General features: G+C 33.6%; 10 protein-coding genes and 6 long non-coding RNA genes across 56 annotated transcripts; 9 read left to right on the top strand and 7 right to left on the bottom strand.

The window, feature by feature from the left end:
• Nucleotides 1–68459: 68459 nt before the first annotated feature.
• On the bottom strand, nt 68460–77803 carry LOC143239125 (uncharacterized). The gene is made up of 3 exons (XR_013021024.1): nt 77245–77803; nt 75385–75623; nt 68460–69012 (listed from the first exon to the last, which is right to left on the bottom strand). It is a non-coding gene; the product is annotated as an uncharacterized LOC143239125 (long non-coding RNA).
• A 10456-nt stretch (nt 77804–88259) lies between these two features.
• LOC143239593 (uncharacterized) lies at nt 88260–100479 on the bottom strand. The gene is made up of 3 exons (XR_013021249.1): nt 100145–100479; nt 94172–94237; nt 88260–89030 (listed from the first exon to the last, which is right to left on the bottom strand). It is a non-coding gene; the product is annotated as an uncharacterized LOC143239593 (long non-coding RNA).
• Nucleotides 100480–157179: 56700 nt separating this feature from the next.
• On the bottom strand, nt 157180–177298 carry Alg7 (Alg7 dolichyl-phosphate N-acetylglucosaminephosphotransferase). 3 transcript variants are annotated; one of them, XR_013021795.1, is made up of 9 exons: nt 177060–177298; nt 174951–175071; nt 170811–171024; nt 169650–169796; nt 167774–167858; nt 166248–166436; nt 163618–163861; nt 163009–163130; nt 157180–158058 (listed from the first exon to the last, which is right to left on the bottom strand). XR_013021795.1 is itself a non-coding variant. In XM_076483043.1 (8 exons), exons 1-8 carry the CDS (start codon nt 177206–177208, stop codon nt 157990–157992), a joined length of 1218 nt encoding a protein of 405 aa, XP_076339158.1. In that variant the 5' UTR covers nt 177209–177297; the 3' UTR covers nt 157180–157989. The 3 variants fall into 3 exon arrangements, 2 of the variants coding, with proteins under 2 accessions (XP_076339158.1, XP_076339159.1); XM_076483043.1 differs by lacking the exon at nt 163009–163130 and having other exon boundaries at nt 177060–177297; XM_076483044.1 differs by lacking the exon at nt 163009–163130 and having other exon boundaries at nt 176575–177291.
• Nucleotides 177299–177418: 120 nt separating this feature from the next.
• LOC143240511 (histone H2A-like) lies at nt 177419–178265 on the top strand. The gene has a single exon (XM_076483045.1). It carries the CDS (start codon nt 177575–177577, stop codon nt 177989–177991), a length of 417 nt encoding a protein of 138 aa, XP_076339160.1. The 5' UTR covers nt 177419–177574; the 3' UTR covers nt 177992–178265.
• Nucleotides 178266–184416: 6151 nt separating this feature from the next.
• Nucleotides 184417–231886, bottom strand: LOC143240509 (serine/threonine-protein kinase Chk1-like). The gene is given in 15 exon segments (XM_076483042.1): nt 184417–186125; nt 195343–195441; nt 198878–198939; nt 198942–199005; nt 199703–199889; nt 200951–201038; nt 201585–201683; nt 203385–203489; nt 204750–204935; nt 206369–206438; nt 213894–213958; nt 229809–229932; nt 230327–230426; nt 231260–231362; nt 231801–231886. Coding segments are annotated over 14 exon segments (1425 nt in total). The 5' UTR covers nt 231325–231362; nt 231801–231886; the 3' UTR covers nt 184417–186014.
• Nucleotides 231887–249265: 17379 nt separating this feature from the next.
• On the bottom strand, nt 249266–532390 carry LOC143237485 (uncharacterized). Of its 28 annotated transcripts, XM_076476791.1 has the most exons (13): nt 532278–532390; nt 475030–475133; nt 380676–380765; nt 378829–379118; nt 366582–366758; nt 294745–294792; nt 264973–265085; nt 264260–264502; nt 262370–262441; nt 261408–261581; nt 260814–261029; nt 254386–254506; nt 249266–254168 (listed from the first exon to the last, which is right to left on the bottom strand). In XM_076476791.1, exons 5-13 carry the CDS (start codon nt 366586–366588, stop codon nt 253477–253479), a joined length of 1686 nt encoding a protein of 561 aa, XP_076332906.1. In that variant the 5' UTR covers nt 366589–366758; nt 378829–379118; nt 380676–380765; nt 475030–475133; nt 532278–532390; the 3' UTR covers nt 249266–253476. The 28 variants fall into 28 exon arrangements, with proteins under 28 accessions (XP_076332906.1, XP_076332917.1, XP_076332905.1 ...); XM_076476802.1 differs by lacking the exons at nt 378829–379118; nt 380676–380765 and adding an exon at nt 394594–394689; XM_076476790.1 differs by lacking the exon at nt 380676–380765.
• LOC143237487 (uncharacterized) lies at nt 398114–439740 on the top strand. Of its 2 annotated transcripts, none has more exons than XR_013020098.1 (2): nt 398114–398638; nt 439471–439740. It is a non-coding gene; the product is annotated as an uncharacterized LOC143237487 (long non-coding RNA). The 2 variants fall into 2 exon arrangements; XR_013020099.1 differs by lacking the exon at nt 398114–398638 and adding an exon at nt 438753–439331.
• Nucleotides 532391–532498: 108 nt separating the features above from the next.
• LOC143237488 (uncharacterized) lies at nt 532499–558801 on the top strand. 2 transcript variants are annotated; one of them, XR_013020101.1, is made up of 4 exons: nt 532499–533014; nt 538800–539683; nt 542365–542624; nt 549111–553000. It is a non-coding gene; the product is annotated as an uncharacterized LOC143237488 (long non-coding RNA). The 2 variants fall into 2 exon arrangements; XR_013020102.1 differs by lacking the exon at nt 549111–553000 and adding an exon at nt 558394–558801 and having other exon boundaries at nt 532503–533014.
• A 153-nt stretch (nt 558802–558954) lies between these two features.
• SdhD (succinate dehydrogenase, subunit D) lies at nt 558955–577543 on the bottom strand. The gene is made up of 4 exons (XM_076476817.1): nt 577385–577543; nt 568233–568391; nt 565342–565486; nt 558955–559932 (listed from the first exon to the last, which is right to left on the bottom strand). The coding sequence occupies exons 1-4, from the start codon at nt 577419–577421 to the stop codon at nt 559755–559757; spliced, it is 519 nt and encodes a 172-aa protein (XP_076332932.1). The 5' UTR covers nt 577422–577543; the 3' UTR covers nt 558955–559754.
• Nucleotides 577544–583392: 5849 nt separating this feature from the next.
• On the top strand, nt 583393–615487 carry LOC143238909 (uncharacterized). The gene is made up of 5 exons (XM_076479557.1): nt 583393–583549; nt 589590–590041; nt 592607–592730; nt 596081–596443; nt 615351–615487. Exons 2-5 carry the CDS (start codon nt 589731–589733, stop codon nt 615390–615392), a joined length of 840 nt encoding a protein of 279 aa, XP_076335672.1. The 5' UTR covers nt 583393–583549; nt 589590–589730; the 3' UTR covers nt 615393–615487.
• Nucleotides 612753–728419, bottom strand: LOC143238907 (interference hedgehog-like). Of its 7 annotated transcripts, none has more exons than XM_076479551.1 (18): nt 685703–689217; nt 677034–677174; nt 646599–646734; nt 638966–639301; nt 637814–637957; nt 636689–636835; nt 634784–634957; nt 632244–632354; nt 629257–629412; nt 627836–627985; nt 627000–627098; nt 625437–625640; nt 624621–624793; nt 622221–622440; nt 620773–620991; nt 619742–619887; nt 618630–618723; nt 612753–617468 (listed from the first exon to the last, which is right to left on the bottom strand). In XM_076479551.1, exons 3-18 carry the CDS (start codon nt 646699–646701, stop codon nt 617419–617421), a joined length of 2526 nt encoding a protein of 841 aa, XP_076335666.1. In that variant the 5' UTR covers nt 646702–646734; nt 677034–677174; nt 685703–689217; the 3' UTR covers nt 612753–617418. The 7 variants fall into 7 exon arrangements, with proteins under 7 accessions (XP_076335666.1, XP_076335670.1, XP_076335667.1 ...); XM_076479555.1 differs by having other exon boundaries at nt 636689–636832; XM_076479552.1 differs by lacking the exon at nt 677034–677174 and adding an exon at nt 649386–649477.
• On the top strand, nt 648963–663194 carry LOC143238911 (uncharacterized). Of its 4 annotated transcripts, none has more exons than XR_013020832.1 (4): nt 648963–649191; nt 650024–650683; nt 651762–651843; nt 662831–663194. It is a non-coding gene; the product is annotated as an uncharacterized LOC143238911 (long non-coding RNA). The 4 variants fall into 4 exon arrangements; XR_013020829.1 differs by lacking the exon at nt 662831–663194 and adding an exon at nt 662325–662812 and having other exon boundaries at nt 648964–649191; XR_013020830.1 differs by lacking the exon at nt 662831–663194 and adding an exon at nt 662325–662811 and having other exon boundaries at nt 648973–649191; nt 651808–651843.
• LOC143238912 (uncharacterized) lies at nt 675329–677402 on the top strand. The gene is made up of 2 exons (XR_013020833.1): nt 675329–675857; nt 677068–677402. It is a non-coding gene; the product is annotated as an uncharacterized LOC143238912 (long non-coding RNA).
• Nucleotides 728420–741749: 13330 nt separating the features above from the next.
• On the top strand, nt 741750–761050 carry Pfdn2 (prefoldin 2). The gene is made up of 3 exons (XM_076479558.1): nt 741750–742048; nt 759766–759889; nt 760101–761050. Exons 1-3 carry the CDS (start codon nt 741894–741896, stop codon nt 760281–760283), a joined length of 462 nt encoding a protein of 153 aa, XP_076335673.1. The 5' UTR covers nt 741750–741893; the 3' UTR covers nt 760284–761050.
• Nucleotides 761051–845595: 84545 nt separating this feature from the next.
• LOC143239438 (uncharacterized) lies at nt 845596–905057 on the top strand. The gene is made up of 6 exons (XM_076480495.1): nt 845596–845867; nt 854609–854974; nt 859250–859561; nt 861045–861065; nt 863327–863438; nt 901658–905057. The coding sequence occupies exons 1-5, from the start codon at nt 845789–845791 to the stop codon at nt 863407–863409; spliced, it is 861 nt and encodes a 286-aa protein (XP_076336610.1). The 5' UTR covers nt 845596–845788; the 3' UTR covers nt 863410–863438; nt 901658–905057.
• A 34654-nt stretch (nt 905058–939711) lies between these two features.
• Nucleotides 939712–1009014, top strand: LOC143238886 (adhesion G protein-coupled receptor L2-like). The gene is made up of 18 exons (XM_076479507.1): nt 939712–939963; nt 970372–970419; nt 974169–975025; nt 977007–977210; nt 983063–983134; nt 985802–985892; nt 987302–987430; nt 991075–991250; nt 993141–993196; nt 994256–994370; nt 996457–996560; nt 997677–997779; nt 998506–998723; nt 1000470–1000536; nt 1002703–1002788; nt 1003489–1003618; nt 1006943–1006984; nt 1008689–1009014. Exons 2-18 carry the CDS (start codon nt 970377–970379, stop codon nt 1008884–1008886), a joined length of 2691 nt encoding a protein of 896 aa, XP_076335622.1. The 5' UTR covers nt 939712–939963; nt 970372–970376; the 3' UTR covers nt 1008887–1009014.
• Nucleotides 1009015–1011212: the final 2198 nt, after the last annotated feature.

Genomic DNA, 1011212 nt, shown 5'->3' with positions numbered 1-1011212 from the left:
CAACTAAAGAATGTATTCTTGTCTGTATCAGGAAAATGCTCACACATCTTCGCCATAACCAAGGATATCGGAGCATTATTCAGGTACCCAGTGATCATGGGTTTTAGTGAACTATAGTGAGCTTTAAATATTTATAACAAGTATGATAAAAGAGGAAATAGGCAGAATTAGAGGGAACTCAACCTACATCCAAAGTGGACTCATACCAATGAATTCTAGTGGATATATCATACAGGAGGATAGTGACATAATAAACATCGATTCAGAAACAACCAATGGCAACATCTTCTTTAACTCAATGGTTTGAGTAGTGTTTCAACAGCAGCCAACAATCATATTGTAGATGGTCAAGGAAAGCTACTTACGCTAGCATCAGAAGCAAAATTGTTGATGCGTGTCCCATATCTGAAACCAAAAAATCAATCTGTGTCCATTCTACATCAAAACATCCTTGACGAGCTCAGACAAGGCATCTTTCCAATCAGCAATATCTGAGACATCACAGAAATACTTCTATAGTTTTTGCCTCGAAATAAATGTCCCTTACCAACCAATATAAACTATAACACATCTCAAGTTGTTCCATTCTTGACTGGTTTTACATTTTCAGACGGCCCATTTTTTCATGTAGTTTTTATTTTCTAATTTTCCTTTCGATCAAATCTCTTAGTTTTGTATAGTTCTCCAAATCTCCCGTCTATACAGCAAATGTATTATTCCTATATTTATAATGCTTTCCTTTAATTTTATTTTTTATGCCCTTTGCAGCCCAAGCTTTCATGTGTTGATTTTACTTGTGGCAGCCCTTTTGTATCTTTAAGTAACATGCTTATCTTGAATAGTCAAGAATTTATTTTTAAATTTTTTCCGGGTTTATCAATATTTTCAACTAATTGAGTTGCCCTATTCACAGTACACAGTTCTTGTCTCGTTTCTTTTTAGTAATTTTTTTTATTTGAAACTAAAATCTCCTTATTTAAACCTATCGTTTCCCAAACACTTAATGTGGTTTATATTAATACATCATTATTGATGTTATTTTTACGACGTATTTCAGCACGTCACTAGTACAGCGGTATGTCTACGGATTTACAATACTAAAATCAGGGCTTTGATTCCCCTCGCTGGGCTCAGCAAATAACCAGATGTGACTGTGCTATAAGAAAGCAATCACAACCACTAAATATTTCAGAATAACCTCTAATTTAAAAATATTCAGTCCCGGGCCAATTAACTGTCTGGTTTCTGATTTGTTGGTACTGTTATAATACATCGGCTCGGCATGGCCAAGCGTGTTAAGGCGTTCGACTCGTAATCTGAGGGTCGCGGGTTCGCATCCCCGTCGCGCCAAACATGCTCACCTTTTCAGCCGTGGGGCGTTATAATGTGAAGGTCAATCCCACTATGCGCTGGTAAAAGAGTAGCCGAAGAGTTGGCGGTGGGTGGTGATGACTAGCTGCCTTCCTCTAGTTTTACGCTGCTAAATTAGGGACGGCTTGCACAGATAGCCCTCGAGTATTTTTGTGCGAAATTCAAAAACAAACAAATAAACTTATAATACATGGAAACTTTCTGACTACTTAAATATAAGTCTGGCATTAAATTATATCATTTATACTAAATTTTTCTTTATATGAATTTCGTTACTTAAAATTACAACACTTTTATTTTGTCTGTTCCTAAATCTACAAAGTTGTATACTTCTTAACCATTCATAATATTTTATAGAAACATGATAAAATGTTGATCCTGCCATCTAGGGAGTTAATAGGTAAAGTATAATTACTTATCATAAAGAAATTATAATCCCGACTAGTCGTTGTTGTTTGTCACTTTGCCAGTAGTAAATTTTTGCTACGTTTAAAATAGTTACAGGTAACATTTAAGTTACTTATCATAAAGAATGTTTGAAAAGTAAATTTTCTTAGTCTAACATTTAAGTGGATGTTTGAAAAACTTTCTCCTCTAAAAATAAAAAAGTACGACAGTTCTTTACAGTGTTAAACGTTGAATTTAAAGATAAATACGCCAACGGTTCCCCAGTGGCACAGAGGCATGTCTGGTACTTACAACACTAAAAACCTGGTTTCAATAACCGTGGTAGGCAGAGCACAGATAGCCTAATGTGTTGCTTTGTGCTTAACTACAAACAAACAAATAAATCAGCATTAGAAACTTTTATGAATAGTATATCCGGTATTCGTTTCAATAGTTTTTATTTTTAACTTTAATATAATATCAAGTACCGAGCTATACAATGGGCTATCTGTGCTCTGCCTACTATGATTACCGAAACTGTGTTGCTAGCATTGTAACTTCACAGATATGCTGCTGTATCACTTGGAATACAATATATATAAACATTCCAAATGATGTATAAGAATATATTATTAATCACTCTTGAATGTGTGTATAGATGAAGAACTGACAATCCATCAGTTTCGTGTTCAGTATTTAACCATTCTTCTCTTGGTTTGAAGGCAGAGTCTTTAGAATGTAAACGCAAAACTGCAAAACCACCTTAAGAGCTAAGCCTCGGGCAAAACGGACATTGAAACTGCAACATCGACATAGATGGTCATATCTGTTGATATTACAGGTAATGTTTATACCTGTAAGCTTCCTTATATTTATAATACAAAATCTGTTATAAATTACTCAGTGTTTAATAAAATAATACTTATGGTCTAATGTTTTAACTTTACAGCATTACGTTTTTGAAAAGCTTCAACTTGTTTACTTCTTGTATTTTAATTTAAGCTTAAACTTGTCTGAGATTGTAGGGTGTTAATCGTAAATTTTGTAAATCTTGCTATCCAAACATGAGACATAGAAACACCTCCAAACCAAAAACGTTTTTTTTTAAACAATTAAAACAATTTGACTTATGGCTATCCAAGTACTTCTCAGTGTCACAGCGGTATGTCTGCGGATCTACACCGCTATAAACCGGGTTTCTATACCACTGGTAAGCAAAGTACAGGTGGCCCATTGTGTAGCTTTGTGCTTAATTCCAAACAAAACTATCCAAATAACCGAATTTTGTTTTATCCTTTGTGTTTTAGCCACTGAAAAATTATCGTTTGCTTTTCAGAATTGCAGGAGCTTTAGCAATAAACTGAATATGATCTCTGTATCCTCATAAGTAATATTTAGTATGTGTTTAGCAATAAACTGAATATGATCTCTGTCTCCTCATAAGTAATATTTAGTATGTGTTTAGCAATAAACTGAATATGATCTCTGTCTCCTCATAAGTAATATTTAGTATGTGTTTAGCAATAAACTGAATATGATCTCTGTCTCCTCATAAGTAATATTTAGTATGTGTTTAGCAATAAACTGAATACGATCTCTGTCTCCACATAAGTAATATTTATTATGCGTTTAGCAATAAACTGAATACCATCTCTGTCTCCACATAAGTAATATTTATTATGTATCCACCATTCTAATTTCTACTTTTTTTAGAAGCAAACATATAATAGAAATTCAATAGTAAATGTTTGTTTGTACTTGAAGTTAAGTACAAAGATACACAATGAGTTATCTGTGCTCTGCCCACCACGGGTATTGCAACTCGGTTTCTAGCGTTGTAAATCCTCAAACATTTCCCTCTGTCACTGAGGAATCAGCAGTAAATGTAATTTATACGAGATGAAGAAGAGCTGCCGAGTCATCTAATTATATAAAGATTTTAAATATATTAACATCGTCCAATGGTCTGGTTTGTATTTCGCGAAAAGCTACACGAGGGCTATTTCCTCTAGCCGTCCCTAATTTACCAAGGTAAATTTAGAGGAAAGGCAGCTAGTCATCACCACTCACCGCTAACTCTTGAACTACTCTTTTACCAAGGAGTAGTGGGATGATTGACCTAACATTATAACCCCCCACGGCTAAAAGGGCCAACGTATTTGGTGTGACAAAGATTCGAACCCGCGATCCTCAGATTACGAGTCGAATGTCTTAACCACCTGGTGATGCCGGGCCATCGTCCAATGAACGAGGTAGCTTGTCTACATAAGCTAATCACGAGCACTACATATATTGTGATTAAAACTCGTAAGAGGGAAACAAAATATATTTCAATATGTCATTAAGGAAACAGTAAATTATATAAGAAATCTTTACATTAAGGCTAGCAAAAAATATTCTTTGAAATAGCAACTTAGAATTTAAAGTTAATTTTCTTTTACTATTGCTTTCTATCCACAAAACTTGTTTATGTTTTCGATCTTATAATTTTCACGTGTATTTTGGTATATAAATTGTGAATGTGTATTCTTAGATAGAAAAATTACGTTTTCCTACACTATTCCTTCCTGTTTCAAGTGGTCTAGTGGTTAATTTGGTGAACTGTGGCCCTGAAGGTCCGTGGTTCACGAGATACTTTCCTGAAAAAGCATGGCGCTCCGCACTTTGGGACCGTGAGTGCGATACACGAATAACGGTTAAAACTTTTAAATCCCATTGCTCAGTTAGAGTAACCCACGAATCAATGATGGGTATGTTTGACTAGAAAGCTCTTTCCTAGTCTGTCAGTTCAAAATTGAATACGTTTACCCAAACACACCTATATACTGCAAGATTTTGTAAATATCTTAGGTTTTAATAAAGCTATTAAGCAACAATGTTGTGTTAATAAATAAACTCAGACAGAGGGTTTCGTTTGCTTTGAAATTTTGTGCTCTAACTGTTTTCACTTTAACACTGAAAGACTAGAGAGAAGGCAGCTGTCGAGATACTCTTTACAAATGAAAATATTATTCACCTTTGCATTATAGCGTCCTAATGCATGAAAGAGTGAAGGGATTCGAACATGATATTCGTAGATTACGAGTGGAGTATCATAACCACTGGACCATCCTACGCCTAGGCATGATATAAAATGACCTTCATGACTGACAACATATCTGAAAAAAAATGATACTGGTTTGTATACATTTCTTACAAGCATAAAACGGCAGTGGCGCTAGAAAAGTGAAGGCTACTATGAATTTTATATTCTCTGTCCGTTGATAAAGCGTATTTCACGATGTAAATGCTGAGTTAGCTGTTGATGAACAATTACCCTTGATGTGTTTAACTATCACTAAATACATAATTCAAAGCTATAAAGGATGTCATTCAGTTCGATAAGTTTTGTTCGTTGGAATAAGTATTCTACTCACATGAGCAGCAACACAACTAATTTTTGTCAAGCCTCTCGTTTGAAGCGCTGCAACTACAATGACGACACTTCTCGCGTTTCGTGATCCATCTTAAGTTTAACTTAAAATATAACTATACACTATTAATTGAATTTAACTGACAGCATAAGATTTGAAAATTCTGAATAACAAGAAGAATTATTTGAAATTAATCTTCATTGCTTGAACTAGCGCCACCTAGTGAATCATTTTGTAATAGGTAAAATATTTAATTTAATATAAAATTTATAGATTGCTAAAGAAGCATATTAATGAACTCAAACAAACTTGAACTACTTACTTACTCAAATGAATTTACTAATAAAAAATGTGTGCTTCAAATATATTATTCTCCACCTTCACATTTTAACACTAATTAAAAATGAATTTACAAAAAACTTTGAGCAATTTTACACTTGCTAAGGATATTCGTTTGTCAGATAATTATAACTTAGAATAAAACTAAAATAGCTGAATAACCCCATCAACCAAAATAAGCGGTTATTTCTAAAATTGCTCCAAAAATATTACATTAAGTGTGACGTTTTATATAATGAAAAAAATATTCTTATCTGTATTACATTACAATTTATTCAGCGATATTTCATTAAATCATATAAAAACTATAAAAACATGATGCGTAATATTTTGTATGTATATTATGAGCTAGGTTTGTTTTTCTCGTGCATTGATCAATTATCTTGCAGGGGCGTAGACTTCATTGGAGAGCTCTACCGCCCCTCCCCCCTTTTCCCATATCAGATATCACGAGCCAGTCTTTTAAAAACAAATTATGCACTGCGATTGTAGCTGATATGAAATAAATAAAATGTTTTAGACAGGTATGGTAATGATAATATTCAACTTGACCGATAAAACTATCTCCAGTTAGATGACAACTAGGAGTTGGTTTAATGTTATTTGAAACAACATCAAACTACTGCAAAGTTGTACGAATGGAGTCTGAGTTTTATTTCTTTTATATGAAAGAATAAGCTAAAATTTCTTAAGGTAAAATAAAAATCTGTTTAGTTTGTATTTTGTAGCAACAAATTCTAAATTAACTCTTGGGCCTTTTCTACTCCTTATATTCTCTCTTCCTCCAAACTAAGCCTAGGTTCGATGGATTTGTTTCCAAAGTCAATTTCCTTGTGTGTGTGTGTTTTTACATAACAAAGGCACATCAAGCTATTTGTTGCGTCCAGCAAAGGAAATAGAGCCCCTGATTTTAGGTTGTAAATCCCTAAACTTATTGCTTTCCTCCCTAGGAACCCCCTATTCTTTATAATCTTAGTTATCACACCATGCTCAGAAATGTCAAGCTTATGCTGTAAACAGTTCACTTAAACTTGTTTCTTTTTCTATCTTACGTTTTACACCTCTTAATATTTTTTGTGTATTTCTACGCAGATGTTATCCCTTAAGACTGAGTTCTTATTAAAGACTGTATATTAACATATGAAGATATATTTCTATAACTTGTGCTTTCTACATAGTCTTTTTTTCTGACATTTCAATAAATAAAAACTAAAATAAAAAAATTGTTAAATTAATGAAAAAGTTGTTTTCACCTCATATCATTGAATTAAAAAACGCTTTATTATGTATTATAGTTTGTTTGTTTGAAGTTAAGCACAAAACTCAACAATAGTTCATCTGCGCTCTATCCGCCACGTGTATCGAAACCCGGTTTCTAACATTGTAAATCCGAAGACATTCTGCTGTATTACTGGTGTCCGCCACTGGCACAGCGGCATGTCTGCAGAATCACAACGCTAGAAACCGGGTTTCGCTATCTGTGGTAGGCAGAGCGCAGATAGCTTGATGTGTTTGCAGCTTTTTGCTTAACTTCAAACAAACAAACAATGAAACAAATGTTACTGGGGGCACGAATTATGGAGATATACATAGCTAATTTCTATGTTTCTATTCTACAAGACTGCGTCTCTTCGTTATATACTCACGAGAAGAGACGATATTCAGCAATAAACTTATTAAGATGGGTTAGTTCATTTAGAAAAAGAGTTTTCCGTTTTTTTACATTTTCCATTTTCCCAAATTTCTGGTAGTGTGAAGGGGATTCCCCAGGACAGTTGTGTATCAAGGTGACACGTTCCATGGTATATGAACGCTAATGTGAAAGCCATTGTTATTATACGTCTTGGTATAAAAGATTGTTATCGCACATACACCAAAGTGCTCATGAGTAACTTCTTTGTTTTGAAGAAAACCTTTGCAGTAAATTATAGATACATTCGACAAGAAAGTGTGTAAAATTAATTTCTTGTGAAAACATTAGAAACATATTTAAAACTCACTTGTACATTTCGAGGCTGCACGTTCATGTTGTTTCTACTTGGTCTTACTGTATTAGATTAATTTATACATTAAATCTTGCCGCAAGTCATAAACTATTGTGTCTCATATGTCAGTTGATAAAAGTACAATTAATGTGTGTCACATAAGTATATGATGAGAGATACTGTTAATATGTTTGTTGTTGTTACTGTTGTTTTTTTACGCTTGCATGAAACTAGGACAAGGGAATAATTTGACCTCGGCAAAACGTATATATATATAGGTAGTGGATTAAAAACGTAATGTATAGGGGCTACGATGGAAAGATATCAAAAAATGTTTGATTTTATGCTAAGCTAGCACTTGGAAAGCCTGGTTCGATCCCCTTGGTAATATCTGAAGAATTTTAGTACTGCCAGGCTAGTTCGATTTCATCGCTAACACAGGCTTGCGATAGTTCTATTCTCTTTAAACGTTTACATGTTATACAGTAATTCCTGTACACTAAATCCGCTTGCAATAGTTCTATTCTCTTTAAACGTTTACATGTTATCCAGTAATTCCTGTACACTAAATTCGCTTTCGATAGTTCTATTTTCTTTAAACGTTTGCATGTTACACAGTAATTCCTCTACACTAAATCCGCTTGCGATAATTCTATTCTCTTTAAACGTTTGCATGTTATGCAGTAATTCCTGTACGCTAAATCCGAAAATGATATCCATTTTTTTCCAGCATGTATTGATTTTTCACAAAATTTCATATGTTCCTTTACATAAGTTAATCATTTTCACTGAAATTGGATCACATTTTGTTATGCTTAAAATGTTCACAACCACTAGCTATAGATTTCTCTAGACCAATCGCGACATGAGAATTTTATCGACCATTCGAGAATAACACACTGCTAGTGTATTATCGGTTAATAGGTCGCATAACGTGTTATTTATGGATAGTATTTGTTTGTCCGTGCACTTTGATATTATATTTCTCTTTTCAATATCATTTATTCGTCAATAAGGCAACAAGAGGTTTTATAAATGGTCCAAACTTATTTCTACTATATTTTTGGTAATTTTTTATACTTTTGACCAAAGTATTTTTTTTTAATTTATAAAAATCCCTTACTTGATAGAAAAAAAATGAATATTATTTTCGAAATCTACATAGCTAAAGTATGGCGTATCCATTATTAAAACAAAAACAACTTTTAAGGAGTTTACATTCGCAGGCCTAATCGTTTTGGGTAGTAACAATTTGTTGAAAGCTGTTTAGCTCGAATTCATTTTAATCGTTTACTTAACCTGTTTAATATAAGTAATCTGATAAACAGAGTATCGTCTGTTACTTTACGTAGTTCTGTGTAAATGTATTACTAAATGTGCTTTCACAGGCTTTCGTATAATGTTCTGTTTCAAAAATAAATAAAATCAAAATTCAAAATAGTTTTATTTTTTACATTTGAAATTCATATGTCATAATATGTTGTAGTCTATGGAGTGCATAATTCCTTTGGTTCCTGACATGCGTACGTTTTACTGACATCACGATAGTACAAATTGTAACGTTAAGAACCCCTTATGTGATGTCATTTTATTCTCTACTGACGGACTGACAGACAACACACTAATATTATAAAAATGCAAATGGTTAAAACACGTAACCCCTCCACACATCCTTCGGCCCTCTTTCGGGAAAATCATGGTTCTTGGAAAATATAGATGTTGTAAAGTTTATTATGCAATTACATGGATGCTCTTATCAAGGTAAGTAAATATGTACATATTAAATGGTTGTATACTGAACATAAAAAACACGTTTTTCTTAATAAGCTGTTTCAAAAAAAATTATACACACTAAGTTAATATTATCAATAAATATTTCCCCAGAAGATATCCAAGTTAAGAACTGTACCAAAAAATCTATTGTTAATGAAATAACTACTTATGTCTCTAGAATGCACCTTTACTTGATTTAATGTTTCGATAACATACAAGTTAGCTAATCCGATTGAAACTAAAATGGAACTCCGTGATCCGTTAATCGAACATTAATTCGAGTGTCTAAACACTTTAGATCAGATTAAAAATAATATCAAACTTTTCAAATAAACCGACCTAATAATGGCTGATAAATTATATACGTATATCAACAGACGAACAATTAAAATTATGCTTGTTTCTCAGAACGGCTGGTATGGGTATTAACACTTTCACTGATAAGGAGAGAATTACGTTTCGACCCTCCCAGGTCATCTTCAGGTTAAGAAAGAGAGAGTTTGAATTTGACCGTTGACGGACATAAGCCTTAGAGACGAGAGTATAAACGCTCTAGTCTACCTTTTGGCGTTATAGATGTAATATTATAATTATTATGCCACCTTATTGTGTTTTTCTTTCTTTGAAACAGCTACAGAACTAGTAAGAACATTGAGCATAGTCATGTAATGTAACAAATAAATTGCTTTCATAAATTAATTACATGAGCAGGCACACTGTTGCACTTATTTTTACCGCGCAATATAAAACTAAGAAGTAAATGCTAACACTATTTCTTCAATCAAATACAATTACCCATGTTGAACAGTTAAAGTAATGCTTCGAATTAGAAAGATAATATTAGTAACAGATTAACACTAAACTACCCTAACTCGAGTACAGCATAAAGCCATATCAGATAACTTGGTATATTAGAAAGCATTTTACAACGTAAGTTACATTTGCTTGTTTCAAGACTTCTAAATCACAAAATTTACTATACCATTTAACATGATTTACTTTCAAATATTCATGTAAAAACTGAAACCCAATGGAAAATAAATACAATTTAATTTTGGATCTGAATAGTATAATTGGATTCTGTGACCCTTGAACTTTATCCATTAGTTTAAATGTATGATTATATTATAAGTGCATTATTTCAACATCTTTGTTTATTTACTTTGTTTTCTTAATGACAAGTAGATGTTGTAAAACATGTATAACAACAATGAATTAGTTTCACATTATTCACTGTAAAAATTCTTGAAATGTTTATAGAAATAAGTCGTTCGAGCAAAACTACTCACAATCGAGGAAGTCCCGATGTGACAATGATCCTTAACAAAAGATCCAAAGGATGAATTCTTATTTCAACCAAAAATATAGTACTAACATCTATAAGACGAACAACTCGCTCATTGGCATTTATAATTGAATTGTTTTGGTTTTCCTTGTTTTTTTATTTTGGTTTTTATATCCAAGGTGTAATATATTTGCACCCAAACGTTCATACGAAATGTAATCTTCAACTGTAAATACACCTATTTGTCATCTTACTTAATTTTAATTATTAGTCTTTCAAATCCTCGAAATTACACTCTTAAAATAATCACTAATCTTACCAGTCACTACATATCGCAAAACAACCAATACGTATACGCTTATCATTCGAAAAACATAATTATGCTACTGAAACTTAGTTAACTATAATTAGTACACTAAATGTTAATAAACAATAATAATGAAAGTGTTAATATAATTTTATACTATGGAAAAACCTATACCAAAACCATAGTAATTTTATAATTCATATGCTTACTGCATCAAAACTAAAACTCAGGCTTGGCATGGCCATGTGGTTAGGTCGCTCGACTCGTAATATGAGGGTCAGAGGTTCAAATCCTGGTCACACCAAACATGCTCGCCCTTTCAACCGTGGGGACTTTATAATGTGCGATCAATCCCACTATTTTCTGGTAAAATAGTAGCCTGAGAGTTGGTGGTGTATGGTGATGACTAGAAACCTTTACTCTAGTCTTACAATGGTAAATTAAAGACGGCTAGCACGAAAATATTATTGTTTATATTGGTTACATGGTTACAGTATGTCATTTTATTCTCTCAAGATTTTAAATCCAATAACTTTTTATTTATATATTTTATAAAATATTTTTAAAAATCAAGCAAAAATTTCTACAAACTACAATGTGTATTACCGAGATTTCGTAAGACAGAAATTCTGAAGTTCCACGAATCTCTTCAAAAAGGTTAGGCTTAATAAGTCCTTTAACCATAAAAATAAATTTTAAAATAAATAATTGAAGAATAGAATTAAATAAGAAATAGAAGAACCTGCTTGAAAATGTAGGTGGGGATAAAATTAATAACATTTGCATGTTTGTATATACAATCAACCTATTATTAATCAACTTATTGGTACGATTCCAGAAGATGATTTGTAGAGGCATTCTGGAGCAGTGCAGATAGTGGTTGTTTGATTAAATTCACAACCAGCTAACTACACTGCCAAAGTACACCCTTTTAGTCCTAGATGGCAGCACATTTCCGGAAAAAATTGATTAACAATATTAAAAATTCCAACTTACCATATCCAAAGGATTATTGTTGTTGGTTTAGAATTAAGCACAAAGCTACACAGCTACACTACTTATTCAACATAGAAACTTTAATGAGATTTAAACTTAGGCTATGCAAAATAATGTGCACAAATAACAGTAACAAGTAAACTTTAAAAGTATATTATAGTCAAAAAGAAAACATGCATTAACAATAACACAAAAATTTTAAAAAGGTTTTTAATTAATCAATTTAAAGGTATACGTTTGTTTAACTAAACACACACCTACACAGTGGAGTATCTGTCCTCTTCTAATCACGGGTATTGAAACCCGATTTTTAGCATTGTAAATCCAGAGACATAACGTTATACCTATGGGAGGCACAACTAAAGAATACACAGAATAACATATAAATATATTTGTGTATATTTAAAAACAAAATTCATGAACCACACACATTAAATCAGCTTAGAATTAACCACACCAAAAAGTAGCCAAAACACAGAAATCCACACATCACACTTTTTCCTAATCACATCTAAAATAAATTAAGTTCGCGCATACCTTGATGCTTACGTTCACGGGAAAAATGTATGGAGAAAAATGGGCGCATGCTCCGTCAATAGCTGAATCACGGGCTCTGAAATATGACGTAAATATGCTGCATGTGCAATATATGTTTATCACATTACGCAATCTCAAAGTGGCTTAAGGCCCGCAAAAGAATACGCGACAGATCCTACTACATTAAACACACCTGCAGAGGGCCCGAGTAACTGAAATTCTCAAAATGAAAATGCGTAGTGCGATACCTATTGATCCACTGGGTGAAAATGTTTGCTACTAGACGCTAAAAAATTTGAAGGTTCCATAATTTAAGAAGTACAACACATGTTTTGCAGAATCATTACCATAAAATAAGTTTTGGATAAATAATTGAATAAATCCCACCTGAAAATCTTTGTTGAAGATTGTGTACATTATATAGATTAAAACAGAATTGATCAAGCAGTTGCATAAAATTAAGATTCAAAAACCTCCCTTTATAAAACTATTGTGCAAAAAAGATTATTATAAACAGACGTTGTGGAGTAACTTCATAAAATCTGGATCATAAAGCAATTATACGAAGGTATACTATTATAAATAGTCTGTGTTTTCTTATAACAAAGCCACGGCCAGACATGGCTTGGTGGTTAAGGCAATCGACTCGTAATCTGAGGGTCGCGGGTTTGAATCCCCGTCGCACCAAACATGCTCGTCCTTTCAGCCGTGGGAGCGTTATAATGGTACGGTCAATCCCACTTTTCGTTAGTAAAAGAGCATCCCAAGAGTTGGCGATGGGTGGTGATGACTAGCTGCCTTCCATCTAGTCGTACACTGCTAAATTAGGGACGGCTAACGCTGATAGCCCTCGAGTAGCTTTGCGCAAAATTCAAAATAAACCAAACCAAGCAACGCCACATCGGGACTATCTGCTGAGTCCACCGATGGGAATGGAGTATTACAAATAGCCTTGCTAAATCAGTTGCACAAAACTAGAACCAAAAATGTAGTCTTAGTAACGTAGCACAAATACAAAATCACAGAAAGATACTTAATGTGTATAAATGTAAAATCCAACAAGTAAGTAGCCTTGTGGAACGATGGAGCAAAATATGGATTCGAAAAACAGTTTTGGTGAAAAGATACACCAAACAAAGTACCTCTGTGAAACAATTACGCAAAACCAAAATGTAAATACATAATTATCATAGAAGTGTCAACAAACTGTCAAGTGAAAGAGAACTTACAAAAATTATTTTACTTAAGGTGTTTTAACTGTAAACGAAAGAATGGAACATTTTATTATTGTAGAGAAAAACACTTAAAGATAAATAGGATCTTGTAACATTGTACGTTGATAATAAATATTTACACAGTTATAAAATTATACAATATTAATAACCTTTACTTACATTACAAGTTAAAACCCGATGAAGTTAGAAGAGTATTAAATTATTGTATTTGTTTATTGTATAAAGCTACACAATAGGATACGCATGTCGAAACCCAGTTTCTAGCGTTGCATGCCCTTAGACTTTCCTTTGGGATTAAATTATCGTCTAGTAACAATATTATTAATAAGTATAAGCTAAGACACACTTCCTTTATTCACAATGAATACATACAATGACATACAGTGTGTTTGATGCACTGTTATAACTTTGCAATGAACAAAAATGTTACCATGTCTAAATCCACACATCTTGTTAGACATAGTTCGTAGCTTAAAAACACAAAAGTAGCTTTGGAAGTTTTTAGACATATTTTTGATAATGTAAAAGAACCTTAAAATATTTGAATATTCAATTGTGGGTTATATATGCACACATTATATATGTGTATGTATGTATAGTGGATAAGATGTCGCTTTATAGAATTGTATTAATAAGTGAGTTATAGTACAAGTTGTATAATTAAAGTTTCTTATGAGATAAAGAAAAACTACGCTAGCGTAAATCACTGTGTGTTAATTAAGCATTGCTCTATCGTGTTAATACTGTGTATCTTATTTCTTGAATAAAAAACCGTTTCAGTAAAATGGGGCTTATTTTTAAGCGTGTTATTTGTTTGTCACTTTCAAAGGTCCACGTTGGTGGAGGCCAAACTAAACTTTATCCAGTGGCACTAGATATTAAGTACTAAGACATGTATATGTGGCAGAGGAGTCTAAACGGATGGCAAACGAAACTAAAGAAGTAAACAGATAAACGGTCTCTTACACCACGTTAAAAAAAAAGGAACACCTTAATTCTGAAGGCTACAAGAAATCAAACTAAGCAATAGATTGAGAGACATCAATGAAACTATTCGTTTACTGGTAACAGCGAGCCCCTAACAACATTCCCTGCCTTACAGTATATTACGGAAAAGGCTTAGGTGTGAATGGATGGATAGAATTAAGAAAAAAAAAAGATTGGATAATCAGAATGTTTGGTAATGCACGAGAAGGATATCTGAAAATTACAACATATAATTTTTAAGCTAAGTTTTACTTTTCAAGTTTGTTTGTTTGTTTGTTTTTTAATTTCGCACAAAGCTACTCGAGGGCTATGTGTGCTAGCCGTCCCTAATTTAGCAGTGTAAGACTAGAGGGAAGGCAGCTAGTCATTACCACCCACCGCCAACTCTTGGAATGCTCTTTCACGAACGAATAGTAGGATTGAACGTCACATTATAACACCCCCACGGCTGAAAGGGCGAGCATGTTTGGTGCGACCTGGATTACGAGCCCGCGACCCTCGGATTACGAGTTGAACGCCTTAACCTACTTGGCCATGCCGGGCCGTAAAACATACACAAGCATAATTAAGATGAACGAGCTAAGCTAATAATGCGACTTGTTTCCGGTCTAGCTGAGTTTAGCTGACTATAGGGTTTTGTTTTCTTGATTTAGAATTTATATGTTTTATACATTGTGTTAGAGTGATAAATTAATAAGCTATTGATAGAAAATGCAATATAAGTTTATAAACAATGAGATAAACTTTATGCAAAGCAAGTTCAAAAGTTACAACTTGTCTCATTAAGAATGAAAATAATAACAATAAATTCTCAAGAAGCAATTTCCTCCGACTGCCACTACAGGGAGTTGCCGGAATAGAATTATAATCTACTGAGCGTCACGTGTAATTTTTATGTGTCGTCGTTTGATATGGAAAACTTTGGAATAACATGGAAAAGTTTACCTTTTAAACAGTTTATGTATGTGTCGAACCTTAGAAAATGTTTAGGGTTCCTTTGTATTAACATATATCCATGTACTTGATCAAACTGTTTTCCACGAAAACTCAGCCAGTACTATAAATCACGCTCAACTGTTCTTGTTGTTCTGATACAGGTGTTTGTGTAACTCTTCTACAGAAATTTCACACTGTTGCAGTGTTAACAATCACGACAATTCACAACTAATCCTAATTGGGATATATTAACACAAGAAGACCAACAAAGAATAATGCGATTCACACTCGAAATAAGCACGATGCTAAACTTTTTGAAATATAGAAATGAAATCTGATGCCAAAAGATTATTTTACCCTGAGTTTCATTCGCTAAATTCTAAAAATTATGGCTTCAATGATAAACGTAGCCACATAATACATTTTGAATCAAAAGAAGAAAAAAGAATTAACCTTAGACTTAATTGTGTGGACATTTTTCACTGCGATTCAACTGTTTTGTGCTTGTTGTAATTCTATGAAATTATTTTTCATGATAAGTATAGTTTTTATAAGTTTAAATAAATATTGTTTTAAAAACATCAGGAACATCAGATAAGGTTGCATAAAACACCCAGCCTTGCGATATTTATACTCATCTAATAAACCATTTAAATACTAAAGTTCCTCATCTGAGATAATTCTATGAATTCACCTGATAAACTCATATTAATTAGAAAAAAAAATGAAATACGGGAGTCTCAGTTTCCTTTAACTCTTCCTCCCAGTAACTCAGCGGTATGTCTGCGAACTTACAACGCTAAAAACCGGGTTTCAATACCCGTGGTGGGCAGAGCACAGATAGCCCAGTGTGTAGCTTTGTGCTTAATTCAAAACAACAACCTTTAGCTCAAAATTCACGTCTCCTCCCTTCTCACCAAAAAATAAATAAACACTTTGACATTTGGGATTGTACCTGATAGTTTACACTGTTATGTCTACTATCATAGGAAAACAATTTCAGATACTTATTAACTGTTTGGGATGTATTTTTGAATGGTAAAAGATAAGAGAGAGCGCGTGATCTCTTCATGATCGCCCATTATTTTATGATATTACTCAAGTTTGGAAGCCTCACTCTTCTTAATTAGTGTGTTCATTTAATTAAGATCAACCTAAAAAAGTCATCTCATAAATAAAACAGAACCATGATAAAGATAGTTCAATTTGTCTTACACTTACTATTATTTGCTTATGTTAACGAAAAAATACGTTATATTTTTCAAAGGATTATTATTATTATTATTAGTTAGTTATTTTCATCTGTAGAGTTTTACCAGTTTTACACATCTTACTGATGTGTGTGTAAAAATAAATATTTAGAAGATAAACAGTGACAAAAATAGGTCAGTTTCTTAAGCACAAAACTACACATTAGACTACCTGTGATATGGCCCAACATGGTTATCAAAACTTGGTTTTTGCGACATAAGCTTTCAGCCTTGTCACTGAGGCATTGAACGGCAGCAAAAATAGGAAAACTTATTTCTATATTTAACTTAAGCGTATCTCATTATGTCAACACTTAGGAACAAATTTTTTTGCCTCTGTTATACCTTTATGGTTTCTAGCTCATTAAAATTTGTTGCCTACTTTGTAACATTTTATATTGTAATATATTGTTCTGCACGGCACGTGAGTAGTCCTCATATTCTTAATACAAACTAATAAACTTAAAGTTTGTATATTTCAAGTTAAAAATCTATTGGTTTAAGCACAACATTCGTATCTGGCATATGGCAGATTCTAGCTTTAAATTGCATTGCAATTATTTCTAAGGCATTTGCTGACAAATATTATTATTGTAACTTTTACCAGGATCACCAAGACGTCTACAGGTCGAAAGCGGTGTGAAAGAGACAAAACTTAAAACACTATTAAACGGCTGTAACAATTCGTCGAATGTAAGGAACAAAGTGCTAAATACTACATGTATTTTCATACCTCATAATAGCTTCTTGTAACACATGTGCTGATATCTTAGTGTGTGTTTTTTTTAGTTGTCTTACTTTGATTACCCTGTATACGACCATGACAGGACACAAAAATGTTTCCAGTTAAGTGGTAAACCCCCAAATAGATTGTAATCTCCCAAACTACCCAAGTCTTGAATCCTTTCGTAATTCAAGAAATAAAATATGAATTTCAAGTTATGTGATGTTTTCCAAAGACGATGGAATAATTAACTTCTATTTCCCATTTCTTTGAATCACACGTTTTTACTAATTAAGTAAGAAATGCTGTAGTTACTAAGCAGTAGCTTACTTTTAATAATATACATGTTTTTTCTATATGCTGTGCAGAATCTTGTTGTATTTAATTTCAAGTTATGTGATGTTTTCCAAAGACGATGGAATAATTAACTTCTATTTCCCATTTCTTTGAATCACACGTTTTTACTAATTAAGTAAGAAATGCTGTAGTTACTAAGCAGTAGCTTACTATTAATAATATACATGTTTTTTCTATATGCTGTGCAGAATCTTGTTGTATTACTGTTGGTAAACGTAACTTAATATTCATTGATGTGATGTTTTCTACTTTTAGATAACATTTACTTCAATTTCTTGTTTGTTTATTGTGAAGTACCTGGCTACAAAATAGATTATTAATACTTTACTCATTAAGGGTAACAAAACCCAAGTTTTAGCGTTATAAGACTTCAGAATGGCTTAACCTTCATTTTGTTCTGACCAACTCCATGGATCACATTTGATTGTTTCTCTTAATTATTACAGTTTATTTTCAATATTTTTGTGGTATTTAATGTATAATGGTATTTATCAAAACTGTTATTTTTGTAATAAAACAAAAGTTACAGAATGAGGTATCTCTGCTCTGCTTACCACGGGTATCGAAACCCGGTTTATAGCGTTGTAAATCCGTTGTATTCTGTTGCTCCACTTGGGGAGTGTTTGCATCGAAAGTAGCGAGAAAATAAACATTAATTTATTTATTTTTTTATGTTTCACAACTACGCATACCGGCAACGAAGTAAGTGGATTCACACCTAGCCCAGTGTGACCTTACACAAGAACACTGACAAGTTCACACGAACTGAACTCGTCTTCCAGTGTTTGTACCCATGAGTACAAGTCTTTGATGATAGCTTTATAGGACAATTATCTCGTCAAACATCCAGAACTCTCACTGATTATCCAACTAGTTAAAAAAAAAACATTTGACATTCAAACAACCTCAAGTGCAACTTCGGTACTTCCGTACAATACCAAGACCGTTCCTTTTTTTTTCTCTTTTAATAATTTTAACTGCGTTAAGCATTATGAGTTATACACACTCGCCTAATCGTATTTCATTATTTTATGAGATAATGCAATCGTTTTAATAAAACACAGGAAATGCGTCCTCCCCACGGACGAGACAATTCCCACGATCCTGAGGATGTGAGTATTTTACGTATGTTTTTAACACTGTGTTATTGTTGTAAAACATAGAACTGGTTATTTGCCCTGTGGCCATCACTGGATTGAAGCTCCAGATTTTAGCGCTGTAATCCGAAAAACATTCCGCTGAGCCACTGTGGGACTCTTTACACAGGGTAACCGCGATTTGAAAGGTGCTCATTTGTATCTATAACGAGATTATGTTTATGTCACGTTTAATTAAACAAAATTCACAGTTGTCAAAGCTGCCGTGAAGTTCTTAGTATTAACACAAGGAATTTACTATTCTAAAAACTATTAGTTGTATGAAAACTACACACATATATATATATATTTTAGTTATCATCCAAGATGACAGTCTTTTCTTAATGTCCAAAACAATGTGTTAAACTTTACCTATACATAGCAAATAAGCATCTTTTGCAAAACGATCCAAACAATATACATGCTCCCAGGTAGCACAGTGATATTTCTGCGGACTCCCACTGCAAGAAAATAGGTTTTGATACTCATCGTGGGTAAAACGCAGATAACCCAATGTGTAGTTTTGTGCTCCGTCCCAAACAAAGAAACATATATAATATATACAAACATGTGTGTGTATATATATATATATATATATATACTGGAAGGAAGTTAATTCATTATTCATGAAAGGTTATCTCAGGACATAAAAAGTTGCATCCCTTGCATACAAACAAACGCAAATACGTCAGTAAAAACTACAAAAGCAAAGTGTAAAACCGCAAGTTGCGTGTTTCTCCACATGAATCTGACAAGCCCTCACATCAAATTTGTTGAATATCTATTAACAGAGAACAAATTAGTGGCAAGAAACGCCAAAACATCAGTAAAAACCGCAAAACTGAAAATTTGTATCCCAAAACCCATGAATGAAAAAAGAACCTCCCTATAAATTTTCAGTTCTTCATTTTGCGGTATTTATGGTGTGTTTTTACGATTTTTACCATTATTTTTCCCCCTGTAAGTGTATCTTTATTAAAGTTGATGTGGAGTTTCATTAGATCCATGGGGATATGTACACGAATTTTCATTGTTTACCTTTTCTTTTTGTAGTTTGTATAGACATTTTTGCCTTTTTACGTTTTTTACCACTACTTTGCCCTTATCGATGGATCTTCACCAAATTTGACATCAAGATTTGTTGGATCCATGCAAAGATACATACAAACTTCTAGTTTCACATTTGTGTTTTGCAGTTTTCACGGACATTCTTGCGGTTGTTTTCTTTGTTTTTACAATTACATATATCAGGGTTTTATTTGGTTTGAATTTCGCGCAAAGCTACACGAGGACTATCTGCGTTAGCTGTCCCTAATTTTGCAGTTTAATATTAGATGAAAGCCACCAAGTCATCACTATCCACCACCAACTCTTGGGTTACTCTTTTACCAATGAATAGTGGGATTGACCGTCACAATTATAACGCCCCCACTGCTGAAAGGGCGAGCACGTTCGGTGAGACAGGGATTCGAACCCCGCGACCCTCAGATTACGAGTCTTACGTCTTAACCACCTGATCATGCCGGGCCATATATAAGAGAAGCAACTTTTCATGTCCTAAAATAATCTTTGATTAATCATGAATTTACATAACTTCCGTCCAGGGGGTGGATACTCCAGCTAGTAGAACAATATACGAGAAAAATTTAACAATCCCGTCATTTTCGGTCACAGGCACACAGTTGTATGAACAAACATAAGGTGGTGCACAAAAATTGATTAATTATTTTTGGCATTTTTATCTTCATTGAATAGAAAGTTTAATATGTTTACAGTCAAATTTCCGATAATGTTTAAATTATAGTTACTGAAATATATCTAACTTCCAATTAAAACATTCATTTATTTATTATGTATTCCCCCCAAGTAGCAAAGCGGCTTGTCTCAGACTTATAACACTAGAAACTGGGTTTCAATATCCGTGGTGGGCAGAGCACACGTAGGCCATTCTGGAGATTTGTGCATAATTCCAAATAACAACAATTATTATGCATTATATTATACACATTTGATTTGCCTTTCTGCAAATTATTGTAATTATAGCATTTCTGTTCATTATAAAATACAGTAATATTGTCAAAATGGTATCTTCTCGCTGACAGGCTATTCTACACTACCTTAAATTTAAAGATAATGCACTTTGAAAGGAGAGAAAGAGATCTCATGTTTCATCAAGGAAAACTTTATTTCTGAGGCGATGACTCGAGACAACAACTAATATACTTCCTAAAAAAGGAATGCTATATTGTTTATTTTTGTTCCTATTATTAACAATATCGATTGCACTAGTTCATTTATTGTTCTTCATTGCTTTCTATGTTCATTTGTTGCTTATTATAATACTTTTATTACAAAGATTGATAGCTTACAGTGTGTATTCATGATTAACCTAAAATCTCCTAATTTGACTGAACCTCACAAGATATTATCTAGATCATAGTTTAAAATATCGTTAACAGCAAAGTACTCTACTGACGAAACAATGCATTTTAATTTTTAGGAACAAAAGCGTGAGAAAAGTGTATTTAATTAGTAATATTAGTGGACTTAATGATTTTGTAGTTCCCCTCAAGTAGGTAGGTATCTCTATCGCAAGTAATTTTTTATTTAATACAGAGATTTTTACATGTGGCATTAAGTACAGCTCGTGCTCTGCTACTACACTTGTCACCAACTGTTTGGTGTGTGGATGATCAAATGGACTGTTGTCACTCTGGCAAAGCAACATGCAGTCAGCTTCCAAGGTCCATTTTTTCAAAACTTCGCAGATTAAATTCAATTAGATTTAAAGTTCCCAGGTTACCAAACGAAGTTCCTGATGTTAGTCACCTAAAAGCTCTGTTGAGTAAACATGCCATATGACACGATGAATTTCCATTCTGCAAGAGTTATGGTGTTTACATCAATACAGATAGCGAAGGAATGTTCAGAATGATAATATATGACAAGATACTTAGTTTTCTTAACTATTCCCAGGATAACAATTCCAAACTAAATAAATCAGGCTTTACATAATGTTCTGAATTTGATCGATACATAAAAAACATTGAATTATTATAAAGTATAATCAATGTGTGTCAAGCCTCCTCGGTTGTGATGAGATTGTTTGTTTGTTTGTTTTGTAATTTCGCACAAAGCTACTCGAGGGCTATCTGTGCTAGCCGTCCCTAATTTAGCAGGGTAAGACTAGAGGGAAGGCAGCTAGTCATCACCACCCACCGCCAACTCTTGGGCTACTCTTTTACCAACGAATAGTGGGATTGACCGTCACATTATACGCCCCCACGGCTGGGAGGGCGAGCATCTTTAGCGCGACGCGGGCGCGAACCCGCGACCCTCGGATTACGAGTCACACGCCTTACGCGCTTGGCCTTGCCAGGCCCTTGTGATGAGATTGTCACAGCTATAATAAAGGTGTTTTTCAACCTGCTTTCAAACTCAGACTCTTTTCTCCCAAATCAACAATGATTATCAGAAATTAATCACATAATATATTTACGCTGTTCTTCTCTTCAATTCCATCGTTCAGGGAACCAATAAAGCGTTGCATTCGTAATTAAGCTAAGAGGCTTATTGTTTACAACTCCTTTTTGAAATTTAACAACGGAAAGGTATCTCACAAAAAAATAAAATATGTTTTGTGATTCTACAATATTTTCCACACATTATGAATATCTCGCCATAAATGAATGCGTATGTAGAAGCTGTAATGTTAATATACTTCACATTTAAGTTCAACAAAATCTAATTACAGTTAATTGATTTTTTTTAATTTCGCGCAAAGCTACACGAGGGCTATCTGCCGTCCCTAATTTAGCAGTGTAAGACTAGAGAAATAGCAGCTAGTCATCACCACCCTCCGCTAACTCATGAACTACTCTTTTACCAACAAATAGTGGGATTGACCGTCACATTATAACGCCGCCACGGCTGAAAAGGTGAGCATGTTTGGTGCGACGGGGATTCAAACCCGCAACCCTCAGATTAGGAGTCGCACGCCTTAATCCACCTGGCCATGCCGGGCCTTAATTGATATAAAGGAAGAGAGAGAAAAGGAGACAATATTTTGTTAACAATTAACATTACAAAAGTTAATTACTTCAGATACCTGAAAATTTTGATAGCTTAACTCCAACACACATTCTAATTAGATCACTTATTTTTTGCTCTCCGGTAATTTATAAACTAAACTCATTTATACATTAAAAGGTTTGTTTTAAATTTCGCGCAAAAATACACGAGAACAACCTGCGTTAGCCATCTCTAATTTAGCATTGAAAATGTAGATAGAAGGCAACTAGTTATCACCACCCACCGCAAAGTCGTGGGCTGCTCTTGTGTTAATGATTAGAAGGTTAATCGTCAAAGCGGTTGAAAGGGAGACCATGTTTGATGGGATGATGATTCAGAAACGCGTCTCTCAGATTACGAGTCAAACGCCCTAACAATCTGACCGCACTGAGCCACACTAAAGTGTGACTGAGTGAGATAATATCTAATAACAATAGATAGCATTTATAGTCGAGAGGTTATAAAATATATACAATGTAATAAACACATGTATGTGTTATGTAAATTTATAAAGACTCAATTAGAACACAAAATAATCCGAAATAATAAGTACCTGTACTTTGAAATATTTACATAGAAAACCGTTATTTCTTGTACTTTTATTATTTTAGAAAAAAAAAAAAAAGATTAGTTTGAATTAAAGTTTTTTTATAAATAATAAAACATTAACTATTATAAAATCGGTAGATGAGAGAAAATGGAATTGAAGAATAGTTTATGAATGGCGTTTATGCAAGTTTTTTTCGCTCACTTAAAGTATTATTTTTCATCATTCACTTCATTACTGTCCAAACAAAATAATCTATAAAAAATGTACTTATATTTACAAGTACATTCTGCACATGTGTAAGTAAATCAATACTAGCTTATCTTACGATCTATTTTACGTCAGAAGCTTGTCATCAAAGAACATAATTATATCCAAATTTTAGTTCACTCTCCACATAGCTCATGCTCGTATAATTCCTTTTTACTGACCGATCCATAAATTTCTGTGGTCAGGAGTGTGTCTTTTCTTATAGCAAAGCCATATCGGGCTACCTGCTGTGTCCACTGGTCAGGATCAGTTTTTGTTTGTATTTCCATTTCTTGACTTTCGTTGTTGATCAGTCTCGATCTTTCCCTCAACATTCTGCTTCCAATATTCAGTGTGCTTAACTTAATGCCATCCATCTGAATCCACTCAATACTGTTGCTGTTTTTTAGTAAGCATGTCTTTTCTACATCTATATAGACCAATTTTAATTTCTGTATTACTTATATTCGCATATCTCCATTCGCTAAACTTCAACTGAGAACACCTAAAATAATGCCTAGAATAGTCACTATCAATGGCCGATATCCTTGAGTTAAGGATTTCTTTAGTTTTGTCCCACCCAACTTATTGTGTAGACAAATCACTCTTCCCTCAGGTCTCATATGAGCCTTTTTGCTGCTTTCTTTTCCATATGTTTTACCGATAACTTTGACGTTAATCTAAATCCCTACGGTTTGTGATGGTATTTGAATAATTTGTGTTATAAAGCAGTCTCTGACATCCTTCTCTGTTTCATTCATTGACATATTATTTACTTACGCAAGTTCCATTCTCTCTTACATGGAGAAAGCTTTAATTTTGAAGTATCTCACACAGTCTGGTACAGAACCCCTTGCTGCTTCAAAAAACTATTCAATTCCTACAATGTCACTAACATGTTCTACTATGGATCAGACCTATGTCATTCACTTCTTGCAATATCCATCTCAGGGAAACAAGCTCTAGTTTCTTTTAACTGGCTCATAAGAAAGATATATTGTTCTTCATTAGTTTTAAGAAATTCACCATTGAACACTTCGATATTTTGTGACCTTGCCACACATTCGCTTTACACTGGTTCCATAATTTTAATAGTTTTCGAAATTCGTTTCATACACTAGAATAGACATTGACGGCTACAGTGTCCATTTTATCTCAAGGAATACATTAGGTATAATATTGGATAAAATTATGACTGACAATTCCTCTATTTTCTTTCTGCTATTATTGTAGGAACATCATTACTAGCAATATGATTTGCAGTACCTCCTCCAGTGACCTTTAGTCTAGTCCACATTTTATTATGTTTAGTCAAATAAAGGCTCTTGACGTTACTATTGCCTGTAATTGTGCATCTTATGTCCATATTCACGAGAAGATACACTAAACTAACCCGTCTCTCTCCCTCTGTCATAATCTAACTGAGATATACAAGTTGATGAGAATGTATTCTTTGTCAGCAATATTTGGGCTGACTACCAGGGTCTCTATTCCCAATGTATTTCTAGGAACAGGCACTTGGTAACATTCAATGTTGGCATCTACAAAGATGAGAAGTCCTCTTACAACACCTTTCGCCTGATGAGAATAAGGAAATTTAGTATCAGTGTGTCTTTTTCCTAATTTTTAGAGATTAAAGATCAAAATATTTTATAAAATTAGGATTTTAACCTTAAATATCTATATATTTCGACAAAACTAGAAATTTCACATACCTTTACTTTGCAATAACAAAAATCTAAACCAGACATATTTGAAATTTGTTCCTTTCTTTTGATTTTGCAAATGTGATTTTTTTAAAACTGCAATGTATATAATAATGAGCGCTGAGTCTAGATATATTGTCTACATACATGTCTCGTATGTGTGTTAAATGGGATTGTTACTAATAGTATTTCATTCACATTATGCACATCTGTGAATATACAATGTCTAAAATTAGTCATTTCTCTTTCCATACGCGCATGTCATGATATTTAAAATTTAATTAACCTATTTTTTTCACGGTACGCGAATCAGTTTAGTATCAAAATGTAAATAATAAGTCGATTGTTAATATTATACAACTTTTAAGCTCTTATTTCTATAAGGTAATCCTAAAAACAATCCTCTTGTCTAATTTATTTTTCCATCCTTCAAGAAGTACAGAATTTAAGTTAAATTATTTATTGTAATATTTTATTACTTAGCCAAAGCATAATTTTATAGTCTTCTATCTTGTCACAGCCCTTGTGGAAAATCAAACCCCTCTTTCCACACCCACCTGTTACATCCTATCTTTCATAAATTATCAGTAATTCTCTCTTATATTTAATATTATGGTATTTATAAAAAGCCAAAGTTTCAAAATATCAAGTGATGTACTACATTATTTTATTTTCTGTGTAAAGAATTGTCTATTTCACTTGCAGTTCGATTTTTATTCCCACGGGAAACACATACATGAGTTTATAATTACTAACAGATAATTTCAAGTTATATAAATTTCAAAATTAATATAATGTAATTGAATAAAATGTTATATAATCAAATTAGTTATTATAGTTTTCACAACGAAGATTGGTTTGTTTTGTTTTTGAATTTCGCACAAAGCTACTCGAGGGCTATCTGTGCTAGCCGTCCCTAATTTAGCAGTGTAAGACTAGAGGGAAGGCACCTTGTCATCACCATCCACCGCCAACTCTTGAGCTACTCTTTTACCAACAAATGGTGGAATTGACCGTAACATTATAAAGCCCCCACGGCTGAAAGGGAGAGCATGTTTGTCGCGACGGGGATGCGAACCCGCAACCCTCAGATTACTAGTTGCACGCCTTAACGCGCTTGGCCGTGCCGGGCCCACGAAGATTGGTATGTCTTTCACAATACTAGACCAAACACTGTAACGTTGTGTAATTTAAAATAAAATTGTTCCATTTTGCTGTTAACTTATCAGTTACAAATAGGCCTACTTCTTTACTATCTAAATTATGATCTCAACAATCGAGAAACTAGTCAAACAAAACTGAGCCCACTTTAGTATTACTTAATATTCTAATATATAACTGGTCCGCTGGTAGGACAGCCTTAAGTTTCAAGACTTATAACGCTAAAATTCCAGGTTCGGCTCTCTGCTGTATTTCGGTCATATAATATGCGATGTCAAGATATTAGCAAATCGATCCAAGTTAACTATTGCATCCTCAAAATAACTCGAAAGTAAATAGAATATTTTAAACACAAATTTAGATAACCTTGTCTCATTTTCATTTTTCAACTCTTCTCAGAATTTAAAAGAAATACATTTGACAAAATCAGAAACTTTTATATTACTGTAATACGATTATGAAAATTCATATACTAATAATTTGGTTATAAAGTACATTGTCTCATTCAATCCTCGAGTCTATTAGTTCAAAATTAGGGACGGCTCGCGTAGTTTCATATTCAATTGTGAATTCTATACTCAAATGGTTATTTCAAGTCCTTGTGTGGAAATATCGAAATAAAATGAGAACATAGTACCCACTAATTAGTGCAAACTAATAAATATACTGAAATTTTTGGTATTAAAGTAACAGTGGTTTCAACCAAATTCATACACTTATGGTTGTACTACATCTAAGAAATAATAGTATTCAATATTAGTTAAGAATAAAAAACTGCTCTCAAGTCAAAGCCTATTTCAGAATTAGAACTATAAGACTCACTCAGCCTCTTATCCCATAAACTTTCTTAGCTCAATTGACAGTGTTTGAATTATCCTCTCCTAAAGTTACATTATATTCTGGTAGTGGTTAACCAATACGACACAAATTCCAAGGTTTTACTCGAGTTATGTTCTTTTGCGAATATATACACACCTGGCCTTGATCCGGCATGATTCTACGATTTGTAAAGAAACAACCATTAGGACTTAGTAAGTATACTTTATTATTAAAATAACAAGTTAATATATAAACTCTCTCTCTACACAACGAATCTGTTTGCCAGAATTATCCATATGGGAGATTCTTATTCATCGCCAGACCATTAAAACGTGTTTCTTAGAAACCTTAACGTGCATAATTTTAGAGTATAATATGTTCAATGTTTCACATGTCACAGTATCAATAATACTGTTATTCGATCCATTAAGATTTTATTTTTGAGTGGATTTTAATTTTAATTGTGTTTTAACAAAGTAAAGTGCAACTATTTACAACACTACATAGTTTTTCGAGTTAATTTTAAACGTCATACAAAACTAGCAAGGCCAGGTGGGTTAAGGCGTTCGACTCGTACTTTGAGGGTCGCGGGTTTGAATCCCCGTCGCACCAAACATGCTCGCCTCTTCAGCCGTGGGGGCGTTATAATGTGACGATCAATCCCACTACTCGTTGGTAAAAGAGTAGCCCAAGAGTTGGCGGTGGGTGGTGATGACTAGCTGCCTTCCCTCTAGTCTTACACTGCTAAATTAGGGACGGCGAGCGCAGATAACCCTCGTGTAGCTTTGCGCGAAATTCAAAAGCAAACAAAACTACCAAAATTAGTATATAGGCAGGAATGTAATAGGAAAATATTGCTCGAAATTCGGTCACTTCACCTGATCACGTACTTGGATACACAAAAAAAAAACTTCAATTCATATTCAAGTGTGAATTTTATACTCAAATGGTCACTTCAAGTCCATAATAAAACAAACATTTTTTTTTACTATAAATTGACAAGCGTAATGTAAAACATACCTTAATAAAAATGTGTGAATTCGACGTAAACAATCAGTTACCAATACCAGGAAGAATTTTTAAAATCAGATTTCAACTAACACTCCTTATCAACCTGATCATAGAAAAATGAATTACCCATAACATAGCATGGGGCGTTTTTACTGTAAAACATAGCAACCTAGAAAACATGTGATGGATATTGTGTAAAGACAATGGAAATAGCGAAAGGAAATGAGAACATGGTGCACAAATCAAGTTTTTCTATATTGAAATATTAGTCAGATTCTACATCAAAACCATCTGTAAACAATTTATTATTAAAATGAAAATATGACAACTGGACAAAATTAAATCGGTCTTTAACTGTATTCATAAGACGGCTGGTGTGGCTATCAAAAACTTTAATTAAAATAAAGTACAGAACAGTGTTTCTACTTAGGTCCGCTACAGCTTAACAAAGAGAGTTTGTAGCTGACAGTTACTGGACACACGTCTTTAACTGTAAATTAATTACTCGTAACGCAATTGCTGTTGCTTTGAAATGTCACTAAAATCTCAACAAAGTAACGACATAAGGACCATATATGAATTTGTTTTTTTAGTTTACATGAGGCACTTTTGGAGGGGGATACTTGTACCCATGAGATAAATAATTTCGGCACATACATAGGAAACAACTGGTTTAACTCCTTTATACACAGTTTGCCAATTCTCAACTTTAACAAAGTGCGTATTTAAATTTGATTCTTATGTTAGTAACAAGTGACTGTACTTACGTAACATGCTAAACTGGAGGCCAGAAGAAGAGTGGTCCGTGGCAGCATCCGACACTTGAAGCCACTACTCTTAACTCTAATGGGATTGAAACGTTTGAATGAAGACCGTTTATTTTCGCTGTGTTTACGATGTGCTTCATCAGGTTAATACAATATCAAGGATGTTCAAACAATGTTAAGTTCATTATGCAAGAACTCCATAAAAACCAACTTTATGTGGTTGAATAAGGAATCAAAAAGTATAAAGTCAAGCTTATCAAAAAGTAAAGAAATATGCATTAATTTTTGTTTCTTATAGTCAGAATTACACATACACCTACACAGGAATGTTCAGCAAATATCCGTCCAGAATTTTGAACTAATGAACTAGGGGACACTCAGACAGTAACCACTACCAATTTTTAAATTACTGTCTTTTCGAATTACGAGATTTGACTGTAACTCTTGTGGCTCAAGCACGTTCCAAAAATGCGGAAATATTTTTTGACTCACATTTCAGGCACTCCAACCTAGTTTTGGTTTTTGTGGTATTAGTTGCATGAAAAAACTCTGACATCGCTGAAACACAATTTATTTGTGAGTATAGTGGTCCAGTTCTGATATGCATGATTTGTTTTTCTAAATCTCGAACAAAATGGCGCCATACAAAGTGTCAACACTCTACTGAAAACCTTTTTTTTTTCAGGAGCTCTTTACGAAACATTTCCGATTACCAAAGTCTTGGCAAAGCTATAAATGGTTGAGGAAACCGAATGTTGTTATTAGAAGAGAAAAATGATTTCATTAAAACCGCAATTATTATTACAAGTTCAACGCATAGACATGCGATAATATATATATAAATATATGTCATTTGTCTAGGATTTATATTTCAAGACCTCTTTGGCACCTTTACTCTAAATCCTGTAATAATTGTTATTGTTGTTTATTATTAATCACACGGCTACCAAAACCCGGTTTCTAGTAGTATAAGTCCTCAGAAATACCATTGTTCCACTGGAGGTCTGTGGCGTAAGTATTTAAAAACTTTTGTCTTACGTTCATTGTAAAACGTTTGTGTTATACGTATTTTGAAAACTATTCTATCACCTTTACTCTGAAACCTTTGTTATATACGTATTTAAAAAAACCTTTCTGTCATCTTGACTCTAAGAACCTCTGTGGTATTTATATTCTAAAAACTTTTCTGGCACCTTTACTATACAAACCTTTGTGATGTATGTAATTTAACACATTTCCACCATTTGCACTCTAAACATCTTTCTGCTATTTGCAGTCATAATATTTTTAGTAATTTTCACGGTATAGCCCTTTGGTTAGTTGTTTTTCTAAGTACTTTTCTGGTAGTACTGCTGTGATATAGCTTTTCTGTTAGTTGGAACATAAAGTTATTTGAAATGACTCTCCGGGTTATTCTGTCGAATGTCCAATGGTACCTCTGCAGAAATGCTTCTGTTAGTTGTGTGGAATGTCTACTCTGGTAGTAATCTCTTAAGACTGTGTTCTAATTTACGCCACAACGTTTCAGCTAGCACTACGTTAAAACTTCTTACTACTCAATGGTTAACTTGAGTGAATATTTTTTAAAGGCAGTAATGAATACAGACACGTATTATGTTGTTGTTCTTATATTGCACTAAATTATAATCTTACTTAAAAAGTAAATGTTTTGAATACTTCATATTCTATTAAAATATAAGATTACGATGGTATGTGTATATTTGTGATCTCCAAGGGTATCGAGTACTCGCAATATCTTTTCAAGAAACTCACATTTACTTTTAGATTCACACAATTATTATTTGGGCTCTTCTGATACTTCTGACACTGTGGAATGAGCCTTTTGACAAATGCAAGCTTGATTTCTGGCCCAACATGGCCAGAGGGTTGAGGCACTCGACTCGTAATCCGAGGGTCGCGGGTTCAAATACTCATCACATCAAACATATTCGCCCTTTTAACCGTGGGGGCATTATAATGTGACGGTCAATCCCACTATTCGTTGGTAAAAGAGTAGCCCAAGAGTTGGCGGTGGGTGGTGATAATTAGCTGCCTTCCCTCTAGTCTTAAACTGCTAAATTAGGGACGGCTAGTGCAGATAGCCCTCGAGAAGCTTTCCGCGAAGTTCAACACAAACAAACAAAAAGGCCCTTAATGTCAATTATTTTATTTTATTTTGTTTATTGAAGTTCGCATAAAACTAGTCATCCTTAATTCTAATGTCATCGACTAAAGGAAAGGCAACTATTCAACGTTCTTCACTACCAGACCTTAACAAATGCAAATGGGATTGGCCATTGCATAATATGCTCTCATGATTGGCGACGAGTTTCCATTCCGCAACTCGCAGATAGCAAATTGAATGCTACAACTATCAGAATATGCTAAGCCTATTCTCTCATTATAGTAAACGGTAAAAAAAAGAAGGCCGAAAGTACAAATATGCTGATCGTGAATTTTATGTGATTTTTTCCATCTAGTATTCTATTTGTATATATTTTTCTTTCCTGAAAAGGAATGTATGGGTCAGATGAAACGCCATATACGTTTCTCTATTTTTCTGTATCGAAACTGTGGCACAGCAGTATATCTGCGGACTTATACCGCTAGAAAGCGGGTTTTGATACACATTGTGAACAGAGCGCAAGTAGCTCGTTGTATAGCTTTGTGCTTAGTAACAAACAACAGCCGTCTCTAACATTTCGCGGAATACTACATAAGGGGTTATCTTCGGGCATAATTTTAAACTGAGAGACTAGAAGAAACACAGTTATTCAATTATTCATCGCCAACTTTTAAAAATAACCTATCAGTGCTAGTGTTCCCCGCTGGTATAGCAGTAAGTCTACAGATTTACAACGCTAAAGTCAGGGGTTTGATTCCCCTTGGTGGACACAGCAGATAGCCCAATGTGGCTTTGCTATAAGAAAACACACATTCACTGCCTAGTCCTAATGAAGTCGCAATAGAGAAACGTATGCGGAAATAAAAGTGTTGCTTTTTTTGTTATTGTCTGGAGAATAAAAGCCTTTTATTCTAGCTTTAGTGTCAAATTGTCTAAATCCTGTGGGCAGAGCACAGATAACCCGCTCTGTAGCTTTGAGCTCGATTACAAGAAAAAAAAAAGAGTCTAAGTCTTTTCACTATACACAATAAATACTAAAAATCAATAAGTTTAATCTTGTGTGTCCAAAAATTGGAAGTTGACTGTCATTCTTAGAATGCACTCACGACCGCGTTTATACGATAACAGGACGCGAACAAATAATCCTCCTATTCAAAGTTCAGCCACGTTACAAATTGGACCACTTCAAGATCTCATACGTGCTGTCCTTATAAACCTCTTTCCATAAATATAAGCGTTATTACTGGTTACGTTTGTATTTCAACTCTTTTTGTTTGTTTGTTTGTTTTTCAGTTCTGTACAAAAGTATCTTCTACAATAGAGTTTGTGTGTATTTACTCGAAAACTAACGAAACGATGTACAAGAAAATTTTTACCAAGATGGGAAGTCAGTATGGGACAATCCCATCCCTCCAAATTTGGTCCTGATTCAAATATGGATTCGGATTCGGGGCCACTTTGAAGCATTTTTTATAATGGGGAGATAGGTTATTTTCACAGTTTGGTGTTAATATCTTTGTAAAGTGTGATAGGATTTGTATCACATTTCATGAACACATTAGGGTTGAGACTCATCATCACACTACAAAAATGATCCGGATCGTTGATCATTCTGGATCTGAGAAGAATGTTTTGAGTTTTTGAAGGCAAAATTCGACGTTATCCAATGTAATATGTAATATTTCTGATTGCTCGTTTTTCTTCGTGTTCTTTGTTGTATCTTTGTACGAAACCCGAGTTTGAAAATGCGCATCCAATAATATAATTTCTAAATTTGAATTCTGATTGTTATAGCTTGATTATGAAAGTGAAGAAAAAAGCTTAACGAACCCTAAAGCTGAGGACATGAATGTTCGTATTGAGAATACAAATAGCTAAGTGACGTTGCAATATCATGTTAAATGGCTGTTTTTCCTCTTGTCTTCCAGTTCAACATTAAGAATGACTAGTGTGAAATGCCTCAAACAAACTTTACCAACTATTACTGTCTGCAGCTGATCAAAATAAAGTAGCTGTTCAAATAATATACAGAAGATAGTTAGCTACAGACTACTGAAAGGTAATAAAAACACTTCTCTATTGAAGCTGGTATCCCATTCACACAAATATTATTATTAATAGTCAAAAAAGTAAACGGTTCCAAAAGTTGTACTGATATGAAAAATATTTTAACCAAACTAATTCACCAATTTTAACACCTTAAGCTGCTAACTAAACTCAAGAGTATATTGCCTATAAGTCTGTTCACACACACACACACATATATATATATATATATATACTTACAGATCTATAATCGAATATGTATATTATTATCAAGTATCAGTTCAGTTTAAGATTATTGCAAATATGATGTAAATAGGGCACAATACGTAACTTTCGTAACCTTAGATAATGGATTAAATTAAGTACTATTAAAGACTTCAATTATTATTTCATTATTTGTGCTATTGTTGTTCAAACTTACATGAAATTACGTTTTAAGCTGAGTAATAAAATATTTACGTGAAGTAAAAAAACAAAATCGTAAAATGTTAACTTATGAAGCAATAGATTTTTGTCCCTAGTACCTTGTTTGTTTGCAGTTAAACGCAAAGCTACACAATGGGCCAACTCTGCTCTGCCCATCATGGGTATACAAACCCAGTTTGTAGCGTTGTATATCCACATACACTCCGCTTTGCCACTTCCCCAATCACACAGCCGTACGTCAGCAAACTTAGACGCTACAAACAGCGTTTCGATAACCCTGATGGGCTGAGCAGAGATAGCCCATTGTGTAGCTTTGTTCTTAAAACAAACAATTTTATTTTTAGATTCGAAATAAAAATATTACAGTAAAAAATGTGTAATACATATGAAAAAAAATTATTTTATCAAACATTTTACAAATAAACACGTTTGAAATTTTAAAACCTGAATCTAGATAGTAAACTTCAGAATAACGTATTCCTTAAAATTCATTTTTTATTTCAGGATTATTTGCATTAATCAAATTATCAATCAACATACATTTATAAGCTAGAACAAATAAATTATAATTTTATGCTCTGTCGAAAAACATTTTTAGGGAAATAAGGATATATACATTACTGTAAAACAATTTGTACGATTAAATGATCAACTATTTGTTTAAAAGCTTGAAAATAAAGAATTTTTTTTGTACATACAAAAACAGATTATTAAATCTTTAAATTACAAAGACTTTATATTATTAGTCGTATTTTTGTGTATTTTTTTACCTTTTCATTAATGTCTTACTGTTTACTTGTTATTGACTTACGTCGATTGGAATACTAAACCTTTCAGATCATCGCAGGCTTGAACTTAACCCTGGTTAAATCTAGCACAATGTGTTTCCGTGCTATTATATATATATATACATACATATGTGTGTGTGTTCTCCTTCTTCTGATACACACAAAAGTAATATAGTTCTTATGCTTTCCCAAGCTGTATTCTATATCTTTGTATTACTTATTTTGTCCTTGTTGGTGGACTTTCATTTTCACGGCTTGAGTTTTAAATTGATAAAATACTGTAAGAGGAACTAAGTCATATCTTTTATTTCAACCATAATAAAATACTTTGTTCTATATGCTCATCCACTAATTAAAATAGTTGTACAGCATGGTTAAAATATTAACGTGCTACCTTAATTTAGTTATTTATTAACAGGATTAATATAGTGTGTTTGATAGTGCAGTTTGAGAAACTTTAACTAAAAGAATTGAGTAAAGCAACTACACGTATCCCGTTGTTGATTACCAGTTAAAATCCCGGGTAGTTCTTAACTTCCGGTATTATACGTAAATTTTGAAATGCGTGAACTAATAGTAGGGTCAGTATACGAATGAAATTAATAATTTGTATAAAACATTGTAAGAATATTATCTTACAATGGCAATACTTTTATCTATGCCTAAGGAAAAAAATGTATTGTACATATATGTGTATACTCATGTTGAATAAAGCAGCATGTCTCTGAACTTATCTCTTATTGTAATTTTAGCTGTAGTTTACATATACCAACGTAATGATCACAGACAAACAGTCTCCAAATCTACTTATAAGAGCTCTGGATATAGACAAAAGTGAAACGCAAAAACAACCACAAATATAACAAGTAATAAGAGTCCATGTTACAAGCGCTCATGGGAGAAAGCCATTCTAAGACTTTAAAGCGTTATTACGTTTAAATGTATATATTTAAATCTGTATTCAAGAAAGAGAAAGGAAGTCAACATTTAGTTGTAGAAAAATGTTTTTCTTGAGAAGGTTTAGCTACTTATGCAGAGAGTTTTGTGTGGTTTGATTCTTTAATTTTTGTGGCCTTGCCATCTCTACATCATACGTTTTTTATTACGTATTTACTCTTTTTTTTTCTTACACAATTTCATTGAAGCATGTTAATAAGTGTACCTTTGTTTTATTCTTATAATTCAGTTGTAGCATAGATTTTTAATATCACATCAGTTTTGTCAATTTCCCACATACTGGAATACATTGGTGGCCAGTGAAGCTGAAATGGTTCCTCCAGAACAGTAGCCCCCGCTAGTACAGCGGTATATCTCCGGATTTACAACGCTAAAATCAGAGGTTCGATTCCCCTCGGTGGGCCGAACAGATAGCCCGATGTGACTTTGCTATAAGAAAAACAAACAAACAAACAAACAAACAGAACAGTACAAGTATTCCAGATAGCTGGACTAGTGCTAACCCTATCTGCATGGGCATCCTTTACTGGGAGTATCCACGAGCTTACATTCAAAATTTAACTAAACTACATTTTGTTTACGTTATACCAATTACTATGGCACACATTTATAAATAATAACCTATATTTTGAAAATATATAAGTTTTAAATTGTTAATTTTATATGTCAATATTTTTTTAAATCTATAATTTACTGTCGTGTGACATTTTTTTTCTCTAGGCATCCCTTCTTCTCTATTTCATTCACTACCCCCTCCAATAAGTACAAACTTTAATGTAAGTTACTCAGCATGATATCATAATTGATCATACAAACCAGAGTTTTTATTGCCTTCAAATTTGTTTAGTCACAGGCCCATCAAATAGAAAATCAGATTCATCTTGCCACACCCACCTGTCACATCCTCTCTTTCAGGGTTTGCTAATAATTCTCTCTTATGTTTAATGATAAATTATTAATAACCAATAGAAAGTTAAGGTTTCTATCTATTAAATGATTTATTATATTATGTTCTTTTCTGAACAGAAAATTGTCAGTTTCCATTTTAGTATAAGCTTCATTCCCGTGGGAAACATATCAAATAGCTTGGATGGATTTGTAATGGTTCTTGTTACATTGTTGGATATCCATAAATATTTGTGGTCGTTATAGGAAGTTATCTGTTTTTTGTATGTTATTATTCCGTGTTTTTTGTTGCATTATTCACTCAAATAAAAATTATTTAGCACAATACTGCCATTAGTATAGAAACAAGTAAGGTTAAGAGTTACTGACAGCAAAAAAAATTAAAGATCCTGACCCATCCCTACATACTAAGAACTACCGTGCATAATGATATTAAGAGCCGTGCATTTCACGGTTAAGTGAAGCGCAATAAACAGACACGAGTATGATATTGGGAATACATGACAACTTCCCCATCTGAAATACAATAACCATGTACTATTTGTGTGATTTCGGATATTCGAGTTAAGGTAATCAAGGGCTACAAGCGCTAGTTGATGTCTATAATTTTAAAATAATAAACTGGAAAAAAAGACACGTATCACCACCATCTCTTGGACAACTCTTGTCTGACTTGATAGTGTGATTTGGCTGTCAAACTTATAACGTACCCAGGATACATTTATTCTACAAACATTTAAAATAATAGAGATTATCATTATTAAAAGACTTCGCACACATACACTTCCCTTCTATAAACATGTAAAATAATAATGATTATCATCATCCAAAATTACTTTACACACACTTATATTCTATAAGTATTTAAAATAATAGATATTATCATTACTAAAAACTCCTTCATACAAACTTCCCTTCTATAAACATGTAAAATAATCAAACAGCTCTCCTAACATTACAGCTCTCTATGTTGTTATTGTTTTATCAACGTGTAAAACTTAATTTTATCCATCTGGATTTTATTCATTATTTAAAGCTTTCAGAAGAGGAGTAGTTTTTGATAACAAAAACTAAAGAGAACAACTTTCTATCTAACCAATTGTAGTTCTAATTATTAAGAACAGATTCTTAAAAAGTGTTCGTAATTCATTGTACGTGTCTCAACAGTAGGTATAAATCGCAAGTTAGGGTGTTTTTAGGTTTGTTTGTTTTTCTGGTTCTTTGTTGTATTCTGCTGTTGCAATGTCTCATATGTCATTGGTCGTGGACAATACACGCCATTCATGACTTGTTATAGACATTTTAAATGATATGCTCTTAATTTTAGTCTTTTCGTATTGGCCCGGCATGTCCAGGATCTCGACTCGTAATCGCAGCGTCGCGGGTTCGAATCCCTGTCACATCAAACATACTCACCCTTTCAGCCGTGGAGACGATATAATGTCACGGTCAATCCTACTATTCGTTGATAAAAGGGCAGCCCAAGAGTTGGCGGTGGGTGGTGATGACTAGCTGCCTTACCTCTAGTCTTACACTGCTAAAGTAGGGACGATTAGCGTAGATAGCCCTCGTGTAGCTTTGCGCGAATCTCAAACCAAAGTGTTCATATTATTTTCTCGAAGAATCCAGAAGGATTAGCACAATGTGAACTAAAGGAACTTGATAAATAATGTTTTTATCACGTCCTACTTCTGTATTTGGAATTTATGTATATATTTAGAAGTGTGTTTCAAGTAGATTTCTTTATTTCTTTATTTTATGCAAGTTCTATAGTTTGTGGGGGCTCATTTTCATGTGACCATATGACAGAAAATTATATTTGTCTTCCAACTAACCATAATTCCAACATGTACTATGTAAGTTTTAACTGTACAAGTATAATCCATCTGTGCACCAAAACCATACAAGCAAAATATTACTGGCCAAAGCCCTCAGTGGAAAAATCAACACGCTTGCATACACGGATAAGAAACATACGCTTTTAGTAAAATATTGCATAAGAATGATTTAATCAATTAACATTATAAGATATACCACCACGTTAAAATGTCTAAGTCTCTATCTTGGTGACTACTAAAAAAACTTACATGTATATTATACAAATGTGTACATTGTATAAACTTTATTCTATACAATACATTATATTAAATTATCATGGTTAAGGTGGAGAAACGCAGTATTTTACATGGTTGATTTAGCCATTAGGCATACATATATATTAGTGAAATATTTAGCTAGTAAAACTTCTTCAATAACTAGTACCTACTAATATAAAATGCATCTAAACTGGGACAAAATTTCTATATAAAGTTAAACCATTTTCCTGTATCATTATTATAGTGTGAAGGAATGTAGACATGCTAGCTTATAAGTAACAAGTTATGGCCCAGAGAATAATTTGAAAGGGAACGTTTTCAAGTATATATATATATATATGTGTTGAATGGATTCTGCCAACTATCTTAGTGTTTCCTTTTATACAAATTTTCTCGTTTATCATTACTTTAATAAAAGTTATCATATTGTATGTCAAAGTTAATAATAAATTTTTTCAGAGATCCTGAAACCTCGATATAAGGCTATCCTTACACAATATTTGTATTTGAATAATCAAATAAAAACCGTAAAATACCACAAAATACTGTGATACCAATTAAACAAGTAATTCATAATGAATAATTTATGTACATTCTTTCTCATAATCTGAACTTTGTGCATTTTATTTATTTTTTCTTAACATGACGCATATAAATTCTGTAATTTCTTTTCTATGACATAACTTATATTATTATTCTATAAAAAATAACTGATTGCAGTAAGTATAAAAGCTTGCAAAGTATTCAACATTTCCTAGACAATACAATTTGCACTCTACCTCAACGTACAATAAATTAGATTGTAGTGCATTGATATATATATTCGTATTTATTGGAAAGCTTCTAACGTTATCCGCTGGCGTCTCTACTTTTAAACTTGTCACCAAAGGAAAGACAACCAATCAGCAATATCCTACCGTACATAGTCCGTGCTAAGCTGTTGACTGCTACCCTTATAACACACCCACCGATTAAAGCATGGAAATATTTAGTGGTATTACACAGAGTCGAATCCGCCTCGTACTCCAAAATCCAACGCCCTAAAACAGGGGCCAGTTCTCGGCCTGGAGTGATATATCCACTGATGACTTTCTTACATTGAGGGCTATATATGCAGAACTTGCACGTTGCACCCAATACAAGAATAAAAAGTATGGCAGTAAATACATTTATAGTTCTACATAATTTACGCTTGCCATATGAAGTATTATCATAATCTTATAGTACTAAATTAATTACGTAAGAGGTATTGTCTCTAGTCGTATAAATTTATGCTAGTTAATAAGTACTACTATAGTTACGAATAATTATGAAATCCCCACATAATCCCCAAATAAAATGTTAATGAGGTTATAGATAAAAAATCAAATAAAATCTTCAGTAAACTGAGAGATAAATATGAGATAAAAACTTAATTAGATATTAAATAAACTGCCAGATATTACAGTTATGTCGCCCCATTACATTCCGACACAGAACTAGGAAATCTGTAACTCTAAACCTAAATTAAACATATGTAACAAAATAGCAATAATTACAGAAGCGTTTATGAGATGCATGCATTCTGTTTGTAAAATAAAACATGTAGAATTAACTTCAGTATATTTTCAGTACCACATACGTCAAAAGCCCTTCAACTGAAATAGGATAAATTAAAATGGGTCCATTTTATTATTTTACTTCTAACTGATTTTACAAATATCTGAATGAATTTAGTAGAGTGTAATATTTATCGTTTGCCTTTTTTTTTACACTTTCACTTTATTTTACGTTTTACATGTAAACAACTTTATTAATGCATTTTAGTTGCACAGTAAAATATACAAATGGTTGTTATTATAATTACATAAAATACATGTAAAAAACTAACATCACTCGTTACAGACACTTTAAAAACCGCATATTTCTATGCAAAAGTTCATTTTTAATTATACTTTCTCCACTTATATTTTTATCTCATTATTGCATTACCTTATCAAATGTTAGTTTTGTGCTTATCATAAAAATTATGCAAACCTTCATTATTCACGAACTACAAATTGAAACACTGATTTTGTTATGCGCAAATTGCTAATAACAAATGTGTTCTGCGTGAAAGTGCTTCAAATGAAATGCATTCTTAAAACGTAATCTCTAAACATAAAAATATTTGTTCATTTTAATTATTACGTCGTTGTCAAACATGAAAATAGACAAATTTTCACGATCCGTCGTTCTCACAAAATTACATGCTCTTGCACCTGAAAACATATATATATAAACTAACATATCACAATGACACAACCTTTACTCTCGGGTTTAGTTTCTTGAAAATTTCTTTCCGCGTGCTATTTCTCGATAACACGAACAACACGTTTCACCTTAACTCACACTCGCGGTTACATGTATTTACGTAACGCTGATATCATACCGCACACGCACGTTCAGGCTACTTGTAACGGACAACGAAGAGAATACCTACACGTACACTCATTCCAGGTGATGCATTTACAGACGGAGCTGGACGTGGAAACGCACCGCTGGAATGAGACTACGAAGGTCACGTAGTATTCGAGAGCTGAGGAAAAGCGTATAGAGGTAAAAGACAACATTTATACAAACTCCACCAAGTTAGTGAAGAAAATAACACAGATGTCTTTATCCTTCTCTCTACCCCACGAAGGGCAGGCGTGCATTCTAGGGGAGAAAAGACTATCTCTAGAGGTAGAAATCTGAAACTAATTTTGCATCCCATGCAGAGCCTAACTATTATATTAAAACGTGCTGTTTCATTATACCCGTGCCCCCCGCTAGTACAGCGGTATGTCTCCGGGTTTACAACGCTAAAATCAGAGGTTCGATTCCCCGCGGTGGGCTGCGCAGATAACCCTATGTGGCTTTGCTATAAGAAAAACACACATTATGCCCGCCTTTGCTGAAGCTATTCGAATATAACTCAGTGACTGTTCAAAAGTAGATAGAATTTTCTCAAGCTCCGAGTAAAAACGGCAGAATAATCATTCACTTTATTTGCAATGTTGAACAACTTGTCTTTTACAGTTTAATGTTTTAAGTCCATTATTTCATTTTTTATTGTTTGTCTATAAACCATATTTTGTAATAGAAACCATATTAGCAGTAGCCATGCAAATTAAAGCAGTACACATGTATTGTCAAGACGGTGGTATGGGTATTAAAAATTTAATTAAAATAAAATAATACCCATACTAACCTTCTAGAGAATACATTTTTACTTCAAGTGGGTTTCTCGTCATCACAAGAAGCAGTACAAACATAACAATTGCTCCGACAAAAAAGCTCCCCGCTAGTACAGCGTTACGTCTACGGAGTAACAATGCTCAAATCGGGGGTTCGATTTCCCTCGGTGGCCTCAGCATATAGTCCGATATGGCTTTGCTATAAGAAAACACATACACACACGGACAGAAAAGAAAATTGAAATTAGATGAACAAAGTTTAAATGTTTACTTATACAGGACGATATCTTATTTGTTGATGATTTTAATGGAAGTGGAAACGCTGTATGGTAATTACCAGTTATACATAAAATTTTCGGAAAGAAATCATATAGAAATGAAGCCTAAACACGGGTTTATATTTTATTATAATTGCACAAAATATTATATTGAAGATATTTACAAGACACACATATTAAACTAAGATATATCATGATAATTAGACATAAATTTACATTAAATTGTAATTTGACTGGTGAAAGAAATTTAACAAATTCTTTTGTATTAAAGTTGTTTTCTTAGTGCCAAACTACATAAAAAAACACTCTGTCTACCGTGGGAAATAAAACCCTGATTTTTTGCGTTTCTAAATCAACAGACTACTGCTGACCCACCAGGAGTGATTACGTGCCGAAAAAAGACTTTGCATTTACATTATTCTAGATTGAATAGCTTCTCACTTATGACGTAGCATTACTAAAACTAATAAGTCTCCCTTCATATGGAACATACACATTATCTATACAATTATGTGTTTAATGAATCATATGTGCAATGAACACAGATATCACTATGTTGCTTTCGGACTTAATTGTCGTCACTTCCTATAACTATTAAATACGATTTGAAGTTAGAAAAGAACATACCAAAACATTAAGCTGCGTATAGTTATAACATTCATAATTTACAAGAAACGAAATATGTCATGAAAAAGTACCTACAGACACTACACTGAGTACAATTTCTCTCTCGTCTGGTAACGGAAGCCCAGAGCTGAGAATCTTAGCTAGTGTTAGATTCATACATAAATATCTTCGTTTAATTTACAATTATTGATGGTTAACATATATACTGGTTTACTTAAGTCAAAAATACACCAGTATAAACATTATAGAGCATATTATACGCCAAATCAGATTTTTGTTGCTGTTTTTTATTGTTACTCGTTTACAATATGCATAATATGCAATAAAAATGGTTCAGACACTAAGTTGTTGTAGAATGATCCGGTTGATTTTGTATATGTATGTTTGTGCGAATAAAATCGTCGTTCCCGCTGCATAAAGTTTCCTAATAATCACCGGAAGTTAGTACTGGTATGTAAACATTTTATTCAAGTGATGTTGCAATGATAATACGCTCACGTGACAAGATTAGCATTTTAAAGGCCATTGGGCCCCTCCCATTACTGAAGATATGCTATGTTGGTTCATGTTTAGAAGTTATTCATGGGAGGCAGATCCCCTACTGGACTAACGACCAAACTTACGCACATATGTAATAAATGTACCTATACGAAACGGCAACCACACATGTACACACTTACATAGCAACACGTGCAACACAACACGTCCCATGCACGTGCATAAGTCATATTCTATAGAGCTTTAGCATGACACTCCTACTGAGAGTATGAGCGTCCACGTTGGAATTACAAAATATAAAGGTGGAAGCAAACATGAATACGAAAAATCTGAAACCTAAATAAAGAACACGGAAAGTAACATAAAATTGTGAATCATTCATCCTCTTCAATCCGAAAATCACCCTTACGTGACATACATGAAGTCAGTGTTTTACACTCTTCAATTAGCGGAAAGGTATCCGTTTCGCTCTCTTTACATTAAAATAATTTCCGAAAGCTATAACAGCCAAATCGACATCATATTTACCTGTTTTTAATCATTTTAAAGTAAAAAAAAAAGGTTGTAAGAGTTTAGTACATGAGAGTGATAAAAAACAACTTTAAGAGCAAACTGATGGTTTTCTTAGGTTATTGTCGTCTCCAACTGTTCTGTTTCTTCCGTTGTTATTTCTGGGCTTTTTTTCCAAAAGGCCGCCCTATTTCCCAGTGCAGGCACACACCTCAGAGGGGTGTGCTCCACAGCATGGAAATCACTGTATGAAGCCATTAGTCGAGAAAGTCTCACACCTCTAATATCCTCCTTCAAAGATAACTACCATATGTTGCAACGATCACCAACCCGAATGAAACTTCTACAGTAATATAAAACTACGATAACCGTGTCGGAAATTCAACTTGACTTAACTGAACACGAGTACACACAAGTACAAGATTTTCCCGTTCCGAATATTATAAATAAACTTGCTTGTTTTTTTTTTTTTAATTTCGCACAAAGCTACACGAGGGCTAGCTGCGGTAGCCGTCCCTAATTTAGCAGTGTAAGACTAGATGGAAGGCAGTTATTCATCACCACCAACCGTCAACTCTTGGGTTACTCTTTTACCAACGAATAGTGGGATTGACCGTCACATTATAACGCCCCCACGGCTGAAAAGGTGAGCACGTTTGGTGTGATGAGGATGTAAACCCACGACCTACGAGTCGCACGCTTTAACCCACCTCGCCATGCCGGGCCTGAAACAAATCTTACATTGTGTAAACTTAGCACACTTCACTGTGATTTCTATGACAACGTGGTTCAGTGAAATAAACCTTAGACCACATATTATATACATCAGAGGCAAATTTTGAGAAAGTCCGTAGAAACATCTTTACAGAGGACGAAATTTTAGCAGGCGTCTTCCAAGCCAGATAATAACTACGACACAAAATGAGCATGCTCAGTCTAGACGTTACTTTCTATGCCCTCTTATGAGCTAGGTTTGGAGAAATCAAAATGTAAGTTAAGAATTATGAATGTCAAATTTCATAAAATAAAATACATTTCCAAAACAATATGAGCTAAGCATCAAACATTTATCATAAATAAAGATTTTTACTGTGATCAGTAAACAGAAAAAAAAAATGTGTTTATAAACACAAAATTCATGATAATATAAGAATTGATTTCCAAGAATATTGTCCCGAGTGGCACAGCGGTATTACTGCGAACTTAGAACACTATAAACCGGGTTTCGATAACCGTGGTAGGCAGAGCACAGATAGTCCGTTGTATGTGTCGCTTTGTGCTAAACTACAAACAAATCCAACCACGATTTTGCAGGTAAATCCATGATACATCACACAATGAATGAAAAATCATCTTGTAAATTTTCTTTTATGAAGTTATATGAATTTTTTTTTTTTAAATTGAGACGTTTGTAATACATTCCATATATATATATATATATAAACATGTGCAGAGCCGGATTGGGAAGAAGAAGCATATTTATATAATTGTTCTGGGCCTCCCGCATTGAAAGGGCTCTTCAGAAAATGAAACATCAACAAAAAGTGAGTGACTCATACATGCTTGCAACTGTGTCAGTAAACGTCAACAACGGTTTCAGTCGTTTTATATAAATTTATTATTTTTAAAATTTTTCCTTAACATATTTTTACAGCCTGCTCTTTCAAACATATTTGCTCTTCCTTTAATACAAAAATTTCGTTGCCACTACTGTATATTCATTACAAAAATTAATTATATTTATTTAAAATATCTGAAAGAAAAAAATTTTGTTATTACGTTATATTTATCCTGAATGTTAGTATTAATATATTTTATACAATCTACATATTGTTTATATTTGTGTTATTGCTCAAAGCATAGTTAATAAAGAGTGTTAAATTTTATTTTGTTTACTTAATTTCTGTGAAATTCTTTCAAAAGTTGCCCCGGGCGTCTCTAGTCCGCCCTTGCATATGTCAAAAATTTAAACACGTACAGTGCTTTGCAGAAGTATTCACCCCCTACAAATAATGTCACATGTCGATGAGTGTGTGTGTGTGTTTTCTTATAGCAAAGTCTCATTGGGCTATCTACTGAGCCCACCCAGGAGGATCGAACCCCTGATTTTAGCGTTGTAAATCCGTCGACCTACCGCTGTATTAGCGGGGGTCACATGTCGATGAAAAACAAATAAAGTAAACAAATGTTAATAAACATGTTTTTATTCAAAACTCCAATGATCACATTTAACACTGTTAAGTGTGGAGGATGTTGAAAGTCAGGAGAACCTGCAAAGAAAGTATATAAACTGAATGTTGTTTATTGCATAGGTATTCAGACCCCTAAATCAGTACTTAAAGGATGTTTCTTTGGCAGAAATTACTGTTGAGAGTCTCTTTGGATATGTCTCTATCAACTTTGCACAACGGGATGAAATAATTATTGGTTTATTTCCTTCTGGCATCATTGCTCCAATTCTGATAATTTTGTTGAGAATCGTTGATGGACTGCAATCTCAATCTTTAAGTCTCACAATAATTTTTTCTATTGGATTCAGGTAAGAACTTTGACTGGACCACTCTAGGGCAGTCATTTTCTTCTTTTAAAACCACTCCAATGTGGCTTGTTTTTAAGGTTTGGGTCATTGTCCTGCCGAAATGAAAATTTTCGATCCAGTTTTAGATTATTGGCTAATTCAAACAGGTTTTATTCTATAATTCACCTGTACTTTGAACCATTTATATTCATTTGAATTCTGACAAGCTTCCTAGTGTTAGCTGATGAGAAACATCCCTATCACATGATGCTGCCACCTACCAGGCTTGACAACTGGGAAAATGTTGACTGGATGATTTGCTGTGTTGGGCTTACGCCAAACGTAACACTTTGAACTCAGAACAACACGCTCAACTGTTATCTAGCCTCACCACAAAAACCTTCTGCCACATGTCTCCAGTATCATTTAAATGTTTTATCGTAAACTCCATCCGAAATTTAACACGATTCTTTATCAGTAATGGCTTCTTTCTTGCTACTTGTCGAACTTTGCAAATCATTAAAAGTCGCTGTTTGCCTCAAAGTAGCATTCCTAATCATGTTTTATTGTTTGCCCGACCGTTTAGTTTGGAAGGGCGCCTGATGTAGGTAGTGAATAGATGGTATGAATCACATTCCACTTTATAATAATGGATATCACGTACGCAAAAGGATAATCAACAACTTTGAAACTTTCATGTAACCTTTTCTTGACCTGTGCTTTTCTACTACTTTATCCCTGACTTGCTTGGAATGTTACTTGGTCTTCTTGATTGTTTTATTGTATCACTGTGTTATTAGTGGTTTGAACAGATTCATTTACTCTGACGACAAGTTAAACCACTTTGATTACACAGAGACAGAGGACATTACACTAATATTGTAACTTTTAAACATAATATTTTGAACCTGAACTGATTTAGGGTTACCATAGCAAAGGAGTTGAATACTTATGTTATTGAGAATATTCTCATTTTTTGAAAATCTAACTTTCTTTACGACAGAAACTTTAAATATCTTTATGCTTTAGTTCTACAACGCCCACCGCTAGTACAGCGGTAAGTCTACGGGTTTACAATGCTGAAATCAGCGGTTCGATTCCACTCGGTGGGCTCAGCAAAAATGCCCCTCGCTAGTACAGCGGTAAGTCTACGATTTACAACGCTAAAATCAGGGGTTCGATTCCCCTCGGTGGGCACAGCAGATAGCCCGAGGTGGCTTTGCTATAAGAAAAACACACACAAATACAGTTCTAAAACAAAGCGTTCATTCAGTTTTATAAACATTCGAAAAATGAAATTGATAGAAATGGATACTTATATATCTGTTTGCATAGAAATACGTTGCAAAACTCAATTTTACTATTAGATTTATAACTATAAAATTTTGTCTTCATTTCCGATGACAAATTTTGGATGTTTACTTTAATGTTTTGTAGATATCACTTTTTATGAAGTTAGGCGCTTGTACCCCCTTACATCATTTTGAATTCGCTATAACTAGCTTATAAAGGCCAAAGAAGGATTCATTTAGGCTGAATATGTTTATATGTTTAGTATGAGCCATAGATTTTAGGTGGAATAGGTGACACCTACTGACATTCCATCCTCCTAAATAAAAACTTCTAGACTTTGCCATTGGCCTAATAGCCATAGCTTACCCACTGTATAATGAATATCGGTTTTTCAGGCCACATTTACATAAATCAAATTCACAGAAGTCCATAGGTACTCTGTCAGGTGGTTTTAATGGTATGTTAGAGAAATGAATAACATGAACACTAGTTTCACCTTCCACGGTTCTATTCATAGTGACGAGAGACTTAACACTTACTCTTTGTGTATTCAGACTTTCTTGGCACTGTGACCATACGGTATAGGATTTCATCTCGCATAGCCGTCGTCAGCACAAATTTTCCGATACTGAATAGAGTTTCCCTTGCTTTACTGTGTAGTTTGCGAAAGTTAATGGTCTTGTTATATAAGAAATCTGCAACAACAGTAAAATACGACAAAAACTTACATAATAAGATGTCCTCACCGCCTCGTACTTGATAACAAATCATTCTTCTTGTAAGATAATTGTTTAAGACATCACCTCGCCCAGTATTGCAACAAACAAACTTCCATCTCTTACGTGCAAGGTATTTTTCTTACAGTTTATATATATATTTTTAGCAATATGTAAGAACCAGCTTGAGTACAAACGATATAAGATTTTTTTTACAAGGGTAAAATGTTAATGTATTATCCTGTGCATTGATTGGCATTTGTGCAACTTCTTAACAATCATTGTCTGATTAGTAAGGAAATATAAATCTTGAGCAATTAATCTCATCATGACAATAAAAGCACTTCTCCATTTGGTGGAATGATAATTATTTTATTTTGCATCCTTGTATCGGTGTACTGAACTTCTCTGCTGGTTTTATCCATTTTAAAAAGTCTTGTTTGAAAACGGTGTGTTCTGAACTTTACATCTTTTTACTATGATGGATTTCTCTTCCGATTCCATTCACTGTTTCTAGAAAATAGGTGTGTCTTGAGTTTTGCATCTTTTTGCTATTTATGTGAATATACATTCTTTCTATGAATGAACTGTAACACACAGTACCTAGTCATAAGTCTATTTAAGACGACGTTACATGATGAACTAAACACACAAATGCTAAACATGTTAACCGTGGAAACAAGATTTGCATCTACATTAACATTTTATTACATTAGCCCACCAGTGACACAGCGGTATGTCTGCGGACACACAGCGGTACAAACATGGATTCAACACCCGTGGTAGGCAGAGCTTAGATAGCCCGTTGTGTAGCTTTGTGCTTAATTTCAAACAAACAAAATCCATTATATAATAAATAGTTCTTTAAAAGATGGATTAACCTTCCTACTTTTGTAATCAAAATAAGCTTTTACGCAAAACACAATTCCTTGTTATTCTTTTGACATATGAAATGTTCAAATAAACTTACTGGTGCTGTTCTTACAATAATTCTTGCACTTTAAAGTTGCTCTATTATTCTAATTCTACCTTCCCTTGGTAAACAAAGTATCCTCTTTAAAAAATCAAATCTCAAAACTTGTAGAAATCTCATTCTACCCCAAATTAACCTTAATTATCACTCTCTTTGTTTTTCAACTGAAATATTTTTTTCTGTTTTCAAAGACATTAGAATTATTTCAATTAGTTTTATAGATTGCTAACCATTAGACTTGTGGTAGTTGCCAAGTTTCTTATACTGGCAAAAAAAAAAAAGTTACTTGAATGTAAGGATCCACAAACACGAGAAAGTTTCACTGAGAACTGGAGAAAAACCTTTTTAAATACTAATAACTCCGCAGTCTCTTCTCACTTCGAGACACACATAACTTTAAGTCAGAAGGTAATTCAAAATGCTTGAAAACAGACCGTTCCGACTGTCCGACATAGAAATATTGGTTATAGACACTCAGATTACTAAATAAAGTATTCCGAACTAAACAACTCAGTAATATCGTTTCAACTCGTGCTTCTTTGAGCAATTACTTTATCTTGTGTTTAAGATGTAACAGTTTTGTCAGTAGAGCAGTAGAGTTTGTACTGTAATTCAGAAGCTGCTCATGGTAATATTGTAACACATTATCCGTGAAACACTTACCATTCCCGTTTAGTAAAACCAATGAAGAGCAGATGATATAACGAACCATAATCAGAAAGTGTTTTTTCTTGTAAAGATAGAAAAACGAAATCAAATTTAAAACGAGTCTGCGAATGTAAAAAATAAAATATTCGAAGTATCAGGTGTAGATGCGATCACGTTAACACACCAATTACTAAAAAAGTTTAGTCGTAAAAGAGGTAAAAAAAACCTTGTAAGTATAGATGCTGTGAATCAACCAAAGTGAACTACCTCTGCATAGAGTAGCGGTAAACTTATGGATGTTTCCAGTGGCCTTCATTCAATTGGAAAAGAGAAGGAAAACGACTGGGCGTGATACGGAAGAACATAAAGATTCAGAGCCAGGTAAATAACGGGGAATGTGAAGACATTTCTGAATATAATGCAGGAATATGACAAGGATAAGAGGAGAAAGCAGTACCAAAATAATAGTAACTTAACATGACCATAGCAGGAGGTTAGCCTTGGATCACATCTACTAACTTTGCTATGATACAATTGATATTATTCTTCAAATATAATATACAGCCTATCATAAACGTAATATACTTCCAATAAGTTTGGTCTATGTTGTTCCACAAGCATACTATACAGTTTTATGCAATTTTGGTACATATGTCTCCACTGTTTTATTAGATTATTTTTTTATATGTATCCGTAAACAGTAACCGAAAAGCTGGTGTTATTTACGTTTTGAGAAAGCTGAAACTTCCCCTGCTTTTAAATGAAAAATATCATGAAAAAGCAATTTTGTAGTGACTGTAAACTAAAAATGATAACCACAGCACTTACAGGATCAAAAACTTTTTGTACAACATTGGAGATAGACAAAAAATAAAGCTATTGTTCATAGATGGGTAAGGATAAAGAAACAGGGTAATGAAATAATATGACAAATATTACAGATGTCTGACGTCAGTTTTCCACAACAAAACAGAAGGAGTTTACTGTAAAAATACTTCTACATGTACACAGTATACGTTTCCGTAGTTTTACTATTATACTTAAATATGCTTGTCATCAAACATTAGTATTAAGCCTGTTATATGTTTAATAAGGTATTTTTTATTCAGTGTCCTATAGTTTTCAAGGATAATATAGAGTAGTATTTCAACCATACTGTGTTTTTCGAAACGCTTTCTTATGCAAAAGTCAGTGAACTGGTTTCTCATACGTTTTGAGAAAACCGAAACTTCCCTCTGACAACGATTTCAGTAAGATAAATTGTCTGTGTAAACATTCGCTAAATACGAGAATGTTAAAATTTATAATAAGCTGTTTGTTCGTTTATTTTGAATTTCGCGCAATGCTACACAAAGGTTATCTGCACTAGCCGTCCCTAACTTAGCAATGTAAAACTAGAGGGAAGATAGCTAGTCATCACTACCCACCGCCAATTTTTGGGCTACTCTTTTACCAAAGAATAGTAGGATTGATCATCACATTATAACGCGCTCACGGCTGAAAGAGTGGGCATATTTGGTGTGACTTGGATTCGAACCCGCGACCCTCAGATTACGTGTCGAGCGTCCTAACCACCTGGTCATGCCGGGCCATTGGATAAGCTGATTGAGAACGAACGTTTTCAGTGGTTTGTATCTTAGTTTTATCACTTAGTATTTTAAACGTAACGCTTACAGATGTGATCATGATTTATATAAATAGCAAAATTATGAAGAAATATGGATTACACACGCATGGACAACCTGCATTCACCGATTTCAAAAACGGTGTTTCACCGAGCTCCAACGTCTAACCTTTTGATCCAGAGCCAAAAATCGTCATCCAGTAGGTAACTTCCCTTTCACTAGACTAGAATAAGAAAATACGTCAAGAATGTAATATATACGAGACTGACTACAAAATGCTATCATACGGAACCACTGAAGTACAGAGACGTGAAGCTATCTGTAAAAGTGGTATTTATAGTAATACTCATTTTTAAATGTTTGGAGTAAACACCCAAATATTTTACCGCCCAAGGATTTCCTTGTTGAAGATGTATATATTCTAAAACCTAACCCAACTTTTATTGAATATAATACATACGTAGTACATAGTAGATAGACACTATATAGATGCAACGTTGTCAGTGTTGACAGTTGAGTTCTCAATTATCATAATTACTAGACCATAATATATAATAAAATAAAAATATGCTACTGCACAGATTTGAAAATCTAATTTAATAGACTTGAAATTAACACTGAGATTATGTACAGAAATTGATAAGAAAATCCACTGTCGCAATATCTAAAATAGAATATCCCTTTACCCTCTACAATATGAAATTAATTAATTATCAAAATTTTTAGTTCGTGCTATAAAATTACACACAAAAGACTATCTGTTGATTAAATCTGCATTACTACAAATTATGTTAATAATGTAAGTTTCATTAAACGAGATCTGTCAGATTCTCACGCTTTGTTTAACCTCCACTGGGACAGCGGTAAGTCTACACTAAAAGCAGTGGTTCGATTCCCCTCGGTGGACCGAGCAGATAGCTTTATGTGGCTTTGTTATCGTAAAACACACACACATGCACAATGCTTTGTTTATTGTTGTAATAATATTAAACCTCCTACAAATCATGGTTTAAGATTACTTGTTGTTGATAACATATTCGTATTATGTAATTTTATTATTCTTAAAATCCCGTGATCCTATGAAGTCAACATTCACTATCACACTAGAAAAAATCAGCTAGAATCTCCTGTACTTACTGGACATTTTGTTTGCACTCTATATTACCAGATAATAAAAGTTACACTATGTGTAGTAATTGTTCTTCTGGTGTTGATCGAAATCTACGGGTCGTGGGTTCGAATTCCTCTCACCAAAATTTTTCGTGTTTTAATTTTTAGGGCGTTACAATGTGAAGGTCAATCCTACTTGTCGTACTTAAAAGAGTAGCTCAAGAGTTGGCTATGAATGATATTGACTAGCTACATTCCCTCTAGTATTTCACTGATAAATTAAGCTTGGCTAGTGAAGACAGTCTTTGTGTAGCTTTGCGGGAAATGCAAAACAAACCAAACCGATTGATGAAGATTATGTTTTACAACTGCTTCATAGCTCATTCTAAAAGTATAGTGACTCTGGTGGCTAAAGAAGTCACTAGCTTGCTCTTTGATCCGATTTCTTAAAATTTAGGTAGACTGTTCATTAGAAACGTACTTGTTCATTCGGGTGAAAATGTAGCATTTCAGGGTGATGACCGGCAACGACCAAGTATTGTCTTAATCTTGTTTTTATTTTTTTCTTCTTTTTCTTCTTAAATCCAAGTCCATAACGACTGTTGAGACTCCTCAAAGACTGAGGCATCACTATTGATTCTCAGGCCAATGTTACCAGGTGGCGCCCATCCACTATTCAGGTGCCGTTCCTTAGTACTGAAAGACTGGAAGGAAGGCAGCTAGTCAAACCACCCACTGCCAAATCTTGGACTAGTCTTTTATCAACGAATTGTGGAATTGAACTTCACTTTATAACGCCCCTACGGCTGAAAAAACGAGTACGTTCGATTACAGTGATCCGTATCCTCGGCTCTAAGATTACGAATCAAGTGATCTAGCAAACAATCCATAGCATATGTATGTAAAAACGGCTGGCTTGGGTTGAAAAAATCTTTTTACGTAGAGGAGCGAACAACATTTCGACTTTCTTCGGTCATCGTCAAGTTCACAAAGAAAGGAAGAGGTAACTGACCGGAAGCTGGCCTCATGTTTGAAAGGGCCTGTGTAACTGAGTGTCGGAATGTAGAGGGCCTACTTAGATGTTAAATTATATTTATTAATATAGGTATAAAGGTGTTCCTTTGTATTGGTATATTTTGGGCTTGAGTTGTTGTATAAGTAAGGCTTCTTTAATTTTTCGTTTGTTTATGTTTCTCTTTATTTAATATTTGAGTGTTTTCTATGGTTATGTTGTGTTTATTTGATTTGCAGTGTTCGAAAACGTGTAAAGGTGACTTTTATGTTCTTTGAATCTGGTTTCCATTTTTCTACTTGTTTCTCCAATGTAGAAGTAGTGGCAGTTATCACATTGTGTTTTATAGATAATGTTGGTGTGATGTTTGTCAGTGTAGTTTTTACATAGTATAGACCTCAGTTTTGTGTCTGGTTTTTGAATAAATTTGGTATTAACTGGAATGTCAAATTTTGTTACTAGTTTTTGCCAAATGTTGGTTATTTTTCTGCTGATGTCGAAAATATATGGTATGCAGCAGTATATGGTTTCGTGATTTTTTGATTCATGGGGTATATTTACTTTTGTGAGTTTATTTTGCTTTTCGTCCAGATGTGTGCATATGTTTTCTACGGTTTGTGGAGGAAACTTATTGATGGTGATTAAGTATTGTTTTATTTTGTGTAATTTATCGTTAATTTTATCTGGTGAGCATAGTTTTATGGCTATGTTTATTTGGTTTCTTAGTATGTTGAGTTTTTGTTTTGTTTCATGTGCTGAGTCCCAAGGAATGTATAGTCCAGTATGGGTGATTTTTCGGAAGATTTCTGTTTTAAGTTGTGTATCGGTTCATGTAATTTTGAGGTTAAGAATCATCCACTGTCCACAAAAAATTGCACTTTTAGCCCCAGTGAAGCTATCCTTTGCTGCTTTTTTTTTTACATCGAAGATGGATAACTTCGAAACGAATGTTAACTCTCTAATGACAGTAACTATAATGCATGGTGTACACAATTAGAGCTAACGTAATTCTGACCACTGTTGAAGAGATTGGTCTATTAGAACATTTACATTTATTGCATGTTACAAGCCTCTTCTGCCTTTTTTTAACAGTGGTTTATGGGTCCAATTTTTTCACTTGTAGCTTGTTTCCTTTCAACTACCAATTCTGAACGACTTTAATGAAACATTCTTTATTAATTACCAGTTAAAGAAAACATTTTTGATAATGACTTTCATTTTGCTTTTATACATATTTGTTCTTAACTAAAACAAATTAAGCTTTGACTACACTTTCGCGTTTTTATAGCGTTCAAATTAATTCATTTTCACTCGTTCATGCGCTAAAATTAGTTTAATTGGATGAATGATATGGTTGCTCCTGAGGTTGTAAGCAGGATCAAGTGCCTCATGTGGTTTTCACACGTCTTTACTCTACTGACAGCTAATTTTTTGGTTTAAAGTGAGGCAATAGGAAAGTTTTTAATGTTTTGAAGGTGTAACACATATGCATAAGAGCAACACTAATGCTTGCTTTCTTACTCAGTAGAGCGTTCAGGTGAACACAGTTTCTGGTTGTCTTGGTTTGAAATCCATGAAACAAAGAGTTCCATTCAAGACACACTGAATGTTAATGGGCTCGATCATAACAGTATAAACTATTCAAACAATTAACTGCACCATATTATATTTTACAAAAAAAATTTCTTCAAATAACCGAACTGAAATATAGTTGTATTGTATTCGATCCAACACCTACCTAACAAGCTGTCTAGCGTCGTATGAAGCGATAAGGTATTTGATGTATACAATGTCCAAGAAGGTCCAAGAGATAGTCTGTGGTATTTAAACCAGTAATATTTTTATACTAATGCATGATTTCTACATTATTACGCATAAAGAAGTCTATCAAAGTCTTGGCTGTTGGACAATAATTATTATCTTGCATCTAAACAAAACTAGACCGAAATACAGCCGCTAAAAGTTCCACATCTGGCTCTATTACTACTGCAGCATATTTTTCATTAGTAAAATCAGGACCTTGAAAGAACAATAATATTTGTGTTTCAATTAAATTTGGGTTATTTCATACCATCACCGAAACAACCGTGTTCACTTAACACATATGTAATCGATATTAACCGTTTTTTCTAATTGTACATCTCATGTAGTGACGTCATAATTTAGCAACATTTAAGAGTAATCGATTCATGAATCAATAGAGGATTGCCTATTAGAATGTGGGGAAGATGTGATGAATAAAGGTTCGTTCATACATCTACGGGTAACTTGATACATCCAAATAACCTATTAAAGTAAGAAAATTGAAAATAAAAGCAGAGGTTAATAAAAATAAAAACAAATAAACATACATAAGAAAAACTGTTTAAATGCCAAAATCAAGTTGACCTGGATACCAGGGTCAGTCACAGACAGCTAGAAACAGGGAGATTTTTTTACTCTGAAATAAAGAAGAAGAAAAATTTTGACCAAAAATTATATATTCAGATGATATTTATTATGTTTTTAAGAACAAACCTACCCAATAAGTTCTCTGCCCACCGACGGTATTAAAATTCGAGTTTTGCCGTTATAAGTACTCAGAATTGTCGCTGAGCCATCTAGGGTTATATTCAACGGAGGTTTACGTTTGTTTCAAATTTTGCATAAAGCTGCACAAGGGTTATCTACGCTAGCTGTCTTTAATTTAGCAGTGTAAGACTAGAGGGAAGGCAGCTAGTTATCACCACCCACCGCCAACTCTTAAGCTATTACCAACGAATAATGGGATTGACCGGAACATTATTACGCCCCACGGCTGAAAGGGCGAGCATGTTTGATGCGATGGGAATTCGAACCTGCGATCCTAAGATCACGAGTCGATCGCCTTAACAACCTGGTCATGCCGGACCGTATGACAATCTGAGACAACACTGGAGGAACAATGCATCAAATTCTTATACATTGATTCTCGTTATTTGCGAAACGTTATTTTAACCAATAATCTTCAGGTTATAAATAAGTGACCAAAATAATCATTAATGGTACGTAGTTTCGCTCTTTGCCTAGTTCCTGGTGGGACAACGGTAATTTTACATTTGTTGTTGCTTGTTATTAAGCACAAAGCTATACAAAGGACTATCTGTGCTCCACCTATCACGGGTATCAAAACCCTGTTTTTAGTATTATATGTCTGCAGACATACCACTTTGCCACTGGGGGACGTAAATTTATGGACTTATAACGTTAAAATTCGGGATTCTATTCTCCGCAGCGGACACAGAAGATTGCCCAATGTGGCTTTAACCTAAAATAAGCACATTTCTTCCCTACAGTGTATTCGCATAATTATAATTTTAACACAAAATATGATTAAGATGCTAACCAAGGAAACACTCTACCTTAAACTAGAAAAACCGAGTAACGTTTACACTGAAATATTTCGGTAAAATATTACTGACATGAAATAATAGAATCAGCACAATATTTTATCAACTTTGCTCAGCTGGAGCCTTCTTCCCTTTCTCCCAGTAACACATTAGTACATCTACGGACTTGCAGTGCTAAAAATTGGATTTCGATATTCGTGGTGGGCAGAACCGTGGTAGGTTTGTGCTTAATAACTAGCAAGAACAGCTCAATTGGAATTTTTTTGCCAAGTAAACGAATATAATATACTTTCTGATATGCCTTACAGTAGCACAGCGGTATGTCTGCGGACTCACACTGCAAGAAACCAGGTTTCGATAACCATGGTGGGCAGAGCACAGATAGCCCAGTACGTAACTTTGTGCTTAATTCCAAACAAACAAAACTTCCTAATACGTCAACTAGAGGACTTACTGTCATGTGATACGTGTTCTCATAACCACACTTATTGTAATATTGTGCCGTTCAACAACGTAAAAATCGTTAAATGCTCGCAGAGTCGTTCCCGCTATCATTACAGTAATTACAGTAAAATTATGCTCGACAGCAGGCACCTATCCATTCTAGTCCTATACAAAAAAAAAGAACTAAACTTTCAAAAAGGAATATGTGAGATTATTAATTTCCTGAAACACTCCATTCCTCCCTTTTCCGCTTTAAAAGTATCCGGTGAACAAAAAATATTGTTGTATCGTTTCCATTTTGAATGAGGGAAGACTTGAGATAAATTTGTTACTCTCTCCTACATTCAACCCATCTGACTGTCTGACTGATTTTTCTTAACTTAATTAAGGCAGGAAGTGTCAAATTCACTACGTTGATATCCTGTTGATGTCCTCGGTCAACGTAAGAGGACTGCTTTGTTGATAAAAGGATAGTGTGATTCTAAATGTTTTGAAAGCCAATTAAAAATAATTTCTGCTCCTATAAATTGAATTTCAAGAACAAAAGTTTGTTAAAAAGAGTTTCAATAATAAAACTTTTTTCACAAAATACGTATAAAATAAGTTTGGAGGTTTATTGAATTTCTGTATAGATTTAGTTTAAATTACGCACAAAAATACACGAGAGCTATCTGCGCTAGCCCGTCCTTAATTTTAGAAGGAAAGTAGCTGATCGTCACTACCAACCGGCAACTCTTGAGCTACTCTTTTACCAACGAATAATTGGATTGACCGTAACGTTATAGCGTCCCCACAGCTGAAAGGGCGAGTATATTTGGTGGGACGGGGATTTGAACCCATGACCCTCAGATTACTAGTCAAACCTAAGATTTTCAGATTACTAATTGTGCGCCCTAACCACCTGGCCATGCCAAACCTGTTGCGTTAAAGATGTAAAACATTACATTTTGCATTAACTCGTGCATTTCTGTTTACACCACAATTCACTTACGACAAAATAAAAGTCCTAGAGTCTCAGGAAAACTTTTGTTGGGTGGGTTCAGGACTTCATAAGTAAACTAAAATTTAATATTATTTATTAACTGTTATTTTATCAATACACAAACACAGGCGAAGATTAAATAAATACCAAATCCAATATATGTAATAAGTAATAACATTTGTTTCTTTGGCAGATAGCCGGACTAATATTTGTGAAAGAACTAGCTGTAAAAATGTGTTAATGAGAATGCAAAATAAAATATTCTATTGTTGTTGTCATACTGATACAGTTTCAGACTTTTTTTTAACGAGATAGCTAGTTTTCGATTTTGTTTCTCTATATCTGAGGTCCAAGTTAATTGTACCCTTCATCTTGATAAATAGCTGCCCAAACATGTACTGCACCACCTCCTAAGGAAAAAACTCTCTTCCATTGTCTGTTCTCCAGAAAAATGATAAACAATAATCCTATTACCAGCTTCGATAAGCTGAACACAGGACTCATTTGAAAAGATAACATATTGCCACTGTCTTAAGTGTAAGTTTGGATGATGTCTTACTCAAGTAACATGTTGATGGTAGCAAATTTTGTTGTTAATGGTGAATTTTTCAGATACTTATTCTTTCAAACTGATCTTGTTTGGTCACTCACCTATTCACTGTCCTTCTGAATACTCTGGAATGGATGTGTTCATCCCATTCCTGTTCTAAGGTGTTTCAAGACTTCTTTTGCCATTGACGTGTTAACCTGATCAAAACACGGAAATAGTTTGTTGGGTTTTTTTTTCATTTATCAATAGACCCTCCTGGCACAACAGTTCCTGTAGTCTAGTGACGTTTCAAGTTTCTGTACACAGTACACTGTAGGTATTCCACTGTTTTGCCAATGTTTGTTTGCTCTATATCATTTCTGAACAGTCGAAAACTTTAACATTATAACTTCTGGCACGTGACGAGTCATGACTCCACACTAAATACAGAGAAACTGCTCGAACGAAGCGTTGACCTATTTCAAAGAAGATTGTAACAAAAGCTCGTCCTTTTACACCAAACAGGTGTATATATGTGTTTTGACGAACGAATGCTCAAAACAACTTATACAGATCATAATAATAACCGTAAATATTTGTCTGATTATACGCTATCTTTTCCGTTAACACTCAGGCAATAACTATTTAATGCATGTAGATAATAACATCAATATAGAACAGTATTCAAACACTGTGATTAAAATTGTATTACTTTGTTAACAATAAATACCTTTCTTCTGCGAAATCGAGAATCAACTTCATCCTAATCGCTTTAGAAACGTATCTTGCTTTGCATTTAAAATAATTTATGTCACTAAAAAAGAGCGATAATCGTGAATTTGCTAAGTATTTCTATCAATTCTCTTGCATATATTTCAACTGTGTTCCGCTTATTGTTTATTAGGTATCGAACTACATAATACAGTATCATAAAAACAATAATACTTATAATATGAATTGATCAGATGTGCAATAGAAATTAGAATCTCAAACACATTACAAACACAACGTAAGCAAAATTTTATAAGAACTTTACACACAATGTTGAATAGTAAACATACTAACTGCACAGTAACAAGCCGCCAAAGTCAGTAGAGTAAAAAACAAACATTTCACAAAACGAAAAATTCGCCAATCTGACTGACTAAAGTCATTGCAGACATAGCTATTTCTTGCCTTCACCTTATGCAAACTTAAATGCATGTCATTGAATTATGCTACCTTGGCTAAAAGCATTTTATATTTGTTTTGTTTATAACCTTGGTGATAACAAGTAATAACGATAATACTTTTGCAACACAAAACGAGCTAACTGTACACTATTAGCCATATTCTATTATTACGAGCGCGTTCTGTGAGTTGCCATGTAACAACCCGCCCTCATATCACTGATAAGCGTACGGCTGCTTTTGCACATGTGCTACGTGATCAGTCTGTAGCATTGTCAGCTAAATAAGACAACGTGGATTACATAGATTCTATAAATCTATGTTCTAGCTATAATCTAATCTATGAAAGCAAAATTATCAGTTTTATATATCTGAATCGAGGGTTCTATGTTGAACAAAGCAATTGTAACATAGTATTTGGTGTGTAAAACATGAGTCTCCTATATGAGAACGAACGTTACCGTTGTCAAACTCTGACGTGGCTTTACTTGAGCATAAGTTGTATAATGTGTCTCTGCATTGTTTTCAAAGTAAGTGTGATCTATTGACAACTAAGGTTATACTTTGAAACAGTGCGATTTTTAAAATAGTTTCAAGAAAACAAAATAAGAGAAACGAGAGAAAATCTTATCTTAACCTTGAAAAATTTTGTCCCAATGAAGAGAGCATTACTGCAGGAATAAAGATAAGGTTAAAAACAGTAATGCTAAACAGATGAAACGAGCTTTAGCTATTATTCCAGCCAAAGAAGAGACTGCCATCCTAATCAAAGGAAAAAAATGTAAAAAATATATCAGCAAAAACCATAAAGTGTCGAGAAATAGCTCTAAAGAAAAGCTATGAGAAGGAAAGCCCAGTACCCTCGAGACATAGTACCAAAAAAAAGATATGAAACAAGTGTAAAAATGTAAATAAAATATTAGAAAGAAGGAATGAAGCATAAAAATATAAGGAAACAAGGTTGGGATGGGCAAGGTAACATTACAACAATTGGTGGGTTTTGACAGGTATGACCTCAAAGTGGGTATGTCCATCGTTCCACACGTGTAAAAAACAATCAAATGTTATAATGCACCTCCCTAATTGTTTTATTTAAAAAGTGTTTACACTTGTTAATAATGGTATCTCAAACCGAAGAGGGCCTTATGCAACAGATTTACTTAGCCTAATGTCTATGAAAAGCCCTTGTAATTTAGAATTGTTGGCCAGTGAAATAACAGGTCAGCAGCACCCGACGCTCACAATTGTACTCTTAACTGAATTGCGTAGCAGGATTGACTGTCTTTGTTGTAAAAAACCATAAGGCTGAAAGTCTAGAACGTGTTGAGCAACATCATAGGATATCCACAAGGATGCGTCCCTAACTAGGAAAAATATCCGACAAAAAGTAGAAAATTCTGTTACTTTTGTTGCATCGGAATAATTTGTGTATTAAATAAGAACAAACTTTCAATCCATTAAAATTATTTTAAATGGCAATATTTATCCAACTTACTTAATTAGCAGTGAAGGTACACGCTAGATTAGTTTATTCCGATAAGAAAGTATCTTCTATACGACATACGGATTTACGAATTATTTCATTAATCTTTTACACAGACTCGTTAGGTAATCTTAATAATATTTTAAGCATTCCACTTATTTTTGTTATCTTAAATTATTTAGTATGCGTTTTAATTTGTTTTTGTTTGGATTTTAATGTATGCGTGTGTGTGTGGTGACACTTACCAGCATGATCAACCAATTATCAAGATATTCATCTTTGTTAGATGCTTGAGACGTGCAGAGTTACTATATAATAATAGCGAACAAAGTTTTGCTAAAAATTATCTAAAATTATAGAAGAAATACCTGTTTCACCATAAAACTACACAATTTTTACTTTTTGTACACCAACAATAATTTTCACATGAACTTATAAGATGCCGAATACATAAACTATTTGTATAATGTCTCAAAAGGTAGATAATGCACCCGTATTAGTACATTAAAACTAAACATATACACATTGTAAAAACAACAACAAAAAACACTGAGCTTACGATACCATATGTCTGTGGTGTTAATTATAAGCTAAGGATCCATGTTTAAAACCCTATTGTATAACGTTTAGACTTCTAAATTGCGAAATAAGCTACTTAAGTCAAACGTACAAGACGATAAATTTTATACTTTGAGAATTATTAATGATTTATTAACAAAACACAAATCTAAACATGTGTATTATATTTTAAAAATATAAAACGATATAAACCCTATTACCTGGGTGGTTTCGATGAATGGACCTTTCTTCTTCATGAGTTAACAGAGAATAGTGGTTTAAGTGAATGAGTGATACATAATGAGAGTATAGTGACATCATAAAGGTCACTTAAGCTTCCAAGAAGTATTTTTTGTATATTTTGAATGTACTGTTGTTAAGTTTGTTTCATTTCCTGCGCAATACGGCTGAAAATGAGAGCGTTATACAGAAAGATATTAGAGATGCTTTGCTTTAGAAATGACCAAGAAAAACTATACTTCAGTATTATTAAAATACAATAAAGGAGACACATGGAGATCAGCTGAAAATGAAATGTTCGACTTCTGAAGATATGCATGGAAAATTATCACAAATATATAGTAAATTAAGTATTCTAAGGATTAAGGGTGCATATTGAAAGTCCACACTACATGAAAAAATAAATAAATAAACATTATTTTTCTGACAGAAAACAAACCAATGTTTTGAGATAAGTGATTCCAGGATCTAGATTTACTCTACTAGGTTGTATTGTATTTACATTAATAATCCTATAAGTTTCTTTTATCTCTCTATCAGATTTAGTCAGTTTCATTGCCGATTAGAATAATATTGTTAATAGAATGACCTAGTTAGTTAAAGTGTTGAGCAACAGGGAGGACTTTTTCGGTGTTAACAGAATACTTTTAGTTGTCGAAACATACTCTTAAAGGCGTTGGGGTATGTTCTACATACAGTTGGCTACATTTCTTACATTGTGTAAGGTAAATGATACTCTATGTTGCATAAGTTATGTCTTTAGAAACTTTAAAGTTCTCTAGTTGTGCTTATCAGAAAAAAAAAAAAAGATCCGATTGCGTTTTTTTCTCAGGTTGGACAACGAATTATTTTGTTGAGAGTAATTTTCTTTTCCATGAACAAGGATATATTTAAAGCTTCTGCTTTTCCGGAAGGAAACAACAAGAATATCAGCAACTATCTGTTTAAGGTGATTATTCAGTTGTAGGACATTAAAATGTTTTTCTCAGAATACGTGAAACGTCTCTGAGTTTAAAATGATAGTTAATAACAAGAGGAATTATATTTAAAACTCTAGTATTACACTGACTTAAGATATTTTCCCGATGAATGCTGTCAGTTTTTTCGATCTGTCTGTCACTTTTGGTATCTTTATATCCTCTTTGTAACATGGTTTGTTTTAGATCCTCAGTGTGTTTACTGTAGTCTGTTTCATCTGAATATATTTTCTTTATTTTAAGGTAATGTATGTAATGTTTCGTTCAGTGTGACCGAGGTGACAGCTTTCATAATGAAAGTATTGAGGTCTATGTGTAGATTTTTGTACAAGTAGATGTGTAAAATTCCATCCTTCAAGAAGACAGTTACATCAAGTAAGTTAATTGCGGTAAAAAATTAACTAAAAGTGAAAGTTGTTTGCATACAAAATAAATTCTTTAAGTCATTTGAAACCGAAGGTTTTAACAAAAATATATCAACTATATAACATGTCCATGTAAGAGGTTTTACAGGACTTAGTTGTAAAAATTGGCTTTCAATATGACCCATAAAAAATATTAACATATTTGTGAGCCATTTTGGTACCTTCTGCAGTACCTTTAACCTGAAGGTAATGTTCGTTATTGAATTGGAAGTCTTTCAGAGTTAAAACCAGTCTGGCAAGATCAATTACTGTTTGGGATTCTGATGGTTTAGAAAGGGTTAATGCAGCCTTTAGAGTTTCTAGTCCTTCATCACGTGAAATGTGAATATAAATGGAAGAAACATCCAACATGCAAAGAGAACTATTAGGCGGTAAGTGTTCGTCAGTATTAATATCTTCTATGACATTAAGAAAGCTAGTAGTATCTTTTATGTAAGAAGGGGAAGCAAAGAAAATACATTTTATTTGTTGGTCAACAGATATGGACAGCTTTTCAGTTGCCATATTTGTGTTAGAAATCATGGGTCGGCCAGGATTATTTAATTTGTGAGTTTTCAGTAAGGCATCAAATCTCGCCGGACAAGCTTGTCTGGGGATCAAATACTATAAGGTTTATTGGTCAGGTTGATTGTTTTGGAGTTCTCTAAGTGTATCAGTTATGATCTTAATAAATTGAGTTATATGACCCTGTGAGAGTTTCCTGGCTTTATTATGATATTGTTCTTCGATTTCACTTTGTTTAGAGCAGTTCTTTCATTTTGGTTAAGATTATTATGACATTTCTCGTAAGATATTAAGGTCTGTATTATGTCATTTATTGCTGGTTTAATAATATTTCGTAAATATGGTTCTCTGTTTTGTTGAGGTGTCTATGAAAACTTTTCTTCCTGGTTTGGTGTACGTTGATTTTCAGTATAGTCGAGTTTGTTGCGAAAAAATTCGCAAAGTCTTAATTTACAAGAAAATTAATGCAGGTTAGAAAGTTTGTTTGTTTTTAATTTTGCGGAAAGCTACACGAGGGTTATCTGTGCTAACCGTCCTTAATCTAGCAGCGTAAGACTAAAAAGAAGGCAACTAGTCATCACCATTCACGGTCAGCTCTTAGATTATTATTTTACTAACAAATAATGGCACTGACCCTCACATTATAACGCCCCTACAGGGCGAGCATATTTGGTGTAACTGGGATTTGAACCCGCGACCCTCGGATTACGAGTCGAATTCCTTAACCACCTGGCCGTACCGGGCCAAAAAGTAGCGTAGGTTTATTTGGAGTTACGCAAAAAAAACTACACAATGGGCTAACTATGTTCTGCCCACCACAGGTATCGAAACCCGGTTTCTAATGTGGAAAGTCCACAGACATACCGCTCTGCTAGAGGGGGCATACAGGGCAAAAACAAATATAGGTTAATCAACGAAGTTATTGTTTGGGTAGAATTTGACACAATTATTTAAAAGACTGAGTTACATCTGAAAGTCTGATAAAGTTAGAGATATGTGAGGATTGTTCACCATCACCTGGGTCATTTTGGAGGTCAATATTATTTTTAACAGGTTTGATAGCTTAAGAGGAAAATGTGTATTAAAGAAAGTGTTTCTAAACACATTTTAAGATGCTCATTGTGCAATAAAGGAGTTTTGATAGTTTCTGGTAAAGTGCTTGCTGCTATAATAGTTTCTTTATGGTAAAGAGGAAAATTAGAAGGAATGTTGTTACAAGCGCTTTTTGAATTGGTATTGTTTTTAGGAGACAATGTTTTTTGCTATTCTTTTTTAAAAATAAAGTATTAGCCGTTTTTGTAAATTTTTGTAGAGTTTTAACTTTCAGCGAATGATGGTACGGGTGATAATAATGGGAAATTTCTTTATCTTGATTATTGAAAGAAAATTTTTGTGATATTAATTAATACTAAGGAGGTGTTTCTAAAACATGTTGCCACTTGTTGCAGGAATTCTGATCATGTGATTGATGCTTTTTATGCGAGAGACTAATGTATGTTTCGTTGTTTTATGTTATAGACTGGCGAGCTGGCATGTTGATAATGTATTGTGCATTTCTAAGTGAGTTACCTAAGTTTCTGAAATAGATTTTTTCTGCTGTGGTTGAGTAATTTGAATCTTGGCCTGGGTTGAGTACTAACAGATATTGGTGTGATGATTCGTTTTACCTTTAGAAAAGGGAAGGGAAAGGAAACAAGGGAGGTAGCTGTCTTCTTTAGAGAGTATGAGAGACAGATAGACAAAGCATAAAAAGTGCATTACTGGTCATTGTGGCGACCCGGCATGACCAGGTGGGTTAAGGCGTTCGACTCGTAATCTGAGGGTCATAGGTTCAAGTCCCCGTCGCACCAAACATACTCGTCCTTTCAGCCGTGGGGACGTTATAATGTTTTGATCAATCCCACTATTAATTTGTAAAAGAGTAGTCCAAGAGTTGGCGGTAGGTGGTGATTTCTAGCTGCCTTCTCTCTAGTCTTACACTGCTAAATTAGGGACGGCTAGGGCAGATAGCCCTCGTGTAGCTTTGCGCTAAAGTCAAAACAAACAAAGAGAGTTCACTGTGAGAGTTGATAGTAACATATGAAGGACTATGTTTATAATTTTCGATATAAGAGCGTGGATTGATTATTTGGAATTAAGCACAAAGCTACTCAATAGGCTATTTGTGTTCTGCCTACCACAGGTATCGAACCTGGTTCTTAGCAACATGAGTTCGCAGACAAACCGCTGTGCCACTTGGGGGGCAAGGGAATGGAAGAGTTGGTGAGTAAAGAGGAACAAACAACAAAAGTAAAAGAATATTACTATTAGTGGAATATGATGCCTTGGGAAAAGTGTGACTTGAGTAAAATATGAGCACAACTATGCATAAGAGATTAAAGATGAACATCAATCTTTACATATGGTAGTTAAAATATGAACATAATATTTACATATGGTAGTTAAAATATGAACATCAACTGCGTTAAATTTGAATGTCAAAGAACAAACAGTTAAAACCAACCATAATGACATGCTTTTCTCGCGTGTAGAGGTAGACGTCTTCATGCGTGAGATGACAATAAACACCAACTTGAATAACAAACATTGTCATTTGACGTCGATTAATACATACCGTGTGCATAAGTGGAACTGTCTATTTTTATACATGTATTAGTTAAACTAAACAAATCACCTAAAGAAATTATTCGTAGATTGATTTGATTAAATAACAATTTTTCAGTGGTTTTTCAGTGTCTTCAACTCCAAATTTGAAACATAATTGTACGTTGAAATGTAGCAAGCTAACAGTCCATCTACTAAATGTAAGACATGATGCAACATGATCCCAGATGGGATCTTTAAAATCCCAGATGGACTAATCAATACCTCCACCAGTTATTATCTCGATAATACTTCAATGGTAAATGTCATGATGAAATTTGCTGACGAAAAAATAATTATGTTCTTTATATAATAGATCCCATCTTAAGCAGTGAGTGTAAATCGTGCAACGGAGAATTATTTCGGAAGAGTTAAAGAAATAAGCTGACTATAAAACATTTGGAATGCAAAGCGGGGTGTTTCTCATACGACTATTAACATAGTTATATCTTGTTTTTATTTGATACTCTCCGGCGAAGGCATAATGGCATTTTTCTCCTCCACTGAAATCTGGTTAGCACTCAATTTGGTTTTAGCTGTTGTTTGGTTGTTGTTAAGTGCAAAGATGCGTCAGGGACGATCTCGAAGTGCTATTCGTGGACATCGAAACTACATTATTAGTCTGGCAAGCTAAAGAGCTGAAGTATCAGTAAGATTATATTTCAATATCTTAAGAGGTTTATTTTATACAAACTTTTCTTCTGTTTTAGCAGTAGAAGTTCAATAGGCTTCTGATAATTTTATTAGAGTTATCAAAATGTACGTGTAGCCTATCTTATGTAAATATGGACATTTAAGTGGCAGAAAGCCTAAAATCGCTGTTATTATCACGAGGTATTCTTCACAAATATTTTGAAGTTAATATTCACAGTTATATGAAGCTGTTTCATTTTAAACTATAGCTTAACCAATGAACTGTTCATTATTTCCATTTGATTAATTTAAAGTTACTGACTTGTTTTCTTGTAGTTGTATTGGTTTATTATAATGAGGTGTACAAGGTTGAAAAATCAAATATGTTTTAACTGATTTGACATTTTGACATTTTCGTTTACTGATTTTAATCTAGGTCTTTAATCAACGAACAAAATATGCTTTCTTTGAATATTACTAGTAACTGTTTTAAGATTAGCATACTTATTTATTTTGAAATTACTAGGAAACAGATTGGTCACAATTCCTTTTAAAATATCTAGCAATACTAAACTGTGATTTTATAGAAGATTTAAAAGGGGAAACACTTGGTGGTTGGAAACAGTTTCCAAAACATAACTGTACCTGTGTACCACAAAATTTCACAGACGAAATGACGTCTTTAAGTTTAAGTGAATTTTGTGGTCATGCCTTTAAACACAAAAGACAAAATTTAATCTGAATTAAACATGCTTAAACAGTTTAATTTTCAAGTTTCCGTTACATTTCTTTTTTAATGATTTATATTTTAAATCACTTTATTTATACAATAACATCGAAATGTACTCTTAGTGACAGATATCTTAATTTTTTGCTGTGAACTTCTTTGTTTCAGCAAAGTAATTACTTCTGATATGTATTTATTAAACATATTATTTGTCTGGGATCTTTAGAAAAATTCAAAGTCAATTCAACACGAACATTCAGAAGCCCGAGTCTAGAATTAACGTCTTTTTTATTTACGGATTATCTTCTTTAAAAATTTAATTTACATGAGGGGAAAAATCCATCACCAACAGTTTAGTTCAACCTCGGGAGGGCTGGCATGGCCAAGCCTGTTAAGAAGTGCGATTCGTAATCTGAGGGTCGCGGGTTCGCATCCCCGTCGCGCCAAACATGCTCGCCCTTTCAGCCGTGCGGGCGTTATAATTGTGACGGTCAATCCCACTATTAGGTGGTAAAAGAGTAGCCCAAGAGTTGGCGGTGGGTGGAGATGACTAGCTGCCTTCCCTCTAGTCTTACACTGCTAAATTAGGGACGGCTAGCGCAGATAGTCCTTGAGTAGCTTTGTGCGAATTTCTAAAACAAACAAAATTTATTTATATACTTTTTAAATAAAAATAAAGAAACAAGAAACTTGAGTTTATACCAAACTTAGTTAACAAAAAGCAAGAAATAGCAGTAGTTAATGACACAAAAATAAAAAATATTCGAATTATAAGCATTATAACATAATTGAATTGCCTTCTTCCATAATTTAGTCTTTGAAATTTCTCTAGCAAACATTGACAAAGATGCCTGTAAATAAATAAATCTTCTTTCTGCGAAAATGATTTATTGATCTAATTATTAATAATATTCACGTTACTTCAGGTAAAAGAAAAAGGAAGAAAGTTAATATATGATAAAAACTTAAAACTTCACTCAAATTCTATCATTATGCTGATAGTATAACATTATAACATTTCTCGAAGGGCTTCATACACTGTGCAGCGTATGTGTACAACATAAAACTAATAGCCAAGAGCTTATTCAAACCTGCATGTTTCTAACTAAAGTGTATTCTTTATCAACTGTTATTTTAAAATAAGGCAAACAACGTCCATTACGCAATCCTTTAGCAACAAATGTTTGTCGTTGAATCACTTTCTTCGATCCTAAATATAAGATATGACAGTTTAACTGTTGACCGGTATTACAAAAAAGTTAATGAACTCTTCGTTTATACATACCTACAATTTTTATTGGATTTTTTTCCCAACGGCTTAAAAAATTAGAATACAAATTCTCAATCTAAAAGCCAACCTATACGCACTTCGATTAAACTACCAAGTCAAAGATTACACTGGCTTTGTCCGATTTTTGTGAACTATAAGTGTAATTTTTATAGCTTTTAGAGTCACCACATCTCGACATCCGAGGATGACGGATAGATGGCGTGTGTGTTTGTGTGTTTTCTTATAGCGAAGCCACATTGGGCTATCTGCTGAGTTCACCGAGGGAAATCGAACCCCTTATTTTAGCGTTGTAAATTCGAAGACTTACCGCTTTACCAGCAGGGGACTAGTTGGCGTCAAAGAACCTAAACACTTAGTTAGAAAGAACTTTAAACATTAGTATGCTGAATTCAGAATTTTCTGCATACAATGATGTAAAAGTATTCCTGTACCACTAGAAGCGCAGCTTTCATCCGCTGTATATATTAAGATTTATAAATTCTGGCAGGGCGTGGTCTACTAATTGTCATGCCACTACTGTTAATTCGAGGGGTTAAGGTTCGCATCCCAATGTTGCAGAAACGCGTTTTGCATTTTGGGGTCATGGGTACGTTATAAGACTGTTTTTCAAATTCTATTATTCGGTCAGGCAGGAGTTGTTGGTGGATTTTGTTGATTAGTTGTCTTTCCTTGAGTCTGTCGCCTCCAAATTAGGACAAACTATTGCAGGTAATCATTGTTTAATTTTGGGCGAAAATTCTAAAAAACATATAAACAATATCTATTTTTCTAAAGTATTGAGTAAAACGACAGTTAGTTACCACTGTGTTTGGAAGAAAGACGTAGACCAGCATAAATAATCTGATGTATCAGGAATAATTTAAATCACATTACAGCATACTGTTAAAACCGACACCTCATCAGAAAGAATAAACCCTGGCGTTCTCACAAATATTTGTTTCTGTTTATTGTTTCTACTCAAACTGCACAATCGGCAATATGCTCTGTGCTCACTACTGATATCGATAGCTGATGGGTAATGTTATAATTCCACAAATAATATTTTTATAAACTAATGTTCACCATTTCCTATGAACGGACAACACATTATTTAAATCTCAATGTTCAAATAGTATTCTTTGTTTTTCTTTGGATTTATTTTACTGTACTAACAAAAGATGTTTTGTCAAAGTGTGAATTCGCACATCAAACAGTTCAACGGATCAGTGTTCTTAACATGATTCTAAAAGTTATCATGAAGGATCGAAACGTCTATGAATAACTGCGCAAATCGATAAAATTTGAAATTCGATTTTAATTTATGTTCGTAAATTAACTATGTCTCATTTAGTAAAGCCTAGTTAATCACGTATAAAATTCTTAATGTTATTATTATTTTGGTTGCCTTAAAATTACAGCATTGTTTATGATTTTTAAGTGTTGGAAGATCATATCAAAACTCAAAATGAAGAAAATTCAATCGCTGGCCTTCTGTCAAAAAAAATAGTTTATTACAAACGAATAATTTTGTTTATCTTCTAAGTTTTCATTGACCTGAAATACGTCGTGCTGTTTGTAGCTGTAATAACTACTAATTTCACCCTTCCCTAACTATCATATAATATATCTTTAGCCAAGTGTATTACATTTTTTCTTAATTTTTTGCACTAGCGTTCTCAATGTTCTTATGTCATCCTCACTGAACAAATGCTGCAAAGTCGTTAATGTTCACTTCAGCCTTCTGTTTTTTTCACTCCCTACCTAGAGATGGAGATGGGAACAACTCTATGCGCATATGCCTGTACATAATGTATGTTTGTTTGTTTTTGAATTTAGTGCAATGCTACGCGAGGGTTATCTGTGCTAGCCGCCCTAATTTAGCAGTGTAAGACTAGAAGGAAGGCAGGTAGCCACCACTACCCACCGCCAATTCCTGGGCTACTCTTTTACCAACGAATAGTGGGATTGACTGTAACATTATAACCCCCCACGGTTGAAAGGACAAACATGTTTGATGTGACGAGGATTTGAACCCGCGACCTTCAGATTACGAGTCGAGTGCCTTAATCGCCTGATCATGCCGGGCCCATAATGTATGAATTGGGGAATCGTCCACCCTCCTCTTTGTATGTTATTTGGAATAGTCAGTTACGCACGTGGCAATAACTTCCACAGATATTATCTGTTATGACTTTCAAGGTGACAACTAGGACTAACAATAAGAACTCTACCAAACTTTTTTTTATGTTTATATATATATATAATTACTTCAAATATTATACAACTACTTAGCCAAAATGATTTAAGTAAACTGCCAATACATATACCTCACAATTAAAAAGAACTTTCGAAGTTTTAAGAAACACTGTAAGTAAAAAAAAATATTATTTTAAATTGTAACCGAATAAAAAAATAACAACCACGATCAATATAATTCTAAACAGTACGTTCAATTCAGGCAGATGATGTTTAAAATATATTCCATAATTTGTTCCACTAAAAAAAAGATCAAAAGAATGTGATATATATCGCAACTTGCAGTATCTGTTTCATGTATTGGTGGTATGAGTCACTTTCATTTACACTTGTATTCAAAACCGTGCAATTCCACCTTTACATTTTTAAAACTCTAACACATAGAAAGGATAGCCGTTGTCGGAACTCGTCACAATAACTAGTATTTTTAACAGTCATGGTTATCGTTACATGTCAAACCACGGTCTATCCTCTACCAGTTATGGGTTTCGTTGCAGAACATTTGTCAGTGTGCAAATCTTAGCAGCATGGTGCCATCCTTAATTTTCAATCACTGACTGCAGAAAAGCAGCAAACTGCTGGTATTATTTTTATAATAGTTAATTATTTATCAAGAAATGCATACACGCTTTGTCTAATCATGTATTATAATGTATAATTTTTAAAGCACCAAGTTTCCAAAAATAAATAAGATTGCGCTTTTGATATTAAGTAGAGATCAAAATTTGTGATCGTTGTCCTGTATTATGTCAAAAGGGAAACAAGCATAAACCTAACCTACAACATTGCATATAATTGCACAAACTAAGCAAATTAATCTAAATTAATTATTGTATTCTAAAAATAAGTCGAAATTACTTATAGTATAAAAAATTAAGAATATTATACACATCTTAAACAAACGTCTGCTATTGGAAACAAGAGCAATAAGAGCTTAACTTACTGAATCAGATTCTTAATATTATTTTACTTTAATATAACGGGTTCATATACCAGTCACACCAAACATGCTCGCCCTTTCAGCCGTTGAAGCGTTATAATGTGGCAGTCAATCCCACTATTCATTGATACAAGAGTAGCCCAAGAGTTGGTAGTGAATGGTGATGACTGGCTGCCTTCTCTCTAGTCTTACACTGTAAAATTGGGGATGGCTAGCGCAGATAGCCCTCGTGTAGCTTTGCGCGAATTTCAAAACCAAGCAAACGAAACCTTAATATAATTTATTTAGCAGGCAATAAAGTTAGGAACTTTATTTAAACAATATTCTGGACTAACGCTGTTTTTAACGAGTCCTATGTTATTTTTGCTGTATTGTATAGATGAACAGCAGAACCCAGATACCTGTGGAAACGTATATTTGTATTTTAAATTTGGGAAAGATACTAGTTTTTGCTATCATATATAATTTTAAGCTACTGACCAAAGGGAAAGTAGCCAATCAGCAGAGCCCTCGTTAGAAGACCAACTGACGTTCTTAAAACAAACCCACAACTTAAATGTTGGAAATATTATGTAGTATGTGACAGATTGAACTCCGGTTCACCAGCTCCAAAGTCCACAGCTCTATCACCACACGGCCAATTTGTTTTCAGTGGTGGAAATATATATCACCCATAAGAGTAAACACACCTACATCATAGTATTAGTTGAATAAAAATGATATATTTTAAACAATGTTTTCTGTTCATAGAAATCTATTCATTAACTTTTTTGTTAGGGATAAATAAGTTTTAACATTTTCATGGACACAAACGAGGGATTTTAATACTCTGTTTTATATTTCTGATTTTGAGATTTTTAGCAATCGACATCAACACACTTGGAATGTTTTATGATACATGCAAAGTTTTACTGCAATCATTGGAGATTTAATTTCTACTCAAAAGACAAAGCGCATGAAGGATTGTTTGTAATTAAGCCATGGGTATCAAAACCAGGTTTCTAGAGTTGTAAGTCCACAGGCTTCCCTTTGTACCACTGGGGTCACGCGTACAAACGAATAACCAAATTTATGACAGATTTTTTTTTAAAGTAGTGATGTGCATGTGCAGGCAGATTAAAAGTTTGAAAGGATAAAAAATATCATATTCAAGATAACAGATTTTAGATGGATAAACCATCCATTTTTAGAGCACTTCACTAGTTTAGATACAAAACGTTAACTTAATGTATGAAAACTTACATACTGGATTAAATAACTTTACCGACGTAGTGAATTTCATAGTTATTTAGCCTTATAAAGTATAAATCATGTCTAAGGTAGAAAAAAAAAAGTTGAACCATAACATAGCTCGAGTAAGTAAATTTAACACCAAAATAAAGTTAACAGAGACCAATTCGAAAACCATTAACATGTTTTATGATATACAAACGCAAAGTAAAAACAGAATTAGAATGACAGAGTAACATCACTATAAGAATTCGTAGGTTGAATTTCACATACCATTGCTTTAAATATTAATAACAGTTTCTGAATTTCAAGAATGGAATATTTGTAAGTTTTATCGTACTCCTCACCCACTGACATATAATCTACCTAATTTATAATTGTTATTTTATCACAAGTTACAACTTATATACTACGGAAAGATATTTCTAAAACAGATACGACGTTCTGATCACTGGTGTGATCATTTTCAGTGATCGAAAAGTGGTACCTAATTTTAAAATATTCTTTCTTACTGTAATAGCTGTAACTTGTAATACAATAATACTTATAATTAGTGAGGAAACTCAAAATGAAACAAATTTACCTTTGGTTTTACAAACAATGAACTCACCTTCGTAAAAATATAGAAAAATTACTTGATTTACACACTGTCATTTCATATCTATTTAAAGTAAACTGATTAACTGTGTTATGCATACGGTTGTGAAATATTTTAAAGATGTGCTAAGGTACACATAACCTACAAAAACACACATTTTTCCAAGCTTACAATTTTTATGCCACCTGGTGCAAATAAACTAGTAAGCATAAATTTTGGTATACATAAATTTCATCCTCACACACAATGCTATGAGATAGACAAATAGTATTATTGCATGTTATTAATCCTAAGTATACACAAATTTCTACAGATAATCGTTGATACAGCTCAAAACTTTAGTTATAAACTAGTCTTACGATAATAAGAGTATAGTTTTCTTTGTTTACTCTGCAATTAACGTGTTCCTATTTACAAATAAAAACACATTGAAAAATCTTGCTCCTTTATGTTAATTACATTTCATATTTGTAGACTATAAACGATAATAAATACAGTCTGATCACTGAAACACTTCTTCAAATTATACATTTCTTAGTGGTTTAAAACTATAAGGGAGGTTAAATATACACAAACTCTAACATAATGTTAGTTCATGCCTGAAACAAACATAAAAAAGTGAACGTTAAGTTTTATTGTTCAGAATTAACCCTGAAAATCTAATACAATAATTTCCAAACATTTTTCACTAACGACACTAACCCACTTACCTTGATTTGTGCGACTTTATGTTCTTGTTTATTCTTCGTTTGGTGAAACTCTCGGGACGTTCCCTAGTAGCTTACTCGGAACAACTCAAAGTTGGGAAAGTTTGCATATTTGACTAGAACTGTACGTAGCTTTATCAACAAGCAAGTGATTGAAGTTTACATACACCCACACTCACATGAATAGATGCGTTGTAAGAACTTACGCGGAGTTATCAACTGGCGTGACACAACGATTGAAACTGAAATATATATGCGATACTTTATAGTTCTGACGTTGAATTATCAACTGGTGGAATATAACAGCTGAAATTTACAGATATAAATGTATACGTTATAAGTTCTTACGTGGAAATATCAACTGGTGGAACACAACAATTGAAATTTATACACAGAAATAGATACGCTGTTAATACTTACATGGAATTATCAACTGGTGGAATATAACAACTGAAATTTACACATAAGTGTATACATTATAAGATCTTACGTGGAATTATCAACTGGTGGAATATAACAACTGAAATTTATACACATGTGTATACATTATAAGTTCTTACGTGGAATTATCAACTGGTGGAATATAACAACTGAAATTTACACATATGTGTATACATTATAAGTTCTTACTTGGAATTATCAACTAGTTGAACACAACAATTGAAATTTACACACAGAAACGGATACGTTGTGAATACTTGCATGGAATTTTCAACTGGTGGAACGCACACACTAGGATGCATCTAATGCTTTTCTAGTACAATACAACTGATAAGTTTACACACAGACACACACTTTTGTAAATTTTGAATGCTATGTCGAACAATGAAATGGCTATATACCCACACATTCCACTTATTTTTAAGTTAATAATTATTTATCTTCCAGGTTAAAATAAAAACAAAAAAACTTGAAGTTTTCTAACAAACTAAAATCAAAACGTGCAACTGAAAACAAGAGATCAAGTATTGTTACGCTATTCATATTTAATAAATGATCGAATGCTACTTTATGTACAACGACAAGACACAGCTGCACTTGTTGCTAAAGCTACGTGCAAGGTTGATAGTTATTGATATATGTTTATTCCTTAACACCGACTTGGTTTTAAGATTATTGTTAATTTTTCACAACTACCAAAACAAACTCAGGCTGCCTACTCAGATCCGTGGACTAGATAGAGACCGCCATTTTGAAATATCTCTAATCAGTTACAACCTAACTGCAATTGTCAAAGTAATATGAATCATGCATAAATTCGAAAACACCCATAAAATCATCTTATATGTTGAAATTTACGTTTAATGAATAAGTAAATTGGTACTCAATTTTTGTTATCAAAATTATATTCAAATGTACACATGAATTACTTGTAAATACAGTACTAAAAGCACTGTCATTCAATATACCTATTGGTGGAGGTTAATATGCTTTTAATATACGCATAATAACAAACACATACAAGCATGTACAGTAACCACAAAATATTAGTCACCGAAATACGTTTGTATTAGCATAAATTAATCATTTATTCAATTGTGTTATATCTTTAGCAAATAAAAGGTTAAATTTTTTTGAAGAAAATAGTTTTCTTCAAAAGTTTTTTATGTAACTTAGAGTTGCGCAACTTACGTGGCATCTAAGTTTCTCTTTTCATACTTCACAGTGCACATAGTGAATCTAACACAATTCGAAACAGCAGTTTTATAAAAATGTTAAATATATTGCATATGATATAGTACTTCTAATGAAAAACAGATCAGTTACAAGTGCGTATTATGTAACTAGAAATAAAATGATTGTGGAACAGGAAACATTCTGAGCAGTCAAAATTAATCATAAACTTATAACAGTGCGACAAACCTGGATAGCTGGCTGGCCAGAGGTATTGGCATCTTTGGGCAATAGGCAATAATCACCAGAGGGCCCTAGTAGTTTACAACACCAGCGCATTGCAGCGCAGCCGACCTTCAGAGACGTCACACGAAAGCTTCAACTTCACGTGTGTGCCACGAGAATGTAAAAGTGCATGCTGAAAATTACAGCATAGAACTTGGGATATGGGAAGCGTATATCCACTGAATAGCAGGTTTTAGTACTTGACGACCCGGATGTGAGTACGGAAGGACGAAGTTTAAATTAGTTGCAAAATTTAAAATCAAGTTTAATTAGCCATACTAAGATTAATCAGAAAATCAAAGCTTCATTAAAAATATCAAAAGGATACTAGCTGGCAGTTTTAGCACGATTAAGGGGTCACGTGGAAAAATATAAATATCGCAAAGAACGTTACAATGTGAGATCTACCGACAACATTTTTACCGGAAATGTTTCAGTAGACTGCATAACCTTTACAAAGCCTAGAGTATATACGATTTAAAATTACACTTTAATAGCAAAATACAGCGTAATCTAATGTGCTTAAATTTGAAAGACCCCTCAGTGGCACAGCGGTGTCTACGGACTCACACGACTAAAAATCGGGATTCGATACGCGTGAGGGACAGATCACAGATAACCCATTGTGTAGCTTTATGCTTAATTCTAGAAAATCAAAACAAATTTGAAAAACCAAATCTGAAGCAATCCAGAAGTTAACATTAAATCTCACATATTACACGACGGTTGAACTTTATATTACATTTCTTTATTTTGTTATGCAAAAAGCTACATAAAGGGTTATCTGTGCTCTGCCCACCACTGGCATCGAAACATGATTTCTAGCACTATAAATACGCAGACATACCACTGTGCCATTGGGTTTTTTTATTACTAACGACGATTTGGTAGATCGTGGTTAATTGTTGTGGGGTTTTAAAGTAACCACAGCCACGTTCGATAAAAAACTAAAAAAACACAATGCAAATATTGTTCGTGGTTATATTTTTTTAAATATTCTTTCGTTGTGCCCATTAGGTCTTTCAGTGGCACAGTGTATGTCTGCAAGTTTTCACTACTAGAAACCAAGTTTAAATACCCGTGGTAAGAAGAACACATAGTCCATTGTGTAGCTTTGAGCTTAACTCTTAAACAACATGTCTTCATTTATATATTATTTTAGCATAGTTTAATGTTTATATTAATTAAAGAAATATTAATGTACAGCTTTCCTTTGTTAAATATAGTAATAATCAATTAATTCTATACCAGAAATATTCTTTATATTATGGAAATGGTAGTTTATTTTTTATTATTAAAGGAGAATCTAAAACAAATATTTGTCATTTTAAACTTATACACTAGGGAGTCATCAAGTTAAAAACCGAAAGCTAACAAATCAATGAAACCAACAGGCACAATATTCATGATAGAAATCATGTTAAGCTGCATGTTTTTGTTTCTTTCTTTGCTCAGTTTTTATTGCTGTTGATGATGATTGCTTTTTTTTTATATTTTCCTCTTAATTTGTTCAGATCCGACTCGGTTGTCTTTATTCATGACATGTGTGTCGTGGGTTACAAACCTTGGATTCTATCACTAAAGGCAAACGAGCGGACTTAGCCCTGAAAAGTGTAGGACCTAAGCTAACTGTCTCGTGTTGCTGATCTTACACTTTCGTAGGACGTTACATAGTGCTTCACAAACACTTTAGTGGCGTAATACTCAATTGTACTGAAACATACAGCCGGCTTTTAACTGCTAAAACCGTTTTTCAGCATCTTTTTCAGCATTTTGAGTAATCTGGAGGTCTTTTCAAAGCATGCATGTCTTCTGTTTTTGAATTTCTTTTTCCATAATTAAACTATATTGTTTCTTTGTTCCTATACATGTTAGATTTGTCTGATTTGGTGTTACAAAAGAATACAAAGTTTGAGCGGTTTTTAGTCCAATACGTATGTTACTGCGTGCTTTTGCGGTTCAGATAGCATGTTGATATTATAAGTTCTCTCGTAACATTGTCTTATCACTCCTGGAAATTCGTAATAAATCTTTAAACTGTTCAAAAAACGTAATTACTGAAAAATTGTCATGTACTCGAGAACAAAGTTATATTAGTTAATGTGTACAAAGTTTATCTTCAGATGCAATGTTTATTTGTTTTTGAAATTTGTGAAGTAAAGTCTAGTTTAATGGAAAGTTTGGTTTGAATTTGGCACAGAGATACACGAAGACTATCTGCGCTAGCCTTCTCTAATCTAACAGGGTAGGACTGGATTGAAGGCAGCTAATCATCACTACCCACCGCCATCCTTGGACTACTCTTTTACCTATTAATAGTGGGATTGACTGTAACATTATGGCACCCCCACGGCTGAAAGGGCAAGCATATTTGGTGTGATGGAGATTTGAATCCTCAACCCTCAGATTGTGGGTCGAGTTCTCTAATCAATTGGTTATGGCGGACCTCAAGCGCAATGTCATCAAACTCTTGAAAGCCGCTTCTAAAAATACATAAATGAAACGTTAAACAAAATAAAATCATTTTGTTCAAGAATTAGTGATAGCTTAATCAAATTAAGTATATCCAAAATGATATAATCTACATTTTCGAAAGTTAAATGCCACATTTTTACAATATACAGTCTTAAGAAATATGGAAAGAATCAATAAAACATGTTGAAAGTAAATGGAGTAATTTGATAATGAAAACTAAAGGTGTAGAAAAGTGATTAGAAAGAGGATAAAATGAAAGAATAAAGAAAAGACAAGTGAGGACGTATTTAAATAAATTTAGCAATACAATAGAATAGATAGATAGGGTGAATTACATAAAGGCTAGAAGACATTTAAATAAGTTATACATTATAAAAAAAAAACGTAAAAAGAAGACATAAATGAAAGCGCAAACAATAAAATAAAAAGACTAAAATATTTTATTAAGTTTTTAAAATAATTAGGTGAAAAAAACAAATAAAAGACGTGAAACTGGATGGGAAAATGGAAATTAAAAAATTTAATAAAGAAATGAAAAGACTGACTAACAGTCGTGCTGAATGATTAAGAAAAATAATTTTATTTAGCAGAATAAATAAAAATAATTTTTTTGATATAATAAATATAATGCGCGAAAATACAAATAACTGAAGAAAAAGGAAATTTGCCTAATATATAAATCAGAAGAATGAGATAACCCAAAAGACTATAATGGAATAACACTGTTGAACATACTATGTGTAAATCTTATCGGTCTAAAACCTTAAAGAATAAAACAAATACAAAAAAAATCAAGCAAGTTTTGGAAAGAATATTAAACTGGAAGCTATCTATTTATTTTGAATGCCTTATTATAAAATAAGTTGAATATAAAAATAAAATAGTTGTTTACTTTGGGTCTGGACTTAAAGTCATCATTTGATACTATAGATTTGAAACATAATAATGTTTTGGGTGATACACAAGACTGGAATTGAAAGAAGAATATTACAGTTGATACGAGAGATTTATAGGGAACCTAAAAGATAATAAAGTTGGTTTAGTTAGAAGACAGGCGGAAGGTTTCTGAAAAACAAGAAAAAGAGAGACAGGCGTGTTCATTAAGCTAATTATTATTCAGTATTATATATAGTATGTATATTGTCAGTATATTTTATAAAGTTGGTTGGGAGTAAAGCAATTAGCAGAAATAATGTTTCGTGTGAATGTTAAGAAACGAAAAGATCCTGCATAAGGAAAAGTTCCAACCATAGGGGCGTAAAACATGAATATTATCAAACGAAAAGATCCTTCATGAGGCATGACCAGCACACTGAAAGATAAAATTCATTTTGGTAGTTCGTTTGCACTTTCTTTTCCACAGCTACGTTCCTAAGCAGCTAGAAACACAAATATTAGGAATTGAACACACAGTGTACATTCTTTGCTCCTGGGAACATTCGATATGTTTGCGATATTCTAATATAACGAACTTATTTTCTTGTGGTCTACGTTAACGCTCGCAGTTTCTCATTCATGTTAATTAATACACAAAGAAGCTAAGGTTAACAACACGTAAGCGTGTCATCAGCACTATAATATAAACAAATAATACCATGTTGTTATTTCTAGAGCAAAGTATTAAGCAAATCCCGAAAAAAATTATTATTTCCACTATTTTATGAACATTTTATCATTCTCTTAATTACAATTCCATAAAACTCTAGTTATCATAATGTTAATTAATCTGGAAAAAAATTAAAGTAGATTCTACTGGACTAATATACCATATCGTGTTTTTACTTTTAATTGTTTTCCTTGCTATGTCGAATGAACTGATTTAATCACTTCGCTAACATTATGAAAATTTTCATTCAGTAACTTTAATGAAGATCTTTGCATGTTCCTATCAGGCTAACAGTGTATTTGATTGGAAGTACAAATTAGATCTAGTTTTGAGGTAAAAGACATATTGAAGGAGATACAATTCGTCGAACACACACAAACACAGTAAGCGGTGTGTTCGAAATCTTTGTTTTTTATCTAACTATCACTTATAACTGCATACCTCTGCAGTGTTAATATGCTTTAAGCAAAGGGTATAAAGTGTTGTTTAATAAAAAGGTTTTTCAATAACATTTCAACCTAGAAAGTGCTGTATCATACGTCCATAATTACATTGTATCTATATTTAGTTATCTACTAGAGCTCCTAATATCGTCTATAAAACTTTCATTTCCTGTGTTTTGAAGAACAATATTAACAAGAGCACGACATAAAATGATATATATATATCAGTTTCACTAATTACTGTTTGTTTCTTGGTAAGCATAACGTTATACAGTGGAATATTACTGTTATGCTCAGTACAGGTATTAAAAATCGGTTTTTAGCGCCATAAATCTTCAATTTGTTTGTTTGTTTTTGAATTTCGCGCAAAACTTCGCGAGGTTTATTTGCACTAGCCGACCTTATTTAGCAGTGTAAGTTTAGAAGGAAGACTGCTAGTCATCACACTCACCGCCAACTCTTAAGTTACTCTTTTACTTACCAACTAATAGTGGGATTGCACAATATAACGCCCCAAAGGCTGAAAGGACGAGCATGTTTGCTGCGACGGGGATTCGAATCCGCCACCCTCAGATTAGGAGTAGAGCGCCGTAACCATATGGCCATGTCAGACCTCCATAAATCTTCAGACTTACCACTGAGCCAATATGAGCGATGATTACTGTATTAAGTCTAAAACTTCTCACAATACTAATTCTTTTCCCTAGGTTATACAAAACCCTTTTTAGTATTGTAATTCCTATTCAGGAAGTGAAAAACCCTTTAAACAACCTTATCCTTAATTTCAATGTCCGAAATATTTACTAATTTAAGATTTCTTTTACAGAAACAATGTACTTTCAACTCATAAATTCCTGAAACATACGTAGATAACAAAATATATTTTAAACAGTTTCATATATAAATAGTTATCGAGACTTAACATTAAATATTTCTTCCAGAAAAGACATATAACATATTCGAAGCAAATATAAGCAAGACGACATAACTGTTTTTATGCTTTAATAATAAATGGCTATGCTGAATTACACTGGTGTTTAGTTTAAATTAAATACATAACTTATGTACTAAAGTTACATAGTATTTACATAAAATCAATCGTATTCATAGTAGTAAGTCATATCATGTATATACAGCTTTTTCCTTTTTTTATTTATCATTGGAACATCTTTCTAAATTGTATTTTAAACTTGAAATGAAAAGTATTTTTGTATAATTACACGGATGTTTTTAGTTCCTTACTAACATTTAATATTTCCTTTAAGATCACGAAGGTATCACGTTTTATTCAACATAAGTCACGTCTTCATTATCCAGCTTCCTTGATTTGTATCTCTTCCAAAGTGAACACATCCCCCAGAATGAGTGTTTCTTGTGTTGTTTAATTTCTGAAACACCTGATCATTTATCCATTTTTTTGTTTTGTAATGTTATGATCAGTGAAGAAGAAATCGATGGTTGAATGCCACCTACGAAGAGTAAAATGTTTGGGTTGAGACAAACCTCTGATGTAGTCTTGAATATCTACAGATAAGTAGCCTCGGGACAACACACTTTGGGTAAAATAGCTGATTGATTAATGTTGACTAGAGTAAAGTGAGCACAGTCATTTAATTCTCCATTATATGGTGTATTTTTTATTCTGTGTAAACTTGGAACATCTTTCTAAATTGTATTTTAAACTTGAAATGAAAAGTATTTTTGTATAATTACACGGATGTTTTTAGTTCCTTACTAACATTTAATATTTCCTTTAAGATCACGAAGATCACCAATCATTGAGATTGGTGGTGTAAAATGTCAAGACTAGAATTCCATTGTCGATGGGTGAGTAGACAATAAATTTTTCATTATCCTTAGGAAAACATTATCTTACGAAACTTCAAGTTAAATTTGGGAAGTTCTAATCGGAAAACTACACTCAGATTTCCCATAATTTTCGTCTTTAGGCAGGTTTTGTTCTAGTTTTACTCCCTATATGAAACACATTTGAAAACTACAATTATTTGTTATTTAAAAAAATAAATAGAGGGATTTGGTAGCTATATTACGCTTGTTAAAAATATTTTACGGTTGTCCCTGCTTTTCGAAACATCTAGGGCCAAGAATATTGACCTCCATTGTCTTTCAAAGTCCTTTTCATAGAGACCACCTTTCATAACACTTAAAACTCCTCAAATAGAGTAATAATCAAATATTTACAGTATCCCTGTAACAGAACTTCTTGTTGTATGACTAAGAGCTTTTGTAACTTTATCCAAATCTCTGTTAGAAAAAGAGAATTTATGGCCCAAACGGAATCCTTATTTTCATCTTTATTTCCTCTTTCTTCTACCAATGCATAGTTTATTTGAATTATCTACTGTAATCACATCTGTATTTTTAATCATCTTAAATGTTTCCAGTTCTAGCAATTCATTCACTTCAAGGTTTCCTCTCCTTCTGTGAGGAGAATATTCATGACAACAGTGACTTTCGTGTAGACCCCCTTGTGAAGAACAAATACCTTATGTTCTCAATATTGTTCTAGGTGGAAAGATGAGAGAAATACAGTGAATTAATAAACAACGTTTATTATGTAGAAGCATGGACATTAGCACATCTACTCTAAGCGAGGTTGTGCTGCTATGGTGTATTTTAATGTTTCAACTGTGGCACACGCGCTATTTAAGGTTTATCAATTGTGGCAAACGTCTCATCGTATATGGTCATCTCAACTCGCGTTTTCCTCTCAGGTTGTTGCACCACTGAGCTGGCCATCCAGACCCCTCCTAAGGAAGTAATATGCAATAGTATTATCATTCATTGCATTCGGATAGTGGACTAATCTTCAGCATCAAGGGAGAAGTCCTATGACAGTTAAAGAACAAGAGAATCTCTTGGACGTTCGTACAGAAGGATAAAGGTTGTAGTAACTAAGTAATTACGACAATTTTCACTTGATAGAATCATCGAAGTTTGTTTGTTTTTTGGGGTTTTTTCAATCTATAAGATGTGAATTCTTGATTACTAAGCCTTTTTTATTTCTCTATAGAAGGTTGCATGAAACCTACTAATACCCTTTCTGTTTGGCTTTTTGGTGGTGTAAAATGTCAAGACCTGTTTTAGGACAAATTAATATGATATGGTAATGCTACTATATCATTATTCTCCATTTATACCCATAACACTCCCTATATCAATGAAAGTCGTGTAATTGATGTTTCTACTATCTATAAATTAATATAGTATATTCTCCTTAACTGAAATTTGTTATAAAAATATATCGATTAGGTAGACTGCAGTAGCCTCAGATACAAATAAAAGGCTCACCTATTCTTTGAGTACAATCGTTCCCTCTTAACTTCTGTGCCTTGAAATACTCCGATATCCCGAATCAAGTGCTCTGTGTTATAGTGATCATTTTTAATCTGTCTTTGAGTAAGAAAGTTAGGACTCGGTGTAACCTCCTATGCATACATCTCATTGTGACATAGAGATAACTAACTGGCTTACCTTTTCTATCCTAGAATTTGAACTAACCATTATTGGAACAGTCTGGTAATATTTTTGCTGAGACTGTTGAGCTACCATAATGTGCATGCTTTAATTACTACCTCTAAAGTTCAACCATTGTGAACACGTGAGTGGTAGAAAGACAGTCGAGCCCGGAACACGACTCCGAGTGTCTTCCGAAGGTACCATACTCCTTGCATTTCAGAGAGTGAGAGTGAAGGCTTAGCATATAAGGAAAACGTTTAAAGATCTTCTTATAAAATTTCAATACTAAAACCTTATTTTTCACAATTCCTAAGACTGTCTGCTAACTTCCCTTGATAAGTGCTTTTCTCAGCGTTCTTGTTACTTCCATTGCTTTCGACTTCCTGACCAGTAAGACACAAAAATGTGTCGTTCATCTCTCTTTTTGATGTGGCGAGTAAAAGGAATATAACAGACAATTTACAAAAGTAAAATTCTACTCAGCATTACATAAGTTTGGAAGCATATCTATCAGAGTGGATAATACTCTATAGAATATGCCTTATCACCTCTCTTCTTTTTCACTTTCCGGGATCTGGTAAAAGGGAGTTTTTTGACGTTTATCGCCTACTTTTAAAGCTCGAGAATACGCCAGTGATTCTTTTCATTTTAACCCCATTTCCCTCACTGAATAACTTTATGAGGTGTTTCAAGGAATAGTTAATACTTATCATCTTTGGTTCCTTGAAAGTAATAATCGCCTTATTAACACTAACGATGATTTTTTTTGAAGGCAAATATATGTCATTAATAATACCTATTATTACTAATACTACCTTATTAGACTTGTAACATCTATTTAAGAGGAATCTATAAAATCAAAGCATCTGGCTTCTACACCGTTAGACCTGAAAAAGATTTATGTTACAACATAGAATTATAGAAGATTTTATTTTTATTGGTTAGGTGAGCATTTACATATACTCTTCAAAAAAAGAAACGCAAAAGGCAAAATATGAGACAAATTGTTAACAAGTTTATTCTGGGTAGTTCTGTATGACATGTGTGAAACTTTGCACATTCACTGCTGAACATCCAAAATCTGCAAAGGCGAAGTCCACGCTCACTAGGTGAAGTTTAACGTCACTCAACGTCAATAACGAGTATGCCCATGGAAGCGATGAGATGGCGAATCGCATCCTGTGGAATGGCTGTCCACTCAACCTGCAAAGCTGCTGCAAGCTGAGATAGAATCTGCGGTTGAGGTTGTCGACGTCGCAAACGTCGGTCCAACTCGTCCCAAAGATGTTCGATGGGGTTTAAATCTGGTGATCTGGAGGGCCAGGGAAGAACGTTGATGTTGTGGTGTCTCAAGAAGACAGTGGTGAGTCGGGCTGTGTGAGGACGGGCGTTGTCATGTTGAAAAAACGTCGTTGACGTTCACCATGATGGGTTGCACATGGGGCCTAAGAATCTCGTCGACGTATCGTTGAGCCGTAAGATTCCCTCGAATGTGCAAAAGGTCTGTTCTGGCATTGTAGGCGATAGCAGCCCACATCATGACGCTGCCACCACCAAATCTGTCAACATCCTGCACACAGTTTGCTGTAAAACTTTCACCTCGGCGACGGTAAACACGGGTCCTACCATCCTACCTACGAAGCATAAAACGTGATTCATCGCTGAACTAAACATGCCTCCATCGTCGATGAGGCCATACCCTATGTGCCTGAGTCCACTGCAGCCGTGCTTGACGATGTTGCTGGGTGAGGATGACGCCTCTGACTGTACGTCGAGGTCGATTCCTGCATCTCGTAGACGGTTGCATACGGTCTGATCGGAAATCCTACGCAGCCCTGGTATGGTTGAGGCAGTACACGTCGCAGTGGTGGTCCTATCCCGAAGGTGACGTAACCGGATGTTGCGATCTTGTGCGGGCGTGGTCACACGAGGTCTGCCAGATCGTGGACGGTCACGAGTTGATCCATGTTGTTGGTGACGATTCCATAGCCTTGTGATGGTGCTTGGGTGGACATTCACAGCTCTGACAACATCTGATTCGCCTGCTTCCAAGCGACCAATGGCGTTGTTGCGTTGTGCTTCAGTCAGTCTTGGCGTAACTGTATTGCGTGTCAGTCTTTATAGGGATTTTGCACATGTTGCACTTGCAGAACATGCAGATCTCTCAAACAAATTTATTGGACACGCATGCGTTTTGGCAAAAAATCCGATGTTTTCCTCCGTTTTCAAAGTGCACAACTTTTATTGTCATTTTGGTCTGACAATCAATGCCTTAACACGTGTAACATCACATACTCTGAGCTTGTAACGTTATTACATATATTTCTCTTTAAAATAATAAAAATATTCCTTTTGCGTTTCTTGTTTCGAAGAGTATATATTTGTTTAAAACGTTTTTAAGGCACGTATTTTAACTCCTATTCTTGTTCCACACCTTATTCATTTACACAGGTCCTTGGCAATTCCTCAGGGTTGTGTTCTGAGTATCACACTTTTCTACGAAAGTTAAAACAACCACAGAACACCTTATTTTCCATCTAATGGAAACTACTTTTATGTCGATAAATTTCAGATTTCAGTGATGTCGAGAAAACCCACTTGTAGAGAAATATATATGTAAAATCGGCTCGTTTGGGTTGAGAAAATATTTTACGTAGAAGAGCGAACAACGTTTTGACCTTCTTCGGTCATCGTCAGGTTCATTATGACCGAAGAAGGTCGAAACGTTGTTCGCTCTTCTACGTAAAATGTTTTTTCAACCCAAACGAGCCGATTTTACATATAAATTTCAGATTTCCTGTAAGTCATCGAACCTGAAATTTATCCAAATTACTCTTTATAAAATATGAGTGTGGACGAATGTAAAACCAGTATGGTTTTCCAAATCAAAGACTATTTCAATGCATGTTTATCACCAATCAGTTTTTTGCATCCAGACTGCCTAGCTGATATTCTGGCACATATGTTGGTAGAAACAATGTTTTAGAAATCGTTTCTGAGAGTAAATTGACTTTTACTCATCACATCAAGCAACTGCAGGCTATGGCTAAAGGGGCACTGAACCACATGGGGGTTATACCTACAAATATTTGGTAAGGATACAAATGTTTTTCGTTGACACCTGTTAAGGAAAGCTACACTTTTCGTTAATAAGACATTATATTCATAACCTCAGTTAGTGAAAGTCATAATTTTAAGTAATCTTCGTTTACACAAGCGTCTTCTATTCATACCTCACTAAACAGAAGGTAATCTTTTGTAGAAGAGTTCCATAACCATAAGTCTTGTGTTCATACCTTATTTATGAGAAATTCACTTTTTAATTCGTCTTATACTTTACAAAGCAAAATACGACCCTCAATAACAGAATTCCTCAACACGTAGGCCTTGCACTTAAACACAACAAATTCTTACTTTAGTCATCCAATCCATGCATAGATACATTTTTGAAACTCTACTTCATAAAATCCACACAAAACGTATCTAAATTATTTAGATACGTCACAAAAGCAATTCCTTTCGTCATGTAATCCAACATTCCAATGTTTTTTTAACACATGTTCACACTTTTATGTCCTAAAAAAACAACTACGTCGTATTTTTTCATTAGAGTGTATTGCAAGGTGAAGCCATTGTTAAGCATGACACGTAGCTTATTTCGAGATTGGCGAAGAAAGTGAAGTTTGAATCAGGAGTTTCAGTGTTTGGATGACTGGATGAGTGATGGATATGTAACCCTTGTTTAACTGAAAATAAAGTAGAGACCCTTGTTTGTAAGATAGCTGACAAAGGTGATACACTCATTTAGTAATATATTAATTGGTGAACTGATGTCGGAATTTTTGATAAAATAACACTTCTAGTGAGAGAAAGTATGAAGCTAACACCCTTCGTTTGGGTTGATTATAAAGGTGAAATACTTATTAAATGAAAGCGTGATGAAACTGTTCTACGAGTAAGAATTAGCTGAGACCTTATTCATGTCCAACAACATTCAAAATACGTAAAATAATAATGAAGATAAAAAATAACCAAGTCATATCTAATACAAGGGTTTGTTTGTTTCTTTGTTTTCAATTTCGTGCAAAGCTACACGAGGGCTATCTGTGCTAGTCGTCCCTAATTTAGCAGTGTAAGACTAAAGGGAAGGCAGCTAGTCATCACCACCCATTGCCAACTTTTGGACTATACTTTTACAAATAAATAGTGAGATTAACTGTTACATTATAACGCTCTCATGGTTGAAGTGGCGAGCATGTTTGGCAGGACAGATATTCGAACCTGCGATCCGTAGATTACGAAACGAAGGCTTCTAACCACTTGGCCATGCCAGGCCTTAATACATAAGAAATAGAGGAAAACCGTTTATAATAATACAGTATAGATTCGCAAAAGCACAATATAAGTATTCAAACAAAATTCATACACAAACATGGATTAAAAGTAATGGATTAGCCAAACAAACCTTGCACAAATGTACAGTACAATAATAAATTTATCTCACAAATTAACAATGAATGTTACTATACACTTCGATAAAACAGAGAGTGTTTTTGAATTTCGCGCAAAGCTACTCAAGGGCTATATACGCTAGCCGTCCCTAATTTAGCAGTGTAAGACTAGAGGGAAGGCAACTAGTCATCACCACCCACCGCCAACTCTTGGACTACTATTTTACCAACGAATAGTGGGATTGACCGTCACATTACAACGCCCCCACGAATGAAAGGGCGAGCATGTTTGGTGCGACCGGAATACGAATCCGCGACCTCAGATTACGAGTCGAACGCCTTAACCCACCTGACCATGCTGGGCCAGTTTTAACGTATAAGCTTATTTTATATTTTTCTTCAAATGAAACTCTATATGATGAGTATCGAGCTAACGTAAAGTACTGCGTTTAGTAACAGGCGAGAATACACAGACTCAAAAGTCAGTGACAAAAGCCATCAAAGTGCCCCAAGCAACTTTACGCAACATAATCCAAAAGTCGCTCTCACAATATATCTAGGAAAAGAAGACCAACTATAGAAAACTATATGAACGATACTCAGACAAAAGGAAAATATCCGTATGTGCTGATACTCGACGAAACATATATATATATGTTGAGAGCTTGGTAGTTTCTTGATATTTGTTACTGCTTGATGGGGGAAAAAATTCCAACACTGGTACAAGACATTCTTGAAAATTCGTTATAACTGCTGGGTACTGCACAAGAGACAAGTTATGAAAACATGGACTAAAGTGGTTTGGTTTTTGAATTTCTCGCAAAGCTACACGAAGGATATTAGCACTAGCCGTCCCTAATTTAGTAGTTTAAGACTAGAGGAAAGGCAGCTAGTCATAACCACCCACTGCCAACTTTAAAGTTACTCTTTTACTAACAAATACTTGGATTGACCATCACATATAACGCCCCCACGGCTAAAAGGGCGTGCACGTTTGGTGTCACGGGGATTCGAAACCGCGACCCTCGGATTAGGACTAAAGTGAACCCTACTTACTATCGGACCAATATTTGGGTTCATTTATACAACGTAAAAATTTCGCTTTTGTACAAAAACATAGCGAACAATTTGAATAGCTAGTTAAAGGTTATTTTTCTACAACCACGTGATTGCTATAATCCAAAAAAATGCTCCTCAGTGTCTGCGGACTTACAACGCTAAAAACCGGGTTTCGATACCCGTGGTGAGCAGAGCACAAATAGCTCATTGTGTAGCTTTGTGCTTAACTTCAAACAACAATAGCACTCAAAAATATTTGATTCATTTAGGAAGGTGTATTCGTGTTTGGGTTTTATAAAAACAACCACTTCAAATATAAGAACGAAAAATTAACAATATAAAGTAATGATATAAAGCGACTTTTCTCAAACAAGTATAAACATTAAACGGGGTTAACAAGAACAACAGCCTAAAAAATTAAAAATATGATGAAGTTTCATTGTGTTTTTGATACCAACAACGTTTTCCAACATTAAAGATAAACCAAGAGTTAAATTATATCAAAAATGGTTTATGTTACTTAGCTAAGGCACAAAAGAGAAACGTGGACAAATGAGACTTCAGTGTCGCAAAGCTCATGCCTTAGTGAGACATAGCTGTGAACAAAGACTAGCCTTGTATTTCAGAACGGCTGGTATTGGGTGTTAATACTTTAACTAATAAAGCTTATTAGTAAAAGTGTTAATACCCATACCAGTCGTTCTGAGATATATTTTTATTTCAAGTGGGTTTCTCATCATCAAGAAGAAAGACTGCCTTTTACACGTGCAAATAACATTAAAGATGATGGAAACAGAATATAAATCTTTCACTGAAGGCCAAAAAAAATCATTGGATTTACAGCATCTGATCCCTGCACACTTTGTAATAAACTCTTCATGCCACAGAAGTTCTGAATAAACACCTCTTGCAAAAGTTGTTATTTAATAATAAAACAAATAGTTTGATGGTATGTTTCACCGAAAGCGCATAAAATTCTCTGTAATTGTATTGATATACCAACTAGTCATGGAAGTTCTTTAAGGTTTGTATATATCTGGGAAGTGTATAGAGTAAAGTGGACTGCACAAGCTATCTATGTTATCTGGAGAAACACAGTTCGTTACAACAGACTAGTTGATGATATTACAGAGCGTGAGGATGCACATATAATACATATATCTTATAAAGTATTGCAGTTTTGAGTAAGTAGACTGTTGCATGCCCGACAGACAAACACCTATTTCCAAAACCAACACATTACAGGTCGTGGGTCTACATGCAAAGGTCTTCAGTTTCTTTGAACCATACTTTGGTAATGACAAGAACATTGAAGTGTTATCAATTGCAGGACGACATAAAGAAATATGTTTCTAAAATTATATTTGTTGCTTATTAGATTTTTACGTGGCATAAATGTGTTGTAGAATATAGTTTTAAGAGCTCAAATGTCATCAAATTTCCTTCTAAAAAGCCAACTCAGTATTCAATGCAACAAGAGAATTAATCCACAATTATTACAAAAGTCAGATGAGTTGTTCATTTTGTTAACTGAGAGGATTATAAATTGAAGATCTTTGGATAAAGTCGTGCCTAACTAAAAAACTATATTACGTGTGGAGGTTTATACGAACATGAACTCCCTGTTTCAGTCTCCTTAACTTCTAGATTGGCGTGTTTAAGACCCATCTTTTTTTGCACATTCTACGATTCATTTCAGCCACTAATGTCAAATACCAGGAAAAAGAGACAAGTCTTGCAGAAAGATTATGTCCCTCTCTCCCAGTTAAAGGTGCTGCGTGACAGATATGATCAAGAGAAGCCAGCTTTACAATGTTTTCTATACTTTCTGAGGACTATCCTGATGACTTAACCCTGTCAGGGGTCAAAGAAATAAAGTCGCATATTGAGGAACATTTCTCAGACACTGGCATGTACATCCAGCTGTATCACGACGTTGACAGTATCTGTTGCAATCAAATATCCAGTTATAGCTTATGGCTCATCAAAGTCACCAGTGCCTTTCAAGAACAAATTGGATTTTCTGCTCACATATTATGTATTATAGGGTATCTAGATTTCCAACAGCATTAAAACACATCTCTACTCCTTCCCACAATGCACAATTGTTAAGTACTTAATACACCTGATCGAGTCTGAAATTTTACCTTTCATATATCCTATATTTGAACAAATTTTCATCTAAATTTGATAGGGATCATTTTAATCCATTATTGATATCCCTCGTTAAAGTTCAGTGTGAATGAATAATCAAATACTACAAATATAAATTTCTGGTGTGTTCTGAAACTGAACATTTCTATAGGGGAATTATAATTTTTTTATTTTATCCTGCCCGCCAATGGCATCCTGCCCGCCAGGTTTACAACGCTAGAAACCAAGTTTCGATACCCATCGTGGGCTGATCACAGATACCCCTTCCTGTATTGTTGTACTTAATTCCTAAACAACGACTTTTTTCTGACTGTTTGCAAAAATACTTACCGAAGATATTGAGTTATTTCTGCCATAGTGCATTAGAAATATATTAAAATAATTGTTTGATGTGTCTTGTATAATCAAAGTATCAAAGCTTTAAGAAACAATACGTTTAACGAAACATTATACTACAATGAAGCAATGTTTCTAAATTATCGTTTGAAAAACAATTTTATATTTGAATTGTAAAATAGTAATTTATAAGTGTCTTGCTGATATAAGTAACCATTCATTGAAACATCTTTTTATGACGTATTGTAATAACATACATACTTGGCTGAAAACACATAAAATGCCTGGTTATGCAAAACGTACATTAATCCTTGCTTATTTAATTAACATTCTGGTTTAAGCACCATCTAGTGTGAATTAAATGGTATTATTATCTTTGGAGAAACTAAAATCTAACAGATTATGTTACGAAGCTAAAACCACAGACGTTCACAAATTCTAGTTTACATCTTCCGACAACGAAGCAAGCAGTTTTCATACATGTATGATATATCTAAATCTAGCACAAGCCTCGTATTGACTTTTATCGTGAACCGTACACTAAGTTACTTAGCCTAATATATATTAAATTGCTTTATGATAAGTGATAATAAGAATAATCCATTAATTTAAAAATAATTGAGTAGCACTATTAACAATTTTTTCAGTTATAGTTTTATACTACAATTCAAATTAAACTACTTACAAACTTTATAGGGTGAATTAACACCGACACTTTTAATCAATATCAATTATTATTCAAAGATATAATGAAAACAAGAAAATGAGAAAATTCTCAGGACCACAGCTTTGCCAAAATTTCACAGAAAAATACTTAAAAAAGGCAGATAAATCTAAAAAATAATGACAATTAAAAACCTATTAAAAGTAAACACATATACACTGACCTACAGCTGACTCGTAGTCTTCTTCGAATAGAAAATGTCCTGGATCTAAGCCGTTTAAAACGCCCTCTATATCACATAATATAAAAAAAAAAAAACACTGTTAAGTATTGACGCCGCAGTAAGTTTTGTCAAAATAAAACATATATGAAAATACTCCTGTAAACCGTATAGTGATAGCATGAATTACTGGCTAAGATGTAATTTTGTTTAGTATTCAAACTTTGATTAGCGATATTCATCGTTTTTAGTTGTTATTTTAATTTATTGTTTTTCAAAACTAATTTAATATGTCAGATAAAACATACTATTGTAATTACTCAAATAACAAAGTTCGATTTTCTTTATTTCGAGTATTCGTACGAATCTACAAGGAGGCAGCTATCTGCGTTAATCTTTCCTAACTTTAGATTGATAAAACAGAAGGAAAGCAGCTATTTAAAAGTACCCACCGATAACTCATGGGCTACACTTGTCGCTATTCGAAGACATTCTCATAACTCACCCACAACATTAAATAGAAGACCATGAACATTTTTCATTTAAAGCAATATGGACCCTCGAATCCCCAGTCCAGCATGCTAACCACTTAGCCACTCCCGGCTCAACCACATAACTTAGAAAATAGCATTTAATATTCTTTATGTATGAAACAAACCATCATTAATTAACTATTCACTGGTTTTGTTATTTTACGTAATGTTATGTTAATAATTTCTATTACTATAGTGATATGGTCTTATCATTAAATTTGGCCCAGCCTAGCCAGATTGTTAGGGCGCTCGACTCGCAGTATGAAACTGTAGGGTTTGATTACTCGTCCCACCCAATACACTCGCCCTTTCAGACTTGGGGCGTTATAATATGAAGGTCAATCCCATTATTCATTGGTAAAAGACTAGCTCAAAATTTGTTGATGGGTAGTGATAAGTAGCTGCTTTTTCTCTAATTTTACACTGATAAATTAGGAAGGGCTAGCGCAGACATCCTTCATATAGCTTTGCGTCGACTTCCAACCAAACTTATCAGTAAGTGAGACGTTACTAAACAAACGGAGTATAAGTGAGATATACTTAACAAGTCAAAAAAATAAAACTAGTGTGTGATAGTTCGGTTGTATAAGACACACATTTTGATTTTTTTTAACTCGATTCTCTGAACTTGTTTGTCTCATTTCTAAATTTAAAGTAGTAAGACTCAAATCTACGTTAATCCAATTTATTCTAGTAACAGAAATATCTTTGTCGCGTCATTATCAATACATTTGATAAAGAGGCGGAAGTTACAGAAACAATGAATAACACTCGTTTTGAACTGAACTGTGCAAGATGAGCTCCGGAAACTAACGTAACCCGATAATGGGAGGAGGGTATATCTCTAGTAGTCCATTTTCGTTTACATTTGATGTGTTATGGTTTCATGAACAAACACTATTTACAACTAAAATAACGTATTTAACTGGCTCAACTACATAGGCGCAGACTTAATTTGTTGATTTATGGCCATAGTGCTGAGATTAGTGTATTGGAAGAAAAGACGTAACAATCTGCTGACTGTAGTCGTTAGATGTTCTCATTGCCAACTTTCATACCAATAACTGATACTTCATCTAGTGTTCATAATTATTTTGGAGTTGCTATTTTTAGAAGTGAATAACAGTGAAATGCAGGATACTTTGAAAACCCATTTTACACCATATTTTTTACATTAACTGAATATTAGAATGAACCACTTTTTAAACTTCACACAAGTTTTTATCGGTTGTACAAATTAAATCTGTTTTCAGATGGCTGTACAAATTGTACATGTTGTTATATAGGTGAAACTAACGGACAACTTTCTACTAGTTTTGAAGGAAGATTTAAAATCCTCCTACCATGTGTTTTAACAGTCATTCTTCTCAGGTGAAAATCATTAGCAGAGAAGAAAACATTAATAAATGAAAATTAATAGAAGTCCTAGTCGAGCACCCTAACCATCCGGCTAGATTTTATAAATAAGCCTGCATAGTTGATTTTTTTTCAGGTCACGTTTTCTCACGCAAAAGCAGTTAATGGAGTTTGGAAATTTAGTAAAATCTTTACTGTTTAGTAGCGTTCTAATTCTAACTGTAATGTGAAATGATACAATTAGCAAAATTAGATTGGAACTTAAAAAATTATCCATTATAAAATTCCTTTATACTGAACACGTGACTTACACTTCTTCATAGGCTTACATACTTTAATCACTTATTTTAATTCAAATACTTATATTTATATTGTCTAAACTAATAAGTTTTTTTCTTACATATAGAAAGAGGATTTAATATTTATAGTGGTATTATTGTTTTGTTATAAGGAAGTTACTTTGGAATTAATAATAAATCTTAGCTAGCAATTTAAATTTTACATCATATGTGTTAGTTTGCTAGTTTTGAATAACCATAAAGGTTTTGATTTTCATTAACTTTCGGTTACATCATGTTAAATTTATCTCCCACTTTGTTTTCTTTTATGTCTCTTATTGACGATATTTTCAGCTTATGACATTTACGCCTAAAATATTCTTACTAAGTAACGAGTTTACTTAAAGTTTAAAAGCTAGGATTAAATTATTATTCACTGTGAATTTTGTCTTTTCAACGGTAATGATTTCCCCAGCTTTTCAATAACATATTGTGTTTTCAAAAGGTGATGCATTATGTTTTTAAAGACACAGTTCATTTCACCACGTAAATTTTCCACAGAAATATTTTTAATCAGTTACATGTAAATTGTTTACATGAATTGAAATACTTTGGAGATACATAGTGAATTTAATGTTTTCATTTCTTAGTTTTAACTTGTTACATAACATGAAACATGATTTATTTATTATATCGTTGAAACATTAAATGAATAAATTCCCTTTTTTTATAATAGAAAAACAGGTTCATTAATTTTCTCAGTCTATAAAATTGAGTCAACTTACAATGTCAAGACACCCTTTAAAAATCACTGAGAAATTACCAAACAGGCAATATATGTGCATATTAAGTAAATGCGTTGACTTCAAACTAGTTTAATTGTATTAAATAAACTAGAATAGTAACTTCTGGTTCGAGACATAAAACTCGGTGCACTAAGTAACTTAAAAATTCTACTTAGACTTTTAAGTAGCTTTTTATATCTATTAGATAACTTAATTTTCACAGCAGACAATGGAGAGCTATTTAAATATAACAAAATTAAGTAAAATGTAATAATACCCTTTTCATGAGCTACAGTTAAATATAAATATCCTTGAAAAGCAGGGTAGAGTAGATAGGTGTGCAAAAACATGACCTATAGCAAGCTTACCCAAAAATTGGCAACTTTTTTAGTTTTGAAGGCAGAACTGTAACATTAAAAATATCAAAAGGTACGAAACTTCACGCAACTTTGAATCAATCCCAACCCAAGATAGCTGAGCGTACATCTTCAAACATATGTTACTATACTAGTGGTTACAGACCGAAATGTTTTGGGACATTCTTTAGAGAATTGTGTTGAATCAGATTGTATCAGATTAAATATAATAATTAACGTAGCCTCTAGATAACAATCAGGGAATTAAGGCTAGAGTTTAACCAGATTATCGGAGTTTGTTTTTGTGTGTGAAATCAGTATAATTGGTGCATGATAGCGTATAGACAAAGGTAGTTTTACGTTAGTATGAAGAAAAATAAATTACATAATGGGTTTATTCTGTGAAACCACCGATAAACATGAAGATATGCTGAGGTAGGGTAAAACTGGTTGTTTGAAAGTGATTGGAGGGTCGCTTAGATATGGAAACGTTGGTGTGTGTTGTGGCGCAAATATAAGTTTAGGTACACGGTTGGGAGATAGAGCCGAGTGAATTTGAGCTGATGATGTACTTACGTTAATATGTGATTAAAACTGCGTGACTGAGAAGCAACGGAAAAACAGAGACTGATTAAATCAGGTTTTATGATATAATAAGTATATGATAATATAGGGATAAAAATAAGTAGAAAATATGGTGAAAATAACCGAAACCGAAGCAAGAATGAATATAAACAAATTATACACTATTAAAAACAATATGAATTAGGGTATATGTCTTTCTTTTTTTAATTTGAAACATCTATTAATAATATATTATTTAAACTGTATATATTACAATACTTATAATAACTTCTTCATTCAAATATTTCAGCATAAAAGCTATGATTTCTTTACTTCTATGTTAATATGTTCTTCATGTGTTTATTGATACACATTTTTGTAAAAAATAAATGATTCATAAAATAATATGATAATTTTCTTCCTCAATTCAATTAGATTATAAACATGCTCGTCCTTTCTGCTGTGTGAGCGTTATACAGTGACGATCAATCCCACTATTCGTTGGTAAATAAATAGTCTAAGAGTTGGCGGTGGGTGGTAATGACTAGCTCCCTTTTCTTTAGTCTTACACTGCTAAATTAGGGACGGCTAGCGCAGATAGCCCTCGTGTAGCTTTGTGCGAAATTCAAAACCAAAACCAAACCAATTAGATTATAGTTGCTCTTAAACAACTTTGATGAATAAAAAGGTTGAATTGGCTTGGACGATTCTCTAGTTTAATCCATATTGACGTCAGAGCTACATGTGTATTTTGTTTTGTTTTGCTTTTTTTCGCAAGTACTGGTGAGGTTTTAGGGAAGAGCAAGCTACAGTTCTTATATAAATAATCAAAGGAAACACAGTAATCTTTAACAGGTGTACAGATTTCACGACAAGAAACACATACCCGTTATGAGAGGTCTCACCACACAAAAGCTGGAGACTAGCACTACAACAAGGTGCGCAAATAACAATAGAAATATTGTTTATAACGACCACTGTCAGAGTATGAGGTGATCGATCGTTGGCACGCGCTGTTCCAAGTCTCCATTGTCTACGTCAGTGAGAACTTGAAAAGGTCAAGGTCGGTATGATAAGCTTAGGGAGGATTAAAGGAATATTTCTGTGTCATTCAACCTTAGCTTCTAGTTAACTCTGTTCTTGGAATGGTTATGTGGTACTGACGTTGCCAATGCTTAAAATTTGATTTAAGTGTCTATGTTGTTGTTGTTGTTTTAAGTTAAGCAAAAACTAAACATTCCTATCTGTGCTATGCCTACCACGGTATCAAAACTCAGTTTCTAGCTTTGTAAGTTTTTATACATACCTCTGTACCACTATGGGGCTAATTTTACTCTTCTTTATTTTTGTCGCGATTTGTTAAAGCTTTTTAATAGTTGGGTCTATATTAAGAATCATGTGTTACTAAGTATTTTACTAATAACTTGTTGTCATTTCAGAAAGATTTAGATTACTTTGATTAGACGAAAAGAAAACATTTAGCAATATTTTCGAAGTCTAGGCCATGAACCAAACCAATGATCTGACTCGAGACCTTGAGAACAAACATGTAGACGTTCACTTGTAAATGTAAAGTAAAAGGATGTAGCAATGAAACCTGCTTGAAATATTATAGATGTGAATGTGATGGTTTAAGTGTAGCGATTAATATTCTCTTGTTGCTTCGTTATCGCTCTAGTAATAAGAATATTTAATTAATATATCATGTTTAGTTACGTCAGAGGGAAGTTTAAAAACGTTGTAAGCGCTTTCTGATTTTTCTTGTGTCTCTAATGTAAAAATGGGGACTTGTGATAACCATAAAATCGATATGACTGCTTTTTTATCTAAAATATTTATTTAGATATTCACTTGAAGTAAGTATGTGCTCATTATACATATACTTCTAAATAAGTTTTAATACTCATCTTATAAATAATTTGGGATTTCTTTAAATTGTCTTGTATCTAGGTGACTGTAACCAGCACGTCTTCAAGGTTTTCATAACGCTTCTTTTCCATCATCATTACTCCAATAATAGAAATATTTGTATAATGTACCATTATCCTCATATTATAAACATTACTGAACACAATATGAAAAAAGTAAATACAATTTTACTCACTCGAACATTATTCATCTTCAAAAACAGCCACATCTTGGAATTATTCACGTGCCGTCAGCAAAGAAATTTACTGACGTCACATTGTTAACGTCATAATACGTAATGACGTCAAATCGTGTATACGAAGGCGAAATTGGCAATTCAAATATTAACTTCTTTTTGTTTAAAATAGAAACAAACGTAAGCACGACCATTACAATGCCATACCCAATATTACACATAAGACTGATCTATTCTTAAAATCATGGTAACCTTTTACATATTGTTAACTCAAACACACTGATTACAAGGTATTATTTTGTTTTCAGATACGACGCCAAGTACTAAAAGATGTACTCTAACTATTAATGCGGTTATTAGCTATTGGACCAGTAATCACCACGCCAGTGGTATGTTTTCTCAGAATAAATTACTGTTCCATATAGTAACGTATAAATGTAAAGAGAAAAAGCTGACGTAGCGTTTTACTTCTAAACGTTTTATCCATTATCATTTGTAGTTTTAACAATTCACCTATATGTTAAAGTACACTTATATAACTTGGTGCATCATAAGCTGCTTCAAATGTAGTTGTGATGAAGCAGGTCAAATGAAATCCATTTTTAATGAAATTGATTTTACATGTCCGTCGTCAGAAGGTGAAAACGTGCGAGGGCAAGAATATGTCACTGATAAAATTGAAAATGGCGCTGAGAAAACGTTTGTTTGTAATCAAGCACACTGTTACACCATATATCACTAATATAATTGAACATGACATCCATAGAAAGTTTGTTTGTAATTAAGCACACTGCTACACAAAATCTCACCTATAAAATTGAAAATGGCGCTCAGAGAAAGTTTGTTTGTAATTAAACACGCTGCTACACAATATATCAATGATAAAATTGAAAATGGCACTAAAGAAGGTTTTTTGTAATTAAGCATACTGCTACACAATATATCACTAATAAAATCGAAAATGGCGCTCAGAAAAAGTTTGTTTGTGATTAAGTACACTGCTACATAATATGTTACTGATAAAATTGAAAATGGCGCTCAGAGAATGTTTGTAATTAAGGATGCTGCTACGCTACGCAATATGTGACTGATAAAATTGAAAGTGGCACTCAGAGAAAGTTTCTTTGTAATGAAGCACACTGCTACACAATATACTTCTGTGCTGTGCCAACCACGAGTATCGAAACGCGGTTTTTAGAGTTATAAGTCCGCAGACGTTCCACTAGTGAAAGAGTAAACACTAATATTCATAACACAAAAAACGGCTTATTCGAAAATGTTCTTATTTTTCACACACGTCGTAAAATACGTTGTTGGTAAAGTACCTACTCCTGTTTGAAAGAAACTGTCTTAACGCAAAAATCGTGTTTTTTGAAGGTCAACATTTAACAGTGCAAATAATATTTACACCTATACTGTATTCGATCTTTACAATACATTCCTTTTTGTGGTAATAGCACAACTGTTCAGTCCACACAATGTACTTTTTGTGACAACACTATAGCTGTTTACTTCTCCACGGTGCATTATTCATTTTCAACAATATAAATGCTGGTCTTCATTGTTATCTGTTTTAACCCAACTGTTCATAATACATTTTATCTGCTTCAACAATGTGGCTCTTGTTTCTTCGACAATGCATTCTTCGCTGAGTCAAACTACAAGTGCTTACTTCCAAATCATCTTTTTTTCTTTACTCTTCGGTCCGAAACAATGTATATTTCTCTGTAATAAGAATCCCAACTACTCAACACAAGAGTTGTATCATTTGCATGATTTTTCACTTCTTCTCAATGCAATCTTACTTGTGTCAACATTACAACTGTTTAAGTTATAAAAAGAAGTTCCCAAACTAAATAACATTTTCAACAAGAACGACCAACTTATTTTTTTTTTTTTTTTACTTCTACTAAACCTTTCGGCTTGTACCCCGCTGGTACAGTGGCAAATCTACGGATTTACATCGCTAAAATCAGGAGTTCGATTTCCTTCGGTGGACACAGCAAATAGCCCGATGAGGCTTTGCAAGAACTAAACACACACACAATCTTTCGGCTTACGTCTTTTTTCAAAGACGCTTGAAAAAAAACGTAAGCCGAAACGCCAGGTAGAATTTAAAACCAGAAAACATTTGTTTAAATCGTTTATCGTCCCCAGTGAAAATTATTTCCATCCCTTAGCCCCCCCCCCCAGTGGCTCAGCGGTATGTCTGTGGACCTACAACGCTAAAATTGGGTTTGATACCCGTGGTGGGCAGAGCACAGATAACCCATTGTGTAGCTTTGTGCTTGATTCAAAACAACATTTTCCATCCCTTAACCGGCACTGAAAACTTAGAATAATAAATACAATTTTTTACGCTTTTAGAAACACTGCGTTTCACCAGGTTTATTTAGCTTTATCAGAGATAAGGTCAGAATAGAATCATGCAAAAATTCAAAACTGTCACTTGTCACAATGTCAATCATGATATTATGTCTTTCAGTATTAATGTAATAAAATTCAGCAATAAGTAGGTGATGAAAGACGTAATAAATACAAATACAACCTACCTGTAAATGTATCAAGGTTAAATTGTTGTGTTTGTTATTGTTATTTTTATAAAGATAGCTATTTTCTTTCTAATGCAATTTAATTTGTTGTTGTTTTTTGTCAATGATTTTAAAGTAAGAAAAATCTAAGAAGTAATTATGTCAAATCATGAGTGTAAATGAATGAAAGGGACATTTGACTTTTGTTGAAAAAGAAAACAAAGTATTTCTGTTGTAAAATATATCAGTTTTTCGTTTGACGTGATACACCGACTTTGATGCATAATTTTCAATAGAATGTTTTTACAGAAGCTTGCTGGAAAGAACATATTATAATAAAATTCATATCACATTCTTTAACACTTTTTCTTTTGTTTGCTTGTTTTTGAATTTCGTGCAAAGCAATCCGAGAGCTATCTGCGCTAGCCGTCCCTAATTTAGCAGTGAAAAACTAGAGAAAAGGTATCTAGTCATCACCACCCACCGCCAACTCTTGAGCTACTTTTTTACCAACGAATAGTGGGATTGACCGTCACATTATAATGCCCCCACGTCTGAAAGAGCGAACATGTTTAGTGTGACGGGGTTTCGAACCCGAGACACTCAGATTAGGAGTCGAGTACCTTAACTATCTGGCCATGCCGAGCCTAACAGTTTTTGATCAACAGTTTCTGGAAAACATGAGCCTTAAGGGATATACGGCATCGCACAATAAAAGGACAAGTTTTCTAAAGTCCTACTTTTTTGTCTCTTTGACTTGTAATTTATTTTCTAGGAACGATAAAAGTGTCATTCAAGTTGAGATCTTAACACATTTTTTTTTCAGTCAGGGCTGCCTGATGACAGGAACAAGTATTTTCCTCTGTATATTTTATTATTTTATTTTATTATTCATAATTTTGTTGAGGATCATGGAAGGAATTCCTACAAAAGTAAAGCATAAATTTAAGAGTATAAACTGTAGGTCGTAAAAAATTAAGCTATTAATTAGAAAGTTAACCAAACATTATTTTTAATGTATGTCCTCAAATAAAACTGAAATTAATATCTAATTTAATAAAGTGAAAATAATCATTTAAACACGAACCTTACTTTAATACATATACGGCATATCATGACTAACAGTTTAATACATGACGCCTCCCGCTAGTACTGCGGTAAATCTACGGGTTTACAACCCTAAAATGAGGAGTTCGATTCCCTCAGTGGGCTTAGCAGATAGTCCCCTGTGACTTTGCTATAAGAAAAACACACACACATTTAATATCTGACAGCTTCACCTCTTATGCAATTCTATTCAACGCATACTACCTGAAGATGATAAAAAAAACATCGCAAAGCGTAATATTTAAATAAAATGACTTTGCACATTTTTATTTGTTTATTCGTAATGAAAAAATAGCACAGTTGTTTATTATTCCACAGTTTATTCCTATTTGCCAATACTGCAAGTTTCCATTCCTTTACAATTTTATTTATATCAGTACTGCATTTATTTACTCCACTAAAGCGAAATTATACGTTTCATCACCAAAAATGCTCACTCCTATACAATGCATTAAAGTATCTTTCGTGAGCTATGTTCGTCAAACACATGCTATCAAACAAATAGTATGTACACTAAACAACCTGCCCATTGTCGTGAAAGGTCAGATGCACCATATATTCATAAGTAGCTGTGGTTCAAAGAGTTGAATTTACTACAAACCTTTATACTGATACAATATGAGCCTTAAACAATGCAACCTTCCTTTTGGGTCATTGGGCCAGTTCCTTCTTTGATAAAGAATATTTTATTTTGTCCTTCTTATGGGGTTATAATAATGCTATTTTCGGCAAGAAACCTCAAAGGTAAAGACTTGGCCAGCAACATTGCTTGTTCCAGGTCCCGCAGATCATCTATATTCCATGCGACATCAGAGTGTTTGGTATTATTCTGAGTAAAAACTTCAACAGGAATTTCCAATGCTATTGTCTTTCGAGTAGTCAGAAATGTGCGGAGACTTTATCAACAATAGGCGTTCCTTAAATATAGTTATTTCATCAATACAATAGATATATATATACACTGCTGGCCAAAATCTTAAGGCCAATGAACACAAAGAAAAAATATGCATTTTGCGTTGTTAGTCTCAACCACATATTTGAGTAGAGCTTCGAAAGATGAAAATAAGAAAAGGAAAAATAAAAATAAAACACCTTTTAGTATTTAATAGGAAAATGTGAACATTATGAAATTGGACTAAATACTAGCTGGTTAAAAGTTTAAGACCATACCAAAAGAAGTTCTAAACAGGGTAGAAGATGCTCTACAAGAGGTCTTAGTAGTGAGTTGCATGGCCGTCATTGCGAATAACTGCAAACATTCGCTTTGGCATGGTCGATTTAAGCGTTTGCAGAAGGCTGGCTGGAATGTTAATCCAAGTGGTGAAGAATGCTTCACGAAGATCATGCACTGTTTGGAATTGACGTCCATTTCTATAGACTTCCCTTGCCATCCACCCCCAAACATTTTCAATGTGATACAATGCGGGCGAACAAGCTGGATGGTCCAAAAGAACCACGTTATTCGCCATGAAAGTCCTTTGTCCTGCAAGCATTATGGATTGCAGTGTTGTCCCGCTGAAATATCCAGTCATTTCCACACAAGCGAGGGCCTTCAGTCAATAAGGATACTCTCTCCAACATGCCAATGTTACCAGTTGCTGTTTGACGCCCCTGTATCACCTGAAGCTCCATTGTTCCATGGAAGAAGAAAGCACCCCAGATCATGATGGAACCTCGCCACTGTGTCGTGTGGAAAATGTCTCCGGTGAGATATCCTTATCGTGCCAGTAACGTTGGAAGTCATCTGGACCATCCAGGTAAAAATTTTTCTCATCATAGAACAAAACCGTCGTCCACTTTTCTAAGTGTCCCATGTGTGGTGCTTCTCAGCCAAGTTTAACCGAGCTGTTTCATGGTGTGGAAGGATACGTGGCCTTTGAAGACGTTTACGGTTTTTAAAGCCTTCTCTCGTAGATGCTGTCTTATTGTTCTTGAGCTGCATTTTGCGTCCGTAAAAACCTTAATCTGGTTCGACGATGGGCTGGTGTTTTGCCGGACAACTCGTTGAATCCTTCTGCTCAACGCCGGCGAAATTTTCTTCGGCCGACACTTAAAATTCTGGTTCCGTATTCCTCAGGGTCTTTTAAGAAATTTGCAACAGCAGTTTTACTACGCCCAATCTCACCAGCGATGGCACGTTGAAAGAGACCTTGCTTTTGCAGCTCGGCAATTCTGCCACGTTTAAACTATGTCAACTTTTTTAGCCTTTGCCATGTTTTCACCCAATGTGACACAGAAGACGTCAGTGTGAGATGTTGGCAACGCTAATGCTTGAACACAAATGACGATTAACGCTTCGTTTCAGTATGGTCTTAAACTTTTGACCAGCTAGTATTTAGGCTAATCTCATAGTGTTCATATTTTCCCTATTAAATGATAAAAATATTTTTTATATATTTTCTCTTTTGTTATTTTCATCTTTCGAAGCTCTACTCAAATAAGTGGTTGAGTCTAACAACGCAAAATGCATATTTTTTCTTTATGTTCATTAGCCTTAAGATTTTGGCCAGCAGTGTATCTGTATGGTTAAAGAATAATCAGAGAGTAAAATTGTTTTGTTTTTTGTTTGTTTTTTTGAATTTCGCACAAAGCTACTCGAGGGCTATCTGTGCTAGCCGTCCCTAATTTAGCAGTGTAAGACTAAAGGGAAGGCAGATAGTCATCACCACCCATTGCCAACTTTTGGACTATTCTTTTACAAATAAATAGTGAGATTAACTGTTACATTATAACGCTCTCATGGTTGAAGTAGCGAGCATGTTTGGCAGGACAGATATTCGAACCTGCGATCCGTAGATTGCGAAACGAAGGCTCCTAACCACTTGGCCATGCCAGGCCTTAATACATAAGAAATAGAGGAAAACCGCTTATAATAATACGGTATAGCTTCGCAAAAACACAATATAAGTATTCAAACAAAATTCATACAAAAACATGGATTAAAAGTAATGGATTAGCTAAACAAACCCTGCACAAATGTACAGTACAATAATAAATCTATCTCACAAATTAACAATGAATGTTACTATACACTTCGATAAAACAGAGAGAGTTTGTTTTTGAATTTCGCGCAAAGCTACTCAAGGGCTATATACGCCAGCCGTCCCTAATTTAGCAGTGTAAGACTAGAGGGAAGGCAACTAGTCATCACCACCCACCGCCAACTCTTGGACTACTCTTTTAGCAACGAATAGTGGGATTGACCGTCACATTATAACGCCCCCACGAATGTAAGGGCGAGCATGTTTGGTGCGACCGAAATACGAATCCGCGACCCTCAGATTACGAGTCGAACGCCTTAACCCACCTGACCATGCTGGGCCAGTTTTAACGTATAAGCTTATTTTATACTTTTCTTCAAATGAAACTCTATATGATGAGTATCGAGCTCTTAAAACAGTTGTTCATGTTTAATCAATTCTTTTGAAATATTGTTTTTGCTTTTTTAATTTCGCGCAAAGCTATATAAGGGCTACCTGCGCTAGCAGTCCCTAATTTAGCAGTATAAGACTAGAGGGAAGGCAGCTAGTCATAAACACCCATCTCCAACTCTTAGGCTGCTCTTTTACCAATGAATAATAGAATTGACCGTCACATTATAAAACCCCATGGCTGAAATGGCGAGCATATTTGGTGCGACAGAAATTGAATTCGCAGCTCTCAGATCACGAGTCGATCACCTTAACCACCGAGTCACGTCGAACCATTTTTTGAAATAAAACACTTAAATCACTAGTTCTTTTTAAATCTATGTTTAGATGGTATATTCACGAACAGTTACGAAAAACGATTAACTAATAACTCAATATTTAAACAATAGTGACCCCCAGTGAATAGCAGTATGCCTTCACAATCACATCGCTAGAAATCTGGTTTCGATACTTGTGGTGGGCAGAGAACAGATAGCCCATTGTGTAGCTTTGTGCTTGATTCTAAACAAACAAACAATCAACAATAGTTTTGGGTCGCCATCTGCGGGCGAAGTTATTTATTTAATAAAAGTAGACAAATTAGTAGAAACGTGGATGGTACAGGATTCTATACTAATCTGGTCAGTTATATTTTACAACTTACTGGAGTATCCATCCGTTGGACGAGTGAAAGAAATAAACACGTTTATAACAAAGTGCAAAAAATTTGTGCATCTGCTGGGTTTTTTCTTAACATAATAAATATAATTTCGCACAAAGCTACTCGAGGGCTATCTGTGCTAGCCGTCCCTAATTTAGCAGTGTAAGACTAGAGGGAAGGCAGCTAGTCATCATCACCCACCGCCAACTCTTGGGCTACTCTTTTACCAACGAATAGTGGGATTGACCGTTACATTATAACGCTCCCACGGCTGAAAGGGCGAGCATGTTTGGCGCGACGGGGATGCGAACCCGCGACCCTCAGATTACGAGTCGCACGTCTTAACACGCTTGGCCATGCCGGGCAGAAAGAGTAAAATAGCGCTCTTGTAATAAAAAACACAATGGGTGAACATTCTTTCACAATTACCGTTTAATATATCAATGACCATTTCAAGCCAAATAAGTCATTAACTGTTCTTTCTCAAGTTGCTTGATGGACCATATTTTGTAGATATATATAATCTATGGACAATTTAAGGACCTGTTGGCACATCTAGAGCGTCTCATTCACCAAATTAATTTTAAAATTAAAATAAAACTCTCAAAGCCATCTCTTATTATTCAAATATTTATTGTATCCCCTATTTCTACTATTTTTAACACGAAATACTAAATTAAATTATGCATCAACATTATCAGTTTACTTTAATAATATTAAACACCACAATCAAATTCTTTCTGGCTTTACCTTTTACAAAAGAATACTGTTTTAAGAAATCTTAACCTTCCTTCTTATAACATAATTTCCCTTCCAGGTATCCTCCCAGTATCCCTAGTCTGAACCCCTTTCCAATAGTTCAATATCTTTCATAAGGAAGGAAACACAATACCGCTGATTCCATTAATATTAGCTTTGGTTAGCATGATAGACTGTGACAAATGTGGTTTAGTTTATGCTTCATTTCAATTTTCAATGGTTGCACAGATACAAACTGGACAGATGTGTGTAACCCAATTCAGAAATAAAGTAACCAAGAGTACTAGTATATCAGGTGGATTAGTGTTATGGACGTGTGTTAAATATATATATGTGTGTGCTTTTTATCGCTGAGAGGATGAAAAATATCCGTCTTTAAAATAGGAGGTAATATAGATAATCTAGTTTATTATTTGGTATGCTAATCTTGTGGAGTAAAATCAATTTTTCTTAATGTATAATTTGATGATTTTCATTAGGGTGCACATGTAAAAATTTAAATTTTATGCACAAATAAGTTTCAACTAAGCGAGCCTTGAATTTTTTTTATGAGATAGTAAAAAATGGTAGCACGTTAGGGTTTAACAATACTAAAACTAATTTTACAAATTTCATAAATTAAAGTGAAAATAAAGAAAGGAACGGTTCGAAACCTTATGTCGAAAATATAGCTACAATTATATCTCTTAACTTTACAGAATGGTGAAAAAACCAAGCGTAGCCTAGTGGTTAGTTAGTGTACTTGGACACTGTGAAGCTGATGATTTATGGTTCGCATTCCCCACTTTCAGTGCAAAGGTGCGCTATGAGCGTGACAGTCACATCATACTATTCAGTCAGACATTACTACCCCAAGATATAAGGTTTTGATGAATAATCATCTTTCTTCTTGTGTGTTAATTCAAAATTAGACATGACTATGCGCATATATCACTTTTTGTAACTTTATGCGAATGATAAACAAACAGAATTGTAGCTTCTTGTATAATCAGAATAGTGAGAGCAGATGAGGTATCATTTGAGGTATAACAGGTTGGTTCATAAGAAAAATCTGACACTACATGGCATCTTTGATCTTAACAATATTACAGTAAACCATTTAATCACTTTAGCTTAAAGTTCATGTAAAACATTGCTTACGACTAGAAATAGACAAATCTAAACTCAGGAACTTTTCGGACTTGAAATAGACGAACCATTTCCATCCAATATAATTTTATGATGACTCAAAAAGTACATTTGGAGACGTTTGCTGGACGATCTAAAAATAGCTAACCAGCTGGCTGAAGAGGATAAAATCGATCACATAAACAACTCAATATAGGAGATTTAAGGTCTTGTGAAATCTGGCAGTTGTTTCGGGAGACTTTCTAATAATATCGCTGTAGTTTATCTACAAACAATACATATATATATATCGCTTCTAAAAATCAAGCAAACTCAGAAAAAGTATTATTCTTAAATAACATCGAGAAATAGTAATTTCAATAAGTCAGAAACTTATACGTAATGAGATTGAAAAAGTAGTTTATTCTGTACTATAAAATAAATGTATAATTAACTAAAATTAAATGTCAATCAAATATTATATCTTCAAAGTTTTCTTTTTCAGTGAAAGCCGAAAAAAAGGATGCAAAAATATTTTTTTGTCAAGAACATTCATAGGTGGCGGAACCAAGGAGGCACTAGAAGTACGTACCTCCCAATTTTAACCTGATAATGAAGTGCGTCTTTGAGCGGAGAATAGAGATTTGTGTATAGATATGATGAAAATACCTGCTTCAGCTTTGAATTCAATGGTATCGATTGACATAGCATATAAGGTACTCTCGATCGTCGGTACCCGTCAATGAGGTACCGTTAATCGTAGGTACTCATCAGTGTCAAATGTTTTTCGCCGTCTCTGAGAAGATTGTATTTACCTTGCTTGTGCACAGAGATATTAATTGTTCTAATATGAAAATGTTTGTTTGTTTTGAATTTCGCACAAAGCTACACGAGGACTATCTGCGCTAGCCTTCCCTAATTTAGCAGTGTAAGACTAGAGGGAAGGCAGCTAGTCATCACCACCCACCGCCAACTCTTGGGCTAATCTTTTACCAACGAATAGTGGAACTGACCGTCACATTATAACGCCCCCACGGCGACCGGGATTCGAACCCGCGACCCTCAGATTACGAGTCGAACGCCTTAACCCACCTGGCCATACCAGGCCGGGACTGCGGTAAGTCTACGGATTCACAACGCTAAAATCAATGGCTCGATTCCCCTCGATAGTCACAGCAGATGGCCCGATGTGACTTTGTTGTAAGAAAACATGAGCTTGAAATGATTTTCAATTTCTATAGTTGCTTATTAGCATATTTAAGAAAATTACTTTGAATGTTTAAAAATAACAAAGGTGTCATCCATGTACTGCGATTTTGTTTGACCTTTTGTAAATATTGTTCATGACGTCAGTAACGGCTTTTCTCAAAATGCTTTTTCGTGTGAGTCTAGAATAAAAATCAAGTCCATATTAGCCTCATTAACGTTTCGTATAATGCTTTGTTAGTCCTACAGCAAAATTACACTGACGACCTTAAGCAAGGCAGAAGAACATCCTTCTGCCATTGTCCTTGCTCCAAACTGGAATCAACAAAACAATGCCCAGTAATGCCAAATAGCATATAAGAGATGTGTAAAAGACACAAAACAACAGGACAGTAATGTTTTATTATATCTTGGTTGCGTAAGGTAATGTGCCATTGATTATTTTATCTTAAGCACAACTTCTTTTATTACAAAATTTATTAATATAATTTTCCACAACACGCAGAAAATCTGTAACTTTCAACAAATAATATGATTTTTTATGAACGAAATAACTATTTAATTTATATTATATTGCATATTGTTATTTAACGCTATTATGCGTAAAATAGTAAGGTTTTGTGTAGCAAGCGTTATTATTGAGAATGTAACCTAGCATATAAGTAATTTCATTGATTTCCTGCTATACTGAATTCAGGGTCTTCTTTGTCAACTGGTTTTTTTGCTGAAAACTCCTATTTTTATAGGTCTATCAAGTCAGAATATAAACATTAGATATTATCCTACTTAATCACTAGTACAAAGTCGCTCATAGTGCTACAAGTAACATACCCTGGCCAGTATATTAAAACGTGTTCTCATTTCAAATAAGGAAGAAACCTTTGAAATTTTAACTTCCTCATGAAAAATAAATCTTGAGAAAGTTTCCTAAGTTTGCTGAGATAATTAGGTAAAATTTAAAAAGAGATTAATTTTGTTGAAAATAGCAATGCCATTTTTATCAGGTTTATGGTAATCAAATCTATATGCTCTTCTAACTTTTGTAGCAAGGCAAATTTAGCTGAGGAAGAACTTTAAAAGTGTCGTATTTTGGGTTACAACAATGAAGAGTATTATGTGAAAAGCTCCTAACGTTTTTTCAAAATTATGTCACTTTTGTATCACGTGGTTGCCCTTTAAAGTGGTTGAAGAGATGTTTCAAAAACTATTAAATTTCTTTTATGTAGATAACATTTGGTTCGCATCATCAAATCTTGCTGTTCTTTATTGAATTCGATATGCTTTGTGCTGTTCAAATATAAACTAATACGTTAATCTGAAACAGATTTTAAAAAATACTACACTGCAAAATGCTGTGGAAAAACTAAGCTTTAAGCCATCCTTTATTATAGTCTCTCCACATATACTCTACCCTCGTCCAACACTTTCTAGATTGAGAATATAAACGTGCTCATAAGTTTGTGAAATATTTCTAGCATCCTAAACTTAGCCCGTAAATATGACTACCTAAAACTGTAAAGGAAGTATATTGAATAATGAAGCCTTTTTCTTTGAGTTGAAAAATACAAAGAGAGATTCCCTTCCATAAAGTTGACGATCTTCCAATAAGAGCTGTAAGATAAAACAATGTTTCTGCAGTTATTCTTTTAAATCCGGAAAAAAAGTTGAAGGTTATTTATGATGCACACAAATATGAACACAATCTTCGCTAATATTTTTTTTAAATTATTCAAGAAAACCTCCAACAGAGATATACATGACAATCTGTAGAAAAGCTAACCATAAGTATCTTTCACAGTCACTATTATTTATTTCAGCTACTTGAAATAAGCGACTTTAACGTTCCTGAATATCTTTTGTTTAAATTATGATAATGCTTGGAGCTTAACTCGATTTGTTCTATCGGGTGTCTAGATAGCAGCTACTGCTATGTCTCTTTATCTTAGACCATAAAACATCTCTGTAACTAATTACTTACACATTTTAAGAAGCTATATCCCTAAGTTTGATCCAGCGAAAAACGAATTCAAGAGAATAAGCTTGGAGGTATGTTTTCCCACATTCACTCATTTATCGCTGACTGGGAGAGTCATTCACCAAATTCTAATATTAGAAATATGTATAATTATATGTTCTGAAGTATTGACAAATATCTATGCATGTTATTATGTATTTAGTTTTATCCAAAGTTAATACCTTCCTGATGCAGTATTCACACTAGTAGTACTTCTCTGTGTTTAAGTACAGAGCTACATAGTGGGGTATCTCCAATGTTCTTGCTACGAGTAGCAAACTTCAGTGTTGAGCATTATGAGCCCACTAACTTACTACTAAGTCACTAGAGGAAACTAACAGGACCTAATCATTTTAACCATATACATATTTATATCAGTCACTAAAATGGTTACAAATTATCGCATATACAAATATAAAAATTACACTTGAATAAAAAATTACATTTGAATTAGTTAAATTAAATATATTATGAATTATAAATATAAACCATATTTTTTTCAGAAGAATGAATACAAGGTGGGATAAAACTGAGTATAGATTTGTATCATATAGGAAAAGTTTTAAATTCAAGCGTTTTACTCTGAAATAAGCACTAATTAATTTGGCTTCCGTTGTCTTCGTAATATTTTCTTCTGGTACCAATCCTATAATACAAACCTTTTAAAATTAACTGTATAATAACTTTTACGCCCATTCTCTATAACAGGACCTGTCATAGCAATGCGGTTAAGTTGCTCGACTCTCAGTATGCAAGACACAGGTTCGAATCCCTGTCCCACTAAACATCTTCGCCCTTTCAGCTGGCAAGGGAGGTTACAATGTAATGTTAGTGCAAGAGTTGACGGTGGGTGCTAAATTATGTTCAGCTTGAGCAGATAACCTTCGTGTAACTTTGCGCTAACTTCAGACCAAACTCTTATTCAAAAACTGTAATTGTGAATAATAAAAATGAACCAGATTACTTGTATTAAATAACAACATCATGTTAAAACACGAACACCTAATCAGAAATAACAAGCACATAATTCATATGCCAGTATATATATTTACCTTGCTTTCATTTATCCCCGTTTATTCTAAATCCAAATAAAATTACACAAACAGTTTTTTTTAGAGATACTTAAAGTCAGAGTAAAATAAATATTAATAAGACTAGTACAGCTACAACCTAAAATCACATAACATGTCTTAAACACGAAGTTGTTAAATCATCACTTGCTGAGCAGGTTAGGCAAATATGCAAAACGAATCCAATGTCAATATAACACCCGTAACAGGCTGTAAGAAAGTAGAGAGCATAATAAAACAATCTCCACTGAGCGTCTGCTTATATTCTTCAACGAACAAATGTATAAACTTTCTATAAACGAGAGGAAGCTGATAAGCTGTAGAAATGTTTCATTTAAATATCTGCGTAAGGACAAATCAAAGAAATGAAATAGAAAGTTTAAATATTAAAGAACATTTATCATATTTTTTACGAATGTAAAACTCATGACAAGTTAAACTTGAAAGTAAACTGGCGGATTCGAATCTTCGACACACCAAACATGCTCGCCCTTTCAACAGTAGGGGCGCCAATCCCACTATTCGTTGGTAAAAGAGTAGCCCAAGAGTTGGCGGTGGATGGTGATGACTAACTGCCTTCCCTCTAGTCTTAGACTGCTAAACTAGGGACGGCTAGCGCAGATAGCCCTTGAGTAGCTTTGCGCGAAATTCCAAACAAACCAAATGAGTGAGTTCTAATATTTAATTACTCTAGTCTCCTACGTTAAAGTTAGTTGAGGAATTAAAACATCAAGCTTAATCTATGATTTCCGTATTGTGTTAAGTAAGGTGGACGTAGTATATTAAAGTAGGACCTGAATATATATAACTTACTTGACCTTGTGTGACATCCGTTTGCTACAGTCAAAATAAATTACGTTGATGAATTTCAATTGCTTAACAAGACCTGCTTAAACATTATGACCTCACAGTCTCGAGACATTACAGTATGTTCTGTTTTCTGACTGGTTTGGTTTTTGAATTTCGCCCAAAGATACACTAAAGCTATCTCTGCTAACTGTCCCTAATTTAGCAGTGTAAGACTAGAGGGAAGGCAGCTAGTCATCACCACCCACCATCAACTCTTCGGCTACTCTTTTACCAACGAATAGTGAGATTGATTGTCACATTGTAACGCTCACACGACTGAAAGGACGGCTATATTTGGTGTAACGGGGATTCGAGCCCGCGAACCTCAGATTACGGGTCGAGTATTTTAACCACCTGGCCATGCCGGGCCTTTTTCTAACTGCAAGAGGAGTAATATCGGATTTATATTTAAGTTTTTTTGTGTTCACAAGGTATATGAAAATAATCTTACAGGCTACGAACAGAGACGGCACAGACAGACAGCGAAGTGTGATCTGAAAAGTGTAACGAAAGACAAGAGTCATGTCGTTGCCACAAACGAGATGCGTCTTCTAACTAATGTTTTGTGCTATTGTTTTATTTGAATACGTAATATTCCTGGTCTAAAATTTATTCTATACAAACACTTAATGTTGACTACTAGTTCATAATAATGCTTATCATATGGCAAATATTTCGAGTAATATAAAAAATAACCGTACTTCCTCCCCAGTGGCACAGCGGTACGTCTGCGGACTCACACCGATAAAAACCGGGTTTCGATACCCGTGGTGAGCAAAGCACAAATAGCTCATTATGTAGCTTTGTCCTTAATTTTAAACAAACAAGCAACATGACGTTAGTTAAAGAAAAGATCGAAGTTGTGTTCCAGTTCATCATTATATTTTAAGCTCGGGAATGACCTTCCAGCACATAAACTGTTAAACTTACTTTCCCCGTCACATCAAACATGCTCGTCTATTCAGCCGTCGAAGCGTTATAATGTGACGGTCAATCCCACTACTCGTTGGTAAAAGAGTAGCCCAAATGTTGGCAGTGTGTGGTGATGACTAGCTGCCTTCCCTCTAATCTTACACTGCTAAATAAAAGACGCTGGCGTAGATAGCCCTTGTGTAGCTTTGCGCGTAATTAAAAAAAAAAAAAACACTTTTTAACTCGTAGGCTAAATTTCAAAAATTGAAACTTACTTAAGTACGTACGATTAAAATAAATTTGAATATGCAAATCAGTAAGCCACGCGATATCCATAGTTAGCATAAAATTGCGGTAGAACAGGATGTATCAAAACTACATTTTGACTTTGTTTCGTGGTACGTAGCAGTCCTTTCTGACGAAAAATATCCATACTCTTCTATCATAAAAACATGCTCAAATCGAGAATTTAGAACCCCCAACAAGAGATATCCCTTGTTCCTGATAGCATTAAAATATGCACATCAACTTGCAGTGTCAAAGCTATCCGGAAATATACCTGAAACAACACCATTTGTGATGAGCAAAGTGCAGCATTTTTAACAAGTGAGAACGCACGAACACAAAAATCAGTGCAAAAAGTCATCAGCGCGCATCAGGCAACAGTACACAACATAATAAAGAAGGAACCCATGTAGAAGTAAGGCCAACACGAACACAAAGTAAGGCCAACACCAACATATCTCAAGCAACTGGAGATTAAAATGAACATTTATATCATTCTGTACATAGAAAATGATAAGAAAAAACAAATAGCCCGAGCGCCTTCGAAAAGGGCACCTTTCTTCTTCAGGAGCAAACTAGAAATAATGGATAGATTCGGGAAAAGAAGTGGTTATATATATGTCATCGTTTAGTTTTGTTCCACTGATAAATTTTGAAAGCACCGGATGTCTATTGATAAAGGTTAAGAGTTTGTGTAAGTACGTAACTACTGAATCACCTAAAATGCCTGTGTTAGGAAATAAAAAGGTACACTTACCTGAATTGGGTTCACTTTCCTTACTTGATGGCCCGGCCTGGCCAAGCGTGTTAAAATGTGCGACTCGTAATCTGAGGATCGCGGGTTCGCATCCCCGTCGCGCCAAACATGCTCGCCCTTTCAGTCATGGAACGTTATAATGTGAGGGTCAATCCCACTATTCGTTGGTAAAAGAGTAGCCCAAGAGGTGGCGGTGGGTGGTGATGACTAGCTGCCTTCCTTCTAGTCTTACACTGCTAAATTAGGGACGGCTAGCAAAGATAGCTCTAGAGTAGCTTTGTGCGAAATTCAAAAAACAAACAAACAAACCTTACTTGATGGTACATTCATGATGTCAGAAAAACACGGGGGTTCAAGAAATATTGATACAAAGTGATAAAAACCCTATAATCCGAACACTTTTGAAAGGTGGACCTTGTTTCTTCATGCCTCCCCTCCAATGGCACAGAGATATGTCTGCGGACTTACAAAGTTAGAAACCATGTTTCGATACTTGTGGTGGGCAGAGATGTGTAGCTTTGTGCTTTATTACAAACGACAACACATTTTTTAGGGGCAAACTGGGAATCAACGAGAATTTCTGATATCATGAATTCCATACGTAAATATATCATCAAGTTGTATAAGAATTTTTGTATGACCGGACTGTTGAATCACATTTTGAAAAACAGTCTTCTCAAATAGTACATGAATTATGTAAAAGCCTTCAAAAAGTAAGTGTGTGTTGTGGGCATGACAGTCTTACGACTGGGTCCTTTCCAATGAAAATACGCTGCAAAGCTATTACCAAGGTATACATTTGTCAGATAAAGCATGAATAGACATGATGGCATAGAGTGTAAATACGTAGTGAGGATCGAAAATTGTTTTCTTGTAATCTTGTGTACAAATATGGTTTTTAAGGGTTTGTTATACGCTAAAAACTTGTTACCATTGTACAAAACAAGTAGCAACAGAATATTTGTGTCCTGCCTTAAATGACAAGGCCAATAAGGATGAGTGTTTGGACGTTAAAGTGCGTCTTCAAGTTTAATAATGTATCAAATCACAACTAAAACGTAATTTACAAATCATGCAGTTTTTATTTCTTCATATTTCGATCCGGCATTTGTTGCAGGTTCGAATCTCTGTTAGATCAAACATGCTGTCATTTCAGCCGTGGGGGCGTTATAAAGTGACAGTAATTCCTACTCTTTTTTGGTAAAAGACTAGCCGATGGGTGGTGATGACTAGTTGTCTTCCCTCTGATCTTATGCTGCTAAATTAGGGACGGATAGCGCAGATAGCTCACATGTAGTTTTGCGCGAAATTAAAAAAAAAAGACAAACAAACCTCTAATACACTAGTAGTCTTGCTAAGGTGGTTACCTTAATTTGGTTTTTCTATTATTATTTTCCTGCCATGCTTACAGATAATTATTCTATGAAGTCTAATTTGTTATTCTACAATTGTCTGTCATGATGGACTAATGATGTAGATATTGTCCTATTCTTCTAAAAGTCTTCGTAATAAAAGCCGCGAAGTATTATGACTTCCCTAAATCATTATATCTGACCATATGTCAAAAACCTTTGCCAGAGTTGTTAAAACAAGACAATTTACAAGCAAGTGACTGGTACAAACTTATGCATATACACATACATACATCAGTTAATCCTAGCTAATTCTTGAGCTTATATATATACTTAATTAAAATCATTACTAACGAAAGCAACAGAAAACGTCAAGAACCAATTTACCTCATAAACAATTGCTGAGAACAAATCACACAGGAAGTAGATGAACACCACTTCTAATTATCTGCATTGAACGTACAACAGCTTCTATACAAGAACTATACAAAACGATGGCAAAGTAACGAATTTGTAATCTTTTTTTTTTTTCATATTAACTCTACACCTCAACATTTTTGGTTTTTTTTAATATCAAAGATTGAAGGAACTGTTTTAGCAGTCTTGCTACCAGGCATCTTAATTTTTTATGGAAATCATAGTTTAATTAAATCTCATGAATTTTATTGTAATAAGAGTAAAAATAGAATACATATTCATTTATGTATGAGTGTTTGTGAATAATATAACAAAGGTTTAAATGTATGTAGCATAGTTTATCTTAAGAAGCAAAAATAAATTTGTCCATTCTAACTTTTAGAGTATAAACTATTTAAATGGATCTTTTAGGCCAAAGTTTGTTTTTTTCCCTATTTATTTTTTGTGTCCTTCTCTAAGCACCCCTAGTGGCTCATTGGTAAGTTACAAAATAAGACTTGACCTCCCTGGTGGGAACAGCACACATAGCCTATTGAGTAGCTTTGCGCTTAGCAACACACCAACCACTCGTGTGTAATACAAATGGTGTTATTACCCATAAGCATTATATTAAAAGTATAATCTATACGTCAAATTAATCCAAGGTGCCAGTTGAAACGCTAAGTTTGAAGTAATTGTTATAACATCTTTAGAAAATGTTGTGTGAGAGGACAACTTTGAAAATGAACACTAAGGAGCTCTTTAACATCTCACATCTCGGAAATGGTACAAACTATCAAAATAAAAATACAAAACCTACAAATGGACATCAAAATAATTTAATTCCACGTGAAAAATATTTGCTTCGTGGGTTGAAAATGACCTTCTGTAATCCTCTCTAAATCTCCTTTCACAAATTATTTTTATAATCCTGACTATAGGTTTCTGAAATCCCATGATGTATAAAGTTGGTACGTCTATTTTTTAACCTTATACGATTGCCACATTCATTAACTATCTTTGGGACACTATAAAAGGTAAAGTTTTTTTTCTAAAAGTTTCTAAAATTGCAAACTCACTTAACGATAATTGATGGTCACAATGTTTTTACAAATAAATGTAATCTGGCGTGTGTAAAATTAATGTAACGTTTTTGCATCCTGCCTGTTTAATGTCTTGAATTTAAAGGAAGAACTTCCTCTCACACAAAAAAAATTAACTGGCATCCATTCAATCATGTGAAGAGTTATCCTCACCATCAACGAATAGAATATAAATAAACGTTCTTTAATATTAATCTTAGCCTACCAAACAATCTTTGGTATACTTAACCGAAATACACACTTTCGATGTGATTGTTATAGCATAACAATTCCAGAAAGCTGCAATTTTAATTTGGAATTTAGATAATAATTATTCAACGATTTAGTATTGCGTGTGAGGTCTTGTCTTTCAGCTACAGTTCAAGGTTAAATGGTTTGTTATTTCCTCTGTAGCTAGCTATATTCTTGTAACTTGAACAACGTTTCTATAAGTTAATTTTCTTAGATTCTATAAAGCCTTTCTTACACATTTGTCAGTATTAGGAGAAAACACAAAAAATAAACTGCGTAATCTGACTAAACAAAAAGACCATATGAGTAGAAGTGGAATAATATAATAACAGTTCTTTCATCGAACTGGAAAAAACACGCAAAAGCTTATTTACAGTAGAATAAAGTACTGAAAATAATTAATCAAATTTTGATAACCAAGATGCGCTAGTAACTAAGAGAAAGTATAGTGTGAATTATGTGTAGGCGTGTATGTATGTTATGACGGACATTAAGAATCTTGAGACTATTATTTGATAGATTGTTTAAGCAGAGTATTCATGGTAAAACTTTGTAAAATGGACGGCAACTGCCTGTTGTGAAGACACAAGTGTAGAGGACGACGTTTCGAAAGTCTTCCGCCTTGAAGACGGTTGCCGTTTCATCAGTCTTTAAACTAATTAAGGTCGTTCGTTCAATGAAAAATTGCACATTTATAATAGGATAGTTGAAATAATGAAGCTATATTGTGAAGTTTCACATGCGTTAAAGTAAAATAAATCCAAAAACGTTCATCCAAAGTCAGCTTACAAAATTAAGTAAGTAGAAATTCCTTAATACGTAATATTCTCCAATCTCCAATACAGCAACCAAACAAAACCACAACTATCAGAGAAATAGCCTATCTGATTTCAAATAAATTCAAATCTGGTACCGCAAGTGAATCCACGACTATTATACAAGGAGCTCTTCTGATTTTAAATACATTCAGACCTGTTGCTCATTGTCCTAACGAAAACTACGATTACAAATTAATAAAAATTGGCTAAAATATGGCAAATATAGTGTGGTTGAAATAATATTATTACAATACACTTTTCTAATTCTTGAAATTCCCTATGGCACTAGATTAAGGGTGTGGATGTTTAAAAAGTAATAGGCCTAAATCTAATGTCTTATGAAAAATTTACAGTAGTGTGCAAAATTGTTAGTACAAAGTCAAATATTGATTTCAGGCTGCTTTCAAAGAACGGTGGAAAGTAAATCATAGATGAAACATAAACACTTTGTTAATCTTCATATTCAGCAAATAGTTATAGTTTTTACTTCCTCCTTTTGCTTTAATAACTGCAGCCTTTCAGGCATTGTTACAGCATATTTAATCAAAGTGTCTTTTTGGTTTTACTCCAAATGTCTTTAATATACTCCCTTAAAGATTATTTGAAAGTAACTTTTGATTTGTCTAGTATTTCATCTATCAAATCCCAGATCTGTTCAACTTGGTTGAGATTGATGCTCTGTGTGGGTCATTGGATCATTTGAATGACTTCATCAGCTTCTTTCTTAGCTAAGTAATTTCTGCATAGGCTAGAGGAGTGCTTAGGGTCATTATCTTCTTGGCAGTTGAATCCTTTACCAATAATACACAATCTACTTGGTATATAATGACCTATTTGTACCTAATGGTACCTGCGCTGGTCCATTATTCCACCTATTTTGAAAATAACTCCTGGATGGAAAGTGAACTTAAATAATGAAAAGTGTAAAGTTGTGCGAGAGGATATAAGAGTTGTAAAGAGTTGATTGATTGATCGATTGATTTAGTGTTTTATGGCACAAAGCAGCTAGGCTATCTGCGCCAAACGTCCGGTAAAAAGGTAAAAACAAATTAAATGTAGTAAAATACAGAAAAGGAAATGAAGGTAAAACAGAACATCATTGAAAACCAAAAAAAGCATAAAACCAATGTTGACACCTAGTCTACAATGTTAAGAGAGAAAGCAGAGTAAAAGAAGTTGTAAAGTACTTACTCTAGAAAATGTAATGATCATAACCCACCAGGAAGACTAACAGGTAAGTACAAGAACAACCGTCAGTCACCTGAAGTTGGTCTTCCAGTCCTGGTTCTGGGTTATGTGTCATAGCAGCCATTATCAAAATGTAAAATAATAGAAGTTTTACAAGACATATAGCAAAATCGTAATAATGAGTAGCCAAATGTCCAGTAAAAAGGTAAAAGTAAAGTAAATGTAGTAAAATTTGTAAAAGTAAACAAAGGTAAAACAAAACAGCAATTAAAACAGAAAATTGCATAAAACCAATGTTGACATCCAGTCTATAAAGTTGTAAAGAACTTCCTGTAGCAGAATGGTAACGATCGTAACCCGCCAGGAACACTAACAGGCAGTACCAGAACCACCGTCAGTCACCTGAAGTTGGCCTTTCCAGTCCTGGTTCCCGGTTATGTGTCATTATTGCCAATACCAAAGGGTAAAGTAATAAAAATTTAAAAGATATGCAGCAAATTGAATAACAACGCCAGGACGACTAACGGGTAGTTCAAACGGATAGTTCAAAGAGCAGCGTTAGTTATCTGAAGTTGGCCTTTCCAGTCCTGGTGTCGAGTTATTTAATGTTCTGGCCATTTTCCAATTTCAAATTGAACTAGAGAAATTGAAACTTTGAAAAGAGAACCACAATTAAAAAGGTGTAATGAATAAATATCCGACACTTAAATGAGATTAAAAAGATTAATGGCCATTAAAAAACTAAAAACTTATCAAGGTGGACAGTGTCACCATCATCAATAACACTGTCCAATGTGACAGATAAACCCTGGGAAAAACATGTATAAAATAGTGCCGTCGTTGAGACTCATAACGATGGCAAGAAAGTAAAATGTGGCTTGCAGTGATTTGAGTGTTACACAAACTACACACTGGTGCAACAGTTCCAGATAAAAGAAAACGATGAGTTAAAAAAAAACTGTGACCAAACCTTACGGAAGCTAGATACAAAGCCAAATAAAGGGTTTTATTTGGAAAAGCTTGTTGTCTCGTTGCTTACTCTAAGTGGACTGCCAGCTGGCACGGAGCCGGCCTTGAATACAGGATCATAGTCCATTTACGAAATAGGTACAGTGGTGATAGTGCCAGAGCAGATAGATTTAGCTGCCGTGTCTGCAAGATCGTTCCGCGAATACCAACATGGCCTGGTATCCAGAAAAGCTGGATAGAAGTAGCAGTTAATGAGAAATGGGCCAGTCGGTTTTGAATGTCAGCGAGAACAGGGTGTGAACCAACGTGAAGCGATTCCAGGGCCAGTATAGAACTAAGCGAGTATAAATAGTGCAGTTGAGTACTGCTCAGCTTCAATATGATCCAGGGCAAGAGATATGGCGTACAGTTCAGCAGTGAACACAGAAGCTGAAGAAGGGATTCTGCGCGCAACCACCGAACCGCAGCAAACCATGGTAGAGCCCACTGAATTACCTGATTTGGAACCATCTGTATAAAAACGGAATGATTGTTTGAAAGATGTTCATTAAATAAAAGACGGTACTTCAATCTAGAGCATCTGCCTTTTTCAGATGACTGAAAAAAAGGTCACATTTAGGGGCTGTAATAAGCCATGGTGGGATGGGCTGACCTATGGATTCTGCAATGTTATCCAAGGACAGACCCAATTCATTCAACTGCGTTTGGATACGAAGGCCAAAAGGAGCAATGGCAGATCGTCTGTTCTAAAAAAAGGTGCAGAGAAGGTTCATGAGATTCAACGTATAAGCTTTGAACTGGAGAGCTGCAGAAAGCCCCAGTGCAGAGTCGAAGTCCTTGGTGATGAATGTGGTCCAGCATCTTTAAGGCCGAGGGCCAGGCAGAGCCATGGACCATTGATCCATAGTCGAGTTTTGATCGAATAAGAGCACGATATACCTTTAACACAGAACATCGATCTGCTCCCCAACTGGCAGTAGAGAGGGCACGGAGAATGTTCAGTGCTCTTATGCATTTGACCCGTAGCTGTTTTAAGTGTGGTATAAAGGTCAGCTTACGGTCAAAGATAAGCCCCAAGAACTTGATCTCAGGGACCACTGGCAGCGAAACTTCACCGATAAAGGGATCAGGGTGAATACCTCGTTGGCAAAAGTGCATGCAAACGGTTTTAGAGAGAGGAAAATGAAAGCCGTTCGCCATAGTCCACTTCAGTACACGATTGAGAGCAGTTTGTAGTTGCCGCTCAATATATCCACGTCGACGACTGACACGATGTGAAAGTCGTCGACATACAGCCCATTCCCAACAGTGAGAGGGAGTTGTTCAGTGATGGCATTTATCTTTATACTGAAAAGTGTGACTCTCAAAACACAGCCCTGAGGGGCTCCAAGTTCCTGTACAAAAGAATGGGAAAGTCTCGAACCCACACGAACTTGGAATCTCCCTCCATTAAAATTTTTTAATAAACATGGGTAAATGGCCAGGTAAGCCATATCTATGGAGGTCTCGCAAAACGCCATATCACCATGTTGCGTCATAAGCTTCTCAATGTCAAAGAATATTGACACAAGATGTTAGCATTTGAGAAAGGCTTCTCTGATTGATGTTTCAAGTCGAATTAGGTGGTCCGTGTTGGAATGTTGTTGTCGGAACCCACACTGGGTTGGCGAGAGGAGGTTGTTTGATTCGAGAAACCAAACACGACGAGCACTAACCATCCTTAAGATCTTACAGAGACAGCTCGTCAAAGCGATTGGACGGTAGTTTGAAGTAATCTTGGGATCTTTCCTGGCTTAGAGAAAGGTAAAATAATAGCCTGGCGCCAGGCATCAGGAAAACATTCTCCTGCCAGATCCGGTTAAAACAATTAGAAGAGCATCAAGAAAAGCAGGAGATAGATGGCAGCATCATAGTGTACATCATCAGGTCCAACAAATGTACTGCCAGACCAATGAAGGGCCATTTTCAGTTCCACCAGTGTAAAGGGACAATTATAGTCAAAGAGACAGTCAGTTCGAAAGGAAAGAGGTGAGCGCTCTGCCCGAGTCTTGATGGCCAAGAAGGAGGAACAAGCAGAAGTGCTTAATACCCGGCAAAAGCTTTCACCTAGAGTATCAGCGATGCTTCGGACATCAGCCACCTCCTGACCATCAGAGCAAGATCAAGAGGGGACAGAATTGTAGTGCCCACTGACCTTTCAAATCCTGTCCCATATGACCTTGAAACTGGTGGTAGAAAATACGAAGTGGCTGGAGAACCCTTTTGTTTACGACCACGTCTTTTTTCCTTACTGTCCTTAATCAGAGGAGGTCTATCAACCTCCATGGATCCTGCCCTGGGTTGACTGGGCAGGTCTTTGTTGTTGGAAGGGGATTCCAGTGACTGAGAACGCAAACGAATGATTGTTTTGCCTCTTGTTGTGGAAGAAAAAGATGTATTAGAAGAAATGCCTGTATTTTAAACTGAAGGATGTGGATCTTAAGGTTTGTTGGAATGTATGGGAGGAACAAAGATGGGTGTGGAAGTCGATTCATCTACCTTTTTAACCATGGAAGTCACAAAGCTTTTCATTTGTTTAGAAAACGATTCTCTTGGAGGCATAGAGAGATCTGTCTGCACTCCCACTGTAGTTGTGGAACGAAGTGTAGCAGCATTTGTCCGAGATGGAGTGGCGGGCAGCAATTTCAGAGCCTCAGGATAATTAATGTTATGAGTCGTTTTCAAACGCTGCACCTCTTTCTCCTCCAACCATTTGGGCAAGAACGAAAGTAGGAAGGGTGAGAACCATTGCAGTTGACGCAATGTCGATCCATGTCACATTCATAGGCATCGTGGTCCTTGCCACCACAACGAGCACATGTCAGGGAACCACAACATGATGTCTTCGAGTGGCCGAACCTCTGACATTGGAAACATCGGAGAGGGTTTGGAATGTATGGCCGTACCCTGCAAATTAGATAATCTGCCTTGATGGTGGCAGGTGCACGTAATGATGTAAATGTCAAAACAAGGGTAATTGTTGGCAGTGTAACTCCATCTTTGCGAGTGGAGATGCGCCTCACTGCAGAAACTCCTTGAGTGGAGAGACCAGCAAGAATCTCTGACTCGGAAACGTTCTTCAAATCCCTCTCAACAATAACTCTTCGTGATGAATTCAAGGTAGCATGAGGGGTAACTTCAATAGGTACATCCCCAATTGCCGTTGAATTCAAGAGGAGTTCACTGTGTTGAGTTGTGGATGTTTCGACTAATATGTCTCCAGATCGAAGTTTCTTTACTGACTTTGGAGTGCCAACAAGACCCTCTAGTCCCTTTTGAATAAAAAAGGGGGACATTTGCCCCAAAGTTTTTTTTTTCTGAAAGAAAATGTAATATAAGAAAATGGGATAAGTGTGTTACAGATGTTGAAGATTGCTGCTCAGAGTCTTCTAGACGTGGTCGTTTACCTATTGACTGTTTTTTCACTATTTCATTTAAAATTTTTGGAGAATCCATAGGGAAAAAGAAAACTTTCGGTACCCACTGACCCCACCCACCATGGAGCCCTACGAGGGGATGCACTACAATGTCATGCAAGGGCAATGCAGCAACACCAGGGTTTCATGAGCACTATACCCAAACACCAGCATCAGGGACAATGCCCACAACACCCGTTGAGAACTTCCAACACTGGTACTTGATTGACTCTAGCCCAAGTGGACCAGCCGATTGACCCAAGGGGGCCATCCAAAGGCCGCCTGTCTACAGGAATTCAAGACCAAAGTGGTGTGTTAGGGTTGGACCCCTCAACCACCAGGATCCTCTCCTCCCCTTCACGGGTCGCCACGCACGGCAAACACGTGGGTGGATGTTTAGATCCCAGAAAAGATAACCAGACAAAACAGAACCTTCCTTGGGAGGTCCCATCACCACGTACAGGAATCCACACCGAGGGGAGTTGTAAAGAGAAAAATATCATGATGCAACTTTTGAATAATGTCTGAAATCTATGAGTAAGTATTTGACTGCATTGTAAATAATAAGTTAACTTACATAGTACTGAAAACTATTAATATAGCTTTCAGTAAAAATGTTGTTTTAGTCTTATACAATACGTATATAACACAGAGAATAAAAAGTAAATATATTAGCATGCTGAAAATGAAAGAAAAGAGCTATTGTAATATTGTAATATCTTGTTTTGAAAATTTAGTTAACAGGAAATAAAAAGCTCGTCTTTCTGATGATTAATTCATTCTTATCGCAATCTGTAGGTTTCAGGTTCAAACACCTTCACCAAAAACACTCGCTCTTTCAGATTTGGGGTCGCTATAATACATCGGTCAATCCCACTATTTGTTGGTAAATAGTAACCCAAGAGTTTACGAGTAGTGTTATCTAGCTGCTTTCCATCTACTCTGTTACTTTTAAATTAGGGACAACTTATTGATATAGCCTTTGAGTAGCTTTGCGCGAAATTTGACAAACAAAACAAACAGATCTTCATCCAAAGTATGGAAGAAGTAGATGTGTTTATTGAAGTATTTTAAGGTTTGGGATTTTGAAAAACTCTCAGTGGGAAACATGTTAAAAACCAGGAATAAGAGTCGTTCTTAGGTAGTACTGTAGTACGCTGTTATTTTAAATTCGTCTCAACTTTCATTGGCCATGTAAGAGGATGCCAAGATATAAATAAAGTTTGAACTGTTTTTTCGATACTCCCAAGAATATTCTTGCTAACTTATATTGATTCTGTGCTCTTCGCTAATGTTCATTTTCTTTCACTTTGTTAACAATGTATTTCTGATGTGTTTCACATCAGTTTAGCCTTCGAAGTCAGTATATCCTACAATGGTTCAATTTTCAGCTTTTTTACGCTTGTAAAAACTAACTGTGTATCTTTGTTAAGCTAATTTGTCCATGATTTTTGGAGCTAGCAGAATCAAATTTGGCAGGCGACCTCGGAGTGGCTCAGGAGTGTTCTTATCTGCATTGAACTTCTGAATTGCATAAGTGGCTACTTAATTATTTTAATAATTGCACGTCGTCTGTGACAAGACACCCATATTTTTCACAATCTTTCATGTTTAATTTGTTTGCATTTTCTGTACATTATTAAAAAACCAAGTGGCGTTTGTGTTTCCATTGGTAACAGTTTTGTATTTTAAAATTATATTTTTGAAAGCAAGTCATATTTTTGTGTAGTAAATGTATAGTAAATTTATATTTTAATATCATTATTTTATTTTATGTATATTTATATTATATAGAAATATAATAGAAAACACATTTTTCTTGTTAATATTACTTTCACAAAAGATTTACTTTTTCAGCGATCTGTAAAAAAACCAAAAAAAAACTTTAATCCACAAAATGTGTGTAGTGATCTTGGCTTTTATAAACATACGTTCCCCTTCTGAAACAGTGGTAAATCTACGGATTTGCATCACCAAAATAGGGGCTCGATTCCCGTCGGTGAACACAGCAGATAGCTCCATGTGGTCTTGCTATAAGAAAACCACACACAAACATACGATTAATAATATTATCCTAAAGCGATTTTTACTAAGATATACTTTTGTAAAATGTTAATTATCACTCTTCAAAACCTACACTTTCTTCACACAGCTCAATTTTTGTTTATAAAACATTCGATAATTTTCATTTTCTAAAGGGAAATTTGATGGTGCCTATAAAGCAATCATAAAATGAAACTATTTCTATACATTTTTCAAACTCTTGTATTCATTGTTGCTTTCCAAACATACATTGAATACAACTACAATTCTCTTTTTTTTTAAACTGTCAACAACTTATTAGTTACAAAATCAATGCCAACTTTTCAAATTGTTGGAAACCATGACTACTACAGGTAAAAAAATTGTTTACGAATGTGGTAGTGTCACCTAGTGCTGTAAATGATAATTATCAAACTTAGCAAATATAGCAAATGAGCACAAAGTGTGTCTTTAGTTTACACTCACAGAGCTGAAAAGTAGTTTAGAAATAATAAATTAAAATTATCTGATTCTGACAAAAAATATTACGTGATATCCTTAAACTACCATATCCGTAAGTCACGGATATATATACCAATAAACAACAAGATATTTACCTCCACTTCCTTTCCATGAAAAGCTCACTTATTTATCGTTCTTTCTTAATACTCTCCGCTATATGTATGCCTATTTAAGTTGCTTTTCTTTACACTTATGTGCATATTAACAATGAAGTTATTTTCTGTAATATTAAGTATAACAACAACTGAAATATTCAGTCAAATTCTCAAAATATCGTTGTGTAACACTATTATGGAAATCCAACAACATGACTCTAAGTTTCAAAAATAATGATAGTATAAGTTATATGAAGTTATAAACCTACTGCAATACTAATAACAGAAGTCAATAATACTACCCCAAGGTTTTGTATTATTCTAATTTAAATCATTTTCCTGAGAATTATGTTCCAAAATCCATGCTTTCCTTGGAACCAGTTCGTCCATCGTTGACCGCGATGATTACATGCTATTGTCATTATATCAATTTTCATTTCAACGACCTTTTACCAAGGACACTACTCATTTTTCCAACTTTTTTCTCGACCTTGCACTCTATGTGAGTCGCTACCAAGACCACGCTTAATGAGACCAAAGATATAAAACTGAATTGAGGGTTTATCAAAGGGCTTAATAGAAGTGTAATCAAATGCCATTACTGAGATTCCAGTTTCTATTCTCATCTTTCCCAATAAAACGACTGTTGATTTAATAATTATTACTTTAAGCTTCTGATTCTTCATCGGCTTCAAATCATTGTTTTTTATCTTGTGACAGTTCTTGGAGATAAGCGTAGCTTCATATCAATATTTTTTGTTGTTTTTCAGGTTTTAGGGTGATTGGGATTCTCTTTCGTAACGAGAGTCTTCATTTTACAGCTATAAAAAGTTATTGTTGTGAGTTTTTCCACTTTCTTTGAGAACTTCGAAGGCTCTCTTTTCTTCTAAACTCTCTGAATCTCAACTCTACATCTTTTAACAATCTTTCTGTACAAATATCCTTCTATGATCTATGCTTCAATCATAAATACCAACCGATGTATCACTGTCAAATGGTCAAAAAATGCATCGCGAACCGTATATAGACAGGGGGTAAACATACCACCCGTGATGTTATGGGTCACAATTACGGAGATATGCCATCACACAAGTACTTGAAAATTGGTCTTATATCTGTTTGTTTGTTTGTTTGTTTGTTTTTAATTTCACGAAAAGTTACATGAGTGCTAGCCGTCCCTAATTTAGCAGCGTAAGATTAAAGGGAAGGCAGCTAGTCACTACCACCTACCGCCAACTCTTGGGCTACTGTTTTACCAACGAATAGTGAGATTGATCGTCACATTATTATGTCCCAACTGCTGAAAGGAAGAGTATGTTTGGTGTGATGGAGATTTGAACCCGCGACCCTCAGATTACAAGTCGAGTGCCCTAACCACCTGGCCATACAAGGTCCTGGCCTTATATATTATACACTCTAATAATTGTATTATATAATAGTATACAATGTGATTAACCCTATATTCTATTGGTAAACCTATAATTACAGATTTTATACACAGTCAAATTAACAGTGATGCGAGGCTTATTTACGTTTCACCAAAAATAAACACTGTTTATTCAAAATATCACTCTGAATAAAACATGTCTCATTACTGTGGAATGTCCAGTTTTTCAATAGCACAAGCAACAAAGGTGGAGTGTCAGCTGATCCTGCAAAGAATTCGATTGTCATTATTTTCCAACAAAGGAAAACTTCACAGCAGTAATTCAATGGTTTTTTAGATTGTCATTATTTTCCAACAAATGAAAACTTCGCAGCAATAATTCAATGATCCTTAGATTGTCATTATTTTCCAACAAGGGAAATCTTCGCAGAATTCTTGGTTTTGCATCGTACTGTTAATGATTTCCAAAACAATCACACTACTGTGTACATTGACTAAGACTGGCATGCATTTTACATAGAGACCAGAATGTGAAGACGCGTTTCACTCATTTGTCAAAGTGTCACCGTTGGCTTATCCCCGTCAAGACTGTTTTTCCCCTCACATGTGATTGTAATTGACTTGCTTTTGTTATAATTACAGGATAGTATGTAGCACATGATTATTTATACGAATCGTATACTGAATGTCCTTTAGTGTTAACACTGTACAGCAAAGAAAGAACTGCTCACACGAATTATTGAAAATTGGATAACCTCCCAGCAAAAGAATAATTTCATTGCAAAACAACAACCAGATCAGTAGCACATAAATGTATAAGGATTATCTCACTAACCAGTTGGTTAAAAATCATTCATTAGTTAAAATATTACCACAGTCCATCAATGATGTGATGTTGGCAATAGATGTAATAATTTGAAAGACTAGGAGCAACCCATAAATATCAAGGAATTAATTTCAATAACAAGTTTTTACAGAGATGTGTCGAATATTTGATGTGGTTAACAAGTGTATTATCCTCAAGCTGTTGATTTGTCTGAATCAGTAGTAAAAATTGTCAAGAGAGAAAAAGCAGATCACTTCATTTACATACTTTCTGACTTTTTAATCCTTTTCAGTTTTAAACTAGTAATCACATGCCCATGGCTTTTGTACTTATACAGCACATAGCAACTGTTTTTCAAATTCCTGAAGATGACGTTAAACTACATTGAAACATGTAGAGTGACGTTTACAACCGTTGATTGGTTTTAAATAAAGTTTAATCGTTTAACATAAAACGTTGTTCGTTTGTGTATTTTAATATTTTATATATGTACACAAGTTTCTTGAATTTTACCTTTCTAACTTAGTTCTGGTTATACTAATCCTTCAATAACTGTTACTAAGTGGCAACATGGATCGTGGACATGTGTGAAAATAATCAAAAAGCTTATACCTTTACACAATTGACGAGTCTCTACAGAACTGATTATCCTAGAAATGAGGTTTGGTTTTTGGAATTTCGCATAAAGCTACTCGAGGGCTATCTGTGCTAGCCGTCCCTAATTTAGCAGTGTAAGACTAGAGGGAAGGCAGCTAGTCATCACCACCCACCGCCAACTCTTGTGCTACTCTTTTACCAACGAATAGTGGGATTGACCGTAACATTATAACGTCCCCAAAGCTGAAAGGGCGAGCATGTTTAGCACGACGCGGGCGCGAATTAACACAGACTATATAAATAAGAAAAAGAAAGTAGCATTTTATTAGATTTTTTTCGTCTTAGTTATTTTTCGTGGTTATCTTTTTATTTTATTTTATTGGGATTTTATTGCTTCCAGAATAAAAAATTGATTTCGACTGATTTCTTTGTTATGATTGCAACAATAATTTCGGCATTATTCCTTTTATGTGTGATATTTGATACTGTATTTGCGTGTATTTTTCAGTTGATGGCTTGAAATATAATCTGGATGGATTTTTATAGCAGGATATTCTATTTTTGATTATTTAAGCCTGTGATTACTTTGTTTTCATGATATCATTGTGTATAGAGATAAATATAATTCTGTTGGTAAAACTGAGGCCTAGTACGTATTTAATGGAAAGAACGACTGATGGTGAAGTCAGTTGCCATGGTAGCTAGATTAGCTAGAACTATGACGTCATGTAGTGCAAGTACAAGTTGGTCAATAAGTGATCTGTTATGGTGAATGCATATGTTCCACAGTAATGGCGTTTGTTTGTTAGTTTTTATACTTTTCAACTGCATGTGTATATTTAATTATGTACATGAATGTGATATAAACGAGAATACAGCTTTTCAGACTTATAAATAAATTTGGCCTGGAGTATTAAAATATGATATGTTTGGTTAAAATTGTAGCGATAAATTTAAACCTGAGAAGGATGAAAAACATAGTGCGTAAGGAATTTTCTTACCGTAGGCGAATAATATAAACAATTTGTTTCCAAACTGGAATATCTGTAAGTATTTGATTTCTCACCGGAAGAAAAGCATAGAATTACTGTACGATTTACACTCATTGTTTTCACTAATGCTTGGGTAGAATATTATTATTTATTTTGTTGAATATCGCGCAACCCGTTAGAGAGATTTCTGCGTTAGTCATTCCTAAATTAGCAGCGATATACGAGAGTGAACACTGCTGGTAAACTCTTGAGCTATTCTTTACCAACGAATAGTGATATTAACCGTCATATTTTTATGCCCCCACGGATGAAAGAAGCGAGCTTGTACATTAACGGCAGTTAAACCCGCGTCCTGCAGATTGCGAGTCGAGCACTCTCACTACCTATTGAAGGAATATCTTGAAAGTAAAGTAAACGTTTTTCATTAGATTTGCTTTGTAAATGAATTTAATCTATATTATCGAACACTTTTCAAACTTGTGTTGATATTACTAAATGTTTCATCTCGATATTATTTCCGAATAAGGTTTTCATTTCACACACGAATTTCATGTTAGCTGCATTTCGTTATAGCATTATATCTATGAGGGATACACCAATTTAATTCTAGACGTATCTCTGAAGTCAAATATGATTTCACTATTTGTGCATATTGCGTTTAACTTGTATATACAAGAAAGGCAGGTTGGAACTGTGAACAGACGGATTACATAACCTTTAACATTAGAAACCTTAGTCTCCGCTTATAAAGTAGTTAATTTAATTTCAGTTCTTGGTGTAAGGTACTGGTTTCATTGGACCTGGGGTTCTGTCTCCATGACAACCAAACAATAGTGGAAAGACGCGCGTATGTGAGAAACCTTAACTCGCTAACCATGAGCTATTCCGTACAAAGCTAAGGGGAAACTCTGCTACCAATAATTCCAAACTGTAGTATTTGGCAAAAAGTTTCACAACTTGGTTATTTTTTTTTGTACAAAAATGTTAAGTACATGCACTTTGATTACACATGTTTATACTCAATTGTATACTAAATATATGATTTAAAGTTTATGTGTTACACATTCATTTAATATTATTTTTACGCAATCCACAATTTGACAATTATCAAAAAATTAATAATTATGTTTGCCTCCATTTTTGAATGCGAACAAACGCGTTATTCAAGTTATATTGAAAGTTAAACGTTTTTGAGACTCAGGTGAAATCTGTTTCACTTGTCAAGAAAAGTTTAGTTACTAATTTTTACATATTTCATGCCTATTTATTATTCAAATATTCTAGTTGTTTTGTTTAAATTTGTGTATAACCAATATTAACTTTGTAAACTTCATACCAGTTTTGCGATAAACATAATATTGCAGGATTGAGATGCTTTTTATGTTATAATTTTATGAACATAATAACGCTGCATCTCATAATTTTTGTGTAAAACATTGTGTTTGTACTTAATATTATTATTCTTAAATCAGTTTTATCCCTCGGTTGTTCAAAGATAAGCTTAAAGACATATGGTGCTAATTTAAGGAGTTCGATTCTCACTGTTACAGACAGATCCTAGATATACCATTGAAAAACAATTCACTAAGGAAACAGCGACAACAATCTAAATCAGTTTTATGTTCATCATTTCAACAATATAATACTCTTTTACATTTGCCCAACAAATGTTGATTTGAATTTTGGTAATTTATTTGAAAGTGTTAGAGGTTTATTTGTTTGTATTGAAGTTGAGCAAAAATCTACAAAATGGGATCTTTGTGCTCTGCTCAGCTTGGGTATTGAAAGCCGATTTCTAGCGTTGTAAGTCCGCAGACACACAGCTGTGCTACTGGGGAGCGAAACGTTAGAGTCATACGATTATTCGCATTTTCAGTGTAGAACATTTTAGATAGCAAAATTTGATTCAAGAAAATGGAAAAAGTTTGACTCAGAACTTATTTTTGAGAGGTCAGGTCCTGGTATGTAAGGTCTGAACGTTCATGTGATTTATCTGTGTTTAGAGAGTAAGCCATCCTCTCATAATTTATTACCGCTGTGGAAGAAATAGCTTAATTTGAATTATTATGTATATTTTATATTTTTTTTTGTTTATATCTTATAATTTATGAATGTCTATATCTGTATTTAATATTCTGTGTAGAAGATGTGACCATTCTATGTATATGTAAAAACGGCTGGTATGGATAGAGAAAACTCTATGTAGAAGAGCGAACAACGTTTCGACCTTCTTCGGTCATCGTCAGGTACACAAAAAAAGAAAGAGATAAATGACCGATAGCTTACCACATGTTTGAAGGCGGTTGTGTAATTGAGGATAGGAATGTAGAGGGCGTGCTTAAATGTTTGATTATATTTATTAATATAGGTATAAAGGTGTTCCTTTGTATTGGTTTATTTGGGCTTGAGTTGTTGTATAAGTAAGGCTTCTTTAATTTTGCATTTGCTTATGTTTGTTTCTTTATTTAATATTTGGGTGTTTTCTATGGTTATGTTGTGTTTATTTGCTTTGCAGTGTTTCAAAAAGGTGTGAAGGTGACTTTTGTGTTCTTTGAGGGAGCATGAACCACAAAACGCGCGGTTCTTGTTCCTGAAGATATGGTGTAGTCTTTCTATAGATAAACTATTATGAAACACATGTACGCGAAATATTAAATCATTGAGGTCTGGTTGTTATTACGCCCAAAACTATACAATGGGCTATCTGTGCTTAGCTCACTACAATTATCGAAAGCCGGATTTTATCATCACAAAAATAATTTAACCTATAATATAAAGTCAGTACTACAAAATTATACTACGTTACCTTTAACATGTATAATTTGGATCATGTATAATTTGAGTATAAACTGAGGTAGAAAAGAAAAAAAAAGACACAAATACTGTTAGACAAGACCAGGACATATTCTAATTTATCGTGGAATAATCGTAGAGAATTAATGAAAACTGGAAGTTTTCTCTTAAAGTCATATATCAACAGATCTGGGAAGCGATATACTGTGTAAATATGAAAAAGTTAATCCTACAACGTAAGAAGTATTTGCACAAAATTTAGTTGAAATTAAAATTTTACAAGATCTAGTAGGTTTATTTTTAATTTCGCGCAAAGCTACTCGAGGGCTATCTGCGCTAGCCGTCCCTAATTTAGCAGTGTAAGACTAGAGGGAAGGCAGTTAGTCATCACCACCCACCGCCAACTATTGAATACTCTTTTACCAACGAATAGTGGGATTGACCGTCACAATATAACGTCCCCACGTCTGAAAGAACGAGCATGTTTGGTGTATACGGGGATTCGAACCCGTGACTCTCGGATTACGAATCGAGTGCCTTAACCGCCTGGTCATGCCGGGCCGGTCTAGTTGGTAATGAAGGTATATGTCAATATATAGAATACAGCGTGGAATTGAATTCAAAGAAATTTTTAGAATCTAGGAGATCAACAATGCGTGTTGTATCCAGATGAGATCGTGTTTAATACGTTATTATGAACACAGTATTGTTTATTCGCTGAGATACTGACGTCAGCATTGAACTCAACAATATCTTAAGAGGTAAGCAGGAATAGTAATGCACTTTGTGGTGATCGAATAAATAACATTGTAACGAATTGCACCGATCGTAAAAGTAACCCAAAACTTTCATGCATTCCAAGAAAAATTAACTTAGCTTTAGATCATACATACTATACCCTCTCAATTCCAAACCTGTGTATCCTGCAACGTATGGTGGAGTAAAATAACGCTACAGAAAAATTAAAAGTGCAAGTAAATCCTATACATTGAAACAAGTTTGTTTCACTGTTTATTTTCTTGAATTTTACGCGAACTTACCAGAGGGCGATTGGTATTTTTCATTTTTCATTTTCAAATGATAGGCTAGGGCAAAAGCAGCTAATTACCACCATCCATTGTCAAATATCTGGTTTCTCTTTTACAAACATGTAGTAGTATTCACCATAATATTATAACAAACTCATAAATGAAAGCGCGAGAATGTTTTGTAACGAGATTCAACAACTCGTGGCTCTCAGACTGAGAGTCGAGCGCCCTCGCCATCAGGTCATGCCGTTTCCAATAAGCTATCTGCACTCTGTTCGTGGCAGAGAATGGAGTCCGTATATTAGCGTTATAAATTCGTAAGTTTACCACTGACTAAACGGATATGCCCCCCAATGGTTCAGCGGTATGTCTACGGACTTACAAGGCTAAAAACCGGGTTTCGATACCCGTGGTGGGCAGAGCACAGATAACCCATTGTGTAGCTTTGTGCTTAATTCAAAAACAAACAAACAAAACAAACTCAACGGATAAATTAAACAAATGAAAGACTGCTTAAGTTGAGAGACATCTAAAACACAATTTTTCCAAAAATAGTGATTATGAGAGAAATAGATAAACACTGACAATCTGATCTAAATATAATGACCAGTGTAAATGTTTACTTATCTGTATCAATATCATATCTACATATGCCTGAGTTATCTCACTCAAAGGTAAAAAAAGAGATGTGACTCTTGTGCAAGCTTTCGAAAGTACTTTAAATTGGGGTCAAAAACTCTGTAAGCTTCAGACCGAAGCAGATACAAAGTTTGCTAAACGAAAATTTCAATAATAAAAGGAATAAGACATTCATTTCTTTGCAACACATAATAAAACAAAGCCTCACTTGATGGATGATTTAACAGTACTTAGCTTAAAACAAAAATGTATTGTTACTTCACATAACACGAAACAACCCCCGAATTAAAGTATCGACTTACTGGGCCCGAAGCCCAGGGCCTCAAGCTAAGATTAAACCCTTAATCCGACCTTGCGCCGGACGTATCTTTTTTTTTAAATTTATTAAATCGAGCTTTCCCTCCAAAAAAAGACTATGATCGTTGATGGACGTTGGGTACAATACGAACTACCTTTCAGCAAGTTAGTATAAAAATGAGATTTCTTGGTACTAACGCCACTAACCAAGCGAAAATGTGAAAGATCCTTTACAAACCGATAACGAAAATAAAACTTAAGTATAAAACAAAACAACAAGAGGTTGTTAGTAAAGTCAAGCGACAGTTTAAGAAAAGATACTTGTTTTGATGAATAGCTTAAGTCTTATTATACTTACAATCAAATCGTACAAAACACACCCGTGTATCAACTGAAAAATCATCTTGCGGAAATCTTAAGTGGGGTTTATCTTACTAATTACGATTACAGCGTTTGATCAAATGATCCAAACACGTCTGAAGCGTGGAAGAAATAATAAATGAAAAATACATTTGTGCATATAGACAGAAGTTATACAAACAAGTTAAAGTAGCTGTATTCGACAAAACGATTTTGATCGTCTACCCTTGCGTGATGAGAAGCAGGCACAAGTCACGTGGTATTTAGTAGATAAACCCAGCTGTACTTACCTTTTCATAATAGTCATTCAATGAACAAAACTGTTTTTCAAATAATAAACTAAGAAATTGTATTACACATCTTCCAGCATGTATCGAACTTCAGGGATTATGAAAAGTAGGTCTCGCTAAACTTCAGTAGACGCGTAGTTGATACAATGTACCAGATAATACGACATTATCTTCTGTAAATGTTTGATCATAATCATTTGTCATAATCAACTGCATTCAGCAGGGTCGTTACGACAAACTAAAGAATTAATCCATAGTGTAAATAAAATAGAAAAGTCTTCCTAAACAGGATAAAAATGTGATATTTAGTTTAGGTTCAGTCAATAGAGAAGAAATGTCAAAGGTGCAGCCACCACATCCAGTATTAGCATCTTTTAAGGGCTTATAAATCGTCGTCATCTTATTGAAACTGCTGTAGCTTAATACATTGTCGTGGGATTTTATTTACTTTATGTGAACAGTGATGTTATATAACCTAGCATGGTTGGTGATGTCAGTTTACTGTTCTTATGAAATATTCATGTTCATGTGAGGACATGGTTATCAAAATGGATATAAAACCATGTTATTGATCTGTTTCACGACAAAGCTATCTATATTATATAAATCATTATAAAACCATTTGAATAAAGAAATTTCATTTTCAACATAAAAACTTCTCGTTGATTCATGTGAGTTCCTTATTAACATCGACTTTACCATATATGAAAGTTATTACACACAGCAAACTGTATAAAGGAAGTAGAATTTGAGGTTTGCCTTTCTTATGAGGATGACAGGGCTACTAAGTTGAAACACACACAAAAATACTTTGTGTGAAATCATTTTATTTAATCAATTTTAAGTTTTATTAAACTGTTATAATAAATGATAGGTTTGTGCGGGACAGTCTTGGTGGTGTGATTATTTGTGCCAAATTTTCTAATGATGCAAGAAAACGAAGTTACATTACTAGTTTTGATCCGCTCATCAGCCGAGAAGTGTTTTTCTATACATTACTAAAGAGAGAAAAGAAAAATATATACTTACAATCAGGGAAGTGTTTTTGTCTATATTATTGAAGATAGAATAAATATAGACTCACTAGGCGGGAAACGTTTTAGTTTCGGTTAGTGGAGATAGAAACGAAGAATATATACTTACTAGTGTATTTTTCTTAGAGGAAAGTCTCATCAGGTCATCTGCGGAGTCCACCGAGGGCAATCGAACTCCTGTTTTTACTTTTGTAAATACGTAGAGTTACCGCTGTACCACGGGGCACTATACTCACTCCTCGGAAAATGTTTTTGTCTTCGTCACTTATTTTATATATATTTATTTATTTTGAATTTCAAGCTACTCGAGGGCTATCTGTCCCTAATTTAGCAGTGTAAGACTAGAGGGAAGGCAGCTAGTCATCACCACTCACCACCAACTCTTGGGCTACTCTTTTACCAGCGAATAGTGGGATTGACCGTCACATTATAACAACCCCACGGCTGAAAGGGCGAGCATGTTTGGTGCGACCGGGATTCGAACCCGCCACCCTCGGATTACAAGTTGAACGCCTAAACACACTTGGCTATGCCGGGTCTGTCTTCGTCACTGGAAACGTAGAAGAAGAATATAGACTCACCAACTGGGAAGTATTTTTGTCAACATTACTGGACATAGAAAAGAAGAATAACTTTATTAATTCTACTGATAATACTTTTCTTTACAAACTATTAAAGAGAAATGTATAATCTCTTGGTAGGACAGCGGTAAGTCTTCGGATTTCCAACACTATAACCAGGTGCTTCGATTTCTCTTGGTGGACACAGCAGATAGCCGTATGTGGCTTTACTACGAGAAAGCACGCACAGTGAACGTATGATAGACAATTATTACAAGAACATTGTTCTTCTGTGTGAATACAATACTGTTTGATTATGTCAGGTTCATCATGCATCAAAAAGAAAATTGTTGAAAAAAGTAAATTCGAATGAAAATAGAAATGATTTATTTCTTCATGATTTTGTTTAAACTCGTTGTTATACGCATTTTCCTGTCCCCCCGCTGGGACAGCGGTAAGTCTACAAACTTATAAAGCTAAAATCAGGGTTTCAATTCCCCTCGGTGGGCAGAGCAGATAGCCCGATGTGGTTTTGCTATAAGAAAAAACAACATACACACACACGCATATTCCTTTTATGATTCGTAATTAATTGTAAGCCAAACAGCCTAATCTTTACCAGTACTTGAAAAAAAAATCCAAATGTTTGACACATTCTATTGAAGTCAGAATAAATAATATACCCCAATAGTCATGTTGACAGAAGTAGAAAGCGTTTTTTTCTCCTTATAGCAAAGCCACATCGGGTTATCTGCTCAGCCAACGGTGGGGAATCGAACCCCTGATTTTAGCGTTGTAAATCCGGAGACATACCGCTGTACTAGCGGGGGTCAAGTAAAAGATACTTTTATTCTACATTTTAAACTGTCATACGTAGTAAACTTAAAGAAAACTTCTGATACTTCTCTACTGTATCCCAGAGGAAAATATCAAAACATCCAGTAAGTTTATCTAACTCTTTTGTGAGATATAAGTTGAACTAGGGCTTTATCCAGCTAACTCAGTGCTGTCCTCAAATATAACCAGAGACCTTCACCATGACATGACACATGTATGACGAATATGACTGATTGTATCTATTTCACATGCTTAAAAGTTCACTTTTCCCAGCTTTTGTATAAAGGATTAAATATATTCTGCATATACTTCGAATAACAAAGTCTCGGGTTTGCTTACTATTAACGGCAATATGGGCCTGATTAGATATCTATGAATACCAGAAAAATAAGACGATAAGTAAAGTGAACATTCATATTTTTATAATCAACACACGTCATAAATTACATGAAAACATTCATTCAGTAAATAATCCAAGCGTGATTTAATTTAAGCAACAATATTCATAGACTGGATCAATGTTTTACTTACTGCCATTCATAAGAAGAGAAAATATATATATATACCTCATTCATGGGATAAGATTTATCACTCCAGTAACTCTTGTATTGAAATGGGGGATTCAACTTATTACTATATGTTATGGGAGGCATAACCAAGACTACAGATCGGGGAGCGGGTACGAAATGATATGGACATTTTCCTCTCTACAAAAAATTAAGTGATTTAATTCAGTCTAAACGAAACTTGCAAATGAAAGAATTCGAAACTTAAGAGAGACAAGTGTATATTAAAAAAGAATTGAAGATAAAAATAATTTTAAAATCTTTACAATATAGAAGAGTGTCGTTCGATTCCTCAATCCCGCTCTGGCTACACCTCTGTATGCAACCAGGATTACAAAAGTAGTTTCCTAGCAGATGTGCAAAACTCTGAGCTGCGAGATCTTTACACGATATGTGAAAAAATGTCGTTTTTGCTTCTGCTTTAATGGTTTGACTTGCACCTTTGTAGCTTTTTCATTTTCTGAATCTCAACAACAGATCTTCTTTTGAGGAAAAATAGAATATATTCAAAACATTGAAAAGCAAAAACATTACTTATAAATTTTATAATAATAACAGGAAACAAATTGAGAATATATATATATATATATATATAAGAAGAAGCAGAAAGATAGAGAAGTTTGAAATAGAAGTAAACAATAGTAAGATACAGTTTCCTTTGTAGAATAGTTCTCCATTATATCTTTCGCATATTCGCCAATATTATACTGATGATTAGACTGAATAATGAGGAATAGGTCTTCATATTTATGGCTGAAAAGAGTTGCCACGTGGTACTTCTTTGTAGCCTCAGTGGATGTTATAAATTGTCCTAGAAAATACTTGTTATGAAATCAAATGAAGTCATTATGCTGAAGGACATGCTATCTTTATGTCTGGAATTTTGCATTCGAGATCACAATAAATGTCATTATCACCTCAACTTCTATAATCACATGCTATTACATATATATCGGTTGAACAAATAATTGAATGTCATTATACTACTAATCTTAAGCTAATACTTATATTTTCTATCAATTTGTATAATCACAGCCATAAAGTCAATCAATGTTATAATAAAATCCATAACTATCCATTATAATCAAGAAGTTATATAACCACATCCTTTGATACACTTACTATTAACTACCAAAAACCTGGTGGTACTCTGTAGAACACACGTCTATGGCCTTACAAGTCACGTGATCTCAAGCTCTCTATGGAATGTCTACTGGGCAGCATCCTCTGATCTACAATCCTCGAAGACTTCCCTTCAATTGGATGGCTTTTTTGAAGCTACGTGGACAGTCCTACTACTAACGCCTGATAGTGATGATTCTACATGTGCATGTGCCATTTGAGTTTTGTAAAAACGCTATGTTCTGTAATTGATTAACGTCACAATGTTATTGTGAAAATACAAAGTTGGGATAATAGAAAAAACGCTGGAATTCTTCAACAAGGAAAGTGATAAGAAAAAGATATAAGCGATCTAAGATCTTTCCAGCCAGTTTATGATAAAAAGAATTTCAGCAATTGGTTGAAGAGACAATTTCTCTAATTAATTTCACACATTTCTTCAAGAGAAAGTTTGCAAAAAATATTAGTCATACACACGTACTCTTTACAGCTACAATAACCCTTACCTCTTCACAAGACGTACATGAAAGTTTCCAATATCTAGTAAGCGATTAAACCATAGAAGTTTTCACACTCATAGAAAACTGTCGAACGTATATATAGGCCTGTACGTAAGGTTTTCTACATTGTCAAGTTTCTATAGGTTTTAGAGAAAACAACATTTCAAGTCTTACACGAAACAAGTCACAGGCAAAGAAACCGAACTTACCTAAAATAACTTACGTGAGTACTTAGAAATCAATGCATAATGTGCCATGGTCGATATAGTACACAAGGTGCATTAGTGATCACTTTCTTCATAAATTTGACGTCTTTTCTACTTCAAGCAAACAAAAAAAATTAATATTTTGACCTTAATTTATATGCACTTCATACGTTTTGTTTGTTGCTTTTGAACACGTCAATTTTTTCATCAAAGTATGATAGTTTTTGACTCTACGTTTAAAGTAAATCATATTCAATTCGCATTAATACTGGTCTAATGTTTAATATTACTCCAATAGAGGTTTCACCTTCTTATAATTTTTTATTAAGCTTCTGTTTCGTTTCACCCTTCAAGTAATTTAATGCCCACCCATATTTTAAAGCGTACATGAAGTAGAGTTCAACGTTGTTTACGTTTACTTACAACACATAAAAGTTTCTGAAAAATACTAGGAATAGCGTTTTTACCATTATCGGTGATTTTGAAGTATAAAGATCTAATATCAGTAGTCGAAAAAATAGAACCTGTTTCTAAAACAAAAAAAAATGCACTTTTCCTTTGTTAAAATTTTGAGCTAGCTACTAATAATCTCTAACCTACTAGTATATGACTGTTTTTGTATATAAAACATGTAAAAGTTGGATATATTGCGTTCAAGAAATTTGGGCAAAGCATGGCCGGGTAGTTAAGACATTCGACTCGTAATCCGAGGGTCGTGGGTTCGAATCCCCGTCACACTAAACATGCTCGCCCTTTCAGCTGTGGGGGCATTATAATGTGACAGTCAATTCCACTATTTGTTGATAAAAGAGTAGCCCAAGAGTTGGTGGTGGGTGGTGATGACTAGCTGCCTTACCTCTAGTCTTACACTGCTAAATTAGGGACGGCTAGCACAGATAGCCCTCGAGTAGCTTTGCACGAGATTCAAAACAAACTTTCAAGAAATGTTAAGTTACCTTTTTAATGTAGTAACATCACTAGATGTGACGAGCAGTCCTACTATTCGTTGGTAAAGAAAAACCAGCCTAAAAGTTGATGGTGGGTGGTGATTACCATCTACTTTCCCTCCTGTCTCATACTGCTATATTAGGGACGGCTAGCGCAGATGGCCCTAGTGTAGCTTTGCGCGAAATTAAAAAACAAACAAAAAATCTCCTCTCTGGAAAAAGTATCTCTGTTTTCTTAACAATTTCAATGGAAGAGCCCCATTAAGTGTAGTAAATTAGAGTACTTGAAACATATGTGCGTGCAATGCACTGTTTCTCTCCCTTTTTTTTGTGAAGATGGAGTGACACTTGGGGAAGGTGAGAGAGAACTTATTTCTTTAGGTAGATACAGTTTCAGATACAGTGCATTCTCCTCTGCTTTCATTATATTAAACAAAAACAGTACGTTTTACAGATAAAACTTTAAACGACAATAACTATAATTAAATTCACGACATATGCCTATGCTTTGGTATATAATAATCAAACTACCCTGAGAAAATGGTTTTCTTCATTTAAAGCAATGAAAAGCATTTCAAAAAGTGTTCCAAACTGAAATATATCAGACTTTATATATATATATATAGCTATATAAATGTTTAATTTTTAAAGCGAGTTTCCCGCTAGTACAGTGGTAAGTTTAAAAATTTACAACCCTAAGGTAAAGGATTCTTTTCTCTTCGGTGAACAAAGCAGATAGCCCGATGTCTTTGCTATATGAAAAACGCACACTCTATAAAGCGAAAGGTAGGTAATAAAATAGCCCTGAGGTTATTAGTTATTTTCATTTCACTTTAATCTGCATAAATAAAGTTTATTTATATAAAGACTGATTACATTATATTAAAACAATCCTAGAGCCTCACAACGTCGTTACAACCCATTTCGTCATGTCCAGTCATGCTCCATCTGAATACCGTAGATTTAACAATAGCCTTACAACGCAGTTTCCATAGCAAAGGCTCCATCACAAAGCTATCATGTCTGTAACACATCCTGATTGCTTTTCCTAATCAATACGATGTACGAGAACAACAGATTCTCAGAGCCGTTTTCACATTATGATTCCACTGAAGTTCAAAGGCACTGCGACATGTGACTTAACCTTTATTTCTTCAAATGGAATATCACGACTTCCTGTTCAGTTCTTCCGCTGCTTGCGGTGTTGAACGGATATATTGCGAAAGCAGCTTGTGTACTTACATTGGTTTTGCAGATAAAGATCCTTCTTAATTATGTTGATTACTCAACACCGCAAATGAACGCATTTGTACATATGTACATACGGCTTTTATCACTATTATTTGCGCTTATGGATTCTCACACGTTACATTACGCCAAATTTTGCTTACCACATTCGGCGTATGGGACATTGTAGAACTATTATGGATAATATTAGTGACCCAGTTTCACCCATCTTCCTTCGTTTTCTAATGCCTTCAAGTACAAAAGGCATTTCGAAGTACACCTTTAAAATCTGAGTATGTGAACATTTTATGTAAGGAAGAACTGTTACATACCCTTCTCAGAGGCAATAATTCTTCGACGACATCACAGTACTTATAAAGCGCCAAACATGTCAAAATATAGTTTTCATATATTTTGTTTTATCACGGCATTACATCGACTGTGGTTCTCGCGCGACGTGCTGATTTACGTATTCGAAATTATTTTAATATAATGTACTCAACCTTTTGAATTGATGAGCTGTTTGAACCCTTTTCGAAAAATTATTTGTCAACGTACTTCAAAAAGCCTAAAAACTTAGATCCATTATAAAGGAACTTATTTGCATTTTTTGTTATCTAATTGAAAACAAAGATGTAATGATTAACTTGTTTATGGTGCTATAGTGAGATATTTTTAGATTTTTGACTGAATACAGATCTAGATATATCTGACTATAAGATCTGCGATTTGAAAATCATCAATGGTGCTACATACTTACGAGAAGAATATGCATACTATTCGCAAAAAACTATTTAAAAATTGGATTTTTTAACTGCAGAATACCAGCAAATTGAGATGTTTCATCGCTTCCTCATATGTTTTTATACTTTCAATAAAAAATAACTGAACATATTCATAGACGTTATTTTTCATAGCAATATACTTAATACCTTTTTACTTCTCTTTAACTTAATCAAACGGCCAGGTGGTTAAGGCACTCGACTCATAATCAGAGAGTCGCTGCTTCGACTCCTTGTCACACCACACATGCTCGCCCTTTCAGCCGTGTGGTTCCTAGCGTTGTAAGTCCGCATACATATCGCTGTGCCGCCGGAGAGCAGTACTTTGAAATTTCAGAACGTTGAAGGTCCAAAAGTAATATACGTATATATCAAATTCATACATAATGCTTTATATTTCAATAGCCTAGCAATATGACTAATATTAACGTTCGGAAACTTTACAATATAAATAAAGTTAATTTCAGTAAGATTTGTTTGAACATAGGCGTTATCGTGTAATATTTTGTCGTATTAACCGGTCAGTTGAACATTTCTTGATTGGTCAAATACCCACCCTAAACAAATATACGTGTTCTATCAACTGTAAACATTAAAATTGCTTTGCTTTTGAATTTGTGTAACTTTAGTTCTAGTTTTTGTTTGTTTGTTTTCATTTAATCATATTTAGTGTCATTTAAGAGTTGTAATTTAAAGAATTAGTGCCCAAGTATGTTAATATGAAACAAACAGTTCCTATTAATTGTGACATGTAAGTTCCAAATATGTCTTGCAGAAAATAAAAGTGAAACAAAGATAAAATGAAACTAAAACAAATACAAGTGTATTTATTCAATTAACTAGCTGTCCTCTAAATTCATTGTAAAAATATTTTTACTCTCTTCTGACAGGAGAGCAAATAAAGACAAATGTGTTTGTGTATCTCTATCAGTGTTTAGGCCTTTTATAAACCTTGGAGAGTCAAGTGCATTTTAACTCTTTCTCCAGTGTAAGAATCATCTTTTTTTGTTGAATTGAGCACAAATTTACTCGAGGGTTAATTACGCTAATCGCCCCTAAATTTAAAATGATAAATTAGAGTGAAGACAGCATGTCAACATCGTAATCCCTAACTCTTTGCCTTCCTTTAGCGACGAAAGCTAGTTTGACCCTCTTATAACTAACACCCCTACAGCTTTAGAGAACGATGGGCAAAGATCATGATGATGCAAAAGTTATCAGATTTTTCGAAAAACAATGGCGGATTTAAAATTTAACTGCAATAATAAATAAAAAAATTCAAAAGCAGCTTTATAATTCTTGACAATAAATCTCCGCAGTGATAGTCTAGTCCTGATGGTTGAACATGCTGTAATAGATATTACCGGACACAGATCATCATACAGTGACCATAATCTCCTGTTGATGAATCTTTGGCTTTAGGAAGTGTTTTAGAGCCTCGTCAAGGTTGAGTTATTGTGTAGATCGCTTTCTGTTGTTGCAAGTAACAATTCATTGAGAAATTGGTCATTTTTGATCCGCAAACTTAGCATAAAGCACAGTTGAAAACTGATTTTTTTTCTGATTTTTACTGAGTTCGTGTGAAACCCACTTGTCAAGCTTTTTCACTTTTCCAATTTGCTCGAGATACCCCAGAATTGTGGAAATGCCAATACCCAATCCTTGTGCCATTTCTTGAACAGTTTGGTGCGGGTTTTCTTTCTACTAATGCTCTCAGTTGGTCGTTTTCAACCGCAGAAGGATGTCCTCTGCCCTCCTTATCTTCAAGACTTACATCTTCATTACAAAACGTTTGGAACCAACGCTGTACCTACGTTCGGAAGTGGTTCTTTCACCCCATGCTTGGTTGATATTGCGATCTGTTTGTGATGTATTATGACCAAGTTTGAACTTATGCAAAAAAATGATTCGCAACTTTCTTCCATCATAAATTATAAGGGTCTAATATACTGGAAATAAAGTTTTAGAAAAGAATAAAAGCATTAATGAATAGAAAAAAAAAAGCTTTAGTTTTTCAATGATATATATGAAGTCATAAAAACGACAGTTTTTTATCCCTATAAATGACTAAAACTACAGTATAAAAATCCGCCAATATTTTTCGAAAATTTTAATAGTTAGACCAAGATCCTTATCCAGTGTTTCACAGTCCACAAATTACCTACTTTAATGATCACTGACAACAAACATATACCAGTTAGTACTGTTTGTTATCAAGCAAGGCTATAATGGGCTATCTGCTATGCTCACCGCAAGGAATTGAAACCCTGATTTTATCGTTGTAAGTATAAAATTTCCACTGTCCTACCAGGGGACACCAGTTAGTACGAAGTATTAGTTTAAGTATTACCCAATCCAGGAAAGCATGATACAATATCAGCATAAACTAGCGTACCTACCTGTATAGGCAGAACCCCTACTTAAAAGATTACAAAAACAAATAACAAACTTAACTTAAAGATGCATTCCTTATCAGCTATGGAAAGGTGAAATATTAGAATACTTTCAATAATTACACTCACCCTTCCTTATTTCAGAGTCTTCATATGCCTTAACCTTTAAATTAAATATCAAAGGTAAACAAGTTAACAAGTTGTAAATTCCAGTAATCACTTCTTTAAGTCAAATACACACGTTGCCTAATTTTCACCACCAATCAAGAGAAATTTATTCAACACCAATAACCAATTTAAGGAAAATTTAAAATTAAATTAACATCATAAACTAACTGAATCAAGTTGAAATTACAATAACTAAATATAATGAAAATAAGGGCCCGGAATGGTCAGGTGGGTTAAGGCGTTCGACTTGCCATCTAAGATGCGAATCCTCGTGACACCAAACATGCTCGCTTTTTCAGCCTTGGGAGCGTTATAATGTGACGGTTAATCACACTATTCGTTGGCAAAAGAGTAACCCAAGAGTTGACTCAAAATTCAAAAACAAACAAACTTTTCCATCCTAGGTAACTCTTTTCTTAACACTTTCCAAGAATTCAATGTATTTTTCTAAGGTAAAAAGGCCAAGACTGAACACACTCTTCCAAATGTGGCCTAACCAGTAACGTGTGCAGTGAAATTTTAACCTATAGACTTGTATTCAGTATTTCTATAGATACAATTTAAAATCCTATATGTCCTACTACTTGCAACAGCACACTGCTTGGAAGGCCTTAAAACTATTATATTTAGATTTATTTAGTTTATGATACTGTTAAAGTTACTCCCATCCAAATTATACTTATAATTCAAATTGTGATAACGTACATACATTATTTTGTATCTATCGCAATTAAAACCCATCTGCCATTTATTTGACCAACTCAATGAATGATCTAAATTCTTTTGTAAATATCATCTGTAAATTTGAGTATTTTATTGACTATTCCCTTCATCAATGTCATTAAGGTAAAGAAAAAGGCCCATAGAATGAGTCCTGAGGTACCAAATTTGTGACATTAATCCAGTTTGCCTGAACTCCATTGTAACATCCTTTTGCTTTCTTCCATTCAGTCACTGTTCTATCCAATTTGCTAAATTATATCCCACACCTATAGAGACAATTTTTACAAGCCTTTTATTTGGCATCTTATCAAATGCTATCTGAAAATCCAGATACACCAAATCTATAATTTTATCCTTAGTTATATAACAAGTAACATTTCCAAAGAATGTCAAAAAATTTATGAGGCAAGATTTTCCCTTAGTGAAACCATACTAGCTATCTAATAAAATTATGAAAATTGCTAAATGACTTTGCCAAGCACCTTTTAACAGACTTTCCAAACTTTTCCGGCAACTGATGTAAGATTAATGAGTCTGTAATTGCAGGGAAAATTTTTATCACCTTCTTTGAAAAGAAAAGTTACCTCAACCTCTAATTCTCTGGTACCTGCCCGCTATTCGAGGGCTTATAAAAAAAGCAGTAATAAGTGGCTTATATATCCGATGTTTAAGCTCCTTCTAAACCCTTGAGGAAATAATATACAACCCACGAGATCATTTTTAAACTTCTAAATTGTTTTGTAACTAACGTAGAATTAATGCAGTCATCTTGTTCGATTTCATTTTCATTTATCAACTCTTCGAGATGTAGAATATTGCTTAACACTTCATTCGTAAATACGGAAGAAAAGGTAAAAGCTTTCGGCCATCTCATAATAGCCTTTCTTTATTATCGTTTAAGGGTCATACCCCCATTTTAACGTTTTGGTTACCATTAATGTATTTAAATAAATCCTTGACGCTAATTTTTACATTTTCAGCCAACTTTTTGATGTCATAATTTCCTAGTTCATCACCTTTCTTGATCTTCTGTAATCAACCTCTTGTCATATCAATCAGTTTCACTTTCTTAAATGTATGATGCTTTTCTTTAGTTTTATCTCTTAAAACTCTTTGTAAGCGAACCTAGGTTTTTCACTTGCATCTCCCCTTTTATTTCTACAAGGAATATGTTTATCTTAAATATTTAATAATTGATCTTCAAAACTTTTCGGGATCTGATCAGTGCACCTAAATAACTCAGATGGCCAATACACAACAGATAACTCTTGTTGCATTCTATCAAAATTTGTTTTCCACTTGCTTTATCTTGCATTATATTTTTTAAGTTTTCTGAGATACCCTTCATTATTATTTACATTTCTTAAATGCCTTATTTTATTTAATTTTCAGTGTGTTAAAAGTTTATCTTCTATATTTGATTTTATTCTGCATTTTCAATTCCCCCATGCAATGTGTTAAAACTGTGTTTTTATGTTTTTGAATTTCAGTAACTAAGTGGCATTTTATTTTAGTTTTATTGTTTTCGCTTATTTTATTATTTAAAAAATTGATTTGTGTGATATTCATGAAATTGTATTTAATGAACGGTTTAATTTATCATGTTATATTATGATCGTTTTTACAATAGGTTGTCTCAGCATTTTATTTTCATTGGTTATTTTTGAATTTTGCGCAAAGTTACACGAGGTTTATTTGAGCTTGTCATTCTTTATATAGCAGTGCAAGACTAGAGGGAAGGCAGTTAGTCATCACCACCCACCGCCTACTCTTGAGCTACTCTTTTACCAACGAATAGTGAAATTTACCGAACACTATAACGCCCCCACGGCTGAAAGAGCGAGCACGTTGGGTGTGACGGGAATTCGAACCCGTGACCCTCAGATTACGAGTCGAGTGCCTTAACCACCTGCCTATGCCGCGCCGGAGAAGTTTGTCATATGAGGTAAGGATGAAATCTCTCAAATTGTTTCTTGAAAAAAGAATTAGGATGATATAATTAAGATGTGTAAAATTGTAAAGGGAATTTATAGTGTTGCATCATCATTTTTCATATTTAACAGTGTGAATATGAGGACCAGGGATAATAAAACAAATTACGGCATTGTGGGTTTCGTCTTCAACTGAAACAGTTTTGTTTTTCTAAGAGTGGTAGGCCTTTATAATAGGCTAACTTCGGTTGTTGTAGCAATAGTAAATTTGATTTTAAGAAAAGAGTTTGATAAGTAAATATATATATATATATATGATATGAGCTGGTTTTATATTTGGCTCGGCATGGCCAAGCGTGTTAAGGCGCGCGACTCGTAATCCGAGGGTCGCGGGTTCGCGCCCGCGTCGCGCTAAACATGCTCGCCCTCCCAGCCGTGGGGACGTTATAATGTTACGGTCAATCCCACTTTTCGGTGGTAAAAGAGTAGCCCAAGAGTTGGCGGTGGGTGGTGATGACTAGCTGCCTTCCCTCTAGTCTTACACTGCTAAATTAGGAACGGCTAGCACAGATAGCCCTCGAGTAGCTTTGTGCGAAATTCCAAAAAAAAAAGTTTTATATTTTTTACTTATATACTTTTAATTATTTTAATTTAGTGTAAAAATGTAACAACGAAGATAGAACAATAGGTCCCATGTTGTTCTAAAACGTTGTTAAAATGATACAAAACTAAGAAAGCTGTATTTAAAATGAAAATAAGCTGAATCAAAATATTTAAAATTTAGTTAAATAATATCACGAAAAGAAAATTCAAATAATAAGGATAGAAATATAAAAACAAACTGTAGAATATACAGATGAAACTTAATCCATTGTCAACTTAATTATCTAGCTAATTTCATATTTAATAATACTTAAATAAGTACTACAAACTGGACTATAATTACAATGTTTTCTGGAGAGAATACTTTCAAAGTTGATAATGTGGAAGGCCTTTATAATCTTCTGCATACTTCTAGTGAAGTGTTACCTTCTCCTGAAAAAAAAAAAAATCTGAACTCTCTGTTTTCTCCAATGATGCACTGCTCCTCTATACTTGTTCAAACCATCTTTTCTAAAAATTCATGTCTTCACCTGTTCTACTACCTAAACCTAGAAACAGAGGCAATAACAATTAACATGGATCGTCTAGAAACAGAGGCAGTAACAGCTATTAACATGGATCGCCACCAATCTATAACTACCACAATTGTACAGTGATTGCTTACCATTCAGGAACATCACTGGTGTGCTTTCTTCTTTTAAGTATGCTAGGTCACTGATGTTCACAGAAGATTTTCTATCAGATTGAACATGTGCACATGGACTATGTTTTCTCTTAAAGACAAAATGATTGTTGCACTACATTATTTCTCTTTCCAATTTTGGAATTAATGCTTTGAAGAAAGTGGAAGAGTTTTTCAAGGACTGAAACCAGTACTTCTATGGCCATTTGCCACAGAAATGGAAACCAGTATGCACTGCTTTAATTCCTGGCACCAGTAGTTGGTGGAGCAAGCTTTCTAAATAATTCTATAGAAACTGAATGTCTTTTGTATTGAATTGGTGCATATTATCGGGTTCACTACATTGATTGGTTCAGAATCAGAAAAGAAATAATCAATAGTAACTTAAAAATCAAGATTGAAAACTACAAGTTGTCTAAGCTTGTTACAAGCCAGAAGGTCAGCAAGCAGTATAATATTATGATCAATCAGACCAGACGAGATGTACTGTGGATAATAGACTGAACCAACAGTCACCTTGCAATACATTTGTTTTGCATATGGTAGGATAAAATCAATAACGCGTTATCACATTCACCCAGCTAAATCCACACAAAACCATGGCATTTCTTTCTTTGGCAATGATCACTGGAAATAATCTGTAATCTCTGAATATTGTATCATACTACTCTTCAAACACAGAAAACATCCTAGTGCTCCAAGAAGACCTATCTGGAAATTGTTTTAAGAAACGTTCTTTGCTTGTATCCACGTGATGGTATACGATTATTATTCAATCCAATCTCAATTCCTTGGACAGTTCACTGAGTTCATGTGTTTCAAATTCATATTGCATATTATCTTTAACTAGATACTTCATTTACTCCAAAAGTTCTGCACTCATTTCTGAATATGGTGCAGTGAATGAATAGTGGTTATTTGGTTTGCTTGGGCCATTTCTGCTTCCACTACCATGTTGGCAATAGTAATCCTTCAGTACCGTTCCAACAACTACAGCCTAATATCCAGACAGAAAACAGTTTTGTACATCAGTTTTATCACTACAGCAGAAAGTAACGTGCTGGACTCCATTCACAGGATACATCACTTGCATATTCAGTAGTATTACTACCTCCTTCTCAATGTGTTTATATGAAAACCCACTGTTGTAAGGCCAAATCTGATTAGTATTGGATTGTTTTATGACAAACCTGAAGTTCACCAAAGTTAAATTGTCTGACAATTCTTGCAGTAGGTCCACACTTAAAATGTCCATGCCTAAACAAAAATTGATGTCGCATCACAAATAAAACTGCTCAAATGAAGTAGAAATGCATATCCACATTCACACATAGCTTGTGACTGGTAGCTGAAACAGTTTGTTGTAACTCATATTGGAGACTTTCCTTAGAATACTTAACATATGCAGCAAAGTTGAGTAAGGTTCTGGAAACTTCAACATCCATTAGCAAGTTAACCTCATTTCCATATTATATACACCATAATTCTCTAACCAGTTACCATGATATTCAATAAAAGGTAACAACTGCAACCTCCCAAGCTGGTAGTCAGGTACAACTGGAACAGCTGCAAATTGCCAATAAACCTTCTTGCATCTACAGTAGTGTTCAGTATGAACAGTAATTACTTCCAAACGTCTTGGTTTTCCACACTTCAAGCAGAAACTCTTCCCCCATTTCTTGGTTATCTTTAAGCATTTAACTGCTGCTATATTGGTGCTGCATCTATGGCAACAGATCCTGGGATGTCCTGTTGTCCAATCTGAAAAAATGCCAAAATTGTCATGATACTCTGAAATATTAGCAATGGTGGAGCTACTGATCAATACCTTTGTCAAACACTGGGTCCTCACAAACAATGGAAGTTATTTTGGAGAAGCAGTTCAAGCAACAGTTATCACTGCTGCTGATTTCTTTCTCTGCTTCAACATAAGATCTGATATAACCACATCAAACCATGTCACCATATAAAATTTATTTTGTCACAAATGAAATGTTCCTCATCAGTGGTTTAAACATTGTCAATATGCCTTGCTGGACAGGAAGAGTCTTGACTGCACTAAGAATCTACTATGTCTCAAGGCACTGGCTTCTCCATTTAATGGTATCACAGCATGTTGCAGCAGTGTCCATCAATGTATCTCACTAATCTCCTTGTCCATGAGTTAATCCAATGCTTAGCAATACTTAACCTAGTTAGTAATTATCACAGAGTCTCATAGAGATATATGAACTGCTTACCACTACCATGACCCATCTTTACATGTAAAGATAACCAGCTGAGGTTGTATTGTAGTAGCATGGTCTTCCACTACCCACCTATCAACCATTTCTTAAATTCCTATCAACATTGTTATTTCTCTCTGTTTAGAATTTTTAAACACAATGCTATATAACCTGTACTGGACAATGTTTTTTTTAAATCATCCCTTATATACCTGCATAAAAATCTCAGGTTTTGTCACTGCAGAGTGGTACAAAAACTGACGAAAAGTATGTGGGACAACTTTGCACTATATTATATTTAAATCAGACTCTTGAAAAACTTGTAAAAAAACCTTTTAACTTAATCATTTGTGGCCATGTGTTGCTCTTAACATTTTAAATTAATTAAATATGTACCTCATTATTCTATTACTTACTAATGTTCCTTTCATTAAATCTTTATTTATAACTTATCTTAATCAACTGCTTTAACCATTTTATTTTGAAAGAAAATTTTACATCAAATGTAAATGTAAATTATGCCTTACAATCTTTTTAGTTTTAACAAACAAATGTGTTATTTTGTTACTTTTTTTTAATTGTGGTGAAATATAAAGTCCATGGCAAAAAATTGTATTATTGATAATATTTTAGCAATTGTATCCAGGTGTAAACTGTTTATATCATACATTGTATTATCTAAAATTAACTTTTCATCACATTTTTCCTTGAATGCATATCTGCAATGTAAATTTTGACATAATGATTTAGGAACATTAAAATCTTTTCATAAAGAAAAATATCATTGCATCAAACTTTTATAACTTAGTTTTGGGTCTTAATAAAAACAGAAAACTAAACTAGTTCAGAAACAGTTTAAATCTAACAGTAATTAATATTTTAAAGTAAAGGGATAAAATGAGAAAATAAACAACCTGCCTATTTTAATGTTTTTTTCAAACATTTATAGGCAGGATAAATAAAAAAATGGAATGTTTTAATGTATAAGTTTTCACTCCCCCTCTGTATATTTCCACAATATGTAATACAAAAACAAAATTATATTTTCAAGAATAGTGAAAAGGTGTTGTTTTTTGTATGTAAGTACTTTTTGAAATACTTTAATCTTTTATACAAAGCTATTACATAAGTGTTCTTTCCTAGATGTTTATAACTTTTATGGATTTCACTGACCTTTATCAATACCCAACATCAGCTGTATTTGCTGAACAAATTTGTTTCTTAATCATGACACAGTAGAATACATTACAAACTACTGTGAATATCAATCTCTTTAACTGTTATAATGTTAACATAAAAAAGGGGTACAGCAAAGTAAATAATTAAGTAACATGTGTACAAAATATTACACCATCCTTATATATAAAATCTAGACCACAGATATAAATAGTCTATAATTAAAATCCAAAAAAAAGGTTTTATAAAAAAAGCAAAAGTTTCAAATAGGATATTTCTATTTACAAATATGCTACAGCCAAAGTAGCTTATTTCAAATGTTGTTCTCAAATAAGTTATAATATTCAGCTATTGCTGTTTTAATGTTACTCAGCTATTTGATTAAACTCCAACTTATTAGGACCATCTTTCTCAATGGAGCCTTTATTACTTACTGCAAACATAAACCTAAGATAAATGGTATTAGCAAAATATTAAAGTGAAAATATTTTTAAAAAATTATCATGCCTTAACCCTTTGAGTTATAAATAAATTAATGAATTTTTACTGAAAATACCAAGGCCAAATTCTGGAGTTTAATGAAATTCAGACATTCTCATACACTGTAAGAGTAATGACCTTTATATAAATTCAGTAACACAAGTTGTTGAAAGCACAGGTTTTAAAAGTTTGCAGAAACCAACATTTTAGAAGAAACAAAAAAATATTTTCAGACAATGAATATTTTGGCAATTAAAAACAGGGTCATAGATATTTTTTATGCAATACATAGCTCTAATTACAAAAATTAAGAATATTTACAAAAGTCAAATGAAAGCATTTATATCAACATCAACAAAGTTATTATATACATAAAAGTAATTCAAAGCTAAAAACAAGATCACAACCACAGTAACTGATCACCTAACCTAAACAACCTGCAGTCAATTTCAAGTTTCTGCTTGAATATAATAAACAACTTTCTAAACATCATGATTTTTCAACAGTTTTAAAACAAACAATCAGCAGAAAAAGTACCAGAAGTTTAACCATGAAGTGGAAAGATTTCTAATGAAGCTTTAATTGTTCAGTTGGTTGTCATAGTTATCTCTGGACTACTACTAGAAAAAATGTGTTTTTCAAATGTAACTGCTATTAATAAGTTTCCTCTTGTCTTGAAAAACAAAAGTATGTGTATGACATTGTACATTTTAAATTTCTTCAATGGAATGCTTATTTTTTATACTTCTGAGCACTTTTTTTAGGTCTAGCTTTAAATGATTTGAAAACATACTACGTCTTAAAATACTATTTGAAAAATGTCTTAGAAAAATAAAAATAATCACTGCTTGTCAAACAAACTTTAATAAAACTTTGCATACACCTTACATTTTCCTTATATGACTTCTTTAAAATAGTTTTGTTTTGCAGCACTCATATGTGTCCTAAAGAAGTTCAGACAAAATCATTACATATCTTCTAGTGGATTATTGATGTCTAGACTATACGAAAATACTTCAGGATTTTGCTCTCACATAACATGTAATACAGCAAAACACACAAAAGCATATTAAAGCACACAATTTCATCTTCTTGTTTTAATTTCTGTGTTGTGTTCACGACTTATAAAAATCATAAAATAGTTTTAAAAAAGGTTTGACTGGAAGAGTAATTCATTCAAAATGTTTTAATGAACTATATCCACCATAAAATATTAGCATGTTATTGACTTCAAGCTAAAAACTAGCTGCAGATAAATTATATTCTGCCAGTCACACTTGATATAGAAAATGTTTATTTTGCTCACACATGGAATAAATGTTTAAACATAGACTAGTAAGTTTAAAACAAGAACCAATTAAGCACTGGCTTTACAGCACAACTGATTTGAAATCTTTGGGATGACTTTCACATCCCACAGAACAAACACACAAGAATTGTCTCTATATCACACTGTCTGTGATTGTTGTAAGAACAAATAAATTTCAATTCTCTTGATTTATCATTTCTTTATATCCTTTCTTCATTCCCCTTACTTTAAACAGTACTATAGCAAATAAACTTTGAACCAATTTGCTTTTAATAAGAGCCATTCTTATTATGCCTTATTAATGGTTATAAGTCCCATTTAATGCCCTTTATTCTAGAATTTAAAACTAAACTACATCATAAAAAACTCTTGCCAGTCCATAACGAACTGAAAAGGCTAATCCACTGCAAAGAACCTGAAATAAAAAAAAAAGTGCTTAACCATGATTTTATTGTTTCAAGCAATTATACTTATTGTAATGCATTTACAATTTTACAAAGTAATTTAAGTAGCAGTCAAACAAAACAAACTGAAAACATATTTGCAAACTATGCCTAAAACTTAACAGCACTTACTAATAGATGCAAAATACTAGCAAGCCAAAAAAATCAATGAGATGGTAAAAAGTATGTTTATAAAATAGCTTAGAAGTAATAAGGAATCATTAATTTCTTCTTCAAACTAAAAACATAAAATCTAGTAAAAGGTAATTAAGACTCTCAGAAAGTTTTAACAGTATTGATATAAAATTATGAATGCAAGACAACAAACACAATGACATGACCTTTGAGCCCTGACCTTTTGCAAAAGGGTTAAACTAGAAATGAGAATCTTCACTAACAACCACAAAAATAACTTAAACAATTCAGTTAAACAATAAACTATTTCACAATCTTTAAAAATTAGACAAAAACCCTAACTTCATGTTTTCATCAATACTTATACTGAAAATATTGATGTACAAGAAGACCCATAAAACATTTGCAGTCAAATTGGTATCTTTATTGCAACAGTACTTCTTGAAGCACAAGATTTCTAGAAAAACAGAAATTAATTCTAATACAGACATCAAAACCTTTAAGTCCACTTGTCTTAAGTACAGCCTATATTCGAGAAAGAGATAAGTTAAATCTTGTGAGTTATGGACATTTTTGGTTTAGTCAGGGCTTTATACTTAGAATAATATTATGTTATTCTACAACCTAACCTTTTTAAAAACTTTTATACACTTTTAGTATATTGTGCAAAATGTTTTCTAAAATATATTTTTACATCCCCTTTTTGTACACATCCACATTTGGATAGTGAGGTGCCACATTTTCAGGACAGACAAAAGCCAAGTACAATTACTATACATAGTAATTCATCATCAAAACTAAAACAAATTATAATGTGATCAAACTTCTGTTCCTAAATGCTACCAGAAAATTTAAAATTAATTTTCAGAAACATTTATTATTAACGTAAGGATTAAAAAATAAACATCTAAACAAGATAATAACCTAAAATTATACATGACAATAACAGATAAAAGTATCAACAAAAAGTCTCAAGTCTCATGTGTTTTACAAAAACTATATGATATTTTGTGATTAACATACAAAATACATGCAAAAAATAAGGGAAAAAAGTGGGCTTACAAATCCTCATCAATGAAAAGTTAATATTTTCCTTACTTGAAAATGTATTTCTGATGGACACACACATCTTCACACAGTTATCTTCCCCTTGTGTCTGCCTGAAAGACTTGTAAACAACTAGTCTTGAGGCAACTCTTGTCTGATCTAAAATGAACTGTGTTTCTGCATGATGACAATCATTCAGCAAAGCTCTACACCAGTATGAAAGCACCATACTTCTATGTGCACTAACTTCCTCTATGTATTTGCATTCATAAATTCTCATTTTTTGACAAGGCAATTAAGAAAATGTTTACTGTAAAGGGGAGGATGAGTAGCAATATGTGTGTGTGTGTGTGTGTGTGTGTGTGTGAATTGGAAACAAATTTTCAAGTTAGGAAAATGTTAATAATACTACAACACTGCAAATAGTGTAGTTAGAATCCCAATCCCAAGATGGAGTAGTGGAGGGGTCAATGTCAAAATTTACTTAGATTAGTTCTCTTTACAAAACACCTGAAGGAAAGCCATGGAATTTATCACCTGATGATTCACAATCCTGGAAGACTGCATCTCATCTCTTCCAGGAATTAATTTAGCCCAGATAAAAAGAGAGTAAATGGAAAAAGAGCCCCATGTGTTGCAGGAATGAACAGAACAAGAACCTGGCCATTTGACTACTTGTACAAAAAAGGTCAGAGGAGCCAATATGTGTAGCATGATTGAGGTATATAACTTTAGATCATACATTGGGTGCTCAACACAACTCTATCATCAAAACTTATTGAACTGGCACAACTGTGGTAGGAAGGCATGATTTATACATGCATGCTTGTCTCAACTCAACTAAACAAGTACAACTGGAGGAGAAAGGTGCAAGCTAAAAGTGCATGCTAATAAACAGAGTCTGGCTGCAGGATGAGTGAATAATATTATAGTATGTGCTTACTTCAACACAACTGAACAAACTAAGGCACAGGTGCATCCTCCACACATTCAATTCAAAGGTGACCAGATATGGGTAAATTCCCTTTATGCTTTACTCATGATAGTCCATTAGTGGCTGTCTAGTAGTGCATACTGATATAGAACAATTGTTCACCATCTGAAAAATGACAAGGTAGTCTTAGGAAACACATCATTTCAACAGAGTTCATTGCTACCAAGAATTTAGTTATTAGTCTCCTAGTAGCTAACACAGATTTACAAAAACATACCTGACCAGGCAACACTAGCCACTGAGTGGGATCCAAATGAGAATGACAAGAAAGTTCCTAAACAGAATGAAGTTATTCATCTCTGTCACCAAGCCAGAGCATGTAGAATAGCCACAAAAGGTAGCAACAAACAGATGTGCCACACCTCCATCAAATAATCATAGCAAAATTTGAAACATATTGTACAGTGAAATGTGAAAGACTAAACCCATGTCTGAGAATCAATAACCATTTAATTTGATGCACTTCCAAAGAAGGAAGTCAAATAAAATGTGTTAATAAAGCCATCACTCAAGACAGCAATCCCTAAAATCATGCAATGACTCATAAAAGAAAGATGTGAATTTGAAAAATGCTGACTGCTGGATGAAAAATGTCTGTTCAAGGATGACTTAAGAAAGATGGCCACAGAGGAAGAGGCAACATGTGAAGATACTGCAGGAGTGGAAACAATGACCTGGAGTGAATTAGTGCTAGAACCTTGGAGAATAGATTAAGCAGAGGAAACAATCCTGGCTGAGAGCATCTATTCCTAATGCCACTGGGTAAGGTACTAGAAACCAGAAAAAAAAACAACTAACAAGTGTGTAAAAGAAGCATCGACTAGAGGTGTCCCTAGACAAGATCAGATCCAATGCAAAACTTGAGGATGAAGCATCCTTTCTGTACAAAGAGATCTATTTGGATGAGATAACTGGTCACCCACTAGATTCATTAGCCCTGGAACATGACAATCAAAGAAAATAATTTAATGTTTGTGTGCCCAAAAGGAGAATATCTGCTCTTTGAAAACAAAGCCATAGAGTAAGTACCCTCTTGCTTTGAAATGCAAAAGACTACTGTGGAATTGTCCCAATAAAGCACTACCACCTTCCCTCACAACAGTTTGATGTGGAGAGAATATTCCTCTACTGTCCAATGTGCCTGGAATTCCATATATTTTATACAAGCACCCCAGCCCAGAAAAGAAGCATCTGTAAACAGATGTATCTTTGGCCATGGATATGGTAGAGAGACACCTACAGATGAGTTGTTCTCGTTCATCCATTAGCTGAAAATCCAACAAACTGGATCAACGGTCCTACTGGACAACCAAACACATTTGTGAAAATGTTCAACTAAGCTCGTAACGACCACTGAAGAGCCTTTATGTGGGTATGACCTATAGGAATGAGTAAACATAATACATCATTATAAAAACATGCTACTCCTAGTTACAGACTTTCTACAAGCCACCTAGTTTATTAAGATCATTTTCTAATACTCATTTCAACATTCTGGTCACAAAAAATCAATAGTCACTCCATCCAATGACTTGGATTACATCTATATTTGAAATACCATGAATATCTATTTCATTCTCAAAGTGCTTGAGGGACAACAGTTGAATGGATATACCATAGAAGTAACTTGTGTACATGAGTTGTCCCTTCCCCTTGTTAATTATGTTGCATGAAATTGACTGAGACACATGAGCTGACCCTCCTGTTTATGGATTTACTTACAACACCTGGAATGTGACTTTTTGCAGATCTCTTTCTCGATGATCATAGTATCATAAGATGATCCATATTCCTTTATTTTTCAATGCTATTTAATGCAAGATATTCCATCTTGGAAATTCTAAGTCCTCAACCAGAACACGCATTTATGATCTGAGTGTATGAATGCTTTGCAATAAAAATGTTTTAACATGAATTATTCATTATAATGTTGTCATCACTCATGCAGGGCAAAATTTAGTTACAGAGCAATAAAATAGGAAATCATGCGCCTCTTGCCACTGCCATCTGTCACATCCTCTCCTTCAGAACTTGTCAATAGTTCTCTCTGACATTTAACACTATGTTATTTATAACTAATAGAAAGTAAAGGTTTTTCTCTGTCAAATGATGTATTACATTGTCGTCTGTTTTCCTTCCAGTTCAAACTTTACTCTCACAGGAAACATACCATCAAGATTAGCAGAATTTTTAACAGCTTTAGTTGCATAGTTAAGAGAAACAACAAATTGTGAGTTACGTAACAGTTTCTTTTTTTATATGTTATTACCATGTTCTTTAATACATTATTTAATTAAATAAAAGTTATTTAATACAGTAGTACTATTACTATTGGTATGAGTAAGAAAAAAGGCCAACTTTCAGTGACAGTCAACAGTAAATAAATAAAACAAAAAAACAAACCAAACAAATACTTTAATTCTTGTTTTCCATGTGTGTTTTTTATTTATTATCATAAAAACAACTAAAACGTAAATTTTAAAAACTTCAGGTCAAATAAAGTAAAATTGATAATAATATTAATAATAATTTGTTTATATTCAAGAGAGGTCTGTGGATTATTAATTCAATACCATATTGTGAGCTGCACATTTCCCACATGATTGCAACTTATGTGGCATAAATATTATTTAGACATGGTTCAATGGACAATAAAACAATAAAATTTAAGCTTATAATAAATAATTGTGATTTTCTGTTAAAATGTGCAGTTATTACAGAAAGAAAATAGAGGAGGGAAACTTACAATTATTTCCTGATTTTTTATGGTGATTATGAGGTTGATCAAATCAACTGACCTCATATACGCTATTATTACTTCTGTACTAAGCCACAAATCTTTTACTTCTTCTAAATATTTCCAGTTATCTACCAATTGTACATGTAAAAACCAATAAGTAAAATGTAGAAATATCTGTACAGTAATATGAAAATTCTTAATACATCTGATTTACATTAAGATACATTTACATCATACAAAATAATTACAATCAATATGATTTCATTATTCTTATTGGTAATGTTGATGATAATTTTATTCAGTAAAATACCACATGTGTTTTTACCACAAAAACTGATGTTTGTTAGTGTAATTAATTACCCATATTCCTAATTTTTCAAACTTTGTGGGCAATATTCTATGAAAATTAAAGTTCACATGTTAATTTATAAAATACGTAGATAAATAATATTTCATTGAAATGAACAAAGAAACAACTTAAAAATGCTTGTCTCCATGCACAGCCTATATTAAATTGTAATAAACACTGTTCCATACTTTTCTAGTTTAAGAACAATAAGTGGACATGGTCACTAATATAGCCTGTAGCATTACCAGATGCAAAGTAGTACATACCTGTAATGCTAGAAGTATAACAGTAACAGTTCTTTCGTGAAGAGGGCCCATGACTTTGAGAACAAAGTTGACTAGTGTAAAGTTTGTGCATTCTGAATACTTTCCATCTTCTCCCAAGCCTTGTCGATAGTGTACTAACCCTAACCAATGAAACATACACAGGAACATGGCTCCAACTGGATGAAGCTGGTTAGACTTGAACAAAACACAGCTCATTTCAACATGATCTGTATCCTTATTATACCTGGAAAATAAAATAATGACCCATGATTCTAAAATCACAATATGAAATAATAATTTTAAATGAACTAGAAGCAATTATTTTTATTTTGGTGATGTGTAAATTAAAACAATAGACAAAAATCACCAATACATCATCTTAACAAAACTGACAGTTAAAATCTATCTTATGCCCAGCATAACAGGGTGTGTTAAGGCGTTCGACTTGTAATCTGAAGGTCACGTGTTCGAATCCTCATTGCACCAAACATGCTCGCTCTTTCAGCCGTGGAGGCATTATAATGTGACGGTCAATTCCACTATTCATTGGTAAAAGAGTAGCCCAAGAGTAGGCGGTGGGTGGTGATGACTAGTTACCTTCCCTATAGTCTTACACTTTTAAATTATGGAAGGCTAGTGCAGGTAGCCCTCGAGTAGCTTTACGCAAAATTCAAAAACAAAATTTATTTTAAAGATTGTATTTTCACAATACTGTAAAGCCGAATAAATAAAATACAAAAACCTACCAAACTTGACTAATCTTGTGTCAGATTGAGTTCAAAGAAGCTAATATAAATGAAAATTTTATATTAAAATTTGTTTCTCAAGCTTACAATAATTCTATATTTTGTATATATTGTTATCAGTAGATGGTAGCACTGTCTTTGTAGGGATGGCTCTGATTATTCATCAAAATGGTATTTTAAGTATCTCCTCAATAGGTTATAGAACTATACAATATCAAAAGTGTTTTCTTTTATAATGATATCTATATCTTGACTGAGTCATAAGTTCTAGGAATGTTTGTAAATATCATAGCAAAAAGTTTGAATTTCTTGTTCTTCTCTCGTCTTTGTATTTTTTATTACGATAAAAACCAAAACAATAGAGTCAACCAACTTCACTGAGGTGACATAGTTTCAAAAAGAGTATTTGCCAGTTACACAAGTACTATTATCTAGTTGTAACTAAAACAAAAAATTCTAACTCTAGTGCTAACAACATTATCATTACCCCTTACAGTTAGCTTTCTTACAGAAATTTGGTGTTCCTTTATAAAGCTTAAGTACAGGGTTTAAATGTAAACTGAACATTATTATTACTATATATGTATTATTTATTTTATATACAGAACTCAACTTCAGTATGAGGTGCCATACCAGTGCTTCAGTAGCAATATACCCCTGTTAAAGACTATACACACTAGGAAAGGAACTGGTGTACTCTTTATGCAAGTGTAACATATTTTCCAAATCAATTAATACACTGCTTTCCAATGAATGCACCAGTAAGAGAGATCAAAGTTTGCAGTTAAAGGAAAAGTATTTACAATAGAGAAGAGGCTATGTATATTTAATACATTTTTACATTTTACACATACTTTTAAAAAGCATTATTAAAACTGGTTAAAGTTATTTGCACAAGAAATTACATCAAATTAATGTATTTTTTAGAAGCTTGCCATGCAAAGTTTTTAACAGGAAGTAATTTTGTTAGTTTGTTTACTTTCACATATTAATGAAACAGAAAAATCAACTTACATATGACATTGATATACAATTTAACAAAATTAACACCTGATCAGTTAAAAGGTTTTCAATGACACAACAACCTTGAGAAACAAACTAGGCTTAATGAACAAGGCTAATTATAATAATATGCTATTGATTTTAGAAATATTTCTCTAGGTTCAAGCCTGAGCTTTAGCCACGGTGGTTGAATGACTACCTCAGTATTCTAAAAAAAGTTTTAAAATTCCAGTATCTACAGTTGTTGTTTTTTTCTATTAACAACCAACTTTCATGGAAGTTATTTAAATTTTTTTGTACAAGAGAAAGAATCTACATTTTTGTGAAAAGGATCCACAGACACACTATTTAGTGCTTTGTCCCTGAATACCACAAGCTCTTCTGTAAGTTATCTTAATCATCTTGGAAATATTAAACATTTCATAACAAACAATACTGAAAATAAGAAAGTATACAATGTTTTTAAAGAGAATGCTTCAAGAACAACAAGAATATAAGAAGCTATATGCAAGACGTGATATGATTTCATGAGGATTTCTAAATTTTGAGTAGAAACATTTATCATTCCTCATTTATTACTTAGCAAATATATCATATGATATATAATTTTAAACATCCATTGGCATAATTACAGAAAATAATGCAGATTTGGCTCCTTTTAACCATCACTCTCACATGAAACTAATCTTGTAAAAGTTTGTTATACTGCATTGAGATGTAAATAACACTAATAAATTTTAAGACCACAGTTTTTAATAATTTAAGGAAAAAAAACACAAAAGTATCTCTTCTATCCTTTCATGTAGAATGAGAAAGCCAAATTTTAAGATAAATAAACTTTTAAATCACTGTTAATATAGCCAAACTTTCAATAAGACATACTTAGGTAACCTATGGCGAGGACAAGGTACTAAATGAAAAAGCTGCGGGACAGAGAAGATGAAGTTAGATATCTGGGGTATAAAGAACAGCAACATTGTCTTACTGAAGTGACCCAGAATTCCAACAACAGCAAATGTCATTCCAGCAAAGTAACAGAAAGTGTCCCCAACAAAGACACGTGATGGGTACCTAAAAAATATAAATCATATGGTGGTGAAATATTAACACATATGAGAAAAGAGTTCAATACTTAACTGATAAGTAATACTTTTATTACCATAAACAGCCATGCCTAACATTGCAGAAGCTGTAATGATGAACCACACATACACTCATGTTACTGAATCCAATAATATAAAACTGGCATTCACAAAGTAACCTGTCTTGATTGTGTTCTACTGCCTAGTATTTTCTAAAATATAGTCACAATTTCATAATAATACATTATATATGTACATAAAATACTGATATTTACAAGTTAATAAATTTAGTTATCTTAAGATACAGAACAGTTAAAGAAGTATGTAAAACAATTATCTCCTCTACTGGTAGTTATGGACTTTATACTCATTTGCTACTTGCCATAAGTTGCTAAGCCTTGTCAAGTTTCACATACAGAAGATGTAAAACAAAATAATTGTTTTTAGGTTTTATAATGCATTTCCAAATAACAAAAGAACTCACATTTCTATAGCAATACAAAAGAATTTCACTTTAATTTATCAAGCTTAGTAATTAGGATGTATTTGAGTAAAAAAAAAAAAATATGATTTTATGAGCTTACAAATGTCTTACTTTACAGTTTGGAATTTAACATGAAAAGAAAGTGTTTTCTATGCAAATAGTTCACAAAAGCTGAGAAAAACACAAGAGGGTTTTCTGAGCTTTCAACTGGTAATATATATGTTATTGTGCAAAGTAGGTGTACCTAAGCAAGTATTTTCAAAAATGGAAGAAGTGGGAGGATTTATTGAATCAACTTTTGGTTGGTTCAATAAATATATTAATATTTAATATTATATTCTATATTGTCAATAATTTGAGTATCTAATTCATAGGAAACTGTACACTTTGTATATGAACATCACAAACACCTAATTTCAGTCAATACTTCTTCAACATAACGGGTGACACAAAAATTGATACTAAAGATATTTTTTAATATTTACTTTTAAATCAAAATTAATGTAAAATACTAAAACATGAATTATAAAGTATAGCTTGATACTAAACTTATTAACACACATTCATAAAATAGAATTTCAATAAAATTGTAAATGTGAGTTGAATGGTAGGGTTGAACAAGCTTATGTTGTACTAGAATCAATAAACTTAATGTGCTTCCCTGTTTCTAAAGATTTCTTATTATTAATTATAACAAAAAATTATATATATTTGTCATATTTTTAATACATTCAGAAAATAATGACAGATCACACTACATTACTGAAAATATATTATATAATACAAAGTATTAGGCACAAGATATAATGAAATAGAAATCTCACTAAACATCACATATTTACCAATTATAATACAAAAGTCCTAATGAGGTGCCAAGAAAAGGTGGCATGAAGTACAAAGAGAAAACATGAGCCTTCCAACACTCTCCTATGATGAAAAGAGAAAGATTTCACTTGTTCAATTTTAACTACTACAAAAGCACACTACATCCAACATGTAAATAATTTGGTATTGAAAAAGGCTTATGGTTTTTAAACCAACAAGACATTACACTATATCAACATGAATCAAGTAACAAATGTCTACAAATGATTGAGCAATAACTAATTATGTGTGATACAGAACTTTAAAATTATTCTACACATAACTGGAATTTTTCATGCTGCTATTTTTCTTACATGACAATAGTACAAGAGAACATTTTATTTTGTGCTAATTTTGATCTGTGTAAGCACATTAGGTTAACTTGGTATTCTATGCTATCCTCTATTTTTTTTTAAATCATACCTATCTTGAATTATCATCCATTTATTGTTAAAGTTTTCTACATCTGTCCCACATCACCTTTTAACTCATTGTCCCAGTTCACTAATGATATATCTACTCCCATGGCATCTTAATTGGATTTCTGAAAACTAGGAATTTAGTTATTTTTATTTCTACATATAACAAATAATTATATCTGTTCCCCAACTATTTCCTATTTCAACTCTTGTAGAAATATTCTCATTAATGACTAATAACAAATATGAAATGGCATCACCCCAGTTGGCTCTCTGACAATTTGATATAAAAAAAACCTCCTTCAATCACTTTGAAAAATCTCTCTTCCTTACTATTTGACCTCTTACAATTCAATTAAAGTCTCCCATAATTACTGTATCTATATTCTTATTAAGCAATTCTGATGTCATCACACAATTTCTCATTAACATATTCTGTATGATCAGATTGCCTATAAAAGATGCAAACTGAAAACTTTCTCCCATGGAAACACCTGATAGTAATAACCCATATAAGTCCAACTTCTTCACTGTCTTTTTTTATTTCTTCAATCCTGACAGGCTGCAGTCCATCTTTTATATGAACAGCAATCACAACCCTCTTTCAAAAAGTCCATCATTATTAAATAAATTATAGCCTGGAATTTCAATATAATTTGAGTTGTGAATATTCTTCAAATCTAAACAAGTTTAAATAATTTCCATTACATCATACTACTGAACAATTCCAAACAAGCCCCAAACTCATCCATTTGTTCCTAATACTCCTAAAATCAGAATAGAAATACATAAATGTATTCTTTATCCTACTGTGTTTATCTTTGAAACTATTAAACTTGTTATGCCCTGAATCTCCTTCATCCAAACTCATCGTTGGTTTAATCATAATTACATGTACAACTATTTTGTTTATGCATTTCAAATCTGACACCTGTCCAACTAATTCTGCTAGAAAGCAGCAGAGTCCAATCTTCTTTATTATCTGATACACTAAACACCATAACCTTCATTGCTAATAAATGAAGAAAACTAAACAACAAATTCCAAGCATATAAGGAAATAAACATAAATTGAAATGGTGGTCACATCTTTGAAACTGTATAACTGTTAATTCATTAAAGTAAGGAACATTCAAGTACACGAAATCTGAAATAACAATAATGTGCCAAATATTCCCCACATTCTAAGAAACTTTGATATATACCAGTATATAAATGCTACATCAATGGATAAAAAGCATATTTGAGAAAATGTCCAACTTGAAAAAACTTTGATCAGTTTTGATAATTGTCCATTACACCAGTAAAAACTTAGAAAACAATTTATCAGCTTGTTTATATCGAGTATTTAAATAATTAATAAGCTAACTAAGCTGCTATATAAATATTTACTCTGCAATTCCACATGCTTGTGTGCACAAAATAATGTAACTTACCAAACAATTCAATAAAATTGAATAACATAATAGAAGCAGCAATGATTACTGATTGACCAACTTCTAGTCCATTGATCCCAGCTAGGATATTGATAGCATTGGTGCAGAAAACAGCTAACATTCCCATATAAACATAATACAGGGGACCTACAACGGCAATAACATGTAATTGAATTATAAAAAACAAATAATTTAGAAATTAACAAAAATAAACATTTAATGATGTATTGAAAACTAAAGTGCATATCTAAAAATGCTTTAATATTAACTTCTCAAAGTAAGCTACCTACATAGACAATAATTAATGGTTAATTAAATATACATTATCATCATCACTTCCTTTCTAATAATGTTTAAAACAAATTATTTGATCAGTTCAATGTTTCACTGTTAGTTGTGTTATTGTTTTACAGTAAATGTTTACTTCTCATTACAATGCAATTTTTAAAAATATATATATATTTGTATTAGAAAACAACCATTTAGTATGGAATATTAAGTTATATTCTTTCCCAAATCTTAAAATACCTATTAAAATATGCTTAGAATTTTTTAAAAATCAGTTTTAAAAGTGTGAAGTGCTAAATTACACATATACAGATAACAAAATCTCAGGAGAAGGTTACAATTCAGATGGTATGTGTGTTAAAGTTACCAAAAAGTCTCACAAATAACATTTCTTTCTAACACTTTTACAAAGTATTTGGTGAAAACAAAACTATCTACAGTGCATTCAAAAATCAGTTTATTTCAAGAGTGGGTAAAAGTTACTGTTCTTTATTGTTTGTTTAAAACTCATTACATTTCTTTTACAGTTGTCAATTTTAATACTAATACTATGAAAAAATACAAATTTTTTGGAACAAGTTTACAAAAGAGATCTACTTCATAACTATAACAACTTATAGTGTTGCAATCATAATTAAGACTGAATCTCTGATGCTTTTATTTCTAGACCGTTGTACAGAACATGTTAGTTACATTAGTAATACTAAATGTATTTACTGAACACAAATTTAAAATAAGTTTTAACACATTACAACACAAAATCTGTAGTAATATGTGATGACATTTATCTTCATCAGATTTTTAAAAGCTTTAAGACTACTAACTGAAATCATGTTGTATCATTAACATTTAAATTACCACATTAATTCATACCTAACCACAGGGCATGACCAAGGAATAATCGAAATGGCTTTGGAACAATAATGGTAGTTGTGTTGAAAGTTACATAGTAAACCATAAGAAGAGGAAGAGATGCCATTGTTGGAAGTAGCAACTTATGTCGCCACTTCAAATCAAGAACATCATCAGCAAATCCCAGAAACAGCATGCAACAAATTGACAGAAGAGCAGCAACAAGTTCCACAAACTAAAGGAAAATAATGACTATAATTTACACCAATGAATTTTGTGAAAAATAAAATTAATTTTAATACTTTAGTCCCATGATTCAATTATTAAATAAATGACTAAGTGAACCGTGCCCATTTTGTTTTTTTTCTCATAAGCTTCTAGCTCCAGTGAATACATTTATGGATACATTTCTATTTATAACTCCAACCTGTTTAGTTAACAAAACTTTCAAAAGCAAATGGCACTAAGCAAAAATATTAAGATTCATACCACTTAAGGAAAATAAAGAAAAAACCTACTTGAAAATTATTGGATAATTACTACAAACTAAAATTTTAGTTACAAAAAATCAGATCAACTCAGTAACTTGAAATAACTGAAAACCAAATTTCAGGTAGTTTTTGATGTTTATTAATTTACTTATGAGTCTTAGAACAAAAAAGTAAAAAAACTCTGTCAATGATGAAAAACTTCAGTGAAAAATAATTTGTTTATGTTTAGCTCAATCACATGTAAAATAAACTGCTTGATTTTCTCAACAAACAATAACCAGCAAGAATGTGAAAGGCAGCCATATGATTCTGATTATTTCCTATAAGAAATCATATCCTCAAGCCATTTTAACAACCAATTATTTTACTTTCCTCCCTTCTAATGTTACAGTATTTTCAGTAATTTTTATCTACTGAACATATGTAACAGGGTTGGGCATACAACCAGTCAAATAAATATCAGTAAACTGATTGGTCAAATACTGTCATATATTATTTTTTTATGCTGAATTTACCTTAGTCTCAATCAATTTTATTTTACATACCAGTTTGTCTTCACTGCACTGACATAACAACTCAGGTTTTGTATCAAAATATATCATATAAATATGGTGAGTACCACATAAGAAGTTATTGAAAAAGTAGCCCAAGTCCTCAAACTACTTTGGTGAAGCTTTAAAATAAAACAGATACTTATTTGGTATAAAGACTGGTAATATTTATTTGATATATACATCAAAATGATGGATATACAATGCTGGCTAAAATCTTAAGGCCAATGAACATAAAGAAAAAATATGCATTTTGAATTGTTAGACTCAACCACTTATTTGAGTAGAGCTTCGAAAGATGAGAATAAGAAAAGGGAAAATAAAAATAAAAACTTTTTTAGCATTTAATAGGGAAAATGTGAACACTATGAAATTAGCCTAAATGCAAGCTGGTCAAAAGTTTAAGACCAAAAAGAAGTCCTAAACAAGGTAGGAAATGCCCAACAAGACGTCTCAGTAGTGAGTTGCATGACCGTCACTGCGAATAGCTGCAAATATTCATTTTGGCATGGTCAATAAAAGCATTTGCAGAAGGTTGGCTGGAATGTTATTCAAAGTGGTGAAGATGACTTCAAGAAAATCTTGCACTGTTTAGAATTGACATCCATTTCTATAGACTTTTCTTGCCATCCACCCCAAACATTTTCAATGGGGTTCAATTTGGGCAAACATGCTGGATGGTCCAAAAGAATCACGTTATTCACCATGAAAAAGTCCTTTGTCCTGTGGGCATTGTGGATTGCAGCGTTGTCCTGCTGAAAGATACAGTCATTTACACACAAGCGAGGGCCTTCAGTTAATAAGGATGCTCTCTCCAACATGCCAATGTAGCCAGCTGCTATTTGACGCTCCTGTATAACCTGAAACTTCATTGTTCCATGGAAGGAGAAAGCAACCCAGATCATGATGGAACCTCCTACACTGTGTTGTGAAGAAAATGTCTCCTGTGGGATATCCTTATCGTGCCAGTAACATTGAAAGCCATCTGGACCATCCAGGTTAAATTTTTTTTCTCATCAGAGAACAAAACCTTCCACTTTCCTGCGTCCCATGTTTGGTGCTTCTCAGCAAAGTTTAACCAATCTGTTTCGTGGTGTGGAAGGAGCTATGGCCTTTGAAAATATTTACAGTTTTTAAAGCCTTTCTCTCATAGATGCTGTCTTATTGCTCTTGAGCTGCATTCTGCATCCATAAACACCTTAATCTGGTTTGACGATCGCCTGGTGTCTTGCCAGACAACCCATCGAATCTTCCTGCTCAACACCAATGAAATTTTCTTGGGCTGACCACTTGAAATTCTCATTCTGAATCCCTCAGGGTTTTTTAAGAAATTTGCAACAGCAGTTTTACTACGCCTAATCTCCCAAGCAATGGCACTTTGAGAGAGACCTTGCTTTTGCAGCTCAACAATTCTGCCATGTTCAAACTCTGTCCACTTTTATGCCTTTGCCACGTTTTTACCCAATGTAACACAGGAGATGTCAGTGGAAAATGTTGACAATACTAATGCTTGAACACAAATGACCAACTTTTGTTACGTGTTTACCAATTAATGCTTTATTTCAGTATGGTCTTAAACTTTTGACCAGCTAGCATTTAGGCTAATTTCAGTGTTCACATTTTCCCTATTAAATGCTAAAAAGAATTTTTATTTTCCCTTTTCTTATTTTCATCATTTGAAGCTCTACTCAAATAAGTGCTTAAGTCTAACAAAGCAAAATGCATATTTGTTCTTTATGTTCATTAACCTTAAGATTTTGGCTAGCAGTAGTACTAGTAGTACTAGTTTTCCTCCTTACTGGAAAGCTGGAAATGTAACATGAACTAGTTCTTTACTTTATGAAATTATAATTTTTATTAATGAGTTTCTAAGTTATTTCTGTTTTATATAGTATTTTTCTAAGAAAAAGCTGATTTTAAGACTTTTATTTCTTTATGTATTTTGATAGGTAATTAATCTATATTTCACTATAATTTTTCAACAATTGTAATTGTATTACTGTCTTTGGCAAAATCTATTTATTGTTTATTAAAAGTATTTTATGCCTTCATAAGGTTTGTTTTATCATAAATTCCACCAAAACAAGCTTGGCTACTTGAGATAGGTTTCAGGAAATGAAGAAGCAGGAACCCATTACATTTATACATTAACAACTAAAAAGTATGAAATATTAGGCTATGACACAACAAATACACATTTGTTTCATCTGAATTAAGCATTCAACTATTTTAAAATCTGTTCATAGGGGGTGTAATTCCAAAACTCACCTATTAGTAGAGGAGGGACTTGGAGACCTACAAGTTAACAACAACAACAAAAATATTACAAATATCCAGGCATTGATTTTAGTTAGTACAGGTTTTTAATTACTTGACAGTAAGCGACTAAGTTTTCCACCAGTCAAAAAATAAGTGGTCAAATGACCAGTCACTTGAAATGATTTAACCAGTCAACTGACTAACTTACCAACCATGGTTTACAGTTGTTCTCTGAAGGGTTTAATACCACTGCCAAAGTTTTTACAACACAATAAGTGATACCTCTGACATTCTTACAGCCTGATGTTGACAGAGCATTTGGTTCACCTCATACACTTTTTTTTACACTCACATGACACACTGTAAATTCATTGTTTGTTGAAACAACAAACATTCAAATTGTATAAACACAATAAAACTAAATAATTAAAAATGCTTAAAATGATGGTAATAATTACATAACAATGAGTTTACAATAAACAATCTAATGTTTAGCATTCATCCAAAAAACTTTGATTAAAGGATGTTTCTGTATTAATGCTTCGTTTAAAAATCTGCAATCTAAGATTATTTGTAACATAAATTTTTAGGTCTATCTATTATGCTTTAATTTTTCTTAAATTAAAGAATACGAGTTTTCTCTCGTAATGAACTTTTATTACTAATATTATTATAGTCTATCAAGTCTCTACATTACTTTTTGTTTCTGAAAAACAACAGTAAACCATAACAAAATTTTCAATATGAAGTGTAAATTGAAATTACATAAAACAATGGATTTCTGTTTGTGTTCACAGAAATCATTACACCTTTTTCATTATTGTGTGTTTAGAAATGTTTTAATATTACACCTGACACACCTCATGATGGGGAAAAGCTTCGGATGTATTTGTTGTCCAGTACTGAATAAATGGGACTGGTATGAACAGAAACATAATTATCAGGAAAACAGATCCTGAAATTACCCCAGCAGATTCAGGGCTGAAACATAAGCATAACAAAGAAAACAGTTATGGAAATTATACTAGCAATACGTAATTAATGTTAACAATAACTAACTTCAAAAATAAAATGAACTGTCTACAATACATAGGTTATTTGAAATACATAAATTTAGGTAAATTTTCTGTAACTAACATATTAGCTGTTAACTTTTATAATACATGAAAACAGATCCGATGTAGTTTTTGTCCAGTCATGTTATTCAGACTTCTGAATGTTTTTATTACAGCCTTTCTGATATGTTCTATTACAAACATAATGCCACTAATTTAAGTGAGCATTTACAATGATACCAATTGCCTGTCAACAGTACAATTAGTTGCAGGTGACTTCATTTATATTTTCGCAACCCTTAGGATTTGGAGAGGTTTTAAAATCAGTGATCTATGTGAATGGTTAATTATGAAAAAATTTACCAATAATATTCAAGTTCATGTACATATATTAAGAATTTCACTTAAGTTGTTAATACTTTAATAAATAAAAAACTGCTCTGGCAGTTAGAAGAATAAGCTAGACAGAACAATCAGACTTGTTACCTTCATCTTTTCTATTCTCTAGGAATAAACACATCCCTTGTAGTTTTAGAACACTAGCACATTTGGTTGAAAACTTATGTTTTTGCACAAATTACTTTTTATTAGTTAAAAAGTTTACAAATAATTTTCTAATAAGCATACATACATGCTAATTCTTAAAATTAAACCAGGAATGTTTCATTTAAAAAGGTATTCATTGCTTGTAACCATTAAGATCTTTATTTCAATATTTCTATAAAATAAGCCTCTGCATGTTACAGCCAGTGGTGCATAACCAGATATTTTTGCACCCAGGGCAAGTCTGATGAACTTCCAACTCCCCCCTCCTTCCCCAATATACACCTCATATAATCATACAGCAAAAACAATCCAGTAATTATAACTGTATTTGCTGAAAAAACTGTAGTATATGTAAATAATAATTAAAATGTATGGGACATATTCCTAAATAATACTAAATTTAGTTCTCAAATAACTGTTAAAACAGCTGGAATCCTGCACTCTCTTCCAAGTCTTATCTGGGACAGCTGTCTTTTGTGGCCCACCCAGTTACACATTTAATACACACTTTGAATATTTCACATCAATGAACATGAGTTAAGGTTGATGCTAGAAAAAAACAAACTACATCACCATTTCCTTGTTCAAACAGATTTCCACTTTGTTTTGCAATAAACACAACCAATAACCATCTTTTTCTTGCTAATATCAGCATTTCCCAAACTTTTGTCATCCATGTTCTTCTTTAATAAATATGCTTAATTGCACTCCTTTTTGATTTTAAATGAATGAGAGCATGGGTTAAATGATAAAATGTAATATACAAATATGGTTTCATATGCTATATGTGTTATAGCAATTACTTATTACTTTAAATAATAAAAATATTAAAATGCTCAATTTTAAATAACTACACTATTGATTATACTAATTTCTGACTTGCCTTCAGCTCATCTGTATCCACTTGGGAGGTCAGGCAAAATTTTGGGAAATACTGGTATATGCTCATACGTTCTTTTAACTGTTCTCACATATACATATGTTTCAATAAAAACTTAGTGTAAAATAAATATACTAAAAATGTACTTGTGTAAAGAGTTACTCTTTACTTTTCTATAACATTTCACTTTCGATTTTCCTATATCATTACTAATTACTACTGATAGCACTACTGTAATAATAACAACAGTATTAGAAGGCCTATGCTAGTCGTCTTCAACATGGACACCTATTTCAAATATTTTAATCTGAATTACTGTACTGTTTAGGACTAAAATCGATCATACTAATCAATTTAATAATCTTGAAGGTTACATTTAAACTTTTCAAAGCATGCTACTGTTACAATTAGATTAGGCTTATTTAAAAATATAACTTAGTAACGAGTTGCAACTTCGACTCGATCTAATTTCTATGTGACAAACTCACACTTCTTTATTCACTGGTTTACTCATATCTACTCCTTTCAAACCAGCTTTAATAAACATGTCTTTGAATTTTGGTATTACTCTCAAAACAACTAAAAACCCAGCAGTTGACATTGCAAAATTGATTAGTAACGTTACACCTATTAACATTATTAAAAGACTGTTCTAGTTCTTCTGCTGCTAGATTATGCTTGTAATTATACGGTCATTTTTCATTTCCGTATCTAGCTTGTTTGTACTATTTCCACCAGATGGCGACATATTAGAAAATTACGCGGGAAAACGTAACTTCAAAACTGATTTGCTAAAATATTGTAAATGTTTCCAAATCTTATTGGATGCTCTTTCAATCTCGTCACGTGACAAGAATGACAATAAATACCCCCTGGTGAAGCAACTTTGAATACTATATGTAGAGAAACGTTAAAAGTAGTAGTGTGACAAGAATAATTTTGGATTTCGTACAAGATAATAATATACATATTGTTCGTTTCACTTTTAAGTTCGTTGTCCAATATGTCTGGTCGTGGTAAAGGAGGGAAAGTTAAAGGCAAAAGCAAGAGTCGATCAAATAGGGCAGGACTGCAATTTCCAGTGGGGAGAATTCATCGTTTGTTAAGAAAAGGAAATTATGCAGAACGTGTTGGCGCTGGTGCACCGGTATATTTAGCAGCAGTTTTAGAATATCTTGCCGCTGAAGTGTTAGAATTAGCTGGAAACGCCGCGAGAGACAACAAGAAGACAAGGATTATTCCTCGCCATCTTCAGCTAGCGATTAGGAACGACGAAGAATTGAACAAGTTACTATCTGGTGTGACCATTGCTCAAGGTGGGGTTCTTCCCAACATTCAATCAGTTTTGCTTCCTAAGAAGACTGGTCAAACTACCACTGGTGGAAAGCCTAAGAAAGGTGTTGCAAGTCAAGAATTTTAAGCTGGAATTTGCATGTCCGAGATCACCACGAGGTTTTTGTATAGACTTCATTGTTCCTCCAAATTGCTTAAGACTGAATAAACAATTCTGTGCTTTCGCCTAAATTTTATTTTAATATATATTTTAAGCTTATTTCATCACATTTCATTTCTCAGCCAGTTAGCTTTCTTGAAACTGAAATTAATTTTTAAACTAGTTTGTTATCTTAAGCCTAAGGAAAATTTTCAACCCACTTGTAACAAAAATAATAAAAAGTTTCAGTTTCTAGTGTAAATATTTGATCACTGTTGTGCACTAATAGTTGTTTTCCTTGTAAGAGGTAACTGGAATTGGTTTTTTAATGACACTGCTAATCTTTCCCAGTTTGTCTAAAGTCCACTTTCGAATTAACGTAAATGATTGGTTGTGCGTTATCTGTTAACGATATATACTTCGTTGTGGACATTTATTCATTGCTAGTACTTCATGCTTTTTAAAGTTGTTTTTTAATGTAAATGTGTACTTCCCAAAAAATGTAATAGGAATAATTTACATTAGTATCAGCACAACTTCATATGTAAACAATAATTAGTGGGTTTTTTTAGCCTTGTGGGTTATAAGAAATGAAGTGATATCCACATTAATACCTAACTTTTACGTTTAGAAAGCACAAATGCATTAATAGATCATTCTTGGTGAATTTCTATAGTAGCTGACTTTATAGTAAAAGGAAGTCCACCAAAATGTTTTCTTTTTGTTTGTTTTTTTAAGAACTGTATAGTAAGGAGTTCTAATTCTTCTTGATGTGTATTTTCTGCAGTTTTTAAAATTGACAGGTCAACTTATGGCCTTACTGAATGGAATGCAATTGAAACTGAACATCATGGGTGTAAGAATAATTTAATTGACCTCTTTATTTTAATTCATTCTATTGGACTAACCTGGTGTTTAATGGTAACTTTAGTAAATTTATTAAAAACAACTGCAGCTAATATTTGTAGTAAATTTGGCCATGAACTGATATTACTACATAAAGAACCAAGATTGTAATAATAACATTACACAACAAAGTCTTTGCTTCTTCAACACTGTTGGGTGTTCCTTATAGATTTTTGGCTGCTGATCACAAAAATCACTTTCAACTTTGCCCATCATGTACTGTTTCATCCAAATCTTCAGTTTTGCAGCAATGGAAAAACAATATCAGGGCAACTGGAATCCGTCAATGCTTGCTGACTACTGTTGGACACTGCAACATGATGCACCAGACATTGAATACAAACTAAAATCAGGAACAAAACACTTAATTATGTTGAACTTAATAGCATATTAGAAACAAACTCAATTCAATGTGTTATTGCCGGTAAACAGTTAACTATCTATTTCTCAGAGTTCCTGCGTGATGAAGCAAAACCAAAACTAGATTTATGTATACCCACCACGTACCTGTCACAATCAGCAAAAACTTTTCAAATTGTTGTGGAGTGTAATACGATCAAACATGCTGAATGTGCTTGTACAGACCTTTAACTTGGGTAATACATGGTTCAGACACAGTGAAGAGTTGGAAAACATTTGACTTTCAGATGTCACCATCATAATACAAATTTTCATTTCTTTACTTCTCAATACCATCCTGTAATTGTAAGCCAAGTGGATGATAATATGGTGGGTTTTACCTGGTTTGTGCATATTTGAGAAACATATTGGTATGCAGTTGAGAAAGGCTTCAACTTGCACTACCAGTTTTTTTTCCAAACAGCTGTGTAACTGGTACGTTAAATAATCATCATGAAATTGTAATTTATTCTAGCTTTAATGCTGTAAATAATTTTGACTTGATCTCCAAAGTGTTATGTAAATAAAACCTCAAAATATTAGGTGAAAGAAGACCATTGGTTTATCAAGGCCATACCTGCTTAGTGATACAAAGGACCTTTATGAATTAAATTTTAACCTCTAGCATCTCTTTTCATAATACTAATCCAAGTTGGTTTCAGTCTGCCTCTTCTTTGGGTTTTATTAGGCTTCCAGTTAAATGCTTACTCGATTCTTTTTTCAATGTCCCTTGCAAATTCCTAATCCATTTTCATGTAGTCTTTATAATGTCATCATTTTAAAGTTGTGTTAATGTCTCATATGTTGTACACGGAATTGTAGATAATTTCTAACTTTTAAGAAATCGATGAAAATGCTGTCTTCAAATCTAACAATTCTGTCTTGAACACTATTGTACCAACTTTCAAATCCATTCCAAACAATACAGATAAATCTTGCTAGTCTATGAGACTTTCACACTCCTGAAAAGATGTGACCTGATTTGCTTTATTCTTTCAACAAGTTCTGTTTTGAATGACAAATTTCTTATTACTATTGTCAAAGATATTTGAAACTGTCATTTTGCATGACTTTGTTGTTAAGCATAATCTGTTCTGGCACAGTATTTTTAGTAATTTGTTTTTATCTTGATACCTGTCTTTGCAAATCTATGCAACTTGTTTAATAAACTTTGCAGTGTGTTCATATTTTCACTGGAGCGTACCATCTGCATGAAATTAGTCAAATACCGATCATCCATCTATGAAATACTTTGTTTATTTTTAACTGTTCTCTTCATTACTTAATCAAAGAACTTTTCATAAAATCTCCATGTTAACTTGCAAATATTTGGTTCCAATATGCAAAGATTAAAGTAGAGTAACATACTTCTTAGGAAGACCATTATATTTCAGTGTTTTCCATATCACTTCCCTGTTGATGCTGTTAAACTTTCTCAAAGTCAACAAAGGTCATGACCAGAGGTCTTCTAAACTAAACACTTTCCTGTAAGATATGCCTCAGCACAGATATATAGTCTCTACATCCATGTCCATATATGAAACCTGCCTCTTTATAATGCATTTTGTTACACAGTTTGTTTTATTCTATTTACAAAGAAAAGATAAAACTGTTTCAAGCATTAGATGCGAGGGCGATTCCTCTAGTTTTTACTTACCAACAAGTCCTCATTCTTTGATATCCTTATAATTTGATGTTATCAATCACTCCAATCTCCCTTATTAAACAATTTCATCAGCATTCTTTGTGTTTAGTTATTATCTACTTTAACAATTTCACTTGAAACTATCAATTTCAGGCACTCTCCACTTGTTCAATTTCCCTAATTTTCAATGCTAATTTCCTTCAAATCTGTATTCAGCTCATATGGAGGTGGAGGTAGGGCCATTTCCAACATCCCATTTAACCAATATACAATTTCTTTGAACTGCTTGGTCCATCTAAATATAATTCCTACCTCACCTATTATCCTTGTTCCATTATGATCTCCAACTGATAATTTCTTCATTGCCCTTTCATTCCTAGTGATCTCTTGAATAAATAAGCTTCCTTTGCCTCCATAAAATTCCCTGTAGTAATTTTCTGATTGCCTCCAGCAGTGACCTTGTCTTAACTTCACTTTACTTATCATGCTAGTCTTAACAACTGACCCATTCATATCTTAATAGTGGAGTTTTTACCTATTTTCTCCACATATTACTTTTATATCTTCCTCTTTTCCATAAATGCCCATGCTTCATGTGATATTTAGGTTTTTCTTTCATGGTTTACAAAATATGCAGTTTCCTTGTATGTTTGATAAAATTCATGCTTTAGTGTTTGAACTTCAGTTATGCTGTCAACATTACCATTATCTATAATTTCTAATACTGCAAACGTATTTCAATATTCCAAACACTTTTTTTCATTCTCGTTGTAATTACTAATATTAAATTTGACAACTTCTTTCTCTTCTTACTGTAAATTCAAAAACAGCACACACCAGTTAGTGATCCCTGTCAGTTTCTCATATTTAATAGAATATATCTTAACTTTATTTTTGACCTGGTCATCTGCTGATATCCAACCATATTTATGTACATCTTTGTACTTAAATATACTTCTACCAATGATTAGATTATTTTGTGCACAAAAACTAATAAAATAACTGCCATTACTTAGGTTTTCAAATAAGTAATATCCATAAAAAAAAAAACTAATAGAATAAAATACCAGTCTTTGAGTACCACCTGTATACTACACAATAACAAGATCTGAGGTCACAGTTTCAACATAAGAAAGGAGAGAATTTTATGCCAAAAAAGTTATACTTATTAGAAACAACATTAGACCTAGTGACTAGCAGCACATAGTAGAACCAAAACACTATAGCTTATCTTGAGGATTACAATTTGAAAGAACTCTTGTGAATATGTTGAAGGATGTTATTTAAAGAGCCTTGAACACAATAAATTATGAAATTCAAGTTAGTTCTGAATAGAACACTGTAAAATGTAAAGTTGTACAAGTAATATTTCTACACCAAAGAATACCAGCAGTAGTTACCTGAGGAGGTATGATACTAGGTTTTCATATGAAACATTTATATCATTTACAGGAGCTCTTAGGAAAAAAGGTTTGAATGTCTTGCAACTGATTAATACAATAAGTTACATGAATCACTTATAGAATACTAGGATACCTTTTCCAGCAAGCTTCTTAACTTTGGCTGTAAATTGCATGTGTTCACTAGTTACAAAATGGAATGAAGCTTTCATATTAACAGAAACCATGAAAGAACAAGGAAAAACAAAAAAATACTAGTCTTTAGGAATCATCTGTGATACTTTTGAAGAAAAAAAGAATGGATTTAAAAAACTTAACTCAAAATAGCAAAAGGTGAAGCAAGCAAGCAAAAAAAAAAGCATTCTCTGCACGTAATGGGTTTTAGCAATTTGTTGTATTATATGATGGATCAGAATGACTAAAGTACATGAGTTTGTCTCTGGATTGTATTTGAATACCATACTCACCTACTTAAATGACTATCACACAGGAAAAGATCTTCAGTGGTTGGCTAAAAAAAACTAAAAAGTGTGAAACCTTCTGTTAAAAGATGAGCATTTTCAGACATGGATAGGAAGTGTCAACAGACATAAAAGAGCAAATTTGGTCAGATTTGAACGTTACATAAAATTCTTTGACACAGCTCATCTATACAAACTACTACAAGTTTTGCAGGATTGCCTATTGTGAATAAACATTCAAAGTGCATAATACTTACATATGCAAGTAATTTTATAATGTTTATCACAAGTACTGCATGGGAAAGAATGTGAGATCTAATTTAGCAAAGCAATGAATTCTGTGACATAACCTCTAAGTTGTTCATGGCCTCAGTCACCTCTGTCACTATCTATATGGACCAAATATTACATTCAAACAGATAGCTTGATCACACAGCATAAAAGCAACTGATGAATTTATAGGATCCAGAAAGTCAAATAGCAAGATGACTCCAAAAACTTACCCAAGTACAATGTCAACATTTTGTAATCCATAGATGGAAATACTGTGGAAAGAGCAGAGCACAAGATAATAAAAAGAATCAATCATAATAATGCAAAGCAGAATTGAGGTTGAAACACCCACGGCCAATAGGAACTAATATGGTACAACAATCAACTGAAAGATATTCAGATAAAATTAAGGTAAGAGTTTTAAATTCATTATTTAATTGATCTAGAATAATGAAGGTACAGTGTGGTTTTAAGACAAAAAATGTAATGAATGCAGTGAAACACCTTACACACAAGGCTTGAGGTTAGTTACCAAAATGCGAGATAAACCATTTTAAAGTCGCACTGTTCATCTAAAAATGTGCAAAAATATTTTACGTTCTGCAACAACTATTTATATCTAACAAAAGTCAACTAAACATACTACTACAGCTTTACCCAAACAAACTTACACAATGTTTTTGATACATAAGGGCTTCTGAAAACATACCAATTTTGCAATACTTAAAACTTTAACAATCTTTCCTAACTAACAAATTCTCTGACATATTTATAAAGATAAGCAATACTTATGGTAATCTTATTAAAAGGCAGGTCAAAGACAACCATTTTATATTTGGATTAACCAAATTAAGTTAAATTATCATAAAAATTAAAATATATATATTGAGTGTCTTGTAGAGTATCACATTAACAGAAAAATTGCAAGCTATGTGAAAGTAATAGACTTTTTATATACTTATGAAAAAAAATTACAAGTATGGAATTAAACAAATTTGGTTTGAAAGGAAGATTTATAATCCCTTAAAACATTTTACAACAAAGGATCAAACAAGTTTTACAACAAAAACTGTTGTGTTAAATAGTGTGTCAAAACAGAGAAATGTTACGTTTTGTTCTCAAAGTCCTAGTATTAATGTTTAAATATTAAAACACGAAATTACATCACAGATGTCATTTTATTGGAGTTTTACTTTCAAATTGTTAAGACAAATATTTCCTGTTGTCATGATATGATTTCATATTCTTTATTTTTTAATATTTTAATTGCTTTTAATTACTATTCAATCATTGTATAAACACAATATTAATAATAAAAAATGTGGAAAATAGTACAAAATAACCACTTTATTCTTCTCTTAAAATACAAAAAAGTCACATTCTACAGAAAATGGCACCCTGTCCTGTAACTTTCACTTTTAGTTGTTGGAAATCACTTTATACTTTGTTCATCAGTACTAACAACAAAGAAGATTCAGAGATTATCTTTTTCTTAGCTTTATATTTATAAATATCTTCAGTTTTGCATCATAAAGGTGTTTTATATTTTAAGCAGGAAATATATTTGCATGCAAAAAATTAAAAATAGCTATCCATAGATTCACTATTCAAAGTTTCTCAAGCATGTTTTTTCTTACTATTTGTGAAGATATTTTTTATCAAAGTTAGACAATCTCAATCCACATTTGAAATGGCACACTTAAGTGTAATATGAATTTTGCCCAAAATTGAGATTCAAGTTACAAAATCTCAAACAAGTCTTTCTGAAAGTTAACATTGATTATGAAACTAAGCTATAATAAGGCATTTCATTGATAAGTATCTAACTTATAACAAGACACTAAGTAAAAAGTCAGTAAAGCAAACATTCACTTATGTTCACAGTAAAAACTTAAAATAAAACCAAGTAAAAAGTTATGAAAACAAAAGGTTAACAAAAAGTGACTAACATTTTATTAGTGTTATCTGTAAAATTTATTGATTCTATGAATATCACCTTAAAATTAATCTTCCAGAAGTTAACCACAAGTTGTTCAATTTTAGTACCACAAAATCATTACTTCATTATTTATCCTTGTTCAAACTACATTTTTTGTACATTGTTCTAATGAAAAAACAGCATACCTATTTTTAGTTAAAATATTCAAGATAATTACAGTGAAAAAGTAAGAAGAATCCTTTCAATATTTGTGTATACTTATAAAAATAATGGTACTTTATGGCACTGTAAGTTAACAAAAACATTTCTTCCTTAATTCCACTTATTTTTAGTAAGCTTTAGACTAATAAGTGCAATGTGTTATTTCAGAAAGCAAGCAAAATTAATACATTTACAAAAACTTAATAGAAAAGTTTCATCACAAAATATTTTAAATATATAAAATATACCTGTACTCTAACTTCTGCATACAGAGAAAGGCAACACCTCCATTCTCCAAGAAGTTCAACATGGTAAGTGTAAAAAAAGGCACTTCATATCACAAACTTGACTAACAAAATATATAAAAAGAGATGTGTCAGACTAAAAATTTGAATTAACAAAGTTTGTTCATTTATTACAATAGGAACCTTTGGCTGAATATTTAGAATTCACCTAAAGATGTTTTCTTTCAAATGAAAATGGAATACCAAAGATAACAGCTAAGACTTAATACAAGAATATGCTTAAAATAGGTGACAAAATCCTACAAAAGTAAAAATAACTATCTTATTATCTCTTTGAGCAAAATATACTTTACATAAATGATCTTGTTAAATATGAATTTACTGTGAATGTCATCAAAAGGAATTAATAACATTTTCTTAACATCGGAAACTTTCTTTTTCTTGGTAAACCATTGTAAGTAAAGCTTACAAATCAGAAGTTTTTGTCTTTGGTAGTCATGTCTTCTTACTGTAATTAGGACACATCAGTGCTCAGTAGTACATTACATTTCTGTTGTGATGGCTAAAGGCCACATAATTGGTCCTTTTACTATAATATCTTGTAGTAGGTTTCGGATAACTAAAAAGTGGCGTTTAAACTCTAGGCCATCACCCTGGCAAAAATATAAAAGTTTCACATTAATTAATTAATTGGAAAGAATACTCTAAAAACAATGTAAACAAACACTTGAATTTACACATGCAAATATACAAATATTTGCCTTTTTTCTTTATACATAAATACAAAATAAAGGAAAAAAGATTTACCATGAAAGAATTAAAAAAGGAAAAATCACACAATTATTTTTTCTTTTGTCAATTATAGATTTTATAAAATCAATCTATTGACATAATTAACATTCCTACAAATATTCTGTGGCATTAACAGGAACCATAGTTAAACTCAGTGATCTCAGTGCTGCCACAACTCAACTATATTAAAATTGTTGTAATGGAAATAATTATAAATGAAGTGAAATCAAAGCTATAATATCTAATTAACAGGTGAAAAAAACAAAACTGCTGTGTAGGAAATAACCTGTCATATGTTTTATGAGGATGAGGAATAAATCAAAATAAGTAGTGTGACAAAATTAAACCACGAAAGCATTTGTTCCTTAAAGAAATACATACTTTTGCATGAAGAAACTATGTGGCTCGTATATGGAAAGATCTATGCAGAAAAACAAATGTGACCCTTTTCAGAAAATTTACCCCACGAGAGAACTTGTTATTTTTCCAGGAAAATGTTAACTACATTGAATAAGTGAGATTATAGGATATAACGCAGTATCCCAACAAGTCTGGTGACTAGTTTGTATAAGGACATGAAACTTAAGGTCTAGCAACATTTCTCAGTGATATTCAATATTAAATGGGCAGAATAGTAGTGCCTCCCTTTCAATCTATCCCAGTAAAAAATGCATCAGAATATGGAAAGTTACTCCCAGCAAAAATAGGAAAACACAAAATTTAATATAAAGCCCAAGATCTTCCAGGGCCCTAAAGTGAGCAGTGTTTTCTATCCATATTGGATGCACCTGTGGCACACATTCTCTCATGTTGCTTGGTCAAATACACCTTGAGCTAACATTTTTAATTTGCCTCTTCCACATCAACAAAATACAACAGTTTACTTGGCTTTACATTCAATTCCCACCACAAGAACAGCATTCCACTTTTAAAATATTCCTGAATACATAAGACACATTAATTACTCAAAGTGATTAAATCCTTTTTCCACATGACATTTTTATGAAATATCATCATCAACCTCCATTTTTCTTGATGCAAAATTCTGTTCTCATTTAGCTACTATCTTTCTACTTTATCCTGTCTGTTGATCAAGAAACAATTTATTCTCAGTGTGTTAAATGTAGGTGACCATTGCTAGAACAACTCTTATCCAGGGAGAGAGAGAGAGTACATAGCTTATCACAGTACAATTTTACTTAAATAGGCTCAACTTGTATTTGATATATATCATCTCACAAACAAAAGACTATGTTACCACATTACCCTACAAGCTAGAATCTACCAAAAATCTCCACACATTTAAAAACTGTTTAGTCTTTTATGAAAGAACAAGAAAAAAACAGGCAGATACATGAAGAATATGAAGATGGTAAAATAGCCCAACTAGTTCCAAAGCAGTACAGTTCATAAGAATTGTTAATAGTAAGTTGTTTTTTTTAAATTAAATCTGGTTATCTAAAATATGCAATAGCAAACTAAACTTTCATGTGATAGCAAAGGTACTAAAAACAAAAAATGTATATAACTGGAACAATGTTTTTAGAAAATTTACATTTTTTTTAAATTGTATTTTCTATAGATACCACTTCTCACTAAAAGATTTCTCAACTTATGTTGCCCTTTATTTGCTCAGACTTTTACTCATCACTAATCACAATATTCCCACTCATATCTGCATACTAACATACAAATGGTGTTGCAGCAACATCCCACCAACAGAAGTGCAACACTAACCCCATCATAAAAGCACCCTCTCTAATCTTGTAGCTATTAACCACTTTAAAACTAATCAGGTTACACCAAACCACATTAGAAGTGGGAAGGACGGTAGGAAATGTGAAGGGAAGTTAAGTATATATCAGAAATGTGTTTTTAGTTTAAGAAAATGCTAACTTTTAATATGATATCTTACTTCCACTTACAAAAAAGTAGAATCTCACACTGAACAGATGGAGGGCTGATGAGGTGATGAGGTCCTTCAAAATGTGCCAAAGAAAAACCAGAGAGTATGAAAGGGAACTAAAACCAATACATCCATGGGAGGCCATACTACTTCCAATTCAGGTTACTAACAGGTGAAGCATATACACGTTGTTAAAAGTACAGAAGCAAAGGAAGAACTCCAAGAAAAGTTACAGAAATAATGGGACTGCCTTGATGTAGAGTGGCTAAGGTATAACACACTGTATAGGAGAGTTTAATCTCAACCAATACCTTTCAGCATAAATTATGCAGTAGGAAGAAGATTCTCTACCTTTCACCTTAAGAATGGTCTCAGCAGGAAAAAGAAGATTCCATACTAAGAACCCACCTCCACATACATGCATCTGCAACCAGCAGAACACTAAACAGAGTGGTTTAATGTATCGCAAAGATACATACAAGGAGACAGAGAAAGGAAAATATGCAAATATGTACCAACCAGACTGAACAACTACTGTTCCTACCAAAGGATGGAAAACAGAAGATCAAAGCTGGAGAAGTGGTATTATTGAGAACAGTAGCAAAAGCATCCAAATCTAGAACACCCAACAGAGCACACAAAATCTGAAAAATGAAGGATCATGTCAGGATGGGATAATCAATCCATGACCATATTCAGGGCACATAGATTAAAACATCCTAACAAAGGCATGATAGCAGTGGTCCCAATGTAAAAGATTCAGTGTGCAAATACAGAGGTCTATTGATTGAGTTTTTATTTTGCAATGATACAAAAAACTACCATAAAAATATAATCTAGTCATTTTCCACACAACTAGTGAGCTTTACATACTTTGATACACAAAAATACTACTAAAACTCACTAAACTTTTCACAATGGACTTAGTGTAATATACACAATTTCATGTTAAGTTTTTGTACTATAACTTTTAATACAGTAATTGTATCTTTACAAAATCAGAAAACCTTTTAATAAAGATTGCAAGTTTTTGTATATATAAAAAAATTGTTTTTAATTTAATATTTTGCATAAAGATTTGTTTGAGAAAATATCAACCTTGTGCAAGGTGATTTTCATGTTATGATTAAAAACCTATCCTTCATCCCTAAAATCTCAAATATTATTGGTGTAATCTCTAAAACCTCCTAAATACATTTCAAATGTTTGTTTTATGTCAGACTTTATGTTTTGTCTGTTATTTTTAGTACCCTAACTGTGTGGGTTTTGTAAATTTGATCAAACTTGTAAACACTACAAAAAAAAAAAAAAGAGGGAAATAAATATAAATTATGTTTATTTTTGTTCAAGAATGACTACAAGTTATAACACAAAAATACAAATGTTTAGTTTAAATAGCTTAAATCTTATATTATATATTTATTATATTGACCTTCCAGTCATGCCTGGCTAACATGACAGAATTTACATGGACTCAGCATACATGCACTTGTGTTACCATATGCAATAACATAAAACTGATCTTTAGTCTTTACAAAATGACCCTGTCCTGGCTGTGTTGTAGTGAACTAATATTTTGTAATATAGTCACATTTCGATTATTATACTTTATATATGTATATAGATTATTACTATTTAGAAATAAGTTATTAAACTTAGAACAGTAGGACAGTAAATGAAGAAGTGAAAAGAAAAAATTATCTTTTGTAGCTACGACCTTCGTACTTGATTGCTGGTTGACATAGACTACTAAGCCTTTCAAAATTTCACTTGTGAAGGATATAAAATGTTTTCTTTTGTTTTTGTTTGGGGAAATAAAATTGAATAATCAAAAAATTCACAAGTTACTATATCAATACCATAGAATTCCACTATAATTTATCAAGATTAGTAACCAAGCTGCATTTTGATAAGAAAAAAAAAAAGTGAAATTTAAAGCAGATTAAAGACACAACATACCTCCTTGAAATCTGTTTAAAAGTACAAGATACCTTCTACCACATTAAAATGGCTGAGAAAACCATGAGGGTAACATTCTAAACTATTGATTGGTTATTTACATTTTATAAATTGAAGTAAGAGTGTCTGAGGGACCATTTCCAAAAATGGAAGGAGGTAAATGAGGCTACTGTTTGATTCAGAACATGTGTCATATCTCAGCAAAATGAAAAAAAAAACATGAGATTGTTTTATGTTCAAGCTTGTCAATACTGGTAATTTGAGTTCCTACAAAAAATTACATACTTAGTATTTTGACATCACAAGTATGTAGTATGAACCAGTACTACATTCAGCATACCACATGATTCACAAAACTGATATTTAGATGTGTTCTTTTAATATTTACTTCTAAATTAAGAAATTAACTAATGTGTGATACTAAAACTTAAATTATATTTTACAATTTGATATTAAACTTAATGACACAAGTTTTTAAAATAGTCTTCTGAAAGATTTTGAATGCAAGTCAACAAACAATAATATGGCCTTTAGTCCATGAACCATCATGATAGGGTTAAATAGATTAAGGTATTTTAACAAGACATTATTAAATATTTTTCAACCACTGATTTGTAGATCAATTCACTTTTATAACTTATGGTCAAACAGTTAATCTCAGTCATAATTATTAAGAGGTGAACAGCAGTGTATCAAAATAAACTGATTCTGGGAATAACCAGTGTTTCAAGAGGATCTATCAGTGATGTAAAACTTAAGTTTGTCAAAATGCCATATGATTGCTCTAATGTATACTTCACCTTTGTGAGTTAAACAGACAGATTATGGAAGCAGCAATATCTATAGCAATTTGCTTATGATGATATAAACTTAAATCTGCCAGTTTTCCATGGTACTTTAGCATCTTGGAAATTAGTAGTGGTACTCAGGGTTAATTCTAACCACCTATAAATTCTGTCAGTCCCAGAACAGCTCAAGAATGTGGACAGAACTCCCATCATTGTCGGTGAAAGTTATTGGTCTAAAAGTAAGCCTATCCAAGTCATTGCTATATCCTTAGATCATATTCTCACTTCAACCACAACTTGTTCCTTTCCATTACAAATTCTATGTGGTCTCACACACTGCCATTTTATGATGATCATGTTTTGGTAACTTTAAAGTAAGAGAAAATCAAACAGAAAAAGAAGTACATTTAAAATAAAACCTACAAAAAAATCCTTTGGTCACATAACCAAAATTATTTTGATAGTTTAGTCTATGGCATTTATGTACAGTGATGTCAATCAAAAAAATAGCAAATATCCACAAAATAAGATATTCTAGAACTGTTTTGTAGCAAATAAAATAGATAAGAACACCAATTAATAATATTTCCATATACAACTAAGGTATGATTCCAAATAACCACATCTGCACAGAACAAGAACAAAAGCAAGAATAATTAAATAATAAGGTCCTTGTGTGGTATTCCAAAATTCTTAGATTACCTACTTCACTAATGATTCCCATTAAACATACAAGAGAGAGAAATTCTAATTTCTTACAAATTTGTACAAACTTCTCACCATTTATAATGTGCATGTTCTAGGCTTGAGCAACCGTAAACTTTTTAATCATCACAATAGTTTAACACTGGCTCTTCATGAATGTACTATAATTACAGTTGTTTTCAACTTAAAGTTACTTTGATTACTTCATATAATTTGTTACAAATATTTTTATAACAAATTTACAATAAAAGTATTCATGTGTATTGTGTACACTAGTAATAATATAATCATACAGCTTCATGGATACAAACAAAAAATCACGTGGCTTTTTGTACTGTAAAATGCTAGAAAGATAACTTGTTCATTTTCTCTGACAACAGACACAACCTTTTAGCATTAAAATGTTCTGCAGTGTTAAATGCTTATTCTGAAGGAACAGAGTTGTAGAAACAAAATGGTACTTCATGGTTAATTGTGCCAAACAAAGATTGCTGGATTTTGCCCACTATTCTAAAGGACTAAACTCCTCCTATGAGCCAATCACACCTTCATCACAAGTATACCTCACTATCTTTTTGTTTTATCATTTTCATTTCCTATAGCCTCACTAGCCTGTTCAGCAGTTGGTTAAACAATATCCTCCAAAAACTGAAATAGTTTACATTCACCACAAAACGTGCTTTTCATCAAACCAAACAGAAAAAGCTGCAGCTTTGTGTAACACTTACTGCTTCTATGAAACAGTGATAAAGGTGACTTGAAATGCAAGTCAGGAAAAACAGCTTTATTTAGTATATCAAGGATAGTCACATTGTAGTGATCATGTAAATTCTGATTCATCTTTAGTTTTATTGTTTTAACACCAAGTCACAATTCTTTTAAAAGATTAAGTCACTTGTGTAGCACTGCTCATATTACAGATAAACTACCATATTCCTGAGCTCCTAAAGCCTCAGTTATCTCAAACAAGTGACTTCATTATATTTGTACAAATGGCTCCATATTGGAGAATTCCATATTAGTAGCCATTAAATCAATGTCTAGTAGTGGTCACTACCACTGGATTATTCTTTCAACCATATATTAACTGCCATTCCACAATGTTACATCAGTAACAAGTGAAAGTTGTGGTTGAGAGCAATATATAACAGGTAACATGATTTTGGAGAGCAAATAAATAAGTTAAGTTTTTTTGCACATACCAATCATCTACAATATCTCTGACAACTTTAAAGCATGATCAACAGCAAGCTACAGTGTGCAACTGAAACATGAGTGATGAAGAATTTCAAGCATCTCAATTGCAGCAGTGATGTTTGCCCCATTATCTATAGTAGCAGCAGTTATCCTACAAAACAACTACTTTTCAGCTAGCATGTCGGTTAGCTATACTACAATTTTCACTCCTGTGAGTTTTACAGTAAATTCATGGGCTGCTATAAGATAGCTTTATAGCTTGAACTGCTGTGCAATGAAATGAGTTTTAATAGCATGATTGTTTCACTCATAACACACAAATCTGTGGTAATAGCATAACATTCTACTCCATCAAGCTACTGTTAGGCTAGAGTTTTCCCCATTAAAGTTTCTGCACATCATAACAAGCCACAGTCATACAATCTAGAGGTGAGTAGGATGGATAAAAAACCTTAATCATATACTGGAAGCCAGATCAAATAGCTGCATATCCTTTGCAAGAAAGTAATTACTAACTTTACTTCTTCTAGCATGTGTTGCAACTGATGAGTGGCAAGTGAGCCTCAAAAATTGCTAAAAGATGTTTTTGAAAAATCAGCACTTCATGTTTACTCCATGTTCTTACTTGCATTTGTAACTTATTTGTAAATTTAAAAACAAATTTCAGTTCATTTATCTTTTTTCTTTCGAACAATGCATCATCTTTTCCTCGAGAAAGAAAAACCTTCCAAAACTAGTTTGTAACACCTTCTAATGCAATATATTTTATTTTATTTGCACATGAGCTAACCTAAACACAACAATCATTGAACACATCATCCCTCATGTCAGCTGCCTTTTTTAATCTGAATGGTACCCAAAGTGCATGTGCAAGTAGCACGTGCACTATTTGAATGATATGCAGGTTAATAATCATATTCAAGAATAGTGCTAAACTATTGTAATAATGAATACTACCAATACTATTGCTCAGACTTAGCATATTCCAAGACCAAAAACATATTACACAGAAACAGCAGATATAATCCTATGGAACAAGCATTGTAGTATGGAACCTTTAACTAAAACAGAATTTCAATAAAAGTAATTTTTCTCATAACTATCTTAAAAGAATAATAGAAACTACAGGCACAACACATGCAGAAAAATTATGCAAATATACCTAAATAAAAAACACTTTTCACTAGTTATGGAAGGCTAAAATATGATATTTAAAATTTTCACAAAATTTCCTCACATTCCATACAAATCATATGAAGAGTACAAATAAACAAGACATTTATCATTAATGATATTATGTACGAGCCATTTAGCATCTATTACTTTTACAAGGCATTACAACAGAAAAAAAAAGAATGTTACTGCTCAACTCATCTTTTATATAATTCCCTTATTCTTAGATTGCATTATTTAACTTCAATAGTATAATCAGGTGTTATAAGAAGGGAAGCAAAAATGCTTCACTTAAAATTATTTTTTCAGAATAAGATATCCAAAATCCAGTCCTCTTATTTTTCTCTCTATTGAAAAATCAATGATTAAAGCAAATGAAGAAATACTGAAAATAGATTGTTCTTCATAAATAATATAAGATGAGAGTCCTGATTTGAAATATAATTCAGTAAAAGACTTCACTGCTAAACCTTTCACTCTGACTGGCATGGGTTTAGTAAGAAAGAAATACTTGAACAAGTCTTGGATCACACTGAGACATATACACATTTCAGAGTAGATTAGAAAGTAGCTATGTTTAATAGTTTGACTTGCAGCACGACAAGAAAAAAAGGTGAGAAACCATAAATATTCAAGCATAAAACAACTGAAACAATGATGTTGGTGAAGTGAGACAGAGCAATATACATGCATGTTTTCTTACAGCAAAGCCATATCATGCTATCTGCTGTATCTACTGACATAAATAGAACCCATGATTATAGTATTGGAAATACATACACTTACCACTTTTCTGTAAGAGGAGAAAAATGCAAACAAGAAAAACATTCCGTAAACTTTATGATCACATTTATTGTGAATATCAATGCAAATTTCGCAAAATAAAAATTAATTATGCACTTTAGTTAGGCACTTAATATACTCTAATGAAGGTAAAATGTAATGTAATATAAGCAGACCATGTCATATTTTAACCATGACCAATCAAGCATGTTACTGTCCTAACTGTCATGCAGATGTTTTTAAATAAATTATCAATATTTTATGTTTTCTACTGATTTCTAAAAACCATTTCTCTCATTCTCAGTTGATAAATTAATTTGTTGTAAACTTATTCTTAATTTGTTGAAAGTCCACAAATAATGCTGAGAAAACACAGTAGTTGAAAGCACACCAAAATAGATAATTTCTATACTGTTTGAAAACAAACAAACATTCTTGCATTTTTCAGTGATACTTTTGCAATTTGTAATAATTTAATATAGGAAGAAAATTTATTTTATGAGTACTAACAGTCATATAATTAAACAAGAAAACTTGATGCACTGTGCACTTAAGCTCTGAACTTACTCTTGATAACCTGAAGTCTACAAGTAAGTCAGTCATTTCTATAAGATTGGCCTTGAAAATAAGCTTCATCTTTCTTCGATCCTGAGTAGTTATTGTGATCTACATATGTAAAAAATGAGAAAGGATAAGATCAGTTCCATTGCCAGATTCTATCAACATTTTATCAATTACACTTGGTACTGGAGAAAATAATCAATGAAAAAAATTTTTTCTGTCTTACTGACTACAATATTTTATATTATCAAACAACTTCCAATAAAAAATTACATTAAAATAAAGAATTTATAATACACAAGCTTACTGATTAAAAGTAGGTGAGTTTGTTGCTAAATGATCACAACTTATATTTTACAAATATCAACCAATTCTACACTACTCAGTATTAAATGTTAATTATAGGAGTGTAATAATGACTCAGTTTCTACAGACAGGATGTGTCCACATTACATCCTTAAATTAGAAACTATTGGATAACCAGTACACTCGCATTACATTCTTAAAGAAATAATGAATAGAAAAACTGACATTAATATTACATTTTCAATGATATAATGACTACATAACAATCAGCATGTCTGATACTTTCATAGAGGACTGGTATCTATGGGATAATTTTTTTTTTACTATGGTTTGCTTGTTTTTAATTTCACACAAAACTATACAAGGGCCCTCTGCATTAGCTATTCCTAATTTAGCACTGAAAGACAAGATGGAAGGTAGGTAGTCATCACCACCCACTGCCAACTCCTCTTGGGCTACTCTTCTACCAATGAATAGTAGGACTAACTGTCACACTCTAATGCTCCCATGGCTGAAAGGGAAAATTTATTTGATGATAATGGAGATTCGAACCTGTGACCTTCAGATTGCGAGTCAAGCACTGTAACATCAGTCCATAATAAAATGGTCAGAAGAGCTACAAAACAATAAAACTGTGTGTTTGTATGGATAAAATTGTGTATTTATGTTGTGAACTATAAAAAAAGATGTTATAAATAATACAAATGTATAATGATAATGTACATTGGTGGCTATTTTTGACATTTATTAAGTATCTAATCACACTGATTAGAATATATAGTGAATTTAAACTTGCTGTCAAAACATTTATGACAGAGCTCACTCCAGCTCCAGTTTTGGTAAGGTCTTTCAACTGGAAAATATTCATCCGTTTCATAAAAATTATTTTAAGAAATTGTTAAATAATTATAGTTTCCAAAGAACAAAGTCAAGGCTATTTTTATATAAAATGAACACTTTTTTCCCCCATAGACTTTGATTCAAATTTAGAGCAGAAACAATTATAGAACAGGTCTTTACAGTTAGTTTTAGATTCTATAATTTAAAAATTCTTAAAATTTGATTACAAAACAATATTAGGATAAAGATTTAGCAAGCATCAAACTAACATAATGAGACAGCCTGTGGTCGTTTTTATGGATGAGTTAGCACACATTATCACATGCAAAAGTTGCAATGAATTTCATAAAAGACTAAAACCTCAAGCATTTTTTAATAGTCAACTAGTCCCTTTTTGGAGAATAAAGCATTTACAAAGCCAAATTGTACTTAAATCTCTTAATTTGGATCCATCAGTTACTACATAGGCAAATGAAAAGCTCTTTTGTTCACAATGGATGAAAATCATCCATTTCACCTCAGTTACACTTACAAAGCTTACACAAGACTTCTACCAATCCATAACAACTGATTTTATAAATTCTTAGAACACCACTTCTACCAGAGAACAAAAACTTAACATTTATGTTTAAATAAACAAAGTCTTTCAAACATCATGCAACACTCAAACATTATCTTTCCCATTCACATTAAGATAAAGGAACTTCCCACCAAAATCTTAATGTATGTTTAAAAAAAATAATTTAAACAAACTTGTATTGATAATACCTGTAATACATTTATTAGTAACTCTAAAAATACAGACTCATGCATTGAATTGTCTACTAAAATAAACTTGGCTCCCAATTCATCTAATTCAGTTATTTTCTTGTCTGAAAAAATAAGACCCAAGAAAGTACTTCCAATGTTATAAGTCTGTTCTCTAAAGCATTAACTGAAACTCAACATACCCTTATCAATATAGGTCTCAATTTTTTTTCTTTCCCTAAGAATAAATAGTTTTGAAGTTACTTCTGAACTACAAGAATCTGCACACAGATTAAAACTTCGTGAATTTTTTTCCCAATAAAACCACAAATTTATATAATCTCAATTCACAGTTTAAAGAAATTCTTTTTGTCACCTAAAGTCAACAAAGAACCACAGTTAGAAAGTTTTGTTACTGCAACTGAAAATGATGTAATTCAAGCCATTAGCTGTGACTTAAAAGTACAAAACAATCCTTTCTATAGTGAACTTGATGCTCTAATGTTTGAGAAACATAACCAGGTGATAAGCATGTAGGACAAATTTAACTTTCTTTATATTTAATTTTGTCAATATTCTATGACCTCCATATGTGACTGATGTTATTAAGACTCAAAATTTCAATCACTGTTACATAATACATATGAATATGTTGCTGAATGAAAAATAATGTGTGCATATAGATACAGTTTCTGTGATACAATCTAGTGCTGAGTAATTACAACTTTTACTATTTGCAAGTAACCTCAAGAATATTCTACATAAATTTTTTTTTTTTTTTATAAATTAAACAATACAAAACATCATAAAAAATATGAAAACTAGTCAGACACATATGGGTGTACATTTGTACACAGTATACAATCCAATGATCACTCACCAAAAGTTGTTTTGTACATATTCTGACTAAAATAGAATTCTCTTCAGTACCCGTGAAAGTATTGTTACATTATTCCCAATAAACTATAACACTTATCATTTGATATGAATTTTGGGAGCATTTTCTGAACATGGGTTACTTCCAGTCTCTCCTCATAAATATGGATACAAAAGTGGCTTGACATACATGAACTCACAGTTCTTACCCAAAGAAATGAATTAACTCAACCCATTGGTGATGTATGAAATAAAGGTAACTGAAAAAATAGTACCTCATGCGAGTGGTAGTGCATTGTATTTAACACTTGTTACTTTTTAGTGAACAGTTCAACATTGAGAAGATGCAAGATAATAACGACAGAAGCATCTCGGAGTGCTTCTCTCTAAGTGAACACACAATACTAACAGACCTAAAATGTGTTAATTATATGAAATTAACTTCTCTATTTTAACAATCAAAATTCCAATTAATCACTAAGCAGTTAACACCTAGAAAGCATTGTAGGATGTGCCATTCATACACAATTTGTGACAAAAACAAAAAACTTAATCCAAATAAATACACAATACACAATATTTTAGAAAAATAAGACAATTCAGAAAACAGAAGGTTGAAAAGTAAGATTCAAAATCCTAAAATAATCATCAGTTTCTTCATTAAAATTTGCTAGTAAACAGTTATTTCTCCTTAACACTAAAATATGTTTAAAATTAAAAAATACTCTTATTAACAAAATTTATAAAAACAAACTTATTAACTAAAGCTGACCTGTCCAGAGTTCTCTTTCCAACTGTATCCTAACTTTTCAAAAACAGCAGAGAGCTCTTTAGTGTTGTTTCCAGATCAGTGCTCACAAAAAATCTTGTCATCCTTTTGACAAGTCTTTGCATTGGAGACTAGAATATGATGAAATACAAGTAACTTGCTCTTAATTAAGAGTTTAAGAAATGAGAAACCTATTCATTAGCTTAACAATTTTAATATCATATCACAAATAAACATTGTTATACATACACAGAATATTTAAGTACCAGAAATAAAAATTAATAAATAATTTTATCATAGCTTAGATTACTTTTAAATTGTTTGTCTGAAATTACGCACAATGGGCTATCTCTGCTCTGCCCACCAAGAGTATCAAAACCTGGTTTCTATGGGGGGTCTACTTTTAAATTTTAAGAAGAAACAATACACAAATGAAGCTGTACATTAAATTTTAAGCTTCTGTCAGCATATTACAGATAAAGCTGTTAAACAAAGGAGTTAGGCTTTCTTAAATATCACCAATTCTTGACAAATTCAGCTATACAGTCTGATACTGATTTCTCCTGTACTAAAATAGTGTAAAATTTCAAAATAAAATGCATTTCAAAAAGTTGATATATTAGAACTCAGTTACAAAGAAAGAAGTTATTTCTTTTCATCGCTGAACTGGAAGTAAGATATAGCCCAATTACTTTTCATAACAGTAATAGCAAAAAAATACAAACAATATTTCAGCTTCTTTAGAGAATGACTTAACATCTAATATTCAAATACTATTTCTAAAAATGTTTAATCTACAAAGGTAATAATATAAGATAAAATACTGACTTGCGAGGATCCTGGGGTAGCCGACAACTGACTGCTTAGTAACATATGTTCTGGATGAACAGGTTGTGAGAAACTTGTGCAATATGGAACCACATTCCTAATGGAAAGTTCACTGCCTTCTACCTGAGAATCACTGCTAATAAATGGGTCAGGCTGTGAGCTAGATAAACGAGTAACCGCTTCATCCCTATAGTAAGAAAACATTTTCATGAAGGTAATAAACAAATAAAATTTAACAAACAACAATCATTTTATAATGAAGTTTTGTCATGAATACTTTGCCTAAACAATCCATCAAAGAATACAATCATTTTACATTATGCACATACACACATACATTACTAACAGCATAATTTCTAAAGTTATGCAAAACCAGCAATTTTAAGTTTTTTTCCACTACAATTTAATTGCATTACAAACTGATGGCAAAGTAGTACCTGATAAAAACATTTGTATTCAAAAATTCTAAATTCCTAGCAAGCAAAGCAACATTAACATCTTTATCAAGAAAAACAACATGATACTAACTGGTTTGTATGTTATTTTGGTTTTGTTTTTTTTTTTACAGAAATATTATGTACAAAATATCTATTGGTATTAAAAATACATAAGAAAAGAAAAACTAACAGTTAACATAAATATCTTTCAATGGCAATTATCTTTAAAACAAACCACTTATCCCTGACCTTCTTAAAAACATATTGGAAGAATTCCTTTACTTGTATATTTTTTCTTCTATTGTACTTTTCATTAAATGGCTAAATCTTTATAGTTCTTATGATAGCTTCACACATTAAAATTCTGGGGATACATATGCATTATACCCTGTGGTATCAATTAAGCAATAAATACTTTAACAATTATTTATTGTTTCTCTAAGATTCTTGAGTTAGCAGACAATATATATGATTTTTAAAAATGGATTTAATATTTAATTACTGTCCTATCAGCATTTTTATATGGAAGCAACAAATGTTAAAACAAAATCGCAAAACCAGTTTTATATTAATAACTTTAAACCACACATATATTCTCACAAAATTCCAATAAAAAATTACAATTACAGTCTGAAAAAGACATGAAACAAGATATCTGTTCCTATTTTCCACTTTTGTCGCATGACAAAATACAAATAAAACCAGTAATTTGATAATGAGCTAATTCAGAAAGGCATGTCATTGAATTCTGCAAAACTGAAAAACTGTTTGTGTAACATTAAGGTTTTTGTCAGTTCTTTTTAACACCTACCTTTCTAAAACTGCTGGATGATCATTTTCTGAGCAAGTTCGTTTCCGTGGAATACAGTCATTATTAAAAGTTGATAATTTAAACAGAGCTGATAGTAAAAACAGAATAATGTTTGAAAAAGAAATATTTTAATCTAAAGGTTTGTAAAACTATTAAAAAACTGAAATTATTATAACAAATAATTTTAGTAAATTAGTCATGTTATTTATGATATCATTACTTCCAAAAAACTAAACTAAACAAAGCACATAACTTAAAATCATAAGGATCATGAAAGTAGAAACTAAGGTCACAAATTAAAACTTAACAGTTTTATCCAAGTAACTGTACTAATCAAGGTTTTTATTTCAATAAACAAATATTTTATTTTGCTTCAAAAATGCACTTTTACTTAGTAAGCACCTACAAAATCAATATGCAATTTACCTTAACTTCACTCTAACCAGTTAGAATCAAACCTTCAAAACTTAGTATTTACATCTGATCTCAAAATATCCATTCGGAAGAAGATAAAACCAAGAACACTGTATTTGTGAGAATTCAAATCCTGAAAAATAGGGATTTTATTTTTTCATTTTTAACTAAAAAATGTACATTCATCAAAGCAATTACTAAAAACAATGTCATATTTTACCTTTAGATTTGAACTTTTTATTAATCCACTGATGATTTTTTATTTGGCTGATGTTGTAGCGTTTGGAAGGGCTATTCATCAAAATTTTTCTTAGAAGAGCTACAAGGAATTTGAAATAAATTAAATTTAATGAAATGAAAAAAAACTTAATTCCATCTTGAGTTGATAGCTTAGTTTAATAACATATTTTCTATTCAATCTGATCTCTATAAATATGTTATACCAGTTCTTTTACACGAAATATAACAATTGAATTATTTGTACGTTTCTACCAGTGCTCCCACTAGCCACGTACCCTATCAAATTCAACTATTCCAGTTATGTACATCCTTAGTAATGATAAGAAGTCTCAACACATTGACGGCCTTAGTGACTATGGTAAACAATAGGTCTAAAGCCAAAATAACTAACTGGTAGCATTACAAATTGTCCTAATGATCCAAGTGTTGAAGGTCTTAAAGATATTATGCCAACCCTAAAAAAAAAAAAAAAACTGGTAGTACATAGTTTATGTCTGCATATTGCCTTGATACTGATGCACACAAAAAATTCATTCTGCACGTGGGTTAAAAAAACAAGAAACTTCAATGATCACTATGAGAATTTCTAATTCTCTTTTAAACTTTTGACTGCTATAGGCACATATATCCCCCTCCTCCCCTACAGCATCACCATGAAAGTTTGGAATTTTTGACCACCATGAAGAAAGAGTATTCCCTTTCAATCTTTCCAAAGTTTACCATTTTTTAGTTGAAGCATGTTATTATTTTCTATATCATCTTCACAATAAATCTTTCACTGGGAAAGTTCTTTATCAATAAACATAAAAGGAGAAGAGCTAAAATATTCAGAAGTACAAACAACTTAAGTTACTTTTAACCAAGTTTAATCTTCTAAAAGATATAACTTCTGCCTAGTTATTTTACAACAATAGATATAGTTATTTAAACTTTTAAAATGTTTAAAATTTTACTTGTAAGATTTGTTACTTGTTTTTTAATTGGTTCACACAAACATTAAAAACCATTAATGAACCTTGATTGCACGTATGACTTGTTTGAAACCAGAACTGTTTACATTTTCATATCATAACTTAGATTTAAGTGAAAAAAAGTATTTCATGCATAAAACTTGCAAATAAACTTTACTATATTAAAATACTTTTTTAAACTGTTTGCTTGTTGTTCTTAAATATCTTACGAAAACAATCTCAAATAAATGTTGAACTCTTCTTACAATGGTAAGAATTAATAAAACTTTAAAACACTCTTCCACAACAGTAACAACTAACCCAGATGTGTAATGCAGCAACAGGAGAAAATATACTCAATATTTCACCCAGTTAAATTTGTTTAGTAAATGATATATTAGACTACATTTTATTTCTCATAAACTACATTTTATTTCTCAAAGGACTTTGCACAGGACCCAAACGTTGTCTTAAAAGCCATCAAAATGCAGAAATCCATAATAATACAGGGCACACACTCAATATGCTGAATAAATAATCTTGCTTTTGAAAGAATTACATCTACTTTCATCCTCAACTCTCTCTATTACAATAACTCTTTCATCTGAGGGAAGCTATAGCTTGTCTTGCCTGAATTATCTGACTATCAATGTGTGGTTTCTAACATGTTTAAAGATAATGAAATAACACTTCATTACACATATTTTTCAAGTAATTAAACGATTTATGATTATTCTATTTTTCAAGAAATAGTACTTCCTTCTCCACATGTAAAAAATAGTTCAAACTTATCTACAAGTAATAAATTGTACTATTATTTTGTTACTTACATAAAGCTAAGTTATCAATTTTATTCCATGGTGACTGTATGACTTTACACTCCTCCCATTCTCTGTATTCTTTGCAATCATACTGTGGTTTATCCCAAGGAAGCTCTAAAATCAAGTACTTTATATTGTAAGACATTTGAATATTGTATATAGAAACACATCAAAAATAAAATTGCAGAAAACAGTGACAATATGTAAATTTTATAGTTATGCTAAAATCTTCCATGTGTAGTTTATGTACAGCAAGTAAATAAATATAAAATGAGTACTATCTTTTAACATTTTCATAAAATATACAATATGCCAAGATAATTAAAAATGTTGTCAAGTTACCTAGAGTTTTACACATTTTTATGAGAATTCAGAGATAAAAGATGAAATACTCTATTTCCAATTATAATTGTTTTTCTTCTCTAAAAAACTTTACACTTTTTATATTACTTTCAGTGTAAATATATCACACAAATGAATTTATTAAATAAAAAAACACTGAATGAAAGAAAAATTTTAGTTAACACATAAGATTAAGTAGCATTTGTTTGTTTTTCCATATTCAATGTTACTTAATATTTTCACTGTAAAATAATATATTTAATTTTTTTTTTCGAATACTAATAAATCATTTAGAGCTACATTGTAGTTTTATATGCAACACTGCATTGTTTTTCTTTCACAACTCCTGGAACATTTGCATTTTTCTAATGAAAACTAATCAGTTATTGTTCATTTTGTCAATACTTTTATATAACTTCCTAATGAATATCTTCTCAAAGAAAAAACAAACAAACCTGATGGTGAATGTGTGGTTTATTAACTTTCAAAATGTACGCTCAAGTTCTGTTTAAATACTTATCTATCTCCTCAAAAGTTTGCCACACGGGTCATGCTTATAGGTTTGATGTTTTCAAAGGTCTATTTGACTAGTTCATGAATAAAGCAGCAGGTGATTAGTTCACTATGCTTCACATAAGGCTATACAAAAAATTTGCACCAGCAATCCATAATTTTGAACTGATAAGTTAAAGGGAAGCACAACAAGAGCCATCACTATCTCGAGGTATTTTAATCAAATAGTGCTTTTTTGTTTATGGTTATCAGTCTCATAACACAAACAAATTCCCACAGTTGTGTTTTTTTCTTTCTGAAATAAGACATGAACCACAGATGCTTGGATCTACAATTCAGCACATTATCAACTAGGCCAGACCTACTTGATAAGCAAGAGATAAAAAGAAAAGAGACTAGTTCATTAATTATTTCAATAGGCAGTATTCATGCTGATGTTATATTTGAAAGAATATCAATGGAGTGACTTATTTGTAAAGTATTTCAAGGAGAGGTGAAGGAAGGAAGGCTATTCCTTACCTCCTGCTAGCAATGCAACCAAGATTACACCACAACTCCACAAGTCTGCTGGTTCTGCATTATACTCTCGAACCAAAACTTCTGGTGCTATGTAAGGCAAGGTGCCACATCTTTTGGTTAGCAGGCGTTCTTTTCCTTGGTAGCGAAATACTGTTGCCATCCCAAAGTCTGAGATTTTTAGTATATCTACAATGAAAACATTATATACATCTTTACACAACTACACAATAGAACTTCATTAAAAATAGAACATTTTAAAAGTTTTTATACTGTGGAAATCTGTAGCAAAAGATTGGTAAGACCGCTCTACTAACAAACAAGGTTTATTTAAAACTTCAAATTGAAATTGCTTGGTAGATCAGTTTTAACTATTTCATGTATATAAATATGCACAAGTTAAATACATGTACTTTTTGTTTTTCAATAAATGAAATTATAAACAAGGACAAGTAAAATATATAAGTGCTTTAAATTTGCATGTGCACTATTAAAGAATGCATCTGCATATCAAACACCATGTAATATTTAAAAATTTTGACATTTCAAATCAAGTTGTCACATTTAATTCCTCGTAATATAAATAAATTGCTAATTTAGAACTAAGATTCAGTTCAGACTACAGATATATTCAAGTTGCAATTTATTTAAAAGGTAAGAACAGTTTTTATTTCTAAAAATATACTAAAAATAATTGGTTCAGTTTTAAGAATTTGAAGATCAAAATAAACAAAAAAAATTTTTTTTGTTATATTATGGTGTGCATTAAACAAATAACCAATAACAATTAGTTTAATCAATTATCAGTCCTTCACTTGACATTTGTAAAATGAACCACAACTGTAAACAGCCCTACCAAAGAGTCCATGGGGACTATTAGCAGGCAGATAGCATGTCTTGGTTTTTTGTTTAAAAGAGTTGACAATAAAAGTTACTTTGTACTGATTAAACAGTACTAGTTTCCTGTGAACAGTTTCTTTGACTAAATGGACACACGTTTTCAACATGCTACTGAGGTATGACAACTTCCAATTAATACAACAGCCCTTGTAACATTGTGTTAAGAATAAAGTAGTTCATCAAAACAGCTTCGGTCAAAAACTTGCAAAAATTCTTCTTGCTAGCCTGAATTTGCTAATAATTAGTATTCAGTTTTGCAATTTAAAATGAAATACTGAAAATTCTCAGTTTCAAATATTTGATATCTATGTACAACAGTAGAGTTCTAAAATGTCATATTCTATATGTGAAACATCACTAGCTTACACCAATTGAAGTATCAGAGACATAGCAGCCTACAGGGTTACATGAAGTCATCTGTGAGTTTGTTGGTGTATAGATGTAACAGCTACTCCACAGCCTGTGTCATGACAAATAATAAGAGTATCTGAATTTCAAACATTTATTTCTTAAATAGAATAAAAGGACCAAAACAAAATGTATTGCAAAAGGCTTGACAGGGGCTTTTAATAAACCCTTGTAAAACTCATTTGATATGGGCACTTAAGTTTCAGTGCTGGTACCTGTAAATTGTGAAGGAGTAATATATAAAAAGTTAAAATTTTCTTATTCTCAACATTCTTAACAACACCTAGATGTTGTTTTTCTAATTTCTTTCCTACTTTGAGCATCCAAAAGTAAGTTTTCTGGCTTCAAATCTCGATGAGTCACACCTTTGCTGTGAAGATATTCCTATAGTGAAAGACCAAATTTCCAGTATAAAAAGAAAGTAGATGTAATAACACACATACAGGAATATTACATCAGATGAAATAATGGATAATAGTTGTTAACGTTTATATTTAAAACTTGTTAAAGAGTGGCCACTAAAACAAAGCAGTTGCAGATGTCAAAATAAATCAAGATCTGAATTTTACGTTCTATAAAAATATATACAAATACACACATCAATTAATAACCTACAGACAAGTATTACCTTAATTTAGCTGTTTGTCTATTGTTGTCTAATAGGTGATATCTTCACTGCCTGCAGTGACGTTTTAGTATCTTATGTTGAACCTGGGTTAAATGCATTGTCACTGAAATATCCTTGGCTGGCCATTTAAAAAACTGAATGAAGATGACATAAGTCATAAAATGAAACACCATACACAGAAAAGAAAGTGAAGTAACGTTTTGTTGTATTTAAGCATGCTTTCTTTGTTCAATTTTCTATTAGTTCTTCCTTTTTGAATTCAGTTTTCATAATCAACCTGATAGTTCCTACAACATCACTGCTGCAAAATAAATTACCTACCAAAGGAGGGATTGTATACCTGTTATTTAGGCTCAAAGTATATCCTTGGTGCAGAAGCTTCTATAGCAGCTATCCAGGTATAATGTATACCCACAGTCCAGAAAATTTGTATACCAAGCATCAAAATATAATGTATACCACTGGTAAAGGAGCTTGTTATCAACTATCTAGGCATAATGACCTACTGTCCAGGAGTCCGTGCACTAAATGCCTAGGTATAATATATACTCATTGGTTAAGAGCATATTACCAGTTACTTGGGTATAACACATACCCATGATAAAAATCTTGTTAACCCTTTCACAGTGGGTAAAAAACCATGTCATCCAATTTGATGATCCATTTAAAATTTATCTAATTACTATTTTATGAATTTATAAGTTTGGTATCAAACTGTACATAAGTCAAACTTTTAATATTATATACGAGTTAATTTCTCAATTTAAAAGTAAATATTACAACACATTTAAATGTCAATTTTTGAGAGTCACGTGGTATACTGAATGCAATACTGGTTGAAATTAAATGTCCGTGGTGTCAAAATCTTTATACAGAAAAGTGTAACACTCAAAACACAGCCTTTATTTCCTGTAGAAAAGAATGGAAAAGTGTGGAACCTACACAAACTTGGAATTTCCTGTACATTAAGAAATTTTTAATAAAAATGGGCAAATGGCCACGTAACCCATATCAATGGAGGTCTCCCAAAACATCATACCTCCATGTTGTATCATAAGCCTTCTCAATGTCAAAGAACATTGATTCAAAATGTTGTCATTTGAGAAAGGCTTCTCTGATTGAAGTTTCAAGTCGAATCAGGTGGTCCAAGGTGGAGCACTGTCATGGGAACCCACACTAGGTGGACAAGAGTATGTTGTTTGATTCGAGGACCAAACAAGACGAGCAATAACCATCCTCTTTAAGGTCTTACAGAGACAGCTCAAAGCAACTGAACAGTAGTTTCAAGGAGTCTTGAGATCCTTCCCAGGCTTTGAGAATGGAAAGACAACAGCCTGGCACTATGCATCAGGAAAAACATTCTCCTGCCAGATCTGGTTAAAAACAATCAGAAGAATAGCAAGAGAAAGATGGCACAGCATTCAGTTGTGTACATCATCTGATCCAACCAATGTACTGCTAGACTGATGAAGGGCCAGTTTGAGTTCCACCAGAGTAAAGGAGGTGATTGCTCTGCCCAAGTCTTGGTGGCTAAGAAGGTGGATGATGAAGCTGAAGTGTTACATACCTGGCAAAAGTTTCACCTAGAGTATCAGTGATGCTCTGGATATCAGCTACTTCCTAACCATCAGAGATCAAGATCAAGAGAGGAACAGAATTATACTGCCCACTAACCATTTGAACCTTATTGCCTATGACTTTGGAACTAGTGGTAGAAGACATGCTGCTTGTAAACTTAATATCCAAGAGTCCTTCTGGCTTTGACATCTTACCCACTGAGCATGCTCATGGGCCTGCTGGAAAAAGATGCAGTGCAAAAGTGTGGGATACCTAAGAAAAGTATCCCAAGCCCGTTTTTGAGCCTTCCATGCCACGTGTCAGGCAGGATTCTATCACGGAGGAGGATATCATGGAAAGCGTGCCGAGGTTTTAGGAATACATTGAACAGCTGCCTGTATAATACAGTCGGTTACTGCTGCCATACAGTCATCTACTGATGGCTTATAAATGATGACAGGATCAAGTTCTGCAAGAACAGTAAAAGAGGGCTAGTTTGCTTTATCCAGCTTCCACAGTGGCATCAACAATGGCCAATATCTCTCAAAATTATATATTGGAAAATAATTACTGCCTCATGGGTCCTTGTCAACATTAAATGGAAAATGGGAGAATAGTGAAAGAGAGCAAACTGAGAGATCAATAGCAGTAAAAGACTGACTAGGTGCATGAAAATAAGTATAAGAACCACTACTGAGAAGAGAACGGTTGTGATCAGAGAGCATATGCTCAAAGGAGCAACACCTCCCATAAATATCAGCACTTCCCCAGAGGGAATGATGCCCATTAAAGTCCCCCAGGATTAAAAAGGGAGATAGCAACTGTTCAGTGAGAGCACTAAGGTCTGATTGATCATAGGTCTCTCCAGGCAACAAGTAGAGAGAACAGTGATGGTACAATCCATGGAAACCTGGATGGCTACAGCCTCTGAGGGTATGTCAAGTGGCAAAAAGAGAGTGGGCACATGTTGATCAGTCAACGGTGCCACCCCTCCATCACACAGCCTGTCATTTCTGTTCAAAGAGAACTACTGAAAGGTGACTGTACGGGCAGGTTTCAGAAATGTTTCCTATAATGTGGCCATTTTTATTTATGTGTAGGTGAAATGGGTGGAGATCTCTTCTGTTTACAGCCACATCTTTTTTTTTTTTTTATTGTCTTTATTCTAAGGAGGTCTGTTGACAATTCTTTTGGAGGCACAGAGAGATCTGTGTATTCTCACTGTAACAGTGGAATGAAGTGCAGCAGCATACATCCAAAATGAAATGGTGGTTAGCAACTTTTGAGCCTCAGGGTAAGTAATGTTTTGAATCATCTTCAAATGCTGCATCACTTTTTTTTCCAACCATTTAAGGCAATAATGAAAGTAGAACAGGTGAGAGCCATTGCAATTGCAAATTAGGAACTCAAATTACCAGTATTTACAAGTTAGAAAATAAAAGAGAAAACCATGTATCTATACTTTGCTAAGGGTGGCTTCTATACTGAATCAAACACAGTTGCTCTGTTCACCTCTTTCCATGTCAAAGAATATTGATAGAAGATGTTGTTTGAGAAAAGATTCTCTAGTTGACATTTCATGTTCAATCAGGTGGTCCATGATGAAGTGCTGTTGTCAGAACTTATACTGGGTGGGCAGGAGGAGATTGTTTGATAATCTTTTGATCTTTAAACAAAAAACCTAAACAGCCACAAGCATATTCCATTAGTCTCTTTATCAAAATATTTGACTATATTTTTTTTAGATGCTCAATACCATTTTCTTGTTGGACAATTAACTCTGTTCAATGACTCATATTCCTGAAGGAATGGCATGATGCACCAAAATTTGTATATGGTCATCAGGGAAGAGTGTCATCAGTTTTGTGTAGATTATTAACAGTTTTTTGACATGCAGCCCCAAACTTATACTGATCATCTACCATGTTTCACTGTAGAGATTATTCTGACTAGGATACCATTCTCCTTGCTACCATTTAAAAACCTCAACTGTTGTTAAACAATTTGGATTCCCCTGTAAAGAGCACAAGTATGCAGCTATGTTCATTCTATGGAGTGAGGTCTTAAGCTCATTTCAATCTCTTCTTTTTGGTTACCTCTTATCAGTGAATTTTGAACAGCTACATATCTAATCACATAAATTTATGTTAACCACATATTACATACCCAATGGACCAATCCCATATTGTAGAAAAATGTTCTCTATAATTCCAAATTTACTATGGGTAAATTCTGTACTGACAAAAAATGTATAATTCTAGTGTACACAAAGAATTGAATTTGTTTCAAAAGTATCTGCACTCAAGATACATCTGTGAATTGAAAATATCAGCCTGATACACACTATGACAAATCAGTATGCAAAGTAATGTTCATGTGAAGAATAAAAATAATATTGTCCATTGTACAATTTATATAACCTCTAGAACTTACAAAATGTGCATTACATTTTTCTCAGCATACCTCTATACTTTATAGGTATATATTCTTCTCTACCATAAAATGTCAATAAATCAACAAGAAAGAGTAAATTAATAGTTGATAACTGATACTAAAAACGTAATACCACATTGAATGATATTCTGCAAGAGGTAATGGCATTTGCACTTTGACTTCCACACACTCACATCTGGTTAACGTAAACTTTACGTTTTCTTTTACATATTTTCAATTTTGCATAAACCCAAATCTTTGATTTGTTCAGATTTGTAATGTAGGAATTCACCCATGAAAGTCATTCATACTACTAAATGCTGGGCTTAATATGATTTCCTGTACCTTTAGAAGCTTTATATTGGTGTGGAAGATTCTGATTGCTTAGATAACACCAATCACAATATAACCTATCAATCCCTAATCATGTCGCTGTTCATTTTATATTACAGAATTCCCATGGTATTTGATTCTTTTTTATTTTTAAATACCCATCTTTCACATAATTTCCATTACAACTTCCAAAATTGTACAGGGTAGAGCAAAAGTTACTTGTGATATTTTCCACAGAAAACAACCAACAGAAAGACGATAACTTCAACAATTCTTTTAACATCCAACAGCCAAACTTCCCAGTAAAAATTAAAAATTTATATTTGAGAAACACCTAAAACCAACATCTGAAATGATTTTTCTCACAAACTATCAACATAATTTCTCAAGCCAGAAAACTAACACAACAACCTCACAGAGATATTAATTCCATTAACAACCTAAAACATTAAAATTCTAAAAGCAGATAAAGGAAATGCTATAGTCATAATAAACACGAATGAATACATCCAAAAAATGAAAACCAGACACAAACATATTTAAACCAATACAAACAAATCCAATAAAAACACACTAAATGCAACTAAAGAAAATACTAATAAAAATGAAAAAAAACACAATTTCAAAACCTTTTTATTCCTACCAATGCAAGACCAACTCATGCACATCACAAATATATGGCATCCCCAAATTTCATAAACCAGATTGTCCACTATGACCAATAACGTCCACATATGAATTGTTTAATTACAATCTTGGTAAATACATAGCATGGGCATTCTCCAAATAGGTAACATCAGCCAGCTCGTTCATCAAAGACTCTTAATTTCAAATCTAACCTTAATAAACTTAGTCATAAAACCTTAATGGTCAGGTTCAATGTCATATCCCTCTTTACGGAAGTCCCAACCACTGAAGCCTGCAAGATAGCCTTAGAACTCTATATCCAAGTCCCTAACCCATCAACAGACATTCCCAGCAACCACTTAGCAACCCTCATAGAATTCACCACAATGAAGACAAACTTCAGGTTCAACAACCACAACTATAAACAAACAAATGGCCTAAGCATGGGCAATCCAGTATCACCAGTTCTAGCCAATATTTTTATTACACAAGTTGAAACACAAGCAATTAACACAGCATTACATCCACCACTATAGTGGTACAGATATGTAGATGACACAATTGTGAGATTCACATCTACAGAACACACACTTAATTTTTTCAATCACATTAACTCTATACATCCCAACATCAACTTCACATGTGAACAGGAAGAAAGCAATCAAATATCTTAACCTCAAAATTACAAGAACTAATACACAATTTAAAACAAGAATCCACTCAATAATCATCCATACTGGACTTTACATTCCTTGGGACTCAGCACATGAAAAATAATACAAAAAGTCAACATACTAAGAAACCGAATAAACACAGCCATAAAACTATGCTCACCAGATAAAATTAACGATGAATTAGACAAAATAAAACAATACTTCAAACTTATTGATCAACATCAATAAGTTTCCTCCACAAACCGTAGAAAACATTATACGCACACATCTAGAGAAAAAGCAAAATCAACCAACAAAAGTAAATATATCTCACAAATCAAAAAATATACTGCTGCATACCATATATTCCTGACATCAGCAGAAAAATAACCAACATTTGGCAAAAACTAGTAACAAAATATGACATTCCAGTTAAAACCAAATTTATTCAAAAACCAGGCAAAAAACTAAAGTCTATACTATGTAAAAACTACACTGACAAACACAACACCAACATTATTTGTAAAATACATTGTGATAACTGCCACGACTTCTATATTGGAGAAACAAGTAGAAAAGTGGAAACCAGATTCAAAGAACACAAAAGTCACCTTCACACGTTTTCAAACACTGCAAATCAAATAAACACAACATTACCATAGAAAATCCCCAAATACTAAATAAAGAAACAAACATAAACAAATGCAAAATTAAAGAAGCCTTACTTATACAACAACTCAAGCCCAAAATAAACCAATACAAAGAAACACCTTTATACGTATATTAATAAATATATCCAACATCTAAGCATGCCCTCTACATTCCTACACTTAATTACACAACTGCCTTCAAACATGTGGTCAGCTGCTGGTCAGTAACTTTTTCTTTCTTTATGAACCTGACAATGATCAAAGAAGGTCAAAACATTGTTTGCTCCTCTACTAGTACTTTCTCTACCCACACCAGCCATTTTTAAATATATAGAAGTTATTATATTCTCGGTACTAAAAAAATATTAGAAAATTAATTTAATTATCGTATATGCAAGATTCGTGACGTCTGAAATACATGTCGGTTTAACAAGTCTTGATACAAAATAATAAAAACCCTATAACTCCATGACAGTTTGCCCCTAAAGAAAAAAGGTCCATCTATCAAAAGAAGCACTCAGATAATAAAGATTTTACAATTTTGTATCAGAGTAGATGTTAGAAAATATGCTATAAATAAAACAACTCTATGTTTACTTTTGTCTCACTCTGTATATTTGTGTAAAGGGAAATGTTTTGTTTCATTTTCATAACCTACACACGAAAAAAAAAAACATGTTGAAATTAACATCTCATGTAAGCAATGCATAAACTAACAAGTTTGTGTTAATTTAATGCTAGCTTATAATTACACATGAAATTATTTGCATGATACTTTATGTCTAGGAACACATTTTCTAGTAATGAATGATAAGTGAAACAACTTTATCCACTTTCATTTACACCTTCTTCAATTAAATGAAAATGTGTCATTTTATAGTCTTGTAAATATTTATTGTACATCAAGTAATAACAAAACCAACTACCTAGCTTCAAAACATAGATAAACAAAACTCACCACTCCTGACAACAGATGTGCAAAATATTTTTGAGCTTCAGGTTGAGGCATTCCTACATCAGGCTCTATTTAAAAATATATTTACATGAAACTAGTTACAATAATCAGTAAATTTAAAGTTTTCATTATTAAAGTACGTTATGATTAAAGGTAAATGATTATCTTGCATTGGCCATCAACAACAGCCACAACTAACCGAGATTTAAGTATAAACAATGTAGAATATTACATAACTCTTTTTAACCTTAAAAAAAACAAAACAACTTATTGATAAAATATGAAAGTTTCCATCATTCATACTGAAGGTAAATTATATTAATTTTTACAACATAAAAACATGAAATTTCAAAACACAGAAGAACTGCATGGTTCAACACTTGAAACACCCATATGTGTATCTTACTTCCACATGACCATGTGTCAAATGTTTTGAACAAACCTGATCTCAAACAAAAGATCTAATACATTATTCAGACCCACTATTAACCAACAGATAAGTCCAAAGGTAATCAAAGGTAGTCACTAGCTGCATAGTTTTAAAATATTGCACATAGATCAAAAATACACATCAACAAAGGAAAGAAACACATCAGTGAAGAAAAAATTTTTATTCACAAAACATTGTGCAAGTCAAACTCACTTTGATTTTTACTGGCTTAGGTGTGAGAGGCTTTCCTACACTCATTCATGTATGACAACGTAATTTTTCTTATTTCTCAACCAAAATTAGACAAAAATATTTAAAATGCAGTAAATTTTCTTTAATGAAAACAAAATATGTATTAAGATTTATATCCCTGTTGATTGATTGATTGATTTAGTGTTTTATGGCACAAAACAGCAAGGCTATCTGCACCAGACATTCGGTAAAAATGTAATAAAAAAATAAATAAATGTAGTAATAGACATAAATGGAAATGAAGGTAAAACAAAAAAGTATAAAACCAATGTTGACACCTAGTCTACAATGTTAAGATAGAAGGCAGAGTATAAGAAGTTGTAAGGTATTTACTCTAGCAAAAAGGTAATGATCATAACCCGCCAGGAAGACTAACAGGTAAGTTCAAGAACCACCGTCAGTCACCTGAAGTTGGTCTTTCCAGTCCTGGTTCCTGGTTATGTGTCATAGCAACCAGTATCAAAATGTAAAAGAATAAAAGTTTTAAAAGATACATAGCAAAATTGTAACAATGAGTAGCCAAATGTCCAGTAAAAAGATAAAGTCAAGTAAATGGAGTAGAATTTGTAAAAGTAAATGAAGGTAAAAACAAAACAGCAATTAAAACAGAAAATGGTGTAAAAACCACAGGTGACATCCAGTCTTCAAAGTTGTAAAATATTTACTCTAGCAAAATGGCAATGATCATAACCCGCCAGGAAGACTAACAGGTAAGTTCAAGAACCACCGTCAATCACCTGAAGTTGGCCTTTCTAGTCCTGGTTCCGGGTTATGTGTCATAGCAGCTATTATCAAAATGTAAAAGAATAAAAGTTTTAAAAGACACTCTGCAAAATCGTAATAATGAGTAGCCAAATGTCCAGCAAAAAGATAAAAGTCAAGTAAATGGAATAAAATTTGTAAAAGTAATTGAAGATAAAAGCAAAACGGCAATTAAAACAGAAAATGGCGTAAAAACCAATGTTGACATCCAGTCAACAAAGTTGTAAAGGACTACCTGTAGCAGAATGGTAATGAGCATAACCCGCCAGGAAGACTAACAAGTATAAAAACCACCGTCAGTCACCTGAAGTTGGTCTTTCCAGTCCTGGTTCCAGGTTATGAGTCAATATGGCCAGTACTAAAAAGTAAAGTAGTAAAAGTGTGAAATGATATGCAGAAAAAGTATAATAACAACTCGCCAAAATGACTAACGAGTAGTTCAAACGGATAGTTCAAACAGTAGCATCAGTCACCTGAAGTTGGCCTTTCCAGTCCTGGTGTCGAGTTATTTAATGTTCTGGCCATTGTCCAATGTCAAATTGAATGAGAGAGATTAAAACTGTAAAAAAGGAACCACAATTAAAAAGGTGTAATGAATAAATATGCAACACTTAAATGAGATTAAAAAGATTAATGGCCATTAAAAAATTAAAAACATTATCAAGGTGGACAGAGTCACCATCACCAATAACTCTGTCCAATGTTACAGACTGACCCTGGGAAAAAATATGTTTAAAATATTGCCGTCGCTGAGAATTGTAACGATGGCAAGAAAGTAAAACGTGGCTGATAGTGATTTGAGTGTTACACAAACTACACATTGGTGCATCAGTTCCAGATAAAAGAAAATGATGAGTTAAAAAACTGTGACCAATGCGTAGCCTAGTGAGAACAACTTCCTCCTTCCGAACTTTACGGAAGCTAGATGGCCAAAGTCCAATTTTGGGTTTGATTTGAAAAAGTTTGTTGTCGCGTTGCTCACTCCAAGTGGACTGCCAGCTGGCACGGAGCCGAGCCTTGGAGACAACACCATAGTCCATGTACGGAATAGGTATAGGAGTGATGGTGCTGAAGCAGACATATTTAGCTGCCATGTCTGCAAGCTCATTCCCGCGAATACCAACATGGCCTGGTATCCAGAAAAACTGGATTGAAGTAGCTGCTAATGAGAAATGGGCCAGTCGGTTTGAATATCAGCGAGAATAAGATGTGAGCTGACGTGTAGCGATTCCAAGGAAAGTATAGAACTAAGCGAATCAGTATAAATAGTGCAGTTGGAGTACTGCTCAGCTGCAATATGATCCAGGGCAAGAGATATGGTATATAGTTCAGTAGTGAACACAGAAGCTGTAGAAGGGATTCTGCACGCAACTGATGACCCACAGCAAACCATAGCAGAGCCCGCTGAATTACCTGATTTGGAACCATCTGTATAAATGGGAACTGAATGATTGTTTCAAAGATATTCATTGAATAAAAGACGGTACTTCCAATCTGGAGTATCTGCCTTTTTTAGGTGACTGAAAGAAAGGTCACATTTGGGGGCTGTAATAAGCCATGGTGGGATGGGCTGACCTGTGAAATCTGCAATGTTATCCAAGGACAGACCCAATTCATCCAATTGCGCCCGGATGCGAAGGCCAAACAGAGGAATGACAAATCGTCTGTTCTGAAAAAGTACTGCCCACCGAGGAAGAAAAACACATTTCCAGGTGGGATGCTTTGGTAAGGAATGAAGTTTCGAAGTATATTGTAAAGATAGTTGCAAACGGCGAAGGTGTAGAGAAGGTTCATGAGATTCAATGTATATACTTTGAATTGGAGAGGTACAGAAAGTCCCAGTGCAGAGTCAAAGTCCTTGGTGATGAATGGGGTCCAGCATCTTTAAGGCCGAGGGTCTGGCAGACCCATAGACCATTGATCCATAATCGAGTTTCGATCTAATAAGAGCACGATATACCTTTAACATTGAACAGCGATCTGCCCCCCAACTGGTAGAAGAGAGAACACGGAGGATGTTCAGTGCTCTTGTGCATTTGACCCAAAGCTGCTTTAAGTGTGGTATAAAGGTCAGTTTACAATCAAAGATAAGCCCCAAGAACTTGGTCTCCAGGACCACTGGCAGCAAAACTTCACCGATATGAAGTTCAGGATCAGGGTGAATACCCCGTCGATGGCAAAAGTGCATGCATACAGTTTTGGAGAGAGAGAAATTAAAGCCGTTCGCCAGAGTCCACTTCCGTACACAATTGAGGGAGATTTGTAGTTGCCGCTCAATATATCTCATGTTCACGACTGACATGAGATGTGAAAGTCGTTGACATACAGCCCATTCGCAACAGTGAGAGGGAGTTCTTCAGTGATGGCATTCATCTTTATACTGAAGAGTGTAACACTCAATACACAGCCTTAAGGGACTCCAAGTTCCTGTACAAAAGAACGGGAAAGTGTCAAACCCACACAAACTTGGAATCTCCTGTCCATTAAAAAAATTTTAATAAACATGGGTAGATGGCCACGTAACCCATATGTATGGAGGTCTCGCAAAATGCCATACCTCCATGTTGTGTCATAAGCCTTCTCTATGTCAAAGAATATTGATGCAAGATGTTGGCGGTTGAGAAAGGCTTCTCTGATAGATGTTTCAAGATGAATTAGGTGGTCTGTGGTGGAGTGCTGTCGACGGAACCCACACTGGGTGGGCGAGAGGAAGTTGTTTGATTCAAGGAACCAAACAAGACGAGCATTAACCATCCTTTCTAATGTCTTACAGAGACAGCTCGTCAAAGCAATTGGACGGTAGTTTGAAGGAATCTTGGGATCTTTCCCTGGCTTAGAGAAAGGTAAAATAATAGCCTGGCACCAGGCATCAGGAAAAACATTCTCCTGCCAGATCTGGTTGAAAACAATCAGAAGGACATCAAGAGAAGCAGGAGATAGATGGTGCAGCATGTCATAATGAATATCATCAGGTCCAACAGACGTACTGGCAGACCGATGAAGGGCCATTTTTAGTTCCACCAGGGTAAAGGGACAATTATAATCAAAGAAACAGTCAGTTCGAAAGGAAAGAGATGATCGCTCTGCCCGAGTCTTGATGGCCAGGAAGGTGGAGAAACAAGCAGAAGTGCTTGATACCCGGCAAAAGCTTACACCTAGAGTGTTAGCGATGTTCCGAACATCAGTCACCTCCTGACCATCAGAGAGTAACATCAAGAGGGGGACAGAATTGTAGTGCCCATTAACCTTTCGAATCCTGTCCCATATGATCTTGGAACTGGTGGTAGAAGATATGCTGGTTGTGAACTTAATCCAAGATTCCTTCTGGCTTTGACGTCTTACCCACCTAGCATGTGCACGGGGCTGTTGGAAAGCAACCCGGTTTGAAAGTGTGGGATATCTACGAAAAGTATCCCAGACCCACTTTTGAGCCTTCCGTGCTAAGTGGCAAGCAGGATTCCACCACGGACGAGGATATCGTGGAAAAAGTGTCGAGGTTTTAGGAATACACTGAGCAGCTGCATGTGTAATACAGTCAGTTACCGCTGCTACACAGTCGTCTATTGATGGCTGATTTACAATGGCAGGATCAAGTTCTGCAAAAGCAGTGAAAGTGGACCAATCTGCCTGATCCAGCTTCCACCGGGGCACGCGGGTAGGGTGGCATCGACCACGGCCAGTCTCTCTCAAAAGGATCAGAAAATGGTCACTGCCTAGTGGATTACTGTCAACCCTCCATGAAAAATGGGAGAATAATGAAGGGGAGCAAACTGAGAGATCAATAGCGGTAAAGGACAGACTAGGTGCATGAAAATAAGTGGAAGAACCAGTATTGAAAAGATAAAGATGGTGATCAGAGAGCATACGCTCTACAGAGCGACCCCTTCCATCAATAACAGCACTTCCCCAGAGGGGATGATGTCCATTAAAGTCCCCCAGGAGTAGAAAGGGAAACGGCAACTGTTCAACGAGAGCATCAAGGTCTGATTGATCATATGTCTCTCCAGGTGACAGGTAGAGAGAACAAACAGTGATGGTATGACCCAAGAAAACACGGATGGCTACGGCCTCCAAGGTGGTGTTGAGTGACAAAGACATGCTGATCAACCAACAGTGTCACCCCTCCACGTACTCGTCCATCACACAACCTGTCATTTCTGTACAGAGAAAACTGCCGACTGGTGACTGTATCAGCAGGTTTCAGAAACGTTTCTTGTGAGGAAAGACATACAGGATGGTAGGAAGCAATCAGCGTTTTGATATCATTCAGATTAGAACGTAAACCTCGACAGTTCCATTGTATCAAGGTGGCCATTTTTAAGAACGGATAGGTGAAGTGGCTGGAGAACCCTTCGGTTTATGACCACGTCTTTTTTCTTTACTGTCTTTAGTCGGAGGAGGTCTATCAACCTCCATGGATCCTGCTCTGGGTCGGGTGGGCAGGTTTTTGTTATTGGAAGGGGAATCCAGTGACTGAGGACGCGAACGAATAATTGTTTTGTCTCTTGTGGTGGGAGAAAAAAGATGTATCAGAAGAAATGCCTGTATTTGAAACTGAAGGACGTGGATCATGAGGTTTGTTGGAAGGTATGGGAGGAACAGAGATGGGTGTGGAAGTCGATTCATCAACCTTTTTAACCACGAAGGTCAAAAGGCTTTTCATTTGTTTTGAAAACAATTCTCTTGGAGGCACAGAGAGATCTGTCTGCACTCCCACTGTAGTTGTGGAATGAAGTGCAGCAGCATATGTCCGAGATAGAGTTGTGGACAGCAATTTCCGAGCCTCAGGATAACTAATGTTATGTGTCGTTTTCAAACGTGTGTTACTGATGTTGAAGATTGCTGTTCTGAGTATTCAAGACGTGGTCGCTTACCCATTGACTGTTTTTTTACAATTTTATTTAAATTTTTTGGAGGATCCATAGGAAAAAGAAAAAATTTCGGTACCCACTGACCCCACCCCCCATGGAGCCCTACAAGGGAACGCACTACAAAGTCATGCAAGGACAATGCAGCAACGCCAGGGTTTCGTGAGCACTATACCCAAACACCAGCATCAGGCACAATGTCCACAACACCCGTTGAGAACTTCCAACACTGGTACTTGATTGACTCTAGCCCAAGTGGACCAGCCGACTGACCCAAGGGGGGCCACCCAAAGGCCACCCGTCTACAGGAATTCGAGGCCAAAGTGGTGTGTTAGGGTTGGACCCCTCAACCACCAAGATCCTCTCCTCCCCTTCACGGGTCGCCACGCACGGCAAACACGTGGGTGGATGTTTAGATCCCAGAGAAGGTAACCAGATAGAACAGAACCTTCCCTGGGAGGTCCCCTCACCACGTACAGGAATCCACACCAAGGGGTATATCCCTGTTAATATATGTTGTCCATCAGATATTGCATTTGTGTATTTCAATCATTACACTAACATTCTTAGAGAATCGTGTGCCTACATTATCAATTTAAGTCATTTAATAGTTATAAAAACTACATGTGTTAGGTATGTACTTATGTCATTAGCAGAATGATTTGCTCAAAAATATATTCACACTTGTGTATCACTATGTACTCTTAGATGAGAAAAGAATAACACAAGTTACGTTATATAATCTGTACATTAAGATTATTGGAAGATAAAATGTGGATGATTTTGAGTGTGAGAAAGAGTTCTAAAAGCGATTTGTGAAATCAACCCTACACTATAAAAACATCAGCCTCTTCTTGAACACTCAAAGTTTAACATAGAAGTGTAGCAGAGGCGAGTCTGTTGAGAAGTTGCCTTCTCAGTAGTGATTTGTGAATGCAAATAAGAGTATAGGTGATGACAACTATTACCTATTATAAAGCAGAATAGATAAATGATAAAATCAATTTCCTTCTATTATGGTAACTATAGCAAATACCATGTTTCAATATCAGTCATAATATGAGTTCTATATTAATAATAAATTCAACAATAAAACCATTTAATGCTATTATTGAAAGACATATGATAATAAATGATTAACATTAACTCCAAATTAATAACCATAAGAAACAGTTTTCAAACAGCAAGAGTCACGTAAACTAACTGATTAATCGTAATAACAATTAACTAACTGAGATTGGTTTTTCAATTCTTTATGTTTTCATTATTACAAGAAACTGATTAATTAAAATTAAATCACTAGTCCCATAAATAATCAACTGATCAAATTAAGGTTTCTGATCCACTTTATTTTCAATTATTCCATTATCTAAATAATCAAAGTATTGCCAAACTTGGTCACCCTGTCTTGACTATGACAAAACTACTGAGGCTATCTACTACTGTCACTCATTTTTAACACTGACTAGAGGGAAATCAATTGTATGGCAACACCTACCACAAGCCTTCTCCTTTCTTACAGAAATGCTGAACAAATGAAAGGCAACTACCTAAGACCCTATTGCCAACTTATATTTTGCTTGTAAATACCAAAGTTTGAGAAATATTTGTAATTCATTAATCAAATTCAATCAGTTAATTAGGCCATCACTTAATTAGCAAATACCACTACACAGCCAATCACTCAATACCAAAATTACAAACATTATGAATCAGAAACTATAAAGGACAGTAACATCAGACAATTCATCTATTAAACCTTCAGCCTGTTGTCAAAAAATACATGGGAAAATAACAAAGACTATAACTAAAGTACTTGACCTATACTAACAAAGAAGTTGTTAGCCACATTTGAGTTACTGAAAACTGTACCCAGTACAACAAGTTTTAGTATCAGCACTAAATCAGCAAGTACACACACTTCAACTATTTGTAATAAATATCTTGCAAAAGAAAAACACCCTGACAAACTCACTAAATGTACATTATTACTTTTTTGTTCTTTTAGTTATTGTGTAGTTAAATAAATAAAGATAAAATAAGCAAGACAAGATATATCATGTACTTGTGTTAACATAACTTCTTGTTCAATGCCATATCTTTTTTTCTAACTCATATTCAAATACCAAAATGTTTAGATAAATTAGGATTTATTTGCTATATATAATAGACATGCACAAACTATGTACTTATCACAAGCTGGTTGAGAAGATAGATGTTAACTACTTATTCTTATATTAGTAATATGTAGTTTTGTAAATGATATATGAAATATCTTGATCATACTACAAGAAACAACTGACACATTAAGGTGTGAAAATCGAACAAATGCATTACTTGTTTTTGCTAAAATGTTATGAAATAAATGTGTTTGGCTTCCTCATTTTGTCAAATGGATTCACTTAAAAGTTCATGATACACTATTGTGAGTAAATGTGCAAAAGCTACTTCAGATATTATACTGTTTATATATTATACTAAACTATTCTATGCAAGTTAAAATAAGTAGAAATTATACTGGACACTAACTTTAGCCAAATAGCCCACATTGAAATGCTGGCTCTAATTCTAGGTATGTTGGTGTTCTGACCAAGCAAAAAAGACTGGATCATAAGTTCATCTCACAGTCACTTGCAGTTCCTGAAAGTTGATTCAAGCAAAAAATATAGAAAAAAGGGATGAAATTTGCTAATAAAATATCAACAGAAACAGTGAAGAAATTTATTAAAATCATCCTTACAAGTAGTGGATGAATAAGGATAAGCTGACTAATTGTAATGCTAAAAATAAATGAGCATATTTCAACAAACACCTTAATTTCTTGCATTTAACATTAAACTAACTGTTCTTGCCAAGTCAGTATATGCATTTCAGCATCACAGCCCCTGATTCTATTACCATGTATATTGAATGGTGTAGTAATGAGGTCTATGATGCCAAAAAATGTTTATTTTTCATTACACAGTATCTAGAGGCAAGTACTTTCTTTATCATATTGTATTCCAACTTCTTTTGACAGCTGAGAGCACAAGCACTTGTATCCTAACAGCTCCAAACATCTTTGAACATACCACCTTCTTATATTTTCCTTCATTGGTTTTGATTTCCTATGGGTTCTTTATTTATGTAACCTTATTTGGAATGAAAAATCAAAATCTTAGTCAATAACTGGATTTACTGCATATTAAATATATAATATTTACATGTGTCATGTGCAGGGATGATAATCATTGATTGATAATCTTTGATACAAAGATTAGGGAGCTAATATTTTAAATAGACCATTCATTTGTTCAGCAATTGTTGTTAACCCTAGTGAATAATTCCTAGATTTAGAAACTGCTGTCAAGAATAAGTTTAATGTCTAAATTTTCATCATATGTATACATTACAACATTATAAAATTTGATGACTGACATGAGATGTGAAAGTCGTCGACATAGAGCCCGTTTGCAACAGTGAGAGGGAGTTGTTCAATAATGGCATTAATCTTTATACTGAAAAGTGTGACACTTTAAACACAGCCCTGAGGAACTCTAAGTACCTATAGAAAAGAACAAAAAAGTGTCAAACCCACACAAACTTGGAATCTCCTGTCCATCAAAACATTTTTAATAAAAATGGGCAAATGCTTACGTAACTCATATATATGGAGGTCTAACAAAATGCCGTACCTCCTTGTTGTATCATAAGCCTTCTCAATGTCAAAAATATTGATACATGATGTTGTAGTTTGAGAAATGATCCTCTAATTGACGTTTCAAGTCGAATTAGGTGGTCGACGGTGGAGCGCTGTCGTCAGAACTCCCAGTGGATGGGTAAGAGAAGGTTGTTTGATTTGAGGAACCAAACAAGACGAGCAATAACCAGGCTTAGAGAAAGGTAGGACAATAGCCTGGCACCAGGAATCAGGAAAAATCTTCTCCTGCTAGATCCAGAACAATCAGAAAAATAGCAAGAGAAGCAGGAGATAGATGGCACAGCATTTTATAGTGTATATCATCAGGTCCAACTGATGTACTGCCAGACCTATGAAGGGCCAGTTTGAGTTCCACTAGTGTAAAGGGACAATTAGTCAGAGACAATCAGCTCAAAAGGAAAGAGGTGATCGCTCTGCCCAAGTCTTGATGGCTAAGAAGGTGGAGAAAGAAGCAGAAATGCTAGATACCTGACAAAAGCTTTCACCTAGAGTATCAGCAATGCTCCGGGTTTCAGCTACTTATTGGCCATCAGAAAGCAAGATCGAGAGGAGTACAGAAATATATTGCCCACTGAACTTTCAAATCTTGTCTCACATGACTTTGGAACTGGTAGTAGAAGATATGCTGGTTGTGAACATAATCCAAGATTCCTTCTGGCTTTGACCTCTTGCCCACCGAGAATATGCACGGGCCCATTTTTGAGCCTTCTGTGCCATGTGTCAGGCAGGATTCCGCCAAGGACGTGGATGTCATTGAAAACATGTCAATGGTTTAGGAATACATTGAGCAGCTGCTTGTATAATACAGTCAGTTACTGCTGCTACACAGTCATTTATTGATGGCTTACAGACGATGGCAGGATCAAGTTCTGCAAGAGCAACAAAAGAGGGCCAATCTGCATGATCCAGCTTCCACCCGGGGTATACAGGTCAGGTGGCATTGACCATGGCCAGTCTCTCTCAATATTATAGGAAAATGATCACTGCCTCGTGGATTATTGTCAACCCTCCGTGAAAAATGAAAGAATAGCAAAGGGGAGCAAACTGAGAGATCAATACCAGTAAAGGACTGACTAGGTGCATGAAAATAAGTAGAAGAACCAGTATTGAAAAGAGAATGGTTGTGATCAGAAAGCGTACGCTTTACAGAGTGCCCCTCCTATCAATATCAGCACTTCCCCAGAGGGAATGATGTCCATTAAAGTCCCCTAGGATTAAAAAGAGAGACGGCAACTGTTCAATGAGTCAAGAAAACATGGATGGCTATGGCCTCCAAGGGTGTGTCTAGTGGCAAAGACAGGGTGGACACATGCTGATCAACCAACAGTGCCACCCCTCCATGCACTCATCCATCACACAGCCTGTCATTTCTGTACAAAGAAAACTGCCAAAAGGTGACTGTATGGGCAGGTTTCAGAAATGCTTCCTGTAAGGAAAGACGTATAGTGTGGTGAGAAGCAATCAGTGTTTTGATGTCATCCATATTAGAACGTAAACCTCAACAGTTCCATTGTATCAAGGTGGCCATTTTTTACTTTTCTGTAAGCAAATTGGGTGAAAACCTTTCTGTTTACAGCCACATATATGTTTTCTTTACTGTCTTTGTACGAAGGAGGTCTATCAACCTCCATGTATCCTGCCTTGGGTTGACTGGACAGGTCTTTGCTGTTGGAAGAGGATTCCAGTGACTGAGAACATGAATGAATAATCATTTTGCATCTTGGGGTGGGAGAAGAAGATGTATCTGAGGAAATACCTGTACACAAAACCAAACGAAGTGGACCTTTGGATTTGTTGGAATGTACGTAAGAGACAGAGATGGGTGTTGAAGTTGATTCATTAACTTTTTATCCATGAAGGTCAAAAGACTTTTCATTTGTTTTGAGAATGATTCTTTTGAAGGCACAGAGAGATCTGTCTGCACTCCCACTGTAGTAGTGGAATGAAGTACAGCAGCATACGTCCAAGATAAAGTGGTGGACTGCAACTTTCAAGCCTCAGGATAAGTAATGTTATGAATCATTTTCAAACACTACACCTCTTTTTCTTCCAACCATTTAGGGCAAGAACAAAAGTAGGACAGATGACAGCCATTGCAACTGATGCAATGAGGGTCTGTTTCACACTCATAAGCATCGTGGTCCTTGCCACAGCAACGAGCACTCGTCAAGGAACCATGACATAGCGTCTTTGAGTGACCAAACTGCTGACACTGGAAACATCAGAGAGAGTTTGGATTCTATGGCCTTTCCCTGCAATTAAGAAAACCTGCCTTGATAATGGCAGGTGGACGTGGTGATGTAAATGCCAGAATGAGGTTACAGGTCAACATCGTAATTCCATCTTTGCGAGTGGAGATACGCCTCACTGCAGAAACTCTGAGTGGAGAAACAAACAAGAATTTTTGATTCTGGGATGTTCTTCAAATCCCTCTCAACAAAAACTCCTCATGACAAATTCAAAGTAGCATGAGGTGTAACCTCAATAGGTATATCCCCAATTGCTTTTGAATGCAAGAGGAGTTCACTTTGTTGAGATGTAGATGTTTCAACAAATATGTCATCAGATCGAAGCTTCTTTACCAACTCTGGAGAACCAGCAAGCCCCTCTAGTCCCTTCTGAATGAAAAGAGAGACATTGGCCTCAAAGGTTTGTCTGAAAGAGAATGCAGTATAAGAAAATGAGGTACAACAAGTGTTACAGATGTTGAAGATTGCTGCTCAGAATCTTCAAGACATGGTCATTTACCTATGGAGTGTTTTTCATTATTTTTATTTGGAGGATCCCTAATAAAAAAAAGGAAATTTTGGTGTCCACTGACCCCACCCACCATGGAGCCCAACAAGGAGACGCACCACAACGTCAAATAAGGACACTGTAGCAACACCAGGATTTCATGAGCACTATACCCTAACGCCAGCATCAGATACAATGCCCACAATGCCTGCTGAGAACATCCAACACTGGTACTTGGTTGAACCTGGCTCAAGTGAACCAGCTGATTGACCCAAAGGGAGCCACCCCAAGGCTGCCCGTCTGCAGGAATTCAAGGCCAAAGTGGTGTGTTAGGGTTAGACCCCTCAACCACCAGGATCATCTCCTCCCCTTGATGGATTTCCAAACATGGCAAACATGTGGGTGGATGTTTAGATCTCAGAAGAAGTAAATTGAAATAACAGAACCTTCCCTGGGAGGTCCCCTCACCACATACAGGAATCCAAACCAAGGACCAAAAGTAACTGTACCAGTATGTGGACTTTGACAAAAATAGATTATTTAAAGCTCTGGATATAACTATGGTAATTATCTTTAACAATCACTTGTATACATGTCCGACTTATTTTAATATACTATTTTGAAACAAGTGGACTGCGTACTGTTTGTTTATTGTTGAAATTTATGACAAACAAATCACAGGCACCTACTAAAAATAATCCTGACAAGTTACAGTTATTTATGGTTGGTTTGTTTTTTGCAACTTTTTGTTTTATCTTCAAAAAAAGTGTAAAAACATACATGTGGAATATATATCAAAAGTATATTATCATAACATATTAGTGTTTTTTGCCAATGGAAAACTTCAGTTTGCTTTTCTTTCTCAGTAGTATAGCCTGACAACTCTTCATTTTTGTACCCAAAAAACTCTCTTGTTCCTTTAAGAACTCAAAGTTGTTTTGTCAATAGAAAAAACTTCTCAAATCATATATGCCACTGTAAATCCTTTTCACTGAGTAGCTTCAAGTAGTTTTTCACAAAGTAGCCTCACCAAACCATTGGAAATTTATATCTTGTCAATTAACTTTTTCCCTTCAATTTCCACTGTTTTTTTTATTATAAAAATTCATTCTTGCCAGCTCCTTTACTCAGGCTATGATATGAAGCAACTCGTCCCTGCACTGAAAAACACTATTAAATATTGCACTTGGAATAAGCTTTAACACATCTAAACTTTATCTTCATTAGAAAATTACTGATGTTTTGCAGAGCTTAAACTTTTGTTAAGCAAATGGCATCCTTTCCTATCTAACCACAGTTGTATTTACAATTAGTTACTTTAAACATTCACCGAACTGTAAGGCAAAGCCAAGCAAGTTTTGGCAAACAATCTAATGCAATTATGCTTCTTTCCTTTTCTTAAGGCTTCACAGCATTGTTTTAATAATTTACTAATTTCCAAAGAACATTATTTGCTTCATTTCTCTGAAAACCACTCTTCTCTTTATTACTCTCAAGAAAATATTGAGGCCATTCTAGTCCAGCAGCATCAACTTCTCTGCTACTAAAACAGATATGCCTCAATGAGACGATAGTGCCCACCAATAAACCTTGCCAACTGTTTGTCCTGAATGATGGGTAAAATGATGCAATTGTTTTTGGACAGGACTCCCATGATAGAAGTTAATTTTCTACTTAAGTTAATAGTAAAACAGTAAAATATAAAACATCAGAAATATTTATTTAAATCACCAGGTTTCATAACCAAGTTATAGGTTTTACTTCTTGTAACAACAATACTGACATTTAATGTAATTTATTATCCATGTTATATGTTTCTACTAAAGAAGAACCACATCAGCATAAACTACTTCTGACTCAGATAACTTAAGTTTCATTTAAACAGTGGGACTACAATAACAAATAACTAAATGTAACATCTGTATAAATAATTCTACTTATTTTAATAACTTTTCAAATATTGCTGCATTAAACTTTCTGGTAATCAAGTGTTTCCCTCTTAAGTCTGTTTCAGGAAGTTCTTCTTTATTAGTTGTTTTTTTTTTTTTCTTTGAGATTTTGTACAATGAAACATTGATATTTATTCCTGATAATATAATAAATGAAAAATGGGGACAATAGCAAGATCCTATCATGGCTTTTTTTATCTGCTTTTCAATCAACCTGTATACTCTCTATTATATTGTCACAAAGCAAACATCAAAACCATTAAATATTCTTCACAGAAAAGGAAAAAAAAAAAATTGACCTTATGACATTTCTTCTTGTTGGTAATATGATGATAGGAAGTTATTTAGCAGTTTTAACAGTAATCATTATTAAACCAGTAAAGTAGTCTTGTATGGCTGTGTGATATTGTAATTGGTTAATAATGATATCAAAATCACATTTTATTGGCTGATGTGATACAATTGGTACCTCATCAGGCAGCATTTGATTTAATGTTATAAGGCAGAAATAAAACAAAAGATAAAATACAATAGGAGTAATACATTTTCGGTTCTGACCAATGTAGTTAGCTTGCTTTATTCAGAAGTTAATTTTTCTACATGGACATAACAGATTAAAATGAATTCTATGAAAGTTTTATGTTCCTTTGACTTCACACACTTTAACAGTATGTCATCAATGCCAACTGAAAAGAAGTTTCGTGAAATATTCCAATAAAACAACTCTACCTAAAAAAATACTTAGGTTCACACAACTGTACGCTAATGAAAAACTTAGTTAATACGTCTGACCAATACTGTGAAGAAACAATGCTATCAAAGTGTTTATGAATATACAAGTGTTTATATTCATTTTTTTAAAGATTTCTTAATAGAATAATTAATTGCAAACTGTATAATTTTGGTATGATACTTTTACATGACTACTACTACTGAAGGAAAATACTTAAGAAGGTTAGTTTTTAGGTATTTGATAATTTTTCATCAAATGATCAATTTCCAGTCTGTTTACCTTTCATATTAATAATATCCTGTCAGGGGCATTTTTAAAAGATTACTTAAGCTAAATCATGAGTAATTTTTATTCTTCCCACACAAGTAATTCACATGGTTACAAATGAAACATATCTAATAATGAGAATAATTTTTACCTATTCTATCACATGTTCATTAGTGTTATCTATTCTACCAAATAGTTTACTACAACTTTCTGTGCCTTACCTATTCTATCAAAGAGTTCACCTCCTGCAGCATATTCTAGGAAGATATACTGACAAGATCTTTCACTTCGCTGCCCAAAGAATTTGATAATATTTTCATGACTTAACATGCGATGAATACAAATCTACAGACAGAGTGAAGCATATTTCAGTTTCTAAAAACATCAAAAATTAATGTTTAGCACTGAAAGGTGTGTCCAACATTAAAATAATTTTGTTTGACCCAATATATCTAAAAAAAGAAAAAAAAACTTATGGGTACAGATTCTGCATTTTAACAAATACAAAAAGAAATAAAGTTACATGTTCGTTTTGTTTTGGAATGCATAACCCAAATATATATACCTGCATTTATATGTATTGTTTCTGGTATACTAATCACTTTTAATTGCTTCTACTCAGTCTGAGTAGAAATGCTCCAGTAAAAAAAATATATATATAGAACAGAAAATCCTTGTCCAGTAGAATAAATATTTAGATAAAAAAAACAGTATAAGACTTCCTAATAAAAACCTTTACCTCTTTTCTGACACATTCTGCAGCATCCTTCTTATTCAAAAGATTCAAAACTTTAACAGCTACAGCTTCCCCTGTTGTTTGGTTTACTAGTAGCTTTACTCTAAATAAAAAGTGTAATGGCACCATATTAACACAAACTGTGACTTTTAATGACATATTTATGTTCTTTCTTCACTGCACTAAAATTATCTTGAATAATCACTATAATTAATGAGAACCATATACATTATATGAAGGTAACAAAATCACACATTTATCTGAATTTTAAACTTCAAACATTTTCTCCCTACTAAAAATACAATCAACAATAGAAATACCATACACTATCATTACACAGTGAATAAAAGTTTGGTAGGTGTGCTGAACCAACAGTTATAATTGTTCTTTTTAATAAAAAGAAATAAATCAAACATTTAAATAATTTTTAATATCTAATACTGCTACTATTAGTATTCATTTCTTTTTTATATGAACTGGACAAAATAAATTAGAGGACAAATTTTTGGTAAATATTCTTAAGAAGCTATAATACGCACTCTATTAAAGTAACCAATGCCTCCCTAAGGAAAATCATAACGTATCAACCTATCATACTTGTTTTATAATTGTTAACTCAAATTTGAGATCATGTTTATTTATTTAACCACATTTCATTTTCAACATAATGTTAAACACACCTGGTCATGTGTATAAAAATTATGTTATAAACTAAAATTTACAAAGCAAATAAGCCACATGAAATGAAAGTTATTTTTTTTCACTTAATAGCTTATAACTGTGCTGAATAGATGATAGGTTATATTTTTAAGGTTCTTATATATGCAACAACAGTTTGCATTGCTATAATACAGTTTCAGGATGATACCACATAGTATAACATGCAAATATTCAACTCCCAATTTTGAAACATGCAATTTCTATCATAAAACTTACTCTCCATAGGCACCTTCTCCTAGTGTATGTAGCAGATCCCAGCCTTCTACAAATTCTTTCACCATCTTTAACACTGGACCTCAAGTTGGTCCAATGGTCTTATCTGTTAAAAAATGAAAATAAATTGTGTAACAGTTTTGAAAAGTTTAACACTATTTAGTATGAAGATAAATAATAGTAAGTGAAGTACCACTGCTATTGACAGAAATATTCTCTACCAAATCAAACTTGCATTACTTTTCATAAACCAAATAATAATTAAACAGTTTTAATAAAATTAAAATTATTTATTTGCTCGACAATAAGTTAAATGTTAATAATATATTAATATGCAGTTAAGCCACATTATACTATAAATTTTCAATTCTATACTGCTAATAGTAATACTTCAAATTATACAATTATACGAAGACTTCTATTCGAGCCATGAGAGGCAGGTGGTTAAAAATGGTTATTTACATTTAAATTTAAATTCAAAACATTTATAGAGTTTATAATCAACAATAAAATTCACTGGCATTGTATTAGTAATAACGAGTACTTTAAGTAACTGTGATGTTGGACATGTAAAATAAGAAAGAATAATAAACAACTCATATTTCCATTCGAAATTGTCTTCAATTTTAATAAAGTTACATACCAAATTACGATAAATTATTACGTCACCAAACACTATCAGTAGAATTATGAAACACGTTGACTGAAACATGCGACTTTAATTCCCGCCAGAGAAATATCCAGTTGTTCTATAGAGGGCGATATACACGTAATTAGTATAAAAGATTTTTTTTTACAAAAGTAAAACTCAGGAAAACATCGTATACATTACATTCACTTTCACAAAACCACCTCACTGGTTAAACTTTATAAAGATAAAACACCCACAAATATTATATTTTCTTTCATGCAACTTTTACATGGTCATATATTTGTACCTATTCGTTGTTAAAACATGAAATAAAATAGTAATAAACAAGTTAACCTCATTTAAATAAAAACTAGCTTTCATTTAAAGAGTTAATTTACCCAAATTTCTTGCAAGCTTGAAAGGCTATGTCTATTTCATGCAACGTTTGACTTGTTTGGTCAGCGAATAAATTTACGGATTTACAAAACTAAAATTGGAATCTTGGCTTTCCGCAACAGACAGACAAATGTGGCTTTGCGCAAAACTATTAACATACAAAGAATCCTATTTTAAACCTACATAAATTGAATAAGGCATTTGCTATTTTTTTAAGTTTATCGTCACATTGAGTGACACATAGACTCAATAGCTAGGTAAAAGAGACTCCTATGTTCAAGTATAACTATTCATAACTTAAAACTGCTGATCAGATGTTGTGCGGTCAATTAGTTGCATCCACTGTTTAATAAAATTTAACTCATAAGAGACAATTGAATAAAATATACGGTCTTTTAAAGATAAAAATGAACAAAAAGGAAGCAATTACTATTACTTATCCAAATATTTCATGTATGTTACAGCGTATCTAAGTAAAAATAATTGTTATTGGAATTATTAATCTAGAAATGAGAATTCTAGGCTGATGTATTAACTTATGGGTTGCAAACCTATAGCTCACTAATACTAGAATGAACACACACAAAAATGTGTGAAACGAATCTCATACTTACACTAATGATATTTTTCTCAATCTTTCTCTTGTTTTCTTGAATAGCAAAAATGCTTTTATGTTCTTTAATTTGCATTTATAAGTAACTGCTCTTCACATGAAGGATATAATGGTGGAATAAAGATTATTCTTTGTCTGATGGATATCAACTTACTTTGACTAATTAAACTTATAAAGAAAGCGTATTTGCATATTAGTTGTTGGTGGTGTCCGTGTATAATGACTGAAATGGTTATAAATTTAGCCATTGCACGACCAGTTTATAGTATATCTTGTGTTAGGTGTTTTCAGGTACCTTTTGACCAAATTCATATAAGGTTAGAGAAAATAAAGTATAAAATAATTGTTGAGAAAATGTTCCATATTCATTCAGAAGGCTTTAGATGTTAAGGAAATGAAATTTATAATTTTTCAGATGAAACAATTTTTTTTTTTTAATTTTATCATGCAAATCACTTCACAATCAGAGTAGTCAACACTCGATTCCATGTATTTATGGAGAAATCTTTAGTAAAAGTATTTAGTTAAAAATGATTTTTGTATACAAAAGGCAATACTGATTCATAAAAATTTGCCAAATTTTGTTAAGATACAGCATTATAATAAAATATATACTATGGAAACTATGATGGCTACTTTGCGGTCACAAAGTGTGTTACATCTGAAAAGCCCGTATAGAAAACGTTATGCTATATTTCCAATGATATAATTTAGTAGGCTGGTAAATAATTTCTGCAATCCAGGTTTGTCTCTTTAACAGGTGTAAAAAGGGGCACTCATTTTTAACACTGTGATTCATAGTGGTGAGGTATCTTTCAGGATGGAAAGGATTCTTTTGATATTGATGAAAAATTGTGAAATCTGGAGTCGTGCAGAGTTGTACGAACATTTTACTGCTCTGTGACTCTGGACTAAGGAGAATCTATTTATTGGGAGATAAAAATTCCTTTGAATGACTTCCATCCAGATCTGAGAATATTGAGGTATCTCTCCCTGAAATGTATTGGGATAATGAGAGGAGAGCTTTGGCCAGGTACAAAGGGCCTTCTGAGTGAGGCCAAATTGATCACACCTCAATACTCATAGCGACAACAAGAGAGAATTTAAACCAGTTTCTAAAACATTTTAAGCAGGTCATAGCCTGGAATTGATGGACCCAGAAAGAAATTATGCAATGCCTGGTCCTGAACTTGGATGCTCGAGTCTTCAACACTGTTTAACCCCTGGATGAGCAGCAGCAGTAGCTCAAGAGACGCTAACCAGCAGTAAATGCTGTGATAAATACTCTAAAAACTAATACAGTTAAAAACAAGTTTAGCAGCCAACTTAGAGAAACACAACAGGCAGCTGCACCAAAGATTTTAGTAATCATTCAGCTCTTTCCAAGCTGAATGGAGCATGGTACGTGCCGGTAATGGTGTAAAAGGCATAATACACATAAATTATGAAAACTGTAAAGACTGTGATATTTCAAACTATCTAAATGCTAGTGATGAAAAATTAGACTTTAGAAAAACTGAATCTTCACTATAATAAAGACAGTTTTATCTGTGCGAAGGATGAGCTGATGTATTATGTAAAAACTATTTAATGTTACTCAGATCAAACCCAGAAACACTGGACTGTAGGAATGTATGTTGTGGAGGGAGTTCCTTTTATGCATGGTTTCCATAGCTGTGTTACGTGGTACTGATATATTAGTCCTTGTATGATTTAACCACAGAACACAGCTATGGAAACCATGCATAAAAGGAACTGTTTCCGTCCAAAAAAGCAGGCATCATTAGCTTCGGTAGTAATCTGCTCAAACAAAGGATGAAGACTGGGTGTTGATTGGTAATTTCTGGTGATGGGTTATCCAGATGGACATTGGAATGATCATGGATATAATGGGTGAAGATAACTGATGCTAGTGGTAATAATAGAGTAGTGGCTATCGGATCACAGTCGAAAGCAAATATAAAGCTACTGTATTTGATAACTTGTCGACGATTATGTTTATGATGTAAATCCATATCAGCAAAAAGTATCTCAGTGTTTTATTCGGTGAATATACGTAGGTGTTTGTAGGTGTATATGGTTGATTGGGTTGAATAACGATATTTCAACACCATATAAATACAGGCGACACACTCCCAGTAAAGCAACCACCATGTTGGTTTCCTTAGATTACTAAGGAGTACACAAGCTCTAAATTATTGTAGCTACTATAACACAGAGTCACCCAGCCTTAGGAAAGATTTCCGTCCTTTCCAATAATAATTGTTAAAAATAAAGATGATAAAATAATTCTGAGTGGATTTTAGATGGGTAAGCACAGCAGGTTGAATTGATATATTCCCTTTTTCATGGACAGATAGATGTTTGAAAATGTTGGAAAGTTCCACTTTGTTTGAAATTTTAAATTTGCTGCATTACAAAAAATAACTAAAACTATTTTTATCGTGAGAGGCAGTCTACATTAGTTATTGTAATGCAATACATTATGTGTAATGAAACAGCTATACTTTAGTAGGTGATGAAACGTAAACTCAAAGGACTGCAATAGAAGAGCTACCTTGTTTTGTCGACCATGTTTGGTTTTTTGGTTGCACTATTCAGTTTACAACTGAGAACCTGAACATTATATTTCGTCACTTAAAAATGACAGGCTTAAACTTGAAACCAGAAAGTATTTAATCGTACACATAGAAGTGTACTTGTCATATTGTGAAGAGAGAGAGATTTTAATGGCCCTGTCTAATATAGCCATGATGTGAGGTTGTCCTCGAACCGTGATGAAGCATAAAAATCAACAGTTACTTTGGACTTGCATAGTGCTACCAATGATTTATAATCATCTTCTCAAAGGTAGCATAACCTTTGTCAGCTTTTGAAAAATGTAAGCCTTCTTTGGTTACAGCAATAAATGCAATCAGACTATTCAGTAAAAGATAGACCTGGATATTACTAGTTCAATCCAAATTTTCCAATTTGCCCATGAAGAAGAAAGGTCCATCTTTCAAAAGCATTCGGGCTATATGGTTTTTATTCATATCTATCATTAAGTATTTGTTGTCCTTGACTGTTTCACAAAATTAGCTCAGTCTTTGGTCAATACTAGCACAAACCATTGTAAATATGATCGCAAAGTGCTGGATAGTACAATTTGTAGTACTAAAAGTTATATACATGGAACAAGAAGTTGACTTGAACAGCTTAGTTGTATAATGTAAGGTATTGTGAATACTCTTCTTTTATTGTATCATCCCCAGTCTAAAGGCTTGGTAGAACACTTACCAAGTTTATTAATTCAAACAAAACTGACTGGAGTAAACACTTGTTATATGTGATGATAGTAATGGAACACAGATCAACTGGTTCTTCGCTGAACCTGTTTAAGTTCTGAAAGGAAGTGTTGCTCCCTGTGGATCCTTCATCTTGAAGAAAAATTTTCCAGTCTCTTCAAAAGTTTGAAGTATAAACTTTTATAAATAATAAATAATGGTCAACGAAATGGATTTGCCTGACAGCAACTTGGGACAGCAATATGATGAGGAAAGAAGTTCAATGATAAGATCAAGATGGATGAAAGAACGGGCATTGTAATCTAACGAATGGGTGTGGCTGTGATATATTCCAGCTGCACAATAGCTACTGACTTAGATTCGGCTGAATTGGTTTGCATCTAATACTCAAACAAGTTTGTTTTCTAATATGTGAGGTACAGTGAACATGATGTATATGACAGTTCAGATAAAGAATGTGTCAATAAGCTGAATCTATAACTTGCAGATAAGCCTATGGTACACTGGCTTGACCAGAATTCTAGGAAAAAAACTGGTGAGTCAAGGAGAGGCCGAAGCTGCTGTTTTGAGTCATCTTGACTCGCCTTACGAAGAAGAAGCTGTAAATACTAATTTATTAATCTAGTATGAGGAGTCATTGACAATAGATGGGCCTAACTGTCAATCACCAAATCTAAGACAATATTTAGTTTAAACAATCAATGACTGAGAGAAAGTAGTGCTTCTTACTTTCTAAGCTATCATATAGTAAGGTCTGGTAGAATGTAAAGAAAATATTTATGCTAACTTAGCCGAATGGTGGGAACTATTCAGAGCATGTTAGACATTTCATTAATCATCAGATCTATGATTGCTGAGGGAATCTAGCTTTCCCTGAGTATGATTATGAGAACAGTAGTAATAGCACGAATTTTATTCATAGTAATTAGACTTTTAGTTGGAAAGTCTTGATTTCTTTGAAGTTTACCAGTTGTTATTTATTCCATGAAGTACAAAGTAAGAATGAGTTGAGTTTGACAACTCCTATATAACACTACTGTCGCTACTCACCTTAGCTTCTACAAGTAATTCAAATATTATTAAACTTGTTTATGCTAATGCGGGATTATTTTCTGAGATTCAGTAACAGTGCAAACATCCTATCAACTCCAGAGAGGAAAGAGGAGGAAGTCTGCGCTGAACAGGACCGTACCTGGTACAAAACATGGATCGAATCCTGATGAAGAAGAATAGCTTTGTTTTAGCTTTAGCTTGAGGCAAACTTATAAACTATTAACACTCCTACGAAAAGTGGGGCCTAATAGGCCCCAGAGCAACTTGAAAGGTTATTAATATTAGGCTAATAATTTTGTATTTAAATGAAATTGCCATTTAAATCCATTAATGAATGGATTAACGAGATCCCCACTGTCCCTATCTACTATCTAGCGAAACCACAGCCAGGGGAACGGGCTTGGAGAAATCAGGACTAGAAACGTCTTTTCGTAGGAGTGTTAACGTACTGGACAAAGTGTGATGTTGACATAAGTATACGGCGTTATACTTATGTAACAAAAACAAAAACATACGTGTGTGGCATTATGTTGAAAATATTACACAGATGCTTTCATAAATAATTCAAAGAAAGCGGCTACACAAAGAGAATGGTAAAACTAGGGTGTGTATCTCATTATACTAGTCGAAACGATACGTATCTAGACAATGAAGTTTTATTTACGTTTGTTACAAAGTTTAGCAGTTTTATGTGTATATACTGCTAACACTGTCTTATATAGATACTTCACACTTTACAGTACATTTCCAAATTCTCAGATTTGATCAACTACATGCAGGTGGCAAGAGAAATAAATAAAAAGTTTATTTCATGAAAGAGATAATAGTAACACAAAGACTAACAGTAACACTGTGGCAAGATAAATAAAACTTTTACCTGGGGTTTATATAACATAGATTTACCTGGTGTTTTCCAAAAGTATAGTTTAAAGATATTTTAATTTCGATGAATTGGAATATGATGAGGGTGTGAAACTATCATTATTACATTAAATTCTCAAATGATAGTTTTTGTGTCGTAGCAAATACACATGGTGTACACAGTATTTTATTTGGTTGTTACAGGAGTATTTTCAGTTACATAAATCAGGAATATTTTAATAATCAAACAATTTGACTGAATATTTTCAATGACGTTTCATAACAAAATGCAATTTTGAAGCATTCAAATATACCCTGAAAGTGTAATGGAGGAGTGGAAGGTGCCATTTCTTTTTACTGTAACCAAACTCTGTCTATGTGGTAATAGGCTAAGGATGAGACTGTGTTGAAGTGGTTAGCATATTTGAATTATACACTGATCAAGTCTATGGATGAGGATGTAATGCTTACTGCAAGGGCTTGCAACATATGTGGTCAAGTTAGTTCTGCAGTTATCACAGGATGCACTATTACTTTTGATGGTAGAGATAAAACCAGTTTGAAGGCAGGATTACCCATGTTATCAAGAATCAAGTAATGACAATGACTCTGGAAGACTTATCCTTCAAGCAACACATCAGCCTTCATTCATACTACTCCTGTTAGAGCTGAAACCTGAGGAACAACAAGGCTTTGTTCAGCTGAAAGATGATGATATAAAAGAAGAATCAAATACATTTAAAAGCCAAAAAGAGTTTCCTGATACTGTGTGTATTTTAATGGATGCCCAAGTCTTGAGAAAAAAAGGAATTGAAGCAGTTTACAGGACAAATGTTGACAATTCAAATGATTCTTGGACCAGATCCAACTGTCAATACTGAAACTCCTACGTCAATGTCCTAGTTATTGGCTCTTGGCCATTCAGCTATGATCTGTACAGTCATCTTGAGTGAAAGGCCACCCATAAAAAGACACTGAGACCCATTCTAGAGGGTGGCAGGGTAGAACTCTCAAACAAACCACCAAAGATGATATCACATACCATTGAATGCTCAAAATTCTAGCAATAGAAAGGACTATCAGAACATGACCACCAATTGAACAGAAACATGGTCTCTGTACAACTGAGAAGAAGATTGGCTGAGGTAAAGGTAACCCCTTTTATGTGAAGGAGGTGCAGTTCCTACAGATAAGGCTTACTCATACTGAGAAAACCTTAAGTAAACCAGAAATAATCAAAGGGAGGCTATGGTGGTTCTGAGAAACCTATTGGTCATATTGAGGTGAATGGCAGAAACACCTCAATCTCAGGTTGAGTGTGCATTTTGTAATAAAGATTTACAGCATTGTAACTCACTTTGTACCTTGATTTTAATTCAGAGCAACATCTTCTTTCTATAGTTGCACTATTCAGTTGCACACAGAAAATCACACATTTATCTTCCTGACAGTTAGTTTCTTTGTTCTTTTTACTATTTTGGTAAAAAGTTGATTTTTGTTTCACAATAAGGTTTTCTTTTGATATTTTGAAGCATCTCATTGGTGCCCTCATTTTTATTTTAATGGAGGTTCTTATTTTTTCATGTATTTTAATTTATCACTTTAAAAGTCTTCTTTCATTGGAGGTAGTGACTAAGTAATTTGTTAAAGGGTTGTTATTCTGCTTCCTTTCCATTTGTTTTAGTTTTTATTCAGGATTAAAGTGTACAGAATATCTCTTCATTTTATTTTGGTTTTAATTTGCATAACTATAAGAGTGTATTTTTACATTGCTTTTTTCTCTGTACTTATCTTTCTAAAAAACATTTTATATTTTTCGTTGTTAACAGGCGTTTTTATGTTCTTTAACATATTCCACATGGCTGAAATTAAAGTTAAAAAGCTTTTTCAGTATATATTATTATAGATGAAAAGAAAAGTTTAATATTTTTTCTGTAAAAGATTAAAATGATATTCGGTAAAACGGAAATGTTTTGGCTTGGTATGTTATCTTGTTTGACAACTCTTTTTTAAATGCAATCAGAGGATTTGTTTAATTTCTTTTACAATCCATGTGAAAGGGTTTTATTTTGTATTTATTTATAATTCCATGCTTGAAACACTTCATTATTCAATCTAGACTTTTTGTCACACCTTTGAATATTGGGGTAAAATATATTTCAGACAATACCTAACTGAGATGCCACTGAAATCATGGGTATGATGCTGTTGGCATATTCAAGGACTCCAACCTTCTGAAAAGTATTTAGTCCCTGGTCCATAATGACAAAACTCTGTAGTAATATTAATTGCAGAAGCCTTCTTTCCTGTTCTGTTGTATTTTTAAGATAATTAATTTTCTCGAAAAAAGTAGATTAGACCTAATATATACTGGAAGTTTAACAAAATATACAGAGCAGTAATACTTAGTTCCACTAAAACTAACTGAAACTGTGATAACAAATAAATTTTCTGGATGCAAGTATAATATACAGTAAAAAACAGTTTTTTTATAACACAACAAATCAACTGCATTTGTACTCCACTTTAAGGATGACAAATAAATGCCTTTATTAGAGCTGAGAATAAGTCAGGTTGGCTAAATTTCCTAAAAAAAAAATTTTTTCCAAACTGACCAACTAACTCAAGATAATGTTTCAAATTGTCTAAATCTCATATTAATTAGTTGAACCAGCAATGCAGAACTTACACAAAGTTAAGAGCTTTATTCATGTGATTAATCATTTTCATTCAAGTATAAGGGAAATTGCTGCCTTAAGATATCATTCAACCTTCCATAGAAAAATACTGCTGTTCAAGTTCATGCAGAAGGTGTAGTTTTATACTGATATCTTAAATGTGCAGACTGTGTTATCTCCAAAGAAATAACAAAATATAAGTGACTTTAATGAAATGAAGTTAATGACTTTATTAGTCAAATGTTATATGAAACTATATAGACCTAAAATTAAACAAACATTTTAAAAATTCTATGTTAAGAGGAGGTAGAAAATGCATGCAGTGCCAGCATACCACTCATATCTAGTTATGCACATGACTTGATTTAACTTAAAACCATAATTAATGTGAAGTAAGGAACAAACATGCCCAAAATATGGGAAAACTGCATTGTTGAAAATGAAATTTTCACATCATCACAAATGAAGTCAGTCCTGCAACCTCTCATACAGTAAGTGAATGCTTTACAAACTGAACTAGCACTTTCTATTAAGGTATTTTTAACAACTCAAGCTACCACATTCTTAATTTGATGAAAATAAATAGTTGTATGATGTTATTAAATATTTTCTAATTTTTTGCATGCTAACTTGCTTTACAAGAAACAAATTAATTAAAATGACTTAAATTGCTTGTAATTTAATTAGGCAGACTTATTAGGACACACTAAGTGATTGATTGCAATGTGATTTCATCTAGCAATACAAATTAGAAACCATTGCACTGTCATGGTTAAAATAGTTTTTACAGTTGATTACAGATTAATTAATGTTCATTTGGATTCTAGTGAAAAATGTTGAGTTCCAGCTGTCTTTGAGTACAGTTGAGACAAACTTCATGAGGTTTGTAAGATTAGCCAAAGAAATTTTTGAATCTCATTGTGCATAAGTTAAAAGTGGTAGCCTATACTATTTTGAAAAGAAAATAACTCTGAGCAGAAAAGAGGCAGTTCAACATATTTTATATTTAAATAAAATTAATATGGTTGGCACCAGTGATACAGCAGTATGTCTGTGGACTCACACCACTAGAAACTGGGCAGAACACAGATAGTCCATCATGTAGATTTACTATAAACAAACAAACCTAAAAGACTTTTATGACTGTTTCTATTACATTGTATGTTTTATGTTTGTAAAGAGTTTCTTTTCTGAGCATTCTCAAAGTTTAAGAATGGTTTTGTTTAGCATGTTTTTGTAATTCATTTTTCTTTGCAATAAGATTTGATGTAAAGGTTTCATTATTTTAGTTATTTCTTTTCATTATTGTGTACTTTTATGTCCGATTAAGCAAAAGTTACTTTTAACTTTTATTGTTTTTAGTGTAATTATAATGTGAAATAGTTCATTTAGTAAAGGATACTTTCTTTGTGTATAATATGCTTATTGTTTAAGTGTATTTGAAATATGCATGATTTCACTCATCAAGGTTATTTTTATTTGCTTTATTATGCATATTTAATTTTTTCCTTGTGTTTTTCCAAAAATTTATTAGATTAAGTGAAAAATGGTTCCTTATAATAAATGATATATAGTAATTTTGATTTGTTTTTTGAATTTTTTGCAAAGCTACACAAAGGCTATCTGTGCTAACCATTCCTAATTTAGTAGTGTGAGATTAGAGGGAAAGCAGCTAGTCATCACCATCCACTGCCAATTCTTGGGCTACTCTTTTACCAATGAATAGTGGGATTGACCATAACATTATAACACCCCCACATTTGAATGGGCGAGTATGTTTGGTGTGACGTGAATTTGAACCCACGACCCTCAGATTAGGCAGTAATTTTGATTCCATATTTACCTTTGTTGAAGTATATTCTCTTGAGAAAATGAAATGTGCATCCTCTTCCACATATTTGTTTTGCCTTTTGTAAGTTCTCTTATAGCTGTGGCTTCACTGTTTAATGAATAAAATTAATTATCATTGCTAATGGGTAATCTGATATTGCTAATTTTAAAACATTTTATTTTATTTGGTGTTAAATGGTATTTGCCTTGTATTGTGTATTTAGTATTATTACTTGATGTATTATTTTATTCTCTTCATTTATTAAAATAATTTCATTATAAAGAAGGTTGATTTGTATTCACTGTTAAAAGGTGTATTTTTTTAGTTATGGTGTGTGTTTTTTTCTGAAGGGTCATTTAACTATGTTTGTATTATTGTATTACTAATGTAACTATTACTGATGAGTTGTGTAAATTTGTTAAAGGATTGTGTTGTCTGAATTAGTATTCAAATATTTCTACAGAAGTGAGAGAAGGTTACACCTATTTTTTACCAGTAGGTAAATAAATGCAATTGGTTTTAAACTTTAAAATTAGGTATAGCTGGAACAGCCTAAAATAAAGTGTGTTATACCACATATTTGCTACCACCTTGTATTAATAACAAAATTTTCAACATTTTTCATTTATTCAGGTGTATGCCTGGTTGTAACATAATAAATTGGTCAAGAAAGTCATTCAGTTCCTTTTGCTTTAGCTACCTGTTGTTCTTTGTCATTCACTAGAGGGTAACACCTTATTTGCTTGTGAGAAAGATAGCTGTTCTTAGTGTAAAAAAATAGAAATTTGTTTCTCTGATAGACTAGATGATATTTAGAGGTTATAAGCCCCCCTTATTTTCTAATGAGAATGACCAATCATGTGGACAGGAACCCTCAGAATGTGTGAAGTTATAATTTAAACCTATAATGTGATCTTTCTCAAACTGTAAGATATAGTTTGATTGAGAATGACAAACAGATAGATAGGAATTTTGGAATGACTAAAATTTTCGCTACACTTAAGACCACAGACTAATATTCTAAAGTAAAGGCAAATGTCGTTTGAATTTTGACAATACACCCAGAGTTGTTCTGTGGTGGAACTAAGGCCTATTTTCATCGTTTGCTTACATTTGTGTCCATTGTCTTTTTTTTTTTTGGCACAAATTTGAATTTCCTGTTATATAGTGGACCTAAGTTAATCACTCATGGGAAAAAATCAGTTCAGTTTCAACTTTAGAACACAGGAAGAATGTCACATAATTCTATCCAATGTAAAATGAGACAAACTGTAGTTTATTCTTAAAAATGGCTTTAATATATCCTAAAGAATAAGTTGAAAACACAACTTTATTCTATTATGGCTGATGTGATTCTGACAGGCATACTACTATACAGACTGATGTGATTCTGACAAGAATACTACTAAGAATATGTTCAGCACACCAAATTTCATAACAAAGAAATCAATAACTTGTCTGATGTGTTGTCCACATACAAAAGTAGCCAAACTTGTACTAACTCTGATCATGTGTGACAGTTTAGCATGGAAATTAGCATTCTTTATGACTGGTCACAATCTGTAGAACATCAAAGCAAAGTCAACCACTATTGAACCTTTTACCCGAATGTGCTCGAATCAAAATACATATGACTTTCAATTTATGAAAGGGTTACATCCATAATATATTCATATCACAGCTTCTAACATTATCATTGTTAATAGAGTAAGTTTTCTTTAAAGATATGTTAGTGATTTTCATGTGAAAAAAACAAATGGTTTAACCTAACAAGATATAGTGTAAAATAAGTGTACAGCTTCTAATGGATTCTGGCCATTTGAGTTTCATGGTGCACTAGGGGTTCTTTTTATTAGCAGCACATTAATAATATATTCTAGTAAAGCTCCAAATCTGAACAGGAAATAAGGTTGTACGTTGAATAGTGTTTTTCAGTATAACAAATCCTCAACTCTCACAATCACAAGATTAATTTCCATTGAGTAACACTGAATTTATATAGTATAGATGCCTATTATATATTTTGATCTGTTGTGGACTTCCGTAGAGTGCTAAGTAAAGATTAGAATTAGAAATAGTGCAGCTTCAGTGAGAATCCTTCTTTTTTTGGATTGTCTACCTTCCATGGATTCTGTTTATTGTGACATGTATAATCTGAAGAACATATGATTGTCATGGTTTTTATAAAGCATAGAATGAGCTTTAGAGTTCTTTACTTTTGAATACAGAAGAGAACACTGGTAAAATAAGTCTTTCATGAAAGTTGAATTCTTAAGGATATCATTTATATATATCCATTTGTTAGAAATAACAAACTTGAGTCAAGTAGGTAAGCTATGGTAATTTGATGGCAAATGGGGTGCTTAACTTTGGTTTAATGTAGGTACCATATATATACAGTCAAGTGCTTAATTTGTATCTCAGAATGGCTGAAATGGGTATTAATACTTTTATTAATAAAGCAGAGAACAATGTTTCAACCTTCCTAGGTCATTTTCAGGTTAAGGAAGATGATCTAGGAAGGTCGAAACATTGTTCTCTGCTTTATTAATGAAGGTGTTAATACCCATATCAGCCATTCTGAGATACATTTTTATTTCAAGTGGGTTTCTTGTCATCAAGAAGTATTTAATTTACTCCAAATGGATGTGTTATGTTTGTCAGTTTCCTTTCTGACCAGGGGTAAAACCCAAAATAAATATAGCACATATAAAAGTTGAGTTCATTATATTAAAATAAATTATTTCAGGTCTGGTCATACTCTTTTTGATAACTGCACATCTTGAAAACAGATGTACAGAAGTTGAGTTCATTATGTTAAGATGATTTTGGAGCTTCTCCACATTATTACAGTCAAGTATGAATATGCTGTATCTGACAACTGCACATTGTGAAAACAACTGCAAAATAATTTACATTACAGTAGGCTCTGTTGTAACATTGTTGTATCAAAACAACATTACTCCACTCTGCATTCATTCCATATTTCATCTAGTGCGTAACAACAAATGTTTCCTTGTGCCAATTTCTGCAGTATAGCTTAATCACACAAAATCTATAGACAATTTAATTGATGTGTCTTCATACAGAATATCATGCAAACCCACTTCATTCATCAGTGGCTTGAATCATTGCAATGGTTTAAGAGCTATGTCATGTAAGCAATTTGTGTTGCTTTTCAGACTAAGATTGTTCATGATTATGCTGTGTACTGTTACCTAAGACACTTGGATAACTTTTGCCATGAAATTTTGTGTTTGTGGGTTCTTACCTGTTATGTGTATTTATTTTACAATTTGATTATATAGAAGTGATATCCAAGACATGAAAAATTTAAATTTCTGATTGGGACACATTATCATGTATGAACAGTTTTCATCAGAAAGGGCTGTTAGATACCCTTCCCCAAAACAATCAGTTTTCAGTGGCAACACTTACCTATGATCACAAAACAAAGTTAAAATATAACTGATATCTTTTCAACTGTGAATTTAAAACAGATTTGGTTGTCATATGATTTTCTAATCTGCATATTAAAAATCATTTAAGGATAACATATTTAACCTTCTATATAGATACACCAATGCAAGCACATGTGCTGTTATATTTTGGTTTTCTACATTTTTGCTTCCTAGTCTAATAAAAGGGTACTAATTAGATGGATCTACAAGAATAGCTCTAGCATTATAGAAAATTTTACCATGAATTAAATAACAGAATAATTTCATGATAATACAGAAAATCTTGTTTCAGAATAATTATAAAATTTTCTCACAGTCTTCTGGAGTAAATTTTTTCTTTCTGTTTAGTTGAACTCAAGCTATCAATACTTTGTACTGATATTTTAAAAATGTTTATTCAAAATACAATGCCTTGCCATTTAAAGTACTGTAAGTCGTTTCAGAGCTTTTAATAGACTTTAATATGTTTTACATGTTAAAATAAGAACATAAATAAAATTTCAGCATATTAACGTACAGTGCAATCATTACCACCCAGATATTTTCTAGAAGAGTGCCAATTTCCTGTAACAGTGAAACTAGGTTTTACTATATACAGATGAACATCCAGAATTTTTAATTTGGGGGTGGGCAGTTTTAAAATAGGTTGTTCCCATTATGTACATAATTTGAGCATTTTGCTTACAAAAACAATAACTTACAAACTAAGGTACATCACAGATATGAGAATTGTCTACTATGACTCACATTTGTTGCTACTCTTAAAATCAAAATCATAGGGATATGGAATAAAACATTTTGGTTAGTTACAATAATAATGCATATGCAGCAAGTGCTACACATCTCTTGATCACTCTCATGAAGGAAAGAAGTCTTAATTATAGGAATACATAGCTTGGCAACAAAAGGGAATTAGACAGACCTCTCTTTGAATCCACTTCTTGTATAGATGTTATACTTGTGATATTAACTGTGCTTGTTGTGTTCCTCACATATTATGTCCATACTTTATTTGTCACCATTGTTTCAGACACTCAACTCAGTTCAGTGTATCTTAGAGTGATGGTTTCTATGTATAGAAGCATTACACTTACTTAACATTGTTTATAACATTTTGTTTTACTTTCACTTTAAATAATGCCAACTGCACAACTTCTGTCTCAATAAAACATATATCTTTTTTGAGCACAATGAGAATTTAATATTTGAGGGAAATGTATCAACTACTTAAATCCACACTGGTTTTCTCTTTGTGTCTCATATACTTAGATATTATTACCATGTGTAAAACATAGCAATGCAAAATCTTTAAGGTATACAGTCATGTGAAAAAGTTAGGGCACCCTATGAAAGCCTGTGTATTTATGTAACATTTTTGGATAAATAGATATTTAATTTCAACAATACTGAGAGATTATAGGAATATAACTAAACAATTAAAACTGAACAAAAGACTTTTCAAGATCTTCTGTAAATGTAATTCTACAAAAATGCATATTGTAACTGAGGAAAAAGTTAGGACACCCTACCTCCCTCATAGCTAGAGTTACCCCCTTTTGCTGAAATAACTGCAGTTAGATGCTTCTTGTAGCCATCTACCAGTCTCTGACATTGGTCTGAAGAAAGTTTGCCCCACCCCTCAATGCAGAATTTTTTCAGTTGTGAGATGCTTGAGGGATTTCTTGCATGTACAGTCCCTTTCAAATCACCCCACAGCATCTGTACAGGATTAAGATCTGGGCTTTGACTCAGCCATTCCAGAACTCTCCATTTCTTAGTTTACAGCCAGTCCTTGGTGGATTTACTGGTATGTTTTGGGTCATTGTCGTATTGCAGGGTCCAGTTCTGCTTCAGCTTTAATTTTCGTACAGATTGTCTCACATGATCCTCAAGCATCCTCTGATACACAGTAGAATTCATGGTGGATTCTATGATTGTGAGCTGTCCAGGTCCTGCTGCAGCAAAGCAGCCCCAAAACATGACACTTCCACCTCCATGCTTCACAGTTGATATGAGGTTCTTTTCCTGGAATGCTGTACATGGTTTATGCCAAACATGTCCTCTGTTCTGGTGTCCAAATAATTTAATTTTGGACTCATCTGTCCAAAGAACATTATTCTAGAAGTCCTGGTCTTTGTCTACATTCTCTCTGGCAAACTTCAGTCTGGCCTTGATGTTTCTCTTAGAGAGCAAAAGTTTCCTCCTTGCACACCTTCCATGCATGTTAAACTTGTGCAGTCTCTTTCTGATTGTAGAGGCATGCACTTTCACATCAACAGTAGCCAGAGCCTGCTGTAGGTCCCATGATGACATGTTAGGGTGTTTGGAGACCTCTTTTAGCATCTTGCGGTCTGCTCTCTGGGTGAACTTGCTTGAATGACCAGACCTGGACATGTTGGCAGTTGTTTTGAAAGCCCTCCACTTGTTGACTATTTTCCAGACAGTGGAATGGCTGATTTCAAAATCTTTTGGGATCTTTTAAATCCCTCACCAGACTCATAAGCTGCTACAATTTTCTTTCTGAAGGCCTCAGACAGCTCTTTTGCTCTCACCATGGTGCTTACTCTCACTTCAACAGTCAGGAGCACACCAAACTAAATGTCTGAGGTTTAAATAACTCAAAATGCTGAGTAACGATTTTCTAATCATGTGCACCTGATGTGATACACATGTGTGTGAGTTGAGCCATTTTAAGTGGGAATAAATGTGCGAGTGTCCTAACTTTTCCCTCAGTTAGAATATGCATTTTTGTAGAATTATATTTACAGAAGATCTTCAAAAGTCTTTTCTTCAGTTTTAATTGTTTAGTTATATTCCTATAATCTCTCAGTATTGTTAAAATTGAGATTATATATCTATATATCCAAAAATGTTACAAAAATACACAGGCTTTCATAGGGTGTCCTAACTTTTTCACATGACTGTATCATTCAACTGAAAAACTGTGCCTAAATCAAATAGAATGTTTCAAATGCTTCATTATATTGCCAAATTTTACCTTGAACACATAAAGTGCTTCTATACATTTTACCAGTCAAATTATTTACTGTATATCAGTGTGAATATAATTAATAATTGTTTAAATTCAGTTGTTAATTAAGTGCAATGCATATGTTTAATAACTTATAACTTTTAGCAAACAAACTCAAATCATGAAAACAATCTGAAAAATATACAGTTCAATGTAAAATAAACTGAGTTTCAGATAGAAATCTGCCTTCAATTTATTGCCCTCAAGAAATACAAGTTTAACAAAATAAAAGCACAATAACAGCCTAACTACAGAATCATCCATTCTATCTTTCTGATATTCTTTTATTCAGGACATATGGGCTACACAATAATGACATGTATGCAAAGTAAACAAAAAATGATTTCTTCTAGAAAGCACAAATGGCATTTAAAATTCCCCTTCCCACAACATGTAACTATTTCTTTCACTATTACACTATATATGAGCAGAGGATTCTACTAACAGATGGAATGTTGTTAAACCTATAACAGTGCTACAGGTACCTTGTGTAATGCCCAGATTCCAGAATTACAGAGAAAATAAGAAAAGCATAAAGCAATGTTGTGTTTGTTTTTCTATTAAAATTTTAATTTTAAAAATTGTAGGTTTGACTAGGTAAAATACATTAATCTTTAGAAGTTTTTTCTTTGATTGATATATTTGATATACCTATATTTTTTATAATGGAGATTCAATACAATATGTTCTACCAATCCATTTTTTTTAAATCTGTTTGGTATGCATACCATTACTTATGATTTCGTTTTGACACATTACAAACAGCAACTTTTGGTGTTCTGCTGTTCTACTAAACTCCCAAATATATTGCTGTAAACAGCAGATAAAGAAATAATGTGAAACATGATTAAAAATAATAAAGAAATGAAAAATCCCTGAATTTGATGGCTGAGGTAGACCCAGCAGATGGAGGAGATAGCTATGATCCTATGCTCAGACAATATCGTATGTAATATAATATTGATCTGGGTCTTAAAATACAAGTTCAAGTTTTCTCTTCCATCATTAATATACATAGCATAAAGAATTTGTCAATACAATTTTTCATCTGCCTAAATTTATATTCTTTCTAAATTCCTGTACACAGCTTAAATACTAATTGTATGTATGATAAGAAAAATATACAAGTTTTGAGGCAACCTGTTGATGAAGAGAATTTGACAACAATAAACAATGTTCCTTCTAATATCTAGCTCTAACCTAAGAAAAGGCTGCACTAAGTCTCAAGGGTTACACATAGAGAACCTGGCACTTCGGAATATGGTGTAGTTTGGGATAGGCCTCTAAGTGTAGTCCCCAATGACCCCATAGTGCTGAATTTGCTTAAAATGGGAGGGAAAGAGAGAGGTAGAGAGAGTGACATTTTGTAAGAATCTAGAATGGATATGAAGATTGTGTCAGAAAAAACTATATCAAACAATTCAAAACCTTTCAACACTTGCATAAAACAGAAGGGAACCTGAACTGCAGGAAGATTTACGAAGGGCAGGCTAGCTTAGCTTTATATACGAAGTTTGTATATATAAGTATTATGTATCCTGTGTCAGAAGGATTATTTTCTAATGGGCAATTTCACAGTTTTGAATGCTTATTATACTATTTTTGAGTGAAAAAAGTTATTTTTAATAATACCACATAACCATAAGGTATGAGCCAGGCCCAAAGACGATCACAGGCAGCTTGTATAATATACATGCACACAAATGGAATCTATACTAACATAACGAAACTCCCTCATCATGTACCACATCACCAACTTATATGTATACATTATATCAAGTCTCAGTAAATTTCATGGTCATTAGAGAGAAAACAGAAAAAAAAATACACTAATTTTGATTTGTAGAAGCTTGAGGTAGACTCTAGAACCCATTTCTCAGTGACTTAGGCTGCATATTTAAAACAACCATCACCAATCATCTGTTCATAGGAAGATGCAACCAGGTATACTGCCATTGCAGTAAAGCACCTTTTCCAACAAATCATTAACTACTCATTCCTGGCATAGAATAATTACACACACACACACACACACACACATATATATATATATATATATGAGTGCTGTGTCTGATGGCATCTTGACTAGCCAGGTTTCAGACCCATATCAATGTGGGAAAAACAATGTTACGCCAAAATATAATATTTTTCCTTTCCCTCATTCTCTGGGATTTGATACCTGGCTCTTATAACCTGAGATACTGCATTCTCTTTAGGAACCATGACCAAGCACCACAAGGAAGGCTTTAAGACACTTCAAAACTCCTGATATTGTTGTCCCTCCTAGGTACAACTAAGATCCTATATAATGTTACCTGGCACACACAAACTTGTCAACAAAAAGTTAGGTATGCTTTTCATACTGCAGAGAAGCATTAAAAGATAATATCAAACTTTTTAAAAAACAAACCATTGCACTTTTATGTCAATAACAGTAGTTAAGTTTCTAGTTGCAAAGTGTTCTACAATATACTATATAATAATGTAATATTTTGATTTTGTTTCCTACTAATAAAAGGACAGTTTGAAATGTTTCTTATCTGCTCAAAATACCACAAGTTAAGATAATTGATACGTTTTTCATATAAATAAACTTTCTTCCCAGCACTAATGAGGTATGTGCAGAACATTTGCATGTTTATATTTAATGTGACAGAAGTTATGTTAAAATACTCACAGTACTATCTAGGTACAAAGACAGCTGTTAGGCAACATGTTTGATAATAAACATCACACATGGAATCATACAGTGCAAGAAAAAACAACAAACCTTCTTGCCATTCCAAGTCATAAGAAACTCTTTCTAGTTATCATAATTATTAACCACTTACCGGAGGTGTCTGGTGTATATACTAATGTATGTATTCTAAACATATTAATTTTTTTTTCCTTTTTTAAAATTGACTGGTATTGGTATCAGAATGATAATTAAAACACTGCAACATGTCTATCATTAACTAACTTCTATAATCTTAATATACACCAATATTAAAACCCTGAGATGTTATAACTAAAAAATAATGATATATCTTTGATCTTTGCTACTACAAATAGCTTTCAACTAATCACTGCCACAAAACTATGTAATGAGAAACAGATTTAAACAAATTAATTTAACTTCAGTTCCTCAAACTAAATAACAACACTCAGTAACATTCCTTTTCAACTAAATACACATCTCCTCTTCTGACTATACCCAACAACCTATCAGACAAGGACATATTTAAAAGTACATATAGACAAAAAATGGTGCACAAGACAAAAATTTGCTATGTTTATCTTACGTACTACATCTATGTGGGGATTTTTTTGACTGTATAAAAATCATTACTATCTAAACCTATAACCCCATTGAAAACATATGCCTCAGTAATGAATTATGTACAAACAATGACAAAAGCATCATGTTGAATAAACTGTAATAAAATAACAAGTGTCACAATATAACAATGTATTCTTTCCATGTCTATGCAGATCATGACAGAAAGTTCCATAATAATAGATATACTTCATTGTCAGTTTTACCCTTTAAAAATTAGCTTAAGCTTTTTTTTCCTAACAACTTATAACATTACAAAACAAAGAATTAAAAACATTACATCACAATCACGAAAAATTTTGTTGGGGTACATACAACAATTTTAAACATTAAGATACACTGATGCAGTTAAGAATTTATTTCATTTCATCCACTGATTAAAAACAGAAAAGAAAATTAAAAGAAAAATAAAAGATTAAAAAAAAACTACTAACTGTGAGGTACTAGTAGCAATTATTCCTTGACAATTTTAAATTCAAATTGTGATAGATACTTTAAAATATTCCAAGTTTGTGTATGTCAATGAGTTCCTACAGAAAAATACATACACATGTTTTGTATTGGAACCCAGATTTGAAGGGAGTCAGTCTTTATAGTTGTAGATTTGTGAGTTACAAAATGCAAACAAAGCCATCCTTTTAGCCTGAAACTGTTGGTGTAATAACATAAAGTGTTCCCTGAGTCATAGCAGAATTCAGGTGTTTCTCTAGCACAGTCTTATACTGAGGTATTTAGTTATAATGTATTTTCATGTACAAAATGATTCGAGGTATGTTGTTGTTGTTAGATGGTTTCCTTTACTGCTGGAGCCACTATTCACCTTCATGATGTATGTTTTATGTGTGTGTATGTGTGTGTGTTTATATATATATATTTATATATGTACCCGTTTAAAATTCATTAACATGGAAAAACCTTTCCCAGTGACGCTCTGTCATGATCACTTTCCTTTAGGAACTATAGTATGGCAAAAATTGAAGAAAACAACTGTCTGCTCTCAGATCACTTCATGCTATCAATAATCTGGAAGGTAGTTCTTCTATCTGACATACATTCTATCTATTCTGTTTTGATCGAAGGTGCCAGTGTAACAACAGGATTTGCTAGTATTATGTTTCGAGCACTCGGATGGGTCATGGCATTTGAGGTAGCAGGTTGAGCAGAGCTTATAGGTGTTAGGGCAGGAAGAACACCACTCACGACTGACGGTGTTGATGTGACACCATGGGAAGAGCCAGAAGGGGTTGACCCTGATGATACGCCAAGGGATGCAGCCGCAGCAGCAACAGCCATAGAAATACTCGTTGGGGTTAGAGTTGAGGTTGGAAATGGGCCAACCATTGAAGTTGGTGGATTTATCCTTTTTTCTTTTTGACGACGGTTGCAGAACCACACACGAACTACTTCTTTCTCCATAGCCAGTGACTCAGCAAGCATGGTTATTTCTTCTGATGTTGGCTTTGGCATTTGGTTAAAGGCTCTTTCTAACATTACCCGTACATTGGTTTCAATGCTGGTTCTTTTCTTACGTTTCTTTCCAATGACATCTGGTGTGGCATGAGTGTTGGTGAAAGAGGCTGGATTATTAAGAGTAGCATCAGCATCCTCCAGCCAACGCTGAAGAAGTGGTTTCAGTTTACACATATTTTTAAAACTGAGGTTAAGTGCTTCAAAACGGGATATGGTAGTTTGACTAAAATCATTTCCATATAGCTTTCCCATAGCCAGACCAACATCTCCTTGAGTAAAGCCTAGAAGAAAAGCACTAAATTTTCAAGTATCTTTTTATAAATATTTATATTAACTAAGTTTTGCAGTTATAAGGCAATTTTTTTATGGAAACATTATCTTGTTGAGGTAACACTATTATTAAACAAAACTTTATATAACTTTTCTGAATTTTTATCAGAGTAAATGTAAGAAAATATAATGATAAAATAGAAAAGATTATAAGCATTGTCTTCCTACCAAGTTTGATCCTCCTTTGTTTAAAAGTCTTGGCAAACTGTTCTAACTCCTCTAGATCTGAAATTTCCTCAGGACTGGGTTCAGCTGTTCGGGCTTTAACTTGTGGGACCACTGGTACATTCTAGAATACACAAGAAATGTGAGTATTTTATGTATTATATGTGTTAACTAAATTTTACAGATTCACAGTAAAAAGAAAGTTATTGACAGTTACTTATCTGTATCAAGTATTTTACTTAATATTCTTATATTTTAAGGTCCATGTTCACATTGATAAATAAAATATTTCATCATCCATAAAAAAGTATAAAACATTACAAATCTTAAACAATATTGATTTTACTAATATCTACTGATATTACACTCCTCCAGTGTGGTTGAGTGGTAAGTATTCAGGCTTAAAAAACTAAAAGTAAGGTTAAAATACCTGTGGTGGGCAGAACACAGATAGCCCATTATGTAGTTTGTGCTTAACAAACCATTCATTCCAGTGAGCATTGTTACTGTGTACAATGTCAACTGTGCAATAAAAGGCTAAATGTATAATTTGGCTTGCAGAGATGGCCAATTCCATTGCCTGTGTATTTACCAGACATCACCATACTATACTTCTTATGTTGGGATTATGTTAAGGTGATTATGTATTACACACCTACAACAAACATCATGAAGCTAAAAGCTACGATAATGGATGCTATTGGCACTGTAACTGTTACCATGTTGCAGTGAATGTGGACTGAAATCCAGTATTCATTACACGTACCAAGAGCCACTGATGGTACACACGTAGAGGTCTACTGACACATCAGTAAAAACTGTTAAGTTGCACTACAAGATGTTAAAAGCCATATGGTTGTAGTTATTTAGTTATTTAATTTTTAACTTTTTAAAATTAGAAAGATAATTCTGGACCATCCTGTATTTAATAGTATCTAAAATTAAGTTACAGTTTTCATACAACTGTATATACAGACAGTATCAACATTTACTCACATCTCTATCACAACAGTAAGTGAAATTTGCACACATTTGTATCTTAAACTCACACTAAGTGGATACTATAGAAACAAGGATGATACAAGCACGGAAGTATTTGAAGTTTGCTGCAGAATGAGTATGGTTGTAAGAAGAGATTACATTAGCTTTTATAAAAGTAAATTAGAAATGTACTGGATATTATGAAAATGAAGAAAAAAGATAAAAGATGAACTTTTATTCAAATCATATGCTAAGTGACATACATAAACCAAATTATAACATAGAAAATTAAAGCCATTCTTTAATGGCTTTTGGGATGTGTGTGGGGAGATATGAACACATCTAGTTGTTAACTCATAGGGGACCTCATTGATTGTTGTGCCAGTCTTGTTCATAGGTGTGTCTTTCATGATTGGGAATTACGAGTTGAATTTGCTGGTGCCTGAGTTTTAAAAACATTAACTTTGTGTATCTTACAAGCAGGCTTAGACAATGTTAGTAAACAGTTAAGTAGAGATCTACCTTGCTATCAAACAGAAAATCAAAAGATATAAAACATAAAATGTTTTATGTTTTAAAACTTAACAACAAATGATCTTAGGTATACAATAACTTACCAGTACATTCAAACTACATAATAACCAAGATCATTTGTTGTTAAGTTTTAAAACATAAAACATTTTATGTTTTATATCTTTTGATTATATCTTTTATATATATGTTTTATATCTTTATATTTTATAAATAAATACTTTAAAGCCCCAGAAAGATTGGGGCTAGTTTACTTCCTATCTTTTTTTTCTTTTCTGCCTTATTAACAACTTAAATTGAACTTAAAGAGCAATACTGGCCTAAAGCCTGTTACTTATGAAAAATAACTTTAGTTGTATAGTATTTCAGTTATGCATTGTCAGTGTCACTAACAGTTGTGTTTCATATTTTTTGTTCATTTGAATTAATTTTATATTTTACTGATCTGTTGTTGCAATTTATTGCAACAAAATATTACATTTTTTTCGTAGCTAGCTAGTGTATTGCAAATATGTGAAAAAAATGTATGAGTAGACATATCACATAGTTGACACTTCTGTTTTTAACATAAATGCTAGCATTGGCAATGAAATTATGTTTACTCATCATATTAATATGTGGTTGGGATTGAATATATCAACTTGGTCTATGGGGACAAAAACTATTAATTACTCACATCTCATAAACAGACATTTTATGAGATAGGGCTGATTTGCATTAGATGGATCTCTGAGGCAGTTAGCTACCTATATATGCTGCAGGTGCAGAATGGATGACAAAATAGATTCTCAGTCAAATCATTATGAGTATTTTGATAAAATGTCACATTAGCTGCTACAGAAATGGATAGTAAGTAGATGAAGTGTCAGTTACATATTCATTTGTGAACATACTATTAAGAAAACAATGAAATATTTTAAAAGTGTATTTAAACATGACAACAAGAAACTTAACCAAGCATCTCACAACAAGAACATTTACTTATATTTTCTCATGCACAATCAAACACATTTGTAACAAACACATATACACCACAATTATTGCTATTACAAACATTCTGTAAACAACAGGTAACAGTCTATAAAGAACAAGTTTCATTTACACATATGCAACATTCAAATCATTACAAAATAAACAGTTATTAAAACAAGGACTTGCCCCAAAAAGACTAAATATGTTTTGGTGTTCCATGATACTATCTTCAAGAGTAATGATTGAAATATGGTTGGGACTTGTATACCAACAAAATCATTTACATAGATATCATATTGAACAAGGAAGCTGGTCCAGGTCTAAAAATGATAAACTACTGGAGAGATGTTTTGTAACTTTGGATAATTTAAGCCTAGATGGCATTACAAAAATATAAATGATCATGTAGGTATATAAGTTCCAACCATATCTCAATTGTTACTCCTGAACATGGTGCTATGGAGCACTGAAATATATGTAGGATCTATTTAAGGCAAGTCCTTGTTTAACAACTATTTACTTTGTGATTATTTTAACACTATAAATTTTAATTGTATATACAGATATTTTACACAACTTTCATTTTAAATTATTTAACATGTTTAATTTTCACTTCCATTGTGAATGCTGTTATGTTAAAATAACATCACATATATAAAGTAGCAATTGACAGTTTGAAAATATAAAGCTTTCACTTTTACAACAAAGTATTTTGTATTAACTACAGCCTATAGTCTGTAAGTAGTTGAAAACTGTCAGAAATGGTTAATTTTTGTGTTTATACAATATCAACCTGAACATGTTTATTCACGTACAATGTACTTACTCATCAACACACACAGACAAACTGTAATATACTGTTAAGTTGCATAAAAATATAAACAACTATCACAATACACTGATATCATGTGCATGAAATAAGTTAGTGCACATTGTTCAATACCTGTACAATGAAAACATATAAAACAAAGAAATACAGAGGACTCACTTCAGATGCTAAAGCTGAAATTACTAAACTAGTGGACTTCATTGACAGAAATGTAGTGTAGCAGACAATTCAACATCACATAGTTGACTTTAAGTACAATTTTAAAAGATCAATAAGCAATTTTAAGGGATTATGAAAGTTACAGTAATGTAAAATGAAACAGAAATTGAACAGTGACTAAAAAGGTATTAGAGGACAGTATGTATTTTAGTGTAAATTTACTAACTAATTACTATTTGAGTACCAACTACATTCATAATGAAAATATCTGAACTGGAATTTTATACATTCTCAGAGGCATTGTGGCAGACAATTCAACATAACACAGTTTATTCTAACTACAACTTTAACATGTTCCCTGCCACCAGTAGTATTGATAATTCATACCCTACCACATTTTTCTTTTTCAACGTATCCCAGGTATCTAATACTTATATGGATAACTATAATTATGTTTCATTAGCTCATTTAAGTCACTTGTTATATGTGACCTACCAGTGTGGCACATGGTCCACAATTAAACTACTGCATTATCTACTGAAAATCTCTGAACTAAAATTTCATACATTTTCATGCAATTTATTGCACTTAACTAATAACTTTAATAAAAACAAGACACAAGCCATACTGCATTTATCATTTAGATTTCCATGTTCATAACAATTATGGCTACTCGCACTCATAGTGAAAAATACATAGTAGTTCCTGAAGCTTCCTTTTAACTGTACTCAACTATACAAAGATAACTATTTGTTAAGAGTTACATATTAAAATGAATATCACTGACAGAATGATTTGCATTATATTATTTTACTGCAATACAATAGCAAGAGCTTGGATAAATCTTTTCTCTTCAACTATTCTGTACACAGAATTATGATTATAACAAAGTTACCCAATCTCTTATACACATAATTGTTTCTTGTGCTCTTTCACTAAATATTAAGTTTTTGTTTTCATTACATATTTGAGTGAGACCAAAGTTTATTATTCTGAAATAAATACCATTGTTAATACCTGAAAGGTGTGAAACTGAAGCAAGTTTTCTGTTGAATTGTTTAATTTACAGTAAGTAGCTTTATAATTGTTTTATTTCTGTACTAAATCATCATATTCGATTTAAAAAATATGGTGTTGAAGTGTAATACAATTATGTGATAGAAATTTGGCCAATAGACATTCTTAGCATTTTTTTTATTGTCTCAGAATAGTTAAACTATGGTTATCTGAGGATATAAAACTAATGCTAGCTTAAGATAGGAACACTTCCTTTAGAAACTATACATATAAAAACAGACTAAACATAAAACTTGGCTGAATCAAGAAAAAATGCACAAAAATGTTAATATTATTATATAGCATTTTATATTAATTGATGTTTGCTGTTATCTTTAAAATAATGCTAATTTGTTGAATTTAAGTAGTTTTGATGTGAATCGGTAGCTGAGAAAGAAAGAACTTTAATTAATTGGAATTAGAAAATGTTATTAAATGAAATATTCCTATAAATACAGACCAAATCATGACCTATATCTCCAGAATGTAACATCTTCCTTTAATATCAAAATACTTAGCTAATAGTTACATTCTTGATTTTAATAATTTAGTGTCCAAGTGTTATAATCTCTAGGTTTAGATATGAGAAATTAAAATATTTTTATTTTAGATGATTGTTTGTTTGTAGTAAAGCATGAAGCTACACAATGTACTATATGCTCTCATCATAGATATTGAAGTCCAATTTCTAGCATTATGGCACAGGGAAGGTAAATTTTAAATGAAACTTAAACAGTATAACTCAGTTGCAAATGATAGATAGATTAGGTTTCATATTTATTTTCAATATCTTAAACAGACTGTCTATGAAAGACTAGAGGGAAGGCAGCTAGTTATAATCACCCACTGACAACACTTGGGTGATTCTTTTTACCAACTAATAGTTGGATTTATAGTCACATTATAATGCTCCCATGGCTGAAAGGATGAGCATTTTTGGTGGGAGAAGGATTTAAACTTGTGATGCTCAGATTGTGAGTCAAGTGCACTAACTACCTGGCCATGCTATACATTTTTCAAACTATATACATATATATAGGCTCACTGACACAAGTAACAGACAACTCACAACACCATGCATATGACAAATGGTGTGCTGAATTATAGAATGGGTTTGATATTTACCTTTAGTTTTTTACATTATATAGTTGGGTGAGATCAAAGTTGATTATTTTGAAATAAATCACCAGTTTTAACACCTAAAAGATGTTAAAGTGAAGCATATTTTGTAATGTTTTTAATTAATCCATATCAATTATGTAAGTCACTTGCTAATCTCAAAAGAACTATTGTAAGAAATCAGTAAACAACAGTAAGCCCATACAATTTTGGAAACTTATGTAAATTGTACACAAGAGCACAAAACTGTATCAATACAATATGAATATATGTATAAAAGTGTAATTTCTAATAATCCTTGCTTTAATAGTGTTGTTATTTCATGTATTTTTAAAAATACTGTAGATTTCTAGGATATTCTACTTTTTCACATTTTTGTCAATTGTTTGTTCAATTCATTTCTCAAAATGATTAAAAATGATATAATAACACATACATTGGTAGTAAACCTATCTCAAAATATCATATGTTATGATTCTTTATTTGCAACAAGTTTTTATAGTGAGGTAGAATTGAATTTAGGGTTATCTATATGATGAGGTGTTAAAACCTGTTTGTCCTTTTCTTCATAAAACTGAATTGATGAAATTTTCTCAATCAGATCTCTTTTCCTACGAACAAGGTCTTACAATGGCTCCATTTCTTCCTATAATAGTTTGATATATGGTAAATTGGTACAAATTTTATACTCTTTAGTGTTTCTTTCTTTTTATTAATGTACCCTGGTGATTATGAGATGATAGAACACGAACACTTTGTATCCATAAACTGAATAAACACAAACCTTAGGCTGGGATGGGGAATGAGATGAGGTGCTTTGAGGTTGCTGATGCTGCTGTGTTTGGGAAGAATGTGAATTATGTTGCAACTGTTGTAGGTGTTGTTGGGCAGCAGCAGCTGCTGCTGCTACCTGTGGAGATATCACCCCCTGAGGAAGAGAGACAGCAGCTTGGCTCGCCTGCAGTTGTAGATTCTGTAAAGACTGCTGCATCAAAAGTCCCTATACAATGAAATGTAGTGAATATTACAAGTTTCACACTGCCTGACTTTCCAAGCATTAATACAATCATTATCACTTCTTACCAAATAGATATACAGATATATGTATGTGTGTCTGTGTTTATCACTATTTTATAGCTTTATACAGCACAGATATATTTTCAAGTAACAACTGTGCAGAAAACAAATTCATATAGCTAAATATTTCAAAATAAAAACATCTCAGTTGTATGTGTTTGTTATTTATTTAACCACTGCTTGAGTGAAGAAGGTTTTATTAAGTTTTAATATATTAAGCCACTATTAATGTGAAATAAATTACAACACGTTTATCTAAATTAATCTTTAGAGTGAAATTATAAACTGACAACTTGCATACCTGATTTTGAAGAAAGAACTGAGCTTGTATAGTAGCAGAGAGCTGACCAGGTTGAAGGAATACAAATTGACCCATGTTCTGCAGACTCTGTTGATGTTGCTGAAGTTGCTGTTGAAGTTGTTGAAGATTCTGTGGATTAAGCTGTAGACCGGGCAAGCCAGATGTCACCGGGATCTGCATTAAGTAATAAAAACATCTGGCATCTTTTAATCTTGAAAATACCATCTTTCATGTCAAAGTTTGTTTTGATCTTTAAAATACTGTTTAATTCTAATGAAACATCATGTTTTAACCTTGGAAATGATATTTTCATGCTATAGCTTGTTTTGATCATTCTTCTGATGTTCTCATTAAACATTTATGATATTTAAATCTTACAAGTAATATTTATGTTAAAATTTGTTCATCTTTAAAGTGACGTTTTTATGGGGCATTTATAATGCTCTTTTTCCTTTAGTACTTTTTAATATTCAAAGTATGCTAAACTGCAATCTTTGAAACTGTATGATGTTAAAAAAATAATGAAAGCTCACTTTTAAAACTGTATAATAGATAAGGCTTTATAATCTACTTACAGTCTACTCTACCTTTGGGAAATTCATGATAGAAGTTAAGAAATGTACACTGTATGAACTAAAGTTACCTTCTTCTTTTGATGATTTTACCTCTGTATATTTTTCCCAATAATTTTTTTTGTCTGTATTATTATGCAGTAATAAACAAAAACAGACATTATCATATCTATTATTTCTATGAAAATATTCTACTTACTGCTGCTTTGATAAATGAAAATATAAAAACATTTAGTAATCAAAATTAGTATAAGATATAGAAAAATGATTTTAAATTTCAAAAACAAACATGAATTTCATGAAACTTATGTGGAATATAACATATATGGCTATGTAAAAAATTTTAAATATTGTGACTTGAACGGCCTTCACTTATTATACTTAACTGACCTTTCCCATCTGAAACTGTTGTGCCAGTCCTGCTTGCATTAACATTGACTGTTGAGTAGGAGCAACCATTAGCTGGACAACAAACAGAAAGTTTAACATTTACATATAGTTAAAATAACATAACCAGGATAATTGTGCAATTATTTCAACCAATTGTACAATAGTAAGACAGAAAAAAGTATTTATTTAGTGGCTTTCATGTTAGGTTCTTTGTTTTCATTATGAGATCACAAATATACTTGTAAGGTCAGAATTAGGAGAAGAACAAGGCTTAAATTCTTTACAGATAAAGTCAATAATACAGTGGTACCTCGGTTCTCAAACAACTCCCTTCTCGAACAATTCGATTTTCGAACATATTGTTTGAAAAAAAAATGTCTCGGTTGTCGAACATAAACTCGGTTCCCAAATTAAGCTGTCGTGGCCCGAACCCCCGAAATAACTCGACTGATGACACAAACGACCCTTCAATCTGCTGTGAACGTTCTCCTTTTTTTTTTTCTTTTTTTTTTAAATATTCTGATTAAATAAGCCACCATGGGATCAAAGAAGGATAATGAAAGCAGCAAAACAAAAAGAAAAGTTGTTAGAGCCACAATAGAGGTGAAAAAAGATCTCATAGAGAAGTATGAGAGTGGTGTTCGTGTGTCTGACCTTGCTACACAGTTTGGTATGGTGAAGTCTACAGTCTGCATCATACTGAAAAATAAAGAGGTCATCAAAGGAGCTGATGTTGAAAAAGGAGTGACAGTGCTTACGAACAAAGATCACAAACAATGGAAGAGATAGAAAAAGTGTTGTTGATTTGGGTAAACAAAACACATTTAGCTGGTGAAAGTATTTCTGAGATCATCATTTGTGAGAAAGCAAAGCGGTTGAATGCTGACCTCCTGAAAAATGCCCCTGGAACCAGTGCTGATACAAGTGATGTCTTTAAGGCTAGGGGGTGGTTTGAAAAATTTAGGAAGTGGCATACATAGTGTGGTGAGACATGGGGAGGGTGCCAGGCAGAAACAAACCTCATTAGACAAGTTTTTAGTGAGAAATAGGTCCAGTGAGTCTCAAGCAGGTTGTAGTGACGCAAAGAGACAAAAAAGAGAAAAAAACCCATAAGGAGAGTTACCTGATGTTTTCATGGAAGGTGACTCCCCTTCCAAACAGCAATAACCCTCCTACTCTCCACGTTCCTCACCACCTTTCACTTATGCCATCAGCTCTCCTCAGCACAGATAAAGTGCAGTTCAATTTTCATTTATTGTTTTTTATTGTGTTTATAGTTTTTGTGGTTGACTTTATGCATGTAAGTTTATTATACAGGTATAAATAAGCACTATTTTTACTTAAAATACTTCATAATGCATAATTTTTGGAGGTCTGTAACAGATTAATTTAATTTACAGTATTTCTTATGGGAAAAATTGATTCGGTTTTCGAACAACCTTTTGGAACGGATTAAGTTTGAAAACCGAGGTACCACTGTACTTAATTACATTAATTTCAATAAGCTATAAATTTGACTTTCACTAGATATCATAAACAAACTTAACATTTATGAATTTGCTTTGTTAATTAAGTCTTTCTTTGTCATCTTGAATGTTACACACATTAGGCAAACTATACTTATTTCTTTCATCACATTTTCTTGAATTACTAAAGAGCCTCTTCTGGTGGAAATCTCAAAATTCAATGTTATTAACTCCAAAATATATAATATTTTATGATGTATAAAGTCAATACAAATACTCGTTGCAAGGAATCTAATTATAACAAGCTATTTAAATTTATCAAGATAATACTTACAAAAAATAACTTTAAAACTTGTTAATTTGATCAAAGTTTCTTGTTTTAAAAATATGCATTTTGTAAAAACAAGTGTATATTGTTACTTACCTGGTTTAATGACAGCTGTCCAGCAGCTGCTGCAGCAGCTGCCAAAGCAGCTGCTGTAGTTGTGGTGACCACTGAAGCAGGAGAAAGTGTATTAGTGGAAACTACTGTGGGCAGTTGAGAAAATGTGTTAGTGTGAGAGGTAGATACTGCTGTTTTATATGTCTGACCATTGGACATGCGTTTACCTCTATTGACATGACTTGAATGGACTGTGGCATCAATTGGTTCATCATCATCCATGGCCTGGAATAACAAAGCAAACATAAATTTCTAGTATGACTTAGTTTATTGAATAGGACAGAATTATTTTATATATAGAAATTTCAGGTGTGTCAAACATGTAAGAGGTGAGCACATTTATACTCACCTATGATAACAATCTGTGATTAATACAAAATTATGAAGTGTTTAACTTGTTTGAAATCAAAGTTATACAAGTAAATAAGTGAGACAACTGATATTATATTTAAGTAATAACATAATGTGTATAAAGCTTTAAATTGTTCAATTTAATGCCATAATATATGAGAAAAATATGAGATTTGTAAAACTTTAATCAAGGTAAGATATAACAATATATATATAACAATTTTTTCATAAGTAACATTAATTTTGTATACTCAAATTTAGAATTTATCAGCCTCCGACAGGCATGTGCAATATATTTAGTTCCTACCTATAGGAAGAAATAGGTATATGCTGATCCAACTTACCAGATTGAGCGCTTTTTCTGAGTCACTGTCTCCATATTGAGCTAAATCACCAGAACCCTGGCTCGTGGTGCTGTCTTGAGTATCATTTGACAAGTCACCATTAATCCCTGGGTCTGAAGAAAGTTTAAGATTCAATCTTACAAAACAAAATATGATGATTTTCAGAGAAAAAGAATAAAAATGTTTACAGTAAAGTCTCTTCACATTCATCATCTATAATTTAAAACAATAACTGTTATTTTAGATTTGACTTTTAAATTACTGGAGTTAAATTAAATGAACAAAACTATAAATTTTATTATAACACCAGTACCAGAAAAATAGAATGTAATAAATATGATCTTGTATATAAATCCATGTACATTAATAAAGTAAAACATAATTAAAACAGATTTAGTCTTCTGATACAAATAATTCCATTGTCATGTACTGACAGAACAAAAAAAACTTTCTATCAAGAAACATTTTTATTGGATGTACATTCAGAAAACTTCAACATTTACCGAACTGAAATATTATAAGGAACTAGTAAGTTATTTCACATTATACATGTGTGTATACATATATTTTATATATACAGGGTGAGCCAAAAGTAGGTGGACAGTAAAAAAACCTTTATTTAGAGATCATGTAATAAGACAATTATATTAATGAAAATAAAATGTTATTTATTAACAAATTGTTGAGATTTCCAATACTTTAACACCCATATTCTTTTATCTGTATTTAAAGTATTTGACATTATGGGTTCTATTAACAATCTAAAAAAAAGAAAACAGATTAAATTAAAACAAATGTAATTATACAATTGTAATTATATAACACAAATAATATAGTTGCAACATATTTATAATATACAATTGCATTAATATAACCGATACATAAACCTATTCCAAATGCTGTCCACCTACTTTTGGCTCACCCTGTATATACACATGTATTTATATATAAAGTTTTTACATGGGAATAAAAAACCTTAAACATATTCTTTGAAAATGTAATTTTGTTAACACGTCTATCACTTAAAACAATTCACAGTTCCTCATACTGTATTATTTATATCAAACACTTTATCTTGCAAAACCGACAAAATCATTTTTTGTCTGTCGCAAGATACAAAATAAACAAAAGGGAATTCTCAGTAACCATAACACTTGAAATTCTTTTAGGCAGAATTATGGTAAATTAATCTGTCAATCCTTGAGTGTGATCAAATGTAACAATTAAAAGGATTTGACCTTCTGAGTCCAACATGCAATTAAATGTCAAATCGATCAGTAGATGAGAGTTATGAGCTGAAAGTTTAAACTTTCGAAAAACAAATTCAGAGCCGTTCTGTATGCCACTATGCCATGACTAAAAATACACGTCATGTTACACTACGCCTTAAAAAAAATGAGAGAAGTTGAAAAACGAAATCAAAATCCTTTTAGACGTAATATGGATAGCAAAAGGCTGCTCTTCAACTTCCTCAGCTTATTGTTTATAATCCTAACTTGTAATCTGAAACTGTAATTATATATATATATATAATTATTTACATGTACAAATCTCCGTACAGCACATATTGAGCATACCTATTGCCTGAGGCAAGAACACAGACACTTCATTTATTATACCTAGATCAAACGAAACAGCACCAAAACCACCTTCCGTAATTTCACCAATATTTTTTGTGTGCGAAACTTCAAAAATAGCTGGAAGTGACACTTAAAAATATAAAATACAGAAAAATCGAAACAGAAACGAGAACAATCGTTTATACAGTAAAACAAGTGTTAACCATTATTCATATAATTAGATATATGGATGACAGATATAGCGGCTTTATTCCATGAACGAAAAACAGTGTGTATATTTAAGCCCGTAAATAATCAATATTATCATTAGTGGTGACACACTAGACGGATAGGTCAGTTATTTACGCAACTCTTGCTGCATGGTCTTCCTTACCATCAACTGTTAAAGCACACAATTACAAGAAGCAGAAACAGGAAAGAGCTGACTAGATTCAGAAAACAATCTCAGATTCCTGGGCGCTCGTGTTAGCGAGAGGGCTGCTAGAACTGACCGAAGTTATTCCCGAGGAAAATGTCTATCACCGAAAAAAAAAAAAATCCCGCAGCACTCGTTCTACTAATGCGTGCTCAAATCCAGCTGCAAATTAAATTGTGGCACACACACACACCCTAGCCTTGTATTCTTTTTCTGTGTAGCCTTGTCAATAGCAGATCAATCACTCTAAATGAAAGTGCAAAACGCACTCTACTCAAAATTGATTTTTTTATTAGTTTTTGTATTCTACTATTGCAAGAAGGCTTGTGAACATAAGCTCTATGACCCCGGGGGCAAGCATCACGTGCAGTAGCAAGTTGGAGTTACTGGAGAAAATCATTTATATGTACCTAAAACACAAGAGGCTATGTTTGAATGCAATGAAGTGACAATGAGTTTAATACAGGTAGGCAAGCGTGGTTGTGCTTGCCACATCCTGAGGGGGGCCTCGGTTTCTCTCAATTTACCCAAGCGAAGAAAAGATCCATCGAAATTCTGATAAATGAACATATGCTGTAAGATTTTTTCGTTTATATGAAACCTGAACAACAAAATGCTTTCCAAGAAAGCGTTGCTTATAGCGTCTACAGAAACAGAAAGGTTTCCACGATTTTCACATGCCGATGACCTCCGTTATGTTTCACGTTAGAAAGTATTGGGTTGAGGAATAATTAATGAGCGTTTTTTCAAGTTAAACAAATATATTCATAAATGAAACGCTTTTGCAAAATATTTCATGTCATTTGGTAGATAATTTTTTGCTCTAATAGATGGTGTGTTTGATTTTCATATGTCTTTAATTTTTGCTTTCATTTTCAGCTCATTAAATGGACTGTCAAGTGGACAAAATCGAGCATTTTCGACACCATCTGCTTTTCACATTTAATTTCTTGCAATTTCGTTTAAAACAATGCATACTATATACCTAGGTATTACATGAAATAAAGTATCATAATAAATGTTTTGGGTGTAATGTGTTCATGCATTGAAGTATTGTATAGTCTTGCATGTAATGCTTGAATGAAATTATTTAAAAACGCTCACGAATTATTCCTCAACCTAATACTTGAGATTCTTTTTGTCTCCTCTTGTATACTTATGAGTTAAAAAAGGCTCAAAGCATATATTTCCACCAAACATCCTAAGTTATACTGTTTCTACATTTAAATGTTTGCAAGACAGGCAAATATTATAATAGTATTGTCATTTTATGAGGACTTTTGCCTGGTCCAAGAAATGAAACTTGCCTAAACATCACTGTTATTCTGGAGTGAAATTTAGATACATTTCTAATAATGTTATTACAATAATTGTTAGAAAATATTAAATATAATGTTTTAAATTTATAATTTTGATACGCTGTAAAAGAAAGCTTTTTCCTCCTTCCCGGAATTATAGAAGATCTGAATTTATTTATTTTACACAAAAGAAAACAACAAAAACAACCTCCCGTTAAATTGGACTTATGAACTCGAGAACAATGTAGTTGAATATAAACACAATACTAACGTTTTTTTCTATAAATTCTGTGATGATTTTTTCCATGATGCAGTTATTACACGTGAAATACGATTTTAACACAACTAACTCGCTCTCTTCGTGACTGATGTAATTTGACTTGATTTATTTTGAATTTCGCGCAAAGGTGCACGAAAGCTACCTGCGCTACCCGTTCCTGATTCAGTAAAAGACTAGAGGAAAAACAGCCAGTTATTCCACCCACTGCCAGCTTTTGGGCTACTCTTTCAGTAACGAACGGTGGGATTGATTGTCCCATAATAATGCTCCCACGGCTGAAAGGACGAGCATGTTTGGTGAGACGGGGATTCGAACCCACGACCCTCAGATTACGGTGTAATTAAGGAAATGATATTTTACAACACAGAAATTAATGGCTGAAATTTTATTTTTATATTTTTAATAACACTTCTAAGTTCACAACCGACTTGTAAATGTTTAACAAAAACTTCTAAAGTTTGCGACTCACGTTTCATCTTCAAGTATCATCATTTAGTAGTTTTGTTTCATTTGTTTTGAATATTCGCTCAGAGTTACACAACGATAATCTGTGATACTCGTCCTTAATTTTGAAGTGATAGACAAGAGAAAAGGCAGCTAGTCGCAGCACCAACCACCAACTCTTGGGCTACTCTAACGGATTATTAGAATTTTATTGTCACTCTTATGATGCACACATGGCCCTAAACTGTGGAGCGTATGTTTGCGGGCAATGGACGTGAACCATGATCCTTCGAGTTCAAAGCGAAATATGTAATTACTAGAAATGACTGACCCAGTTTTTATTAGCTTAATACTATGCAATATCACCGTCTCTGCCTCACAATTTGATGGTTTTAGTAATAAAGCTTTGTAGCTAAAAAAATTATTAATTTTACTATGACACGTGAAAATTCGCTGATTCATTATGTTTACAATAGTTACGAGGCTTTTTGATCACACGCTAGTCCACTATGTTTATAACAGTAGTTACATAGTTCAGTGACTACACGTTAGTTCCTTATATTTACACAGCTATGTAATCACAACTTAGCTCCATAAGATTGAAACAGGGATAATAACGTTCTGTGATTACAATCTAGTTACATGTGTCTACAACATTTATTACGAAATTTCGTGATTACAGGCTAGTTCCTTATGTCTACAACAGCAGTTACAGAATTTCATAATAATTATTGGTCCCTTATGTCTACGACAATTCTTACAGATTTCTCCACTACATGGTTAGTCCATTATTTCTACAGCAGTTGTCACGAAGTTCCGTGATCACGCGTTAGTTCCAATGTCTATATTACCTATTGCGAAATATCGTGATTACGCGCTAGTCCCCCTTGTTTAAGACAATTCTCACAGAATTATGTAACTGCATGGCTAGTCTCTCTTGTCTAAGACAATTCTCATAGAGTTCTGCAATTACATGGCTAGTCTCTCTTGTCTAAGACAATTCTCACAGAGTACCGTAACTATCAGGTCATTCCTTAAGTAATGTCCGATTTTAGGTTCAGAAAAAGAGAAAGGATTTTAAACACTTTTAATGTTATTTAATCAATAATGTATGTTCCGTTATTACTAATTACTTCCTCCCGATGGGTCAGAAGCTTCTGAATGTTACTTCTATAAAATACTTCGGGTTTGGAGGAAAAGAATGAAGAGAGGGCAGTTTTGATATCTTCATGTGTTCTAAGCTCTTCTTCATCAAGATAGTTCTGCAAACTTCGGAATAGATGATAATCAGACGGAGAAAGGTCTGGAGAATAAGAAGGATGTGGAAATTTTCCCAGTCTAGCTCTTCAATCTTTGTAGATATGATTCTTGCTGTGTGAGGCCGTGCATTATCCTGGTGTAACACAACACCTTCACGATCAAAGTAGGGCTCTTTTCTTTCAGTGCAACATTCAAGCGCTCTAACTATTGATAATAGAAGTCTGATGTAATCGTTACATTCAGTGGCAGCAACTCAAAGTGGATCACACCAACAATATCCCACCAAACGCTTAACAAGACTTTCCTAAGGTGGAGGTCCATTTTGGGCTGTGCTTTAGTCAGTTTACCTGCACTGAGCCATTGTCTGCGGTGCTTAATATTTTTTATAATATATTCATTTTTCATCTCTAGTCATTAATCTGTCCGAAAAACGTGAGTTACGTTCACGAAAGTGCAGAGAAGTGCAAATGTCCACTCGTGCTCTGAGGTTGGCTTTTGTCAAATCATGGGGGATCCATTTTCCAAGTTTTGACACCCTTCCAAACTGTTGAATTGGTTGAAATAAGCTTCTGTGCTAGTTCTTCAACTGTTACAGCACAATCTTCATCAATTGAATGTGGCGCATCATTTAAGTTGTAGTTACTTGATCTGAACTTCTGAAACCATCTTCGACATTTTCTTTCATTGAGAGACTCCGAACCATAAACACCTTGAATGTTTCGTGTAGTTTCTGCTGCACTATTGCCTTTTCTAAACTCATAAAGCATTATATGCCTAATGTGCTCCTCAGACACATCCATCTTCATTAGGGTTATTTGATTAATGATCTGAAAAAGTGAAGTTGGGTTAGTTTCTTTTATTTGTTAAAACATTTTTATACACGTCCTATTACATATTTTAGTCACTAAAGCCTTCTACAAAGACAGAAATGATGATGCACTTTCTGTACTAAATTTTCGGACATTACTTGTGGGATGACTTGATACATGGCTAGTCTCTCTTTGTCTTAGTCAATTTTCATATAGTTCTATAGCTACATAGTTAGTCTCTCTTGTCTAAGACAATTCTCACATTGTTCTGTAATTATATAAATAGTATCACTTGTCTATGACAATTCTCACAAAGTTCTGTAACTACATGGCTAGCTCCTTATGTCTACAACAGTTGTTACAAAGTTATGTGTCTGCACGTTAGCCCCAATATGTGCAACAGTTATAACAATTTTTTTGTGATGACACGTTAGTTTCATATGCCAACGACAACTGTTACGGAACTCCATGACTACATGTTGGTCCTTATATCTACGACACTTGTTACAGACTTCTGTAATTACACGTTATTCATATATCTCTATAACAATTGTTACGAAAATGTGTGACCGAATGTTAGTCCCTTATGTCTGTGACAGTTGTTACACTTTTGTTACAAATTAGCCCTACATGTTTGTAACAGTGCTTATGAAGTTCTCAGAGTACACATTAATTTCACATGCCTATAACACCTGTTAGGAAATTTTGTGACTACGCGCTGGTGCCGTGTGTTTACAACAGTTGTTACACATTTCTCTGACTACAAGGATAGTCCTTTATGTTTACATCAGTTCATCAGTTGTTACACTCTACGATTACACATTAGTCCTACGTGTCTACAACAGTTGATGTGGGATTACATAACTACACGCTATTCTTTTATCTTTAGGACAGTTATTAGAGTTTAAGTGACAGCTCATTGGTCCCTTATGTCTATGATAGTTGTCAATTTTGTACGTACATGGTTAAGCTCATATGTCTTACATCAGTTACCACGGAGTTCTCAAGTAATTACACGTAAATTTATTGTCTGCAACAATTGTTACGGGATTTCGTGATTAAGCAAATTATTAGTCTCTTAACATTCTTTGACAGTTTCTACAGAATTCTGTGGCACGCTAGCCCATTATGTTTTCTATTATATTAAACGAACAACTGATTATTGAAACGTTGTACATTTACAATAAAGTTTTCTTCATTGCCTATTCAAGTTGTCTCAAAATGTTTGCATTATAAAATGCAGGTTTCTCGTCATCAAATTTAAGTTTATTGTTACGATTGTTGGTATCACACAGCACGTGTTTGACAAAAAATATATTATTAGTTTATCCTTTAATATTTATTCTGAATGAAGAAACACAGTGTTCAATTGTAACTAAAGACAGTATTTTGTTTTCATTCAATATATATATACATATATTTTTTAACGAGCACAGACATTTTCGGTCAAGGGTGTGGAGGTCGCCAAAACAGTACATTCAAGCAGTCTTACGTGTCCACAATTTTTAGTATAAGTTTCAAGTGTAACGGTTTAATATTATATATTTATTTTAATATCTATGTTTGTTTTAGTTTAATATATATTTAGAAATGCATGCAACTTATATTGTTAAATGTGTATTGTGAAAGTCACGCACGTCCTCTAACTATGTAGAAGATTCTCGAGCGTAAGAATCAATATGATGTGTATTTGTAAAATATTAGTGATTGTCAGAATTATTGCCAGCTGAATTTTCAATAATTTAGTCTCATGAGTATAACAGGTGGATAATACGCGGGGAAACAGTTTATTAGTATTGTTAGTCTGCCACAGTCAGTAAACTGTAAACCTTGGAAGTAAAAATTGTGATAAAAGTTTATTAAAAACTTCAGATATCTGACCAGGAACGTTTATAGATTTCGAATCTTACAAACTATTCAAATTCAGAAAATTAACTTCGGACGTTAGTATTTCTACGAGAACATTATATAACTTCCTGGGTGAAAAGTGAACTTACAAACCACGTGAAACTAGCCAAGACTAGAGTTAGCTAGCTTTCCCGTAGAGAGAAGTGTACCTGCGTATCAACACATATTTATTTCGTTCTCCGTGAGCCGTCGATAAATTATTTCATTTCCAGGTTGTTTGTAAGTTTATAAAACTTTGTATATAAATCATTATTGATAATAACTATTTGTAATAATCGTATTAAAAATCGTATTGTTGGTGGTAAATTAAAATAATTTGTACTAAGAATTGTTTGTTTGTAGTAAAGCACAAAATTAAACAATGGGCTAGTTGTGCTCTTCTCACCACAAGTTTTGTTTTTCTGATAGCAAAGCCACATCGGACTATTTGCTGAGCCCACCGAGGGGACTCGAACCCCTGAGTGTAGTGTTGTAAATCCGTAGACGTACCGCTGTACTCGCGGGTGGCTCACGACAACTATTTGTTTGTTTTTGAATTTCGCACAAAGTTACTCGAGGGCTATCTGTGCTAGCCGTCCCTAATTTAGCAGTGTAAGACTAGAGGGAAGGCAACTAGTCATCACCACCCACCGCCAACTCTTGGGCTACTCTTTTACCAACGAATAGTGGGATTGACCGTCACATTATAACGCCCCTACGGCTGAAAGGGCGAGCATGTTTGATGCGACACGGATTCGAACCCGCGACCCTCGGATTACGAGTCGAACGCCTTAACACGCTTGGCCATGCCGGGCCTAGTTAAGGCATGTATAAATAAAAGTGCAAATTTTCTGGGTTCTGTATCTCAGTTGTTTTCCATTAGCCACATTTAAGAAAATTGTTCCGGTTGTCGATCAAATAGACACGGATATGTATTAACAGTGTTTGTTGTTATTTTATTTTATGTAAACAATAATATATCGTGAAGACTGTAATTTACTTGTTGCTGCTTTTTGTTTTTTTTACCTGGCTGTAAATTAGAATTTATTTTAAAAAATCTTAAAACAAGTAGGTGTTGGACAAGTTTTATATATTATGAAATTGCTTAGTTTGTCTCCGAAGAAAATACATGACAAGTCATAAATCATAGCTTTTATAAGGGCGTACCTGGACGAGTTGCAGAGAGTGTAATTGCTCTTCCCCTCCGAAACTATCAGGCCTATTTTCCATATTACCTGGATTTAGCGTAATTTTGATTTGATTATCGGTATGTCTAAATTTCCCTTTTATTTGTTATCTTTTTTTTTTTTTTTTTTCGTTTCGTTTTCCTCATGCCATAAGACTTAGTTTTCAAGTTAGGGCCTTGATACTGGATTACGAGTGCAAATATTGATAAATATTTTTGATAACACAACTGGTGAAAGCAGAGTGATCAGAGTGAACACAGTAATATATGTATATCTGTGATGAGAAAGAGATTGCAAATAGCAGGAGACAAAAAGGTTGCAGAACGGCTGGTATGGGTATTAACACTTTTATTGATAAGGAGAAAACAACGTTTCGACCTTCCTAGGTCATCTTCAGGTTAACAAAGGTTTTAATAATCTTCAGGTGACAAGTTGGTTTCTTGTCATCAAGTGTTAGTTTTCCTGTTGACTATAGTCTTACGGTAGTGATATGTTCTAAGTGTCAGAATATAAAATTGTCTTTGTATTGTTCATTGTTATGAAATATATAGTCTAACATGCAGTAAACTTTAATTACCATGAAATAATACGGTTTAGTTTTTTCCTGAAATTCTTGTGTTACGTATGATTTCTCTCGGACGAGTCTTCGATTTGCTGTGTTACGTATTACGATTACGATTTCGCCAGAAATTTTAATCCGAATTTAAAAGTTAATTAAATATCGATATATATCAGATTTATTATGTTTGCCGATAAGATTGATGCACATAATTTTCTTTCTTAATGCAAGCCCACCAGTGGCAGAGCGATGTGTCTCCGGACTTACAATGCTAGAAAATTGGGTTTCGTTAGTTGTGGTGGGCCTGGCATGGCCAAGCGTGTTAAGGCGTGCGACTCGTAATCCGAGGGTCGCAGGTTCGCATCCCCATCGCGCCAAACATGCTCGCCCTTTCAGCCATAGGGGCGTTATAATGTTACGGTCAATCCCAGACGTTGAATGGATTAACGAGATTCCCACTGTCCCTATCTATTATCTAGCGAAACCACAGCCAAGGGAACGCATGCTGTGTTTCAATCTTTTACGTTGGTAAAAGAGTAGCCCAAGAGTTGGCGGTGGGTGGTGATGACTAGTTGCCTTCCCTCTAGTCTTACACTGCTAAATTAGGGACGGCTAGCACAGATAGCCCTCGAGTAGCTTTGTGCGAAATTCAAAAACAAGCATGACTTAACTAGTTCGTGTGAAACATGATGCATAAAATCGAAACTGAGATTTAGAATAAACATGAACAGACATCAAAGTACAATGTCATAATCCTTGTCAATCTAAAAACATCTACAAAAATTTCACTACTTGATGTTCAGAAAAAAAACGTTTTACTCGTGTAATTTTATATAACCAGTTGATACAATTTTTTACCTGTAAATTTAATTTGAAATTAGAATTCACAAAAGTTCAGTCATCCATTTATGCAATAACTACACCGAAAGAACTGCTAAAAATGTACAATAATAATGTTATAACCTGATCCATCGTTGAGCGGGCTCTTTTGAATTATTTGGTGAAAATGAAGCCTGTCCCACTACATGAAAAGATAACAGTTTAAGTTATTTCTTTCTTAGCACTTGCTAGAGACTACTATCTTGTCAACAGTTATAGGCCTAAGTTCAGAAGTAACGTTTCCACTTTCAACATAATTTCTTTGCGAACGGAGTGCAATCAATGAATATATACGATTACGCACTAACTTCTCTTATTATCATTCACTAATCAAATAAATAACACTTCACTGAACTCTAAATAAATTACAGAACTAACTGGCACACAAACATTAATTTACTTACTTATTTATCTTATGACAATATTATTTTCTCGATATTTCGCAGTCTTTCGATTATTACACCATTATTAGCAGCTTCCTCTAGCTTACATCCAAATTAAAACATTTTAATTACAGTTTACAAAAAAATTACAATTTAATAGTAGATAATATTAATTAAGACTCGTACAAAAAGGCTTGAGCCTTAAGGGACTCAAATTTGGCTTTCTGTCAAAAAATGGCGTCCGGGTTGAATTGTCAATTATACAGGGTGTTCGGAAAGTCACTGTGCAGTTTTGTAATCATATTTTATTCAGTCTATTTCAAGCCAGCAACTGATAGCGGTGTTTAGAAACAAAATAAGAAAGATCCAGGCCTGTATTGATGTCAACGGGGGTCACTTTCAACATTGTTTATAATTGTCATTCATATTTACCTCCTGTATTCTATATTGAAGCCTGTCTGTTAATACATATATAAGTGCACAGTGACTTTCCGAACACCCTGTATATATATATATGTCATACTAAGTTTTTTGCATGGTCCAGATTTATCCAGAAATGCGATTGGTGCGAAAGAAAAAAAACATATTGAAGATAAAGGCTTTACAAGTTTGTAGACGCACATAAATGTATATTTTCTAGTTCGCGCTATTTGTAAAACAATATATAAAAGTTACATATTCATATCGACGCAGCGACGGTTCTAAGCTCTCACTGTTGCTGGAGAAGGTGGTTATATTGGAGCTCGTGGAGATGCAATGATATTTAAAATATTGCATGTTACTTGCCGGTTACTGAAATAACCCAGCACACAAAGGCGGAAACCTACATCCGCATTTCTCACTGCTTAATAATGGATAACCTTGTATATCTTTTATGTGATTTTGACTAAAGTTTGGGGTCTGTTGAGCTCCATACGGGGTAAATGTCCACCTTTGCTCCATCTTCCCCGCCAGCGCTACTCTGTTTTACGTTATATATGCTTTGGTGCAATATTCATAAAGAAGTTTACATAGTACAATAATTCATTTAATTTATACATTTAAGTGATGACAACAGCATTTTTATCTATACAGGATTTTAAATATGATTAATAATCAAGATATTCCTAAACAAATAGTCTTTACTACATCCTGTATTTGAGAATAAATCAAGACAACTACAAAAGGAAAAAAAAAACACTAAACAATAAAGAAACGAAAACAAACGATTTTGAACTTTTTTGGTTAATTTGGAATTAAGCACAAAGCTACACAATGGGCCATCTGTGCTCTGCCCGCCACGGGTATCGAAAAACCGTTTTTTTAGCGATGAGAGTCCAGAGCCATACCGCTGCGCCACTGGGGGTCTAAAACAAACGAGCGTAACTATTATACAAAGCAACAGATACCTACCGAAAAAAATAATTAAAATATAAACTAAAAACTCAGACAAGATGGTCAGAGAGGAGAAAAAAAAATCAAATACAAGACATTCTAAAATGAAACGAGTGGAGATGATGGCAGGTATTACAAAACAAAATTAAAATAAAGAAATTAATGTCGTATTATCTAAAGAAAGAGAGTCAAGGTCAAAGTTTATGTTAGTACGGGAAAACGAAAGACTGGAATTCATGTGTGCTGATGTACAATACGCATTGTACACATATTATACGATGATACTGTCTCGAAGAAAAGAAACTGCTTAACATCGATGGCCGATGGAACTGAAGGTATTGAGGTCAGGAACAAACTAGCTGCTCTTGAGAAAAATGATGGTTCTCGCTCCTGTGACAAGAGAGCGCGAGAGAAGCAAGACGCGTGCACTTATCAGTCAGTGGAAGGTCCCCCGGCCCGTTCCCTTGCCAACAGCTATGATTATGTGGAAGGGAACAAGGCATGTACTGCCTGCTACGACTAGTAATAGAGGGCATACAGGCGATGACGGATTATGATGTATAAGCAGCTTCTCAACAAAGACTACTATGCATGTTCCATGTCAAGTTTTTTATCGCTAAAACCGTGGCTATTAAGTTACGTGTCAACGAATTGTGTTGACACTGAAAAGTGACTGACGACTACAGGACCTGCACACAGATAAAGGTAGTTTGAAAAACTTTCAGATATATTCCACTTACATTTTATAGACTTCTTAGCTCCATAAGGCTTAAATAACGCTGTGGCCTTTATATTATTAGAGAATTTCAGTGGAATGAAATAATACGTTAGTACGCATACAAGTGAAAAAAAAAATTCTACATTATACCCGTCTCTGCTTTCAACAGCGAGAAAAAGATGAGTCAGTTTAATATACAATGGAAGATACCATATTGTTATGTACATATAAATAACAAGAAAAAATAAATAAATTCTGATCAGTCACGAGTAGCAACATTTCTGCTTCTCTGCACGCCTGCCGTTTACTTTACCACGTGGTCAGTCTCGTCTCCAGGATACTATAGTACAGTGACAGATGTACCCTGTTTGTGCACGCACTTCAAAGGTGTCCCGGTTATTAATCTTGTTTGTAACTCTACGAATATACAGTAAAAGGCTGGATATAGGCGACACTATGCCTGAGAGAAAGTAATGTTTTTTAAGTTGTAGGAACTCGACACATTCATCACTTCCGGTGCCGAGAAGAGTGACGAACTTGCTTGGTCCTTTCGACATTGACGGACGACTAATGCGTGTTTAGCGAGCTTGTCACGGATGGTCAGAACGACCAAACAACTAATGTGGAACTTCAATGATTAAAGTATACCAAACGCATAATTTCTGGAATATCTGTCTTTTTTTTTTTTTTTGTACTGTTGTTGGTCAAACTACGTGCTAAGGCTTAGGCATGTACAATATGTATACGTGCACGTAGTAAGTCTGTTGGAGATAAAAGTATAAATATGGCATGAAGAAATATAAATAACTTACACATATATTAATTTTATATTCTGTTATTTATAGAATAGGCCTGCAGTATATCGAGTTCGGTTCACTATGTAGGCTTATTTCATAAATTAATTATTTAATTTAATAATAATAATTATTATTTTATATATTATAACGACACTTTACCTAACTCTCTCGCAAAAGTATTTCATTTAGTTTTTCACGAACCAAAATCACAATTTTCTTCAAACTAACATTAATTTACCCCCCTTTTCCATATACCAACACCACAGTTAATCCAACCCCTCTATGTTGTTTATTTGGTGTTAAGCACATGCTACACAATGAGCTATCTGTGCTGTGCTCACCATGTGTATCGAAACCGGTTTTTGTCGTTATATGTCTTCATAATTACCGCTGTGCCACTGCTCTCTCTCAAAAACCGACACATTACCCTTAGTTTTTTCCACAAACGAAAAACTCCATTTTCCACCAAACAAAATTCAATGTTCTCTTCTCTTACATACCATTATCACACTTAAATTCCCTCTCTCAAAAACCAACACATTATTTTCTTTACTAAATTAAAACCATATTAAATTCTTGTATGTATCAATAAATGAATCTCAAGTAACTAATATTTGTCGTTATTAAGAAAGAATAAACTAGTTATACAACAACTGCTAATACACGAACTACATAATTAATTTAATTTAATATTTTTGTTATTCAATATTAAGTATATTAGATTATTATATATCCTCAAACAATTATACCAATACACATTCCTTCTGTTATTCTTGCACAGAATCTATACAGCAAACAACTTGTATCAAAATATTTCTATAAATGTACTTGAACAAAGATTAATTTTTTTGTGTGTGTAAAAGGCAAAAAAGAAGGTAATACGATAACAATATATATATATTTATATAAAGTTTTACGATGGTGTTTCAACTTGAAAACACGAAATACTTCTGTTGACTCACTTCTCTAATACCATTACCTTAGAACATAAGCATAGTTAGTAAGTCAACGCATCTCCTCTTAAATATAAGATGACATCTGGTCATGAGATAAAAGGCAGGTTCCACTCAACGATAAGAAAGATGAAGAACAAAAAAAGTTAAAGCTCCTTTCAAAAGAAGTGGAAGCTTAATCCAGTGGCGACTTTTGTTTCAAGCCAAGCGATGGTAAAAATGTCAAAGTATTAGAGAGAGAATCTGGCGGCCATTAGAGCCCAACTTTAAGCCTAATGCTTGCTGAGAGCTCGGATGACAGTTCTGGTAAGGTACCATTGTCACTTCTTGCCGTATAATCGAATTCATGATCTGCTTACAAAGAGTTTCAAGAAACGGTGTCAACATTTTTATATTGAGTTTGTCCTCGAGTATCTCCTCTATATCGTTTTATGATGAAGGTAAAGTGAACTACATGTTGCAAAGCTTGAGGTGAAGAGGGCCTAGGGGGTTCTATGAGCGGAAGATGTTGAGGCTTTAATCCGCCTTTTGTCCGTTGATGAAAATATAAGAGGATGCTTCTTAATAGCATGACCTAGGCTTTTAGATTGAATAAAAGCTCAGAAAAGGCAGAGGAGAGCAAAAAATGTGCTTTTTTTTCTTCTAAATGTTAAACCAGAAAAAAAATAATTACGCAGTTTCAACTGTCTAATAAACCTCCTAAAAGTTATGAAACGTGGGGAAAAACAAAAAGATGTAATAAACAACAACACAAGTTTCTACTACAAAAACACATAATCATATAATATGACTGATTTGATAAGCGTTTATTATTTACGCCGAATACTAAATTCTAACAATGTGAGTTTGAATAACTGTACTACAAAATGTAAAATGAAATTCAATGTGGAAACATTTAATACGCCGCGTAATGGTATTTACATGACCTGCAATACATAGGTAAAATCGACAAAAACGTCCATATCAAAACGAAAGCTTCAGACTTATTGTACCACTTGTCAGAGAGGTCGATTGGGTTCTGCTACGTTCTCCCCTTTCACGTACAGTACATCACAAATACTGAGTATTCACTAGATCGAAATTATATTTTTGCATTTATCTATCTCTGAACGCGCGCGCTAAGTGACTGCTTGACGCTATAGGCGAGGAGTAACGGAGACGATTACGTTATAGTTCCATGACATAGCACCAGGTGACGGGTCTTGTAGCTAGGTGAGAGGGTGACAGACGTCATAGTTTCATGAAGTTGTGTCAGAGGGCATGATGTAGCGTGATGGGCAAGCAGATAGATCAACAGATATCAGTTTGTCTCAAAATGTGATTATGTCATCAACTTTATATTTTACATTTAAGTAACAATCAAAGCCTTAAAATTAATATTTCATCTAATTTGTTGCGTACTGTACTTATCTACAATTATACTGATTCCTCTTGCATAGATATGAAAAGGACGGGGTAACTTATTGTGTCACCCAACAGAGAGTGTGCAGATAGTAGCTGGTGGTATTATTAAGGTAATATAGGCAGACCAAGGATAACGTTACTAAAGTTCCGTAGGATTATAATGTGATTAAGTGGTATCACGACTTGTGCTTACTATATCACTTCTATACTTTATATATATCACACGTACGATCTCACTTTTGTAATTAAAACCACAAGACAACTGTAATTTTTAAATATCGACTACAGTTTTAACATATGATTACACGATCAACACTGCTGTTCCACTTCTATATTTAATTATGTTTAAAAGTTATTTAATACTTTGAAAGTAAAGCATGTTTGAATGAAACAGTTAACACAGCTGATTGTGTTTTCATTTAATAGTTAACTTGCATGTGTCATAGAAGTTTTGAATACTTTACAAGTAAAACCATTATTGCAACAACACAACTGTGGTACCATAGCTGATAATTTGTATTACACGTCATGTTGTTGTTTGTTATTAAGCACAAAGCTTCACAAGGGGCTATCTGTGCTCTGCGCACCATGGGTATCGAAACCCGGTTTCTAGCGGTATAAGTCCACAGATATACCGGTGGGCTACTGGGGGCCACATGTCATGTAAAAAACTAAATCATACATGCTATCTTAATTTACAGGTAAATTTATTGAGTGGGGCAAATATTACAGCATAGTCAATAATTTACTTATTTATTAATTAGTTCTATAGTCTTCATGTCTCTAACTGATATGTTGTATAACAAACAATTAGTTATCCCGAAGAGTTTATAATATTTATCATATCAAGTGTTTCATTTTTTATAAAATTACTATTTGATAGAGACAGTAACATTATTATTCCATAGCGATTGCTGTGTGTTAGGCTTTGTTTTTTGAATTTTGTGAAAAGCTACAAGAGGGCTATCTGCGCTAGCCATCGATAATTTAGTAGTGAAAGATTAGAGGGAAGGCAGCTAGTCATCATTACCCACCGCCAACTCTTCTCTTGGGCTACTCTTTTACTAATGAACAGTGGGATTGACTGTAACATTATAACGCACCACCGGCTGAAAGGGCAAACATGTTTGGTGTGACGGGAATTCGAACCCGCGACCCTCGGAAGTTTTGATACATGCCGGACCTTGTTAATATTTAAATCTCACTAATGAATGTATTATCATAAAAAGCAAAACATGCTAAGCGTTACAACTGAGTTGTTTGTTTGTTTTCTTATAGCAAAGCCACATTAGACTATCTGCTGAGCCCACCGAGGGGAATCGAACCCATGATTTCAGCGTTGTAAATCCGCAGTTGTTCAACGTTTTCATAACATATTCTTTTATGCTATAGTGAATATTAAATCATATTAGATCTTTTTTTTAATAAAAGGTCAACATCACATCAGCTTTAATGAGTCAGAATATAATATATCCAATAGGGTTGATATATCTATACCTGGCCCGGCATGGCCAAGCGTGTTAAGGCGTGCGACTCGTAATCTGAAGGTCGCGGGTTCGCATCCCCATCGCATCAAACATACTCGCCCATTCAAGCGTGGGGGTGTTATAATATTACGGTCAATCCCACTATTCGTTGGTAAAAGAATAGCCCAAGAGTTGGCGGTGGGTGGTGATGACTAGCTGCCTTCCCTCTTGTCTTACACCTACTAAGTTAGAGACGGCTAGGACAGATAGCCCTCGAGTAGCTTTGTGCGAAATTAAAAAACAAACAAATATTCATACCATTTGGAGATCCATGTATTGACTTTTTAACGTTTACATTTAATGTTAAGGGCCCTCAGACACAAAAAGAAAGAACACCTGGATGCAATTAGTTGTGCTACAGATCTGTAAGCATACGTCTAGATATTTTTGAAAATATCTATCTTTGTTTTTGTACTTTTCGCTATTGCCATCATACTTAATTTTTTGTAAGCTAATTTTTCGTTACTTGTTCTAAACAAGTTCATTAAAGTAAGTTGATGAGTAAGCATATGTTTTATTTTTGTAATTCAATGGTAATACATATTGTTAATATCACACAAATCTTGTTAGTTATTTCACTGTATTTGTAGAATTACCTCAGGTAAAATACAACTGGCTACAATAATTAGCTGATCATAACTGGTCACAATCTTAACTTATGTGGACTTAATGTCGAAGAACCAACAATAAGGAAAGAAGATATGAAAAACGTATAAGATGTACAATCCTAATGTTCATTTTAGCATTCTTTTTCGGCACTGCCATCTCTACATCATTTTACATTTAGAAGATGTTTTTATTACTTGTTTTGTGATGCTTTTTCTCCTATCTGAGAGTTAGTGTGTTCTATGAATGTGTGTAATAAACTTTAATATTATGTGTATTTAATTTTTGTTTTACTCATTCACTTTATATATAACATGGAGATAGACTGCCTAAAGACACTAACTGTATAGTGTTAGTAAATGTTAGTTACCTAACGTTCATCTGTTATTAGCTGGTAACTCCTGTTTTACTTTGTACTTAAACGTTTCAAAAGAACATCAGATTTTTGTAAGAAAGCTAACGTAAAGGGGTAATGATGACATCGTTTAAACTAGAATTATGACTGTTTTTTATCTTATACTAAACAATAACGTGCTTGGCGATAGCTTATTCCCAAGTACGCTGAAAATGCTTTTGTTTATTAAACCATTGCTAAAACTTAATTGATATTTTTCTCTAGCAAGGGAAAAGAACAAGACAGATGAACATTTTGTAGCTATTTCACATTTCTCCACTTTAACAACATTGGGTATCTTACAATTGTTTTACATATAAATCGTCAGAAAGTTCAGAACGATATATGTCATGAAAATTAAATATAAAAGCGAAACTATAATCACATACTACAGTACATTAATTGTGTGCTAACTCGTTACTTAAATAATAAAAACAATTGACTATAGACGTAACTGTCTCGTCTAAGTAACGGTTCTATTTCTAAAAACAAAACGTTACGTGTGATAATATATTAAACATTTCGGGACAGTTAACTGCATGCTATAGATATATCAGTTAGAGAAGGGAAGACTATAGAACTAATGAATTAATATTAATAAATAAATAAATAAGGTAAATTATTGACTATGTTCAAATAATTTATTCACATATAAATTGAGATAGTATGTGTGATATGTGTATATATACATATATATTTGTTTTTTACATGACAGGTGTTATACAAACTACCAGATAAGGTACCACAGTTGTCTTGTTAAAATAATGGTTTTACTTGTAAAGTATTCAAAACTTCTATGACACATGCAAGTTAATTATTAAATGAAAACACAATCAGCTGCATTAACTGTCTCATTCAAATAAGTTTTACTTTCACAGCATTAAATAATATTTTAGAATATATAAATAAATATAGAAGTGAAAAAATAAAATGTTTATGATATAAGCTATAACTATAACTGATATTTAAAAAAAAAAACAATGGCATAGAAGTACGTCGGGGGTTTTGATACCCGTGTGAGCAGACCACAGAATCTCCTTTACGCAGCTTTGTGCTCAATAAAAATCAAACATATTTAAAAATGAAATTGTCTCACACTTCTACTTGTAAAAGCGCGATATCAGACGTGTTTATTTGTCTGTAGTTAAGCAAAAAGCTACAAAAAGGCTATCTGTGCTCCGCCACCACGGTAACGAAAATCGTTTTCTAGCGTTATAAGTGTGCAGATATATCACTATGCCACTGGAGTAGATGTTATAAATATTAAATATAGAAATGATAAATTAATCATAACTTAATACAACACTCGATGCCGTGATCAGCCTACGAAATTACAGTAACATTGTGCCTAAGACGCTTATAGTACCTTAGTAACACCACCCGCCTCTACGACACTCACTGTGGAGAGTGATACAATAACGTTATCCCGTTCTTTTTAGAATTATGCTCGGTAAACGAGTATAACGGTAAAAAAGTACAATATGCAAATTAGTTGAAATATTAACTCTGAGGCTTTGATTGCTTCTGAAGCGGCAACTATAAAGCTGATGACGTAATGAAACTGTTGAAATCTGTTGATCAACATCACCCTTAAGTGTTTCGCTCGTGAAGTACCTCCTTCTCAAGTATCATGCCTCTAGCAACAAGCCCTCTGGTGCCACGTCGTAGAACTATGACGTACATGCCACCCTCTCTAGGCCACGCCCTCTGATGATATTTCGTAAAAATATGACGTATCTGCCACCCCTTCCCTAGTAACGTTCTGATGCCACCCTCTATGGGACACGCCCTCTGGTGCCACTCGCAGAAATAAGACGTATCTGCCACCCTCCCCTAGTAACACTATGATTTTACCCTCTTTCGGTCTCGTCCTCTGGTGGTGCTACTCCGTAGAATTATGAAGTTACCTTCTCCATCACCCTACCCTATCGCCTGAGACAGTCAATCAGTTAGCACATCATAGACTGCACACCTCTATCCACTTGTCTATCTATGCTAACGTGTTTATTTTGTCAAATATCATACAAATAAGTATAAACATGTACAGAAATGTAAATCTGATAGCTCTAACTGGTTTATGATACTGCACAGTAACCTCACATCCTCATCACATGTTTTGCTTTGATCAACAACTAGCTGTACTATAGTTTTTCGTTCTATGCAACAGGAAAAATAATGGTTATTACTTTTGCGATAATGCCATATTTCAAAATTATATGTTTTAATTTGTATATATTTAATTTCACGAAAATAATTTTTATTCTATAAATCATACTTCTAAGAACATGTTTAGGAAATTTCGTGGACCCCAGTTTGAGAAACTGTGGGCTAGATAAAATTCAGCTAATATAAAACATCCAACAGCTAGGCTACAGTATTCGAATGGTACGACTTGACAATCGTTTTTACAACGTCTCGTCGGTCTCAACTTGAAGAACACGTCTGAACAGAATAAATCTCGAAATGTTGCTTTGCTATACAACTTTTAATCTGCGGAGTTTTAAAAATCAGTTGCATACTTTATTAAACAAGTTTTCACAAGTTTATTTATTTAAACCATTCTAATCTAATACACTAATATGTAACCACGTATATAACCAAATACTTTAACTGCTGTTTCTTTTCCTAGGAAAGATGACACACACGTTAAAATCTACACACATGGTTTTTGGTCGGACCAATGTCTCAACTCTGCTCTCCATAAATCAGGAGATTAAATATATTACACGAACCAAAACTAGTGTGATATAAAGTATAGAAACATTTGAATATCTCTAAATAAGTGTGTAAAAACGCTGGAAGCTCTTTATAAGCGATGTGATATTTTGCGTGAGTCATTCGTCGTTCAAATGTCTCTCTACCGCGTGCCAGGCTCCACACGGTGGGAGACAAAAGCACAATCAAACAGCTGGAAGGTGAAGAATGACCCTTCAGGCATGAAGCCAAGCCTACTCCAACTGGTCAAGGAGTTATAAGGACAAGGGAGGAACGTAAAGACTCGTCTTTTCATGAGTGAGAGATGAGGGAATCGTCTTTTGTCTTTCACATATTCCCGCCTCCACACCCCTCAAATTCGATTAAAGGTGTTACTAAGTTAAGGAACATAAAGTGAAATGAATGAGCAAAAAACAAGGAGGTATTACTTTAAGACAAGCAAGCAAATAGCAGGATTATGTTCTATAATTACAAAGAGTTTTGAAGAAAAACACCCCCCCCAACAAAAGTTGAGAACTAAGTGTTTAGTCATATTTCATAATTTGTAGTGCACACTGGAAATGTTTATACATTTTGTTGTTAAAGTTAGAAAAACAGCCTTCACACTTCAAGTAATTAATAGCTAACTTTTATTTCAACCGGAGTTCCGACTTTGCGACTTTTTCAGGGTTAATAGATAAAACTGTTTGATATTACAATATATATATATATATATACTTATATGCACTAGCCCTGAAGAAGCCGCATAGGCAAAATATCAGTTGAAATATAGATTCTGTTATAATTACGTGGTGTGTAAAGGTCGTTGTTTTCTAGCTTTATTATCGATTGTTGTCTTCTAGCTTTATTATCGATTGTTGTTTTCTGTGCATGTTTTCTTATAGCAAAGCCATATCGGGCTATCTGCTGTGTCCACCGAGAGGAATCTAGACCCTGATTTTACCGTTCTAAATCCGAAGACTTACCGGAGTACCAGTGGGGGACACTTGTCTAAGACAGTGTTAGTAATATATACATATATAAGACTGCTAAACTTTGCAACAAACATTAGTAAAACGTTTTTGTCTAGATACGTACCGTATCGCCTACTATGATGAGATACGCACCCTAGTTTTACTGTGACAGTTGTTTTTTGAATTAAGCACAAAGCTTCACAATTGGGGGAAGGACAGGCCTGACATGGCCAGGTGGCAGGTGGGTAAGGCACTCGACTCGTAATCTGAGGGTCGTAGGTTCGAATCCCCATCACACCAAACGTGCTCGCCCGTGGGGGCGTTATAAAGTGATGGTCAATCCCGCTATTCATTTGTAAAAGAGTAGCCCAAGAGTCGGCGGTGGGCGATGATAACTAGCTGTCTTCCCTCTAGTCTTACACTGCTACATTAGAGACGGCTAACGCAGATAGCCATCGTATAGCTCTGCGTGAAATTAAAAACAAATTCACAATGGCCTATCCGTGCTCTGCCCACCACGGATATCAAAACCCGGTTTTAAGCGTTATAAGACATTCCGCTGTGCTACTGGGCGGTTTTATTGTCGAAAAATTAAAAAGTAATTTAATTTTAACTCTTCATGTTTTTATTAATAAAAGCAGGCTAGAATAAGATCATACAACTTAAACTTTAATGTTTTAATGGAATAAAAAATTCCACTTTTATATGAACTGTGGTTTTATTTAAAACATTTAACGTTTATATATATATATAGATAGATATTTACCAAATAGTATTGGAACACACAAGGGGGTGCGGTAAGTCATACATAATGATCGCGTGGATTATTTTTCGTTTTCAATGGTTTGATTTGGCTTGTTTTGAATTTTGCGCAAAACTACACGAGAGCTATCTGCGCTAGCTGTCCCTAATTTAGCAGTGTAAGACTAGAGGGAAGGCAGTTACTCTTGGGTTACTCTTTTACCAACGAATAGTGGGATTGACCGTCACATTATAGCTTATCGTCTTCATTAAAGCTGGTGGACTGAAATCGATTCAAAACCTAATATGTTAGATTCATGGAATAATGTAGTTATGAAAAATTTGCTTTATTTAAACACGTTTGTCTGTTTACTCATATTCCTCCTCTCCCCAAGTGGCTCAGTGGTATGTCTATGAACTTACAATGCTGGAAACATGATTTCTATACCTACGGTGGGTAAAATATAGATAGCCCATTTTGTAGTTCTGTGTTTAACAATGTTACCCTTCGTTCATATATTCTTTCATCACTTACATAATTTCAGTTTAAAAGTTTCCATACGATCAATAGTATGAGTACGCAAGACTGCTTCATTTATTCGATATATATATATCTTGTAAAATTAAACATTCTATCTGGCGACTGGCGTTAAAATATTACTATGCTACACAATGGGCTGGCTACCTGTGCTTTACCCACCACGGCTGTAAAAAAAACAATTTTTAGCGTTATAAGTCTGCATATATACTGCTGTGCCACTAGAAGGCACCCTAGAGTTAACAACACTTTCTCAAAACGCTCACCAAACTAAAGCCCCTCAATGGCATGGTGGTATGTCTGCGGACTTATACTGCTAAAAATCAGGTTTCGATTCCCATGGTAGGCAGAGTACAGATAGCTCTTTGTGTAGATTTGTAATTAATAGCAAAACAAAACAAAAATCAAACTAAAATAATATTTACTATACACGTAATTATTAATAGGAGGGTATAGTAATTCTTTAGTGACCTTTTGACACCACTTTTCAACTGATATTTTATGATGCATAAACAGAAAAATGTTTTTCTTTCAGCTTGATATGCTAGTGGTAAAGTGAAGCATGATTCCATATGGACTCGTCAAGTGCAAGGATGTGTTTGGTAGAAATCGAACGGCCAACTCACACATTCCTAGGTTGAGTCAATTAAAGGGACCGTAGAATATGAGAAAAGGCGCTAGGCTCTCTCGAGATCAATGACTGTCGTCCGGATGTTAAATCCAGGATTTGCCAACTTTGCTGTTTGTCTGGACACGTGCACGTACTGAATCATCAATATTTTACGCCTTCTTGGCTAGTGGAGACGGGAGATTACAGTCGGGCCTAATCCCTCGTCCACTATTTTCTTACATCACCTACATATGGATGGCCGTGCTGGCAGGCTTCATAAAACATTGCTGGTCATAAACTGACCATCTTCCATCCTCTCAGCCCCCAGAGCCTTCGCTTTCTTAAGAACACAGCCAGCCTGGGCTGCGCCGATAGCGACGACTAGCCTTTCCGGACTACTTGGAAAGTTGAGATAATCCCGCCGTTCAAGGTGGCAAGGAGGAAATCAACATGGCTATTGATTCTTTTTGACACAGGCTCGTGCAGGGCATGCTCTATTACAGGAAATAGCCAGTATGTGTTAAATAGTTTCCTCCCGGAATTCGGCAATACATGTGTAATAATTACTAAAAAAAATCTATAGAACTCTGAAGATTCATTGAAAAATAAACAATATTTTATAACGTCATAGAATTAATAAAAGTGTTAAGTTCATCAGTAACAACGGACATAAAACGAGATTCGCTGCAGTAAAAGTAAAATAAACATAAACAGACACAAATAAACACATTAATCAGATATCAGCATTTCTGTTATTAATATCATACCCTCTTTGTATAGATAATGTTGTAGAGTAATTAGAAAACATAAACGAGAAATGGAAATAATTTTTATTGTTAAACACGTTTGACTCTATCGATCCAATATCAAGCATAATATTATTGTTATATACCGTTTATGTACGTTTATATATAATCTACACTGCATAAAACAATAAAAGTTTGGCTTGAATTTCGCGCAAAGCTACACGAGAAATATCTGCACTAGTTGTCCCTAGTTTAGCAGTGTAAGACAAGAGGGAAGAGAGCTAGTCATCACCACCTACCGCCAACTCTTGGGCTACTCTTTTACCAACGAATAGTGGGATTGAGCGTCACATTATAACGCCCCCACGGCTGAAAGGGCGAGCATGTTTGGTGTGGCAGGGATTCAAACCCGCGACCCTCAGATTGCGATTCCTTAACTATTTGACCATGCCAGGTCTAACAATGAAAGAGTAATCGGAGTTTGTGGCGTTATACCCATGAAAAACGAAACAACTGGCCCGGCATGGCAAGGTGGTTAAGGCTTTCGACTCGTAATTCGAGAGTCGAGGTTTGGAATCCCTGTCACACCAAACATGCTTGCCCTTTCAGCCGTGGGGGCGTTATGAGGTGATTGTCAATCCCACTATTCGTTGACAAAAGAGTAGCTCAAGAGTTGGCGGTAGGCAGTGATGACTAGCTGATCTCTCTTGTCTTACAGTACTAAATTAAGGACGGCTAGCGTAGGTAACCCTCGTGTAGCTTTGCGCGAACTTCAAAAACAAACAAACAAACAAAACAAATGTTATAAATAAGGCAAATTACTCTATTATTTCACAGCTATTTCTACACACTTTTTCAAAGTTTAATGTGAACAACAGTAGAATTAGAAAAACTGCTTTATTTACTTGACACATTGGAAATGTTGATAAGACTCACAAAGTTTTTGTGTATTACTTCAAACGTACTGACCATTCAGACTACGATATGTATATACTGTGTAGACAAGCTGATTATTTATTTACATATATATAACCACAGATTTTGAAGTGTTGTTTGAGAAACATAACTAGATTAAACGCATTAGGGACCTCAGAGCTAGTGTATTTTTAAAGACTGGTCATTGCAATTTTATGTATTTAAAAAAAAATTTAAAGATCAATTAGTTTCCCTGTCAATCCTTGTGTGAATCTGGCACTGGCTCAATCTCAATGAAGACATGTGGATGTTTCATTCATGTGGAGAGCTACTAGACATATGGTATCTAACTAATCACAGGATTTCTTGAAAACTGGCTACAAGTATCTACTAGAGACGTTATAAGGAATGTGGAACTGTTTTCAGATAAGTTGGACAGTTGCTCGGACACCTGAATGAGACAAACAATTATCAACAACTAAAGCAAATAACGCTATCATTGACTCTGTCATGTCAGAATCGGTGGGTATATATTTCAGGACTAAATCAGGTGTTCGCAGCCGTAAATACACCACCATATCAGTGAACAGACAGAAATAGAATTTACATGGCCGGCCTGATATTAGAAATCCAATGTAGTTTGTTTTCTTCACGGAAAGATACAAAATAGTTCGTCTGTGATGGCAGCAAGAACACGTCCACTGGACCAATAAAATATGAAGAAATAGCCTTTCCTACCTATTATTTGTGCTTCTTTCTGTTGTTAGATAACAGAGAACTGAATCCTACTTCATTTTCATAGAGGTACACGACGCGTATGACTGCAGTAGAGTTATAAGAATAAATACTGGTGGACATACTGATCTCTAAATCCTGTATAATGGTAGAGTTAGTGCATTATATAATAGAGATGACATTCAACAACCATTTGGTCTGCCACATGTTGGTGTAGCTGGCTCTGACTTCGACCTTAGGGAAAATAACTGCCTACATCGCTGTGTTGAAGTGTACACATTCTTTGAAGTGGATGAAACTGACCGAATAGAATGGTATACACGTTAAACAGACTACAACCCCATCAGGTATGAACTGAATGTTTCTGAAGATGCGTCGCATCCCATAAAGTGGCTTCGGACGAATATGTCCTGGGAATAGCCTTTTGACAAGAGTGGTCGAAGATACCCCATGATATTATCGACATTTTGATCTTAAGAATGAAAAATCAGTGTCAGTTGGTTCATGTTTTTTGTGGTTAACCTAATCCATGTGGAAATAAAGTATATAAACTATAAAGAAGTCAATTCACATCTACCAAATCTTCATTTACGGGTGTCAGTTGAACGACCAATCAAATACTTATAATTTAAATCACACGAAGAATAATAACATGCCGGTTCATATAGAGATGAGTTGAGAGAGTGATTGAAATAATGTTATGAAAACGTTTTTGTCTTGCCATAACTAGAATATCGTACATTCTATACATTCTTCGATATGAACAATGTTATTATTACTTTGAAGTAATCAAAAGTCCGAAAGTACAATCCAGTTTTGTTGTTATGAAGTTATATCCTTTATGATATCAATAAAAGTTTCAAATATTTTAGTGAATATCTATTTACCATGGAAGTTGAAGTGTCCTAAAATCGTAAAGAATACAATACTAGTATTTCGCAATGGTGTTGAATTTTTGTTGTTGTTGTTAAAACCCTCGTTGAACAAAAGCACACAAAACAAAAACAATAACAACCAGAACAGTAAGAAGTAATTCTGTGAGCTTAGCTGTATTATCAGTATAATTGCAGCTACAATACTGTTTTTTATTTGTTTGTTTTAGTTATGCACAAAATACGATGTTACTGTATAGTTTTTTTAATATTCCAGTTTACTTTACAACGTTGCAGGGCCCGACATGGCCAGGTAGTTAAGGTATTTGACTCATAATCTGAGGGTTGAAAGTTCGAATCCCCGTCACATCAAACATGCTCGAGTTGAAGCATGTTAATTTATAAATTAATTGATTATTATATTCATGTGTAAAAAATGCTGCGGAGAAATCAAATATTAAAAGCGACTTTATCCATGGTGTTTATAAGTGTTTTGAAGATTTTATGAATATACGTATATATGTGTGCATATTTATGTATACACTATATATCTCTCTCTTGTCATGCTATTGTGTAATGTTGTTTGTATGATGTTCCTGTATTATGGTTTGCAAAAAAAATCTTGTAACAGAAGTCCTTTTATTACTGGTCTCATGACGTTTTATAAAAATCCTAAACAATAAAAACATTTTAATTGTAAGTAAAAAAAAAAATTCTATCGGTGATATTAGTTTAAGTCGTTTCGACTTTGCATAAATAATAAATACAAACATTCGAAGTGGACAGGATACAACAATATGCTCATGGCAAAATGCCAGGATTTCACAAAAACACTAGCAAGTCCTGTGAGTTGCTGTGCGAAATTAAACTGTCTTGGAAAAGACAAAGTTTTGGGAGACAGTTATATGGTTTAATAATCCATGTCTTAAACTTCTGATCACTCAGAAGATTATGAAAATTATGTTGTGTTAACGTAAAGAGAATTTCTTATAAACTTACACGCAAAGTATATTTTTTATGCACTTACATTTTATTGCTGAGAAAGAGATGGTTCAAGTAAAAAAAACAAACATTATCATAACCAAAGTGCTTCTGTATGACAAGAAACATAATGAGCGTTCTTTTTATATGTAAGTTTGAATAAAATGTATGCAAACAAATAAAACTTAGTAACAATGTGTAATAAAAGTTCTACTAACAATGATAAACGTAGAAGAATAAAACCCAGTATCTTGTTAGCTCTTACAAAACTAGAACTTACACAGAGTAGTGGCCTGTCAGAAGAAAGCTACTGACCACTGTGTGACTAGACAACACAGGCAGTGCTGACTGTTTAAAAACAATGTGTTTTGAGAAAACGAGTGGAAGGTTTGGTTGCTGTTAAGCACAAAGCTAAACAATGGTCTATCTGTGCTTGGCCCACCACGGGTATCGAAACCCGGTTTCTAGTGGTGTAAGTCCGCAGACATACCGCTGTGGCACTGGGGGGCATGTATGGAAGGAAATTACCGATTATTTGATACACAGCTAACACGTATTGAATGTTTGTTTGTTTGTTTTGGAATTTCGCACAAAGCTACTCGAGGGCTATCTGTGCTAGCCGTCCCTAATTTTGCAGTGTAAGACTAGAGGGAAGGCAGCTAGTCATCACCACCCACCGCCAACTCTTGGGCTACTCTTTTACCAACGAATAGTGGGATTGACCGTCACATTATACGCCCCCACGGCTGGGAGGGCGAGCAAGTTTAGCGCGACGCGGGCGCGAACCCGCGACCCTCAGATTACGAGTCGCACGCCTTACGCGCTTGGCCATGCCAGGCCGTATTGAATGTATGGCACAAAACAACACTGTTGTATATATATATATACATATACGTGTGTGTGTGTAACAAGAAAATGCATGATAACACAATTATTCAGTGATTTTATATACAGAAACATGCGATTCAACGTATGACATATGGTAAGACCTAGTTATTTAAATTAGAAAGATATTACTGGACAATATAAAGACCTTATTACAAACCCAAAATCAACAGTGGTGGCTATTATAGCATATCTTAACACCAAACTATCGTTTTAATACTTGTTTCTCAATGATTCTTCACAGAACAGAAATGATATGTATATATACATCAACGGCTTTTAAAGAGAAAATCATTACTACTAAAAAACAAACAAACAGTATTTCTACCTTTATAAAACGAAGTGCAATGTGGTTCCTTCTTTATCATTCTGTCCACTGAAAAATACGAAAGAAACATGTCGTTATTAAGAATTCATTTCCAAATTTGATTTAACACATTTATAAAGTTATAGTTTTGCATCAACGCTTATACAAACTTTTCAATGTCGTAATGGAACGTAAATTATTGTAAAACCTTATTGTGTATATGCCACACACCATTTGAAAGATGAGAAACAAACACGTAATATAGAAATCAGGACCTTGTGATTAGCTAGATAAGCAACAGATGGCGCCAACACTAGCAGACCATACTCAATGATCTGATGAAAACTGTGATTTGTATATTTTTGTAATTTGGTTGAACAGTAACAGTTAGCTTTTGCACAAAACGTTGAATTTTGTGTAAATGACCACACTATCACTAAAATATTTAGCAATGGTAACTGGTTTAAACGAATCAAATACCGAAACAAATGTTACTCGGAACATCATGAACACAACGTGCAAATATTCATTTCCCCAATATACAAAGGGGATTTATTCAACCGTTCAGGGTTTTCTGCAAAGGACAGCTTCAAACGTTTAATATATATCTTACATGTTTACCTAACCAATCTGTTTATTTCTTATTCCATATACAGGGTGTCCGAATACTATGTTAGCAAATCATTTAGTTGTGGATCAAGGAAAAGGAACATCGAAGTTCTACAATGTCTTCTAAAATCCAAGTAAACCAACAAATACATTAGAACACAGCACAAGTCCAACAGTAGCTTAAAGATATTCAGGAATATTATTAATAAATCTGTTAACATTACTTCCCGACAATCTTTATTTTAAGTTTTGGCAATAGAAACATGTTTTCTACTAGTTGCAAACAGTTTGAAATAATCGAATCATGAATGATGAGACAGGAATATCTTGACGTAATCATCACAGTAGGAACGCTTATTTAAGACCTTTAAATATAACATAAATCATATAAGTAATGGTAAATTAAACATGCTTTTGCTATACATTTAGCAAGAAATGATCAAGAAATCACATGTATTTTGCTGATGTTTACCTCGCACGTCATTCCTTATTTTTAATAAACCTGGTAGGTTGGTAACCTGGCTCTACACATAGTAACTTGTATATGCTGTTGGGAGGCAAACCACGTGGCCGTGGGTTATTGATATAGAACTTCTATGTGCTCCCAAAGCACACGTGTTTCTGATGCTTGTGGAAGGAAAACAAGGCCATACGGACCCTCATGACTACGCGTACAACACCAGTAATGCCCTATGTATTTGACTGCTTCCCTTTGTGTTGGTGTTTCTCAAGCTTATTTATATTCTCCCGCCAGCAATAAGATAATAACTACCCGACACCACACGTAACTGTACGAATATACTGAATGCATATACACAACTACAGGGTCAATATTCTCCCATCTTTAAATATATCTCTAAATTAATCATTCACTAAATCTACCTGTCTTCTTAACAATATCAGCCGCTATCTAATATTTGGCTCACATATTCTTCCCATTTATATTTTACTCCACTATTCGTGTATTTCATAAGTAGGAAGAATGAAATCACTGGAACAAATGCTTATTTAATTATTCAATCACAAATTGTTGAAACAGACACTACACGTAACGGATTACTGAACACAATATGTTGATCAAATTACATTAGAAAAATGCTGCACCTTAAAAACTCACACATATATAATGGCGAGTTTTAAGCATACGCAGAATTGTACTATAAAATTTTATCAGATCTTATGGAATATGGTACCAGGATTACGATTGTTTGTTTCAATTATCGCAAAAAGCTATACAAGGAATAACTATGCGCAATCAGTCACATTTTAAACACTAATAGATTAAACGGAATGCAACAAGTTAACAGCATCCACCGCCAACTCTTCGGTTACTGTTGCCTACTCGAATAGTTGGATTTCACTGTTATCCTTATAGTGCGTGGCCCCAGAATGAGGAGTATATCTGGATGAAACATTTGTTTATGAACATGTCATAAGCAGAATTATATATTCATCACATAAGTGTACACAGCTGCCACGTTATAAAAACGCGTTCCATAATAGTGTACCTTTCACATGACTTAAACAGACTACAATACTGTATGCCGTACATATAATTCAATATTAGGTCCAGGAGCTGACACTAAAAGTGGAATATCGTATTTTAATTATACGCTCCAAGATAAGCCACCATAAGTGCGAAACCTCTTAATAAAGAACAACTATTATAAACATCATGTACCAACATAATAAGAAAACAATGTCACATATCGATTACACACACGTAGAAAACAGGTTACACGACAAAACTACATCATCGTATCTTAATTACATACATCCGGATCAGATGCCGTAAGTACAATATATACCGATCATCCACATGTCAGGATTAGAAAACATAAATTTATGCCTGGATTTTAACAAGAGGTATACAAAGAACAACAGATTAATCGGTCTTGACAGCATTAGCTATGATCAAAATTTAAAAGTTTAATAATGTATTTGGGTAAAATATCTCACACATCCCAAGTATTACTGTATGATGTTTCAACAAAATTAGGCTTAGTATACATGAACCAATACGTTTAATCATCATAGGCAATCAAACCTTTAAACCATACACTGAAGATATATAATACATATTATAGATAACAATTGTGGTACCAAATACATGGTATTAAAACACAGACATATGTAGAACAATTAGAACACACAAAAACATATTTCGATAATGCATATTAAAAAATTATATGACATATACGTTTCTCGGACAAACACTATTACAGGTAGATAACACTCAACAAACATAATATTTTTTTGCTACGTTATACGTTAAACAGAAGTATGATTAGATCACACGCTGAGTCTTACAATTTGTAATCTACAATATAACCAGCACAGGAATACCAAACTAAAATAATGTAGTTGGCTCATTAATACACGACAGAGAACGGTGGATATTGTAACACACTCTAGGGTTAAATGCTTCAATATTGTACATAATACATGCAAAACGATTAACAGTATATTTATATCATGTTTTGAGGAACATTCGTGTTACACAGAACATTAATGTTTAACAAGACGTTGGAGATTAAATACCCCAAGCTATACTACAAGTGGCACATAACAATAGAGCTAATACTATAGTTAGATCTTGTTTTGAGAATTGTAGGCGAAACATAGAACAGTACTATTTAACTGCTATCAACTATATTCATATCCAAGGGTGATATTTTTTCAAGCCACATTATACGTAGCACAGATAATAGTAAAGCTAGATGATATTTGCGGTTTATGCTCTTTCATACACCATGTAGTGAGATGTAACAAGTTACCGGTAATTATACATTTTATAATTACAGCACATAACACAAACAAGAGTATAGATGGATATGTATGAGACTTTAAGTATTATAAACAATGATGTATACAAATAAATCATTGTAACTGAATAAAGCACCACTGAATAAACAATATACACCAAGATGAGAGAGAAAATCGAACACGATATTTCGGTAATTTCAGAATATTTGCTATTGCTACCGGAAACCAAGTCCCTTTCCGTATAGGGAAAACCAGATACACATGTAAAACAGCCGGATATTCTTTGTTCGTTTTTGAATTTCGCACAAAGCTACTCGAGGGCCATCTGCACTAGCCGTCTCTAATTTAGCAGTGTAAGACTAGAGAGAAGGCAGCTAGTCATCAATACCCACTGCCAACTCTTGGACTACTCTTTTACCAACGAATAGTGGGATTGACCGTCACATTATAACGCCCCCACGGCTGAAAGGGCGAGCATGTTTGGCGCGACAAGGATGCGAACCCGCGACCCTCAGATTACGAGTCGCACGCCATAACACGCTTGGCCATGCCGGGCCTGGATATTCTTTGCAATACCTTTTTAATGTAAAGTGGTTGTAGGTACGTTCAAGAGGATATGGTTATAATTAAACCTGAATATTGATATTTTACGATATCAGAACTATTGAAACTGCAAAAAACATATAAGTGCTTCACTCATTTTAAAACCGGCTTCATAGTGACAACAGCATTTACAAAAGTGCTAAAACAGTATTTTAAAATATATGTATTATGGCATAAACAACAAACTTTGTAACATTTGACCACTTAACCTGCATGGACTAATACAGATGTTTCTGTGTGTGTGATAATACTGTAACACTTGAAAACTGCCGCAGTCATCAAAACATAATAGCTTCTTTACGACTAATGAGTCGTTCGTGAGGAAAATCAATTACTAATCAAATTACAATTTGTTGTTTTTTTTTAATTTCGCACAAAAGGTACTCGAGGGCTATCTGCGCTAGCCGTCCCTAATTTAGCAGTGTAAGACTAGAGGGAAGGCAACTAGTCATCACCACCCACCGCCAACTCTTGAGCTACTCTTTTACCAACGAATAGTGAGATTAACCGTCACATTATAACGCCCGCTGAAAGGGCAAGCATGTTTGGTGCGACCGGGATTACGAGTCGAACGCCTTAACACGCGTGGCCATGCCGGGCCCGTTACAATTTGTACAAGTAATTCCCATCAAGAAGCTTAGACTGGATTTAAGACTGTGGAGTTGATATTTGCATTTTTAATGATCTTAATTTCATCTGTGATTATGTACAATATTAAAAGGTACTAAGATGACTTGTATATTCTTCAATGAGTTGTTATTTCTATGTTACCTTAATATTTAGTATGATACGCTGTCTTGTAAGTCGAGGTTAATATTTTCTGGGCGTGAATGATTGAATGTCTGTTTATATCCAGACAGAACTATGCGTATATAACGTTCCAGCAGCATCCTGCGAATTCATTAATTTCTCTTTTTTTGAAACAACAACAGGTTTATCAGTTGCATATCTTTACAGCATGCTTTTAGAGTCCTAAGCACCAAATACCGAACCCTCAGATATAAAAAAATGTATTTTAGTACTTTTTAGCTCAGACTAGTGTATTTTATCTTAACGAATGACATTCTAATGTTTGATTCAGATAACTTAAGACGCTATATTTCTTCATTACACGATTTGTTGATTGTTTTCAGCGCCACATTTCATTTAAGGTATTCTTTTATACTAAATTTGTACGTTTTTAAAACTTTACTTTTTAAAATATAACAAGCACTGTGTTATTGATGAATGTCATAGGTAGGGATGCCAATTAAGAGAGCAAAAACTGTTTAAAGGACAATGGTAGATAATGTTTTCCTTCCTTCTTTTGTTATTAAGTCCCTAATGATTCATTAGATGCTAACTGCATACCCTGCTTTATGGAAAGTAATAACTAACTAATTTAACTGATTAAGTATTAACTTCTTTAAATACAATGCTAAACACCTACAATAGAGTGGCGATATTTGAAGGTGGTTCTTGCATCCCTTCTCTCGCAAAAATCTTAAAACAAAGTAGCCCAGATTTCAGGTCATCCCGCAAGTAATGTCCGAAAATGTAATGCAGAAAGTGCATCACCATTTCTGTCATTGTAGAAGGCTTTAATGGCTAAAATATGCATTAGGACGTGTATAAAAAATGTTCAGGAAATTAAAGAAACTGACCCAACTCCACTTTTTCAGATCATTAATCAAATAAACCCTTATGAAGACGGATGTGCCTGAGGAGCACATTAAGCATATAATGCTTTATGAGTTTAAAAAAGATAATAGTGCAGCAGAAATTACACGAAATATTCAAGGTGTTTATGGCGCAGATACTCTCAACGACAGAAAATGTCAAAGGTGGTTTCAGAAGTTCAGATCAGGTGATTACAGTTTAAGTGATGTGCCACGTTCAGGTCGTCCTGTTGAGTTTAATGATGACTTGATGCTGGCTGCACTTCATGAAGATTGTGCTGTAACAGTTAAAGAATTAGCACAGAAGCTTAATTCAACCCATTCAACAGTTCACCGTCATCTGCAACAGCTTGAAAAGGTGTCAAAACTTGGAAAATGGGTACCCCATAATTTGACAGAAGCCAACCTTAGAGCAAGAGTGGACATTTGTACTTCTCTGCAGTCTTGTGAACGTAAATCACGTTTTTTGGACAGCTTAGTAACTGGAGATAAAAAATAGATATATTATAAAAATGTTTAGCACCGCAGACAATGGCTCAGTGCAGTTAAACTGACTAAAGCACAGCCCAAAATGGACCTCCACCCCAGGAAAGTCCTGTTAAGCGTTTGACGGGATATTGTTGGTGTGATCCACTTTGAGTTCCTGCCACTAAATGTAACGATTACATCAGACTTCTACTGTCAACAGTTAGAGTGCTTGAATGTTGCACTGAAAGGTAAGAGGCCTGATTTGATCATGAAGGTGTTGAGTTACACCAGGATAATGCAGCAAGGTTCACATCTACAAAAATTGAAGACCTAGACTGAAAAAAAAATCCACATCCTCCTTGTTCTTCAGACCTTGCTCCATTTGATTATTATGTATTCCAAAGTTTGCAGAACTATCTTGATGGAAAAGAGCTTGGAACACATGAAGATGCCAAAACTACCTTCTCTGCATTCTTTTCCTCCAAAGCCCAAGAACTTTATAGAAGTGGTATTCAGAAGCTTGTGAATCGTTAGCAGGAAGTAATAGATAATAATGGAACATACATTATTAATTAAACAACATTAAAAGCGTTTGTAATGCTTTCCTTTTTTTTTTAACCTGAAATCGAACACTACTTTAGGGATGACCTAATACATACCTCGTCGGACCCAGTTATCATTCAAAACTTTAAGGTATTCGAGGTAGGTAATTCTGTGTAATGAACGCTAAAACACGCACAAAACAAATCATATTTATAGTAAGATGCCACTTTAAGTACATAAAAGACTGTGAAAAAATACTGCACATAAAATATTACAGTTGTTATTTTCCTAAGGCAAGAAATATTACATTTTACAAGCATTCTTAACAAAGAAAACCGCTTCAGAAATAAGGACGTTTTATCCAATCTTATGCAATCCAAGTACAAAATATTTAACTGACAGTTTATATGTACTTGATAAATCTAAAACTCGTTTTAAAATGCTGTTCAACTCACAATGATATAATGTTAGTATGAGAAAGGAAACTTTAAAGGAATACTTATAATTACTATATTGTTCAGTTTGAATTTTGTTAAACTAAGAACTATAATTTTTAGACAACTTTGATATGATTCTCACAAATGTATTTGTATTAGTTGTTTACAGAAACATAATTCTTAGCACAGGCCTATACAAAATTACCCTGCTACGACTTCCATTATAAAACAAAAAAAATTTTGTATGCGAACCACAAAAAAGTTACATAGTAAGAAATAACTCTTTCATAAATATTTTATTTAAAAGATGGAGTTAAACCTTAATTCATGTTGGAGCAATTTCATTAACTAATCGTCACGATTTCTCCACATTTATCTTACGTAGCAGCCGATTTTCTTTCTTTCTTCTATCTCCGTTTAGCTTACAACAAAAGATCTTAAGAGCAGACTTACAATATTAATTAAGTACTGTTTGTTTGTTTGTTTTTGAATTTCGCGCAAAGCTACACGAGGACTATCTGCACTAGTCGTCTCTAATTTCGCAGCGTGAGACTAGACGAAAGGCAGCTACTCATCGTCACCAACCGCCAACTCTTGAGCTACTCTTTTACCAACGAATAGTGGGATTGACCGTAACTTTATAACGCCATCCTCGGCTGAAAGTGCGAGCACCCTAACCTCCTAGCCATGCCGGGCCTACTAAGTGTTAAAATGCGCAATGTATCGTTATCAATACCTTTGTAGACATACGTATTGACTGTTTGGTATGTGGAAACAAAAGTTACATTGTTAACCTTGATTTAAACATTATTATTACTCCAAAGACACCAACCGAAAATATCCCCTGGTTATAACGCATGCTAGTGACCTATTTTCATATCAATTTGCGCGAATTATCCGATCATTGCACCAATACAAATGTGTTACGACTTTAAAGAAGGTGAATGATTGGCAGAAAAAATATTTTAGGTAATATATCCGTTAAAGATAAAGTATGCTTAACGTCACAGGGAGCTAGTAAATATGAAAGTGTGTAGTTACGAATTAAAGCAAGGGGTATATTAAGTTTGTGCTCCCACGAATTAATGCGCACGACAGCAGTATTAGTCGGTTTTTGAGAAGGGTTATGATTCTGAGACCTTATATTCTAATACAGTTGCGAACAAATAAACTAAACAAAACAAGATTTATTATATCTCAAACAAAATGGTCTTTAGGATAGACGAGCAAAATCTAAAGGTTGGCCTCATGCTGTTTTATTTTTAGAAAAATAAAACCTTCAGGGGTGAACAGAATCGAAACAAAGGGCAATTTTTGATAAAATATAATTTTATATGAAGTTGCACTCCGACACTTACTAAACAATCCATTGAAATAATTGACAGCGCCTGGAAACAGTTCACTTTATAAGTCTAAAGGTAACATTTTAAGGTAAGATATAATATGTTAAATGAAAATGTTCAGTGTGTCAACAAAAGCGTGAGAAATTTCACTATTTCTTTACTGTTAACAAATGAATATGTCATAATACACTTTAAAATAGAAACGAAACACTGAGTTTATGAAAACGAAATAAATTAAATTTCTAATACTTATTCACATACATTAGCTTAGTTATTTTCATAAAAATTTGGATATTAGATGGAATTTTATGCTGTTTCAAATATTATTATTTTCCTGTAAAATTTTTATAATGACAAAGGTAACTGTTTTTACGATTTACTCGAAACACGTATGACCTATCATCTGCGTGTATAGAAGATAAAATCTGAGATCGTTAATTTATTAAGCTAGTTCCGTCTCTTATATTTACGAATATGAATGGAAACAACACCATGCTACATAGGTATAAGGTATTGTATTGAACATACATTGTTCAATACAATTGAAAAATAAAAAGTATTAAAATGAAACAACAGAAACAAAATTACAATTAAACTTTGGTTCACGAAAAAAACAAAAGACGAGACTTCAAAACATTTTTGAAAAACCATACCAGGAAAACAGTTTAACATGGACACAAATGGTTTGTAGCAGGCGCAAAAATGACGTTTTAAGTTGTATTTTTTTAATTGTATACCATACAGTCATCACAGTTCAACACATGCTGCAGGATCTACTACAACTGTCCAGTCTCTACAAAATCTCCAACTGAGTGTTCTAACACTTTATAACAATTACTTTTGTGGAGGAGTTTTGGGTATTTCGACGCATTCCATTCTCACCCCTTACTCGTGCAAATCGTGTCTCTTATGCAGTCTTATTAAAAGATACAAACAAAACTTCTAATGTAAAGAGAACGTATTTATGTGAGACGGGAATCAACTGATCGAGCCTCCCTCTCAATACAATGTTTCATCTGTTACTTGTGTAGAGCGATTCCTATGTTCATTAAATCGCCTTACGTGTAGATGGATCTCGTTGACAACATCGTCTGGATTTCTTCTGCATCCGTGTAAGGGATTCGAGCATGGCTCACCACAACACACATTTTGCTTTCTCCTTCATGGCCCGGCATGATCACGTGGCTTATATACTTGACTCGTAATCTGAAGGTCGCGGGTTAGAATCCCGTCACACCAAACATACTCGTCATTTCAGCCGTGGGGGCGGTATAATGTCACAACCAATCCCACTATTCGTTGGTAAAACAGTTGGCGATGGATGGTGATTACTGGCTGCCTTCCCTCTAGTCATACACTACTAAATTAGGGACGGTTAGCGTAGATAACCCTCGTGTTGCTTTGTGCGAAATGTAAAAACAAATAAACTTTTTCCTTCATATTCGCTATTTTAATTCAGAACGAAATATTGCATTTCTTGGAGACCTAACGCTTGTTAGTTTTTATTTTATTTTACTGAATCTGTGAAGTAAACACTAATCATTATTTTTGCATGTTTAACAAACCGAGTATCTCTATGTTAAAAGTTTTAATGATATGAATTTTCAAAAGTGTTTCCAAAAACATTCTTGTACATCGCGTACTCTGTCACCCCTGTTACACATAAGTTTTACCTTTATCTACTACACTGGTTAACAAACTTTGAAATATTTAAATCAACCATGATTTGTGAATAAAATAATAACAGATCGTTGCGGTTAATTGGATGTTGTTTTAATTCTTTACTTAATTATACAAGTTGTTTATTTTTTTATTGTTTTTCCGATAATAACCACCAAATCTGCATCTTTGTCCAAAATATGGGAAATGGACATCAGTTGTCATCCAAATCACTGTTACTTTTGCGTATTTCCTTGGCCGTTATATGTTTTATCATACCAATTTGGTATATTGTAGATATACAGCTGCGTTAAGAGCAACAAATTATCTTACAAAGATAAAGAAAAAAAATGGTTTTGTTTGTTTGTTTTGAATTTCGCGCATAGCTACACCAGAGCTATCTACCCTAGCCGTCCCTCATTTAGCAGTGTAAGACTAGAGGTAAGGCAGCTAGTCATCAACATCCACCGCCAACTCTTGGGCTACTCTTTTATCAACGAATAGTGGGACTGACCGTCACATTATAGCGCCCCACGACTTAAATGGCGAGCATGTTTGGTGTGACGAGGATATTCGAACCCGCGACCCTCGGATTACAAGTCGAGTGCCTTAACCACTTGGCCATGCCGGGCCGAAAAAAGTCATAAGGTTACAGATCGTAATTACACGTGGGATGGGTGAGGAATGTCCTTTCGAATTTTTCAATTTCACCTGGTTACACAACAAGCAGTATGGAACCTGGCATCATTATATATATTGCATAAATACATTTCTTAGCAAAAGACGGATATTGTGTTATTAACACAATCTTTATTGTTCTCCATTTCACTCGTATCGAAAGCATAGGAAAAAAAACTGTTTCTTTCTTAGCATACACTTGTGTATTTATATTATAAAAATCAATTAATATTATGCAATTTTTCCAAGAGAGAAACAGGGGCGTGTTAAAAACAAACCACCAAAAATCAGACTGTGGGGCATAAAGCGACAAGAGTAATTGTATTATTTTGTCAGCAGATAAATTAGATCCCTTACTTCAAAACGATACAAAGTTCTCTTATTCGTAACTTAAAATGTTTTTTTTCTAAAACCACTGAACGTAGAATTACTCTCACACTTTTTTTCCTACTTTCTCGCAAAATCTACTTCGATACTGTTTGTTGCGTCAGTAAATCTTCGTCATGTCAATACGGTACTGTTAGATGCTCCAGTAATGTTGCATACAGTAATGATGAAACGGGGAAAAATAATTCATTACACTGCACAACAAAGTTTTTGCTTCTTGAACACTCTTAGGTGTTCCTTATAGATTTTTGGATGCTGATCACGAAAATCACATCCAAATTTGCCCATCACGTACTGTTTCATCGAAATCTTCAGTTTTGCTACAATGGAAAAACGATATCAAGGCAACTGGAATCCGTCAATGCTTGTTGACTGTTGTTGGACACTGCAACGTGATGCACTGGACATTGAATATAAACGAAAATCAGAGGCAAAACACTTTTAATTATGTTAAACTTAATAGCGTATTAGAAACATAAACGCAATTAAATACGTTATTGCCGGTAAACAGTTAACTGTCTATTTCTCAGAGTTCCTCAAGATGAAGCAAAACCAAAACTGTATTTGTGCATACCCACCAGGTACCTGTCACAATCAGCAAAAACTTTTCAGGAAGCAAAACTTTTCAAACAAATTGTTGTGCAGTGTTATCTAACAACCAGAATCAATTTTTAATGTATTCCGCAAGTTTCATTATTTCATGTGTGATTACATCCAGAAGCGCTTAAATAGTTTCCGACAGATTAGATATCTGGTAAGCATTTTCTATTAAAACACAATTTATTTAAAAAAAATCGAATACTTGCGTTAACAAACTATACATACGGACCATGAGACAAATAGCAATCTGTAGGAATTCCTGTGTCGTGATGTGGGTGAATAAGTAAAAAAATAGAGAGATCAAGAGATTGATCGGCTGGCAAACTAAAAGATGGAGGACAGTTAGCTGTATCTATTCAGAAGATGCAACTTGGAACCTCTGCGTGTAGAAGGCAGACATTAATATGTATATATACCAACAAAATCTCAAAAACGACGACATAGCTGCACGAAAAATGTAGGAAGATTCAACCAACAACCCCGTTAGTGACCAAAGCTTGTCTTAGATGCCTCAATAACAGTGATGAACACGAAACCCAAACCGCTAGCCTCATTTTCCAGTGACAGTGGAATCTACGTAATACATTGCAGATTTAAAGGCTGGAGAACTGGGACGACTGAATGGCAATGAGGCCCTCACTGCTTCCATTTCCCACACCAACGTGTATGAATTGCAAAATGCGATCATAAACCGGGAGATAAATGTGATGGTTTTGCATTTCTGCTGGTATGAGCAAAAATTGTTGAAAGAGAACTCCTTCCCCTATAGAAAAACGATCGTGTTTTTTTTTTAGGCGACAAGAACGGTGTCCCACATTAAACATGCATGTGACTAGACCGGCAGAGAGGAGAAAGAAAGGATGAGAAAAGGGACAAACAGAATCGTTTAGGAAAACAAAACAAAACTGAAAACACATATTTACACAGATATATACACGATATACACGGATTTGCGGAACGCGCCAACATTTTTGCTGTCTCATCGTCTGTAAGCTACTGAATATAAATATATACGAAAAATAAACCCAGAAAAATATATCCTTCTCCTGTAACGTCTATATCAATGTATGCTTATCTACGATACTATATACGTGCTTACTGCTTATATCTCCTGTTCGTATTTAGGATTCCGTGTTTAGTTTCCTTGACGACGAAACGTAGAAATAAATTATTACGTTTTTTAAAATTCTAAATAAGTTAAGATTTGTGCGTTACATTTGTACATACACGAAACGTAAGTCAATATAATTCAAACCATAATATATATATAAATATTTGCATACGTGTTTTTAAGCTCTAATATTCCACTAATTCATATATTTATCAGCTCCCCTCTCTATTATTGAAAATAAAGCTATTTTATTATCTCTTGACTGTTTACTGTGTGATTCATAAGTAAATTGTATCATCTCATTGTTGGCACTTTTTGAAAAATTATATACTATATTATATCTTTTGATTGTAGGATTCAAAACAGATACAAACATTTTGTTGAAAATACAGCAGAATGAAACTGACACGGAAAAATAAATGAAATTATAGCGATCTTGTTTCTGTATTGTCTTTTTGTGACCATTTGGAATTCTTTATTACCAATATGTATAGAAATATACGTGTATTATTTTTGTCTCTTCCAGTACAGGTCTACTCACTACAAATATACATACGCGTACTTCGTGTCTCAGTATCAGATTCGTTAACAAAGAGTACAAAGTATTTAGAGAATATGCGTTTGACGTAATTATTAGATCATTACTTAGATGTAATTAGTGAAAATAACGTTAAAATAGATAAAAAATATAATAAATAAAAATACTAGGTTAATCATAGGCCAATCAACTTTAAAACACAGTTCACACACACTTAAAAGTTAGAAAAATAAGTACACCAACAAACTTAAAACATATTTCATTATAGATAATTTAAAGTTAAAAAAATAAAAAATGTTAACCAATTTAACCACACGTTTTACGTTACCGACAAATGTAATCAGATTCAACTTGTATTACCGAAACGTTAAAGACAGAAAAGCAAATATTTCAAACATATTAAACATTCACTGCACCTTGTGCTTAAAATATAATTACAGTTACTTCAATCACAGTATATCCTATATTAGATTTCAAAAATTCACAAAGGATACAAAAGGTAATGGTAGTGTTACCGAGTGCCATTTTTAGGTTACAGTACAGAGTAAACAGTAACAGCATTTCCTTAAAAAAGTGCTAAAAAGTATTAGGTTACTAGAATGAATATAAAAGGTTTGTATTGTAATCTAATTAATTGGATGTTAAACACGTGTTTCAGATAACGGTACAGATACTAAAAATATTTACGCTTCTGGCCCATAGCTTATAACAACATTATTCACTGTATATGCCAATTCTTACATTTTATAATGTAACATTAGGTTTCATTTTTTCTATTAATCTATACAAGTGTTTTGAGTCTCAAAATAGAGAAAAAAAATTGACAACTTTATAATTCCATTTCACTATTCAGAAAACACTTTTGGTTTAACAATGCAATATATTTTATGGTTGACTGATTTCAACAATGCAAGTGGCTAATCGTACATATTAATTCAATTTTCTAACCGTCTAATATTTCAGCACAGAAAGCGTTTGAATAAAATAATCCTGTTTCATTCACGGTTCGGGACATCAAAGTAGCAAAGTCCTGTAAATGATGCATCTCATTTCATTGCAATAACACTATGAAATGAACCCGTGAATGAAACACTCATTCAAAATAAGTACAATGAAGTTTTCAAGAATTTTTAACTGCGTAATACCTGTTTCAATACAACTTCGTTTCACAAGCTTTGCACATCACGAGGTGGGAATGAAGTGCTTATATTTTAAATTATAACGACATTTGCGCATATATTTGATTACCATGTACAGAAATGGGTTTTCTGTATGCGTCCTTTCCCAAAATTTTCCTCTCTTTTAATTGCAGCCATAATTAATAATCACATCCATTTAAAGTTTCCACCGTCTTTGAATACTCTTATTTTTTCTCTCCGTCACTTTAGTTTAAATACTAGAAACTCGTGTTTCTTCAATACTCATTGGGCCAAGTCGGTTGGACAGTGGTTATCTTCCATTGTGTTTCTTCTAACAGCATTTGAAGACTAATCACAGCTATATCGATCCGTCTAAGTTTCCTATGAACATGCATCCCCAGAGGAAGGAATGAGGACACTCTTCAGCTAGTCATTAAATTGCTTCAGTGCATATAAATAAGAACTAATCGCAGATCTGCTGGAGTTACAATTAAAGAGGATATATATTAACAAAAGAAGTGATATTTTAAATATTTTGAATACAAATATGAACACATACATATGTGTTGTTTTAGTGGAAGGTAGAATAAATATTTATGTTAATTTTTTTAGTCTTAAAGTTTCTTGTCCCAAAGTACCTCAAAATGTATTTTGGCGTGTAGTTCTGAATGTTTACTACTGTTAGCAGTGACTTACTAAATTACCCAAGACAAAATTTACAATACAATACTACTACTACTACTAAACTAATTAGTGTTTACCTGGAGATATAGGGGGCGTCTTAGACAAATCTAGAGTGACAGGAGTCGGCCAAGGTAGACGAGGTCCAAATTTACTGGCCCATAGCAGCGGCATAAATGGGTGTACGTTGACACCATCCATTACTGACCAACGCACAGCCTAACTCCTCACTGGGGCGCCAAGTTGCATGCTATGGAGATCAGGGCCGTAGTGCTTTCATGAAAATGTAAAAGGTCACTGAGCAGACGTCGATGGCGATGTATCTCCTCGTGATTACTGGTTGACCGCTGTAAGACCTGGTCGTGCTAGCCTAGCAGAGTGGTTGCCTGCCTCCTGAATATGAAATGATGGAAATGAAGAGAGCGAACGGTGGTAGTGAATATGAACTGTCAGAGCGACTCCTTCGGCCGCTGTTGAGCTTTCTATTTTTCCTTCGACAGCAGCTAACTAGCACAAAGTCAGTGAAAGAGCTAGTTAAGCCTTGTACACTTGACAATCTTAGGCGTCAGCTAATGCCGTTGACGGCTTCGCGAGAAGTGCTGGACATTAACAGCATCCGCCGAACTGGACGACAGCGACAATCTTAACGGAAGAGTCCTGAAACTAAACAGTCTGAGAACCACAAGTTTTTGTTGTTTTTCAGACACGAAAACGTTGCTTCATTGTTGTTGTTTTTTAAACATGAAAATGTTGCCTTATTGTTATTGTTATTTTAACATGAAAACGTTGCTTCAGTCGCGTTTCATTCTTGATTATTTTGAGATCCTTCAAAAGTTCAGGTTAGAAAGCCGATTTTTTGAAGATACAGATGCCTAGCCGTGTGATATTTGTAATTAGTATTTAGGAACTTTAAATATAAGGCAGTTGAAAGTGAGGTAGTAATGGTCATCAGACACCTACTATGGCGTTACGCTGGAGAACTGACCGTTATGCTGCTTGCCGACATATCTTCATGTTGTACGAAGCCACGCGCGTCAGACAAGCATCCCTGCACACACCTAATCATCTATCTACGCGAACAGCATGCAAAGCAGAGTTCCCAGTGTCTGGCGCTCAGGGTGATGTTACTGGTTTTGATGCGCGCGTCGGGGAGCATTTGTACTTGCTAGCATTGATGCCGGTTCCCCTCCCTGTAAAACGAGTTTTACTGCATAGCTTTCGTAGCATACCATATAAAAATATGTGCAAGGGGTATGAATCGCGGGGAGAGGAGTCGTTTACAAAGCATGGGTGGCCTCACCTCTCTATGATTCAAGAACCTCTAATGCCCGCCTTCTTCTTCTGTATTTACGATTCTTTCTTTTGAATAACTGCCTTAAGATGCAATGTAGTTCTCAATCTGTCAAGCCACAATCTCTGAATACGGCCTAGCTAATGAACCATGTATACATTTCTGTATCGCCGAACTTTTCTTATTTTGTTAGGTATTCGTGAACGCAATAAAGAAAATCAAGAATGACGTTTTCGCACTACATGGCCTCGTAAATGTAAATATTAACAGTTAACATTACGACTAGGTTCGTCTATCAGTAATTATATTTTATTGAGAGCCGCTTTGTGTGTGGGGCAAATAAGACAGTGAAGAATATGAAACAAGTAAGGTAAAATAATGAATATAAATTTCAGAGGCCACACTCATTCCATTAAAAACAATGAAGAGAGAGACATCAAAGTACAGAATGAGTGTGAAAATAGTCATAGGTTTTCGCTTTCACGTATTTCTTGCAATTTGTTCCGGATAACAGCGCAAAGCTATAAAAAGGACTACTTTTGCTAGCCATCCTTAATTGTGAACTGATACACAAGAAAGAAAATAGGTAGTCAATAGTTCTCACCGCATAATTTTGGGATACTCCAACTTAATAGCGGTATTATAATGTCACTCTCAGAACACACACAAACAGCTACAATGTGTTACAAAAGCGCGAACCGCGGACATTCAAATTCACAGACTGTCACACTAACCACAACTACACAGCCAATCGACGTTGCAAATTATACCGCAGTTTTAAGTTTAACGAAGTTCTGAAAATGAAAAAGAAAGAAGTTATTGTATATGTTAATGTACTTTACTTCCTGAAGACTGGCTAGCTAGAACACTTAGCGCATAAAGTAAATATGCCATCTAATATAACGGTTAAAACAACGATATTTATCTAAATCATAATCCTTTGTAGGCTTATTTCATACTATAAAGTAACATATTTTGATAACACCAGCATGCAACACATAAAATAGCAATAAATGCAGTCAATAGAGAAATAGATGTTAAAAGATTTTACTACACACATCCACACACCTATATATAAATATTAAATTTTCTTATGAATTCATTGTTGATTATGTTACTCTAACTCCCTTTGTATAATGAATTCATTATTGATTACATTACTCTAGCTGCCTTTGTATTATGAATTCATTGTTGACCACGTTACTCTAACTCTCTTTGTATTATGAATTCATTGTTGACCACGTTACTCTAACTCCCTTTGTATTATGAATTCATTGTTGACTACATTACTCAAGCTGCCTTTGTATAATGAATTCATTGTTGATTACATTACTCTAGCTGCCTTTGTATTATGAATTCATTGTTGACTACGTTACTCTAACTCTCTTTGTATTATGAATTCATTGTTGACCACGTTACTCTAACTCACTTTGTATTATTAATTCATTGTTGACCACGTTACTCTAACTCCCTTTGTATTATGAATTCATTGTTGACTACATTACTCAAGCTGCCTTTGTATAATGAATTCATTGTTGAGTATGTTACTCTAACTCTTTTTTTTATTATGAATTCATTGTTGACTAAGTTACTCTAACTCTCTTTGTATTATGAATTCATTGTTGACCACGTTACTCTAACTCACTTTGTATTATGAATTCATTGTTGACCACGTTACTCTAACTGTCTTTGTCTTAAATCTTTATTTACTTCTTTTGTCACAACTTTGTCGAGATGGAATGGCTGTGAGAAATGTCTTTAAATAAATAAGTTGTTAAATCATTTTAATTTCCAATTTTTCACATTAATGTCGAAACAAAATATCCCTGGAATGTTAAGAAATATCTGTTTGAAGCCAACATTTATAGACTTCGTTTATTTTAACTTTATAATTAAATTAACTACACAAGGTTACTGTCATAGCAACAGTTACGATATATTTAGCAGTATTACGCCATGTTGTTTTTTAGCATAAGGATACACAATAGACTATCTGTGCTCTGTCCGCTATAATTGATCGAATCTCTGATTTTAGGGATGAAAATCCAAAACTTGCCGCTGACCCATTTAATTAATATTTAATGATAAGTAACCTTTGTAGCCTCGAGTAAGTTCATTTAAGTAAATCTACATTCGACGTGATTATGTAAGTAAAATTCACAGACAGCACCAAAGGTTACCATAGTTAACCGCAATGAAGTAAAGAACGGAATAATTTAAAAGTAATGTGGAACTAATCTAATCTGATTTCAGTGCGTATAAAATTACAAGGAAAATTACGCTGTAGAAGTAAATCTTGATTGCATTCTTTTTGTAAACCAGCAGGAAAATATTACATCAATATCTAAACTGGCAATACTATAATGTACAGTAACTATAAGCAAAAACTTCCTGCATTCTTCTTGTTAGCCAGAAGGAAAATGTTACATCGATTTCTTAATTTGTAACACTGTGATGTTTAGTCCCAAACGCACACAGCTCCTGTATTCTGTTAGCTATTCTACAGGTAAATGTTGCGAAGTTTGTCTATTTCATTATGAAACCGTAAATATTATTTTAAAAACTCGTAGATTTTGCTTGCTATATATCAGATGCTTCACATTTATTATTAAAACTATATGTACAGCCGAACGTCTCCTAAAATCTGCTCGTTAATCATCATAAAATGTTGCAAAGCTTACGAATTAATTACCAAAAGCGTATCTCAAAAGACTTCTATATCTGTTTACTGTACATAAGAATATGTTAAAGAGTTTATCTTTTGTCTTAAGTTGTCTTTCAAATAAATTAGATACATACAAATTAATAAAACAATCAGGTAGCAGAACTTTATCGACAAGAGATAAAAATAAAATTATTCCCAAACTTATGAGAATAACGTAATAAGATACTAAGTTAATCTATACTACGTAATGATAAATACAATTGTTATGTAACATTATCAACTTTAATATGGAGTAATATTTATTTTGTAAAAGGTTTGCTTCAACGCAAAACCACCCGACCTATTTGCTCTGTGACAACTACAGGGACTGAGCCCCGAATTCTACCACTGTAAGCCATCACATGTATCACAGAAACAGAGCGACACCCCCGTAAAGTACTTAAAAAACTAAATAATAATGATGTTTACCTACAGTTTTGATAGCTTCGGATGAGTTTAAAAAAAGATATCTTGTGCATATACGGAAAATACATTATTCTGTCACTTTAACACTTAATAAATTTTCACAGAGAGAGAGGTTATCACAGAGAACATAAAACTAGACAAGCAACTTAAAGTTTTGAACGTTTAGAATAATAAACATAATTATTTATATTACGTTTTAGTTTGAAACTTTAATGGTCATATGCTAGTTGAAAGCAAACTACCAAACAGTGTAATAAAACGCTTTGTTTGCACGTCACCAATTTTAACCAAAGTACTTACAACAAAGTCGTGAAGCTTATACTGAATATTTCCTGTCTTTCGGTTAATAACAGTTATCACAGTGAATTTAAATCTATTTGATTTCAGGTTTTCTTCAGTCTAGCTTCTCTCGATATCGTGCTTACGCCAAGTTACTCGTCTTGAGTAATTTCAGCTCGACATCACAGGTTAGTTTATTTTCTATCCTACACAGCTGAAAAAAACAACAACAACAAATAATAAAAAATAAACATTGTCACAACTAAGAAAACGTCTCGAAAACCTAATAATAAATGTTTCATAAGCAAAACCAAGCGAAAATCATGTCTTTCAATGTTTTTATAACGACGGGGCCAGATCTTATCTGTGGACTGATATCTTGAAGTATGGCTCTTTAAAATCATGAGCAGTAGAAATGAGAATTTCAGATTACACACCGGTGGTTGTTGTCCTGTAAACCCAGCTATAACAGCATTATAAAGAAACGTAATTTTACAATGGCCACTAGTTTATGCCGCTATTTTATCACAAGAAAATAATTTCTGATTTCCTTACAGAAAATTAAATTCAAGATATTTGTTCTAAAGCTAGTTAATAATACCTAGTTGAATTCTTACAGTAATAGAGTTACTACAGTTTCACTAAAGAAGTTTCTTCAGTTCACTGTTGTAAAATGCGATGTTCACATACAACAAGGTAAACGTTACTTTATCTCTGTAGTTGTTTTAGGTTAGTGAAATAATACACAACTAGCATTGATAAAGTTTTCATTAAAATGTTACTTCAGACAATTAAAATATGCAAAGTTTGACATTGAATGTTACTTTAAACCAATGGTAGGATAACAAAGAGTAAACACAATGTAATTCTTATTTTGAATGTCACTTTGGAACAATGACATAGCACAGTAAATTTACCGAGAGCTTTACTTCGAATGCTACTTAAAACCAATGGTATAACACACAGTATTCGTGTTTCTGGCAAATTTAATAAAGCTTCCTTCCACAGCCCATAATTTTGAACTACCGACCACAGAAAAGATAGCCAATCAGCAGTATCCTATCACCCACCATCAATGTGAAGGAACTGACTGTCACTCTTATAACACACCTGCAGCTTAAATTGCGGGGAATATGTTACAGTTTCGTACGGATTCGAACCCAGCTTGTAAGTTCCAAAATTCACAGATCTACCAAAGATCCAATCCGAGCAAATAACATAAAATAAACATAACCAAACCAGCAAAAATTTTACTTCGAATATTTTACTTTATTTATATGGTATGCACGTGAGAAATTTCGGAAAAGCTTAAAATCTACTTTCAATCATCGAAACAAAATGTGTGAACATTTTATTTGAAGCGTTACTTTACGCTGGTAGCATGATCCAACAGAAACAGAGTTGAGTGTTTATTTTAAATATTACTTTAGCTAGGTGTTACAATACAACGTAAATATATGTAATGTTTTATTTCAAATGCTACTTTAACTCACTCATGTATACATGTTGTTAACATATAATCTACATTTTAATCAACAGTCATTTCAAACCACTGTTACTGGTTTGTTTTGAATTTCGCGCAAAGCTACACGAGGGCTATCTACGCTAGCCGTCCATAATTTAATAGTGTAAGACTAGACGGAAGGCAGCTAGTCATCACCACCACCGCCAACTCTTGGGCTACTCTTTTACCAACGAATAGTGGAATTAACCGTCACATTATAATGTCTCCACGGTTGAAAGGGCGGGCACGTTTGGTGTGACGGGGATTTGAACCTGCGATCCTCAGATTAGGACTTGAGTGCCTTAACCACCTGGCCATGCCGGGCTATCACTGTAACAATTGAAATATATCATGTATATACATTTATATTCTTACTATGAAACAAACTCAGGACATTTTGACGACGCAGAGATCTTATATTAATGTAGCCTCAATCTAAACGTTGCTTCAATACTTTTGTTTATGAGAAACGTCTCTGTAATTTCCCTCTGAAAATAACATAAGACTTATTAAATCTGAAACTCTAAGATGTTCTTTGGTAACATTAATCGACGCGACTTTTTTACTGTTATAATAACGATAATTACGAGATAATTAGTCACATTTAACTTCGAAGAACAATGGAATTTCATAATAATGCATTATTGTGAAGTAAAGCTACGCTTGGACTCAAGTATGACCTCAGTGGTGTGAGTATGTAGTTACTTATGTGCAATACCAATATGGTTGGTTCAAAAAAGCATCGACTCTAACACCATTGTGATATTATGTCACACACACTTACAGAATAACAAATGAACTAATTCCTTCGCAGAATCATGAATTTTTGTACTTCTACTGATGATCCTGGCGAGTGAGATTGACGGATAACAGGTTACTCTGTATAATGTTACGAGAGTTTTACCATTTAGAAGAATATCCTAACTTTTTGTGGTGCTACTGCTACGCACATTACGCTGCCGAATGAAATTAAAAAATAGTACAGCTAGTTTATTAAATGTATGGAGTGTTTTACATCTATTCAAGTAAATCTATTGTTCTTTAATATTGCCATCAAGGTGTCTAGTGAAACTGACAGATAATAGTGTTTCTTTATAAATTGCAGAACTGTTGTAAAGTATTTCCGAGAAGAATACGACTGATGGATATTACCATATGCGAGTCCTTAACTTATTACTCGATATTAGTTTCTTAAAACTGTGTTTCGTTTACATAAATACATATATGCCATTCCGGGATACACAAACTGAATCTTGTTTTTATCTAGTAACACTTATGAAACCTTTAAATGAAAAACTGTTTATCACGTTCCATAATTAAAGGAACAGTCCCAGTTTAGGTCATCTAATATCATGGTACATTTACATATAAAAATTAGAATGTCAAAAAAAGGCATGAATTTTTATTTAGTGCATATTATTGTTCTTCATTCAAAAGTCACATATCTTTGTTCGTTTCATAATTTATGATCATATATATATATATATATATATAATGTTAAGAATAATATCTAAAAGATTCATTATAGAGTGAATATCTTTACAACGTTTCATTTAGGCTTCTCTCGATTTTTAGTGGGATTTGTTTACAATGTTTTGGACTCCAAGCTGAGTACATCGTCTAAATTCATAAAACTCTTTATCGACGAAGTCAAATACATTGTTTAAAATACAACTGGAAGAAAATCCCCACTGGAATCACTTCAAAGCTTTCCAAGGTCCACAGTTGTTGTTCGGCATATCTACGTCAGATAAACAAAAGATGAACACAGAGAGAGCAATTGGAAAGTGGATGATTAAAACAGAAAAATATGTCAATTTGTTGATTACCAGTGTAAGGACAGGATTTAAAAAAAAATTAAACTGTTTTATTATATTACAAATGGTTAGTTTGTAACATCGAATTGCCCCCCAGTGGCTCAGCCGGTATGTCTGAGGACTTACAACGCTAAAAACCGGGTTTCGATATCCGTGGTGGGCAGAGCACAAATAGCCCATTGTGTAGCTTTGTGCTTAATTCAAAACAATAGTAACATCAAATAATCTATATGTTTTAATTAAAACTATCCTAAAAAGCAATCAACTATATTGGTAAAAAACAATTAAAATGTAATTATAATATATTCAAATTGTCAATTATGTCACAGTAACATACTAATAAACGTTACTAGTTAATTATAAAGCATAACTACATCTTTAATAGCAGCGCCACACTGGATAATACGTCCAGAGATTTGTATGCAGTCTGAAGTTGCGACAAGAATATTAAATGAGTAGCCATTAATGCAATAGTACTTTTCCCACAAAGATTAAAACAATACATTGTTCTTTGCTACGTGGAAAAATTGTAAGTTTCACTCTACTAGTAAAGCATCGCCGAAGAGTCATTTTAGTTCCACACAATATCCGTTAATGAACAAATAACCCTTGCGGAATATAGGGTTAATCTGAGTTAATCATAATCTAATACATATTTTATAAGTTTATCTTCGTATTTTAAAATCATTTTCAAATGCTTTAACAATGGTGAGAAATTATGAGACACTTATTAGAGCCCGACTACATCTAATGAGATACACAAGATAGTCACATTAGAGTGACTTCGTATGAAAGGAAACAAAGAAATTGTTGCTGGAATTGAAGTGAAATATATAATCATATATAGACATACGAAACGAAATGATCTTCAAAATTACCTATCTTTAGAAAAAAATTCCCAGTTCCATGTCAAAACATTAATTAATATGGATACAAAACATATATATTTGGCGACTAAATCATTAATTTACTTCGTAAAGCACTAGAATATCATTTATCGAGATACATGTATTATTTATTACGAAACATATGTAACTTATTTCAAATAAACGGACAGATTCAAATTATCAAACAAACACGAATTATTTTGATAAAATATTTTATAATTATTGTGGGACACTTCTTTGTGTCTTCAATGCCTCCCTATTAATCAGTTGATTTCCAAATTGAGTATAAAACTTAGCAAATTACCACACATAAAAGCGAAATTTATTCATTAAGATTAAAGTGGAAGAATGTAGTCATTTTAAAAATTTGTGTGCCAAAAAAAAAAAAAGAATCAGTAGATATCGTTATAATCTACAGTCACATCAGTGCCCTCACACTGATAGTTCTACTAATATGCAGTGATGCTATAATTTCTAAATGTAAGAAACGTATAAGCCTACAGTTATATGATCAATTAATTGTTTATTTGTTAGTTGCTAATCACAAAACTACGGAGTGGGCTGGTTATATGTGATTTGCTTATCGTGGTATCGAAACTATAATTATAAGGTTTGTAAATCGTCACTCTTATTTTTAATCCACTGGGATATTAATTAATTGAATATATATGTGAAACTAATAAAACAATTTTTGTTGAACATTCTTTACTGAAGACATAATATTATGTTATATTATTATATATAACACGAATTATTTAACAATTTATTGTTAAATAATAAATGCAACTATTAAAGGCCATTATTATAAGCAATATCGAAAATGACCTTGAAGACTGATAAGCACGTTACACCTGTTTATTACAAGAGTATTTCAAGATGAGAACTTTACCAAATACAACAATAAAATGCAAAGATAAGAGGAGAAAGAGGGCAAATTTCTCTTGATCATGAATACCTGTGTGCCCTTTAACATTCACACTGTTAAAGGGAACACAAGTAAATATCATTATTATAAAGTTATTATGTACTATTTTTAAATATTCCATGTTGTATAAGTTGAAATAAAAATGGTTAAATGAATATAGAAAGAATCATCAGAATGTATAGGCATGGCCAGGTGGATTAAGGCGTTCGACTCGTAATCTGAGGGTCGCGGGTTCGAATCTCAGTCGCACCAAGCATGCTTGCCCTTTCAGCCGTGGGGGCATTATAATGTGACGGTCAATCCCACTATTTTTGGTAAAAGGGTAGCCTAAGAGTTGACGGTGGGTGGTGATGACTAGCTGCCTTCTCTCTAGTCTTAAACTGCTAAAGTAGGGACGGTTTGCGCAGATAGCCCTTGAGTAGCTTTGCGCGAAATTCAAAAAACAAACAAACAATCTGAAAATTATAAAGAACAAAAACAATTTTAATGCAACAGTCCTGTGTCACATTATCTGTTAGTTAAACCAATCTGTTTATTTTTGTACATTCTTATTACATATTTATGATATGTTTGTAGTTGAGCACAAAGCGAGGCAATGGGCTATCTGTGCTGTGCCCACCACGGGTATAGAAACATTATTTTTTACTACTGAGGGGTAATAGGACCAGCTTCATACCCTTATAATATACTTCAGTTAATTTACGGAGCCAATGGAATGTGTCGGAGAAGAGTCTTAGTTGAAACTGTGAATACTTTGAGATAAATTACTAACTCCTTTTTATATATGTCAAGCTCTTCTGTTAACTTGTAAAACCTGCTACAAGTTAATTGTAACAATTCCAGTTTCTCAAACAATGTATCTGTTTTATTATATAAAAGGCCTGTGAGATTCTGTCAGCACTGCAGTGTAACCGAAAACGCATTCAAGACAGTTTAAGGAAACAGATGCACAGCCTTAAAACAGCTATCCTTCAGTTCTTCAAACGTTACTGTAAACGCGTTGGTTAAATTATTTTAAGTGGCAAAACTTTTCTAGTTTTATAAAGATGTCAACTCATATCACAAATAAAATAATCATATTACCTGCTTGGAACTGGAAAATATGTACGAAGCGTTTAGAGGAAAGTCGAGATAATCAGCCCAATTTGAGAATGGTATTATACATTTATAACGTACGCAGACTGTGAATGGAGATCAGCCTCTGCAAGTATAAGTAGGGTTAAGTGGTGTTTCTGATCTTATGCAAGAAACAGAGGGGACACGCAGGTCATTTGTCAACTGTAGATTAGTGGACAGTTGCGCGTAGCCCGTTTGCCTGTCAACGTAATGAGAGTGGTTTGATGGATGATGAGTACGGCCGGGTCACGTGGACCAGGTAGGGACATTAGTTCTCGAGTCTGTAAGAACTTGCAGCAATATTATTGACCATTGCACGACAGTGTACATTTCCTCAATAATCAAGAAAGTTCGAAGGCAAAGGTAGCTATTTTATGTTACGATGTTTGCTTCGGATATATAGCTTTATATTACTAACCTTCTAGCCTTTAATTCCTTTTACTTTTGATGACAAACATCTCGTGGCTATTAAACACAAGAAAACTCTGAGTAGCAGATTCATTCTTCCCATTCAACACTTAATCGCTCCTTCAACCATGCAGAACTTCAGATTCTGAGTTCATAGACAAAAAAAACACCCACTACTTGTCTCTCTTTACAGTGAAACGTGTGTTTTGTGTACAAAGTAGTCCAAACAGTCAATAAAACCACCCACAGTTCCCATCTTTTATGAAATTTTACCGGTCAGAATAAACACACGAAACCATTGGACAGTTAACATGATTTACTCACATATGCAACAGGTTAAAGATTCAAACACTGGCCATTATACTGACATCGATAATTCATAATGGTACACTATATTGAAGAATATGAGTTATATTAATGATGAACTTCCCATGGAATAGAACTGCAGTATTTACTTGTACGACAGATATGATCTGCAGAAAATACAGCCATCGTTTTGAAACACGAGAAGATATGAAACTGCTTTTTAATGTATAAAAGCAAACTCAAATTGAAATCAATAGAAATAGAGCAATAACGTTTAACAACACAAATTCATACTATTCATTTCAACTGTTCCTAAAGTTCAAATAAAAAACACACAAAACTAAATGTCTAGGCTATTGATAATTTTTACCTTCTATTGGGTCTTACATTAGAAAGTAAATAGAGTCGTTTCATTGTAACAGTAAACATTAAAACTACTTGATGAAGTTTGACAACGAATAGTTTGTTTTTTTATCTCCAACCTTGGTAGAAGAGACCTAATGATTAACAGAGTCTGTAATTCAGGTAGTATTTTACAAAATAACGTTAATGGTATTATGAAAATGTCTCATAAAGCCAAAAGTCAGATCAAATAAAATTATCCACATTTTGAAAATAAATCAATTTGGGTATCTGATACCAAATTAGCAAAGTAGTTTGTAATGTTGAGCAATGTAATTTTATATTGTTTTTTTTTTAATTGTGTATTGTGAAAAATAATTTAAAAACTCTTACCTCAAAATCTTAATCTTTGTATCTGAATCTTTGTAATTATATGTTATAAGACTGAGTGACAAAATTTACTTAAAATGTAAACATTGGTTACCACAGGAGATTTATGACTTGCTTGTTTTAGTACAGAGCTACATAAGAGGCTATCTGCGTTCGTCTCATCATATAGAATTGAGCCTCAGATATTAGCACTGTAAGTTCGTTGACCCCCTGAGGGGGGTAAGAAAACAAGAATAATATTATCGTGTCACGGTTAAATCTAAATTTGTCGTAAATATTTATCTCACAAAATTTTGCTTTTTTTTTTCAATTTCGCGCAAAGCTACACAAGGGTTTAATTTGATTTGTTTTGAAATTCGCACAAAGCTACACGAGGGCTATCTGCGCTATCCGTCCCTAATTTAGCAGTGTAAGACTGGAGAGAAGGCAGCTAGCCATCACCATCCACTGCCAACTCTTGGGCTACTCTTTCACCATCGAATAGTAGGATTGATCATCACTTTATAACGTCTCCACGGCTGAGAGAGCGAGCGTGTTTGGTGTGATGGGGATTCGATCCACGACCCCAGATTGCGAGTTGACCATCTGGCCATGTAATACATGTAATAGTACAGTTTGTGACAGTTATCGGTGTCGTAAAATTACATAAAAAATAAAAGTTTTGTTCTGTTTGTAATTTTAGAAGACATATAGACGTTAAAGAGAAAATTACACATTTTTCTACAATTATTAACCATGGTTTTGTAGTGACCTGTTTCATAAAACATGTCATTTTCAACTGTTAAAAACAAGCGCTTGAAAAAACTTTATAAAATTGCAAAGATAAAGTTCTTCATTTATAAAGAAATGGTTGCATTGTTGAGTGGTTAATAAATTATTCGATAAAAAATATCGTTTACTCAGCAATTTTAATAAGTGATAAGTGATTAAAAAATACATGTTACGGTAAGTAAATTTTGTAAATCATTTCCGAAGAGTAACAAAAGAACTGCTAACTAGGTTTCGAAATCAATTCAGATTCAAATACAGGAGAAACCAATTCGTACTTGTGAGTGATTTATCTACACTGCGATTGAGACAAGTGTTATTATTTTATTCTGTTTTTGGCTCATCGTCTCAGAAATATACTCGAACTGGTGAACAATTCATATGTGTGTATATATATATATATATCTGCGAAATGCTTTATAAATGAAATGGAAATATTCAATGTTCTGAGAAGAATAATGTTAAAAGGCACAAATGAAGAACTCTGCGAGCCTAACAGTATGAAACAAAAATTGTTAGTAAGTTACATATTGACATTATACCTGCAAATAATCTTAACAAATAAGTATAACATTAATAATGACTCTTTACATGTGCTTGCTAAAAAACTAAACTTAAAGGAAAGGGGAAATTAGTATCAGTGCAAAGGCTAAATAACCATTAGCCTTATAAAGGCGCTGACTCGATAAAATGTAACGACAAATCACAGTCCGAACAAACGTGGACAGAAACACATTATGCTAATGCAAGTTTGGCCAAGAAAGACTTATAATCATAATGAAAAAAAATGTGTACATAATAGATTACGTTTCAACAGAATATTGGCCTGTCTTATTCAGGACACGTGAATATATAGGTATGTTGAAAGAGGTAGCATGTTCTCCACATTAAATTGCCATTATGCAACATAAACCGTTGTTGGGCGATTTACTACAGTTCATCTGATTATTTTTATTTTATTTTATTTTATTGCAAATCAAAGTGTCAGAAGTTTAAGTACGAGAAAGCATTAGTACAAATGAAAACCATCAAATGTTTGCAAGATGTAGTTTCTTCTGGATAATATAGAGCTGTCTAACACTAAATATAGTAATTCTTTGGCAGGTAGACAAACAGATGCGCCGCTCACAACGATTTTGACAACACTTCTTCTAAAATGCTCTGTTATTCACCACCAAAAATCCGTTAGTTAGCCAATCTCAGAGAGCCGTTTCCTTCGGACCAATATATGGTGTGCAATATTAGAGTTCTTCTGCCCATCTTACCATATAACAAGGAAGACTACCATTATTCTAGCGACTTTAACACGTGGATATCCGTCTTGGCGTTGCAGAATGACTACACCAATTGAGTTGGTCAAGACAGGAAATTCACGGCCTGTAGTAGCAATCAGACCTTCACAACCTAGTTGTTACTAAGGCGCGCGTGAAGAGTACGCTCGAGCGACTAGTGATTACAATCATCATCTTTGCAAGAATTCGAAATGTAAACGTTGAAAAGAACAAAGTATGGATCTTTGGATGACAAGCTGTGAATGATAGCCGTTCTGGTATCGTTCTATGATTCATTAGTGCCAAGGACAAGGGGTCATAATATCTTCATAATTGCGTGACGTACAAAGTTCAAAACTAAACGACAAGGGAAGAAGTAGCCATTTTGAGTGATCGTGATCGAATCTACTTATCCACACTCTTCTTACACGAGTACTATAGTACACAAACGTTTGAAAGGATAGAAAGTTGTATCTTTATCTAAACTGTACATTAATATGTCTGAACTTCCTTGTTCAATCAATTTTTGTTTCATGTAAATTTTCTTCTAGTACTTTTGCGTCCATGATGTGAAGTAAAATCACCTAGCTTTCCAAGCACATTGCGAAACTAACTACATAGTTTTGTGTGACAGAAGCGTGAAATCATTTGTGTGCGTTTTCTTATAGCAAAGTCACATTGGGCAATCTGCTGAGCCCACCGAAGGGAATCGAGCCTCTGATTTTAGCGTTGTAAATCCTTAGATTTACCGCTGTGCCAGCGGGGGGCAAAATCAGTTTTGCAACTGTGGTCTGGGAATTGTAATACTTTATATAGTTGTATAACATTTTTTATAATTAATTAATGTTTTACTCTTTACACCGCCTAAGAAGCTGAACGCATAGTCATATATGCGATATTAAACAGTCACAAAAATAACAGGTTAAATAACTACTTTTCATGTTTATATAAGAGGATTCATGTTGACAAGGGAAATTGACGTCTTTTTCTAGAGTATACGACATTCTTTCTAGGAAATCTTTTTATCATACACTAAGTATTGTTTCTATCATTGAAACGTAAAATATAAACGATACACTATTCTATTTATGTTTTAATTTAGATATGAAATCATCTAACTACATATAAATAAGAATACTCTGTAATATGTAAGCTCACACAATCCATTTAATTTAGATTTCAAGCTCAGGCTTACACATCTATTGATATTAATTCACTCAGCAGTTAATCCGGTACACCAAGTGCAAATATCACTTGAACAGAAATAGTAACACTCAGAAACTTTCACAACACCTAACACGTAGTAAGAATTTATCATAATAGACGACAGGATTATATTTTCTACACTGCTGCGGTCTTGAGACAGGTACCATTATAAACCTCCTCGAAACCTGGAAGTTCGGTTACGATACGATGTCACACCGTCGAGATGTAGGCCTAACATCCCTGTTCATCGCAGGAACATTTAACTTTCTGGAATATTTCATTTCAGTATGTAGTGGTAAAAACACTGCTTAAGCGACTTTAAGTCTTGTCTTGTAATTTTAGTCCATAAACATGATTTTGAAACTTAAAATAGCAGTCCCTTAATTGTATTTAAGTATCAATGATGGTTGATAATCTTGTACGTTTTAAACAATAAACCCAAGCTCTCCAGCTGGACTACAAAGTCAGTAAAGTTGGTAAAATGTTAACTCTTAACAGGTATATTGATGTAAGAATTAGACTAACTTGTTGGAGAAAGGCACTTTGGTCAAAACCTACAGCTACTTACACGGCCATTAACACCAGATTAACTTCGCTTTTTGTTTTCTGTTTCTCCTGGTAATACAGATCACGATGTTTCTATACGGCTGAAAGAACACAAGGCTTAACAGCTCATTAACAGTCTACAGAGGATCACTGACACAACTGCACGTTTTTCGTTTTGTTTTTCTAACCTTCCTGATCATTATTGAATCCGCTTGTTCTTTTATTTTTCCTTCTTATTTTACGATAACATACAAATATAAATATAACTTGTCCGAACTCTCTCTTATCAGGTTTCCGTAACACGATTAGAAGCCATGTTGTTTTTCGTGTTCCTTCAGTGTTAGTTATATCACTATCAATGGTATGAATTATGTGATCCTCTATTTTTTCGAATGGCGAAAACCATATATATTGACGTCAGTACAGTAGTGTTTTCTAACCGCAGAACCATAGCCAAGAATCGGGCTCCGATAATTATCGTACTTGGCCACTGGCAAATAGCAAATTAACATTATAATTCCAGTGAAATAAGCAACTATGACGCAATTTAACTCTTTCTCTCTTTATATATATATATATATATATATATATACACACACGTTGTATCATAACGTAACACAAAATTGGGGTACATTGTCACCGACCAGTTAAAGTAGTAATGCATTAACTACTTTTCGCTAAGTTAGGTAACAATAATCAAAAGTAAATTTCTCGCTAATTTTATTATAACACCTTGCTTATCATAGAAGCGTATTTAAAACATGTCCTTTATTTTACTTTCTAAGGGTCATTTGGGCGTATTATGATAAGTTTATCACACTATACGCGGTTTGTGGAGTCCTTCTTCAATAAAATATACAATAAATGAAATATAAAATGTTTGATGTTTTGTCAGTTCTCTCAATTTTACCCGGTTTGTGGAAATATAAAATACACTTGGTCGTGAAAGGGGCCACGCTGTAAATACTAGACTTTTCTTATTTCAAGCCTCTGCTAGTTTTATGATGCAGATTTTGGGTAAGTAACACAATTAAGTACTTGGCCTCTAAAGGAAGTTGGGAAAACTACATTAGTATTTATGGTTAAATGTTTTGGAAACCATATTTTTCACATTAACTGGTTACAAGTCTCAAATACACGAAAGGAAAATTTTTCAGTAAGTTTCAGAAGCAAAATGGTTATCAAGTGTGAAATGTGGCAGTGAGATTTCAAAGCAAGTTAATTATGGTGAGTAAAATACAACTAAAAATTCCATACACATGATATAGTAACTACCATTATAAGAAGCTTATTTGTTTTATTTTTGATTTACCCTTGTCTAGTGTTAATGGCAAAGGGTGTAATTCCCTGAAATCGATATAAATTCATGAAAAGTGGTGAATCGAATGACTGACTGGTTTTCAGAGTTACTTTTGTCTGTTGAATAGTTTAGTAGAATAAAACAGTAGCATTAGTGCTATATATTCAAGTTATATATAAATATGGGCTGTGATCATTAAAGACTACTGCAACTCTAGTAACTTGTTTTTCTGAAATCTTGTTTGTTGCTGGTATGTGCCTGAAAACGGTGTTATGTTATGAGTAGAACTGTTCATGTGCGCCCAAAACGTTCCGTTGTATTGTTAGTTTATTAATGATTACTAGGGAAATGAAGTATTTCTTGCCTGGAGTAAACAGTCAAGCCCTTGTTAGTGCGAGATTTTCTGCGACAGTTGTGAAGTAGTGCTAAATGACAGAACTATTGAGTTAAAATAACGGAATGAAACTCAAAGTAATCAGATACTGTGCTGGAAGTAAACTACCTATAGTACAAACACGTAAATGTTAACTCTACACTTTAACTTGCTGATACAATTCTTGTCATCATAATTTGTTTGCTTGAGATTTTTGCGTAAAGATACACAACGAGTATTTGCGTATAATTTCGACCTGATAGAAATAGAGAAAAATTAGCTTGTCAACATCACCCAATGCCAATTCTTGGGCTATTTCTGTTTGACCGAATAGTAAATTCTGACCGTCACTCTTATAGCACTCCTATGGCTCCAAGCAACAAGCGGGGTTTTCTAGTAATGTGGTGATGGGAACAAGGAATCTTTGGATTCATAGTCGGACGGATCCGGCATGGCCAGGTGGTTAGAGTACTCGACTCGTCATCTGAGGATCGAGGGTTCGAATCCTCGTCATACCAAACATACTCGCCTGTATAGACATTATAATTCTACCATCAATCCCACTATTCTTTGGTAAATGAGTACCCCAAAAGCTGGTGGTGGTTGGTGATGATCAGCTACCTTTCCTCTAGTATGCCTCCAGTGGCACAGTGGTATGTCTGCGGATTCACACCACTAGAAAGCGGGTTTCGATATCTGTGGTGGGCAAAACACAGATAGCCCATTGTGTAGCTTTGTTCTTAATTCTAAACAAACATATACAGTTGAACGTGTTAACCACTAACCTACACCGTACCCATGATCAAGATAATGGTATATAATATCCCAAAAAACAACCTGAATTGCGTAAAGATTCGCTCCAGGCCTATTTTCCAGGACCTCTGTGCAAAATGTTTGAATAGGGGTTTCTAATTCGTCCCCTTATCAGCAAACACATATTGTGCGAGGCAAAATCGGTATGTAAAGCATGCTAATGATACAGGGGTCTGGGGTAATACGACTATTTCAAGCCAAAAAATGCTAACGCTTCATAAGAAAAATGTAGACTTTGTAAAAATTGTTATAACTATATAAGCATATTTTTTTTTTACATCACAAAAACAGGGTTTTGACCAAACTCCCTTCTCGTGCATATAGATTTACTTCTGTTACACCAGTGAGAAAAACTGCCACAAAGTCAAGTTTCTTTTTAACTTGTCGTCAATAGATTAATTGTTTGCTACAATAATATATATAATAATATGTGTTTTATGCTAGTCCCCACAATGACATATATTATTCAGTGTTATTACGCGTAAAAGAAAGAATTACCTATGCTAATATCTATATAAATATGAAGGATGGAGCACACAAACACATATGAACATATCGGATGTTGCAGTAGTTTAAAATCACCACCACGAAAATAAATTCTGTCCGTGTACGCCCTTCTGTCGTATCGCTCGAAGCATCAAATTACACTTAGTTTCTATATGAAGCTTTTACAGTCCGGGACTGAAACCGTAAACTTTTATCACGTGTGGAAGTTGTCGTCTCACTAAGTCCAAAACAATAGGCTGTGAAGGAAAAGGCGATCGGACGTGTTCGTATATATATATATATATATATGGATAATACACATACAGAACAAGGACTGATACCTCGCCTCGGCTCTAATATCCTACCGATAGCAGAGTGAATGTAGTTCGTCGACGGATTTCTGCCCATATTCCTAGCTAAGACGTTTTCCATTATCGACAGACCAGTGGCCAGACTCTTATGGCGCCCGAGAGAGCTACGTTATAATGGAGGGCTTAGTCTGGACAGGCGAGAAGAGTTACAGCGGCCATCACCTCGGCCTAGTGACGGCCTTCGACACGCCAGGAAATCCGACACATCAATCTGAGCTATTAAACTCGACAACAGAGTCGTCTTAGATCGTCCCGCATGCAAGAACCAGCAAGAAGGTTATCAACAACCTCCTTCAATCTATCAGTCTGTCACCAACAAGGTAGGAAGATGAGCTAAAAAAACAACAGGTGATTGGAAGACGCTAACTAAGTAAATGGGCGTATTATTCGTAGGAAAACTCAAAAATAAAAATCATTTCATACGTGTCGGTGTCCAAGTACATACATCAGAGTGACCAGAAATCTTATAAAGTGTGTCGCTAGTGCATATATATACATTGCTGAATATTTATTTATTTGTAATACAAATACAAACCGCTACCACCACAATCCCAGGCAGTTAACTGTCAGTATACAGAATACAAATTTTATTCGTATACATACCGTATTTGTCCGAATACAATGTGTATTTTCCCCCCTTAAGTACCTCCAGAAAAATTGACTGCGCATTATATTCACGCACATTCAATTTTGTTTGGTATTTCACGTGAAGCTACCACCGAAAATCATTAACACAACATTAAAATTTTCACAAAATGTTGTATATCCAATGGGACGGATGTTGACAAGCTGCGTGAATCAGAAGAGAACGAAGCGAAATATTCAAGGAAGCAAATCTGATGGTAGCGGCAGTTCAAGCAATGGCGAACATTTACGTGAAGACGAATGATTAGCTCTGTGTATTATCACGTATAATGTTTTCAACACATTTTGTAAAATTGACACTTAAAAAAATTCAATGAAAGATTTCTAACAATATTTATTTTATCTATCAATGGTTGTTTACTGTACTTAGAAACTATTCAATACACTTTGTACAACTGATGTGTGTGTGTGTGTGTTTCTTATTGCAAAGCTACATTTGGCTATATGCTGAGTCCAACAAGGGGAATCGAACCCCGGATTTTAGCGTTGTAAATCCGTAGACTTACCGTTGTACCAGTGGGGAACCAACTGACATGTTAAAACAAAGTTCCTTCAATTTAACCTTTCAAATGTGGGTTCGTATTATATACGGCCAAATATGGTAAGGTACAGTAACAAGTTAAATATTATTTTCACTGAAATACGATTCCCTGTTTCCCTATCGTAAAGGTAAAGATATTTCACCTACTGAAATATATTTATTTAATTGTAACTAAATAGCAAGGCACTTTTTATCTGCTTAAGTTCAGCTAAAAAATCCGTCACAATTTAAGAATTTAGTGTAAAATTGCGCACAAGTCTCTCTAGTTTTGAACTGATAGATTAAAGGGAAGAAAACTAGTCAAAAGCACTCTCCAATAGTTGTTGTACTGCTCTTGGCTCATTGAAGAGGACTTGACCATACCTCTTCTATTGCACCAACGGTCCCAAAATACAAAGCGTGTTTTTGCGACGACGGATAGCGCGAATTATAAATTCTTGGCACGCAAACCACTCGTATATATATATATATATGCCTGGCCTAAAATGCCTCAATGAAAAATTATATATACGCTTGACTAAACTGGTAGCCTATGATAACGCACACACTTCATATGCCTTAAATAAAAATATAGACACTGTGCGTGTTTTATTTAATGAGTGTTGTGAACATATTGTACCACTTGATCATAGCTCTCTCTAACGGCAAAATTACATTAACCGAAGATGTTTGTAACTAAGCAAAAGGCTATACAATAAGCTAACTGTGCTCTGCCCAACACGGGTATCAAAACCTGGTTTCTAGCGTTATTAATTGATGTTCTAATTGTATAAATGACAGTATCACATGTAGTGTTGTCAAAAATTTAGACCATACTGATTGCAATGGTATTGTTATGCCCATATATATTCAGTTATTTAAGTTAGACTATTAAAAAAAACTTTCTGCCATTTTTATTTCAAACTTAGATTACTTTAAAGGTTCAAAGTTGTTGGGTTCTTTTTAGCTTGTTATTCACCCAAGTAAACAGCAGAACTAAAATTAAACTGTGTTTCGAAGTTCAATTTATTCACTAAATACAGTTAATGTATCACCTTCCTTGATAATAATTCGCAACATTTACAACCATTTAAACGTGAATACCTTCAAATTCAATGGTTAGAATTATATTATAGTTCAGTATGCTTGGGTGAAACATTGTTAAAGTTTTCACACATGGAAGACATGCTTCTGGGCACTTGGCGAACACTGTTACATGTGATACTACTAAATGTCGTTGTAGCGTCATTTCACGATATTTACATTTCTTGTTCAAAGCAGTCTACCAAACCCTGAATGACAGCAGGTAATATCTTACTTCACGACAAAGTCTGGATCGAGGCTTCTCTCTTAAGGTTGTACTATCTTCTTCAATATCAGACCATTGTTATTGTATACCAAGATATTCGCCACTCGTAAACGCATATATATTTTCATATTTAGCAGCGCATCTCCACGCCCTTACTGAACCGAAACTGACGCTACAGCTTTCCAACCACAAACCTGTTGATAAATAGTAGACACCCACTGATGCAGCTACTAGATCTGATCTCGACAAAAGTCCGAATGACCTCAGTGGTAACCTGCTACTTTTCAGCAGACTATATCCACCTTAAGTCGTATACTCAGTAAATGTGTTCTTTATTAAATTGATCACTCCAGTTGCAACCATGAAGTCCACACATTTGGTCTACAGATGCAGTGAACTTGCGATTATTGACCAGTATGTTAAGCAGTGAGCGGTAATTTTGTCATAACTGGCCCAACAAGAATTTTTCCTAGCTGTATACGCAGCATTCCAACTAAGAACTTGGATACACAAAAACGAGCTGTGGCTTGGTTTTATATCTGTTCAGTTTTCGACCACCCATTTTGTGAAAGTTCCTGTAAAGCGTGTTTCTCTGCAAATTTTGGTGGTTGTGTAGTTTATGACTAAAGATCGAAAGCCAAAGTTCCTTGATAAATACTTTAAGATGGCTTAGTTAAGCTCTTCATGGAAAATAAAATGGGGATTAAACAACAAATATATGAGAAACGTAACAGAAATTAAATAATTATGCAAAAGAGTTACATAAAAATATCTCCTAAAGATGAGCAATCACTCTGTGATGAATCGTATTGAGAGGGAAAGACCTCCTGGTTACCGATGTCTATATATAATCATATACCTCTTTGGCCTCTCATCTGTCTGACCACAAGGCTCGGAATGGTCATTTCCTGCAAGTTACGAAGATGTCGTGCTGATAGTTCATCACTCTACAAGCAAATTTCCCAGGACGAGACTTCTCATATAATCAGTAATGGAGAGTTAAGATAGCTCGGAGCAAAGAGCAGCTAGGTAGATTGCTCATGGCATCACGTATGCATTAGTGTCCATTACCTGGCGTGTCAGAGCACGTGCTTGTCGGCCATCTCTTGTTTATTGCCACTCTCTTTGCTATGTCCATTAATGGCAGTGAAGGACTGGGGGGATCTCCCACTGCGCGCGTGTGTGTGTGTGTGTGTTATTTTTTTCCTTCCTGACAACAAAAAGCAGTCAGAATAGAGACGTGCGGACACGTTTAACGTCATCTAGACAGAAACTGGACAGCTTCGTGAGAAAGGTTTAGGGTCGTCTTTTCTCACAAAATACACGTGAAATAAAATAAGTTATAGATCCTTTAAAAGAGAAAGAAAAGATGTGGTCAACATTTCGTCCTCATCTCATCCACGTGGAAAATTCACTCCAAAATCTGATAATTCACCATATAAGATTTATTTTTCCATGTGAGATCTTTGTTCAGACTTAAATCATATTTTCCAAAATATTTGAAGACGTGCAATCTTTCTAAAAACCATTTGTAAAAAAAACCTATACACATAAGAATATAAATCCACTACATTATGGACTTGCTCCGAGGTCTATGATTTGAAGTATTATAACACATACATACATACATATATATATATATATATATTTCATGAAATGAACATAAAAAGTAAATGGATCATAAAACAATTATTCTAAGTGGGAAACTATACAAGATTTTCAAGTTATCCAAAATCAAAGTACCAGCAATGAACCTAAATCATATTATAAATATAAGCGATTAATATTAAAAGAAAAACAAAGTACTTGAACTGAGTGATATTAAAATATCGATTCTAATTCAATATAATAGATTTGACATCAAAAATGCATATATTTATACCAATATAGCTTACATGTGAGAAGTTCCCTCTCAATGAGTCAGCAGTTACAACGTTACAATCCGGAGTTCGATTCCCTGCGGTGGACAGAAGAGACAGTCTATTTATGTAGTTTTGTGCTAAAACAAACAATCGAGACAAATTCCTACTTGCACCTACATATCTCACCAAGGACGAACACAATTTGTTTATTATTTCAGGATAACTGAGAAATTATAATTCCCAAATTACCCAAGTATTTAAGTCGTGTACTTAAGATATGGGATAAAACATATTCAGTATTTTTTGGTAAAAATTCTGAAATCACAATCGTTGAGTAACGTAATGAAGTAACTAAGCCAGTTAATGCGAAAATGTTTGTTTACTTGTTGAATTTTGTGAAAAGCCACTTGAAGGTTTCGTATGCTACTCCTTCATGATTTAAAAGTAAAAGGGAAGACAGGTAGGTAGTCAACATCACCAAACACCAACTCTTAAGCTACTCTTTACCAAATAAAAGTGTGATAAAACCTCACATACACAATGCTCTAAGACTGAAAGGGCGCACATATTCGGAGTGAAATTCAAACCTGCAGCCCAAAGATTGCAAGTTGGCTGTCCTAACCACCAAAACCAGATCAAACGCGAGAGAAAAAACACAACAAAAACAACAAAAGAAACGTAACAAAAGCAAAGGACGAAAATACGAGAAAAAAGTTTTAGAAATAAGAAGATAAATTGGCTACACTCTTGCGTCTGTTTACAAAGGGAATATCCGTTAGTTTAACAACAATGCATTCACTTTCGTTTCCAGATGAAAATCTGTTCTTTACACCCATGCTGAGGTCATGTCGTGAGTGCACTTCACCATTTAAATGTGCTCTTTAAACAGAAATACACTTAATACAGTTAAGAAAAAGGACAGAGAAAAATGTGTGACTAGTTTTAAGCAGTATACTTGGCTGGAATATTTTTTCTTAAATTCTTGTTTGATAAATAGAAATTACAACTGTATTATGTCATATTCTTAAATGATAAAAAAAATATTTGATATATATATATATATGCGCAACTATAATTGAATAAAAAGAAAGTAAGAAAAGCTAAAATAACCAGTGAATAAGAAAAAAAGGAAAATTAAAAAAAAATAGAAAATATTAAAGGAAAATAAGTGTGGAAGAGAAATAAAATAGAGAAGTATATTAGCTTAAATACAGCGGCATCTACTCTACATTGAATTTTAAGCACATAAACAGCAAAATGTAACGCCCACTTAAAATATATATTGGACTGTTTAACAAACTAGGTTTCAAAGTATGTGCACATTCTCATATTATAAATCCGAGGTAAAGTGTTCTCGTCACGTTATAGAAAAACTAATTTTTACACAGGATAGATAGTTTCATCAGTTAAATTTTTACTTGACATATCGTTATTTTGTATTCTGTTTTAAAGTCTTTATTTAACCTGTTATTGCATGACAGCACCACACGAATCCAGATCTTTGAAGGCAATTTATAGTAATCAACTATTAACTTCAAAATGGGGAAGTCAGTTCGTTTTATTCAATCATGCATGACGAGGTTAAACATTATAAATAAGGGTATGAATGTTATATCACTTGTTGGCTCAAGTAGGCAGTTTGGTATGCTATGTATGAAGATGAACAAATTTAAGTGTTTTATATTTGGCGATAGTGAATCTGTCTCGTATAAAATAATACCTGTTTCCGAGACATGTTGGTTTGTTTCGAATTTCGCGCAAAGCTACTCAAGGGCTATCTGTGCTAGCCGTCCCTAATTTAGCAGTGTAAGACCAGAGGGAAGGCAGCTAGTCAATACTACCCACCGCCAACTCTTCGGTTACTCTTTTACCAACCAATAGTGAAATTGACTGTCACATTATAATGCCCCCAAGGCTGAGAGGGCGAGCATCTTTGGTGTGATTAGGATTCGAACCCGTGACTCTCAGATTAGGAGTCAACTGCCTTATCCACCTTTCCATGCCGGGCCCCGAGACATGTTACAGCCATAACGTTTTCAGTAAAACAAAGCGAGGGAAAGGAATTACAAAATGAGACGATTTAAGAAGATATATTTGTAGATGAAATAGCTGACGAGAGACTCAAATAATGAAGCTGATTCAGACACTTCTAATAAATCATTACTTAAACAAACACTGTCTTCCCCTTCTTCTTGTCAGATATTATTTTATCAAGAGTCAGTTTTGAGAACTTTGAATTTTGAAATGTCATGCTAAGCGTATGGACAATTCATCGAGAACCCATGGATAGATGTGTAGCTCACTCAGCTGACCCGTGATTATACCATATTCCCAAGAATAAAGATTAGCGAGCGTGAACAGCCATTTACGTCTTTCCAAATTCAACAGAGCTACGAGCAGGAGGCTACATTAACACTGCTACAGCTGCTTGACTAGGGCGCACGATGAAATGAAATTCCACTAGCGAGACTTGAGCCACGTGCCGCGCGATATGAGAATGTGGTGGTTATGAGAAAGGCTGCTGTTACAATGGTTTTTCCACCAACTGTGTACGGACAATCACGTCCAGCCGGCACAGTGGGACAACAAAGAAATATAGCTTTCATATATGCCACCCTAACTGCCATAAATTCCCCGCGTCCGAAGGCCACAGTGGACTGTACATGCAGGTCCAGCCGGACCAATGGCAGCTGGTAACTGGACACAGGAGAAAAGTCAAGCTTCTGTAACACAGCTAGTGTAATCTTCTTAGTTGGTATAAATTCTCAAAGCTTTCGCTCCCTGTGGTTGCAGTTATCAGACCAGGAAAAAAGTGTGCGAGAAGCGGACCCCTCCACCCAGACGTGGTATATAAATAATGTGTTAAGGACATCAACATTGGTAAGGCTTGGCTAGCCACGGCTCATAACAAGACTTTCATGACAAGCCTGTCTTCGATGAAACTTTTATTGAAAATAAATTCCCAAAAATTAATGGGCTACGCTAACAACTTGACAGAGGGTGATAACTGATCCCTTAGAGATAAAGAAATAAGAGAGAAAGCAAGCGTGTGGCAGATGACGACCAAATCAAAATATTTCGATTAATTTTATAAATGTTATATAGACCTTATATACAAGATAATTGGTAAAAGAAAACAACCAACAACACCAGAAACAAGACACTGAAGATCAATAAAAAAAGAAACAATCCATGTTTTACTACGTCATGTATCCACGCACGTATAAGGACATTCAGACAGACTGATAATATAAGGTTTTACGGCAGTAAAGTAGCTTTTGATAAAGTTGAAATTTTGTATTAATCCATTTGAGCCTACAGTTAATATCTTCTGATGAAACAGTGTAGTTAAAAGTAGTTTTTATGTTCGATAACTTAATTAAAAAATTAAAATAAAATAAAAACCAGTGGTACCATTTTGATCATAAGACAAATAAATTTCAGGTAATTACTAGTTGAAGTATATGCCTGACGTCAATGCTAATACGGCAACCCTTCTCTGCGTATTTTGCATTAGAAAAGGGGTAACACTGATCGTCACATAACCTGCTGCTTTAGTTGTTCAGAGCTAGAAAATAGCATTCTAGAAAAAACGTACTTGCAAATTTGCTGCAGCTTAAAAAAATGGCTACTAAATTAATGTAGCTAATTAGCATGATAAGCAGTTTCAGAGATCAATTAAAAGTGTTAGGTAGTGAGAGAGATTAAAGCAACATATTAAACTGCAGTGTATTCATTCTATAATAAGTGAAAATTAATAATCATATAATCCAAGGGAGCCCCAGCATGGTCAGGTGGTTAAGGCGCTATAATGACAATCTGAGGGTCGCGAATTCGAATCCTCGTTCCGCAAACATGCTTACCCTTTCAACCGATGATGGCTAGCTGCCTTCACTCTAGTGTTTCATTTTACTAAAAGTAATCCATGATGTCAAATGTATTTATTAACTACCCATTTATAAATTGAAGATTATTTGTACAGCCTAAAAACTACGATTAAAATATTTCATTTCAGTTAATTATTACAATAAATTAGTTTATTTCGAAAATTCTTGCAAAGCTATACGAGGACTATCTGTGCCAGCAATACCTAATGTTGCAGTGAAGGTCTAGAGGGAAGATAGCTAATCTACAGTGCCCTCCATAAATACTTGGGTTACTCTATTAGGAAAGTAGGATTTCATTGTCACTTATAAGACAACCACGGACCCAAATGCAGTGCTTTATTTTGAGCAAAGCTATGCGAACCATATATCGTCGGATTATTAGTTTGGCATACTAATATTCTCAACCATATACAGGTACGACAGAAAGTGTTCGTACTCCTGCGTCGTGAGTAGTTTTTGCCTCATAACTTAAAAAGTATCACGATTAGGACAATGAAAGTATAGTATAGTATATTATTGATATCATACTAACACACATCTACATAAATTTTTATGTAAATTGAACGACAAATAAACTGTTTATTAACAAATAACCAAACATAGGAGGGGCAGAACGTGTTCGTGTGTCTTCTTTAATGGTCAGTTGTGTAGCCTTTCAGGTGACTTACTTGGCGCAATCTCTCCTCATAGCCCTCCATAATTGTTTAGCAGTACTCGACTGGCATTTTCTTCCATTCTTCTTTACAGAAGGCCTCCAACTCTTACAAGTTTTTCGGATGACGATGGTGAACCCTGGTCTTCAACACATGCCAAATGTTTTCAATTGGATTGAGATCGGATGACTGCGATGGCCACTCCAGAATGCTTATATGGTTCCTTTCCAACCAGGATTGCACATATTTCGATGTGTGCTTAATGTCATTGTCGTGCTGGAAGATCCAACGACGCCCAAGCCGCAAGTTCCGAGCATCAATCTTGATATAAGTGCCTAATATATCAACTTAATGTTCTTTTCTCATGATTCCATTGACGCGGTGAAGGTTGCCTACACCAGAAGAGCTGAAGAAACCCCATAGCATGATCGAGCCACCTCCGTGTTCAACTGTAGGGATGGTGTTCTTTGGAAGATTTCGTTCCCCCTTCTTACGGAAAATATTGCGAACATCACTATGGCCGAAAAGCTCGATTTTAGTATCGTCGGACCAAAGAATACTCTTCAAATAGGTAAAGGGTTTATCTATATGCTTTCTTGCGTGCCTCAATCGTGCTTTTAAATGAACAGGCTTTAAATATTGAGTTCTACGAGAACGGGATGCTTTTAACCCAGAAGAGCGTAACATGTTCGTAACTGTAAAGGTGCTTACTTCAACCCCAGTTTCCCTTACCAGTTTCTGTATGTCATTACGTGTTAAACGAAGGTTCCTACTAACTTCTCTGAGAACCTTCCTCTTGGTTCTCTCTGGAATTTTGGTGGTGCGTCCGGAACGAGGGAGGTTAGAAGTTGATCCTGTAAGCTTAAACTTGGCAATTATGCTTTGAACAGCAGATTTCGGCACATTAAGCTGTGTGGCAATAGTGGAAAGAGGCACACGAGGCTTGTATTTTATAATAATTCGTTGTTTTTTTAAATCACAGGGCAGTTGTGTCCTGTTCGTCATGATGACCAAGCAGACAATGACGGAGAGGGCGCTAAATTGCCGGAAGTACATTTTTTGCTGGCTAAATTCCAATAATTATGAACCAAGTGTATAGTTCTGGAATGGTATAATGTAGTTTAATCGCCAAACTGCACAAAATTTTTACGGGAATATCGGTTTTTTTTCACGCGTTCTGAACTGTATGAACACTTTCTGCTCCTCCTATTTTTGGTTCTTTGTCTATACACAGTTTATTTGTCGTTCAATTTCCATAAAAATAGATGTAGATGTGTGTTAGTATAATATTTATAATATATTATACTTCTATTAGCCTAATCGTGATACTTTTTAAGTTATAAGCAAAAAACCACTCGAGACAGAGGGGTACGAACACTTTCTGTCGTAACTGTATATGCAGTTTTAACAGTTCTGACACAGGGACAGCAGAAACAAATTACGATGAGTGAAAACACAACTACAGTACCCCATACTACAGATACTCTTCTTACCCCTTCCCTATCAGTAGCGGTAAAGTTGAGGGCTTATAATGCTAAAGTTCGGGATTTGTTCCCTGTGTTCTATAGGGTATATTCTTTGTACGATTAAGCTCGTCTTTGGCAATATCTTAATTGGTTTATCACATCAACACCTTAAAATACCGCTATAATTACATTTATGTATACTTTTTAATTGTTAGAGTTATGACATAGATACTAACTTAAGTACGAATACAGTTAAGACCTTGTAAAACTCTTATGCTACAAGCATTCTAAAAATCTTACCGTAAATATGGAACTGTTGACAATTTTGCTAAAACTTTAATCTGCAATTGAACTATTTTATTTCAGTTTTCATCAGAAGAACAAATTTTTTGCTGAAATAACACCTAAACGCACTACCAATGCGAAAAGAATCCGGACAGGAAAACATAACAAATGTTCTTAATACTACCGTCCTAATAAGAGGGAACTTTTTAATATTACTGTCCTAATAAGAGATTAGTTCTTAATATAACTGTTCTAATAAGAGATTAGTTCTTAATATAACTATCCTAATAAGAGAGTTCTTAATATGCCTGTCCTAATAAGAGGGTAGTTCTTAATATAACTGTCCTAATAAGAGATTAGTTCTTAATATATCTGTCCTAATAAGAGAGTTCGTAATATTACTGTGCTAATAAGAGGGTAGTTCTTAATATTACTGTCTTAATATGAGAGTAGTTCTTAATGTTACTGTCCTAATAAAAGAGTAGTTTTTAATATTTCTCTTCTAATAAGAAAGTAGTTCTTTATATTACTGTCTTAATATAAGAATAGTTCTTAATACAGGCCCGGCATGGCCAAGCGTGTTAAGGCGTGTGACTCGTAATCTGAGGATCGCGGGTTCGCATCCCCGTCGAGCCAAACATGCTCGCCCTTTCAGCCGTGGGGGCGTTATAATGTGACGGTCAATCCCACTATTCGTTGGTAAAAGAGCAGCCCAAGAGTTGGCGGTGGGTGGTGATGACTAGCTGCTTTCCCTTTAGTCTTACACTGCTAAATTAGGGACGGCTAGCACAGATAGCCCTCGAGTAGCTTTGTGCGAAATTCAAAAACAAACAAACAAACAAAGTTCTTAATATTACTTTCCTATTGGGGCCTGGCATGGCCTAGCGCGTTAAGGCGTGCGCTTCGTAATCTGAGGGTCGCGGGTTCGCGCCCGAGTTGCGCCAAACATGCTCGCCCTCCCAGCCGTGGGAGCGTTATAATGTGACGGTCAATCCCACTATTCGTTGGTAAAAGAGTAGCCCAAGAGTTGGCGGTGGGTGGTGATGACTAGCTGCCTTCCCTCCAGTCTTACACTGCTAAATTATGGACGGCTAGCACAGATAGCCCTCGAGTAGCTTTGTGCGAAATTCCAAAAACCAAACCAAACCTACTTTCCTATTAAGAGGGTAGTTCTTAATATTACTGTCCTAATAAGAGAGTGCGTAATATTACTGTCTTAATATGAGAGTAGTTTTTAATGTTACTGTCATAATAAAATAGTGGGTTTTAATATTTCTCTTATAATAAGAAAGTAGTTCCTTATATTACTGTCCTAATATAAGAATAGTTCTTAACATTACTGCCCTAATAATAAAGTTCTTAATATTACTATCCTAATAAGAGGGTAGTTCTTAATATTACTGTCATAATAAAAGAGTAGTTTTTAATATTTCTCTTCTAATAAGAGAGTAGTTCTTAATATTACTGTCCTAACAAGAGAGTAGTTCTTAAGATCACCGCCCCAATAAGAGGGTTGTTTTTAATATTTCTATTCTAATAAGAGAGTAGTTCTTAATATTACTGTCCTAACAAGAGAGTAGTTCTTAAGATCACCGCCCCAATAAGAGGATTGTTTTTAATATTTCTATTCTAATAAGAGAGTAGTTCTTAATATTACTGTCCTAACAAGAGAGTAGTTCTTAAGATCACCGCCCCAATAAGAGGGTTGTTTTTAATATTTCTCTTCTAATAAGAGAGTAGTTCTTAATATTACTGTCCTAACAAGAGAGTAGTTCTTAAGATCACCGCCCCAATAAGAGGGTTGTTTTTAATATTTCTATTCTAATAAGAGAGTAGTTTTCCTTGGTTTAAATGCTGAGCTTCTGCCAGGCTTGTTCCCAACTAGGTTTCGACAAGCGCTTTGTGCAACGTATGTCCATTATTGTTTCGAAAGGCCGGCCATATGTTGTTTAGAGAGCTGTACGTAGTGTAACCGTCTTTGTGAATCAATTCTTCGTGATGTTCCTAAAGATTATCTACAATATTAATATATAGGGTCATAAAGACCCATTTTATATCGTTGATTATGTTGCTTTGAAACAACACATGGGTCGTATGTGTTTTGTGGTAATAAGCACTATTCTGTTGAAAAAATATATCAGTTTGTTGGCTAAAAACGAAAATAATTCTTGGAAACGTGTTAATCTACAATCTCTTGATTTCTGTGTCTTGACGTGATTGTCCCACACTCAATAAGCTGACCCAATCTCAAACAGCAGTTCTTTGCAGATAACAAGGGCATTTTTCAAAGTTTACAGCACTCTACATATATCTAATATATATAAGTCACTCGTCTTTTGTTAACGCCCTGTTTATCTGTGTCGCTTAGCAACAAAACTATTATCTGATATTACTGTGTTAAGTGTATATACAGTAACTCCGAACGTTCACGAGTACTGGCTTGAATTCCACATTCGTAGGTCATATTACCTTTTTCTTTATGCATAGCTTTATCTCGACGGAGACATTTCGAAGTTCTTGGCGACTTTTAGAAACATCTAATCTAGAGGTTAGTGAGCATAATTCGCATATTTCAAGTTTTTCAACGTCATTATTTCTTTTGTGGACAAAATATTTTCTTTCTTTTTTCTTTTTCCCAAAAATATCATGGCTAGTTTTAACTAATTATGGTTATTGAAATTTATTTTTAGGTTAAAACTTTGTGATAAAATTTTTATTCTAAATCTTAAACATTTAAACAGTAATTCTCATGTCATTATAAGACGCAATGAGAAAAAAAAACAAACGTTCTGGTAAATTTGAAATATTGAAGAGTTTGTGAAATCTTCAATATATTGTAGAGCAACTTCAGGAAATACACAGGTCAGCATAATTTAACAGTTTTTGCTGGAAAGTTACGAGTCAATGTTTGAGTGATATTATGTTAGTAAGTGACACCTCGGGTTTCAACTGCCTAGAAGAAAAGAGCGGTGGCCTCCGTGGTTCATTTACAAAAATCCAACCAGTTATTTTTAACAGGTCAGGCAAAGCTAGAAAAAAACATAATTCGTGACGAATCACCACAATTCCAGGTATTCATATTTTCAATTTGAATAACAAATTATGAAATACAAATTAAACAATCAGGTTAAAAACTCCTATTTTAAAACTGCTGAATAGAGGAAGGGAGGCTTGTTTACAGCATCTGCCTCCTAATCGGCTACTCTTAATCGAATAGCAGAACTGATTGTAATAGTTATAATTCCAGTACAGACGAAAAAAGCGTATAAGTGTGGTCAGAGACATGTCGTTGGTAAAACCTTGTACCTAGCTATCTGCGTATGAGTCCAATGTTAATGGCCTTTACACAGTGCAAAAAAGCGAAAAGGTTCCTTGGAGTGTTATAATGTTTGTCAATCCAATGTGCTAACATGCATGGAAAGCATTCTGTATAGGTGTCGTGAATTGTAATATTACTATTTGATCACATTGGATACAATAAAGTCATTGCGATTTTTTAAAAATGACTTCAGACTCTTCCTGCAATTCTAAAACCAAAAAAAAAAGGTTTCTCGTTATTCGAAAGCAGTTTGGCTGACCTAAGCAATTCTTTTAACAAGTCTGGTTATCAAGTTCCCCCATAATGCAGGACAGTCTCATGAAAACGAAAACCACATGTAACCAGCTGTTGATAATATTTAACTAACACATTTTCCACACTTTCAGCATCTTATATTTTTTTTTTTTTACATTCCCCAAGTTTTGACATTCCTAACCCATATGAATATAACTAATTTACTCGTCTTGTGTGTGTTTACTGAATAATTTTGCGCAAAGCTACTCGAGGGGTATATATGCACTAACCGGCTCTAATTTCGAAGTGATAGCTTGGAGAAAAGGTAACTATTCAACACTGCTCACTGCAAACTCTTGAGCTACTCTTTTACCAATGAACTGTAGGACTGACCATCATATTATAATGTCCCAAAGGCTAAAAAAGTGAACATGTTCGGTGAATGGATAACTCGTGAGTTGCAAATTGCGAGTTGAATACTTTACCCACCAAGCCACGCTAGCACATCTTCTGTCTGTCTGCGCTAACAGTGACAGGATGGGTGAGCAATTTCACATTTGAGGCATGCCTGAATATTAAGACATTATAGTATAATTTATTACCAGAATTAAAATATTTCAAATGCTTTAAGGAAACTTTTATATTTTATACAACAAATGTTGATATATTTGTTTGGTTTGAACTTAAGCACAAAGCTACACAATGGGCTTCCTGTGCTCTGCCAACACAGGTATCGAAACCAGGTTTCTAGCAATGTAAGGTCGCAGACATACCACTGTGTCCCTGTTCGGTATATTGATACATAAATACATTTTAAATCTAACCTTAAAAAAATGCTCCAATATACATTTTTATTCTCTAGCACTAACATTGTGTGAAAGGTATAATTATTAATGACAAAGTCCTTCCGAAACCAAAAACCAGGTTATAAACTGCTACTTAACTATCAAGGAATTAACTTAGCAAGCGTCCTCTTTATGTCTGTATACGAAATATCTATTGGATAAATAGGTAATTACATGATTTATTGAACCACTTCTCCAAACTTACTCGTTTGTTTGAAGCTAAACATAGAGCTACATAATGGGCTACTTATGTTTTCCCAGTTTCTTCAGTTGTAAGTCCATGGACACACCGCTATGTTACCGGGGAAGGGGGAGGAATACAGTTACAGTAATTTGACTACATTTACATTTAGTGCATAATTGTGCAGATTATGAAAACATTTAAACATTTAATATTCCAAAAGACCAAAAATGTTCGACTGATTATAACGTTATCAAAAGACTAATCATTCTGAGATGGAAAAGATCTACATTAAGAGTAACGAATGTGACTTTATTATGTTTTTTTTAGTTGAGAATAAAAACACTCAAAAAAATAAAATATCAAAAATATCCATTACACAATTACGGCCGCGTCGGAGACATGGATTTAATTTGAACCATACGTGTCGCACAGTTTCACCAACGTTTTCGTGATAAGTTAGCACACTAATAAAATATTATTGATAAAACGTAATATTTATACCATACGCGCCCACTTCTCTTCATATAAAAGTATCATCAATACATTACAAAAGTTAACGCCATTTTTGTACTTCACGAAAAGGAGGAATACTTTGGTCTCCTATCTTTTATGTATTCACAGAAGAGTGAAAAATGTATGCAAGTCAGTGATTTGAAGGTGGAGTAAGTCATATATCTGACGTGTATTTATACAAAAGTGACAAACCTAAGTATGCTATTTGATTTGGGGGCGATAAGTCCAGTTAAATATCTGAAGTTCAGGCAACGGAGGATAAATTTGGTCTCGTATATCATATATACTTAGCGTAAGAATAAAAATTCTAACTCAGGGTGTGACTTGGGGAGAGAGATAAGCCCAACCAAGTAGCTGTAAGTAGTTATTTTAAAATGATAGATCTAAGTACGAATGTGATATATAGAAGGAGTTAACCCTGATCTGCTAAATCACATACGTATTTATCCATATAAGTAAATATTTAAGTGAGCCTTAGAGGAAGAAAAGTCTGGTCAAATATTGAATGTGATTTAAGGACGACAAACTTCGTTAAAGTAGTTCAAAATCTTGATGTATGACAGATAAATTAAACCCATATTTGATGTCTATGATCAATACGTTTCCTTTCGATTTTTGTTCTAATATTTATACAGCTATTAAATATGATATGATCATACATAAATATATATTACACAATTTAATAAATATATATTACGACAGGTATCATTAACTTGGAAACGAAACATTTCCTCTGGGGACAGCTATCCACTATGACTAACCGCCTTGTCATCTTCTTACATGTCGTTTCTTTCTATGGTCCCTTTTCAGTATATAATTGTTCTTTTAAAATATTTACATCAACTGGACACAAACAGCTTGATATATACAAAAAGTCGATAGACTGTCTTAAGTGGTCGAACAATTCATTCAAGTATTTATAGGCTATTACTTCGGTCGGACCAGTGGGCAATAGAAGTGGACCTACGCTTTTCTTTGAAGAATATGCTGTACTTTCAATAACCAAAAACAGAAAATACGATGAAGAACAAATTGGAAGTATTGTACTTTTTATTTCGTTATTGGAGCAACGTGGCTGATGAAACAGCAAAAGTATACGGTTTTGAAATTAATAAAGTAACGTATTTTTTTTAAAGGTTTTGGTTTAAACTATTAAACATACTGAGATGATTTTAAGGCTGAATAAAATACGATAAATAATTATTACACTAGCCTTGTATCAAATCACATTTTAAATTTAGTTTTTACTTTAAATTTACATATTATTTTAATATTTATACTAAGCCTAAGAAAGATTACTGTAATAGTCACAATTTGTTAACACTTTTAACTGAAAAGTAAAAAAGTACTTTTTAACAATGTTTCTTATTATTTACCCAAACTGATCAAAGAGCATATTTTAGAAAACTGATGTTTCTGTTGTGAATTTATGGACGTTAGATTTTTAAATGTAACCTGTGACTTTTCGAGATCATATTTGAAATACCTGGCTAAAAACTTCTTTTCATAAGTTTATCTTGGGGATCACCAACGGAACACTTCTGATGGGTGTTTAGTTAAATATAAAGACGTCACTTTTGTACAGTAGTTCGCAATCAGTACATTATTGTTATATGTGTCACAGATTTCTAACAAACATAGTAAACTTCAGTTTAATTTTTTCAAGTCAGATATAATCGAATTTTATAAACTTCTGCTAATAAAATATGGAAAAAAGTTAAGTATAAGATTTATTGTTTAAAATATTTACTGTACCTATTCAAAAATGTTAAAATTTCTAGCACAATAGTTACCATGTACACAATGTTGGTTAACTAACACCTAATAATGTTTTAATGTGTGAAGTCTAGAAACACAAAAGGCAATGTTGTATTCCAGCTGAGTAGTAGATACAGATGTACTCTACACACCCTTTTATTTATACAATGAGAAAAACAACAACAAACCTTCAGTACTTCTGGTTGCAGGGCCCGGCATGGCCAGGTGATTAAGGCGCTCGACTCCTAATATGAGGGTCGCGGGTTCGAATCCCCGTCTCACCAAACATGATTGCTCTTTCAGCTATTGGGGCGTTATAATGTTACAGTCAATCGCACTATTCGTTAGTAAATGAGTAGCCCAAGAGTTGGCGGTGAGTGGTGATGACTAGTTGCCTTCCCTCTAGTCTTACACTACTAAATTAGGGACGGCTAACACAGATAGCCCTCGTGTAGCTTTGCGCGAAATTCAAAAACAAAACTTCTAGTTGCGCCCTCAAGTGGCACAGTGGTATATCTGCGGACTTACAACGCCATAATCCGAGTTTCGATACCTGTGATTGGCAGAACCCATATAGCTCATTGTGTAGCTTTGTGCTTTACTTCAAAACAACAACTTCTAGTTGTCCCTCGGTGGTACAGCGACAAGTCTACGAACTTACATCGCTAAAATCAAGGATTCGATTACCCTCGGTGGACTCAGCAGATAGCCCGATATGGTTTTGCTATAAGAAAACACACACACACACTTCCAGTTGACTCTATGAAACAACGATACACGCAGTCAAGCCAACGATTCAACTACGTAGGAAATCTAGGTGTTTTGTACACGCATTTGTGTTTCAATTGTCAAACGACCGTAAATACCTCTAGAGACCAATCTGTGAATCAACGGTACATGAAGTAAAGATACACTTTACAGAGTTCCTCCTCTTTCCCTAACGACCTTAATCTCAACTAATTTGGGGTCGGCCGACAATTTTGGAAGCCAAGAATGTTTTACACCTGTGTTCAGACAGCAATCATATAGAACGATACTATTTATGTACAAACACTTCTATGCCATAAAAGTGCAGGAAGTCTACAAAATATAGCTGCATTTCGAGAATGCAGTAAGTATAATATGAGTACAAACAGCAAAATAAAACCCGGATTTAATAACTATTTCGTATATAGCCACTGTGTAACTAATCAGCTAAATACCTAAATTAGATTCTTTCAATGTACGTGATGTTTTGACTTAATACGTTGGGATTTGAGTGGTGTATGATACGTTGTGCAGCTTGGAATTTACTGGTACCTAAATTGACAAATCAGGCCACAATTTAAATGTTACACGCTAAACAATTAAGATATATTCAGCTGAAACTTTGTGTAATATAATGAATCATTACAAAATAATTTATTTGATATATTAAGTGACGTCGTTACTTATTAAATAAAGATACTGTTGTTGTAACATTAATTTGCTGATCCGATGAGACCAAAAAGATGTCTTAACTTACATACTGAAGCTGACCTTCTACTAAAAAAACCAACTAAATCAACTCACTCAAAAGAGTTCAAGAGTTTCCAGTGTTCCAAGCTTTTAACGCTATCGGTGAGGTTAGGGGTGAAAAAAAAGTTTATTCATATAGGGAGATTAACGCTCCATTACCCCTCATTCAAACACTCCTAGCAGTCATGGGTCTTCTAACACTCTCACATAAGCACGTTTAAGTACCATCAAAGTGTTAACTGCGTTTGAAAATCAGAAAAGAATGGGTTACATCTTAGGTGATGATTAACAAAACAGAGCTAGGGGTTAAGTGAGCTGAAGTGATTCGTATCCGCCGCAAACAGCTGTTTACATACATATACAGTGTTCCTCTCCTTCGGGACCCGAGACACTGCTTAATAATATGTGCATGAATGGTTTGAAAACGGGTTGTGAAATGCTTTATAATGCATGTATAATCGTCGTGTTTAAATATGAATTAAGAATGAGAGAGAAAATTAAAGTATTCCAACGCAACCTTTTCGTAATCCAGCTTTATATCCTTACAGAGAATAAAATGGGACTGCTATTTTAAATAAACTAAATAACGCAACCATTAGGCCAGTATGACGTTTGTTGTGAAAAATAACCTTTCGGTATTAATCATACATAACATGCACAAGGATATTAGTTACATGTTTATAATAATAACAATATTTGTATTATTTCTTGATAATTTAACACGCCAAAAAAGTCAGTCTGTTTCATTTAGTTATAAAACAATACATATACTGCATATTATATCTGTTGTGAGTAAACACATATACCGTATATATCTGTTGTGAGTAAACACATATACCGTATATATCTGTTGTTAGTAAACACATATACTGTATATACAAATTAAAATTAAAAGTTTCATATCAACAAGAAGAAGAAACACAATTTCAATTCCCACGGTTTCAAACAAAATTAATTAATCGAGTTTAAAGTAACGACCCAGTTTCGTTGTTTCACTGGCTATAGTTGTGTGGTAGAATTTACATAAATTAGCTTTTTTCAGGTTTGTTTCGTGTTTAAAGCTGCATAGGGTCTAACCGTCCCTTAGTTTCAAATGTTAGACAATGGGGAAGGCTGCCATCAGCCGCAACCAACTACTCGACTGTTCTTGTCTGTACAATAGACAGAATTTGACCGTTAGTCTTATAGGTAATCCATGGTCAGAAAGTATAGAGCATTTTTTTGTGACAACGAACTTGGAACCATGGATCCTTGGACTTACAGTCCCCACACGACAAAGACTATTCCAAGCCAGATGGGAAAGAAGGATTTATAACATTAATTAATGTAAGTTTACTCAGAGAGCTGTCAATAACGTAAACTCTTCCCACGTACCGAAAAGATATTAAAAAATATCGATTTATAGCACACATTACAAGAGCTTCAGACTGATAAAATGTCTGAAGTACTTGGTCAACTTTACGGGATTTAGAAAAAAATACTTTTGGTATATTACTTCTCAAACTCCGATCCACGTGATCATCTCTGAGAAGCCGTAGCTCATTACGGAATTACATGTATGAAAATAAGGTCATTGAAGATATTGGTTAGAATATTTGATCTAATTATTAGTTCAAAAAGTGACTCTTTAAAAATAGTTGACACCGAGATATAATTGCTGTAACTTTAATATTTCTGATTTTTATTATCGGAACATTCCTGTTTTGCTAGCAAAACTCAACCTACTAAGTGTTAAAATCATGAACTAGTATATCAAATTAGAATACGAATTTCATTTTAACAACCTATTAAACACAGTTTTGGAGCAAGCTACACCAAATCAAACTGGAATCACCCAACTATTAAGAGAATAAACACGAGTTTTATTCCATGATTTATTGTGGCGTCATGAGTGATATACATGTAAAAAAGAAAAAGAACTAAATTCTGTAGTTCAATCCATTAAAACAAATAACTAATTGTGCCCTATATTCTGATATTTAATGTGTTTGTTTATTATTATAATCTTGTATTCCTATGATTCTTTACATTGATCTGACTTCAAATATCAGGCAGGCGATAGCACTGTCTATGTCAGGATGGTTCGGATTGTTAATTGAAATAGTATTTTAAATATTTCTTCAACAGGTCCTTAAAGCTTTACAATACTATACAGTGTTTCCTCTTATAACAATACTTGTGTAATGACTGAGTCACAAGTTCTAGGAATGTCTGTAAATATCATAGTAAAAAATTTAATTTCTTGTACTTCTTTCTTCTGTTTCTTCTTTATTACATGATAATCTAAAAACCAAAACAATGATGTTAAACAATTTCTCTGAAGTGACGTAATTTCAAACAAAGTATCCGCTTTTATAAGTAGCAGTAATTTTAGAAAATCATAATTTTAGTATATTATTATTATATCTTGGAGTTAGCTGTTATACATAAATTTAATATTCCTTTAAAAAACTTAAATACAGGTTGAAACAGGAATTATCAGCCAATAACAGATACACAATAAATATTACAGTTGGATTTGTTTGTTTTAGAATTTCGCGTATAGCTACTCGAGGGCTATCTGCGCTAGCCGTCCCTAATATAGCAGTGTAAGACTAGAGGGAAAGCAGCTTGTCATCACCACCCACCGCCAACTCCTGGGCTACGCTTTTACCAACGAATAGTGGGATTGATCGTCAAATTATAACGCTCCAACGGCTGAAAGAGCAAGCATGTTTGGTGCGACCGGGATTACAGTTGAAACATAAGTTTTGCCAGTGCGCTTGGATTATGTTTTCTGCCAAACCATATTTACTTGTTGAAATTTGTATTTTACACGTAGTGTAAAGGAAGTAAATGTGGGGATGGCTAATATCAGTCCTTCGAAAACGAGGTAGTAGAGATGGCGTTTGCATCATGTCTACATAATAGCACAAGCAAGAATTAACAATCACAATTGTGTTTAATTTATCCTACTTTTGTTTGTTAATATTCTGCTACACTGTGTGCCTGTGCTATTATGTAAAAAAATTATATAAATGCCATTCCTACATTCTTGTTCGCACTGTTTATGAAGGACTGATACTAGCCATCCTTACATTTGCTTTACTTGTAACCTTTAAATCTGATGACCAAATCGCTACACTCGTTTCTGTAGTCAGACAAAAATTACCAGATTCTTTGTTTCTAGAAATAGTTTTACTCATAGTTTTACACAAAGACGAGAACAATGAACAGTCTGAAAAGAATGTCATATCCTACCGAAGTCAAAGGAATAGTCAGTGCAAACTGCAATGACATTTATGAAATGCTTAAGTTAATGAATAAAACTTTCATAGCAGTAAGAAAAGTCAACACTGTTGGCCACGGAGGAGTACCATGAATCCGTGGTTGATGTCTTGAAAAAAATCAGAAAAGAAAACCACGATCGACATCATACTGAAATAGCAAAAATTCCAGCACCTATGGGCTCGAGCCTCTAATCTTTTAAGCATCTAGCAACGCCAGTGGTTGTTCAAGTGGCACAGTGAGGGAACCACTTCTCATAAAGTCTTTCTTTGGAGTTTTTTTTTTAAATGGAAATTGTCTTAAATGTTTAAAATAGATATCTAAGAATTTTCAGTTATTCATTACCTTATTTCTCTTTCAAAAATGCAATGCTAAAATCAAGGGTTCGATTCCCCTCGGTGGGCTCAGCAGATAGCTCGATGTAGCTTTGCTATAAGAAAAACGCACAAAAGCACACTTTCGAAAATGCGTCACTTAGTGTACACAACCAATTAACACTTTCATTAGTTACCCAAATTGTTTGATCACATATAAACTAGTATACTATACTGTACAAACGGTTTTATTCACAAGAAAAACTATTAACGTATGCTCAAAACAAAATAATCCAAAAACATCACCAGCGTTTTAATACGTTTGAGCTTTGTATAATTTTAATGTTATATCACTTACATCTTGTTTAACTGCGAGACGAGAAATGAAATATGTGCCACAACAACGTTATTTTGTGGGATTAATCTGTTTGATTTTTGTTTTTATTACACAGAAGGGTAAGTGAAATTGAAAGAGTAAATACTAATGCATATGATTTTACTAAAGTTAAAAAAAACACTGTCTCATCAGCGCTTGGAGTTCATTTTTCTAACGTATGAAATCATTAACACTATCAGAGACCAGCAGAACATTTTTGATCAGATTTATATCTCTGTTGCAACAGAACTTCTTGAAATTTAGAATTTCTAGAATAATGCAAAAGATTTAATGCAGACACCAAAATCGGTAAGTCAATTTGTCTTAGGCCTAATATTAGTTAAGCCTTTATTAAATACGTCCTATATTCGATAAAAAAGTAAATTAAAACAGCTATAGATTACATACGGCTAACTAAACTTTACAGTACTTAATACTATCAAATAAATAAACACCTTTTCAAGACACACAAAACTGAGTATTATTATTATAATAAACATTTTCTGTACTAGCTTTTATTTACGGAAAACAGGAAGTAACACCACAATAATGTTTCCTTTATTTAATTAGAAGGACTAATGTAATTCAATGTAAACGATAATAAAGACCGACATATTTTCCTAAAATCCTAGAATTCGTGGTTCACATTTCGTTGCCACAGAAATATGCTTTGCACTTTGGGGTCGTAGGTGTGCTATAAGAATGCATTCACGTCCCAGAATTCGGTAAACTAAGTGCAACCCAAGATTTGGCAGTGGGGTTCGTGGACTAGTTGCCTTCCCTCTGATCTACCAGTTCAAAATTAGGAACAGCTAAATGTAGATACCATTTGTGTAAGTTCCCAATGACATTTTATAACAAAAACATTTCCTAACATTGCGATCCTTTTCGTTTAACAAATTTCTTTTCTTAATGATATGATGCGAAGTATGTCAAATTCAGGTTTTCAAGTGCAGAAGGTACTGATAAATAATGAAAAAAGTAACATTTTAAAGATATGAAACTAAAAACCACTATGTGTGAAGAACAACATTTTAAACTTTTACTTTATGTTGGTATAAAACATGATATACTGGTACATACGTACAATTAATTAACTTGAAGGTACATGGATAACGTTGACCACATCCTTCTGGAACGTGGATAAACACATGAGCAAAGATCTCATGAGTCATTGGTCAGCCTTAATGAGTTTTTGTTTTTTCTCATTGTTGAGAAATTCCATCAACTTACTCTAAAGCAAGCTAAAGTGGAGATCAGCTTAAGGTAGCAAAAAAATGGATACATAAGGACTGTAATTTGGCGGGATGTCTGTGTGTCGATTGCCTTTGAGCAAGCACTACCATATACTTCACTGCCACGTAATATACTGCTAGTGGTCACGGTGCACACTTTCATTAATGATCAGGTAATGAGTCCATTCGACCACATGAACTCTTATTTCTCTACGCACGTGGCACTAGGACTCGATCAGAACCACATAGCCAAGGTCAATAATTTAATGAGCACAGTTATCGATGTGGACAAAGGCCAGTTCGGCCGGATGAACCATAGGGTGGAACATACGTCACAAGCAGCTTCAGTGGACATGAACTTATAACTAATGACCATCAGTATCTGGTCCAAATAGAAAACAGCCTCATCAGCCGCCTTGTCTTCTGGAAACAGCAGCTCTCAGAAGCTTTAATAACTCGCCTATCAACCGACATATAGGGAAACAGACGCACAAAAAGGTTCTCTAGCAATTACTAACGCTTGCACAACGGGCCGCTGAGTTATATGTAAGAAGAAAAATACAACCGGACCACCCGGCATGTCTTGACCACTGACTATGAGTGACCATGTGCCTAATCAGCCAAAAAGTTGGCATCAGCCTTTGTACAGATGAAGGATGACCACTGATGAAAGGGTTGAGGCTGTCTTTCTTTAGACATTACAGTCTGTTAGTCATCGCTACATACTCTACAGTCCGACTTCACACATACGCGCACACACGGCATTTATTGAAGACACAACTTTGTTTTAAAAAAAATAACATACAGTAACCATGATCTCGTACTAACGGAACCAATACCTCGCTAGTTGTCTGTTTTTCTGTCGGAAACATTTATATACGTATCTATCTATATCGTATTTAGCTCATCATAATAACATTTGTACAGTACCTTATACAATAATTATTCTGTTGTTTCAGTTCATGTCATCCCATCCGAGCATGCTCTGCCTGACAACCATGCGATCTCACGATAGCCCTGCAACGTACTTTCCAGAGCAAAAGGCTCCATTATAAAGTTTTCATATACAAAGTACCCTCCCCTCTTTGCTGCCTTGTAATAAGCAGCTTAGAAGACTAGGACAATGGTTTTCTATTGCCTGATTCAATAGTTCAATCGCACAGAAATCTACAGTGGTTGTGTCCAGTGATTTAACCACTGTGTCTTCGTATCGAATAGCACGCATACCTGTTTCATTCTGTAGCTGCTTGAGGATATGTTGTGTCGCTTTTCCAGATGGAAATCCTTCTTGATTACATAACTTACTATTGTCTAAAATACGTGGACGGCTTCGTCACTAACATTTGTGTTTGTGAATTTTGACCTGTTACAAGATGTCGAACGGTTGAAACGACTTGTTGCCGGGCTCTTTCTAGATACTTCTTGCGTGCAACTTGATTTATACTCTTTTGTTTTTAGTGTTACTAAGCACAAGAAACATAACTGTCTTGAAGTTCCCAATCTGATACCTTTATGGCCTGAGTGTGTATATGTTTTGCGTCGAGAAGTTGATGAAAAACCTTCATAAAATTGGTCAAGTTCACTTTTTTTCTGGCACGTTTTCAAAAGACAGCTGTGAATTCACTTAAAGAAATATATAAAAGAAATACTTAAACATCCTTAAATATATTCAACAAAAGAACTCAAAGAAACCAATAAAAGTATTCTTAATAAATTACAATTAACATAATGTTTTTTTGTAAAATACACTTTGTATACGAAACTGTTTCTGTTTTTTACTACGTCACTATTTCTATAAATTTATTAATTTTCCCATCAAGCCAACTACCTATCCAAAACAGTTTCAGTTTCCCTTCAAGCCACTACCTATCCAAAACTGTTTCTGTTTCCCATTAAGTGACTATTTACCCAACACTTTATCAACAAGTCGCTGTTTATCCCAAACTGTTTCAAGTCACTATATATTTCAAACGGTTTTTATTCCCATCAAGTCACTATATATTCCAAAGTTTCTATTTCCCATCAAGTCATAGTCTATTCAATATTATTTATGATTCTCATCAAATCACTATCTTTCCAAAAACTGTTTCTGTTTCCAATCAAGACAATATATAACTGCTTTTGTTTTCCGTCAAGTCACTATTTATACAACGTTATTTACTATGAAATAAGATCGGTATTCATGAAAGACCGCTACCAGCGGTTTTCACACGAAATTAGAAGACACTCAAGACAGTTTCTGTTTTAAAATGAAGTTACAATACACGCAACTTTGTTTCCCTTTTCTAATGAAATCGCATGTGATATAAGATATCTTCTGTCTTCATTGGAAGACGGTATACCAGCAAAACCGTTTGATTTCAGTAGAAATAATTTCTGTTTTCACGTGAAATCACTATTATTTCAAAATAATTCTCGTTTATCACTAGTGTTACTGCTCACTCAAAGCTATTCGAACACTTAATCATAACTATAAAGAAAATCCCTTTAGAAATACTGTATTATATCGTATTTTCAACCTGAATGGTATTTTTTGTGTACAATGGCTAACTACCAGGCCAGACACTCTTTAGGTTCAGATATAACCATTATTAACTTTGTATTACATACCAGAATGGAGACAGACAGTCAACAGTACTCGCCATCATGAGAGCTTTATCCGGGATTGATTGTTACTCTTATAACGTATTCACAGCTGAAAATGCGGAGCAGATTAGGCTTCTTCACAACGCGAGCCTTAAGTCTTCCACTGAACCACAGCATGCTGACCATTCGGCCACGCCCAAACCCGTTTCGAAACAAAATCATATTTAACTATGTATGTTCATGTACTTCAGGTATACCAGTGTTTGGTAATTATATTGAAGAACATAACATTCACCATCTGTAATGTCACAAATAATATCATTTTTTATAGTAAACTATTTCTATGTGGTAATACGGTACTAATGATCGCTAACAGTACTTTGTTGTTGTTTACTATAATGTGGCTTAATTTCTAAATATATAAAGGTTGGTTTGGTTTGTTTTGAATTTCGCTCAAAGCTACTCGAGGGATATCTGCGCTATCCGTCTCTAATTTAGCAGTGTAAGACTAGAGGGAAGGCAGCTAGTCATCACCGCCAACTCTTGGGCTACTCTTTTACCAACGATTAGTATGATTAATCGTCACATTATAACGTCTCCACGAATGAAAGGGCGAGCATGTTTGGTGCGACGGGGATTCGAACTCGTGACCCTCAGATTACGAATCGAGCGCCTTAACCACCTGACCATGCCAGGTCTAATATATAAAGTGAGATTAATGGAGGTTTGAACAATGTTTATTTCTCATCCAGTTTTTGATTACTGAAGCTAAACACGTGAAAGCACACATTAAAATTTCAGTTTTCTGACAGTACCACATAACGTATTAATACGTGAATAAGAACATCTATTAGGATCCTATTAACCTTAATGACTAATATTTGTCAGAGTAGACTAAGTATGTCAGTGTATTCCTTTTAACGAATAAAAAGCGCACATTGGAAAAATGATTTTTCGTAAGTTAATATTTTCTTTCACGCTCACACACACATAGCCCCCCTTACACACTCATAATCAAGACGAGTATTCCTTATTTGTTTTATGTACTTACAGCCCCCAGTGGTTCAGCGGTAATTTTGAGAGCTTCTAACGGAAATAAACAGGCTTTGATACCTGTTGTGGGTACAGCACAGATAGCTCACTGCGTAGAATTTACGCTTAATAAAGAAATACGCATTTATAATAAAATGCAAATATACTGCAAGTTCATTATATTGGGTTCATATTGTGATAACGCGGTTATTTCAATATTACTATTTCTAGAGTTGTCTGTATGCAGTAAGTATCACAAAAGTCATAAAAGTGGACTGTAAAGGACTCCATATAAAATATATACACACATCGTAATTATAATCTCATGTTCTGAATACGTAATTCTTAAACAATTTATTATAGTATGTACTTTAATAGAAAATAATTTAATCAAACCAGTATGGTAAACTTCAATATACTTTAACTATAGTTAATAAGCAAGATTTCTTTTCGAGTCCTTATTCTGTTCTATTTCTTTCAGCTACTCTCCATCTTAATGCTTGTATACCTATCCTCATATACATCTATTTATTAACCTGCTTTATTCAAAGACAACAAAACCAATATTTGATAAATATCTTCTCTATTTCTCTCTCACCGATCCTATGTAATATCCTTAGAACAGTTGAAGAAAAAATTAATTTTTCCTTTCAAACTTCAGATCTGTTATGGTTCGACCACCTCGGTTCCATCCCTCATGGACCCTAATGTGATATCTCTGACACAACTCCTGTCCTGCTAATTCACTCCGATCTAGTACCCTATATGTTTGCTAACAGAAGATAAGACCAAACTAAATCGTCTCCCAAGAAGCATCTTTGCAATCCTTTACATAGCGCAAAAGCTACAACATTAAAGCGACTCTTCAGAAAGCCCATAACTCTTCCGCTCCAGTCAACCCAATCAGGCCAGTAAGCTTTCAGGCCTGCACGCTTTCTGAGCTTTAATAAGCTTCCTCCTGCGTCTGATAAATCAATCTATCAAGCAGTTTGGCTGCTTATCAGGCCATAATTCATCTTATTAGATGGCAGGTTTGAATATGTGATCTTTTCTGATCACACACACGCACATAAAATATATAACATCACTGACCAGTTACATCAAACATGAAAGTTAACGTTAACTGTAAGTTACTAAAGTTTAGCGTTTTAGGTCGTCCTATTATCATGGGTAATTAATATTCAAGGAGAAGCTGTTCGTAAACAGACAGACAAAAATCCGACCGGATGAATAACACTGTACCTCTTCAATAACAATCTTTACTACTGTAGCAACGTTGACTTCAGACTAAACAACCTAAATGCTCATCACTCTGTAGTTTTCATGCAAGAAAGAAAGCATGACCATTCCTCATGTTGCAACTAACTTCCCTATATTACAAGGAACTATTGATATGTTCTCGCGGGCGTGGAACGACGTTCCACGTGCACATTCCATTTCCAGCTGTCGCTGGACACAGGCAATCGCAACTTCAGCCTTGTTCTGACGGTCACAAGATATAGGGTGTGTGTAATGAAGCTATGTTCAATTGTGACGAACGATACATAGAACGGTAGGCGGCATCTATACGCTGATCACATACATCTCAACAATGCCAGGCTCAAACGAAGCACTTTTAATTCAAGCTTCGGTTTGCCAATAAGCTCCCAAAGCTCCAGGCCTTCATAAAGTTACCGCTGAGTAAGGTAGTAAATTCTAACTAACATTTTTACAAAGGTTCCACGTGAGTTTAACGTGCTCTACACGTTTCATTTTTTCGAATATAACTGCAAGATAGATAAATTATATCACAGAAGTTATGGCATCAAAGATTTCAGGATGTGTTTGAGAGAACGAAACTTCGTTCGATTCCAGATCATCCGATTACTATGTGAATAAAAATATGATCCACTTTTATTTCTCTACAACGTAAATATAACGGCATTGATTATTGAAACTTAATAACTTATTTTACAGTTAAAATAGGGGGAAAACGCGAAGTGACTTCTCATGATTGATTAAAAAACCTGAAATTTCACTGCTTTTATTGTCTACAAACATTTAAAAAATATTAAATTTATAAACATAAACATATACAGACATATATAGGATAAAACACTATTTGAAAAGTAACAAGTAAGTTATTGTTTTTACATCTTTAAATAAGATATATTCTTTTGCAGAAGTTCAGTATTGTAAGACATCTCAGTTTCCGTAAGATATCCCCTAAGTAATGTATATTCTTATCACTGATTTCTTTATAAAAGGTCAGAGCGCAGTTAACCCATTGCGCAGCTTTGCGCTGAAAACATAATATTTATAAATGAATTCTTCATTGAAACGATATACCCGTAAGACAGTGTGGGGTATTGTTTCATTGTTTGGATAAGTTAGTATACGAAAAATGCCGAAAACTTGCATAACTGAAATCGCATATCGAACACATAAACAAAAAGAAAGTAACATTGTTTTAAACTGTTTTCGGATATTGCATAAAGCTACCAAAGAGTTATCTGTGCTAGCAGTCTCTGATAATGAACTGAAAGGTTGGAGGTAAGCCAGGTAAACAATAGGGCCCACCGCCATCTTCTGGGTTACTCTTGTATTGCCAAATTTGGGAGTTGTACCATCAATCTCTCATTTTGTTTGTGTGTGTGTAAGAACAGAACAGGAACGTTGGATCGATATTTCGGCACGCTAACCACTAGGCCACGCTGAGCCTAGGAAGAAACATAACTATGGTAATTCTGTAAGGAATTACAAAGAAGACATTAAGTTGGGTGTTCAGACAGTAAACAAAGTCCATCTTATAAAGGAATAATAAGGAAAACAAATCGTTAGACCGTTGAACAACGAATGAAGAATATTAATTAATCATTTGGCAGTGCTCCAAATAACCACTTTTAGATATTTCATTGTACGTACTTAATGGGAAAAGAAAAAGGAAGGCAAACAACGTGAACTGATAATTTTAGTCGTATTCTTAATGCGGATAACGACGCAGTTTTAGTAATTGTTTCTTTTCCAAGAACATCACACACGACACTGTTACTCCGAATTTAGAACCAGCACAGAAAAGTGTGTTACTGGAACTGGCTTGTACGTTTGTTCTGATACCCCTAGTTTCTGGTTGATCCCCCTGAGACCACCTCTGATTACAAGCTGAACGGATTAACAAAATAATAGCGGTTTCCTAAATGAGGTTTGGCCAGTGGTCAGGGTTTACGTATGGCATTAGAGAATGGCCATGGGAAACATACCTCACAACTGACCACATGGATTTTATCGAATTTTCTCCAAGTACAAGGAGTAACTGAGTCTTTTTAACACTGAACTACTTAATTATTATTATGTCATACATTAAAATAAACATACGCAGATATTAAATATATGTACGCATACTAAAATATATACTTGCATACTCTTAAAAATCATCCGACGGAAAATAAACCACTAAATTTTAAAACTCGTATTACAAGTTTCAGATATATTGATATAGTCCTCGTTTTAAAATACACGCTTGATTATATATACAAAACAGCACAGACCACTAAGTCTTAAAGAAAAATTCAGTCAAACAGTGGAAAATATTAGTTATCTCTTTGCTTATTCACAACGTTTTAAACTTACTTATTGTTCAATGCCCCTTCTACCATTTAGGTGTAATCCGCAACATGAAATAGTAAGCGTTCTTCATGAATAGTGTTTCATTATTTGAAATACGTTGCAAACTTACTGCCAGCAAACCGAATTTCAAAAAGAATGCATATTCAAATTAATCGACGACACTGGGCGCATGGAGATTTAAATAATCTAATTGCTCAATAGAAGAACAAAAAGTAAGAAAATATTAAATTTAATCCATTAGTGGTAGTATACAAACGCACTTATAAAGCCACTAACTTTGTTTGACACTTATAAATGCTGAATAAAACATTAGAAAAACAAGTGCAAAAAATAAGAGAATTTCACAATATCATGGGTTAATCATAAGGGCTTAATTATAATAGAACAAAAAACTACAAATAATTTCTCTGTATATTTTTCTCATTTTTTTTAATCAATAATTTGTTGTTTTTATTATCATTATACTTGTTAAGTATTACGTTGATCGCATTAACAGAATACATAAATTGATGTAAAACAAATATATATTAAAAAATCCAACAATAAGCTGTTATGTAAAGTAATACAAATAGAGAAAGTTAAGTGTTATACGTTAAGTTTTTAAATGCACACTTTTAATTATAGCAGTGTATAAATGACAGCTTGCACTGGATAGAATCCTGACCAGCTGAATTTTACAGGAGTCCTTACACAGTTCTTTATCAATAAGGTGTGAAAAGATTGCTATTTCCAGTGGCTATGTTGCTAAATCCTCAAAATAAAATATTATTTCAAAATCATATTCTGAATACTTAAAGCTTTTAAGAACAGATTAATAAATGTTGTAATAAATTGGTCAAATCTGATCAAACTTGAAAAAAAAACGTTTTGTTTTGTGACAAACATTCAATTTTTAAAAATAACTTCTCCCAAAGAGGATGTCTTAAAATGGCACTTTGTTTTTAATGTAGTGTTTTCTGATGACAATGTTTCCATTCTTGGGACTTAGAAAACGACACTTAACAACTCGCAAAAAAAAGGAGTACTCCAAATATCGTTTGCCATAAAAACACTGATTTTCTAGTTTTCTAAATTTCAGTTTACATTTGTTTAAGATCTTCGTACAAAGCTACACACAATAAGAATAGCCCTTCCTAATTTTGTACTAACAGACAACGGGGAGAAGACAGCTAACTAACAGTACCTAACGCTAACTCTGATAAAATGGAGAGATAAAAACCAGCGTACAGCGTACCTCCAGCCCTAAAGCGCAATTTTTATATATTTGTTTTTTGTGGCAATGGTTCGTGAACCTTGGATTCATTGTTCAGGGATGGTAACAAGTTGCCCACACCCGGTCCTTTACTTCATGTTTATGTTTACGTGTAAAATCGATTGTATGTTTAATCTTTTAGTTAAAGAAAAAAAAAACATGCCCAGCATGGCCACGTAGTTAAAGCGCTTGACTCATAATTTGAGGTTCGCGGGATTGAATCTCCGTCACACCAAACATGCTCGCTATTTCAGACGTAGAGGACTCTATAATGTAACGTTCAGTCCCACTATTCGTTGGTAAAAATGTAGCCCAAGAGTAAGCGGTGATAACCACAGCTGCCTTCCTTCTAGTCTTACACTGCTAAATTAGGGACGGCGAGCGCATATAGCCCTGGTGTGGCTTTGCGCGAAATTGAAAAAACAACAAAACAATCATTTTCTTACAATCACTACTAAACTCTAATATATATTTAACGAGAACTTTCACAGTGAATTTCAAAAAGTTTGTAATGGATTTAGGAAAGACTAGTTTTGATCCCACTCTGTTGATGAAATGTTATTAACAATAATAAAAATAGAGAAAAATACGTCTATTTTTATAACCATTGATATAACATGCAAAGACAAATAAAATGTATGCCATACCGATAACACAATTTTTATACGAATATTTACGTTTAAATTTCAACTTCATTCATAATCCCTTTATGCGAACCCTAATAAACGCATCTTACTTAATGCATAATTTTAGTTATAATCCTAATTTAAGGCGTTCTTTTGTTGCTACACTAAAACTGCATTTTGTAAGAAAAAAAAACAACAGAATTAATCATTTCGCAATGGTCTATAAACAAAACCTTAAAACTTAAGGCTAAAATTACACGATTCAGAAAGTATATGAATACGTTGTCATTTTTTCAACCAATAGAGTGGCAAAGACTCGTGTTAATCGTGTTTTCACGCCTACAGTTGAGGAAAAGGCAACAAAAACACCACCGACGTGAATGGAATCCATCTTTTAATGTTAGGCTCGATTATATATATATATATATTTTTTAGCTTTGACTTAGTCTAGAATACTGACGTTATGAGCAGTGGTGTTCATTTAAGCCGATCTATCCTAAAAGAGCAGGAACGAAAAAAAAACGTTGTCCTTGTTTTTTTGAATATACACGTTGGCAAAGAAAGCATAATTAAACACAGAATTAAGCCAAGTATTGTTTGTTTCTTGTTGTTGTTCTTTTTTTTTATTTCGAGCAAAGCTACACGAAGGATATCTGCGCTAGCCGTCCTTAATTTAGCAGTATAAGACTAAAGGAAAGGCAGCTGGTCATCAAAATACACCGCCAACTCTTGGGCTACTCTTTTACCAACGAATAGTGGGACTGACCGACACTTTATAACGTTCCCACGAATAAAAGGGTGAGCATGTTTGGTGAGACAGGGATTGAAACCCTTGACCCTCAGTATTACGAGTCGATGGCCCTAACCACCTGACCAGCCAAGTATTAAATAATAACCGCAACATTTCTTGGATGCTTGAAGAACTAGATAATTTGCACCCACTGGGGTGCTATGGAGATGCAACCAATGTTATATATAACTAGTGTAACTTTTACTTTTTATAACTGAATACAACCATGATTAAAATCAATACTCCACAACAGTTCTATGCAATCAACTGGTTCAGTAGCAGAGCTACTGTACTTAGATTTAGTTATAAACTCTTCACATATTCACGTTCTTTAGAAACCAGCTGGTCTGACTAAAATTAACTTCACTAAGCTCCCTCTCTGAATTTACCACTCTTGTAGAATGCTTCCAGATCTAGTAATGCCATTACACTCCTTAGTTATTCTTGTATTCTCATGAAATTAGTTTCTGCTTTTCTTTTCTTTTTAGCGTAAAGCTACGTAATGGGTTATCTGCACTACGAGCAGGAACTCTGTATTTTAGCTTTATAAAGGACCTTAAGCTACCGTTGACCAACTGTGTTCAGAATTTCATGTATCTAGATTTTAGTGTATAAGCAATAACCTGCTATATTTCCGTTTAGTGTTCATCGATTCCGCTCATTGGAGTATTGGCACTATTAAACGTTTTTACTCAGCTATAGAAATAATAATTATTAAATAAACACACTCAACAAGAATAAAAAGATATATAGCAAACATCATGTAAAAATACTTTACATATATTTCTAAACAAACTAACTTTACACGTTATGAAAATTCAGCAACAGGTTTGAAAATTTTGTTAACCGGCTTTGGTTTGGTTTTAAAATTCGCGCAAAGCTACTCGAGGGCTATCTGCGCTAGCCGTCCCTAATTTACTAGTGTAAGTCTAGAGGGAAGGCAGCTAATCATCACCACCCACCGCCAACTCTTGGGTTACTCTTTTATCAACGAATAATGGGATTGACCATCACATTATAACACCCCACGGTGAGCATGTTTTGTGTGACGGGGATTCAAACCCGCGATCCTCAGACTACGAGTCGAGTGCCTTAACTACATGGCCATGCCGTGCCGGTTCACGATGATGTATATACAGACAGTAATTCCTCTATATATTCATACCTAGAACAATAGGAAAGGTACAACAGTACGTTGTAGTGTAATACACATATATAAAATATATGATGCTCTGATTGTAAAAAAATAGCCCATTAATAACGCAGTCAACAAGTTTCGGACATTCGCAAAAAGAATGGGAAGACATTGATAGGACTAACATAGGATCTTTAATCCTTTTCACAAGCGTTTGTTCTTCTGTACTTACCACAACAAGGCTAACTATACTCACAGCGCTAATAAATTACAGCGCGTACGTTTACGATGTTCGTTAAATGTTCCGCTGCAGGTATAACGCTATAAAGATAAAAAAAACAAAACACACACACACACACAAACACTAGAAACTGACTTTAATATGAACATACAGTTTACTAAAATAAGTTTCTTTTTTCTAATTAAACAAATTTTAATACCTCTAGAAAGATGTTCGGTGTATTCACGAAGGAGTTCTGATACAAATGAAATGGAAATTGAAAACGCGTGATCATCGCATTTGACAAATCATTAGCGATACCCATATACATACATACATACTCCATATAAATATTTATATCTGATAAAATAATCTCTCTATCTATTCTTGGGTGAATCTGACACTGTAAACAGTTCATTCTTTATGTGTAGTAATATCGTTTTCAGAGAGAAACCAAATGTTCCAGAGATTATAAACGTAAAATAAGTGCCAAGTGTTGCAAATTACGATGTTAATGAAATACCATTTCTTTATTTCCTCTGTTAAACTAAATTCACTCGAGTCTGGAGAAATAGACAACTCTGATGTTTCAGCAGAAGAGTGACAGAAGTCACACCGCTGTCGACCAAAAGTAAGTTAATGGCTGCCGCTAAAATAAACGGCGATATGGTCTCTAAGGGCCACTGAAAATGCTGCGACCAGAAGCCGTGTCAAACACTTTCCACTAACCGTTTCCACAGCCATTTGCTCTGAGAGCTTTGATGTTTAATAGCTAATTGTACTCTAATTCCTGCGTCCAGGAAGTGAGAGGTAAGGCGACGTTCTGTTATAACAGAGATGCTGAGTAGATAGTAGTAGAACGAGAGGTTCTTATTTTATTCTCTTTATCACTTGTTTCTCACGCGCTTTTGTCGTTTGCATCTTTGTAGCGCGGGAAACAACATTTTTTATTATTTTTTAATCATGCCGATTTGAACGAAGTCTGTATTTTATAACGATTTATTTAGACACAAACAACAGTATTTAGTTTCGTTAGAAAACGCTGGCCGCAAACACAATAACTATTAATTGCTGTCCACTCTTCAGGATCCCCCTGACAAAGGTGCCTTTTTGTAATACGTAAAAGCTACATGGATTTGAAGCGTATATGGGGTGGGAGTGATTCAATGAGCACACGACGAGTGACGTGACGGTACCCCTCATGCTGGATGAAAAACTTGTTTGTCTGCTTTATCAGTTTATAGCTAGTAGTGGTCATTAGTGAAATAACGAGGACCAGCTTTTCAAGACTGGTCTCCCTTATCATACATACAACATTCCAAACACCTTCGTTCTTTCTTATATTTTCTAAGACTGACCATCAAGTGTAACTTAACAGCATGTTCTTCAATTGAACCTTTCCTCAACAAGTCACCACTAGGTGTACAGTAAATATCCATTCTTTCTCTCTCTTATTTTAATTTCATTTTTATTCTCACTGCAATCAAATTACCAATTAGAAGACAATTGTAATACTTACATTTTTTGTTCTCACAAAGTTTGACTACAATAACATCATTAAATCCTATCACAAGAATGAAATCTACTTCACCATAAAACTGAAACAATAATATATTGTAAATAAAAATTAACTTTACGTATTATTGGTCTAAGCTTTCGTGATTAGCAATATATAAGTCCAGTTTCAACTTACGACACATACACAGCAAGCTTCAGAGCTATCGCAATGTCATCCTGAGGAAACTTTGAAAGGAGAACTTATTACAATGATATATAAGTAAAAGGAATGATATAGGAGAATGTAATTCAAAATCCTGTAATCCGCTTCGCTCTTCAATGGAACTGGACACTACTAGTTTCTTCGTCTAAACTAGAAAAAAAATATATATCCACAAATAAGTTTCATATTCGCTGATTACCTTTAACATTTCGTTGATTCATATAGACACTTCTTTACCTCTCCAAGGCTCAAGCCATTTCATATCACGTATCTCATAATATCGCGTATCAAATGTGTTTCCTTCACATATATAAACCACACATCAAAATTGTACAACTAGTTGGTGACAATATAATCCACATTGTTATATAATGAACATATCACAAAAACTTTATGCTGTGAAAGCACTACTGAGGGTGTAGAAGACAGCCTGAGACAATAGTTTTATCTAACCTTTATAATTTTCCCATACGAGATGAGGACTGCTTTGTTGTTGTTGTTCTGCTTGCTTTAGAAAAGTTACAAAAATAGGTTATCCGTGCTTTATCAACCATGGAGAATCTAACCCAATATGTATGCTTTGTTGGTGTTGGTGGTAGTGTTTTCTTTTAGCAAAGCCACATCGAGCTATTTGCTGAGCCCACCGAGAGGAATCGAGCCCCTAATTTCAGCGTTGTAAATACGTAGACTAACGCTGTACTAGCGGGAGACATATGCTTTGTAATTCCGCAAACTAATCGTTAATACATCAGGTGACTCACTTGTTTGTTTTTAGAATTTTCATGCAATACAAAGCTACTTAAGGTTTTTTCCTCACAGCCATCCCTCTAATTTTAGGTTGCTGAGCTAGAAAGACGGTGGCTAATTAACAGCACCAACTGCCAACTCTTGTCTGAAAGAATAGCGGAGTTTTAAAGTCGCTCTTCGAGTACAGAAACCACCTCAAATAGAGGAGTACCTTTCTGTGTATGTGGGATTTATAGTTCGGGCACGGTAAGAACATGGCCACGACCGGCTGCTAGCTTGTATTAAAATGTTTTATAACAAGTTCATTTTTGTGCAAAGTAGAATAATTTAAAAATATTTCACAATATAATGTTGTACTGACCATACCCTTTAGCAATGACTTGGCTTAAGAGCGGCTACTATACTATCCTATATTGTTAGGGTTAAAGAAATAATTGAGCAAAATATATGCAATAGATATGCTTGTGTTAATACGAAGAAGTGAGGCCTAGCAATTAGCGTGCTCGGCTATTTATCCGAGGGTCTGTGGTTCGCACAACAACACAAAATAAAAAAAAAGAAATCGTGACCGCACTTTGGAGACATGAGTGCATTATAAGAGTAACGGTCAATTCCAACTATTAGATAAGAGTAGATCAAAAGCTGAGGGTTGGTGGTGTTGTTTAGTTGTCTTCCCTCTATAAAAACTGCAGTGCTCTGGAATGGTAAAGTAATAACAGTAATCAGATTAAACACAGTCAATGGTACCAAGAAGAGGGTCAAAGGTCAGCAAGAACCTAGGAAATTGCTTTTAAAAAGCACAATAAACTTCAGTACACTGAGCAGTAGAAGTTGACATAAAAAATATTTTGCACGTGTATTATTGCCATTGCTTTAATTGGTACGTTGTTTCCTCCACATCTCTCAGGACGTAAGTTATTTTCACAAATCTCTTTGCATTACACAGTGTAAGATGGATTATTGGTCGACACAGATTAGATTCCAAGAAAACACAAACCATATACAAGTTTTCAGCCTATCTTATAAACAAACTTAAATAATATTTTGTTTTATGTCTTGCATTAACAAAGCTGTATGCAAACAAATTTCAAAATGTTCATTAAATTAAAGAATACAAAGCACACACAAAGAAACGTTTAATTGTTTATTTTGGAATTTCGCGCAAAGCTACACGAGGGCTATCTGCGCTAGCCGTCCCTAATATAGCAGTGTAAGACTAGTTATCACCACCCACCGCCAACTCTTGGGCTACTCTTTTACCAACAAATAGTGGGATTGGTCGTAAGTTTATAACGCCCCCACGGCTTAAAAGGCGAGCATGTTTGGTGCGACGGGGATGCGAACCCACGACCCTCAGATTACGAGTCGCATGCCTTAACCCATCTGGCCGTGCCGGGCCTACGGGTAATAGATTGGTTTGGTTTGTTTTGAATTTTGCGCAAAGCTACTCGAAGACTAGCTGCGCTAGCCGTCCCTAATTTAGCAGTGTAAAACTGCCAACCTCTGGGCTACCACTTTACCGACGAATACTGGGATTGACCTAACTTATAACGCCCCCACGCCTGTATTAGCAAGTATGTTTAGTATGACGGGGATTCGAATTCGTGACTCGCAGATTACAAGTCAAGTGCCTTAGCCATCAGACCACGGGTAATAAAATATAAAGGAATGGTGAAAAACTTAAAATAATGCTATTAATAAAACACGAGAACAGCGCTACTGGTTACCTGATGAAAAGCTGTTTCCTAGAACGTTGTTTTCGTGCTTTATTTACAACATAATTTTTGTTTGGAGAGATTTTCACCATTATTTTATATTATATTTTGCATTTTGCTATTTCCTCGTCTATGCAATTATTTTATTACAAGAAATAATTTAACAATTATCGGTAGCTTGTTTAGTAACCCTAAATGACGGAGATCTAAGATTTTGTTAATATTGAAAGTACGTGTATTACATTTTATTAAAGTAACACCTTTGTTTAACATAATATATATGAGGCTGTTCTGTTTAAAAGCCATTAACAACACTTACCAGAAAGTAGACTAACCGGATTCTTTAACAGTTTACAGATAAATGTTTTAAAATGACAGCAGCACTCTTTCAAAAATTGTCCACTGTGGCTAAGTGGTAACTCTGAGAGCGCACCAAGCAACAAATCGGGTTGAGATAACCAGCACAGCCCTGAAAGCCCATTGTGAAGTTTTGCGCTTATCAAACAAACTTTCAAAAAATAGAGAAATCGTGTTGTGTATCATGAATTGATAAACATATTTTAATTTTCTACCATTCTGTATATCTTTCCATCCATCCATTCACCTGCGTATCTGCACAACAACACACATTGTACATAAAAATATATATACGTACACACACACACATATATATATTATATTATGTACACACACACACACACATATATTAAATTATGTATACACACGCACATATATATATGAGTATGCTCTCCTACGTATGATATTTAAATAAATTATTTATTGCTCTGAATCATTCTTTAATTCTCACAACTTTGAACTAATAATAAAAGTAATTCCCAGCCAAAACAAATCACTACACATTGTAACCTTGTTATGAATTAATTGGTAATAGGGGCTAAAACGGAAGTGAGTACAATAGCTTGCAGAGTGGAAATAGTTCACCTTGGACTAGAATATCACTTTGATAACATATAGGCCTACTTGCAATGATACATGTAATTCCTTAATTGTAATTAATCAGTAGAGTAAATTAACAATCATTGGTTTAAAAATATTGTTAATAATAAGGGGTATACCATTACAATTTTAATTAACAGTATAAATTGATTATTGCTTATTTTAGAGCTTCAAACTACGTTACAATGTCTCTGTACAATACTTTTGTTTCTAACCCCCTCACCCATATTTACTTTTCTTTCACAAACTATTCAAATGTATCTGTTTCGAACGAGCACGCAACCTTTGATTACTAGAGATTACTACATGGAATATTTTGAGAACACTTTTAAACGTTCACAAGATGACTATGTCAGTAGTTAGAAAATATTATTATTATTTGTTAAATTATACTTCTGTGCATCTTCTAACACCCAGTATATTTATTTTGAAAACGTAAGCACTATAATATAATTTTTCTAACAGCCTACGTGTTTTAACTAACTGTCAGCAATTATCATTCGATTGAAAATGTAGTTCTAAAGACTATAAAACAAACATTAAAAATTGTTAGTTATCTCAATGAAAAAAAAAGTGACTAGTAATGCTTCAAGTATTGCAAAACCTACAAATCAAGCGATTACAATGCCTGCCTGTGTTCGAAACGTATGGTATTTGTGTAGTGAGATTTTTATTACATGCAGCTAGGCAAACATAAAAAAGAAGTCAACACTCCCAAAAACGTGTATTTGTAAAATATGTTTTTTTTTATATTTGAACATACGCACGTCTAATTTCTATTATTAAATAAAATATTAGGAATACCAATAAACGTATGTACAAATATAATCCTTTCTACCAGTGCGCACCTTGTCCACAAATTATTCGTATATGGAAAAAAATAAACACAAATATGTAGCCAACATGTTTATCATGATTACATGTGAAGTATCTTCATAGAATATCATTTTAAACATGAATACCACAAAATATTCTCGTCTCTGAAAATATATATATGCATCCACACAACACCAACAGATTTGAAGTCGATGTCATTCAATCAAGGTTATTTTTATACTTGGGATTTATGCTGAATTTAGTTAATGGAAGGTGCCGCGCTGGTGTTCGAGAATCGTTGACGTCGTGCTTAGAAAACTGTGCATGGTTTTGAATACCAGTTGAGAGACGTAATCCGCCTGAAGGGGCAGAAAATAACCGAATTACCAGCTGTAATTCGGTTCGTGGGTCTTGCCACACAGGAAATGGATGGAAGTTGTATACCTGCTCCCGCGAGCGTTGTGTCTCATATAATCGTAGTAGCAGGACGACAGCACTATTGTATCTGCATCCGGGATCGATATTAGCCTATTTCAATCAATGTTTAATGTCTCCTGAAAGCTAGCAGAGCTCCGAGCCATGGAATAAAAGGCAAATCTCCGAGAATTCAACCGAAAACACGAGTGACTGACCCAATAAGGTCGAATCAGTTTGGATAGATAGAAACATAAAGCTGGAGCCAGCGAAGAAATCAAAATAGCGTACAAAGGCAGCAACTATACCAAGAAGCTTTAATATTTACAAGAGAGCTGCTACCCTCAAAAACAATTTTTACAGAAAGTAACCTATCTTTATATTTTCTTATCGGAAATGTACAGAATTCAATTACTTCAGTTTAAATATAAATAACCTTTAAATAATATCTTTATATAACGAAAACAATGAATTTTCCCCCAAAAGATTCGTTTTGTTTATGTTCTGTAACATGTTTTTCTTTATTGTGCGATAGATATGAAGGAGAATAGACAGAAAACTAATAGAAAGAGTATTCAACACTAGAACGTAAAACATCGTTGCTTGTAAAACACTGAAACCATACATGGATGGGCTTACTCCCTGGTGTCGGACGTTTCAGTAAAGCAAGTACTTGAGAAAATTCAAAATGTGATTAATTTTAAATTACACCTTAGACCTGATTAAAACGTTCATTATCTTATAGTCTATTACGACTAAAACAAACAATTTAGAGTATTCTTAGTATTGAGTAAAGATCGCTTATAAAAGCGATATTTTTCTCATAGTTCCTTTATTCACCTACCCTAAAAAAAACAACAGTAGACAGCAGAACAGAACTACAATTTTGTATAGTAAAGAAGCTGTTGAAAAATTACCATTAGCGATACTTCAGTCAACCATTTGAGGCAGTTCCCACTTTCCTCTTTGCTAAGAGAAATTCTGTGGTTCTTTGTAAATAAGAATGAACTGTTAATATATTGTCCAAAAATCTTTAAAAGAACTAGTATTTAGGTTTGAGTTAATTTAAATCTGAAACAACAACAAAAAGTTAAACTAGACAAAAATAAAACGAAAATGATTTGAGATTTGCGTTATATTATGTAAAAATTGTAAGAAAGTGCAACCCGAGTTGTTTTGTTAATATTGACGAAAAAAGGAAAGAAATAGCTATGCTTGTGTTAAATTTTGTATTAATAAAATGACGTAGCAGATATGGTGCTCACAATATAGCAGAGGAATATTCAGGAGAATAATAAATAAATTCCTTTTGGAAGATGGAGGTTACGCAGTTTATTATTTCTCAGATTAGTTAAAAAGATCCAGTGAGGTAAATAATAGACGAGACTACTTTTCAGACTAAATCAGATAAAACAACTATTTTATAGCATTATGATTTGTGGAAGAAAAGTATACAAAAAGTTACAAAAATACGTATTTTTTCATAGGTATCTACTTTAAATTATTTATTTTTACGTGAAAACTTTTGAAAGTATTTCTTATTGATCTTTCAGTAAAGAAACAACGAAACCGGTAGAATAAATTCATACTGGAGGGAGGAAAAACAGATGCGTAACCAAAATACCAAGAGAATTAACCAGTGCTTTGCTATTTGTATCCACTGGTTAATTAATTTAGTATTTTGGTTACACATACGTTAGGGTCGATGTTTCACTTCACTCCAGGTGAAACTGGGGTGAAACGGCTTGTCTATATTTTTGTAGAAGCAAATATTTCAGGAACTGGGATGGAAAATGTTCATCTTACGTGTTATCTTTTCATTGCTATGATATTATTCTACAAATCTAGTTACAACTTCCCATATCTGGAGCTTGAAATGGATTAGATGAGCAGATTAAGACCAGAAACCATTTTGATTTAACTGAAGCACTAACTAATAAAAATGGAACATGTTAAAAATGTAAATGTTAATAATTTGGCTTCTCTTTCTTTAGGCCATAAATATGCACACTTGATTTAAGACCCAACATGAAGATGGGGTTAATTTCTTTTCTTTTTTTTTTTTAATGGGCAAAAATACTATTTTTTATCAGTTTTGATGTAAAATCTGTACTGGTAAGAAGTTACGGGCTACAGAGATTTTTGAACAAAGGTACTCCACCTTATGACAAAGCCCTAAAGAATTAAACACTAAACAGTTTAACTTTATCCGGTATATAATCGTTATCCACACTTTTCCAAATAAAATAAAGTCGGGTTGCCTGTTCAACAACAAAGATCCTCTAAAGCAACACAAACTGACCAATAGCTGAAATAATGGTGTGATAAATGAACTAGTCGGAGTTTTTAACAAAATAAATCGAGGTAAACTGGCCCATTTTGCTTTATTTTTGTCTTACAGGGGTGCTCCACATTTTACTGGATGCAGGAAGTGTCTGTTCATGTGTAGCAGTTGCTAGGCATTTCCCAGTATAATTAGTCTTAATGGAGTACAAGAGCAAAGAACGATGAAGGTCACATAAAGCAGTTCCGGAAAAAGAAAGAGCCCCCCATATATCATTGTTATTTTACAGTCCTAATGTCGTCAGATCAAGCTGGTAAACATCTAGCCTGCATTTTCGCCAATTTATAAAAGTCATATATCAGCCGAGAAAGAGCAATCAGATGAATTTTTTATACACGTGTTTGACGCTGAACCAGCGTAACACAGCAGAATGGACGTTAATATAATATACATCACATCATATAATATACATCACTGGTCTCTCTCTACACAGTGTTCATACGACACATTCAGTACCCTTTTAGAAACGCACACAAAAACTGAAATCTGCAAAAAGAACATGATGAGATTGTTTTATCGGTCCTCGTGGAGCCGGTGAATATTTTTAGAGTAAAAAGTCCCCATATTCGTATCAGCTATGTTTTCTCTTTCTTTGACAGTTTAACCGTCAACCGGAATACCACAAGTTTATCTACCGTCTGTTAATTATATTACTCATTCCAACTACACACAACGATCGAAGTATTTCTTCATAAAGTAATCCAATTATTATAGCTAGCTCATGATACTTTACTTATGTATGAAATCAGTTTCGTTAAAGAATTAAAGTTTTAGGATTTGGTTATAAATTACTTCTTTCTGTTTGCCACGACGACAATTAATTTCAGATAAGACTATATATATATATATAAATGTTAAAACATTGTCAGGTCGGAGAACCCTTTCGTTTATATATAGGTATCCCCAATTTTAAACTACTTATTAAATGGAAACCATGCAAACTATAAGCACAGCCGCCTTAAGGGTGTCATTAGGCTCTTAGAATCGAACACTGGAATTGACTGTCACTTTTATGATGCGCCGATAGCTGAAAAGTGTCGGCATTGTACATTCAACAGCCCGATAAGCTAGCTACTGAGCTACGCCTCGCCCTTCAAGGCAGACTAAATAAAACTACGAAACTGTTTGGGTTAAAGGTTTTATAAATGTTAAATTCTATGTCCTACAATTAACTATTTAGACATCTTTCAACGTTATTGGAAAATTTAAACTATAATCACATTATTTTATAACTAAAAACTTCGTAGCTGAAAGTATTTTACGTGCAGATTAGTAGTAGCTGTAAACTGCCGATTCTATGTCAGACAGTAGCCGCTACTAAGTGTTATTTAATCGAACACAAAATACCAGCAAAAAATATTACAATTGCTGAAACGAAACTCAAGTAGAACTGCCGAACAATTTTTTCATGTAACACAGATAAAATCTACCCCATTACCTCAACAAAACGGTACTAATAGTAATTACACGACAAAAATAATGAAATATAATTGAAATTTATAACAGTTTTTCCACAACGAGGCAAAATCACAGTCATAAAATTGGATACAGTTCCAAATCATCTTCAGAGGAGGAGATGCCTCTTTATCTGACTGCAAAGTAAAGTACAATTCATCAGTAAAAATAGAATACTGCTCCGTACAGCATTGGTACACTCGACGTATTCTCGATACCACTGCAGGAGAACTTGTTAGTGCTTTGCTGAGAGAGAAATGCACCTTATTCAGCGACTGACCCTGTGAAGCCTGTTTCTAGTTGCCTGTACACAATCACCGTTCCTAGTTGCGGTTGCAGACAACTGGTTCAGTCTCGTAACAGGCACACGTGCCAAAATCTACTGATAGCAGTAATCCAGTGTTGTAGATGGTTATCGTTCTTGTTCTACTGACCAATGAAATTGTACTACTGTTTTGAAAGCGATCTTACATTTTGCTTGTGACACTCTGAGACACTGGTAACCAAATTGTAAAACAGTAACAGCTTACTGTGACTGGTCATCTTCCATTTGTCCAATGTCTTTCTACACGAGTAAAACAACCGAATGTTTACTCCGAAACCTATTCATGATTTGTAAACAATCTGAATCACTTCAATTTTATTTATTCATTTAAAAAAATGTAGCTGAAACATGTATATGTTGAACTAATACATAAAACATAGGCCGAATAACTACAACTTTTCACATCACATGACTGATTATTCGATGAGTGAGTTGTGTAACAGATGGGGTGAATGACATTATTTTATTATCATTATTGAATATTCTAATTAACAAATATTAATCGTAACTAAACTTTGTACGTTGTGAAAACGTTTAGTAAACACTCCTAGTACCAAACTACCCATTAGCCAATAGGAAGTAAGTTTAACAGCCAAAACATCATAACATTGAATGAAACATTATTATCAGGAAAAATACACTATATCAAATTAATCAGGCAGGACAACCTACAAAACTATTATTATCAGATATTTTGTTTGTTTTTAATTTTGAAATGCTACGAATACTGGGAAAAAAATTGGTCGACAACATTCAATACCTATTCTTGTCTTATCAAAACTTGTATACGATTGCCACTCTTATAACGAATCCACGGCCACAAGGCAATTTTTTTTTTATTTTGTGTTTAGAAAATGTGAGCATTGGACTCGTAGGTTCGTGGTCCGCCACTCAGCTCGCTGTCAAAACTCAATTGTATATTCAGACAGTGACTAACTGAATACTTCTGATCAGATCTTAGGAACAACCAGTCAACAATACATAAATACGTATTGAAATCAATAAAATATTTGCCACCTTTAGCGAATGAAAACCACATTAAATATTGAAACTCTGCAACAAATAAAGCCATGTCCTCAAGATAAAATCGATACACAAAGGTGGGATACAAAGATAAAATCGATACACAAAGAGTGCATGGCTTAAATAAAAGAAATACTTAATGCTTGGCCTCCCTAGGCAAAATCAGTACAAAAACTTGGAATCCGAGATAAAACCAATGCATAAACATTGGTTTCTCTGATAAAATAAATACATGAAAAGTCCAAACTAAGTAATAAGACATCAACTATTTACAGTGCACAAAACTGCGAATCAAGAAAATAATTTGTTTGTTTGTTTGTTTTTTGAATTTCACGCAAAGCTACACAAGGGCTATCTGCGCTAGCTGTCCCTAATTTAGTAATGTGAGACTAGAGAAAAGGCATCTACTCATTACCACCCCCTAAGCTAAAAGGGCGAGCATGTACAGTGTGACGGGAATTCTAACCCGCGACTCTCTCATTAAGAGTCAAGCACCCTAATCATCTAGCCATGCCGGGTCTCGAAAATAAGTTCAACTTATCTAAAGTTTATGGACATAGATTTAGAAAGTTGGAGACGTCATAATCGAGTAAGTTTTTAAGACGAGTGCCAATTTCATCATCTGACTGTATGATAAAAAATATAACTCATACACACGTTATTCCCAATCAATCCTTTTATAAACACCAACACTTCGACTACACGGAACAATATACTAAGACGAGTGTATCATTTAAATATACACGTGCAGAAGCCAAGAAACAGATTTTGCACAAGAAGAGGAGATAGAACCTTCTACCCAATCATTTAAAGGCCATTTCATTTTTCTCATTTTTGGGTGAAAGCTGACGGCAAAAACAAAACAAACGGTATGTTTAAATGGCTACCTAGCATGAGAGTACAGCTCAGCCAAAAAGTGGTCGTGTCAGGGGAAATTCGAATCCCGTTTCCACACGACTGTCTACAACCTCTTGTGGCGTAGAAATACAAACAGAACTTGAAAGCTTTATAAGATATTTGTTCAAGGAAGATCTCTAGCCTTCCACAGTATTTCTTCACTTCAGACAGATTGGGCTTCTTACTCAATCTGTTTGCAGTTACCGCAAAACATTACAAGTTGAATCTGCCTTCATTAAACATCATGAGGTTTTCCATTTTCATTTTCTATATTCTTAGTTATACCTCTGTACTGTTATCACAAGCTTTACTGGAGATTATGAACGCACAGGCGTTAAAAATTTGCAAATAAAAAAAACACGCTGTTAGAGAAAGAATAATTCTAAAACACGAAAAAATGGCTTAAATCTTTGTAATGGAAAAAATTAACTATGCAACAGACGTTATGGTCAAATGTCCTTCATTCTTCCGATGAAGGTCGTTTGGGTGAAACGTTGAACTCATAATTACTCTTACCCTGCAACGGTTTACATTACTTCGTCTTAACAATATACACTGGTCTATTGTATAGTAAATAAAAAGCAACCAATAGTTAGCAAGATGAATAGAGATTTTAAGGTGGGTAAATAGGTAAATAAATGAAAAACTGAAATCTCAAACGGAGCCCCCTTTGCTCGGCGATAAATCTGAGGCCTTACAATGCTAAAAGTCGATCTTTGATATTCGCGGTGGGCAGAGAAAAGACAGCCCATTATATAGTTTTGTGATAAAACAACAAACAAACAAACCCAAAAGTTGATAATGTTGTTGTTTTTTTCATGTAAATCTACACAATGGGCTACCTGCGTTCTGTTTATGACAGGGATTCGAGACCCGGATTTTAGCGTTATAAGTCTGTAATCTTAAAGCTTAAAAGGGGTATCAAAATAGAGATAAATAAGCACATGAGAAAATGTAACAAAGTAAATTAGGTCTAGCAAGTAAATAGCACGTTTGTTTTTCTTTAAGTCGACATTAACACAAAACCTATATTTATAGATTAATGTACTGTCAAATTAAAAAGTATTTTAGGCCTAAGTACACAACACAGACCATTTTATAAGTCTGAATATCACAAAGATACACATTTTTAACTAAACATAATGAAAAATGTCGGACAGCATTAATTCCATATAAGGCACAATTTATAATTATCACCGACAACAATATTTATCTTAATAAACATGCTGAGAATAACAGAAATTTCTAAAGACTTCAAAAAGGAATAAGTATATGAAATCCAACACTATTTCAAAGATGAAATCATGTAAGCTGATAAAACAAAAACTTAATCGTTCTCTTTCTGACCAAAATAATTATAAATGGTGAATTAACGATTGTACGGCGTATCTGTGGATACAAAAGAAATCATAGCAGATTACATATAAAAACCAACAAGCAACAAAACCTCTGTTATATTTCTAACGAAAATAATAAACTGCATCATCTACTGTCTTTTTTTTTTCTTTTTTACTTCTTTATACATACCGGCAGAAATCCAGAAGAGGAGGATTTCAGACAGTGTCCAGTGTAGAGCCAACACCACCAAAACCAATCGATGGGGGAGCACAAGGCGTCCGTGGTATACGACCAGTTCAATCTATTCGTCCATTCACGAGGAAAGCAAATCCTCGATAGCAGCGGAGCATATTCCCAGCAAACAGCTGTAGATCTATCTGAAGAAAAGACTGCTGGACAAGGGCTAAATCTCGAGCCGAACCAGATGAACCTTAAACCTGCACGTGACTGGGTAGTTCGCGCGGCTCTCCTTTACTGTTCTTTTCCAAATACAAACTAATATAAATTCACACACGCATACATACATATATATATATAAAACGAGTTAGGTTGTTTTTGTCATCATATCAAATTAACAACGTTTCTAACTGCGTCTTCCGATAGGCCAATCTATACATCTAAAATATCAAGAAGTGTGATGATATTTATTTGACCCAACTAGTATTATAAACAAAAATGCTTGTAAAATTGTTATGATAATAAAATAACGAATAAAAAGTACGAGTTCTTCATAATCACGAATCCTTCTGTGATTCAGAGACAGAGACAAGTGGGGAAAACCTTAAGTTGTTTGTTTCGTCATTTAGAACTGTTTTCTAGAGTTGTTTTTAGACTTCTGTTTATATTTAACATTTCCAGACTATCTGTTGTTGTTGTTGTTTTTTCACCTTTTTCACAGATGTGTAAAATTTTGTATTTTTTTATCTTCTGGATCAAGTTGGTGTTCAGTTTCAATAAGATAGGACACAAAGATTGAATCCATTTTCCTTAGTTTTCAGCTTCTAGTATATTAATTAATTCTCGTCTTTATGGGACGTCCTGTTTTATCTATATATATTGTTGCACTCATGACACGTTAATTGTTAAACAACGTGGCTGCTGTACATTGTCGATTCTGTCTTTGTTGCTACACAACGTTTTTCCTAGGTTGTTTTTACAGTAGAAAGTCTGTCTGTAGATTTCTTTATTCAGTGTGCTGTATATTTAGTGGAAAGGTTTTCCAGTATAACCCACGTTAAACCATTTGTTTTCTTCTCGCTTGGTACAGTAAATGGTTAAACTGATTTTAAATTTATGACTTTCCAACTGTGTGTTAATTAAATCTGTTGTATAACCATTGTTAACAGCAGTTTGTTTCATAATTTATAATCCAGTTTTATAACCCTCAGATGACAAGAGTACAGTGATAATCCTGTGTAATAAATTATTAAATACAGCAAGTTTGTGAGATCCTAAATGCCTTGTCGTGTTCCTTACTTTGTTACACGCACAATTGTCTTGTTCTCTCCCCAATTATGTAATTATGGAGTTTCACCAAGAACAGATGGTTTCGGTATCAATTATACATAATAAAACCACGTTAGATTTTGCCAAGGCTTTGATTTCCAACAGTGTGGTCTACAATACTAAAATCAGAACTGACTTGCGTAGCTTCGTGCTTAACTATAAGCAAACACAAAGAACTGACGAGCGTGCTGGTTGTTAGTTGTATCAGCATCACTATTTTCAGTTCCAGATGGCGGAATCGGCGATATTTTACTTGGTCCTATTTACTTGTCTCCTCCTCTGTGTATCTAAAGACGATAACATGACTTTCTTTGTTCAGCCGTGCTAAGGTATACGACTACAGAATAGCAATAACATATATTTATATATTTTAATATGACAGCGGAAGGACACAAACCAGGTAGTCGAAATTGAAGGCCAGGGATTTGTTTGTTTATTGTTAAACATAAAACTTCAAAATGGACTATCTGTTTTCCACTCACTGCCTGTATCGAAACTCGAGTTTTAGCGTTATAAACCCTCAAACTTACCATTCATCCACCGCTAGGACACGCCAGAGTCACAAAGAATCTTCAGTATAAACAGAAGTGCCACCTAGCAGCAGCTTCAGAATGGAAAAACTGAATATTGCATAAGTGAAAAACTTTTAACGTGATATTTGAAATTAAGCTACACAAGATTGTCGTTAACTATTTTAAATACTAAACAAATTGTGTGAAAACAAACAACATGAGAAAACAATTCTTCAGCGTATCGACGCAAACATGATAGAAAACTTCACATTCAATAGAGACAGTGTAGCGTTTTGAACAGAAATATAAACTTGGTTTCAAGGATATTCCAAAACAGTTTCCGTTCACCAATATATATAGTGTTCTATATACAGAAACAAATAGGTTTCAAGAATATCAAAACAGTTTCTACTCATTATTACAGCGTTCTAGACATATATAATTAGTTTGAGGATAGCAAAAATGAGAATACAGTTAACGACTTTATAAATAAGGATAAACACACAGCTTCTTTTTTTCGCGAGGAAATAAATGAAGACACCTTCGAATCAATTTCTCGTTTTACCATTTTACTCATTCTTTCGGGCCGGCATAGCCAGGTGGTTAAGGCACTCGACTCATAATCTGAGGGTCGCGAGTTCGAATCCCCCGTCACACCAAGAATGCTAGCCCTTTCGGACGTGGGGGCGTTATTATGTGACGGTCAATCCCAATATTCGTTGGTAAAAGAGTTGGCGGTGGGTGGTGTTGAGTAGCTGCCTTCTCTCTAGACTTACACTGCTAAATTAGGGACGGCTAGCGCAGATAGCCCTCATGTAGCTTTGCGCAAAATTAAAACAAAAAAAATAACAAATATTTTATTTAGAATAAAAACGAATGTCAAACACACGAAAATTTATTTGAAAGAGAAAATTTAAATATGCGTTAGTAAATCTCAAATGATGAAACATCCAAGCTGTTATTATTTTGAAAGCTGTTTAGAAATTTTTTAGGTTCTGATTATTCAGGATAAAGAGTTTACGAATACTGATCGCAACAGAACTAAAATATCGTCCAGATCAAAAATATTTCGACCATTTTCTAGGTGTATCATGTACCATGTTAAATATATTTAGTGAATATGAGTAACGAAACATTAGATTTTGCCCTCGATTGTTACAAACATTAATAGTATATTCATTACGCAACCCTTCTTTTCACTGCAGACTAGTGGGCTGTCCTTTTGTTCGCGCTCAACCTCATCTTACCATAACAAGACCTCCTGATTACGTTGTATTCAAGTATGCAGCGCCTTCGTGCCAATCAATATTCTGGTTACCATGGCAACTTTCGTCAGCTGAAGATTTTGATGCAAATAGTTATCCTGACGGTGGGGTTAAAATTCTTTGCTGTGCTGAAAGTTCTCTGTGGTCAGGAGAGTATCGCGGTTGGTTGTGTCAGAAAGGGGTGGGAAAAGAATACAACAAATCGTGTTTGAAATGAGTTTTTAATTTGTTTTAAAGTGCTCCAATGGGCGTTGAAAAAACGGTTTTAAACCAGTGAAAATTCAACGGGGAAGACTAAAGATTTTCACTAGCCAATCACAATGCCGACACTCACACACGATGGCGCAACCCTGTACGTCACCTCATACATTTTTCAAAACCCTATCTTTACCACTCCTAGCGGACACGCGAGAAAGAATAAAAAATCAAGAGATAGTTGTATCACACAAAATACTTTCATTTTTAAAAGCTGTATACTTTAAATTAGTTAAATATTTATATACCTTCTTAACGGTTATGATTTGTTTGTTTTTTTTCCTTTATGCCCTTTACCCATTGATTTAATACGCAGTTTGATCAAGTCTGGTATTCTTTTTTATCGTTAACACGCCAAATAAGTTTTGTTTTTATTGGAAATTACTAATAAGAACAAAAGAAGTCTTAGCTAACATATAAACATGTATAATATTTGTTTACATGTGTAAATTCGACACATTCTATCTTACTTCCCGTTGTGAGCTCCACCCATAGTGTCGAAGCTATCAGGACCAAACTTTGCACGCAGACTCGGGGTGGTTCGATACGATAGCCTTATCTATATTCCCCATTAACAAGCTGTTGGAATCAAACTTAGTATACGTGTCGGATACAACAAAAAGTTGTAATAAAAGTTTTTGGGTGTGTATGTGTGTGAATCCCCTTGTGATTAGCTATCGTACATTAATTCATGTGAGTGTGTGTAGGTCCACAAAGTCTATCTTTGTCTTATAACTAGCAATAAAAAACGTGGCATAGTGACTCGAGCGGCCCAGGTGTGTGTGTGTGTGTGTGGTTATGGGATGCCCTTAATTATATATGGTATAGCCCCTTAACAACACGGGCTAAAACTTACCTGGAAAATAATCCAGGCATTAGAGAGTCTCGGAATACATTACTAGGGTCGCTGAACTCGAATGTAGCATCGTATTAAGTTGGGATAATGGAAGAGATTTATCGAAACATTAAGGCCTTTGTAAATTATAAGGGACCCTTTAACCCCACAGTGGAACGCTGGTATTTATACCAGTGCTACATAAAAAATGTACAAAGTATGAGCCTGAGTGATTTTATAACTGTGCATAGTGTAAATTAATTACACTTACAAAAGAAATCTTATAACCTTTTGTTCACTATGGCTCTATTAAATTAAATATGGAGATTTTGTTTGTAGTTAAGCACAAAGCTATACAGTGGGCTATCTGTGCTCTGATAACCACGCCCTCCGCTAGTACAGCAGTATGTCTCCGGATTTACAACGCTAAAATCAGGGGTTCAATTCCCCTCGGTGGGCTCAGCAGATAGCCCGATGTGACTTTACTATAAGAAAACACACACAGCTGCTCACCACAAGTATCGAAACCAGGTTTCTATCAAGTTTTCGATACAGAAAGACTGATGTGCCACTGGGGGAAGGGGGCAAATTTAATAGGAAGTGGAATTTTCGATCTATTTATCACCTTATGTGCTTATTGGTTGAACGATCAGGATAGAGATCTCTACAATCAAAGTAAAAAAGCCCTTAATTTTAAACTACTAGTCAGGTAAAAGGCAGTCAAGTCAGAAGCACACACTTCCACAAGGAAGTTATACAAGTGCTTGACTCGAATAATGGAAATTACTTCCGCTTTATTTTTTTTTTTTAAAAGTCCTAAACTTAAAGTGAAGAGTATGTCAACCAGTAAAGTGTGTCAAGCTCCGGACCCCCACTCCGACAAAATAATTATAGGAAATACCTGGTTCTTTACTTAATAGGATATCTCATACAACGAAAAAATTAGTTACAGATTTTTAGTTACTAAAGTACTCCTTTAATACAAATTTATTCATTTCATTTCAAATCTCTTAAAATTACGTTCTATTAAAAAAAAACAAATAAACCACATTCTTCTAAGTTTTGTGTTCGCTAATTAATTCTGCGGAACTTTCTTTCGTCGTTAATAAATCGAAAATTAGAAAGCAAATTTAACTTTCGTGGTATGTACAACAAAGATACAAAGCCTCTTTGCCACCGCCTATGATTTTCAATTACTGACCATAAGGAAGATGGCCGATCAGCAGCACCCTACCACCCACAACTCATGCTAAGGAATTGACTGTCACTTTTATAATGTATACACAGCAACATATATTTTGTGGTTACACATAGATTCGAAATCGAACTGTCAGCTCTAAAATTCAGAGCTCTACCAAGAGGCCAATCCCTTCACAACCTTTAAATTATGGTTCCTCTGACACTTTTTGTAAATCATCTTGAATATTGACACACGCCTACTACAAAGACTAAAGCCAACTGAGATGATAGATCTTGCCAGAATTCTCAGATGTATCATCGTTTATGAGCTCAACGTGTGGAGAATACACTTTTTAACTGTGTATCTTTATTTTATCCTCGTGTAATTTAAATAAACGTGTTTTAATTATTTTACCTATTTACTCAGTTTTATACCATGTCTTTAAAATCTACCAGCTTACATACATAGCGTAATAGAAATACTTTTTATAAATGAATATTTATAATATTGCAAAATAGAGTGATAAAATATATAACAATTTAATTTAGAACAGATATCGAAAAAATTGAGGAGCATAATTTTTTTTTCATTTATAAAGCGCTTTTACATGAAAAAAAAATTATGGTCCTCAATTTTTCGATATCTGTTCTAAATATATATATATGTATATAAATTCAAGAATTCAACAAACCATGTTTTCTGTTTATTAACTTGAGACTTATACTGCTGATACATAACATTCTTGAAATGTAGTTTGAGAGGGAAATGAGTAAATTGAAGAAGGGGAGTGAATAGCGTGCACCAGGTTATGTCTATTTCATCAAACAGCACTGAGAAGTCGAATCTGAAAACGGACCCGAAATGAAAGAGATGGTAAACAAGATTGCTCTCGCCTAACTTTTCTAAGTCAAGTGACTCGGAAATAAAGTAATAAAAAGAAAATAGAAGAAAAAAAAACACGCTTCTACACCTTCTGTGCAAGACAAAGAGAGACTTCCATTACGGTTCAGTCTTGGTTTCATGGAAATTAATGGAGAGGAATTTTCTCTAGAAACAAGGCACGTCCAGGTGGCTGTCGGATCAGACGTGCTGCTCCTTGCCGTGAATACGGAACGAAGGAGAGCCGGTCCACTGGGGAGCGACTTACATGGCTTGCGTGTCCGGTGCTTAATGATGATGTACCGGCGCGCTGACCATGGATTTAGTTGCTATGGCAACGGGCAAGAGAACCATCATTCCGATGCATGAGAAGTGAGATGCATTCCGTCCGACTAAATCCGCGGTCCGAGCGAATTTACGGGCTTACAGACGTGGGCCCAATGGCGTACTTAAAAAAGCAAAAAAAAAAAAAAAGATAAAAAAACCTCTCTACGGTTGTCGGTATTCCATTTCTTCAATTTCAACGACATCTTCAGCTTCGTGAGGGGTGGATGTGAATAAAACTAGTATTCGCCTCTGAAGATTTTCGTCTTTTGTTCACACTAAACCTTCATGTGATGTAGCAACTCGCAGCTGCTCAACAGTGTCCATCTTTTCGAAAGCAATGATGGCCACCGCATATAGATTTATATATACAGCACCCCCTCTTTTTGAGCTGAGCAAGCAGATCCACCTGATGTACATTTCACAAACCCAAGCTTTAAGTGCAGAAAAACAGCTTAGATTATTAGAATGTCTCTGGAGGTTTGGATGTTATGGCTTAGAATCCAGCGTAGTAGCGTGTATTCTAAAATATAATAATTTTTACTTGTCGTCAGTTATATATATATATATGTTATAACCATAAATTTTCAAGCCATAAACTTAATGGCTTAAAAATTATGGTTATAATTTGCTGTTTTTAACGTAGTCCTCATGATTTTGATTACTTCTAAAGCTTCATTTCGATGTAATACTTAATTTCATGGATTTAATGATTAAATTTCACTATATATATATTCCACAAATCACCAAAAGAATATGATGGAATGCGTAAAAGCCAACATACTCCATAACAGTCTCCATGTTATAATCAAGAAATATGTTCATGTGTTATCTAGCTTATGTAAACACCAGAAGTCACCAATTTTAAACAACTTACACAATTTTGTTGAACTATTAGGGATGGCATGGTGAGTTGATAATTTAAATAACACAAGCCACCGAATTCAACATGAACAGAATATAATTAAACGCACTCAAATTATAGATGATATAGTTGTTAAACGCAATTTTATACAACAGACAGGGATCGAACCATGATATTTAGTGTTATAAGGCATTAAGCTTATCGCTGAGCCAACGGGGATAGAAGGGGCAGAAAAGAAAAACAGAGAAAACTCGTAGAAAATGATATGAAAAATGGCCTCATGAAAACAAAGGGAGTTTGTCATAATGACGTGGTCCTCCTTTATCTAATCCGCTAAAATTTTAAAAAGAAACAAAAATTGATAATATGAACAATTAGTACCAAAATATTTCTGTCTTTTCTTTCAAATTTTATTCAATATTTTTAAAGAAAGCTGTTTACATGATAAACCTTGCTCGTATCGATTGTATCTATTTCAGCCATGATGCAAAACGCTTTAATATCGCACAAAGATGACTATCATAGATAAATAGGATAGTAAATACAAAGATATATATGATTATTTTATACAACAAGTTTTATTTCTCCATCATTTACAAGTAGAATAGCTAACAGGTGCAACCATACTGTACCTTCGCAGTAAATATCAATACAATATCTTTAACTGACTTTAACTGAAACAGTCAGCTATTGGTTGTGTTTTTAGTTTTGCAAACAACATCAGTGTTTTCGTTTCCAATCAAAATATAAATCTTTATTTATGAATTGTTAGAATAAACATCGCTAGAAAGAAAGTACTTTGTAAGCCTATACATGATTCTACAGTTGAAAGTAAAACAGAAATCTCGTGGCTAGACGTTAAGTAAATACTTGAAAAAACTACCAGAACTACAGACACACACTCTTCATCACATAGATATAGGAATTGGACATAGCTACTCAACGGACTCAAGTCAATCATTTTCTAGGCAAACTAAAAGCAGTATAAACAAACTGGTGGAAAAGACTTTTCTAGATAATAGTAGACGCATCGCGCCTATTGTAAGAGTTTACTGGATTTAAAACACCATGACATCATGTAGGCCAGATTTTTTTCCGTTTCGCATCCAGAAAGGTGCTAGCTGTAAGAGTTTAAAATTATAAACATGTACGTGTAACTTGAAAGTGATGTTTTTCATTATTTATTACATCTTTCATTTTCATAACACTTGATTTTCTAACATAGACTTTAATAATGTCATAAAGTGTTGAAATAAATTTGTTACTGTTTGTTACTGTTTTTTTTTAATTTCGCACAAAGCTACTCGAGGGCTATCTGTGCTAGCCGTCCTTAATTTAGACTAGAGGGAAGGCAGCTAGTCATCACCAACCACCGCCAGCTCTTGGGCTACTCTTTTACCAATGAATAGTGGGATTGACTGTTACATTATAACGCTCCCAAGGCTGAAAGGACGAGCATGTTTGGTGCGACGGGGATTCAAATCCGATGAATCAGGTATAGCTGTCCCTAATTTCGAAATAATGATTAGAGAAAAGACATCAAGTTGTTAGTAGCATCATCCGTCACAAGGGGGCTTCGTGAGGTTATTTGAACCGACTAATGAGATTGTAACATTTATTTTAAATATAACGTTCCCATAACTAAAGGCGCGAAACGTGTTCAATAGTAACATACTTCAAACACCTACTATCTGAAATCTGTCTTTCAGTTTTAATTTAATACCCAGTTACATTATAAATAAATAACTGAAAATATTTATTTCGTTTAACGCGTAAGTATTACGATTAGAAACTAAATCCGACAGTGAATACATCCTTCCTCTTTGTGGAGCTCGCATATATTAACATCTCAGTTTCTTTCTTTTATTTTTATCTTGAAGTAGGTAAAACCTCATTCTGTCTGTTATATAAGTGTAAAGCCTTCTTTTAGCTCCTACTTATATATATATATATACATATGCATATAATCACCTTATAAGAAGGTAAATAATAATGGTTTTTTGGACTTTGTCTACTGTATCAGAGATTTGAGCTTCCTACCTGTAAAAATCACGGCCACAAGCATTGTAAAAATAATCACATAAAAAAGCGTGTTTCTTTCATCTCGTTTGAAAAACATGTTATGAAATATTAACACGTGTGTGTGTGTGTTTACAGAATAACTATTTTCATAAAATCATGATTTTTTTTTCAAGATGTAACTTGTATTAAAAGATGAAGATAGAAAAACAAGACAGCTTCGAATTTACACCTGCCAGTCCAAGTTTGGCAATATCAGTGAAGGAAGTCTACTACACTTCAAGATAAAGAATATCCATTACAAATTATCCATGTGACTTCGAACGTATAACATTAATAAGTTGAAAATACGAGCTACATCCAATGAACCAAACAAAAAACACTAACCACATAAAAGTTTAGAGTTCCCAAAACTCACTCCAGTTAAGATAATTCATTGTATGACAAAGATTTAACTAAAGAAAAAAATACTTTAGGTATATACAATGGTGTAAACATTAAACCACCTTAAGTAATAAAGGAAAACGGTGAATATTCAATATTCGTACAGAACCATTTGTTATGGTGTGAACCCCAACTTTTCGATGTAACTAAGCAAGAAAGTGCAAAATTATACAGAAATCTATAAACCAAATTAAATTACTGTGTTAAGGCAAGTCGATGTTAAAAATCAACAACACAATTTTTGACCCGATCCATCTCATCATTTACGTTAAAAAAACTAGACGAGAAAATCGCTTCGGAAGCATTGTATCTTTATTAAAAATCCCCATGAATATAAAAAATGATGTAGTTGTAATGTGAAGAAGGAAGCGTGATGTACGATCCTTTTGCAGGATGTATGCCATATATATATATATATTAGATGTACCGTTGTTAGAGAAGCCTACACATACAAAACTGTATGTACATATACACACACCTGATTACACATCTACAAGGGTGTGCCTCCAGTTACGGATAATAACGTACAAGTTGTTCTGACAGGTGACGGCAGCCGCCGGAAACAGCCACGGAAGCTACTATATAAGAATTGGCCTAAGGCGTCGAGTGTGAAGGAAAAGCACGTGCACCGTTCTGAAGAGTGAAGCAAATGATCGTATATACCACGAGCAAATGTCATGACACCTCCTAAGAACAGTGAAACCCTCGGGACTACACGACCCTTGACAAGCCAATCACGGAGAGCCTTCTTTGCTCTTCTTTCCTTACATCTTTCGTAATGTACTGGTCAAGATCAATCACCAGAGACCAATTAAGCAGATCTAGAGATACTTGATAGAAACAAAGTAAAATACAGAATGTGATTGAGAGAAAAATGGGAATAAACAAGTAAATAACAGAACGGATGATATGAAGAACCAAACGTGTAGAACAAAGTTATGAACTGAAAGCTGAACATGGAAGGACAGGAGAATAAAAACCACCATCAGAATGACCTGTTATACGTCTACCAGTTTTCTTGAGAGAGAGGTTAATAAAGAAACTGATACGCAGGTAGCTAGACATCAAACAGTCAGTGAGACAGGGTGAAAAACATACATCTATAAAGTAAATGGATATACGAATTGGCAAACAGTGTATATCCGTGTCTCTATGTAAATATACAGAGAGAGACATAACAATGAAAACTGAGTTTTATTCAATGACATTTAAAGTTCACAAAACAATAGACACATACTAATCAATTAAAAAACAACAACAAGTCTGAGTATGAGTGTGTTATTCACACCTAGATAATCGGCCTCACCACAGTTATTTCTTATAGTCCACCAGTGCTGTCTCAATACATGATTAATGTCATTCCACCGATGCCGCCAGCAGATGACATGAACCCTGGCCTGACGGCCACTAATGACGTCTGTGGCGGCAGCAGTAAAAGGATATGACAGCATGAGGAGTGATATGAGTTCGTTAATGAATACCACACTCTTGCATTCGAACTTCAATGAGGTGGGGGCAGAATATATTAATGCAGTTCCACGTTTCGTATAAGTACGTACGTGCCTCATCAATTTGTTGAATATTTCTTACTTCTGGATAAAAATGGCTCGAAATCAAAACTAATAATTCCTGTATTTAAACATCTTCAAAGTAATTTCAATTATGGTTTTAATTTTATAACACCTATGTTTGTGACGCTGCTGAGTAGATAAAGAGCATTAATGATATACTTGCATTTTTCTTAGGTTTCTCTCCTATACCTACACCTTCGTAACAAAAATAAACTTCTAATTAATATAACATGAAAGCACAATTATTAATTAGTCCAAAAATATGAATTTTACCAATTCAAAACAACAACAACAGTTACAACAGAAAAATATTAGGCTTAATAAAAAATATGATTCTTGCTAGTTACCAGTTCTTCTAATACATGTAGTAAAATATACCATTTAAAAAAAAAAAAGAGAACATGATTAGCCAGCCAAATTAAAAATATATTCTCTTTAATTGTTATATATATTAAACAAACAAATATGAAGTTTTCCATTGCCGGCCGTGAGTGCATGCGAGCGTTTTTTTTTTTTTTTTTTTTGTATAGTAACAAATTGAATGTTTTGTAGTTTTAAACTTATTTTTCGTGGATTACCTGCAGCCACTGATTAATAAATAATATTTTTCTTAAATCATAAAACGATTATAAGGCATTTGTAGTAGAATGAAGTTACTACGAATTTAATGTGGCAAAATATACATTGGCGTGTGTGTTTCATTATAACAAAGCCACATCGGGCTATATGCTGAGCACATCGAGGGGAATCGAACCCTTGATTTTAGCGTTGTAAAGCCCTACACTTACCGCTGTACCAGCGGGGGACATTTACATTTGACTTTTCATAATAAAAAAACACTTAGCTTATTATTTTATAATTAAGGCCCGGAATGACCAGGTGGTTAAAGTGTTAAACTCTGAGGATCGCGGGTTCGAAACCCGTCACACCAAATATGCTCACCTTTTCAGCCGTGGGGGCGTAATAATGTGACGGTCAATCCCACTATTCGTTGGTAAAAAAGTAGCTCAAGTGTTGGTGGTCGGTTGTGATGACTATCCGCTTTCCTTCTAGTCTTACACTGATAAATTAGAGACCGCTGGCACAGATAGCCCTCGTGTAGCTTTGCGTGAAATTTGAAGAAAAAAAAAAAACTTTACAATTGAAACATAATTAATTACAATCGATTATAATAGTGGTTTTGTGAATATGATATTTGCCAGGACAAAGCCAAGAATAATCTATACTTTACGAAAAATGGTGGAAAAAGCAAAAAAATTATTTTGATCCGTCTGTGTCTGTGTTTTCGTATAGCAAAGCCACATCGGGCTATCTGCTGAGTCCACCGAGGGGAATCGAACACATGATTTTAGCGGGGAACTAGCTGGGTCCCATAAAAAATTAAATCAGGACTATCATTGTCATTTGTATTGGGAATTATGTTTTTTGCCCCTATTAATGCCTCATCATATTCGTGTAAGTAATTTTTCTCTTTCCAATATTTTTTTCCTTTAGACTTACATTACATATATTTATAAGGGGACACAAGTTCTACCATAGAAAGTACAGAAATGTAATTCGAAATCATCTCTTAAACGTAGATGGTTTCGTTTTTAAACTTCTTTACAACTATGCACAAAAAGTTGCATATAAAAGACATTTTCAAACACCGATATAACGGTAAGCTATAGTCCAATATAAAGCTACACTTATATGCTTAGTTCGGTTTTTTAATGCTGGCTTTTTTCTCAAGTGACTTCGATGCATGTTGGGGAGAATGGTTGTTTGTTGAATTTTACGAAGAGCTACTTGAGGGCTACCTCTATTAGCTGTTCTTAATTGTAACATGATAGATTAGACGGAAGGCATCTAGTCAACACCACCCAGTGTTAGCTCATGGGCTATTCTTTACTAATGAAAAGGGGGATTAATTGTAACAATATAACAGCCACATAATTGAGAGATTGAGAATGAGAGATGAGGGGTTTCTATCCGCGACTCAAAAATTGCTAGTCCAGCGTCCTAACCGCTAGGCCACTTGATTATACATGAATCCAGTATCCAATTTTGTGGTCAATGTAAAGACTGTGGGAAGAATTTAGAACCTTATTTGCCTTGACAAAAACACGCAAGAAAACCAACCAAAGTTCGTGCTCTTAATATATGTTGTCATATTTTATTTCTTAAACTTATTTCTAATGATTTTATAGTTACAAATAATTTGTCAAAATTTTGACATTTTTTTTTTTCTGGGAACAACCAGTTTTAAGAGATCTACCGCATGTTTGTCTGACTAATATTTCTATAAATGCTACATTTATATGTAAATATCTTTATTTTATAGCATTTACATCAATACAAAATTCAGCAGTTTAACACAATTATATATTATCAAAATTGGCAGTTAGCAACGTACCAGCAGCCCGGCATGCCAGTTGGTTAGGGGCGTTTGACTCACAAGCTGCGTGTCGCTGGTTCAAATCCCCTTCTCACTAAACATGCTCGCCCTTTCAACCATGAGGGCGATATTACGTGACAGTCAATCCAACTATTCGTTGGTGAAAGAGTAGACCAGGAGTTGGCGGTGGGTGGTAATTACTAACTGCCTTCCCTCTAGTCTTGTCCCCTAATAGTACAACAGTAAGTATATGAATTTGCAACTCTAAAATCAGGAGTTCGATTCCTCTCGGTGTACTAAGCAGATAGCCCGATGTGGTTTTTGCTATAAGAACACACAGACACATACACATACATCCTCTAGTCTTAGACTAAATAATCTTCGTGCAGCTTTGCGCGAAATTCAAGAACAAAAACAACGCACAGATTCGCACAACAGTCCATGTATTTGTTAGTTATTTGATTAAAATTTAATCTTTTATTTGCGAAATTGGTTTGCCTCTAGAGTACATTAAAGCGGTTGTAGAAATTATAAAATTGTTTTACATATAATCATTCTTTCATGAAAGTATAATTGGGCTATAAACACAATTGACGAAAAAATTATTTCACAATGTACGACTTACAATTACGTTTTATACAGGCAGAACAACAATAGATTTGTCAGAAGATATGTACAAGAATACAACTCAAGCCATTCCAGGAACACATGAAGCATCAGCGCCCATTTCCTTCAAAAAATCAGTTTCGAAACTAAATTAAACACATGGTTTTAAATCGTAAACATAAGAAACACTAAATGATACACTGAATATAGCTGTAAAGTTCGATTAATTGTATAACTCAATAATCCAATATTCCCTACTTCAGTGACTCGCGGCTTGCTATTGTTCCTTAGAGGGTTTTACTTCCTTATTGCTAGACAATCTTACTCGTCCCAATGGAGTAAATTAATTCAGTGTAGTGTGTAACACTGGTCAGTAGGGTGTTAAGAGGGTCAACGAATGCTATTTATCTCTTTGATTCTTTTTTTTTTTCACCTGAAACACAAATCTTATACACCAATCACAAGAGTGGAAATATATATATACATATAATTCCCATACACCAAACAAAACACTATCAGTAAGCATTTTAAGGCACATCCGCAGACATAAAACTATTTTCAACATAAATAAATGGAGTAAAATTTAAAGTCGCTGTAGGTCGATACAAATTTATCATAAAACACTTGTTTTGACGTTACTGGTACCGCAAAAAACAACAACAAAAAACTAGTGACCAAAAAAAACAAAAAACAATATAAACGGCGCATTTAACGAGATACGTGTTGTGAAGAGAATAAACAGAGCAGCAAAAAATCATATCTTAAAGACAGGCATTCCCTTTGGTAAAAGAATCTCTCCTTCTCTCCATTCGTGCCAAGAACAACACAAAATTACAAGCAGCACGTAGAGGGTCAAGGTGGAGGAGATAGAAGCTAGAAAATGGTTTTACGGCTGTTAACTTTGCTCTCTTTCCGAGGGAACTTCTGCAGGTGTATAATCTATTATAAGAGCACACCACCTTACCGTTTCGCTGACTGATTACTGTTGAAAACCTGCCAGGGTTCATAGATTTGTAGCGAAAATCAACATTGAGGGCTTACCTGGAAAGTACAAGAGAAAGAAAGAAACAAGAAAAATTAAAATATTTTCATTTGCCCGTAATATAACGTCCAGACATGCACAGGTGAACGCAATGTATTTCACGAACAAAATGTATTTCAGCGATATACGACGTGTTCCAGATTATGACACAGAACTAGAAAATCATTGTTAAGCACACGAATCTCTTGTAGACAGAAACTCGCTAGTACACAGAGAACGAAAAAAATGTTCATCGGTTTAGTTATTCGGGTCAGCATATAAAAAAATCACTTACCGATTTAATGCAGTCTAATAATGTGCATTTCGTGAAATGTTGTAAATAGATGCAACTAGATGCTAGATGTACTTCCGCAGGCTTCCCGAAAGTATTCTGTGTGAAGAATGAATAAAACCAAAATTAAGAGTAAAAAAAAATTTTATCTCTTGCCCTTGAAGTTTATATGCCATGCTGTGTTGTAGCTCACATAATGCATAATTCTTCTCGTGATTCATAACATGCGCGAGTTTTACTGACGTCGCGACAATACACATTGAAACGTTAAGATACCTTTAGGTGATATCATTTTAGTGTCTACTGACTGATTGACAGACAACACACTACTGTATGGTGTGGCGCGAGTGGTTAAACAAGCGACTTTTCTCCAGACTGCCTTCGGCCCCCTTTAGAGAAAAAGAGTGAATATACATATATACATATGCTTGTGTTTTAATTTCACCTCCTTGGGGTCTAAATAATGCTCAGAGCGTTTTCATTACTTAAATACAACAAACGAAGTTACACAGAAGATAATTATCTTCAACACTTAATAACAACAACCGAAAATCTCATTTGTTTTGAAATTTCTATCGTCGATGTAGCTTAGACGTAACTCGAAATTGGAGTGTTTCGCTCATCCTGATGTGCGTGTGTGTTTTCTTATAGCAAAGCAGGCTATCTGCTGAGTCCACTGAGGGGAATCTAACCCTGATTTTAGCGTTGTAAACCCGTAGACTTACCACTGTACCAGCGGGGAACGCTCATCATGGAAGGGTATGTTATTTTGTTTGATATGTACAGCTATGGTACATATCTCGATAAACCCAGAACAAACTGAATAAGTTGTATACCTTTACATACAGAAATCGGGTCTTCACTAGCACTAGTATTCATAAGGGAAGCCCAATGTATATTATGTAAAGCCTTTCTTGTATTTTGTTAAAAGCCAATGTAACCCCAGGTTTATATACTGGCAGGCTTTCCTCACTAAGTACTAAAACGATCAATGAAAACACACTTCAAGAGAATCATTATTGCAGAGTGTTCTAAAAATCAGAGCCAGGACATCCCTGTATTATATTACACTCAATGTGGCTTAACCTTCTCTTTACTTAACGACAGCAATGAGAAAATAAATTGGAAACACTGCAAAACAAACACACAAACAGTATTTAAGTTTGGTTAACTCTCAAATTACTGGTTTGTTTCATACTGTTCACTATCGGTGGTGTCCCAGTGCTGCATTATACTGACAAACTTACAACACCTTGTATAAATAACTGGTCAAAAATAGTGAGTAAAATTACTCATTTTTTTTCAATGAAAGATACGTAGAGTACCTCAACAATAAACAGTGGGATGAATTGCAATGTTGATGACCTTTTTGTTGTTGTTGTTGGACTCGTATTGTTAAAAATGACCGATGAAATTATGGGCGGGCTCTCAAGCACCTTGGTGATAGTTGTGTTTGCAATTAAGCACAAACCTACATAAAGGGCTCTCTGTGCTCTGCTCACCATGATAATCGAAACCTGTCATATACTAGTAGAAGTCCGTAGACATACCGATGTACCATTGACATGCACAGAATAGTGCATAAACAGTTTAGAAAAAAATGTAAAATAGCCCGTAGAATCTGTATGACCTCATCATTTATTATACTGTTATTGGGTTTCGTTTGTTCGATTTGTTTTGAATTTCGCGCAAAGCTACACGAGGGCTACTGCGCTAGCCGTCCCTAATTTAGCAGTGTAAGACTAGCGGGAAGGCAGCTGGTTATCATCACCCACTGCCAACTCTTGGACTACTGTATCTCAGAACGGATGGTATGAGTATTAGCACTTTTATTGATAAGGAGAGAAAAACGTTTCGACCTTCCTAGGTCATCTTCAGGTTAAGCTAGTAATTTACCAACGGTTAGTTGGGATTGACCGTGCATTATAACATCCCCACGATTGCAAGGGCGAGCACGTGACGGAGGATTCGAACTTGCGACCCTCAGATTACGAATCGAGTGCCTTAACCATCTGACCATGCTGGGCCTACAAGTTCGTTATTAATATGAAAGTCGTTCGGATGGAGTTATCAACCATTAATCTCACAATAGCATCACTTTATTACCAGTGAATGCCATTATATGTTATTAGAATGCTTGTTTAAATAATAAAAAGTAATGTGAAAAACACACGACATGTCTGGTTGAAAATTTCTAGGAACTTTTAAAAACCCTGCCCCGTATACCAGTTTAAATTAGTAAATATTTTTATTTTTACTTAGTATACATCACGATATATTTTGTTGAAAATCACTTGACATATATATATATATATATCCGTTATACTCTCTGAAAATAGATTTTCTTTAGTTTAAAAGTATATGTTAATCTGTGCATGAAGGTTTGAAATAATGGAATGTTGGTTAATAAGACACATCTTTTATCGTTTCCTGCCACTAAATTTATATCCATTTTTAACCGCACGCATTCATGCTATGCAGTACATACTGTGACATCATGCATTTCCTTATTTTCAGGAAAAAACGTAATTTCCACTGAACAGAACCAATTTACTAATCTTTTTTACGCTCCACACCTTTGATGCACAATTACAAATTATAGGTTTTGACAGATAAATTATATAAAAATTTGTTTGGAGTTTGGAGGTTAGTAACACGAAAAAGAAATATGGTATTCTTTTTCCAAAATTTTAGTCCCAAGTTTCAGAAAAATAAACAAATGTTTAAACGTATTTTTTTTCTCTTATGGTATTCTGTGTGTATTTAAACTTAAACAAAAGATAATTATTTATTTACACATGTGGCAATGAGTTAAATTAAACAACAAAAAATTTCTCTACAAAATTCTTTAATAAAAGATCTATGAATTTACTTCGCCTGTTTAAACTATTTTTCATTCTATAAATATTATTACAATTATGAGTACAATATAAAAGTTATTTACACTTTTGGTAATTTGTAATAATTCCTCTAATCTCGCTTAGGCTCTGAATTATTTCTTGCGATTTGATATTTCAATCTGCACCTTACACGCAGAGAAAACAGAAAATATTAAAATGAGCCTTATAGAAAATCGTATTCATATAATATAAAAATCTATTACAATTTCTTTTAAATATGTGCAATTGTTCTTGTTGTCGATTTGTTACATAAGCCTACCAAAGTTTCATTTTAACTGTAGTTTTTATATGTATGTTGCTAAAATTGTTGAACTTCTATCTGTTTTTCTTTTTTTTAGGTTTGGATAAGTGAATAATAAAACACGACTACTTAGCTATTCATGTTTTCATTTTAACTAATGTTGTTATCTAAACGTTTATACACTTGTTGCAGGCCTATTTTTAAGTTTGGATATATAAATAGTAAAAGATGGCTATCTGGAGAACCATCTTTCTGTTTGCCAGTCTATTTATCAACTTGAATATCAACAATGACAAGAAACGTATAAAACTATACCATGTCTCTTTTTCTTTTTTAATAATATTATGTACAGAAAAAACATATACAAGTTTCTACTCGTAAGCTGGTCCAAATATCCGAACTAAACTACCTACGAAGCCAACAAAATAGAAATCTTACAACGACCGTAAGGCCCAAAGGAATGAGGCCGTGATAAATTAGCGTCTGAGAGTGACGGGCAGCACGTGATCTATCAGCTACGTAGAGGACAAAACGACGTTTTATCAGAGTCCTTCTCTGGAAGAAAACTGGACAATAGACGGACGTGAAGGGGAATTAAAGGAACCAATCAGCAAGCCTGTAATAGATTTCTTCATTTATAGTTGTAGTCAGCCATCTATTATAAAGACAAGCGACAGACTGCACGAAACTTCCAAACTTTTTCATACACATCTAGGTATACAATACATGTTAAGTAAATGAAGGCAGTGACAGGTAATGACAAGTGATGGATAGGAAGATAAATAATACATGGAGAGAGAGAAGGATGAAAGCTTAATAGAAGGAACTGGCATGGATGAGCCTCGTGAGCGTGACCACGTGTACTGGTATTTGCACTTTCTAAACATGGACAGACAGACCACCGCAGGTTGGTATGCACATTTAATGACAGCTTATTTTAAACCACAGAATAACATATTATACCTTTAGTACCTCTCTCTCTTTACTGTGTTTTGACATTTAAGGTAAATGGTTCCCATAAATATCCACATGAAAATAGCAAGTCCTGATCTAACCATTCTCTTACGTATATAAATGTAAATAATGTAAGACAACGAAGTGAATTTCAAGTATTTGAGTTAGTATGCAGATAACAATTCGAACAGCCGTTGCGTGTTCTTGTCAGGTCGAAAGTACCACACATAAATAGAGATCCTTATACCATACTAAATAAGCTATTACTCATTAGCTAAAATACTTCTTAGACTAATGTGCAGCAGTAGGCTAAAATCATTTTGTTCCTTATTTATGAAACTTCCCCTCAGGTTGGTAAAAACTTTTACTAACTCTAGGATATTAATATCTTAAATTATATTTACAATAAAACAGCTATACTTCAGTAAAACTAAAAAGTAAACAATCCTCACGAGTGCAAGTGCTTCAATTATTATTATTTTTTTAATCTAAGAGAGTTGGGTTATATCCTACTGATTCTTTTTAGTGTTGTTTTTTTAGCTAGAAAATGGGTTATCTGCTCTTTGTCCACTACGGGAAATCGAACCCCAAATTTTTAGATCAATTGTTTTCCACCATTGTCTCCCGATAAATTATATTTTTATAGAATGATTAAGGTCCTGTCTTCACGTGACACCTGGTCTAAAGTCAAAAACATGTAAGATAACGTTGCTTCCATGACACCTTGACAGTGAATGCATATTTTATTGGATGGTTTGTGAATATAGGGTGCTGTACACACAAAGTTAAAGTAACACAGGAACATAAATGTATGAAACCGATTACTTATCAGGAGAACACTATGTTGTTCACATATATCTGATACATGAAACTAACAATCTTAGTGTTTAATCAGAATTTCAAAACTTAATCACGTACGACCAGAAAATACCAAACTTTCCATACTTTTACTTGCCCTGAAACACAATGAACTTATTGAATGAGGAAGTACCTAATCTTTTGAGATGTTTATAAAGTATTTTTTTCACGAAAAAGCTAAGCATACTTGCAAAAATAATCAACATTATGGCAACTATAGGAAGTGAAAAAATACAGCATGTGTGTGTATGTAACTTTTTGAGAATTTATTTGATGTTGAATTTCGCGCAAATCTACACAAGGGCTATCTGCGCTAGCCGTCCATAATTTAGCAGTGTAAGACTAGAGGGAAGGCAGCTAGTCATCACCACCCACCGCCAACTCTTGGGCTACTCTTTTATCAACGAATAGTGGGATTGAACGTCACATTATAACGCCCCCACGGCTGAAGGGCGAGCATGTTTAGTGCAACGGGGATTCGAACCCGCGACCCTCAGATTCCGACTCGAACGCCTCAGCCCACATGGCCATGCCGGGCCACTGTTTGAGAGTAAAACAACATTTAAAAAATTAAAAAGTGAAAAGTTAAATACACCAAGCCCGATCTAATATCCCATGTCATATTTTTATTCACGGCAAATTTCCTATGTTTCCTTTGGATGGTTGTAAGAGGGCGCTTCTGATGTGTGTAAAGATAAGGCGAATCAAATTTCTAGATATGGTGCGTCCAAGTAGCTTCAATCATACTTATCTGGAGTGCGAATGAATCAATATACGTGTATATGGAGAAAGAGGGAAGGCAGTGAAAGAGTCACCATAATTTTTCCCACTTCTCAACAATAAAAACTTTGAAAATTCATTTTCGTGAAGTGCGGTAAACATACTTTTACTGAATGATTTTTTTTAGCATTCAAACGATATCGACTAATAATAATAATAATTCTTATTTCACTATACAATAGAAGAAGGGAGCCTAAATGCAGTTTTAGCTAAATACTTAAACTGTAGCTGCTAAGTGAAAGGCTTGATCAATAATACCACTGTGGTATAGAATAAATATTACACTACAAGTAAAATAGAAACTAACAAATGATTTAAAAGTAGGAAGCCAATCTTGGGAATATACAAACTATAATGTGGGATATAAAATGTGCCCTAGGTTTTGGAGGTGACTACGGAAGTAGAACCCACATTGCAGTGGGGATACACCGCCTATTAGTCTTGACCTCCATTTACCAGTCTCACATAAAGAAATAAAACAAAACAGAGGAATAGCAATAGAAAATTAAATTAAAATAACAGATATAGAAATTAGTTGAACGAGATGTAGATACCTAGCAATTTCTAGATTTTGTCTTGATTGACAAAAGGTCACTGAATCCAAACTTTCATAAGTATGTCGTCGCGAATGGGATGAACACATTTAGTGCTTTTTCACAAAGTCTTGGAAACATGTCCATTGCCAAACACCAATATTATTCCAAAGTTTTGCTTTCAAACTGCATTTCAAGAACTCGATTTATGCGCAGTTGAATAAGATCTTCCTTCAATTCTTCATTATCCGACATATTATCCAAATTGAAAGAGTATGGATTTATAATCCATTCTTTAGAAGTTTCCAGTTCTCCTCCAAAATATCCATCAAATGACTTTGATAGTATTTCCAAATGATCCACAATTTCTTCACACACACATGGAATTAGGGACTCATCCTCACCTACCATTTCTTTATGTGATGGAAAATTTAAAAGATTCACTCTTTTAACTCGTCGACACCAAAGATGTAACTTTTCTTTGAAAGCATTTAACTTTTCGCAGCATTTCAATGTGTTTATGTTTTTCCCTTGAAGAGATACACTCAGATCATTCATACGAGTGAAAATATCACTTAAATAGGCTAGCATTTGGTTGGATTCTTGTGATTCTATTTCTCCAGGCAGATCATAGTCACGTTCCTTCAGAAAAGTTTTGACTTCTTCTCGCAGTTCAAAGAAGCGCGTTAAAGCTCTCCTAAGTGACAGCCAGCGGACTTCTGTGTAGAAAAGTAAAACTGAATGCTCACTTCCAAAATCTCCACAAAGCGACTTGAAGAGCGCGACCCCTAATCCAGCTGATGGTCTTCACAGAAGTGTCAAGGACCTTTTTCAACTTTGGAGGCAATGTTTTTGATGCCAAAACATGTCAATGAAGGAAACAGTGAGTACCTTGCAAGTAAAGAATCTTTTGTTTCATCAGTGGAAAAATTCCTGATTTATTTCCTAGCATAGCAGGGGCACCGTCGGTACACTTAGAACCAATAATTTGGATATCTAAATCATATTTTGTAAAGAAGTCCTTCACACACTGGAAGACATCTTTCCCTTTTATGGTTGTTTTCAGATCTTCACAGAATAGGAAATCTTCCATTATGGCACCCTCATGGATAAACCTCACTTGTGCGATGAGTTGACTGCAATTTGCAACATCAGTTGTTTCGTCCAATTGGAGAGAGATTTTCAAGAGACTAGCCCTGATATCTGCGATAACTTGGTCCAAAATGTTCGAACTTAAATCACCAATTCGGTTTTGAATAACATTATTTGATAACGGCACTAATTTAAGCTTGTTTGAGGCTTCTTTTTCCCAGAACAATTGTTGCTATTTATAATGCACACAGTTTTATCACCTATTCTGCAATTGTACGGGGCTTCTTTGATTTGGCTACTTTATACGCCACGTGGTATGAAGCCATCAGCAGTGGTTTTTTGTTTTGAAATTTCGCACAAAGCTACTCGAGAACTATCTACGCTAGCCGTCCCTAATTTAGCAGTGTAAGACTAGAGGGAAGGCAGCTAGTCATCACCACCCACCGCCAACTCTTGGGCTACTCTTTTACCAACGAATAGTGGGATTGACCATCACATTATAACGCCCCCACGGCTGAAAGGGCGAGCATGTTTGGTGCGACGCGGGCGCGAACCCGCGACCCTCGGATTACGAGTCGCACGCCTTACGCGCTTGGCCATGCCAGGCCATCAGCAGTGGTTTGTCAACAAATATAAAACCTAATTTTGGAAGGGTTTCTCGAGAATCAAAGCAGGCCCTTCTACCTTTGAATGATTTAACATCATGGCCTGCAACAGCTGCTCCACCATGTCAGTTATTGAAGTATTCCTGCAGCTTAGATGGCTTCAAGTTTGCGTTTGAAAGGAGAGCGTCACAAAGCATGCACTGGGGTTTTTGCAGATCCTCAGTTGTTCCGATGCAAGTGAAACCAAACTTCATATAATCATCATTCCATTTCCTTTTCTTTGACATAATGAAGTTTTTTTGCACGAACACAGAATCAACAATGCACTGACTACCATAGCATCACGCATGGGTTTATATACTCTGCGAAACTTTCTAGAACATTCTCGAATATACGTCACATGACGTCATCGATTAATTCTGGATACTTCTGGAAGTTTCTCGAGTCACGATCACGTGAATACATAACATAAATAACTAATAGACACTTTAAGATAGCGTTCACGAACGTAACCTAATTAGTTCTGCCGAGTATTTAGGTCACGTTTACGTTTCGTGTGTTGTTTGTTTACAGTTGTACATTAAGATTTCGGTCTGCGCCGGTGACGGTAGAAACGATTGTTTATTATAACAAGGTAAAAAGCTACGTCTGTAACAAAAAAATAAGAAATGAAAATCAAACGTAATTTTTGAATATATAGGACAGTACCCTTAATATAAACAAATAAAAACTGAAATGTTATCTCGCACCCCTGGTTGGGAGTACGTTTGATTTTCATTTCTTATTTTTTTTGTTACAGACGAAGCTTTTTACCTTGTTATAATAAACAATCGTTTTTACCGTCACCGGCGCAGACCGAAATCTTAATGTGTATAAATAAAAAGATGGGAATTCAAAAACCTGCAAATAGGGATCGTAAAAGAAGTAAAGAAACAAGACTGGAAATATTGTACACGTTATTTACACAAACTACAAAATATTATCTTGGCTCCATACTGTTAAATGGAATTATATTTGGTGGAATAAAATAGGGATTTGTAGTTTGAGTAAATAATATCTACAGTATTTCCAGTCTTGTTTCTTTACTTTTTTTACAATCCATATTTACAGATGTTAATATTTCCAATTTATTTTTTGCTGCCTATTTCTCATACTCAACTGCAGGCAAAATATTACTTAATATGATAGCTAACTGTACGCATTGTTACGGTTAATAATGATTTACTGTAGCTATTAACTAATTGACCACATTACTTCAAGATGTAAAATGTTAAACTGCAACTGGAAATTGGCTTGGCTATTTGTTTGAGAATATAGTGAAAATGTACAGTTTCTGTGTAACTAAAGTATCTAAATATAATACATAGCATTTTGACAAATATATCCCTAAACTAAAACACAACCCCAATAAGCGTGTATAAACTTTTACCAGTAGAAAAGCAACCTTTTCAAATATAACATATACGTTTAAAACATCGCTTTAAATAAACTTTTGTGTCTTTTAAGCAAATTATTCTAAAAATGTGTGTAATAAAATTCAATATTTGTGCACGTCGTTTGTTTGTTTTTTTAATTCCTTCACTTCATACATAATATAAGGTTTAGCTCCCTAAAGACACTGGATGTATAGTGTACAAAGTATTAAATATCTATATGTTACAGTCATCTAATGTTCACTGACCAGTAATTCCTATTTCACCGTGTACTTAAACATTATAAAGAAACGCCATATATTTGTAAAAAAAGTTAATTTCAAGAGGGTAATGATAACATCGCTTACACAAAAATTATGCCCTCCGCTAGTACAGTAGTAAGTCTACGGATTTACAACACTAAAATCAGGGGTTCGATTCTCCTCGGTGGGCTCAGCAGATAGCAAACACATACTAGAATTATGATATTTTCTGGCTTTTATAAAATATAAAAGAAACAAACCGACTTTCCAATAACTCTGCAACCTTTGAAGTACCTTATTTAGTGTTCTACAGATGGTTTGGGTACAATATATCAGGCAAAGGAATAATAAGATTTACTAACTGGCCATTTTGAGTAGATTTTCTTTTTCTTGTAAGCCTAATTTACGTGATGTTTTGTGAATTTTAATACGTAAACAGTCTCAGCAGTCAATATTAAACGTTTTAAAACGTTCGAAATAAATTTTTACTGCTCATTATGCTTTTATTAGAGTTTTATGTAATTTAACGCAATCCCTATTATGAACCACTAGTGTCGAAATCATGATTTCTGGATAGTTAACAACGCAAGTTAAGTATGTTCAATTTTGGCTGTGCTGTAGTGTAAATTAACAGACAATAAAGGTTACTAAATTTTGAATTCAGAACACAAAAACTGATTCCGCGTGTTCCACATACGTTACAACAGACGACGCTGCTGCACTAGAAAGGCATTATAGAAAATAAAGGTTCTATTTGTTTGTTTTTGAATTTCTTGCAAAGTTATACGAGAGCTATCTGCGCTAACCGTTCCTAATTTAGCAACGTAAGGCCAGAAGGGAGGCAGCTAGTCATCACCATTCACCGCCAACTCTTGGGCTACTCTTTTACTAACGAATAGTGGAATTGATCGTAACATTGTAACGCACCCGCGGGTAAAAGGGCGAGTATGTTTGGTATCACTGGGATTCGAACCCTCGACCCTCAGATTACGTACGAGTCGAGCGCCCTAACCTCCTTGCCATACTGGACCAGAAAAATAAAGTTTTATTTATATTACACTAAAGTACTATTTTCGTGTTTGTTTGTTTGTTTTTTAAAGGTCATAGTCGTCGAGAAAAGCAAAAGAGACAGAGATGTGATCTACAATATAGGGGACCAGCTTCCATTTCAGTTCCCTTCGATAAATTTCGATAGGTGTACGACCTTCCTAATTTAAACTGGTTTTTGGTCCAAATTAATGACTCGCTACCAACAGATAAATATACACATAGTAGCTAATGATAAAGACCGACAATATGTATGTATATTGTCCAATCATTAGGGAACAAAAACAAAAGTCATTAAACTGCTAATCTTCACTTGCTTTTCGGGTTTTTTCCCCCGTAACCCATTTCCATCATATATTAACTCCCACTGCATCAAATGGGTTAAAATGTGTATTCTGACTAGATTCCTTGCTTCGATAGTTTCCAGTTGCCTTCGACAGGCGCACTCCTGATAAACTAGATTCACTTCCAACTCTACTGCCTTTTCCCTCCTCACAATATACTTTCGACGCCCATAAAAGTTGATCGCGTGACACACAGATATATGTTAAATCATATGCTCTACAATTTAAGGTATCGGTACAATAAAAATCGGAAGCCGCAAACTCTACTCATCAGAACAGACGCTAGTCCACCTGATGTTATGTCGCTAAACTGTTTTCATATTGCAATCCGGGTTCGACTGCTCCAAGATTGTAATTACAAAAATATCACAAACTTAATATCACGGGAGGTGAAGTTGTATATATAATGTTTCACTTACAGAAAAACTGTTGTGGTGGTTCAAACACAAGTTTGTGTAAATGTACTGAATACCCTCACATTGTGTAAATGTTCTGAATACCAACACGTGTGTAAATTTACTGAATATCCTCACAGTGTAAATGTACTGAATACCCTCACATGTGTGTAAATGTATTGAATACCAACACGTGTGTGTAAATGTACTGAATACCCTCACATGTGTAAATGTACTGAATACATTTAATATGTATTCACTACATTTAATACTGTGTAAATGTAGTGAATACCCTCACATGTGTGTAAATGTACTGAATACCAACACGTGTGCAAATGTACTGAATACCCTCACATGTGTGTAAAACGTATTTTCTGTCATTTAATTCTACTTTTTTCTGTCGTCTAAATTGCAAACTTTGATTGAATACATAATGAAATTACATAATTTCAAATTCTATATTATTATTCGTGATGTTATTTTGCAACGTCTACACTAATCAACGTAAAACAACATGAAAATGAACGGATACGGAATATTAATAATATAAAAGCTTTATAAATGAGCTTTAACCCTAATTTAAAATTTACTAATGACAACACATTGGTGGCGGAATCGCCAGAGGTACGTGCCTCCTCAGTTTTAATCCAGAAGCGAAATGCCACTTTGAATGGAAAATAGGAATAAGTATCATGGGAAGTCACTTTTTTGAATTTTAATTCAAAAGTCACGGTTTATATAGCAAATAAGGTGTTCCCCACAAATTGGTATATATATGTTCCTCCGTCTGTGCAACATAATTCAAAAATAACTTTAAAAGTCGATTTTCATGTTTGCTAATCCATTTTAAAATCCAAATGATGACTCAGTCAGAACAAACACGTTCATTAAAAGCTCATGTGTTCATTCAGAACACATTCATATATCACACTTTCTTCTTCACCTGAGTTTCAAGTTTTTTTTCACACTGGCCATCTACGTCCAAGTAAGCCAGTGTCGGTCCTGAGTTTAATTAAAGTAATCTAGAAACAAATATCGATTCGAATTTTTCGTAATGTAAAAGAATGACAAGAAACAACAGCTGTTACCTAACAATGAGATTCAAAACGATTCCTATGGGTTTATTCACAACCAAATAACCTAACTCGAAGGATTTCTACTCAAACTGGATATAAAATATCGTAATTAGTTGTGTCATTCGACTCGAATACAATTACGCTGTTTGTGGTAATTATCTAACAAGCATGCTATGGTGTTATACCACAAGCGAGTGACACTAGTGTGGGGATACAAAGGGTCAGTTTTTCCCCTTCCCTCCTATCCAATCTCTCGATTACCTGAATTAACATGCAATCTTCTTCATTTCTTTGTCATAAGCGTAGTTTCAGTTCATTGACATGTTCGTGAAATCTGTATTTTTATTGTTACCCTTCTTTATGTTTTATTTATCGTATTCAGTAATTTTAATTTTTATGTTAGCGTCTTGACTTGGTAATAAACGACACTGGACTAATAGTGCGAAAGGATATGAAGTGTATAAATATTAAATAGGACGACTGTTTAGATTACAAGCAAATAATGATTAGTCGTATCAAATTACAGGAGAAACGAAATTACGGGGTGGTCGGAATACTAAATGATTACTGGAATCAGGAGAGAAAAATAGTTTCTTCTCTTTCGTCAAATTAACAGAAATGTAGAACACAGATAGTTTTATTACCTCCTTAAATGTGAACAGGCCCAGCATGGCCAGGTGGATAAAGGCGTTCGACTCGTAATTCAAGGGTCGCGGGTTCGAATTCCCTTTCGCATTAAACATGCTCGCCCTTTCAGCCGTGGGAGCGTTATAATGTGACGGTCAATCCTACTATTCGTTGGTAAAAGAGTAGCCCAATAGTTGGCGGTGGGTGATGATGACTAACTGCCTTCCCTCTAGTCTTACACTGCTAAATTAGGGACGGCTACCGCAGATAGCCCTCGTGTATCTTTGCGCGAATTTAAAAAACAACAAAAAACTAAATATGAGCAACCCGAGAGTTCTATATCTGCAGATGCTATATTTAGTATTCCACACCATAAATATACCGTATATGCATTGCAAAGAATAGCACAACATTCCTTAACATCCATTCTGTGAATCAATAGGACAGAATTTGGAGGACTGGATGGGCTACAGAGGAGTGTCACAGTTTCTGGTATTCAAGTTAGATCCTAAGGAAATATATTCTGATAAAAGGTTGATAAATCCAAAAAAAAAAGTTTTATTAAAAAAAAGAACTCAGCTCTTAATAGCGTTAGACCACGAAGATGAGGAATTTAACAGATTGGCTGGATTGTGTTTCTCTTACATAAAAATAGTAGAAATGATCATAATCAGCCAAGTACCACGTTTACACACCTTACAGCAACAAGTAAGCTTCGGTGACCCTTCGTTGACCATCTCTATTAACATAAATTACGAAAACCGCGGAAAAAAACGGTTTTATAGAATCGAGGAACCAGATGTTGTATTGCTCAACATGCGGTCACTCCCGTGTTTTGTGTGGGTGTTTGAACTTCGTTCTCATAGCCAGAAAACTAGAGCAAGTTTGGCCATGTTGGTGGGCAATTCAGAATCTAAATGTCATAAGAAATCCAAATTTCGATTCATAATTTTTGAAAAAAGTTTATTTGTTTTGATATTTGTGCAAAGTTACACGAGGGCTAATGCACTAAGGTGTGTGTATATTTCCTTATAGCAAAGCCACATCAGTCAATCTGCTGAGTACATCGAAGGGAATCAAATCCCGGATTTTAGCGTCGTAAATCCAAAGACTTACCGCTGTACTAGCGGGGGTAGGGAAGGCAGCTAGTCATCATCAACCACAACCAATCCTTGGGCTTCTCTTTTATCAACAAACAGTGGGGTTGATCGTCACATTATAATGCCACCACAGCTGAAAAGGCGAGCACGTTTGGTGGGATGGGGATTCGAACCTGCGACCTTCAGATTGCGAGTCAAAGCCATAACCACATGGCAATGCCAAGTCTCTTTTATAAATGTACCGGAAAGTCTTCCCTCAGTCCATTGATTAAAACAAAACATACAGCAATATATTTTGGATCCAAACGCATGTACGTAACACAGATTTATAATATAATGATATACGACAGCTTACAAATAACCTATAGTTTTGCGACTTCAGGACATTTTTCTAAGTCTAAATTTAGTATTGTTGTTTGGCTAAATACATCCAAGTTGTATTCATTTTGCTTGGCACTGTAGAAGATTTAAATGAAAAAAATCTACTCGGATACACCACAAATCTTCAGATAGAATAAAAAAAAGACAAATTCTGCCTGAGGTATTCTGAGCTCTGAAAGTTGTTTATGTAATAATTTCATTTTTGCTCGTTTGTTTCATATATTCGCGTACAGCTAAATAAAAAAGGTGTACTCGCTATCTAACCCCAATTCAACAGCACTTACTCTAATCGTACAGTGATTTCCGATATCACTCTTATAACGCACTCACAATATGAGAGTACAGAATACGATTTTATGGCAGCGGGATTCAAACCAATGGCTCTTTCATTCACAGTACAGGACGCTAATCATTAGGTGACGCTCGGCTCAACAGTGGGACTAAAATTTAAACAACGGCGGATAAGTAATAACAGTTTCAGCTTACGCAAATTTTAAGGTAAAGAAAAAGAAAATCAGAGACTAGAAAAAAAAAGTAAAAAATATATAAAAGATAAAAATACTCAAACAAATGAAATAACAATGATATAAATATAAGGCACATGACTAAAGAAATAAAAGCTGAGAAAGTCGCATACTTGGTTTTAGTTATTTTTTCCCATTTCTAACGAAATTTTCCATAATATTTTTCACCTACATTAATATCCTTAAACAAACTTCCCCATTCTCTTTTCCAGCTTTTGAAACGCGTCTATAAACATTAAACAAACGCTCTGAGAATTTCTGGGGTTTTAATATAGTAAATACTTTTGAATTCCCAAAGATATTTTTGTGGAGTTATAATCAGGATATAGGGGGATACAATAAGGGGGGTGCAGGCAATAGAAATTACTAAATAAAAACGCAATCCTTGAGGGAGTTCTAAAACTAAGACTAAGACAAATGTCACTACAATGTGTGACTTTTATGGTCTTTTCTAAATGGACGTGCGCGTGAATATGCCGATCACTAAGTCACCTCTGGCTTGGAACGCCAGTTCAACTCTCCATTAGGCTGCTGGAAATGTGGAAATAATGAAGGGTGTCCGTTCCGAGTAGCCAGGCGACGTGCTCCTTATTGGCTGGCCCTTACCCTGTCTACGAGCAGATAGCCATAGCAGTCATTACTCAGAGTCACCATATAAAACTACTGGCCAGCTACGAAGCCAACTAATCCAGACTAAATCAATGTATCTTGAACTCTTAACTCCTGCATGTCTGCCTTCCTAACGCATATCATATCAATAAATCGACTGAGCGTAATAAGTACCCCGTATCATTCGACATTACTTCTTTTTAAGTAACACAATTTTCACGTCGAACATACAGGGCATACCATTGAATTTATATATATATTTCTTTGTTTTTAAGACACTTATTACCAGAGACTACATTTAATACTTATAAATGAAAATAAAAATTAACGTGCATGTGTATATGTATCACTGTTACCCTAAAACAAGAAAACATTTTCGAAAAAACAAATTTCACGTTTACATTTTACTTTTTAACACCACATAAATTTTCAGTTTGTTTATTTGTTCTAATTTCGCGCAAAGCTACACGAGAGCTATCTGCGCTAGCCGTTCCTAATTTAGCAGTATAAGACTAAAGGGAAAACAGCTAGTTATCATCACCCACCGCCAACTCTTGAGCTACTCTTTTACAAACGAATAGCGAGATTGACCATCACATTATAACGCCCTCAGTCTGAAAGGTAGGGCATGTTTTTGGTATGACGGGGATTCGAACCCGCGACATTCAGATTACGAGTCAAGTGCTTTAACCACTTGGCCATGGCGGGCCCCATATATTTTCAGCTTTGGCCAGGAGCTTGACTGTTGATATGCACATATGTCTAACACAGCTAAAATCAGTACAGCCTCTGAAAACCACATTTCTCAAACTAATTTTAACTGGTAAAATTAATACTGCCCGGTATGGCCGAGCGCGTTAGGCGTGCGACTCGTAATCCGAGGGTCGCGGGTTCGCATCCCAGTCGCGCTAAACATGCTCACCCTTTCAGCCGTGGGGGCGTTATAATGTTACGGTCAATTCCACTATTCGTTGGTACAAGAGTAGCCCAAAAGTTGGCGGTGGGTGGTGATGACTAGCTGCCTTCCCTCTAGTCTTACACTGCAAAATTAGGAACGGCTCAGGTTTCTCCTCCTGGGTGGGGGTTGTGCAGTAGGCTAACAATCTACTCACTTAAAAAACCAGCCTGTTAATGAATCCGCAAGCGATTGCGGCCCTATGTTCCTTCATGGAATCGAGAGGCATAATAATAACTAATACTAATAATTTCATACTGATATTTCTATCTACTGCTAACCTAAACTGATTCTATAAAACGGTTTAGTACCACCGTTTCATGCTATTACTGCTACCAAAATCTTTTGACATTTTAAAAGGTCCCCGATAAGCCAGCGTTAAGTTTATTGATTTATAATGCTAATAGCAGGAGTTTGTTTCCCTATGATAGACAGAACGCAAGCTTTGCGTTAAAAAGTTTTAACAAAAAACACTCTTTACTTTTTTTTTTAATTATTCGCAAAACATCTAAATTGTAACATATTGGAAACGTTGACAGCACGAGCTTTATCCGTCCAATATATAGCCATGTTTTCTAGTCAAAATCGACATTTCGAGTTAAAGCTCATTCTTCCGAGGATAACAAAACAAGCCCTTTCGTAAAAAGCGCGTAACAGAATTCTTTTTGTTAGCAACCTTACAACAAGCGAAGTTTAAATACATGTGTAGGCAATTCGTTTCAAGCCTGGATATAGACTGAAAACTTTGACTCCCACTGAAAGAGCTCTTCCTATAATTTTAGATAATTGTTAAATCCAAACAATTCATCTCTGTTAAAGTTCAACCTATACCAAGAACAACAATAGTCTGAAAACAAAAATAATCGTTGTTTTCTTTTATCTACAGGAAGATGTGCATTTTCCCTACAGATGGAATTTTTCACTTTTTTAAGTTTTAAACGTTTCACATTTTTCGTTTAGTTTTCTATGTAGATTATAGAAGAACAATACTAGGGAAGAATAGAGATTATCAAAAAAGTACAGAAGAAAGTTGAATCAAAATGTAAATATTGTATTGTAAAGACTACTCTTAGAGACTCTAAAACAGTAAACAAACAAGGTTGGAAATAATGTCTGGATTATTTTCCCAACCTACAAATCCCTATTTTGACTTCACTAAAATTGATAAGTACTCTAAACATGGAGTCAAAATAATAATTTGTAGGTGAAAAAAAATGATGCATACCCTATTTCCAGCCTCGTTTTTTTATTTTTTGAGTCTGTATGCTTGAAAATATAATATTTGCATTTTTATTCAACTTGTTTCTTACATCTTCTTATGTCCATTTATGAAGCATAAATTTTAAGTTGAATACGTGAATATGCGTTCAACTGAATGTTACATGTTTTCCCGCAGTTTACAAACAAAATGTAAAGTTTTCTAAAAAATCATCTTAAAGGCAAAAATTGTATCATCATAGATTTAATGACCAGCTTTCATTACTGTTACAGTGTAATGTAACAAAAGACGAGCAGTAACAAAGCAATCTCATCAGAACGGAATAATGTTTCTTCTAAGATAACTCAATAAAGATAAATGCAATTTAAAGACATAGTAACATGGTGATCTGGTTAAGTCTAGATGACACATATGTATGTTCTTCAACAGCCTGCTATGCAAATGTGGTGGCTAGAGCGAGACTACACGAATAATGCATGTACACAATACAGATTCATAATTTTAGCTAAGTATCATCTGAGTGGGAAAATCTACTATGGTCCATTATTAACAATATACTGAAATATAGTCGTGGAAATCCAGTAGTAGATCTTCAGCCATGCTTGCTTACTTTTTTCCGATTCCTATTTGTAGATTTTAATTTGTCTTTTCTATTGCACAACAATGGGCAAATATACGCCTAAAGTAAATCACAACTGCCATTAAGCACTATAAAATTTTACTAGTACAAAAGCAACCTTTTCAAATAAAACATATACGTTTAAAACAACACCTTGGATAAAGCTTGGTGTCTTTCAAAGCAATTAGTTGCTGTACCAGGTGGCTTTGTGCCTGAAGTTTCGTGTAAACGCGATTAATTCGCGTCGAGTACGAAAGCAGTTGTTCTATGAGTTTTTTAGCAAATTCATGTGTTTTGTGATAGAGATGTTGCACTATACATCAAAGAAACAATTGTTTATAGGTGTACTTTTACAGTATTTTGTCTTTTACAATGGGCAAACTTACAACATAAAATTTTCACATTTAACATAAAAACATATTACATCCAACTTCGGTTCCTACAGATTCCGAACCTTAATATCTTCGTCATCAAACTAACTAAATACCTGCTTTAAAAACTTTAGACCTTACACAAACTCATCAAAACTGATGCAAAAATTCCCACGTTTCAATGATCCAGAAATAAAACAAATTTTCAATATATTTTCTATTCTGGACAATTAACGATCTTTCACACACAAAAATGCCAAGATCACATGAAAACATTTTACAGGCATTGGTCATGCTTTGTGTTTCAGCTCTATGTTTTATTGTGCGGTAGGCCGAACTGTCCGTACCAACAAACTGTAATGTTCAAATTAAAATAACGCATAAAAACAACAAAGATGTCTCAGGATATTTGTAAAATAGGACCATAGACCTTTACTCTTATCTTGCATCAAAACAAGTAAAGAAAGTGTGGGTGTAACAGAAAGTATAGTTTACCACTAACCCCACGCTCTCCCAACCTTTGTTTACTGAACACACCCGAGCAACATCCAGCGCCCTAAATTCTGGTAAAGTCATAGGTTACTAGGGCTGTAAATAAAAGGGGCTAGGACCTCAATCTTGCTCCTTTGCACCAACTATATTTACATATTCTACACCATAATAGGGCCTCGCCTTCTCTTATACGCTCATTACTGTGGGGGTAGAGGAGTATTTTTAAAACATTTTGCTAAGTCACTAACAAAAGTATCACATCACACAAAAGTTTTATGTTGGGCACCTTCATAACATAGCCCGCAAGAACAATCACAAATTTTACAATACAATATATATATATATATATATACATACCAATGAGAGTGTTTAAATTCAACATATATACATAAATAAATATATGCTATATATTTGAAAACTAAATATAATACAAAGAGGGCACTTGTACAAACACATCTGAAAAACTGAAAACTGTTTAAACAACAGTTCAAAGCACACAATGCTTTAAAGACCGTTGCAGGCATTAAACTTTGCTAAAAACATCCACATGTACCGTTGGTTCACAAACCCAGTATCATCGGGAAAGAAAACGGCATTCTGACATTATTAGCAAGCTATTCTGAAAACGTACACATCAACTTATCATTTACTATACACGGTGCTGCCACCTATTATCTCTCTTTAAAGGAAAATTTCCAGAAATGAATTTCCACAACCTTAGAATCCGCATCTCTATTTAAAGTTAAATTCACATCCTTAAATATTTATAGTGGTTATATCAAATGTAGTTCATATTTATTATCAGTATATTTAATCAATTGAATATTATCCCGAGTAACACTTTTTTTTTGTGGTTTACACACAACGGTTTCTGGCGTTGTTTGTCTGCAGACATATCGCTGTGCCAATGGGGAGCTAACACTAAGGGAATACTTGCATATAAAGAAGAACATGTGATGGTATTTGCTCTGGGAAGAGAAGAAAACTTCAGATACATTGTTTTCGAAATTTTGCCACTGCTAGTGATAACGACATTTCCTAACGTTTCAGTATTGTTCCTTTAAATGTTATTTAAATACAATTTTCTCAATAAGTGCTGAACACGTATAAAAACATAAATACAAAGTAAGGATTTGAGTCACATTTATAAGTAGTTATATAAATGTACATTCACAAGCGACTGTGAGCCAAACCCGTAAATACGCATTACATCTATGATTCGGAGTCGCGAATACACTTACGTATGAGTACAAATAATACAATATTTACATACGTGTGCAAGCGGTTTGTTTCAGTATATACAAGAACAGTTGTTTCGTTGGTTGTTTGTAATTAAGCACAAAGCTACACAATGAGCTACCTGTGCTCTACCCACAACGGGTTTCTAAACTCGGTTTCTAGCAGAATAGGTTCGTAAACATACCGCCGTGTCACTGGAGGGGCCAGGGTTATACGAGAGTGAGCGGCACTTTTATATGTATTTCTATATAAAATATGCACATACTTATCAATGAGCTAGTAGTTATATGTGTGTGTTGAAGAACGCGCATGTTATACTGTTGAATATGTTATGTGTCTGATACTTGGATCCGTAGGTTATGTGTGTGTTTTTCTTGTAGCAAAGCCACATCGGGCTATCTGCTCAGCCCACCGAGAGGAATCGAACCCCTGATTTTAGCGTTGTAAATCCGGAGACATACTGCTGTACTAGCGGGGGGCCCGTAGGTTATGTGATCAACGTGAAATCATTCCAATACAGAATTCCATAAATATGAATACGATACCCGGTACATAAACATGAATACAATACCCGGTGTTACGAGGCGCATCAAAGCGATGAGACTGTTGAACCAGAATGAAGGTTTTTGTCGAATTCGCCCACAACTGAAGGATGAAAGACGAAACAGATATTTTCGGTACGTCGCCACAAGCATCTCTTGCACAGTGCAAAACTACTTCGAAAATCACTGTCAATACAGTTTAGAGCATGACCAGAAATTAGACAAAGAAAATAAGTGAAAGACGTTTCGTATATTCCATACGGTAAAAGAATCAATATTTCGCACGGACACAAGATAGAAGTACAAATGCGTAGTACAATACTAACTATCACTCACGCAGAACGAATAGAAACTGATGACGTTATGAGAGTAGAGAAAGACTTCTGATACTTAATACACTGTATTCTACACTTGAATATGTTTCGCTGTTAAAGAGAACAATATTTAAGTATTTTATCGTCATACGTTTGAGTTTTATAAATTATTTTTGATATTGAAACATGTTAGAGTTTCATCAATCTTAAATGACATTCTTTTTACAGTATTTATTATGAACAGGTAGTTAAGGCTCTCGACTCATAATCTGAGATTCGCGAGTTCGAATTCCCGTCATACTAAATATGCTCGCTCTTGCAACCGTGAAAATGTTATAATACGATAATCAATCCCACTATTCGTTGGCAAAATAGTGGCCCAAGAGTTGGCGATGGGTGGTGATGTTTGGCTGCCTTCTCTCTCTAGTTTTACACTACTAAATTAGGGACAGTTAGCGCAGATAGCTCTCATGTAGCTTTGCGCGAAATTCAAAAACAAGCAAACAGTATATATATATATATATATACACATAAATCTATTTGACCTTGTTCTAAACATATTAAACTGGAAAGTCTCACTGACTAAAACAAATCCAGATATTCAAAAAGAAGAAATAGAAAAGGACGGCATTCTATTGCTGTATATACGCATTATGAACAGAATGTGTGTATACACCTATCCAACACGACCCATACCAATGCTGATGCATAAATACAACCCACACTGACATTCACCCCTAAACTCGACGTAGCCCTATATACTCGCATATTCATAAATACATATATATACGTGTTTGTGTATGTAATGCTATATCTATAAAACAAATGCTACTTTTAGTATTAAATAAACTGTTTAATTGACGACAAGGTTGAAACTTTTGTAATTCTGGAATTTCATTAAGCCAGGTAGAGCAGCTATTACATCAAACAAAGTACTACATCAAGAGGAAACAGTATCGATATGAAAACCTGTTCTTTAACCACAGTGTTACGTCCAGAAAAGCCAACGACTTTCCCGTTAGTGATTATTTCTTCAAAGGTCATTAACGTCCAATATGACATCGCCTGGAAAAATACAGATTGGCCTGGTTCTCTAAACATTTACTGGTGGAACTTGGTCATTGTATATATATATTTTTTTTTTTGTAAGTTCTTTCCCAACCGTGTTCGTACCTTCATCCATTCCAACCTATCTATCTTGTTAGTTTTCCTTGTGTAGAAAAAGTTGGTTTTTGACCATCCCAGAGATTTTAATGGAATTTTCTTCGACGTTGAAATGAACTGCCATTTATAAAACTGCAAAGTACGAGTTAGCAGAAATGTTGTTTTTGTTGTTTTCTATATGCTACTGACGCTTTTTCCATCTAGAGTTCTGTTCTCTAGAACATCAGTACTCTAAACCATATATATATATACATATAACTTTCTTCCAGTTAGTGTTAGTTCTGTTTCGATTTACATCACAGCTTTTTAAATCCCATTTATATAGGTATTAACGTTTTATAAAGAAAGTAAAACTGGATAATACGGTGTTTGTACACTAAGTTAACCTGATAAGTGGGCGAATTTGAATTATAAAGAACGGGATATCCAAGCTACGACCCACACAAGGACTTCACATTTAACTGGTTGTCATTTTCTCACAGCAGCTAAGACCGAGCGTAGCTCAGTGGTTAGAACTACACTGTGGAGATAAGACTGCGTTACCCCCAAAAAAAGAAAAGTCGATCCCTGCCGTAGGTGGAGTATAGAAGTAATGGTTAAATCCCATTGTTTGGTCGGAAATGGAGTTAGGTGGTTCATCACCTTAAACTGAGGGGCAGCTAGTCTTGTGTAGCTTTGAATTAAATTCAACAAACAAACACTGGCCAATGAAAAATAAGAGTATATAGAATTATGAATTTTAAAATAAACTAGTAATTCTACTATAAAAATAATTAAACCAAAATTAAAGTACGATCACAAATTTATAAACTTTGATTTCTACTTTGGCAGCTTTATACACTTATCTGTTGGTTCGGTTTAAAAAAAGTAATACAAGAAATACGAATATGAGTGTATTAGATAATTTTATAAAATAACAACTAAAAATATGCAAATCATATACATAGATTCTCTAAACTGACCTTAATGGCAAGGAAATCTTTAAATTCGAATTAGAAAGCTTGCTTTTACTGGATAATGCGAAACTAAACACAAATGTTCTGAAGTCCGCTTATCCCAGCTCATATCTTAAGAGATTTTTTAGTAAAATAGAATCTGTTTTATCATGGTAAAAAAAGAATCTGTATTTCTGAACTATGGATATATCATTAGAACGCAATTTCATCTGAAAAAAAAAACGGAATTACTTGACGGAAAAAATATTTGTCTATTTCAAAGCGGTGACATCATAGAAAAATTTAAATTATACTTGAATGGTCGTAGGAATAGAAGAAAATATTCTAATTTATGATTAAAGCAAATTTTCGTAGATTTATAATTTTTAAATACGTCACATAATTTATTTAATTTAGAAACTTGACAAGCCATAATTGTGTTAGACCCTGAAACCAGAATGCTAAAAGCATTGTTTTGAATCCTCATTGTTGCCGAGATTTACGATGAATGATATAATAAGACACTTCCAACTGGTGATGGGGAGCCATTTTATTTACAATCCTGTTCTATAAGAACGGGATATTTCTTGGAATAAGAACATTTAATGACAATTGTAACTACCCTACCTAACATAAAAAAAAAAAAAAAACAGAATCATTCCGTGTACAATACACAAGTAAGTCGTAACTCAAACGAAAAGAAACGCCGTGGGCTGAATACTGGTGCAAACCATTGCTGTCTCAAAAGAATATAATGAGATGCCATTTGTATGTCTATAAATTTATCGAGATTATTACTTGTAAGTTCCTTAATAGGTGCTCCAGAAATCCTGTGATCTTACATTTGTAGTATTAACGATGCACGTGAAAAAATGTTTTTTTTTTATATTTTTATAATAGACGAGTTCGTAAACTTTGTCAATACCAGGGCGAAAAAAAATCGCGTAATATTTCGGTTCATCTATACCATTAATGCATCCAAATAATAATGAAAAAAAAATTATATAATTATTACATGTTCAATATTACAAGAATGGTGTTTTTTTTTTTTTTCGCAAATTTTACTGTTACAAAATACATGAAAATTATGCCTATCTACAGTCTACTCAAATTGTTCATTTGGATGGTATCTAATTATTAGAGGTTCATTTTAAAGGGCAAAATGTAAATTTTACAGTAAACTCGGGAGGAAAATGGAGGAGCTACAGTACAACAGCATTTTTTAAGAAGGAAGTTTACACAATCACTGCCTGAAACTCAACTATCCATGTGATGAATTATGTTGCAAGATATTCTGAAAAAAACAAATGTTTTATTTGGTTTGTTTTGAATTTCGCGCAAAGCTACTCAAAGGCTATCTGTGCTAGCCATCCCTAATTTAGCAGTGTAAGACTAGAGGAAAGGTAACTAGTCATCACCACCCAACGCCAACTCTTGGGCAACTCTTTTACCAACGAATAATGGGATTGACCGTCACATTATAATGCCCCTATGGCTAAAAGGGCGAGCATGTTTGGTGTGACAGAGATTCGAGCCCGCGACCCTTAGATTACGAGTCGAAGTATTTCTGAAATCCAAAAGTAGTTAGCAATCAAACGGATGTAGAAGCTCTCTCGGTTTTTTTTTTTTATTTTTTAGATTTTATTAAACTGTTTAAAGACTACGAAGACCATTAGCATTAATAATGCAATTACACTTCAACCAAATTGGAATTACCTTGACTTTTAATTAAATATCAAAATGTCAAACTGAGGTGCAGTAAATTGTGGGCAATTATACGTGACAATCTTTAAAATAATATCGTTATGTCGATTAATATTACACGTGTAGCGGTCAATGGATTATTATATCGATGCTATTCAATTGACTTAAAAACTCAATATTAACAGTGCCCTTAAGTAGCAAGTTAATATCCTTCAATGATCGTATATGTAAGATAGATTACTGGCGTTTGTAAAAAACAGCGTGATTTCTAAAAGGCCTTGTTAATTATTCTCAACGGGTTGTCTTGTCAATACCCCCTTATCTAATAAGTTGGAATAGTTTCATAAAGTATTACATTCTAAAAGTACATATAATTTAGTTACTGTATTTATATGCTCCTGGGATCTTTCTAAAGCTGGGCTAATGTCTTAAAGTGCTTTAACTTGTATTTTTTGTAGAATTCGGCATACAGCGAAGAAGGTTGATATCTAAATTTCAACTTACATTAAAGCACCACATATTGTACACCAATTGTTTGATTGGTTGTTTTCGAATTTCGCGCATAACTAGATGAGAGCTATCTGCGCTAGCCGTCTCTAATATTAGTAGTGTAAAACTAGTTATCACCAACTATTAAACTACTCTTTTACGAACGAATAGTTGGATTGTCCGCACATAATAACGCCCCCACGGCTGAAAAGGAGAGCATGTTTAGTGAACAGGGATTCGAACCCGCAATCCTTAGATTGCAAGTCGAGCGCACTAGTCAACTGGTAACCCTAGTTTATCAGTTACTAAGAAAGTAATGTTGTTAAGTCATCAAAGTTTCGCTTTTTCCATAAAGTATCGATTTCCTATTGCTTCCTAAAGGCATGTAGTTAGTTCACAGACAAGGCCAACTTCTATCTAATTACAAAACACGACATGCTTAGAAAGTAATCTTGAAATAGTTTTATGCTTATATTCAGTATACAGGTTGATAAAATTAGGAATCGTATCGGGAAAAGAACGCTGACTTGCAGTGTAAACTCAGATTACAATAGGATTTAGTATTAATGTGCGTCTTATTGTATCCGCTTGAGACCAGCCTCTTTCAGATTACAAAGCATATGTGAGTGATAATACGATGTATATGCAAAAGTTCCTACACATATATGTATGAAAACAAGCTATTAATTTTAGCGTAGTGCATGAGAAAAAACACCTGTCAGTACGAAGCTACAAATACACTTATTTTAAGCAAAAAAAATAGTTATTTCACACCACACGTTTCTATATTTGTGTACATTAATTCTCGGTGGATTGTGTCGTTGTTTAACTAACTCAGAAGCAAACTTCAACTTAATTCATAACTTTATTAAAATTCATAAAGTTGATATGCGAACACTCCAAATTTAAAACCATTTAATCTGAATTCATAAAACAGATAATTTGTGTATAAGATTACTCAGAAAAAAATAAAATACTGTACAAAACTGACAAATAAAGTGCAATTTACACTGTAAATGTTGTTATACTATATATGAACGTACGCATCTTTGCTGCACCAAGTTTTTAATATATGTTACAATTTTTTGCACTAACCGTCCCTGATTTTGCAGTGTAAGACTAGAGGGAAGACAGCTAGTCATCACAACACACTGCCAACTCTTGGGTTACTCTTTTACCAACGAATAGTGGAATTAGCTGTCACATTATAATGTTCCCACGGCTGAAAGGGAGAACATGTTTAATGCGACGGGAATTCGAACTCGCGACCCTCAGATTACGAATCGAGCACCTTAACCACCTGGCCATGCCGAGCCCAAATATAAATGTATTTTATATATTGCCATATCTATTCTAAATTATCTAAACTTATAGAAATGTGCAAAGAAATGTGAAACAATAATATACAGAAGTATTCTGTCACGACATATACTGTGTTTCTTATGCGACTCTCCAACCCCTTAACCACTTGAGATATAGTAACTCCACTTTTGCCGGAACTAAGTTTTATTGTGTTTTTTTTAAGTTTCTAATATTCGCTAGTTATTCCTAATTATAAACTGATAGACAGGAGGAAAAGCAAACAGAAAAAGTGTCTGTCTAAATAAAGTTCGAAACGTAATTTTGCAGCAATGGAACACTTTCCATTAGACTAAAATGACCACTCAAAATTTAAATGCAGCGTTTGTATATGTGTGTGTATGTTTTCAAAACTTCCAATAGTTAACAACCAACCGAATCGAAATCACTGTGCATGATATTAAAACATAATATTCAAATATATATATACATCCCTACAACGTTTCTCTCATTTCTTATACAAAGGTAAAGACAGAGTTAGTTTAGCATTTATATCTATCCAATTACTAAGTATTACAATCACACATATTTTATTCTACATTGTTTATTGCGTGTAGACCATAATTTCTCTAATTTGCATGATTGAGGTATTTTAATTTTAAGTAAAGTCTATTTCTGTGCTCTTAATGCAAGATTAAATCTCAAAACATCCGGAACATAGGGAAATTCCGTTTTTATTGATTCTCAAATACACTAAACATGAAGCACAAATATTTCTGTCTTAATGTTCTCTGTAAGCACGTTACGCTAGAAACGGAATATTATACCTAACGTAAACAGAAATCAAAACGAATTTTGTAATAAAAAAAAAAGCTTTTACAGGCAGCTAGCGTACGTTTTGTTTTGTTTTTTTCCATCATAGCAAAGGTTTACACACAGCGTAAGCCCCAAGTTTTTGGCATAAGTTCAATACACGTGAATAAAATCACTGTTTGTTTTTTTTTTTTTTTGTAGTATAAAAGTGATATTACGTTTCAAGATCAAAGCATCTGGTGCTCCAGAGATGTATTCTGCTTTTGAAGTAGAACTACAAGACTATCTCTAGAAAAAAATCCCATATGAATACCTGTTAAGTAAAACCGCACGTGAATAACATCCAATGTAAATGTTCGTATTTCTGAAATAATAACATAAAATTCACATATCTCGCAAGTAAAACCACGTCAGTATTTGTGAAGTAAAAGCAAATGTGATCACATTGATCTCCCCTCTCCCCACAAAAAAATTCACGAGTTTATTTCAGATTAAACAACACATTGTCAAATAAACCACAGGTGGCTATCCCTAAAATACAAAGAAATGATACTAGTCGCTAAGTACAAGAAAAGAAAAACACCTAAGGTAAAATATATGTATTTTTCAGTAAAAATACAATTTTTTTTCTAAAATAAAATCACGCATAAAACCAAGTAAAGGCACAGGAAAATATCCCTCATATAAAGTCACAGGCATTTATCTATCAAGTGAAACCACAGTAATTTTACTCGAGTAAAATTGCACTTATTTATCAAGTAAAACAAGTTGTGTTTTCTAACTAAAATCAAATGTGGTTATCTCTCTAGTGAGAATAAATATATCCAAGGTAATTTGTTTTTAACTTTAAACCCTATAAATGCAACTGTTATTTTGTACAACCACTAATAAGATCAACACTAATTCATTTTTATGCACTTTTAAAGATTATTATGAATCTGCGAGATCTAAATATTTTTATACATTAAATGTATCTAATTTTTTTCGCAATCATAAGCTACAAATGTGCCAGATTAATATCTCTCTCTTGAAGATGTTTATAATTCAACCATTAGGAAATGTATTCTTAAAACAGAAGTTTCTTCAAACTTAAAGCTTTATAAAAAGACTTATCTCAGACGCAGAGTTACTTTACGGAGTTATTTTAACTCGCTATCTGTCTAAGGATTTTGTAACTTAGTTTAAAAACATTACAGAGTGTCAAACTTGAATCCACAATAACGGTGAATTCAAAAACAAGTGTTGTGCACACGAGTGCAAATGACTGTAAATGCAAGAATAATTCAGTAAAAATCCTCTAACAAACTAATTATTCCATGTTTTATATCTGGCAAAAATACACCTTTTTCGTCTCTAATTATGACCAATCACGGAAACAAAGAAAAAAAGAAAATTAATAAAACAAAGTAACAGTGATATCTATCCACGTGAAGGATTTGGTTTTTTGCGTGGAGCGTTTATGAAATAGGAAATAAAAAAGTGTTAGTTAAATACTGTGTAAACGACAAATTACACACTTGAAAATTACTTGTTACTGCATAATAATCAACATTTCATATAAACTGTAACGTATATTATTACTTAATTAATATTAAACTAAAACCTTTGACAAGTTCGAAGAATTAATTCTAAAATACCAGATTTACTACACGGAACTTACGCACATTGACAGTACTGTTTCTGAGCAAACCTACTACTAAAGAGGATAATGATTGTTATGTTTGTTTGTTTTTTTAATTTTTTTTAAAGCTATACGAGGGCTATCTGCTATAGCTGTCCCTAATTTTGCAGTGTAAGGCTAGAGGCAAGGCAGCTAGTCATCAGAACCCACCCCCAACTCTCGAGCTACTCTTTTAATAACGAATAGCGAGATTCACCTTCACATTATAAGGCCCCCACAGTTGAAAGAGCGAGCATGTTTGGTGCGACGGGAATTCGAACCCGTGACCGTAAGATTACGAGTCGAGCGCCTTAACGACGTGGCCATGCTGGGCCTACGACGCGGGTAATGAAATCTATAGATATATATATAATAACCTCCTTCACTTTGGATTTATCTAAATGCTATTTAGGAAAATATTAAATTTTCTTTTTTTACAACAAATGTACTATGAAAATATTTAAAAACCTAATTTTTCTTCCTTACCGGTTTCACATATTCAGGTGATCTTGAGAGCAAAACTATAAAACATGGAAACCTCAATAAACCACACGAAGAAAATAAAACTGAATACAGGCTTAACCCTAAACAGTGAAACACTTCTCTGTGTGCAGAAACCACTAAGTCTGTACAACACGATTGATTGTTCACGTGTCGTTCGGGTTAATTTGTTTTTCAGAACGTATTAAACAGGTATGTGTATGTGTGTGAGTGTGTTTTTCTTGGAGCATAACCATATCGGAATCTAACCCCTGATGTCAGCCTTTTAAATCCGAAGACTTACTTCTGTCCCAGCAGGGTACGTTAAACATGTAATAAATAAGATTTAAAGTTTCTTCAGATGTTTTTATATTGTTCCTCATGGAAATAACCTTCAGTTTGTTTATAAATATATTAACTTAAGCACTAAATTTCTTATTTAAACCATTTATTTAACTTCCACAATTTACAACAAGTCCGATACTTCTTCCAATCCCCGTTACACCAAACATGCTCACCCCTTTTAGCCATGAGGGCGTTGTAATGATACGATTAATCCCACTATTTATTGGTTAAAGAGTAGCCCAAGAGTTAGCTGTGAGTGGTGATGACTATATGCCTGCCGTTTAGTCTTACACTGCTAGATTAGGGACGGCTAGCGCAGATAGCCCTTGTGTAGCTTTGCGCGAAATTCAAAACAAACCAAACCGAAACTTCATTCCTGAAACATTGTTTTAAATGTGGGATCGAATGCATAAACTGCTTCTCGCTCTTTACAAAGTGATTTTAAATCAACCAGACAACGACATTTTATAGAGATAGAAGAGACTGGAAGAGAAAACATACTTATCACGTCTTTAGTGTACGTCAATAATAACAACTTATTAAGTTTTAGGTTTTCCTGCATTCTTTACCTTTGTTATCCCTTTACTCTCAGGTATGAAAATGATGTACCGGATACACGAACTAGAAAGGTTTGTATTTTTACGTATGTATAAATTACGCTTTAATATGATTTTGATTTTTATTATAATGTTTACGTTTCTCTCTCGAAGATAAACGTCTCTGGGTTACGTCTCAGTATATTATTTCGTGAGTGAAGACCGTTAAGTGTTACAGTGATAAAGTAGTTTTTACACTAAAATTGAACCTATACACAAACATTAAAAGCTGCGTAAAGTTTCGTTTGCCAGATATATGTATCGTTTGTTATCCAGGTTTAGCACAGAACAATAATATCTGAAGAACTTCATGGTAATAAATATGCATCTTTCATGGTAATGAGTATGCATGAATCAATGATATGGATTAAACGCTAAGAGCAATAAAATCTGAGGACTTTCATGGTAATAAGAATGCATGAATCAATGATATTGTTTGTTTTAATTAAGCACAAAGCTACACAATGGGCTATCTGTGCTCTGCCCACCACGGGAATCAATGATATAAAAGCTGGCCTATTGTGTGTGACAAAAATCACTTAGACTACACGTTTTTGTTTAGTCTTTTTTTCACATTCTTCCTAAATGGTTACACTGAGAAGCCAAAAACAAAAAGTGCAGTTATGTTTATTTTATGACACTCTTTGCAAAATAATATCGCACTAAATGTAAGAAGAAAAAGAAGAGATTTAAATTATTATTTTATTACTACGTTGTGCAATCGTAGTCGATAGTCCAGCATGATTGATATTGGTCAAGAGGTCAAGATTTGGAGGTCACATTGAGAAATATTTCTCGTAAAATGCGTAAATATAAATACCAAGTACAAGTTTCGTGGTAGTGTGAGTTCTATTAAAGAAAAAAGTCTTCCTCCATAAATAGTTTGCTGTTAGTTGAGTTTCACACAAAGCTACAACCGTTCGTAACTGTGAAGTTATAGAAGTGGTATCTAGTCACTAGCATCTGTCGTCAACGTGTGGGCTAAGACAATCGCAACGATCGTTGGGATATAACCGCCACTCATATGATGTTCCCACTGCCCCAAAGTGCAGATGTCGATTTTAGGTACATTTTTGAAATATCTGACGTATAATATCACGCAAGTTATTGAATTTGCCTGTCTTAAATTAGATTCTTCACTAATCCGGAGATTTGTTAGGAGAGAACAACAAAACTAATATACACGTATATAAAACCACAGTGTGAAAGGCTGTCCTGCTAACAGTCCACAACATAGGTACATGTTCGAAGCTTATTCTAGTCATGAAGAAGGAATTTCATATTTTCATTTCTACTAGATACTTCCCGCAACTATTAATTCGTATCAAAATCACGTTTTTTCTCCCTTCATTTCATTGTTATTTCAAACATACACCCAGTGAATATCAGATCTTTTATAAATGCGGCCGAAAGACTGATTACGATATTGTAATTCGGCAATAATAATAACCAATTAGAAGATTGGAATATTGAATGAAGAGGATGGTACATTTCCAATTCTCATTATAAACCCCTAAAATATAATTTTCGGGGAGGGGGGGGAAGTGAAGAAAGATCTTGTTGCAGAACTTGTAAATTGCACAGAGCTATACTGAATAAAGCAAATACCAGCTTTCTTTATTCGTATGACATGCAACCAGATTATGTAAATACTTGAGTATTTCTTTGTATTTTTAATGATGCAGTAAGCAACACACCATTCGTACCTCACGTATTAGTCAACAAGTATTGTCGTTGTCCTATAGCAACAGCACACTGAACAAACAGCTATCATGTATACTGCTTTTTTTGCTTTTTCTAAGTCACGTGACTTGAGGTTCATTTCCGACTGCAATTCTACCATCAATGAGGCTCGAGTCCCTCGGCGACCCCACAAAACAAGGAACTGAGCCACCGTCGGAAAATCTAAAGAATAAGTATAGGGCTTGCTTAGCCTAATGTACTGTAAATCCCAAGAGAGCACACTCACAAGACAAGTTTCAAAGGCTTTTAATAAAATACAGACGTATTACATAAACTTCATCCAAACATGGCTCAACACGAATGGAACAAAATAACGTTTCTAGCGACAAAAGTATTACAACAAATATAACCTATCGCGGTTACAAAACAAGCCACCAGATAAAAACACACGTAAAACAAATACATTGACGAATTCATAAAATTATCAACATGTGTGTGCGCGTATATATATATTACCTGGTATATCAATTTATATACCATTAAATGCGTCACGACTCTTTGTTATAAAATATCAAAATGCATAACAATAAAATTTAACTGTTTCTATGAAAACATTTACTCAAAATCCAGAATATATATCTATAACAATATGTATGTGTGTGTTTTTTGCACATCAAGAAATTTAGAAAATACAAATGAAGAATTTCGAAAAACATGTTCATAAACGAACCCAGCAGCGGCACAGCATGAACAGGAATTAGATCACGGTTTGTTTTGAATTTCGCGCAAAACTGCAGGAAGACTATCTGCCCTAGCCTTCCCTCTACTTTCACACTGCTGAATTAGGGACGGCTGGCGCAAATAGTCCTTGTGCAATTTTGCGCGAAATTCAAAACAAGCCATCATCACCCACCGCCAACTCTTGGGCAGTATTCTTTTACCAACGAATAGTGAGATTGATCGTCACATAATAATGCCCCACAGCTAAAAGGGCGAACACGTTTGGTGTGACGGGGTTTCGAACCCGTAAATCTCGGATAACGAGTCGAGTGCCTTAACTACCAGGCCATGTCGGGCCTAATAAGATAACGGTAAATAGCATTACAAACAAATTATGATTTCACCAAAAGAAATGACGCTACACAGAAATTAAACAGAAAAATAAATATAAAAAAATATTTAGAACAGTTCGGAAAAGGTGATAAAACTATCTGGTGTTTGTTTGTTTGAAGTTAAGTACAAAGCAAAACAAGGGCTATCTGTGCTATGACCACCAGGGGTATCGAACCCGCTTTCTACCGTTGTTAAGTCCTCACACATAGCACTGTGCTACTAGGGGGAGACAATTATCGGGTTACCCAAACACCATACTCTACTATGTCACGCTTATGTTTCACTGCTTTTTTTTACCTCTGTTACCATAATTGGTTCGGAAGTCATTAACCTTTCAAGAACGCATGGAAGTGATCCTGTCGTGACAATATGTCGTTATATCAACGGGGCACATTTCGAAGGGATGTAAGGTATTTTTACGCCGTAGGTAAAATTTCAAAATGCCGTCTCCTACGGAACCCCTGCACTATTGTCATCAGTAAACACATATATAACATTACAGGAACAACAACAACAAGAAATGACACACACTTTTCAATCATTTTTACCAGGCCTATTAGAGTCCCTCTTTGAACTCTTACAGATTAAAAAAAAAACCAAAAAACTTGAGTTTCTTCGTCTTTTGCTTGTAAAAAGTGTGAGGTATGTCTTAACTGTAATCTGATATCATGAAAACAGTTGATTCTTTTTCCTATATCTAAGTTGGTTATCTACACTGGCTGACAACACAGCTTCCAAAATGTAACTCTAGACGGTATTTTACTGAAAGTAACATTTATGCAAAGGTCAAGATTGTGCTATCCTAAGCAGCTGTCCACCTCGTTTTCTCGCTAAAAAATAAGGACTTTACAAAATTCATGATTGTCATGGACCTTGTAGGACTCCGTACACACGGAAATAAGTAACACAGAAGTAAAACTATATACAAACACCTACGTATCGAGCAGAGGAGAGGCGGATTAGTAATACGAAGAAAACAAAATGGAAGAACAAGATAGAAGATAGCAAATGATATCGAATAAAATACGGGGACATAAAATACAGAGAAACCTGAACATACAATGTAGTATTGCTATTTACGATCGTACACGGAGAGACGGGTGAAACCGCTCCCCCTTACCTCCAGCAAAATGTAATCCTCTCAATTTCTTTGTTTTTCTCTGCGTAAGTTTGGTTCATTTGCTTTATCTCTATGCCGATCCGTATTTTTTATTTTTAAACTATTTCCCGTTTCATTTTCTTCATGTAGTAATTCTAAATTTCCACGTTAGTGTCTTGATTTGGTAGCAGACGACAGTGGAGCACGAGTGTGAAAAGGTGCGAAAATTGATAAATATTTGATAAGACGGCTATACAGTTTACACATTACTGATGATGAGAGAGATTAAATCACAGGGAAAAAATAATATAGTATTGAAGGAAATATTCCTTCATACATCGCTGCTATATTTGTAGTACAGTTTTTACTGTTGACTGTATCCACAGAGAAGTGCTTCGTGCTAAGTTTCAAATTGTACAATTTTTGTTCATGGCACCAACTGTTAACGGTAATATGAAAAATAAATAACAACTCGCATCATGATGAAATATTTCGATCTTCTAGACAGAATTAACAGAAATGTATGTGATAGATAGTTTACATACCTTTCAGCAGTATTTTACGGACTTCCAAACTAAAAATCTTGGATTCGATTCTCCGCAAGTGACAGAGCGCAAATAACTATTGTATACGTAGATCTGCAGTAAAACAAACCAGTCTGTTTTTTCACGTTTAGGTGTTTCATGAAACGACAGTAGAAAAAAGCATTTGCTTTACAAGAATAAAAACTAACAAATAAGTTACTGTGTGTGTGTTTTTCATATAGCAAAGCCACAAAGGGCTATTGCTCAGCCCACCGAGGGGAATCGAACCCCTGATTTTAGCGTTGTAAATCCGGAGACATACTGCTGTACTAGCGAGGGGCCAAATAAGTTACTAGTTTCGCTTTTTAACTTTTAATTATTATAATTATGATACATAATACATCTCTGTTTCCCATCTTTCGGCTGGAACTCCCTCTAAGAAAATCATAATAAATGTTCCTGACTGGAACTCAAGTATCCGTAATGTCTGTGTAACTAATACTTTTATAGCGTGAACATGTAAAATTAGTTATCTTCTTTTTGAGTATTCTGCTTTCTTCATCGTTTTAGAATATTCGTTTATTACTGTTGTTTTTTGTTTATTTGACAAAATATATGCATATTTAACATCTTGTATTAATTTTATTGGTGAAAAATACATACAAAGATACTTCCATTGCTAATTAATTAAACATTTAATCTCAAATTCACACCTAGTGAAGTAGTATCCATTATTTCACGTGTTTATTACTAGTTATATTAAACCTGATGTGATCCAGTTCATTAAATCTTAACCTATATCAGTGTAGTTTTACTTCACTTAACCACTTTGTTAGAGAAAAATCAAGTTTTATCAGGAATGTGAAACAGACATCACCATGCGGTTAACTACAATTATAACTTTTTACGGCCACTGTTATTCATTAACTTTAAAATACTAGAGCATATAATCCGTTTGACCGTACGTGAAAAGTGCGCATTTTGTCACGAACTATAAAGATTCTTTGACGTTGCAAACGCATTTCGTATTATTTGAAATGTGTACCTAAGGTGTAGTTCAAAACAAAGTATATATAATATTATTGAAATCTAATTTATCTTACTTTAAAACATTAAAAGTCTAACGAATGTACATGCTTTTAGTAAACTGTTATCAAAAAGATTAAAAGTCATGTAGCTAAATATTTGGTTTATAAGCCAATGAAATTGCTTAACCTGTACCTTAATGTGCATTATAGTGGGGGCACCTATAAACGTGGCCCGGGAATGACCAGGTGGTTAAGGCACTCGACTCGTAACCCGAGGGTCGCAGGTTCGAATCCTCATCGCACCAAACATGCTCGCCCTTTCAGCCGTAGGGGCGTTATAATGTTACGGTCAATCCCACTATTCGTTGGTAAAAGAGTATCCCAAGAGCTGGCGGTGGGTGGTGATGACTAGCTGCCTTCCCTTTAGTCTCACACTGCTAAATTAGGGACGGCCGATAATTCTTTGAGCTTATAACCCTTGAAAATGGGTTTCAGTACCAGCAGTGCACAGATAGCCCGTTATGTAGCTTTACGCTTAACAACAAGCAAACGATTCACTTGGGGAAGAGGGGGAATGGTCATGATAGAAAATTGAGTTAATAACCCTAAAATTATAACAAACGGGTTCACGTGCTGCTTTATTAAACTGTCTATAAGTTAAATTAGTTGTGAATTTACGACTTTAATGGTTACATGGAACGCAACGATATACGAGTAAAAAAATGGAAGAAAAACATACGTAATGTTGCAACAAAAAATATGAAATTAATTAATGTGGCATCTCACCGTTAGTGAATGCTATAAAATTAAGTCAGTGATTTTAAAATTAAAGGAAAATTAACAAAATGTGTTACTATAAGTTTTTAACAATGAAGATATTCAACGATGAAGAATAAACGCTCAAACATGATTATGTTTCCACTAGAGTTAATGGTAAATTACAGAAGACCTGAATATCACTTTAAAACGTTTAGTTGTCACAGTAAGGCTATTCTGTTATTGTTGGATGTGCCTTACTTTGCTAAATCATTTTGTTGTCACAGTAAGGCTATGGTGTTATTGTTGGATGTGCCTTACTTTGCTAAATCATTTTCTTGGCAAAACAAGGCTGTGCTGTTATTGTTGAACGTGTCTTACTTTACTAAATCATTCAGTTGGCACAACAAGGCTGTGCTGTTATTATTGGACGTGCTTTACTTTGCTAAATCATTCAGTTGTCACAACAAAGCTGTGCTGTTATTATTGAACGTGCTTTACTTTGCTAAATCATTCAGTTGTCACAACAAGGCTGTGCTGTTATTGTTGGACGTGTTTTACTTTGCTAAATCATTCAGTTGTCACAACAAGGCTGTGCTGTTATTATTGGACGTGCTTTACTCTGCTAAATCATTCAGTTGTCACAACAAGGCTGTGCTGTTATTATTGGACGTGCTTTATTTTGCTAAATCATTCAGTTGTCACAACAAGGCTGTGCTGTTATTATTGGACGTGCTTTACTTTGCTAAATCATTCAGTTGTCACAACAAGGCTGTGCTGTTATTATTGGACGTGCTTTACTTTGCTAAATCATTCAGTTGTCACAACAAGGCTGTGCTGTTATTATTGGACGTGCTTTACTCTGCTAAATCATTCAGTTGTCACAACAAGGCTGTGCTGTTATTATTGGACGTGCTTTATTTTGCTAAATCATTCAGTTGTCACAACAAGGCTGTGCTGTTATTATTGGACGTGCTTTACTTACTTTGCTAAATCATTCAGTTGTCACAACAAGGCTGTGCTGTTATTATTGGACGTGCTTTACTTTGCTAAATCATTCAGTTGTCACAACAAGGCTGTGCTGTTATTATTGGACGTGCTTTACTTTGCTAAATCATTCAGTTGTCACAACAAGGCTGTGCTGTTATTATTGGACGTGCTTTACTTTTTGCTAAATCATTCAGTTGTCACAACAAGGCTGTGCTGTTATTATTGGACGTGCTTTACTTTGCTAAATCATTCAGTTGTCACAACAAGGCTGTGCTGTTATTATTGGACGTGCTTTACTTTGCTAAATCATTCAGTTGTCACAACAAGGCTGTGCTGTTATTATTGGACGTGCTTTACTTTGCTAAATCATTCAGTTGTCACAACAAGGCTGTGCTGTTATTATTGGACGTGCTTTACTTTGCTAAATCATTCAGTTGTCACAACAAGGCTGTGCTGTTATTATTGGACGTGCTTTACTTTGCTAAATCATTCAGTTGTCACAACAAGGCTGTGCTGTTATTATTGGACGTGCTTTACTTTGCTAATTCATTCAGTTGTCACAACAAGGCTGTGCTGTTATTGTTGGGCGTGTCTTACTTTGCTAAATCACATAGTCTTAGGCTCCTGCCGCTGTAAGAGCAACAGGAAAAGATGCTGTTGTTTCCTTTCGTGCAAGGCTACGTGAGGACAATATGTACTAACCAATCTTAATTTGGAAGTGATGTATTAGAGGGTTGGGAGTTAGTCAACGCTACCCACCGCCAATGTGTAGTTTTCTCTAATCAGATAGTGGAATTTGACCGTCACTCTGATAACGCACCCACGAGGAAGGAAAATAAAATTTTATTGACTCAAGAACATAGTAACCAATCATTTTGAATTATATCTTTAGTTTAACTATTTACTTAAAAGAATCATCTCTGTAACAGATATGCTCATAGGAAAAAATATTCCTTCCTTAGTTGTTTCGAAAATCAGAAACTGTGTACAGACATTTCTGTTTCCAACAAACTTGTTGCTGGAGTTAATAAACAAAACAGTCTTGATAATTTCTTCATGATTGTTTACATACTTTACAAAAACAGCATGCTGAAAAAAATATAGTAATAAAAATGTTATTATAGTTTCAAGACAAATACACGCGAAACGGCCTATAACTTAACAGTTCCATATACAAAAGTTTGCGTGCAATCGTAGTGGGCTGTAAACTGTTAGTTCGACAAGAACCGTTACCATAGTAACAAGGCCATGCTCCTTTGAGCTTGGAACTTCTAATCCTAAAGAAATAACCAGACGGTTTGTTTCCTCGTGTGCTAGCCATTGAATGGACAGAGGTGATTTGGCTATTCTGCCTTGAAATCTTCGGCAAGCAAGCGCCTCAGTTACCATGGAAACAGCATACGCCAGGCTCAAGAGGGGCAGGAAGACTTGAACTTGAAGTGACTTGTATGTATAAAATCGCGGCTTCTTTCTACAGTAAATGGAGAAGTGTAAACAGCGCACACGCCAGAAAAATTTAATCAACGTCTATCTAGGAATGAACTAACAAAAGTTTTGTAAGGTTTTTCTTAGTAAAGATTAAAGTTTGATTTATCATTAAGGTGGATTCATTTGAAACTACGCAACGCTTTTATTCTATATACACACACATACATATATATATATATAAATCATCTGCCTAGCATACACTGAACTCCAGTGCGTCGGTGTACACAAATGTGTACCAATAAACACTTATTATTATTTAACATCATTGTATTGTATAAAAAGAAGAAAAAACGTCACAATTTCAGAAACACCGTAATGAATAAAGGATACAGTAACACGAATAACTTTTAACATACGGAAATCAAACAGCTCGGTAATGGTTCTTAACTGAAGTGTAATTTGAAGGCCTAGTTCTTAAATACTAAACGTACCGAATTTCGATCACAAGATTTACAGTATTCATTAGTTACGAGGAATAAAAGGCCCTGCATGGCCAGGTGGTTAAGGCACTCGACTCATAATCTGAGGGTCCCGGGTTCGAATCCCTGTTGCACCAAACACACTCGTCCTTTCAGCCGTGAGGGCGTTATAATATTACGATCAATCGCACTATTTGTTGGTAAAAGAGTAGCCCACGAGTTGGCAGTGGGTGTTGATGACTTGTTGCCCTCCCTCTAGTCTTACACTGCTAAATTAGGGACGGCTAGCGCAAATAGCCCTTGAGTAGCTTTACACGAAATGCAAATCAAACGAGGAATAAAGATTTATAAAATCGAATCATCAGTCAGATTTCTGCTTTTAAAGTGGTAATTTTCTAAGTTACGTTTCATACCAACCGGTATGTTTTTAAAATTTTGTCAATCTGAACATTTTAGTAGAAGATAATATTTAATCACCAAGACTCACTTCGTAAGCCTCCGCAGAAATGTTCAAATCCCACAAAACTTGTAAAACATTCTCTAGCAGGCGCAACATTCAACGAAAACAACAAACAATTGTATGAGTTTCATTTTCTGAGAAGACTAGTCCTGGGTAGCATGCTTGCTCAAAACAAATAAAACAAATAACGATAACCTTAAATAATACATTGTAGAGCTACTAATTCGATGACAAACTGCGATCCTTTATAAGACACCATCGAAATATTACAAACTCGAGATCTACCAAGAGAAAAAGCTATGACTTACTACGAATAATCCCAAAAAATCCACATAGACAGTATCACAAATATCAGGTTAATAGTGAGCAGTTGGTTCATCTCTTAAGTAAAACTCACGGAAATTAGAGATTCCTTTTCAGGAAATGATTGGTAAACCGGAAACAACGAATATATATTTTCATTATATAACGTCATAAACAACATCTGTAAGCTGATCACACTACGTCACGAAGAACTAGGAAAGAAAGAAAAGCATTATTACAGTTACCACCCATGCTTTAAACGTGAAAAATGGGTAATTTATCATTTCCTGTGTAACAGTTACATATTATTCCCTTTTATTGGAAACAGAAGCCTTCGGCAAATTGTATTTAAACATTAATCACTTGAAAGAGCGTCCAAGATTCCGAAGCAAACATGTAAAAACCCTTAAGGTATGTTGCCTTGTACGTCCTCACTCTTTTGATCTAATCATTCTAATGCAAAACTACACAATGGACGTCCTGCGCTCTTTCCACAGCGGGTATCGAAATACGATTTTTGGCGTTATAAACTCTTTAGACTTACTGGTGAGTTTCCCTAATGCATCTCGCCTTCTGGGTAAACCTGCTGAAATTTAACGACATGGTGTACCCTCTTAAATATGTTCACCAGTTTTCTGACAATTAATTCTGACAAGTAATTAATCAGCCGTGAGCAAACGCAGTGAATTACAAAATACACAAAAATTTCCTGCACATAACAAATGCTGTGTAATACACACTGTTATTGAAGTATGTATTAAAATACTCCTGCACCAAAAGATAACTGTTAGTTATTATGACTCTGTTGACATTTATGTTTCGAGTTGACGTGCGTCAATAATGCTCGATTCTGCTCGTTTGTTGATCAGCACAAAGCTACGCAATGTACTATCCATGATGTGCTCATAATGGGTATCGAAACACAGTCTTTAGTGTTACAAGTCTTCGGAATTTTCTCTGAGCCACTTGGAGCATAATGTTTGATAAACTGTCTGCAAGCACCCACAAAATAAGATGTTAGTTAGCACGTCTCGCGACGAGTAACATTTTAAATGTTAACAGATTGTGATTTTGTGAGTGATTTTGATACTTCTACAGGAAAACTGGTAATAGGTTAATCAGTGTAACGTTATTAAATACACAGATGTGACATAAAACAAACACAGTGAAGTTTTTCAAATTCCATATTTATGATTTTATAAAAATTTAACTTACTTTGCGTGCATTTATAAAACAGGATTCATTATGCGCTTGCATATACAGAAATGAATATAACAAAAATGTATATGTTTGAAACGTCCAATAATGTTAAGTCGTAAAATATCCTTAACAATTCTGATTTTATGAGTTTATGATTTAAGAATATAGACAGAAACAACTTTAAAAAAAACGGAACATTTAACAAGTTACAAAACAATACAAACTATTACGTAACACGCGGTTCTTATCATTGTTCAAGAAAGCCATTAAAAGAACTACATTTTTATATGTGTATATATCACATATTCCTTTTCTTTTCGACCAAAAGTAAAATTGAAAACATCATCTGTGACGTAAAAATATACACTTTAAAAACAGAGTATAACTGGCGATGGCCAGGTGATTAAGGCACTCGACTCATAATCTAAAGGTCCCAGGTTCGAATCTCCGTCACAACAAACATGCTTGATTTTTCAGCCGTCGGAAAGTTATAATGTGACGGTCAATCCCAATTTCGTTGGTAAAAGACTAGCCCAAGAGTTGACGGTGAGTGTTGATGAATAGCTGCCTTCCCTCTTGTCTTACACTGTTAATTTAGATAGCCCTCGTGTAGCTTTGCGAGAAATTCAAAACAAACAAAACATAAATCTATTTATGTAAACGATAAACATCGTTTCTCAAGTGACGGCATTACTATTCTAGATTTACAAATGTTTAATTTCCTCGACATACAATCCTCATGTTTAGAAAACGAAACCAACAACTTTAGTTGCTAAATTTGTCTCAGGGATAAAGCATGATAAATTATTAAATTTCTTACTAACCTTTATATAAATTAGTAAACTCGGTTTGTTTTGAATTTTGTTAACTAGCTGCCATCCCTCTAGACTTACTCTGCTAAATTAGGGACAACTGGAGAGTTCGTGCAGCTTTGCGCGAACTTAACAAAACAGACAGTAACGTGTAATCGTAAAATATCGTTAATAATCCTGAAAGTTATTTTATTAGAACGAAACCAAACCGAATTTTCTTAAGAGATAGTACATAAAGTTTCTTATCTATGCATCTGTAGATTAAAATGCACACTTTAAGTGAAGTATATTGCGGTAACACGAAAAACTCTCGAACCATTTTAATGAACGTGCTGCCATCTACATGAAAATATATAAATATTAATTTTAAACTTTAATGGTTGGTCAGATTACAAACTAAATTACATTCCTGTCAAATGTAGACATCGTTTTATATATCTAGGAAGAAACATTAATAATTTCGAACCCTGTTACAACATGATTTCTAAATGTTTCCTCACTGCTTGCGTTAGCAATACTGTTTAATTAAACAGAAATAGGAAGTTTAACTGTATTAAGCAATTCAAATACATACTATCTGTGAGTTTTCAAAAGGTGTCTCATAGGACGATATAAAAAGTTGCCAAACAAAACTTTGAGAACTAAAATTCACATAGAAATTAAGATTTACGACTGTTTTCATAATTTTTTATATGTATCATAAAACATTTATATTAAGAAAATCTCACTATCAGATACGCTTTATTTGTACAAAGCTAAACAACGGACTATCTATGCTATGCCCACAACGGGTATCAAAACCCGATTTTATATGTTCGTAGACATGCCGCTGTGCCACTTGGAAGGGTCTTCAAACCTGCAACAACTTCACAACAATTATTGAACGTGGAACTTCAATGTTCAACATTATGATTTATTTTTTAGGTGTAATGAGTCAAGTTTTCCATTTGTCAGAAACAAAACTAAAATGAATAAAATTCCATCTTAATTTAGCCAGGAAATTTCGTCTTTAGGGTTATAGCAGATGTGATTTTGACATCAACGTGTTGTATGTTCGTTTTCTACGAGTACAAAACCACACAATGGAATTTTAGCGTTGTAAATCTATAAGCTTACAGCTGACCCACTGGAAGATAAATACAAAAAATAACCAATTGTCTCTGATTCAATTAACTTCAGTTAATCGTTTTGTTTCGCTACAGTTTTGTTATTCTAGTTTTACAGTGATGATAACCGCCTCTTTTGCCTGTATTTTTTTCTCTTTTAACCAAAAGATATTTGTTCATACTTGACTAGTTATTTGGAATTATGTTTCTGAGCTCAATGCACACGTTTTATTGTTTCTTTTATTGCAACAGTACTTTACAATAATAATTCTTATGAACAGAATAGTATTCGTTTAAATTAATTAAACCGCACTTTGTGTTTTGTACTTACGTTTCATAATAAAGTATTGAATCGACTCCATGTATCTGTATATTAAACAACGTACCTTTTTCAAGGGATTTACTTTTATTATATTCAGTCTAATTTCCAAGTTTTAAAAACATTTATAAATATATAATCAACTTTTATACTAATTGTTTTATTCTAAGAGTAAGAAGCCAAATAAATAAATATATATACATATTGATACTTTAAAACTTTGTTCATTTGTAGTAAAACACAAAGGGTTGTGCTCCGTTGGTACAGCGGCAAGTCTTTGGATTTACGCTAAATTAAGAGGTTCGATTCCCCTCGGTGGACTCAACAGATAGCCTAATGTGGCTTTGCTTTAAAAAACAACAACACGCACACACAAAGGCTATCTGGTCTCTAGCGTTGTAAGTCCACAGACATGCCGCTGTTGCCAATGGGGGAGGGATCTTAAAACTAGACATACTAATCAAGTAAGCCTCATCACCAAATTCAAACCAGACTGTACATGTATGTATATAAATAAGTACAGGGTAGCCTAAAAAAACGTGCACCTCCTTTACGTCATTTAACTTCTATATATCAATTCTAAACATATTATTTTTATTTCAGATGATATTGAACGATCTATAAAAATGAAATCAAAACCACTAGCGAATTAAATCGGGAGGCCTAAGTGTTTTCCGTCAAATCAGAGTTGAAGATTGTGTAACAACATGTCAAGAACTCAGTCCTAGACGTCATGACTGTTTAAATACTGGTGGAACCAGCAGAACCTGCAAATCTCAAATGATGCAACAGTGTATGTTGCTTTATGAAATATTAATAAACATGTTTTGCTGGTTTGTAAATTCATTTATTATGGCCATATAAAGATTCGGAATAATGGTTCCCTTTCTTGTTGACTGTATATGTGCTTGTATGTATACGGAAACAAAAATGATTAATTATTATTCATTTTTATGATTACGAACACTCACTTCAGTTTTCAGCACAGTAAAGTTTCTAACTACCATATCAAATAGCCTACTCGCTGCTAAGTTAATTCAACGACTAATGAAATAAAGGTATTCATAACACACGTGTACAAGTGTAAATACTTCGTACATTCTAAATATTTATTAATACTTTTCCGTTTAAACTCCTATCAACTTCAAAGCACAATATACAGAAGTTCGTACAGTGGTGATCAGAGAAAAATTGGGAAACTACAGCTATTTCATTCATGTACGTACACGTAATGTAAACGACCGGTCATTCGCGATCAATATTCAATATGAGACGACCGTGGGCTTGCCTCTGATCGGTCTCTCGCATGAAGGACATAAAATGAATGTTTCAGTAGGTTCCGATTGCTACACGAGCCCCTTATTGTACATACCCTCTGCCAGCTTTCAAATAGCCTCGTATAATGTTTACTCAATCTGCGCGAGAGATGTTTGGTGAAAGCTACGCATTTTAAAATATCTTCAAACTTATGCTAAAATACGAAATAACTTGACTAAACAAACCAACAGCCCTAGGAAAATGTGTTAAATTTTTTTTTTTTTAATCTTATTTTTTGTATTGTTATGTTTATTTATTTATTAATGTTAATAATGACATTAACCAGAAGATCCAATTATTTTGCTGATTTTGTCTCTGTTCTTGCTCAAATAATCAAGAGATGAGATGTTTGTTTGTTTGCAGTTAAGCACAAAGTTACATAATGAGCTAACTGTACTCTGCCCACCACGGGTATTGCAACCCGGTGGCTGGAGTTTTAAGTCCGCAAAAATTCCCCTGTATCACTACGGTTGTTGTTTTAAATTAAGCACAAAGCTACACAAGGGGCAATCTGTGCTCTGCCTACCACGGGTATCAAAACCCGGTTTTTAGCGTTGTAAGTTCGCAGACATACCGCTGAGCCACTGGGGGGGCGTATCATTACGGAGCGAGCCGAAATAAACAGAATAGTAATGTTTGTTTATTTTTTAATTTCAGCCAACTCTTGGGCTACTCTTTTACCAATAAATAGTAGGATTAACCGTCACATTATAACGTCCCCACGGCTGAAAAGGCAAGCATGTTTGGTGTGACAGGTATGTGAACCCACGACCCACAGATTACGAGTCAAGCGCCTTAACCACGTGGCCATGCCGGGCCTAAACAGAAAAGACTGATAACTCTAGTTATGTAAGAGTATACTACATACAGAAAGTAAAAAGGCCTTCTCCATGATTAAGAAAATACCCTGAATTAAGGAGTTAATTTACAGATTATTACTTTGTCATGTTCTTTATCGATATAAATATATAATTTATTTTAACTCAAAAACAAGCCGAAACAATAACAAATTATATAATTAGTCAGAGGTTTGGTTTTGCTGTTTTTAACGCAGCCCTTCCTTATGATTTTACTTATTTTACTATTTTACTTAATTAAATATAATTGTTTTTACTAATATACATATATCTTGAATAGACACAAAATTATAATCATACAGATCTGTAAAAACTTACCTTCTGTAACAAAACCCATGTGCATATAGAAATCCGTTGATTATCCTCCAGAATGTGCTACCTCAAAAACTTAAAAATCAAAGTTCCTAATTTCTTCCCTGTGTTAGCAGTATTCTTTAGGGTGAATCACGGAATTAGGTACAATTTACACTGAATACCACACGTATTTACACTTACCAAACACACACACACAAATCAATAATACGAGAACAACTCCAGTGGAGGGGCCCTTGCTTAGTTTAAGAAATTGTCCGGTGCTCAGTGGGTTTATTTCGGGCCCCCTTCGTGCCGTGTGAATAGTATTGATACTCGTGGTCGCCTCCCTCACTAAACTTACGTGTAGACCTAGTCAACATAAAGTACTACCTGCCTCGTCGGATAGCTTTCTGCACAGGCTGGTCAACTTAACTTGTCCAATTAATCAGTGGCCCCTGGGCATGTCGTAAGGTTAGACATCTCTCACACGCAAGGGCCCTGCTGTACAGAAGATAAGATAGAGAGAGAGAGAGGAAAAAGAAGGGGCCATAACACCCTCGTTTACTCTCTGCTGGGATTCCACGCAGGCGAAACTAGTGCAGTTTTATTTCTACACTTCTTTGTTCTTAAAGACTTATCAGGAGAAAATCAGCAGTTTTGGCCTTTAAAAATAGCATAAAAAGTGTGACGTTACCCAAAATCGATAAGCTCCTGTTATCAGTAATTCTCTATTGTCTCACTATTTCGATCACGTGATTAACAGCGCAAAGCGAGATTAATTTTTGCAGCGAGAAATTTTCGTTAACGGCGCTTGGAAAAGGGAGGTTTTCGTGACACCGAGTTGGGGTGTACTTCATTGTGATCATTCACAAAACAATTGTTTCACATACTTTCGGTAAAATAATGGGTTGCAGGTTATCAAGGCATAATTCCATGACATAATTGCAAAACAAAGGTTTTATATACCACGTGTCAACAAATCATGGATTTTTAAAAGTTAGAAAACAGTTTAAATGGAATAGAAAAAAAATATCAAATGAGCTAACGTTTCGCCACTGTTTACGTAGTATCATCAGTTACATTGCACATCTACACGCGAGAATTTTCTACACCCATTGGTGACGTCACAAACATAACCTTGGGATTATTATCAGTATAAACCTAGTCTTTAATTATTACACGCTTGTACACCTTTATTAAAACAGCTTTCTTTATTTTACGTTTGTTAATATTAGGTTTTCGACAAGTAATTTTAACAGTTATGTTTCCACAACAATGTTCGGTTTTATTTTAAATATTGGTAGACATGTCATGTATTACATATAGTCTGTTCATTTCGCGCGATAAACCAGCACTTTCTCGACTATAATTGGTTTAGTTACATATTTTAAGATTGTATTCCACTTTTTTTACCAGTAAAAATAATTAACTGTCTACAATTGCAAATTTATACAACCTTTCTATTTATTTCTACAGTCTTTTTTGTCGTAATTCATAAGCCACGTATGTACGGAAGTACCCAGTAAACCAAATTATCTGAAAATATTTTCTTTTTTCTGTCAACCTATCAGTTCTTCACCAACACATTTTTCTAATAATGTATTACCTTTTCCAGCTCTTCTTTTGAACTGCAATTCATTTTTGAAATAACCAGTAAACTTTTTATAATTCCTATTTTTGAAGTTCCGTGATAAGCTAATGTCCAATTCAAGTAAAGATCAATATATTTTCCTTTCTAATTATTTTGTTTCATAATCATTATCAACCATACTAGGACATTAAAGAAACGTATTTCACCTTCATTCTCATGAATTAATCTAATGTTAGGATGTAATTAATTTAAGAATACTAAAAACCGTTCAACCATTTGTCTAGAAAAAAAAAAGTTAGGAAATGTATGGTCAACATATCTGACACAATAAAAAAACCAAAACAAACAAAATCCAAGATTAACCATTGTTTTAACTTTATAATTAAGCATGTTAATAAAGGTGTTAACTAGAACAAGTGGTAATGGACCAGCTGTACTTATTCCCTCAATCTGATCATTAAATTCCTCATCAAATTGATTTGTGGTTTGTGTTGTTGTTAAAATTAACATTGTTTGACGGAAGTTTTGTTCTCGTATTTTCATCTTATACAAAGCAAGAAAGGGCACAATCAATATATTGATTGGTTCGCACTTGTATAAATAATGAAACAATATCAAAACTAATTGAAAAACTACAAGGATTGAGTGTATCCAATAACTTAGTAAAATGTTCTCCCTAACACACTCTACCTGTAATGCATAAAGTCTCAATATTAGGCTAAAAATGTACCCAAGTTATAACTATACATATCTTTAGTAGATACAATATATATTGTTTATATTGAAAGTCACGAATTATTTATTGTAGGTATCTTTCAGTTTAAAAACCTAGACAAATATTTAAAACAAAAATCACTGAATTATTTTAAATAAAGAAAGAAGCGTATTTGTGATATTTTGAAAGACAAAGCTACAAATGTTCCAACAATCCCTGTTAAACTGACTATTTTAATAGTTTAACCAATTTTCAACCAACGTTTTATTAACACTTCTATGGCGATGTTAAAGAGAGCATTTTTCTGCCCAATTTTTATTATCCAAGAACCTTTCTGAGGCTTCCTAGGCAATTTGCATAAAAGGTTACGTAACTTATAAATAATGAAATCATATATACACATATATATCATTAAACATTGTCAATGTGTGTACGTATCCATGTTGGCACTTAAAATAGTTACAAATGCGGTAAAAAATTTAATGTTTGAGTAACTCTGCGTATACATCGATCGTATTTATGGCAAGTGTTCGAATTTTTCTTTATCACATTTTCCACATCTACTGTTACAGAAAGCTAAGAATATGATTTGTAGACGTTGCTTAGTTTTGAATTTCACGCAAAGCTACACAAGGACTATCTGTGCTAGCCGTCCTACTTTAACTGACAGACAAGAGAAACGCAGCTAGTCATCACCATCCATCGCCAACGCTTGGAATACTCATTTTAGCAGTAAAAAGTAGGATTGACCGTAAATAATAACGCCCTACGGCTGAAAGGGCGAGAATGTTTTGTGGGAGGAGAATTCAAACCAGCGATCCTCAGATTGCGAGTCAAGCGTTTTAACCACCTGGCCATGCCGGGTCTTTTGTAGACGGAGAAGCACATATCATATGGTGGAACTTATTATTCTGCAAACATTTTTGAATATCACAGATTAAAAAAACATATCAAAAGCATTTATTTATATGTTTCACATGTGTACATTTCCCTGGATATTATATTTTACTGCAGGAATTTCGACGTAACGTAACATTTTTTCAATAAAAACAATCATCCAAAAACATTTTCTCGCCTTTCCTTGTGCGTGTGTGAAACTTATATTTATACAGGAATCACTAAAAAACTGCGCTCCTGGTGGTAAATACAAATAACTTAGTACACAAACACGTCCTTGTATATGGGGTTATATCCGTGTGGACTAAACGACTGACCAATGGAATGGTCTTTGACTAGTGGATTCCTTACAATAACAAGTTTAATTTAGCCTTTGTGTGATTATGAGAAAAAGATTAGCACTGTGAAAAAACTTGTCTTGGATCTTAATATAGTGTGACAGACTTATCTAGTCGACCTCACAACCGATTGTTAGTTTAAAAGTTGTTAATATAGTTTACTTACTTCAAAAACGATTAAAATTACCAAAAACTTTGACCTATTGATTCTATATTAACAGGTCCGGTATGGTCAGGTGGTTAAAACACTCGACTCATACTCCGAGAGTTGCGGGTTCGAATCCCTGTCACACCCAACATCCTGTGGCCATCAATCACACTATTCGTTGGTGATGTCTAGCTGCCTTTCCTCTAATCTTACACTGCTAAAATAGAGACGACTAGCGCAGATAGCCCTAGTGTAGCTTTTCACGAAATTCAACACAAGTCAAACCAATCCATATTAATAACATGGAAATTATATGCAAATATATTACATTCAACTTGTACATTATATATTTTTTTCAATATACAACATAGGTATGGTTCAAATGCGAAAACCCGGTGTATAAACAGTTTAAGAACTAAATAAAACACACTCACTTTCCAACGTAGTATCCACTGCAAAACGTCAAATAATGCAATTAGTCTGTTAGCGATGTTTCTGTCAGTTATGTCATTACAGCTACAGTCAGTTTCAAAATATACACAGTGTAAATATATTATGCTCTCTTATCCACATATTGCGATGCTGGCGCTATCTATCGGAATATTGGAAATCTATCTGTGTTTTATATTCAGCTTCAAAACGGTATTTTAATTCTTCATATATTTTCTCAGTGTGAAAGAATATCAAACAAAAATTACTTCAGGTCAAAACTACAACAATAACATAACATCACGAATGCTATTTGTCTCCTCAACGAAACGCCTATAGTGAAATCAAACTTCACATCGCTGTAGTAAGATAATAAAGAGTCGATGTCGCTGTAACTTGCATCATTTTCGCTGTATCATTTTGACTAAATTATTTTATGGGTCAGAATCTTGAAACGCAATACCGCTACTGATGTGTTTGTTTTAAACAGGTTGGTATAAGTTTGACAATATCCCACTATATCTCTCTGAAAAGTTACATTTATATAACTGTAGGCGTTACCTACTTATTTAAAAGAAAAAAAAACAACAACAACAAAACAAAACATTACAGTTGAATTTTTTCCCCATATAGGGAAGGATTGTTTGTTTGCTAGCAATCTGTGTATTGTGTTTAAAAGCTGGTACTGAATTATTATATTTCCTATTAAAATAATACTATTAAAACTTATCAATCTTACTTTGGAAGTATGTTTAATGGAACAACAAATTGGAAGGTAAACTTAGTAATCCGAAATGTAATACGGAGGGGTAATCCTACATGTACAAAGCCGTCGAGTAGCTTTGTGCGAATTTCAAAAACAAACAAACAATCATTCATCACAAGCATTTGAGTCTATACGTTACAACATAGTGTTTCCACACCTAGATGCATTTAAAAAATATTTGGATAATGAGAGCTGATACGTCTCTAGAGTAGTTTTCAACCGGTTATGGTATGGTATTCGTTATTCAATACAGGAAATTATATTTCATATTACAAGTAGTCTTTCTACAAAGTGCTAATTCTAACTGGAAGCGAATAGAGCTCCGTACATCATTCTGACATGAACGACTTTTGAAAAGCGCATGTTAAAAAGAAAACTGTACCAAATAAATAACACTATTTTGATATGAAAGATTTTTGAAAAGCGCATGTTTAAAAGAAAACTATACCGAATAAACAATCTCTTCAAAGCAAATATAATTTAAGAATGATAACATCTATTGTTAATCTAGATGTTGAAGGTGAAATAAAACTGGAAATTCCTTCAAGAAACACTATACTTATGCAGTAACAAATAACTAAGTGATAAACTTGTATAATTAACAACAGTGTTTTCTTTTCTATGGGTTATATTTTTCGAGTCACAGCATTTTTAAATTTTCAGAGTATAATATCATGCATAGAAACTAAACAAATAAATTGTACAGAATAATAATACCTAATATTAACTTAAACCCTGCTCCAAAAATATTTGCATGTGAGGATAAGAAAAATATTGTAGAAACTGGATATCAATTACTGTTTCATGTTTTGTACCAATGATTTAATAATAAACTACTTAATAAAAGCAAGAGTACACGTACAATTTGCTAACCATGAGTCTAACAAAAATTCACCAGAACCATAGTAAAGCTTCTTTATTCAAGAACCACATCCACATCATAAAAACGCTGGGTGGGGGACTACAGTCCCACGTTTAGGTGGACGTCCCGCGGCAGCAAACGGCTTGTAAGGGGTGGGACGCTCTTCAAGTTGCACTGATACAAAATGATGATGGTAGGTTTTAAAATGGTTGATCTGACCTTTAGATGACCTTCGCCTACCTTCTACTCCATATTTCCCCTATCTACTTAAACTGGAATGATTGTGTATTCCATTCACCTATATGCTTCTGTTTGTTTCTGCTTGATATATATATATATAAATTCAAAAAGCTAAATTATAGCCTACGAAAACAAAACAGAATAAATTAACCATAAGCCACCTAACAACTTCGGAGGAGTTTACATCTTACATCATTGTTGAAATATAAATGAGCTTTCACAGATATAATGGTATGAAATACCATACACGGAGCTTCATTTGCAATACAGATTGAAAAGCTTTTAACAAGATACCATCCTATTCTTTCACGTATTTTTTAGTTCTAAATCCTTATCAATACACGGAACTGTACGTCTGGAACACACTGACAAAGCTTCATCTCCATAAAACATCATTCTGTTAACGTGATATGCTAACTAATTTTTACACCAATACCGAAGGCACAGATTAAAACTGTTGAGACCGTTAAACAGCCCTTTTACTAGGCATTTACCTTTACGGATAACAAGGGTTTTCATTGATACATTCCTATTAAAACACATAATTTTACTTTTTGAACAGAAAACAAGTTTCCCTCCATAAGACAATATTACGTTTCTATTTCTACATCCTTACTACTAACCATAATTTTACTTTTCGAATAAACTCGCAAGTTTTGCCATGACAAAACGGTACATTTGTTAACGTGTGTATACATGTATATTTATACACTTCTGTTAGTGCACATAACGATATTTTGTATTACCTACCAATTTAAATATATGTCTCATATAAGGATGTTTTCATTTCGTTATAACGTATTACTAGAAAAAAAAATGTAAAAAATAACTCATGTTTTCTGGCCCCTAAACGTTTAAAAGTAAGGATATTCTATTGGAATTAATGTATATACCGACCAAAAATTTTATGATTTCAAATTATACGCATGAAAGATGAACCATTAAAGACAACCAGCATGCCGTTGGTCTGGAGAAATACATCACAACGTATTGAATATTGGCATGGATTTTAATAGTTCTGTAGCTTTGCAAATTTGACAAAAGTTTATTTATAAAACAATATTTAAATTGAAAGACTGTTTTGGTTGTTGTAGTGCAGAACCACATTAGGCTATCAACTGTGTACACCGTGGGCAATCGAACTCCTGATTTTAGCGTCAAAAGTACGTAAACTTACCGCTGTCCCACCAGATTTTGGTTTTGTTTATTTGGAATTTCGCGCAAAGCTGCACGAGGAATATCTGCGCTAGCTGTCACTAACTTAGCAGTGAAAGACTAGAAAGAAGGCAGCTAGTCATCACCCCCCACCGCCAACTCTTGGGCTACTTTTTAACTAACGAGTAGCGGGACTTACCGAAACATTATAACGCCCCTACAGCTAAACATAAGAGCACGTTTGGTGGGAGAGGAATTCGAACCCGTGAGTCACACCGGGAAACAAAACTGATTTAAACTAATCTTCAAGTAAAAAACTTTCGGAACTGTCGTAGTATTTTAAATCACGGGTTATTTAGTTTCTTATTACGCACAAAGCTATTCAGTGAACTACCTGTGCTGCGTCCAACACGTGTAACGAAACTAGACTTTTTGAGTTTAAATCCTTCAAACTTCACGCCGAATCACTGAGAGAGAGGACTTAATTCACTAAGCAGAAACATGCATGGCCCGCGTAAAATAACTTACATTATATTAGAAAGAATTAGATAAGGTTTTATTAACCCTTTGTCTGAGTGTGCGTTACTTAACACAATCAAACGTTTTTGACTCTCAAAGTTTTAGATAAGCAAATTAAATTCATATTTTCATAATGGATGCTGAAAAATCAAAAACTTGTATATATAAGATACAAAACTGGATGAGAGTGGTTGAATTCGCAGTGGTTACAGATGTCCTATTTTAAATCTTTAAATTATTTAAGGTTTACGATTTGTTGATATCGTACACGGATATATGAGTTTCTATAAGTGAATATAAGCACATAATATACACTCATTTCACATTCAAAGCCATGGAAGGTTATTACGTAATTATTAACTTCTGTGTACAAGAAAACACAGTTATGGAATTTCTGAAACAGCTCACGCAGATAGCCCTCGTGTAGCTTTGCGCGAAATTCAAAAAAATACAACCAAACTGAAACAACTCAGCCAAGATCAAAACTTGTACGAAGAAACAAAAGGATTTTACGTTACATTACAACTACGCTATATATTAAAATTGTTAATTAAAATTATACACCTGTCTATATATTTTAGTGCACATGCAAAAAAAATAACAACTTTGTTGTATTTTTGTTTGTTGTCGTCAATATCCAGATAAGTCATTTAAACAACAACAAAAGGGGGTTTGCTTTTCAAAACATGCAGGTCTCAGCATGGCCAGGTGATTAAGACACTCAACTCGTTATCTGAGGGTACCAGGTTCGAATCCCCGTCACACCAAACATCATCGCCCTTTCAGGTGGGGGCGTTATAATGTGAGGGACGATACCACTATTCGTTGGTAAAAGAGTAGCTCAAGAGTTGGCGGTAGGTAGTGATGACTAGCTGCCTTCCCTCTACTCTCAAGTGACGGCATTACTATTCTAGATTTACAAATGTTTAATTTATTCGACACACAAACCTCATGTACTCAACAGAGTGGTACATGTTTACAAAACGACACCAACTTAAGCTGCTAAATTTGTCTCAGGAATAAAGTATAATATATTATTAGATTTCTTACGAACCTTTATTGAGAAATTAGTTAACTCTGGGTGGTTTTAAAGCACACAACGTATTTGATACATTCATCTGAGCAAATCTATTTCTCTGTTTCTTTTGAATTTTGCGCAAAGCTACACGAGCTATCTGCGCTACCCGCCCCTAATTTAGCAGTTTAAGACTAGAGGGAAGGAAGCTAGTCATCGCTACCCACCGCAAACTCTTGGGCTACTCTTTTACCAACAATTAGTAGGAATGACCGTCACATTATAACGCCTCCACAGCTGAAAGGGCGAGCATGTTTGGTGAGATGGAGATTCGAACCCGTGACCTTTATATTAGGAGTCGAGCGCCTTAATCACCTGGCCAAGCCGGGCCCAGATACAGCGAATCAAAATACTTGTACACAACACTTATTCGTAAGTAAATGCCATATGTATAAAAAGGTTGCTTTCTTAATAGCAATGTTTAAAGTGATCAACGAAAATGTATTTGGTAACATTCAACAACTTATTCTATCTTTATTAAGGAAATAAAAAATAAAATAACTTATTTTAATGAAGCAGATTCATCATTTATAACAACAGGCATGTTAATAAGTGCTTATAAAATTCTACAGTTGAATGAGTCTTTGAGGAACCAAATTAGTAAGTTAATAACAGTATAAAACACATCAGATACTAACTGAAGAGACAGTCACGGATAGATATAAGCTATAGATAGATACAACAGGTACGGTGATCGTTAAACGAGATACACGGAAACACGGAGAGTATGCATAGGTGAACAGAAATGGAGAGGAATACATTACAAAGATATATGGTGTATATGAATAACAGTAAACAGACAGCTTTGCATACATGCATATATAACTTCTAAATAAGTAAAAGAATTTAGGCCACGTGTACGGATAACGGAAATCCGATTGGTTTATCGTATATAAAATCAAATACACACTACCAGGCTATGAGACCAGGGTATTGTTTTCTACAAAGGGAGTTCTACTTCACTAATACAACATCACCATTAAACCACTGAAATTATTCTGTCTGTTATCGCCAGAAAGGGACGACGGAACATAATCTTAACAAAAATCTTCGATAATTGATCAGATAAGATCGAAAAACTCAATGAGACTATTATGATCATTAAACATTAATATGTAATAAACGTTATGGATGTCCGTAAGTAAAATATCAAAGACCAACCTGTTTTTCTCTCTCTCTGCTTTTCATCAGTATTTTTGAAAACTAGTTAGAGATGCAAATAGAAGCATAGTGTTCAAGATACTTTAAAGGCAGTAGCTAAATAGATATATAAATATAGTCATATCTGACCGAAGATATAATTACATCAACTTTTACACAAGCAGGAGTTATTGGGCTGTATGCATGTGTCAAAGAGGAGGGGCCCAGTGGACAAAGGAAATGAGATTAGCCTATCGCGTGAAATCCAATGTATGCCGCCAAGCTGTGAGGCTATAATGTTATACTAGAGAAAGAGGACTCTTCCTGCCTGTACGTAAGAGAACTATCATTAACCCTCACCACTTATATTTTGAAGGGGCTGTTAGATTTATATAATGAATTACTGTTGCCAGGAAGATGACGAGGCATGTATATAGCCTCACGAACATGCTCATAAAGCATGTAAGATAATTAAGTATTGGTTAATAATGGTAATTAAAATCGTATGCCCTAACTAATGATCCTCTTGTTTCTTCGTAATCTAAAAAATTACTTAAGTTTTCAATTAAGAGTGACTACATGGATTAAAAAGAAAAACAGACCCAGTTAATTTCATTCCTTTTTACCAAACTCGTACTGAATGTATGACGCTTTTGAACACAGAATAAAATGTTTTATATCTGCTGTACAATTGTCCATATTAAGATTACATTGAAAGGATATTCATATAAACAGATAGAGGCGTTGAATCGTCTTCAATGTGACTAATGTAAGAATCAAGGAAATGACCCCCCCCCCACTGTAATAATAAATGTGATTTCATATCTGTTTATTAGAAGAGTGTATGTGTGTGTATTCGTTTAAGAAAACTCAGCTGTCCCTGATTTTGAAGATAACTGATCAACAGTGCTCACCGTAAACTCTTGGAAGGTTCTTGTCTGATCGAATAGATGAGTTTGTTGTTTTTTATTTTTGTATGTTTTAGAGCATAGCCACACTGAACTAACTGATGTGTTCACTGTGAGAAATTGAGACCCGAAGTTTAGTGTTGTAAGTCAACGTTCTTGTCGTTATACTACGGGTGAACCTAACGGAGGGGACTGACTGTCATTCTTACACCACATCCACGACCCCAAATTAAGAAGCGATATTTTGTGGCAAAGGATTACGAGTCATGAATCATCGGTTTCACATTCCGGGTACACTTACTACAAAACTATACACATCCTGTTAAAACACGCGATCATTTTGAAACTAATATAATTACAATATCTCTGAAAGAAAACTCGCCCACTTTTATGAACCTAAAATATAAAAGCAACTTTATGTACTATTACTGAGATCAAAATTGAATACAAAAGATCTTAACTCTTATGTGATCAAGAAAAGCATTGCAATTACCGACCCCAGGAATAAAACATAAAATAAAGGCCATTAACATCTTAAAATACCACTTATTTTTTATTACAAATAAAATAAAACATTAAATAAGATCAAAATTGAATACAAAAAATCTAAACCCACAGGTGACCAACAGAGATCAATTGTTGAACCCAGGTATAAAACATAAAATAAAGGTCATTAGCATCTAAAAATTCCACGTATTTTTTATTACACATAAAAGAAAAAATATGTATTGTTTTATTAAATTGCATTGGTACAATTCTCTTGTTATGCAGTTTACTAATAATGGAGTATTTGCATACGTTTAGGTCGAGTACTGGAGTACAAGTAAATCAAATAACAGTTTTCACTAATTTTCTGTGCTGAGGTGATGCCAGGCGTAGCATGGGCAAGTGGATTAAGGCGTTCGACTCGTAATCTCACGGTCGCGGGTTCGAAACAAAAAAATAAACATGAGGTGATGCCTGGTGGCAGACATAATGTATGATAAATAACAATACATTTACTAATTTATCCTTACAGTTGTATACAGTGTTATTAACAGCATAATAATCAAATGAAAACAAAAATCAAATTTCAAAAATACTTATTTATCAACATTTTTTTTTTCAAATTTTAGTTACTTGAGGTCCATAATATACTCCCTATTGACACCCAAGGGTTATCATAAATAATTCGCAATTTTGTTTCTAAATGACTCATATATATATATATTGTGTGTAATTTAGCTGCACAAGTTTCACCTTATTTTAAAGAAATGAATATATATATGCAACCACAAAATATTCAAGCCATAAACCAAAACACATTAACTTGAATTTTTTTTTAAAATACGCTGCACATTTTTTTAAAAAAAGGATCCTAGGGTACGAGCTACAACGTGAGATTATGTATATATACAAAATAAAACTTTAGACATGTCGAAAAAAGCAAAGAGTTCCGAGTCATGTTTAAACCCAAAACACTAAATAAATTATCCTAAAACATGAGGCCTGTGTATATAATAGCTTATACAAATAGAATGTGTTTGAATACAAACATACATGTGCGGTTTGTGCATGCATCAAGACAGTTCAACTACCTTATTGGCCGATCTTGAAACTTCAACACTCTAAGGTAAAATATGTTAACGGTGCTGTATGTACTGCAGGTTTAGCTCTTAATGTAATATACATCTGGTATCCGTCCACGTGGCACACATAGATAACACATGTACGTGCAGGTTTATAAATGAGTAGATGAACGTGCAATTTTATAGCCCCCAAGGAACCTTCGAACTGCGTGAGGGTGACTGGTATTACAAAATTTGTTCCAACGGCCAATTAAGATGCATTTGTTCTACACAGAAGCATAAATGTTCTTATCTGACTTGCGCCATCCAAACTTATATCAAAATATTTGTGATTATGTAATATTTCGAAGAATTAGGTGAAACAGATCTTTCAACGTGCCAGTTCAATGTGAGAAATAAATGAAAACTCGCCCAACTATTCACTCGTATAACTGTCTAATTTATCCACCCAACGTATATTATTAAACAATATTTCCAAATTTGTGAAGTAACCAATACTTTTATGGTTTGGTGACACTGACGCTTATAATTTTCATTGTTTGCCGTTGAATTGTAACTTTTCATGTCAGGACTGGGAAACCACCTAATATAATAAATCCGAGAGAAATAATTACTTTTAAACCGTACTTGTATCTAATTATGAAAATGCTGAGATTACTGTCAAAAGTGAAATGGTATATGAATACACACAAAACTTTAAAGGTTAAAACAAGATAACACATTTAAAGATCACCCTAAATATAAAGTTAAATAGTGAATGTAAAATAAGGAAGAGTGCTATAAAACGATGTTTTGTGGAAATTGACAAATGTGTAGAATGTGTTAAACAATAACACTAAAACATTGATAAGTGTTTTAACATTAAACACTTATTAAAATGCAATTATTTATCATTACAGCTTAATATTCGAGAAGCATGCATTAGAAAAGGGAATTATTATACGTGTTCCTTTCGCACACGTAATACATTATTTACATACTAGGCGTGGTTAAGGCACTCGACTCATAATATGTGGGTCGTGGAATCGAATCCCAGTGACACCAAATATGCTTGCCCTTTCAGCCGTTGGGGCGTTATAATGTGACGATCAATCCCACTGTTCGTTGGTAAAAGAGTAGCCCAAGAGTTGGCGGTGGGTGGTGATGACTAGCTGTCTTCCCTCTAGTCTTACACTATTAAATTAGGAGTGGCTAGCGCAGATAGCTCTCGTGTTGTTTTGTAAGAAATTCAAAACAAACAAACATACTCGGTGTGTATATATATATAATTAACTGTAGTTCGTTCTTCTACACACCCAGCTTGGGCTTTATTCAAATAAGAAAGTGTTGCAAACCTGAATTGTTTGACTGGTCTGCTAACTTTGAATGCACGCACTAGAAACCCCATTATTACTATAATATATTCATTATAATAATTAGGCTGTGTGGCACATGGATAATGCACATGCTCTAAGTAATGTGCTCCATGTGGAAAAATGTTTAAAAGTGTCAAATCAGTATTATATAGGTGAACGATGCAGCCCATGTGGCACTTACAGGGCGCGAGACAAAGAGGGATCATTGAAGGGCATAGCGGCCTAAAGGTGCGGTGTAATCTACCCAAAAGAACAAATGTCTTAACCGCAACAAAGGTTAAGAGATTGAGAGACCGTGTACTTAATTCATGAGAACTGAGGGTAGCAATTACAGCTCTTTAAAAGTCTGTAACTTTAAGATTAATTGCGGAAGGACCATAGACAAGGACAAATGTACCCGTCAATTCTACCTGTATCCCTCTACTTAAACACATGCATCATATACTGCAATCTAGAAGTGAATTAAGACAGTATTATTAAAATAGCAGAAATGGTAGGGCTCAGAGAGAGAAAACATAGCATCCCACGCCTTGTTTAACATGTGCTGCTTGATATATGTGGTTTCTGATGCCACAAAATAACGATGAATCACGTTGGCTTTTTTCTTCGACCACCCATTTCTTGTTTACTGATGAAAAATATATAAAAAATGAGGATGAGATAGGGGCTTCCCAACTTGAAGAAAGAAGCAAGTTAAATTGTACTGTGAGATGAGAACAGGACTTAATACAACTAAGTAACCCCAACTACAGAACACATCTGTCTGAGGGCAAAAAGAGCAACATGAACTGTTTGTATATATGTAAGATCTCAGCTGAAAGATGAACTAAATTACTAACCAGACACTCACAGCAATACTTGTCTTAACATGTCTACAGTATGCTCAAGTTGTTTCTATCTACCATTAACATGCATATTTTTCTAAAAATGATAAACACTTTAAGATTTCACTAATAAAACAGTGAATATTCAAATTTATCATCCAAATTTAATTATCGAAATAAAGTGTCACTTAGAATATTACATATTCAGGTATGTTTTAGTATTTTTTGGCGCCAAATGACCGTTAATGGGTAAATTCAAGCTATTTTAAACCACTAGATACAAGCAATTAAAAAGATCCAGTTCATAACAATGCACTAACTGATAACCAAGAAAGCAAAATGGAACTAGATTTACTTTATATTTCAATGTTACAAGCTCCAAAGCAAACATTCAAGAATTATATTTTGAAATCTTTAAAAAGAAAATGTATGCATGTCCTTAATCTAAGTCCAAGGTAGTTTTCATAATGATTGTTTGCTTTTGAATTTCGCGCAAAGCTACACGAGAGCTATCTGCGCTAGTCATCTCTATTTTAGCAGTGTAAGATTAGAGGAAAGGCAGTTAGTCATCACCACCCACCGCCAAATTTTGGGCTACTCTTTTACCAACGAATAGTAGAATTGACCGTCACATTATACCCCCACGAATGAAAGGGCGAGCATGTTTTTTTCTATTGGGCCAGGTGGGTTAAGGAGTCCGACTCGTAACCTGAGGGTTGTGAGTTCGAATCCCGGTCGCGCCAAACATGCTCGCCCTTTCAGCCGTGGGAGCATTACAATGTGACGGTCAATCCCACTATTCGTTGGTAAAAGAGTACCCCAAGAGTTGGCGGTGGGTGGTAATGACTAGCTGCTATCCCTCTAGTCTTACACTACTAAATTAGGAACGGATAGCGCAGATAGCCCTTGAGTAGCTTTGCGCGAAATTCAAAAAACAAACAAACCTTTCGATTGAATAATGGAATTTGATTAAATTATATTACACATTTTAAAATTTGCTGCGATAAGAACGAGTTGCAAAGCTTTATTAAGTGTGTTTACTTACTTCACTCAACATGGATTAACAGAGTTCCCATAATACTTCGAGTTCAGGCGGGCATTTCAAATTCTTAGTTCGGATGTCATGCATGTTGTAGCGGGGAGGGGTAGTTAGCCCTATCTTATTTATCATGTATGTGAGTAATATGTCGGACCTACATTTAGGTTTTGCATCATAATTTGCTGACGATAAAGCTGTCTAGAAACGTGCCCCCGCTCCTTCAATAGTAGCAACAAACCTCCAACTAGTCCTGAATAATTTAGAAGAATACTGCCAGAAATATAGAATAAAAATTAATATTCCGAAAAACCAAGTAATACTATTCACCAGAATAAACAAACTAAAAAAAAGATCCACCAAAGTTATACATGAACGGAACACTTTTACAGACTGCTACTTCTGCTAAATTTTTAGGATTAACTTATGATACCAAATTAACGTGGATACAGCATACTAACAATATCCTGACTAGAATCTGGAAAAAGGCAAACTATGCAAGAAGTCTTTCAAGTAAAAATCAAGGTACATCATCTGATAATATAACAAAAATCTACAAAACATACATTAGACCTATAATAGAATGCGCATCTCCTGCCTGGATAAACACAACACAAAAACAATTACAAAAAATACAAAATTCAATCTCAACTTCAGCCTATAAAGTACCACGTAACACTTCATCAACATTCATAAACAAGTATGGAAACATAGAGACAATATCTGAAATACTCTTGCATAATGCACTAAACTATTTTAATAAGAATTGGCATAAAAAAGACTTAATGTGTGATCTCGACAGATACTACGTACATGATGAGCATAGTTCTAAGTACCTCTCTCCTGTAAATATATATTTAATAAATATAAATCAAGCTGGTCACCATGCACGAGACGCTTAAAACTAGTTTTATTTTATTTATTTTTTGTTTATTTATTTATTTATTATTATTTTTTCTTTTCTTTCTTTTTTTTTTTTTTTATTATTATTTTTTATTTTTCCAATAAATATATATGGAGGAAAATATATATAAGTGGAAAAGAGAGAAAAAAAACGAATAGAAATATAAAAAAATAAAAATGGAATAGAAGTAAAAAATAATAAATGGATAAGGGGGAAAAAAGAGTGGAGGAACTCAAGGCAATACATGGACATTGCCCTGAAAAGGGCCGGAGTACTGTGGGATACTCTGGCCCAAAAGCACTACAACAACAACAAATTTTTACTAGTAGCCGACATGAAAGTTAGGGATGGAGGAAGAGGTCTTGTGCAACTGACCCTCCTGAGTATTTAAGAAATAAACACACCCCAATACCCACAAAGAAGCGAGCGAGCATGTTGTGCGTAGGAAGGAAGAGGTGTAATTGAACCTGATCCTCCCAGGTCGCACACAACGACCAAATATTTATCCAGAAAATTCACGTTGTGCGTATACATGATGATTATAGTCCTAAATATCTCTCTTCACTCAATTTTTATAAAATACAAGATCCACACGCACCAGACCATAATACACCTTTTAGAACAACTAGGTATCGCATGTGTATTTATAAATATGTGAAACGTGTTTGGTAATTACTTCAAGTGAAAAGTGAAATCTTACCTCGGAGGTGTTTGTGAGTCTAAACGACCAAATGAAGAGAAATAGTGAAATAGCACTAAATACCATAAGCTATCCATTCATGGATATGATAGATAGTAACAGAATCAGTGTTTCAGCTCACTGTCTTCACAATGTTCATACCCTGATTTCATGAATATTTTACAGCATTTATACAATAGTAAATGATGGAAGAGAATGTCTGAAGAGAAACTGACCTTCCCAGGTCGAGCACAACGACTAACTAATAAGACAGACTTCTTTTGTGCGGTCAGCGTTAATAGCCCTGAATAGCCACTTTTGGCTATATAATTTTATCAGCGACAATTCTTGTGCCTTTCCATAAACAAAATGTAAGATGAAAATCAGAAATACCCATTCAGAATATTCGTGAATGGAAAATAAATATTCTTATAACGTGGCACTATATCAAACAAACGTTTGTGTACGTACTGGTTTGCCATAAAATTGCACTTCTTTGAGCGCTGTTTATTATTGTTGTGTGAGTATTTAATTAGAATACGTTGATATATTTTTAATTCGTTAGTTAAAATTCCATCATAACTTAGTTATGTACTATTCATATAGTTATAGTTATGTACTATACATATAGTTATAGTTATGTACTATACATATAGTTATAGTTATGTACTATACATTAGTTATAGTTATGTACTATACATATAGTTATAGTTATGTTCTATACATATAGTTATAGTTATGTACTATACATTAGTTATAGTTATGTACTATACATTAGTTGAAACATTCAGGATAGGACTTTCAAACTTTTTCTGGGGTAATATTATCTGTTCATATTGCTCAACAAGTTAAGACTGTTATAATTAACACCGTTGTGAAAAAAAGTTAAATCAATCAGTGTAACCTAAATGTTGTTTGAACAGTGATGATAAACATATGAAACATACGAATGAATGACGAGGAATTAAAAAACAGCCAAAGAAATACATAAGTTTGTAAAAAATGTTTATGACATCCACTTAAAACATAGATGACCTTCCGTGTTTTTCTGAAGGTCATTCAGAAAACATATCTTTTTCTCCAACTGGGAGCTTAACAGGGGCCTCTCTGACTAGTTAGAAAAAAAAATCCCGTGTCACCCAACAACCTTCTTCTCTAATAAATCACTCTTGGTGGAAATTTGTTTCAAATTTAAGCGTACACACATTCTTTTAAAGCATGTGCATTTTGCTGACGTTTGCGTATTCACGAAAGGATATTAACAAGCAGCAAATTCCTGGTTATGTCAGTTTGACTTCTTTATCACATAATAAGACAAAACGTTAGATAGGTTCACAGTATTGACCAGGGATGACCGAAAATGTAAATTAGTTAAAATAACTATTAATGTATCAACAAAGTTAACAAAAGTGTGATTACTTTAGAATTATCACAAGCACAGGTTCTTGACTGCAAAATAGCGAGGTGTCGTATTGACAGATATATATTTCGTTGTGGTGGAGTAATACTTTCAAATAACAGTGAATCCAGATATTCATAATTTGTGTCTTGATGCCGTAAAAAAATGCGCCTCGAACTCTGGAGATGTAGAAGCGCTCATATAAGTGACAATTAGATTATTCGTTAAGGACAAGCGTTAGCAGTGGATACTGTTTGCCAGCTACCATTCCTCCAATCTATAGATTCTGTAGCTTTGTTTAAGAATTCTAAAAAAAAAAAAAAAAAATCAACTCAGAAATTAAAAAAAACTTGGGAGAGAAACAATCGAAACCAAAACAAACTGAAGTTTGGAGATTAAAAACATTGTATTCACATTATACTACCTCTACACGTTTTGACATCATGCTAAATTACACTCCAGTTTGTGCTTTATTATATTACCTTTATTGTATACGTTCATTAGTATTCGGATCCTTTGGTATATATTTAGATCACAATCCACTCGATCCATACTGTTGTCCTATCCGTGTTTCGTTAGCTTATGTTTCCACCCGATTCATGTTTCGTTACATTACATAACAGAATAATAAAACGTATGATACACAGGTATTAATCATGAATATTAGAGACTACAAAGAGCCTTTCAAGTATACTTTCCGTTGAACTGGCAAATTAATCGTGTTGCTATATAACTTATGATCAGGACAGGTTCGAGGACGGTTTGAAGGACTCAAAGAACCCACCGCAAAATTTGAGGTCGCAAAAAGTATAAACATTTAGAAAAAATACTAATAAACAAAGGAAAATGGGGTATTTGTGATAAAAGTTTGTGTTCAGAACTTATATTAAATATCATATAAAACATAAAAAACTCAACTCCACATAAGGTATTTATATATATGTGAAAACTAATTCGAAGGAATTTTTCCAAATACGTTTATTGCTCTAAAAATTTTGTTAACTTTGCCCATAGTGTAGCAAATGGCAAATGATCGTTTCACAATGGAGCAAGACAAATTACACTTTCTAACGAAACAGTCAGAATCATTAATGTGCACAAATTAAGGAAAGGTTTTGTCATGTTACAAGCTCATAAATTTAATTTTTCTAAAGACTAATATTTGTTTTTATATGCATTTTTCTGCTATATACAGTTTTTGTTTTCTATATTTTGAATTTTGAAAAAAATATTTATCATTTTGTAAAACACAAACGTTTAAAAATATAAATATTTGAAAAAGAGAGTAGTTTATTATTTTCCAATCCTTCAATTTCGGAACTTGTATCGGCACTGCTTATGATAATCACGAAGCTGAACATGTGTAGGATCGCATGAAAAAAAACGTTCAAAGGACTAGCTGAAAGCAATGTTTTCCCTTATCTAATAACTATTTATATACCACAATGAGAAGGTTAAATTTTCGAGAAAAAAAAACACAAGTAAATTGCTTAACATAAGTTCAGAAAAGATCGGAGAACGAAATATATTTCGACTTAAAACGTTTGATAGGAAATGTCAGGAAGCTGGCAAAACTCATCCTTAGGAACTCTATTCACTAAAGTATTTTGGAATCGATTATTACAAAAGAAAAGAAACTTCTTACATACTATCCATATATATATATATATATCATACAGATTAAGAAAACAGACGTCTAACAAGACTTCATAATATCCTATGGTGCTGTAGTGTAGTCTTAATTATCATATCACAAATTGTTAAGTTTTAGTTGAAAAAATGAAGTAAAACAAGCTGCTTCTATCATAATAAATTTTACTAGAAACTTCGTTTTTGTTTTGTCTTTTGTTGAAGTTTACCATTAACAATTGCTCATCATTTTTTACACTGACTTATTTTGTCTGTATTAACAAAATTTCATTAACCTTCCCAGTTACTTAGCACAACAAATATGACTGTCATAATGACGTCAATCGCATATGTTTAGGCATCATGAATGAGGAAATAAGCCGGTAGCAACGCAACACAATCATTCTGTGTACGTGTTGTTATTTGAAAAACTAGGGCCCATAAATTTGAAAAATTTTCGAAACATTTGGAGGTGTTATAGGCTTGCTTCATATCTGTTACATTAGTATACGTATAAAGAGGATTTCAGCTGCGTCACAGTCATCGGTAAAGTTTAAAGCAGATTTCTCTCTCAACATGCGTTGCAAATTTAGCTGACTTTTGACTTTCAACTTACCTTTAACAAGGGGAGGTTTTCAACAACCGCGGCTGTAATTAGATTTCAAATAGGTCAAGAGATGGAGCTATAAGCTAAATGTTTGTGCTTGAAAAGTATTGCAAGTAAAAATATTTTACGTTTTTGGAAATCTACAATTCGAGTACAAAATGGCCAGTTAATGTTTTATAATCTGTCTTCAACAACTGTTTCCTTTTTATCTGATCAGTCAATTTAAAGGCAATTTGAACTTGTCCTGATATTATCGTATAAGTATCTATTTCACGTAAATATATCTATTCATTCTTCCAAACACTGCTTACCTAAGTATTCATTTCCTGCTCTGCTTATATAATCGAGAAACCTCTAAAAGAAAACTTTGCTGTAACATTTGTAGCCAGAATACGGGCGCTTTTGGTACGCCTACACTAGTGGTCGTAGTGCAAAGTCATAAACATTATAGAACGATTAGCCATTTAAAGTTAGTGCCATTTGAAATTCCTCAAGAATTATATGCTGAACCTCATGAACATGTAAGCACAAATATTCGGGGAGTTTATGAATTCTTATGGAGTTATTATAGTTTTCTTCAACACCTTCGTAGTATGACCTTAATTCGATTAGTAAGTTATATTTATGAACTATATAACCGTCCATACACAGTTTAGTTATTTTAAACGTAACAAAAACAGTTCACGTCTTCATACTCTTCCACTGTGGTTGAATGATGATGAGTTGTATAATCTATAAATTACGTCAATGACAAATTAACAGGTTGACGTTTTTTAGCCCATCAACGTCTACTGATGGCCAATAAGGTTATTAATAACATCGATCATTCAGAGGTAAGTACCATCATTACATGACCCAATAAAAGTGTTAACATCAAATTACCTCAGTCTTCAATCTGTGAAAATGGTTTAAGTACTTCTTTTCCCATCGTTCACACTGTGGTAACATTAAAAAAAAAAAAGATTAGACTCACTCAGATAAGGTCAACTTCTTTATTCCTGTGGGCCAGTTTGTTACTTAGATTGTAGTCTAGTGGCAGAAACTACATCACAGGATAAAATACCTTTATATTTGCTTAATTTAAATTTTAATTTCTATCTATACTACAGCCCCTTGATTAATTATCTGGTTTGAGTTAATATGTGAACGAAGTTCTAACAACCATCCCGGGGTTGGTTCGTTTTCGGTTTCTGTTTTGATAGTTTGGCCAAAATAAAATATAACGAAAGAAACCGAAAAAATCAAGAGCCTGGTAAAATACCTTTGCGGGCCATCTATAAATTAAAGGAACAAAGCTGATATAAATAACAAGTAAAATCATGTAAAAATAACACACATCATAGCAAAGTAAGTCTTAAGAAATATATCAAGCGTATCTTAAATACCTCCTTAATAGGTCACCAGAACCTTACAATACTACAGGGTGTTTCTATTTATAATAATATATAAGTAATGCTGAATTACAAGTTTTGCAAATGTTTGTAAATATTATATCAAAAAGATTAAACTTTTTGTTCTTTTTTTATTGCATGATAACTCAAAAAACAAAACAATGATGTCAACATATTTTACTAAGGTGATATACTGTAAAACGGTGTATCCGCTTTTATAAGTATTATCAATAACAAGCAGTAATTTGAAAAAAAATATTCTAGTGTAAACGATGTTATCATTACCCTTTGAATTAGCTTTCTTAGAGAAATTTGGTGTTCCTTTAAAAAGCTTAAGTAAGGGTGAAACAGGAATTACCAGTAAATAATAGATAAATGGCCCCCAGTGGCACAGTGGTATGCTGTGGACTTATACTAATAAAGACCAGATTTCGATACCCGTGGTAGACAGAGCACAGATAACCCTTTATGTAGCTTCGTGCCTTACAAAAACAAACAAACAAACAAACAAACGTAAAAAAGAGTAAAGAAAAAACTTTTTTTTTAAAAGGAAGTAAATGTACGGATGGACAATATCAATACTTCAAAAACAATACAAGTAAGAGAAAAGGGGTGGTATTTGCATTTTCCCTACATAATAACACAGGCAAAACCTAACATATAGTAATTTGTATAGCTATTCAATCACAACTGAGTTTAATATATTCCATTTTTGTTTAACATTCTACTACACCGTGTACCTGTACTATTACGTAGGAATGACGCAAATGCCATCCTTGCTATCTTGTTTACATTATTATTGTATGATTGATATTAGCCATCCCTATATTTACTTTCTTTTTGAAAAGTTTTTCTTTACTTGTTTTACATTTACGTATGTATATTTCATGTTAAGCGTATGCACGGCGTTACTTTTACGCTGATTTGAATTTCATTTATAAGACTAAAGTTTTTTGTTCATATACTTAATAAAGAGGTTTATTTGTTCTACAGCTCAGGAAAAACATGTTCATATAATCTCATAGACGAGTGTAAAAAAAAAAAGTGAAGATTTCTAATAAAATGACTGTCGAGAAAATTGAAAACAAAAATACAGCCTGTTTACTTGAGTCCATTATTCCAAACATAAGCAGCAAAAATAAGTTTAAAAAACGTGGAAATGTGTACAAGTTAAAACAGAGTTTAAAGCTTGTGATACGTTTCATATTTTTTTCCTTTTCTTAATCAAAACAATACTGCTTCAAGTTGTCTCATACGCATGTTGTTTAGAATAAAAAAAAAAAACTATCGAATACTAATCTTATTTGGAGTTATGCCATACATAACCATTCAATTTGCCCGGCATGACCAGTTGGTCAAGGCAAATCGTAATCTGAGGGTCGTGGTTTCGATCCCCGTCACATCACACATGCTCGCCCTTTCAGCAGTGGGGCGTTATAATGTGACGGTCAATACCACTATTCGTTGGTAAAAGAGTAGCCTAAGAGTAGGCGGTGGGTGGTGATGACTAGCTGTCTTCCCTCTAATCTTAGACTGCTAAATTAGGGGCGGTTAGCGCAGATAGCCTTCGTGTGGCTTTGCGCAAAATTCAAAAATAATGAAACAAACCACTCAATTTAGTCATGTTATCTTAGGCGTCTTACCTAATGTTTAATTAGAAAGGTTTGTGTGTGTTAAAACAGATTTCAGACAAAGTTAAGGATGACGAGACGAACTATTGAAGAACGCCATTATACATATACGAGCCGATATAGCATTGAAAATAATTTGTGAAACGACGAGGAACAGGTGTATGAAGACAAGTACTACAGGAATGTGACCAGCTTATAGCATGAGTTGATAGTCTATAGTGTCTGGGTTGTCGTCCAATCAAGCAGAAAATGTAATATAAAGATAATGCGTATAACAAAACAGATGGTCATACAGTGCCTAGTAGTAGCAGTATGAATCAAGTCATGACTCTCAAGACTAAAATTCCAGGTTGTTCCAGAGTATAAATATCAAACTTCTGGTTTGTCAAGGATACTCCACAAGAAAAAACTGTGGTAAGGCTTCGTGATCCAACACGATTCTGTAATCGCTGAAGAAATTACGTGAGCTTGGTAATATTATTAATAATGGAAGTATTCGGGATAGAAGCCCAAAACTCTTTAAAAAATTGATGTTAAGTATCTCAGGCCATGCTTTTACGAGATAGTCGATGGTCGAATACCTTTATTTTTGCCAACGACCATGTTATAAATACAAGTGTGAATGTTACATCGCGAAGAGTAACACTAAAGCAGTTCCAAAACCACTACAGAAAAGAAGTAACGAAACCAGAGGGTTTAAACTGACCACAAACAGTGAAATGGGCAAAGCTTGATACGTGTGCTCTTTACAAATGAAACCAAGATCGAGTTGTCTGGCAACAACCAACGTCTGGTTGTTTGGAGGAAGAGAGTAGAAAAGTATCATACTTTGTTTTGTTTTATAATTTCGCGCAAAGCTACACGAAGGCTATCTGCGCTAGCCGCCCCTAATTTATTAGTGTAAGACGAGAAGGAAGGCTGCTAGTCATCATCACCCACCGTCAACTCTCGGGCTACTCTTTTACCAACGAATAGTGGGATTGACCGTCACTAAATAAAGCCCCCAACGGCTGAAAGGGCGAGCATGTTCGGTATGACGGGGATTCTAGCTCGCGACCCTTGAGCGCCTTAGCCACCTGGCCATGCCGAGTCAAGATCATACTAAATTCACATTTACAGTGAAGCAAACGTTACAAGCGTTCATTTAAACATGCGTAACAAAACAGGACATTGTTTCAAGGCATAGGAATTTATATCAAGCAGATATGAATTACATTACTTTGAAATGAGATTCCTGGGGACTTCTAAAAGATATCTGAAAATTCACTGTATAGTTAGAGATGAAGAGGAAAATAACAAATAAAAGCTTCCTAAACAAGCTGGAATATACGATGCATGGCTTCGAGGAAAAATATGAACAGAAAACGCGAAGTTTACGTAAATAACAAATATAGAAAAACCGTAAATATGCTATAGAAACTCACATGTATAATGCGTGGATTTTAAAAGATATTTCTAGACTTTCTTAACGCAAGAACGAACATACTATGAACAGTTTTCTGAAAGTGGATCCAACTGCGTATTTCACAAAACCTCCAATACGCAGTACATAACCTCGTGGGAAATGGAGTTTCCAAAGGTATGTTACACAAAACTAAATAGACAATACGCGGTTTTGGGAAAAGGAGATTTTTCAGACATTTGTCACACAACCTTAACCATACAACGTATCATTTACGACAATGTAATTCTCTTAGACATATACAGAAATTTGAAAGCATAGTGCAAAGAGTTCTGGAGAAATATATCCAGATATTACTGTTAAAACTCCATTACATAAAGCTTAAAGAAATAGAGGTCTTAGAGGATTGAACAAACAAAAGCCAGAAACTAATACACCACTATATGCTATATTTATATCAGCATTAAAAAAACATGTTGAAAGTCCAAAAAATCTGCCAGTTATGCTACACATCACAATGTAATTGGACACAAAATCAAATGTTATGACATTACGATCAAAATGCGGAATGGAAAGAAAATTGCAACTTATTCTTTCGAATTTCAAGTTTACAAGAATAAAAGAAGATATAACGATGGCTTGAACTTCCTCCATCCCACTGTTACTTATAGAGATTTATAAAACTACAGGTTAGAAAAACAGCGCATTTTTACCCGTGTTCACTTGTAACAACTTTGTATTAACAAGCTCTGTTTACGTACCAATTATAATCAAAAATCTGTCTGAATATCTATCCACACACATAAAGCTATAGAGAGACGAAATGATAAACTATGTTTGACTTAGACATCAATTATTTCTTAAAAGTCTTCTTTGCAAATCCTCTTTCCATACACTATAATTCCATTGGACACAATTTCGATGTAGCCAACGACAGACGTTTCCAAACAAATTCGGAGCGAAATAGCACAAAGAGAAATTTCCCTCCTCACAAGTTTGATATCTGAAAAGTGGCCATGCTAAACCTATATGTATATAACACTAACATCGAAAGAGGTTGATCGTTAATGATAAAAAAAAAAAATGGCAACAGTAACCAAAATAAAATTTACTCCATTTCTGTAGATTCAATGGCTTAGGATCCACAGTTAGGATGCCTAATGCTATAACTGATCTAAACCAAAGAATATTAGGAACCTCTAGTCTACAAGAGATAAATGAGAATGGAAGCATTTTCGACCTAAAGAGATGTAATGATAAACAGGTATTCCAAAGAAAGAACTTGTAAAACGTACTTCTACGTTGTTTTAACACAGCATTAAATAACTGAAGCTTATATATATTTAACACACGTAGTATTATAAAAATTTCTCAAAGTTTCCATTCAGATAACTATTCTAGAATCGTTTAATGTTTAATATGATTCGTATATTAAAATTCCTAATTTAGAAAAACAAATAATTCATTTGCAGTATATAATGAAGAGTGATTCAGTTTGTCAACTTTAGTCAAACATTTGAAATTAAGATTATTCGTGTAATTTTAATTTTCGAAATAATTATTCTGTACGTTGAGAACGTGCCCCCATCGCCAACTCTTGGGTTACTCTTTTACCAAAGAATAGTGGAATTGACCGTACCATTATAACGCCCTCACGACTGAAAGGGCAAGGATGTTTGGTGCGACTGGGATTCGAACCCGTGACCTTCAGATTACGAGTCGAACGCCTTAACCCACCTGGCCATGCTGGACTAATAATATACTGACAAGCAGGTTGATTAACATATGCTTAATACTTCGAAAATCAAAAAGCAGTTTAAGGGCTTTATTTATCATTGCTGATGTTTACTAAGTCCAGAAAAAGAGAGAGATTTTCAACTGTTTATTTCAAGATAATACTGATCCAACACGGGCAGAAAATGTAGGTGCTTAAATTGTTGATTAAACTACCACGTTCAATACACAGCACCAGCCCAACAACGTGAACTGACCCGCGAGTGAAAAAAATGCACTCTTAAGCATCACCCTTACAACATTTTTCACGCACCAAGTGCGAAAAACATATTTCCATTGATAAAGTATTTTTAAAAGGTATTTGTATTATGACGCTTGGAGGCAAAACTGTGCAACTTGTTACCAAAGACAAGATGTAAGATTTGCGAAACCGATTACGTTCCACATGATAGGTAGGAAAATGGTGTGGAAATAGTGAATAACATTAAACAATGTAACGGTAACAATTAAATATTAGAGTGTTAAAATAGGATCAAACTTGTAAATATTTTATATCAAACTACAATACATTGTAAATACTCTAAAACATAACAGAAATTTAAAAATAACGTGTTTTTTCGTGTTGCGGGAACGACCCATATCTCTTACCTTAGACAATTTCATTTCGAAAGGAGAGTAAAAAATTCAGAAAGAAAAGGGGAGTAATCCTCTACCGTTTACCGGCACGTGACTTGGCACGAGTCACAAGTCGTGCAAATAATCCTTTGGTGTCTACAATGAGCTGTTACACGAGAATACAGCAATAAACAACAACACGTTCCATCACGTTTAATCCACACTTAGAAAGGACAAAAGAGTCAAAAGCATATTTTTAAGGGTATAAATAGAAAAAAAAAACTAACCACTGATAAAAAAGAGAGAACAGAAGAAGGGGAAAACTTTACATGGTAACCAAACTATATGTTAGCTCTATGAGTTATAAAACAGGTTTCTAACGTGTGTTTTTTTCTAAGATGTTTGAACTGTACGATACTTTTACCAATATGTAACAATATCTATTTGTGTCTAAGATTATTGTTACATGTACAAGGTATTAAGGGCTGAAGAGAAGAGGATCCATGGTTTCGCGTACCGTTACTGAAAAAAAAAATCGTCATATGCACTTTTTCGAGCCGTGGGGGCATACAAGTGGCAGATAAACCCCACTAATCGATTAGAGCTGCTCACGAGTTGCTGGGGTGTGGTGTTATAGCTCTGATTTCTCTGGTCTGTCATCTCAGAATTAAAAAAAAGTCTGCATAGATAGCCCGCAAGATGTTTAACGAAACATTTATCAAACAACATAAAGTTTCACCATGAATACTCTGCCTAAACAATCTATCAAAGAAAAACAAAGTTTTAATGCAGAACGTTTAGACTGTATTTCCTGTGTTATGATGTCAATAACATATTTTTATTGTTTTGTTTGTTTTTTGAATTTCGCCCAAAACTGCACGAGAGCTTTCTGCGCTAGCCGGCCCTAATTTAGCAGTGTAAGTCTAGAGTGAAGGCATCTACTCAACACTACCCACCGCCAACTCTTAGTCGACTCTTTTACCAACGAATAGTGGGATTGACCATAACATTATAACGCACCCACGGCTGAAAGGGCGAGCATGTTTGGTGCGAAGGGGATTCGAATCCGCAACCCTCGACTTACGAGTCGAGCGCCTTAACCACCTAGCTATGCCGACCCTTTTTATAATGAAGTCAATGATTCCATATAGGCTAAAAGAAATGTAAGAACACCAATATTTAGCATTTACGCACCTGTCTACAAATAATACAGTAATTGAATTAATTTTCTTCAGACTAGTATTTTGTCGCCCATGTAAAAGTTGCGGAAGTATCAATTTGTATTATATTTAAAACAATTATCGGAAAATATATCGAAGACACATTTGAACTGGGTTCTCAGCACCGCAACAGATTTTAGAAAGTTATGTATATGTGTGAGTGTGTATGTATTTACTTATAGCAAAGCCACATCACGCTATCTGCTGAATCCAACGAGTGGGAAACTTATGTCAAATAAGAACATAAAATAATGATTTAATTTCTGTTTTTCGCTATCTTCGAAAAATCACCTGGCGAAATAGAAACTGAAAAGTCCGATCTGTTGTACTGTTTATCATGTTCCACAAATTTGGATTCTATCGATTTAGCTACAAAGAAATAGAATGAAAAAATACGATTCTTAATTCTAAGAATATGTTTTTTAGAAAAGTAAAAGAAACGTATTATTAGATATGTTAATTACATATCACTTTCCTGAGCCAACGCAGGAAATGCGCCTACAAAAGGCAGTTCAAGGGTTTTATGTTAGCTGCATACATTGTTTGTAATTTGATGACAATGTAAAGTACGTAAATGCTTGATTACGATTTGCTGTCAATGTCAAACAGATAAATGAATTTTGTTCACGTGATTTCAAGTGTCAAATAATACTGTTGAATTCATTTTGGTATCATGAACCACCGCACTAGTTCATAATAGGAATCGCTCATCTGTTGTTCTACCAACTTACAGCAAAAATGGCAGCGAATATTGTAATGAAATCTAAGCAATATTATTGAACGCATCAATGTGCATAGTGTAGGGTAGTTATAAATTTATTTGCTCTTCTAGCAAATAACAGCGGCTGTATAGCTGTTGACACCTAATCATTTTAACGTAGACTGGGGTTTATATGAAGCCCCAATCTAATATTCATGCATACATATATAACTGCATGAAGACCATAGATGCAGTTTAACGTTTATATGACAGACACGACACATGTACCATAGCGATTATTAACGCACTGTTTCAACTGTACTGATGTCGCGTATCATTTTTCTTACATATAGGTTCCTGCCATTTAGGATACGACGATATTAACAGGATCACAGTTTTACCATTGCATGTCCAATTTTGGCCATGTCACACAAACGTCTAAAACACTATAAAAACATCTAGGCTGCCTCCCACAACAGAAATCTTTAAGCAATAGTTTAAAAGACAGTAACAACCTCAGTTTCGAGCACCGTATCTACAATCACGACAACGGTTGATGGTAAGTATTGAATTATAGCCAATAATGCATGTTTGAAAAAATTATATATATATACTGCAGTCTGAGTTGCCATCCTCGAAGCTGACTACAAGGAATGTCACGAATCGTGCCAGAAGGATGCGAAGAAAATGATTGTCATTCTAGGCGAAAGTTAGACATTTTGTAGATATGTATCTTATTTAGAAAATATTTAATCTAAGATAAAGTATACAGCTGCGATGACCCATCAAACTCTATCAAACATAGAGGGAAATAATGAATATTAGTATATTTAATTCACGATTGTTAATTAACAAGTCTCTGACATTATAGAATGTGGATAATGAGAGGAAATCTGGCGACTTGCACCAAAACCGTGAGCCGCCTCACTGTGGTCAGTGGAGAGCACGAAGAGAAAAGAAGAAACCTAACATCTATAAGAAATATTTAAATATATTTATAAACTACATATGTTAATATATTATGAAACATTGTCTTATATTTGCATTGAATATATACATGCAAACATCATTAAAACTTGTAAAATTCATATGGCTATATACGGCTTCACAACTCAAACTATAAATCGTGTGTGTGTATGTATACACAAACACACACATATATACATAAATAGTAGTCAGTAAACATGTATACAACTAATGCGGTTACAAAATCCAGTCTATGCACCACGCTGGTAAAGTTCAGTAGTCCCTCCAACCAAAGGTTTACAGACTCCCCATATAGCTACAGGGTGTAATTATAGTAGCTATATATATATTTTACATGTATTCATAACATGTGGTATGTTGATCACAGTTATCATACAATTAGTAACAATCATATCAGGAGCTATAACCATCTACTCTGCATGAAACCTGTTGAAAAGTTCTCTTCGTTTCCCGAAAAAGCACCATATGTCAGCTACACTTTATTAAAGTAAACAGGACAGCATGACTATTATAGAAACCTATACCCATGATGGACATAAAGACAATTAAAAAAAAAGTTAAAAACTGTTAATTTAAAAAGGGATAGTAAGGATATTTAAAATATTACAGAAACGAGATAGGTAGTTTGGAGTGAAAATACAGAAACGAGATAGGTAGTTTAGAGTGAAAATGAAATACAAAAAAGTAACCAAAAAATGAGCTTCAGGTTTAAGACATAATTTTGACCTAATTTCCTCAAGCTAAAAATCCATGTTTTGACTCTATACCAAAAACCTGTAATATTTAGGATAATCAAAATAAGTTTGGTTTGTTTTGAATTTCGCACAAAGCTACACGAAGGCTATCTTCGCTAGCGGTCCCTACTTCAGCAGTGTTAGACTACAGGGAAGGCAGCTAGCCATCACCACCCACCGCCAACTTTTGGGCTACTCTTTTACCAACGAATAGTGGGATTGACCGTAACATTATAACGTCCCCACGGCTGAAAAAGCGAGCATGTTTGATGTGACGGGGATTCGAACCCGCAACCCTCGGATTACGAGTCGAGTGCCTTTACCACCTGATCATGCCGGGCCTATCAAAATAGAAATCTGTAGCTTGAGGAAGTGATGCAAAAAAGTATGACTCAAACTTTGGGCTTGTTTGTTTACTCATTTTTGCGATTGCATTGTTATTCAAAAATGTAATGTGTATTTAGAAACACCTGTGTGACCGACCTTCAAAATAATTTCTATTCAGTCACTGCGGTGCCACTTGTTAAAAAAAGAAAAGAAAAATAGACACAGAAACAATCCCAATTATGCATTTTTCATGCACAGTTACCATTATTTGAACTAGTCGTAGTACCACAATGCAAAACGCCACGTTAGGTAACACCATATACGTTTCTGCAACCTTTTTAGAATTATATACTATATTTATTTCTATTTGTACAGACCTTCAATGTGATGAAGTTATGCTATACCGCTCTTTGTTACTAAATGTATGTAAAACCAACCATAGTGAATATTTGTTATGAAATAAACGATAAATGAAACTAATACGATATCAGTAAACATGAACCTGATATAGTTATTATCAAGCAGTAAACTGGGATACATACGTTTAGAGATAATAAGGCTGTCTCGTGAAATTCTAACACAGCAGATAAGTGTATAATTTAATCCTAACTGTATGAAGAGTGAGGGCGTCCCATGAAACCTTAGTATAACTGTGTATCACTTGGGCATAAGTGCATCACAAGTGTTCTAATGTTTATATATTGTGAGTAATATAAATCACACGGCAGTGTGTTCCGTACAGCAAATAAACATAAGGAAGAGGTAAATTAAAGGAAGTTCTTCTTTCGAAATTAATATATATATATATATATCTCCAGAATATGACGTCTCAAAACTTTAATACCTTCACTGCGGTGTTTTATGACAATTGAAACATTTCTAATCAATTAATGTGATAACAATTTACGGCAAGGAACTAAATGACCGACTGTTCCTCTAGTGACAATAACAATCAGGTATCAACCGTACGGAAAAAAAAAATCACACGTAACTCTTGTCGTTAAACGTAATTTTGAACATCGAGGAAGAAAATTAATAATCGTTTTGGTTTGGCCTTCCAACTTTTTTTTTCTACAAAATTTCTGTATGATTGATGCTATAGGGTAAATGGTCATTAGTACCGCAATTATGACGCATAATACAATCATGGTCAGAATTGAGGGAAAACTTTATTAATAAAAATTAAGAGAATTCACTACTTTCAAGATACATAGTGGAAAAATAAATGTTTGTTTGTTTTCTGAATTTCGGTGAAGGCTACTCGAGAGCTATCTGCGGTAGCCGTTCCTAATTTAACAGTGTAAGATTAAAGGGAAGGCAACTAGTCATCACTACCCATCGCCAACTCTTGGGCTACTCTTTTACCAACGAATAGTAGGATTGACCGCACATTATAACGCCCCCACGGTTGAAAGGGCGAGCATGTTTGGTGCGACTGGGATTCGAACCCGCGACCCTCAGATTACGAGTCGAACGCCTTAACCCACCTGGTCATGCCGGGCCTAGGAAAAATAAAACTGCGGAAAATTAGCACAGACTCTACTGATATTTCCTGGATGATCTATTATTGGTCTCTTTTAACTAGTAGATCAAGTCTAATCCTATTATGACAGATTAAAATCACTATGCCACAGCTGGAACATCATTGATATCCACAGTACTCTCCAAGTCTACGTAAAATTACAGACCCGTCCATCCAAGTGAACAATACCGGGATTCATAGTTCTGTATGTTGTTTCTAGGTTGTGTTCTTTGTCCCAGTTTTGAAGAATGGACACCAATGCTATCGATAAACCCTGGTTCAGCGGCTCATAGAATAAAGCCCAATCATGAAACTCAGAAGACGAAGCTCCTTACAAATAGTCAAATTAGATGCAATATCAGTGAAGAATAACACATTACTCACCAGGGACGAAATGTTTCTATACTTTTGATTATATAGTATACTTTAAGGTATCTTGATGAATCGAACGCTTGACAACCCAACTAGAATTTACCACTGAGTTATCAAATTCAAGCACACAGATAAAGAAAGGTTTTATCTTGTTAGCTTTAACAAACGGAATAGACACACTTATCACTTATACATTATGGACTGCAACTTTCCAAAAATGTGTAATGGAACCATTGTTTATTAGAAAAAAAAAAGGTAATATAACAATAGCTTACCTAACAATGCTTCACTCGAGGTAGGCTTTTGATAGAGGTAGAACAGAGTACAGCTTCCTCTGACGGTCAAAAATACAAATAAAATATCAAACGAAAGGCCACACCTGTAAAACAAAATTACATTAATTAATTATCGATAAAAACAAACAAAATAAATAAACAGACTACGCTAATACCAGTGATTGATAACAGAATATTATAATTTCTGAATACATGCAAACACACATATACATACATATAAAGAACAACTGAAAATATCATCATATTACTTGTGGTCTGTTTCGAATATTCGCGCAAAGCTAAATTAGTATTATCTGCACTACCCATCTTTCATTTTGAGCTTAAATTAGAGGGTTTGTTTGTTCTTAAGCGCAAATTTATATAATTTATTTTTTGTAAGGGTAATTGTACCTTCAATTGAAAACAATTACTGGCATATTACTTCATTACTGTAAAAATATAAACGCTTTCTGTTTGTATGACCCATAGTAACGGGACCTCAGATTGTGCCTCCAAAAAGAGAAATAAGCCCAAGAAAAAACACGTCTTTCACTGTTCTTCCGATACTTGGTTTCTTTTGAATTTTGCGCAAAACTACACGAGGGTTGTCTGCATTAACCGTCCCTAATTTAGCAGTGTAAAACTAGAGAAAAGGCAGCTAGTCATCACCACCCACCGCCAACTCTTGGGCTACTCTTTTACCAACGAATAGTGGAACTGACCGTAACATTATAACGCCCCCACGGCTGAAAGGGCGAGCACGTTTGGTGTGATGGAGATTTGAACCCGCGACTCTCAGAATACAAGTCAAGTGTCTTAACCACCTGGCCATACCGTGCCTACTTCTGATACTTAAAAACCAATTATTCTAGCTACTTGGATTAGATGACAAAAAACTCGTTGAAAATCGTCTGTTATTTAAACAACAGAATTTAATTTTGATGAAAAGCTCACCATATTAAAATAATTTTTATCGGCGGACACAAAAACAACGTTTCGCCAACAACCTTTCACTGTTAGTGGGACTAACGCCATTAATGAAAACCAGATGAAGGATTGTTGCCCGAAATGTTGTTTTTGTGTTCACCAATACAATTATTTTAATTTGGTGAGCTATTCACCATTAATAATTCTTTCTGTTTCACATTTCGTAATTTCCTTGTTGTAGAAAATACATGATAATAGAAATATATAGAAACAGATAGGTGTGGAATAATCTAGTTAACACTTAGAATTTCAATATGACACTTTAAAAAAAACAACTTTTTTCTATTAATTACCTATAAAAACAAGTCAATTTATGTGTAAATGGCAAGTATAAGTTACATACACATGAGTATTTTAAGTAATATAAGAACTTGCTTGAAATGTATTTTCTTTAATACTATAAGTATTAATATGGAGCTGCCACACTTGCAAGTTGTGGCACGTTTTTGTCACGTGTGTGATAATCATTTCTCGCATGAGACATCGTTGTTTTGGTAGTTCAAAAACAGTCATAATTACAAAAGAACACGGGATTGTATTGTTATTATTTTGTTAGAGTTCGCATTTAGATACTCGAGATATATTTGCGTTGTCTGTCCCTAATTTTCAAGTAATAGATTTGATGGAAGGCAACTAGTTAATATCACCCATCACCCACTCATGGGCTACTTTTAATCGTGTAGTTGGATTTCAACGTCGCTTTTATAAAGCGCCCACAGCTGTAAGGACAAGGGTGTTCGGCGATGGATTTCGATACTGAAGATTGCGAGTCTAGATCCCTGACCAACACGCCTTTCAGTGAGTCGACAATGAGAAGTTACAACAATTTTTTTGTGTACGTTGGTCACTCAGATCATCATCCCCGTTGTATATTGCTTCCCACTACAACAAATTGTAGAACTTCTCAAAGAACTATCAGTGTTGTGAAAGGGATAGTGGAGGGAAAATAAGTGGTTTTCTCAGACTTATGATATGTGTCTCACACTCAGGCAGTTGTTACTGGCTTTTCTCGAGGTGAAATAGTTAACACTGCAATATAAAGACTCAAGCTTCACTTTCATCAGACAGGAGTGATTAATCAAGACATTTAAAGAAAACTCAGCTTCGTGACGAATTCGCTCAGTTTGGGGCAAAAACAACCGAAGCTGCAGAAGATCTGAATTTGGAAACAAAAACAGTATAGTGAGTTCACGAAAGGTTTCACGGCGTTTAGGAGAACGGAACTGTACCCCAAATATTTCAGTTTTCAAAATAAATGTACATAAAACAGTGTTATGGAGTCGTAGCTTGCTTAATACTTCTCTAGGCAATTAATTTACTTCTGCAGTGTTCAAACGCATGAGAGTAAATAAACGTTTATTGCTGGCGTGGGTCACTGCAAGTAACTTCGAACTTTTGAACAAAGATGACTTTAACGTATGCAGACTGCAATCCCATTGCAATCTGTTCTTCGATATTGCAAAAAAACATAGCATTCACCTGTTAGCCCCAGCTTGTTGTACCCGTTTAAAGCTAATAACAAAATAGCATTTTCTATGTCTGTGACCTCTTTTCATTTCAATAACACTTGCTCTACCTGTGCCCTTCTGCATATCAAGTGAACTTCCTATACTTGTGACTTCTCGCACATCAGACGGGTATTTTGCTAGCCTTAGTAAAACAATAACCTACTAGAGGAAAACAATGAAACAAAGAAGATTGAAATGCATCACTATACTATAGTGGTTGTCAAAGTGTGGTTCAAGCTCACTGTTGATTAGTAAGGATTATCCGGTGGTACGTGACTGGTCCAAAATGCAAGTCACTGACGCGCAGTGCCACGACCGAGGTCACTATGAGAGAACATGACAAGTGGGGTAGAACTGGTAGTTGGTGTGTGGGATATTTTGTTCCGTCGAAGTGGTCCAGAATGAAAACATTTGAGAATCACTGCAACACTACAAGGCCAGAAGGTCATCTTAATATTGTGACGAATGAACTTATTAAGTGGTCAGCTTCAAAGCACGACACTTTTCACTAAGAAGTTTACAACCATTTTAGTAAGTTGAAAGTTTTTTATTTGTCTTTTACGATTGTTTTGCTTTTTTTCCGTTTAAGGAAACCTTTTATTGGATTTTCTTTGCACTGCAACGTTTGGGTTTAAGATAAGTCTGTGTACTGTTTGTCTTTTGAATTTCGCGCACAGCTACACGAGAGCTATCTGCGCTAGCCGTCCCTAATATAGCAGTGTAAGACTAGAGGGAAGGCAGCTAGTCATCACCACCCATTGCCGACTCTTGGATTACTCTTTTATCGACGAAGAATGGGATTGACCATGTGTCTTCACAGCTGGAAGAGTGAGCATGTTTGATGTGATTAGGATTCGAATCCGCGATTTTCTAATCTGTGTAAGTACTGTAGATGTGAAGTTAAAAGGAGTAAAACTAGTATAACGAATTTGAACGAGTTTGGACCCCAGTAGCACAGCGGTATGTATGTCTGCTGACTTAGACCGCTAAAAACCGGGTTTCGATACCCATGGTTGGCAGAGCATAGATAGCCCATTGTATAGTTTTGTGCTAATTCTAAACAAACAAATAAAAACTGAAAGGGTCTGTCAGGTATTTCGATGAATCAAGTTATTAGAAAATAATTTATTAGACATTCATGGTGTGTGTTTTTTATTATTGTTGTTTTCATTTACTTACTTAGTTCTTCTCAGATTATGTTCATTATGGTAGGTTTACGTAACCATTGCTACTAGTTATGTTAAAATGCTATTCGCAGAAGAGCGGATTTGGTATGGTATAACAGGCTGTCAATTTGATTACATGTATACATTTATAGAAAACCTATTTCCAAGTTGCTTATTTCAGATTGTTTTACTTTATGTTAAGCATACATTACACATCAAAACCTTTTGCCACGTGCTCCGATTTTAAACGAAATGAGAGAAACGATTTTTACACCTTTATTAATGCAACTGCTACAGAAGTTTGGCAATGCTCGTCTTGTTTAAAAGTGAGAGTTGCGTGATTACTAGATTTACATGTTTATACCTGATAAAATGCTTATTTTTTGTTGTTGTTTTTTCTTTAAGCAACTTAAACACATAATTTTTAAGTGATTTTAAGTTTTCTTAAGACGTCATATTAACTGCTGTCTTGTTGCGATGAGATACTGTTAGCCAGCGAAACCCGAACGTATTTTACGAAATATAAAAACATCAATCTAAGATTACGTTTACACGAGAGAGAGACTTAGCACTGGACAAATCACAGACTCATTCTTCCTCACTGATGGGGTCCTGTCGCTTTATTATTGTCAGTGCGCAGTCCAAGGAGCGTGGCATCGATGGTAATTTCGAACATCTTACCACAAGAGACAAAGCGGGCGGCAGCAAATTGCTACTAGCTTTATGTATTTTATTTTATTATTAATCAATTTATTTATTTTACTCTACTTAATTATTTATTATTATAACGTTGTGTTGTTTTTTATATATAAATTACAGAGCAAACAAACACTGGTATAGTATAAAACTACGTAAACTAAGCAAATTGAGCCAAGTAAACTCATGCATTCTCTAAATATCTCGAAATTAATTAAAATATTTGAAATAAATCAAGAAATATACCAATATTTTTAACTATAGTCAGTGAGAACAAAGAGTTATAAAGGCTTAACTAAGTAAACCAGGTGTTTCTTTTCTTTTGGGTTAAATATAACTTAAGATATATACAGGATGTCCATAAAGTCCTTGTGCAGTTTGAATCTTTAATAACTTCACTTCTATATAAGATACAAACAATCTGTAAAATGAAAAAGAGAGAGGGAATGTATTCAAGGTTTAGCGTACATAACTGTAAGAGTGTTAACTTTCAGCATATCCACCATCGTTTTGGATACAAAGCCGAACACATTCTGTTGTTGTGTATGAGTTATAGCACTGATCACATTTGTTATCCTAATACGAAGAACGTTTGGAGAAGAAAGCTTTTTTTACACGTTCCAGTAGAAAAAAGTATAAATACGACAAGCCTAGGGAGCGAGGTGGACAAGATGCTGGCCCATCTCTGTCGGGGAAAATGTTTAAAAATTCTCGCACACTGCGAACAAAGTGGCAAGGTGCTCCATTTGCTGAAAAACTACATTGTGAATAAGTTTTGATCGCCTCAGTTCAGGAATAAGGTAATTATGTGGCATATCCAAAGCACGACAGTGCTTTGAAGGATTCAAAAAAGAATGGACCAATTATGCACGATTTTCCTATAGCACATCAAGCATTCATTTTAGAAGAATCTCTTTCATGTTGCTAAAAATCTTCTGGTTTCTCTGTCCTCCAAATACGGCAATTGTGGCGGTTAACCTTGCTGCCGATGTGAAATGTTGCTTCATCACTAAACAATAAATTCTCAACAAGTGAGGCGATATTTTCAACAGCATAAATTAGAACAAATGAATCATTAGCAATTTTATTTAAATTATGAATAAACAGGGAATTTAAAAGATTATTTATATCTTACATAGAAATTACGTTGTTAAAGATTCAAACTGTACAAGAACTTTATGAACACCCTGTACATATATATATTGAATATACAATCTGAGAATTAGAACAAATAACTCTTATATCATAGTAGTCTTGGAGTAGATTTATTTTCTTCGATCATTATAGCTAACTTATAGATTAAGGATTTTCTTTCTTACCACATAGTAACTGTTTTCTAAACACAAAGAGCTCTCTTATTTAATGTACTCTTTCGCAAAACACTTTTGCGTACAACTCATCTAATAACTAAATTCTTCGAATTGCTTTTAACCATTTAACATAATAATATAAATAAAAATTAAAAATTTGCAACAATAATTTTAGCATTATTGCTTGTTATTTTATCTTCCCCTACAAGTTTTTCTCTGAAACAAATCGTAACAGTATGAAAACTGGTCCTGCATGAGTCATGAGACTTGCACAGTAAACAACTATAATCGTAACTGGAGTTAATAGTAGTAATAATAGTAATAGTGGTGTGTGGGTTTTTCCTTACAGCAAAGCCACATCGGGCTATCTGCTATGTCCACCAAGGGGAATCGAGCCCTTGATTTTAGCGTTGTAAATCCGAAGACTTACTGCTGTCCCAGTTACGGGGAACGTAATAGTAACTGGAGTTAACTTATTTTGGTCTTTGTCAATATATACTTATAAATATATATATTATAGAACTAGCTTTATACACTGTTAAAATAAATTTATATCAGCCATAAACAACAATAAAAAAATTTCCGTGTACCAGCGCCATCAATACATATTTTATTGTACTAAGATAAACCTCTTAAATTGATTTGATCTGTCTCGCCGTTACATTCTCGCAATTTTAAAAATTAAAATTTACTTAGATACATTATGAGTTTCTGTGAAACAAAATAACAACATCAACAAAATTGCTTATTATATTTTCTTAATATTTCTATAAAATAGCTGGTAGGTTGAACTTTAACGTGAAATGGGAGTGTGTGTATGTGTGCTTTGTTATAGCAAATCCACATCGGGCTATCTGCTGAATCCACCAAGGAGATGTCAAATGAGCTAAACATCAAAGTCAGGAGGCCCCAAAAATCATGCACAGCGGTCCTTAATTTTTGAACTTTTGACCAGAAGCAGAGCAACCAATGACTAGCACCGACCGCTTACACAGTTACTCTTAATTAAACAGCAGGATTGACTGTTCCTCTTATAACGTCCTTGGAGCTGAAAGTTCAGAACATATTCAATAACATATGGAAGATCGAACCTTAAATTTTCTAGTGTGCAAACTGGTACACTAATCACTAGACCTCTGTATGAAAATTGTAAACGTCATATGTGAAACAATTTGTTAATTTTCATTTAATATATAAATATTTACACTTTACACTCTATACAACGTTTATTTATTTGAGCGTGAAGCCATATTTGCTTATCTGGAAAGAGGCCTGCTTTGATCAATCGTAGAAATGTTGTGTTACACCAGGACAATGCACGGTCCTATATGATTATCATCTATTCCGAAGTATGCCAAACTTTCTTGATGGAAAAGAGCTTGGAACAAATGAAGATGTCAAAATTTCCCTATCTACATTTTTTTCGTCCAAACCCCTAGAATTTTATAAAAGTGGCATTCAGAAGCTTGTGAATCGTTGGCAGGAAGTAATTAATAATATTGAAACATACATTATTGATTAAATAACATTAAAAAGCTTTTGAAATCCTTTCTCTTTTTCTGAACCTAAAATCGGACATTACTTAAGAGATGACCTTATATAATATAAATGTTTCAGTCAAATACAGGAAGCTGTTGTTAAAACATGGACGACAATCTATAACTATGATTGAAAGTCTTTAAACAAAACAATAACACTATGCAACATTCTTTTAAATATATATATTGTAACACCATATCTTTTAATGTATCGGAATACGACTATGAACACTTTACGCACACCGTTCACAGGGTTCCAAATTTTTAGCTGTGGTATAGAGGGTAGCAAATAGTTCCAACGTTTTGTTTTTAGTACAAACGTTTTAATCATAGTTCCATCTCTTGACCGATTATAGATCTAATTACAGCCGTGACTAATGAGGATTCCCTCTTGTTTTCAGTTTAACCTACGTTTTATGTATACAAACAATGGCGGTTAGAGAATGTTTTTATTTCATTGCTTAAGAAATAGTCTCCTAAAATATCTATGTATTTATATCCTTATTATTTGTCAATTATTCACTTATAAGAAATTGTTCATCGATGATTTCAATTCTTCACAATTTTATAATTTCATCAATATTATATTTGAGTTGTGTAACTATAAACAATGCAACTATAACGATTTAACCTTAGTCCTTATGTCTTGTTTTTTTCGAGGTAATAACACTTTAACAAGCTTCAATGTAGTCACAGTTTGTGTTACGTTATCATATGAATATAAATTACAGGTGTTTAACAACTAAAAACATGTTTGTGAAAACAAATACACAGTAGAGTTTGAAGCGTAAACACGAACATACAACATATTTGAAATTTCCATTTTATGGTACAACTAAATAACTCCAAAACTATATATTTTGAGCACAATTCAAATATGACTAAGGCTGGATCTCTGAAAATTATATTTAATTCATATCATTCTACTAATTCGATACGTGCTAATACTTTTATTTATAAGTTAACCACCAAAGACTTCTACGTCCCAAGGTTACTAAGTAGATGATTTGATGACTTATAATGCTTAAAATCGAGTTCTTAATTTTAACAGAGACCCGGTATGGTCAGGTGATTAAAGCACTCGACTCGTAATCCGAGGGTCGCTGGTTCGAATCCCCGTCACAACAAACATGCTCGCCCTTTCAGCTGTGGGGTCGTTAGAATATGACGGTCAATCCCCCTATTCATTGATAAAAGAGTAGCCCAAGAGTTGGCGGTGGGTGGTGATGACTAGTTGCCTTCCCTCTAGTCTTACACTGCTAAATAAGGGGCGGTTAGCACAGATTGCCCTCGAGTAGCTTTGCGCGGAATTCAAAACAAACCTAAATTTTAACTGTTAGACTAGAGGAAAAGCACCTAATGAACACCATCCACCCCCATCTTTTGGGATACTCTTGTCCAACCAACCGGTGCAATTTGACCACCACTCTTAAAACACACTGATTACCCCAAAGCGCGGGGTACGATTTTCTTTTGAAGGAACGGGTGCAAATTATAAAACTTTAGCTCCACAATCCGACACATTAACTACTGAGCCACTCTCAAATCCTGCTGCTGGGATTGAACTCCTAATTTTAGCATTATAAGTTATCACACTTACCATTTAGCCACCGTAAATTGGCTAACTCATATCGTCTCGTTTTTAGTTTATTATTTTACTAAAAGTAAGAGTTAAAATAGAAAAAAAAACTTTTAAATACAATTATTTAAAAAAATAACCACTAAATAAATACTGAAACAGACAACAAGCAAGAATGATCTAACTTTTACTTAAATGTTTTAGGGAAATCTCCAACTAATTCTTTCGGTGCCACACCCACAGTGGCTCAATGCAAAAGCTGAGGTCTTCCGCCCCTAAAAACCGGGTTTCGACACACGTGTTGAGCAGAGCACAAATAGCCCATTGTGTAGCTTTACACTTAACAACAAACAGAACATTCTTTCGGAAATCCAGAAATGTTTTCATTAATCTATTTGTAAAACGATAGTTTACAGAATTTCTCCATGTCTTTTTTCTTCCCCCCTTTAGAATGATTTATTATTATAGTCAATTTTTACAAATGTTTTTGGGAAAGAAGTTCTTACGTCTACGAAAATGATTGGTACACTGAAAATATAAATTATAAACATAAAACAGTTTTGAACCTCCATTAGTTCACTTAGTCCTTTCCCTCTTTGATACTGTTTAAACAAAAAAATATTATGTTACATTTTTACAGTATTCAAGCCTAGAAGTCAATATCCTCTCTATATAGTTGATTTAAGGAATACTTATTTAGAAATGTAATTTTCCGAGAAAATGTTTCAAAATAAAAATAACACTTTCTAGGATAAGAAGGAAAAGAATATACTTTTATACAATTCAAATTTGAATTTCATTCAAAAGTTGCACCGTACTGAGGGAGCTCGATAGATATTTTCTATCCCACTCCATTTTTGGACGCATTTATTTTCCATGTTTCGTCAAGTACATACGTGATTGTGTGTGTGTGTGTGAGTGATGAAATATACGTCGTGGTTTTGCTTTCTAACACATCACACTAGTAATATGATGAACACTTTATTACGCAGTAATATATATTAAATTGTTACAAGTCTCGAATAATTCAAATACAGCTAAGTTAACACAAATAGGCAATCCGCAAGTCTTTTAATAATAAGCAGTTATTGAACTGAACACACCGAGCAACCATTACACGATAATGTACTCTCGAAGTATGTCAAAATTAACCTCTCTTCTCTGACATCTTGGTGGCTTGAAATGTTGTACAAATAGTGATTAATAAATATTGATAAACATTAACTAATTAATGTAGAAGCAGGATGTATTTGACATCAAGTACTTTGTTGTTGTTATTTTTACTTTGCAAAATGAAGCACGTGTACGGGTTTGTTTTTGAATTTCGCACAAAGCTACACGAGATCAATCTGCACTAGCCGTCCCTAATTTAGTAGTGTAAAACTAGAAGGAAGGCAGTTAGTCGTCACCACCCATCGGCAATTCTTGGGCTACTCTTTACCAACGAACGGTGGGATTGGCCGTTACATTATAACATCCCCAAGGCTGAAAGGGCGAGCATGGTGTGACGGAGATTCGAACCTGCGATCCTCAGATTACGAGTTGAGCATCCTAACCACCTGGCCATGCCAGATGTACAGGTATCTGTTTGTTATTAAGTGTTTGTTCAGCACAAAGCTACAAAATGGACTATTTGTGCGCTGCCCACCGAGGATATCATAGTCCGATTTATATCGTAATATATTTATATTTGTAATGTGATTTGTTATTTTCGACAGATTTTCTTTCTTCTCTATAAAATGAATGACTGTTGACTATTTTTATTTACATTCTACGTATAAGCGTTGTTAACAGTCTTATAAGGTACGTAACACTCCCCTCCTTTTTTAACTTAGGTATAACGACAGCCCAATGTAATGTATGAACTAATGTAATGCACTTAGATGGTACAATAACGAAGACTGAGAGATGTAATCAAAATTCATGAGAAACTTGAAGATTACTACCTTTTCTTCAAGTCAAAATGCAGAGTCACAAAGTAGTTAATAGCCTGTTTAAACAAAAGTTCAAGTTGCACCAATCAACAGTTCACATAAACAAGTTACTAAGCTGAAGAAAGCAGACACAGCTGGGACTGGGAACAATCGAAGAAAATTTGTTTTGATTCTTGGAAAAACGAAAAACTCAAGCAGCAACGTTTTATCAGACCGTGAAAGTGACAAATGTGTCTGTAGGTACAACTTAATTTGTAAGTATTTGATGATATAAACATAATGTTCTTCAATACGTATACGAATTATCGACCAGAGAAAATAATTCACATGAGACCATGATCCATAATATTAATGAATGTACACTATTAATGCACATTTCTCAGTTCGACGACTAAAGGGCAAAACTGAATATGTAATCAACTTATTATATCCTTCCATAATAAGTTATGTAGTGTCCTATTATTAGAAAGACACTCTGCATTGGCTCCCATGCCGTATAAATATCGAGATATTACTATATGAACTGATATATTCTCACAGACTGTGTCACCCCAGATGTGTATTGGTCATAGCAAAGTAAAATATCGTAAGCTACAACGTTGTCACAATTAAAACTTCCTGCCGCTTTGAGATGTGATCGCTAGCGTAATATAAGCTATGTGTTCAACGCCATTTTTGTTTATGTCTTTAGAGTAGTGGCACACTGAGTTATTTGCTGTGGTCACCGAGGGGAATCGAACCGCTAATTTTAACTTTGCGAGTCCATAGACGTACCGCTGTCCCGCCAGGAAACTATTTTTGTCGTGATCACGTTTGCGATTCTTCATAATTTCCAGCATAAATAATGAGTGGTACGGAAAATATACCTTCTTCTAAACACATCAGCAATAATATATATTTTTACAGGTTCTGTGAGGAATAGTCCAAAAAATATTCATCTCAAAAGACACAGTCATAAACAGAGAATATCAATGAAAACCAATACGCTGTTACGTAAGGTTAAATCCCACCTGAAGGTCGTAGTTTATGTGACATTTAATGTGAGACATCCCTTGCTTACTAAACAAACAATATTGTACTTTTTTTAAACTTCAGTTCGTTTATACACTTAAATAAGAAAAGGCTTCAAGTCATCAAGCTTTATTAATACTGTACGAACACTATATTTTCACAGATTGAGTCACTATAAATCCCACAACTGAGAGTGGCTAAATAAATATATATATGTTCTCCTCTGCTTTCCCAGCTAAAGAAGAGAGAATTCACTCATCCCATTCCTGATGCCGAACATGCTCGCCCTTTCGTCCATGGGGCGTTATAATGTTAAAATCAGTCCTACGTTAGCAGGTAAAGCATAGCCTAAAAATCGGCGGTGGGAGCTGCCAGCCGGTAATTTTTAGTTTAGTTAATAGTTCAAAACTAGGGAGAGCGTCAGGCAGTCATAGTAGCTTTGTCATAAACAAACAAACAAAACGTATCCCACTGTAGCAGTCATTACCTCGAGCTCTAAAAGTATGTACGCCTTTCTCTCTTGGATAAGCGATACGTAAAAGGGTACAGGTCAATGTCCTTTTGTTATCAGTCTTATTTTTTTCTTTAATAACAATAATGTTATGTATACAAGAGAGCCAACACTTAACAAGACGAATGGTTTATAGACAGTTGCATTTTTAGTCAATCTTGTAAACAGCTTGATTAACAGTGTTAAAGAAGAGTTAATGGTAGAATCATATTATGAACAATTATCAGAGAAAAAATATATATCTACACATTTATATTTTCAGATATGGGGTTTCGGTAACCTTGTAGTTTAATATCACAAGTTTGCTGTAACATGTTACTTCTGTTTAACAACTGGTAAGTAGTTGATTGTATACATTGTATTAGTTAATATAGAAATTCTAAATACATCCAATGTACACCGAGCCATAACTTTGATATACAATAGTTTTAACAGGTATCTCATGTTCTGCTGGTTAAAATTGAAATATTAATCATATTTCCAATGTTATCTGTTGTTGTGTTTCGTAACATGCATTAAACCGAAGGAATTATGTGTCGTCAGCTAGGAGTTTACGGACCATATGACATCATATACTTCGTAACAATCATGACATCTTTAAACGAGCTTGAAAACCATATCTAATAAATATAACGAAAGTCAGTGGAGTAAGTTTCGTAATTCATGTTAAAATTTAACAATAATGTTTTATATATACTATTGTTTTAATATCAGTTGTAATACTGTCTTAGACTGCTGTAAAAAACAAAATCTTATCCTTGTGACCTTCTTCTGAGCTCAGGATTATCAACGAAAGATGCAATAAACCAATTCTCCTCGACCAGCCAAAGCAGGCAAGCCTCTCGATCTCACAAAAACAAGTCCGTTACTTTAGAAATACAAGCACACTTATTCTTTATTAGCAAAACGGGTTTCATCTTTTTCACATGAACGTCGTTCTTTGTTTTTGGGTTAACAATTCTTGTAACTTTCAAGTATAAAACTCAATATAAAAATAACAGCGCAATTCAAAAGTAAACGAAGACAAACGTGTTTATAGATTTTACTCCACCACCCTGAAGAATATGTTTATTTATTTCACAAAAATAAACATTAACATGCATCTGAAATAACAATACATGAAATAATAGAAAGTAAGAGTTTCATGGACGAATCACTTTTAAACCCAACTCTCTTACTGGAATATTTAAACCAATAAAAGTAATTTGATTGTGGTACTAAAATCAATCAATTCTGATTTAGATCGACATATTAATAAACTTATTTAGATCGTTACCTCTAGGACTATGGCATAGTCAGGTAGATAGGTAGCTCCACGCGCAATTTGAGAGTCGCGTGTTCAAATCTCCCTTTCACCAAACATGTTCGCCCTTTCAGTCCTAGTGGGTTTTATAATGTTTGGATCAATCCCACTATTCATTGCTAAAAGAGTAGCCCAAAAGTTGGCGGTGGGTAGTGATGAAGACCTGCCTTCCCCCTAGCATTTTAATGCTATAACCCTTCTGTAGCATTGCGCGAAATTCAAAAACAAAACTCTTGCAATAACATTGAAACATTTTCTCCTCACTGGTTTATCACATTATTTCATAAAAGGGCTTAATCTAACATTAAGATGTCTGATACCATAAGGTAATTACAAAATGAAGGAAAAGCATACCAATTCTCCAGCACTAAAGAAAATGTCTTGAAATAGTGTGATGATCCATTGAGGAAAGAATGTTTAACTGTTCTCTCTCTCTCTGATATTTGGGTATATACAATTTCTATACCCAGGAGGGTCAAGTACACTGAGACCTCTTCCTCCTGTTTAACTGTTATAGCTGTTTTTGTTTTTTGAATTTCACGCAAAGCTACTCAAGGGCTATGTACGCTAGCCGTCCCTAATTTAGCAGTGTAAGACTAGAGGGAAGGCAGCTAATCATCATCACCCACCGTCAACTCTTGCGCTACTCTTTTACCAACGAATAGTGGGATTCACCGTAACATTATAACGCCCCCACGGCTGAAAGGGCATTTTTGGTGCGACCGGGATTCGAACGTGCGACCCTTAGATTACGAGTCGAACGCCTTAACCCACCTGGCCATGCCGGGCCTAACTGTTATATCTCGAGGAAAAATTTGAATGAGCTGAAGGTAAAATAAAGAGTCTATTAATAAACCCACATTAAAGAATGAGGCTAGTAACGCCATCAACGACCAATGAAATTGTAAGATTTGTATCTTATATTTACCTAGTAATTGCATAATGTTTTGCATGTGCGCTTGTATTTTGCTGAAATCTGTATAATACACTAATTTGTTGAGAATGCTCTTTTCTTCATTTTTATTTCTCTGTAAGCACTGATTTTTAGATATGAATACAATTATATCTTGTTTAATACAAGGGTTTGTTACTCTGAGCTGACGAGAAGTCTAAATGCATAAATATTATATATGTATATATATGGTGTTTTAGTGGTCTTTAACTTACCACATTAAACATATATATATGTTTCGAGAAATAAGGAGCACTGATACTACTAACATATTCTTCTAAATTACTTAAGCTGTTTCAGATGTTAAAAATAAACACAAGGCCCAATATGTCACTCAATTCACTGAGTTTTACAGATTTTGAAAAATTCCGTTCCTTATCGACAACCCTGAACAATAGCAAATTAAAAAAAAAAAAAGACTTAGACTCTTCACAGTAGTGGTCTGTATGTATATTTGTAAGTACAGTGTGTCTTTTACTCATCACAGAGAACCCATGTTCATACAAAATTTGAGTATCTGCTTGATCCAAGGTTACTGTTCAGGGGTGGAATTGCATAGAAACCGCTAAGACTGTGACAAGTGATGAATCAAATGTGGACTGAGCTACAAGTATATTTTAAATAAATAACTAGTTTGAGTTCTTAGGGCTTTACCTGGATCATCTTTTATTATAAGCAGTAAACTAAAGTGTTAATCCGTTTCTATTTTGGTTGCGCTACGACTGAATGATGTTCATAACCAAAATAGTTGTTTCTTTTAATAAAAAAAATATTCTTATTTTATTCCACTTTCTTTCCTTATAAAAACTGAAAATATCAAGTACTAAAAAAGTTAAAGATGATTTTGTTTGCGTTGTGCATATCGTAACTCCTTAATTTATATATGTTAAAGTGTATCTTTCGGTATGGTGTGTGTGTGTATGTGGTAAGAGATGTAATAAAGGAAGACAAGTTTTTCGAATGATCTGTTATATACAGAGCCAAGTAATTGTTAATTCCTAAGTATACACTTGGCAAGTAAAAAACATCTATTCTGTTTCTATTTGAACTGACTGCAGAATTTCGAAATATGTTCAAGAAATTATTAATAACTTCTAAAAATAAGCAACATAAATTAGAAATCAACAGGTTAATCTATCCAATTCGTAATCAGTACACAATAAAACTAAAAACTAGAACGATTAGAATGCAACGAATAACTAATTAGATATCTTTGTTCGTTATTAATGCTATCTTCAGCACGCTGTCAAAATGTTTCACAAAAATCGTCCAACTTAAATTATTTGTGCTAAATGTATAAAGTACAAATCACCGTGATTTGACATGTATTTTGACTTAAAAAAAACAGCTATTGTCATAAAGGATTTTTATTAACAAATTCATGAAGCTTTTACGATACTTAAAATTAGTATACGTGTATAGTTTCTCATGCATAAATTGTAAAATAATTTATTCAGCTTTGTTAGTGTATTTAACAGTATAAAGTAAGGTATATTTATATAATCAAGCCAAAAAAAATGTTATATTGAAAATGGATTAGAAAATTCTACAAAGGCGTCTTAAACTTAACAAAATCTTGTAGAAAAGCACCTAACCTAAATTGTGTGTGTGTCTGTGTTTCTTATAGCAAAGCCACATCGGGCTATCTGCTGTGTCCACCGAGGGGAATCGAGCCCTAGATGTTAACGTTGTAAATCCGAAGACTTACCATTGTCCCAGAGGGGTACAGCACCTGAACGAAGGAAGTTGCCAGGAGATATTAGTGACACGGGGCTACAAGTACTAACATCCTCAACACTTGAATATAGTTTCTGCTTTGATACTGAAAATTAACCAAGGTAACTGTAAACTCTAGTAACTTAGCTATGGTTTTACAGTAAAGAATACCACGAAGACAGTTGTACTTTAAATCTCTACTGATCAGTTCTTTTGAAACCCAACAAAGGAGAGATTCAAATGTTTTTGTTTTCCTCACTCGTACGCTGGTACTTTGCTCTCTAATAATGCTCGAGTTATTGTTATTTCAAGTTTTGTCCTCTTATTGTCTTATTACCGAGTTGCTTTACTCTAAAGTTGATTAAAACGAGGTAATAAAATTGTTTCATTTTCGTATGCACAGGACAACCTTATTCATTAAATAACACATAGGATATGATGTTTCAGAAAACACGGAAGCTAAACAAGTCAAAGATCCCACATTCGGGCACAGCCATTCATATATCAGAAATGATTATCAAAAGCAGGGTAATCAGGCAGCATCACTCGCAGTTTGGAATTGACTTGTGATTTACCGCTAAGCATACTTCATGAGCAATTTTAGTTATAGGAACGTTAAATCATAGCTCAATTCCTAGACCGTAAATACATACAGACTAACCACTAACTTGCACTAAAGAATAATTACGCAAGACAATATTAAGCGTACTTTTCTCTTATTGGTTAACATGTCTCTAAAAAAATATAGTAAATTTTGAGGTCCTCAGAAAGAGGTTAATATTGTGATTTACCACTACTCTAATTGTTCTTAATAAATTAAAATACAATGTTTTAAATTACTAAAAACCACAAATGAGTCCAATAAAAACCAGAAACAGATTCAGAAATCACAGTGTTTTGTATATTATCACTTTTATTTATACACTTTGAAACTATATAAATTTGAGTTCAATACAATTTCTTTCATGCAACATGTTATTAGCTGTGATTTTTTTAAGAAAACAAATAAGCTAGTAAGACTTCCGCTGAGGTTGTTTATGAAGTTAAATGACGTCATTATAATGCAACATACAATAAGCAAGCCCGAAAAAGCCTAACAACTAGACTTCGGACACATAAATACAAGCCATAAAAAGTTAACACAACATCATACAATATCACAGAAAAACAGTTCTTTGTTCGTGAATTAAAGAATGGTTTTCAAAGAAGCTTTAACGTGCTAAAATACACGCTTTAATTTAGAGGTCTACAGATATGTCCATGCACAGCTAAAATAATAACCTTTTACCTGATTAAATATTTCAAGCTTTCTAAACTAATTGCGTAGACTGATTCTGAAAGTTTTTTTTCTTGATATACAGCATAGAATGTTTTTTAAAAGTTCATGTTTTAGATGTAGAGTGAAAAAGAATTCCGTCTTATTGATTGAAGTTCTGCTATTCTATATTTATTTATTTTGTACTACTCGCCCTTGTATAATACGTCGACAAAGCAGAAAACCACCATCAAATGTCCAGTTTCAATTTTTCCTTAATATTATCGAACACCCCAGGGTACCTACGGAGTTCCCTATTCACATACATGCAACATGCATGAAACTGTCTTGAACACATCTATTCAACAAAACTGCAGACGATTGGTGAACATATTTATCATTTTATTTATTTTTTTAGAGCAGTCGGTTGGAAAAACCAATTTTACGCAAAAGTAACCTGATTTCCATTTCGATAGTAAGAGACGAGCAACATTGCTAGATAGACTAAGCTGAATCCAACGTACCATGTCAAAATGCACGTGCTAACTCAACCACTAAGTCGTGAACAGCTTAAAAGACAGTCCGTCTGCGATTGAAACTGCCACTGTTTGTATGTAAATCATAACAATTTAATACGTTTCTCTAGACATTGTTGTTGTTCTAATGACTTAATTTTACCACACAGGGGTACAGGTTGCGTAGATTAATACGAAATTTCCTGTATATTTATGTGAAACACTTACGATTATAGTAATCAACTCGAAAATTACTCTTTAAAAACACACAACAAATAGCAGGCGCCAAGCTCTGCATTTCGCGAGGTATACAAATAGCATAGGAATAATTGAGCAATCGCCACAGGCTAGGCCCTGACGTAGGAAACTTTTAAGCAAGTTATAAAAATAACGGAAAAATATCAAGCGAAGGATAAATAGAAATTTGGTAAAGGTACAAAACAATGATTACATAATCTTTTTTTATCTTTGCGTTTAATATTTTCTAAGCAAGCTTTCAATTCTTCCCTTGGAGACATCTTCGGGCTAAACAATATTTAACAAGAACCAGGTTAAAGGAAAAAACTGCAGTGAATGTATTTTAACAACCTATATAAAAAAAATAAAAAGCATCATTTATTATTATTAGTGTTATATTAACACAAAAGTTGACAGGCCTGAAGCCCAGGAGCCCCATCAACATTGAGAATAATTAATTCTGTCTGAAAAATAGATGGTAATTATGTTTAAATTTTTTTAATGTTTAAGCTTTTGAAATATATAGTGTAAAACTTCACACAGCTCTAATACAGGAATGACAGATTAAAAATAAAACTGACAAACTGCCTCAGTGAGGTTAATAGATTCTTAATTTTGGACACCTGTAAGGAATAAGTAACATGTCAGTAAAGCAAATAGAAAACTAAGAGAATAAAATATAGAAAATCGTTTTAACAATGCACGTAAATTACATTAATTATAAAATGTGAATTTCTCTATTAATTTGCTGAACAAGCTCTTAAAAAGGAAACAAAAGAAACTCGTCCTGGGCAAACCATTATACAAAAGCTCAACAAGGCGAAGAAACGCAACCATAAACAGACGTCAAGCAGAACAAGCGGAAACAGTCAACCAAAAGCACAAAACAACCAAATGACTGCCTTTCCCAGTTGCCCTCACATTCTGTAGCTGTGATGATAAATAAAATTGCACAATATCCTAGTACAAGTAGGCATGCTTATAAAAGAGAACCAGAATACGGTAATGGTGCAAAAACTGTGGAAGAGACAGAGTGAATGTCAGAACGTTGACTATAATGTCTCTAAGCATCGATATCATGATCAAAGTTGTAAGGTTTGTAAAAAGACACTTCAATGGAGACTATATTCATTAGGAATGGCTACTAAACTCCCCTTCTACTGGAAACACCTTTTATTCTGTTTTCTCATTTGAGGTAAATATATTAAAACTAATTGTTTTAAGTTAAACCAGTTGGCAATACATATATGTATATGTACATACATACACATACTACACGCTGCATATTCTTTGATTTAATTACTGTCTGTACTGTGGGTTGGTGCGTCAAAGCTATATCTTTATTTGGATGAGACTTCAACTTCTTTAGTGCATCTACTCAGCGATGGTCTGATAAGTTTTGGTTTCTTGCATCAGAACAGTCAGTACTCAAGCGACTTTCGAATATAGCGTGGTCTGCTCACGCAGATTCAACAAAAATTTCTGTCAAAGGGCTATAACAAGATTTGACAGGATTTTATAGCCGAAACAAATCTTGGGGCAAACATTCTTTTAGACCATGTGGAAAGATACGACAAAATCCGTAAATCGTTTTAAAGAGCAGTCATGAGGCTTTTGGAACTGCGGTGAGATTTTTGAAATACCTCGTGATTTCGTGGAAAATCGACGTAAATATATCGAAAAGTTTGAAGAAAATACCAAACAAAACGAAAATCACCACATGCACAATACGGTAAAACGAAAGAACGCCGACAATGGCATTACTGAAGAAATCGTACCATGTGGTCGTGATAAATTTTGGTTTAAAATATATTTACTCGAATAGTGGGTACGTTTTGAAGCACTTTTTTACCTGTGCAAAAAGTGCTTAAGTTTATCCAGCATCAACAGGATACTGGAAAAACCTTTTTTTTATTACGAGATGTGCAACCCCAAAATTTTTAACCTGTGTGCATGTAGAATTGCAATTTGGGCCACGATTTTCCGGTTTCGCCTTCATTTCCCATCACGAAGAACTTTATTTTTCTCCATTCTCAGGATGCAGATGACGTCCTGAATATGTCACTCGCGTATCTAATGCACTGGCACCACGGGTAATTGGCTAGTAATAATAACAAAACACCTACGAAATTTAACTGTATAAGAAAAACTGTGTTAAATAATAGCAACAGTGATCATTATATTAGATTGAAATCGTTTAAATTCGCACACCATTTATTGCCTAAAAATATCATTTGATGTTAAATAATTAAGTTTTGGACGAAGGTTAAATAAATTATTGTGTGTATGCAACTGTGAATAAAAAAGGTTACCGGATATAAATTGAGACTCGCAGAGTCTATCAGGCTTTTACTTCGCCTCTGGATATATGTAACTCAGTTGATACCTGCTGTCCATTTATCAATCTTACCCATTTTTATCTTCTCCATCTCTATTCTAAAACACTTCTTTTTGTCCAAAATAGAATGAAAACGGTAAAAAAAATATTTTGATTACCACCCAGCAACTTCTTTAAACTGGTTAGAAACCTGCATAAACGAAACGAAACAGCGTTTGACTTACAAACGCACCAAAACATTAATGAGACAGCTTAGGAAAGACAGGTGAGAGTTCTTTTTTCAGAACATAAGATGGGCAACCCTTTGAGAATTCGTCACATGCAGCTCCGGTTGCGTTATAAAATAAACCCTGGAAGAACCATCACGACGAATAGAAGAGGAACATGAATCAGGTTTATAATACAATGAGCTTCAAAAGATGTCGTCACTATATACGTTTATAATTTTTTTTTTAGAGGTTTCATGCAAAACTACAAAATGATTATCTACATATGGCCGTCCTGAATTCTGAACTGATAGACTAGAGGGAAGGCAGTTAGTCAACGGCATTTAACGCCAATTTTGGGGTTTGCCTTACCTCACTGAATTATGGAATTTGACTATCACTCTTATAGCGCACTCACGACCCTAAAAAGTGAGTGTGGGTACACCTAGCCCCAAGCTACTGGGAGTGAGTCAGCTGTATTTTAAAGTGGGTCTGGAGATGTCGTCGCGATGTATTACTGGATGTGAACATAAAATGTGATATTTCACACAAAAGTAGATAATTCCACTGAATGCTGATGTCAGTACTCTGTACTACACCCGAGAGGTTGTACACGTTTCGCACATGCTCTCTGGCGGCATATGCACGAGTCAGTATACTTAATACATTTATTAAATTCTGTGATTTTGATGTCTAAAGTAGTGCTGACTGCTGAGAGCACATGGAGTGAAATCGCATCGACTGACATCATGACAGTAGATAATTATAATACGTTTGAGCAGGCCCATGAAATATAATACCAGATTTATACACAAGGAAATATTGCCACCAGTTATTTACGTTAAAATATAACGTTTCCCCGCCAAATGTATTATTTTACAGTACCTAACAGTTTCTACTAAACAACCAATAATATTCACGGTATACTTTTTTCAACGTAATTCTTAAACGTTTTAGTGATATCCTTGAATGTCCAGTAACTTAACGGCATAGGTTCCAGTTTGCTCTAATGTTGGTCGAATGTTTAAGTTTAAACACTTATTATTACTTGTCATTCAATGACGTCCTCAGATGGATGAATGGTAAATTTACAGACTTGCATTGCTATTATTCGAAATTCAATTCCCCGCGATGGACATTGGACAGAAAGCTTTTTTTTTTCTGTTGATGCTGTTGGCAACAAGGCGTTAACCATTAGTTGGTGCCCTGCCCACAAAGAAGAGGATTTTGAATGAATATTTAGTGTTGGAAGCACAACAATGTTCAATGCCACGCACCATTTATTATAGGATTTGTCAGTCTGTTTTATTGAATATAACTACGTGACACAGCTTCAGATAAATGGCAAGCTGTAAACAAGCAGATTTTTGTGTAGCTATTAATTTTTTTACAAACAGACACCCACACAAGTTAGCCAAAAAATTACTTCACACTTTTCGACTATCTTAACATTTTAATTGTTGTGTAACTTAAATTTTCAGTATTTTCATCACGTAGTTATTTATATTACCAACCATAATTACTTATGATGACAGCCATTACTTCCAATTATATTTGTTACATTTCGTGTAATAAAAAGCTGCTTTCTAGCCACTCTATATAAACAATATACAGAAATAAAACGATAAATGTGTAGATGGAAATTTTATAAACAGAAACATACGCATCACAAATATTATGGGATCTATAAACATTCCCAGAAGATACATGGACATTGATCAGTAAAAAATGGTTTGTAAAGCAAAAAGTTACATAATAAACTATCTATGTTATGCCACCGTAGGTATCGAACTTCGACTTTTAGCGTTATACGCCTTCAGAAAGGTCGCTGAGACACCGGAAAACTAAACAGCATCTTGATGTTCCAGTTTAATGAATTATTACTGCTCAATATATTTTTTGCACAAAATAAAATCCTTCAATATCTGTTTCTGGTGTAAAACAATTTACAGCGTAAGACTATATTATTTCATTATGTCTGAAACCTTTAACTCATCACAACCGGGCCTATTCATTGTTTTTTTTTTTTTAATTTCGCGGAAAGCTACACGAGTGCTACCTGCGACAACCATCCCTAATTTACAAATGTAAGAAAAGCGCAGCTAGCATCATCACCCACCGTCAACTCTTGGGCTACTCTTTTACCAACAAATAGTGGGATTGACCGTTACATTATAACACTCCCACGGCAGATTCGAACCTGCGACCTTCAGATTATGAGTAAAGTGCCCTAACCACCTGGCCATGGCGAACTATTTATTCTTCGAACACACGACGGAAAAAAAAAAAAAGACGTTTTCGTATTTCATTACTCATCCGACTCTTGAAATTGGTAAAATTTCGGAAGTTTGACGGGTAATACCCTTTTTTTCATAGTAGTACAGAATTGTAAGTTCATATGAGATTAATACACTTTAAAAGACTAAAACAAAATATACACGTGCTCATAGCAGAAACAGTTGAAGAACATATACCCTACAATCCTTCAGTCACTTATCGATAAGCCTTGAGATCTGACTTGCAATTCATCAATAAACACTTTTATTAACAACACATTAAATAACAGGACTATGCCAAGTCTACGGATTAACAACGCTATGGTCAGTGGTTCGATTCCCCTAGGTGTACACAGCAGACAGCTCGATATGGTTTTGCTAAATAAAAAACAAATGGAGAGTGGAGACTCATATTGAATAATATTTAAAATAATCCTCTTAAAATCAAACAAGTTACGAAATTTAAATTAGTCGTTGTCTAATTATTTTATTGTATTGTAGAAAACATCCTGATAAATGTTGTTGGACACGTAGTCAAGATAAGCAATTAAAATAGAAGGAACCCGGGTTCAAATCTTACTCTGCTGAAATACTTCACACTTTAAACGTATTGTGAGCGCATTCTACAAGTGACAGTCAATCTCGTTATTCAGGACAGTATGGTTTGAATTTCGTGTAAATCTACACAAGGACTATCTGCGCTAGCTGTCCATGATTTAGCAACTAGGCATCATCACACACACCGCCAACCCTTGGGCTACTCTTTTACCAACGAATAGTGGATTGTTACGTTACAACACCCCCACGGCTGAAAGAGCGAGCATGTTTGGTGTGACGGAAATTCGAACCCGCGACCCTCAGACTGCAAGTCGAATGCCTTAACCACCTGGCCATGTCGGACCCCAAAAAGATTGTTCTTTCGCTAGTTTTTCTCAAAATAATTTAGAGAATTATGCAAGAATCTATCGACAATGATTTGTAAGTATGTGTCGTTGTGCATACATTTTGACGATGTGCTACGGGGGACTTTAAATGCTGTAGTAATTATTGAGTTTTCTACCGATTATAGTTTATTTATGTGTTTGGGTGTTATGTTTGTCGCCCCCGCTGGACATAGGTAAATCTATGGATTTTCAACGCTAAAATCAGGGGTTCGATTCCCCTCGGTGGACAGCGGATAGCCCGATGTGGCTGTACTATGAGGAAACACACGCGCTATGTTTATCCATGCAGGGCATGCATTTTCGATGGTATGGAGATAGGTCGTATATGTTTTGTGTATTTTCATGTTATTGTCTGGTGAGGTTCCTTGGTCTTTTGCCAGTCAGACGTTTTGCATAGTTTGTGCGTTTCCAATTGTTTGTTAAAATATTATCTGCATGTTTTACCCCCATTAGCTTTGATTCAAAGGCTAAACCTAAATATTTTACCGAGGTTGTGGTCTGGAAATGTACTCAATTCATATATCAATTATGTTGATCTTTTTATGTTTCGTTTGTCTTGTGAAAGTTAGCAATTGGTTTTTGGAAACATTTATATTGTTTGTTTGTTTGTTTTGAATTTCATGCAAAGCTAAACGAGGGCTATCTGCGCTAGTCGTCCCTAATTTAGCAGTGTAAGACTAGAAGGAAGGCAGCTAATCATCACCACCCACCGCCAACTCTTAGGCTACTCTTTTACTAACGAATAGCGGGATTGACCTTCACATTATAACGCCCCCACGGCTGAAAGGGCGAGAATGTTTGGTGCGACGAGGATTCGAACCCGTGACCCTCGGATTACGAGTCGAGTGCCTTAACCACCTAGCCATGCTGGGCCGACTTCATAATAAGACTATCAGGAGATATTTATATTGCAATGTAATAGCACACATTTTCTTCGTTCTAAAACACCTATCACACACGGGAAGTTCAACTATAATTGATAAGCAATTCTGAATACAAATACAGATCATCATCTGCAAATAATACAAACAGAGGGTACTTGTTACCAGTACAACAAAGATATGTTTTCGAAGCCCTGTGAATATTCCTGGTAACCATGCTTATCGATAAGAAGCACACGACAGTGAAACTATTTTTCTTTATAATTAATAATAACTAAACGAAAACATCGCCCTTTATTAGGTTATTTGATATTTATCAAGATAATTTAAGAAATAACAGCTGATGTGCAAATTCATTTTGTTATATATTTCTATAATACTTGTGTGCAAAAAAAAATGAATTCAATAGAATAGTATTTCTTAAATAAATAACATGTACAATGGTGTTGTGTTTTTTATTCACTTTCCTTCTTAAACAATGGAAGCTATTCTTTTGCTCAAATTCACAGGCCGGGTGAGCTCTCCATCACTACAGTTATGCACCCTCAAATCAAATGCTGCTGACGCAAGGAAATTGGTCAACAGCTGCGCCCTCTCCCTTTTCTGAATTCCCCAACAACGGCTCATGTATGAAAAACTCATCAATCCATCCAGTTTCTTTTACATCAGCATTCGAATAGAGCACAACCTGATCACCTGGCACGTGTTCGCTGCGCGTAGTCCTGTCTTCACAAACTATCAACTGCCAATCTAAATGCCGCTCTAGTAAAAATTGTGCAAGGGAGGCCTCGAAGAAGCAAAACAACCAAACTGGAATTGTATATTGCGAACTATATATATATATATATATATATATATATATATATAATAAGTACTAATAAAACGATAATATTAACTAACTGCTAAAGTGAAGCTGTAAAAAACAACTATAATTTATTATTTTCCATGTACATTCACAACTTACATAGTAAGTATCACGTAAACGTCGAAGTCGCACAATTCCTTACTGATATTTCAAATACCTTGGAAAGTGACTACAATATATTTTGACCAGGTAGAAACTATTTTGAAATAAAGACTATTTGCTTTAAAACATTGGCTTCTGACAAGACAGTTAATCACTTGGTTCTGAGAGATTATACTTCTTGTTCCTTCTATTCGAAATATCCCCCCCGCTGATACAGCAGTAAGTTTACGGATTTATAACACTAAAGTCAGGGGTTCAATTCCCCTCAGTGGACTCAACAGATAGTCCAATGTGGCTTTGCTATAAAAAAAATACATCCTCTTCCAAACATTATTTATGGTAAAAATTAATTCAAAGAAACAGTATGACCAGGGCATATTCTGTAATTAATCTTTTATTATTTTTGTATTTTACCATTTCTTCAACAGTGGTTTGTGATAAATCTGACTTATTCGTATTCGACAATTTCTCCTGAAGCCAATTTTTACCAAAATAGTTTAAACCGAGAAATCACAACTAACCACGTACACATTATTTTTATTATACTGCCAGCCTAGTTAGTTACTATGGCAGACTAAACAGATATTAAAAGAAACAAGAAAATTCAAGCACACATGTCACATCTTTACAAAGCGCTATTATACTTTTTGAAGAAATTGTATAGTGGTTTCTTTTGTATTGAAATTCGCACAAAGCTACACGAGGGTTATTTGCGCTAGCCGTCCCTAGCTTAGCAATGAAAAACTAAAGGAAAGGCAGCTTCTCGTCATCACCCATCGGCAATTCTTGGGCTACTTTTTTACCGTTAAATAGTGGGACTGACCTTCACTTTGAAACGCACCTACCACTGAAAAGGTTGGCATTTTTGGTAGGACGGGAATTCGAAACCGGAACCCTCAGATTGCGAGTCGAGTGCCACAACCACCTGTTCATACAAGATAGAATGTATAGTTTCACAACAAAGTCTACAAACTGATAAAAGAATGAAGGCAAAGAATCATATGTCAGTACCTTCAAACCGTACACCACCTGTTCCGTGCTCTATTTTTCAATGTTAGAGAGAACAGACGATATTTGTTCTATACGATCTCTACTCACGTATTTTATCTTAGATTCCTGAAAAAAAACAACTTTGTATTATAATTTCCTTTTTAATTTACTGAAATATCAAGGACAAATTGACTATTAAAACTGCTATTATCTTTCCAGTAAAAACAATGTTTGACGTTATCGGATTAACAGACTAAGTTGATTACGGAACCCAAAAACTGGCGATGGGTGTTGTTGACTAGTTGTCTTTTTCCATGATCTATCAGTTGTTGTTTGTTACTAAGTACAAAGCTACACAGAGGATTTGTGTTTTACCCACCACAGGTATCGAAACACGGTTTCTAACAGTAGAAGTCCGCAGAGATACCACTGTATCACTAGTACTCCTACCAGTTCAAAATTAGGGACGGGTCGACCAGGAAACAGATCCTAACACTTATTTGTATTTCAAAAAGTGACACAGAACTGAACAGTTAATTACGCCAAAGATCTTGCATTCGTTACCGAAAATCTGCGATTGCGACACAAATTTTACATCTGAAGCCACGCTAAATTTGTCGATTAGACAAACATTTTAAACACACACACACACAAAAAAAACAAGACTGATTTTAGCATCCATCTACTGGTTCACGAAAGAACTAATCTAAATACAAGTTTATTTGATAATTGAATGTAGACATGTTCACAGTCATGATTTTATTAAAATGTCAGGTTGTTTTATATATTAATCATTTTAAGATTAACAGTTAAAAACTTCATTAATAGACAAGTAATTTATATTAATAATTTCATTAAAACAATAAAAGTAATTACTCAAACTTGCATTACATGAATTAAAATTATTATTTAGTTTTAATATGCCTAAGCATTAATAACAAGTGTTGATATTGTATTCTTTTCAAACTTTAGACTAGGCTATGCAATTTTCACACGTTTGACTTACAGTTTACAGATGTATAGGTTAAATATTACAAAATTATAAAATTTTATATTCACACTTAGTATAGCCACGAAGAAGAAATGGTACACAAAACTATTTAAAATACTTGGTGTAGTTAGCGTATGTACTCTGTGAAAGACTTTGTTATTGCTTTCGTGTATATAATCTGAAAATCTCTCGACCAAGAAGGTGACCTATTCAAGTAAGACACAGAACTTAAAACATTTCTTTCTATTAGCTAGAAGCAATATCCATCATCCCGTCGACTTGTTCGCTTTGACTGATTCTGAGCTAATTAAGACTGCTTTCCAATTTATTTGAACACTGTGTTCAGTCTTAGTTCTGCTTCAAACTCAGTCAAAGAGGCAGTGCTAAGAGAGCGTATTTTCTGTTACTTCGACCAGCGCATTTTACTGAGGTCATTTAGCTCTTATGTGATTTAACTAGCTTCGTACAAGAGGAAACTGCATTTTCCTTACGTCTAAGAATATATAACCAAGGGAAATAGTCATTCAATGAGGGTAGACGTGAAAATATAGTCTCTCCTGGATGTGGGACTGTTGCCACTGCTAGAAAGTCCATGCCCATAATCTCACTGCAACCAAAGTCTAAGGCATGAGAACAATCAAAACTTGGCTCTAGAGATGTTGATCAAGTTTTATCCATTAGGATCGGTCTTAAGTTTCAGATGACTGTACTAGTGGCTTCCACAGAATTCTGAAGATTTTTTAACTACAGTAGGCTGTCCGCAGTCTGGTTAACACCACCTAAGACTAAACAAAGGAAAAAGGGATTCCTGCGGAAATACAACTGCCATTCTAAGCTGTTTTATCAAAAAATAAGATAGCAAGCATCAACTGATGAAGACAATGATCCACGATGTAATCATAAGCCTTTCCATGATTGTAGATATGCTGCTAGTGTGATCATTATCATGGAAAAACTTAGAGCCACGCAAAGTTCACAAATGTACCTATCTCTCTGTAACTCTTTCCATGAGCAAGAAGTAGATGTGTTCGTTTAAACATAAGGTTCTCTGAGCAACCTACTACATCATACCACAATGTTTTAGAAAATCCATAGGAGAAAAACTGCTACCACCACCACCATAGGTCCCTATGAGATTAAGTAAGTTTTTCTCACGACATTCAAGGATACAGCTAAAGCAGGAGCTGTGGGCCACTTCTTGAACCGTTTAAATCAAGTACCTTCTAAGGATTGCTGGATTCAAAAACAGGTGATATAATACTTGATATTGTAGTCAAACAGCCTAGTTCTTAATTCAATTGAAATGCAGCACATTTCAACCAAGTTAGCAAGAAAACAGAGTTTAGGGTTACAAAATGTGATCTGTAAGAGAACTTAGACACTTATACAGATCATATGTGTCATCTACACTGGGAAATGTAACGCATCGTGGTGTCAGCAAATCACGAGAATATTATCACCAACATGTTTGGTAAAAAACTACCAAATGAATGAGGTTAAAATGGTAACTTTGAACAAGCCACAAGAGAAGAAGCCCAAAGTAGCGGTACACTATCAAGACCAGCTCCTGAAATGGCTGCAATGTGACGAGTTCATGTTCTTCTGAGAGCAAGTCAGCCACTGTGTGATTTACAAATGATTACTATAAAGTTTGACGTAAAAAGCATTGTAGGAATTAGTTTTTAAACCATTCAGAATGTATTTGTGAAAAATATTTCTAAAATAAGTTATAAAATATCTAGTTTAAAATAGTGGAAGTTCAGCACAGCAAATTGCATGATACTTGTAGATTCATAGTTAGGACTGCTAATGTTATTAGTTGTAATGTCTAGAAGATTTACATGTGGCACAACTGTGAGTAATTATATGGATTCCGAGTAAATCTGAAAACTGAAAATAAGTTGCAACTTTTGCTTTTTGAGCACTTAGATAACAATTTTTCTCACGACAATTCTTCAAGAAATGCCAAAAGAAATACCACCCACTCCTTGGGAGGAAACTCAATCATCAGTGGGTACAACCATACTATAGCTTAACCCATCCACTGACATTAATGATGTTTTCAACTGTAAAATATGATCCAACATAGATTATGAATTGTCATCATGGACCCATAAACTGTCTCATCAGAAGGTACAAGATAGTGAAATAACTGGTAACACCAAATTGGAATATGTATTTGGTAGGACTACTATATCCCCAAAACCAGGAAGATCTTTCTGGAGCTAAAATTTAACTGGAGGCATTCCAAGTATAAGAAATATCCAATCTGTTTATTATAATGTCAGTCATGCTGCCAGTACAACATAAAGCACTGAAAGCTTCAACCTTGATAGGTATTAATGTCTGGACTTCTACATCAATCGAGTGGAACTCATCTCCATCCATAAACATCATCCATCGAGTAATTCCCATCCATGTGTACAAAAGAAATTCCAATGAGCTACACTATTCGCAGAGAGCTATTCTGAAATTTCATTACCAGGCTCAGATAGCAACTTGGTCTTCTGCCAGATGGATCAGAAAATCTGCAGAATGAGTTGGCACAAAAACAAAATACTCTGACATGTACCACAAAGATCACCTAACAAAATATAAAATCCATTGCAACCCTTGAAAACTGGCTGTTGGTTACAGTAAATGGTAACCCTCTGCTTAAATTATTTTTATTTCCTCAAAAGGTCTACATCCATGAAACAAATACTCAACTATTAATCAAAAAGCAATTGAAGTTACAGTCTTATTTTACGATAATACCATTCGTAACTGATATTTAAAACTAGTTATTAGTATCTGCGACAAAGCTATTTATCCAAGAGCATTTAAATTTTAGATTATTACAATATAAAACTACTCTTATCGTAAAGAACATTTGAGTTATTACTTCATTTAACAAGTGACTTGTCCACGAAAGAAACATTGTACACGATTTTACCCTTTTCGCTGATATGCAGTTTTAATAAGCATGATTTAATTTATTTTGCACACACACAAATATATATATATATATATATATATCACTGGATTTTAAATTTTAATATTGGGAAATATGAAATATGCAAAACATATTTAGTGTTACTGGTCTTTTGTAGGTCAATAGGGTGAGTATTTCAATTTCATCTTGTATTTTCAAACTTTTTCAGACATCATACATTTCTACTTATATATCAATTTTAGTAGGGGCATGTTGGTCATATGATGTTGCTAAATTACTTTTATCCTAGTTACCTATTAATCTGGGGCATTTCTTTCTAACGTGAAATGTGTCTTCACATGTGTGCTGCATAATAGGGTAATCTATGTGAAAAAGGACTAATATTTACTATTGGCTGGTCAAGTGATACCTTTAAAACGTGCCCATCCTTATTTTACTAATGAAATGACTAAGATTTATGGGGACATTGCTTACGCTTTCAGATAAATGACATTACTGTTTTTATGTATATAATGTCATAATTTATGTTGTAGCAGAACCTCTTCAGAATAGAATATATAATTCAAATATATATTCCTCTATCAGGTAGAAATACTGTTATCATCCAGTGCAACTGTTTGCTTTGACTGTTTTTGATTTAATAGTGATTGCTTCTCACTATGTCTTAGCATTCTGTTCAGTCTCATTTCTGATTCTAATACACAGTTTAAAAAACTGTTTGACTTTATTGAACACTTTATGACGTTCCTCTGCATATTGCTTTTCTTGTCATTATCTCTGAGGTTTTCACTACATCACAGAATATAAAACTAATTGGCACAAGTGTATAAAAACTTGTTCGAAACAACTTTATGAAAAAGGGAAAATGTGGAGTCGTAATGTAACTTTAAAATATGAAAAGTGTTCTCTCATTGTAAGAATACAATAATAATATATATTCAGGTTAAATAGTTATCACACAGAATCACCTACAAATGTTGTAACATTTTCAGAACGAGACCCAAAACTCGAGAGCTTTCGAATATTTTATTATCCTTCTTATTTCTGAAGAAGAATGTTCGACTCTTTGAAAGCGCTCGAGTTTTGAGCTCGTTTTGAAAATAGAATAATATCATTAAAAGTAACATGAAAATTTCTTCATCGGTTGTAATTTAATCATGTAATGTTGAACATAATTTTATACTCAAAGTGTAATATTTTATAGCTGTAACTACATTATTAATCGATGTGTGAACAGACGAATGTTGATAATAAACTCGCAGTTTGAACTACAATTACTACTAAAAACGTCACTGATAACAATATCAGATAATCTTACAGCGTTACCAGTACTTAAACTTGTTTTGTGAAAGTCTTGTATATTTTTAATACCATACATTAAACAACGCAATTGTAATTTTGACCCTGAGCTCTTTCTAGAAGTCATAAAGCATCGTAATCATTCCAAACAGTCACATATTTTACGATTAGGGGTTTTACTCAGTAGTTTAAAGTCCAATTAAAAGGAAGTTTGTGTGTGTTTTCTTATAGCAAAGCCACATTAGGCTATCTCCTGAGTCCACCGAGAAGAATCGAACTCCTGATTCTAGAATTGTAAATCCGTAGACTTACCGCTGTATTAGCGGGGGGTCCAATTAAAAGGGATAGGTAGTACATTTTTGTATTAATTTGAAATTTACATTTCATAAAATATATATAAAAGCAAAAATTCAAGTTATGTAACTTCATTTGTAAAATTTACATATATAGGGTACTCGAAGAGTTTGGAATCGTTGGCACTTCAACGAATTTTACAGTATGTTATACATGTTGTTGTTGTAATTTCGAAACACGTTTGGATTAACAGCAAGATTAATTCGACCTTCTAACGCTTTAACAGAACCATAATAAGTCTCGCACCAAACTTAATAACAGCTGTAATTCGCCTATAGTTTCAGATTTTTTCGGATATCCTGTGCAAAACACCAACACACATTTTGTGGCACAACGAAGGACGTCTTTGAAAGTGTTACTGAATTATGATAATAAAACAAACATATTAATAATCTGTACTCTACATATGTATTAAACCACACAATCTATTAATAATAAGGCTCAGCATGGGCAGGTTAGTAAAGGCACTCGACTCGTACTCTGAAAGTCGCGGGTTCGAATCCCCCTAACATCAAACATGCTCGCCCTTTCAGCCGTGGGGGCGTTATAATATTAAGGTAAATCCAATTATTCGTTGGTAAAAGAGTAGCCCAAGAGTTGGCGGTGGGTGGTGATGACTAGCTGCCTACCTTCTAGTCTTACACTGCTAAATTAGGGACGACTAGCGCAGATAGCCCTCGTGTAGCTTTGCACGAAATTCAAAACAAACTAAACTCATCATAATAACCTGCAGATGTAACCATGTGATGGAAATACATGAGAAGTTTATGAAAGTTAACAAATCTTTTTTTATGGTTCAGGTATTGATTTCATAGAGAAGGATTGTTATTTCGTTTTATCAATACCTACATCTCACTGAGGTATGAGGCTATGTATGTATTCACAAACTTCTTTTTTTTTTTCAGTTGTCCATTCAGTTCTCAATAAGCTACTCTCGTGTACTCTTTTAAATTACCATCTCCAAGACTGGCGTGTAAAATAAAAAGTACAAAATAATGTTTATATATTTGGATTTCTTGAAATAAGCACACACCGTTGATAGATATTGTTATAAGATGTTTATACCAACGAGTATTAAATCCTCCAAATGATTTATGAAAATTGAAAACGAAATTTTTAACAATTATGAACAAAAAAGAAATATTTATTTTTCTTCAAAACTTATAAGACTGAAAATACGCAGATTCAATATATATCCTATATAATGAAAGATAAAACTGGAGAAATCGAATCAGCAGGGCCTAGTGGCCACCAACACTGACTAATCTATATTTAGCCGTGTATGAAGCTATGAAAACCTGCACTTTAAAAGAAAAATAACTAATTACTCACATATTTCTAATAATTACTAGTTAATTAAACGATATTTGACAAATTTCAAATGCAAAAGCCTAGGAGGAATTAGAGGACAAACAAACTTTACTCAAATTACAGTAGGTTTGTAATAACGTATCCAACTACATTGTAAACTTAATCAGTGAAAAAACCAAACATTTTACAAAAAATAATAAATACAGGAAAGTTTTTCACAATATACGTCTTCATTACTGGGTTGTAAAAGCAATGAGGTTTTCCCTTAAAAAAACCCTTATAAATGTTTATAATAAAAGTCTAAGTTGTTTTCTGTTGTTGTTGGATTTTTTTGGGAGAAGCAACATCTGTTGAATCTTTACTACCTGACTTACAAAAAACATTTTAGTTTTTCTTCTTTATGCTAACCTACTCTAATATACACATACATATTCTTTGGCAATATGAATAGAGTAAGCAGACACACGGAGCCACTTCTATACGATTTCAGCATACTGTGTATACAATACAAGAATGATTTGATGCGCTAAGTACGCAGCTAAAAATCGTATTGTTTGCGATCACTCTGGTGCTATTTTCGATCTAGAAGCGGAAAAGAACTAAGTCATTTTTATCACCAGTGTGGGTTAAGACCGCACCTCCTGCTGGGGATTCTAGAAGAAAGCATAAAGAGCATATAGCAAGCAGACACAGAGGCCTGGTTTTCAAAGCTTCCGACTGTCCATTTTGTAATCGTCTAAAGCTCAATATAACTATGAAATATTTTTACTTCTTGGGAATTATAAATAACATATACACATTTTACCGTCTTTAAAAGTCTGCACTATAAAGTACGTTATCAATTAGCACGTTGAAAAATGTAATCTTTCACGAAAATTCACACGTGCTCACGTACAGTACGTGCATATATGAACTGGCGCAAGTAACAAATACTGAAAATATATACAAACCTACGATATACAAACAATAAATACTGATATGTATACAGAAACAAACAGTATAAGAAAAGAGTAAATTCTGCATGCAAACAATGCACTCCTTCATGATACTTTAACTGTTTCTATTAATAAAGTTAATGTAAGAATAGAAGTTAAAAAGCGAAACAAAAATCCAATATAAATCTACTAAAATATGGTTTGTTTGTTTTTTCAAAATAAAACTAGCTTTTAAATTCCCCACGCGAACTATTGCAATTCAAACTCACTTGACTGTGTGTATTAGAAAACAGATTAATTTACATATGTATTTTGTACGAATAGTTCTCTATTAACTGTAAAGCTTAAACCTATTTCTTCTTTATAAATTCAGCATATAAATCACGTTACGTGGAACCGTCATCCAGTGATTTAAGAAACTATTCCTTTCCGTCTCTGTTCCCATATGCATGTTGTCCCAAGTACTTCCTTTTCACGAGTCAACAAAGATAAATTTTATACGATAAACTAATGATTTGTCGTTATTGCGCAAATTTAAATTGCGTCGTGAAATTATAAGTACGTTTTATCAAAACACAGGGAACCCTTGACTACAAATCTGAATTTTAAAATGATACCGTGTAGAGCGTAGATTCGTGATCTGCATGACAATGAATTTCCCATGATAAACAGTATCCGTGTACACATATGTATCAACGTTTTGCATTTACGGTCGAATTAATTATATTCTTGCTCCTGTACTATGAACAAAAACAACAACAACAAATGAACACCACATTACCGCTTATGACCAAATACTATATCTGACTTTTGTTGTATATTATGCATCAGACATATATATACAGGGTGGCCCGTAAGTCCCTACCCATCCATATATCTTATGTATCCATTGTATCTGTGTGTTATCTCTCATTCTCGCTGCATAATATTATGCGACGCCATGTTCTGTAAGACATTTTCAAGTGTAAATGGGCTTAAATCGGCCATATTTATCTGAAAAAACAGAAAAAAAATTATAATACATGCGAAATTGAATATAACATGATAACATATGGATGGGTAGGAATTTACGCCACCCTGTATACATATAATATTTCTACTCAATGTGAACTAAATGACATGTATTGTTAACAAAGAAAAATAAACACAAAGATTAAAACCTGTGACAAAAGAAAGGTAAGAATGTTACTTAACTAATGCAATATTTTAGCCAGTTGCAGAAAATTATTGGGAAACAACATGCTTCACTGAAACAGTACACTTACGGTCCTTTCTTCAGTCTATTTTAGATAGTATTTGGTCATAAATACTCTTCAAGAACAAACCACGAATAGAGAAAACTGACATTTTCAACACACTTAAGATCCTTTCATCAGTCTATTTTGGGTAGTATTTGGTCATAAATACCCTTCACGAACAAATCACAAATAAAGGGAACTTAAGTTTCAACACACTTAAGATCCTTTCATCAGACTTCTGAAACAATATTAAACAACCAATAACAGTGGTTCTAAGTATTTACATATTATAACTAGATGTTTGCCAAGGGTACAGCATGTCATTTATGCCATTTCTTTAATATCCAAATTCAAGTAGTCTAATTATTTAACAATACATGTTATAAAAATCAATGAAAATATAATAAACTGACTTATTAAGTTGATAATACAAACTACATTAATACTGTTGTTGAGAGTGCATCTAAGCAATATGAGAAAATATGAGAATTATGAAATACGCTTACCATTTCATCATCATACAAAATGCCTTCAATATTCAGTAAACCACATAACAAGCAAAGAAAATGTGTATTTAATAACTCTCAAAAGGTCATGTGGTTACTGCTTTTATAAGACAGTAAACTAATCAAATATCAGTGCATTATGTTCCTATGTTTGAAATAAATGCACACAAAGTATTAATTTGAATATCAGTTACAACAGTTCTATACAATTTGTTATAATACACAAATATAAGATGATCACATTCTTCAACTTCAGGATAAAAACATTTAATGTCTCAAAGTGAATGAATTATGGAAATTCTCATAACAATGCACCAATGTTACTTAACATCCTTTCATATTTACTAATATAGTCACATTCACAGAAAAATCATCCTTTTAAAAAAGGTGTAAAGGTATTTTAAAAAGGAGAATAGGTAAAGCATATCTCTTAGAAAACCATTCAAACAAAATTGGATGCAGCCACATACGAAAATCACTATACAGAACAAGTTAAAAATCTGTATATTTTGATGGATATTTTAAGTAGAATGCTTGTTTAAGCAAAAATAGTACTTGTACTATAGATGGTTTCTAAATCATCTTCAATGATTAAAGGAATAATGTCCCGATTAATCCTTTATTAATACATCTGTTTTTCCTTCTATTTCTTTGTATTTAAATTCTTGAGCGTAAGAAACAGCCTGAATAAAAGATTTTGTAATCACTGAAAAACAAATTATTACAGAAAAATTAATTGTTGATTTTTTAGTTTCTAAACAAAAAACTGGTAGTGCAACATAGTTTTCTAGAGATTTTAATGACATGGGAAGTTCAATGACTGAAGGTAATGGCTAAAACAGTTCACTATACATGTGGGCCATTCTCATCAGATCCAGATATCTAATAACTAGTTTATAATATTTCAGATGGTGTAAAACACGATGAGACAAAAAGGTTAAACCAGTTGTAGGATAAAAGTTTAACTTATTCTTAAATCATAATAGTATTTCCTATAATACTTATCTCCACTCAAATCACAGCTATTAACTCAACTGCTAGGACTTTTCTTTAGCTTTGCCAATTTAAACATTGGTCTGATTTTTAATCATTTGCTTCAGTATTTTATTCCCATTTAATTGCCCTTGGCAATATATGTCTCATGACACTCTCCACCTACTTCAATAGGCTCTTCCTTGTTACTATATGTAAGCGCCTCCTTCAAATAAACTTGTCACTTTGTCAAGACTGACCCAATCTGAAGTCTCTAACACTGGTTCTTGTTAGTGGAGAGAAAGGATGGAGGTAAGTATTATTGGAAATACATTCTTAATGTAATAAAATGTCAAGCTTTCAAAACATACTTACCTACTTTCACACTATAAATAGAATCCCACATTGATATGGAGGGGCCAATGAGAGCATTATCCATACAGAAGACACCTTAGTGGGGAACAACATAACATCCAGAAAAGGTATGCTTTTCACCCAGAACCTAAAACATGCTGAATGGGTTGAATCTGACATGATCCTTCATCACCATTGGCTAGGCTCCAACCAAATAGCTGAGGTCCCATTACTCAGGGTTAGAATTATGGGGCCATGAACCCTATATCCCACACTGTTGGCTAGGGTATTTGGCCTACAACAGATATATTTGTGAGTTTATCCCAGCATGTAACTATAGAGTAATGCATTCAGAGTCAATGAAATCACAAAAAGAAAGTAAGCAACACCAAAGTGGACAAATCCTCTCCTAAACCTGGAATACTCTGAAAGGCAACACCCCTTAACTCAGAATGATGAAATTCTGTATGCCAAACTCAACCTGATGAAACAGAACTCATCCAAGCTAGAATTATGAATACTCATCCTCATTTCCCATCCATGTTAGTAAGAAAAATTTCATTTGCCCCCAGAATTATAGAGAGGGCATGAAATAAATGGAGTTCAATCAAGAAGCCAGGATGGAACCACTCTGCATTTAGAATTATTAGGACCTGGACCCCTCTTCCATGAACAATATACTGAACCATTATTGATCAGAAAAACGGTTCCATGCTCAACCCAACCAAATAGCTCAGTTTCAAATCTGAACTCATATTACAAATAGGCTCCTGCATAGGCTTGTGCCCCTCCTCCTAACAGCTGGATAAAACAATATTTAGAATCCTGCTTGGGATGCTCCAAACTTCACTCTATACTCCAAAAGTGAAGAAAAGTCACTTGACCACTCAGGAGAAATAACTTCTGTCCACTAACCAGTGACTGATAACCCAGGAGCGGTAAGGATTCCCTATCTCCACTAATAGAATATGGGAAGAGCAATGCACACTGGGAACCTTTGAGGAACAACGCTCTGGAAACAGTGCAATACGTAACCAAAGTCTTAAAGTTTGAAAGTAAATTGACCCTGATTTATTCAATCCAATGATTCACAGGAATGGGCAGGTTCCCTTATATTGTACTCATAACAGTCCAAGAGTAGCAGTCCATTATAATACAGTAATACCACATGGGCTGCCTACAGGTAGTCTTATGAAACACCTCATTTCTACGGAACCTATGCAACCTAGATACATTATACTGTCTTAGTGGTTTATAGTGTGGATTTTATTTGACAAAAGCACACCTTAATGGGCAACACACCACAGAGTGAGATCCTGTGAAAAAGAGTAAGGGGCCTTGAAAAGGAAAGAAGAAACAAGATTAGTAATGAAGATACTCACTCTTCTTTATAAATTAGTAGACATTGTTAAGATCGCTAGAGGTGGTAGTCGAAAACCCTTAGAAAATGATACTGCCAGATCATGCAAATAATGTGAGATAAAAGTATTGGGGATGAGCCACATACCAGACTGTACAGTGTTCTCTAGCAGGCAATTCAACCAGGCAACTAAAGACATATATCTCTCTTGCATAACTAAAACAGTCATTTGGGATGAAGGACCCGAAGGAACTTAAAAAGACCAGACACCACTAAGACTCAAGAAATTGCAGAAGAGTTGTTGAAAGATGTAAAATTCTCCTCATAGAGCCAGGTCCAAAACTATGCTATGGCTGGTACATCTGAATGATGTGGGTTTAACCTCGCCACAATACATCACCGTCAATATGTGTGTCATTTCCGTTCATAAATGTTCATCGTAGAGCAACACAGAGACTGAGACACGTACCTGGAAACCTTTGATGTTAAACCCTAACACAGTGCCAAGGATTGCATAAAATCCAGACATGAAGCCTGAGCTTCAGGAAGAATGGGTGTAAAATGTCAGTTTATTAATACCTCGATGGAGATGAAAAGAGAAAGTAGAAGAGATGGGCACTCCTGAAAGTATTGCAGAAGCAGAAATCAGAGTTTGGCCAGTTAGTCCAGTGCTACCAAAAGAATACGAACATGGGTTAAAAAATCATATCAAGGACTCTGGGCAACATGGGTAAGCATACAAATGCAATCCAGTCTAATTCTGATTGAATGCATCTATTGCCAATGCCCGAGGTGAGATACCAGAGAGTTAAATTTCAGTAGTTTAGTGTTCCAATGAGTGGCAAACACATTGATCATCAGTACCTCTAACCAAAAGCAAATACAATGGAAAACCCCTTGATAAAGCATCCATTCAGTTGAAAGAATCTGGAAATATCGAGACAATTGATCTGACATCAAATCATCCCTACTAGAACATGGCTATTTAGTAGAAAGATATGATGGGAGTGGGCGTAACATAAAAAATCGAAAAGACTCAAAAATAAAAAGAGACATGGACTAAATGCTACCTTGACAGGAAACGTAGGACGCCACCATATAATCAATGGAGTTTCAAGCATGATGACCTTCGTCTCCAGTACTTCCTGACCTAGAGACATTGCCTTACAGCAAGGAGTTCTAAAATTTTGATGTGGCCCTCCACCATTCCCAACTATTATGATATGCATCTCATTCTTGAAGGGAGGCATGCATGAAATGACAAAGCATTGGACGAGGTGGTTGCAGAGAAACACTGATCGTAGTATTGTTTTGATCTAACCACTACCTAAGACTGAAAATGTCGATCCTGAACAACAAAACAGGGAGATCTCGTGGTCCATTGGTCATGTAGAGAGATTTCATGCACATCCATCTCAAAGGAATGACGGAAGCCCACATGCCTAACACATAAAGAACTATGGGAGAAGGATACGTAAGTAAGAGTCATACTGCTTGTACCACAGAATAAAGCCAAATGAGAATTAGCCGAGTCCAACTGAGATACATGTTGAAAAAGACATCCAGATGGACGATATACTGTGTTGGAGTGAGAAGATATGCCTTGGCTCTGATAAGAAATCCTTTTTTAGTTGCTTTGAAAAGCAGTATATCATCAATTGACAAGATTGTACAAATAAACCAAGCATTCATGGAATAGTGTCAGCCCAGGCTAAAAAATGAGAATTATGAGTAAAGGTTCATATGGTTTGGCAGAACACATATCAAACCAATGTTAATATAAAGGGAAGAGCACTGAACTGCAGCACCAGATCCTTGTGCAAAAAACACAAATAATGTTGGGACAAATTCCGTATAGAAATGTGCAGATAGGCATTGGTCATCCATAGTCCTGAAGAAAAATATCAGTGCAAAGTAAAAAATGGCTCCATACTGCACTTTGGAGGGTCTAGGGATTGATTTGACAAGAAGGATCAGTAACAGTACGTCAATCTTCCATTTTTCTGGGCACAACAAACAGATGGGAATAAAACCCTAGGAGGACTGAAATAACTCTTTCCACTGCTCTCTTGACAAGTAAATCACTGGTAGCTAAAGAACAAAGTTCCAACATCTGAGGACCTGCAAAAGATGGCAACACTAGTGGTTGGGGCAATAACAGTGGAAGTGTGAACTGAATAAATAACTAATCTGAATGCAATGCCCTGTAGTACCCATGGATCCAGAAATTCTCAGAGCTAAGCCCCACAAATATCAAAGGCACATGGTAGTCACTGCTCTCACTGGTGGTGTTCTGACCGAGCAGAAGAACCTCTTGAATAGGGATGGTATCTATTCTAGGTACCTATAGACCAAGGGGGTGATGTCAAGTTGGGGCACTCGAAGAGGGACAGAACTAAGACCCCCTGTAGGAGCTGTAGAAAATCAAGAAGCCAATGATGACAGAATGAATCCAAATTCAAAGACTCTGGAATACAAGCAAAAATCAAGAGTTGGAGAAAAGAGTCTAACACAACTCACAGAGGGCGATAGCAGGTAGACGAATATCGTCAAACAACTCATCTCTATGCAACAAATCCCAACAACATACAAGACAAGACACTGGGCAAAGTTCAGAAGCTGTCAATCAAACCAAGAAAGATGACATCAGTGGCCCCAACTCATCATTAATGTAAAGTGGAGATAGCTGTGATGCTTACTAAAAAAAGTGTTGAGATGTCAAATATTTCAGCACCATAAAAAAGATCAGATGGATCCTAGAAAATTGTGAGCTGATCAAGTTGGCCACAGATTCCATTCTGGAATCTCACATTTCCTGGAGTAGATCTATTCTTTGAAAGTTTAAATACAGCTGGCAGTAGTAAATGAAATCATGTTGTTCTGACAAACATAAAGGCATACCTGTTCCTTCACGTAATTGAGCAATACAACTTCCTGCAAGAGCTGCAATATCAAAAGATGGAGGAAGAAATGAGTAGTGACCTTCAGACCTTTCTGCCAACAAGGAATGTACATACTCAAAAAGCAACTGGGGAAAGACCCAAAACATCACGCACTCAATGTACCAACAGAAGAAAAGGAGATTGAAGGACTCATTCAATGTGGCCTTATGAGAAGCTGACAGAATCAAAGGTGCTTGAAAAAGTCAATCAAAATTCTCTCTAGTGTCTTGAATAGCCCCTCACCAGAAAAAAAAACACCGGATCAACTGTACATCTTCATTTCACAATGGACAAGGTCACAGAAAACCTCAACTGACAATGACAGTAAAAGGCTACTCGATTCGGTTTCTTACCCTCTTGTTAAATCCATTTTTATTTAATTCAATAAGTGTATTTCATAGACAATTACTTTACCCTATCCATCAGTTTCCAAGGATACATCTCACTTGAATGACTGGCTGTTGAAAAGGTTCTTAAGTGGTCAGAAAGGCATGCTAGTATGCAGCAACCTAATAATTGTACCGATATGGAAGAAAATGAAGTGAAACTGTGAATGGAATAATGAGCAGAAAACCCAATTATAAATGTGAAAAAGACACTACTCAAAATGTTCACCAATCACAAGTTTAAACACCATTCTTATGACTAATCTTCAAATTGCCAGATACATCAAAAATAAAGTAAATGTACTGCTAACCTAAACACATTAAAGTATCAAATAAATTCAGAATTTCACTGGCATCTTGACAGGCCACTGAATGAAATCTTTTTCAACCGTTAATCTATTTTGTAATTTTAACTCCCCCAAAAAAAAGAACAAAAGCAAACAATTTTGTTTCTTATTTCTTCCCCTCATGCGAGAATATTTATTTGTAGAGGGAATTATCTGTGAACATTAATTGTAAGTACAAAAACAGATTAATGATTCCAAAAAGATAATTAAAACACTGATTCAAATTCCTATGAAAATCTGTATAGATTAAAGCATGTAAAATCGTTTTATTATTATTGCCCTTCTAAACGTTTATCGGTTCATACATTGATTATAGAAACAAATACACTTGGTCCAGTGTTTGCCATATTATTCATATTTACATAACGTAGATTGGAATTTGTAAACTGGTTTACTTTACTGTCATTTTTACAGTATGAAAAAAAAAATTTTCAGCTCTGCAATTCTAACATAACTATCTTAAAAAGCGATAAAAGAAACTCAAGGTTTATTTGCTTAGAATGAGCACAACTAATGCTAAGCTCAGTTCTTTTATCTGTTGTATAGTTGCATGACAGCTTACTGTATCGTAGTATCATCGTTTCACGTATACACACATAGGTGCATTCATGTACACGTACAACGGGTAAACAGTCTTTTTTTTTTTACGACTGCGGTCCTCTCGAATCAAACGTTCTCCCAAATTATTCAAAGTGAAACACTTAGAATATGATGTTGGATAATTTAATTTGTGATTTAATTTTCTAATTGCACTATCAAAATCGTACGTAATTTTTCAATATTTTATACTGAGAAAAACATTTTTAACCAGTTTTTTATTCAATGCAAAAAAATAACATTTGTCATACCGACAGCAAATTTTGGAGGATGCGAATCTAATAATTAAATGCGAAAAATATTCGTCATATTATATTATTAAGTGTCAGTAGCTTTCTGTTTGTTTGTTTGTTTGTTTGTTTTTGAATTTCGCGCAAAGCTACTCAAGGGCTATCTGCGCTAGCCGTCCCTAATTTAGCAGTGTAAGACTAGGGGGAAGGCAGCTAGTCATCACCACTCACCACCAACTCTTGAACTACTATTTTACCAACGAATAGTGGGATTGACCGTCACATTATAACGCCCCCACAGCTCAAAGAGCGAGCATATTTGGTGTGACGGGGATTCGAACCCGCGACCCTCGAATTACGAGTCGAACGCCTTAACCCACCTGGCCATACCGGGCCCAGTAGCTTTATAATGAAATCATTTTGTAAAATACGTTTCGCACATCTTCTAAAAAAATCTACAACTGAAATGGACACTTCACAACGCACGTTAAACTATTGTCATGCTTTCTTGTCGCTGTAGAATTTGTTTTATTCCGAATATATTATCTTCTACAACAGCACACAGGCCAAATGTAAACTTGAAACTGTAACACAGTTACATAAGCCAAATAACTCGGAATACTACAATTCTGTTTCAGCTACAAAAACCGAATTTTTAATTTTACATCGCTAAATGTAAAAGTAATGTGTTCAATATGTTTAGCTCTTATTACCGTCGTGAGTTTACTCACTTATCAAGTATTTAAAGTGGACAGAAATCAAATGAAAATACTTTTCGAATGTACAAACAATTGTAAACTGCTTTTGGGAGAAATAAAATGCAACTTTCACTGCATTTGTTTGTTACTTGTGTTGTAATGAAATAAACTGTAAGAAATATATATACAAATATCGAGAATGAATAAAAATGCACAACCTTCCTGTAATTCGTAACGTTCCCTGAGAAACGCCTCTTTTTATTTCCTCAATTACACACCTATATGTATAACATTAATATCACCTCAATTACACACCTATATGTATAACATTAATATCACCTCAATTACACACCTATATGTATAATATCAGAAAAGTTGGAAACTAGAAAATAAGAGAAGGCGAAGGAATATGCATCGTTTCTACAACAACAACTCGCACAAGAGGCACTTTTAATGATGCAGTGACTAGCTTTGAGTCACATTTCTTAGAGCCTAAACAAATGTATCTTGCTATGATTAGAGGATGTTATGATGTACACGTCCAGAACTCGGATCTTGGAAACTACCTCACCGATCATCACCAATTACACTGCACAACAAAGTTTTTGCTTCTTGAACACTGTTGGATGTTCCTTATAGATTTTTGGCTGCTGATCACGAAAATCACATCCAAATTTGCCCATCACGTACCGTTTCATCGAAATCTTCAGTTTTGCTACAATGGAAAAAAGATATCAAGGCAACTGGAATCCGTCAATGCTTACTGACTACTTTTGGACAGTGCAATGTGATGCACCGGACATTGAATACAAACGAAAATCAGGAGCAAAACACTTTTAATTATGTTGAACTTAATAGCGTATTAGAAACATAAACGCAATTAAATACGTTATTGCCGGTAAACAGTTAAGTGTCTATTTCTCAGAGTTCCTACGTGATGAAGCAAAACCAAAACTATATTTGTGCATACCTACCAGGTACCTATCACAATCAGCAAAACTTTTCAGGAAGTAAAACTTTTCAAAAAATTTGTTGTGCAGTGTTATAAATGGACAATATTTTTTTTATAACTAGGCGGTATTTTCATAGCTGAGAAGTAACTAAAACAAATTATTCGGTTCAGTTTTTAATTTCGCGCAAAGCTACATGAGGTCTATCTGCGCAAACTGTCTGTAATTTGTCAGCGTAAGACTAGAAGGAAGATGACTAGTCATCAGCACCCACCACCAACTCTTGGGCGACTATTTTACCAACGAATAATAGTATTGACCATAATATTATAACGTACCCATGGCTGAAACGGTAAGCATGTTTGATGTGACGAGGATTCGAACTCGCGACCCTCAAATTACGAGTCGAGTACCTTAACCATCTGGCCAAAAACAAATAATGTTTTCAGATTTAAATCATACAAATTATAAACAAAAGTGAGCAAGTTTCAAATCTAAAACAGTCGCAAAATCAAACTTAATTTTTTTCTTTCGTGAAATTCTCATGAATGTTTGTCTGTTTGCTCGTTTTTGAATTTCGCGCAAAGCTACACAAGGGCTACCTGCATTAAGCCGTCCCTATTTTAGCAGTGTAAAACTATAAAGAATGCAACTAATCATCACCACCCACCGCCAACTGTTGAGTTACTTTTTTACCAACGAATAGTGAGATTGACCGTCACATTAGAACGCCCCCACGGCTGAAAGGGCGAGGCTCTCATGAGTGTTGCAACAGAAAAGCAAGTCAGCTTTAATTGCTAACTGCGTCTACAAAGAAATATTTCTATAAAATCTAATCTGTGATGGTAGCTCATTTTTATACTAGCATTTCAATAAATTCCTTTTTCTCATGGATAGTGAACATTACTAAACGCCAAGTACGAGCACATTGTTGTACAACCGTCAGACAATTCAAGAAAAAGACCGCAGGCTCAATAGATTTCTGCAGGAACTATTCGGAGGACGGGTAATTCTGCTAGTAATATTAAGACTTACAAAGTTAAATCTGTATGTGTGATCCTATACACACCAATTTTCACTCACGTTGTCTGAGATGATGTATTTAGCTTTAAGCATTTGAATCTGTCAGTTTTCTAACACAGAAATAAGTAGCCTATCAAAAAAAAGTAAACTGCAAATGATCAGCTACCGAATAGACTTGCTCATATAATACTCACACACCTTCTAAAATAATGACGAATTTTGTTTTAAGCATTTAACTTTTCAGCTATGATAAATAATACTGACAGATTGAATACAAATTTTGAATTATAATTTGCAACCACCTTTCCAACACATGTAATTAATCTGTTTTAAAAAAATGTTTCTTGTGACATTAATGTCACTTATGAGTGTAGAAACAAAATGGATTAAATGTCACTATCTATCGATTCCAGATGTTTTATTTTCTCTGCGTCGGGGTTTCCTTCTTCTTGTTGTCAACAACAAAGGTATAAAATGAGATATTTGTGTTGTGTCCGCCATGAGTATCAAAACCTAGACGGTAAGGAGGTTCCCAGTGTTTAACCCACTTTTAAAAGGTCTTGCTGTACTGTAGTTAATATTTGTGTGGACATTACAGATAACACAAATATTAAAATAAATAAAAGTTTTTCTTGAAGGAAAAATATGTGCTCTAAAAAAAACAGCACAACTGTTTTGACCGATGATACTGAGGTACTGAAAAGATCATCACTTCACGTGCGTGCGAATATCCTACAATTATTACGAAATTGCTGTTACAAACTATACAAATTTATCTGAGTATCATTCTTCAAAGTTCTGTACCGGGGATAGAGAATCGTAAAAACGCGTAATTTAATTTAAAATTGTTAGATTGAAAAGAAGAATAGAGATTATCCGTAAAGTACAGAAACAATGTGAATCAAATATTATAATTTCAATCCTACAACTAGGGACTGTTCAAAAACAAACAAACAAGTCTGGAAATAGTGTTTACATTATATACTCAAGCTACAAATATTTATATTGACTCTATGTTACTCTACTTACCAATTTTACTGGAGTCAAAAGTTGTAATTATTAGTTTGAAAATGTAATATTTGCATTTTGGTTCAACTTCTTTATGTATATTTCTGACAATCCCTATTTCGTTTTTTAAATCATAAATTTTTAATTACCTTGTTTTTATGTTCATTTATAAATAATATATTTCAAGCTACACACGTGCATATGCATTCACTTAAATGTTACATATTTATCAACAGTTTACTGCTGCTTCAGCATTTTTTCAAATCAACCACTACTTACCAACCCAGGTATTTTTGTGCCTAATGTCACGTGTAAACACGCGTTTAAAAAGCAAGGAGTACAAAAACTAGCCACTCACAATACCATTGCATGTATTAGATATTGATAGCCATATAAATCAACTTTTTAAAATAGTGTATGGCCATTTGCAGCGTTAAATATAATACCTGTCTACTGATGCAAAACATCCAGCCAAAGTAAAAACATTGATAATAATAATATTAAAAAATCCTATATAAACATCCACAATTTCAGCGAAGTACGAAAATCAGCAAAATAAATCACAATTCACAAGAGTAGAGAAACCTACTGTGGTAATTGTCCATTGCTAGAAAACTCACTGAAATCATTGCAGAGGAACAAGCGGAAACAAAGTATAATAGTGAGCTTGAGAAATGATGAATCCTCAGCATGACAGTTCTCAATTAATGCACTATGAGCTCAAAAATTATTTTCCAATTAATGCGCATTCGTAAAACACAGAATTTTTCAACGACGAAAAATAAGGAACTTAAAAATATTTTCTCGGTGAAAAAACGAAAGGGCAAGAATTAGTTTTTAAACTACCTTATGACATAACGAATGCTGTATTCATTACTTTCGTCCAGATGTCAGCAGAATATTCGTAGCCGTTTTCTCTCTGGGGTTTATTAAACTATAATCAATAATGACAATGCTGAAGTCAGTGTTATACATACTGTTCACTCTAATAAAACGAAACGTTTCTGAAAAGGATAAAACGGAAAATGTTTAAATGAATTCCACATTTCTGCGATAGTTGAAAGGCTTCGAAGAAGAAATTAAAAGCTCAATTTAAAAATAGCCCTACAGCCTTCGCGGGAGATTGTTTAGTAGCTATGCATAGATGTTAACGCAGTATACCTAGATGTTTTTGCGATATGCTACAGTGCTTGAACGGATTTAAAGAGAAACCTGGCCACTAACGAAGAAAAACTCATAAAATATCTCATTATCTTAAAAGAATAAACACAAAATTAGTCTTATCACTCGGACAGGAGTTTTTTCAGTAGGTTTGCCCAGGATTTAATAATATATTCATAGCCATTTCTTTCTGTAATCTTGTAATACAAGAATAATATAAGAAACAAATGAATTAATTTTGTCTAATAATCGGAAAATCGACGTGTTTAGTGTTATCCATATTTTAATACTCTTAGCCATTGAGATAAAATGACTTGAGTGTTTCTTCAGGGATAAATCTTCTTTTTCAGATGGTTTCTGACTTTAAGTTATATTAAAACTTTTGTGAAATTCCTGGGCGGTTCCTCTTATGAGCCACTAATGTGGATCATGATAATATAAAACATGGCGCTCGAAATCTGTGCTTAATCATTTGCGTGCACAAAAAAGTTCTGTGAACTTACTCTTACACACAAAAAGAAAATGGGAGGGTATCATAAAGATATTCTACATGCCAAGTTTTATAAACCCAATGCTCAGTGACTAAGAAGTGGTGTATCACTTTACAATCATAGCTTCACAGTCTAAACTTGCTGCTTTACACTTATACTTCCATGGGTTACTTTGCATTGGGGAATTTTAAACAGCAAACTCTCTCTTTGTTAACCTGAAGATGACCAAAGAAGATCGAAACGTTGTTCTCTGATTTATTTTGGTAAAAGTGTTAATACCCACACCAGTTGTCCTGAGATACGTACATTTTTGTCACACTGCATTATTAGACCATAACTGAAAGTGTGAATTTTTTCTTTAATTTTTCTATTTAATGATATTGTGTAGTATATTATCAAATAGTGATTTAATATTTTAATTATTAAAATCTAATTTCAAAGTCATTCTATCTTTGAAACACTGGAAGTGTTGAAGTTTTCCTATATTTTTGCCACTTTATTATAAAATTTCTAGTTAGTCTCCGAAGCCATGTAAATTTGAATCATCTGTTTTGGAATCTCCTTCCCTTTGGTTATCCCTACAGATTATTATAACTGACATCTATTTTAAAACCAATATTACATTTATTTCTTTCTGAAATAACTACCAGATCTTTTCCGTACAGCAACATTATAAGGTGGTATGGATGCATAACGAAATAATCATAATATACAATGCTAAAAACGAAACCCGTGGTGGACAGAGCACAAAATACCCATTGTGTAGCTTCGTGCTTAACTTTAAACAAATAAATATACTTTTTATACATTATGGGAAGCGACTTATCCAATTAAACAGCTTTTTGTGAAGCAAAAAATATTTAAATAAAATAACCCGGGCATGGTATAGTTGTAATTGTTGGGCTGTGGTTTAAACGGCCCAGGATTCGAGACGTGATCAAACTGTTTGTTTCTTTCGTTTCTTTGGAATTTCGCACAAAGCTACTCGAGAGCTATCTGTGCTAGCCGTCCCTAATTTAGCAGTGTAAGACTAGAGGGAAGGCAGCTAGTCATCACCACCCACCGCCAACTCTTGGGCTACTCTTTTACCAACGAAAAGTGGGATTGACCGTCATTTTATAACGCCCCCACAGCTGGGAGGGCGAGCATATTTGGCGCGACTCGGGCGCGAACCCGCAACCCTCAGATTACGAAGCGCACGCCTTAACGCGCTAGGCCATGCCAGGCCCTGATCAAACTGAACATGATCTGCGTTTCAGATATGGGCATGCTTTAAATATAACAGTTAATTCAATTATTCTGTTCAAAAGAGTAAGACAAAGCCCTTACGATATCGGATGATGATATCTAACTTTCTTTCATCTGGTCTGTAGTTCAAAATTAGTCATGAGGATCTCTGACTTGGCTGTTTAACCTAAATACGCATCAGGTGACATTCAGGATGAAAATATGGCTTATAAAACGATTAAGGTCTACAATCATTACTTAAATATAAATTTTTCATTAACCGTATGGCTACAGGTGCTCTAAACGCGCGCGGAATTTTTGTAAGCGGTAAACATTAAATAGCACACTCGCATTCACGGCCGGAGGCGGACCGAACTCTAATACGGCGTTGCAGCAATCAATGGGTTAATGAAATGCACAAAAGCTATAATTTACTACATTTAATAATAATCACTATATCACAAGTTATTTAAGGAGAGTTAAAAACACCGAAGTTGATATGTTTTTTATGACGCCTCTCCGAAGATGCATTTTGTTGCCTCACTCCCGTAACCTTTCCACAATAATTATCGTCACTATATTATTTAATATCAGCATTATTCGTATCGTAGTTTTTAAAAATCCTTCATTTTCAAATCTGTACTTTCATGTATATGCACCTATAGTCATAACTGCACTCATCCCTTCGCGAACGAATCCCCATAGTTTTCGAACCAAGCGTCTGTATAAACAGACGAGCTGATCAAATGTTTTACAAGCGGATCGAGCCTTTGGATTCTGTGAAATAATTTCTAAAAGAAAATTAATATATGAGCATATTAGAGCAACGTACAATATTATTTCCACACAGTGCCTAAAAGCTTTTGTTTCTGACTAAAGTATAGAATAAATACAAGATCGCAACGTGTACGGCTGACGTTTCCTACTACAGTATTTATCGCTTCGCCTACTCCCAAAAAATAATCACCCTAGAGTCTATACGAAGATCACCCATCTTATCCCTCCATTCTCATTTTTCCCACAATCAGCGAAAAAGTATACGCCCTTTCTTGGGGGTTGGGGGATGTTGATAAAAACCAGAGTACTTTGTACTTTACCCTTGAACTTTGTTAGTAACGCGACTACACTATCGATATTGAACTAGAACGATAAACATGCTCGATGACGGACGTGAATTTCACTAAAATTACCAAATAATTTTTAAAATATAAAACGCATTTGTGATGTAAATTAAATTACATCAAAATCACTCACAGGTATATTTATATTTACTCAATAAAATTATGAAATTTATATTTTGATACATTTCAAACGTAATTTATAGGTGTGGGTGTTTAAACAAGTATATAATAGTTTTGTAAATTCAAATATATAAAAGACATTACACATAGGCAAATAAAAGATATTGTAAATAGAATGACATTCAAATGTGAAATTCATATCTCCAGAAAATGTATATTTTTATTCAAATTCAGGTGAAACCAAGAAAAATTTATTTTCTCATTTTTACTTTGCATGAGTATCATTTACTGGTGAATACACTGTACTGTATTGTTTTTTCTTGTAATTCTTTTGTACTATAATCAAATTTCAGCTCTGAATTATTTTGCCAACTGTAAATTTAAATAAACAAGTGCAGCAGAAAAGTATGAAACTAAATATCCAAATGCTCAAATCATAAAGATGTGTTTAGATCCAGATGTTAGAATTTCCAAAACAGGGATATCCTTTGTACTTAATAGCATTGACAAACAAAGAAATATGGAAAAATCAGGGTTGAAGAACTGCCCAGAAAGAGATCTGTAACAATTTATCTCCCTAGTTATGTAACAGAAAAATTCATAAACAAGAAGGTCAGTGGCTAAAGCCATCCAGTGCTCCAGGCAACCTTAGACAACATAATCAAGAATTTTCACCTGAAGAAAGAAACCAATGGGCTATTAGTTTATCATTCATCCATCACAAACATCTGAGTGTGTTTTCTGAAAGCAAAGCCACATCGGGCTATCTGCTGAGCCCACAGAGGGGAATCGAACCCCTGATTTTAGCGTTGTAAATCCGTAGACTTACTGCTGTACTAGCGGGGGACCCAAACATCTGAAATAATGAAATGAGTATTCATGCTATTCAATACAAAGACACCAGTCAAGTTGCAGGAGACAGCACCTGTGGATTTCTTTGCAATTGCACTGGGAAATCATGATCCTTATACATTAAACAAATAATCCTTTTATGAGATTGAAAACCTGACCACAGGGAAATATTGCTGTTTCAAAAGTTATTAATGAGTAATCCTTCAATATTTTGCCTCATACAAATAATACTACATCTGCAAGAGGTTTGGGCTCTTGTCACAATATCCTTACACAAAGATGGTTTTACCTGTTTTATTCCTTACTTTAATTTCTAAATGTTAAAACTAGAAATTCCTTTTTATTTATTCTAGAATTAGAATTTTGCTAAAGTTCCACAATCTAAAAAAAACTTTGTACAAAAATCTATACCATAATGTCAGAATAGAATTTTTAAAACAACATATGTTACATTTAGTTCTCCAAGTTAATGGCAAAAGTTTTTGTTGAAATGAGTATATTTGATATAATAATTGCTTACATATTCATTCTATTCATTCCTACATTTTGAAGTTGATAACAGCTGATAAAATTTTGAACAACAATTTCCAGTTGGTCAAGACCTGAGTTTTGTGATGCATGCAGAAACTACATGGTGCAGTCTTATAAACTGAAAGACTGCATTGATACTCTAACTACAAGGTTTAAGTGGAAAGTTAGATTAAGTTCAAATTCCATTTTGCAAGACTAAAAAGATAATTGTATAAATAAACAAATTACACCAGCAAAAAATTAGTTATCACTCATCTACACAACTTCTTAAAAGTATGTTCCCTGTACTATCTTATATTTACATATTTCTTTGGAGTATGATCCATAATATATCAGAAGATGTAACGTTATAGATACAGTTAACGGGCACGATACCTGTTTCATCACATATGCACATATTTATAATCATTTTGCATTGTTTTCTTTTGAAAAAAGAAGTGTTAGAAAAAATCTGACTGAGGTGTTTGAGATTGTTAAGTGAATTGATAATGTTAGTGCATCATCTTTTTTCATACTTAATAGTGAGAATGGTTGGATTAGAGGATCAAAATATAAATGTTGGCAGGATAGGAGTCATTTTCAGTGAAGAAATTTTTTTTAACAAATGATCTGACTTTAGAATAGTCAGCCTTCAGATGTGGTGAATTCAATAAATTTAAGGGAGCCTCAGAGAAAACTTGATAAATATTTGAATGATTAGGGCTGCCATTGAGATTTTTCAGTAGCTTTGGAGTAATTTTAGGTTAAATAGTTTCTCAAAAGAATAAATTAGGTAGTTTGATTATGTAATGGGAGGTCTGGCAAGATAAATTATGAATTCGGAATTCCAATAAAACTAACTTGGAATCTGTTAATAAATAAATGGCCTGTATACAAAGTGTGATAGAAATTAAAAAACAATCTTCATTAAAACATTACACAACTGAACAGCACATGTCCTCCACCATATGGATGACAGATGATCACCCTAACCAAAGTTGTGAATTGATCAGAATGGCAATACACTCTCAATACTTATTTCCAAACTGACTCGCCAAAGATGTTTCAGATTTACTAAACTTCATGGAGCATAGATGAGTCAGCAATGTCAGACTTATCCAGAATGACTCATACTATCCACATAACTTATCATTTTTTTTTCAAACTTAAAGGATGTTGTAACCTTGAGATATCACTTGACCTACCATTGTAGGACAATGCTGTCAACCTTCATGCATAAGGGGCAGCTTTACAACCACATCCCTCATGGGAAAAGCAGGTGTTATCTCCAAGGAAAAGATAAAGAACCAAGGTAGCTAGAATGAAATCAACTTAATGATTTTCTTGATAAAGTATTGTGTGAAAACTGCACATACTTAGATTAAACTAAACTCTAAAAATTTTTACATTAATATAAGGAAGTAGAAAATCTACAATATTACTGCATACTACAGCATGTTAGGAACAAATTATAGTTCCAGTTACCAAATACATGACATTCTTTGTGGAACTTCAATAACTACATACAAAATTAAAGATACCAAATTTCTAAAGCAACTTTTACAAATAAATAACTTCTTTCTTTCAACAGACTTAATTTGATAACAAAAATAGTTAATGGGTTTTAGATATTTATACCTAAAGCCAGAATGCTTAAGACATTTAACTTCTTATCATCTTCAATCCTCCATGTTCAAAAGCCGTAAACTTAGCTATTCACAAGTTCTTTTTCAATTATAATGCATGTCTGTATATAAGTACTGTGTAGAATTTGTTCAAATATTTTATCAAATCAACAGTGAACTAAAATGTACTGTTTTCTTCTGGAAAACAAGTTAAACCAGCTTCATGAAACACCTTTAAGGTATATTCTAGTCTTATATTACTGTGATAGTTTATTATATGTTTTTAAACATAAACATCTTCTATAATTGCCAGCTTTAGCTCTACACAACTCATATTGTTATCAGTCTCACTCACAAACTGTATTTTACATTTTATCTTCTCATTAATCCTTAATGGAATATAGAATATTTGTTCTCATGCCTATACGACATCTCCACATTCTACCAAACCTCAAAATATCATTAACAACATGGACATTCAACTGATGAAACAATGCATCCTAATATTTATAAATAAGAATATAAAAAGTATAGTTAATTAACTATAATCATTACTTTTATTAGATTCAATTTTAGCCTTCCTCTTAGCAGGTAGCTTGCTCTGATTGCAAGTTAACGTTAATTGCAAAGAAAGACAGATTATGACCAAGTAAGTATCAGTTATTCAATCAAAATATTTTATTAAGTATGTATAAATGCCTAGTATAAGTCAAAGAAGGATATCAAATCACCAGTTAGAGTGCTTAGACCTAAACTGAAATACTGTGTTCTTTAATTTAGATTACCTTATTTAAGAAAAAATATTGGTACCATTTACCCCTTTGCTATTTCAGAACTTTATCAACAATCACACCTTACTTCATTTCTTTTCTCACAACACCACCATCCACTCAGAAAAGTAAGTCTTTTTCTAGTTTGCATATCTCATAATCATTACTTTCCACTTCATGATTTTAAAGCTCACCTGTCATGCTTAACTTCATTCAAGAAGACTATTAAAGCCTTTTGGATAAGAAAAATATCTTCAATAGATTCAGCAGTTTCTAACATTTCACTGACATTGCTTATACTGAATTAAGTTAAAAACATAGTGAATCTCTAATATTTAAAGTGGAAATAAGCTGGAATTAGAAATAATGCAATCGTGTTCAACTTAACACTTGTAAAGCTACCTAGAAACAGCTTCATTTCTCATTCAATAATAAAAGTTATCCACATGTGATGTTAGAAATAGATGTCTCTGATGTAGTTAAATAGCCTCAATGAGACTTCTAAAAACACTAAAAGATCTTCTGTAGATATTCTGAGATTAAGTGAAAGGCAGCATTATATGCATACAAATATATAAATAAAGACATTCTTTGAAAGAAAAAAATAGGCATAATATAGAGCATGCCATTTTCCTTGCCCTCCTTTTATGGAAAATAAGAATAAACATGGTACAGAATATCATTCACCCATTCAAAATCACCCCTTCATGTACCAAAGCAATCCAACTAAATATGAAAATTCATTTCAGACTCTTCTTGATGCTTTCTTCTAACAAGCAGATGAAACAAAATCAATGTTTATATTTTTTGTTATAAAATTACAAATAAGAAATCTTAATACATGATACATATCCAATAGATAATTCCACCACACTTGCATTATAAGTTAACCACAAATCAAAAGGTATCTAACTCAATAGGTTAATGACCAAACTTTGTAAAAATACTCGCTTCCCATCATAAGTACTTATATCAGTTACTAATTTTCTTTTCTGTACATTTATACAAATTATTAAAGAAAATCAGCATGACTAACATTAAACATTTAAATCACTTTCAAAGTAATTATTAATTGTATTAATTCCATATTAACATAACTCATGTTCTAAACTAACAATGTATCAGAATTTGTAAGTTAATCAAATATTTAAGTAATTAAGTTATCACTGCACAAGTCGTGGGTAAGAACATATCAAACTTGGTGTACGTTAAACTATGACAGTTTAAAGGGCATATAATTTGTAAACATACGTGTAAAAGCTAAAATTCCATTTAAAATATGTATAGGCATACACAAGTTAAAATGCAACTGCTGAAAGACCAAAATTTTAATTATCTCAGAATATTTATCTCCAGCAGTTAAATTATGTGTATTACCACCTGTCTGTTCTGAGAATACATATATATACATATAATTTGTCTAACAAAACAATGGAAGTCATGTGAGGCTTTACGCATTTGATCTATTTCATTTTTCTTTCAGTTTAGACTGATGTACACGTTAAATTTAATATACTGTTCATGTGTTATATTAAAATAAATGTAAAGTTACCACTCCATTGTAAACTTGCATTTATTAAACTTCCTTCCTGAATATATTTTTACCCCTTATTTTGCACTATAACAATAAAAATCAATTCCCTCAGAAATAAAATACAAAATGTAGAGCAAAATTATGCTTATAGTGATAACCGCTTGCAAATCATGTCATTTAAGCATTTCTTTAAATTTACTGTCATTTAATAAAACAGTACCCCATATCACCTAACATTCTATTCCAGCAAGCACGTGATGTTTGCTGTTTACAACAAACTACGTTTATCCGACCACTCAAATCTATAAAGTAAAACCATATCAAAGCCAAATACCAATCACGAAAGGCACTCAGATAGCGCATGAAATGAACTGGCTGTCTGCTTTCGTTTCTATTTCCGACTGCGCGAAAATATCAATTACTAAATTAAATAAATTTAGTAATTTCAAATTTCTACAATTACTTTAACTAAAAACGTACATTTAATTTCAAAGATTATATAAGTATGCGCAACATGCGAGTAGTTATTGCATATATTAATATTAAAATCTAAACATGTAAGCAGAAAAAAATCGCTTTACCTGTCTTATGATCATGCGGCGACGACGCCATATCCGCCATGTTTAAGATTATTTTCTGTTCCAATAATTGACGGAAAAACTTCAAAATTTGAGAAAAACATTTTCACTTTTACAATACAATATTTAATATTAATACTTTAAGCAAGTTTTATGAGAATTTTAATTTAAGAGTGCTTTCTAAAAGTTATCTAAAACTCTGAAATTATGTGCTTTCTTATGTGTCAGGTTTTGAACTTTGCATAACAATTTTTTTTTTAATAAACTCATAGAAGAATCACAATTTCAAATATTACTGGTCATCCATTTTGCTTCTCAATTTATTTAACTTCATCAAAGTGCAAGAAGAAAACAAGTCACAAAAATTAAAATTGATTTATTTTAACCAGTTGATAATCTGTATTTTAGTATTGCGAGACCGAGCGAATGAAGAGTTAATCATGGCAGATACCATTAAAGGATGGTTTCAAGGAGTTGATAAAAAGCTATTAAATGTGTGATGGAAACGGTTATTAAAAATACTTCGAAGAGTTGGTTTCATTTAACCATAACAGAAGCCAAAATTGTTATTTTCTTAACAGGAAGTGCTATAGATGAAACAAAAAATTAAGAAATGGCAAAAATATGATTTTGTCTTTGGGGTTAAATGTGGAGCTTGTGACGGAAGCATTTTCACTTATTGAAATATATTAAACGTTATAACTTACTGCATCAAGTTTGCGTGAGAAGTAAGCGAAAAGGTAGGAAATATCCAGTTTTTACGGTTAACTACTACTTTTAGTGTTATAAATATTAATAAAATGTAAAATTTAATGGAATATAATTTTCTAAATTTAACAATTTTTTTTTAATATAGTAAACTTAAATTATTATTAATATAATAAATAGACCTATCATAAACTAAGAAATCATAGACATTTTGAAGTCTACAAGAGATGTGTTGGAAGCTTGTATTACTATCAGTAGATATGTACAGTTTGTTCATAAATGTAGTCTTTGCAGATTCGAGGAGAAATTGTAGGCTATCCTAAACAGAGCAGAGGAAATAGATAAAGACAATTATAAAGTGTGGAAATTGACAGCAGTATTTCAGTTGGAACTTAAACCTTTCCATGCAATTGATTGAGTAGCTAATAACATCTTTCAGAATGTTAGAAACAATACTGTTAAAAGTTAATGGTACAACTAATAGTGCATTTAAATAGTATTGAACAAATTCTATTAAACTATTTTGCCTTTAGGTTCTGTAAGTGAGGAATTATAGAAGAGAAAGAAACTAGGAAGAAATTAATGGTTTGAATTTAAATATTGTGGAGTTAGCTTGTTTATAAGGGCTATTAACTTAGCTATAACATTAAATTTTGGGACAACATGGGAACTAGTGGTCCATCTCCACTGTTTCATCCTCTAAACTACATTTAAATAATTTTTAAAAATTTTAGACATCCTTTTAATTCATATATTTATCAAGCTTTTTCTTAAACTCATTTAAATCTTACTGCCTCTACAATTCCCTTGGTGTGGATTCCTGTACATAGTGAGGGAACCTCCAAGGGAAGGTTCTAATCCTGTGGGATCTAAACATCCACCCATATGTTTGCCATGCATGGTAACCTGTGAAGGGAAGGAGAGGTTTCTGATAGTTAAGGGGTCTAACCTTAACAAACCACTTTGCTCTTGAATTCATGTAGATGGGTAGCCTTTGGGTGCCTCCTACAGTCATTCGGCTGATCCACTTGGGCTAGCTAGGATCAATCAAGTACCAGTGTTCAATGTTCTCAACAGGTGTTGTGCACACTGTATCTGATGCTGGTATTTGGGTATAGTGTTCACGAAACCCAGCGATACTGCAGTGTCCTTCTTTGGCATTGTAGTGCGTCCCCAATCGTAGGGCTCCATGGTGGGTGGAGTCATTGGGCGAGGAAACAATTTTTCTTTTATAATGAGTCCATCAATAAGAACTTAAATAAAACAGTGAAAAACAGTAGATAGGTAAATGACCACATCTTGAAGATTCAGAGCAGCAATATTCAACATCTGTAACACTTGTACCTCATTTTCTTATATTACATTCACTTTCAGACAAACCCTCAGGGCAAATGTTTTCCTTTTTTTATCCAGAAGGAACTAGAGGGACTCACTGGCTTTCCAAAGTCAGTCAAAAAGCTTCACTCTGGTGATGAATTGGTGGAAACATCCACATCTAAACACAGTGAAGTCCTCTTACATTCATAGGTGACTGGGGATATACCCATTGAGGTTATGCCCCATGCTGCTTTGAATTCATCACAGGGAGTTATTGTTAGGAGGGATATGAAGAGCATCCTTGAGTCAGAGATTCTTGCCGGTTTTTCCACCCATGGAGTTTCTACAGTGAGGCATATCTCCACTCGCAAAGATGAAATTATGATGCCTACCAATGTCCTCATTTTAATATTTTTCATCACTGCATCCACCTGCCACCATCAAGGCAGGTTATCTTAATTGCAAGATTATCAGTTCAGTCACTTGAAGACATCGTGTCATGGTTCCTTGATGTGTGCTCGCTGTGGTGGCAAGGACCGTGATGCCTGTGAGTGTGAAACAGACCCTCATTGCGTTAATTACAATGGCTCTCACATATCCTATTTTCATTTTTTCCCTAAGTGGTTGGAAGAAAAAGAGCTGCAGCATTTGAAGACAAAATATTACTTACCCTGAGGCTCAAAAGTTACTGTCCACCACTTCATCTCGAACATATGCTGCTGCACTTCGTTCCATTACTACAGTGTGAGTGCAGACAGTTCTCTCTGTGCCTCCAAAAGAATCATTCTCAAACCGTATGAAGTCCACGATTAAAAAAGTTGATGAATCAACGTCAACACTCATTTCTGTCCCTAACATTCATTTCACCAAACCCTAAGATCCACTTCCTTTGGTTCTGGGTATGGGCATTTCCTAAGGTACATGTTCTTCTCCTGCTCCAAGATGGAAAATGATCATTCGTTCACATCCTCAGTTGCTGGAATCTTCTTCCAATGACAAAGACCTGCCCAATTGACCCAGGGCTGGATCCATAGAGGTCAACAGACCTCTCTCAAATAAAGACAATAAAAAAAGAGACGTGGTCGAAAACAGAAAAGCTCTCCACCCAATTCCGTCTTCACATTAATAAAAATGACCACTTTGATAGAATGGAACTGTCGACGTTTACATTCTAATCTGGATGACATCAAAGCACTGATTGCTTCATACAGTCTTGTATATCTTTCCTTACAGGAAACATTTCAAAAACCTGCCAATACAGTCACCTTTCAGCAGTTTTCTTTGTACAGAAATGACAGGCTGTGTGATGGACAAGTGCATGGAGGGGTGACACTGTTGGTTAATTGGCATGTGCCCACCCTGTCTTTGCCACTCAACACATCCTTCCTTGGAGGCTGTAGCCATCCGTGTTTCCTTTGGTTATACCATCACTGTTTATTCTCTCTACCTGTCTCTTGAAGAGACCTGTGATCAATCAGACCTTGATGCTTTTGTTGAACAGTTGTCATATCCCTTTTTATTCCTGGGGAACTTTAATGGACTTAATCCCCTCTGGGGAGATACTGATATTGATGGGAGAGGTCAGCTCTGCACCTAGTCTGTCCTTTATTGCTACTGATCTCTCAGTTTGCTCCCCTTCACTATTCTCCCGTTTTTTCATGGAGAGTTGACAATAACCCATGAGGGCAGTGATCATTTTCCTATAATTTTGAAAGAGACTGGCCATGGTCAATGCTACCTGACCTGCATGTCCTAGTGGAAGCTTGATCAAGCCAACTGGCCCTCTTTCACTGCTCTCACAGAACTTGATCCTACCATTGTGTGTAAGCCATCAATAAAAGACTGTGTGGCAGCAGTGACTGACTGTATTATACAGGCAACTGCTCAGTTTCTTCCTAAAACCTCAACACATTTTCCACAATATCCTAGTCCATGGTGGAATTCTGCCTGCCACATGGCATGGAAGGCTCAAAAACGGGCCTGGGATACTTTTTGTAGCTACCCCACACTCTCAAATTGCATTACTTTCCAGCAGGCCTGTGCACATGCTCAGTAGGTAGGATGTCAAAGCCAGAATGACTCTAGGATTAAGTTCACAACCAGCATATCTTCTTCCAACAGTTACAAAGTCATATGGGCCAAGATTCAAAAGGTCAGTGGGCAATATAATTCTGTTCCCCTCTCGATCTTACTCTCTGATGGCTAGGTAATAGCTGATACATGGAGCATTGCCAATACCCGTAGTGAAAGCTTATGGCAGGTACTTAGCACTTCTGCTTCATCCTCCACCTTCTTAGCCACCAAGACTTGGACAGAGCAATCACATCTTTCCTTTCATGTGGTTTCCACACATTCCCATTCTTTCCTATAGGAACTTAGAGTCCCTCAGGGCTGTGTTTTTACTGTCACACTTTTCAGTATAAAAATTAATGCCATCACTAAACAACTCCCTCTTACTGTTGCAAATGGGCTCTATGTTGACAACTTTCACATCTCATATCAGTCGTCGAACATGAGGTATATTGAGCAGTAGTTACCGACTGCCCTCAATCATTTACTGAAGTGGACCACAGCAAAGGCCTTTAACTGTTCTCTCTCTAAAACCTTTTGCATGCACTTTTATCACCAACATGGTATTGACCCTGATCCTGAACTCTGTATTGGTGAAGTTGTGCTTTTTGTGGTCTCTGAGACGAAGTTCTTGAGGCTTATCTTTGACTGTAAGCTGACCTTTATACCACACATCAATCAGCTGCGAGTCAAATGTACAAGAGCACTGAACATCCTCCATGTCTTTTCTTCTACCACTTGGAGAGTGGATCAATGTTATATGCTAAATATATATCATGCTCGTATTTGATCAAAACTCGACTATGGATCACTGGTCTATGGCTCTGCCAGGACCTCGGCCTTGAAGGTGCTAGACCCCATTCATCATCAGGGTCTTCGGCTCTGCACTGGGGCTCTCCACACTTCCCCAGTTCAGAGCTTGTACACTTATAAACCTCCGACATTTGCAACTGTCTTTACTGTATTCCTCAAACTTCAATCCTTACCACATCATCCCACCTGGAGTTGTGTTTTTCTTCCTTGGTGGGCCATGCTTTTTCAGAACAGATGATCTGTCATTGCTTCTTTTGGCCTTCGTATCCAGGCGCAGTTGAATGAATTGGGTCTGTCCTTAGATAGCATTGCTGTATCCACTTGTCAGTGCATCCCACTATAGCTTATTACAAACCCTAAATGTGACCTTTTTTTAAGTCATGAAAAAGTACTTCTGATTGGAAATACCATCTGTTATTTGCTGAACATCTTTTGAACCATTCTTCCATTCCTATTTATACAGATGGTTTGAAATAAGGTGACTCTGTGGGCTCTGCCATGGTTTGTTGTAGTTTGGTGGTTGTGCACAGAATCCCCTCTACAGTTTCTGTGTTCACTTTTGAACTGTATGCCATTTCTCTTGCCCTGGATCACATAAAAGCTAAGTAGTATTCAACATGCACTGTTTATATTGACTCGCTTAGTTCTTTGCTGGCTTTGCAATCGCTTCATGTGTTGTTTTCACCTTGTTCTCGTAAATATTCAAAACCGACTGGCTCATTTCTCATTGACATCTACTTCTATCCAGTTTTTCTGGATACCAGGCCATGTTGGTATTCGTGGGAACGACCTCGCCAACATTGCAGCTAAATCTGTCTGCTTTGGTACTATTACTGCTCTGCCTGTTCCATACATGGAATATGGTCCTATATTCAAGGCGTGGCTCCGTGCCAGTTGGCAGTCCACTTGGAGTGAGTAACGTGAAAACAAGTTTTTTGAATTAAAACCCTCTATTGGGCTTTGGCCATCTTGCTTCCATAAGCATTGGAAAGAGGAAGTTGTTCTAACTGGACTATGCATTGGCCACAGTTTTTAACTCATCATTTTCTTTTATCTGTGTGGCACTCAGATCAGGATAAGCCACATTTTACTGTCTTGTCATTGTTATGACTCTCAACGACAGCACCATTTTAAACATTTTTATCCCAAGATTTATCCATAACGTTAGACAGTGTCATTGCTGATGGTGACAAATGTTTTTAGTTTTTTATAGGCCATTAATTTTTTAATACCATTTAAGTTTTTAATTTATAAATTAGACATTGTTTTAATGTGATTCCATTTTAAGAATTAAAGTACAACTAGTTCGATTTGAAATTAGAAGATGGCTGAATAAGTCAAAACCAGGACTGGAAAGGCCAGCTTCAGGTGTCTAATGCTGATGTTTGAACTTAGCCATTAGTCATCCTGATGAGTTATGATAATTAAAATTATGCTGCCGAAAGCCCTTTACAACTTGTATCACTGTAGTTTCTCTCATACTGCTGTAAACTAGATATAAAAATTGGATTTAGTACTATTTATGTTTTTAATTTAAAAATTAAGCATTGTTTTGTTTTACTTTGATTCCTTTTTATGAATTTTAATAATTTTACTCTAATTTTAACTTTTTACCAGGTCTTTGGCACAGACAGCCTATTTGCTTTGCATCATAAAACACCAAATCAGCCAACCAACTAGCCTCTACAATATCTGAAAGCAACCCATTACAAAGACCAATCACTCTGAAAGAAAAGCAAACTGTCTTATCTGAAGATGACTCCTACCCTGCCAAAATATATATTTGTGTCCCTTAGTCCCACTATTTTCACTGTTAAATATGAAAAAGGATGATGCATCCACACTGTCAATTCCCTCTACAAACATAAACACCTCAGTCAGATCTCCCCTAACTCCTTTTTCAAAAGAAAACAATTTGAGAGATTTCAGCTTCTCCTTAAAATGTCTACCCTTCTCTATTAGGAACCATTCTAGTAACTTTTCTCTGATTCCTTTCTAACAATTCTCTGTCTTTCCTGTAGATAAGGAGTCCAACACCAAACACAGTATTCTAAATGAATTGTAACCAGTGACCTGTAGTATAAAATTATAACATCTCTAGTTTTGTATTCAGTATTTCTGTTGATACAACCTAAAATCCTATTTGTCCAACCACTAGCAACAACATGCTGGTTAAATGGCTAAAGAGACTGATCAACCATTACATCAAGATTCCTTTTCTCTATAATACTGTTAAGGTTATTCCCACCCAATTATGATAACTTGCATGCATTATCTTAAATTTATTATAATCAAAACCCACCTGCCATGTATTTTCCCAACTCATAAAATGATCTAAATCCTTTTGTAAATCAGCAGCATTCTTTTCACAACTAGCAACATCCAAGACCTTAATATCATCTGAAACTTTAAACTTGATGATGAATAGACAATGGTGAGGACCAAGATAAACTAAATGGAGAAAACATTTTGAGAAGTGTTGGATAATTTTAAAGAAAAAGGTAAATTTTTACTATTGTAAAGCTAGAAGTATAAGAAATAAAATAGATGACCAAAAGTCACTTGTTGGAACGGAGCATTTAGATGTAATGGAAATAACTGAAACTTGGTTATATATACACAGTTTTAAAGTTAGAAATTTCTTTGACATGCAGGGTTATAAGTTATTTAATGAGGATTGAACACTAAAGAGATGGTGAGGAATGTGAGTTGCATCCTGTTGAAGTTCAGGATATCAGTTGGGATAGCAAGGAGGTTGAAAGTGTTTGAATTGCTATTGGTGGATGCAGAAGGATAAGTATTATTGATAATTTGTTACAGAGTATTGGATGAAACAGGTGAAAATAATGACCCCTCTTGTTCTATTAAAAGTTTTGTGAAATTCCTAGGAGATCCCTCTTATGAGCCACTAATGTGGTTCATGATACAAAATATGGTGCTCAAAAATGGTGCTTAATTGTTTGCATATACAAAAAATTCTGTGAACTTACTCTTACACACAAAAAGAAAATGGGAGGGTATCATAAAGATATTCTACATGCCAAGTTTTATAAACCCAATGCTCAGTGACTAAGAAGTGGTGTATCACTCTGAAGCCTTTACAATCATAGCTTCACAGTCTAAACTTGCTGCTTTACACTTATACTTTCATGGGTTACTTTGCATTGGGGAATTTTAAACAACAGAATACTTTTGGTCACACTCATGATGACAAGAAACCCACGTGAAGTAAAAATGTATTTCAGGACAGTTGGTATGAGTATTAACACTTTTACCAAAATAAATCAGAGAACTGTTGCCAACAGTTGCAAACTCTCTCTTTGTTAACTTGAAGATGACCTAAGAAGGTTAAAATGTTGTTCTCTGCTTTATTAGTAAAAGTGTTATTACCCATACCAGCTGTTTTGAGATGCATGTTTTCTCAGTCTATTTTGGATTCTCTCTTCCAAGATGACCAAGGTTGATATTTTAGATGCCTTCTTTCTCATTCCAATTTGGCCCATTTCTGGTCATTTCTGTTGACGTATTCACAATGGTTATTCGGTTCTGTGTCCTTCTCTTTGGCATAGACACGGCTTTTTATGTTTCAAACCAATTCATCTAGTCCTTTGCTTATTGTATGCATCTTCTTGGCCCCTATCTCCATCAGTACATAAATAACTGATTTTCCCTGGTCCTATCTCAATAGGATTTTGCAGTTATTACCTCTACTCTCCAAGTAATGTCTTGCCTGAGCTAACTAGTTAAATTTTCACATCTATTTTGACTCCCACCCAATATCTTTTCCACATAGTAGTTTTATTCAATGTGGATTGGCTCAACCTTTTCCCTTGCACTTTCATACCATGGAGATCTTGGTGTTGGAGAGGCTCTTCACTCTCCTTTGCTTCTTACACATGCAGTTCTCTCACTTTTGGGGACTCTTACTTCTTTCAACCCTGGTTTCTCTTGTTTGTGTAAACATACATCCCCTTCATTGAGCTGTGGAGAATCAGTCAAATGTTCTGCAAGCTAAGGAGAGTGATCTGTGCACTCATTTCATTGTTATTTCCTGTTCCCCAATTCCTGATTCTTCCAGTGGGGAATGGGAGAACCCTTTCTTTCTCAGTCCCAAGCTATTTGAATGTTGATATTGAGAGTTCTTTTGCAAATTGTGCCTTTTTCCTTGGTAAGAAACTGCTTGAGGTTTAGTACTGTGAAGTTATATGAAAGTAGTATGGGACGCTTCATTACATTATCTCTCAAGCAATTTCAAGCAGATATGTCCAGTCATGGGGCTTGAAATTGCTTCAGGACACAAGTAAGTATTGCTCCCGAGGTAGCTATAGAAGACAGAATAATGTTCTGTTGAAACATGTATTATGTTCCCCCCAAAATAAACCACTTCATTACTTTTATATATTTTTGTGTATCAGTTTACTAATAACACTAATCTCATTATATGGTTATTGCCCATAAAAGTTGCTAACTAAAAATTTTGGATACTTGAAATTCTTGACTGCAGCTTATGTAGATTATGTAAATATATACATATATTTGAGCTGAGTGATTAATGGTATTTGCTAATTGATTAGTCAACAGCCTTATTAATCAAGGCATCCAGTTAATTGATTAGTACAGCATTCCTCAAACCATGGTACATACAATAAAAAAAAAAAAAAAAAGAGGTAGCAGCAGGTTCTAACAACCAGCTCTTTTTCTTCCAATTAGCATTTCAAAATTAGTAATTTTAATAGAGCAGTTAGTTTACATAACACTCAGGTGTAATTGCTGCTCATAGGTTATTAAATAATAGATGAAATTACACAGCTATGTTGTAATTCTGAATGTGCAGCAGATGCAGGAAAACTATCTGAATAAAGAGGAAGCAGATGGAACCTTTGTATTCATTTTATCTTCAGATATTATAGAGATTTGAAATACTTTCATTAGAAATAATTCTTCATGTTTCAAACTGAAGCATATTGTAATGATTGAGTAGATTGTGTTTTATGTGAAGGACTGTACATTTGTGAGTGTTTTCACATAATTTTGTAGTATTTTTTGATTGACCTTCTATTTATCTTGTTGAATAACTTATAACTAGATCTGGGACCACAGATGTCCCTATTGTTTGATTGGAGTCACTTTTTTGTAACACAAGAAAGTAATTTGCATAACATGTTCAATATATATTTTTTAGTTTCACCAAAACCTGTTGAACACTATCTGCTCCATTCAAGTCAATTTACAAGCACTGATGATCAGACAGCAGAAGGAGAACCATCAACCACATTAGAAACAAAAGTTAAAAGAAATCAAAACAGGGACAGTATAGATCTACCAGTAAAAAAAAAACCTAAGATGAAGCCCAAGACATCAGGAAGCAAAATAATTTCATAACACTGAACTAGATGACCAGATAATCTTTCCCTTTGGGTGCTAGAATTCAGTATACAAGTGGTATGATCACCTTAACTTGTTGAATAATTCTCAGCATTTTTATTATGGGTTATATCAATTTTCAAAATGTAGTTTTTGTTTGTTTTCTGATTGTCTTTAAGTTTGTTGTTAATTAACCATTGATGATGAAGAAAATTTTAAAATATAGGTTGCTGATGGCTAAATAAATATAATTTTCCAACAGGTTATCTTTTACAAAAACTTCATACAGCTACAGTCCTACATTACTAGTCTATAAGTTTTCTAAAAAAGAAAAAAACAAATTGAAATGTCGATAATCATTAATCACGTGTGTGTATCTGTGTGTGTGTGTGTATATATATATATATATATATATTTAATTGGAATGGGAAAATAATCTTTGTGAATTTTTTCTTTTTATATTCCAAAGATATAAAGTAACTAATATTTTACTTTAAATACAGTGAATGTATTACAATTTTGTCTCATTTGTATGTGTCTAATTATTAATAGTAATAACTTTTAAGATGTTTAATTATTGATTTTATTAAAAAGTAAATGTTACAGCAATTGCATGTAAGCAGGTTTTCAAATATTTTATTATAATTTATAACTATTGCAGTAAGTATGATAACTCTTTATAACAGGTACAATATTTTGATCTCTGGTGTGATCATTATCAATTATAGAAGTTTTTACAAGAAAGAACTTTTTAGTTGCACAATTCTCTTTTGAAATATTCATTTTTCCTCCTCCTCTTGACATTTGGATGTGGCTGATACGTTTTAACAATGAGTGCAGTATTAAAATATCACAATTGCCTATCATTTCTCTTTCCTCTGGTTGTTTAGCAATCTATTCATTTGATGTTTCAAGCCTTTACCCCTCAGATTCCTGTGGGATGGACGTGTTTCATGTAAGTCTCCCATCCTCTCATCTGTAAACTAATTTTGTTTTACTACTAGCTTTTCTAAGGACCATGCAACTCTTTTATATATTTCTCTTTCTGCAGATCTTTCGTACTTGGTCCCAGTTATAACATGGTTTGTTTGTTTGTTTTTTTATTTCTTAACTTGTGTAGCTATATTACAAAAGATTCACCTTCCTCCCAACATTTCTGGTGACCTCCAAAGAGCCTCTTTCTTGCACCCTCTTTGGTTTTTATGGTATTTTCTCAAACTGATTTCTGAATCAGGACAGTTTGTTTTTTTCAGGGTCCTGACTTCATGTATTTCCTCTGGTCGTAACCAGTTGATAACAGTAATCTGTTTGCATTATCTACTTCTTCCTCTACCAATTCTCAGCTTTATGTATCAGATATTTCTTCCTATTTTTTTGCTGCCTTTAAGTTGTGCAACATAGAAATAATTGGGTTGTGTATTCTCAACCCAGAAAATAACTTTACAATTTTCTGACCAATCCCTTCCCTTCTGCTTCATCCTTTGAGGGACTATTTAAGAATTTGTGTTCATCTGTGGAACTCTTGGCTTCATCAACTTTTTTAAGTTTGTTTTTTTTCATTTGATCTGATTATCATCTTCTGCTTTCAGCTTTTCCAGTTTTTTTTTCATCTTTTATCTGTTTGCATTTACATTTTGGATAAATAGGTTTTCAGCATTTTATAAAAAGGATATTTTAAACCAATACTTCATGCTTCCTCAAGTTTTATTCCTATCTCTCTGTTGCACCATATAAATTTGGAGATTGGAGACTGTTAATAGATCTTTTCCATCTCAATTACTATCTGACTCATTTGAAAATTTATACAAATACTTTTAAAATAACTCTTCATCCATCTTTTTTTTTTTGGCTTTGCAATTAACAAAGTCTTGAGGGTACCAACATTTCTTCTGTTCTTCCAATACAGTATGTACCTCCACTTACAAAATTAGCTATTCCCTTTCACTGCATTTTCTATACACATGCTACAAGTATTCTGCTTCCCCCTACAGAAATTGAGAGACTCCAACATGTACCTTATGCAAATCATCAGGCATCACTTCTTCATGTATAGGAACATGACATGCTTATGTGACTCCCTCTATGCTTCTGTATTGAACCATCACTTCTTGTTTGGCAGTGCTTTTATTTGTACATGTTTTTTGTATGTTTTAACAACTCATGTTCAGCTTAAGTTTATTTAATTTTCATTCATACAGTTTCTTCACTTTGAAACAGGGGTTCCCAACAGGTGGGTCGCGACCCCCTGGGGCAGGGGAGTCACGTAGCCTTGTTAGAAGTAGCTTGGGATAACATTAATTTTATTTCATCAATTACATTTTCAAGTCGCGAGTGCCAAAGGTTGGGAACCCCTGCTTTAAAATTTTATCAGTTGGTTACAATTATGTTATTTTTCTTCACTGCTCAAATTTGATGGACTCTTTTCACTATGAATTCTGACATTTGTGTCAGTCAAGTCCAGCCCAGTCCTTAATATTTTGTTCTATGGAATTGCTAGTTTGCCAAGCCTTTTTGGTTCCACCACTAACTGCTCACAACTTTATATCACTTTTTTTTGTGTTTTTTTTTTTTTTCAGTAACATCACTGATCCCTCTCAGTCATGGCTACATAAGATGCTTTCAGTGAGCTCTTCACAATCAATGAGATCTTGCATTCTGGTTATATCTTTCCTCTTACCCTATGAGACAGTCTGCTTTGATGGGTGGACAAGGTAAATATGGTATCAGGCATGTTATTTTTTCTGCAATGTCCGAATCTACATCTTTTTTGCAGCTCATCTCTGCAAGGCTGGGATGCTTGGATAAAAACCTGGAAGCTTCAAACCATTAGCCTGTGAATGGAAACACTTTGTATATCAAGGTTGTCAAATCAGTGATGTCGAGAAAACCCACTTGTAAAGAAAAATATATATGTAAAATGGCTTGTTTGGGTTGAGAAAAATGTTTACGTAGAGGAGCAAACAACGTTTCGACCTTCGGTCATCATCGGACAATGACTAAAAAAGGTTGGAACATTGTTTGCTCCTCTACGCAAAAAATGTTCTCAACCCAAACGAGCCGTTTTTACATATATAAGGTTGTCAAATGTCTAATTTTACATTGGGCATTGAATAACTTTCTTCTTTTCACCTGACATTGTCTGCTGATAGTCCATTCCAACAATTCTATAGTGGTGGCACATATCAGTCACCAAGGTGGCACCTGGTTGAGGGATCTGTGTTTTCAGTCATTGTATCTAGTATACTTGGTCCACACTTAACACATTCATCTCATTGCATATCATGTACCAGATGCTTTCAATCTTGTTGCAAATTGAACAGAATGGTCCATAGATTCTTTTGTTTTCAGGGAACTTTGCAGTTTGTGGGATTCTCCCTATGTGAATGCATTTGCTACAAGCCTCAGTAACAAATTACCTGTCTTTTGGTTTTAGGTTCTTCATCCTCAGGTTTTAAGAGTTGATGCCTTCAACCAAGATTGGTCCCACAAATACATTTATGTTTATTTTCCTATCTGATTACTTCATTGGGTTATCTGTCTCATCTATACCACTTCTTGTTTGGTTGTTCTGATTTCTCCTTTTTGGCCAACTCAGCTGTGTTTTCCACAGTTACAGGAACTACTACTCTCCTTTCCTGTACTTCTTCCATTGTCTCCCTCCTTTCTTCATCAACCTCAGTTACCAATCCTATTTCCTGCACATCCTGCCCTGCATCTTCACATCTTCCTTTTTTTATTCAGTTCCTTGTGAGGAAATATGATTTCTCCTGTTGATGTGCTTTCTTTTAGCTGGTTCCATATGCCTTTCTTTCATGGAGGTATATTAGCACAAATGGAGGGCATTTTTCAGGTGGTCAACAACTCAGGGACTTCCCACTGAACAGTCTACTATGGCTTGGGTGGCAGAATTTCTCACTTGTTTTATCCTCTGGCAGTCTTCTTCCTTTAGTGATCTTTCAACTTCAATCCTTACTAATTGGGTTCAACTTTTGATTGGATTGGCAATTACGCCTTGAATTTGTTCTGGGTGTTTTCTCCTCAGATTAGGCACTTCTCTTTTTCATTTGTTTCTTGACTTCAATGTCTATTAGAGGAAATTATACAATCAAGCATGTGTACCGTGTCAAATTCTTTCATCTCCTGTTATCTACATCATATCACAGTTTCTTTTTTGTTTTCCACCTTTGGCCATTCTTCAGACTTTTGTGCAACTCTGACTGGTAAGTTTCTAATTATGCTTTTTTTTTATTTTCATGGGCTTTCTCTTCTTTTATCATAATATGGATTTTGTTCTGTGGCAAGTGGCTCCTGACCAGATATTCTTTGATTTGAAATCTGAACTATACAGTCATAATAACTCATATTTTATATTCAATGGTTTTGCAATGCTCACCATGGAAATGGAGTGTTCTACAAGATCACTTCTAGATGAATAACCTCATGATATAATGTGTCATAAACTTGCACATCCTAGACCATACTACCGATGGAGTGCATGGGTAAAGCAGAAGGGGATAGCTGCCCATGTTCACCATGCCTGTCATGAATAACTCAGTGTGGTCTGCTTTTCAAAATGGGGTTTTGCAGTCACCCATTCCACTTTTCCCTGTGTATCATTTCTCCAGACTCTCAACTGCTTTTTTTTTACCCTTCCTTTCTTGAGTGGATTTTGGGAGTCATTACTACTTTCCAGTTTCTAGCTGCTGGAGTGGTAGACCATAGAGGTTTCCTTGAGAGTGTAGCATACATATATAACATAAACGTATATGCATATATTTCTCTCTCCTTTCTCTTAACAAAAGGGCAAAGCTGGGATTTTTTCCTCCTTTTACTTCCTAGGTTATTGTTATTGTCTGATGTAGAAAAGAGCTGGACCAGCCAGTGCTAGATTTTCTTCGTACCACTGAGTTCAGGTTGATAGTGCCCTTTTGCTGTAGTAGAGACTGGTAAGTGTCCTTAATCTTGGTAATTTAGGTTGCAGGAAAACTTTTCCTTGCTCCTGTAGTTAGGTTGGGGGACTTTGCCTCATAATTTGGTTGCAGGACATATGATACCTTGTTTCTATAGTTGAGCAGATGTTCTGCATCCTACTTATAATTACAGGTGCATATGGTTTAATTCCCTGCTCAAAGCTCAGTGAATCTCATTCATCTCCTGTTCATAATATGGGCTACAGCATGAATCCCTGTTCATATAGTTGAGTTGAGATTCACACACTGCACTGTAATTCTGGGTTCAGTTTGACATGCTTCTTGTCTCCTGCAGTTGATGTGGAAATTTATCTGGTGATTGCTGTGTGCTTAATCCCTCATTGTAATTCCAGTTGCTTGCATTGTGACACTCTGTTTATTTGTGGTTGAAGTTCATTTATACAGATAGATTGTGGTCTGCTTACCTGGCCATGTATTTATATGCAATTGATTCTTTGGCACTGTAATTGTGTCTACAGTAATCCCAACAAAGTCTACAATTTTCATTATGATGTGTTTCATGTTTTCTTTTCTAGTGTCTAACTTTAAGCAAAATGCTCTGCAATTGCCAGGAACCTCAAGTTTGAACTGTTTCAAAAAAGCTTCAAAGTTTGTTGTTGAAATTTCTTTCTTGAGTTTTTCTCAGGCATCCTGCTCTTTGTTTCTGCCATGGCAGTATCTGATAATACAAAATATTCTCTTTCAAACTGCATTGAAAGAATAGAACATACATCCAGTACATTTTTGTACAAGAAAAATTTTAATTAACCATAACATTTAACATATACTACTCTCTCCTTGCAACTGGCAAGGTAATTCTCTTTTGCTCAAGTAAGAATTACCTAGTTACTTAGTAAATGATATGCTTCATGTCTTATGTGTTCAAAAAATTATATACCATATACATTTGGAAAATTGAAATGTTGCATGCCAAATGCAGTTAGTTGTCTCAATTTACCTTTTGAACTTTCCAAATTGTTTGAATAAGTAAGATATAGTCATCATGAAGTCTTTCACATCAGCAAATGATTTAGATATGTTATCTTTCAATGCCATTTCAACTCAGTAGGAAATGCAGCAAATGCCTAGAAGCCAAATACATTTATCATTTTTCAGTTTTGTCAGCTATCAATTGTAAACTCTAATTTTAACAAAGGCTCAATCAGTTGTAGCTGAAACTACATATAAGTGTATTTCTATGTTGAAATTGAAACATTTCCATCAATTTTGAATACATCATCAATGCTACCTTTAGATTATTTACATCTGCATCATCAAAATGATGAATGTTCTGTAAGGCAACATAGAAATAGAAATAATCCTTCATAAAACTCATTTTAGAAGTACTTATGATTGTCAGTGTGATAGGGCCCATCAAATAAATGTAAAGACCTAGAATTTTTATTTTGTCTTACACCCTGTTACTCATTTCAAGAGTGTCTGAGATTGAGAAATATTTTGATTAATAAACAGAAATGGTCTATTATGTTTTAAGACATTATTTATTTCATTTATTATAGTATGGATTTCTTCAGGTTTTACTTATCACTTTAATTGGTCTTTTAAAGATTAATTTACTTCCTTCTCTTCTTAGGAAATTCTTATTTATCTGGATTTATCTAGTCAGCATTCTGATATGTTCATTGACCTTGTTGTTTGTCCTAAACTCATTTCCATCCTCTGCATAGTGTTTCCTAAAATGGTAATGCTGTCATGAAGCAGAAAAAGAGTTTCATCTAGTGTCCAATGATGACCCAGCGAGTGTTTTTATCATCTTTGCTGCATGTTTTTTTGATGTTCCCATTGCACTGCTCTCAAGTGTCTGGACCCTATTGTTGGGACATCTTGGATATTTCTGTGATTTTCTCTGCATTACCACTACTTTTGCCAGTTTCATGACTCTTTGGCATTTTAAATATGGATGAAGAGGGGTTAAAACCTTTGAGGTATGTCTAGTCATAATTTTTCACTGTATTACTTTTCTGCAAACCTACTATTACAGAATTATGACATACTATTCTTTCACCTGTTTAGGACACTACCTATGTTCACTTTTTGGCTCTGTGGGTTCAAAAGTTTTACTGGCCTAATTGACCCTCTTTTTAAGAACTAAAGAGTATTAAGGGTGAAGTGGTATCCTGTTTAAAATAATGCCTTCATTCTGAGTACTTTATGGTCCAGTCTTTATATAAGGTTGGTGTACTCCACTCATTTTCTCTCAAAACCACTTTTTCAGATTTTTCTGTTTCTAGATTCTACTCTGATGCTGCTTGCCTCTATCTTTTTTGTTTTTTAAATCATTACCTTACTGCTTTGTAACATATATCTTAATTTACCTGTATAAACTTAATTCTCCCTATTTCCAGTCACTATTGTCAATGTGGATATTCTAGTTTTCATTACTTCACAAGTAAAAATACCTGCTTAAAATTTTACATTTTTAGAATTAAAATGAACTTCAGACAGGTTCTTACATCTGATATACTTTCTCACTTATTTCCCCACAACAAAGCTATGTGTGGTTTTTCCATCTGAATTGTGGCTAGAAAGCAGAGATTATGTAAGATGTGAATCATGTGCAATAATTCATGTGGAAGATGAAAGAGTATAGAATTAAGGGTAACTTGACACATACTCTACATTGCATTAGGACATTCAGTACTTTGAGTCATGCTTTTTGAAAGCATAAGGGCAATTTCAACAAAGAATGGATGGGCTTTCATTATTTCAAAGGTATATTTTTGGAATTCGCTTTAATTCTAGGAATTTAAAAGTTAAACAGAATTGTAAAATAGGAATTGAATGCAAAATTAAATCCATTGTGAAGTTAAAGTGCTGACCAGTTACACTAATATCATGTAGCAAAACAAAATAAAATCCATTGTGAAGTTAAAATGCTGACCAGTTACACTAATATCATGTAGCAAAACAAAATTAAATCCATTGTAAAGTTAAAATGCTGACCAGTTACTCTAATATCATGTAGCAAAACAAAACTGAAATCTGTTAGAAACTGACATAAACAATGTGAAATAAAACTGAAGTTAGATAAAACAGGGGAGAAATTAAAACAATGAAATAAATAGATTCTTTGGTCACTATACCAGAAACTAGCTATCTTATTCATTAGATCTTCTCACTGACTATGGAGTAAGAGAGACTTTCTAATAATAAAAAAAAAGTGCACAGATAAAAAATATTGTTATACTAAATTTTTATATCAGACTGAGAAGTCTTCATGCAGTATCTAACCATCCTTAAGTTATGTATATCAATGACTGTTTCAGATCACATACAAAGAACTGAGTGTTATATCAAAATGACTTTGGAACCTCAGTGTTCTTACAGCTTATGTTGCTATGTTCATTAATGCTTTGCTTGACAACCATGCATTTTGATAACAGCCCTGTGGCATAGTTTCCATTGCACAGGTTCCATATTAAGGCTACTATCTCCAAAGCACAAAAGTCTTTCCTGCATGCTCTCCATAATCTACCTTGTATATGAAAGTGACAGTTTCTCATTTTGATCACAGAGAAATCCTTATGCAGTAGTTCGTGAGATTTAATCAGCATGTCTTCATATGGAATAGCATAAATACATATTTCATTTGTTAGTTTATGAACAGAGGCTATGACTGAAGACCATTTTGGTGAACTCTACCCTACTAGTCTTGTTTCCATATGAGGCTTGTATTTCTATGTGGTACAAATAATCTATTACATTGGTCCCTGACTACTTCTGATATGGTAATGAGTAATGGTTTTGAGACATGCTATATACCACTTTTGGAAATAGTTTTCACCATTTGACCAGTAGAAAATGAACCATAGGATTTACTACCCATATGAAAATACACATACACTTTGTGAAATTTTTCCCCATCTAGGTGCCATTCACATGAATTCTTATAGTTGGTCATACTTTATTAGATATGCTGTTGAAACAACTTTGAGAATTTGAAAAGACAGACCAGGTTCCAGTCAAGCATTTTTTTAAACATTGTGATTAGCTTATGAAATCAGTTTTTATGAACATTGGTGGAAGTTATAACATTACAAAAATTTAAGAGAGAAATTAATTGCTTCTTGAAAGATAAAGGGAGGGTTTAAATTTTAACTTTTCTTAAGAGTGTACATACAAAGACATCCTTAAATAACTAAATTACATTTTATCTGTAAGTTATGTGCAAGATTAGTTGAGATCACACAACTGTCAAATTAAACATATCATGAAATAAAATTATTTTCCTAAAGCCATAATTTTACTTTTTTGTTGACAATTCCTTTTTAATTCAATAAAAGGTAATTATTAAAGGGAATATTTTATTATAAGTTCCATCAGCAGTCTTACTATACCTTTTATTTATTTGTTGTGTGGCTACAAAGAATTTATCTATTTGAAAACAATAAATTTCAAGTGAACTTTCAATTTAGAAATATTTCTCCTATATTTAATGACTACCAACTAAAAGTTTTAATTCTATTATTCATTACTCCTTTAAAATGTTCAACTAAGGGTCAGAGTTGAATGCTGCAATTATGAAAATGCTTCTCAAGGGTCAGTATCATCAAACAAAGCAGATCTAATTGAGCATCAGCTGGAATGTTTCTCCCAACCAGATACTGTCTTATGTTCTTGAGACCTTGAAGACATAGTGTGTAACATTAAGTTCTCTGAAGCTACCTATTTGGATGCATTACTTGAATGTGGCATAATTGAATGCATTAAAGGGTTAATGAGTTCTTACATTGTTTCAAAGTATTTAAAGGAAAATATATATTAGTAGTTAAGATTTATCATTCTAATGATAATCATTATAGAAAGAATGATTTGAATGAAGTACAAATATTTCTGTCAAAGTTATTTGATTTAAATTGGGATTGTTTTGCATGCTAATAATTTTTGAGTAAAGTTTTGATTAATAAAATAATGTAAGCTTTTATACTGCAGTTGTCCTATTTGTATACTTGAAAAACGTGATTCATTTAAAAGTAAGTAATATGAAAGATTTCAGTTATTACTTATTTTTGTAAAGAAGTGATTTATTACTTTGAGGTTTTATTGATGTAAAATATGTTTCTATTCCTTTTCATTTGTGAAGTTTTAAACAGTATAGAATATCACAAATATGAAGCCTATTCCAGCAAAATATTTTGTATATATTTATACCATTCTTTTACAGTTGTAAATGCTATCATGTGGCAAGAAGTTATATAAAGTTGTGGAGATAGTGATTTACAATAGGCAACTAAAATCCCTTCCAAAATGTATAAATTTTAACATCGAAGTGTGTGTTAATTGCCAGAATATTAAAGGCATCTTAACTGATCAACTGTTTATCTGCTGCTAATATCTGAATTTTAGTGATATATATCTTCTTTCATGATAAATAACATGCTTTATTTGAGGTTAGTGTTTGAAATATTTCCTGTATATTCCACACACCATAAATAAATAAAACAAGGGAGTTTTGCAAACCAACTCTGTCATTAGATGGTTTTCTTTGCCCATTGGTCAAGCAAAGTACTAGAAACAATGCTATTTTAGATTTAGTGTTATCTTCTAATACAGAAATGATCAAAAGGATAGAAATTGGAACATCGGGCTGCAAGTGATTATTCCTTTATTATGTTTATGTTGCTGCAGGTGGAGATCAGGAATAATATTTTGCTTACAAATTTGAAGGGATACAAATATCAATTGTAAATTTGGCAGAGGAGTTACCTGGCTACAGTAATCAAACAAATAAAATTTTAAAGGTAAATTTTTAAGATAAACATATAATAGGGGGCTGCAAGTAAAACAACACAGGTTGATTCACACAGTGTGCAAGGGATAAAATTAAAGAAAAGCATTGCAAACTTAAGAAATTTAAATTGACTGATATGATGGAAGATTTAGAAAATTACAGAAGACCAAGAACATTGGTGAAACAGGAAATTGTGACATCAAAAAAATTAATAATGTCACATCATTACACTTCCTTTTGATAACACATGCTACATCATTACACTTCCTTATGATAACACATGCTACATCATTACACTTCCTTTTGATAACACGTCACATCATTACACTTCCTTTTGATAACACGTCACATCATTACACTTCCTTTTTACTATTAAAAAGGGTGGGCTGAAAATGTAAAAATTAACAGCAAAAATATCTTTAAATACATTAAGGGTGAACACAATGTTACGATTAGGTAGGATCATTGAAAGATGATGAAGGAAAGCTCTGTAGTGATCATTATGAGATGGCTAGGTTGTTAAATTCAGTTTTTACTGATGAAGCTTCAAGCAATATTCCACATCTCAAACAATTGATAAAGGGAAACAAGATGACTACATTAATTCTGAGTTGGTGAAAAAAAAATGAGAAGTTTAAAAAGTAATAAAGCTCTTGGGTCAGATAATATTTACCAAAGGGTTTTGAAGGAGGTTAATGGTTGAATATACGAATCATTTGCTACTACTTTTTGTTTTTGTAAGTTACTGAATGGTGGGCAGGTTCCAGAGGATTGGACGTTAGCTAATGTAACTCCTTTATCAAACTAAGTTTAAGCCTATTAGTCTTGCATAACTTCTGGGAAAAATTTTGAAAGTCTAATAAGAGATGGCTTGCAAAGTAATTTAACAAATTTTAGAATGTTCTTGGATAGTCAGCATGGTTTCATCAAGAAAAAATTTTGCCTTGCACATTTTTTGTCATTCTAAGTTAACTGCTTATGTAGATTTGATGTATTTTGAACTACAGAAAGCATTTGACTAGGTGCCACAGAAAAGGCCTAAAAATTCTCTTTTAGGTATGGAATATACATTAACTTGATATAAAAGTGGCAGATTTATAAATGGAGTTCATTCAAACTAGATTAATGTCACACGAGTTACTCAAGGCTTAATCTTGGAATCTTTACTCTTTTTTTTCATTCACATCAATGGTGTAGATGAAGGGATGGTCAATCAGTTGCTTAAATTTATAGATAATATTGAGGTCTTTGGTGTTGCTGACTGTAAAGAGGATGCTGCTGCTTTATAAAAAGATGCGGTGAATTGCATAAATAAATGGCAGATAGGTTTATTTATGATCAATGTAAGAATTAAGTATAATTTGGATTGGAATAACCTTAACAGTATTATGAAAGAAAGGGATCTTTGTGTGGAGTTGATCAGTCTCTTGAGACATCCAATGCTAACAGCATTTTAGATTGTATTTACAAAAATATTGAATATAAGTCTAAAGATGTTATAATTTCATTGTATAGGCCACTAGTTAAGCCACATTTGGAATACTGCATTTATTCTTGAGCTACTTACCTCAAAATGGGCACTGAATTGTTGAAAACTGTCACTAGACACTTGTTAAATAATAGGAGTATGTGGCATGTTCACACCCCTTCCTCGTCCTCGCTTCTTGTTTGGCAGCTTGCAAATGCAGACATCTTTCTGTCGTTTAAGTTTGAAATGTTTCATTTCCACTCTATTTTGTTAAATTTTTATTTTATTTTGAAGGCATTTCTTTACCAATGTTTTGCCACTAAATCTTTTACTTGTTTAATACAACTCAAGTATGCCTTCCAAAGTTCACCTTATCACTTCAAGTTTATCTATAACTATACGTCAAGCCACAGATACTGGCAACTTGTCAGGGGATTTATCTGCCTTTGCCAAAGGTTTGAGCATTCAATGGATATCTCTTATGTTTCACCTGTTTCTTTAGTACCTGATGTAGTTAATGAGGATCTCAACATCTTTCCTCTTCCCCAGCTTAAGACATGCCTTCCCACACCCTGCCTGTGGATTTAGTTTGGCCTTTGTTGGTTTATGAGGACTGTGTTTCTCAAGTGTGTGATGTTTTGTTCATTGCTCTTTAAAGCTAAATTTTATGACCCTCATCCCTCCCTTTTTTTGTTTGTTGTGAAAAGAAATCCCCTGTTCTCTGATTTTTGCTTTACACTTTGTCTCCCTTATGGAAAGACTGCGTTCATTTCTCTTGTCCCCCCATTTCTGGTGCTGTGTTTGCCCATTCGTGCCATACGTAGTACATGTTTTTGTCTACTAGATCTTCCCTTCTATGTCTTTGCTTTTTCGTCTGTGCGACAGTTCAATGTTTTTCCCAGTGATGTAAGGCACACCAACATCAGTTCTGCAAGCTGCCCAGTTGTTCAGGATCCAGTTGGAACTCCTCTTTTGACTTTGTTTAGCAGTGCAATACTTGTATATCTCACTGAGGTCTTTGTACCTTGTCATACAGTTTCTTTATCCCTTTTTCCTCCTCCCAGGTCCAGCTTGCTTGTTTCTTTCTTCCTCCTCAGGATCCCTGACCATGGCAACATCTTTCTTTGTTGATTGCTCCCTCCTCACCTAATGGGCTTTAAGACCTCCCCACACTGTTGGAGGGTTTACTTCCCCTGTTTTCAGTCCAATGGGCAAGAAAATGGAGTCTGATCAGTAACCTATCCTGTCTCACTCCATTTGTTTATGCCTTTTAGTTCAACAGGGCATCCTACTTTCTCTTTGGATGACAACAAATGTCATCTCCAATGTTTATCACCATATTCCCTCTCAGTACATTCTTCTTTTCTTTGTTTTGTCCATCATAGAATGATGTACTGATTTTACACCTTTCCCTTCGGGCCAACTTTGGCATCTTCCATCCATGTTGGTAGGTTTGACCCGTGGTTTCACTTACTCTTTATCTAGGGCAACGGACTTCTTACTATTCTGAGCAAGTGTCAGCCTGTCCAACTTGTTAGCTCCTTTTCAACAGTACTCAGGTGAGCTGGTTTTACAGCCAAGTGAAGTCTTTCCATTCATCTTTCTCAGTCCCTGTTCTTTAAGGGTTCATAGTCACCCTTGCAAGTTTGGAACAGCTTCTCCTCTTCGCTTTATTTCTAGTACAGACTGTATTGTTCTGTCAATTTTGAGAGTGTAATATTTGATGATTTCTTTTCATACTCATTGGTCAAGCTTGTTTTCAGTCCCTTTAATGGGTCCTCCATGGCTGATGAAACCTTTAGTTTCTGTCATTCTCCTTCTCTACTACCATCTTGATTATATCTTTTTGGGGGTGAATCCAGGTTCATATTTCTGCAGGAATCATGCTTTTTACTCTGTTGGCAGATTTCCTTCTATTTGTGGATGAATCCCTTCAGGGCTGAGATGCTTGCATTTTGTTTTTTACACAAAGCTACTCAAGGGCTATCCGTGTAGATGCTTGTGTTGACCATAGTTTGGCATTGGGCTGTTTATTTGAAGTTGTACATTTTCTTCTTATCACCATCCTGGAGCTCCTTCCTTTCAACTGGCTTAGGGATCCTCGTTTCTTTTGTGCCCATAATGGTGAGATTAGGTTGTCATGTCAAATACAAGGTGCCTTTAGACTTCTGGTGAATTGTTTTCCCAACTGGATTGGGTTTACACAACAGAGTGGCCCCTTCATTTCATTTCTCATTTTCACTGACTTGGCATTTGGTGATTTGTCCCGTTTGTTGGCACATTTATCTCCTCCTCCTTCGCCAGTTGATCTTACATTTCATATCATTGGGTTTTGGCTATGGCTGCCTTTACCTGGATTTTGTAAAACATTTCCTTTTTTATCCTTCTCTCCAGTTATTTTGTCAGTTGATCTCCCACCTTCATTCTTGGTCCTTCATATTGCTCATTCATGTTATTCCTCCCCTACCTCTTCTCTTCTTCCTTCAATTGCTGTCACAGATTCTACATTCCAACCTTCTTATCCTTCATTTTCATGTGCAACTATTGTTTAGTCCTTGGTGGTGTGGTCTGGCTCTCGTGTCATATGGTCTTCATAATTCATTACCACAACACCTTTATTTCCCGTTCTTACTCTTTATTCCATTTTTTTACAGATACATTGAATGCCTCTGCATTCTGGTGTTTTCAGATTGGACCTTCATGTTGTATTCAATTCCATTATTTTATCTCTGTTTGCTCCTCTTGCCTTGTGTTTTTCCCCCCCATTCCATTCTAGGGTATTCCCTCCCCTCTTCACCTGTAGACAACATTGGTCTTATATACAGAATGCACCATAATCCATGTTCTCTCCTGTTCCTTCCTTGTCTTCATCTACTTATGATGTTAACTTCTTTTTACCCTCAACAAAATCCATATAAAGTTTTATCCTGGTATGTGCTACTAGTTTTTATATTGTCAGTGCAGTTATCTTCAATGTTTCCTGTTCCTAGCTATTTCTTCTGAGGCAATGCTCTTCCTCCTGAGATCTTTCTCTCTTTACCCTTCTCAGTTGGGTTCATGGTTACATCCACTGATTTATTCCTCATGTTGTCATTCCATCTTTTCTCACTTCCCATCTACCTCTTCACCTTTTTCCCTTGCCTTCCCCCTCAGGTTAGCCTAGAAGGAGATTCTATGTTTGGGCATGTTGTCTGCAATATCATTGTTTATAATACATGTACACTACATTTTGTATTATGCTTCTAAAATCTACCATGAACTGAACAGATTTTGAATGTAGCCTGTTTTGGGTTTTATGTGCAGAACAAACATGTTTCAACATACATGGGGCAGTCATTTGAACTAAATACTTAAGTGTGGACAACATTTTTCAAAATATTTGAACATGGACTTTGCCTTCTCAAGAGAAACACAAAAGCTCATCATCATTAGAAGCCTTAAAACTAACACTGTAGATTAGGATTCACAGCACATAATGGAAGAGTATTTAGTAAACCATGAGAAACTAATAACTAAAGCATTTTTAAACCATGTATTTTTTGTTGAAAACTGCAGTTGTTATAACTGCATCGATCTTAATGAAATCAATTAACTTATAATGGAACCCATTCTTATATAATTTCAACATTTCTAACAGAAAAAAAATTCATCTTCCAGGTGTTTACATTACAGATTCTCTCAAACAAGTTGTTGGAAATGAAGTTATAAAACCTGTGAATATTGATGAAGACTACAAAAGAGAGATGCACACTTCTCCAAAATATGTAATAAGAACAATAGGTATTCATTCTTTTGTAATAATAATAATAAATAAAGAACTATGTCATCTGTATAACTGTGAAGTAGCTTTCCATCATTTTTAAACAAGTCTTATTTATTAATATGGAAAAAACATTGGGTCTGATGTATTTTTTTTCTGGTCTTTATGACAGATTGAAATATTCATAAAAATCCGTTCTTTAATTTTGGTATTACTAGTTTTTATTGTAGTTATTATAGAATCAGCTGTAAGATATACTGGTTCTATATTAAGTAATTTATCTAGCCAAGTAAAATATAACCATAAACATATTTCAAATATTTCTTTACCAAAGCATTTTTAATGCATAAGTGTTCACTTCTGTTCGATTTGAAGCTTTATTGAAACACTAATTCTTTCATTGTTGTCTTCTTCCAGTAACTTAAGTTTATTTTTAAATTAATTACAAACACAATAACTTGTATGCTCCAATTTATTTATCCACAACTAGTGTACAAAAAACATCAAACAAAATATTAAGCACTATATAAATTCTGGTGATGTGAATCTGTATATTAATTTAAGGATAATGCAGTAATTGATGTTATAGATTTTAGGCCATACATGCTAATGCCTTTATAGGTTGAATGTACAGGTTCCTGATTACATGTTGAAAGATCAAACAAGTGTTCCGCAAAACTACCACAAGGACAACAGCTTATGTTAAAAACTGAAATATCTAAAAATTCAAAGTAATATAAAAAAAAACTATCTGATATTACAAAACTCATCTGAGTTCCTTTTATAATTTATGTTATTTTATGAAAAGAAAAAAAAGATTGAGTTATGATTATTAAAAAAAAACCAAAGTTTGTGAACTAAACCTACAACTTTACCAAGAGAAATTTTTATAAGCGTTTATAACAACACCGAATGAATACATTAATTTAAAAATGTTAAAGGTCCACCAGGTTCCACTTTACAACTAACTTGTTAAATAAATCAAAAAATTTCCTGGATTTTAAGGTATGTTCACAAATAACAGAGGTAATTTGTAATGTAACATTTTCTTTAAAGAATCACATTAAGTTATTTTTATTACCTACAATTTCAAGTACAAAAACCAAAACTGTTTTCCAAGCTCAATTAAAATAAAAATTTGAAGCTTCAAACTTATAAAAATGTTTTTATATATCTTACTTTCAAAAGCTATAGATTAGTGTTTAATGAAATGGAACACATACTGTTTTCTGGCAATCTAACACAACAGAATCTTTCTTCACAATTTCCAAAACATCTTTATTGCTTGTACAAGCCCAACATCACTGTAGTTAAAGTAAAAGAGCCCACCAAGTGTCAACATTGTCATACCATAGACACCTGCCACTGCTATTTTTGGAATGGTAGACCCAAATAAGCTTGGTCGAATGTAATCCACTACAATGGATTCCATCCCCCTAAAAAATACAAGGACTAAATAAATCATATTTTAAACTTTTACATATTGTAACTTTAATGGGTTAAAGAAAATTAAACATTTCAAAAACAAATTTGTTAGATTTCATTTCAAAAATATTTCATTAAGACAAAAATGATACTGGTTTATAATACACAACAGAAAAACAAAGTTTATATTTTTGTTAAAATTTATGCTTAAGTCTTAACTTAGAAATCTAATATAATGAGAAATTACATCACCTTGACATAAGTTTATAATGCATAAATATCAAAATCATTAACAAAAGGGAGAAGTAACAAAGAAAATTATCCATCAGTTACAACAGATATGTATGAACTAAATCCTTTAACATTCAAGAACAGATTGTAAAGGTTGACTAACTGAAATCATTAGAGAAAGTATGTTAGGTTTTATAGAGCCATGGTTCTTTACAGTATCTGACTTGTTGGTGATAAATTACAATAAACAAATAGCACACAGTCCAGTATTTTAAAATAATGTATTAAAACAAGTCAAACATGTATACAAAGGTTCATTAGACAATTTATCAGCACAGTTGAAAACAGTATTCAATTCTCTTTTTTTGTTCAAAGTCCTCAAAGGCTAATTTAGTTACTTTAGAATCCAAATAACAAGATTAGTTCTTCTCTAATCTATTATTACAATACAATGAGTTTATTACATTTTTAACTCACCACTGTATATTATGGCTATACTCAATCATCCAGTCTACATCTTATATAACATACACAACACCAATCTAGAACTATACTAAATATGATGTAATAGTGCTTGATTATTAGCAACAAGAAAAATTCACAAGATGCAAGTAATTGTCAATATGCAATTGAAGTGCACTAGAAATGATATTAAACAGTAAGCAAAGTTGCTATAACTATCACTTCTAAAAATAACTTAAAGTAAATAATAATCTAGTATTAAACTTCAAATAAACAGTGATGTATATCTACAAAAGTTTAAAGTTTATTTAGAAAACAAACAAAATTTGTATCTACAAAAATTTAAACTTCTCAGCACTACTGTTAGCTGAAATAAGTAAATCCAAGACACTTCAATTCTTGGGGTTGTTCAGTCTGCTAATTTAATTTTGGAGAGCAGTATCAGGTAACTGATGAACTTCTGTCAGATACCTTTCTTAACCCTCCTTCCTGTCGTGAATGTTACATTATATATTACAAAGCAACAAGTTAATTACCCACATTTCAATAGTTCATATTGGTATTCATGTTTGTCTTACTTATACAGTACTGGGCAAAACTGTTCGGAGAAGAGAATATTTTGTTACTGTTTCCATTTTATGCGACCAATTCTTACATGCCATTTCAAAATGGCAATTTCAACACTACAGTAACACTTCACTGAGTCCCTATTGATAATTGAATGAGACATGGTGAAAAACTTATTTTTAGAATTGCCATATACTTGTACTATGGGGACATCAAAAGGGTTCTGCTTAAACGAACATCTGATCAAACTTAGGGTCTGAAATAACTCATGGTAGCCTCATGCACTGTCTTAAGTATGTAGAGAGAAGCATTTTAATAGCAATACATAAATAAACCTTGATAAAAACAGTGTTTAACACTATATATAAAGTTTTGTTGCCATGCCAAAACCCAAAAAGCAAAGTGAAATTGTCAGTAAATTAAAGAGTTTGCATAAAAGCTTAAGATGATGCTAGTTTGACTCTTCAAATAAATTGCTGCAGACTTAAAATACTCCCCAAACATAATCTAGTACACCATAAATTGCAAGACTGAGACAGATACATTTAAATATACTCTTCAAAAAAAGCAAACTCAAAAGGGATATTTTTTTTATTTTAAAGAGAAATATATGTAATAACATTACAAGCTCAGAGTATGTGATATTACATGTGTTAAGGCACTGATTGTCAGACCAAAATGACAATAAAAGTTGTGCACTTTCAAAACGGAGGAAAACATCAGATTTTTTGCCAAAACGCATGCGTGTCCAATAAATTTGTTTGAGAGATCTGCATGTTCTGCAAGTGCAACATGTGCAAAATCCCTATAAAAGTGACGGGTTCTCGGTTTCCATAGCTCAGTGTTAAGCCACCGACACGCAACACAATTACGCCAAGACTGACTGAAGCACAACGCAACAATGCCATTGGTAGCTTGGAAGCAGGCGAATCTCGATCAGATGTTGCCAGAGCTGTGAATGTCCACCCAAGCACCATCACAAGGCTATGGAATCGTCACCAACAACATGGATCAACTTGTGACCGTCTATGATCTGGCAGACCTCGTGTGACCACGCCCACACGAGATCACTACATCCGGTTACGTCACCTTTGGGATAGGACCACCACTGTGACGTCTACTGCCTCAACCATACCAGGGCTGTGTAGGGTTTCCAATCAGACCGTACGCAACCGTCTACGAGATTCTTAGGCCCCATGTGCAACCCATCATGGTGAATGTCAACGACGTTTTTCAACATGACAACGCCTGTCCTCACACAGCCCGACTCACCACTGTCCTCGTGAGACACCACAACATCAACGTTCTTCCCTGGCCCTCCAGATCACCAGATTTAAACACCATCGAATATCTTTGGGACGAATTGGACCGACGTCTGCAACGGTGACAACCTCAACCGCAGACTCCACCTCAGCTTGCAGCAACTTTGCAAGCTGAGTGGACAGCCATTCCACAGGATGTGATTCATCATCTCATTGCTTCTATGGGCAGGAGATGCCAAGCAGTTATTGATGCTCACGGGGGGCATACTCGTTATTGACGTTGAGTGACGTTAAACTTCAACTAGTGAGTGTGGACTTCACCTTTACAGACTTTGGATGTTCAGCAGTGATTGTGCAAAGTTTAACACATGTCATGCACAACTACCCGGAATAAACTTAACAAGTTGTCTCAAATTTTGCCTTTTGCGTTTCTTTTTTTGAAGAGTATATATAAAAGGAGGAAGCAGAACACCCACATTCAAAGGATACTAATGTTATGTACCTTCACTCTTGCAACCTTTTGGACATAAGGAAGACTGCCACTGATCTTAACCCCAAGATAGAAGACCATGTACCCAATGGAAAAAAACGTTTAGATTTACAGTATCAAAGACTCAACAAGAATGAAATATTTAGTTATGTAACAGTTCAGTTTTTACTTGGATGTCAAATATTGTCAATAGACAAATTTGCTAAAAAAAGTATAAAAACTGGACTGTTAATTGTTGGAAAAGGGTGTTATGGATGAATTAGTTCAAGTTTTAAATATTTGGTTCAAAGTGAAGCATGAAGCATTGGGGAGGCAGTGTGATGGTTTGGAGGTATCTTTCTGCTGAAGTGATAGGAGATATTTGCAAAATAGATGGAATAATGGACCATTATCATCAGATAGCAATCTGTCATGGTATACCCAGTGGTCTATGTATTATGATAAAGGATTCTACTAACAAACACTCATTCAACTTCTGCAGAAATTAACTATATATTAATACCTGCAATTATGAGAGTAAAAGGGACACACAAAATATTGATTGTCTGCTGAACTCAAGTACTTCCACCAAGTTCCTGTTGTAATAAATATGAAATTTAAAGTTTTGATGTTTAACCTGTCATTTACCTTCCCATTGTTCTTTCACAGTAGTCTAACATCATGCTTTTGCACAGTACAGTATATGCAACTTAGAAATTGATGTAAAACATTTCACAAACTATGGTGAATCATAAAGTTGTGTCTTTACACAAAATAGTGGTTTAGTGCAAGAGAACACACACACACACAAAATTCTTATTTCTACACGAGCACCCAAAATTTTCAATATCCAGAATATTCTGAATGTAAGAAATAGTTTAACAAGCTTTGGAATTGCTATAACCTAATCAAACAACAGATGTACTTACTACACACCAAAGGACAATAAAGAAACATTGGTTAACAAACTCTACACATACACATTAACGGAAAAAGAAATTCATTACAAAATTACTACTATATACAACATTCAATGTATTATTTAACTTGGTTGTCATAATTAATTAATGTTGGTAATGTAGTTTGATATTTTTGTTCTCACAGCTCATAAAATTTAAATTACCTACCAACTTATTCGTTTTTAATGGGAATGTATTTGTTGTACTTTTGAACATTCCATTTCATAGTGTAACCTAAACATGTTATTTCTTGCACCAATTTTAGTTCTAATGACGTACATTACCTAATCATGCAACACAATGATCATTTAGATTTAAACAAATGCTAAGCACTGCAAAATACAACTAAACAAAAGGTTATTAAAGAGCTGATATCCACTTAGTTAAATGAATGTCAAGACAAACTGGTGACGAATATAATTTTGACATGTACATTTGGAAACTGTATTTTTAATTGTATTTGTATTTTTGTAAATTTGTAAATTAATTTGTATTTTAACTTTAGAAGTTAAAACATGTTTGACTCATTTCACTTTTAATGCACTGGTCAGTATCACTTGCAATACCTTATGAAACTGAGGTTAGAAACTTGATCTTTAAAATTGAGAAGTCTTTTTATTTGTTCATTACATGTTTTTTCCCCATAACGTTTTGAGGTGACTGAGCCACTACCTTCATATAACTTAATTCAATTGAACTTCAATGACTCATTTGGTTGCTTTGCTTAACTTTATGTAGTACAGGTAATATCTTTCATAGAGAAATTTATATCACTGAGCTCATGTATTTCAAAGAGTCTAAAGGAAAAACCACAATGAAATAGATGCTAATATTTAAACATAATTAGGTGTCAGACCCTTAAAGCTAAAAACAACTATATATACATATCAGACATCAAATTCAGAATAATTCAAGATATTCAAACATTATGGTAATTAAAAAGGATGACTGACCAGATCAGTGACCAAAAGTTAGAGTTAGTATTCAAGATGTATCTCACTGAAATACATACATTTTTTTTTACCCACACTAATACTGATTGATGTCTGGTTACTCATCTTGCCATCCCTCTTTTGAAACTTAGAATTAATGTGTGAAAAGTAAGACCTTTACACCATAATTCATGTCAACCACATTTCTTATTACTATATGGGTTTTAAATGGTGCTACATTGTTTTAATGAAACTAACACTTTCTTAAAGGTTTATGGTTAACATTTATTTAACACTTTACATCAATTTGACAAAATGGTTTTTTGCTTGAAAAAACGTTAAGTTTCCCTAATAATTTAATATTTCAAAGTTGAGTTTATTTATTAAAATTATTAAAAAACAAAAACAGTTATATCAAAAAACTTACTCGTGCTTAAAACTGCTTATCCAAATACTTACAACAGCAGACTTCAAGTACTATCTTCTATTACATTAATAAATTTTCACTGCTCAATAAAATAAGGAAAATGGTCTTTACCAGTGCACATGTGTTGTTAAAGCAAATGCTAGGGCATAATCCATCACTGGACTAGGAAACATAAATGATGCAGGTACTATTCCAAACAAGGAAGTTGCTAAAACTCTCTCTCCAGCCCAAATTTTGGTATGGTTGTGTGCGTGTGCTACATAACATGAGACAAGCAACATAAATATCAAACAAAGTCACAAGAGTATTAAAATGTAAATAAGAATATACATCAGATTATTAACAGTTTGAGCAGAAAATTAGTCGTAACAATCCTATTCAGACCTTCTTAACTCAGAATGTATCAATTGCATCTTCACGAAATGACATTCTTTTATTAAATTATGCCAATCTGTTGTACAAAAAAAAACATGAATTTTTTTACGTAAGGTATTTTCCCTAAATATATGTGTGTGAATTTACAAAGTCTGTATCTAGTCAGTCTGAATAAAAGGTGATTTTTCATTTTAAGAATAAATTACTTCACATTACAGTTTTCTTATTGAATTTAATTAACCACTAGAGCCACTTTAATCACTGTCAAAGTTTTGTCTGACAAAACTTTACATTTAATCCTTTATTTTTTCCACATTGCAATGCTAAATGTAATGAAATCAATATATAGAGAAGTGAAAAGTTTTAAAACATGAAATAAAATTAATACCTTTTTCATTCATTGAATGAAGCACTTGTGAGATTAACTTAATTATCTTCCCAACTTCATGTTAACCTTCTCACTCTAAAAGGTTGTAACATACTTTGACCTATTCATTTTGATGCCAAATTTATTTCATAAACCAAATTTTAATATAGGTTTTAACTTCTTAATTTTATAAGAAAATATTTAAAACACATCCTCAATCTCCCCTCATATCAGAATCATGGCATTTGTTCAAGTCTTCTTCCTTTTCAAATTTATTTATCATACCTCTCTGACATAGAGTTTAATGTAAATTATACATTACAATATAGTTAATACAAACTCAAAGTAATTTTTACAGCCTTCAATCTTATTTGTTTACAAAATCAGAACCACCCATCATCACTCTTTCACAAATTGCTAATTATTATATCACAACCTTTATACCAGTTATAACTATAACCAACAAAAGTTTAAATTTACTGAATGATGTGTAATATAATACTACACTGTTTTCACTGCAGAGTAATGTCTATTTCATCTTCATGTTTGAAAGTTTATATTGTAGTGTTCATATCAAGTAGCTAATTTAAGTATCTCTTGCCTTGGTTAGAAAGCCATTTAAACTATAGTAGTTAAGACTCTATTTGCTATTTTTCTTATTATTATTCTGTATTTTTAGGTGCATTAGTTAGATGAATAAAGATTATATATTCTACTGGTACCATAATTACAAGTAAGCTTAAATTTCAAAATATCATTAGCTGCTGATTGCAAAAAAGAGGTCAAGTATGCATTATTTCAAATTGATGAAGAGGAATCCACTTTTCAGAAAATAAAAGTCTAGAGATGGCTTGAAGGGGTAACAAAAAACTTTATAAATGTACAATGCATCAACAAAATTATATGATCAATCAGGTATCATCAACTCAGTATGGGAGTGAGTTAATTTTTTGGTGTAATTGTCTATTTTGGACCAAAGGACTTTATATAAAAAAAAAAAGCAAGAAATAACAGAGTGCCCATTAACTGTTTCCCTAAGACTAAGTAAACACCATATTATCTTTGCACTTTACATTAATTGCCTATAAGCCTTATCAACTCTTGCACATTCAGGTCTTCAAAAAAATAATATAGTATTTATATATGCATTTTAAAACCCCAAAATATATTATGCACCAGAAAAAAATTTCTCAAAACTACTATAATTTAACTCGCTTTTTAACAGCTGTAAATATGTATAAAGTATAAAAAGTTAGCTGCTCAAAGTTGAACACAAATTATCAAAGACAAAAGATCTAAAGCTAACTGTCTACTTATATTCATCAAAAAAGAAACAATTGTAATGAGCCATGCAGAGAAGAATATGCTTTTTATATTGATTATAAACATCCCAATTAGGTTAGTACAAGTGGTTAGATAATTGTACTAAGTTATGAAAAGATGAAGAGACTTTTCTTGTGGATTTAACAAATATGTTGATACCTAAGAAAATCAGAGGTGGAAGATTCATATTTTATATTATTGCTAGTGATTATGTACAGTTTGCTTAAATTTGATTGAACACTCTGAAAGCTTTATTAAGAAAGCTATAACACTTACAACAAAGAATGCAGAATAAAGATAGCACATGACACAGAGTTTAATTTTCTTTTGAAATTAAGACCAACATTAAAATTAGACTTAACTACATTCTGACAGCAAGTTTAATGACATACACTGACAATACAGCAGTTAAACTAAATTGAGATGTTCAATTTGACCCTATTGTAGAGAATGTTTAATTTGTTTTGACTTCACAGCAAAGTTATGATGGCTATCTGAATTAGCTGTCCCTAACTTAACAGTGAAAGACAAGAGAGAAGTGGGCTAGTCATCACCTAGTCAGAGAAAACTTAATATATAAATTTAGCAATACGATAATACTATGTCATGACTGATTAAAACATTGTAATATTTAAAAATATGTAACTATATACACAAATTTGTTTAATAAAACCACTGTTTTCAACTACTTCATATCAAGCAAAGTTTAAAAATGCATTCAGAAAATGCATATATTTTGACTAACAAGATTAACAAAAAATAATTTCATTACTTAAACAAAACTGTTTACACTTACTCTAAAGAGGTTTAATTTTTTTAAGAAAAATACACTGTGCATATAAATTTACCTTTACTCTTTAAAACACTTGTAATTTGATTACCATAACTTTTTTTACTATTTCATGATGTATGAATGTGGAAAATAATGCAAAATTACCATTTGAAGTTTCTTTTACTGCACTGATGTGAAATGGCTTTATTACACCTTTATGGTCATAGCCTTTGACTCCTCTTTCTAGATTGCTTACAGCTGGTAAAATAACTTGAGAAACTGGGCATTTCAGGGAAGAAGCTGCAAGCAGCTGAACTCCACTCACTGAAAGATATAAAATTACAAAACATAAAATGTAAACACTAGTAGTATATATTCATATTTTAATCTATTAAATATCTTGTATTAAGAGCCATATTAGATGCTATCATTTGTCAAGTGCTCAGTTAAAATAATGGTTGGTTGATTGGTTTGTTTTGTGGTGCAAAGTAACCAGGCTATCTGTGCCAAACATCTGGTAAAAAGTAAAGTAAAATTATTAAAATTCATAAAAGGAAATTAAGGTAAAACAAAACAAAGTTTAATTTTTGAATTAAAAACATAAATACCATTAAATCCAATGTTTACATCTAGTCTACAGCAGTAAGAGAAAAACTACAGTAATACAAGTTGTGAAGAACTTTCTGTAGCATAACTATAATTATCATAACTGGTCAGGATGACTAACAGGTAAGTTCAAAAATCAGCATCACTCACCTGAAGTTGACCTTTCCAAGCCTGGTTTTGAGTTATTTAACATTACAGCCATTTTCTAATTTCAAATCACACTAAATGTAATTTGATTCTTGAAAGGGAATCACATTAAGAAAGGTCTAATGTATAAATTAAAAACAAGACAAACTTAAATAGCATTAAAAAGATTAATGGCCTTTAAAAAAACATTTAATTGGACAGTGTCACCACTGCCAATAATGTTGTAACATTATTGATAAACCTTGGGATAAAAATGTTTAAAATGGTGCCATCATCAAGAGTCATAATGACAGCAAGAGAGTAAAATGTGGCATATTGAGATCCAAGTGCCCCACAGACAAGACAATGGTGCACAAGTCCCAGATAAAAAAAAACGATGAGTTAAAAAAAGGGGCCAATGCATAGTCTAGTTAGAACAACTTCCTCTTTCTGATCCTCACAGAAGCAAGACAGCCAAAGCCCAATAGAGGGTTTTATTTCGAAAAGCTTGTTTTCACGTTGCTCACTCCAAGTTGACTACCAACTGGTATGGAGCCGAGCCTTGAATACAGCACTATAGTCCATGTACAGAACAGGCAGAGCAGTGATAGTGCCAGAACAGATAAATTTAGCTATGGTGTCGGCGAGCTCCTTCCCGCAAATACAAACGTGGCCTGGTATCCAGAAAAACTGAATAGAAGTAGATGTTAAAGAGAGATAGGCCAGTTGGTTTTGAATATTGGCAAGAACAAGGTGAAAACAAATATGAAGCGATTCCAGGGCCAACAAAGAACTAAATGAGTCGGTATAAATAGAGCGATTTGAGCACTGCTTAACTTGTATGTGATCCAGGCCAGGGGAAAGGCATACAGTTCAGCAGTGAACATAGAAGCTATAGAGGGGATTCTGCATGCAACCACTGAACCACAACATACCATGGCAGAACCCACACAGCCACCTGATTTCAAACCCTCTGTATAAATAGGAAAGGAAGGATGGTTCGAAAGATGTTCAGCAAATAACAGACAGTTTTACCAATCAGGCATGTCTGCTTTTCTCAGATGACTTAAAGATAGGTCACATTTGGGGACTGTAAGAAGCCATGGTGGGATGGGCTGACCAGTGGATACAGCAATGTTATCCAAAGACAGACCCAATTCGTCCAACTGCAACTGGATATGAAGGCCAAAAGGAGCATTGACAAATCATCTGTTCTGAAAAAGTATGGCCCACCGAGGAAGGAAAACAACCCCAAGTGGGATGCTTTGGAAAGGAACAAAGTTTCAAAGCATATAGTAAAGACAATTGCAAACAGTATAAGCTCTGAATTAGGGAAGTGCAGAAACCCCAGTGTAGAGCCAAAGTCTTTGATGATAAATGGGGTCCAGCATCTTAAGACCAAGGTCCTAGCAGAGCCATAGACCAGTTATCCATAGTTGAGTTTTGATCGAATAAGAGCACGATATATCATAGCATAGAACATCAATCCACTCCCCAAGTGGTGGAAGAGAGGACATGGAGGATGTTCAGTGCTCTTGTACATTTGACTGTAGCTGCTTGATGTATGGTATAAAGGTTAGTTTCAGTTAAAGATAAGCCCCAAGAACACTGTCTCAGGTACCATAAGCAGCACAATTTCACTAATAATATGGAGTTCAGGATCAAGGTGAATATCCCATTGGCAGCAAAAGTGCATGCAAATGGTTTTTGAGAAAGAGAAGTTAAAGCCATTTATTGTGATCCACTTCAGTACACAACTGAGGGGAGTCTATAGCTGCTGCTTAATGTACCTCATGTTCAACAACTGACATGAGATGTGAAAGTTGTCAACATAGAGCCTGTTTGCAACAGTAAGAGGGAGTTGTTCAGTGATGCCTTTAATCTTTATATCGAAAAGTGTGACACTCAAAATCACAGCCCTGAAGGTCTCCAAGTTTCTGTAGAAAAGGAAAATGTGGAACTCACACGAACTTGGAATCTCCTGTCCATTAAAAAATGGTTAATAAAAATGGGCAAATGGCCACATAACCCATATATGTAAAGGTCTCACAAAATGCCATACCTCCATGTTGTATCATAAGACTTTTCAATGTCAAAGATACAAGATATCATTTGAGAAAGGCTTTTCTGACTGACATTTCAAGTGAAATCAGGTGGTCCATGGTGGAGCACTGTCGTCGGAAACCACACTGGATGGGTGAGAGCAGGTTATTTGACTCAAGAAATCAAACAAAATGAGCATTAATCATCCTCTCTAAGGTCTTACAGAGACAGCTCGTTAAAGCAATTGAACGATAGTTTGAAAAAATCTTGGGATCCTTCACAGGCTTAGAGAAAGGTAAGACAATAGCCTGGTGCCAGGCACCAAGAAAAACATTTTCCTGCCAGATCCAGTTAAAAACAATCGGAACACTAGCAAGAGAAGCAGGAGATAGATGGCACAGCATTTCCTAGTGTACATCAATGTACTGCCAGACCAATGAAGGGCCAGTTTGAATTCCACTAATATAAAGAGGCAATTATAGTCATAGAGACAATCAGCTTGAAAGAAAAGAGGTGATCGCTCTGCCCGAGTCTTGATAGCTAAGAAGGTGGAGGAAGAGGCAGAAGTGCTAGATACCTGGCAAAAGCTTTCACGAAGAGTATTGGCAATGCTCTAGATATCAGCTACTTCCTGACCATCAGAGACCAAGATCAAGAGGGGGACAGAATTATCTTGCCCACTGACCTTTTGAATCTTGTCCCACATGACTTTGGAGCTGGTGGTAGGATATATGCCAGTTGTAAATTTAATCCAAGATTCCTTCTGGCTTTGATGCCTTACCCACCAAGCATGTGCATGGTGGCCTACTGAAACGAGATGAGGTGCAAGAGTGTGGGATACCTACAAAATGGCCTTCCATGCCACGTAGCAGGCAAGATTCCACCATGGACAAGGATATCATGGAAAACGTGTTGATGTTTTAGGAATACATTGAGCAGCTGCTTGTATATTACAGTCAGTTACTGCTGCTACACAGTCGTCTATTGATGGCTTACAGACAATGGCAGGATCAAGTTCTGTAAGAGCAGTGAAATAGGGCCAATTGGCTTGATCCAGCTTCCACCGGGGCACGTAGGTCAGATGGCATCAACCATGGCCAGTCTCTTTCAAGATTATAGGAAAATGATCACTGCCTCATGAGTTATTGTCAACTCTCCATGAAAAATGGGAGAATAGTGAAGGGAAGCAAACTGAGAGATCAGTAGCAATAAAGTACAGACTAGGTGCATGAAAATAAGTATAAGACCCACTACTGAAAAGAGAAAGGTTGGTATCAGAGAGCATACGCTCTACAGAGCGACCCCTCCCTTTAATATCAGCACTTCCCCAGAGGGGATGATGTCCATTAAAATCCTCCAGAATTAAAAAGGGAGATGGCAACTGTTTAACAAGAGCATCAAGGTCTGATTGATCACAGGTCTCTTCATGAGACAGGTAGAGAGAATAAACAGTGATGGTATGGCTACAGCCTCCAAGGAAGGATGTGTCGAGTGACAAAGACAGGGTGGGCACATGCCGATCAACCAACAGTGCCACCCCTCCATCATACAGCCTGTCAATTCTAAACAAAGAAAACTGCTGAAAGGTGACTGTATTGGCAGGTTTCAGAAACATTTCCTGAAAAGAAAGACATTCAGGATGGTAAGAAGCAATCAGTGCTTTGATGTCATCCAGATTAGAATGTAAACCTTGACAATTCCACTAAACCAAGGTGGTAATTTTTGCTTATGTATAGGCAAACTGGGTGGAGAGCCCTTCTGTTTATGACCTCATCCTTTTTTCTTTGTTGTTTTTATTCGAAAGAGATCTGTTAACCTTAATCGATCCTGCCCTGAGTCTATTGGGCAGATCTTTATTGTTAGAAAATGATTCCAGCAATTGAGGACATGAATGAATGACAGTATTGCATCTTGGGGTGGGAGAAGATGTACCTGAAGAAATGCTCATACCCAGAACCAAAGGAAGTGGGGCTTGGGATTTGCTGGAATGTATGTTAGGTGTTGTATGTTGTTGTTGAAGTTGATTCATCAGCTTTAACCATGGAGGTCAAGACTTTTCATTTGGTTTGAGAACAAATCTTTTGGAGGGACAGAGAAATCCATCTGCACTCCCACTGTAGTAGTAGAACAAAGTGCAGCAGCATACGTCCAAGATGAAGTGATGGACAGCAACTTTCGAGCTTTAGAATAAATAATGTTATGAGTCATTCCCAAATGCAGCACTGCTTTTTCTTCCAGCGATTTAGAGCAAGAACAAATGTAGGACGGGCAAGAGCCATTGCAACTGACAGAATGAGAGTCAGTTTCACACACATAGGCATCATGGTCCTTGCCACTTCAATGAGCACATGTCAAGGAACCATGACATGACATCTTTGAGTGACCTAACTGTTGACATTGGAAACATTAGGGAGGGTTTGGAATGTGTAGACACATCCTGCAAATAAGATCACCTGCCTTGATGGTGACATGTGGACATGGTGATGTAAATGTCAGAATGAGGATATTGGTTGGCATCGTATTTCCATCTTTGTGAGTGGAAATATGCATGTATTTTCTTATAGCAAAGCCACGTGGGGCTATCTGCTGAGCCCACCAAGGGGAATCGAACCCCTGATTTTAGCGTTGTAAGTCCGTAGACATACCACTGTACTATCTGGGGGCAAGTGGAAATACACCTCACTGCAGAAACTCCTCAAGTAGAGAAACCAGTGAGAATCTCTGACTCAGGGATGTTCTTCAGATACAATGTCCACAACACCTGTTGAGAACATCCAACACTGATACTTGGTTGACCCCAGCCCAACTGGACTAGCCAACTGACATATGGGGGTCACCCCAAGGCTGCCTGTCTACAGGAATTCTAGGCCAAATTTGTGTGTTAGGGTTGGACCCCTCAACCACCAGGATCCTTTCCTCCCCTTCTCGGGTCTCTACACATGGCAAACACATTGGTGGATGTTTAGATCCCAGAGGAGGTAAACTGAAAGAACAGAACCTTCCCTGGGAGGTCCCCTCACCATGTACAGGAAGTTATGATTAACCAAAGTATTTCCCAATTATTAACAGTAGAAACAAAGATTCTGGGACAAAAACATATTTTTAATCCTAACAGGAAACCTGCTTTCCACTTGGACTAGTAATGAAACAGACTTGATATTTTCAGAAACAATTCATTTAAAAATTTACTAAAACTAACACATTTTGTGAAGATATACATCAAAAGTTGTAGTATAAAATACTTTACACTTGCAAGCATGTATATAAATTCACGTATATTATATTAAGCCTATTGGAAAAAAGTTAATAAAAAATATTTAAAAAACTTTAAAGTAAATGCTAAACAGGGGATGACAATATACAGAAAATAAGGAGCAATTTCATCTTTCAAAGCTGTTCTTCCAAAGTTACTCCTAATTAAAAAATGTAAAAACTTTAATCTCACCCTTTTTTCCTTCAAGAAATCATCAAATCTCCTTTATAATTTTGTATGGTACCTGTTTCCACTGCTGCTGATGCCAACTTATTCCATAAATTGAGCTTCCTATTTGAAGAACAAGACAGGATCCTAGCCTGTCTTTTCCAAATCTTATAGTAGTCCTTTTATTATTTTATTTTCAGAATTTAACACAAAGAAATCAAACACCCTCCGGTTACCATTTTCCAAAACGCCCTGTACATGATTATCTTTTATTTTTAATAAGAAAAATTAACTTGAGTAATTATCCCCGTAACCTTTCCACCCTTGGAATTACTATTAACCCTCCTTTAAAAATTTTTCCAAAGTCAATATCAATATGCTTTTTTTATTGAGAAACAAAAGCTGTATACAACATTCCAAATATGGTCTAAATAGTGATCTTTATAGAGTTAATTGCCTCTGTCCAATAATAAGTGTCTATAAATGCTCTGCCTCAGTGCTCAAGTGACTTATATGCCACTGTCAAGATCTTTTTCTTCAGATACACCATGGAATAAGTTTCTGTGTACATTCCATTCCATACTATTCAAATTGTAATATCCTCAAACATTTTACCTTACACTTACTATAATTTAATTACTTGCTTTTTAACAGGTACCCACTTAATTTAAACAATATGAACATTTGAAAGAGCTACTTGTAAGTTAAATTCATTTCAGTACAATGTTTTGTATATAATGGTAGCAGGATCATGTTCGATAATTAAGGTGCAAGGATGTATACCTTAAATGTTGTATGTGATCAAGTATCACTGTGAGAAATAAAATATTGCATAGAAACAAGTACATTATTGCACACAGAGCAATTTCAAAACTTAATATTTTACCATATTTTCAGTTTATTTGCCAATTTACTAAATGGTACTGATTCTGTAGTTTCTATCATCCTCAATACAGCTTAAAAATATCCTAGTTATATGTCATCAAACTGTTTTGCTTATTATATCCCATCAATATCTCTAATGACTAAGAAAAATGAAAAGCCCAAATACTGGCCCATAGAGCAAACCACTAGTTACAAAAATCTTGTTTGACTGGACTCCATTAATAACTTTTTCTCCCCTAACCATCTTGCAATCCAATTAATCAGTCTTCTCCAACCCTTACTCATGTTTTTCATTAATCATCTACATTAAACCTCACAAAAAGCTTTTTGAAATTTTAAGTATACCAAAATCACACCCTTTCCATAATCCACGTAACACGTTGAAAACAAAGAACTATTTGGTACAACAAAGCTTTCCTCTTATGCCTGTCCTTGAAAAAAGTAAAAAGTTAAACCTGGATTTAAACCAACAGAGTGATCCACCTGTGATAACCTTGTTTTGCTTACATTGTGTAGGTGAGAGTTGTGCTTGTTCTGTGCACACAGTTTCAGAAAAGTAACACTTAAACAGCACCACATGACCAGCCTTCATACCAGAAGATATTCATGAGGCTTCATCAAATATTAATGACACCTCCCATAAATCAGGCAATGAACATGGAATATGTGCATGTAAATAATATGCAAAATTTTTTATGAGTGAGCAAATTACAAATACAAAGTTAAAAATCAATTTTATTGTAATTTATGTAATGTTTAAAATGTTTATAGAACAATATGGATATCATACACACAGGGAAATCTGAACATTGAATAGTTTCCATCACTGGAGTTCCACAGTAGTTTGAACCCCACCCTTCTTGATGCAAAGTGTCCTTTATATACAACACCTCTATTTTTCATCACTTTTGGAATTTATAGAATCTGGCCAAATATCATTATTAAAAACAACATGGTTACAGAAATTTCATTACACCATTCTGTCATTGTGAAGAAATCCTAGACTTAAAGTACAGTCAAATTGACTCTGTGGAGAAAATTCAAATTATAGCTCCAATTTCCTAAGGTGTAAGGAATATCACTTACAATACTGCATCTGCTCTTATTCGTATATCCATATTTTTAAACTGGCATCAAACCAGAAAATATTTAAAATGTTCAATGCACTTGAGAACCATGAACTTGTAATTTGTATTTGCTTTATGTTTTCACTTGTACTTTTGTTTTCAAATAGAGGAAATTCAGACTGTTAAATTACAACTATTATTGTTCCTATGTGTGTGCTCTTCTACATATTAAATTCTACCCTTAAAATAAAACCAAAAGTCTGCATTAATACCAGTTTCTGGCAGTGAAGAATAACTACTATCTAGTTCTAAAAATTATCAGCTGTAACACTGTTTTTAAGATATGAATAATTTTAAAGCTAATGAAGTTCTATTAAAAATAAATTAACCCTATAATAATATTATATTTAAATACTTCACAATATACAAAAAAATTCTACATATCAAATTTATTTTATAGATTCTCATATCAATTAGAAATTAATGAATCCCATTTATTAGTTTAATGTAAAAAATTAAATAATTAAACTATTCAAAACTAACAAAAGTGACGTACATTCAATATTTATTGAGATCATTGAAGTAGATTGGAGTTTGTTTAAAATTTAGGCCTAATTAGAATATGATAAATCCCATTCAATTGTGAAACAAATCAAACTGCAATTCAGATCACTTTTCATTCCTTCACCGTCCGAAATTTCAACACAACGTGAGGATTTGCGTGCTCATAAAGGTCGAGTGTGGTATAATAAACATTTGTTCCGAAATGAAAACTAGTTTAAGTTTATATTTTATTGAAACTAGAAAATACTGCTAACGCTATAAGTTATAATAATAATAATAAAATAATTACCAGGCCTTAGTACTGGTAGAAGAACTAGGGTAGAAGTGAAACTAACAGTAAATTGCAATACTAGTTGTAACACTAGTAATAACAGGAAATGTTATATTGTTAAGTACAGTTATTCGTTGCATTTTCAAAAATTTCAAAAGAAACGTTCATCACTTTAAGAAATCATTTTCAAGGTATGGTGTTCTCACGTAGCAAGAAACATTTGTTATCAAACTAAAACAAACCATTTTGAAACAGTTTAAAACTATTAATGATGAAATGTTTCATAAATATTTATTTACTTATTTTCAAGTTACTAACACTAAATACTCCTAACCTCTTCCACAAACTCTGCTAACAAGTACCGCTGCCATTACACTTCAACCTTCCGTGGAGTAATAAGAGCTGACCTTTCCCGTTTAACACCGAAGCAGTAAATGAAACAAAATATTTATATATTAAGAAAAATATGTATTTATTTTCAACATTCGAAACGAAATGGAGATGTTTTTTAAATTATCATACACGTGTGGATTAACTATACTATAATAGTTTTGTACACTTTATTTTGCCAACACGGTAATCACTTCTCTTTTCAATTTATTTTAAAAATTCACGAATTTTAACAATAGTAGGTCAAACTTTAAAATGTATGAGTAAAAAGTTTAATCAGAAACAGTATTTTTAAAGCACGATTTGAACTTATAAAATAGTCTGGAAGTTTTTGTTTTTTAACATGTAATTTTTCGTTACAAAAAACTTTTGATTAGCACTTAAAGAGATTATCAAATTTCTAAAGAATTGTGGTTAGTAACTATGGGGACTTCCACAGACTTATGGTTGAAAGAAAGGTGTTGTAACAAATTATGTCGTTAAACGAGTCTTTTAATTATTATTCAGCCATAATAATGCACAGTTCAATCCATTTAACAATAACAGTAATGCGCAAATTCTGCAGAATAAATTATATTGTCGACCTTCTTCCAAAGACACTCACTTGGACTGCCTGTTCTTCTGAACACGAGGTTCATCCTGGTACTAACTTCATTTCTGAATTAATCCTCTCTTGGGATGGAATTGTACACTGGGCAGTAATGTCTTTTTTAGTAGCGACATTACTTTTTAGTAATCCCAAGTTAACGACGTTATTATTTGTGTTCTGCCAGTCGTGGCTTTCGAAAACTGATTTATAGTGTTGTAAGTCCGGGGACATGTCGCTGTGTCAGTGGAGGGTCATATTTAGAAGCTTCATTAAATCATGTGTCAAGAACAGCATTATTCGTTACTTTTTAACCTGCTAATATACTTAAACATATAAAATAACTAATAACAATTAGTTTTGTTTTGTTTTAGAATTTCGAGTAAAGCTACATGAGGACTATCTGCGCTAGCCGTTCCTAAGTTAGCAGTGTAAGACTAGAGGGAAGGTAGTTAGTAGTCACCACCCACCGCTAACTCTTAGGCTACTCTTTTACCAACGAATAGTGGGAATGACCGTCACATTATAACGCCCTCACGGCTGAAAGGGCGAGTATGTTAGTGCGACGTTCTAACCCGCGACCCTCATATTACGACTCGAACACCTTAACCCACCTGGCCGTGCCGGGCCCTATATAAACTAGTAGTTACAACAATAACAATAATTAATGAACTAATAAAAATAACTACAAAATAAAAGTATGTAATAAGTGTGTGTTTTCTTATAGCAAAGCCACATCAGGTTATCTGCTGAGTCCACCAAGGGGAATCGAACTCCTGATTTTAGCATTGTAAATCCGTAGACTTACCGCTGTACAAGCGAAGGACCATGTAATAAGTAATATATTTTTAAATAGCAGAAATAATGAAACAAGATCAGAGGAAACGAGATCAAACAAGCTGACTGTATTAATTTTGAGTTTGTTAAGAAAATATAAGAAGTTTAAAAACTGACAAAGCTACCGGGTCAGATAATATTTTCCCAAGAATTTTGAAGGAATTTTAAAGATTTGATATGTAAACCATTTACTATTATTTTTTGTAGGTCCTGATCAATGGAAATGTACCAAAGGATTGGAAGTTACATAAAGTAATTCCTCTTTTCGAAATAAAATTATAAACTCATTTGTCTTACATCAGTTGAGAGAAAAGTTTTGAAAAGCCTAGTAAAAGATGTTTTGCTAAGTATTTTAACAACATTTAAAATTTTATTGGATAGTCAATATAGTTTCATTTAGAGAAAATCTTGGCTTACAAATCTTTTGACATTCTTTGAAAATGTTACTGCTTGTATAGATGAGGATAAAGGTGTAGATTTGTTTATCCTGATTTTCAGAACGCATTTGACAGGGTCTCACATAAAAGGTTTGTAAAAAATTGTTTCTATAGATTTGGGAAATAAGTTAGCTAATTGAATAGGAAAGTAACCGGATGGAAAAGAATTTTTGTTCGTTTGTTTTTTTGGAATTTCGCACAAAGCTGTTACAAATGGAGTTCAGTCAAACTGGATTAATGTTACAAAGTGGGTACCTCGGGGCTTAGTCTTAAGACCTTTGCTCTTTTAGATATATATCAATGACGTAGATAAAGTAATAGTCAATAAATTACTTAAATTTTCCACATTGGACTATCTACTGAGTCCACCGAGGGGAACCAAACCCTTGATTTTAGCGTTGTAAATCCGTCGACTTACCGCTGTACCAGCGGGGGACTGTTAGTTAAGTACAGATTGTTAAGATTATTCAGGAGTTAATTTTGTACCTTGTTCAGTGGATTTCAATTTAGTAACGAAATTTTAATAATTCAGTAGTTAACCAAATGTTTCTCAGTAATCTACTTACGCTATATCTGAAACAGTTGATCTCGTAAGTACTGTTATGTTCATGTACACCCTTGTGCAAATTAATTGAAACAAATGGTCATTTTACAATATTTTCAGCATGGCGGCCAGTGTAGGCTCGCTGGACCCACTGATTTCCTTTAATAGCCATTTTCTCACACAGACAGCATCATTAGCTGTGTTTTGCAGTACGGTCGATCTATTTTTAGGATATATGACGAAATTTTGAGGAATATTACGTCATTCGAAATTGCGTTAGAAGGGCAAGGAGACCAGTCAATAAACAACTTCTTACCAACTCAATGAAGAAAAAACGGTATCAATGGGGTCTAAAATACAAGAACTGGACGTAAGAACAATGAAAGAAGGTATTATTTAGTGACGAGACTCATTTCTTCGTACAGGGTCAAAGAAGTCTGCATGTTCGCAGATCTCCAGGTAAGAAACTTCGAGAACCTCACATCAATCAGTTCGTAAAACATCCCTTGAAGAAGATGTTTTGGGGTTTTTCAGCTACTATGGCGTCGGAGGCTTACATATCGTAGAAGGTATGATGCGAGGACCACAGAACATCGAAGTTTTGCAGAGAAGAGTCGTTCCAGAATTGAAAAAGAGATTTCCAGATGGATCTGGCATTTTTCAGCAAGATCTGGCTCCGTGCCACACATCGAAACTTGTGAAGAATTTTTTGACTACAACACGAATAAAGGTGCTGGACTGGCCAGGAAACTCTTCGGACTTAAATCCTCTTGAAAATCTTTGGGCGATTTGCAAAGAAAGACTTTGAGGAAAAGACTGTACTACGAAAGATAAGCTAATTGAAGCCATAATTGAGGTGTGATACCGTGATCCAAAAATATTAGTAAATATTGCAGTCAACTCGTGGACTCGATACCAAAGCGGATTAATGATCTTCTGAAAAATGAAGGCGGTCATATCATGAATTAATTTGTGAGTAATTTTTGGATTCTCAGAAATAAAACGCAAAAATTGAAAAAAATCATAATTTTCCGTCTTGTTTCAATTAATTTGCACAAGGGTGTAAAAGATGACCGTGGTATTGTAAGGAAAATAATAATATAAACAGTATAATTGTCAGGCGAGAATTTTGAATTTTGATTTTACACAGTTTTATCCCCCAAAATTTAAGAAATAAAACTTGTTTAAATTCTGATTAAAATTTATTTAATATTTTTAGTTATCTAACGAGTTTTTAAACTATACAACTTAATTAGATATATAATGTAAAGCTTACTTTTCCAGAAAAAAACACAAAATGCAAATACTAACTTGCGACAATTATTGTGTGAACTCCTTTAACAAAATAAGAGATTGAAAGTTTAAAAGTTTACTACCAGATAACTGGGACGTCTTGTTTAACTTGGAAAAAATAATATAACTTATACACATCACAAGATTTTAGGGAGATTTTAAGAACAGCTTGGTAGCGCCAGCTGGTTAAGGCAAGCGACTCTTAATCTGACGGTCGCAGGTTCTATTTCCATTCATACAAACATGCTCAGCTTTTCAAACGTGAGGGCGTTATTACGTGACGGTCAATCCCAGCTGCCTTCCTTATAGTTTTGCACTGCTAAATTAGGGACTGTTAGAGCACATAGCCCTCGTGCAGCTTTGCGCGAACTCCAAAACAAACAAAAGTACAGCTCGGTAACTTTTTATGATGTTCCAAAACAATCCTTTTTAATAGTTCCTTAAATATCTCTGCTCTATGTAAACCACCATCCCTATATTCTTCATTTGCATCGTGATTTTTAAACATATAAAGTCTAGAAAATGTAGTTGTTGAAGATGAAAATTTTAATGTGACTTCAATAGTTTGATCTGCTTCTTTTCTGTTTGTTTTTCTGAATTTCGCGCAAAGCTACTAGAGTACTATCTGCGCTAGTTGTCCCTAAGTTAGCAGTGTAAGACTAGAGAGAAGACAGCTAGTCATCACCACCCACCGCCAACTCTTGGGCTACTCTTTTACCAAAAAATAGTGGGATAGATCGTAACATTATAATGCCCTCACGGCTGAAATGGCGATCATGTTTGGTGCGACCGGGATTCGAACCAGCGACCCTCGGATTGCGAATCAAACGTCTTAACACGCTTGGCCATGCCGGGCCTGTTTCTTTTCTGAAGCTGGATACATGGCTGAACGGTCGAGTCTTGAAAGTATTGTATGGAACATCTGGCATTAAGCACACATTAAAAATTAAGTTTGCAAAAATAATTATCTTTACGAATTACGATTTATTGTATATTTATTAAACATCTTTAAGTTAAGTGGAAAACAAACACACGTATTTGTAATTATTAAAACCTCACACTTCTTTTCTTCCAACTTACGAGAATTTGCATGTCTGCCGGTTATGTGAAACTGCATGTTTTCCAATATTATCATATTTGCAAATTTTTTAACCTCCTTTCATCCTGATAGACTGTGCATCCTCACCGCCGTGTGGGTCTAGCTTCTTTAGTCATCTTCAAAATGCAGGGCGCATTTTATACCCCATATTATAGTCTGTACCCTAGTGACTTTTTTTTTACCTAGCATTATTGTGTAAGACTTGTTTTATATTGTAAATGTGTTATATATGTATATAAGTATGTTCATTTGTTGTCAGGTGCGAAACTGCGCAATGGGATATCTGTTTGTTTGTTTTTGGAATTAGGCGCAAAGCAACACATTGAGCTTTATGTACTCTTTTCACTACGGATATCGAAATCCGGTTTCTTGTGGTGTGAGTCCAGACATTCCGCTGTTCTACTGGGGGGCAGGGTGTTTGTATTATGCTCATTTCAGGTATCGACACCTAATTGTTAGTGTATTAAGCCTTGAGATTTATCGATGAGCCACAGGGGGAATTATGTTATATGTATATATATTTATTTTTTTCTTACTAACCTATTGTTGAATGCTGAGTTTTATTCGAAATATTAAAAAATAAATAAAATCACAAAACAATCATAATCAAAATCGAATTAAACAAGTTTAGGAACCTTTACTTAAAACAAACTCACAGAAAAAAAATGTTGCCAAGTGTTTTAAAAGTGGTTCTGTGTCTTCGTTGCATAAACCAATGACTTATAAGTACAATACCTGTTGAACTTGCTGAATAATTCTGCTTCTTTTATCATTAACAACAATGGTACGTATTACATCATGTATAATCTCTTCAAAAATATTACCACAGTACACAAAATTTTCTTTTGGTTTTCAGAAAGAAGCGATATGTACACTGAAGTCACTGTAATATTTAAAAAAAATGAATCTTGGTTTATAGTTTGCTATTTACAAATAACGGTTTAAACAATTATTTTCAATAGATATATGCACACCAAAAAAAATCTTGAGTGTAATATCTCGTCGTCATTATGGCGGTTAAAAAATTGCAAACCAGAAATAAAACAAATGAAATTATTTCATTTTGAACTTTTACCATAAAATAAACAACGCAACATGTTAAAAACTCCTGACATCACCATGCAGTAAAATTTGATTGGTGTAATATATTGCCACATTACCTGCCCAATGACTTTCATCGTTGTTATTTGTTTTTTGTGAGTGAGATGTAGGAATAATTAAGAAGTGACCTGAATGTTATATTTGTATTAAAAACTATTTTACCAATCTTTGCATTCCGTGCATGGTTATTTCAACAAGTTATTTATTTTTTGGTAAGTTAAAAAGATATCTTATATGTTTTTTTATGCTTCTGTTGTTTACGTTACTTATTGAAACACCGTAGGAAGATAATCTTGATGTAAGCTAGGCCTGATTAGGCTAAACATACGGAAGTGAAACTGTCAACTGGTACGTTAAACAACGGGTGTAAACCGTGAGGGGGCGCCATTATTATTTATCAGTTAGGGCACAATGTAAAACTTAAAATACGTAATGTAAATAGAATGAACTTATCATGCAGTGTTGGTTTTCTACTGTTTATAAGGCAAAACTTTGAGATTTATGTAACTTCGTATAGACCGAAGGTGAACCGTTAAGGAGTGATAATAACTGATAACGGATAAATTTATTGGAGCAATGTGGTTTATAAAAAACAAAACAAAACAAAGTTTTTGTTCCTGTGTTTAAAATCAAAATATGATGGGTTCATAACTAAAGCGTTGTAAAGTATAAGGAATTTTGGAGTATGTTTTGAGATGTTCTTTTGCTTTTTTTTTTTTTTTGGTTTATTTGTGTTATTGATCGTTGTTTACGTTTCATTCGGATGTTACTATTGGATGTTATGCATCTGGTTATTTTTCCATACATGTAGAAAACTCGAGCAGAAACTTGAATCAGCATTAGTGACTGTAATTTATAAGAGTATGTGCCTTTTGTATATTTTATCAGTACCATTGTACTTAACGTTCTTATAATAACAAATAAACACGAAAATATTTCAAAATTGCATACAAGAAGAAAAGGTGTAAATTGTGTCTTTGGTATATGTGTAATATATCTCATTACATGAGCCTTTGAAGCACATTTTATAGGTGCCTGAAAAGTCTGGAACCACAGATGATTTACAGTTTTTCTCAATGTCAGATACATGACTGATTATGATGCTATCAGTGCATGAGGAGGAGGTTTAGTTAATCTGGCTGTCATATTAAACATTTTGAATTTCAAGAAAATATATGCAAAATTGTCTGTAAAATTCTTTGAAGTGCTAATAGTTGTAGACTTTTTGGATATCTTGTGTATATATATGTTTACTATGTAAGGCACATTAATTATATGATATTATTTCCTCTTTGCTTTTGTTGATGACTATTCAGGCTTTGTCAGTTTGAAATTTGTTGTCAATATGCTGACAAAGAAAATGACTTTCATAATACATACTGAGAAACGTGACTCCACAGCAGCTGTTGGCTTACTATTTACATGACTGTTTACAAAATAGTTCTAAATAACCAGTGATTTATGAACCTTCTCACTGGACTGATTAAATATTTCAGGCCTCAGACTGTTGATTAAACAGTTTATCTAAACTGGTATTTGGTGACTTGTTAGCATTATCAGTCCTGCAGTTTCCAACATCAAAAGGATAATTAAGTGGAACCTGGCCACCTGCAGCAGTTAAGATAATATTGTTGTTAAGTTGTCAGATAAAAGTTCCTATAGTTATTAGCTCTTATTGACTCTGTATTGAGACCTAGTACATTAAAACTCCAGCAGTAGTAAAAATGACATAGGGGAATGAGAAAATGAAAGTGTTGACAAATGATAATTCTTTATGTTGTCATTTTGCTGATGAATTTGAGTGATGCATCAGAATACCCATTTAAATGAAACTGATGTCCATTCAAAATTTAGTTAGGGTTCTGTAGATTTGAAAGTTTCCAGAGCTTCACTATTATAATCATTGATCATTATAAATGGTGATGATGAAGTAACTATATATAGACCCAAAACACTGTCTTGTCATCTACTCTTGCATTATGGGTAACTTTATGGATCTGGTAACTGGATCCCTTTGGTGTTAAAATTTAGCTTTTATGTATCCCCTAGGATTGATTCTGGTTCTAAATAGTCCACATATGATAACAACACTCACATTTCTGGTGTGCACCATCTGTTAATCTCAATAGAAATACAAGTATTTTGCAAGAGCTTGAGGACGAAGAGGAATTGAGTTTTATGTCTACCAGTTATTTTGCATGCATGGAAATTTTGTGTTTTAAGCAGTAATTATTTATTATTTGGGAGGATGTAGAGAATGTTGTTAATATTTCACTGATTTCAATACATTTTAGTCTGTAGCTTTAACATTAGTCAGTCATAAAATTTATAGTCATCAGTTAATATCCTCACACTTACAGGTTATTACCGAAAAGAACTAAATGTAAGCTAAGAGAATGATGTTAGTGTTATTGAGGTCACCTCTTATCCATGAAACAATCAATCAATCAAATCCAAAGTAAATGTAGCCGCCCAAATATGTATTACCTGCCCATAAAACTTTAAGTTAGATTAACAGCACAGAATACATCATTAGGTAAACTATTTAATAAGTTTAACCAAAATAGTAATTTTGCAGAAAGAAATCTGCACTGGAAAATCCAAATTTCAAACTTATTGGCCTTGATATTCATATTTCCAGCAGTATTATTTATCCACTCAGATTACTGGTCAAAAGACTATTTAAACCCCTATCACAGCTTGTGATGCCTCAACTCTGATTGTTTTACATGTAAGAAAACTGGCTATGATACTTTATCACCTCTATTTAACTTCAGTTATTTAAACCACAAATATATATATTCCATCTATGATGAAAAACCAAAACTGCATACATTATTCCTGATGAGGCTTCATTAGATTTTTATAAGGCTATAATAACAATTCTTGTTTCAAGATTTCTCCAGACAGAACCTAATTTTTTGTTTCTGAGAAATATTATTTGTGTTTTGAGAGAGAGAGAGAGAGGATTTGGATATGACTGTTTGGTTATTGTGAAAGCCTTAAACTTTTAACTCCTAAATATGGGGTGAATGGAATCCACCCAGCTCATAACCATGAAAGTATCCATGAGGGTAATTATACTGTAATTTTTGACAATGTATATTCATCTTTACAAAATTTTGTATATTATTAGCAAACATTAGAAGGCTCTCATACACAAAATATCAGGTTTGTAAATTGAAGATTTGCTTGTGATTTTTTTTTTATCAGAATGTTGACTATCCAACATGAAAAGTAATTTTGATCTTTAGATCAAAAAGACTTCTTTATCTGAAAATTGTCCCAAGTTTTATTTACATAATCTGTCTTTCTATGTAATCATAAAATGTTTTTTGAATAAAACTTTAACAACTGCAGTATGTGTATCTTCACAAAATTTGTCAGAGTTTTACTAAAGATTAAAAGTTTTTTTGTACATAAAAAATCACGTTTTTAGTAAAGACGTATTTGTGAAAATATCAAGTCTGTTTTGTTGCTCGTCCAAGTGCGATGTGATTTGCATGTTATGATTAGAAAAACCATTATTTGATTTGTCCTGAAATTCTCAGATATTATTTGTGTAATATATTAAAACCTCCTAAATACATTTCAAACATTTGTTTTTAGTAAAAATTTATATTTTATCCATATTCTCTACCCTAACTAAAAAATAAGCAAATATAGATTATGCTTTTTTCGTTTTAGAATGACAATGAATTATAACATGAAAACATAAATGTTTATTCTAAATAGCTTAAACCTCATAGCATAAGCCATTTATATATATTTATTATTTTTAGTATATTAACTTTCCAGTTGTTCTTTTCTAACATTTCAGAACTGGCATTGGCATGGTACATGTGCACTTGTGTTATCATACCCAAGAATATAAAACTGGTCTTTAGAAAGTAACTTATTTTGGCTGTTTTAGTCTAAAATAGCCATATTTCATATATATTATATATTTATATTTATAATTACTATTTACAAATAAGGTATTTTTTGTAAACTGTACAACAGTAAAAGAAGTATAGCAAACTATTATCCCCTCAGTTACAAACTGTGTACTTGTTTGTTGCTTGCTATAAATTGCTAAGCCTATCAAATTTTTACTGTTTATGATGTGAAACAATAATTTTTTGAGGTTTTATACATACTTTTGAAATAATAAAATATTGTAAATTACTACATCGGTACCATAGAATTCCAGTATAATGTATCAGACTTAATAACTAAGTTGTATTTATGTTTAAAAAAAAATGAAATTTCAAGCTGACTAAAGACTTAGCATACCATCTTGAAGCCTTGGATTGAAAGAATGAGTTGACATCATAATATTTCAAAGTGGTTGAGTCATAAAATATGCCATTTAAATGTGGGAGTATTGTTGGGTAATTCAGTATAGAAATTGTTGATATGTGAGATTAACTGCACATTGAAAGCATTTAACATGAAAAATCTGATAATTATGTCTGTAGTGTGTCCAGTCTGGTACTCTAAACTATATTTGGTGATGGGAATTCAAACTTACAACCTGTAGATTGGAAATCAATCTCCAGGCCATGCTTTAACCATAGAATCTTGCTATTCTCTTTCTAACTAGGACAACTTTTAGAATTAAAAAAAATTATTAATTTTCAGAGCATGGTGAAACCTCATCTTTCATATAGAGGATAGGTTGAGTAACAATGTATTTGAGACATTTAGCAGTTGTTTTTTTTTTACACTTTTCAAGAATGAAACATGAGAATGTTAGGATACTGAGCTTATAACATCAGAGAAAGTTACTGTGAAAGCTGTGTCTTCAGTCTGTTTGTTACATATATTGTGTTAAAATTGAATAATATGATGTGTTTTGATAAACAGTTTTCGTAAATTTGGTGAACTTTTGGAAAAGTGCATAGGGAAATTTGGAAGTTGTAACAAGTATTGGAAGGAAATAGAGAAAGGCTGGGGATTTAAAACAAAAAAAAATACCAAAATCAATAATTAGTACACTTTTCAACATATAAACTAAGACTAGGAATGATGTCACTTATTGTTTCAGCCATTGTTCACAAAAATAATTGCATATATGTGTTTACAACTATGGGTTTTATGCATGGCAACCTCATTGAGAACTAGCACAACTTCTGTTAGACCTGCCACTTGGAGCACTACTGTTAGCTTGATTAGAGTTTATTTTTGGGCTGTGTCGAACATATTAATGATATTGGGGCTTTGAAAATGTCTTGTATGAAAGAAGTGTTATTGTTAAAGAAAAAAAGATATATTTAATGAGTGGCTACTGATAGACCTCTAGAGCACTGTGTTGTGTGTTTAGCTGTGATAAAACAGCAGAGAGAGTTCTTTGTTGTACTTGTAGGAGTTTTGAATTTAAGAATGAGAAGGTTATTGAAACTGTTATTTGAAATGATGAAGCCTAATATGAAATACTGTGTAGTTTGGTTTACTTGCTACATAACAAATTATCATCATGCTGAAAAGATAACTGGGACTGTGTTCAAAATTATTATTTGGTTTAAGCCATTAAAAGCATGGATTGAAGCTTAGTTTTGAACATATTTTTTCTGTAAAGTAAAATAATTGAAAGAAGCTTGATTTATTGATTCAGGTATTGTGAGTTTGGATAATTTTCATAATGTTTGTGTAGTAAGAGGAAATCAGAAATACATTAATTTCTTGTTTTTTTAAACATAAAGGGAGTTTGATTCTGACAGAGAACTTTTACAGTTAGAGTTCTGAATGATGGAATGGTTTACCTGGTAGTGTGTATTATTACAATGTTATTTGTCAAAAGTTTTATTGAATTGGTACAGTGTTTGGATGTGCTGTTGGGCTTTGTTTTAAAGAGAGTTCTGTTGTAATTATTATTGTTTGCTTGTTTTTATAGGTAAGATGCTACCATACAAAAATCTTTGTCCTTATAAAAATTAATTTCCTTGATACAAATGAGAATTTCTTTCTTGTATTTGAATATTACTTTTGTAATTACATGAGAAAGTATCTTTCGTGAAACAAGTAATTTTAGTTACCAATATTATAAAACAAAGTTTTTTATTTTTCATTAAAAGAGACTGAGAACAATTCATTTTGTAATAAAATTTAATATCAAGATTTCAGTGTTCTCTGACCCATACTAACTGTTATGTAACAAAGATTTAAATTTAGGTTTTTTTGAGTTAGATAAATTATTTTATAGATTGCTTTTTATGTCTTAGAATAATGTTTTAAGTGTACTAATATTCAATGTTATTTGTGTTTGTACAGGTTTCTGGTATACTTTGTGTTCTTCAAAGTACCTGGCTACTGCAAACATTATATCTTGCACTTCACTTTGTTGGGTCTACTGATCGTGTACATGTTCCTTTTTTTACATTCACACTTGACACCATCTAAGCAAGTTACAAAATGAAGGATGAAGTATCTGCTGCAGTAACTTTTTTAATCCGTCTTATGGAGAAAAACCTAAATTTAAATAATGCTAAAGTAGAAGAATTTAAAAACCACTTAAATGATTTACTTATGGAAAGATTTCAAAACCACTGGTTTCCAGAAAAGCCTTGTAAAGGGCAGGCATATCGATGTATTCGGGTAAATGAAACTGAACGTAGAGATCCAGTTCTTCAGAGAGCAGCTCAGCAATGTGGTCTGAAGTACGAAGATTTGAAACTTCCATCTGAGTTAACGTTATGGGTAGATCCTCAAGAAGTGTGTTGCAGGTAAAATATAATATTTACATTGTGCTTGAAGGGCATTGCAAAAAAAAAAAGTATGCCATAAGCCATTTAATCCTATGTACCTCTTGATTCACATGGTTTAACTGATTTTCACATTAAGACTATCATGAAACAAACCACAAGTAGAGGTGCTACACACATGTGACTTTTCTGTATTATTCTACTCGCCACTTCTCATTTGGCAGTGCTCATGTTTTAACGTGTAGTTGGTGGTGGTTAAGGTTTGAATTATATTTGACTAACCATGTATGATCCATTTCAACCTAGCCACTAAATGTCTTGGGGCATGCCCCTTAATTTACCTATTTGATGTTGATAAGGGAAATCAAAATTATTATATTTTATGGTTTGGATCACTGTCCAACTGTGTTCTACTCCATTGGGATGCATTTACAACCATTTTATACTTGGATTTTCCACACGTTTTCCATGACTGGGAAAGAGTATCTCTGGTACAAAAGTGGTGTGGTTTTCCACATATTATCTTCTTAGGTTCCCTCGTTAGGGTATCTTTCAGGTGCTTCTTCTTTCTCCATTGCACTGGTCCCTCTATCTATTCAATGTGGAGTTCTGGCTATGTGTGTGAGAGGAAATAAGGTAAGTAAGATGTCTTGTTGGAAGTTATAATTTTCATGAACTGAAAATGCATTTCTGATGGCTAATTACTTCCACTTCCCTTTTTTTCCACTATCAACCAGTACTTAAGTTTTTGCTTCAACTTGAAGTGATAGTTAGGTAGAATAGCATAGAGGGAGTCACCTGAATCATGTGGGTGTTAGGTGCTTCTATTGGTGGAGAGATTTTGCATGATAGTTTACATGCAAAAATCAGTTAAACCATGTGAATTGAGGGGTGTGGGAGTGAAAAGCTTGTGGTATGTGAAACATTTTTTTTGGAAATGGAGGGCAGCATTGAATGAGAATAGTTATGTATGTGAGAAGAAGTAAGTACCTGTTGGGAAATACACTTTCAGCATAGGAAAAGTTATAATTAATCTGAAAGTTGTTAACATGCTAAAAAAATATGAAATCGGAAGATAACTCTTCCTGAAAATTGATGTCAGTTGGTTAGTTACATCTACTAATAGCAGGAAACTTGTGAATCATTTGTTTATTTGCATGGCTGACACATCAAGTAATATTCAGCACGAATCAGCCCAACATTGTTTAGTAGGGAACCTAGGATGAACAACAGGGGATCGTGGGCTGTCGTGTTATTTTGATAGATCTCAATGAATGAAGAGTGGCAGAACTTGTAAAGTAAAAAAAAATATCTTTATGAAAATATCACGTGATGAAATGTATGTAGATTGTACTGTGGTTGTATCATATTGGTCATTATGCTATTCTTCTTGTATTTACTGTTGAGTCTTCATTGTAGAAATGGCATTTTACTTTGAGAATTGCCAAGGAAATCATTTGATAATGTATTGTGCATTTGCTTCAACTTTAGTGCTTTATCTGTGGGCTTTATTGTGCCACTAGTTGCACAAAATATTGAAACAAATGATTCCTTTTTCATGATTCTAATTCTCTCTCTTTTTTGTTTTAAGGGTAATGATACTATTGTACCCACATTTTTAGGTTTTGTTATCAGTGCAATAATCAGTTCCAAATATGTGATTCAGCTAGTATGTCGCATCAGTTGGGATATCTTCAGATACGTTCTTTCATAATCAAATCTGTACCCACAGTTTGGTTTAATCTTTACACTTAAACCACAACATTCACAACCTTTCCATAGAACTTTTATAGCATGCATCATTGCTACATCGTTTTACTTTATATTTATAAGTAACTTCTCCAAACTGCTTCTTTTATTTCCTGGTCAAGCAACCCAGACCTCAAAAATAGTGACAAACTTCGTCTTTTTGTCGTCTAAACAACTCGGACCTTTCAGAAATACTCTTATGGATCCATATCAAGTTGCTTGTCTGGATCATGTGACAGGTGTTAAAGTAATTGTAAGGTGCCAAAAAAAAAATAGTGTCAAGCCTGTAATGTCATATCTGTTGTGAGAGGACCAAAAGCTACACACAGTATTCTGAATGAGACCTTACAATAACATTTTTGCTCTTGAATCCAGATGCCTTATAAACACAAGCTAAGAAGTTATGAGAAATGAATTGTAAGATTTTGTTTGAATAAAATTTAATATTTATATATCAAGTAATTTCTCAAAGAATAGATAAATATATTTGTTAATTAGCAGGTTGCTTCCATCAGAGTCTCAAATGATAATACTAATAAATAAAACAAATGCTATTCATCATCAGAGTTTTACATAATTTGTTCAGTTTTATAGTATGAAATTTCATCAGTTGAAATATTAATGAAGATTCTTCTACATATATATATAGGATTATTTCAGAGTTACTAACTGTAAATATTTAGCTTATGAATTAAAAGAGAAAAAATGTGTTTTTTTCCTTGGATATTACAAATTTTTTCATTGCAACATCAACAATTATTTATCTTTTAAGAAAATTTGGTGTTATGAATTTCACTTTATAGTAACTCAATGTTTATTAAAATTCTTTATTTTTAGGTTTGGTGAACACCAAGGATCTTTCTGCACTGTAGCATCTTTCAAAAGTGGAAGTAAAGAAAATTTTGTTCATCGAATTGATATTGAAGAATTAGAAAAAATCTCTCAAGAAAGAGCTAGAAAGGTGTGTTATACACACAACTTTAATGGCAATATTTTGCTTCTTCATTTTTGCTTTTAAACAATAAAAGTAATTAAGAAATTGCATTATAAAACAAATTCTTATACATTATCATGTAAACTCTGTAGGATTTTATATGCCACTAATGAACTGTTTTCTGAAATGCTATGATAATCTTGCCTCAGTTATTCACTTTTATACCAGAATACTGAGCATTGAAATGTAAAAAACTGTGTCCCTTACTTCCAAAATATCCTTACTTCCTCTTATTGCAGCTATTACTCAACTTCAAAGGTTTCTTTACCTTTGTCCATCTAAATAATGGTCTGATTTTTTTTTCTTTCTTGTTTCTTCCTGTCTTTTATTCCCACACAATTGCCTTGGAAATATCTGTTTCACGACACTCTCCATCTATGTCAATGTACCCTCTCTTCTAGTACTGTATGTAAGTACCTTATTCGAATGATATTATAATTTTTCAAGACTGATCCATTTTACAGTCTTTAACATCTGCTCATAATGGGAAGGAATGGTGGGAATGTATGAGTGGAGATAAATATTACTAGAAATACATTTTTCATGTAAGATAATGTTAATATCCAAAATGTACTTACCTCCTTTGACACATCATTTAGAATCCCACATTTGAAAAGGTGAAGGGGCCAGCATTTTGGTCTGCAGTACCTCACCCTCAGGCATTGGTAGTAGATCCATTTATACTGGATGGGATTGCACCTCTGTCTTCTTACCAGTTTGTCTGTTTCCTATAGTCTTAGCTATGATTCATTCAATTTCTTGTCATCTTCTGTTGGTATTACTAGATTGGATGGCTTAACCCTGGTGTCTGCTTCTGTAGTACCTTCAGTAATGCCTTCTATTTCCTCTTTGGCCATCTCTGTTGAGGCTGCCTCAATACAACATCATACACTCAGTAATCTCAAACTTCAAGCTTCATGCATAGAGGTTGTGTCTAATTCTCTGCATAGTCCTACAGTGATATTTATCTATGGAAATATCACATATAGGCAATAATGTATTGTAAGGAGGTTTAACTCACTTGATCCAGAAATACCAGCCATAGCTCATTTTTTGACCTGACTCATTGACGAAGGTTTAGCATCTTCCACATTTGACTTAGAAAGTGGTCTTATTAACTACTTTTAGATACTGGAAGATACTCTGCTGCTGTCCAACCTCTTTGTATCATTTCAGATTCTTTATTCTAAAACATCATTTCAGTTACCTAACTGGAATATTAAGATGATACTACGTGGTTTTTCTTGACATCAATTTGAGCCCTTGGATTCATGTGCTATATATTATCTTCCCATTAAAGTTTATTTTTTGTTTCTGCTGGACTGCAGACATTGCTGGTGTTGCATGTGTACAGGATGCTTTCTCTATCCAGACAGACCTTTCTTACCTTTAAACACTGGCAGCCAAGGAAGGGAATAAATCCTTTTTATCAATTCAGCTAACCTCTAATTCTCACTTCTATGATTGATTGGATTCCAATTGTTTATGTCCAGTAAGGTTATGAGTAGGTAGCTTGAAAGTGAAAATGCAAAGCAAAAAAAAAAATGCTTAAAGTTTGAAACATAATGTTTGCATTGTTTCTTTAAGCTACAAACCCATATTTTGGCTTGGTAAAAATTAGGAGAATCATAATATTTCTTTTAAATGGTCATATAGTGAACCTTTTGAGATCAAATAGCATTGCTTTTGTAACTTTAATTTAACAGAGTGATCCATAATGATTATCAACTCTTATGTAGTCCTTCACGTGTATTTTCCCATTGCCCAAACATTTAAAACTAACTGCACATACAAAATTAGCAGAAACATCAGTCCAGAAGTTAACAATAACAGGGAAACATTCAAGCTTGTATTTCCAAGCTTCCTCATTTCACCACAGTTCTTGACAACACATTGACAAAGTGTTGAAATGTTAAGAATATTAAAATATCTTAATCCTTTAACTCATGGTTACATGTACTTAAAGATATAATATTAACAGAATTTTATAGGACACCTAGATGAGCCAAAAGGTCTCTTGCATTAACCACTAAATTAAACTCTTGTAAAGAAAAAAACTTTAAACCAACCATTATCATACAAATATTTATCAAACTTTCCTTTAAACTTACTTAAATTAACTGCATTTACCACATCTGAAGTCAACTTTTTCTAGAGGCCATGTATTATGTTAGAAAAATAAAGTTGTCTTAACTGAAAATGACTTTTTCCCTGCCAAAATTTATATTCATGTTCTCTGGTCTTATCATTCTCACCATTAAATATGATATAAGTTGCATTAACACTGTTAATTCCCTTAACCACCTTGAACATCTCAATTGGATCCCCCCCTTCTCTCTCTCTCTCTTTTTTTTTTAATATCTTTAAGTCTGTCTTTGTGGATGGGTTTTTAAAACTGGAAATCTTTAAAAGAGTTAATTTCAGCACACTGCCCTCCATATTGATATCCTTTCTGAATGAGAGAAAAAAGAACCAAGAACCAGAGTTGTTTAAGAGGTTACTTTAACCTTCTTATTTTTAAATTAAAAATTCCTCTGCATAGTATACATAACTTTTATTTTGATCACAATGCTCATTTAAAATATTTAAGCTTTTTTCCAACAGTCACACCTTAATCTGTGATTGTCAGCAATGTCATTGCATCTCTTATGTAATAAAGAATTCATTATAAATTTTCTTAACCAATGTGCACTTCAGTTTTCTACAATGTATCTTAAGTATTCTTAAGACTGTATCTACTTTTGTTATATGAGAAGCAGTATCAGTTTGTATGGAAATGGCTCATTAAAAGTTATAATACCCATACCAGCTGTTGTTAGAATACATTGTACTTCAAGTGTTTCTTGTCATCATGAATAACTTAAATTTATCTGTATACGTAACATGTAATTAAAATATTTTTTTAGATGTAAAAACCACTGGTAATTTAGATTGATAGGTTTTAGTTATAAAGACCTGAATATTTGAAGGAATATTTAGAAGCTTGTAAGCCTTATATGAATGCTTTTTTTTTTAATAATAAAAGTTACTTTTTCTTGATAATGAGGAATACACTTAATGTAAATATGTATATGTACTAGAGACATTATTTCAGTCAGTAAGTTGCCATGTAATTTGAAACTGTATAGTTAGTTATAGCAGTTACTGACTGATCAATATGGACAGATTTTAACCACTATGAAAATGTAAGATATTTTGTGGTCAGTGATAGAATGCAGTTCCCTTTTTCATGTAGTGAGTATGATTTGAAGCAGAAGAATGAAGTTTATTGTTGACACCTGAAGAAAGTTGTATTTACAAGTTGTTTATATTATTAGGCATCGGTGAATGTAATGAATGGAAGACGAAAATGGAGAAAGAAAAACAGTGGAGAAATAAATCAAAACAACAACTACCTATATAATAATAATTTCAACCACCAACAGATACAAGGGATGACCTCACCAGTATCTCATCAGTATCCAGTGTACCGTAATGGTGTTTATGGCAACACCAATTCTCCATCAGCTTTTTTTCCATACAGTACCAGCCCTCCACAGCTTTTTTACAATTCTTATTCATGCTACTCTCCAAAGTTTTCCCATGGATTTGGACACTGCCACAGCAACAATGGAACAACTTATATTCTTCCCCACCAAAATTGGAAAAACGACCAGTACTACAGGATAAACAAGTCTATGGTAAAAGTATAATTGAGCTCTGTACATCAGGAGATACTTGCAAGAATAAAACCTTGTATATGTATTTCTGATAGTGCACATTATTGTACTTGTAACTTACTTTTTGTAAGTGTTATACAAAAAAACATATTCTGTTTATAAACTAGAATTTTTAGTTTAGTAAGGGATTTAATTATCTGTTTAGCCTATAAACTGTTATAACAAAATATGAGGATTTTTTTATTAAATAAGTTAAAAAAAAAAAAAAAAGATAATATGAGATAGTTATGAGTACTACTTATCTAAAATTAATATTAAAATTTATATAGAATTTATTATTAAATCCAAATAACTCATAGTAACTTTCAAACTTTGGTTGAAAGTAATTATTTAAAGTTATTGTAGGAATTTAGTTCTCTACCCATACGTACAGCTATGTCATTAAACATTTTTTGCGTATCTAGTGCACAATTTTGTTTAGTTTATTGTGTTTGAAGAAGCAAATTGGGAAATGATTATTCAACATGCATAAAGTATAATAATTGCAATATATTGCATGTGGTAAATTGGTGTAATATATCAATAACAGTAGTTTATACATTTATATTTCTTTTATGAAAAGGTTATTTATCATTTACACACTATTTGCTATTAGTGGTGTGGATTCAATTAGATTTTTTACGTGGAAAAGATAAATGCTAAGAATAAACATTAGTTTTAGTTCCTGATATGTTGATGGTAATTTTAAAATTTTTGAACTGACCAGTTTATACATATAATGAACTTGGTCATTCTTTTCATTGTATGGTATAGTAATAATCAAACCTATGGTAATTTACATGTTTCAGTAAAATACAAGTTTGAACTAGGTGAATTTTTTTTGTGATAACATTAATTTTAATTGTAATTATAAGTACATATATATCTATATCTGTACACGCATACAGAAAGGTTTAGAAATCTTCTGAAATACTTTACCACTTAAGCCTATTTAAAGTGCTAGATGCTCAATACTTTTAAAATATTTGAAATAATTATTCTTCTATGAAAATGTATCTCAGTATTTATGAAACCAGCTATTGTACACAAGTAATGTTTACACTGTAGTTTGTGTGTTTTTTGTACAAATAGCATATATTCACATTTTTGCATGCCTGTGTGGAGCATTTTACATCCTTCATTGTTATTGGTAGTCTATAGAAGTGTAAAATGTAAAGAAATTGTTAAACGTTTTCATGCCAGATTCTTACGCACAAGTTGCATACCTATGCAGAAATATTATTAACATGGAATATAAATTTATATCATTTGCTTGGAAATGCATTTTCTAGCTTTTGAGGTGATTCTAATACATTTTGTGTTAATCTAAATTGCTTGAACTACACAAGAGCATATATTGAAAAACACACTTCAACACTTTATACACATTATAGGTGCCTATTCAGCCCTATTATGTAGTGAAAAGCATGATATTTTTGACTTCTAAAATCTTATTTTCATTAACAAAACTAATTTTTCTGTTGCTTTTTTGAATTATATTACCATGCATTGCATGTTATTGTCTTTCTAAAATTTACTATTCATGTATACTTCTAAAGCGTATACTCATCTGTGTTTAAGGAATTATAGAACTTTAAATCTAAATTGAAGTTTTTCTCTAAGAATTATTATGAAATGCAGTAGTCAATTTTGTGTGTTATTCCTCATTTCTAGTAATGTGTGTCCTCTTATAGAACACTTAGTGTCAGGAAGTAAATTATCCTCTATGTTTACAAGATTAGGACATGAAAGTAAACTTTAATCATTTTTTATTAATATTTGCATTATAAGTGCCTCTGTTTCTTTTAATAATTCTTTTGCACATTAGTTACAGATGTTTTGCTTGTTTGTTTATCTTCCAATCATTAATAGTTAAGTCTCTGAACTTGCATTGAAAAGTACTAGAATGCAACCTTAAAATAAAATTTCTAGAGATCTGTATACATATATTTACACCTAAATAATCTTTTTTCATGGTACAAAGCAAAGTAAAATCAACAATATATTATTGTTTTAAATAATCGATTGAAATAGTTATGTTGTAAAATTAATTTTGTGGATCCAAACCAAATATTAATATTTTACTTAATTTTAATACAAGCAACAGTTAAAATAATAATTTGGAACAAATGTATGAACAACTTATTGGTTGAAAAAGAAAAAAAATATTAAAAAATTGCTTATACTTGTATGATGCATTGAACAAACTTTTAATTGCATTCTGATGTAAAGTTTCCTTTATGATTGATGTTAAGTAGAATATTATTGCTTTTTTTACAAAATCTCGCATTGTGTTAGATACATTAAGGATTTACTCTGTGATCATTAACAAGTAATCCAGCAGTTGAAATAGTACCATCTGGAGGAAAATTATTTTTTTTACTGTTAATTATGAAAGTACACAGACTACTTCATTACTTTTGTACCTTTTTTGTAAAAACTCATTAAATGGTAAATATAATTTTATTGCATTTATGTTAAAATTGACAAAAGTACATAAAGTAATAAAAATAAAGTGCAGGTTATTCATGCTTGTGACCATGGAGGATAGTGTTTAGTGTTTGAGTTTTACTTTTTTCCAAAGGACTTCCACCTCTTTCTCTGTACCTCATGATATTGTGTACAGTGTCACCAGTAATTATCTCTTGTGCTTTAGAAAGGTTTCTGAAGATATTGAGTGGTTAAACCATGATCCATCATTTAGTGTGTAATAAAACATGAAGCTCATCTGGTCATTGATGCAAAACATTGTCATCAGTAAACTCAGCATGTTAACTGATAATTAATAAATGGTGTAGCAGTTTGGAGTTGAGATATCATACCAGCTCTACTAGATTGACAGATAAAACTTCTGGTGACAAATTTTTGATATTTGGCATTGTTTCAGGAGCCAAATCTCAGTTTTTGGTTGTAATTTTTTCAGTCTGCAAACTATTAATGACTGTCACATTTATGATTAGTTAATTTTTTAGTGGCTGCCTCAAGTAGATCAGTGAAGCTGAACGAAATATTTCGGGCATATTTACTTTTCTGTTGAATTTTGTCAAGCAAGTTTACTGCTAAGTAAAACTGCATGCAACTTTCAGTATTGGTAGCTAAATATTACTTTTTAGGTTCAAAAACATAACATTTTTAACTGAAAATTCTAATATAATGTATATTTAATTTCTTGCAATAAACTTCAGGATAGTTCATCTATTTGTATAAATTGTGATAGGTATTGTTACTGCCTTTTTCTTGTACAAGTAAATATCTGTTGAAATTTCACTTGGATTCATTTTTGCAGTATAAGTGTACTTTATATCTATTTATTATTGCAAAATTTAAATAAAAATAACACTAATGAAGGTTGATGATGAATTTTTATACCTTAACTACACAATTATGTTATAGTTTTGTTTTAATTATTTATAGATTTTGAATTTTTTTTGTTTGGTGAAGGAACAAATAATATTTTATTGTGTATTACAAAATTTTAAGTGAAAGAATTTTATATAATGTTGAGAGTTGTGAATCTTTGTTTATTTCATGGTGTGTTATATTTTTATATATACATACATACATACATATCAGTTATGTCCTTTATGAGAGTTGCACATCTGTATGTTAGTTTTTATTGGGAAGTTTAGAGACATTCTATATTGTGCAATAACATCTAAAAATTTTATTTAAGAGTATGTAATACAATGTGGATATTGTACAAGGTATTTCTGGAGAATTCCAGATATGACCAAATATACTAAGTTAAAGCATGTCACATAGCATTTAGTGTTATATATTATTTTTCCTGTTTTTTTATAGTTTGTTTTTTACAATGATAGTTATATAGGTTTTTGGTAATTGATGTCCAGTATATGTAAATTTTGCTCTTGCATAGAATTGGTAAAGTTGTGGAGATTTTTTAAATTTTTTTATTATTCAGTAATTGCAAAGGATCTTATGTTGAGTTACATTAAATCAGTCAACACTTTAATGTTTTATTTGTTTTAATTTTTGAATCTGAGGAGGGGAAGATATGTTAATTGTTTTATTTAAATTTTGATCCATCCAGTGTCAAAAGTTGACTCTTCAATTGATATGAAATTTTGATAATTGATGTACACATGGCAGAAATTTGTGTAAGATCAACACTTTAATAGTCTTTACTTTTAGTAGGTGTTACTAGATTTTATTCTTGTGCATGTTCTAATGATATTAAAATCAAAGAATTGTTCTTAAAAAATTTCAGAAACCAGATATATGAAAGCTCAATTTTTTTGAAAAAACTATTAAGGTTCTTTGAAAAAGTGAACTAAGTGTTATTATAGTAGAGAGTTGCTTTGAATCTATCTTGAACTGTTTGAACACTTGAAATTTTACATTCTTCATCAGTGTTTATAAATTTGCTACTCAAGTAACGTATCTATCTTCATGTGTAATGGCAAATATGCCCAGAACCAAACTAATGTTATTGTGTTATATATTTTAGTTTATGGTTAAAAACAAAACTATCTAGTATAATATTAATTCATACATTACTGCATTCATTGAAATTTACTTTAGATGTGTTTTTTTAAGTTATAATAGATTTATCTCAGAATGTAAAAATAATTTAAATTTTGTATGGTATATTCAGTTTGGTAATTAAAGTTAAGTTAAATCATTGGAAATAAACACATGCCAATTTAATTAAATATTTAATGTATAGTCACACTGCTGTATGATCATGTGTCTTTCCTGGCCTGAGCTTTTGAAAGTTTGAATTAATAGTAGCTCTTTGTGTGCATGTGTATGTGAAATGTGTAAATTCCTATTTGAAATTCCTAAAATCATTGAGCATTTCCAAACTTCCTTGAACATGAACTGGTAACATTTAGATTGAAATGTAGCCAGCTGTTTAATTCATAACTTTTGGAATATTAACATCTCTTGCTTTGTTGAATAAATTATTGTAAAAATTGCACAGAGATGGCTTATTAATGTTGGTGAAAACATTCCTCTTGAATACTCCATATTTGTTGTAAAACTGAGTCCAAAAATTCTTTTACATAATATTTGTAAAAAGAAATTGTCTTCGACTTATGTGGATATTAATAATGTGTAACTTTGTCTATAATATGTGCATTATACAGTTACATTTTTGACTCTGAGCGTGAAACAAAAGTTTGTAAAAGGAGTGTGTTGGAACACAAATGTGTTCCAGGTTTTAAAAATGGCTGTTAATAATATGTAGTAAGGTGGTTAATTGTTAGATTAATGAGAGCCTTTAATGAGGTTTGGAAACTCCTGAGAGTCACTAATAATGTGACTTGTTAACCTTGCTGCTATTTCTCTCTAGACATGATGTTTGTTTTTTTAAAGTTAAATAATACATGTAAGTGAGATCTCTGGAATTTGTTTGTATGCATGGTTATAACTTTTTATTTATTTATGAGTTTTGAATAAGTTGAAATTTGTAAATATAATCATACAAATTAGATTTTGATATAGCAATGCTATGAAAAAAAATTCTATTGTTTGAAAGTTCAAAATAATATATGAGTAATGTGTTGCAGCTGTTGCTTTGAGTTAAATTTAACTTTCAGTATTTGTGTTACCAAAGTATAATTTCAGTTTAGTTCCCACCTAAAGCTCTTGGCAACAAACCATTTATTGAATATCATGAGGCAAAAAACTTTCACATTAGGGAGAGCTTTGTCTTAAACAATTCACTAAATGGAAAATGATTTTGTATTGTCATAAGATAGGAAGGAAAAGATAAATTTCTGGGATGGAAGAGTAGAGATGCTATGTATTTAGAATGCTACATATTACACAATTATTTCTCATTTACATACTCCACGCATTGCTGATTCAGAGAATTTTGTATTTCAACTCATTTAATATGTATAGTTTCAATTCAGTGTGAAAAGGTAACAATTTCATAGCATTTTGTCTAATGTAAAACACTTATCAAGTTTTACAGAAAATAGTTCTCTATTGTTTACATTGGTATTTTGCCCATATATCATAATTACAAAAATGGTGATTGTTTGGAAGTGGACATCATTTTCTGTATCAGCTTGTACATTGTCATAATGGAATGGTACAACAATATTCATTTACGGGTAATGAGTAATGAAATGTACTTTGTGAGAAGGTATCTATTAGAGCAATGAATGAGATAATCCTTATGTCCAGGATTTTGTTACATTTTCAGCCATGAGTGTAATCTTAGTTGTAAAAGAAGTGCATGTTAGTTGGAGCACAGAAATAAATTACGTGGTCTGTGTGGGTATTTTATTTATTCCTAGAATAAGTAAAATTGATATATGCAATTGTAACTTCTGTATTTTTTGAAGAAACTAACCTTGTACAAATAAAAGATTACAATGATTAAGAAGGGTAGAAATTAGTTTTAAGAAGCAATTTGTCTACACAGTACAATCAGAGTCCTCTTATTCCACTTCAGTGGAATTTGTAGAAACTCAGTTTTTTAAATTCTGGTTGGAATTGAAATATATTTATTTAATAAATCAAAATTGTAATTTAAGGCATGGCTAAACAAATGATATGCATATTTTGTAAATAGCTAAAAACAAGTGTTTTATCTAACCTTTACCAAAGGTCAAATAGTTCCTAATTGCAGCAGCATTAACATCAGGATGTTTTCCTTACACCATTTTTCTTTTTGCCTCCTTTTAGCCTCTCATTGGTCTAAATCAATTGTTAGTTGAATGCTAAAATTTAAAAGGTATACAAAGAGAAGGGCATGAACTTGCAAATAAAACTGTGTTAAAAGGAAGTCTGTTTTTGTATAATTGTCAAAGATTCTTGTTAAATAAATTATTGTGTGTTGCAAGAAACAGTTAATCTAAAGAGCATTTAAATGTGATATTTTAGTTGTAAATGTACCTAGATTATAGAAGTAAAACAAAGTATTTGTTAGAGCTATTAAGATTTATTACACTTCATTATTTGTATCGTGATATAACTTGTGAATTTTCTATTGCAGATGTATGTCATTTGGTGTACTTATTTGATTAAAACTTCCAATCAACATACTGTAGCTGTTTTGAAATCTAATGTAATAAAACTGATTTACCACATGTTGGGTTGGCAAAACATGTGTCTAATGTTTATTGAAACAAACTTAGACTGAATCATGTGTCTGTCTGGTCCAACACTTGCATCTGGGCAACAAAAATTCTCAGATACATTATGTAACAAATAAGACTTATTCTTATATACACTCTGATATAATTTAGCTTACTTCAGTACAATGAATATGAGCTAAAAACAGGATGCTATTAATTATATTGGAATAATATTAAAATATGTTTATATAAACAAAATATATTTTGTTTACTACATTGAAGTTAGTTTTGTATTCTAATTTTAGCAAAAAATTAATCTTTAAATAACTAATCAAATGTGGAATTGTGCTCTCAATCATAAGAGTGGATCTAACCAAACAAATTTAACTATTTGATTAACAAAAAAAAGAAAGAATAAGGGCCTGTAAGATAGTTATTGTGCCTATGCTTTTAATTTTTTACATTTATGTACACTGTGTTCACTTTTTCCACAAATGTTGGAAACAACAAAAATTGCTTGAAAATAGTTTCCTATCCCATCCAAAATTTACTCTTAAAGGTAGCACATTTCATAATAAGTATTATGTGGAACTATTCTTCTGTCGTCACTGTGTGAGCAATACTGGGAGAGTATGAATTAATCACTAAATCATGCTGATTCCAGAAAGAGTACACCTTGCTCATTATGGCTGGAAAAAATCTTTTCATGGAGAATATTATCCTTTTTAATACTCTCCTACACATAAGAGTCTGTCCTCATTAGATATTCTTGTGTGTGTAATGGTGCCTAGTCTACTTTAGTGTTAGTGACTGTAGACATTCTTCAGACAACTATGAAAAGTCTAAAGCTACATCAGCTGGGTCATTATTGTTCCTCAATGACCTCTTGTTGTGCCAGACTTTTGGACTCTATAATCTATTTAAATGTGTTAAGCTATTTTGCTAGTGTGTGGCAGCTGAACCAGCTTCTGTATTTTATATGAGAAAAAGGTGATAGCAGTTGTAGAGTGCTAATGAATCTTGTATGTGTATATATATATATATATATATATATATATATATATATATATAAAGTAATTACATGTTGGTAAATACCATGGGTTGTAACCAGAAGTTAATTTGAGGTTTTGAAAGAGAGAGGAGGAGGACTTTTTTTTGACCACAATACAGTGTCGACTGAATTAATATGTATATGCATATATACATTATCATAATATTCCCTTGGAAAGAAGTTTTAGGCAATGCCTGAATTATTACATTGAATCTACATGTTTATATTATTATATAACAAACTTCCAAACCAATGTGAAGTATTAAGATGTTGCTGTAATTATTCTGTTGTTGTTGGTTATTTTATCTTTAAAACAGAAAAGTAGGACAGTTAAAAGCATGAATAAGAAATGCCATTCTGGTCCAGTTCAATCTTTGCCAGTACCTTTCATTATTTTATTCAATTGTTTATTGCTTCTACCACCAAACATGTTTCTGTGGCAGGTGTTGAATGCTTGATTCTGTTGCAGGATGTCATTTGGCTTTATAAACTTAACTTGTGAAGGATACTATTATATTGCTAAATCTTCTGCCCATAGATGATATGGTTGTAGAAATGTTTTGTACATTATTTTGTGGTATGTGATAAGTAATTACTGTATCATTATTTTGTTTATCCATGAAATACGGAATAAGGTCCAATGCAATGCATAACCAGTGGATACAACAATCATTAGTTTGACAAGTGGTTATTGCTTGTGAATAGTCTACATTACACCTAGGACTCATATTTGGCACTTTGTGATATGTATGTGCATAAAAGTCACATACACCATTTAAAACTAGGACAGCAACATTGCTATGTCAGGCCCATCATCAGGTATTTTTGAGGCCCTGGTGCAGAGGCTTATAATGGAGCCCATTAAGCCTTAGTTCATTTTTTTACAGAAAATAAAAAATTTTTCTAGAAAATTTCTACAATATGCTAAAAATATGAATAATTAAAAGTTTCTAAGGGCCCTAGTGCAATGTACCCTTTTTTCACCCCTTGTTTATGTACTGGTTGTACCTTCCTATTAAAAGGTTCCATGCAAGGAGGACAGGTACAGTTAGGTATCAGTTTTTGACAACTGATATAACCAAATTCAAGATTCTTGTTTTTTTCACAACATAAACATTTTCCAAGCATAGGATTGTTTTGGATAATCCATTATGGAGTTTAATGAAACTAATTCACAGACAGGTTTTTCACAGATGTTACATATATATGGATGGAATCCTGGAAGATGGGCCTTCAAGCTGAGATTAGGATAGTTTAGTTAGATTAAATTCACCATTAGATAGTTTGTGAGACCAATAAAAGTTTATTCTGCCTGATTGTTTTTCTGTAGTATCTAATTTCTCCTAAAAATCAAGGATGTACATTCTCCTATATTTGGTATGGTTTTTTATCTATCATCTGGTGTGGTTCTGATACCATACACAAATATATCTTTGTCTTATAGCAAAGCCACATTGGGCTATCTGCTGAGCCCACTGAGGGGAATTGAACCCCTGATTTTAGCATTGTAAATCAGGAGACTTACTGCTGTACTAGCGGGGAACCATACATAAATAAATAGCTGGATTCATGCTTCACATAGTACTGAAATCAGTTTATAGATTTAAAGGTATAACTTTGGCATAAGTATTTGCCAAATGATAACACAAGTACCGGTGAACTAGGAACACTGTAAATATTGTTGGGAAAAGGGCTTCAGACTAGGTTTGTTGGAATATAAAGCAATTCAAATTTTACTTTGCTACTTTGTTAAATCTTCACTTTCAAGCAGATGCTACTAGTTTCACAATCAAAACGTGGGTGATGACAGAGGTGGTGAAAATGATAGATATTTCCTCACTATCAGTTCCACTTGTTAAAAAGTTTATGCCTGAGGCACAACTCTTCCTCATTATGCTACAATGAAATATCTTCAGATGGTATTAATGATGTTGGTAAAGTAATAACTAAGGAAGTTGCTCTCACCAGTAAAGTAATTTCTATCTAACTTTACAATTTAAAAACTGAAATAAAGATGCATTTCCAACATTTATCTCATTTACTAAAATTTCTGTTGCTCATAGTCAGCAATTAATAGGGATCATTTTAGTTGTAGTACTGAATATTGAGGATAGGACATTTAAATCAGAGATCATATATCTCATAATATTTTGGGATTGAGAATATTTTTCTTGCTCTCTACTTTGTTCTCTGCTCTGAGATTAAATTGGTCACTGTAATTTTCACATTGCAATGGGAACATCTTGTTACTGGTACTTGTTACCAGTTATCTAATATCCAATCATTTTTACATTCAGTATGTTTTGTTAGCCATAAAAACATTATAACACTAACATAGCTCTAAAGTTAAAGAAAATGTCAACTGTTACAGAAGAACAATTTATTTTGTTCTACCCTTTATAAGGATAGTTGAAGAAATGATGGCTCAAAATTACTATCCATCAATAAAACTGTGGTGTGCTTGCCTGATACTTTTATCTTCTGATTATTAATATTATAAATAACATACATAAAAATAGTTTAGATTTTCCACTTATGTGTCCCTGGTGGGTCAGAGGTAAGTTTACAAACATACAATGCAAAATCCTGGGTTAGCTTCTCCATAGTGGACAAAGTGCAAATATCCCATTGTGTTACTTTGCATTAAAAAAACACAAAGAAATCCTCTCTGATCTTGGGAATGTACATCTGATTCACAGTTGGGAACATCTTATATATACCTAAAGACTGGATATCTTCTCAGCAAATACAATGGGTTGTTTGTGACCTATGTTAATAACTTATATATATCCAGGTGTTTTGATGTGAGTCGCTTTAAAATCCCCTTTTTTTTCAATTCAGTTTAAGTTTCCAAGTTGCAAGTGCAGTTAGTGCCTAAAATTGACCTTTTATATGTGGATTATACAAAACTTTCCAGTTCAAAATTCTCCTGTTATTAGGCTATAATGTACATGGCTCAACATGTTACCAATTCAAATAAACAAACACCTGTGGTGTTTGGCCATACTGACAAAACAATGGAAGGCATGATAACATCAGGGAAAAAAATAGGTTCCTCCATGACCTGCTACCAAAAATTCGTTAAAGGTAATGAAAAAATTAAAAATTTGTAATTGGAAATAATAAAAAAACTACACTAGCTTATAACTGCAATGATTCACATAAATTTTGGAACAAAAAAAGTGACACAAAAACTGTATTCAAAAGTTTCTCCCCAAACACAGCTGAATGGGAGATGAACTGCTGGAAGCTGTATAAGTAGTTGCTGGCATGCAACAGATGGAAAATATGGCAATATACACTGCTGGCCAAAATCTTAAGGCCAATGAACTTAAATAAAAAATATGCATTTTGCATTGTTAGACTCAACCACTTATTTAAGTAGAGCTTGGAAAGATAAAAAATAAGAAAAGGGAAAATAAAAATAAACTTTTTTAGCATTTGATAGGGAAAATGTGAACACTATGAAATTAGCCTAAATACTAGCTGGTCAAAGGTTTAAGACTATAGCAAAAGGAAATCCTAAACAGGGTAGGAAATGCCCAACAAGAGGTCAGAGTAGTGAGTTACATGGCCATCATTGAGAATAACTTCAAACATTCTCTTTGGCATGGTCAATATAAGCATTCACAGAAGGCTGGCTTGAGTGTTATTCCAAGTGGTGAAGATGGCTTGACGAAGATCATGCTCTGTTTGGAATTGATGTCCATTCCTGTAGACTTCCCTTGCCATCCACCCCCAAACATTTTCAATGGGGTTCAGTTCGGGCGAAAATGCTGGATACTCCAAAAGAATCACGTTATTTGGCATGAAAAAGTCCTTTTTTTTTTTTGTCAGGCCTGGCATGGCCTAGCGCGTTAAGGCGTGTGCTTGTAATCTGAGGGTCTCGGGTTTGCGCCCCAGTTGCGCCAAAACATGCTCGCCCTCCCAGCCGTGGGGGCGTTATAATGCGACGGTCAATCCCACTATTCGTTGGTAAAAGAGTTGGCGGTGGGTGGTGATGACTAGCTGCCTTCCCTCTAGTCTTACACTGCTAAATTAGGGACGGCTAGCACAGATAGCCCTCGAGTTGCTTTGTGCGAAATTCCAAAAAAAAAAAAACCTTTTTTGTCCTGCTGAAAGATCCAGTCATTTCCACACAAGCAAGGACCTTCAGTCAATAAGGATGCTCTCTCCAACATGCCAATTTAGCCAGCTGCTGTTTGACACCCCTGTATAACCTGAAGCTCCATTGTTTCATAGAAGGAGAAAGCACCTCAGATCGTGATGGAACCTCTTCCACTGTTTCATGTAGAAAATGTCTCTGGTTGGATATCCTTATGGTGCTAGTAACATTGGAAGCCATCTGGACCATCCAGGTTAAATATTTTCTCATCAGAGAACAAAACCTTCTTCTACTTTTCTACATCCCATGTTTGGTGCTTCTCAGCAAAGTTTAACCGAGCTGTTTCCTGGTGTGGAAGGAGACATGGCCTTTGAAGGCGTTTACGGTTTTTAAAGCCTTTCTTTTGTAGATGCCATCTTATTGTTTTTGAGCTGCATTTTGCATCCATAAGGGTCTTAATCTGGTTCAGCAATCAGCTGGTGTTTTGCCTGTCAAATCTTCCTACTCAATGCCATCGAAATTTTCTTGGGCTAACCACTTGAAATTCTCATTCCATATCTCTCAGGGTCTTTTAAGAAATTTGCAACAGCAGTTTTACTATGCCCAGTCTCACCAGCAATGGTACGTTGAAAGAAACCTTGCTTTTGCAGCTTGACAATTCTGCCATGTTCAAACTCTGTCACCTTTATAGCCTTTGCCATGTTTTTACTTAATGTAACACAGGAGATGTCAGTGGAAGGTGTTGACAACACTAATGCTTGAACACAGATAACTAAATTTCGTTATGTGTTTACCGATTAACGCTTTGTTTCAGTATGGTCTTAAACTTTTGGCCAGCTAGTATTTAGGCTAATTTCATAGTGTTCACATTATCCCTATTAAATGCTAAAAAAGGTTTTTATTTTTATTTTCCCTTTTCTTATTTTCATCTTTCAAAGCTCTACTTAACTAAGTGGTTGAGTCTAACAACATAAAATGCATGTTTTCTTTATCTTCATTAGCCTTAAGATCTTGACCAGCAGTGTATATGTCTACTTAAGTGACTACAAAAGTCCAAGTAATTTATTTCTGTTTTGTTGTTGATGTGAAATTTCAAAACTAGTATAGAGAACATATGTTGTGAAACGTTTTCAAAAAGCTTCATGGTGATTACAGCTATAGTAATTAGTTGTAAAATCAAGAACAAATGCTGAAGCAAACTGTATATTATCAAGTTAATGTGTTGACACCATTGTATCATGGAAGAAATAAAAAATTTTGCTTAGATGCAGTGCCAGTAAAATTTGACTCCACTAAGTCAAAGTATTCAGTCACATGTCTGCTTTAAAAGATGTAAGAGCAAAGAGGAATTTGGGTTTCAGAAGTACAATGAAAGAGGCATGCCCCTCTAAAAAACCTATGCATATTGATCACATATTTTTCCAGCCTTTAAATATAATAAGCTAATTTTGTACAATTTAATAAAAAATTAAAACTTTATAAATTTACATTTGATTTGTCTTAATGATCATTTTATTAAAAATGTAACTCTATTTCAGTTATTTAATTTATTGCCTCCTCCTTCCCAAAATCATTATTCTCCCTGAGTGGAAAACCTGGCAATGCAACTGTCGTGTCTGCCATTCATAGATATTTCATACATATTTTTGTCTTTAATTGCTCAAATTGGTTCTTGATGGTGAATTTTGAAAAGCATGTAAAGAGGTAGGTGATAACAGTGGAGTCAGTGTATTGTACAAGTCTCCTGCCCTGGTTATGTACTATTGTTCTTAATGACAGTTTCCAAGGCAGGAAACACTGAAAGTAGTGTAAGAATGTTACACTGAAAGTAGTGAAAGAATGTCAGATAAGGTCTTGAAAGCCATCCTTATACTGTTAAAATAAACCATGAATATCATTTTGAACAGCCTTCTATTCTGCAAAGATACTACCAGCATTCAATTTAACAAATTTAAGTGTGTTTCTTTAATAACAAAGAGATAACCAAAACAGTACATTGCACACTGAATTAAGGGTTTAATGTAATAAAATGCAAGTATTAAGAAGTAATTATTTACTTTACTTAATATTGTTGGTATCTTCATGATGAGTGTACCTTCAATTGTAATGTAAACTGTTCGGTTACTTTAGGTCTGGAATAATGATTTTTACAAATGATGCGTTGTTTTTAACAGTATATATTACATGTACATGTGTTAAGGCTGTAACACTCATACTTAAAATGTCCTGAGTTTGCAAATTGGGTTTATTGTTTAGGTTGGATACTAAAAAAAGTATGTGTAAAAGTTTCCTAAACAACCATCATATTTATGCATTTCTTAAGCTATATGATATTTAGTTACGCAGTATTTTTTGTTAAATAAAGAAATTTGATGCTAATTTTGTATAAATAATTGGTTTATTTACAAAACAAACACACAAGATATAAACATTTGACAAAGATATACAGAACAGAAATTTTGTGATAGCAAGTAGTAAAAGGTAATGTGTTTTTGTTTTTTATAAGGTTTAGTTTATGTACATTTTCGTGATATCTTCACAGATCAAAATATTAATTTTGGAAACATTTTGTAACAGCAAGTACTAAAAGGTAATGTGTTTTTTAAACATATTGTTTATGGACATTTTTAAGATATCTTCACAGATCAAAATATCCAGTTCATTGCTGAAAAAGTAATACTTTGTTAACAGAAATACAGTGTAAGTAGCAAAGATGTTTGTATAGTAGTTTGATATATCACATTATATTATTAAACTATTGGCTAAAACTTTTTTCTATAACTGAACAGTTGTCTGTTTGAAAGATTGGTGTAAAGGAAACAATTTTCATATTTGTACAAAATTAGTATTGTCTTATGAGAGACCGTATATTAAAAAATGAAACTTTTTAAGAATCAACCTTATCAACTTAATATTAGTGTATATTAAACAAGATTATTTATACATTGTCACCAGTTGTAGTTTGACTGAGTTCATCAGTATTCTTCAGTGCTTTCAAATAGAAGTGGGTGCATGAGTAGCATCGCCACAACCACATTATCAATTTGTAACACAGTTTTGAAAAATATACAATTATGATCACTAAACAAATGTTTGATCGACAGATTTCCTGTAACATAAATGGATATATATATGGAAAATAGAAACAATTTTCATCATAAATTATGAAAATGCTGTTATTCTTTCAACTTTAATAACATATAATGATATAATATACCCTTACTTACTACAGTATGAATTGCCAGCTAATTTATAAACACAAGAAACTTATTAGATCAGAAAAACTGTTCTCAAAAGTTAGTACACAAACTGCTCAAGCTTTTTCTTTACTTTTACTCTTGCTGTTTAATTTTAACTGTTGCAGGATGAATTACAGTATTGACTGTACATAAAAATAGTATGGTGGTAAAAACTTCCTTTTTATGTTGAAAGTAGTAATAGTTACCATGTATGCATATATACACGTATATTGGTGCAAGTGTGTGTGGGTATATATATATATAAAGAATAATCTACACTCTTTCAAAAATCTTTGTAAATTGTGACTGATTTCTTGCGATAATTTAAGGCAAAAAAGATAACTGTTGATATGGTAACCTATTATATAATATAATTAAAGATTATGTTGTAAAGAACACAGATTTTAGTCATTTCAATCATGGTGCACATAGTAAACACTGACTCACACAACTCAACTATGTACACATGAAAAAATAATTTGCAAATTGCACTGATAATTTGCCTTTAACCTCTGATATAGATTGAAATATGAAATTATGAATCATTGATACCTTTTGTATATAAAGCTAAAATTGATAAATACTTAGAACTGAATAACATATTTCAAGCAACGTTTTTTACTCAGATTTCATAATATAAATTGTATAATGAAGGTTACTTTTCATCATCAAAACATACATTTTTTTCTTCTTAAGAATTAAAACAGCATATTAAACACTGTTTGATAATGTAAATTATAATTTAGATTTTCTTTCATGTATAATCTAATAACAAGTATTTATGTTCAGAAAAAACTGATCTTCATATTTAATATTCATACATGACAAAAACAACAAAAAATCACCAAAATTTTGGATTTTATTTTGTTTCTCTTATAATGTTATGATGAATTTTTAGTACTAGGTAATACAACCTTATGTAGAAGAATTAGTTTAAGTAACAGAAAATGTTGTCAGGGGTATCCCTTCTTAACGTTTTTTTGCTAAAAATATAAAAAAAGATCCTCTTTATTTGGAGAGAAATAGTTACATTTTCCTGGTTTGCCAGTCTTGTATTTTAATACCTTAGTTTCAATCTTCAAGGAATATTTATTTTCATAATTTTGGGTACTTTGCATCTTTTGTTTCAAATGCTAGAAACTTCTTCAGGCTTACATACATGTCTAAGGGCCCTATGAGATTACTTAGAGCCATACACCTGTGCACTCTGAATGACCTCTTAAAGTCAAAAGTCCTTAAACAGTACTCTTCCTGTACATCTGGTGTAAGGACATTTTGTGCTTTGGAAGACCTATATTTTATCTTATCTATTGAAGTTTATGTAGCTGCCTGTAAGTTAGTACTTCAAACATATTGTAAACTGGCAGTGAAACACCTTTAGCATCATCAATTTCTATGTATTTTTTTATCAAATTGTAGTTCAGCCTTGTAAATGTTTTTCTTTTATCATTTGTAAGATATTAATAAATTATTATTTTTGATCATTTTAAGCCAATTATCACAATATATTTACATAATTGGGATGCCAAATTTAACCCATTGTATGTTCATGCAATAGATAAATGGCAATTTAAGAGCCTGTTGATCACCTAATCTGTGCATTATAATTTCAAATATGATTAGTTTTATTCTTGTGTGCTTTAAAAAAGAGATTCTGAACTAAAAATATAATACATCCAAATTAAAACAGTAATTATAATCCAATATGAGCAGCAAATAGAGTGGAAAGCTTACTTGATTAAGAACAGCATTCCATTCAATTCTTCTAGTGTGATGTAAGAAGGTAAACAATTCGAAGTAATGTTTCCAAATTTAGAGATTTTTGTAAAATACTTGTTTTTTGGTCATGCAAGATCTACCTATTTAACTATGTATGTTTAATACGTATATCTTACATTTTATAAAACTAAACAGAAGTGTAAGAGGTAAAATTAAAAGTAGGGGACAAGGTTTATTAAAGGAAGGGAATGTCCACCATGGACATGAGCTAGGTTCCATGGCTCATCTTGGGGCACTAAAAGCTTGTGGGTTCTGAATTAATTTTCACACATACTCCTAATTTTCAAGATAATAATTTTCTAAATTTTGATAAATTTTAGTAACACAGATAGAAGAGTGAGGGGGGAGCTGCCCCTCCCACTTCCTATACCACTGCTAAAACTGCAGCTATGAAAACAAATGGTAAGTTTATAGTGAGTTTTGTCAGTCAGTAGGATCATTTGATTTTTCAACAATTACAACAGTGGTCCTAATGTTATGAGGGAAGTAAACAATTTTTTGTATAAGCATAAAAATGAACTGTCTGTAATAGAGTAGACACTAGAAACTGCACCTTTGTATAATTAAGTATAACAGACTTACTCCCTTTATCACTCTGTTGATAATGCTTCCACCTTCCTTTCTGGGTAATGCTCAACAATATACATCACTCAACAACAAACTATTACCTTGTTGTTCTTAGGCTAACTGTAGTGTTTATGTTGAATGCTCAATATTCATACTGAATTTTTAAAAAAGTTTGTTTCTATTCTTTATATTTTGATAACTTCAGTCATATAACAGCAAAATAGGTTAATTCATAAGTTTTACAACGTTAATTTGTAACCAAAAGCAAAATACAATTTGCCAAGTAGTGTTTGAGTTAAAAGCCTTATGCTATATTTATATATTAGGCTTAATACTTAAATTAGACTACAAATATGTCTACTGTTACTAATGTTATAGAGTCAATGCTCAACATGTTTTAATAGTAGTTAGCTAATAAATATTTTTTTAGTACTTTAACATATACATTACCTATTTGGCCTTAAAATATAAAGAAAAATAAACATTTATTACTACCAAATAAATTTTATCCTTTGTACAACTGAAAAAACTTAAAATTTGTGTCAGTGCTTAAAACGTTTTAAGTGGTGAATAAATGTTAATTTGGTTTTTTAATACACTATTGCCTACTTGGCCTTAAAACATAAATAAAAATAAACATTTATTATGACCAAAAATGCTTTAACCTTTGTACAGTCAAAAGAGTTGAAAATTTGTGTGAAAATGTTTGCACTATGTTTTTACTTCCTGACCTACAATACAATGAAAAGGCTCAAGGGTGCTATTTAAATCTCCTTCAGAGTGCACACATATTGTTGTTCACAATAACATTTAATTTTTATACATAGTTTTTATTAAATATGTGATAATTAAATAATTACTTTGTGCCAAATAAAACAAGTGAAGGGTAGGTGCATTTTAGAGGTACAGAAATTTGTTTTAGTTAAATTTATAATTTTCGTTTACCATTCAACAATGGTTTCCCATTGTTTCTGATGGGTTTTTATACTAGTAATTTTTATACTACTGCATATTTAATGCCATTAACACTTTTATTCTAGTTATTGAGTAACTAAGAACCAAGATTTTTCTCTTTTATTTGTTTTCTTTTCAGGAATGTCTTCAAAGAGAGAGGATAGGAGTAGGATCAAAGTGAAGAACTAAAGAGCTTTGAACACCTGAGATATTATTGGGTTAGGTTAGCCTATTACCTGCAAATCATATGTGAAGAACATAAGAACACTTGCCAACTTGTGCAACAAAACACATAGATAAAAGGATGACTACAGGAAACTATGTAATGAGGCAAAAAATATTGTTACTGGTTATTGCATATTCCTTTGCTTAATCAAGCTAATGAAGGGAGTGATCTGTAGCCCTGATAGCAATGTGCACATTGAAAGAGGATTCTCTGACAATACTAATACTGTAACACCTGAGAGAAGTTGTTTGTTCAGAAACAGCCAATGTTATTCAACTGAACATAATGACAGAGGATGCCATCATAAAAATAAATTAAAATGTAACACAAAACAGCATAAGTTGGTAAAACAAATTATTGAAAAGGACTTTCAAATGTTAAGCCTGAAGATAGCCAAGTGTGGTCAAACCATTGACTTTTACTTTTTTGACAACAAAGTTATTACCAACTTTAACCAGTTTTATTTTACAGGAAGTTACTTTTGGTTTACGATAACAAACAAGTTTTGAAGCTTTGAAGGTCTCTCAACAAAATATAGAAATAATGATGTAGAAGAAAACAAACTTCTGCTGCTGAGAAGAAAAAAAGACAAGATTTATTATTTATATATAATTTTTCTTCTTTTTATATTTCTTATTATAGACATAGATCCTACTATTTCAAACCACTAGAGAAGGTATGAAAGTTTACAAGAATAGCAGAACAACTGCCTGAGCATTATATAGGATCAAAATATTTCATTTGTAATATAGGTTTCTATGATATGAAAAAAAAATCACAGCTAAACTGGAGATTTAAGGCAAAGAGGTTAAAAGGAAGAAACCTAAAGCTGTAAAAAATTATATAAATTTGTATTATTCTTTCATGAATTCAGTAACTTTTTGTATTCAGAATTTTTTGTTCCTTTTTTTTTCCCCTAGGACATAATAGCAACCACCAAGATGGTATTTGAAAAGTAAAAATGTGGTAAAGAATTTGTAAATCAGTTACAGAGAATATATTGGAAGAGTCTGAATTAAGTAATAGAACAAATACATCAGGAGTTTGGATATCTATATGGATACAAAAACATATAACAAAAAATGGCACTAATTAGGGATTATAGTGTGGATGATAATAATATCAGTGTAGACCTGTCAGAGAAATATATTTTATACACTTGTATAAAACCAAGTATCATTCAGTATTTTCAACCAATGTTATACACAGCATGATAATTTTGCTATTGTTTTACATTTTATATCATTCACATAAATACAGTTGTTTAAAACATGCTATATTTTGTTTAAAGAATATATATATATATATATATATATGAGAGAGAAAGAATACAACGGATATCTGAGTTTACAAAAAATTCTTCAATAAAAGTAAAACACTTAAAAAGTGAGTTAAATACCAGCGTAACACACAAAGTTCACCTGAATTGATTATTCTACTGAATTATTTTATAATACATGCATTTAAAAAAATCCAGGATTTGAAAAAAAATAAAGTTATAGTTTTTTTTATATTTACAGTATGTACATTTTTGTTTACTTGCTTCCTCCAAGTGTTGTATCTCAAAAAAAAATTATTTCTTCAGTTTGCAAAACTATTAGCTCACAATCATATTACTGGTTGAGGTAACTTTCACTTTGGGCCTTCTGTGTTTGATCTCAGTTTTGTGAACAAATTAAACAACCATTACAAGCTGCTATCTCAAAAGCAATTTTGTTGTTTCTCCGTCTTTATGGGAAAATACATCAAATACTGCATTCAAATTCTGTGCTTTTGTTTGCCTTCTACCTTGCCCATAGCTGCTATAATCTCTTCTTGTACAAATATAGTTTTATATATATGAACGAACACCATCGGTTTTTCACAATGCCTATGTAATTTGAATTCAGTTTGAATTGGCACCAGACAGTTGTGGTATTTGTTATTATAATAACACAAAGAAAACAAAACAGAAAACAATAATTCTAGCCACATATCAGTCTTAGCTTTGATCACTTGAAATGAAACTTGTTTCTTTGTCACTTGGTTTTCCTAGAAAACAATTATTCAAAAAATAAATTAATGTAATAATAGCAAAATTCTAAGCAAAATATTACAAAGTTAATGAACTCAACCTTGACAAAGAACAGAAACCAGGAAGACTTAAAATATCAGTATTTCATGAAAGAGAGGTATGAAATAAGGAAAAAGCTGTAATATATAAGGGAAAAAGAGAATTCAATAACATCAAACTATAGTTGATATATGATGAAAATATGATTAATCTAATATTTGTAATAAAAATTTGGAATGGAACAATCTGAAATAAGATGTTAAATTCACATGTATACCTTTAGTGTGTTGTTTTACACTTTTTGGGTGAAAAGCATTCATGCTTCCACTGGTACAGTTATAAATAAACAAAATATCTATATACACACACACACACATTTATTTATAGAGAGCTTTAATCCAGTTAGTGTGAAATTAAGTATGCTTTAACATCAAATATTAAATAAGTGCAATACATTGTACTAGAGAGAAGCTGAAAGAATTAGTAGAGATATTACTTATTTGCTAAAGATAAAAGACTTCAATTTTACATTACGTGAGTGACTACAGTTGATGAAAAAGTATGCTAGTCATAAACAATCATATAACATCTATGATACAGCAATACATTCTCCTTAAACATTTCCTACATTGCAAATAGTGATTTTGTTTTTGTATTTCTGACTTTTGTATGACATATTTCTTATCAAAAGTAATGAGTAGTCAGTGAAATGAAAGAACAGCAAATTTCATTAACAACATCCTACCAATGTATGTCAGGCTGATTCCTGTTTGGATAATTTTCTTGTAGTAATGTTTTAACTATATTATGATTTGGTAGTAAAACAAAATTTGGCATTGAATAGCAATAAAGCCATACCCTCTGTTTGCTTAGAATACTAGTTTACCCTCAATATATTCAAAATTAATATAACACAAAATTAAAATCATGTGACAATGTGTAAAATCACATGCTTTTTAATACTTCACACATAAAACACATATTTTATTCTCCAAATTTAATGTGCTTACTGTTGAATTTCAAATATTTTTATTAACCAAACTGTTTTATATGTGTAACCTCTTACATTTTATATGTACAAAGTTTGAAATGTCAAGTTTTATTTGTATAAAAAAAAAGAAATGTTTCTTTTTACCTACCAAGTAGTGTCTCAACTTCATCTCTACTGTCAGTGCTATTGTTTAAAGTGTTTCTGAGCATGAATTCATTGTTGTTGCTTGGAATTTCATTAAGCTGGAAATTTAATGAAACATTATAAGAAAAACACTACAATACACTATGATAGATATTACTTATCTATCATTTATAAATGCTTTTACTTATAACAGTATTATTTTACAAATAAAATATAGAAAATTTATCATTGTAACTTCATACTTAACTCATAATATATAAAACTTATATTGTTATAGAACTAAATTATTATTGATGAAAAGACATGTTTTTGCATGCTCTATTTGTGGGACAATAAAGACTGTTTTTTTTTTTCATTGACCAACATGAATATATTGATGAGGAATTAACCAGTAAACAGTTTTTGAGTGAGGTTGTAACATAATATACAAAAAACAATTGATATGGCTTAATATCTGTTCAGGATCCATTCATGTAATCTTTATTGTTTATGTGTGCAAAATATTATTAACTGGTTCTGCTCTGTAGCATGCAAAGTATGATGTGAACATCAACAAAAAAAACAGAAGCCTGAAGTCATTATTATCAAAGGTGAATCTCAACAACATCTAAGGACAATCCATTAAGTTAAACAGCAACAAATCTAAATGGTAAATCTTTTAAGGAGATTCTTGATAAAATCTAGAGATGAAAATGGTTAAAATAAGTAAAAAAGGAACACAGAGGCTAAACATATTAAGATGTTTCGAGTTATACGATTAACCTTTCACTATATACTAATCTTGAAGTAGGGAATCAATGGGAAGAAAACCATCCAATATTGATTATTATAGTGGGAAAAAGAGTGTGTGGAATATTTGGATAAACATTTAAAATAAGTTCAAACATGAAAAAATATTAATGTAGAACTGCTTTTTCAATCTATTTAAAAATAAATTATAAAACGTTTGCTATCTAAAGATTTTCATCACCATTATCAAAAGTAAAAGACTGAGAAGATCTTCTGAATGAACAATATTTTTCTTTTGTCAAGACTAAATAAAATTAAGCACCCTCCAAATTCAAATGATACATTCAGCTGATGATTTGTTGATATTTTCTTAACGGTAACACTTACTTCCAAGGATTTTCCAGATTCATCAGTATTGATTTCTGAAAGAGGATTAACACTGACATTAATTCTTTCATGACCTGGGATGTGGCCATTTCCAGTAATCACATGACCATTTGAAGTGGGCTTCCCCTGGCCTTCTATATGGTCCCCTAATAGGAAGTAAAAAGCACAGTTTTTATTAGACATTTTATATTTCATTTCCTTGGCACTAAGTAAAATATAATATTAAGTGATACAATTTTTTTATTTTATAAAACATTTATGGTTTATTAAAATGCAATATATAAAACTTTTCCTTTTTTAGTAGATGTAGTCCTAGTTTGTAAAGGTAATTTTGTAAAAATAAACATACAGTAGTTTTTTTATTGAGATGTGAGAAGTTGTTACAATATTTTTAAGGCTTGCAGTAGTAAAATTGTAATTTTATAAAAGCTCATCACTCTGAACTGATATGTTATAATGCTGCAGGATATTTATAACGTTGTAAAAATTGAGTAAAACTATAATAATGTAGAAAGCAAACTGACCTAAACTGAATGTTGTAATGTCTTTTACTGTGGGCAGGTTCATTTTGATTATTTGGTGAAAAGAATAATGTGAATTACAGTCTGCTTTTTAAATGACAATAAAAGCATTTTATTTATTTAACTACAGAATACATAAAACCTCAATAAAGATTCTACTTACTTGTAAATTTTCTTGAACATGCATCTTGTATCTCTCATACTTTATTGAAAACACAAACTCAAAATTTACAGTACTAAATAAATGAACTAACTCATTAATTCACCACTGTAACATATTCATTAAATGTAAAATAAATGACTTTGCTAATTAATTACTCAATCAACTATTTTCTCTAAGTTTTCATAACTCATGTTTTATAACTTTAAATTGTTTCCTAACATTTCAAGAAAATTCTAATTATTATGTAACATGCTCTTCACGTGATTTCATCAATGCATCTGGCAAAATAACAATACAAACAATTAAATTAAAAACAAAGTACACAATATGAGTGAAAACATACACACCTCTTGCAAGACTCCTCTGTTGCCTCTGCTTGATGATGCACAAAATTAGAAATACAAACAACACCAATAACATAACTCCTAAGACTATTCCCAGGATCAGATAAAGCAACTGATTTCCTTGCAGGCTTCCTTCAATATTGCCATTGTCATTGTAGTTCCCTCTGTTGCCACTTTGGCCTGCTAGGTAACCATTGGTAGTTACATCTAATATAGCTGAGGCTAAATTTTGAAATAAAAATCACATTACAGCTGTGATTATGAATATTAATCACATATGTCAATAGAAAAACTAATTCTAGTTAAGCCTAATTGTCAGCATTACTCAAGTTTTGACAATTGCTTTAAAGACAGAAAAGAGTTATAAACCTTATAAAATGTCATATTGTTCTCACAAAATGAAGAAAATTTCTCCCCTCACAGTTATTTTCTTTATACATGTACTTTTATTAGGATATATACAAGTGTACAGCAAATCTCTAAACACAGACAGTAATACTTCCTGTGATAGGTGTACAGTTAATGACATTGAATTTTTAATACAAAAAAAGTTTTTTCCAAGTTTAACCATTTTCATATTTTTATCATGTATCATAAAAATTAAAATAATGTTAATTTTTTTACTTTGAAACAAAATAATCTAATTTGTACTTTAATGACTTTCAGATATTATTATTATCAACAAGATCCTACAATAAGAAAATAATTAATTAAATCAGACAATCATATTTCCTAAATGTTATGAATATATTTCTAGATTAAAATACCTTTCCTGAATCTTGGTTCATGATAGTTATTTAGTCAAATACCTGACTGTTTCTTTTATATTATTATTTGTTGTTTTGTTTGTTTTAAAGCAAAGGCACTTTGGACTACATGCTGTGTCCACTATGCATAATCAAACTTAGTGTTGAAAATCTGTAGACTTCCAGCAGCCTCACCAGAGGACTATTTCATGAAATCACTACTTTGTTTTTGTTTAGTAATGAAATACTAATCTTTAATTTTCAACTTAACTTTGAAAAAATCTTTGCAAATTTAAATTCATATATTCAAATCTTTAGTTTTGAAATTTTTGCAACTCATACTTTCTGATCTAAAGTGAAAATGGCCAAATTCACCAATCTTTAAAGGGAAAAAATCAAAGTCTGTTTCTTATTAACCATGCATTTATCACCAGTCCATATTTTCTGTTTATAATTAAAAAAAAAATTAACTGGTCATTTGATGAAAAAATATTCTAAAGAATGAAAAGCAAAAAAACTTTTCAAAAATAAAGCTTTTTTTTTTTCAGAACAAAACATTCACCATGATTTGTACATTGATTTCAGAGATATGAACTCTTATCAGTATAAATAAAGTTTTACTAATGGCAAAATATTCCCTATAATTCAACAAATGACCAGCCATCACTGACAAAAACAAAAACTATTATACATAATGAAACTGACGTGAGGTTTTGGCATTAAGAATGTTGGAGAAGTCTGAAGTTCCAGCAGCATTGAAGCACTGCATTTTGATATCATAGGAGGTGTCTGGTAAAAGGTGGGTGATGGTGTGTGAGCGAGTGTTTGAGCCTAAAGCTGTTACTTTGTTGTAGTCTCCAGCACTGTGTGTTGTACGGTAATGAATGAAGTAGCCCTCAATGGGAACAGCATCGATATCCCTGTACTGAAAATAACAACACAGAAGAACAAATAATTTTAACAGGATAACAGTTCAAGGAGAATGAAAAATACGAAGAAAATTCATTGAGAAATGAACACATCACAATAAGTCTGCAGATTTACTAGATGAAGTTTGAGCAATTGTTCATTTTGATGTTTAGTGAGGAAAAAGACAATACAAAGCACTCTGTGAAACAACTGAATTTGTTATATATGATCACACTTCATGTAGAATGACAAACTTTCAACTTGAAAGTAGAACAATATAATCATCTTTCAAAATATATATATGTAAACTTATGTGAAAAGTTAAACAAAAGTAATACATATTACTTCACTTACTAATGAGACAATAAAACCAAATGTCTTCTAACTATGAGCAAAATGATAACTCTTACTTAGGAATTTAATGAAAACCACTTCAGTGACTTAAAACTGTACCCATAACACTTCATAGGAATTGATAGATACATGCATACATATACCAGTTTTTTAAATACTTTTTTTGACTTTTCACATGGTCCTATGATTTATACTTTTCTTGCAGATAATATATTTTGACTGGCATATACAGACATGTGTTATTTATAGGTGCACTCTTGGCAAAAAGGTAACATTACTATTACTACATTACAAAAAAATAACAAAACAACCAGTTTAACAAAATCAAATCCTGGGTCTTCTTGTCCCAAGTGTGTGCGTGCGTTTCTGTGTGCAAAGTTACTAGCAAAATCCTGCAATGAGATAATTCAAATTGCATTTCAGTTTTGTTTTTGTATTGGCAGCTGCATATCACTTTAAATTATATAACTGGACTTGACAGGTGAGCTCAGGCTTCTGAACTTTAGTAAGCTGTGGGCCCTTAAAAACAACAACAGCAGCAGCTACTTTTCATCATTTCTGTTAGCATAAATAACTTTCAGTTGAATTTTCTACCTTATCTAATTGTACTCATTAACACATTTTGCACCTATCTGAACAATAATTAATTTGTGGAAGACAGCCAAATATTAACCACACCTTTGACAAATGAATGAAGTTAACATGCTGGTTTCATTTTAGCTGTGACTGAATCATTCTGAGGGCTATTTCTGAAAAATACTGAACCAGGATAAATCACCTCTGATTTATTATAACTGATGCAAAATAGTGTATGAGTAATTTCTTGTTGGTGCTCCAAGCTGGTTTTTTTGTTACAGCTTTTCTCATGTCAATCTGAAGATCTGTCATGGGTAGCTTTGTTGTGGCCTCACTTTCATGTAGTTTTAATTATCAGTAACAAGAAGTATCAAATAACTAATATGTCATAACCTGTTCTGTTTGGAGCTTTGTATAACACAAGAGCTTCTAATCTTTCATCTTGATCTGAGGCTCTCTTCTGAATAGCTTTGCATGGCTAGGGGTGTGAGCCTAGAATGCATTCCTATTATTATAATGTATTAGACAAGAACTCTTCAGACTGTGTTTGTTTTAGTCATTTAGCTGAGTAAAGGACCAAAGTGGAATACCATAAAACTATCACATGAGGTTCCTTAATTATGGAATCTGCACCTATAAAGATGTTAATTACATACCATTGTAGAATTGTGCACAGGTAACTGAGTTGGTAACTTTTTATTGGTTAATTTTGAATTTCAGTGAATTGTTTTCACTCCTTTTTAGCTTCATATACCTCTTAAGTGGAGTGATTCAACTAATAACCAGGTGCATACTTCATTCCTAAGTGAATCTGTAGGTTTAGAGGTTAGCCTGATTTGATCTGAATTAATTACAGGTTATGTAATGTAATGGTAAAAACTTCTAAGGATGCAAGATTCAATTAAGATATAGCACATAATATGATGTGGGAGTAAGTGCCTATTTAAAACACACTTAAAAAATATAATTTTTTTTTTAAATCATAAACTGGCTACTATTATCAACATCATAGCTTTACCAACCTAATAGGTATTATTGTTAGAGATATACAGTTAACATGCATGAGAAGGAATAAGTTTTTGATCACATTATTTTCATCTCTAACAATCTTCAGCAGCACCTGCAGTGAATGTATAACTATTACAATATCAAATACATGTCTTCATACAAGCAGAAGGAGCATTTTATATTTATATAACATATATTTAAGAGTATTCATTTTGTATCATTTCACTATTTAGTAGGAAAAAATTGAGAAAGACTAACCTGCCACTGTATTGTGATGGCTGATGCACTTTCAGCCTCAGCATGAACTATAATGGGACCAATAACAGGTTTTTTCATTGGAGGGTCTTTCAACAATGTATACGAAGAACTTGGTCCATGTTTATTATCATTATTGGAATAAACTGCTGCTATCCTGAACCTGTATGAGGCACCTGGTTGTGCAATTAATAAATTAAATATTATATTTTATTGCCATTACAGAATACTAATTTACAAATGAAACAAAAAATTGTATTAAACTTAGGAACTTAGATATGATTTTGTACATGTTAAGACAAAAATTATATCTAATTTTATCTCTTGAGACTTATTTCTTTTAAGATCAGTTATATGTATTACACACAAATAGGCTATCTGACCTAGGAAATTATTTGAGTCAGCATTCTTCTTAGAAAGGAAAGCTACAAATGTTTTTTTCACTATGTTAACAACAATTTTTTTTAGATTGAGAATTAATATACAAAATTATGTGTTTGTGTTCATTTACAGTTACATAATAATTAAATAAATGCTGCTGTTTGTAAAAAGACGATTTTTCTTGTTTACAAACTTTTGTGTGTTTATTAATCAGTTAGACAATAGACACCACTGATGGAAAAGTATTTTAGGTCAATAAAATATAAACTGATGTAACTTTAACAGAAATCAGTCAAAGTTCATGGTTTCAAGTTAGGTCCCTAACCAATATTAAAAAAACAAAGAGAACAGTAAAACAATGACAGTGACTTGATTAAGTTAATTAATATAGTCTATCTGAAGCAATAAATACTAGTCTATTTATCTATCAAAACTTACCAGGCTGAAGTTCTGTTATTGCATACGAATGAATGTGAGGTGCTATGTCCTCATCAACTGTCATCCAATGGCCTCCAGATTCCTTGTATTGAACTTTAAAGAAAAGGATAGGAAGTCCATCATTCTTTGGTACATTCCATCGCACCATTACAGAGTCATCTGACAAAGGGGTTAAATTTGGCTTGCTTGGTGGTACCAACATAACTATAGAAATAGAATATTTTCATCAATACCTTAGAAACTCAACAAGTTTGGGAACTAATATTTCATATATACACACACAAACATATAGACAGTAAGAAGTTATATAAATATTCTTGTTATAAAGCAGGTTTTCTTTATTTTTTTTCCCTACTTTTCTCATTAATTAAATAACTATTTAAGTATAACAGAATGTACCAACATATTAGGTAAATATCTTAAGTGTGAATTTCTTCAACTAAGTAATATTTGGTTAAGAAAACAAAAATATTATTTTCATCAATCAAATATTTAACTATCAGCTATTGTTTACAAAACTCTAAGTCTTAGAGTTTTTTAACATTTGAAAGCAAATGCATGTGAAAAATTTATTTCTAGGTTGTAGCATCCATAGCTTGAGCCAATTTGACATCATATGAGGTGAAAACATGAATATACAATAGAGATATGTGCATTGTGAGAGTGGTTGTGGCCCAATTCTTTAAATAAATTTTTTATTCAAAAATCTGTTTGTTGACTGCAAGAAGTCATTTGTATTTAAGTTTAGTTTTACTGTTAGAGCTAAGTATATTTGGTTGTGTGTTACTTTTAAGTTTTCAGTTAATTAGCATACTTATTTCATTTTCGTCTACAATGATTTGACATTCACTACCATTTGGTTAATGGATCAGTCACTTCCAGATTTGCCAATTATTTACTGGTTTCATCCACACTGTCAATATAATGTTTCATTTTATCTCGCAGTTTTATTTATCTTATTTCAACAAGAATTAATTACCTAGTTCTCCCTATGAATATGTTAAAAGCATACAGTTTAAAGATAAACTGAAATACCTAATCCAGTAAATCCACTAGAAAATAAATAACAGCTTACAAAGTTACATATATAAAATCAAATTATTTAAATACCCACAGTAATAATTTATGGCTTAATTTTGAAATTTGCACAAATTTCATTAAGCAATGGAAATACAGAAATCACTTACTTAAATTAACAAATACTTCCAAAATTTAAATTTTTTACATCATACTTTAAATATCATTCACATTATGTATATTTATAAAATTCTGTAGAATTTTTAAAGAATTCTCCATGATGGTCAGAGTTAAAGAAGTTTATTGTGTAGTTTTGTGCTAAAAACAGATTTAAAATTGTCTCTAATTTAATATATTTTACATTTATACCTCTTTGAAATTTACTTTTGATGAATAATTTTTGAAAGATTTTAAGACTGAAATTTTATTAAAGAAGAAATTTCTTAATACATATCCCATTGTAGCCTAATAACCAACTTATTTTTTCAAACAAAAGGAAATATAAAAACTTTTATTATAACTGCACTTCTCATCAAGTATTCATACCTTCTGACAAACTGAATTTTCTTTCTAAGTTTTCAGTATCATCTTCTTCATCATCACTATAATTTGGGAAATGGCCTTCAGTACTGTCAGTATACGAGTCTGTGGAAAGGTAACAAAATGTGTGTTAATTCTTGCTAAATATAAATAAAAAACAACAATTTTAATTCTTTCTGATAGTCACATAAAAAAACTTAATTTTTCACTATTGGCATATTCATTGTTATAACAGAAAAATCAGATTTTTAAGGAGCTTGACTCACAATCTACTAGCTTCTGAACTGGAAAAGAGTAAATAGCCCGAGAGGTGGGTGTAAGTAGGGTTAACTAGCTGTCTTCTCTCTGAAATAACACTTCTAAATTAGGGATAGCTAGTGCAGATAGCTCTTGTAGCTATGCACAAAATTCAACAACAAGGAAACATACTATAGCTTTAGAAAGAGTGAAATAAATATGAATAGATGAAAGAATTTTGAAAATCTGGGTTCAGATTCTGATGAACTGAATAATGGTTTAAGAGGCAGCCACTTTCAAGGCTCATGAATGATAAAACGTGCAATGTGAAATATTTTATAACATCTAATTATGCTACAGTTTGAAGGTCATGGATATATAAAACTTCATTATTTTCATTTTATCTCTTTATTTACTGTTCAAAATAGAAACTTGTATGCTTTTTTCATATACCTCTAATGAATATTGTTTCCCCTGGTTTCAAAACATCGTCACTTTTATGTAAAAGGTTATTTAATTCTTGAATAATACAAAAACAAAATAAATACAGATGACTTTATAAAAGTATAAAACTAATTTTTCTTATATGAAAAAAAGAAACATACCATAAAATGCATCATAGTGTATTGTGGTTCCATTCCCCATTATAACAGTAACAACACAAGAAGCCCACGTTGTGTCCAGTTGATTAGTTGCGAAACACTGGTAAATTCCTGAATTCTTTTGAGATGTCCTCTTGATTATCAATATGTCATCTTAAAAAACAACAACAAATATTTAACTCTTTAAGGTAAACTTCATGGGTATAGAAGCAGATCCATCAAACTGAAATAAAGATTTAATGTTATACATGATGCTAACTTTGTTGTTTCAATTATAAAACAAGCAAACGTGTATTTCACACAATATGTATATAAATGATTTTACCACTGATTGTTATAACTATTTACAAATTTATGCAGTGACGTGTTAAGTTACTAATGTATAAAATATTTATTTTTGACAACATTAAAAGACACTATTGTTTTAAATGTAAATATCAGTAATTGTTTCTATAATTTAAAATTACAATATTATAAAAAGGAGTCTGTAATCTTTTCAGTGTATTAGTATTAACTGTTCTAAACACGAAACAGCTGGTCTGCTACATTACATTGAATAATGAATTTCATATAATAACATTATTCACAAACCTAAGTTAATTAGAATTACTATATGATGAAGTAAAACAGGCTCAGAAACCCATAAATGTTCCAAATGTTATTAGAAAGTTTCTGTACCTTTGAGACAAGAAATCTCCTTCAAGTAATATATAAAAGAAGTTAAACTTCACTCCATGATTTTCTTGGATTTACAATTTTTAACAATTGTGTGTCACCTCCTTATCTTAAAGTATATTAAAGACAGATATCCTAAATTTTTTTTATTTACTTAAATATTTCATAATGCAAAATTTAAGAAAACACAATGTGAATGACCAGGTTTATAGGAACCTTCATTCTATACTGGGTTTACACAAAAACTGTTGATTACTAGGCACTTGCTTTATCATTCTTTTCAACATTCTGAATAAATTAATAATAGATTTGCAGACAGATATTTTTGAATTTTTCTTTTCAGAATATGCCCTTAGATATGTCACAATTATGTTTATTTCATTTTCTGATTTGGGAAGAAATAGCCCAGTTATCTTTAATACTTTGCTACATATGCAATGCATTAAATAAACCTACCAATTAATGTTCAATAATACATTATTTGTATTAGTGCTGTTTACACAAATTAAATAATATTCATAAATATCTTAAAGTGCATAGCTTTTATCAAACTTCAGTAAAGTAACATACTTTTACTATTTGAGTATTCTTTATAAGTGCATGAGTTGATGCTAACCTTTTTAGTTATTACCTTAAATTAAAATAATAGCCTGCAAAGTGTTATTTTGTTCACAGAAACAGACATTCAGGAATGATTATTACAAATGTAATCATTATTTATAGCTACTCCTTAATGTTCAAATACTAACTTTTAAGTATTATCCAAGGACCTTTAACAATTTGTATTCCATTGTGAAACCAATGAATTTCAGGTTTTGGTTGTCCTTTCGTAATGCACTGCAAGGTTAGTGATTTTCCTTCTTCTATTTCTCTATCATCTGAGAACTTTATGATTTGAGGAACCTCTGAAAGGCACACATACAAAAATCAACAACAAACAGTTATTATCATTTTCAATCTTCTGAAAGTTCAATGATAATGGAAGTCAAAAGGTCAAGACAAATACTGCTAACAAAAGGTCAAGACAAATACTGTTAAATTAATATCCTTCTTATCCCTAATTTTTGGAAAATTATATGTATGATACACAAAAACAAAATGAGCAAAAATATCATTAAATAATTATTATAATTATTTCCATTATTTTGAGTATCTTTTTATTTTTAAACACACTATAAAAATCAAAATAATCTAAAAATAATTGCTACCATCACTCATGATTTTATAGAGGTTCCTAATCTGAGTATGATCCACAGAAATTGTGATTATTTAAGATTTTGGTAAAACAAATTCTCAGATTAGAAATAATCCTAAAAAAAGTAAAAGCTTCTTTAAAAAAAAACAGAATTATGAAGCCATGTGACAAAAATTTATAAAGTAACAAATTAAATGAGGGTAGAAAAATTTTGAAACTGGGCAGGTAATTTTCCAGAAAAAGCTCAGTAACTTTGCACGATTGAAAACATGTATCAATGAATAGGTTAACTTGTGAAGTATAGTTTGCTAGTTACATCTAGGCTGTCCACTAAACTAAATCTTAAAATGAATATAAATATACTCAGTGTCAGCCTTTATCATTCAAATATTTATGAAGCCTTCCCTTAAACTCTCTCACATTAACTTTATCCATCACAGGTGCAGGCAAACCATTCCAAAGATCAATAACTGTAAATGATACTTCCATGCCAAAATTTATATGAGTGTCCCCTCTTCTTATTAATCACATCACTATGTATGAAAAACATGATACTATCACTTCCCTTAACATTCTTAAACATCTAAAAAAAGAGAAATACTGTCCTGACGTGGCAACCTTTCCATTCTAGGTAGCCCTCCTCTCAACCCTTTCCAACAATTAGACATTATATCAACTAGTATGGAATCCAAAATTGAGTGCAATATTTCAAATGTGGCCTAACTGATGACATTTATACAATGAAGTTGAGATGGCTTACAAAATAAAAAGTTAAATATAATCAAATTTAGTTTGAAAAAACTTTACACTAAGTAATCATGTTGTTGACCAAAATTTTCTACCTGATGCCCAATGGTAACTAATTAAAAAAAATAAAACAAAAAAGGAAGTATTTAATTAATAAATTTAGCTAGTATAAAAAAAAAGATCATGATGACAAAAAACCCACTCAAAGTGAAAATGTATCTCAGGATGACTGGTATGAGTATTAATACTTTTACCAAAATAAAGCAGAGAACAATGTTTCAATCTTCTTAGGCTATCTTAAGGTTAACAAAGAGTAAGTTTGCAACTGACTTTTGGTGGGTTCATGTCTTAGGGACAAGAGTGTAAACTGGTATGGGATTGTAGGGGGCGTTGCAGTCAGATGTTAGATTATCAGGTTGTTCCTTTATATTGGTTTAATTTTGGTTTGAGTCGTATAAGTAGGGCTTCTGTAATCATGCATTTGTTTATATTTGTTTCCCTACTTAATATCTAGGTGTTTTCTATGGTTATGTTGTGTTTATTTGATTTCCAGTGTTCAAAAACATTTGAAGGTGTTTTTTGTGTTCTTTGAACCTAGTTTCCATTTTTTGCTTGTTTCTTCAATATAGAAGTCATGGCAGTTGTTGTTTTGTATTTTATAAATAATGTTGGTGTTGAATTTGTCAGTATAAATTTTACAGACTATGGACTTTAGTTTTGTTTGTAGTTTTTGAATGCATTTGGTGGTTACTGGAATGTTGTGTTTTGTCATAAGTTTTTTCCAAATGTTGGTTATTTTTTTACCAATGTCTGAAATATAGGTCATGCAGCAGTTTAAGGGTTTGTAGTTTGTTGTTTCTTGGAATTTATTATTGTTTGTTTGTTGTTGGTCTAGATGAGTACCTATAATATTTTTCCATGGTTTTTGGAAGAAATTTGTTGAGGTTGATGAAGTGTTGTTTTATTTGGTTAAATTTCACTGTTACTTTTATTGGGGAAGCATAGTTATGTGGTTGTGTTTATTTGGTTTCTTAATATGTTGAGCTTTTGTTGTGTTTCACGTGCTGAGTCCCAGGGAATGTATACTCCAGTATGGGCGATTTTTCTGTGGATTCCTGTCTTGAATTATGTATCGGTTCTTGTGATCTTGAAGTTAAGAAATGCTGTTTGGTTAGTTTTTTCCTGTTCACAAGTGAATTTAATGTTGGGATGTATAGAGTTCACACAGTTAAAAAAACTAAGTGTGTGTTCTGTAGATGTGAATCCAGCAATTTTGTCATCAACATACTTGCACCAGTATAGTTGTGGGTGAAAGGCTGAATTGATCGCTTGCAGCCCTAACTGCAATGCCTCCTACAATCCCATACTTGTTTACACTGTTATCCCTAAGACATGTGTCCCGTATCTGTTAGTTGCAAACTCTTTCTCTTTGTTAACCTGAAAATGACCTAAGAAGGTCCAAACGTTGTTCTCTGCTATATTTTAGTAAAAGTGTTAATACTCATACCAGCTGTCCTGAGATACAAGATGTTGTTTATTTTTATTTTGACTGATTTTTTTAATTTAATGAGACATCAAATAATCAGTTCCTTGTTATTCAAAGAAAAATACCCATTTAAAAAAAAAAACTTTGTGTTTGATATAAAATGTTCTGACCGAAGCTTTATTTTCCTGATAATTATTAAAATTTAACCTGAGAGAACTTACTTCTAAATATAGTCACTTTCTATAGCATAGAAAAAAGTTTTGTAGAATAGTATAAAAATCATTAATATTTTGCAGGCTGAAACTAACCTTGGACTTCTAAGGTAGTGGATCGAACTGCCTCTGACCCAATGCCATTGGATGCCACACATGTATAGATTCCTTCATCTTCTCTTCTCACAGCTGTCAATAACAAGTTACCTAATAGAAAATTTTGAAATTTTTGAAACAGATAACACCAGCTTCCACTTTAATTTCACTCTTTAATATACTTGAAATAGGCAAAAAAATAAATAATCTTTAAGGTTTCTTCAACAACTGAGATTACAAAAAAGAAAAAAACACAAAAAGCCATTTAACCCATCAAGGTCACTATAAACTATTATTAAAGTAACTAACAATAAACATTAACTCATGTAATAGCATCTTTTTGCATACAAATCTCTCCTCACACACATAAAGTGTGTAATATTATACTAATATCAAAAGGGTATGCGATGTTTTTACATTTTACAGTAAGTGATCTAAAATATCCAACAAAGAATTCTTTACCTTCAGAAAAATTGGCTTATGTGCCAAGATCCTAAAATATCAAAATTTGGTGTTTAGATTTTATCATATTTCAAAATCCTAATTTACTACCACCATTATGATGAAAGCAGTTGTGATTCAGTCTGACTTCTGAGACATGGTCATCAAAAATAAAGAAATTAGTCCTTTGAGATCTCAAACTTTGTACCACATGAATAAAATAAAATAAAAAAATATTTAATTTATACAGTCCATTACCATACATACACAGGTGTAAAAAAAAGACCCCCATCATGAGACAAGGATAACCACTTTTCTATTTAGTTGATACATCACTTAAACCTAATGAGATCCTTCTGCTTTTTAGAACACCCTTTATTTAAATAAAAGATAATAAATATCCCACACAGAACTACTGAGTAACCTCCACCAGTCATGCTTATCCACTATTAAAAAAGTTTTATGCTTACTACAACAACAAATCAATAGTCACGTTTTTTATTTCTATCTTCTGCTTTCAACCAGAATAGACTTGTGAGTGACTCCAACAGTGTTGTTCATTCATTTATTACTATATTCTACTCTCTTTAATGACCAATCTTTAATTATTGTGTTTTACAACTGAAAAACTTCTTTATTTCAAAAGGGTATTTTTATTATACTTAAATCAAACTGGTGTCAATCATGACATTCTAGAATCTTTATTCTCTCATAAAACACTAGCTAGAGAACAAAGGTTTTGTTCTCTGATGAGAACAAATTTAACTTAGATGGTCCACATGGCTGCCAACACTACTGGCCTGATAAGGATATTCCACCAGAGACATTTTCTACGCCACACAGTGGAGGAGGTTCATCATGATCTGGGATGCTTTCTCCTTCCATGGAAAAATGGAGCTTCAGGTTATACAGGGGCGTCAAACAGCAGCTGGCTACATTGACATGTTGGAGAAAGCATCCTTTTGACTGAAGGTTATCGTTTGTGTGGAAATGACTGGATCTTTCAGCAGAACAATGCTGCAACCCACAATGCCCGCAGAACAAAGGACTTTTTCATGGCGAATAACGTGACTCTTTTGGACCATCCAGCGTGTTCCCCCGAATTGAACCCCATTGAAAATGTTTGGGAGTGGATGGCAAGGGAAGTCTATAGAAATGGACATCAATTCCAAACAGTGCATGATCTTTGTGAAGCCATCTTCACCACTTGGAATAACATTCCAGCCAGCCTTCTGCAAACGCTTATATCGACCATGCCAAAGCGAATGTTTGCAGTTATTTGCAATAACGGGCATGCAACTCACTACTGAGACCTCTTGTTGGGCATTTTCTTCTCTGTTTAGGACTTCTTTTTGGTATGGTCTTAAACTTTTGACCAGCTAGTATTTAGGCTAATTTTGTAGTGTTCACATTTTCCCTATTAAATGCAAAAAATGATTTTTATTTTCCCTTTTCTTATTTTCATCTTTCAAGCTCTACTCAAATAAGTGGTTGACTCTAACAACGCAAAATGCATATTTTTTCTTTATGTTCATTGGCCTTAAGATTTTGGCCAACAGTGTATATATTTTTCTCTACAAGTGGGTTTATCTCGTCATCACAGAAAACTACTTTCAAAGTAAATATAATGTACAACATCCAAAATACTAAATGTTCTAATCAAAGGTATTTTGTAAATTGGTGTCACAAGAGCTTTAAGTGCATGCTATTAAATACATACAGGTTTTGATCAATTTTAGAATAACAATTGCAAACATAATATTGATTGAGCAAATATTCTTGTTCAAAGTGCTTTACTTACACTGTGTACTCTCATGAAGTACATAAAAAATCACAGAGGCTAAGATAGTTATTAAACTTTGTGTGTGTATAAAGAGTCATCTTGACACGAAAAAATCCCTTATCACATTTTCAAATGTTGTTCAGACGCTTTAATATAGTTTAATTACATGCTAAATGTAATACATTTGGGTATATTTTACAGCGTAATCAATGAGCTAAAGTTAACTCAAATGTTTTATTTTAAGTATAACTTTTTTTAAACAAATATTAATACTTTTAAAAATATAGAATTCAAATAACTCATACATTTAACATACCTCCTGCTTGTGAATGCTGTCGTTTATGAAGTTGACTACCTTTTTTCAACCATGTTATATTTGGTGGTGGTACACCAGTAGCTACACATTCCAAGGTGACATTGCTTCCCATCACTACACTCACAGTTACATTGGGAGCCACGGTAAAGTTAGGTGGAACAGACAATCTATTGTCTTTATATGATAAAAAAGAATATGTATTATTCTGATTTCCTATGATAAATGGAAAGTTAACATTCTAACATTTCATTATTTCACTAATGACTTCATAACATGGTTATTGTCAAACACTGAATACAGCATGACTAGCATCAGTAGAAAGATGAATCTTGTTAAAATACAGTGAAAATAAAATCTATATATCTGCAATAAACACTGAGAAGAAACATGAATAATGAAGAAATGCAATTACTACATAACAAAATTTAAAAAATATAAAAAAATGTATCAAGATCACTGCAAGGGAAAAATAACTAAACAAACACTTCTTTTTTTGTCAAATAACCTTCAACAGGTCACTTGGATGAAAAGTTAGTCTAACTTTTGGTAGTTAACTGTACTATGATTACTGTGGTATTAATACGGGTATAAGGACACACATGTGGAACTGGACACAACTGTGGAAACTTGAACAAAATGAGTGTAAAATGTTAATAGTAAAGGATTTGCTCCCCTATACCCTGTGAAAATTAAATGCTCCAAAGTACAGTCACGTGTTTATAGTTTACACTATGATTGACTGTCAAACAAACAATTAGTCAGTGCCACACCACCATAATGTCTATAAAATTACAAGCACACATTTTCAGGTAGACCATGAATTATTCTTCCCTTATCACAGTTTTAAAAATATCTTTGTATTTCTGCACTAAACACTGTACAGTGTTGGCTCTTCTACCATTTGAGATTAGTTTTACAACTTTACTGTTGTAAATTACACACTTTAAGTAATTATTAGGTTGTCCAGAAATAAATATCTGAATTCTCATGATGACATTTAGAAGCTGAATATTGAGTAACTTATCATTGTTTGGTTGGTTTAATCCAAGGTTTGTTGCTTACAAGGTGTATTAATTGTCTGCTGTTTCAACACAACTCAGAGTAAGTTTTGCAACCCTCAATGTGGTGTTGACAAGAAGGACGTTCATCTGATTTCCCTCTACAACTTCAAACTTGGACAAAAACCTACTAAAACTACATGGAACATCAATCAGGCATTTGGCCATGGATCTGTCACTGAACATACAGTTCAGCATTGTTTCAAAGGTTTAGACATGGAGATGAAAGTCTTGAAGAGTATGGAGGTTATGGAAGGAAGCTATCCTTAGATATAAACACATTCTGGGAAGCAGTTGAGACAGATCCTTGCACAACAGTACGTGAGCTTGCAGAAAAGCTAGGCACAAGCAAATCAAGCATGCCAACTACCTGAGTGCAATTGGAAAGATGAAAAAGTTGGATAAGTGGGTTCTGCATAAGCTGACTGAAGATCAACAAAATTGGCATTATGAGACCTGTAAAGAATGATGCTCCAAAATTTGAACGAATTGGGAATAGAGGTTCTGTCTCATCCAACTTATTCCCAGACCCTTCCCCTACAGATTTTCATTTTTTTCAAGCACTTTAACAACTTTTTGAACAATAAACACTTTCAAAACCAGGCAGCTGCAGAAAAAGCTTTCAGGGAGTTCACTGACCATAGAAACTCTGATTTATACAGCAGGGGCATAACCAACATCATTACATGTTGGCAAAAGTGTGTTGAAGCAAATGGTGGTTACTGTGATTAAAGCATGTTTTAAACATTGGTTTATACTTTTCCAAATTTTGCAGTTCAAAAACGACATTTATTTCTGTACAACCTTATATCATAATGATTATTCTATGCTATTAAGAGAAACATACTTGTTACAGTAAGTAATACTTTATGCTTGGCTTGTACTTGTTGATCTGTAAGTGGATTATATGCTGAACATCTGTAAATCCCAGTGTCAGATAACTGAGTGTTGAATATCTGTAAGTCACCTGATGGCTGTCGTTGGTATTTACCTGCTGAGTTAAAAAAAGAGCAAATTATAAACTTTACATTTTCATTTCATTAATCACTCTAGTACTCGAAAAGGATGTAAAATGATGTTATGTATGATTGTCATTGTTTGTTTGTTTTGGAATTTTGTGTAAAGCTGCACGAGGGCTATCTGCACTAGCCTTCTCTAACTTAGCAGTGTAAGGCTAGAGGGAAGGTAGCTAGTCATCACCACCCACCGCCAACTCTTGGGCTACTCTTTTACCAAAGAATATTGGGATTGACCGTAACATTAAATGCCACTGTGAATGAAAGAGCGAGAATGTTTGACTGATGGGGATTCGAACCCGACACCCTCAGATTACAAGATGAATGCCTTAGCCACCTGGCCATGCTGGGCCTTATATGGTTGTCAAAGAATTGTCAAGGCTTTTCACTTCTTCATTTTACTTTAAAACATAGAAGAGATATGCATGTTTGGTAAAACACGTAGCTGTTAAAGATTTTGTAGAATTTTTTGTTCCTTGATATTTTTTTCTAAAACTTAAAATGTGACAGTAGTACATATAAGAACTGTGACTATGATAGAGTTAATAATTTTTCTGATTAATTCTAGGATTAACAAAAAATTAAATTTTATTATTGCATGTCAATTTATATTCTAAAATAATGGAAGTAATGCAAAAAATATTTCAATATTGATGCAAGTTAAATGAAAAGAAATTCTATTAGAAATATATAAATATTATGTTGGTCATGAATTATAGAATGTGATAAATGTCTCATTCTAAAGCATAGTGCTTTTTAATGGTACTACTCTTTTTTGGTCTTTAATATTTTCAAACATAATAAATTTTTTTTTTATTTTTACATGTGAATACTTTTCATGTGAAGCTAGTAAAACCATAAATTAAACATTTTACTACTATGATGACTGCTATGAAGTTTGCCTATAGTAATTTTAGGAACAAAATGTTATTTAGTGAATAATTACTTTTTATTACCTGAATAATCAATTTTTGTGCCATTGAAGGTGAATTCTGTGACAACCTGAGGATTTCCATAAGGAGGATTACAGGGGATTATAGCTGTATTTCCAACTACGACAGACAGTTTAACATCATTTGCTGGTGGAAAAGGTTGTAGCTCTGTGAATGACAGAACAAAAATAATAAATTAGAGCATAACACTTGTTCAAACTTTTTAATTTTTCAAATTTTTTATAATTTAGGTCAGAGTTTTTAACTTCTTTAAACATTATAAACACATGGTAACATGGTATTAACTTTTGTTTTACTTATATTTTGTAACCAACTGAGCCTTTCACCACTTATGACTCAATTATACTAGTTTTGAGGCACTCCACTCCTCATCAGTAACCTTAAACAAGAGTAAGTTAAAATTATTATAACTCAATAACAAATGGTGAAATAAAAGATAAAATGGGTTCCATATATATTTTTATTATCTCAAACTGAATGTAGCTCTTAACAACTATAATTTGATAGGCAAAAATGTAAAACAATTTACACACACTTTCAGAAAAACTATTCCACAAGTCTTTATAACTTTTATTGAAAACAATTTTGTTGAAAATATTTTTCTACCTTAAAATTTCTAAAAAAGATAGAATATAAATATTGCAATTATATATATTAAAACAATACAGAAAAACTTGCCTTAATAATAAACTACAAAGGGTTATAAACCAAGTTCTGTTTTAACCCAAGGTTACCGTGTGCATAACTATTAATCCTTTGAAAAATGAAGAGAGTCATAAATAAGAAATTAATTTATTATATACTGCAATTTTTTTGTTGTTGTTATTGAGTAACAGGGCTGTAAAACCTTAGGTGACTGCATCATCAGTAATTCAGAGCAGATTTACCTGGCAGTGCACCTATTCAGGTAGCCATTCCTAATTTAGCAAAGAAATACTAGAGAGAAGGCAGCTAGCCAACATCATCCACTGACAACTCTTGAGCTAATCTTTTACTAGTAAACAGTGGATTAATCACAACAGAATGCTCCCACAGCTGAAAGGGCAAACATGTTTGACTGTGGGGATTCAAACCTACCAATTGCCAGTCCAGGGCCATAACCACCAAGCAATGCTAAGCTATTACAGAGCAAAGATAATGAAAAATAATACATACCTCCCACAATAAGTTTCGCAGGCCTACTGACTAATGCCATCCCTTGGTGATATGCAATACACTGAAACTGGTCACTTTCAGATGGCTGTGAAGAATGCCTATGGTTGTTATGAGAACTATGTTTTTCTTTTCTGAGAAGTCTAACAGTAAGTTTCTGTCGCCTTGTTCTCAGCCTTAAATGATAGGGCTTAGCTTGTTCAACATGTCTTCCGTTCCATAGCCATCTGATATCTGCATTTGGTTGGTTCACTGAACAACGAAAAACTGCTCGCTTGTCGCTGGATTCCATCATGACTGACGATGGTTCTTCATCAAAGCTCAGGGGTAAATTTGCATCTGAAATATAAACATACATTTGTAAATCATCACGACAGCTTAAAGTATAACCACAACTCCCATTTACGAATTTAAACACATTGAAAGTTGCAGGTATTAATGTGTTGCTGAGGTAAAAGATGCACACCAACTAGTCGCGTTGTGCCCACTGCAAGGATAAATCTAAGAATTTTAGCATTATCGGCTTTCAAGCTGAGTTACTAATCTGGTTAAGACAAAAGGGTATTAGAATAGCGAAGCCCTTAAAATAAATTCACAAGTTAAGAATTATCTTTATGATTTAAAAAAGATGACCACGAAGTAATTTACACTAATGGGTATTTTAACACTTGCACATAAACTTAATTTTCCTGAAGTATTTCCTCAAAAATGAAAAAAACAAACAAAAACATTCTCCCAGTAGGGTTAACGGTAAGTTAAAGAATTATAACATGAAATTCTGGGGTTTGTTTCCCCACTATGGAAAGAGCGCATATAACCTATTGTTAGCTTTGCGTTAAAACAAACAAGCACGATAAAACCTTTTTGGAAACAGTAACCATGAAAATTATTGATATTTTATAACTGTACCAGTTACTCATTCATTTTTCTAACAAAAACTGAAGAATTTATTTTATAATGTTTGTTTATAGGTTAAACACAAAGTTACACAATGGGCTGTCTGTGCGTTGTCCACCATGAGTATCGAAACCCGGTTTATAGCGTTGTAAATCCGCACACATACCGCTATGCCACTGGAGGCATGTCCAGGTGGTTAGAGCACTCGACTCCTAATCTTAGGGTCGCGGGTTACAATCCCCGTCATACCAAACATGCTCGCCCTTTCAGCCATTGAGGCGTTATTATGTGACGGTCAATTCCACTATTCGTTGGTAAAAGAGTAGCCCAAGAGTTGGTGGTGGGTGGTGATGACATGCTGCCTTCCCTCTAGTCTTCCACTGCAAAATTAGGGACGGCTAGCGCGGATAGCCCTCGAGTAGGTTTGCGCGAAATTCAAAACAAACGTTATTCAGCAGGGGGTTAGTAGCAACCTAGAAGAAGGCTGTTAAAAATGTTCTTTACTATTAGTGATACTTCACGTCGTTTCTAAAGTAATGACAAACCACCGAAAATCAACTTATTAATGCAATGTTTCCTTATTTTCCAAAATGAAAGAAACTTGCAAGTTATACGTCAAGTTAGCTGAAATACCATATAGTATAAAAGTGTGATACAATACGCTACTTCATAGCGATATTTCCTGAATTCTGTTGCAAACATAAAGTCTGTACAAATTTAGGGACTAATTTTAGTTCGTCTCAGTTACAGATTTTTAATTCTTATTACATTCATGGGTGGCGGAATGAATTTAAAGATAGGGAGAATGAAGCTGAGGTGTAAGTCCTACACGCACATGAAAATACTGACGAATTGTATACACATGCAGCCTTCCCCTTCCCAGCTCCGCTGCCTGTGACAGTTGCAATGTTTTAGTTAGACCGCTGTTAAATGAAAAAACAAATCACCTATATTTTCCTGCTACAGAGTCATTAAAAGGCTCAGACACTAACTATTGTAAAGGAGAATAGTTTTCGAACACAGATTATTATATACATAATAATTTGATGATATTAACAAATACTGTAACGTTCCTATATGTTTTTTCGTATCACGTATAAGCATCATGGCAACACTATACATGTTTCTAGATTTGAAACTCTAAATACAATTTTTCCCCATATGATTGTGAAATCAAGTAAGTACCTGTACACTTGGTTTTTGTTTACCTACCCTAACAGCCTCTAAAACCCTTACATTTACAGACATAGCCACATACCGCTGCCATTAACAAAGAAAAGGAAGGGACACAAAGCAGATTAAACCCTATTCAGCCTGTAGGTTCAAACTACGTTATACTAACCGTGGCTCTTTCAACTCCTGAGGAGGAAGCTTTTATCTCCATTTTCCACTTTTCCCCCTCTAATGAGCCATAAACCCCTCGCAGATGTGCAAGTTGGTCATAAATCTGATATTAAACACGAAATCTGCCTTTTTCATGTCGCTAAAGCACTTTTGTTGTTGGCACTCCCTTCAAGCTCCCCACTGAAGAGGGTGTTACAGAGTTAGATGTGAAAAGGAAGCAAATCCATAAATTATTTAAACCTAGCTGGTCCCTTACGTTTAGTAATGAAGAGACATTTGTATATGAAATGGAAATTAACAAGACACATGTTTTAATAATCTACAGACACACATTACAAGCTAAACTCTGGGTCTTTATACACGTATTTCATGGGCCACCGTATATGATACAAGGTTTGGGCGTCATTTTCAAAACTTAAATGCTGGAGTGATTGATATTTATTTATCGCAAAATTTTAAATGTATTCGCTAGCTCATGGCCCGGCATGGCCAAGCGCGTAAGGCGCGCGACTCGTAATCCGAGGGTCGCGGGTTCGCGCCCGCGTCGCGCTAAACATGCTCGCCCTCCCAGCCGTGGGGGCGTTATAATGTGACGGTCAATCCCACTTTTCGTTGGTAAAAGAGTAGCCCAAGAGTTGGCGGTGGGTGGTGATGACTAGCTGCCTTCCCTCTAGTCTTACACTGCTAAATTAGGGACGGCTAGCACAGATAGCCCTCGAGTAGCTTTGTGCGAAATTCCAAAACAAACAATTCGCTAGCTCTTTCATAGAATTTCCAAAAATATCCTTCTGTAGCTAAAAGGTTAAAGCTCATATATAAATAATGTGGAATTGAATGTAGTAAGCCTGGAAGTGTAATTTTATTACGTAGTATATAGGGTGTTCCAGAAGTCTGGATCAATAAGAAATGTATACATGATATTCTTAAACAAACACATTTCTTCTGTCAATTGTTCAGGAACGAAAATACTCTGATGACACTGTATACCAAGAACTCATATGCGTATTATTGTTGATGGCATGCAGTTTGAATAATAAATAAAGAATACGTTGTGTATTTATCCTTATGGATCCAGACTTCTGGAACAATCTGTACAACACTTGAAATTTTGAAATAAAACCTCTGTAGATACAAGTTTCATTGTATGTTTAAATTATAGATAAAACAGTGCACAGTTAAATACAGTTTCTTTAGAATCTTATCTAGTAGAATGTGATGTTAAAACATATATACAGCACAACTCATCTGTCTGTAACAAGGAAGCGTTTTCCCATGCACAAACAAATTAAGAAATGAAAGTATATAATTTTCACAATATTTAGCTTTTATAGTACACATATATCTAACGCAAAAAAACAACAACAACAGGCATAGGGCTAAAGCCAAACAAACATACATGACTTACAAGCGGCTTCCATAAAAGTAAATGCTATCACATATAAACACGAGTATATATTAACTACCATTTCTGGTATTATGAAAGTGCTTACAATTCAATACTGTAGATATCAGAAAATGAAATATAGTAAGTAAATTTAAATTCCACAGTCCATTGATTAGGTCGTACTAAATTATTGTTTTGAGTTGGTCGACAACTTCGTATCACTTCTTGGCTTCGAAATGAAACAATTTAACAAAAAACTCGATTTCCAAACAAAATTCTAAACGTTCTATTAATGTTATTGCTTAAACTGAGAAATCTGATTGTCGATACGTTTTGCATCGATTTCCAGTGTTAGCACTTTTGTTATTGTTACTCTTTTCATATTGACAATAACGACATTAAGTTAAAAACACGAAAACCTGTTGAAATGTTGAATATATATAAGAAATTCTAAGCGTATATTAAAAATCACTTCAGATGGAATCCTACACTGACCATAGTTTATACCCAATACTTGACCAAACTGCTTTGTCACGCCTCAAGATGTTGGAAATGTCTTCCATCACAAGCAGTTATAATTACCACCACAAAATTACAGCAATGCCAAAAAATATTTGTATGTGTTATTGTAACTATCGCCAACCTGAACAACTAAACAATAAATTTATTAACTATGCTGGCATGTGATATGACTTTTAGCATATACTGTAGGAATAAAGTCATGTAATGATAATACGATAATAGTCTTACATAATAGCACAGGCAAACAGTGCAGTAGAACGTAATAACCGAAAATAGGGTAAAGCCAATTGTGATTGAATAGTTATACATATTTTTATATGTTAATTCTTGTCTGTGCTATTACAGGGAAATGGTGCAAATGCTATCTTTATATTTATATTTACTTCCTATTTTTGAAAAGTTTTAATGAGGTTGATTAGGTCAGTGAAATATGTAGTCAGCCAATTCCAGTACGACCGAGGCAGTCTAAAAATTGCAGTGTTCCTGCCTTCAGATTAAAAAAAAAAAAGAGAGAAAAGAAACCCAAAACATGATCCGGATTTTAGATTCAAAGAGATCCAGCTGAATTTAAGTAACAAATATATCCAAGTTTTCGTTCTCTCAAATGTAGCGATACTCTAACACGCATACATCTAAAACTTTTCATGTCATTTTGTTTGAAATTAAGCACAAAGCTACACACTGGGCTGTTTGTGGTCTGTCCACTACGGGTATAGAAACTCGCATTCTAGCGGTGTGAATCCGCAGACATACCGCTATGCCATTTGGGAGCATATAATTTTGAAACAGGGTAACGTAGAGGTACTACAAGACTACTGGGTGCTTATAAAGAAACCTAATATTTAAGACGATCATATTTTAAAAACTACTAGCCCGAGCGAAAGAAAAACGTTTCAGCTGATAGAGAACCATAAGTTTCTTTCACGGAAGTACGGATATAGTAAAGTGTTTGAAAGTAATAATATACCGTTAGCCTTAATATCTTTTCTCTTTAACTTTGTATCGAGATTGGTGAGTTTGAATGATCTGTATATCACTGTGCAAGGTACTGTGATGGTCAGTGAATATTGTACAAAAGAGACGATGTCTTTATAATCTCTCTGTATATATCCGTAAGATACATTTATTACCCGCATTTGAGTCTTTTCAACAGTTTGAAAATTATGATGAAAACATTAATTCTTGCGTGAGTTAGGTCACATGCGTCGCGTTCATCTCGGCACTCCAAATATTCCTGATGAGTGATACTAAAGACAACATTTTTATCTGACATATCTATGCGTATTTCCTGCTATTTTCATTGCTTTATTTTTTACGTGGAAGCCAATTCGACATTTCGTTTCTTTAGAAGGCCTCGAACCCTGCCGTGAACTTTCGCGAGTTGTTGCTTTTAGGGGAGAAACGAGACGGGACTGAAGATAGCACTAGTATCGCTAACGGCTATTCACACACACATCTGCATGAGCAGAGGCCAAGGGTGTCTTTCTCTCACGTGATCATGATAAATCACGTATTAAACTGGAGCTAAGTGCTCAAATCTCGGCAGCTGTGGAAAGGATTAAGGCTCCAGGAAAAGAACTCTCATAATTCAAAAGATAAGAATGAATGGGTACATGAGAATTAATAGAACACAATTACTAATATCTAAGAGTTTTAAGTATTATGCGGTCAGTCAACTGATTTACTTAAAAACAATTAATCTTCTTAAAGATCGTATCCAGAATTATTTAAAAATCGTACATATAATATTAGTGGGTATTTTAATTCGGCATATTGAATTCATTCTGTATCGTTTATTTCTTAACAATCCAATACTTACTGATGTGCTATTCCACGACAAGTTTTACCGACCTACTTAATTGTCGAAAAAATATGTGTAGTTATTCTTATTTTTCACAATCTTTACTCCAGAATTAACAATATTCTGGACTGAAGGTTGAGGGTTTAAGGTTTGTGTCCGTTTTTCCGTAAAGTCGTGTTTCCCACTATGAGACTGTAGGTGTATTATAAAATTGTTGATCAAATCCCCTATTTAATACTATGAGCTTGTTTGTTTGTTTTTGAATTTCGCGCAAAGATGCACGAGGGTCATCTACACTAGCTGTCCCTAATTTAGCAGTGTAAGACCAGAGGGAAGACAGCTAGTTATCATCATTTATCCCCAACTCTTAGGGTATTCTTTTATCAATGAATAGTGGGATTAACAGTTATATTATAACACCTCCACAGCTAAAAGGACGAGCATGTTTGGTATAACAGGGATTCAAACCCGCGACCCTCAGGTTGCGAATCAAGCGTTCTAACCACCTGGCTAACTCCACGAGCTAGCGGTGAGTGCCGTTAACTAGTTGCCTTCCTTTAAATTTATCAATTCAAAATTAGAAATGCAAACATCCAAAACAAATTACAGATTATGTCCATTGAATGATGACTTACTGTACCATACTGTTGGCGTTTGATGATCTGTGTCATGGGTGTACAAAATACGTCCCGCGGGGGCAGATACGGTCCGCCAACTCATTTTGTACGGACTGTGACACGAAACCATAAAGCTCAAAGTTAAAAGATTTTTTAACAGTTCGATGGAAATATTTTTGTTTGTTTTTAAAGTTAAGGGTTTCTGCCTCAAAATTTAATATAAGTTTTTTTATAGCATTTAGAGTTAGTAGAAAACGCAAATTTATGAAGGACGAAATATTATAGACCGATAAGTCTCAATCAAATTCCAAATCAGCCCAGAAGAAAAACTTAGTAGTACAACTTTGGGTCACTCCTATACGGTAAAGGAATATGCCATAATGATAGTATTTTGTTGGGAGTGATTGGGCAAAAGCGAATTGAAGAACCGATAACTCAATTATATATATATATATAAAGACAGTAAGCAAATTAAAATAATAATATTAAGGCTTAAAAAAAGATAGTTTCATATTTCTATATACTATTTTTTAGAAATGTTATTTTCCACAATTGTAATAGTATTGTTCTAAAACGTTTTCCATGACAATATAGCCACTATTCACAATATTTTAGCTTGTTTTATTTCCGTATGAATAAAACAATATAACACGTTAAGCAACAAATTATGATTTAAAATTTAAGTACAAACGAATTAAATTATCAGACTGCATATCGTTAACAGTAGAGTTGGAGTTAATCCTGCGTGCTATTCCTTAACTGCAACTGAAGGATTGTAGGTTTCTCTTAGTTTGTCATACTGGACGTGATAAGCTTTATTAACGTATATGTCACTTTAAATCAGTCTGTATGCATGTCTGTCTTATAACAAAGCCACATTGGGTTATCTACACTTTCTACTGCGAGGACCCGAATTCCGGATTTTTGCATTCCAACTTCGTAAAACTTACCACTGTCCCACCGGGGGACCTTTAAATCACACAAGTTATGAACTATACAGCTAACACACTTTTAATCAAAAGTTCTTATTACACAAATTATACAAGAACATATTGTAAACATCGTATCTACCTGTAAAATGTTGCAGTAAACACCAGAAAGTACACCAATGAACGATAGAGAACCTCCTTAGCAAAGAGTCTCGCCTTCCAAACCAAACCGGTCTAACGTTCATGATGAGATTTCTTCAGCTATTCACCATAAATATCTAAGAATAAGAAAAACAACCGACTTTAATAAAAGTTTAATATTTACCCTATAACAGCGCATGCTAATCTTCAAGTTAAAAACAGATGAAATGGTTGAGACAACTATACTGCTATTTGTGTAATAGATGCTTATCAAAACAAACAATATATTTAAATGTCTACTTCAAATTAACAGTTTGTTTAAAAATACAATAAAGAAACAATTTTATGATTCGTTTATTTTTGTTAAAAGCTTAGAAATCAGATGATACTATGTAAACTTCTTTCTTATGATTCTACTGGAATTCACGTGCCGTATTTCTTTCATATAGTACTCTTTGCACAGAAAACAAAAATCAGTAATTTGATACCAGAATGCTTAGAGGTTTAATGCTGCAGTCAACGAAAACTTAATAATATTGTGTGATGTTTTACACACATACACACATATTTATATGTATACAAAAAAGTCACTGATGAGGAAATAATTACTGTATAAATGTCCACTTTAGGCTTATAATGGTATTATTCACAGAAACACGTGCTTTATTACAATATGAAAGGCATGTTTGAGACAGAACAAAAACTGTGATATAATGGATTAAAGCTTCGTTGTGTGCTGCCTGTATAACATTTATATAGATTAAGGTATTGACATTCTAAACTGGGATACCAACATAATTTTGCAAAACGGTTTTGTAAAGTTTGTTTTTCTCTACGCTGATAAACCTTGAATATCCGCTCTTACAAAATATTTTGCAATTTTAGTACAACTTAACAGTACAGGTAGAAACTTGACATTTCATTTCATATAAAAGGATCCCCAGAAAACTTAGTAAACTATTAATAACAAAGGAGAAAATAATAATGCAGACATATCTTTCCATTAGCTAGGTAATTATCGCTAACGTTAATGTACAAAATAAAACAAATTATCAACACCTCTTTACTCTCGAACATGCCTGAATCAGAACCAAAATAGAACTTTTATCCTGTATGACAGCTCTGTGTAAGAAGCGTTGAGTGTAATAAATCATTCCTAACACTTAGGGCTTAATACTGTCAAGAATTCCTCTACCTTACTGTCCTCCTTTCCTTCAGAAAGAACGCCAGTTAAGCGCAAAAACTAAAGTGCATGTTTTCCACTGGTAACATGCCACGTTGACACTTCTTTCTTTCTACTAGAATAGTCATATTTGTATAATTTAAATACGTACAGTATAATTTTTAGATACTGCTAAATCGACAAATGACATACTGTAAATCAAAGATCGTTTTTTCCTGCAATTTCAACTTACCAGTTTTCTGGTATATAAGTATGCTTCTGCACATGGATATACGTGTATGTATATATACAGCAAGTACCACAAACAAGTAAAAACCGTACACTAATAAAAGTACTCAAGAAAAATTGCAGTATTAAATTGTTGTTTTTTTTAGAATAATTAATATGAGAATAAAAAACCTTAAGTGACTTTCACATGTTAATTTTTCCGTAATATTTTAACATCTGACTTTTCTTCACAAGCCAGCCTGAATGAAAGTACAATATAAATAAAACAAGTTACAATAAATGTTATTCCAAGAATTATATATACATATATTTGTGTATAACAAGCACAAACGAGAATACATATAAAGTCGGTGTTCTGTCGCCATGCTATGCCTCTGCAGAAATTTGGATTACAATGGAAAATGTTGAATGTAAAACGAGTTCACTAAAGATACAAAAGTGGTCAGTTATATTAAATTCGTATTGTGAAATCGTATTTGAAAATAGTTAAATAATCAGTGTATAGTTAAGCTGTTCGTTAATTACATTGAAGATGGAAGTAAAAGCTATCCCTTTAAGTTTGGGGAAAAATGGATCATTATATTCATTTTTGCATACATTATACAAAGTTTACAGAAATTACTTTTATTTACATTATGTATTACAGATAAACATTGATTGAGATTTGTACAAGCGTAAGTTGAATAAATATAAATAATTATGACCTACAGATTTTCCAAAAGTCCATTGATAGGCAAATAATAAAGAGTTATAAGTAACAGTTAGTAATAAGGAACAACGGATTTGGGCCCAAATCTCTGTTTACATCATTGAGGTCATGAGGTTTGGAGCATTTATTAACGTACAGCAAACATCTGCAATGTCTATGGCAAAGATGTAAACAGTAAGAAAGGACACATTTTAAACCAGAAATTAAGATCAACTGTTATAGACACAAATGCAGCCTTTCCACGAACACGTTTCCATGATCCAGTGCTCTTTTACCATTATTTTTCTTAATAAGCAATTACGTAAAGAAATTTGTTTGTGCAGCGAATCCTATAATGTTTGTAACTTGCAACAACGTCCTGAGATTGCAAGTTTTATAGTTGACAGTGAGCTAGTGAAACGCGCAAACATTACACACGTCAGTTGCTTCCAGGATTGCACTGTTGGCAGTGGGCAGCATTTTGAACATCTCTATGTGAGTTTACCATTTTTTCTTGATGGTGTTAGGATGTTTACCTCAATTGCATTTACTTTTGTAACTGTTGTTTTAGTGAGGTAAACTTATCATTTTTTGGGTTAAAATATTTGTTTTTGTCTGCACGTTTACAATTGACAGTTTTTGTGTATACTGCATATTATTAAGTGTCGAAAGACATGATCTTAACTTACCTCAATTACACTTTTACAGTGAAGGCCCATAACATCTTACTTTTTATCAGAACAATTTGTTTCGTACAACACTCCACTTCAGAATTATTTACCTGTCAAAGTATTTCTGAATTACTCAGTATAATGCATCTCTTGGTGGCAATACACATTAATATTACTTTCCACTTGTTATTATACAGACATTTATTAAGCCCCACGTTTAATAAGCACACAGTTTCATCATATCCATAAAAGTATTGGTTAACTTTGAATCGAATAACAGGATTGACTGTCTTTTATATAACCTTTGTCTTCAAAAGACCTCATAATAGGAAAATAATTATACGTTACAAATTTAGTACGAGAACACTCAAGTTTGGCTAATGATAGGTTATTTAAAAAGTTTCAGTTATAGCACCCCTTGCTGGTCAAAACCAACATTCATATAAGTTTTATATAACTATTTATGTAAACAGTTATACAAATATATATAGATAATAACTGAGGGTTCAAAAACAAAAACATATTCAAGTTCCCTAGAATCGTTTTAAAACAAAATTCAAGTGATTTCATTGAAAATAACAGGTATTAGCTAGCCTAACAAACGAAAGACAGTTTTAAAGCGTGTGGAATTTGTATTTAAACATTTCTTTTATTAGGGAAGCTGAGCATGGACACTGAATAACACTTTTGTGGCAGTTACTTACAATGGGACAGGTGCCTTCACCATGGTTGTCATCCCATGCCTCGAAATTATGGGCCCGTAAAAAATCGAACCAAGAGCCTCGCCCCTGAGTAAATCTCTTTCTCCCAGTTCCTCAATCCCCTCCTCTACCATATTTCTTGTTTCCACCCAATTAAGAGACGTGGGGTGACGCCTGCTCCAAAACAGGTATGCACATGTGCAAGATTCTGACAACATGAAGGAGTAGAGACATAAAGGTCAAAAACAAAGAAGCTAATTGACGTAAAGGGAAAAAAGCGATAGTATACACAATAAAAAAGAATAAAAAATGTCAGAGGAACGGAAATCAATCTGGGAATGACTAATAAAAATTCAGAAAATATGGTAAATGATGATGTCTGTGAGGATAAAAAATATGAACAAAATGAAAATACAGAAAGGATAATTCGAATATCATTAAAACCAAAGGAAAAGGAGTACAGAAGAGATAAAACAAAAATATCAGCCGATCTTTGTTTTTATCGAACTTGGTTGTTATCTCGTGACGAAGAAGACAACAAGTATTCAGGTACTTCTGAGGGGATAACAGTATTGTAACAAAACTAGATCAGGTGCTCAAAGCAAAAAAGGGGAGGTAAGTCCATTCCACTCTACGAACCATTTACTTAGTTATTAGCAGTTATACTTAGAAGTTATATTACCGTTTGAAATACTTATTACTGACAGGGCTTCTTCCTGAGTATTTCTCCAGGCTAAAAAGCTAAGTTGAGGTACAATCGCTTTAGGTTGATCTTAACGACAAGGCTATTATCACAGAAACGTAATAGTTCCAAATGATGGTAATTATATGATAGTCTTAGAATTACGTGAGATTAGTAGTTACAAATCTCTAACAGTTTATACATTTCCTGACTGTCGCCATATAAGTTTGTTTTGACTTTATTGGCTATTGTATTCGATCTGACTGACACATTTCTCTTGGCAATCAAATGACTGAAGTAAAGTCATTTGGTAAAAGTATCATCAATTCGGATTGAACAGAAGTGCTATCAAGTTAGTTTAGCTGGCATATAATTTTCAACAGATACGGTTATGTAGTAAACACTTTTTTAAATGTATTTACTGGGAAGGTGTTGAAATGAGTTGAAATACATTTAGAGTTTGTTTTTTTTGCAATATCTCATAAAATGTTCGCACTTATTGTTTTCATTGCAATTGTAATCGTATTAACAAATACGATTTTATTTCGTTATCAAATATTTGTTTGTTTAGGAATTAAGCACTAAGCTACATAATGTGCTTGTTATCTGTTCTCTACCCACCACGAGTATCGAAACTCGCTTTCTAGAGGTGCGAGTCCGCAGATATACTGGTGTGCCATTTGGGATAGGGGTTCTGTCAACTAACTATACATATTCATGTATAGAGTCACATTTTTCTAAACTAACCTTTACTTTTTGATTTAAATTATATCACCAGTTTAAAAAAACCGATGAGGTTACGAAATTACTCTGCAAATAAATGTTTACAAATAGCTCTTCAAATAATTAATTTTTGCAGATACGTATCAGTTATAAAATAAAATTAATATTTCCGGCAGTGTATTGTTTGATGTGAGTGTAAAGGTTACACATACCCTTTAAATGTTAACAAAATATATGTCACAATCACTTGTTTGTATGTTTGAAATATTAAATTCTTTTACTTTCAAGGTTTTCATTTGTTCACCAATTCTTTACATCTTAGACCTATTTTCAGGAACGTTCAGTCACCTTTGTAGAAGTTATCACGAATGTAAGACATTTCTTTTTGTATTTTCTTACTTTTACAATATACAAATTAGTCACAGTGGTAATGTTACACAATATGTGCCAGAATATGTCTTTGTACCTATTTCAATATACTTTCAAAAACAAGCAACATAGTATCAGGATTTTTTTCCTAACAAAAATGCTAAAATATAGATAACATTATGTTAAGGGTATATGCTATCTTAAGACCATAGCAATAGTTTGTGGAAGGACACCGTGGCAGACAAATGAGAGCTTACTGAGTTTAATCTGGAATCTGTGATTTAATCTGGAATCACAATTAGCGTCTTCAGTAATGCCTCCAACTTTCTCCGTAAGGGGGCCATTGCTCTGCACAATTGTCAATAAATTGTTGATTTTTGTTTCTGGAAATTCTCGCAAAATGATACCTTTACCAGTTTGCACAAAATTTTTGGATTAAAAAAAATGCGGCTATTTCTTTAATGATCTTTTCTCGTTTTATGCGAAGGCGTTCAGATAAATAGATTTTTGAAGATTCAAAACTTTCAGTTCGAATAGTTCAGCGCCGCTAACTACGTTGTTATTTGGCATGTCGCTCTTTGATCTGTCATCAGACGTGCGCTCCGTAAGTTCAAGTTTCCCTTCCTATATACCAGAGTAGGTCTTGTTTCCCATCAATTAATGTTTTCGTAATGCAAACTTGGACAAGTGAAAACACCACCACTTATTTGCAGTTACCTTTGTGGATCTTTCATAATGCAGGTCAGCTAATGCTGAAGATCTCAATAATGCCATATTTTTAAAAATCTTACTGTAGTAGTTCTCATGTTCTTTCCTTTTTCTTGGGCACGTGACCACACTGTCCTGTACACATAAAGGTTGAACAATACCACAGATAAAAGGTTCAAGAGATATTCAACAATGTGTATTCCAAAATGAGCGGGAACTACTTACCATTTTGGGAAAAAAAGAAGTGCATAAGAGTTCGATCCGCATTGAAGATTTTCCAAAGAACAACGCGACTGGTTTTAAATATGTAAGCGGCCAATCTGTTCATCGAATTCAAACATGGACAACTTGGCAGTATACATTTGTAATTCGTCTTGACACATTTTAAGTTAATTAGTTTTTGTTGGTGTGACGGGGATTCGAACTTGCAACCCTAGGATTACGAGTCGAGTGCCTTAACCACCTGGCCATGCTATGCCTCATATTTTAAATTCATCCATTTTATGTTAGTGTTCTGAAACATATAGGTAAGAATGTTATTTAATTTTAAAAAATGCCATTATTATCGGCTAAACACAATTGTGCAGTAAGTTTCAGTTACACAACTATGTTTGTAAATTTTGTAGTTTTATCTTAAAATATTTTTGTATTTCCTTTTTGTTTGAATTAAGGGTATCTGTAAAGTTTAAACTAAGTTGTGTAAACAGAGTGATAAAGTTGAAATGACAGATTTAGCGCCACGTCTGTAGTAGATTCTTTCTTGTTAGTGATTTAGAAATATGTTTATTATTGTGTAACAACTACACATCTAAGGAGTTATATCATGAGAACATAACCATTCTTCGGTATATAACTATATACATTTCATGGAGAAGTTATGGACAAATCTAGGAAAAGCTTTTAAAATTTAATAGTATTTTCAGTTAAAAATGGAATAGTTTAAACTTTAAATAACAATTGAACACGTTTGCCTCTCTGTAAATTTATCATCAAAGGTCTCCTTAACTTGGGAATTAGCAATAATATTATTCACCGCATGGACTTCTTTGTTTACTGAAGGGGTAAATGTCTCCCCTCCAATTTCAATGTTAAAAAAATTGCATATCAAGCCCACTCCTGTTCATTTTGATAACTGACATTTCAGGGCTGATAATAAAACCACGGGTACGCAAAGAAACAAGTACCAGTACTCGATGTATTTTCTTTTATAAACTGTTTGTTTGTTTGTAATTAAGCACAAAGCTACACCACAGGTATCGAAACACGGTTTCTAGCTTTGAAAGTCCGAACACATACCACTGTGCTACTGGAAAGTTTTTGTACACTGATACACAGAACAAATGTTGTGTTTTATGAATTACTATAAAACTTTTGCATGGAGCCTAATGTAACGTATCTGATTTGAATTTACGTAATAAAAGCCAACTGGCATTGATATATACTTTTTTTATTTTATTTTAAGAACATTAGATAAAAATCCTCCCCCGTCCTATTTTCAGAGAACAAAAATGATAAATCTATATTTTATATCAGCCTATGATCGTGGAGATTGGATATCAATAAGTTTCATGGTAACTAATCTATGTGATCACTTATTTATTACTGTAATTTGTGATTACAGATAGGTAATCGTATAACAAGTGCTAATTTGTAATTACTTATTAACTAAACCTAGATGATCATATAGGTTACTAGGCATGGATGGCAAAAAAAAAAAGAAAAAAAAGTGAAAGTTATTGCTTTTAATGTTCGTCTTTTATAACAAAACCACTAGCACTTCTCATCCACTGCATTATCTCATGTTGTGCAACTGTCAATCTCATTATTTCTTCGAAGTGTTCTGATAATATAACAGAAAAGTAGGAAAATGATTATATCTAAATGCTTATTGAAAATTTATATATGATGCATGTGCCAAAGTACAGAGATAACACAGGATTGAAGGAATACAGTAGAAAATAATAAACTATTAGAAAGTTACACTCCTACTTTACGAGTGATGCCAAATTCAGTAGAACATTTAGTTATATTTGAACAAAAATGTTTACACGTCGTCTCTTTGGATAGAATGATAACTGAAAATAAATTAAACAGGTTTCATGTAAAAGGATCAATTCATTGACGTACACATGTAAACTGCCTTTAAAAACGTATACCAAACTCTTAATTTGACTGATTTGGCATCACTTACTCGTCGTTAAGATTTATCTGGCCTAATATATAATTAAAAAAATCAACTGAATTACAAGTACAGACGGGTACGTCAGAAGTAGACTTCGGATCACTTTTGCTAAAGATAAAAACAAAAAAAGCCATCTTATTTTCAAGCGGTGTTTTTCATTGAATAAACCATACAGCTCTCCCTCTATATAAATATTAACACAATTTTCAACATGCAAATGAGCATGTCACGCAACAAAGACAGCCAATAAACAGGTGTGGTGGAATGGCAAGTATCAAAAGTGCTTGACGTTTTGCAGGCGGTGTGATGCCAATGAAAATGTATTATGTAACAGCTCTTACACAGACACACATACATACACAACAATTATTCATTCAGGTCTTAAATATAAGTTTAGATTGGGCAATTAGAATTTTCACATATAAGGATATTCTTTGTATAACGCATTGGAAAGCAATACAATATGGATCATCTTGGGATAACAGCATCATTCAGAAAGAGACCTGCAAGAAGTTGTATCCCAGTAGGGATGCCGCGAGCCATCACATTCTCTATTATCATCACCACTACCAATAATTTTTGGAATGAATGCAGCTATATGTAAGCTTAAACGATTGTAGGCACTGTTAATGTTTGCTTAAAGGTTTGTAGTGATTTCATACGTTCCGTACGTATTTTGCTGCTCTCGGTTATTCTGTAAGTCTGTACCATAGCCACGGTGAGCAAAATGCTGCGTCTTGTAACACGTAACAATGAATTATTAAAATGAGCGCTGGAAATTTATCGCACTCGTACAATCGATGGTTCATGGAAAAGCTTCATGGATTAGTTGCGTACTTTTGACGTGACAGCCTTATGATGTAGCTTTGTGAACTGCATTGAAACCTACGCCGCAAAACTATTTTTAAGATGCACAGCCGTTGAACAATGCATGACCGGACGTGGCAATATGGACTGAAACGACCTGGTGAGACTCCACACTCATATTAATATAACATACTCAATTTCTGAACAAACAAACTGTTCATTTTGTTTAATAAGAGCTACATATGAAAATAATCAATCAGAATATTATTTAGTGTTGTACCCAGTGATGTCGGAAATATTTTGTTTCTAGTCAACTTTTAGTGTCCATTAAAACAAAGTTGTACAACTTCAAACGAAAGAGAATTCTATGTTGCAGTCCGCCCTATCCCAAGGGGGTCCATAGCTGAAAAAACCCCAAAAAAAAAAACTTTAGGACATGCCTTCGTGGTATTTGAGCACGTGTGCCGGATTTGGTTCTCTAGATTGAGTAAGGGTAGGGACACAGTTTTAAAAATGGCGCCCCGGGAATTTCTGAGGCCAGGTGCATAAAATCCTAAATCAGATTTATGTTCAGCGACCCTGAAAACCTAATCCCATCATGCCTAGGTGTTTCTCGGAGAGCGTTTATCTCCGTTGTTAGGGGGAGGAACGCCATATATATAACGACAATCTTAGGACCATCCCGAGTCCACATGTCATTTTGGATACCGTTTGCTCCAAAAGCGTGACAGGAGTTCGCAGAAAACACACAAATTCACACACAAAAGATGAATTAACAGAGGGTAACGAACATATATGTCCGCTGCCGTTCAAAGGATTGCACGTTGTGACAGAATACTGGCTATGAGAGTAACATATAAATAATATTTATTTTTTTTTAGAAAATCTAATTTTAACTCAGGGAACCTTGTAATGCTCGAGAGTCGTATTAAACCTGTCCGTGACCCAACCAACGTACAACAACGCCAATAACAAAAAAAACAATAAAGAACAGAAAGAGAAAAAACACACGTAGAATAACAAAGAATCACATAAATAAAAACGATAAACACTAAACCAAACTCTTTCAGGAGCTCCTATTCAAAATACAAGATTCAAGATCTTCTATTTTCGTAATAAAGATTTACAGGCTCTCAAATGGCCCCAAAAACAGAGGGGCTTTAAAAATTCGATCGCTTATTGTTTGGTTCGGTTTGTTTTGAATTTCGCGCAAAGCTACACGAGGGCTATCTAGGCTAGCCGTCTCTAATTTAGCAGCGTAAAGCCAGAGGGAGGGCAGCTAGTCATCACCATCCACCGCCAACTGTTGGGCTACTTTACCAACGAATAGTATGATTGACTGTAGAATTATAAGGCCTCCACGGCTGAAAGGGCGAGGATGTTTGGTGTGACGGGGATTCGAACCCGCGACCCTCAGATTACGAGTCGAGTCTACTTATTGTAGAGCTTCATTAGTTTCATTATTTCAAAGTTGAGGTTAACTACCTTCTATATGTGGAAGGTAAAGAGATGTCTAGCTATAATACATTTCAAACTCAAAGGAAATAACACAGAGAAGTGTTGAGTCATTTAAGTTTTATTATTATTATTTATCAATATATCATGATTTTAAAATGTTAACATTCCATTCAGTCATTTGGATAATGCTTGTAATAATTAAATAAGACTTCATTAGCTTGCTATTATAAATTAGCAGATACAATAACTTTGAAGTACTTTTATTGTTAAACGAACTTAAGACATAGTCCCCTACAAATGGCATATGCCCCTGTAATTGCGGCGAAGACGAGCCAAAAGGGGGGCAAAAAGAGTTTGACAATTTTAAGAAATGTCGACAAGAGAAGAAATTTATAATTATAGGGAGATAAATGTGGGAGACCTAAGTGTTTCTTCTGCAGGAGGCACCTTTGAAATTACATCAGTTTCCTTAACCAACAGTTTCATACTCACTTTTTAAAACTATTAAACGTTTTCAATAACTCGCCCTCTAGCTGTACTTTATGCATCAAATTATAAATGAGAGGATTAACTTTATTTTAATATGATAAAATGTAGCTGAATAAATGAAATATATAAAAGGAACTACAGTCGAAAAAAGCAAGTAACTTATTTGTTTAAATATTCAATCAGCCTTTTGCTTCAATACCTCGTTAAATTAAGACTGTATTAAGCTCATTATATTTACTGATTGTAACAGACTTACTATTATATATTTATTTTAATGCTGATGTTTGTTTTGGTTAAACATGTATTTAGAAAGTTTATGTATATCAACAAATGTGTATTGGGAAAATCCCGCCTGTTCTCTAAATTTATAGAAGATTCTCAAGCGTAAGAATCAACAATGTACGATGCGCGTGTATGTAAAATACTAAAGTTGTTGCCTTAGCTGAAATTTCTAGAAAATCTCCTCTCAAGCGTATAAAAGGTAACCAACACAACAGGCGGGGAAGACAGTTTTAATAATATCGTTGGTTCACTGCAGTCAGTATACTATAAACCTCCGAAGCTGTAATTATGATAAACACTTACTAATCAGAAAACTACAGATATTTGACCAGTAACTTTTATAGATGTTGATCACTACAAACCCTTTAACTTCAGTGAAGCTAAAATCAGGGGTTCGATTCCCCTCGGTGGAATCAGCAGATAGCCCGATGTGGCTTTGCTATAAAAACACACACACACATTTCAGTGAATTAACTTGGGATGTTAGTCTTTCTGCGAGGACATTAGATATCTTCGTCGGAGAAAACTCAGCTTGTAAACAGCGTGAGGCTAGCCATGAGGCAAAGTCTAACAATATCAACCTAGTCGAAAAATATTCAGTTCAAGAGCAGACAGAAGACTGAGTATTGCTTGTAAGTTTGTAAAACTCTTGTATATAAGCCATTATTTGTAATAACTATTCGCAGTAACCATTTTTATAAATTGTAATGCTGTTTGAATGTCAAAATATATTTGTGTTAAGAAAGGAAATTGTGTTATCAATTTGTTCGCAAATATTAAAATTTAAAATTTCCAGCTATCTGAAACCGTAAAATGTTAACATTGACAGAAGAAGTCGGAGATTCGTCCGAGATAAATTGTAATACCTAACATTATAAAAATAGTAAAGTTATAACAAAGTTAGTTAAGAAAGTAATTGTGTTAAAAAGACAAAAAAAAACGATGAGTGTTTTACCTTTGTATTTATAGCATAACGGGTGCATGGTTAATTTCAATACGTGCCAACCCTAGCGAAAGCGGTAGCTTACAGATTTTAAGACTCTTCTACAGTCTCCAAGTTTTAATCACTGAAATTGCTGCTCCCCACCCCATCCCAGTGGCAAAGCGGTATGTACGCTGACTCATATTGCTAAAAACTGAGTTTCAGATGTCTGTGGTAGGCAAAGTACAGACAGCCTTTCTGTAGAGTTGTGCTTTATAAAAAGTAACAATTGAAATGACCGATTCCAAAATAATAATCTAAGCCTTTTTTATCAAACAATTTTGAAAACGTTCTGGATGTTCCATATATCGCTAATCATATTTGTGATTGTTACCATGTTTGTATGTTTACCCCATATCGTACAAACAATGTATACTTAGAGGTTAATTTATTTTTCAAAACATTCCTGAGAATGCTTTGTTTTGAATTTCGCGCAAAGCTACACAACAGCTATCTGCACTAGCCATCCCTAGTTTAGCGGTGTAAGACTAGAGGGAAGGCAGCTAGTCATCACCACCCACCGCCAACTCTTGGGCTACTCTTTTACCAACGAATAGTTGGATTGACCATAACATTATAACGCCTCCACCGTTGAAAGGACGAGAATGTTTGGTGAAACGGGGATTCCAAACAGTTTTTTTTTCGATTTGAAATGTTGGCACGTGTGTTTGGATCTGTTTTAGTTTCAAGTAGAATCACAGAACCTTATTATTACACATCATCAAAAGACAAGAATAGTATAACAAACTTGTAAAGATATAAAATAATCGATAATAAATAAAAAAACGTCGCCACAACGAGTGTGGCGTATGTGAATTCAGGCTATTTAAGCGTTTGAAATAATTAACAACGCATCAAATTAGCGTCTAAAAGTCGTTAATGATTTGTCATACCATAGCACAACAATGCCTAATGCATATTTGGTATTCGTGAAAAAGCAGCATGTTAATTTACATGTGTTGTTTGTTTTAATTGTCTTTTACTCTGCACAATAAACCAAGATTACACACGAGTTGAAGAGTACGTAGCAGTGATGCTAATAAATTATTCCTAGAAGGGTGAGTAAAAGACAACTAAATACATCCTACATATATAATATATAGTCCATCAGCATAAGAAACCTAGTCTCGTTTTTCGACTTGTACCTGCCCAGGGTTACTGGTGAGGATGGAACTCCTCAAAACCGGTATAACTCAACGACAGATGAATGATAAATTAGGCTTCATATATATTTACAATATCATATTAATTTATTATGATAAGCAATAATAAGTAATTTATTGTGACTCTAATGAAGGTGTTTCTGGAGGATCCATGGGATAGCGTATCTGGACTTCAGGAAACGAAAAACAGCAAAATCGAGCAACAAACTGAAGTCACCTCACATATATGTTCTCACTTGACGTTTGAAGTCAGGACTTGTTAAATTATTAATAAATATGTGCATATTAAATAATATGACGCCACCTCCGTTAACTGTTTAAAAACTTGTATGTATATAAATCAGTTATTACTCGTGGACATGCACACGTCTCGTATACCCAGCAGAGTTCACTGACTGCAGAACATGAACTTATTACACAAAATGTGAAAATTACAGAAAAAAGAAATATAAGGAATCAACTTTCAAGTCATTAAGTATCATTTGAAGATACAGAGTTTTCTGTTGTTTTTTCATCTTATTTTGGTTACGTTTTGAAATGCCACGTGACAAAACTTTATGAAAAGCACGGCAAGTAACATCGTAGATTCAAAGAATGTGTCATTGTTTTTAAACCTTTTAGGTGTATTTACTAGCGCAACATATTTCAATAACGTCTTATCTAGTTGTGTTTATAATCTAATATATTAAAATATTTTTTTTTTTTTTGTGTCACTTTATGGATAAATATCTGATATCTTTGTATTCACATATCAATGTATTTCACTTCAATTTCAGGCTCAGCATGGACAAGTGGTTAAGGCACTCGACTCGTAATCTGAGGGTGGCGGGTTCGGATCCCCATCACACCAAACATGCTCGTCCTTTCAGCTGTGGGGGCGTTATAATGTTACGGTCAATTCGACTATTCATTGGTAAAAGATTAGCTCAAGAGTTGGCGGTGGGTGGTGATGACCAGTTGTCTTCCCTCTAGTTTTACACTGCAAAATTAGGGACGGCTAGCATAGATAGCCCTCGTGTAGGTTTGCGCGAAATTCAAAACAAAACAAACCACTACGATTTCAAGAAAATAATAAAAATGATTTATCAAACGTTTCTGTAACAAGCTTAGTAATTTCTGTTTCACTTATTTCACAACCAAAATAAACTTATTTATATGTTAGAGCCAACTCGTTGGCCTTTGACCCACATAATGAAAATTTAATGATTGAAGTACTATTTTGAACTTTTTTAGCTTAATAATTATTGCAGCTTTCATGCAGATTTAATTTATTTAACTAAATTACAGAAAGTACTTAGTAGGCTTACTTGTTTACATGTTCTAAGGTAAATTAATGCAAAATTTGGGGTTCGCTTTCAGGGCATTCCCGTAAAAAGTTTTTCGCGAAAGACCCGGTTCTCTAAGTTATCTTTGAACATACCTCGTGGCCAAGATGGTTCTTTTGGCACTGTTTTGAAGTTGAGTTGGTATAATTCATAAGTCGGTTATAATCAGTGGTTTAGAAGATCTGACATGACACACAGATACTGAATCTTATTACATAACATTGCTACACAGATTAAAATGCCTACTTAAAAAAAAATCTTACTTATAACCTCAAGTGGTCAGTTTGTAGTACTTTATTTCAGTTATATTTTATTGTCTTTTCTCGCTTTTCTATTTTGCTAGTAGCCATTACACTCTTTGAAAATTGATTGCAAAAATGGTAACAGTTAACTGCAAAGGTGGGATACTATGTACCTATATCTGCTCTTTACCATTTTTTAAATAAAGTCTTTTCTTATTTCACTATGAGGTTTTCGAACAGAAGTTAAATCATATCGACTACGTTTTCCCACTATTAATGAACTCCCATAATTTGAACTACAGTGAGTTCAAACTGACCAATTTCACACTCCTTATATTATCATAGTCTCTTCTTTACTTTCACTACGAAGTTTATACACACACACATGAATAAATTATCAATTAATACTTAACTATCTACATTAGGGTCTTATCGTTATTGTTATCTTGTTATAACAGTCCATGGGTGGAGGTTGGTTGTTTTACAATTGCAGATCTCCCAGTGGCGTAACGGAATGTCTGCGGACTCATACGTACATATGTACGTTTTCTTATAGCAAAGCCACATCGGTCTATCTGCTGAGTCCATCGAGGGGAATCGAACTCCTGATTTTAACGTTATAAGTCCGTAGACTTACTGCTGTACTAGCGGGAAACGTCTGCGGACTCAGACCGCTAAAAAATGGGTTTCGATACCCGTGGTGGGTAGAGCACAGATAGCCCATTATGTAGCTTCGTGCTTAGCTTCAATTAAATCAAAATGAAATCAAATACAAAAGCAAAAGTTAAAGCAAGTTTTTAATAATACAAAAACTACTCTGACACCTTTTTTGTGTTTCTTTAAGGGGGTGGTCACCATACCTACAACCAACTGTGGACACTGAATGGTATTAGGTTTTGGGACGTTGTATGTTATATCATTCCATACCTAACTACTAGTTGATTCTTCGTGGCTAGCTCTTTTGTTGTTCCCCTGTTCTTGTTGTTCTTAATGTTTGATAGAAAGGATATTTCTGACACTTTTGGGAGCTATTTCTTCAAATGTTTTATTTAAAAAATTATATCTTTTACTAATATCTTTTAAAATTCTGAATTTTTGCTTTAAGCGACAATTAAAGTTTTTTTTTCACTTTGAATATTTTGGTTTTGATTTTTATATATTTTTTCATCATTGTTGTATAGTGAAGAATTTTCACGTACACACTATCGACGCAGTGTACATAGTGAAATGAAAACGTGATTTTCTACTTTACTATAGTCAAGCTTTACAATAGTAAAAGTTTCTAGCGTAATCTGTTTAAAAAATATATTTGCAATTTGTTTTTTTGCAAATTTTATTTTTAACCTTTAGTTTATCTCTGAAACTACCGTGACTTCAAACCGTGTTGACAAATGGTCTACTTATGTTCAGTGCACACAGACTTCGCACTTCTTATCATCACCGATCACTGGATTACTTGGGTCAAGGACAAATTACGTCTGAATGTCAAATACTGGAAATAAGCATCTGAACAAATGAAATCCAAACATATTAATAAAACTTCTGAAAAGTGTTTACAATTTTACTTGTTACCCCAATATACTAATATTAACGTTTTACTGAGTTTTAATATTGCACGTATATGATATGTTACTAAAACCTGTATTTTTATATGCATTCTAACTACAACTTCATGCTGGCATAATAAAATCAGTCTTTATTCTTTGCATATAAATCACTTTTTTTTTATAATTACAAAAAGATAACTGACTCATAATTCAAAACAAACAAAAAACATTAATTTCAATTTAGAAAACTTAAAAGATCACTAATTCGGGAATCTCTTCCTTTTATCCTTTTACAACTTTGGGTAATAGGTATTCGTGAGTTTATCATTAAGTCTACAAGGTCAAGGAATCCTGGGAAGGAAAAGAATAATGGAAGAATAAAAGCGAAGAATAAAGAAAGAAAGAGAGAAAGAAAAGTTGGTAACTGTAAAGAATTGTAGATGGGTTTAGTAATGGTGGTGCCCGTACCCAGGGGATACGAAAGACCTCCCCACTCTTTCCGGAGTTCCGCCATCCTATTAACGCTTCCTCTTCTTTTTCTTCCTTTTTTATGATAACCTCTCATCATATAATTGCTTTTGTAACACTGTGCATACACGTAGAAATTGTATTTTCATATGTATCAGAGGAAAATTGAAAATTACTAGATTTTTTTAATTTTCACTTATAATTTTCGTCCCTGGACCCTAAAGTTACACGTGAAACGAGGTTCATTTAGGACCCAAAAGAACCCCCACTTCCAGACCTGGCTACGGGCTTTGGTGGTGGTGACGATAATGGTAGGATATGGGTGAGGGTGAGGCAGGAAGGGGTGTAGGTAAAGATAGTGGGGTTAGCTTTGGAAAATAAAACTTTGAAAGAGAAAAAACTGTGACAGCACTTTGGCCGAAAGAAGGCATATGAGTGAGGGAGGCTTGGGTGGCACCAGGTCTCGGAATTTCTGTGACGATTCTGGTAAGGACTCAGCAAGGTATATTATCTACTTGTGTAACGTAGAACCAACAACTGCCATAAGACAGTATTTATGAATGTTGTCGATTTTTACACTTTGTAATAACGCAGTTAAAGAACATAAAACATGTTTATTACAAAATCTGTGAGGTAGTATTGTTTTTTATGATAGACGCGGTGTAATCGAAATAGTGGATGGTCAAGCAGTTAACCTACCGATCTGCGGATCTAATGACTCCAAGTTCGAGTTTGCAACATGCTACCGAACACACTCCACACTTTCATACGTGTGAGTGTGTTAAAACTAACCATCAACCTCGTTGTTTAGATAGGAGTAGCCGTGTAAAGCGGCCAGTGCTGCTAACTGCTTTCCTTCCATCTGCTCAGCAATTCTAAATTAGAAAATGTTACTCGTGGAAAGTGGGACTTGACTGTTTAGCAAAATATTTGGGCTCAAAATACCAAGTTATGAAACAGATATAATCTCATGCATTTTTGTAAACTACCTTTATTTTGTGAGATGAACTATAGTTTCTTCTAGAAGGGGCGGTTATAGAGGTGGAAGTTTAAACCGGCTGGTTCGGCCAACCCTGTTATTAGTGCGATTAAGACACCAACGTAAATCTGTCTACACTCTAACAGAGAGGTAGGTGCTTCGAGACCCAGACGCCCCTTATCACTCTGAGAGAAACATTTCGTCAAAAAAAATCACCCCGTACTAAAAGAGTCGCATGCATGAATTATTGTACAAAAAAAGAAAAAAAGAAAAACTTATTATCCCCTCCAAACAGTACGACTACGTGTGACCTTCTAACGTGTGATTTATTTCGTATTGCTGGGCGTACAGCGATAATATAAAATATTTTTTTTTGTCTTCTGTTATTAATGTGTTGGTTAATTATTCAAACTTAACATAAACTGCTAAAGTTAAGTACTTAATACATTTCAGTCTTGTATATATCTTAAGGCAGACCAGAAAGTAACTAACACTAAAATGAAAATTGAAAACTAGAGCAAGTAAAAATAATAGGTGGCAGTAAAATACCAGCACGTTTTCTGCACGTGGTAGACATAATTTTGTTTTATAAATACTAAACCCTTTTCTAGCCAATTCAACACACTTTCAATGCTTTACTTGTTTAGTTTGAATAACGATGATATTCATCCATAGATGTTTTTTTTATATTGACTCAAAACCATCTTTTAAACAACTACTGTTTCCTTTATGTCCGTCTTTCGATTAACTATATGTAATATATATATATATTGCATTCCAGTTTAATTGTCTTTTATTTATTTTGTATTATTTTATTCTATAGTAACATATCCTCATCAGCTATGTCATGATGACTTCAGTTATTCTAAGTTCTTATAAGCTAATGAACGAGTTTGCACTTAATACTGGAAATTATTATTTTCGAATGCATATCTATCATTCTGTATATAAATATCTTCATAAATAAAGTTTAGAATGTTAAAAAGACAATATCTATGATATATGGCTATATATCTGGGTTGAATAAAATAAAGCACTTAAAGATATGCCTATTGTCCCCCAAATTCTAAATGAAGTAGATCCTCAGGTGACCGATTAATTTGTTATTCCAATGATGTCTTAGACAGGTGACTTGTGTTTGAACATATTTCAGTTCTATTCCGCATCAGTTACAGAAAAACGTGGAGAAGGATAATAATTAAATTGACTTTCAAAGAGGACAAATCAGAAGAACCCGATTAATACGTTTTAGTGACCCAAACGTCACAATATCTTGACTCTGCAAGAACAAAAGTATCCATAGTTATTACAACACGGCGATCACCTCAGAAGTATCGTCAGCTAAACAGTGGTTGGAAATTAATCCTGATTAAGTGAAAGAGACCGGCGCACTTATGTCAAATTGGGACCTCAAAGAATGAAACCTGATTCCTCAACATAGTTTTCAGGGAATTACAGATGTCTTACTATAAACAACAGAAGCAGTAATAACAGTGAAATATCCAACCATACTTTTCTAATCCACTTCTACTTTATGTATTGATTCTGAATTTAAAGCACGCTGAATACACATAAGTATTAATAATGCACATATGGAAGTTCATATTTAATAAAAGCGACATACACCACAGTAAATATACGCGATCAAACGTTCAGGGCTCGGCATGGCCAGGTGGGTTAAGGTGTGCGACTCGTAATCTGAGGGTCGCGGGTTCGCATCCCCTTCCCGCCAAACATGCTGGCCCTTTCAGCCGTGACGGTCAATCCCACTATTCGTTGATAAAAGAGTAGCCCAAGAGTTGGCGGTGGGTGGTGATGACTAGCTGCCTTCCCTCTAGTCTTACACTGCTAAATTAGGGACGGCTAGCGCAGATAACCCTCGTGTAGCTTTGCGCGAAATTCCAAAAACAAACAAAACAAAAAATGAAACGTTCAGCTGATTCTCATCTTATTTGCACAAACATTAGCACGACCTCCTCTGTATTATCTACACTTTAATAAAACTCTATTATAGTGTATTACAAAGATGCTACTTTTTTTTTTTACTAATAAACGTACAGTAAAAATACTTATCTGGTTTAGTTCTTTTAGTTTAAATTTTATTAATATTACTTCATAACAGACTGAAATGAATTCAAAGTTTACAAATATTTATAGCTTCTGTATTACATTCTAAGTATTACGAACTACTGTGTGACAAATGTTAAACAGGGCACTGCATTACTTACAGTAAAAAAAAACCCCAAAACGGACAAAAACAAATTAATAGTTAGACTTTGGTGATCATATACGTTATTAATCATAGGGTAATTTTTTCTCTTTCGACGAGCTAGTATGCCGATAGGTACATTCGTACACTAGAGGAATATTTCTACAAATTTAAAAGACGTTTACCTGGCCATATTATATCACGGGCATAAATTACGTGTTCATACATAGGCACAAATCTCATAACGAAACAGCTTCCTGCTGTGGTGAATGTTAAGTTCAGTATACACGTGGTTCATGTGACACTGATAAATTACTCTTTTTAAACATGTGGTCATAGCGGTGTAAAATGTACATACATGACAAAGAATAGTAACATAATCTCTAGGCGCATAATTTGAACATACAAAATTAAAAGTCCGTGCGCGAGACAACGGAGACTTTTTAAATCAACTACTTAACACTTACTAACATTGTGATACATGACTACTGAAGAAGGAGGTTTAGGTTTGGTATGGCAGGGGTTTTTAATTGGTATACTTTAACTGATACTTTGCTTACCAAAAAATGTAGGGGTTTAAAATGTTCAGTTTTGATTCGCATTATAGAACAAAACGAAGCATTGATTTGTTTGTAGTTAAGTGCTAAGCTGCACAATGGATATCTCTCTGTTTGCATAACACGGGTAGCAAAACCAGGTTCTAGCGTTATAAACACGCCGCTATGCCATTGGAGGAGAATACTTATTGGAATTCTCATTAAAATCATTTTATATTGCGAGCAGTATTATAGTGGTAAAATGTTTTGTATCTAAGCGTTCGATCAAGCCTAATAAATTCCCCGCCTTCTACATATACGTACTCACGTAGACAGCATTTTAGGCATTTCATATGTTTAGAAACTGCCAGCCAGTTTATATAATCAAGTTTATATAATTATATAAACAGCTTATATAATCAACAGACATATATAATTCATAACAACAAATCTGATATATTATCTGTAGTTTATATAGCATCTCCACACCATAAGAGATAAACAGCTTTATTATTCTTGTATATTTGTAAATCATAATGTTAAACATACAGTGATTTTAATATTTCCAAATACAACTACGATACTAGGAAAATATCTATATTTTAAAAGTTTGTTTTACAATTACTTGTACTTATTTTAATCACACAAGTATAGGATCGATGTTCCGATCCGGCCCTACTGCGCCACTCCACTGATTGACAGGTGAGGTCAGTTCTTTCGTTACGACTTACGAACGAACTACATCAGGCGAACTTGTCTATGCAATATTGATCGCCAGGTATTCTTGTACTGACAGATGTTCATTGTGGGTCTAGTAAGGGCAATGACAAGGAACGTGATCAATGTGTTTCGAGTACTTTGAGTTAGTGTTCCAGTTTTTAATACACAGTTAAATCACCTGACATACCTAAAGTAATGGAGTAATTAATACAGGGCCAGGTAAAATGTCAAAAATGTGTTAACTAGAACATAATACCTCGTGATAACACAAACACCATATTGCACAGCACGACAAACAAGTATCCAGAAAGCACAATACGTTAGGAACATAGATATATTTCTATATTTTGTTATAATTTACTCTTAAAAAAGTCTAAAACCTTTTCAAGTTGAAATGCTACCTGGTAGAAATATCGGTGATAACTAAACTCTACAGAAAATTCGTTGTATAATAATGGATATACTTTTTAAATGCTTCCCGCTAGTACAGCGGTAAGTCTACGGATTTACAACTCTAAAATCAGGACTTCATTTCTCCTCAGTGGGTTTAGCAGATAACCCCATGTGGCTTTGCTCTAAGAAAACACACACACACTCTTTAAATGAAAAAAAAAATAATAAAATGCAGAATTTTCAAATTATCAAACCTCTTATGCAAACACGGGATGATTTCCAATTTCGCGAAAAGCTATAGAGGGCTAGCCGTCCCTAATTTAGCAGTGATAGACCCATCGCCAACCACTGGACCACTTTCTTGCTGTAGAAGGGCTGACTGTAATTTTATAACGCCCTCAAGGCTGAGAGGGCGAGTATGTTCAGTAATAGGAATTTGAACCCACGACCCGCAAATTGCTAGTCGAGCGCCTTACTCATCAAACCATGAAAGCACACACGTAGAAATAAAACACAGTTAGTATCCTGTCGAATTAAACTTAAGACTTTGGTTTTAAGAAATATGTTGATAACAATTACATTGCGTTCAATGAAAATAGCACTCAGAGAAAATTCTTATTTATTGAAATTTAAGTGCTCCAAAGATATATTTTACATTAGAAGAACAGACTGTTCACTCTTATTGCGGAATAGTGCAGAGTCGCAGATAAAGTTGAATCACATATTTTCTTTCATGCTTTGAAATGCAACTTTTGATAAAAAGAAAAGCCATCGATATTGTAGGCCTTGAATGTATTTCAGTATTTCAGTATTAAAATGGATTTAACTTATGAAATGTTTGAGAAAATGGTAAATAGGTCTAAAGACGTATAAGTGAAAACAACCAAGAATACGTAACAATACGCCAAACACGTTATATCTACTACATCCAGTGCTGACGAGGTCTTTGAACCTATACCAGATCTCATGATGCCAGCTGGACGATCATATCAAAGACACTCAACGGTCAGATAAAGCGTCTCTAATTTTGAACTGCTCATCAGACGTATGCGGAAATCTAGTTTCAAAGACAACGAATGTCCAAATACGCTAACCACGAGACTCAAAGTTCTTTCTTATAATTTTCTCTTCAAAATAATACACGTCTATGTCACGGTTACAAATAAAAAGACATAAATATATTTTATTCTGAATCGAAGTTTTAGTGCGTAAATTGATTTTTTTTTTTTTGTAAATCAGGGACGTGATGTTGTTTTGTAATCTCACACACAAAATATTGATTATTCAGCCTACCATTGTGAATGACATACAGACCGACCTTACGAAGTTGGTCCCTAATAGACTGCACACTGGCACAAAGTACAGTTGCGACTGCGAACATCTGATTCAGTCTCACAGTAAGCATTATATGGTTGCAATGAGACAGAATCGACAGCCGTATTATTGACAGGGAAAAGTTTCCAGCTTCTCCTAATGACATTTTAACAAATCTACAACAACCTGCTTTGATTGACTATCTTCCATTCTTTAGGTGACTACCACTTTGAGGTCCGGTTGTGTAATATCTGTATTACAGTCTTGACAAAATGTTTGCATATTTTGTAACAAATAAGATCATTATTATTAAAATGAAATACAAATACATTTAGTACTGTAAAACTGAGAAATGGCTGTTATATTAAACATCTACATATATAACACAACAAAACCTTCTCAAAACATATGTAATGACAAAATATAACCTCAAATTGTTATAAATAGTGTCTGAAACTTTGTATCAATTTATATTTAACATTCGGTACAAGATTGGTCCTCGTCATACTCTAATAAGCTCCGAAAGGTCACATGTAATCCACTGTGATTTCATCTCAACTTGTCATTACAAGGCGCCGCAACTCAGTTACAGTAGCTGGTTTAAAGTAATGGTTAGCTATTATCGCAATCAGTGCTACTTAACAGTTTTCAATAGGATTATAATCCAAATATTTTGCTGTAATGTCCTCCTGTACAATATGCATACTGCGGGCAGCGGCAATGTCTTCCTGGAACAAAAAGTTATTGTCAAATTTTGTCCTCGCATATGGCAGAAGTATCTTCTCCATGTGATTCCTGTAAGAGGCGCCATTGTCGTTGTCTTTGAGGATATGAAGATAACTTTCCTATCATGATGAATAGCTGCCCAAACATGTGCTTCACCACCTTCTGTGTGTTCTCTGTAGGAAAGGCATCCTTCCCTTATCTGTTGTTCAAGGACACAGCAAACATAAAACACTACCAATAGTTTTAACAAGCCAGAAAAATAGACTTATCTATCTTAATTGTTAAGTCGGCATGATGCCTTCTCCTAGTAACACAGTGACGGTAACGAATTCTGGTTAATTTCGATTTGCAAACAGCCTTTCTTGGAAATAACCTTCCTTGATCAGTCTTCTATTCACTGTTCTTCTGGATACCCTCGAACGATTGTGTTACTGGCATTATTTTCGTAAGGTGATGCAAACCTTCCTTCGACCTTGGCGTACACCCTGATTAAAACACGATCATCTTAACAGTAGTTTTTTGACATTTACAAGTAGTCTTTCTTGGAATAACTTTTCGTGTAGTCCGATGACGTTTCAGGATTCTGGATACAGTACACTGGGGGCAGGCACCCTATTGTTCTAGTAATGTCTGCCTGATTCATACCATTTCTAGACAGTCGAAAAATTTGATGCCCTATAACTTCTGGCACGTGACGAAGCATGACTCTACACCAAGTACAGAGAAACTGTCTGAACAAAGCATTGATCTGTTTCAAAAAACATTATACCGAAAACACACTCTTTTACACAAAACAGGTGTGTATGTATGTTTTGACGAACAAATACTGAAAGTAACTTACACAGACCAGATTAACAACATGTACAATTGTACATGTTTGTCTGACTGCACTCTACGTTCTCTGTTACTACTCGGACAATAATTACTCCATGCTTGTAGATAATAACATCAATATAGAACAATATGTGAACTGCACAAGTTTGTGTATTATACATAAACCCACTATGTGCAAACTAGTTACACTTGGTGTTGGAGTTTTTGAGATTTTATACAGTAACTAGCACTTCAGTGGCACACTGGTATATCTACGAATTCATACCTGTGATGGGTAGAGCACAGATGACTCTTTGTACTTAATATGAAATAACAACAAAATCGTAAAGTTAATAAAAAAAATTTCAACACTTTTTATTTAACTTCACACAACCATAATTTGTGTTACAATGTGTCTTAAAAATTAAATTTCTTCAAATTAATATACGACTAGGCGTAAACAACACATAGAAAGTAATTAAAGACTAAACCAAACGTTATCCACGTAGAACTCTTCAACGTTAAGAACTAATGAAACTCTTTTCATTCAAGAAATATACCTTATACACTTCAAGTGTTAATGTCAAACTTCCACCGATGACAAGAGAGTGCAAATATTGCTGTAACTATGTAGTTATAACGATCAACTGCAAGGGCTGCTGCTAATGAATAAGAAAACAAAGTTTGTTGTAACTATGTAGTTATAACGATCAACTGCAAGGGCTGCTGCTAATGAATAAGAAAACAAAGTTTGTTGTAACTATGTAGCAATAACTATCAACCAAAAGGACTGATACTGATCACAAGCAAGAGCAAAGTTTATTTTACGTAACAATGTGGTAATAACGACAACAGGTAATAGGTAATAAGTACAAGTGCTGTTACTAATGAACAAGTAAGAGCAACAGAATTATAAATAATAATTCACTTTTTTCTTCTTCCAGGTGTCAATAACTTTCATGTTTTAATTCACATACTTCAGTTATGTAGTCCACATTCTTTAATCAATTCGAAATATTAATTATAATAACCTTCATCAAAGATAACTCCAAAATGAACATAAATTCAATGTTGTATAACATATCATACATTTCTAATTATAGACTGAAGTATTGTAGGTTATTTCAAAAACAATTGCAGTCGTGTGATGTCGTACGACAAGGGATCAGTACTTTTCTAAAGAAAATATTAAATAATTTTGTTTTCTGAATTGCACATAAAGCTACACGAGGGCTATCTGCTCTAACCATGCCTAGTTTAGCAGTATAAGACCAGAGGGAAGACAGCTAGTCCTCACCACCCACTGCTAACTCCTGGGCTACTCTTTAACCAGTTTGGTGTGATAGAGATTCGAACCTGCAACCCTCAGTTTATAAGTCAAGTGCCCTAACCACCTGCCCAAACTAAATAACACAGATATTTTAAAACTCGACAAGATTATTAGCTACTGAAGGTATTTCGGAAATAATAAACAGCAGAAACTATTAAAAAAACATACGTATAAGTTTATAATGCATTTGTTCCCGTATACAATATACGTAGTTTAGTATTCGTTCTTTTTCTATAGAGGTTTTTAACACACAACAGACCATATGACAGTTTTATGTGAAACATGGGGTTATTGAATTAACACTTTCTTAATCTGTTCTCTAATTCAAATGTTCTGCCATCCTAATTAAGGTAATACAAGATCCAATGGTAGTATGGGTATGACGCACAGTTTCGGTGTTTGTGTAAGAGAACAAGTGTTATGTGTTTGTGTGTGTTCATTGTGTAAAGATATCAATAGATAATTAAATTACTAAGACATGGGGATTATAAGTATTCAGATATATCACGTATTTTATCTGACAAAACTGTTTATGATAACATTAAAAACACTGAGAGATAGCTGATGTATCCAAACATTTGTAAAGCTAATCTTCCACTTGTTATCTATGTAAAAATCCAATCCTGTACGTATATGTAAGTTTTGTGACTGATTGTGACTAAACTTTGTATTTATCTTGTAACCCCAGTGTATAAAAACAGTGATATCCAATTTATTTCTTCTTGTGAAGTAACATTACACTACTATATATAAAATATAACCCCTTAGCTATACATCAATTCGAAAACAGGAACAAGAAATTATTCCTCAGCTACGTCACCGATTTTAAGACAGGAGCAAAATGTGCAACATTACACTACTATATATAAAATATAACCCCTTAGCTATAAGATCAATTCGAAAACAGGAACAAGAAAAGATTCCTTAGCTATGTCACCAATTATAAAACAGAAGCAAAAAATAATCCAATAGAAAGTAGAAGCAAAAGGTAATTGAATAATTATGTTATCAATTTAGCAACATATACTACTGAAAATAAAATGTAAATTTTCTGTAGATACTGGGAGAAATTTTGTGTAAGTTCACATATTTAAACCATTTACTATATTCATTCTTATACTGTGTAATAATTTATATATATATATTTTACAGTTGTATGCAGACTTATACTGGTAAAAAGAGGTTTTAATACATAGATCAGTACTACAGATGTCTTAATTATATTCCTTAACAGATTGTGCAAATTCAAAACTATCTTTTAAAAACCTCAGCGTTTCCAAAACTTTAAATCTTGTACCAAACTAACAATAAATGCTCCCAAATTTAAGGTTAAAGGGGAAAATCTGCTATTTGTACTTTAGTTGTTACATAAAAAAGTATCTTAAAAAGAACCTGTTGGATGGTTTTGTAGCAACGTTGAAACGTATTTTTCAGGAGGCTTTTGACGACTTTAGCAAACGTTGTAATCAAAAACAGAAACATTTTAATTATTTATTTGTATTTTAATTATTTATCCAATTTTATAATGTACGTTATGAATCAAAAATCAATTTTTACGAAATGATTATCAAATGACTAAATTTTAAGGTATTGTACGAAAATTCTTTAATAATTTTCATATCAGTGTAGAAGTTTCGAGCACAATAAAGACTTACTTGAGATAAATTATAATCACGATTGTATTACATAACGTTTTACCATTGTACACTACGTTTACTATACCTGTGTCAACATTGTACCACTACATGGAATTATATAACACGCAGATGAAGTCTAGAACGAGCAGTATGTAATTGAATGCTCATTTTTTGAATATAAAATTAAATATGTTACATTTTACACGCACGCACACATATATAGTTGCACATGTGGTTTGTATATGTTGTGTTGCAAGCTTTACTTTCATTGTTTTAATTCAAATGCTTGTTAGAGGATTAATGACGTTCAAATCAGGTAAGTTTATAACAGTTCTCCAAGATTACCAAGAATGTTCGCGAATATTAAAGATCAAGCGACTTGAAATATCTAAATCTAAAAGGATACGGTTACATTATAGATACGAAAATCATTGAAGCAGTAAGCTCAGTTTGTTTAGTACAAGTCAAAGTATTTAATGGGAAGTGACAGAGTATTCAGAGAGAGTTACCGCACCTGTTAGTCGCTATTTGGTAGTTAAGAGCAAGCCTTGCGGTTTGTATTGAAACGTATTTGAGATCAGATATCCATTTAATTGTGGAGTTACCGTTCAAACATTGTTAACTTAGGCCTACTACTCGTGTCAAAGCAAACGTAGCCTGTAGTAAATGTTAAGAAATAAACAAATTTGTTATTGTTAGGTATACTGGATTCTACATTATTTTCACCAAATCATCAAAAGAATATACCAAACGATAGAAATGATATAATACTTCACAATATATATATATATATACACACACACACACACGTGTGTGGAATTTATTAATACTGTTTTAGAATGAACTGCAATGAATTTGATACAATAAAATGTATTGCTTTTATCTTCTATACAATTTGTAAGGTTTTACTGAAAGACGTATTATTTTACTGAATGATCTTTCAATCATTGGATTGAAATTTTGAAGGACTACGGGTGACCTGGCGCCATGTTTTTCAGCTCGTGGTAATAATAAAGCTATATGGTATACCGTAAAGTAAAATAACAAAGCACGTAGATGATACATAAATACAGGGTTCTTTCAAGATATATCTACATTAACTCCACCCAGGATTCCTCGCGTCGTACAACGAGCAAGAGAAAAACAGGCACTTAGCAGCAGAGCTGAGTGGTTAACTAACATACCAGATATTACTAGTAAGGTATTTTGTTATCTACTCAAATTACCGAGCTACAACAGTGCACAATAACAACTATTTTACTGTAATGTTCGCGAAGTATTGGTTTATACTACATTTAATGTATAGAAATATACTACCACCACATCAGCGGCTGCAACAACTAAAAAGTATATGCTGAAAATCAAAAGAAGATTTCAGTTTCAGATTAAGAGCACGACTGAAATTCCAAACTAGTCATGACAGGCGATGAACGTCACAAGATGGCGCCGCGCGATAAACTGGGAAAACAAGGTGCTTATTTACTCCTTATTTCGCAATAACAAAGACGAAAAAAGATTTAGCAGAAAATAAATACACTGGTTGGTCAAATAACGTATATTAACTAATTTCAAGGAACGCCATCCGTTTGAAAGCGATGAAAGATGCATCCTCATCTAGACCAGTTATGGGCATTCAGAACGGGAAAGTATATGAGAGATCTCTGTATTACTTGTTTACTAAAAGAAAATTAATATATCTTTTAAAGTAAGTATGTGATTAGCTATTGTTTATTTCCTCTAGTATATAGATATATAAAAGTCCAAGAGGCTATAATACTTTTCCAATATTTCCTTAATCCTTATTAATAGAACACAAACATTTCACTTTAATGATGTTTAAGAAACAAACAAAAACATTATTAAATACAAAACAAATATTCACTCATTAATCTCAGAAACGCTAAAAATATACAGAAAAACTTGTATAAAACAACTCTGCAGAAAAGATGTTTATGTGGAAAGGAAAACATTGTGCAATATTGTCTCTAGTTTTTAAATGACTACAGAGCTCTGTAATCAGTGAAGAAATATTTATGCCAAATAAAAACGAATTAAGCAAGATTCTCTAGAATTTTATTTATATTTTTCTTTGAAAATAAAACTGTGCATTTCATAGCTTTATTTTATGCTTACAAGGTATCAATTACAATTTCAAATGGTCTGTTAACTTTAAAAGAAATTAGCAGTATTGCTTTGAAGTAGGCCCTGGTACCTGTTCTTACAAAGCCATGTTATCAATTACATTAGTTTTTATTTTAATATTTTATTTGTGTTTTTGTTATTTGTAACTAAACCATACATCACCCAACTGAAATCCAATGATGTAGCTAAATTTTGAAGAACATAACTAAACATTTAATTATCTACAGTAGCAAATATATATAGGATGATGAAATATAGTGGATAAAAATCTACACTGATCATTTTCATAGTTGTTATAGATAAATTTCACACTGAATTACCAATCTTCTGAATATCTTAATGCCCACCCTATTACCTAGAGAAGCCTAATAAAATACTGATACTTACCATTACTGTTACAATTAGTGTAGTTAAAATAATTTACATTTCACTACGTCATGATAATTACTTCCAATTGACGGCAATTCATTTAACTTTATAGCGTTTACCAATGTTTAAGTTTGGATAATACTTTCCCCACACAGGACATTAAGTATTTTATTATATCCACTTAATTACGTCTTCCCGTTTTCAGTTTTATATCTTACTAACAAATCTAATGCTCCAGACAAAACTAACAATTCTCGTTTTCACGAGCTTCCAAAACTGTAGCATTATTCACTACAAATATTCGAGTCACCAAACATAGGCAGTTTCAAACTAAATCAATGTTGAAATACAATCTCTTAATTGGTCTTACATTCCTGTTCTATTAAAAATCCGATCATTTACAGAACATAGGTCCTCCGTTGGTACAGCAGTAAGTCTACAGATTTATAACGCTAAGATCAGGGGTTCGATTCTCCTCGATGGACTCAGCAGTTAGCCCGATGTGACTTTGCTATAAGAAAACACAGAACATACAGCTAACAACGTGGTAGTGTTTAATTTTAATTTCTAGTTATACTATACCACTTTAATAATCTATTGTTCACTTAAAGATTTTAAAAAGTGGTGGTTTAGAATTTTGCAACACGTTCATATAAAACTGTATATTTTTTGAAATGTAGTCACACAAAATTAAAGATAAACTAATGAACTATTTCGCTATTAAAGCTTTCTATTTGAATGTTTTCCATTATTTATTGTAATACACCGCTAACGTTCCCATAACAGAATCTGTGATTGGATAATACCATGTTGTTATGTATTAACGTTTATATCTATCCAACAGGATATAGCGCTCACGCTCTAGCCACAGAAATTTAGGTAGGATATCACGCCGTCTTATGTTAATATTCATCGTAATATACTGCTAAAGTTTTAATTTCAAAGTTTATACATGATAATATCACTATTTTATGCCTGCTATCAATTATAATATACCACTAATTCTAGAACCACAGAAGAATTGGTGGAATTCTGTGTTTCCTAGTTACATGATACCTAAATATTTACGTACGTATCATACACATACATACACAAAATCCTCAAAATTAATCATTTCAATTATTCTCGGGATTTACAATGGTTCGTACACAGAAATTGAGTGATTTCCCTCATTTTTTTGTCTTTTCTTTACATTGAATGTTGTAGCAGACAAAAAATCATAAAAAATATACTCAGTATGATGTAATATGTACGTCAAACCTGTAGTGGGCAATATAAAAAAATGAAGTTAACAATATCATTTATTTCGATTCCGGTGTTTTACTACCACGAAGAGTCATTATTATTAAACACAAACCACTGTTCAACTCTTTTGAAAAGTTCAGAACTAATTCAGTGTCACGCGCCCTGTAGTAGTTTTTAAAACACACTTTACATTTACTTTACTACGTAAAATACCTTCCTACCCACCAATTTCAACATCGAAACCACCCATCAAACACTGATGTATTTGTTCGTAACTCTTAAATGTGGCACCAGTTACTACGGTCTGTGAATCAGTGAAATTAACATCAAAATGACAAACTATTAATCAGAAGCTTGGTTTACTTGCTGTTATTAATATGTCCAACACATTTAGGGATAACTACACAGGATATCAACGACCCTAGAAAAAAAAATAGAGACTGCTAACCTCGTAGATGATGATTTCTTAACAACTGGCGCGAATATAGCTATAATATACTGTATAAAAAACAAGAAAGGGAAATAGAAATACAGTTTTCAAGCTTATATGTTCGTTTTTATGCTAACCACATGTCAGAAGTACTTTGTAGGCAAAATACGTTTCATAATCTAAAAAACAAAGCAGTCAGGCAGGCAACATGTAAGTCCTCTATGGAGTCCAAATATATTTTATTAGGCTAAGATGATGAACGCTTATCGCGGTCGTGCTAGGAATTTGATAAAATCAGCTAATCACTATGTATATTTTCTCAACTGGTATCAGTTAATATAGTTCGTTATGTAATTTTCAAAATTATAATTTGAAATGTGGAGAAAAATGTGTTCTTTAAAAGTTAGAAACTCCATCAATATCCAATGTTTTTTTAGATACAAAACGGTGTAAAGGCAGATCCAACCTATTAAAAAGCGTACCTCATTACACTTTGTACTGATAAAAACTACATTCAGAGCTAGCAAAATAATGAATATAACATGCATCTGGGCAAGGGATGCCTTAGTGGTTAGCGTCACGGGCTAGAGAACAAAGGTCTAAGGTTTCAGCCTGTTATATACCACTGAACATGCTTTTCATTTTCAATTGTGAAGGCATTATAAAAGTCATAGTCAAATCTGCTATTCGGTTAAAATAGTGTATAGCGTTAGGCCCCGTTCATGTTTTAAAAAAACACACACACACACAAAACTGCTGCAAATATTACTTTCATACTTTATAAAAACTTAATTAATTGAAACGTTTGAATAATTTTTGTCTGCAATTAAGCACAAATTTACACAATGGGTTGGTTATCTGCACTCTGCCCACCATGGGTATCGAAACCTTGTTTCTAGCGTTGTAGATCCGCAGACATATCGCTGTGCCGCTAGGGGGTCTATTTTTGAATAATTTAGGTAATTTAGATAGTATTAACTGTATATTCACTTATTTATCTTACAATTAATTCTTTTATTTTTATGGAAGGGTATTAGCAAAACAATTACCGAAGTCGAAAAGACGCCATGCTTTATACTGAGAGAAGGAACGACTATAATACAGCTATGCATTTATTTAAGATAGCATAATAGCGTATAAAAAAATCGATTGTTTTAATAACAAGAAGGTAATACAAAAATTGAATATATATATCATGAATATCCTAATTTTTTAGACATACGTTTCTACCGTTCGTTTATTCGTGACACATATGTATACACACACACACACATATATATATATCAACAATTTTATTAAAAGTATAAGATTTCAACATTTCTGATCTATGTTTTCTGTCACAGTTAGCAAGGTTATGACAAATCCGATGTTTCTTAGGGTTCCTGGAAACGCGCAAGACCCGTAAATTATTCATTTAATTCAACAGCATCATAGAGCACGTACAAATCAGACAAATCTGTTACCTCTGTCACATTATTGTGATAACATGGGGAAGACAAAATGTGTGGTGCGTCGTTCTAGTCAGTTCAAAAAATTTTAGCACGCAGAGCTTTTACAGAGCAAAAAATTCCACAATGACTTGCCAATAACTACTGAGAAAGCAGAACGCCACATTGGATCATGCAGCGTTTCAAAAATTATGAACATTTGTCGAAGGTGTTACCATAAATGAATGAAATAGAAGATAGAAGGTAACTGAAAAGGAAGGAGAAAGAGCAACGTCAACTACTTAGCCTCCTACAGGCTTCAAACCTAGAACCGTTTTTCCACAAGAGCATTATTTATATAAGTAAACCTTTTTATTTATTTATTTCTAAATAAGCGAATAAGAATAAACAGTCAGTAATAAACATGTAACATATCGAACAATTGTGTTTGATAGTCTCAGGGCGACGATTAACACAAACTTGAGCAACCTTAATAAAAAAAACCAGTACAGCTTTTATAAACAGCAAACAACCCTATCCAGATAGAATGCAATGAAAAGCTTTACGTGGTAAGTTATCACAAACTTTATGTTATCCTACAATAACACCAAGTGTTCCTCAAGCGTACAACTATATCCAGAGAGAATGCAATGAAAAGTTTTACGTGGTAAATTATCACAAACATTATGTTATCTTACAATAACACCAAGTGTTCCTCAAGCGTACAATCATATCCAGACAGAATGCAATGAAAAGCTTTATGCCGTAAATTAACAGACACATTACGTTATTTTACAAGACACCACGTGTGTTCCTCAGACAAAATTTATATGAGCTGTAACACAAGTTATTTGTACAGCAATATAAGCACAAGTTTTCTAACAACATAAATGAAATGACGTGCGGTTTCCAATTCCAAATTATGTTTATTTAAATACAATTCTGTGCTGTGAAGTCGAATTATTTGATGAGTTCCCATTTTAGCTCTTCAGAAGTAACATATAGGTGAAACGAATTTCAATGAGACAATTTTTGAAATATTGTTTTCATACAGTGTTATGAAACTAATATTACTATGTTTATTTAGATTTTATAAAATTCAACACGAAGAATGTATATCAGCCATACATTTGTGTCCTATTTTGTTAGCCCACAATAATTGTGTTGCTTTCAATATGAACTTGAGTCATAGTCGCCGAAACACCAGATTTATGTTCCACCAAACAGTTTTCTATACAGCGTGACAAAGGATGCTTAACTTGTATAAATTTATGTATCTGAGCAGATTTACACATGGAACAGTTTTGTAGCTAAAGAATATTATAATATAAATATAATGGATATTGTTAGCATAGTACAAAGTCTTTGCTAGATGCAAAATACCTCTCTCGAGCTGATTTATATATGTTTATGTCTTTTAAGACAACAGAAGCCCAGGAACCCAGCAGGCACCTCATTAAAATGGCTCTCCCGCCGAGCATGCGCCATGCCAGCACTATTTCTGCAGAAATTGGGGCTGTTGAGGTGTACAGACGTTGTTAAGAAATTCCTGGATAATTAAAACAAATAAACCAAGAAAGTAGGTTTCTGAACTTATCATGTTTAGACGCGAAGATTCATTCGAATTCTGCTCGTTGCAAGTATCACACACAGTACCATACCATTACTACGATGTCTTAGGGTGAAATCTAATTACACTAACTATATATCAGCATCTTGGTGCCTAATAACTTTAAAATGAAGAAAGATTAACGATCTTCGTTAAAATGTGGTTTCAAATGCCAGATTAACTTCGTTAATTTCTCACTAAACTAATCTAATTATCATTTTTATCATTCAGTGAAGTCTTGTGTGAAGATGTATCATAGTTTACTAAAGTTTGTGACGGATTTTCAACAAAAATGCTACCATGAAGCATGTATATATTTTTAGATGTATGCGGAAATGTGCATTCGGATATACTCTCAGTTGTCTACATTTTAATATAGATATGGTAAGAATATTATATATATATAAAGTTGAGATGACTGATAAAAATATGACGAGGATATATTTTGATGTTTATACAACACAGATTTATTACTTACATATTTAGTTGTAAGTTATTTCATACGTTGGTAATATGCTTAGCAGCTAATGGTTTCGTGTTTTGTTAAAATATTTTCGTGTCTGTTATTGGTTATGACAGTATATTTGATAGTGTATAGTATCACCTTCTGTTGACATGTTTACCTGGACATTCTTTCACGCGCTGTCGTGATTCTTAGTTTCATGTTTCGTTGGTACTAATGGTATGTTTCGCCAGAAGTAATAACAAAAGTTACGCTACATCACCTCCAGTTACTATACATGTTGAGTAAACGTACAACACGTTAAAAACTCGTATGAAGTCTCGAATTATATTTACTGTCAATAATATATGATTTGACATGGTATCCTTGATCTATGATTACATTTGCTTTCAGTTGATTATTCTTCGATGTGCTGTTAATTGTTTAAGATTAGATGTGTTATTAAGCGTGTAGAATTTGATGTCTTGTTAGCATTTCTGTGATCTGACATAATGTCAATAGTGTAAAAATCGATATATACTGTAGATTTAAAGGTTATCATATGCTTTACACTGCCTGTTATTTGTAATGTTTTTGTTTACCTAAGAATTACTAAGGTGGTTAGTTAGTTTGTTTTTTACCCAAGAATTAATGTATTTTAGTTTTGTAGGATTTGATATTTTAAAGTTGCTTTTGGTTCGAAATGACGTCAGAAGTTTATGGATTGATGTATTGCAAGTAGTGTACAATTGATGCAAAAATATACCAGCTTATTTACTATTGATCTTTCGTTTGATACACTGCCTGCACTCACAGAATTATATGAAGTGTTGTCAGTTATGTACATAAATAAAGAAAGAGACTTGATGGACAGTGTCAAAAATATGTGGTTAAAGTTGGAACATTTTCACATTCTTAAAAACTTTGTGTAATAGATTTATTTACATGTTGCCAAAGTTATCATACAAATGTGCTTTTATGATATAGCACTAATTATTAATACAACCTACAACATTGTCTCTTATAGTAAATTTAATTCATACGAGTCTCAAACAGTCCAAATGCACTGTGGAATTGTGAGGAACATTAAATATCATAACATAACATTTATTACAAAATCCAATAGTTTTCTATTAGAAATTTGAATACGTGAGCCTAAATCATTGATAAAATCTCAATATTTTTACAAGCAAAAAAGAAGCAATGGATTTGTCACGACTTGGTGTTTTAGCATAAGAGAAAATTCAAAATTACCACCAATCTGTAAAATTATAAAGAAAAACTTTTACAGACTTTATAGTTTCAGCACTAAATTTTTCAGTAAAATTTTTCAATCGTGAAAAATTAGAATCCTATATTGTTAACCAGCCAAGAAACTGTGAATGAAATACTGACCAAAAAAACAAACCTATTTTCATTTCACAACTTCATTTGCAAACACAGGAGGCATATATAAATATAGGTAAATTGTGACTTAAAAATACTTTTTGAGCAACAAGACAACTTACAACCATGATCCTTAATGATGCACCACTCATAATAACATGTACTACATTATAAAATTCAGTACTTTTTACATTTGTTTTGAATTTCAAGCAAAGCTACTCAAGGGCTATCTATACTAGCCATCTCTAATTTAGCAGTGTAAGACTAGAGGAAAGGCAGCTAGTCACCACCACCCACTATCAACATTCGGGCTACTCTTTATCAACGAAGAGTGGGATTGATTGTAACATTTATAACACCTCCAAGCCTGAAAAAGCAAGCATGTTTGGTGAGACATACTTTTTGTGTTTTAATCAGAAGATGTTTCTACTAAATCAAATGTCAACAGTAGTCCAAAAAGCTTTTTTTTTTTTTAATAAAGCACGGCTGAAAGATAGTTTCACTTCACTTTATAATTTGTCAGTTTCATATGCTCAGTAAGCAATCTGGTTACATTATCAATTTATACCATTAAGTATATTCCAAAGTGAAAGTCACCAGATAAAGATGCAAACAACTTTCTAATACACTGTATGTTTTGACTAAGAAGCAAGTCTAATCACAATTTGTATTAACAATAGTTTAATTGGTACTACAAAGTAACACACTATGTAATGTATTACAAGTTGATTACAAACAAAGTGATCTTTGGAGTAAAATGAGCAATGCTGTCATGCTGAATATCCCTTAGTTATTTTACATGCTCAAACAAAATCATGCTTAAATTAGCTTTACAGTTGAAGCATCTTGAGGTAAGGACTTAAGAATTGCTGGGATTTGTAATGTAGTACATGATATTATGAAATATGCACCAATATAGACCAAGGCTAAAACTTGTGTCTTTTATATGGAGCTAGTGTGCAAATAGATATAAGACAAATACATTATTCATAATATGTTGCACATGTGTTAGACTACATTTCATTTGAGTGTAACCGATTAGTTTTATTAGCATTTTTATGTCAAAGTTACGACTGATGTTGTTTAATACATACAAATATATTTGGTGTAATTTACAAATGAATACATTCCAGCCTTTGAAATTAAATTAATATTTCCTGACAGAATGTGTATAGAACTGTTATCCTTCTAAAACAGAAAGATTCTCTTAGCATCTCTCTCTACATGTAAATCAATAATATTTGCTTTTTTTATGATCTAGGAGTTTGCTTCTTGCAGTAAGAGTTAATTACACACATGCATATGTTTACAAGGTTTAATACAGTTTACGAAATTCCAAAATTTTATGGATGTTGATTGGGTATTACAGAATGAAACTTATATGTAACATAATAAATCATTTTTAGGCTTTTCTGAGAGCTGCACAAAATGTGATTCAAAGACTGACCAACATGAACTCCTACCATAACATGTGTGTGCAAATTTTGTTAAAATGTTTTCTTGGGTCATCTTTTCTGAAAGATGAAATTAAACTTTTTCCTTTAAAAACAGATATTGAAAAAAGTTCAAAAATACAGTTACTTATTTTTAAAGCATACAAAAAACCAGTCTCGAACACTTTAAACATTTATTCATAGGCTATGTATGAAATTGCTATTATACTGTTCAAAAACAGAACAGATATGAAATTACTAATATGTAGTCTGAAAAAAAAAACTACAGAATGTTATTATTATACAGTAAAAGGACAGTAAAACAAATTACAACTACTTAACTTAAATAAGGGCACTATAAGAAGTTAACATGATTCAAATGAGGACACTACAAGAAGCCACTATTATATGACTCAAATAAGAATACTACAAGAAGCATTTATTATATCATTCAAATAAGGACATTACAAGAAGCCTCTATTATATGATTCAAATCATAACACTAGAAGTTGTTACTGTCCTTCAATGGCACAGCGGTATGTCTGTGGACTTACAACGCTAGACACCGAGTTTCTATATCCTTTCAAAGGCAGTATCAGAAATAATATGATTCCCATAAGTTCAGCAAAACTATTAGACGCCAACTATTGCATGTACATCATAAAAAAGAACCCCCAGAAACAAGAACTGTACTAATACGTTTGATATACTCGTATTATAAAAGCACCCTAGAAATACCGTGTATTTTTGTAACTATATCACAGAGTATTTAAATAATAAAAATATGTCAAAATCTGGTAAACAAACTTCACAAAGTATTTTAGTAAATATTATAAATATTGTGTATTTTTATAACTATATCATACAGCATTAAGATAATAAATACAGGTCAACATCTGATGAAGTATTTAAGTAAATTATCTTAATATTTGGTAAAAGTACAGTAAGATACTATATACACGTCGATTTTCTCTTACAGTAAAAGCATATTCGTTCATTACGTCACTAAAGAAAGGTACTATGTGAACGTTGTTGACCTAAAACATTCATGTTGTACAAACCCTCACCTTGTTTCTGCCAAGAGTTTAGATGGCGGCACTTCACTAACTGTGGAAATCGAATGTAAATAGTCTTCGCTCTGCCAATAACATACAGCTACAGTCAAGAAGAGAGCAGTTCAACTGAAACTTGAAAGTGAGGCCTACTTTGGAAGGTAAGGTAAAGTAGAAGTGACTTGAAGCCTTTATACATTCAAGTATTAGATCGATTCAAAACACACCGGCATTGTGTATTTACAAGTCTATGGTTCACGTCTACGTATAGATGAAGCTGCAGTAAGGTTGTGCAACAATGAACTTGTTAATACTGAAGGTAAATGAACAGTATTATTCTGTAATCGACATTAGCCGATCTCTGATAGTTTATCATAGAGTTCCTGCCTCGTCTAGGGCACAAACGCTTTGACCAAACCTTCACTCGAGTTCTGCGCACCGTCTGCTTCGCTTGTATTAGCCGGGTCACGAGGAAGCCATCTTGGAAGGGCGCTCACACTAACACAAACACGAATGCATGCAAGCTCACGTCTTCGACTGACGGCGGGGAAAGCTTAAGCACGTTCCTCTTTTTCGCGTACAATGGGTCGAGAGAAAGAGGGTCACGATCCAGAGGGCCGACTCTACTTCCCCTAGGGTGGGGAAATTCGGTGGAGCAAACAAGTATATTCAAATTTAGTGCTGTTTGTTCGAATACTACCAAGCCGTGCTCCTTCAAAGGGCACCGAAGTATCTGTGAGATCACCAGTAATAATACATTCCTGAGATACTATATATATATATATGTATTATTTCACTGTGAAAAAAACTCCATGGCATTTATTTTTTCAAAGAAACAAGGTGTTGTTTCACGTTTGTTTCACTCAATTCACAGTTTCGTAAACCTCATTGTTGCATAAATAGTTTATTATAATATTTAGTTGTTTCGAGGATTAAAATCGAGCGTTGTTTAGAAGTATGGTTAATGAGAATCATAAATATATATTTTAATGAAAGCGTAAGGAATATGTCGGTTAAACTTTCGTTTGTTTCTTTTTTGTTTTCTTTTGTTTAGGCTAATCAAATTATTTTCTTTCTCAAATTAATCATAACAAAGTCTAATATGTTATTAAATTCAGAGTGAAATATTTGTAGAGTACTTTGTTGGACCGTAGCTAAAACTGGATGAATGATTTTAGGCTGTTGATTGTTTTGTATATTGTGATGGAGAGACGTAAGCATCCCCCTCTCCCCATCGACAGTCCCACAGTTTATAACAGAACTCTGTTAAACTATATTCAATTGTCAATACAAAACTTGTCGTAAAGCAGATATATCCCCGTATTCGCCATGTTAACCTTGCTCAAGGGCTTATGACCATATTATAATACATATGGAATTTTCGAGGTCATTCTAGCAACATCTTAGCTTAAGCTGAATATGTTGTATGCTGCTGGGGTACTGAATAGTCCGCTGTCTCTTATCTCTGTTTTCTAACTTATCGAACCCCTAAAAAAAAAGCTCTTCTTCTGGAATACAAAATATCAAATTAATAATTGTTTATCATGAATGTTATTTCACTGTGTGGCAAAAGTAACGTACTTTATCATTAAATGCACAGAGAAAGTAAGACACCACACCTAATATTGGCAATGCTTTATCAGTTCCAATACACTCCTATGAAATACAAATGAAATCACCAACCAGGTGTCAATGTTACAAACTATATTTATAGAATACACTGAGTTTTGTCCTTCACACTGCGTTACAGACTACCTACCGCTTCTTGAACGTAACGCGCAAGCGCAGTATATATGTATCCTGCTTAATTGTCTGAAATATTTTTCTATTTTAAATGGTACAAATTATTGGTATTGCTTTGTTGTTTCGTGTGAACGACTGAGAAACAAGAACAGGATGTTGTTTGTTGTTCTCAGTGTTTGTGTCAAGTGTTCTACAGTGCGTGTATTTTCTACGATTGAGGTTACTTTCCATTGTGATAAAGGTGAACATCACACTGTGACTTATAATTTCATCTGATATCTCAAGTTCGATCAACAAAGTATCCTTCGTGGTGGCTCAACGGTGAACTTGAGGGTTTATATTGTTAAAAACTGAGTTTCGATACCTGCGATGAGAAGAGCACAAATAGCTCATTATGTAGCTTTGTGTTTAATAAGAAACAAATCAACGAAATTAGTAACTTGTCTATTTACATTTAAAAGTAAAACAACAACAACAACATAGTAATAAAGAATTTAAAATATCAGTTACATTTTGTTATGACATCAGTAATTTATTTTCGAAATGAGATCACAGAATAAATATTTCAGTTCACTATGTTCCGTTAGGTGAAAACAATTCGAAACAGAAAACATAAAAAGTGCTTGAGTCTGGCTGGTCAGAAATATATATAATAAAGGTTTTTTAAAATAATTGTGTCAAATTTGTTAATTTTCTCCCTAAAGTTTACGTAGACGAAACTTATTTGTGCGAAAGTGTTTCTAATCAAATTTGTGTTTAAGTTGTATCACTGAAGTAGTATTACCGTTGTAAGAACTTCTCGCATCGTGAAAGACTCGTTGAAAATAATTCACACATGTCGTGGTCTTGATTAAAACACTTGACTGAGAACATAAAAACATTAAGTAAGCGAGTTAGATGATTGCGGATTTTGTTTTCCATAGAATATTGGATGTGTGGCTTCCCATTTCTTTATATACGGTGTAGAATTTAAACTTAAGTTACCTGCTAGCTAGACAGTCGAACATTATGATTCGAAGACGTCTTCATCGTTCATACAGATAAAAAAAATCAAATGTGGAACAAGTATGAAATGATTAACTCTTCAGGTATACAGTTGGTGGTCGCCATTAGATTATAGCGGAGATAGCTGAGTCAAGCAGTTGGATTGTGTCGCAAGTCCTGCTTTGTTCTTAATTCAACCTTACCTCCAATAACGACAGTGTGCTGTATTAACTAGCTTAAACTGGATTGTTCTCACATTGTGTAATGTTATTGAGATCAGCGTCTTCACTGAAATATATTTTTAGTTTCTAATTAGTGAAATGTTTAAGTATCTTACAAGCACAAAGTCGGCGTACTATATCAATAAGTAATGGAACAGTATCTTTACTAGAAGCATCAGAACAGGTCATTAACTATGCAGAAAAATGTGACCCAACAAGCCTCGTAAACACAACCATCTGAGAAACGACGGACTTAAAGGGCGTACACAATGAAGTAAGTCCCCTAGTCCAGGTTAACAACTCGCTAATTGACTCTTCGAAAGACATGCCGCCAGGAGTTTAAAAAAATAATTAAAATCACTTTCTCCTGCCTGGCAATCAAAGAAGGTTTTTGAAGTTGAGACGCTTTTGTGTCTACTAACCGTCTAAATAATAAGTACAGCATCATATATCTTAATTCATGGTGAGTTAATATGTAATGTTGTATCTCTGTACCCTTAGGATTCCAACTTCAGACTGCAATAAACCAAGGTTAAAAGAACTTAATTAATCAGTGTTGCTGTTTGTTTTTACAAAAAAAAAAAAAAAGTGAAACGGTATGGATGCTCACGTGGCATGAAAGAGATCATAAGAAATACAGAAGTTGTATTACTGTAACGGTAAACTCAACGAAGTAAGAACAAAAAACAAGGAAACTTTTTATAGGTAGGTTTACCAATTATACGCATACGAGGGGAGGAAACTTTCTTTCTGTTCTGGAGGAAATGATATTTGAAAATGTCTTTTGGACACAAGTCAAAGATCCAGAAAGTCAACCTGGAACCAACCAAATGTACAAAAGCATCATACATCTGTATGAAGTATAAAACACAATAAACTAAGTGGTAAGAGACTAAGGCTATAGACGACTATTTACTGCTACATCTGGTTAAGTATCCAATCCTTCTAATGCTACTTCAATTCAATTAAGGGCATGTGCTTAACAGTTTCGTTTCTTGAAAATATGCAACTTGGGGAAGAGCATGACTCCTCAATGTTAATTGGCTGGACATCAACAACTGATAAGTCATTCGGCAGGGGTGTGAAAGTCGTAAATATTAACTGCTACAAGCCATAATGCAATATTAAAACGGAGGTGTTTTAATTTTTTAAAAATTTCAATACTCTTAAGTAGAATGGTAAAATTTGTCATAGAGCAACATTGCAAATACAAAACGCACACTAGTGATTAAATTCTGAAGACGATCTAATGAAGAGCTAAAAACAATTGTATGTCATCAGTTTAAAAGGGTGAAAGTTCGCATTAGGTAGTTTCTTATGTGGTGAGTATCACATAAGAAACTACATAATGTGAACTTTATGAAATTTAAATAAACAGATAATTCAAAAGGCGATCTACGAGAGTTTGGAAATGGTCAGCTTAGTAAGTCATCTGTGATATTTATGGATAAGCAGGATTGTCACTGCTTGTATGATTCATTGTCGCTATTGCTTTAACTGCTTCACAGCTCCATGACTTAGCACTTCTGCAAATACAAATACTTGGTGAGATCAAATTAGTTTGTGAAGTAATTCATTGGTGTTTCCATACTGCTCCTTTCAGCAATGAAGATATAATAATATGCGGAACTAAATTTTTCCAGATCAGTCAATTCTCAGAAACAGCGAACTTCTTGTAATATTTGACAAATTATACAACTAAAAGAAGTTAGTTCTTTTCCATGAATTTATAGGTTTTTAAGCTGTTGAGATGTAAATATTACCATTACACTCCTGTTTAGCATTTGACAAAGACATATCACTTTTCAGTTTTTCAAATTTAAACTAGTTTTCAGTGGTGGCCTGATACAGATGACCAAAATAAAAAGGGTCATTTGCATGGATGAGCAATCTCTCCCACTGCAGCCTCTTAAGTGTAAACATTATCACCTGGCTGAATAGCATGATACAGGATTCATGCAATCCTTTGTAAGTTCGATTTGCCAGAAGCCAGATCTAGCATGCAGATTGTCAGGCTTTGTGTATTAGTTGGATTCCGTACAGTAGGTGTCTGTGAATTGTTGGCAGTAAACGTCACCAATAAACAAACAGAACACAGTCCTCTTGTTTTAAAATAATATTTTACAATAAGTCAAACGTATTTGGAAATAAAATGTTCGTCACACTGCAGAGGCTGGTTCAATTACTTTAGAATACAATTTAACAATACGAATTATTCTACTCTACTCTATTATTACAATATAATCATCACTTTAAAAATTGCCAGCATACGATTTTTATGGCTAAACTCACAATCACGAAGCATAGGTCTATTTGTATAACTACATTTTAACACGTATTTATACCATGACAGAGATCTAGAATATCCCACACACTACAAGATATTATGATATAAGAATATTCAATTGAAACAACGAGACAACTCAGAAGATTCTAGTAACAAGATACAATAATGCAATAATCAGTAATTCATAACTATTGAACTACATAACATATGGTTTGTGAAAAATTACTCAAAAAAACTTGTGATAAACTATCGCGTCTAAAAATACCCTAATTTAAAACTCACACCACATAAACTATCTAAGTCATAACACTTACATTAAACTTAAATGGAAATAATCGTTTACATCTAACAGTAAGCTCCCACCCATTCAAGAAAAAATATTTACAATATTTTTTATACTGTATACAAAGATTATTTTCAGCTCATGCACAGGGTCGACTCATACAGTCTGCACCAACATTTGCAGTCCAATATTGACATTAATGTTGAGCGGAATACGTTTGGAGGTACAACACCCACCTCACGATTCCCTCATCGTCGATTTTGCACCTTTGGATGTATACAAGGGCTGACGGTCCATCTGGATGATGCCTTCCTTCTCGTAGAGATTGTGCTGGAAGTTTTGGATGGCACATGTTATGGCCAGACACTTTTGTTCAATTACAAAGTAGTTTTCACTATTCAACAGCGTTTTACTACTGCAATTCTAACGTCCGATGCATCAGCCTGAACGATGAATGGTTTGCCGAAGTCTGGCATTCTAAGGATTGGTGAACTTCCTAACATGCTCATCAAATTCTGGAATGTCATCTTCTATGGTTGCTCCATCTTCACCTTGTTGGAGTGGCCTTTTTTGATCGGGTTAGTCAGTGGTGCAGCGACTTCAGTGTACTTTGGGATAAACTTCCTATGGTATCCTGCTAATCCCAGGAATAATCTGACTTGCTGCTTAGTCATTGGAACTGATGTATGTTATATGCATATTAGCTTCTCTTTCATGGCTATCCGTGAGTCGCCCACCTTGTGTCTAACAAAGTATAACACATTATAATCAGTGTAACACTTAGATTATCTGATGGTCGTCAGACCTGCTTCTCTCACTAAATCACCCAAACAGCTCTTTCAGTTTCTTCAGGAGGTCTTTTCATTTGGCTGTATGGATCAGGATGTTCTTCACATAATGTTCGATGTTGGTAGTTTTGTGTAACCGAGATTTCTATTCATTTCTAGCAAGGGTAAAGATGAATGCATGTTCCGATGGTCACTCATTTAAGCTCCATGTTGAACCTTGACTTTCTTTCTTATTTTTATAATCATCACTGGGAATATCAAACATTCTCTGAAGATTGTACTGTCCAATTTTTCAACGCACACTTGACGTAAGCACTAGCAATGTTCCTGGTTCTTCAAGGACACCTGTAGTGTGGTTCTTTTGTTATATTTGCAACTAGCAGTATATAAGTGATGCCGTGTTTTTATTGTTCTTCTCACGTACCTATCCAGACCAACAAACAAATCAACAGTCCCCATGAGGGAATTGATAAGTTCTTTTCACTGTATTGAAGAGCTTCTCATTTGCTTTTGAACATGATACAGTGACAGCTTATTTGTGCTTTCTTTACTATGACAATTATTATCCTACTTGTACACTGATTAACTGAATGTTTACAATTACAGAACAGCCAACATTTGGACAAATAAGTTTTTGATCAACTGCACCGTGATTTCAGGAGAGGAGAAAACTTTTTCCTTGTTTTAATTCTATCACAGCATCAGATTGAAAAATCCACTGTGTGTACCCATGACATAACACATGTACAGTTCACTGTTTTGTTCTATTGCTCAGTCTATACAGCAGTGAATTGTCTTTCAGCAGAAGTCTGTCCCATCTGATGCACAAATAAAACTAGCTAACAACTTCCATAGCAAGCACATTCCTAAAACCTCAAATCTTGAACCAATATCAAAGACAACGACCTTCTTTAAGTAAATGACACTGCCAATATGGAATCAAAGACATGCCTTTCTACTCACATCTAGTTTGTCATTACTTGATAAAATAAAGTCTGTGTTAGCTAGCTAAAGTGGTGACTTTATCATAGTGTATGAATCACAATGAGGTTGTGTAAGTTCTTGGCTATTCCATTAATCAATGGAAATTAAAATTCTTATTCGTATTTCATCACAATCACGTATTATGTGATGCCAAACTAATTATATCTAAACCAGCCACAACGCCTTTGGGTACAAACGAACAATTGCATTTACTTAAGCTGATGACCAGACCCAACTCATGCTACACAAGTTAAGACTAGCCAGCGTTGCTAGCTATAGCCTTTGCTTGCTATTGTCTTTCTTCTTGCATATGTTTGGCACTGACTGGAACGTAATTTAGATTTATTGATCCTGACTCATTATATGATATGGTGAGCTACAGTTAAACAGGCTCCATTTATTACATTCCACTCATCTTTATGGAATCTTTTGCTTGTGTAATGGTAGCACATTGTCTAAAAAGGCATGTTCTGTCTTTGAAAACCGTGGTGACTACTTCATGAAACTTGTCCATACCTGCCTCAGATCTGTCAGACAATATTTATGCCAAGACTTTGGTGTTGCCTTTGAGTATTATGGTTCTTGTGGAACAACATTAGCCACTCCAGCAGCTTTTGTTAGATAAAACGACTCTTATACTGTGTGACGTTATATGGATTAACTCATTAGCTGATGTTATCATCATCCAGTTGTCTGAGATTATGCATCTGAGCGCCACAAAACTGAGTATTGAAATTTGCCCTATTAATTGCTCAGTTCCCTCCGGGATCAAACCTATGGCAAAATATGGATAAAATGTTTTAGAAAATTGTCCAGGTCGTCTTTCAATGCCATTTCAAACACTGATGGGTTAGATTTATTCATATAATCTCCACAGTCAAACATTGGCATAGGTGTGTTATATGAAATATCTTTATTATTGTTTGCATATAGGCATTCTACTGCATATGCAGTTGTTGCTGGTTGGAAAACGTATGTAAAGATGGTGCCCTCTCTCAGCTCACAAGTCTCATGAGGAGTGTTTTAGATACTGACAATGCATAAGATGATGAGTTACCACTGATTTATTCACGATTACACTTCTATATCTCTTTAGGTATGTTTATTTCTACTTTGACTCAATTTATTTCTATTTAGTTTAACAAAGAACATTTCAGCATTACCGAATACATTTATTAGAGAATTGTCTATTTCAAATGCTACAAGGATTGTTCTTTTTACAGTTGCTGATTAGTATCTGTGAAGCAGAACATTCTGCAATTTCATTTAAAGATCTGAAAGTAAAATTCTTCAGCTTTTTGCATTAGTTCCGACCGAGCGAGAGACAGATTAAGAAGTTAGAAAAATGACTAGATCTTTTCATACAAGAGAATTATGAAGAGTGAAATATAATAATCTAGACCTGAGCAAAATATATAAACAGTTAACATTGGAACTTATAACGAAGTTAAAGCAAAGTGACTGTGTCTCTATGTAGAGACCATGAGTTGCATGATCGTGCACTGGTCCCTGACACGTCATATCCTTTCTTTGCTGCTTCACCCGATTGTGTACGAACTTGTGTTTATTGAGGTACAAGCTTACTTTAGACACAATAACAAATTAGTGTCGAAAATCTCTGACACTGACAAATCTTTTTTATTTGCGGAAAATACATTACAACATAAACGGACACATACATACTAAACATGCAAATTCAATTTAAAAAGTATGTTATTTACACCTTAAATAGAGTTACTGTTCTGTTCAAAGTATAAAATATCTTTTGGAATTGGTAAATGACTTGATCAAAAAAAGTATTGATTTTGCATTTAAACATACTGTGCCTGAAAGTATGTACCACTAAATGGAAAATTAGGAGAACAAGTATATAAATAGAGAAGCTCTGTGTCTGTAAATAGGTAAACACTTCGTAAAAGACATAATCAGTAATATTGTACGTTTATGCATGAATTTCTTACCACAGTGAAACTTACTCTAATTGTGAATTATTTTTTTAAAAACTTATTTCGCACAACCTGTTACACAAATGCAAACCTATGATTTATGTAAGAATGCAAACACTTTGAAAATGGATGAAAGCTTTAATACTACAAGTTTAAGCTTTGGTGAATTCGTTATCTTGGTGACACGCACTTCAGTCATGCATTTAGTTTTTCAATATACGTGGTACGTGGTATATAATAAAAATGTATTTCAAAATCAGTAAATGGATTGGTACAGCTTTCAAAGTTATTTTAATAAATTATTGAATAAAACCTATATTTTTCAATAAACGTTTGTCTCTAACAACTACAGTGTATGTTAAAAAAACAATTTTGGAGATTATTCATGTGATTGTAGCCCATTTGATCAATAGCTTCCATTGCAAAAGACTCAATTGTAATGATGTCATGATCAAAGCGCACCACTACTCCCTATGGACTTTTTTTTTTTTAAATACAGAATTACATATATATTGGATATGGCCACTTTAATGCTATGTCTTTGTATGAATTGTATGCTGGAGATAATCCTTAATTACGTAATGTATTAGTGCATCGGACGCGTAGCTGATTTTTACCTGTGTTCGTGTAATGTCTTCTGTTACAATTTTCTTACCACACTTTGAAAGTAGTTCTGATACCTTTCAATCTTGAGATTGTGCTGATTTTGATTTTTATATAACTTTTTATATAAAAATCGTTTTAATCTAACGTACTCAGTTCTCAGTATTCATTGGAGCTGTTACAGAGAAAAAGATGAGGACGAACACTTTCAGCTCCCCTCCTATGAAATAATCTCTTTTATAGAGGTCCACATGAAAGTGAAGATAACACCTAAGTACCTACACATACAATATATAAAAGATCACGGTCCGGCATGGACAAGTGGTTAGGGCGTTCGACTCGTAATCCAAGGGTCATGGTTTCGAATCCCCGTCACACCTAATATTCTCGCCCTTTCACCAGTGGGGGCATTATAATGTGTCCATCAATCCCACTATTCCTTGATAAAAGAGTAATCCAGGAGCTGACGGTGGGTGGTGATGACTAACTGCCTTTCCTCTAGTCTTACACTGCTAGAATAGGGACGGCTAGTGCAGATAAACCTCGTGTAGCTTTTCGCGAAATTAAAAAAAAACAAACAAACAATAAAAGATCACAACTGAATTGTCTTGTAGTATTAGGCTTATGAAATGTGTGTTATAAACCGAATTTTTGAAGTAGTGTATTATGCATGCTATGAAGGTTTCATGTTTTCCCTGAAAACAAAACAAAACACCCTTACATAATACATAATTCACAAATAGGTCTAAATGAACATTATTTCACCAGCCATTTCACCAGCACCACAGAACATTATAAGCATGTTTAAAAAGGGGATGTATATTGTGTGCTTCAAACTTAAAAGTTCGTTTATAGTTCTATTTATCTGCCTCCCAGTGGCACAGCAGAATATTTGCGAACTTACAACACTAGAAATCGGGTTTCGATACATGCGTGGGCAGAGCACAGATAGCCGATAGAAACAAACTAACAAAATATATTTATCTATTTACATATAAGTACCTTTAAGAATTTTCTTTCACTACTAGACGAATATGAAATGTTGAAACTGAAACATTCTCTCACAAGTATTAATGACTATAACATGTGCACTGCATTTTCAAACAATATCTCACAGGTCGGTAATCACAGCCAATCAACTTGTACAAGATATTAATACGCAGACCAAATCACTTATTTTTACTCTCAAGCTTTTTAATACTTGTATTCTTTGTACAACTGATCCATTGGTGTAATGTTTAAACCCACCCACTTATAAGAACACACACACATATTTATTTATATATGTATATTGCCATATCCATATGTCACTATAATATATTGTCCAACATACTAATAGTTTAAAACAGACGTACTATGGGTGATGCACAAATTAGGTTGTATTAATTTAGTAACTATATCATGTTACGTCATACAGAGTACTTTAATATCTTCATTACAGTAATATGTTGTCATATAATTGCCACCAGATTCAATTGATTTTCCTTTTTCAGACGGCATAAAGTGAATAATTACTAGGAGAATTAATCTAAACTTAATTAATCTAAACTAAGACTTTCAATTAAAACGCTCCTACGCCAGAATTAATAATGTATATCAATATATATATGTATACATATTCAGCGTTAACACACTCACTACACAGCAAACATGTACTCTGCCCCATTTACAAGCAGTGCTTTATGGAACAATGAATTATATTTCGCCTCAAAAATCATCTGGTAGCTCCAATAGCAGTTATAACATACCTCTTTTAGCTGAATGTTTTGTATTTCAAGCCATCATTTTCAGTTTAGCAAATTACTGATAGTCTAGGGATTACATCAACTAACACTTCCTTTTTAAATACATGTTTAATAGCCATCATCTGACATAGTGAAACTCTGCTGAAGAGCTGGAACAGTAAGGGTCGTGAAACCCTTTCAGACCAGTTGATCCTTTAATACAAGAAACTATTACATACAACAGGGATTCTCAGTATGTTTCACGCGTACCACTGGGGGTGCATGGAACTAATGTCGGTGGTGTACATGATACAATTAACATAAAAAAATCATAAAATTTTAAAATGTACTATCTGAGCTTTCCACGTACATATACTTATTATTATTCTCACTTTCACGATTCTTTTACGAGCTTTAAAAGCAAGAAACATCATTTCCTTTCACTTGTTTATTTATTTCAACCAAATGGCTGTCCTGTTCACCGATATTCAAGTATAAACCACAAATACATTTTACCTTTTAGTACCAACAGTTAGCTCAGAAAGCTAGAAATGTTACTTCCCTTCCGTTGTTGATCTCTGAACCACACTGCCATTCTAGCTACACGATGATCAGGTTTAATCCCAGCCAGATTGATTGGAAAGCCTTCATTGACAGTTTGACCAAGTAATGGAGTTGTCTGCCGCATTAAATCTAGTACTTTCTCATTATGCTCGATCTGGATGACCAATTAAGTCCTTTCGTTTTTTCTCTCCTCATTTTATGGACCAGAGTGGGTTAAAACAGTGCTTTTGTCCTCCAACGATTCATTGATATTCTAATGGTTGAACTAGTTCACATGGATGTATTGGTAATGCACATATGTAGTTGGCTGACTTGATCAGATCACAAGAAGAGATACTATCCAGACAGAGCTGAACAGCTTATATGTTGTTGAAATTTACAAAGCCAAATCCATGTTTCGTATTGAATTAATTCCCATTTCCCATACTAATACATTTGCTTCTTTACTTTCTTATCACGACTCCTCTTCTGTTATGTGGTAGCCTTTCCTAACTATTGAAATTCAAACTCGTACACATCAACTGATAGAGTCCTTAACCAGCCCACATATGCTTGTACATAATACGTCATGTTTATAGGAAGCAAAATATCCAAGATGGATATGAATATGTTTGATAAACTCTCTCAAATAATTTTCTCCACTCTGTTACTAACTCTTCGCAGTTGTAAGTTCTTTGATTTGTGGAAAATATCTTATTTGTAACAATGAAACCTATCTAGGAATATTTCTGACGTGGTGGCATTAGCAGCTCTTGCACAGTTTTGAAGTCACTGTAGTAACGAATTATGGGTTTTGCCAGCCGAACAACTTGTTGAAGCTAATAATATCTGGTGTCTCAACTGCATGCTCAACAAACACTTGAATAATTCATCCTAAATGATATTTTCGACATCTATTAAAGCGTTACCCTGCGGACAACCTGCAATTTAAAACCCTAAAACGATCAACTTTCCTAATTATAGAAGTGTGTGTGTGTGGTTTGTATTAATTTTGATTTCACACACACACACATGTGTAACCATTGGTCAATTGACTACTTTGTTTCGCACTGAATGTCAATTTAAGAAGTTTGTTTGTCTTGGAACAAAACCACATTGGGCTATCTATTGCAGTAGATTAGGGGACAGATTGAATAACATTAGTCCATCTGCATACTCTCCTACTTTCCAATTCTTCAACCTTATTTAAGATATGATAATTATTTTTAGCGTCTTTCATCATTCCTATAGTTTCTCTGATATGTATAGGTGTTGTACCAATAATTTAAACCAAAATAAACGTTTTCCCCACTGAGTGATATGGTTGGCATGCCTTACATGATATGTAGTGAAAATTAAAAAAAATATTTTTCATATGTTCATTTATTTTAAAATTTAAAATTATTCTAGTTTCACTAACGTTACACAACCACATTCACATCCAATTTTATAAAATTGAATACCTGTTGTTTACACTGATTTCATACATCTAAGTATGATGTAATTTGACGTCGAAACATATAAAGCGTCTGTTTTAGAGCATTGATGGTCTCTGAATAAAGTTTTTAATTGTGTAGTTAAGAAACATTGATAATTGATAGTTTAATTGTGTTTTAAAACTATAATAAATGTTAATATTTTATCTACAATTCATACATAAGCAGCCAAGTGTCCTGCAAGATATTTGCAAGCAAGCTTTAAATTTAGCCTTATTTGTCACACGAGTTTCCATAAAATCAAATATTACTATAGCTGTCACAGAAACAGAACTGGTTCTCATTGAATCATCTAGGTTTAGCAGCTACATCTGTGTTATTGCTTTGTGAGCTCAGGCATTTGAGGCAACTACGAACCTGAAATGGTTTAGGCCCTTGAATGATGGAAAGTTAAGACTTAAGAGTCAGTGTTTCCTGTCAATGATAGGAGTGCTAGGCATCCTGCATCAGTTAATTCCTTTGTTGTACATTTGTAGCACTAACAACAACATAGGCTCCATTGTTATAACTACTGAGATCCTAGTAGCAGATCGGACTGAAATGTGTAACCAGACTACACTAAGTGGCATGTCACTGCAGCAAGTATTATCACATTTGACTTTTAAGATGGTTCTAGTTGTTGTGGCATGCCTCTTCACCATAAAAGTCTTATGACCAGGAAATTATTGATCATTTATTAACCATGTCCTTCCCTGTACCTGTATGGTATAACCGGCTAACTGTCACGGCTACCATTAAAGATCCAGGTAATGAGTCGGTCTGCTCTATAAGTAACAAGATTATCTCTTAGAGGGCTTGATGAATTATCAGGAACGATTAACATTCAAGAAATGACGTTACTGAGAAAATTAATAATGAGTCCTTTAACCCTGCATTGTTCGTGGTTTGCAGCTCCTCATAATAATACCTGTAGGATCTTCCAAGTATAATGAATATACACTGTAGTATTTCTTGTTGTGGAATAACTAGCTCATTGAGGAATTTATCGACAAAACAGGAATTTGCATTTAAAATGGATGATGATATTTTATATATAAGAAGAAATATACAAAAATCATCCCAATCAATAGAATTAATCGTTTTTTTTATTCTGAATTTCATATTTAGGAAATGTGGAAAATTAAGAGAAAGCACAAAAAAATGAACGAAAGTGAAAAATAACATAAATGCATTAGGTGCATTAGAATAAAGAAAAGAAAACTATTGCTAGGGAAAGCTTTACTTTTCAGATTAGTTAACCATTATGAAGACCAGAACTGGAACTAAATTGAAAAGTAGGGAAATAAAAGGAATTATAAGCCATCATTGAAAAGCAGGTAAACATTATTTGACAATAATTATATGTTCTCCTATGATAGTCAGTTTGGTAGGCCTACGGTAACAGACCAGTGAAAAGACATAGACAATTTAGATTTACAACAACTATAGAGGTGAGAAAATTAGTGGTCCATTTCATGAAAGATCAAAACAGGCTTATGTACTATCTGAAGTTAGACCAAAGACGTTGTCACAAGTTTTTTAAAAAAGGCAATTATAATCTAAAATTCATAGAAAGGTACAGTTGTAGTATTCAAGAAACATTTGGTAAATAGGTAAATAAATTAAATATCAGAATAATATAATCTTCGGAGTGTATGAAGGTATTACGTATGTTGAACTGGGTCACATGCAAAGAAACAAAGTTAACATAATCACTGATCCAAACAACTGACATTATGATAAAAATTATAAGATATTGCAGATATTTTTTTACATTCATCTTATTTGGTCCATTTATGAATTTCAAATCATTTTGCCAAGTGCAACTGATGAGTTCTCGTATTCAATGATAGATCTTCTGCTCAGAAGAGCATATGATATAAAAACCACAATAGCCCAATTGAGAGGGGTGTGAAAAGTAAATAATCTGTACTCTAGAGTGATTTTAACACTAATATTATGATTTGTTTCAATGCTTCACCAGCAAGCACCATTTAAAACCATAACAAATAATTTGTCAGTGAAAATAAAAGAACATCTCTTTTCATTTGTTTAGCCAGTTTCCTGTAATTATACAACATGGATACGGCAGGACTGTCGTTTACGGTTAAGTAGAACCAGGAAGAGTTTGAAGAAAATAATAGCTTTTCTTGGTTGATCTTCAAGGTTCCGCTCTGCTAACACTTTCTAGAAGGTTATACTATATGCGCTGGTCCCACTGCTAAAGAAAGGAAATAAGATTTTTCTGCATGTGTATTTTGCGTATTTCAAGTACGTCAGACGTCTCGATACATTAACAAACTACGGGTGACAACGTTAAGATAAAATTAGCATTATTCACAATTGCGTTTATCCGGTTCACGTAGAAAGTCTAAACAAATAAAGGTGTGTGGTCAAAGTTTAAAAAAATAAAGAATACTCGTGAATAAATATAAACATACAGTAATAATTTTGAACGAAATGAAATTCATATTCTGCGTATCACTAAATTTATTATATTAATTTACTACGCAATAGCATATTTACAATTATTATACTTAACCACTGTCCAAAATACCAACTTTTCACAGAAACAAATATCACAGAATGTGGCCTGACATGACGTGGTGGTTCGAACAATCTACACACGATCTATTGGTCGGGAAACCAAAACCAAGTGCTAAACATGCTTATCTTTTTAACCGTGGGATCATTATAATGTAACTGTCAATCCATCTATTCATTGGTAAAATAGTAGCCCAAGAGTTGACGGTGGGTGCTGCCAGCGGATTGATTTTCTTCTGGTCGACAATTAAATATTAGGGACTGCGGCAGATAGCTTTAGCAGCTTTGCCATAAACAAAACAATAAAAAAATGATGCTACAAAAATATTTACTGGAGACATTAAAGGAATATTTCTTAATAGAATTGCTATTCACAAGAAACGTAGTACTCTGCTACATAGCAGTAAATTTACGGACTTACAACGTTAAAATGTGGCTTTGTTTTACAACAAACAAGCAGAAATATAAAATAAGGTTAAAAATATAAATGGCCGTCTTTATCATTTATACACAAAACACTTGTGTAACGATGAGTCGAAATTGTGTCGTAGGAAAAAAAAATCAAAATTTTGGTACGTTTTATCTATAAATAAAACGAGGGTAACAAAGCTAAATTTGCTATAGTATTCACGTGAGAGAAAAATACAATTACAGACATTCAACACACATCATAGATATGAATACAAGTATTCAAATCTAAATCATAAAGCCAGGATGTCTTTGTTTAACAAAAAAACGACAGCAAATTGTTTAATTATTGAACGAATCTTTTCTCTAAAGATTGCTAAGAATACTTAAGATTTTCACTTTGACCACAGAAGTTAAACTATTCTTCTTCTGGTATTGATAGTTATGCACCATCCCCAAAAGGAAAGATGGATTTATTAGAAAAGCGGTATAAAAAAAAACAACAGGCCTTTGGATGTGGTCAACTGTAATTAAGCCTCATTTTCACGAGGGGTGTGAAATAACTCCCTCAGGCGATATGCTACAAAAAAGAGGCATACTGTTGAAAGGTGCCACATACTGAACAAGTTATATCATTATATAGCAGAATCTGTAACAAAGAAAAGTGCAAAGAACCTTGGAGTTAGTCCAAAAGAATTAACAGTTGGAATGGATGCCTCCAGCAACCATTAAACTAAGCTACCATTGAGCTATAGGTACAACATACGGCTACTTCTAAGAAGTTTGTAAGGTTTAGTTATTTACCTTAATGACTTGCACAGTTTTTAATTAAAGACTGCTTGCCATAACAGATCACACACTGATAGCTCAATGGCGTAGCTTCTTACAACATATAAAAAAAACCCTGGTGAAGTAGAGGGAAAGTATTAAAGCTTCTAAAAACCAGGCTGATATTTTCCAAACGTAAAAAAGAAATTCACGTGCATAAGCTGAAAAAAATTTATCCGGGAATCTTTTATATCCTTCCTATGCTTATCTGGTTTGGGGGGAAACGCATGATGAGATTGTACAATAACAAAACAAAAACAAAAATTACGAATGTCTGTACTATACACGCAAGCACATACGAATATATTATAAGTACCTTTATTTGTTATTATAAGCCATATAAAGAACATTTTAAGGCAAAAATAAGCTTTATTTTCTGAGAAAATGTTCGCGGAAGAAAAACTAATTAATGCAACAGGAGTATCTTTCAATATATGTTATTCTCCAGGCATCCAACATGTATATATACATACATACTACTTATAGATTGATACGTTATACAAATCATGTTTTGACACTACACATTCATACATATACATAAGTGCGTGAGTCTTCACAGTGAGAGGGGTTGTCCGGGCAACTAGGTTTATGACATGAAGGATAGTAAGTAATGTGACCCCAGTGCTGCTAAATATCACGTGCATACAGTCCCTGATGCTTTGATGTCTCCATTACATTAAAATCATCTATTCAAAAGCATGTAAACTTCTATGAGTTACGAGTTTTTGAAACGAAAGCAACTGACCCCAAAGTTTTATTTTCAGCAGCAGATACCATCAAATCTTAAAGATACCTAACTTACATAGCGTATTTCGTATAATATACGTAATTTATATTTAAAAAAATATCTGGGCTGTTCTTCGATGAAACTAAATGAAATTTATAGCTTAGTAACTCTTTTCTGTAGTTAAATGTGTGTGTTCTCTTATCGGAAAGCCACATCAGGCAATCTGCTGTGTCCACCGAATCGAACTCCTGATTTTAGCGTTGTAAACTTAGACTTACCGCTGTACCAGCGGGGGATCTGTAGTTAACTATTCCCTATATCAAATCCGTTCAGTGTTCATAACGAATTTTACCAGTTAAAACTGGCCTTGATAGATATTGTACAATTCTGTTTTTTTACTGGGAGTAAAATTTTACATAATAACTACATATATTATTGAAGTGTTGGCCTAAGATATGTATAATTAAACAATACGCAAGAGATGAGAAACTACTGAGTGGCTTTTCATTTACACATATATCAAGTTTCTCATATTTCACCTACAGTTATAAGTTCAAATCACAGGAAGTAGGAATTAATATATGTGTGATTTCATTTCAATATTTATCGGCTTCCATGCTTTCTGATTCCATGTTTTAGCCCAGTCATTCACTCACATCTGTATAATCCTTCTTGAGCAAATAACGTCTTGAGAGACACTAGAAGAAAGAATTCAGACACAAATTAACAAGTCAACACAAAGGGTTAAATCAGTTATTTTTTCCTCATTTTCGACAGACACTTTTCTTCAGGTAGTATATATATATATCGTGATACAGAGAAGTTAGTCTACAATAATGTTGTCAGCCGAAAACTACGCAAAAATATTTTTCAGTAATAAGTCTGTATGTTAACTTACTTTTCTATCAGAATTATGCAATCCTTTTATTATATCATTACATCATATCAACTTATATTATTATGTTACTGGTTAATTTAAAGCATCAAATTATTATCTTTATCACTGGTGAGAGTTGCCATTACACTTACACCTAGTTCTCTGGTGGAACTTATAAATCAAGAGACAATGGCTTTTGAAATAAATTGTTTGTACATACTTACAAAAGATTTTGCTTTGCGGTGCCGTCCAATTTTCAATTATAATTCGAGACCAAAAGAATTATTATACATATAAAAAAAGTTTCAAAGCATTTGGGGTTAGCTCAAACGATATCAATTGTATAGCCCATTTTGAAAATTGCCAGACGGCATTAGAAATATAGAAGCAGATATTAAATTATTTGGAACGTTTGAGATACTTTATGCAACTATTATCGAATTTTTAGCATTTTTAAAGCGATAAAAAAACAGTATTACATTATATTTGGGTATATTAATTGATAATGATTATTTTAATATTATGTTTGATATATAAAACATTCTGCACTGTTTATAATAGATATCTTTGTAATTATTTTTGCTGTAGTATTCGATAGGTGAAGTCACATTGTACCATTGATCTGTTTTTTTTTTTTTTTAGTCGGAGTCCATAATCTTGCATTGGTGAAATTTAGTTTATGGAAACTCAAGAGAAATGTGATATATCTTATAAGTAAATTATAATTAAAGGATATGAGTTAGCGAAAGTTTATATACGTTGGTAAACCAATGGTTTCTTTGATTTTGAAGTTCGCGCAAAGTTACACAAGGGCTATCTACACTAGCCGTCCCTAACTTAGCAGTATAAGACTAGAGAGAAGGCAACTAGTCATCACCACCTACCGCCAACTATTCTTTTACCAACGAATAGTGGGATTGACCGTAAATTATAATGCTCCCACAGCTGAAATGGCAAGCATGTTTGATGTGACGGAAATTCGAACTCGTGACTCTCGGATTATGAGTCGAGCGCCTTAACCACCTGGCCATGCTGGGCCGTTAAACCAATGGATAACTAGTTTTATGCACTTTTTGAGAAATTATTAGATAATCTATGTGAGTCATTTCTTTGTTAAGTGCAATGGACCGTCAGTGATGTTGTAACCCGTTACTAGTACTTTAGACATATCGTGGGTCCACTGAAGTATCTGGATTGCTAGCAGTGATGAAAAAAAAAAACCTGTTAATTTTACCCTTCCATAAACAGAAAAACACATATCTTTATGAGGATGTATTCAGGTAAAACGACATGTTTCAAAACAAGATGTAGAAAGATCGCAAACTTGCGCCAATCTTTACATACTGTCATAATTGTTCAACAGAGCTCGTGCCTGATTTTTCTTGCCTTCCTGGAGTGAGGTCATATTTCTTTAAAAGAGTGGTTTATTCCCTTCAATACGTGCGTTTGAAATTATCACTGACGTAGGTAATTGAAGATTTTGGAATTCATTTTAACTTGAAAGTGTAGTATCTTTTTGATTCTATCTTCATCTTATAGAAACGTAGTTCTACCTTGTTCTTGTAGCCAGTTGCGGTTAAGAATTTAAAAAAAATACCGAAAATGCTTGACAAACATCAGGAAGTATTGTTGTTTTGGTACAAAGCTACACAATGGAATATATGCGCTCAGTCTACTGCGGGAAATGGAACCCCAGATTTTAACAATGAAAGTCCGTAAACTTATTTCTGACTCACTGGAGAACTCAGATGTGCATCGCAGAATAGAACCTGGATCCTCTGAGTAAGTTTGAAGAAAGAGACCAAACACTTAATACTTGGTCCATAATACGAGAACATAACATTATGTACGGGTTTCTATTGTGTCACCCCTCTCAGTGTACATGCACCACCGATGCCATTCTACAACAACATATGGGAACTCAAAATTATTATCTGACCTGCTATAAGAAAATACCTCTCTTTTTCCTTTATTCAACAATCTTTCCCAGGAGAAAGCGCACATAAACTCATAAAGGGCGGGCAGAAGAATAAAAAAGATTTAATCAAATTTTCGAACCAGCGTTCTATAGTCAAAATCACACATAGAAACATGTATATGAGAAAAACTTTGAAAATTTTGAGTATACTGAATTATTATGCGATGTTTTGAGATTTAATTAGTCATTTTATAAATATTTGGAAGCTTTATTTTAATATTCATATGCAGCTCGGAGAATTTAAGTTGAGATTTTCAATACTTTAAAAATTTAATGTTTTATACTAAAAGTTTAGATTTGAAGGATGTACAACTTCATCAAAACATATTTCAACACATGGTGCATCACAGATATATTTCTTAGTAGGGCGTATGTAAGTTCTGACGTTTTAACAAATATACAAATGCAATAATGAAATTGTATTTAATTTACTTGTGGTTTAGTTTAAGATATAAAAATATTTATTCTTGTCTTTTTTTATTCTATAGTATACAATAGCTGCAGGTTTAAGGCAAGTTGAAAAATAGACACAAGCAATGTATTTTGCAAGGACGCAATAATTCCTCGGCTTTTTAGTTCTTAACGTGAAGTGAATTAGGAAATGTGTAGCCCATCTGTTCTTTGTTTGATTATTTCTTTCCCATCAACAGGTTGTTAAAAAAAAACATTTTCAGTGCTTGTGGCGCACACTATGTACTGTTTTCTGCCTTTTGGTGATCGTTAAGTTCAAGTTTACCAAAAAAAATGATGACAGACGCTGTAAAAAATATAATTAATCTTCATCGTGCCAAAAACGCCAGACAATGAAAGGCTAATAACAGTTGGGTCCTCGGAATCCGTATTTTTGTGGTCTTCTCATTTGACAGCACAACTTCGAAAATTTCAAGCACTTTCTGAAGGAATAATTATCGTGTAGATGGTACAACATTCCAACGTCAAACTGTCGAAACTCATGTCAAATTTACTTCGTTCACTTTCTGGACTTACCTGCTTTAATGTACGTGTTGATCTTCAGTTTAACATGATCAAGGATCTATTGGTTCTGTTATTTGTTTTCTCGAGGTGGATTTTGAAGGTTATTGCTCGCCGAACTTGCTGTTTAAATGCGTTAAATTGCCTTTCACCACATTTTGTTTAAACAGTAACTAGTCATTAACTGTGGAGGAAAACATCTCCCGCTTTTTCTTTTTTTTTTGAGTGATAAATAAACAGCTTTATAATATTTTGTTTATATAAACATAAACAAGAATGTTCTTGATATAATATTAAGAAACAAGTCTATGTTCCCCATTTATCACAACGATATAATAATGAAGGCTGTTACTATAAGCCATATAATATAGCATTCCAGTAGCTCAGTGGCAAATCTGCAGGCTTACGACGCTACAAATCAGGTTTCGACAACTGTGGTGGGCATATCACAGACTGCTTATTGTTTAGGTTTGTGCTCAACAAAACCAAAACAAATATATATTTAAAAACGGCTTGTATGGGTTGAGAAAATTCTAGGTAGAGGAGCGAACAACGTTTCGACCTTCTTCAGTCATCGCCAGGTTTACAAAGAAAGAAAGAGGTAGCTCTACAAGTGGGTTTTCTAGTCATCAAAGATTAAAACCAAAACAAACCATCTGTTCCCCATCCAGTGGCACAGAGGTAAGTCTGATAGTTACTAACGCTAAAAATCGGGTTTAGATACTCGTAGTGGTACAGCAAAGATAGCCCATTGTGTAGTTTTGTGCTTAACAATAAAGAAACGAACTGCATATAACAAAGGTTTGTTATCTTGCTCTAGCATGCGTGCATTGACAATCAGGTTGAAAATTCCAGTATCAAGACTTCAGAAATATCAGTACGATAGCAGAAAAGAGAAAGAGTGATGTGATACTAAAATGTCTGCTTATGGAACACATAATACTCCTGTGACTCTACATGAAGACATTGACTTAATTTTGAATTGAAATAACATAATAGTATAAGCTTTGGTTCTACACTTTAGAAAAACTAACGTCCGCATGCTGTTGTGAAACTATGGACGTTAAGCGTGGTTACGTCACAAGTCATCCGATGACAGTACGAGATTCATTGTAGTGTATAAAATATAAACTGATCAGACAGAAAAAAATTGTATCTGACAACAAATCTGAGCTCTGATAGGCTTACGCTTGTTTCAATAAGTGTGTGAAACAGTATTAAAGGATTGATAAGAACATTCGTTGAAAAAAAAAAACTGTCACGTGCACTGGCAACCTCACAGGTAGAAGTGGTAGTGAACGAGCAAAACATACAGTAGAAAACGTTTTGCAGAGTTATAAGTTAATTTCTGACCTGACTGAGTTAAAGAGAAGAAGATAAACGTGATGTAAACCGAAGTAAAAGGTAATCTTTATCTAATTACAACATAAGTCAACAGCGAGACATTCCTGTTCTTAACAGAAGGAATCATAGACGAAGAGGTTTAACCACCAAACAAAAATCACAGTATGGCCGTCTCTTCGAAAAAGTGTGTGATTTTCATGCAATTATAATAACTTATGAGTGAAAGTGTAGAGTAATATGTTATAATATGTCAACCACACTACACTTGCCATATCCAATGCCGACGAGGCTTTTCACTCAATATAAGGGTTCGTCAGGTGAGCTGCACTAGGAATAGACAAGATTGTGGTAGAAGCATTATTTAAATCATCAACTTCTATATAAAGTAAGTAAGTTGTTCTGGTCATCCATTAATGAAAAAAGGATGAATATAACCTATAGGTGCCAACAAACGTCTACAGTACACAATGCATGACTGTAAATTACAGTCTTTATGTGAGAGAAAGTTGAATAACATCTCTGGAGATTGACTTATGGTAATAAGTAACAAGAGCGTCGTGGAGTTATATATTTTCCATAACCACCTCCTTTTGTTAAGTCTGTACATCTGCCATTACCTGCACATACGTGAAAAAATGTTCACCAGTTTAAATCAAACTTTTACATGTTACCCTTCACAAAGCATCAATAATAGTTATGTACGTGATTTCTCGAGTAGCTTAGTAGTAAACCTGCAGACTTACTACATTAAAGTTTAGCTTTCGATACTTGTAAGGGGTAGAGCACAGATACTTTACTGTGTAGCTTTGCGCTTAACAACAACCAAACATTATATATAAAGAGATTTATTTGAAACTAGTACCGAATCAATCACTGTGTAACAATTTATTGTACAAAGAATTATTGTTAGTTAAGGATAGAATAGTTCAAAAATGATCATCTGATGACTCTTGTAACCTACTTGGAATATTTTAAGCACACTTCAAGTACATAATAATAATAATATATAAATTATAGATAAAATCGGTATTTTCTACTACCTTCGCTCGCGATATGTTGTACAACGCTTTTTAATTCTTCAAAATATTATCAGTGATGACTTCAAAGATCCACAACGTTAATAAAAGTTTGACATTTGTGAACATTTATTTTCGTGGGTGTACAAGTATAATAGCCAACAATACTTAACTGACTTTCCCATTGACTTAGATTAGGATTTGTATGGTTAGCCATTTATCCTCTCTGGTGACGTTAAATTGACCATTATAGAAATACGTACATAATCTGTTATGGGGTGAAAAAAGACAGGCTTCAGCGTAGCTCAAAACGAACTTGTATTGTAAATTTTATGTATTTTTCACACGTATTTTCTCAACGTAATGATCATATAATTGTATATTCCATTATACGAGACAGAGATGTCCATTACCAATTTACACTGTGTATGAATCAGGTAGGGTTTGCTTCATACTATTTAATATCAATTTTTTTCAAGCATATCCTGGTAGTTAGCATGTCGGATTAAGGTTCCGTTATAAAAAATAAAATCACATTACGCACTTTGGAATCATGGGTGTATTATAAGAGTAAGGGTCAAATCCTACTATTCGATTAGAATAGCCCAAGAGTTGTCAGTGAACGTTGTTACTTATCTGCCTTCCCTTTAGTCTATCACTTCAAAATTAGGGACTGGTAGCTTTGTAAAAACTTCAACAAACAATCAAATGCTTTGCTTTAAGAAGATCAGTAGATAATTTTTTTAAGTTTTAATTTCCCACTTGTGTTATCGTTTATAAAAGCATGAATATTATAATTAAACCGTTTTGAAACGAAATGAACAACAGGACTGAAATCACAGCGTACTTTAGTCTTCGTGACAACAATTACTGAATTAGTTCTTTGAACATGCATAATTAATTACAATTGCAAAACATCAAGATCTCCAAATTTAAAGTAAACAGAAATGATGGTCTTTCTTAACATATTTGAGAGAGCCGTATTTAGCAGACAAAATAGTAGCACATAATCTGCATGCCCCCTTGACATTAATATAATTTCCACTGTAGATCAGTTGTAAATGATATTTCGGACGACCCTTTCTCTCGTTTTTTTATTTTTGGGGATGGTATTCAATTTTTATACCACTATTTGTTGTTTTTTATGGGGGGGTGTACTCTGCACATCTTAAGTGCGATTCTGCAACTTATCCTCTTCAGTTCATTTATTGTTGATAAGAAAAGAAAAACAAGAAAGAACAGGACAGTAACAAAATGATTATATTGAACCGTTTATTTAAATCTATTGTGACATCGCTATGTCCAGGCTTATATGTTATTTAGCATAACATTATTTTGTAACACAAGCAATAGTTTTTTTTTGTTTTATTTCTTATGTCCCTTCTATTTTCTCTACGACAAGCTATCTTTCGGTCTACTTCTGTGGCCCCCAGTTGGCATGTCTGCGAACTCACACCGCTAGAAACCGGATTTCGATACCCGTGTTTCTTTGTGCTTAATTCCAAACAAACAAATGAACTTCTGTATCTTCTTCCAATTGGCCTCCAGCCAATTGCTTGTTTAGGAAATCTATTCTGTTTCAATCGTAGAACATGCCTATAGTATCTCCATCTATAAAAATCGATCTTTTCCATGATTGGTTCTTATCCAGTTCTCTCCGTTAATGTATTTTCAGTTATATGATTAGACCATCTGAGCTTCACCACATTTCCTAAACAATTAATATCTAAACATCTTTATCGAGACTCAATTTTCTCTAATCCTTTCCATGGCTCGCAGCCATTATAACAAATCTGAAAAAACACGAGCTATTGAACAACTTAAACTCTTCTTAATAAATAAACCTGCATTATTCCATATTCCATTTAAATGTTTAAAAACAATTTCTGCTTTTCCAAGCCAACACGGCCCGGCATGACCAGGTGGTTAAGGCACTCGACTCGTAATCTGAGGGTCGCGGGTTCGAATCCTCGTCACATCAAACACACCCGCCCTTTCAGCCATGGGGTCGTTATTGACGGTACGGTCAATCCCATTATTCGTTGATAAAAGAGTAGTCCAAGAGTTGGTGGTGGGTGGTGATGACTAGATGACTAAATTAGGGCCAGCTAGCGCAAATAGCCCTTGTGTAGCTTTGCGCGAAATTCAAAACAAACAAACCAAACCAACACTAACTATACTGCCCAGATTTGTAAATGTATCAACTTCTGATTACCTCTCCATCCATAATGACTTTATCCAAATAATTTGTCGTTAAGCTTTTCGTATTTATCTTACCTTGAGCTTCATGTGCTAGTGTTTCAATCATTATTATCGTTTCTTATGTGCCATGACACAACAAAATATTTTATCAACATACTCTAAATCTTTCAAAATAATACTGGACTGAACTGATTACATTGAAAGGCATTGGATAATCTTAATTCGGGCATAGAATTTTTCGAAAACTCTTATTTCTTAAAACTACAACGTGTATTTGTGTTATAAAACAATGTGCCAATGCTTACCTTCACATGTTTGATTAGCACTGAAATCCTCTCTTCAAAGAAAGTATGTGCAAACATAAGTTCAGAATAAGATGTAATTGTAAATTAGAAAATAATCTATTTTTATTTAGGTGTATTTAAAAAAAAAATTCCCAATTATTTGTACAATTGTACTATGTTAATCTCTATGTGAGCAACATGTAAGTTGTCATACATCCACATAAATCATGACGTACGTAACCTAGAATTGTGGGACATTGCACCATATATGATTGTATGACTTAAAACATGCTCGCCCTTTCAGCCGTGGGGGCGTTATAATGTGACGGCCACTCCCACTATTCGTTGGTAAAAGAGTAGCCCAAGAGTTGGCGGTGGGTGGTGATGACTAGCTACCTTCCCTCTAGTCTTACACTGCAAAATTAGGGACGGCTAGCGCAGATAGCATTGCGCGAAGTTGAAAAAAAAAATTGACTTAAAACTAGAGTGTAGACATAATTATTCTGCCTCTCTTCTGTTTAAGACATACTATCGTGTTGTTTTTTGTGGTGTGATTTGTTTCTTCCTTATTCTAGTAGCCAGAAAAATTCGACTGTCCTAAAAACCGGCCAAATAATATAATATAGATCCGAGCAAGATTTGTGTAAAGAATAAATATCTAATTTAAAACCTAAATTACATAGCTTTTTGAGCCTTTATTTTACTCTTCGCGTTTAATTTCAATCTATCGTAAGTTCTTCGGAGCCTCTTCACATTATGGACTTCATAGTTAGTTGATGACTCTAGTTATCCCTGAGAATACAACAGAAACAAACTTATCGTCATGTGTTTGTAAGAGAAAATCTGTTTTTATAATTTTATCTAGTTCTCTGTGAACGTGATAAAACAATACATTATAAGGAATATGCAATAGAGAAACAGAGAACGTGATAAAACAATACATTATAAGGAATATGCAATAGAGAAACAGAGAACGTGATATTAAACATAATAATTATTCAATATTTACTTAATCTGCCATGTTACGATACAGGATAATCCAAAACCTCTAAAATCTCTCCAGATCTTACAAGCCTAATTCTCATTGAAGCAACAACAAAAATGCTGAGCGAGGCCAGATGGCTAGCGTATCTGGACTGTGAAAGTAAGGGTTCATGGTTCACTGCTTGTTGCCAAATTCGCGCTCCACACTTCCTAGCCATGGATCTACTATAAAAGTGACAACATATACCATTATTTGGTCAGTCAGGAAGAGCCCAAGATTTTGCCAACGTTTGTAATTAGAAACAGCTACACGTAGCTTTATGTGGCATTGCACAAAAATTCTGAAACAATCAACACAAGAAAAGAAATGAACATTCTTTATGCTAAACTAAAACATGAAAAAATACGACAAATGTGATAAAATAATTTGTTTGTTTCAAGTAAGCATAAAACTCCATGGTGGGGTGTCTTTGTTCTGCCAACCACGAACATCGAAACGCGATTTCTGGCATTGTAAATCCACAGACACCGATGTGCTACTGAAGAACGAATAATAGAGACTTGTAAACATACAACAAATAAACACTGATGCATTCTTCAACGTAAGACACGCTATAACTAATTGAATAATTCGAGCCCTACCGAGAGATAATTATTCTAGTCACATAAAAACAAACATGCTGATAAAAATTTGCTTTATGAAAGAGTGCTTGTAAGGTTTCATTTGTCTTATTCATGTACACAGTGAGGGCTACCAGAATAATTATGAACCCGTAACTTACCTTAACTCTTGTTGTTATTGAATGAATGAACAGAAATATTCAAAATAACAAATATTACATTGTATTAAATCTTCATTTTAGATCGAGTTTGTAGGTTATAGCAAATGGGGTGTAATGGTAGTGTTATGAAACATAGATAATACTATTTAAGACAAACTTAATATGCGAATAAATTGCAATGTTATACCTAGTAAGTGTTCTTCAAGCACAAAACATTTTCGCTGACAACAACACTGAAGACACATGAATGTCGAATGAATGGATGGCGATTTTCTTGCATCTTCTATAATTGAGAATGTTAAGTCAAAGAGTTGCTATGAGACAGAAGAATTTTGAATCAATAAGTAAATAAATTGTAAAATATTACACTACTGTAAAATAGCAATATTTTTTTCAAACAGTAAAAATTATACGCAATTTCCTTTTCCAAATGACATCATGCTCATTTGAACTAATTAAACACTTTTCCAATTGCCTGTGACGTATCTTTTTAGGACTATACATTGTTACTTAACCCAACTTTTCCTAATTAGCACACAGGACCCATTTAAAATTAAATACACTCTCAAATCCATATAATGCTGTTGTTCGTTGTAAAGCACAAAGATACAGAATGGGCTACCTTTGCTCTGCTCTATAGCAGGTATCGAAATCCGATTTCTAGCGTTATAAGTTCAGAAACTTACCACTGAACCACCGGCGAGGGGGAAGGGCATTTCAAACTGAAAATGAGACATCAGAAAGATTAAGATAAAGAATATATTATCAATGACCTTCGATCAAGTACAGTAATTATGTGTTTTACAACAACTTCAGACATAAGTTCCAAGTCTCATTCCAATCTATTCCAAAACACTATGTTATAAACATAAAAAAGCCATGAGATATATCGATAACAGAGCCTCTTAGAAATGCAATAGAGAAAGTTAATTTAGTATTCAGTTTTAGATTCGTGAAAGTAAACCTATAATTTACAAAACAAAAAATACATGGAAGTTATTACTATTGTATGATTTGAGATCAATTCTCTAAAAGTCGGTGTAACAGATTTACTGTTGTACATTCATTTTACTACCTACGCTTGTTTCTGTATAACTTTACAGATAGCCCATTGTATAGCTTTGTGCTTAATTCAAAACAAGAAACAAAAAACCACTCAGTACTTTCTGTAACTTTGTAAAACACTTGTATATAAACCCTCATTTGTAATAACTATTAGAAAAAAAAAGTTATTATAAATTGTATTTTTTGTTTGTATATTAAAATATATATTTTAAAAAAGAAAAAAAATGTGTATCAATCTTGCTGGCAAATAGTATATATTTGATGCATTTAAATATTTAATTAACTTTTAAATTCAAATTTCCGGTTATTTGAAATAGTAATAAAATAAATCAGAGACTCGTCCGAAAAAAAAAAATATGCAACACTGGTTAAAAACATTATGAACAACTCTAAAGAAAATTCATAACAAATTCACCAAACCTAGCACAGGAATTAGCAAAACCAAGATATCCTCTTTAAATACTTTCAAATAAATTAGTTGGTTAAAGTCCTAATAGGGGATAACATACGAGGTCTGTTCAAAAAATACGCGGACAGACGTCATAAAACAAAATGTACTGTATTTAGAAGTCACAGGTCTGGGACCCCTTCAAAGTACTCTCCTCCCCAACACACACACTTATCCCAACGGTGTTCCACCGTTCGCACAAAGCTACTCGAGGGCTATCTGTGCTAGCCGTCCCTAATTTAGCAGTGTAAGACTAGAGGGAAGGCAACTAGTCATCACCACCCATCGCCAACTCTTGGGCTACTCTTTTACCAACGAATAGTGGGATTGATCGTCACATTATAACGCCCCCACGGCTGGGAGGGCGAGCATGTTTGGCGCGACGGGTATGCGAACCCGCGACCCTCAGAGTACGAGTCGCACGCCTTAACACGCTTGGCCATACCGGGCCCATTAGAGTTAAATAAGTCAAACCTAATTTTTTCAATAATTTGAAAGTGTCTTGTATATAATATAAAAATCGGCAATGCTTTCATAAAGTGCTCTTCTAGTTTACACTTTAGCTTTGGCTTTTGGAGAAAAAGAAAAGAAGAGAATATAATGTTATGGTTCAGTACACAAAAACTAAGAAATGTAGTTAAAGTAAGAAAAAAGAACAATAAAAAAATTCATGGAATTTATCATAGGACTGGAAAACATAGCCGATTATACGTAACCGTTCCGTATGAGTGATTTTCTAAATTACGGGTCCACATTCTTCTCGTCTTCCTCCTGTCACCGAGAAGCACGGAAGATATTTCGAGTAAAATATCTTTCTGAAAGTAGTAGCGTGTATTTGGCATGAAAAAAAAATTGCGTTTCAGCCTTTACGGCCGTTGCTTTATGCATAATTGAGAAATTCAAATGTACTGTTCAAATAAATCATGCGACATTAACGTCATTTTTCATATTGATTTCCTTAGCTTCTTGGGAAAGCATTTGTTAGATTTCTTTCATAATTCATATTAAGTTTAGACATGTACAGTATTTATTACATTTATTCCACAACGGATTTCATGGCCAAGTACAGGAATAAATGTAATAAATACAGATAGCCCTCGTGTAGCTTTGCGTTTGTCATCCCCAATTTAGCAATGTTAGACTAGAGGTAAGGCAACTAGTCATCACCACCCATCGCCAACTCTTGGGCTACTATTTTACCAACGAATAGTGGGATTGACCGTCACGTTATAACGCCCCCACGACTGAAATGGCGATCATGTTTGGTGTGACGAGGATATTCGAACCCGCGATCCTCGGATTACAAGTCGAGTGCCTTAACCACCTGGCCATGCCGAGCCATAAAGTCTTGGTTTAGTTTAATTTCTCATTGAGTCTTATTTCTTTCGTTCAGTTAATCGGCGAGGAATTTCTACACTTGGCTAACTGTGTCATCCCCCCCCATGGTTCAATGATAAGCCTGCAGGCTTACTACTCTAATAATCGGTTTTTGAAACCTGTGGTGGGCAGAATATCCCGGGGCGATTCGAGTCTTGACCAATTATAAACTACCTTGTGAAGTTGTTTACCATTTAACTCACGTGTTAGCTCTTAAGATTTAATCTGTTATTTCCCTTTAAGATCTCGGCCCGGCATGGCCTGGTGGGTTAAGGCATTCGACTCGTAATCTGAGGGTCGCGGGTTCGAATCCCCGTCGCACCAAACATGCTCGCCCCCACGGCTGAAAGGAAAAATTAAGTTAAATTAAAACTAAACAAAACTGGATCTCAAAGGTTTGGTTTGTTTTGAATTTCGCGCAAAGCTACACGAGGGCTATCTGCGCCAGCCTTCCCTCTAGTCTTACACTATTAAATTAGGGACGGCTGGCGCAGATAGCCCTCGTGTAGCTTTGCGCGAAATTCAAAACAAACCAAACCTTTGAGATCCAGTTTTGTTTAGTTTTAATTTAACTTAATTTTTCTTCAACCAGCGTAATTATAAGTTACGTTTTTTTTTTTCTGATGTACCGTTTGTTTCATCTTGAGGATTCGTCACCTATACGTCTCAATCCGCTCTTGAAATCAATTCTCGTGTTTCCATAGTGTTAGCCATCATAATTTATCTCGGACGAGTTAAATTTATCTCCGATTTATTATGATACGTACATTACGATTCCAAATAGCCGGAACTTTTAATTTTAATTTAGAAGTTAACTGAATGTTAATATGCCTTAAATTTATGGCATATACCAACAAAATCAATACACACAATTTATATATTTTAATATACAAACAATAATACAATTTATAATAACGGTTATTACAAGTAATAGTTTAAATACAAGTTTTACAAACTCACAAAGAATATTCAGTCTGGAATATATCTGGTCTGGAACTGGATATTTCATCGACAGTCCAAGTCCACAACGAGCGAATTAATTCTGAGTTGATACTGTTAGACTTCACTCGATGGGTAAACTAGCTAGCTCTATTCTTGATTCGCCTTACACGTTTATAAGCTCACTTTTTCTCGAAGAAGATATCTAATGTCCTCATAGAAATACTACCGTCCAAAGTTAATTAGCTGAAGTTGAACAGTTTACAACGTTCAAAATCTATAAACATTCCTGGTCAAATATCTGCAGTTTTCCGATTAATAAGTATTTGTTACAATTATAGCTTCCGAGGTTTATAGTATACTGACTGTAGCCGCCAATAATATTCCATCTTCCCACATCGTGCGATAGCTAGCTTTAATACTCATTAGGCGAGATTCTCGTAAGTTCAACAATATTCGATGATACGCTAGTGTTTTCGTAAAACATATATTGTTGATTCTTACACTCGACAATTTTCTACAAATTTAGAGAACAGCAGGGACTTGCACAACACATATTTAACAATATACGATACATGCATTAGAGTGGAAAAAGCAACAACAATACCGAGATATTAAAATAAATGCATAATGGCAAATCCGTTACACTAGTTATTTACATCTTATGTGTGCAAACCATTCTGTAATTGGAATATCCCAACCTTATGCATTTTCACATTTAGAATTTTAAATACCAACAACAACAAGAAAACATGAGAAATTGTAAGTATGAGGAGGAAGGATGAGAAAATAAAATAAGATAAAGCTTTATAAGTTTGGTGAACTAAGATTTTTATGATGAGATACTAAAAATAGTTAAGTCAAGTGAGAACTCTCAGTACGTCTTATCGCCTCTTCCTCAGAAGTTAAAACAATAATTTCTCTGAGAGCTGCCATGTTTACTGATTGGTTTGAACTTCCGGTTAGAGCAAGTTACCTACTTAGAGTGAAACTGAAAATCAACCTGCTAATGAGTATAGCCAATTAAATATACTGAGATCATAAATGACATTTGCTAAGAAACGCCCAAGGTGAGTTTAAATGAACGATCCGGTAAATGTTGTTTCCAAGGAGAGCAACTATGAGCACTCAACAGCTTAACGCTTCCAGCAAATCCATAGTTATAGAAGCAAGTACATATTGAAACGTCTTACCAGCATTCTCGGTTGATTTCCATGAAAATAACTTTGAAAATTTGTACGTTGAAGTTAAAGCAAAGTCTTCCAACACGCTCTGCCAAGGAAATGGTGAGAAGTCGTATGGTTTAAAGTCATGCAAAGTTCAGTATAAATTTGAACTTTGAAGCATATAAGTTTCGCATCTCAGGACGGCTGGTATGGGTATTAACCTGAAGATGGCCTAAGAAGGTTGAAACGTTGTTATCTGCTTTATTTTGGTAAAAGTTGTAATATCCATACCAGCCATCCTGAGATATAATTTTACTTCAAGTGGGTTTCTCGTCATTACGAATTACCTTTTTTTTTTTGTCCGTAAACTACAGCTAGTCGTATCGACAAATATTGTACATAACATTTACGACATATAAACTACAAATCATTAGCCTATCGTGGCCATATTATGTATATACACTGAGAAGTTGATTATTGGCGTGCTTTAAACTTACATTTCTTTTCTGGAATGTTAATCATGGTTAAAACATTTACCACAAACCCTTTATAAATTGCCTTATTAGAGTTTAAAACGTTTAGAGCCCATGAATTATTGTACTCACGTGGTATTATTTCAACGTTTATTACTGTTAAAGAGTTTTTCACCCCAATGAATCACAGAAAGTATTTACTCTTATCATAGATTAATTCTTACAATATGTAACTGAAATATATGGAAATTATGGTTGTAACCTTCTCACAAAATAGAAGAGAATATATTTTTATTCGGGTATATTCAAGTGAATTTAAAACCTTTTGACATTGGCTCTTCGGTATTACTTCTTTACTCAGGCTGTCACTCACGGACAGAAATAATGCAGATGTGTCTGCTTCTGTATTTGGTCAAGAAATTCATTAGTTACTTAGTCATTACGTCTGACGTACTGGGCGAATGTGGAAATAGGCTAACAAGAAAGTCTACTTTCTCTTCCTTTTTTTACTTTTTATTAATAAGAAACTAATTATCTGATGTGTGTGACATGGCCTTCTGAGAAGTGCTATTTCAGAGTTTTAACATATACACGTCCAAGCAAACTTAGCCTAGTAATTCCCAGGTGTAGTCGTATTGTGCCACTTGCTGTCATAAACTAGAAAAGCAGGTCATCAGCGTCGAGATTTGCAACTCGCCAATCCGTAGTTAATGAAGCGTTAATATTCTCTTTTTCTTTTCGAAACCAGAGTTATCAGTATCTTTTTCTTTTGTTAAGTCAAGCATGGCTTAATAAAACTTTTCAAACATCTCTTAAGAACATTCCGTTACTGTGGTACGCACTTAACGTATTTGTTTGTTGGCCAAACGAACCATGGAATACCAAATGACATAAAAGTAAAACTCATGATTCATTTCTGTAGAATAAGCAGATGTAAGGACATAGTCTAGTAAGTGCGATTTATGACACCTCTCTATCACATATACGTGATGAGCTTACATTACTGTTTTCATTCCAAGTACACCGATAGTTTTGAGGAAGAACTATTGGAAATATTAGGCCTCGTATACATTGCATTTACTACGTTCAAAAATTAGTTTTTGAAGCATGTGTTCTTTTCAGTGATTACATATTAATGCTGATAGAAGTAGCAGGATTTATGGATGAATTTTTGCTGAACACAATGTAGTTGAAATTCTGAAGCAAATCTAAAATTAATTCTGTTTAATTGATAACCCAAAGAGGTTCATTATGAAATTAGAAAATAAATATTGTTATATACTAGGCAAAGTTACACGATAAACACACACTGACTTGTGGTATAGATATATGCGCAAAAAACAAGATGAAGTTTACCTGTTTAAAACAAAAGAGTTACCGCCATCTATACATGATAATTCCTCCAAACAGCTATTTATAAGATGAAATTGCATTTAACTTCTTGGTTGTATTCTTATTACCGAGAACTTATGAAATATCAGACTGATCCAATATAATATTAAAAATAATAAGATAAAGTTGCTTCTTTTTACTCTTCTGCAGCTATTATTGATGATTCCTCTCAAAATTTCCTTGATTTATCAGAGTATTCACTTTCATACGTGTAGTGTGGGGAAATATATTGAAAATTGGTTAATTTCTCTGATAACAGAAAATAAAATCAACGTACACATTCCTTTCGCTCTCTCTTCACCGTGTATCAAGCTCATTTTATTCACCTCTGTAATCCAAACGTACATAAGAAAAGAACCTAATTAGTTACGGCAAGTATAATAAAATAATCCGCAAAATAATCATAAAACGGACATAAAGTATATGAGCAGTCTTAAAAATCACCTAACACACTTTCAGCTAAGATAATGAAAAAATTCAATTACGAAATGCATGGCTCACGATTTCGGTTTTATTACACTTCTAAAATATTCTATTCAGACACATCTGTTGCACACTATAAAACTTCAGATTTAACCCTAAAACATATATTAATTACTTTATTTTCATTACTGTTTTGCCCTTTAGAGTTTTAATAGGCCTAGTAATTCAGTATATAAAAAAATAACCTTCAACTATTATAGTTATTATGATATCTGAAATAAAGATAGTAACGATTTCCCTTGCAGCACTTTTTTCCTTAAATAAATGATATACTTACTTCTCATTACAGGTTTACACTTTCAGCTAGTGGAGATCAATAATAAATGCAATTACTCTCTTTCTCCAAACGTAATATTACTTCACAAGTTTCTTTCTTTCTTTCCCATCCTTAAAATCATAACTTAATAATTATACTCATAGACATGAAAACGGATGTGTATGTTGTCTGATTGGGCGGTTTATGTTATACATTGGATTCTGATTTGTTAACGCCACCATCTATAGTAGAATGTTTTACATTTAAAAATACAAGGAGACAACAATGTTCGGTTAATAGTTTAAAACTCTGAGTTTAATTACGTCTTAAATTTGAGCTGAGATGTTTTTTTGTTGTTTTTTTTAATTTCGCACAAAGCTACTCGAGGGCTATCTGTGCTAACCGTCCCTAATTTAGCAGTGTAAGACTAGAGAGAAGGTAGCTAGTCATCACCACCCACCGCCAACTCTTGGGCTACTCTTTTACCAACTAATAGTGGAATTAAACGTCACATTATAACGCCCCCACGGCTGAAAGGACGAGCATGTTTGGCGTGACAGGGATGCGAACCCGCGACCCTCAGATTACGAGTCGCACGCCTTTACACGCTTGGCCATGCTGAGCCGAAAATGAGTGTGTTTTTCTTATAGCAAAGCCACATCGGACTATCTGCTCAGCCCACCAAGGGGAATCGAACCCCTGATTTTAGCGTTGTAATCAGGAGACGTACCGCTGTACTAGCGGGGGCATTGAGTTGAGATATCCCAATGTAAAACTAATTTCATTCACCTGCCCTCCCTAGTGCGAACTCCCACCACTAGAAATTGGGTTTCGATACCAATGGTGGGCAGAGCATAGATAGTCTAATATGTAGCTTTGTACTTAATTTAAAAAATATCATTTGGGGGAAAATATAATTGCTTTCTGGACTGATTGTTTTACGAATCAGTTACATAGTCCAATTGTTCACTATTGTTTTTTTTTATATAATCCCAAACTGTTTATTACAAAGAAAGAATTAAGTCCTTCCAACTACAGTATCGTAATGTTTTCAATAGATCTTATCAAAATAAGTTGAAACTTTTGGAAGTGTCACGTATACTACACATATAATTTATAGCCATCACTTGTTCCTCTTGCTGCTACAATAATGCGATAATGAAAAATAAAAATATAATAAGCTTGAACTGACGTAAGCTTCAGAAAATAAAATCTGACACATTCAGTTCTTAATATATTGCGGTGACAGATAAGCTTGTATCACTGCCTTACATATTTTTATAAATCACAGTGGCTAGAATTACAATCTTTACATTCACGTATCCTGTTTCGTAAATAACATAGAATAAAGTGTAACATGTAATCGCTTCAACACTTCGAATCTAACTCAAACTTCGCAAGATAACATCATTAATATAGTCAATTTGATACAGTTCATGAGTGAGCACTCGTCATCTTGTTTTGTTTTTTCAGAACTTGTTTTACGTCCAAGCATTATTAAGAATAAAATAACGAATTGCACAACACCTGCCTTGTCAATGTGCGTAATAGAATCGATGATTAAAAATACCAGATGGCATAAAAATATTCTTTGTGCGGTTTGATCAGTATAAAATATACTGTATGAAGTAATAACCAACATTAAAATGTTCGACAAAATGTCATGCAGTAAGAAATGTTATACGTAGCTACGAATTATGAAGCATACATTTTACAATAAAACAAGTGTAGCTGACCAATGAAACAATAAACTATAATGTATAAAATATATATTTGATGTGCCTTTATTTTTGCAAAATAGTTAAGATCTAGAACAAAACATGATTGTAAAAGAGTACCAAAAAATGTTTAAAAGAACAGTTAGAATGAAAATGAAACTGCACAAAAAATATTTTTTTAAATCACACTATAAGAAATGACTGAACGCTAGTATAACACATACAGGAACATATGTAAACAAATACTGAGACTAGGCACAGCTTGTAAATGGCTTTCAGTTTATAATAAAACTGAATAGATTTTGTAAACACAGAAAAGGTCCACAAGAAGAGCAGACATATAGTAGAAAAGTAATGTGCCTTTTATCTTTGACTGCATTGTATCAAAGTCGATTCTACAAACTTCTCCAACAATGAAAACTACTCTGAACAATGTAGAGAATGATAAAATCAGCTTACGTAAAACGCTTTCTAAGTTTCCGAGGATAATTGTGAGTATAATCCATAAATAAAATATGTTTTTGAATTCTTAATTACTCTGATTTTTACAGAAGAACTTATCCTTACAACATAGGGTTTTATAATACCCGGTTTTTGGTTTGTGTTATACTCAGAAGGCTAAAAAAATGAAAACATTACCACTTCCTTTAAAACGTTTCTACTTTGTAACAAAGCAGATTTTAGCAGTGAAGACTTACTTATTTCAAAAGTCATGTTCAATATCTTCATTGAACTTAATCGTAGGATTATTTTCATGAAGTGAATCATGAAACTGTCGCACAATATCTTTGGATTAGACGTCTCATAAATGTGACATCAACGTGATAAAACCGAAAAAGAAGGCAACACAGTGAGGTTGTAACGCTTTTCGTTCTAATCTGACCATAAAAAAAACATTATTCGAGAAGATAACTTCTAGTTGTATTATTCTTCTGTAAGGGTTTCTATATCAAAATTATAGGCTTACTGGTACTAGAATGGTACTTTGGTAACTAATATAATCATAATTTACAAGATAAAATGTACCACCAAAACCTTTGAACTTTTTTGGTTAAAAAAGAGTGAGGTACCAGTAAAGTTTGGTTACCTGTGTTCTGCCAACTGCGAGTATCAAAACCCAATCTTTAGTGTTGTAAGTCCTCGTACTTATTAATGAGCTTCCAGGAGAGGAGCCGGAGTATGGATGTAGGTGACTCTAGGCAACTTCGAATAAAATATTTCTATAACGTGCCTTGACATAAAGGTAAAACTATTTTTAACTCAAGATGTAGTATATTTCGAGATACTGTAAAATCTTGGGACGAATTTTACCTTTTTAAATCTCTTTTGTCGCAAGATAACACAAAAATCATAATGAAGACAAACAAATCAGTCTATTTTTATTTTAGAAATAAACGTCATATACTCTCCTGTTTTATATCTAAATTTTATAGTCCTAAAGATCGGAGGCTCTAATAAAATAATTTGTTGTTTTCTATTTAAAATAAAAATAAATCGGTAAGAACGTCAAGTATGTAAATTAAATTTGAATGAGCCTTCAGAACACCATGTTAGCAGACGAGAGACTGTTACCAACGGTTTGACAACGTATAGTGCAATTACAATATCAACTTCAATGTTTGTGAAATAAGTAAAAATAACATGACCTACCAGTGGGGTAGAACACCTATGTTTGTGAAACAGATAATATTTAAACCAAATAAAAAGTATTTAGAAAATGCTAAATGTAGATGTTTTATTCGCATTATCATTTGTTAGTCCTTTACGGATTTCGAATCCTACTTGTTCAAGCACAGGGGTAATGACAAGTTGTATGTTATGAATCATATATTTATGATTTCTACTTCGTCAGTAAGTAGGATCTGGCAAAATCAGTGTTTCGAGAATATTTTTAAACAGTTTTTCTAAATGTAATTTTCTTTTAAGTTGTCAAATCTAAGTTTTCTTTTAAATGTACTCTCCCATCGAAGACATTGTAACAGAGTCCAACTAATTCAAAACATGGGAAAATATTTGTACTTGAATTCTTGGAAGGGGCTGAGCGATTTTATACTGAAAATCATGACACGTAGTACTGCCAATTGACTGTGTGACTTTAAATTTAATCAATCATAAAAAATGTTTAAAATTCGAGATACTTTGAAACAGATTCGTTAACAAATGATAAAAGAAAAAATTAATTATCTGCATAGAATACTTAAATATGGCATAAAGAAAGGTCTGATTCAACCGCTTGTTCTGATACCATCGGAAATCACTAAAAGGATTTTAATGCGAGAAGTTAATTTGTCTTTCAGATTTACCATTAATTTGAACTTGGTTTCGCTGTAAACATACAGAAGTTTTGAACCATATGTTACTCATCGAATACCATACTATATTGGATAGCAAGAAAGCTGTACAGCTTTAACAATTGTAATATGTTCTAGAATAATAAAATATTTAAACACGACATACGGGCCTAAATACTCATGTCAAGTCTTTATCGAATACAATATCACATCAAACAAAATATATGACTCTTAAACACTCGTATCATGTACTCATCCAATACTATATCACAGCTGAACTGAGCTATATAGCTTTAACTACACCAAACCATTCGTAATTCTAATAATATATCACATCAAAACAGAATTACATGTCTCTACAATTCCCTATATCATGTGTTCATCTAATAAAATATCACCTAATATAGCTGCTACACGACAAAGAAAACTAATGGCTAACAAAAATCCTTTGTAAGTCAAAATTAACTGTTTAAAACAAAGCAGAGAAAGTATGCTCCCAAGATAAAAGTCATGGCCCTCATTAAATCCCACGCTCGAAGGCTAGGGCTAATACGTGCCGGGTTTAGAAGTCTGAAAGAAGAAAACAATGAAAAGGAGATCACGACTTACTCTGAAAACGTCCCATAACCTGTTTGGTCTAGTAGTTTTATTTTCTTCTGTTGGGTCTTGACCTCGAGCTAGCTCGATTTTATGATGCAATTATTTCCGTAGTTAGGGTTAGCTGATTAGTCACGATCTCTTATTACCATTTTATGGTCGATTTTGTACAGATTTTATAGTACAATGGCCCTCTGATAAAGGTTTTTTTAACGAATTAGCGATGGCTTAAGTGTCTAAATATGGTGTATAAAAATGAATATCTTTTTTTTTCAAAAGTCGCTTGTGTTTTTTATCTGCACTCACTGACATTTTCATTTCACATTATTTCAAAATTGATTGATTAAGCGCGTTTTTACGACAGAAGTTTTATTATATTTTCATTTAGTTTTATTGCTTTGTATATTTTATACTTCCAAGTAGAATATTAAACTCTGTCATTACTTAATAGTTGTTAGACAAGCAGGAAGTTTTTTCGTCATTTTATTTACGTAGATGCATCTGGCAATTCACAACCAGGCTTGAACTGGGGAGAAAATATCTCCTTAACTTTATTAGACGAATGAACAATTTTTATCTATGCAAAATGTTTTTGGTAAATTCTCATATGAACCTCATGTTCAAAGGGACCTAAGCCTTGAAGACGACGTGATTTATATACTTTCGGTTAGAACTTCGGTTCCCACGAATTTTTAGTCGTTAATCCATTTCAAACATCCTCCAAACTCAGCAACGTAATCTGTTCTAAAGTGTTTTTCAACCGGCACATTCGACTCGGCATGGCTAAGTGGTTAAGATACTTAACTCCTAATTCGAAGGTCGCGGGTTCGAATCTCCCTCCCGTCAAACATGCTAACTCTTTCAGCCATGGGGACGTTATAATGTGACAGTGAATTCAACTATTCGTTGATAAAAGGGTAGCCCAAGAGTTGGCAGTGGGTGGTGATGGCTAGCTGCCTTCCCTCTAGTCTTACACTGCTAAATTAGGAACGGCTAGCGGAGATAGCTACTGCGAGTAGTTTTGCGCGAGATTCAAAATAAACAGGCACGTTCAACTTTACTAGACACGAATTCTTGGCTGCCAAACTTGCGACACTAGGTTTGTAAAACACAGCGTTAAATAGTTACCACATATTATTAGGAAGAAAGTATAAATAATCAAAAATAACTTGGAAGAACTGGTTATAACACAAACTCTGATTGTGCATTTAGAGAAAAAGCAATTATTCAAAACTAATTGTATTTGTAACGTATTCAACTACCATTTACTCTTTAAACTGAAGGTGACTGACTTCTCAATATATTAAACTTATTCACATTTCATTAAAATATCAGTATATAAAAATTAATAGCTAATTAACATCATGTTTAAAGAAATATTTTAAACTGATATGTTTAAGATTGTTGTTGTAAAACTCGTGGCATCGTAACTAAACAGACGAAACATAATTTTAATAAAGTTCCTTCATTATGATCCCACATGATTCAGGCTGAAACTCGGTGGATAAATTATTATTTTTTATTTAAAAAATAGTATGTAGTTTATATTTGACAACGATGAAATATCACATGTCTAGGAAGAAGCCAAACTTTTATTTATAGACTAAGAAAAATCCTAATAGCCTAAGTTAACTATAACTACTGTTTCATGTTTTATAGTATGAAAACAGTTAACATATATTTAAGTCTAATTTCACCAAATTTTCTGATATTATATGTCTAACTGATCTTATCTTACAAAAGTAATGACTACTAGTACCCTAACCTTGTATATTATGGCTTCGCTTTTTACAACGACCCAACACCCTCTGGTAGTCAGAGTGACCGACCCACAATCTGATGGCCACGGGCTCGAATTCCGGTCGCATCAAATATGCTTGCCCTTTTAATCCGTGGAAGCGTTATAATGTCACTCTCAATCCCACTATTTGGTTGGTTAAAGAGTAGCCCAGGAGTTGGTGGTGGATGGTGATGCCTCACTGTCTTCCCTTTAGTCTTTCAAGGCTAAAATTAGGGACGGCTAGTGCAGATAGCCACTCGTGTAGTTTTGCTCGATATTCAAAACAAAATAAACCAAAGCTTTTCCAATGTGCATAGTGGCGTCATCTAGTGATTCATAACATTATGTATTGCAAGATAAATGATCAGTACACAGCAACGTTAAATATATGGGTTTGATATTAGCGGTAAGCGCAGCACAAATAGCTCATTGTGTAGCTTTGTGCTCAACAAAATACAAGCACTATTCTTTACGATAAATCTACGAAAGGTAAGCAACATCATCAAAATACTTTGGTCTTGAAATAGAAAGAGAGAAAAAACACTGAATTTCCATCTGTAATTTCAACTTTTGCGTTGAAATACACGGGATTAACAAAAACGTGTATACTTTTTATTACTTACCTTACTTCATTTAACTTATAACACAAAATAATGCAAGTTATTTGTGCTAAAGAAATATTTATGAGAATAAATGTGAGAAGGTGTCAATCCTTTCAAACTTACAATGTCAAAGATTAAAATAATTCTTGATGAAGCCTGATAAACAATACTTTTTTATACATGCTTTTTGAAATTGGCTTTTTATTTTCAATTTTCAATATTAGTTAAACATAAATGTTATTAAGAGATACATTTGTATTTACAATTGTTTTAGTGTAGTCTCCAGTGGCTCAGCGTTGTGTTTGTGGACTTACAACGCTAAAAACCTGTTTTCGATACCCATGTTGGGCAGAGCCCATTGTGTAGCTTTGTACTTAATCACAACTAATTAATCTTTAGTTAAAAAAATTCATAAAAATAATTGTTTCACTGTAAGTTATTGAAAATAAAGTAGAACTCTTGAGTAATGGTGACACACATTTTGAGTGAAAATAAAACAGTCTACAGTTGATTTTGTCACGCTAGTTAACATGTCTCACAAATCTATCTGTTATATACTAAATTTTAGCGTATAAATGAACAAAAATGTAAAAGAAAAGGAATAGTATGGTTTTTAATCTGGAAATACAAATGAAGGTAGAATACACCCATGGCACACATCAGAATATTCGAAGATGATGATTTCTGCAATTAACTGACATTCTTCCTCGTAGAATTCCACCTTAGAGTTAAGAAATTAAATACTTCAAAGTCTTACATTTCAAAATTTATTAGAAATAATTTGATATAAAAGCATACCATGCGTTTTCTACCTTCTTAGCTTGATATAGAATGTTTTGAACCTATTCAGCTATTCTGTGAACGAACAGTTTTCACAAAACATGGTCAAAGAATTCATTATGCTGCTTTTGTTCTAGCTTATCTAGATTATCTAGATAACCTTAAGTTTATTCAGCTTAGAATAGGATATCAAATTCAGCAAAAATAACTATTCAGCATCCAAAGTGAGTTAACACAATGGGTGTGTATTTCAATAACAATTTTTCATTTTGTTTTTCCACACCTGTCTTTTATCTTATTGTCTCAAAGACAGTTACTCAGAAAACTTGGAAATATTTCGCAATAAGTATCTTGCTTAATTTATTGTTATTCTGCAAAGACAGCATATTAACTCTGAGGCAACGAATTCAGCCCGAAACTACAACAAAGATAATACGATTGATTGATTGATTGATATAGTGTTTTATGGCACAAAGCAGCTAGGCTATCAGCGCTAAACGTCCAGTAAAAAGGTAAAAATAAATTAAATGTAGTAAAATACATAAAAGGAAATGAAGATAAAACAAAACATCATTGAAAAACAGATAAAGCATAAAACCAATGTTGACACCTAGTCTACAATGTTAAGAGAGAAAGCAGAGTAAGAGAAGTTGTAAAGTACTTACTCTAGCAAAATGGTAATGATCATAACCCGCCAGAAAGACTAACAGGTAAGTTCAAGAACCACCGTCAGTCACCTGAAGTTGGTCTTTCCAGTCCTGGTGTCGAGTTATTCAATGTTCTGGCCATTTTTCAATGTCAAATTGAACTAGAGAGAATGAGACCCTGAAAAGGGAACCACAATTAAAAAGGTGTAATGAATAAATATCAAACACTTAAATGAAATTAAAAAGATTAATGACCATTAAAAAACTAAAAAACTTTATCAAAGTGGACAGTGTCACCATCACCAATAACACTGTTACAGACGAACCCTGGGACAGAACATGTTTAAAATAGTGCCGTCGTTGAGAGTCGTAACGATGGCAAGAAAGTAAAATGTGGCTTACAGTGATTTGAGTGTTACACAAACTACACACTGGTGCAACTGTTCCAGATAAAAGAAAATGATGAGTTAAAAAACTGCGACCAATGCGTAGTCTAGTCAGAACAATTTCCTCCTTCCGAACCTTACGGAAGCTAGACGGCCAAATCCCAATATAGGGTTTTACTTGAAAAAGCTTGTTGTCACGTTGCTCACTCCAAGTGGACTGCCAGCTGGCATGGAGCCAAGCCTTGAATACAGGTCCATAGTCCATGTAAGGAATAGGCACAGTGGTGATAGTGCCAAAGCAGATAGATTTAGCTGCCGTGTCTGCAAGCGCATTCCCGCGAATACCAATGTGGCCCAGTATAGGTGAAAACAGGGTGTAAGCCAACGTGAAGTGATTCCAAGGCCAGTAGAGAACTAAGCGAGTCAGTATAAATAGTGCAGTCGGAGTACTGCTCAGCTTCAATATGATCCAGGGCAAGAGATATGGCGTACAGTTCAACAGTGAACACAGAAGCTGTAGAGAGGATTCTGCATGCAACCACCGAACCGCAACAAACCATGGCAGAGCCCACAGAATTATCTGATTTGGAACCATCTGTACAAATTGGAATGGAATGGTTGTTCGAAAGATGTTCAGTAAATAAAAGACGGTACTTCCAATCGGAAGTATCTACCTTTTTCAGATAACTTAAAGAAAGATCACATTTGTGGGCTGTAATAAGCCATGGGGGGATGGGCTGACCAGTGGATTCTGCAATGTTATCCAAGGACAGACCCGATTCATCCAATTGCGCCTGGATGCGAAGGCCGAAAGAAGCAATAGCAGATTGTCTGTTTTAAAAAAGTAAGGCCCACTGCGGAAGGAAAACACATCCCCAGGTGGGATGCTTTGGTAAGGAACGAAGTTTCGAAGAATACAGTAAAGACAGTTGCAAACAGCGAAGGTGCAGAGAAGGTTCGTAAGATTCCACGTATAAGCTCTAAACTGGGGAGGTGCGAAAAGCCCCAGTGCAGAGTCGAAGTCCTTGATGATGAATGGGGTCCAGCATCTTTGAAGCCGAGGGTCTGGCAGAGCCATAGACCATTGATCCATAGTCGAGTTTTAAACGAATAAGAGCACGATATATCTTTAACATAGAACATCGATCCGATCCCCAACTGGCAGTAGAGAGGACACGGAGGATGTTCAGTGATCTTGTGCATTTGACCCGTAGCTGCTTTAAGTGTGGTATAAAGGTCAGCTTACGGTCAAAGATAAACCCCAAGAACTTGGTCTCAGGGAGCATTGGCAGCGAAACTTCACCGATACGAAGTTCAGGATCAGGGTGAATACCTCATTGGCGGCAAAAGTGCATGCAAACGGTTTTAGAGAGAGAAAAATGAAAGCCGTTCGCCGTAGACTATTGAGAGAAGTTTGTAATTGCCGCTCAATATATCTCATGTTCGACGACTGACACGAGATGTGAAAGTCGTCGACAAACAGCCCATTCGCAACAGTGAGAAGGAATTGTTCAGTGATGGCATTTATCTTTATACTAAAAAGTGTGACACTCAATACACAGCCTTGAGGGACTCCAAGTTCCTGTACAAAGGAACGGGAAAGTGTCGAACCACACGAACTTGGAATCTCCTGTCCATTAAAAAATTTTTAATAAACATGGGTAGATGGCCACGTAACCCACATGCATGGAGGTCTCGCAAAACGCCATACCTCCATGTTGCGTCATAAGCCTTCTCAATGTCAAAAAATATTGATACAAGATGTTGGCATTTGAGAAAGGCTTCTCTGATTGATGTTTCAAGTCGAATTAGGTGGTCTGTGGTGGAGTGATGTTGTCGGAACCCACACTGGGTTGGCGAGAGGAGGTTGTTTGATTCGAGGAACCAAACAAGACGAGCATTAACCATTCTCTCTAATGTCTTACAGAGACAGCTCGTCAAAGCAATTGGACGGTAGTTTGAAGGAATGTTGGGAGCTTTCCCAGGTTTAGAGAAAGGTAAGATAATAGCCTGGCACCAGGCATCAGGAAAAACATTCTCCTGCCAGATCCGGTTAAAAACAATTTGAAGAATATCAAAAGAAGCATGAGAGAGATAGCGCAGCATGTCATAGTGTACATCATCAGGCCCAACAGATGTACTGCTAGACCGATGAAGGGCCATTTTCAGTTCCATCAGTGTAAAGGGACAATTATAGTCAAAGAGGCAGCCAGTTTGAAAGGAAAGAGGTGAACGAGTCTTGATGGCCAAGTAGGTGGAGGAACAAGCAAAAATGCTAGATATCCGGCAAAAGCTTTCACCTAGAGTATCGGCGATGCTCCGGACATCAGTTACCTCTTAGCCATCACAGAGTAAGATGGAGAGGGGGACAGAATTATAGTGCCCACTGACCTTTTGAATCCCGTCCCATATGACTTTGTAACTGGTGGTAGAAGATATGCTAGTTGTGAACTTAATACAAGATTCCTTCTGGCTTTGACGTCGTACCCACCTAGCATGTGCACGGGCCCGTTGGAAAGCGATGCGGTTCTAAAGTGTGGGATATCTACAGAAAGTATCCCAGGCCAGTTTTTGTGCCTTCCGTGCCAAGTGGCAAACAGGATTCCACCACGGACGAGGATATCGTGGAAAACGTGTCGAGGTTTTAGGATTACACCGAGCAGCTGCTTGTATAATACAGTCAGTTACCACTGCCACACAGTCGTCTATTGATAGCTGATTCACGATGGCAGGATCAAGTTCTGCGAGAGCAGTGAAAGTGGACCAGTCTGTCTGATCCAGCTTCCACCGGGGCACGCGGGTAGGGTGGCATCGACCACGACCAGTCTCTCAAAAGTATAGGAAAATGATCACTACCTAGTGGATTATTGTCAACCCTCCATGAAAAATGGGAAAATAATGAAGGGGAGCAAACCGAGAGATCAATAGCGGTAAAGGATTGACTAGGTGTGTGAAAATAAGTGGAAGAACCAGTATTGAAAAGAGAAAGATTGTGATCAGAGAGCATACACTCTACACAGCGACCCCTCTTATCAATAACAGCACTTCCCCAGAGGGGATGGTGTCCATTAAATTCCCCCAGGATTAGAAAGGGAGACGGCAACTGTTCAACGAGAGCATCAAGGTCTGATTGATCATATGTCTCTCCAGAGGACAGGTAGAGAGAACAAACAGTGATGTTATGACCCAATGAAACGCGGATGGCTATGGCCTCCAAGGGTGTGTTGAGTGACAAAGACAGGGTGGGCACATGCTGATCAACCGATAGTGCCAACCCTCCATGAATTTGTCCATCAAACAGCCTGTCATTTCTGTACAGAGAAAACTGCTGAATGGTGACTGTCTCAGCAGGTTTTAGAAATGTTTCTTGTAAAGAAAGACATACAGGACGGTAGGAAGCAATCAGTGTTTTGATATCATCCAGATTAGAACGTAAACCTCGACAGTTCCATTGTATCAAGGTGGCCATTTTTAATGACGGGAAGGCGAAGTGGCTGGAAAATCCTTCTGTTTATGACCACGTTTTTTTTTCTTACTCTTCTTATTCGGAGGAGGTCTATCGACCTCCATGGATCCTGCCCATGGAGGTCAAAAGGCTTTTCATTTGTTTTGAAAACGATTCTCTTGGAGGCATAGAGAGATCTGTTTGCTCTCCTACTGTAGTTGTGGAACGAAGTGCAGCAGCGTTTGTCCGAGATGGAGTGGTGGACAGCAATTTCCGAGCCTCAGGATAACTAATGTTTTGAGCCGTTTTCAAACGCTGCACCTCTTTTCCTCCAACCATTTTGGGCAAGAACGAAAGTAGGAAGGGTGGGAACCATTGCAGTTGACACAATGTGGTTCCGTGTGACACTCATAGACATCGTGGTCCTTGCCACCACAACGAGCACACGTCAGGGAACCACGACAGGACGTCTTTGAGTGGTCGAACCTCTGACATTGGAAACATCGGAGATGGTTTGGAATGTACGGCCGTACCATGCAAATTAGATAACCTGCCTTGATGGTGGCAGGTGCACGTGGTGATGTAAATGTCAAAATGAGGATATCTGTCGGCACTGTAACTCCATCTTTGCGAGTGAAGATATGCCTCACTGCAGAAACTCCTTGAGTGGAGAAACCAGCGAGAATCTCTGACTCGGGAACGTTCTTCAAATCCCTCTTAACAATAAATCCTCGTGATGAATTCAAGGTAGCATGAGGAGTAACTTCAATAGGTACATCCCCATTTATATGCAAAAACGGCTCGTTTGGGCTGAGAAAACACTTTACATAGAAGAGCGAACAACGTTTCGACCTTCTATGTAAAGTGTTCAGCCCAACGAGCTCTTTTGATCTCAACAAGTGGGTTTCTCGTCATCACTAGGTACATCCCCAATTGCCTTTGTATTCAAGAAGAGTTCATTGTGTTGAGATGTGGATGTTTCAACCAATATGTCACCAGATCGAAGTTTCTTTACTGACTTTGGAGAGCCAGCAAGTCCGTCTAGTCCCTTCTGAATAAAAAAAGGGGACATTTGCTCTAAAGGTTTTTCTGAAAGAGAATGTAATATAAGAAAATGGGGTACAGGTGTTACAGATGTTGAAGATTGCTGCTCAGAGTCTTCAAGACGTGGTCGTTTACTTGTTGACTGTTTTTCACTATTTTATTTAATTTTTTTGTTGGAGGATCCATAGGAAAAAAGGAAAATTTCGGTACCCACTGACCCCACCCACCATGGAGCCCTACGAGGAGACGTACTACAATGTCATGCAAGGACATTGCAGCAACGCCAGGGTTTTGTGAGCACTATACCCAAACACCAGCATCAAACACAATGTCCACAACACCCGTTGAGAACTTCCGACACTGGTATTTGGTTGACTTTAGCCCAAGTGGACCAGCCGATTGATTCAAGGGGCCATCCAAAGGCCGTCCGTCTACAGGAATTCAACGCCAAAGTGGTGTGTTAGGATTGGACCCCTCAACCACCAGGATCTTCTCCTCCCCTTCACGGGTCGTCACGCACGCAAACACGTGGGTAGATGTTTATATCTCAAAGAAGGTGAACTGAAAGAACAGAACCTTCCCTGGGAGGTCCCCTCACTACGTACAGGAACCCACACCGAGGGGAGATAATACGAAGGAGACAACTTTGGTGTTATGACCACAGGGCATCTTGTTATGGATTTTTCTGTTAAGATGTGTGTATAGCTTTTTACTCACATTCTTGTGTTGTCAAATTTAAAAAGGCTTAATGTATAAGTAAGTGACGTTTTAAACAACTCAAAGGAGTTATGATCAAGAGGAAGATTATTCATTAATGGAAGACAATTTTCTGACAGAAGTGTCGAATCTACAAAAAGTCTTTTCTTAGATGTTGGATTTTGCTGAAGCTATGAAGGTTCATGATGTTTTTACGTTGAAATTGTTCACGTACAAAGGAGAACCATCAGTGTTTGGTGTACTCAGAATGATTGTTCACATTCTTCACCTAACATCAGTGTCAAAGAAGACCAATTGACTGAAGTATCTGGTGAGTAGCAGACTGAATGGGGTGATCTGTATAGAACTTCTAGGCTTTCATCACCTCGAGTAACTCAATGCCAGATCTGATTGAACCTATTTAAGAATGGCAAAAAGAGTCTAGAGGTGCTAGTGAATGGTCTTAACCAACAATCTGAGCTGTACGTGAGATGGTGAACTATGGGGTGGTAGTGAGACTCACTGAGTCCATGAGGAATATTATCAGGATAATCATGGATTACAGAGTAGCTTAAGGCCATGCAGACACGATATATGAGCTGCCAATTGTAACTCACTGCTTTGACATCCAGTACAATGGAGCAATACTTATTAGAGGGTTGAAGTCCCTGAGCATGCCTATAGTTCATACTCATGTTGTCGAGGACATTTGAAAAGTTATTGCTAAGTCTTAACTTGGTGAAAAGTGAATCAGTTCATCGAACCAAGGTTTGGAAAGAAGATACAACAGAAGAAATTTACACTTACGTGCAAAATCTGTACCACCTTCACAGTAAGGCTTACCCTGCGATGACTTCAACAGATTGTGAGCATGTCCTCACTGATAAGTTTGTGTAATACATACCTAGTGAAATAATGAGCCATCACATAAGTGTGACAGATCTTCACTAACGATTTCACTTTTGAAGGAGAGCTAACAACAAGTAATGAACATTGTCTTCACAGTTATTGAAAACTAACAAAGACCAGATCGGGCCTGTGCACTTGCAGAAGGAAATGCAAAGGAAGCTACATTTGGGTTTTAATTTATTTTCTTAAAGACCTTCTTTGTACCTCGTGTTGTTTATTCATTTATACATTCAGAGTTGTACGATGTTCTGAAGCAGGATATTCAACAAATATATAAGCTCTCATGTCTGGTGAGATATGCCATCTGCATTAATTCCATTTTACAATAAACTAGTTCTTTTCAAATGTGAAATGTGCTACATTTTGGGGTTTTGAAGATTTTTGGCTGTTGTAAGAACACATGATTGACTTGAATAGTGAACTCCCTACCATGCAAGTAGTGCTTGACTAATGCTGCAACTGCATGCAGCTCCTTTTTCTTGTGCAACATTGCCACTTTCAAGTTGGTAATCTATGATTTACATATAGAAATGCATATTCAGAAAACCTTCATGAACATTTGATAGCAACATTCTGATTGCAAAATCACTAATATGTGTATTCAACACCAAAGCATTAATTAAAGCAAAATTTACTGACCAAGAAGCTTTCTCTATATCTTTAATACATGTAACTTTGAATCACCTATAGGCAGCACTAATATATATGTATGTAATTTTAAAAATATGGGTCACACATGTTGGTAATATGATTAAAAATTGAGAAAGCTATGTGATTTATTATTTTTTTAAATTTTAGTTACCAGGTGAACTTAGGCCTTAATTGCTGAAATCTTTGCGGGATAAGTGGTTATTTCAGCTATGTGTCTATGTAACCACTAAATTTCATCTGTGTGAATAATAAGAAGAATCTTTTTGGATCTACTTTTCTTAACTCTGAAACACCATGCTTACAATATCAACAACAGCTTGAAACGTAGATAAACACAAGTATGTTAAACCTATCGATGAGTAACACTTTCCACTTCAAGACACGATGAGGGTTCCATGATTAATGACTTACATTGCTTGTCTCTGAATGGTTTTAGGGATAATTCTATAAACCAGTAGCTACCCACTAAGTCAAGTATGCTGAACATAAAACTATTTCCACTGTATCCAGAGATTCATCATTTATTACAATGGAAGGAGAACGATCCACATCACTCCATTCATCTCACTAATGTTAATAGAGAACCTTGACATTATTCCTTGTCTCTTAATCCCTAATTAAGATTACTAAGAGTTTTCTGAAAGTTGTATTGAAATACACTTTATTTCAACACCTATAATACTTGTGTGCTCCAAGGAAGGCGATATGATGGCTGATTTATCAGACTGAATCGCTTTTGACTATGAGATGTTTGTCATTTTTACTTAGCCATATGATCCAATAAATACCTCAGCAAAATCTGGCAACAAATCACACATACTGAGCTTTTGTCAATGCTCTACTTTGAAGTTATTTACACAGTTTTACAAACAATGATCTCAGGTGTTGTGATAACTTTGGGGTATAGTAAGGTTGGAGCAATAGTAGCTTTATGGTTGTTTTCTGTTACTTCTCCTTTCCTTCATATACTATGCCAATAACTATTCCAACTTGTGGCTTACTAAGTTCGTTTATAATTGAAAATTATCTCTGGTATAAGTCTAAAATATAGTAGGATAACTATGTGGATTATTGGAACTTCGTTTCAGAGTAGAAAACTGTGAGCTTCATGTAGGATTTTTTAATGAAGAGAGCATAAACCTCAATTTGCAGAGGTTCATAAAACATCACTTATGCATTAGAAGGAACAATGATTTGTTCATATACATTCACTTAAATAGTCCACTCTGTTTGGCTGATATTAGCTGCAGATCACATCTGTTACAGATTGTTACGTTTTATAATTGATTTCGGACGATTCTCCGATTTATTATGTTATGTATGTTAACGTATTACTATTTCAAATAATCGAAAATTTGAATTTAGAAATCAATTAGCTGTTGCTATGTTTCAAATTTATGGTGTTCGTCAACAAGATTGATGCACACAGTTTTCTGTTTTTTAACATAAACTTATTTTAATATACAAATAAATAAAAATACAATTTATAATAACGGTTATTACTAACACTTATTAAAAATGGTGGTTTATAAGCAAGAGTTTTACAAACTTACAGACAATAGTGGTCTAGAAATGAATATTTTATCGACGATACAGGTACACGAGAGCAAATTAATTATGAATTGGTGTTGTCATACTTCGCTTAAGCTAGCTGGTTCGGTTGTCACTAAAATAAATGTATAACAGTAAATCTGTTACAAAATTAATATAAGATGTTGAAATACTTCTTTATAAATCAAGATGTTTCAGGGAGTTTTTATTTGAAACGCCTTAAGAAATTGCCCAAGTCCTTTCAATTATTTATCAGAAAATTAGTAGGTTGATCACCTTCATCTGACTACCATTAAACTGCAGCAAGTGTCTTTCAGATAGCTAGTTATAAATTCTGATCAGTAAATTGATAAATCACTCTAGTAAACATGTCATCTTGCTACTCTGCTCAGTATTATACGCCAAATGACTTCTAACTTCAACATTACAATTCTCTTGCTAAAAGAGTTTATGGCAACACAAATGACCCTCAGTCTTTTATCAGTTGCTCTCTGAACCATCTGCTAGCAAGTTATGTGGCTGCACTTCATGAAGGTTTCAAATACATTGGATAAGAAACGTCAACCCATAAGTTGTTGTTTGTTTTTGGAATTTCGCACAAAGCTACTCGAGGGCTATCTGTGCTAGCCGTCCCTAATTTAGCAGTGTAAGACTAGAGAGAAGGCAGCTAGTCATCACCACCCACTGCCAACTCTTGGGCTACTCTTTTACCAACGAATAGTGGGATTGACCGTCACATTCTAACGACCCCACGGCTGGGAGGGCGAGCATGTTTGGCACGACTCGGGCGCGAACCCGCGACACTCAGATTACGAAGCGCACGCCTTAACGCGCTAGGCCATGCCAGGCCCCATAAGTTGTTAGATCACTAGATTTCATAGAATTTGCGTTATTATCACTAACTTGCTTTTTTTACTTGCAAAATAAGCTAAGATAGGCAGAAGCATGAAAAAATCAGGCCATGCCTCAAATCCTTAACTTGAAGGCTGAATTGTGAATTATTTCAGACAACAGATAACAGTTATATTGTACTTTCTGCCATAAACCCTTCATTCGGTGAAAGACATTCGTTTCAATTAAGTGTTTACGCACTTAATAAATTAAAGTCACAGGCGTATTCAGGCATCGGCACACGGGGCTTGTGTCCTGATTTTATTTGATAGTGCTCCTAATCCCCAGTTGGTGCCTGGAAAAATCAGACTAGTAAGCTATGCCGAATAAATCGTGAAACACCTGAACGAAAATTTAGATACAATTATCTGCATGCATCTAAATATGTTGTTATCATATCCTTAGCTAGCTATTAAAAGATGAAATGAACAGTTATTGCAATTGTCAAACTAACAAAGGTGACAGACTGTCTTTATCTTGGCGCCTGAAAGGTTCCGGGCTCAATCTATATCGCATGTAATGCAAAATCTGGATTATTACAGAAAAGAGGCCCGGCATGGCCAAGCGTGTTAAGGCGTTTGACTCGTAATCCAAGGATCGCGGGTTCGAATCCTGGTCGCGCCAAACATGCTGGCCCTTTCAGTCGTGGGGGCGTTATAATGTGACGGTTAATCCCACTATTCGTTGGTAAAAGGGTAGCGCAAGAGTTGGCAGTGGGTAGTGATGACTAGCTGCCTTCCCTCTAGTCTTACACTGCTAAATTAGGGACGGCTAGCGCAGATAGCCCTCGAGTAGTTTTGCGCGAGATTCAAAACAAACACACAATCACAGAAAAGAATGTGTGCCCAAGTAGATCTCTTTGCTCTACTTATGTAAAGTGAAAAATGTGGTATGACGAATTATTAAAAGTGTCTTACTGGCAGTTGTTGTCGGGTTTGTCCTTTAACTCATTTGTTGGAATTTTCATTTGGCGATTCAGAAATTCAAGTTCATTTTCATGTATAGATGACACAAAAATAGGATTTTACAGGTATTACAGCGTGATATGAGCCCGAGTGCCAATTAGAGGGGAGGAGCATTTGACCTGACCCTCAAGTTCAAATTAGAAGACATTATTTGTTTGTGTTTGTTAAGTGTTGCAACTTTTCTTAAGTGTCTTCCAAGATGTGACACTTGCTCTAAGCTTAGAGCTGTAAATTATACATACTAGTTAAATATCATATTATGTTTCACTTTTTTTTCGGGTTAATGATCGTGTTATTTTGTTTTTATGTTTTATCATTTTTTTTTTTTTCAATATAGCTAGGGTCCTCAAAAGATAAAAGTGGTCTGGGTCTCTCTGAATCTCTGAGAAGGACTGATGAGCGCTCGTATTAATTATGCTTCCAGTTTTTTTTAACCTCTTTGCCTTATTTTGTTTAATACATTTTATTATACGATTTGTTTTAAACAGACAAACACATTACTGAAATTTAAATTTTGAAGAAGCAAAATTTAAATAATTTTTAGATTTTGAAGTAGCAATCCAACATATTTTGCTTACTCCAAAGTACGAATATCGCAGATCTAATGGCGAAACTGACGAAAAGGTAATGCATGCCATTTATTTACGACTATATAAAGCTATTATGCCAGTCTATTCTTCTCGTAAAACCTGATAAAAATGGTATTTTATGAGAAATATATCCAACTTTGAACATACAGACTAACGCGTCTCACATATTGTCAGATAAAAAAACAATTACAGTATCAATCGTGAAAGGAAGTAAAAATCAGTAAAGAATATTTCAATAAATCTAACTTTAAGTATGGATAAAGAGGAAATATTTGTTACTGTGTTTTTTTCTAGAAATTTTTACATGAAAAATGTGATTCCTATCTACTCTTGTTTATATGTCGTGTTTAGCAAAGAAGTGGAAGTTTATTCGAAGAATTTCGCAGGCAAAAGCGTTTTTGTCGCCCTCTATAGAAGATTGTAATATCTGTTGTATTTTATCCAGTTTTATACAGAGTTAGGGTATTACTATCAATAAGTATTATAAATCTGTGTGTGTGTGAGACAGACAGAGATTAAGAAAAGAAGATAAAAGAAATGGCTTCGGACGACAAAAAGGGTACAAATAAATCAGAGAAGGGAAAACGTCTTTCTCAAGAACAGATAGTTTATGGCTTTAACCAACTTCGTCAAGAACAAAGAAATATAGTATCGAAATTAGCTGAGCTGGAAATGGACTTAAATGAACACAAGTAAGGCATAGCGTTAAAATGATAGATGCACTGCTGGTCAAAATCTTAAGGCCAATGAACAGAAAGAAAAATGCATTTTGTGTTGTTAGACTCAACCACTTATTTGAGTTGAGTTTCGAAAGATGAAAATAAAAAAGGGAAAATAAAAAACCTTTCTCGCATTTAATAGGGAACATGTGAACACTATGAAATTAGACTAAATACTAGCTGGTCAAAAGTTTAAGGTCATACTGAAACGAAGCGTTAATCGGTAAACACGTAACGAAATTTAGTTATCTGTGTACAAGCATTAGCGTTGTAAACATCTCCCGTGTTACATTGGGTAAAAACATGGCAAAGGCTAAAAAGTTGACAGAGTTTGAATGTGGCAGAATTGTTGAGCTGCAAAAGCAAGATTTCTCTTAACGTGCCATTGCTGATGAGACTGGGCGTAGTAAAAATGCTGTTGCAAATTTCTTAAAAGACCCTGAGGGATACGGAACGAGAATTTCAAGTGGTCAGCCCAAGAAAATTTCGCCAGTGTGTTGAGCAGGAGGATTCAATGGATTGTCTAGCCAGACACCAGCCAATCGTTGAACCAGATTAAGTCCCTTACTGATGCAGAACACAGCTCAAGAACAATAAGATGGCATTTACGAGAGAAAGGCTATAAAAACTAAATATTTTCAAAGGCCACGCCTCCACCACACCACGAAACAGCTTGGTTAAACTTTGCTGAGAAGCACTAAACATGGGACGTAGTAAAGTGGACAAAGGTTTTGTTCTCTGATGAGAAAAAATTTAACCTGGATGGTCCAGATGGCTTCTAGCATTACTGGCACAATAAGGATATCTCACTGGAGACATTTTCTACATGACACAGTAGAGGAGGTTCCATCGTGATCTGGGGTGCTTTTTCTTTCCATGGAACAATGGAGCTTCAGGTGATACAGGGGCATCAAACAGCAGCTGGCTACATTGACATGTTGGAGAGAGCATCCTTATTGACTGAAGGCCCTTGTTTGTGTGGAAATGACTGGATCTTTCAGCAGAACAATGTTCCAAACTACAATACTTGTAGGGCAAAGGACTTTTTCATGGCAAATAATGTGATTCTTTTGGACCACCAGCATGTTTGCCTGTACTGAACCCAATTAAAAATGTTTGGGGGTGGATGGCAAGGGAGGTCTATAGAAATGGATGTTAATTTCAAACAGTGCGTGACCTTCGTGAAGCCATCTTCACCACTTGGAATAGCACTCCAGCCAGCCTTCTGCAAACGCTTATATCGACCATGCCAAAGCGAATGTTTGCAGTTATTTGCAATAACAGGCGTGCAACTCACTACTGAGACCTTTTGTTGGGCATTTTCTTCTCTGTTTAGGACTTCTTTTTGGTATGGTATTAAACTTTTGACCAGCTAGTGTTTAGCCTAATTTTGTTGTGTTCACGTTTTCCCTATTAAATGCTAAAAAGGATTTTTATTTTTATTTTCCCTTTTCTTATTTTCATCTTTCAGGCTCTACTCAAATAAGTGATTGAGTCTAACAATGCAAAATGCATATTTTTTCTTTATGTTCATTGGCCTTAATTGTATTGGTTGTGTATTTGTCTATTGACACTGAGTCGTAAAGACTGAAACAGAGAAATGCTTTGGAATAGGAGTAGAATGTGTATATACATGTTAATTATCTATATTCATCTTAGTAGCAATGATAGTTCACTGAGAAAAATAATTTAAAACATTAAATTTCATTTTCAAAAATGTTTTATAAAACAGATTAAGTGAAGGATTCAGTTCTGAATTTTGTGATATTTCATTTAGGGATGAAAGGCTTAAGGAATTTCTTTACTTTTGAACACTTATGGATTGATTCTGACCATTTTGGTTTTGTCATTGAAGGTTTTTCTTGCATATCCAAAAAGTTAAGCATAAATGTAGCTTAGTTTTCAGGACAGCATTGACTGTTTTTTAAAACTAAAGTGTTGGCTTCTACTACTGCTTATGGTAACTGATTTCATAAACCAAACACTGTTTCTGGTAGTGTTAGAAAATGAAACATTTCCTGGATTCTAAACTTTTTCAAAATCTTAAATCTCTTACCCCTCATGCTATTGTTTTGAGAAAAAGCACAAAGAAATGAGATTTTATTTTAATGATTCCAAGATAATCTTCTAAATTTTAATAATATAACTTATCCCTCTTTTCTCAGTAGAAAAGTTTAAATCTTAGCTCATTTTTGCAAGGTAACCCTTCTATTCCTATAGTATTAATAATCTTTGTAGCCCTTTCAACCTTTTCTAATAAGTCAGTGACCTTTCTTATATGATTTGACCAAAATTTTACACCGTAATCTAAGTGAGATGTAATTAATGATTTGTATAAATAGATAATTACTTCTTTTGACTTGTAATCAATATGTATATAGATGAATCATAAATTTCTTTTAGCTTTACTACTAGCAGTAGAGTGCTAACTGCTTAAGTGAGTTATCTAGAACAATGCAAGAACATTTTTTTCAGTCATACTGTTGATAAGGTTCCCGTTTATTTGAGCATATGATTTATATTATTCAGTTGGAAGGTAAACTCAAGTTAGAGTATGTGAATGAAACAGATTGAATTTAAAATAGCTTTGGAGATATGATAACCATGTGCATTATATTTCATATGCTGTAAAGTTTATTTTGTGATACCTGCTTTCTATTGGATCAGTGGTGACTGTGAAGGCTCATAACTCAGATTTGATACCTTTGGTAGACATAGCACAGATAGCCCATTGTGTAGCTTTGTGATTAACAGCAAACAAACCAACTGTAATACTTTCACATCTTAAATACAGTGAAAGTATTTAATGTCATCTGCAAACCTTGTTTCTTTACTCTCAGCAGTAACTTAGTGTCATTAATATTTATATAAATAAGAAAAAGCACTGATTTAATATTTAGATAGACTCCATTATTAAGTTTTTATTTTCTGTCTTTCAGCTCTTATTTAATTAATCAGTTGGTCTGTCACCAACCTTCAGCAATATAATTTTCTTAGCTAATCTTCTGTATGGCACCTCATTGAAAGCCTTTTGAAATTCTAAGTATATTAATATTAAGTCCATACCAATTTCATCATCCAGATATGCAGTATTCTCAATAAAAAAAACAACAGACTAATTAGGCTAGGTTTGCCTTCAGTGAATTTATGTCACACCTCTTATAACCAGTTATATTTTACTAAGTAATGTTTCAAGCATGTTTTATCAGTTACAAACCTGGGGGCCAGTTGAATTGATGTTGATGTATATGCTGAATGCTTGTCATATGATAGTAAATGGCTGTTACCTCTTTTTGGGAAAATTAAATCTAAATCTATGTTTTATGAACATTTGTTTTTTAAATTAATTTTAATAAAAATATATGTATGAAAAATGTTCATCCATATTTTAGTATTTCAGAGAAACATTTTTTGTGTATATGGGATATATGCTGTAAATTGTCCTTTATTAGAATTTAGACTTGTGTACATTTTTATGCTCAAGTCTCCTTCGTGATGAGTTATTACAGATTCAAGCAAGTGAAAAACTGGTTCTCAAAGAAATATTACTACATGTTCAAATGTTTAACCCTGCCATTTATTAATTGTGATGGAAAAGGTTATAATTTCATATTAAAAGGCAAATATACAATGGTATAACATTTTGTAAAAAATACTTAAACATTTTGACCACATTTAAAATTTACTTATCTGAGGTGAAAACATCAAAAATGTATTGCAGTGCCATCTGATGGACTAAACAATATTTAAGTTGTTTTTGACATATAATTGCTGGTGTTTATTATGTAATATGATATTATATATGAATTCATCTATAATTGTATTCCTCTATTAAGAATAAATATTATAAAAATAATTAATATAAAATTGTGACTTAACTGAGATTTGAACATAAGCAAAATAACCACTGACATCCAGTTTATGTAATTAAATGTTATAAATAATTTAAATCTCTGATGTCAGTTGTTATTCTGGTTTTTCATAATATTGTAATATCTTGCTTTAAACATATTGAATTAATAATTAACAAAAGTTATAAAAACCTCCATTCAATTGGGGTTTGAACTTGAGACTTCTGCTTGAGAGAAACCACTAAACCGACTTGAATGTTACTAATAGAGTTGACCATTATTGACAGATGGAGCATTCCAAACAAAGTAGTTTCTCTAATGTAGACATACATAATGAGAAAGTATAAATTTAATTTTGTTGTTAGCAAAGCAGCTAAAGGTTATTTATGATCTTTTTTTATGTTTAAGTTTTTTACAGTTCTTATACTCTGTGTAACTTGAACATTGAATATAACTCTTCACACCTACAAAATAATCTAACAAATACATAGAGGAATATAAAATACCAATATCTTAGGCAATCAATTCTACCATAGAAAATACAAGCAAAAAAATAACAAAAATTAAATAAAATTAGGCTAAATTTGGGAAATGTATAGATAGCTCACTATAACAACACTATTTCATTACTTTTATTATTGGAATAGTTAAAAACAGTATTAATTGGAAACCACGATTTTGATTAGTTGATTATTTTCTTGACAAGTGATTTAATTCTGACTAATCAATTGTTAATTCAACAGTTTAATCACAGTTTGATTACTTGATTATTTAACATGACTAATCAATGTAGTTGTTGCCCATAGGTATTTGATTACCTCTGTTAATCAATTAAGTTACTCAGCTCCAGTTGTGAAAACAATTGATTAAGCTGAAGAAACTTGAATTAGTTGAAAGTAATACTAATAATAAGTATTCTTATAACTTGGCAGTTAGAATTTTGAGAAACAATACTTTTTATGGCATTAATCAATTTATCTGTAAATTCAATTTCTGGATAGTTGGAATAATTGGAAACAGAAGTTATAAGTCTTAATCTTGAGTAGTTGATTATTTCATGATGTTAGCCTTTTTAATTCTAATTTTGATTGATTTATTATTTTATGATAAAATCTGATGTGATTGATGATCATAGATATTGATTAATCAGTTTTATCATTCAGCTCTGATGATCTGATTGTATTTTTTAGTATAAAATTCAGGTTTTCAATCTACTTTTATAAACTTTTTTTCATTTATCTAATTTTTTTCTTAAACTTTAATGTATTGGTCAAGACAGTTTGACTCAAATATTAGATGTGATACATCATGCCTATAAACAGGAGATGGTTATGTACTATTATTTTATGGGGTCAAATAAAAAGACAAGCCAGTAGTTAACTATAAACCACTCTATTTATTCAGAACAGTAAAACAAGACATTAGAGAGATAACCAAAAAGAAAAACAATTGGGTTTTTAAAAAAATGACTAAAAATAATAAATAATAAAACAATAAATAAACATTTTTACAGCTTAGTATCCAGTGGAAGCAGAGAAAGACTCCAAAAGCTAAGGGATTTAAAAAAAAATTCTGGGATAATTTATTTATAATTAAAATTATCATATGTTCGTAACTTATGGATAAAAAAAGTACCATATGGTTCTTCAAAGCTGTTCTTGCTCTTTACCCACTGAAAGATATAAAAATTCAAATACAGTCACATCTTTTATTTCTGAAATAGTACTACTTATCAACTTTGCCTTGCTCTCTAAACATAGCTAAAACAAATTTTTGCTAATAGAGCACTAGTCTATCATACCCCTTTTTTTTTGTACCATTTCAGAACTTGCGTGACTATCCTACACATCATACTGTACCATCTGTAGAAGTGCAGACAGCTCCCTCTACTATTCTAGCACAATTTTCTCTTTCTTAATAGGCATTCTAGTGTAAAGACTTGTCTTAACTCATTCTCTAAGTGACTACATAATTTTGATTGTGCTTGATCACAAATTTGTTAATTATAACTTCAAGTTTTGACTTTTTGTGTTTGATTTCAGTTTTTTCTACTCATTTGTTTCATAATTATTTCCTGCAATGGTAGATAAGGATGCTGATGTGAGTTTCTATTTCTCAGTGTCAAGGATGTTTGCTGGGGAAGCTGCTCAGGTGAGATTTCTCATCAAGTTGGAGAAGTCCTTTACTACTCCTATACAGTATTTTATTCATTTGGGGGTTCTCTGCAATTTCCATCTCAGTTAGGCTCAACTCTCTTTATTTTGGTTCTAGGATACGGAATGGAGAGTCACAAAGGGTTTACCTTCTTCTCTCTGTGCACAAAAGGTTCTATCTCTTTTTTTGAAATGAGGGCATCCTTGGAAGCTTGTATAGTAAGACTTGAGTGTTTTATTACTCCTTGGTCAATCATTTGTAGGATGAATGTGGTATTGAGAGGTATAAATATTACCTCCACATTAGGATATCTCAATTGCAATGTGTTAGGATCTAGGACAAGAGTGTTATTTAAAAATAGAAGAACCTTAAACTCAAAGTATTCTTTAACCATATGCACAAAAGAATTTTGCAACCACTTATTAAATGAAATCATAATTATTCAATCCTTTTTATTTGAACACCAAACAACAGACAAATTATGCTTATTCTTGCCTTTTAATGTGCATGTGTTTGCAGAGCTATACACTAACAGAGGCTTGAATTTAAAGTTCTCACAAAACAACAAAGTGAGCCTGTTCTTAAATTCCTTGAACCTGGATGCTGATTTCTGCTCCATGGTGATGTATGTCATTTTGTCCACCTTCATATAAAAGTGCTGTCTCATCTGCATTAAAAACCAGTTGAGGGGAATATCCTAATGAATTCAAGGAACCACAGCTTGAACTGTGCAGCAGTATTGCTATCAGCTGACCCAGCTTCACTTTATAGCTCCATATTATGCAGGTTGAAGCTTTGATTAAATTTAGCAAAACGTTTTTTACTTTCCTAAAACTCACTGATAGCTGCAACACTTCCATCCTTATTGGAGACTATATGCATGCAAATTACATGCTTTCTTATGTATTGCTGTGCTATCAACAACAGATTCTTTTCTTGTTCACATGTTCACTGATTTAAGCATTCAGTAATTTCTCCATTTTGTTTCATAAACAGATTCATTCCTAGACATTTGAGAAATTTTGAGAAAGCCTGAACATTTGCATGGATTTTCTCTTTACTCCTTCTAACCATACATATGGAAGACTCATTCATGCCATATTTCCAGCCTATGATTGTTACACTCATCCCACTCTAACTTTTCAAGGACATGAAGTTTCTCAGCCAGTGTTATAACTTTGCAGCTTTTTACTTCTGACACTTGGATATGCTGTTTGTTTCAATTTAATACTGCTAAGAGTAATTATGAAAAGCAGAAGAAAAATGGCAAAAATAAATTGACTACATGGCATTGAATTAGACATGTGGTGGAAATGAAGTGAGACTTGGGAAGCTGGATATTGTTTTTTCTGTTATGTTTATCTTTTATTGTGCATGTCGCAGGGTTCCATATCTTACATTCAACTATATTTAATTACATTAAACTACTTTTTGTATCAGTATAGCATAAAATCTTAGCTATCAATTCATATTTAGTAACTTATATGGTGTAAATTCTTAATTCTACAAGTTAGTATTTTAAAAAAATCCTCAATTTTCCCTACTGTTACACATGTTACAAATTTTCTCTAGGTATCTTTTCTCTTGTATTTTATCCTTCCCTGAGGAACAATAAAGTAAAATGTAAATTACTCACTAGAAAATCATCATTGTTTAAACAAACTATAATTTTTATAGCCTTCAATTGTGTTTGATTACAGAGCTGTAAAATAGAAAATTAGATTCCTCCTGCCACAACCACCTGTCACATCATTTCTTTCAGGATCTGTTAATAGTTCTTGTTTAATTATATATCATTTATAACCAGTAGAAAGTCCAAGTCTTAATCTCTTAAATAATGTATTATGTTGTATTCTGAACAGATAGATGCCAATTTCACTTATAATACATGGTTTATTTTTTTGGGAATGTTAACCATTAGCTTGAATGGATTTGTAGTGGATATTATTACATAGTTAGAAAGACAGAAAGATTTTGAGAGTTAAGGGAAATTGTCTACTTTTTGCATATTATTAAAGTATGTTCTTTAGTGCATTATTTAATTATAAAATGTAATTATAAACAAATGAATAATGTTAGAAGCTTAAAGCTTCTTAGGATAAACAAATGTAGTTTCTTGTTACAATATGAAGTTATTCAAGAAAGAAAGAAAAGATAATTTTGTTTTATTTAGCCTTTTTTTGTGGTTATAAGATCAGTCAAATTAACTGATCTTGCACAAAGATAGGGTAGAAAAATTAACCCAAAATGTAGTAGAGTTTTACTGAATTAAATGTTGGAAATGTTTTTAGGGATTATACAAAGGAAACTTGAGATTTTTGAGATGAAGAAAAATATATTTAATCTTAACATGAAAATTACTAATTTTCACATATACTATTTAAGTCAAATACTCAATATATTTATGAACAAATTTTAATTTCATCAAAAATACTTCACTAAAAATCATTTTCTTTTGTATGTGAAAGATTTATAATGTTAACTGAAAGATTACAAAATTTCATGAAGATAATTACATTATAATGAAAGTTAGAAGTATTAAATGTATAAATAATTTAAATGAGTACAAAAAGGAGATGAGGTTGGCCAAATTATATGTTTACATTTTGGGCAAATCTCATATAATTATATTTTGGATGTATAAGCAAATCTGTGTTGTTGGAGGATTTACTGCATATGTATGGATGTACCACTCACTGGGATGTCAAACGTTTGTCCTTGTGCTCATCCTGTGGTTGGATTATTTCAATCAAAACTGGAGTAGTGTACATATATATGGTTACTACCTGATCAGAGTCATTTTCTTATCCAGACCATTCCGTGTCATTTTTTGCTCATTGCTCCATGTTAGCTGGCCTGGATGTGGTTTGCATTGCTCTAGCCTCGACTGTAGGAACAGTCCCTACTTTTACCTCTATACTAATTACTCCTTCAACAACCACAAATGGATGTTTTCATCTTGTCACAAAACTTCATTTCTACATATGGCTTTTGCCTGCTTCCTTGCTTTAGCTCGGGGACTCATCCCTCATGTATTATGTTTCCTTATCTATACTATTTACTCTTCCTCCTTGTCTATGTACAAATGGCATTTGTGTTACTTTAGACTTTGGTTCATTTACAGTGACTTCCAACCATCCTGCCATTCTGTTTCTCACCTGTCTCAGTTCAATGTAGAGCTGTCCTGTTGATCAACTTCCATTCTCCTGCTTCTGAAAAGCCTTCTCCTGTGTGGTTGTTTCCTTCCTTCTCAGTTCCATTCATCTGGCATATCTACCACTTCCCTTTGTTCTGCCAGAGTGGGATCTTAATGTTTTTGTGCTTGGTCTGATTTTCATTTTGATGCTAATAAACTGAACAACCATAAATTAAATGAGAATAATAATGGAAATATTTTAATTACTTACTCTAGTGTTGGAAATGTCATTTACAGGGATAGGTTAAGATATATTAACTTATTTTCTCTTGAGTAAGAAAAAAACATTTGTATTCAATGTATATTTTCAACATTTTACAATCAGTAGTAAATTTAAAAAGAAAACTTTTGTGTAATAATCTAACAACCTTATGTAATTGTTTTTGTTTTTTTTAAACACAATGTAGGAAAACTATTTATCATAGAGGAACCAGTATGTGTATATTTTGTTACCATAAAATTTTATGAAAACATTTCTAACATTTAATCAAACAAAGAACTACTGTTTTTATTAGAAGGCAAGTCACCCAACAACAGTTGAGGTGCTCTTATCCAAAAATACAAGTATTTAATAAAAAATTAGAGTTATAGGGGAAAATATCTCTCACAACCACACTAAATATTATGTATTGAATATCAACTTTTCAAAAAATTATTTTGATAGTACAGTAGATTACATCCGTTTCTAACAACAGATGTGAAATTATATCAATGGTTGTATTTTTCTTCTTTTGTTTATAAAAATAAAATTTATACTTTTTCCATTGTCAGGAATTAATTCATTTTTGAAAGCCAACAGTTTATTTTCCCTCCATTTCCTTATTAAGCCTTTTCAAAGGCTAATGCTGATAGCTTTCCTTCAAAACTTTTCTGATAGCTTATTTAAAAAAAACAATAACTCTTTCCTCAACAAAATAGAATGAAAGGAAAACCTTTTTTTATTATAAATGATTTTTATAGCTGGAATTTCCTTTTCCTCTACCTTTGAAATTGTTGAAAATGGCCATAATGAAAAGGCTCCCCATTGAACTTTCTGAAATGAAGTCAGGGGTGCAACCCTAAATAAATGATTCAACAGTTTAAGAAATTCAGTTTATCATCTGATGCATATCTTCTGTAATGAACAATGACTGCAAAAGAATGCACAAAATTGTGAAGGAGCATTTCTAAGCATTTTCAGTAATGTATAAAATAACCAATACCTTCCTCAATTTAACCTTTTCACTATGAGCTCAGAATAATGTACACAAGCTTGTCTACACATTTGCACACATTAAGTATTTGTACAATAACTTGATACAGCATGTCTGTCTTCACAAAATTTGGTAGACTTTTAGTAAAAGTTACAAGTATTTTGAAAACAAAAAATCAAATTTTTAATGAAATATTTTTCTAAAGGTTTGTGTGTGAAAATAAAATGAGTGCAAAGTAATTTGATGTTGTGATGAAAAAACATTCTTTGTCACAAAAATCTCATATTATTTGCATAATATCTAAAACCACCTAAATACATTTCAAATGTTTGTTTTTAGTAAGACTTTGTATTTTGTTATTTTCATTATTCTTACTGTGTGGGATCTGTCACTTGACCACCCTCATAAACATTATAAAAAAATTAGAAAATAAATACAAGCTATGCTTTTTTTCATGCTAAAATTATTACTTTTATAACACAAATACTAATGTTTACTCTCAGTAGCCTAAGTCTCCTAATGCTATATATTTTACATATGCACGTTTGTTTTACAATACTGACCTTCCAGTCATGCCTAGCTAACATTACATAACTTGCATTGACAAGGTGCACATGCACTCATGTGTCCAGTAATATAAAATTGATCTGTAGTCTTCCCTGTGTTGGCTATGTTTTAGTTGACCAGTATTTGGTAATATACAGTCACATTTCAGTTATTATACATTATATACAGTCATGTGAAAAAATTAGGACACCCTATGAAAGCCTGTGTATATATGTAACAATTTTGGATAAATGAATATTTAATCTCAATTGTAACAATACTGAGAGATTATGAGAATATAACTAAACAATTTAAACTGAAGAAAAGACTTTTCAAGATCTTCTGTAAAATGTAATTCGACAACAATGCATATTCTAACTGAGGAAAAAGTCAGGACACCCCCACATTTATACTCACTTAAAATGGCTCAACTCACACACAGGTGTATCACACCAGGTGCACGTGATTAGAAGATCGTTACTCAGCATTGTGAATGAGGCTTGCCCTATTTAAACCTCAGACATTTAGTTTGGTGTGCTCCTGACTGTTGAAGTGAGAGTGAGCACCATGGTGAGAGCAAAAGAGCTGTCTGAGGCCTTCGGAAAGAAAATTGTAGCAGCTTATGAGTCTGGTAAGGGATTTAAAAAGATCTCAAAAGATTTTGAAATCAGCCATTCCACTGTCCAAAAAATAGTCAACAAGTGAAGTGCTTTCAAAACAACTGCCAACATGCCCAGGTTATGTTGTCCAAGCAAGTTCACCCTGAGAGCAGACCGCAAGATGCTAAAAGAGGTCTCCAAAAACCTTAAAATGTCATCACGGGACCTACAGCAGGCTCTGGCTACTGTTGATGTGAAATTGCATGCCTCTACAATCAGAAAGAGACTGCACAAGTGTAATTTGCATGGGAGGTGTGCAAGGAGGAAACCTTTGCTCTCTAAGAGAAACATTAAGGCCAGACTGAAGTTTGCCAGGGAGAATGTGGACAAAGACCAGGACTTCTGGAATAATGTTCTTTGTACAGATGAGTCCAAAATTGAATTATTTGGACACCAGAACAGAGGACATGTTTGGCGTAAACCAAATACAGCATTCCAGGAAAAGAATCTCATACCAACTGTGAAGCATGGAGGTGGTTTGGGGCTGCTTTGCTGCAGCAGGATCTGGACAGCTCACAATCATAGAATCCACCATGAATTCTGCTGTGTATCAGAGGGTGCTTGAGGATCATGTGAGACCATCTGTACTAAAATTAAAGCTGAAGCGGAACTTGACCCTACAACATGACAATGGCCCAAAACATACCAGTAAATCCACCAAGGACTGGCTGAAAACTAAGAAATGGAGAGTTCTGGAATGGCCGAGTCAAAGCCCAAATCTTAATCTCATTGAGATGCTGTGGGGTGACTTGAAACGGACTGTACATGCAAGAAACCCCTCAAACATCTCATAATTGACAGAATTCTGCATTGAGGAGTGGGGCAAACTTTCTTCAGACCGATGTCAGAGACTGGTAGATGGCTACAAGAAGCATCTCACTACAGTTATTTCAGCCAAAGGGGTTTACACTAGTGATTAGGGGGTAGGGTGTCCTAACTTTTTCCTCAGTTTGAATATGCATTTTTATCGAATTACATTATACAGAAGATCTTAGTCTTCTCTTCAGCTTTAATTGTTTAGTTATATTACTTTAATCTCTCAGTATTGTTACAATTGAGATTAAAATCCATTTATCCAAACTTGTTACATATATACACAGGCTTTCATAGGGTGTCCAACTTTTTGCACATGACTGTATATGTATATAGATTATTACTATTTAAAAATAAATTAAACTTATTTTTCCTAAAATATATAACTATAAATCAAGAAATAAAGCAAACAATTATCTATTCTTGCTACGACCTTTGTACTTGTTTACTACTGGAAATAGGTTACTAGGCCTTTTAAAATTTTGCATGTTGAAGATATCATACAAAATTCTTTATAGGTTTTAAATATACAGTTTATTAACCAAAAAATCATAAATAACTACAATGATGCCATAGAATTTCACTATAATTTGTTAAGGTTTGTAACCAATATGTATATAGATTAAAAAAATATGAAACTTTGAGCAGACTGAAGACACAATATACCTTCATGATATCTCAGCTCAAAAATGTGTGTTAGCCTTTTCACAGTTTAAAATAGCTGAGAAAACCACAAAGGGGACATTCTAAGCTATTGATTGGTTTTTCACATGTCATATATTGAAGTAAGTGTATGTAAGGGACCATTGTCCAAAATGGGAAGATGTGAATGAGGACACTGTGTTTGATTCAGCATGTTAGCCGTATCTCAGTAAAATAAAAAAAATATAAGATTCTTATTTTGTATTCCAGCTTGATAATATTAGTAACTTTAGTTGCTAATTTGTATGAAACTATAGATTTGATATTTTGACATCACAAACATCTAATTTTAAACAGTGCTTCATTCAACATACCGTGTGACTCACTAAAATCTATATTTAGATGTGTTCTTTTAATATTTACTTTTAAATTTAGAAATTAACTTGTATATGATATTAAAGTTTGAATTATAATCTACAATTTGATTCCAAAGTTATTGACATAAATTATAAAGTACTAGTTGAATAAAATTTTGAACGCAAGTCAACAAACATGATGACATAGCATTTGACCTGTGATCCATAGCAGTAGGGTTAAATATTATTTTTGAGTCTCTTGCAGCATATATATAACCATGAAAATCATTCAAGTTAAATTGGATGTTTTAAGCTAACAGAGGTTTTGTTCTTATTTTCTGTAACTTTAACATTTTGACTTTTTAGTGCATGTTTTGACTTGGAATTCAAATTCTACTACGATTTAGAAGTATTATTGTGATCACAGGAAGGTTAAAAAGGATATTACAGAAAAATAAATCTGTTTGACTAAGTTAAATATATTAAGGACCATTCAGATACTGATGGCTTTTGATAACAACATTCTTAGTTTTCTGTAATGCTATCATAATTTTGAAGCTTTTGTATTTTAATGAACCTGAAGGTAATTCTAATTATGTTAAAACATTTAAACAAAAGAATTCTGGTTTATAAATAAATGATCAAGACAAAGCTGCATACTTTTCTAATATTTTTAAGTGTTAAGATGGCCTAATTTATTATTATTGCTCTAATTTCTATTTGTGACAATCAATCCCATTTCCAGACAGTTACCATCACCAAATTTGTTAGCTTGCATTCAAAATTTTGTTGAACTACTATTTTATGAATTTATGACATTAAGTTTGGTATCAAACTTTAGGTTACAATTCAAATGTTCATATTATACATTATTTAATTTCTTAATTTAAAGTAAATATTAAAAAACACACACCCTCAAACATCAATTTTTGTGTGTCGTGGTATGTTGAATGTAGCACTGATGAAAATTAGATGACTTTGATGTCAAAATACAAAGTCCATAGTTTTTAACTGATCAATATTAGTAAGCTAGAATATAAAATAAGAACCTCCCAGCTCTTCTGTTTCCTTAGATATCGCTCATGTATTGAATTAAACAGTGGTTCCACTCACTTCTATTTTTGGAAAAGGTCCATCATATACACTTCTATATATAACATGCTAATCAACAATCAAAATTTCAGAATGTCCTCCTAGTGTTTTTCTTAGTAATTTTCACATGTATTGGCATGATCTCTTTCTGTCAGGACAAACCTTCATACTCTTGGGTCTTTAGGCTGTTTGAGATTTCATAATTTTTTTAAGACCCAAATGGAGTTTAATTACTAAATTTGATAAATTATTCTGTAATTCTGTGGTATGGATATAGTAATCTATGATATTTTTATTATTTTAAACTTATATGTAAAACCTAAAAAAATTTCACATTTTTCATGTGTGAAATTTCTAAAGACTTAGCAGACTATGAGAAGCAGCATCCAAGTACAAAGGTTTTAACTAAAAGAGGTAATTGTTTGCTTTACGTCTTTATTTACTGTTTTGTGTTTAAGGAAGGTAATTTTAAGAACTTGTTTGTAAATAATAGTAATCTATATACATATACATTGTGTAATAATTGATATATTTATTGCATTTTGGATCATTCCATTTCAAATCATCCAGATTTTGGAAAACTTTCCAGGTGACCCCCTCAGAATGCCTTGAAAAAATTCATATGTGCTCATCTACCCATATAATGAAAAATTACTAAAGATTAGATCAATATCTCTAATAGTTTCTGATTTACAGCTCTGTAAAATTTATTTTTTTGTTATTTTTGGCAAATTCATTGTCGGGCAACTTTGGCTGCTTAAAGCTACAAGAGTAATGGTGGTAGAAGGCTGAAATTTGCTACACTGACTGAATTAATCTCACAGAATTCAAAAATGGACTCAAACCAAGTTTATCTCTCTTAGGATTTTCATAGTGAGGTTGTAAAATCACCTGAAAACCCAAAATTGCAAAAAACATTGGTTTATTTAATAAGCCATAGCTCTAAGACTTAATACCATACAAAGCTGAATTTTTTTTTCAAATTTCCTATGACATATCAGTTGATAAATCAGCAATTGTTGTAGTTAAAAGTCTATTAGATCTCCTGTTAAAAAATGTAGTTGCATGCAACTTTTTATAATTTAGCTAAAAATAGCCCTACTTCAGGCCACAGTTTGACATGTCACCAGTTATTCAGCTTTTTCAGATATTTACCATATTACATCTCTGAATATGATATACAAAAAAAAATCAAGATGGTGTTCAACCTACTTTTTGAGTTATAATTTTTTAAAGTATCCTCTGACCATACGTTGTTTACTTGAAAAAACAAACAAACTTCAATTCAGGTGTGTTACTGTGTGCAAATATATTCATACAATTTTGAAAAAAATTATGAATCCAATTGAAATATTCTAATCAGCCTTTACCATATATTCGTACATTGCTGAACATGATCTTAAAAAAATCAAGGTTGTGAAAAATAATAAATTAACAGGCAGCCTAAATAAAATAATTGATTTATTTGAATTACATATTTGTATTTAAAAAAAAAAAAGGTTGTTTGGGAATGTTGAGATCTTATTACTACATTCAGTGTGGGAAACCATGGTCTTATTGATTGCTTCAGTATTACTCAATGTTTTACACAACAATTCACTTCTGATATGTACCATTGGGCAAAGGACCACATTTAGGGCATTCAGTTCTTTCTTGTTAATCAGGAATCAGTCCTGCAGCATTGTGTAAAGTTTGATCTACTTGAGAACTGTGAAAAATGCAAAACTGTGGCTGGTCACATCATAACTTTATTCCCCACTCTACCAACAAATTGTATATGAGAAGGCTATCAGATGATGATGTGTACACAGTTGTAACTGTTGGTAGTAGCAGTGAAAGTGATGCTGCAGCAGCTCAAATAGGGTCTAATGATAGCAATGACAATTATCAGCCAGGGATATATGTGGCATGCATATGCAGTCATGAATGGTATGTGAGAAACATAAAAGATAGATCAGATGAACATTCCGATGTGTTGGTGTCATTTATGAAGAAATCAAGAAATGAACTGTTCTCATGTCCTGCAAGGTCACATAAAGATGAAAGCTGGATTCCTGTCCAACATATTCTTTGTCTGATAAGTGCATCTACCATGCAAGGCAGTAGTACTCGCCACTATGTTCTAAGACAAAGTGATCTCAACATAATCAAACTCAAATTTCAGAAATGTATTCAAGCTGTCTGAACAAAGCAATGTTTATTTGATGTTGTTAAGGCTAATTTATCACCAAAGTAGTTTTTGAAACATTTCATTGTTACAATTATTTCAGTTTGGTGTGACTATAATCTTTCTCAGTTATCCACTGTTGTAACACTGTGCTTTTTGTGTCTGATTTACCTTTGTATTTATTATATTATGAATCTTAAACTCAGCCATATCTTCATAATTGTAATGTATGCACAATATATTTGCATTGCCATGTGATCTAACTAGTTATGCCAATAAACTTGTTCAGAAATGAATTAATTATTTCTTGTTTCTTACACCTTCATTATTTAACATTGTGAAAGGCTGGTTAGAATATTTCAGTGGGATTCATAAAATTCTGACAGGTATTTTTCAAAATTGTATGGATATATTTGCACACAGTAACACACCTGAATTGAAGTGTTTTTTTTTCAAGTGAAAAATGTATGGTCAGAGGATACTTTAAAAAATTAAAGATGATTTGACATGGAATGACCCTTTTACAAAATACTAGTACACTAAAACACACTCAGTACAGGCCACTTCATAAAGATTAAAGGTCAGTTTTCTATTATTGGATAGGGTAACATGAGTGCACATGTGCTGCATCATTATAACTTCTGGATTGTCAGCCTGTGCTAAAAGAGTTAAAGATGTACTAAGCAGATATTGAAAAATTTACATAAAGGATTATGTTAACAAAAATAAGTCAGTCTTATAGTGTTTACCATGAATTGTTATTGAAATAAAGTGAGAAGTTCCTATGATTTAAATGCAAACTTTGTTTTTTTTAATTGATGGTGTATGTGTGATTGTTTATATGTTGGGGAAAAAATGTTGGTACAATGTATGGTTGTTATTAAAGAATATTGTACAAGGGCATTTGAAATAACTCTATTTATTGTGTTTTTCAGAATAATAGTTAGGAATCAAACTGTTCTAAATGAAACAACTGTATAGTCAGTCACCCTTAATTATTCTGCATTTATATTTTTTCTAGGCTTGTTGCAGATGCATTAAAAGAAGTAGATGGAGATAGAAGATGCTTTAGAATGGTGGGAGGAGTCCTTGTTGAGAGAAATGTTAGACAAGTTCTTCCTGCTATACTTAATAACAAAGAACAGGTTAAGTACAATGACATTTTTTATGTAAATAATTGAAGTTAAATTGGGTTTGCTCTCCTTATGTAACATATAAGTACAACTATATGTGTTATTAATTTTAGAAGTGTTTTGAATATGAAAAAAATAGTTCCAGAATTCCTTGTCAGTTTTGAAGAGTTTATTAATCTTATGTATTTTGGGAATATTGATGTGTTTTTAATTTTTTTAATAGCTTTCCAAAGTAGTAGATGCTCTAAATCAAAAGGTCACAGCTAAAGGACAAGAAATTAATGAGTATCGAGAAAAATATAATATCCAAGTTCGTGGCGAGCCTGTTTCTTTACCTTCGCCAGCTAAACCATCAGAGCAACAGCAGTCTCAAACATCAGGCGTGTTGGTTGAAAACAAAACCTAAAGATTATTAATGATTATGTAGTGATTAGATTAATCTGTTTAACAGTCAAAACTATTTGGTATTAATCTTATTGTGTAAGCTAACATGTGTTGTCTGTTTTATACTTTTTTCAAGTAAAACTGTATTGGACAGAATGAGTTTGAATTTTTGGTTAAAGTTTTTGGAAGACCTTATACATATAATGTCTCTCATGCTTTGTAATAATAATAATCACAGTACTCATAAAAGTGAATAAGCTGTTATTAAATTACTAAATCTGGGGCATGGATGCTGTACTGTTTCTTGCATATGACAATATAACTGGCACAGCACTGTATCATTTTTTGTCAGCTCTAGTGCTAGTTTTGATCATCCCCAAAGCACTTGTATCATAAAATTTTAACAAATAAAATATATCTTTAACTATAGTATTTATTCATCACATATGCTTCAAATATTTAGCAAACTCTCTCTTCAGCTACAGACAGTTGTATGCATATAACTGGAACCTTGTTTTTACTAATGAGATACACCTTTTGAATATTTTGCACAGTTTGCCCAACATATTTTGTTAGTTTTCGAGACAGTCACATGTGTTAAACATCAGCTTTTGTTTCTTGTTTCATAAAAGTTTTTGTTTTGATTATTTCAATATTTTTAATTTACCAGTTCAAATAATGCTCAGTTGTAAGAGCACAGGTCATGACCTCTGAAATGTATTTTTTTTAATAAAAATGTTGTTCTCACTTTGAACCATTATCAGCAAATAAATTTCTGTATTAGTATGAGCAGCTGTTATTGAATCTTGTTATGCTTATTGTTCATATTTAAAAGTTATTGTGAAATGACCACTCCAAGGTTATTTCAGATTGGCTAGCTTTGAGATGAAGTTCCATAATAACTGTTTATTGCTAGTGATCATCATATTATAATTTGAGATTCTGAATTGTCAGCATCAGTTATTGATTCTGATTTCTTCATTCATTGAAATTATTTAGTAAGACTGTACTTTTGCTTAAAAAGGATGAACATTTGAGAATTATCTCTGCAATTTCATCAACTAATGTTCCAAATAATATTTAGATCTACCTACAGCTTATCAGTTTTGATCAACCTCCTCAGGATGTACTGAAGATAATACATTAGTTTTATAATATCTAGACTGGTACTCAAACAAAACTAAATGTTAGAAGTTTGCTACAGTAGTTTATTTGTATCTGCTCCCCAGTAGCACAGCAGTATGTCTGTGGACTTACATTGTTAAAAAGTGGGTTTTAATACCCACGGTGTGCAGAGCACAGATAGCTCATTGTGTAGTTTTTTATTTAATTCTAAACAAACAAATTATTTATATCTACACTATGATTTGCAAATGAGGTATATGTTAAAACATTTGTTGTGATAGCTCTTCATTGTTTGGTTTGTGGTCCTTAAAGATAACTGAATGGTAGAAATTAATCATCGTACCTTGTCTGTTTTTAAATTGTGATTATTCAAGGCAGTACTTGTTAATATCCAGTTAATACTAATAATTAAATAATGAGTACAAACTACAGGTTCTATCTCTTTCATTAATCCAATCAAAGAAGCAGCTGCATTGATTAGTTTTGGAAAAAAATGTTTTTATTTATGATTTTGATTTTTGAGATTAGTACTGACTAGAAAGGTATTTAAGTAAGATAAATCAGTACAATTTAGATATTAGTGTATCAAGAATCTAAAAACAAATACAGTATTGAAAGCTAAAAATCTTTGAAAGTACCCCTAACAATTTCCTATAATCTTGCTCTGTTAAGAAATACCAGCAAAAATTTTAAATCTAAATTGGTTTGTGATTTCAATTCACAATGTTTGGACTTTTAAAAACTAGTAAACTGTAGTAATTTGTTAATATATCATTATGAGAAACCAAATGAATTTTCTTTGTTACTTGAGAAACAGGATAAAGGTTGATTTTTACTTGGTTTAAAAGTCACCTTAGAATATTGATAAGCAAATTCTCTCCTTACATGGTCTACATTCCTCATTAGGCTTAGTTCAGATCTTAAAATAATTTGAATGTGAATGGATATTTATTATATACCCACATTGGAAAACATCCCTCGCTTGTACAGCAGTAAGTCTACAAATTTACAATGCTAAAATCAAGGGTTTGATTCCCTTCAATGGACTCACCAGATAGCCCAGTGTGGTTTTGCTATAAGAAAACACACATAAACTTTGGAGTAGTTATCCATTAAAGTTATTCAAGATGTGTTATGAGACCAGTGATGGATACAGTAAGCATATGGACAAAAGCTACAATCAGCTGTGTAAGTTCACCAGTTAACATGTTACATAAGCATATGTATTAGTTTCTTATTAAAAAGCAAGAGGAACCTAACAAAGTATGATATGAAATTAATGATCAGTTAACAACAACAGAAAGTATATGATATTTCTGAATAATATTAATTAGAAGTTTTTAGTATCCTTTTAAAATAATGTAAGTTTTGATTTCAAATAAATAAACTAATATACTTTATAGATAAACAAGAAATAAATTTTGTTCCAAAGTGGAGATCGACCTAAATTGATGTAGTAAGCAGCTTTGGTCTTGTAAGTGGCAATCCATTTTGAAGTTCTAGGATCACCTGTAAGTTTGTAATTTTCAGGATTTACATGAGCTAATTTCTGTTGACTAAGAAGTCTTCAACACTTAAACTTTCATAACACTAATGTTGCAGTATTGTGAAGAATGTGAGACCCTATAAAGTATTTTAAAATTGTAAAATTGCTAAAAACAAAGTATGTTGAATTGAAGGATAAGATTACACAATGTTTTGATGATTTACCTTTTGTTCTTTGGTTCTTTATATTCCTTTCTTAATTATTTAACAATTTTAATTTAATATCACCATTATTTAAGTTAGTGAATATTTATTGTGAACCTTTCATTAGTAAATTTTATAAATCACCAAAAAAAAACCCTGAACAGTATGTTTCTAATTTTACTTTAATTTGATAGCATAGATTTTAGATGTATTTATTTTTATAAAATTTACTGATTAGTACCTTGACAAAACCAATAAAATTCTGAGATTGGCAGGTTTATAGCTCATTAACATTGTTTAAAGATCAGTTGCCATTTTAGTGTTGGATGTTGGTTTATCCTTACTTAATGGCAGTTTCAAGTTCTTAATAAAATAAATACAATTTCATTATTTCATTATGCACTATTGTGCCACACACCAGTGCTTTGTTTTTGTGAAGGTAGAGTAGATACCATAGTTGATAGTTTGAATGAGAGATGTAGTTTAATTGATTTGTTTATGTTTTGGCAGAAAACTTGATTTGGGATTGTATTCTGGTTTCCAATTTATGCTTTGTAGGTAACTAAGAGAGTGTTAGTGTTAGGATGAAATAAAACAATTATTTATATATACACAATACCTTAACAACTAACAGTAAATCAGGTAAGGCCACTTTTTTTTCTGTGTGATTTTTATTGGGGTAGTTATTTAATATGTATTTTAATAATTTCTTGTCATTATCATTCTCATTTGACATAAGACTTAGAATTGACTTCTTTTTTCCAGTTTGTTTTCTTTGTAAACGAGTGTGTTCAGATGGAATAATCACTTATGTATGAACTTTACCTTAATAGTTAAAAAAAAAAAAAAATCAAGGCAGTTCTGTTGAGTGTTCTACGTGTAAATTTTACTGTGTTATCATAAGTATGGCAGTACTTGTAGGAATGGGGCAGGCACACAATGTGATGTATAAACTATTTATTCATACACATTTAACCGTATACACACAATGTTTACACAAACTATTAATTTGAATATTAATATTGTGGTGTGCATCCACATTGATGATAAACATACAAAATATATACACGAATGAATAAATGATGCATAAGACCACGTGACACTATGTAAAAAGTGCATGAACAAGTGGAAATTAAAAATAAAAATGAAAGCTTAGGAATGAATGCACCAAACATTATGGAAACAAGGTAGGAATGGGCAAGGTGTAATAAAACTTCATCTGACAACCTCATGAATGGTAGTGTCCAACATTTATTGTTAAATCAGAGGATGCTGCTGCTACTTTTTATTTTTTTTTAAATTTAAACTCGTTATATTTTTTGTGTAAACTGGTCGTTGCTTAACACAACAAAAATGCATTATAAATAATCGTCGTTAACAAACGTAGCTCATAAATTTATCAGAATACAATGTTTATTATAATGACATCGTGTGGATAGCAATTTTTGTTAAAGAAATCTGTGGGCAATTTTGAAGAAAACGTATGTAATACATACGACCAAAAACTAGAGGTATGAAAGGTAATAGTTTGTAGATCCGAAACAGTGAATGTGATTGATCGTTTGGTTGAATTCAGCTATTAGAAAAATGAATCTTCTTCCGGCGTTATTATATTTATGATTACGTTTTATATATCTCTTGTACAAGTTGCAGCGTGGTTGCAAAATTCTGTATTATAATATGTGTAGGCTACTACTAACGTTTGCTCAATTATTAGCTAAAGTGACGAACAAGGTTATAAACATAGCTTGACGGTTTTCACGTTTTGTTTACATCGCTTGATTGCGATGATTCGTTTCTGTACTATACTTTTGTTACCAAGAAAAAAAAACCTCTTCTACTACATTGTGTAACATGACAATAAGTTTGAAAAGTTTTTATAAAACTTGTTATGGTAAGGTGAGAACAGCCAATGCAAGCGTGTTTTTGGACGATGAAGTTTACTTTACCTGTAGGTTGAGTTTCCAGCTGCCACAAACCTTACAAATTACAGTTCGACAAAAACTCACACGATGGCGTCACTGGTATGTAAATAAGATTAGAATTGTTCTGATCCTTTTTGTTTTCTTTTTATTTCTGTGTTGTTATAAGGGAGTAATAAAATATGAACATTATAGTTTTGTAATTACATGGTGTCATGGTTTATTATAATCATTTTGAGTAGTTATTAAAATTAGAAACTTAAATAAGTAGGCTTCTTAAACCACTAAAATTACTATGGATTCGCAATATAAGAGCAAATTATACGCTTGTTTTCCTTTCCGTGGTAAAGAGAAGAGCTGTGTAAAATGTACATCAAATTAATGTGCATGTGAAGAGTAGCTTTCTGCGAAATTAAACAACAAAAAACGTGAAGAATTTATAACATATTGGGAACCTCATGACAGATTAGCCGAATGTTCCTAGACTTGGAAATAGAACCCCTTTTGCAGCTTATGCGTTTGTGTTTTCTTACAGAGCCACATCGGGCTATCTGCTGAAGTCACCGAAGGGAATCTAACCCCTGTTTTTAACGTTGTAAATCCGTAGACTTGCCGCTGTACCAGCGGAGGACCTTTTTGTACCTTGATGCTTAATAAGAATAAAATCAACATGACACGTCGAGAAGATTTGTTTTCTAGTCGCCCATTCTTGCTTCGTCCATGTCACTCAATTATATATTATCCTTGACTGTTTGGTTGTTAATCAGTCTTTCTAGTCCTTCACCTTTTCACTTGCTTGTCTTGTTCAGTGCGATTAAGTAGAAAGAAAGAAAGAAAGAACAGTGAAACTGAATTTTTAGCTTTACAAAAACTGAATATCAGGCCATCCCTTAAGTAATGTCCGATTTTAGGTTCAGAAAAAAGAGAATTTCAAACACTTTTAATGTTATTTAATCAATAATGTATGTTCCATTATAATTAATTACTTTCTGTCAACGATTCACAAGCTTCTGAATGACACTTCTATAAAATTCTTGGGGTTTGGAGAAAAAGAATGTAGATAGGGTAGTTTTGACATCTTCATGTGTTCCAAGCTCTTTTCCATCAAGATAGTTCTGCAAACTTCGGAATAGATGATAATCAGATGGGGCAAGGGCTGGAGAATAGGGAGGATGTAGAAGTTTTTCCCTGTCTATGTCTTCAACCCTTGCTATATGGGGCCGTGTATTATCCTGGTGTAACACAACACCTTCACGATTAAAGCAAGCCTCTTTTCTTTCAGTGCAACATTCAAGCGCTCTAACTATTGATAATAGAAGTCTGATGTAATCGTTACACTGAGTGGCAGCAACTCAAATTGGATTACACCAACAATATCCCACCAAACGCTTAACAAGACTTTCCTAGGGTGGAAGTCCATTTTGGGCTGTGCCCTAGCCAGTCTACCTGCACTGAGCCATCGTCTGCGATGCTTAACATTTTTATAAAATACCCATTTTTCATCCTCCGTCACTAACCTGTCCGAAAAAGGTGAATTGCGTTCACGAAAGTGTAGAGAAGTGCAAATGTCTACCCTTGCTCTAAGGTTGGCCTCTGTCAAATAATGGGGGACCCATTTTCCAAGTTTTAATACCTTTCCAAGCTGTTGCAGATGACGGTGAACTGTTGAATGGGTTGAACTAAACTTCTGTGCTTGTTCTTCAACTGTTACAGCACAATTTTCATGAAGTGCAGCCAGCAGCAAGTCATCATTAAACTCAACAAAACGACCTGAACATGGCGCATCACTTTATCTGTACTTCTAAAACCACCTTCGACATTTTCTTTCATTGAGAGACTCCGCACCATAAACTCCTTGAATGTTTCGTGTTGTTCCTGCTACACTATTACCTTTTTTTAACTCATAAAGCATTATATGCCTGATGTGCTCCTCAGACACATCATCTTCATAAAGGTTTATTTAATTAATGATATAAAAAAGTGGAGTTGGGTTTGTTTTTTATTTGTCTGAACATTTTTATACACGTTATATTTTAGTCATTAAAGCCTACAAAGACAGAAATGATGCACTTTTTGTATGAAATTTTTGACATTAGCTTTGGGATGACCTGATAAAATGTTTAGGTTCCTCATTTTGTCAAAACGCTAACTGAAGCAAAAAGAGAATGATAGATGAATTGTGGTGCTGAGATAAAAAATCATAAGTTGTCTCATGAAGAGTAGTGTGTCAAGCGAATTTTAAGTTTCAGTAAAGATTATGATAAATATCTTGACGTTACAATTCTACGTTTTAAATATATACTCTTCAAAAAAAGAAACGCGAAAGGCAAAATATGAGACAAATTGTTAACAAGTTTATTCCGGGTAATTCTGTATGACGTGTGAAACTTTGCACATTCACTGCTGAACATTCAAAGTTTGCAAAGGCGAAGTCCACGCTCACTAGGTGAAGTTTAATGTCACTCAACGTCAATAACGAGTATGCCCCCCCGTGAGCATCAATAACAGCTTGGCATCTGTTTATGGAAGCGATGAGATGACGAATCACATCCTGTGGAATGGCTCTCCACTCAGCCTGCAAAGCTGCTGCAAGCTGAGGTAGAGTCTGCAGTTGAGGTTGTCGCCGTCGCAGACGTCGGTCCAACTCGTCCCAAAGATGTTCGATGGGGTTTAAATCTGGTGATTTGGAGGACCAGGGAAGAACGTTGATGTTGTGGTGTCTCAAGAAGACAGTGGTGAGTCGGGCTGTGTGAGGACGGGCGTTGTCACGTTGAAAACGTCGTTGACGTTCACCATGATGGGTTGCATATGGAGTCTAAGAATCTCGTCGACGGTTGCGTACGGTCTCATCGGAAATCCTACGCAGCCCTGGTATGGTTGAGGCAGTAGACGTCGCAGTGGTGGTCCTATCCCGAAGGTGACGTAACCGGATGTAGCGATCTTGTGCGGGCGTGGTCACACGAGGTCTGCCAGATCGTGGATGGTCACGAGTTGATCCATGTTGTTGGTGACGATTCCATAGCCTTGTGATGGTGCTTGGGTGGACATTCACAGCTCTGGCAAGATCTGATCGAGATTCGCCTGCTTCCAAGCGACCAGTGGCGTTGTTGCGTTGTGCTTCAGTCAGTCTTGGCGTAACTGTATTGCGTGTCGGTGGCTTAACACTGAGCTATGGAAACCGAGAACCCGTCAATTTTATAGGGATGTTACACTTGCAGAACATGCAGATCTCTCAAACAAATTTATTGGACATGCATGCGTTTTGGCGAAAAATCCGATGTTTTCATCCGTTTTGAAAGCGCACAACTTTTATTGTCATTTTGGTCTGACAATCAGTGCCTCAACACGTGTAACATCACATACTCTGAGCTTGTAACGTTATTACATATATTTCTCTTTAAAGTAACAAAAATATCCCTTTTGCATTTCTTGTTTTGAAAAGTATATTACTGGTATATAGTCCCCCTTGTAAATTTTCGGATACGCTAAACTCCGTATTTCGATTTTCTGCGGGAGGACAGCAGAAAGCCCAGTGCGGCTTTGCGAATAAACAAATACATTAAACGAGTGTACTCTTTTACTACTGAAAACATTTTTATTAATATCATTATAAATTAATGTACGTTGGAACGATGAAGAGACTAGATTGTATAGTAACGAACAATTTAAAAGAAAGCGTTATCTTCTATATTAAAAATACCTTTAACACCATTCCAAAAGATATGTATTCTATTCAACATAGTTATTGATCAATATTAACATTCACTTTAAATGGAGCACTATTAAATGCACGTTGAAATAAGGTGGCCTCTACAACTGTATGGAGTGAAGCATGCTAAAATGCATTTTGTCAGAAAAACGTTTGTCACGAAAGGTGAAATTAGAGTGAAAACTCACAGGTTGTCAGGTGTTGAGCGTGAAATAATGGGACTTAAATGTAAATCATACAAAGTTCACATGGGGTATAGTACGATATCATAACGAGCTGAGTGCTACAGTTTTGAGCTATTTCAGATCTCATCAGCTGCAACAAATCAATGGTAAGGAACGTCACATGGTGGAGTTTTATATACTTAAGGTCGAGAAGTTTGAGTGGAGTAAATTTTGTTTGTGTAGCTGGACATGGAATGACCACTTTGAATTCGGTATGTTTCGTATTGGATGTGAAGGTTCGAAATGACGCATTGAACTTTGGTAGAATACAGATAATAGAAGTGGTGATATACAGCCATGAAAGAACCATTAACATCAATTTATTTTTGTCTTTGTCAATATTGTTTTTCAACTTTTAATAACCTTCACGAGTGTGCGTTTTCTTCAAGAGTGTCTAGGGCTCAAATCCTAATACGAAAAATAATTATCTAAGAACGCTCGCGTGGTCATCAGATGTGACCAGGTCTCCTCGAGTGCAAGGAGTGTTAAGTGCCTAAACACTTTATTAAAGGGAACTCTCTTCTTCCTAAGATTCCTTGCTAATATGTTCAATACGAGTTTATTGTCCTAGTATTAAAGTCATATTTTAAAACTACTTTATTTGTTTGTTTCTTAAACGTACAAAGCTACATAATGAGATATAATTGCTCTATTCAACAAGGGTAGTGAAACCCAAATTTTAGCGTCATAGCTTGCATAATTGTTACTGGGAGAAGTCAAACTAATTTCTTTTCTAATTTGATACATTCTACCATTCCTACCTGGATAGCTATGATCTAGTGGGTGACGTATAGGGATGCGGATAAAAAGTTTCGAAAATATCTCTTGTTTTGAGATTTATTATGGGCTGTCTGCCTTGCCTTTGGTCAGCGCTATAAAATTAGAGACGGCACAAATGAGCCCAAGGTTTTTCTGATCTGTTAGTTTATGCATGCATCAGCTGCCATTAAGGTTAAAATTCATTACCTTTCACACATAATATATTCTACTTTCCTTTAATTGTTATATCTGTTGCGAGTGACACTTTATTTTAGGCTACTTGTTTTAATATTAAGAATTATTAACATAACATGACGTTTTGGGATAACACAAGACTTATCCTTATTTAAATAAGTATTAGCCTTTTCAAAGAACGTGCAAAAATTTGTTAGACAATTTTTCCTTTTGTGAAACTGCTGCCTAATCAATAAAATTCTGAACATTTTTAAATGAGTTTGCAAAGCATCTTTTAATAGACTTTCCAAAATTTTGTCGCAATTGACGTAAGACTAATGTGTCTATAATTACTGGGAAAATTTTAATCCTCTTCCTTGAAAAGAGGAGTTACATTAGCTAACAATTTCCAATCCTTTAGTACCTACCCATTATTTAAGGGCTGACAAAAAAAAAAAGTGGTAAGTATCTCATATATCGAATCTTTAACTTCCTTCAAAACCCTTGGGGAAATATTATCTGACCTAGGAGACTTTTTGTTTGCTAGACTTCCCAACCTTTTCGTAACTACCTGGGCCCGGCACGGCCAGGTAGGTTACGGCGTGCGAATGGTAATCTGAGGGTCGCGGGTTCGCATCCCCGTCGCGCCAAACATGCTCGCCCTTTCAGCCATGGGGGTGTTATATAGTGACGGTCAATCCCACTATTCGTTGGTAAAAAAGTAGCCCAAGAGTTAGCGGTGGGTGGTGATGACTAGGTGCCTTCCCTCTAGTCTTACACTGCAAAATTAGGGACGGCTAGCGGAGATAGCCCTCGGGTAACTTTGCGCGAAATTAAAAAACAATCAAATCGTTATTACCTGAGAATTGACTTAGTCATCTCATTTTATCTGGTTTTCATTTATCTGCTATTAAAAATGTGGATTGCTACTTAAATCTTCGTTGATAAAATACGAAGAAACAGATAAATTTAATAATTCAGTGATCCAATAATCATCAGATGCTAGTCTTTCTTTATTGTTCATCAAGGGTCTTACTTCCATTCTGGCCTGGCATGGCCAAGCACTTAAGGCGTGCGACTCGTAATCCGAGGTTCGCGCCCGCGTCGCGCTCAACATGCTCGCCCACCTAGTCGTGGGGGCGTATAATGTGACGGTCAATCCCACTATTCGTTGGTAAAAGAGTAGCCCAAGAGTTGGCGGTGGGTGGTGATGACTTGCTGCTTTCCCTCTTGTCTTAGACTGCTAAATTAGGGATGACTAGCACAGATAGCTCTCGAGTAGCTTTGTGCGAAATTCCAAAACAAACAATACTTCCATTCTAACATTTTTTTTACCCTTAATGTATTTAAACAAAAATAATAACAATTAATTTTTACATTGAAGCCAATCTTTTTTATGCATCCTTTTTGATGTTCTAATTTCCTGTTTCATCGACTTTCTTGATATTTTGTAATCTTCTACGTTTTCTGTCGCACCAGTCGATTTAAATTTTTAAATTTATGATTCTTTTCTTTAGTTTTATCTCTTAAACTCTTTGTGAGCCAACCTGATTTTTTACTTTCATCTACGTTTATCTTTTTTATAAGGATTATGCTTTCCTTGAAATTTGTAAATGTATCGTTAAAAAATCTTCCACATCTGATCAGTCTGTCAAAATAAATATTTGCTGTGATCTGCATTTTTTACCGTAATTTTTTAACATAAAAGTACAATTTACTTATTTACTTTAGCTCAAGGTCACACAGTCATAGTCAGGTAACCCTCTTGTAGTTTTGCGCGAAATTCAAAAACAAGCAAACAAACACACAGTGGCCCAACTTAACATATGATTCGAAGCTTACATGGATAAAACATGTAAATAACGTAAAAAAGTAATATTTGGCGAAGAATAAACTATGCTAGGAGTCTAACTGGTAAAAACTACGAACAAGACCAGAAAACATCATTAAAATATGCAAGTCATACATTAGACCTGTAATAGACTATGCAGCTCCTGCATGGATCAATGTAAGTGTAAAACAAATACAAACCAAACTTCAAACATTACAGAGTACACTAATCACATCAGCATACAGAGTACCTAAAACCACTTCATCAAAGTTCATACATAAATACTCAAAGACACAAACAATACCAGATAAACTTCTACAGAGTACAATAAAATATTTTGATAAAAATTGGCGAAAAAATGAGTTGTTATGCGAACTAGACAGATATTGCATATATGATGAAGAGAGACCTAAACAACTCTCCCCGTTAAATCTATATATTAGATCATTAAGACAAAATCATTTAAAATAATAATAATAATAGTAGTATTAAAATAGAGATAAAATAAAACAGGCCACCTACTATCTAGACTTATTAAATAATAATAATAATAATAATAAAATGAAAGAACAATATAAATGTACATTGTCCTGAAAAGGACCAGACTAAACTTATGATATTACTCCAGCCATTCTGTATCTAAATCGAAATATATATTAATCTGGCCACTCCAACAAAGTCATGGAAGGAGAAAGAGGTCGTTTGTACCTGACCCTCCTGGGAAAACACATAAATATACCCAAATACCAGAGAGAGAGAGTAGCCCAACGATGTAGCAATCTGGAAAAATTCACCAACACCAGCAATAGCAGCCACAAACATACAACCACAATTAAAGAGAATAAGTGAATATTGCCAAAAATATAGAATCAAAATAAACACAACTACTAGTATTCACAAAATTAACTAAAAATAAAAAAGCACAACCATAGATCTACGTGAAAGGTGAATAACTCTAGATTGCTACATCAGCAAAATTCTTAGGACTTACGTTTGATTCAAACCTTACGTGGGTAAACTACATAAATAATATTAGAACTAAAATTTGGCGAAGAATAAACTATGCTAGGAGTCTAACTGGCAAAAACAGTGGAGCTACGGCAGACGACATCATAAAAATATATAAAACTTACATTAGACCCGTCATTGACTATGCGGCTCCTGCATGGATAAATCTAAGCAAAAAACTACTACAAACAATACAAAATACATTATTCACAACAGCTTATAAAGTACCTAGAACAACATCTTCCGAATTCGTGCACATATTGAAACAATAGCAGATAGACTCCTACATAGTACAATAAATTATTTTAATAAAAATTGGTGAAAAAATAAACTAGTGAGCGAACTTGACAGGTATTGTGTACATGATGATGATGATAGACCTAAACACCTTTCTCCAGTGAATATATATTTTCTAAATAACAATAAATAAATAAAACAATAATAAAAGGCCACCTATTAACCAGACTCCACATTAGTTTAGAGATTAATTACAAAACATTTTTTTTTTCTAACTGGTGAAGATGCAAACAATTTATGGAACTATAACAGAAATGTTTTATTTGCACCAAGTGTATGTATAGATTGTGCATGGACATTGCCTTGAAAGGGGTCTGAGTAAGTGCAGGTTACTCTGGCCCTCGTGTGCCATATATAAATATGCTTGACAGTTGTAAAACCAAAATTTGAAGGAAGGAGGAAGAGGATAACGAAACCCGACCCTCCTGGGTATATAAACATCAATGCCCAAATACCAATACAGAGAGAGAGAGTAGCCCAACGGTAAGTGTGACGGCTTACAGCGCTGAAAGCCAGGCTTTGATACTCATGATGGGCACAGTTCAGATAACCCATTGTGTAATTTTTATGTTTAAAAATGGACAAATAAGTGCGTTCTGACCATCATAGGAAACTGAGCCCCAGACTTTAACGTTGTAACTTAGTAAACATACTAGTGGCTCACTGAGGGGGAGAAGTAAACATAATAATCCAAAAATAAAAAAAAAACAACAACCCAGGTGTGGCCAAGTTGTTACCTTGTCATACTATGAATCAATAGTTCATGGCTAGCGCTCTAGTGAATTTGGAGCCACGGGATAGTGATAAGAATGACGGTCAAATTTCGTGATTCAGTTACAGGCCAACAGTTCACAGTGGGTTTATGTTAACTATATGCCTTCAGTTTAGTCTATAAATGTAAAACTATCGATGGTCAACGTACCCATGGCTCACATAGAGCGGAACGGGATTTTTACCATAGAATCTCAGGTACATAGTCTGTCGTACTGACTAGTAGGCCGTACGCAGCCCATAGTTTTTAAAGAATGGTACCTGTATTATGTTTGTGTACTGATTGCTCTGCAGATATCTTATATCTCATTATTTTACAGTAAATGTTTCCCAGTAGCAGAGCACTATGTCTGCAGATTTACAACAGTTTTGTTTGTTTTTTAATTTTACGCAAAGCTACACGAGGGCTATCTGCGCTAAGCATCCCCAACTGAGTCGTGTAAGACTAGAGGGAAGGTAGCTAGTTAACGCCACCAACCACCAGCTCTTGGGCTACTCTTTTACCAACGAATAGTGGGATTGACCGTCACTATATAACACCCCCACTACTATGACGCACTACTGTGCGCAGATTAGTGGGGACGTAGAATGACATCCGTGAAATTCTCTCATTAGTATGCAAACATTCAGATGTTGCTAGACAAGCTTATACTGCATGTGTTCCCCGGAAGATCACCAGTAAGTTACGAACTTAGAATGTTAAAATCTGGGGTTCGATTACTTGCAGTGGATAGAACACATGTAGCCCATTTTTTAATTTTAATGCGTTAAAAAACAACAAGAAGAACAATATATACAGGATTTAATAAACTATTTCAAGATAACTTAAAGAAAAACGCTTTCTTGGTTAAGAGAAATGAACATCAGTATCATATGTGTGAAAATAGAGCTAAGAACCAGTTCCCACTAAAATAATGCTAACTAACAAGAGTTATTTCGATATTTATACACGTTATAATTGAATTATTTAGGATGTATACGGTATTTTGTATATTAATAATTGAATGCAAAATTATAATTATATTTACCCTGAGTGTATCTATCCACTCAGAGTAAGTAGAAAAGGGTTAAGTGGTTTATAGAAATGTTTACAGACTATAGTGGTTTTTCTGTTTTTAACTCTTGCCTGCATAGTTGTAACACTTATAGCCATAAGCAAACATCATACATTATGGAAGCTGAAAGACGTCAGTCTGTGCATCTGACCCTCTTACATGTTTGTCATCCAAACCCAATCTGGATTTTAATTCTGGCACAAAACGCACGTTGACTGTAAAATTTCGTGCACGTTTTTCTTGTCTAGCTTTTAGCATTAGTTTTGTCGTATGTGTGCGCATGCCATAATTATATTTCCAATTTATCCAATTCATTTTAGTTCATAAAGTATAATCAGTTTAAATTTCATTTACTTACAATTTTTCTTTTAATTTCTGGAAATGCCTTTCCTTTCTATTTGTGCTTGAACAATTTCTTACATTTTAATTAAAGTAGTGCAGCCATTCACTACAATATACTTCTATTTTCATCTGTATTTGCGTCAACAAAGTCATGGTTTTGTTTGTTTGTTTTTACTTTCGAGCAAGGCTACTCGAAGGCTATATGCTCTAGATGTCCCTAATTTAGCAGTGTAAGACTAGAGGGAAGGCAACTAGTCATCACCACCCACCATCAACTTTTGGGCTACTCTTTTACCAACGAATAGTGGGATTGACCGTAATATTATAACGCCCCCACGGCTGAAAGGGCGAGCATGTTTGGTGTGACGGGGATTCGAATCCGCGACCCTCGGTTACAAGTCGAGTGTCTTAACCACCTGGCCATGCCGAGCCATAAAGTCTTGGGTTAGTTTGATTTCTCACTGAGTGTTATTTTTTTCGTTCAGTTAATCAGCGAAGAATTAATTAATAAATCATTCCCTGTATCAATCCCTCGAGTACATAGTTATTGTGGTAGTTAGGTTCCTGTGTTTCTTTTATTTTGAGTCTGGAAATATTACACTAATAAGTTACGCAAAAACAAAATGAAAAATATATTTACATAAGTGCTGTTGCAAAGGATCTGAAAATATAATTAACTGGATTGCTATTTTCTTTACGAAATTAAAATGTTTCTTTATAATAAAATTAATTCTCGGCAGAAACAAATTTTATTTTACTGTTGAAAACAGTAAGGGAATAATAAGCTCTCCTACGATATTTTGGTGATGTAACATTTATATGTTTATATAAGTGTTTTAAAGTATTCATTAACTTACAACGTACAATGAACAATAGTGTCAGTTTGTTCAGTATCCTTGTTTGTCTACAGAAATGAATAATGTAAATAGAATTCTATATAAGCTAAGTTAGGCATAATTAATGTTTTAACGTTCAGTTTCATTTCGCCTTGCTCGTTTCATGACTGCTGAAGCATTTGGGTCAAAATTACGTAATTGTTTGTCATAACCCTTTTTGTGGTTGTGTTTTTAGGTCAATGGTGGATATATTTTTTTCAAACAGGGATTTTTCTTCACGTCTATTATATTACGTATTATAGTTTGTTTCGGACGAGTCTCCGATTTATTATATTACTTACGTTATATATCACTATTTCAAATAACTGAAAATTTGAATTTGAATTTAGATGTTAATTAATTATTAATATGTATAAAATTTATGATATGTGCCAACTAGATTAATACACACAAATTTTTTTTTAATACAAATGTATTTTAATATACAAACAAAAAAGAAATACATTTAAATAACGGCTACTACTGATAGTTATTACAAAACAACGGTTTTATATACAACGGTTTTACAAACTTACAGATAATCCCGAGTCTTATATTCGGTTTAGAGCTTACTATTTTATTAACGATTCAGGTCCACGACGAGCAGATTAATTCTGAGTTGATATTGTCAAATCTCACTTCAACTGGCTAACTTGATTGGCTTCACACCGGCTGACGTTTTTCGGCGAAAATATTTAATGTCCTCGTAGAAATACTAACTAAATAATTAACGAGGTTAATTCACTGAAGTTGAACGATTTGTAATCTTTGAAATCAATAAACGTTCCTGGCTCAATTCTGTTGTTTTTTGATTAAGAGGCGTTGATCACAATTATAGCTTCCGGGGTCTATAGCACACTGACTGTAGCTGACTAATAATAACATTCTTCTACTGTATTTCGTACGACTTACGCGATTTTCTCGAAGTTTTTACAATGTTCGAAAACGAGCTAGTGTTTTCGTGAAACAAATGTTTCTGATTCTTAATCTCAAGAATCTTCTACAAATCTAGAGAACAGGTTAGATATACAGCCAACAATATACGTCATATGCAAAAAAGAAAAAATGTCAAGCAAGCATAGGAATTAAAATAAGCGTACAACGGTAAATTTGTTACAATTAGTAAACTGCTAGACGTTTCATTTGTTTTTAGAACACGTCATTAACTAAATCGCTAATGTTTAAAAAACGATCATTTCAAAATATGTTATTACTTATGTATACATACGTATATGTACATACGTATACTAAATTAAAGGCTATGGCTAGCATAGAATACGCACTCGCTTGTCTAAGACTTTCTAGCAATACAGTACCAAATAAATTTATTTTAAAATAATTGCAATGTAAAAAAATTAAAAAGTGGAGAGCATTTGGGATAGGAAACAAAAATCGGGTTTTTCATTCCACTACTTAGCTATATTTGCATCCGCTCTGTGAGTGAAGTGTATTACTGATGGGATACATATTTTCATATCATCCCAAATGCTCTTTAGCTTCTGGTCTTTTTCTATCCCTACATCCTAATAATTTAAGAAATGTTTTTACTAGTTTTTTCACTATCTACGAGTATATCTCTTTTTAGTCGTCCTGTAACTGTTAGGTGGAAGGCACCATTTCACCAGTTTATTCTTTCTATTTCATAAAGAGCCATAATATAACTTATAGACAGTATTTCTCTAAAGAACATAAAGTCAGGACCAGGTTACTACGCGGCGTGATAAGGAGTGTACGGTAGGTTATTTACTTCCGGATAACACGCATAATAACTAACTGATCAGAGATCGTGATTAGTACAGTGGGCTGTAACTAATCTATCTTGTATCACTCGCTGAAAAGGCACATTCTATGGAATAGTGAAGTGTGTTGATGTGCAAGCTGGTCCTAGGCACACTGGGGCTTACGAATTACAGTTGACAGATGAAAACCTGTGTTTTTGCAGTCCGTTTTCTACAAATCAACGAAGGATAGCTGTAAACGTTAGATGCAATCTTGTACATGGTCAGTGAAGAGTTTTCGCATTTATCCAATTGGCTGGGTTTTACCGATATAATAGCGCGCGCGCCACTATAAGCAATGTACAGGTCGCCATTTTTAACCGGACCCATCTCTACATAGGGGGCGCTACCGCGCTTCATGATACGATAGGGTTAATTTTTAACTCCTTTGTTGAATAAACTTGTTTTCTATTACCTGTATTAAAGAGTATCGAATTTCAGGAGATGCATTTGATGACTTCTCTGGGGACATCATAAGTATGATCAGAGCCACATCAATATGCTGCTGTTTATATTTTAGTGATGGGGAACGTTTTTTTGGAAACAATAATATAACAACAGTGAAAGATACCTATTAGACTCCAGTAGTAGTATATAGTTGGTGTAGCCTTTGCTGGATTGAAAAGTTGTTATCATTTGAAGCTATTGTTCTCACGTGGTTCTGGCATAAGAGTTGTTGAATCATTTCTTATTCTAGTTGAAAGTCAGTGATGAGTGCATATAACTACTTTAGATTTACACTTTTCAGTTGGCTTGTGACACTAAAAATCGGATTTCGATACCTGCGGGAGGGCAGAGCTAACAAATTCTGTAGCTTTGTGGTTAACAAGAAACAAACAGGCTAATTTTGCATGCAAATTATAACAAAAGTATATCGCATTGTTATAATTTTAGATTGTGTGTTTATGTGTAGATATTTGGAATGAGTACATTTGAAGGAATGCTCATCAAATTATGTTGAACTACTTTTTGGACCAAAACGTCAATTTTGCAACACATGTTTAAGAATACTATACCTGAAAACCAATATTGCTTTGATAAATTTTTAATGAAAAGAACATAAAAAAAAACAAATCAAAATTTTCCGCGCATTCTGACGTGGATTACGCACTAGAAATAATTAGTTTAAAAATGTACGAATGTTTGAAACAACTTTTAATTTAGAATGTTTGGACACTAAAATCAATTAAATAACATATGTACATATGCATATATGCAAATAAAAATAGTATTTTTGGCCTTAGAGAAATACGAGATGATTCAAGTAGGAAGAAAGAAAGAAACAAAGAGAAAGCATGCGATTTAATTAGCTGATACCAACGGAATCTTATTCTGCTCCGTTTTCATACCTATCTGTGGCTTCTGCTACTCAGCACAACAGTATGGTAACTTTTCTTATTTTTGCTGTGCTTTTACAGATGCGCGACATATTTAGTTTGGATTATATGAAAATTATGATAAGACTATGTGATGATACATTAAGTGTGTTTACTTATGGTCTTGAAACCCGGGTTTTAGCATATAAGTTTACCGCTGAGCCACTGAGTGAGTGAGTGGATTAATTCATTAATAAAATAATTATTTGATTTTTTAATACATCCTTTAAAAGTAATTTTATCACAGACATAATCAGTTAGTGTGTTGGTCCACAAATCACATAACCATCAACATATCAATCGCCGAACATTAACCTATTTGTGAGAAACGTCTCCATTATACCTAAGATTTTCTTCTCGCTACCACCCTTCGAGATTCTTAAATAAACTATGCGGTACTGCTACATGACATTCACTGAGTGTTTGATTACAGTACTTGGTTTTCTATTGACAATCAAATTTACTTTTTTTTTTCTCTGTGTGTGTTTAGACCCACCTCTTTGTTGATTCAATATACCTAGGAAATTTAAATTCATGTACGTACGTTGAGATTTAAAGTTAAGTCTTAAATCAATATATGGAGAAGTTCTATAAATAGGTTTACACACAATTGATTTTTCACATTTATTATGCGTTTGCCATGAAGTACGTGGCATTATTATTGATGTATGATGTTAGGAACGCCCCTTTTTTATCGTTTAGGATTATTTACTTTTCCCATACAATAACGTGTGATATCAACATGTTATTTGAAAAGCCATTATTGTTTCAAAATAATCCAATATTTACAAATTACTACCTCCGATAACATACGGCTTGTAACTCAAGGAATAATCACATAATCACCGTTTTTCACAGTAACAAAGGAGTAGTCAGCCACTGACAGTACCAGCATTAATTCATTCATATTCTATCACTTTGACTGTACACAGTGTTGATTAATAATAAACGATACATCTTAACCGGAAAATCTCAACAGTTTTGGAAAAAAAAAAACTTCGTTATATTACAATAATTGTGAAACAAGATACCCACTGCTAGTTGCAGGGCCTCCTCAAAAGGAACATTAGTTTACAGATTCTGATCAAATTTACATGATAAATATTCCATCAAATTTTAAATTGCGAACTTTATTAGAAAAAAAAACTAGCTTTAATAATATATTTATTGCATTTAGTTAATTAAACATAACAGAAAAAACAAACTTGTTCAGAATTGTACGTACCTATGTTAGAAACTATAGGCCTACGAAAACGACCTTTTTATGTGCTTTTGGAATGCCATACCGATGCTCTTATAGATTAAAAAGTTGGTGTAATGCCAGTAACGTATCTTTTTTTACGCTTCGATAACTAATTATGAAATTCAGGTTCTCTAGTTTTCTGTAAAATCTATTTTCAACTTAAGAAACATTTTAATATCATTAAAAATATTGTATATTTACAGTTAAAATCCACTTTGTTCAACATGTCTCTACCATATCCCTTTTCAAATTTTATTTTATGAATTTTTGGTACTAGGTTTAGTGAATTTATATTCATATTTATAATTATTAAAATAACACAAAGTAGTTATGCTTCCTTGAGTTCAAATATTATCAATTAATTTATAATTATCAGACAATTTATTTTCAAATTTAAATTTTAAAGGAGGAATATGAAATTTTAGACTACATATCAATGATCACTTTTTATTTTAATTTTATATATAAACTAGAAAAGATAAAGACTGTATCATTAGATGATTGATAAGTATATTTATTCACTGTCTTCTCAGTTTGGCGAGTATATCCAAATGTTGCTATTTCGACGAAAGAAGTAAAAAGTCCTACATTGTCATACTTATTGTATGGTTTCTGTAATGTAATAACTGTTTCTAATTTGTTTTTGCTACTGCGTATATTGGGTAAACTGGACCAGTACTGCTAGAACCGGCCCGGCATGGCCAGGTGATTAAGGCACTCGACTCGTAATTTCAGGGTAGCGGGTTCGAATCCTCGTCACACCAAACATACTCGCTCTTTCAGCCGTGGGGGCGATATAATGTGACGATCAATTCCACTATTCGTTGGTAAAAGAGTAGCCCAAGAGTTGGCGGTGGGTGGTGATGACTAGCTTTCCCTGTAGTCTTACACTGCTAAATTAGTGACAGCTAGCGCACACAGCCCTCGTGTAGCTTTGCGCGAAATTGAAAACAAATAAACCAAACCACACTGCTAGAAGCCGGGTTTCGAAACCTGTGGTGAGCAGATCACAGCTGTAGTTTGTGCTTAATTCCAAATCAATCAAATTTATTTTAATTGAAGTAAGAACAAATTACTATATCTGCCCTAATAACAGTGAAAACAGATTTGTGCGTAAGATATTGAAACACAATAACAAACCATATATTAATAGGAAAACAATGTACAATGTTAAGAAAGTTCAGCGTAAAAACTTAGCGTTGTCTAACGCTTCTTAATCATTCTGCAGTTAACAAAATAAAACGTTAGATAAAATCTGAGGAACTCTTTTAAATTTTTGAAATTTTATACTCACTACAAGTTTCGATAATTAGTCCAACGCAATGACTAATTTATATTAATAAACAATTAAATGAAATTATTACATTTTTAAAATAAGAATAGTTTGTCACATCTCTAATAAATTAATAAATATTAACACAGTAATTATTAGACCCCAACAAAAACCATAAAAAACCATAGCGCATACAAAATTTGTGCAAGAGATATTGATGAGAGTATTTTGTTTAACGATTCATCTAATTAATAGATTAAAATCACAATTTAATGTAAAAGGTTCAACAGTTAACCTGTTGGGAATTTATTTTAACAGAGCATATTATACAAGATTGGTATTTTTTATTTTGCATTTTATTAGGAATTTTAAATATAAATAAGTACTTTAACTTATTAGGTATTGATAAAGTTTAACTAAAACCGTTATTGATACTTACCAATATAAACATCACAAGTGTTCTTTTATAATGCATTTACCTGAAATGATAGTTTAGTGAGAAATCTTCAGAGACTAAGTGGGTGTTGGTTTGCACGTGTGAAGTCAAGTATTCCATTAAAACTCAAAACGACTAGTGAACATCTTGGCCATATTGAAACACGATCTCTTCTCTCCACGTACACTAATATGAGCTTAATAAAGTATAGATTCAAATTACAGAGCACGAAGTAGTAACAAATATATTCAGACAGCTGTTAAAAGTTATGTTCTGGTCCACAGCGATCACTTCAGTATTACATACGATGATGGTATCATGTTCCTTCGAAAATGTGCACATTTTTAAACTTGTGAATATTAGATGCAAGATATATTTCAATTCAATACGTGCAATGGAAGAAGTTTGGCGAGAATAAAGTAGTAAACTTACACTCATGAGTAATATAAAAAGCAAGTTTCAAAGCAGGTATTAGTTATGTCATAGCTTGTTTTGTTTTGCAATGTAGTCTCTTTCTAACTAAGTCAAGGTCATTCTTGTTGAGCTTAGCATTTCTTCTTTTAAGTAATTATAAGTTAGTATTTTAAATACATTATGTATCACCCCAAACTCTATACGTCTGTGAATTTATAACGCTAGAGATCAGGTTTTGATACCCGTGGTGGGCAGAGTACAAATAGCCCACTGTTTGGCTTTGTGCTTAACCACGACGAACAACTTGAAACTCTATTATTAACGGCTGTTAGTTATCAATATTCTTTTAGGGCGTTGTTAAAGATCACACTGTCTGCGAGATCTACCAACACTGCAAGGTTTAATTCTTTGATTTTGTAGAGGGCTATCTGCACTAACCATTTCTAATTTAAGTAAGCCAGAATACGGAGAAAGGTAGCTAGTTACCGTTATCCAGATCCATCTCTTGGACTATTCTAATAGAGTACCCCATTCTCGTCAGTGATTCAATAGTAAGTCTAAAGGTTTACGATAAAAATCGGGTTTTGATACCCATGATCGACGCGACGCAGATAGTCCACGATGTATCTTTGTGCTTAACAACAGAAAAACTGATACTCTGATCTAATATTATCATTATAGCGCCCTCACAGCTGAAAGGGTGATCATGTTACTAGTCAGGTCTGCACCGGAGTGGGTACCCGATTAGAATAGTCCAAGAGGCGGGTGTGGGAAGTGTTAACTAGTTGCTTTTCCGTCTGTTCTATAAAATTCTGTCAAAAATATAGAATTAAGATTGGTATACCTAAACTAAATGTAATTTTATTCTCAAAATCAACTAAATCTCTTAGAAATTCTTCTGAATTATACTTTAACTAATTTTTTCATGATGTCTCCATATCAGCAGAATTCTTAGGAATACGTGTGATTTCAAATTAACCCGGAATAAACACACTACAGTAAAATTGAGCAATGCGTGACAATGTGACAATGAGCAAACTATGTAAAAATATTAACATGTAAAAATACAGGAACAATAGCTGAGAACATACTTGAAAAACAGAAAAAGTTAATGAATATGCACTTACCGCATGGACAAATGTTGAAAATACATATATATCATAAAAATACAAAGCAATACAAAATTCACTAATAATTATAGTTTTTAGCCCACTAAGCTATATCAATTTTATATTTATATACAAACATCTAAACATTAAACCCATAAAAAGTCATACTCATAAATTGCTCGTTCCGTTATTTTAATAAAAAAATCTCTATAAAAACGATTTATTTTTTTTTTAGAATTTAGCGTAAAGCTATACAAGGGCTATCTGCGCTAGGTGTCTCTAATCTGGTCATGCCGGGTCTAACGACTTATTAGCAGATACAAATCGCCATGTACAGTACATGATGACAATAGAGTTAAGTGCGTCTCCCCACTGAACTTCTATTATAATAACAAGACAATCTACACCAGACATTAAAAACTATGACTTAGATTTAGATACCTCAAGGTGTATTTAAAAGGGTGTTTGTATGAAATATGCATTGATATGGTGTGAAGCAATTGATGTTTTACTTTCGAACTGTTTGCTAACATATAAAATCAATTAAAGAACTACTATAAGTATGAACTGTTTGTGAGGGTTTGAGACAATATTAAGAGAACAACGAGACTATAGTTATCTATTAGCATTTAGTGTAGTCTTGTCCTTCTCCTAATACTGTCTTATAGCATAAACCCGATTCAGATTCAAAGGTAACAGCTCTAACATTTGAGACATTATCAATAATATTCATGGAAGGAGAAAGATGTCTGTTGAGACTTGACCATCCCAACGACTGAATATCGTTCCAGAACTGAGCGTTCAATCCTTTTTTGGCTGTAATTTATTTATCTTTTACACTTGAGGTGGTTTTGATTAGATATGTTAATTTAACGAGCTCCTACTGGTATTAGATTTATTTTTCTATGATTGGTTTATTTTGAATTTCGCTTAACGCTAAACGAGAGCTATTTGCGCTAGCCGGCCCTAATTTAGCAGTGTAAGACTAAAGGGAAGGCAGCTAGTCATCACCACCCACCGCCAACTCTTGGGCTACTCTTTTACCAACGAATAGTGGGATTGGCCGCAACATTATAACGCCCCCACGGCTGAAAGTGCGAACATGTTTGATGTGACGGGGATTCGAACCCGCGACCCTCGGATTACGAGTCGAGTGCCTTAACCACCTGGGCAGTTTTCCTGCGAAGATGTGTGTGTGTGTGTGTGTGTGTGTGTATACATATATCTCCATACATAGATAGAACATTTTTTATTGTATGCTCGTTTTATTGGGTCTTCCCGTTGATCAACGGTAATTATGAGGGCTTATAACACTAAAAAATGGGTTTCTGTACTAGCGGCGAACACATTGTGTAGCTTTATGCTTAATAATAAACAATAATTTCATTTGTCTGTCATTTTTCATTTTAATACAGATATAATACATCGGTTCGTAGTTGAATTAATATTTAATAATAAACTTTAAAATTAAGAACATTACACCAGTGCTAAAATTAAAATTAAAAAGATAAAAATAAAATGAATATTATAAAATACATCACACTATATTATGCATTGAATTTTTAGTAAAATCAGAATTGAAGAAATACAAGTAAAATAAAATACAACTTGTTAAAAACACATATACTAATAAAATATTTATGCAGTTCCCCAACGTTTAATAACAGCGTTCATTTTGTAGTGACAAAATTAATCTTTACAGTAATTATTTTCACTTATAATTGGATTTTTTTTTCTTAATCGACGTTTGTTAATTCTAATTTGTTTGACCCGGCATGGCCAGATGGTTAAGATATTCAACTCGTAATCTGTGGGTCGCACCAAATATGCTCACCCTTCAGCAGTGGGAGAGTTTCAATTCACTGTCAATCCCACTATTCGTTGTAAAAGAGTAGCCTAAGAGTTTGCAGTGGGTGGTGATGACTAGTTGACTTCCCTCTAGTCTTACACTGCTAAATTAGGGACCAAATCAATTTATTTATTGAATTTCGCGCAAAGGTACTCGAGGGCTATTTTCGCTAGACATCCCTATCTTGAAATGATAGACTAAAGAAAAGACAGCTAGTAACATCACCCATCGTCAGTGTTATTTTTCTACTTACATATAATGGGATTGATCGCCACATGTAACGACCCATGTGCGAGCATGTTTGGTGGCGGTATTCAGTTGATCAATATATCTACAGCTAAGAACTGAATGTGTATTTCGCAAAGGGTATGTATTTTTTCTTTTCTATTTGCTCTTTATTATTTTAGAATCAACAGTTATCTAGAGAAGTTTAAAATTTATTGATAAAGTACTTTTTCTCAGTACATTATTCTTGTTTGGTTGTTAAATAACCAAAGGGAAGCGCACTTGGTAAAATAAATATCTTTTAAACTTTTTATGAAGAAAGTTATTAAAGTAAGCACTGATGGTCAGGTGGGTTTAGGCGTTGGACTCGTAACCTGAGGGTCGTGGGTTCGAATCCCATTGGCACCAAACATGCTCGCTCTATCAGCTGTGGGGGCATTATGATATAACGGTGAATCCTGCTATTCGTTGGTAAAAGAGTAGCCCATGAGTTGGCGGTGGGTGGTGATGACTAGCTGCCTTTCCTCTAGTCTTACACTGCTAAATTAGTAACAGATAGCCCTTGAGTAGCTATGTGCGAAATTAAAAACAAACAAACCTTCTTTCCTATATTTACTCTTTATCCTACTTTGTACTTAAAGTATGATTTCATGTTGTTTGCTGGATTATAAAATTACTTTGTAATTATCAAAAACTTATTTAACTTTTATGAACTACCTTCTTCAATTGTTTTGGAATACATTTTAAATATATTCGAATATTTTGTTGGTACGTATACAGGAGAGGAGTAAAATTATTCTACTTTTTTTCCACTTCAGTATAATTTGATTTAAATTTTTCTTTTACTTTATTAATGAAATTTCTTTAGATGACTTTAAGTAGATAATAGCAAATGAAAAATAATTCTTACGTTTATCTTCTGAAACACTTTGTTCTGAAACTAAAATGTAAATTCTTCGAGCCAAACAAAATGTTACATTTAGTCTGCAATGCGTGAGATAACTGACAGAAAAGCTTAAATATTCATGTGAATTAGTCGGTTTGTAGTAAAAATTAGTTACTAATTTTCCTGGAGAGTAATACAAACTACGAAACTGGTTCTTTAAATATGTAATATAAAGAGAAATGAATCTCGTATATTAAAAATTTGAATAAAATTATTTTATAAGTTATATTAAAACGGTTTTGAATATTCAAATAAGCAAGTCACGTGATAACCACAGCTGATACGAAGTCATGACATAACAGAATGTGTAAAATCTACATTTTGACAATTTGAAGTTATTCGTAAGTAACGTGACTTCATCGAATGTTGATCGCCTTTGGGAAATGTCTATAACAACTCTTTCCGATGCAAAATATTTATACAGTCAGTTTGTAAAAATGTGTTCAGAAAAGGGATTTAGAATTTTTATGACCGACATATTTGTTGTACTTAATAACAATGGAAAACAAAGGAATATGTATCTACTGGGGACCCCAGAACCATCCAAAAAGAGACCTGCAACAAGTCATACCAAGCCGTGGTAAATAAAGTGCAGTGATTTGTAAAAATGAGAACATATGAATATAATAGTCAGTGGTAAGTGTTGTCCACATGTCCCTAACAACAGTACGCAATATAATTAAGAAGGATGTTTGTTTGTAAAAGTTACAGCTACACAAGTCATGTGCACAGAAGATACATTCACAGTATAGTTATTTAACCACCACATACTTGAAATAGGTAGAGAATGAAACAAGTTTTTTTTTTTATTAAGAAATGCAAATCAAATTGTCAGGACTGTTGAATTGGATGCTGGGAACTGTTACCCTCCTACACCAGATGTATTTTGGAAAGTATGTAAAGAGTAATATTGTGCATTTGATGTGAGAGTAAAGCGACGGAGCTTCAGCAATGTACTCTGCGATGCAGGACTATTATCAACATTCACGAACGTCAAATAGTGCATGAACAAAAGTGGAGACATGGTGATACTGTAAAATATTTTTAATATGATGTACTCACTTTCTTTCTCTCTCTAGCCTTCTAGTGGCACAGCAGTATATCTACGGACTTCCAACGCTAGAAATTGGATTTCGATACCCATGGTGGGCAGAGCACAGATAGCTCTTAATGTAGCTTTGTGCTGAACTACAAACAAACAAAAAACATCTATGTTGCAATGGAAGTACTGATCTCACTGATACTTAATCACGAATTCTCAGAGAAAAAATCTCTCTCTCTTTATATATATATATTTAGGTAAAGAATCTTAAAAATAATTATGTGAAAAGTGTTGTTTATATCTGATCTCTGGTCAACACATTAGTTATGTATTATATCAATGATCAGATACAAATATAGATAGAGAGGAAGAGAAATGGTCAGTGAAGGTCATTAATGCGTTATAAATTTTGGGAATAAAGCAAAGCGAGCATTCAAGATAAGTACAAGTAGAATTACAATAACAAAATATATAAATGTATACACACTGGAAAAAAAATATGAATATGTAACCACTGAAAAAAATATATAAATGTATGCACACTGGAAAAATATTAATGTATACACACTTGAAAAAAAAGATCTTGCATTTTTTTATGTAAAGAATAATTAATTCTGACTTACGAAATAAACATTAACGATACATAAAATGAGTGATATGACATCGCTGCTAGTAATTTCAGAATTTTGGTATACAGTAAACGCATCACCAATGACTTATATTTCGTATAAGTATTACAAGTTTTACTTTACCTTCGTATTCAAGCTGTTATTGTTTTGACTATATTGGTTTATTTAAATTTTCCTTTTATTCTTATTTATGAAGGAAAATAAAAGTAATTTTGTTCACACTTTGGGAATGTATTTTTGAAAACTCTGAATCGTTCACCAATTCATTGGTCATATAATCTTTCTTTTAAAGAGGCACCCATTTAATTATTGAACATTATAAATACTTTGCAACAAATATTTTGTTTTCGAGATGATAAACTCATTTAGGTACAACAATTTGTCCATAATAGTGATAGATTGTCACTCTACCCGGAATGGCTAGATGATTAAAGCACTCGACTAGTAATTCGCAGGTTTGGATCCCCGTCACACCAAACATACTCGCCCTTTCAGCCATGGGGGCGTTCTAGTGTGACGGTCAATCCCACTATTCGTTGTTAAAAGAGTAGCTCAAGAGTTGGCGATGGGTGGTGATGAGTTACTTCCTTCCCTTAAGTCTTACACTGCTAAATTAGGGAGGGCTAGTGCAGATATCCCTCGTGTAGCTTAACGCGAAATTCAAAACAAACAAACATGGTTACGTACAACATTTTAAGTAGTTGCCCACCCTCCGATTTACGATCTCATAACGCTGAAAAACGGGTTTCGATACTTACAGGTATCCCATCGTGTAGCTTTGTGCTTAATAAGAAACAAACATTGTAAGTGCAAATACATTCAAGCTACACTTACAAAAGGTATTGGTCCATATCTGTCATTTCTTTCTTGTTCTTGGGTGTTTTTGTCAGTTTTTTTTTGTCTTTGTTCTCATGCAATTTTTTTTGGTTTATTGTTTTTGTTATTGTTTCATTATAATTTATTTATCTATGTTATTAATTTCAATTTCAGTGATTTAAAAATAAGAAATAAATACATAAACATGTATTTATGTTTACAGACTTTTTCTGAACTGTTCAACATCTGTTTTGTGGTTGGATTTTTGAAATCCATATGATAGATATGTTATACTAAATGACAGTATTCATGTACTGAGTCAAACTAGTCAATAAAACCTCTTTAGACACTTAAATAAATCATTTTTGTGGTTTGATATATTTGTGATAAGAGGGTAAGTAAGAAAAAACACATTGGAACAGACTAACGTACTTTAATGCGTTGAAATATATTTTAAATTTCTGGTGACAATGTATTTGAAAATAGAATAAACTAAACTGTTAGATATAAACAAAATTACCGAAAACTTGAAACTATACTTGAATTTATAGAAAAGACTCCAGTTTAATTTTATCAAAGTATTCATAAGAAAACAAATTTGGAGAATACATGTACAAAAGTAATACATTTTACAAAGAGTAATCTTTAATTAGAAATAGCTTCTGTTCGATTTGTTTCTTTGTTGTTAAGCGCATGGCTAACAAGGGGCTATCTGTGCTGTGTCCATCACGGGTATCGAAACTGGATTATTAGCTTTACAAGCTCTCAGAGTTATTGCTGAGCCACTTGGGAACTGTTTCTGTTTGAAGAAGCTTATTGTAGCAGTTCGAATGATATAAAGTACAAAGAACAACCTTACACACAAATACTTATTTAGCTCAGAAACTAGATATAAAGACTTAGCTTAGGAAAAAAAAACTATTTAGAAAAGATGAAATTACGATACAGACAGGGTTAAGAGTTCAACACACTCAATACACAACACACTATTTGTGTAGTTTTGTGCTTAATAATAAACAACAACATGATTTTTATTTTTATTATCATCTTTTAATGATTAAAAGTACAGTCGCGCGTATGGAACGAACATATAAAACTAGTTTAGGAATAAGAATATGAGGATGGTTGAATGTATTACAGCAATAATGGTTGCTACAAAGTATAAATAATACAGTAATATAAATACACTGCCTATTATAATGAGCATAATGATTATTCTTTATTATTTAATTATAATTGGAATTGTTTCTTAAAGAAAAGATGGTTTATGTTATGGAAACGTGTTTGTAGTTAAGCACAAAGCTATACATTGGGTTGTCTGTGCTATGCACGCCACAGATTTCGAAATTCGATTTTTAGCGTTTAAGTCCGCAGACATACCGCTGTGCCACTGGGGGAAGGGTTATGAAAAAAAAGGAAAATGATATCATATCTAATGTATATAATCTATAATGAAGTATTTTGGAGAACCAATGCAGACATACGGCTCTGCCACTTTGTGGAGGTATGAAAAAAGGAAAACGATATCATGACCAGTGTATATAATCTATAATGAAGTAGTCTGGAGGACCAACACAGACATACCGCTGTGCCAATTTCCTGGGGGTGGTATGAAAAAAGAAAGTTCCTATACATATATATTATGTTGCTACATAGGAACTAATTTTTCAGCAAGACGATAATCCCTGTCATGTAGCAAATGCGGTGCAACGATACCTGTAGGAAAAAAAAGACGAATGAAACACTTATGATTATGGCTTAGTGTGAGTGAATTGTTAATATGAATATTATTATGGGTGATTGAACTTATATGTAAGCTTAAAAAGTCAAACTGTAAACAAACAACGAGGCTGAATTGTGAGGTGTAAGACAGAATATTTAAAAAACTATAGTCCACCCACACGTTGATAACCTTATGTTGGCATAAAACAAGATGTACTTGTCCGTTTAAATCAAATACAAAATACAACAGTATTATACAGCTTGTTCACTTTATTTTGTATTTGCTGTAATAATTTTTTTCAATAATAATGAAAATGTGTATTTTGTTGCAAAATTCTCTTGTTTATTACTTCTGTATGTATATAATCTGTACGTTTCCTTACAATTTCAGTGATGTATACTTGAATCCTTAATAGAATTATTCTTTTATTACTGTGTTTATCCAACTGAGTGGAAAGTAATATCTTGTTATAGGAAATAGCGTAAGTCATCGCGACCGTCATCAGTAATGTGTAGACAAAATGTAGACATTAATAGAAAGTCTGTCGAGTTTGCAGTCTTAGCTAAGTTTATGACACAAAAATCACATGTGGACTTTCAATATCCACAATGTCTGTGAGATTAGTATCAATATCATGGGCTATTACTGCAAAATATTTAGGTGGATGGTCATTATGTTGTAAATCATGAGTGTATATGATGTAACGTATGATATGAACGTGGAAGAAATCACGTTTAACATGCCCATTCATAGTCTTAATAAAAATGTTAGAGGCATGTCTGAGCACTAAAATTGAAAGAAGGTAAAAATCAATGCAGGGTCAGTATTGGTAGAGATTACCTTACGACACTTAAGTCCAGTAGAGACTGGAATAAAGTAATATGAATCAGATATTTGAGTATCAAAAGGAGTATAGCACTATAATACATTAACAAGTGTTTTTATTCAAGGTAAAACAAGAATTATGAAGCATCCTAGATATGTTTTTCTTAGCACAAATGTTCAGTTCCCCAAACTTCTTGAAAAGTCTTCTCTATAAATTTTCTTAATGGCAGATATGACAGACACAAGTTATGATAGAAGTGTTCAATGTTAAAAATAATTTGGACCTAATAAAGATTGTATTCAACCTACTGGTATGTATATGTCTATCCTAATTATTCGTGGTAAACCATTTGATGAGAAAGGTGCTGTAACCAGTTTTACTAAGTTTTTAGTTTAGGCCCCAATTAGTGAAACTGATTAAATCATCAATATATCTCTATGTAAAAATAAATAGATTACAAAAAAATTCATCGAATGTTGATCTAAGCTAGCACCATTAGGATGACAAGTTCCACAAATAAGGATAATAACAGTAACTGTTTGTAGACTTGGACTAAAAAACAACAGTTGTATAAACAGAAATAAAAAAGTCATATTTTATTATTAGGAAAGATACACTTGTGCTACTACTAATCAATTATTTAAATGATTTGACTATAGTTTCAATTTACCTCATATGCTGGAGTACTAAGTGAATAAGCGTATAAGACGACTCTCTAATTTTCTAGTTAAACTGTTGGTTTCAGGCTGTACTCGTCGTATAAGACAACCTCCTGAATTTTGAGCTTGATTAGTGAAACCAAAAGAATTTGTGAAGAATTGATTGGTTTGGAATTTTGCGCGAAGTTACTCGAGGACTATCTGCGCTGGTCGTACCTAATTTAGCAGTGTAAGACTAGAGAGAAGGCAGCTAGTCATCACCACCCACCGTCAACTCTTGGACTACTCTTTTACCAACGAATAAGAGGATTGACTTTCACTATATAACGCCCACAGGGCTGAAAGGGTGCGCATTTTTGGTATGACGGGGATACGAACCCGCGACCTTCGGATTACAAGTCGAATACCTTAACAATCTGGCCATGCCGGGCTTGAAGTATTGGTATCTGAAAAATCTTAGTAATCAGTATTCGAAAGGAAATAAAGTGTATATATTTACTGAATATATTTAATACATTCAATACAATACATTTTATGATTTTATACACAATATAGGTAATTAAACCATTTTAAAGGTTAATGCTTTATTAGCGGTTGAATTTATAGGTTTATGTTTTATCGGCAATTTCGACTGAAATGGTAATGAATTATTAAAATTTTCAAAATCAAATCCCATTCATCATTTGAAGCTCATTTATTAAGATTCCAATTAAAAAAAAAACATTTAAAGTAATTCGGAACAATTATGGTATATAACGCTTATACAAACAATCTGGTAAAAGTTTCAAGTTTATTATTTGGTTGAGTTTCTTCCTAACATAGCAACATGCTACATATAAAGTTACACTGAAAGGTTTGGATGGTTTGAAAGTTATTGGTTAATTCTTTTATTTTTGTTTTATTATTCCAATATTGTAAACAACTTTTGATAAAAATGTAAAATATCTTATTTCTTTCTGTATTTCTGAAATTTATTTGTTAAATATAAAGGTTTCCAATATATTTTTTGTATCCGTACAAGCGTTAAATGTTGTAGTATTGATGCTAGTTTATACCAATAATTTGCGGAAGCTTCTTTATGGAAGCTTGTTCATGAGAAACACTCGAAAATTTGTTTTATTTACTTTTTTACGTACATTAATAAACTAGCTATTCATGCTATTAGTAACTATATTACTTCTGTATATGCTGCTAAAATAGGAATAAAATGTATTGCATCATCTCATAATAAAACAGCTGAGGATTATTTTTTATCTTTGATACAGGAATATCATATAGTTCAGTTAATGTAAATTTTATGATACACGTTGAAGAGTTTTTTCTTTCAAGCTATAGATTCTGTGGCTAATGATAGTATTTCTTAATTTTTACTCAAAAGTGTTTTGCTCAGATATTACACAATTTGTATCAAAATTCAATACTTTGCTTTTACGTATAGATACTTTAATTTATAAGAGTTAAATGCAATAGATGTAAAAAATATTATTTGATATTATTAACTTTTCCAATGCACTTAAACTATTATGTGACTGTTCAATCTTTCACATGTATCAATGAATGATTAGCATACTGTTTAGGAAGAAAGTGTTGTTATGTGTTGGATATTGGAATCTGTATGGAAAATTATGCTTTGATTTTGTGTAATTTGTTTTTATTGATCTAGACATCTTAGGTTTTGTTTTAATATGTTGTACGGGTTTGTGATAATTGAGGAAGTTGGAAGAACAAAGTGAAACAAAAGTTTTATTTGTCATTTATTATTTTTTAATATTATTATTTTTCTCTCTGATTTTTGTGATTTTAGGTTTATGAGCACTTATACCAGCATTTAAGTGTTTAGTTTGTATTATTTCGCTCCCTCACCCAGTGGCTCAGCGGTATGTCTGCGGACTTACAACGCTAAAAATAGGGTTCCGATACCCGTGGTGGGCAGAGCTTTGTGCTTAATTCAAAACAAGAGAAACAACAACAATTGTTTTATTTCAAACTTAATTTTTCATGTAGGGCTTAAAAATAGTTGCTAAATTTTATAGACAGTGTATTTTTACCGCAGTAAGAGTCTTCCTTCTGCAGACAACTCTCTCACCAGAATCTATTTTACCATCTCTCACTGTAATTTATATTATCAACTTCTATCTATACAGATATACATAAAACAATTTTGTTAAGTTTAACGCTAAAAAGATAGTGTAGAAACGGCATATCCTCATCTTTGGTCATAGTTTAACACATTTATTCAGACGACAAGGCCGTATAAAGCTTCCCATATAAAAGACAAATAACATTAAGATAACCCTACGTTAATAAGAAAAATATTTGTGATAGAGATACACTGTCCATCAGATATTACTTTTATTTGTAGCCTCACATTGGAAAAATGGAGTAGTTGTGAGTGATCCAATCCTTTAATTTTGACATTTAAAACTAACATTCACTGTCTGCTGCTCTTACTAATCTAACATTTTTATTTTTTTCAAAACGTAATTCACACTCACGTTTTTCACGTGTGCACTTTTGCTTTTCGGCTACACTATCTCAAAAGTTGTTTACACAGAAATAAAAAATTGCAAATATTAAGTAGATATAGGGATGGTGATGTCAAAAGGAACAGAAACAAGATGTGGATGAGAACAGAAATCACTACAGATAGCTTTGCACTTAACAACAAATAAACAATTATATCATTTTACGCCATTATCAGTGGAAAAGTATTCCATCATAGGGTGAATATGGTTCCATAGGGTGTTATTGTAATAAAAAATAAGTTGTTATCCTTTTCTTGTTGCAATGACTGCTCCATATCTATACAAACAAAATATGGCCCACACAATGAAACCTCCTGCATGTCTAAAGTTTGAAACCAATATTTAAATGAGTACAGTTCCTTGACCTGTTTCAATATCCATACGTGACTATTGGATTTTTTCCAATTATTAATTTATCTAGTTAAACCAGTCCATGCTATTTGGGTTTTGGAATTGCATACAAAGCTTTGAAGAACATGTTTGATAGTCATCTTTAATTTAGAAGCGATAGGCTAGAAGGAATGCGATTATTCAACATGGATAATCTGCTAACCTTTGGACCACTCTTTTACCAACAGAAATTTCGATTGACTATCACATTACAATGCTCTCACAGCTGAAAGCGTGAGCATGTTCAATGTCGGGATTCAGACTCATGACCTGCACATTGCGAGTCGTTCGTCCTAACCGCCAGGCCTAGTCAGGCTTTTGCTACCACTCATGAGTTTGTCATTGCGCATTTTCATGTGAAAAAATGCATTTTTTTAGAGAAAACGTATGGCTTGGATAAAACCATTTTATCATGCTATAACGTGTGTTGGAGCTATTGTTTCTAACGTTCAGTATTGAACTTTCGGCTTATCATGACTACGTTTATTTTCATATTTCGTTTCTCAATGCAGCATTTCTCACTACATTTAATGCTCTTCTGTTTTTGAGGCTTTTCTATATCGAATTACAAATCTTGCAGGTTTCTTATAAATGCATTTTCCAGGCCAATCTCTACTAGTATTTATTTTTCAAAGCCGAATAGTTTCATCTTGGAAGATATTGTTAACTTTCATATGATTGCTAATTGTATTTTCATACTAATGTACTTTATACTGAATCACACTATTTTCATAGAATCAACAATTTTGATTGCCTATGCATGTTATGAACATAAACTGGAAGGAGTGTATAAAATAAAAAAACACTATCTAAACAGCATATTCTTCTTCAGCTTTTGCAATATAAGTAACACAACGTATATTTGTATGTAGGTAAATATGTGCTCATTAGTGGTTCAGAGGTACGTACGAGGGCTTATCATGATAAAGCACGGGTTTTAGTGCCAACAGTGGGCAGAGCACAGATAACCCATTGTTTAATAACAAACAATCCTACAATTTATCTATTTTTGCATGTGGTGAGGGGGTTTCCCAGGCAAGTTTCTTTTTGTACATTTTACCTTCTCTTGATTCCAAACATTCATGCACACGTTTGCCATATATAGCAACCTGTGAAGGGGAGGAGTGTATCTCGGTAGTTGAGTTGCATTGGGAGAACTACAACATACCACTATGACCTTGAATTATTATAGATAGTTGGTCATGGAGTGAACCCAAGGGTCAAGTAGTTTGTCTTAAGAGACTAGAGGTAATGAGTGCCAGTATTGGGCGTCCTAAATGGACATTAAGTCTGGTGCTTGTGTTAGGGTATAATGCCTGTAAAATCCTGGTGTAGCTATACCATCCTTTCGAATTCCATGGTGGGTGAGGTCCCTAGGTACTAAATATTTTCGTCTTTATCACAGGTAATCCAAAAAATAATAATCAAAATAGAATAGCAAACAACAGCTAGAAAACAACCATGCATAAAAGCTCCATTTTACAATATCTATCTTATAGTTTTTGTACCTTGATTTCTGCGTGACAAGACTTTTGGGCAGATGTTTCCATTTTGCATCCAAATGAATTTAGAGGGGCTTTCTGGCTCTAAAATGGTTACATTCTGGAAGATTTGATTGAAACATCTTAACCACAAAATATTTAACTCTTCCGAAAGTCGAATTCATCATGGATATGTTTATTGAGGTTACTCTTCATGCTGCGTTAAATTTTACAAGAAGAGCAGACTTTTAGAGGGATTTACTTTACATACCCGAGTCGAAATGTTTTGCTGGTTTCCAAAACCAAGATGTTTGGGCTGTTCAACATATTTTCACTCAAAAATGGAATGATGCAGCCTACGAATTTAAAATTTACATTACCATGTACACCTGCTACTGTCAATTCAGGCTAACTGCTCTGTCAGGCGAAGCTCAATATTAGTAACCCTCTCAGCTGTTACTAATGCCAGTGGTTTAGATACTTTAGCACATTTAATTATTGTTCTTTGACACCTGCTGGTTGTGGTAGCAAAGACCACGATAACTATGAGCGTCTACTGGTGCCACATTGTATTGGCTGTAATGGTTACCACATCTCTTATTTTAGTTTATGTTATAAATGGTTGGAAGATAAATACATAAAGAGTTTACAGATCATAAACAGTATTTCTTATCCTGAAGCACAGAGGTTATTGTATTCTTTTTCAGCTTGGATATACGTGTTTCCGTCCGTGAATACATTAGTTGACAAAATTACATTTATGTCTACTTCAACCTCTGTCGTTTCAGCAAAATCCAGTGAACATATCGATCCTCTCTATTAGCTTCAAGGTGCAGGACCATTGTTCAGTAACACACACATTCCTAGAATCCCATTCATCTGATAGCGACTAGCCCAACAACCCAGAGCAGAATCTATGAAGGTCAATCAATCTCTTTCTAATAAAAAACAGTTCTAGTTATAAACAGTTACAAGAAGGATCTCCTCTAATTTCTCCTGCTCTTTATAAGTAACAATGTTTATTTTCATACAACGTAATTGTCGAGATTTTTATTTTTATTTAGATGACATTAAGACTTTGATTGTTGCCTATCATTCTGTCTTATATCATCCTAGCCTTATAGGAGACATTTCTGAGGTTGAGTGATGTTGTCACATTTTGACAGTTCTCATTATATAGGAAAGACAAGTTGATTGGGGGTGCACCCACCATGTTTGAGCAACTTAATATGCTGCTGGAAGCTGTTGTCTTCCATTTCCAATTTGTTATTTTCACCTGTCATCCGATGAGGGTTATGATAAAGCACATCTTGATGGTGTTATTTAATAATTGCCATCTCTGTTCTTTATATTGGAATACTTCACTGGACACATTTTGGGTGGTACCAAAAGTGATGGGAGTGGTTATTATGTGCACTTTATGATCTCAGGCTAAAACATTCTTTTCTTCAATATTATTTGATATACGTATTTTCCACGCTACTAGTTAGCCTTTTATTGCCATAGATCTATCAATTTGTTACCCTTCCATTCTTTTTTGTTTTTCTTGGAGAGAAGTCAACGATCCACAGAGCAGTCGTCGTTTTCCCATTGTTCTAAGGAAGAATAGTCACAGTCCATCCAACTTGTGTTCCATGATGGAAGTTGGAGCAGACTCTCTTGGTTTTCTTCACCACTCTTTTGGAATTTGATCCTGCTGTTATTAATGTTGCCATTACTAAAAATTACTTTGATGCAGTAAATGACTTTCTTTTTCAAGCAGTTGTTCATATTATATTTACAACCTCAACATAACCGCCACAGTATTCTTGTCTATGGTGAACCCGGGACAAAAAACACGCATGGACGGCTTAGAAAGAGGCCGAGGTTGTCTTCTGCATATATGGGCTGTAAGCATCAAAGCCAGAAGGAATCCTGGGTTACATTCACTTACAATATTTCTTTTACCATCAGTTCCGAGAACGTTGCTGGTAGAATTTAAAATTGCTTTATACTGATCTGGCACAGCATAAGTAGAACCTGATGATTTTCTATTATAAAATGTTGCACTTTCTTTCTCCTACATTCCTTGTTTCTTTGTGTTTATTTTTGACTGGATTTGGCACAAGAAGGAATTTCCAGATGCATGGTATATTTTTATCCCTTTTTCTAAGCCTGGGAATGATCCTAAGATTTCTTCTAATTATGGACTGATTACTTTGAGTAACTCTCTCTGTAAGGTTTTGGTGGGGACAGTTAATGCTTAACTTGTTTGGTTCCTAAAATTAAACAACTTCCTTTCGCTTACCCAATGGTTTTCATAGACAATGCTCTACCGTAAACCACCTGATTTGACTTGAAACATTGATCAGAGCAACCTTTATCAAGAGAAGGGTTGTGACACTATGTGGAGTTTTGAGTTTGGCATATTGGAGTACTCTTCATTCCTATAAGTTACGCGGTTGTTTACCTATCTTTATTCAAAAGTTTCTAAACCACTCGCTATTCCAAGTCTGTGTGGGATCAACATTGTTACAATCCTTTACATATGAACTATCACTGCACTATTTATTCCTGCAGTTACAAACATTTTCTATATAAATGACTTTCAGGTTTCCTGTCAGTTATTAAGTATAAAGTTGAATGAATGGAAGCTTCGGACTTGTCTCACTTTCTTGTTGTGGTACCACAGCAAACATATTCTTGTTCGTGTCTCCTGTGGGATGTCAATATTCCCTTGGTGACAGAGGCAAAGCTCTTAGCATTTCACTTTGACCATGAGCTAACATATATTCCACATATTAAGAAGCTTTGTACCAAACGTTCAAGGGTACTGAACGTCCTCATTGTCGTCTCTTTCATTTTTGGAAAAGGTCTATTGTGATCTAATTCTTTTCATAATTAACTATATATTTATGGTCTTAAGTTAGTAAAGTGACTCTGCCTTGAAGACGTCTAGTCCTATATATTATTAGGGGCTTTGGCTCTGCACTTCTCTAGACCAGAGTTTGTACACTGAATCCTACACATTTCTAATACACTTTTAATGTTTGGAACTTTCATTATATTATTATCTGAATTTTTAATCTTTACCACACCATCCCATCTGTGTTTCAGTGGTCTGTTTCTAAGTTCAACCTTCTTTTCTAGGTATATTTCAATGAACTAGCTTTGAAAATGGATGATATGACTGAATCAAGTGATCAGTTTATATCACTATGGCTTGCTACCATCTTCATTTGTGAATTTTCTTTGATACATCTGAGGAGGGCAGATACTCCTGACTGAAAGTACCATCTTCTATTTATTGAACACCTTCTGAATCATTCTTCTATTTCTATCTTTACAGATGATTCAAAATTTGGTGATGCTGTAGGCATTGCTATGGTTTATTCTGGGATCATGGTCTTGGATCATGATGAAGCTAAGGAGTTCACTAACTGTAATATTTGTACTGAGTCACTTTGTTCTTTGAAGGTTCTGGAACTGCTTAATGTTAATTTTCATTTAGTTCTTTTGAATATTCAGAAATTACTGACACATTTCTCTTTATCATCCGTTTCTTTAAAGTTCTTCTGGGTTTCCGACCATGTTGAACTGTTCGATAGCACTGAAATTTATGGGTGCTTCATCTAGTGACTTGAACACTATATCTTTGTATGGAATAGCATAAAACCCGTTTTTCATTTTCTAGCTGCTTACGGTTTGTGACGGTTGAACAGATATGTTGTGGAAGCAGCTTGGGTACAGGTGGACTGCTTGTGCCGCTTTTTTTTGTTTTCGTGGATTCTCCAACGCTACAAGATGTCGCACTTTGCTTATCACGACTTGAGGACAGCTCATTACAAGCATCTTTCTAAATGATCTTGTTTTTCCAAGAGAATCCATGTTCCTTTATTTTCTAACACCATCAAGTACAAGATATATCACTGCCTTGTAAATTCTGAACTCGATTATATGAATATTTTGTGTCAGGAAAGGACTGCTGCACATCCGTCACAAAACTGACCAATGATCAGTGGCATAACACTGTCTACGAAGCACCACATAATTTCAAAATGTGGTTTTGTTTCATTCTGTTCCATGGCTTCATAATATAGGATATGGTTTTTGGAAGACTTGCTGAGTTGCACATTCAAAATCGTTTTAATTTAACGAAATCAGACTCATATAAAAGTTGCCTTATTTTTCATACACAACAATCACTCATATTTAATGTTTCTTAATATAGTGTATAGTGTTTTATATAAAGCTTTTCATTGCAGTGAAACTCGGTTTAGACATTGAAGTAATGAATATATTGTATGATAGATAAATAAACATACAAAACTAAGTTATATGTTTATATTTAATATACAGGTTTGGATGTTCCTAAAATTTTTGTACTATTAGAGTTATAAGTACGAATAAATATGTTTATTTCCTGGATTTTCACACAAAGTTACACAAAGGGATATCTGCACTAAGGCGTACCTAAGTTTAAACTGATTAACTGAACGTAAAGAGAGCTAATCAATTCCATCCACCGTCAATTTTATGCCTACTCTTTTATTGGTACACACAAGACTTAAATTACGGAGGACGGTTTTACGACAACTGGTCGCAAACCATGAACCCTTTAATTCACAGACGAAGCACGATAAGAACCGATTAAAATTCTTGTAAGTTTAACATTTAAAATAAGATAATTATTTTGTGTAATGTATGATGCTGTCTTTAGATTGTCTGACAATTTTTCTTGTATTAATGTTTTAAACACAAATACTTGGAATATAATCTTGCATCATTACATTTAATACGTAATGCTATGTTAAACGCGTTTTATTATATATATATATATATATATACGTGTGTGTGTGTGTGTTCTTATAGCAAAGCCACATGGGCTATCTGTTAAGCCCACCGAGGGGAATCGAACCCCTGATTTTAGCGTTGTAAATCCGGAGACATACCGCTGTACTAGCGGGGGACTTTTTATTATGTAATAATTCGTTGAGTGCACAGTACTGTGTTAAACACGTTATTTCGTGTCATTGCGTTGATAATACAAAACTGCGTTAAACAGTGTGACAAACACTACCAAAACCGAAAAGTAATCCATTAAGTAATCCAAGCTGTATTATATAGGTTTGATTGTTACAATTGAATTGAAAATAATAATGCCAAAGAGACGTAAGACACAACATTTCACGCAAGAAAAGTAAAAATTAATGCTATTATAGTCGATTGCAAGAATAATTGACCATATGAAAAGTACAAAAAACTAGAGTTCTACATCAAGAAATGAAAACTGATACAACAACAGATTTTTGTGGCTGCAGCATTATACCTTACCACAAATAACTTTGATGGTTATATTATCCATGTTCGTCCAGCTAGATGAAATTAAGTTGACTTTTATCACTCCCCATGTAATTCCGAGGTTTACCTTTTATTGACTCATGCTAGAGGTATATTATTACTTTTGAAAGTATGTATAGTTTTATTATAGTTGTCAATTCACACTTTATACCTTTAAAAGAGGGATATTAGTGTTATTTAAGAGTTTCTTCCCAGAAGTATTTTTAATATCATATATAATGCATAACACAGTCTGGAAATAACGAAGAAAATGAATTAACCAATATCTCTGTGCAGATACGTAAAATTAAATGCATGCGCTCTTGAATGTATCTATAATGAAGTTGTTGCCATTACGAAGAATGTTTTCACTTTTCATACTTCAATTAGACTAATCCGTAGCTAACTCTGAGTCGCAGCATGTTAAATGTTTCCCGCTGTGATTTATTGATACTTTGGCTGTCACTAGTGTCAACTAAACCATTTTCAATGTTCGCTACATGTTACGGAAGGAAAATACGTACTAGTATTAATAGCATGTCACTAGCACAAAGAATGAAAAGTGGTAATTAAGCTCTTGCTCAGTTTTACTAATTTGAAATCTCTTGGGTGTTGAAAGAAAAATGATTAATTTTATTAAATGTCCTCTTAAGACAGTTTTCGATTAGAAAATCTATTATAATGTGGATCAATCAACTGAACTATTTTTTAATAAAGCCTGACTATGTATTCATCCCTCTTCTGTATTCTTGTAATTATTTAAACTGAATGGATTGATTAAATATTTCAAAAAAAGTTCTGTTTTTTTTTTTGTTTTCTAGTTTTTACACTAACGTTCCCATACACAAAAAGTGACTAATTATCGGTGAACTGTTCTACATAACAGAACGTAACATTTGTAACTGTTAGCGTAAATGTTATAAATATAAAACTTTATAACTATACATTTCATATTTTGTTCTTCACACACAAATTTTAATGACACTTGACCTTAGTAAACAAAATTCCGCCTGGTGACGTGTTAAACGTTATTTTTATAATTCTTCTCAACTTAGAGATCTTCAAAGTGAGTAATTTATAAAATTTTGAAGGACACAAAAAGCTTATTAGCCCATTAAGGATCTCTCTTCCATCTCCCAACTATAACCATCTCTTGATACTCATGTATTCATTCAATCTATTCTTGAACTGAGTTATAGTTTCTGCCTCCACCAATCTTGAAAGCAGCTCATTCAAAATGCCAACCACCCTCTTTGAAAAATATTAATGTCTAAACTGCAAAGGATTCCTAGTCTACCAAAATTTTAATCTATGGCCCCTTGTCCTATTATTTTCATTGCTAAACACAAAAAAAGTTTTGAAGGATCAATATTATCAATACCCTTAACAATTTTAACACCTCTGTCAAACCCCTCTGACCTTTATCTTCTCAAGAGAAAATAAGTTTAGAAATTTTATTCTCTCCTCATAGGACAGATCTACCATCTAAGGTATTACCATAATGGCTCTTCTATGAACCTTTTCCAACAATTCAATGTCATTTTTGAGAAACGAAGCCTAAAACTTTATATAATACTCTAAATGAGGTCTTAAATATGATATAGTGAAACAATAATATCCATTGTCTTGTATTCATTATTGTTACAGATACAACCCAAAATCCTATTAGCCTTATCACTAGCTACAATACACTGTTTAGATGACTTACATGAGTTTTCAATCATAACACCAAGATTTGTTTTTCAACCACAATTTAAATAGTAACAATAATTTGAATGTGATAACCAAAATGCATCACTTTACATTTTGAATAGTTAAACATCATCCACGTATTGGCTCAACGTATTAAATGATCTAAATTTCCCTGTAAGTCTGCAGCATCTTTGATATACAATTATCCACCCAGAAATTTTATTGTCATCTGTAAACTTCCAAATTTTGTTGAACATTCCAGAGTCAATATCATTAATATAAATCGTGAACAGCAGAGGACCCAGCACAGAGACTCGAGGATCACCATTTGTAACTGTGATCCACTCATATCTATGTCCATTTATTACTTCTTTTTGCTTTCTACTATTCAATCAATTTTTAATCAAAATAAAATGTTTAAGTCCCTTTTAAAATTCTAGGATAAATGATGTCTGGTCCAGGGAATTTATAAATTTTTAAATTTCTCTTACAACTTCAAAACTTAAAATGATATATTTTACATCAGTATTTTTTCCATACATTAATTACTCTGGTTGAGGCATAATACTTGCATTTTCGTTCACAAAAACTGAAGAGAATATATAGTTTAATAAGTTTATTATCTTATAATCTTCCCAGATCAGCTACTATCTTTTATACAAGGCCCAACCATCTTAACATTTTGCTTACCCATCATATACCTAAAGGAATTTTGTTGTTAGATTTAAATCTCTCAACCAACTCTCTTTTATATACAGTTTCAACTTCTTTTTAACCAGATATATTGATTTTCCAGGATTCTCCAAGTTCTATAACTTTCAGTAAGTTTAAATTTTTTGAATTTATTATGTTTATCCTTAATATAATTTCTTAAACCTTTACTAAACTATACTGACTTATTTCACTCTTTTGTCTTTTTTCTATACATATCAGTTTTTTCCCTAAATGCTTCTCACATCTGTTCAAGATCCCCTTCCATCTCTTTAGTTCAATCTACATAAGCTAGATTATGTCTAATTCTATTAAAGTTGGCTTTCCTTAATCAGGATGTTATTTTTCTTCAATTTTACATAAAATAAAATCTTAAACCTAATAGTAAAATTGTCGCTTGTTCTTAAATGCTCACCAACCACGACTCTGTATTATTATTAAATATAATATAGCTTCCTATCTTGTAGGTTCCATCACCAATCTGTGTATAAAAGTATCCTGAACATTTTCCAAAAACCTATCCATCTCACTGTAAGACTCGAAATTTTTCCAATCAATATTCCTGAAATTAAAATTTCCCACAATAACATCTTTTTCAACTACCATTCTGATCTTATTTTTCAGTTTCTCATTATCTTCCACACTGTAACCTGGTTGTCTATAACATATCCTAATTACTAGATTTTTCCCTTTATATCCATTAACCCAGCCTAAATCAACATCAGTACTATTTTCTTAACAGGATACAATTCACTCCTTACATATAAAGTTACTCCTCCCTCGTTTTTCAGCACTCTATGTTTTTGTACATTTTAAAAAAAATTATCTCATTAAACTTGTTCAAATCCAACCAAGTCTCAGTGATACCCATAATATCAAAATCCTCAATTTTCATAACTGCTTTAAACTAATCAATTTTGTTTCTAATATCCTAGCATTACAGTAGTAATATTTAGGCATATATCTTAAAATACATTAATGTTTTATGTCTGTTGCGCTTGTTTTATTATCAACTATATTACCTATTTTACTAATATTTCTCACATTTCTCTAGTCGCAGTTTACATCTACTACTACAGCTGAATTAATAGCCCTAGCTAACATGCTAGCCATTCACTCCAAAAAGATTAATTTTTTTCCATTAAAATTATCCCACAAATCCAACCAGCCTATTTGTTCTTTCCGATATATTAATTTAGGCCTAGCATTCAATCCTAGGAATCTATTTAGTGTCTCATCGGCACAATTTATTCTTGGCAATATCTCTGACAAAATCAAGCCATGAAACTTTTCCTTAAATTCCATTATCAAAGTTTTATATATACCAAAAAGCTCCTTAGATCCATCTTTCCTTACATCATTAGCCATAACATGTACCACAACAACTGCTTTACTCTAGCACTCTTAACTGTCTCTAGTTCTATCAGTTACATCCTGTACCCCTACTCCTGGATAGCATAAGTGTTTTTTTTTTTACTATATTTGCTCCACATATTACTCTGTTTGCATGCCTAACTAGTGAGTGACCTACAACTATAACTTCTCTATCCTTTACACTAGCCCCCTAGTGGCACAATGACATATCTGCGAACTTACAACACCTGGTACCGGTGATGGGTATAGCAAGATAGCCCATTGTGCAGGTATAGCATAGATAGCCTATTGTGCAGCTTCGTGTATAATTTCAAACAAACAATTTTTTATATTATCATCCTTTGTAATTTTATTTATTTCCCTTACGTTCACCCCCTCATCATTAGCAAGTGTTTAGAACCGTTTGCTTAATCCAAGCCCATCATTGTTCCTAAATGTACTATTTCCTTTCTGTATATATTATACTATCTTAATAACGTCATTTAAGTATTATTCAATATGTTTCTTTGTCAAAGTTTCTAGCCATTTGCTCTGCTTTTGTAAGCTGTTAGGTTTAATCTAAATTTCCAAGCTTACTTGTTGTTGTTTTTTAATGGATAATTAATGAGAATAAGATTTTGAAAGTCATTAGTGTTATATCAACATGCTTCTTATGAGCATCTGGACATTGATTTGTACCAAGTGATTCCATTGCTATTTTAGGATATTTTCCAGAAGTCGTGACGAAATGAGGTAGACAGAGAAGGTCGAAACATCATTTTGGAGTTTATTCTAAACATGCTCGACTCAGCTCATATCTGTAGGTCGAACAGACTTTCCACGTGAAGAGTAGTCGCAACTCTGAAGACACTCCTCCAGTTTTAATAGATCTTTCAAAATGATTTCAACTGCCTTGGCGCCAAGGGCTGTGAAATACAGAAAGAAAAACTTGGACTAATTCATGGATTATTTAAGCTTGGTTGTCTTGAGTTCAGTTTCGATGGTCTTGCTTACGACAGTTTGATTGAGTATGTTATCATTTAGATGGATATAGAAGGCTTCTTTTGTATTTCTTTTTCTTTTTTTCTTGAGGTTAATACACCATTGTTTTAGTCTTCTATGAATGATAAACAGAGGTTTTAATGTTAGTTATTTTACTGAATTCAAATTTTTTGAGGGGTTTTTGTGCTTCTCCAATCCAGTGTATTGGAGACTACCTTCGTAACGGATGTTGTAAATGGTGTTTTTGTGGTTTGGTGTGTACAAATTGCGTTTTTATTGCTCTAGCGTTTGAACAGCACTCTTACTTTATATTGTTTACTTATTGTTTTTGTGTTTTTAAAGAGATCTTTGATAAAGGAAGATGTGGATGTATATCTGTTATTTATTCCTGCTTTATAATGAATTAATAATAGATATAGATAGCCGTATAGGCTATAACTCATATGGACTATAACCTCATGCACTTTATTAAGAATAATATGACTGGATAAGAAAATTTCAAGTTCATTTTCACAGTTACTTCGGTGTGTTCTTCCTGTCTGAAAATACTTCGTTGGAACTGTATGGTGAAGGATAAATTTTGTCTTGAGTTTGACGTTCATTTTCTACCATATTTTTCACATTCGTGGATTCTATATTGCTTCCAATCACAGAAAATAGCAATCTGATTCACACCTAAAATAAAGTGTTCCATTGACTACAACCCCTTTTTGATGGAAAACTTTGTAATTCATGTGACTGATAATAAGTGATAAATAATCAGTATTGGATGTTTGTTGGTAATAAGAAATGATAACTTCTAGCAGGCACTAGGCAGTGTGTATTAGTTACAAAAAGTCTGAAGTTGGTTTTGTCCTTAAAAAACGTAAAGGATTAATTTTGAAACTAATGATATATGCAGTAATAAAATGTTCTCGCCGTGAACAGTATATTAACATTAATCTATTAATCTATTAGGTTAACACATATGCTTGTGTCTCCAAGTATCCCGGCTTCCGGTTTACTCTCTGGACACAGCATATATATCATAATGTTTAGCTTTTATGATGCTTGAGAACTTTATATTCAAACTTTAAGGTTAGCCACAAATAAGCTCTAGCAAAAAATAAAAAATAAATAAAAAGAAATTAAAATATTTTGATTTAATTTACACACTTCGAGATTTAAACAACCATTACACTATACTTTGTTTGTTTGTTTTGAATTTCGCGCAAAACTACTCGAGGGCTATCTGCGCTAACCGTCCTTAATCTAGCAGTGTAAGAGCAGAGCGAAGGCAGCTAGTCATCACCACCCACCACCAACTCTTGGGCTACTCTTTTATCAACGAATAGTGGGATTGACCGTCACATTATAACGCCCCACAGCTGAAAGGGCGAGCATGTTTGGTGCAACCGAGATTACGAGTCGAACGTCTTAACACACTTGGCCATGCCGGGCTCCCATTACACTGTAACTTATGACGATCTTAAATATTTATATTCAAATTAGTTTTATAGATTGCACTTTGTGAACGTATTTTTATTAAACTGAGGGCGAAAGTAGAGAAATATAAATGATATAGATTAATATCAGGATATATAGGTTTATTGTATTTCACGAAGCACTGTTGAAGCCAATGCTGTATGTGACAACGACTTAATATTACGTTCATTGAAAGCTCTAATAACAGGACTGCAAGTTCATAAGCATATCATAAAATTGCTTACGTGTTGTCCAATTTTAAAGTTTTTCTTAGGGATAATTATTTTCTTCATGTAATTCACCTTTTGTTTTCTTTCTTTCAAACATTTTTCAGTGTTTGTTTGTTTGTTTTTGCTTTTTGAACTGCGAGAAAAATTACAAGAGGACTACCTGCGGTAGCCGTCCCTAATTTACCAGCGTAAGACTAAAGGAAAAGTAGCTTGTCACCACCATCCACCGCCCACTCGTGGGCTACACTTTTACCAACGAATAGTTGGATTGACCGTCACATTATAACACCCCCACGGCTGAAAAGGCGAGCATGTTTGGTGCGATGAGGATTCGAATCTGCGATCCTCGGATTACGAGTCGAGTGCCTTAATCAACTGGTCATGCCGGGCCGTTCAGAATAAGAAAACTTGGGATTAAAATGTTTCTAATTTTGAAGGCAAATTGGTTACATTTACTACTTCTCTAGTAATGTGCAATAAGGTACACATTGAGAATACCGTTAGAAGGCTCTGTAGTCACATCAGTTTTCTGTCTATTTCGAGCAGTCAAACCCTGGATTTTAGAGTTGTACCGTCGTAAATTTACCGTTGACCTACTGTCACATCAGTGAATCAGTGTGAATTTCAAAAAACAACTCGACTAGTATTGGTAAACTTGATTTGACAGAATGAGACACCAACGTTTCAGTACTTCCCTATCATTCTATATGTCCGTGATGACTTTCAGTTTTGCATCTTTCAATTCCCTGCTGCAAACCTTGAAAAACTTACATTAAATCACTTAGACTAAGTAAATAAATTTCTTTCCCCGTTGGACTTGCAACTGTTAGTGAACCAAGTTCAATTCGATATAAGCTGCCAGGCCTTGTCTGAAGAAAAAACATAAAAAAATCTATATATATATATATACACACACACACCACGTGTACTTATGTGTACATATATAAACACAAATATATGCATATACGTCCATGTGTGTATATTTACATATGAAAACGGCCATGATTGTGAAAGAGGTGCAGTAAACCATTCTTTACGCGAATGTGAACAAATAATATATACCAGAATTTGTCGATTTTAAATACTTTAGAATTAACGAAACTTTTAAGTTACAGTTTGATACGAAATACTTGATATTTCATGTCACCCGAATGTTCATTTTATATATATTTGTATGGATTAGCGAAGTTGTAATTCTTACTAATTAAGTGAAAATGTTATGCTCTATTTTAAGCGCATGGAAAATAATGGAGTAATTTACCAAATATATTCGTGAAAATAATTTTCATATCATTATGAGCTTGATAACTGAAGCAAATTTCCAAGTAATTGAGAATTCACGGGTTTCTGATGTGAAAACTATTAAAATGTTGGTGTGAAAATCCACGAGTACGTCTTTGTATATAACAATCGTAAAGCTTTAATTCCTACATGCTTTCCTCAACACTGAAACACAATAATAAGTTGTTCTGAACATGTAAGCTCCATTTAACTAAGGTTATGATAATTTGATAACAAAAGATAAAAAATAGTCTTCATTGGTGTTATAAATGTATTTGCATTTTAAAACGATCGACGAAATGCGAATTATGCAAACGAGCAATGTCAAATCAAGTTAGTTTATGCGCATCGTTTATATAAGCCTAATGTACTAGTTCAATACAGACAATATTAAAATGGCTGACAAGTTATATATTATCCGCAATTACTTATGTCGGAGTTTGTGTGATAATTACAATTGATGACTAATGTGAACTGAATAACAGTTTAGAGTAAAATAAATTAACTATTACAGTTTTATTAAATGTTACCAATGAAATTACAAAAAAATAGAATGGAATAGTCTCAATCGTCTCCGGAATAATTAGTTTTCTATTGTTCTTACAAGAAGAAAAAAAGAAGCTGATTAGTTCTTAAATATATATTTTATCTTTATACTTAAATACATAGGCTCGGCCATGGCCAGGTGGTTAATGCACTCGACTAGTAATTTGCGGTTCGAATCCCCGTCACACCAAACATGTTCGTCCTTTCAGCCGTGTGGACGTTATAATGTTACAGTCAATCTCACTATTCGTTGTTAAAAGAGTAGCTAAAGAGTTGGCGGTGGGTGGTGGTGAGTAACTTCCTTTCCTCTTGTCTTACACTACAAAATTAGGGACGGTGAGCGCAGATAGCTCTTGTGTAGCTTTGCGCGAAATTCAAGAATAAGAAAAACTTAAATTTTTGTACCTAAGTATACATTTTTAAGTACATGCTTTAAATAAAGGTAACCAATAGGTTTTACAAAAGAAAAATGAAACACAACTTTGAAGTTTTATCTAGAACCCCCCAACTCCAGTGGCATAGCGGTATGTCTGCGGAATTACATCGCTAGAAACCAGGTTTCGATACTCTTAGTGGGGAGAGCACAAATAGCCCATTGTGTACCTTGTGCCTTTGTGCTTAATTTCAAAATACATAAACAGAACTAACGTTATTATAAGAGAGAGTATTTTAGTTTATTGTATTGTTAGAGTTAACAAAAAATGTTGTCAAAATATCCCTTTATAAACATTTCTAAAAGCTGTATTCTTCGTGTTTCTCACGATCTATCATTTGATAAATGGGGCTTGTTTCTTTATAAAACAAAAGTAAGTGTAAATATTTCTGGAAATTAAAAGGGCATTTTTACACTAGAGGTTAGTCTAAACTCAATTTCTTTTTGTGCATTGTAGCCAAATATATTAAATTAAAGTAACTTCCAGAATAATATTAAGACCAGAGTTGGTATATCTAGTGAGGAAGTAAAAATACGCATCTAAACAAGTCCCAAGTTTAGACTATTTAACATTTTGATTTAGGTAGATCTAAGAAACACCGGTTAGAGTTGATAGAGGTGAGAAAGGTTTAGAGAATTGCAACACTTTTAGTGGTTAAGAATTTATTAAAGGGAGTGGCTATGACAGTTCGTATTAAAATAATATTTTTGGGCTCTTTGTTCCATCATGAGTATGGAGGTAACAAGACCGTTTATGATTAGGAAACATTATAATCAAAACAAATGTATAAGGTCAGAAAGAAAGAGATTTGTTCGGTGTGAATTTGAGAAAGATATATAAAAGACAAGAGTTCAACGAAAAGAAATAAAAATCCGAAAATGTAAGAGCGAGCAAACAAATGGAAAGAGAAGTATTGATAGTAGTAATACGCTGTCACTAAGAAATAAAACCTGTTTCTAAATCCCTCTGTTGTTGATTATAGCAGTAAACAGTAACTTGTTATGTATACTTGTAAGAGCAATTCCCTGAAAAGTTTAAGTATAGACTAAATAACGTTATGTAACTAGTAAGGTGAGAAAGTTACAATATCGTAGTAAAATGGTGTCAAGGTGTTCTAGAACACTTGCGAAAAACAAACAAACATTATGTATTTAGGTTTAAACACTTTGACATCTTACATTTATAAGTACATTAAAACAAATATTGTGACGAATCTCGTGCAATAAGAATTTTGCATCAGTGCACTTTAAAACTCTGGTATGAGAACCAGGAGGACATTTTCCTCCTTTTGAAACAGTCTGCAGATTTACAACTCTAGAAACCGAGTTTCAATAGCCGTGGTTGATAGAGCTCTAATAGCCTATTGTTTAGCTTTGTGCTTAATTTAAAACAAACAAATAAACGCTTAGAAATAATGGTAGCATTTAGAAGTACATTTTATTTATCGCACTCTGAACTGCTGTAAGCTGTTAAAAGATTGTATTATTTATTGACTAGTGTGCACATAACATACCTACAGCAACGGACATGATTCATATACTACAAAAAACAACAATAATATGAAACAAACTCGAGTTGATAACACACCATTTCACGTAAACACGTGACAAAATGTATGTGTTCAACTCAGCTTCAGGTAAAAGTCAATCTCTTAAACGATTCTCATATAAGAAAGACAATATCATATATTTTAAAGAGTCACAATCTTCAAATTTATTTTCATTTTACGCCAATTAATGAGCATACGTGAATTAATTGGATTATTTTGAGAAATGACAGTTCGTATTAAAATAATGCCTTTTAGCACTTTGTTCAGTCATATTCTTCGCCAATTTATTTATTTTTCTTATAAAATTAATAGTACATTTTATATGATTTCAAGCAGTATTTTACAATTAACTAACTAAATAAATAATGATAATAAATTAGCTCTTGGTAAAAACTAGTTGTGACATTGTAGATAGAATACCTGGTTTTATTCTATTTATGTTTCAAGTTGTTCGTTATTTCGATTTATTTTATTAAGTGAAAGCGAAAGAAAGAAAGTATACAAAGGCAGTATTAGATGAATTTGCTCAATGTTAAATGAAGAATTATATTCAAATGATTCTTTACGAAAATTGCTTATGAAGCCGAAAAACAGAATTACGAAAATTATAATTCTAACATAATTAATTTTATATTTTAAATATATATTTTTATGGATATTTTAACAGAACATTCTTCGTGTTTGAAGTTTAGGTGTTAACTTTACACTTCACATTAACGATCGCCCTTTCAGACGTAGATCCATTATAATGTGAAGGTCAATCCCACTATTCGTTACTAAAAGAGCAGCCCAAGAGTTGGCGGTAAGGGGTGACGACTAGCTGCCTTCTCTTTAGTATGGGGCCCGGCATGGCCAAGTGGTTAAAGTGCTCGACTCGTAATTTGAGGGTCGTGCGTTCGAATTCCCGTCGCACCAAACACGCTTGCCCTTTCAGCCGTGGGAGCGTTATAATGTAACGATCAATCCTACTATTCGTTGGTAAAAGAGTAGACCAAGAGTTGGCAGTGGGCGATGATGACTAACTGCCTTCCCTCTGGTCTTACACTGCTAAATTAAGAACGGCTAGCGCAGATAGCCCTCATATAGCTTTGCGCGAAATTAAAAAAACAAACCAAAAGCTTTCTCTCTATATATGTATATATATGTATATTAGCGGAGGCGGGCATAACACTTGCGGTCAATCTTTGACATGTGATAAGGTGTTTATTTGCACAAAAAGTAATGCCAATCTGTTTAAACGACCTTATTGATACTAAAGATACTTATAGGAAGCTAACATTACTTAATTTTCACATTTTACAAGCTTGCGTGTTTGCTTATAGCAAAGCCACATCGGGCTTTCTGCTAAGCCCACCGAGGGGAATCGAACCCCTGATTTTAGCGTTGTAAATCCCTAGACGTACCGCTATACCAGCGGGGGGCACATTACAAGCTTGCAATTGTATGAATTTTTTTTTAATTTTTACTTATGTTTCACTTTACAGGATTTTACCTGAGCGTGCTTGTGTTCACAACACGAATGATATAAGACTTCTGTCTTTGAGTTATGCAGTGTAGTAGAATCTCTTGAAAAACGTAAAATGACTGGAATAAATTAGAGATATACGGTGATCTCTTTTTATTACCTGACTTTTCCTTATAAATACCAGTTAATGCTATTAATTCGAGCTTTCATCTATTAATTTTTAAACAGTCATTACAATCACAGTAAAAGAACCGATGAGAATGTGGAATGAAACCGGTATTTGTATCACGTGAGAATTAAGGGGATAACGATTTTACGAATCACAGTTTTCTCTGCTTAAGATCGTAAAGAACAGGTAAGTTCATGCTTCAGAGTAAAATGGAAACAATAGCAAACTCTTACACTTTGAACAGGAGCTTAGTGAAAAGAGAGCCACGAGAAGGGCGTGCCTATAGTGTCAATCAGCCGTGTCTTCAAGACGGGAACTATAACCATCTACTATGATGAAAGCTATTAGTAATGATTGGCGGACTAATACTGAACACATGAATACATGAACTACTTTTCATGTCAGACCTCAGAACTCTAGCTCTTCTTTTGTTCAGTATTCTATCACTTACGAGTATCAATAAATTAGTACGTCATAAAATTATTATTGATTGTGTTATTTTTCCTCAGCTCTTTATACTCGCACAAGATAAATGAATAGAACAGCGACGTTTCTAAAAGTATTAAATGATATTGTTCGTGCGAAATTTTTTTAAAATGTGGCCTACAAAAGAACAAGTTATGACACATAAAGAACAAACAAACTAACAAATAAGAGGTGCAGAAAAATTCTCCATTTTTGCTCAAAACACACCCATTGTCTGATGTCGGGAAATAAGGCTAGGAATGATTCTGTGTTTGAGTCGACGTAATTAACATAAAAAAAATTGTAACTTAGAGTACAGGATCGTTAGCTGAAACTATAAAAACGAGTTACGCTCAGCTATGCAACAATCATGTTTGTATGTCTCAAGTTAATTAACAGCTCTAAACCCATTTAATGAAGTCAGACAGTTAATTAGATACAGAACAGTACACTTAGAATAAGAAGTGTGAAAACAAAAATAGTAATATTTAGTCGTGTGGTATAAAGTTAACAATAGCATGATGAAGCTCTCTCGGTAAGAGATGTGAGAACAATAAACAAGACTGGTTTATTGTTTATATGTAAAAACGGCTGGTTTGGGTTGAGAAAATCTTTTATGTAGAGGAGTGAACAACTTTTCGACCTTCTTCGGTCATCGTCAGGATTACAACCAATTTTCTCAACTCAAACCTGGCGTTTTTACATATATATGTTTTTCTCTACAAATGGGTTTTTTCGCCATCACTGGTCGATTGTTTGTTTGTTTTGGAATTTCGCGCAAAGCTACACGAGGGCTATCTGCGCTAGTCGTCCTTAATTTAGCAGTGTAAGACTAGAGGGAAAGCAGCTAGTCATTACCACACACCTTCAACTCTTGGGCTACTCTTTTACCAACGAATAGTGGAAATGACCTTCACATTATAACGCCCCCACAGCTGAAAGGGCGAGCATGTTTAGTGTGACGGGGATTCGAACTTTCGACCCTCAGATTACGAGTCAAATATCTTAACCCACCTGGCCATGCCGGGCCTTGGACTGGTCGAAGCTAGAAAGTTGAAATAGAAACACCCACTTCCATGTCACTTCTTTTCATTAATTTTTTGTGGTATTTCTGCAGATTTATACCATTAGAAACCGAGTTTCGATAGCCGTGGTGGGCAGAGCGCAGTCAGCTCTTTGTGTAGCTTTGTGCTTTAATAATTAATCAATAACAAACATTTCTGTTCCATTGTATTATTGTTTTCCTCTTTTATTCTATCGTTTTTTTCTTATTATCAGTGTTGCATTTTTTATCTTACTTTTAAGATTTTTGCATCTTTTCTCTATGTTTTAAAGCTAATTTTCTGTGTTTGTTTGTTTGTTTTGTTTTTGAATTTCGCACAAAGCTACTCGAGGGCTATCTGTGCTCGCCGTTCCTAATTTAGTAGTGTAAGACCAGAGGGAAGGCAGCTTGTCATCACCACCCACCGCCAACTCTTGGGCTACTCTTTTACCAACGAATAGTGGGATTGACCGTCACATTATAACGCCCCCACGGCTGAAAGGGCGAGCATGTTTGGTGCGACGGGGATTCGAACCCGCGACCCTCTGATTACTAGTCGCACGCCTTAACACGCTTGGCCATGCCGGGCTTTTCCGTGTTTACTTTTTCTTTACGTCTGTTTCTGTGTTTTATTTTCTACACTCTTTTTTATATTTTTACCACTAGATATATGTTTCACTTGGAATTAAATTAGGGTATCATTGTAACAAAGATTGGCACAAATTATTGGGAAAAAACATAAAAAAAATACTCTGAATATTATCCATGCAGCTTCTTGTTCGATTCTGTCCAATCACGTTACGATCTAAGATAGGCTTAGTTCACTTCAGCATAGCACTGACATACAAATAAATCATGCTGCTTCCCAAATTAATTATAAAAGCTAATTTAAATCTACGATTTGTTTCTATTGAAATTGTGTAGTTAAAATAAGTTAGTATAAAATAAATCAAACCAAAACAATTTTTGTCTTCGTGAATGTTTAACGTGGCCATTTTTCAACTTTGGAAACGACATTAAAAGCCTTTGAATTAAATTGAATACTTGTATGAAGATTTAACCAATAACGTAACAGCATGGAGCCTTCACATAATTCAGTTTTATATAAAAGTTTATAATTTAAGACAAGGAACATTGAATCCCTAATGCAAAGATTCTATTTCTCTTGTGTTTTAAGAACAAACACAATATGTTGTTCAAGCAAAACGGTCTGTTAAAGTCTTAAAATAAACCATTATGTCATATAATTTAAATGTCATATATTATTTCTTGTGGGTGAGTGAAATGAGCATATAGAATCATTTTTAGAAGTAAATAAATAGGGAATAGAGGTTTCATTTACAAAATAAGGGAGATTATGCAAATAGTAAATAGAAACTGATGTAATTGTCTTCGTGGTTTACTGAGATACGTGGCATTAAAATAATAACGATATATTATATGCAATGACAGGATGGAAATACGCATCTACGTAAGTTTGGAAGCTGAAATGCACTTAAAAAGGCATAATATCAATAAGTATTTCAATTATGAGTGATATGCTAAGTGTTTCTATGTGAGTCGGATGATTTCCATCACGAACCACGATATTGGTTAATAGGGACCGCCAGAGATTTCACAAAAATGCTAATAGAACATACAAGTAAAAACCATCTTAAAAAACAGACTTGTTCTTGAAACAACAATCAAGATTTATTCAACGGCTAAGACTGATAAAATATTGATAATAGCAGATAAAGCTGATTTTGTTTTTGCCTGTTAGATAAAATTAAAAATACCTATATTGTTTTCCATATTGTTCTTGTTTCATAAGCCTAAAGAGAAAAAGGATAAGAACCATTTTTTTCAAACTTGGACAAACCAATTAAAAAGGTTATAGGACTATTTTATGTTGATTATTGAAAGAAAAGGGGAGTTTTATCAGCTTTTCATTGCTATTGGTAAAGTTTCTCCTCGAAGCCATTCAAGCACCAAAGGTTAGATACACTGTCCCAAAATCTGTATACAGCTACTAAATAAACTTTTGTAAAGGTTGTGGGGCTATTTTTAGGTTGATTCATGAAGGTTAAGACTTATACCCACTAAAAGTTTCTAAGTTCTTCTTTAGTACCAACATAAGCTCTTCGAAGCCATTCAAGCATTGCAGAAATGTAGAAGCCATTTAAGCAACATTATAAAAGTCGAAAATGCTTAGTTTTATTGTAGTAAACGACATGTATATTTCTAATAGCGTCGCCAAACAAAACTGCTACGAATATTTTACTGAAACATGGACAACGGTAATACGTGCAGCATTGAATATTTTATAGCGTAGTTTTAGAGTTAATTTAAGTGTCTTCTTTTCTTCAACCTGAAAAAGTGTTTTGATAATGCGCATTAATTGTGAAACGATTTATGCAATATAGAACGCATTAAGTGGAAACTGCTGGCCTGGCATGGTCAAGCGCGTAAGGCGTGCGACTCGTAATCTGAGGGTCGCGGGTTCGTGCCCGCGTCGAGCTAAACATGTTCGCCCTCCCAGCCGTGGGGATGTATAATGTGACGGTCAATTCCACTATTCGTTGGTAAAAGAGTAGCCCAAGAGTTGGCGGTGGGTGGTGATAACTAGCTGCCTTCCCTCTAGTCTTATACTACTAAATTAGGGACGGCTAGCACAGATAGCCCTCTAGTAGCTTTGTGCGAAATTCCAAAACAAACAATAATTGGAAACTGCTACAAGGAGAATTAATATTTTATTTTGTTTATAAATTGTTTTTCAATTTCACCGTTGTACTTTGTCTCTACGTGATTTTATATGACTATATATGAGTTCTTTAACAGTAGGCGATTACCATACTAGATTTCTCCACTCTTGTTAATAGTAATTAATTCTTCTGATTTTCTTACTTCCTTGAAATTATTATTATTATTCATATTTTTGTTTCACAAGTGTACAGTAAACTCGGCTGAGTATTTTATATGAAAATCTAGAAAGATGTACCACATGAAATACCATGAACGTCCACGACCTATTCAAAGAGTTAGTTATTTCTTATTGAAGGTTGATTTAAGCGGATATAAATGCTTAATATATGCAACAATGTTGTGAGTGCCTTTCTTTATACTTGAAGCTTGTTAAACGCGTATTTACACAGATCTTCAAGCACAAAACTACTTGGTTCAGTAAATAACGATTGGGTGACCAAAAAAACAAAAACCAACACAGCAGTAAGCTGTCATAAACACGCAACATTGGAGTAAATACATATGCACGTAGGTATCTTCATTACAAACATAAGACAAATACTACTTTCTGCTTCTGTCTGAATCCATTAACATTGAACGCAAACGACAGAAAGGTTAACAAATGGTGTGGAAACTACAGTCATACTGGATATTTAGTCTGACTCAACACATTTGACAGTACATTGACCTCCTGCTAAGAAAGGAGGCTGATAAAACTAAAAGATATGTCAGAAAAATATAAACGAAAATGTTTATTATAATACATTGTATATTTCCCTATTTCTGATTATACATTCAGTAGAAAGATACAGTATTGTGCAAAAATATAAGTACAAAAAGATATTTTGTCATTCTTTCTGTTTTATGGAGCTAGTTTTTCCATGTTAGTACAAAACCTAAGTTTCATCAACATTGTAATTCTTCGCTGATCCATATTAACAAAGAGTCAGGGTGAGAACACTTATCATTCCTCAGTATTCCCATATACTTGTAGCAAGGGCATGTCATAAGGGCTATACTTAAATACGCCTATTGATCAAATTTAAGGTGTCAAATAACTGTCTTGGTATCCCATGCAGTGTCTTAACTATACAGAAAGAAGCCAGTGAGAAGTTAGCATATGGTATTGATATATGCTAGACTAAATCTGTTTAATTACACTCCACAAATAAACCTTGATGAAAACGTTGTTTAACACCATGTATTAAGTTTTGTTGTTACGCCACAGCCTCAAAAAGGTAGAGAATTGTCAGTAGAACAGAGAGATCACATAAAAACTTTACGCGATGTTGGTTGGACAAAATGTTGCAAACTTGAAATGCTCCCAAACACTGTCAAGTACATCATAGATCGTGAGACTAAGACAGATAAACTGGAAAATAGGAAAGGAAGAGGCAGAACACCTAAACTTAATGATATTGATGTTAAATATCTTCGTTTGTGCAGCTTTCGGAACAGAAGGAAGACTACTACTGATCTTAAGTATGAGACAAACAACCATGTATCAAATGACTGAAAAGTGTCCAGATCTACTGTCTCAAGAAGACTCTATGAAAATGGAATATTTGGTCGTGTAACAGATAAACAACCTTTCTTCGGACTTGAAATATTTTCAAGAGACTGAAATTTGCTAAAAAGTACAAAAATGTATTGTTGATGATTGGAAATGGGTGTTATGAATTTTGAAATAATTAGTTCAAAGTACAGGTTATACGCCCGGCGAAAGAAAGTTGATAGATATTTCCCTCAATGCATAACACCAACCACGAAGTATGAGGGAGGTAATGTAATGGTTTGGTGGTGTCTTTCTACTGAGACGACAGAATATATTTGCAAAATAGATGGAATAATAGACCAGCATTAGATACTGACCCGTCATGATGTATCCAGTGGTTTTCGTATTATTTGTAAAAGATTTTACTACCAAGAAGATAATGACCCCGAACACTCCTCCAATTTGTGTAGAAATTACTTAGGTAAGAAAGAAATTACTGGTGTCATTCAAATGATGCAATGACCCCCACAGAGTCCCGATCTCAACTCAATTGAGTAGATATGGATTTTGATAAATCAAAAAGTTGACAACTCAAGAGTTACTTTGAAAGAAATTTTATGGAAGAGTATTAGAGAAGTTGGAATAAAATCTCAAAGGATACTTTAATAAGGTATGTTGTAACAATGCCTGAAAGACCGCCTGTATTGTTAAATACAAATAGCTTACTGCTTATTTCACTTTACATAGTGATATGATACACTAAATGTGAATTAATGATATTCTATTTCTAAATATTTGATGGGACATTTTCCATATGTACATTTCAGATAACAAACATTTATTGTAAATTTTCTATTCAATAAGACTCCGTAAACTGATTATTCACGTTTCTTATATACATGTATGTATTTAACTCTCTAATACAAGTCTCTTATGGTATATTATCATCGACGTATGTAAGTAAAACCATAAAGCCCAAATAAGATTGCTATCACAAATATTGAAACATTTGTTCACAAAACTAAGTAATATTTCAGATTTTATAAATATAATAAACATACAACTTATGTAAATTTCTTCATTATTTCCATATTACTACTTGTTCATTTCAGCGCAGTATGTAAATATTTTGTTATAGTTTATAAACGAAAAACGTTAACGTACAATTCTTGTATTTTACCGACTTCGTCATACTGCACACAAAATTGTTCACTAATCGGTAAGACTAAAGTGCCTGATGAGTATAGCATAGCCAGGTGGTTAGGGCACTTGCCTCGTAATTTGAGGATTTTGAGTTCGAATCTCTCTCACACCAAAGATGTTCGCCCTTTCAGCCAGGGGGGCGTTATAATGTGACGATGAATCCCATTATTCGTTGTTAAAAAAGTAGCTCAAGAGTTAGCGGTGGGTTGTGACGAGTTACTTCCTTCCCTGAAGTCTTACCCTGCTAAATTAGAGACGGCTAGCACAGATACCCCTCGTGTAGCTATGAGGAAAATTTGAATAGTAGGATTGATCGTAACATTAAAACGCTCCCATGGCTGAAAGGTTGAGCATGTTTGGTGTGACGGGGATTCGAACCAAGGACCTTGAGATTACAAGTCGAGTGTTTTAACCACCTGGCCATGTCGGGCCAACTGGGATGAGAAAACGAGGAAGCTTTTTTACAGTTAGTTTGTAATGTTTCTCTGTCATGTTGGATAAACATTTTTATAGAGGTAGGTTTTCGCATACAATTAACAGCAAAAATGCGTAAATTTTCATTACATTAAAGAAATTACTGTATTATAGTTTGCGGGTTCGAATTCCAGTCGAACCAAAAATGCTCACCATTTCAGTCGTGTGGGCATTATAACGTCCAACCAATTTCACTTTTCTTTGGTAAAAGCGTAGTTCAGAGTTGGCGGTGGGTGAGGATGACTAGCTACCATCCCTCTAGTCTTACGCTGCTAAATTAGAGACCGCTAACACAGATAGCCCTCGTATAGCTATGCGGGAAATTCAAAAAACAAACAAACAAACAGACATACAGCAATCAGTAGAAGCTCAGACAAAGTCAGTCGGAAAACACAACTTACACTTATATGGATAATTCGCTAAGAACTTAATTTTCTCGGTTTACTCCTGAAGATTATATTCAAGATAATTATGGGTGTAGCTTACTCTTTTATAATAAATTACGCCCCATGAATATCAGTGCCTCACTACTATGACTGAAAATTTAATACATGTCTCTATTCACACTTTTTACATAAAACACATTTCATCATAGCTTAGAATATTTTCATTAATAAATGTAATTTAACTCTGAATGCACACTGAAGCATTTATTGACGAAATTTAAGAAATATACTGATATATCACTTGCAAACACATCTTGGTTTATAAAATATCAATGGAATAATACTTGTTGTATGTACTTGTTATAGCATGTTATTAGTCACAAATAGAATAAAGCACTGTAAACTAAGCAATAGGAACATTTCTTGTGAGTGGTTCAAGGTAATATGATCATAGATCTACAAAATCTACAAAATATATCATGCACTTGAAACATGTAACTATAATGACTGCCCCCCCCGTCGTGTTGAACATTAAATCTTGACCCTCCAGACTGTCCTTCCCCTCAACTTAAAATTGTTTTTTTTGTGTGTGTCTTTCTTATAGCAAATCCACTTCGGGATATCTGCTGTGTCTACCAAGGGAAATCGAACAGCTGATTTTAGCGTTATAAATCCGAAGACTTACCACTGTCCCAGCTGGGAACAAACTGTGGTGTTTCACTATAGTTTTATAAGCTATCAACAATGTTTGTAAGTGAAGACTTGCCAAGAGATATATATACTGGCACATTTAGTAACAAAATTTCAAGCTTCAAAATACGACTTTGTTTGTAATTTATCACAAATAATGTGAATAGATTTCACTTTTGAAGTTTTTAAGAATAAAATTTGTAAAGGTTCTTGGAAATAATATTTCAATTTTGTTGCTTGATGCGTTAAAAAGCAAGGTTTACAAGAAACAACGATTCATTCACATCTCATATGTACAGAAATTTTATTGTTTATCATTACGTAACATAATTCTCTAAGTTTTAAGTAAGTCTATAAATGAAATTTGAATTTGAAGTTAAAAAGGCACAAAGCAACGCAATAGACTATCTGTACTCTACCCACCACGGGAATTGAATCCCGGATTCTAGCGTTCTAAGTCTGCAGACATATCGCACTGCCACTGGGGTGCGTCTAAAAATAAAGAATATATTTTGTATGTCACTGCAGTTAACAATGAGTAAAAAAATGACTATCTGATCCTCCATTTTTCATAAATATACAGAAAGCTAAATGTACATTCAAGACATTATCATATTTTGAAGGTAAATTAGGGAGTTACTTTTTCTTGTTTTCGATCTAGAAATCACATACTTTTCACAAAGTCTCAGTCAAAACGCTATTTACATAATGTATTACAGCATTTACCTTTAGATGTATTTTCACTTAACTCAGCTCGTTCTGGTACTAGTAAAAGTCCTCATCAGAAGTTGCATTCATTACATACATGCCAGATACTGTTATGTTTCTTATAAGTTTTGTTGCCATGCATTTGGATATTTCTATAACTCAGAAAGCCATTACATATTTAGTTTAGACTGAACATACTTTGCGATCTGTATGGTTGCCTAGATTTCTGTGTGAGGAAAACTCTAGATATCACAGTGCTTCTCTACATTTTGTGAAACCTTGTCTGCATACAATGACAGTCTCAGCATTAGATACCAAAGCTGCCATCAAACTCAGGACACTATTTTTTTTACTAGAAAGAATACTGAAAAGTACGTGTTGAGCATATCTCGCGAAATGTTGAAAAATACAATGACGTGAATGAACACTTATGCTTGTTTTATCACTATGTAAGGCGAAAGAACGACAACACCATGTTTATTGACTATTAAGTTCAGTGACATACAAAAGCTGACCACCACATGTTAATTTAAACTACGGTGCAAATTAAGTTTATAATTTATTATTTTGAATTTATGTAGAAAATATATGATTACTTAGAGTTTGACCACTTTATTTACAATATTAAATATAATGTAAACATTTCTGTGATATTTATATTTTACTAATGAATGTGTAACCATAGGAGGGACATATGCAACGTATTACAATTAACTTGTCCAACTTTTGTTCTTATAAAATATTTTTTGCAACATTGAACTTTCAGTTTTCTCTTTTAGTATATGGTTCGATTACTGTCAACTGTTATGAGTCAGGCTAATGTCCGGTCGGGTTGAAGTGTCCACACCACTGGTGAATGTATGTATTGATACCTTTCTGTTATTTACGTTCAAGATATAAGTGTGAAAGAACATCTATATGTAGTAGCTCATGTAATTTTTCAGAATTAAAATATCTACAGAAAGACAAGAACATAATTTTCTACAATAATAACTGTTAAACGTAGTTATTTACATAGATCCTTTAAAGCTAAACTTTTTATCAGAACATATCAACTTACAATGCTAAACATGAAATATTTTGTACATTATTCAGGGATTTTAATAAGCGTTATTAACGAGACAAATAGATGTCACATATGTATTAGTTATAAAATTTCAAAATTGCAAAAATATGTCACGGAAATTAGATACGGAAGCGGAAACCATAATCGTTACATTAAACGTTTATTAAATCGATACTTAAAAGTACAATGAGCTATTCTAACTATCTTGTTCAATATTTGTGAAAAAGATACATAAGATGCATTAACATTTTCTGTGGTTTGTTAAATGTATCAGTAATACTATCCTCGTATAGAAGCGCATGCATTACAGTTAAATATATAATAAGAAATATAACGCGGGATAAGATGAAAACAGTATGCAGTCCTATGGAACACTGTCTGTCTCTAGAAACACCATCCGCCTTTGGAAAACTCACGTAATACAATTAAATATATATATGCAAACAATAAACACAAGTTTAAATCTGTATGCAGTCCTACAGAATTATAGTAACACCACCCATCTTTGTACAACAAACACAATACATCAAGTGAAGCCATCCATCTATACAATCTTAATAAGGTCTTAATACAATCTTAATAACACCACCTGCCTATAGGTCCAATGTCAACTTTTGTAAACATATGTAATTTGTACGTGAAACATATTAAGTACCTGCCAACGTCTGTGAAATGAAATATCTTGTTAAGGATCTGTTTACTGTTATACACAGAAAAAATAATAGTTATGGGTGTAGAGGAAAAACATAAAGATATATTTAATCCATAAAGTCGAACGATTAAGACAGGAAGATTGTATGCGAAATTATTGTATAATATGTGGAGATGTTATCACGAAAAACCTGCCCTTTTACAGGACAGATATGAGAAAAACAATGCTAGGCAAATAAGGTAAATTACTATTAATTAATCGATGATCCTAAGAACCATGCTAACATTGTCTTTAGTAGTACCATCCGCCCATGAAGCCTTAGTAACATTATCCTCCAATAGAAACGCCATCTGCTTTAGTAAGAAAAGTACACTAAATGAAGAAAAACTATAAAGTTGATAACATGTTGATTTACATCATTCTCTGGTAGTTCGCTCGTGAAATGTCTAAACGTGATCACATGTTCTATAAAGATTTCACAATACTGAACTTTTCATTTATAGAAACATCACACACTTTAGCAGCACTATTCTATAACACTTAATAACAACACCGCCAGCCTGAGTAAAACACATACAATAGGTCTAATAATACATTTATCTGTAGTAACACAGTCTTTCTTTAGAACTTTAAGAATATCATCCATCAATAGAAACTTGGTAACACTCTTTACCTATAGTAACACAATTCGCCTAAAGAACCTTGTAACACCTTCCGCTTATAGTAACAGACCCTCTGGTATCAATCTATATCATCACTTCCCGAAGACGTTTATGCCCTCTTACACCATTTCTTGAAACAATGACCCTATTAACACGCTCTCTGCTGAGTAACCTCGAACTATGATGTTAAGTGACATCTCTTAGTAATATACTTTCTGGCAGCAGACAACTTTCTTCGTGAAATGCTATTACAATGTCCGGTCCTCTGGTAGCTCTTGGTGGATCTATGACGTCATTTCCGCTTTGAAAAGTAAATCACACCCCTAACTACTAATATTGGTGATTTCAATGTGAACCAGCGTATTTGTAAAAGACGAATGCAATCAAACGGAAATTTTAGATGAAAATGATAATGTTTAATAAACGCAAGATAGAAAAAAATCTCCTTAGTGAATGTAAGAGATTGATGCGAATAAAAGGTAGGCTATAAGAAGCTTTATAATTCACTTATAATTCCATTAGAGTCAGTAAAATACCTTAATACTCATGATTATAGTTTTGTGTATTAAATAGCCTGGAAACAATGAATCTTATGAAACACCTAACTTGGTGTTCATACCAGCCTTTCTTACTTATCAGTAAAACTTACCATTCATAGCAAATATTTTAATGTCAAATGATACTTATTTCAATGTACAAACTCGAGGGTGATGTTTAATGGGTTCTTACCTTCTTTATGGAAAATCGATGTGTATAGCAAGTTGACATTCGTAGGAAATATATAAAATTGCTTCGAAGATAATTTAAAGTAATTAAATACGTTTAACGGTATATGTATCATCTTTGATTTATATTTGAATGGATGTGCTTTTTATTTGTACAAAAACGCAAAGCTACACAAGGGGTTTTCGGGCTGCTCCCTCCACGCATATCGAAGCCTTATGTTTAGCGGTATAAGCCCAGAAACTTTCCGCTGAGCCACTAAAGATTTTTTTGTGTTTCTTAATGTATCAGAATAAGTTTTGCTCGGAAGTTGAACTCATGTCTTAATTATATTTGCCCATTTGAGGCGAAGTTTCAGAAATAGAACAATTGGAGGTGTAGTTAGAGTGACTTTCTTTGAGTACCGATTATTGTTGATGGGTGTTATATGGGAATGACTGTTATTGAGGTAGTTGTGTGTGGGCTCATGAGGAAGCTGGTAATAAACAGATGGTGTCTATTTTAAATAGTGATATTTGTGAAGTGTATCGGTGTGAGTATTTTCTGGCAGAATGAAGATTATCGTGTGTTGGAAAACTTGATGTCAATTTAAAGAAACGTGTATTTCGTATTAGCCTAAGGTAGAATTTCATAAAGACTTGCAGCAAAACTGTGAACATAATTTTTACTTCAGTTACGATTACTTTAACAACCTTTACTGTACTAATAACAGAAATTTCAGTGACTGGTAAATTAATTCGAGATGTTCATATATTGTGATCACTGAATAGAAGTTTTGATTATGGCAGATTTTGAGATATTTGTTTATCAGCATTTAGTTATATAGATTTAGGCGTTTTAACAATTTGAAAAGAAGGGCCATTTATATGATTAAACTGTATGTATATAGTTTTATGGCACAAACAGTAGGCAGTTAATTGCTTGCCAGAAATGTTATTTTGTTTGGCAGGCATCTTGGCTTTCTTCTTTCATTTTAAAGACTCAGCAGGTAGCCCGATGTGGCCTTGCTATAAGAAAACACATGATTGACGATGATTGAAAGTGATAAGTAAATATGGTTATTCCGTCAATGGATGTAATATTTACTATTCAGATAAATGTAGCTAGACTTTTAAGCTGAGAATGTGTGTTTGTGTGTTTTCTTATAGCAAAGCCACATCGGGCTATCTGCTGAGCCCACCGAGGGGAATCAAACCCCTGATTTTAGAGTTATAAACCCGTAGACTTACCGCTGTACTAGCGGGGGGCCAAGGTGAGAATGTTTTGTAAGTAGTTTTTGGTATGAAAGTAATCGAATGAATGTCATAAAAGTAATATGTTCCTTAAATGATTTATTAGATGGGGGTAATTTTCATCCTTTGTATAATCCAAGTGGCCTTACTTTATAAGTAAGTATTCTCTTGCCCGAGGTTAAACACATTCTGGATTTTATTAAGATTTTTTGTTTAGGTTGAACTTTTTTTATAAACTTGATATTGGAGATATAAAAATGGGGTAGAAATGTGGCAGGAAGGAATTTGTGATAACAGAATTCTTTACTTGAACATGGGCCTTTTAGTTACTGGAGATTAAATCACGTTATATATTTTTAAATTAACAGAGACAAGGCTAGATTCCATACGATATAATTAATTAAAGGCGATTTTGAATGGAGTTGACGATATGTTTTACAGTTGTTAAGTCAAAATTATATTAAAAAGTATACAGAAAAAAAGTCCACCAATAAAGTATATTTAATTTGAATATAAGTAATAGTTAATTATCTAATACACTGTTTCACGCCAGTCGTTTTACTTAAAAGTAACCACATAAAGTAAATGGTTTTTAAAGACATTGTTAGATGAAGCATTTGACATTTTAAGCTCATTCGCGCATACAAATACTGAAAGACTGATTAATGGTATCTCATTGCTTGGGTGTTTCAGCGAATAAAAACGACGAGTATTCTAAGTACAAACCATGAGAAAAGCATGTGGAAAGCAGGTGGTTGCTTCCGAGATAAACGAATTATCCGTTTTACTTCTAGCCATTAATAATGTTTTCGAAAAGCAGATGCATAATCCGCCGGCTGATGCACGTACGGATGCAACGTTCGTTAGACTGGATAAATTTTCTTTTGTTTGTCTGATGAGGATGAGACTGATCGAAACTATATACATCAATCTTAGTTCTTTATATCATTACTAGGTGGCTGAAAGACAAATATTTTTTACTTATTTAAAAAAAAAAGATCGATATAAATAGGATTTTCTTCACACCTAACTGTGGTTTCATATAACCAAAAGAGTTGCAGTATCGTATGTGTATGGCAGTCTCATGCGTTTTTTTGTGATACTTTTATGGTATTTTGGCAGATATTGGTAATAAAACTGCTCGAAATAATTTTTTTGTTCGCTGAGTTCTGTATTTAACTTTGCATTTATGATAACGAGATTAGGGCTATCTGGAATCTACTTTTGAATTACTGATCATATAAAAGTCAGCCAATCAGCACCACTCTACCATACATTGCCCATGTTAATATATTGACAGATAATCAAGTAATGCACCCATGGTTTAACATGCAGTGAAAACTTTGGTGGTTATCAAGGGTTCAAACCCATTTCGTAAACTCCAAATCTAGAGGTCTACCTTCCGCTAAAAATCGTCCGCATTGTTTGAGATGGTACAAATAACACTATACGATTCAGGTTTTAAGAATTTTATCTTTTCGTGCGTATTAATATATTTTTGTTAAAATAATTAGTGTTTACAAACAATACCAAACACCTTTAAAGAATGCCTATAGAAACAAAAATTGTCCTTTGAAATAAATTCCATGACATCGAAAATTTTTAATTGTGATGATGTCTGGCCTACTGCCATTAAAAAATAGTTGGATAGTTGAATAATTAACAACTTATTTAATAAAATACATAGAAATATCCCTAAAACTCACAAAGAAAAAAAAACACAACCGCTTTCAGCACTGACCCTACTGTTCGGTATTTAGTTTTGAAAACGGTTGTGGTTTTTACTTTCCCAATGATTTATAAGGATTCCTCTCTGCATTCTCTGAAGATGAATACATTAATTTGAAAATATTTAAATAACGAATGCAAATGAGATTTTTTTTACTCCTTTATTTTGAAAACTGGAGCACTTTTATCCTTTGAGGGTCAATAGTAAGTTTATGAACATACAACGTACAGTTTTTGTTCATAATTCGTCTTTTTTTTCTAACATAAAAACAAAACATTTTCAGTACTTTACCGAATTAAAGTTATCTACGATAAAGTAAATGTAGGTTGAAGTCAACATTTTATTTTGGGTTCCTTGCGGCTGTTTACAGAAGTCTCGTTTTACACGTTAGATATTGCGTCGATAATACTCTGTTTCTAGCGTTCTCTCTTAAAGAGGATACCATTGACTTGTCTATCTCGTCATACGAACTACTGACGTGTTGCATTTCATCTCGTGAAAGCATAATACTCTCCTTTACTGGGGTTGTAAGCAATACTTCCTGGGGAATTTAAAATCACAAAAGTAGATTGAAATATGAGCAAGTCAGGACATATAAAGTTGAAGTAATGAAGTATGTTCGAAGCAAATGTATATACACATACTATTACATATTGTTTTGATGTCAGTGGTGTCAGAATAGACGTTCTATGGAATATCAAGCGTAATGGCTATAACGTTCCTTGATAAGATATTCGTGTATTTTCAGTACCTGGCTGAATGTTTTACGCGTGCAGACTTTCACTGCGTATCAACCAAAATAAGGTACTTCAGGAATAGAAGCTACGAAACCGTTAGAGTACGGCTTTTACAAATATAAGTGGTAAAGGTACAGAAGTTACGTAAAATGTCCTTAGAAGAAACTGCCTGTAAATAACAATATTTCTTTGAAACCTGCTTTGTATTCCCATGTTTAAGGGATTTGAAAATAAAAAGTAAAGTCACCGCTTGCTTCGTTGTGCTTGAAACGTGAAACTAAACCTTTCTTTTATGTTATCCTTATGTGTTCTTAGCTTAAACTATTTAAGAAAAATTTAACAGAGACAACGCATTTATAAAGTATTAGGCTGTCTGGGTGTAAAATAGTGAACTAACAAATACTATTGGTTTCGTTGCTTCCTTTGAATATTTGTTGTTTTTTTTAAATTAACTTTATAGAGAAGAAGTAAATTTGCTTGATTTTTTTACAGTAAATCGTTTCATATAATTTGATCATCACGAATTTACAGTACTTTAAGATAACAACGTTACACTCATTCCATACCGAAACGGCACATAGAAGAGGCCGGTACTGAACTCTTGTTTCAATGGCACAAGTGGACGAGAATGGTGACCAGCTGTTAAAATTCACCGACATTTCTATGTGTATGCGTGTGGTGACGAATCTTTAAGGGTTATAATTTTTTCGTTATGAAAACACAGATATTTGTTTCTTGAATTTACAGTATTGATTGAATGTGACTTCTGGAAAATGAGTTTTCTCAGCAGACTCGACTTGTAATCCGAGGGTCTCGGGTTTGAGTCTCCATCACACCAAACATGTTCGTCCTTTCAGCCATGGGGACGTTATAATATGATAGACAAATCAATTACACTATGTAACAAAATGTTTAGTTTTTCTTGTTCCTTGGCAGAAAGTGTTATTTCCCAATTGCTTATGCCTAAAGTAAAGGGAAAAGACCTATTTTTCTTCAAACTTTGCTTTTGTAGCCTGTGTGATGAAATTTTCAAATTCACCTATTTTCCAGAACATTCTAGGTAGATTCAGTGCTGAGTAGCTGATAGAGATTTTTCTCGAACGTACAAGAATTTTCAAAAACTTTCCAGAATGTTGTAGAACTTAGGAGAATTTTCAAGAACTACCCATAGTAATATATATACAGGGGCTCACAACTTCAGTTTAGTTCTAGCTGCCATAGACATATTTGATTTTATCAAAGATGGCATCAAGAAGCTGCAAGCATTTTCCAGACGCATTCTGTTAGGTATATTTATCAAGACAAGAGCGAAAAAGTACTTTGTAACAGCATCTGCTAAAATGTGTGAAGCCTACAAGGTATATTTTGACATGCCTGTCGGGGATCAAGACAAACCCTAGGCACCTCATTTTACATGCGAGCACTTAAAAAACTGTAATAAGTAAGATGGACAATTTTGGCTTGCTTGAATAGTAAGATTTTATATCACACAAATTTTAAACCTTTTAAAATTTAATTTTCTTTTAATTTTTTAAAAGTTACAATAGTATATTAAAAATATGACATATAAAATATTTTGCACGTACCTCTTACACATTAGTTGTGGATGAAATAAATTTGTTCTCGTAATAACAATTTTATTTTGCAGGATGGTACAGAGGGTAAAAGAGAGCTATGAAGTTCGCTATTCCAAGAATTTGACGTGAACCCATTAACCACTCAAGCAATGGTGGACCCTTCTAGATGTTGGACTGGCAAGAATGCATCTGTTATCATGTATTCGGACCTTCTATCATCCATCACCCCAGTGCCACACTGCCCTGAGCTCCCTGTACCCACTCTGCCAGAGAGAAAGCAGCCATCCTTAGAAGAGAACAGCAAATCAAAAGAGAAGGTAGATGTTGAAGGTCCAGATTACAATTTCAGAGGTACAGCTGGTGAGAGAAATCTATACTACTCCAAACAAAGAGACCTTAATGACTTGATCTTGGTCTAACAAAGTCGAATGTCGAGCTTTCGACACCTAGACTCAAGGAATGGGATTTGTTAGATGAAAGTGCGCAAGTCGCAAGTCAGTGGAAGCGTCATCGACATTGTTCAAGCTTCTTTGCTCGTCAAGATGGGCTCTGCTTCTGCCACAATGTATTCGGTCTGTGCGAGGCAATTGGAATTGCCTGTAACCCGAACGAGTGGCGCATCCTCATTGATAGCTCATCCAGAATCCTCAAAGCTGTGCTGCTCCATAATGGGAGTAAGTATCCATCTCTTTCTCTGACTCATTTGGTGCACCTCAAAGAGCAAGGCAAGCGCTTCCACCAAGATATACTGGACTTTAAACGCTGCTACCAAAGAGCGTATAACGAAAACAGGATGGGAGACTATATATGGGGTCTAATACGTGAAAGTGATTTACATTACAGTCGCGAATCTTGAAAAACTACTCAATTCTAAACATTTTTTATAACATTAGTACAAATACATGTAAGTGTTGATTCATATGTTGTTTTATTCAGACTTTATGTAAAAGAAAATATTTAAATTTGCTCGTTTTTACATATAAAATAAGTTAATTTCTAAATTTCATTATCTTGGTCACAAAAGCAAAGTTTCAAGGGAATAATAGCCATTTTCTGTATTTTTGCAACATAAGCAATTAAAAATAACACATACACAATTTTTGTTACATAGTGTTATTCGTTGGTAAAAGAGTAGCCCAAGAGTTGGCGGTGGGTGGTGATGACCAGCTGCCTAAGTTAGGGACGGATAGTGCAAATAGCCCTTGGAGCTTTGCGCGAAATTAAAAACAAACAAACAAACCTTAGCAGAATATCAAATGTCTTTTGTTTGAACAAAGCTACATAACAGTTTACCTGTGCTATGATCGCACGGGTATCTAAATCAGGTTGTTAAACTTTATAAGACCGCAGACACACTACTGTGCCACTGAGGAGCAGTGCTGTCAACTGTACAAAAGTGACAATTTAGTAAATACGTTTTCTAAACTTGGTCTGTTGCACTTTAAATATTATTGTTTTTGAATTTCTCTCAAAGTTATACAAGTGCTGTCTGTGCTAACGGTCCCTAATTTAACAGTGTAAGACTAGTGGAAAGATAGCTAGTCATGACCACCCACGCCAACTCTTGAGCTACTCTTTTACAAGCGAATAATGGGATTGATTCACTGTATAACGCCCTCACGGCTGAAAGGGCGAGCATGTCTGGTGCGACGGGGATTCTTACACGCAAACCTCAGATTACGATTCAACGCCCTAACACCCTAACCACGCCGGGCCCACTTGAAAGAATATACCACCAAACAGATTTGTCATGGTAATATTACAAACAAAAGGTTATACATACAGAAATTATGCATCATTAAATAATTGGTATTTATTCTAAAAGTGTAGATTGACGAAGGAAATGTTATTCCATTTAAATAATTTTGTACTAATAGCTATCAAGTGACGATTCATTTTTTTTCTCCCAGAATCTTTTTTCTAGATCGCTAAATCCTACAGGTCGATGTTGAAATCATGATCAAAAACAATGTAAATGTTAATAACAATTCCGGTTAGTAACATAACCGGGCGAATGAGAAATAACACGTTTCGGAATTCTAATCTTCAGCTAATCATGAAACGAGATCGACTGCTTGATATGATTTAGTCAATAAGTTTCACAAGGCAATGACAATTTTATTAAAGTATAGTGTCGGTGTAATAAGCATTTGTTAATCTTTTATCTCAAACTTAGCGTTAACCTTTCAAAATATAAAATGAAACTAAAAGATGATTTGTTACCATCATTGTTTTGAAATCTGTGCCACTGGAGGGAGTGAAAGGTTTGACTGTTTGTTTTTTAAATTTTCGCCCAAGGCTACACATGGGCTACCTGCGCTAACCGATTGTAATTTATCAGTATAAGATTAGAGGGAAAGCAGCTAGTCATCACCACCCACCGCTAACTCTTGGGCTACTCTTTTACTAAAGAATACTTAGATTGATCGTAACATAATAACGCCTCCACAGCTGAAAGGTTGAGCATGCTTTGTATGACGGGGATTCGAACTTGCGATCCTCAGATTACGAGTCGAGCGCCCCTAATCACGTGGCCGTGCCAGGCCAGGAATGAAAAGTAGAAAGAGCAGTAATAATTATTGAATGAGGTACTTGTGTTATACAACAGGATTCATTACTCAACAGAAGAAAAGTTGATTTTATTGAAGTCTTCTGCAAGTGTGACTTGGTGGATAGTAAGTAAAACTGTGAATCCGAGGCCAATGGTTCACGTCCTATTATTGTACAAATCGCGCTTAACACTTCGGGACCTTGAATGCGATATAGGAGATGACAGTCCAATCCTACTATTCGATTACAGTTACTTAAGAGCTAGCGATGAATGCTGTTGAATAACTAGATGTCTTACTTTTAACCTAGCGATGTCTATGCGCAGATAAATTTTTTGTGCACTTGAATGAATTTCTTAAACAAACAAAAGTCTGTTGATAGTATCAGCCCAGAGTGAAGTGAACAACTCGCTGTTCTTTGTGCAAGTTATCATATATTTACATTAAAGAATATGAATTATTTGGAAAATATATAGACTTCATTTTAAGTTCATAAGCCTACACATTCAAAGGTTGAGTTTGTGCTTGATTATTATAACCAGCTAAACGTTTTCAACGATTATTCGTTGCGTCATACATATCCTCTGGAGATTGAAAACACGGCTATTTAGAATTCTCTCGAGCCTCGTTTTTCAAGCAACAATGTTATGGAAAGACTGAACGGAAGTACTTAAAAGCAAACGTTTCACGGGTTTTGCAACTTCTTGTAGCATAGTAGAAAATTTAGAGAAGAGCAAAATAGAAGAAAAAGAAGACAAATTCGTTTTAATAAAATATTTTTTATTCTATTTTAGTTCTCATAAAATTTTGTGTTTTGGTAAACTTTAAGCGGTGCCACCAATGAATACGGATAGTAACCTTTCCCTCTGAAAGAGTAAATTAAGGTTTTAACAGTATTTAATACGAATCAAAGATGAAATATGAGTCTCACTAGTAATTTTCTTTTTCTAAGATGTATCTTTAGAAGAATACGCATTTTTAGGTTTATTGGTATACGAACATTGTTTATTTAAGTTACTTATATGACCTTGTTAAAAATTCCATATAGATGGACTCATAAGGCTTATGTTTGAAACTAACCATGCAGTGATGTCGTATCCTGGATATAACTTGTGAATAAGTTATATGTATCACTATATTTATGCTTTACTTTGTTTGTAGTTCACAGCTCATTTCCAAGTTATAGGTCACGCACATCCATCGTTTGTACAACGTTAAAGAACTTCACTTTAGACAGTCGACATAAACAATCTAGGAAAGTTATCAATGTCATAGATTTTTTCTTCTAGCGTATTATCACCCAGATTGACTTTGAAACAACATGTTTTAATCATCAGTCGAATTTGGAGCTTCATTATTGATCGAAACTTTGCTTCTAAGTCACATATAAAGATCAGATATTTAACATATTTTGAAGCTTATTACTGAGTTACCTGTCTAGAACGAGAACGGGTGAGTCTATAGATTCATACTTTGGTTCACTGAATCGAAATACGTGAAACTTTTAGTTTCAAATGTTCTTTTTCTTCGCAGTTGTAAATAATTATTGTTTATTAATACATACAAAAGAACGCAATATTTTGTTGTTTATGCGTTACATAATCTTTTGTATTTCAATATTTAAGATTACAGTGATATGGTATCCTAATACGCAATTTACAGACGCAGCTGCCAAGAAAATGTTTAATTTAAACTTGTACCTATCATGTAATTGGGTGCTGAATGTAAATTTTGAAAATTACTATCATCATGAATTATGATAATGGTTCATAATAGTGATCGCGAGAAACTGTACAAAATTCTAATAGAACTTTTGGAAAAAAACAACGACAACAAAAAACTTAATCAGTGAAGATTCAGTTCGGAAAACACTGTAAAAAGTTTACTATTGGCTGCAAAGGCTGCAAACATATAAAAATTCACATAAACACGTATCTTAGATGTACAATAAAATTCATTCAATTCGTTTGTAATTATTCTTTTTATTCTTTCTGGTTAGAGCGTTAGACTCTCAATCTGAGAGTCGAGGATTCGAATCCTCGTCACATCAAACATAGTCACTTTTTCAGCCGTGGGAGAATTATAATGTTTCCATCAATCCCACTATTCGTTGGTAAAAGAGTAGCTCAAAGAGTTGGCGATGGGTGATGATGACTAGCTGACTTCCCTCTAGTCTAGCTATATAGTCCTCGCGTAGCTATGTGCAAAATTTAAAAAAAAACACAATCAAATCTTTTCTTTCCATTCAACAATAAAAACAGCTTGGTACATTTCACTTCAATCCCTTTTATTGAATACTAAGTATGATACTGCGAAGGTCATAGGGCTATCCAAAAGTTGATTTGTTTCTTCTTCTATTTCACATAAGCTAAAAAATCATAATTATAATGTAAACTAATAAATTAGCTTTCTTACAAATGGCAGGATGAAACAGGAATTGCAGGCAATAATAGGTGACTGTAATATCTAGCTACTCGATGCTTTTTACGTTATAAAATCACTGTCTTTAAGGAGGCAACTCCTATATTATGTATGAGGTGAAGGAGTAAAAAATAGGTTCAATACATATATTATTAAATTTTATTATACACATTCATATAACAATTACTTTAAACAACACGAAGGTTTATTTAAAGCGATGTTTTATTTAGAAGTAAATGTTTTATTTGAAAAGGCTTCTTTTCTACCGGGAAAAGTTTGCACGCGCTTAATGGGGTTTGTGTCTTACTTAGGCATATATTTATCTGTTGCTATACATTATATATATATATATATAATTTAGTTGCAAACAAACAGTCTCGAGCTGTATATTACCATCTATAGATTAGTGTCTTAACTTATTTGTAAATATATATCATTTTATAAAAATGGTATATGTATTACACGAATATATATTCCGTTTACCATTCTAAAATCTAAATTTAGGTATATATACATGTATATTAGTTTTTAATATTTACACTTATTTCATAGAAATACATTATTATATAAGTAGCATCATAATAAATTCGATATCTATTCTCATCTGTAAGTTTAAATTATAAATACGGATCGCAGAATAAATTCAGTAAATTGCAAATTATGCATAACGAAATCACTAATTTTTATACTGAGCAACTGTTTTTGTTTAGAAATATCTGGTGCCTGGGATATTATTATAAGATTTAGTTGAAGGTGTAAACAGTATCTGGAAAACATTCCTAGTTTCTCTTTCCTTTCGATTCCACTTCAGCTTGAATGGCGATACGGTAAACCACGTGAGTTACGTACTTCACTGCTAGAAGATATTTAATATCAATATGTGGGCATCGTAACTTTTTTAGTATTTACAAGAAATATAAACACTTCTCTTGGCTAAACGAACAGTTTCCACAGCAAAAAAAAGTAGTATACATTGAATAAATTAACTAAAATATAATCACAGTTTGTAATATTATAATTATGGCTAAGCAAAATCACTGTTATAGCGTGATATCAGTCATTTTCCTTAGTTCATTTTTATGAAAATTGTATACTGATGATTAATGATTGGTCAGTCATATGATCAGAAAATTAAATCGTTTGCCATATAGTCTATATTATATACACAACGGTTTCTCACAAACTTATTCCACTCCCGTTTTGAAGTGAATAACAGAGACGTGTTTCAAATGGTTTATGAACCCTATTTCACGCATACAGAAAGCTATTGAATGAATGAATCCTGGTCGCCCATTAAAGCAGTCAGTTTTAATTTAGATACAAGTAGTTGTAGATGCAAGTATAAGCCCGTGGAATATTTTATATATCTATGGCGCAGTTTCTTGGACACCAGAATAAACAAACTGTCTCCTGTAACTTAAACATACGACAGAATTTTAATTTTGGTTATCTCCAGTCATAAGGCACCTGTCATAGGCGAAATAAAATGTTCACAGCCGCAAATGAAAGCCTTATTAGTGTACAAACGGTTAGAAATTATGCTTCATAAGTTGGCCTGTAGCCCAGACGTCACGGTATTGCTTATTAAAGTGAAATACTATGAAGTGTAAAAATATAGGTTTTAATATAAAAAGGTCGACCTATAAATATATAGAGATTGTTTGATTTATTACGAACATCGCTCAAAGCTGCACGAAGGTTGTTTACGCTAACTCTTCCTAATTTAGTAGTGAAAGACCACAGAAAAGGCAGCAAATCACCACCACTCACCACTAACTCTTGGACTACTCTTTTACCAACGACTAGTGGGTTGATCAAAATTACAGGATATCATGAATGAAGGGTGAGCAGCTATGAGGGGGTAATGGGGATCTGAAACCGTGACAAACAGTTTACTCGTCGAGTACCCTAACCATCTCGCCATACCAGATGATGTTGGCAGTATGACTAATAATTTACATTTTAGATAATTAGATAACTTGTCTGGCATATTTATTTTTCGACAGAAAAGATAGTTTTAATATGGGTGTAAATAATTTGTGTGAAATCAACAGTTCAAACAACCTGTTTATAACTGTTTCAAAAGTTCTTTATATTAAACGCAACAACACAAATATATGTTTAAGTAAACAAAATCTCACTTAATAACTTTTATTGAACAAGGTAACTTATTATCTATAATGTATACTTTATATTATAAAACACACAGGAAAAGCAGAGTAATAAACCTATACAAAACAAAGTAATATGTATTGGAGAAATGGCGCTATATAAGCTGTAATAATAAACTGTCAGTTAATAAGCATTAGGTAAAGATAAACCCATACATCCAGCGGGAAATATTGTCATGTGAGGATTTTAAATGTTTTAAATTTACATTGATATTAGTACACTTTCTGTATTTGTGTTAAATGACAGTCGATATTTCGCATATATGAGCTTGATATGGACTTTCCTTTATTCTAAGCTTATGTGTTATTCAAAACTGTACAGCTCATGTTTCTTAATACAGGCCATCAGTGGTACAACAGTATGTCTGCGCACTTATAGCGCTAGAAACTGGGTTTCGATGTTAGTGGTGGGCAGAGCACAAATAATCCATTGTGTAGCTTTGTGCTTGATTACGAACAAACAAACAATTCTTAATATTTGAGTACGACGTAGATGCCAAATTTATGTATTCTTACGTGTTTCTAACGCTCTGTCTTTCTCTGGTACAGCGCTAAGTCTACGGATTTACAATACTGAAATTGGGGATTCGATTATCCAAGGTAGACACAACAGGTAGCCCGATGTGGCTTTGCTATAAGAAACCACACTCTAACATTCTAGTGGTAGAACTTGTATAATTTAAATTATATTCATAAAACCTATATTGATGTGCTACATTTATTGTTTGTTAAATGGATATTTAATACTGAAAATAATAACAAACAAACGTGTATTCCATTTCACACTGTGGTTTAAATACGAAACTCAGTTATACCCGCGGATAATTGAGATGGATTATGTTTGTTAACTGATAATCTCTTTTGTCTGCAGTCCAATATACGACAAAACCAAAGTCTAGTCTTGTTTCCCATGTGGAGGATGTTGAACAGACTCCTTGTTTAGATTTTCTTAAATAATTTGATTTATAATATTTGTTGGAAAATCAAATTCATTAAGAACTTATTAATAGTCTCTGTGAAAATAAGGCCAAGCGTGTTAAGGTGTGCGACTCGTAATCTTAGGGCGCGGGTTTGCATCCCCGTCGCGCCAAACAAGCTCACCCTTTCAGCCGTGAGGGCGTTATAATGTGACGGTCAATCCAATATTCGGTGGTAAAAGAGTAGCCCAAGAGTTGGCGGTGAGTGGTGATGACTAGCTGCTTTCCCTCTAGTCTTACACTGCTAAATTAGGGACGGCTAGCACAGGTAGCCCTCGAGTAGCTTTGTGCGAAATTCAAAACAAATAAACAAATTGTGAAAATAAAATCATATTTACTGGTTAATTTATTTATTTGACGAACTAGTGAGTGATAGTGGTATGAAACTTTCAAAGTTAATATATGCAGTTCCTTAAATGTCTTTTTGTGGCAAGTTACATTTTTTTTATATTTTCCATCATTGTTATGAAAAAGTAAATCTAAGAAAGAAGTTCGCGATTGTATTGATGTTCAATGTTGGGATCATTGTTGGCGAGGTAATTTAAAAACTCTAACATGTTCAGCCTCTTTAAGGATCATGAAGTTATCGCCTATATATCTTTTATAATATATTATCTTGAACTGTTAAATATATTGCTCAAACCATTTATATTCAAGATGAAAAACATATTTGAAAGTGGTGAGATTAATCTTGACTCTACAGCAACGCCTCCACTTGACTATAAATATTCATTGTTAAACATGAAACTCATGTCCTAAATTCTTATTTGATCATTATCATTATGGTACAATAGTTCTGCGCGCAAACTTAGTGTCTTTAGTGTTGTGCTGGTACACAAAGACTAAATGAAAACTAGCACAGTGCACCTCTTTACTGAAAGTTCATTATTTCCTTTCTTGTGGTAGCTCAAAGCTGTTTTTATGGTACATTAATTTTTTAAAAGTATTCTAGCAACTTAACTAAGAACCCAGATAATTCATGATTATACGTGCATACATGTGACACTATATGTTCGTAGGACATCCATCTGTACGAATCTTTGGGATACCATACATAATTCCTCAATGGGAACTATGATGTTAATGCGTAATATTCATTATCTATTAATTACTTTTTAACTTTGATTTTTACAAATATCTTTGTAGTTTATTTTCTGTGGTTTTACGTTTCTCAGATTTCACTAATTATTTCAATAACTACATTGGTGTAGTCTATTTAAATTAATAAAACTGCACTACTAAATATTATCTAGCCCTACAACCACTATGTCTTCACTACTACTTAACTATTTTAAAGTTTATTTACGTTAACATGTCATATCTGTGTTCTTGTGCTTGTAAACGATTCTTATTTTTCTCTCCATATACTATGTTTACGCAGTTACGGCAACGATTGCTCATAACTGAGCAAATAATCTTTATACATGTGAAGAATTTTTTGAAGGATAACAAAGTTTAGATAACAAACTCCTAATTTTAAATATTATTTAAGTTATGACTAGATTGATTAAAACAATCTTATTTTGGCGATTCATAAAGGTTTCTTTATTATGTTTTTAAAATTAACTTATTTTCTCTAAATGTTTATTTCTATTTTTTAAATTTTTATTATTTTATATAGCTATTCAATTAATAAGATTATTATCTTCAAAATAGTTAACTTCCTCTTCAGACGAAGACAGGTTTTAATTAACTGTTCAGTTTTGATTTTTGTTTCATTTCAAAGTTAATTAATAGCGGTATTATGCTACCTTTTACGCTGTTCCAATAAATCAAAATCTACATTATTTTCATAACATATTTAAAATATATTCTTTCGGTATCATTCCACAATGAATACTCATGAAAACTTTCCCTGTTGTCCCCCTTCGTCTTACTCGTGCAGCAGATAACATTCTACAGGATTTCATATAAGGGGCTTCTATTGTATTTTTCTCAGGTCCTTTATTTAATTTTACCCCAGTATATTCTGGTGATTTATATAAGTTATGAGTTATGGTTTTACCATGCATTTGATTGGCTTTTTAACCATCCATATGAGGACTAACCATTCCAAACCACTCTGAATTTTACGCAGTACTAACGAAAGAGAAATATAGATAATGAAAAAAGAAAAACTGGTATAAGGCTTGAAATTATAGTAAATACTTTTGTATGTTTGCATCATTTGTAGTCTTACGTTATCTTGTAGAATGGAAACCAGCCAACAACGCCTATGTGACTCCAAAACTTGGAATTTCTCTGAAGACATAAGAAGTCTGGAAGCGCTTCAGCTTGAAGTGACCTTGGGAGGACTAATTACAGTTTTGTCTGATCATCATTGGTATTTTTATTTCCGTTATTGAAATTCTGGTAAACTATAGTATGTTATAAACAAAGATACGGAAGGCTATGGAAAATCAACTTTCTTGAGTACTATGAGCGACATTTTCATGAAATATTTCGGAAGTAAATTACTTTTCTCTTAAATATAACCTTTTCAAACATTGGATTGTTGAGCTATGTTGATAATATAGTATCTGTGTGGTCGAAATAAAGAAGTGGTTTTGAAAACTCTTTCGACATCTTAATTACTTTAAACCCATCAAGTTGAATTAGAAAAACATAACCAGTACAAACATGGGTTTTGTCCTCTCTGTATATATCAGTAAACTACAAATTTTTTATATTCTTTTCGTAGCACCAAAAACAAGCTAGAATATCTAATATCTCATTATTTTTACAATTTTTAGAATTTGACAGATGGCAACACTTTATAGTGAAATTAAAAACATATTTTTTATTTTCAAAAACCCCAGTAATCATAACATTATAAAAATTTTCCTAAGAAATAAAAAAAAGACCTATTAAAGATATTATGAAACTCCTTTATATTGGTTACAACCTACAAACTGAGTACTCTTAAGAAAATTTTAAAGTAGGATGATCTTTAAATCGTATCCAAGTAGCCTCAATCAAATATCAAACAGAACTACTTTTGAATATAAAAATCAATGTGCTAATATTCTCTTGGGTGAAAGGTGGAAAAGGTAGAAGTGAGGACATGAGATTTATTGAGCACACAAAATACATTAAATATGTAAAAAAATAATGCTACTTTTCTTTCTATGAGAGACCCTGGAAGTCAAGAAAAATATTATACAAACATATAACCACATATAAAGAATAATAATCGAAAGTTACTTAACTGAAAAATTGTCTAATTTCAATATATTCTATACGTGGAATTCTTTATTGCCTCACATAGGTGTTACTGGTCAGTGTTCCAGTAGAAGGCAAAGTCAGACTGAAAAGAGTATTCATTTAAAGTCTTTTGTAAAATTGTTTTATTTTAGACTGTTGCTCACGATATTTTTTTTTCTACACCAACGATGCCTGGTAATCAGTTATAAGTGTGACTTAATGTCTGTTTGCTGTTTCAAAAAGGCTTTGTGGGTCCCGGCGCCATACTCGTGCTACTTGTGGAATGCTTGACTGATCCAGTTATCTTATGCAGAATCTTGTTGTTTGGCAAGACATTGAATAACCAACCAGTTCTATTTATATTTATTGTATAGGAATCATCTGTGGCTATGGCGATCGATTATTCTCCACCATCGTCTCTAAATGAGTGGTGACAGGTTTTACCGCTTCACCCACTCCACAGTGTTAAAATGTTCTGCTTAGGACGATTTAAACTGATACAAGTGGGGCTGAAGGTTTGTTTCATTTAGTAGTAATGATTTATCTAGGTGAAGAATATATATTATTTTCCCACTCCATTACTGTTTGCACCTCGCCTTTTAAGCAGTCTTTTAGTTGTTTGTTATGGAGCTGCAATGTTCCACTTAAAAAAGGACAGTAACTCACTGATGAGATGTAAGACCGTCTAATGATAAGGACCTAGAGAAGAATATTGCTTGTAACTGTTGTTGATGCTCTGTGACATTACTGAGGCTAGGGAGGCGTAATAAGGCTTTGATGGGGGTGATTTAAATATATTCTGTGACCAGTCTTACAGTATGTTTTTGTACCTTCTCAATCCTATCTAGTTGTGAATGCCTCGCACCGATTGTCGGTAGTGTTTTAACCAGGATGTAGCAGATAAGATTTTGGTAGAGTACACTCGGGTAACATTTCTTAGCTCTTTTTCTTGCTGCAAACTTTAGTCTATTAATGTCTTGGGTTATATTTGTTAATAGGATTTCTGAATTTGAGTTGTCTCTTAAAATATACCTCCAGGTTTTCCGTGTTTCTTCTAGATTGACATCAGTGTCCACAAATGATGGGGATAGTTTGTTATTATCACCAAGTTGTTAAATGTGAATAACATGACTGTAGCTTCAGCATTATTAATAATTATTTATGTGTCATCACAAAGTTTCTGCTCATTCAATAAGGAATGATTTTTATCTTACTTATGAATTCAGTTTTGATAAAACATTTGCTATACACCAGAATTTCTCCAACAAAGCTTAGCATGCAGCCACTAGTTGGACTCTCAAGGCAGGTCGGATCGATGATTTAAATGTTGATAAAGACTTGTGAGGGTAATCTATCTTTGAGATAGACCAATACTAATATAAATAAAGTATGATTATCTGTTTCAGTGCTTCATGATGAATTTTTTGGTAGTTAGTGTAACTACGACCCATCTTACGCATGTTATACTGATCTTGAATGGAAACATTTTATAGCAAGAATGACCATTTTAACTATATTGTAGATATATTTTCCATATTCAGATCTACTTCTATAGTATTTTGAATGTTTTCACAACTTTCCTATTCATAAGCTGTGAATTCAGCAATGTTGATTCAGTTACCTTGTCTGGCTTAGCCTGATGTTTAACACTTTCAGCTTGTAATCTGCGACTGGCGAATTCGAATCCCGTCACTGAATCTAATGTATCTGTCAACTCCACTATTCATTGGTAAAAAACGTAGCAAATGAATTGGTGATGGGCAGTGTTGAGTAACTGTCTTTCCTCTATCTTACCATCTCAAAATTAGAGACGCTTTGTGCGAAATTCAACTAATAAGTAAATAAGCTTGGTTTATCTTCCCTTGATATAATTATATGATGGCGATAGTTAAAGTGGTTCAACCTGATAGGCAAGTCTTCGAGCTACATCTTTTTCTGGAACATTGTCAATTATGTTTCGAAAGCAAATTATTCTATAGCTTTTAAGGCCTAATAATTGTAGGGAGTAGTAGACTTATATAGGACCCGTAATGACATTTAGTTTTTCTCATGTAAAGTGTATGCAATCGTACTTAATTACGCACGTATGTATAAGGTAGAAAATTGTTTTTACTTCTGCAAATACATGAGTGAGTAATCACACTTAAGTCTACGCCTGTGTAGAAGAGGTGTTGTTGTTTGACAATTTTGTTCTCCAAGGAACCTTAACGATTGATTCTTGTATTCTAGTGCTCAGAAATTGTATTAACAAAGATATTTAATTGTTAATATTATATTAAGAACTTTTATTCATTTTAGTCTCTGTTCAAGTAGTTGTTGAACAGCTTATTCAGTAACTCGTAATATAGTTCTTTTACTTCCATTCAATACAGATATTTTTTTCAGTTGCAGCACATGTGACTATCAGTTGCATCTGAGATGGAATTCTAGCAAGAAAGATTACGTAACAATTGCTGATGTGATAACAATATACTTTATGTTATAAATGTAGGCATGATGTCTTTTATGTTGTTACTGTTAACATTTTTCACGGGGTTAGATTTCTCCAAAGTTAATAAGTTTCATGTTATGTTATACAGGGCCACGAAAGATACGGAAAACAATAGTATGTAAGTATTTAAAATTAGTTGTGACGTATTTCAACTATTGACGTCAGCTAAGGTAGAGTGAGCTCACCCGCTTTCGCTCGTGCACAGAATCACGAGGATATATATATACATTTCTCAGCAACACACGAGCTTACAGAAAGGCTTAAAGCTGAGCTTTCGAACGTGTCTGTTGCCGGAATTTGCGGTTTTTGACGACGGAAAATACAAACTGAAGATTGTGTAATATCGTAGCTTCTAGACATACCGACTTAGCAGTTATTTGTCGTAAACATAGAATACCGATGTAAACATTTTTGCTTTAATAGTTTATTCTACAATGGCAAGGCGAAATCTACCAGTTTTATCTTTTTATAAAACAATGCTTTTGCTCTCACGGATTATTTGTGTTTTCAAAGGTAAGATTTAAACGCCTTTTTGAAAGATTATATTAATCTAAAAAGAGTTTTTCTTTATATTTATCACAGCTCGAAATTGTTAGCAAAAATATTTCTTTGGTGAAATCAAGAGCTACAAAATAAAATAGAAGAAAATATAGAAAGGACTTTTCATTCGTTTACTACATATTGAACTACAAAAGACTTGGAATGTGTGCGAATATTCTCAATGTAAATTTTTAGGACTGATATATTAATATTAGCTACATTAGAACAAAAACTGGATTTATATATTTCTGACATTTGAAACATTTCCTTTTTACATGAGGCCTATCGATTCGAATAACTCATGACGTTTGTTGAACGAAAGTTATTCTGGTGCTGGGAGTTCAAAATCGTCACGTGGTCCGTCAGGTTGAGTTTTTACGTATAAAATAACAAAAAGAATAATGACGAATGATACGTGTATATATATATAATTTAACTACACGGATTTATCACGTGACACAAATATGCTATTCACAATTAATGCACCTTCATGAGACAGTATATATTATAATGTGGACTAGACTGGAAAACGCTTATATTTTTCTTTCATGTTCAGTATTTCAATATTTAATATTTTTTGTGAATGATAACAAATGTATCATATCATATATTGTAATTAGGCTACAGTTTTTTGGCTCTATTTTTTAATCTGTTGTTCATTTTATTAAAACGCAGTATCACAGGGGCATGTATTCTGAGTTACAACGCAAGAAATCGGGTTTCGATACCCGTGATGAGGAGAGCAAAGATAACCTTGTCCGTAGCTTTGTGTTTAACTCCAAACAAATAATACATTTAATTTCTTCCATTAGTCTTTCTATAGATGCATGCAAACAAAGCTTAATATGTGAAAGTATAATAAACGTTTTCGTCATGTAAATTTGACTTATGGAGGTGAATGAACTTATGCATAAAACCGACTATTCATAATTACATTTTGGTCTAAAATCTGCATGTTTCTTCAATTATTTCACAGCAAACGAAAAATATATACACTAATAATGTTCTTCAAACGAAGAAAAAGTAATCCCTCTAACTTTACCGACAAATACTATTACATTAATCACTGTTAACAGGTTTATAATGTCCAAAATGAAAATGGAAAATTTTCACATGACGCTTGCGTATAATTTTGTAATTGTACATAATAGGTAGTAACCGTAAAATGTCTAATGGTATTATTCATGAAAAAGTATGGCTGGAGAATAATATGAATTAATATATTATTTCGAAACATTTCGCTAGTTAATTGCATCTACATCAAATTGCGCAGTGACAGTTGTAACGATGAAATGCGTTATAATTTATTATAAACTATTTAGTAATAAAGATAATAATTTATTATAAACTGTTCAGTAATAAAGATAATAATTTTCTATGCGTATAACTTCCTGATGAGAATATAAGTTTTATAGCACACTTCTTTTATATTTAATTTTGGCTGAACAAGAAAAGTGTGATTGAAAAAAAAAAAAATTGAGGGTTGAAAATTGCGTTTTACGCCAAAGGTTTGAGGACAGGAAATATACATTTTCGTGACAACATTCATTTAAAGAAGGCCAGATGTTTTTGATCAGGATGATTTGAATGAACCGCGAGTAATCAGCAGGCATATTCTGTGGGTCCATTAACCTTCCTTTTGAAGTGGACATTTGCACATTAATCAGAAAACATTCTCGCTTAGCCGACAAAGTCATCAACCGTTTTGTAGGAGTTGCCCATTTTTCAGCCACGATGATCGATTTCAGAGCTTTCAAAGCTATGTGGGTAGAAATTGACTTTCAAATGATAAGACAGTTAAGAAATCGTATTATTCAGTATCCAATTTTTGTTTTTCTTGTTTTTTCTTTGGGCAGAGAAAATTGCGTTATATGTTACATTAGAGTAGGGAAGCTTAATCAAGAGCACTTTTCTATGAAACTATTTATTCAAAAAGTTCAGTTCTCATTCAAACACAAAAAAACATCAAAAATGTTATACTACAAAATGTTTAAAAATCACTATTTTGAAATTTACTTATTATTTATATTGTTTATTCTCAGAAATAATCGTTAAGCTATTATGACCTATAAATATTTTAAATCTAAAGTTTTAACGGTTTCTATCATTTTTATTATTCGGTAAGAATAATGCAAATTCAGAAAATTTAAGTAGCGAAAGCGATTTGTTTTATCGACTGTTACGTACAAGCTCTATGATTGAAATTCGTTGGTAGGCTTAGCTCGCAAACGAAACTGTTTCTCTTCTGGTGGGTCAGTAAGTTTATGGATTTACTAATAAATTAAGAGAATCACTACGGTGGACGGAGCGCAGATACCATAAGATAAACCTAAAAGGAAAACAAAAAGTCCCTAACTTTAAAACTTCTTCTCGTATTTTTGATATCTCTGGCTGACTAACACTTGCTAATTGTGTAATTGAACAACAGCATCAACTTAATAACTGATTGACTTACTAACTAACTCTCTGATTGATTCACTTGTTTATTTACACATATTGTGGTATGCTGGAGGGAAGAGTGACTTTCAACTTCTCACTTGTTGGAATATTATGATTCCATCCATGCATTTTCTTCATTCATCTCTGGAAGTATTTCTCCTCTTTTTCTTCTTAAATCAGGTTAAACAAATTGTAGCAGTAGAACCAGTGCTGTTCAATACACTGTAAGTTTCCTCATTAGTAAACCCGTTGTCCTGTGGATTGATTCCTTTAAATAATACATCATATTTTTCTGTTAGAGTAGATATAATCTTCACACTTTAATGCCAAAGACTGATTGATCACTGTCTTGAATCTAATAACCACGTTTTTCAAGCCTATAACAGTTTTTTTTCTTGTCATCGTTTAGAAGCAGCTTCTGGCGATATGTTCTTTTTCTTCCGTCTGGTTTACTTCCTCTGTCCTGAGTAAACAACTCATTAAATGAGGATTTTGCCATCAGTTCATGGCAGTGTATTCCTTTAAGTTTCAATGGAAACATTTCTGCCATATGGCTTAATTATGTTATTCTAAGTTATCAGTTGTCTTGTGAATTATTGAATTTTCTAAGCTATTTGATTTTAAAAACCCCTAATTTTCGGAGGATAAATTTATTTGTTTATTTAAGACTTTCATAAATTCCAATTCAGTTGCCAAACGGAAAGCTTTTATTAACGGTGAAAATGTATTTTGTTTTAACCTAATTCACATAGTCTCAACTATTATGACATACATGTATTTGTCGCGGACCTATAACAATAGAGTAAATCTTTTCACATCTTTAAAGAGTTTTCGTCCGTCCTTTGTTCCTGATCTATGGTTTGAAAGCATTTTTAGTGTGTCGTTCTAGACCTATTTCATAAGGCAGCCACCAGTGGTAATTAGTTGTTACGGCTCTCAAGTGGAAGACTGCTTAATGTTTTTAAAGCAAAGTCCTTTTAAATGGGCAAAGTCTTCTCATTTGTTTGGAACTAAGCACAAAGCTACACAATAAGCTATCTGTGCTCTGCCCACCACGGGTATCGAAACCTGGTCCACAAACATACCGCTGGGGGCAAACAGGGACACACAAGGCTTGTTGTTTACTGTATCATTTATTCACTCTGGAAATAGTTTTCAAAATGAATTTGGTTTGCTTTTCACGGTATTTTTTTCCTTAAGCTGTTAGTTTCTGAACTCAACAACACTGTTAAACAGGTAGTTAAATTTCGAAACTTGATGAAGCAATAATGTGGTTAATGTAGTACAGAAATGTCTTACAGATATAGTTGGCACAGCAGTCGTGGCCACAGGTACAGAACATATTCCAAAATTAATCCATTTTTGGATTGAAATTCATGAACAGATGCTAAGAGGTTAGACTAGTTTAGTTTCCAGTTACAAATTAATTTTCCAGATGCTTTAATATTTTATTGAGAGACCGATGATATGGATTCGAATAACTCTCATACCAAGCCTTTCAGCCGTAGTGATGTTATAGGTTTTCGGTTAATTCCACTATTTGTTGGTATAATAGTAGGCCAAGAGTTTACAGTGGGTGCTGATGACTAGTTGCCTTCAATTTAGTTTTACACTGCTAAAGTAGGGACAGCTGGCTCAGATAGCTCTCGTGTAGCTCTGAGCAAAATTCAAAACAAACAAACAAATTTTCATTGAATCTTTGTTTTGTAGAACCTTAATTTTGTTGTTATAATATTTTTGTATATCATAAAGTCTATTTGTAGTTTTTGAATTTGGTCATTAGAATATTTTGGCACGTCACAGATCTCTATTTCTTTTTTATACTATTTGAGTTTTCCTGCTATAATTAATCTGAATAGCTCCAATAGCTGCTTCCATCTTGTTCTCAGGTAAATTTATTTTTCTCTTAAGTTTTCTTGAAACCACGCGTCTTTTTGTCTTACCTCTTGATTTTCTTTTAAAATTCTGTCTCATTCTTTTTGTAAAATAATCTTCTTTCTCATTGCGTTATATTGTGTTCTCTCTAACACATAACATGGAGCTGATTATTCGTTGCTAAAAGAATAACCAAAGAGTTGGTGAGGGGTGGTGATGACCAGCTACATTTCCTTTAGTCTTACGCTGCTAAATTAGGAACAGCTAGCGCATATAACCCTAGTGTAGCTTATATATATATATGCCCTGTATAAATAGCTAAGCTCGTTATATTGGATTCTAGGTACGTTTGAGAATAAGATGCAAGATAACACGACCGTTAGCTAAAAAATATTTAACCATGAACTTGTACGAATGATATAAAGGGATAAGATTGCTTTGGTTTGAACTTTGCACAAAGCTACACGAGTGCTATCTGCGCCAGCTATCCCTAATTTAACAGTGTAAGGCTAGAGGGCAGGCAGCTAGCTATCACCACCCACCACCAACTCTTGGGCTACTCTTTTACCAACGAATAGTGCGATTGACCGTAACGTTATAACGCTCCCACGGCTGAAAAGTCGAGCATGTTTGGTGTGACGGGAATTCGAACCAAGGACGAGTTGAGTACTTTAACCACCTGGCCATGTCGAGCGAAGTGGGAAGAGAAAATTAGGAAAATCTTTTACAGTTTCTTTGTAATGTTTCTCTGTCATGTTGGATAAACACTTTTACAGAGGTAGGTTTTCACATGCAATGAACAGCAAAAATGCGTAAATTTTCATTACATTAAAGAAATTACTGTATTATAGTTCGCGGATTCGAATTCCAGTCGCACCAAAAATGCTCACCCTTTCAGCCGTGTGGGCGTTATAACGTGATAGCCAATACTACTATTCGTTGGTAAAAGAGTAGCCCAAGAGTTGGCGATGGGTCGTGATGACCAGCTGCCTTCCCTCGAGTCTTACACTAGTAAATTAGGGACGGCTAGCGCAGATAATCCTCGAGTAGCTTTGCGCGAAATTCCAAAACCAACAAATAATAAAACTGTATTACAGTTTGTTATAATGCATTAAGATATTTTGTATTCTGACTAGACGTTTTACGATACAGCGTAAAACTCTGCGTTTCAATTATCTTCACAAAATTTTGCGTACATTAGAAATCTGAGTTAAATTTACTAAAAAAAAGCTCAGACAGATTTCACTTACGTATTGAAAAAAGAGGAAATTTTCCGTCACTTAGTTTTAATGAACAAAATTATTTTTCAATTGCAGTGTAAAAGCTTTGTCGGTGAATTATGAAAATAATGATTCGAGAACTAACTAATTTGTTGTTTATTTATTATTACTTTCGTTCTCTTTAAGTTATTGTAGATTGTTCACAAAAATATGTGTTTTTTTTGTATTTTATTAAATCCGTACATAGTTTCAGTTTTCATTTCTTTCACTGAAGTGAAACGTTTCTTCACTGTATGCAGTAAGGATTAAAACAAATCTTAATTAGTGAAAAGCTGAACCTTAATCTTATCTTCTTATTTAAATAAATTGTCAAAATTCCTAACTTTTATTATCTGAAACTGTAACAGTTTGATCAATAGTTCTAAATGGATTTTTGCAATTTATTTCTCAAACGTATCGTAGGAGGAACAAACAAACAATGGATGAAAATAAAATAAAAGACTAAAAAATATCAACAACTTCATATACAGACAAGCAGCTAACTAGGAAATGATCTTAGAAGTGTTACGTATTCAACATATTTTATTTCTAGTCATTAAATATTAAGTCACTACGATTCAGACATCTATGTAATTAGATGAAGCAATCACAGGAATATGAAAATAAAAAGCTTATAAGATGCTTATAAGCCGAAACGATTTACGCAGATGAATGCATTACACTTTCTTCTATGACAGGAAGAAGATAAACAAAAATGAAATGTTAACTCTTAGTTAAATTTTCCGAGTAACTTTAAGTGAACCATTTCAAACAGTTTTTTTCTTATCACCAGGTTACATTAATTCTATCTTCTTTGTTTTAAGACATTCATTAAAGCTTATCTGTTACCTATTAGTCTCGTGAAAGATTGTTATTTAAAAATTCGAAGCATCACCACTCGCTTGCCAGTTACATTTGCAATTTTAATAAACTAATGCATTTGATTTTATATGTCAGTTACATTTGCAGTATTTTCTGAAGTAATGCATTTGATTTTATATCTTATAATTAGGTCCATTAAGATACATGTTTATGCAGCTTATGTTTATGTAAATGCAGCTTTCCCTTTACTGTGTTGTTTTATTTTACATCGATGTCTCAGTATATCATTTTTTTTTTACTTCTTCGTGTTAATATTCAGACTTATCTGTTAAAGCACTGCTGTATAAGCTGTCAGTCTCTCAGTTATCAAAACATGTAAAGGGTGATCAGTATTTGTCTTATTGCAACTGACGTGTAGGTCAGAGGTCTGTGTTTAAACACGAAAATAGCACATTATCTTCATTTGTATGAACAGTTTTGATTTTACCGACAACTCCATGCAAATGCTCAAAATACATTTCGCAGAAGCACGTGTAGTTGTGAAAGAGACTAGTTTCGTTTGCATTTGTGTATTATCTTTGATCACGTGCTTCAAAAATACTTGGATTAGAGGAAAATGCATCACTTAAAGTTCTTAGAATGTTAGAGAATTTTGTAGAATAAAGTAAACGTATGTGCTCGGCCTCTTCTGCGAAATCGGTCTTTCATGCGAGAACCAGCATGTTACTGGATATAAACATAATTTTCGCCTTCACTCTTATGGCGTACCCACGTCCTTAAAGAACAGAAATTAATGCATTTCGCAAGTTTAAAATAATTATATATAATATTAATTTATTCTTTAAATGTTCGTCGGTATCTCTTCTAACATGCAAGGAACTAAAACAATATGACATTTATAGTTCTGTGCGATTCAAAACACGGTATCTAACTTATATTTGGTGCTTTAGATAGAATAATTCACAAAAGTCTTTATTTAAAGTAGTATTTCTTTTTATGTCACTAGGCTGCGATAATTGACGACCTTATAACATAATTCTAGAAATACAAGAACAAAACACAAATATTTGATAGACAGAATATGCTTCATCTTAATATAAATTTCGGAATACTTTGACAAAATATAATTAAAACAGAGTTAAATAGTTGTCCACATATACTTAATACTTACCATTTTGTAAGTAAGAGTTTTTCACTTTATCTGATGTACATAATGTTCCCTGGAGTTTAGAAATATTCGATTAAATGTTTTCTAAGTTAACTTTCAACAAAGTTAAATTTGATTGTCCTCCATTGACTCAGTGGTAAGTCTTAGAACTGATAACTCTAATACCCGAGTTTAGATACCTGCCATGAACAGAACACCGATAATTCAATGCGCATTTTTGTGATAAGTAACAAACGAGAAATAAAGTTTGTTAAGTAGTTCCCCCTGGTGATGAAAGTCTACAATTATTTCAGGGATATAATTCAGTATATGACACAAAGATAACATATTTACTAACTTATGTTCTCCATCGTAGACATAGCAGATAGCACAATGTAACTTTGCTTTAAATAAACAAACAAACTTGTTTGCGTGAGTAATCACATACTCAGCTTAGAAGCTCACGTGATCCTTAAGTGTTTACACGCAGTCCTTATCTTAGCGATAGCTGAAAGTATTTAATTTAGCTTGACTGTGTGGGCAACAGAAATCTACCTTCACATGCGAAATACTTGCAAAGGAGCTTGGAAGTTCACCCACAAACGTGTCACATGTAATCTTAAATTTTAGTCCAAGGTAGCAGAGGTGAACATTGCTTTGTCACCAGCGGGAAAAGATTTAACATTTTTCTAAATGATCGTTAAGATTCACTGTCAGCAATGAAATGTTTGAGAAATAAATTCCAGCAGAGGAACATTTTTTGTTTTTGTTTGCGAAATGTCGACGTTTTAGTCCACTTCACACATTTGAATATTAGTGTATTCAAGCTAGTTTGTGTATCACATTTTTAACGTGTTCAGTTCAATGACGTTGAAATTACTATAGATCACGGAATCACCTCATACCATACAGTGTAAAGAATATGTCTTTAAATGTCAAATTTTAAAGAAGCTCACAATACTTACAACAGTGTGTTTTTGCATTCTTATACTCTCTTATAGTTCAGTAAGTATATTTATGTATCATACATATATACAAATAACGGAGTATCCATTTCATTTTTGATTGCGAAGAATTGGGAGGATATTTTGAAGTTGATAGTTTAAACGAATTTAGAAAATTATGTAGTAAAACACTTTCACAATTGCGTTCCATATTTATTCATTGTTTAGGTGCTAACCCAGTAAAAATCGTTGGTCTTGACGTTCCACGCTGGGTTCCTAATGGAACAAATCATGTGATCTTGGATTGTGAATACCGGTACACTGAGAATGATCTGCGACTGGTAGTAAAGTGGTTTTTTAATGACGACTCTGAGCCAGTCTATCAGTGGATACCGCAACTGGAGAAGAGACATGTTGCTGAATTCCTGCACGGAAGGTTGAACCTAAACTACACTGCTAATTCTGGTGATAGATATTCTCGATACCGAGCCCTGTACATTTTGAACCCTTCGATTGAAATGTCTGGAAAATATACATGTCACGTGGCGTCGTTAGCGGGACAGGACTCTAGACATGAAGAAATGCTAGTTTTCGGTGAGTATTAAAAATGTTAGTCTCTTTTTTTTTTTACCATCAGTAGAGGTTTATAAGAAACGTGTTATACTTTATATTTTCAGTTTTTTTGCTTCACTAACTTTTCTTTAAACATGATTCTCCAAATAGTTCAGCTGTGAACTTGAAAGCTTACAGCACTATAATTCGGTGTTAGATCCTTGTAGTTGCTCATTTTACAGCTTTGCGCTTAAAATTAAATTAGTTCTTAAAAGATGCTATATAAAAAATAAAGAAAACTTTTCTATAGAACAAGGATCCCTTTGGTAAACATTCAACAAAAAATATTAAGATGTTATAAAAATATATAACAAAGAACGTTTTTTTTTATATAGAGTATAATGGAGCTTGCGATGTATACTTTCAAAGCTCTGATCTCTGAAACTTCTGCACCTATCATTACCAATCATAACTGGGTAATATTTTTATAATTAGTTAGTGTTTTTATAGCTGAACACTACATAAAACAGTTGAAATGTACACAAAAATGATATGCTTCAGATTTAACCAATAAAAATGACATGAACAAAGGAGTAAGTTTCAGATCTGCCCGTCCCCCGCTGGCTCTACGGATTTACAAATCTAAAATCAGGGGGTCGATTCCCCTCGGTGGACTCAGCAGATATCCCGATGTGGCTCTGCTATAAGAAAACACACACGAATTTAACCAATACAAATTATAAAACAAAGAAGTAAGTTCCAAATATAAAATAATCAAAATTATTTTTCTTTTGTGGAAATTTCGTGAGCGATGTAATAGAAAAGGGGTAGCATTGTTCAGTAACCTCTCGCATTGGACGTATGGTTGCGAGTTCGAGGCTCGCCCACGTCATGCCTTTGAACAAGACGGTGATTTTACTGGTTCAACTCTATCCGTGGTATGATGATTAACATATGTTAACTGTGAGTTAATCAGCGATTGACGGGTATCCAATCAAGAGAAATGTGTTATCGATTTCATCCTCTTGTATGGACTTCAGCTCCAGATCCAATGTGACGTCTTGGAATTTAACTTAATAAAGCCAGTACATGTGCACGTAATAAATATAAGCCTAGATGAAGCACTCACATAAGAAACAAAGTGTAATAAACAGATATCAAAACACATTATAACAATTTAACAAACAAGTCCGTAGTTCCCTTTTACATTGTGCCACCTTTTTATCTCTATAATCCAACTTATATTTTAAGATAAAAGTTGCCGTTTTTAAATGTCCAGTTTAAAATTCAAAGAGCCCTGCCACAAATATTAGAAACCAAATGTAGAATTGCTGTTATTTTGTGAGATATGTTTTGAATTACGTTTCAAGTTATTTCCTTTAACAATTTAAAATCGCAAACAGTTGATGACGACAGAAAGGTTGTTAATAAAACTTCCAACTCTGGTCATTCCAAGTTGTCAGAAAGATGTTTCATAGGATTAAATATGGGCTCTAGAAAACCATTCGAAAACGATTACTTTGATTGTACATATTATATAGTTGGAAGTATTATCCTGCTGGAATTAAACATTGTTCTGTTGACCAAAATGCGCTACAATAAACCTTGTCTATTTAAAAATAATTGCGTTTCCCTTCGCTGGAATCCTCCTTATTATATCATTTTCACGCATGCCATTTAAGCGATGCATTCTTGTATGCATTATGCCTATTTGAAAACAAAACAAAACGAGGTAAGACAAACAAATTAATGCAAGTGTAACTTTATCAATAAAACTGCACTTGCGTGTCTTTATTGAATAAGACAACATGTAGGGTAAACAATAAATAAAGTAATGTTATTTATAATAGTATAAGTACTAGGCAGTTATAAGTGTTCCGTATAAGACACGGTTTAACGAGTTAAAACAAAGAAACTTACACAACGAACTCTAAAACGTTTTATAAAGAAAACAGTAGCTAAACGTAGCAGCCCAAGAAACGAATCGAAGCTACATTATTGCAAAGGAAAGTATATGTAAAGCTATAATGAAGGCTAATTTGGATGATTATCTTGTACATCAAGTCTCATAATTTTGGATACTATTTAATTAAATAAAATACTATTTGTAAAACACTCCGGCAGATTATAATATTCTATAGAAAATTAGCACATGCGGTTAAAATTACAGTATCGTCCAAAATGTTTGCACACTGTTCTATACTATGTTACTGTCCGCATGCATGGAGTAGTTATTGAGTAAATGCCCGCGTAGTAACAGAGAAAGTAACGTATAATCGAACATACATGTCGGTCGGAATTGTTATTCTGATCTTCATAATTTGCTTTGGGTATTTGTTCGTCAAAGCACATATACACACCTGTTTTGCATAAAAGAGCATACTTTTGACATATTATTTTTGAGACAGATCAACCATTTCTCCACAAAATTACATTGCTCTTAGTGGAGATTCATGCCATGTCATATGCCAGAAGTTATAGGGTATCAAAGAAATGGTATGAAGGAAACGGACATTAGCCGAACAGTAGAGCATCCGCTGTGTGCTGTATCCAGAACTCTAACAAATCATTGGACTGCAGTAAAACTTACTGGTAAACGCCGAAAAACTAATGTTGAGATGACCGTGTTTTAATCAGGTTAACGCTTCAAGAAAGAAGTCTTGCAACACCTTACAACAGAAATGTCATGAAGACAATCATTGGACGGTATGTGGAAGAACAGTGAATAGAAGACTGGACAAGGTTATGTTTCATGAAAAGCTGTTTACAAACCGATATCTTCGAGAATTCACTACTGTTATCTTGTTACACGTGCAAGACAGCGTGTCATTTTACAGTTAAGGCACTGTTGGCATGTCATATTTTCAGAAGAATCGTTTTCCTGGCTTGTTAAAGCTGGTGGTAGGATTTTTGTTCGACGTTTGTTTGAAGAACAGATGAGGGAAGACTGTTTTTCACAGAAAACACACAAACACATAGGAAGGGGTGCATTACATGTTTGGGCAGCTATTCATCGTAGTGAACATAGCTTTTCATATTCTCCAGAGAAACGTCAATGATACATTATACAGGCATCACACGAATATGATATTTCTGCTATATGCTAGGGTAATGTTTGGCAATAACTTTGTGTTTCAGGATGGCAATGCTACATCCCGCAGTGCACATATTGTCATAGCCAGAAAAGTTTCCAATTTGTAATCTTATTGAGATCTGTTAGGTTGAACTGACCATGAAAGCTATTAACCACGACTCCAAACCACATGTCGTAGCTGGGTTGAAATAATGGCGGATTACATGAATAATCTCATCAACAGCATGCCATCACCTTGCTAAGGTTATTAGATTATGAGGAAGCCCATTAAAGTATTTGATATTTAATACGAATTCATATAAGATTACAGATGCTATTTATAATGAGTTGATATTATATTTTGTCATGAAATAGGTTCTGGTAAGGTTTCGTTGCAGTAGGTGAAATGATGAAATACACATCTTTTTGCAGTTTTCTGACAGAATTATTTGCTGTTCTAGAACCTCGTTCATGATGTCCATAGAAGCTGTCCCAATATACAAATTATACATATAGAAGTTTAATATAATATGTATTTATCAGTTTGACAAAGCTAAGTGTATTTGTATTTGATTTTGGAAATAATAATCTAATTTGTTATAAAATATGTAAATATTATGTACAAGACTGTACGCAGCTCGCAAAAATGATAGCTATATTAAACAAGTTGCTGACATAGGTATCCAGGGAAAGAATACATCGAAAACAAACTACCATGGTTCCGATGAAAGAGACTGTTGAATTTTGACTATCTTTGTTTATTATTTTTATTTGTGGCTTTATATTACAATAACAATAGGTAAAAAACAGTGGCGCTCGTGATATATTATTCATCACTGTCAGCGGTATTTGCAATTTAATATATATTGATAACTTAAAAGCAGCCTGAAGCTAACCGTATAGAAATATTGTGCAATGACTCGCATATGAACAATACGACTTGGATGGTCAAAGAAACCTAAAAGAATAATCCAAGGATCTGAACGGAAATATGTATCAATATCTAAGGGAAATTATCGGAGTAAACTTTAATTAAATGTCAACTAATAAATCATGAATGTAATATAATCAATGCCAGATGAACGAGACTATATTTATTTTTCATAATTTTAGTTCTACACATGATTCTCGTTTACACCTTAGATTACGTATGTATATTTTTAATTATTTTCTTGAATTTTAATTTTATCCATTTTAATTAGAAAATAAGTATAGTGCTAAAGTTTTTTCTTTTCTTTTCTAAGTTCCGGCTACAACGTTTAATTTCAATTTTACAAAATGTTCTGCCTCGGAAGTAAGTTTCCTTTGCGACGCCAGAGGGCTATATCCTCGTCCTCTCATATCTGTGACAATTCAGCCATTGGACTACAAGAACCAGAAAACATATAAGAAAATTCACAGTCGAGTGAACAAAAGTGGTGCCACCTATGATGCTTCAATAACTGGAATATTATCTACTGCTGGTCTGGCTCGACACCAGCCTCCTCTACTTGAGTGTAAAGTCGAAATACCTGGAACTCATTACAAAATATCCAAACAGATTAGTTATTTTCCAAGTGAGTAATGAAACTAGAAATTGTGCCAAAAGTTATTTTGTAAATTTATTTGACATAAATGAACTTTCTATCCAAATAAAATTACCTATGTAATTTGTCACTGTTCATGTACACGAGTTTATTGGACTGTATCTAAATATTTTAGGGAAGAAAAGGCCACTTTCAATAGAAAAATCCATGAAATGTTTAAAATTAAAGCTTCACAGAGCAGTATACTCATATTTATCTTACGTATGTGTTTATGTATAAAAGAAATAGATTGATAGATACCTAGATATATTGGTATAGAGAATTTTTATGTGGCTTATAGAAACTTATATTTTATTTTTCAGAGGAAAACTTAGCTTAATCTAATTTAGTTTAAACCTAAAAGAACTATATTGACATATTCCAAGAAGTCTCTAAATAATTCCGCGGTTTTGGTATCGTGTTCTTGACTAAAATGTTTCGTTTTGTTTTCCTGAGGACGGCTTTGTTGGAGTGTTCTTAAATTAGCAAAGTTGTTTCTTGTTCTACAAACACACAAGAAAAGAGGAAAAGAGAAAATAACTCACAGAGAGAAAGTAAATGTGTCATTGAGTGACTGCTTTAATTTTTGTGTATTTAAGTACTCGTGAATAGTTAAACAGTTAAATATCGTTAAGTATATAAATATACTTCTAAGCTAGTTAGTATGGTATAGCATTACATTTTACGATATTATCGAAGTATAATGCAATTGTAGGAATAATAACCTCACTCAAAGCTTGCAATTCGTATACAGAACTAAAGAATGGCCGAGAACAGCCAAATTGAGCAAATAATGAAGAAAACGGTAATAGAACAACGGCGTTTGAATACAACTCAAAAATAAGCCAAACAACGCTCTGTAGGATTCGTAGTTTTTTGCTACAAGATGCACAGTTTACAAATACACAGTGTGTTGTTACAGGATGCACAGTTTACAAATACACAGTGTGTTGTTACAGGATGCACAGTTTACAAATGCAATGTTTCTTGTTACAGGATACACAGTTTACAAATACAAAGTTTCTTCCTACAGGATGCACAGTTTACAAATACAAAGTTTCTTCCTACAAAATTCACTGTTTATAAATACTGACTGTATTCCCATAAAGCTTTTACTATATATTTTTTATGCATACCTACATATTCTATGAAGAATTGTATAAGATGAACACTATTAAAAATTAACACTCTATGTTTATAGAAACCGGTTTAATCAACAAGTCAAAATTAGTTTGTTATATTTAATAGTTAACTACTTGTTCCATTTATATATTCTCAGTTTAGGGAGGTTTGTCTTTTTGTTAGAATTTTACGAACATCATGTGTTAGAGCTTTATCTAAAAGATAAATGATTTGTCTGTAAACTATTTTCCCTTCATTATTTAAGTTAAAACGTTTAAGTTTAAAATTAGTATTTTACTGCTTTTATTTCATCGAATGTTACTGATTACAGCAACACTTTCTTTCGATACAGGTCTGCACGATACAAATAAAGGTAGGTATATATTATTTTTCATGCGTATTTATAAAATATATTGATTTTTCTTTAAAAATTTCAATACATCTAAGCAGTTATAAATAGTTAAAACACAAAAGTATAACTTCAACAAATGAAAGTAACTGACTTCACAAGTTGATAACTGCAGAACTCACGAATATTTAATGGCATCATCTCGTTTTTCTTTTTAAATGTTACAGTGAAGTATAACAGCATAGTGTCAATTTAATGAGGTAATTTTTCTTCCTAGTAAAAAACACACCTAGTGATGAATATAATATATTTTTTACACAGTGATAAGTGTTTTTCTAAAGATATTAAATAGTTTATTATTCGAAATAGCATTTTAAAATAAAACTGTACTTTTAAAACGACTTCATTAGAATTAAGTTGTTGATTCGGGAGATATGATATTGTCAATATAACAGAAGCCGACGTTGAAATACACTAGTTCCTAGTTTTGGTGTTTTGTTTTAAGATTGTATTTATTTATTAACTTGGTAAAACAGGAAAGGTTTAGCTATAAAGAAGCGTCGACGGACTTTGTTATTTTATCTATAGTCAGGTTAAAACTAGTTACCACTTCTTAATAGAGCTCTTGATATTTAGAAGTGAAGCACACCATATTTGTTGGGGATATTAGTGAGCAATTACTTTGTTATAATAATAAATTTATCGTAAAAATTCACCGTATTGCTCTACTTATAAATATTGAGCAATAAGAATTTTACAATTAAAGTGTCCTTGTTGGTTTAGTAGGAAACACTAAAATCTGATTTTTGGTTCCATTCAGTCGGCAAAATACAGGAAATTATGTACAGCTTTGTGTTTGCTACTGGGAAAGATTAGAATTATGGATATTAGAAAATTAAATTAATGATTTACCAATATTAATATATATCTGCTTGTAAATAAGTACAAAGCTACATAAAGGTTACCTACGCTCTGCTCATCACGGTTAATGAAACCCATTTTTTAATGTTGTGAGTCCGGAGACACACTGCTGTGTCATTAGGGAGCTGTAGATTTTGAATGTATAGGGCATAGACATTGTTAATTGAACTGAATGTGTTAGTTTAACAATTTAAGAGAAAAAGAGTGGGATTTAATTTGTGAGGAAAAAAAAAGAGTTTTATCTTGCATTTGTTTAACAGGAAGAGTTCCCAGTACTGACGACGTCTTTGTTTCTATGCGCTCAAAAACCTGTTATGCAACTGAAGGATAAAGCCTTTAAAAAAAAAAACAAAAAAACCCAAAAAACTTCTGAATAAACGTACACTATTCTTCTTCTGTAGAAGCTATGAAAAGTAAAATAGATATATACATAGAAAATGAAATGAAAATTTGTGAAAAGAAATGGAGAAATAAAAATTTAAAAACACATATACTACTTTTGTTCATCTTTCATCTGTGAAAGCGTTTCTTTTTCATTCCCTAAGAAATTCCTAGCGGAAGCATTGACGTTTTTAACTTCATGAAAAATATTAAAGTACAGTTTGTCAATTGTGAATAAAAGTAATGCAGGAAGGTTATTATTATTATTATTGAAACCAACTGCTTTCATAAGTGTATAAGCATGAAGTTTATTCTGAAGTGAATATTTGATGAGTCTGAACTTAGTTTAAATAAAGCTTTCATATTGTTATAAAAGTTGCGATTCATAATAATAAAAAAAAAGGATATTTACTGAAAGTTATAAAATAATCTATTGGTATTAATTATAAATGTAATAATGTTGATTGTTTTGTTAAAATTATTAAGCATTTGATAAACAGCTGTTCTTGTATTATTTCACAGTAGTGAAATACGCTGTTTTCATACCTCCGTTGATTACAATTGTTTAGGAATGTCAGGCTAACTTGAACATTCGGACTACTCAGAAAAAAAAAAAAAAAAACAAGGTATAAACTTACTAATTTGGATAACCTTCGAGAATTTTTTTTCGAAGTAACTTCTATGATAGTGATATATTTATAAATAGCATCAAACAGGATGGTTAAAACACAAAGACATGTGACGTAATATTAGGTTGCTTCTCGGTATATTTTTACTGCTATGTAAATGTGTTCTGATGTAAGCTTGGCCGTCTAAATAAAACTTGACCAAAATAATTCCCCATTCCATGTTTCGACTAAAAATCTAATTTAAATAGCTGAAAAAAATGTATTTGCAAACGTTGTTGATCTCAAAAAACTAAAAGTTTAAGAAAGTTTCAGAAATTAAAGAAACTACTGACCAAATTTTTTCTTATTATTCAGGTGATCCTGGTCTTTGTTTCACGATCTTTTTCCCCATTATCTTTGCATGGCTAACCAGTCTACGATACCTTGTTGCTGTTTGAATAAGTACCATACAATCAGACACATGTGGGTGAGTTACAGATATATTTAGGTAAATGCTTTGATTTAACATTCGTGGCATTTAGAAATACAAGTTTATTGAAGGTTAAAAACGTTTACTAATCAGAGTTCGTTACATTTCGAATTCCACATCTTTTGAGTTGACATTTAATTGAATTCCAGTAGTTATTAATTTGATATCCATACAATTGGTTCAGCATAAACAGATTTTAATTTTGTGAAGCGATGCTTTCTCTATTTATTGTAATTATGGTGAGCAGCTATACAATTTATGAAACTTTATAGGATAATTGATGTGTTTAAATCTGAAGCTATTACTGGTCTAAGTACTTGTCAAAGCATGATTACTCTCAGATGACAAAGAATTTCGCGAGATGCTTTATGTTGGGCTTGAAAGTGATTTGACCATATTTTGATGTTTATTTATAGTATAATAAACATTTTGATGTTAAAAATGTGTATCATACTCTTTGTCTCTTTGGAGACTTGTGTTCGACTAGTAAAAACTGTGGAGTTTCAGCTTTACTGTTATAAAGGAATGTTATATTATCTTCAAACTGACAAACCGTGCTGCGCTAATATCCATCTTAAAGCGTCATATCATGTAAACGAATTATAAATACGTTTCAACTAAATCTTTGATTGTTACTACATAATGTTAGCCTCATGAAACAAGATATTGAGAGAAAGTTACTTTAGTAACATTGTATAATGGATGGGTTGAGTATACGTAAAATATGTGTCACAGGACGGCTGGTAGGAGTATCAACACTTTTACTAATAAAACAGAGTTAGATTTTTACTGCAACTGGGCTTCTCGTCATCACGAATACGTAAAACATCTTCTGCACATAAACTTGACCTTAATGGTTTGTAAAAGGGATAGTTTGACGACACGTAAAATATATTTTGCACATAAAATTTAAGGCTTATGTTGTTTGCATGGTGCCCTAGTATCTTTCTTCTGTCATTTCACACAAGGTACTCTTGAAATGCTATTATATGCTCTTCCTAGGTTAAATTTGTATTGGACCGTCAAAGAAAAACAGTAAAAATTACTATCAAATGTGCTGGTCTGTAGTAATGGCCAAGCGCGTGAGGCGTGCGACTCGTAATCCGAGGGTCGCGGATTCGCGCCCCCGTCGCGCCAAACATGCTCGCCCTCCCAGCCGTGGGGGTGTATAATGCGACGGCTAATCCCACTATTCATTGGTAAGAGTAGCCCAAGAGTTGGCTGTGGGTGGTGATGACTAGCTGCCGTCCCTCTAGTCTTACACTGCTAAATTAGGGACGGCTAGCACAGATAGCCCTCGAGTAGCTTTGTGCGAAATTCCCAAACAAACAAAAAAAAAAAACAAAATGGTCTGTAGTATCATATCTTTTTATTGTAAAATTTGTTCACGTGCGTCATTATTGCATACGTATGTATATGTATTGGTAAACGCTGAATGAAACACTTTCACTATCTTTAGTAGAGAACATAAGATTCATGAAAGTAACGAAATACGATATATGGTGTTTATCACCGGCACAAGCCAAAACACTAGTACACAACCTATCCAAAAGATGGCTGGAAGATACGTAACAGATCAGATTACCTTGATCTTCAAAACAGGGCCAGCGTAATTAGACAGGAAAATTAGTCAACTGGTAACCACTTAGGGTGATTAAATAAAACGATTATCGAGAACCTGGACTTTTGGTGAACCAGACATTTTTTATGCATATTTCAAGTGCTAATCCTAAATACACGCTATGTCACTTTGTAGTGAGCATTTTGAAATATATACCCTTAAACTTTCCATTCTTCAGAATATTTTATTTGGCTATGATAAACAAAAAATGCAAGTGTGAAGGCAACATTATAAAACTCATAATTAGGCTTCATTATGCATTGGTTTGTAATTTTCTAATGAAAAAAAACAGTAGCCTAAAATTTTAAAATTTATTTTATAATTATGTCAAGAAAATTTTCCCATCTTATTCCCCTCCACCTCTAGCTACCAAGTATATACGACATATAATCAACTTTACCTAATGTCTTCCCTGATATAACTCAGACATTTATTAGGCATTATAATTTATCTCCAATGAATCTCCAATTTATTTTGTTACGTACGTTATGTAGTAAGATTTCAAATAGTCGAAAATTTTAATTTTAACTTAGAAGTTAATTACACGTCGACATATATCAAATGTAAGATATTTTCTGACGAGATTCATACATACAGTTTTCTTTTTTAACATAAAATATATTTTAATATACAAATAATAATACAATTTATAATAATAGTTATTACAAATAATGGTTTATATACAAGAGTTTTAGAAACTTACAAACAATACTGAGTTCTATCTGTTCTTGAACTGAATATTTTATCGAGCATGTTGATATTGTTACACTTTACTTAATGGCTAGCCTCACGCTGTTTACAAGCTGACTTTTTCCGACGAAGATATATAACATCCTTGTAGAAAAGGAATGTTTGAAGTAAATTCACTGAAGTTAAACGGTTTGTAATGTTCGAAATCTATAAACGTTTCTGGTCAAATATCTGTAGTATTCCGATTAATAAGCGTTTATCACAAATATAACTTCCGAGTTTTATGGTATACCCAACAATATATTAAACTGTCTCCCCGCGTATTGCAATGGCTATCTTTTATACACATTAGGCGAGATTTTTGAAAGTTCAGTTGGTCCAACAATTCTGGTATTTACGTACATATATACATAGTTGATTCTTACGCTCGTGAATCTTCTACAAATTCAGAGAACAGGCGGGACTTTTGGAATACACATTGAACAATATTCGTTACATGCATTTCTAAATATATAAATAACTGAAACATAGATACTGTTATAAATGTATAAAAGTAAATCTGTTACATATTTGATACTTTTGGTTGAATAGTCTCCGTTTAATTATAAATGATTGACATCCTGTTTCTTATTATCTTCATACTCATCTGATGATAGTGTCTCTTGCTTGGGCTCACTGCAACAGATTTCCAGTTTTCATTGACACTAGCACATGCTTTTCTGTCGCTACTGTACAGCTATCCATATTGATAACACATGGCTGATCTGAACGACAACGACTTTTAATCATTTTCAGATTTTCAGGGTGCAGCACATTAGTTGAAAATCCGATCATTTTATATTATTGTCATGACTATAACCAAACTGTGTTAGATCAGTGAAGGAGGATCAGAAATGAGTGCTGAGTACCAGTAAATAACCTAAAAGTGAGCTCGATTAGCTTTATCTGAAATAACTGTAGAAAGGATGTCCTTTCACGAGTCTTTGTCGTTTCTAAGAACATAGTTTCTTTGCAATCTTTATGATATAAACGATACCAAATCTGAAGAAATCCTAATGAGCAACAGCCGTAAAATATGGAAACATAAGGTAAAGGGGTGTTTAACAGTTTTCTATTTCTTTTTCGTTCATTTTATCTGCAGCACAGCCGTAATGTTCTGTTTGTTTGTTTTTGAATTTCACGCAAAGCTACACGAGGGTTATCTGCGCTATCCGTCCCTAATTTAATAGTGTAAAACTAGTGGGAAGGCAGCTAGTCATCACCTCCTACCATGAACTGTTAGGCTACTCTTTTACCAACGAATAGCGGGATTAACCGTCACATTATAATGCCCCTACGGCTGAAAGGGCAAGCATGTTTGGTGCGAGCGGGATTCGAACCCGCGACCCACGGATTACGAGTCTACCGCCTTAACACACTTGGCCATGCCGGGCAACAGTTACGTTACAACACGTTACAAACTTAGTGATGACGAGAAAGCCCAGTTGTAGAGAAAAATGTATATGTAAAAAACCGGTGGTTTGAGTTGAGAAAATTTTTATGTAGAGGAGCGAACAACGTTTCAACCTTATTCGGTCATCGTCAGGTTCATGAAGAAGGAAAGTTTGTTTGTTTTGTTTTTTTAATTTCGCACAAAGCTACACGAGGGCTATCTGTGCTAGCCGTCCCTAATTTAGCAGTGTAAGACTAGAGGGAAGGCAGCTAGTCATCACCACTCACCGCCAACTCTTGGGCTGCTCTTTTACCAACGAATAGTGGGATTGACCGTCACATTATAACGCCCCCACGGCTGGGAGGGCGAGCATGTTTGGCGCGACGGGGATGCGAACCCGCGACCCTCAGATTACGAGTCGCACGCCTTAACGCGCTTGGCCATGCCGGGCCTAAGAAGGAAAGAAGAAGAAGGTCGAAATGTTGTTCGCTCCTCTACATAAAAATTTTCTCAACCCAAACCACCGGTTTTTACATATATATTTTACGTTACAAACTGACTTCTGTTAAAAGTGTCGCCTATTATTTTGCGTTTGGCTGTACTCCAAACATAATTCAAACATAACAGATTACGAGAGTAGTTAGGCTTGTCAGAGTTGAAGACAATGTCCTCAAACATACCTCAGAGTTTTCACATCTAATGACTAACGTTGTTCTGAATAATCTTTAAGAAATGGTGTTGCTCCAGGAAAATTAACAAGGCCATGGGTGCGGCAAAGGATGTTACATAACACAAAAAACAATGGCCTTGAAAACGAAACTGTAGACTCAAATCTAAGAACGTTTCTTGGAACCATCTAATACACACTCACAGAAACTAGTGTTGAACACTGAAACCAACTGTTTCACTAAGGCAGTAACGTTCTTCGTCTTTCTTCCAAACATAGATGTCTACTTCTAAGCTATATCTCATCGTTGTATTGCTACATTATGTTTCATAATTAATTATGAAACTACTGAGTAGGAAGGAATAAAAAGTGGAATCGCCTTCTAGTACCAGTTTGGAAAGACTTGTTTCCATTGCAGAGAACAACCACCCTTACAGAAGTCACTGATACAAAATGAAAACTGTTACTGAACGATAGCTGTTTCTGATTCCAGCAAAACTTCAAGATTGATTATTTTTTAAAGCAAAACTGTAAAGTCAATGAAAGAAGGGTTTCAGCAAGTACAGGAACAGATGTCATTGTTCAGTTTCTGTATGCGTTGATGGATTGTAGAAAATGAGTTTAACAACGTGCCGAAAGACTGTTTTTAAATCGACTTATCAGAGGGCGAAGAAGCTACAATCAGCTTTTGTTTTACAACATTGCATTTTCGTAGTGAATTAGATCATAATATTAAATAAACTCCATTATTTACTATGTTACTTGTTTGTTCTGATTAAAATATATAAGCAGTTTTGATCAGAAACAGTAAATGATTTTGTGAATAACAAATAAATTCAGTAAATCATATTCCAAGAAATGTGTTAAGTAATCAGTGTGAACTCACGACGCTAGAAACCGGGTTTTGGTACCCGTGGTGGGCAGAATACAAATAGCTTACTGTGTAGCTTTGTGCTTAATTCCAAACAGAGAAAATCGTAGTGAATTAGATCATAATATTAAATAAGCTCCATTATTTAATATGTTAACCGTTTGTTGTGATCAAAGTAGCTTTAATCAGGAGCTGTTGATGTGAATACAAATAAATTCAATAAATCATATTGGAATATGTTTCGTCAGTAGTGTAGACGTTGAAGTCTGATGATTTAATTTTTCAAGCTTTACGTCACACTTGCAATCAGCTGTAATTTGAAGTCATTGTTTTGAAGAAGGCTAAATTATTTCGTAGCTCTAATCGAAGGCGTTTTTTTTTTGGTGTAAGTTTAATTTTTGTATTCTGGAAAATTTTTCGCAGTCTTATTTAATGCTTTTGAACTAACTTTTTTGGTGACACTTTACTTCCCTTACAATCACGAATCGATTAAGTTTGACAAAAGCAAGTTGAAAGCCTCTACGTAGTGAAAATTGTAATCTTCCGCACAATGTAAGTTAAAAAAAAACTGACAGTGTTCTTTACACCTAAAACAAATAAGTTAATGCTAGGTATAAAGGTTAGGTCTTAGGGTATACGAAAACACTCCTCATTCAAGAGGTGTTTACTCTTTTTCATATAACAATGTATAGTTTATCGTGCTTTATAAATTAAACTGATTTATCTCGATCAAACTGGATTGGAGTTAACGTTACAGAAGTTTTGACCAGTTATTCAACAGTACACTCGTTTGCTCGAACGTTCCATATAGCTACACAATGTTTGATTATTGTAATGTTTCTAACTAATGTAGCACTTGGAACTTGTCTAAGACAGGAGAATCCTACACTGTTCATAATACATTTTGATTTAATGAGGTTTACGCTATTGAAATAAATGTTACAAGTTTACATTTAGTGAAAATAAATTATGAGGCTGACCTAAAATGAAACTAAGGTATTAAAATTTGTGATACAAATCAATCTCTGTTGTTACAAAACGAAGAATACTCGACAAGTGAAAACATTTATAACTTTTTTGATACGATTGTGTTTGCCTAATCAAGAAAACAGATTGTACAGAATGACATTTGAAACACTGTGATAAACAGTAAAATCTGCTCACAGATAACTCCAGAATAATAGTAACTTGAAAACATATTAATATAAGGTTTTGGGACAGCATGAGTCCTATTGCTACAGTCTGGCTGTTTCAGAATTAAAACGAAATTAACTTCAAATCAACTCTTATCATTCATATGCTTGTCAAACCTTTTCTTAAACTAATTTAAATTTATCTTTTCTACAACATCTGAAGGCAACCCATTCCTAAGTTCAATCACATTGTTAAACAAATAAAACTGTCTTAACTGAAGACAACTCCTACTCTGCCAAAATTTGTACTTGTGTTCTCTATTCTCACTGTTAAATATGAAAACATATGATGCATCAACGTTATCAATTCCCCTTAATTCTTAAACACTTCAGTGAGATCTCTCTAACTTTCCTTTATTCGATAGAAAACAATTTGAGAGATTTCAGTCTCTTTTCATATGACAATCCCTCCATCTCAGTCACCATTCTAGTAACCCTTCACTGAATCCTTTCCAATAACTTAATGCCTTTCATAAGTTATTGAGCCCGAGAGTGAAAACAATATTTCAAATCTGGCTTAACCAGTGACCTATACAATGAAATTATAACTTATTTAGACTTATATTCAATGTTTTAGTAGAAACATTCTAAAATTCTTTTTGCCCTGCCGCTAGTAACAGCACACTTCTTGGATGGTTTTAGAGACTGATAGACTCTTACACCAAGGTCCCTTTCCTTCACAATACTCTTAAAGCTATTCACACCTAAATTATGATTATACTTAAAATTATGGTAACCCACATGCATTATCTTGCATTTTATGATGATTAAAACCCATCTGCTATATATTTGTCCAACTCACTAAATGATCCAAATCCTTTTGAAAATCTGTAGCATTCTTTTCGCAGCCACTAACACCTAAGACTTTGATATAATCTGCAAATTTAAGTAATTTATTGATTATTTCTTTATCTATCTCATTGATGTAGTTCAAAAAATGCAGAAATCCCAAGACTGAAGTATCCCCTTATGATAGTAATCCAGTTTGACTAAACTCCATTTGTACCAGCACTCTGTTTTTTAATCCAACAACTATTATGTACAGTGAGCTAAGTTATCTCCCAAATCTAGAGAGACATTTTTACCTACGAGTCTTTCATACGGCACCTTATAAAATGCTTTCTGCAAACACAAATGCAATAAATCTACATCATTGTTCCTCATATACATAAACAGTAACTTTTTCAAAGAATGTTCAAAGATTTGTAAGGTAAGATTTTTCCTTAGTAAAATCATATCGACTATCTAATAAAATTCTAAAATTTCTTAAATGACTTTGCAAAGCATCTTTAAAGAGATTTTTTCAAAACATTTTCAACAACTGTGTAAGACTAATGGGTTTATAACTATTGGGACAATTATAATCCCCTTCCTTGAAAACAGGAATTATATTAACTTGTTTTGTTTTGGGAATTTCGCACAAAGCTACTCGAGGGCTATCTGTGCTAGCCGTCCCTAATTTAGCAGTGTAAGACTAGAGGGAAGGCAGCTAGTCATTACCACCCACCGCCAACTCTTGGGCTACTCTTTTACCAACGAAAAGTGGGATTGACCGTCACATTATACACCCCCACGGCTGGGAGGGCGAGCATGTTTAGCGCGACGCGGGCGCGAACCCGCGACCCTCGGATTACGAGTCGCACGCCTTATATTAACTAACTTCCAATAATATGATACCTGTCCACTATTCAAGGACTGATAAAAATAGTAGTAAGTGGTTCACGTATCGAATCTTTAACTTCCTTCAAAAATCTTGGAAAATATTGTCTGACCCAGGAGGCATATCGCTTTTTAAACTTCCCCACTTTTTCGTAACCATTTCAGAATTAATGCAGTCATCTTGCATGATCTCGTTTCCATTTATCAACTGTTTAAGCTGTGAAATACTTCTTAAATCTTCGTTGGTGGTTAAGGCACTCGACTCGTAATCCGAAGGTCGCGGGTTCGAATCCCCGTTACACGAAACATACTCGTCCTTTCAACCGTGGGGAGTTATAATATGACGGTCAATCCCACTATTCGTTGATAAAAGAGTAGTCCAAGAGTTGGTGGTGAGTGGTGATTACTAGCTGCCTTACCTCGTCCTTTCAACCGTGGGGAGTTATAATGTGACGGTCATCTTACTATTTGTTGATAAAAGAGTAGTCCAAGAGTTGGTGGTGAGTGGTGATGACTAGCTGCCTTACCTCTGTTCTTACACTGCTAACTTAGAGACGGATAGCGCGGATAGCCCTCGTGTAGCGTTGGGCGAAATTCAAAAACCAAACCAATCTTCGTTGGTAAAGACCGAAGAAACAAATAGATTTAATAACACAGTCATCTCATAATCATTAGATACTAGCCTTCCATTATTTTCCCTCCAGGGTCTTACCTCCATTGTAATATACTCTTCAAAAAAAGAAACGCAAAAGGCAAAATTTGAGACATATTGTTAACAAGTTTATTCTGAGTAGTTCTGTATGACATGTGTAAAACTTTGCACATTCACTGCTGAACATTCAAAGTCTGCAAAGGCGAAGTCCACGCTCACTAGTTGAAGTTTAACGTCACTCAACGTCAATAACGAGTATGCCCCCTGTGAGCATCAATAACTGCTTGACATCTCCTGCCCATGGAAGCGATGACATGACGAATCACATCCTGTGGAATGGCTGTCCACTCAGCCTGCAAAGCTGCTGCAAGCTGAGGTAGAGTCTGCAGTTGAGGTTGTCGCCGTCGCAGACGTCGGTCCAACTCGTCCCAAAGATGTTCGATGGAGTTTAAATCTGGTGATCTGGAGGGCCAGGGAAGAACGTTGATGTTGTGGTGTCTCAAGAAGACAGTGGTGGGTCGGGCTGTGTGAGGACGTCCGTTGTCATGTTGAAAAACGTCGTTGACGTTCACCATGATGGGTTGTACATGGGGCCTAAGAATCTCGTCGACGGTTGCGTACGGTCTGATCGGAAATCCTACGCAGCCCTGGTATGGTTGAGACAGTAGATGTCACAGTGGTGGTCTTATCCCGAAGGTTACGTAACCGGATGTAGCGATCTTGTGCGGGCGTGGTCACACGAGGTCTGCCAGATCGTGGACGGTCACAAGTTGATCCATGTTGTTGGTGACGATTCCATAGCCTTGTGATGGTGCTTGGGTGGACATTCACAGCTCTGGCAACATCTGATCGAGATTCGCCTGCTTCTAAGCGACCAATGGCATTGTTGCGTTGTGCTTCAGTCAGTCTTGGCGTAACTGTATTGCGTGTCGGTGGCTTAACACTGAGCTATGGAAACCGAGAAACCGTCACTTTTATAGGGATTTTGCACATGTTGCACTTGCAGAACATGCAGATCTCTCAAACAAATTTATTGGACACGAATGCGTTTTGGCGAAAAATCCGATGTTTTCATCCGTTTTGAAAGTGCACGACTTTTATTGTCATTTTGGTCTGACAATCAGTGCCTTAACACGTGTAACATCACATACTCTGTGCTTGTAACGTTATTACATATATTTCTTTTAAAATAATAAAAATATCCCTTTCGCGTTTCTTTTTTTGAAGAGTATATTTTGTTTACTCTTAATGCATTTAAAGAAATCTTTACTGTTGATATTTATATTTTCAGCCAATCTTTTCTTATCCATCACTTTACTGATATTCTAAAATCTTTGATGTTCCTTATCATACAACTTAATTTAAATTTCTTAAATTTATGATGTTTTTCTTTAATTTTCTCTCTTAAACTCTTCGTGAGCCAGCGTGGCTTTTACTTGCAGCTACATTTGTCTTTCTACAAGGAGTATGTTTACCTTGAATATTAAATAAAATTATCTTTAAAAGTTTTCCACATTTAATCAGTCTTTTTAAATAAATTAGCTGTTCAATTCACCATAGATAATTTTTCTTGCATCCCCTCAAAATTTGCCTTTTTGAAACTTGTAACCAAAATATCGTTATTCGTTATCTCCATATGCAGCACAAAATCGATTCCTATAAAACAATGTTTACTTGTACCCAGATGTTCCCTAACTTCCACTTTCTTGATCACTCCTATATTTGAAGTTAACAATAAATCTAAAATAACATTATTTCTACTGGTTCCTTGACTAATTGATGAAGAAAGTCATTCTTAACAGTTTCCAAAAACCTTTCTCTCTCATGGTTTGACTCTATCATTTTCCAGTCCATATGCCTGAAAATAAAATCATACATATGATTTAAGTAAAAGGTGAAAGTCTTAATCTTATTCTAAATTTTCTTAATAATTTCATCAATATCGTTTGGTGGTCTGTGACAAACTGCCACTAAAAATCTTTTCACTTTTTATCTGCTAATAGAAACACAAATGGATCCATTATTTTTTCTGTTGTTTTTAATATCCCTATCATCAGCATGATGTAACTCATATTTTACATGAATAGACACTCTTTTTCATTCTATAATACTCTATCCTTATTAAATAGCCTATAACCCTGTATTTAAAAGAAACTTCTGTCATTAAAATCATTTAACCATGTTATTCCCATCACATCAAAATACTCAACTATGAGTCAACATAGAGTAAACTATGTTATTTCTTATACTTCTAGCATTACAATAGTAACAATTAAACCTATCCTTATAACTACTTTTATACTTATTTACTAGGCTTAACTTTTTCCGCTCTTATCTTTCTTGCATTTAGTATCTCCCTGACCCTCACCACTGTCTAGTCCTAGTTGAAAACTTCCCTTACATCTGCGTTAATAGCCTTAACAAACAAGCCAGCCACTATCCTATTAAAATATAACCAATCCATTTGAAAAGACATCTTTCTGCCAGTGAACCGATCCCAATCTTTCAATAAGCCATCTGGACATCGTTACATTCTAACCTAAGTCTAGCATTTAGCCCTAGTGACCTTCTTATAACTTCATCCCCAGTTATTTTGGAGTAGAGTTCCTGATAAAACTAAGTTATGTCATTTTTCTTTAAATGGCGTCATCAGCCATTTATACCTATTAATTAATTACTTTGTCATGCCTTTCCCTACATCATTATATCTTATATGCACCACATAAGCTGCATCTCTGCTGCCCTCTTTATTATATCTGCTGCTATGTTAGTTATATCTTCCACCTGTGACATTGGGTACCATGATCTGATTAGTTTTTCCTGTTTATCCCCCAGACTATTTTACCCATATACCTGGTCATGGAATCATCTATAACTATAACCTCCCATCATCCACATCCCTTTTATTTTATTGCCTTCCAGTAGTTTCTCATCTGCAGAATCCAAGAATTGAAATTTTTTGTTCAACAGAATAGACTCATTATAACTAAATTCACTACATTTACTCTAATTGCACTATTTCGAACTTCCTGAATGTCATTGTTAGATGTATACCCATTGCACTCAGATGCTTAAGTTTCTCATGAAGTCATACTGCAAGTTCCCACAGTTTACGCTTCTTTTTACTTATTGTCTTTACTTTGATAAGGATAGTCTCCAACTTCTCTTTCAACCTACAAATTCTACATAAAAATTCCACATCGGCTCGGCATGGCCAGGTGGATTAAGGAGTTCGACTCGTAATCTGAGGGTCGCGGGTTCGAATCCCAGTCGCACCAAACAGACTCGCTTTTTCAACCGTGGTGGCATTATTATGCAACGGTCAATCCCACTATTCGTTGGTAAAAGAGTAGTTCAAGAGTTGGCGGTGGGTGGTGATGACTAGTTATCTTACATTGCTAAATTAGGGACGGCTAGCGCAGATAGCCCTCGAGTAGCTTTGCACGAAAATCGAAAGCAAACAAACAATTCCACATCTTCAATATTAGCTTTTAAAAGTACATTGCGATCTCTAGTTCCGAAATAAAACCTACTCATTGTACCCATTACACTCTGTGTGCAGTGTATCTCCGCGTTCACTAGATCTTAGCATTAATTTATATCATATTCTTTATATTCAAATATAAAATATTAGGAACAGTTATTTCAATTTTTGGGTTATTGATAATTCATAAATTGTTCGACTGTGGAACATTTACCTGCTATTTTTAGAGATAGACTTATTTTTCAATATTTTTATAGTTAGATATCAATAGATATATATATAATAAATAAACTTAGAATTTCGAAAATTGTTTAATCTCGAAGTTAAAGTTCAAGGGAATTCCATTACAATTTGCACTCTGATCAAAGTGTGTTATTGGATTATACGAGTTACAGAGAATTCCACTCCTCATCAGTAACCATGAACACAAGTTAACCAAAGAGAGAGATATGCTGGACTATATCATGGTGGCAAGTATCATACATATTGTTGGTTTGTGAACATACTTTATTGTGTTACTTATTATAATTTATCTCGGTCAAGCCTCCAATTTACAATGTTATGCATTATGGCTTCAAATAGTCTGAAACTGAATTAACTTGTAATTCAAATTTAGGAGTTAATTAACTGCAGAGGTATATCAAATTTATGATATTTTCCAACAAGACTAATACACACAATTGTAATTTCTGTGTACAAATATATTTTTAACATACAAATAATAATATATAGTTAATAATAACTGTTATTACAAGTAACGATTTATATACAAAAGTTACACAAATTTACAAACAACAATGAGCTTTTATCTGATCCGGAACTTTCTTAATATTTTATCGAGGGTTCATGATGAACGAATGAGTGCTTACTTGATATAGGTACAATTCAAATAACGGAGAGCTAGCTAGCTTTTCACACGTAAGTTTTTCACAGCTAAAGTTATACAATGTCTAAGTATATATTTAACTAAAACAAACATCGACATTAAATAAATATTTAACAGTAAAGTCGTTAAAGTAGTCATATGAGAAAATATTATACGCTGGATGGACGAAGTGAAGGAAAGTTGCCATTTGGTCAATGGTAAGTAGCTATGTTAAGTGTAAAACTACACAAATCTTATTAAACGAACATTTGAATAGTTGATACATTAAAAAACAAAACAAAAACAGAAAACATTTCTTATTCCTTTTGACATGACTTTTTTTCTCGCGGGTGATTATAGGAATGTTTACAGCGCATATTTAAGACTTGTTTTCTGAAAGTAGTTTTTCGTTCGTAAAAACATATCTAATGACAACTGTTGAATGATCATATATATAGTCTTCTTGGATGCGATTTTGCAGTAAAAAAAAATAGTTTGTTAGTTTGTGTATGGCAAAACCGCTAGGCATTTATACCACTGCCTTTAATATTGAATTGTCGATGAGAAGGAAGAAAACCACTACCATTTCTTGGAATGCTGTTTACGAAAGGATGATGAGATTCGTTCTTAGATTATAATGCTCTCACCGTTGACAGCTCGAAAATGTTCATTGGTGGGCTTTGATTTTACGAGCCGCAAGGTGCGAGACAAGCCTGAAGAAAGATATAGTTATCAAACAACTCACATGTAAAATGAGACAAAGAACATGTATTTATTTGTGAGTTTGCACCTTTGTTTTAATAGTGTGGGATGTGTGTGTGTGTTAGGGAACCACGCAAATAATTACAGAGCTGGCGTTAGATATGCATATTAACTGTAAAAACGAAACAAATCACAAGTGCTCGTGCCATTTCTTTTCTGACAAATAACATGACAGTTTTCTTGTGGGTTTTACCGAATAATAATAGTAATAATAAAAGAAAGATCCTTGCGTTTTACATAAGATGTACTTTGTTCTTTTCGCACATCCGTTTTCTATCCAGATAGTTTTGATTTTGATATTAGTTTTGATATAATTTCCTGACGTGCGTAAACATTTCGACGCTAAAAATTAATTCGAAATTATGTTTATCCATGCGTGTATAAAAGTATTTGGAATAACGGCTTTCTTGGATGCAGTGGTCTATCTAGAACATCATTTCTGCACGATAATGGAAGTTTACTGTAACACGTGCTAACAAGACTGTTCAGTATTCCTATTTATTGAAACATTCCATCATGTTTTATTTCAAGAAGAATAAATGAAAGTGGAGATTTACACGTGTTTTTAGGTATAATCTTTTATCTTAAATAGTGTTTTAACGCATGTAACTACAGGGGCACTTAATAGAGGACATACTTCCGCTAAGTAGGTTTGACCATATTCGGTTCTCCAAAAAATGCACACACTTGTCCGTATGTATGTCTCGGTATCAACGAACACAAATGATTATTGAGAAGACAATGGGTAAAAAGAATTTACGCATGCCCATAAAGTTTCATTAAAATCCAATAACTGTCTGACTGAGATATGGAACAAAAAATAGTGCGAAAAATTAGTTCCAATATTACAGATAGGGATTTTTTAACATTTTCATGCCTTTGATGAGACCTTTGATCTTGACCTACTAGAAACTGATCACTTACAAATTTGATCATAGTCCAAATGTATGCCAAGTTTTGCCCAACTCTATTCAGAAATCTTGCTGATAAGCGCACAAACAAATACACACCCAGGAGTGAATGAAACAATTGGCGTTTCAATAGTCAAGTTTGCACTGGAGGCCAGAAATATGACATTTATAGGACTACACACTGTACAGGTGTTAAATTAATTAATTTGTTTGTTTTGAATTTTGCGTAAAGCAACACGAAGACTATCTGCGCTAGCCGTCCCTAATTTAGTAGTGTAAGACTAGAGGGAAGGCAGTTAGTCATCAACACCTGTCGCCAGCTCTTGGGCCACTTTTTTTACCAAAGAATAGTGGGATTGATCGTAACATTATAACGTCCCCACGACTGAAAGGGCGAGCATGTTTGGTGCGACGGGTATTCGAACACGCGATCCTCGGATTACGAGTCGAACGCCTTAACCCACCTGGTCATGCCGAGCCTAAATTAATTGAAACTTTTGATTTTGTTAGATATCATTTCGTCAATAAAATAGCTAGTTTTTCAAGCAGTGCACTGTAGTCAATAAAAGTGATAGCTTCCATAGTGTTGCATTGTATTGGGAAAAATATAATGACAGTTTCTAGATTTTGGTAGTTATACACCATAAACGAAATTATAAACGGTGTCTGTACGATTGACATTTTAGACATGTTAAGTATTATAATTTATTACGGCTGAGTCTCCAATTTATCGTCTTATGTATTACGATTTCAAATAGCCTTAACCAAAATTAAACTGTAAATTAAATGTTCAGCTGTACCAAATTTATTATTTGTTCCAAGAAAAGTGATACACACAGTTTTCTTTCTTAACACAAATATCTGGTCTAGAACTGAATATTTATAGACCGTTCACGATGAATGAAATAATTTCGAATTGCTATAGAGTTGATATCGAACAATCCACTTAACGGTTTGCTAGCTACCCCTTTCTACGTGAGTTTTAGTCCGCTGAAGTTATACAGTGTTTTCTTAGAAATACTAACCTCCGATAGTAACTCGAAGAAGTTAAACGGTTTGTGATGTTTTGAATCTATAAACGTTCTGGTTAAATATCTGTTGTTTTCCGACTGATGAGCGTTAATCCCAATTATAGCTTCCGAGGTTTATAGTATATTACTTGTAGCAAACCAACAATATAAAACTGTCTCTTCGGGTGTTGCGATGGCTAACTTTTATAATCTTTAGACAAGATTATCGAAATTTCAGTTGGCAATATTACTGGCAATCTTTAATATTTTACTTGTACACATAGTATATTGTTGATTCTTACGCTCGAGAATTTTCTATGAATTTAGAGAATAGGCAAGACTTTCGAAATAGACATTTAACAAAATAGATTACATGCACTTCTAAATATATATATTGAACTAAAACACACATCGATATTAAAATAAATAAATATATATATAAGTATATCTCTCACAAACAATAGAAAAGCAATACTAGCTGAAGAAAACCTTCATTGGGTTGTAGGAACCCTGGAACAAGAAGTAGATGAAATTATGGTTTTATGATGTGGTATGAGAGGATGTAATAAAGTTGTTCCATTTTTTTAAAAGAAGTTACTTGATAATGTAAATTTGCTTATTTTTACACGAACGTATTCATCTGGCGATCACAGATATGCAAAACAATAAAATTAATACCAAAGGACATTTTGTGCGACATCTCACCACACAATGGTTGTCAGGATGTCACTTTTCCCAACAGATGGATAGGGAATAGTGAGCCTTTAGAAACTATGTTTTTGTGGATACGCTAGATGCTTGATATTTTTCACTCATCCAAATAGAAAACACAAAATTAAAACTGACTTATACGGTAATAGAGGTATGCCACTTGAGCGATATAAGAGGTCTGTTCAAAAAATACGCGGACTGACGTCATAAAACAAAATGGTGCTTTATTTAGAAGTTACAGGTCTGGGATCCCTTCAAAGTACTCTCCTCCCCAACGCACACACTTATCCCAACGGTGTTTCCACTTGTTGAAACAGTCCTGGTACGCTTCTTTTGTAATGTCCTCCAGCTCCTTCGTCGCATTTGCCTTAATCTCGGGAATCGTCTCAAATCTTCTTCCTATCAAGGGTCTTTTGAGTTTGGGGAACAAGAAAAAATCGCAAGGAGCAAGGTCAGGTGAGTAGGGGGGTGGGGAAGAACAGTGATCGAGTGTTTTGCCAAAAACTCACGAGTTCTGAGGGCTGAATTTCGCACCAACGCGGTGCATCTTCAATTTTTCGGTCAAAATCTCGTAACAAGATCCAACTGATATCACACACTCTTCAGCAAGCTCCCTGACAGTCAGACGTCGATTTTCCCGCACCAGGGTGTTGATTTTGTTGACGTGTGGGTCGCCACTTGAAACATGCCGTACGCTTCATAGCAACATCACCGTAAGCCGTGTTAAGCATAGCAAAAGTTTCAGTCGCAGAGTTTCCAAGTTTAACACAAAATTTCACAGCAAGTCGTTGCTCCTTCAGGTCATTCATTCTGAAATCCGCCAAACGAAGAAATCGCACTTTACTTAAAACCGCGTAGTTAATACCCAAATGAAGATATCTGCAATCGGGAAATGGCGTCGTAATCAGCTGATCTGTGCAAACCTAGCTACACTAAGCGGATTCCCCTGGAACCAACTGGAGCCGCTCAATTCAAACAGTCCGCGTATTTTTTGAACAGCCCTCGTATATATATATATATATAAACTTCCGTAGAAGTAGGATCTATACAGTAATACAGACATACCGCTTATCAACGGCGCATAAACTTCCATATAAGTATGAGTTTGAATACTGATGACTACATTATATATAAAGATTTAGAAATCTTCCATAGAGTTTGAGTTTTGTACATCTATAGAGATAGACCGTCTATCAAATACAGAACAAACCTCATGTAGACGTGAGATCTGTTCGTTGTTGAGGGCTGATTGTATACCAAGGCCTCCAGTGCACGTTGTTTAAACATAAATATACAGACCAAATCAAAGTTCTTAATATTAGATACTTTAAGTTAATGTAGTGGCTCACGTATCACTGTCACTAAGTGTGAAAAACCAAAAGTATGTTATTTTGATAAAGTTTGTTAAAGACTGATTATATATCGATCATTACTTCAGGGAACTCCCTTTCAGCTAATAATTTGTAGATTTTGTTTGTTTTGGAATTTCACACAAAGCTACTCGAGGGCTATCTGTGCTAGCCGTCCCTAATTTAGCAGTGTAAGAATAGAGGGAAGGCAGCTAGTCATCACCACTCACCGCCAACTCTTGGTCTACTCTTTTTCCAACGAATAGTGGGATTGACCGTCACATTATACACCCCCACGGCTGGGAGGGCGAGCATGTTTAGCGCGACGCGGGCGCGAACCCGCGACCCTCGGATTACGAGTCGCACGCCTTACGCGCTTGGCCATGCCAGGCCTATAATTTGTAGAGAAAGCTGATGTGTTTAACATACTTTGATATTTTATTATAGAATAAAGATATATATATATAAATGCCCGACCTTATTATTTTGGCCTGGCATGACCAGATGATTACGGCGCTCGACTTGTAATCCGAGGGTCGCGGGTTTGAATGCCAGTATCACTAAATATGCTCCCCCTTTAATTTGTGGGGGTGTTATAATGTGACAGTCAATCCGACTATTCGTTGGTAAAAGAGTAGCGCAAGAGTTGGCGGTGAGCGGTGATGACTAGCTGCCTTCCCTCTATTCTTACTGCTAAATTAGGGATGGCTGGCGCAGATAACCGTCGTGTAGCTTTGCGCGAAATTAAAAAACAAACAAACCTTATTATGCCATTATAAAGTTATGATAGATACACTGCTGGACAAAATCTTAAGGCCAATGAACATAAAGAAAAAATATGCATTTTGCGTTGTTAGATTCAACCACTTATTTGAATAGAGCTTCGAAAGATGAAAATAAGAAAAGGGAAATTAGAAATAAAAAACATTCTCGCATTTAATAGGGAAAATGTGAACACTATGAAATTAGCCTAAATACAAGCTGGTCAAAAGTTTTAAGACCATACTGAAACGAAGCGTTAATCGGTAAACACCAAATGAAATTTAGTCATTTGTGTTCAAACATTAGCGTTGTCAACATCTCTTATTGACATCTCCTGTGTTACATTGAGTGAAAACATGGCAAAGGCTAAAAGGTTAATAGAATTAGAACGTGGCAGAATTGTCGAGCTGCAAAAGCAAGGTATCTCTCAACGTGCCATTGCTGGTAAGATTGGGCGTTGCAAAACTGCTTTTGCAAATTTCTTAAAAGACCCTGAGGGATACGGAACGAGAATTTCAAGTGGTCGGTTTAAGAAAATTTTGCCGGCGTTGAGCAGGAGGATTCGACGGGTTGTTTGGCAAGACACCAGCCGATCGTCGAACCAGATTAAGGTCCTTACGGACCCAGAATGCAGCTCTAGAACAATAAGACGGCATCTACGAGAGAAAGGCTTTAAAAACCATAAACGTCTTTAAAGGCCACTCCTCCTTCCACACCACGAAACAGCTCGGTTAAACTTTGTTGAGAAGCACCAAACATGGGAGGTAGAAAAGTGGACGAAGATTTTGTTCTCTGATAAGAAAACATTTAACCTGAATGATCCAGATGGCTTCCAACGTTACTGGCATGATAAGGATATCCTACCGGAGATATTTTCTACACGACACAGTGGAGGAGGTTCCATCATGATTTAGGGTGCTTTCTCCTTCCATGGAACAATGGAGCCTCAAGTTATACAGGGCGTCAAACAGCAGCTAGCTACAATGGCATGTTGGAGAGAGCATCCTTATTGACTGAAGGCCCTCGCTTGTGTGGAAATGACTGGATCTTTCAGCAGGACAACACTGCAATCCATAATGCCCGCAGGACAAAGGACTTTTTTCATGGCGAATGGTTCTTTTGGACCATCCAGCGTGTTCGCGCGAACTGAATCACATTTGAAATGTTTGGGGGTGGATGGCAAGGGAAGTCTAAAGAAATGGAGGTCAATTTCAAACCGTGCACGATCTTCGTGAGGTCATCTTCACCACTTAGAATAACATTCCAGCCAGTCTTCTGCAAACGCTTATATCGACCATGCCAAAGCAAATGTTTGAAGTTATTCGCAATGACGGCCGTGCAACTCACCACTGAGAATTATTGTTGGGTATTTCCTACCCTGTTTAGGACTTCTTTATGGTACGGTCTTGAACTTTTGACCAGCTAGTATTTAGGCTAATTTCATAGTGTTCACATTTTTCCTATTAAATGCTCAAAATGTTTTTTATTTTTATTTTGTCTTTTCTTATTTTCATCTTTCAAAGTTCTACTCAAATCAGTGGTTGAGTCTAACAACACAAAATGCACATTTGTCTTTATGGTCATTGGCCTTAAGATTTTGGCCATCAGTGTAATTTTATTCATACTATAGTGGAGAACTGCATTCCACACAGAAATAAATTTATCTGTATGTTTTGAAATGCTCGTACAAAGCTATACAAGTAGCTATCTTTGCATAACCATCCGTAATTTGGAGCTAATAGACTAAAGGAAATCGAGATATTAAACAATACCCATTCCAACTCTCGGGCCACTCTTATCTAATCGAATAGAGCAGTTAATCCTTCCTTTATTGCGCACTTACGGCTCTAAAGTTAAGAACATATTGGTAGTTATGAGTTGTGAACCATGAACCTTTAATCCAGCCACGTTATCCACTAAGCTATGTCCGATCAGACAAAAGTAATAATTGTTCTATTTTCATTCTGTTATAAATCACCAGAACAAATGTGTATTATTTAACTAATGTTCTTATTATTCAGTTATTACGAGCTATAGTGTCTCAGATAACTTGGTTGATGATATTATTTGGACTAGAAACAGTTGTTTCAAACTTATGTTTATATTAAACAAATTGGATTAAAAGCTAGATCCTATAGTGGTGCCTTCATTTTGATTGTAGGGTTTTACTATTAAGCATCATAAAAAAAATGTTTGAAAACTTTTACCTGTTTGAGAGCCATATGAGAGTTTAATCGATTTGTGTATTACTAAATGACGAGTCACTTTATGGTGAAAGTTATGGCGGATTGGAACAAAGATAATCACTTTCATTTTGTTTGCATGAATTGTAAGGTTGTAGTTATGACTCCAAACCAAGAAGTTGTTGATTTTAGCCTGTATAGCACAATAAAGAATGACCTGTCTTGCAGGTGGCAACAAGAGTTGTGCCATCAGTGTATCTAAAGAAAGATTAAAATGTAGGAATGATAATATTAGTAGAATGTGGCGTGTAAAACATAGGGGAAGAGCAGGACACTGTGAAATTCCAACCAACAATAAAAAAAAAGAATAAATATCTCAATGAACGTAGTTGTCTGTTATTAAAGGAGGAAAACGGTGAATAAGCCAGATAAAAGTACTTGGAAGTGTCATCTGCAGGCGTTTATAAGTGAGGCTATAGTGCTGGACAGAGTCAAAGTCTCATTCAAATTTACAGAACAATATTCGTATGAATTCGATGAATGAAATGACCCAAAATGATGTCAGAAAGTTTTAGGAGTTGATCCAAGTAGAAAAGTGAGGGTAAAGCCATTTGGATTATTGGGGAGAAAGTTTTTGCTTGTAATAAATGTATGTAGTTTGCAAACAAAAATTATTATGAGAGTTTTACCAAAACATTAGTTAGGCTAATGGGATGATATAATCTAACATGTACTGAAGGCTTGGTATGTTTTAAATTGAACAAGTTGTAAGAGAAAGGACAGAAGATCGTATGTTAGCGATATGTAATCATAGGTAACTTCAGATTAGTGACAAGGGATCAGATGTTGACAAAAAATGTTTAACGCTCATTCTCTATACATTCCAGGAAAATATACAAACTATATCTGAAGTAACTAGTGAAAAATATTTGACGTCGAAAACAGCAACTTGTAAAGTAGTAGCGTTATTAAACAGCAGATGTTTATTGAAGTCGGAGTCATGGCTTGAAGGTCCTGTCACCTCGGTGCCCCTCAATAGAGAGATATCCAAAAAGTAAACAGACATACCTTAATAAATTCCAAACAAATTGAGCACACATAGTTCTAAAGCCCAAGCAAAGCAATCTTAACATCTCATGGTTCCGAAGAAATGAAGCCAGATATTAAAAATAAAATGTTGTTTATGAAACTTTGTTTTTATTCTATTTTTCTATACTCTTTTAATACAGTAATTATGATTAGAAATAATCTAGAAAAGAGTATGGACATGTAAGGATCTTAAAACGTTTTTCATATATTTTTAACGAGTTCATTCATAGTGGTTTCAATATTACCAGTACGAAACAAAAACATGAGCAACTTAGCGATTACATAAGAAAATCATAGTAGCTTTATAGCATTTATATAGAATTTACTAGGAAATATGATAATAGTAAAGATAACTAAGCAATATAGCAGGTTGTTCTTATAATAAAATACTTATTAAAATAAGAAAAATATCAATGGCTTTAGTAAAGTATTGATTCAGTTATTGTTGTGAGTTAGTTGCAGTTTGCGTAATAAAGTAAATACATCTCAACACATGACAATGTTGTTCCACATCCAGTTATCTAAAGTACAATATCTGTAGAGTAACGTTAAAGGAAAACCAGCTATTCAACAGTATCCAGTACCAACTCTTGGGTCACCCTTGTCTCATCGAATAGATCAGAGGTGCTATGTGATAACCTTGCAACAATAAAAACAAAATTGGATAAAATAGTTAATCAGGTGAACGTTATCAGGAAAAAAGAGTTTTAACAACAAAAGAACAGGCGATTAAAAGAAACTGTTATTTCATTAAAGGTGATTGTGCAAGTTTCGAAAAAAAGAAAGTTTGATACATATTATTGAACAGCACCCTTATTGATATTCCTTTGGAAATTTGTAAAAGTTTGTTGCTTATTATCAGAAAAAAGAAATAAATTGCAAAGCATATCCTCAATTTTACGGTGTTTTGTCTTAATATTGCAGTTTTACTCCATCAAAACTTACAGTTTTGTAAGATTTACTTTCAGTTTTATTTTTTGTTCTACCACGTTCATCAAATCTGTATCAGAGCATTAACGAGACATCAAACTTTAACACAAGAAGACATGTAATTCATTACGACAAGTGACAAAAAGGAAAAGAAAGAACCAGTAAAACATATGTTATTTACTGCCAAATGAAATCACCATAAGATGATATGTGTCGTGGGATCAAAATGAATTTCATGGCTAGGCTGATACTTACACAGAATAATATAAAACTCTTATTGCCAATGGTGTATCGGTGTTTACGGTTGTTTCTCTAAGCAGTAACTAGATAGTGTCAATTGATTATTTCTTTACTAATAGTATGACAGGCCAATAATGAGCAAATCTGGTTAGAATATACTCAACAAAAGCTATCAAATATTGAGATGGCAGTTGTTGCACCTGTTTGTGATGGTAGAAGTTGCCTTTTGTCTATATTGGGCGTTAATATGTCGCCACAAACCTTCCAGTCATGAATGTTTTACACCAACAACGAAAATGCAGACCTGACATATGCCACATACTCTTTCGAAATATTTTTGTACATTGGAAAATGTTAAAAAATGGAGATAGTGAATACATTATTTGACATTTTTTCTCTTTTATACAAGAAGAAATAAGTCTTAAACCTCGAGAATAAATAAGGATCAATACACACTCATTGAGAGAAGTACCAAATAAAACATAGTTTTGTAGAACACACATTAAGTTCAAATGTGGCAGATGTCATGTAATTTTGCTACATAGACTTAAACTTATCCAAGTTACATTTATAAGAATATATCATAGAATCGTTAATTTGTCTAACTACACAAATAAAATGATAATTTTCAGTTAGACATTTTGGAAACATTTTCTTGTATAATCAAAAAATTATGCTTTTCAGTTACTCGCCCAGCATGGCCAGGTGATTAAGGCACTCCACTCATACGCTGAGGGTCGCGGGTACGAATCCCCGTCACACCAAACATGCTTGCCTTTTTAGCTGTGGGGGTGTTATAATGTTATGATCAATCCCACTATTCGTTGGTAAGAGAGTAGCCCAAGAGTTGGCGGTGGGTGGTGATGACTAGCTGCCTTCCCTCTAGTCTTACGCTGTTGGATTAGAGACGGCAGATAGCCCTCACGTAGCTTTGCGCGAAATTCAAAACAAACCAAACCAAATTTGCAGTTACTAAACATCACCGGACAGAGAACTTTCGCATCTTAACGTATAAAATAATTTACTTGGGTAACTAACAGTTATTAAATCTATGCAGCAAATACGCGAAACGCCTGTGTGCTCATACTCACCTCCCATGAAGTATTTTGTGATATATAAATTAAGTCAGGATAACTTGCAACTCTTTTTGTTTTTTTTTGTTATACGTTACGAAGTAAAAACTGGAAGGAAAACAACAACTGTGCAGTCGCTTAAGACGTAACGCAAATTTTACACGTTAGAAAAGACAACAAAGCACTTCCTTGTGGAGATGTGTTACACGTGTGTGTGATCTTGAATTACGTGAGCCAATACGGAATGATTGTGATAAGTTAGGTGCATCAGATTTAACAGCCTTTTCTTCCTGCAAGGAAGCAACTGTAGGATACATGGCTAATTACGTTGTGAAAGTGGCACGAAACGAATACATTGTACAGATTTATGAACGTAATCTATTTCAGCAGAAATATCAGTGTTGTTTACTTACAAACTTTTAAATTCTAAACCAAGATTAGAAGTTGTTGTAGGTGATTTATGTGCTGGCTCACTTAAGGATAACGTGGCTCTATCTTTCAATTTCTCTAATCTATAAATTGTTAAGGCCGCCATATTTCTCCAAAATATGAATAGCTATTAATAAATAATAATGTATATGGTTTCAATGAGCATTTTCATCATTTTGTTAATTTCTTTACAATTTAAAACTTTTTTGTTGATTGTTTTCCTAAAATGTACAATTTTGCCCCCCCCACTGGCACAGCGGAATGTCTGCAGACTTACAAAGTTAGATACTGGGTTTCGATACCCTTGGTGGAGAGAGCATAGCTTTGCTTGGTTGCTTGTTTTGAACTTCGCACAAAGCTACACGAGGGCTATCTGCGCTAGCCGTCCCTGATTTAGCAGTGTAAGACTAGAGGGAAAGCAGCTGGTCATCACCACCCACCACCAACTCTTGGGCTACTCTTTTACCAACGAATACTGGGATTGACTGTCACATAATAACTTCCTCATGGCTGAAAGGGCGAGCATGTTTGGTGCGACCTCGATTCGAACCCGCAACCCTCAGATTACGAGTCGAACGCCTTAACTCACCGGGCCATGCTGGGCCCGGAGATCACAGCTAGCCCATTGTGTAGTTTTGTGTTTAACTTAGAAAGAAACAAACAAACGATGTACATGTTTAGAAAATTCATTTAAAATGTTACGTATTGCTGTATTTTAAATTACTTTGTTAATTGCTTTGCCAATTTTCTTGTATTGATTACTTTACTTTAGTGTAACTTAATGAAACTATAAGATTTTTGAACATCTTTTTTTTAAGCCATAAGTATGCACGTATTGCGTTCAATATATCTTCCTTTCTTTTTACGTGGGGCCCGGCATGGCCTAACGGGTTAAGGCGTGCGCTTCGTAATCTGAGGATCGCGGGTTCGCGCCCGAGTCGCGCCGAAACATCCTCGCCCTCTCAGCCGTGGGGGCGTTATAATGTGACGGTCAATCCCACTATTCGTTGGTAAAAGAGTAGCCCAAGAGTTGGCGGTGGGTGGTGATGACTAGCTGCCTTCCATCTAGTCTTACACTGCTTAATTGGGGACGGCTAGCACAGATAGCCCTCGAGTAGCTTTGTGCGAAATTCCAAACAATTCTTTTTACGTAATTAATTCAGTGTAAGAAAAATAACATAATGCTTTTTATTTTTACAAATCTTGAGTGATTAGTTTGATCACGTGTTGCTTTAATAATGTATTGAGTTTGAAAGATATATTTTATTGTGCGCTGTAGTTGACTTTGAGTAGAAGTGTTGTTGTGCTCAGCTTTGGCCACGGTTCATAAAGTTTAAAGTGTTCTACATAGTACTCTTTTTATTTATGGATGAGTTTTAATGTTTCGTTCTTTCTTGTACTTCTACAATATTTAATAGTTTTTTTGTCAACTATTTGTCTTGTTTACCATTTATGTTAAATTTACTGTTGCATTGAACCGGTAATATGAAATACACATTTTACATAAAAATCACCATATTTATAACAATATTTTTAGATCTTGCAAAATTATATATATAACCCAGGAGTTAGAGATCTCTGTATGAAACAAAAAAGTGTCCGGGTCCGTCGCTAATTCATATAATACACAATATTGTTAAAGTGTTCCATATCTTTATATTTTTGAACATCTAGGCTGATTTACGCTAAATAAACAAAAAAAATCAATGTTTTTTATATGGGTCCGGCATGACCAGGTGGTTGAGGCATTCGACTCGTAATGCGAGGGTTGCGGGTTCGAATCCTCGTCCACCAAACATGCTCGCCCTTTCAGCCGTGGGGGCATTATAATGTTATGGTCAATCCCACTATTTGTTGGTAAATGAGCAGCCCAAGAGTTGGCGGTGAGTAGTGATGACTAGCTGCCTTCACACTACTTACACTGCTAAATTAGGAACGGCTAATGCAGATGGCTTTCGTGTAGCTTTGCGCGAAATTCAAAACAAACAAACAATGTTTTACATATATTTAAAGATGGTTTGAATTTTCATTTCGTAAGATAAAGTGCAATGTCCGGAATAATCGAAACAATTTAATATTACTTTTTCAATTAAAATGTAAATATGCACAGTCAAAGAGAGAACATTCGCAGCTCAGGATTTCTATGATAGACAATTTATCACTGAATTAGCTCAACTAATACTATTGGGTTGAGGAATAATTCGTGAGCGTTTTTTCAAGTTAAACAAATATATTCATAAATGAAACGCTTTTGCAAAATATTTCATGTCATGTTTTGCTCTAATAGATGGTGTGTTTGATTTTCATATGTCTTTAATTTTTGCTTTCATTTTCAGCTCATTAAATGGAATGTCAAGTGGACAAAATCGAGCATTTTCGACACCATCTGCTTTTCGCATTTAATTTCTTGCAATTTCGTTTAAAACAATGCACACTATATACCTAGGTATTACATGAAATAAAGTATCATAATAAATGTTTTGGGTGTAATGTGTTCATGCATTGAAGTATTGTATAGTCTTGCATGTAATGTTTGAATGAAATTATTTAAAAACGCTCACGAATTATTCCTCAACCTAATATATTGTTTTCAAATCATAATATCAACGTGAACTCATTTTGTGAACTCGATTTGATGTGATTGTAAAACACGAAGAGGAATAGTAGTTTTACACTTACCTTACTGAATCAGTTTTAACGAGGGCCACTCTTTAGGTCCTCGTTGCCACGACAAATGCATTTCCGCAAGAAAGAGGTAAATGAATGTCGTTATAAATATATCAAAGCCTGCCCTTTTTTACACTCACAAAAGATAATTTTTAGAGACTTCTATAACACCAAAATATAACATATTATTCCATTGCCTAATACAAAAAACAAAACAAGAAACGTTTCCTTGGAATTTCTTTGGTTGGATAAATGTGGTTACACACCTTATCCAATAAAAAACACACGTGAATTTCTTCATTACAAAAGGAACAAAACACATAGAGAAACGGACTAAACTATAAAAATCGTATGGGCTCGCCACACCCCTGACATACAGTTATTTTAAAAAATAAATAAAAGGAAAAGGAGCAAGAAACGAGCAAAATAGATAAGGGTTGCGTGATTTTTGAGCACGGTATATCATGAAACCGTTTCGTGTACCATCCATATTAGTAAATCTTTAAAGGCAGAATGGTAGGAATACTACTATTTAGAATCTACATGCGTTTTATTGCTAATTCAAGAGTCGCGTGATTTACGTTTGTAGCCCTACGTCAGAGATACAGACGATCAGAACTTTCATAGTTTTATCTGGGAAGCCATACTAATATTTCATTTTTAGATGTACTCGTACCCACATTTGTTTTTATTTGCGATTTCTTTTCTTCCAAATTACGAATTTTAAATGTAGGCATAGAATCTGATTTTTTGAAAAGTCACCCTATACGGCATATGACTGTGATTTTAATATAGCCCAATTTTGACTAATATCAATTTCAACGAGTTTATAAATGTACACTTTACCTTTTATATGTTTTCTTTTGTAAAATTTATTGCGTTGAATTATGAATACTTTTCACAATGACCTTATCAGTCATAAGCAGTAGTGAGCTATCACAAAATAGCATTAGAAAATGGCCAGATAATTAAGGCACTTGACTCGTAATCTGAGGGTCGCGGTTTCGAATCCCCGTCACATCAAACATCATATTTTCAGCCGTGGGGTCGTCACAATGTGAGGGTCAATCCCACTATTTGTTGGTGAAAGAATAGCCCAAGAGTTGGCGTTGGGTGGTGATGACTAGTTACCTTTCCTCTAGTCTTACACTGCTAAATTAGGGACGGCTAGCACAGATAGCCCTCGTATAGCTTTGCGTGAAACTAAAAACAAACAAGTTGAATTTAATTTCTATTAAATTAAATTCCGTGTCGTCGTCACTTATATTCTGTAAAAGTTACGGAGAAGTAAAACTCATTTAAAAAAAAAGATGGTTACAAGGAAAAGAAAGACACCGAGTTGGTTAAAGTATTTCATGTAATAATATTTCCTTTTACTTACAAAAATAAATGGCTGAGGTTTTGTTATTCATGAGCTTCATGCAACTAATGTCCTGGTTAAAGAAGAACAGAGTTCAACATAACTCGCTCCTGATACTAATACGCAAGAACTAACTTTTGTTGTTTTATTTAGAATTCCTTCGTTATGTAGATATTCGTTTCTCCGAATTATTTTCTTTTGCTTCATTGTACAAGCATAAGTAAGGACTCAATTTAATTTACATACATAATTACCAAGGATTAATATTGCCAAGACGATGATTTATACAGATGAGTGTTGTTTTATTATATTAATGAACGCCGACAGCCTTTATTACGGACAGTAAACCATTAAAAATAGTGAGTTGGCAAATCGATAATTAGGTTAAAACAACGTATTATTAAGTATGTAGACTATGTTAAGGAGGTTTAAATGTAGTAGGTGGGTGGTTGTATGATTATACAAATTATGCTTAAGAATTTACGAACATATAAATCCCTTAATTACACAGGCCTGCGAATTTAAACTTCATGAAAGTTGCTTTGCTTTTAACAACGCATTTTCCATAATTCAACCACAAAGATTTCGAAAATAATGTTATTGTTTTTTCTGTCACGGAAGGACTTTTTACAAATCGAGAAGAAAAAAAACTATTACTTAGATCAAATCATTATATCGTTTATCACAACGAAAAGTTTTACTATTATTTTTGGATTACAGAACGATTGATGAGACTTTCACGTCGCGATTGGTCTAGAGAAATCTATAACTAGTGGTTGCAAGCATTTTAAATATAATAAAACGTGACCCTATTTCAATGAAAATGATTCATTTATATAAAGTACATATGACGTTTTGTGAAAAAGTTGTAGGTGATGGAAAAATATAGATATCATTTTTGGATTCAGCGTACAGGAATTACTTTATAACAAGACAATGAAATCATCGCAAACTTGCGTTATCTTTAATAGCAGACAGGTTTATCTTTTAGTTTAATTTGATTGTGATAAAAATTGTCAAAAACTGGTCCATTTGGTAAAAGTAAACACTTGTATCTTTATTGAAAAGTAGTTCATCTATTTTATACTATTGTTTATGGATATGTTTTCTGTATCTATCTATCTAGCTAAGTATCTATAGTTTTAATGAACTTCATATTAATGTTGTTTTAATGAGGTCATTTCAAAACTCTCTTTGTTTACTTGATGGTTACCTAAGATGGCCGAAACGTTGTTCTGTGCTATATTTTAATTAAAGTTTTAATACCCATTCCAGCTATCTTTAGAATACATATTCTACTTCAAGTGAGTTTCTCGTCATCATGATTACGAGGTCATTTACTGTCCATTTCATACAAGCTTTTCACTATTAATACTACAAAACTGCCGCTTTAATATGCAAAATAATAATTTGCCAGCTAAACCATATAATGTTTTCTAGAATTCGGTGTCATGAGAGCATTTATAAAATACATAACATCATGCTTAACGACGTTTGTATTGTATGTCTGTGACATGAAAAAAACAGGTAGGCTGGATATAAAGTAGTTTGTGTAAATGATCCAGAAGACCCTTTTAAAATAAGATAACATACATGAAATTATTATGGCTTCTAGAATGTTAACAATAAATCTTCTACAGTTGAGTATAACACAAGAATGCCTGTTCGAAACAGTAATATAAAACGGTTTGTATTCAGTTAAGATTTTTTCTCAGAGAAACATTAATTTTAATAAAGAAAATATAAAGTATTCGTCTAATATTTTACTTCATTCACATCTCCCCTACAGTAGGCTAGTTTCACCGAATACACGTCTCGTGAGTGATGTTGCTGGGTATAGCGAGGCACGTAAATAAAGAACGTTCTGTATATCATGGTGGAATTTAAGCAGTTTGGTTGGTTTTAATACACAGCCCTTTACTTACCATTTATAACCTAAAAAGTTGAGTACTATGCGATTTAGTTCATCTACAAAATCTTTTGATATTATGGGGATATTTCTGAAGAAAGCCACAATTTTCTTTAGTCATCATTTATATTTGAGTCCAGTGTGAGATAAATAAAAAATAATTTATTAATACAAATTGTGTTTTATGTTTTTCTTATAGCAAAGCCACAAAGGGCTATCTGCTCAGCCCACCGAGGGGAATCGAACCCCTGATTTTAGCGTTGTAAATACGAAGACATACCGCTGTACTAGCGAGGGGCATTTTTCTCTCAGCCCACCGAGGGGAATCGAACCCACAAATTGTGTACCTTCTTACATATAAAGAACAGTAAATGGTCTTGAATATTTTAACGAAATTTTTACAAAGAAAAGTGATAAGTTCATGAGCTCAATGGATCAAAGACAGCCTTTTGAAGAATTAACAACCACCTACATTATTCATTAATTTTCTGCATCATCGTGGCTTTTTAAGCTGTGCCTACTTTTAACCGTCGTAATAATATAGATAATAGTTAGAATTATTTTTCTTAGTGATGCATTTTAATAAAACACCATTTTCTTTTGTTTCGCCAGAATATGTCAGCTAAAACAGACATGGCTAAGTCGTCAGTTTGTTTTTGAATTTCGCACAAAGCTACACGAGGGCTACTTGCGCTAGCCGTCCCTAATCTACCAGTGTTAGACGAGAGGGAATGCAACTAGTAATAACTATCCACTGCCAACTCTGGGGCTACTTTTTTATCAACGGATAGTGAGATTGACTGTACATTGTAACTGCCCCCCGACTGAAAGGGCGAGCATGTTTGGTGCAACACGGACTCGGATTCGCACCCGCGACCCTCTATTTACAAGTTGAATGCCCTAACCACCTGGCTGTGATAAACCCACTTAGTGGTTAGTACATCCATTTCAACAAGAACGCCTTACACACTTCGAGGTCATGGGCACACTATTGGAGCGACGATCAAATCTAACTATTCGATCAAACAAGAGGACCGTGAGAGTTGATGATGATGCTGTTGAGTAGCTAGCTGCCTTTATTTTAATCTATAAGTTTAAAATTAGGAATGACGGATAATAGTAGCTTTGCTCAAAATTTTGAAAACAAACAAGCATATCCACTGCATGACTGAACGTAACTATTTACTCTTGTACTAAGTAATAACTTCAGCATACTTCTGAATAATGTAAAAAATATAACGAATGTGTGTGATGTTATTAGCAGTCATTTGACTTTAACACAAAAGTCACGCTGGTTACATATGTTTGTTAGAGCTTGTGTGTTATAAATACGTTGGACAGTTGGTGTTTAATTCGCTGTCTTATATCCTTTGTGATGTATTATTTCTACGAATACATATTTGTAATAGGTTAGTTTTTATATACGCCTACCTTAGGCTTATGTGCCTAATCAGTTTGAACGTTCATCTCGAAGTTTGTTTTAAAACTAGGTAATTTGAAGTTTTTCAACTAAATAGGAACAACTCTGTCAAGAACGGACTAACAAATAATTTCATATAGTTCAATCCTGCTCTAAAATTACATTCAAATCACTAACAAACAGTCTTTCTCCTTGGAACGTTTCATGATAATCAGTTATACTCTTCTTAACATGTACAATTAGTGCACTAAATTTTGTCCGCCGCTAGGACAGCGGTGAGTCTACGGAATTAAAACGTTAAAATCGGGGGTTCGTTTCACCTCGGTAAATGCAGCAGATAGTCCAGTGTGGCTCTGCTATAAGAAAACACTCTCTCTCACACACATACGTATTGAATTTTAATATTTATAATTAGTATATTGCAAAATTTCACCAAATGTCAAATGTATGGCAGTCAAAGTTCATCATCTAATGTGAACCAAGTAATTTCTTCTCAGTTTCACTTTTCTATATAATATTAGTATATTATACGTGGTATCAGTTCTCGACGTTATTTTCTTCCAGATTGCAGTCAAGTGTCATTAGTTCTCTGTAATATGAGTTGTTTTTCGAGTAATTTCATTTTACTGTCAACATACGACAGTAGCTGGTAATAAGATATATATATAACATATTTTCTTACGCTAGCGTAGGCAAACAAGCAGCTATTTTCAGGAGCTCTCATTTTTGAATCCGTAACGAAAACATACACGTCTTAAATTATAGTATTCGTTTCAATACACGGGATAAACAACATCTAATGATCCTTTATCTGAACGCAGAATAAAAAAATCAAGGTTTACTTTTTCATGGCGTAGTATTTACTTATATATATTTGCACTGATTATGAATTTAAGCACTGAGGAAAAATATGTTTTTTTTTAACGCAAGTTATTTAATTAACTGCAGGATCATTAAAACTCTGCTTTTAGTATGATGTAACTTGTCAGTTTAATTAATTAATAATGCTCGGAATCTGCTAATTGTTTGCTTTGTTTTTCCAATAATAGAATTAACGATCCCATGCTAACTCTATCAAAATAATTATATAAACCACGTTCGGCAGTCAATTACATTTCAGTTTTAGACTCTGTTGTTTGTTAAACTCGGTGATGGTAATTTGATTAGATTTTTGTTAAAGACATTTTTTTTTTAATTATAGGTTTATTGATAATTTACCTTCCAAAAGTTATAATTCCGAAAATATTGTGGCATATTCAATCAGCTGGATTAAACTTAGTGTGGCACATAATATTAACGAAGAAGTAAACAATTTAAAACTGAATGGCAGCACCTGTCTGTGTTCGTGTTGGAGTTCAAATGTTCGACAAAAATAGAATCTAATACATTTGTTTGTTACCTGTACACTTGGGCTTTTAAAGCTATTTGTAATTTTTAAGAAACGCAACATTGTGATAAAGAATGAACTGTTTTATCAGCTGAGCTGCTCTTATTAATTTAGAAATAAAAGAAACAAATGGTATATTATTGTATTTATCTAAACAATAGTACTTTTAAAAATATATATACCCGTAAATTCTTATCTCTTAAATGACCTGATCAAACTAATTGTGATTTTAGATTGATATAAATGAGTTGTATTACTTAGTGTAGTTTCACTGCGTATGTTGAGAATTGGGTGCTGATTTGAAAACTGTAACATTTAAAATTCACAGTGTTTTACTGGCTGAAGGATGAGAGTTGAAGAGCTATACAGGAGTTTCAGTTTAAAATAAATGAATAGTTGGGCCCGGCATGGCCAGATAGTTTGAGTACTCGACTCGTAATCTGAGAGTCGCGAGTTCGAATCTCCGTTACACCAAACATGCTTGCCCTAGGGTCGTTACATGTTACGATTAATCACATTATTCGTTAGTAAATGAGTAGCCCAAGAGCTGGCGGTGAGCAGTGATGAGTATCTGTCTTCCCCTGGTCTTATGCTAAATTAGGAACGGCTAACGCAGATATTTTTCGTGTAGCTTTGTGCGATATCCAAAACAAACAATCTCAAAACACTCTTCCATTAACTGTCCTAAAGGCGTAAATTAAAGTAACCTTTATTTTACTTAAAGAAAGTCTACAAATGTGAGACTGTTTCTGCTTATAATTAATTGAAATGTTCTAATTTCATCCCATTAACACATTCACTGCTTTATAATAAATTAAATATTCAAGAGGTGGCACGGATTAGTCACAGTGTCCCAAATCTGTATGCCACAAGAGAAACTTACTTTCATATATAATTGTTTATGACCCATGATGTGTCAAGAGGTCTATAACCAAAGTCAGTTGTGACTCACCGTCGGGACACGTGATAGGAAAGTTCTTAATACAACCAAATATGAGAGGTCCTGGTATTCGTTTTACTCGGAATTTTACAGTTAAACACCTTATATGTCGGTGTCGTGGTACAACTAGTCTTGTCACTGACCATCTGAGTCTTGATAGATCGTTACCTCACTGCTGTATGGGTGTAAGCACAGAAAATCTGTGGCGTTACCCACTATGCAGTTGAAAGTTTGTGACTAAATTTTGTTGCTGATCGGATTGACTAAAAGTGCTGTACTGGTGCCAGTTTTACGAATTTACATAAATCAGAAACCTTATCGCTAAGATAGAAATAGCGTCACTAGCCAAATTCGAACAAGAGTCCATATTCCTTTTAAGAGTTTTCTAAGTGGATTGTATTGTTTCACTGGTGTGAAGAGTAAGTACTGCAGATCTGGTGTCCTAATAATTTACAGAACTACACATGTCTTTATAGATACAGATATACATAGAACGTATTACGTTTTTAGTTAGGAGGAAGATTTTGCTTGTATGGTACGTGTATTTAGAAAAAAAAAATCACTTGAAATATTGTATTGTTGACAAGTGAAATAAACATAAACATTAGTAGCAAGACAAAAACCAGCATGAAAATGAGCATATATGGCACAGTGAATATGAGTTTATTGATGCATTAGCTGACATACCTTTTAATACTGATAAGTCCAGACACGCATATATTTCATGTTTCCGATGTTAACTGTTTGTCGGTAGAAATAGACGGCGTAAGTCTAAATACGAGTGATAAACCAAGAATATAGAATGATTTAATTCTTTTGTGACGATGTCATAAAATTTCAAGTGAAACACAGAATAAGCTTTAGACTGATAAAAATTGCCGTATGCTGTTTAAACATCACGTTTTATTGTAGATAATATTAACTGAAACCTTTCTTCCGGTATCTATTGAATAACTGTTAGGGCTAAACCTGTGCTCAGAGTGATACTGTATTTCTGTTTCTTGAGTTCGTACTGGAGTCGTATGCCGTCGCTAAGGCTAACTTATGGATTTTCCAACATGCATTCTATATATGTTTATGTGAGTGCGTTTTCGAGTATATAATACGTATTGATAATAGACATATATGTTATACAGGTCACTTACTGTGTGGACTTGCTCATTACGTAGGTTTGAAATTATAGTTGTGCAGTGGGATGATAATAAGTTAATTAGAGTTAAAATTTAGCTTCCTGATTGAAATTAAGAACACACTATATGTGTATATGTATATATACGTATGGGTGTGCCCGAATTTAGGGAATATATGATATATATATATATAAATATATACTTACGGTTTTGCTTACATGCATATCAAGTTTCTCTTTACGGATTCATTATCGTACCAAGAGATACGTGAGTAGTTACTTCACGATATATAATGACATTTACGCCCAACAGCGTAAACGTATTTCTGTTTAAATTTTACTATATAATTATTCTTAGATATTTCAGATAAGTATTTCAGTAAAGTATAAGCTTACATTGCAATTCGTTTAGCAGTCGAAAGTGTGGATCATGTAAACAAAATATTTTTCTCATGATATTTTTAAACCTCAGAAAAAATTAGATTGAATTCTAATGCTAATAAAGCAAAACACAGTAATAGAATAAAAAATCAGGAAACTAGAGCTGCAGCTAGTTGAAAAATATTGGTAAACGACCTGAAAACACTGATCTAAGACTCAAACCAAAACATGGAAGGAAATAGAGTTGTGTGAAGCTCAGTCTACACTATAGAATAGAAATACAGATATCTAAAAGTTAAACTATAACATAATAAATAAGAGGAAAATTTAGCTATACAAGAGAAGAAAAAACTTACAAGTCTTAAAACAAAGTTTGGATAGCCGAAGCCACAAGTGGCAGTGTGCGGAAGAATCTGGCAGTAATTGGAGCCAAAAATATTTATAAAACTCTGGCAACAAACATGTATTGGAAATAATGTTTGCAGAAAATATGAGCTACATGTGAGGGCGGTGTTAGAAGACTTGATCTCTAAGTGTAAATGAAAATGCAGTGACCACAAAACACGGGACGTACTGGATGTGTATTTAAGATACTCAGAGAACGTAAGCGGTCCATGAAACCAAAATGATTTGGAAAACTTGTGTCAATACTGTATTCGATTATCTGTAGACTGTAATGGTATATTTATTCTGACGACGTTTTTGCACCATACAATTCAAATTATTGACTTAATAAGCGACATACATGTCTGTTAAAGTGGAGTCGCCAACCACTGTGACAGTCACGAAACAGTACATGAATTACATCTGATTTTGAAACCTAAAATCTTTATCAAGAATTACTGGTTACTTCATACACATATACTTATATTTTTGCTTATCACATAGGCTCACCTACTCTAACAGTTACTAATATTAACTATCGATTAGAGAAAGCTACTTAGACAAAAAGTAAAACCGAAAACCAATTTGGAAAAAGTATAAATAATGAAATAAATTATTCTTACGTTCTTACGTACAAAGATTAGGACACATACTTTTATCAGGAGAGGACCAATGATAATAACATGAATTTGTTTACCTTTTCTCTTAAGTTGGAGCACAGATCAAACCTTAAAACTGCCTAATTGTTAGATAATTGTTTGATTTGATCAAGGCATTTAAAATGGCTTAAATAATAATATATTTATTTGCACAGTACTTTACATCTCCTAAAATGTAATCGTTTATTTTTCACGCTACTCTGATATTATTTACAGTTGTGGCACGGACAGGATTGAGGTTATAACACAAGGACGTTCACTCAAATCCAAATTGTAGAACAGAGTGTTAAGTGAGCTTCCCGTTGTATTAGCTATTTCTTTAAATTTCATATAGACTAGTATAAAGTTTTCTCTCTTTGATCAACACTAGCGCATTTGTGTTTAAAGTTACTCTCTGAATATTTTGTATGTAATTACCATTGCATCAAAAACGCCAAATATATGGAAATAAAAGGAGCTATGTGTAATTTTTAATATATTTAGTGAGCAAAATACGTAAACTTTTGAAACCCAATATATGATGATTTGGAACTTCAGGTAAACGAGAGAGATTATTTGTCACTTTTGACATGAAAACTTTGGAATACGTGAAACCATTAAACACGTATAACTAATAAGTGTACAACATTCGAATAAAATCCAAAATTCTATTTAATTGATTAGTGTTTAAGGTGTCCAGTCCCAGAACAAAAGGATAAAAATTAGCGCCTCAATACTTGTGAACACACTCCGCCCTTTCAGGTGCATGTTATAAACGTGATAGTCATTAGCATTATTCGCTTCAAAGTCGGACAAAACTCTTATGGCGGTGGACGCTGATGAATAGTTACATTCTAATGGTAAATAGTTTAAAACTAGGGACAACTATACATAAAATCTCGACATCTTTGAGCTGGTCATTCAGCCCATGTGTCGAATAAGTCTCCTTTAACGTTGCTTGTTTGGAATTTCGCGCAAAGCTACACGAGGGCTATCTGCGCTAGCCGTCTCTAATTCAGTGTAAGACAAGAGAGAAGGCAGCTAGTCATCACTACACACCGCCGACTCTTGGGGTGCTCTTTTACCTGCGAATAGGGGATTGACTGTAACATTACAATGCCCTCACGGCTGAAAGGGCGAGCATGTATGGTGCGACTTGGATTCGAACCCGCTCCCCTCAGATTAACAATTGAGTGCCTTAACCATCCGGCCACGTCGAGCCAGCTTTTACATATAATGGATTAAGAGTTATAAATATATATATATATATATATATCACTGAATAGAACGTGACTTACTATTTTTGTTTTTTTTTACTAAGTAAATTGTCTGAAAACCGTTCTTAGTTTTAAACTTTATTGCTAATGCAAATTATATGTAAATTAATACTTTATAATTTGTGGATCTTAATGTTACAGATACAGAACCTCACAGGAAAAAGCAGGATCCAATGAAATAAAGAAGTTTTGTCTGAGAGTTTTTGGAGACGACAAGTTTCTGTTACTTAATCTTGTTCAAAATTAAAATCGAATCACAGATATAGATACTAACATAGTATTTTTGTAAACCACCATATGGCTTTAATATATAGTGTTTTGTGGTGAATATGAGTAATACGTTTCTTACCGAATTTAGTAATGTAGTGTTTTTTGTAGTGCTTTAAGCAATTCAGAAAGTTTTGTTGTGATCTTAACGACTCAGGCTGTTTTAGCAACCTCAATCATTAAGTAATTTATTAGCGACTTTGATCAGTCAGTAAGTTGTGCAGAGAATTTACTGATTTACTATGTCATGTGGCGGGTTTAACCATCCAATGAATTTTTGTAGTGATTTTAACATTTCTATAAAAAAATTATTAACCTCAGATTTCTAATAGGTTTTGTAGTCAGCATAACTCTTTATCAAGTCTTGTAATGAACTTAGTAGTTCATAAAGATTTTATTCATTTTTTTGAGTGACCAATCTTGATATCAAATTTAAATAATGACAAAACATACCAAGGCTATAGCAACAAATATTTTTTAATCGAACGTTTTGGAATTTGCAAATTTTGTCGTTAGCGAGTCGTAGTAGAAATAAATTAAAAGTATGATATCAAACAGAGGAATAATAATTTATATAAAGTAAATATCGACATGTGTTAAGAGCTAGGACAGCTAGGGTTAAAACTATTTACCTTTATAACGGGGTGTAAGAGACGAATTTTAAACAAAAGATGATAAATAGAAGAATTTAGGTTACTGTTTAAGTTTGCTTGTTTTTTGAATTTCGCGCAAAGCTAAACAAGGGCTAGCCATCCCTAATTTAGCAGTGTAAGACTAGAGGGAAGGCAGCTAGTCATCACCATCCACCGCCAGCTCTTGGGCTACTCTTTTACCAACGAATAGTGGGATTGACCGTTACATTATGACGCCCCTACGGCTGAAAGGACAAGCATGTTTGGTACAACGGGGACTCGAATCCGCGCCCCTCAGATTACGAGTCGAACGCCTTAATTCACCTGGCCATGCCGGCTCCTGCTGTTTAGGAGTAATAACAATATGTAAATGGTAAAGTTTCTTTGATGAAGTTAAAAGTCACCGCATTTTTCGATGTATAAGAAACACATTCTTTTCCATAAAAAGAGGTCTCAAATCCCCCTACGTCCTATACACAGAAGGTAAACAGTTTTATGCCTCTACTAGTTTTGAAGTATTCTAAAGAATAATAAAGGAGTATACTGATCTTGAACAAATAAATAAATGATAACTGTGAAAAATATTTTTTTTCCCTGAAGATCGCCTTGAAAATAGGGGTGCGTTTTATACACCGAAATATACGATAATTTTCGAACGAATCTTAGACAAGAATAGTTTTTAATATATTTCCATTACAGTTTGTTAGTAAGTGAATTTCTAAGCTGCGAAACTTTCCATTATATAAATGTTTGTTGATATAGCTGGGGTAATAAGTGAATTTGTAAGTTGCGAACTTTTCATTATACAAATGTTTGTTGATATAGCTGGGGTAATAAGTTAATTTGTAAGTTGCGAACTTTTCATTATATAAATGTTTGTTGATATAGCTGGGGTAATAAGTGAATTTGTAAGTTGCGAACTTTTCATTATACAAATGTTTGTTGATATAGCTGGGGTAATAAGTTAATTTGTAAGTTGCGAACTTTTCATTATATAAATGTTTGTTGATATAGCTGGGGTGTTTTGTGTATATTATTAAATTTTATAGCGTACATAAATTTTGATGTCGCTTATAATCAGTGAGTTCTGCAAAGAAGTTAAACATTGAGTAAGGTCTCGTATATGTTTAATTGAAATTTAACAATTTACTAATTTATTTGATGTTTAAAACACCCTATACGTTTCATTGGAATTTAACTATTCACTAATTTTGTAGCGAGTTTAAGCATCCAATAAATGTTATGAAGAGATTATCCAATCGCTAAGTTTAATGGAGAGATTAACCATTCTGAAACGTTTTGGTAACCGAGCTATAGAGAAAGTTTTCTGGTGAGTTTAACCAATAACTTTTATAGCGATATCTAGGAAGTGTCATAATAATTTAAACTATTTCTTACGTTATCTTTAGTCACATTTAATCACTGAGGAAGTTTTGCATAAAAATTAGTTTTTTCTGTAAACTATGTTCTTATCTTAGCTATCCAGCAAGTTTTGTGCTGAGTAAAACCATTCAATGAGTTTGTGGATCCAGTAATTTTGTTGTTAATTCAACATATTTATAGTAGTATTAATAATTGTGAAAGTTTTGTAGCGAAATTAATCGATTTTAATATTTTTTGTTAGTTTAGCATTTTAGTATGTTTAAAGAAAACTTATTTGTTGAACATGTTTTAATTGTTTTTGGTATTTCATTCATTTTTATGAGGACGTTAACCAATTCGTATCTTTGAAATATAAATAAGCGAACGTTAAAACAGCCTTGAATTTATTATTTTGATTCTAAATTGTGTTCTTTTCATCTTTTCAGCTAATCATATAATAAAAAAGCCTGCAAGATAAGTAAGTACAGAATATTCTTAGGATGCTGCTGTATAAAACAAAATCAATGCCTTTAAAATGGTTACATCTACAAAAATAATTATAACCGAATTTTAATCATCGAACTTCTAATGGAAGAAATATACATTTTTTATATTTACAAGAGAGGATTATTTTGTACCATGCTCTTGGGGCTAATGGATAGGATCTTGTGAAACGGAGTAAAAAGTACTTTAGATAAAAAAGTTAAGTCAGTGTTTGCACATTTTTACCACTTGCTAGGACAGATATTTTTCTTGTTATCAAAATACTGTTACGATGTCTTTGCTAACGTAATGTCATAGAAGTATGTTTAATTTCTGGATGATCTGTTAATGTATGAAAAATGTTAGTACAAGTCGATATTCTGCTAATTTAAGAAAGTTGTCAAATTTTCCTAAATCTCCGAATGAACCGATTATACTGAGTGGTATCTATGCTTTTCTTTATTAGCTTGTTTACAGTAGATCATTAATATATTGATCTAAATGTACATTTAGAATATAAATTTAGTTTACGCACAAATAAATGTGTTATTAATGTTAGCTACCAAAGTCATCAAATTGCTTTAACAAAATTCCATGTTTATCAATAATTTATATATTAAATATCGAATCCAATATAAGCACTTTCGATAAATATGTTTAAGTTACGTCTTAATTAACTGTAGCGTTTTAAAACATTGTGTATGTATTTTCGGTCAGTGGATGAAGCTGACGATATTTAGCATTCCGAAGTCAGTAAACCATTAACTTTGGAAAAAGAATACACTTTGTGAAATAAACTGAATGTTGTATGAGTTAAAATCATGTTTTATTTCCTTGTTACAGATTGTAAATCTTCATACCACCAAGGTGCTACTCACATTTTACACTGAACATTAAAATTGTGTTAAAATAAAACAACTTATTTGACGTATGTGTCATTGGTGCATGAAGTGCAAATTTCACCAAACCTTACATTAAATATATATTTGTAAACTATCTTATCTAATAAAGCAGCCATCAAACCGAAACAAATATGAATTATACAAGTGATAAAAAATGCAAAATAACAAATGAAAGTTTAATGCGGACATTCCGGGTTAAGTTTTTTTTGCATCGCTATAATTAAGTTATGAATCCCTTTTCAATGACCGTTGCTTTACAAATTTAGCAGGTTTTTCTCTTGTTAGCTAGCTACTATATTAGGGTTCAGTTTAGTGGTGTAAAACATTATGAGTACATAGGTGTATTATTTAAAGTCTCACGAAAGCGATCATTTCCTGATTTCCTTCTTTTGGTCAAAATTAAACTATAAAACATAACATTATAAAAGTTTAGGTATATTACTTTTTAACCTATAAAATTGTATATACTTTCAACGTATAAAAGTGTATATAATATTTGTCTATACTTCCGTGCGTGATCATATATGTCGTCGTTATCGGTAAATACGGCATAACTTTCTAAGGCTTTAGTCTAATACTGTCATTGTAATATAGTCACGTGATTGAATATTATCGTTACTAAGGGTTGCTGCTAAAAGATTAAAATGAATTGAAGGCGATTTTATATTGTTCAGATGCTACCTTTTATTAAATTTATGTTACGTTATAAAACGATCCACAGTCTGTCCATTTAACTGAAGTACCTAAAATATATTTCATAATTTTCCTTTCTTAATTATTTTTGACACATTTATCAATTTTTGTAATCACAAAATCTGAAAGAAAATAATAATAATTTTGGCCAACCCCGTTATTTTATTTCATAATTATTAAAATGTTTTTTTTTTCAGATATGAATTTCAATAAAGGTTTGGTTAGAATATTACTATGTAATTTTTACCAAAAATAAATTGTACCTGAAATATACATTTGACTAAGGGTATATATACACATATATAGAAGCCCTATATTCAATTTTCCATAATTTTTTTTTGATAACTCGCGAATTATTTTAAAAAACAAACAAAAGAAGGTTATAAATCTAACAAATATATTAATGTTCATTAGGTAAAGAAGTATGAATTATTTGTATAAATTTAAGTGAATTTCTAAACGTGTTTAAGCACCTGATAAGAACCAAACTATTAGATAGTGTTGCGGTGACGTTTTGTTTTCATTCGTTCAGTAAATTAGACATAACGAAAACGCCATGAATTAGGATTTTCTTTCACTTTATAGACTATATGGAGTTTTGTTTTTACTAATACCCAACGGTTAATATGTAAAGGTTTGTGCACGCTTAATGGAGAAAACGTGATCACTTCTAATTTACATCTCACTGGGAGTAAAACATTAATCAAAAGTATACACGGTATACTTCCAGAAATGACTTGGAGCGCAATTCTGTATTTCTCTGCCTCTGTTCCTATAGAGTCAATTGCCCCAACAAGTTAATGACAAATATAAATCTCTCTTGTTTAAATTATGTCTGTGACAGTCTGTTGCATATTTTAATGTACTGTATTCACCCAGTTTTCAAATATTTTACTCAAGAAACTGAAGATGAATTACACACACACTAGACTCATCAAGTTATTAACTGAAATCTCCACCTAAAAGTCTTTTCAATTAAATTGATGTGCATTTTATACTCAACCCTACTACTTTTGAAAATTAGTTATATAAATGTTAACATACTGGCTAGGCGGTATTGTATTTTAATATTTTGTGACATCAAAAATGGGCATGTAATTTGTCAAAAAGTTCTATTTTCAGGTCCTATTGGCTTAAAAAGTGTGACGTCTAATTTACTCTAAATCCGTCTCCAAAAAAGCTTTTATAATTAAGGATATTGATTTTGCAGTAGGCGTTATTATAAACTTTGAAGGTGCGTTAACACATGTTACTGGACTGGATTTATTTTTAAAAATCTACGTATTTTCTCAACTGCAGTTTAAGTTATAAATATTTCTAATTCTGTAAATCCGCAGTGGATTTCCTTTCAATATAGAAGAGTTATATAAAACATTAATAAAATCTGGAATGATCTCTGATTAGGTAATATAAGGACATCTTATTAACAAGTCCTAACATCATAACGCCTCCAGAATACTCTTGGTAGATTCGGTGTAAATATATTAAAAAAAAACAAGCATATTCCACAAATCACACACTGTCTCAAGTTTGCTGTTTGAAATGAACTAGTTTTGATCCCAATTTATACTGTTAACTTGGTTGAACTCATAAAACTGTATGAACTGTTGGAGGATTGAAAACTCGTGCATCCAAATTGTATACCATGTTAATTATTTTATATTTCTAAAGCAATGTTGTACAATAGTTGGAATACATCTATCGTTTTATTGATTGGCAGATAGTCTGTCAATTTTTTTTTACAGGGACTAATTCTATTTTGTAAATTGTCATGTATACCCAAACCTCAAATCAAACGAGAACATTCACTGTATTCACAAGTCTTACCGATTTCTTATGCTTATGTTTTTAATTTAATTGTTTTCCCCAAGTGAATAAATTGTTGAATTACAACGATGCTCAGATATGAATAATGCATTATACAGGAGTTATTTAGAAGGCAGAAAATAATGGTGAGATATAGAGCAGGGTCTCATGGGATAGTTATTACTCTTCGAAACAACTACCACTACTGTCTGATTGTTTGTATCTAAGCTAAACAAATTGGGATAAAAGCTAGGTATACAAACAAAAATTAAATATAATATTGAAAATACTAGACTAACTGATGATTGTCGGTATCAGATTAACAGTTATTTTAGCAGTTTAAAAAAAGAGAAAAATATTAACAGCTAGGTATACAAATAAAAATTAAATATAATATTGGAAATACTAGACTAACTGATGATTGTCGGTATCAGAGTAACAGTTATTTTAGCAGTTTAAAAGAAGAGAAAAATATTAACAGCTAGGTATACAAATAAAAATTAAATATAATATTGGAAATACTAGACTGACTGATGATTGTCGATATCAAATTAACAGTTACTTTAACAGTTTAAAAGAAGAGAAAAATATTAACAGTTAGGTCTACAAATAAAAATTAAATATAACATTGGAAATACTAGACTAACTGATGATTGTCGATATCAAATTAACAGTTATTCCAACAGTTTAAAAGAGCAGAAAATATTGATATGTCCCAATGTCATGAGGCATGCAACAAGAAACGAAAGAAATAGGACTAGCGTGAGACTTTTCAATAGTGGAAAGAAACGATGCCGAAAGACGGAGTTTCAGAGTTCTAGGCATACAAGAAATGGACCAAATGAAAACTAGAAAAGTATCTTATAGGAACGTTTAAAGCTAAATGGTAGATTCTTGAGTGTAGTTTCGTCAGAGTAAACGAGAATTTAAAAATATAAATTCACAACTGTGTATGGACGATGTCTCTTTATTTATAAAGGGTGGATTTATAAATTCAATCATCCTGCTTCTTGGGTCAGAAATATGCGCATTAAATGTGGATGAAATACTGATATATGATTGATAAGTATTACATACAGTTTGCTACTGTTAATACAATACTTAGAAAATACAAACTATTTTTTTTAGGTTACAAGTAAGGCTCTAGTATATTTGAGATTGAACACAAGGGTACCCAACGGGACGTATGTGCTCTTCCTACAACTGGAATCGAAACCCAATTTCTAACGTTGTAAGTCCGCAAACATACTACTCTGTCACTGTGGGACGAGTAATATTATAATAAGAAATTCTTGGAGATAAGGACTTGGAGAAAGAATTAGGATAATTATTCGACTTTTTTAAATGAGGTGTTTGGAGTTCTCAAAACTACTTTATCACATGAAAAAAATCACTCCTTTAGACTGATTAAAGGAAAATCTTTATAATTTCTGGCTAGATATTACAGTCAGTGAAGAGGTTTGCTGGCAGAAGGTTTAGGAAATGAGCATATGTAAAAAGTAAACAAAGCAACAAGAATATGAAATCATCATCTCGAAAGCTATCAAGGGTAAACTGTTTGCTATTAATGTACAAGAGATAATGTTGATACTCATTCGCATTTGCATATGAATGTGAGAGACACCAGGTTAATTTTGGCTGGGGATTCTCTCCCTCTCACGAAAACGATAGGGATCCGTCACAGGAAGAGGCCAATAGTTTGGTTTAGTTTGTTTTGAATTTCGCGCAAAGCTACATGAGGGCCACCTGCGCTAGCCGTCCCTAATTTTGCAGTGTAAGACTAGAGGGAAGGGAGCTAGTCATTACCACCCACCGTTAACTCTTTGGTTACTCATTTACCATCGAATAGTGCGATTGATCGTCACGTTATAACGCCCCCACGGCTGAAAGGGCGAGCATGTTTGGTGTAACGGGGATTCGTTGCGTGAAATTAAAAAGAAACCAAAGCATAAACTTAGAGAACAAACTGTGATTCAAGTGTAAGATTTGTAGATAGCTTTCGGGTTCTATTCTCTCTCTCTCTCTATATATATATATCTACATATACATGTGTACAACTCTTATATACAAAGCCAATGAGAAGCATTTAAAATAATAACTAATGCAAAGAAAAAAGACACGCGGTATCGTATTCTCTAGTAGCTAACACAAATTATTCTTCTTAGATAATTGGATACAGTCACGAAAGATCGAAATTTACATCGTCGTTAGTAACGTTTTGTTTAATGTAAAACAGAAAATAAATTTCCTGTTACATTGTTTCAGGCGAAACCGAGGGATTTATAATAATTGTAATAAATGTATAAATTTTGTGTATCATAAAATGTTTTGTGGTCTCGAAATATTAAGATATAAACTCGAAAATGGATCATATTTATATTGAAGCATAATTTAGCAAAAGAAGTAAAAAATAGGGTATTGCGGTATTTATCTATTATATATATATATAAAACGGTAATTGAAATATGTTATTAAACACTGTTGTTTCTAGTGTATATTGATAAAAATGTTTGACCTCCGTAATATCACGTTATTCATAATAATACACCATCAAGAGGTATATTTCACTCTGTATTAATTTGTTTCAAGAAGGAACAAAATAAATGTTGTACAGAAATCTTATAGTCACTATGCTTTAAAAGGTGTACTGTAATGTAAACACATTATAAAATACTTTACAAATTAAAATCAATCTCAAAACTTCTCTTTTGACATCAGCTTGAACAAGTATTATGCGTGAGTGCAAAATATATGCTAAATAAAGAAGAAACTGAACAAACATGGCCATTTCGAATGATAGGCATTCTTTTTAAAGAAGCTTATTGCTACACTCAAATCACTTTCAAATGAATACTCTTACAAATTTTGTGTACATGGCCCGTCATGACCAGGTAATTAGGGCATTCGACTCGTAATCTGAGAGTCCCGGGCTCGAATCCCCGTCACACCAAACACGCTCGCCCTTTCAGACGTGGGAGCGTTATAATGTTACGGCCAATTCCACTATTCGATGGTAAAAGAGTAGCACGAGTTGGCGGTGGGCGGTGATGACTAGCTGTCTTCCCTTTCGTCTTACACTAATAAATTAGGGATGGCTAGCACAGATAACTCTCTTGTAGTGTGCTCATAATTCAAAAACAAACATTAATTTTTGTAAAAGAGTTTAAGATATCGATATAAGGTGAATACGTTTTGAAAGATTTATTTTTTTTAATAAAGAAATAACATGCACAACTCCATACATTTTCTCAGCAGTAAGTCTCAAGACTCATAACATTAAAAACAGGGTTTCGATACTCGTGAAACGCAGCATAAATAGCCCATTGTGTAGCTTTGTGTTCAACAACAACAGCTCAAATATTTAAACAGGACAAAATAATTCACGTACCAATGGAAATACATTTTAATAAATCACAAAATAATAACGATTTGCCTACCTGTGTATACATATATTAGTAATTATATTATTGAACATTTAGGCTGAACGTAAACCAAGCATAGATAATCTGTTAGCTGATACGAGAAAGTGTTATTAGATTACTAAATTATAATATTTTTCTAAATTTATATTTTTATTTTCCCAGATATATATCTATTTTTGATAGTTATTTTGCATGTGTTAGGTACAAAAAATACCATTTAAGATCCAACTATGTTAAACTGGATCTACTGAGTTAATAATTACCCTGCCGTTAGCATTAGCTATCGATTTCACTCCCGTATTATTACGTTCAGGGCGTTGTCTGAAGGTAAAAATGAACACTGGAAACATGGGAGTTTTTTCTTTACATAATTTAATTCCCGGTTCCCCCTTTTATAATTTTGTCCTTTATTTGTCATATCCGCTAACATGTCTCAATCGATAAAATGTAATAATGTATAATAAGTAACTCTAGTGGTTTCTTGCATGCTTTAATTGCGTAATACCTAAATAATGGCGATTTTCCAACAAATATTGATTTATTATTCTTTGGCATTCGACATTTGACGAATTAGTTTCGGTTTCTACAAAACTTGCCACAATAATCCTACCAAGTTATTACGTACATACTAAATACCACATATTTAAATAGCTATTGTACCTTTCTTCATTCTGCACTGGATATGAATTTTGTATACTGAAATATGTAGCTCATTTTATACGCTTTCTTGAAGAAAGCCCATCTGGTTGGTACTCAGTTGGTGTTGGAATATATTTACCAAAACCTTTCTGTTTCTTAATACAATGGTCATGCACTATTCAGTTTTAAAGTGTTTTTGTTTCTTGCTTATACTCTGTCGCTTCTACACTCTTTAATTATTAATAGTTTGATTGAAAAGAGCGACTGTTTGAAATCTTTATACGTTTAACGACACACGTATTAATAATATAAAAAGATACGATCTACTAAAAGTTTTATTTCTAACCTACATCTCTAGGCAACCACAGCTATCGAAAACCTAAAAACAAACAGAGCATGAAGTAAAGTTAATGCAATTAAGTCATAAAATAAATTTAGCATATAAATGATCAAATGAATTACGTACTAATTTCATCACCTGAATGAGAAGAGAGAATACATAATTTAATAAAATTTCCAGGTCTACTTAAGAGTTCGTGTTACATTGGATCTGATTTATCCTTATGTTTGTGACCGACCTAACTCTGCCTTGAATAGAAAGTATTATAAGACCACGACGCAGTTTGTAAAGAATATTTCTTTCACAGTTAATTACTGACTTAAAGTGATTCATCTGTTGATATAATGCTTGGTGTCTCTCTCTACGTGCAAACACAGTTTACATTTATGTCTGAAAAAATAATTAATATTGACAAGGTTTGTAAATGTTTCACATTAATTGCCTCGTGCGTTTGAAATTGAAGGTTATTCTATAATGATGCATTAGTCAAAAGCAACTAATTTTTCTTAATAATGAGATATGATATTAATACATTAAACTAAAAGATATATGTTGTGCACGTTAGTAGAATAAATTTATTCTCTATTCGCATTATTACATTGATGTAACACAGTATATCTATCAATTTATTGCTAAAAACAAATGGATTGGCAAGTATTCCTTCAGTTGCTTAGCGACACTATGTTGATAGTACAAACAACTGCGAAAAACCCTGCTCTGAGAAACCGTTTGTACAAAAACATGAACATACATAAAAACTTTAACTTTTATAGAATGAGACAGCATTTAATAGAGCAATTTAATAGAGAGCGAGCAATATAATAAGTCGTAAAATAATTAATATTGTTTGTTTAAGCAATCTTCAGACTTTTTCTTCCATTTTTCTACTAAACTTCATTGGGTAAAACAGAGTACACAAAATATAATGAAACTCTATTAACGCATTTTACTGATTATTCCAAATTCAGATAATATATTTTATATAGAGCATCATCTAGTGAGAAAATTTCCGAAATTTCCGTTAATAAAAAGTAAACACAACCGTGTATCTAATATTATTAAACTGATATTCAATTTTAGTTCTTTAAAACGTGCATTTGATATCTTAAAATAAACCACGCAAAGTGAAAAATATACATTTCTTTGTTCTATTTGAAATACTGTATGCGCTAATCGTCCCTAATTTTAAAGTGATAGCATAGAAAGAAGGCATTTAATCAACACCACCCACAGCCAATCTTTGGAATAATTATTTACAAATAAATAGTCGGATTGACTTTCACATTATAACGTTTCCCATGGGTGATAGGTTGAGCATATTGTCTTTTTTTTTGTTATTTCGTCCAAAGCTCAACGAGGGTTATCTACTCTAGCCGTCTCTAATTTAGCAGTGTAAAACAAGAGGGAAGGCAGCTAGCCATCATCACCCACTGTAAACTCTTGGGCTACCCTTTTACTAACGAATAGTGTGATTGATCGATCGTCATAACACCACCCACAGCTAAAAGGGCGAGCATGTTTGGCGTGACAAGGATTCGAGCTTACGACTCTCAGATTGCGAGTTGAGTCCCTTAACCACCTGACCATACACTTCTATATTCTTCATAAAGCTTGAAATATATATTTAGTATCACATAACACTTCGAAAAATAATTTAAGGTATCAATATTTAGTTTCGGAGTTATCGGCCCAGTTGATGTTGTTGAAAACTAACGTCTTAATCTTATTTTATAAACGTTTATGAAGAAAAGAAAGATTGTAGTGGTAACATTAATTAAAATGTCTATAAAAAAGAAAGTAACTTGTCATGGAATAATAAGATTGATTTTACAAATAAACATTGACGCTTATTGGTTTAGACATTGCGTCAAGTCAGGATTGTGAAATTCCGCAGTTTTAGTAAGAATTAACACTTTACAATATCTTCATTTTCACACAACACAATTATTCGCTGATGTTTCACATTACCCGAAATTTTAAATAAGTAATAAGTTGCAAATAGCATAATCAAGATTATATCTGTTTTTAATACATTTTCTTCACGTAAGTTTGGTGATTTTTCAACATTAAACATGCTTTTGAAGGACCACTGCACTTGTTATCTCTTCAGTAATAACCAAACACCTTCGCCTGACGACAAATTAGTAATTTAGGCTTCTTAGAAGAAAGTACAAATAACTATATACTCTGAAAAAAACTTCTGTGTATTTTATTCATTCTCAAGGATAGCTTATTTATTTTACGAGTCTCAATACGAATGTACATAGCTGCTATGTAACCGTTTGTCAATCATGGCTTTGTCTCTTGATTAAATAGTGTATTTTGGAATATTGTAAATTGTGGTTATTGTAAATTGTGGTTATTGATGTTGTTTTAATTTCATCTACACATCTGATGCATTATTGACTCTTAATCAGAACATTGTAACGAATGTAAACAATGTAATCTGAGAAAAACTAAACAAAACGTTACCTTCAGAAAAAATAAGGTAGCATGAAATATCGTTTTTTAATTGATTAAAAATAAGGATAAAAGTGAAAGACAAATATTGTCTTCCTGCACAAACGAATATTATTGTAAATGGGTATCGAGTGAGAAAAACAAAGACCTAACAACAAAATTCACTTCCAAAACATTTTTAACCAAACTGTCAATTTACCTACCAGGTGGACAGCACTAAGATAGGAAGTACTTACGTTACATTCTTTTAATTGTATTTCAGTTGTTATTGCAGTTAGTAGCCTATATGCTCACTCTAATAAAATACACAACTTTAAGAAACGGGAAGAAAGAACACACCCTAACATTTCTATTATTCTTCTAGCAGACCAATCATTAGTTTTATAGAAATACTTCATCATAATCTGAACCCTTGTTGAATATGACTGATGGCCATAACAAAATGATCAACTCTAACTAAACCACTAACTCAGAGAAAAAAATTAACTAACAACTCAAGAAAGATATCTGGTAGGTATAATTAACCATTAATAAGTGAAACATTCAGAGTGCAATTCGTAGAGGTTATAAAATCAGCCATGATAATTCCACAACATAAGAGAACTCACAACCATTTGTATCAATACGCTTATTCTAGTATGAATATAATATTGATAACAATAAGAAGGTGTAACCATGGACTTTCCACTATCGCTATTACTCGCTAGTCTCTGCACGGAACATTTAAAAGTTTACACTCCAAGATGTGGCTGAGACTTGTTAATGATACCTTTATAACAATTAAAACAAATTAAAATTTCATATTCATAAACTACCTGAAAATATAATAATCCGAAATACAACTCACAATGAAACTAGCAAACGATAACGAACCACCATTTCATGACACACATACCACAGAAAACAAGTAAATATCTGGAATGAAAATGAAACACCCCAACAGTGTAGTTAAAAAGGGATAACATAATTTATAGTTTCTAGAACAAACAAGCTTTGTAACACTAAAATAGCTAAGAAGGATAAAGAAAGTACATCAACGTATTTCTGCTTAACAATAAACAACAAACACTTGGCAAAGAAGACATAAAGAAGACAAATAGCAAGAATAAACTGGAAGAAAATGACATAATACAAACCTATTCCTCCATTTCACAGGGCTCGTGGATGATAAACAGAGAACATGTGAGCAACATAAAGTCAGAACAATGTTCAGAAGCCAGAGACCAATACGACTGCTGTTAGATCTCACAAAATCCCTTAAAGTCCAAACGAAGTGAAAAACACCATTTGCAATATCTCCTGTGAACATAGATTCTAATACATTGGAGAAAGAAAATTTCCAACAAAGGTTAGAGTTCAGGATCATAATGCTTATAGAAGATTTGGTAATATCGATCTATTTGCAAAAGTCCAATCATGCCAGAGAAGACGATATGATAAACAGGAATATTGCTATAATAATATGATATAAAGCTCACATGAGAAAAATAAATATACTTTAAAAGAAGCCTTCTAAATTCACCTAACCGATAACACACTCAAGCCTAGCATAGGAATCAGAAAACCCGAATACTTCTCTGTAAAACATTCAAATAGCTATTTGATTAAAACTCTAATTAGAAAAGATCCCAGTCAAATGAATAATGTATTATAGACTTTCCTTAAAAAGAATAGAGATCTTTATTAACACGGAAAATTTCCGTTTGAAGACATCCATTAAGACAGTAGAAGATTAGCAGCCAAAATGTAGGATAAAGTTAGGAAGTAATTAGTATCTATAAATATAAGTAATTTTATACCCCACATTATAGCCTATACCCCAGGATCCTTTCTATTGATGCAACGTTTTTTTATTTTTTTATTTTGTTTCGGTTAGTTTTTGGTTATAAAAAACTATAATTAATTATATACATATATATATATATTTAATAATTATTATTCTTAACTTTATTTAACGGAAAGTGGAGTTTATTACAAGATATTTTTACAAGCGTTAATAAAACAACGACCTGTGTCTCCATAATGTAACTTTACTAGCTCAGTAATTCGTTCTTACAGCTTTATCAGGAGATATCGATGTCCTACAAGTTTGCCAGTCCAGTTAAATCTAAATGGTAAGGCTGTCGTCAGTATATCGAACAGTGATACACGTGTTCAAAAAACTCAGGTCATATTATAATAATTCTTTAGTTTAAATTGTTGAAACAAGTCAAACCAACAATACTAAATAAGTAATATTAAAATTACTGGATTTAGAATAGGATACTATATACATATATAAGTTTATACATAATGGTACTACTTTTTAAATTCGTACAAAGCTACACGAAGACTGTTTGTACTAGCCGTCCCTAATTTAGCAGTGTAAGACCAAAGGGAAAGCAGCTAGTCAACACCACTCACCTCCAACTCTTCCGCTACTCTTTTACCAACGCATAGTAGGATTGACCGTCACATTATAACGCCTCCACGGCTGAAAGGGCGAGCATGTTTGGTGTGATGGGGATTTGAACCTGCGACTTTAACATTAAAATTGGAGGTTCTTTAGGTCTTTTCACTTTTGCATTGCGTTTTGCGGTTTTTATCGGCGCTTTTGTGTTTTCGCATTTTTTATCACCATCCTATCTTCTGTAGATGGATCTACTCCCACGGTTCATTGGGTCCATAAAAAGGTACAAGAAAATTTGCGGTTTCACATTTTGTGTTTTGCAGTTTGTATGGACGTATTTTGCGTATATTTTACAATTACGTATTGGAGAAGCAACTTTTCATGTTCTGAGATAACCTTTCGTTAATCATAAATTTACAAAATCTTCCTCCAGAGAACAGGTACTCCAATTAATCTATACAAATATGATAGTAGTGTTATTGTATGACCATGTAGCTAATTCGCAGGATGTAGATGGACCTTTACCAAAATTAGTAGGGATGTCTATTAAGTCCATACTGTTTGGTTTAACATTCTGGGTTTAGATATAACGACTTACATTATTTGTTTGTTCAGAATTAAGCACAAAGCTATACAATGGGCTATCTGTGTTCTGCCCTCCACGGGTATCGGAACCCGGTTTCTAGCGGTGTGAGTCTGCCACTGAGGGCACGACTTTCATAATCACCGATCAGGGAACGAGTACTCTAGTTAGCATAAAATATCTCTTCATGGCTGTGTCTGTAAGAATTCTTTTACCTTATATTGATGCATACATAAAACAATGTCTGGAAGTTATCTCTCAGCCGTTATGAGTGTCTAAGAACGCTATTAACCTCTCTACACTAAAGGACAAATTTATATTTGCATCTCAGAACGGCTGATGTGGATACTTACACTTTTATTGATAAGGAGAGAACAACGTTTCGAAACGTTGTTATCTTTATCAATAAAAGTGTTAGTACCCATATCAGCCGTTCTGAGATGCAGTTTTATTTCAAGTGGGTTTCTCGTCATCAAGAAACTTTATATTTGTTCATATTATGCTTTTTTTTCTTGACTGAAACCTATTATTTAATATTTCGGCCCAGAAAAACAAATTATAACATTTAGCTAATATCTTGACATTCAATAAGATGCTACTACGGTAGGCCATATACCTTTGGTTTTATGGTGATATTATTATTCAGGTACATTTAGGATCACACAATTATCCTTTCTTTGTATTTGCAGTTAAAAAGAACATGTTTGTTTACTTTTTGCTTATCAAAAATTCTCATTATGTTTGTACACATTCTCGTGAATAAGCATTTTTTTTTCTCAGTTACTCGGTTTTCCTTAGTCGCCTCCCATATATCTTTATTAAAATTTGTGTACGTTTTATGGAGGTACCAATAACTATTTTTTTTTTACAGCAAGGGGATGATATGAGCTGAAATGATAAAAAGAGCTGCAGTAGATGGCTTGCTTGAAATACAAGTAAAGATTACTTCATCCTTGACATGAATTACAGTGTCTGAAAACGGTAAATTCCTACCTGGAGTTGCACATGAAAGTGTACATTTTATTGATTACGTAATGTGTGTAATAGTTTTAGTATAATGGAATTTCTGTTTTTAGAATAAACATATACATACAAAAATATCGTGCTACAACTCGTGATGAGTGTAATAGTTATAGTATAATGGAATTTATGTTTTTTACAATAAACATATATGTACGAAAGTGTCATCATAAAACTCGTTCAATGTGATGTAAACGTATTTCAAGTGTCTTCGTTAGCTTTTGTTTCTGACTTGTACATTTAACATATAGTTAGCTCAGGTGTTTTGAAGTTAGACTGTAGGCTGAATATGTCAAAATGAATGGGAGTGAAATGTCTTCCTGGTGTTAACGACCCGCAAATGGAAATGAAAAGAATGTCCATATGCATGTTGTCTCAGTGACTGTTGCAGATGTCAAATAACTAGACATTAGTGTACATAGAAATCTCAGACATTTCACATGTTTACGTGAATATCACAATTTAAAATTGAATAGAACTATCATTTTGAATAATTATTATCTTAAGCCAACTGAAGCTGCCTGAAGAGATTTTTGAAATACAGTAATTAGACTCTGTTGTTTATAAACTGTATACATTCCTACATACGGAGTTGAAACAAATAGTAATGTGGACAAAAGTTGTATGAAAGCCAGTGAAGTATTTTATAAATAAGACAATTACGTAAATAGTAGTGTATATTGAGTTTTTGTTAATAAATATTTCGTTAAGTATGACATCAGTCTTATTTACAGTTTATTTACATACACCAATAATAACGTTTTTATAAATATGCTGTCTAATTGAATACAAATATTTATTTAACTGAAATGCATCAGTACACAAGTGTTTTCCAAAGTAAACATTAGCTTTATGTAGAGGCTGAACAGTGTGCTATCAATATTAAACATAAACCAAGTACATGGATAACTACAACGTATTATAAATGGTTTTTATTTTAATAAACCGTTTGTGGTTCTTCTTGTTGTAAAACTGTGATGTATTAGCTTAAAACCAAAGGTTATCGGGACAATAAGTGGTCTTGAATAACAAAACACATCAGATTAAGACTAACTTGCTTCATTCCAAAAATTGGGCATTTCATTCCTTTTTATATCTTTTTTTTATCTGTCTATCCCTCCTATATGGTCAAGTAACGACCTTTCTTATAACAAAGTTTAGCTAGTTTGATGTTATTACCAATATTGTATGTGTGTGTGTATGATATATCCTGACAGTCTCAATATTTAATGAATGTTTAGTAGCAAATGAATAGATAAACAATAAGTCATTCATTTATTAATTTTAATTGTAGTAAAATGAATTACTAGAGATGTTAAATCGTGAATGATATAAAGGTAAGTGATTTAAGCTGCCTCATTCAAATAATATGTGTTGACTATAAAAGTTGACTTGTTGAAATAAGAGGTTTTTCGTCCGTTTCAGAAACTATAATTAGTATGTTAATTCAAAATCCGTTATATATATTTTTTATCATGGGAAACAATAATTTGTCAAAAATAGTTATATGGATAAAAACAAATCAGTGAAACGGTAAGACGAACTAGTAAAACCTTAAAATTTAATTACAACATAATATTTAAATAAACACCATTTTCTGGATGGTTTACATATAAATGGTCAAAAGGCGTGCTTAAATATATAACTAATGAACTGGTATTAAGCTTTTTTTCTCAGGACGATTTTCATATAAATAGTCAGGAAACTTAATTAAATATAGAACTAATGAATTAGTGTTTTAAACCAATTGTATTAAATCTAGCCATGTTGAGACATGTTGACACACTTCGTGGACGTCATTGTTTCACATGTAGTGTAAGTCTGCTATTGTGGTCTAGCAACGTGCTCTCTTTTATGACTTCATTATTAAAACACCATCTCCACCACCATTCAAGGTTTAACTTTTAAGGGCAGAACACGAGAGAAGATGACATGGTGGAACTTACATAAATGTGTCGAGTATTTTAAAAGTTTCACAATTATATAATGAAACGTAATTTACTTTTTTAGGAGAGGAAAGATCTGTGTAAATTAAACACTTACACCAATATTATATTTAAAGAATTCAATAAAAGTAAGGGGTTTGTAGTTTTAGCAAAATATAGTTATGAGTAAAATACTTACACTCATTTATTAGATAAAGATATCTGTGTACATGTAAACAGGGATTTTAATGAAATACTTGAAAGCAAAAGTAGAATTATTTTAAACGAATATAAGAAGAATACTTATGTTGCTCTGCGAATAGTGATTAAGTTAAAGCTTTTTAACACTAGAGCATCTAAACTACGGCAGTCCTAAAGATCACAAGTCTAGTTTACCCCTGACATCCACAGCATCTTGTTTCGGATCTTCGATCAAAATTTCATGGGTTTTCAAACAGACTACTGTTATTCGTCTAGTGCCTTCTTATATCAACAACATATATTTTCTTAATCAGTCATATAATGGCTCACACCTTAATGATAATTCTATTCTGTTTACGATGGATGTTGTTCAATGAAGGGATAGTTAAAGGAGAATTTTATAAACAAATCATTGGAATACCTATGAATAATAGGTTAGTAGTAGTCTTATCTATAATATTTATGTATTTAGTTGAACTGAAAGCACCTACGTTTTGGAAGACTGGAGGCAATATAGGCCCATCAATCTGACTGGGATTCATAGATGACCTATTTAGAGAGTGGAACACAAATTTAGATCCTCTACATGGATTGATAAAATTTACACTTTTGTGTGTCATTTCGGGTCCACATTTACCGTTTTTAGAGACCGTAATTCATGTCAACGATAGGGTAATCTTTACTTGTATTTTAAGCAAGCCATATACTAAAGCCCTTTGTTTGCATTTCCACTCACTTCATACTCCTGCTATAAAAGGAGGTGTAGTTATTGGCTGCCTCCATAGGATTGATAAAATCTGTAAAAACAAGGAAATATAGGAGAAGGCTGGGAAAATCTGATGACCTTTAAAGAAAAATTGCTTATCCACGAGAATGTATACAAAACTTAATAAGAAATTTTGATAGGCTAAGAGAAAACAGATATGTTCTTCTGAATCATAGAAGAAAAAGTTACATGGGTGATTCCATATGTACAAGTCATAATATCACCATAAAACCGAAGGTAATATTTAAAAGGTAGGTTTTATCCGTTAAAATAATACAAATACCACACATCTTCAGTTTTCAAAAAAGAAACAGTGTATGAAAAATAACTATAAATCCACTAAATATGAACTATATGGTAGATGTCATAGTAAGAACGTTGTTTATGAAGTAACTTGTGGAAGATGTTCTGGAATATATTCAGAAGAAACTTATCAATCCGTATATGATCAAATATATGAACACGAGTGTGACATTCAAAACCAATTCATTGTTGGTACTGACCAACAATGCTATTGGAAAATATTATTGAAAAAAAAACATGGCCTACCGTAGTAACATCTTACTGAATGTCAAGCTCTAATATAAATGTTATAGTTTTTAGATCGTAATATTAAATAATAAATTTCAATCAAGAAAAAGAAACATGATATGAACAAATATAAAGGTTGTTCTTTAGTATAGAGACGTTAATAGCATTCTTAGGATTTGAATATCTTGAACCGTGACATAATATCTGGAGACACTCATAACGGTTATTTGTTTGTTTTGGAATTTCGCGCAAAGCTATAAGAGGGCTGGCTCTGCGCTAGCCGTCCATAGTTTAGTGGTGTAAGACTAGAGGGAAGGCAGCTAGTCATCACCACCCACTGCCAACTCTTGAGCTACTCTTTTATCAAAGAATAGTGAGACTGACCGTCACATTATAATGCCCCCATGGTTGAAAGGGCGAGCATGTTTGACGCGACGGGGATGCGAATCCGCGACCCTCAGATTACGAGTCGTACGCCTTAACACGCTTGGCCATGCCGGGCCCCCCAACTTTCAAACACGTGTATCGATATTTGATTTAGTGTTAACGGTGTTCAAATTTATATTTATCTGGATTAGTAACTTGTAGGATCTCAACAGCTCTTGACGAATCTGTAATAGCAAAATATTGAGCGAATAATGTCACATTTTGGAGATAAAGTTAGTTATTTTATTTACGTTCATAAAAATTAATAATTAGACGAAGGTTATCATATAGGTTATTATTCATGAAACAAAGTGCAATTTTCTTTTGAAGGAATTATGTTGATTTAACGTTTTTCTACATTTCTACTGTTATCCATGCTTTCATTTGTACCCTTTCAAAGTATCTGTAAATAATTTGCCATAAGTTTTACTTCTTACTAGTTTTACCACTTGGAGTAGATGAAATACACTTTCGTAAAGGTATTATTAGTTGCAATTTCTCATCTCAATTTGCAGTGAACTTTTAAAACTATTGACTGAGTGTGCTATTATTATTTTTCCTTTCGTAACTGTAACACTTATACTCTTTACTCTAACCACTAGAATATTAAGCTTCAGTCAGCGTTCTAAATGTTTAAGACATAGACATTAGCCATGCTGATTTTATTTTATCTTTCTATAGCCTAGTTATTATTCTTGTTTATAGGACATGTGCTTACTTTATTTATTTTTTTTATATATATTGGCAGAAACATTCGTCCTCCGGATACGTATAACTGTTAGTTCATGCAGCCTTTATCTTGCATTGTCTGACAGTTTTACAATATTGTCTCATACTTGACATTCAGTAATGTTCACCGTCTATGAGAAAAAGGATTTTATTGAAATTTAGTTTACAGAGTAGATTTTATTGAAGTATTTTTTTGTAGACGCAGTTATCAACTAAAGTTGCCTTGCTTTTCTGTTGCAACTTTCACGAGATTTTTATTAAAGAAAAACAGATATTTTTTTAGATTTGTTCTTGATTGTTTTATATGTGAAACTTTTTCCTTTTTTGTAATTTTTACTGGTTAAATCTGAAACTTATCACTTTTGTAAAAATGTCAATTGTTTTATTTATGCTTAGCAATAAAAATACTGCCTACTTATAAAAAACATTATTCAGTAATGATTACTGACGATCAGTACGGTAGCTTTTAAAACCATCTTGTGTTCATGGGTTTTAATTTGTTATAAGACGCCACACTTTGCTTGTCACGGTTGGGATACGACTTATTACAGGTTCCTTTCTGGGTAATCCTTGACGCCCAATTTGATTCATGTTTATTTGCTTTCCAGCAATGTGGAAGGAGTACTCATGTCTTGAAAATTAGAAATTCACCACTTTCTAGTCTAAGTGGTGGAATTATTTTGCTTCAGAAGAGAATATTACATATCCTTTCTGAGTATGATAAATTTTTGATGACGTTAGCGTATTTACGAAATATTATACAATGCCAACTTATAGTTCTGATACGTTTCATTCCACCGGACCTTAATATCAGTTGTAGTTTTTACGTGAGTTGCTTATTTGCGTATTCAAAATCATTTTAATATAACGTGCTCAAGACACTTTATTCAAATAATACATTTTCCCATAGTTAGTTATCAACGTCCAGAAGTTTTAATGTGATATGCAAAGTTTCAGTTTACACCGTCACTAAACAATTAATTATGTTCATAGAGTAAGAGCTATATTGACTTATGGTCTGTGTTAAACGTTGAAGTTTAAATCTTGCTTTAGTAATGTACGGTTATTACATATATCAATAATATCAACTATCGCTATTGTCTAATCACCATTTTTACTCACTCCTTACTATAACAACATCAGTTGTCCTATACTATCAATTTATGCACCACTAGTTGGATAACCTCAGGTAAAGTTAAAGTAATTCATTTGCATTGTTAACAGAACCTTTCCAATGTTCCTAATCAGAATAAGGTATTGACAATAGAGTAGAGTTGATAATAACAGTGAGTAGTGAGGTAAAATGATGTTACGGTAAAATTATTTTCTATTAGTAGTGTATAGTCATCTAGTAGCGAATACACGAACTAATGATTTTTCTTTATTATGTATACATGTTGGTTAGTTTTACAGAATTAGAGTCCTCGAAGAAAGATGTTTTGACAAGAACTGCAGCTGTAAAATAACCAATACTAATACTACTGTGTTTTTATATTAAATTACCTTTGAGTGTCAATCATTCTAGATGGCATTTTTTGTCATGATTGTTATTCTTTAATCGTAGGAAGGACGAAACAATTAGATGAAGATATATGCTAAATATATGTAATGTGTTCAGTTTTATCTGCACAAAATACATTTTTAAAGATCTTTATGGAAATTATGATGAAGAATGTGTTACCTTTACTTCGTATAAGAAGTAAAGTTTTCTCTCAATAACCACGGAATGCTATAAATATTATGACGCCACCTAGGGCCACAGAATGTTTATACTTGTACAAAAAAACTTTATATTAAACAACAAAACAAACTACACCAGAGGGAGACAGATTTAAGGTTTAACAGGTTTATAGAGTTAAAAAGTATAGTTTTCTTTAGATATTAAAAATATTATCCCCAAATATAAAATATGTTTAGGGAAATGCATAATTATGTTATAAAAACTGTTCTATGTTGAAATAACTTTTTCACGAGTTTATAGAACGTATACATTGATAACTTTTATAAACTCCATTGTGTCTAGTTACTCCCTATAAATACCATGTATAGAAGGAACGATGTAAAAAACTTACCAGCAACAAACTATGTTAGAAATACATTTATCTTTTTCTTTTTAATGTAGAGATCTTTATTTGATACGAAAATATTTCATAAGGAAAAGAATAAATACATGAATTATTAAATTATTTTTTGTTTTACCCGGATAGACATTTTTTACATTAATGGTTCCTCATTATGTTTTGGTGGCACAAAGCTACACAGATATCAAAACTCGGTTTCTAGGGATGTGAGTCCGTAGATATATCAATGAGCCATGGGGGGTACTTTATATCATGGTAACTGTCTGGTTTATTGTGACAAGATGATTGAGATTGGCTGTTATGAAATATTGTTTGCGCTTTACTCAAAACATTTTATAATATTGTAATTATTGTAAACTGAACTTTTGAAATAACGTTTTATTACATGGTTTGTTTTTGCATAATAAGAATTACTGTAACACAACTGTAATAGTAAGCATATAATATAGCAAATAGGGAATTAGTTATACCAGTTGATAGTAGATGGCAGCACAAAGCAATATTTATTCTAAAATTAAGTTTTTGCTAAGGTTCCGATTGTTAACCTTTAATTGCAAGAAAGCCATGAAAGAATTAGTACATAGAACGTTTATATTGAGTGTGTATAACTGCGTTGAATTTTATCTGTAGTAAGTACATTTTCCAAGCTTTTTTATGAAAAGTAATTTCATGAACTTGTGAATTTGTTTCATATTTATTAAAATTATTTCTTTATGAAAATGTTTTTTCTTAAATATTCACGAATAAAACGATTCTAACCAAGTTTGAAAGATCGAGTAATACTGTCGTGGTTTTATGTAGAAGACCAAGCTTTTGTTCAGATATGGGAGATTCCACATCTGTTCCAAATGCAGCTGTTATTATGTTTTGAAGAGATCTAAACAATCTTACACATATTACTTAAAAGCACCAGCTTAAATATCTCTACTAGATTATCAAGCATTAAGTAATGTAAAGTGAAGCTATTATTGTTATTTTTCTTGTTGGAGGAGAGAAATATAAAGTAAACAAAGCGGAACGAAACAAAATTCAAGTGTTTGATATTAATCTGAACTAGGGCTACACAACTTTAGCCCGCATATTTACATTATTTTGTGAATATATGTTCATAATTTTAATGGTAAATTGCTTCCCACAGCCAGTATATTGAAACTGATAAAATAAGAAGTCTAAGGTAAGGTTGATATCTGAAATGAAGGAACGGTGGAGTGCAACATCTGTGACGATAGTTGTTTACTTATGATTGGTGTTCAGTTCCTGTTTAGAGAGTAATGTAAGTAATTAATTAAAAAAGTGATAATCCTGTTAAAATGTTTTACATGTGCATAAACAGCAAAATTAAAATCAAAGATAAACTGTATAAAGATTCCATATAATGAAGAGAGAACCATATTGTATAAGGGACAAACCCCTTAACATCTGATGAAAAAATTGGTATTTGGAATAAAAAAGGAAAGAAATAATATGAAAATTAGGCATTTTTTCATCGCAACTGGATTATGGAGCTAGAAGAAAATAAATAGGTGGCTAAGTTTAATTTTTTATGTTTGTTTAACTTACTCATTTGTATATTATTTCTTTATAGAGAGCGCGGTTTTACGTAACTTGGTTCTATTTTTGATGTTGCACCTTTATATACCAGTGAACTATATTATCGCTCGGATTTTTTTGCTTGCGTAAAACGCTTTGATACCATTTTACACGCTTAGCGCTTTTCTTGTTTTGTCGTATGTATAATATTTTGGTAACTCAAGCACGTGAAATTGCTCAAACATACATGATTCAAGAAACTAGTTCGATAAAATTATATAAAGTTTCCAATGTTATCAGTAAAAATAGTATTTTACAAATAGTAAAAACAAATCTCATAAATAATTTATTGTATAACCGTAATAATACTGATCTGGATAATAATGAAGTATATATTAATATATATAACTGTACGTATGTGTGTGTTATAATGCAACAGAACATATTCTTACCGTTTGAACATGCTTCTCTAAGGAAGCGTATAAACAAAAATATTGTATCTCATAGAGTATGCAATTTATCGTGAAGTGCTTTGGGACTTGTACGTATTACTGTAAGGATAAACGTATCGTATTCCATTTTGTTAGTTATTCGTTCATTTGTAATTTTAAATCTATATTACACACTCACATTCTATGACGGTCGGCATTTAGCAGGTAATGTCAAAGCTCAGAAAGCATCTTTTCTAATGTCTCATAATTTGTTTTCGTCGCATGTTCCTTACATTACGTTCACGTTGCAATCCTGTTTTTGCTGGTAAATAATGATGCTTTTGTTTTCTGCAGTGTGAACACATGACTTGCGTTAATAGACGAAGGCTTCTATATATTATAAGGTACGTTCACCACGGGAATACTACTAAGGCAACGAATTACTTCAATAAAGCTTTGTGTCATACAAACAGGACCATATACCGTGTTTTCGTTCCATTTTTATTTTGTTTTACGGCTGCAACTGAAACACATATTTATGTTTGCCATGAACACACATATATAAATATATGTTTTGTAAAATATTGTGCATAATATCAATATGTTTGTTTTGAGTTGAGATGAGATCTTCTTGTTTTCGTTGGAATAATAAAAAGCGTTTTTATCTCTGAGTGTTGAAGTTTTATATGAGTGTTGAAGAGTGAATAATCAAGCTACTGTTTAATATATAGTGATTGAAAACGGTTTCATGTGGTGAAAATGTATCTCTAGGCGGCTGTTATGGATATTAACACTTTCACTAATAAAGCAGAGAATAACATTTCGACCTTCTTAGGTCATCACGATTTTCATGTAGTGTTCACCAGTGGCGGCTCGTCAGTGAAGGAAAGGACCACACCTCCTGAAATATTTTGAATAAATAAAAAAAATCATATTTTTGATAATAATAATTATTATTATATTTTGCTAGTTTCTGATGAAGTTTAAAAATAAAAATAATTTTGTTTTAACAAAACGTTCAAGATGCTTTTTTCTCCTCTTTGTGTCATTTATCGAGGGGTCTTGGTGTTTCTCTAGTGACTACAATTACACGTCATATATATAATGACTGTTCATTTCCTTCAAGTGAGACACTTACTTGCACATAGATTGCTCCCATTTTGATCAGCAACTGTCACATATATTAGTAAATGTTTAGCCATTACTTGATTTATCCAAATCGACTACATATGTGTTATCTCTCTCTCTCTCACGTTTTCCTGCTTACACGTGCCGTTGGCATGAAAAGTTGCGTCTTTTTTCAATTTCTGAGACAATCTATAGTAGATATTTCCGCCATTTTTAGCACTGCATTCTTGACTCACTATAATAGTACTATCTTCACTCTTTTCTAATACATTGCTTTGTTAACATTTGAGAAAAGAGTCCTTTCAGATTTTCAATTCTGCCTTTTTTTTCAAAGTTTGTCCATTATTGAGTGTCAGAGAATGGACACTTTTCCATCAGCCATGCTTAAACAAATTTTGAGTCATTACATTTTAAATTGTCATCTCTTATTTTTTCATGTACTCGTTTAGAACCTTTCACAAGTTTAAAATAGCTTTAACCAAAATATTTTATTTTGCACATCTTCTGTAAAAGAAATATTAGAGACTTTTTTCTGTTAGAGGTTAGAAGTTACGTATTTGCTATGTATTTGCGTTTTACTCGTTTTCAGAAAAAACAAGAGATTTAACATCCCGCCCTCGCTCTTTCATTGGCTACATAAAAAATAATAAATACAAATAAAAGGTAATATTACCAGGGGATAACAACAGTACTGAAAAATGAAGTTATCGGTCAAGTTATCATTATTTTTTTACCACCTCTAATATTCAGGCCTACGTATATTCCTTGGTCTGATCTGAACAACTAACTTCCTAGAAATTAAAAAAATGTCAATATTTGGTGGCTTCAAAGTAAATATATTTTTTGTGACATGTAAACGAAATGGCGAGATTATTTATGGTTGTCCTTAAATGTTGAACATTTTCTTCGCGAATATTTCTAACAGAATAAGAGAATTGAATATGTTTTTTTATAAAACGAACTCAGCTTAAAATCGGAGGATGCTCAACAATGTGTTACGTTTTCGATTTTCTTTATTTTTAAGCCTAAAACAAAGGCAGACAGAGAGAGGGGTTTGAAGCGGTCCATTGGGTACTGGCCGCTCTACCAATTTGAAGTATTTTCGAAACTTAATTGAAATTAAGTAACAGTTGTGCGCAGGAGTTTTATGTTTCTTTACAAGAACGAGAGAAAAAAAGGTTTGAAAGCAAGAATACTCCATGTATTGTACATTATTTAGTTCAGCGGGCTGATTTTCGGTTAAAAGTCAGTGACTTGATTGTTCCGCATATGGGTACTAAATGGTTTTGCGCTGTGTCCACTACGTATATCGAAACCCGGTTTTAGCACTATAAGCCTTCGGGTTAACTGTTGAACCGCTGAATGGCACATTCTATTGAACTTTTCAGCATCCATGTGTAGTCCAACGCACTAACCACCAGACCACATTCTGTCATTTAATCGTTTAAAATTAGTGTCATTGATCGGTAAAATAATAAATCAAATACCCATATTGCTTGCATTACACTTGACGTAAAAAATATTCGTTTGATCAGCATATAAAACTTCATACCATTGACCATCAAAACAAGTTACACAGTTATAAAATGACGGTCAATCCCACTATTCGTTGGTAAAAGAGTTGCCCAAGAGCTGGCGGTGGATGGTGATGACTAGCTGCCTTTCCTCTAGTCTTATACTGCTAAATTAGGGACGACTAGAGCAGATAGCTTTCGTGTAGCTTTGCGCGAAATTCAAAAACAAACTAACATAGATAACAGTATGTTAAAAAAAAAGGTAAGTATCTCTTCTTATTTTTCTCTCTTTCGCGGTTTGCCATGGCCAAGCGTGTTAAGGCGTGCGACTCGTAATCTGAGGTTCGCATCCCCGTCGCGCCAAACATTCTCGCCCTTTCAGCCGTGGGGCGTTATGTGACAGTCAATCCCACTATTTGTTGGTAAAAGAGTAGCTCAAGAGTTGGCGGTGGGTGGTGATGACTAGCTGCCTTCCCTCTAGTATTACACTGCTAAATTAGGGACGGCTAGCACAGATAGCCCTCGAGTAGCTTTGTGCAAAATTCAAAACAAATTCTCTCTCTTTCTTTTTCAGTTTTCAAGCTGGATAACCCATTGCACAAGTTGGTATGAAGCTGAATAACCCATTGCAGAAGTTGGTATGCCTTGTTATTTATATAAAAATTCAAGTCGTTACACTGTTAAATTCACTAATTCACATCCCAGTCTTGGAGTCTTATTATCCGTGAAAATCGAAATATTTTGATATTCAGCCTAACAAACCCATTTATAGGAAACCAAAGTTTTCAAATATTGTTTACTTGAGGATTTTCTTTTCTCAGGATGAACACTCAATATTCAACATTATTCTCTGTTCTCAGGATGAACACTAATATTCAACATTTTCCTGTAATCGCTAGGAAATCAATTGAGAGTAACTACCGTTAGAGAAAACAAGACAAAAATACAATAGTACAATAATAAATCGATGAACACAAACTTTATTTTTAATATATATTATAACTTCAACTCACTTAATCATGAAACATATAGAATACTAAAAGGAAGTGTCTGGCATGACTTGGTGATTAACGTGCACAAACTGTGAATCCAATCATTTATGGTTCGTTTTGTATTTTAGGAGCACTGTAAGAAACACGTTAAGTTGGTTTGTTTTTAGAATTAAGGACAAAGCTACACAAATGACTCTCTGTTCTGAGACCATCACGGGTATCGAAACTCGGTTTCTAGCAAAGTAAATATATGTTTGAGCAAATCATGTTTAGTTTAATTACAGTTGATACCAACAAATCTTTCATCTACTATAGTGACTAAAGTCTCAAATCGAAATACTTAAACTATGATATTCAGCTAGCTATCGTGAGTCAATTTGTTTACGAATACAATAAACTGTTGTAAAAAAAAGAACTATCTATTTAAAGAGGTTTCGTAACTACAGAAACAACGTAACGGTGTGCTGTTTAAGTAAACAAGAAAACAAAATTCGGACAAACTCCAACTTTTAATCCAAACAGAATCACCAATTAAACAACAAACAATACTAATGAATCCACGATAAAATCAAATTGTTAATTTTTTTGAATATTTGATACAATGAGGTATAGACGTGGTTATTATAATTATAGGAGTTCTTTATTCATCAGTGGTCAAAAGTAGCATCAGAAATATAGCTAGAATCACAAAGAAAAGACATGAAAATACAAGTTTTCGTTTTTTATCTGTTATGTTTATGGGATAATTTACAAAGTAAAGCGATACAATGCATAAATAAGAACCATATGTTTTACAGTTTTAAGATAATTGAAATTATATTGTCTGGTGTGTCAAACTGTGGCATTTCTTTCTATCATCCGCCCAAGAAACCGAAGATACAATGTCACAATGACTCTGATACCATTATGTCTAACATGAGGAATAATAGTTGAAGAGTTTCCAGTTATCTCTCTCAACGAATCCAGTTTGGTATTCTATATAATTAGGTTTAAAAAACACAATGTGTGTGTTTCATAGTAAAGCCACAGTGGGCTATCTGCTGTGTCCATCGAGGGGAATCGAACTCCTGATTTTAGAGTTGTAAATTCGAAGGCTTACCTCTGTCACAACTGGAAACGAGAGAGAGAGAGAGAGAACGTATTGCTACAGCAATGGGAAGAGAATGAACCTTGAATCTATGCCCGGTCTATAAACGCTTCTGAAAGTTAATAAGGGAGCTGAAAAATTATAAGTTAAATCCTGCTCATTCATTATCTGAGAATTGTAAACATTCGTCTTGGTTAACAATAAATAACATGAGAATGAGAGTTAAAACCCTAATCTTGAGATTTAATCACAATAATCCCATTTGTTGTTATCTAATGTTTACATTATAAACATTTCTCACGCTAACAATATATGGTATAAACATTCATATTTAAAACATAAATGTTTCGAATTAATTTTAATAAATGTAGTCTACCAATAAATGAATGTTGTATCTTTATTTCACATCTATAATTACAATAAAATTTTCAAGATTTGAGCAAAACAACGTCATGAATGAAAAATTAGTATTTTTTTTTTACATAAACATGTGTCTCATAGACAATGCCATGTCAAATAATAGATTTTTTTGTGTTTAAATTTTTGTCCATTTTGTAAATGGATATACATTAATTCTGTTTGTATTGTTGACCAAACATCATAAATGTATCATCAGATACCAGATGGAAATTTATTTCTCACTAATTCTTTAGATATCACTGATTCAATTTTCTTTTACTATTTGTAGCGGCGTGGCCTAGTATTTATGAAGTAATGGTTTATATTTCGAATGTTACGAGAATAGTTTTTTGACGTTTTGGATCTTCATTAGTATATAACATTACAGCCCCTGTGTAGCTTGACGCGAACATTTTTAACAAACCGTTGTATATTATCCCTTTTATTATTGAAGTATAAATAATAATAGATGAACTACTGCAGGGTCTTTGAAAGTGTGATGTTCCAATAGTAACTAAAACCAAAATTAATAGTAACAAATATTTTATTTCTTCTTTTTGAAGTTCATATGCCATTATGTGTTGTCTACAAAGCGCATACTTTTTCTGGTGATTCATGGCATGAGTACGTTTTACTGACGTCACGATAGTACAAATTACTTTGTTAAGCGTTACTTATGTGAAATTATTTAATATCTACTGACTAGATAATTGACAGACAATACAATACTATACAATGGTGCGAGTATTTAAAACAAGTGACTTCTCCTGCCCACCTACGATCCCCCATGAGGAATTTAATTACGTTTATTTGGCCAAAAATAACTTATTAAAAGTTTTAGTTATAAAAGAAATAAATATGATCTATAACACAGTTTTTTATTATTTGAACACCTGGTTGTGAAGCATTGCGAATCTTTCTTTAACCGCAACTCAAGGATACAAAGCATATAATCGAATTGGCCACACTAATTGCATGAAATAAACGAGTTCATAGTAGGTTTGTAAAGAAATTCTCCTCACGTTTTTGAGACAAAACTTTCAAGATTGAACGCTTGGAAAATGAGACTTGAGTTTGGAATGTGAATCTTGTGAAATGAATTTTCTTGCTCAAGATTGCGTGAGCTCAGCATTTCGATAGTTCTTTGAAGATTCTGAACTATTGTGTGAGACGTTTCATGTCATGAAAAATTTCAAATCAATTGCTTAAAATATGCGGTGCATTTATTATGCTTAGCTAAATCAAATGTTAAAAATGATATGGTTAAATGTTTTAAGTTATAGAAAATGTTACTTATATGAAAATTTTAGTTCTGATTAAGAATAAAGCCGAAATAACTGAGGTTAGGCACATAAAGAAATGAGATGACGAGAAACCCACTTTTAAGTAAAAGTGTTCTCTACTTTATTTTGTTAAAAGTGTTCTCTACTTTATTTTGTTAAAAGTGTTGATACCCATATCAACCGTCCTGCGATACAAAGAAATGGACTGTTGCGTGAGTAATATTATAATCAAGTAGAAGGTGAAAATTTCCCGAGTCTTTGTTTTCTTGTTTTTGACGAAAAATTTTGTAATGTACTGAATGGTTACAAGAAGAAACTGATTCAGGCTAAAACGAGTCTTATTGTATTGTGAAGTATCATTACTTAGATTTCAACGTTGTCTATTTTCCACTTGCTACAACTAAATCTTTCATTGATAACCAAATAAATGTTGTTGTTGTTCACCTAGTGCATAGCTACTTAATGGACTGTCCGTTTATCGAGGAGAGTCGAACTCCTGACTTTAGCTTTGTGACTCTGTAAACTAACTTATTTGAGGGGGGAGAAACATATAGACTGGACAAATAAAGTAGAGGTCAAATTGTTACTGGTGGACAATTGAACTTTGTCAAAACTTTGAACTTTTGAACAAAACGAAAATTATTAATGTTCAATTTATTTTCTCTATTTTTATTGAAGTCATAACACACCAAACTGGACACAGAGAAGTGCTTTGCAAAAACTTATTAAATCTTTACACGCTCATAGTTAGGAGCACATGACTCTTTGTTATAAAGATATCAGACTTCTCAGAATGTTCATGCTGTGATCGGCCAATACTGATCTGTACCATTACTTTTTACCCTGCGCGATTTCCTAAATACAGCCGTGGAAATATTTCCGTTATTTTCTCATGCTGAGTGTGGTGGGTGAGACCAATGTGAAGTAGGTCTTGGGTGACAGAGGTAGTCGGAACGAAAATTCGTGAAGCTGACTCCAAACAAAAGTGACATTTAAATATTTCACTGCAATGGTCACATCGCCTTCATGAGCACTGCCATAGGAGTTTCGAGTTTTGTACTACTATAACAAAAAGATATCCTCTCGAGAACGTCCATAACTTTAGCCACCTAAGGTTTCATAACACTAATTAAAAAGCGACAAACGACGTATTATAAGAGTATTTTATCTATAAACGTTATAGTGAAAGAGTTAAAAACGTGTACCTTTGCATCGGACGAACTGTTTGCGTGCCACAGCTTAAAATAATGGAAGGGGTGATTCATACCCTATTTATAACATTAATATTAAAATACAACATTGTGAAATGCCTTTGCTAGTTACAAATATTCATTATTGTTACTTTATAAACGCTAAAACAGTGCGATCACTATTGACGACAGGAAGGTAACTCCTAAAACCATGAAGAAACCAGAAAATGAAAGTGAAATAATAAGTTGTCCCAGTAGCATTTGTTTTCACTCTAAATTAAAAAAAAAACGAAAACTTACAGATTATAGTTTATAAAGTGTTTTCAAAATTTAAACTTCATAAGTTTTGATGTGATTCCTTAGGCGGTTACTAAAGATAAACGAAGATGGTTTCCCCTTCTTAAATTATCAATATTGACTAAAAACCAATACCATAAACGCCTATATAGTGATATTTTTGGGGGTTTTGAATGTTCCATTGTGATATTTAAGTGACTATTTGTTTTCCGACAACCATTTTACATATAATGCCGTGACTTTTAAAAATATTTTTGTGCGATTATAATGGATCAGATTATCTGCGCAATAGAGTTGAATACTGATTTCATTCAGGTGAAATTTCAAATAGTTCAAAATGCTGAACTTGTCAATCGCGTTGAGTTTTTCCAGTTTCTTCTAATACAATATTTATTTCAAAATACATGTTTTTTTTGTTTTGTTTTTGAATTTTGCCTGAAGCTACTCGAGGACTATCTGCGCTGGCCGTCCCTAATTTAGCAGTGTAAGACTAGAGGGAAGGCAGCTAGTCATCACCACCCACCGTCAACTCTTGGGTTACTCTTTTACCACGAATAGTGGAATTGACCGCACATTATAACGCCTCCACGGCTGAAAGGGCGAGCATGTTTAGTGTAACTGGGATTTGAACCCACGACCCTCAGATTACGAGTCGAATGCCTTAACCCACCTGGCCATGTTGGGACTAAAATACGTTTCTTTTTAAAAATGTTCATCCAAAACAATACTTCAGAAAGTACTTTGTTGGATAAAAAAAGTAAAACACTTTTACTTACGACGACTCTGCCCTCTTTCCCAGTTGCTCAGCGGTAAGTTTGAAAGCTTATAAGGCTAAAAATTTGGTTTCGATACACGTGATGCAAACAGTTTTTCGAGTATTTTTCGCCTAAACACGAAAAATACAGAAAAGAAAGGAAAAATGTTTTAGTTAACGAACATAAAATGAACCAATCAGTGTCTAGATATTAACGTGCCAGGCTGTGGATCATAGGCTTACGTTTTGTGCCACTGAACACACTTTGCATTCTAGTTGATTATGAGATTAACAGTTAATCCTGCTATAAGTTCAAAACCATAAAAAAGCCCTTGTGGCGACGGATGCTGTTGGCACGTTGCTTTTCCTTGTTTTTAGTTGTCCAAAATTATTGACAGGCCTACCTTACTCCTAGCTGCTTCTCAACTGGATTCATGCGCATAAAGTGTTTTTCAGTTTGAAAACTTCAATAGGTTTGTTCGTTGAATGTAATCAATACACCCCACCCATACCCTACTGCCAACTCTTGGTCTTTCTCAATCGAATAGTGGGATTAATCGTCACATTATATCATTTCAGGCTGTAAAGGGCGAGCAGCACGTTCTGTGACGAGATTTGATCCAGCGACCCCCGATACTGGATGGAGAGTGCCGTAATTAATTGCCAGTCGATATAAGACTAATTTCAGTTGGAATATCAAGGGATAAAAACAAAGTTAAATATCTTAGAAGTAAAATATTTGCACTTTCATTTTTTTCGTTTTCTATAGAATATTGTTCATTATAAGAAAACTGCCCTTTTTTCACTTGCAGTAAGATTTTGTTATTAATAACAACACTTTGAAAAATTATTAGTATAATACTGTTTGAATCAGTTGTTACAGTTAAATATAATACTTTATCTCTTTATGGGCTATAATAACAAGTTAATGAAGAAGCTGCAGTGTAATCCTTTCTGTTTTAAACGTTAAAGTTAAAAGCCTTAGTACGTTAACAACGGGCTAGGTATGACCAGGTATTTAAGGCATTGACTCGTAATCTGAGGGTCCCGGGCTTGAATCTCCGTCAGCTGTGGGGGCGTTATAATGTTACGTTCAATCCCACTATCCGTAGGTAAAAGAGTAGCTCAAGAGTTGGCGGTGGGTGGTGATGACTAGCTGCCTTTCCTTTAGTCTTGCACTGCAAAATTAGGGACCGCTAGCCCCAAGTGTAGCTTTGAGTGAAATTCAAAACAAACCAAACGTTAACAACGTCTAAATTGAAGATACTATTAATAAGAAGGGAAAGGAATGTGTACACGCCACCTACATTTTCAGCAATTTAAATGACAGTAGAAATAGTTATTTTTTTCTAATCTATATCATTATACTTTTGACACAACATCCAATCGGCTTGAGTTAGTCTGATAAAAGCCATCAGGTTTACTCTTGTTATTTGATCGTATAACGTATTTTTGTTTCCTATGAAACAGTTATGTTTCTTTCTTCAGTGAAACTAAATTCTTATTAGTAAAGTTATCTTACGATATAAATATCTCCAAATGATCGTATTTATTAATTTCCGGTCATACATGAAAAAATATTCATCGCATTAAAAATAGCTATTAACAAAACAAAAGTATTGATGAAATAGTAATAGTCATATAAATCTCCTCTGTATAAATAGCTTTGACATTTCACTAGTTTACTGTTGTATTTAATCGCGAGCCAATATTTACAAATCCTTTTTTTTTTCATATCATTTCACTTTACAAACAGTAGGTGGTTCTTGAAACATCACAACAAAAACTACTATTTAATCAAATCTCCGTACTATGTCTATTTCACAAAGAGTGGGTGTGTGTGTTATTCAAAATAATTATTTCTCATATGTTTATTTGAATTGGGCCGTAATATTAATACTTAAAGTACACGATGAATAGTATGTGTCCCCTTACACTGAGTGGACTTATTCTTAAACTTCGATAGTTAATGTATCAAAGCAGTTAAGTTTGACAATTGTCATCCTCTCTGTTTCTATACTTATCTGTTAATGTTGTGTTGTTTGTTCTCAAAACACTATATTCAAATATAGTGGGACATAATACTAACATAATTACAAAGAGCTTATTTGTATTCACGCCTGTAACTCTTTGATACGTTATTTAGATAAGGACAATCTGAGTCTTCCTGTTAAGATTGGTCCTGCTAGTTCAAAACTGTAGGAGAAGATCTCGGACAAACAAATAAACAAATTTATGCATTAAGTAACGGGTTACATTTCGCGATTTATAATAAAATCTTTAATGACAACATTATAAACAAAATCTCACATATCAATATATAGTTACGAATTATGCATTATTTTCCACTTAGTCATATATAACCGTCATGAAGAGTCAACAGTTTTCGCATTAGGGTCGTTAACTCAGTTTACATTAAGTAACTAGTATAGCTAATACAAAATATAAATATTTTTTTTCATAAAGAATGTATACAACCCAACACAAGTCAAATTCTTCCAAAATTAAGGCCGAATCAATCGTTTACCATAGCGTGGTAGTTGTCTCAGTAGAAATCGCATAATTGATATAATCGTTTCAGAGTATAAGTAATTTTCTTTATTGTTTGTTTTTGAATTTCGCGCAAAGCTACACGAGAGACATATGCGCTAGTCGTCTCTAATTAAGCAGTGTAAGAGAAGAGGGAACACAACTAGTCATCACCATCCACTGCCATCTCTTGGACGACTATTTATCAACGAATAGTGGGATTGATCGTCACATTATAACGTCCCCACGGTTGAAAAGACAAGCATGTTTTGTATGACGGCAATTCGAGCCCGATACTCTAGGTTTACGAGTGGAGCGCCTTAATCACCTGGCCTTTGGATAAGAGGAAAGAAGTAATTTTGCATTTTTCTTACTAGTACTCTTTTAGAAGTGCATTTATTTTAATTTTTTGACAAAACATAGCTGTTATTTTATTGTATTATTATTTGGGCCAGGTTAGGGGCGTTCTACTCACCTTCCGAGGGTCGCGAGTTCGAATCCCCGTAACACCGAACATGTTCATTCTTTCAGCCATAGATGCCTTATAATGTTACAGTCAATCCTACTTTTCGCTGGTAAAATAGTAGCCTAAGGGTTGGCGGTGTGTGGTGATGACTGACAACCTTTCCTCTAGTCTTACACTGTTGAATTAGGGACGATTAAAGCTAATGACCCTCGTGAAACTGCGCGAAATTCAAAACAAACAAACTTTATATTTTTCCTGACTTTTTGATGGAATTAGCCAATATAAATTACATAAATTATTGGTTTTCAACAAACACTTAGTGCTATAAAAACTTCTTGTAACAGCGCATTTACGAAAAAAATAATAGCCCAAAAGAAATTTAGGAAATTTCTCATATTATTTCCTTTTCGCTTAACATAAACGCAATGGAAATTTCATACATTACTGTATTTACGAGAAAACAATAACCGTTTGTACATTATTACGATCGTGGAAGTAAATATGCAATAGTATAGTGTTAAAAATGTAAAAATGGTATTTTTTTACCCATCATTTACACTGAACGGCAACTCCATTCAACTCTAGCACATTTAACGTTACATCAATAAAAGAAAATCATTTTTGTTACCTTGAAAACACTTTCTCGCCCTTTTGAATAACTTATAAGCAAGACTGTTATTTTATTTTCCAGACTTGTCCTGAGTTGTGACTTCCCATATTATATCTAATATTATACCGCAAGCAGAAAACTCAATGTTGCCGCCTAGGAGCAAGAAATTAAAATTGTATATTTGTGCAGAGGAAAATATAAAGATGATAATCCATGAAAAATGTTGTTCAAGTCGAGTCCATGTAGCAGATACACATTCCAATCTCATTTCCAGAAGGCTCTTGTCACGTGGTACAGTAAACGTTGCGCATGTAATTGACGCATCAACTAGAGAGCACGACTGGATCGAAGCCTTCTTGCTCTTGTTCTGATGTTATGTCTCTCTGGCTAGAACGTACTGCAGCCGCAGATGACTGCTGGATATCATCGGGTCTACAAGTGTTTTTCACATCTAGAGATCCAACTGTCGGCTTTAACATGTTATCCCTCAACAAATTTCATGTCTTCACGACTTAGGTCTGGATATCTGACATCACATTCCCTTTGTTCAAGGTTTCTAACTACGATCAGTGTTTAACAGGTATGTAAGTTAAGAACAATAATTACTTTTTCAAATCTTTGTCCCTAAGTTTTAAGGTTGAAGTAACCATGCAAAAACGAATTTTGTTGTTTAATGATATCGGGGCAAAATATAGAAATCAATGCTTCAAATAATATATTTCTGAGTCTGAGGATGCGCTCATTATGTAAAAAAAAGAGTATTCCTTATAATTTCTTAACAGAAGATATAAAGTATATTTCTGAGTAGTAGTTTGAAATGTTTGTCAAGCCAACTACAGTTGTAGAATAAAATTTATAATGTTAAGATATTATTTTGTATTTACTCTCTCTTGGCTCAGTGAAAAGCCTGATGGCTTATTATGCTTAAACCTGGTTTCACTACCTGTGGTGAACGCAAAGCAAATAATCCATTGTGTAGCTTTGTGGTTAACAAGAAAACAAATAAACATTTATTTTTATCAAACAAAAGATCAACCGATGGAAAAAAAATCATTTTTCTAAATATTTACTATTCCTATTTGTAACAACTAGAATTTTTGAAATGGTTGTATAACTTCACAACCGACATAAGTTCTTTGGAAATGTTTCTTTGATATCTAGGAACATAGAAAAACCTGATTTTCGAAATACATGGAAGACTGAGAGAGAGGGCATTAGATTTATCTACACAGCTACTATTTTCTGGGTTAGTTACTTTCTAACAAACTTCGTGTTTTTGCGGAAAACAACTTTCAAGACTGTCCACGTTAATTACTTTCGTTGACCTCACTGGTTACTTTAAATACAAGAATTCCTGTTCTGGCTTTCGCAAACAAAAACCTTATTGATGGATTTCATTTCAAATATTGTGCAAATTATGAAAATTTGTACTTTTTGTAAGAGTGTATGTAACCTAAAGGTTGTTTCTTCTGTATTTTTTTACAAATATAAGTTTTAAGTTCAGCATAAAATGGAAATAAAATAAAACAGGTTTCAACATGTAAACTGGAAATTACCGTCACTTGTCAACGAAAGATAAAATTACGGTGTCGTAAGAAACTGATGTATATTGAAGTACCGTGAGGAATGTGTGGATTACTGTCATATAGCGAACACGTAAGTAATTGTCATCTAAAGAAAGATGAAATTATAGTCATGTAAGGCACATGTAGATTATATTTATATTAAAATGTGTATAATCGGGTCATATAGTGAAGCTTCTAAGAAATAAAAATTTAAAATTCAGAAACACACTCTAATGTTGAAGATATGCATAGAGTCATATGTCAGAGGTTAAAAAAATCGGCAAACACATTTCGAAGTACTGTGACTCTCCGAAAAATAGTTCCTACACACATTGGAAACCACCGCCTTATGACAAATAAAAAAAAACGATCAACAACCGAAAACAAACCATATCTCAGAAACTTAAAACTGTTTAATAGATCGCTGTCACGTGTATTCCACCATAATTGTTGTATTGGAATTTTTGAGAACATGGTCTTTGAACTAATCCGTTTAAATAGTCACATGGTGACAATCTGTTATTTTTTTAAATTTTAAATTTTTTTCTTATGTTTTGCCAAAGAGATTATCTATATGAAGTGAGCAAACGCACACATTTTCACGATGTGATTATCCATGTGAAGTGAGTGAACGCACACATTATCACGATGAGATTATCCATGTGAAAGGAGTGAACGTACACATTATCACGATGAGATTATCCATGTGAAATGAGTGAACGCACACATTGTCACGATGAGATTATCCATGTGAAGTGAGTGAGCGTAAACATTATCGCGATGAGATTATCCATGTGAAGTGAGTGAACGCACACATTATCAAAATAAAAGTAAACTCCAATGACAATAAGTGAATTTTACTATAGTGCATCTCTGTTCTAGTAACCGCCCCTTTCTCTGTCTATTTATCGATTGTTATATATCATTCGTGGTGCTTAAGATAGTTAACAGCTATTACAGAAAGTTGCTACTTTCCCTTAGTTGCCCTTAGACATCTTGACAGTTAGTTACACTACCAAGTAGCGTTATAACATATAAGTACAAGAGCAATATATATGCGCTGTATATTAAAAGTAAATTGTTTATTTGATATATCATATATGTTTATGATAACAATATTTTTCACAAAACGCAATTTCTAACCTTAGCAATACCATACACAAAATTCATTGTCAATGGCTCAATTATGTATGATACAAAAATAGCTTAGGCTAAGCACAACAACGAAAATTGGTTAGCATGGTAAGCTCCATGATTGTTGAGAGTAGTCGAGAAATTTCTGTAAGGAGATGGATACGTATTTAGGAAAGAATATAATTAGCAGCTTACTTTATTGTAACGAAGAAAATCTGGCTGCAGCTATATTAACTGTTCAGATTTATTTAGACAGAGACTTGGCATTCATACACCAGTATTTACTAGTATAATATCTTTCATATCATTCTTATTTCCTTGGTAGGACTTATTATTTGGAAATTGTAGCATTCCATATAGATATATTCGTATGCAAAAATTACGTTAGTTTGTAACTCTCTTCCATTTTAGCAAAATAGTAGTTAAAAAAATCTATGAATATGAGAATAGAGGCGTCTACAGATTGTCATGTGGATTAACAACATTGACTTCAGATATCATTTATTGTTAGTTTGTTTGAATATCTTCGCGAAATGCTACACGAGGGCTATCTGCGCTAGCCATCCCGAATTTATAAGTATAAAACTAGAGAGAACGCAGCTAGTCATCACCACCCATCTCCAATTCTTGGGCTACTCTTTTATTAACGAATAGTAGAACTGATCGTAACATTATAATGCCTCCACAGCTAAAAAGGTGAACATGTTTAGTGTGACGAGGATTCGAACCCTCGACAGTCAGATTAGAAGTCAAGCTTCTTAACTATCTCGCCATGCGGTTTATTGAAATTTGAAAGTTTTAGCATAAATATTCTAATTGACGTTTTTACATGAGCATCAAATTCCTGAAAAGTAATGTATTAAGTAATGGTCAAGTCTCACCAGAATATAAGTCTTTGTACACTATTCAGCAGTTAGGTGATAATTATATGATTATGTAGTTACTTTTGAATACATTTCCCATTTAACGTATATAAAACTATAAATGAATATTTAGAAAAAATACCAAATTCTTAAGTAAAATACTTATCAAAGTATTTGAATATTTCAGTGAACAACAGTTTTTTAACATAAAAAACAAGATAGGTTTAACAATTATATAATGTATCTTAGTTTCAATTGGAAACATTTTTGCTGAGGCAGTTTTTAAGTATAATCGTGCGTTGTTTTACAGACAGTGAGTTTTTTTTTTGTAAATCAGACAATTCTCTCGTGGGTTTTACTAATGAGAAAGGTCTGTGATACTGGAGAACTGCCCGTCATATATGACGCTTCATTTTGTGATTATATATTTCATATATACTATGATATACATTCTCAAGTCTAGATAAACCTTTCCCGCTTCTTATCTTTTCCTTCCCACTCTCACTCGTCCCACTGTTTTAGTTATTTTTCATTAACTTGCCTGTGTATTAATTAATTTTATCTTAACACATATTCTTTCGGTCTAGTAAAAGTTTGTGCCAATAAACATGTATCGTTAATTGCCACTCAAAGGTTATGTTAACTTTTGCTTCATTCTTTTGTTTCGTCATTTTAAATTTTTCAGGAAATTAACAAGAAAACTGAAATAAACCTAATTACGTTACTTTGATAGATATTTGTCAGATGAATCATTAACTAAAGTAATTATTTTTTCACGTATTTTCTAAAACATTCTGTGAAACTATAGACACATAAATAGAAATGTCTTGAAAACTATAAATAATAGATTATCATAACAAATATATATAAATTCGACGCCTTTGTTTATTTTGGATATCATTATCTTAATTAATCAGTAGTATGAAAACAAGGCCGTATGTATTTCCAGGTTCCATGAAATATTTTTAGAACATAAATCGCAGTATTGTAAGTATGACTACTTATATACAAGGCAAATGTCTGCACTAAAAGTAAACATAAATGCCCAGTCATCCTGTTAAAAGCACATACAATAAAATGTGAGCAAAATAGTTTTATCGCGAAATATGTTTGCGGTTAAATTTGAATAGCTTAAAATGTTTTCAAATATCATGACGAGTTTCATAGGGTCGCATTATGTATATTCTATCGAAGAAGCATTAATATATCTAAAAATATCACAAACATTATCATGTTTTATTTATAAACGACGTATTCTATATCTACAAAAATAAAAAAAACGGGTCTAGATTAACGATACGATTAATATCAAATGTCAATATACGTAACTACAATTATCCCCAATATTGTGTGTTTTTATCTTTTTCCACGAACTAAACTACTGATTATTTCTGCTTTAATGGTTAATAATGATAGGTTAAATATATATAATTATGTTCTACTGGTCATTTCAGAAATGCGACGCACAACCAAAAATGAAGTTAATATATTTTTGAAATTATATTACTGTATTTGACTTATCATTATGTGTAGCAATGTTTTAATATAGTTTTATATCAGGCCTTAGAAATAATTTATTAATACTTTTCCTCTTATGTGTATGTTTGTCTGTTTCCATAATATCACTACATATCTGTACAAAAATCACGAGGAGTTTGATAAACTACACCCAATTTTATTATTTTTTACGAATGCATAATAAACCATTCTTTTACTCTCATTTATTTCAGAAGAAATTACATATACATGACTGTCTAGTACATTTTACAATCCTTCAGTCCTTTTGAGATTTTACGATTTAGATCTCGAAAATGTGCCCCTGGTGAAGAAGCTTTAATGAAGTTAAGATGAAATATTTGTTTAGAAAATGATAGGAAACAGCTTGCTTTGAGTAATTTTTTTTATTAACGTGTATGCTACAATATTGAGTTAAAACATTGTAATGTATGCATGTATTCTGGAAGTATGAACTTTTGATTTTCTTTTGTTTTACAATTTTATTCATGGATAATGAACCTTCTTCGAAACTAGTTTAACCTATAATTTCCTTAAAAATCCATGTATACACCTTAAATATTTTCTATCTGGATTTTCTTCAACAGTGTAACAACATTCAAGCAAGAGAATAATTTGATAATAAAAGGTTTGATTTATTTCACTCAAAGCTATACGAGGGTTATCTGCGCTAGGCGTCCCTAATTTAGCTGTTCAAGACTAGAGGGAAGGCAGCGAGTCATCACCACCCTCTGCCAACTCTTTTACCAGCAAATAGTGGAATTGACCGTCACATTATAATGCCCCAACGGTTGAAAGGGCGAGCATGTTTGGTGCCATGGGGATTCGAACCCGCGACCCTTAGATTACTAGTCGAATGCCTTAACCCACCTGGCCATGCCGAGCCCACCAAATGTAACTTTCGAAATTGGTAAAGGTCTCTGGCTAAGTATTTTAATGGCTTTCTTTCGATAGTTAGCAGGAAGTCCTCATAATTAATTGTTGAATGTTTCTCATATAAACTTATTGAGAGATTACCAAATAATGATCAATTTTAGTACTACATAGTTGTCAACTAAGGTGTTACAATTTTAGTATTATAAAGTTTTACAAATTCGAGAGTTTGAAAAATAAAAACCTTTTCCATGGTATATAACATCTCTCTCTCTCTTTACATATATGTATATATACTATAACGGAGGGGAAGGTATTTTTTAAAAGTTTTCAATTCATTTATTTTATTTTTTGAAGAACAAAGAACATACGCCGCCTCACGTTCACAAACAAAGTGGTTATCATATCTGCTAGTGCATTATGATTACAAGAATCTCTGTAACTACGTTAAATCTTTAAAAATGTTCTAATTCTTGAGCTGTTTTTTTCTAATGATTATTGTATATACATGATCGCAAAATGCATCAAATTCATTTGAGTCTACAGTTTCGTTGCCAAATTTTTATGAAATAATAACTTAAAAAAAGAAAAGTTTCCTTTCCAAGAAGAAATGATACTCATCATGTTTCTCAAGGAAACTTTATAGTTGAGGAAGTTGTAACTAGTTCTATTAGACAGAACATCCTTTCTAAGGATTTTTTTTAATTTTACAACCGAAGTACTTTAAGGGCACTTTTTATTTTGTTACATGCAAAATCATGCAAATTAGGCAGAAATTTCTTTATCATTGATTTAAAAATCTCTCAACTTCTTAAAAAACAATAAAGAAGATGTCAGTTTTCAAATACATTGGTCAATTCTTCCCAGGAAATATAATAACTAAAAAATAACCAATATCAATATTAAGATATTCAATGATGTTATTATTCACTAGTTAGAATGTTTATAGCAAACATTAATGAACACAAAACCATGTGATATTGTTAAAATAAAGAAGGTTTGGAATAATGATTAGCAGTTCGTTCAGTTAGGTTGCTTTAAACACGACCTTAGGATAACGAAATGGAAATTGATGCAAGATGTTTTAGAACTTGGAGCTTAACTTGTAAGAGTTTAGTTCGAGACACTGATTTTAAGAGATTTAATCTATTCTTCGAGTACTTTGTAATATTTTGATGTTTTAGAACTTGGAGCTTAACTTGTAAGAGTTTAGTTCGAGACACTGATTTTAAGAGATTTAATCTATTCTTCGAGTACTTTGTAATATTTTGACTAAAATTACAATTCGACTATTTCGATTTACTTGTGAATATTTTATATATTTGAAGAATATATAATTGTTGGCTGTAAAAACATAACTAAAAGAATATAATTGGTTTAAATATATCGAATGTTTCTCATAACCTACTGAGACTGCGATTGGAATTAATGTCGAAAATATATTTTCAGTTAGAAAAAATCAATTTCCTACAATATTATTTTGCTGCTTCTGTGATGTATTACTATTCAAATGTTCCTTACTTTGCCATCCTACATGGCGACTGTATAAAATTGACATTCACATTCTGCGTGTTCGTATTTGGATATTTGTAGAACACTCATCTGAACAGATGTGGGACGACATGTCTTGTTATTTTCCTTGTATGTTTATGATAAACATATCAATAAATCCGATAATAATAATAAGATAATTATCTCCTTAATATCCTCCTTAATGGATTGAAGACTACTTCGAACCCATAGTAAAAAGTATCACGAGTTTTGTTTTCTGTATTATTCTCATAGTAAAATGTGCTCAGAATAAATCAAATAATGTATATCAAACTTTATTATGATTTTAATATTTCCCTAATAGCAAACAACACAACCACCAAAACTTTTTTCTCTATATATGCGTACACACATATCACAGCGAAAAATTGAACAATAGATAAACAGAATTCGAGATGGCAAGTGTTTCTTACAAACGATCTTGGTTTTGCAATATTCTATAATGGATGACTCACATCAAATGAAAATAAACTATATCAAAAAGTATTCTGGAGTAAAAAGTTCTCAGATTTATTTTAAAACAAAAATATTTATTCTTTGGTTAGATAAGACAAAATAGAACCAGACTACTATTTCGACCGATTTCAAATCTCAACTTAAACACAAATAACTTCAGTTTATCTTTATTGAATTTGTTTATATTTCAAAAATATAAAACACGTGGTTTGAATTTCTCGCAAAGCTACACAAGGGCTATCTACGCTAGCCGTTCCTAATTTAACAGTGTAAGACTAGAGAGTAGACAGCTAGTTATCACCACCCACCGCCAACTTTTGGGGTACTCTTTTACCAACGAATAATGGGATTGACCTACACACTATAACGCCTCCAGGCAGAGCATGTTTGGTGTGACGGGAGTCGAGTGCCTTATCCACCTGGCCATGCCGGGCCTTAATATTAGTAACTCAGATGATATATTTTTACGGGGACAGGAAGTCAACTTCCCATTGTGTTTTTTATGTTTGAACTTCTTACGTAGCTAATTTTTACAGCATCTTTTTCTTTAACATAGTATTTTATCCTTTCCATTTTCTAGATGATTTATAAATGTTTCACTCGTTCTTAAGGGTGAGTTTATTTATAGTTTACCACTACATTCGAGGTAAGAATCTCGAGCTCAACATCTAATATGAGTGAACTAATATTTTCGTTCTGAGTTTTACTGGATGTCTACTACGTAATCTTTAGTTTTATACGGAATATTTTCGTTCATAGTCATAATATTTTTTCCCAGAAGCATTTACAGATACTTATGTCTTTACTACTTTTCACAACCAGCTGGTTCCCTGAGAAATGTTACGACTTGATCGTCCATAAGTGCACCCTTACTAGAGACACTTTAATGTTGATAAAATGGAAAAAACTTATTCAGAAAAGAATAGAAACAGCTTGCTTTGAGTAATCGCTATTATCAATATACGTATTAACATGTGCAAAAAAACTTTAAAGTTTATATTTTTCATTTTATAATAAACGTTACTGTGTTTTTCTCTCATTATAACTATTCGTGCAAGTATGACACACTTTTGTGAAAATTATTTGGAAACAAAATAAATGCATTTATTTTTACTATTGTCTACATTTTCTCATGGAATGTTTTTTTAGAATGAATAAAACACTCTAATCCTAACAGACACTACGAAATATAAAGTGCTCTTATTCATTTTCTAAAAAAAGAGATAAAATGTATTTGAATTTTAGAATATTTTTCTGTTTATATGATGCCTTTGGTTTTTGGTCCTTTTTTGTCCTTTTTATGGCCAATAAAACATTTGTTATTTGTTTGGTATTTATGACAGCCTTAAACAAAAGAAAATGCTTAATTTAGAATTTATAAACGATTAGTACGATTCAAATATTTTACTTTTGTTAACAAATATGTGTCATTATTTTTCACATTCAACTGTTTCATCCACACATATGATTTACCTCGTTACGTATGATCAAAACCATTGAAGGATTTACACTATAGACGAAAAGAATAAGTTCTATGCTATGAACGTATTTCCATTTAGTAACAGAATTACACGGATCTGTTTCAACAAGAACGATAGATTACTTCAGGCTAGACCACCTAGAGCAATGAATAAGTAAATTGCATTACATTTAGTCCAAGTTTAAAAACTGAATTATTCAGGATTTTTTAAAGAGCTGTGAAATAATAACAAAGAATAACTTCTTTTTCAAGAATTCAAGAGGCAACATTAACTGGAGACAAGCACTGATATTTTTAATTCGAACGACACTTAACGAGCACTTGGGCCGGACAGATATTGATAACCAAATATTACATTCTTAATATTTGCTCACAATAATACAATGAAGTGATAAAAACACTTTATATAAAAACTCCACCCAGAATACACATCTCTAAGAAAGATAAAATATATACTGATGTTATGGATTCTTAAACTATAAATTTAGAAAATTTTTACTGGCTAGTTTTTCTTTCACATCTACTTTATAATACCTACAGAAATATATATCTGTTTTAAAAACAGCTGGGAAAGGTGTTAAAACTTTAATACCCATATTAGCCGTCTTTAGAATATATTCTTACTTCAAGTAGGTTTCTTGTGATCGTGAACAAATACACATAGCTTTACTGATGAGATTATTACCCTCATTCATTTTAATTCACAAAAGCCTTGCTACGTATGACCACATTTTTCTCTTTCTCTCTATATATATTATTATATATACTCTTCAAAACAAGAAACACAAAAGGGATATTTTTGTTATTTTAAAGAGAAATATATGTAATAACGTTACAAGCTCAGAGTATGTGATGTTACACGTGTTAAGGCACTGATTGTCAGACCAAAATGACAATAAAAGTTGTGCACTTTGAAAACGGAGGAAAACATCGGATTCTTCGCCAAAACGCAACCGTGTTCAATAAATTTGTTTGAGAGATCTGCATGTTCTACAAGTGCAACATGTGCAAAATCCCTATAAAAGTGACGGGTTCTCGGTTTCCATAGTTCAGTGTTAAGCCACCGACACGCAATACAGTTACGCCAAGACTGACTGAAACACAACGCAACAACGCCATTGGTCGCTTGGAAGCATGCAAATCTCGATCAGATCTTGCCAGAGCTGTGAATGTCCACCCAAGCACCATCACAAGGCTATGGAATCGTCACCAACAACATGGACCAACTCGTGACCGTCCACGATCTGGCAGACCTCGTGTGACCACGCCCGCACAAGATCGCTACATCCGGTTACGTCACCTTCGGGATAGGACCACCACTGCGACGTCTATTGCCTCAACCATACCAGGGCTGCGTAGGATTTCCGATCAGACTGTACGCAACCGTCTACGAGATGCAGGAATCCGACCTCGACGTCCAGTCAGAGGCGTCATCCTCACCCAGCAACATCGTCAAGCACGGCTGCAATGGGCTCGGGCACATCGGGTATGGCCTCATCGACGATGGAGGCATGTTTGGTTCAGCGATGAGTCACGTTTTATGCTTCGTAGGCAGGATGGAAGGACCCGTGTTTACCGTCGCCGAGGTGAACGTTTTGCAGCAAACTGTGTACAGGATGTTGACAGATTTGTTGGTGGCAGCGTCATGATGTGGGCTGCCATCGCTTACAATGCCAGAACAAACCTTTTGCACATTCGAGGGAATTTTACGGCTCAACGATACGTCGACAAGATTCTTAGGCCCCATGTGCAACCCATCATGGTGAACGTCAATGACGTTTTTCAACATCACAACGCCCGTCCTCACACAGCCCGACTCACCGCTGTCTTCTTGAGACACCACAACATCAACGTTCTTCCCTGGCCCTCCAGATCACCAGATTTAAACCCCATCGAACATCTTTGGGACGAGTTTAACCGACGTCTGCGACGGCGACAACCTCAACCGCAGACTCTACCTCAGCTTGCAGCAGCTTTGCAGGCTGAGTGGACAGCCATTCCACAGGATGTGATTCGTCATCTCATCGCTTCCATGGGCAGGAGATGCCAAGCAGTTATTGATGCTCACGGGGGACATACTCGTTATTGACGTTGAGTGACGTTAAATTTCACCTAGTGAGCGTGGACTTCGCCTTTGCAGACTTTGGATGTTCAGCAGTGAATGTACAAAGTTTCACACATCATACAGAACTACCCGGAATAAACTTGTTAACAATTTGTCTCATATTTTGCCTTTTGCGTTTCTTTTTTTGAAGATTATATATATTACCGTTTATTTAGTTTTAAGAAAATAAGCAACCTGAGTCATTGGTTTCCAGTTAAAAGTAATTTTTAAGTAACATCCGTCTTAAGAACATAGACGTATTTGACTTGGTATTAAAATAATGACGTCATAAGTAATTGATACTAGTTATGCGTGTAATGGTTTAAGAGAACGAACTAAAGCATGAAAGATCTGTATATTTTAATACCGGTAACTGTGTGCAGTTGAGTTCTTTACTGTATCTGTTTTTTAATCTCTTTTCGGTGCTCTACACTTGTATCTTGTTTGTACAACTAACACGTTCAATATTGACCAAAACATCGTGTCAGTTAAAGCTCGTGACAGAGAGGATTAAAAAAAACGTCTTTTAATCCATTCAATTTTTATTCCATTTTGTTTAGTTGGGTTTTGATTTGGTTTGAATTTCACGCAAAACTACAAACGGCTATCTCCGCTAGCCATCCCTAATTTAGCAGTGTAAGACTAGAAGGAAGGCAGCTAGTCATCACCACCCACCGCCAACTCTTTGGCTACTCTTTACCAACGAATAGTGGGATTGACCGTTACATCGTAATACCCATACGGCTGAAAGTACGAGCACGTTTTGTGTGATTGGGATTCGAACCCACGCCCCTTAGATTTCGAGTCGAGTACCTTATCCATCTGGCCATGCGGGGCCAGTTTAGTCGGGTTTATTTGAATTTAATGGTATATTTTATACCGTGAATCTCTTTTTTTTTTTTTTCTGTATGAATAATAATTCTGCAATGTTTTTTTTTTGCATCTTTGCAAATCTTGCTTTTTGGCAAAACTTCAAAAATCATCGTAAATGTTTCTGTTTCATTGCGTTTTTTTTTAGTTTCGTTAAAATAAGTATATTATCATTAGTATTCAATAAGACATTCTTAGTTCAAAAGAACATTAATTTAATATTTAGAATAGATAGAGTAGTGAAATAAAACCGTAGATAGGCTAACAGCTAATATTAATAGTAAGATAACAGACGTCCTTAAGCAATAACAAGTTGCACAGCAAGTACTTGAATAATTAACTGATTAATAACAGATAAGCTTTAAACTAATATTTCTTTTGAAAAATATTTGTTTTATCAACTCGATTATAGCTGGTCGATATATTTTCATCAATACTTTATGTATTGAAAACATCATACACTGAGTGTGGGCCTTCGAATAAGAAAATTTTTCTGAAACTTCTAAAAAACATTTTACTAACTGAAGTTAGGGATATGCATAAATGTTATAACCTAATCATTTGTATTCTATTGCTGACTTACTAGATGGCTTTGAAAAAAGTAATTTTTGAACATACATATGTGCATATATACCACTCTATACACAATATTTGGTGGGTTCTAAAAAAGTTCTAAAATCTTTGAAGAACAAAAACAAACAGCTTATGTTTACCTGGGGGTTCAGTCATGCAATGTGGATCTTTTTTCCATGACTAAAAAATCCCGAATAACAACGTTAAAGTTTTAAAGACCTTTGTAATTCTTCAGCTCTTCCTTTGCAACATTTTTTTATGCACGTCCTCTTAAGGTGTATCAAGTTTGTGCGAATCGACAATATTTCTGGTAAGTTCTTTTCACGTTACAAAAAAGTGACACTTTAACCAGGACGAAGAAGTGTTTGACTCTGAAGAAGATTTGACAGCCATCGCCTTTTCTCAAGCAAGTAACTGATAGTTGAGGAAAGAAACAAGTTCTATTAAACCCTTGTAAGAGTTGTTCTTTTATGGTTGATCTACTTGAAAGGAAGTATGTTTTTTTTCGGCAACAAAATCAGCGAACTGACAAATTAGATTGGAATTTATTTAGCGTGGATTAAAAAAAAATCATTATCTAGAAGAAATGTGGATAGCAACCTTTTCCATGCATTCGTTTTAGCTTTTCATAGACGAGAACAAAAACAGCCAATGACACATACGTATGCCATTATCTATAAAAAAGTTGTTAAGAATAGAAAACGTTAAGGAAGAATATCATGCAGACATAATTAACAGAATGGTAAGGGATTTATCTTTAAAATATCATAGAAAGTAAAATCTGAAAAAAACAAAAGCTTTAAGCAATAGGTTTAACAGTTCGGTACTTAACTGATTATAACTTATTTCACACAACGTAAACTTTAGATGCTTTTTTTCTGTTCTTCATGTTCACTGTACAATTTTCAATTTAAATTATAATTTGATCCGAATAAAGAAATAACGTTATAGGTGTTCGCTTGTATTTCATATCGTTGAACACCTCTTAAACGCTTTTGATAGGATAGAGACTAATGAAGACATAATTAAAATGTCTCCCACTGGTACAGCGGTAAGTCTACGGAGTTACAACGCTAAAATTAGGTGTTCGATTCCCCTCGGTAAACTCAGCAGAGAGCCTGATGTGGCTTTGCTATAAGAAAACACACAAATAACTGCAAAAGGTGATATAGTTTAGACCTTTGAATAGTGGCTCTGATAGAAACTAAAATCAAAAGCACATTTCCAACTGAAATATAATTTTTGAGAGAATGTCACTGTTACATCTTTGACGTCACTAGTAGTCGGAGAATTATTATTTCCCCATACTAAATAATGACTACAGGAATGATATTAAAACCCAGATTATCTGTCCTTATGTGCTTGTAGAATACTTCTAAAGGATGAACATCGTTTTTTATTTTATTTTCAGTGCAGACGTTCTTTACATGGCATTAATAACCTTAAAAGTAAAGGTTAAGGTGGACTCAATTAAAGAAAATTATAACGCTAAATATCGGGTATCGATATCAACGATAGGCACAGAGGAGATAGCCAGTTGTGTATCTTTGTTCTTACTACCAATAAAAAAGAAACAAGAACAAATCTTTCATTAACAACATCCTCAACGCGAGTGGTAAGAGCCTAGTTCTATGAAGGTAAGAGGCAAGTTATGTATAACTACTCGCACAGAAAGCGATTTGTATTGTAGAGATACAATGAACAATCTCAGTAGCGCTATGTTTTAATTTTAAAATGTATCTGTGCACAGAATATCGTCAAAATTCGTCAGTCGAGAGATGTAAATTATGCTTAAAAATCTAAACAGCAAATATTTAAAACGCTTGAAGATTGTCACTAAACGCAATACCGAAAATTCAATATGTCATTAATTGTTGCTTATTTCACATGTGTTTTGGAAATGACCGTTTCGGTACTTTTTAAAACTGCTGCTTACCTTCGATTATTTACTATGTTTTGGTGGTTGCTTTTTATTGTTTTTGAGCTATTGCGTGACAGCATTTCCAGTTTGTAAAAGGTGGCTATTTTGACGAAATATAACATTATCAGAATTGTTAAAGATTTTTGGAAAGGTTATAAGCTCGCTATCAGAGAAATAATCAGATCAGGAAAAGCTAAGTGAAGGTTCAAATAAACAGGGTTGAGTAAGTTATATTAAAACAATCTTGAATATGTAAATTAGCAAGTCACGTGACAAGTATTGCGAGTAAAAAGTCGTGGTGGAAGGTAAGACGAGAACTACTTTTTGATGTTGTTTAGCATTTTGTCAATAGTGTAATTTCACCAAAAACTGAATGCTTTTTGGAAGGGTATGTAGAGCTTTTCTTATATGCAAAATATTCACTTAATAGCATTGGAAAGAAACAACATAAAATTGGAACAATATGAGAAAAATTAAAACCATCCAGAAAGAATTTACTTTATGGAAATTCGCGAAAAATTACTCAAGGGCTACCTATTATAATATTTTGTAACTAAGAAGTTGGTCAATATCACCCGCCGCCAAATATTGAGCTACTGTAGCAGAATACTGAATTAACCACAACTTGTAAGACGAGCATCTTCGGTAGGAATTGGAAATCCGCGATCCATAGATTCGGTGTAGAGTGCCCTGACTACCAGGCTATACCAGGTCTCTAGAGAGAAAAGAAAAAAATTGTCGTATTCCCATAGTGGAAAACAAAGTGCAAAGTTTTGTAACAGATGAAAATACAAAACACAAAAGTAAATGTCAAAAGCCTTTCACGAGCCCCAGGTAACAGCGTGCAGTATAAACAAGAAGGATCTCCCTCTGGGAAAACGACCCTAGTTATGTGTACATAAGCTGCTTCCACGACGTATTTTTCAACCGTTGCGTATGCGAAGTATCAGCAGAATAAAACTGGTTTTCATGATATTTAATGCACAAAATACCAGATACAGCGCCTGTGAATGCCTGTTTGAATGGTCTTGAAGTGGACCCTGGAAATTGTCGTCCTCGTGCACCAGATGGATCATAGAAAGTTAGAAAGATAAGTGATGTGCTTTGGGCATGACATCCTTACAACTGAGTTTTTTATTTACGATGAAAGTATGCTTTTGGCTATTGTCAAGATGCATAGTTATTTGTCAGAAAATAGTTTTGTATGGAGAAATGGATTGTAACAATATGGTAAGACCCCAGAATCGTTTTAATATATATTTAATGTATAGAAAATTTAGTTAAAATGCAATGAATATTATTTTCATAAAGTAGCTGTTAATGAATTGCATTTAACTAGCTGTAGGCTCATTATTAGCTTCAGGATCACCAAAGAAGTGATCACCAATCATTAAAAGTATGAAACAGAACTTATGAGTTAGGCTCAAGGTCGAGAATAACTATTTCAGTTTCGCATTTGACCCCACAAGACTGCTAATGTCGTGTGAAACTTATGTCAAGGTCATCAAAAATCGGCAGTAATATCGCTGTGCCCGTAGTCTTTATAGATTACCCGAGATTTAACCTTTATACGAATAATCGATATGTTAGTGTGTACAGAGTTAGGGGCAAACAATATGCATAGCAAGACGGTGTTAAACACTTCCATTATAATCTGTATAATCGGACATGTGACGCTGACGTGTAACTGAAATCATCTATACGACCTTCCAAAAGTTTAGTAGGACGAGACTTTGTCTTTATGAAAGAGTAATCATCTGTAACACATTGTTTGAATTGTGATGAATTGTACAAAAAGTGAGAAATCATAGTGGTCATGAATTGAAAAGCAAGAAGTCTTATCTATATCGAATAAATATCCGTAGCATTTTTTAAATTCTTGTATCTCAGTGACTGAACAGATCTGGCGGCTAATAGAACCCTTTTCTGATCGAAAAGTGGGCTAGGATCTCATAACGTCGTTTGCCGGCTGATAATACATGTCCTTCTCAGATGTAGAGACTGCATCAACTCTACGGAGACCTATACTTATTTCTCAATATCCATCTTTTGCGAGTGTGCTCCTTACAGAGAAGATGATTCACTTAGATTCTCGCTATGATCACTTCGAGTACGTTTCACGTTTGTAACTAGTGATGTATTACCAAGGAAACCTATTCATGAAATGTATGTAGTAAAAAAACAAACAACGCTGATCTCAGTTCTTTGTTTTATCAAATTAACTGTGAAACATTATCATTTCATTTTGATGCTGACTTTTATAAGAAAGAGAGTACTAATATAATGTATTTATCGCTAAAGTGTTTTTGATTGTATTCCACGAATACTTTCTGAATTAATGACGAATACATTTTATACATTTGAGCTCAGGTAAGCCTGCAAACAGTTTCGCTTCAAAAATGTTCGTTTGCAATTAAGCACAAAACTACACAAGGGCTATCTGTGCTCTTCCCACCACGGGTACCGAAAGTCGGATATTTAGTGTTGTAAGTCCGCAGACATACCGCCGTGCCACTGGAGGGGAGGCTTTCAAAAAATGAATACCAAGAGGTTTGAAATAATCGGAAAATACGTCACAAAGGTTATTTCCATTTAAATTTATTATTAGGTTGGTATGTAACATTCTTTTTTTTTGGTATGCCGGTGGGACAGCGGTAAGTCTTCGGATTTACAAAGCTAAAATCAGGGGTTCGATTCCTCTCGGTGGATACAGCCGATAGCCCCATGCGGCTTTGCTCTAAGAAAACACGTGCATTTCTTTTTGCCGGATAAATGTGCTCAACGACTACCACCAGATATGAATACCATACATCAGAAATAATCGAATTCATCAGGCAAACTTGATAAATATTTGTTTACGCAGAACTATAAGTCAATAGGTGTATTTTTTATGTCACGTTGCGCATGACGCATGTCATTCACATATAGCAACTAGACGTAATGTAGGTGATTCTTATACATCAGTTTGATGTGTTATGTCAATTCCTCGTAGAACAAGTTAATGTAATACCCATCAGCATGTCCACATCTTTCTGATACAGTATATTATTGTGATATACCTGTATATGATACGTAATATACGTATTTCTGGTACAGCAGTTTGATACGCAGATTTATCATAGAGTAGCTTGACATTATATCACACACTTCGTTTTGTGTATTAGCTTATTAACTATGTGTAACATGCTTATTCTACAAATTGTATGCTTTGCTCTCTTCGATATTTTGCATACCCTAAATACCACTCATTTGAACTCATGACACCCTTGTGTTATAATACCAATTTTGAATAATATTCAAACAGAGCCGAAGGGTTTTCACCAGCAGTAATACATTTGCACGCAACAGTTCTTTCGTTAGAACTATATATTAAGCTAGTTTCCAACCATACACCTACATATCCCCCCCACACACACATCCAGTCTACCAAAGTAAACACTGTAAAGTGAAATGTGAAATAACCTCAACTATGTAATTAATCACGAGTGGGATGATGTACAGCTAGGATGTTATTATTTGGACAGATTTCATACGATAAAAGAATATTTTTCTTGTAAAATTTCATTAATATTGGTTTTCTAGTCAATTTTTCAATTTTTTTTAAAAGTTGAAAGCCTCTTAGTTTATAAATACATGGAAGTAAAGTAGCAGTAAACAGTTACGTGCCATACTGTCTATTTTATTCAAAGATCAGTGAGATGCACTTTAAAAAATTCAGTTCGAATTTCTCCAGTGAACTCTCCAAATGTAAAGTATAATCATTTCTACAGTTCCATCTGGTATAATTCCTTTTCATGTACACATTCATGCCATAAGAGCGTAAATATTAAGATATACATAGCTAACATTAGATATTTATATTTACAATTGGAAATATATACTTTAACACTAGACATATACAAGTTTTATACATATATATAACAAAACATTTCAAATGATTATACGTGTGGAGAATAACTGACAGTGAAAGTATTAATTAATACTAAATTATATAATTTAAAAATAATTCTTTCTCCAACATTTTGAAGAAACTTGCACTGAATGTTTCGAAATAATATTAGAAGTAAGTAAGACCTTAATAAATTTTTTATTTCGTTCTTGCTTATTGTAACAGATGGCATTATCTCAGTGGAAATGGTCGATTGTTTGTTTGTTTTGAAATTTCGCGCAACGCTACTCGAGGGCCATCTGCACTAGCCGTCCCTAATTTAGCAGCGTAAGAATAGAAGGAAGGCAGCTAGTCATCACCACCCACCGCCAACTCTTGGTCTACTCTTTTACCAACGAATTATGGGATTTCCCGTCATTCTATAACGCCCCCACGGCTTAAAGGGCGAGCATGTTTGGTGCGACGGGGATTCGAACTCGCGATCCTCAAATTACGACTCAAACGCCTTAACCCACCTGGCCATGCCGGGTCGACACATAAGATAGAAATACAAAATTACTTCTACATTTTATACTAGAAAAACATCAACAAACTCTAATAATACGATGTGATGGAATAATTATACAAAATGTAAATAATTTTAAAATAAATTACTACTTAGTTATCAGTAAGAACACCGAACCAGACCTAGAAGTTAAGGAAAAACGAGCATGTTATAGAATAAGCGACACTTTAGGAGTCGTATTTGGTTTATAGTGTTCACTTCAACTTCCATTCAGTTATTGCTGTAATTTTCAAGTAAGTATTATGTATACAGCTGTATATGACATTCAGTTTTATTCTCACCGTGTCTGTAAAAGTCAGTACTGAAGAGTAGAACATACTAATAACAAAACAAAATATAAACTCGAAATCGACTGAAGCTTGGAAACGACTTCATTTTAACTTAAATATATCTCGAGAATAATATTATACTTTGAATTATTGTATATATTTCCGCCTATCTTTATTTTTAAAGATAGCTTGCATTTTGTAAAAATAATTTTTCCAACGTAAGGTTATAAAAGGACGTAGCCATTCCTTGCCAGAGTTTTTAGTTGTCTGTTTATCTATTCTGCCAATTGAATGTTGATGATAAATTACTTATATGATGAAAAAGTCCACGGTAGATTTCAAATTAATTGAATTCTTGGCCACTTTTTATTAAGATATGAACTATCGGTGTGATTGCATATCAGCACAATAACTCAGTCTCTTTGCTTCAATGCAAGTTGATTTAAAAAGTAATCAATATTTCGTTTGAACCTTATTTAGAAATGTGCTTGCATTTATTTCCGTCATTCCATGTGGTCGTCATATAACCTTTTTTTCTTCTTTTATCTCCGTTAGCCTGAAAAATAACACTTCTATAGCTGCTTATAAAATAAACGACTATTTTAACGAGGCCCGGCATGACCAGATAGTTAGGATGTTCAACAATAAATATGAGGGGCGCGGGTTCAAATCTCCGTCCAAACAAACATGCTCTATGTTTCAACCATGGAGACGTTATCAAGTGACTGTCAATCCCACTGTACGTTGGTAAAAGAGTAGCCCAAGAGTCTTTCACTGCTAAATTAGGGATGATTGGTGCAGATAACCCTCATGTAGCTTTGTGTAAAATTCCAACCAAACTATTTTAACGAAGGTCCGCCGCCTGTTACTGCAAAAATGCGCTCTGCATCTAAGGGTAATGGATGAGTTATGAGAGTTAGGATCAAACCTTGCTGTTTGTTCAGAAGTGACGATAGGCTGTTGGTGACTTTATCATGCCATTTCAAAACCAGAAACTGCTGTGCTCAGATAGCCCTTATTGTAAACTAGGATGTAAAAGCTGAAATAAAGTTTTAAAAATGCGCGGAAATAATTTTCAATAACATTAACATTTTGAAGCCAAAGATAAGGAATACAAAAATCATTGTCCGAAACTTTAATTAAACGACCAAGAATAAATTATTACCAAGTTCATGTGCAGGCCAGGCGGAGCGTGGCACAATATTTTCCAATTGTGTTAATGGTTCGAATTTTGTTGCTGAAATAAAACACAAAAATAAATAAATCGAGCTCTTCGGGATCATGAAGGAAGAATAACAGTGAAGTATCAGATTATAGTAACCTAAGAATTAACAGTAGGTTCTATTGACTTGTTGATTTCTGTCTAGACTATTAGTTCGAAAGTAGGGACAAGTTGTGCAAGTAGACTTTGCACGAACATCCGGAATAAACCAAACTAAGTTATTTGTAAGCTCCTATTTCCACACCTGGACAAAAGAAATGTAACAATAAAATTCACTAGTGTTTCATGAATTTCACCTTATTACTCATACAGTTAAGATCAACTATTAAAGAGTAATTATAAAATAAGTGTAACTTTGATTGGTCTATGTAACTTGGCTTTCCTTAATAACCTGAACGTCTACAACATGTTTGTTGATCCTTCCTAACTAGAGTACAGAAAGTAAAACAACAGCAACAAAACAACAACAACAACAACTTAAATTTGTCTCACTGAACACCTAGGACTGAATGGAACCAAACGTAAAAGAGAGTCGATTACTTAATTTCTTTCTATTAAAACAAATATTATTCGGTTAGTTACTCTTTATATAGGAAGGATATAAACTGAACATGGTGAAAATGAGATTGAAATGCTTTTATTGAATGTGTCTAAAGAACAAATTACATTGAAATGTGCTTACTTATAAATATATATGTATATAATATGTTGCTTACGAGTTAAATCACCAAAAATTAGATAATTTATTTACACAATTTAAAATAAACATACATTCTCTCTGTTGAGCCCCATGGTGCATCAGCTGTAAATCTGAAAGACTTTAACTCTAAACATTGGGTTTTAATAAACCTAGTGGATATAGCACAGACAGCCCGTTGTGCATTTTTGTGCTTAGCAACAAACAAAATATTTTGTTGTTTTTCAACTCCTAAATACTGCAGAGGACTAAGAAATGTATTGAAACAGGTCCTGAAAAGAACATAACACAATATCAGGCTGTAATCCACACACTTAAACACTTAATTATTCAATATTCGATATAACATTGACTTTTCATGCAAAACACATTGGTCAATGTCTTATATTTTAAGTCTCTTGTTCTGAACTGCTTCTGGAATTACAGCTTTGCTTTATTGGTTACACATAAAATACGCATTTGTGACACTCAACTCTATAATGTGCCACAATTACCATACGAGGTCTGTTAAAAAAATACGCGGACTGATGTCATAAAACAAAATGTACTTTATTTAAAAGTTACAGGTCTGGGACCCCTTCAAAGTACTCTCCTCCCCAACGCACACACTTATCCCAACAGTGTTTCCACTTGTTGAAACAGTCCTGGTACGCTTCTTTTGTAATGTCCTCCAGCTCCTTCGTCGCATTTGCCTTAATCTCGGGAATCGTCTCAAATCTTCTTCCTTACAAGGGTCTTTTGAGTTTGGGGAACAAGAAAAAATCGCAAGGAGCAAGGTCAGGTGAGTAGGGTGGGTGGAAAAGAACAGTGATCGAGTGTTTGGCCAAAAACTCACGAGTTCTGAGGGCTGAATTTCGCAGCAACGCGGTGCATCTTCAATTTTTCGGTCAAAATCTCGTAACAAGATCCAACTGATATTCCACACTCTTCAGCAAGCTCCCTGACAGTCAGACGTCGATTTGCCCGCACTAGGGTGTTGATTTTGTCGACGTGTGGGTCGTCAGTTGACGTGGAAGGACGTCCAGGACGCTTATAATCTTCAATGGACTGTCGACCATCCTTAAAACGTTCATGCCACTTGAAACATGCCGTACGCTTCATAGCAACATCACCGTAAGCCGTGTTAAGCATAGCAAAAGTTTCAGTCGCAGATGTTCCAAGTTTAACACAAAATTTCACAGCAAGTCGTTGCTCCTTCAGGTCATTCATTCTGAAATCCGCCAAACGAAAAATTCGCACTTCACTTAAAACTGCGTAGCTAATACACAAATGAAGATATCTGCAATCGGGAAATGGCGTCGTAATCAGCTGATCTGTGCAAACCTAGCGACACCAAGCGGATTTCCTTGGAACCAACTGGAGCCGCGCAATTCAAACAGTCCACGTATTTTTTGAACAGCCCTCGTATTATGTGTTTCATGCGGGGCTCAATGAGTAGCAGTGAGAATGTACAAACTTTTGATTTGAGTATTGGATTGTATTTAACCCTTGTGCTCTTAGCAAAAGATGTGATGAAATACGTTGCCAATTTTAGTTTTTCTGATGTTAGTATCTTAAAAGGATTGGTTTGTTTGTTTGAATTTCGCGCAAAGCTATACGAGGGATATTTTTGGTGGCCGTCTCTAATTTTGCAGTGTAAGACTAGAAGGAAGGCAGCTAGTCATCACCTTCTACCTCCAACTCTTGGGCTACTCTTTTACCAACGAATAGTGGGATTTACCGTCACATTGTAAAGTTACTACGGTTAAAAGAGCAAGCATGTTTGGTGTGACAGGGATTCGAACCTGCGACCCTCAGCTTACGAGTCGAGTGCCTTAACCACGTGGCCATGCCGGGCCATACGGTGTTTAGGTAATTTCTTATAATTGCAAATGGTATCATAGTTATATACGTTCAGAAATAAAGTATTATATAAATGTAGTCTCTTCTCGGTTAAAACGCACTATTAACGAATACATTCATCACTTATCTAGTCATCACCTTCTACCTCCAACTCTTGGGCTACTCTTTTACCAACGAATAGTGGGATTTACCGTCACATTGTAAAGTTACTACGGTTAAAAGAGCAAGCATGTTTGGTGTGACAGGGATTCGAACCTGCGACCCTCAGCTTACGAGTCGAGTGCCTTAACCACGTGGCCATGCCGGGCCATACGGTGTTTAGGTAATTTCTTATAATTGCAAATGGTATCATAGTTATATACGTTCAGAAATAAAGTATTATATAAATGTAGTCTCTTCTCGGTTAAAACGCACTATTAACGAATACATTCATCATTTATCTAGTCATCACCTTCTACCTCCAACTCTTGGGCTACTCTTTTACCAACGAATAGTGGGATTTACCGTCACATTGTAAAGTTACTACGGTTAAAAGAGCAAGCATGTTTGGTGTGACAGGGATTCGAACCTGCGACCCTCAGCTTACAAGTCGAGTGCCTTAACCACGTGGCCATGCCGGGCCATACGGTGTTTAGGTAATTTCTTATAATTGCAAATGGTATCATAGTTATATAGTTCAGAAATAAAGTATTATATAAATGTAGTCTCTTCTCGGTTGAAACGCACTATTAACGAATACATTCATCACTTATAATATTTACAAATATGCTCAGAATAGATTACTTATTACATACTAGACGTTCAATTTTCTCTCAGATTAGACAGTAAGAATATGAAAAACTGTGAGATGGTTCACTGACTCATGAAACATGACGAAAAACCAACAATGACGCCATTTAAAGAAAATTAGCAGACCTTCTAATTACTCAGATACGTCAGAATAAATAAACTGATGCTTCAGAATATCTGAGCCAATATGAGAACAGTTTTGTTCCGAGTAACTTTGTAAATTCTTTTAACACTATGTTATTTTTGAACAATATTGCCAAATACATTCTAAAGCAGTACTTGCTTGTGGTCACAAAAAGTTTCTTCTAAGCATTTAAATGCAGATTTTAGAATGTTAAGAAATTCAATAAAAATAACACGAGAATTTTCTAATAAAACTTTGATCTTAGCAAATTAGAAATACTATTTGTCTTTAATCACAAAGTAGCTAAAATTAAGAAGAAACTATTTCTGTTTTTTTACCTGAACATTGTGCAAAGTTTGCCTAAAATTTACCAACAAATTAAACATGCAGTAGCTTTGATTGACACTCACATCTTACTGGTTTTATTAAATAAATTCACGGGTAAGAACATGAAAAGATAGTTGAATTTTTTTTACTGCAGTGTCTGTGTAAGAGTGTCTGGCTTGTCTGAAACTCAACACCCATTTCCACCTCAAGTTGCAAAATAAAATTTGATAATTTACATCAACTTTACATGTGTATTTTCGAATTCGTATATTTTATGTTAAGAAGAGAAAAACTCTACTTTTTATAATACATAACGTTATTAATATGTTTACAGACTTGATAATGTAGTCTTTACGTTTATGACATGCTACGATAACGTAACTTAACTTGATAACACTAAACACACACATACGTGTATAAATAAAGACAGAGAGAAAGATAAATGTTTTTGCAAAAATTGCTAACGATCTCATTACGTGTTTTTAAAACAAAATCTCTTTGTCTTGAAGCATTTGTGTTTTCACATTGTTGTCGCATTAATAAGGAAATTTATTACAACATAAAAAAAGAAAATACATATAAGTTCTAACACTTCATTTTATTTTTCAATTACAATTTCCTCTATATTTATTTGTTCATTTTACCAAAACTTTCTCATGAGAACAATTGAGAACAAATGCCACCATCCATGCACTCACAAGTTAATTATGAAGGAAGAAATATAATGGTAAGTCCATTATTTATATTGTTTCAAACAGAGCATTACAGCAAGTCTTAAATCTATACTTCAATCCTCTTAAACAAAGATTCAAATAGGTCTGGTTTAGGCTGTAAAAATAACACTGTGTATATATGAAGCCTTTCAGTTTGTGTTTTTCAGTAGCGTTTTTATTTTAAATATTTCGAAGTGAAAGCTAATAAACAAATTTAATATATTTGAACAATAATGCTGAAAAATATGCTTTTGCGTTACAGTTCTGTCCAACAAGAATCTTTTTCATTGCATTTTTGGATGGTAATGGTGTAGTACGGGATACGGCACTATCTTTCCACAGCTACAAGAAAATAACATTCAGTTGGTTAAACAAATAAAGAAATCGATTGTGTTATTCTACTGATACATTTAACTTAATTCAATAATGAGTATTTCTAGGAACCTACTATGTTAATTTAATTATTAGTGTTAGAACTATTATTTATTATTATTAGCTTAAACAGATAATAGCCTTGATCCTGTTTTCTCAAATTGTACTACTGAATGAATCTTTATAAGCTTTCTTAGAAACCTAAGTACAATTCGAAACGTCTGCCTCACGTCAGGTCTGCCAAACGTATACCTCACCAAGACATTATTCCATTAGTTCTGTCAATTTTAAGAAGAGACAAATTAGTTTACTTAGCTAATTTACATGAGTTATCTATCGCATAAAAAGATCAACTACATAATTACTTACTACCTTTAAAGAGATTAAAAGAAATCCAAATAATTTGCTTAAATTATCTCCATTGTCTTTTTAACCTAACACAATGACAAGATGTTAGTTTTTACACACTAAAAGACAAAAATAATTTCTCAATAATACGAATATGTAATAGTTTATTATTGGTAAATTAAAGTACAATTAATTCAGTAAGGCCACCTGGTGGCTTAGCTATAAATCTTTGGGCTTATATTACTAAACTTCCGGTTTTGATACTCGCGTTGAGTTTATATAACTCAGTTTGTAGTTCTGTGCTTAATAGAAAACCAATAAACATAAAGAAACAACATTTGCGCGGTAATAATTTGGGAACTATAATTTCGAGAATTGAAATGAAAGCTCTTCTCATCCTGACTGGTTCGATAATAAATAATTTCATTTAACGTCGCGTTATTTGATTCAATGTGTTGAATTTAGGTTGGTAAACGGTATGACGTTTCAGAACGCTTTGTTTCCGAGTGGGCAAGAAAGGGTCAATCACACTATTCGTTGGTAAAAGAGGTGGCGGTGGGTGGTCCCTCTAATCTTACACTCCTAAGTTAGGAACAGTTAGAGTATGTAGCTCTCGTGAAGCTTTGAGCGAAGTTAATCACAAATATGATTAAATTACGTTTAACTATAGAAGTTTTCTTTGCCACATTTCTTGTGTAAATATTTCATTGAGGTCAACACATTTGATAAAACTGCAGATGTTTTTAACCTATTTTCGCATATAGATTCTGAACACTTTATATACTCACCAAAAATAACCATATAAATTTATATGCTATTCACTTTAATATTTTTATGCGTCCCTAATTTTACAATTTCTCATAGACACATTAACTATACATTTTTACCCTTATTTTTGAAAGTGTCTTCAAATGAGATCGCCCAATACTCTTTGACAGATTGTTTAGGCAGAGTATTCGACACAGACAAATTCTGGAAGACAAGGAAAATCAAAGAATCATTTTATGTTAACAAAATTAAACCTTCACTTAACAGAGATTCCGGATCAGAGGTGAGTAACCTGTGGCTGCCATTGGTTGAATCTACAGGACATCTCTCCTCCAATCAGAAACAGTGATAATCCAACCAACAACCCGGCATCGCCAGGTGGGTTAAGGCGTGCGACTCGTACTCCGAGGGTCACGGGTTCGCATCTCCGTCGCGCCAAACATGCTCGCCCTTTTTTTTGGTACCCGGCATGGCCAAGCGTGTTAAGGCGTTCGACTCGTAATCCGAAGGTCGCGGGTTTGTTTTTGAATTTCGCGCAAAGCTACTCGAGGGCAATCTGTGCTAGCCGTCCCTAATTTAGCAGTGTAAGACTAGAGGGAAGGCAGCTAGTCATCACCACCTACCGCTAACTCTTGAGCTACTCTTTTACCAACGAATAATGGGATTGACCGTCACATTATAACGCCCTCACGGCTGAAAGTGCAAGTATGTTTGGTGCGACCAGGATTCGAACTCGCGACCCTCGGATTACGAGTCGAACGCCTCAACACACTTGACCATGCCGGGCCCGGATTTACAGATCCTAGCCACTCCGTAGCCCTGACCATGGGACGTTTGAGAGACATATCGTTGATTTGCTTCTTTTCGTTCTTCTTCAGTCAAGCCTGGTTTGCTTTGTCTCCAATGCCTTGAACCGACCGAACTTTTTTTGTTGCTTTTCTCTGAAACTACCATCAAACTATCTTCACTAAATCAATCTTCAAGATCATCCGATATGAAACAGAAACTAGGAGAATTTAATCCAAATTTTCAATGCATACATCAAAATTCTATCGCGAGCAGGGCGAAGGGGGATATAAATATCCCTGAACACTCCAGTTGGGAAGTTCATCTTCCTTTAAAGCTCAATACCTGCCACGGAATTTTTCGGTTTTTTTTTCACACACTGGCTCACCGCATCCAAATCTCAGGCATTGGATTTTTAGATCCCAGCCAAGGCAATATTTTTGCAAGGCCCCGAATCGTGCCGTTTGAGTGGGATTTTAAAATTTTTTAACTACGGGCTCCGGCCTGGCCTGCTTCCCTTGTGCCGCCTTTCTCTCGCCACCCTTTCTCACCCGTCATTTTCATAATGCTCAACCCCACTTCATTACCTTAAACAAGTCAAATAAAATTACAAGAAAACATCCACATAAAAGTAAATAAACTTTCGTGAGCGGAGACGAAGAGAAACCACTTCGCTCCTGACCACCCCTATTGGGGAGAGAATTCCTCAGACTTCTCTCTCTCTCAACTGAACCCCTGCCAAGTTCGTTTGCGTTTGCACACACACTGACGTGAAGACGAAAGACTTGCGAAACGTCGTCCTCTACACTTGATTTTACAGTTCATTTTACAACGTTTCATCGTCAAACACTGTTTGATGTCACTGCTTTGCTATGAATATTCAACTAAAATCAACATTATTTGCGTGGCATTGGTTTCAATTCCCGAGCTTAGTATCATTGTGAAAGTGTTATTTACTATGAGAACTATAAACGACCTTATCAACCAAAATGTTATTATTACTTAATTAGATACTTGTTTCGCTTTATAGTTTCTTTTGGAGCGTTCACTGAAACACAAACCGAAATTGACGGTACAAAGCTTCAAAAATAAGGTAATTTATTCCTAGAATTAACAGATCTTTTATACGCCAGTATGGACTACAGAAATTAATTAACATATCATGTAGTATTGCTTAGTACTATTTAGTTGAAAGAAATTTGAATTTTCAACCTGTACAATACATTAAAGGAAAATGTGTTATACGGTAAGCCAGAGGCCCTTAAATAAAGGCCGCCTTTAATTTCGAACTATTGATCAAAGAGAAGTAAACCAGACAGCATCACTATCCGCTTCAAGGCTTTATTTGGGTCTACGATAACCAGTAACGGGATTAAGTGTGAATTTTATAACGCTTCCAAAGATGAAAATACGGGACTTAATAAGAAACACAATGTAGCTCCGTACAGGAAACACTAGGTCACATCCGATCTCAACAAGGATTGAGTTCGAGAATATAGTGTTACTTTGAAGTGTAAAATTAATCAGTTTAAGAATATTATTTTTTTTTTGCATTTTTCAATCAATAATCATGGCCTAATTCTGTAACTCGAGGCACGTTAGGTAATATTTTCGCTCTTAAGTTCTTAAACTACCTTCCAACATTACACCATTTTATTGAGAATTGTATCTCAAGGCTTTAGTTTTGAGTGGCGTTTTAAATATAGGAACAAAATAAATACATAGTTAAAATCATCGCAAGATTACAAACTCATTTAATAGCTTTTTTCAGCCACTTTGAAGTAACCAGTTGAGACTTTTCAGCGTGTCAGTCACTCTGAATGACCAGCTGAGCTTTTTCAGTTTGTCGGTTTCTTTAAGATAACCGGACAAATTCTTTCAATTTCTGAATCACTCTCGAATAACTAGCCAAGTTTTTAAAGTAGCAGTTGTTTGGAAATAGCTTGCCAATTTCTTTTAATGTGTCATTTACTTTGAAATAACTATTCAAGTTGTTTCACCATGTTTTTAGCTCTGAAGTAACCACTCAATTTCTTCGGTGTATTAGCCAGCATAAAGTAACGATCTAAGTTCTTTCAAAGCACCAGTTTTTCTGTAATAATGGCTCAATTTCTCTAATTTTACAAGAGGTCTGAATTGTCTAGCCATATTCTTTCAAAGTATTTGACGATCTGTAATACCTCGCTCAATTATTTTACAAATTTCTAGTTGCTTTGCAAAATCGAAACTCGTCTTTAGAAAAAGTTAGACGAATGTAATAGCCAATCAATTTTTTTGTACGTGCTAGAACCTCTGAAATAACCAATTAAATTCTCCAGTGTATTAGCTTCTCCAATAGAGTTAGTTAAATTTAGTTTTATTCAACAAGAGCCAGATAAACTGAACCATGCTGTGCTTTTTGTTAAGCAGCACGTTGAGCTCATATCCTTTTGTTTTTAAGAGTAATATTCTAACTTCCTAATTTTAAATATAATGTTTAGAGTTTTCATACTTTGTTTATTCATAGCATAGAAAATAAAAGTAAAGGGAATTTCAAAAGTTGTATCGATCCGTGATGTTTTTCAATTAAACAACGCATTCCGTCCACGTCACTTCAGTGAATTTGTATTGCAGGGGAACGAGCTAACAGTGTCAGCGTCTTTTCTTCGAGAATGTCGATGACTAAAATATCGCATGTATCGCTTTAGAATTGTGAAAAAAATAAAAATACAGATGTGTTAGTAGAGCAATACAATACGTACTGCCTTCAATGAAAAAGGAAAACATGCCTTTTTTATTTTCTCTTCAAATACTTAAGCTGCTGCAGCTTGTTCAAAGCGAGTTCAAGACGACATCCATGTTCCGTTTAACGGTCACGTGACATTAGCAGAGCAAAGATAAAATAAGAAAAAGGGTTTTAGTTTTTTACATTTTAAAACACAGCACATTATATATATATATATATATTATTTTCATAATAAAAATAAAATTATGCTTTTTTTTTAGTTTCTTCTCTGAGGATTGATCAATAATCAAGTCTCATCTACGTTCGTTTATACGTTTTCATTAACTCTCAATCAGTGTATTTGAATGAATATTTTTTGTGTTCACGCTTATATTAAAAGTTGACTGTGATTCCACTTTATCTGTGTATATGATTTAATAATATATGAATTATTTTATATGCAATCAAATAATTAGTATTAGCATTTATAAGTATTTAATATGATAATAGCACATATACAAATGTGTAGTTTTAATATTCGTATTACGCCGTTATTTGAATAAGTATGGTAATATGTTACAAAAGGATTAGCTCAGACGAATAGTTAGTTATTATTGATTTCTTGCATAGCTTGTATAAACGTTAAATGTATTTTGCTTTTGTTTCAGGCAAAATGGGTGTAGTCTTTATTTTGATCTACGTTTTTCTGAAGTTCGGTAAGTTAAAACGTTTCAAATTTATGTCGTCTAAAATCAGAGATTTGATTATCTTTCGTCGGTATTTTCTGTCAGTTTACCCTTATGTAACATTATAAATAAATAGTCTACAGTAGTAGATGATAATTTTCTAACTGTTAAGAAAATGGTTTACAAAAAAAAAAAAAACTGAAACGTTTCCAGTAGATATTAGATATACAGGGTGTTCGGAAAGTCACTGTGCACTTATATATTTATTAACAGACATATTTCAATATAGAATACAAGAGGTAAATATGAATAACAATTATAAACAATGTTGAAAGTGACCCCCGTTGGCATTAATACAGGCTTGGATCCTTCTTATTTTGTTTCTAAACACCGCTATCAGTTGCTGGCTTGAAATAGACTGAATGAATGCGGTTATCGCTGCTTTCAAAACTGCATAGTGACTTTCCGAACACCCTGTATAATACATATTATTCAAAGCTCTAACTTAAAATAGAACGGTTAAAATGTGTAGCAATTTCCTCTCAATAACAATCAAAACGTTTTATTGTTGGCGGCCTTTGTTTTTAAATCTGTAAATCATTTTTTAACATTAAATTAAATCATTTGTGAAATTTGAAATTAACACTATTTGCTTTCTTAACATAAAAAATAAATTAAAATTTGTTCTTAAATCTAGCTGTAACTATGTTGGGGGTAACCATAATTTGTAAATGTAAAAACATTGTCTAAAGTTTAACTTAAACCATTTTTTAAAGACAAACCAAACAGTAACTATTTTATTCCTCTCCTACTGTAAATAAACTTCTGGACTATATAAACGTAAAAGAAATATGTAACCAAAACATAAGTTCAACACCATATTAATTCGCCAGTATCATAGAATCTCATTTAGCAGGATTTCACTCTTTTTACTTTAATCAGTTTTTAGACAAACTAAAAACACTCAGTAATTATATTGGCTATCTATTAATTATAGAAAAAAACACTGGAAAAGCACAATGGATCTTACTAGCTAATATTTCTGGCATTACTGAGTTAAGCGTAGTCGTAAATGAAGTAGTAATTCTTAGCTTATAGTTGGGTTCACTAGTTAGAGGTAGTATAGCTGAGAAATACGTAATTACAAAAGAAATTATGAGGCTTAAGTCTTAATATTTTAGTGAACAAAGAACTGTGAAGATGAAGAATAACAGTCAGATTAATGCACTGACATGCCACCAATAAATTTAGCGTTTTTGAAAAGTATATGTGAGAGCTCTTTCCGATGCAACATATCCGCAGATTTAGACCATGAAAATATGTTCAGAAGTAGAATTTATAATTTCCGGAATAGGGATATTTATTGTCTTAATGACGTTGAAAATAGAGAAATACCGATTGAGGACCATCCAGAAAAAGAACTAAACGAGGTCATTCTCCGGCCGTGGTAGGTAAAGTGCGGCATCTTGTCACAAGTGATAATCCACGAGCGCAATTGTCAGTTGTCAAAGCTGTCCACGTCTCCACTGTAACAGTATATAACATAATCAAGGAGAATATCAGTCAGAGAAAGCAACGTAAGTCCCTGTCTGCTACCTTGACATATCCGTTCAGTTTTGGCATATCTGAAACAGCTGTAATATGAAACAAATATTCATGTTATTCTATGTGTAAAAATACCATCAAGTCGCCACATATATTGCCTATGGATTTCTGAGAGATAGGATTCTTAAAATGGGAAATGGGAAATCTTCATAATTGTATGCTAGTACTAGACAACATGAGAAGCTTGTATGAAAGACTTGAGAAACTTAGACATGAAAGCCTTACGATGGAGTATTTTATGATGGAAACTACGTTGTAGGCCTGTCGTAAGGGTGCATGATTTCCAGGTAAAGTATAACTGTTACACTCTAAAATTACAAAGTTTGATTCCAAAATTATTTCAGTATAATCCAATGAACCACCATATTTGAAATATGTTGGGCTTCATTTTGTTGGACAATACTATTTTAAAACGAATACATTTACCATGTACCGGTAACTATGAACGTCTACTTGATCGTTTTTGTTATTCTATATTTTTAGTTAATAAAAGATGAAATTTAACTATGATAACCTAACGAATATTAGTCGATGAAAATTTTAGAAATTGTTTGTTGTTTTATTTAGCATATAATAGTAAATCATATGTTTTACTTAGCATGAATAAGAAAAATATCTACCCGTGTGTCACGTGATGTCTTGCTTGATTTCTGGAAATAAGAAGTGTCATAAAAGCCAAAAAGCATTTATTCAGATAGAATAGTTTAATTATCGTTGCCTATTACGACTTCAGTGACAAGTGAGCATGGTGGCCATGAGGGGTGTGTGCGCCGTGAAATCTTATAAGTGTAGTGAGTGTTTGGTATAAAAAACTTAAAATAAAGACGTCGTGTGAGATTTCCTAGCCTAGAGTGTCAAGTGCATAAAATTAATAATAAAAGTAAAAATATCGATTCAGTTTTAAACTTAAATCATTTCTGAAGCCCCCGCTAGTACAGCGGTATGTCTCCGGATTTACAAAGCTAAAATCAGGGGTTCGATTCACCTCGGTGGGCTGAGCAGATAGCCCTTTGTGGCTTTGCTATACGAAAAACACACACACACATTTCTGAATTTGAAAAAAAAAATCCTCTAAATTAATGTGTGTGAATTGCGCGCAAAGCTACACGAGAACTATCTGCGTTAACCGTCCCTAATTTAGCACTGTAAGTAGAGGAAAGGCAGCTAGTAATGACTACTCTTCTCCAACGCTTGGGCTACCGTCACATTATAATGACCCCACGGCTGAAAGAGTAAACATGTTGGATGTGACGGGAATTCGAACCCAAGACCCTCAGATTACGGGAATTGCTTTAAAACATAATCAGAATTACAATAAATGTCATTTTATAGTTTTACTAATGAAAAATTCCATTTAAAGCCACCAGTTTTGAACTGTTTAATTATAGACCCGTTTTTTTATTTTTTGCCAATATTACACCGCTTGCTTATTCAAAGAGAATAAAATTTATAATCATACTTAATCCATAAAATCAAAAATAAATTTCGTTCGCCAGTTTTATTTTTTGTTTCCAAAGAAAAATATCTTTAACAAAGGACACTTCATTGTTTCCGATATCAAGTACACGACTATTCTATTATTCTGAAGTTGCCAATGCTTCCTAATCTCGTCTCGAATGGAGACTGAAAACGGAAGCTAATTATGTTTTATTTTTACTTTGCAAAAGCTTCCAGTTTATTATAATTACTCTTGGTGATAAAGCACAGCTTTCTGTGCTAATGATGAACTCTTAAAGTTTTAAAGAATGGGTCTTTAGCACAAATTAATGTTCGTGTATAAAGTGTGCTGTATGAACTGAACTAATTTTTTTCGTATATATCATATAGATGAGTACTTATAGAAACAACTTTTTCTTCGTTTATATGAGACAATCTTACCGACTTCCAGATGTTAAATAAAGATCCCTTCGCAAATATTTATAAAATTCATGTAAATTTTGCAGGAAATTGTTTGAAATCTCATTGTTTCATTAACTTGTAAAATTGTATAAACCGACTTAAATCAAAGTGCTACACACACGCGTGCGGTAGTATGTGGTAATTGGATTTACGGAAAAAATCTCTGATAGTTCATCCATATTAGTTGTAAATCTAGTACAATAAATTGTACGTCTTATTGTTATAATCTTTCGCATAACTTATTAAATATTATATTTTTTGTCTGAATATGCCAGGAGCCCATAACGTCACAGCAATCGACTCGAAAGACGAAAATCTTTTTGGAAATATTTGGTATTCAAGAGAAGTTAATCCAGAACTAAATGCGGTAGAAAAAGACTTCAGGAGATTATCCCGAGAAGAAACTCCTGCGATTAGGTCTGGCATTTCTGACTCTAAGATCATTTACTCTGGATATACAGGAGCTTTGCCAGGAATGCAGGGTGAACCTAAAAATAACAAAGGATTAGATGACCACTCTTTTTTTGAAAATACTTATTCGGATAATTCAACTGAAATGGTCAGTTACAACACAAATGATCAATCGTTTAACTTGGAAAAAAATAATTCAAGTTATCCCCCATTAAATCCTAAACAAAGTGGATCATTTCATAATGTTAGAATATTACGACAATTGAACGTTTCCATACAAAGTTCTTTTAGAGGCTTAAATTTACCACTATTGTCCGACCGATATGGATCATTAGGGCAATTCAATTTATCTAGAAAGCGCAGGTTTTCAGCAGATGTTGGTGAACACTACAGTAACAAAACATCGCGTAACTTGAACATTGCTCCCAAAAAGTCGTTTTTATTCTGGAGAAATTTGACAACTGATGAACCTGATGTTGCGGTTAACTTCTCAATGGCCTCTTCCGAATTATTAACATCTAGAGAGCACGTAGATATATGCATTAAAGATGTGGAGCACAACAGAACATGGTCAGAAGAAAAGGGTGGCGTGTTGGTTACAATGGCTTGTCCAGAGTCTTACAAAGGTCAGATCTTCAGAATGTGCCACGCTACTGGATTATGGGATGATCCTGATTATGAAAACTGCAGGCTTGTAAGTCTGGAAAATTTGAAGCAAACGGTGAGAACCTAACAATCGAAATAATTTCCATTTTTCTAAACTTTAAGACATGTCTAAGATATCAGATATTTGACAATAAATAATTTGTAGCTTATATAATCTATTAGAACACTTTTCTTTAAAGCGATACTTCTGGTAATAATTCTTTGCTGTGACGTGTAATAATTATGCTTCTTACAATTCTGTTGACGTTAACTCTGGCTGTAGCAAGTGCTAACCGTGATTTTTGTAACACCATTGACATTAATCTTTAGTTTGATTCTTATTAATTATTTTTACAGTTTCTCTGCTGTCAGTAATCCTTTGTGGTAACTGCTACTAGTCATACATGTGGTAATTACTCTCGTGTAGCTGGTACTAACATATTTATAGTTACTTTGTAGCTGTTGGTAAATATTTTAAGTTATTTGGAAAAGTGTCTCTTTATTTGAATGTTTGTATGCCACTCTATCCCCATCACACTAAGCATGCGTGCCCTTTCAGCCATTGGGACGTTATAATGTGACGGTTAATCCCACTATTCGTTGGTAAAAGAATAGCCCAACAGTTGGCGAGGGTGGCGATGACTAGCTGCTTTCCTTCTAATCTTACACTGCAAAATTAGAAACGGCTAGTGCAGATATCCCTGGTGTAGCTATGCGCGAAACTCGATACAGACCAAACCAAATAACAGTTTCTAATGTTTGTTTGTTGGAAATGATAATGTATACTTGTAAGAACTTCTAATGTTCATTTGTACGTGTACAATGTTCTAAGATGTAAAATAATGAACATGTGTTTATAACTTGTGAACAGCACTAATAAAGGCTTTAATGGGTTGTTTGCAAATGTTATATCGACTGTGTGTAAGACTTTTAAACGGCTACTAACAAATGTTTCGAATGCTTCTGTCTCGAGTTTTCGATGTTTGTGTTATGTAACTCTCATGTTTGTTTGTTTTGAATTTCGCACAAAGCTACTTGAGGGCTATCTGTCCCTAATTTAGCAGTGTAAGACTAGAGGGAAGTCATCGCCACCTACCGCCAACTCTTGGGCTACTCTTTTACCAACGAATAGTGGGATTGACCGTCACATTATAACGCCCCTAAGGCTGAAAGGGCGAACATGTTTGGCGCGACGGGGATGCGAACCCGCGACCCTCAGATTACGAGTCGCACGCCTTAACACGCTTGTCCATGCCGGGCCCTCATGTTTGTTAAAAAAAATTAATCCATCTTTATAATAATATTTTATGTTTGTTGTAAGTTTCGAATGGTCGAATAGAAAATATCAGGTAATATGTGTTTGTAAGTGTTTCTAACGTTTAGTATAATAAAACTGTCTATAGCTGATTACAAAAGTGTCCGATGCTTTCAATGGTTTTTAATTCTAAGAAATTCTAATGCCTATTTTTAAGAGCGTCTTAGGTACATGGAATTTTCTAATTGTGTGTTTGTGAGAGTTTTCATTGTATGTTTACAACAAATTATTTTGCATGAAAATTTTCAATGTTTGTTTATAAAAATATAATTTCCGCTTGAAAAAGTTTAAGTGTCATAACTGTTTCTATTGTGTGCTTGTTAACAGCTTTTAATTATTGTTTGCAAGAAGTTTTAATGTCTACTTGTAAGAATTCCTGATTGCTCTTTGCAAGAGTTTTCAATATCAAGAAATACTAAGGTTTCTCACTTTCATTAGACTGTAAAAGTTATTGACCATAAATATTTGTACTTCATATTTTCGAACAATCATGTGTCTATATGGTGTGAGATCCTAACTCAGTGAATGATTGATTTATAATTGAATTTTCTCAAATTGATGGATAAGTTATAAACAGCCTGACAACTGGTGGTGACAATTACATTACTATCGATTATTTTTTTTGTAGAATTTGAAAAAAAAGTCTTTAGAACAAGAGTGTCTACTAATTATAAACATTAAGATATAATTTTCAATTACCAATCAGAATATAGAAATAAAAATTGCAAAATATCTCTAACAGTTGCAAGTTTCTTGCAACCCTAAGAATGGCCTGGATGAAGATTTAGCTTGTTACAACGTTTTTGGAGAACTTGAAAATATCCTTCATGAAGAAATCATATACAGTGAAGAAGATTTATTAGAGGCCACAGAGATCATGACGTATGCACTTGGAGCGTCGTCACGCTTATTAGCGCACAGCAATCTTAGTTCTTCGTTAATTAGGGTAAGTGACCCATTATAGCTTAATCACTTACATCGAGTGAAAAGTTAATTAAAATCTACTTTAAGAGGACACAGGGACTCGACATTACCATAACTGTTTTCAGATGAAAAAAAGAGAAATAATGATCAGTCGCACAAAGATGAGTAGTTTCTAAATTCGAGAACTAACAAAAATCCGTTGATTAGTTACTGTTTTCTTTAGTTAAATAACTAATATTAACTACAAAATAAGGGGTTTTAACGGTACATTCACTAATCTTTATATCGCTAATTATAGTGGAAGCGCATTTGATTTTAGTATGACAAAATTCTAATTTATTAGAAAGTGTCATTTCTCAGATTGGCAGGTTTACCAATTGTTGGCCCAGCATGGCCATGTGGTTAAGGCGCTCGACTCGTAATCCGACGTTAGCGGGATCGAATCCCGGTCGCACCAAACATGCTCGCCCTTTCAGCCGAGGAGGGTTTTATAATGTGACGTTCGACGCCACTATTCGTTGGTAAAAGAGTAGCCCAAGAGTTGACGGTGGGTGGTGATGACTAGTTGCCTTCCCTCTAGTCTTACACTGCTAAATTATGGATTGCTAGCAGAGTTAGCTCTTGTGTAGCTTTGCGCGAAATTCAAAAGCAAACAAACAAAACTAATTGATATTGGTAGATAAATGATTGATAAGCTGTTTTAAAAACAAGGTATTCTTATAGATACTATAAAGCTGATAAATTATATTATAGTGCATTTATCGTACACTAAATATTTTTTTACATTAATATGGGTTATGTTTTTCATCATTGAAATCTTTTGATTCAACTTTCATTGCAATGTTTGCTAGTGGTTTTGTTCATCATAAACATTAAAAAAGAACGGAAAGACGATTCATCGAACCAGTACCAAAGAGAAAGGGCTTGGTTTGCTTCGAATTTCGCGCAAAGCTACACAAGGGCTATCTGCGCTTACCGTCCCTAATTTAGCAGTGTAAGGCTAGAGGGCAAGCAGCTAGTTATCACCACCCACCGTCCACTCTTGGGCTATTCTTTTACCAATGAAATTGATTGATCGTCACATTATAACTCCCCCACGGTTAAAAGGGCGAATATGTTTGATGTGACGGGATTTGAACCCAAGACCCTCGAGTTTCGAGTCGAGTGCTTTAACCACCTGGCCATGCCGGATGTAAGAGAAAGGAAAAAAGCCTCTTATCAACACTTATTCAAATTTAACGGATATAAAAATGAACAGTTTCACTCCATATTTACGCCTGTTCTACAGTGACTGTATTTTTTGCATGTTTGATTAAAACTAATTGTACCCCTCACTTTCGTTCGCGCTTTTTGTAATATCCTTCATGAGCTTGAGGTAAGCTTACGGGCTTACATCGCTAAAATCCCCGTTCTGCTTCCCTATAGTGGACACAGCAGATACCCCATTGCGAGTTTTCTCTGAAACATTAACAGATTTTTGTCTTAATTATAGTTAATTAAGACATAAGTCTCTATTTACCCTATGGCGTCTTTTGTGTCTGTTTTAATGATATATATGACTGAAACGTACGTGTTTGTTATAAATGCACGTTTTTTTTTCCATTCTGCTTAAATTATGGTTATTATAATCTACTATCAGTTTCGTAACCTGTGAGGCTCAAATGTCCTAGAACAAGGCGTAAGCCGAAACGCCAGGCAGAATAAAAACATTATATGAAGTCGTTTTTAGTCTTACTGGAAAAAAAATATATTTAAGTCTGGTTTTCTACTAAATAATAAACAGATATGGAGTTGTGTCACTGGTGCTTAACTAAAACAAAACAAACTAAAAAAATTGCTTTGTATTTACGTCGTAGCTTCTCCTGTGTTTTTATTTCAAGTATATTTGATTAAAACATATGTGTATATTTACACCTGGTATTTTTACCGTTTAACTGACAGAAGTAAAGTTAGATCAGTGATGTTTGATTGAAAAAAGATAGACTCATTAAAAAACTGTACTTTACGTTAACTTGTCTTAGTCTTATGTAATTAAACTTAAAGGTAGGAATTTTCTTACACGCAAATAACCCACCTGATTTAATATTATTGTCACGATATTTTAGTGAAAAGAAACGTATGTAGTAACTTTGGGTTTGGGTAACAACACTGTCATTAACGGTGTTGGACTAGACCAAAGTCAGAGTTGTCTGACCAACTGATAACAGTATTTCTGTTCATTACCGCAATGGCTCATAACTTTTTTGACACCAGGAAAAAACATACTATCAAAGGTTGGAATACTATGGCTGGTTTAAAATAAACGGTAAAGAATTAATTTTTTCTTCCCGACTTACTGATTTAGGTTTGTTTGTTTTTGAATTTTGTACAAAGTTATACAAGGGCTATCTGCCATAGCCATCCATAACTTACCAGTTTAAAGGAAGAAGGAATGCAGGGACCTATCATTGCCTACTACCAACGCTTGCGCTACTCTTTTTACCAACGCATAGTGTGATTGAACGTCACATTATAGCACCCTCATGGCTGAAAAGGCGAAGATGTTTGAGGAAAACGGAGATTCGAGCCCGCGACCCTAAGATTGCCATGCGAGCGCTCTAACCACATGGCCATGCCAGACCTAGGAAAATGTAATTAACATTTTATAGTTCGAAAACACTGTGGAACAGAACATTAAATATAATTTGTTTGTTTTTGAATTTCTCGCAAAGCTACACGACGGTTATCTCGGCTATCCGTTCCTAAATTAGCAGTGCAAAATCAGAGGGAAGGCAACTAGTCATCATCACCCACCGCCAAACTCTTGGGCTACTCTTTTAACAACGAATAGGGGGATTGACTGTCACATAATGCCCCCACGGCTGAAAGAGCAAGCATGTTTGGTTGACGAGAATTCGAACCCACGACCCTCGGAGTACGAGTCAAGTGCCTTAACCACCTGGCCATGTTGGGCTTTAAGTATCGTAACAGTAAACCATAAAATAGGCGAGTTACTCATTTGAAAAAAAGAAAAATAATAAATCAAGAATGTAAGATTTTGCAGTGCAATAATATTTTGTTTGTTGGATTTAGCGCAAAGCTATTATAGTAGTAACAATGTGCTCTATTCACAACAAATAAGTGAATTTCAAATTTTATCGTTGTAAATCCGTATAGTTACCACTGACTCAAAAGATAATATCTCTAAAGAGTGGTTGTCAGCTTAAAAAAAGACATAAAACTAAAAAGAAAGCCAGACTATGATACTTTACAATATGAAGATATTAAACTGAAGAGACAAATATCACATTACGAAGTCACTCAAAAGAGGGGTTATTGACGAAAATAAAAATAAAATCTACACTGTGAGCAATATTTTTTACTTTACTATTAATATCTTAAGGATCTAAGTGACCAAAGGTGATATCAATAACAAAATCAAAATTCTGTTTATTCATTAAAAACAAAGGTGCAAGAACAAATATTTGTAGTACAAAAAATAGTGGGGAACACTACTTTCAGAGGTCATAAACTTACATACCAGACTAGTTTTAATTAAAGCAAAACAAAAACTGAAATACATTTTCAGTACTATGAGTTTTAAGTGTTCAACAGGTTTGTTAAAAAATTATGAAAATTCTGCACTCCAACTGCGATGTGAGATAATGAAGGTCAGTGATATCCAGTGAATGTTGCAGTCTTACACTACTAAATTAGGGATTGCTAGCACAGTTAGCCCTCGTGTAGCTCTGCGAGAAATTCAAACCAAGCCAAACCTTTTGTCACTTACAATGGTGAATGATTGTTACCTTCAGAGTCTTGTTCTGTAAGAACAAAAGGAGGAACACTAATGTATGCTTTTGTTAAAAGTTATAAGTCTTTTGCGTTTTATGATACCTAATCAAATATCTGCGATAAATTGTGATGTTTTTTGTTGACATAAAGCTATAATGATCTCATGTAGTAGATGAACATATATTGTGGTCGATGTTGTCTATAGCAGCTGTTGTAAAATACGCCAAGACAGAGTTTCTTTGGGCATACCTCCATTCTGGTTTAAATACATACATTGTTTACTATTACAGTGTTTAAAGTCATTATGTTATCATAATGAACGGACAATACTTGTTTGTACAGCTTATCAATAAAACCATGATTCCTCGTTTCTGTATGTATCATTCATCCTGTGCAAGATATGATGGAGAGATATTATAGATCTACTGCGTGTGGAAAATTTTACAACTCAAATTTAAACACTGTGACATGCTTAATGTAGTCTAAGATTAAACCACGTTATTAGATTCAGTTTGGGTATTAGGACCCTCAAGTATTGCTTTTACTTATGTTATGAGAGACGGAGACACAAATACCTGTTGAGAATTCTTTACAAGTGCTATATTATAGACAAACCTAGTTGAACATGTGTCTATGAACAACCTTTGCTGCTTGTAAAAATGCATTGGTGTCTTTTTACACATGTTTGTTTGAGTGCATATTCAATGTCTTCATGGAACACTGTTTGTTTATTCAGTGATGACCGCCAAAATTCTTTCTTAAAGTTGGTAGTATGAACTTGGCCAAATGTATCTGCTTCTGATTGGTTGAGACGCGTACGGCCAATTCAAACACAGGAACTGCACGATTATCTGCACATGAGTCTTATATATGTGTTACTAGTTCAGCAAGTATAATATCTTGAAGTACCTTGTGCATGGTTTCTATAACCGTGCACAGTATTTTATTGTAAAATACAGTCAAACACTACAAATACTAAAGTGTCTCCTGTAATATCGTATCTACAGCACTTAGCCTAACAAGCAGTGTAGTATTCAAGTCTAGGATACATCTACGTACTCTAGTTTCCATATTGAAGGCACAATCTCCGTGGACACCACCCAAGGCTTCTCCCATGGAGAAACCTTTTTTTCTGGCACTTCATTCGTACGTGTACCACAGCTTAATCTGTACTTTTGTTTGAGATATTACGTTGTTGAACGTGAGCACTTTCTCTGCTATTCCTTTCTTTAGATGTTCCTGTATTATTATGCTACTTTGCTTTACGAATACGTAAAGTTTCTTCGATGTCGCTTTCTTCATCTGTGAAAATATTTCGTAGAAACATTATTGACATATATTTCTACCGCACCAAATCTAACAAATATATGCAATCAGGACAAGCTTTTGAGTTTCATATTTGTAGTAATATGTCAAACATTTGCTCTTATTGAATAACATATATCATACATGACCAGTCGAGAACGTCATTTTCGGGCTACCTCAGCTCTATAAGCTAAGACAGGTCGATTGCAGGTAATCACTCATCTCATACTAAAATGATACTTCATAAACGAGTGTGTCTTTCTGAAAAAATCAGATATCCTCCATCTGTCATATTTTTCTTGTTAAATTTCCAGTTATTTGCTGAAACTTTAATTTTTTTTCGATCTACGTCACAGAATAATAACTTATCAGCATGCCCAACAGAAAAACAGAAATGTGATTTGTGCATGCGTTAGGATGAGAATATTTGTATTAAGAAATATATCTTACGTTCTCGACGCCACACAATTAATTTTGCCTTTGCAAATAGTAACATATAATTGACTTCTAAACACTATGCAGTCTGAACTCCTAATGAGGTGCATCTTAAACATAATTTTACTTCTTCTCCTGGCGACTTATATATAAATACACATGTAAAACCGCACACAAACAGCTTTAGATTTGTGAAGATCCATAATTACAGTATCGCCGCTAGCATAATCATTTAAAATGATAAGCTGTTGAAACACAAGTAGAAAAACAATGCTGTTGTTATACGTGTTACTTACAGACAGACGTATGTGTTGGATTGGAATATTCTTAATATTATGTAATGTCTTTTTATATTTTCAGGTCGTAATGCAGTGTGTGGACAGAATTTTAATGAACGATTTACTAAAGAAAGAACCAGCATCTAACGAACAAGTAAGTCTTTTTTTTTTACTTCTTTAATCAATGTACGTTTCCGATAAGTCAATATACTATTCAGTAAAAGCTTTAAAACATATATATGTTTTCAGAGTTTTAAAAATGTAAAAGGCAAAGTGCCCATTTCTAACAAAAGTGATTGTCATATATTTGTAATAAAGTGTTCTTAATAAAACCTGAACGTTGAAAATAAAAACAAATTGAGGAACTATCACTAATTTTTTTTAAAATCTAACGATATAATAAACATAACTCTTGGATGAAAATTCCTTACAGTTTTCTAACTTTCTGATATATTTTTTACTATGTGTAAATTAGCGATGCAAATTGTTGTAAGCCAAATATTCAGTTACTCTTAGGTTGAAGGCACTATGTAGCACACTTTTGTAAGATGTGCTTACTCTATGACACTCCCACTTGTACACTATAATATAATATACATAGCATAACTGATAACATAATACTATTATTTATTTAATAAATGTTTAAAGTAAGTTTTATTATTGTAATAATTGCGTCATATTATACCTGGTTTTTCCAAGTTATAAAACTATTCATTCTAATAACATCAATTAGTTCAGAAGCTGCTTTAAAAATTAAAATTTGAATGATTATTTTGTAATTCAACCCAAAGCATCACAATAGGCCATCTGTACTGTTCCCACCAAGGGTATCGCAATCCGGTTTTTAACATTATAAGTTCGCAAACATACCATTGTGCCACAAGAAGGCGGTGAGTGATTGTGCAAAAATAAAAATACATGTTAAAATATTTTATACATAACAATAGATGACAGAATAGCATGGTCAAATTCAAAGAAAATCGTTTTCATACACTGAATATTTCGAAAAATATCTAAATTATTTCACCAATAAGTATTTGGAAATTAAGTTGCTTTAAGAAACATTTCAATGAATTAAGCAATCTTAAATTACACATAAGTGTAATTACCATTAGATAGAATTATAAAGTCTGCATTTAGAATATGAGAAAATCTTAATTATGTTGAATAATTTTCTTACAAGTAACAGCTTGGATGTGATTATATTTCCGATGTGTTTCAGTAAATACTGCAGTGAGTGTAAATATACTAAAGGCTGATGATGTAAGCATAACAAAGAGAGAATGCTGAGATCTGTTGGTCTACCAGCTTCCCTCACCTGTGCTAATCTTATATACACCTTAAGTGTTACGTCTTGCGATTTAGAATGATTTTAACAACCAACCGTATGTTTAAACAGTATATATTAAACAGCAAGGGATTAAATGCCAAACTAAATTAGTAGAAGTTATACGGTAAACTCCATTCTTTATTTATTAGTGTAAAAATATTGACTTTGTTATTTTTAACTGTATTTATTATTTTTATGCACGTTTATGACCAATATATGGTCTGGAATGTCAGCTTTACCGGATGAGTTTTATTTATCCTCCAAAATTAATTATTTTAATTATTTCTACTTTAATTCTATATTTTGTTACTGGGGTAAGTAATTTCCCATAAATGGCAGGAGACCGTGAGTGATAGTGTTAACGATAAAATCGATATTTGTTTCCTTCGAATTTCGCGCAAAGCTATACAAGGATTATTTGCGCTAGCCGTCCCTAATTTAGCAGTGAAAGATTAAATAGAAGACAGCTAGTCACCACCACCCATTACCTGCCAATTCTTAAGCTACTCTTTTACCAATGAATAGTGGGACTGACCATTACATTATAACACATCTTCGGCTGAAAGGGCGCACATACTTGATGTGATCGGTATTCGAACCCGCAATTCGAATATTGTGAGTCAAGCGCCCTAACCATCTGGCCGTTCCGAGCGAGAATCAATAAGACCGACACTGTTAAACTGCTCTTGCTATTGTTGTTTGTAGTTAAGAATAAAGATACACAAGGGACTATCTTTGCTCGTCTACCATAGGTGCCGAAACCCGATTCCTGGAATTATAAGTCCGCAGATATATTGCTATACCACTTTAGGTTGGAGCAAATCTACTCTTAATTTGGTATTTTAAAATGATTTACTTGCTAACATAGGTGAACACACATAGATGGTGTGTTCTTCCTTCATCGCCGTGTTGGTGAAATTTAAGCATCAGGTGTAGGTAGCGTACCCACTGTTCTCTTGTATTATTCATATTTCGTGAACGAAAAGTAAACAAATCAGATAAATAGATATCTATACACAGAATATTTTTATTAAGTTAACAGGATTCTTAATTAACAAGTAGTTAATTTTGAACAGTTGATTGTCTAATTTAGAACGTGTTAATAATCTTAAAGCAAAATCAAACGTACAAACCAGAGAAAACAACAGATGTTGGTTAATGGCACCGTAAGATATCGCAACTAGAGCAAAATGATAACTTTGAGAGAATATTTTATATTATAAAAATATTTACTAAAGTAACAAATTGGTAAGTTATATTAGTTTCAGTAGTCATTCTGCTTTAGGTAATTATTTGTTTTCATAAAATGAATAAATGTCAAAATATAAATAAAGTGGAATAATTGATTGACTTACTCTACCAGAAGACCCTTTCTGTTCACAATACGAATTTTCTGAGATCACTTTCATTTGAAGTTTTTAAAATTTAGTGTGGTGCTTCAAAGTTAACAAACACACTTTGACACATATTGTCTTTGTATTAACTTATCAGAGCCTCAGGTACTTCCAAACCCTCATTCTTGCTCTACAACAGTTTATTATGAAGTATACATGGGAATTAGCGACATGCCCCAACTTCATGGGTGAGAAAAAAAACTTATTTTATTACAGTTATTTCATTATTACAACAGTAGTTTCTCTATCTTTCAATCTCTGTCTGCATGATGGCTGTCTGTTTTTTATATTTATATCAATCTTATAATTGTATATTATTTTCTTTCTTTCTATCTGAACCGTTTGTTTTCTAAACCCTCTCTATGTTCTTTTTTTCTGTTTGAAAAGTATTTGCTTTCTTACTCTCTGTCTAATAACTCTCTGTTTGATATCAATGTTACAGTTTTTGTTACATTTCTCTTTGATAGCTGTATATTTGTCTGATGGCTATTCGTATAGATACGTGTATGCATACGCAGTTATTAATCAGATGATGTGATATTTATCTGTACAGAAATTAATTAGTTGTTATTTTCTACCTATGTCTTTCTAAAGTATATTGCGTTTACAGATTGTTCACGATTGCTAAGTTTATATGATCTATAATTGCAGAGAATATGATGATTTCATATCATTGTAAATGTTTTGTTTAGTATGTATCAGTGTATAATGCTAGAACTGTTATTTTCAAGAATAAACACCATGAATCTTCATTTTTATTGTTTTTACGAGAAAGTCACTTTGTTTAGTTTAAGATTAACTGTACAGACACTTTCTTTTTTTTAAAACGCTATTGAACTGTTAATCTTTCAAATGTACTGTATTGGTAGTTATTTTCATTTTTTTAAAACAAACTGTGCGAGATATAAAGCTATATTTAGGCAGAAAGACATCTTCAGGTTTATATAAGTAAAGTTACACTCACTTATTCAAATGAAAGCAATTTCTGAAGCCAAAAAAAGCTTTCTGGAACAATCTAGCGAGATGGTGTAACACTTTGAAATATCTGACTGGATTAATTCACTCTTGGACAATGTTACTGGATTAATCTTTTCTTGGGACAATGCGAAAGAAAATAATTGTTGGACAACATTACCGAAACAATTTTAGATTATTCTTGGGACAATGTGAAAGAATTTAATTATTGGGCAACATTACTCAAAAAAAAAAAAAAAGAAGTGTAAATTATTACTGGGACTATGTGAAATAAGTTAATTGTTGGACAACATTACATAAACAAGTTTAAATCATTCTTGGGACAATGAAAAATAATTTAATTATTGGACAACATTGCCGAAACACGTTTACATGATTTTTGAGACAGTGTAAAAGAAATGAATTGCTGGATGACATTACTAAAACAAGTTTAAGCTATTATTGGGACATTGTGTTATTACTCTTAGATCCACCTCTTTGTTCCGCTAATATATTTTTGTTGTCGCAAATATTTTTTTTAAAAAAGTAATAAAAGTTCAATATAATTGTATTAATAGTTTAGATGACAATTACTTTTGTTTCTTTAGTGTGTTAATTACTTTATTTTTTAATTTTGAAATAGCACCAAATCATCATGGTTACCAAGCAGTGCTAACTCGTCACAATTACCAAATTTCCGATAAATTAGTGACCTACAATAAGTGTAAAAATACTCCTGAACGTGAGAGTTGTGCAGGTATAGGAATGTTTGGTATGTTACAGTGTTTACTATTCCTTAAATGTATTCAAAATGTACTCTAAACTATCGAGTGTAATCTTTTTTGTATTAGTGTGTGGACACACATTAGCTGTTCACTATCATAGCAAATATGTGTTTTTAATTTGTTTCTATACTGGCAAAGAGCAGCAAAACATTTACGGTCAAATTAGTATTTTTGCTACACTGTTTATTTAAATACAGGATTTCTAGGGCAATACAAAATAATTTTAACTGTAGATACCTAAATCTTTAACTTACAAGTCCACTTGTCTTAGGCCTAACATTTGTTAAATCCCTGACAAGTACGGCCCATATTCGATAAGAGTTAAATTAATACTATAACTTGAATACGTTTTTTTCTAGTTTAGTTAGGTCTAAACCTTACCGTACTTAACAATGTCACTGTACAAACTTATAATGCGATTCTATGACCCAACGTTATACCTTTCTAAAATTTTTGATAAGCTTTTAATATGTTGTTGTACAAAACGACAACTGAAGTATTTTTGCGTTCACCTTTTTACTTCCATCCTTCGAAGCGTGTGCGCATGAGCATTTAGATAGTAAGGAGAGCACACATTTTCCAGACAGACGAAAACTTAATATTGTTATGACAGACATATTATAAAAACAAAACGAGCTGGGATTGCCCATCTATGAATAATGTGCCATATTGATCTCACAAAAAATAACTTCTTTTTTGTTTCTCCTATTGTTGTAATAATTCCACAAGTTTAAAAATTATTCATTCTCACGCATTGCAAGCTGATTTTTTTTTTTTACTTTTTTCAAACAGACCAGTTTATTTACAATGACATTATGGTAGTTACATATAGTTAAATCAGCCAAGAACGGATTCCCTATTTATATTACATAAAACTAAAAGGATTTAATGTCCAAAAAGTCATAATAATTAATAATTTGTCTCAAAATATCATTTTCAAGGCTTATTTTAGAATCAGTGGCGAGGGTTAGAGAAGGCTCAGTCACAAAACCCAAGGTCTTAATGAAGGCCCATTGATAATTTTATTCTATGTAAAATTACTTGGAATGTAAGGCCCAAACAATTACTAGCCTCTAGGCCTACACAGCCTTAAATCCGCCACTGGTTAAAACGTCACTGTTAAATGTTCACTTGAGTTGGTAAACGGAAGAACAGACTGAACGTGAAAGTATAAGAAAAGTCTTGAATGATTACACATAATAAAATATCAATAACATATTCAAATTATCTATGATAAACTGTTTTATTCCGAGGCTTTGTTTTAAATACATAACATCATTCTGCAAAGTAAACTATTACAAGAAGATAACTGTGTTTAATATTATGTAATAAAGTTTAACTTTAGGTCATTTATATGAATAAGTACAGGATATGGATTTTCCTTGTATTATATTATTCGCCTTTGGTAACAGTTCAGGTTTAGTTTCCTTGTGGTTACTTAGAACAAGGCATAAGTGTTTTTATTATGCTTATATGCTTTAAAGGTTAAGCTATGATGCTTTTATTATGTTCATTATTTAATTTCATTTGAACATGTTTTCGTTTACTGTTAAAGTTTCGTTGTTCTGCGTTCATCACTGAATATGTGTTGTTCTTTAACTTGTCTGTATTAATGCTGTTGTTATAAATATTATTGAAGTTATATTTTATTGGTTTAAATAATTTCAAAATAACTGTAATTATTCTCTTTCTTCTATTTTACGGTTCTTTTTCCTGCCAGTGTTCTTTGAATTATTTGTTTAAATATGAGATAGTTTGTCTTGAATTTCTCGCATAGTCATACGAGGACTAGCCGTTCTTAATTTAGCAGCATAAGCTAGAAAGGATAGCAGACAATTACCACCCATTCTTGGGCTACTCTTTTACCAACAAATACTGAGATTGATAGCACATCATAATACTAGACAACTGAAAGAGTAAGTTTGTTTGGTGTGACGGAGATTCGAACCCTCGCAACTCAGAAGAGGAGTCCAGCACCCCTAACCACCTGGCCATGGCGGGCCTCGTTTTTATGGTTATATCTGAGAACCTCAAGTTTAAAACAGTTTCATTAAAAACCACCAAAAGTTTCAGAACGGATTAATCTCTTCCTCAATGTCAGTAAAAAGGTTAATGTCATTTCAGTTTATTCTTATAAACCATACAGAACTGACGTTTACTGAGAACCATTAAGTTACATCGGGAACAATGGAACATTTAGTTTTATTAAACTATCAATTGCTGACCTGTTACCACAGTCACATTTGTCAAACATCAACTATGCTTCAAATAATTCATATAAATACGATTTGGCCTCCGTCATTTTTTGTTGAAATGTTTTTTAGACCTATTATACTTCAGACTTAGAGTTCATGCAAAGAGAGTTAATATCTATTTACAAGAATGACACGCATAAGTTACTTCAGTGATGAAACCTTGGGCACGCACACACACGATAAATTTGGTTCTCATCTTATTCTTGACTATTCGACAGTAAAGTGTTGCTAAGGTATAATAAAGACCAAAAGAATACATATAAAAGCCTTTTTCCTGGAAGGGTATTAGCGCCACAAGGTTGTTAAGCGATGTAGAATTAAAGGATGCAATGCTATGGATAGAAGCGGTAAAACATTTACAGCAAAGTATTTCAGACAGCAATGAACTTCGAAACCAAATTCCTAAGTTGATTCAGAGCACCACCCCATCTTCAAAGTAAAGGTTATGGTTAAGAAAGAGAGACATGAGATTTAAGAAGCCATTGCGATAAAAATAAATGTATTACCTTACAGTTAACAACAAAATAAACAAAGGTTTAAAGCTGACGACATTTGCTGAACTTTCAGCTACGCTTTGAAATCAATGGACATTTTCATGACGAAGAAAAGTAAATCACAGAATCTCACTCGACTACACTTGTTTAGATGTCCGATGCAAATGCAATAAACTTTAAGGTTTGTTCAAACATGCTCGTCCTTTAAGCCGTGGGGGTGTTATAAAGTGATGCTCAATCCTACTATTCATTGGTAAAAGAATAGCCCAAGAGTTGGCGGTGGGTGATGATGACTAGCTGCCTTCCTTCTAGTTTTACACTACTAAATTAGGTGCGGCTAGCGCAGATAAACCTCGAGTAGCTTTGCGCGAAATTCAAAACAAATTAAACTGTTCAAACATGGTCTTGGAAACCTACGTCACCGCAAATTAGAGATATATCTTTGGTAAGATATGTATTGTAAGACTGAAACCGCTACTATTACAATATTGTAAAATAGTTCAAATCAGACCACAAAAGCAAAATCTAATTAGTAGTCAAAGGTTCTAAGTAAATCGAAAAACTTTGAACACTGTTTTATGAATTTACATAAAAATGAGAGATAACCGAAATATCTATCAGTAAATCTGCTTTCTACATTACATTATCTAATATCTCAATATTGTGTTTATATGTTTAAGATGTTCTCATTAGTGTTTGATCGTTTTTGTAATTGATGTTTGAATTAAATTAGAAAACATAAAACAGTGATGTTAATGTTGACGTTGTTGGACATTTAAATTATGATATAATCATTACATGTTCGATTATGTTATTAAGAGCAACTAGGTCTTAACAGAGTAAACGAGTGATATTACTAAAAAAAAAATTCTCCTTACACAGAAAGTTCAAGTAACTGGACTGTATGTGGAGTTCAAGTTTCCGGACTAAAGTATATCTTGACAACGGAGAACGTAATTGTTCGGAGTGTGTTGTTTATTATAACGGTTCATAAGGACGTAGCAACTGGAGGCGAGCTCAACTACGATATTAAATATAATATTACACTGGTGGTATTGGTAAGCAGTCAGCAGATTCAACATTTTCAATTTTATTGGACACCAAAGATTCTTCTCCTTGCCTCTGGTTCGTTACATTTGTAAAATTATTTCTAAAACAATTGAACGTTAATGAACTTTTCAGAAGAGCGTCAACTATGAAACGTAGTTGTAAACCGTCAGTTCGAAAAATAAAACTGATAAACACGGGTATTATTATGTCAGGTTTTCTCATCCACATTTTTATTTGCAGAGATCTTTAAAACTTTATAACAGTATCACACATTTGTTTCTACATTCTGAAAATGACATTTTAACAGAGGCAAAAAAAATAATATTAATTCTTTTGTTGAACTGTATATGATAATGCTCTTTTGATAGAGAAATAGAAAGTAATTCTGTAATATGCTTCAACACAACTTAAATTACTATCAGTTGTGTAAAATTTTCTGTTTTATAATTTTAGACGTCGAGATCTTGATTTAAAAAATGGTTATCGAGTATTTCATCTTCAGTGCTTCGATTGTAATCACTTGGTGAAACCATTAACATTGTCAACATTGTTCTGCAACTTGAAAATAATAATTGTTTGATAAAGACGTTTAACAATAAGTTAAATCTTTAGTTTGGAAGCTTTTAATACTTAAAGCTATATAATGAATGTGATTCATAATATCTCACGTTAATCTGTGTCTCTTAGATTTTGGATTAAAAATATTTTAAAGAAATTATGTTTATTTTGTACTTTATACTATAAGCATTGAATAAAAGCCTGAAATGTCATTACGAATTAGATCAGATGTTCAAGTTTTTCAGCATCGTTAAATTATAGATCACTTCTGTTTAGTATTACAGTTTCTAAAACCGTACATCTGACAAATAATAGTAAATGTTTACCAGTAAAAATAATCGAAAACAGAAATATTCTTGGGACATTAATGAAAACCATGAAATGGCTTCTGAATTCTAAACTTATAGTTGATTTTACAAACATAGTGAGCTTGAGAACCATCTGAGGGATGCGATTTATGGTTCAGCAAGCTGTGTGAATTAAAACTTAAAACGTTGTAACAGTTAATACATAAGTAATATTCCAACGATGCACCACTGTAAAATAAATTAAAATCTTTTTAATTCACCTCTTTACTCACTGAGTTATTTCTACATTGTTTGTGCAGAATATAAACGAATCAAAATATAAACATAATTCTGCAGAATCTGATTAAACTGTCAAAAGGAGAGTGAGAAATCATTTTAATATTTCACACTTTTGACGTGGCAGCATTTTAACATTAAGAAAAGCATAAGACGTTTCTCAACACAAATAATAACAATTTCTGTAAGCTTTCAGCCTCTGTGCTGGAGGATTTCGTTAAATTCGATAAATTATTGGAATAAATATTATATTCTTATCGAAAAGAAATTCCTATAAGCAATGGAATACAAAAGTATTTTTAACTTATTCGCTCATTTAGATGGAAAGAGAGTGCGTGTGAAAACAGTTGGTTTATTACATTCAGTTGTTTATTGATAGAAATACTGAATTTTTGTCAATTGTTCAAAACCATCTATCAAGTTGAAGTTATTTGTATACGAAGATTTCCATCGCGTAGTGTCTTTCACAACAACATAGCATGTATCAAATTGATGACAAACATAATCAACGAGAAAGAAACAGTAAAGCTGCATATAACGTATTTTGTTTTTAGCAAATGTTCATCTCGTTGCTTTCCTGGACTTGTTTAATAGGAAGTAATTGTAGATTTAGTGCGTAGTTTACCTTTTTCACAGGCTTAACGTTTGGAATATTGGCTTAAAAAACGTATTGCTAACAATAGTAAAATACACATTATAGAAGGTCGGAATAGCTTATATTTTTCGGAAATTAAGTTAATTATTTTCTTTTTATAGGATTCGGTCTCAGATGACTATATCACCGAATGTGCAACCATGTGGAAAAATAGCAGGTTGGTCATCGTGTAATCTTATTTTGTATAAGTTAGTACCACTAGGAAGCTACACAAAAATAAGAACAACTAACAAACAAAGAAGCAATCTTTTCATAGTGTTTGCGAACGCTTTTATTTTTTGTTCGTGACATTTTTTATAACTATACGTTTTATCGTGTTTTTTATTAGTTTAGCAAAGCTATAAGAATTTTGCTCTTCACGAAAGTTCTACTTTTAGTGTGGAAGGTTGGACAAAGTTTTTTCTCTTTCGCATCAGAAAGCTTTTACTGTCTGCAAGGATATGTTGAGGAAATTGATGTGATGCTGTGCGTGCGCGTGTGTGAGGGGAGGAGAATATAGAGGATGAAACCAGTAACGAAATATTGATGCTACCAGAGTAATACAAATAAATACGCGGAGAGGATAGAGAGAAAAAACAACAGCTACCAACAACAACAAACACCAAACTATCAAGCTTCCTGCTATTCTCCGATCATATAAATTTTATGTAGCAATTAACGACATGGTTGATCCAATTGTATACTAACTTCCATATTTTTTTATAGAGCAGTGAGACCGTTAAATCAAATATTTCGTTAGTAGAAACACGACTCTGACTGAGTAAAATCACATCCTATCCATTGTTTAACATGTATGTGTATATTAGTTTTTGTAGTTAATAACGATTTAGAACATCACATTTCCAACTCTCGAAATACACGAGTTAGGTTGGAGTTAATATGGAGGAATCCACTCTGAGATTAATAAAGTTTAGAGGCTACTTGAAATGGTGACTAAAGGAACTTTATTTAGAAGTTTAATACAGTAAAGAAAACGTACAGTGTTTTGATTTGTCTTATCATCATTAGGTATCTGTTTTATGTTAGTGAGTATGATAAACACTATTATTGTATATAGGGAATTTAAATGAAATGTTCTTTGATATATTTCTTTTATTATTGTTAAATGTTTGTGTATATCTCTAATTTTTATTTATTTTCATATTTAAAAGCAATTTGTACAAACTACAAATTATATTCACTGTTGTAACTAATGCTATTTGCTCGGTTTTATAAGAATTTGGAAGTTTGACGAGTGTCAACTAGTAGAACAACTAGACAGGCATGTAACATGCACTTGCAGTGAAGTTGGTGTGGTGGCTGTAGTTGGTAGAAGAAGGCCTCCAACAGAAGTAAGTAGATGAAAATTTGCACTGTCACGCGAATGTAATGTCACATCTATATTTGCTCTAATTTAGTTATTTTCTGAAAGTGGGAGCAGATTGGTTCAGTGGTAGAGCTCCATACTTTAAAGCTGATAAGTTCCGTCCAAATCCTTGTCATACTATAAAATATTTTCCTGTCACTTTTCGCTCAAAACTGTAAAATAAGGTACGGCTACAGACAATCTTAGCAGCAGTATTTTAAATACAAAAAAGTCGTAATTAACTTCGCAGCAAATCGAATTTATTTTAGACTGACCTTTAATAACTTCAAATTAAACCATTTTTACCTTTACTTATCAACTGTAGGAGGTTTTATATTTATTGTAATTATTGCCCAATAAAACCATAAAAATATTAGATCGTTTGAAGCGATTATAAATAAATACTACTTATTAAGTTTGTAAAAGTACAGTATTATGCTAATGTTTTAGGACATAGTAAAAAAAGATAGATTTCAGAATACTTTCAATGAACAAAGAAAGGTAAATTTCATTAATTTTATTAGTTAGTACAACAGGAAATCAGTGTGAGTGTTTCAATTTGGTAAACAGTTAAAGTTTTTATGTCCCCCATTTGTTTTAATATTTGCAAACACTCTTTCAGGTATTGTTGGGATTTTGCTCCAAAAATATCTAATACGCTTCCATAAAGTTTCTATGGAATTATCTTTTGATCTATCAAATCCCAGACCTGCTCAGTTAGGTTGAGATCGGTCTCTGTGGGAGTCATTGGATCATTTAAACGACTTCATCAGCTTTTTTATTAGCTAAGTAATTTCTGTATAGGTTTGATGAGTGATTGGAGTAATAATCTCCTTGGTGGTGAATTATTTACAAATGACGGATCAGTATCTGGTGGTACTTGCGCTGGTCTATTATTCAATCTATTTTCCAAATATCTTATGGTGCTTCAGAGAAAACTACCCCCACACCATCACACTATTTACCCCATGTTTCAAGGTAGGCGCTATGCATTGAGATATATTTCACCTTTCTTCTGCCGGACGTGCAACCCATGCTTTGAACCAAATATTTAGAACTTAGACTCATCCGTCCATAACACCCTTTTCCAATCATCAACAATCCAGTTTTTGTACTTTATAGCAAATTTCAGTTTCTTGATGGCATTTGCAGATCAAAATAAAGGTGTTTTTTTAACTGCTGCATGACCAAATAATCCATTCTTATTGAGTGTTCTTGATACAGTAGATCTGGAAACACTTTTCTGTAATCTGGTACATGGTCGTTTATCCCATGCTTGCGATCAGTGGTAATCTTCCTTCTGTCTCGAAGGCTGCATTAAGTTTAGGTGTTCTGACTCTTTCTTTCCTATTTTAAAATTTACTTTTCACAGTGGCACGATATAGAGTGTATCTGACAGTGTTTGGAAGAGTATTTCAAGTCTGCACCAATCTGCTGGAAAATCCAACCAATATCACGTAAAGCTTTTATATGAACTCTCCGCTCTACTGATAATTCTCTATGCTTTTTGGTCGTGGCCTGCTAAAAAAACTTAATATATAGTGTTAAACATTATTTTTTTATCAACGTTTATTTGTGGAGTGCCATTAAAATGGGTTCTTCCAGCATATACCGGTACCATATGCCAGCTTCTTTCTATGTAGTTAAGACACCACTTAGAGTACAATTAGAGTTATTTCAGACTTTAAATTTGACCAGTGTGCTAATTCAAGCAAAACCTTATGACATGCATATGGTACAAGTATATGGGGATTCTAAAGAATGATAAGTATGATCACTCTAGCTCATTCAATTATCAACAGGGATCAGTGAATCATTACCATAGTCTTCAAATTTACATTCTGTAATAGCATGGAAGAATTAGTCTCACAACTGGAAAGAATAACAAAATTATCTTGTTCTAACATTTTTGTACAGTACTGTAATTCCATGTTTAAAATTCAGTTAGAAACCTACATTTTCTCAAGCCAATATTTAGACCGTGAAGTTATTTACTTACTACCAGGGAAAATTATATAATATTTAAATGATTTTTTCCAGCATATTATAATATTTCTGTCATGATACTCTAGGAACTTCGTGAAAACAACGCAGTATCATCAGTTATTACAATCGGATGTGCAATATTTCTTGTTGCAATTGCCTTTTCCTTGTTTAGAGTTCCCCTTAATTTCAGGTAAGGTTTATGGTTTACCAACTCTAAATAAATACAAATTAATATATAGAGTCTTATAGAACGTAGTTTAGATAATTAAATACACTTATCAGTGATGAAAAACGTAAATACTTGATTTATCATTAAATTAGTATTTTCCCGTCAACTATATTTTATGCCGCTCAACATTAACAAAATATTTTCAACTTCTATTTTAATTTTAGAATTCGAATTCGCAGATATTGGGGCAATCTTGTCTAAATCGTTATATATATATATCAAGAAATGTGTAGCATTAATACTAGAATAGAAGAAAAACTAAATAAAGCTGCAATTGTTTTACCCTTTTTGCAATATTTGGTAAAAGTTTGAAGTAAAATAAATTTCCCAACTATTATTTATATTGTTATGAGCTGGATTTTTAACAAAGTTCATTAAGACAGAAAAGTTTGGGTCAATACGATATTTATATCTATATTTACCATTTACCAAAGGCTACTGTAGTTTTTTTTTACATTTTAATTCTTTCTTGTTGGCTATTAAATTTATTCATCGACAACACAATAAAATCCATTATGAACTTAGCAGTTTTCCTAAGTTGGATTGTTTGCTTAATTGTTAAAAAAATCAGAATTTGTATCAAGCTTAAACTGTTTCTTCATTGAGTAATTATAAAAAACTTACGAGTTACAGTAAAGAAGAATATATAGTAATATGTCAACCACAATTCATCTGTCATACTCAGAGTTCGTCAGACAATTAGCTAGTAATCAGGTTAAAAAAATCACAGCAGGCTCTTATTGCAAGATATTTTCTTAATGGTCAGATCTTTTTTGAGCTAACTTAGTTAATGTTAACCCCGTTTCTTAAGAAAAAATGGGTCACCGTTAAGTAAATTTTCCTTCAGTTTGAGCTCTTACTTCAAAATTAATATCATTAGAAATCTTAATTATATAATTTGTGGTTAGTTCAAACTTTCTCTTAATGGGAGTTCTTTCTTTGGCAAGTAAATTCACCATGTATTTGACAATCAACATGTACTGAAAACTCATGTATTTATAGAATGCATAAGAAAAATTAAGATTTAACATTTAAGTTGAATTTAAATGACGTTTATGTCATTTGACATTATTTTAGGTCTACGAACCCAGGACCACCTATCATTCTAGTAAATGTTCTTTTTACCATGGCTGTGAACCAATTTATCTTTATCTTTGGAGCTGGAGCAACCTCAGGAAAGGTAAAAATGTGTTTCTCTTCAGTGAATAAAGGCGACGTAAAGCAAACACTTAATTTCAGAGCATAAACAGTTAGGTTTATTATTTATAGACGCAAAAAAAATTTATGAGAATCATTATTTCTTTTTTTTTTTTTCATTAGAAACTACTTGTCTGTTCCTTGTTTGTGTGGCTCAACTTGATTCTTTTAAACTACTACTGTTATTTTGATATATATTTGACAAATGAAAAATATATAACTGATAATTTGTTTCTGAAGATGAATCTTGGTTTAAAAAGTAAGTGGATCGAGATAAAACTTTTTCATAAAAACTGAAACAATGAAGTCAAATACCAACTTTAAACATAAACATTATTAATTTGAAGAAATAATTTAACAAAGAATTTTTTGTACCTGTACTGTTTTCGTTTTTTGGAATTTCGCGCAAAGTTACTCGAGGGCTATCTGCGCTAGCCGTCCCTAATTTAGTAGTGTGAGACAAGAGGGAAGGCAGCTAGTCATCACCACCCACTATCAACTCTTGGGCTACTCTTTTACCAACGAATAGTGGGATTGACGGTACCATTATAACGCCCCCCAGCTAAAAGGACGAACATGTTTGGTGCGACGGGGATTCGAACCCGCGCCCCACAGATTGAGATTTGAGTGTCTTATCCACCCGACCATGCCAGGCCGTGGTGTTTATAAAAGTTTAATAATTTATTTAATATGTTTCTCTTATTTGCAGGTAATTTGTACTTCGGTATCGCTTCTACTTCACTATCTTCACTTGGTCGCCAGTTTTTGGATGGTTACTTACGCCGAAAATCTCCACAGACGATTACTGAATTTTCCAGACTCTAAGTTTAGAATTTTTGGATATTTCTTGGTTTCATGGATAATTCCTGCCATTTTTGTCCTCTTTTGCTATGCATATTACCCTAATGGATATGAAACCACTCTTTAGTAAGTAAACAAAAGTAGGTTTGTATGTTGTAGAAAAATCTCTACAGATAGAGTAACTTTTAAAATATGTTGTTGTTTGGCCGAATAAAACTTGAAAAAGAATGGTGAAATCGATTTCATCATGAAGTAGTGTCAACGCTGTAGACACACAATGAAAGTAAGAATCTGAATCTTTCCAACGATATATTCGAATTACTTTTTCTTATTAAATGATAAAATTATACATAAATTTAAATCCTAATAATTAAATCTTCTATTTGTTTATATTACAGGAAGACATATACAAGAATATTTTCAAATTTTATTTTTCTTGTCCTTTTGACGAACTGTTTTATCTGAAAAAAGTAAAATGCTGAAATGCAATCAATCGTTTAGGTCGTTTGATGTAAATTATTACATATAAATGAATGCAAAGAAGAATCATTCATAGGTTTTGTATTGCAAGATGCGTTAGCTCCAATAATAAATAACTAGTGTACTTAGGTGCTTTGTAAGTAATAACAGACTTTTACGTTTATTTATATTTTATTTTATTTATTTATATTTATAGGGTTTCTTGTATTGCATTTAATATTATATGGAATGTGTGATACCTGTTAAGTTCGAGTATTTGATTCTAATACGAATAACTATCTTAAGCTAATCTAATTTAATGAGTTATTATTAAGAGGTTTCTCAAAGGGCAACTCATTTAATATAGTTAATTCATTATAAAGTATGAGTCTTGTATTATATTAATGTCATATTCAATATTGTGACTATTATTCATTTTATTTTGAATCATTATTAGTGCATGAAGGTGACTTACTGAAATTATATTTAATATTATTATGTTTCAAATTATTTTAATTTATAAAAAGATAAAGTATTTATTTTCAAAAATGCTTATTAACGTAAACACAATCAGTAAAACTCCATAAAATTACTGGTAAAGAGATATTAACTCTAACATTTACTGGCATATCGTTAAAACAACAAAATTATAATCCCGTATAAAATATCTTTTAAAATGTAAGAAATAACGCCACGAATGGAGATTTGAAATGAAGCAATATTTTTTAAAATATTGGGATATAGTTTATGTATATTTTTTGCCGAATATAGTATACTATTTTTATTATTTTAAAACCTATTCAAACTCTTACCTGATAAAGATGTTTTTCTTTGTATTGAAGTAGTATACATTTTATGTAGTTTCGCTAAATTGTTTGCATGAATTTTTATAAAATACCAAAATACAAATCGCTTTTTTAAAATTTAACACAGCTTTCAATCATTTTGGTAGGTTAATAAAGAATAGTTTTTGCAGTGTTAATTCTAGAACAGACCTGATTCGTGCAATGTTGTTTACAAATCTTAATTTTTTCGTAACTTTGAACAAGATTTTTTTCGAGCTAACAATAAGTATTTTCTTACAAGAGTTATTCTTTAGCGTTCTTTAAAACGAACTACATTACAAAAGTTAAATTATTCTGTAAAATTAGAACTTTGTCATCGTTTTAATTTACTTGTAAACAGCTATCTTTATCATGGAATCTCTTATTACTTGTCTGTCACCTGATGTTAGAATGTTTAGATGCCAACTTAGCATTATAACAACAGTTTTTAATATCTTGTTCACAAACTTTTTAAATGAATTAAACCCACATCATTTTATTTTAATATACGTATTTGTAATATAGATTTAATTAATTAACTAAGCCTAATCTAAACAAAATTAACTTTCTTATACCAATCTTTCTTCAGTTGCTGGCTATCTGTGCACAGAGGAATGGGAATATCTTTCCTTGTACCAATGGCGTTATTGATAATGGTTAGTTTTTTTAACAATTATAGACATCAAGTTTCGAGATTTTTGACCACCGCTGTCTTTAAATAATAATATATTCATCTATTACTTTATACACTTAGTCATTCTACAAAAAAACCAAAAACACTGACCAACGGCATTCTTTATTTACATACATTTATTTATTTATTTACATCAATATATCATCATACCATTTTGTTTGAAGTTTGGTGTGTATCTGAATTAGTTTTAAATGTATATTCTTTGTGTGAAGTTTTTCTTTAATAACATTAGGTTTGGCTCAGTCAACAAGGTTAAAATAAATTGACAACACTTAACTGCCATATATTTTATAATTGTTTTCAATATTTTACAATAAATTGCATAAAAATAAAATATCTATATTATACTTTTATGTCTTTCTACATTTAATGGCCGCATCAGGTATTTCAAAATACAATGTTTTTTTTTTTTAAGTGAAAAGTTACCACTAAAGTAATTACCTGTTACCTTCGGATTATGGGATGATCTACCTGAGTAACTGCACATAACGTACAGGATTAAAAAATTAATGTGTTTTTAAACTATTTTTCATAAGGGGAATCAACTGTTACTAGAGGTACACTGGGAATCACATGTTGTGTTCATGGAGGTCTGGACACGATGTACGGTGTTCCAGAAGGTACTCAATTTATTTTCATTCAATGAATGGATAAAGTCTGTCTTTAAATGAAAATGCTGCGCGAATCGTCTGGTTTGGACAGCGTTCATTGATTATCTTAATAACTTGAATTTTGACACGCATTTTATTAAAATCGACAGTCCCATATGGTTAAACAAAGAGGGTAAAAAACAATGCTAGTCTGCGAGAAAAACGCTACAGTATTTTAAAACACTTGTCTGAATAAAATTCATGGTACTCAATGAACCTCTGGTGAGGTTGCGTTCTACAAGGATAAGTAAGCTATATGTTATAACCAAATTAAGTATGGAGATTTCTGCATAATACCCTTGTATGTACAGGGTGATCGAAAAGTATGGGACCATAAGCACTTAAACGAATTTTACAGAATGCGTTCCACATGCTGTTCTTGTAATTTGAAACATCTTTTGAGGCGGTATTTCCACTGCCTTTGAAAACTACGAAGCAGATTCGTACCATTGTCAATGGTGTACACTGTCAGTCTCGTTGCATATAGCCAGCAACTTCCAAACACTACTGTGAGTGATGTTTCTCCCTGTTTCTGGATAGTGTGCATCAAATACAGCAGCAACCTCTCATTGGTATCTACCATCTTGATCACACAACAGAATTAACTCTACCTTCTTGTGCTTTGATAGAGACATAATCAGTCACGTGTTTGAAATTATGAAAAGCTACAAATTACTTTTAGTTCCAAACTTTCCACACTGTACTAATGTGTATTTACATTTAATGTTTTCAATTTGTGACCTTTGGCTATTTAACAATATATAAATAACAAAAAAATTGTTGTCTTTATTGTGTTTTTGTATTAACCTCAAGAAAGTTAAGATTTAAAGTTGGACTTTGAGTGTTTGGTGTTTTCTTATAGAAAAGGAATTTCGGGCTATCTGCTGTGTTCAACGATGTGAAACGAACACATGATTTTAGCGTTGTAAATCTGAATACTTACCACTGTCTCAGCGGGGGACTGTACCTTAGGTAGACGAGGTTTAACCTTATTATACACTAAGTCTGACAATGCTCCCCCCCCAGTGGCTCAGCGATATGTCTGCGGACTTACAACGATAGAAAACGGATTTCAATACCAGTGGTGGGAAGAGCATAGATAGCCCATTGTATAGCTTTGTGCTTAATTACAAACAAACAAGTTTCTATAAGTCTTGTGATATATTTTATTATTAAAATCAGTGTTAACTCTAGATGTTATTTACTCAAATAACTTTATACATGTATACATATTCTTCTTTTATTTTTGAATGTAATATTGTTAGTATTAACATACTTGAGGTAATAGTAATCGTACAATGAATATAGAATCGTTATTTCTGAAGCAAGTCTTTTTGTCAAACTCGGTGAACTGAATAGATAGCCTGAAGTGGCTTTGTTATAAGATTATCATATAAAGCAGTTTGTAGCTGTAGTTAAGTATCTTATAATTGCTTGTTTTACCTTCTCATTTCATCAACATATATTTATATATATAGGCGAATACAGCGTTCATCATAGCATCTATGAGAAAATATCTCTTTCTTCGAGCCATCACCCCTAAAGAAGAAATCAATAAAATGCGGTAAGTACATAGAGAGAGATAAGATATTTTGTAGAGCACAGTTAACGCTCGAGTAATTCTCTCAGCTGACTGTGACAACATCATAAGTACATAGAGAGAGATAAGATCTTTTGTAGAGCACAGTTAACGCTCGAGTAATTCTCTCAGCTGACTGTGACAACATCATAAGTGCATAGAGAGAGATAAGATAAGATCTTTGTAGAGCCCAGTTAGTGCTCGAGTAATTCTCTCAGCTGACTGTGACAACATCATAAGTAAAGAAAAGAAATTATTACTTCTTCTGAGAAAGCTATACTTAAGAAGATTCTTTTGTCTTTTCTAAGTATAATGTAAAATTTATCTTATAGATCTTTTAACAGCTTTTGTCCTCTTAAGATGCGAAAGTATAAAATGACAAATTCCCTTTTGTTTTATACTCTCAGTACAGGCATATGTTTAATCAAGAAATTAAGCCAGGAATAAAAGCTTTATTTACCTAAAACGTAATAAATAACCTCACCAATATTGTTACATACGTTTAACCAATTCTAAAAGACCAAACTTTCTTTGCAATGGCAGTTTATAGAAAGTATAGAAGGACTTATTTAACTGATTTATGCAGTAATAACAATCGTACACTGCTAGAAACCAGGTTTCTAGCCCCTTTGTGTAGCTTTATGCTTAAGTACAAAAGAAACAATAGCAATTGTAATAATTTCAGGCTGTACCTTCGATCAGTCATGGCAGTTCTTCCTTGGCATTTCATTAACTGGTTCTTCAGTGTTCTTGCTTTGGAATACTCTTCTACGACCACGTTACATTACGTATTTGCTCTTACTAATACGACCCAAGTAAGTACGTGTTTGTTGGTTGAGTTTGTTTAATGAGCTTAATTCGTTTTCATACAGGTCTTTATAAAGATAGAACAGCAGTTTCTTCTTGTGTTCCTGTGTGTGATACAATAATCTCATAAAACAAACGTCTCAAAAGATTCAGCTAATTATGATAGAGTAAATGTATAATAGCAGTTTCAATTATAAATAGATTATCGAGAATATAAAATATTTTTATTTTAAATAAGAAATTAATTATTAGGATAAAATAATCCTTAATTCTGTTGTTCTAGATGTGTTGCATGATTATTACACTTGAACAAACATGATAATTTAAGCACTTAAGAGTTAGAGTAAAGCTGTATCTCAAGTATTCATAATAAGTTGGATTGGTGCTGTATTTCAAGTTTACTTAAATAATTGTAGTTGCTCATACAAGAAAACAAACGTTTGTTACAGATAAAACATAATTTGTTTGACTATATTTCAACTTTATTACCACGGATAGGTGTGCGATTGTGAACCATATGTCATTCATCACTATATACGAGGCCCGGCATGGCCAGGTGGTCAAGACACTAGACTCGTAATCCGAGGTTCGCGGTTTCGAATCCCCGCCACATCAAACTTGCTCGCCCTTTCAGCCATGGAGGCGTTATAAAGTGACGGTCAATCCTACTATTCGTTGGTAAAAGAGTAGCCCAAAAGTTGGCGGTGGGTGATGATGACTAGCTGCCTTCCCTCTAGTCTTACACTGATAAATTAGGGACGGCTAACGCAGATTGCTGTCGTGTAGCTTTGCGCGAAATTGAAAAACAAACAAACAACAAACACAATCTACTTTATTATGAGCGTTTCATAACAAACTCTTTCTTATTTTTCACCTTCATAAGTATATAGTGAAACTCGAAAATGGGGTTATAAGTTTGTGTGAACTGAATTAATAGAAAGTTGAAGAAATGATCTAAACCAACGAACAAGATTAGATTTATAGATCCTATAGTAATTAACGTTGTGTATCGGTGAATTTATTTGTTTATTCGCGAACTTCTTTCCCTCATTTTTATATATAACAAGAGCAACCTTGACAAGGGTACTCTAGCGGATCGAGTAGGTAACCTTATCTATAAGGGGCTAATGTGCCCGTAGAAGATCTATAGGTTTGCAGGGTCGCCAACCTGACTTTGCCATTTCATTTTACTCGTATGTTCCTGGCCACTGTGAATTATGAGGGAGGGGACCTTTCAAATTTGCAGCGAAGCGCGAATGCTGTATGCTACTCTTCTAAATCGATATATTTTAAATATCTTGTTAATCTACAGAATGGCTGAAGTTTGTTGCTAGTCGTTTGTTAAATTCTTCATTATTACAGTTTTGGCTATGACTCTACGAGATATGACAGAACTTATCATTGGTAAAATACCTGATATATTTATAGTATCTACTTCAAACGAACAATATCTGCACTGTATTTGAATTAATTTTACATAAAGTTTGATATTTACTTAAATACTGTTTGTTGTATGAGATGAATTTTCAAATGCACAGTGCAGTAAATATCTAAAAACGTATCTTTCTTTCCTAAGTCTTCATTGAATTAATAACAGCAAAGCTGGGCGGGTATGGAGTTTGTCAATCCACCAAGAAACCTGAGTGTTAAACATATAGCAGACTTTGACGTAGAAGCTGTTAGGAAATTATGGCAAAAATATGGAATTAATGTTGATGATTATAAAGTCCAGGTAACAGAGACGTGATGATAATGAGTAAAAAAAATAGAGAAAAAATGAAGTATGAAAACATGTGTTCTATGTTATGACAGTCCAGCAGTTCAAAGTAATAACGTAGTGAACGTATTATGTGTTATTAGGGTATTATGCTTGAAAACTTATACGTATATATTTGGAGACAGTGACAACAACTTTCCAAATATTCGACAGACAAGATAAGTTAGTTTAAATGAATTACAAAGATATGCACACGGTCACAACAAAGTTAAAATGTGACTGGAATAAACAACTGAAAGCTATTTTTTATGTTTGCCTAGACTTATGGTGATTTAATTTTATGGTATCTCCTAAACAAAGTAAATTATATGTAAGTTTAGCTTTTCCTTTAATTTGCCGATTTCTTTGCGTTCAGACACGTTTGCCACAATACCAACTATCTTGCTACGTTTAGTTTCGCGTAAAATATTAGCATTCTGTATGTTGTACGTGTCTTTTAAAACATTTAAGTGCCAGTATGTCAGTATGTTAAAACATGGGCATATTTACGTTTTAAATTACAATTTCTATGCTAGATTTTTTTCTCGCACGTTACTTCAGAATTACATTATGAAGCAGTAACTTCTGAAACAACACATTAATAGCAGTGTGCAAAAGAAACCGGTTGCCTCGTACAAAGCACTTCTCATAACGTCTAGTTTGATCAACCTTTCCCAGTGTTTATTTCTCCCTATCTCTTTAAATATGTTTGGTTCAATTCGACGTTTAATGGGAAAGATAAAAAAGACGTAAAGAGAATAGATTTTAAATTAATATTCCAAATTCTCTCTCCTTTAGAAATTACACTTGGTACTAAGCTTGTGTAATATAGCCGACAACGACTTAAGAGCATAATAGTCTGTGAAATAGTCAGAGGCACTGGCGTACTTTTTATAGTGATGACAATGAAGGACAATTAAGAAACTGTAAACTTTATATATAATGATCTGACATTATTACTGTGTTAAAACATGTTCTTAAAAGCAAGAGCTATTCAATACTTCCCTATTTGAATCCAGGGATGTTGACGCATTCCTAGTTCTCGCGTCGGCGGAAAAACACTAATAAAACCCGAGAACAAAGCTCTCTGATTGTAAATATTCTATTTTCACTCCTAGATAACCATGTGCTTCTGTTTAACATCATTTTCCGTCATATCGGTTGTTTAACTTTATTTTTCACAGTAAGGTAATAGTGATTTTTTCATAACTTTCTGTAATACTTTTTACTTTAATTATTACTTCATGTTTTGTTTTCCATACCACGGAAACTCTTATCAATTTACTTTTACAATTTAGTTGTTATTATTTAACTTGTAACATTTCTTTTTCATAAGATATATACTTTTATTTTTCCAGTCTTACTTATTTGATGAATTTTCTGTCGACAAAGTATCATTTTTGGCTCTCATTTGTCAATATCATTTTTGTGTGTGTTACCTGTGTGTAGAATATAATTATTTATTTTTCAGTCTAAATAAAACTGGTAATTACTTTATGTAGTCTATACTCAAAGGGTATCAGCAGTTTTCAGTGTAACATATTTCATAATAACTTATTGGCTTTTTTATCCTTAGGGTATCATTATATTTCAGTCTAACTGGGCGTCTTTTCCTAAGGTAAGTTATATTCACACTTTAGAAATGTGTTGCGAGCACAAACAATAAAATTTACCTACTACCATTAATACATCTTTTTTCATTGTTGTTAAGGGAGATAACGTTTAGCTTTATATACAGCTAGTATACATAGAATTGAAGTTGGTACACAAGGGCAATGCTTTTCTTTTGAAAGCGCCCTATGAGTTTAATTTTAAGACCAAAAGGCTTTAAATAGTTAAGGTTAGTTTCAAGGAGAAATTCTGCTTTTCTCAAATGCTGGACTAAGGAGATAACAAACAATTACACGCTGAAGTAACCTGTTATGGTATTCCGTACAGCTAAATATGCCTCTCAAGTTCAGTATCAGGTGTGTGTGAGATAAAACTTAAGTAAGTTTGAACTATTGGAGCTACCACAGAGGCATTTAGTACAGTAAATGAGCGTTATACTTTCATATCAACGTCTTCCTTTTCATTTTAATTGAAAGAAATTAATTTATACGGTCCCTCAATGGGCCATTGTTGAGTCTACTGACTTACATCGTTAAAATCCGGGTCTCGATTATCTTCGGCGGGCACAGCAGATAGCCCAATTAGACTTTGCTCTAAAACAAACAAATGATACTCAATACGTAAACTGATTGTCGTTTATTTTGGTTTGACGCATTATCTTAGTATGTATGTGTATGGAAGCGTCCAGCTCAACGTGTACTGGGATGATAATCCGATAGTTTATTACTAACTTTTATATTTACGTTGTTATCTAACGTAATGTGGATCATTTAGATATATTTTCGTCTAGATGAGCCAAGAAAGAATGTAACTGTAATAACAAGTAGTAAGTAGATTTATCTAACTGCGTGCATCCAAGAGTAAGAATCACATTTGAAATAATTAAATATGAATTATTCAGAGTACAGCACTGCCTCTACGTAAAGCATATTGAAGTATCCAACAGGCTGACTCATATGGAAAGTCGTTGGGGCTATAATGTCTTGAGTCAGTGCATTGTGGAAATTCGACTACACATTGAACTGATTGAGCACGTTATGATACTGCTGTTTTCCGATCATTAAATCACTGATTTAATGCATTGTCGGAATTTTTACCTGCTTCATATGATTGAAATCTACATAATTATTGGCTTGTTTGGCTACGCGTTGGATGAATGTGTTACTAATGGCTTATCATAGACTCAGTCTCAATCTGTTGTGCTGTATCCTAAGAAAGGTACTTTAACTTCTAGAGTAGCTATGAATATCACGTACCTATGAATATAGAAGAATATAGGTGAAAATAAATACATGTATATCTCTAATCATAGAAAATACTAGTTTGCCCTAAGTTCTGCATAAGTTGTTTATATGCATATGGAGGAGTTAATAGATTATCTCTGAAGCAGGCATATTCTTGTAGGATGCAAGTGGCAATAATTAAGAAAACAAATTAATTTGGCTATATAATACCGGTATAATAATAAAGATTTAACATGTAATGTTTATAAAGTAAACAATGCTATAACAATGGCTTGGATTAGGGCTGTAAATTCCACAACATTTAAAACTAAAGCCTTACCATAATTTTAATATAAATCTTGACAAGATAAAATAAGTTCAACAATAAGTCGCTTATCGTGGTATAACGCTACAAGTTATAGATATATATTACTAACACTTTTATTATTGTTTTTTTTCTAATTTTTTAAACTGTATTTTGTCAATAGACTGAAAGTATCGCCTCGTCTGGATCCACGAAATCTAGAAGGTGTACCGAACCAAGATTCCCGAAAACTGCTGAAACAGTATCAGTTATTTCAAAGGTCGAAAAGGAAATTTCCGCTTTGAATCGAGGCAAATTTTATGAAAGTGATCGTCGTCCTTTGTTTGTAAAATCTTCTGTGAGTGTTTTAGATGTCGTCTAAAGTAACAGTTTTGGACAAACTGGAGTTATTCGTTAAAAGTCACATTGGATGGTGTTAACGTTACTGATCATTAAAGATACTATTGAATGTTTAAATGAGAAAAAAAAACCCGACAAAAGCTTAAAGATCATTAAAAGACGTACAATATTGAAGCTATTTAGAATACAAAACGATTGCTTTCTGTCTTAACTAGCGATTAATTGGCGTAAGATGTATAAAAGATTCTGAATGACTAGTGTAATTAGTTACATTTATCAGTAATTATGTAATAGTACGTGGGTTACGATCAACAGCATATTTTATGACGTTTTGATTAACGAATTTTCTTTATCTTTTTTCTTTAAAGACTACATAGTGAATTGTATAGCTCACAAATGCATACATTCAAGTATTAAACATTTTTAGATAGACAACTGAATACAATTCTTCCGTTCATACTTCTTCACATCAGTCTGAAATTGTTCGTATATATCACTTAAAATATATTTAAAAATTAATTTGTTTACACATGACAAGTCATCTTTATCTTTCGGCTTTTTGTTTTTCAAAAAATATAACCTATTTAACATACAACAAGAAAGCGTTGCAATCAAATAAAGGTATTTTAGTATTCTATTCTAAAACATAATTCTTTGAGAATGTATACTTTTTATAACAAAGGTTATTTGGCCTTTGAAAACCGTGGCCATCCACGAGTCCCCCCAGTGGTTTAGAAGATATTATAGCCACAGTTTTTAATACCTTTGTAGTTTTGTGCTTAGTAACAAAAAACAAATCCACCGATTTCATATTCGTTAAAAATACACGGTGGAGTTTTATTTGAATATAATAATCAACTTATGAAATGGATTTTTAAAACTTTTATTGATGTAGTTTATACATTCAGTATTTAGTATTTTTTACATGTTTCAAAATGTAACAAAACAACAATATAAGTCCCGCGACTAGTCAAAACAACAATATAAGACACGCGAACTAGTCAAAACAACAATATAAGACACGCGAACTAGTCAAAACAACAATATAAGACCCGTGACTAGTCAAATGATGCATTTAAAATATCTTAGATAATATATTTTATGGAAAGCCTGATCTTGATTGGAGTGTTTCATTGTTACTTAACTCTTTTTTTTTAAATAAGTTTATCTTGTTATTATAATATTTTAACTTCTTAATTTTATATTGGTTCTCTAATATTTCATAACAATTGTAGTCTCTTAAAATTTTAAGCTGAATGAATTCTCGACTTGTTCGATATTTTATACATTGTAGTCATGGTATTTTGCAAACTTCAACTTTAATACCCTGCATATCGGCATATTTTCTATTTGTGTATTCCATAGAAAATGTGAGTTTTTTTTATTTTATATTAAATTTCTTGTAGACGCTATCCGCTGAATTCATTTTTATTATAAACACTGTTGTTTGTCCTTCATGCAAGCTAACTTATTTGTGTTCTCTCTGATCGCTATGTTTAACTGATAGTTTAGAGCGTTTCTCAGTTTTATTTTTATTTGATGAAAATTAAGGTAATTGTTTTTTTTTTTTCAAAAAATATTTAATGATCTATAAGCATTTATATAAATTAACAAAGATTTAATAAATATTACGATTTAATAGAAAATATTTTAAAATAATATTTTTCTTTACCGGATATATGATAACAATAAGCTAAAAATAATGTTAACTGTTTTAAAAATATGAGATAGAAAAGCAAAAAATACTTACTTGTGATTTAAAAGAGTGAACACAGCTATTAAAACCAGCAACAAGTGTTTTTTATGTTAAACATGAGGACGTTATCGCCAACAATCAAATGTGTTCAATGCTGATTTATTCACACATACATTCAACTTGTCAGGAACAAATTAAATATTTTCTTGGGTAAAGTACTCAGAAATTCAATAACCTCATATATAGTTTTAACAATAAAGTGAACATGCTTGGTAAAGTAAGTATAGCTAGAGCGTGGGTTATAATTATTTTACTTTAATATTTTGTGTGTATAGAATATCAAATAGAACATCAGCTAGTAAGGTTTTGTTTAATACATGTATTTGCTGTTAAATTAAAAGCTTTATCGTAATTCATGTTTCCCTTTATGTGTTCAAGCTGTTAAAACCAAAACCATCACAACTGACCAGAAAACCCGAATAAATTGTTCGAAACGATCCAATTGTATTGTTTTAATGGGGATAATATGGAATTGTGAATGAATTTGCTAACTTAGTTTTACTTTTTGAGCACATATAAACGGCAATAGAAATAAAAAAGGACATAAATAGACACGAAAACTGTATATCACGTTTCATGTTCAGAAAACTAA

This window comes from Tachypleus tridentatus, chromosome 13 (genome assembly GCF_004210375.1).
Source record: "Tachypleus tridentatus isolate NWPU-2018 chromosome 13, ASM421037v1, whole genome shotgun sequence".
NCBI classification, from domain to species: domain Eukaryota; kingdom Metazoa; phylum Arthropoda; class Merostomata; order Xiphosura; family Limulidae; genus Tachypleus; species Tachypleus tridentatus.
This window is presented reverse-complemented; position numbering and strand designations above follow the sequence as displayed.

What these genes read in the sequence shown, in the direction of transcription:
- Pfdn2 (XM_076479558.1), top strand. Translation starts at nt 741,894, where the DNA reads ATGGCTTCGGACGACAAAAAGGGTACAAATAAATCAGAGAAGGGAAAA. An exon ending in ATGGACTTAAATGAACACAA is followed by an intron (nt 742,049 to 759,765) that starts GTAAGGCATAGC and finishes TATTTTTTCTAG; the next exon opens with GCTTGTTGCAGATGCATTAA. An exon ending in TACTTAATAACAAAGAACAG is followed by an intron (nt 759,890 to 760,100) that starts GTTAAGTACAAT and finishes TTTTTTTAATAG; the next exon opens with CTTTCCAAAGTAGTAGATGC.
- LOC143238907 (XM_076479553.1), bottom strand. Translation starts at nt 646,701, where the DNA reads ATGAACGTTAGACCGGTTTGGTTTGGAAGGCGAGACTCTTTGCTAAGG. An exon ending in TTTACTGCAACATTTTACAG is followed by an intron (nt 639,302 to 646,598) that starts GTAGATACGATG and finishes TTTATATTTCAG; the next exon opens with ATGCAAATTTACCCCTGAGC. An exon ending in AAAATTCAGTTTGTCAGAAG is followed by an intron (nt 625,641 to 626,999) that starts GTATGAATACTT and finishes CTATTTCTATAG; the next exon opens with TTATGTTGGTACCACCAAGC.
- LOC143238886 (XM_076479507.1), top strand. Translation starts at nt 970,377, where the DNA reads ATGGGTGTAGTCTTTATTTTGATCTACGTTTTTCTGAAGTTCG. An exon ending in GGATATGAAACCACTCTTTA is followed by an intron (nt 998,724 to 1,000,469) that starts GTAAGTAAACAA and finishes ATCTTTCTTCAG; the next exon opens with TTGCTGGCTATCTGTGCACA. An exon ending in GAAGAAATCAATAAAATGCG is followed by an intron (nt 1,002,789 to 1,003,488) that starts GTAAGTACATAG and finishes TAATAATTTCAG; the next exon opens with GCTGTACCTTCGATCAGTCA.
- Alg7 (XM_076483043.1), bottom strand. Translation starts at nt 177,208, where the DNA reads ATGTTAATAGGTGTAACGTTACTAATCAATTTTGCAATGTCAACTGCT. An exon ending in TGGTCATGCCCTGTGGTTAG is followed by an intron (nt 169,797 to 170,810) that starts GTATGAATTAAT and finishes TTGCCGTTGTAG; the next exon opens with GTCCCCTGTATTATGTTTAT. An exon ending in TTATACTTCTAGCATTACAG is followed by an intron (nt 158,059 to 163,617) that starts GTATGTACTACT and finishes TTTTTATTTCAG; the next exon opens with GTTCTTTGCAGTGGATTAGC.
- LOC143240511 (XM_076483045.1), top strand. Translation starts at nt 177,575, where the DNA reads ATGTCTGGTCGTGGTAAAGGAGGGAAAGTTAAAGGCAAAAGCAAGAGT.
- LOC143238909 (XM_076479557.1), top strand. Translation starts at nt 589,731, where the DNA reads ATGAAGGATGAAGTATCTGCTGCAGTAACTTTTTTAATCCGTCTTATG. An exon ending in CTCAAGAAAGAGCTAGAAAG is followed by an intron (nt 592,731 to 596,080) that starts GTGTGTTATACA and finishes TTATATTATTAG; the next exon opens with GCATCGGTGAATGTAATGAA. An exon ending in ACAGGATAAACAAGTCTATG is followed by an intron (nt 596,444 to 615,350) that starts GTAAAAGTATAA and finishes TTTTCTTTTCAG; the next exon opens with GAATGTCTTCAAAGAGAGAG.
- LOC143239438 (XM_076480495.1), top strand. Translation starts at nt 845,789, where the DNA reads ATGGCAAGGCGAAATCTACCAGTTTTATCTTTTTATAAAACAATGCTT. An exon ending in TGAAGAAATGCTAGTTTTCG is followed by an intron (nt 854,975 to 859,249) that starts GTGAGTATTAAA and finishes TTCTTTTCTAAG; the next exon opens with TTCCGGCTACAACGTTTAAT. An exon ending in TCTGCACGATACAAATAAAG is followed by an intron (nt 861,066 to 863,326) that starts GTAGGTATATAT and finishes CTTATTATTCAG; the next exon opens with GTGATCCTGGTCTTTGTTTC.
- SdhD (XM_076476817.1), bottom strand. Translation starts at nt 577,421, where the DNA reads ATGGCAGCGGTACTTGTTAGCAGAGTTTGTGGAAGAG. An exon ending in TAGCAGAGTTTGTGGAAGAG is followed by an intron (nt 568,392 to 577,384) that starts GTTAGGAGTATT and finishes TATATCTTTCAG; the next exon opens with TGAGTGGAGTTCAGCTGCTT. An exon ending in AGTAAAAGAAACTTCAAATG is followed by an intron (nt 565,487 to 568,232) that starts GTAATTTTGCAT and finishes CATGTTATGTAG; the next exon opens with CACACGCACACAACCATACC.
- LOC143237485 (XM_076476786.1), bottom strand. Translation starts at nt 529,001, where the DNA reads ATGAAGGTTGACAGCATTGTCCTACAATG. An exon ending in CTCGAGTGAAGCATTGTTAG is followed by an intron (nt 294,793 to 475,029) that starts GTAAGCTATTGT and finishes CGTATTTTTCAG; the next exon opens with TGGACAGAATGATAAAGAAG. An exon ending in CAGAAAAAGCGCTCAATCTG is followed by an intron (nt 264,503 to 264,972) that starts GTAAGTTGGATC and finishes TTGTTATTCCAG; the next exon opens with GCCATGGATGATGATGAACC.